The 1153433-nt window shown below is 41.2% G+C and overlaps 5 protein-coding genes, 5 long non-coding RNA genes and 1 pseudogene across 24 annotated transcripts; 6 read left to right on the forward strand and 5 right to left on the reverse strand.

The window, feature by feature from the left end:
* Positions 1-4857: 4857 nt before the first annotated feature.
* LOC123371664 lies at positions 4858-76741 on the reverse strand. The gene is made up of 4 exons (XR_006579894.1): positions 76645-76741; positions 42026-42177; positions 6293-6387; positions 4858-4936 (listed from the first exon to the last, which is right to left on the reverse strand). It is a non-coding gene; the product is annotated as an uncharacterized LOC123371664 (long non-coding RNA).
* Positions 76742-217519: 140778 nt separating this feature from the next.
* Positions 217520-257520, forward strand: EDNRA (endothelin receptor type A). The gene is made up of 8 exons (XM_045018929.1): positions 217520-217721; positions 220652-221131; positions 238873-239000; positions 246784-246982; positions 250115-250267; positions 252054-252187; positions 253370-253478; positions 255828-257520. The coding sequence occupies exons 2-8, from the start codon at positions 220730-220732 to the stop codon at positions 255966-255968; spliced, it is 1266 nt and encodes a 421-aa protein (XP_044874864.1). The 5' UTR covers positions 217520-217721; positions 220652-220729; the 3' UTR covers positions 255969-257520.
* Positions 257521-294621: 37101 nt separating this feature from the next.
* Positions 294622-323170, forward strand: TMEM184C (transmembrane protein 184C). Its single transcript, XM_045019492.1, has 10 exons — positions 294622-294944; positions 305000-305130; positions 305229-305265; positions 308474-308679; positions 314456-314530; positions 316955-317048; positions 317909-318021; positions 318828-318927; positions 320558-320729; positions 321187-323170. The coding sequence occupies exons 1-10, from the start codon at positions 294828-294830 to the stop codon at positions 321480-321482; spliced, it is 1341 nt and encodes a 446-aa protein (XP_044875427.1). The 5' UTR covers positions 294622-294827; the 3' UTR covers positions 321483-323170.
* A 2454-nt stretch (positions 323171-325624) lies between these two features.
* On the reverse strand, positions 325625-348023 carry PRMT9 (protein arginine methyltransferase 9). Of its 5 annotated transcripts, XM_045019004.1 has the most exons (14): positions 347804-348023; positions 346875-346928; positions 345969-346169; positions 345280-345428; positions 343431-343667; positions 342299-342466; positions 337331-337433; positions 335167-335273; positions 334168-334360; positions 331734-331917; positions 330620-331328; positions 327214-327367; positions 326615-326737; positions 325625-326399 (listed from the first exon to the last, which is right to left on the reverse strand). In XM_045019004.1, the coding sequence occupies exons 2-14, from the start codon at positions 346878-346880 to the stop codon at positions 326184-326186; spliced, it is 2550 nt and encodes an 849-aa protein (XP_044874939.1). In that variant the 5' UTR covers positions 346881-346928; positions 347804-348023; the 3' UTR covers positions 325625-326183. The 5 variants fall into 5 exon arrangements, with proteins under 5 accessions (XP_044874939.1, XP_044874940.1, XP_044874941.1 ...); XM_045019005.1 differs by lacking the exon at positions 346875-346928; XM_045019006.1 differs by lacking the exon at positions 346875-346928 and having other exon boundaries at positions 347710-348023.
* A 13000-nt stretch (positions 348024-361023) lies between these two features.
* Positions 361024-367126, reverse strand: LOC123371769. Its single transcript, XR_006579951.1, has 3 exons — positions 366659-367126; positions 363710-363911; positions 361024-361880 (listed from the first exon to the last, which is right to left on the reverse strand). It is a non-coding gene; the product is annotated as an uncharacterized LOC123371769 (long non-coding RNA).
* A 114-nt stretch (positions 367127-367240) lies between these two features.
* On the forward strand, positions 367241-592390 carry ARHGAP10 (Rho GTPase activating protein 10). 2 transcript variants are annotated; one of them, XM_045019537.1, is made up of 23 exons: positions 367251-367723; positions 446996-447091; positions 447189-447250; positions 461183-461254; positions 469030-469131; positions 470836-470946; positions 475411-475515; positions 478264-478393; positions 482105-482211; positions 484044-484138; positions 490898-490979; positions 493204-493246; positions 498265-498330; positions 505395-505469; positions 513526-513613; positions 518045-518103; positions 521004-521109; positions 521756-521915; positions 540671-540821; positions 559186-559345; positions 569860-570000; positions 578435-578526; positions 591484-592390. In XM_045019537.1, exons 1-23 carry the CDS (start codon positions 367570-367572, stop codon positions 591570-591572), a joined length of 2346 nt encoding a protein of 781 aa, XP_044875472.1. In that variant the 5' UTR covers positions 367251-367569; the 3' UTR covers positions 591573-592390. The 2 variants fall into 2 exon arrangements, with proteins under 2 accessions (XP_044875473.1, XP_044875472.1); XM_045019538.1 differs by lacking the exons at positions 540671-540821; positions 559186-559345; positions 569860-570000; positions 578435-578526; positions 591484-592390 and adding an exon at positions 526436-527143 and having other exon boundaries at positions 367241-367723.
* On the forward strand, positions 532496-533559 carry LOC123371717. The gene is made up of 4 exons (XR_006579920.1): positions 532496-532648; positions 533060-533134; positions 533249-533307; positions 533397-533559. It is a non-coding gene; the product is annotated as an uncharacterized LOC123371717 (long non-coding RNA).
* A 4699-nt stretch (positions 592391-597089) lies between the features above and the next one.
* NR3C2 (nuclear receptor subfamily 3 group C member 2) lies at positions 597090-890566 on the reverse strand. Of its 10 annotated transcripts, none has more exons than XM_045018257.1 (11): positions 884969-885639; positions 875547-875768; positions 862936-864517; positions 862738-862851; positions 718622-718773; positions 667556-667672; positions 645364-645708; positions 644521-644665; positions 615161-615291; positions 610153-610310; positions 597090-600693 (listed from the first exon to the last, which is right to left on the reverse strand). In XM_045018257.1, exons 2-11 carry the CDS (start codon positions 875608-875610, stop codon positions 600538-600540), a joined length of 2964 nt encoding a protein of 987 aa, XP_044874192.1. In that variant the 5' UTR covers positions 875611-875768; positions 884969-885639; the 3' UTR covers positions 597090-600537. The 10 variants fall into 10 exon arrangements, with proteins under 10 accessions (XP_044874192.1, XP_044874184.1, XP_044874187.1 ...); XM_045018249.1 differs by adding an exon at positions 879403-879462 and having other exon boundaries at positions 862738-864517; XM_045018252.1 differs by having other exon boundaries at positions 718634-718773; positions 862738-864517.
* On the forward strand, positions 712119-712432 carry LOC123371153 (annotated as a pseudogene).
* LOC123371078 lies at positions 882444-888081 on the forward strand. The gene is made up of 3 exons (XR_006579697.1): positions 882444-882558; positions 883963-884046; positions 888013-888081. It is a non-coding gene; the product is annotated as an uncharacterized LOC123371078 (long non-coding RNA).
* A 12128-nt stretch (positions 890567-902694) lies between the features above and the next one.
* Positions 902695-1066683, reverse strand: LOC123371644. The gene is made up of 3 exons (XR_006579886.1): positions 1066586-1066683; positions 958846-958936; positions 902695-902794 (listed from the first exon to the last, which is right to left on the reverse strand). It is a non-coding gene; the product is annotated as an uncharacterized LOC123371644 (long non-coding RNA).
* Between the last annotated feature and the right edge of the window lie 86750 nt (positions 1066684-1153433).

Genomic DNA, 1153433 nt, shown 5'->3' on the forward strand with positions numbered 1-1153433 from the left:
TGGGCTAGGTGCGGAAATCCGTGGGTGAAACTATGGTCTATGTTATACAGGATGCCACACTAGATTATTAGAATAGTTCCTTCGGGCTTTAACATGTATTTGTATCTTGCAGGGGTGTTATTAGTCCTAACTAATTAACATTTGTAAAGGGTTTTAAGATCCTTGAATAAAAGCTGCTATGTACTGTCAATACTAAGTATTTTATCTATACTTTATACAATGTCATGGCACTGAAATCTAAGGAAAATGTTTATTCTTTCATCACTGTATGTTGTAAATAAATGGTCTGACAACAGTATCTGGATATATCTTGACAGTAAATAAATGTCTTACCTATATTCTAAACTTGCAGGAACCACTTTTAGAGGGGGGCTCGGTATGCAATGTACCAAACTATGTTCAATTGTTAGTCATGTATTGTAGTTACACTACACAATTCAGACCTGTGCTTGTATATTTCCAACTTCATAAAAAAAACTTTTCTCATCCTCCCTTTTGTAACCTCCTTTATCTTTCTTGGTTAGCTTATCACTGTCTTTTTTCTCTTCATCTCTAATCCTTTGTCTGTTTCCTTCAATTCACTTATTACACATTAACCTGCATAGTTGGCTTACAAGTACAGCTGATCTATCCTGGGGATTTTGCAGTATGTGATCACCATCAACATATTTTCTACCTGCCTCAGTCCTAATATACCACAGTGAGGGAGATATAGCAAATTGTAAGGCTTTTAGTATAAGAAATTGGCACATCATATTAACAATCTCCAATAGATTAAGAATGTTAACATGTATCCTTTAATCACAGTAATAACTATGTATTTATTGGGGGAAAAGGATGGTCTAGCAGTTAAAGCATGGGAGTGGGAGTTAAGAAATGCAAGCTCTGTGCCTGGTCCTGATACAGGCATCCAGTGTCACTCTGTTCCTCAGTTTACTCACTTGTAAAAAGAGATTAATAATATTGACCTCCTTGAGTGCTGATTAATTCAGTTAATATTTGTAAAGTGCTTTGAAATCCTCAGTTACAAGGTGCTGTAGGAGTGGAAAGTATTATTAGATGAACTATTTTAACGCAGACATCTGTGGTTGAATAGCTATCAAACTAGTACGCTGACAGAAAGAAAAAAAGGCAGAGGAGGGGAAATAAGAGGGGTAGAAGAATGGGTTAAAATGGAATGTTCGAGCTTAAGTGTGACCAAGGGCCATCAGATTTTTGTTCATCTGTAGAAATGAAGTCTTCAGAATCTCATATTCACTGCTCACTTGCAGCCTGAATGAACAATTTACACTATCATCTTTGTTGTACACTGTTAAAAACTAAATGTATTCGTTTTTATGGTGGAGATTCTTGGCTGCTGTAACTCCGTGATATAATATCAAGGATGAATTTGGCCTTGTAGGCCTGGAGAGTGCTGATACTGGGTAGTCAGAGGTTTCTCCCATGTAGATATTTCCTAATTAAATTGTATTATGCTTTATAAATCAATTAAAAAAATTAAAAAGAAAAAAGTGACATGTCACTCTATTAACATGTCTAACACCATCATTCATCTATACTGTCCTTTCACTGACAACAACAAAACAAAAGAAAAAGAAAAAAATGACACGGCTGTTGTGGGAATGTCAAAAGTTGGTATTTTTTATCGGTCTTTAACTTGAAAGTAATCCTTGTCAGAGTGATGATAAAGGTATCATAGAAATGATGCTTTTTATCTGCCTGACACCTAAATCAATAATCCACAAAACAAATCATCATATAGGTATTTCCAAAAATGAGCACCAAAATGAGCCAGCCTGTCTACAAGTTACAAATTTCCCTTACAGAGTAAGTTGCATTGTTTCTCCAGGCACTCACTCACTGCCAAAGCCTCTTTCTCTCTCGGCTGTTATAACATTGACCCCGCTTAGAGGGCAGAACTGAAGATGTTGTACGAATAGAAACTCTGAAATTGGTAGCCTTTCCCAGGGTGTGAGCTGACTTAATGGGTGTCTTTCCTTTCTCTTGGGAGCAACCACTCTCTCCATCACTAGGACAAGTGACCTGTAGGAGAGGCATCCAAAAGGCTAGAAGCTGTATTTTGTTATAAATGCCAGCTCAGATCATAACATGTTACTGTGACTCATAGTGTTAATGACCAAAGCCTTCGATTTAAGGGGGGGGTGGTGAACAACAAAAAAGGGAATGTACCAGGCTAAACACAAGCTCCATTAATCTTACACTGTATCTTCCAGGAGTGCAAAGCATGTTTTATTTAAAAAACTGTTCAGTTTCTTTTGGTACCTTTCAAGGAATTATTAGAGTTTGCATCTAATATTCCTATTTAAATATTTATCAAGCCATTCATTTAATTAACAAATGAGGCTTACCCTATAGTATCAGCATACATTTAAAAAAATATTAGTGTAAATTATCATTCTTTGCACCAAGGCAGGGCTGCTTTAAACTGAATTGTGGGTTCTCTAGGTATTCTTCAGCTTGCACTTTTTGGGTGGTGTTAACCCACTTCATCTTCCCACAGCAGGCAGAAGCTTATAATTACTTTGTCACCACAAACATCCCCTCCTCTTTGGGCCTTTTGTCTTGGAAACCATGGAATTAATCCTCATGCCTCTGAAGTCCTGGCAATGGGGAAAATGGTTCCTGTAAGGACCACTGTGGACCTGGAAAAGGGAAATGGCTTCTCCACTTCAGGTTTCAATGGACCTGAAAAGGGAACTACAAAGTCCCATCCAAAAAAGTGGGGGAGCAAAGGTTGGGGAGGCGGGTGTAATTTTCAGATGAAATGAGAAAGGCGCAGACATATTAAGAGGGGAGATGCAGAGATAATTGAGAGGATTAGAAAAGAAAAATTGGGAGGGATGCAATTAGGAGGAAAAGAGAGAAGAAGGCAAGAATGAAAGATGGGGGGTGACAATGAAGAATATATTTTGGGATAATTAGTGACCCATAAGACATATAGAAAGGAAAACAAAATGAAAATAAGGTAGAATCAGGAAAGGGAGAAGTGTCCTGAAGGGAAAGTAAAGATAAAAAAAGAAGGAAGAGAGAAAAATGGAACAATTAAAATACCATGTTAAGTAAAAAAACACCTGCCTGATGGCAAATTTTAAAATAAGAAAGAGAACTGTTACATTTGAGAAAGAAAATACAAGTGGAGTGAAGGAAAAGAGAAAAACAAGAGCTAAGTTACTTGGTGCGGAAGAATTCTTTGCAAGAGACACCTTTACTTTTTCTTTCTTCTGTGTCTATTTGACGGTTTTGCTTAATTATGTGTGTTGATTCTGGTGTTGTGAAAGACACACCCCTTTTTTCATGGTGTGGCACAGGCTTATTGCTCAGGAAACTTCCTTTATATTGTATGTTGTCCGTATGCTCCCCTGCAGTGTTAAATAAGCATGTTTGAATACCCATTTGTACAAGTAGTGAATTTAGTAACGTAGATGGGCCTTAAAGTGTGTGTTTAGGACTTCTATATGGAGTTTCATATTTTGTCTGTAGCCTCCTTTCTTGTCTTAAACACACTTATTTACTGCCTGCTCTGCATAGAATCATAGGATATTAGGGCTGGAAGGGACCTCAGGAGGTCATCTAGTTCAACCCCCTGCTCAAAGCAGGGCCAATCCCCAGACAGATTTTTTGCCCCAGTTCCCCAAATGGCCCCCTCAAGGATTGAACTCACAACCCTGGGCTTAGCAGGCCAATGTTCAAACCACTGCGCTATTGCCCCCTCCTCTGGTGACCGCTGTGTGATTCTCACAAGACCTTAAAAAAAGGAAGTAGTTTAGGGCAATGGGGCTTAATAGTTAAAAATATTTTGGTAACACAACACTTACACTGCACCATGTTCTTCCAAAAAAAAGTATTTAAAGTATTTTCAAGATTAAAATAAATTTCTACTATAACCCCCAATTCAGCAAAGTACTTAAATACATGCTTAGCTTTAAGTATATGTTTACATGCTTTGCTGAATCAGAGCCATAAGAGTAACAATACTCAATTTTTTTAAGGAGTAGTGTGGGCTACATTTATTTAAAAGACTAAAAACTCTCTAAGCAGAAGGACTGAGATTTTGAAGCTCTTAAGATTCACAGTCCTAGACTGTTTTCAGTAGCTTTCATTAATTGTACTGTCTTCTTTTTTAGGACTTGTACATATTCACAATTGCACAGAACTGCTGAGCTGAAGTTAATAGCTGCTAGGGCAATCAGCCAAGTATCTTATCTAACTCCTTCCTGTGCCAGTGATATTAGTCTCCTGTTTATTGTGCTTTTATCTGTTTGTCTTTTAAGATAAATGAATTTAAATTATGCTGTTCTCTTTTCCTACTTAGACTTCCTTCATTCTGTTTCCATCCTATATGACTTCCTCGTGGAGCCCATTTTCTTTTCAATGAGAGTGTCATAAATAAAAATAGATGGGAAAATGGAACACTTCTAGTAAAGCATGTTATGGCTAGAACACTGTAGATGAGAAGAGCTTAGATTTCCCAGCATTAGACGTTATGAATCAAAATGCATCTTTTACATTTTTATTTATTTTAAACAACAAACTTTTTTTAGTTTGCTTTAAAAAAAATTACTGGTAAAGTTCTTTGTTTACTTGAACTGTACACTATTAAAGGCAATGCAAGAAAATCTAGACTAATCATCAGAGTAAGTCTAAACAGACATATTCATCTGCCATAAACAAGTTCTATACAAGTCTTGGAAATAGTTCCACATGCTGTACAACAGTGCCAGATAATAAACTATTGAAGCACCATAGTTTAGTCCAATTATATTGTCATGAATATAAACTGTTATGTTTAATGGCTCATCCCACTGCTCCCTTAATGTGTGAGAATGGAAATTTCCTACCATTGGTGGAGTGGGTTACTGAACGAACCTTCCACTGCTGGAAACTTGGCTTTTCACAATAAGTACGTTTGGCTTCACTACAGAGAAGGAAACAAGGCTAAAGCAAATTCATGTAAAAATTTGAACCGAAATTAATGCAAGATATTTTAAAATATTCATTCAGCTCTGATAGTCGTATTTACCTTTACTAGCAATTTAATGTCTACCTTTCATTTTTTAAAATCCAATGAAGGATCGTTGGGTGGAAATCAATTGAAATGTTTATGAGGGCAGAAAAGGCAAGATACTGCACATCAACATAGTGGAGAGTTAAAGGGGATAAAGATTCTCTCTCTCTCCATACCCCGTGGTGAGCTGCAGCCAGTTCGCACCGGTTCACAGGAACCGGTTGTTAAATTTAGAAACCCTTTTAGAACCGGTTGTAAAGGGCTTTTAAATTTAACAAAAGCTCCAGCAGCTCCCTGCCCTGCCCTGCCCCCGACCCCAGCTCACCTGGCTCCAGCTCTGCCTCCTCCTCTGAAGGCTCCCCCTCCAGGCTTCCCGCCAATCAGCTGTTAGCATGGGAAGCCTGGGAGGGCTGAGAAGGAAGCAGCAGCTTCCTGCAAGTGAGCTGGGGCAGAGGGGCACAAGGAGGGCTCTAGGCGCCGCGCGTCCCCGGCCTCAGCCCCAGCCCCAGCCCCAGGCCCGGCCCCGGCCCCGACTCTGGCCGTGCAGCGCGGCTCTGGGCCGGCCCCCGGCCCCGACCCCGAATCCAGCTGGCCGGGCGCGCGGCTCCGGGCTGGCCCCCAGCCCTGACCCAGACCCCAACTCCGGGCCGGCCCTGACTCCGGGCCAGCCCCCGGTCCCCGACTCTGGCTCAACCCTCAACTCTGGCCTGGCCAGTGGCTCTGGGCTGCCCCCCAGTCCCGACTGTGGGCCAGCCCCCGATTTTGGGCTGGCCAGCGGCTCTGGCCTGGCCCCCAACTCCAGCTCAGCACCCGCGGCTCCCAACCCCAACTCTGGGTGGCACGGCCCCCATCTCCAGGCAGCGCGGTAAGGGGGCAGGGAGCAGGGAGAGGGTGTTGGATAGAGGGCAGGGGGTGGATTAGGGTCGGGACTGGGGGTGGTCAGAGGGCAGGGAACAGGGGAATTGAATGGGGGCAAGGGTCCTGGGGGGGCAGTCAGGATGGACCGGGGGTTGGATGGGGCGATGGGAGGCAGTCAGGGGCAGGAGTTCCAGGGACAGTCGGGACAGAGAGAAGGGGTGGTAGGATGGGGCAGGGGTCCCGGGGGGCCATCAGGAATAAGAGGAGGGGTTAGATGGGGCGGCAGGGGACAGGGAAGGGGGGTGGATGGGGCAGGAGTCCCGGGGGGCAGCGGGTGCACGACCCCCTCAGGGGGTGAGGAGGAGGGAACCGGTTGTTAATATTTTGGCAGCTCATCACTGTCCATACCTGTTACTTGAAGATATCAAGTGTGTGTCTGGAATCAAGCATCACAGTAATTGCTCTTCTCCAGAGTCAGCAGGAACTAAATTCAGCAGTGACATCTGTAAAATATAGAATATGGATCAGACCTTGTTAACTTTGCATTTGACATGAGTGCCATGTTGAAAAAATGCAGGAGCATAAACTCTCCAGATGATAAAGAATGCCATCAACTTCTTTCCCCAAATAGCTCGATGGCATCTCCTTCCAGGAAAGATGATGAATCAGTAGCTGCCACAACTGTTTCAGTGAAGAGTTCCAGTAATTCAGTGCTATCCAATAAAAATATGGAAGCAAGCAGGCAAAAGGAAGTGACAGGTCTATGCCCAGGACTTCATACTCTTTTTGGGGAAGGAATGACCACTTTTCTCCCTACTAAGTTACTGGGTTTTGTTTATATTCATTCTTTGTATTAATTTGTTCTTAATCTAAACGATTTCATCCATTTTGTTGTACATGATATCACTATATAAATACTGGTAGTATATATATGTTTACTATCTTAAATGTTACAGTTCATATACGAGTAACAAATCGGTACTCTGAAGCAATATATTTGTAATCATTTTATATGTTATACTATAGGAACTTATCCTCTTAAACTGTCTAATAGATATTTGATTATTTTAAGAAGAGAGCAACAAGCGCCGATTTCCACCAGCAAAAGTTAAAAATTAGACAGATTTTTTTATTTATATATATTAGCAACATAAAGTAGAAAATAGTTCTTTTAAGAATTCATTACTACAGTGGACCAAAGAGCCATCTGCTATGTATCTGAGAAATAAATATAAAATTTCATATTGGTGATGTTTTACTATAAATATAAAAATTTAACTAAATAACTGATGACAGTAGTTAAAATAACTAATTATATTAAATTAGAAGAATCCCTCTCCTGCGCTTCCCATATGGAATATTGAAAACATTTGTGTTTATTATACCAAATTTTGAAAAATAGCATCTATTTTTGTGCAAGGAATGTCCCCTCAACTCTTCTTAAGCTCAAAGGGAGATGAGGGCACTTTGAGGTATACAGGGCAGAGACCCAGTAAGTGCAATTGGTTCTAAAAAGCAGACATTCTCAGCTAATGCAACTATGTCTTTTGTTCACTTTATCATATGGAAGAAAGGTGAAACTTTGTATTAAACATGCACAAAACAGAGAGGATAGTAATTAGGCTGGTTTATGACCAAACATCTATGCAAACCCACTTCTGGCAATGCAGGCTTCATAACTGTGGACGCAGTTAGAGGCAAGCAAAGAACTGGTGTTCCAGAAAATGAAGTATCCTAGTCAGTACTTGGGAACTGCTCGAGCAAGCATATCTCCAGGAAACAAGGTTCCCCATAGACTTTCCCTTGATCTTAAAGCTTAACGTGAAACATTTATATGCACATAGCACCTAGCCAGAAGATGTGGGAAGGCACTATCACATTGGCTGTATTTCTTTCTTAAATAATAGATTTATGATCTCCCTTCACCCCCAGAAATGAATTTTGCACTCAGCTCTTTTTGTTCTTTTTTAATTGTCTTGCTGTTCTTAAACTATCCTGAATACTCCTATTAACACCCATCAAATTTTCGTGTGCTGAATGGGGTCCCAATTTTTAGAAAGCTGAAATATGTAGTCAGAGCAGGTTAATCTGATTCAGTTCAATAACCTCTTTTTATAAAGTGTTTGGGTTAGTTGAATACTAATTTACCACTCACATCTCTCTAACACCCAACTATGTGTATAAATGACACACAGACTAACCTGCTATAATTGTAGATATACAATACACAATACCAGCTGAATTATGGACAGTAGTCTTTCTGTAGAAGTGAGGAAAAATATTGTGCGACCCTGAAATCGCTACTGCAAACTGTTGCCAAGTTCTGTAGTAAAATCACTGATGTCTTATATGGAAGTGTATATATCATACGTACAGTATATCTGTATATAGTTATATAAATCTATAGCTGTAATATCTATCTTTGTATGTATTTTTAAATTGACTTGTCTGTGCATATATCCTTGTGTAGTGCATTTTATCAATTTAAATAAATAAATCTCTACATTGAAACAGCAGCATATGCCAAGTTTTATGGATATAGCATTGATAAAATGTCCAATCCAAAGGCAAAACTCCCTTTGATTTAAATGGCAACTCAGTTGAGTCCAATATCTATTATTTCATATTCACATAATTAGTACCATAAATGTAAACTAAGTGGAAATTTGATTTTTAAATGTTAATAACTTCATTTTTTTAATGTTTGTTTTACATGTAGGCCTGGATACTTATTCTCCATTAAGACCAACACCTGGAAAGATTTCAGCTTGGAAAGTATGTCCATTTTTGTGCATGTAAAAGCAGTCTTCATATCTTTTTTAAGGAAAAAAAGTTAATTCTTTTAATTCTCACATAACTCAAAAGTGGATGAACAGATTTTTCTTAGACTTTCCACAGAAATCCATCACTTGGGTTGGGTTCAAGAAATGAAAATTTCTGAAGATATCTTCCACAAAGTTTAGAACATCTGAAAGTTCTAATGGAATGCTGAATGCAACCTTACCTCCTTTCCCCCATCTGTAAAAAGGGAATAACAACCCCTAATTTGACAAGAGGTGTTGCGAACATAAATTCACAATGTTTGTGAAGCACTCTGACACTATGTGAGAGCACCATAGAAATGCCTGTGAAGAAATTAATAATTCTGTCTTCATAGCAAGGTTTGAAATGCATGCAGTAAATAAAGCCCATGACCACACATTGAACAGTGAGGATAAAACTAAATATTGAATAGCCGCTCATTAATTAAGCACCATTCATTCTGTGCACTGGATGAGTCAGGGGCCCATAAGAAAAAAATAGTGTGTGGTAATTAAAGACTAACATAATGCATACACACAAGGGGACTGAATCAAGGTTACTTTTGGCACTTTGGAGTGTTTAACTCTGCAACCTTAATGTCCCTCTAACATAGGGTTTTGATTTGGGTTTTGTTAATAGATATATTGCATCAACTGATACAACATATCAAAGAAGTAATGGACAATAATGAACAAAAGTTAAGTAGAAGCATTTCTTTATCGCCACAGATTTCAGGAGCAATAATTTGTTTCATATTTAGCTTTATTAACACCCCCATTTAATTTTATCATAGGACCCTTGCACACTTTTCTAGTTAAAATATAGTTCACTGAATACAAAAAAGAATACTCCCTTCTAATTAAAAAAAGAGGAGAGAATGTTATTGTTTGTGGGAACATAACTGACCTATATGTTAGTATAGAGTGTCTAGCAGAGGTTTCTATGAGTTCTACTAACAACGTATAAATAAAGCATTAATTAACATAGTTGTTGGAACTGATTTACTGCCTTTGAAGTCATTATGCTTAACTTAAATGGAAACCAGATCAGAACTATTATGGTTCATTGTATAGATAATGTAAAATCTGAAATCATGGTAACACCTGCTGAATCCAGTGTAGGATAGGGATTGTCATGCTCTCACCTATGGACAGAAGCAAGTAATTCCATGATTTACCATTATTCTATCTTGAGGATACAAGTATTTGCAGGAATGATGTTATGGTTTTAGAAATGCTTGTTTGCATTATAATTCCCAGAAGTCACCAGTCGAAAGTAGCACTTCTGGGAATCTTATTACCACCTCACTAATAATGCACAAGCATATGTGAATAATTGTCATACACATGGATAGTGTGTATTGTAATGACTGTCTCAATCTGATATTAATTCTCAATTTGATATGCAATTTCCTGTAAACATGTATTCATGGAAACACTTTTAGTCAAACAGTATTTTAGTATTAAATAGTAAGAAAAACAGGAATAATCTGAATTTCTCTTTATACAGTATTTGCTTATAAAACGTTAAGGAAATATGTGGCAAAGAACAACAGTGACATCTAGTGGTCATATTAAGCATACTTACACATTGGCAAGAATATACAGAATGAGTGTATACAGTGTTTACTTTACAGAATGAAGTGATACTGTACAGTGATTTTTCAGATAATAGCTGCCATTAATATTTTGAGGAATCTTGACTTTTTGACAGGTGATTGCTTAGTCAACTTTGCCATTTGTATGTTTCCCTTCATAGGGGCTTTTTATCCTCAAGGATCTAGAACTTTCATTACAACAAAAACAGAGAAAACCAAATTGTTAGCAAGACTTGAGGAAAATGTCTCTCAGTTGCATGAGTATGCAAGTGTGTGAAAGATGTAGAATGCACACAAAAAACAACAAAATAAAATACCACTCTAGCTTTTTTGGTTTCTGAAATGGGGTAAAATCCTGCACTCCTTACTGAAGTTACTGTAAACTTCTCAGCTGTCGACCTTACTCACTGAAACCTCTGACAATGTTAGGTAGTACAGAAATTGGTCCCTGAGAAAAAAAGACAATGTCTCCTTTGCTTTGTGCCCCAGCACAAATCATGTTTCCCTGGATTCCTAGTCTTCCCTAGGAAAACAATCAATAAATAAGACATGAAGCAACACATCAAACAACGAGGATAAAAAGAAATATCAAATAACTACCCATTAAGTGATCATTGTCCATTCTGTTTACTGACTGATGCAGGGATCTGAGGGGAAAAAAATGTGATCATGCTATTAAAGACTATCATAAAGCAAGGGGGCCAAAGCGAGGTTGTACAGGAAGCTTTTGTTCTGTATTTCCTTTGGAGTGCTTGACTTAGTATAGACATGCCATAAGACATGCCCTTGCAAAGAACATAAGAACGGCCATATTGGGTCAGACCAAAGGCCCATCTAGCCCATCTTCCGACAGTGGCCAATGTCAGGTGCCCCTGAGGGAATGAATGAACAGAACAGGTTATTATCAAGTGATCCATCCCCTGTTGCCCATTCCCAGCTTCTGGCAAACAGAGTCTAGGGACACCATCCCTGTCCATCCTGGCCAATAGCCATTGATGGCCCTATCCTCCATGAATTTATCTAATTCTTTTTTGAACCCTGTTATAGTCTTGGTCTTCACAAGAAGTTCCACAGGTTGACTGTGCATTGTGTAAAAAAATACTTCCCTTTGTTTGCTTTAAACCTGCTGCCTATTAATTTCATTTGGTGGCCCGTAGTTCTTTTGTTATGAGAAGGAATAAATAATACTTATTTACTTTCTCCACACCATTCATGATTTTATAGATCTCTATCATATCCTCCTTTAGTTGTCTCTTTTCCAAACTGAAAAGTCCCAGTCTTATTAAACTCTCCTCATATGGAAGATGATCCATACTCCTAATCACTTTTGTTACCCTTTCCTGAACCTTCTCCAATTCCAATCTATCCTTTTTCAAATGAGGTGACTTCATCTGCACGCAGTATTCAAGATGTGGGTGTACCATGGATTTATATAGAGGCAATATGATATTTTCTATCTTATTATCTATCCCTTTCTTAATGATTCCCAACATTCTGTTCACTTTTTTGACTGCCACTGCACACTGAGTGGATGTTTTCAGAGAACTAGCTACAATGACTCAAGATCTCTTTCTTGAGTGGTAACAGCTAATTTAGACCCTATCATTTTATATGTATAGTTGGGATTATGTTTTCCAATGTGCATTACTCTGCATTTATCAACATTGAATTTCATCTGCCATTTGTTGCTGAGTCACCCAGTTTTAAGAGATCCTTTTGTAGCTCTTCGCAGTCTGCCTGGGACTTAACTATCTTGAGTAGCTTTGTATTATCTGCACATTTTGCCACGTCACTGTTTACCAGATCATTTACTTTTCCAGATCATTTATGAATATGCTAAAAAGGACAGGTTCCAGTACAGACTCCTGGGGACACCACTATTTACCTCTCTCCATTCTGAAAATTGACCACTTATTCCTCCCCTTTGTTTCCTATCTTTTAACCGGTTATCAATCCATGAGAGAACCTTCCCTCTTGTCCAATGAGTGCTTACTTTGCTTAAGAGCCTTTATTGAGGGACATTGTAAAGCCTTTCTGAAAATCTAAATACACTGTATCACTGGATCCACCTAGTCCACATGCTTGTTGACCCCCTCAAAGAATTCTAGTAGATTGGTGAAGCATGATTTCCCTTTACAAAAACCACGTTGACTATTCCCCAACAAATTATGTTCATCTATGTGTCTGACAATTTTATTCTTTACTATAGTTTCAAGCAGTTTGCCTGGTACTGAAGTCAGGTTTACCAGCCTGAAATTGCCAGGGTCACCTCTGGAGCCCCTTTTAAAAATGAGTGTGACAATAGCTATCCTCCATTCATTTGGTATAGAAGTTGATTTAAATTACAATTAGTAGTCCTGCAATTTCACATTTGAGTTCCTTCAGAACCCTTGGGTGAATACCATCTGGTCCTGGTGACTTATTACTGTGTAGTCTATCAATTTGTTCCAAAACCTCTTCTAATGACACCTCAATCTGGGACAAGTCTTCAGATTTGTCACCTAAAAAAAATGACTCAGGTTCAGGAATCTCCGTCACATCCTCAACCGTGAAAACCGAGGCAAAGAATTCATTTAGCTTCTCCACAATGGCCTTATCGTCCTTGAATGCTCCTTTAGCATCTCAATCGTCCAGTGGCCCCACTGGTTGTTTAGCAGGCTTCCTGCTTCTGATTTACTTTAAAAAAATTGCTATTACTTTTTGAGTCTTTGGCTATCTGTCAATCTAATATTTAAATATAGACCAGGCCTTAATAATAGTGCTGCATTAGGCAATATAAAATAGAGGAAGAGCTAATATCACAACCTATCTTTGAAGAAGCATAGGATGCACAATGTGACCAAGTTACCTTTATTGTAGAAACTGATATGTTGAAGTTCCGAATCTGTTATTATTTTTAATTGTGCAAACTTAACCTTTCACTAAATAATTGTTTTATTAAACTGTGGCCATATTTGAATTACTTTTTTTAAAAAGTAAGGACAAATACATATACACAGTAAATGCCCCAGAAGAGAGAAATGTTATAGGGAATAGATAAGTGTAATTTCATTCAGTATAATCCATGAATTAGTTAGGGAATCAACTCGTACTGGAGGTATTACACATGGGGACAGACTTTCAAATTTAAACGTATGCAATTGTTTACATACGCCTACCTTATGAATACAAAAACCTGGCATTTGCCCCCATATCAGGTATTTGTGCATCGACATTGTTAATAAGACTTCTTGTTTTCTTTTTTACTCCAGAACACAACCCAGGAGGTCTACAAGGCCTTGCAGTTTCTGTGGAGGTATGCAAATGATGAAAAATGTGCATTAAGATTTTAGTCAAAATGTAATGATTTGTACATATTTACAAATTATTTGCCCTATTCTTAAAGCTGGGCAAAATATGAAAAGTCAGATAATGTATTTGAGTAATATTGCAAAATTCATTAAATGAACCATGTAATATATTCACCTGCATAAGCATTTAGACAGGGCTGCTCACAGTGAGCAATGTAACTTTCTGTCTGCAAAACTGCCTTTTCTACTGTAAAATAACACACATTTCTCATGGCTCACCCAGGGGTGAAAGTGAGCTGGTACGGGCCAAAGCCAGTACTCCGTACCGGTAAGAACCTGCACCGGCCCATACCCAGACCACATTAAAGCACTGCTGCGGCAAAGGACCCTGTAGCACTTTAACGTCCCTTCCCCTTTTGCCCCCCACCCCCGGCTGCTGACAGGCGGGGGGGGGCAAAGGGAGCAGCTGCCCTGGGGCCACTGATTTAAAAGGGCCCGGGGTTCTGGACACCGCTGCCGCTACCACAGCAGCGGCGTCCAGAGCTCCAGGCCCTTTAAATCAACACCGGAACCCTGGGCAGCACAGGCCAAGGGCTGGCTGGGGGATGCTGAACACCAGCCCCTCCCCTTCTGCCTGAGGCCCCACCCCTTCCTGGGGGCCAGAGCCACCCCCCGTACCAGTAAGTGTCCTCAGTTACTTTCACTCCTGGGATCACCAAAAATTTTTGCATCCCAGGAAAGCCACTGAAAAAACCTCCAAATATTTGTGATTTTCCTGTGGAGATTCTTACCACTACCAAGGAAATCATTCATATATATAATCATTTGAATACCCTGGTAACTGAGTACTGGGGACAAATGCTGCAAGAAGAAGACATCAAAATGGAAATCAGAGATGGCTACAAGAATGGAATCTGCCCCCTCTTCCAGAGAAATTATTCTGGGTAGCAGTAGTTCATGTGTTGGTCAGAGGAAATTATATACATGAAATAAAAAAAGCTATGCAAAACATCACACAGGCCAATCCCATCAATAAAGGAAAGAACCTCTGAACTGAACACAGGGTCCTGGTACCACAGGGTATGTTATTTTGTTTACAATACTTCTATATTCCTGAATGTCTATGTGCCCTTCCCAGACCTATGCAAGAATCTATTTATAACTGTGGGACAGCAGGTTTGGTTCCATCACGACACAGTTTCTGTTACTGAGAAAGTTTCTATCTGATTGCTCAGGTGTAAGTGAGCAACTGACATATCTCTGAGAAAGAAAACACTGTAATGAGAAACAAGAACTGTAACTCTTGAAGAGGAGAAAGAGATCCCTAATCACATAAGCTTTCATATGCCAAATGTGTGACTAACTCAGGAAAATTAGTGCATTGGTACAGATTCGTATGATTTCCAATGCATATCCTGTAAAGTAATAGCAGATATTCTGAACCTCCCTCCCCCGCAATTTTTCATCCTTTAAATCTTATTCTCCCTTTGAGTTTGACATTGTTTTACACCAATGCATATATAAGCTCAGTTCTCCACCCAACCATTTTACATCAGTGTAAGCCTACCAACTTCAGCTCCCGTTTTACACCAGTATAAATGAGAAGAGAATAAAAACCAACATTTTTAACAGTGCAAAGCTAACTGAAATCTGCCACTTCTCTGTGTAGGGGCTTGTACAGCACTTCTCAACTTATTGATTGTGAACCCTGCATTAAGGCTGAAACAGAAAACGGATTTAGTCTTATGACACTCCTCTTGAAAGAGAAGTATTATCCTTATTTTACAAATTAGAAACTGAGATACAGGGCAGTGAAAGACCCAACTTTCCATAGTGTCCACTAATTTTGGTGCATGAATTTTTCAGGACCTTACATGAGATAATATAGGCATGATTTTCAGAAATGCCATGTGCCAACAACGCCAGTTGAAGATCTCTCAATTACTGAAGTAACCAAAACTAGTGACCACTTTTGAAAAGTTTGATCTAAACGATTTGTCCAAGGTGATACAGGAGGTCTGCTGAAGTGCTAGAGTAGAATCCAAATCTTCTGATTACCAGTGCTGTGATTTAGCTAAAATATTCTGCACTGATGTGAATAAATTATGCATCCTTCTTCCCTGCACCCATCCAATTGTATATCCCAACAGAAATAATAAAAATAAATATTAAATAACAAACATTAAGATATCAACAAACAGCTTTCTATGTCTTCTGCCTTCTCCCCTTTGCTTTATCCTGGAGCCCGGCATCAGTCAGCACTTCAAAGCCGCAGTCCCTTATCAGCAATCAGACACAAAAGTGTGCATAGCATCTTCTTGTCCGTGGATAGGCAAGTTTGAAACATGCGTCATTTATTTTGGAGATTTGATACACTGTGATTCTTGGCTCCTGGTATTTCTAAATTTGGGAGCAGATTATCAGCAGCTCTGAATGTTAGGCTATTATACTCTCATAGCAAAAGTAAAGAATCACATTAGAGGAGAACAGTGTAACGTTACATGTAAAAATTGTAAGGACAATGTCTGTGTAATAATAAGAAAAAAGTTGAGCTAGTGTATTAGAGCGTAGCCATAGTGCTATTGATATGGTTGGAGTGGTTGTCTTGTTAAGCGATAACAAACATCTATTTATATACAATGGCATGTATCTGCACAACCCAGGAAGGGAGAAAAAAAATAAGTACTCTGCATCCCTCTCAATTTACAAACCATGAGTGGTCTTATTTTTTATTAAAACCTGCCATTTTTTTCTCTCAGTTGCCACGTATAACAGCTCTGGCCTCCTTCCCTGTCCCCGCGGTGAGGCAAGAGCTATCCTCACTGCCTAGCTCAATGACGTCCTAATCTCACCTGGAGCTAGGGTGACCAGACAGTAAGTGTGAAAAATTGGGATAGGGTGGTGGGTAATAGCCCCGAACATCAGGACTGTTCCTATAAATATCGGGACATCTGGTCACCCTAGCTGGAGCCTCCAGGTGCAACTGCAATACAAGGAATAATAATTATTAGGGAGGTGAGAAGACAACTGACACAATGAGGCACAACACTAAGAAGTGAAAACTGAGAATGGAATCCACAGTTATATAACAGTCTTCAAGATTACTACTGGTAAGAATGTTTCCCTATTTACAAGGTATCATCTATTCTCCAGCACTGACTTATTCTGATTAATTACAGTGTGATTGTAGATTTCACATAATTGAGACATTCTGAGCTTTGAAACTACCAACTGGTTACTTGTTTATATATATTCTTCCACCAATGTAACTAAAATCTTTTGATAAACTCCATGCTTTTATGAATCTGACCTTTAGCCTGTTGCTATAGAAGTACAGTACTCTGAGCATATTGTACTTAGCAATCCTACAGTACAAAACTGAAAATTCCTTTTTAACTGTCTCTAGACAATTCACTCACCCACTCTGGCAGAGACACCCCTTTTCTAAACAGCACGACCCCTACCAGCTTGAACTCTCCTGATAGCTTAAGTCCCAGCCAAGACCTGACAGCCTTTTACAGCTTTTGGAACCCTTCTTATTCTCCTCCCTCTGAAGACACACACTTAGACTTGGCATCCTGCAAGGTGCTTCTTGATGAGTATTAAGATCTATCCTTCTATGCGCCTCTAGAAAACCTCCTGAAATCCCCACCCCACACGGTTCCCCCCTCACCTCTGCTAAGAGTACCAACCTTGACATAAAACCACTTCATCTCCTTTGCACACAAAAGTTTTAGTGCCTTCTTCCAAGGTTCCCCTATGCCATCACCTTGCCAAGCCACCACTCTTACCTCTTCCACAGTAAAATGCAGTGTAGTTGTAGCTGTGTCAGTCCCAGGATATTAGAGACTGGAGAGACAAAGTGGGTAAGGTAATATCTTTTATTGGACCAACTTCTGTTGGTAAGAGAGAGAGAAACTTTCGAGCAACAAAGCTTGTCTTCTGGTCTTTATTTTACAGGAACTATAGCACCTCAGAAAATCTGGGGTGAGATTCTGTGCTGCAATTACAAAAGGAGTACTGCAGAAGTCTCCGCCCACTGCAAGGGGAGGCTATAGTGTCTTTAAGCCATTTTTGTGGCCCTTTACCCCAGTCCTGGCCTGCTCTGGAAGCTCAGAACTGAGAAGCATGCAGTATAGCTTAGACAGCCTTAGTACCTATCTAAATGATGGCAGTCTGCCTGGGCTGCCCTATGAAACTCAAACTCTGTCTAGAACACTCCCACACCAACATCAAATTCCTGAATACCACCATCAGCTTCAGCAATGGAACCCTAAAGAGAAGTATATACAAGAAACCCCACCAGAGCTACCTTCATAGATCCAGTAACCATCACAAACACTGCAAGAAATCTGTTATCTATAGCCTGGCACTCAGATACCACAGAATATGCTCTGAGAACAAAGTCCAGGATACAAACTTTAACACACTTAAATCTGCCTTCACCAAACAAGGACACTCCACCAGAGAAGTAGATTAGATGGAAAGGCCCATCCAAATACCCTGAGAGAACTTCCTTCAATACAGGGGGAAAAATCCTCTGACCGCATATCCCTAGTTGTCACCACCCACCCAACATTGGAACACAAACAGGATATCATTAAATACTTGATAGGGGCCACATCCTGAAAGAAATGTTTGCCAAACCCCCTCTTCTGATATTCAAAATCATTCCCCAACCTCACTCAGCTCATCATCAGAAGCAAGGTCAGGACACACTAACTTAAAGCAGTACCAGACCCTGCCATAACAACAGATGCAAAACCTGCAGACTTATCTCCCTTGCCATGATGATCCATACTCACACAACACACCTTTCAAGATTCATTACTCCTACATGCACCTTCACAACATATAGTATACCTCATCCAGTGCACTAAATGCCCCAACAACAACTATGTAGGCGAAACCAGACAGACAATCACTAAACTTTTGAATGAACTCTCGCAGAAAAATTATGACAAAAATATCATATCACCTGTGGGTGAATGCTTTAATGATCACTCCATATTTGGCCTCTCAATCCTCATCCTCAAAGGAAACCTGCACAGCACCTCAGTAAAATGAGCTTAGGAGCTTAACTTCATAGCTTTGCTAGACACAAAGTCATGGTCTTAATAAAGACACTGAATTCATGGCTTATTACAACAATCTGTAACTCCCTAACCCCCGTTTTTTGTCCTATGACGGCAGAGGTGTTAATAGGCCTTTTCACTTTGCATGGTCTCTGTGACTGAAAGCACCCCTGTATTCACATCCTATACACTATTGTAATAATCTTTGTACAAAATATGCCTTGTGAGGTATATTTGAAAACCAATAACTTGCTGGACAGTAACATCATTGTGAACTGTATGTAGCAACATTATATCCATAGTTATGAATTCCCTTTGTAAGATGTTACTAGCACATGTTCAAACCCACATGGCCCTGATTAGGCAAAAGTTGTTACACAGGTTTATCCTAAACAAAGGAATGTGTTTACCTCAATTCACATAAGTAGTAAACAGGGTCCTAGAGATATCAAGAGAGGGAAATGGCAGGAGACAAGGAAAATCTGCTTTTCAGCATACACAGAGAGAAGAAAGAACATGGTGCCACCTTCACCAACACACTCCATGTCACCTTCTTATTGTTTGGATAAATTTTGCTTTGAGGGGTAATCCTCAGAAAAACACACTTCAAAGAGTGACTGGGATATAAAAGTGAGGGGCAAAAACACCCCAAAGTATATCTCTCTCTTCTTAGGTGAGAGAAAGGAACCAACCCTTTGACTTTGAGGGAGAGATCCTGACCTGAGAATGTGGTCAGCCCTGTGGCTGGGAACCAGTGATAAGGATTTTACGTTGAACCAAGTCTAGCTTATTAAGTTTTAGCTACTAGAAAGTGTTTTATCCTTATTTCTCTTGTAACCATTTTTTATTATAATGCCTTATACTAATACTTAAAATCTCTCTCTTAAACAAACTTGTTTTATTTTTTAATCAAAACTAAACCAGTGCTGTGTTTAAACTGAACTGTTTGGCAACTCCTGTTAAAATACCAAACTGTTGAATTTGGCCCTTTACAGGGGCAACGGACCTTTAATACGTGCATCATCTAAAGAAAGGGCTGGACGGTTTGGGGGAAAATTTGAGACTGGGAGTGTGTTGGGGTCACCCTGCAAGTGAGGCACCCAAGATTGCAGGCGATGATACAAACCCTCACTAGTCTGAACTGTACCCCGGAATGTAACAGTCTCTCACAATATGTGTTAACTACTTATGCTAAACAAACCATCGGTTCAACCTTGTATTTGGCGTTGACAGCCCAGGTTCCTTTCCCAGAGCTGAAGAAGAGCTCTGTGCAGCTTGAAAACTTGTCTCTCTCACCAACAGAAGTTGGTCCAATAAAAGTATTACCTGGCATGCCTCTTACACCAGGGCTTGCAAAGGGGTCCTCAGAAGACAACCTTAAGGCTATGTCTGCAGTCCCAACACTTGGGGAAACCTTCCCAGACAGTTACAGGCATTTTATAGCTTTTTTATACTGCTGTGGCTCTTATCCAGCAGAAAGGGGTGGGGAGAAGGAGGGGTGTTCTTCCCTCAGGGACTGAGGTATTAAATTCTTGGCCAGTATCTCCAAGTTATGCATTTCCCACATTTATCTCAATAGAATGTTAGTCATCATTCCTAATCAGGACAAACTAAAATGCCTATATTGCTGATAAATATTTAAGTGCTTATCAATTTATCAGAAAAACATATTCTGGGATTATGGACAGAATGTGGGATTGTGGCCATGGCCTTTGTAGAATACCACCACCTTTTCCCCTTTCTGAGCCATGAAGACTCTTCTCCAAAATTTACCTCTTCAAAGACTGTAAATTGCATTTTATCATTTGTGTTTCTTAAACTTCAGTTTTTTCAGTCATCTAGAGGGACATCCAGCAAAAAGAAAGAAGTCAAGAGTTGATATTCCTAAAGTTAAACCATCTGGTTTATTATTTATTGAGGAATAAAGGCCCAGTTCCTCACCTCATATACATCATAACCTCATAACATCACTCCACTGACTTTACTAGAGGTATGCTGATTTACACAAGATGATAATCTGGTCCACAAACTCTTTCAAACAGCTAAACTTTCCCTAAACAGTGAATAATATTCCTTCCTCACCTAAATTCCCCATAAGCTGCATGGCCACACAGCAGCCTATTTAGCACTGCACAGGTTCTCAGGGAACCCGCCGGGGACCTGTCACACTCTGGGGAGGGGCACCCCTCCCCCAGCCCCAACTCAGCCTATGGCCCGGACCTGCCACATCCGGGGCGGCACAGCTGGAGTGGCTCGGACCCAATTGCGGCTGGATCAGGTCCAGGCGTGGCAGGGGCGGCGCAGCCTGGCCTGGCCCAACCCCAGAATGGCCTGGATCCAGCCATGGTAGGGGCGGCCCTCCCCCCAGCCCGGACCTGCTGGGGATCAGGATGGGCACCTATCCTGCAGCCCCAGCCCCAGAGCTCCCGCAGTGGGGAGAGGCGCCTCTCCCCACCATAGCCCTGGAGCACCCTCCTGCACCCCAAAGCCCTCATCCCCAGCCCCACCCCAGATCCCACACCCCCAGCTGGAGCCCTCACCCCCTGCACCCAATCCTCTGCCCCAGCCCTGAGCTCCCTCCCACACTCCAAACCCCTCAGCCCCTCCCCCACCACATGAATTTTGTTATGTGCACCAATATGGTGCACATAACAAAAATTCATTACGCACATGGGTGGGAAAAATTAGAGAGAACAGTGTTCTCCATTATAATTTATCCAGGGATCTGCACCCTCATTTCAAAGATACTCTTACTTTTCCAGACCTGCTTAAGCCCACTAGTTCTAATTGACACCTGGGAAGTATGATACTGACAGCTTCTGTTCTCATATACAATTAACACAAAAGAATTTAAGCAGTGAAGGGTCAAATGGCTGGATGAATGGAGAGTTTCAGGCAAGTGCCAGTAAAACTCCCAGAAACAATTCCTTCTCTAGTTGTACTAATGTGTTACTGAAGTAGCATGGATTTAATATGGTTTTTTTTTACAGTAAGAATATGCTAACATGTTTTTAACTTTGGTATTTCTGCTGTCATATTGTTATGGAAAGAATGCCTTCTTTTAGCTGCCTATGCTAGCACAAAATGTCTATAAAATACTTTTCTAAGAAAAGTAGTAAAGAGATTGATCCTGTTCCCATTGAAATTAATGGAATTGCTGTCAATGACTTCCATGGGCACAGCATCAAATCCAAAGAGAGAACCTGGACACAAGCTTTCCTTGAGTCGAGTTATTTCTGAAAGATCTTTTTCCTCCTCAAATGTCACATAGGGATTCTCAAACGTCATTGCACCACGACCCCCTTCTGACAACAAAAATTACTGCATGACCCCAGGAGGGGGGACTGAAGCCTGAGCCTGCCTGAGCCCTACTGCCCCGAGCAGGGGAGGGGGAAAAAGCTTGAACCCCACCACCCTGGGTGTGGGGGCCAAAGCCCAAGGGTTTGAGCCATGGCAGGGGCCTGTAGCCCGAGCCCCACCACCCAGGGCCGAAGACCTCGAGCTTTGGCCCTGGGCCCCAGCAAGTCTAACACCAGCCCTGGTGACCCCATTAAAACGGGGTCATGACCCACTTTGGGGTCCCGACCCACAGTTTGAGAACCGCTAGGAAAAAGGAGAGAGACTGTTATGAGCTGGGTGAAACCTGGTTATCGGTTTCAGATAGAACCTCATTGAGACTGATAGGCGTGAATGCAACCTTTAATTAGCAATTATAATGATAAGCCCCCACATCAGACAAAAGAAGTATGTGATCCCATCCAGGAGCTTTTGATGAGTATTGTTTTGTGTAGAAGTGTGTGTATTGGTGGGAACAGAACACAGAGGGAGTGACACAGACTGTGGGAAGGAGCAACTGAAAGCACAGTGATTGACCTGCAAGCAGAGGCACTGACTTTCTAATGTGCTGGAGGGTGCTCAACCCCAGCTCTGCCCCCAGCCCTGCCCCCACTCACCCCTTCCCCTGAACGCCCACCCCACCTCTTCCCCACCCCGCCCTGCCTCTTCTTTCCCTGATTTACCCCGTTCCACCCCCTCCCCTGAGCACACCCCACCCCACCAGCACCTCCTGCACACTGCAGAACAGCTGATCGCAGCAGGTGGGAGGAGCTGGGGGGGGGCTGCCGTTGGGCGCTCAGTGCCCACCATTTTTTTCCTGTGGGTTCTCCAGCCCCAGAGCACCCACAGAGTCAGCGTCTATGCCTGCAAGAAACCTGGGGAGAAGTTTCTGGGTGTGGTATGCAGACTGAAAAGAATGTTCTTGGTGTTTGTGAGCAAAAGAAGCACTTTCCTATTAAATGATTCCTTCTGCTTTCAGAGACACAGGACTGTGTGTGTAGTCTGTAAATAAACAAAACTACATCAGAGAAATACCTATCACCAACTTTTACTCCCTACTGGAGCATTCCCAAGGCCCCAGACTTTGATTAGACATTCAGGTTGAAAAGAGGTAACAGAGAGAGACTGGAGAGGAACTCAGAGGTGGATGTGGAGGAACAATTCCAAGTACATTTCTTTGTAAATACCCCTCCCCTACTGCAACTATTTTTGCCTGCTTTCTGTTTTGTGAGTTGTAAAAGAATCGCAGCTATCACAATTTACCAGAAATGTGCCCTTTTTTTGCAAGAGTAGATTCTTTTTCTAACATATATAAGGCTGTATGTGTAAATGTTCATGCATGTTCAAGACAGAGACCTGAGGTCAGATACGCAGTTGGTATAAATCAGCATAGCTCAACTATGGTCAAATGAGTTACATTGATTTATACCAGCTGAAGATCTGCCTCTGCTGTCAAGAAGATTGCCAATTTTATCATCATTGGACATCCTAGATCCTGAAAAGGGTGATAGTTATATACCACAGAGATAAATGCATTACTCTGATTGATGTATAGTGTTATGTTGGAGGTTGGATGGCTCCCAGGGAGTGTGTCTGTCAAATATAAAGGGAAGTGTAACAACCTTCCTGTTTACAGTACTATAAAATCCCTCCTGGCCAGAGGCACCAAATCCTCTTACCTGTAAAGGGTTAAGAAGCTCAAGTACCTGGCTAACACCTGACCCAAAGGACCAATAAGGGGACAAGATACTTTCAAATCTGGGGGAGGTTTTTGTTCTGTCTGTTCTGTGCGGCTTTGGCCGGAGCAAGATCAAAGAAGCAAGCAATCCAACTCCTATAGAATTAGTAAGTATTTAGCAAGGAAATGCATTAGATTTACTTTTATTTTGGCTTGTGAATTTTCTCTGTGCTGAGAGGGAGGGTATTCCTGGTTTTCTTTTTGTAACTTTAAAGTTTTGCCCAGAGGGAAACCCTCTGTGTTTTGAATCTGATTGCTTGTGAGATTATCTTCCATTCTAATCTTACAGAGGTACTCCTTTCACCTTTTTTTCTTTAATTAAAATTCTTCTTTTAAGAACCTGATTGATTTTTCATTGTTTTAAGATCCAAGGCTTTGGGTATGTGTTCACCTGTACCAATTGGTGAGGATATATTCTCAAGCCTCCCCAGGAAAAGGAGTGTACAGGCTTGGAGGGATATTTGGGGAAGGTAGGGCTCCAAGTGGCCCTCCCTAAATGTTTGTTTAAATCAATTGGTGGTGGCAGCATTACCTAATCTAAGGTACAAGGAAGGATTTGTGCCTTGGGAAGTTTTTAATCTAAGATGGTAGAAATAAGCTTAGGGGGTTTTTCATGTGGGTCCCCATGTCTGGACCCTAGAGTTCAGAGTGGGGAGGGAACCCTGACAGTGTCTGATCTATGGACAGTCACAAACCTGCCTTCCATTCAGGGAGCAATTAAAAGCCCCTTTGTTTAGTGATAGCTGAAACAATAGAAGCCACCTCTGAAATCACGGACCGGCATGGCAAGGCTGGAGTAGGAGTGGAACATTCTTCCTGCAAACACACGGGTTGTGTATTGGTCGGTGGAACTGTGCCCATGAATCAGAAGTATAAAAGCCAGCAGCAAAGGAAGAAGAGGACTAGAAAGACAATAAGAAAAGCGCTGGTAATGTGGCCCTGAGAGAAAGCTAAGAGATAGCTTTTGGGGCAGAGTGCTATCTGGGAAGAGGCTGGAACAATGAGGAAAGATGGTTTCCTGTTTGATTCCCACAGTGTTCGTCGAAACAGGACCTTGTAAATAAACAGGTTTGTGACAAAGGAAGATACATCAGTTTCTCCTTCTAATAGAAACCAGCCACATACAAGGGTCTGAATATTGGCTAACCACTTAGGATAAAAAAGGATAGCAATACTTTTTTTCTTTTTTTAAATGCTTTGATTTTTTTGCTATCTGGATCATATGAACTTCTACTGACTGCAGCAGGACTACTCACAAACCTGGAGTTATGCATGTGCTTAAGTACTTTACTGAATCAAAATATAAGAACATTGTGTCCAGGAAGATTTTGGTCTGTGTACTAAGCACTCAAAATGGCCATTTTAGACATGTATTAATGTGCTTTATTAATGTAGCTTTTCAAATAATTTGAAAGTAAAGTTTTAGTTGGCCTTTTCCCTTATTTTAGTTCCCCATTCACTACATGAAAAATAATAGGACCTGGACCACCCCTTTTTATAGTGGTTTGAGCTCTATGCTCAGTCAGTTTAAATTAGTTTGCAAAGTAAGCAGCTCTAATTGCAAAAGGATGCCAACATTGTGTCTATCATACAACCCCATTTAACTGACATAGGTTAAGTAAAGCTCCTTTTTTGTTCCCCAGAGTTTTCAAAATGGCCAGCTGGCATCTCTTTTTTCCTAAGGTTAGAATCTGGAACTCATCCCTATTCAAGCTGTTTGGCTGGTGGCCATAGCTGACTGGCTGGCATGCATCTCTTCAAATCTCTCTGTTTTTGCTCCAAGCACTTTCCACCCATTTTCTGAACAATACATAAATGCATCTGCTCTGAGAAAGGTCATCCAACAGCTGCTTGAAGAGCCTAGAATGGGGGAAAGGATTAGACTCAGAAAACTTCAGAAGAGGAGATTGCTGAAGGCCCACTCTCTGCCCAGAAGGCTGCCTCAAAAGGTACAGGAAGTCTAAGGCCTCTTGAGGAAAGGAGGAGCCACAAGGAAGGAGAGAACTGCCAATCAGAATCAGCTCAGCCCAAGGTTTGCACGAACCTCTCATTCAACCACAATCAACAAACTATCCCTATTCAGCAAAGCACTGGAACTTCTTCTTAATGTTTAGGTGCATGTTTAAGTCCAACTGACTTTAGTGGGACTTTGCTGAATGGAGATGGATGTAAGTACATGCGTAAGTTCTTTAATGAACCATGACCATAGTTCACAATAGGAACCGATTTAAAAAAATCTCCCATGAAAAACTAACAAAATTCAAAGCAAAAAGTTTCATTTTGTTTTAAACTGAAATGTTTGTTTTCAAAGATAAATCAGTTTTTGGCTGTCAGATTTTTTTTCCCCACCTCCTCTTCTGTCTCTTTTTTTTACCACTCTTCCCCTTTTCCCTTACAAGAAAAGATAGTGAAAGTAGAAAAGGAGAATTTTTCAGAAGTGACCCGAAAGATGAAGTGTCTCATTTATTCTAAGGCCACTTTATAGTGCTCTGGCAGTGTAAATGGGAGATAAGATCTGTATAAGTTTGCAGAGAGCTTGTAAAAAAGCTTTAGTGTAAATTAGAATCAAGCACAGGGAGTTTACTGGGACTGTATATGGGGCCTATATTAACTTCTGGGTCTGCCCAGAACCCACGCATGTAAACCACTTCATGACTGAAATCAGAATACCATGCAGTTTGTTTGCAAATAGAATGTTTAATATTTAAGCAGACCCTTTCTAAAAGGAACTAGATGCTGGCATAAATTATTGACACCACCTTCTAAGAGGATATGACTAAAGAATACACATTGGTCATTTTCCTACAGTATCTAATCACTAGATGTTAATATTGTTCCCTATGATCATCAGTGATACACAGATTCTAAACTTGGAATCCACAAAGAAGTTAAAAGTTGATAGGAGCATCAAATAACGTATTATAAAGTAATGAACTTTGTCAAGTTCTACCTCAACTATTTGCTATGAAACTAAAGACTAATATATATTGTAGAGGATACTGTATAAGCCAGCTATTTGTTTATAGGAATTTTTTAAAATGTCAAAATAAGTTTTCCAGTTCTTTTTAAAAACAAAAAATGTTCATTTTAAGCCTTGACAGCTAAAATAGAAATGTCTCTAGCACAAGCTTAGCTTTCTAGCCTGAAGGCAAAATATAAAATTGTTGTTAAATTGGAGTGGACCAGAAACTGAATGGTAAAACTCATCCATGAAACTTCTGCTAATAACAAACATTTGTCCTGTGACATGTACTGTAAGTAATAGCACATGACAAGGTATGTGTTACAGTGTTCTAACAGCAAGATGCAGGAGCATTTTGGGGCATGAGGTTGAAGACCAAATTACTCTCATCCCCAAAATATGCGGCTGTTAATCAATAAAAGCAGCACAAATTTATGGTGTATTTTAAACAATATTTTAAAACTAGGAAACAATTAGGAAAGATTTTTTGCAATATTTCCATGTTTTAAAAGGTCACTTAGTTGATCCTTTAAAATATTTCCTCTGCCTTTTCTATATTCAGTCAAATGTACCTAACTATACTTCTTATCAGACCTTTAAATCCATGGCAGCTTTCAGTGAACTGGCTGTTTGAACCTAAACTGTTATACTATTAATCGAAATATATGGCAGTATAAAGAAAAAAAAGTCTTGTTTTTTTTAAATAAACATTTTTATTTCAGAATAGGCCTTTTCCCTGAGTCCCATCAATGTCAAAGGCCTCATCCTGTATGCCCTGTGCAAGGAATTCAAAACTGGGTCCATAATGTTCTATCTACTAAGTAGCTATGGGTAAAAAGGTTTGGGGAAAGTATGAGCCAACTTAAATCTTCCTCTAAAGTGTGAGCCAAGCATGAACCTTTTTGGAAGTTCCACATCCTGGCACTTCCTGCTTTCATGTAAGTCTGAAGTTCCTACTATTGTGGGAAAGACTGTGCATCTCCATATTAAACCAAGAAATACAGTAATGAGGGTTTTGTGAGACAGCCAGATCTCTGGAGATTTTTCAGCCCAATTTTCAGAACAAAGAGAGTGGATTGGATTATATAAGCTTCAGACAGATGCAGAGCTACCCTGTGAATATGATGATGCCTGGGCCTCATTCCTTAAGGATTTGGGGGAAGTAGAAATGCCAGGGCTAATTTCAGGTTTCAGTTTTAAAAATAGGAAGTTGTTAGGCCTTTTTTCTCGCAAAAGTATCATTGAAAATATGTCCACTCTTTCTGCTTACCAGGACTGAAAGATGATCGCTTTTTCCTGAAGATCATAGTCATTCATGGTGCTACCTATTTTAACCCAGGGCTATTCATTGGGATCTGTAGAGCCCATGGCCATAAATCTCTGATTTCTCTGAGACCCCAAGTAGTTTGTGGTCCTAGGGGCAGTACCAGTAGCACTGTCACTCATTATGTTAGTGCAGACAACTAATATGAGGCCTGGCTGCAAGGAAGGGCAGTTAAGTAGCATGAGAAGCAGAATGAACATTTTATATAAAATGAGTCAGTTAGTCTGGGGTTCCCCCACAAAATCATCTTGTAGACTCTCCCCAAAATCCTCATGTGCTTCAAGTTGTGGTCACAATGAAAAGGTATGGGTCCATTTGTGGGGATATGAAAATTGTGACAGGAAAGCCAGCTGTGATTGGATGCTTAACTGATGAGCCCTCTGAAGTTCACCTATCACCATTCCCACATCAGCACCCCATAGTTTAGAATGAAGTGGTCACTTTTCTCAGATCCATAACAACTTTTATGCTCCTGAATTCTATCTTGTATTTATATTGTTAAAACCACCCCCCTCGACTCCCCCCACACATACATGTTTTAGGAAAACATGTTTTCCTTCAATTTCTCCATAGTTTTTTCCATAGGTGAAGCACTGATATAATATAAGTTAATGTGGCTAATGAGTTGCAAGTAATATCACCGCGTAAATTTACAGAACAAACTCTCATTGTTTCTTTTTTCCTGCTCATTTTATAAATAAAAATAAAAAGATACCATGTTTCATGGACCTGTTGACCTCTCCTTGTTCCCACGAAGTGTTCTGATGCCAGACGATGTTGCTATCTGAATGCTATTTTGCCTCTCTCTGGGACATGGTAGTTTACAGAGAGCTCTCACAGGAGCATCATTAGTGGTAGCAGTTTTGAACTATTTACTTCTATGGTTTACCATGTTTTAGTTTTCAGGACTCTTCTGCTTTGGCTCCATGCAATTTCAGAAGCACTATGATCTTTTGGGGCTTACAAAACATGACTGCCTTGCAAAAATCTAGGCAATTTGCCAGAAACTTTAAGCTCTGTTGAACTATGCTAAAAGGTTAAACATTTCACACAGTTTTAATTCTCCCTTCCCCCACTTTGCCTTGGATTTCATGTCTTCTTGTCAAGCAATGAAATAACTAATAATGGACCAGATGGAACTATTTCAACTATTACACAGTGATGATGGTATTGCTGGAAATCTGAATTAAGTGTTAGTCTTGATCATTGCCCCATGTTAAAAGGCCTCTACAGACATCTAATCTGTTCAGTCATCTTTCATACCTTATGATATAAAATTTTCTTCACTGAGAAAACCTCTGGTACAAAAGTTGCTTGGAGTCAGTTGGTTGTTTGTTTATTTTTCTACTTACCAAACAGATTTGTCCAAAAACAACTTTGTACACCTCCCTGGGAACTGGAATGGGGGTGGGGGAGATCTACTTGTACCAAAGAGCAGCTTTGCTAATGTTCCATGAATGGAAAAATGCTTTTTTTTAATCTCTTTACTTTTTTTTTTTAAACTCTCCAAAAACATTGATTTGTGCATCATGCGGTAGAGGATCACTTCCACAGTTATGTCAGATCTCCTTCTCACTATGTCAGGGAAGGCCAGTTACATAAGAGTGCAGAAAAAAATAAATAAATACAGCTTGATGAAAAGCTCCAGGCAATATCGTGCCATTGATTTTTAAGCTTTTAAAAAAAAATCGATAGCACAATATGGTCCCCTCTGTGAAGTGCTCTGAATGATCTATTGCAACAGAGAACTTCTCTAATTGGAACTAGTGACTGGGAGAACAATTGTGACTGACTGAGTTTTGCAAATTAGCCAATAATGAACGAATACATTAGAACAAGACAGGCATATATAACAAAATGTACTCTGTTCATTTGTTTTGACAAGTGTCATTTAGTTTTATTTATTTATGATTGCACTTTAAAATGCATTCAAATGTACTCTAGTCTATTCTGTTAAAAATGTAGTGTTAATGTGAGACATCTCTCATGGCCTCATTGCTGATAAATCTTTACTGAGAAGAGATCAACCTATTTTGTGCAAATTATAAAGTTTATGGATTAACAAGTACAGATTCACAGATTCCACTCTACTACATAAAATTACGCTAGTAACTTAATACACAGATTCAGGCTAGGATTTTCAAAGGAGTCTAAGGAAGTTAGGGACCCAAAACATTTCAGGATGTGATGTGGGTGATAAAAATGTTCCAAAGAACCCAATGTTTCCTCCTTTAAAGGTAAAGAATAAGAGCAAATCAAAGACTATGGTCAGTAATAGCTCTTTCATTGTGCATCATTTCTTAGAGCGAGCCATTACTTTTTAACCCTTCAGAGCTAGTAGTAGTCACTCCTAACTTTTGCGTTGGTGGGAACTTCAAGGGGACATCCTGACCTCAAAGTGCCCAAATTTTGTTTGTGGGAATAAATGTTAGTAATAAAATTAAGGCGAGTGCAACCACCTTCCTCTTTGTTGTGACCCAAAGAGAAAACACACCATAGGGTTTCATGCTGCCGGAAAAAAAAATGGATCAAGATGGAGCCTCATTCTTGCTGAGATCTGTTATTTCGGTGGGACACCTCTATCTGAAAGATAAGGGTGGCCACAGACCACCCTGCAGCATCCTGTGGACCATGCTTGGCCTATTGGATCACATTTTGATTACCCCCAACATAAACTAAAAAGAGGAATTCCCTACATCTGCCAAAGCATGTCCTAATGATGAACAGAGAAGTAAAATAGGAACTGCAGTAGTGCCCAAAACAGCTATACAATGAAAAATTATAGGGGAAGTACACACCCATACTCCGAAGTACGGTTTTCATTGATGTTCCTGCATCAAGTAAATTATTCTCAGTAAATTTTATATTTCCTTGGTCCTAAGAGGGAAATCACATGGAGAACCTCTGGACAGCCAGCAGTGAGCAGTTACTCAAACGAGTAGTCTCATTGACTTCAGTAAGGACTCCTCATGCAAGTAATCACTGACCAGTCAGAGTGGCAGAGTCTGATCCGGTTTTGATTCCTGAAATTTCAGTAACCTCAGCTTTCTGAATCATCGGTACCCTTCCCTTCCCCATAATTATTCCATTTTATTTTTTCTGCTGGTAGTACAAAGTGAAAAATAATGCATGTTTCTTCTCTAGGCTTGGGGCCCACTCAGACCCTTACTCGCATGAATATTTTTACCCATGTGCCCAGTTCCATTGATATGTTTTCCAAAACTCTGCTAAATTTCATAGACTTCTGAATTCAGAACACCTGGTGAAAATTTCAGGACTTCCAGGAACATTTTTAGTTTTCTTTCATTTTGTAACAGAACTATTTAAATTTATTTTATGAACTAGAGCCCTTATTCTACACCTTTCCTTATATGGGAATTCCCCTGAATAGCAATGGGAACTGTGGAATTGGGTTCTGGATATTTATTGTGAACTATTGTCTTAGAGTGTGGATGTTAGAGATGGAAATACCTCCTCATACTAGGTCAGTTAGGGTGTAATTCAACTCCCAGTGATTTTGACTGGAGCTAGGTAAGACCCTCTAGTTTAGGATTATTCCTGATCATATTTACTTCCCTCCCACCCCTACCATGCTGCTTTGTTCAATCTAGTTTCCAATGTCTCAAACCACAGAGTGCTTGTCTTTCATTTAATGGGTACCATATTTTAAAGTAATTGTTTTGTGTTCCAATTCCAACACTAATCTTCAATACACAGGATCAGCATCACATCTTCACTTGCAGCCCAAGTGGAACAGCTAATTTGGGGAAAATACAATGCTCACGTACCTTTCTGAGATTGGGGCAATCCCTTAGCATTGCATGAAATGCTCAAGAAAACACACTTATGCCCAGATCCTGAAAGGTACAGGTGATGGGTGCTATACAAAACCTTAAGACAAATAGATAATGTAAAATTGTCAATATTTTGAGATATCTTTTGTTTCAGTGTAAACATTTTAGTACCAAAATCTTTAAGCCTACTTGTTTAATATTGACAAATCTGATAACAACTGAAACCATGTGATACTTTATCACTTATGTATACAGTAATTCTAAATTTCTTATTGTCGTACTGTATAAAATGGTCACATTTTGGTGAGATGCTAAATCCCTGTGCAAGACATCTGATTATATATGTATATTGCCAGGAATAGTAATCATAAATATTATATGGCTCGGTGTCTGAAAATAATAATTTGAAGTAAATACATCTGAAGCAGTAGGTTTCAGAATAACTGTATAGAGTCAAGTTAAATACATTATGTACAACAGAATTATGTGGTATATATTTTCTCATTGCATTTTCAACTTCTGTTTATACAAATGGGTACATTTCACTGAGAAAATAATAGAGCAGCTTTAAACTGTATCAGAAATCCTGATTGTTCTTGCAGATCATTTTATTCAGGCTTCATCACAGAAAAGAGATGCTTATTATATGCTTCCAGAAATTAAAATTACTAATGGAATACTTCAGAGCAGGCATATAAATACTTGCACTAAAGCCTTCTTGTTTAATATTGCATTCGAGGGGAATTAGCCATTTGTCTGAGAGGCTTAACTGCTGTATAAACTCCATCTTCTTAAAGCAGTTTGAGGTTCTGCACAAATGTAAAATGCTGAGCATTTCTGCTAATCAACACTATTTAGTCACTTGACAGTTATTGGACATGACCATCAAACTGCATTATAATTGATTAATGCTTTTGGGTAAAGCCACTAAATTCATAAGATAGACAAATAATTTGCCTAAATAGCTTGTACTACACACTCAGGGATAAATTCTACCCTCATTTACACTTAGTGTCCCCACTGAGGTCAATATGGTAGCACAATTGTAAACAAGGCCGGGTTGCCAACTTTCTCACCGAACAAAACCAAAAATCCCTGCCCTGCCCTGCCCTGTCTCTGAGGCCCCACCCTGCTCACTCCATCCCCCCTCCCTCCGTCACTTGCTCTCCCCAACCCTCACTCACTTGCTCATTTTCACCAGGCTGGGAAGGGTCCCTTTTTGACCAGGTGTTCAGTTGAAAATGGGAGAGCTGGCAACCTTACTGGAGAGTACTGACTGTACTCAATGCTAAGATTTCTTTAACATTAGCAGCCAAATTCAGCATTGATTTTTACTACTTATAGTCCCAGTGAAGTTCAGGGAGAAAAGGTGAAAAGTTTCACACAATGGCAAACCATCCTGTGCAGTGGAAAATACCTCCTTAACTGTCTCCCTTAGCTAGAAGGGTGGTGATTCTGATATATGGTCATAGGGACACAAGTCCCATCCTGCAATTTCAAAAAGAAAAACCCTGTAAGTCAAGCCAATGTGGATACTGAGAATAGGGCTCAAATAATACCAAAACCAAATACTGTACATTCAAAAAACATTTACTCGATTAAAATTACAAAGCAAGGGCTAATCAAAGTCTTACAGAAAGAAAAAGCACCACTGAACACACAACATTTCAGCTCCACAGAACTGAAGGTTGTCTTTTAAAAAAATCATGTCATTTTGTGTTTCACTTTTCAGCATGCTCTGTTACTATACACTCCTCCTCTTTCTCCTTGTTGATGAATCTGAGCGCACATCTCTTGATCTTCCTGTATAGAGGAAACTGTGGTTTCCTCACTTGTATTTCTCCATTCCTTTCCCTGTCTGCATTTTGGGGAATTTGGAATGTTTTTGCTCTCTGCTCAGTTGTATAATGGGTGTAAAAATACTATACTTTAAGGAAATATAAATATGATGTGATCTTGAACGTTTAACTCATTTTAACAGAGTAAAATCTAAAGTTAACTGAAAAAAGTCTTCACTGAATGTGGTATTTCCCAATACTTCATTGAACATAATAGAAAAATGACATCTCGGCATAAGCAAAACGGTAAATTTCTTCAGATTTACAGTTTGTAAAACCTTTCAAAATGCATCTAATATTAGTGACCTGCAGCATTAGCCACTTCTTAGCAATCAGGATATTTGCTTGTCACAAAAAAAAAAAAAGGTTACAATCCTCAGTAAGTGAAGTGAAGGATATTGAGGCAGTACAAGAAGTGTTACTGGACAGACTCGGTTGCCTGATTCTCCACTTCCCCGGCAAGCACTTTTGTGCGATCTCGCATGTCCCTTAGCACAAAACACCTCATTCAAAATCTTTAAAGCCATTAGCTTATCCTCCTTCAAGTCCCTCCCCAAAACTCACCTTTTCCATAATGCATACTATAAACTGCTGTTATCAAGTGGCAAGTGGTGAGTAGTGGGTACTATTCCCGACTTGCGAAGAATTCTGTACTTTCTATTATTTTGTTGATCATGTCTCCCTCCTCTTCCCCCGGCCATATGTTTGCTTCATCCACCTGTTATGTCTTGTCTTTAATACTGCAAGTTTTTTGGCGCTGGGACTGTTATTTTCTGTATACCTGCACCAAATCTGTGGGGCCCAACCTAGCTGGTCTCTAGACACTACCACAATATAAACAACTACAGTAGCAAACAGCATTGGAATATCGTTAAAGATTGGTTTAGACAGCTCATAGCTCTTAGGAGATTAAAATCCATCATGACCATGTAATTAGTCCTTTTACAATAAATTTTAAAAAAATGTATTGGTTTCAGAGAGTCATTGGATGTTAATTTAACAGTGGTAGCCACTAAAGTCTTTACTATTTGCCTTTTGAAGTAGGCAACTGTACCATAGGAATGCCTATATTCAACTAAGGAAATTATTAATATTGCTGCCACATTAATTACTTGCAAAGACGATAGTATAAGTTTTAATAATGATCATCCTTTCTTGTGGTTTTGTGCTGATTTTAATAGTAAGATAAGAACAATTATATGACTTAGGCCATTTAAGGATTGATTTCAATATCTTAGGATCCCAGAGTCATACCCAATATGCACTAAAATTTGCTCAACTAATCAATGAGTTTATCTTGAGATGTTAGGGTTGTATGTTGGTTTCCCTGGACTCTCTGCACAAATGGACTGTTAGATATTTATAGTAGTTGGTGCCTGGCACACAAATACTGCAATTGTGTGCAAGTTGGGTAACCGCACATGCACAAAATTAGGCATATAATTCCTCCATGCAGTTTTGTGAGATTCTGCAGCTTTGAAAAAAGAAAGTCTCTTAATCTGTATTACTGTAAAAACTAGAATAATTTTACAGCTAGGCTCTATATAGTACAAACAATTAATAATTATTTATTTCTGTGCATTACACCCTGGTTGCAGTATAACTCATAGCTGCAATTTTACTATAATATGAGGTGGAGTTCCTGAAGAATGTTGCTTCATGGGCAGCATGAATTCCCATTCACAGCCTACATTTATATTTTCTTCTCAGAGGAGTGAATCCCCATAACTATTGTTAAAGCTTTAAACACTGTGTTTTCACTTGAAAAAGCAATTTCTGAGCATAGACTGTGTTTACACAGGCTTTTTCAAGCAGAACCAACAACTAAACTTTTCTAGCTTCCCACAGTGCCTGTATATCTCAAGGTGCTTTGCAATAATTTTACAACTAAAAATAAATCAACCTTCTAGAGCTAAATAACTAATCAAAATAAGTTAAAGGCTAGTAAAAACTAATATATATAAACCTTGTACCAGGTGAAGTCGGCAGCAACAAGCGCTGGGTTCAATATGTCGGGGTTCCTCTTAACAACACAAAACAGAACCAACTGAAGCCTCCACTCAGTAATCTGGGAAAATTTAATTTACCACCACCCTTAGGCACCTCTGAGAGGCAATACTTCCTCTCTCTCTCAAGTACTGAGTCTGTGTACAATAAATAAAAATTGTTCTAAAAGGAAAAGGGGACTCAACATTAAATTGGGGGGGGGCACGTGACCGGAGGGAAACATCCCCCCCCCAGTGCTTAGGGCAGTGTCCTTGGCATCATTTTCTCACCTTGAAGCATGAAAGTCCAACAAATTATTGTGCATTAACATACCACTCCCTCTGCCTCTGTTGCAGCCCACTCACAGTTGGCGAAGTTAACCAACTTAGTTACGAAGACTGTTCAGGGGTGTATTTGTGGAGGTTCATCAGTCACTCTGCAGGGTGTGGAGGGCTTTCAGCAATGTGTGTGCTGCTGCTTCCGCCACCATCTCTGCAACCAGCTCACAACTGCCGCTGTCTCTCTGCCACTGCTGACCGCCACTGCCTCTCCACCATGTCACGTTCTGAGGTTCCACCACTTAACCCAGCTTTTAGTAATTTCAGCAGATAGCGGGGAACCTCACTACCAGTGCAGTTTCTGTGTGGTCTTTTGCAGCAACACTGTCCCCACACAAGGTCTAAGTCTTAGCCCCTAGACCTGGTCAGCCATGATGTCAGCTCTAGGAATCACCAACCAGAAACAAAAACTCTCATTGAGTCTAATCAGCACTGTCTTTAAACACCGGAGAGAAGCCAGTCAAATGGCATAGAAAACAACTCAGCTCAACCCACTCTCCTCTTCTGTGGGATGTGGCCTCCCTAAACCCCTGCTTAGCAAGTGAGGTTCAGTTGAGGGTGACCCACTCAATCAGGACAGGCTAAGCACAGTTCTGCTGCCCATTACTCATATAATAAGGATAACACTTCATTACCCCTGCATTCAAATAATAGAGTGATTTTTCAACCCAAAACTAGCCAAAGCAGCTCCATTTGCTGTGTACCTAGGCAGAGTAGGTGTGGCTATGCAAACACGGTTTGCTCTTGAAGTTTTTTTCCACAGCTCTTCATTAGGCATCAGGGGAGAGTTCAAGACCACCTTGCTTACACATATTAAATTCAAACTTAAACAAGGAGAAGTTAAGCACCTTTCTTGTATCCATGAATTCCCAGAAAGCAGGTGCATAAGAATAACCACCAAATTGATATTTTGGCATTGAGATGTAGAGATGCCCTCCTGATCTTAGACGGCAGCAAGTGAGATAAATGAGTCACCAACTCAGTGAGGTAATTTGGCCCTTGTTTATGAAGAACTTTATAAATAATAAACATTAGCACAGTCTGGCAACTGGTCAAAGATGGGGATTACATAATCATACCTTCCCACACTAATGAAAATTCTACCGGATGTATTTTGTACTATCAGCAGCATATTAATCAAGGAAGATGCAAAAACAAATCTTGAAGAGCGGTTTCAGGAATTCATTCCTCAGAGGAATGAGCCCACACTGATAACCAGGATTTTGTGACTCTAACAGAAACCCACAGAAGTCTGTGGCTGGTAGTCCAACTATTTTCAGGTATCAGTGCTGAAGGATAGCTGTCAGCTATGAGACATGCAAAAATGGGAAGAGAACAAATGTTCTCAAAACAAGGACCTTTCTACACTGAGCAATAACACAGTTCCATTATCTCAGACAATATAAAGAAAATTGCCATGAATATATGCAAGATTTGTTTGACATTAGAGGACAGCACATACTGTGGCAAATTGCCAGGACTATTATGATGGGTCCCACGCTTTCTCCTCTTGTGGGGAGTTCAGGGAGCCATTTCTTGCCCCTGAACTGGGGTATCAACTGTCCCAAAGAAGGGGAGTGGAGAGGGAGGGACTCAGGCCCACCCTCTATTCTGGGTCCCAGCCCAGGGACCCTAGGGATAGCGGCGAACCACGTGAACTAACGATTCCTTCCCCTGAGCTACTTCCCTCTCTGGCCCTTCAGCTTGTGGGGCTTCCTGCCCTCTCTTTGCTTGGGCCAAGTTTCTCCCAACCCCTTGTGTCTGTAGAGTCCCTCTGCTGTGCTGTGCACAAGCCGGGTTTCCCTTTATCTAGGGTCTTGGTCTTCTGGCCTGCCATAGCACTTCTCCAAACTGCTCTCTGCTCCAACACCAAACCACTCTGCTTCAACTCCTTCAAACTGCTCTCTGCTCCAACACCAAGCCACTTTGCTTCAACTCTTTCCCCTGTCTGATTGAAGCAGGGGGGTTTTATCAGGTGACTGGCTTCAGGTGCTCTAATTGGCTTCAGGTGCTGTAATTAATCTATAACAACCTCTCTTCCCTCTACAGGGAATAAGTTCTCATCATCCTGGAGCTTACATATCTTCCCGCCCCCCGCCCCCATCCCTGTTATTTCATTAGTTGTCCCCTGGAATCACTTGGCTTCCAGGTCCTGTGGATCCTCCCCTTAGGCTCGGGGGAAGTCCTTTAGCAATGGGCGGGCTCTGCTCGCCCACTTCCTGGATCCTAATAGGATCACTCTCCTGCTGCCTTCTGGCCATGCTGTATCACAGATGCCACAGGACTCCTCGTTGTTTTTGCTGAAACAGACTAACATAGCTACCCCTCTGAAACTGTATTTAAAGTTGTCCCAAAATTCAAAAAAGTATCAACACAGTCATAAAATCCATTTAAAAAGCAAACAAACAAAAAAAATCACTCTCCTGCTGCCCTCTGGCCATGCTGTATCACAATACACACAAGTCAGTTTATCAGATTAGAAACTGCATTTTTGACCTTGTCCACATGGTTCCTGTTAGATCAGCTATGCTGGCCTTAGTGTCCTAAGCCACTAAGAACAAACTCTTGTTTATATTAGGAGTCAAATCCACAGTCCTGACGATGATAGTGAAAGGAATTACTATTTATCTGTGAGTGCAGGCCGTTTTCTTCTACTCCTCCATGTCATGAACATAATTGGCTAATTTTCAAAGTGATAAAAGGGATCTTAAAACTAATCAGTCATGAATATGACTCCCAGGATTTAACCCTGGGGTTTCCTTTAGATATGTTGCCTTCTGTAATCAGTGTTAGTCACATAGCCTGCGTTAAAGGGCGCAAACTCAGGCTTTTCTTATCTGCTACTAGGAACAGGCTTATTCTGTGATGTTCCAATGATAAGTTTACAGTTTCTAGAGTACTTTTTCTTTAAATAAGATTAAAAATAAGATCAGACAGTTTCCTTGATTCAACCTTGTTTTTACTGCAACAATTTTATTGTGATGATTGTAGATATTTCTAAATAGTGAGAGCATAAGGCAGCTTGCAGGTAGGATAGTAACTATATAGGTTGAAAACATCTATCTATAAAATATATTGCTCTAATTCAGTCACTATCATGTTATGGCTCTTCTGAATTTCCTTCAGCATTCTAGTTACCCATTGTCTGACATAATCTGGTTCTTTCAGGTGATCAGCTCCCATTACTGTTCTGAAGCTTAGACCTTCCATGTGTACTCTACCTACAAGCTCTCTTTCAAGTGGCGGGGGGACACTTCTGGGCCTAGAAGCAGACCGTTGGAACAGCCTAATAGCCTAACCAGAAGCAGCAAAGATGAAAACTCTCACAAGAATCTATGTTTGTGAAATTTCCAGCCCAGTTTTACAGACCTTAGAAATAGTTCAGTTCTAAGCATCTAAATTTTTGGCTACTTATCTAAACTGAACTCTCGGGCCAATGGAGCTTTACCCATCATTAATACATATAGTACAGCAGTTTAGAAACCATGTAGAGGGTTAGCAACTTTCCCTGTTTTTATGAAATACAGAGGAACCTGCTTATGGTGAATATGGTGACAGTGAAACTTAATGGATGGTGAAGCGGAGTAAGTGCCCTACTGCCCTTAATTGCTTTAATACATTAATGTACTTTTATTCCTCTTCCAATCAAGCTTCACTCCACTATATTCAAGGTTCCACCATGTCGCTTCCATTGTAATGCAGAAATCATCATTTGAAACATAGGTAGTAAATGCTGCATTAGAAGCAGATTACAAGCAGAAGGCGAAGAAGAATAAACTTGCTTCTATACCATCAGGAGGAAGGGGTATAAAGTGGAAACCCTAGTACCTGTTCTTGGTGCCATTTCTCTCAGTGAAAAAGAGAAGCCAGACTGATCCTGATCTGAGAGTTCCCCACCGAGAGTGAACATATGAGCTTTCAGAGAGCACCCTACAACCACAGGGGATGAGGAAAAGCCCGATCTGAAGCAGGGTGGTGATGGGAATTTTTTTGTCAGGAAGGACCTCTCTAGTCATAATGAAACTGCTTATAGTGAAAGTTTTTAATGTAGAAACACACTTCACTATGATCAGACCCTGAGTCCAATGCCAGGAAGAGTAGCTGGGCCAGGCACTGGGCAGAATCATGGGGGTGAGGGGAAAAAGAACAGGAAAATGGTGGTGCTGCTGCTCTGTACAACTGTTAGCTCATTGGTTAAGACACATACCTGGGATGTAGGAGACCAAGGTTCAGTTTCCCCCTATGTCTAATGTAGAGCAGGGATTTGAATTTGGGTCTCCCACATTACAGAACATTACCCTAGCTACTGGGCTATGGGATATTTTCATGCAGAGCTCCCTCAATCTCTCCTGTCAAAGATGTTCCACTGTGCATAATTAAAGAGACATTGGAGTAGAGACATACATAAACTCTGGTTTCCCCACCACAAAGGTGAGTACCCTAACCACCAGGGTATAGTGTCATTCTTACTTACTATCTATGGCCCAATTACTATTTAACTATTTTATACAAACTGGAACAGCTTCAATGGGAGAGACAGAGAGCCTCCTCGCCAGCCCATTCCATAGGCCAGGGCACTCTGCTGCAATATGGGTGACCCAAGTACAAATTCTTGCTCCATATCAGGTGGGGTAGGGTGGGGTAAGTTGAACCCAGGTCTCCTGCATCCCAGGTGAGTATCCTAAACACTGGATTAAAAGTTCAGATGGGCACTACCAGGCACCTCCTCCCATTGACACCCTTTTGTGAATCTAGCCCTTCATTTCCTTTTCTCTTACGTGAAAAAGGACCCAGAAACAAAACAAGACATTTTGTTCAGGATTGAACAAAATCTTTCATTTAACCTGAAACAACAGTTTTGTCGACTTCTGATTTGCCAAAATTGTTTTGAATGTTCAGATTTGGTTTTTATTAACTGAATTATTTTTCATTTTTCCAAACTGCCAGCATATTGAAAAATCAATTATTCACCCTGCTCTATTGCAAAGATACTTTACAGAGGCCCTTTAGCAATATGGCTGCATTCTCCAGACCCACCCACTCTACCCCCTTAAGTCATGCCCCACTCTTGTGCAACAGAGCTGTAATAGTTCTGTTGTCAAACTCTTCTGTGACTTTGGAGACTGGGGCAAGATTTGTCTCCACAAAAAGGATTCCACTGTATTTTGTTTACTGCAAGTGCATCACTCTTACAGTTTTTCCTGATAGATGCCCTCTCCTACTTTTGAGATCATGCATTCCAATTCCTCCCTCTCCTAAAAAGGACAGAGAAAGGAGTGATTTGCTAAACCTATAAGAGAGAGTTTGTGTTATTTTTAGGACATCTAGGACATCGACCAGAATGATGAAGACACAAATGAGAAAGATGCTGTAACTGGGCAAATGGGAATTTGTTACACATCCTATGGCAATGCCCAGTAGTGCACTCCTAAAAAGAAGCTGAATAGATATATAATCTTGGACAGTGATTTCTTCACTGAAAGGCTCTGTGTTCTGCGGTGGAGGTAGTATCACAAACATACAGAAAAGAGATGATAGGGAAAAGATTTTGCTAAGAAAAACCAAGCCAAATAACTATCCACATTGTGTTACAAAATATGAAAATTTGCAAGAGGGTTAAATACTGCAGCTGGGAACTGACAAGCTCAGATTCATTTTTCATTTAAATGAAAAACAGGAAAGCTGCGAGTAGACACCATACATTTTAGTGGTGTATGATTAAATCATTACCATTAAATTATTGCTATTAAGACATTATACTGCACAATCTATTTTGTTAGTAGGGACACAACTTTAAGATATGTATATGTGCTGGAGAATATGTATGTATTTATTTCTATTTTGTGGCTTAATATTACCATATTTATCTCTCTTTTTTCCTTCATCATCTTCCTTTTAGTATTTGAGTTTGAACACATCTTTGGTAAGGACAAATTAATTCATTTCATAATTGTTCCCACACATCACTAGGAATCTAAATTTGACAGAAAAGCAATTGTGATTAATTTGCTTTTGTTTTAATGTTTCGCCACTAGAACATCATGAACACAATCTTCATTACCCTTTTGGATGTTCCAAGTTCCATCTTTAGCCAGGTCAGATAAAACATGATGTTATCTTTATCTTCAAAGCATCACACCCTACTTCAGAAGCTTCTTCTGCAGGAGCGATTTAAAATATTTTATTTGGGCTTCAGAGGTATTCTGAAGTATTCTGTCCAGAAAAAAAAGACAGAATGTTACTCAACTATGTGTACTAATAAATAGCAGACAGCAACTGGAACATAATTACTCAGGACCTGATTCTGCAAGATACTTAACCACATGCATAACTTTAAGCAAGTTAATGTCATACTGAACTGAACTAATCCCATGTTGAAAGTTAGACATATAGTAAGTATATTGTGTAATCAGGGTCTTGGAATCAAATTCTCCTGTCGGCTAAATTCATTTTGTACAATTTAAGTCATGCAAAGTCAACTTCAGCTGACCAGAGATTTCCCCTGGAGAATTCCCCCTATTACTCTAACTTCTACCAGGGCTGAGCAGGCATGGATTAGGGAGCTGTTGCTAGTTCCCTGCGGCTAACTACTGCCCTCTATATTTGAGTGCATTTTGGAAGCAGTGGAAAATCAGGGCCTCAGTATTTAGGAACCAATCCAATGCCTAAGTCAGTCAATGGGAGTCATTTGGGGGAGTTAGATCAGGCCTCTAAGGTGCAGTAGAAGATAGAATTAAGTTAATGAGGCGCTTAAAATGGAGGTGACAGTTGGAGGCCTGTCCACACTAAAGCTCTCAGTGCAGCCCTAGTGTTAGCAATGGTGGGAAGTGTTCAGAAAATGTGCCTAGTTTAGACAAAGCTGAAGAAAGAATTTTGCAGAGAAACAGGACACCTTTGCTGGAACTCTGGGGGGAAAAAATGCATCCAACTTCTGTGAGGTATAAAATTCACTCAGCCCTGGCCATCTAATATCCCCGTCCAAGAGTTTACATATTTCTAAATAAATTAGAAAAAGATGCAGTAATCTGAATGTATGTCTAACTCATTACTCCCTTAACAAGCACTTAGTGAAGAGCAGTGGAATGCAAAACTTTCCTAACCGATTGGAAGCAGTGATAAAGTGCTTCAAAAACCATTAAATGATTTCTTCCCCTGAATTTAACTTGCTGTAGATCTCCAAATTGTTCAGCATGAAGTGCAATTCTCAACTGAAGGTTGGCTCTGTTCTCTTATCTTATGGAACATAAGAACGGCTGTACTGGGTCAGACCAAAGGTCCATCTAACCCAGTATCCTGTCTACCGACAGTGGCCAATGCCAGGTGCCCCAGAGGGAGTGAACCTAACAGGTAATGATCAAGTGATCTCTCTCCTGCCATCCATCTCCACCCTCTGACAAACAGAGGCTAGGGACACCATTCCTTACCTATCCTGGTTAATAGCCATTAATGGACTTAACCTCCATGAATTTATCCAGTTCTCTTTTAAACACTGTTATAGTCCTAGCCTTCACAACCTCCTCAGGCAAGGAGTTCCACAAGTTGACTGTGTGCTGTGTGAAGAACTTCTTCCTTTTATTTGTTTTAAACCTGCTGCCCATTAATTTCATTTGGTGCCCCCTAGCTCTTACATTATGGGAACAAGTAAATAACTTTTCCTTATCTACTTTCTCCACATCACTCATGATTTTATATACCTCTATCATATCCCCCCTTAGTCTCCTCTTTTCCAAGCTGAAAAGTCCTGGCCTCTTTAATCTCTCCTCATATGGGACCCGTTCCAAACCCCTACTCATTTTAGTTGCCCTTCTCTGAACCTTTTCTAGTGCCAGAATATCTTTTTTGAGATGAGGAGACCACAACTGTACACAGTATTCAAGATGTGGGTGTACCATCGATTTATATAAGGGCAATAATATATTCTCTGTCTTATTCTCTATTCCAGTGGTTCTCAAACTTCTGTACTGGTGACCCCTTTCAAATAGCAAGCCTCTGAGTGCGACCCCCCCTTATAAATTAAAAACACTTTTTCATATATTTAACACCATTATAAATGCTGGATTCAAAGCGGGGTTTGAGGTGGAGGCTAACAGCTCACGACCCCCCCATGTAATAACCTCGTGACCCCCTGAGGGGTCCCGACCACCAGTTTGAGAACCCCTGTTCTATCCCCTTTTTAATGATTCCTAATATCCTGTTTGCTTTTTTCACTGCCGCTGCACACTGGGTGGATGTCTTCAGAGAACTATCCACGATGATGCCAAGATCTTTTTCCTGATTTGTTGTAGCTAAATTAGCCCCCATCATATTGTATGTATAGTTGGGGTTATTTTTTCCAATGTGCATTACTTTACATTTATCCAAATTAAATTTCATTTGCCATTTTGTTGCCCAATCACTTAGTTTTGTGAGCTCTTTTTGAAGTTCTTCACAGTCTGCTTTGGTCTTAACTATCTTGAGCAGTTTAGTATCATCTGCAAACTTTGCCACCTCACTTTTTACCGCTTTCTCCAGATCCTTTATGAATAAGTTGAATAGGATTGGTCCGAGGACTGACCCGTGGGGAACACCACTAGTTACCCCTCTGCCTTCTGAGAATTTACCATTTATTCCTACCCTTTTTTCCCTGTCTTTTAACCAGTTCTCAATCCATGAAATGTTCCTAGTATCCTAGTAAAGAGTAGAATATTGGGAGCCCAGATCAGCCATGCAGATCTGAAGCATAATTTTCTCCTAAAACTGTCTAAGCTATGAATTATTTTTCTTTATGTGCAAGACTACATCTCTCTCTAGCTAATTTTCTTGCTGTCTTTCTGGCCATTCCTGTTCTTGCTGCATTTCTGGAGTATCAGAACTGTTTTGAGCATGGAAGCTTCCTCACCCATTACTTTCACCTCTGAAGGATTTTTATAAAATGTAAGGGCTATGTTCCTGTACAGTTGTATATCCTCAGTGTGGTGAGGATAGCACAGTTAACAGCATACTGAAGGTCAATAACAACAGCCTTGGTGACTTTAGTTTTAGAATGAAGATGTTGCAGTTTGAAGAGCTGACTGTCCATGTGATACTCAATCCCAATTTCAGAGGAAAGGCGGTCACGAATGAGAATCAAGGTTACAGCAAGATAGATTGGAAAAAAGGGTCGGGGCAATCATACAGCCCTGCTTAACACCAGTATGGATGGTGAACAGGTCCGTCTCCAACCCATTATAGAGGATGGTGGCGGTTATCCCATCCTGAAGTACCCTGATAACACAAATGAACTTCAATGAACAACCAAACCTAGACAGCATCTCTATAATGCTCCATGACTGATGGAATCAAAGGACTTAGTTAGGCCAATAAATGCCATAAATAATGGCATGGCTGGTGGTGTTCTCTACACTTCTCTTGAATTTGTAGTGCAAAAAAAAATCATGTCGGTGGTACTCCAAGATGGTCTGAAACCACATTGGGATTCCAGAAGGGTGTCTTCAGCAAGAGGGAGGAGACTGTTCAAAAGGATGCAAGTAAGAATCTTCCCAGCAATACCTTGGTAATTCCCTCACATTGACTTGTCCTCTTTCTTAAAAATGGTCACAATATTGGCATTTTTTAAGTCAAGTGGAATTTCCTCATTAACTCAAATTCTAACAAGAAGTTGATGACTTTTTGCACGAGTGCAATTCTCATTCTCTCTCTCTCTCTCTCTCACACACACACACACACACACTCCTAATATGCTGCCAATAGGCTACGAGTTTGAACAGAGTACACTAGAATCTAATAGATTTTTTTAAAAATATACATTGTGTTCCCATATAATTTTTTACTTTCCAAAACTCTCCATGTTCATAACTTGTCTTTTAACTCTGTCATGTGCATACTGCAATAAACACTGTGATATGTAAGTGCCCCTCACTGGAGAAGCTGTAGTGACTAAGCTTTGGCATTTTAAATTTTAATGTTCCCCTATCAAACAGGAATGCGGGGGGGGGGGAGGGGGAAATCAGAGAAAATGATATATCAAATCCCCATCAGCATAGAGCCTGGCAACCCTATTCCAGGACAGAAGCTTTACTCACAGCACAAGGAATTGTATCATTCACAAACTTCAAAAAGATCAAAGATTTAACATAAGATCAGGAAGCACAAACATTTATTCTTTTCTTTAGTATTTTATACTGTAGCCTTAAAGAGTACTCCCCAAGTGCCGTGTAAAGAAACCCTGATATCCTAACCTCACACATCGGTTGATTATTATGGATCTGGTATGTGAAGGAAGCAGCACATGGGAGGATATATTCCCCAAGCTTCTTTTATTCGTCTACTAGCTAAAGCTGAAAGAGCCCCAGGAAATCTAGAGAATGCCTGGGGGAAAGAGACCTATAGAGATGCCCTAAAGGTACCTATAGAGATGCCTCAGATAATTTTTGGTATGCACCTGTATTTAGTTAATGGTTTGGGATGTTAACATGAACATATTTATTTATACATATGAGTATGTCCATTCATCTGAAAAATATTAACTCGGCAAAAAAAATCCCAATGCATCTGTTAACACAGAAACTATTTAAGACATTGTACTGTGCTATTGGCAAACATAGTATTTCCCTTTAAAAGTTCACAATTTTTAAAAGGAAAACTCTTGTTTATCTTGCTCCTGGTCCCACCTCTGAGGACTTGTCTTCACTACGGGGGAAAGTCGACCTAAGTTATGCTACTCCAGTTACATGAATAATGTAGCTGGAGTTGATGTAGCTTAGGTCTACTTACCCCAGCATCTTCACTGAGCTGCATCAACAGGAGACACTCTCTGATCAACTTCCCTTACTCTTCTCAGATAGCTGGAGTACCGGGGTTGACCAGAGAGCATTCTGCTGTTGATTTAGCGGGTCTTTGCTAGACCTGCTAAAAATAGATCCCTGCTGGATTGACTGAAGCAGCATCAATCTCCCTGTAGTGAAGGCCAGCCCTGAGTGGAAAATCAACCCTTGCTAAAGGTTAGAGAAGGCCAGAGTGATCATCTGACCAATAGGATTTGTGGTTCTTCTGTTTACACTGATTGTATAAGGACTCCTTTACTAGAGGCCTATTTGACAATGTAGGCACCTAAATTAGGATACTGAATTCTGCGTTCATATGTTCTGATTGGCACTTAAGTACGCACATGTGGAATTGTGTACTCTAACTTAGACAATCAAGTATGGAAATTGTGCTTCAAAAATCTAGAACTGAGGAGACCTCAGAGTAAAGTACAAGAATGTAAGGGCCCTGTAATTTCTATCTATATATGGGTACATGTGTGCCTTAGTTCGTCTACAACCACGTCTAAATATCACTGCCAAAAACACCTCTGAATACTGTTGCCATCATTGACTGCATATCCAGCTGCTTCTATGGGTACGTCTACACTACGGGACTATTCCGAATTTGCATAAACCGGTTTTGTAAAACAGATTTTATAAAATCGAGTGCGCGCGGCCACACTAAACACATTAAATCGGTGGTGTGCGTCCATGGTCCGAGGCTAGCGTCGATTTCTGGAGCGTTGCACTGTGGGTAGCTATTCCCTAGCTATCCCATAGTTCCCGCAGCCTCCCCCGCCCCTTGGAACTTCCGGGTTGAGATCCCAGTGCCTGATGGGGCAAAAATCATTGTCGCGGGTGGTTCTGGGTAAATGTCGTCAGTCACTCCTTCGTCTGGGAAAGCAACGGCAGACAAGCATTTCGCGCCTTTTTCCCCTGGATTGCCCTGGCAGATGCCATAGCATGGCAATCATGGAGCTTTTTTTGCCGTTTGTGACTCTCACCGTATGTGTACTAGATGCCGCTCACACAGGCGATTCAGCAGCGCTACACAGAAGCATGCTTTTGCTTTTGCATGACAGCAGAGATGGTTACTAGCCATATTGCACCATCCAAATCCTTCCATAAATTGGAACTGAGGATGATCATGGCTACCAGTCCTTTTGTACCATTTGCTGCTAGTGCCCCTGGTCAATCAGCCAGGGGCGCAAAAGCCAAGAGTGGTTACTAGCCATATTGTACCTTCCATCGTTTTGTACCATTGGCTGCTGTCATAAGTGCCCCTGGCCGATCAGCCAGGGGCGCAAAAGCAAAAATTGGGAATGACTCCCTGAGTCAATCCCTCCTTTTTGGTATCTAAAAATAGAATCAGTGCTGCCTAATATAGGCAAGTGTGCTAGAGAACCACCTGCTCTGTGTCAGAGCCCGCAGAAATTATTATCTGTATGCTATTCACAGGGGGTGCTCCTGTAACAACCCCACCTGTTGATTCCGTTCTTCCCCCAGCCTTTCTTGGCTACCGTAGCATTGTCCCCCACTTGTGTGATGAATTAATAAAGAATGCAGGAATAAGACACACTGACTTGTTAGTGAGAAATGAGTGGAAGGCAGCCTCCAGCTGCTATGATAGTCCAGACAGGACATTAAGCAGTGTGTAGGAGAGAAGCCCAGCATCCCACTGCTAGTCCAGGGGCAACTGAATCTTTTCTTTACACATGAAGGGTGGGGGCTGATGGAGCTCAGCCCCCTGTTGCTATGATGAGGATGGTTACCAGCCATATTGCACCATCCATCCACCAGAAAAAATTAGGGCCAATAGGCTGATGACGAGGACGGTTACCAGTCCTTTTGTACCATCAGCTGAGGCTGATGATGAGGATGGATTTCCATCTTTTTGCACAATCAGCTTATGCTGATGATGAGGATGGATTTCCATCATTTTGTACCATCAGCCGCCCATGACGGGGGGGGAGCAAGGATGTTGGTGTTGAGTGCTGCACTATCGCGTCTATCTGCAGCATTCAGTAAAGATAGGGTGACATGTAAAAGAGTCAGAGGATTGTTTTACCTTTCGCTTCTGGGGGTGGGTGGGGGGTGGGTGAGTAGATTGCCAAGCTATGCCCTGACCCGCGGGCACTGTGTTTGACCCTAGAAGCATTTGGAGCTCAGCCAAGAATGCAAATAATTTTAGGAGGCTGCAGGAACTGTGGGATAGCTTCAGTCCTCCAGTCCATGCGCATCCATTTGATTCTTTGGCTTTCCGTTACGCTTGTCACACTGCAGTGCGCTGAGTCCCTGCTATGGCGTCTGTCTGGAGATTTTTAAAAAAGGATTCTGAATTTCATCTTCTGTAACGGAGCGCTGATAGAACGGATAGAACGGATTTGCCTGCCCTTACAGCGATCACATCCGCATGGTCCATGCGGGAGCTCTTTTTTTTATTTTGATTTCGGACTGCATCGCCACCCGTGCTGATCGGAGCTCCACGCTGGGCAAACAGGAAATATTCAAAAGTTCGCGGGGCTTTTCCTGTTTACCTGACCACTGCATCCGAGTTCAGATTGCGGTCCAGAGCGGTCACTGGTGCACTGTGGGATAGCTCCCGGAGGCCAATACCGTCGATCAGCGTCCACACTAACCCTAATCCGATATGTTAATACCGATACTAGCGTTACTCCTCTCGTTAGGGAGGAGTACAGAAACCGGTTTAAAGAGCCATTAAAATCGATATAAGGTGCCTCCTAGTGTGGACGGTTTTGGCGTTAAATCGGTTTTACGCTCCTAAAACCGATTTAAACGCCTAGTGTAGACCAGGCTTCTTTCTCCTGAGGGCACATCTGCTGTTCCTCACTCTCACAGTCTTCCCAAATCATCTCACTACTGCACTCATCTTCTGTCTCAGTATCCATAGTCTCCTAGTTCCATAGTCATCTCAGGCCAATACCCAAAATAAAGCACCATGGACCATTGTGGTCCCAAGGTGAATAGTCTCTGATTTAACCTTTAATAATAACAAAGGTTAAACTGACAAGAGCAGCAGGCCACAAAGGCTGTCAAAAGATTGTTCCTAGGCAGAAGGATGGGCCTAGAGGAGCTAGGAGATAAAATAACTTACAGGAAAACTTAAAAGGAAAATATTAACCACCACAATAGCTACAGGCAAGTCATGCAAACAAGTACCATACAAGTGGCAAATCCTGCCCTTTCCTCTGCAGCTGCACTGGGTGTCCCTTGACAGCAGAACAAGTATGGTTCTGCTGTCCCATTGTGGGGGAGGATTTAAAGGGACTGTGCAGAGGGTGTGCTACATCGTTGGGGGGGGTGCTCCTTGCATGACAGTGTGCAGGTGCTGATTGGGGTGGGCTTAGCAAGAAGATGAAGCCAGGCCTGAGGATCCAGTCCCATCCTTCAGTCCCTGCAAAGAGTGTATCAGAGCTGCAGTGGGAGCCATGGAGTGCCATAGCCACTCGGCAAACGGTCAGAGAAAATTCCTTTTGTCCTGTCCTCAATATGCTGCCAGCACCTGGCCCATCTACCTTGGCTGGCTCTGGTCTAAGGATATGGAAGTAAAAGGCATAAATACTCTTTTGCAATACAAAATAAGGTTAGCAATAAAAAGCATCAGGTAAAAAACATCTCATAGCTGACATTCAATCCACAGCTATGGCCTAAGGGAGTTGCCTTCAGTACAAAAACAGCTCAGTTCTTCAGTTTTTCAGCATATTTTTCCTCCAAAGGGCAGCACACTGATTACATTGCAAATACTTTGTAACCATTAACATACATCAGCACAGAGCAGCTGAAATGTCAGTTCTCTCTCGTTTTTCTAAGTTTGTTTACTGGGTTAGGAAACATGTGCCTCTAGCTCTTAAAGGCAGATTCATATGGCACTTCAAAACGCATAGCCCAGCCATCATTAATGCTGCATCTTACAGCTTAATTTCACATATCATTTTCAGAGGTCTAATTCAGCACCAAGTCACTGCAAAAGGTAGGTGCTTGGCCTAGGAAAATTCTCAGCAAACCCTAGCTATCTGGTTAATGCTACCTCTAGCTTTTATGTGTACCATGGGAACAGTTTGGCTCCTACTGGCCTCAGGTCTCAAACTCCTCACTTCAGGAACATAAGAACGGCTGTACTGGGTCCGATTAAAAGTCCATCTAGCCAGTATCCTGTCTTCCGACAGTGACCAATGCCAGGTTCCCCAGAGGGAATGAACAGAACAGGTAATCATCAAGTGATCCATCCTCCATCGCCCATTCCCAGCTTCTGGCAAACAGGACTCCCACATTTCCGCTATGTCATAAGTGGTAAGAATCACTTCAAACTAATGTCTGTAGGGAGTTTTCCAAGTCCCTTACAGTGTTACATAAATCCTATCTGCTTTCTTCTCTTCTAAGCTCATACTTGTTTCATAATCCTCCTTCCACCCTGTCCCATCACTGTCTTTCCTGACTTCTTCCTGCAACTCTGTAAGGCAAATCCCCCAAATGACTTGTTCAGTGACTCTGTTCTTTTTTCAAGTATTTCTCACTAGTGGTCCTTGGCTCCTTTTTATCTGCTAGCAGGTGCACCCTGTGTTGCAATATATTTCCAATTCCTCCTCTTTCCAGTGTCTCCCCCTAAATATACCAGTTTTATTGGGCTATTACATTTTACATAGGCCCCCCGCTGTAAATGTGAGGCCTACTATAATCTCCAGTGCCACATGAACAGAGCATGAACTGCTTTGTGATGAGAGTTCTGTCATGACAACAGCTTGAGCCCCAGCTGCCTACTTCTAAGCAAACACATCTGCCCACCTGCACTTACTATAGCTGTTCTGTCTAATTGCTTGTCAACCTGCCTGTCTGCCTCTCCAAATCAGACCAAGATATTGGGGGACTACTGCTATGGCTCTGCAAGAACATACTAAATGTCTTGCTCCCACTCCCTGAGGAAAACAGTTCCCTGAGAGTTGGGGATGGTTTTACACACCGCCCCCTACTTTTATTCTGCTTTGTCAGTGTAAATGTAATGTATTCCCATTTTAAGTCCCTTTACATGGCCAGAATGGTGTAAAGAGGGCTTACTCTATATGAGAATCAGGCCCCCTAAGTGTGCTCTGAGCACCACTCTATATTGAGTAGGGTGTCATTTAAGAGCATAACTGGTGGAGTTAGGAAATATTAGATTAATACCTGTAGTCTGGGCAATTTTGATAACATTACAGCATAGCATTTGGGCAGCTATGGGAGGATGTGGTTTTTATTTTGAGCAGACTTTAAAAAAAAAAAGTAAGACATCTAAAGTGTTCATGGTGGGGGACTGATCAACCCATCCACTGACTGATGATCAGGACCCACTGATGATCAGGGCACAGACTGGTGCATTTCCTCATTTGTCAAACTTCTCTCTCTCTCTCTCTTCCTTCCCCCCACCCCCCACCCCCCATCCCCGCAGCCCAGTGACAGCTCACATTTTTGTCTGCTGCCTATACTACATTGTCTCCGCTGCAGTTCATTTTTCATCCTGCTTATGTTTTTTCCTTAAGCCAGGGGGCAAATGAGCAGTGACCTTTGTAGCTGGCACCAGTGCCTCTCTTGTGGATAGTCCTGAGACAGCCTTTGTGCAAGAGGCAGCCAAGTCCCTCCCTTGGGGAGGATGTTCACCTCTTCACAGCAAGCCTAGTCCACTCTGAGTGAATTAGACTTGGCTGTATTCAGTGATTCATCAATTAACTTCATTTCTTGTTTTTTTCTAGAAGAAACCATGGTTTAATACTGTTCACCTCTGAAGCCTGGTTTGTACTAAGGAGAGAGAACTGCTCTGGATAAAATAAGAATCCCTCCCAATCCTTCACCGCAAACTCAAACTGAACCTTTTAAGAAGTTCCAAAAAAAAACAACACTTTTTTTCTTATTTTTCATTATATTTTTACTCTGTGCTCATCTCTGAATTTCTAGGTTCCAGCAGACATGTAACAGTGTAAATACCAAACAACAGGAGTGGAGTCAAATAATTTGTTGCAAATACTGACTGTGAATTTGGGAATATTTTTCCATTAAATAATTGTTCAAATACATGTTTCCATTGTTCAGCCAGGTCCAAACAGGTTGACAGTTACTCTGATTTTATTTCTGGCCAAACTGGAAGAAATTATATTCTGATTTTTAAGACTCGGGAGCACTGGAGAGTTGAGATTTGCCTTTCCAGGTACTTACCGTAAAACCTGCGAACCAATCACTGATACCTTAGTCCCCAGTCTTGCAAATATGTACGTACATATATAATCCCAGCCAGTTTACACATACCCTTCAGACATATCTTTGCAATAGAACTACTCATACTTAAAGTTATGCAAGTGCATGATTAGGGCCTCAGACTTGCTTGATTTTAATTTGGTTTTAAACATGTAAGTTTATATACAATGAAATTCAAACAAAAAAGCAGAACTGAACTTGCCCAAAACTTCCAGTACTCAAGATTCATTTAATCATATTTCATTTAAATATTAAAACTTGCATTTGGAATCCCAGTCACTCAAATAGAAGGGCCTTATCTGGCAGCATGCTAGGCACCTTCAAATCCCATTGATTTCAGTGTTTTCTATGTGCTGCAGGCCCTTTTTATTCCAAAGTTAATTTTGACCGCATCAAGTGGAAAACGGGTCACAGTGACATGCAGTGTTAGAGCTGTCCAACTTTATGGGAACTAATTCTGCGAATTATCTTTGCATTACTTTCTCTTTGTTTCTTCTCTTTCTTTGCAGTGTCAATCTAAGCAATCAGGACATGATGAATTCAGCAGCTATCACGCCAAATGATTACCATGATTTTGTGCAGATGACACTTTCCGAGAACTGATTTTGGCTGATATGTGTAGGAATGCCAGTTCAGTCCTTGTAAAGGAGAGTGATGAATGGCATGTATGTCTGGAGTGTATGGTGCTGGCTTCCTGTCACAGAAATGCCACACTCCCCAGTGCTAGTACTGTGATAAGCCTGACTATGTTTAGCAGTTTTTGCCAGCAGGCTGTATATCAGAAGAACCAAAGCTGCCATTTAACACATTGGGTGTTCTGTCAGCACAAAATGCTTAAACCATTAATTGGCCTTGCACAGACTGTTAATGTTAGAGCCAAACATAAATCTAAGTGAGTGAAAAAAGTTATAAACTGACTCCAAACTAAATAATGAGTTGTTCTGAGGGAACCTAAAGACATGAATCTCACTGTAGTCTTCTGGTAATGAGAAATGGAGGCCCGTATTTTTACAACTGTTTTAAAGCCTTATGGGATTTTCAGTCTCCAAGCTGTTGGAACTGAAGTGTATCAGAATGAAGAACTCTGTAAACAAAGTATTTTTTTAAACCACTGTGTTATTTCTATGGAGAAGCTGTCCCAGAAGGGCAAGTAAACATCATACTACCACTCAGTCTTAAAGAAATTGGAAGAAAGGGGAAAGTGGAAAAACATAAGAAACCCAGAGTAGTTCCTTTGCTTAAAGTTTCTAATTCGGGAATGCAGACAGGACTATTTTTTATGTACTGTGTACTGGATAACAATTTGAAAGGATTTAATTCTTGTAAAACTAAACTGGTTCTTTATTGAGATTTTTTTTTTTAAACAGAGATGCTGCAACTGTAGCCAGCGTTTTAGCCTTGTGCACACAGACTGACACCCTCCTGCGAGCTGTGGTCCTACCCCCAAGTTCCATACAGGTTGCTACAGTGCAGTCGGGGGGTCCAATAGGGCTACAGAGACATCAGTGGTCAGATTTCCAGAGGTGATGCCCATTCACATTCTTTTGCTATGCTCAGCACCTTTAAAAACAAAGTTACAGGTGTGTTCCTTGGATGCCTTCACCCTATTACAGGCCTGCACAACATGCGGCCCGCGGAGCTTCAGTGTGTGGCCCGCGAAGGGATTCTAAATCCCCCGCACACGACGCTCTGCGGGCACCCCAGAGCCCTTTAAATCTCAGCCGCGGCCGGGAGTCAGAGAGCTCTGGGCTGCCCGCAGCGGAGGGGAGCCCAGAGCCCTTTAAATCCCAGCCACGGGGAGTCAAAGGGCTCTGGGCTGCCCGCAGAGATTCCCAGCCGCAGCTGGGATTTAAAGGGCTCAGGGCTCCCCGCGGCTGCGGGCAGCCCAGAGCCGTTTGAATCCCAGCACGCGGCTGCTGTTTGCCCCCTCCCCGGATCCCTGCCCCAACTGCCCCCCGGGACCCCCACCCCCTAACACCGCTGGTCCTTGTCCCCTGATACCCCTCTCCCGGGACTCCTGCCCCTAACTGCCCCCCCAGGACCCCACCCCCTATCTAAATGCCGCTGCTCCTTGTCCCCCGATTGCCCCCTCCCAAGACCCCTGCCCCCAACTGCCCCTTGGGACCCCAGCCCCTATCTAAGCCTCCCTTCTCCTTGTCCCCAACTGCCCCCTCCTGAGACCCCCCCAACTTTCCCCCAGGACCCCACCCCCTACCTGTCCCCTGATAAACCCCTGGGACTCCCATGCCTATCCAACTGCTGCCTGTCCCGACTGCCCCCCTAAACCTCCACCCCATCCAACCCCCCCTGCTCCCTGTCTCTTGACTGCCCCCCGGAATCCCCTACCCCTTCTCCAACCCCCAGCCCCCTTACCGTGCCACTGAGACCAGCGTGTCTGGCTCCATGCAGCTCCAGACACATTGCTGCCATGTTCCCCCGTGGAGCCCACAGGCCCCCCGCCCCCAGCACCTGCCTTCCAGATTTGAACACCTCAAAATTCAGGAGTGCTCAAGCTCAGTTTGGGCAGCTGTTACTTAATTTCTCCCAAATCAAATATACTGATCCACTGTAACTTGCTGTAGAAAAAGCAGGATAAAATTGAGCAAGAAATGCTTATTAGCACTGGAATTGCTATTTTCAACAGCCATTGCCTTTTTGTTTGTTTAAAAGGAAGACAGTGATATTGCATTGGCAAATTCCCCATAGAAAGAAAGAGTGGAACAAAAGAATAATAAAGGCACTCAACTTTTCCTCATTTATGGAGGACAGTCTTATAATATCAGAGGGGTAGCCGTGTTAGTCTGGTTCTGTAAAAGCAACAAAGAATCCTGTGGCACCTTATAGACTAACAGACGTTTTGCAGCATGAGCTTTCGGAAGAAGTGGGCATTCACCCACGAAAGCTCATGCTGCAAAACGTCTGTTAGTCTATAAGGTGCCACAGGATTCTTTGCTGCTTCTACAGTCTTATAATATGCATCCAGATATCCTCCAATCACACAAGCTGAAAATTGTTCCACTTTACTGCAGCTCTGTAATCATATGGGAACCAATCCTGTCTGTGTTTTGTGCACATCCAAAATTCCTGCTGAATGACCTGCCCTGGGAGCGTTACCAGTGACCCAGGGCTGGGGAGGCAGGAGGTATGTGGCGGGGGAGGCACTGGTGGGGGGGAGCCCAGGGCCGGGGCAGCAGCAGGGTAGGGGGAGGGCACTGATGGGGAGGAAAGGGGGAAGCCCAGCACTGGGGTGGCAGGGGGTGTGGGTCAGTGGGGGGAGAGCCCAGGATTGGGGCAGCAGGGGGGTACAGGGGGGACCCCAGGGCTGGGATGGGGGGCAGCCAAACTTTTTTTTGCTTGGGGCAGCAAAAAACCTAGAGCTGGCCCTGCCGGGTTCCCCCAGCCGCCGGAGCCCTGAGCCCTTTAATTTGACCCTGAGGGCTCCCAGCCACCTCTTCAGCTGGGAGCCCCCAGTTGATTTAAAATAAAGTATCACCTCCTGCCCCCCAACCTTCCTTTTTGGCCCACAGCTGTTTTGGTGGGGCGGCGCTGGGGAAGGAGGGTTTGTTTCTGCAGGGCTGGACGGCTCTGGGGCGGTGTGTTTCTGCGGGGCCGGGAGGTTTCGGCCCTCGGCTGTTTTCTTTGGAGTAATGTGGCCCTCGCCGCTTTACAAGTTGTGCAGGCCTGCCCTATTAGGATGTAGCAGACTGCCCATCCATTACATCAGACTCATCCCACAGACTGGGGGACCTACCCCACCCTGCCCCCTTTTTGGCTGAGGGGATAGGGACCAGGAGCTCTGCGTGTGCGAGGGAGCAGGAGTGAGCAGTCCTGCCAGCAGCACAGAGATTCATATAAAAGAGGCCTGCACACAGCTGTACATGGGTGGAAGGATCTAGACGGTCTCCGACAGGTGTTTGCTCACCCTGTGCTGCCACCCTGCAAGGAGGCCACTTTCACTCTGGGGAATGCCTCTGGCACTAGGAAAAACTGTCAGAATAGAAACACCCACTATGTATTTGTCAGATGTAACTCTCACCTCTTGTCAAAAAGATTTACAAAATATTTGGCAAAAATACAGAGTGCTCTCTTGGAAGCATTTCTGGAAAGTGTTTGAAATCCAGAACCCTCCAATCCAGCCCCTTTGAATTTGCTGAAGATGTTCCTCACATACCTTTGCAAAGAAAGAACTAGAAAACATTACTGTTGTAATAGGTACCTGAAAATGAGAGCAAGGTTTTCAATAGAGCTCCGAATTAGTTTAGCCTCTTTTTGCTCCCACAGAAGGAAGGATAAGTTTTACCATTGACTTCAATGGAATCAGAGTTAGGGCAATGCAGAGCACTTTTGAATATTCAAGTACAAACAACCTTAGTTGTGTTTTCTCCTACTTCATTTCCTGTTAATTACTTTCTGGACTGTGAAATTCTTCTTTTACATTATTACTCACATGCTCATGGCATCAGATTCAATTTGCATGGTAGGTGCGCTTCAACCTAAGACTATTGATGTTACCTCATTGGTATTTCTTTATTTTATTTCATATTTTGCTTTTTGACAAAGCCCCCAAACCACTAGTCCCTCTGAGTTTTCCCCATTGACTACTGATGGTATTAAGTGGACTGTTCAGCAGCTGTGCCCTACTACCTATTGATTAGTTTATCACATGGCTGTTAATGGTTGTATTGATATTTTGGATTCATTTCATACTGATTTTGTCAATTTTTCCCATTTTCATGCTCAGGTTCTTTCTTGTTTGAGGAATGGATGCAATTAGTTCAGCTCTTAAAAGCCTAGTTCTCTTATTTGCGATTTAGCCAGTGGCTTTATTTACTCAGGCTCCTTCCCATTTCTAATCTCTCTGGTTTTCAAGTGCTCCATCTTATCATCAGGTAGATCCATGGTATGATTCCAGTATTGCCTGTGGACTTTTGAGTGCAAGCAGATCAATAGCAAACAAACCGTCTCCAAATTATGTTCTGTTAGAATTATGGATCTCTCTCAATAAATCTGATTTGGGGTGATTTTGAGACCTGCATTGCTCAAACACATGGTCATTGTTCAAGGAATACATTTTTCTACATATCTAAAAATTCTGGGCCAGATCTTCTGCTGGTGTAAATTTGTGAAAGATCTTTGAACTTGATACATTTATGCTGATTTATGTAAGCCAAGACTCTGGTCCTTTATTGTTAATGAGGAAGGATCCCAAAAACCCATTTATTTTAGTCCAGGCGATACTTCATGTCTGATGCTTATTGGAGAGCAGTACAGAGGTCTGGTGAAAATATTTGGCCCTACACTATAGAAAATTGAAAATATTCCAAAAGTTGTACATCGTCCAAAAGCTGAACTATTTAATGATCATTGTAGGAACTGTATGTTCATGAATTGTTGATACGTTTCTAGCTTCCTGTTCTTGATTTATTTCTGTTGGTTTTGGATAATTCTGAAGATTAATTCTACATTTGCTACTGAAACATACAATTGCAGAAATGTAGGACTGGAAGGGACCTTGATAGGTCATCTAATCCAGTCCCCTGCACTGAGGCAGGGCTAAGTATTATCTAGACCAGTGGTTCTCAAACTTTTTTTTTTTTTGAGGACCACTTATGTGCCCTCTCCCACACACTGTGGCAGCCCCCGAGCTGGGGCTAGGAAGAAGGGGGGGGGTCTTTCCCCGACCACAGTAGCCAGAGAGCTGAGGTTGGGAAGGAGGGCCATCTCTTCCTGGCAGCTGCAGCCCTGGAGCCGGGGGAATTCACCTCTTTCTTTGGCCACTGCAGCCCTTCACGTCCCAAATTCCCCCCACCCCCTCTTTTCACCCCACTGCCCCCTCCCACCTATTCCCCCCCCCAGGCCACTACCTCACCTTATATGTGTGTCTTCTCCAGGGTCCAGGCACCTAATTAGTGGAGCCATGCCTGCACAGCTCCACTAATTAGGTGAATGGCCCTTCATTCTCTCATGTGCGGCCACCCAGGTGCGCACCTTAGAGGGAACTATCCGCGGACCACCTGAATGGAGCTCACGGACCACAGTTTGAGAACCTCTGATCTAGACGGTCTCTGACAGGTGTTTGTTCACCCTGTTCTTAAAACCCTCCAATGTCAGAGATTCCACATCCTCCCTAGCCAATTTCCAATGCTTAACTACCCTTACAGTTAGGAAGTTTTCCTTAACGGTCTAACTTAAATCTTCCTTGCTACAATTTAAACCAATTACTTCTTGTCCTATCCTCTGTGGTTAAGGATAACAATTTATCACCTGTAATAACAGCCTTTTACATACTTGAAGACTGTTATCATCATGTCCCACCTCAGTCTTCTCTTCTCCAGACTAAACAAACCCAATTTTTTCCAATCTTTCCTCATAGGTCATGTTTTCTAGACTTTTAATCATTTTTGTTGCTGTCCTCTGCACTTTCTCCCATTTGTCCACATCTTTTCCGAAGCATGGTGCCCAGAACTTGACACAATACTCCGACTGAGGTCTTATCAGCACAGAGTAAAGTGGAAGAATTACTTCTCATGCCTTGCTTACAACACTCCTGCTAATACATTCCAGAATGATGTTCACTTTTTTGCAATAGTATTACATTGTTGACTCATATTTAGTTTGTGATCCATATAACCCCCAGATCCTTTTCTGCAGTATTCCTTCCTAGGCAGTCATTTCCCATTTTTTATTTGTGCAGTTCATTATTCCTTGCTAAGCATAGTACTTTGCATTTTTCCTTACTGAATTTCTTCCTATTTCAGACCATTTCTCCAATTTGTCAAGGTCATTTTGAATTCTAACCCTGTTCTCCACAGCACTTGCAAACCCTCCCAGCTTGGTACCATCCACAAACTTTATAAGTGTACTCTGTGTGGTTCTGTTTTCGACTGGCTGAGCTATTACTTGTCCCACATATTCAATTTGTTACTCTTGAGAACTAAGCCTAAGGCCTTATCTACATGGCAAACCGGAATGTGAATCTACAGTGCACCAGATTGCCATGCAGTAACATCCCACGTGAATGCTGCTACAGCACAATGAAATTCCCAGAGTCCAGTTTAGCATAGTTATTATAAGTAACCACATGTTCCTTTCACTGTCGCCCTCCTAGTCTCTCTCCAGTTACTGCCAATTATTTGATAGATCCACATATGTCTTTTCTTAAATTAGACTGCAAATTCTTCAGGGACAATACAGCATCTAGCACAATGAGACTAGTTCTAACCGAAAGCTCTGGGAACAACTTTATTTGAATTACAGCAAAATGAAAAAAAAATTCAATTTTGTTTTGGCATTCATCATGAACTGTGTAAGAAGATAATCACAGTTTCTGTGTATCAAGCAAGGTGTCTTGTATCTATTTCTTGAAAAGTGGTTCACTGGGAGGTAATATTTATATGCTAGACTGTTTTGATTCAGGTTCAGCTGTCCTTTGTTTACACAGCAGGACTGTATCAGGAGGATGGAGAGGGGATCCAGGCAGGCAGGCCAAATGACTGGCTGAGGATTACAGAAATAACAGAACAATTTGCTGCAAAAGAAGAAAGGCCTCATAAAAAGCAGATTTCAAAACTGCAAATATGAGGCAGTATGCTAAGCTAAAGCTTGGCAGACTCACTCTGTGGCTATAGCTTCCTTATTTGGAAAAAAAACAGTGATGCTAAAAAAAAAAATACAGAGAGAGAAGGAGGGTGTTTTTTGACAGTACTTAGACCCAGATAAGCAAAGGCAGACGACATATGTTATTAATTGGAAGACCACAACCTTGGTAGTCTGATAACTGCTTATTCCAATGGAAAAAAGTTAGGATTTATTGAATGATGTTGCTGGTCAATTTTTAATACATTGTGATGTTTAATAGCATAACAAGGGGCTCTCAAACTTAATTTTTTTTTGCACCTTCTATGTTCCAAGTACCAAGGCTGCATAGGAGTGAGGAACTAGAGAATCTATTTTGACAACAAAAACCTCACCCACGAGCAAGGAAAGGGGCAGCACCACATAGCAATCAACTATACACGAAGCTGCACTTTACTGAAAAGGGGTGTGCTTTGTTCTTGAAAAATATACTGAGTGTCCTAGCATAGTGTTCACCGTATATCACTGTGGGAAAATATCTGCCATTTGATGCAATCTGGGCTATTGCAGGAATATTTCCCATCATGCACTCCCATTGCGTGTTGTGGGGAGGGGGAAGGTAAAGGAATGACAGTGCAGCTCCACAGCCCTCACTACGTTGGGGTGTAGCTACTCTAAATGCCATAGGCTGGACACAGGCCCCACTTCAGCAAAGTGCTAAAGCCTGCAGTCAATCAGGCATAAGCATGTGCTTAAGCGCTTTGTCGAAGAGGGATGGACATCATCACATGGCTTACATTAACCATGTGATAAAATGCTTTACCGGATTGGGGCTTGAGTCATTACTCCGGACTACATACACATTTATTTAATTTTAAAAGAATGAAAAATCCCAGCTGAATAGAATCAACCCCATAACCAGCCCAGAAATCAGTATGAAGTGTGGTAAAGGGGGCTCTTCTATTACCATGCTAGTATTTACAATATATACCATTGCAAAAAGTTCCGGTAATGAGTGCCAGGGTCTACGTCACAATAAATATCTTCCATTGACAGATCTTTTATGCCTATTTCTCTGAGAATAGCTAGTCTTCATTAAAATGGGCTGCACTTTCATTTCTATGTTAGGAGGCAGGGCATGTTTTTCATTGTATAAACATTTCTCTCTTCCCACAAAAATCTCTGTAAAAGAACCCTCATGGCCAGGATGTTAGTATTAACAGTGCAAATACACCACTGAAAAACAATGAAAGCCATGCTTTACTAATCAGCTGTTGCATGTTGTTTTTCTTTATACATGATACTTGTACATATTGTAGGTTAACATCTGTCCTATTCCAAACCATATGTTAAGCAACTAGGCAACTTAACGCAGGGGCGGCTCCAGGCCCCAGCACGCCAAGCGCATGCTTGGGGAGGCATGCCGCGGGGGGCACTCTGCCGGTCACCGGGAGGGCGGCAGGCAGGGTGCCTTCGGCGGCATGCCTGTGGAGGGTCCTCTGGTCCCGAAGCCGAAGCCGCGGGACCAGCGGACCCTCCACAGGCACGCCTGCAGGAGGTCCACCAGAGCCGCGGGACCGGCGACCGGCAGAGCGCCCCCCGCGGCATGACGCCGTGCTTGGGGCGGCGAAATGTCTAGAGCCGCCCCTGACTTAACGTAACCTGATTGTGTCATGTCATTGGAATAATGATATGATACCTATTGTAAGGTTTAAGTAACAGTATGGTAAAGGTCTTAAACTTAAAATATATTTCGGTTTAGCACGGATTTAGGAAAGCAGCAGTATAGTGAACAAATCAGAACTTGTATTTTGTGCCACACTGACTTTAAAATGTCTATCCATTCATCCCCACTGGCATAGAAAGGTGCACACTGCATCTCTACAGGCTGCACAGCAAGAGCAATTCATTCCTGGGAGAGGACAGCTTTAAACCAACTCACTGGCACCAGGAGCCCTCCAACAGCAGAAGCTGGTACAGACCAGAGATGAATTTGGCCCGGTGTCCTTTGTATTATAGGTCATTTTTTCAGACATATGCATCTAAGTTGCATCTAAAAAATGTGTGCACAAGTTCAGTAGATAATTCTATACACCACAGATGCATTTGCATCCTCAAAGCACCACATATTTTGCGGGCACATTTGGAATTTCTGTGTTTGAAAATGAGATCTTATGTGTCTCAGGCAGGCATTACTTGTAAATACTTTGTCGGGTGGCCAAAGAGAGAAGAGAAAACATTGTAACTCTGCTGTTGGCTATGTGATACTCCTCTAAAATGTGAGATGGAATTGCATATCAAAATTTCCCTGAAAATCTTGGTGATATTGTAGGACAAATGTCTCAGCAGCTTCCGCAAGACTCCTAGGATGTAGGCTGTTGGAGTATCTTAATTAGGACTATAACTTTATGAAAATATCTGAGGATGATCCACATCAGGGCTTGTACTATTGCTAGCATGGTTAGCAACAATGATCATCCTAAAAGGAGATAAAAGACATCTTGTAGGTCTCATATCACGATACATTGTAAAGAGCCAGTCCAGCATAGTGCTGCTTAACAACGCAATACAAAACAAGTTAGTTGCACAATGTGCTGTTAATTATCTCCTGCCGTGTTCTCATGAAATGGCAAGAATAGACTCTCTTGCTCTGTAAATGGCTGTTCTGAGTTATTAGTCTTTGCATAGTACAAAAGGTTCTGACTTAAGTCCAAAACAAATCACAAAAGCCAGCTACAAAGGCCCAATGCAAGAGGAGATAAGGCTTCCATGCTCACACTGAAGTGCTGTAATTAAATCCTCAGGGACACTGAAAATGGTTTTAAAAATGGACTTTAACAGGTGAGTTAAGCAAAAAAAATTTTTTTTTAAATCAGTGTGGTACGGCTAAAAAGCTTGATAAAACGGTAACAAGTAAAGCTGCATCATATTCTCAGTATTTGCTACACAGAATGTTGCACATAAATGCCAATTTTACAAGATTGGAACTTCTTTAAATTTTAGGGTTTTTCCATTCTGTGGGTTTGGTCCAGTCCAACTCAAGTTTTTGTAATAGGTCCAGGATCAAAGCTCAGATGCATCTCTTTGGTAAACTTCCAGTGTTAATGTTTTGAGATCAAACAGTACTTAGAGTAAGTGCTAATAGCAAGAGGTCAGAGAGTTTACTAAGGGTCACAGATCAAGATGGATGATACATTAAAATGTGTCGAGCAGAAGAGTTCAGCTGCATTTTAAAAACAAATCCATGCTAGAAGCAGGTGAATAATGTTGGTGAATGAGCAGCAGGTCAAATGAATATTAAAATTCTCTACAAGTCTGAAGAAATAAAAACATTTATTTAAGGATATTAATGATATTAAGCAAAACAATCAACCATTTGATGTCAAAGCATAAATCAAAAGAGAGACTAGCATTTGAAAAAAGAAAATCATATTGCTGAAACATGCTTCACTAATAAACAAGTGAAATACTGAGATCTGAGGCTGCTCCAGTCAGTGAACTACATCAGTCACTGAAAATTTTGACTAGCAACTTAATATGGATTACAAGAGAACAAAGTGATCACTGAATATCACTAGGAAAGCAACTGTGGCTCTAAATAAAGTAAAATCTTGAATCCTTTCCACTTGTACTGTTGCTTTTTTTTCATTACAACAGAATGCCATTTCAATTAGAGCTACGCCAACCGTTTGTAGTGAAAGCAAAAACCATGTGAAACTCATCTCTTTTCAATATCCAGGATCTCCACAGACCCCCTTCCCTACAAGCTAGGGCTTCCCCAATCCACCCTTTGTGACAGCTCAGGGGCAAGCTGGATCTGTGATTTCTCCCCCAGTCTCTCCCCATGGGCACTCTTTCCAAGTGACAGGCCTCAGCCTGCACTTTCTCCAGAGAGGAATTCCTTCATTCACTCCACTTTAGATTAGATCATCGGGCTACAACACTCCCTATTACTGTCTCGCCATGATTCCAGAGCGAGCGATGCCTTGTACCCCTCTTGAAATCTCTCATGAGAGCACCTCTCAGGTGACAAGTTGTTTCTGTCATTGTTTCATTTCCTCCTTGCTCCCCCTACCCCACAGCCTCCTTTGATTAAATTCTATGCAGTTAGCTAGAACAATATAAACCAGGTAAACTGAGGCACTTTTACTATTGATACAAAATAATATGGATCTTTCATTCTCCACACCCATATTAAGTTGGCTTCTGAGGAGAGGTCCATGGGCCAGAGGTCCCTCCCCACTGTCATCTTCCAGAGACACCTGGCCCATCTGCTTACCACATACTGCTTTTTCAGGAGGCCAGCAAGTTTGGTCTGTTCCACCTTAAAGCCTTCCAGCATGTAATGAATAGTTAGTAAAGGGTTAAAGCATAGTACCTGGTGGGCATCTGACCTGAGGACCAATCAGGGAAGAGAATTTGAAACTCCTAGGAGGGAACTTTTCCCTCTGTTTGGGGGGGTCTTTGTCTTTGGCCGTTTGGAGTTCAAGAGACCAGACGAGTTAATCAAGTCCCTACAAGTTCCACCTTTCTGAACTAATTTCTTCTAGTCAAGATAGTGAGTATTAGAAAGATACTTTGTGTCCTTATCTAATAATCCTATGTTTGCAATTCTGTGTGTTTGTTATTGATTATTCTTAATTCTGCTTGTACTGGTTGTACTGAGAAAGAGAGAGGATTCTCTCCAGAACTTAGCAAGGTTATACCCTATGAGTGCCCAGCTTGGATTCATAGAGATTCTGTATTTTCTTTTGTTCTCTTAATAAATTCTTTTCTTTTCTTTGGACTTGGTTAATTCCTTCCCTTGGGGAAATTCAGGGGAAGGGGAGGGGGAAGTGGGCTGCTTCCCTGTGTGTAGAGATTCAAGGCGTTTGAATCCAGGCATACCTGTCTCCGGAGCAGGCTGGAGAGAGGGAAGAGGGGGGAGGTTCCTCCTCTGTGAATTGATCTGTGTTCCCAAGGGGGGAAACAGGGGTGTCCCGGCCCACGGAATTGACCGGGTGGTGGCAGCCGAAGGGGAGACCTACCCTAGGATTTTGGGGTGGGGGGAAGACATGCGGGTCCTCACTTTGAAACCGCCCAGTTTCAAGTGAGGGTAGACTCTGACATGGTGGCAGTGGTGTTTCGGACCCAGAGAGAGAGGCAAGGCTTTTCTACCAGAGGCACTCTGAGGCAGTTTCAGGGTTAGAAGTATTTTCAGTTTTTTGCAGGGCTTTCTGTTACAAAGCCCTCCTGTGGAGCGGTACTTGCGTCCATTGTGATACGAGGTACCACTCAGGATTCCTGAGGTGGGGGGAAGGGCTCGCCAAAGTTCATTCCCATCCAACAGGAAAAACAGGTTTGGGGGGGGAGAGAGAAACCCTCCAGCCAGGTTTTTTTTTCTCCCTGTGTCTTTTGAAAGGATCAGGAGACAGGAGAACACAGATCCCTGAGGAAATAGACCAGATTTTTCTCAGGGGTATTGTTAGCAGCAGCCTTTCAGCTGGGCTGCTGAGTACAGCAACTCAGAGCAGAGGGAGACAGAGGAATTTTTTTTTACTCTTTCCCTCTTTCTCAGTACAAAGCAGTAACATTACACAAACCACAGTTTGCTATACAGAGGATTGCTTTATCTTTCTGTACTCAAGTTATCATAGCCAGGGTTAGGGACTGTCAAACACCACAAACAGTTCACGGACTGCAGAGGGGTGTGGCCAGCGCCAGGACACAGACACAATGAGTGCCAAGGCCGCATCTAAACTGGAAACAAGACACAAAGAACTGCAATTACAAGACATGGAATTACAATTAAAACTCAAGGAGATTGAAATGAAAGAAAAAGCCAAACAGGCTGATCACAAGAGAGAAATGGAGATAATACAAGCCAAAGAGGCTGAGCACAGAAGACAATTAGAGTTAAAAGACAAAGAACTGGAAATCCAGAGACAGGCTCTGGAATTAGAAAAAACTAAACAGCAAACTCCACCCAATCCAACCCCTCTTCAACCTAATGATCAACCTTCTCGGAGAAAATTTCCCGCCTACAGGGCAGGTGAAGATGTTGAGGCCTTCTTAGAAAACTTTGAAAGGGCCTGTCTGGGATACCGTCTTCCTGAAACAGAATACATGGTAGAGCTGAGGCCACAGCTCTGCGGACAATTAGCCCTGGTGGCAGCTGAAATGCCTAAGGGCCAAATGAACGACTTTCAACTATTTCTAACCAAGGCCAGACTCAGAATGGGCATCACCCCTGATCACGCCCGCCCGTCAGCGTTTCAGAAACCAGAAATGGACACCAGAGGAGTCATTTCCAAAACACGCCTCCTACATTGAAAAGCATTTTTCTTCCTGGTTAGCAGGAGCCAATGTTCAAACCATGGACGAGCTAACCCTCCTCATGATGATGGAGCAGTTCTTGGGTGGTGTTCCTGAGAACATTAGACGCTACATCCAAGATGGTAAACCAAAAACTCTCACTGAGGCAGGAGAGATTGGAGCCAGATGGATGGCATCGGTAGACAACACGACAGCTACTGCCAAGGGGAGCGAATCCAAGAGGGTACACACCGACACTAAACCCTACCGTCGCGGACCAATCAAACCCACACCTACAACCCATGGACAGTCACACTCTACCTCTTCTTCTACCTCACCAGTCTCCAGTAGACCAACACAAACCGGTGACCCATCAACTGGGCGATGTTTTCAATGCAATGAATTGGGGCATATCAAAGCCAAATGCCCAAAGAACCTAAACCGAGTGCAACTCCTTGCACCTTCACACCAAGGAAAGCCGGACATAGATGTATCTCAAATACCCTTAGAACATAGGGAAACTTTGAGAGTGGACGAAAAGGAGATCATCGCATGGAGAGACACTGCAGCACATGTGTCAGCTATCCACCGAACCTTCGTGGACCCCAAATTCATCAACCAGAAAACCAAAGTGACAATTCGACCCTTCATGTCAAAACCTGTAACATTACCTACAGTGCGTTTACCTGTCCAGTACAAGGGCTGGTCAGGGAAGTGGACTTTTGCTGTCTATGACAACCATCCGATTCCCATGCTACTGGGGAACGACTTGGCCCGACACATTGAACAGCAAAAAACAGAGGGAGTGGTTACACGAAGCCAAGCCAGACGAGCTGCTGCACCCATCCCTGTTCCTGAGCCATCCACCAAGACCCCGTCTGTGTTACCAGAGACCCAGACAGAGGTGGTGGAACCGGATCCCAGGCCAACACCGACAGCAGCCATAGTTCATCCAGTCCCAGAACCGGAACTGGAAGGGCACCCAGCGCCAGCACCGGCGCCAGCTATTACAACTCCACCGCCAGAGGGCGACAACGGGCCTGAACTGGAAAAACCAGCAGACAACCCTACCCAAGAGGCTCAGCCGGAGCCTGAAATGACGCCTTGTGCACCAGCGGAGAGCGGTTCACAGTCAACGGAAACAACCTCATCACCTACATCGCTCCCAGAGGAACTGGTGTCTCCCGCCTCAAGGGAACAGTTCCAAGCAGAGCAGGAAGCCGATGACAGCCTCAAGAAAGCATGGGCGGCGGCACGCAGCAACCCACCGCCTCTGAGCTCTACTACCCAATCCCGGTTCGTTGTGGAGAAAGGACTGTTATACAAGGAATTTCTTTCTGGTGGACACCAGGAGGGCTGGCATCCTCAAAAACGGTTGCTCGTTCCGACCAAGTACCGGGAAAAGCTCTTAAGCTTAGCCCATGATCACCCTAGTGGCCATTCTGGGGTGAAACGAAGCAAAGACAGGTTGGGAAGGTCCTTTGACTGGGAGGGGATGGGCAAGGCGGTAGCCACTTACGTCCGGTCTTGTAAGGTATGCCAAACGGTAGGAAAACCCCAAGACCAGATCAAGGCCCCTCTCCAACCACTTCCCATAATGGAGGTCCCATTTCAGCGAGTAGCTGTGGATATTATGGGTCCTTTCCCAAAAAAGACCCCCAGAGGAAAACAGTACATACTGACTTTTGTGGACTTTGCTACCAGATGGCCGGAAGCAGTAGCTCTAGGCAACACCAGGGCTAACACTGTGTGCCAGGCCTTAACTGACATTTTTACCAGGGTGGGTTGGCCCTCTGAAATTCTTACAGATTCGGGAACAAATTTCCTATCAGGGACCATGAAAGACCTGTGGGAAACTCATGGGGTGCATCACTTGGTTGCCACCCCGTACCATCACCAAACTAATGGCCTAGTGGAAAGGTTCAATGGAACTTTGGGGGCCATGATCCGCAAATTCGTCAATGAACACTCCAATAATTGGGATCTAGTGTTACAGCAGTTGCTGTTTGCCTACAGGGCTGTTCCACATCCCAGTTTAGGATTCTCACCATTCGAGCTGGTGTATGGCTATGAGGTTAAGGGGCCATTACAGCTGGTAAAGCAGCAATGGGAGGGGTTTACACCTCCTCCAGGGACTAACATTCTGGACTTTGTAAGCAACCTTCAAAACACCCTCCGAGACTCTTGGGCCCTTGCTCGAGAGAACTTAAGAGATGCTCAAGCGGAGCAAAAGGTCTGGTATGATCGACATGCCAAGGAGCGGTCCTTCAAGGTAGGAGACCAGGTCATGGTCTTGAAGGCGCAACAGGCCCATAAGATGGAAGCGTCCTGGGAAGGACCATACATGGTCCAGAAGCGCCTGGGAGCTGTTAACTACCTCATAACATTCCCTGATTCCTCTTTAAAGCCTAAAGTGTTTCATGTTAACTCTCTAAAGCCCTTTTATCCCAGAGAATTACAGGTCTGTCACTTTACAGTTCAGGAAGGAGATGACACCGAGTGGCCTGAAGGTGTCTACTACGAAGGTAAAAGAAATGGTGGTGTGGAAGAGGTGACCCTCTCCACAACCCTGCAACGTCTGCAGCGGCAACAGCTCAAGGAGCTGTGCACTCACTTCACGCCCTTGTTCTCAGCCATCCCAGGACGGACTGAGCAAACCTACCACTCCATTGACACAGGTAATGCTCACCCGATTAGAACACCACCCTACCGGGTGTCACCTCATGCCAAAGTTGCTATTAAACAGGAGATTGACAACATGTTGGAGATGGGTATCATCCGCCCTTCTACCAGTGCATGGGCATCTCCAGTGGTTCTGGTTCCCAAACCAGATGGGGAAATACGCTTTTGTGTGGACTACCGTAAGCTAAATGCTGTAACTCGTCCAGACAACTATCCAATGCCACGCACTGATGAGCTATTGGAAAAGTTGGGACGTGCCCAGTTCATCTCTACCATTGATTTAACCAAGGGATACTGGCAGGTACCACTAGATGAACCCGCCAGGGAAAAATCTGCCTTCATCACCCATGCAGGGGTGTATGAGTTTACTGTGCTTCCGTTCGGACTGCGGAATGCACCTGCCACCTTCCAAAGGCTGGTGGATGGTCTACTAGCAGGATTGGAAGACTGTGCAGTTGCATACCTCGATGATGTGGCCATTTTTTCTGATTCATGGCCCGAACACCTAGAACATTTGAAAATGGTTTTAGAGCGCATCAGGCAGGCAGGACTAACTGTTAAGGCCAAAAAGTGTCAAATAGGCCAAAACAGAGTGACTTACCTAGGACACCAGGTGGGTCAAGGAACCATCAACCCCCTACAGGCCAAGGTGGAGGCTATCCAACAGTGGCCTGTCCCAAGGTCAAAGAAACAGGTCCAATCCTTCTTAGGTTTGGCCGGATATTACAGGCGATTTGTACCACACTACAGCCAAATCGCTGCCCCACTAACTGATCTGACCAGGAAAACCCAGCCAAATGCAGTTAAGTGGACTGATGAGTGTCAGAAAGCCTTTACCCAGCTGAAGGCGATGCTCATGTCGGACCCTGTATTAAGGGCCCCAGACTTTGACAAACCCTTCCTCGTTACCACCGATGCATCTGAACGTGGGGTAGGAGCGGTACTAATGCAGGAAGGACCGGATCACAACTTCCATCCTGTCGTGTTTCTCAGCAAGAAACTGTCTGAGAGGGAAAGCCACTGGTCCATCAGTGAAAAAGAATGTTACGCCATTGTGTATGCCTTGGAAAAGCTACGCCCATACGTTTGGGGCCGGCAGTTCCAGCTACAAACTGACCATGCTGCGCTAAAGTGGCTTCACACCAACAAGGGAAACAACAAGAAACTTCTCCGCTGGCGCTTAGCTCTCCAAGACTTTGACTTTGACATTCAACACATTTCAGGAGCTTCCAACAAAGTTGCTGATGCACTCTCTCGTGAAAGTTTCCCAGAATCAAGTGGCTAAAAACTGTTCTTAATATGTTTTCATGCTTAGTAGTCGATGTAATAGTGCATGTGTTTTATTACTCTGGTTGTTTTACAGTTCTAGGAGGAAATCGCCGCCAGTGGATCCCACTGTGACGATTTGGGGGGCGTGTAATGAATAGTTAGTAAAGGGTTAAAGCATAGTACCTGGTGGGCATCTGACCTGAGGACCAATCAGGGAAGAGAATTTGAAACTCCTAGGAGGGAACTTTTCCCTCTGTTTGGGGGGGTCTTTGTCTTTGGCCGTTTGGAGTTCAAGAGACCAGACGAGTTAATCAAGTCCCTACAAGTTCCACCTTTCTGAACTAATTTCTTCTAGTCAAGATAGTGAGTATTAGAAAGATACTTTGTGTCCTTATCTAATAATCCTATGTTTGCAATTCTGTGTGTTTGTTATTGATTATTCTTAATTCTGCTTGTACTGGTTGTACTGAGAAAGAGAGAGGATTCTCTCCAGAACTTAGCAAGGTTATACCCTATGAGTGCCCAGCTTGGATTCATAGAGATTCTGTATTTTCTTTTGTTCTCTTAATAAATTCTTTTCTTTTCTTTGGACTTGGTTAATTCCTTCCCTTGGGGAAATTCAGGGGAAGGGGAGGGGGAAGTGGGCTGCTTCCCTGTGTGTAGAGATTCAAGGCGTTTGAATCCAGGCATACCTGTCTCCGGAGCAGGCTGGAGAGAGGGAAGAGGGGGGAGGTTCCTCCTCTGTGAATTGATCTGTGTTCCCAAGGGGGGAAACAGGGGTGTCCCGGCCCACGGAATTGACCGGGTGGTGGCAGCCGAAGGGGAGACCTACCCTAGGATTTTGGGGTGGAGAGAAGACATGCGGGTCCTCACTTTGAAACCGCCCAGTTTCAAGTGAGGGTAGACTCTGACACAGCATCTTTGGGGGGGGGGGGGGAAGAGGGGAGGAGAGAGGGAAAGGGAACTGTTCCCTAATGAAACAGTCTAAATTTCCAGTTAGAGACTTGCTTGTAGTTTGCACAAGAACCCAAAGGTCAGATAAAACCTCATGAGCTAGGAACTAGGACTGTCAAGTGATTAAAAAAAAATTAATCGCAGGATTAATCGCACTGTTAAACAATAATAGAATACCATTTAAATATTTCTACATTTTCAAATATATTGATTTCAATTACAACATAGAATACAAAGTGTACAGTGCTCACTTTATATTTATTTTTTATTACAAATATTTGCACTGTAAAAATAAGAGTATTTTTCAATTCACCTCATACAATTACTCTAGTGCAATCTCTTTATCATGAGAGTTGAACTTACAAAATGTAGAATTATGTAGAAAAAACCTCCATTCAAAAACAAAACAATGTAAACCTTTAGCGCCTACAAGTCCAATCAGTCCTACTTCTAGTTCAGCCACTCAGACAAAGAAGTTTGTTTACATTTGCCGAAGATAATGCTGCCTGCTTCTTGTTTACTTGTTTCTCCTCAAGTGAGTTTCATAGTGTTAGAGAAGCTGGTTGCAAGTCCTCTACTTAAGCTAACACTTTCTATTATAAAAAGATTCTTGCAAACTTTTTTTGAGCAGCTCTCCTCCATTGTTTGCAGTAAGCCTTTGAAATTCATCAGGGGCAGCATACTGTGGGGTAGAGATACACCTTTCACTTATCTCATGAAACTTTCTCTAATGAGTAATTCATTTTCAAAGTTTCCCTTCCCTTACTTGCAGGCCACAGGAAAATGTTGGCAGCATGCCAAAATAATAACTATGAATATGTTAAAGTGCTGGACCCATACCACTGCCATAGACACAGCAGCATACACCGCACTGGGAATGCCTGGGAGCTGCAGGAGCAATGGGGAAGAAAGCTGGATTGGACTCCCCAACAACACCCTCAGGCCTTGTCTACATTATGGGAGTAAGTCAACCTAAGTTACGCAACTCCAGCTACATGAATAAGATGTGGATTCGATGCAGCTTAGGTCAACTTACTGCAGTGTCTACACTGCACTGGATTGATGGAAGAAATTCTCCCATTGACTTACCTTACACTTCTCATTCTGGAGGAGTACCAGAGTCAACGGGAGAGCAATCTACGATTGATTTAGCAAGTCTGCACTAGACCTGCTAAATTGACCCCCCCTCCCAGTGCATTGATCGTAGACATGCCCTCAGACTCAGCACATAACCTCAGCAGCTCCCTTCCCCCGCTAAGATGACAGCCTTCTGCTGCCAGTAGATGTAATTATTCAGGTAGCTCTATTGTTAAGAGTCTGTGCTGCCATACTAGAGGTTCAAACATTGTTCATGATGCACAAAGGGAAGGTTGTCACAGTTATACATAATGGAATTAGTTTTAACCTTTTTTCTTTAAAAAAAACTAGTTACAAAAACTGCATTGAAAATAATGTTATTGAGGTTGCAAATTCAAATGCAAGCACTTGAAAGTTGCAGAGAAATGCCAGATTATTTACAGTTACCTATGCAATCTTAATTCTGTACCCTTACACAAATGCATTATACCAGTCTTATTACTGATCACATACTATTTTTCCCCACAGTATCTGCTTCTTTTTAGAGCCCAGGATGAATACACAAGGGGGCAGAATTAATATTGCTTAGGCAACTTTGAATCCAGCATTCCTTAACTTTTGAATACTTGACTTTGAAACCTAAATAACATTGTGGCTTTTTGTGTGATACCAATATAAGTCAAGAGTAGCTCCAGTGAAGTCAGTAGAGTTACACTGATGTAAAAGCAATGTAAGTGAAACCAGAATCAGCCATCCAACATATCCTGCATATATTGTACATCCAACATAGCCTAGCAGATACTTCTATGACTCCTTATCTTCATAACACTCCTGTAAGGTAAAGAAAAAAATAACCCCATTTTACAGATGGGGAACTGAGGCACTGAGATCCTGGCTTATCCAAGTTCATACAGGACATTTGTGACAGAGCCAAAAGTTGAACCCAGGCCTCCCACCCCCTTAAGTCCCAGTCTAGTGTCTTACACATAAGACCATCCTTCCTCTATACATATCAAATCACATCCCACATATGGAAAACAAAAAAGAATACCCCGTCCCTCACTGCCCCCCAGATGGTCAAATCAGTAGGAAACCCAAACAGGCATTTAATTTTTATAGTTCTTTCTCAGAATAAACAAATTATTAACAATGTACAAACCTTTTGAAAAGGCTTCCTGAAATGGAAACTGCTATTGGCAGGATAAATATTTCCCCACATCCATCCACAAACACTCAGAACTCCTACTAGATTTTTATTTATTGCTGTTTTACTTTTTTTGTGGTTATTAATCCGATCATTTGACTGGATGCTCTGGGATGCAAATAAAGAATCAGGTAATAGCCTCAGAATGCTCTGGCTTATGCCTCCATCCGGAAAGGTGCTGAGAACACTCATTTCTGACTTACTTCATTCTTGCAGTACCAAGTGATTAGATTGCTTTGAATCTGTATTTAAATGGACAAGGTTGTGGGAACCTTACTGTATTGACAACAAAACAGTTTTTTCCAGTTACACATCATGTAAAAGACAATCATCATCATACTACTAGTAAGTGATATTAGCTGAAATAGTTGGAGAACCTCCTATTCCTTCACCCCTGGTTAATATTTTTCATAGTATGAGCTTTCCTAGTTCAGGCATAGGGCAGGGTTGCTCAAAGAGTTGCAGTGGAGAGGGATAGCTCAGTGGTTTGAGCATTGGCTGGCTAAACCCAGGGTTGTGAGTTCAATCCTTGAGGGGGCCACTTAGGGATCTGGGGCAAAAATCAGTACTTGGTCCTGCTAGTGAAGGCAGGGGGCTGGACTCGATGACCTTTCGAGGTCCCTTCCAGTTCTAGGAGATTGGTATATCTCCAATTATTACCTTTTACTTAGTACTCCATTGTCAACAGCTGCTTCTAGGAGCTGTCAAATTGCTTGTCCGGGATATGGGGAATATTTGTGAAGAGGGATACCATAATCCTGCTGTGTTTCGTTCTGAGTTGGGTATATGTTCTATCATTGCTATTTTTTTCCTTCAGCATAAAAGGGTTATTAGAGGAATTCATTCTATACATAACAGTCTAAAGAGGGATGTAGGTTGATACTGGAAGGAAATAATTTATTGAAGAAGTCTCCACAATGATCTATGTAGTCCTAAAAGATATTCCATTCTCCTACAGAACAAAGGTACCTGATTCAGAGCACATGAACCCAAAGGAAGTAAATTGTTTTTAAAAAAAATCAATCAACACAAAGGGTTACCATAATGAGAAAAGAGCACTGCATTTGCACAACTCAAAGTACCTGTTCTTTAGAGCTGCTGAAACATATAATGAAAGGTGAATAAAGTAACACAGACACTGTCATTTCTGCCAAATGCTGAAGAACAAGTTGTAATGTGTTAGATAAACATATTGAAACTTCAAGGAAAGCAGTGATTAAACCACCATGAAGATTATTCTAATGCTTCCGAATGGAAAAATCAACAACAAAAATCAGTTTAAAAATGGTGCTGCATTTGCTTGCTTGTTCATAGATGCCCTGTTGTCAATGAGATTTAGAAATATGAAAGAAACACAAACACATTTCCCTCACTAAAGACATAACAATACATGACATCACTTTTCTCTGGAAAAGAACTGAATCCTTTCCATGTCAGTCATTGAAAACATACATAAGAAGAAAGAGGCCTCATCACACCAAAGACATAACTGAATAAGCATGACATGACCTTAAGCAAAATGTTAATTAAAACCAATCCACATTTCTTCCCAAGCCTCTAGCAATGTCCTTTTGTCTGACTTTTTAGATCATTTTGAGGCTCCTCTCCCTTTTGACTCCACCACTTCGAAAGTTTTTTGTTTATATAACTCAGCACATGAAATTATCTTATACTTTTTTGTTCTATTTGCCTAAAATTCAGTACCATTTTGTGATATTTACAAAATGGAGGAGACTGAGAAAAAAATGTACGGGTACAAACATATGTATTACATACAACATATTGCACATATTTATGCAAAGAAGCAAGTTTGCTGAGTACCCAATGTGTGTGCTATTAATCAACTTAGCGCACGTATTGGTTTCTCTTTGACCTTTTTCGCATGGAGGCCTCAGCTTTCACCCATTTGAAAGTTTGACCCTTTATTTGTAATATACAGAAATAATGCTATGCTTATTTTCCAATAAGTTAGAGAAATTTCAATTCCTAACTCAATTCCCTTACTTTGTCTCTCTGAGAGTGCATTGCCCTTTTTTCCCTTTCAGAAGTTGAAAGAACAACATACCCCTGAAGGCAGAGCCAAGGAAAATGAGACTCATTTCACTCTCACATTCTTCCAACACCACAGGTTCAACAGACAGGAGATTACCACCATATGAAGTACAAAATTACACAGTCCATTTGATCCCTCTTCCACCACTCTCCCAGACAACTTTCCAGTATCTGATTTTAAGGGCATTTCTAAATGAAAAGCTAGCAGTAAATCATGAAAGATGGACACTGAAAACAGCTTTCCCTTCTTTTCTGTGAGACTGAACTGTTGAGATTACACAATATATTTAGTCTTTAGTAAATCCCACAAATATTTAGCCATGAATTCCCTACATTTGGGTAAATTGTCCATGAAAAGGATTACAGGCAGAAGACACTGGAGAATTTGTAGTTAATATGAGATATTCACTCTTTATAGTCAAAACCACCTAAATAGTCTTACTGGGATTATCTTCTGGTGCAGTGTCTCTCTTCAGAGCTGGTGGTGATGTTTCTTATAATGTATAGCATTGCTAATTGATTCAAAAGCCCTTGGTAAAAATGTACCTCTGGAGATGGCTGGCTGGTTCAGGAGAGTAGCATTGTGTGTGAAGATGACAGTTTCTAGGATCTCACATCAGAATACAGGGCTGTTCTGGTGAGGCACCCTAAACTCAGGTGTTAGAGACATGTGTAAGTGATTATAGCTGACTCATACTGACAGGTGGAACTCATTAGCTCAAATGAGGCTATAGGGGCTCTGAAGTCTCTCTCTATGGGAGAGAAATCTAAGGACTAGGATAAAGGAAGGAATGTAAAGGAAAAGCTAAGCTTAGAAAGAAAGTTTAGAGTGTGATTTATAGTCTGTATGTTGAGTTACCTATTAAGGAAGGCTATAAATCTAGATTACGTATAGTCTGTATGGCAGGAAATTCCACTTGCTTACATCATGTAGTAGTATCATTCTATTTCTGCTCAGGGGAGTACATTTGTTTCCAATCATCTATATGTTCCCATTAATGTTTCGTGGGGTGGGGGTTGGCACTTAACTCCACATTTAGGTACATAAATAAAAAATGGACTGATTTGCAGAGGTGTGGAGCACCCACAACTGATGTCAATGGGAGCTGGGGCTGCTGAATACCTCTGAAAGTCAGGTCACTTTTTGGCAGCCACGATGTTAAGGAGAACAATAATCTGTAACATTGTGACTTTAAATGTTTTAAATCTCAATGATTTCACACAGGGTACATGAAAATGGTCAGCTTTCCAGCTGGGTGATTTCCATCCATTTTGCACGTCATTACAAGCAAAGCTTGCATCAAAAATGGGACCACTAGACATTAACTTTTGGCTGAACTCTAATGAGATTTTGGCTTTTTTCTTGTCACACCACCTTCCTCCCTGAATCTTCTCACCCAGTGACTTGGCCTTGCAAGGGGAGATAGGAGCTGGACACATCATCCTCTGGTAGAAGCACAGTCTCTCTCTCCCAGAAAGGTAAAGAGGAAATAAAATGATCAGGGATTAAAATTTGAAATGAAGTTTTATTTTAAGATCTTCAACACAATATAAATAATTTACCAAACAAATTATTAGTATTCACATATGCTGTAAACTTGCTTTAAAGTCCAGCAGATTTTCACACACAAACACAAAAAATCTGCAGAATTAGGCAACATTTCCCATGAATTATGAGGGGCTCTAATCACATGCTAATCATTTTACAATAGTACTGTACATAGAAGACCCAAGAATCAGCAAACAACAGCTAAATCTCTGTTACAAAACTGATGAGTTGAGCCTCTGCATAACATCCAGTTTTGTCCAAAACCACACACTGAACAATGAGAACAATGTCACTTTGGAAACTTTAAAATGATTTTTCCCCCTCTGAAACATTGATTTGACAGGTTTCAGAGTGGTAGCCGTGTTAGTCTGTATCAGCAAAAAGAACGAAGCGTACTTGTGGCACCTTAGAGACTAACACATTTATTTGGGCATAAGCTTTGGTGGGCTAAAACCCACCTCATCAGATGCATGGAGTGGAAAATACAGTAGGAAGATATATATACACAGAGAACATGAAAAAATGGGTGTTGCCATACCGACTATAACGAGACTAATCAATTAAGGTGGGCTATTATCAGCAGGAAAAAAAAACTTTTGTAGTGATAATCAGGATGGCCCATTTCCAACAGTTGACAAGAAGGTGTGAGTAACAGTAGGGGGAAAATTAGCATGGGGAAATAGTTTTTACTTTGTATAATGACCCATCCACTCCCAGTCTTCATTCAAGCCTAATTGAATGGTGTCCAGTTTGCAAATTAATTCCAATTCTGCAATTTCTCATTGGAGTCTGTTTTTGAAGGTTTTTTTTGTTGGAGAATTGTGACTTTTAGGTCTGTAACTGAGTGACCAGTGTCATGGAAAAGCCACCCACGCAGTTATTTTAATTCAGAGACTCAAGCCTGAGGCCCGTTTATTGATAACACACCAACGCGTTGGGGGTAGTAGTTTTGATACTGCGCCCCCGATACAAAGCTCACGGAGACTTTTAAAGCTTAAAACCGCAAACAAATTACACACAGTTGAGAAATGATAACCATATTAGGAATAAAATTACACACGCTTGAGCAACAGCAACCTTATTAGGAATTAGAGAGTGAGGGTCTTTGGGTACTTTCCATTGTCCTTTCCCAACTCTTCCTTTTTATGGGTGCAATTTGGGTTAAGGTCTTCCTTGGTACTTTCCAGCGTGGTTATACCCTTGCCTTTTATGGGTATTGTCTTACCCAACTGTCCCCACCGGGCCTTACCACACGATTGGGGGAGGGGGGTTCAGGAGGGCACTTAGGGCTTATTACAGATAATTGCTTCACACTAGCAGTTGTTATATTTCATAAGCAGCGCATACATATTGCAAATATTTCTTGTTGCTGGAACTTTCCACTTTACCTCCCCCTCCACCCCCACACAGTATTTTGGTCAAGGTTTTCAGGCCCACCAGGCACTGGGCAGGCCACAAGCCAACTACGCAAAGCCCAAATTATTGGGGCCTCCCCATTTTTCCACCACACCAGGGAGGTTGAAGTGTTCTCCGACTGGTTTTTTAATGTTATAATTCTTGACATCTGATTTGTGTCCATTTATTAAAACTGGACACCATTAAATTAGGCTTGAATAAAGACTGGGAGTAGATGGGTCATTACACAAAGTAAAACATGACCCTGTACACTTTCTTCTCATCTTCTCTCTCTTTTCAACTCAGGCTGTTTCCTCCTTCTCCTGGACACCAGCAGATGGAGAATTGGGGGCATAGGAGAGTTGCTCTGCTCCCAGTTCTGATGCCCAGCATGATAGTTGCCTCTGGTAGCCTAGAAGAACAATTGCAGGAAGTGTTCTGGAGTAGGCTCACTCCGTACTGAATCTTCAGAGAGTTTTACTGTCAAACTCTAACATGTACCTATTAAGCATGTGATGGTGATTATTAAAGGCCTATAATTCAGACAAATTTTAGGTGATTTGCCCAGGGACAGTAAAAGACACATCCCTGACCCCAGGCACTATAGCATCTCAACAGTTCATAATAAGAATTTTTATAATTGGAAAAACAATGGTTTTTTTTTCCCTAGCCCGGATCTCAGAAATAGCTAAGCCATTTTTAGAGAAACTTAAAAAAAAAAACAACAACAATCAGTCAAAGGCAGAAAATTATGGAAAATTTCAGCCTGAATGATTGAAGCTTAGGAAAACTATAAGCTATTGGAAACAAAGTCTTGTAATGGAATGCATTAGGGAACTTTAACTGTAGGCAGTTCTGCCATCTCCACCTATAGCAACAGTTTTCCCCACCAGAAGTGCTCTCTTGTTATGTGGCTATGATGCTATATTCTGCAAATGGCTAGTGCAGGCATTTCTTGATTAACTATTATTTAATGTCTCACAGAAAACTCTGTTCAGGTCTGTTATTGTAAGAAAATCGTGGATTCTGAATTATGCTAAAATCAGCAGATTTGTTACAGAGCACATTTTAAACTGTTGTTAGTAAGTTACACACAGCCTGAGTGGGCCCCCTGATATTTAACTAGCCACATAATACTTTGTTTAGCTGGAATTTCTGCAAGGAAATGCTTCCTTCAGAAAGTTTAAGCATCAAAAGACGTACCGAAGTCCCCCCTCCCCTCTTTGCAACAGATTTGGGGAGAGTGAAGCATTTCTCTTGGACTGAGTATAATTATAACTAATAATCCCCTTCTCCTTGGAGCAACATTCATTGACTTCCCTTCATTTTAGGGTGGTTGGCTGACACAATTCAAATATAATTACTGGTTTTGCATGATAAACTCCAGCCATGTGAGCAAATATGTCTCGTTTTCAAGTTTGGCTAGACAGCAGCAGTGTAATAAAGACCTTTCAACCGCTGCTTCAGCCCACTGCCTTTGACTCTTTCCTAGACAACAAAACTGCCTTCTCTTACCCTTGGACTTTTTCATACATCCTTATTAAATAAACACCCAATCCCCTAAAAAACCTATAAACTTAATCAACTGGCTGCCAATCACAATGTTTCTGCTGTCAGTACTACATGATGCACGACCATAGGATTTAAATGTTAAGGTTGATGGTGGCTTTTAATTAAGATTTATTAGACAAACTGAATTGTCCCAGCCATTCTAAATGCAGGAATGGTGCATAGCTGTTACTATGTAACTATAGTTTTTCCCAGTGTATGATTTCCTGAACTCAGATGGGTTGTGGATAATCTCATTGGAATAATCATCAGTAGGCTCATAGAGAGAAATTGGGGGCCCCAGTACATGTTTGCTGGCGCACCACTTCCTCCCATTTCACCCCCATCTCACTCCAGTTACTGATTTTTTGGGGAAGACCTGAACTCAGAGCCCCCTTTCTCCCACCTTGTCAGCCCTGATCATCAGATCCTGCCACCCATTTAAATAATGCTTTACTCCACAAGCAGTTTCATTTACACTAATGTGGAGTTAGTTACTACTCAGCACCAGTAAAAAATACAGAATTTGGCCCGTTATGCTTACATCTCAATAGGATCTCAATATGGGAATTCTGGTACTCTAACTGGTATATGGCCAGCTCTTAGTAGCCAGTCAGAGTGCAGACATTTGAAAAACTGATAGATTGCAAAGCTCAATACTCTGGCTCCTACAAGGAGTGGGTCAAGGAACTAAGGGGGTTAATGTCTCCTCCACCTATCTCTCCTATATTCTGACAGGTGCTGAGCACCTGGAATTCCAGTTTACTTCCACATAAATGGGGGAGGGGAGATTCAGCACTTTTCAGTATTTGCAATGTCTGAGTCAAAACCAAGACATGCCGAAATGTGTGAAATTAAAACTAAAATCTAAGAAAAAGTTTGATTTGAAGTTTAGTTGTCAGGAAGGATTATGTTTCAGAGTGGATAAAATGGGACAAAACTGTTTATCCATCAGCACTTAAGAGACTGGGAAATTCCCAGTGGGAGTGCAATAGCAGTTCCAAGCACAGAGTGGAAGAAGAATCAGGCTCTTAGACAGGCACAATTATTATATTCACACTTCTGCAGAAGGCAATGTGTTCCCAGCAAAGTGTGTAAGCATAGTTACTGTAAGTCTGGCCTTCATATAGCACGGACTATTAATGGACTAGTGTTTAACAGAAAGGGCCAAATTCATTACTGCTGTAACACCACTGAAATCAATGAACTTACATCGGGGATAAATATACTGCAGAGTTCATACAAAGCCAGATAATCCGCTAATATCTAATCATGGTGTTTTGAACTGAGGCTGGCTGGCTGTGTCAGTGTAACCCAAACCATAAAATAAAATTAGAACAGGAGGTTGAGCGCTCTGGATTCAGGGTGGGTTGTTTGTTTGTTCATTTTTTGTGTTTTTTTTTAAATACCAAACCAAACAGCATAGCAGAAAATTCTCCCTGGTTACTTATTTAAACAGGAAACAACTCAGATGAAGTTGGACAACAATATGGTAGAGAATTCTCCCCTGTTGCCTATTTAAATAGGGCACTCAGAAGAAGCTGCCCAATATTTTTAATCAGTAAAGATGCAGCATTGAGAGAAAGCATCGTGGAAATAGAAAAAGGAAAATAGGGTATATTTGCATAAATCACTTGAAATTAGGCCCTTGTTGCAGCATCTGGTATACGCATATGCATTGGATGTCAGCTGAGTTACATTTTTCTCAAGGTGACATTGGGGCTTGTCTTACCAAATTTGATACAACTGACAAGTGTTTTCATGTAAGGGGGATATATACCTCCAATCACCTTGTCAAGCTGAGTGAAGGCAAACTCCAACATATTCCCTCTCAAGTGATGAGGTGGTTCGGAGTCATTAAAAGCCATAAAAGTTAGACTGCAGCAATGTGCTACGCATACTATATGAACTCAGCCAAGGCTGTCCTCCTTGAAGCAGGTGAAGGCTCCAGTTCCCAGCCCTCTCAACTCTAACTCAGACGGAGGCCCAGAACCTGGCTGAGCTTGAGCTTTTTAAAAATATATATATATGCCTTTGTAATTTTATGAGAACTGTAAATATCATTACGGCCAGTCTCCCTGCTTTCTCATTAGACAAATATCTAACCGCTCTTTCATTCACCCAGACTTTTCCCAAACATCTGACAGTGATCAGCACTACCCTACTGTCAGCTATTCCAACAGCTCACTTCATAATGATATTGAGTTTCCTACTAACAATGGTAAACAACTTTAAACAAAACCTGTTTCTTACCCAACACCCCTCTCCTTCCCGAGCCCCAACTTTCAGATCAAAGGGTGTAATTTGCCTTGGCTATGATTAAAAAAAGGCCTCAGAGGATGTGAAAGCAGATTCAGAGAGCAGTTAGATGCTGTTAGATCATTATAAAGCAATATGATTAAGAAAAAGAAAAATAATCCATGTGATTCAAAATGTTTAGTAGTGAGGTCTTACCACTAGTCTTTGCTGCCATTGTAAAATCATGCTGGGCTATAACTTTTGGCTTGATACCAAGTCACATAATGCTCAGGCACTGTGGTGATGAATGTGCTATAAAATTCTAGACAAACAGATAGTGTTACACCATTTCAATATGCCTAAAGATATCTACATTGTAAGGAGCAGTTCCCAGCCCATGTAAATAGTTACCGTGCCACTGACCAAGTTTATTTCCCCTAAGAGTTTATTTCTCTTGAAGTGGCCATTGGCTTTTGTCACGAGATTTTTGTTCTATGAAAGAGACAACACTATACTATTGCTGTTTATTACTATTAAATGTAGGAGAGCTGAGACGTAGAAATGTCTTGTGGTTAAAGCACTAAATTGGAACTATAGTGATGGGGGTTCAGTTGCCAGCTATGTTGCAAACTTCCACGGAGACCTTGAACAAATTATATAATCTTTCCCTGACACTGTCCCTCATCTGTAAAATGGAGATAGCAATATTTCCTTTCTCACACCCTTGTCTGACTATAAGCTCTTCAGGGCAGGAATTGTCTCTTCCTACATGCTTGCCTGGTGCCTAGCACAATGAGGCCCTGATCACAGTTGGGGCCTGTAGACACACTGTAATACAAAACACTAAATAATACCAAGATTAATAATGTAAGAATCTGCTAGAGTTGAAACTCGTACAATGCACTCAGAAGTCAGGAGGTTCCAAAAGTTAAAGATTTTACGAAAACGTTACCTCAGCCAAATTGCAAAGCTTTGTAGCACAGATTACATACCAAAGCATGATTTATTAAGGTTTTCATTTAACAAGGCAAATGGAAGTAGCAAATACTCTATTTACATACTCTTGTCAAGTTACTGTTGTGGATGGCAGAAACCTTTATTGCTGGATTTTTCTAATTTTTTAATGCTTGACCTCATGACATTAATATTGCACAAACACTAACTCGTGTAGTTAATTTCCCTGATTGCTTTTAGGAAGAGAAGAAAATGTGGAAATTGCTTTAGCAGCATAAATTTAGAGGGCCACAATCAACTTGAAATCTAGTTAATTTGTAAAACAATGAGCTAAAAGTAGTTTTAGATATTATATCTGCTCTTGTGAGCTCTTCTAATCTTTTAGTTTTAGAAACATTTTCCTGTTTTAAAAAAACGTTTTCCTTTCCTTTGCTGATGTGTGAAAGACCCACACAAACAGGTGAAATAGAAAGTCTACACAGAGGCCTGGGCTACACTAGCGGGGGAGTTCGAACTAAGATACGCAACTTCAGCTACGCTATTCATGTAGCTGAAGTCGAAGTATCTTAGTTCGACTTACCTGGCCGTCCTCATAGCAGCAAGTTGACTGCCGCGGCTCCCCCGTCAACTCCGCTTACTCCTCCTGCCGAGGTGGAGCACAGGCGTCATTAGCGTATCCATTTATCGCATCCAGACAAGACATGATAAATCGATCCCCGATATGTCGAACACTACCTGCCGATCCGGCGGGTAGTATAGACGTACCCAGAGAAACAGAAAAACTGATTATGCACAAAGTACTGTCAAATGCATAAGCAAACAGAGTGGAAAACACAGATTTTTTTTAAAATGCTATGAGTTCATTCAATTGTAGTAATCTTAGGTGTTACTTGTAACAATAGCAATTTAAAAAAAATTCAGAAGTGTGATTATTTAAGTTGATCGTGTCCTTTAAGTTAGACACACTAAACTTAGGAGGGCTTAACTAAAATAGGTCTTAATAAATACATATGTAAAATGTATCTGTATATCTCAGATGGCCTTACCTAATGGTGTTCTTATCTGTTAATGTCCAATATGATAAATTATTCTACTATGTCTGGGCAAAACCATCAGCCTTAAAAATAATGAACTAATCTTTCTAAAATGTAAATTAATTTTCATTCTCATATTAGGACTGTAAAAAAGCCGAGTTTGAGATTTATAACAGCAGTTTTGTTTGAGTTATGTAAGCACAAAAATTTCAGTTGGCGAACATGGAGAATATACATGTCCCATACACCTGTAACTCAAACAGCTGAACTAATTTTGCTCAAATTTTACAAAAACTAGACCATTGGGCTAAGACTAGGCATCACAAATATTAAGCAAGAATTTATCTGAGAAAGTTAGAAGCAATGAGTTGGTGAGTTAAAATGGAAACTGTAGCTAAACCTTAACTTCAGCATTTACAACTAGCCAAAGTTGTACCAGGAGTTTTTATGATGCTTTAGAATAGAAAGGCTACAAACACTATTTCTTACACCATTATTCCATCCGCTGGATGAAGTCATGATACTCAATCCCTTTTTGCTCGTGTATATTTCTTCCCCTTATGTTTTTTCCAATCAGGACAGTTTAGGATCATTTTGACATACATAAATTCTTAACAGAGAGTAAGGGCCATGACCAGAGGTCAGTACAACTGGGTAATTCCTTATACCTCATTAAAATCTTCTGGGCCAATAACAGTATTGAAATGGACTGGACTAATATGTATAAGGATATTTAAATCCTTGCAGGGACTGATTATAGTAAAAAAAATCTACAAATTCCTTTCTAGAAAAGGAAATAATGTCCCCAAAGCAGTATGCATTAGATATAAAGGACATAATCTATTAAATATCTCGCCAAGTGCAAAAACTTGACTGTCAAGACTATGTATATCATTATGGCTCTAGTCCTCCAATGCAATCTGCTAAGCCTTGTACACATGCAGAGACCCACTGAAAACAATAGGACTCTGCCTGGGTGCAGGAATCTGTTTTAGTGGGTTACAAAGCGGGACTGGGTCCTTTGTTAGAACAGATTGCTTCTGCTGGAAGGTGTACAATAGCATATAAGTATATAATTTGGGCCATGTCTACACTTCAGCTGCTAAAGCAGCTCTCCGGCTGTGCTGCTATAGCACCAGAGTGTAGATGCTTCCTACAGCAACGGAAGTATGTTTTCTGTGAATGTACTTACACCATCATTCTAAAAGGCAGCAGCTGGGTCAACAGAAGAATTAGTCTGTCAACCGAGTTGCACTTATACCCGGGCTTAGATCGACCTAACTATGTCTCACAGGGTACAACATTTTTCACAGCCCTAAGTGAAGTAGCTTGGTTGATCTGATTTTTAAGTATAGACCAGGCCTTAGTCTCCACACAGATGAAAGATGATTGATGTGGATAATAAAGCGAGTGCAGTATACAGCGTCTTGGTGTGCTTGGGGAGGATAAGGAGCTGTGTGTGTTGTGATCTTTGATAGGCAGCCAATGAAGCTGATTTCATTTATAAGAAGGCACAGCACCACTCCCAGTCCTCATACTCTATCACTAAGCCATCCCAATATTTGTTTTCATCCAACCCCAAAATAACAGTTACTTTATCAACCAGACCATCATAGTATGATTCTTTACATTCACAGCATTATAGAGATACAATAAAGTATCCTGAAAATATAGCAGTACATGAATCAATGTCACATGAACCCAATGGAATTAATTTACCATGGCATGCAGCAGTCCTTCCATACTGCATGAAAAGTACAGAATCTCTTAGAAGAATAGCAAAGAATCCTGTGGCACCTTATAGACTAACAGACGTTTTGCAGCATGAGCTTTCGTGGGTGAATACCCACTTCTTCAGATGCAAGCAGTGGAAATAGAATAGGCTCATGTGCCAAGGTATAAATTATCCTAATTCTTAGACTATGAAAATGAAGAAATCAACTATCATATGTACCAGCTTGTTGAACATTGGTTCAATATGACTCACTTTGCAAAAAAAGTGCTATTCACTCTGTAAAAGGACAACATATTAACAAGGTTTCACAACCATCAATAACCTAATCCCATCCTATTCATATATACTTGTTTATTCCATCAAACAGTTCTGAAACTCTGAACTGATTTCTGCTTTTGTCTTGATCAGACTGGGCTTTAGGATTGGGAATATTTCTTTATGGACATTTATCAGTTAACCAGTTGTGACTCTCAGTGTCCTACAGCTATAAAAACAAGTATCAGGTACTGATAGCAATCATGACAACAAAATGGTGCATGGGAGTTGGAGGAAAGGACATATTCAGTGGGAGGATCTGGAAAAGGAAGTAGGAAGCAGGCTGTTGTGTATTTGGTTGTCATGGTTTTTGGTTCCTATGGTAACTGAGTTAGATTATTAGGGGATAGCTCAGCCAGCTTCAGCCGGCTGGGTGAGTTCTCTGAGTCTGTAAATAAAATGGTGGTTTTGTTAGCTGTCTGCTGTCTGGCCTCAAGTGATTTCTTCCTAAACCGGCTGCCCCCAAGGATATAACAAATGGCGACGATGGATGGGATCCTGGTGCTGCTCCAGTAACAGAAGGAAGTAGAAGTCAAGGTACAAAACAAACAAATAAAAATACTGCTTGTTTGCACTGACTGTGAAAGTGAAACTAAAATCATGGCTACTCTGACCAGGCCACTGGAACCTTTTGATGAGAATATAGAGCAGTGGCATGTGTATACTGAGCGTTTTGAGCTTTTTGGTATTGCAAATGACATTACAGAAACAAAGAAGGTGCCAATATTCTTAAGTGTAGTAGGGGCTAAAACCTACTCCCTGCTACGCAGCTTACTACACCCTGTTAAGCCTGAGACTGTGTATAAAGAAAAGCTACAGCATCTTCCGCTTAAGGCAACAAAAACTGTTCTGAAGACATATACGGAAGAAGCTGTGCCTATGCTGGGCACTATTGATGTTAAGGTGGAGCTCAATGGACAGGTGGCTAAATTGCCACTGTTTGTGGTGAGAGGTAACTACCCAGCCTTAATGGGTAGGTCTTGGCTTGGGAAGATTCAACTAAACTGGGCAGAAGTGCACCGGATGACTAAAGAAGAAACCAGTCTAACCCCTATACTAAGGAAACATGCTGCTGTTTTTGGAGATGATTTGGGAAGTATGAAGGGAATCACTGTGACATTGAACATTAAACCTGACAGTCCACCAAAATATCTGAAAGCCCGAACTGTGCCATATACCATCAGGCCAAAAGTTGAAGCAGACCTGGAGCGCCTGGTCACCAATGGAGTCCTAATACCAGTTACCCATAGCTCATGGGCCACTCCTATCGTTCCAATAGTGAAGAAAGATGGCTCTCTCCGGATTTGCGGTGATTTTAAAGTCACTGTCAACCCAATGTTGTGTGCAGAGCAATACCCGCTTCCCCGCATCGATGACCTCTTCGCAGGCCTGGCTGGGGGACAAAAGTTCAGTAAGATTGATCTGAGTCAAGCATATTTACAGATGCACGTCGATGAAAAGTCCCAAGAGCTGTTGACTATTGTGACTCATAAGGGGCTTTATCGATACTGCCGCCTACCCTTCGGAATAACATCTGCTCCCTCCCTGTTCCAGAGGGCTATGGACCAGATCTTGTATGGCTTGTCAGGAGTTCAGTGCTATCTGGATGATATCCTGGTCACTGGAAGAAATGAAGAGGATCACTTAAAGAATTTAGAGGCTACCCTACAAAGACTGGAAGAGTATGGCCTACGAGTTCGCAAAGACAAGTGTGAATTCTTCAAGCCCTCTGTTGAATATTTGGGACACATCATTGATTCTGCAGGTCTTCATAAGGCCCCTGCAAAAGTTAAAGCTATTGTGGAGGCTCCCCCACCTCGAAATGTAAGCCAGCTGTGCTCGTTTCTAGGACTACTGAACTACTATGGAAAGTTCATCTCACAGTTAGCCACACTGCTAAAACCACTTCATGAGCTCCTTGGGCAGAACAAGGCCTGGAAGTGGACTGAAGCCTGTGATGTTGCATTTAACAAAGCTAAGGATGCATTGCTAAATTCTGAAGTTCTAACGCACTTTGATCCATCCTTACCCCTACAATTGGCCTGCGATGCCTCCCCTTATGGAGTGGGAGCAGTCGTGTCACACATTATGCCTTCGGGAGAAGAGAGACCTATTGCTTTTGCTTCACGCACTCTAAGCAAAGCAGAAACTAACTACGCCCAAATCGAACGTGAGGCATTAGGAATTGTTTTTGGAATTCGGAAGTTTCATCAGTATCTGTTTGGGCGAAAGTTTACTCTTCTCACAGACCATCGACCTCTGATGTCAATTTTTGGACCCTACACAGGCATTCCCCCATTAGCTGCTAGTCGTATGCAACGTTGGGCATTGTTACTTTCAGCACACACATATGAAATCAAATATCGGAAATCCACTCTGCGCGGCAATGCAGATGGCCTCTCAAGGTTGCCTTTGCCAGTCAAACATCAAGATAGTGCCCAAAAGGAAATCTTCTACTTTGAACAGGTAGAGAATACACCCATCACTGCTACTCAGATAAAGAAGGCAACCCGCGTTGACCCAGTATTGTCCCAAGTTATGGACCTGGTGATGCATGGAAAATCTCGACAAACCTCTCCGGTCTCATCTGACCTTGTTCCCTACATGTCCAGAAGGACGGAGTTATTGGTCCAATCTGGTTGTTTGTTGTGGGGGAGACGTGTCATTATTCCACCACCACTGAGATCACAGCTGTTAGAACAGCTACATTCTGGTCACTGTGGAATAGTGCGCATGAAGGAAATTGCACGAAGCTATTTTTGGTGGCCTGGATTGGACAGTGCTATTGAAGAGAAGGCAAAAGCTTGTATGTCATGTCAGGGTGTGAGGAATGCACCCCAGTGGGCACCCCTACACCCATGGGACTGGCCTGAAAACCCGTGGCAACGTATTCATGTTGACTTTGCTGGCCCCCTTGAAGGAAGCATGTTCTTGGTGGCAATAGATGCCCATTCTAAACGGCCAGAAGTCTCTATAATGCAGTCCACTACTGCAGAGAGTACTATCCAAAAACTACGAGGACTCTTTAGTCGTTTTGGTCTGACAGAACAACTTGTGAGCGACAACGGACCGCAGTTTGTCTCTCAGGAGTTTTAAAATTTTATGAAGGCAAATGGGATACACCACATCACGTCAGCACCATATCATCCATCCACCAACGGATTAGCTGAAAGATTTGTGCAGACAATGAAACACGCTTTGAAATCAGCAAGGGGACAACACTCCATTCAAAAGCGTCTGGATACCTTCTTACTTTCCTACCGAAACACACCTCATGCTACAACCCAGGCATCTCCGGCCTTTCTAATGATGGGACGACAGCTGCGCACTTGCTTTGATCTGCTGAAACCTTCTGAACCCAGACAAACTGTGCAACATCAGCAGCAATATCAAGTCATCAGACGGGCACCCAGAGCAAAAGACCGAACCTTTAGCCCGGGACAGCCCGTTTTGGCTCGGAATTATACTTCCAGAGCTAAATGGGTCCCGGCCACAGTCATCACTCAAACAGGACCTGTTTCCTACACAGTCCGGACTGCAGAGAATCTTACCTGGCGGCGACATGTAGATCAGCTGTTGCCAGGTCATGCCAGTCCTCAGGACACATCTGCAATTGAGGGGTCTGACTTCACCTCTTCTGGTGAGACACCGAATCACAAATCACCTATTCCTGACTGTCCTCCTCCATTACTGCCGGCGGCTGAGATGCCCCTTTGCTCAGCACGAGCTGATACCACCTCCTCACCCGTTCGTGCTGCGGACCCTGAGCCCATGGTACTTTCGGGTGCAACAACACCAGAAGTTCGCCGTAATCCACCTAGAGACAGAAGGCCTCCTCATCGGCTGGATCTTTAGCTAGGGCGAACCCATGGTTATGAGGCAAAATAATCCCCAGGGTTTAGCCGGGAATGGAGGCAGTCTACCCTCCTTCTCTAGTCTAGTGTGTGTTTTATTTAGGGGATGTTCTTATTAGGGGGGGAGGAATATGTTGTGTATTTGGTTGTCATGGTTTTTGGTTCCTATGGTAACTGAGTTAGATTATTAGGGGATAGCTCAGCCAGCTTCAGCCGGCTGGGTGAGTTCTCTGAGTCTGTAAATAAAATGGTGGTTTTGTTAGCTGTCTGCTGTCTGGCCTCAAGTGATTTCTTCCTAAACCGGCTGCCGCCAAGGATATAACACAGGCAACAGGAGAGAAAGGGTAGGAGGGCATCTGGGACGAAGGCTGAGGTGGAAGGAAGTAGGCCTAACAGTGAGAGGCAATTTTAAGAACCCGTTAACAGACCAAATTTGGGGAATCAGAGATGTTTGAATACAAAACTAGAAAAAAAAATCATCAAATGAATGTCAATCAAGACTGGTTCAGGACTCTTCCCATGTCTATCAGTGTTTTCATAGCCAACTCTTAAACTGAATTTAGACATTTTTGTTTTATTAAAGTAAATATTTTTTGTTTGAAATTCTTGTTTAATACTAGAGCTGACCAAATAACACACAATAAATAATTTATTTAATGAATGCAGCCTGCTTTTCTGTTTGCTAATTGTCTGAAAGCAACTTATGACAGTATTGAATGTGTTTGTTCTATGAAATTATTTGCCAAATAATTTGTATCAATAATTCTTGATCTGCAGACTGTCAACAGCTAACTATGATGGTTTCAAATTTGAGCTGTGCGAGTTACATTAGGTACAATTCACATGGTATTGTTCTGATTTCCTAATTAGATGAGTGTAACTTTTAGTCAGTTTTCTAGTGCTTGAGTGCTCATAAATACTTCTGGTTTAAAAATTCACTTTCCACAATTATTCTCTAATATGAATTTAAGATTTGCTCTGTCCATGAACATTCCTGTAAATTCATTTTCTGGAATATATGAGAAAAAGCAAATGAAATAGGGGTGCAGACACAGACAAAATACATTTGATTCTTTATTCGAGAGAATGTTTTCAGAAACACTTTGACTTTATTCAGTGCTGCCAACTCTAATGATTTTATTATGAGTCTTACGATATTTGTTGTGCTTCTTAAAGTTGCAGCTCTTGGAATCAAATGAATACCTGAGAACTTTAGGTTAATTTAAAAAAAAAATCTGATCTTCATGGTTGTACAGAAGTTTGAAAATGTCATCCAACTGTATGTGAAAGTTTCAAAACATTATTATTTAAAATCTCTCATGATTTTGAGGACATGACTCATGTTTTTTGAATGACTAGGCTCATCAATACCATGTATTGAATCAGTTGTATCTCATTCAAAAGGAATGTATGTAAGCAAAGACTAAATCCATCTTTAAATGGTGTAGGAACAGGAACCAATTTGCGCCATCATCAGTTATTTGCTATCCAACAGGACCCATTCAGTTCAAAGCAAGGGAAAAGGGTGTGGAGTGGATAAACCAAAAGATAAGGAAACATTTGAAAACTAACAGGAGTACTTGTGCCACCTTAGAAACTAACAAATTTATTTGAGCATAAGCTTTTGTGGGCTATATCCCAATTCACTTATGCTCAAATAAATTTGTTAGTCTCTAAGGTGCCACAAGTACTCCTGTTCTTTTTGCGGACTAGTCTGAAACCCGCCATTAGAAAACTAAGGTGCTCCGCCCCAAATGAACAATGAATGTGAATTTATCAGAACAAAACACAGACTATTTTCCAAAAGTCAGACATACAAATTAAAACAGCCCAGTCATCTTATGCAATTGGCACTTAAACAGCAAAAAAACCCTCCAGATGTCCTTGACCTGACCTGTATGAGAGAGAGAATCTGTACATAAGCAAGAACAACCATCTCCATCCAAAGAGACAGACAGGCTTTTCACCTGCATCTGATGCATCTGTGCTCATGGTGCGCATAATTGTTTCTTGAACAGAAATATTTATTGTGTCCAGTGCACAGTAGTGGGGGTTGGGTAATCAGAGTCTGCATTTCTCCTTGACTTCTTTAATTTCTTCTTACATTTACTAGAGTATTGAGTTGGAGCATGTTTCACGATGATGCCCTTTGATTGGATTCCTGTTGTAGACCCCAAGATGCAGAGCAATTGATCAGATATATTTCTTGGTCTTCTGAAATATTTGTCTTTTGGGGATCAAAATTAATTATTCCATTCTTGGCAGGTGAGGAACCAGACTGTCCTATGCACCGCCACTAAGCAGTTTGCAGCAGTGTTTTCATGCCAGCTTTTAGGATCTGAAAATGCCAGCATCACACTGACCAGCTCGGAGAGTGTTAAGGAGACTACCACGGCATGATAACCCCTTCCATAGGCTAAATCCATCTCTCATTTACACCACTGCAATTTGTCTTCTGTGTTCTAAACCTTTAAATAGTGAGATGTCTTCATCCCAAGATGAAGCAGGAATTGCCACTCAGATGCAGTCTGCTACAGTGCAGACACAACCACACTGTGGGGAATGGGATTCTCTGGAACAAATTATTCTTAATACATTATGTCATACAAGACAAATGAGGCAGCAGTAGGGAAGAGGGACAGTAGTGGTGTTACATTTGGACTGTAAACAAGTATCCATGTTGTAGCCAAATGTCAGGTGTAAATCCCTCAAAGTAGCAAAATTCTAACCTCCTGTCAAAGGAGCTCCACCCGTTTACACCACCAATTGTTTTAGCCCAGAGTTTATAAGGAAACCACCAAAAGACCATGAACCATAACCACCCTGCTATATGATGAACTTACATTGCATCCAACGAAGTGGGTATTCACCCACGAAAGCTCATGCTCTAAAACGTCTGTTAGTCTATAAGGTGCCACAGGATTCTTTGCTGCTTTTACATTAACAGAGTCTTTCCCCCTCATCCTTAGTAAGTACAATAAGACACTTAAAATATGGCATTTATTTTTAACAGGAAAGTACTTTTGATTATTAACTAAGTGTCCTTTATGACAAGCAGAGAGTAATGTTATCTGTCACAGTGGCCTTCAAAATAAGAGCACAGCAAGGACGAGACGCAAAAGTTAATCAGCCACTGATTAAGCTAAAGGAGGATGATCCGCTTGTAACGGAAACAATTAAAGGAAAACCAGAATTGCTATGTAAATAATGTTGCATCATTGTACTACAGCAAAAACAGTCTTGACTAACAAAATCCCAGCTGAATCCCCCTTCATAAGCTGACTACTGCCAGCCTTAACTTTACTTCATAGAACTGAAGAGTGTTTTTCTTTCCCTAAATTCTAGGCTCTGATATATTTTATTGAGAAGCAGAGTTGGCCTAGTAGCTAAGGCACTGACAGGACTGGGAATCAGGAGACTGGGTTCTCTTCCCAGCTCTGCTATTTCCTGTGAGGTTGAGTGAGTCACTTGTCTCTCTGTTTCCCTTCCCATTCTTTTTCTGTTTTATCTCTTTAAACTGCACGTTCTCCAGGGCAGTGACTGTATGCTTGAACAACACCTAACACAACAGGGCACCAATCTCATTTGGACTTCTAGGCACTGCTGTAATAAAAATACCTTTTACAAATTATTGGTTTTTGTAACACTGTATCTTACAATAAATTCAAATAGCATAGGAGATAAAAATGAATATATACAACAGCTATGGGAAAACATTCAGGAGACTTGGGAATAGCCTGTAATCCCCACTTTCTAAACACAGTGAGAAAGGTGGATTGATTTACTATTCCAGAGCTGCTGAGCACCATCTGTGCATCCACAACAGCCTGCTGGCTCTCAGTTGTTGGCCAGGAGTTCAGCCTTGGACAGGATACTTTTCTGGCCCTCTTGTAGAAGTATGTTGCATGAGCACATTAAAAAAAAGGGGGCAGAGTAGACTTGGGAAGTGTGATGAAGCCTGGGTGGAAGAATTACTGTAAGAAAACCTTTTATTTATTTTTTAAACAGATTCAGAACAGTATTTAAATACCATAAAGTGATGGTGGCAGATTTCTAATCAATAGTCCAGAACATGATGTGAAACTTTTTAAAATTTTAGTTAGCTAGAGTTTTTTTTAATTCTAATATTATGCTTCCATGTCCATCCACCCTTTAACACATTAATACCTCCCCTCCCCCCAAGATAAAAACCAATTAAAGAGAGTTAGAGATATCATTTGCCATATTGAGCTTGAGTTAAGTAACAGAAAAATTATTCTGGGCTATCAGCCAGATATGATGCCGTTGATGCTTCAATATTTGCCTTAAAAAAAAAAGCAGAAAGCCCTGCGTGAGCTACATTAAATCAAACACAGACAAATCATTTCACATATTACGCACTGGCATCTAATGCTGGAACATTTAACACTGCTAGTTAGGTTTGGGACTACACAGTGATGGCAGGGCAAACTGTGTACATGCATTGGGGGAGTTCCTCTTTGATGGCTACTGAGATATGATTCTCTGTTTGTCTGAGACTGTGAGCAGGAAACGATGTAAACATGATCTTACCTGCCTAGGAAGTGAACAAGTGAAGTGTTGCTTCAGGAAATACCCATGTGTTCATCATCTAATACACTTTAAGGAACTGGATTGGAACAATGACAGATTAGTGGAAGGAGTTAGCTCCATTGGAGAAATTATATCTTGAAAAACTAGATTTGATTTCAATATTATAACCAGTTATATAAAATTATCATTGTCCCAATGCCTGCTCCAACATCACCAATAAAAATAATCAACATTAACTTGTTAGTTAATCCTTACTGCAAGAAGACACAATGGAATTGTGGAATCATCTTCCTTCCCAATCCTCTGTTCAGTGATTTTGCTATGACTCCAGCAAACTTCCAAGGAAATTTTAATATCCATATATAGTTATGTTTAGGAATACACTTTTCTGAGATACAAACAAGACCTCAGTCCCAAATGGTATAATTATGTCTTAATTTGAAAAGGGAACTGAGATTTGAGGATATATAAATGGCAAAATACTTCTCATGTCACTCCAAATGACATGGCCTTATGACTCTTAGACCTTTTTGAAATAGCTGGGACATGCCTCTCCATGACCCAAAGCTTTATACCTGTGCAAAATGCTGTCACATATCACACACCCCAACCTTCCCTTTTGCAGATGCTTCCAGAAGAGTGGGCTTTGACATCATACTTCTTGGTTACCGAATACATGTTGTCAAACTTCAAGTTCATTTATTTTGTTGACATTTCTAAAAATTTAAACATATCTGGAGATTTTTTTTTTAATTTGTCTTTTAAATTAAGGAACTGGGAATAAGGAACCAACTTCAGCCTCAGCAGCAGCACTAGCCTATCCAAAGCATAAAAAAGTGGCTTGGAAGGAGCAGGACCATGACTATATTCCCATCCCTTGTGCAATCATCAGGAAAGGTGGCTGGCTTCAGGGAGGAGAGCAGGATTGAGTACATCTACATCCCCTTCCATGCCCAAGAACTCTCAAGCCACAAAGCTGCTGTGGCACATTTCCTGGAGCTTTTGCTGAGGGCTAATATAGACCGTGCTCCAACATTCAGTTGTGACTTTGAGATATAATCAAGTCCTTTCTATTTGTACAGTACTGTAGGCCAATGGGTAGAATTGCCAGCCAAGGAAGATGAATAATAATCTCCTTAGCAGCAGAGTTTCATCCCCTTTCTGCTGGGTTTTTGTGTGTTGAATCCAGAAATCCAGATAAAATGAAGCTACTCAGAACAGTCCCAACTGCTACTGACCTTTCTAGCTTCTTAACCACCTGGGAGGAGAAAAGATGCATTCATTTCCCAGGTAGCCACAACCACAGCCACTTCCCCTCTATCTTTATATCCCCACCTGGTGCACTTGTGAGTGCTCTCCCACCTTATCACACGCACTTTGAAAATACATACTATATGTCATCATTATGATTAATAATAATACAGGTACCCAAGAGCTGACCTGAACTATTACAATTGGTTAGTGGATGAACATTCTAACAAATCCAGGTAACTGACTCCTCTTTTTTTTAAATTATCTTTAAAGAGGTCGCCAGACTCGATCCTTCTATTGCAGTGCACATGAGAACAAAACCAAAGAACTATGAAGAATCTGTGCGTGCTAGAGACATTATCCAGATTACAGAACTGTTTACAGAACTGTCTCCATGTAACTTCTTTCTCAGTGAATCAGACACAAGTGTTTTCATAACCTAAACTTGATCTGCCCTTCATGCAGTGCTAAAGCTGCTGTTGCAGATAAAGTATAAGATTTAATGACTGCTCACTAGAGTCTGGGAACAGAATGCATTGGTCTGCAGATTCTAGATTACACACATGCTGAGTCCAGACGTTCAACACTGTCTTTTACAGTCAGTGAGTGGCATCTGTGGCACAGTACATACTTTAAAACAAAAAAAACCCAGTAACCTAAACAGAAGTATGATCAGAACATTGAGACCAGACTGTTCTGAATAGTGAATGACTCAGTTTTTACACTGCTGTAATTGAGATAAGAATTTAGCTCATTTATTTCTCAATAATCTTATTTGGATTACATTAGCTCCCAGAGGCCTCACTGAGATTGTGACCTCATTGTGCTGGGTGCTGTACCAACACTCAGGCCTGATCTACACTAGAAAAGTAGGTTGGCATAACTACGTCATTTGTGGTGTGAAAAATCCACACCTCGGAGCGGCATAGTTAAATTGACTTAAATCCCCGTGCAGACAGCACTCGGTCAACAGAAGAATTCTTCCAGCTATCTAGCTACCACCTCTCAGGGAAGTGGATTATCTATGCCAACCGGAGAATCCCTCCCGTCGGCATGGATAGTGTCTACGCTGAACCATTACAGGGGTGCAGCTGTGGTATTTTACATGTATAAAAGCCCACAGTAAAAGACAGTCCCTGCCCTCAAGAGTTTACAATCTAAGTCCCCAATCCTGCACAGACTAGTGCACATGCTTGCATTTCTACCCTATGAGTAGTGTCACAAGATTGCAATTTGCTACACACACAAATTTAGTGGGAAGACTAAGATTTCTTTAGGGGGGTGTTTAGTTGCTAGTATAAAATGGTTGTAAATACTATAAGCCTTAGACATTGGAAAGAAGTTTGGAGGAAAATGTGAATTAAATCATTTCAACTCAGAAACCCACCACATTTATAGTAGCTCTGCCAGTTTACCTCACTCCTAACCTACAGCATTCCTCATATGACATTGAATTGGCCATTATAGCAGTCTAAACAAAACATTCTTCCAGTCTCCTTCCTCAGCTCCAGCACCCCATAATTCATAACGCCATAGCTGAGAGCTCTAGAAAGGGAAACAATACATCCTTAATTCTGTCTTGTTTAATTTGGCTATTTAAATGGGCAGCAGTTTTAAAAATTTGGTACTTATTGAAATATTCCATGATAGGGATTGACCCTTATCTCTAAAATGTCTTGATTTATATAGAAGGATGTAAACCTATCAGAGAAAAATGTTTAAAGAGATAAATTTGGAATTCATTTAAAATACAGTATTAAATCAAATTAGTATAGTCCCGGGCTGGCCACTCAATCTACATGAGGCCTGGACTGGCTGATTTGAATATGGTGGTTGGCCCCCATCATTTTTAAAGGGCCTTCCAAGGAAGGGACAGCCTGACCACTTACCAGGGCCCTTTTAGCATTCGTACCAACCCTACTCTCCATATATGTTGAAAATATCATGTGATCGAAGTAGGCTGCTGAATTTTTTTGATGAGTTGAAGGGTCAGCTAGCTGGTCACCATTTGGAGTCAGGAAGGAACTTTTCTCCCAGTGCTAGATTGGCCTGTGCTTTGGTGGTTTTTGCATGCCTCTCAGAACCCAAGAGAGTTGGTTGGGGCTTATAGTTTAGTTAGTTTGTCATGACTGAAGCAGGTGTCCAGTGCAGGGTTGTTTGGTTAGCATGGACCAGGAGTTGAGCCCAATGAACTGATGGAAAGGTCAAAGGCCTATGCCGTGAAGAGTGAGGGTATGAACCTCAATCTCTTGTGTTGTCTGTGGTTCCACCAGGCTGACCCTCAAAACTGGTGAGTAACGGGATCAGGGAATTTTGGGAGCTAGGTCCAGATTCCAGGTGAAGGCTTGCATCTTTCCTCCCAGTTGAATTGGACTAACCCTTTAATTTTTGTCCTTAAAGTTTAATAAAGTTATAGCCATAGTTTAAAGCCAAAATCTTTTCTGTCTCACATTTCATCTCTGGTCTCAGGGTCAATGTAGCTATGCAATTTTTTCAAAAATTCTGCAGATAAATTCCTTTATATTCACTACAAACTTTGTCACAGACTAACTTCAGGTGAGGTTTGAGCAAAATGAAATTAATCATCTATTTGTTGTTCATAATTTTGAAGGATGTTAATACCATATTTGTTCCATGGGCCTGAGGTCAGAGCTGCAAGATGTTACTCTATCCTAATTAATTCCCCAGATACTATTTTTTGTTTAAATAGACTCTACATAGTTTAGAAGACTGTTTTGCGTCATTATCTTCTTGATAAATTAAGTCTTAGTCAAACAGCTGTTTTCCAACTGGGACTTCACAATACACAAGATTTCTGGTTATATTTTTGGATCATTTCTTAAGTTTGATTAGAGGTTGTATTTCTACAATGTGCCTCCAATCCTCTCATGATCATTGGTACCAGACATTCACTTTTCATGTGGTAATGAAATATCATCAGCCAGATGCTAAAACCGTGTAGCTGCAATGAAGTCAATGGAGCTATGCTAATTTACAGCTACTTAGAATCTGACCTATTATTATAACTGCTGTTCTTCACAGCATTTAGTAAAAGAGGATAATACTTGCCCCGATTGCAAAGGTGTTTTGTGGCTCAACTATGACAAGATTGTAAAGCTTTTTGGAATTTGTGGATGAAAGAAACCACACAATGGGACAATTATTAATTTATATTTGTGATGGGTAGGGTCACAGAAATCCCCTTGGGAACTGCCACCTGATGTTCTGGGACTCTCTCTGAGCCCATTTTCCCTGGCATCTTGGGACTTCAGTGCCCTTCCTGGTCATGCCAGACATGCTAGCCTGCTACAAACAGACCCAGGTCTGAACCACATCCCCCAAAAGCTGAAGGTTTAACTGACAACAGTTTAAGAAGTGCTCCTGTCTCCAACATCCAGATACCCAGTTCCCAATGGGAAACAAACCCCAAATAAATCTGTTTTACTCTGTATAAAGCTTATACAGGGTAAACTCAAATTGTTTGCCCTCTATAACACTGATAGAGAGATATGCACAGCTGTTGGCTCCCCCAGGAATTAATACTTACTCTGGGTTAATTAATAAGTAAAAAGTGATTTTATTAAATATAAGAAGTAGGATTTAAGTGGTTCCTAGTAATAACAGACAGAACAAAGTGAATTACCAAGCAAAATAAAACAAAACATGCAAGTCTAAGCCTAATACAGTAAGAAACTAAATGCAGGTAAATCTCACCCTCAGAGATGGTCCAATAAGCTTTTTCTACAGACTAGATTCCCTCCTAGTCTGGGTCCAGAAATCACTCACATCCCTGTAGTTACTACTGTCCTTTGTTCCAGTTTCTTTCAGGCATCTCTTTGGGGTGGAGAGACTATCTCTTGAGCCTGCTAAATACAAAATGGAGGGATTTCCAGGGGCTTATATAGTCTCTCTCTTGTGGGTGGAAACTCCTCTCTCCCCCCTGTGTAGAATCACAGCTACAAGATGGAGTTTTGGAGTCACATGGGCAAGTCACATGTCCATGCATGACTCAGTTCTCTACAGGCCGAGCCATTGCCCACATGTTAGCCCGAACATTCCCAGGAAAGCTCAGATGTGGATTGGTGTTTATCAATGTCCATTGTTAGCCAAGTACTTCCATTTACTTGAATAACCCCTTCACACTATGTTGACCAAATCTGCCTAAGATGCTTTCTACAGCAATCACTTTAAATACAAGCATATAGCCAACGCTCATAACTTCAGAATAAAAATTATACATGCATACAAATAGGATGAATACATTCAGTAGAACATAACCTTTGAAAAGATATGGCATATCTAGCATAAACCATATTCCAGTTATGTCATATTTACACTTATAAGCATATTTCTATAAAGCATTATGGGGTGAACCTCACAGTACTGTGTATTTTAATTTAGTGTCATATTACCGTGTTTACAGGTTCGAATGCTTTTAGAACAGCCCTTCTGCACCATCAGCCTTGTTTTAATCATTCTCTCCAGAATCCTTGTTCAATCTCAGTATCCCAACCACACCACTGGTTCCTTATTCCAGTCTTTTTGCCCAGACAGCCCCAGTTCGTTCCCTGCACCCTATCTCCTCATCAGATCTGTCTTCCCTCATCCCCCTGCCAGCCTCAGTCTTCACCCACCCCACCTTCCAGTCCCTATTTTCCAATCTCCAGGCCAGCCTGCAATCTCCATCTTTCCCACCAGACCTGTTGTCCCAATCTATTTCCCACACTCCTGCTCACTCTGGCTCTTGTCCTCACTGCATTCAAATCAGGCAGCTTCCTCCTCCATGCCACCAGGGTCCAGCAGGGCAGTAGCTGAGAGCACAGGAGAGACAGTCTCCCTACTCTCAGTTCAGGTGCCCAGACAGAGACCTGGCACAGCCTGCACCAGCCCAGGAAAAGTCCAGCTCAGCCCTGGCCTAGACCATACATAGTGTAGACAGAATCTTCAGGAAATTTAGACGCTAAAAATATAAGAAATTTCTACTGAGCAAATACAAACTGATTTTTTCAAAGGCTTATAATTTGGCAACATTTGAGTGGATTTTCATAGGCACATCCCTGACACAAAGACCATCCCTCTGTTAAATTTCAATTCCCTGCTCCAAAGCATGAGGGTGGCAGAGATTTTCAAAGAAAAAGTTGCCAGAATGTAACATGTTCAGAACGATGTATTTTTCCCAAGCACATTGTTGGAAACAACTGAACTATTGTGGCTGAAATTTTCAAAAAAAAATAAATCAGCTTGAGACAGACACCCAATATGGAAAATTTCAGCCCAAACAGTTAAAGTTTGACAAAGTTATAAGCAACTGAACAGGATCTTTTAATGGGAAAGGTTGACATTATCCTGTATGCCTTCATATATATGTGCAATGTGGCCAAATTATAGTTATGGGATTTACATTTCCTGACTTTGTGCATTTAAAATCCCAGTCAAATTATTATATTGCAGTTTTTTGCATTTGGTTTACTAATTTAAAAAAAAAATCTCAATCCTAGCTAAACTAGTTTTTAAAACAGATTTTATTGTCCAAAAATGTTGTAAAATATCAGAAATTAGAGAATAAAATATTCATTGTTCCTACCACTGCAGGAGCACTCCTTGCCACATATTGTCCTGTGCTTTCTCCAGTCTAGTCCAATATTAAGTGAGAAGTTATGAATTCATAAAGGAAACAGTGCTAGTAAAGAGAATTTAGGAAGACATTGATGACAGCTCTGCTTTCTGCAACTTTCCTAACACAGGCAATAAAGACAGCACTGGTAGAATTCACTAGTTCTCTTAATGGCATTTAGAACAGGAAAGTAAACTATTTAAAGATAGAGAGGGAGCGATTCACAAATGTTTAACCATTTTATCAGAGAGACATGATGGGTGAGGTGATATCTTTCATTAGACCAACTTCTGTTGGTGAGAGAGACAAGCTTTCAAACGACAGCTCAGCTCATTTTCAGGTCTGGAAAAGATACTCAGAGTATCACAGCTATTTACCATCCAAAGTCAATAGAATCTGGGCTCCTAAGCTCTTTAGGTGCTTTTGAAAATTTCCCCCGAAGTTGCTATATTTTGTATAACCTTGTGCTTCTCATCTAAAGTTTTTTTCTTAATCTATATAGTAATTGTATTGTATTCATTTTAATGTCCTGAAAGCAGATCTTCACCTAATGTAGACTGGTGTAGTTCCATTTGTTTCAGTGGAATTGTACTAAGACCACTGCCTCTCATGCCGGCCAGTGTTGTCTCATTGTTCCCTTGTACTCCCCAATTTCTTCCCCTGTGTCTGTCTGTAACCCTCTGTTGTCACTGGTCTTATGCTTAGATTTCAAGATCATTGGTACAGTGACCATCTTTTTGTTCTTGTTTATACAGCACCCAGTGCAATGGGTCCTTATCCATGACTTGGGCTTCCAGGTGCCAGGATAATAAAAATAACTACGATGAAGGACAGCAGCTAAGGATCTGGACCCTGCTGTCAGGTACAGTAATTACACATTAGTTGGAGTAGACAAACTAATCTGAACCATACTGAAGTTTTAATTCATATTCTGTGAATGAAAACTAATTTTTAACAAGGAACAGGTTAAAATGTTGGAAACAATCACTCAGGCAACACTTCATTGTGTTCATGTTGTCATGAGATAATGCAATTCTCTTCCAAAAATAAACTTGGAGTTGTTGCTTCCAGTTGCCAGTACAGAAACAAAGGCTTTAGTTTGCACTAACCGGAATGACATATGATGTAGAAAATCATACCCCACATTGCCCCAGCCTGGAAGATAAGATACAGTGTATTGTATGAACAGAAAGCATATAACCTGCAGTTGTAGAAATTATTAGCTACTCCATTTGTCTGTTCCTTTGGGGGAATCTATAGTGTATATCATTTGTCTTATGATTTGTGGGGTTCCCAGCTTATATTAGATAGGAGACAACTCATCAGTCAGTCCCTTACCCTATCTTCGCCTAAAGATAAAGATAGGCACCCAGGCACTTTTGAAAATCCTAATAGGTGCCCAACTCTCATTGAAATAAATGGGAGTTAGGTTCTTGGATGCTTTTGAAAATCTCACTAAGCATCCATGCACATCTTTAAGCACCTAAGTATCTTAAAAATCTGGCCCAAAGTCTACTGGTTTTATATTTAGAGTTGCGCCTGAACCAATCATACTCAGAGTTTGGAGGGGACCTGAACTCCAAACCGGATCCCAATTTATAAAAGTAGCCCCTCTATCCTTACAATAGAACTAATCCATCCCACAGATTAAAACATTCTGATCTTTGTAGTGTTCAAATTGAGATCTGGTCCTAGATTTTGCAGCTTGAACCCATCTCTGTATGATTTGTAACAATAAGTCACAGCATACGAGAACACGTTTCCTCACAGAAAACAGTCAGCTGCTCCTTTAAGGAGCTCTGCTCCTTCCCAGCAAAAAAACAAAATCATTTCTAGTAAGACATGAAATATTACACATCAGAAACCATCATCTCTTTTACTGTATGCAAGCAGGTACCTTACTACTCTCAAATAGTGTGGCTTCACTGTATCTAGGTTCAGGCTTCAATACATTAGTGTCAGGTTTGTCTGGAATAATTTACTATAATATGAAGTCACAAAGGATTTCAGAGGTTATGAAGCAGAAAAAAAGAAGCAGCATTTCTTTAAGATTTTGACAAGATTTATCACCTTTCTTCAGTGTAAGGTCCTGGCAGATGAGTTCTTAGCACTTGCTGAGATGGAGTTAAAGTTTTGTTTGTATCTTAGAAGTAGTGTATGTTTAACACGCTTTTAAGACTGAATTCAAATTGTTTTTCTGTTAACAGCTAAAGGTGGGAAGCCTGTCATATTAGGTTACCCCTTTTTGACCCAAGCCGCTAGTCAAACTTTGGGCCCTGGGGATGTTCCAGTTGGAAGCAGAAATTGATGGTGTCGTCTGGTATTTTCTTGATGCAATATTGTTTATTTACGAAGAATGTCAAGAGTCTTATTTCTGTGAATGCAGGAGGAACCAGAAGTAAACGGAGTGGTTTCTTAATTTACAGGCCCATGTTTCAGCCAGCACCCTTGACCCAGAACCTTTCTCTAGGCTTCTCCCAGGCTGCACCATGCTTACAGTCTTCTGCTTTGCTTTTTTGTCTATACTATCCGTCTCTGGTTTTTGTCTGCACCCCAGCTTGCTTTATATTTATTTATTAAACACACACACACGGTCAGAACAATACCTGTTTAAACCCTCCACCCACATGGTACTTTCTGGGCAAATCCTGGTAGACCTTGTTTTAAGGGTGACCCTTTAGCTCTCTCTTACCGCAATCTTAAGCGAAGGGGAGGTTCACATATCAATTTCAGTGAGGTTTTACCTTAACCCATAAGAAGATTTAATCTAGCTCATAACAATTTAATTGCACCATTTGGAAGCTGTTTCATTGTTGGCCCCTTCTGAAAGGGCTATCAATCCATTCTTGCAAGTGGGGGTCAGTACTAAAAAAGGAAGGAAAAGGAAAATAGATAAAGTACATAATTTAAAAATTGAGGACAAGATGGGGGAGGATAGGAACATTACAACACAAGAGATGTGGACTGGATGGCCAAAATTCATTTTGTATGTTTATTAGATGTATAGAAATGCTAAAAAGGGAAAATCTATACATTCTAGATGGCCACTAACATGCTTTAAAAATAAATTGTTAATATTCTAAATGCACCAGGCAATTTAATAGAACAGATTGCCATTAATTCAGGCATCTAAACAGTTCATCCGCTCCAAATCCAATGACTTCCCACCCCTATTTTCTAATGCCTGGGATAAGAGGTGAGTTTTGCAACATTACCTGAGAGTTATCAGATTTAGGCTATTTTGGACCAAGAAGAAAGTGAATTCAAAAGCCAAAACATTACTGTAACGAGGCCTTCGCTTGCCCTCGCAACAAATCAGCCAGAGACCCCTTCTGAGTGCAATCACCAGTGCTTTTCATTTTCAGTGTCAGCTCCCACCACCTTCTATTTACAGTCTGCTCCAAACCAGCAACCTGGGGGACAGCTAGCTTCTCCAGCCAGCAAGGATGTACAGCCTTTGACTCCACCCTTTCCTTTCTCTTCCTTCCTGCCAGCCTGATATAACTCCCTATATCAGCTAGCAATTAGGCATGGCATACTCAACCAGCCCCAATTAATGCTTCTTTATTGGAGCTGGGCTAACAGGGACCTGGTTCGGGACCTCCTGGCCAGCACCCTGTTACAATTACTTGGGAACATTTCCATCCAGTGAATAAAGCTGTCAATATGTCTACAGGAGGGGGCAATATTTTAAGGTATTCAGAGGGAAAGAACTGAGATTGCTAATCAGTTTTAGTCAGGGGGAGTCCTGGCTCAGGAAAGCACCAGCAAGCAGTAAGCCCATGAAAGTGCTGGGGAAATGGGAAACAGATATCATATTTTATTCCACTTATGGTATACATTTGTTCTTCAAGAAATATTATACATACTGGCATACACCTCCCTGGCTTTTTGCAAAACTGAAGTGCCAGCATCTTAATTAAAAACATCTGTTTAGTGATTATGCTCCCTAACATCTATGTAGTGATATAGTCTCCTATTTCAAAATTGTCTCTCTCTCTCTCTCAAATTTATTCTTACAACTTTTACTACTAACACTGGAAGATTACTCCATACCCCATCACCTAGTTTCTGCATCTCTACCTATATAGTTTATACCTCTTTACATTATTTGCAGCTGTTAAGCCTGGTTCAGATATTTTTAATGTGTTATGATTTCCCCCTCCCCAAATTCTTTTTCTGTGTTGTGAACTGGTCTCCACTAAAGGATATGTTTCTGTTTAGTCATTTACCTCTTGTACTGACCTTTTGGAAACTGCACTGCCAAAATCATTTCTCATCTCACTTTATTATCCCATAAATCCATTTGGATTCTTTTTTTCCCCCTATTAGGCATACCTACACATGGAAAACCACACTTGGCCTACTACCAAGTGTTGTGGCCCCTCACTTGTTATCTATTCGATCCCTGAATTTTTCTGAAAGCAATGCACAAAGATAGCAGTGACTTCAGAATACGTTTTATAAAGACAGGTTCAGGGAATTGAACCTAACTTTGTATAAATACAGGGGCTCAGATTCTCTCTCGGGTACATGCATATACGTTTCATTGCCTTCATTGCTCTTAAAATGCTTTTTTGTTTTTGTTCTTAAAGATTGAAAGTATAAGAGAGAGAAAGAGTCTATGCCAGACTTATGCCAGACTTTAGAACAAAAAGACAACAGGCATTATGTTAGTAAAAGACAAATTAAACTAGAAATTAGAAGAAACATGCTAACAATACAGATGACGAAGAAGGCTGCCTGCCTAAAGTAATTCACATCAAAATTAGATAAGTGAGAAGTATGGTGACTCATGACCCTTTCTTCGCTTTTGCTGAAAGCCACATTTCTTTTTTGTGATGGGATTGGGAGAATGGATAAAAGCAGTCTATGTATATATCAAAATTTCAGGTGCAACAGATAATACTTAAATAAAAACTCCGTAAGACATGTTCAAAAAGTAAGAAAAGTAAATGAAGAGAGCAGAACAATATAAAACAGACTATTTACATACTCAATCACCACCAGAGTAAACCACACTAACTGTTCTGACAACCAGAGGAGAATATATAAGACCTTAGATTCAATCCTAATTATTGTAACCACACCTATGGGTGGAGCTAATTCTATAAATGGTCTCTCCTCCATTTTATCTCCCTGCCTCCCCCCACCCAACACACCTCTGCAGCAGAGAGCAGCTAAAAGAGAAAGAAAAGGGAATTAAAAAAAAAGGTATGGGGGAGGAAATAGCTGGAGAAAGATTACGTTTCTATCTGTTCTTGAATTAAAAAGGAACCATAGGCAAGAGAGAAAATTAATCACATCTTTGCTACTTAAAGTTTTCTGAGACAGAAGGGTATTTCAGACCTCTGTTGGGGACCCCTTCCTTAGCTATTTTTTAATCTGTTTCACTAGTGTTCCCTCATATCATACTTTTGATGATCAACATCACTAACTGCTGTATGGGTACAGTATAATATTGAATGATCTAATTAAATTCAGAAAAAGATGTTTATATTTTTCATTATGTTCTCTAAGAATTCAAGCAGCCTGTCAAATAGGATCTCTCTCTCTGTCTCTCTGATCCTGAGCTTTCCTTTGGTGACTTACATGGTTCTAAGTGTTTTGTAAATTTACCTTCTATTAATATTCAAAATCTAGCTCTCAATTTACTTAATGATCTATTGTTCCCAGACCATCCTTTATTCTACTCTCAAATACAGGAGCTATATGAAGGTCATTCATATTCCTTCTAGTACACTCTGTAGTGTGCTATCAAAATAGCAGGTGTTATGCATGGTACACAAATACAGAATTAGTCACTGAACAAAGACAGCAACCAAAAGTAATAAGGAATTTCAGTGACCATTAAGGGAAAAGCAGATTGTGCATTTTCCGATTTCACATGCATTTTCTGACTTCAAGTGCTTCTACAAAGATCAAATCATTTCCCAGCAGCAAGAATGACCCTCATCTAGCCTAAATATAAGCAGTATATTCAGAAGAGCAAAAAGAAATGGCCATATAAAGCCAATACTAAAAACTGAACATGTTTTTGGTTTACCTAAGGATACCTTTGTCATGTAACCAAAAAGCCAATTTCCTTTGAGAGAAGACTGTTTTTAGTGCTTGAGGGATGACAGTGTCCAGGGAATAACCTAGCTATTGAAATTGCAACACTGCTATTCCCCTCTGACACATCCTTTGGATGGCACCTGTAGCAAAAAGTGAGCAGTTTTGTTACATTGATTTAAGTTGTGTCACAATTGCAAGTGCTGCACACATACAGACATTATAATTTTCATCAATAATAGACCCCACAGACCTTTGACTCCAAAAATACAGACTCTATCTCTTGTCCTAAAGGCGAATCTGCTCTCGATCAGATATATTAAAGTTTTTTCTTCTCTGTGCATCAGTCATACTCTCTTAGCCAGTCCATTACATATAGAAACCTGGTACCTCCGCTCATATTTAAATATCACTCAAATGCCTTTTCCTATGCTGACTTCAGCAAAGCAATTGTCAAATGTGTGGAGCAGCATACCCAGTAGTATGGGATGCCCTTTAAAATAAGCTTCTGCAATGGGATATTGAGATTCCTGTCATTGTTTTACCAAGAGGCACACAGTGCCAGCTGAACCTGAGAATTACAGGGAAATTAAGAAAAGTTATTGGAACAAAGAAGAATATTGAAAAGAGCAGGTAGAAATCATCTAGGAGGGATCTAAGCAGAGGAGATGTCTTGAGCAACAGAATAATACTTTTGCATTTACATAGCACATTCCAATATCTGCTTTACAAACACTGAGTTACTCCACAATTAGAGCTGAATGAGTCATTCATAAGGAATAATTTATTCATGCGCTTAGCCTGTTTTCCTGCTCAAAGAATATCCACAAGCTGATCACGATCTTTTTGTGAAGCTGTATTAAATGTTTCTTCTTTTTGGATTGATCACAAATGCTTGGTATCTCAAATTCAAGTTGTGGTAGGACAGTCATGTGGCACTGTTCTCTGTTCACTGTTCCCGAATAGATGAGTACATCTAACAAATACTTGAATGTTTAAGTTGAAGAAAAAAAATAATTTAGCCTGCAAACTCTTCAACTGTCTTGTCTTTCATCCACTCAGGGCCCACATAAATAGTTGCAAAGATGTTCCAGGTTGAAAAGATGTATTACTTGTATTACTGTAGTACCCAGGAGCCCTAGTCACGGACCATTCTGCTAGGTGTTGTACAAACACAGAACAAAAAGACAGTCCTGGTCCTAAGGAGCTTACAGCCTGAATTTAAGACAGGAGAACAAATGGAAAGAGATAGACAAAGAAGTGAACAATGAGACAATACCAGTTAGCCTGATAGACAGTGGGCTTTGCACACTGACAACCTAACCATTGTCAAGTTTTTTGTAAGCAATGTATGTACCTTTCTCAACTAGTCTAGTCTTAGTGTAAAGGTGAATAGAATGAGCTGAACTTTCAGAACTGAAATCTCCCACTATGTAGCATATTTGCAGTGACTACACACTGGTTTTCCTGTTGCTTAGGACATCTAACAAATCACCCACCTCTGGGTGGCAATTCTTATCATTTTGAGCAACATTTTGCTAAATTACCTTCAAACTAATTAATAGATGGCATTGGCCTATGTGCCCTGGAGCTATTCATTATCCTATTTCAGCACAAGCCAGAATCTGCTGCTGCACTGCTTTCCTACCTAACTCTGTGATGGATGCTGGGGAAAAGGTTTGAGCCTCTGGTGTTCCTCTGAGGCTTTGAATCCCTGCTGTAAAGTTTAGGCTGCCACCAAGTTTGAGTCGAGAAAAACATGCTGAAGACTGGCAGGATTGGTGTAGCTGCTTTCTGTCACACAGTGGGGGAATTGCTTTTGTCAAAGCCCTGTTGCTTGGTGCAGGGTTCTGAAAACAATGTTGAAAAGTGGGTTTCACGACATTTATCAACTGTAAATTGTAATTCAAAAGAAAAGATTGCAATTAAAGTAGATATTACAACATCTCTTGCTGCTGCTAATCCTCGTGTTTCTAGCAACTGGCATCATTTGTGATACAAGCAGCAGCTTTGGAGCCCAGTGCCAGAGGTTGCATAGCAGTCAGAAGAGATTTAATATTTGAAGATTTAGTCAGTGTAGTAACATTGGTATAAGACTGGTGTAATGGAGTGGAGAATCAGCACCTTAATATTTAATCTAATATTCAACATTTAAATATTGACACTGAGATAGTCTCTGGCTCTGAACATCTACACTGCTGCGGTCACAGATGTCACTTTTCACATTAATGGCCAATGTGAGCATCAAACTCATTCAAGTGTCAGTAACCACCCCAACTTTGGATCAGATTCACTGTCTAGGCTCCTCTAGTTTCTTCTGGAGTAACATGGCTACACAGCCTCAGTGGCAGAGTTTTCCCTGCCTGCAAACCCCATTGAGCTGAGGATGTGGAACTGAACAGCACAGTCCACAAAATGTATAAGGTTGGCCATGGATTGGATGGGACCAGGGCAGGAGATGAATTGTTAGTTTATCTCCTAGTGAACTGCTGTAAGCAGGACTCCTGGGTTTTAAAGTTGCCCATGCCTGATGGAATCCCTTAGAAGAACATGCAGTGTTATTACTGCCTGGCCTCCCCTGTGTTAAATCTCTCTCCTGAGGTTTTTGCCCTGCAGGCCTAGAGGGGTACAGCCAACCCTTTATTTTGAAACATAATTTATATGTGGTGTAGCTGTCACCTGATTTACACTGATGTAAATAAGATCAGAATCAGGCCCCATCAGTGCAGGGCAAACACTGAATGGAAAAGATCTGCGCTATCTGCTCTCATGGAATGAGTTCTCCAGGACTTGCAGAGAGTTCTCCGTAAGAGTGTCCTTGTCTTTGGAACACACTCCACCAGAGTCTGGGTTTGAAAGCCAGTGGTATAAAATGCTTTTATCTAAGTTCACTGCTGGTTAATATTTTGCATGTTTGTTGGGTGCCAGCAATTTAATGGTTGCTATATCTCTAGCCCCAGCAGTACAACTTTGTTGCTACACCCTGAAAGTGGCTTCTATGTTTATTTTTTGTTAGTGACTACATGCCATAGCAATAGACAGCCAAAAATTTTCAGTAAAATAAATAAATGACATACTTAATATCTGAAGCTAATGTGTTTTCTCAAAGTTTATGTAAGCCACAGTATAAAAAGTCATTTTACTTTGTGGTGGTTGTCATGAAAAATATGTAGTAAATAGAAAACCACAGTGTACCCTTGTATTGTAATACACACACATATAGAACAAAGGTATACAAAAATATTACATATCATAGATTCTATTGAGAAATCCTCTAAGGGCCAAACCCTCACTCAGTATAAATTGGTGTAGTCCAATTTACTTAAGTGGAGCTATCCTGATTTACACCAGCTTTGTATCTGGACATACATTTCCACTCAATATTTTTGATGTTAGCAGAATCCCCAGATGGCAATATGGTGACATGGCTCCTTGTCTTCATAGAGCTGCTGAGAGAAAAACAAAAAATGAAGCTGGACACTTTTAAATTATATCTGGGCTGGCTCCAGCACGGGCTGCCATTCAGGGAGCCAAGTTTAGACACCATTCTTAGTTCTGAATGTCCAGGCTAGTAGGCAATGGGAGCACTGTATAGGTATCTCCGGCTCTGGAGGAAGTGAGCACCTTGCATGATGTCGTGTCAACACCCTTTAGCTAGTATAAAAAGTGGCACAAATAGAATGAACCACATCCATTTCTGGGCACATTATGGGCCCATAAAGGAATGAGAAGGAAAGATGGAAATGTACTGTGAGGTGGGTAAGGGGTATGTGGTAAAGGAGTGGAAGGGAAAGAGATGGTGCCAAAATAAGCAGGTAGATTGGAGATGTAGGTAAGGATACGTGATTTATGCCTTATAGATGATGAAATGTAAACTTGACCCAGGGATCATGGAGGGAATTGGAGATAGTGGCAGAATTCAAAGAATGATTGGACAAGAAAAATCATTTCAGTGGCCACATTTTGGATGGGTGCGCTTGGAGCAGTGAGGAGGCCAGTCAGGGGGAGGTTGCATTAAAAAAAAATAAAAGATGGGAGACAAACAAGGAATAGATGAAAAGTTCTTTAAAATATTTCGGAGTTTGCCTAAGAAAGGAGTGAGTAAGGATTTGGCCCAGGGAGCAACTGAAGCAGCTGTTAGATTGATGTTGCTCTGTTTCTGTTGGGAAGGCAACAACAAGCTTACGACACATCAAAAGACTACAACGTTAAGAAAAATGAATTTGCCGTAGTATCCTTCCTACTCTTTCTATAACTTTTCTATTTTAAAAAGGAGTCAGATTTATTTTGTGAACTGTTCTCAGCCTTTTTAAATGTCCTGAAATGCATCTAGACCCACAAAAGGTGCTCCCTGGGCTACCCAATTTGAGCGCCTTGCATCATGCAGGACTTGCACAAGTCTTCTAAACTGTTTTTGAACATCCGTCACCACCATTAGGAGTCTATTCCTGCACACCCAGTTTCTCTTACTGCCTAAATGTTTCCCTTCCTTCATGTCATTGTTCCTTGTCCAAAAAAATTAGAATTTATCATAGTACTCCACATCATGCAAGTGGCATTTCTGTTAAACTGTTGGGTTCTCTTTATTCTTCCTTCCTCCTCCCCCTCAGAACTGGACAGGCGGCAGTAACAGTTGTCTTTGGATGTTATTGGTTAAAACTGTATCATGGAATTCATTTGCATTCCTGCCATGACTGCTCTTGGGCTTGCTCCTACGATGGGCTGAGCGCCACCAGGAGGTGATTAGTCCCTCCAAGTGACAGGAAGTTGGAAAGACTCAGCATCCTTCACCAGAGGGGCTATGGATCCTCTGGATATCTTTACAGCATAAATATATATCTTTAAAAAACACAGCTATAATTAACAGCTTAATTTATTCAAAATCATGCAAGGGGGAAGCTGTAGACACTCATTTATAATGTTTCTTTTCCAGAATATGCAGAAATGTCAAGCAAACAGAAGTGAGTGTGCCAGAGAGGAGCTGACCATGCGTATTGTAACTAGGCAAGTATTGGTCAGCAGAAGAAAAGTCAAACAAAAAAAACCCCACTTCTATATACTTAGCAAAATTATCCTGCTAGTTTTTTGTGAAAACATTGAAAATAATCTGCTCTTTTCAGCTTGAGTCTGATTTTAAACAGTTTAAAGTCAGATATTCAGTAGGTGAATTTAGAATATCGTCGTTGCTGAGGTGAGAAAATATCACATTTCTTTCACAAGTTTTGTCTGTCACTTCTTGAGGATAGAACAGGAGAAAAATGAGTACGCTCTTTTCCTTTCCTAAATCCAGCATTTAAGATACTCAACCCTTTTGGAAACCTGAAGGCATATTAACGCCAACAGTAGAACTAATTTATTGAAGTTTCCCTCATCTGAGGAAGACTACAATGTTACTATTTGAAGCTGCTAAAAGGGGACAAAAATGCTTCCTTTCCCCCATGCTGTCTTAACTATTTAGATTGTAAATTCTTTGGCCGGGGACTGCCTCTCATTATGTGCTTATACAGTTTTACCAAAATGGGCCCCCTATGTGAGTGTTACCATAATAACTTGAGAACTAAGTAGTAAAATAATAATGACCACATTTAATGAGATAATCAGGCACTGGACAGAATAGGAGACAGGATTTGGTACCCAAAGAAATTACTTCTTGAAGTAGAATCAAGATTTTTTCCACAAGCATTTAGTAATGCAGCCAGAGTATTGAATGAAGGAGTGGTGCGATACAATTTGAGTAAAGGCAAAAAAAAAAATAGAAGAGAAGAGAAAAGAGCTTTATCTGTGCAGTGATGTTACTTTCTTGGTGCTTTTTTCTCTCTCTAATGGATAATCCTTCCAACCTTTTCTGAATCAATCAAATGACATGTGAGATGATGCAGAAGGATCAACAGAGGCACACACACAGGGTATGTCTACATTAGACCCTTCACTATGAGTGAATTGACTGCCAATGAACTAGAATTTGCTAACACGTCTGAATGGTCCATATTTTGGAATAAATGGTTGTAGATTGAGGAGATTACTATGTACAAAGGTGTTATTTAGCTAGATATAATCAGCAATCAAATAAGAAGAGTTAAATAAACCTCTAATGTAGATATACCCATAACTACACATACCTGTGTGTACTTTGTGCATAGTGTTTGGCATTTGCTAGCCAAAAGACTTATATTTTTGATAGAATCATCTACAGTTGTCTTACTGAAATATAGCTTCAAATACACCTGGTAATAATCAAATAAGTGGAAACAGATAGCACCTGCCTCCTTTTGGCTCTTGTGCTTGCTGACACACACAAAACACACTTATTGAAATGTCTTGTTAGAAAGTCAGTAATACAAATCTTATGTTAAAAACATCTCATGAAGAATGAACATGAGGCTGAAGAAGAGATGGCATCAGTCACACTAGTAGAATCATAGGGAGAGCGAAGCATTCATATGCTTCAGTAAGAGTTTCCCCTGTACACTAGAGAGCAGAATAAGGACTGTACAGTTCATAATATCTCTTCATTCTAAAAGGTTTGTGAGCATGTATTTGGAGTTTGAACAAGAAAGAAATTACAGTTGATAGCACTGGCAAGATGTTTCCTTTGTGGAAGACTTTTTAGGTTTTCATACAGTCGGCAAAGTATTTTCATCTTCCTGTGATTTGACCCCTTGGCACTACTTAAGGTGCTTACATTTTCCCCTCAATTTTCTATAGTGAAACTTCATTGACATTTGATCTGGAAAGTGGGCTGCAAATCTCAGGAGAGCAAGCGATCATGGGAGACCACTAGTATTTTTATATGGGCGGGGCTGGAAATATTGCAAGAATAGCCTTGTCTTTTTTATAGTATTTCTACTTCCTGTCCTCCCCAAAACAGGAACTACAGAGTTGTGCAGCCACAATACATCTTGTAACTTTGACCTGGAGAGGCGCTGAAAGAAAGAAGCTCTTTCCATTCTTCCTACATGTGCTGCTATTTAAATAAGAAAATAAAACTCAGTTATTACAATAAAAATACAGTTGTTACAATTCTCTGATTAAAAAAGGTAACATATGGGACCAAGTTCAGCTGTCAATTGTACCAATGCAATTCCACTGAAGGCAATAAAGTCACACTTGTGAGAGCCCTGCAGAGTTTGGTTCAGGGGAGCCTCTTGAATGCACCCCACATTTAAAAAATGCCAATCTCTTTCTGCTCCTTTATGCCTATTTCTCCCTCCAACAGGTCTGTGAAATGGATCTGCTCTTGCTCCCACTGAAATCAAATGGAACTTTGTCAAAAACATCAATGAGAACAGGCTGGGGCCCAATCTACAAGTCTTTTTCCATTTCAGCAGGCTCATCTCCCCAGGAAGCACTTTTTTCTTCACATTCACAATTTAATCAACAACTGTGTATCCAAGTTTCATAGCACCATCCAGTTAAATAAATATAATCTCTACAGGAAGCACTCTGTGTATACCACTACAACATCCACTCCAGTCTGGAGATATTTAAGTATTAAATGCTCTGACTTTTTCTTCCTAAATTGTGTAACTGGAGGTCAGTCAGAAAACAGATGTTTGGATTCTCAAACAAAATTTCCCCTCATCATCATCTGGGTCCATTTATTTATGTATAGCACACTGGGTCAATGCAGTGAAGGCAATGGGACTTCCTTATGTGTTCATAGAGCCTGAATAATTGGTGCCCTGAAGCAGCTCACATTCCAGGGAATGTTGAGAGAGATATGTAAGGCATTCTTGTGCCCTGTCATTTCCTCGCTGCCACAAAGCCCAGGGGCCAAGACAGCCAGGGCACAAGCTAAGCCAGCTCCCAGCATGTCCTAACCTTCATTGGGTGCTGAACCAGTGCCAGGATAATGGAAGCACAAACTATCCCCCCTTGGTTCCCTGCACCAGCCTCTGCATCAATACAGGGGGTGACACAGGCCCATGCTTTTTACAGCCAAAGAAAAAGTCACAATGATAGTCCTTCTGAACAGACTCTGTTAAAAGCTGCTTAGGGCCTGGAGCATCAGCAAGTAGACTGTGGCCTCCCCAGTTTCTCTATCCCTCTCTTCTGCTCTGTCCAAAATGGAGTAATAAAACTATCATCGTCATCCAAAAGTTGAGCTTTGTCACTAGCCAGGTCATACATTCTTCTCTGGCTAAAGAGACGACTGTTGATGTAGTACATTTGTGATTCATAACATTTACATTAAAAAATTTTAAATATCTCCACCAGAGTAAACCTTTGAGATCTACTCTGTCATTCTAGTAATCTATGAACAGTAATTAGCCAGTAAGAAACATCAATAATAGAAGATTTCAACAATTAGAGAAAGTAAGTTACCATTTCTTCTCATTCTCCCCACATCTTGACATATCTGGATCTGTCTTTTTTCCTGTAACCTCTTCAGGTTCAAAGGCTGTCTTCATTTGTTCCTTGATGTCAAAAAAGTTAGGTCTCAAGGTCACCCCCTTGCAGTGAGGGCAGGTACCTTGCTTAGCTCATACATCACACCCTGAATAGCCACAATTCTGCGCTCCAGTTCTGGGATACAGCATACAGCCTTCCAACCGAGCCTGTTAGCAAGCCCATCCAGTCCCAGGGGACATAAAGCAGTCCAAAGAAAAGAAAAACACTTCTGCCATCCTCAAGAAGTCAGGCTCTCCTTCTCATGTAAGGGAGAGGCATGTCTCAGCGCCCACTCTTTTGTGAAGCTAAACTCAGGCTTAGTCCTGGGATTTAAAAACAAAAACAAAAAAAAAACAGTCCAAGTCATCATGGTCCTCAGAGGGCCAAGGCAGGCAGCATTCTCAAGCTATCCAAACTCTGCTTGCTTCCAAATGCCACCCCAACTGTACTGAATTCCTCCCTTTCAAGGGCCAGCTCCCAGGTCTGACAAGCCTCAGAGGTGTGGTAGGTTGGGGCAGATTGCGACCACAGGAGTTCTTTATCCTCTGCTTGGCATAGGTGCAGGAACTAGGAGTACAGGGGGTGCTGCAGCATCCCCAGGTTTTACATGGGGCTCTGCTCCCAGCCCTGCGCACGTGGCCCTGGGCGCCAGCCCCACGCCTGTGGCCCTGCTCCTGGCCCCAGCTCTAGGGGGCAGCAGGGGGCACAGACAGTGGTAAGAGGGGATGCAGCACCCTTACCTAAAGGTTCCATTTCCACCTAACCCTCTTTTATTCTTGTTTTACAGTAAATTTCCAACTTCTTCAGTTCTTTAAACATTAGAACTTTTTCCTCAATTAATATCAGCCTTTGCATACTTGGATTTCACTTTTTAAAAGTTCTGGCTGTAAACTTTCAGTTTCAGTGTAAGAGCATCAATCTTTACTACATTCTTGACTTAGCAATTCTTATTGTGAACGATAAACTTCTTGTCGGGGAGATTTCTCTTTCGATCCTATGAAAGGAAAAAAATAGACCTAGACCCTGATGACTAAGCTCTCCCATAATACATTCTCCACCTGCATTGTATCAAGTAATTTTTATTCCCTCTTGGCTGGGGTTTTGCGGATACTTATTTCTGAATAATAATCATCAAAATTTACTCTTCCTGCCAAAACAAAGGCACTTGAACAAGGGATGCTAAATTCCAGGTACGCCTCACAAAGCTCCATATCAGCAATCCAGTGGAGAGAGGAAAGAACCAAACACAGAGCTGATACAGCTCCAAGGCACAGATTGATTCACTCACCACCTTTTAGTTCTTTTCCCCACACTGTCCCCCTGCATTTTCAAAACGTTGTTAATATTAAAGCAACCTTTTAAAAGTTAAAATAGTAAAATGATTGTTGTAAAATGACGGTTTTAAGCATTATATCTGCTATAAGAAGGGTAATGTGGAATTGAATTATTGATTGCTATTTCAGTAGCGAATTAACTTTATTCATGCAAAACAAGTTCTTAAAGAAAAAGACTGTTGACTTTTTTAAGTAAAAAAACCTCAATAATTATTCTGCATTTTTATTCATGGGCCAAGCATCAAAATAATTCAGGAGAGAAGCCTTGTATCTCCATACAGCATATTAGAGTCTGCCACCTCTTACTTTATGTCTTTTCTTCTATTATTTTCCTCTCCCTCCCCACCTGCAATACCCTCATGTTTCCAGACCCTGCTTATTTTCAACCCATTGCCCGCTTCACTGTAATTGTGATAACGTGCCAAAAGGCTTTCTCTTCTCACATTTCTCAACAAAAGTGGATGCTCTCCTGGGATCAAAAAAGCACAACTGGAAATGGGGACTCTTCAGGAAATAATAAGTTAAGTGATCCCAGATTCAGAGGGAAGTGAGTCTCAACTGCAGGGTGAGAGGACAGGTCAATACTATGGTAGCTTAATTCTGGCAGATGAGCTAGTTATTCTGGGTGCATATTCATCCTTGTAAGCCATTTTCATTTTCCTGATACTGCCTTTCGGACGTTCTCAATTGCAATTTACTTTCAGAATCCACCATGTGTTATGTTGCCTTCTTTAGACTCCATGTGGGGTTTACCTTCTAACCTTCTTTCTAATCTCATTACTTTCTAGGATTCAGTAGTTTAATTTATAAGATGTTATATTTTTGGACTAATTTAAAATCTGTTTTAGTTACCTGGTCCAGTCTGTGACCTCTGTGGGAGAAAAACCCTTGTACAAAAGGAATTTTTGAAATAATCCTATTTACACATTTTAAATGACTGCAGCTTTCCTGCCTCCAATAATACTCTCCAAAACTCACACAGTTATTGCAGTCTGTGGGTTTGGACTCTATCCTTTCCCAAGTATGTAGGTGTTCATGTTGCATCTCATACCATAATTATTTGATATTATTCAGAGTTAAATCTCAGAGTGCTCACCTTAGCCAATTAGCACTTTGTGACAGAACGCTATTCTAATGACTCTTTACTAAACAGATTTTTAAAGACCTTAAAGAAATGCAAGCAATACATAAGCAACTAAACATTCAAATTGGCTTCAGTCCTCTAAGAAAAATATTTTTTCTACTAAAGAAAATATAAAACAAGTTTGTAGCAAAGATGAGTTTGACATACAGAATTCTGATCTTGATCACAAAGAATATTTAAGCAATTATAAAGGATAGTTTAGCGTGCAACTGAGCTGATGTAGGAAGTCTTAAGTGTTTGTATTAGTACTTCAGATCTTCTAAACATTTTCTGTAGCCTTTTCTCCATGTTAACTGCTTTCCAATAAAAACAACACACACTAGTGAATAAAACATCACTTGAGTCCATTATAAATACTGAGTTCCTTTTGCACAATCAGGTTTTTCTGGACACATACAACGTACTTAATGTACCCCTGTAATGTCTAGCCCATGTCACCAGACACTCACAGAAATTATCAGGTTTTCTATCTTCAGGGGAACAATATACCCACAGCTTGACTGGTACAACTCAGGATCAGTTCCTTTATAACATCACAGCACTAAGATGTAGTGAAAATTATTATAAGTTTATGATCAAAGATAAAGATTTAAGAAATAGTGAGTAAGGATAATGGAAAAAGGAATGTTTACATATAAAACTAAATATATAACATGTTTCTTAGAGTCTAAACTTAACTTTAATGGCTACAATCTTTGTCTAAAGTAGTTCTCACCTAAAGCAATCTCTCAGCATTGCCAACCAATACGGCTAGGGCACCTCCTCCTGGTTGCTCTGGGGATTAGCTCTTTCCAGATCTGATACCCCTTCTGCTGCTCATTCACATGCCTTGTTGTCTCTCTCTCTGCGACTCAGGGTGCTTTCTCTTCCTGGCTTGGCCCTCCGGTCAGGTCATGATAGTCCTCCCCTTCCAAGGTATCATAGTCTTTCCATACTCAGTGTCTCTGGCAGTCTTCCCATCCACTGTCCGGAGTGTGCCACTTTCCCACTGGCTGGCAGGGGAATCCAAGCCCACTCTCTACTCTGGGTTCCAACTCAGGGACCCTCTAATCAGCAGCCAAGAACTGCACCGTATTGAACATTGCTGCTGTTTCCCTGAGCCTTTTCCTACACCCTCTAAGGTAGATCTCCCTCTCCAGGAAGCAGCTATAGGCTCCCTCACTGCAGCCCCTTGCTGCTGCCAGCTTCCTGGCTTTATACTAGCCAAACCTGTACCTTCTCAGCTGGGCTCCATCTTCATTTAGGGGATTACTTAGGCAACCTAATTCCCTTCAGCTGTAGCCTATCTAGTTGATTGGCCCCTAGGCCTTATTAACTCCTTCTAGGCTATGTAAACGCACTACATGCATCCGACGAAGTGGGTATTCACCCACGAAAGCTCATGCTCCAATATGTCTGTTGTCTATAAGGTGCCATAGGACTCTTTGCTGCGTTTACAGATCCAGACTAACATGGCTACCCCTCTGATACTGGACGTCCTTCTAGGCTAGTATGACGAACACCCCATCACAAGTACATATGCACAATTTCTTACATATTTTCCATACATACATCATATAATGATTGGGAGGATCAGTGTGATCCTCACTTTCATTTAATGGCAGATAAATACTCTGACAGCAATATGTTGGCTGTACTGAGTTTGTCAGGCCTGTTGGGGACTACTGTACAGAGCAGTGAACCCTTTGCCAGTTCACACTGATTCATTCTTAGGGTCACATACCAGAATACAAATCAATAATTTGTGCAAGCCACTTTAGTATATCTGTAACATATCCCAATGAAGGACAGTCTTGTTCAGTATCCTTAAGAATGAGCATCTATAAAGAATCCTAAAGCATGTTGCAATTTCATATTTTCAAAGATAGGGTCTTTGCCTGAAAGTCAATGAGACTGAGGCTCCTAAGTCACTTTTGAAAATATTACTCCAAGTGTCCATACGCTTTGCTTGTCTAAAAACTTGGCAGGTAACATGTTGCACTTATAAACCAAAACTTAATACAAATAAAGGGCTCAACCCATCCTTTGCATCACCCAACCAGTGCAAATGGAGCAGAAACTGCTCAGATATATGTGGAGAATACCCAGCACGCATATAGCCAACATAGCCAGCACCTATGCCAGCCTCCAACCCTGTTGCAGGGTTGGTATAAAGAAGTGTGGACAGATCAGATTGCATTCCATTTATCCCCAGATGGTCAATGGTCCCTTGCAAACTATTTTAGATTGTGTAGGTTAGAGAAACCTACACTGCTCTAACAAAAGCCAGTCTCAAACCTGGGAGAGAATGTAACCCACTCTTCAGGAAGCCACCCTCTTTGCTGTGCCTAGAACATCTCAGCTACAGCAGAAAACCTTGCCAAAAACTTTAAAGCAATCTTAGAACAGGAAAACCAAGAAAAATAATCATAAACATGTATACAATAAACTCAGAGTAAAATAATTAAATTCCTTTTGCAACATTTGCATGCTCTATTGCAGGTTCTTTTCTCAGCTTTTCTCCCTGGGCAACTGAGCTCACCTTTTGCATGTTAATCAGGGTCAGAGTATCACTGTCTCTCGTAAACTGCAGCTTTCCTGTTTCCTTGGGGAATCACTTTGTCTTCAGATTAGAAACAAAAATTCATATGTACTGATAACTGTTCATGAAAACATATCAAGGCCCAGTGTATGAGATACATTAACTGCAGTCCACTTAATTACATTTGAAGGGTTTTTTATTTTTTTCCAACTCTCCTCATGATGTCACTTCTCTAGCTTCTGACTTAACCTTCATGGTAGTGCACAGAGCACAACTAAACCGAGGACTGGATAGTGTTATTTCATGAGAGGATCTGCCTCTCTGACAACCCATAGGAGAAGGTCAGTGAGTCACTGTGATAGGATAATTCTTTTTTATGTGGGTGAAGTGTTCTGTCAATGGCTTGCTGTCAAACTGGGAGGGTGTATCTAGTAGGATCCCATAGGAGTCTGTCCTATTTTCACTAATGACTTGAATGGAGAATATGCTTATAAAATTTGCAGATGCCACCAAGCTGGGATGGGTTGTTAGCACTGTGGAGGACTGAATTAGAATTCAAAATGAACTTGACAAATTGGAGAACTGGTTTGAAATCAACAAGATTAAATTCAACATAGACAAGTGAAAAGTACTTCACTTAGGAAGGAAAAAATCAAATGGGGAATGTACAATGACAAAATGGGGAACAACTGGTTAGGTGGCAGAATTGCTGAAAATGAGCTGGGGATTTACAGTGGATCACAAATTCAATATGAGTCAACGATGTGATGCAGTGGCAAAAAAAGGCTAATATCCTGGGGTGTATTAACCGGAGTGTCCTATGTAAGACCCAGGAGGTAATTGTCCCTCTCTAGTTGGCGCTGGTGGGCCTCAGCTGCAGTGCAGTGGCCAATTCTAGGAGAAATGTGGACAAACTGGAGAGAGTCAGCGGAGAGTAACAAAAATGATAAAAGGTTTAGAAAATCTGACCTATGAGGAAAGTTTTTAAAAACTGGGTATGTTTAGTCTTGAGAAAAGAACACTGACCAGAGACCTGATCACTGTCTTCAAATGTGTTAAGGGCTATGATCAATTGTTCTCCATGTCCACTGAAGGGAGAACAACATGCAATAGATTTAATCTGCAACAAAAAAGATTAGATTAGATATTAGGAAAAAATTCTAAACTATCAGGGTAGTTAAGCTCTGGAATAGGCTACCAAGAGAGGTTGTGGGATCCCCAACATTCGAGTTTTTTAAGAATAGATTGGACAAACACGTGTCAGGGATGATGTAGGTTTACTTGGTCCTGCCTCAGCACAGGAAGCTGGACCTGATGACTTCTCAAGGTCCCTTCCAGCCCTACATTTCTATGATTCTATGATCACTGTATTGAAGATGGTTTTGTTCTCATATCTCCTCTGTGCCAGTTTACATACCCATTTTCTCACTATACCCTCCCATTATCATCTTTAATATCTGCACCAGCAGCAGACACATTCAGTCCATCTTAGAACAAATGCCCCACAAGCATGATTTCACCTTTTCTTTCTTTCCATGTGACATTCAGCCAGCTCACTGCTGCCTACGTCTTCATTTCATGAGCCTATAATTGTTCTTATGATCTTTTCAAGGTAGTTGAGAATTTTCTGACTAAATGTTTTTTTTCTTGGAAAATGTCAATTCATCAAATCCAAAGCTGTTCATGGGAAAGGATCTGCTTCAATTAATTTCTCATTTGAAAAAAATCAGAAAAAAACCTCTGAAATTGTCAAACATCCTGTTTTGACATTTGCAAAATGAGAATTTTTTTTTCAGTTCAAAATGACTTTTTCATTTTGAAATTTAAACTAAGAGTAAAAAAAATTTAAAATGTCAAAATCAAAACGAAACATCGTGATTGTCTGAAACTGAGTTGGGTTGGGATTTTTTTGTTTCTTTATTTTGGTTGGTTGGTTTGGTATTTGGTTTTTTAGATTGTCGGTTTGAAATAATTTAAGATTTCAACTTGTTATCTTGAGCCAGGAATGGAAAATTTTTCAAAATCTCAAACATTTTCCAAAGATGGGGAAACAGTTTCCTGCACAGCTCTGTGATCTTCTTGCATCACATGCTTATGTTATTTTTACTACCCATGCAATAGGGAGAACTACTAATTATTAAGACTAGTAAAGGAATGCTCATTTAGCCTTCTGTATTCCATAAGAGATTTTCAAAATGATTTGTGTGGAGATTCCACTGACAAATCTCATCGGGATTAATGGGACCTGAAAACTGACTCTCTACATGGTATCCTGAAAATTTACCTGTAAGTGTCTTTAGCCACTAAACAAAATACAGAATTTTGAAAAGAACACAGAAGCTTGGCCCATTATCAATAGACTGCTTCCATGGTATTCAGCATGCTGCGTCTGGTACCATATTCTCCTGGCACAGACAATAAAAAGAACAAAAGCTGCAAAACTTGAATCCATTGTCCTGACCAAGATGTAAGAGGGTTTAAAACAGAGATAACACAATCACTTTTTATAACTTTAAAACTTTATCTCTTGACCCATAAAGAATGAACAGGAAGATCAAGGTTTCCAGTGTTGCTGTCATAAAGATAATTTAACTGGTAAATGTTCTGACCTCTTTGAATGTATGTCCTTTGTGTCAATTTCACTTTGGTATAATGAGTTTAATATCAATTTTCCCCCTATAAACCTGCAAAGGTGTCTGAGGATGGGAGTGTTTACATTACAACTTGTTTGCTTTTTTAAATACAGATAAAACATGGGTAAATACTAGTGTAATTTATAGCCAAAAGTCCTTTCCCAAGGAATGTTTATGCTGAGTATGCTATTAAAGGGGTTAATCTTTCATATAAGGAGCATGATTATAACTCATATTTCACTGGAAGGGAAATGTATGGTTTAACTTTATGGAAGCAAAAAAACAGAAAGCTGACACTGGAGTTGAGAAAAGTTAAAAAATGTGAACTGCAACATGACTTTATTGCAAAGCAAACAATAGAAAGGCCTCAGTGGAATAAAATGGCATTATTGTAGGAAATACTGGATACCTTTCCAATGAACTAAGGCATATTAAAATGTATATATTAAAAACACATCACTGTTGGAAAATTTCAGAATGTTGAAAGTTAATGATGGAAAACTTTGGATTTTTTTAATTAATACCAAACACCACTGGCTAGAATAGTAGTTAAAACAACAAGGATCAGATGTGAAGAGCATTTTAATAGCATTTAAAACTGCATGTGGCATTCATTCCAACGTCTTAAAATACACAGTAAAGTTCTCAACAGTTAGTTGATTTTTAGAGACACCTAGAACAGTTTTGTAAACTGATTTACTGAAGGAGGATGGGAGTTGTTGCAAAAGGGAAAAAATAGTAACTATAATAGCAACAATTATAATATGTAGTGCTTTTCAGCTATAGATGTCAAATTGCTTTATAAGTATCCTCATTTTATAGATGGGGAAACTGGTGCATAGAGCAGTGGAGAGACTTAAGAACAGAAATTTACAATCAAAGATTTTCTGAATTCATTTGCATCTTCAGCTGATGGTGTTTATTCTCTATTACTGTTGCAGATGTTGAGTTTCTTTACTTTACATAGGATAAAATTTGGCAGTGACTCAGGTGACAGTCTGGAAGCCATTCATTTCTAACTTCTTTCTTCTCCTGATAAAATGCAGAATGAGAAGCAAGTAGGACCATTAGGTAAGATCAGCCAAAGTTGCCAGAGAGACACTACCAAAAATTGTTTTGAAGTGCTAACCACTCTTCCCCAGTTCTTTTCAGGAAGTCTCTTTTTGCCTCAGAAAAGGATCTGACACACATCTCAAGCTAGAAGTAGTCAGAAAACGTTATATCCCCCAGCAGGAAATTTTGGCTTTTCGTCAAAAAAGTGAAAACCAGTGTTTTGATGAACATTCGACATTTTCTGCAGAAAGCAGCCACTTTTTGAGAAAAAAAATTGTTTTGTTGAAAACCAAAAAAGAAATTTGATACAAAATTTAAACCAGCCCTACTCAGAGTTCTTTACTCACTGGCTTTGCAAAACACACGTTAAGTCCCCAAAATAAAAAGTAAAATCAATTCACCTTTATTGAAGGTCTGAATATTTCATCTGGAAGTATTGGATTAGTAACTGCTTTCGATGTCTCAGCATACAATTGTCCCTTTTTGCTCCTTTAATGTGACTGAAATGATAACTCTTTATTTCTGGTGCTTTAGGAAGTTACCATAAAAGTAGGATTTTATTGCTTGAAGAAGGATCAAAAGAAAAGAGACCATGAGAAAGAAGGTTGTACTTCAAATATTCAATTATTAATAAGAATTTGTAAGTGATTTATAATTAAACTGAAGGCATTACTTAGAGATATAGGTTGTATTAGTACCTGCAGAAACACTCTTTGATTGGCTTGCAGCATTCATGTACAGTTTACTGATTTTTGCTCTGGAGTTCACCAGTTGCTCAAGACAGGGCCACCCAGAGGATTCAGGGAGCCTGGGGTCTTCGGCAGTGGGGGGCCCCCGCCGCCGAATAGTCGCTGAAGACCCAGCACTTTGGTGGCGGGTCCCAGGGCAGAAGGACCCCCTGCTGCCAAATTGCCGCCAAAGACCCGGAGCGGAAGAAGCTCCGGGGGCCCGGGCCCCGCGAGAGTTTTCCGGGGCCCCTGGACTGAGTGAAGGACCCCGCTCCAGGGGCCTCCAAAAACTCTCGTGGGGGCTCCTGTGGGACCCGTGGCCTGGGGCAAATTGTCCCACTAGCCCCCCCACAGGCGGCCCTTGCTCAAGACAGCTGAAAATGATCATAGCTTTTTCAAAGGACATTAACTCATCATTGACAATGGAAAGATTCAAAACAGTAATTGAATATAAACTTTAAAAAAATAGACTAAAGAAATTAGCTCAGTGCTGGAGATGGAAGAAAAATTATTCATAAATACTTGGATAAATTAGAAATCAAATTTCAATTACTCACATCTTCACCCATTTTGTATTCACTTCTCATGAATCTTCAGACAAACAAAGTTTTGTTCATGTCACTGTTAGCAGAAAACGAATGTCAGGCCCATAGCTGAGAGCTGTATGTGATTAAACTAAATTAATTTAATATGAAAGTAGCATAACAACCATCTCAACTAAGGTCCATAAATTAAACAAAGGAGCCATGTAACAGCAACAGCAGAAGTAGCATAGTTCAGGCATGGCTGTTGTTATTAAAGTTACCTGACACTTTCCATTATAAGACCCTGTTTTCAGTTGCTTATAACTTTGCCAAATTTTAGTTTGAGGTAAACACCAGACATCAAAAATTTCAGCCAAAACAGTTCAATTGTTTCCAGGAATAAGGCTGGGGAAAAAAAACTACACTAAAAAAATTCTGACTACTTTTACTTTCAGAAACTCTAGTGCCCCCATGTTTTGGAGCAAGGACTTGAAATTTCATAGGGGATGATCTTCATGCCAGGGATGTGCCTTTTTGCCATCCCCAGGAAAATCCACCCAAATTTGATCAAGATATAAGCCTTTGAAGAAATCACAATTCACACATGCTCAGTAGAAACTTTTAGCACAAAGCTCTAACATTTCCCAGAGATTACATCCAACATTGGGCATGCTCCAGCCCAGGGCTGAGCAGAAATTTCCCTGCAAAAGCAGTTCTAGAGTGCTGTGGGCTTGGCCAATGCTGGGCACTGGAACAGAGAACAGGGATCCTGTCTTTCTGGTGCTCTCAGTGATGCCCCTGCTAGGCACAGGCAGTGTGGAGAAAGTAATTATCTGATTCAACTGAAGAAGGGGAAAGAGCTGAGCCCTGGGGTGGAGGAATAGATTGGGGCAAGGAGTCTGGGCTGGGAGAGTGAGAAGCTGGTAGGGGGAGAGGGAACCTGGGACTGAGTGTTGGGATGGTGCCAAGACTGAGCTCTGGAGCTGAGGGAAGAGACTGGGACTGGGAAATCAGAGGGGTTGTGGGAAGGAAGTGGGAGATGAGAAGAGACAGATTTGACAGGGAGTCACAGTGCAATCAGAGAACTGGAACTGGCTGGGCAAAGTGATTGGGAAGGGAGTGAGGAGGGTGACCAGGATGTGAGGGACAAGGAGACTGAAACTGGGATGAGAAGCCTGAGAGGTGGAGATTGGGACTAGCTGGGTGAGCAGAAGGGGACTGGGATGATTTGCTAACTTTTGAGTTATTAAGACTTTTGAAACCTTAACAATGGTCCAGGAGTGGGGAGAGACAAGACTGGGACAAGGACAGGGTGGAGGGGAAGAGGCAGAATAGAGCAAGCTTGGGGGAAGTGGGCAGAAGTGTCTGTGCCTACTAGAGCACACTACCCTGCAGATCCTGGAATGGAACCCAGAATTCCTGGTTCTCGTCATTCCTCCACTGTCAGCAACCATCTGTGAAACCCACTGGCAAAACATCCCATCCCCCTCTAGTGTTAGTCCATGTAGGGGGTGATAACCTACTACTGCTGTCAGTTATTCCCTTAGCTCAAGTGGCAGGGATCTGTGCAGTGTATCTAAAGATTTCAAACTTGCTTATGACCCATCTGAGTTGTCAACATGATACCACATGATGGAATTTCTGTTTGTTCAGTTTGCTGTTTAAAACAAACAATCTGGGAAATTACACACAAGGCCACTGTTAAATTTGAAAAAAAAAATCAAGCCACTCAAATGTTAGGAAATACCAGAATTAGAGTTGAATTAAGAAAAAAATAGTGTGTGAACATGTAATTAAAGACTTATAATGCATACACAAGAGAGATGAATTAAGGTTGTACAGGCAATCTTAATTCTAGATTTTTCTAACTTTTTGTGGCTTGACTTTGAAACCTTAATAATGTTCTTTTAAAGTAGTCCTTGTGTGTAATTATATGTATAGAGTTCTGAAAGCCCTCTGATTCTCCCAAAACTGATTCCTCCTTAATAAACACATCAACATCGATTGGCCTGTTAAACACAGCAAACTACAAATCCTCAAGGGAATACAGATAGATTTCCCACTACTGATCGTATGAGCTCTAAAATATTTAGGATGCCAAATACATACAATGAATAACGGGGCCACTTCCATCCCCTCACCATCTGTAAATCTTATACGTAAGGTTTTATAGATAATAATAAATACACATATGTATAAAGATACAGATGGATACAAGTTGTTTATATCATATAATCAAATGAAACCAAACAAAAAAAGATAGTTCTGATATGTGTGCCAATTCCTGAGGACTGAGTGTAGTACTATCTATGAGTCTGTGCTTACACGCACACACCTGTTAACTAATTGAAGGCAAAAGGCAATCTGATTCTGCATTGAAATAAGGCAGTCACTGGCACATTTTCTACTGTGCGCATACTTTGGCGTACATATTATTAGTGCTTAGTCCTCTGTTATCCTCCTCCTCCATGTTCTATTCTTTCCTACCACAACCTTCATATTCCTCTTACTGTTTCCCCTCAGGAGTAACTGGAACGGTGATTGCATCATCTTCATCTTGTTCCTCAAAAGAAAAATCATGACATGTGTCATCCACAGACATTTGTGGATCTATTGACCTCACCTCTGTGATCCCGCAATTAGACAATAACCGGTGTCACATCCTATGTATTCAAAAGTATCTCTCATTTACCTCAGTTCCTGATTGAGGAGTTAAGTGGCAACACTTCAGGGATTGGGTCTTCCTGTATGTTTGTACAACTGTGCATATGTTTGGCCCTTAGTTCCACCTCACAGAGCCTTCTCTCCAACTATTCCATTTGGGGGACAGTTTATGAGCACATGCACACACACACAGGGACCACCTGTGGAGAAAATCTTGTGAATGCTAAGGTCCATCTGCAAAGAGGGCTTCTGCCTTCATACCGGCTCTGTCTCTGGCAGCCCACACACACACAAAATATAACAGTCCAGCTGCAGCAGACTCATGCCTGTCACAGCTTCTGCAGCCAGTGTCTGTTCCTGTGACCACTTTAAGAGAGCTCCCCACTACAAAGGAAAGGCCATAAAAGTGTATTACAGCTTCTGTGTGGATAAAGAGGGTCCAAAAGAAAGTGTGGCCCCCATTCCATACAGGAGAGTGTGTCTTCCATGAGGGATTGAGGGATAGGCTATGATCAGGCCCACTGATAAGGTTTCATCCATAAGCATCACTTTGAAAATATTTCCTTGTAGGCAAAATCTTATTTTCCCTAACAAGAGTTAGTGAGTTATCTTTGCTTTTTACAGCACTTTTCTTCCCCAGCAGTTTGTGATAATAAAAATATGAGTGATTTGAGCCCTAACACTTTCAGGCACCAACAACTTAATTATTTAACGATTCCTGGACTGCTGATATTTCCAGCCTGTGGACGTAGTTACAAGCTTCAACCTTGGGAGTTGTATTACTGAAAACAGATTATTAAATAATGAAATACAGGCTTTGAAAAGCCTCTGAGATGTTTACCTTCAGGAATAAGACCAGCATTAAGAGATTTCTAATAAAATATTGAATGAATTAAGGGACTTCCTTTTTCTGTATGCCGAGGTTACATTTAAATCCCCTTGCTGCATAGCAGCCTTAGGCAACACAACCTTACTTGACATTCTGCTGCCTAGAAAAGGATGAAGAAGTCAGGCTTCTCTGCATGAAAGACAGGCAGGACTCTTCCTTCCACTCCTGACTTTTTCCTCTAGGCTCCCTGGTTGAGTAAGGCTGAACTGAAAAGAATTTGCCTGACTTTCATTGCTTTTAGCGTCTGTGTGTTTGCGTTTATTTTCTTGCATTGAAACTGCAGCAGAGTTAACTTTTGTTTGTGCAGCCCGTGCCGGAAACAGCCTAAAGCTGGGTCAGGCCAGGCAGGTCTTTGTAAGAGCCAAAGGTCCTGACTACCACTAGGCACAAGAGAGACTAGAGGCCTTGGGGGTCATTAGCTAATTCGAACAACATTGGGAGAAGTCAGAAAAAAATATGCTGCAATGCTAAACATGAGAACATATGAGAGCCGGGCAAAAAGTGTGTGTGTGGCAGGGGAATTCTTCAAACATTTTTACAGAATTTGCTTTTTAATTTTCCTTTGAAATTTCAACCTTTTTGAAGTTTTCCAATGACAGAAAGACAGGAGAAACATGTGATCTGACTCTGTGATCCCTTAGCACTAACATCTTGTTGCCACGTAAGCTTCTCTTGGTCTTCCAAAGCCACTCTCTTCCAAGCAGGAGCAGCCAGCATCTGCCTTTGGAATTACCTCAGATCCCCCTGACAGTAATATCCTGAGACCTAAGGTAGGCACTGGCTGATGTAGCCGTGTGATGAGACACAAAGCCATTTCCCACCCTGGGATGATATGTCAGCAAATTACAGCATCTCATAAGAGGGGAAGATAAAAGTAACAGTTCTTCTTGATCTGTCTAGCTGTAAGAGAGCTACCTTGGGCCAGGCCTGCCCAGACTTACACGACGAGATGGAGAAATAATACAAAAACCCACTCAACTATTTTGGTGCAGAAAAATACCAAGTCCTGAGTGCTGTACTTTGTGGGCCATATTCTTGGTTCTAAACGAGTATTTGGATATCCATGAAAAGGTTCACCAATCCCAAGAGTTACACAAATGTTAGTGGAATGAATATTTTCCTGAAAGTTCTTATTGGAATGTGTTACCTGCTAGTAGTTATTCACCGTTCTCTTATTTTGAAACATTCAGTCATACACCAGCAAGCAGAAAAAATATTAAGGGCTGCACTGTGCCTTGGTCTTACCAGAGCAGGGAAGTAAGACCCCCAAGACACATTGCTCAGCCTAACTAGATCTGGTGGGAAACACAAGACCCGCTCCCCAAATACTCCCCATTTCAAGCAAGCAGGAAGGAAGGAGGCAGGGAGAGCAGAGACATGACTCTGTCCCATCACACCACACACACTCTTGTCAGAGTACAGGAAGGGAAGTAAACTGCATCCTTTCAAGGCTTGCAGTAACTTACTGTGCACACACACACCCGCCCCACTTCCCAAAGGAACAAGATGGAAGTAAAGGAGGAGTTATGTGGAAAGAAGAGTGAATAACTGATGAGAGAGAACAGGTTTATTAATACAAATAAATAATAGCAAATTTGAACTAACAGCAACACTATCTTCGTTGCAGAGAGACAACTTCTGCCCTCAGATAGGCATATGTAATTCCTTTGAGGTAAATCCATACTATATCAAAGGGCAGAATTTGCTCCATCATATCTTGTCATGTCATGGCATCTCTAGGTATCTTACTAAAGACAATTTAGGGTCCGCTTGGGGAAAGTGAATACTCACAAAGTGGGGTCACGGTTACTGGGCAAGCTGCATCTTAGACCCTTTTTGTGCCTCTCCAGTGCCCCCCCTCAGGTGACAGGCCTGGTTTCCTGCACCTCGCTCTGGGTGGAACCATGCAGTCCAACCACTCTGAGATTGGGTCTCTGGGTGGCAGCCCTCCTTGCTTCCCAATCATGCTTGCTAACCTGACAGGCCCAACTGAGTTTGGTACCTGTAAGTCTTTTTCTCCAGAAGCCTGTGACAGTGGTTTATTAGTGACTCAAAAAACAGCTTCTTCCAAAACAAAGCATTATTTATTCTTTCACCCAAACGTACATAGCATGCTAAGCAAAGGTTTAAAACAACAAACAGTCCTATATGCATACTTCCCTTTACCTACACCTTAATCTTTCCTTACAAGCATTTGTAAATTCTCCTCAGCCCAGCTAACCCCACTTCTCTGAATGGGAGAAGCAGACTCGACTGCTTGCATCATGCTCTCTCTCTCTCTCTCTCTCTCTCTCTCTCTCTCTCTCTCTCTCTCTCTCTCTCACTGTGTAACTCAGTCAATCTGAATATCATTGTCTGTCTGCTAACAGCCCAAACCCCTCACGTCATCTTTAGACCAGTATCTTCAAGATTCCCTTTGATCCCGGGTTTTTAGTCTAAAAAGAATACACCTCACCAGACTAGCTGAAGCTAGGCATTGGGTATTACCCCCAGTTAATGGTTGCCCTCAGGGACTGTTAGTATACATATCATAGCACCTTATCTTTGTCATTGTTTCATTCCCTGTAGGTTGTTCTTTCAACCTCCTTTGATTTCATATGCACTCAGGCAGGATAATACCACATAGGTAAGCCTGAGGGTCTATGATACTTGTAAAAGGACCCTACATATAATTCACTCATTTTCCACAAAAGATTTTAACTTTGCCTGTTTGATTTAATCATGCTAACCGGTATGTTCAGACTTCGTGGATCAACTTGCTCATTCTTACAATATGCTTATTAGCATTGTATTCTTAATTATTTGTTTGTAGTAGCATTCATGCTGTCCTAGGTGTTTTCTAGCCATTCAGTAAGGGATCTAAGGGCAGACAGACAAGTAGGCAAAGACTGTGGAGAACACATCCCTTCCCACAGGGAGCCATCTTTTACCCTGTACCAACAAAGGCAGGTTGAAAATTTTTCATCAAAACTGTTTTACTATGGAAAATTGGATTTTTGACTAAACAAAAATTTGGGGGGAAAATGCTTTTCATGGAAAATTTTGAGTTTTCAGGAACAAAAACACAGAAAACCTTTGGTTTTCAGTTTTTCAATGCTAAGTCAAAATTTTCTATGAATTAAAAACTCCATTTTCCATCCAGCTCTAAAAAAGGCCTATGCCTGGGAAGTCTTAGTAGCCTGAAATCAAACAAAAACAAATAGGGACCATCAAAGAAGAAGACTCTTCCTCTATTTTGGCTTGAGACAATGACCACCTCTCCCCCTCCAAGCACACCAAAAAACCAAGAAAAGAAATAAAACAAGAGTAAGGATAAAGCCTCTAAATATGTTATTGTTTGGAAATAACTGTCATTACTTTTAAAACCAGACTTGTCCCTAAAAAATGAGAGTTGACTTGTCAGACATCTTGTTCACTTGTTCTCTTTCTGAATCCCTCACCTCTTTTTGCTTTCACTGTAAAAAGTTACTCACATTCCTTGTTTCTGGCTTCAGAACAAAGACTCTATTCCCCTGGCAGGGTCACTATCAGACTTTGCCTCTTAACTCTTCTCCTAAACTGGGACGTAGATTGCCTGGCATTGGATGTGTGACTTGCTGTAACATCATTAAATCTGCAAAAGCTATTGATCTTAGCCTGAGCCCAATACACAGCAGATGAGGAGGAAAAGCAGGCTGTTACACTGCTTTCTTTCTCAGACTATCATTGAACAACAAATTGGGATAGCAATATAGACAGTGAGCAAGACTGTGTCTAGCTTCTGTATTGATTTGCAAGTGGGAAGAGGGTAAAAGGAGCTTTCCTCCATTCTATCCCCATGCAGTGCTGGGCACAATGGCAGTCCTTGTGCTCAGAGAGTGCAAGAGCTGCTCAGTTCTAGCCCACTGCCTATTCTAGCATCTCCAAAGGAGGTACAGTGCCTTTTGGAGCTCACCCCAGGAGAGTGCACCTGCATACTTCTCCCCAACACAGGACTGTGCTTTACAAGCACAATAAGGCTCAGTTTCTGAGTGGGGTGAAACAATAAAGAGTGAAGGTTTGCCATGAATCACTCAAGTATTATTTGTAGTACTAATAAGATGAAAATATTTTACAAGTTTGCTCTTTGATGCACTGAGGAGGTGCAGGTTGATCGTGATATAAATGAATTTGGGGATAGACTAGTCCTTTGTTTTTAATTTTTGTTATTTTAATGTTCTTGTTGTGTTCTTTCTTTGGTGGTTTTGTGGCAAAGACGAATGTCCAGTGGGGATCTCAGCTGATACTCACAATGTCATTTCACGTGTCTTAATTTGACCCATAGACATCAGAGGGGTGTTAAACATCTGACCCCTCAGGAGCTCTGATTGCTTCAAAGTGAGATACAAAGTCGAGTAGACTAAAAGTGAAACTCTGTCTTCTAGGTGTAATGGGAGGTGAGGGAATTTCACTGGGTCAGATCCAATGGAGCTATGACTGTTTACACCATCTGAGGATCTGGCCCAATAGTTTCCAAAAGTTCACAGGAAGCACCTGAGGTATAAACACAGCCTGCACTCAGCCCAGAGCTGGAAGGAAATATATAAGCAAGGATTTGTTTAAATTACAGCTGGCCACAGGATGTGATGTACAACCAAAGAACATTTATTTCTCAAGCATTCCTTCCTTTTATTCTCCTCCCAGAATCATGAGTGATGATCCATGCTGTCTTATCAAGTGTAAATCCACGTTGAAAGCTGGAGGTAACATCTGTACACAAAAGATTGAAGTCTCCTGATCCCTCTCTTCACACTCAACACCTGGAGAAGGTGTTTTTGTTTAGAAAATAATAGACATTACTATGAAATCCTAGCTTGTTCGACAAATCAGCTTTCATTTATAAGGACATTTGCTTACGTGCTCTCTTTCCTCATTTTGTTTTTCATCCAAAGATATCACTTGCATTCCCTCTTTCAGAGAGAACAATTTTTCCTGTGAGTAAATGACATCACAGACAAAATCTATGAGTTTTTGAATTAGCTTAAAATATGATGGTTAACATTCCATACTACAGAACCTTTATCTCCAAAATTACACACCCAGGAAATAAGTGAACTGCAGACACAATAAAGTAAGCAGTCATTTAAAAATAATAAATAACTTGGCCAGATAGTAGAATTTGTATGTCAGAAGTACAATTGCACAGGATAAAATCTTGCAAAGTGATCATTTGTTGCAGTGGTTCAAATCTTTATGAGAAGAGCATCCAACTAAATCAGGTGGGGGGTCTTAGAGCTCTTAGCCTCATGAGAGATGTATTTTTTCATTTGGTGGAATTTTTCCTGAGTTGTCTCTCTGTATTAGCATGGATTACATCTGTTTTTATTACTAATATTGATGTGTGTGTGGAGAAGGGGTGGAGATGTGAGGTATGGGCTCATTCATGCCTAATAGGTGGCACAGTGCTCTTTGGGGAATGGTGCAGAGTTGTACTGCTCCTTCTGGAGCATCCCTGGGAGCTCTCACGCATGTCTCTTATGTGGGTACAACTTGTACAACCCTCTGCTCACCCTGCTGTGCTGGCCAGTGCTAGGAGATGGGTGACACAGACATAGCCCCACCTCCACCCAGTCTGTCACTGCCACTTGGTTCTTTGCCAAGTGTCAGAGCCAAAGAAGGTTCCAGACCATTGTTCTTCCTTTTAACGTGGGAGGCGCTCAGGGTCCACGTGATGAAGGATATATAAGAAAATAGATTGGTAGCACTGTAAATGGATATCCTAAATTTGTCCTTGGTACTTAAAATGGGGGTTGAAAGTGGTTTCCCAATGTTTTAACATAATCCCTTTTGTTAAAATCATCCTCTTGTAACAATGTTCTAGACTTAGTAGTTATGCCTAACACCATACAAACTCAGCGTGGTATGATTTAACAAAAAGATGGTGACTGTAGCCAAAATATATTCAGGACATTCAATTCAAACTTTGCCAAAATTTCCCCCCCCAAAGTTATAAATTTCATCTCAGTTCAAAAAGACGCATCAGGAAGTAACCAGCTGTATTCTTCATAACTACAGTCCTTGCATACAATTATTTTAAAATATGAATTTATGATGACATTCTTCTTGTTACATTTCAAAGGAATGACTGGCTTTTAGAGGTGCTGAGTGAGGCCCAAAGTTTCTTGGCGTGCTGGGAAGCACAGAGGACTAGAAGCCACTGGTCTGCCTTTTTACAGGATGCAGCATGTACTGATACACTAGGAAACAGTTCCACTGGCCCTTGTGAAAGGGAGTGCAACTATGACCTTGCCATTAGCTCATTTTGGAGATTCTAATGCTGCAGTGGTTACTGGCCTCATGGGTTTCACGCTCATATTGCTCAAGGACTAAAATGGTGCCCAGTTCCTGTGCAGGGGAGAAAGTGAGCAGGCTGCTTGTGCCTTCTTCCTCCACTCATCTCTGCACAGTTTGGCCCGGAGTCTTTAAGCAAAACATCCAGGGTCCAATTCCTTTCACGGAGTAGCAGTCAGTAAGAACTCCTCACATGACCTGGTGTTGCTCACATTGAGTAAAGGTAATAAAGGGCTTGATTCACTGCCTTCTACCTTATCATTTATACCTGTGCAAAATGGGTGAAAAATGCAAGGAGAGATCAAAAGAGAATCTGCCCAATAAATCAGCCCAATATATTTTCAAAGAGAATAATTTATCTTTACTCATTTTGTCTTTTAAATAATGCTAGAACAGTGTACATGTGACTGACAATAGCCACAGAGCCAGATTGTGGCTGGCCCTCACATGGTCATAATGGGGGAAGAGTACAAGGAATCTTCCTCACCTTGCACGATCTGCATAAGGTCCAGCCACAATTGTAGACACTGGGCTCAGGAGAGTGCTGATACCACTTTCTCCCTTTGTCCTCAGGGGTTGAATCCACCCCAAAAGGAAAATATGAGACTATGGTGGAGCAGGACCAGTGCATTTGGGGAGAACAGTGGTTATTCTGGACCCGCTGAAGGGCTGCAGCATTTCACATGTTCATGCTGTGCACTGTAGAGGAATTCTTCCTCCCGGAAGCAGAATTTCTCCCTGTGCTGTCCAATGGGCAGCACAGCACAATCCTGCTCTGAACTCTGAGGCCTGAAAAATTTGCACACACTAGCCCACGGATATACACTTGATTAATGCTCACCTTTAAAACTAAATGAAACTTTACCCACCTTGGAATGTCTCCTTTCTATGTGAGGAATCATTTTCTTATCTTCATATAAGATTATGTCACCTTTAGAAAAAGAATAGACAATATGTGCTTTAGAAAGCAGAGACAAAATGGCTGTCTTGCATTTTAAGGAAATGACTACTGAAACTCCCTGAGAAGTTTGAGACTTTTCTCCCCTTTGGTTGATCTTGAAATTGTTTTAATTTTCAAACAGCGCAAATGTTTTTCCTTTGCTTACTTTTTATTTAACCTTTTTGGTGGGTTGGGGCTGGGAGAGAAATAAAACTACAGTAGCTTTCTTAATAGACAAGCTGTTCCATAAATAAGCTTGCTTCCTGCTCTTTTTGGTGTGTTGATCAACTAGAAATAATTGTTCCCAGACTTTCATCCATTGTGGCTCTCTGCTCCCAGTACCTTCCTTTAGCCCAAGCTACAAAGGCCCAGAAATTGGCTTTTGCCCTTGCTGACATGAGGTGGAGGATGCCTATAGAGAGGTCATATTTGGTAGATAAGGAGTAACCAGAGGACATTAATCAAAGATGACAGTTAAATACAACTATCTCCGTTAGCAGGACAACTGTATGATTCACCCAAAATTGCCAACAAAGAGGATTCTTCTGCTTTCAGCAAAGATCGCAGACACATTTCATTATAAATGTAAAAGCAGAGGGCCGGAGTGTGCTTTCATTGCACAAGTTTAAATCAGGAGTGACTCGACTGAAGAAGCTAACCTGGTGTACTGGCATCAGGACCACATTGCAATTAATCTGGATAGTCTACAAGACTGCATTTATGGTATTGTCACTGTATGGGCCACATTCTGCTCTGTTGCAGTCATCATGGCCACTCAAGTAAGGCAGGCAGAATTTGACAGTACAAATGCAGATGCTGCCAAATTACAAACCCTGTTTCTGGAATTTTTAATATTGTATATCAAGGGAATTATGTATAGTAACGAGGGCTTCACTTTCATCCATCTCTCTCATCTCCCCCATCTCCTTTCCCCACTGCCTGCAAGCACGGGGAAGGTATCTTCCATGTGGCCTCATGAATGACAGTTAATCTCTCAGCCCATCACTGAAAAACCATTAAAAACAGCCTTTCACTCAGCATGCGAGGCTGAACTAAAGCACAGATTTTGGTCGAGGCGCCAGCTGCTCCCACAGAGTTTCTTTGGTTTCCATTTTGTCCAAACATATCCAAGTTCAGAGGGGATCATTTCTGTTCTTCCAATTAAATTATTTACTATTGAACAAAGTCCAAGCAGTGCAAAAGACCACAGGAAACTTCATTACCGATGTCTAAAGTCTTAACATGCTTAGATGAATTCAGTGAAGTACTCATATGACTGAGCACTACTATGTGGATTCTGATTGCGGAAACAAGCTGTCTGTGAACTTTTAAACCTCTGTTTGTAGAGATTAGGGACTTTTTTCTTCCATACTGTTAAAATTGCATGTTCGCCCTTGCTCCATTTGGGGAAAATGGATCTCAGGGAGGATTCACTCCCAATTTTGCACTGCCACCCATCCAGGGCAATTCTGCTGGGAAGGGCAGCTTTAACTCACAGCCTGGGCTCCCTAGAAGTCCTGTCAGCAGAAGCTATTGCAGGAATTCACGGAACCAGTGGATCAACCTATCAGTTTAGCCATGTCCCCTTCATATCCAATGCCACTGATGTTTGGTGCCATCAACCTTCTCCCAGGGTCCTCACGCATTAAGTGGGAGCTGCTGAATCTCTGGGCTCCATGTAGTCCTAGGAGTTTAGTATCTTTTTGTTTAATTGAGGATGGGTCTGAAGTGCATTAACTGAAAGGAAGAACAACTGTTATGCTAGGACTCCTCAGTATAGTCATGTAATTTAGAACAGAGATGGGAAAAGTCTTCATAAAATTACTAAATTTTAGGGGGATAAACCCTGTTTATAATAGTTCAACATAAAACATTAGTTTGTCGTCCTTTGCTGCATATGGCTTCTACATGGAACCGTCCAGATTCATAGTTTTTTTATAAGACTACTAGGAATATAATAAACCTGTATGAACCCCGTTCCCAGATTGATGGACATTAATCCTATAATCATGCCAAGAAAAACATTTCACATGAACTGCACTGAACAAGAACTCTTCCTGTGAAGGAAGGAGGAAGTCATTTACCAGATGGTGCTGTTTATTTTGCAAGTCTCTTTGACTTTTGCTTATTTTCTCTTGACCTCCTAAGCTTATCCCATATACATTTAGTGTGGAGAAATAAATATAAAGAATCTGAAAGCCTATTGAAAAGTATCTAGTTTATCCAGCTGAATACCTTTCTGAATGTCATTCTACATTGCTGTTTATTAATCCAAAAAACTGATGATTTATCTGACCAGTTTCATGCTTACACATTTGAACAATATGAAATGGGCACTGTTGCATATAGATGGCTTTGTTAATGGGAAACAATGCAATATACTTTTACACTTAACAGTTTTTATGTTGGACTTTTCAGTTTCAAGGCACTGTACAGAAACTGATGAATATGATTCTATGAATGAATCAAGTAAAGTCATAATCGTCAAACAGAAATAAATCACCATGCACAAATACAGAAAAAAGTAGAGCATGAGATGGTTGATCTGTGTTCAACTAGGATAATATGCTCTTGTTTTTACTAGTAAAAGAGTATGGAACAGTAGTATCAGAGGGAGTAGCTCACCAAGAGAAATGAATGCAGGAGTTTCCGTTCTGTTTGCTCACATCAAACATTTAAAACAACATTATTCCTTTTCCTCCTACACCAAAATAAACAGGAGACTGGTGGTGATACTAAATCTACGGGAGACTTGAAATCCAAGTCACTTTGTAATATATCTATGGTCACATATATGCAGACAACCCAGTCACCAGTGAGAATTGACCCTTTGCCAGCAGATGCACATGCTTTTATGATGTCAGCTAAAGGAGAACTAACTATGAGTAAGGATCCATCCACACTGCAGCTGGGAATGTGTTTCTTAGTGTGGGCAGACAGACACACCCTACCTCTGCTGGAGCTATCCTGCTAAAAAATAGCAGTGTGGCCATGGCAGCATGGGTAGCCAGCCATCAGAGCTATCTGGGCATCCAATAGCACTGAGGAGTCTCAAAAGGACCCCAAAGCTGCAGTCCAACTTGACAGTATGACAGTAGATATCTTCAATAGTGGGGGAAGTTATAGCATGAGCAAGTTACTGAAAGCACTTCCCTCTTCCAATAGCATCACCTCAGATTTACCTGGTCTCAGCTTCAGCCATCCAGGGGGTGATTTCATCTCAGCATTGTAAAATGTACACTACTGTCTCATACAGAAGATGGGTGTTGTCTGCAAACTACTAACACCTTAGTCTCTGTATTCTCACCAGTTCTCCCAGCAGCCCTGTATAAATATTGAATAATACGGAAAAGCAGGTTGAAATCTGAGTGATGTGGAGTCCCACTGCAATGTGAAGGGTCCAACCCTAACTGGAAGAGTCCTGTTTGTGTACAAGTGGGTCAGAGAAGGGAGCCGGCCCCCGAGCCCTAGTTAGCTGTAGGATGAGGAGGAAATCCCATCCCTGACTTTCTGTTGCCAGACTACCTCCCATGGGGAAGGACAGGAATGTCACTGCATAGCAGGAGCTCCACCCTGCCCACATAGGGAGAGGTAGGTCCAAGCCAGCTGGTCAGATCTAGGCTAATCAACTGACACCAGGGTGGGGCTGTAAAGAGGAGACATATGCCTGATGTGAGAATGTGTGTTGCTGGAGGAGGAGGCAGCCTATATACAGCAGCAGAGCTCTGAACCAGCAAAGTGAGTGTGTGGGTGGACACCAAGCAATGTAGCAGAGACTGAGCACTAAGTGACTACAAGCAGCAGAAAATACCTGTTTTTTAACAAGAGGCTGGTAGTAGGGTCGGAGAGTATGTATGTGTTGGGGACTCGGAATGTTGTACTATTGCTGTGATGGAATGCTAACACTGTATTATATAATGTTCAGCCACAAGGTGGCATCGTGTGTAACATACCTTACCTGAGCTGATCACAGCCGTACCTGGCAATGCATTAAAATATCTCAAAGAGAATGCATCTTGTGTCTCTTTCCATGAAGGAAGATCTATAGCCAATCCAAATCTGGTACAGCAGCCTGACCTGCTAGTAGCAGCCCTGCAACCTACCATGTACAAGGTTCACAAGCCCCTGAATGATCCTTTATACTAACTGAGGTTTTGTCTGGGGGCAGATTAAGGGGATGTCTACACTTTAATTAAAAACCCTGCAGCTGGCCTGTGCCAGCTGACTCAAGTTCACAGCCTGTTTAATTGTTGTGTAGATGTTCAGGCTCGGACTGGAGCCCAGGTTCTAGAACCCTGCAAGATGGGAGGGTCTTAGAGTTCAGGCTGCAGCATCTACAACACTGCAATTAGACAGCCCCTTAACCTGAACCCCAGTCACCTGGTATGGGCCAGCCACGGCTGTCTAATTGCAGCATACACAGACCCAACCTGTTGGTTGGAGTACAGCATTTATTTCTGCGGTTAAATCCTGCCTCCTTCAGAAAGGTTATAAAAAGGATCCACAGGGGTTGAGTAGGAGGCATACAGCTTTCTCTCAGGCATGTGCCTTGGGATTTGAGATCTGATTGATGAAGGGTGGGCTGCCACAAATTCTTTCAAGGTCGGTTCAGAAAGTGGATGAATAGCATTTATACATTTAATAAAATAAGTTTCGTACAAGATGTATGGATGGTCAGGGAAAAGGAAAATATTTTTGCCACTGTCAAACTAATTTATGCATCTGCATAAAGGCTTTGGGTTCAATACTCTCATCAGTGAGCCCCCTTTCACACCACTGTAATGCCATTGGCCAACAAGCCCTACAACCATGCTCTGAGAGAGTGAACTATTATTCTGAAATACCGTGGCTTTTAAAAAAAAATAGATCTCACATAGATTCAAGCTACCTAACATAACTTGAACAGCCTTTTTACCTTAAATATAAATCCTTCAGAATGCTTGAAGGAAAAAAAAGAAAAAAATGGATCAGAGAACCAAACATTAGTTAAATAAAGTTCATCTTTAAAGTTTTCCTGAAATGAATATATTTCTCTTAACATAATTTCCCCTCAATGCCATTGTGAAGGAAAGTAAGTTTGCATGAATACTAGTATGAGTCTGTTTCAACAGGAAAATGTTGTGATACAAAGGAAGCATTACAATCAAATCATGTAAAATTGCCTAAAATAATTAGGAGTCATTTAGATGTAGCATACAATGGACAGCATTTGCACTCAGTGTCTATTTTATGCACATATATTTACATGTATACACATTTGTTTCCCCTTGGATCTTTAAAAGCTGCACACATGTCCTCTGCAATATGTATTTTGTCATCCACCAGACCCTGATGGTGTTCAGAAGTTGTGCAAAAAACCAGTACTGTAATTGGGACAGGTACGTAAAGATAAAAAAGAAAAGAAGTGAATAGTGTTGTTATAGGGGTCTGCAGTCTCTCAATAACCCACAAACAGATTGATTATTAATGGTTTGGTTTGCATTAAAGTGTGAATTCAGAGAAGGTGGATTTTTTCCTCAATAGCCTGTGGGCTAATCCTGCAAACAAGTATCCACACAAACATTTATGTACATATAGTAAATAGTCTTTGGATTGCTCTTCCAGACAAGAACAGTGTCTAACTCTGTCTGTACAGCAGCTAGTACAACAAAGCCCTGAATGTAACTTCATCCTCTATGTGCAATAATAGAAATGGTTTTCCACATTATTACATTAAACAAACTGGTAACGGGTAAAAATTTTTGCAAGCATTTCTTAAATAGACAACTTTTTTTATGAAAAGTTGGTTGTTTAATAGATCAAAGCACCTAGATCCAACAATAGGCAGTGAAAAAAGTGAAAATAAATGAAATTATAAAAAAAGAGTATTTTGGAAGAGAGACTACACCAACCAGAAGTGTGCACTTTTCATGTTCTTCTCTGACCTCATTTCAGATATGCACCAAAAATTAGGTGAGCAAGTATCAATTTAAATAACTTGAACAAGAGCAGACAAAAAATATAATACCCATGTAGTCTTTGACACCTGTGCTGTTTTTTGTCATTTGTGCTGGAGAGTCTGTGCTATTGTGTCCATTTAGGAATTTGACTGGGACCACCAGCTCATTTCATATAGGCCATGAAGAAACCAACATATGCTAATTATTTTTTAATTTTGCCAATCCAATCTGAATTTGAAAAGGCCAAGAATTCATACAGAAAATCCACAGAAAAAGTGCCAAATATATTGATTCTAGTGATATTACTGAAGATGACTTTTTCAATGCTAAAACAGGTTCTTTACTGGCACCTCACTCAGGTGTTGAACAATGCCTGGGAGATAACTAGTTCTGGAGCTCCCATCAACCTCAGTGTATTGTAGGAGTGGGCTCCTATGCAGTGGAATATGGTTTAGGCACTCATTATCTAGAGTTTGTAGGAATGTCACTTTATGTCTGGTCAACTTTAAAAAAAAAGGGGGGTGGGAGTAATCAAAATCCATTTACCTGGTAAGATTATTGAAAGAAAAACAGGGCAGAGACCAGACTGTCATCAGACTTTCTTAGCCTCCTAACATATACAGAGCCTGAATCTACTCCCACTGGAGGACATTTGCCATTGACTGTAGTGGGAGCAGGATATCTATCATAATTTATCATATTTCAGTAATAGGCTCTTGTTTTTCTCTGTTAAAAATCAGCTGCTGTTTTTGTCGAGGACAATCCAGGGAATTTCTGTTAGTGATGAGCATCACAATTCACACGTCAAGTCCTGCCAAAAGACACAAGTTAGAAGGTTTTAAAAAAAGTTTATATAAAAAAAAAAAGCACAGGGGAAAATGTTGCTTAGAAAAAATATTATGAAAAAAAAACCCATACTTCAGCAGTTCAATTAATCCAGCAGGTGTTTAGGAGCAACAGTTCCAAAAAAAATGGTAGGAACCCAATAAAAAAAACAAAGAATTAACCAATAGGAATAAAAAAAATAGGATGAAGTTGTTCATGGCTCTGTGGCTCTGTATGCATGCCATGCACTACAGAAAGAGAACTGACCTGCCCTATCCCAATTAGCCACTTGTCAGAGAGAAATGCTTCATCCTTTGTATCTTTTTTACTTGTGATCAGTGACCTCCTTTGTGGTTTCACGTGTGCTTTACAGATGATTACCCAATTTACTGCCCAACTCAAACACTGCTTAGAAAATCAGTTGGTGAACAAAGGGAAACATTTGGCAAATAACATGCTGATGCAGGTGCAGGAAGCAATGATTCACCTTTTCTGAATGTACAATACAGTCTTGGAAATAAGGATTCTGTTGTGCTAGTTCATGACTTGCCAGCACGCAAAGCTCAACCCTGGGCTAGTTTGCAGAGGATAAGCGGGAGGGAAATATGAGATGAAGGTACGTGGGGGAGTATGATAATAGAGTAGGGTGAGAACAAAGGTGGCAAAAGAATTTTTTTTAATGTCTTAGTTATTGTTAGTGATTTGTTATTGCAAAATCTTTACCCTCAAATTGTCTGCTGTCTGGTCCTGATTCAGCAGGGTGCCTAAACTTTAACCAAATGAATAGTGTCACTAAAGTCTGTTGTATTCTTTGAACCAATACTGTCTCTAGTTCAGCGTTGACAAAAAGTGAGATCAGGGGCTGACAGAAGTCTTCGGGGAGTTTGTTACCGTGCTTAGTTACTTGAGCAAGAATCAGATTACATTAAATTTGTAGAGGACTGGAAAGTGTTTCGTGATGTCAGCCCTAGATATTAGGCTTAGAGACTTGGAACTCTCAGCTCCCTCTCTAGAGGAAAAGCCAGCTCTGGTTAGCCTCATTTACATTCATTATAATGTTGCTGATGCATAGTTCATACAGTGTGTTGTTGCTTTAGTTGGAATTTGTGTATGTTCTGTGTATAAGTGACACTAGTTTGTTCCTGTAACTATACTCATGAACAGGCATAGGAAGTGTGCAAGGTAGGCCCTGGAGTGAGTGAGTCATCCAACCAGGTAGTAGACTCTGGTGTAGGAACAGGACTGAAGTTCCACAAGGGAGGGCAAAGGGCTCTGTTACAGAGAACAGGATCTGTCCCAGGAATCACGGACTCTGTCCAAGGGTCCTGTGTTGCTCAGATTTCCCCACCTGGAATGGTTCTGCAGGACTGGACTAAGCTGAACTGGTGGCCACAGCACAGAGCAGACTTTGCAACAGAGCCAGACCAGTAGACGTCAAAGCAAGGGCACAATCAGACCAGAGGTAGCAAAGCAGTGTCGAATTTACAACAGGCCCTGTGCAGACCAGTGGCAACAGAACTGATGTCACAAAACTGTGTCAGGTAGCAGCACATCTGAGTAGAATCTTGTGATGCCCTCTCCCTGCCCCCATGGGAGAACTGCACTTAGCATGAAGCACTTTTTCCCTGCTGCCTGCTGTAGCTCAGCTCCCTGAAACCAACAGCTTGTGGCCACAGACAAGCACAGATGTCCAGGTCTCCACAGAACTCGCCCTCTCTGTGGAGGCTAGTGACAGCTACACACCAACCCCAGAGCCCCTCTGCCAACCTCCCCACTGCAATATCCAGCCCATCACTGGGCACTAACAGTAATTAATAGGTTCACTATTCCCAAGGGCATACAACATACACAAGCTTGTTTCATTCCGCAGAGTATCCATTCCAATGGAATGGCACATCCCTATAATCTGTTTATAGTGAAAACAGATACAAGTTTAACAAAAATTCAGATTAAAAAGAGAGGGAGAGTGTGCAAAGATAATCACAGGTTACATGTAAAACAACAGATCTCACACAATTCTTAGAGTCTAAACTTGACTCTAACAGGCTAAAATCCTTGTCTAACGCAATTTCGCACCTAAAACAACCTCCCAGCATCACTAGCCACATGGCCAGGATCCAACTTTCATAAATACAGAAAGCACTGTCCTTTTTGCTTCCTCAGTGAAGGATAAGAAAAGGGGTTCGTACTTTTTCCTTCCTTCTAGTAAGCCTTTGAAATGCCCATTTTGATTGGGGCACTCCCAGTTAAGACTCGTCTTCCCCATTGCTTATTCACTGGTATGCTTCCTTCTGTTGGTTTCACATCCCCTACCCCTCAGGTCAACCTGTTTTTCCTGTAAACTTCATGTGCAAATGGAGCTTCCATGGTGTTGACTTAATTCACATGTCAAAGAAAGATACACACATCTTATCTCCTTTCTGGAAGAAACTGGTTTGTCAACTCTACCTTCATACAGACTCTTTAAGAACATATTTCCAGTATACATATACACACACACACACACACATACACACACACACGCGCGCACACACACACCTCTTTACATGGAGTGGTACCTACATCTTGCAACAATTTTGAAAATCAGTATGACACAATCTTGTATTAGATATCTTACAAGACACATTTTGGATAAATACCATGAAAGCAACATGTTGAGGATAGTGAGTTTGTCAGGGCTGATACGAGTTGCTGACACAGAGGAGTGAACTATTTGCCAGTGGACACCAATGGGCCTCTGTGTCACAAACATGACAGTGCCAACTTCTCTGGACAGTGACAGACAGGCAGAGAAAAGCCCCAGACTCTAATGGGACCAGTGAGTAGGGTTTTAGATGGGTGGGAACTGCCTTGAACAAGACTTCAGTAGTTCAACAAGCCAATTATACTTCAGACTATGGGGTTGACCATACTTCTGACACAATAAGTGAGCAAAACCCATTCAATGTGCAAAATATATCTGATTTTTCTTTTGTCTTATTTGGAGAAAACTAAAGGTATGTGTAGTTCCCTATTCCCAAGGACTCAAGTGCACTTGCAGAGCTAATGAGGGAGGGTACATTTAATTGTCCAAAGGTAGAAGAAGAAGTACAGCTGTGGATAGGGGGCTTAAGCCATAATTTTATTTATTTGAGAAAAGGACCACTAGACCCATTGCTTTCAGCCCTTGTTGCTGCCATTAGCACCTAGCAGAAGAGTTACATGACCTAGCAGTCTTGGAAGCTAAGATAGCTGAGGAATAAAAATAGCATCCGGAGTTGTGGGGAATCAAAGAGGAAAAAAAAGTCAAAACAGGGTGACCTGACTTTGGATGGTGTCATAGGGAACAGTAGTAGCTCAACTGGAGTGAAGTCTAAGTTTAGATAGACTATTCCTCGTGGGATTGGGCGACACCAACCACAAATTACAGCTCTTTTTGCTAGATCTTGTTTTTCTGGATCCCAGAAAAGATTTACTTCAAAGTTTGAGTTTATTTCGAAATCTCTTGTCAAATTTTACTACTTAGGTTCCAAAAGATTAAGAACACACTGTGCAAACTGAGCTGTGAACTGATGGAAGGATTATTCTTAATGAGATCAAGCCAGGTAAATGTGTCAGCACTTTATTTCATGATTGACTTAATTCCCATTGTCAATGAAGTCTGTTACTTTTCAAGATGATCACTTTCTAACTCTTGCAGAATCTCAAGCAGCAAGAGAAGTACTAGAAGACACAGCAAGGAGAGATCATCTTGACTCTAAGGGCTTGGCTACACTTACAAATTTGCAGCGCTGCAGCAGGGTGTGAAAACACACCCTCTCCAGGGCTGCAAATTGCGGCGCTGCAAAGCGCCAGTGTAGTCAAAGCCCCAGCGCTGGGAGCGCGGCTCCCAGCGCTGTCCGTTATTCCCCACAGGGAGGTGGAGTACGGACAGCGCTGGGAGAGCTTTCTCCCAGCGCTGGTGCTTTGACTACACTTAGCGCTTTGAAGTGTAAGTGTAGCCAAAGCCTTATTTCCAAAATTTTATCTTTAGGGATGATATATTTGAAGGCATAAACATATTTTCACAAACAGTGCACATGCACATTTGACAAAGCTCTAGATCACTAGGTCACCTGCCTTTCAAGACAATTGTGCTAGATATAAATAACATTGTTACTGTCTTGTATCACTGCTGGGGGAGAATATATAGTTTTTTCACCATGAACTTAATCAAAACAAGCCACACACACACGGAACCAGCAACAAAACATTAATGAACACAGCAAGCACTGAACAGCAGTAGCATCAGCAATGCTGGGCTGTGTCATTGGATGTAGATTTCAAACCAGATGGACATTATCTACAGCAGTGGTTCTCAAACAGGGAGACATGTATCCCTGGGGGTACACAGATCTTCAAGGGGGTACATCAACTCATCTAGATATTTGCCTAGTTTTACAACAAGCTACATAAAATCACTAGCGAAGTCAGTACAAACTAAAATTTCATACAGATAAAATGAAAAAATAAGTAATGTTCAGAAATAGTGTATGCTGTGACACATTTGTCTTTTTTCTGTCTGATTTTGTAAGCAAGTAGTTTTTAAGTAAGGTGAAACTTGGGCTATGCAAGACAAATCCAAATCTTGAAAGGGGTACAGTAGTCTGGAAAGGTTGAGGACTCACTGATCTATTAGACTTTTAGCTTGCAGTAGAAATAAAGTATAGTCTCAGTTCTGACTCAGTCTGGTATTTTGATTTATATTAAAGCAAGTTCATACTAAACATATTAGCCAGCTGATTGCCAGATACACTTACAAGCCAAAGGGAGTAAGAATAGGAAGCCTAAGGACAAGTAGTTCAAAAACAAACAGCATGTGGAGAAATGCTTTAAGACAATTGCAGCAGCAACAATACTTCATTAAACTGAGAGAAAAGGAGAATTAACTAGCTCCCCAAAAGATGGGACAATCACATTTTCAACCTTAACTGCCTATGGAGAAGAGACCAGAAAAAGAGTCCCAGCATGTATGGCAACTTTGACCAGTAATTATATAAATATTTCTGGCTACTCTGGATTCTGTGGTTAAGATACACCAAGCATTTTAGGTTCTGTTGTTCATTGTTACTGTTCTGTACTACCAACATTGTGCTAGGTGCACTAGAATGGCCATAAAATCCTGAGGGGGAATAAAACCTTAACAGTTCTAGAAACCTTGTTGATTTGGTGAATTATCCCTTGAAAATAAAAGAGTGCAACTGTTGGCAGTTATTCACAGACCCAAAGAGCAGTAGACACTTCTGACACAGAGGAGATGGGTGGCACCCTGAAGATCCCTTAACTTTTATATAAAAGTCAGTTAATTTTGTGAGGGGCCCAAGGAATTGTCTTACTGACCTTTTCCTAAGCCTGGTCCTGTGTGTAGTGGTGTACAGTTGGACAGAAGTTAGTTACGTTTGATGGGAAGCCTGGGATGAAGATGGGATGAATAATAGCTTTACCGGCCCATCCCAAAATGATGGCATTGTCCTGGATCACATCCTTCTGCAGAACTCAGCAATGGAAAGCTGATTTTGTGTTGCTGCTGAACACAAACAACAAGCCACTCATCCAGCCAAAGAGTCAGTCCTTGTTGCAAGTTTAGGGGGATTTAGTGGACAGAGCTTGATTTAGGGCCAGATTATAACATGGTCTGCATTTGGGGTAGTGTGGAGCTCTGTGGCACAGCTGGAGTATGGGAAGAGATTATCTCACAGGAGGTATCTCTGCTCCCCTGATATGCCCAGCCAGCTCCACAGGCCAGGGAAGGTCCTTGGACCCAACTCCTCTGCCCCTCCCCTCTGTGGAAACCTCCGAAAGAGGGGTGTGGAGAGATCACAGGATCTTCAAGATAGGGAAAGCTCTTTTCATATTCTTCCTCCCTCCCTAAGGAGTCATGCAAGTGCCAGGGATAATCTAGGCCTTATTTTAAAGTAGCTTTAGTGCCAAGTTTTAACATTTCAAAACCATAAATTCATTATATTAATATTTTTAAAAACCTTTATCCAGCCTTAGGCTGCACTTGGGTTAAACATTTGCCCTCAACACCCTTTCATCTCAAAACTGAAGTTGGTATTCGATAAGGTGCACCATGTCCAAACCAATGGGGTTTTTAGACACTTTATCCAGTGCAGGAGGGAAGCGAACAATCTGGAAAAAAGCATAGTGAAGTAAAATAAATTGATAAAATCAGAGGCACAGATGGTTTGAATAGTAAAAACAAAAAAAAAGGAAAGATTAAATGAGTGATAATGAGTCTGTAGAGCAAAGCAGTTTTGTACTTGCCACAAACCCATTTGTAAAAAAATAATCCCTTCTGCTTCGGCTACAACTCTAAACAGATGGCAGGTGACGGAGGAGAAGATTTATTTTAACCCTTCTTTCCTGAATATTTTTCAGGAGTTGAAGGGATGGGAGATAAAAAGTTGCAGCTCAAGGAGAAGTAGGAGCAGGAGGGAGTTAGGATGGCAAGCTGGGAGGAACAGACTGTGTGCAGGGAGCAAGCCGAGCAGAATAGATAGCAGGATAACCCGGAAGGAGGGCTGGCCACCTAGGCAGCTTGCACCGAGCAGCTGTAGTTGTGAAGACCAGAGCTGTAGTTGTGCCACACGAGCACAGATAGCTGAAGTTGCATCGCACAGAGTGGGGACTCTGAAGGGGCAGGCCTAGAAGGTGATGTGAGATAAGTATGGGAAAAGCTACAGAGCCAGCTGGCAGAGGAGCTATCTGAGTAACAGATTTTTCATCTCAGTGGCAATTCTGAAAAAATAAAAAAATAATAAAAACAAGTTGTGTCAAACCCAGAATTAAGTTTTTGGCTAACTGGAGAGTCAGAAAAAGTATTCTGGATCAAACAAAATGTTTTATTTAACACAAAAATGAGGTATTTTGTTTCAGTTTCAACCATTTTGGAGTTTATTTCTTTTTAATAAAATTGAAGGAAATTTCTACATGAAAAGTGATTTTGAACTGAAAAAAAAATCTGAATGTTTTGTTTCTGGAATGCTAAAAAATGTTTGTTTTCTCCAATGTGCACAATTCAGCAAAACCTACACAAATTCATGAAATGTTTTTGGTGTTGCCAAATCTACATTTTTGCTGAAAAAAGTTCGACGAAAAATTTTGCCCCGAACTAGCTGAGAGCTGGCTCTGTGCGAGCAAAGCATTTCCAGTCCTCTGAGAGTAGGGGAACCTTTTGATCATTGGGTAGTTCACAATGGGCTATTGAGGCAGCTCATTGAACTAAAGGGTTAAATTATCCTGGGTAACCATTCAGGCTGTGGGATTTGTCAAGGTGTGTTTTCTCAAAAGTTTATGCAGGACGGTGCTGACCACTGATAATAGAAATAAGAGGCATTTTACAAAATGGATCTTCGTACATGCCCAGCACATTTTTGAAGCCCTTAAATTCCAACAGTCTTTGAGAAAGTAATAGCTCGTGTTCCCCACAGGGAACAGGCTCCATACAACACTGTGATAAGAAAGTCTTTGGATGGGGTGTGGGTAGGCTTGGAGAAAGATCCTTCTAAGTCTTGCTGCACTCACAAAAGTCAGGTCCCATGCTAACTATGCTGACACACAGACATCTTAGTTGTTGCCTGTTAGTTTAATTCTAACTTTTATGATTTAAAGGGGGAAAATGCTGACTCCTGCTTCCAGAGGATCTCCAGTGTTAGCAGAACCAGATGAGATTTGCTGTACAACTGGGGCTGGGTTTGGAAGGCTTGGTACATGGCATGTCTGCAGTTTGCACAAAGGTGGGTGGGTGGAAGCAAGGCCAAGCCAAGGAGATTGCATTACTGTATGGAGTGTCCAGTTGTCCATTTCAACACTTCTTGGGGGGTGTACAAGAGCACAGAGTCATTGGACAGAAGTAACTTCCGTGGTGCAGCTACACAGCAGATTGTGTAGGTGGGTGGATTGCTCTAATTCTGGCCTCCTGTGAATCTGCCCATCCCAGTTGCTCAGCCTGGATACTACAGCTGGAACAGAGATTCTGGTTTCTGACCAGCAATATGAGAAATTCCAATTTTGGGGGTGGGGAGAGGAGGAGCAGCACGGGGGCAGTACCCACTTGTACCAAATTGGAACAAAAAGCCAAGTTTTGAAGTTTCCTGTGGAACAAAAATTCTGAAACATTTTAATAGTGTCAAAACAATAAAATATTAACTATCACTGTAGAGAAGTAGACTCACCACTGGCACACATACACACACAGACACCTCCTCCCTGGGGGTGGCATAGCCATCTCTCCTCCTCTGGCACTCCCCCTGCTAACAACCAGTGCAGCTTTGTGGTGGTCTGCCCCTTTTTGTGATTTGGCCCTGTAGCTAGGTTACATTTAGGTCCCTACTCTTGCCCTTCAGGGTGAACAAAGGCCAAATAAAATAAACCTAATTTCACCCTTTCCCAGGCTCTGCAGAGTTGTCCTCCTGCTCTTGTGGGAACCCAGGGCTTTCTCACAGGAGACCAGGCTCCAAACTCAGTAATTCTCCTTGTGCCAAGGTGTTTCCTCTCCACCTCTTCTGGTAGACCGGTAGGGAAACCTAAGCCCTCCTCTCCTCTGGGTTCCAGTCCAGGGACCCTGTGGCAAGCAGCTATGGTCTGCTCCTTCAGACTCCTTGCTGCCTCCCTGGACTTCTTCTATCTTGGCCTTCCGTCAGGTTCTTTCCCCTAGGTTTATCATATGTCTGCCTCCATCTAGGCTTTTCCTCCACTCTAAGAACCAGAGAGGGACTGCGGAGTTCTTCCTTTGCCCCTTTGTACCATTTCCTTCTCATCTAGGCTTGCTCCCTTCATGCTCACAACCCATCTTCTCCCCCAGATAAACTTAATCTTCAGTTGAGCCTGGCCCACCCTCCAGGTGCCCCCAAATGCACTAACTGCTCTATTACATCCACCTCACAATAATATGAGATGTATTGAAGTTAATACTTTGACTTTTATTTTAAAGAGTTTCAACATTCAAATGAAGTGTTTGAACATTTTCAGAATTAAATCATTCCAAACAATTAGACTTTTTTCCATTGAAAATGTAGTTCAGATCCATACACTCCTGAGAAACGTTTCAATTTCAACAAAACTGCGTTTCCTGATCCATTCAAAAATTTTCAACTAAAAACTTACTACAATGAGGACTTGTCCCTGGAGGAAAAAGGAATAGTTCATTTTTATTTAGATAGGTGTATGATAAAGCAGAACTATGAATTCTCTAGCTGCACACCTATTTGCTGCTGATGTTCTCATCTTAAAATGTAAGTTTTGATGATCTCTGAATGAATACAATATGAAACAAAGTTTTGGTTTTGCTCCCGGGCTTCTGGCCAAACCTTAGAGGAGCTATCATGGCTTCCCAGTCAGACACACAATCCCACTAGGAATAGAGACCTATCAGTCATGAGGTCATACAAATTTTATGTTCCAGTTCTCAGAACCACATTTAGCATTCCCTTACATGTTTTCTGCTCATTTAGTACACCAGAACAATAGCCCATTGTTTTATTTACTATGAATTACAGTCTTGGACCTACCAGGAACATTCTGTTTCAACTAAAGTTTTTATGAAAGTTTATTAAAACAAAAAGGAAAAAATAAAAAGGAAAATAAAATGAACAGACGTATCACAGGCTGATGTTCTTACAGTAAATTAAAATCACGCTTGACTGATGGGTTCCTATAGCAGTGGCCATTCCAATAGCCTCAATATACTTTAACTACATTTCAAATCCAGCCCCTATTTTATAAAAATAGTATTGTTCAAGTATGAGAAAATGTTCAGCTTTGCCTTGGACTATTTCCCCTCCTCCTTCAAAAGAAGCACAATTTCATTAAAGCTGCAAAAATGTTTAGGCAGTAGAGACATGGTTTCCTATGATGAATAACCCTAGTCACCAGGGGAAGAGACTTCGCTGTTGCAATTCAGCAAGGAACACTTTCAGTAGTGATGGACAAAACCCAGAATGTTTAAAAGCTTGGTTTGGTAAAGAACCTTGAAGTTCCTGATGTTTATCTGAATCAGTTTGCTACACAAAATCAGGCTCAAGCCTCCAGAAAACAGGCTCTTTCACAAGCACTTCAGCAGGAGAAACATGATCCAGCAGTTACAGCCTGGGACTAAGAGTCAGACACCAGGGATGTATTTCCAGCACTGCCATAAACTTGCTGTGTGACATTGAGCAAGTCACTTACCCTCTCTAGGCATCTGTTTCCACACTTACGAAGTGTGGTAATACTTATAATTTAGCAATCCAGTCTAGATACGTATACAGCCTTCCTTACCACACTTTGAGCACTTTGTGAACATTAATGAATTTGTCCTCAAAATGTCCCTGTGAGGTACAGAAATATTATCCCCATTCACCAGAGAGGGCACAGAAAGTGATTAACTGATTTGCCCACAGGAAGTCTGTAGCAGAGTCAGGAAGAGAACTCACCTCAGCTGAGTCACAATCTAGTGCCTAAACCACAAGGCCATCCTGCCTCTTAATTCATTAATGCTTGTTAATCACTAGCACATCATCTGACAGTAAGTACAAGAGGAGTGTAAATTATTGTTATAACTTCCAGTTTTTGCTCAGGTGGCTGGAAATATGAGATCAGCCTCTCAGACTGACTATTTCAGCACTTTCAATTCTGGACCCATCTATATCCAGGAAGTAAAGAGATGGAAGTATATTGGGAGTGGGGGATGGGAAAGGATGGAACAAAAAAATAGACAAAAACCCTCTTCATTTTAAAAGAGGGGCAAAGATATGGGCTGGATTCAGTTTGAATTAGCCCAAACTTGTGGGGGTTTTCTTAAGGCAAAAAACTCACTGACCTCCGAATTGAGGTCCAATGTCAATAACTGTTTGACAATTGTTTACCTTTTTCATCTGGGATTATGTCTTCATGTGCCATACACTCTCTTTATACTACAACATCTAGTAAAAACAAAACATGAGAATTACTTTTGGAATTGACATTAACCACAAGATTAAATCCCTCCCCCCCACCCCCGACACCAGATGGACTATTAGCTCTTACCACATTTGCTCATTTTTTATTTTACTGAATACACAGATCTTGCTGCTGATCTGTTTGTTTTTAGTATTTTTATGTTGGCAGCAGCAAAGAAAAAACTGTCAGCTTCAAAGATCTCTCACTAGTCAAGCAGCAGTGGCGGTATCAGAGTCTGATGGGATTAGTCATGTTTATTAATGGCCTCATCTACACTTGCATACTTTGTAGCTATAATTCCACCCTCTATCAAAGGTAGAAGTGGAGAAAGCTCTATAGTGTAGATAGGTCTCACATGCTTTTTCCACCATACAGCAGATTAAGGTTGTCTGAGTTGGTTTAAGTAGTAACACCTGAGCTCTGTCTACACTACAGCTTTTACCTTTACTAACATTGGAGCTGCACTGTGAACTGTAGCTATAAAGCTTGTTAATGTAGATGCAGCTAGACACTACAAGACTTTTTCTGCTTACTGCATGTCAGTAGCAACCCAGCCTTAAGCCCCTTTTCTTGTCACAGCATGGAAGGCTAATCAGTCTGCCTTATACCTGCTATTCTAAAAGAAGCTGTTGAACTTTGATTTAACTGCAAAAATATTTTTGCCCCATCAGTGCACACATTGTCAGAGCACTACAGCATTCTCAGATAAGATATGTAGAAAGCTGTTAGGGCCATTGGATGCAAGTCCTCCCCTCAGACTGACCTCACTGGAAACTTGCCTCCAGCGGAGCAGAGTTTGGCCATTAGTTAAGAAACACGCTGAAGAACTCAGAATTGGCACTTATTGTTGGAAGTCTCAGCAGACTGGAGAAAGCTTGCAGGCCCAGTCCAACCCCATTTGACAACAATGGCATGGGATCAAACAGTTAAAGAGCAGGGATGCTGAACTACCCCTCTTACTACTAAAGGTTGTCCCTCCATTTCAGAACACACACATATACTTGGAGCAGTGCAAGAAAATGTCATTGCTGTTGCCTTGGCTATATCTGCTTTGGATAATATAGAGGATTTCATTCTTCAGACTCAAGGGCTGTCAGTTCAGCGACTAAATCCACATATACCATTTTGTTAATAGAAAACGAAAGGTAACAAGACAGTCAGATTTATATAGTCATTGTTCCTTAAGGCTAGCTGAAGAAAAAAAAAGTGTCTCTTGCTTTTCATTCCACACAATAGGTCATAGAGCTTGATTTTGCTATAGGCCAACCTATTCAACTGCAGCAGATGTCATAAGGGATGCTTTACTGTAATTCAGCTTCACAGACGACTCATTACACCCTTACATCAGCCAATTTAAAACTCAGCCAAAGTGCTAGACAATGATAGAGTCTCTGAGTATGTTCAGCGTATTCCCTCAGCAATTATAGTTAAGTATGTGTTTAAATGTGTGCTCCTGATTAGATCCCATTTCTAATGCTGCAGAGTGTGATCCTCTTGCAGTGAGACTATTTCTTTTTACAAAAATAACTTGGATTTATCACAGACAAAAATAACGATCAATAGACTAAATATGGAGGGTTCTCATGCTTGAAATATAGTCACACAGCAGGTGATACACGCAGCCACACAGTGTCAAAGTAAAAAACATACACTGAGTACAAACTTAAATAATAATTATAATAAAATAAAATAAATAATAATAATAATAAGGCTGTGTTTTCAAAGTCTGGCACAAAAACTGGGCAAATAAAAATAACTCTTATTTTATTTGAAAAAGTCATGAAATTTGTCAAATTATTCAGAGATTTTATTCATGAAAATAATGCAATACGGACATAAATTAAAATAAATATCAGTATTGATTGAACAAACCCTTTCGTGATTATTCAACCAGATCTAGATTATATGTAAATAGAACCCGCAAAACATGATGCCCATTTAACATGCTCACACATCTTACATTTCTATATGAAAATTGTGACTTACAAACGAATTAAGGGTGTGGTAGCAGGTTCTGATTTTGCATTTGACAATGTCTTACTGTACATCCAATCCACCCAAAAGCACTAGTCCTCCTAAATAGCATCTGCTAAACTTACCATATTCATTGCATCCAAAGGTCCTACAAGTGCAAATGGGCATTTGAAAATGCAGATCAGGTAATAGAGCAGACAGGTAGTTAGATGTGCAGTTAGCTTCTGTATGCACATATGCCCACTAGTATTTGAGTGTGAGATTGGGTATGACTTAGATGCCTGTAGTCTACCTTTAAACAAATTGGCTGATAATGTCTTTTGAGCCACAACTTACCATTTTCAGTACAACAGCCCTCACTTCTACCCAATGGAAAGTAAAATATCAGGAACTAGAGAGAAAAAATATAAATCTTCCTTGAATTAACTTTTCAAATACATAAATATCCTTCCCTTTCCACAGGGAATAAAAATCTCTGATTCTCAGCAGAGAGAATTGCAAGGACATCTATTCATGTGGTATTTCTGTGGGAATAACATAAGGTTTCCCAGACCTGAAGAAGAGCTCTGTGTAAGCTCAACAACTTCTCTCTCACCAATAGGTGGTCCAATAAAAAGGCATTTCCTAACCCATCTTTTCTCTATAAGGTTTACAGTACAAACCTGAGTACATTGGAAGCTCTCTGTAAAATTATTTGGGTATTTTTGCCTTTTGCACACTGAAACTGTGTCTAAGAGTTCCTTATGAAAGAGAAACAGATTTTGTTATTGTAGTTGCTGACTTCATAGCAATGACACATTGTCCTTTAACCAACCAAGCCAAGTAGCAGCCGTAAAAGTGGGCTGGCTTCTCTGATAAGCTTTAAAAAAAAATCACTACACAAGGACGCTAGTTGTACCACTCCCTTTCAATATCCATATGCATCTCCCATGTACAAATCTATTTACTTTTTACCTCAAGGAATGATCCATTAAGATACATCTCCTATAAAGGGATATCTGTGACAGGAGAATAAACAAGAGTTTTGAGATCCAATACCTATGGGTACGGAACACTCTGTAGATGCCAGACATTTGACCAGACCCAATATTATATGTTTAATTCCGTTAAGGACATCTGAATATAAAAAACACAGAAAGGTTTAGTTCAAAGTTTTGGCCTTACACCAATGCATGCAGGAGAACACATGGTATATGGGAGAGTTGTACTGTGCTAACAGATTGATTTCTGTGAGAAGCTGCAATGATTAAAACCACAAAGTAGAATTTCACACGGAACTCCAGCTTATTACAAAACTGCAAGTGCCCCCAGACTGCAGCACTTTGGATTTTTATGAGATGATGTTTAACTAGCTCCACATGTGTTAAGTCATCATCCAGCTCTCTGATATTTCACACACTATAATAATGGCAGTATTTGTACTGAATAGTAACAGAAGTGGTTCACTGGAAGATTGCTTCTTGTAAATCCTGCTCACATTTGACTATGTAAAAGTTGCTGTTGCTTTTAATATTCCTAGTTAATGAATTATAGGAACACAGAGGTTAGAAAGATACCTAGCCCTTCATCCTACAACCACTTAATCACATGTTTAACTTCAGCTATGAGAGGGCATGTCTACATGTACAGTGCTGTACCAGTACAGCTGCACTGCTGTAGCATTTCAGTGACACTACTATGCCAACAGGAGAGTTTCTCCCGTGGGTGTAGTTAATACACCTCCCCAAGAGGTGGTCACTATGTCAATGGGAGAAGCCCTCATACCAACCTAACCCCTGGTGTTGACAAAAGTACATTGCTCAGGGGTGTGGATTTTTCACACTCCTGAGCAACATTATAATACCGATGTACGTTTGTAGTGCAGAGTCCCACTTAATTCTGTGTTTAGTAAGCACATGCAGTGGGTTTGCAATATCAGGGCTGTACCATATAGTACTAGTCTTGTCTATGGCCCTGATATTCTGCACAAAAAGGGTATTATCTTAGTCATACTAATTTCGAAATTGCTTCAGTAGTAAGATACTACTCAACCTGACCAATCAAGCTGTTGCCCCAGCCTCAGCCCCCAGAGCCACAGCCCTGCTCCCAGCCCTGGCTGGGGTGAGGAGTGGGGGGCGGGGGAAGGGGAAGACGATGCAGACAGGGGTAAGTGGGGGGGGAAACACAAGGTAAAAAGTTTGGGGACCACTGCAATAAAAGGTTCGGCCTGCCCCAAATGGCTTACAATGGGACAACAAGCAGGTTTAACAAATTATAGAAAAAGATATGAAGCAGCAAAGAATAAGGTAACCGATAATACTAAGTGGTTGAACAGACTAGCAGTGATTTCTGTTGTATTTGGAAAGTTGGAGGGGAGTGGTTGGGATGCCGAGGCAAGTGAGGTTTAGTTGGTTGGTGTTCTAAAATTCTCCTTTTGATTCAATGGACTTTGGATCAGGCCCCTTATTGCCACTTTATCTAGCTTGAGTTAAGACATTTCAAAAGCAAAATATACTTATTTCCATTTTTAATTGCAATTTGTGACCAGTTACTGTTTCCTTTGAATTTATATTTTTAACCATGGCCTAGTAGAATTTTTAATTGCATTGGTAACTGGATAGTGAGGATATCAATACCACTGTCCATGAAACTGAACATATAATAATGAGCCAAATACAACTCTGAGTTGCACTGGTATAAATCGATGGCATTTCTACAGATCTACACCAGTACATGCAGGAGTAAAACTTGGCATAAATCTATATTTCAGATTTGGAACCTTATCCATAGCCCACCGAAAAAGAGTGGAAACACACGCATAAATTTCAGTGGGCTTATATAAGTGCCTTCCATCCAGTGACTTAAAATAGCTTTACAAAATTTAGAGATCATTGTGAAGTGCAAAATTTGGATCCGGGGACTGTAGGTATCAAATGGGAAATGTGGATCTAGATCTTCAGATTCAGAATTTTGGTCCATGCCTGTTTCTAGAATAAAGCCTCACAAAACTCCTGTGGTCAAACATTTCAAAAGCAGCTGCTGGCTTTCAATGTTCAACCTGAGACCTGATGTCCATGGAAGCCGCGGTGCTCAGTAACTTTGAAAATCAGGCCCAAATAATCTTGACACCATACACACTTACTCAAAATTAATTTCCACTTTTGAAAAATTTTTAACTTGTCCTCAGTCACACATCAAGTCAGGGCAGAGTAGTATTAGCCCTCTCTTGTGGTTTAACCACTAGGCCATGCTTCCTTCCTGCAATTTGGTTTTATGTTATCTATACGTAACAAAGTTCATAGAGCTGAGATCTTAATAAATAATATAAAAGTAACTTCTAAGATGCCAGGACATGCTATGTTAGAAAATGAAAAAAAATAATAAAAAAAAAGACACACACCCCTTTATGTTTACGTTCTGAGTATTAACCTGGAATATGTCCGTGGGTCCAGTTCCAAGAACCTGGTACATGCGTAGTAGAGGAAGGCTTGTTTGCGTTTACCCACATAAAGGCTCAATGACTAGGCTTCAGCTAACTAGGCAGAGAAAGTTTAAGTGCAGTGAAAAGAGAAGATCACTCACATATACAAGGACAAGTCTCATGATGTTTGACAGGAAATTGTCCAGGAAGCTAATTCAGAGAAATCAAAACAAGGGTGGTATGTTCCCAGGACCCAGGGCCAGTCAGAAATCTCACAGCTGAATTTTGTACATATGGTAATTTGAACAGAGTGGATATAGGGGAAGGGAAACAGCTGATAGAAAATTTAGTTGTTACTTCAAGAAAAAAAAATAATGTGGGAAGCAAGAATTTCAGTGTCATTATAAATACAAGATAAGCCAGATAGCCATGACATTTAAATAAAAAACAAATATAACTTTCAGTAGTAGGGTCAGAAATATTATAATTTGAAATATATATCAGATCTAACCTCTAAATTACACTGACTGGTCATTTAATGTGCAGGACTCTGTCCTCATTTGTCTTCTATACTGTCCATGAGATGCATACTCTGTCTTGCCATTGCACCTCAAAATAACAAAATGAGAGAATAGAGCATGTGGATACGTGGGATTTATTGATGCCCCTGAATGATTAGGCACTTCAAATACAGTTATATGGAGTCTCAGTTTTAAGTAATGGTAATATTCCCCTTCATTTAAAAAAATATGTATTGGAAACAAGGAATGTAGGTCTACCACCACCTCAACAAGTTTTCAACCCCTTTCCCTCTAATAAAGCAATAGAGAGATTTAAAGAGTGTCAATAACATTTTACATAGGCACACTGACATCATCCAGAGAAAGGACATCATTTTTTGATGCGTTGCGCAATAAATGAGACGGAAGAAATAAAGGCCAAATTAGACCATGAGCCTTAATTCTGAAGAATCCTTAAGATAGAAACCTTTAACTTTTAAAAATAAAATGAACCATACAACAAACATATTGTCAGTGACTGGGAAGTGGACAGGCATGCCCCATAGTTAGAGAAGAAATCAGAGCCACAGTCAGAGGCCAGGCACTAGAGCCAAAGATCACACCCAGATTACCTGGAGGGAATGAAGTAGAGCAGAACTAGCACAGCCATGGCCAAATATTTTGAATAGATGCTGTGGCTGGGCGTAAGAGCTGATAGGCTGACTCTGCCAACCAGTCAGGTGGTGCAGCCAATCAGGCAGCCTACTACAGACCAGCTGCACTCATTAGGTTGCCCAACGTACTGCTGCAAGTCCTGTTGCCACTTTAGGCCCTGCTTCCTGACAAAACTTAAATCCTCAGATCAGCCCCAGGAGTGTTAATTTCCTTGTAACATGGCAGTAAGATAAAAGCTATGGAAAGACCATTGACCTCAGGCCTGTGAATATTTAAAAATGGATTAGCCATTTTGTCATTTAATAAATCATTCCTAGCCAAGTTTTTGTAATAATATATACATTCAGCAGCTGTGAGCCTCCCTCATTTGGAGATCCAGGAAATAAGTTTGTTTTAGAGTAAGTTTCTAGCCCTTTTCATTAAAATATGACCTTGAAAATATAAAGTGATGCAAACCAATACCCACGATTGAAAGCTTGTAACTGATGTTGCCTAAAGAAAACAAGTTATTCACAGGCAAGCAGAGTTGGCCCTTACAGTCCAGAAACTCATGAACAGGGTTGTCAACTCTTGCAATGTTATTGTGAGTCTAGCTCAGAGGTGGGCAAACTACGGCCCACAGGCCACATTCGGCCCGCGGAACCATACTGCCTGGCCCTTGATCTCCCAGCCAGGGAGGTTAGACCCCAGCCCCTCCCCTGCTGTACCCAATCCCCTGGAGCTACACCACCGTGCGGAGAGCACTGCTAGCTCCAGCCAGGCGGTGCAGCTGCCAGACATGCTGCTCTGAGCGGCATGGTAAGGGGTTCTGGGGGGAAGTTGGGGGACAGGGAGCAGGGGGCGGTTGGATGGGGTGGAGGTTCTGGGGGGCAGTCAGGGGACAGGGAACAGGGGGGTTGGATAGGCGTGGGGTCCCAGGGGGCCTGTCAGAGGTGGGTGTGTGGATAGGGGGCAGGGGTTGGGGAACAGGAGGGGTTGGATAGACATGGGGATCTGGGGGGGAGCGTGTCGGGGGCCGGGGTGTGGATAGGGGTCGGGGCAGTCAGAGGACAGGGAGCAGGGGGGCTGGATAGTGGGCGGATAGTGGGCGGGGGTCCTGGGAGGGGCCGGTCAGGGGACAAGGAGCAGGGGGGATTGGATGGGTCGGGGTTTCTGAGGGGGGCAGTCAGGGGGGCAGGAAGTGGGAGGAGGCGGATAGGGGACAGGGACAGGCTATTTGGGGAGGCACAGCCTTCCCTACCCAGCCCTCCATACGTTTTGCAACCCCAATGTGGCCCTTGGGCCAAAAAGTTTGCCCACCCCTGGTCTAGCTCTATTTGGTGTTTTCCTACAAGCTGCAGCTCCTGAAGTCATGCTATTACAAGAGTATCTCAGCTCTCACTTTAAAAGAGGGAGATTCCAGCTCTCATGGTTTCAGAGGAAAAAATGAAAATGTGACCCCTAAAGGCTCCAACACCAGAAAACAAATATAAATATTCCTAGATGTATTTTTGTTAATCTCATTTTTAAAGCAAATCTCATGATTTTTAGGGACCTGACTAATTATTTTTGAATACTCAGAGTTGGCAATACCATCTAACCTGTGATACCTTGATTTTTGGGAAGACCCCAAATCAAGTTAAGAAATGTAAGGAGCAGTTCTATACCAGCTGAGCAGGTAGCATGACCTCTGATCACAAGGCGAAGATGCTCAATAGCATAAGTTGCAGAGATTGTCTGAGCAAGGACTTAATTCCAGCTGTGACACTGATTTGCTCTGGGACTACTCATAAAGTAAGGTATTACTCAGACTGGCTAAAGGTGTGAAAATCTGACCTTTTATTTTCAGGTTTATTTATAGTCAGCAGACAGAACCAGGCCATTATTCTGCTCTGTCAGGCAGCTGAAGATAACAGTAGCTAAATCACACTCCGTTTGAATGACTTTCCATATTTATTGTTCATAAATACAGAATATATTGAGTAACTGAGCTAGAGCTAATGTGGGATTCAGAAGTAATTTGAATTTATTCCCACTTTTTCCTTTGAGGGGAGGAAAAAAAACAAAGCTGATAAGCCATATGCCTTGTTCTGTTTCAGTATATTTATATTAGGGACTATATGTCTTGGATTTCTGAGAGGAGAATCCCAGCAGTCCTACAGGAAACCTGAAAGGCAATGAATGGGAAAATGAAAGAGGTTAGATGTTTCCCACAAACTATAGGATTTCCCAGAGGAGTTTTATACATTCTAAGCCAAATTCTGTGCTGAGTTACATGAGCAGAACCCCTCTGATTTCTGTAGAGCTAAAGCTGTGTAAGTGAGAGTGGGATTTGATACCCTGTTTGCACCATTGAATATTGATTCAGAGCAGGTCAAAACAATGGAAGGTCAATTCTGAACTAACATTTTAAAGGATAGTGTCATCTTCATAAAAGATGACTGCAGGCAGCAATATACAAAGAATATTTTATAAGATCATGGAAGATCCTAGGGTATTAAAAAAATGACTATGGCACAGGCCTCAGGAATCCATATGAGGAGAGTGAGGAGTTGAAATCTAATCTAAAGCAAGTCAAATAGTAGACACTGGTGATTGAAGTGAAGAAGAGACATGAAAGATTTTATTTCTCATCATCTCTCATCAGAATATTGGCTGGACACCCCATATTCAAGAAAAATCACTGGATTTATCCCCTCATTGCCTTGTTTACATAGAAAGAAAGGAACCTTCAGTATGCACCTCAGGATTTGTATGCAGAACATGAAAGTCCACTCAATACTGGCAGCACAAAAGTAATCCAATTAGCAAGAGCTTCACAAAACTCAGTGGGATGGTCAAGATGGGAACTCTCCATGAAATCAAAAGTCTACAACTCCAGAAATGTGACTAGAGATGAGCTGAAGTGGTTTGGAGGAATGTGTGAATAATGAGGTTGTGGATTTTGGTTTTGTTTACAGTAGAAAGGAACCAAGCAAAATTTAATTTTGTGTAGTCTACAGAGAAACTATCAGTCCTCCCCTCAGCTTCAGTCAATCCAATTATCGCCACTCCACACAGCCAGAGCAGGGTGCTGAGTGCTAGTCAGGGCAGTGCTCATGTCTGTGTTAACAGAAGAAGGACTACACCTATTCAGTACTGAGCTCCATGTGCTGGCCACATATTATGAAAGTGAGTGGAAAAAGTGACCTGAACAGGTACTGGTGAGAAATTAGAGGAGGCTTTGGGACACTTCTGCTTCAGTCAGGTGTCTACTCGACAGACATGATTGGGGAGATGATCTTTCTTATTCCTCTTAGTTGTTGTTCTCCTTTCTAATGATCATGCAGCTATTTTTTCTTACAAAGCTAATTTTCTCCACAAAGCTAATTCCCTGAAATATTTTATTGTGATATAATAGTTGCCCTCTTCAGTGCTCTACCCAATTCTCTCCTTTCTGTAATATGGATGCCCTAAATAATGCATTGTGTGACACATATCGCAACCCCATGCAGTATCTTTGGGGCCCAGTATATTAATCATACATAAACCTTTCATAAATTTATGTTTTACTTCATGGGGAGGGTTACCACAGCTCCTACAAGAATTTAAAATAGTGTGTGTGTGTGGGGGGGGGATATTAAGTATAGTAACTGAGAATAAACATCTCTAGGGAGGAACTCCTTCTGGAGTGGTTTGCATATACTGATTCAAGCTGGGTTTTCCTGAGACTAGGAGACAAAGAAAGGGCTTTTAGTATAAAAGTAGGCTTAGAGGAAATCCATTTTTATTTTTTTAATAATTTTGACAGATACCAATGTTTATCTATTAAGTTTTCAGTTGTGGGAAGGTATGGAGGGGGCAGACAATTTAATGGCAGACATTGAGATTCAAAAAGTTAAAGCTTAATAACCATTCAAAACCAAACTGTCAACATCATATCAAAATGTACAAAGTAAATTTCCTTAAATCAAACTCTAATAAGTTCTCAAGCAGCATTTTTCTTTTTGCCCATCTGTAAATTCTGCTCACCATCAACGGAAATCTTTTTTTGCTATGTGTATATGGTGAAATTGATGTTTACCAACATTTACCAATAAAAATCTAAGCCTTTCAAGGCTGTATAAAAGGATGAGCTTGAACTGACACATGACTTCTTTCTGATCAGCAAATAGACAGAACCTTCTGCCCAAAGTGGGGTTTCAATCCTTGTAGAAGAGCTGGAAAGACTTTGACCTATTACAGTCCCATAAGACGGATGGAATCTCAAATGTGTGAGCTCTAGTAAGCTATTAGCACCCATATAGGAACTTCTATTGGTTTTATGTTTTCTCTGTAATGTTTTTAACTTTAAGAATAAATTTGCTTGCTTAGAAAGATCTATGTGGTAACATGTAACTGTTGGCAATACACTGTCACAGCCGTCAGAGAAAACAAAGCACGAGCACCAGCCTTTAAGTAGACTGGCTTTCTGGGGATATTACAGTGTAAGGCAGGGAGCTGTGCCACCCTAAACCCCCAGTTAGAAGACCATGGGACAAGGGTCCCTGTTCAGAGACAGGTGATGGCTAGAGACCTGATTGAGCACTCCTGGAGTGGACCACAGGGAGGGGGCAGGGAATACAGGTGCAATTATCCTGAAACTGTGCCACACAGTTCTCTAGGGACCTGATTTTTCACTCCCTGTGAGTTTTGCCAAGGTCTGCAAAGCTGGTTTGGAGCCATTCAGCTCCATCACACGTTACAATTGCACAAGGAAAGCCTTAGTATAGAGCACTGGCACACAAGTCCCAACCCTGAGGACCTTCCACCAGTGGAGGATAGGGTGTAGTGGAGTTCCACACTGCCTCATCTCCTCCCAACTCTGCTTAGACCCTGTCCCCAACCTGCCTCCTTCTTCCTCTTATACCAGTAGTGCAAGGAGCGGCTGGTGCAAGAAGCAGCAGTGCTGCTTCTACCAAATTGACACCAGTGGAGAATTTCCTACTGCAAGGGGAATTCTTTACATGCCATTGTACCTGATACACTTTTTTGCTAAGAAGGGGCAGCTCTAGCCATTTCGCCGCCCCAAGCACAGCGGCACGCCGCGGGGGGCGCTCTGCCGGTCGCCAGTCCCGCGGCTCCGGTGGACCTCCCACAGACGTGCCTGCGGAGGGTCCACTGGTCCCGCGGCTCCGGTAGACCTCCCACAGGCGTGCCTGCGGATGCTCCACCGAAGCCGCGGGACCAGCGGACCCTCCACAGGGACGCCTGCGGGAGGTCCACCGGAGCCGCCTGCTGCCCTCCCGGCAACCGGCAGAGCGCCCCCGCGGCATGCCGCCCCAAACACGTGCTTGGCGTGCTGGGGCCTGGAGCCGCCCCTGTTGCTAAGGCCACTCTGTATCTTGACCTACATGTAACCTCACTTGGCCCTTTAGCACAAGGCCATAGCAATGGTGAGCACAAATCGTTAGAGATAAAGAAACAAACCTGGAATGTAATTGTTGCCAGACAGAGGCCCTGCTTCCTTTGTTGTCTAGAATTACTAATGACTTAACTGAGGGCCTGTACTTATGTCCAGAGAAGTTTGAACACTTCATGAACCCACTAAAAATGAGAAAGGGAATGGGACTGTGAGAATCTGGTGAAAACACTACAATTCAGTTTGGCATGGTATTATTTATTATTATTCACAGCAATTGTCTGAAATAGGGTGATATCAGGATCTAAACATTCAGTAAGTTAAACACCTAAGGACAAATTCTGCCCTTAGTTAAACCCATAGCAACTCTTTATTATTAATCAGGCTATTTTGATCAATCAAGGGGGTTTCATAAGTGTAAGTTAGTGCCGGATTTGGTCCCTACGAGCCATGATGCCCACTGCAAGAATAGGGCCCAATTCTGCTCTCACTAACACCAGTATAAGTCAGGAGTAAATCAGCTGAAGCCCGATGTGAAGTACCAGAGTAAGTCAGTTGTAAGTGGGATCAGAATGAAGCTTACTGAAAATAAAACTTTGTCACAATTTAAAAAAAATCCTCACCAAAGAGCTAGAAATATTAGTTCCAGCCATGAAGATAGGGTCCCATTTTTAGGAGCAGTGGTAAGAGGTAATACAATAAACAGTTTGTGAAGATGCAGGCAGTGATCCTATCAGTAAATCACTAACTCTGTCCACATCTCTCAGTTCTCAAGTATAATTACTCTCAAAAGTCTTCATGAGACACTTATTTCAAACATTTAATTTCTTGTTTGTCCAGACTTTTTTTTTTCCTGAAAGAGGCATCAGCTACCACTTCGTTATAGATTTTCCTCATGTAATCTAAAAGAAACTACATATTGAATATCTGTCTTCAGACAAGTGCCCAGCTGCAATATTTCATCTCTGGGCAGGTTAATGAAATTGCATTTTTGGATGCATTAAGGCATTTCCCAATACTATCAAAATGCCTTCATTTTATTGCCTAACATAAAACATTTATACACCATCAATTCAGACAGCGGTAAGAAGGGAAAGTAAATTTCAGCTGAAAGTTTGGAAGCATAAACATAACTCATACCTTCTGTTTCACAAGTGCACAGCAAGTATCAAAGGAATTGACAGAAAAAAACCCCAAAAATAACAGCACTGTATGTGCATGCAAGCAAACCTAAAACCATCAGGATGAGCTGAGACCATTAGTTTCTCAGAAGTCTCTAAGAGCTTTATCTCACAATGAGCTGAGCACCTTTTGGTAGACAATGAACTCTTAATTCACACTGACACTGAAAGCAGCTAGTCGTGTTGATAATATTCCTCCTCTCGGGGTCAAGGTGATACAAAGGTTGGAGCCAATTACCTGCAGACACTGAGATCAGAGCACAAGTAGTAAAATAGTGCTTTGTTCAAAGATTTTAGCAACAAACATTGTTGGGACTACTCACTTGAAACTAGGGTGACCAGATGTCCCGATTTTATAGGGACAGTCCCGATATTTGGGGCTTTTTCTTATATAGGCTCCTGTTACCCCCCCAACCCCTGTCCTGATTTTTCACACTTGCAGTCTGGTCACCCTACTTGAAACCCTTTATAAAATGACTCCTTGAGCCAAAGCTCCAGAGCACAACTTTGTTTGAAAATGAGTACTTGCAAATGAAGGTGACACACTGGACATATTATTGGCCATGAGCCCAAGCTAATCATTTGATTTGCTCATGTACACTTATATTAGCAGTGTACGCAGGCCTTTGTAAATCAGGCCCTTAATCATACCTCCAGTTGAACTAATTATGGAAATTTGTTCATCAGCTTAGACCCTCAGATGTCAAAAATCTTGCAAGTTTAAGCCTTTCATATAAAAATAATTGTAGCTCAAAAATGAAACATTGCCAATCACTATGCCAGACACTCCACCAGTTTGTAGTACTGTAAGCCGACAAAAAAGCCATCATGACACTGATGAAAGCATACAGACCACTCAGCTCCCAATACTGCAGACCACAAACCTCAAGCCATGCGCAATATTGGAAAGCTGCATGTACAACACAATTCTTTTAGCCATTCAGGTTATATGACCCTATTCTATGCGTAAGATACTTCAAAGGATCAGCATTGTAAAATATTTGAATGGAAAAATACCTGTTATTTAAGTCTATCATAACTCAATTGTAGTACAGTACTTTGAAATGTAATACACAAGTAATGTATACATGTGTACAGGAGAGGTGAGTTCATGGAGTAAGATTCAGATCTAGATATGAATTTCAGACTAACGTTTGGCAGTGTTTAGATTTGGGGTTTGGTTTGGTCCACTGTTGACGAAGGGCCAGATTTTCAAAGGCATTTAGGCACTTTAGGGTGCAGATAGGCACCTAGTGGGATTTTCAAAAATACCCAATTCGTTTGGGTGCCAGAGTCCCACTGAAATCCATGGGATTAAGTGCCTAACCTGCTTAGGCACCTTTGGAAATCCTAATAGGTGCCTCTCTGCATCTTTAAGTGAGTAAATACCTTTGAAAATGTGGCCCAAAGTGACCAGCTGTAAACATTTCTCTTGATGTAGGTGTGGAATTCAAATACTACTACTCCCTCCCCCCCAAAGTTCAATTCTTAGGTATCGATTCAGGCCCATCTCTGATCACAAGGGTAATTAATATGCACAACAATTTTCTGCCTTTAGGATTAAAGCTAAGCACATATGCCTACACGTGCTAATACAGAACTCTTCTCTGACTTTTCCCCCTTAAGGAATATGCAAAGCATGAAGTGAACGAAATATGATAAGAAAAAAAATGTGAAATAAAAGGACCATGAGTAGTATTTCCGATCTGGCTGATACATAGAAGTAATAAAAATGAGTAATAAAGCCTGTTCTTAATTTCCAGAACAAGGAAGTCTGGATATGCATCCAAAGTTAATCAAGCCTCCAAACCTTTCAATACTGAGTATCCCATTTCTACTCAAAGGTGTCTCAGTCTATGTAACTAAAGGTATTGTGTTAAATGGACACGTAGCATTCCTCGGTAGGGATTTATAGGTATACTGACCATGGTGGGATGAGACCTAAGGTCAGAACAATGCTGGAAATAGTGAAAAACACTATTGAAAAGAAAGAGGCTGTCCCTCCAGATGTATAATACTGTGTGTATCCATACACAAACTCTTTGAAATGAGAATATCTTACCACACGGAACAAAAAATGGCTATTATTTTTATAGTTCTGTGTACAATTATGTGCCTTGCAGATGTGGTATCAGAATGCTTGGATAATTCTCTCAATATGTACAGATGATTTGTATTTAATTGTTATGCTCATCAAAATCAGAAACATAACTTTACTATCTCATGACAGATTATTTTGCATTGTAGCTGTATAACAGGGGGGTGAAGAGGAATTTAATGGTGCACACAGCTGAGTGAAATTAGTAATGTGTCTCAGCTGACCTATTACATTATACATATGGACAGCAGATTTCTCTCTCACCAAATGAAAGAAACAAATGAAAAGTGTAAAGGGTATTGTATACATTTTTATAGATTATGGAGAGAAATAATGAGTTAACAGTAATTGACCTCTGTAATTAAAGCACATTGGCTAATGAAGTTGTTAATGAGATGGAACTATAGTATATTTAAGTCACATGGTAAATTCAGATCAGACACTCACAAAATGGGATTTCATGCTACTAACTCGTTTACTCATTTCTTGTCTGGATGTGAAGCCATTAAGGCTAAAATTTCCAGAAGTGGTTGTCTCAAGTTATGCTCCTAAATCCACACTTAGGCATCTAAATAAAGTGGCCTGATTTTCAGAGATGTTGAGTGTATACAATTCCCATGGTCTTTGATGGAATCTACAAGTCTTCAAAATCTTTGAAAATCACCTCATTTCATTAGAAGTACCTAAATATGGCTTTAGAGCTCAGCTATACTTGATCAATTCTGAAAATTTGCCTTACAGTAGGACCTCAGAGTTACGAACACCTCAGGAATGGAGGTTGTTCGTAACTCTGAAATGTTCATAACTGAACAAAATGTTATGGTTATTCCTTCAAAAGTTCACAACTGAACATTGACTTAATACAGCTTTGAAACTTTACTATGCAGAAGAAAATATAAAAGGAAAGCAGCAGTTTAATAGTTTACATTTAACACAGTACTGTGTTTGCTTTATGTTTTGTCTCTGTTGCTGCCTGATTATGTACTTATAGTTCCAAATGAGGTGTGTGAGTGGTCAGTTCATAATTCTGGTGTTTGCAACTCTGAGGTTGTACTGTACTTAATTTCAAGTCAGATTCACACTTCAGTTAGGAGGTAACTGCCTTCAGAGGATTTACACAAGTGAAACTGTTATCAGACTCATGCACTGAGTACATGTAGAAAAACTGATATTTTGAATATTGTATTTCCTCTTTTGTGATCTTTATTTATAAACACTCTTTACCATTTCTCATTTATACATTAATATGTTGCTGTGAACTTTTCTGCATTTGATACCTCCAGATCTTCATTAATGATCTGGAGGATGGCATGGATTGCACCCTCAGCAAGTTTGCAGATGACACTAAACTGCGAGGAGTGGTAGATACGCTGGAGGGTAGGGATAAGATACAGAGTGACCTAGACAAATTAGAGGATTGGCCCAAAAGAAATCTGATAAGGTTCAACAAGGACAAGTGCAGAGTCCTGCACTTTGGACGGAAGAATCCCATGCACTGCTACAGACTAGGGACCGAGTGGCTAGGCAGCAGTTCTGCAGAAAAGGACCTAGGGGTTACAGTGGATGAGAAGCTGGATATGAGTCAACAGTGTGCCCTTGTTGCCAAGAAGGGTAACGGCATTTTGGGCTGTATAAGTAGGAGCATTGCCAGCAGATCGACGGACGTGATCATTCCCCTCTATTCGGCATTGGTGAGGCCTCATCTGGAGTACTGTGTCCAGTTTGGGGCCCCACACTACAAGAAGGATTAGAGGGCTGGAGCACATGATTTATGAGGAGAGGCTGAGGGGACTGGGATTATTTATTCTGCGGAAGAGAAGAATGAGGGGGGATTTGATAGCTGCTTTCAACTACCTGAAAGAGGGGTCCAAAGAGGCTGGATCTAGACTGTTCTCAGAGGTAGCAGATGACAGAACAAGGAGTAATGGTCTCAAGTTGCAGTGGGGGAGGTTTAGGTTGGATATTAGGAAAAACTTTTTCACTAGGAGGGTGGTGAAGCACTGGAATGGGTTACCTAGGGAGGTGGTGGAATCTGCTTCCTTAGAGGTTTTTAAGGTCAGGCTTGACAAAGCCCTGGCTGGGATGATTTAGTTGGGGATTGGTCCTGCTTGTGCACGGGGCTGGACTAGATGACCTCCTGAGGTCCCTTCCAATCCTGATATTCTGTGATTCTATGATCTTTAGACATATCTGGTAACTGTACTTTCAAACATCTAGAACACATAAAAGTGTAATGAATACAAAGGTTAAGAAATATCAGAGGGAGTGCACAGATTATCCTACCTATGAAGAGATGGGAAGTCGAAGGGAGCATTTTAAAAAGGTACAAGTGATATTAAAACTCCTTAAGGGCCTGATCCAAAGTCCACTGAGTCAATGGAAAGACTCCTATTAATGTCAGTGGGGTTTGGATTGCATTCGTTGACAACTAGGCTCTTAAATCTAAATGAAGATCATTAAAAGTTACAATTACCTTGCAGGGAAATAATATAAGTAGGATATACCATAAAGGCCTTGATTATAGAATTCCTTACAAGATGCAAAAGAAAGCTCAGCATTGTTTCACTCCAGTATAAGTGTGAATAAAGGTTACATACAGACACAAGAAAAGTAAAGTACTAGATGACATCATCTGTACTGAGTGGGCTTGATCCCACAGGGTACCTCCACACAGCAACAAGCCTCCCAGCCCAGGTCAACAGACTTGGGCTAGCAGGGCTCATGCTATCCCTCTAATAATAGCTGGGTAGACAGTGCTTTGAAGTTGCAGCTCAGGCTCTGAAGCCTGTTAGAGTGCTAGTGTGAGTCCTGTCTACCCGGGCTGGGTGACTCGCTGCCATGCACGGCCACCCGGGGGGGAGGGAGGGAGGGAGGGGCAAGTGGGACAATTTGCCCCAGGCCCCACAGGGGCCCCGTGAGCCGCTCCGGGTTTTCTGTGGCACTTTCGCGGCGGGCCCTTCACTCGCTCCAGGTCTTCGGCGGCAGGTCCTTCAGTGCAGCGGAAGAGTCGGAGCAAGTGAAGGACCCACCGTTGAAGCGCTGCCGATGCCTCAGAGCGCTGCCCAGTGAGTACAAGCACCGCAAGCAGTAGGAGAAAAAAAAAAGCCGCAATCGGCGGCACTTAGGCTGCTCTAGCAGCACTTCAGCTGCTCTACCGCCACCACTTCATTCTTCGGCTGCAATTTGGCGGCGGGTTTTTCCCTCCGAGAGGGACCCACCACTGAATTGCCGCCGAAGACCCAGCCCTGCACCAGGCCCCCTGAATCCTCTGGGCGGCCCTGCTGCCATGAGCTGTGTAGCCATACCTGCTCAGTGCAGGTGGAGTGCGGGGTGTGTAGCTTTAGGTGAAGAGTGATGTGCAGGACAGGGAGCACAGGGAAAGCCAAACTGTCATAAATGAGACTGCTGCTCTGCCTAGTAACAGGAATAAAGTTACACACAGGGGTGCCCTGGATTGTTTTCTGACTCACTCGTCAGCAGAATTGATAATTAAGTTCCAAATGCAGGATCTTTATTACTACACAAGCCAGACGGAACACAGCTTTATGTACAGATCCCAAGCTGAATCTGCAGGGCTGGCAATTAGAAAAAGTACTGTACATTTTTTACTTGTAAATTGAGCAGAATGGATATAGAAGTCATTGAGAGAAAACAGACATGGAACCGTATTTTTTACAGTCACTTTGCAGAATAACTACACTTTGATTTCTTCACTGTGCCTCCGTTGAAGAGGCAGTTATCCAGTAGCTTTTGGGATTCATTAGATACAATCAGCTTATACCTTAAAGACAATGGAACCAAAATATTTCTTAATGATATCTATTAGACTCCCAGATGGACTCTTAAAGGAAGTGGTAGAAACCCCATTGTTTTGATCATTTAAACTTGCAGTGGACAATGTACTGCACAGAATTCTACAGGGCACAAGCCTGCAAATCCTAATAGGAGGATGGACTAGGTAGTTTAACAAGTATTTCCAGCTACAGTTTATCTAATTCTATCAACTAATTGGTTCAAAAGTTGAACTCTTTAAAAAGGTTTCATTTTCCATGACCCAAGAAATTAAGAGATAAATGAATGAGTGAGAATAATTTATTGTTGACATGCTTGATATGTGGTTAAGTATCTGTGAAAGGACTACACATGGATATTAATGATGAGATTCAAAATAAAAAGGCTTTGCACTGAACATCAACTGTTTAAAATATGAGAACATGTACAGTATGTCTGCCAAATATATTTTTCTAGTATTAATATCAACATTTGATAAGATATAACACTAATGGGTCCAAATATTAAAATCACAAAGAGAAGTTATCAAAAGATGCTGGTGAAAAATGACAATTTCCAGACAAGAAAGACTGTATAACTGTACACATACACAACATATGTAAGCACACATATCTAGATGGAGAGAAGGAGACGTGGGAAGAATTAGATATTAATATATTGTTACAAGACTCAACTCGGTGGGAAACTCCTGATGTTGTTATACTTACATTATTTCATTATTAGATTCAAATTATTGCCAGTAATAAGACTTAAGTCTTCAGAGCTTTTTTCATCCATAGATCTCAATGTGCTATTCTCAGGGCATGTCTACACTTACTGGTAGATCAGCACTGCGGGAATCATGCAGCAAGTGTTGATTTAGCAGGTCTGGTGAAAACATGCTAAATCCATGGGAGAGCACTCTCCCATCGATTTATGTACTCCACCTCCCTGAGAAGTGCAAGGGAAGTTGACAGGAGATGCTCTCCCATCAACACAGCGCAGTGTAGCCACCACGGTAAGTGGATCTAACTACATCAACTTCAGTTACGTTATTCACATAACAGAAGTTGCATAAGTTAGATCGATTTACCGCAGTAATGTAAACCAGCCCTCATAAATCACATAGTAAAGTTGTGCCCATAGGACCCAGTCAGAGCAGTAGCCCATTGTGCTGGGTGCTGTATAATCACATAGGATATGTGCAAAAGAGTCTTTCTAGGGCAGCTCTCTAGCTGGGCTGGGGCCCCTTGCCACACCCAGATACCACTTGTAAGGTTGCCAATTTTGGTTTGATGTATTCCTGGAGATTTCATCACATGACATAACGATTAATCTTTAATTAAAGGTTAATTCCTGGAGACTCTGGGACAATCCTGGAGGCTTGGCAACCCTACCACAGGGTCAGCCCAGCCTTGCAATGGGCCCCATCCTTGCAGGTCTTCTTACTTTGTTTACATGTGGGGCAAGCAAAAGTTCAAACTCACAGAACCCTTTTCAGGGTGAGCAAAAAGAGAAAAACATCAGTGGCACCACCTTAGTTTAGGAGTGCCTGCATAGCAGCTTTACTGAGTTCTTCCAGGCAGAGAGCTGGATCAGTCTCTCACTACCTGATTTACCTGTGGGGTTGGCTGGACTCTTCCCAGAGCTGATGGGTCTCTGACATGGGTATTCCAAATCCTGCTTCAGGGCTTCCCCCTTGCTGACTTCAACTTCCTCCTTTCAAAAACCTCCTCCCTACCTTAGCACACAGAGTGTCCCTAGCCCCTTCCCTGTCAGTGCAGGATTTATACACCTCATCACAATATGCCTTCACTGCAGGGTTAACTACACTCAAAATTAACTCCTCTTGATTTAGTCTAGCTGGAGTGAGAACGACCAAACGATTAACACTCCAGAGTGCACAGAGTGTTTGTATTAGCAGCACAGAGTAGCTGCACCCCCACTCCATTACTAGCTCCAGCATCTGTGGCACTCAAGCATTCAGCCCACACTTGCTGACATGCCAGCTAGCTGGAGTTTAAAGCTCTTACCTGCACTAGAAATTTGTATGTGTACAGGAGCCAGATTAGGGTCAACACTTGAGTTATATCTCAAGCTAACACAGTGAAGACATACCTGGAGTAAAAATCTCTGCCCTTAAAAGCTTGCAATCTAAATTAAGACAGATAACATGGGTGTAACAAACAAAAGCCCTGATTCAGGAAAGCATCTGTATTCAGGAAGGAAACTTAAGTATGTGCTTAGCTTTAAGCATATGCTTAAGTGTTTTCCTGAATCAGGCCCAAACATTGGGAAAGAGAAAGCTAGGGTTACAGTGACTGGTACATGTAGATTCACAGACTAACTCTGTGCACATTTTCAAGTCACTATTTTTCAAATTATTAAAAGAAAAGAAGGACTGTTAATGTAACCAGTAATCCTTTCTGGTTTCTCCCCCTTCAGGTCTCTGTTCAAGAACAACTTCTGGCATGACACCTATGCAAAAATTATTCAAGTAGGCCCCGCTCCTACAAACACTTACACATGTGCTCAACTTTATGACCATTTTATAAGTGTTTGCTAGATCGAGTCATTAATGAGGATTAGGATGAAGTATCTACTTTGTCTAGTTAGGATATTTTTCAATTGAAAACATATATAAATATATAACAACTGTGTATATTTGTTTGCATCCCTCTCTTCTACTCTCCACAGGTTATTCATCTCTTTATACTGGAAATTATTCAGAGCAAGGACCATATCTTTGTAAGTGTTAGAACAATGCCTAGCACAATGAAGTCCCAATCCCGACTGGAATCTCTGAGCACAACAGTAATATAAATATTAAAAAAATAAATATTATCCTGGAAAAACTCCTGTGATGGGTTCCCCCCAGAGTGCACCTGGAACTTGGGTACCACCAAGCCCTCTGACTCACCAGCCTAGGCTCCCTTTCACACTATGCTGTTGTGACAAGCTATAGATGGCTCCCGGTCCTATACTCCCACCAGCATTCACACAGGCAGGTGTGATTAGGTCCTATGATGGTGTCCCCTGAATAGATATGTGGATAGTGTCCTCTAACCTGAAGCAAATTCTCACCAGCAACCACAGATCACACAACAAAAACACTAACCCAGGAACCTATCCTTGCAACAAAGCCCATTGCCAACTCTGTCCACATATCTATCCATACACATGTCTCTCATACACATCACACAAACACACGTGTATGTGGGTAAAGATATAAATTCAGAGATTTCAAGGACAGAAAGGACCATCATGATCATCTAGTCCAGGGGTCGGCAACTTTTCAGAAGTGGTGTGCCGAGTCTTCATTTATTCACTCTAAGTTAAGGTTTTGCGTGCCGGTAATACATTTTAATGTTTTTAGAAGTTCTCTTTCTATAAGTCTATAATATATAACTAAACTATTGTTGTCTGTAAAGTAAATAAGGTTTTTAAAATGTTTAAGAATCTTCGCTTAAAATTAAATTAAAATGAAGAGCGCCTGGACTGGTGGCCAGGACCCGGGCAGTGTGAGTGCCGCCTTCGGTATGTGTGCCATAGGTTGCCTACCCCTGATCTAGTCTGACCTCCTGTATAACACAAGCTATAGAACTTTCACAAAATAATTCCTAGATCATGACGTTTAGAAAAAACATCCAATCTTAATTTTAAAATTGTCACTGTTGGAGAATACACCATGACCCTGGGTAAATTGTTCCAATGGTTAATTACTCTCACCATTAAAAAAATTACACCTTATTTCCGGTCTGAATTTGTCTAGCTTCAATTTCCAGCCATTGGATCATGCTAGATTGAAAAGTCCTTTATTAAATATTTGTTGCCATGTAGATACTTACAGGCTGTAGTGAAGTCATCCCTTCACCTTGTCTTTGTTAAGCTAAATAGATTGGGCACCATGAGTCTATCACTATGAGTAAGATTAAGATTCTGTCACAGGAACAGGTTGTGGGCTATAAACAAAAATTCACAGAAGCCCACAACTTGTCCCTGACTTTTACTAAAAGTACTCTGGGGTGGTTGTGGGGGACAAACAGAGTGCTGCCAAGGCTTGCAGCTGCTCCACCCACCCTCCCGTTGCTCTTGCATCTAGGGACCACTGCTCTGGCAGCCCCGGGGCTGACAGCTGCTGCAGCCCAGCCCCAGAAGTCCTGGAAGTCCTGGAAAGGCACAGAATCTGTGACCTCCATGATCTCCGTGACAGAATCGTAACCTTCACAATGAGACATGTTTTCTAATCCATTAATCATTCTTATGGCTCTTCTCCGAACCCTCCCCAATTTATCCACTTCCTTCTTTATCAGTGATGATTTTGTTTTTTGCCCCCAGGGCATTGATAAAAATGTTAAATAGCACAGGGCCAAGAACTGCTCCCTGCAGAACCCCATGGAAAAGAGACCCAATCAGTGACAATTCCCCGTTTACAGTTACATTTTGAGACCAATCAGTTAGCCAGTTTTTAACCCATTGAATGTGTGCCATGTTATTTTTATGTTGTTCTAGTTTTTTTAATCAAAATGTCATGTAGTAACAAGTCAAATGCCTTACAGAACTTTAAGTATTTATATGAGTGAGATCTATTTTACTTGACTCTCTGCCAGAATAAAAGATTAACAGTGATCCTGATGTTTTGGTTAAAGTGAAGAAAGGGAGGAAAGGCAAAGAACATATTCTGTGCCAAGACAAAACAGATTTTCATATTGAACCCCCATCAAAAGATGAAAGGAATGAATCCTTTACATGAAGAGTCAGCATTAATTGATATTTTCCCCCAATTTCACTAAAGTTACTCAAGAAAATGATAACCTTGAGATTGGTAATCTGTCTGTAAACCTATCTCAAGAAAAGTATTTACAAAATGGTTTGCAAACAGTTGGCTTTTTGTCAATGACAAAAAGCGAATGAAAAACAGTTAAGGTCTCTGGGGTCCCCTCAGACTCAGGATGGGTGCATCTTTCTGAACTGTGAGCAGAGAGCATGCTGTAACTTTGCTAAGTACAGGTAAGCAGCAACTGCAGTGCCATAGAGAAAGAAAGGTTTCGTCACAATCTTTCTGAAATTCACAGTTTGAAAGAAAAATAAAACAAAAACCTTGGAACAGACTAAAAAACAAACAGAAAGAGTTAAAGCCAAGCAACTTCTCAGAAAAGGAGAAGACTGAAAAATTGCCCACACTGTCATATACAGTTTTTGATTTGGAGATTTCATGAAGTTTCATAAAATGTCATTGGGGATAAGGGAGAATCTCCAGAAGCAAGTTCACTCCTTCCTTACAACTAGAAAGTTCAGGTTATATAGTGTTACCCCTTTTAATCCTAGTGGTTAACCAAAGTTCAGAGCCCTGTGGTTGTTTCTGTTGGAAGGAGAATTTGATGAAGTCAGGTGTGTCTTTCATGAAATCGTGTTTGTTTACAAAGAATAGACAAAGTTCTGTTCCCTTGAACACAGGAGAAATCAAACAGAAGACAGTTTCTTTCCTCACAGCTCCAAGCCACTTTTCAGCCAGCACTCAGCCCAACATTTCTGTCTCTAGGCTTTTCTCAGGTCCATGGTCTCAGGGCTCATTCAGGCTGTCTCTGGCTTTTCTGCTCCTTCTCTATTTCTGTGATATTTCTTCTGCATCTCTCTCACACACACACGTCGAACCCCTCCCATATAATTTAATGTGCCTTTGCTTTGGGCAGTGACATGTGCCTGAGTTCAGTGTGGAGGTCACTATGGTTTCATAAAAGAGCTTCACGGTTACTTACAGCTATCTTAAATGAAAGGCAGTTACACAGTCCAGCTTCAATGACATCTCACCACACCTACAACAGTAACACCCAGAATAGTAAACATAGTGAAGTTCTAGGTGGCCACGGAATCATCACAGCTTGCTGCCTGATTGTACAAAGTGGAATCCTGTGAACATGAGATGGTACAGGATGAGCTTTGTCTAACTATGGGAATGTGTCAGCTATTAACTAGCATGTATGTAACCATTTCCTTGTATTACATGGAATGTGGGAGCAGTATGCTGGTCCCCTCCATGGAGTGCATGATCAGTCCATTCCTCTCAAGGTACAAACATACTGACTAATGTATTGAGAGTCCCTCTTTCCAGAATGAGCTTTCTTTTAGATCAAGAGAACAAACAATAAATCTAACTGTAAACAAAAGTAAATTCTCCCTGAAGAAACCAAAGTATGTGTGTTCTCTGTAAAGCAAAATGACTTCCTGTTTCTGCAAACTCCATGGTTTGGATTTCGAAAAGCACAGAAGTGACTTAGGAAGCATACGTCCCACTGACTTTCCACCCCACAGTCCTTAGAGATTTAGGCTAGTTAAAGGCTAAGTCAGTCAGCACAGAGTGAAATAAATGCATTGTTTGTGTTCATATTTGTCTGTTGTGCACCATATATTAAGGCTTCCACATGTCAGGAGGAAAACATGGAGTTTGACTCAGTTAAAACTATAGTCGACAGCTGAGAGAATGAGTCAAAAATAAAACTTAAGAACAAAGACTGATTCACAATCCAGTGTGACACTTGTATTCTGCTCTTAACAGAATATAAAGAAGACAATTAAAATATTACTATGAAAATGAAAATTACTCCATATTAAATGCAGTATCCCCACTGACCCCAAACTTTTGTGCATTTATAGAGCTAAATTGAACTAAACCTTTACAGAGGTTCTGAAATATTCAGGAAACCTCCCTAGACTGAGCCAGGACTGATGGTGCCAAAATGATGTGGGAAGGCTGCTCCTATGAACTTCCAGCTGGGACTGAACGGAAGTGCCAGAAGTCTTATGAGAAAGCCATAAGGCTTCCAGCCCACTTTTGCTCATCCAAGAGGTTTGGATGCATTTCAGAGGCACATCCAAAATCTGGTCATTTATCCAAATCAAACCTGATCTTGGACTGTTTTAAGGGTCACCTTTTACTTGGCTTGCTGCTCTTGTATGCTATGCAGAGATTATTTTTTAAAAATGAGGAACTAGGGAATAATTTTATGTGCAAATCATACCATTTCCTACATTCGTTAAAGTCTCCTCATGCCCCGAGAGCAGTGGTGTTCAACCTTATTACGTCCAAGATCACTTTTTGAATCTAAAGGCAACCCGGGATCTACCCCACCCCTTCCGAGGCCCCGCCCCTTCCCTGAAGCCTCACCCCACTCACTCCATCATCCCCTCTCTCTGTCGCTCGCTCTCCCCCACCCTCACTCACTTTCACCAGGCTGGGGTTGGGGTTTTGGATGGGGTGCAGGCTATGGGCTGGGGCCAAGGGGTTCGCAGTGTGGGAGGGGACTCTGGGCTGAGCCTGGGGCAGGGGGTTGGGGTGCAGGAGGAGGTGAGGGGTGCAAGTTGTAGGCGGGAGTTTGGGTGCAGAAGGGGGCTCCGGGATGGGGCAGAGTGTTGGGATGCATGAGAGGGTACAGGGTCTGGTTCTGGGAAGGGGGCCAGGGCTGGCCCTGGGGGTTGGGGTGCAGAAGGGGGTACAGGGTCTGGTTCTGGAAGGGGGCTCCAGGCTGGGGCTTGGGGTGCAGGAGGAGGTTTGGGGTGCTGGCTCAGGGATGGGGTTGGGGTGCAGCCTCCCACCAGGCAGCACTTAACTGTGGTGGCTCCCAGTCGGCGGCAGGCGCAGCAAGGCTAAGGCAGCCTTCCTGCCTACTCTGGCCCCACTCCACTCCCGGAAGGGGCCAACATGCTCCTGCAACCCCTGGGGGGCTGGGGTGGGGCACATGGCTCTGCGCGCTGCCCCTCTCTGCAAGCACCACCCCTGCAGTTCTCCTGGCCAATGGGAGCTATGGGGGCAGTGCTTGCAGGCAGAAGCAGCACACAGAGGGAGACCCCTCCCTACCCCAGGGGCTGCAGGGCTGTGCTGGCTGCTTCCAGGAGCAGCGTGGGGCCGGGATAGGCAGGGAGTCTGCCTTAGCATCAGCCACACTGCACCACCAGAGATCGCAATCGACTGGGAGATCCTCTAGGATTGACCAGTTGATTGCGATCAACTGGTTGGTGACCACTGCTCTAGGGCATATAGCACCAGTGGGAGGCTGGATCAACCATAAGGAGCCAGGCCACCCTATCTCAGGAAAAATCTCTGGAAAGCAGAAAGGAGAGGAAAATTCCATGAAGAAGTGGGCCTGTTTTGCTACTTCCCACCCACACTGTACAGGAATTCGGTAGTATCTCTTTAAATAGTTTGTAAGCCCTTTAGCCAAGTTCTATGTTCTAGAAACCAGCTAGAGCAGCCGTAGTGAAAAGGTAGGAAGGCCTTGCATGTTGTGTATATTTAGCAAACATGGGTATTTAGACCCCAACATGCCCCTGTATTCCCTTCATATCGTATTAGCTGTGTAAAGAACAAAAGTGTCATGGCTGGCCATACCTGGTAGTCAGAGACAGAGTCCATGGTCATGAGACAGAAGTGAAGATATCTGAAGCAGGAGACAAACTGGAAGTCAGAACCACAAGTCCGATACCAGGAGTTACACTGGGACAAGATACCAGGAAATCAAGCCAGGGGGCACATAGTCCAGAGCAAGGCATAACCCAGTTGTTTAGACAGCCTCTTATTCCTGCTGCTGGATTAAATAGGGCTAGAGGGCTAATCGGCTGCTCTGGGACTCTGCCAACTGGATCTCAGGGGCAGAGCGTCACACTGGGGCTGGTCTTCATGACTCTGAAGTAAGCAATCATCAGCAGGTTGCTAGGTAGAGAGTTAGCACAGGGCTATGCCTATAAACTCTGCAGAGTTGGGTTTGAGACCTCTGGGATCATGACAAAAAGAGTGTGGGGCAGTAGCAGGCTTTCAGTCACCAAGCTCTAAAAAGCCCCAATGATCCATACAGATCTCAAACAGTTTGCTGGAAGCACAAGCTCCTTCACATATTGAAAGGTTTTCACTTGGCTGCATCCAGACAATTTTTTCAGTTTGAAAGCAGAGTTGTGTGAAGCTCAGATGTTTCAATTAATGTTGGGTTTGGTAAATATTTTCTTTCTTTAGATTTTAATCCACAATCCACTGAATTTTGCTTTGATATTTCAGTTCAAACAAAAGTGAAAATCAGTCTAAACTGGTTTCATATGGTTTCAGCCTGAAACTAACCTGGTACATGCGAAAATCAGCCTACACTCGTTTCATATGGTTTCAGCCTGAAACTAACCTGGTATATGTGAAAAAGGATGTCTCAACCCAGGTTTGCCTGAAATGTTCGCAACCCTTGTTCAATTTTTTGTTAAGCCTGAATTTCTGGTAGGTAATAAAACCTGAAAATTAGGCAGCATGGGGTTTCATTATGAAGGTCTATTTAAAAGACAGATATCCCCATTCTTGTGATATACATACTGGAACAAATTCTGCTCTCAGTTACCCTGGTATAAATCTAAAGTAACCCCATTAATGTCAACACTGACAGTATTTGGAACATATCTGCAAATTTAGGGCCTACCAACTTAATTGAAGTCAATAGAATTACTCTGGATTTATGCCAGTGTAAGTGAAAGAAGAATTTGGCCTAGTGTGAGTGTGATACTTCTGAAATAGCAGCAGAAAATCAATCATTGTTTCATGTTATATATTCCCAGAGCCAGCAATGATGTACACAGCTTCTTTCCTATAGCTGCTCCTGCAAATGGAACCAATCACTACAGCCAATCCATCCACCATTCATTGAATTTCAGTATAGTTGTTTATGCTGGTAGTGCCCTCTCCTTTAACCTCTGCCCTGGCTTTGCTGCAGGCCGTGGAACCATGTGCCGTTCTTGTTATTTCCTTTCAGTCCTGAATCGTGATGACTTTGCTCTGTAGTGAACATGTGCAGTTTAGGTCCCACCACATTTGTGTTAAACTCACATGGAATGCTCTTTAACAGTGTGAACAGCTTTCCATGGGTTTGACACATTGCATTACTCAGTGTCACAATGTCCAAAAATTTCCATGAAAAGGTATTTATCTGTAACAGACAGAACACCAAAATGATCACTTCATTAGCAAATAATACTGGTGACCCTTTCTTCTCCCTCCTTGCGCCTCCCCAGTTCTCTGGCATTCTCCTAGCAAACTATTGGCTGCTTGAACCTGAAAAGATAAAGCAATGTGCAGTGTTTACTTAATTATTATAAAAGTTCAATGTTGAAGTAGTTCGTTCATAAGATAAATGCTTTCAGATGTCCCTGACTTGAGAACTGAAGTCACTAGTGTATTTATCTCCTCTTGTGGAGATAAACTTACTAACTTTTCACCACGTTTGTACACAGAGAACAAGAAACATTCCTTCCAACAATGTTGTTACCATTTTGAAAGTATTTGCAATCTTTCACCCTTCAAACTGAAATGCTAATTTCAAGAAACCCACGACATTGAACTGGAGCAGGATGGGCCCTTTACATTAATGTTATCCAAGAACCAAAGTGATAACTAAAGGCCCGATTCTTCCATCTTTTCTCTGGAGGGTGTTGACTTTATGTATATGTCAGCATTTCTGGAGTAAACTTGAGTAAAGAAGGCAGTTTCAGGCCTTAAGACCTTGATCCTCCAAGGTGCTGAATACTCTCAGTTCCTACTGGGAACCAAGGGTATTCAGGAACTCAAGGGATATCCATTGCCCAACACCTGTGATTATTTTTTTCATTTAGAACCATATTGTAACCCTGGCTATGGTCCCACTGAGCAGCGGTTCTCAGCCAAGGGTCCAAGGCCCCCTGGGTGGCTGCAAGCAGGTTTCAGGGGGTCCGCCAAGCAGGGCTGGCATTAGACTCATTGGGGCCCAAGGCAGAAAGCTGAACCCCCACCACTTCGAGCCCTGTCACCCAGGGCTGAAGCCAAAGCCTGAGCATTTTAGCTTTGCAGGACCTACTGTGGTGTGGGGCTGGGGGAAACTGCCCTGCTTGCTACCCCCTAATGCCAGCCCGGGTTGTTATATGCAAAAAAATAGTTGTTGTGGCACAGATGGGCCATGGAGTTTTTATAGCATGTTCCGGGGGCCTCAGAAAGAAAAAGGTTGAGAACCCCTGCCATTGAGGACAGAAAGGAGGTTTAAGGCATCCCATACTCCTTTGTGTAGGCTATCAGCAGCATGGGTGGTGCTAGGAAGAGAGCATGCAGATGAGTGGAATGGAGCCTGAGTTTAACTACCCCAATGCACCAGCTACTTCAGCTGAGTAAACACGAAAGAGAAAGTAAACTGGACTACAAAAAGGGTTGGCATAGCTTACTGCTTCCATGATGTACGGTGGGAAAACAAAGACCAAATAATGACTCTCAGTTACAATTCTGTCTCTGCTTTCCTCCTTGGGCAATGCTACTACACGCTGTCCCTTACTCAGAGTTGTTTGCAAGGTACCAATCCAGCCCTTAGTGAATACTGTGGTTCCCACTGAAAAATTGTTACCCATAGATAGGCGTGGAAGGATTCGATTTTTATCGGTAAATGTTGGTAAATGTCAATTTCACAACACACACAAACAGAAAAATATTTCCATCAATAATAATTGAAATTTACACATAGCAAAATAAGAAAAATGCTGCTTGAGAATTTATTAGAGTTTGATTTAAGGATATTTATTTTGTCTATTTTGACATATGAGGTTGACAACTTGCATTTTGATAGTTATAAAGCTTTCCTTTTTGAATCCCAACATCTATACTCACTAAGTAATTATTGTCTGACAACCTCTCCATAATTCCTTACAATTGTGAAAATTTAAATTGATAAAAATTGAAAAAATGCTTAAAAATACACCATGATATTATCACTTGAAATTATTTTATATATATATATAAAATTCTGCTAAACCTACCATACGTGATGAGTGGAGCAAATTAGATGTGTGTGAGACTCTCACAATGACAGCTCATCCTTTCAAAATTTAAAGATTTTCATGTTTCTATTCCAATTTAAAAAAAAAAAGTTTAGTTCTGTAGTGTTTATACAAAATTAAGACTATTTTTCTGTCAAGGCTCAGAGAGCACTTTCAGCCATGTGGCACAAATGGTAATATTTATATAGCTAATAATATCTCACATTAATATGCCAGAACACATTTTAGAAGAATAATTATTAAAGAAATGTTTCTCCTAAATGTACATTACTAGTTTTCCAATATACTTCACCTTGTTTATTTCTCAAAGCCAGTGACTAAGGCCAGAAGAACTGGAATGAAAACTCCTCAGGGTTCAAATTCAGCTTAATTGAGTATATGCATGCAACTCCTCTGAACTTCATTCTGCTATATAGAATTTGGCCCAACGATTTCAATGTGCCTGTAACTGAGCTGTCTAGGTGGCGCCCCCTTGTGGCTTATCAGGGCACAATGACCCCCATGTAGGTACCTGAGAGTTGGGTGTCACCCCTCACAGAGCTGGTGCCGTGATGCCTTTGCCCTCTAGCTAAGGAACACTGAAGTCCTACAGCTTCTTGGATGTTAATGTCCAAAACAAAAAAAGGAAAATAGCAAGCTAAAAATCAGAGTCATGCTAGAATGCATCAGCAGGACTCTATCCTTCTGCTCTGGGCTTGTCTCTGTGCAGTGAATCCTTTACTGTCCATCTTCCTAGGCCTAGTTACCCCATCCACCAAATGTCTCATCCGGGTACCAAGCTGTTTGAGGCTTTTGGCTGGAACCAGACTTCCCTTGTTGAGGGTGTAGGAGAACTTTGCTAGCCTTCCTGTTCAGCCTTGAACTGGACTAGGTCTCCTCCTTTAACTCCCCTCTCCTTGCCTGACAATGTCTGCAGGTGTAGCAGGACTGGGACAACTGGGTCCACAGGCTTTCCTTAACCCTATTGCTGGTTATCTGCCCCACCAAAGCAGATCTTAGGGACTTCTGTACCTGTAGTAGGGTGCCGTTTTAGTTAGATATTTCTACAGTTTTAGCAGCACAACAGTTTGTTTGTGACATATCACTGCAGTTTATTCATGCAATGCATTTCTGATATTATGCTTCATCAAAAATTCCAAGATAGCAGTGTAGGTTAGTGTGCAGACTCACCAGCCAGGGATGGAAAAATGAAGTCCCAACTACAGGTCTCTTCATATCACCTTCCTCAGGGCTTGCTTTACTCCTAAAACATGGACTCAAAACCAGAGCAAATGAACTCAAACTACTGAGTAAGAACTACCCAAGGTCTTCTGGCTTCGAGGGGAGAGCACACACCCTTTAGTAGCCCTTCCTTCCAGCTCTCCCATCTGCTGCCCCTGCCTAAGAAGCAGGAAGCTTTATAACTTCTTTTTCGTCCATCCCTCGATGCGAGGATGTCTGCCAAGGGGGTTCGGTTCGCTGATAGGTTTTTAAGTAGCTGAGGACCCAATTCTTGCCCTGCAGATTTTCCCACAGAAGTCACGGGTGTAATCATAGAGGAGACAGAGTTGTTGGCTGGACTGTTGTGCCCTTTCTTTCCTCCTTTATTGCTTCTCTGTCTCATGAGCATGTCTGTTCTCCTCAAAGTGAGCTGTGGCTCGGTGTAATGTGTGATGCCACTGTGTTCTGTTCCGTGCTGAGTCCTCCCGGTTTGTTGAGTTGATGCCTCCCTTTTTAAGATGTACTTTCAGGATGTCTTTGAAACTGACTTCCTATAATTCACAGGCTTGCTTCTAGTCATATGCCTGGTAACTACTGCTCCCAGCTTTAAAGGACCCAAGAGCCATAATGGACACATTGTATACATGTACCCTAAAGCTCAGTGGCCTCATAAAAAATAACTAAATAAAATTCAAAATGAATATTCAAATGTGAGATCACTAAGAAGGCATGTGTCAACTTTTTAAGTCATACATCCCTCTAAAAGAGAAAAGGCAAAAACTTTCATTAAGAGCTGGAATAAGTCTCTGTCCTAAACAGCTGTGCAGGGAAATAAAGCGGGTAAGGCCCAACTGCACCCCATGCATGCCCAGCACATAGGATTTAGCTGAGTTCAGGCTTGGGGAGGAGAACAGGAGTTATGTAGCCAATATTCCTAGGAGGGTGAGGAGACGTGACAGACAGCAGGGAGAAGGCAGACCCATGGCTCTCACCCCCCACCCCCCCACACACACACCATATATCAGGCAGAAAAGCTAGCAGGATATAATGGTGGGCTGAGGAGAGAGAGAGAGATTATGCTGGGCCTGGTAGTGGGCTGACGTCATATACTTCCCCTGCGCAAAACAGGAGTAATAGAGAATATATTACTCAGAGGTGTCTCTGAGTCATTTTCTTTCCAGAGCAACTCTTGGAATGATAGAGCTCCATGCTGCTCCTTGCACAGCTCTGCGAATAATCTCTCAATCTAGCCCTTAGCTAATGAAGTATTAAAGGATTACTACTGTCATGAATAGTTAGTAAAGGGTTAAAGCATAGTACCTGGTGGGCACCTGACCTGAGGACCAATCAGGGAAGAGAATTTGAAACTCCTAGGAGGGAACTTTTTCCCTCTGTTTGGGGGTGGGGGTGTTGTCTTTGGCCGTTTGGAGTTACAAGAGTCCAGATGTTTTAATCAAGTCTACCAGCTTTCTGAACTAATTTCTTCTAGTCAAGATAGTGAGTATTAGAAAGATACTTTGTGTCCTCACCTAATAATCCTATGCTTGCAATTCTGTGTGTTTGTTATTGATTATTCTTAATTCTACCTGTATCGTTGTACTGAGAAAGAGAGAGGATTCTCTCCAGAACTTAGCAAGGTTATACCCTATGAGTGGCCAGCTTGGACTCATAGAGATTCTGTATTTTCTTGTTTTTCTTTTAATAAATTCTTTCTATAAAGATTTGATTAAATCCCTTCTACTGTGGATATAGGGGAAGGGGCTGAGACATTCTCTCTCGGTGGTGAGACAGCTTATCTCCGGGCAGAGAAGGGAGGGGGAAGAGACAGTCCTCCTGGGTTTGATTCAAGCAGTTTGAATCAGTTATCTCTTTCCAGGACTAGGGAAGGGGAGGGGGGAAGTGAGTCCCTCTTTGTGTTGAGTCAAGGATTTGACTCGGTGTATATCTCTCCAAAGTGGCTAGGAGAGAGAGAGGGGGGAAGTGGGCTGCTTCCCTGTGTGTAGAGATTCAAGGGGTTTGAATCTGGGTTCCCCAGGGGAAGCTTGGGGGACAGGTAGTGTGTCAGACACTTTAACCTGACTGGTGGCAGCGAAGGAGACCTACCCTAGGATTTTAGGGTGGGGGAATACATGCTGGTCCTCACTTTGAAACCCCCCAGTTTCAAATGAGGGTGCAGACCAGGACAACTACACATTTAGTTCCTCTATATACATTGGGCTGCCTTTGCGTATTTGTTTGTAAAGTGGAGATATATTATTTATTTGATCTTCTTAGTAAAATAAGCTATACATACACTACTTCCCATAAACACAGGAGAAAGTAGCATACAAAACACACAATTGCTTTGCCTAAAATGGAAGAGTTGTGTTGGTATCTGAGGTTTAAGTTCATAGAATCAAAGCTGTATATTTCTGTTCTGAAGAAAAATTGTGAAAGTCAGTGATGATAACTTAATGGAACATTTCTGAAAAAATATAAAGGGACCTTCGAAAAATGCCGTAAGCAGAATTACAAGATTATGATACATGTCTTCTTAGCAAAAACTCTGGACACTTTGATATGAATAACTGAAGGAATTTCCTTCGTGGGTTACCTGTTTTGCCCTTTTCCCATCAGCCAAGTACATTTTTACCCATATCTTCATGTCATTTGAACTCAGATATTGTTTATGTACTAGTTTATTACTTGTAAAAAATATAAATAACAGCATAACATTTACAAGAGGCAAGGTCCTGATCTAAAGCCACATATGTGTTTTATATTCAGTGAATCAGATCCTCAGCTGATATAAGTAAGGATAGCTTCACTGAAGCCAATGGAGCTACATCTATTGACCCTATCTGAAAATCTGGCCCTGAAGATGAGTCTGAAATTATTTGCCATAATCATACAATATCTGCATAATTCAGAAAGAGCTTTAACAAAACTTGGAGTTGTACTGTACAAGAATAATTATAGTATGGGTACTACATTAGTTCTATACATTGATAATGGACAAAATTTCAGTAGATTCAATAGCACTGGGTGCTATCCTGCAAAAAAAAAAATAGGTGCACATTTGAGTAACTATTTGTGCAAGCACCCCATTGGCTAGTCACATGTCTTTTCATGACTGGGCTTTTGGATTCAAGTACATCACAGATAACAACAGCTTTTTGACATATCCCACAAACATGCTATACACATGCTAATATGCTGTGTATTTTTTCTAAATAAAAATAAAAATAATTACATAGAAAATTCAATTGTCCTCAGAAGTTATTGTACCAAATTAGATTCAATCTTTCAGCTATAAAATAGGATGATTTTAGTCTCTTCTATAGCATTTATCCACCAACAAAGTCCAGTATAATCACAGTGTTCTGTATTCTGGAAACAGTTTTATAAGATTATTGTAATATTTTGTGCTTACGCATGGCTAGGTGGTTGGCCCTTGAATTGTCTTTATATATCATTTCCTTTTTATAAAGACTTAGTTGGATTTGTGGTTTCAGTACTGAAGTAACAGTGATTGAATTGCACCTTGTAGACACTGCTCCCTGTTGTGGATACAAAGTCCAGCATGTAGAGGGTATTGCATAAACTCCCCAGAGTTCAGAGGGTACTTAAGAGAGTACTGCACAAACTCCCCTCTGCCAGTCTACAGTGGAAAAGAATGTATTGGCCTTCTTGGGCTGGTTAACATATCTCACACAATAGCCTGAGCACATGCATACAACTGTGCTTGAACGCCTCACTGACGTTCAAGACAGCAGGGATTGTATGCATATTAAATGACAGAAAACTTAATTAACACAGAGTTAAGGTTGCCTGATGATAGCTTGTGCCCTTCCAGAATGTTGAGTTCAGCAAAACTCACATATGTGAAAACCAGGAAATGCAGAGTTAAGGTACAGGCCCAAGAAACCTTTCTCTGTCCCCTTGGAGTTTGCAATAGTCACTGGGAATTCTGCATGCACTCCAGCTGCATTCTCTGTGTTAAGTGTAGCTTTACTGAATAGTACAGGAATAAGCTGGAACAGCTTGGAAGCTTGACATGAGATGAGCTGAAGGGCTGCCGCTGAGGGGCACGGGGAGTGAGCCCCTCTCCTTGAGCTTTGTATATGTGAAAGGAAAGAAGTGCATGTGTACTTTGAGAGAACCAGTATACCTCATAGTGTATGCTGTGTCACTATCAGGACACTGAGGTCTTCCTGCCATGGGGATTGTCAGCAGTTAGTTGGGAGATGAGTTTGAGCTGTGAATTTAACAAAGGGTAAGGGTATGTCTACACTACGGGATTATTCCGATTTTACAGAAACCGGTTTTTTAAAACAGATTGTATAAAGTCGAGTGCACGCGGCCACACTAAGCACATTAATTCGGCGGTGTGCATCCATGTACCGAGGCTAGTGTCGATTTCCGGAGCGTTGCACTGTGGGTAGCTATCCCATAGCTATCCCATAGTTCCCGCAGTCTCCCCCGCCCATTGGAATTCTGGGTTGAGATCACAATGCATGATGGGGCAAAAACAGTGTTGCGGGTGATTCTGGGTAAATGTCGTCAGTCAATCTCCCTCTGTGAAAGCAATGGCAGACAATCATTTCGCGCCCTTTTCCCTGGATTGCCCTGGCAGACGCCATAGCATGGCAACCATGGAGCCCGTTCAGCCTTTTTTCATTGTCACCGTAAGTCTACTGGATGCTGCTGGCAGACGCGGTACTGCAGTTCTTACACAGCAGCATCCCCTTGCCTTTGCAAGTTAGCAAAGACGGTTACCAGTCATATTGTACCATCTGCTGCTGTCATGGGTGCTCCTGGCTGGCCTCAGTGAGGTCGGCCAGGGGTGCATGGACAAAAATGGGAATGACTCCCCAGGTCATTCCCTTCTTTAAGTTTTGTCTAAAGTTAGGCTACGTCTACACTACCCGCCGTATCGGCGGGTAGCGATCAATTTTTCAGGGATTGATATATCGCGTCTCATCTAGACGCGATATATCGATCCCCGAACGCGCTTATATCGATTCCGGAACTCCACCACCGCGAACGGCGGTGGCGGCGTCGATATGGAGAGCCCCGGAGATCGATCCCGCGCCGTGAGGACGGGTAAGTTATCGATATAAGATACTTCGACTTCAGCTACGTTATTCACGTAGCTGAAGTTGCGTATCTTATATCGATTTTTCCCCTTAGTGTAGACCAGCCCTAAGAGTCAGTCCTGCCTAGAATATCAGGCAAGTCTACTAAAGCACCAGAGAGGCAAACAGCCGCTCTGGGTCAGAGCCCCAGACATCCCGCTGAAATGATGAGCTGCATGCCATTCTGGGGGGTGCCCCTGCAACAATCCCAGCTGTTGCTTCCCTGCTCCCCCACCCCTTCCTGGGCTACCGTGGCAGTTATTCCCCCATCTGTGTGATGAATAAAGAATGCATGAATAAGAAACAACACTGACTTTATTGTGTCTGCAATCAGAGATAAAACGGGGGGGAGGCAGCCTCCAGCTGCTATGATATTCCAGGCAGGACTGAATCTCCATTAGACAAAGCTTAAAGAAGGGAATGACTGGGAGTCATTCCAATTTTTGCCCAGGCGCCCCCGGCCGACCTCACTGAGGCCAGCCAGAGGCACTCACAGGATGATGATGATGACGATGGATACCAGTCATATTGTACCATCTGCCATCAGGAAGGGAAGGCAAGGGGATGCTGCTGTGTAGCGCTGCAGCACCGCGTCTGCCAGCAGCATCTAGTAGACATACGGTGACATTGAAAAAATGCGAGAAATGATTTTTTCCCTTTTCTTTCACGGGGGAGGGAGGGTTGACGACATACACCCTGAACCACCCGCGACAATGTTTTTGACCCTTCAGGCATTGGGAGCTCAGCCAAGAATGCAAATGGTTTTCGGAGAGTGCGGGAACTGTGTGATAGCTAGAGTCCTCAGTCCCCCCTCCCTCTCTCCATCCATCCCTCCATGTTGCCTAAGGTTGGATTTGAACTCCACTGGCTAGCTGGTACTCAGGTTCCATAAGCATAACATTCCCCCTTGAACTATTCAGATTTTGTGGGTTGTAAATGACTTTCAACCCCCTTAGTGTCACTCGCTGCATGTGGGCCTTAGAACTGCTTGCCATGTAACTAACTGGAGAACCAAATGCTTTGGCTAATAAAGTTGGAATTTGATTCCCCCAAAGGCCTAGTGGGTGGTATGTACTCTGTTGGGGTAACTCTCGAGCATTTAAGACTGGGGTGTGATGATCTCAGCTCTGATTTGATCTCTATCTGTGCACAAAAAGATATTGCCAAAACACGTCAACTTTAAAAAAGAATGAGGTAGGGGGGTTCGGAGGTGAGTGTATTTCGGGAACCACTTGGTCAAAAGGTCCAAAGTTTATATCAGTAACTTAACCCCATCGCCCCATGAAGCATGCCAAATTTCAAGGCAATCTGACTAACCCTGAGAATTTTAGAGCACTTTGAGTCAAATTTTAAACAAAAAGCTGGTCTTAACCTTAACTGTAGCTGAGGCAGTGCTCCATTATAATGATGCTATATAAATAATAAAGATTATACATTCAATTATACATTGTCTTCTATGGCAAGCCATCACCTGGCTATTCAGTGGTCTTATTCTAGTTCTACTTATCCAGGTATTACATTTTTGGATATGCACAAGATGTCCCCCTGTTGAAAGGAGTGGACTTGTATTAAGTAACACACTATTTTCCCTGCAGAGTTGGAAACAGAAATCACTTTTCTTGCCATGAGACATGCTGTTTTTCTCACCCCCCTACTGAATCTTTGTAGTAGCTTTTGTTTTATTTCTATAAGTCAACTGAATACTCAGTACTAAACCTAATGAGAAACACAAATGTAATAATACAGGGGGGGTTATCCTGTACATTTTAGAAATGTTGGGGTTTACTTCCATGTTGAGGAAAAATCTTCCGCATAATACACCCTTCTAACCCGAGCAAAAAACAGACACACAAATACATATTAAGATCTGGGGATGGGCTGAAACCTGTAAACTGGCATAATGTTTGTCTAGGTCCTCACATGCAGGCTATGTCTAAATCATTCTGATTCTTGCTGTGTAACATCTCTAAGATATGGATTTCCTATCCATCCTCACAACTAAAACTCTCATTCAGAGTCTCATCATCTCATGTTTTGATTACAGCAACCATCCTTCTCTCTGGCCTTGACAAATGCAACCCTGCGCCACTCATATCCATTCAGAATGCTGATGCAAAGATCATTTTTCTAGCCTGTTGTTTTGACAATGTCACCCCTATTTTTGAATCCCTCCACTGGCTCCCCCTTCTCTATCACATCAAACATAAGCTGTTTGTATTCACTTTACAGGCCCTTCACAGTCAATTGCCACCCTATCAATCATCTATCAGTCACTATTTAGCTGTGGATGCTAGTCTCTGACCTGCCCATGAGGCCAGCTTCCACTGCTCACTTGTTAAATTTTCAAACCCCTTCAGACTTTAGCCCATGCTGCCCCGCATGCTGGGGAGCTGCTTCCTCAGACCATCCACAAAGCTCATTATCCACCTTCAAATCCCTCCTCAAAACTCTCCTTTGCTGTAATGCCTTCAAGAAAATTGACACAGTTAGCCCACTGGTGTCCAGTGACCACTGCCTAGCATGCTGAAGAATACTGTCTCATTGTTTCCTGGTACTCCCGGTCTGTCCAAATCCATCTGTTGTCTCTTGTCTTGTACCTAGATTGTAAGCTCTTTGGGGCACGGACTGTCTTTTTGTTCTGTGTTTGTACACAGTGCCTAGCACAATAGTCCATGACTAGGACTCCTAGATACTATGGTAATACAAATAATAAACCATAATAATAATGGAATGGGAGTGGAAGAGCACGGAGGAGATGCATACTCTCCCTGCTCTGAGTGAGTACTGCACTAGTCATCAGGGAGGAACTACACAGATAAGGGGAAAGCACATGCACAGAGGTGATTATCTGAAAATCACTCTTATCTGTTTGTTTCTTGATATTAGAAGGTATAACCGAGATATTGCCTTTCCAGTACTGGATAAAACCACAAGTACTGGGAATTAATTCTCCCCAGCAAGAGGACCAAAATTAGGAAAATGAAAAAAAAATTGTAAATGAATAGGCATGTCATACGACAAATTGAGACAAGTTACCAAGTCTGTAGCTGCAGGGATCTCAAGCTGGGAAGAGCAAGGGGTAAGAAGTTCAAACGATGATAATCAATAAACATACTGATGGGCTCCAGACACTTCACAAATATTTCTGACCCCTTGTACAAGTATGTCTCTGTGAAGTCATAAATTTAGTGCCGCCTTGCTTTATAAACATTTGATCTACTGACCCATTCCTTTCAATCTAGGGTTCTGCAAAATTGGCATCTTGTCTTTCACAAGCCTTGGAAACCTGTGGGAGATTCCTGGCAGGAATAAATGTGTAAGCATAGGGTTTTTTTGTTCAGTGCAGAAGGTGCTGCTTCATTTAGTATATTTTCAAATGCACTAAGAAGTTAGAAGAGTACCATTCCTCTCTAACAAGGGAAAAATTCTTTGCAATGTGCATTTCAAAAGAATATAAAGAGTTCTTATTAAAGGGTCTTATTTGGCACCATTGAAATTGGACCATGACTTCCCTTCCCTCCTCACCCCTCTTATTACTATTGTGTATTACCCTTACTAGGATGTGTTCTATAATTGGATGCTGTCATGGATAGATGGAAAGAGACAAATCTTTCCAATCTGATACCAAGTAGGTTTTACTGAGCAAAATACAAATTCAAAGAGTAGAAGATTATCTTTTTACTCTCAAATAGTTCAGATTTGACTGATTCTCAACCATTACATTAAAACATTTGAGTCTAAATAAACTTTTAACCTAATGAATCTATGGCCTGGAGTTACCGGAAACATCTGTGGAGAAACAAAGTAATTTTTATATAAGGTTTTTTGTTTTGTTTTTAAAGCAAACGCTACAGGATTTTGGCCAGATCTAAATGCCATGTTCCTTTTTAGGATAATAATGTGAGTAGAACTGCCTCCTATTTGTCCTGCAACATGACACAAATAAACGCAGCATGATACATCCTTGTGGTAGATAAGAATTAGCTGAAGATTATGTGAGGGAGAAGTTTGGGTTCTGGTTCAGTGTCTAGTAACAAAGTCTGTTCAACACAAATCTGATCTGACCAACATAGGAAACATTCCCTACATTGGAAAGAAAGGTTCCAGAAATACAAGAATCTTCTTAACCGGCTGCTTCCTTGTGTAAATAGCTATTTCCTGCCACCTGTCCTCTGGGAAGGCTCTGTAAACTAGTTTACAACTAAATCCTTATATTAAATTATAGAACATACCCTGCTATAAACGTAAGTAAAAAAGGTGCCATCGCTAAGTGGAGTAACAATTATGAAGCACTGACCTTACAGTGCTTACTCACACAAAACTCTGACTAATTCCAATGGCAGTTTTGCCTAAATAAAGACTTCATAACTGGACCCTGTTCACTTAGGGAAAGTCTACACTACAAAATTAAGTGACCTAAGTTATGTCAACAAACAGTCACCACAGTTATTAAATCGGTTTTGCATGTGCTCCTGGTGTCAGTGGTGCGTGTTCTCACCAGTAGAACTTGCACCAATTTAACTGTCAGTGTGGGGTATTGTGGGCCGGATTCTGAAGGGCAGCAACAGCCAATGTAAGGAATGCAGTATCTACATTGACACTGCGTCAACCTAACCACGTCGACCTAAGTGTTACGCCTCTCGCAGAGGTGGAGTTATTAAGTCGGTGTAGTGGGCGAGTTACATTGGTGGGAGCTACATTTTAGTGTAGACAATTACAGAGTTAGGCTGACATAAGCTGCCTTACACTGACCTAACTGTAGAGTATACCAGTGCTTAGTAAAATCAGCCAAGATTGTTTGTCTTGCTACTATAATATGTATGCTACTATTCACTGAGGAAAACTTTCTGAAGGCAGCTTTAAGTTACAGCAGTTGTTAGTAGATGTGAATTACGATACATCAATCAGTTTATTAATTAGAGATATCTTTTAAGTGATTTTCTAATCAAATTATACCATTTCACAGCTTTTTACCCTTCTTGTAGTTTTCTCTCATTTGAGCTAGGAAAGAAGAGCCATGTCACTGTAAGAAGGCGAATAGCAGATATTTTACACCAGTTCTCCAGTGCAACTGCTAACTGCCTGTAAAAGCACAAAAGAATGCCATACATTAGCAGAAATTCATTATTTTGTATGCACTGATCTTATTCTGGGCACCAGCCATGTTTGGTCTCATTTTAAAACTCAGGATCAGCTTGATTTTTATTAAGTGGGTGAAAACACCGTATCATCCATTAAAAAAACCTTTCTTCTTCTTGAAATACTGCAGCTACATTAGACACAGACAGCATATTTTTAAAATGTCAACAGTTTTAACTGCTCTGGGTGTGCATGTGTGAGAATGGGATATCAGAGGTGACCGAAAAGGTAAACGCTTAACAACAGAATTCTGTTTAAACTGGCACTTATCTTAGTCTTTTGAAGACTCTCCAGGATAAACCCAGTATGTAAATAGATTTTTGTGTGTGGTTAATTTAGTACTTACAATGCCACATTGACACACCTGGAGACTGAAACCCTATATTTATCCACAGAACAAGTACAGAATAGCAGTGACAGTAGAAGCCCACCCACATGGATTTGCCAACAGGCCTCAACCTTGACCTGGAGGGACCACATCTAGTGATGAGAAGATTGTTCAGTTTTTATGCCCATTCAGACCTTTGTTCTCGGCTGAGCTTGCCAACATGATTATGCCAGTTATATGTTATGTGTATGTGTCAGTTATAATTGATTTATGTAGTAGAAGCTGAGGGAACAAGTGCTGCGTGCAGGAATTTACTTGTGTGACTTTCTTCGACGTTTTCTGAAGGCACTGAGGTAGATACCTGCATTCTGCCTAGATAGCGTGGAGGTCATTCTCATTGTAGTTGGCTGTTAAGGGATGGAGGCATGCTTCACCCTGATCTTACTTCCTGCTTGTTTGTGGGAGTTGCACCACCATTTTGAGTATGTGCTTCCAATAATAAGGCAGAATGTTCTTTAGTCTGCAGTAACTGTACATAGACAGTATCTTATTGTACCCTCTGGGACTCCCTGTACAAAACTTATGAGTGCATTTGAGTGCCCTAAATGTGACTATGTATACAGTCAAGATATGTATAAAATTTAACTGAAACACCATGTAATCTCACAATTGTAATTCTTGTCTTTTATTGTGTCCTGTCTGAATTTAGGTTACAAACTCTTCTAGACAGAAGTTCTGTAAAGCACTCACACATAACAAATAATAATTAGTAGTAGTAATATGGCCACCAGTGGCACCTGGTAGATGTAGATAAAGCTCCTTTAAGATGGTTACTTTTGTTCCTTTCTTAGAGATGTCAGAGTAGAGAAGAGAAACTTGTCCAGTTCCTCAAAGGCTCTCACATGTGAAGTCCTTCAGGGATTCATCCTGTTTCCTCTCTATTCTCCTGTTTCCTCTTTAGCATCTTTTGAAGCCACCCTCAACTAGTCCAGACATAGTGATCCCCTTATTAATGCAATGACTGTGTGAAATGAGGACTTACATGAAGAGCTCAAGCACAATGCAGGCCAGATGGACCCCACTTCAGTAGGAAGAAGTATTTTGAGGAACTAGCTTTTAAGATGACCTTTCCTATTATTACTGACCCCCAGTGATCAAAGGTTTTGCTTAGCTCCTCACACACTGGTACTAGAGTGACCTTAAATACTTTATCTATTATCTACTCAAAGCAATGAGCCATGCCCATTTGTAACAGGTCGGACTCACCCCTGCGGCGCCTCCTGCTGGTGATCCCAGGGAATTAGCTCGGTTTCCAGCATGGAGCGCCCTCTGCAGGCCAGTGATCCGCCTGTTCCCTGGCCCCGAGTCCCTCCCTGGACCCCGGTGCCCTTTCACATGGGATGCTGCCCCCTGGCAGTAACCCCTTTCTCTCAGGGTCTCCCCTCTCAGGGAACCCCCACCCTCTATCCCCACCTTGCCTCAGTGTGTGGCCACTGCCAGTCATTGTCTAGCCCCACGTCCTGGGGCAGACTGCAGTATCAGCCTATTCATCACTGGCAAGGAGGGTTTGGACCTGCTGCTTTGGCCTACCCCTGGGCTGCCCTCTGCAACCCCCAGTACCTGTTAGCCCTCTGCTAGGCGGCAGCCTGGGGCTTGGCAGTCTGGGGCTTCCCAGCTCCTTTGCCTTTCCCCAGCCCAGCTCCACTCAGGTACCCGGTCTAGCTCCCTGCAGCCAGGCCCATCTCCCTCTGAATGCAGAGAAAGACGCCTTTGCTTCTGGCTTCCCTGGCCTTCTTATAAGGCCCTGTGGCTCAGTTTGGGTGTGGCCCCAGCTGCAGCCACTTCCCCAATCAGCCCAGCCCAAAGGCTGCTTTCTCCAGCCTCAGCCCCTTCCCAGGGCTGTTTTTAAAGCCCCAAAAGGGCAGGAGTGGGTAACCACCCCGCTACACCATTCCTACCACAATAGACAACTTCTATCATACTGAAGCTGGGCTACTACTATTCCCTCTACTTGGGATTGACCCAAGGGCTATGCAGAAGCTATAGGTGGTGCAACAAGCTATATTTTATCTTCTAAACAATGCCAACTAGGGTTAAAACCTGTGCTCTGCACACTTTATTAGCCGCTAATAGAATTCTGGGACCCTTTAAAGTTTCTCAATCTCATATACAAAGCCTTGAATAAAACAGGGCCCTGTTTTCCCTGGGACAGTCACACACTCCACTCCCCAACACACTTGCTACTTTCTGTCAGGACACCCTGGTAACCAACAGCTCCACTATGATGATGGAAGTAGGGTTCACTGTTATAGAACAAATTTCCACAGGGAAGCAGGCTGAGCCTGAATTTCATCACCTTTAGAGTAAGCTACAAAACACATCTATTCAAACTAGCATTTCCTCAACATACCATGTCACAAAATCCCATCAGGACATAAGGAATAAACTATAAGCTTCTATTCACTATATTTAAAAAAGTTATTTGTTCTCTGCGATACGTTAGAGACTGTTAGTTAAATGTGAAGTTCTTCATTAAAAATAAAAAGCAATTGAGTATTTGTACCAATTAGAAAACTGTACAGACTAGTCACATGACTCCTGTAGAGGCAACAATTATAGCCACTATCTCTAGAGAGTACTTAGTCCAGACATGTTCATTAATACCACACTCATTATGTTTTGACAGTCAATAGGATATCTGATTCGTTTCTCTTTAGTCTAGCCAAATGCTAGCAACTACAATCATATAGGATTTCTTTCTATTTCTGTATAACTCGAGAGGGTATTTTTATATATGAATTTGAACAATAGGCAAGTTCTTCCAATAATCTAGTATTCATGTACAGATTTGTATATTTAAATATACATGGATGTGAATTTAAATTCTTTAATGGAGTAGTTCTGAATAAAGTCTTACTGGCATGAGTCTGAGATGGCCATAATCACTCCAAAGTGGCAAACACATACATAGCTGAATCTTTATATGCTATATATTTTTTTAAAAAGCTATTTTAGCAATGTTTTATAAAACATCTTTTTTAAAACTATTGAAACTATATTTTTATCTCTGGGGCTTGTAAATATCAAAAGAAGAAGAGGAAGAATACATTTTGTAAATCTGTAAAAATTAACCTAAAATTACTTTTCTGCTTATAAAGAAACATTGTCAGCAAATCAGCAAAGTTCCATTTTCTTCAATAGACTTGTGCCAATTTACACCAACCGAGAATCTGATGATAGTAAGGTGTGACATCTCACAATCTAGCAGGGTTAGAAGCATAAACTTTACACCGTAAAGATTTCAGTGGGACTTGAGTGGACAACATTTCTAAAAAGGTTATCAGGGAGACTAGTGTTTTTATTCCTAATACAGAAAGGGAAATAAGGTGAAACCTCACAATCAGCAAAATATGATGTGGCTATGTATGGTCTTCAGTATACTCATACTTCAGAATGCCAGACAGCCATAGAACTTGCATCTTGCTAAAGAGAAAATTAAATTCCCACTGCCTTAAATTTGGCCTACTTAAGATTTAGCATGATATCATTTACTTATGGATTAAGAAGATGAATTTTATGTTTATGAGGCACTTGAAAGTGTTTTTCCAGATGTTTCTCTTTAGGAAGGTATGATGCAAATTATGAGCTCGGTGTTTCAAAGCATGCATATGCTCATATTTGTATTCATTCCTTATATTAAAAAAACCTGCCTTTTAATAAGTTAAGTAGGGCATCATACTAAAGCAATTACTGTTAATAAAATTAAAGTTAGGAACTGAGAAAAGTAGAAGTAAAAGTTAATTTTTAAAAAATGTAAGTTATTCTGCTTGTTGTCACATCAAATAAATATACAGTTCTATTTAATTACCAACAATAGCAAAAAAAATTGCAGTGCTTTTGACCATATTCACAATAACTCTGAATAAAGTCTAAAGCTCCTTTCATTATGCATCCTACTGTATCCAGGTATTGCACAAGTCTCAACAGTGCCTGATTTTTATTTTTCTACAATGAATCAAATTTTTCTCTGTTTCTCCCTGACAGACAAATTTGGCCTTGTTTGTGCTGTGAATGTTTTTTTCTGTTTGTGACATGCGAGTCTGTCGCTCTGAAATTGATGTGCTGTCAAAAATTTAATATTATGAGCCTGACTTTAAAGTGCTGAGCTTCAGCAGCTCCTATTGACTTTACCCAGAGTCACAATTGGTTAGTGCTTCTAAAAAAGTCATGCTCATATGACTTTACTGCAGAATCAAATAGGAAGAGAAGACAGACTGGGAAGGAACAGATCTCTTGTTTAAAAACAGTCTTTCTGAGAATTAGCAATTGTGGCAAGAAAAAAATGAAAACCAAATAGAAAGTAAATGATGAGCATATAATTAGGTATGGCATAGTTAACCATTTTCCTTAGTATGAAAGTCTTTCCATAACTGTCTTTTAATTCTTAGGATACTTTCTAATTCCCAACTGTTTAACACTTGCTCAGTTTCAAAATACTTCGGGGGAGTGGCTAAATGTGACTGTCCCCAGAGGTGGAAGTGTTTCTGGTCAACGGGAGGAAGGACTAGGTTGGATCGCTTGTTTAGAATGTTTGTAACCTCAATAGAACCTACCACAGGAACCCCGCTTCTTCTCTCCTGACTGATTCTACCTCAGTCTTCCTGGGAACCCCATTTCTTCCCAGGCCTGCTTTCCGTATATGCTTGCTTTCTTCCACTGATCATGCCTAACCTAGGCAGGCCATTCATCTGGTATTAAACCAGACAGTCCTGTTTTTCTAGAATTTGTCCCCTGTACAGTACTCAGACAAAACCGAATGTGGTTTTGTCTGGTATTTGATGGGGCACGCCATTTTGAAGAATGTGCCACTCCACCCCCACCAGTGTGACCTTGAATGCCAGCAGGGGATAAGCGGTGCATTCTTCAAAATGGTCCACCCCACCCCCATGTTGTGACATGGTGGAGCTTCTTCAGGTATGTGTATCTCAAACACTTATCTCTTTCATCAACAGAAGTTGGTCCATTGATTAAAAGATATTACCTCACCCATCTTGTCTCTCTAATATCCTGGGACTAACACAGCTACAACAACACTGCTTAGCAGGATTGTGTCATGTCACTGCCAGGCCAGAGCCAATGTGAGAGAACAACACTCAATGATGGTCTATTCAACATTAAACACCTTGGGACAATGAATTTGTTCTAACTGGGAGAAGATACTTCTTCCTCCTCCTGTCTGAAGGGAGGAGGTTTTGAGAGCAATGGAAAAATCACCAAAAGACAGAACAGCAGCAGTCTAATAAAAGGGGGGAACTGGGAGTAAGAACCATTTTGTACCAGATTAAGATAAGGGAGGCTGCTGCAGGGGCAGGGTAAGTAAGGGGGCAGAGGACCCTTCCTGCCAGAACACAGATGGTCCCCCAAGGATTCCAAAGGATAAGGTGAGCTACTGAGGGACATTGCATTTAGGATGTTTTATTGTTTTGTACTATCTCTATTCTCCTCTGCTTCACATGATTAAGGATAAAAGAGTATAAAGATGTTACACTGTACAAGTGTATGCATATTGACTGCTTCACAAATGTTGTTTTCCCCTGAAAGAGTTAAAGCTTCAGACCTTTTGGGTGGAGTTCTGAGTGAAGGATGCATTTAAGTACTGGAAAGTCTGAAGGGTCAGTGTTGTGCCCAGAGGGGGTAGGCATCTGGGCAGCGGGTTCCAACATTCACAAGGTGGTGCCAGACAGAAAGTCTGAATCCTGAGACTTTGCCTAGGGTCCTCAAATTTGGGGCAGTGGCTAGATTCCATTCAGTCTCCAGGAGCTTGAAACACCCTGAGAATCCAGGGTGGCACAGGCTTCAATTCCCCTCCCAGCTATCCTAGCGGGTGGCCAGGAAGGTGCAATCTCTAGGATCTGTGACAGACGGAACTGGCAAATTTCCAGTGGTGTGAGAGACTGGGAAGAGAAAAGCCATTGGGTCCTCAGCAGAGGGAATGGGGACCAGCAATGTGAGGATGTCAGCCAACTGGGGTTGTGGGGCCCTCTGGTACACATATGAAGCAAGAAAAGATATGAGAGGGCCTTGCTAGAGAGAAAGGAGCAGGAAGAGAAACAAGGCTCCTGATGATCTGGGATGTCGGGAAAAGAGGAGTGAAATGAGCGCCAAGTCTCCTTGACTCCCAACCCCTAGTTTAGAATCCTCAAGATAAGTGCAATTATCCTGAGGGTTCCAAGACTTATCATACATTTTGTTCTGTTAATGTAGCCAAGTACTGATGAGTGAATTAGTTCCATACAGGGGCCTGACTTTCAGCAGTACTGAGCAGCTCCCAAAGGGAAAAGGGCCCATAGCTGCACTGTAAAAATATTATGGATTGAGTCAATAAAATCCAAACCCATAAAACTTCTGTTACAGTAAATAACCAAGCATAATTCTGCATGGTGTTCATGATCAATGTGGAGGATCTCAAAATAGTTCCTTAATTTTGATATTACCGGTATATTATTTATTGTAAATGCATATCATTGTTACTAGGTTTCCAGTTGAAATGGCAGTTTAATTTCAAGTATCCCGGAAATGTTTGATTTGATGCAGTAAAAAAGTAAAAGGGTGAAACTATCTCCTGGTTCTTTTTCCTGGAATTATTCGTATTTCTGTAATGTAGAACAAGTAAAGAAGATTTGATGTATGTAGGCACCACCACAACTATTGGGAGCTGAGAGGACATGACCCCTTCAGTGTTCAGGCATTCCCATACTTGGTCTCCCAGCTCTTTGATGTGATTGCATATGTTTTATAGCAATAATAAAAATATCCTTAGTGAACAGTCCCTATGTGGATGAGAAAGGAATACATACTAGATTAATGGAAATTAAATGGAATGAGCCAGACTGAGAAGAAGTAAAACTGCCAAACAATACCAAAGCTTTATAAATCAACTAGGAAACCAACGTAAAGAGAACCTATATAATTTCACTCTGCATATAAACAATTGTTACATATTACGTGGACCTGCAATGTCATATGTCTGCTTATGAACATACTCTGCAGACAAAAAAAATACCAATAAACACAATTTTTAAAAGAAAATAATTATTTTAAACATTGAACACCACAACATTTAAAAGGTCATTCATATTTAATTTCCCACATCGCTGCATGGACTCAGACATTGTGCTCTGTGTGACAAGAAACATTTTGCATCCATAGCAGGAGACTTTAAGAGGTTTATCTACTGGGAAACATTCCAGATCTTTTACGACTTTCATCCTGAATTAGCTGGTATATCCGGACCCAAATCACTACAATCTAATCCTACAGAAGAAAAACTCAGGTTTTTTTTTAAGAGAGAGAGACAGACAGACAGACAGACAGATCATTTCTGGCCTGTGATCTTATGATAAAAGGAACCAAACCTGCTCAATAGACAAATGCTTACTGCCCTCAAAGGCCCCAATTCAGAAAAGCATATTTAAGTACATACATAAATCCATCTTAGTTCAGCAAAGAATTTAAGTGCATTGGAGTCAATTGGATTAAAGTCAAGCATGTATTTAAGTTAGGATGGGCTACTGAATCAGGGCTGAAGGGATTAGGATCAGGCCAGATTGTGCCCAGATGCTTCACAAGTGTACAGTGGAGGAGGGGAAAACAGAGGGTGCTGCAAAGAGCCCCTTCTTTTACATCCCTGCCCAGCAGGGAGCACAATATCAGTCCTTGAGCCCTCCATGAACCTCCTCAGGTATAAGATACCCTAAAGAGGGTAAGGAGAATGAGTTGTCAGGAGCCTACCATTTCACACATTGGCCACAGAGTTGGTCAGCCATTTGGGGGTGAATATGCAGTAACCCTGAAGAGTGTATCAGAAAGCATGCTGGAGCAGTGCAATTTCTTAATGCCCCCAATACATGGCTGTACCTTAAAGATACTAATGATCCCTAAACTCTTTTCTCCATAGCCTGTTAATCCTGAATCATTAGAACGTTTTTTTTTCTCCACTGCATAGTTATGAATTTGGGTATTTCGCTGAAGAGTTATTCTAAACATAAATAACCATTCGGCCTGACCAACCTAATCTCAAGGCCCTTTAAAAAAAATCTGGCTTCTTGCTGTTTGGAAGTTTTCTACTATTCAAAAAAAAAATTTGACTCTTAGTCCTAGCAGTCTGAGCATTTGGCTCCTTTACGCAGATTTCATCATCTGAACAAGTAGGCTTCTAGTAGAAATCAGTCAAGCACAGGCGAGTCAGAATGTCTCCAAAAGAAACTGCAGTTGACTGAATTTCAAGTAGCCACGGCAAGCTCCATTTTTCCAGATACCCTGCATATAACTGAGTCAGTCAAATTATTCATCGCAAATGATATTCTTTGCAAATTTGCATCAGGAGGATTGGGCATATATACAAAGGCAAAAATGCACAATTAGTCATTTCTGACTGGGAAGAAAAACACTGTAACATAACAAATATGCCTGTCATTACAAATTAGTGGTATTTTACAGAAGTACCTCAAAAGCAACAACTTTTATATATTGACACATGTTGGACCCTAAACAAATAGCTGTGACTAAAGATGAAACCTAACAGAATGATGGGGTGGAAAGCCATTGGCAAAGCACTGTGAGCCACACTGGGGCACATCTCCAAGCCCAGACATTTTTGGCTGATAAAAAAGCTCTGTGTTACCGTCAAAACAAAACAGTTTTACATTTGTAGCAATATTTTATAGCTACAAGGTAACTCCACCAAGCTAAACCAATCCACTTCCGAAGTTATGCACTGGTTTACTAACCTGGGATTGTTTATTTGACTGTTGTTAATCACCTCTCTTGCCATAAAAAGGAAGAAGAATAGAACTATCTGCAAACCAATTACTCTTTCCCCATTTTATTTATCATCATATTGAAGCAGCCCAGAAGAATTAATTTTCCTGCATTTGTATAAAACTTTAAATTGTATAGTTCATTTTACAGAAACTAACTTCTAGCTCACACCCCTACACAGCACCTCTCATCAACATTTTGTCTTAATCTAAGAGGAAGAGGTCATGTAAAATAAAAATTCCATCACAATGATTAAAAGATACATTCTACCAACCTTTAAAAATAGTGTTACTTTGTTTTTAAAATTTTGCACAGTGTGCAAAAAAAAAATAGCCAAACAAAATCTTCTCAACATACAAGGATAGGAGATAACTGTACTAAAGGCTCATCATTTGTAAATTGTGAAGAAAATTTTAGATTCCAGGGTACAGTGAAAAAATCCATCATTTACCCAGGGGTTTTACTATTTAAAAAATAAAAGTGAAAAGACAAGCCACTGCCTTGTAACTTCATGAAGGATAGAGGTAAAGGCTGTCCTCCACACGCCCTTCCTCTTTTCCCAAATTCTCTTTTTTAATCAAAAACTTCCATTTTCTCAATATCCTTCTGTTAGACATACTGTTTATCATAAAAGATCTAATGACATGAATTAAGGTTTTAGTCACCATAATGCCTCTTTTTTTCAGTAATTTCTCAGGTATATCATATATTGTCTTACATTATTTAACACTGTAAATTAACTAGAGTTACATCTTGTATATAAGAACAGGAAAAATAATTTTTTAGCGCCCCTTCAGTGTGATGAAAAATAAAACAAAACCAGGTACTATTACAAAATATCACCAAGTATGTCATCTGCCCAGTGCTTTTATTAAATATTATATATTCTATATATATTCTGATACCCTGTGACAGAGCAATTAGATAGTTTGGCAAAACAATAATGCCTCATGAAGTTTGGTAGAGTTTCTGCATGACAAACACTTGAACAACTATCAAAGGACAGATAAAAACCAGTTTCAAACCAAAAAAAATTCAATCTGTTGTCAAAGTTTCCCCTAAAATCAAAGTGAGCTCTTACCCCCATATTCTGTTTTTATAGTTAAACTTTGAAAGTTCAGTATAGTTTCTTTTTAAGACTTTATTTGATGTTATTTTTTATTTCATAGACATGATTAAAATTGTATATTTAACAGAAAAATATGGAAAAAAATGGCAGTTTTTAATTTAAAAAAGTCAAAAAAAGATATACTGTATAGAATTTTCAGGAGAATATTTTTTATGTATCTACTGTCTCCCAAAAAATAAAATATAGGTTTCCTGAATACTCCATTGCTCTTTTTGTTTTATTGCCAAAGTGTATCTGTTGTATATTTTGCTAAATATTCTTTTAATTTATCTGTCCTTCAAAAACTTTTCTAAAATTATAAGGCCTCTAATACAGTTGCTAATTTCCAGTAAATATACATAGTTATGAAGGAAGACATTAGTTTGAGTAAATGGAATAAGGGAAATTTGGATAAGGGGTCGGCATGTAACTACATTAGGTTCTCTATCTGTTTTTCAAGACTATTGTTAAAGGAATTGTATAAAAAGAGGAAATTTTATTCCTGATGCAGAATTAGAAAACAAATAAGGCTAATTGCTAAATTAGCTTAAGTTTTGTAAAAAGTTTTCTAAAGAAATCTACATACTTGCTCGTTTTGGATGGTATTTTATCTTTCAGTTATAATTTAATGTACCACAATGAATAATTCCATAAAAGGCCATGGGGTTAGAAAAATCTTCATGAAATGTAATGCAATTTAATATTTTATGATACAGTATATGATTCCATCAGGTCAAAGAACAGGGGTTTCTGCCATTTGACTAGTAACAGTCTGTGAGGTGAGATGCTTTTCTCTTCTCTCTGCCTTTTTTGTGCTTTCTGTGCTTTTTTTTTTTTTTAAATAACTTCTATGGATATATGTATTGACACTTCTCCTTTGTTGATTTTGTACAATTTTAATAACTTTAGATGTGTAGTAAATGCATAACAAGCATATGTTCCCCTTAAAATGAGGAAAAGGCATGAAATCTGTAGTTATTCATTTATTTTAATGATTTCAGTAAGGATAAATTAAATAAAATTTAAAAATCCCTCGCCCTCAAAGTGTCCAATAGTACCAAAAATGCACATGTCCAAACATGATACCTGGGGCTCCTGGGACAGGTAAGAGGGACTTTGCTGCGATACAGTCAACTCCTGGGGCAAAAAGGGAGTGGAACAAAATATAACAGGGGGCATGGAAACCTGTCAAAAATATATGAAGAGTAAAAGTACAGAGTTATTACTACTTACATTCTTTCCTAAAATCCCCTCCCCTCTCTGCAAACCAGGGATCTTGGATGCAATATGTTTGGCGCAGGGTGGGGGGGGGGTTGTGGCTTGACATGGTATATTCTTTGTGATGCTGAGACTCTGCTAATGGTAGTTTTTTTCCAGTAAATAGAAAACTACTGTAACAATTTTCATGTTTAAAGAGGAAAGGAAACATAACGTTTTGTTTTATATCTCCAAAGGTTTGATGCTGACAAACGACACCTCTACCCCGATATAACGCTGTCCTTGGGAGCCAAAAAATCTTACCGCATTATAGGTGAAACCGTGTTATATCGAACTTGCTTTGATCTGCTGGAGTGCGCAGCCCCCCCCCCGAGCGCTGTTTTACTGTGTTATATCTGAATTCATGTTATATCAGGTCGCATTATATCGGGGTAGAGGTGTATAACACAGAGCAGCACTTCCTACCTCTCCCAGACACTGTTTCCTGGGTTTATTCTTAGACTATAATTTCAAACAAAATATGAAAATATACTCCTGGGGGACGCAGAAAGGGTCAGTAATTGAAGACAGTAAATGATTCAGGTTAGCAATTCTCCAAGCTGTATGCAAAAGGACAGTGATCTCCTTTCTTATTGTAGCTTTTGCATCATTCTTCTCTAAAATAATTTCATTTATATACAGGATAATGTAATCTATGGGTAACCAAGTGTAGCACAACTGTAATAAGGTATATTAAATTGGAAGAGCCTTACATCTTTCCGATAGAGGGTGAAATCCACTACACTCACAGAGAGCCTGAGAAGTCACGCTCTGTACAAGTGGAGTGCATAGAGATTTGGAAGGTAAAGTTCACATGCCCCCAAATCAGGATCAGTGGGTGAGGTGTGCACACCAACCAAGAGCCCAAGATCTCTTTTAGCCCCATTTTGTTACATCTCGAGGGTGAATCAGACTCAGGAGGGAGGAGTTAAAGGGAAGGAGTTTAGTGCATGTGAAAAGTAGACCCAGGAAAGAGGTGGCCTGGAGTTCTTTTTCTGTGGGAAGTGCCTGAGGGAAGCCAGGTGGCCATATATCTATGGGAAAGGAGTGGAGTTAGCTCTTTGTGGGCCTTGAAACAGGGGCAAGATTCCAAGGAGGTAGTCATGTAGGTTGATGTTCTGCAGAAGAGTGGAGCAATGGGAAGAGTGTAAAATGGACTAAAAGCTCAAGACAAGAAGCACCAGAAGAAATTGCTTTTTTTTTTTTAAAGGTTTGCTGAGGGACTCCATTGCTCTGGAAGAAAAGTGAGGCTGAAGAGGAGCCCAGGAGGGACGGAAGAGGTTGTGTAGGTTATCACTATTTGCCAGGCACTATTTGTCTGGCACATAAATACCCCAGAAGGGGAGGAACTATAATGTGACCTGGCAGGAGGACCAAGAAACCACTGTACCAGACCACTGAAGTCTTGAGGAGGAAAGCAAAGCAGAGTCTCTGAAATACTGTGTCACACCTTGGGGGGATGCTCTAGGATGGTGAGATCACAACAGGCTGCAGCACAGCTCCAAAGCCATTCCACATCCTCAATCCCTGACTCATATTATCATCTATGGGCTGGAATAGCAGCTGCAGCTCATCCTGAACCAACTGCACAAAGTGTTGGCTCTACGATGTCATTTAGACATGGATCCTCTATCCTTTCTTCGCACTCCATCACAGCCTTGTGCCTAAGCCAATACAAGACCATCATGGAGATTCTTTGGTGGCACTACTCTGAACATCTACCTAATTATGATGAGCTAATATAAAAATGTCCTCCTTAGAATTTACTTTGAATTATAAATCCGTGTTATTAGTGGCTATAGTACTCTGGGAACATGATGAAAGAAGGAAGAGAATAAGCTGTACTTGGCAGAGGAATAGAGGGTTTATTTGCGCTTATCATTTAGGTGGAGTAGGATTAATAAATATGTCATAACAGGAAACATACTGTAAATAAAGCACTTACTGGGAAACCGTGACTTCTGTGTATTTTATGAAAAGCAATCAGATTTTTACAACTTCAATTAGTATGATATTAGATCAGTTAAAATATTTCATTCTTTGAATCTCTACTAATATACACATTCCCTCAGACATTATATTCCGTTACCTACAATGCTAGCCACACATAAGGTTAGTCCCAGAATGTATAATAATGGTTTTGTGAAGGGGTTCACTCATCTAGTGGTCAGGCAGGGCACGGCAAGTCCTCTTCTCTCCTGGTGCCCCAGTTCACACCTATTGAAGTCTGGGAGGCGAGAGGGTGCAAGCCCGCCCACATCTGAAGGCCCCTCCCCCCACCTAAGGGGAGGAGCTACTGAAGCTGGGATTCAAATGAGGATGGGGGACAACTAATGAAGAACAGGGTCAAGAGTGAGGGTCATAAGTACAAAATCAGGGATCCAGAGGATGCCCCTGTTGACAGTTGCTCTGGTGCTGTGGTGATCTGGTCCTTCCATGACTCAGCCCCCTCTGATCATGTCACATGTTTCAGGTCTGCCCCTTTCAGGATATATGAAGAGTTCACCAACAAAGTAGCTCTCTGGGTTAATTGTGGGTCTCTGGGTCTCCCTCTGAGTTGAGGTCTCGGTATCTTGTCCTTCAGGCTTTAGGACCTTCTCTCCCTTAGACTCCCTGTATCAGGGATCTGCTTCCGTTCTGGCACACCTTAGGAGTTCGTAGGCCAATCCTCTCCACCGCGTTCCCATGCAGGGCCCAGTGTAGGCAGCTACATCCTGCACTACCAAAGTGCTATACTGTTGCTTCCCTGGATCACACTTCCTACCAGTCCTCTGTTTTCCAACGGGTAAAGTAAAGACATTAAATAAGTGGAAATCAGAGATAAATTCTCAGACCTACAACTCCCAAGTCTCTTTTATTTGGGTTTGGCCACACTACAGTCAGGCCTCAGGCTGCAGGAGCTCACAAAAGTAGGTCAGCTCACCTCTACAGTCTGCTGCCTTACTGAGCTGGCCTGCTCCCCTTTTGAGCTCTTCCTCCAAGCCATGCATCTTTCTGCAGGTGTGATGGGTTGGGGCTGCCTAGGCCCATAACAGCTGCTTAACCCCTTCCTTAATGGTGCGAGATTTGTATACCCCATCACAGGTGTGAACATTGAGTCAGTTGCCATGCTGGATATATGAAAAGGTGGAGATCAGTGCCCAAAATGGGTTTGTGTTACAGCAACTCCATAAACAATGTATCAGTGAGGGTGGTTGATAATCACATTTAGGAACATGAACAAATGTATATCTGGATTATTTTCCTTCAAAAATGGAGGAAAATACTAAAGTCTATGCACCACAAAGTACTGCACTTGCTTAGGAGTGCTGCAAATAGAGACCTCAATGGAGTTTTCAAATGCTTTCTGCTATTGATTATTCTTAAGAGGAATTTTAATGTCTTGAGTGCAGGTTATAGAATTTGGCTTATACACTATTATGTGTTCCTTGGAGATGCAGTTGTATGGGAGAGACAGAAGCTTACTTAGGTTAGCCACCATCTTCTAATTGCTTCTTCTTCATTGTTCAGTTTCTTTTTTAAATAACTTGGTCTAGGATCTGTCTAACTCAACGTGTGGCCTCCAGCCACTTGCAGCCCAATCAGCACAGAGCTGCAGCCCATGTGACATGCTTAGGGCCGTACAGGTAGTATTGGATGTGGCCCAAAATGGTAAATAGGTTGAGAACTACTGGCTAACTTGTAGATACACAGAGAAAGCTCAAGACACTAGATTAAATTTAATTCTGAGCTGTACAAAGTTCTGTTAGTGTTATACCATGGAAAATACCTCCAATGGTTCACAGACCTTTGGCATCTCATCTTTTAAAGTTAGCATCATCCAGTCCTAGAGGAAAACCTGATGGCCCATACATCCAGGAAGCCACTGTGAGTTCTGGCATTACACCAAGGTACCCAATTATTTTTCTCCATATTTGCAGAATGTTCCCTAGGATAGGATTTTGTCTGATCTCCTGAGGGGGACAAGTATCTGTCATAAATCAAGTTGGAAAGAATAAGAGTAACAAGCTGTTTCAATGTTTTGCCCTGGAGAGCTGTTTTTTTGTAAAACCCAACCTGTTCCAAACATCTTAAATTACAGTTGTCCAGATTGCAATGACAGGGAGGGTGTTAGTATCTTTGCATGTTTTCTTTCTTTTGAACCTCAGCAAATGGATTTGTTGGCACTTTTCAAGCTATACAAATTGTAGCATACTCATTTTATCTACTCTTTTTTTATACCGACCAGGTAGCAGTACTAGAAAGACTTGTGGGTACTATAGTACTCAAGTAACATTAATTTTAATCCAGTTAACACATCCAAACATAGATAATGCTAAATTATGCCACCTTTGAAGGGCAAGTGTATAAAAGGGGTTGCAGGTTTATTATTAGTTTAGTTAAACTGGGTGAAAGTTGTGTTCCTTTGACACCTGAATTCCTCAGGGGACCATAAGCTTAAGAAAGTACTTAGCATCTCATTGAAAGGTCAATTGCTTCAGTTCTCAAAACATAGTCCTGTACGCCTTTAAGAATTATTTAAGGTATAGAATGGAAGCTTGTGTTTCACTGAAATATAATAGGATATCTGCACAGCCAATGATCATATCATCATGAGTGTTATGATGCTCTGAATCTCTTAAAGCTAATGCAAGTGGTTCAGTGGAGAAACCTGTCACGAGAGGTGAGAGAACATCTTGCGTTGCGCTGTGCCACTTTTTCAAGAGAATGTCTTTAATCGGGATCTGTTCAAACAAAGGAATGCATACAGAGACTTACAGATAATGAAGGCCAAAACTTCTCTAGTACTAAAAGAATGTAGGCCCAAAGAACCCTATTGAATGACTTCTCAGCATCTATGGCAGATTGCATTTTGCTTAATGTTGTTTTACTCTGTAGGGTATCTTTCCTAGGGAAGGTTTCATTTTCGGATTTTATTTTAGAATTTCCCATGTCTTGATTAAAAAAATAAAAAATGGGTGAAAAACACTACAAAAAATAAACTCAGAGTTTCTAGGCAAACATCAGGGTCAATATTGGGGGATGGAAGAACAGAAGAAAAGCCACAGAGAAAAGAAAGAGTACTTCTGACTCTGCTACCCACTCCAGAAGGAGAGATGGCAATTCGATAACCTGGGTCGCCCATGTCACCAAGCAGTTTTCTCCCTTTCCAGAGTTGGGGGGAGCTGGGTATGGGAGAATCCCCCTGGGCTCCCATAGGGTCTGTCCAAGTTACCAAGCTGACATCTCTCCTTGCAGCACAGGGAAGCTGGGTCTGGGGAGTTGTTTTTGCCGTATGCCTGCACATGTGTACCTTCCACTACATTTCCTCACTTTACAGACAGCCTCACATTTACAATTAAACTAATTTATTAGTATAAACAGATCTAACTACTATAATCTATTCTATTTTCTTAATATAATCAGTCATTTCATGTACTTGCATACATGTACTCAAAATTCAGGTGAAAATTGGTGAAAACCAAATAACTTTTGTAAACCTCAGGAATTTTTCAGTAAAAACAAAAACTTAAGAGCTTTGTCTATAGGTAAACTAGCTGGTAATCGGCTGACTAATTATATGAAACTTCTAAATTAAACCAGATTTTAGATACATTAAAACTAACTACAAGACCCTGCTGAAGGTAAACTGTCATGATTAAAGACAGAACAAAGGTCCAGTCATTAAAGAACACAGAACCATTATTAACCATACATTAATATTGTCATACTGTATAGTTAACACTATAGATAGGCTGACTGGCAATAATAGAATTATGTACTATGGTAATAGCCCTCTCTCTCTTTTCTCTTTTTTCTCTTTATTGTAATTTGTAGAAGAGAGAGCTTTACAAGTACTATGAAATTTTCTTATTTTGTTTAATATTAAATACATACAACTAAACATGGCATAATTTGGAGTGTCTTGTTTGAACCTTCCAAATTGATTGGATTAGTTATAAATCAGTAAGGTAAGATGTGGGCTTGAATGAGAGCAGAAATTCAAGTTTACTCCTATTCAGCAAGTTAGGCATAAGGATCAATAGGCCATAGGAAAGGAATAGGATGTTGAGACTGTTTAGAGAGTCTATGAGAAAGATATAAATGGTATTTCATATAGGCCTCCTTAATGTATGCTTAGTCTATTGATTATATGGAAAGTGCAGACTGCACTCAGTCTGGATCATCAATGATTGTCAACACAATTTTTACACAAGATGATTCCTAATAAAAACATATCAGTGATTCTAAGTATGTACAATAAAACTAATAAATATGAATTATTTAAATATCTTTCATTTAATAAACAATATTGCCAGTTTAATTACATACCAGCATTAATTTAATGTAAAACATCCCTTAAGATATGTTGAGTTAAGCTTTTCTGCTTGACTTCGCAAAATTTCAGGCTTCTGAAGAGTTTCTAAACAAGGGATTATGTTTCTTTTAAGATAGTGTTCTTACTCATCAAGTAGGTGAGCTGGTTTTCTAGGAGATACATAAAAGTGCCTGTTGTTTGGACTGATTCAGATGCCACAGCTCTTTTTTCCACTGCTGTTATCTGATTTTGAAATCTATCAATCTTTTCACTTAGTTGGTCTAAAAGAGGATTTTAGAGACATTTCAGTTTCTGAAAATTTACTATCCAATACTCAGAGCAAGTATAAATGAATTTTTCATATGATCTGGTTACCAAATCTCCACGTTTTGCAGACTGTGTGGCTCCACCATCTTGATCCATTCTTCCTAATCTGTTCCTATTCTTTTAGAACGGCAAATGTTGGCATCAAATTGAGCAGGGTTGTCTTTTAGTGCTCAAAAAGGAGTCCACAAAAGTTTATAAAGCTATTCCTCTGGTGTAACCACTTGGGAAGCCAAAATTAGCTCTTGAAATGAAGATCTTAAAAGGCTTCAGCCAGGGGCTCAAAGACAACATTGGTTAGCTTTCATGGAGTATCAAATCATCTCAGCTAGGGCTGAATGAAAACATGGGCACTACACGCCTTTGCCTAGACCCAGGCTCTGGGAGTCATGTGATTACATCATAATCTGATCTTTCATTTAAAAAATGTTTCCAGCCCTGGTGGTTTAAAAGAAGAGCTTGAAAACATAAGCTCAATGTAGCTGATACTGTAACATCTGCAGAAGTCTGCAAAGATTCTGAAACAATAGCTCCAAGAGGCATAAACTGCACTATTGATTTCAGTGGGGGTGTTAACACCAAGACCTACTGCTCAGAGTGCTCAGGTTGGTAGGGAGGGGCACTATCAGCACCATCCCAGCAGAACATTCTGCGAAGGACCTTCCCACCTACCCAATCAGGAGCACCTCAACTGCTGGGGTAAGGACCAGGCTATCACTTGCTGCCTCCTCTGCCTCTCCACTGGAGAAGGAGGGCCTTTGCTGCTCCCAAAGAGACATGGGCAGGGGCCATTCTTGGGAGGTGGAGAAAGGCCCTGACACCTCTGTTTCTCTGAGAGAGAAGTGGGCCCCTCTGCTTTTGCCATACCAACCGCAGGTGGACTCTGGGCCAGATAGGGTATATCTGCACAGCAAAGAAAAAAACGTGGCTGACCTATGCCAGCCAACTCAATCTCGGGCTGCGGGGCTGTTTCATTTGCTGTGTAGTCCGGTCTCAGGCTAGGGCCCAAACTCTATGACTCTGTGGGGTGGAAGGGTCCTAGAGCTCTATACAGCAATGAAAGAGCCCTGCAGCTCAAGCCTCATGAGCCCAAGTTGCTTGGAATGGGCCAGCCGTGGGATTTTGTTGTTGTTGCTGTGTAGACATACCCACAGAGCCCTGAGTTGTAGTGTGCTTGTATTCCTGGATTGCTTTAATACAACACTTATCCTAGGCCAAATTTTTTACTGTGCCTCAGGCCCTGTGAGTGGAGACAGGTGCCTTTGGTGAGATAATCATATTTTTCTCAGAATGAAAAAGGTTCATGACCACAAGGTGGGGCTTCTCAAACTTTTGATAGCATGGACCTCATTTGAATAGAGACACTGTCTCATGGACATCTCCCCTCTCACCTGCAATTCCATGGACAGTATGCCCTCCCATTCACAAATGCTTAACATCTCTGAGGCAACTACAACTACACAAGATATTGCTCCCGTGGAAGAATAATACTAGGAAATATTAGGAAACATAGCAATATTAGGAAATGTAATGTATTTTCACTGACTTTTTTAATGCATTTTAGCAGTTGGAAATCGGGGGGAGGAAATATAGCAACATGTGACCACCAAGCTATCCATGGACCACAGTTTGGAGAATTCTGCCTCTGGGCAATCTGACTTTCGGGATATAGGTTTTTTAACACTTTACAAATCATATTTTAGTGACTCTTTTGTAAAAGTCTTTTAATCATAACAAATGGGAAATTACAAAGCAAAGATTATGGAAATCTTCAAGAGCCAATGTTTTCCCACTGTGCTTATCTGTCTTATGCCTTCTATTTCGCTCATTTGTCCAGTATTTCAATGGGCTGTCCTGGGCTTCTTTAGCAGAAAGCTACTGTAGTAGATTTCTAAGATCTATTGCTTAAATGAACCTAGCATATTAGGTTAACTCCATTTCAGGGAGGAAATGGTTAAAGAACTCACTGTTCCCTTGTGCCCGGGAGGCAGCCTTTGTGTTTAACATTGGCAGGGTCTCAGTCTGGGCTGGAGGTTTGGGGAGGAGGGGGCAAATGGGGGAGGGGACAGAAAGAGGGGATGTTCTGACATCTCTCTCTCTCTCTCTCTCTCTCTCTCTTGCTGATACAGCGGAGGTGGAGATTTCCAATCCCACCCAGTCACATTGAGAAAGGAGGATTTGGTAAGGCTTTCCCAGGAGAAGCCACACTGAGGAAATTCTCAGCAGCAGCCTGAACTACACTTGGAGTGGGTTTGCAGTCTCCTATGCACGGAAATGGGGGCAGAAGCAGCTGCATGTTCCCTGTGTGAGAACCTAGAGGGAGCTTCATGGTATGGTTTTAGCACTTATCCTTAACAATTTAGAAGGGATTGGGTGATGATGATAAAAGTGTGTGTTAGTTATCAGGCATCTTATTTTACCTTTTCAATAAATGTTATTTTAAAAAGTTTAAAATATATAGAGCATGTCAGATACCCAGTACTGAAGGGGAGTTGTGGATGGTAATGCTTTGCCACTTGCATTTTGGAACTGATCTTTTGACAGTGCTAGAAGGGAGGGTGTTTTCTTTTGTGCTGGAAGAAGGGAAAAGGGCAGATATCCCACAACCAACTACACTTTGCTTAGTGAGATCTCACTAGAAGAAAATAATTTTTTAAAGTACATTTTATTATAATTGCTTTGAAACATCCGTCCTAGTTAAGTTTATTAGATCCATTTTAAACCTCATGTGCCTTTTGGCCTTTTTAATTTAATGATTTAAATGTTTACAAATCTCAATAGTGTTTAATCAATTAAACAATTCATTTCAAACTGTCCGGTTTGGTTTTGGAAATCTTGGCATGGGGATTGTCCTGGCTTTACTCTCCCTAGCAGGATATTTGTTGCTGGGAAGTTAGGAGTTTTGTTCTCAGCGTCCCATGCTGGTTGTAAGAAATTTTGTGTACCATTGTGTTAGTGACACACTGACACCACATGCATATGGCCTGTAAATGCACAGAAATTCCTTAGCTATTCTATATACTGAGATTACATAAATACAATGGCCTATTTTATTGTATTCTTACAGACAGTTAACACAAATATTATTATATTGCATTCAGTGGAGTGCTTGTGCACTGCTATTACACATGCATACAGGCACAGTGAAAACAAGCACATAGTAATGGAGGATTTGTCAGTGACTCCATATCTTGAATATGTATATCATGAATCCATGTTCTTGGAAATTAGTATATGGGAATTTTTTTTTGTTTTGATTTTGCTACCTCTTCAGGAAAAGTTTCTACTTGGGGTCTTGGGTATTTTGTCCATCGTTCCTCATGCTGTTTGTATGACTGCCATGTTGACATCACATTTATGTGGTATATAAGTAATATATCAAATTTACATATACAAAGTTCATAAATTGAGAAAAAGAAGGTTAGTGGCATGGTTTAATCATAGGACTAGGTGTTAGAAAATCTGGATTCTATACCTGGCTGTATCACTGATTTATTGTATGAACGGGATAAGTCACTGCAATTCTCGGTGACTTAGTTTTCCCCATTTGTAAAATTGTTGTTGTAAAATTGTTACAAAGTGCTTTAGAATCCTAAACTGAAAGCACTAAAGCGGTGCAAAGTATTGCTAGTGGTCCTTAGATACCAGCAGAACAAGCATTTTTTAAATAAATATCTTAGACAGATATCCAGTTCATTAGGGTTTAAGATCATATACACAAACTAATATAGTGGGCCAGATTATGATTTTAGCTACACCAATGTAGTAGGGTCAGAATTTGTACCACTGAGGACAAACACAGGCATACATATACTCTATGCAAAATAGGCACGCACGCACACATATTAGGGATGCGTATGCTCCTGTTACACACTCATGACTCTTTACATACCACCTACTGGAATGGAAAAGCATAGTAGGCAGTAGTACTAAATATTTGTATTATGATAGTGCCCAAAGGCCCAGTGTCAGTGAACTCTCTCTCATTGCTTTCTACTGTAAATTCTTCACTGTTATTCAGGAATCTCCACATATACTGGAATTTATTAACTTAAAAGTATCTCTGCAACTCCTTCATTCAAGTTCTCCTAGTAGTATTATGCAACACTGGACTTTCAAATCTCCAGTTTGGCTCAACACTGCCCTTGACTTTATCCTAGCTCACACAGAGATGTCTTGTGATAGTTTGTCACACTGAGCTGAAGGGAAGGGGAAAAAATCTTTGGGGCTTGAGAATGCACACTAAACTTCACAAAAGAGAATCCCAGAGTGGTCGATATGACCTGAAGCATGATGCAGCATTACTGATATTGATGATAACCATCCTCGACTGCGGTAAATAGGCCACAGATTTTTCTGTTACTCAGGGTCACACTTGTGGTGGAAGAATGTCCTACTACTGATGTGCCCTTTACAAGCAGCAGATGTCATGGGTTATTCCTTGGGATGCCATGCCAAGTATTTAGTATGCAATATCTATCATGTTTTCTTTTTATACAATTATAATTAACTTATGTACAGCTAACATCTGAACATGAGCTGCACTGGAATTCTGAAATATCCAGGATAAATTTCTACTAGCCTACTGGTATATGTAGCAGATTTAAAAGCATTAAGGGCCTTATCCAAAGCCTACTGAAGTCAATATGAGTCTCCCCACTCACTTCTGAGGGCTTTGGATCTGGCACTTAATGAACTACTTATTCATGAACTGGATTTGAAAATTATATATTCAGGGCTTTTAAATTTTAAAAGCCAGCTAATTATTATGGCAAAGAAAAATAGGTCTATAGCATCATTTTTGCACCAACAAATATTAAAACAAATAATAATAATAATACATTCTGGCCTTAAATAGAATTTATGAATTCAGGGTTGTGGCTTTGTTATTTAGCAGAACTCCAGCTATCGAAAAATTTAAATTTTCTTTTGACTAAAGTATCAGTAATGCTGCCAAGACATCCCATGCTGATTTACTCGACTTGGAAGCCTAAGTCTTGTGACAAAACTCTTATCCACCACTTGTTGTCTGGAATGCTTTATCCCTTATATAGACAAATACTCCTACACACTTTTGTGATCTGGCAGAATTTCTTTAGCACTACCCCTCAAATGCCATGGGGATTTTCTGTCTCATTTTGTAATCTATTATCCAAGATAGCTTAACTAGTATAAAAACAAGCTGTACAAGCACTTCTTTTGAAATGAGAAATAAGATGATTGTCAATCTGTTTTGTTTATGTTTTGTTTCTCCATATAGGTGAAGAAGTAAGAAGGATCACACTGAAACATTGAAAGAAGTATTTCATTGATTGTGCCTGCCATTCAAGACTTTAGGATGGAAACCTTTTGTTTAAGAGTCTCCTTGCTACTGCTTGTCACTGGATGTGGCCTCAGCGACAGTTCTGACAGATATTACACCAATCTAAGTGATTCTGGAAACTATTTGACCACCTACTCTGGACTAGAGCCCAGCTTACTCCTTACTACTATCCGACCCATGGTACCCAACAAAACAGACTATTGCTCCCAACGGGCTAAAATTGCTGACACTTTCAAATACATTAACACAGTGATATCTTGTATTATTTTCATCGTTGGATTGGTTGGGAATGCAACTTTGCTGAGGATCATTTACCAGAACAAGTGTATGAGGAATGGCCCCAATGCGCTGATAGCTAGCCTGGCACTCGGAGATCTTATCTATATTGTCATTGATATTCCTATCAATGTATATAAGGTAGGAAGCAACAACGGGTACACTTTAACTTTTCACAACGTATCAGTGTGTTTGTTTCTAATTACTGCTATTCTATTTATTAATAAGCAAAGTATAAAGGTTTCTCCTTATGAAGATACAATGTATCCTCTTTTGCAAGTTATTCTGACCTACCATAGCAAGGTGTGTCCTTGTGTATTTAGCAGCACCTGGTTACAAATAAAATACAATAGAATTTGATTTTGGATGGTGTCCTTCAGACAACTAGCTGAAGATAGAGTAAAACATATGAAGAGAGCAGCTTTTGAAAAGACTGCTATTCTCTTTATGGATCAGATTGATAGCTACTATTTTGGGAACATATCCTATTCTTCCTTTGTTTACACAGAACATATTTCCCATGATTTACACAGTCTTTATGTGATGATTTAATAGCCCTTCTAGAATTGAGTGTTAGGGCTTGAATTTAACATTCATTCATGGCAGAAGCTCAAATCAGTTTATGATTCTTAAGGCCACTTATACATCAGAATAGTGTTTAAATACTGTTTGGCAGCTGGATTTGTCAAAATACATGAAGGATTATAAACAACTCTTTTAAATGTAAATAAATTACGCCGTGCAGCCTTGATTTACTATATAACTATGCAAACCTACAAAAGGTTACTTTTTATATTGAATTATACATTTACTGGCCCAAATTTGACCATCAACTTGCCTGATTAATCATATGATTATATTGGACCCAAAGAGGTCTAGACTCCACTGATATATGCTGTGGGTTGGAAAGACAGAAATACAATTAGAAATAGATTTTAAAAGACGCTTTTTTTAAAATAAGCAGAAGACTCCTGTGGGCCCTAATATAGCTGTTGTTGACGTGAATAAGAACAGGATTGGACCCTTGTTATTTTTCATGAGGATCAAAATATTTGGATGATCTTGAAACTTGCCTGAATATGTTTTAGAAACCTTTGAAATATATTTGTAAAGTTTTTCTCACTTTAGCCTTGTGAGCCTGGAAAGCTAACACACTGCTGAGATTATTATGACTATTCTTTCCTTAGGACCTCAAACAAGGCATAACATTATAAAATAGTGGCTCTCAACATTTTTTCACTTGTGGACCCCTAAAACCTTTTGAATGGAGGTGCAGGCCCATTTGGAAATCTTAGACATAGCCTGCATACCCCCAGGGGTTCGCCGACCACGGGTTGAAAACCACCGTTCTACAGTAATGACAACCTTTTCAGACCTCTTAGACATAGTCTGTGGACCCCCATTGGGGTTGAAAACCACTGTTATAAAATAAACAATTTAACCCCCAAAGATTTTGGCAAATTTTGGATTTTGTTCACACTCACATATATATCTTTATTCATAAATAAAATATATATAAATGTTTGCCTATTAGGGCTTAAAAATGGGTTTTAAAATAAAAGCAAAATAGCTCAGATTTTGAAAATATCCCTCTCTAGAAATATATACTATGAATTATAATTAGGGGCATAACTATAATACAGTCATACATACCACAAGGCTATAAGAAATTCTCATTTGTTTTTTTATAAAACTAATCAAATATATGTATATATGTATGAAATAAGACACAAGGCCTGTTTCTGATCTCACTTACACTGGTATAAATTAGCAGTTATTCCATTTAAGTTAATAGCATTACCCTGGTTTTAAACCAGTGAGATCAGAATCAAGCCAAAGCGGTGGTCATAAAAATGCATGTGTTGTAGTAGAAACTGGTAGCAACTACAGTGGATGTACATTTTCCATGAAAAATTGTTTTTCAATGGAAAGTGCAAATTCTGCAAAAATTGAAATGTTCTGTGGCAAAATTTTAACATTGCCAAAAATGTTCAATTTTCCATTGTGAAAATCAAAATGAAATATTTTGTTTCAGGCTGAGCTGACCCAAATCAAAATATTTTGGCTTATCAAATAGACTCTAAAGGTTTAGGTTTAGATCAGTTTGACATTAATATACATCTGCCTGAGTTGCTTTGGTGCTTTATGGGAGATCATAGAATCATAGAATATTAGGGTTGGAAGAGACCTCAGGAGGTCATCTAGTCCAACCCCCTGCTCAAAGCAGGACCAACACCAAATAAATCATCCCAGCAAGGGCTTTCTCAAGATGGGTCTTAAAAACCTCTAAGGATGGAGATTCCACCACCTCCCTAGGTAACCCATTCCAGTGATTCACCACCCTCCTAGTGAAATAATGTTTCCTAATATCCAAACTAGACCTCCCCTACTGCAACTTAAGACCATTGCTTCTTGTTCTGTCATCTGCCGCCACTGAGAACAGCCTAGCTCCATCCTCTTTGGAACCCCCACTTCAGGTAGTTGAAGGCTGCTATCAAATTCCCTCTCACTCTTCTCTTCCGCAGACTAAATAATCCCAGTTCCCTCAGGCTCTCCTCATAAGTCATGTGCCCCAGCCCCCTAATCATATTTGTTGCCCTCCACTGGACTCTTTCCAATTTGTCCACATCCTTTCTGTAGTGGGGGGACCAAAACTGGACGCAATACTCCACGTGTGGCCTCACCAATGCCGAATAGAGGGGAATAATCACTTCCCTCGATCTGCTGGCAATGATCCTACTAATACAGCCCAATATGCCGTTGGCCTTCTTGGCAAAAAGGGCACACTGCTGACTCATACCCAGCTTCTCGTCCACTGTAACCCCCAGGTCCTTTTCTGCAGAACTGCTGCTTAGCCAGTCGGTCCCCAGCCTGTAGCATTGCATGGGATTCTTCCTTCCTAAGCGCAGGACTCTGCACTTGTCCTTGTTGAACTTCATCAGATTTTTTTGGGCCAATCCTCTAATTTGTCTAGGTCACTCTGGACCCTATCTCTACCCTCCAGCATATCTATCGCCCCCCCCCGCCCCCAATTTCGTGTCATCTGAGAATTTGCTGAGGGTGCAATTCACCCCATCATCCAGATCATTAATAAAGATGTTGAACAAAACCGGCCCCATGACCGACCTCTGGGGCACTCCACTTGATACCAGCTGCCAACTAGATATCGAGCCGTTGATCACTACCCATTGAGCCCTACAATCTAGCCAGTTTTCTATCCATCTTATAGTCCATTCATCCAATCCATACTTTTTTAGCTTGCTGGCAAGAATATTGTGGGAGACTGTACCAAAAGCTTTGCTAAAGTCAAGATATATCACATCCACCACTTTCCCCATATCCACAGAGCCAGTTATCTCATCATAGAAGGCAAACAGGTTGGTCAGGCATGACTTGCCCTTGGTGAATCCATGTTGACTGTTCCTGATCACCTTCCTCTCCTCCAAGTGCTTCAAAATGGATTCCTTGAGGACCTGTTCCATGATTTTGCCGGGGACTGAAGTGAGGCTGACCGGTCTGTAGTTTGCCGGGTTCTCTCTCTTCCCTTTTTAAAAGATGGGCACTATATTTGCCTTTTTCCATCCATGACCTCCCCCGCTCACCATGAATTTTCAAAGATAATGGCCAATGGCTCTGCAATCACATTAGCCAACCCCCTCAGCACCTGGGCTGCATTAGATCTGGACCCATTGGACTTGTGCATGTCCAGCTTTTCTAAATAGTCCTTAACCAGTTCTTTCACCACTGAGGGCTGCTCACCTCCTCCCCATACTGTGTTGCCCAGTGCAGCAGTCTGGGAGCTGACCTTGTCTGTGAAGACCGAGGCAAAAAAAGCATTGAGTACTTCAGCTTTTTCCACATTATCTGTCACTATGTTGCCTCCCCCACTCCCTCAGGTACGTCATGCTCCCATTCAGGTGCCTCATGGTCCCATTCTTCTCTATGGGCTGGACTTGGTGGCTGAACTACATCCTCTATGATCTCTAGTCTTTCTCTGGCTGAACTGCAATGGTGGATCTTGGAATATTTTCTATGCTCTGCTTTTGCCTGAGATGGAATTTGACTGGAAAGTTTCAGCAAAAGTGGTACAGGTGTTTTGAGAATGAGGTTAGAGGTAATTTTGCTAATATTAAAAATTTTCCTCAAGCTATTTTTTTAAACAGCTCTAGCGCCTCCTTGATTTAGAGCAGGAACTTGAAATTTGGGAGGAGGACAGTCCTGGATCAGAGGAGCTGCCTTTTGCTAGTTTTATGAAAATTCATTGAAATTTAGTCAAACTACAAGCTAGAGAAAGTTGTCATTTTTAGATGTGTCATAGAACCTGTTCAAGATTTGTTCATTAACTTTCTAAATATTCCATTATTGTGTACAGTGTAGCTGTAGCCATGTCAGTTCCATGACATTGGAGAGACAAGGTGAGTGAGGTAATATATTTTATTGGACCAACTTCTGTTGGTGAGAGAGACAAGCTTTTGAGCCACACAGAGCTCTTCTCAGGTCTGAAGAAGAGCTTTTGTGGGTCAAAAGCTCAAGAGCTCTGTGTGGCTCAAAAGCTTGTCTCTCTCACCAACAGAAGTTGGTCCAATAAAAGATATTACCTACCCTGTATCTCTGAATATTCCATTGGCACTATGCATGCTCCCCAGCCCTACTGTACCTCATGCATCATTCTGAAGCAGCCACACCGAATACAAAGAAAATGGCCCTAGCTCACCCTATCAAAATACCCTTTTGGCACTGTGGAAAAAATAGTATATAATCATGTAATTAAAGACTGTAGTTGAAATTCTGGCCCCATTGAAGTCAGTGGGAGTTTTGCCATTTACTTCTCTGGGGCTAGGATTTCAACTTGTGTTCAATTCATACACATACGGAGCAGAATTAAAGTTGCATTAAAGTTAATTCTCCCATTTCTTAATTTTTGAGTGCTTGACCTGAACAAGTTTTTGAAATATAATATATTATATACTTACATCCCTCAAGTGTACTGTGAGTTGGCTGACAAGCTTTATTAGAACTGAGCACCTTGGCAATTCCCCTAACAAATGTTAATGCTATTATAGCACATTTTTAATATAAACCATTCCATGACTTTAAAAAAAACATGGTGATATTATTAGTCAAAAGAAGAGTTGTTTTTAAAATACACTCTGTCTTTAGGACATATAGGAATCCTAAATCCACAGCAGCATTTAACAGCATTCTGACAGCTTCAACTCATGACATCTTCTTTGGGACCCTGCCGAAAATACTACTGGAATTTGGAAATGAATGCAGGGGCGGCTCCAGGCCCCAGCACGCCAAGCGCGTGCTTGGGGCGGCAAGCCGTGGGGGGCGGTCTGCCGGCGCCGCGAGGGCGGCAGGCAGACTGCCTTCAGCGGCTTGCCTGCGGAGGGTCCGCTGGTCCCGCGGCTTCGGAGGACCTCCCGCAGGCAAACTGCTGGAGGCAGCCTGCCTGCCGTGCTTGGGGCGGCAAAATCCCTAGAGCCACCCCTGAATGAATGTGATGGTTTTTTAATGAAAAATCCGAATTCAAAGACACAAAGAGTTTGCTTTCTTCCTTGCAGGTCAATCACCAGTTTCAAGGTTTTCTGCACTCAGTTTTGAACTAAGTTTTAAGAGTCTATATTTCAGAGGTCAGCTTCATGCTGAGCCATAAAAGCCAGACCAGTTTGACTTGGAGGGGCCAGAAGAGTTTTCTGCTGTAAATAGTATTAATTGCTTCTATTACTAATCAATATAACAAAATCTTTTATGTATAAATGATTTCAAATGTTTTGTAAGTTATAGATCTGATCCTGCACCATTTAGTCAGGCAAACTGCCCTGGACATCAGAGATTGCAAACATTTATCTGGATAATAAGACTTCCGCAGTTAGGTAACATAGGATAAAAATGCATAACCTTCATGATTCAAGGCATAAACCATACACTAACTGACTGGGCCTAAGAATAAGCTTCCTCTATGGGCAGGTTATTACATTATTGTTTGCTGTATCAAAATCTCTTTGTTTTGTGTTTCTTTACATTTGCATTTGTTTGCATTTATAACGTATATGCAATCATGAAAATATAAATTAACCTAAATGTATTATAGTCATAAAATGCACCAAATCTCAAATGCAGCAAATTTCAAATGCAGCAAATCTACTAATTGTCAGTCATACATTATTATAAAAAGTGAAGAATATATTCAGAACTTGGATATATTTTTACATAAACCTAATCAAAATGCTAGAAAGTGGTCTCCAGGAAATAAATTACTGGTTTTACTCTCACAATCTGAACCTTTATCTCTTCTTGAAGTGTCCACCACTATATTACCAATTGAGATCCTTCCTGTAGTACTCAGTTTGAACTAATTAAATGTGAAGCGATACTGCAAACAGACATAGTAGAGCCATATATCAGCTGAGGATCTGGTCCTTTATGTTTAAGTTATTTTCTAAATCTGCCTTGGCAGAAAGATGGACTCAAATATCTTCTAGGAGTTTTTTGTCTCCAACTACTATTACCCTATAACTTCTTTTCCTCATGACTGCTTCCCCCTAAGGATTTACAAAAATGTTCTAGACATTAGCAATATTCACTAATGACCTTTGAAGTTGGCCTGAGCCCGAACAGACTGAAACATTGGTCTTAAGACAACTTTTAGTTTTGTTTGTAATCAAATTTCTATTGTGTTTACACTGCTTGGGCCCAAATCTCCCCCCCCCTACACACACACACACACACACAGGGATCCCTTCCTGATGCCTACATGTCCATGAGAGTTACTTGTATCCAGCAAGGGAATAAAAAAACTGATCACTATTTTTTGTAAAAAATTGCTGGAGCAGTAAACATAAGAAGTAAAATATGGCAGTGTTCAGGATTGAGTAATATTTGATGGGGGTTGAAATAGGACTTCATAATTATTTATTATTAAAACATAAATTAAATAGTCAAATGCAATCTAGCTTCCCAGGAAAGCATTCAGTTACAATTTTAACATGAGCTCACCTTCCACCCTGTGTGTGTTTTTAATGTATATTTAAAGCAAAGATCTAATCATTTAAAACTAACCTAGGAAATAAGGTTGATGTATGACTTATTGCCTTACATTTAATAGTTTTTAACTCTCTAGACTATTAGGTTACATACAAATAACTGAGGCCTAACTGGCCCCTTCTGTACCTTGCTTCTTTAAATCTGATTAATAGGGTATTTTTCATATTCATTTTACTGGTGGTGAAGTCAATGGCCCCAATTCAGAGAGCTGATATATATCTCCAGTGCTCAAGCTGAACAAAAGGGTGTTATCTTTTATGGACTGAGGTTTTCTGTTGGCAGGTTCATATTCTAGTCACACCAGCATCCAAACCTCAGCAGTTCATGTAGAGTAGCATTAGGCTGAGTATTGTGAATGGCACGCCTCTGGTAAATAGTATGTAACCAGCCTGTGGTAAATAGCATGAATTCTCTGCCTTTTTTTTCTGCTGAAGGAAGTCTTATGTTGCAGCACTACTAGCCATTAGCATTTTTTGGCAGCAGAAAGTCTAAATGTGGGGTGAGGAGCTAAACCAACCTATCCCCACCTACTGCACAAGGATTTAATTACAAGTCGCAATGTTTGACAGTTTGGTACACTTAGCTGGGTTTCTTTCTACCATCACAATTAACACAGATAATATGGATAATGATGAAACAAAATGGACCTGATCCAATAGTCCTTCTAAGCAAGTAGCATCCACTGAAGTCTACAGGACTTTTGTATGCAAAAGGGGTGCAGAACCAAGCCCACTGCAAACATAAATCTAAACCCCGCTATCCTTACTCGGGTGAGAAACTCCAATTTAAAGCAGGATTTGGCCCATGTGCAATACATTTTTTCCATTAAGGATTAGCCCACTCAAGGGTAGATTGCATACCGATTGCAACCAAACTTCCACTCTGTTCAGGTCAGTGATTGTAAGAAGTAGTGGCTTGGTACCTGCAAGTTACACAGAACTCAGTACATTAATGGTCAGAATGTGCCTGAGTCTGAGTGTCTGGGAGAGGAGGGGCAAAATGTGTCTTCCCTTCCTGATGCCCACATGCAATGGTTGGGTACAAAAGCAGCCCTGAGAGGATACAGGAATTGCTCCATCCTAATGTAACTGGTGGCACAAATCACCCCAAATGGGGCTGATAGGGGCCGCGAAGAGACAGAATCAAGGACCTGTCTTCCCCATTTGCACTGTGGGAGCAGACTATAGTAACCTAAGAGAAAGTACAACATGTACCCTCCCACTGCACTCCAAAGAGTTGGGGGAAGAGATTTTGCCTCCTGCGGTACAATCCTTACCAGAGCTCCCCCTGTGGTGGTGCAGAGCTGCATCACCTCTTACTCACAGCTGTACCTAGTAGGCAGTATCGAGACCCCTTGAGAGGTAACTTCTCCTCACCCAGCACATAACCAATTCCTCCCTGCCCTTCCTTCTAATCTATGGTGTCTGTGGATTTGTAGTGCATTGATCACTGTAGTAGCTAGGTGCCTTAGGTATAACTAGAATGTTCTCTCTGTTCCTTCTTCAATCAGCTGAAATAGACAGATAACAAGGGAGTGTTCTGACTGTGCATATCCAGGGTTCACGAGTTCTGCAGTAGTTTGTTAGCAATACTGTCACTGCCTTTTGTATGTTAGCAACATACAAAAGGCAACACAGTTGGAAATAAAATAAAGAGGCACTTTGCCCAGGGATTGGGAAAAAAATCTTTTCAACAAACCACCATGCACACAAGCATATCTAACAGATAATTCCTCTGAAGAAGAGCAGCACAGCTTGAAGTACAGTACACCTCAAAAGAAGAGGACGTTTGCCAACACCACAGACCAAATAAAAAGAGCAACTAATCATACTGTGTAAACAATAAAAATACCACAAGGGAGATGTCTAGAATTGTAAGGAATGCTTTACCACTAGGCAGACTTTGTAAAATAATAGTACAAGAATTTTAAAGACAAACTCAAACTCAAAAACGTTTACCTGCTGTTTGCTTCAGAACCAGGCATTCGTTATCTGAGCTTTCAGCATCTGTGTGAAATGTAACCCTTCTGTTTCAGTGTGAGGCCCGTACAGCCCCATCTCACTGCCTAAGTGGGAAGAAAAAAACTAGGAATCCAAGAATATTATTGCCAGAGGCCCTATTGCTCACTCCTACCTCTGCTTAGCAGGACAAAGGAGAATAAAAGCTGCAGAAAAAACTGTGATGGGACCGTACAGAGGGGAGAAATGGCTTTGCTGATACTACCTACCTCTCCACATGACCTTTCACCCCTCACAAAAAAATACAGGCAGCCCTTTGTCTTCGCAGAAAATTGAATAGGAGGGAGAAGCAAAACTAACAATATGCTCCCCACAACCAATTGCTAAAGAACTGCAATATGCATTGTGGAAAGTTAGTGTTGTTTGAAGCTCCATGCTCCAAGTTCTCCTATAACAGGGGTTCTCAACCTTTTTCTTTCTGGGGCCCCCACCAACAGTAACTGGTTTTCCGCATATAAAAGTCAGAGCTGGCTATAGAGGGTAGCAAGCAGAGCAATTACCTGGGGCCCCACACCACAGGAGTCATAGAATATCAGGTTGGAAGGGACCTCAGGAGGTCATCTAGTCTAACCCCCTGCTCAAAGCAGGACCAATCCCTAACTAAATCCCCAAATCCCTAAATGGCTCCTTCAAGGATTGAACTCACAGCCCTGGGTTTAGCAAGCCAATGCTCAAACTGAGTCCCAGCGAAGCTACATTGTTCAGGCTTCAGCTTCAGCCCTGGCGCGTGTGGCATTCAGAGCCCCAGGCTTCAATCCCATGTGATGGGGCTTCGGCTTTCTGTCCTGGGCCCCAGCAAGTCTAACATTGGCCCTGGTTGGCAGCCCCCCTGAAACCTGCTCACAGCTCCCCAGGGGGCCTCAAACCCTTACTTGAGACCGACTGACCTATAAAACATAAGGGTAGACGACCAATGATAGAATACTGGCCAGAAGTGGCTGGGGGAGGACCAGAGAGATGTGTAGAGGGAGTCCCAACACACAGCTGGCTGGGTATCTTCAATATTGAGGCTTGGGATAGTTTGGGTCCCAGACTAACTCCCTGCCTCCCATCCATACTCCCTCAATAATCTCACAGACCAGGGGGAGGCTCTGGAAGAGCTAAAGATATTCTATATTAGTTTGTTCCCTTCCATCCAGTTTTGGGCAGGAGGGAAATATGGGCCAAAATCATCTTCTTTTACTCTACAAACAGCAGAGCTGTAAGTAAAAAATATCACATTGCTCTGCTTCAAGTTCCATGGTTCATCTCAAGGGTTTTGAGACTTTTTCAAAATGAGGGCCATATTAACAAGTTGCGACAAGCAGATTGCAGTCCTAGAAGTACAGCTGTTGGAGACTACAATGGCTAACAAAGCTCCATCTAGAGGTCTTCACTAAGCAACAAATCCAGCTCCACCTCCACAGCAACAAAGGGTCCTTTGGTGTTGGAACCTATGCAATTGCACTGCATAAGGGGAAGGCGTGCTACATAAAAAGCACACACCCTCTGTTAAACAGAGCCCAGTTTCAGAGAGGACACAAGGTCATGCTGTCAGGTCCAGGTTGGCATGCTCTGAAAAATGGCATCCTCCATGTGGTGTAACCTTAAACGTACCATGTGTGTGAGGTCACACCAGCAGGGGAAGGCCCACGCTGTTCCTAGAAATACCAGAATGTCTAGTTTTCTGGGGATGTGGCCATGGCCACCTGCACCTACAGAGCAGCTCAGAGCCATTTCACATCCAGTACCCAATGCAGCCCATGTATTTGGCTCTAGGTTCAAGATTTTCCTATGGGTATATGTACTGGTGTGTACACATGTAGGAGGACTATAACATTATTTCCCTTACACTGTAAGTTGCTTGGGACCCGGACTGGGTGCCTGGAACTTTGTCTGTGTTTTGTACAGCAGCTAGCACGCTAATGGTGATTAACAAATAGCAAGAACAGCAAAGTAAAACCAACTGGGTGACATTTAAAAATCATTTCAGTGGAATGTTCTCAACACTTCTGCTTTGTTTGCTTCAATTTTCCAGAATCAGGGTGGAGAGGCTGTTGTAAGAAGAGAGGGGGATGCTCTGGAAGTTGTGATTGGTTGGTCAATTTTTCAGAATACCAGAACCTTGAAATCTCAGTTTCTGATTTCAGTGTAAAAATATGTTGTTGACAACACTCTGTTCTCTCTAAGGAATTGCACCATAGATTGATTTTACAGACTACCCTGCGGTTGTGAAATACACAAGGGGAAAACATGTTTCTTTTGGGAAGTGTCCTGTCCTGAAACCTTGGAGACTTTACTAATGATATTAAAGAAGCACAGTCCATTTGATGGGGGCCTCAGAACTTAGGTCAACATAGCTACGGTGATCAAGGGTATAAAAAAATCCACATCCCTGTGCACTGTAGCTAAGCCGTCATAACCCCAGTGTAAACGCAGCTCCAGCAAAGAAAGAATTCTTCCATTGACCTAGCTACCATTGCTCAGGGAGGTGGAACAGTGACAGGGAAATCCCTTCTGTTGCTGTATGTTGCATCTACACTAGTGGGTTATACTGGCAAAGCTGTGGTGCTATAGATCTGTCCCTATAGTTCCTGTGGTGGAGACGTGGCCTGTGTTATGGAGAGTCAGAACACCCGGAGGGATACTGAGCCTGATTCTCCACTGTCTTGTTCCTTGAGTGCCATTTTGATTAGGTAGCATTATACATCTACCTTGCACAGACTATATAACACGCAAGGCAATGGAAGATCAGGCCTAGTGGATCCCATTTTTATCTCACGCCCATGTAAATCAGAAGTAACTCCATTAAAATCAATGGGTCCAAAAGTCCCATGTAAATGATATGAGTAACTCCTACTAAAGTTCTTAGGAGTTACTTGTACCCTAATGGGAAAATAGAGACCATTGGACTTGCAGTGGTGTAAAACTAATAAAAGTGCTAGCAGGATCAGACCTACTGATTCTAAAGATATTTGAAGAGGAAAAATCTGACACCTTATCCAAAGGAAAGTAATGAATGCATAAGCAGGGCTGAATAATAATGGAAACTATGCACCAAAATAATTGTAAAATTAATCTGAAAAATGAAATAAATTAATTCTGATTCCAGTGATTTTTATTAAAATCAACTTAAAAGGGATGTACAATGATTCAATACTAGTGTTGCTTCAGTTAAGGAAAAAATAGAAAGAACGAAACAAAAGGAATAAAATACTTTTCATCTTGTGAAAGGAGAGATTCCTGGGGTGTCGGGAGGAAGTGTACATGCTGCAACTATGACAGGGTCTCACTATGAAAACCAGTGACTAAATGAACCTTTTTCAAGTACAAGACTTTTCTTTTTGATGCCAATATTTGCTTTGTAGTAGCAGAGTTTCAGATAGTCACTACAAAGTGCACATTCGTTTCCATTGCTTGAAATATGCTGGGGCCATATACAGTGCAAATAAAAGAACAACTGACTTTCTTTCTACTAACTCTTAAGTGTTAACTAGAATGGTACATAAATGTTTGGATGGTAAGGGGATTGATAACAGCATGCCAAGCCTTTCCCCTTGACAGTGCCACTTCAAATCCTACCTTCAGCAGTAGGAAGTGAAAGCAATAGTTATTTGGCCCAGATACAAACACTGAGAGTCTGGAATCAAAACCTAGATCTGAATTTCGCAGCTGGAGCCATGTCTCCATAACTGGCTGGGCAATTATCTTATGGGGCATTGGAAATCAAAATCTTACACGTTAGGCCCTTCCATCTCTGACAGCTATTCTGTGGCCTGAAATGAACTGAAGGCCTCAACCAAGAGAAGAGTTATTGAGAAAAAGCAAATATATACCTGGCAAATATTTGTTAGAGTACAGCCAGTCCATGTAGAATAGATTCTTGCTGGCTGTACTAAAGTGGTCATCAAGAAGTTAATTGGGTTACTCGGAGTATAATGAGTGGGAGCCAGACTGCACTCCTCCCTGTTTAATAGATGGGAGTGTAGGTAGAATGTGTTTCTTGTGCATGATGATCCCTTTGCAAAACTGGGGTTTGTAGTTTGTTAAATACATTCTATAAATTCAGCTAGAATCAAAGGAACTGGTCAATAACTTGCTGGTGAAACTTCATCCTATCATTCATTATTATTTACAATGGTTCAAGCACAAATCCTAAGTTAGGATATCAGAAGTTGGTACGTAGGGTGTATGTTTTCATCAAAGTGGGAAACCACTGGAAAGCTGACAGCATTTTGTCTGCTGTGGTTTGGTTAAATACAGGTGTACTGCTTTACAGATCACACCTGAAAGTGCTGAGCATTTCCTGAGGAAGGTGAACTGCTCTGCACCTTGTAGAATCATGCCCTTAGTATAATAGCAAGTGAAACCAAGCTTATATTCTAAACCTCTCCAAAAATAGGGGGTACTGAGACCTGGGATTTTGGTCTGGGACTCTCTCTTTCTCTAGTATTTACATATTTTATATACAGTTAAAGGAACAAAATATTCCTGTTAAAATCTGAGTAATCCAATTAGAACATGGAGGTGGGCCTGAAATGAAGGAAAGAAGATGCTCCACACACACACACTGATTTTTTCAAATATTTGAAGGGGCACTTTTAAAAAAAACTATTATGTGCCAAAAAATATAAATAGAAGCAATTTGAGTATTCTGAGTGATTGTGGCAGATGGGTGTAGACTGGGACAAAATTTCAATGGGCCAGATCAGAGCTGATCCTTAAAGGACAGGTTCAATACCTAAATGCTCAGTATTCAATGAATACTGAATATTTTGCTGTGATATGCAAATTTTTCCCACTACACCCAGTAGCTCTGACAACCACAAGCTGTGAAGTTTAATTTAGAAACACTAGATAAGTTGCCTGTACTATAAGTAAGATTAAACCAGATGTAAATTTTGCTGATCTCATAAGAATATTTATAATTTGTCATATTTTGATTAAATAATTTTTAACAATTCAAACATATTAATAGAGAGAAAAAGAGTGTTTACTTTGGATGTCACAATGCAGAGCTACTACCAGTGTCTATTCTATAATTCTCCTGCTGCATAATTTGGTGCAGCATTCACCCACACATGCTGCAGAATTGTGCTCCAAAATCTAAGCTTTCATTTAGAAAAAAAGGTTCTAAGCCATATGGCTGCAAAGATAACTTTCAGAATATGAACTGACTATATGCCAAAGTAGTAGAGTCTATCCAAGTATGCAGATAGCCCAAAACATAAACTGGGTGTTGACTCTGAAACCTAATGACATTGATTGTCAACACTATTAACTATTTTACTGCTTATTATATTAGGAAAAGCATTCAGATAATATGCTTATCCCAATATATTAAGCTACCTCCTGCGTTTCCCAGGTAGTAAAACTTCCAACTATCAAAACTTTGAGCTTCCCTCGCCCACTTCTTATCCAGCTTCTAAAATGCAGTTATAGAATGCCACTACAACAAGCTGCAAAACATGGAAACATGAAAATGGCAGGGGCAAAGTAAAACTAATTAAATTCAATATCAAAACAACAAGCAACTTTGTACCAACTTGTATTGGATTACATGAAAATGAATAATGCAAACTTCCATTTTTGAATTGGACTAAATGCCACAGACACCAAAGAAAACAGAAGCCTAGCCAAATGAATTTAGGCCATCTTGACACTCAGCACAGCATTGGCACTAGCCCAGTTACAAAGATAATCTTCATTTTAATCTCTTTAGTGTCAAATCCATAGGTTCAATTATTTAGTACTGATAACATTAGTAATGGTTTTGCACTAAAGTACTTTGAAAACATTGCACAATAAACCTGGTAAGTAAGCATTATTTTAAAGATGGGTAAACTGAGGCACAGAGCCATGCAATGACTTGCCCAGTTTACACAGCACTCAGGGGCAGAGCTGGGAATAGGAGTCATGATTCTCAGTCCTGTGCTCAAAACTGCTACCACACACCTTCCTTTACCAACATTGATGGTCATCCACATCATATGTGGATTCTGGAATGTAATCTTGAAAAAAATACAGTCCAAATTACTAACCATATAATCAAGGTGGATAGAAGAATTGATGGTCTGGAAACCAAAGTGCACAGACAGAAGAGACAGATTTTCAAAATATCTCCAAAGATAAAAAGCTTTAGCAACAAAGTAGTGTAGTGGAGATATGTTTGGAATTGGCTGAGAACAATTGGTAATTGCCATAACAGATCAAACCCTGTTGTCCAGTTTATTCCAGGATCCTGTCATAGCCAGATGCTTCAAAGGAAGGTGCAAGAAACCCCACAACAAACTGATGAATGACTGAAAACCAACTAATACCACAGAGTAATCATTTGTCTGGGCTTCAGTCAGGAAACAAGAGGACAGATGTTCATGGACCATCTGATTGTCAAAGCTCTGAATTAGACTTACCTGAGGAGCCAATCTCAGTATAAAAGCACTTCAGGAATAGATGCCTTTATGGTGTCCAGTAATAAACACTAAGGGTTGGGAAGTTTCCTGACCTCCACAGTGACCAAAGTTCTGTTTGGGGCTCACATGAGAAAAGATGCTGGCTGGGAAGTGTCCAAGATCTTCTCTTTCCCGAGATTTCAGGCTGCAAATAGAAAGGAAGATGGGGGGGGGAGGGGAGAGAGAGAGAGAGAATTTGTGGAAATAAACTCAAGATTTTTGTAATCTAAAACCAAGCAAACTCAAGCTAGCACTCAGATGGTGGGCTGTTGTACAGATGGGCAGTATCAGTTTACAGGGATGAAGTCTCATTCTGCTACCATTTGTACCAATGTAATCAGAGTAATTCCACTGAGTTATAATGATGTAAAACCGGCATAAGAGAGAGGAGAAGAGGCCCAAAGGCTTTGTTAGGAATTTTAGAGAATCAGATCTATTCCAATTCTACAAACACAATCAGAAAAGATGTTATATAGTTTTTCTCTGAGTGATTTTATCTTGAGAGGTTCCTTGAGACATTATACCAAAGACCTCACCTTGTAGCTTTCTTAGTAGCAGAGTTAATATACAAGATTATTCCATGACTTTTAAGCCTACTGCAGCAATAATGGAGTATAGACCCACTAACACTCACTTTTTCCTTTTGTATTCAAAAGGCAAAAGCACCGAGATTCCCACTGATTCTTGTGTAGCTATACAAGGGAAAAGGATGACTCCTTGCTCCCACCTTTCCACCATTGAGCCCTTGCTCAGTGGCAGCCAGAATATGACGTACCACAAATTTTTGATTGGAAATGCCACAGTTGTATCTCTAGGCTATTACGTTGACATTTAAAAATAATATTCTGTGTGCTTAGCAGATGTGTAGGAAATGTACACAGCAAAACCCCAATGTCATGAAACTCATGTGGTTTTGGATTTCATTATCAATTCTAATTCGGCACCAGTTCACACTGTGATTGGCCAGTGTTTAGAAGAAGGCTGGTCTGATTTAAGGTTTTTGGTCAGATTGTGCCTGACCTGGGTGCCGGTGTGCAGAGAGGAAGAAAAGCACAAGTGCAGGGACTACTCTTTCCTGAGGTGAAACTTGGGGATATTCAAATTTCAGGGTTTAATTCAGCCATTCACAAAATTCAGAGCTAGATCTGGATCTGAACTTCCTCAAATGTTCAGAGGATTAGGACTCAAGGGGGCTGGTTGGGCCCATCATTGCTGTTAGTTAAGTTATGCACAATGAGAAACTCAGCATAGTCTCTCCAACTCTCTAAAGTAACTGGGTATTACTTCCCACTTTCCCCTGAAACAAATGGAAGACATTTGTGATTACCACTTGCAGAGTGTCATGCAAATACTGTGTTCCATGCCTTTGGTCAGTAAGACTGGGTGTAAATAAAAAAATGAATGTATTGTTATTATTCTGTACTTCCTTCAAAAAAGGCTGTTATGCAGACTTCAGGACATTGACAGAATCTCATCCCAGGCTCAGATGCACTGTATTTCAATTTTACGTATAAGGCTTTGAGTTATAAAACCTAATTCATAGATGTGAAAAAAAGTGTGAGTAATACAAGGAGCAAAGCTTTGTAAGCATCTTTACTTGTTCAAAGCATAACTGACAGCTGGGATGGAGATTACTCTTGGTTCCCTAATTATGCACAAGAATCAATTTATTCACATTTGTTATGTTGATACATCCTAGGGGAGAGAAATGTTAGTCCAAACTGCTGCCACTCATGCATATACGCACTTACAACTGCCTCTCTATTGTCACCTACCACAGCCCACCTGGGGGATGCCTGCCCTTTAAAATATAACATGGTACAAACTGTATACATGTAATAATAATCTTTCCACAGGTTTCATAATCCAGCATCCAAAACTGTCACAAGTGGTAAATTTACAATGATAAGAATCTGTTTGTGTGCAACAATGAGAATTAGGCTCTTAAGTGTCCCATTATGAGGTGTGAGTCATGCCTTGAACGCTAGACTCTGGGCCAGATTCAGCCCTCATGAAAGCAGACACGGGGTTTGGTCCAGCTTATGCCAGGATAGGGTTGAATTTGATTTTCTGGGTGCATAACAGTGGCTGAAGCATTTTAGGAAAGGCTCCTTTAACAGTGAAACTGTTACTACCTCAGTTGGAGAGGATCAATACATCCTCCCATTGCTTATGTTTAAACACTCTCCTTAATTCCTCCATGTTTCTATGGCAGCAGAATTACCTCCCCGTTTCATTCACTACCAAGAGAATTGCTTAAACATGAAGCATCTGGGGTTATTAGGGGTGGATCTGAAGATAGGTCATGATTACAGTTTGTTACATATTCACAGTCTATATTATCATTATCAAAGTTTCTGATTATCTTATGTCCTTTCTTTAGCTTCATGCTCAGCGGTGGCCATTTGAGGATTCTGATTTCGGGCTGTTTCTTTGCAAATTCCTCCCCTTTATACAGAAGGCATCAGTGGGCATCACAGTCCTCAATCTCTGTGCCCTTAGTGTGGACAGGTACAGTATCTCTCATCCTTTTGTTGGACACTGTTCTTTGAGACCTCTCACTTGTGCTTGTTCTAGAACTGAGAGCCAGGAATGGTGTGGTTATACCACAGGTATAAGTGCATACCTTAACAGTGCGTCTTGTTCATACTCTCAAAAACATATAGGATTCAGTTTTACTGTTAGGATTTGTTGTATGGCAAGTTTTAGTCTTTTTTGAAAGTGTGTGTACTAAAATCCCAATTTTTCCTCACTCAAAGGACAAATAGCTTTCTAGGCGCAAGTCATTGTGGGCAATGATCTAAGAGCACAGCACAGGGGCCAAAGAATCCCTGTGTTCTGATCCTGGCTGGTGCTTACTTCCTTTGTAGCCATGGACAAATCACTCATGCCCAAATTTTCAAACCTGAGTGCCTAAGGTCAAGAACTTACATCCATATGTAGGCCCCTAAATAAAAGTGTCCTTATTTTTCGGGGTGCACTCAAAGAGCATCCAGTGCTCCTACTGATGTCAGTAGATGTCCCATTGACTTAAATAAAGTGGGTCTGATTTTCAAAAGTGTTGAAGTCAGTGGGAGATCCGAGTGCATCTCTGAAACTCAGGTCACTTTTATGTAAGTATTTAACTTTAGACTCCCTCATTTGAAAATGTTGGTATTAACCTCTCTGGGTCAGTTCCTGATTTCACTGGGGTTGAGATTTACTCTGGTGCAACTGAAATTTGAATCTGACCTTACATGTCTGTTTGCCCCCAACACATTAATTCTTATGCAGAAATTGGATTCTCTTAACATTGTTTCACTTAAAGTCGCATTTTTCAGGAACGTAACTACAATGTTAAGCGAGGAGTTACGGTACTGATTCTAATCCCACACTAGCTTTATTCTTTAATGGAAATAGCATAGGGTTGTTTTAGTGATTAATTAGTTAATGTTTGTAAAGTATTATATACGTGATAAATTGACTACAATGGAGTTACTCCCAATTTACTGCAGTATTAGTGAGAGTAGCATAGGGCCCAGTGGGATTGCACTGGTCAGAATTTATCCCATAAACTATACATTCCACATATGTTGTTGATGTAGGATCTGTTCCTTAGAGCACTCTCTCATGATCTCACATTTCTACTTCAAAGTTTTACACTGAGGCAAATATCATTCCCACATCTTTTGGGAGATAAAATTATTTTTCCAGTGCTCAGACCCGGTATTTCCATGGAGTTTTAAGTTTTTCAGTTTTGGGGTGCAATTAAAGAAATATGAGGTAATAGCACAATGTTATGTTCCATTTCAGATACAGATACTACTAAGTTACCCATGCTGATTGTGGATTATGTAAATTTTTTAATTGTGCGTCTTGTTTTCCATGGTGCAAAACTAAGCCAACGTAGCTTTTGGAAGTGCTGCTTTAAGCTTGGCATCATTGCATTAACACAACATCATTTCTTATATTTGTGGACAAATTGTGTATCAAAGTTATCAGCATTTTCAACTAGAACTTGAGAAAGTAAAGCAGAGAATAAAATAAGTATGTCTTACATAAGTAAAAGCTTCATTTGTTATTGCCAAATTAATTGGTCTTATTGTGCAAAGCACAGAAACATGGGTTGGGAGTAAAATAACAGTATTTCATAAACATGATAACTATAATATCTTGCTATCAAAGATGATTGGACATCCTTTGTCATTCAAAATAACAAATTTATATGTAAAAACGGATCATGGGTTGTTTGTTACGAACTTCCAAATTAGTGTTAGCAGCAGAAAGAATTTTAGAATTGTTGAAACCACATAGCAAGCTAAATGAATATATTCCAGTAAAATATGACCAGTTAGCCCTGTAAATTACCAAAACAAGAATCATTCTTATTTTTCATAGGTAACAAGCTAAAAAAAAACCCCTCCAACCTCTTTTGTCATATTAAAAGCCTTGTTAAAATACAAAATAAATCTAAGATCTTACTGGAAAAGAAGTCTGAACACTGATTCAAACTCCAGCGAAATTCTATCTGAAAGGAAAGCCAAGACAAAGCATTGCTGCTTTAACTGCTACTACTCTAGAGCAATAGGTAATTAAATATCTGGAAAAGTTATACATGGTCATTAATAAAACAGCTTTGTTTTATGCCAGAGCCCCACAGTTGGTGTCAATTACACATACATCCTTGACTTCAAATGGCAGAACTTAATCAGAAAAACCCAGTCTTCCACCTCTTTGGTCACTGTTGCTCCTCTAATCATCTTTTGTGGATGTTAACCCTGATTTAGGAACCATAAGTTTGCTCCTTTTTGCAAGGATTGTCCCTGCCTTTAACTACGTCTGTCTATTATGAAACGCTGCCCATCACCCATGCCCATACAGAAACTGGCCTGCATGGATGGTGTACTAAGGTTTAACTGTTTACGTCCGGGGGAACAATGCTGTTCACATGTGGAGAAGGTTTTTAGAGGCTGACAGACAGTGCCACACCAGCCGTTTACCCTTTAAAGGAAACGCACATTTGTTGTAAATCCCTGTCAGGCATTTTTAAACTCTGGTTCATGGTGATGACTACAGTCTGAGTCTTTTCTAAACAGTGCCTGACTGTGACTAAGGCTATGTCTACAGTGCTGCCTAATGTTGGGAAAACTTAAGTCACTAAGGGTTTTTTTTTCCCCACTGAGTTTTTTTACTCTTGCTCATGTCCCAGACAATGATTGTAAGGTGAAGGGTAAAGGTAAGGATCTTATCCCGTATGTGTAAGGTCTCATTTAGCCTTTGCGGCATACTGTGCTGTGTGGAACACTCACTCCAGGTTATATGCTTTCATCTGGTAGCCCAGTTTTCAGTATCTATGCAGATGGGCAAGATCATGCCAATAAACCACAGCACTGAGTGGTCACCATAAATATCCTCCCAGCCACTACCCAGCTGGCTGCAGCTGAGCTGGCTTTTCTAGTGAGCAGTCATTCTAGTCTCTTCCCAAAAAGAACAGATCAATAGCAGGAGAACCAGTGTGGTTTAGTGGAGTTAGCATAGGAATGAAAGCAAGGGATTATTTGTACTCTAAATTTGATTCTGACAATAACTCGTTCTTTGTCCTTGGTCAAATCACTTCCCCTTTGTGCATTAGTTTCCCCTTCTGTAAAATGGTACTTAACTACTATAGGGTTGTTGTGGTGATTATATAATGTTTCTTAACCAGGGGAGTAGTGAGTAGGAGCAGATAGATGATTTTACTTCTGTATTCAGCATTGGTGAGACCGATACGGGAATACTGCATATGGAGAGGGTGCAGGAAAAACCCACAAAAATAATTCAAAGCCTGGGGGAAAAGCCTTCCAATGAGACACTTAAAAACCTCTGTCGATTCAGTTTATCAAACAGAAAATTGAGAATGACTTGATTACAGTGTATAAGGCCTGGTCTACACTAGGAGGGGGGATCAATCTAAGATACACAACTTCAGCTACGAAAATAGCGTAGCTGAAGTCGACGTATCTTAGATCGACTTAGATTGACTTACTTAACGTCCTGGCAGCACGGGATCAATGGCCGCCACTCCACCGTCGACTCTGCTTCCACCTCTCGCCCTCGTGGAGTTCTGGAGTCAACGGGGAGCGCGCTCGGGGATCGATGTATCACGTCTAGACGAGATGCAATACATCGATCCCCGATAGATCCGGCATACCCTAAGACATACCCTAAGTACCTCTTCAGGAAGAAAATACCGGATACTAAAGGGCTCTTCATTCTAGTGGAGGAAGGCATAAGAACCAATGGCTGGAAAATGAAGTGAGGCAAATTCCAATCAGAAATAAGGCACTCATTTTTAACAGTGAGGGTGATTAACCACTGGAACAATCTGCCAAGGATAGTGGTGGATTCTCCATCTCCTGATGTCTTCAAATCAAGACGGGATGCTTTTTTTGAAGCATACACTTTAGCCAAACACAAACTATTGGGCTCAATGCAGGAGTACCCAGCTAAATTCCCTGTAAGCTGTGCAGCTGCACAGCTGTGCAGCAGCCTACTAAGTGCCACACAGGCGCTCAGGGAAACCACTCAGTCAGGACCTGCTGCAGCCAGGGGAGGGGCAGCCCAAACCCAATCCTGGCCCAGACCTGGCATGGCCAAGGGAGGGGGTGCCTATCCTGTGGCCCAGCCCCAGAGCTGCCATGGCGGGGAGAGCCCTGAGCCTCCACCCACACTCCAAACCCCTCAGCCCCACACCCACCCCATGAATTTTGTTATGTGCACCAATATAAAGATGATGTGTCACACATCACCTCCATACTGGTGCACATAACAAAATTCATTCCACACATGTGGGAAAAATTAGAGGGAATACTGCCCAGATTATATTTAAAGGTCTGTTATATACAGAAGATAAGACTAGATCAGGGGTGGGCAAACTTTTTGGCCCGAGGGCCACATCTAGGTATGAAAATTGTATGGCAGGCCATGAATGCTCATGAAATTAATGTGATGGTGGACTCTGGGGTGGGGTTGGGATGAGGGGTTGGGGGTGCAGGAGGGTGCTCTGGGCTGTGACCATGGGTTTTGGAGGGCGGGAGGAGGATCAGGGCTGGGGCAGGGGCACAGGAGGGGGACAGGGGTGCAGGCTGCAGGTGGTGCTTACCTCAAGCAGCTCCCAGAAGCAGTGGCATGTCCCCCCTCTGGCTCCTACACAGAGGGGTAGCCAGGCCAATGGGAGCTGCGAGGTTGGGGCAGGGGTGATGTGCAGAGCCCCCTGGTTGCCTCTATTCATAGGAGCTGGAGGTGGGGGACATGCCGCTGCTTCTGGGAGCTGCGTGGAGCCACAGCACACGCAGAGTGTGGCAAGCCCTGGACCTTGCTCCTTAGCAGGAGCTCAAGGGCCGGCTGTCTGAGAGGCCAGATGCAGCCCCTGGGCCATAGTTTGCCCATCCCTGGACAAGATGATTTAATGGTTCCTTGTAGTCTTAAACTCTATGAATCTAAAAGCATTATATACATGCCAAATAGTAGGGAGGACTGGTTAGAGGCAATGAAGACCAAGTGAGGATAAATAATTAAGACTGTATAGAGTAAAAGAAAGCAGAGAGAACTGGAGAAGGACAGCAAGGGATGGACACAATACGATACAGGAGCAAGCAAGTGGGTAAACAACATAATAGGAAAGCTAAAGATTGAAAAGAAAGAAGATGGGGCTTTTCAAACAATAGAGAGAATAACAAAAGCAGAAAAAGAGACAAGAAAACAATCTGGAGATTAATAGAATGTGTTAGACATTGATGGCAAGAAAAGGAAAAGAAAAAGAAAAGTCAGAAAACACACACATGGCTTTTAGGTTGGGGAATTGAATGCAATGTATTATGCTCCTTTGTTTTATAATACTTCCCTGATATACATACTATATTTCTGTAAGTTTGAAGGAATCAAACTCTGCAACATTTTCACGCACCTAATTATAGGCCGTTGGGGGCTAGAGAAAGATCCTTTGTATTAAATAGTTCACAGTACAAACACTTGTAAAATTACAGTACACTATTTTACTGAAGTTATCCTTGTACCAATTGAGTACAGCTGACCATATAATTTCTGTATGAAAATGTATTCAACAAATTCTGATAATCAAATTATTAAATTTATTCTTTATTTGAAATGATTCAAATTCAATAAGTAATTCTTGGTCTGATGAGTCATTTGAATTGTGAGCTGCAAAAATCGCAACTGAATATGCAGGACCCAATTCTCCACTGCCCTCCCTCTTGTATAGTGATTTACAGCTATGCAAAAAGGTTGTAAAACATGACCAATTCTGAATAATAGTTTACTTTGCACAAGTGTAAATGACTGCACAAAGTGTAGAGAAGTAGAGAATCAGGTTCACAACTTGCAATTCACTCAATTACAAAAGTTACATGAGTAACTAACAGCACAAACTTCAGATAGTGTATTTGACTGTAATTTGTAGTTCAAAGTTACACACAATATTAGTTATATATATCATCCAATTGGGGAACTGAAATAATATCATGACTTGTGTATCTGAATAAGAATTTTACAAACATACAATTCAAGGTTCAGTTTCTATTACTATTCATGTACATATGCTGAAATTATCCTTCTTGGATATTCCTGATAATAAAATTCAAGCACTTGAATTTTTTTCACAAAGCAACATTGAAAAGGGTCAGAGATATGATCAAACAAACTTGATTTTGAAAGTGAATAAATATTATGGCAGAATTTCTTTGGCTATTCAGTCAGCTCTGTTACTGAGGGTAATTTCCTAAATCATTCAACTACAGTTTGCTCAGTTAGATGATCTTATAGCTTTGTCTCATATGCCCTCCAGGGACTGAGCAATCACCTAAACTCTTAGGGCATTCTCAGAGCATAGGAATACATTTCAAATAAGGTTTTTTTGAGTTTTTCCTTTTTTTCCCCCCTGCAAGTCTAAAATGGCCTAAGCTGTTTTAATATCTTGAAGAGCTTATATAAGAGCTTTTCCCCAGCATGTCTTGCAAGTATGCTGTATGAGCCTGTAGTATACACCAGATAGGGAGATTCTAGTCTGTATACTATTAAAGTGATGAAAAACTGAGCACTTTGCAGCTTCCACTTTTCTATTCTCTGCTATTATTCTACAGTCCTGCCATCCAATAGTTTTCCTCTGAGAGTAAGGGCCCAATCCTGCATCCATTGATTCAGTCTATTTCCCAAATATCCTTGCTGTATGAGACTGAATTCATAAGTCCACCATCACATTAATGAGATCGTACATGGAACTTCCACCAGGCCCTACGACTAACAACATCTCCCATTGAAATTTTTACTGTTTCAGTGGGCCCATATTCATATTGTACATAACTATTGCGTAAGGAGTTGGACAGTATGTCTAGGATTCCTATTTTGTTTTCCAAACTTCAGAAAAATGCTTCTTCAACAGACAGTATGATAAACTTATACCTCCCCATTTGGAATTACTATACTATATTTATTTATTGCTGTTTTGGGGAAGTAAACAAACAAATTAAGCATAAACAGTTTGCAAAGTGGAACTGAATAGATTAAAGAATTCTGCCCATTGGGCCACTTTAGATTATTACAGGGGGACAATATACTGTTGCTGCCAGAGAACCACAGCCTGTTTCTGAAAAGTCCTGGTAACCTCTTTATTTTTAAATGGATAACGTTATGGAACAAAGTGTACTGTTTTTAGCATGGATTTTATTTTCAGACTTTCTTACCCCATGCTTCAGTTTCTCATAGGAAAAGTGATGTAGGTACTGCGACTGAATTGACATGCTGTCAATAGCACTATCTAGCACCCATACTATTTGTATTCTGAGGCCAGGCTAGAAATTGCCCCATATTATAAAATCTGGTATTTTTAGCATTTAAAATAAATGGAAGATTGCACTTTAAGCCGAGTAAACAAAACACACATGTTTTCCTGCTTGTGACTGGTTTTGTTTTGGGGTTTTTTTCAGTATTTTAGTCTAGGAAGATTGACAGCCCTACTCTGGATATAAAATATTAGTTAACTGCCTGCAGATACAGTGCTGCCCTATGTAAATATTTGTATCCAGCTGTCTACCACCAACCTCCTGATCTGTTCCACAATGCTGCTGGTGGCATTATGGGTGGTAGGTTTCCTGGATGAGTAGGATCCTCTGTTATCACATAGGTAACACAGATCTAAGGCTGCCACTCTGAGGTAGTTTAAGGAATCAAGAACCATCCCTGATATGTTAAGACAACCCAAGAGCTCTAGATCTTAATAAAGAAAATAGGCTGGAATGTCATGCTTATCTCTTTATTTTAGGTACAGAGCAGTTGCCTCCTGGAGTCGTGTTCAGGGAATTGGTATCCCCATGATCACTGCAATTGAAATTTTCTCCATTTGGATTCTCTCCTTTATACTGGCTATTCCAGAAGCAATTGGTTTTGTCATGATACCTTTCAAATACAAAGATGAAAATCATATTACCTGCATGCTCAATGCTACAAACAAGTTTATGATGGTATGTATAATATTAAAGTAATCAAAGTTCCTTCTTTTGCAATCAACAGTTTAGAATATAGACTCTTGCAGGATGTCGGACTGAAGAGTGAAACAAAGCTTTATTTATCCATTAAAGTTTGAGACTCATACAACAGTAGATTAATTAGGATAGGGAACGTCAGTTTTACTCATGAGTCCCCATATTCAGCCTCAGCTAATACGGTAAAAGTAAATCTGACCTTAAAGCATTATCCTTTGAAAGACTTGAAAGACTCATGTGAGGACGTGAATCCCAGGAGGCTGAGAGCATTAGGAAACATGTTTAAAATGCACATTTCCTGTAGAAAACTAGTTCCATGTGGACTTACAAGGCAAACAAAAGGATGCCTATTTCTCTTAAATGAGCCCAGTTTTGTACTTTGATGTAAGCTTCTTGCAGCTCAGATTCCTTAATTAATCATTTACAGACATCTTGCTGTAGGTTTTATAACTTGGACATGTCAATAACTAAGTGCTGTATACAGAGTCTACAAGTTGGTAAAGGTTGTGGGTGTATTTTTTGTTGTTCATTTGAACTTTTCTTTATCACACTCATGTAGTCCTTATGGGAGTTTTAGAAAGTGAAGTGTTCCTTTTCAGCACAGAACAGGTCCACCATGGGGAACAGCAGTGCAAGTTTCCCTACATTCCCCTACCAAGATGCTTCAAGCATGATCTGGAGGAACATCCTGTAGCAGGGAAAATTATTCTCTCTGTGTATGTCTTCTCAGTCCTTGTCTCTCTGCCAACAAGGTGGCAAATGGCAATCTCCACCTGCCCAGCCCAGGCAGCAAAAATTTTAAAATGTGAGGCTTGACTCTTTTGGGTTTCTGCTACCAGAATCCAGGCTGTGCATCCCACGTGGTGGAACTTCTGCCCACAGATTACAGCTATGCAAAGAGCCCACCACCCCCTCCTCCATGTGGTGATGATGAGAAAAAAGCCAACTAATACAATTCAGAAAGTCAGCTGGGGAGGAAGTTTGGCCAGTGCACTAAGGGTGTGTGCTGATTCATCATATGCCCTGAGTGGCTTTTCTAGGTGTGCTCCTATGAAGTCCCATCTGGAACGTAAAGTCGTTCCTCTGAGACGTCCTCCTGAACTATTTCCTTTACGCCTCCCTCCCAATAACACCTCTCAGATCTCAGTTCTGGACTTTATCTGTACAACAGGAGAAGGAGTAAATTCACTGAAGTTTGACCTGGTTATATCCTAGCTAGTGGGGAGGTCCATTGGAAGTTGGGTGCACTGGGCTTTAAAACCCTACTTAAGACCCAAAATCATTCTAGAGGAGAAGTGCTATTGGGCCCAGTTCTGAAAATCTTATCCTGAGTAGTACTTTCTTACTAACAGTCCCACTGGCTTCAATGGGAATATTTGTGTGATAGTCAACATGTATAAAGGTTTCAGAACCAGGCCTATGACCAGTGGTCCCTCCTTTCCTTCGACCTGTCCAGAGAGAAAGCTTTCCCTTAGTAACTTATGTTTTCTCTCAAGTAACCCATGGCTGTACTGATGGAGTGCATAAAAAATCAACCTCATTAAATGGATGTCAATTAATCTGGAGTATAGCTTTGATTTTGTTCCTTTTCAGAAGCTGAGCACTATTCAGAAATATACGTAAACAAGATCTCAGACCTCTGACTTCTTTCTACAGTAGTTAGGAGACACATAATCCTCCATTATTAACATCATGATATTTTGGTGTGGGAACTGTGATGTTACAAGTAAGATCACATCCGTTAGGAATAAACAAGCTGGGGAAAGAGTTTGAGAAAGAAGGGAGTGGTCCCATTTTACACACATCCGGCTCAGTGACTAATAACCTAGAGACAGGAAGTATTTAAAATGTCATATTTCAATGGAGAGTTTTGGTGATTAAAACAGCTCTTCTTTAAAAAGGGAAAATAGAATACAGCATGTCCTCAAGTGTGCAAATATAGCTGCCAACAGAGGAATAAAATTGTAAATGTTTTGTCAAATGTAATATGCTTCCTAAATCACTACCAGCAGTTTAACTGTACATAGGAAAATACTGGGAAGTTATTGTTGGGCCTGATTTCCTGTCATGAAAGTCACATAGCACACGTACCAGGTAAATAAATGGTTAAAACTAACCAGGCAGCTGAAGCCATTGGAAGCAGCCAGTCTTAAGCTTCACATTTTCCAGATAAGCACACATTAAGTGGCCTCTATCTGCCTACTACATAAGCACACCAACTAGTAATCTATCCACTGATAGCTGAGGATGATTACACTTACAAGACATTTTTAACCTGCCCATTTTGGAATCCAGAACAGTTTACAGGAGCCTTAAAAGGTAAATGACTTTTGCTGAGAAAGGCTCTTATCAAGACTTGTTATCCTAGAGGTTTAATATGCAGTGTAGTGTTTGTGTTATTATTGGGACTTAGGAGTCAACCTGCAGCTTGTTTCTATTTGGCAACTCAGTTGTGTGGTAAGTGTTGAGCACTGATTTACATGAATGAGCATAAATACCCAGCAAGCACTTCCTGAAGCTGCAATTTCCAACCCAAGACAGATTGTAACAAAGTTATAGACAGGTTATCACCAGGGTAAATTAAATGTTTATGCTGCTGCCAAATGCCTGTTTTGTCTCTATAAAGTATTCAAGGCTAAAGGTCATCTCCCTGATTCCTCTATATTAGATATAGAAATAGCATGGTAATCAAGGGCATAATATGCTAGGTGCAAACCTTGGTAAGAGAACACCTTATAACTATTCAGTTTAATATAAGGGATGAGTTTAGTCACACCATTATGGAGATTAAAATACAGGTTTATTACTAATTCAAACCCTTTAAAACTTTGGGCTAATTAACAAGTGATGATAAATCAGGAGTAGGAATTAGATATATTTATCTTGTTCCCTGAGAAATGTCTTGATGATGCCTCAGAAAAAAATCTTCTGCAAACAGTCAGAATCTTACTCCACCACAAACACATCTTACAAGGAACAAGAATGCACAAAGTTCACTCCACTTAATAGCTCAGAAGAACCACTATTAACCACCACATGTTCCGTTATATTTCTGTTGTCCATTGCATTGCATTTGGAGAGAATTCATTCTCTTTTTTCTCTCATCTTCAGTTTTACAAAAACGCAAAGGATTGGTGGCTGTTTGGATTTTATTTCTGTGTGCCACTAGCATGTACTGCTGTCTTTTACACACTAATGACTTGTGAAATGTTAAACAGAAGGAACAACAATTTGAGAATTGCCCTCAGCGAACATCTTAAGCAGGTAAATATTAGGGAATCCCAGGTCGAGAAAACACTGCTGCTGTGTCTGCAAGTTGGTTTATAAACATTTCAAAACAGGTTTTAATAAAATAAATTCCAGAAATAGAAAGTGAGGTTACCGGTGACTTCTGACCTTGAGGTATTCAACCAAACCCAGAACACAAGAGTAATTTATAGAATACGTAGATATTGGAGACTGTATGTTCAAGAAACTAAACAGTGTTTATTTCCTTTCCTAAGAAAGTGTGAGAGTCTTGCTCATCCACTCTTTAACCTTAAATCTCTACTGGCTAAATTCCTTAGAATGCTGCTACAAAGATTTGGCAAAAATATGTTTTCTGAATTTTTACCCCTAAACATAAAACTCTGCTTGTCCTTTCCACTTTAGCTACAGCTGAATACTTTACATTTCTTGAAAAGAGCTACAGATCATGCATCCTGGTTATAAACACTTTGGCCTTGTCTACACTAGACTTTTTGGAGAAATCACCCTTTGTTGTACTGGTGGTAGAAACAGTAAGAGCACTAGTGTAGACAGGGTTCGGGCCGCCATCAGCATTTTTGCCACTCTCTCATCTACACCTACTCTGAACACTTTTAGATAGTGATAAAAACATCAATGTCTTGTTTACACTGATGCTCCCATCATTGCAACCATGAGTGGCAAAAAGAAGTCTAGTGTAAACACTGATTACGGCACAAAGTTACTCACAGTAATATCAGACCGTACTTTGCTTGGTTTGCAGCTCTTTTCTATATTACCTTCCAGACTGCAGTTTTAAAACCTTTAGCCAAGTCCCTGCAATTAAGGTCTGAAAGGAGGCTACAATTGCTACCTCACCCCCTCAAATCCTGACCCTCTGTCTACAGCTGTGAATGACCCTTTAAAGGCTGTACCTGTGCAGTCTCACTGCACAAGGGTGAGTCCTAGGGTTTTTACCCCATTCATAATACAAAGTGAGCTCTATGAGAGTGCTCTCCACAGCTGTGCTTGAAAGGGAATAGAGCCAGAGTCAGGTAGGCCAAAGGAGAGACTGCATCCTCCACCATGCAGATGCTTCAGTCCTTCCCCACATGGGGCAGGTGGCTTTAGGACCCCAGAGTCCACTCCACTTTGGAAGTGTGTGGAGAGGACTCCTCCCACTACTTTCCCCTTGCTGTGATCTCCAAAGCCCAGCCAAGGTGGATTTATGCCTCAGTTTATAAAAAAGTGTCTTTTTAATTGTCATTTTTGCTCTCTCACTTTCTCCCCTTCCTCACACAGCCTCCTCCACATTAATGCTTAATTGTGCTCCTGGCTGCAGCAGCCCCATTCTTAGCACAGAAGTCAAAGTTACATCAGATTTCATATTTTGATAACTGCTATTACAAGAAAGAAGCAATAATAATATTAAGTCATATCTGGAGATTAACTGGAGTGATGCGGCTGAAAATTGTAACAATAGAGGCTTACCCTGCATGTTATATTCCAGTGGCAGCTGCAGAGGCAACAACTATATTCTTAACCCACACACACACACACAATTCCTTTCACTAACCCACCCACACCTGTTGGACAGGACATATGCATTGACAAGACTCAGGTGAAACCACCTGTAAAGGCCTGAGCCTGAAGTCTGCTCATGAAAAGCTCCCATTCAATTTAATAATTGTTCCTGAATAAACATGAGTTTTGCATGAGCAATCTTAAGTGCATGCTATTTTTGTGCTGCTATCACTTCCCTGCCCTTATATAGCAATGTGACTGACATGTATCAGTAATCTTTTTCTTTGCTTTCTTCCTTCAGCGTCGAGAAGTTGCAAAGACAGTTTTCTGTCTGGTAGTGATTTTTGCCCTTTGCTGGTTTCCTCTCCATTTGAGCCGAATTTTGAAGAAAATGGTATACAATGAAAGGGACCCTAACAGATGTGAACTGCTCAAGTACTGTATCTTCTTATCTCAACCATTTAGAATGAAAAAATATAGGGTGATATGTTACCTAGAGTTTAATGTGATTGTTCATGCAGCTGTGAGAACTGGTAACTTAACCAGTCAGAGCCAGACACTAGAAGATTGTAAGTGCCGACTCTCTTCCATTTTCTGATCTTTCCATTATATCCTTCAGTTTTAGGGGATTCTATTCCAATGAGGTTTCATGATAGAGCAGAATTTGGACCATTGCCATTATGTTCACCTTCCTCTCATTTTTCCAAACTGGAATGTCTGACTAGTTATTTCAGACAAGCCTTTACTGACACATTGCCTATGCTAGAAGATCAGTATAGACCAGTGGTTCCCAAACTTTAACAACCTGTGAACCCCTTTCAATAGAATGTCAAGTCTCACGAACCCCTTCCTAAAAATGAATATTTCCAGGAATTTTCTCCTTTACCTGAGTATAAATTATAAAAGCAGTGATCTTGGAAATATAAAATTTGTTTTTATGACATGCTTATTACACACTATTTATGATTAATTATTATTTATCATTACAGTATTTTTATTAAACTATTAAAGGGTAACACTCTTCCAAGATCTCACTTTCGTAGCTTGTGTCAGTTTGAATAAGCCTGTTATAAGACAAGGCTCCTATGTTTCATCAAGGAGTATCAGATGTAAAAGAGCAGGAAGGTTTTTAAGAAGCCAGCTCAAAGAGTTCCTCCTACACAAGCATTCAGGTCTTCAGCAGTCCAGGCAAAGAACGTACAGTACAACAAAGCTTAAGCTTGTTCTTCATAATAATTTTAAAAACAATACTAGCTACCTATTTAATTTTAAAAACAGCAAAAAAAATCCACCTCCCTTTCCATTTCTTATAAGGAGTCTTGCAGTTTAAATCTCCTCAGTGTGATAGAGATGCTTGCTTTGATCTGCTTAGCTCTTGGAAGTCCAGGGGCTGCTGGCCCTGGGCTGCCCGGGGTCTCAAGGGCCAGCTCTGTCCGCCATTAGAGAATTTTTTCCTGAGAACCCCCTGTAACATTTCATGAACCCCAGTTTGGGAACCACTGGTATAGACAGTAGAGAATTGGCCTGTACATCAGAGAAAAGTATCCATGTGCTATGCTTGTGCCCTTACAATGTGTAAAGAGTTGTAATTATTTTACTTTCTCTTTTGTTGCCTAGTTTCTTGTTGCCACTGGATTACATCAGCATTAACCTGGCAACCATGAACTCTTGTATAAACCCCATAGCTCTCTATTTTGTGAGCAAGAAGTTTAAAAACTGTTTCCAGGTAAGACATCTGGCATGAGACATTTTTATGTAGCTGTCCCGCAGACATGCTCCATTAAAGTACTTAATGATAATATAGTACTTTATATATATAATTTTATATACCGGTATATAATTTATAAAGTTTAAGGAAGAGCATGTAAAGGTATGAAGTTATCTAATTTATTAGCTAGAAGGTCACATAGCACACATACCAGACTGAGAGCTGAAACTATCCATGCAGTGTAGGTACTAAACCAGTATAATAGAATTTTGACAAACTCCACCAAGTCAAACATTCAGTGATCTGTGCATGTACATGTTAGGTACTGTCTACCAACCTAATGTGCATACATGGAGTGGAATTAATTTGATCACATTTCTCCCAATATTAGCATCTACTCAGAATGATGAATACGTCTGGCAGAAATCACAATCTCTCCATCATCAGGAAATCACACTTTGGCTCAAATTTTCAACTTTGGAAGCCCAAAGTTAGGAAACTAAATCCAAACTCAGGAAGTTAAATAAGTGGAATGGCTTTCAGAGTTGCTGGACAGCTGTATAGTCCATTTTTCACATGAACTCAAAATGGAAACCTGAAAACTTCGGGCTAAAGTAACCTCCTTTACTTATCACACTGTACCTCCAGATTGCTATTGGTGGTGCTTCCTAAAGTACCCATTCACAACAAAAGTAGTAAAGTGAGAGAGAAGATGAGAGTGAAGAGAGAATAGAAAGAAGTAGAATGGGGGGAGGGAACTGTGAAACCAGCTGACCGTTCAAAATATGTATAGTTTCCTTAGCTGTTAGGATTATATGCAAAGGAAAGAAAGCAAACCTGCCAATGTGCAACACAAGCCAATGAATCATGTGACAAATGGTTACCGTGTGGAACACCTGTGTTTTGTTCAGCATTGCATGCACTAATTTAGAGGGTTTTTTAGGATATTTCCAGGGCTGGCTTTAGGCACCAGGATTCCAAGCATGTGCTTGGGGTGGCACTCTTCAAGAGGCGACATTCCGGCCCTTTGGGGCGGCATTTTTAAAGGGGCAGCACTCTAGCTTTTTTTTTTTTTTTTTTGCTTGGGGTGGCAAAATACCTGGAGCTGGCCCTGGATATTTCCACACTTTATAAATGAAATAAAACCAGGTTTGCAAGCAGTTACAAATTGTGGGGGGCTGAGGGGGCAATCCCTGCCCAGGGTGCTGGGGGACTGGTGGGTTTGTGAAAAGGATCTTTGCCTGGACCTCTCATTGGATACTTGGAGAACTGTGGCTGGAAATAGAGTTGGACCTACCCAGGCTGCCTCCAATATAATTAATTCAGTCCCTCTGCCTGCCCCAGTACAATTAGTTCAGGCCACCCCCCACCCCGTCATACAACTAATTTATGCCTTTCATCCCCTCACTGTAATTCACCCCCACATATCCCATACCAAACACAATACATTCAGGCCACCCTCCCATGTTACAATTAAGTTATCCCTCTACCTGAGTATCAATACAGTTATTTTACATCCCAACCCACAGATACACAATACAGTTAACTTAAGTCTAGTTCTGTCTATCTGCAAAGCTCTTTTGCTGCTGCTGTGTCCTGAAGAGGTCACTAGTCCTGCTATTGCTGCTGGAATTCCAGTCCTCATTCCCCTTCCCTCTCCAGAGCAGAGTCAGGAATCCCACCTGCCTAGGATCGGACTTTGTTTTCCATGAGAGGGGGGAGAAAGCCTGAGGGAGCAGGTTGTGCTGCTGCACTTTTCAAAAGAAGTAATGGAGCCTCCTAGGCTGTGCAGAATCCAGCAGCATAGGCTTGAGTCACCATCCTCACCACTCTCCTGGCTAAAAGAAAAAAGTCTGCTCCTGCTCTTCCTCTCTCTGCTTCTTAGAAGGGTGGAAGGGATGAAGAAGAGGGAAAGAAAGGCTGAGGATGAGAATCTAAAGAGGATGAGGATGAGGATCTCTTGTTTTCCTCACCCCCACCTGTCTGCTACTACTAGATCTTGTCTTGGAACACTGCCTTAGTTTGCAGGACAGGAAGGGATGATCTGCTGTAGAGTGGAATGTATCACACAATGCATTACACTTGAGGAGTGTGGTGGCATCTCAACTTGCACACCCTACTCAGGCAAAATTCCCATTCAGTGAAGTGAAAATTTTGCCTAAATAAGGAGTGTAAGGTTAGGCCTTAATTTTGTTGTGTCATAGAGATGGGCAATTACAGAATCACCTGCATTTTTAAGGCCAAACTCTGCCTATGTACAGCTCCCACTTCTTCACTTGGAATCCCATGCACATGTCAGAAGACAGAATATACTTCTATAGAGAGTTTCTAGATTTATGTTATTTGGAATCTTTTTTTTCTTTCCAGTCATGTCTCTGCTGTTGCTGCTACCGATCCAAAAGTCTAGTGACTTCAGTGCCAATGAATGGAACAAGCATTCAGTGGAAAAACCATGAACTAAATAACCACAATACAGATCGAAGCAGCCATAAGGACAGCATAAACTGAGACTGAAGGACACTGAGACCACTTCAGAATCCAGGAGGAAAAAATGTCACATGAAAGCTGTTTAAGAGGGAATCTACTGAGTGTTCCACAAAATATAATCCATTCAGATGTTCTTTGCCCTTCTCCCTAATTTCAGAGGTGATTTAATGGATTGACTATAAATTTAAAGATCTGCAAATTCGGATCCTCTTGACAATGTTGCTATTTCTGAAAATTACATTCACCTTCTTAATGAAAAATGAAAGAGTCTCTCAGCACTGTGCAGGATGTTTGCAATCTTTGACCTAAGCAGGAAATGTCCAGTGTGTACCTGGTACCCAGCCATCTTTTTACTTGATGGCCAATTAGAATTAGTCACCATGGGATTTTCAGAAGATGTTGAATGTGGAATCTGTGAGGATATAGTTTATCTCTGTCTTTCTGCCACTTTTTAAGGAAACATTTAACTGAGTGGTGAATATATTCTGTATAAAAGTCTGTTTAGCATGAATTTTAAAAGCTTTTATTTGGAAATGTGTCAGTCCACACCAGTATTTTATATACTTAATTTTGCAAAACGAGACAATACATTAGCTGGGAAGTTAGCATTTCACAATTCAAAGATAGGAATAGACCATCTAAAAATAGCACCAACATTAGGCACTTACAGCAGACTGATACCAAAAGTAGGGTATTATAACGTGCTATTTATTCTAACTCTCTTTACAAAATAAACATATATTTTTCTATATCAGTAAAAGAGCAATCATTTTTAAAAGAAAATCTTGAAGCACATTTATAATTAGCCAGTCATGTTTAGCTCTTAGGCCTGTTATTCTGCAGAGACTGTATCTGTTTTGGATTTAAGTTGAAGTGGAGCGCAGCAATATCAATGTAACATAGTAAAGTGTTACTAAAAGTGTCCAAAACTGTTCTCAGAAGATGATCACTGCTTACAAATTGTGGACCTGAAGTTACAGTCCATGTGAAGGCAAAACTCCTGTTGGAGTCCATAGGAGTTGTGCATGCATATAGGTGTGTGTGTATGTGTGTGTGTGTGTGTGTGTGTGAAGAGAGAGCGAGAGATACTTACAAAGTTCAAACATTTAAAATGAGTTTGATGTTTTTATTGGGGTTATTAACCATATAAATGCAACTGATGATATAATGTATAGATGCTATTGCTCGCATACATGTAAATGTGTGACATAACTTTCTCTTTGTTATTGTCAACTTTTTGGTTACATGGCATGAAAATCATTGTCTGGCTGTTACATTTGCTGATTAGGTAGCATTTTACTAAATAGTGGAATGAAATATAGCACTATCATATACAATATACCTGCTGCAGAAATCTGCCATAAGACTTATAGTATCTGTTTTACCAGGTTGAAAGGTAATAGCAACAGCTACATTACGTAGTTCTTAACATCCAGTTGTGTTTCAAATGGAAGACATGAGCCTGCACATTATTTACAAAGTCAAAATATTAAGTGACTACAGTGACTTCCACTGCACAATTTCTCAAATGTTTACATGCACAGTGTATATTAAAAAACTGCTCCATAAATTACTTTATGTATTTTTGTGTGCTTTTGTCTTTATGGCATATATGCATGTATATATACACACACATATGAATGTGTGCTAATATATTAAAAACTTAAATATAATCTGACAATGCTCTGTAATGGTGCTCAAGAGCATGCTATTGAATGAGACCTCGCTGAATTTCTTTCAAAACAGCCTATCACCCAAACTGTATCAATAATCGGAGGGAACAAATAATGATAATTCTCTGAGAGTTTTGGCATAGTGGAGTTTCTCTGTACTCTGACATCACCAATGCCACAGTGACAGAATGCATTATGATGTGACACCGTTCAACATGAATTGATGTCTCTAGTAAACTCTGTTCTCTTGACCTATACTCCCTCATTTAGGGGTGTCTATCCTGCAGTGAGAGATCTGGTTGCCCCTTGTATAGACAGATCCATGCTAGCTCCAATTTAGCTAGTGTGGCCAACAATTGCCGTGAAGGTATGGCAGAGTGGGCTCTACAAGCTTGTCCATCTCCCACTGTTTTCATTTTTACTGTAACTTTGTAACTGTATTATTTGATTCTCATAGCATTGTGGGATACAGTTTGTATGAGGACATGATACAAAATCAAACTCTATAGAATTATATACAAGCAAAGATTTCTGCTCGAATATTCTGAAATTTCCTCAAGGCACGACAAACATTTTCATTATAAGACCCACTCAGGCTGCATACTAACATTGCCCTAATTCCTTCAAGGGAAGCTGCCATTCAAAACTTGGATCAGCAATTATCCCTAATTTACACTCCTTAGCCTGCCAAAGACTCAACAAGGGCAATTATCTTCAAAATGTGAGTGGGTGAAGCACCATAAAAGGTTTATAAAAACAGAAACCACCACAACTACCACCCCCAAAATGTATAGAAAAAACATCATGGAATGTTTATAATGCTGATATAAAATAAACACAGTACAGTGTGGGCAAAGGGAAAGAAAACCAGATCTAAAATGTAGGTTACTTGCACTTTCTCTAAAGGAAGATGAAATCAAATGACCTCTGAGAGTTCATCTACAGTCAGCAAGACTCTATGCAGACGTGATTGCTACCAAAATCAATTGCTTCTTGATTTACACTTCTGCAGTCTCATAGGTTACAGTAGCTACTGTTACTCTCAGGTTGTTGTTCTGTCTAAAAATACTGTTTCTAAATTCCAAATTCCTCTGGGTCTTTACATACATTAAACTGTAGCTCTGTATTTTTTCAGATCAGTTCCATCTTTTACGTGCAACCAATTAAGTAAGGTAAAGATCATGATGCTCAGCTTTATGCCAGTACTGACACAAAATCATTGAGCTGGAAAAGCACTGTACATAATGATATGTAAAAGGATACACCAAGCATTTCACTTTGCTTCTAGAATTCCTATACTCTGTGCTGCCTCACCATATGTCTTTTAGAACTGAAGTCAGAAGTGTCAACAGGAGGATAGAGTTGGCCTGGGAGCAAATTGCTCCAGTTTGAAAAGGCTGCATATTGTAGCACTGTTGGAAATGCTGATTTAGAAGTAAAGCAAACTGCATACCCAGTGTCAGAACAGTGCCACTTTAGATTCATGGAAGTAACCTGAAAAGTTTGTTTCTGCACTTTATTCATTTCAGCAACGTGTACTGCAAGCCATTGCATGGTATTTGATTATGTTGTACTGCCTGTGCATCAACAGAATGTACAGTATATCACATCCCTCCTGCAATTGTTATCAAGAGCTGCAAATGTAACTCTCCTTGTCCCTTATATTCAAATGAAAGTATTGCATTACATGTATTCCTGCTAATACACAATTCAGCAAAACAGGTAAGAGTCTCTCTCTCTGTCTCAAATATTTTCTGCTCTTTAGTAATCTAAAAGTATTGTATAAATAGAATTGGCCTATGGTAATTCAATACATCTTGATATAAAATCAGGAAACAAAGCTGAAACCATGAAAGGGAAAAGCAGAGGGTGAGTTACTATTAGACTTAAGGCCAAATGTGTGTTTCATTGGAGTCCAGCTAACACCCAAAAAGAAATTAATATTTAAAAGATAAAAATGGCATCTTTTAAAAATCCAAATGTTGGACTCCTGGAAGTGAATAGTTATGGCATCAGCCTGTTCCTCAATGACACATAATCCTTCAGCACTTACTAATATCCCACCTAACTTATATGGCTCATCCAACCTTAATATTGTTTCCTAAAATTTGGAAAAATATACACAAAGGTGAAAATAAATTTCTAGGACATTATAAAATTTATTTGCTTTTCAAGGGATCAATTTCTAGTACACCTCTACCCCGATATAACGCTCCTCGGGAGCCAACAAATTGTACCGCGTTATAGGTGAGACCGTGTTATATTGAACTTGCTTTGATACACCAGAGTGCACAGCCCCCCGCCCGGAGCACTGCTTTACCGTGTTATATCCAAATTCATGTTATATCGGGTCATGTTATATCGAGGTAGAGGTGTATATTCAAATATTAATATCTACTATGTTAGAAGAAAGCTACCTATGTTAACTGCTACACATTATAGTTAAAAATTTGAAGGTCTCTACTGGAGCTATGCAAGTAACTGATTTTTCAGTTTGGTGGCCAAACCAGGAAAAAAATTGTTTTGGGTCAAACAAAACCTTTTGTTTAACTCCAAATGATACATTTCATTTTGTTCTCAGGTTTTTCACTTTTTAAAAAATAAAACTGCACTAAAATTCAAAACAAAAAGTTATTTCCAATCAACAAATAGAAACATTCAATTTTTGTTTCAACATTTTCAAACTTTTCATTTTTCTGGAATTTTTGAGGGGTTTTTTCCCTGCATTTTTTGGCATAATGTGGGGATGGGGAGTTGCACGAAAAATGTTGTCCAGCTCTAGTCTGCATACGCTTATGTAAACCTATACCACTACACAATCAACACACTTAATAACTCCAAAGCAACTCAATTATCCAATTCTATTAATAAAGCTCAGTGAACACATGACATTCAGTGAACACATGACCCTTGCACTCTATTCCTTTTGAAATCTTATACAATCATATTTATTAATTCTTTAATACAGATTTCAAAAGGAACAAGAGTCACTGGTTATGGCTCACATGCACAAGACTCTCCTGCCCTCTCATTACTCATTTCCAGGCCACTGACACCTCATATCTCATTTCCCAGATCCACCACTCCACCTTCTTATTTCAGGGCCTCTCTGACTCTTTTCTCACCACTCTACTCCCAAGCCCACCATACCTAGTGATTTCAGGTCACATAGGCTGCCCACCTACCCCAGGTCACCCCCAAGGTGTTGAAGGAATTAGCTGAAGAAATCTTGGCGCCACTGGCAATAATATTTGCTAATGCATGGATGACAGAAGAGGTTCTGGAAGACTGGAGAAGGGCTAACATAGTGCCCATCTTTAAAAGGGGTGGAAAGGAGGAGCCAGGGAACTATAGATCAATCAGTCTGACCTTGATACCTGGGAAGCTACTAGAGCAATATATAAAACATTCAATTTGTGAATACCTGGAGAATGAAGGTGTGATCACTACCAGCCAGCATGGATTTGCTAGAACAAATCATGCCAAAACAGCTTGATTCCCTTCTTTCACAGGGTAACTGGCTTGGAGGATAGGGGGAATGTGGTGGACATAATATAGCTGGACTTTAGCAAGGCTTTTGACACAGTCCCACATGACATTCTAAGTAAGCTGGAGAAATGCGGACTCAACAGAATTACCATTAAGTGGATACATAATTGGTTAAACAACCGCAAACTCAGGGCTGGTCTACACTTACCTTGCAGTCCGACGTGGGGAGTTCGACTTCTCGGAGTTCGAACTATCGCGTCTGATCTAGACGCGATAGTTCGAACTCCGGAAGCGCTAGGTCGAACTCCGGTACTCCACCGCGTCAGGAGGAGTTGCCGGAGTCGACCTGCGAGCCGCGGACTTCGCTTCCCCGCCGTCTGGACGGGTAAGTTTTCGAACTAGGGTAGTTCAAATTCAGCTACGTTATTCACGTAGCTGAATTCGCGTACCCTAGTTCGAATTAGGGGGTGTGTGTAGACCAGGGCAAAGAGTAGCTATGAATGGAATGATGTCAGATTGCAAGGAGGTCTCAAGTGGGGTTCCACATGGATCTGTTCTGGGTCAGGTGTTGTTTAACATATTTATTAATTACCTGGATGTAGGAATGGAGAGCAGACTGATCACATTTGTAGCTAAAACAAAGTTGGGGAGTGGAGGAGTGCTGCCAAAACTTTGGAGGATCGAGCTAAAATTCAGAGGGATCTTGATACATTGGAGAACTCGGCTATAGACAATAAAATGAAATTCAGCAAAGACCAATGTAAGGTGCTACACTTAGGGAAGAAAAACCAAATGCACAAACGCAGGATGCAGGATAACTGGCTTGGAGCAGCACTGCTGAGAAGGATCTGGGAGTTGTGGTGGATGACAATTTCAACATGAGTCAACAATGCGATTCTATTGCAAAAAAAGCAAATGCAATTTTAGGTTGCATTAACAGAGGCATAGCATGTAAGTCTCAGGAAGTGATAGTATCACTGTACTCAGCACTGATTAGGCCTCAGCTGGAGTACTGTGATCAATTTTGGTCACCAATGTATAGCAAGGATGTAGCTAAACTGAAAAGGATCCAGAGGTGAGTGACAATGATGATCAAAGGGATGGAACGCAAACCATATGAGCAAAGGCTGAAGGAGCTGAGTATGTATAGTCTGGAAGATTAAAGGGGGACATGATAGAGATCATCAAATACTTGAAAGGCTGTCATAAAAAGATGGAGAAAAGTTATTCTCTCTTGCCACAGAGACCAACACAAGAGGGCATAATGGGTTCAAACTACAGCATAGCAGATTTAAATTAAATCTCAGGAAAAACTTCCTAACTGTAAGAACAGATACTATGTCAACCCTCAAAAAAAAATTTCTGATATGCACCCCATAAGACATACACACACACTCTTTTCTGAGTCCCCTAATAAAATCAGCAAACTTCACTCTGCTCTGCTCCCTATATTCACCAGGTCACAGGCTCCTCATTCCATCCTCCACCAGGTCACAAATTCCCCTGCTCCACCTTTCACCATCCTTGCCAAGTTACAGGCCCCTAGTTGCTACCTCTTCTAAATCACAGCCTGGCAACCTCCTTGCTCCCTCTCCCTCAGCTTTCCCCAACTCGGTCCCCTGAGATGGGGTGTGCCAGCACTGAGACAGCAGAACATCCTGATTTTGCCCCACAGAGAACTGGAAACGCAGCATTGGAATTCTCAGCTCTGTTCTACTCTTTCAATGGAGCCAGGAGCTTTCTTAAGCGCTAGACCTTCACCACCACCACCCTCCATCCTGCCATCACTCTCCCTCCCCTGATTGCACTCTGTGTTGATGTGCTGAAGGGACTAGAGTTTCCCAACACTTCCTCCCCTAGCTCCAACTGTCCCCTGCTGCTTTCTCCATTGTGCTTCTGGAGGAAAGGGAGAAAAGAAAGGTATCTTCCACTAAGGGATTTTGTGCATTACTTTGCATTATTGACATTTAATCTCATTGGCCATCCTATTGTCCATTCATCTAGCTTGGTTACGTCACTCTGAATTTCCTCACAGGCCTCTCTGAATAAATTATCATTTGCAATTTTTGCTACATCACTGCTCACTCACTTTCCAGATTGTTAATAAATGTATAATGTACAGAACCTCGGGATATTGCTGTTAAACTTAGGTATGAAGAAAATTTATTATTTAATTCTACTCTTTGCTTTCTTTCTCTTAACCAGCTTTCAATCCACCATGAATACTTAACTACTTTAGTAGTCAAAGGCCTTTTGGAAGTATAAATAAATGATGCTGACAGGTTCTCCTTGATCCACCATTTTACTGACATTTTCAAAGAATTCTAAGAGATTAGTGAAACACAATTTTCCTTTGCAATATCCATGCTGGTTAAACCATAGCATATCACAATCTTCCAGTTGTTTCGTTATTTTTTTTATTGTCATTTCAACCACTTTGCCAGGTACAGATGTAATGCTTACTGGCCTCTATATCCCTGGACTACCCCTAAAGCTTTTTTAAATATAGGTACAAAATTTGGTACCTTCCAATCTGGAACAGTAGCTCTTTTTAATGAGAGACTGTATTTGTTAGCAGCTCAGCTACTTCATACTTAAGCTCCTTCAGAACCTTTGGATGTATGACATCTGGGCCTGGTGATATATTGCTTTTAAATTATCAGTTTGTTCCAGAACCCTTTCTTTTCACACTTCTATCTCTGAGAATACCTCATCGTAATAACCAGGAAAGACCAAGTGCCCTTGTAATTTCCCTCTTAGTTAATGCTTTTTGCAATTTATGCTCCTGTTTATTGGCTTCACTAAGGTCAGCTTTCCGAATTTTGACCATTTTCTGTTTGGCTCAAACAGCCTCTTGAGCCTTGTCATTTAGCCATATTGCTTCATTCCTTCCCTTCCTAGTACCCTTTTACTTCAGCAGTATGCATGTCTTCTGAGACTCCATTTTTTATTTATTTATTTATTTATTTTTTAAAATAATAACCATTCCACCTATAAGGACTTTAGTTCTTTTACTTTTTACTTTAGGACCTTTTTGACTAAACTTCTCATTTTATGGAAATCTCCCTTTCTAAAGTTTAGTGTCCCTGTGTCACTTGTTAGCAGATATTTAGAGTTTTTATTTATGCTCCACTCTTGGAGTCATGTGATAATAATGGTACCTAAACTTTAATTTTTTTTAAAAGGTAAGTTTCTAGGCTTTTAGGCTGTGGGGGGAAAAGCCCTGAAAAATGTGACCCTTAAAGGCTCAAAGCCCAGAAGGCAAATGAAAGCATCCAAAATACATTTTTTAAAATAATGTTAAGCCATCTTGTGATTTTGGGGGATTGACTCATGATTTCTGAATACTTAGGCTTGACAATTTTGAATGTAAGACATGGAGTGATCCTGGAACTGTGGGAAAGAGAATGGGAATCTTCTATATAGGCTTAAAACAAAGTTTTGGAAGGAGAGTATGTTTTAAACAACAATATCCCAGGAGATCCAATGATCTTCAGAGTACAGGACTTCAAGCTTATTAGGAAGCTAAGTAATCTTCAAAAGCAACTTTTGCAGAGAGCATCAGTAGCTGCTGAAAGAATTATTATAAGGAATTGGAAGTTGGTAAGCAAGCTAAACACTGTAAGAAATACTATGAAATAAGTGATTATGTAGACCTGCAAAAGGAGGAAAACTGAGGATTTGGGAAAATATGGTGACCATTGAATCTTTATGTGTCCTCAGATAGAGAGATCATATGTTGCTAGTAGTTTCTCACAATTATTATAATTTCTTATTCTATTGTATCTATACCTCTACAGGCCATATATTACTTTGCACTGGTTATCTTTTTAAGGTATTTTAGGGGGTTTCCAAAGTTCACTTCCCCATTATTTTGGGAAGGAAAGGATTTGCTACATATACCAATCTCAGATAGGAAAAAAATTGGACCCCTTAAATATTTTCTCTCTTCTAACCCAACCTCAATAAATCTGAGCAAGCAAATATCCAATTGCCTAGTTTCCTGCTCCAGACTTCCCACCAGATGACCTGCAGTCCTGTGTTTTCTCTTAACTGTATTGGATTGTAAGAGACTGAGTCCTACTCTGTTTTGTAAAGTGTTACATATATTTTAAATGATTTAAAATACATAATTTTTTTAAAAAACATAGTAATATCACATATTTTTTCTGAGCATTCAGTTAATGTATCAGTGTTATGTCCAGGGCTTCTTAAATTAGTCAGAGGAAGCCAAAGAGAAAAGGGAAAGAAGGAATTACACCTTTGAATTGCATTCTGTTAGAATAAAGTACAGGTAGAGTCAAGCCTGGTCTACACTAGGCGTTTAAATCGGTTTTAGGAGCATAAAACCGATTTAACGCCACAACCGTCCACACTAGGAGGCACCTTATATCGATTTTAATGGCTCTTTAAACCGGTTTCTGTACTCCTCCCTAACGAGAGGAGTCGCGCTAGTATCGGTATTACCATATCGGATTAGGGTTAGCGTGGCCGCAGATCGACGGTATTGGCCTCCGGGCGGTATCCCACAGTGCACCACTGACTGCTCTGGACAGCAATCTGAACTCGGATGCAGTGGCCAGGTAGACAAGAAAAGCCCCGCGAACTTTTGAATATTTCCTGTTTGCCCAGCATGGAGATCCAATCAGCACGTGTGGCGATGCAGTTAAAAATCAAAATAAAGAAAGAGCTCCCGCATGGACCATGCGGACGTGATCGCTGTAAGGGCAGGCAAATCTGTTCTATCAGCGCTCCGTTACAGAAGACTAAATTCAAAATCATTTTTTTTAAATCTCCAGACAGACGCCATAGCAGGGGCTCAGCACACTGCTGCGTGACAAGCGTAATGGAAAGCCAAAGAATCAAATGGACGCTCATGGACTGGAGGACTCAAGCTATCCCACAGTTCCTGCAGTCTCCGAAAAGCATTTGCATTCTTGGCTGAGCTCCAAATGCTTCTAGGGTCAAACACCGTGTCCGCGGTGGGTCAGGGCATAGCTCGGCAATTTACGCACCCCCCCCCCACCCCCAGAAGTGAAAGGGAAAACAATCCTCTCTTGACTCTTTTACATGTCACCCTATCTTTACTGAATGCTGCAGATAGACGCGATGCTGCAGCCGTCAACACTAACATCCTCACTCCCCCCCCCCGCCATGGGTGGCTGATGGTGCAATACGACTGATACCCGTCCTCGTCATCAGTCTATTGGCACATGGGGCAGTGCAAAAGGGCTGGTAACCATGCCGACTAGCATCAGTGAGGTCAATCAAGGGCGCCTGGCCCTAATTTTTCCTTGTAGATGGTGCAGTATGGCGAGCCGCCCCTGAGTATGGCTGGTAACCATCCTCATAATAGCAACAGGGGGCTGAGCTCCATCAGCCCCCACCCTTCATGTGTAAAGAAAAGATTCAATTGCCCCTGGACTAGCAGAGGGATGCTGGGCTCCTCTTCTCCACACTCCTTACTGTCCTGTCTGGACTATCATAGCAGCTGGAAGCTGCCTTCCACTCATTTCTCACTAACAAGTCACTGTGTCTTATTCCTGCATTCTTTATTAATTCATCACACAAGTGGGGGTGCAATGCTATGGTAGCCCAGGAAGGCTGGGGGAAGAACGGAATCAACAGGTGGGGTTGTTGCAGGAGCACCCCCTGTGAATAGCATACAGCTCATAATTTCTGTGGGATCTGACACAGAGCAGCTGTGCTCTCTGGCTCTATGATACAGTGGTTCTCTAGTACACTTGCCCATATTCTAGGCAGGACTGATTCTATTTTTAGATACCAAAAAGGAGGGATTGACTCAGGGAGTCATTCCCAATTTTGGCTTTTGCGCCCCTGGCTGATCGGCCAGGGGCACTTATGACAGCAGCAAATGGCACAGTGCAAAAGGACTGGTAACCATGACCATCTTATTACCAATTTATGGTATGGTAGATGGTGCAGTATGGCTAGTAACCATCTCTGCTATCATGCAAAAGCAAAAGCATGCTTCTGTGTAGCGCTGCTGAATCGCCTCTGTGAGCGGCATCTATTACACATACGGTGACAGTCACAAAAGGCAAAACAGGCTCAATGATTGCCATGCTATGGCATCTGCCAGGGCAATCCAGGGAAAAAAGCCGCGAAATGCTTGTCTGCCGTTGCTTTCCCAGAGGAAGGAGTGACTGACGACATTTACCCAGAACCACCCGCGACAATGATTTTTGCCCCATCAGGCACTGGGATCTCAACCTGGAAATTCTAAGGGGCGGGGGAGGCTGCGGGAACTATGGGATAGCTACGGAATAGCTACCCACAGTGCAACGCTCCAGAAATCGACACTAGCCTCGAACCGTGGACGCACACCACCGATTTAATGTGTTTAGTGTGGCCGCGCGCACTCGATTTTATAAAATCTGTTTTACAAAACCGGTTTATGCAAATTCGGAATAGTCCCGTAGTGTAGACGTACCCTCAGTTACCTAAGATTTGAATAGAGAGAAACGCAACACTATTATGCTCTACCAAAGCAGCTTTTAAACTGGGATTCTTTGATATTTTTACTAAGGTTTCCCCTAGGAGTTCAGAATCAAGCCCTGCAATTTGGATATCTACAGTAAGTTACCAACATTGTCAAACTTCAGTCAGTGAAATGAACATTTCACTTGTGAATTTCCCTAAATAATTAAAACTACCAAACCTTTGGTCTAATGACAAAAATTAGGACCAGGCATTTGGTCAAATGACTGAAGTTACTCACTGAATAAAACCGCTAGAGGACTAACCAGTAAAATCCAGTGCATACTGTCAGGAGAATGTCATCCAGTAACTGCAAGTGCCATGTGGTTTAGTATCACTAGGTGACAGAATGACCAATATGTTCCTGTCCAGTCTGGCACCCAGTAAGTCCATGCAGTAATGTATGATAGGGTTACTTTTTCATTTGTGCTGACTGTGTGCTGCCCATACAAGTGGCCTAGAAGAATAGCTTCCTTTCAGCTCCACACTACCATATTGTTGCAATAGCTGTTACATATCACTAGTAACCCAGAGACAATCTTCATTAATAGTCCAGGCAACTTGGGAAACTCTGGCCATCTGGCTACAGAGTCCATAATTTTCCACATCCTGGAACTGTGCAGAAGGCATAGGAAAGATACTGTACTTTTAAAACCTTTATTTCAGAATAAAGTTAATTAGGAAACAGATTTCTGTAGTCACTAACTGATAGCCCCACATGGATTAAAATTAAATTTACAAAAATCAGGGCGATATTTGTGTCCTTGAAGTGGAGTACTGGGCAAAGTTGGCAAATAAGCAGCTTTACAACTGCATGTGCAAGTTCAGTGGCAACTACAGTTAGAGGAATGCACAACTTTGCCACAGTGGGCTACCTATGACCTCTTTAAGCATAAAATCATTGTGCAGTGAAGAGAAAATACCGGGATCCAATAATGAAGGTATAACTCACAATCTTCATTTTGAAATTAAAAATTCTGATACCCTACTATATAAACAACTCAAATTTGGTTAACCCCAAAACTTTTTTTTTTAAATCAGTTCAGCAATTGGGAACTCACCCTATAGAGCACTGGTGGAAATATCCCATTTCATTACAATTCACTAGACATAGAGGGAACCAAGGTTTAAGCTCTTATAAATATTAAAAGACATATGCAGAAAGAGACCTCCTCTGGTACAGCGCCTCTGAACAAAGTTCATGTCATTTCTTGTTTAGTTTGGTTTTAAATAGTTACAAAAATATCAATAAAGCATCCATCTTTGTGATCTGTGGAATATTGTGATGTAGAAGCACTGATAAATCACATGACCAGAAAAGTGACATATTGCTAGGATCAGTTTTAAATAGAAAAGTAATGTATGACTCTGGGGGACAGATGAATACTACTGGAAGGGGAAATTTACTGATTTCTTCCGGGAAAAGTAACTACTGCCCTGCCAACATCACTTTTCACAATTCAGCCAGGATTAAAAAATTAGATTAGACTTTTATATGGACAATGAGAACATCCACAGTTAAATTTGCTAATATAAAAAATAAGGGATATAAATCCTCATGCTTCAGGACATAAGCCAACTATTAACTTCCTGTGATTAGGAAGAAATTTCCTCTATGGACAAGCTGTTCCATAAGTGTCCAGTACAGGATTCTTCTACTTTCCTCTGAAGCATCTAATATTCGGCATTGTCAGAGACAGGATATTGAACAGTGTGGACCACTATTCTGATGGTAGTTCCTGTATTCTGACCCTTTTGTGACTTGTCATTAGAACTGGTCAAATATTATTTTCAAATGTATTATTCAACTAACGTTGTCTTTCTTGTATATGATAAATTATCTGATTAATAACTTTAACAGTATTCAACCAGTCCCCATATCTAACTCACCTTTACCACAGTGGAAACACAATGGTTCCAATGCCAAGGAGTCCTTCCCCTCAGAGGAAGATGCTTGCTTTGCCCCTTTTTGTGAACATTTGCGCAAATGAGATTTTCTTTGCACAGTTGTTTAGGGAGTGGTTATTCTTCAAACAAATACCTGTATTCACATAAAAAACAAGCTGTTTGTGCCTGAACTAAGGTATTACCTGTTCTGTTTATTTTAAAAGTGTCAGTTATTCAGTCAGAGGGCAGGAACAATGCTATGTGACTTAAATGACCAGTCACATACCACAAATAGTAATTAGTTTATGTGAACAGTTCATAGACAGCCAAAAGTCTAAACTTTGTTCACATAAGCTTTTGCTAAGCAAGGGAAAATAGTGAATACATGCATAAAAATCAGTCTTTCTCAACAATTCACAAGACAAAAAAAATGACTACAATCCTAAGGTAACTTATTCACAATTAATAGTTTGATCACTGCTAGCTAATATGTAAAAGATGATTATCAACAATGTATTTAGTACAAAACCCAGCTGAACAATGATTGGACCCATTTCCAAGACTTCCAAACTCTTTGGGCCATAAATGGCCTTACATAGTATATCAACTCTATCCTAGTTTTGTGTTGCATAACTAATTTATTTTTTCCAGATAGGGGACATATTACATTTTTTAATCTTTTCTATTTTGAAATGATCAGCAAAGAAAACATAAAAATGTCAGCGGGGTTCAGCCAATCTAACTGCATTTGTTCAAGATATTTTCATTTTCTTACACAAAGAGCAGCATGCAACCACACTGAATGACATAATTAGCCACATGAGAGATGGAGGGGGAAGCATGCTGCACCCCTTAAAAGAGTGTGATAGATTTCTCTCCAAAGTCTGCATTATCATGAAGCTCCAGGGGGCAGTGTAGCATAAGCATATTTATATTCCTCAGGTAAAGGGTGTGGGCCTGATCCTGGAACCCTTACTCACATGAGTAGCCCTTACTTATGCAAATCATTGCATAAACATCAGTAGGACTAGTCGTGTGAATAAGGATTGCAAGATCAGCCTTTACTATTTGCTGTTGCAGGGGCTATAACCTGCTCTGTTCCTGAAGCACTTGATACACACAAGAAAAAAAAAAGCATCTCAGTGGGGTTTTATCCTGTTTTACCCTTTCAGTTCTGTTCATATAGACCTGACCTCTAGGACTGGCATCCTTTCAGTTTACACAGCACTCTCTGAAAGTTTCATCTTCTGTGGCCGATTATATATTTAGCTGTTCCAACGATGTGTTATGTAGGCTTTGGGAAAATATAGTTTACACTAACTAAACATTGCATGAGAACTGAAATGTAAAGTCATTCCCACTCTGCAGCTTTTACCATGTGTAAGTGATCTCATAAACCTTGCTTTGTACGCAAGGAAAATTGTCAAGTGGGGAAAGAATTATGCCACGGAGAAAATGGTGCTTTCTATGAATTAACCAAACTGACACACTTCTTGCCATATGCCACAGAGTTCTGCTATATACTTTTACATAATCCTTGGAATAAAAAGGGCCTCAGATAAGAACAGAATGCAAAGCAATGCTTCAATTGCTAGTTAATAAACTGCCCTTTTCTCAATTCATTCTCCCAGTTGAATACAAATAGTTATTTTTAATTGATTATCTGTTTATCTTCTATTTGAAAATATAATTTTAGATCTGCCCTGTGCATTGCTTTGCAACTATACTGCCAAACAGTGTTTCCTACAATTGGTTAATATCTGCTAGATTGGTAAGGAGTAATTTATTTACTGTGGGTTTCAGGAGAAAATGGGAAGACGTAAATAAACAAACAATGCTGCTCAGGAACAATACTGAACTCACCGGGGACTTTACAAAATGTATTCCAAGTGCTGCTTTGGTTAAAAAAATTGAAATACAAATAATAATAAAATCTCTTTCTTTTTGTCTGAATAGTCTATATGCAGCAGGATAGGTGACAAGCTCTGCATTAAATTCAAACTCCTCGTCCTCAAGGCTTTCCCCCAGATTACAACTTGTCTCTTACGTCTCCCATCACCATCTCATTCTACCTGGGATTCATACCAAACCTGTCAGTGTGATATATCTCAGCTCCTGCAGGGGCCTCAAACTCCATTAATTCCATGTCCTCTCACACTCTTCATTTTCTGTCCCACAGGCACTTCCATGCTGTCCCCCATGGCTGAAATGGATCCCCTGATCCTACACATCCAAACAGTCTCCTCCTTCAAATCCCTCCTCAAAACTCTTTCCATTTTCTGTCCAACAATAATGCCTGCCATTGAAATTCTCAAGTTGCATCAAATTATGCCCCTGCCTTCCCCTTTTGTCCCCCAGCCCCCCATCCCGAAACACCCTCTGCTACGACCGGCACAGAGCTCTTATCTTAATTCTACATCAACCAGGGAGGGCCCAGAGCAGGGGTTATTCTTGGGTGGCTGTTTCCATCCCCTTTAAGGCTCTTTTATGCTACCAAAATGGCATAAGAAGTCTTAGCAAATTTGGGGTTCATGTCTTTCTTTCCTCTGTAAAGCATCATATCATAGAATCATAGAAATGTAAGGCTGGAAGGTGTCTGAATTAGCTGGGGGTTCGTTCAAGCTTGGTATTGAGTGAGGAAAAGACAGGCAGGACCAGGGTAACACTGAAAAGCCAAGTGGCTGCGTTTATTTAGGGATTTTTACAACTTGGGCTGGGGGAATAGGCAACTTTGGCTGGGATGGTATCAAAAGTACAAACACACCCCAACACACAGTAATAATACACTTTATACTGCTCACCACACCACACCAAATAGGCAGACACACCAATCACACAGATAGGAATCGGGTTCGTCAGGGCGGTGCCCGGTGCAAACACAGAAAAGAGACCCACGGGCCACTGCCTCAGCCACCCTTGCTTTCACACAGAGGGTAAACCCAGAGTGTGGTGCGGCTGCAGCTGGGCAGATTCCACTCACTCAGACCGCGGGGACTGGACCCCCTTGGTCAGCCACCCTCTAAGTAGAGGCAGCTCCCCAGTTAAACACACACACACTGGACACAGACAGAGCAGTGATTCAAACACATAAAGCAGTTTGCAATTAACAATTCAATAACAAAGAGAACAATAATACAAGCTAGCTAAACAATTGTGCAATCCTGAGCTCACTACTACGATCCTGATATTCTGAGTAGATATTTGGTACCAAGTTAAGGAAGGGAACAAATAAGAGGCTAAATAAGCTAACTGTCAGATATCAAAAAGCAAATACCGCACTCCAGGCGCAGCTGACCAGCAGAGCAGACACCAGAAGCATGACGAGTTGATGGAAATGGATCCAAAACGACACGACACGAGCTAGCAATACCGGGAGGAGACCCTGGCTGAAAGGTTGATCAGGTCCTTCAGCTGACACGCGGATACTCCACACGAACACGAGCTAGCTATTACCGGGAGGAGACCCTGGCCAAAAGGTTGATCAGGTCCTTCGGCTAACACGCGGATACTCCACCAAAAAGAAAATGGTCAAGACAAGATTTTCTGGGGGGAAACCTAGTTTTATTGAAAGGTCTCACTCCCTCGTGTCAGCATCTGATTGGCTCCCTGGTCCCTCCTCCCTTCAGGATTTGAGCTGTTGCCACCCCACGTCGGAAGGATTTGCACACGGCACACTGGAGTATCTGGGCAGAATCAGGTCTCTGTATACAGTACTCTGGAGTTGCTGGGCAGAACCAGCCTGACCTCCAGACGACCGGGCCCAAAAAGAGCGGGAAAAATGCACACAGCACCAAAATGTTGCACACGACACTACAAGTTGCTGGGCAGGATCAGGTCTCTGCACACGGCACCAACCTGACCCTTAGATGACCCAGTAAAAAAAAAGGAAAAAGCATACACAACCAGTGTTGCTGGGCAGGATAGCATCTCTGCCCTTTAACAAGAACTTGGTCCAACATGGAGGCTGTCTTGTCCTTTGAACAGGTTCAAGATGGCCGTGGACCGACAAGTGGCCATACATAGCCATAACTATGAATCGGATTGCGACAGAAGGGGCCTCAAGAGGTTCTCCAGTCTAGCCCCTTACGCTGAGGCAGGACAAAGTATATCTCTTAGACCATCCCTAACAGATGTTTGTCTAGCATGTTCTTAAGAACCTCCAATGAAGTGGATCCCACAACCTCCCTTGGAAGCCTATACCAGAATTTAACTACCCTTGTAGTGGCTGTGCTGTGCATATTCTCAGTTTCTAGTGCTGCTGATCTGGCACCTTTCACAAGCACTAAACAAAAAAGAGGGGTGGGATTATGAAGGATTGAATAAAAACACTGAAATAAATCAATGAAAGTGGGATTATTTTAGCATCATAGAAGAGATTAGACCTAGAGAAACATGGGCAGAAAATAAAAGGGATTAATTTGGGGAAATGTACACTAATACATTTGGGGGAAAATTGAGTTGCTTTATAATGAAAGCTAGGACGTATGTGAAATAGACCTACTGTTGACAGTGAACAGCAAATAACTTATGAGTTTGTAATGTGATATGGCAGCAAAAAAGACAAATGTAATTTTGAGCTGCATGTGCAGAGACATCATGTCTTGGGGCAGGAATTTAATATATGATTGCAGTGTGATGGTATGTAAAATAATGCATTCAGATCCCTATACTGCAGTACCAGACAAACTGGAAGATACAAAGAGAAGAGCAACATATTTTTTAAGGAAGCTGAAGGGATTGATTTATGCAAAAAGATTAAAAGCACTGAATATGTTATAACTTAGATAAGTAATGACTAATGGAGGCAACAGTCTCCCAAATACAGGGCTGCCCAGAGGATTCAGGGGACTTGGGGTCTTCGGCTGCGGGGGGCCCCCGCTGCCGAATTGCCACCGAAGACCCAGCACTTTGACGGTGCGTCCCAGGGCAGAAGGACCCCCCGCCACTGAATTGCCGCCGAAGACCTGGAGCGGAAGAAGCTCTGGGGGCCTGGGCCCCGCAAGAGTTTTCCGGGGCCCCCGGAGCAAGTGAAGGAGCCCTCTCCAGGGGCCCCGAAAAACTCTCACGGGGGCCCCTGCAGGGCCCGGGGCAAATTGCCCCACTTGCCCCCCCCCCCCGGGCGGCCCTGCCCAAATACAACAGTCCACAAATATTTGAAGGGTGTAAATACCAAAAAGGGATAGGAATTATTTAGGACAATAAAGAGAATATAAGTAGGAGCAATGGAATTAAATTAAGAAAAGGAAATTTTTGGCTTATTATGAAGAAAACTTTGTGACAGTGGTATGTATTAGGCTGTTGCGCTTATATGCATACATTTTCTTTAAAACTGTACGACGAAGCCAAGCAGGAGAGGCAGGGGCAGTTCCAGGCCCCAGCACGCCAAGCGCATGCTTGGGGCGGCAAGCCACAGGGGGCGCTCTGCCGGCGCTGCGAGGGCGGCAGGCAGGCTGCCGCCGGCAGCTTGCCAGCGGAGGGTCCGTTGGTCCCATGGCAGCCTGCCTGCCGTGCTTGGGGCGGCAAAATTCCTAGAGCCGCCCCTGAGGAGAGGGGCTGGTTAATTTCTAGACCAGGGGTCCGCAACCTTTCAGAAGTGGTGTGCCGAGTCTTCATTTATTCACTCTAATTTAAGGTTTTGCATGCCAGTAATACATTTTAACGTTTTTAGAAGGTCTGTCTCTATAAGTCTATATTATATAACTAAACTATTGTTGTATGTAAAGTAAATAAGGTTTTTAAAATGTTTAAGAAGCTTCATTTAAAATTACATTAAAATGCAGAACCTCCCGGCCCGGTGGCCAGGACCCACGCAGTGTGAGTGCCACTGAAAATCAGCTCACGTGCCGCCTTCGGTACACATGCCATAGGTTGCCTACCCCTGATCTAGACAGAAGTTCTACAGTGAATCAGAGAGACACTGCATAGATTTAGAGATAAAATGGTTTTTCCTTGCTTTAATAAAGATTTTTGGTCATAGTGAGAAGAAAGAAACTCCTTCTGTGATTCTTCAGCATTGTTGAATGGAATCAGTGGAATAGTCTCCCAAGGGAAGTAATGGAAGTCCCATTAGTTTGGCCATGTAGGGCCTGAGGGGTTTGTTTGTTTGTTTGTTTGTTTGTTTGTTTGTTTGTTTTAAAGGAAACCCATGGCCAGTGTGGAAAAATGTGTGCTCAGTTTTATACCCAATTTACATGTACGGTTATCACTGTCAGAGCCAGTCCCAGGTGTTTTGTCACTGAGGGCAGAAAATGTTTTTGGCACCATAACTTCACATATCCAAAAGGTACAAGCAACATTTTTTAAAAAGAGCCAGGATATTTGGTGCCCCCAACTGTTGGTGGCCAGGGCAGCAGCCCTGATCACCCACCTCAAAGGCCAGCCATGATGGTTGTGTGCGCAGATTGAGAATTAAGTGTCCAATTAGGCAGTTGAGTATGTGATCCCTTGATTTGCACACTCAGTCATGATAACAGAGACATGTAAGTGTACAATATTTCAGAAAGCGATAGACAAGCTAATCTCCTAATAGGTCTTTTCAATGTATAACTTTTGTGATTCGTGAAAAAATTAGGTGAAAGAATAAAACAAGACAGTTGTGACGGGGCAAGGCCAGATGGCTATAGAAAAGTAATGGGAGATAGATATATTAGCCCCAGGTTAAACAAATCCCTGGTACCAGGATAAGTAAATGGCAGCTGCTCCAGGTCAATTAAGAAACCTGGGGCCAATTAAGATCTTTCCAGAAGGCAGTGGGGATTGCTAGGTTGATTGGGACAGGCTGAAACTAGTTAAAAAGCCTCTCAGTTAGGAGCTGTGAGAAGTTGTGCTGTTGGAGAGACTGAGCTGTAGACACCATACTAGGTACAAGGAAGGAGGCCCTGAGGTAAGGGTGAAGTGGAGCTTGAGGAAGTAGGGGCTGCTGTGAGGAAGTAGCCCAGGGAATTGTATGTGTCCTGTTCCTAAAAGGTCAGCTACCATAGCTGATACTATTAGGGTCACTGCGCTGGAGCCTGGAGTAGAGGGTGGGCCTGGGCTCCCTCCCTTTACCCCCTGATTAATCACTGAGACTGGGAGACAACAGAGACTGTGCAAGGGAGGATAGCTTCTCCTCACCACCCTTGCTGGCTTATGATGAAAATGGCTCAGAAGACTGTGACCCTTCTCTCTAGAGAGAGAGAAGGGTTAAGGGGAGGATCACAGTGGGCCTCTGAGGCTAGCAAAATCCATCAGGAAACGCAGGACCCACGGAGACAAGGACAGAGCTTTGTCACACAGTACAGATAAGATGAGTTCTTTAAGAACTGATCATCTGTACATAAAGATAAACATGCCTCCATGCCAGGACAAGTGAGTCATTGGATTAAGTACTGCCATAATTATATTTTACTATGGAGCAATCTAACTTGTCCACTCCAGTTTTTTAGTACAACTAAGTTTCTCATTTGAGAACTGACAGTATGCTCATTTGAGATGAATCTTTCCCATCTATCAAGTTATGACTTGTGCCATCACCACTAACCAGCAAAAGATCCATGGGTCTGAACAAGGATTATCTGTAAATTAGACGTTGAACCACTCCCTGGATTTATACGGGGAGTAGGTTCCACTACAAAAGATCCCTCTGTGTTAAATGTGTGCCTTGCCTATTTAATGATATTATTTAACAGGAGGTGATTTGGGGATCTGAGGGAGATCTCAATGTACTCTGCTAAATAACTATGCTGAATGCAGTCAGTAAATAGCTTCAGTTACTGCAAAACATGTGGAAAATTGCTGGGAAGTAAAAGCATTAGTTATTTTCTGTCTTTTTTTCTCTCTCTCTCTAAAATAGACATAGAATTAAATATTCCATTGGCCAAGAACTGTAAACAAATCAATATATATAAATAGATATTTTTTCTAATTCCACTTTTAAAAGTACTCAAAATGCTCTGAAGATACTGTTCGAGAGAGTGCCTCTACACCATTCTAATGTGAAGTGTATATGATGAATCACAGTGAAAATTTACTGAAAGAATTTATTGACTTTATCCTCCTCTAGATTAAGTTTACACAATTGATATGGAATATCCAGGACTCCTCCTGCTAACAGAACTGGTGCAGTTATGCTGGTAACTGTGACTTCAATTCAACAGGAACAGTATCAAACTCTTACTTCTGTAGGTTACTTAATGGATCATCTCCAAGGTAGGAATGGCAAGCGTTTCAGCCTAACACACTCACCCCCATATCTGATTTAGTTACAGCTGATGTAACAGCTGTAAACTTATGTTCATCTGCATTCAACGTCTTTAGGCATCAGCCTGGTATTGCAGAAGGCACTGTTGCTTTGAGGGTTACTAAGTGATGGCAAAATCAACAGAATTAAGAAATAAGACAAAAGTGCAATAAAAGCCTTTCCTGTTAGATGTCCTGAGCAAAAATTTGCTGGATCACCATATTTTAATGAGCGTGCCATTTCCTCTGATAAACCAGATCTTTGGGAGAGAATATACGTAACCCACTCTTCAGACTTCACTACCCAGCCTTTAACTCCACTGAATTCTAGCTGATACATTCATTCTTCCTTTCCAATATGATTGACAGGGATTTTTTAGTCTCTTTATTAGCCCACCAATCAGTTATGTGGCTCAACTCTTAAATTGAACCCAGCTAGTCTTGTGGTTACAGTCCTGGGCTAAGATTCAGGAGAACTGGGTTCAATTGCTGGCTCTGCCACAGAATTCCTATGTCACATTTGGTAAGCCATTTAGGTCCTGATTCTGGTCTGCACCACTCAAAGATTACTGCAGCAGCTCAAAGATTCTGGCCCTAAGTTAGAGCAGTCCATGGGAGTCTTTGAAGAGGCACCTATGGATCACTCCACTGTCCTAGATTAGCTGGAATGTAAAGCAGTCCTGGCATACTCCAGGCTGGAAGAATTTCCCAAGAGCTGATTAAACTGACTTTGAAGCATCTTTGCAGCAGCTAATCCATTGTAAAGTGGCTCAGAATTGGCTTAATTTTTCTCTGCTTCACTTCCCCATCAATAAAATGGTGATAAATTAATGTTTGAGAGATGCTCTGATACTATGGTGATGGAGAGCCATATAAGTAGCTAGACATACAGTTTAATGTAATTTTTAGTTACATGTTCACAGTATATTTCATGTTCACTGCTAGGGATGCTGGGAATTTAGTGTGAATCATAGAAGCTGGCTCAATCTCTTTTGCTTATTATTCCTCTGGAATTACTTGCTGCCTCCAACTCATGGCCTTCAGGCACTCATGCCATGAGGAGCCAGATTTCTGTTCTGATGCAGCAGTAATGCTGACACCGTTACAGTCTGTGGTTCTGTTTTCTATCACAGTCACATGGAAGGAGTCAAGAAAGTAATCTTAAAAGACCCACAGGAAAATACCTGCAGACTTTATACTGGTATTTGGCTGCAACTATAACTATAGTTATGATAAAAGCAGCAAAGAATCCTGTGGCACCTTATAGACTAACAGACGTTTTGCAGCATGAGCTTTCGTGGGTGAATACCCACTTCTTCGGATGCAAGTAGTGGAAATTTCCAGGCAGTTATAGTTATGATGACTATAATGAATATTTGGTCATTATTTCCATTACATTTTTTGGAGAGGAGTATAAGGGTGTTTAAGGTATTTGCATCAGCCAGCAAGTTAACATGTGGCTTCAGACGTCAAATCCTCAACAGTTACAATGACTGACTGCAAACATTCTTTGATGTATTAGTTTTCAGGCCAAAATTCCTTAGTAATTATCATCCTCCAATAACTGTAAACAGAGCAGCAGCATCTTTGACGTCCACCTCAACAAATACAAAACACAGGATGATGAAATCTGGGCATTTAGCCTCTCATTCAAGGGATAGGATCTTCAACAATGTAGCAATCTTTTTTTGCCCTGTGCCTCTAGCTCTGGGCTTGAATTTAAAACCTATTGAACTGATCCAGATGGGAGGGTGCTACACAGATAATATTATGTACAAAAATCAGTGTAAATGCACTGGGAGTGGGATGAAGAGCCTGAGGAGTGGAAACTGGGACTCGCTAGGTGACTTGAATCAGACTGGGACGAGGAGCCAGGGATAAGGGAAGAGAAAGGAATGGGACAGGGATAAAGCAGAAGGGTTCAAGCATAAGAGAAACAGGCAAGAGTCTGGGCCCACTAGAACCTGAAACAGAACATAAGATTTCTCAGTCTTGCCATTCTGCCACTGTCAGTAAATATTTGTGAAACCCACTGGCAAAGTTAATATGTAAGCCCCCTTAGCACTGGTCCATATAGAGGATGACAACCTACTACTATGATCAGTTACTCCATTAGCTCAAGTGGCAGAGGTCTGTAGGGTAGATCTAAAGGCTTCAACCCAGCAGTTGAACCACGGGGTGTCACTAAGCTGCCACAGGATAGAATTTTAGTTTTTCAGGTTGCTTTTTTTTAAATTGCTACAAAATTACTAAACACATCACATGTTAAAAGAACAATATTAAGGTTGCAAAGTCAAGCACTCAGAAATTAGGAATTGCCACAATTAAGGTTGCTTGTGTAACTTTCATTTGGCCCCCTTGTGTGTATGTATTATGATCATGATCACATACTCTTATTTTCCCAGGACCCTCATTCGGTGCACAGGGTGCACCTGCTCTGGGGGTGACTCATGGTTGTGTAATAAAGGAGGCTGTTGTGTGTGGAACCCTGGTTTCATTTGTTCCAGAAGCTGGAAGTTGTGTAGTGAATGAGGCATGAGATTACTGAAAGAGAAAGGAGGGTCTCATGGATAAGGCAATTGAATGCTGCTTGAAGAAGTGGCATCAATCCCTGCCTCTGTCCTAGAGTTCCTGTGTGATGCCTGGTCACTAATTGTTTGTTCCTCTGTTTCTCAGTGCCTGACTTGAGATCCTAGGGTTTGATTTGCGGAAGTGCAATTGAAGTCAATGGAAGCTGTGCTTTGAACATGTACGTGTTATTTAATGCTAAATACTCTTAAAATCCAATCCTAATGGTCTCACACAGGGCACCCAAATGAGTGGATAATTTTACCTTAATCTCTGCTCCTTTGCTTCCCATCTGCAAATTTGGGATAATATGATCCATTCATCTCACAGGAGTGTTGAGAAGATAAACTAATCAATGGTTGTGAAGCACTCTGATACCATACTGATGAATGCCATAAAAAAGAAAATGAATAATTCTGTCTTCAGAACAGGTTTCAAATGTACAGTAAATAAGCCATGAGGCCACACATTGAGCAACAAGGAGAAAACAAAATATTGAATAACTAATCCTTAAATGAACACTGCCCATCACTGAATGATGCAGCAGTCATATGGAAAAAACAGTAGGCGATCACGTAATTAAAGATTTATAGTAATGCAAACACACACGAGCCAAATTAAGGCTACACAGGCAACCTTAATACAAGTATTAACTAACCTGTGAGTGACTGACTCTGCAGCTTTAATAATGTTCTTTTTAAACCATTTTTGTGTATAATCCCTGTTTAAATTGTCTTAATTAGGCTTCCAAATTAACACGTCCAGCTAAACGGGACATTTCACACCTCTAGGAGCTGAGCTTTCTGGCTCCTTGCAGACTCAGATATCACAGCATCGTGTCACATTCAGTTTACATTTGGAAGGATTTCTTCACAACCACTGTGGCTATCATCTCATTTTTTTCCTAAGTGAAAGATTAGATTCTTCAAAATTAATATTAAAGATCTGGTCCTGTTCACCACCACATTCCAGCTCAATCTGACTGCTGTGCAGCACACAGACTCAACTATTTTTTGAGGCAGCTAATGGTCATGCACGCAAGAATTAATTTAAAAATCTGTATTTTTTTCTTCAAAACTACAAAGGCACAACTTCTCACTGAGGAATATCAAATGTGAATTGTGTCCAAGATTGGGTTTTTGTTTTTTGTAGTATTGGCAAGCAAAAATCATTTGTGGGCTGAAAGAAGCATAGAAAGTTTTGACTGCAAAGCATAATTTCTCAGAAATGTATGAACAAATGAAATAGGACTTTACAATGGAAGTGAGTAATCTTTAGGCCAGTCATGCACTCTTAACTCTCTCTACATTTTATTTAAATGCTATTTTATACTTTGAGAATCAAACTCAATGGAAGCTTTGCCTGAGTAAAGTAGTGTAGAATCACTCTTAGAATTTGAGCCAATTTCTCTTTTCAGATACTACACTAGCATATCTCAGAGCTGAATTTAGCTTTTTAGCTGTGACATTCACTACTACAAATGCCAAAAGGCCAAATTCTGTTTTCAGTTACAGGTGAACAACTTCCAGTGAAATCAGTAGGGACTGCACTCAGGGAACTGACAGTGCTGGTTCAGACAATGCTGTCAAACCCATCACAGCAGTGGGCTCCTGGGTCACGAGGGTATGAAAGCAGGAGAGACAAGTTGAAATGTTAATGTTCAATATTCCTTCCCCAATTGTGTAGGGTGTAGAATACAAGCCGTGGCACATTGGCTGAGAACTTAAATTGACCCTTCATAGCTGGCTGGGAGCACATCACAGCAATTTCCCTCAAACTATTTAAAAGGAAACTTCCATCCACTGTTACCCTAACTCTCAGCTACCATAAACATACATACACGCCACATTCCTTGCCACTCCACTGTGGGCTTGAACAGCTCCCTCTTTCAGATGGAATATAAATTTGAAGCAAGTTTATGGGTGCAAATGAAATTATACATAAATAACCTGATTTTTTCAAACAAGCTGATCACTGATTATTCTCCAGGAAAGTTATTGGGTACTGAGCACTTTTGAAAACCTAGTCATAAATCTTAAGACCCATAGCAAGTGGCCCAGCTAAATGCAAGGAGACTGAGACTTGCTTGAACTAGCCTTGGTAACTTAGAGCAGAATTTGGCCCATAGTATTTACACCATTTCCTCTTTTGTTTGAAGATGAGTTGAAATATTTGTAGTTACATAGTACTTTAAGGCTCAAAGGCTTTTAGTACTTGGTAAAATCAAACCATGTTTTTTATTAGAATAAATGTCTCTTTATTAAAAAGGATGGACAGATGAACACATTGCTGACACAATGTACATAAATGCAAAAAAAAATTTTTCAGCATGAGCGAGAAAAATACTGAACCAGTACAAGACACAGATATTTATTTTCTTGTATTTATAAGAAAACCAAGAAAGATCCTTGAGTTCATTTGAAGGCTAATTCCTGTAATTTAGGTATTTTGAAACAATATATTTCTCTTTGGGAAATGTACTACCCTGTTGTCCAGCACTCAAAGTTTACTAGAGTTTTGTGGGAAAAGAGCTGTTTGGCAGCGTCCCAGTCCATAAGGTTCTGAGAATGATGTGCCAGAAAGACTCAGGAGGCCCAAAAAGCCACTTTAAAATATTGAAGTTTTCTTTTTCAGGGGCCCAGTTCAGGGGTTTCAATCTGTTTCATAGATTTCTCTACACTGCAGCACAAAAGCTAACAATTTGCTACTTCAAAAGGAGGATTTTGTTTTTACTTGTTTTCGTGGTTACTGAAAAACTTTTTTCCAGTAATAGCTATTCATTTGAAATGTATTTAGCAAGAATGTCTTCCAGTCACGATTGCTTATACTGTATGTTTGCTGGGATCAAAGTCTATTGCATCCTCATATGGCTTTGTTTTTCTATGCCCCTGTTTATAAAGAAAGTGAACATTTGTCTTTATAATTTTATTCCATAATGTGATTAGATTTAATCATTCATGCATAAGCTGTTACAGTAACTCTAGCTAAATAAATCTGAGGATAAAAGCAGAATCATGCACATATTCTGAAAACAAAAGCCTTTTTACTTTTCTTGTCCTCCTTTCAGCAGCTCTTTGAGCCACTTTACAGAACACTTCTGGGGAGGATTCAGGTTAAAATTCACAAAGATTCCTTTTAATTGATTTGTTTTAAAGTGAAGAGAGCTGTATAGATTTGGCAGAAATGTAGGACCCTCAAGAACTAGGTACAAATGGTATCCATTCCCCACAGACACAGTTTCTTCTTTCTTTAACACTCCACTTCCATTGAATTAAAAGGAAGTTTTGCTATTGATTTCAAAGGGAGCGGGATCAAGACTTTTATTTTTAATAAGCTGTACCTTTTTGGGTGGTGATAGGGAGGCTGATTGGAAATACTCTATTTTAACATTTTTTATGGGAGTCGTGAAAGTAACAGCAGTCAGAGAAACACATAAATTAAAGACAGAAAGGACCTACTAGGTCATTTTGCCCATTCTACCCTCTACAATATATTAGTGTTAGAGTAAATGCAGAACACCACTGACAGGGTTTTGCCACACTTTATGCTTTTGCTGTATAACTTACAACACTAAACGAAGCCCAGAAAGGGAAGGGAGTAGCATATTCTCCCCCATGCCATCAGAGGCATTGCATAGCCCAAGATTTTCCACAGATCAAATGTCTCCAGGAACTCATGCTGGTTCAAAGGTCTTTCCAGCCCATTCACAGCATTGTTGTGACTTGTAGAGCCATGATAGATCCTTAAATCCTTTTTCTTTTGTGCCATAGTTTTATTAAAATTGCTTATTTAACACAAGTCTCAAGACAGAAGATTGGAAATCAGCACTGAAAATCAGGGTGACAAACTAGAAAATAATTCCACTGGTTTTGTAATGGTCTTATTTTTAAAAATTTAAAATATTTCATACAGGAGAGAGTAAATATTTTATTTTTTGTGTTCCTTTGTATCTTCTTTCTCCATTTACACTGCTTAAAAGTGTGTCCACTGTGACAGCATCTAAAATTAACACTGAAGAATTCTAGTATTTGAAACATTCTAAAGATGAACATACCAAAAAAATAACTGCAACACAAAGACTAATTCTAAAAAACATACTTTGAAAGTTTCCATCATCACAGATGGTTCCAACATTTTCATAAAAAACACATGAATTATTTCATACCCAGTAAGTCAATGTATCTATTTAAACCCATCATAAAAAGAGAAACAATGCTTATGAATATCATTTACAAAACCATTGTTTAATAAATATTCTTACATGTGGTGCAAACCAGAGAAGACCCACACAACAAAGTTTCTATTACATCACCTGAAAATTTTGAACACAGAATGCAAATTGAGTTCTCTGCATTATACATATTTGTACAGATTACATATGTATGTTATCCAAATTTTTGCCTCTGTTTTGTACACATACATTTGGTTTCCCATAGCGGGATCAATGTATTTTCCTAGCATAATTGTAATCTATCTACTGTATGTATATTCACATGTAATTTAGGGTATATAATAGGATTTACACTGAATTAATGTCATTACTGCAGTGACCATCCTTTAATAAAAATCCCATTTTAATGCATAACTTCTATAGCTCTCTGTAAAACTAAAAGATTTTCTCAGCAGTCAAATCCTCTATTCCCTTTCCTTTTGAAAATCTGTATTCTATACTTTTCTGAATTCTCCAAAAGAGAATACTAGTGTATTATGTTTACACTACACTAGAGAATTTCTCAGTATTCACAACTTATATAGAGCCTGGTTTCAATTTTAGAACTATAGCACACCCTAGTGGTCATTACAGCTGTTTTACTGCATTTCTCCTGCATATTATTTAAGTCACCTTTTCTGCACTAGGAAGGCTTCAGATCTTTTCCTGTCCTTGCCTTATAAATTAACTAAAAGTAGCAGGGGTTAAATGACTGAACTGAGATAATCCAGGAGTATGGAGGTTTTAGATATTGCCGTATTCAGATCCTTTTATTTGTCTTTTTAAGTTCAAAACACACTTCTCTGTGATATCAATTTTTAAGCAGAATTCACAGTATACTATATATATATATATATATATAATTCACACTATACCCAGTAAATTTCATTTTCTCATAAAAGATATCCTTTATATGAGTTCTGTTTCTATCTGAGCATCCTTTTTTAGGAAATTGGGGAGAAGGGCTGTATAAGATAGTAATTAAAAGTTCACACCCTGAACAAAACTATAAAGCTAACCTTAGGAATGAAGGACATTAAATGTCTCAATACATTTCATAACAGTTAAATCATTGGAGTACTTGTGGCACCTTAGAGACTAACAAATTTATTTCAGCATGAGCTTTCGTGAGCTACAGCTCACTTCTTCGGCCAAAGAAGTGAGCTGTAGCTCACGAAAGCTCATGCTGAAATAAATTTGTTAGTCTCTAAGGTGCCACAAGTACTCCTGTTCTTTTTGTGGATACAGACTAACACGGCTGCTACTCTGAAACCAGTTAAATCATTGACATCTGTCTGAAGTGATGAATCATGAATTGTCATTGAGAGTTTTTAAAATGAAATATTTTAGTGCTCTTTTTAAACTATAGATAACTAACGTCTCTGAATACCCCAATTCAATAGGTTTTTAGCTCTTTTTTGAAGTGGGAAACTGTGAATGATAACTAGGTATTGTACATTAAATCCACTGAAAATCTTGAACATCATGGGCCCAGTTCTGTTCCAAGTAACCTCAGTGTGATTAGATGGCTGCAAAACATTCTCCCAGAACAATATATTCCTCAGAGTCTCTGATAACACAGATAATGGCTTTATAAGAGTACTTCTCTTTCCAGCAGATTGTGCCAGGTAAGATATATACTTGCTAAAGGAATAGATGTGTAAACAGAGTATTATTTATATATTATAGGGGCTAAAACTCCCTTCTTTTCTTCTGTTGGCCACGTGGGATAGAGGGCATAAGGTGCATCTTCCTCCCATGCAAGTAGCAGGGTAGGACCCTATCATTGTATCCAAGAGAGAGTGACAACAAGGGGTGGGCCTGGCTAACTTGCCAGTTAATGCATTATGATGGCCCATGTCCCCAGGGGAATGTAGTATCTTTTGTATCCCAGCTGATTAGTGCCAATCCTGCCATTAGCAGAACACACTAGCCTGGGCTGTGCTTTTACTCCTGCTCAGAGAATTAGCAAAAAGTGTGTTCCACTGCACATTGCCCTGCCCTGTTAAAAGGATTCCCACAGGTCCCAACTGAGCAACCAGGCCAGCTGGATATTTGCCTGGTAAATGGCCTGCTTCCTGCTGCTAAACTTCTGGTCTAGTCCCCTCTCCCAATCTGGTATTAGTTAGCTAAAAGCAGACAGTTGCAGCAGGAGCTGCTGCTGTGGAGGAGAAGCAGGTCACTCAGGGACATGACCCTTCCCAGCTGCTGTTCCTTCTTATTTGGATTCTCAGGTGCTCTTTCTGACTCAATGCTGGCAACTCTTATAATTTTATTGCAAGGCTCATGATATGTAGTGTTCCTCCTAATGTCCTAGCTCCTGGAATCATATTCTTACATATCAACTTTCATGTTAAACAAGTAAATTTCTAACCTTCATGGTTTCAGATAAATGCTTTAAAAAGTGATTCCTAAAGGCTCAAAATCCAGAAAGCAAATAAGATGATATAAATAAATACTGTCTTTCTTTTCAGACTTTTTAAGCCAGCTTCATGATATTTTTGGTGCCTGGCTCATGTTTTTGAAATATTGGACATTGGCAATAATAGTGACAATCTCTTGCCCAATATGGGTGAGGTGAAGGCCAAGCCAACAGCATCCCCTGTGCTCATCCCACAATCTCCTCCTCCAAGTAATCCCATCTTCCTCTATCTGCCACAAATCCCGCTACAGGGCTATGGAATGGAAGAGAAGAGACTCTGCTCTTGAGCTCCTTCCAGGGCTGGGAGGGAAGTGAAGATCTCACTTGTTTCCTTCCTAGAAGGAAGAATGGGAAAGAGCCCCGCAGCTCTAATTCCAGCACCAACCATAGGTGGATAGGTGTTCTACTTCCTTAATACTATAGCAGAAAGACAAGTGGGAGGCAGAAAATAAAATGTTTTTTAAAAAAAGATCAACAGTGAATCAAAGGGGGAGAGTGAGAGAGAGAAGATCTTCAAAAAGATTTCACAAAACTAAGTGATTGGGCAACAAAATGGCAAATGAAATATAATGTGGATAAATGTAAAGTAATGCACATTGGAAAAAATAACCCCAACTATACATACAATATGATGGGGGCTAATTTAGCCACAACAAATCAGGAAAAAGATCTTGGAGTCATCGTGGATAGTTCTCTGAAGATGTCCATGCAGTGTGCAGAAGCGGTCAAAAAAGCGAACAGGATGTTAGGAATCATTAAAAAGGGGATAGAGAATAAGAGAGAGAATATCTTATTGCCCTTGTATAAATCGATGGTATGCCCACATCTTGAATACTGCATTCAGATGTGGTCGCCTCATCTCAAAAGAGATATACTGGCACTAGAAAAGGTTCAGAGAAGGGCAACTAAAATGATTAGGGGTTTGGAGCGGGTCCCACATGAGGAGAGATTAAAGAGGCTAGGACTTTTCAGCTTGGAAAAGAGGAGACTAACGGGGGATATGATAGAGGTATATAAAATTATGAGTGATGTGGAGAAAGTAGATAAGGAAAAGTTATTTACTTATTCCCATAATACAAGAATTAGGGGTCACCAAATGAAATTAACGGGCAGCAGGTTTAAAACAAATAAAAGGAAGTTCTTCACACAGCACACAGTCAACTTGTGGAACTCCTTACCTGATGAGGTTGTGAAGGCTAGGACTATAACAGTGTTTAAAAGAGAACTGGATAAATTCATGGAGGTTAAGTCCATTTATGGCCAACCTGGAACAACGCTTCCTCAGCTCCCGTCCACTCACGCCCCTTCTCTACCTACGCTACATTGATGACATCTTCATCATCTGGACCCATGGGAAGGAGACTCTGGAAAAATTCCACCATGATTTCAACAGCTTCCACCCCTCTATCAACCTCAGCCTGGACCTATCTACACGGGAGGTCCACTTCCTAGACACCACGGTGCAAATAAGTGGTGGTCACATTAACACCACCCTATACCGAAAACCTACCGAGCGCTATGCCTACCTTCATGCCTCCAGCTTCCATCCCGGGCACACCACAAGATCCATTGTCTACAGCCAAGCACTGAGGTACAACCGTATCTGCTCTAACCCCGCAGACAGAGACCAACACCTAGAAAATCTCCACCAAGCATTCTCAAGACTACAGTACCCACACGAGGAAATAAGGAAACAGATCAACAGAGCTAGATGTGTACCCAGAAGCCTCCTACTGCAAGACAAACCCAAGAAAGAAACCAACAGGACTCCACTGGCCATCACATACAGTCCCCAGCTCAAACCCCTCCAACGCATCATCAGGGATCTACAACCCATCCTGGACAATGATCCCACACTTTCACAGGCCTTGGGTGGCAGGCCAGTCCTCGCCCACAGACAACCTGCCAACCTGAAGCATATTCTCACCAGCAACTGCACACCGCACCATAGTAACTCTAGCTCAGGTACCAACCCATGCAACAAACCTCGATGCCAACTCTGCCCACATATCTACACCAGCAACACCATCACAGGACCTAACCAGATCAGCCACACCATCACCGGTTCATTCACCTGCACGTCCACCAATGTAATATATGCCATCATATGCCAGCAATGCCCCTCTGCTATGTACATCGGCCAAACTGGACAGTCTCTAAGGAAAAGGATAAATGGACACAAATCAGACATTAGGAATGGCAATATACAAAAACCTGTAGGAGAACACTTCAACCTCCCTGGCCACACAATAGCAGATTTTAAGGTGGCCATCCTACAGCAAAAAAACTTTAGGACCAGACTTCAAAGAGAAACTGCTGAGCTCCAGTTCATCTGCAAATTTAACACCATCAGCTCAGGACTAAACAAAGACTGTGAATGGCTTGCCAATTACAGAACCAGTTTCTCCTCCCTTGGTTTTCACACCTCAGCTGCTGGAACAGGGCCTCATCCTCCCTGATTGATCTAACCTCGTTATCTCTAGCTTGCTTCTTGCTTGCTTATATATACACACCTGCCCCTGAAATTTCCACTGCTTGCATCCGAAGAAGTGGGTATTCACCCACGAAAGCTCATGCTGCAAAACGTCTGTTAGTCTATAAGGTGCCACAGGATTCTTTGCTGCTTCTACAGAACCAGACTAACACGGCTACCCCTCTGATACTTAAGTCCATTAATGGCTATTAGCCAGGATAGGTAAGGAATGGTGTCCCTAGCCTCTGTTTGTCAAAGGGTGGAGATGGATGGCAGGAGAGAGATCACTTGATCATTACCTGTTAGGTTTGCTCCCTCTGGGGCACCTGGCATTGGCCACTGTCAGTAGACAGGATACTGGGCTAGATGGACCTTTGGTCTGACCCAGTACGGCCGTTCTTATGTTCATGTGTGGAAAAACTGCTATCTTCTCAGCAATAAGTACATAATAGGTAGGTGTTAGAAGAGAGATAGCATATTTTCTGTAGACTAATAAAGTGCCCTGTTTAATGTTAGAAAAATAACTTGGGGGCGGTCTTTACTCTTTTCACATCACGTTGGCAGGCAAGGGGGCAATTATGGTGTATTCTTTCTGCCATAGTTGGTTGAAGTCTGTTTGCTGAGAATGTGCTAGACAGCTTCTTTTACTCCCTACCTGTGCTATTCTGGGCAAGATTTCATTCCTTTATATTAATTAAACACCGCTCTAAACCAGCTCATACCCAACAGTCCTCCTCACTACAGAAAGCATTCCAATGTTCCAGGAATCCTAACTTGTCACTCTTTTGGAGCTGCCTAGGTGACTGTTGGGCTTTTGGCTAAGAGATATATGGGATCAAGTAAAAGACATTTGTTCTATGCTGCTAGACATAGATGATGAAATTTTGGAAAGGTTTTCATATTACTGAACTTGACAGGAGTGTGACATTACTTCCTTGGAGCAAAACTTCATAATAAGCTTGCTGAATTTAAGAACACTTGGCACCCATCCTTTGTATACTGTAACAAGTCAGAGCATTGATAGATGTGCCCTTTTGAGGGCTGGTGTGAGAGAGTTATTTATGTTTGATTGCTTTATGACCACTATTTTCTGTGTTACACAGCCTCTGGTCTTTATGCGCCATAATATACTTTGAGTCACTGTACTTAAATTTAAAAAAATAAACTAAGTGCTGTACCACGGAAATACAGATGTTCATTTACTGTAACAGGAATTCATGATTAAAAGTGTCAATCAACCTAGCAATAATACTAATGAAACAAGTCCCCAGCTGATACACACAAATCAGTGTAACCTTGAGCAAAGGAGCCACACTGGAAATTATCACACAAGCTGCTGGTGAGAGATGCTTCTGGAGTTGAACACCCATTCTCCTCAGTCACCATCCATAAAAAAGCAAGGAAGTAGGTAGGCAGGCAGGATGTGATGGCAGTTTACCAGATTCTCATAGCAAAGATCAAACTTTCTGGAACTGGTGTCACCATTGTTATCTTCAAATATGATAGAAGCCAGTGATGGGGGGGGAAGGGGTGGTTAATGTTGATAAAGAGGGAAACTATGGTACTTTAAAAAATATTTTTGTTTCAGTTTTTAAATGGTTTATGAAGTTTTAATAAAATAAAAATACTGTAACAGTCACTAGTGTGAATAAGCAACAGTGTTCTCTTCTGGATGAATAAGGACTAATCAACAGTGTGTTACAGTCTGCATACTACAAAGAATTAATAGAAATTTTTCCCTAGTTTAAAAGAGGTAGGGGGCTTGTTTTTTTGTTGCAGGAGGACCAGAGTTGAGGAAGGGATAAAAAGAGTTCTTTACAGAGAGAAGGGATGAAACAGTAACAGTGGGGTGATGGTGAACTGATTTTCCTCAGCCCCTGCATTAAAGAACAGTGCTAGCTGCAGGTGATCAGTAAGAGAATCACCCCTTGTATTGTTTTAAAAATAAAATGTAGTGGCAGGGAAAAGAAGAATTACACTCCTTGGAATCAAGCAGAAAAAAAGCACGTGGAACAGAGAGAAACTATGTCATAGTCTGACACAGATGGAGGCTTGCAAAGTAAACAGAACCTGAGAGTCTTCAGGAATAGAGGATGTGCAGGAGGCTATACAGAAAAAGGCTGTACTAAGCCAAACAGTGGCATGAGACTCTTTGGATTATAGCCAGGCAGAAGTTTTGAAAGTCAGCTCAGGAAGGGACTCCCAGCTGGGGAGTAATCAGGTCAGCTGTACCTAGTTAGGCTCAGAACCTTAAAAAAATACTGCATTAGTTCTGGGAGGTATTGCTGCCCTGAAGCATGAAACAAAACGGTACAGAATGGGGGGCAATTGATAAGGACTGCAAGAGCTCAGAATAAAATCTATGCCAAACTCTGTGAACAGCACAATCCTTGAGGGGTTTTATGCTGCTGAAGAAACCTGAAGGAGTCCACTAGTGACCAGCACCTTTCTCCTTCTGGTGGAATCAGATTATGCTCAAAGACTGCTGGCAGCCTGTTCCCAGTCTAGCATTTTGAGGGGGCACTGGTGCTGTGCTCTGGTATTAGGAGTAATTTGAAGGAAGACTCCTCATAACCAACTGCTCAGCTTCCTTTAATATCACTAGACATTGGAATTATTAATATTACTGTGGGAAATCACCAAACACCAATTTAGCCATAAATTTATTTATTCAATTCCAAGGCCAAATGGTACTTTATGCAATTGCTCTATATATGCAAATAATAAGCAATTTACTACACCCAAAGAGTAACAAAACATTTATAAGCAATTTGGTCAAGATACTTACTAATGGACTAAACCCAGAAGTGCTAGACCCATAGTGGTTGACTCCAGCATGGTCAGGCAGCAATTAGCAATGAACTCTTTAAGAGTTTACTTTAACAAACTACTGGTGTCACTGCCAATTACTAACTTCAGCTAAAAACCAATTGGAGACAGTTTACCCTTATTTCCAGTCTTAATCCAGATAAGATTTACAATCTCCTTTCTTCCTAAAGCCTTTCCTCTCCTCCTTGCTGCCCAACAGTTTCCCCATTTTATCTGCATTCACATTGGTTTTAACACTAGTGTGTGGGTTGGGGAAGGGCTCTGTTGGCTCATTTTAAGACAGATTCTCTTTGTTTAATTTAAAACCATCTGTAGTCACCCCTATTGGTCAGAGACCTTCATTTTAGAACATAAGAACGGCGATACTGGGTCAGACCAAAGGTCCATCAAGCCCAGTATCCTGTCCTCTGACAGTGGCCAATGGCAGGTGCCCCAAAGGGAATGAACAGACAGGTTATCATCAAGTGATCCATGCCCTGTCACCCAATCCCAGCTTCTGGCAAACAGAGGCTAGGGAAACCATTCCTGCCCATCTTTGCTAATAGCCATTGATGGACCTATCTTCCATGAATCTATCTAGCTCCCTTTCCTCTAGAAGCTTCCCCTTATCTTATTAGTTAGTCTTTGAACCAGACATCCTCCCTACTTTATTCCTTCTGGCCTTATTATTTTCAAGGTCTTCCTTCTACTTGCTAGTTGTGGCCTTTCTTTACTCTATATAGTTCCTTAATGAAACTTAAACTAACTTTAATTCTTTAATTTTATACTTATACTACACTAAAACAGGGAGGAGCATTTGGCCTTCAAAGAGCCAAAATGATGGAAGAAATTGTGTTAATTATTAAATGCACTGTTAAATCATGAATTACCAAGAAATAAAATTACTTGCTATCAATTTGTATGTATTAATTATGGAAAATTCACTGTGGAGATTAATACACTCGCAGGTTTGTCTTACAGTATTTATTCTGGAAACTGTCCTTTTAAATAAATTCCTTAAGAGAACTTTTTCTGTTTAACTTTTTCTAATAGAAAGGAGCATAAATTCTGGCAAGTCAAATATAAAAGCATAATTAGGCAGGCAAAAAAAGAATTGGAAGAGGACCTAGTAGCAGACTCAAAAACTAACAGCAAAAAAAATGTAAGTATATCAGAAACAGGAAACCTGCCAGACAGATCCCTCACCAAAGGCTCTTAAGGAAAGTAAGCAGTTATGGGATAAGAGGGAAAGTCCTCTCATGGATCAGTAACTGGTTAAAAGACAGGAAACAAAAGGTAGGCATAAATTGTCAGTTTTCAGAATGGAGAGAGGTAAATATTGGTCTCCCCAGGGATCTATACTGGGACTAGTGCTGTTCAACATGTTCATAAATGAGCTGGAAAAGGGGGCAAACAACAAGGAGGTAAAATTTGCAGATGATACAAAACTACTCAAGATAGTTAAGTCCAAAGCAGACTGCAAAGAGTTACAAAGGGATCTCACAAAACTGGATGACTGGGCAACAAAATGCAAAATTCAGTGTTGATACATGCAAAATAATGCACACTGGAAAAGATAATCCCAACTACAGCAGAAACTCAGTATTACGAACACCTTGGGAATGGAGATTGTTCGTAACTCTGAACAAAATGTTATTGTTCTTTCAAAGGTTTACAACTGAACATTGACTTAATACAACTTTGAAACTTTACCATGTAGAAGAAAAATGCTGCTTTTAACCATGTTAATTTAAATGAAACAAGCACAGAAACAGTTTCCTTACCTTTTCAAATATTTTATTAACTTTCCCTTTATTTTTAGTAGTTTACATTTAACAGTACTGTACTGTATTTGCTTTTGGGGGGGGGGGGGGGTCTCTGCTGCTGCCTGATTGCATACTTCCAGTTCCAAATGAGGTGTGTGGCTGACCGGTCAGTTCGTAACTCTAGTTCATAACTCTTGAGGTTCTACAGAAAAGCTGTTGTCTAGTGACTGTACCAGAGAACAGGATTTTGTTCCGAACTCTGCCTCTGCTTTGACGTGTGACCTTGGGCAAACTATCTTTGCTGCGCGAGGAGGGAACTGCCGAGAGCAAGACTCGGAGGCCTGCGACTAGGAGGGGCGAGGACAGACCAATGCTCTGGAGCGATGGGGGGAAGCGGGTGCGAGAGACCAGCGTGGAGGGAGGGACAAAGCACGTACTGTATAAACAAATCACTGATTCATGGGTCAATCGACCCCCCCCACACACCCACCCCTCATGGACTGACGTCTTTGCTGCCCAATCAGAGAACATGAAGGGCGGATTGCGAAATGTACGAGGCACAGGCAGCCAATCAGCGTTGGCCTGCCGCGTGGTTGAGCTAGGAGCCGGAAGTGTGGTCAGGCGGCGGGGCGGAAGTGGTGCTAGGGGTTGCTTGGAGCCGAGACCCCGAGTGAGGAGGGGGCGGGGCAGGTGCGGGCCGCGTCCCGCAGGGGGCGGTGAGATGGGCCGGCCGCCCGGCGAGTCCCGGCCGGTGGTGTCCCCGCCGCTCGCGCGCTCCAGGCCGGCTCCCAGCACCTGAGCCCGCCGCGCCGGGGCCGTGGGCGGTGGAGACAGGGAGGCGCCGCGCCGCGCGCTCCCTCGGGACCATGCCGTGCACCTGCGGCAACTGGCGGAGGTGGATCCGGCCGCTGGTCGTTGTTCTCTACGTTGTGGGGCTGCTGGTGGCGGTTCCCTTGTGCGTGTGGGAGCTGCAGAAGCTGGAGGTAAGCGGCCCCCGCTGCCTGCCCCCGGAGAACCGAGGGGCCGGGGTGCGCGCTGCGGGGCCTGGCCGGGCGAGAGTGGCGGCAGCACGGCATGGCTCCGGGCACGACATAAACAAACAAGGCTGCAGCCTTAGCGCGGGCTCGCCTGGTTTGCAGACACGCGATGGGCTTCCCCGTTTGCTAGGCTGGCATCAGCACAGAGCGCTGGGCTCTGAAAACAAAATTAACGTTCACACCTTCAACTGCCATGAGTAAAACTGCGTATAGTATCCTATCGCTTTCCTGTCCACAGGGGCACACGCTGTGCACCTTGGCAACAGTTCTCCTATTTGAGTCTTGCATTTGATCCAGCGACGAATCTAATGCTCAAAACAATCATCTTGAGGCTCATTTCCTCTTATTTACTCTTTGTAGTTAAACCTAGTGTTGCCTTCATAAATACAAAATCTTATTTCTAAACCCTGTCTGCAGATTTATAGTTTGAGTGATGTCATAAAAAGAAAGTGACATCAGAAAAGTTAATTGAAAGTTCTCAGTGTAAGGCCCATTAACTATGAAGTCCAGCTCTCTCAGAAGTCTTAAATTTTTCTGCCTAGTGCTAGTATCAACATATTGAAAGGACGCTGACTCAAAATCTGCTAAGTAAAAAAAAAATTAAAGTTACTTTACCTTCTCTCTTGAGGAGCAAATAGTCCCGTGGCACCTTATAGACCAGGGGTCTCAAACTCAAATGACCCCGAGGGCCGCATGAGGACTAGTGCATTGGCCCGAGGGCCGCATCACTGACACGCCCCCTTGCTGCCCCTGGCCCCACCCCCAATCCACCCCTTCCATGAGGCCCCGCCCCTGCCCTGTCTCTTCTCCACCTCCTCCCCTAAGCGCGCGCAGTTTTAATAAATATATACACTCAGTAATGCACCTCACTCAAAGGACAAAACACGCACTTAGATTTACTGCCTAAGGCTCTGGGAGGGAGTTTGGGTGGGGGAGGGGGTTGGATGCAGGCTCTGTGCTCGATGCAGGCTCCAGGCTGCGGCAGGGGGTGGGGGTGCAGGCTTTGGGACGGAGTTTGGGGATAGGAGGGAGTGCAGGGGTGAGGGCTGTGGGGCTGAGGGCGAGGGGTACATGATGCAGGAGGGGGCTCAGGGCTAGGGAAGAGGGTTGGGCTGTGGGGTGAGGGCTGTGGATGAGGAGTTCATGATGCGAGGGGGCTCAGGGCTAGGGAAGAGGGTTGGGCTGTGGGGTGAGGGCTGTGGATGAGGGGTTCATGATGCGAGGGGGCTCAGGGCTAGGGAAGAGGGTTGGGCTGTGGGGTGAGGGCTGTGGATGAGGGGTTCATGATGCGAGGGGGCTCAGGGCTAGGGAAGAGGTTTGGAGTGTGGGGTGAGGGCTGTGGATGAGGGGTTCATGATGTGGGGGCACTCAGGGCTGGGGCAGAGGATTAGGGTGCGGGGGGATGAGGGGTTCATGATGTGGGGGCGCTCAGGGCTGGGGCAGAGGATTAGGGTGTGGGGGGATGAGGGCTCTGGCTGGGGCTGAGGATTAGGGTGCAGGGGGATGAGGGGTTCATGATGTGGGGGTGCTCAGGGCTGGGGCTGAGGATTAGGGTGCGGGGGAATGAGGGCTCTGGCTGGGGCTGAGGGTTTGGGGTTGGAGAGGCTCAGGGTAAGGGAAGCCTGCCTTGCCAGTACTGGCGGAGGGCAGGCACTAGGACCCTGCACCCTAATCCTCAGCCCCAGCCAGAGCCCGCCTCCCCCCCCACCCGCATCCTCGGCCCCAGCCCTGAGCGCCCCCACATCATGAACCCCTCATCCCCCCGCACCCTAATCCTCTGCCCCAGCCCTGAGCGCTTCCCTTCCCGCCCCCCCCCAGCCCGGCCCCGGCGGGTCCTGCTTCCCTCGCCCGGGCCCGGCGGGTCCCGCTTCCCTCCCCCGGGCCCGGGCCCGGCGGGTCCCGCTTCCCCCCCCCTTACCCGAGCGCGTCTCCGGCGGTCCCGCTCAGAGCCGCGTGGTGAGGGGGCGGGGCGGGGAGCGCCACGCCGCGCGCAGCGCTCAGCCCAGAGCTCCCAGCCCCGCCCCCTCCCCACGCGGCTCGGATCGGGGCGGGGCTCAGGCGCTCGGACGGAGACTCGGCGCTCTATGCGCCGAGGCTCCAGGAGAGGGGCGGAGGCGGGAGCCTCCGCTTTTCTCTTGGGGGCCCCTGCGGAGCTCCCCTGGGGAGCTCCGCGGGCCGCAGGGAAGAGCTCCGCGGGCCGCATGCGGCCCGCGGGCCGCATGTTTGAGACCCCTGTTATAGACTAACAGACGTATTGGAAAGCTCATGCTCCAATACGTCTGTTAGTCTATAAGGTGCCACAGGACTCTTTGCTGCTTTTACAGATCCAGACTAACACGGCTACCCCTCTGATACTTCTCTTGAAGCTATGCCAATTTTTGTGGATCTAAACATAACACAAACAGTAGCAAATGAATGACTGAATGGAAACTGTGAAAACTAACTATTCAAGTGCTGATAAAAGCACAAAGTAAACAATGGAAGAAAATATTTTTCTCTGTTTTCCTTCAGGATCAATATTCTTAGTTATTTTAACAATAGTGAGTTAAACATTCAGACGTAAGTGATTAAGTTGCCTGTTTCCCTTTAAAAGTGATGTCATTTGCCACTCAAGCATGGATGGGAGTCTGTCAGTGCAACATGCTGAACAAGATTCAAAGCTTTTTATACTAGTTTAATAGTCTAATCAAATAAATATTTAAAAAGTTGACTTTTTAAATAAAAGAAAACAAATTTGAAACCTGTCTGACATTAATTTAGTATGCATTAGGCTCACGTGGTATGTGTGTGTACACACACACACACACATATACATATATATAAAAAATAAAAATAATCCTTCATTTAAACTAGAAATCCACTTTAATAAAGACTGATTTCTGTTGAAGCCAAAGGGGAGGCAGCCTGACTCCCACCTGGGAGCTGCCAGCAGAGCTGGGAGGACCAAGGCTTCTCCCCTCTTTGTTCCCTGCTGGAGCTGAGGGAAGCCACCTTGAGCCTCTCACCCCTGGGGAGTGGGTCCAGCTGCATTGGCTTCTTGGCCCCTCTACCCTGTTCCCTCTTTTTGAAATTGACATGGCTGTTTGACTCCTGGCTCCCAGCTGGGAGCAGGGTCCAAAGCCGCTGGGGCTTCTTGTTCCCAGCTAGGAGCCAGGGGTAGTGGGGAGCCACAAGGGCTTCTTGCCCCTGACTCCAAGCTGGGAGTGGGGTCCATTCTGTCTCCCAGTCCAGAGCAGGGTTCAGCTGGGCTCTAGCTGCCAGCTTCCTTGACAATTTCACAGCTCCTGCCATGAAATTGACAAGAGACCCAACAGTTGGTGTAAAGGGAGGCAGTCTACATAGACACTGTGTCCTAACTACACCGACATAAGCCTTATGCCGCTCATGGAGATGGAGTTATGTTGGTGCAGTGCAGTGCTTATATTGGTGGGAGGAAGGCTGTAATACAGACACTGACATGATTAGGTCAACATAAGCTGCCTTATGTTGACCTAACTGTAGTGTAGACTAGTCCTAAGTGAGTAAGAGACAAGTAATCTTGTTTTTTTTCCTCCACTTTCACTGCCTGCTGTTTATGCTGTGTGAGTGAGAGAAAATAACTTCTCATAATTTCTACCTTATTTCAACTTTATGTTTGTTTTCCAGATCATGAAATGCTTTCTTTTCTATTTATCCTGTTTATAAGTGTTCCTAACTATCAGAATTCATTCTAAAGTGTGAGTTCTCACTAGTCAGACAACTGTGTTCCTTATTAGATTATAACTAAAATGTCCTTGTTTTACCCAAGCTCTGAGAGCAAGTTGCATTTCTATACTCCTTTTTGCATTTTAAATTTGACCATTTTGTGTTCACATGTAAAAGCTTCTCTTAGAAATGTTATCTTCCTCTCTATATAGTCCCTGGGACTTCATTGTCTCATCCCACCAAGCTTCTTAAACACACCTCACCTTGCTCGACTTAAGCCTCAGCTTTATACCAGTTGCATTGGACAGTAACTTCAAACCTTCAACACCTGCTAACTAACCCTGCACAACCTTTATGGTATTAAGGCTGTTCTGTTCAATATATATACATCCTGGGGCTGCTATTATTGAAACAATAATTAGACGTACACTAAAAATTTAGCATTGTGCTTACAGTGACCACCTGATTTGAAGTTGTTCTCTTCGATCTCAAAGGGTAGGAATTTTCAAAATGGAGAGGGGTAACTGTTGCATCTCAGTGCTTCTCATGCGGGCATGGACAGAGCCCAACAATCAATGTGATTGGTAGCAAAGTCATTTATTTCTCTCCAGCATGCTCTTATATACAATTATGGCAGGCAATCAAGCAATTGCTAATTGGTTAATAAAATACACACAGGCACAGCTATAACTTCATAGGGTAATTGTCATCCTGTACAACTTTCTGATTTATTATCCTGTTTACTGCCTACTGGCAGATGAGAACCAGCCCAAGGCCAGCATCTCACTACACAGCTCACAGCCTAATTAGCCCGTCCTTGAAGCCTACATGCCTTAGCTTCCCACACTCCCATCTGCCAAGTTAGCAATACATTCCCACATCTCCCCCCTTTTCTCAAAATCAAAAAAAAGGGGAAAGGCATTAGCAAAACATTCCCAGCTCATAATATTACATTACTACAATCTATCACAAACCAAAATTAAAACTCTATAAGGCCTACCTATAACCATGCAATCCTTAACATATAACACCAACAACACCAAACAAAACAAAACATAAAACACCAAAAATAAAACAAAATAAAACAAATAAATGGTGTAAATTCTGCAGGGTTCCCCCCTACTCTATAGCTCACCAAACTGTGACAAATTTCTATTACCAATTCATCCCTCATATGTCAGGTGATCAAACTGACACTGAGGGGGGGGGGGGTCCTAGAGAAAACACACCATAAACCACATAAAAATCTTCCCTAAAACAACACAACAACAATTCTGGCCAGAAAACAAACACCACAAGACAAAACATAAAGCACAAAACATAAATTTTAACTCTAATTAGTAAATGCATGGTATATTAAATACTGTGCAGCTGGCATTAATTTTCTTTAATTATCTAAAAAACAAAAACAGGTCTACCCCTACTGGGCAGTCAATCATTACTTAAAATACACAAATACCCTTATTAATTTCAGGCAAAACAGGGGAATTACTTCATCAGTTAAATCATTTACAGTAATACAGTTGCGTCCTGGCTTGCTTCTGGATTCAAAGCTATTAACAGCTTAAAGTTTTTTACTTTTAACTTCTGCTTTTAAACACTGAAGGAAAACATCACCACTTATATGCCCTTAAGCCTAATACAATTTCAATTACATAGCACTATATACATTCTTCAGCTAATGCAACAAAATTGTTTATAGCCAAATAATTGCAAACCAATTTCTTTGCCTAAATTTATTTACAAACATTTCAAAAACACCAAAAAACTTCTCTTTAACATCTTTACAAAATTCAACTGCTGTTCCCTCCAGTAACTACAAATTAACTTATTACTCTGCCTTAAATTACTCGCTTGTACTCCAACAACCACCTTTCTCAACTTAAATCACCATTCCAAATATCCTCCTGAATATTTGAAATTCCCAAGCTTGTGCTTAATTACCTTTTCTTTCCACTACACCCTCAAAAGTTTCCAACCAGCTTTCCAAGCTTTTGTCTGTTGCCTGCCCGCCTGGGCCCGATCCTTCTTTCCTCTTGCTAAACCGTTGCTTACATGGACACTAACTTATTATACTATCAATTTAGCTAGAAGGGTGTGCTTCTTAACTAGCCCCCACCCTTCTGGTATTCTGTGAACAGTTATCTGTACTTTCCCACCATGGGGGCTACATTCTCATGCATATAACTTTAATTACAACATCTGCTTTCAGCCTATCTATTTTAATATAGGCTACATCTAATATCAAGCAGTCTTACAACTGCCAATAATCAGCACATAACACAAAATTTACAAAGATCTAATAAGGCTAACAAAAGCACTTTACATAAAAGTACTTAGGGTCACATAAATTCAAAGCCATTCTTCCAAATTACCTAAATTTATGCCTAGTAACCTACAACTCCCCCCTTTGAGAATACTCAACAAACCTTTTGGCTGAGTTTTCTCAAACTTTAAAAACAAAAAGCTATCAAGCTCTAGGAAGCTGGGGTAATTAATTCCACATTCATCCTCCCAATGAACCCGGCAGGATTCGGTATGTGAGAGCCCTCACCCCCCAACCTAACCGGTCCACATGCTGGGGAGGAGCACTGCAAATATTCACACTTCCAACCAGACAGTGTCCAGGTATGTCTCTACAGCCCCAAATCAGATGGTACTCCTAATGTATCTGTAAGGGCAGTGGGCCATCCTGGTGCTTAAAATCACTCTGAATGGCCATCAGCTGGTTATTCAGGATATTAAACGTACTAGCTCCCACCGCAATACTTTCCCAGCCTCAGTAATAGCCCACACCATCTTTGCCAGTAGCTTTTAAATCCTAAAACTAATGGCGGAAATGACATGTAACTCACCAACTCCAGCCTGTACTTGGGTTGGCGGAGCTCCAACAATAAAAAACTAAATAAGGGCAATATCATTTACAATCCAATTAGGGAGGGCAATACATGCTAAAAAAAAAATTTTTTTTTTTCTCCAGAACACAGGGCGCAGCCTGTAAAATAAACCCCAAAATCCAATTAATATCACATTTCTCAGCAGGAGTCCCAAATTTCTTCCTGCCAGTGTACAATTCTTTGTTTCTTCACCAGGGTCAGTTCTCAATGTCCTTTGAGTCAGGAATTTCTGGACTTTGGCAATGTCAGTGACGTGAGTGTTTTTTCTTCTTTTCCACCACCGTCGTGGTTCAGCTTCTACGGGGGAAATTATCAGGACATCATCCTATAGTGGTTTTGCTTCTTTCAAAAAAAAAATCCAATAACACAATGGGGGCTGCCAAGGGACAAGGGAGAGGTTAACCAGCACATCACCTTGTCCTTTTTTCCTGCTGTTTAGAAGCACAATGAGGCTAAAAAAAAAAAAATAGGCCAATCATCAGTAGGAAAATTCTCCTAATGTGAAGGGGTCTTTTTGCAGTAAAAATCATGGGTCCAAGCAGTCAGTCTTCTGGTTCCAAAAAGTGGCAGGGCTGCTAGGGTCTTTGGGCAGCTCTTCCATACCTGTGAAAAGAGACAGCTAACACATTCCATTAGTGCCTGGTAGGGTTTTTCAGCTCTCACAGCTTTTTGGGCCCAGTCAGGCCCCCCTTTGTCTTGGCTGTCCACCAAGTCTTAGCTGTGAGCTGTGTGTCCTTGACTGGGGCCAGAAAGATTTCTTCGGTTAACTCATTCTGTTCTTTTTCCTTCCCTGCTTGGCTTCTTTTAATCTGTACATCCTGTGTCAGAACACCCAGCTGTTGCAGCTTATACCGGAGAAGCATAACGGTTTTCTCGGCATTGTCCCAGGCTCAGACCAGCCAGCGTAGGACGCCTTCTCCAGGCTCCTGCCAAAACAACTTACTTGCTTGTAGGTCCAAACGACCTCCGGGACCACGGCACGAGCCTCTGCCTGCACCGTGCACTCCAATATCTTCCCGTCCAGGGCTTGCTTCCAGCGGAGCACCTCCTCGTCCTGTGCCCGAAGGGCGGTTAGGAGGAGCCTCTCCAGCTCCCCCTCTTTCCTTAATAAGTGAGTTAGTGCAGCAGGGGAAATCTTTTCCCCCTGTCGGTTCATAATGTGCAATAAAAGCTTCTGACAGAGCCCAACAATCAATGTGATTGGTAGCAAAGTCATTTATTTCTCTCCAGCATGCTCTTATATACAATTATGGCAGGCAATCAAGCAATTGCTAATTGGTTAATAAAATACACACAGGCACAGCTATAACTTCATAGGGTAATTGTCATCCTGTACAACTTTCTGATTTATTATCCTGTTTACTGCCTACTGGCAGATGAGAACCAGCCCAAGGCCAGCATCTCACTACACAGCTCACAGCCTAATTAGCCCGTCCTTGAAGCCTACATGCCTTAGCTTCCCACACTCCCATCTGCCAAGTTAGCAATACATTCCCACAGGTAACTAGTGGTGTTCCCCAAGGGTCAGTCCTAGGACCAATCCTATTCAACTTATTCATAAATGATCTGGAGAAAGGGGTAAACAGTGAGGTGGCAAAGTTTGCATATGATACTAAACTGCTCAAGATAGTTAAGACCAAAGCAGACTGTGAAAAACTTCAAAAAGATCTCACAAAACTAAGTGATTGGGCAACAAAAGGCAAATTAAATTTAATGTGGATAAATGTAAAATAATGCACATTGGTAAAAATAACCCCAAGTATACATACAATATGAGGGGAGGCTAATTTAGCTTCAATTAATCAGGAAAGAGATCTTGGAGTTATCGTGGATAGTTCTCTGAAGATGTCCATGCAGTGTGCAGAGGCGGTCAAAAAAGCAAACATGATGTTAGGAATCATTTAAAAAAAGGGATAGAGAATAAAACAGAGAATATCTTATTGCCCATATATAAATCCATGGTACACCCATATCTTGAATCCAGCATACAGATGTGGTCTCCTCATCTCAAAAAAGATATACTGGCATTAGAAAAGGTTCAGAGAAAGGCAACTAAAATGATTAGGGGTTTAGAATGAGTCCCATATGAGGAGAGATTAAAGAGGCTAGGACTTTTCAGCTTGGAAAAGAGGAGACTAAGGGGGGGGATATGATAGAGGTATATAAAATCATGAGTGGAGTAGAGAAAGTGAATAACGAAAAGTTATTTACTTGTTCCCATAATGTAAGAACTAGGGGCCACCAAATGAAATTAATGAGCAGCAGGTTTAAAAGGAAGTTCTTCACACAGCGCACAGTCAACCTGTGGAACTCCTTGCCTGAGAAGGTTGTGAGGGCTAGGACTATAACAGGATTTAAAAGAGAACCTCCATGAATTTATCTAGTTAAGTCCATTAATGGCTATTAGCCAGGATGGGTAAGGAATGGTGTCCCTAGCCTGTTTGTCAGAGGGTGGAGATGGATGGCAGGAGAGAGATCACGTGATCATTACCTCTTAGGTTCACTCCCCCTGGGACACCTGGCATCGGTCACTGTCGGTAGACAGGATACTGGGCTGGATGGACCTTTGGTCTGACCCAGTATGGCCATTCTTATGTTCTTATACTATACTCATTCATTATGGCTGTCAAATTACATTAAAGATTTGGAGTGTTGTCTACCTCAGTTGAGTACTGTGCCCTTTTAACTGATTCCTTAAAGTGACATTGTCATATATTAAATAGAATAATATTATTTAGTTGTAGTTCCTTGTTGAACATACACTTGCTTTGTGGTATTGTTTCCTCTGATTTTAATTAATTTTATGCTGATTTTTATTTTTGATAGTTTTAGAATTTATTTTTAATATTTGTATATAATCAACATATCGTATCATTAATTTACCTTTTACATTGTGTAATACATCTACTTTCTCTATTAGTTGCAATCATATTTCCCATATTCATTTTAATTTCCTTCCATTATTAATTTTAACTTTAATTTATTATAAGGTTACGTTTCTTTTCGTTGGTTGGCATCCCCTTCTGTATGAGAAGAAGAATCAAAGGGAACTTAATGTGGGATCACTCCCTGAATTAGTCTCATAACTGAACAATAATCAATATTTCTATCTTTCGTTTTGTTTCTCCCATGTATCAATATTGATGCTTTGATTTTATTTTGGTAATTCTTATTTCCTGATGCTCAACACTTTTAAACACTTAAACACAGCAGTTTCACTCTTACGGATGTTTGCTGAATTCCTGCTCTTATGCTTTATTTTATATGATCAGTGCATAATCCTATTGTATCATTTAAGAGGCTACTCCCATTTTAAAAACCCATACTTCAAAAACTGATTAAAATGGTAGTGATACAGGTACAGTAAATTAACATTACATTTTTTGTATTTGTGCTGTTCTTCCTTCCCTCCCTTCTAAGGTTGGGATTCATACCAAGGCATGGTTTATTGCTGGAATTTTTCTACTGATGACTATACCAGTTTCTCTCTGGGATATATTGCAACACTTAGTTCATTATACTCAACCTGAATTACAGAAACCAATAATAAGGTAACACTTTACATATTCTTTGCTGCTAATATTAAATTTCATTCCTGGTGATGAAAATACTTGCAATAATCTCAGATGTTCTTTTGTCATCAATACAGGATTCTATGGATGGTGCCGATTTACAGTTTAGACAGCGTAAGTGTATTCTTTCCAGTTTCTAGTTTGGAATTCATTGAACTATTGTATTTTGCTTGCTCTGGGGGAAATGGAAACCAGTGTAACACTTCACAGAAACAATGCTAATGTGAAATCATTGCTATAAACCTGATAGTTCTTCAAATGGCCTCTGCACATTGGTGTGCCAGCAATGCAGCCCTGCTGGTGGAACCTAGCAGTGACTGCTGGAGCACTCTCATGCATCTTCCTAGCCTTCCCCTCACTGTTCCTGAACTTTCTGAGGGCAAGATTGTAAAAGGGGAGTGGAGCTCTGTCCTCCTCGGTTCCTTTCAACTGCAGTACCAGACGGACCAGGAACCTCTCTAGCTTCGTCAGAGATTCTGTGCCTTAGTTCTATTTATTAATAAGTCAGGATTCATAATTTTCTATATTATTTTTGTTTTTTATTTATAAAGATATTTCTTTTAAGCTTTATTAGTTCCTGAACCTTGATATGAGTTCACAGATCCAAAGGAGAGAGAAGGCCTGATTCAAGAGGGGTGCTTCTTGTCCTGTTGTATTCCCCAATCTGGACACCCATATGAGGTGTCTGGCATGCTTGGAGGAAAAATAGTATCTTTTGCAGCATGCAATCTACAGCACCTTCACTCCAAGAGCTCACAAGGAGTGCGAAATCAGTCCCCAAATCTTGCTGGTCTAGAAGGCTCTAGCAGCCTAACGTGGTTCCAGGTTCTCAGAATCTGTGAATACTATAAGGCTTTCATTGGCTCCTTTCCCCTTGGAGAATAAAAAGAGCAGCCTAAGATCCCACTGAAAGTACTGTTCTCCATTCCGGGAGTGAAAACAAAACCATCAGTACCAAAGGATCCTAAGCCATCCGACCATGGTATTGGACACAGTGAAACCCCACGTGTCAGCCTCTGCTAACAGAGGCTATCTTCATGAATGCACTCCTTTGGTTCCCCATAAGTATATTGCACAATACACCGTTTCTGTTAGCAGAGCCAAGCAACATTCCAAATCCCTTTCAGATACTACAGGATCACAATAGCTATTCTAGATCTGTCCTGGTAGTACATTGTGTTACAGTCAAAGGACTTAATTCTTCCATTTCTTAATCTCTGTTCAAGAGAGGAATGTGGAGTGACCAAGCAAAGGAGCTAGCTGGCCAAGGAGGAGGGAACAGCGATAGAGGTTAGCAGAGACATTCTGTGAAGAGAAATAGCATGAGAAGGAGGTGGTAGAACAGGGGTAGGCAACCTATGGCACGGGTGCCGAAGGCGGCACACGAGCTGATTTTCAGTGGCACTCTCACTGCCTGGGTCCTGGCCACTGGTCCGGGGGGCTCTGCATTTTAATTTAATTTTAAATGAAGCTTCTTAAACATTTTAAAAAACTTATTTACTTTACATACAACAATAGTTTAGTTATATATTATAGACTTATAGAAAGAGACCTTCTAAAACATTAAAATGTATTACTGGCACGCGAAACCTTAAATCAGAGTGACTAAATGAAGACTTGGCACAGTACTGCTGAAAGGTTGCCGACCCCTGTGGTAGAGGATAATTACTGTAGATTTTTGCTTTGCAAAAAATCACAAATATGATGTACTCACTGAAGAATTGTGTTTTTGTCAAGTTTCTTCAGTGTTTTTGGTACACAACAAATTTAGACTTGGGGTTTTTTGAATGAGAAATTACTGTATGTCTCTTCCCCCTCTTTAACTGAAGGGGATTTTGCTCAAACTTCTACAAAAAATGTGCCTTTGGGTAGAGACCAAGTTTAGAAAACTTCAGCCCAAACATGAATATTTCAGATGGCTTATATCTGCAAAGAGCAGGAAGGCAGAAGCTAATTGAAGTTGTTAGTTATTTAAACCAATACTGTTGTTATAGCTCATGCTGTTACATGACTTATCTGCTACAAATATGTCTCAGCTGTGTAAAAGGTAGTGGGTATCTTTCAAAATGTGACTAGCATATTTTAAAACTTATACCCATGTTATGGATGGTCTAACCGAAGCACAGAGGCTGGCAGCCAAGTGGGTAGCAAAATTGGGAATAAACCCCAAATAAGTACATAAGTATGGCTCCTTTTAAGATACAGTTGCATAATTTCTAGTCTAATCCTCTGTCTTTGGTTGCTTATCAATTTCTGAAACTTTGTCTTGGAGTCTATTTGAAAGTAAGTTTTCTTATTTACATTAAACAAAAGTCTTTATTGTGGAGTTATGGGGTCTCTGTTTGAAACATACTTTTCACATTAAAAACTTGCAACTTATTTTAAGAGTTCCAACCCTTAAACAGGGTTGAAATTTTCATGGAAATAACCATCACTGCAAAGTGCTTGGATATATTAGGGAAAATTGTTTTTTGACAGAGCTATCAACCTCTGAAAACTGAACTTCGTTCATATACTAAAAAATGGTACTGGTCTATAGCACTTCCTAAAACAGTGAAGGTAGGCTGTACTAGCATGCATACATATGGCTTTGAAGTCCTCTAGTACTGTTGGGACTCCTTTCCAAATGTTTGGGGGAATGTCATGCCTGGCAAAAGGGAGTCTGCTACTGCTTACTGTTGGGCAATGAGAAAAAGAATGGGAGTTGGGATGTCACAAGTTCTGTTTCAGACTCTTACTGGTTGGCCTTAATTCTCTGCACTTCATAATCTACTTTAGCTCTTTTGAAAAAGAAGGATGCTTTTGTGATTAAATCGCTGGACTGGGACTCAGATCTGGGTTCAGTTCAATGTTCTAACTCTTCCCCTGTGTGACCTTAGGCAAGCTATTTAATCTGTGCCTCAGTTTCCCATATGTAAAATAGCAATAATGCTATTTCTCACAAAGCCCGTGGGAGAATAAATCAATATTGTGGGGCTCTCTGACCAGGTGTCCACTAGACAGGAAATTCTAAGCTCTGACTGAGGTGTTAGACAACAACAGTAAGGTATTGTCTAGCCAAATAGTGCCAGTTTATGGAATGAAAAAGTGCAACTTTAACTCCCTCCCTCATATAATACACAGTTTTCAATTACTTTGACATACTGTTGCTTATATACTTTTCTGCAGCCTTCTATACCAATGCATAACATATGGTAGTGTCTGTGGGTATGCCAGGGATACTGTCCATAAAAGTAATTTATATGAAAAGTATTCTGTCTATACTTGGATTCATTTGTTTTACTTGAATGCAACTTTTTAATGTCTCCATGTTTTCTTATAGTGGATAGCTTTGAAATATCCCAACATTGCAATATATGTGGATACCTGTAGAGAATGTTATGAAGCATACGTCATCTACAATTTTATGGTATTCCTTTCAAATTATTTAACCAACCGGTATCCAAATCTGGTATTAATCATAGAAGCCAAAGATCAGCAGAGACATCTACCTCCCCTTTGTTGTTGTCCATCATGGGCTATGGGAGAGTAAGTACATTATAGTATCTTTATATTAATAATATCTTGAATGGTTAATACTGTGTACTTTGATACAGAAGATACTGTTGCTCATGTTTAGTACTATAGTTGATGCTACCTAGCTAAGTCAATTTACAGTGTGCGCACAGTACAGAGGGTTTGGTTTACCACTTCTGAGCTGGCTGTGGAAAATCTTTTCAAGTAGCTGTAAATATTACAGAATTAGATGATAACTAATTAACTTATATGATACTGAAAGAGACGTCCTTATTTTCCAAAAATAGGTATGAAAGCAACATTCATCATGGAGAACAGGTGCTTCTCTTGAATTTGCCTCTTTTTGGGGCACACTGTTTTCCAGCAGTCAGTACCCTAGCGCAGGGGCCCAATCTTGTTCCTGTAGACTTACTCATGCAGTGTAGCTCCACTGACTTCACTTCAACAACTCATGTGAGTAAGATGAGCAGGATTTGGCCCACTAACTGATGTTTCTAGTTGCTTCGTCTGATGAATAATGTGCCCTCTGGCTCCTGTTTGATATTTTGATAAGCTGGAATATCAGGAGTTTTTCAGAATGACTTTGTTTTATGACTAAGCAAACGTTTTGACATTGTTAGTGACTGTATCCTATAACACATCTGAAGTAGAACTCTGTTGTGCTGTGTAATAGGTTTTTTGTGGCTGAAGGAAAGGAAGCATTGACTATGTCTTTCTATATGTCAATGTTCTGTAGGGTGAAATAAAACAATCTGCCAGTCTATATTCCATAGTTCAGTGGTTCTCAGCCAGGGGTATGTGTACCCCTTGGGAGAATCAGAAGTCTTCCATGGGGTACATCAACACATCTAGATATCTGCCTAGTTTTACAACAAGCTACATAGAAAGCACTAGAGAAGTCAGTACAAACCAAAATTTCATAGACAATGATTTGTTTACTGTACATGAAATGTAAGTAAAGTATTTATATTCCAATTGAGTTATTTTATAATTATATAGTAAAAATGAGAAAGTAAGCAATTTTTCAGTAATAGTGTGCTGTGACACTTTTGTATTTTTATGTCTGATGTTACAAGTTTTTAAGTGAGGTGAATCTTGGGGTACACAAGACAAATCAGACTCCTGAAAGGGATACAGTAGTCTGGAAAGATTGAGAGCTACTGCCATTGTGTAATGTATGATGGCATCACAGAGACTTGGGGCTAGTCTACACTTACCTGCCAGGTCGACGCGGTGAGTTCGACTTCTCGGAGTTCGAACTATCGCATCTAATCTAGACGCGATAGTTCGAACTCCCCGCGCGCTCCGGTCGACTCCAGTACTCCACCACTGCAAACGGCGGTGGTGGAGTCGACCTTGGAGCTGCGGACTTCGATCCCGCGGCGTCTGGACGGGTAAGTAGTTCGAACTAGGGTACTTCGAGTTCAGCTACGCTATTCACGTAGCTGAACTTGCGTACCCTAGTTTGCCCCCCGCCCTTAGTGTAGACCTGCCCTAGGTGGGATAAAACTCATGACTGGAATATTGGTGTAGAGAGGTATAGCTTTTTCAAAAAAGACAGGCAGGGTAAAATGAGAGGAGGTGTTGGATTATACATCAAGGATATGTAGCACCCCCTCTCTACCCGCTTACCTTCTTTAATGCCAATCTGCTTACAGGTGTTGATGGATAGGTTTGGGTTCTTCTGGATCCTGCCACCCACTTAGTAGGTTGTGTCTTCTTTATTTTTTCCTATGAATTTATTTGGTGGTGCCTCCACCCCCATCACTCTTTCCTGGCAGGGTCACCAGGGCAGTTTGGGAGGAAAATTCTAACCACAGGGTAATCCCCACTTACTTGCCAGATAGTTGGAGACTTCCAAGAAATAACATCAACATACAATATATTCAACACAATAATTATATTAAACAGGTGACAAATGTAACATAACAGGGTAAAACACTATTTTTAGGGTCACCGGTGCCCATGCTGATAATACCCGTGACTCCCCAGTCACGTGACCTGATGTAGCAAATATAAGATTAGTGTCCCATTGGTACATGTACTTTGTTGGGCCCCTTGATGATCTATGACCACAAAATTCTTCTCTGTGGTGGTTTAGCAGTGTGGCTGGCTGGGTTCAGTACAGCCCAAAGGACTCTCAGGTACGAGGAGGTGTAAGTCCCTCCACAGGTTTAATATGCAGCTAGTTATAAAATCCCCAAACCCTTACTCCCTGGCTTGAAGACACAGTTCAGGAAGTAGGGGGTCCCCCAAACAAATTCCCTGACTGACTGACTAAAAGATAGTGCACTCACAAACTCCATGAATGATCCTCAGGTTCAGAGATGACTCTGAACTCCTCAGTTACTGCAGAGGGGCTGATCTCTGCTGGCAGGGATCCTCTTCAGGCAGGAATCAGGCTGCTTCCATCCCAGGATTTCCCCTCATCACAAAGGGGTGCAGGGCTCAAGGTGCAGATTACACAACTGTACTAAAATCCAAACTGTAGTCTCCTAGCCCAGCATCAAGACACACACACAGCACGCAGCAGCCCTGGACTAGCAGACAGAGCAGAGCTGACCGGCCTTATCACCTGGCTGGGGAAATTTCCTTCAAAACTCTACAAACTGGGAATCATCAATGGAGAAGGAAAAACCCAGCTTAGGGATCTTGCTATCAGGTTCCTAGAAGCCAGCTCTCAGGGGGAACCCTGCATGCAGGTCTGGGACTCACCAGCTCCCCACACAGCCAGTCCTGCCCTTGCCCTGGCTGGCTCCCGGCTGACTCAAAAATGGCTTCTTCCCTTTCCTGAGCTACCTATTGGTTGCCGGGCAGACTCTGAGTCTGCCTTGGCTCCCCCTCCCTACCAGGGACAATGTGCCTCTGAGCTGCCAGCAGACAGAGCCCCAGGAATCTAGGTAATCTCCTTGGAGGTTACAGATATGTACATTTGTTCTGAGATCCAGAGGGAGGTGGGAGGTAGACCAGTTGAGTGTCTCTGGGTAAAGATAAAAGGGGTTAAAAAATAGGATGACATCATGGTACAGGTTTACTATAGATCACCAAATCAGGAAGAGGAGGTGGATGAGGCATTTCTAGAACAAATAACAGAAATATCCAAAACATTAGGCCCCGATAGTAATGGGGGACTCTAACTACCCAGACATCCATTGAAAATATAATAGGGCAAAATGCAAAATTTCTAATAAGTTTTTGGAATGTATTGGGGACAATTTTTTGTTCCAGAAAGTGGTGGAGGAAACTAGGGGGACAGCCATTTTAGACTTGATTCTGACACAATAGGGAAGAAATGGTAGCAAATCTGAAGGTGGGACACAATTTGGATGAAAGTGCTCATGAAAATGAAGGTGTGAGAGCTGCAGAATAAAGATAATGGACTTAAAAAAGCAGACTTTAACAAACTCAGAGATAAGATCCCTTGGGGAAAAAATCTAAGCGAAAAGTTGTTCAGCAGACTTGGCAGTTCCAAAAGGAGACAGTACACCTCTACCCCGATATAACGCAACCTGGTATAACACAAATTTGGATATAACGCAGTAAAGCAGTGCCCCGGGGGGGGGGGGGGCTGCACACTCTGGTGGATCAAAGCAAGTTCAATATAACGCGGTTTCACCTATAACGCAGTAAGATTATTTTTTTTTGGCTCCCGAGGACAGCGTTATATCGAGGTAGAGGTGTATTAAAGGCAAAATTGCAAACTATCCCGATGTGAAGGAAAGGTAGGAATACTAGTAAGAGGCTAATATGGCTCCATTAGGATCTGAAAAATCAAAAAGGAATCCTAAAAGAAATGGAAACCTGGACAGATTGCTAAAGAGGAGTACAAAAGTATAGCACAAGCATGTCAGAACAAAATCAGGCTAAAACACAAAAAGCAAGGGACATAAAAGGCAATAAAAGAAGTTCTTTAAATTCATTAGGAGTAAGAGAAACACAAAGGAAAGTATTCGTCCTGTGCTTAGCAGGGATGGAGAGCTAATAACTGATGGCATTAAGACAGCTAAGGTCTTTAATGCCTCTTGCTTCAGTCTTCATTAAAAAGGTTAATTGGTGACGACTCAACACAATTAATTTTAATGACAAAGGGGAAGGAATATGAGTCAAAATAGAGAAAGAACAGGTTAAAGAATATTTAGATAAGTTAGAATGTATTCAAGTCGGCTGGGCCTGATGACATTCATCTGATGGTATTTTAAGGAAATAGCTGAAGCGATCTCAGAACCTGTAGCAATTATCTTCGAGAGTTACTTGAGGATGAGTGAGATCCCAAAAGACTAGAGAAAGGAAAACATAGTACCTATCTTCATCTATGGAATCGTAGATGAGTCAGTCTAACTACGATATCTGGAAAGATACTGGAACAAATTATTAATCACTTTGTAGGCACTTAGAAGATAATAGTGTTATAGCAAGTAGCCAGCATGGATTTGTCAAGAACAAATCATGCCAAAGCAACCTAATTTCCTTCTTTAAGAGGATTACTGGCCTAGTGGATGGGGGGAAAGTAGTAGATATATTATATCTTCATTTTTAGTAAGGCTTTTAATGCAGTCCTACATGATATTCTCATAAGCAAACTATGGAATGTGGTCTAGATGAAATTACTTTTAAGGTGAGTGTACAGCTGGTTCAAAGACCATACTTAAAGAGTAGCTATCAATGGTTTGCCGTCAAACTGGGGGCAGGCATTTAGTGGGATTCCACAGCGGTCAGTCCTGGGTCTGGTACTAGTCAATATTTTCATTAATGATGGGATAGTGGACTAGAGAGTAAGTTTATAAAATTTGTAGATGACACCAAGCCCTTTGGAGGACTAGAATTCAAAATGACTTTGACAAATTGGAAAATTGGTCTGAAATCAACAAGATGAAATTCAGTAAAGATAAGTGCAAAGTACTTCACTTCAGAAGGAAAAATTCAAATGCACAACCTCAAAAGAGAAAATAATTGGCTATGGGCTAGTACTGCTCAAAAGGATATATGGGTTATAGTGGATCACAAACTGAATGATTAACAAATCATTGAAAAAGACTAATATTATTCTGGGGTGTATTGAGAGGAGTGCTGTTTAAAAGATATAGGAGGTAATTGTCCCACTCGACTGGGCACTAGTGAGGGCTCAGCTGAAGTACTCTGTCGAGATCTGAGCACCATGCTTCAGGAAAGATGTGGACAAATTGAGTCCAGAGGAGAGCAACAAAAATGATAAAAGGTTTAGAAAACCTGACCTATAAGGAGAGGGTTAAAAAGCTGAATATGGTTAGTTTTGAGAAAAGAAGACTGGGGGCAGGGAGAGGTGCCTGATAAATTTTGAAATATGTTAAGGGCTGTTATAAAGAAGATAATGATCAATTGTTCTCAATGTCCATTGAAGGTCTGACAAGAAGTGATGGGTTTAGTGTGGAGGAAGAGAAATATAGGTTAGATATTAGGAAAAACTAGTTAAGCTCTGGTGTAGGCTTCCAAGGAATCTTGTGGAATCCCCATTATTGGAAGTTTTTTAAAAACAGGTTGGACAAACACCTGTCAGGGATGGTTTACTTGGGCCTGTCAGCGTGCAGGGGGCTGGACTGGATGATTTCTCGATGCCCTTTCCAGCCCTACATTTCCATGGTTCTGTGAATTGTTGCATAATGGTTGTATGATATTTGAGCTAATTACTGAAACATTCTGGAAGTAGATTAGCTTGAAGTAAAGTTTTAATTTAGTGAAAACACTAAGGACAGGAATTTTTCATGAGTTGATTTTTCTTATGTTAAGTGATGAATTCTGTGTTTCCTTGCAGAGTTTTATTATTTAGATGTAAACTAGGCGTGCTGCAGTACACTGTTGTCAGACCACTTACCACCATTATTGCTCTGTAAGTATGCTCATAAAGAATTTATGTTGTCTTTAGGATATAATCTTTGAGCTACACTGGAAAAGACTCTTTACATAGTTGGTTTTTATATTTGAACTGATGGACTCTAAAAGCATAACTTTTTTGTTTTGCTCTGTTGTAAGTGGAGCTGAAACTGACTTAACTATATCAACCTGTGACTTTTTTGTGACCCCCTGCTCACCATTTCCTGAGCTGAGATAATGAGTATTTAACTTCTGATGCAGAAAAGAAAAATATAAAATCCCCTATAAAAATGCTAAATTGAAAAGTCTTAGAGGATGGGTAGGCTTCTTCTTTCTTTTTTGACAAATGAGTATTTCTCAATCAGATTACATGTTAGTTTAACCCACCTTCAACGACTATGCATGCAAGCATTTGACTGTGTGCCCTCCTGGAAATCTGAAATAATTTAAAATCCTAAACTTAGTGATAAAAGAATGATGTCACCTGTAAAAACTGAGTTAACTTTGAAGTTACTGTAATTGCTATTAGTGTTGCGTAATTTCCAAATATTTGTGTCCTTTGTGAATTGTAGCATTATTTAAACCAGCTGTACAGTAACTCCTCTCTTAATGTTGTCCCGGTTAATGTTGTTTCGTTGTTACGTTGCTGATCTTTTAGGGAACAAGATTTTTTAAAGTTGCACAATGCTCCCTTATAGCGTCCTTAGGCAGCTGCCTGCTTTGTCCACTGCTTGCAGGATTCTCTGGAAGAGCAGCCCCTCCTTGTGGAGATTAGAAGCAGGGGGGCTGGCGCACACACCCCCACATCAGCTCCCCTAAATTCCCTGTAAGGTATGTGGTTTGGCAGCTGCCCAGCAATTTAGGTGGCCCTCCCCGTATTGCACTGCTGGGATGCTCCGGCCCTGCCCTCTGCCTTGGAGCTGCTCCCGAGAGCGTCCTACTTGCTGGGGGGAGAGGATTGCTGATATCAGGATGTCCCCCTGCTCCTGCCCCCCTGCTCTGTACCATATCCCCTCTCCACAAAGCAGAGGATGGGGACAGGGCACAGGGACAGAAAGGAGGGAGCTAGCTGGAAACTTGCTTCCTGTCTGAACTGGCTGACCTGCTTAAAAGGGCAATGTATGTGAAGTGGCATCAGCGTACTTAAAGGGGCAATACACATCTCTCTCTGACTCATGCATGAACTCCCCAGCACTTTGGAAAGTCTGCAGCTGTGCATGTGCTGTCAGGAGGAGAGAGTGGTGTGCTCCAGCCGGATAGGATGGGCTCATCAGCATGTTAAGCTTTTGCAGGGAAGGGTTTGCAGCTACTGCCCTGCATCTGTTGTGTTTCCTCCCTCCTGCCTCAGTCCATGCTGCCTTGTAGAGTGTGAGCAGCATATTAACCCTTGAGAGCTCAGCCGAGTGCTAGTTCATCATTTAGCAGCAAGGCATTCCCTGGGAAATATTCCACCCTCTTACTGCACCACCAAGCTTCACAATCATTCATTGCTGTGTACAATATTAAACTGTTTAAAACTTATACTCTATATGTATATGTCTTTTGTCTGGCGAAAAACATTTCCCTGGAACCTAACCCCCCCCCCCCCATTTACATTATTCTTATGGGAAAATTGGATTCACTTATCATTGTTTCGCATAAAGTCGCATTTTTCAGGAACATAACTACAATGTTAAGTGAGGAGTTACTGTATGTATGTGGATAGTTAATATGTGTCAATGTCAGTTTCACATGGTAACAAATGGGAACTCTTTCTATACTGTTCAATCCATTGCAGGCAGTAAACATGTATTTCAGTTCAAGCCTCCTGTAATAGGGCTCAAAAGAATTTACTGTAGACCTGAGGAAATATATAGTTGAGATAGTGGCCAGGTGAAAAGCCTAACTCCACCAATTTGCTGCTGCTAGGAAAAAGGAGAATGTTGAGATTTTCTTTTAGCTGTTATCCTTGGATCTTGGTAAGGGAGCTTGGGAAGCCTCAGTCTTTTCAATAATTGTTTTACCAATATAGCTCTTCTTATGCTTGCCAAAAATATGAGCAGCGTCAAATTATTCTTCTTCAGTTTAAAGTTGGTTCATATTTGAAAGGTTACCTTCACAACCATAATGGTTAGAAGTTTAATTTCTTTAAATGGAAACAAATTCTGCAAAAAAAAATTGCTGGCTTAAACTCCTGTTGCTCACTTGAATGAGTGGTTTTTTTTTCCCCAGATCTGAAGGCACAGTTCCTTTTCCATTGTAGAAGTACTACCATACACTTTGCTGTGTTATGTAAATTTTTGGAAGTTGTAATTTCTTCCATTCTTGTACAGGCTCTCAGCACTGGTATTAGTGAGCGTAGGTTTTACATTCTGACAGCTGATCAATGGGATACCAGTTTAGCAGCACTTTTAGAAAAGAGGCTCTCTTGTACAATGGTTAATACCAAACTTTCTTCCAGAATCTGTGAGTTGGTTGGTGTATATGATGAAGGAAACTTTAGCTTCAAAAATGCTTGGACTTACTTGGTTATCCTTAACAATATGTCACAACTGGTGAGTACCAAGAATGTCTCTTTTTGGTGTTTTGTTCAAATTACGATTTTAAAATATTGTCAGTATCACCTGAAACTTGTTTTGTTTCAAGATACTAATAGTAATTATTAAAATCTTCTCAAAACCGTATCTACTAAATCTCCTCTACATGCATAATAGAAGGAAAAAATGTCATTCTCTGGTATTTGATTTCTTCATTGTTAGACACTTCTGTAGAAAATATACAAAATTTGCCTTTGTGGTTAGGTAAAGAGAGAACTAAAAGGCTTAGTGTTTTAGTAAGGTAATATATAGCCTCTCACCTCTAGATCACTGATTGAAGTCCAGTCTGTCTGTAGTCACTGCAAGTCATGTGCAACTGTTTTCTCCTTACAGTTTAAGTTAAATAATTTGAACTCATTCCAGTTTTTGGTGAACATCATAAAAAAATGACACATTTGGCACTGACAGCCTTGTTGGCGCTCAGCAGAGTCCAACATCTGAATGGGTGTGGCATTTTATCCACATATCAGTAGAGATGGTCTATCCATGTTAGATTTGTACCGGTGATGAAACACAGTGAGGTTTGCATGGCAGCTTCCAGTGCTTTATCTTATTCTGTGGATGGAAGACTTTACTCTTTAGGACTGTCAATGTGACATATTTCTTAAACAAATTTTAAAAAGTGTAGTCTTTAAAATGATAAGCAAAGTAGAAGTTCTTAAATATCCAAAAGAAAAACTCTAATCTATTTAGCTTTTTTTTGCATTGTACAGTAATATATATTATCTAATAAAACAGTTGCTTTAAAATAACTGCTCACAAAATAAACATAATGATTTAAAAACTGTAAAAAGGTAAGAATTTTTCTTTTCCTCTAGTTTGCGATGTATTGCCTTGTGCTTTTTTATAAAGTACTGCGTGAAGAGCTGAACCCAATCCAGCCTGTTGGCAAGTTTCTTTGTGTGAAGATGGTAGTTTTTGTTTCCTTCTGGTAAGTAAATGTTTAATCAGTATTGCTTGTTCCAGAGTTTATTGCAGTAGAACTGAAAATGTTCAGGTCATTGACATCAGCCAAGACGGTCAGGGATGCAACCTTATGCTCTAGGTGCCCCTAAACCTCTGATTGCCAGAAACTAGGACTGGACAACAGGGGATGCATCATTCAACTCCCCCGTTCTGTTCATTCCCTTCAAAGCAACTGGCACTGACCAGTGTTGGAAGACCAGATACTGGGCTAGATGAACCATTGGTCTGACCCAGTATGGTCGTTCTTATGTTTAAAGCACAAAAATCTACCATTGTTGGAATTCAGTTATCTTTTAAATTAGTGTAAAGACTTAACTAGCAAGCTTATTTAAAATAAATATAAAGTATCTAGGCAAACTTTGTATTGTGGGAGACTAGGATTTGTTACATTTTATTCACGTACAATACTAGAATTTTGTATTCAAAGCCTACACACAAGTCTGTATGCTAGTCAGCAGATCAGTCTGAGTGCTTGGTCACATAAGGTTAACAAATAACTTGCTCTATTTCTGTTATGAGAGGCAGTGTTCTAGTGTAGAGGCACTGACCCTGGGACTCTGGGAAGCTTGGGGTTTTTGTCCAGACTCTTCCACTGTTCTTTTGTGTGATCCCATGTGAAAATGTACTACTTTGTGCCTATTTCCTCTGTTCTTTGTCTCATCTGTTTAGATTGTAAGCAGCTTAGGACAGGGACTATTTTGAAATGTGTTTTTACACTGTCTAGTATAATGGGTCCTTTAGGTGCTACTATAATATAAATAATCTTTATAGGCAAGCTGTACTTATTGCACTGCTGGTGAAAATTGGTGTTATTTCCGAAAAACGCACCTGGGAATGGCAAAGTGTGGAAGCTGTGGCCACAGGCCTACAGGTAAGTACACACAGCTGTTGTTTACAGGGAACTGGTAGAGGGGTAAAGAGAGTATTTCCAAATGAAAGTTATAAACAGGATTGTGTGTTCATAGAAACTCATGTTTCCAATGAGAGAGACCAGATTTCTGCTGCATATCGGATAGTTTTTGAGTAAGGCTAAGATTTTGTCACGGATATTTTTAGTAAAAGTCACAGACAACTCACGGGCAGTGTTCCCTCTAATTTTTCCCACCCACGTGCAGAATGAATTTTGTTATGTGCACCAATATGGAGGTGATGTGTCATTCCATATCGGTGCACATAACAAAATTCATGTGGTGGGGGTGGGGCCGAGGAATTTGGAGTATGGGAGGGAGCTCAGGACTGCGGTACAGGGGTGTTAGGGCTCCAGCTGGGGGTGCAGGCTCTGGGGTGAGACCAGGGATGAGGGGCTCAGGGCTGGGCCAGAGGGTCGGGGTGCGGGCTCTGGGGTGGGGCTGGGGATGAGGAGTTTGTCCGGGGCTACAGGAGGGAGAGAGGATTCCCCCCAGCTCTCTCCCCCCGCAGCAGCACCTAGGCTTGGGGGGGAGAGATGCCTCTCCTTGCTGCAGCAGCTCGGGGGCTGGGTCTGCAGGATAAGCGCTCCAGGCCATGGCTGGATTTGGGAAGGGGCGCCCTGTGACAGGGCCGGGCCGGGTCACCCCGGCAGGTTTCAGGGCTGGACTAGGTTGGGGCCGGGGAAGAGGCGCCTTTCCCACGGCTGCGGCAGGTCCTCGGGCGGGTTCCCTGAGCGCCTGCATGGCACTAAATAGGCTGTGGCGCAGCCATGCAGCTTACAAGGAACGTAGGTCATGAGCAAAAAAGAGAAATTCACAGAAGCCATGACCTGTCTGTGACTTTTACTAAAAATATCCTTCACAAAATGGGGATATGTGGATCCCCATACCACCTGAAACAGGCAGCTGTGCAAGGACTAGGAGCTGCGTGTAGGGGCTAGGAACCGCCTGCAGCAGCTGGGGGCTTCGGGGTACTCCTTCGCCACCCCTGGAGGCTGGGGTTCCGGGGGGTACCCTGCAGCTTCCTGACTCCGCGAGCGGTGGGAGACCCTGCAGCTTCCAGCCACCCCAGGCTAAAGTCACGGCGGTCACTGGAAGTCACGGATTCTGTGACTAAATCGTAGCCTTAATTAGGAGTAAGCAATGCAAGTCATCCTGAATGAGTTCTGAAGAACGTTACGCTCAGCACCTTGTCACATGTCATGTATTATAGAAATATATTTTAAATAGTCCCAACTGAGATTTTTTTTGCTAATAAAATACATACATTTTTGAATACTTCATCAAAAGATATTCATTACTGAGTATAGTCTTCCAGCAAGTCAGGATATGGGCTTGGATGCCACAAAGTGCCAAATTGGAACAGGCTGTAGTAAGCCTGGTTGTCAAAGCAATCTGCCAGACTCACATGGGCTCTTGAAATGCTGCTGGTGCACAAGGAGCAGCTATCAGTGCCCAAAGCATCAGTTTTTCAGAGCTGAGGGAGTTCCTGCCAGTCTTGCACTGGAAATAAGAGATCTAGAAATGCATATTTTGTCATGGTGATGTTCTTGCAGGACTAGATATGAATAAGTGTGTGTCTCCTTGTTGCAGGATTTTATCATCTGTGTGGAGATGTTCTTTGCTGCTATTGCTCATCACTACAGTTTTTCCTATAAACCTTATGTCCAAGAAGCTGAAGAAGGATCATGCTTTGATTCCTTTCTTGCAATGTGGGATATTTCTGATATTAGGGCAGATATATCTGAACAGGTTCGAAATGTTGGTAAGTACTGGGCTGATGCATCAATTTTATAAAATATTTATCTTATCACTGCAATATCTGAGCACTTTCCGCATAAATTTGATAGCAATTGAAGGCTTTAATAGAGTTTTTGGCACTTCTCCCTTGTTGGGATAAAAATTCTGATGGGGTCAGGTTTGTGTGTTTTTATTACTTTGTTTTGGGATAAATGTTTTGAGGGTATGGGAGATGAAGATATGAATATTTAGTGGCATGTTTTCATTCTGATTCACTGAAGTGATTGTTTTTTCCACTATTTCTTGTTTTTTTCTGCTATGGCTTAAGCCTCCCATCTTCAATGTCTGATATATATTAAGACAAAGACCAGTTTCATGTAGCACGCTTACTATTTTGTACTAAATATCTACAAAGCAGTACCATGCCGTTTGAGCCATAAAAATAATAAATAATAATACTTTTTAATTTGGCACAACTTTAGGAAGGACAGTTTTGGGCCAACCAAGGAAAATATTTTTTGCTGAGGATCATGAACAAAACGAACATACAAGTTTACTGTCTTCATCTACTCAAGACCCAATTTCTGATGCTGCTTCTATGCCATCTTCACCCATGAGTGGCCACTACCAGGGGTTTGGACACACTGTGACACCTCTGACTACACCTACAACTACTACGATATCTGATGGCATTTTTAACACTATTGTTGCAGAAGAGAATGAGGATTACCTTGTTCCAGGGCATAGTACGTCTGAGAAGCCTTTGGATAAAAGTTAAACCCATCTCCAGCTGAGTGTGCTAAAGAATCTGTTCTGTGCTTTCCTACCATATTGTTTCATGATGACGTATTCCATTGCTCTTGAAGGGGTTGTTAATAGCTGGACAAATGCAGCATTTCTCACAAACAGGAACAAAGTAAGTGGTTGGAGTCTCAGTTTAAATACTGAATTTGTTTAAATTCTATAATGGATTTGAATATATAGTGTATCCATGTACATAGTTTAAATTTCCAGCACAGATTTTAAGAATCCGTTTCTTAATAGAGATAAAGTATTTAGAAAGTTATATAGTACCTAGGATAAAAAGGGAAGTGTTACACTGAAATTACACTGGTGTCTGTTAACACAGAAGATATATCTGTAAACAAATACTCTATTGCTTTTCAAATGTGTAGGATATAGGTAGAGCTGCTAACTGGGAGACTTGATTTCAGGAATGTAATTTAAGCAACTGAACTGTGGAGACTTCTTATGTTGAACTTACCTCTCCAGTGAGGTGATGACCCAGTAAATTTGAGGGTAGTGTGTGGCTGGAGTACTGACATCTTCACCTTTCCCTATATACAAACACACAATTGAAACTGCTTAATTAAGATACCTTCTCTTCCATTACAGAGCACCAATGTCTCTGGGCATCAGCCAAAGCATCCTTTTAAAAATTAAGTTCTCCGTACAGGCCTAAGTCGTAAGAGACTGAGCCCAGAACCCCAAATTGCCATCCTTGGCATGGCAGCCCTGAGTTGCTGGGCTGCCTCCTAGAGAGGTATGGTCTGAGCACAGGACTGTGAGCCAGAAATGTATTTTAATCACAAATCTAGGCAAGTAATTTACATTTTGCCACCATTTTCTCTGTCTTTAAAATGGGAATAACAGCTAGTTCACATGCATACTGGTAAGAATAATTACTGTTTGCGAAGTGTCAAACAGGAAAAGCATTTCATAAGTTTAAGGAGAAACTGACTTCTGTACTTACCCTACTTTGACATGTTTAAGATTTTTAAGAGAGGTGTATTTCCCAACAAAATGAGTCTAGTTGTCTATGTATAGATTTTGTTTGTTTGTCGGTATACTGTCATCTTATCCCTCTGCTATAGCCTAGGTTCAAATTCAGTAGCAAACTTGCCCTCTCATGGGGAGGGAAAGTAAGATATTCATTAAAATGGAATCTAGTAGGTAGTGTAATACGGAAGATACTACGGTTACAGACTTCAGATCAAGAATGGCATTTATATCAGAGTTCTAAGGATTTTTTTTGCAAATCTGACGAAACCAAGGGGGTATTTTTTCTATCCCAACATCAAACTTGCATTTGCATTGCATGCTTGCAATTTGACATTTATATAGAGAAATAAAACTGGAGCAGCGTAGATGCTTTTTAAAGTGGTATCTGCAACATTCCACCAAAAAGTACTTGTAACTAACTTTTTTCCAGCATGGATACCCTTTACAGAACAGATTTTAATTGTAACTTCTTACTCTTACAGTGAATTCATCTTAAGTGCTTTTTGCAGTACTAGTGTTATGTAAATATTTTGCCTTATTCACTAGGCTGCATATTTTATAGCTGAAGTGGAGTATGTACTTAATGTATTTGAAGTTCTTAGAAAAGAGAGCAAATCACACTTACAATATGCCGATTCATTGCCTTCATTGTAAATAAGCAAATAAAGATTTTATTTAAATGTGTTCATTGTCTATTTTATTTGATTTTATTTCTGTAATCTAGTTAAGGAGTCTTGGATGTAGGGTGGGGGGGAGAATACCTCCCTCTTTCAAATAAATGCAACTAATCCAATCACTTGTTCAGCATTTTCAGTGTCTTGGTGCTTGCAGTGGAAAAAGAAATTTTAGCAATAAGATGTCACCGGAACTGAGTTAGTAAACAGAATACAAACCTGCTTATGTACTTTGATTTTATCCATAAGCATCTCCCAGGAGCCTTTTGATATTAAAACCATATTCAAAAAAGAATACATTCACAGATCCTTTAGCCTCCTCCCGTTATGTAGCCAAGATGAAATAACTGGAGTGCTAAAGATCAAAGATTCACTCCCCACAGTTCTAAACCTCATCTTTCTCTGCCTAATGGCCTGAGAAAATTGATGGGATTTGTAATGTCCTAAGTGTTAACCAATTCAGATTGTTTGGCAGAGGAGCGTACAGGCGAGTCATCTGCGGTTCGCATGTAAAGTGAAAACCACATATAGTCAACATTACATTGAGTTTAATGGTGGGCAGAATTGCCAGCACTACAGGTACAGTATTAAAATTGTTATTTTTTCTTTGTTTTTGCCAACCGCATAAAGCTGAAATTGCGCATGTTAAATGTGTTTAAGATATGCAGGCCTGTATTCCAGAACTGCATGCCTCTTCAACGGAATGCCCTTCTGGCAGCCCCCTTCCCTGTCCAGTGTGGACGGCAGCTCAAGTGCTTCTGGCAGTGTTCAGATGACTAGTATAGGTGATAGCAGCAAAGTTGGCCTTTAGAAGATACAATTGCATGGGCCTGGCCAGACAGATTGTAGGAAAAGCAATTTGGATCTGTTCATATTTTACTTCACACAGGTGTGTAGATTATGCAACGTGCAAAACAGTGGAGAATCAAGATTTCTGAATTAAATGTCCTGTTTATTTCTCCCTGGCTGGGTCCTTGGACTGCATCCCTCTGGTAGCCAGCCATCATATCTAGCAGGCCCAATGGAATTGGCACCTGCAAGAGTTCTCCTTTGGGAATCTGTGGACAGTGAGAATATGCAGTGACACAGAAGCCAAAATGGGATGGTGGTGACTTGGCGAGACTTTTCTTCCACACACCAAGGAGAGCCCTGAACAGTATTGACAGCCCTTTATGCTGACACTATTGGCACAGGTGAAGAACAAACTGTAATTGTATCCTTCCTTTGCACAGGAGGAAAGAAGACATCAAGGCATGCTAAGCACTGCAACTTAATCTGTCCATAACTCATTGCATCAGACTTTTGCTCTGCTGTCTGAATAGCCTGGCTTTGGCAGAGAATTCAGATTTACCTTTAATAAAAGCAGTGGTTTATTGTGCATGTGCCACAGTGTGCATAGGCTGCTATTTGTATTGAATGGCTCAGAGCTTGCACTATATTTGGAGCTCTTTCTACTAAATAAAAAATGCACTCTTCCCTTTCTTTAAGGTCCACAGTCTGTTTAGAGTAGGAAACAAAGAAACAGTAACAATAGCTTTTGTTTTAGAATCTTAATGTGGAAAAAACTGTCTTGGTCTTTGCTTTCTTACCATTGAATTTGAGAAGACAGCTTACTGTTTTTCTTTCCTACCCTAGTTTTTGCCTTTCTTTTTGAAATTTTCTAATTCCCTTCAATTATACCTCAACTTCTTAATCTTTGCCATGTAACAAAGTTAACATTTCTCAAACTGTAGCTAGTGCATGCGCCTCTTGCACAGTAGTGAAGCATGTGTCAAGTGGTGCATTCCAGTGCAGAATTTAAGAGTTTAAGTCTTTTCTGAGCAGCAAAATAACCTCATACAAGTGCACCCCCCCCACCACAGAATCTTGAACGTTTAACAATTTCACCATCTTGGTAGGTAGGGAACTAGTATCCCCATTTTCCAGATGGGTAAAGTGACAGAATAAGTGACTCAAAGTTCACATAATACAGTTCCTGGTTCTTCTAAACTTGCTGAATCTTGGTGTCTTAACCATATGACCATCCTTCTACCCTGCACAACAGCTTCATGACTTTGACAAGTATTTCTTGAGAGTAAAAAGCAACAAAGAGTCCTGTGGCACCTTATAGACTAACAAATGTATTGGAGCATAAGCTTTTGTGGGTGAATACCCACTTCATCTGACAATGTGGGTATTCACCCACAAAAGCTTATGCTCCAATACATTTGTTAGTCTATAAGGTGCCACAGGACTCTGTTGCTTTTTACAGATCCAGACTAACACACCTACCCCTCTGATTCTTGAGAGTAAGTTCAACTGTGAATAAACTTGTGCTGCTGCAATTGTAAGGGCAGTGTGCAGACTCAGAAGGACAAAAGTTGGAGGCCTGGCACAGTGAGAAATAAATATACACATATTAAGATCTACAACCAAGGGGAAAAAAAGAGTCTAAGAGGAGGGAACATAACCACGTAGCCATATAGGGCATTCATGAATTTATTTTAAAACTGCCTCCTTAATACCACTTCATGTAACTTAAAATAGTTGCCACAAAGAAGGTGTAGGATTGAGAGGAGGATCTAATTGTTTCACAATATTGCATTCTCTGTATGTAGATATTTATACAGTGTTTACTGCTAAGGTATCTGAGCACCTTACACAAAAACAAAAAATTGTGAGCATCCGTGCAACAAAAATTACAGCTTCCTCTGCAGCTTGTACAAAGGAAAATTGGAGAAATAATCAATTCAGTTAACAATGAAGCTTCCTATTGCTGAGCAAGATATGACTTCACTATAACAGTTCAAAATGTCCTTGCACAATGGCTTGTAGTTCATCAATAGGTCCTCTTAAAACAAACAAAATATTTGTAATCAATAATAAAAAACCCTTTTGGGCCAAAACATAAAACCTAGATTTTATGCTCATCTTCTGTTAAACATCTCAAATGCTGAGCCATTCTGCTAGTGTGCATAGAGAATTATATTTAAGCCAAAATAATTTTCTTTGAGCATTAGAACCAGATTCCAAGTGACTACTCTTCACTGCTTTACTGTGATGCTGACATTACTTTTATAGTGCTGAATGTTGAGCACAAGTTCATCTCCAAGCTGAACTTGGATCGGTTTGTCAAGAACAACTGCAGCTTGTTTCCAGTGGGAGGAATCACTTGACGTATCCAAATAAATATCTTCATCTAGATGTATATGATACCAAAATGGAACGGCAGTGACGTGGCCAGACTTAGAAACTTGCACCTAAAAATGAAAAGAGGATGTTTAAGTAGAACTCTAATTTTTCACTGATTTTATTTGTATTATGGTAGTGTCTAGATCACCAAGAAAATCAAATACAGTGGTTCAAACTCTTCAAATCTACTTCAAAGTGGCCTGCATCGAAATAGCTTTTGTACTGAATTTTTCAACCATAGTAATGAGGAATTGAAGAAAAAAAAAGTGTGCACTCAACTTACCTTTACTTCTCTACTGGAACTGTTCAAATAGGGATTCATGAGATCTAGTCTTAGCAGTTCTGCTGGCTTGCTTAAGGGCACACATGGTAATGTGGCGAGATCCAAAAACACACGAACAGGCACCTGAGGAGGAATGTACCAGGCTTTCAGGCTTAACAATTATACAACAGCAACTTTCAATTTGTGAATTATTACACTGTTTCCTAAAGGAACTGAACTGCTAAAATAACTATCACTTCTAATCCTTTTTAAAATCTGGTCCTTGTGACACAAGTTGCGTAAGGAAACAGTCTCCTACCAAAGCTGTTTTTCTGAACACTGAAGTGTTGAAAGTCATAACTTTTACTGCTCTCCATATTAGATCTCAAATCACTTCTGCCCTACCTGAAGCATGTCTTGACTTCTATTATAGTAAATTTACATCAGTATCTATGCACAGAATTTAGGTTACAAACTACTGAAGAAATTAATCCAACATCATTAATAGTTCCAGCACTGCTTTTTCTTAAATTCCTTATATTGTGATTGTGGCCCTCAGTTGGGCATTTAGGGGTTTTGAGAGCTATGCTTGATATTGAAGCACGTCGTTAACTTCCTACCTTGAACTGGTTGATAAAAGGTGCTATATTAAGCCCAAGTGTGGGTTCAGTTCCTTGAACTGCACTTTCAAGTACTAAGGATTGCGATTCTACAAGCATCCCATACATCACCACGTATTGTGGGAATATCTTTCCTCCAGAGTGAAGCAAACACCTATAAAGAGAGAGAAAAATATTTATTGCCAAAATGTGTTCTCCTACTAGTAAGAAACTAAACCAGAGGTGGGCAAATTTTTTGGCCTGAGGGCCACATCGGGGAATAGAAATTATATGGTGGGGGGCCACGAATGCTCACAAAATTGTGGTTGGGGTGTGAAAGGGTGAGGGCTCTGGTTGGGGGTGCGGGCTCTGGGGTGTAGGAGGGTGCTCTGGGCTGGGACCGAGGGGTTCAGCGGCTGGGAGGGGGATCAGAGCTGGGGCAGGAGTGTGAGAAGGGGTGCAGGTTCTGGCTGGGGGTGCAAACTCTGGGGTAGGGCTGGGGATGAGAGGTTTGGGGTGCAGGAGGGGTATCAGGGCTGTGGCAGAGGGTTGGGGTGTGGGCAAGGGCAGCTCTAGCAATTTCGCTGCCCAAAGCATGGCGGCACGCCGCGGGGGGGCGCTCTGCTGGTCGCCAGTCCCGTGGCTCCGGTGGACCTCCTGCAGATGCAGATGTGCCTGCGGGACCAGCGGACCCTCCGCAGGCACGCTTGCGGGAGGTCCACCGGAGCCGCCTGCTGCCCTCCCGGCGACCGGCAGAGCGCCCCCCACGGCATGCCGCCCCAAGCACGCGCTTGGCGTGCTGGGGGCTGGAGCCGCCCCTGGGTGTGGGGAGAGGCTCAGGGGTGCAGGCTCCGAGCAGCACTTGCCTCAAGTGGCTCCTGGAAGCAGTGGCATGTCCCTTCTCCAGCTCCTAGGCATTGAGTGACCCGTAACTCTCGGAGTGGGGCCATGCCATGGCTTCCAGGAGCCGCGTGGTGTGGCCCCTGCCCGGAGCACTGAAGCAGGGCCGAGCCGCGTGGTGTGGCCCCTGACCAGGCACCCCATCAGGAGCTCGTAGGCCGGCTTAAAAGGGCCAATGGGTCAGATCCAGCCTGCAGGCTGTAGTTTGCCCACCCCTGAACTGAACTAAACTGTATTAAGGTCTTGATTCAGGATGGGCACTTAAGTTCCACTGAAGTCAGAAGTGTTTAAGTGCTATTCAGATCACTCCTAATCTAAAATACCCTGTCAAATTCTCCACTGTATTATACCAGGATTCATTTTCTTTGAAGGCTGATTGACATTAGTTTGTCTTTGACTTGGGGATCTCAAAATATAAAATACACAGTGAAGAACAGTAACAGGTCAGGTGGATGAGCACTGGACAGGCCATTCTATGTCAGTGCAAGCCCTACCCTTCCAGGCCAGTGCCCTGCCAGAAGCTGGGACTGGATGACCAGGTCACTTGATAATTGCTCTGTTCTACTCATTCTCTTTGAAACATCTGGCACTGGCCACTGTTGTAAGTCAGGATACTAGGTTAGATGGATCATTGTTCTTACCTGGCATGGCCATTCTTATGTAGAATGTAGTTATTTTATTAAGATGGTGTTATAGGCTATTCAGGCTTCAAATACAAGGTCTGGTTTATTTACAACACTGCCTCCTTAGACAATACTGAAGGATTGTGAAAAACTGGCAACTGAAGCTGTTAATAAAACTGGAAGCCAGAGGGTGCTGGGAAAGAGATCATTAGGGCACTGTTCAGGAGAGTGGGATCCTGCTTGAGTCAATCCCTTGTGCAGAATGAAAATGGCAGGAATTCAGTTAATCCATGATGTGCCCAGGGTAGTGCTAATTAGATAAAATCACCCAGATGTGGGATGCCAGCAGTGTTTTAAATATTTAACGAAATCATTCTCAATACACACAAGAACAAAGTTAACAGTATGCTTGTGCTAAACTCAGAGGCTTCTTCAGTTCCCTGACACAGACTGCTGAGCTGTCAAGAGCAGCAGCAAGTAGGTATTTAATTCTGCATTAACTTTGTGTTCTCGTTTTCTAGCAGAGGTCTCTTCACAAAGGCACTAGCAGGGACAACAAATGGCAAAAATAGAGAGAGACTTCCTTCCTTCTTAGCCACATGTTCAGTCTCTGGCAACTGATGTGAATTTAGATATGACACAATCAGAACCAACTTCCCCAAAAGGGCTGACACAATCAAACCCCCCTTGGCTATTATTATCCTGACCTCACTAAAAGTCTGGATGAATAGATGAAAATGTTACACATACCTCCATACCACCCCAATAAAAACCCTCTAAAACTGAAGATTCATCCTTTCTTTAATATTCCTCCCAGTTTGTTTTCCCCCTTCTTGCTACTTTCTATTATTGGGTCTTGTATTTTCTTCATTCTTCTCTTGCTTTGTGTTACCTTTTTGTTTGTTAGCTCCCCCTTTTTCTCTATCTCTGTTCTAGCTCACATGTATCTGTCTATGGCAGTTTTCAGTCTGTTCCACAGCAGCTTGCAATGTACAAGATTCTGAGCTTGTTCTATCACTCAGATCTCTTAAAATTTCATGTTGCTTCAGCTGTTATCAGGACAATAGTTTAGATTTCTGGTATGCTAAGCATAAGATTTTCCCTAGGGGTTTGTTTGTTTTTTTAAATCACAGTTATAAATTTCTATAAAAATTAAATAATTTAACTAGAATCATAGACTTTAAGGTCAGAAGGGACCATTATGATAATTTAGTCTGACCTCCTGCACAACGCAGGCCACAGAATCTCACCCACCCACTCCTGTATCAAACCCTTAACCTATTCTCTGAGCTACAGAAGTCTTCAAATCATGGTTTAAAGACTTCAAGGTGCAGAGAATCCTCCAGCAAGTGACCCTTGCCCCACACTGCAGAGGAAGGCAAAAAAACCCCAGGGCCTCTGCCAATCTGCTCTGGAGGAAAATTTCTTCCCAACCCCAAATATGGCGATCAGCTAAACCCTGAGCATGTGGGCAAGACTCACCAGGCAGACACCCAGGAAAGAATTCTCTGTAGTAACTCAGATCCCGCCCCATCTAACATCCCATCAGGCATATTTACCGCTAATAGCTTAATTTTGGCAATGAATTGATCTTTGACTATCTCATCATACCATCCCCTTCATAAATTTATCAAGCTTATTCTTGAAGCCAGATATGTCTTTTGCCCCCACTGCTCCCCTTAGAAGGCTGTTCCAGAATTTCACTGCTCTCATGGTTAGAAACCTTTGTCTAATTTCAAGTCTAAAACTTCCTGATGGCCAGTTTATATCCATTTGTTCTTGTGTCCACACTGGTACTGAGCTTTAATAATTCCTTTCCCTCCTTTTGTCAGACAGGTTGAAGCTTGGAATTACTAGGAAGGTTCTCTATGACCTTCAGAAGATTTATAAATGTCATACAGTACCTGGATATTGCTGCCTTTTCCATCACCTCCTGCTGGATTAAACCTGAAGTCTCTATGACGTCCAGAATTATAATACTCCACAGTTTGTCTGATTTGGGTCTCTGTAACACCACACTCTCATCCTCTAAGTGGCTGAGCCAAAACTTTAATGTTTCTTTAGGGAAATGGTTGGCTTCTGAAATTATGTTAAGGGCTATTTGATGCTGCTCTTTTTCAACAGAACTGTAAGCTTTAACTGGCCCAAGTTTGCCAGCAATTATTGGCAGAATCGAAAAGCCCTCAGACACATCTAATACATACAAAGGGTCATGAGTTGTATATGAGGAATTCTTGTTTTGACTCTTTTCAAAGTTCATCTCTCTATCATGACCATCAACATCCATTGACAGAGATTCTCTCGCTGGGATCAAGGATGACAACACTTTGCCAATGGCAGCATTAAAGCATTCATGGTATGGCACATTGTTTAGAAGTGCAATTTCAGTGGATTCCAGCATGCATTCCTGCCCCATGCCATCCGGTGTGCTAGTAGTCTGAAGACTAGCCAAAGCACTACATAGTTCAGCCTCATTGCCCGAAGCCAGTGTGTTCTCCCTTTCAATGTCCATCCCATACTCTGAAGTCAAAACAGAAATCTTCTGGACCCTCAAGTAGCAATCTTGGCAGCATACTTCCATCATCACAGTGTCTCCAGGTTTCACAGAATAATCTTATCAAAAAAATACAAAAAGGGACATTAACAACTTTCAGAAATTATAAGGGAGTGTCCATACAAATGCCTAATCTGTGGTTTTAGGAAGCAAAAACTACACTAGAGCCATTTTCCATTTACTATTAGGAAACTACTGACACAGCAGAAGGAGGAGAGAAGAGGGACAGTGATGGGTGGGGAAAGGCTAACTACGTTAATAATGAAGTAAGGATTCCAAGGAATGCTCAGGGAGACTGAGGAAGAGAAATAAGGATTCTGCTATGGTTAGTGACACATTGTCCTCTTTCCCTAATATGTTCCCTCATCTCTGAGGCAAATTGATAGTAACTAATCTTAAAAGGATGCTATCAAATAAACAAAATATAAAAAAGTTAATAGTATTGCCATGGAAAATCGACATACCAGGAAGGCCCTGCACAGGGTAGACTGCTTGTTCCCAGCAAGTTTCCTCACTGGGACTTGTAGATAGACTCTGCTCATCATCAAGCTGTAGCACAAACCATACCACAATAGCATCCAGCACGCCTCCTTGGGTGACAGGTATGTTGATCTTGCAAGGCTTCCTAGTTGCCAGGCTTTTCAATTCCTGACCAAGATGGTAAAAAGAGAAATAACATTTGAGTACCTCTTTCCCCAAGAGTGGTGGCTGACTAATGTTGAGAATGGAATGCATATCAGATTCCTTTTTACTGTTGGGAATGTAAGTTTAGAGCCTGTTTTTAGAATTAACCCCAGAAGCAATTAATTTTATTTCTGAATTTCATACTTTGATATGTAACCCTGCTCCCAACTGTTAGTTTTTGTTTGTTTGTTTTTAAAAAGGGAATATGTTTGAATGACACTATTTGGGAACCAACCGTGGGCATGGGGTGGGGGAAAAAATGAGTGAGTTGCCCGTGTATGCAGAGGCAACTCCATTGCCAACAGATTGCTGGTGACAAAAAGCTGCTCAGTCATGAGTATTCACTTCTTCAAAATAAATGAAAATGAATACATTTGTTTTCACCTGCTGTATATTATATCTATGCCTCTTCACACAGTGAGGCTGGAATCCCTGTTCCCTGTAATATATTCAAGTGCTTTGCTTTACTTCATATGTTGACCTTAGATGTCAGATAAGGTGAACAGGGAAAAAGTTCCCAATACAGAATATAGCAATTCCGAACCAATCAGTAGCCAAGAATGATTTTCTCTCTATAACAATTTATTTTAAGCTTTGGCTCACCACTTTGGTGCAAACTCCTCTCCACGGGTTAACAAACCAGAAACACACATGTACCAGCGTCAAAATGTATCACCTTTCAGTCTGCATGGCCATCACTGGCTCAGAGACCTACATCCCAACTCAGCTCTATTTCGTGCATACGTAACCCACACACCTTCTGGGGGTGCTGTTCTGTCCCATCTCGTGGCACTGAGACCACTTAAAGAGAGTTAAAATGAGTCTGCTCTACAGCCTTAGCTACCAGTCAGTTGGCTTTTAGCTCATGTGACAGAGGCTCATGCATTAAGCTCCAGAGGTCCTCTGTTCGATTCTGTCCACTGATGACCGGGGTCTGTCGGCATTACACATACACACAAAATAAACTTATTTGCATTGTCAAAATATAGATGTACAAAATGGTTTCCATGGGGGAAAAAAAAGTCATGAGTTGTTTGAATGGTGACTTATCCCACTCTCCACTGCAACCATCTATGAGCAGCTCATTGTTTAGTGGTAATGTTTTGACTTTAAATATAAAATACTCTCTTTCCTGTGTCATCCTCAACAATTCAAATGCACTCCTATAATTGTAGTTGAAATCTGATCAGTCACAACTCATTTATATATTGCAATTCTAGTGGTAAAAATGAGCCAATAAGTCACAGGCATATGGACAAATACGTAACACCACATTTAGGCCTGGTCTACACTAAGGGGGGGGGGTCGAACTAGGGTATGCAAGTTCAGCTACACGAATAGCGTAGCTGAACTCGAAGTACCCTAGTTCGACTGACTTACCCGTCCAGACGCGGCGGGGTCGAACTCCGCGGCTCCAAGGTCGACTCCGCCACCGCCGTTCGCGGTGGTGGAGTTCCGGAGTCGACCGGAGCGCGCGGGGAGTTCGAACCATCGCGTCTTGATTAGACGCGATAGTTCGAACTCCAAGAAGTCGAACTCACCACATCGACCCGGACGGTGAGTATAGACCTACCCTTAATAAATTTACTTATTGGCAGATCTTATTTACTTATTGGTAAATCTACTTACTGCAGAGTTCCGCAGGGTCATTCTTGGATGTTGTCCCCGTCTCTACTTCTGTTCACACACAAAAACCCTCTCACCCATGTTAACTGATGTTAACATGTTAACTGATGCTTTCAACCCAGACTAGCTGGCCTAACTGGGGCTACAGCCAAGAGCTCAGGTGCCACTTTCACTCAGACTGGTAACCTGTCCACTTTGCAATGAGAATGCAGCTAAGTCACTTGAGCGCTGACAGTCCTCCAACAGCTTTCCTACAATTCCCTCCCAGAAGGACAGACAAGTTCTTCTATAATTCACTGGGAAAGAATCCTGCAGCACAAGGAACCATGAGATATACCCCCAGAAGTCCTAATGATGCATACGGGTGAGTGCAGCCCCAGTGAGCACACTAACTCAGGTACGGCTTTGCAGTGTGGCTATTCACACCCAGCATAGGCTAACTTGGATGCTCCCACTCAGATAACTATCACCCAACTGAACTGCAATGAATAATTAGAGACAAGCCAGATTTTTGGCTCTGCATCAGCTGCTCTACAAGTTTTTTGTTTGTTTTTCTTTTAGGATGTAAGACAGTGAAGAAATCATTACCTGCAGATTATTGAAATCCACTGTCATGGCTTGAAAGGGTTCTGTCAGTGGCATATAACCCCCAGGAACTCTACTGAGTTTTTCTGTGGTGTAAGGTTCAATAGTTTCCTCTGAGTTCACAGAAGCACGTGTTGGACTACAGAACTCCACCGTTTCTGCCAAATGCACACAGGCAACTTGTTGTATTCCCACCCTAGGAGGGGAGCAGGGAGGAAAAAAACCACAAAGAAGCCTAAATTAGACAAATCAAAGCTATACACAATCCTTCCCCTTGAACACTGAACATATCAACTTAGGCTTGAATAGAGACTGAGAATGGCTGAGCCATTACAAACATTGAATCTATCTCCCCATCAGGGGCGGCTCTAGGAATTCCGCCGCACCAAGCAGGGCGGCGCGCCGCAGGGGGCGCGCTACCGGTCGCCGGTCCCGCGGCTCCGGGGGACCTCTTGCAGACGTGCCTGCGGGAGGTCCGCCCGAGCCACGGGACCAGCGAACCCTCCGCAGTCATGCCTGCGGGAGGTCCGCCGGAGCCGCCTGCCGCCAAAATGCCGCCCCAAGCGTGCGCTTGGCGCGCTGGGGTCTGGAGCCGGCCCTGCTCCCCATGTAAGTATTCTCACACTTCTTATCAAACTTTTTGTACTGGGCTATCTTGATTATCACTTCAAAAGTTTTTTTTCCTCTTACTTAATTGGCCTCTCAGAGTTGGTAAGATAACTCCCACCTTTTCATGCTCTCTGTGTGTGTGTATATATATATATATATATATATCTCCTCACTATATGTTCCATTCTATGCATCCGAAGAAGTGGGCTGTAGCCCATGAAAGCTTATGCTCAAATAAATTTCTTAGTCGCTAAGGTGCCACAAGTACTCCTGTTCTTTTTGAACATATTGAGTGTGGAAAATAAAAAATATTTCCCTTTTGTTTAAATTGATCACATTTTTTCCTAAACCTGTCAAATGTGAGCTCCAAATCCTGTCAAAGTATAAACACACCTGTGATGTCTGCGTATCTCTTTGCATTCCACTGCCATCCCAAATACAATAGCACCTGCAGGAATAACTTGACCATAGTCTTCTGTGCCAATGTCTTGGTTTTTAGGCTGTGAAAATGTAAATAAATAAGATGGCACAATGAGATGAAGACCCATTTCTACTGGTATTGCTGAGTTTAAGTTTGTTATTTCTCTGTGTCATTCATTATTATCTCAAAAACTTTAATAAATATTCTCAAGACTAATGATGTTTTAATTTTTTTTTGTAATTGCAGTCAATTCAATTTTTTGTGCAAATGCAGTGAATTAAATTATGCCCCTTTTCCTGGAAAAACAGCCAATTGTATATTATATATACTGAAGGATGAAAACTCTAGAAGCTGTTATTTTCCCACTTTTTTCATTTCTCCCAGCATTTCACATGCTCCTTTGATATTGTTGCATCCACAGCTACCTTTTCTTTGCATACACTTTCATCACAACAAATTGATGGCATATTAAAGAGTCACTCACTAGGAGATAGTATTTTTGTTTTTCCCCAATGTATCTGCCTGAAGAATATCCCATTTTCAGTTCCAGGTTTAACTGTAAAGTAATATTTTTTCCAAAACTTCTTATTTCTCAATAATGCCAATCTGTATTAAATATGAATTCTCAACTGATAGTTTCTAAGTCATGCTCCCCAATGTGATTTTATGAGTCTATCCCCTGCTTATCTTGATTACTTCCCAGTAATTAATTTGATAGCTTCAATATGTTTTAAAAATACTTTGCTTTTACCACCTATCTTTCAGCATTCGTTGTTTCTCTTGTATCAACTGCATACTTTTTCTCAAATATTTCTTCTCCATGCTTGTCTTTGTATTTTAGATATAGGTTAGCTTTCTCTTTATTGTCTTTTTTCTCTCTTCACTGTCCAACATAAACAAGCTGATGATCAATATATATAAACTCACTGAATGACAACACAGACATGGCAGAAAGTGAGTGAATCGAAAGAAGGAACCTCATAAATAGTTCTTATGTTTAGTACATCTAAAACTACCCTCTCATGGAGCGCACATAAGCTTTCAGTTATTTACACACCAGTTGTGTGTGACAGCTCACTGTATTTTCTTGTGCAATTTTAAACCCTGTATTTGATCCTAACTTGAAGCAAAACAAGTTAGCTAAAAACACGCATAATGAATAGATCAAACTATTCCTGTTTTATAACACTAGAGGTCACCAATTTCAGTCTAATACAGAAGATAAAAAAACCCTTCACCTAGATGGTGATTTTAAAGGTAATTATTTTCTTTTTGTTTGGGAGGGAAACATAAAAGAAGAAACTAGATCCCGTAACTTTTCACAGACGGCATCCCATTATTTCATGTGACCTAAACAGAAGTTTGTCAGACACAGGTAAAAAGTAGAGGTGGGTTTGTGTTTTTTGTTTTTGGTGTGGGGCAGGGGAGTTACGTTTACATAGTCTTAAAGGAAAGGTGCATCTAGCAACTTCCAGCTTTTCAAATTAATCACCAAGGAATTATTAAATAATATAAAATAAAGGTGAACTGGAAGATTTAACAGACTGGTAACAGAATGCCCTCTAGTGTTAGAAGCAGATGTATATGAGTTTTTATTAATTTACATACAAGGGGATTTTGGTTTCAGTCACAGTGAATCCTTTTCTTTCTAGGCTGCTGATTCAAATCCAGCCTAGATCTCTACTGACTGCATGGCCTTCTGACAGCTGTTTTGTGTCTTAATATTAAATTAATAGGTTTCAGTCTAGTTTGCAGTAGACAGGTGTCCACAACACAAAAGTCATCATAATCGGCACCACTGATAGACACAGAGGTCAAGGATTGTAGAGCCATAAAGACTGAACTACCCGCCCTACGCTGCTCCTGCCAGGTTAGTGTTGAAAAACATTGATAAGGCAGTGTCATTCACAAGGCATTGTCACTGCTTGTCTATTGACATATAACAGGTACGATACAGTACTTTTGCCAACAAGGTTGTAAAATCTCACTTTCACAAGCATTAATGTAACTCGGATTTAAAAATAAAGCATCAATTGTCTAAGCATTAGGAAGAGTGCAACATTCATAATAAGGATGTGTTATGTATGTATGTCTCAATGTGGTTCTGATTTATGAGTATCTGAATATATCACCTACCTTTGGTTGTAAAAGCAAATGCTCCCAAGCATGTATCAAACTCTCCACAATCCCTTCTCCAAACAAACCTGCATCTACTGTTTCTGTGACAACCAGGGAAACCCTACAAAAAATTGTTTTTAAGAAAAGGTAGTTACAGTTATGAGATGGTAATGGGCATTACAAATTTCTGCTAGAAGTCACGCCTTTTAAAGTAAAATACAAATGTAAACTGAATCTAGAGGCAGAAAATGTTGATAAAAAGCTGTGCTATTAAAGTATTAATTCATGTAAGTGAAAAGCAAAACACATCAAGCAGAGGGACATATTTTAAGTGGTTGTTATAACAAGTTTATAAACACTGAGCAACAATTTACCATGAAACTTTCCAGACAATGCTTATGAATCATTAGGTATGAGAAGAACCTAAGACAAACATAAAAATAAATAGGACCTTTCAAACAGACTTGAAATATGGCAGACCATATCCCAGAACACATGCTTACATGTAAAATAAATTAAACAGTGATTAGCACTTGGAGATTCCATAAAATTTTTGCTCTATCATCAGTTTGTTATAAGCATGCAAACAGTGCAATTTTATAGTTATACAGTGAAACCCCGCTATAACATGATGATTGGGGTCCAAAAAATTGGATTGCGATAAATGCGGGGTCGCGGTATAGCAAGGTTTACCACTTCAAGCTGGTCAGTTTCAAGCTGGTCAATTTCTCTTGGGCAGAAAACGACTTGCATTTGCGAACTGCCCATAACAGTAACTGAAAGGGTGCAGCTCCAGCAGCGGGGGCTCTCAGCCATGCAGCAGGAGAGGGAAACACTTGGGGAGAGTAGGGGAGACGTGCAAGGGACAGAGGAAGAGCGAGGAGCACCTGGGGAGGAGAACGGCTCTTCTCACCAAAAGGGTAAGCAGTGCAGGTCCAGCAGCGGGGGCTCTCAGCCATGCAGCAGGAGAGGGAAACACTTGGGGAGAGCAGGGGAGACGTGCAAGGGGCAGAGGAAGAGCGAGGAGCAGCTGGGGAGGAGAATGGCTCTTCTCGCCAAAAGAAGAAGCGGGGGTAGGGAGGAAGAGGCAGTGGGGAAGGCACATTCCATTTCTTGTTTTTTTTTTCCTTCAGCGGCGCTCCAGCCTTTTTCCCCCCCCCCCTTTTTTGCACTTCGGTGGCGCTCTGGCGGTTTTTTTCTTTTCTTTTTTTCGCTTCTGCGGCGCTTCGGCCACTTTTTTCTTTTTTTGCTTGGGGCGGCTGGAGCCACCTTATGATCGCCTTATATCCAAATTCACGTTATTGCGGGGCGTGTTATAGCAGGGTTTCCCTGTACTTTAAATGCAACTTCTAAGCAGGACATGAAAAAGATTAGTGGCTACATATTACCTTTAAATTAGTAATTTAATTTGAGACTAAAAGTTAAGGCACCTATTTTAATCTTGTATTAATCTTAAATCTCAATACTACCAACAGCAGCAAGGCTGAAATGATGAATAAAGTGCAGTAAAATAGTGCTGAGTCTACACCAGCAACCCTTAATAGATTTCTGCTATTTAAACTTACAGCTCCCCGGAAGCATCCCACTTGAAAACAACTCTTAACCAGATGTGCTGAAAACTAAAATGCTAGGTCAAACTGTGGTTTGCCAACTCCAACAGCTTTCTGGGATGCTGAGTGGACTCAGTAGCCTAATCAACAAAGTTTTTTAAATACATTATAATTTGGTTAAAGAGACACTACTATTTAACCCATAACCACCATACAAAAGGACATACTAGCAATAAAGATGAGAGCACAAATGTAGAGCAAATAAATACATACACCTTTTAAGACAAAAACAGAAAATAAAGCTAAAACATACTGATGCTACATGAATACTTTTAAGCGTGAATAAAAACAATATGAAGTTACCAATATTAGAAATCTTATAAACTGGACAAAAATATGCTGATGCCCTTTTCTGAAAGCTACCGGAGAACCTGAACTTGCTAAGGATGAAATAATTGTGCCAGCTGCCAGCAACCAGTGTGAGGTGCTCTGCAGAGGAATGTGGGGTGGGAGAAATGTGTCAGAACTAGAATCCACTCGGAGCAGTTGTAACATGGCCCTGCAGATAATTACTTCAGCCCAGTGTCTAAAGCAGCCCTCTGTGCTACTTAAACTTTTCCAACCTCAGGGTGGAGGATCTGCAAAAGGGCAATTCCCACCAACCTCCTAGAGGCCACCAAGTAAGAAATGTCCACCTCATGTGCGGATCCCCTTACATCGTGTCTCACTCCTGAATACAACAGATTTCTTTGAGTAATGAAGTTAAAATCCTTTGTTTATGGCATCTCAGACCTACCGCAGAAATCAGCGAGATCTTCCAAACTTGACATTATAATTAATTGCAGAATTAAGTACAAGATGTATCAGAGCAAAATACACATGTAAACATATTTGGTAATTAGAAAATATGGCTAAAATTGTATTTAAGCATGGTAAACTTGAAAGTTTTCTTAAGTATAAAAGTCTCTCAAAATAAACAAAGATGTCAGACTTTTAGGATGCCAGTCCACCAATGACTTGTGTCAAATGGCAATCCAATGGCCAGAATCTAAAGTTAGACAAATTCCGAACAGAAATAAGGCCTAAATTTTTAACAGTGAGGATAATTAACAATTGGAACAACTTACCAAGAGTTGTGGTGGATTCTCAATCACTTGCTAATCTTAAATCAAGATTGGATGTTTTGGGTTTTTTTTAAAAAGATATTCTCTAGTTCAAAAGGAATTACACCTCTACCCCGATATAATGCGGTCCTCAGAAGACAAAAAAATCTCACTGCGTTATAGGTGAGACCATGTTATATCGAACTTGCTTTGGTGTTCCTTGTTCCCTGACCGCCCCCTTCAGAGACACCTGTCCCTAATCACCCCCAGGACCCCTTCCTCTACCCAACCCCGCTGCTCCCTGTCCCCCGACTGCTCCGACCCCTATCCACATCTCCCACTCCCTGACAGGCACTCACTGGCAATGGCGGGAATGGGAGCAACGTGTCCCCAGCCCACTCCACTCAGCCACCTCCCAGCTGCAGCACTCTGCTTCCCACCGCCGGTGAGTGTGGGGAGGTTGGGGAAAGGATGACCCCGTACTCACCTGTGGCAGGAAGCGGAGTGCCGCAGCTGGGAGCTGGCGGAGCAGAGCAGGCTGGGGCCAGGCTGCTCCGCTTCCCACCACCTGTGAGTGTGGGGAGGTTGGGGAAAGGATGCCCCAGCCCGTTCCACTCTGCCACCTCCCAGCTGCAGCGCTCCACTTCTTGCCGCTGATGAGTGCGGGGAGGTTGGGGAAAGGACGCCCTCCACACTCACCGGCGGCAGGAAGCAGAGCGATGCGGCCCCAGCCCGCTCTGTTTTCCTTGCCCCAGCCCCAGTCATGTTGCTGGAGGGGGCGGGTTGGGGAAAAGTCCCACACTCACCTGTGGCAGGAAGCAGAGTGCCGCGGCTGGAAGCTGGCAGAGTGGAGCGGGCTAGGGCTGGGCTGCTCCACTTCCGCCGGTGAGTCCTGGGGGGGATCCGTTCCCCCAAGCCCCCTCCCCCGAGCAACACAGCTGGGGCCGGGGCGAGGGAAGTGGAGCGGGCTGTTTCCCGCCTCCCGTTAATCCCCCAGGCTATTCTGGAACTGTGGGGCCCCCAAAATTGCCCCCCCCACGGCTCCTGCCTCCTAGACCCTGGGGGTGGAGCCACTGGCTGCCCCCGAGAACCCTCTACCCCTTATCCAACACCTCAGCCCCAGCCCGGCCCCCTTAACACGCTGCTCAGAGCAGCATGTCAGAGCTTTACCGCGTTGTATGTGAGCCCGTGTTATATCGGGTCGCGTTATATCGGGGTAGAGGTGTATATTGGAGAATGTCTATGGCCTGTGTTATATAGGAAGTCAGACTGGATGATCACAGTTGTCCCTTCTGGCTTTGGAATCCATTAATCACATTATGATTACTCCAGCAGTGAGTGTATATATTTTGAGAAACACCAACTGAATAATCATTTTGAAGATACAAGGCTAAATTTTTAAAACGCAAATTACTCTGAAGTCTTTGGTTTAAGCTGATATGATAATTTATCTTCTCATTGCACCTGAACAAAATATGAGATAGATTTTAAACTTAGTAGACAACCTTTTGAAACCATAGATATTCATCCCGTATTTATACTGGACTGGGTTCCATCCTTTCCTTTTGCTTTATCCCCCTAAACTTATTTTTAGGATCAAGCCATTAGAAAGCACTCCAAAGAGGTGAAGAGTATCCATTAAAGTCAACAGATGTAGCACATTGCAGGATCTAGAATTAGCTTTTTTTCCCTCTTGACTAAGTAGTTAAGCTTTTGTAAAATCTCTAGGACAATACTTTTTTGGAATTGTGGACTCGAAACACCTACTGTACATAGATGTCTATAGTGGAACTAATCTGAAAGATGATGTAAAATTATTCTCCTGGAACCTTTATGATGTAAAGAACCTTACAGTCATTAAATAAAGGTCTGGCATTGTTGCAAATGAATGGACCTAGAGAGTTAACCAGACTTACCACTCCTGACAGCACACACAAAAGCTACTGCCAAAAAATTTCCAAGAACAGGAGGAGGAAGACCCCTGACTGACACCCAGATACTGACCTAACTGAATGTATTGTTCTATTTTTTTCCTCTTTTTGTCTCCTTTCAGGTTGTCTCTCCAAATGCTTTACCTGGTAGGTAAATGGTTTGAATGAATGAAGTTTACTCTAACGAACAGTGAAACATTACTTGCAATACAGTTAAATATGGCCTTCTATGACAGAGAAATATTAATCTAACAGACAAATTTTGTGGGAATTCTTAAGTACCATCTCAATAAACAATTATTTTCTGTTTTTTACTGAGTATGTTACATTGTGCAGTTCTTCTCCACTTTCATGAACAAAACTTAAATAAGAAGATATCACAGTAGGCTATTTTAAACCTACCTTTCAGGTATGTGCTTTGGAATTTCTATATCAAGAGACTTCATAGGCAGAAGTTTGATCTCTCCTTCCATATTATTTGCTGCTACCACATCACAAGCAAGTTCATACATGGTCTTCGACAACTCACAGGCATAGACACAAGGTGCACCAGCCTTCTTGGCAAACATACTGCAAAATAACAGAAATCACCATAGGAATTAGTTTATTCTTGTCAAAATTTCAATTAGAAATTATTTTAGATAAGAAAAGTCTGAATTTTTTTTAAGTATATTTACATTTCTGTAGCATTTATTTCATATTCTTAAGAATACTAGTACCTGATATCAGTACTAATGCAAACTATAGCACTTGGGTAGATATCAGATTTCCCCAGTATGCACTGTATTATCAGCAGTACAGTTTGTCCAAATCTACTACAAAGATAATATGTATGACATAAAGGCAGTAATTCATACATTATAAGACTAGAGCGACCACTGTGATCTTCTAGTCTGACCTCATGTACAAGACCTCAGGACTTCCCTGAACTAATTCCTATTTGAACTAGAGCATATCTTTTAGGAAAAACATCCAGTCTTGATTTAAAAATTGCCAGTGATGGAGAATCCACCACTGTCCTTAATAAGATGTTTCATTGGTTATTTACGCTCACTGTTAAAAATTTGCACCTTATTTCCGGTTTGAATTTGAATTTCAGCTTGCAGCCATTGGATCTTGCTATACCTTTATGTGTTACATAGAAGAGCCCATTATCAACTTTTTCTTCCTCACATAGGTACCTATGTACTGTGACCAAATCACTCCTTAACCATCTCTCTGTTAGACTTCAGGAGCCCAATCTGTTAGTTTATCACTACAAGGTATGTTTTCCAATTCAACATTGTGACTGAATGAACATGTATTAAATCAGCATGTGGATACCAGACATACCATTAGTGACACAGTTCTAGGTACTCACTTCACAACAACAACTCTAGTAGTGTCTTTCCTTCCTTAAGCTTAGTTTTAATATATGAAAATTAATTTTCAGTTTTTTCACAAAGGATAATTTAAAGGTACATGACAATGACTACTAAAAAGCAAGTATATTTATATTAATATAGTTTACGTTAAACATGCATTTATGACAAACCTCAGTATTCCTGTTCCTGCTCCAATATCTAGAACAGTTCTGCAACCAGAGCGGACCACCTTCTCAATCGCTTTCTGGTAAATCAGATTCCTGTTGGTGTCATTAAGCATGATAAAGTGCCAACGTTCTACCAGCCAGTTTGCAACACGGTAAAAATTCTCCTTTGCATCAGCAAAGTCAGGGTTTAGCTTCAGTGCTTTGTGGAAATATCCAGCTGCTTCATCCCTAAAGCCCATTCTAATAGTAAAAATGACAAATAAATAATAAGCAGGAAGTATACAGTTGGCTTCCAGATATCTGAAACTTGAAGATGTTGGGAAAAATCACCACATTTTTAGACATTCATTACTGAATCGTTAAGTACTGTTGTTTTTAATAACTGTTATAGTCACAATTTGAAAGCTACTTTATTTTGCTTTAAGGGTTATGTCTTCATACTGGGGAGGGTGGGGGGTACACCTTGGGCAAATGATCAAAAAAAAGTGAGCTTTAATTTAAGAGTGTTGAAAATAAGAATTTTTCATTTACAACACTGTTTCAGAGAAAGATCCCTTTACTCTAAATATGCTCCTTTATAAAATAATATTTTCACTAGAAAACCAAGCAATGTACTTGGCTAAAATTGAGTTATGAAGCACTACTGCACAACGTCCCTATGTTTTCACATTTTAAAGGATATAAAACTTAAGTTCTTTAACCAGTGATATGGTGGTTCTGTGTCAAAAAGGATGAAGTTATCTTATAAAGTAAGATTTATAGTACTACCCTTAGTGATTTAAAATACAAAAATACATAAAATATATCATTTATTGTACTCTGCTTCAACCTCTCCATTTCATACACAACTTTGCCATGTAAACAACTGGCATCTTATTAGGATTATTTGCACAATAAAAAGAGCAACAGTGAATCAGAAATGCATGCCAGAATGGAGCCATGTCAAATCTCCAAAAACCAAAGCAAAGTAAGATTTTACCCAATCCAGGTGTAATGTATGACATCACAGCTCATATCAAATTGTCACAGCTTGAGTTACCAGTGTTTCCATTATAACACAATTTTAAGATGATTATAATTACCATAAAATATTGCTCTGGGCTGAAACTCTCAATCCAGGAAATTTTTTAAATGTTCAATTTTTAATTAAGAAAAACAAGCAAAGAAAATATAGTCAGAAGGGGGTTTTTTTGCTCTTTATTTTAAAAAAGGAGAATCAGAGCAGACCACTCTAATAGCAATGATCTGGATTTCCAGTTAGAAATTATGGTTTCAAGGCCAAGTCCTATTCCAACACAACACGCTGGCAAGAACTTGAAGCACTGTGGGGGCAGCATGTGAAGCACCTTTTAGGAACTACGCAGGGAAGGGAAATGCCTTAGATTGTTAAGCAAGGACTAAGGGTCAAACCAATCAAGAAGAGGGTATTCATATTTTGAACCAGCCCTCCTTTATCTGAACTGGCTGTAATGTGGGATCTTTAGGAGGAACAGAACAGAGTAGAGGTAGCAGATCTTCATAACACCTACAGAAACGTGGAACATAACCACTTACAAAAATTAAGTTACCCAAAACTATAACTTTCACAGTGGCTTTCAACCATTCTGGTCTAATTTTTTATTAAATAACTATTGCGTGAGTTGGTAAATGACATCTGAAAGGCAGTATATTATTATTATTATTTTTAAAGACGGATTTAACAGATTTGAAATTCAGTATTGCATACTTAACATTGTGCCCATGCTCAAAGATACCCCTATTCAGCAAAGCTGAATCAGATCCTTATATATTTATTACTAATTAATAATAAACAGTGCATCTCAAAAAAAATTGAATATAGATTACTACCAACCTGAAGAGATGTTCCCCCATACTATTACATATTATTTCATCATTAGGAAATAGTTCCAGGGCCTGCTCATAGCAGTTAAATAAATCTTGAATCCGTGCAAGAGAAGCTAGCTCTTCAGCCCATTTGAAGAGGGTAAACTGGAAAGTTTCCTGAAAAGTGACACAAACATTGCTAAATCAGTAATAGCATATCAAAAGCAGGGAATTGAAGACACTGGAAACTTAGAGGAGGTAGGATGAAATTAGTCTTGAAATGAACATGAGCAGTTATTTCCTTAACAGCACATAATGCTGGAAGTGCTAGTTTAGGTTCTCCAGTGAGGTAGTCTCTTCCTAGTACTTCAGCTACCCTTACCTCTAATCAGCACACAGCTTAACATGTCACAGAGCTGTATGTAGAAAGTTTGTACAGTGCAAGCCAGTTCTAATAGCGCCTCATTTTTACAAACCCTTAAAGTCACTCAGCTTTTAAGATTAAATGAGTCAAACCCTATCCCTGAAGCACATACAGCTCTGGTTAACCAAATTACGGAGTCATCCATAACACTGCTCTGTTTCTCTTTAATTCTCCTTTCCATTCTTCAAAATAAGTTACATACAAAATAAAAGCAACATCTGTTCATTAGAAAGTTAATAGTGAAAAAATATAATTGAGATTGGACTGTCTAAAATAATTCAAAAAGCACTCACCCTGACATCATTTTTTAGCTCAGGAGCTAGATTTAGTACTAGGAGATAGTGGGCATATGCAGTTCCAAAATCCTGATCTTCCAGACAATGCTGAGCACTCTGTAAAGATCTGGAAACCAGCTCACGTCTGCCAGCTTCCTGACCACCTTGGTGGCCACGATGAGATTTGGCATTAGAGTTGGGCATTTTGAAGAAAATTAACTGTGCATTCCCATAAATAAAAAGAAAACAAAAAAAGATTCTTATCCTAGAGTATTTATTGTAAGTTGCAAATAAAAGTAACAGGTCAAAATATTTTAAAATTCTAGCATGCAGTGAAGAAGGTCCCCCTGATCCTACAAAGAGTTGAAGATGTGCTTAACTTTACACATTCTGAGTTATTTCCACTGTTAAACATGTGTACAAGTCTCTACAAGGCCTAAAACTGCACAACTTTTTCTGCTAAACTTTTGAAAACCTTTTAGCATGTCTCTGGAGGATCAACTTGTTTTTATAAATTTATATATACACACAGAATTTCATGCTTAGCTACCCACAAAATTTACAATTAAACTTTTTCAGTGATACAACTGGTGTAATAATAAGATCAAGCGTCAGTAGTCTCTTGGCCTATCCAAGGCCGTGATCAAGTGTCTTGATGTTTTTGGTCTTTTGGCCTCGAGATGAAAACCTTGTCTGCGTCTCTGGGACCTTGAGGTGAAAATATTATCTAAGTTATATACCCAGAGAAAATAGTTTCCATAAAGGGATACTGAGGAGGACAATCTACTTTCTACTTAACATCTAAGAGCAACAAGTTATGACAACTTTTTCCATAACAATAAAATGGAAAAATGTCATAGGAATGTGTGTATAATCTTATGCCACATTTTGTGAAATAGTGCCCCCTTTAATTTTAAATGCTTATTCCATATATAGGCCCTGGTCCTGCCTTCAGGATTTTCAGACTATATCCCAGGACTGAAAGATAATACAGAAAGCAAGTTTCCAATATAGTTACATCAGCAGAGATTTTTCAAGATGTATTACACCACAAAGAAATAACAGTAAACCACATGAAAGTTCATCAACTATTCTGCAGTTATGTAATTCCATCTACCTATGTAACATGAGTATGACAGACATGACATAGTTATCTGAAGAGATGGATTAACTAAAGAGAAAACAGAACAGTAAGAGAAAAGTTCAGATGATGGATATACTTTAAAATACCAATGTAAACATCTGTTGATCAGCTCTTTGGCAGGAAAGTATTGTTCCTATGGGAGGAAATGAGTGCCAGACACAGGAAAAGCTGCAACAGAGCCATGTTGACATCCATGCATTTTCTGCAGAAGCACTTTCACATGTATCAGGCTGGTGGGATTTCCCTCCTGCCAAACCCTGCAGGAAAGCAATTTTCCTTAGTACCCGTTTGTTCTATTTTATGTCTGCTTGGCACTCATGCTGCAGGGATCATCCAACTACTTGTACTGCCTACGTGAAATGGGCACAGTGGCCATTTCCTTTTATTTTTGTATTTATTCTTTAAAAATGCGCTAGGTGCAGGGGCATACGAGACAGAGACAGCGACGTGCCCTCTGTGTGACAGAATGAGCATATGAGGGGGGTCAAATGTACCCCTCTGTGAAGGAAAGCGCGTATACGGGGGAGCAGACGCACTGTGGAGGGGCGGGGGGGGGGAGCAGACGCACACCGATCTGAGGACATGGGGCCTGCGAGGGGGGAGACGAGCTCCTGCCTGGGAAGAAGCAGCCTGGGGCGGCAGTGCGGAGAGCGATCCAGGAGACGGGGCAAGGTGTAGCACACGGCGGCGGGAGGCGCGGGCTGGTCACCTCAGCGATTCTTCCGGCGGGCCTGGCTGCTTACGGCTCGGCCCACAGCACAGATCCGGAGCCGGCGGCGGACGCGCCAGCCGGGGGCCGCCATATTTGCGCCGGGCGGAGACCCTGCCTGGCAGTTACAACCTGGGCGTAGGACGCCAGGTCCCGCAGGAGGCCGCACGCAGCGCCGGGCCGTGCGCGTCTCAGCACCTGGCTCGCCCACGCGCAGAAGTGAAGCCCGGGAAGCCGCGCCGCGCGCCGCCGCTCACCCGGCCCGCGTGACGTCACTTTGCACCGCCCAACACGACGGGCAGCCCGGCGGTTACTGAACGTGCTCGAGGGAACGGAGCATGCTCAGTAACGTCTGGTGACTCCGCTGCCCTTACTTGGGGCGGGGTGCGCTCTGGGTCACGGGGGTGGAGGGGGCAGAGCTGATCACCGCGCACGGGGCCAGACAGACAGGCAGGGAGAGGAGAGGGGCTGGTGGGGCAGGCGGCGAGGACCTGCTAAGCCCAGGCTACAATTGGTTTCAGGCCCGAGGTCAATAAATTAACCAGTAGGCGTGAGAGTGAGATGATCGGTTGAAAATGAGGGATCCCAATGGGCGAGACCAAGCAGAGAGTCCCCAATAGCACCCAGTGCTCCTCAAAGGCATCTAGGGAGTCAGTGGACCCCTCTCGGAGGCATGATTGGATAAACCCCAGTCCGGCTCCCTCCTCCTGGTGTGATGGGTAGCCCTCAGGAGGATATTGGTGAGGTGGTCCCACAACCTTGTGGGACTTCTGGGGGGAGGGGGTACTAGGATGAGGAGGCACAGGGACAAGAGCAGCCAGAAGAGTGGGCAAACTTTTTGATCAGGGGGATTGGGGCTGGGGCACGGGAAGGGGGAAGGCACTTACCTCAAGCAGGGCTGGATTAACCTTTTGTGGGCCCGGCCCCAGGGGGTTCAGTCCCCAAAGCAAGGAGCCAGCCTGGGGCATGGCATAGCAGGGCAGCCCCGCTCCACCCAGCCCAGTGCCAGGGCACTATTTACAAACCGGCAGTTGCCAGATGCACAATGGCCCGCCTGACCCTGTGCTGCACACATGCCCCTTCCCATCGGGGGTGAGCCCATGTTATGCTACACAGCCCCCACCCCCAATTCCCTATTGCCAAAGCCCCCCTGGACCCGCTATGCCCAGCACACATACCCCAACCCCATCACACATGCACAGTGCCCTGCACAACACCACAACTGCCTAGCACCCCACACAGAACCTCCACTCCCTAGTGCCCCAACACACAGAGATCTTCTCTGCCCCTTCACAGCCCAGCATCACCCCCCCAAGCCTCATAGACCCACTCCCCCATGCCCTGTCTCCTGGCCCCACTCACTGGCCCTTCTGGGAGGTGACTGTGATTGCCAGGCTGAGCTGCTAGCATCCTGGGATGGGGAATCACTCCAACCCCTCAGAAGTGGCATGAACAGCCAGGCCAGGGCCTGCCCCACCTGGGCTCCCTCAGGACCCACTTGCCTGGAAGGGCCCAGCCAAGCCCCCCACACTGTTCCTCTCCCCCGACTGGCCAGGCTTCTGTGTCAGTCCTAGGTGGCTCAGCTCCAGGGAGACAGGTGGAGCCCCACAGGTGGCTGGATGCAGAGACTGCCTGGAGCCTCACACAGAAGGCAGAGAGAAACCGGTGGGTGAGGCCAGTGAGTGGAGAGGAGCCCTCGGCTGGCCAGCGGGCAGGCCGAGAGGAGCAAGTGGGGGGCAGAGTGTGGGGGGCAGCCAGCGGGCTAGCAGGGTCTCAGGGCACAGTGCAAGCAGAGCAGGCCGGGGCCCCTTCTGAGCATGGGCCCGGCTCCATTGCACCACTGAAGCCCTTGTAAACCCAGCACTGACCTCAAGCTCCTGGAAGCAGCGGCATGTCCCCCTTCTGGCTCCTACACAGAGGGGCAGCCAGTTGGCTCTGCACACTACCCCATCTGCAGGCACCACCCCTGCAGCTCTCATTTGCCGCAGTTCCAGGCCAATGGGAGCTGCACAGTTAGGGCGGGGGCAGTATGTGGAGCCCCCTGGTTGCCCCTATGCATAGGAGCCAGAGGGGGGACATGTCGCTGCTTCTGGGAGCTGCGTGGAGCCACAGCACGTGCAGAGCGGGCAAGCCTCGGACCCTGCTCCCCAGTGGAAGCTTAAGGGCTGGATTAAAATGTCTGAAGGGCTGGATGCAGCCCTTGCCCACTTGTGAGCCAGAACTGAAGTAGAAGGTTCTGGAGGAGCTGGAAGAGGGGCTGCAACTGACACACCCTATTTAGATGTATGCCAGGGTCTCCCTCTCACCACAAAGGGACAGGTGTTGTTAGGGGAATTTGTGAACCAGGTACATGGCTCCATGGAGCAGCTGCAGCTAATATCCCCAATGGGACATTGAACCAGAGTGGAGTACAGGCTGGTCCACCAGGGTCCCTTACCCTCTGCTAGTGGCCACAGGTCTCACCATTTAGTGTCAGGACAGCACACACGAGGGAGAGGAAGTGGATAGCACGAAGCACAAGTGTATACAGATGTTCTCTGGGTATGATTCAGAAGTGGACCAGCTGGTTATCATGCAGCCAGCTCAGGTGGCTTGTGGGGCTGGGGCCCAGTGGCAAATTTTGTAGGGTAAGGGTTGAAGGGGACCATCATCCTAAAGGGCCCACTGAAGGAAAGCAAGAAAAGCAGGAGGTAAGGCTGCCCTCACCTCCTTTAAGATACGAGAGGGGATGCCTAGGGTGGGCCACCCCATGCCCTGGTACTCTGATAGGGTGATCCACTGGCAGTGGTTGAAACAACAGCATGGGTGAGGCAAAGGGTCCCATTCCCTGTCCCCACTGCATCTCAGCACCTGCCTCCCAGGGTTGCGTTTTTAAAGACCCAGTGCATCCCAATGCCTAGACAAGACAGTTCTTCCCTATCTGATAGTGTTCTCAGCTGCTAAAGAAAACTTGAGTCATTGACTATTTTACATACCTGCATCCCCCCCTCCAGAAATTATAATTATCACACGTTTTTAATATTTTAAAAATCCCTTATCAGTTTCTACGTCTGCATAAAGCCTCACGGCAGTTCACAAATTTGTCTGAGCTGCAGTTCTGAATGTCTGAACTGGACTGGCTTTTTTTTTTTAATCCACTGTAAATGTTGTTCCAGTCTAAATTATTTACTTTTTAAAGTGTTATTTTTATTAATCCTAGCACTTCATCATTTATCTTCACTAACATTGTCCAGATGGATGTCATTGTGCTATTTGGTTTATATTAGCAAAGAATTGTTGAAAATATTAATAGTTGCTAGTAGCTTCAGCAATCACATCTGCCAGTGTTTCTAGTATAACACGTCCTTTTTGGAGTGTGCTATTAGTTTTTAATTCTATTTTTTTAATACACAAGTTTATTCTTTGGGATTATATGACTTCAAGTCTGACTGATTTCCTGAGTTCATGTCAAAACTTTTTCAGTTTCCTTTGATCTGTCAATGGGAATTGCCTTTGTCAACTCTTACTTTGCCTCTTTATGCAGCACCCCAGTGCTTTTTCATGTTGCCGCTTGTGTGTAGAACTTGGTTCCCAAATATTCACTAGAGGCCAGATTTTTAGAATTTGAAAATAACTAGATGCTTTTGAAAAACCCACTATTTGCCTAAATACCTTTAAAAAATCTGGCAATAAGGTCACTGTGCATTTGTGACGGGGTCTGGGAGGGGTGCTAGGCACAACAGGTCCAGGAGTCCTTTGGCCATAGGGAATTGGGGGTGTTCTGGTGTTGTGCAGGGACTGTGTGGCATAACATGGGCCCACCCCTGATGGGAAGGGGTATGCAGGCAGCACAGGGCTGGGCAGGCCATTCTTGTATGAAATCCTTCTCAGAGGCAATTTCTACTGTAAATTTTACTAAATATAGATATAAAAACCCTTGATAGATTGACAACTACAAGTATTCAAAAATCATGAATACCTGAAATGTATTAAATTAAAACAAACATTTGGGTTCTTTTAATTTGCTTTTTTGTTTCTGAGCCTCTGAGTGCATTAGCTTCATACTTTTGCTGTTACCTCTCACAAAGAAGCCACATACTTATACATTCCTATAAGATTCAATATCATTTTGGATTTCCAGTAAGGTGATTCCTCCCCTCCTTTATAACTGAAATCCTTACTTGTATGATTCTGTAAGTAATCCTGAATCCTGCACACTTTACTCTTCAGTTACCTGATTTGTTGTATATGTTGATGTTTCTACTTAATTATTTATACTTCAAACTGCTTAGGGAAAAATCTCTGACTCTAGGGCATGAGTCACTCCACACACCCAAAGTGGAATGGTATGTGCAATCACTTGAAGAAAAACATAAAATATATAGCAAACTTAAAAAGCGAGGATACATTTCAGTGCTGTTCTTCATTCTGGTATGTGCACTTTTTATACTGACCAAAAAAAAAAACGATTTTTTTAAGTGATTTATCCTATTATTCCTTATGCCTTTTGGTGACATTGCTAAAGTTCCTTGTCTCCACTGTTTTTTTACAATGGGATAGCTAATGCATCTTAGTTACCCAGTGGCAGAACCACACACTTTCTTAGCTATGAGGATATAGACTATAATGCTGACTGAGATGTTAGATGAATTATTCATTGCTTGAAAACTCTGCTACCATTATTGTGTAGCTAAAACTGCTCCTTTGCCATGAGAGGTATTTGCTGCTGAATGTCTACAGCTCCCCTCCCCCATTTGTATGGGTGTCATAGAAAAGCAGGTAAAGCATTTTAGACTAAAGGAATTAAAATTGATTTTTCCCCTTTATTAAAGGCTTGTCTACATGATGTGACACTAAAGTGCGAAGTTGGTGGACGTAAGTTACAGCACCTTAAATGTTTTTGTAGATGCTCCTGTTCAGAATTAAAGTGGCCTTAGTTTTGACAACAGCAATCAGGGGAACCACAGCGGACTGCAGCATTCCTTCCCAAAAACACTTAATCAACCCTTTGAGCTGGCTTGAACATTTTTTAACTTTTGCTAGTCCAGTTTGTCACAGGGTGGGGTTAGAAAATTGAGATTGATAGATATGCCTGTCATGATTTGCTACCCCAGACAAGATCATGGGGAAGGGTTGGATAGCAAATTGTGACAGGTGTCCCCATCCATCACTGCTGGCTACCCCTGAACCCGGAGGTAGGGAAAAGTTGGAAGTAGCAGATTGTGACATGAATACTACCATCCATCACAATGTATTACTCTTGGCCTACAAGATGGGGAAATACAGAGGCAGCAAATTGTGACAAGGCAGCAAGAGAGAATACCTAGACATCAGTAACTGCTACCAGTAGCAAATGTAACATTACACTGGGCATTTGCCCTCTTTATATCTCACTCCCAAGTGCATTGAGTGAGAAGTGTGGCTGACTATAGACAGAGATTGGCTTTTTCCTCTGAGCTTCCTTGCAGGGATTCTGTAATAATATGAGAGATTACAGGTATGATAGATAGAGAGAAAGCCTATTTTTATCCAGATCTCTGCCCCTACCACCATGGAGCCTAGACTTATACTGTACTTCCCAGTAAGCTACCCAGAGCTTAAATTTAACAGTTATATTACTTTTTTTCTAAATACACAGTAACCAGCCCCTGCTGTCCACAGCAGTTTGCTGTTCCCTTCTGTATCCCTGCTGTCCAGAGCCCTGCCCTCCAGGATGGAAGTGGAAGATGATCTTTGGTCTCTGTAGTGAGCGAAGACTCACCAGTGTGATGTCTCCTGCTGGTCATCCTGGGAATTAACTCTTTTCCAGCTCCAGAGCACCCTCTGCCAGCTGATGTCTCACCTGCATCAGGTCCCATGTCCCTCCCAGACCCCAGTACCCTTTTCCTCAGGGTTCTGCCCCAACAGTACCCCCACACTCTGGCTCTTCCCTCCCAGGGGGAACCCCCAACCCTCTAAACCCACCTTGCCTCAGTGACTACTGCCAGTCATCATCTAGCCCCCTTTCACTGAGGCAAACTGCAGTCTGTAATGGCCACTCATCATTGGTAAAGGGTTAGGAAGGATGCCTTTGCCTATCCTCAAGCTGCCCTCTGCAGCCCCAGTACCTTTTCATAAGCCTTCACCAAAGGCCTGCAGCATGGGGGTTTACCAGGCTAGAGCTCCCTAGCCCTTCCCCAGCACTACTCTGCTTCGGCTACCCCTTCTCCCTCCAGGGCTGGAGAGACTCCCCTGTCTTCTGGCCCCCACAGCCCTTTTATCCAGGTCAGCTGTGGCCTGATTAAGCCAGCCAGCCACACCTGTGGCTGCTTCCCCAATCCACCTCACTTGGCTGCTTTTAACCCCTGTTCTGCAGGAGGTGGGCAGCTGTCCCAGTACAGTCTCCCAGCCACACTCCACTTTCTTATATAACAGCTTCTCCACACACAGCTTTGGTCAGAGATGACAGGGTGTTTGCTGTGTGAAATGGGAAAGTGCGGGGGCAGAGGGGCAGTAGGAGGGTGACAAAGAGGGGGACATGTTTAGGATAAAGGAGGGCTTTCTGACCAGTATGGGGAGCCCTGCCCTGCACCTCCAACTAGCCAGCCCTAGGATTTTGCCCCGGCCCAGAGGACAGCACATTTTACCAGGCATGCTGCACAAACACAAATATAGGGCCTAATCTTGTAAAAAATCACTTTAAGCCGTTTAAATTATGCAAGTGGAATCACTGAAGTGAACTGGACTTCTTGCATGAGTGAAAAACAAATCACATGAAAAATTCTTGGCAGGATCCTGTCCGTTAATTATCATCACTTGAATCAAAGATAGGTACCAGTATTGCTAACTGGAACTGTTCAGAAATTGTAAGTAAAACCCCCCCAAATCATAAAATTTTATTAAAAGTCATGAGATTTAAAAAATACATTGTGGGTTACTTTTATTTATTTTTGGGTTTTTTACCTTTAGGGTCCACTTGGATTACATTTTCAAGCTTTTCTCATCAACTATGAGGTCTAGTAACTATTTTTATGAAAGCTGAGATTCTTAGGTATTCACATTAATCCAGAAGTTGAGGCTTTAAGAAAAACACTAAATATTGTGAGACTCATAATAAAATCATGAGAGTTGGCAACATTGAGGTATTGTAATGTATCAATATAAGCAAACTTATTATGATTCACAATTTTAGTAATGGGTCAAATGCACACTAGAAAGGCCATGAGTATGAAAAATTCATTTTAAAAAGTGTCTATTTCATAGTGGTAAATTTCATTTTTAATACTGATCTCATCCTTTTCTTTTAAGGGCATGTTCAATGAGTTCACTGTAACTATTCGGTTTACATCTTTTCCCACCCATTATAGACCTCCCCACCTCTGTTCACATCCATCTAAAGTAATCTCAGAAGAGTTTTTGAGGCTCTCTCCACAATGTTCCACTTTCTCTCTGGTTGCTGGCTTGGTGTGGGTGTAGCTCAGTGATGTAGAGGAGATCAAAACAGATTATCTGGTAGTCTCTTCCGGCCTTAAACTCTGTCTCAGCTGCTTCCTTTAAAGTCACATATCCCAACTTCCAAATATCATATAATCATAGCTGCACATAGAGCTCTGTAGTGGTGATGATCAGAATATATAGTGCCAGAAGAAATAGGGTGACCATACGTCCCGTTGGAAAGTCTCTTTTTTAAGTCTTGTCCAAGTTGTCTGGACTTTTTGGGCAAAAGTGTGCATTTGTCCTGTTTTCTCTTGCCAGTTTGATCAGTTGGAAAGAGCAAATGGGACAAATGCCCACTTTTGGCAAAAAAGTGGGGTGCATAGAACGTGCGGGTGGGCCAGTGGCAATGTCAGCCCTGCGCTTGGGTGGGGGTGGGGGGGCAGGACTCCAGAGAGCAGCAACACCTGCCTTGCTTGGGTAGGGGTAGGGGGAGGAGGCCCTCTGGCAGTGTCCTGTTTTCCCTTTCGGAAATATGGGCACCCTAGCAGGAAATCACTTTTGAGTTACACTACTCAATAGTCCTTAATGGGTCATTTAGGGTATTTGGAGAGTAAAAAATAGGAATGGTGGATTGTTAGCAGAAAACCTCAGGGTCTCTGCCTTTACTTAATAGGGGCCAGATCTTCCCCTTTTTCTGCCTGGCTGCAAAGTACCATGTACCAGCAGAATGGGGTCTGGTTCCACATTGACAAGGGGTTGGGGCAGAGTTTTGGACCTCCTGTGCTCATGCACCTCAGTACACAGTGGTGGTTGAGAGTCAAGGCAAGATTGGGAGCTGTAACAATGTCCAATGGAGTTAATGGATATTGACCTCTGCCACTAGATGGTGTAAAACCTTTTGTAACCATGAGCCCTGGAAATAAAGTTTATTCTCTTCCCAGTACTCCTGCGTGTCACATTTTTTTTATTACAGAGGAATGTCCTGTCGATCTGCAACTATAGATCCATAAGTCGTTGTTGTTGTGGAGAAGGTGTGCTGAGAGGCTGAAATACCAGCACTGTTACTAATGGGAGGAAAGAAGTCTCCAGCACAACTTGCTTATTTGTGCTGGTTCCAATATTTGGCCTCACGAATATAAATCTCATGTGGATGATATACCACACTAACCAATGGCCAGAAAGGACGGTGTGGAACTCTTTTGATTTTATCACTGGTACTTCTAAGTCATCCACTAGGAGTCATTATTATACAGTGATTCTAGACTTGATCCCTTCAGCTGCCTACCTCTGCCAATACTGTTAGCTTCTCATGGGGAGCAAGGTTAGGCCTTTTTAAAAAAAAAAAAATTCAGAAACAAGTTTGCTATTGCTTTTTTTTTAATGCTGTTATCCCATTCTGTGAAACTTTGACTAAGAAACTCCTTGACCAGTTATAATTGTGCTTTCTTTCATGGTAAAATCTAGTACACCCACTGTACTAAATAAAAATATCTAAGGCAAGATACAGTTTAGAGATTAAGCAATATTGGTCATCAGATCTAACATATACCATATTATATGAATTTAACAGTTTGCATTTTATAACTTTACTTGAAAGAAGAGCAGAACAACTAAGATATTATTTTTAAAACAATGTGCTTTACAGTTCCTATGTGGACAAAAGAGATGACATTTAATTGTTCTAGTGAACAGGTAATGTTCATGGAATTGACTTTTCTCAAAAGTAATGGCCTCCTCTTGCAATGTAAAATTTATTGAGGCTTTTCTCAACATTTGTTTTCAAAGCAGGGCACACGGATTTTGAGCCCTGTGTTTCATTGACATTATTATGATTGTTACTGCTTTCCACTTGAGGATTTCAAGGACTTTACATTCATTAATAAATTAGGTATACATTCCTGGGTTTGAACCCTACCCCTGGGATCTTGAGACTGGCTAGGGGCTGATACAGTCCCTGGCATGGCTCAGAGCAGTTTCAGGGCTTCTCTGATTTGTGCCCAGCTGAAACAGCTCCCCCAGGGGTCATTCTAGTAGCTAGGGATTGCCACAGTTTAACTGTACTCCAGCCAAGTCCAATGCTCAAATTATGGAGGGGAGAGGATTAGGTAGCCAGGCCCCCTTACTACTTTAGGGATTATCTCACTTCTCTTATGCCCCCCTTACTTTTCACTACTGTTAAAATTAAAGCAAGCCACTTGACATTCAGAACCCACCTATGCTTTTCCCATAATTTGAGCATGGGCAATATCCCTTTCCCCAACCACACACTGCATTGTAGGGGGTCTGCAGGAGAGGATAGCATAATGCTGGCTACCCCAAATTTACATCACTGGAGGATTCCCCTAAACAAGGATAATCCTCAACTGACATCCTAAACCAGTTTATGTCTATGTTACACTGCTGTTTGAAACTTAAGTAAGCCACTGCAATGCCATTCACTTCTTTTACACCACTGAAACACATCTTCTCTTGGAGTTTGCATCAATTTAGCTACATCACTTTCACTTTCTGGACTATAAAGATGTGGGTTTGCATAAATGCTATATTTCTGGAAATATATTATGTCTTTTTTATAGCTTCAGTCCACTAGTTTTAGCTATTTTTCCCCACTCTTTATTCCAAAGACAAAGAGCAAAGGTGCCTGTGAAATTCCCTTGCATTAAATTTATTAGTATTTTCTGCGCTGCTGGTATAAATACTTTATCTAAAGTGACCTGAACCAACTTTTCAGTAAGGTATGGATCCCAAAGACTTTTGCTGGTATTGCTTAATAGACGTGTAACCTTAATTTATGTGTCTCTTTAAACCAGGATGTGATATAGGATTTTCCCCCCACCCAAGCATCACAGAGCTCTTCCTGCTGGTTCACGATCAGACAGTGTTTTATATTACTGGATGAAGTACAGGAAGAGACACTAGATGATTTTCTTTGGTGGATAGGAACTGAACTGGGAATATCCAAAAATATAGTAAATTACTCAATCTAGTAAACAGATACAAGCCATTTTTGTTGGGGTAATTTGCTGGCAGTTTACATTGTTTTGGCTTGATTTGACTGACTGACTTGCTATTATACTACTGCTGCAGTTGGATATCTGATGGAATGTTTCTCATTATAAAATTCCTAATTGTTAATATAAAGGAATGTATTTTTACCTCACCAGGTGTGGTATATTGATTTCCAATAGAGACACTGTCATATATTAGAATTCTGTATTTTATATTTTTATCATTTGTTTTTAAACTCAATGCTAACACAAACATTTCAATTATTTTTCCTTGTTAAATGAAAATATTTTGTTTTAATATAAAAACTCCTTGGTGTATGCAACCCAAATATTGCAATATTTCTGGTGTATGATAATCAAAGCAATTATAAACAAATAGGGAAAACAACTATTCTAATTTACTTGCTGAAGCAGAGTGAATGGCAATAAGAAAAAACTGGTGAAAGTAAATTTGATTATGAAATTTTAGTTTCAATCTAAACAGCAGCATGGATTTTTAATATACGATTTTTTTTACTAATAGTGTCCCTTTCAGTGTAATATGATTCTATATGTCCAGAAACAGAGCTACCCCTCACCTGAAACTAAAATAATCTGAAAAATAAACATCACAGCAGATAACAAGATCTGGCAAATTGGACACTGCATCGAGAGGATATTTGGGTTGTAGTTCCAACTCTGCTCCCTGACTTGCTCTGTGATTTCAGATGAATCAATCACTTAGAACCATTTTTTCAAAGTTTACTACAGATTCCAAGAGCTGCAACTTTTGGGTGCCCAACCTGAGACAGATTGGCCTGATTTTTCAAAGGTGGTGAGCACTCACAGCTCCAACTGACTTCTGTTAGCTTAGGGCTGACTTTTGGGAGAGAGACACAATTCTCATTTTGGGTACCAAAAAAACGAAGGCATGTAAAACATAGAGGCTACTTTTGAAAATTTGGTCTTTAACTACTACAGGCCAGATTTTCAAGAGTTCAGCACCTATATTAGGCATTGTCACAGGGTCCACTCACCACTAGGGTGCCACCTCCTAGCTACATTTGGGGATTATCACCACTCTAGTCCAATGCCCCTTTCTGCTGCTTGCTGCACACTCTGCTGCCACTCTCTCTCTCTGCAACTCAGGGTGCTAGGTCTTCATGGCTTGGCACTCCCACCAGCTCACTGTGTTTTCCCCTTCCAGAGTACCAAAGTCCCACTGGACAACCATCATAGGCAGTCTGTGCTTCACTGCCTGGTCTGTGCCACTTCCCCAGTGGCTGGGAGGGGAACCTAGGCCGTCCCACTACTCCAGGCTTCAGTCCAGGGACCCTATACCTGGAAACTGTGGTCTGCTTTCCCTCAGACCTTGTTGCTCTTTCCCTGACTCCTTCCTACAGCTTCTGGCTCCGCCCTCTCTAGGTGCACCAACTCAAACCCCGTTGTTTAAGGGAGTAACTATTGAACTCCATAGCCTCAAATACCTTCCTATTCCCAGGTAGTGAACACAGCCTATCCCTTTCTACTGTCAACTTACTGGCTTTATACAACTCCTACTGTTCTTCCTCAGCAGGGATCCATCTTCAATCAGTCCTTCAGGACCAGGCTCTTCCCCCAGTGCAGCCTATCAGGTTAATTATCCTAATTTACTGGCTCTGCCTTGTGTGGGGTGAACACCTGATCACAAAATCACCAAAATAAGTGGGAAGATTTTCAACAGAGCTCAGCATGCTGGGGGTGCTGAGTTCTTTTGAAAATCTAATCATAAGTATCACAGTGGGAGTTGTTGTATGCTGATATGTTTGAAAATCTAGCCTTTATTTAGGCGTCTAAAGGGGGACAGGAATCTTTGAAAATCTGGTCCTGAGCTTTCTTGAAATTTAGTCGTCTCTGTCTCTATTTCCCCGTAAGAAAAATAGAGATATAAAGTCCATTGAAATCTTTGGATGAAAACCCACTATATAGAAGCTAAGCATTAGTTACTGTTATTATTTAATATTATAGGAATTGTATAACATGTATTGAATGTCATGCAACAGAACAGTTTTTGAGAAAACAGACTTACTGAAGACTTTTTAACTAACTCACATTTACAGAGCTTTATTGTATCAAAGCTCATAAAGTCATATTTTGTTATATACCATTCTGACACTATATTACATTTTAACTATGTCACGCATCAACTATTCTGTTGTGTGATATGTGATATATCAGAAAGATATTATCAGGGCTGTCCTTACCCATACGCAAAGTACGCAGTTGCGTGCTACTGCAGCCCCTGCTCCAGCTCTTCCCTAGGGCCCCTGCCCCAGCCCCAGCGCCCCTGAGGACTCCAGAAGCAGTTGGGCCTGCACTCACCAGTGAGTAGAGCAACCTGGCCCCAGCCTGCTCTGCTCTCCAGCATCCCAGCCGTGCTGCCAGCGAGTGCTGGGGGGTGGTTCCTCCTCCCCCGAAGCCTGGGAGCCAGGGGAGTGGAGCAGGCTTGGACCGGGTCACTCCACTTCCTGCAGGAAGTGGCCAGCCCTCCCACCCTGCAGAGGCTTGGGGCAGGGTCCCACACAGCGCCCCTGTGGAGGTCTGGGGCCCCACACAGCCCCCCCATGGAGGCTTGGGGCCCCACACAGCCCCCCCATGGAGGCTTGGGGCCCCACACAGCCCCCCCATGTGGGGGGGGGGCTGTGTAGGGTGCCAAAATAGCTAGGGACGACCCTGGATATTATTGCCTCTTTTTGACCCAAGTGGCTAGTCAAAGTTCCGGGCTCAGTGGGTGGTCCCGTTGGGAATAGAAATTGGTGGTAGCCAGGTATTTCTTTTATGCAATCTTGTTTATTTACAAGGAATGTACAAAGTCCTGTGTCTCTGACCACAGAAGGATCAAAGGAAAAAAAGGAGCAGTTTCTCAGTTTACCATCCCCACAAGTCCCCCTGTAACCAACACCAGACTCAAAAACTCTCTCTCTAGCTTTCTCCAGGGTCATACCATGCTTAAAGGCTCCTGCTTGGCTTTTCCATGCCTCTCTTCCTCTGCCTTCTTATCTGTGATCTTTTTGTGTGTTCTCTCCCACGCCCACACACACCTACCCAAAACAATCTAACCCAACCCACACCGCCCAAAAGTTCCTGGGTGGGTTAAAACACACATTTTGTTTTAGGTGGGGCTTAATCCATATCATAACAAGGTTTCACCCAGCTCATAACAATATTGTAAAAACTGCATGTTTCATTTTAACATTTCCAGTAGGTGTCTCCAGTGTACTGTGTAGAAGCTTTAAAAACAACAACAATATATAACCACACTACAAAAAAAAATGGCATAATTAAATTTGCTTACAAAATTGCATATGAAAAATATTCAATGCATGGAGTCCAATCCACCTTGGAAAGTGGAAACAGGTGAGTAGAAGTTTGGCTATTAGCTTACAGAATTAATATTTCCTAGTTCACGTATAGCCTGTATAGCTTCTATGGTGGGATTTTCAAACTCACTCAGCACTGAGTCAGGCCAATGCTTAGCATTCCATAATGGGGTTCATGAGATACTGTACAAATGAAGAACACACTATCTTTTCATACATGGTCTCATGATGTACAGTATCCTATTGCTTACTGTATTACTTCCTCCTCAAGGGAGCCTACTTCTTTCCTTCACAACCTTGATTCTCGATGATCCTTAACACTGCAGGGAAGGTCACCTGCAAAGGTAAAAATGATATTTTCCAACAGCAAACAGCTTCCTGAAGCTTTCTGACAAGAGCTTTAGTTTCTGACACAAAACTAAATAGTTAAGCATACATAATATATTTAATACTTATTATATACAATATTGCTGTTTTGTTTGTGGTTATGCCTCCCAATATAATCTCTCCAGTACTTTTCTGGGAAATTTCTTCTACTATGTTAAAATCAGTTGATTCAGAAAAGCTGGTGTTTTAGGTGCTAGTTATTGAGGGTAGAATGTGAGTAAATCTTCCACTTCTCAGATATAAACTCTTTGCCATGGGGACAGTGCTTTCAATAGGTGTGTATGCATTGCCTAACATAATAGGGCCTCAAGTCTGATTAGGACCTCTAAGCATCATCACAATCCAAATACTAATAACAATTCTGTGCTAGACAGTGTTGTGACTTGATTGGCTCCTGCTATAGGATCTCCTAGATCTTGGCTATGTTTTGTGTATAAAGAGACAAGAGATTATTTCTGCATCAGCAGAATGTTGGTAGTATCTGTTTGGGTTATACATTTGAAAAAGTTTCTTCTGTTGGTAACTCTCATCTTCAGCTGTACGGATAAAGAAAATAGGCTGAAATATCAGAAGAAATGTGTGGGTGGAAGAAATGAGTTGGACAGAGCGACTGAGAGGAAGGGGTCAACTTTCCAGTGTGCAACTGTCTCCGTCCCATAATGTCATCTATATCCCATAATTTTCATGCCTTTTAAAAAATTCCCACGAACCCACGTGGCTGTCCTCACTGTTTGCCATCTATTGTCATAAGCATTGCAAGCACAGGACACACTATCCTCCAGTATTTGCAGAGTTGTAAGAAGAACTGAATCAGTGGGAAACATGATAATTTCTTGGAGGATAGATTGCTGTGGGACATAGCAAGAACCAATACTAGCACACTGATGGTGTTCACAAAGTTGCTACAGATGGTAGAGTGCCAATTCTGGGCCCAAGAAATGAGCACTGACTGGTGGGATCGCATCATAATGCAGATTTGGGAAGACAAGCAGTGGCTCCAGAACTTGCAGATATGCAAAGCCATATTCCTGGATCTGTGTGCCAAGCTCACCCAGAGACATGAGAATGAGAGCTGCACTCACAGTGGGGAAGAGATCAGTGATTGCACTGTGAAAACTTGTGCATCAGTGGAAATTATTTTGGAGTTGGAAAATCCAGAATGGGGGCCACTGTCATGCAAATGTGCAGCAGGGCCACTAATTGTCTCCTGCTTTACAGGACTGTGACTCCAGGCAATGTAAGGGACACAGTGAACTAATTTTTGGCCCTTCCCCAGAGCCTGCACCCCCCAGGTGGAGCCCTCACCCTCTCCTGCACCCCAGCCCCCAATTTCATGAGCATTCATGGCCCACCATACAATTTCCCTACCCAGATGTGGCCCTCGGGCCAAAAAGTTTGCCCACCCCTTTCCTAGCCTGTGTGCTGTAACAGTGCCTGCCAAAGTTATTGCTAACAGCCATGGGAAAGTGCCCAACTGCAGAGGAAGAAATAAGGCTACCATCTCTAGAAACCTTTGCGAAAGAATTGCAAAGTTCCTCCATGAAAATGTTGAAATCTCTCAGGAAGATTCAAGGGATGTGTACATAAACAATTTGCTCCACATGCCCCCGTTCCCCACCTAAGTCTGCAGGGGAATGAAAAGCAGATAATAACGCTAGCTCTCTTTGTTATACCAGTACCTCTTCTACTACAAGTAAATTAATTAAAAGTGGATAGCTGGGTCCCGTTTAGTTGGGGCTGCCATATCATTGTAATGGGACATACAGTTACATACTTACCCGAGGTTCCTTCCTCTGCATTGGGTTTGACTGTACTCAACTGCCAGGACTGACTGGACTGCAATGGCTTGTGGCATTATTGGATCCCCCAGTTGCAAGTCCCTCCTCCTCCTCCTCCTCCTCTTCTTCCTGGTCCTCACTGTTCATGCCAGGGGCCTCTAACTTGGTCTCCTTGGTGGTCTGCAGCATGGTGGTGGGGTCTCTGCAAAGTATGGCATGCAGCTCTTTGTAGAAGTGGCAGGTTTGGAACTTGGCATTAGATTGACTGTTGGCCTCCCTGGCCTCCTGATATACCTGACACCATTCCTTTGTTTTCACACGGCACTACTGCTGGTCCCTGTTGTACCCCTTCTCCTGCATCTCCCATGCAATCTGCTTGTAGATGTCCACATTTCTATGGCTGATCTGTAGCTGTGCCTGCACTGCCTCATCTCCCCACAGGCCCAGGAGATACAGTATCTCCTGTTTATTCTGAGCTGGATCATGTCTGGAGTGTGTAGCTGTCATAGTCAGCTAGGCAGTTGTACACAACAATGAAGAGTTGCTAAGTGTGCTTGCCAAGCTGTACATTCAGAAAAAGGCATTTTAAAAATTTGCAGGCTTTAAAGGAGAGTGCAGGTGTCTTCCGGACTCTGTGACTGTGGGGCAATGGAGTTCACAACTGTGAGCAGAGTGGTCAGTATTACTCATTGTGTGACCACTGCTGGGGGACTTTTAGGGTCAACATAAGCAACACAGTCTCTACCCTTGCGCTGCATTGACCTCTGTATATCGACTATGGCTCAACACCGCTTGGGGAGGTGGTGTTAGTGTGTCAGCCTAAAAGGGTGCTCAGATCAGTGGGAGACAAATGTAAGTGTAGACACATGCACAACTACATTGATGCAAGGCAGCTTATGTTGACTTAACTTTTTGGTATAGATCAGGCCTTAGGCAGTGTCTAAACTTAAACTGCTACAGCGGCACAGCTGCAACGCTGTAGCTACGCTACTATAGTGCTTCAGTGTAAACACTACAGCCATGGGAGGGGTTCTCCCATGGCTGTAGTTAATCCATCTCCCTGAAAAGTGGTAGATGGAAGAATTCTTCTGTTGTCCTATCAACCTAGCACTGTCTACATAAGTTGTCCTAACTATGTTGCTCAGGGGTGTGGAGTTTTCACACTCCTAAGTGATGTAGTGGGTCAACTTAGCTTTTTAGTGTAGACCTGGCCTTACACACATGTGTAATTTTCCAAATGCAAGAAGACCCATTGAGCTTAATGAGACTCCTAAAATACGTAGTTACTCACATACATAACTGGGTGCAGGATGGAGCTAGGAGATACTCATGGAGTATACAGTGAAAACAAACTGACTATACCATACACAAAATGCTCTCAAATGTACAAAATAAACAAAGTGAAAAAATACAGGTTTCCCCTCCTCTTTTCTTTCAGATTTTTTTGTAACAATAAGGATTTAAGACAACAGTTATTTATAAAATGACAGTGTCCTTTTTAGTACAGTTCTTCCCAACAAGGTGCTAAGATGATTTCAATACAGTTTCCCTGGACAGCGTAGTGTGGGCTTAACTTTAGGCCACATGGTATTGCAATTGAAATCAATAACAAAACTCACTGACTTAAAAGGGAGCAGGATCAGGCCATGTACTATAAATCCTGTCCCTGGCATGGAATTCCTGTGTTGAAATTCACAATTTTGTAGGGACTAAACTGAAGAAGATGGTGAAATACATAATATGACTAATATAATATTTTATATTGAAAAATAAACATGCCAATCTTGGCCTTTAACCGGTGTGTATGGGTGTTACATGTTCTGTCTACCTCACTGAGTAGTCTTTTAATTTCCTAGGGCCAGCATCTCTGTGCACTGGCAGATTATTTTGTTCTTTGTCAAGTTTTTAAATAACATACTGTATTTCTATACAAGTGTATCTAATTTCATATGCTCTGATCATATCAGGAGTAACTTTAGGAGATTAAGGATCTAGGGCAGTCACAAAGTAACAAATGTGTATGCACATTTTAAATTGCTTGTTACACTGCTGGTGTTTAGTGCTGCCTCTGAGGAATTTGCAATAATATTCTTTAGTTAGATTGAATTAGATAACACTGGTGATGAATTGATCACTTGAGAGCTTCCAAAATTCCTTCCTAATCTTTTTATACTCATCTGAGAAAAGATCAGATATCTTTCAACATTATCTCTTACAAAGACAGCCTATACCTTCACCTGATTTGCACCACATTTAAGAAGATCAGAATGTTAACCAAATCCTGTGGTATGGCACTGATGTAAACCCAGGAAGGAAGACTTTAAAAGTGATGGCAAAAACAAGCAAAACAAAACAAACAAAAACAAAACCTACGACCAGATACCCCTGGACAAATTGCATACTCCTTTACTGTTCTTCATCTAAAAATATCCCCTAAAATCAAGAAGAATTAATTCCTTGTTATACTTAAAAGTAATTTGTAATAATAGCATAGGCAGAGTTCTTGGCATCTAAATGAGTACATCCAGTTATTGTACTATCAGAGCTATTTCACTTCATAAATTTGCACAGTGTTCATGGGTTGGTGAAGTTCTAACAGACTGAAAAAACAACCTTCTCCCCCCCCCATCAAAATGAAAGCCAAATACAGATGTCCTCTTGAGCGACTGGTGCTTTGGTATTTGCTCCCAAGAATTATATACTTGAATGGGAGTTTGAAATTAAAGGAATGAATGTGAGGATAGAACATGCATTTTGTGATTTGCATCACCAAAGTTACATCCCACCACCAAAACCTTATTTGATTAGAGTTTAAGTTGTTTCAGTGCAAAGTCCCTGAAAAGCAGAGAAATGTCAACCTAGGGAACCTTCTTGAACAAACGTTGACACCCAGCCACCTCTATCACAAACTTTGTATTTCTAACAAGTATTTCTAAACACAGCGCGCACCTAGGAGAAAACCTGAAGGCCCATGGCGGCACCATTTACCCCGATGTACTGCGAACAGCCATGAACCGGTTCGAGGTAGGGAGGATGTGCACCTGGGCGAAGATGAGGCGGCAGTTATGTTCTAGTATCAGTGTGTGAGCGGAGCTGGGAGTTCAGAGCGGGGGCGAGCCTGACTCACAGTGAAATCACCAGGCAGGGGACAGACAACACCCTGTGCCGCAACTTGCCGCTGATTCTGGACCGGGCACTAATGGCAGGCTCGGCGCTGGGGGCGGTAGGGTAATTCATGGCCTCCTGGGGCCGCACAACCCCAGCACGCTGTAAAGCCGCACCCCGGGCAGGCGCTGCCGCAACCCCCCCGGCACGTCTCTTGCCTCGTCACAAGTTGCTAATGCAACAAGGTCCCTGGAATTTGGGAGCGCGCCGAGGGCAGCTCCGCGCGGGGATGGCGCCCAGCGCCAGCGGGCAGAGACGGGAGCAGCTCAGGCTGCGCCGGGGGCGGGGGGTCGGAACTCGGCAGGGTGGAGCTGGGAGCGGGGCGGGGCTGGGATGCCGAGGCTGCCTGTGGTGGAGGCTGCCGGGAGCTGGGCAGTGGCGTCTCCTCAGTCCTCCCAGCTGCTCTCACGGCGGGAGGCTTCTCCGGGCGCTGATGAAGCTCTCGGAGTAGCTGCCGCTCTGCCCCCCTCCTCACCCTCTGTTGTAAGAGCCCCCGGGCCCGGGGTGCGGCTGGCCTCGGGGACCAACACCCCCCATGCCGTGGTTTGAAAGTGCCAGTTGCCTGGTCACCTGGGGGAATCGCTGTAGCTGGGAGGCACCGCGGGCCCTGCTCCGTAGGGTCGGCTCTTGAGGCTGCTGCTGCCTGGTGAAGAGGGATTTGCAAGGAGCTGAGCCCTGGTGCAGCTGCAGCAGCTATGGGGCTGCAGCCCTTGGAGTTCAGCGATTGCTACCTGGATAGCCCCTGGTTCAGGGAGAGGATCAGAGCCCATGAGGCGGAACTGGAGAAAACCAACAAGTTCATCAAGGAGCTGCTCAAGGATGGAAAGAACCTCATCGCTGCAACCAAAAGTGAGTGGGAAGGGAGGCGGGGGTGAGGAGGTGCTGGCGGGGATAGTGTGGCCATGTAGCCCCTGTTTGCTGCAATAATAAGACTGGTGCGGTGCTTTGCAGGGGTCCCTGTAATTGCGGCAGTAGTCGGCGCTGCATCGAGAGACTTGCTGAGAGCCTTCTTGTGCAGAGCAGGGAGATTTCCTGCCCTGCAGGCTTTGTGTTGCCCCGCTGTCATCCTGGGTGCGAGCTGCTGCTCTCCTGTGCCGCCAGCAGCAGCTGCTGCTGCAAACTGGCTTGCCTGAGCTGGGAGGGCAGATGGCGGTGTGCCTTGCACAAAGCCAGGGTTTCCTGCCGGCTGAGGCGCGCCGAGAGAGAGAGTGGTATTTGCAAGCGGTGCCAAGTTGCTCCTCTCTTCCCCAGCTGAATGCCTGCCGCCTCATGTAGGGTTTTAAATTTTTGCTCTTCGTGTGAGGAAAGGTTTTGCTCTGAGTTGAAGTTAATTTCCCTCATCACCTTTCGCCCTATTTAGAACCCCTTCATTCCAGCTTGAGGAACCCGCTATCTTCCTGCCCTTGTGATCGTGGGAAAGTGATAACAGGCCTGCTCATGACAGCAACTCCCTTTTAACAGAACTTTTTGTAACCTTAGTTACATCTCTGCGATTTCCTGGCACAGGCCTGCCTTATTCTATGTGTCTGAAGCCCACAGCAGGCTTTGGATACTGTATACATGTACCCAATACCATGACACTGACTTTGTGCCACCCATTGCATTTGCCTGTGTATTTTCCATCCTGAAAGGAAGATAGGGTGTGTGGTCATAAATTAAGTTGATGAAACATCATGGTTGGGGTTTTAAATGCACAAAGATGGCTACATCATGGTTTGTGGGTACCATAACTCTGAGTGGCAGGACTACATATTTACATTCTTGTCTGTAGTGTTGCATTCACATAACTTCTTAAAATTTAAGTTCAAACAGGCGAGTGTAGTTCAGTGCTTATTTGAATCCAAGGATAATTTAAACAAACAAATGTATTTATTTCACTTTGATTTTCACATATGCTGGGACTATGTTCCCTAAATTAGTGGTTTTCAAACTACGTGTTGTGGCCCAGTACTGGATTGTGGCAGCTCTGGTCAGCATTGCCGACCAGGCCATTAAAAGTCCCATTGGTGGTGCTGCTCTGCTAAGGCAGGCTAGTCCCTACCTGTTCTGACACTATGCTGGTGTGGCAAGTCAGGCTCCTAGGCAGGGGCGCTACGGGCTCTGCACTCCCATTGCCCAGGAATCAGCCAGTGGGAGCTGATGGGGAGGGGTGATGCCTGTGGGTGAGAGCTGTGTGGAGCCGCTTGTGTGCTTCTGCACAGGGCCTGCTTCCAAGGCGCAGCGTGGTCTGCGGTGCCAGGAAAGGCAGGAAGCCTGTCTTAGCACCCCCATTGTGCCGCTGACTGGGAGCCACCTGAGGTAAGATGATGCCCCAACCCTATGCCCCAATCCCCAGCCATGAGCTCCCCCAATCTGAGCCCCTTGCTCCACCCCAAGCCCCTCATCCCTGGCCCCACCCCAGAGCCCTCACTCCCTCCTGTACCCCTGCCCCAGTCCAGTGCCCCCTCCCACACCCTGAGCCCCTTATTCTCAGCCGTACCCCACAGTCCTCACCCCAACCTTCTGCCCCAGCCCTGAGCCGCCCCCCCCCTTGAAACCCCTCATCCCCAGCTCCGCTGGGTCATGGGCATCAACAATTTTCTTCAATTGGGTTGTCAGAAAAAAAGTTTGAAAACCACTGCCCTAAACTATACTGTAACTCCTCACTTAAAGTCATCCCGGTTAGGGAACATGCTTGTTTAAAGTTGTGCAGTGCTCCCTTCTAACATCATTTGGCAGCCGCCTGCCTTGTCCAGTGATTGCTGGAAGACCAGCCCATTGCAGCTAGCTGGTGGGGGCTTGGAACCAGGGTGGACTAGCAGCCCCCCTCTCAGCTCCTCACTTCCCTAATTTCCCTGTGCAGCAGCTGCCCACCAGGCTAGCAATTGCAGCTGTCCCTCCCCCACTGCCATGTGCTGCTCCTGCCCTCTGCCTTGGAGCTGCTCCCTGAGCCTCCTGCTTGCTGTGTGGGGAGGAAGAGAGGGACTAATGTCAGGATGTCCCCCTCCCCCTGCACCCCGCTTACCCCATCTTCCATAGAGCAGGGGGGACACAAGACAGGGCTCAGGACAGAGGGAGCTCGCTGGCAGCAGCTGTGGTCTCAGCAAGCTGATCTAATTAACAAGGCAGTGTACTTAAAGGGGAAATGTGCATCTCTCTCTCACACAGGATGTATGTCTCTGTCTGGGATGCTGTCTCCCCTCCCTCCATTCCTGCTGCCTTGTAGAGTGTGAGAGTTAACCCTTGAGGGCTCAGCCAATTGCTAGTTCATCATTTAGCAGTAAGGCATTCCCTGGGAAATATCCACCCTCTGACTCCTCTACCTCAACCAAGCTTCAGAATCATCACTGTGTACCAGTATTAAATTGTTTGTTTAAAACTTATACTCTGTGTGTGTGTGTGTGTGTGTGTGTGTGTGTGTGTGTATAGAGAGAGAGAGAGAGAGAGAGTGTCTTTGGTCTGGTGAAAAAAAATTCCCTGGAACCTAACCCCCTCATTTACATTAATTCTTATGGGGAAATTGGATTAGCTTAACATCGTTTTGCTTAAAATCACATTTTTCAGGAACATAATGTTAAGTGAGGAGTTATTGTACTGCTCCCTTGAGAGCACTTAAAATTTGAAAATGCACATAGCAGGGCCCAGCAGCTGTAAATTGGGGGGAATTCATCAGATTGTTCATGGGACAGAATAAGTGGCTGCAGCTGGGGAGGCTTCTGGGGTTGAAGATTTTTCAGATATCTCATTTTACCCAAGTAGAAGCAGGGCAGAACATGTATATCTCTGCTTGGTGTTTACTTAAATGGGTAAAGGAGAGAGCATGCATTATGCCCTTTTCACTTGTTTATAACTCTTCTTCTTTATTTGTTGGGGATCACATTTTCTGCATTTGACAAGATAATGTGTTCTTTGGAGATTGCATGCATGTCCAAATCATATATATTTGAAATCCAAAATATTTTTACTTCACACTTTAGTTTAAAAGAATTTCTACAATGTTACTAAACTTGTGAAAAATGGTTCTTTCCCCCCTTTGCGTGGGTACTTCAAACAGCGGGACAGAATTTTCTGAATCTTTTCCAAAACTTCCATTTCTGGTCTTAGTTTACCCACATGAACTTCATCTGAAAAAATTATGTAATTTTTACAGAGTGCAAAAGGTACTGAAAATGCTTTGAATGAAAGTATGCAGTATAGTTGTAGCTGTGCTGGTCCCAGGATATTAGAGAGAGAAGGTAAGTGAGGTAATATCTTTTATTGAACCAATAAAAGATATTACTCACCTTGTCTCTTGAATTAACATGTTATCTTGATGATAACCATAGTGTTACTTTAATATCCTTAGTTTTACTGGGTTAATACTTCTGCAGCACAAATTGTGCCTACTGTATTAAGTGACATTTCATCCTATTAACCCTTCTGAGTAGAGATATTGTATGGAAGGGGGTGGTAGGTGCCACTGATTTTTATATAGTAGAGAAAATTAGTTGCATTGTGACTTTGCTGATAGTGAATTTTTGCCCCTATGAGAGTTGTTTCAGCCTTTTGCCCCCAATATTTATGCGTATGCAATAGGCATTTCCTGAAGGCTGACACTTAGTATTGGGTAGTAGTTGATTTTCATCTTAAGAAGAATAAATTAAAATAAGCTAATCAATATCAGGATTTTTTTTAGGTTGAAGTACTCGACTATTTGGATTTTGTTTTTGGATGGGAAATAGTTTAATGGTAAATACAACTTCAGGCATATTAAATGTTATTCTGTAAATTGGGTTATTCAAGATAATTTCTCTAATGCCAACAACTGCACATCATATCTGTACCCTCATCATTTAGGATAAATACAGATCTTTCCTTTATTTGTTTATTTTTTTAAATAAAAAAACAACAAAAACAAGAGCAACAGCTGACAAAAACTTCATGATGGTCCTCTCCATCTTCTGCTGAATGTGAGGGAAACCCCTAAAATTGAATAAGTCCCACTTCCTGTTTAACAGAGAGCATTGTGAATGACTGTGACGTTTGCATTGGGCCACATCCTGAGAGGCAGTAAGCATATACCACTCCTCTTGACAGTAGGTGTTGTCACTGCCTTTCAGGATCAAGGCAGTAGTTTTGTTGTGGTCCCCCTTCCTGTTGTCTTTATTTTCCCTTCTTTTTCAGTTATACTGGGCAGTGTTTTCTCCCCAGTACAAATTTGTTTATAAGTAGAAGTTGCAGAGTTAGTTATTGGTACACAAGTACATTACCAATAAACAAACTATTTCTGCTGCAGCCTTAACTGAACTTTCTAGTTTTCAGCATGAGCCAGACTTTTAGTGCTGCTTTTAAACTCCAAGTTCTAATTCTTTCATGAATCTGAAAGGTAACCAGTTCCGACTTGAAGTTCTCTTGTGTTTCCTGTGTAAAACCTTGCATCATCGAGGTGTCATTTCTTGAAACCAAAGACTGGAAAGAAAGAAAGAGAGAATGAATAAACAAACAAACAGTGGTTTTAGCCGTTCACTGATCTGTTTTCATTACACTTCCCTTTTTCCATATTTCAGTTGACTTTTTTTTTTTTTGGTGTTTGCTATTAAATGCATGAAACAGTACACACATTTACAATAGAAATATCAATTATTTCTTAAGAAACTCCAACCATTTAGGATGTAAAGTTTTGTTTTTTGAAGATTGTTTCTGAATAGAGGTAGCCACTGGGGTTGAGAGAGATACCGAATGAAAATGCACGCAATAAATAAATGAATCCTTAGTTTGAGATAAAATGTGCATTTGAAAAGTTTGTTTAAAACTCTGAACACTATACATGGTTATAACCTACATAGAGCCCAGCATAACATGCATTCAGATTAACATTTGAGGGACAGAGTCATGTGATTGTTGATCAACACCAGTTTTTTAAGGCTTTCCATGTGAGAGTCAGCTAAACTTGTGGCTCAGTGGCTTGCGTTAGTAGCATTGAGTAATGTGTACTAGGTCTCAAAGACTCTGGAATAATAGTTATGATGGAATTTTTTTTGTAAAACACGTAAGGAAATGGAGAGAAGCATTCAATCTGAAAACTGTAATTTCTGTAGTTTAAATGAGTGCTCAGTAAATGTTTCAAAGAAAGCATCTGATATTGGTTCTCAGCAGGTTTGTTTTTATTATTTAAAAAAAAGAAAAGGAAAAGCCTTTCTTTGTTACAAGTAATATTGTAGATTACTTAAACTGGTAGGTTTCTAAATAGCTCACTTGCTCTTCAGTAGGATGATTATGCTTATGAATTTCTCTAAGGTTGCAAAATGGAAAATAACTAGTTCACTTTGTACTGGCATCCCCATGCCCTAGCACACAGTGTTTGTGGCAAATGCTGCCAGAGAATGTTTACTTGCTTTTTAAGAAAAAATGGAATTTCAAAATATAGTGGAAACATTTCTAAAAATCTTAAGTTTTGTAATTTTGGGCCAAATCTGATCTGACTTTATTTTAAGAGAGGTTTACACGGAGATCATGGTCCTTGGCTTCTTTTTAGCCAGTAGCAGCCACTCTTCTTAGTGCTCCTTGTAATTAACATTCTAATAGCATGACTCCCCTGCTAATGGAAAAAGTTGCTATTGTATCAGAAAGTGGTCTGAGAGTCTTTCCATTCAGCCCCACCCAAAAGAATGCATTCATCTTTATGTAAATACAATGGTACTGCTCTATAATAGAGACAGCAAACTAATTCTGTGGAGAGGACCAAATTACAATTTTTAAATGTGGTCTGAGCTGGGATTACAAAATTAGTGCCATAGCCTACCTTCTCTCCTCTGCACATCTTTCACTTATGTCAAGGGGAAGTTGCCTGAAGATCAAGGCTAACATATAGTCTTTAGTCATCATTGTCTTCTTCTTTCTTGTCACTTCTGTATTTGGGGTTGCCAACTTTTATAGCCTTTTTCCAAAACTCATGATTGTATGCCTGGCGGTCATGCAGATTGGTCTCTTTAAGATCCTCTGATATCCAGTCCATGTAGCAAGTCTTTGGCCTCTCCCTGCACATGATGATTGCTATCCTACCAATATAACTCTCAGGTCTCTATTGGACATGTCCATACTAAGGACTGTTGCCTAGCCTCCCTCAACTTGTCTTCAGTTGGGGCAACCTGCATTAGGTCCCTCACAACCTCACTTCATTTCCTATCATAGTCTTTAACTAGTAGCTCAGCTATCTTATGAAGTTGTTACTGCATTTGGGATCAATTGGTGGTGTGGGGAATGATGTAGGACATTTCTAGGACCATAGCTAATTCTGTCTTTTAACCATGTTGTGCATGCACTTGACCAATTCTTACTGCAGGTAAAAATTCTGAATTGCAAGTATTTGAGATGCTGGTTGTTAATGTCATCATTAGGCTTCAGAGTCAAGTGCAACGAGTGGTGTAGTTCACACTTTTCAGAGCTGTTGGGTAGATCACATTTAGTAGGCTTCATTCACAGTCTGTTTTTTTAAAGTTTCTATTTTTTTTTAAAATGAAAGCTTAGACTCAAGTTCTGCAGAACATATCATAGAAGCTGCGAGATGGATCTGTCCTGGATCCTGCAGTTTGAATCCCCAGTTTGAAACTAAATTGATGGTAAAATTAGATAACTGCTGCTGAGCCTGAGGCAGGAAAATTCCATCTCTCAAAATTAAAAGATGCTGACTTCATGCATTTGCATGAGAGTTGTTGTTCAAATGGGCATATAACACACCTTAGAGACTTTACTGGTTTTAGAAAGTGAGGAAAAATAGAGAGCGTGCTTCGTCTGGGGATGGTCTACACTTAGAAGTAGTACTGGTGTGACTGTTGGTTAGAGGGGTGACTTTTTGCCACCATAGCTACTCTGGAAAAGCCCTAGTTTGGACACAGTCATACCTGTACAAAGGTGCCTTATACTGCTGTAGTTATTTTAGTTCCTGAACCAGAGCACTTGGGGAAGGGGGAGTCCAGAAACTCTGAGTCTTTTTTGAGTGACTGACCATTGCCCATGGGCTTGTTAAGAATGAATCCTCTGGTTTTTAATTCATTACTTCATTCTGGGCAACTGTTCTCCACTGCCTTTTACCTTGTATAGTCATACCAGTGCAAAGTGGGGCTAAAGCAATACATTCTAAGCTCTTTAGGGCAGAGACTCTCTTGTTGTTCTGTGTTTGTACAGTATGTAGAACAGTGGGGTTCCATGCAGCTCTGAGGCACTATGGTAATAAAAATAATAAAATACTTGGCAGCATTGTGATTTGGTAGTGTTTTATATCCCCTTTGCACAGGCATAAATGGGTACACATGAATCAGGCCCAGTGAACTTAGTGCTGGTGTAATTTGTCAGACTGATGGCCCAGAACTTGACATCCTATCAGTCACCTGAAATGTATAGCACAGGCAAGAGTAGTGCAGCTTCCTTGCCAGTGTGCTTCTGCCTTCTGAGTGAAAGGTAGAATAGTTATGTCTTTGCTTATTTTGTCCTTGGCCTTTCTGCTTGAGACTGTCAGCAGTGGTCTGATGGTGGTTTTTGTGATTTGTAATAATAATTAGAATAAGAATACCAACCTGCTTCTCACAGGCTACCTGTGGTAACACGTATGTTCACTGGTGACCTAGAACCCAGAGCTCTGTATCCTACTCCCAGTGCCCCTAGGCATTCCAATTTCTACCTCTTTGAGTCCTGGAAACAAACCCATGGTTAATTCCCCATACATTATCAGTGTCATTAAACTCAGGAATTTTCTGGTACATACAATTAAGCATGTGTGTTGGTGTTTGCAGGATTGGAGCCAGCACTTGTAATTTCCCCTCTTAATCCATGCTGCAAACTTTTTTGTTGTTGTTGAGAGGGTGGTGAAAGTGTCTGCAGAGAGCAACTACAGAGCCTATTCTGTGAATTTGTTAGGAAATTCTGCTGAATTTTATTTAAAATCAAACAAGTCCCTTTGTTTCTGGTGCTACTTATTGGTGAAAATATAGAATTAAAATGATTTCTGCTCATTTGCTTGTTTTCCTGAAAGAATATGATGGAAAAACAAGTCATTTGCAATGGTAATGTACATCTTAACATTACATACTTTGGGCCTATGGTTGGTCTTCTGTGCTTTGTTTTAAAATGTTAACTTTTTAAAATTAATCAACACATAAAATGTTCCAAAAATATGTTGCACCTTCACTTCATAATTTAAATGAATATTATTACCAAACTTAATGCTCTTGAAAGGTAGTTCGTGGCTTTACAGAGTAGTTTGTATGACTGGCAGTTGTTATATTTGATGGGATTTTCTTTTGGTTTTAAATCTTGGGAGTGTGGTGCTGGAATCTTCCTCTTACATGACTTCTTTGAATTTCCAAATAAGATTCACAGAGACAGTTTTATGACAATAGACTTGTAATGGTACAAAACCCCACAATGAATGTATACTACAGTGAAAGCTCTGTTATCTGACACTCAATTAACCAGAAAGCTCAATTAACTGACATTTCTGATGTCTCCCAATAGAAATCTTAAATCTAGTAACCAGGACAAGTTTATTGCCCAGCACATCATGCAATTGCACATTCTGCACTCTACTTTTATGCAAAAGAGGCAGAAGACAAGCAAGCTGATATCAGGGATTTATTTAAAAAAAAGCAGCTTCCAGGGTGTCATAGGGTCATTACAGATTCAGCCCAATCTCCTTCTCAGTCAGCCCAGTCCATTCTACATCTACAGTGATAATTGATGATGATGATGACCCTGAGGCGCTGCAAGATCCTGAAGTGTCTTCTGAATCATCAAAGAAAGATTTAATTATGTTCAGTATAGTTTTAGTGTGAAGTGTATTTTTAGTGATCTGGGTGTACACCATGCACTGCCCATAGTGATATGAAGTGTCATAAGAGAACCTACTGTATAGAAAACTTTACCCATATACACCTAAGTGCTTCAAGAAACCAACCACTCTGCAGTGCAGTACTACTACTGGATTGGTGAGTACCTGTATAGTATTTTATACTTTATTCATTTTATTGTATTCTGATTCTTTGAAAATTGGTATCCCATTGGCAAAAAAGTATAATTCTAAGTTAACCAGAATATTCGATTAACTGGCAGCCCCCATTATCCCAACATGTCGGGTAACAGAGCTTTTACTGTAGTATTTTTCAGGTATTTGCAACATTTTGAGGGGATGGCCTGGTCACTTCAACTCTGATTGGAAATAGAACTGTCCAGTGAGTGTAAGAATGCACATTCATGAGTGTTTTGCAGTCCTCATACTGCATGGAATTGGAAAGAGGAAGTAGAGCTCAAGTCTGAGATAAGGCATGCGCTTACTACAAGTTCTTGCTTCAGAAAAATGTGTGCTTAGCGTTTCTGAAAAGCAAACTATGAGCTGGATGGGTGTGAGTTCTCTTTCCATGCCTACTTATGCAGATGGGGTCATGCTATCATTCTGTTCTTGTGAGAATGGCTCTTGTCTTCTCCCAGCTAGTCAGTTAACTTTTTGCTTTCCTTTCTATATTTCCTTGTCTCAAGATGGAATATTTTCTCCTGTTGGTCTAACCTTGAGCTATATGTCTGCAATGGCTTTATGCTGAATTGGGGAGTCCTTGCCAATATTTGATGAGTTACTCCCTTGTGGGAGAGAAGCAGTAGTAGGAAAAGCTACCTGCAAAAGGGGGATGGGGGATTAAATAAAGTAAAACATTTTCTGAATATTTCCGACTCGCACCCTTAACTAAGTGCACCTGCCTAAAGCTGGTCTTCAACCTGGGATTATACAATACAGTCTGTCTTCCTGGGAAGATGAGCACAGATGGAGATGAGAGGCACATTAGAAGCTTCAAGTTCTGATTTTCTTATTAGGTTTGATTTGTTTTCCTTGGTAGGCCCAAGTCCTGGATTTAAAAACAAAACAAAAAGTTGTAATTGGACTCTAATTCTATACCTTTGTATATGCTGAGGGGATGATGGGATTATTGGTATTGTCCATCATGGAGGGGAATCCCAGTTTAAACAAGCAAGGTAAACTGGGTATCTTGCAAAGCATAAATGTCTGAATAGGGCTCTCCTACCTCAGCAAAGAGTTTATCGGAAGTAATAGGATTTTTTGTAGCAGAAATTGGAATGATATCCTGAACAAAAGTGTGCCTAGAGCCAGCATGCTGCTAGCAAGTATTCTCTAATTTAAAAAAACAACAGTCTGTTCCCTGTATTTTTTTTAAATTGCGCGCTGTGACGTTTCCCTCTGGTGTTATCTGGACTAGTGATCTGCTAGGTCACTTTAATTCTTGACTCTGGGAGCCAGCCTTACCCTGCACAGCTGTGAGAACCCCCACTCCTTTGTGCAATCGAATGACACTAGCCATATCTCTGGTCCCACACAATCCTAAGAACCTCCGTCTTGCAGTGCCCAGTTATGCCTGCTGGACGCTGCAAGCTTATATGAGTTCGTCAGTTTTAACAAAGAAATTGATATGTACCAGGCTCGTTATCCCAACGGGGAGTCTCTGACATACTTCAAACCAAACACACTGCTTCAGGTAGAATAAACAAACAGATTTATTAACTACAAAGGTAGATTTTAAGTGATTATAAGTCAAAGCATAACAAGTCCGATCTAGTCAAATGAAATAAAAGCAAAACGCATTCTAAGCTGATCTTAACACTTTCAATATCCTTACAAACTTAGATGCTTCTCACCACAGGCTGGCTGATTGCTCTTCAGCCAGGCTTTCCCCTTTGATCAGCGCTTCAGTCGCTTGGTGTGGTATCTGTAGATGTAGGTGGAAGAGAGGAAGAGCATGGCGAACGTCTCTCCCTTTTATCATGTTCTTTCTTCCCTCTTGGCTTTGTGCCCTCCCCCCCTTCAGAGTCAGGTGAGCATTACCTCATTGCAGTCCCAAACTGACCTCTAGAGTCCAACAGATCCTTTTGTTGCTGCCTAGGCCAGTGTCTTTTGTTCCTGTGAAGCTGGTCTGGGTTTGTCCCATACGTGCCCTGATGAGGTATGAACTGCCTCTCCCTCTTGGAGAGTTTTTGCCTGGTCTTTATTTAAGCCATGAGGATTCATTTTCAGCCTCATAACTATATGCATGAAATTATAACATTTCAAAATAGAACAATACAATTTGTTTTTTTGTGCTTTTTATTTTAAAAAGTGAATTTTTAAGCTTTCCATGCTTGTCTACTGCGGAAATTGACAGGATAGTTATAGTGGAATAATTATTCCCCTATAGCTATGCTGGTATAACTCCCCCATGTGGAGACTCTTCTTCCAGAATAATTACTCCACTTCCAGACTTTCCTGCTATCCAGTAGTGTTACAGTACAATAACATCCTGTGCAGCTCTGGGCAAATCATTTAGCTCTTTGTGCCTCAGTTCTTCCTCTGTAAAATAGGGATAAATAGTACCGTACTTTCCTGCCTCTTAGAGGTGTTGTGAGGATTAAATGCATTAAAAATTTTGAAGCACTTTGAGATCCACTGATAAGAAGAATATGAGGTAGATATTATTATCACAGTTCTTTTCTTGTGCTTCCATCCCCCTCCCCCAGTCCAGTCAAATCTTTTCCCCTAAAATCAACTCCCGGTAATTAAAACAACTTAAAATTATTTTAAATTCCTATTATACCTCAGACAGTCTGAATAGCTGCTAATTCCTGTTTTATGCTGACTCAACATTCATGTCACCAAGAAATGGAACTACCTGCTTGGATAGCATTATGTGCCAAAATACATCCATTATTTCTAATAGCAATGTGTAAAATTACTTCACTGAATACCTTTAGATTCCCATAGGAAAACAAGATTTTTATTTTGATATAAAATCAGAATGTACTAAATTCAGTACATTGTTAAAATTATGGGCTCCACTCCACACAACGTCTCTTCATAACCACCAGTTTGTACCAGTAATTGAAGTAATCTTAATACATTCCCTCTTGTATCTTTTACTTTTTATTGCTGTTGTACATTCTGGACAGGACTTTAATATTAAAGGACTTTAATATTTGCATATTAAAACTACATTAGAAACATTTTTTCTAATGTAACATAGTGTTGAGAAAAAATGCATATGCATGTGCATGTGGGGAGGGATAGCTCAGTGGTTTGAGCATTGGCCTGCTAAACCCAGGGTTGTGAGTTCAATCTTTGAGGGGGCCATTTAGGGATCTGGGGCAAAATCAGTACTTGGCCCTGCTAATGAAGGCATTGGGCTGGACTTGATGACCCTTCAGGGTCTCTTCCAGTTCTATGAGATAGGTATATCTCAAAGTGAGAAACATACAATTTTTTTCATACAATAACTGAATCTCTTTAGATGCAGGCTCCATGTATTTCATGTATGTATTAGAGGACATATGTTACTTCCCCCCCTTATCTGTTCATTTCCTTACAATTGTAACATTCTCTTCTTTATTTTATTTTGCAAAGTAAAAGTTGAGACCTCTACAACTGTGAGGAAAGTCTTTAATTTGATCACGTACAAGAACATTATCTGTTCTTATCAGTTCATTATCTTTTAGAAAAAAACTCTCATTTGTGCTGTAAATACTGTTTCAAGTAGAGTGACTTCTGCTCTGCCAGGTAAAAGTTAGTTTAAAAAGAAAACATTGTCTCAGTATGTTACAGTGTTTACAGAAAAACAAGATGGAGATAGAAGAGCTACCAAAATTAAAGGCTCTCAAAAACTGTAAAATAATGCATTTAAACCTGCATTTAAAACCTGTGCTTTTGGTTCTCTTGACGCTTGTTAAAGATCTCTCCACAGCATACAATTAACTGGCCTTATGTTTAGAATTAGTACCGTATTGCATTATGTGAAGAACACATTTTTGAGGACTGATCTTAGTCCTTCACTTGTGGGCTGGAAGGTGCTGGCAGTTACCAGTAAAACTGGTGGTAGTGAGAACAGCATTTGGAGTAGTTGTGGGTGTTCAGAAAAGAGGGACTTCATGTTTCATTCCAGAATCCTGGCAGCTTTATTCTAGCTGCTGCTGCTTCTCATGTTCTTGTCACAAACAAGATGTTTTTCCAGAAGTACACAAACAATGGCTTTTTCCATCGCAGCAGTGGCGTCCTCCTTCGTACTGGTCTCCCCAAAGGGTCGGCAAATGAACAGATAGTCAACAACCTTATATAAGCATGGCCAGAACACTTGTTTTAAAATTAATTTGAAAAATCAGTTTTATAATCTCACTTTAATAGTTGTGTTATAAACCCCACAAATGCAGGTCAGGAACTAAGTTTGATACTTCACAATAAAAGGGGAGTTTTATAGGATATCAGAACCCAGTTTAGCAGAACTTTATACTAAGAGACTGCGAGTTTGGGAGTTGATATCTGGAGTTCTAATCCTGACTGTTAATATTTTTCTAAAAGAGATGCCCCAGTTCAAACAGGAGTTATTTGGGGAAGTTCTATGGCCTGTGTTATGCAGGAGCTCAGACTTACTAGATGATCACAGTGGTCCCTTCTGGCTTTAGAATTGATGAATGACTTGCTGTGTGGCTTTGGGCAACTCCCTTCACATTTACCATCCACTTCTGTGAAACTGTTAGCTTCCTTTCATGGATATTGTGAGGATTAGTGTTTAAGTACTTTGAATAGTTGAGTGCTGTATGCTAAGTGTACACTACGAGCTAGGAGTGTATTCCCTTTCTCGTGTATACATACTCGCGCTAGTTCTCATTGAGCTAACATTAGTATAAATAGCAGTGTAGCTGTGGTAGCATGGGTCGTGGCAGCAGATGCACAGCTGAGCGTGCTGAGTACATACTCATAGATTTCAGGTGGATTTGTACTTGGCACTGCTCAGTCATGCCTTGGCTATTGCTCCTGCAGCTATGCTTCTATTTGTGCTAGCTCAATGAGAGCTTGTGCGAGAATGTGTACACAAAAAGGGGAATCATAGTCCTATCTCCTAAGTATAGATGTAGCCATACAAAAGTGCTCAGTATCAAGTTACTATGTAAACTTGGAACCCTCATACATCAGCTGCTTTTAATATCTTCTGCAATGATAGTCCTCCAGGACCACTCTGTTACTCTTCACTTTAGACTACCTCTACATTCAGCATTTGAATTAAACCATAATGTTATAAAGTGGAACACATTCACCGTACAAAGAAATGTGCTAAAAATAGAATCTGAGGGGAGTCAACCTTTATCCTCATACCAGAGAGGTTTTAGATATTCTAGCATGGAGAAAACTGCTCTATGAGCTCACAGAGCAGCTGTGCTGCACTCTCTATGCTGACTCTTGGAGTGGAAACGTCAGCCAGCAGTGTTTGGCTTTTGCTATTACCTATTGCAGATAGTGTAATGAATTTTCTTATGGGAAATATGCATCAGTAATTCAAGAGGAAAAATTGGGATATACTAACTTCTCACTATAAGCTCTAGATACATTTATTGAAAGCCACACTTTAGCCTCATAGAAAACATAAAAATACCATCTGTATTTAGAGATAGTGTTCCTTGTTTTCTCTTCCTTTTTGGTGTTTGTGTGCATGTGTTTAATTATTGAGAAGATGTGCAAGGAAAATGGCTCTTTGTTTTAAAGAATTTGTTCTTTTCTGCTACTTTGTACTGGATGTGTATGAGTAACTTCAAGAGGATTGCGTCTTGGTTTGGGTGGAACAAGCAAACTGGAATAAATTACTTTTGTTTATTATTTAAGAAATAGTTTAAGAAAATGTGGCTACATAAGCAGAAATTTCTCTAAATTTCTCTATATCTAGCCCTCCCCTCATCCCCCAGCCCCTCTCCCCTTTGGGCAGAAGCCAGAGGCAATGTGCTTTCCCCGCTTGGTCTCATGGCCAGACCCCCTCTCTGCACGGCAGCCGCTGGAGTGGGCAAACTGGGAGCTGCAGCCATAGGAAGAGGCAGTGGCAAACTGCTGGGAGCTGCAGGGAGAAATGCTGCTTTTGATGCGGCCTCTCCCTGCAGAGCTAAAGCAGTGGCCCCCTCCCTGCAGTTCCCAACTGTTTGCCACTGCCTCTCCACATGGATCTAACACAGGGGTGGGCAAACTTTTTGGCCTGAGGGCCATATCCCCACATTGGGGAATAGAAATTGTATGGTGGGCCATGAATGCTCACAAAATTGGGGTTGGAGTGTGGGAGGGGGTGAGGGCTCTGTTTGGGGATGCAGGCTCTTGGATGGGGCTGGGGATGAGGAGTTTGGGGTGTAGGAGGGTGCTCTGGGCTGGGACCAAGGGGTTTGGAGGGTAGGAGGGGAATCAGGGCTGGGGTAGAGGGTTGGGGCATGGGGAGAGACTCAGGGGCCCGGGCTCCGAGTGGTGCTTACCTCAAGCGGCTCCCGGAAACAGTGGCATGTCCCTTCTCCGGCTCCTACGTGGAAGCATGGACAGGTGGCTCTGCACACTGTCCCATCCGCAGGCGCCGCCCCTGCAGCTCCCATTGGAGTGCTGGAAGGGGCCATTGGACCGTGTAGGAGCCAGAGCAGCACCATGCAGCGGCTGGAGCGCCAGAGCGGGGCAAACCCCAGACCCCGCTCCCCAGTGGGAACTTGCGGGCCATCTTAAAACAGCTTGTGGGTTGTAGTTTGCCCACCCTGATCTAACATCTGGGACCTGCAGGGGCTGCTGATGGTCAAGGGGGGGAGTGACAAGCTGTTGGGGGGAGGGCAAACCTTTAAATTGTGTTTTCCTCCTCACCTCCCTCAGCAGGCATCAGTCTCTGGCAGAAGCCCTGAGCCCCACCACCCCACCACAGGGCAGAAGCTGCCCTGAGCTCCACCCCCACAATGGTAGGCGGAGAGTGAGCTGGGCTTGGGGGTCTCCGTGAGCTGCACTTTAACAGTAAAAAAGCAGCATGCTGCATATGAGCCGTGGTTTGGCCACCCCTGTCCCAGAAAGTCACTTGGAAGAAATATTCTGCCCACTTAGAGCCTCATGTTTGAAAATAAATGAGTAACTTTTCAAAGAATTGGAAGCATTAGCCCTAAAGAGAGTTCTAGAATTTGGTGTATGAAAGTCATTCTGCCTCACAGACACATTTGTCTTGGTTCTTCTTTTTTTAATGGAAAATTTATATTTTGTTAATGGTCAGGAGTAGGCCTCACATGTCATGAGGTTATTCAGTGTTGCTCTCATTGGAACGTTGCTTCCTGAAAACTATTATTAGTGTAGTAGTTGAGAGAGAGAGATGAACAGCTGTTGAGATTTCAGTTTGAGTCACTGGATGAGTGGAACTGGTTGGAATTCCGGAAGCGATAAGTATAAGGAACTAAGGTGGAGCCATTATGGAATTTACTTTGAAAACAGTTGACAGTAACCCAGTGGCTTTCAACCTATTTTTTATTTTTTTTTATTTTGGGGGCGGGGTGGGGGGAGAGGAGACACAGGAGCTCTCACTTCTGCTAGGCTGCTAATTGGAAATCCCTCTGCTAGCTCCCAGCTCATGTCATTCTTCCTTGTCCCAATGCAGTTCACTCCATCTCTCCATTTAGCTATCTTCTGTGTTCTTGTTCTCTCTAGCTCTCCCCTCCTTCTTTGATCTATTGGCTCTTTTGGTTTTTTTAATATAACTATTTTTTTCTGTTTGGCTTACTCCCATCTTCCACTCATTGTTTCTCATTCACCAGAAATATATTCTTCTCCCCGTGTGGCCTGGTCTACAAGTCTCTTTTTCTTTGGAAAATCACTATTACTAACACCAGTGCAGCTTCATCAGTAGTACACCCTACATTGGTAGCCTAGACAAGATTTTTGCAGTTATCAGCCTCTAATACTGTTTGGTTTAGACTTGCTCTGAGAAGGATCACATGCAAAATTATTGAGCAACTTCCAAGGAGAGCATTGCATAGTTTCCAGCTTTTTATCATTATTTTGTTCCTGATTGTAAAATGGAGATGACAGTACTTGCCTTGGGGTTGTTGTGAGGTTGTTCAGTGCTTTTGAGAACCTTTGTGGCACAGAAGTATGAAGATTGATTACTGTTCTAAATACATAGGAACATAAGAATGGCCATTTAGCCCAGTATCCTGTTTTCTGACAGTGGCCAATGCCAGATGCTTTAAAGGGAATGAACGGAACAGGGTAATCATCAAGTGATCCTCCCCTGTTTTCCAGTTCTAGCATCTGACAGTCTGAGGCTTCGGGACATCCAGAGCACGGGGTTGCATCTCTGACCATCTTGGCTAATAGCCACCGATGAACCTATTCTCCATGAACATATCTAATTCTTTTTTGGATCCAGTTATACTTTTGGCTTTCAAAACATCCCCTGGCAACGAGTTCCACAAGTTGACTGTGCGTTTTGTGAAGAAGTACTTCCCTTTGTTTGTTTTAAACCTACTGCCTATTAGCTTCATTGGGTGACCCACGATTCTTGTTATGTTATGGGGTAAATAACACTTCCTTATTCACTTTCTCCACACCCATTCATTATTTTGTAGATCTCTGTCATATTGCTCTTAGTTGTCTGTTTTCCAAGCTGAATTGTCCCAGTCTTTTTAATTTCTCCTCACGAAATCTGTTCCAAAACCCTTAATCATTTTTTGCTGCCCTTCTCTGGACCTTTTTCCATTTCTAATATATCTTTTTTTTTGAGACGGGGTGACCAAAACTGCACACAGTAGTCAAGGTGTGGGCATACCATGGATTTATGATATTTGCTGTCTTTATTATCTATCCCTTTCCTAATTGTTCCTAACATTCTGTTAGCTTTTTGACTGTTGCTGAACTTTGAGCAGATGTTTTCAGAGAACTATCCATGATGACTCCAAGATCCTTTTTGAGTGGTAACAGCTAATTTCAACCCCATCATTTTGTGTATATGTAGTTGGAATTATGTTTTCTAATGTGCATTACTTTGAATTTATCAACATTGAATTTCATCAGCCATTTTGTTGCCCAGTCACCTAATTTCATCTGTTTGGATGCTACAGACATAGCAAATGTTTTCAGCATCCAAAGGGTTAAGTAACGGGCAGAAGCCAGGAAATTTAGAGTTACTGCACTCATTTTGTTCTTTACTTACCCTGTTGTGCCTAGCTATTGTAGGGGTTTTACTAGTCAGCGGTTTGGCATGTTCTGTTGTTTAGTATCAATGGGGTGAACTAAAAAAGGAGTTTCTCTCTCTCTCTCTCTCCCCATTTTGATCTGTAATAAAGTAATGTACACAGCTTGGAGGTGTTTTTTGGTATTTAAGTAAATCTGGCCAGGAAATTACTGTTACCACCAGATAAACCCACTGGAAGTAATACCAGTGTGAAATAATATTTTAATGGAAGCATTGAGCCAGGATTTGCCTGGGCCCACGCCCATTTTAAATTCCTCATAATGACTTTGTTATTCCATTTGTAGTAGTCATGTTATGCATCAAGTACAGTATCCAAAATATAATATGTTATAGCACCTCTTTTTGTCTGAGGATCTTAAAGAATTGTAGGTTTTGATGATTTTTGTTGATTTGCATATAGAAATGCTAAAGCAATGTTATTACCTGCCATTCTTTAAAGCATTTTAGAGATACTTAGGAAGCCTCTTAGCATCCTGTGAGGTAGATTAACTATTAGAGCCATCTTACAGATGGCTGAAGTGAGACTCAAAGTGAGTAGCTTACCCAGAATCACCCAACACGTCTACTAGAGTTGGAGTTAGTAATTAGGAAACCCTTCTCCTCATACTCAGTGCACTAGAATACTCTGCCCTGTGAGATCTTTTAGGCTGAAAACATTAGGTTTTAGATTCCCCTCTCTTTCCGTTTGGGTTTCTGGGCAAAGTTGCATTTAGACCAACACCACCCGAGTGTCTGTCACACAAACGAACTATTTTGTTGTAGGTAGGGCTCTCAAACAGTCTCAGTTTTAAATGGAGACAAAATAATTGTGTACACTCTCTCTCTCTCTCTCTCTCTCTCTCTCTCTCTTCCTTCATATTTGGTCAGACACCAAAGAATTGCTTTGTTGTTAAGCCATGTCCCCAGGCTGACCTTGTGCATAGATCTCAGCGAACATAAATCTGTTCCTAGTGTGGGATGACCAAAACATTGTTTTGTATGCCCACCCAAAAAATTCTAAGGCTGACAGTCCTGTTATTGTGGTGCTCACCACTGTGGTATCTGTGCTCCACAAGTGGATTTGGCCGGTGGATCCACTCCTAACCTGTCGTGTCCTTAACCTCCCTTCCTCATGACTGCAGAGAGCCAGCATGGAGAAGAATTCTCTTTCATAACTTCACCCATCTTAGCCTCTCACAAAAATTTTGCAGCATTTATGGCCCACCACAATTTTGCTGGGATGTGAGAATTTGCTTGTAAGATTCATTTTAAAGCAGTTTTTAAGGTGAATGAGAATTGTCAGATCTGTTGCAAAAGTCTGGAGTTCCTTATTTAGTCATCATTTTGTCCATTGGGGCACAGATGAAGAGAGGGAGAAGTACAAATCAGATCAGAGGATGTGGTATATCTAGGGTTGGTTCATTAAATATGGAATAGCTCTTTAGGTAGGGAGTAACTCCTTCATATTATATGTAGAACTGCTTCAAAATGTGCAAGTCTCACTACAACTTCCTGTGACTTAAGGAAATGAAAGGCCTGTCTGCAATACAAATTAAATATGACTTTAAACATGTCTTATAGGATGGTTTTAAAAGTGGTGATAAGAACCATAGAAATCCCTATAAATAAACCTATTCCGTATTACAGTATAGATTAATAGGATAACCACAGGATAGTACTGGATTTTTTTCTCACTGTTCTTTGTATCTGGCATGGTTCCTAGAAAGGAGGCGGTGATTTCTCACTCCCCACCACCTGAAGCAATATTGTCCCTTCTGCATCAGATCCCACTGGAAAATACTATAGGATCTGCCCCAAACTACATGAATCTTGGTTCTAGGCTCCCGTCTGTGTAGAAGCCCTGTGCTGGGGGTTCTGGCCCCTGGCACCATGGCTCCATTGGAGTTGCTCTTTCAGACTTCCCTGTCCTGGGGGAGGAAGCAAGGGGTTCTGTCGAAAAGATAATATAGTCCCAGGTTGTTTTTCTTTCCTGTTGAAATGTCACAGAACAAGAGAGGAGAAGTAGTCAGGCCCCATGGAAAGGTCTCTTTGGGGTCCATTGGGAAAGGCAGAGTGTATGTGACTGTTTTGTTTTCCCCAGCCTTCTTCTCTCCTTCCCTCCCTCCCGCCACCGACCCAATCTTGCAGTATTTATTCATATGAGCATTCATAAGAATATGGGCTGCAGGGTCAGATCCTAGAGTCATGTTGTTATGAGTTCAGGATTTGAAATTGGATTGTTAGGTGTGACTTAAATCTTATTTATCACAGCATTGGCTGACTGTTGCATTAGATTAGTAATAGCTACTCAGAAGCTATTTACTTTTTCATTGTCACATCCCTTGGCAATTTATTTTAGGACCATATGTGGTCTTCCCACGTCTTTCCTGAACTGTCAATAGAAAGAATAGCTATTATTTCCATTATACACATATTTGTATAATCTCTATGTAATCACCAGGTACAACAAATATTCAGTATCTCACAATTTTATGAGATTACACCTAACTAAAAATTAATATTTAAATGTGATATTGAAGCATTAATTGAGCAATGTCATTTCTTGGACAATTTGTTTGACAATATTTGTTGTAATATTAAAAGTGTAGGTATGATGTGGTCTCAGATTTATATAAAAGTTTCTGAGTTTTGCTTTATATTCAGTTTTAAAACAATTGCTTTGTGGGGAAGAGCTTTTTACTACTGTGTTCATGTTCTTGTTTTAGTTGCGGCTAGATTATTGCATCTTAACTTGACTGTAATAGCCCATGTTCCGACAAGTGCTTATTGATTGTAAACTTCTCCCTCGTGTTTAAGGCTTTTGAATGGCTTTGCATATGTGTCTTTTTTTCTTTTCTTTTCTCCCTTTTCTTCCTTCCAACATATTTTCCAACTTGTCCTTTAAATTGTGCACAGGCCAGCTATTTGTGTGACAGGGGAACTGTAGCTGTCTGTAATTGTGCCGCTTCTATGGAGTAACTTTTTTTTTTTTTAACAGTTTCCCAGTCTGTCTGTAGTTAAAAGGAAACCTTTAAAAAGTTCCCTTTCTTCATTATTTTTATTTGTATTGTAGAAAGCTACGAAACGTTGGTGCTTGTGTATGGGGCACCTTGTATAAATACAAGATTGTTCTTTCATAGATGAAAATAACTCACTCATATTAGATTGCTTGGCATCCAAGTCCGTGTGTGTTGGCTGTCTAGGGGTGCTTGACATCTGAGAGAAGGAAGTGAGTAGTTCTTTTCTTGGTCCAAAAAGACATCAATCACACAAGTGGGGAAATGACCTTACATGAAAAATCTAAAAGAAACAATAAAAAAACTCACAACATTGTGAAAATCCTGGGGTGCAGATTTGGCTTTCACTTCAGGTAGCGCCAACCCAAAGCAGTCCTTTCTTCAGTTACTGGGGAAATGACTTCACAAGGCTGCAGTTTAGTATGGATATATCTACTTTTTACTTTGGGTACATTTTTATGTTTGGATGGGGAAAGAAGCTCTTTGAATAAATGACTTGGAGGGTGGTGTTGTGTAACATGTAAATAAGTTAGATTGTATTTCAGCACTCTCACAGTCTAGCAACTGGTAGATCATCCACAAAGATCCAGTAGTTTGATTCCGAAATAAAAAATTTGCTTCTGTATTTAATGAAAGGGGATATATGACTGGAACTGAAGTATTTTTATAGTGTAAAATTTTTATACTTGTGCTCTATTAATTGATATTTATCTTATGCAGGTCCATATGTATATACTCTTCTTTTGGTTTGGGAATACATACTAAACGCTTCATTGAAAGTTAATGTATATAGATACTAAATGCAGAGTTCTATAGATTTCACTTTTAATGGAAAATGTTAAAAAGGCATTTATCATATTTCAGATCTATTCCAGACAACTGGATAAAAACATTGGGCCAAATTCAGATATCAGTAATGCATAGGAGACTTTTTGGAAAGATGATCTCCTTGGCTTCTCTTTTTTTCAAAATATAAAATATGTCAGACCAAGTCATAAATATTTAATTGTCTCCACAGATCCATTTTTTGAACTTCAAGCACAAATTAAACAAATGAAGCTGGAAATTCTGTTTTCTGTCTGTGCTTATGTGCTGCAGTTATGTTGCTAGTACTGCAGATTTAAAGTTCTAATATTGAGCAAAATTTTTATGGGAGACTTAAAAAATGAAATCAGAAGAGTGTAATGCAAAATAGAGACACTACACTGGCGATTTGCAGCGCTGGAAAGCCTCCACCAGCGCTGCAATTAGTAAGTGGCCACACCTGCAGGGCACTTCCAGCGCTGCAACTCCCTGGCTGCAGCGCTGGCCGTACACCTCACTCGGCATGGGGAATAAGGATTCCAGCGCTGGTGCTGCAGCGCTGGTCATCAAGTGTGGCCACACACCAGCGCTGTGATTGGCCTCCAGGGTATAAGGTGTATCCCAGAATGCTTTTATAAATTACTCTCTTTGTTTTGTTATGCAGCCTCTCTTTGTTTTGTTGTGAACGAGCTCCGATCGGAGCTCCGAACAAACAGAGCTCCTGTTTGCTGTGATCATCTGTACCTGGCTGTAAACAATCAAATGAGAGGCAGGCAGGGAGAGTGAATGAAACAGAACGGAGCCGATCGGAGCTCCGTTGAACTGCTTATCTAAAAAAACAAACACTGATCACAGCAAACAGGAGCTATCTGTACCTGGCTGTGAACGATCAAATGAGAGGCAGGGGAAACAGCGTTGGATGCAGGGTTCGCAAACATTTTGTGATTTTTCCAATCTCTCTCTTCCCCGCTCCCTGTCACAGTACACCACAGGGAGTGAGTGAAACAGCGGGGAGTCCATGTTGGAGGCAGGCTGTTTGCAATTAAGAGTTAAGACTAAGGGCTCATGAACATTTTGTGATTTTTCCAATCCAGGAAGCTAACACAGTGTTGGCTCCAAAAATCCACTCTCTCTATCTTCCCCGCTCCCTGTCACAGTACACCACCCTCCACCCCCCTCTTTTGAAAAGCACGTTGTTGCACTTGAATGCTGGGATAGCTGCCCATAATGCAGCACTCCCAACAGCGCTGCTAATACTGCAAATGTGGCCACACACCAGTGCTGGTAGCTGTGAGTGTGGCCACACACCAGCGCTGCTCCTACACAGCTGGATGACCAGCGCTGCAAACCGTAAGTGTAGCCATACCCAGTGTTAACCACAACAATGCAAGAACTTAGCAACAGTAAGAAGAGTGGTGGAACTGCCTTCCACTTTCTTCATCAGGTATAACCAAGGAAGGACATATACTCAAATAACATGTTTGTCTCCCCACTTCCTACTTTTGGTTGGTTGCCAACCACATAGAAATGTTATCTGTAGAGATTAGTTGCTCAGGACATAACTACTAATGAGATGTTGAAATAGGGTGACGAATTTACAGTGTTACTTGGAAAATAACTACTCAGTGCAGTGTCAGAGTCCAGGCAGGTCAATGACTTTCACACATTTGTATCCATGGCAAAGGGTGGGGGCAGGAAAAGGGAGGAGAAATGGCTTACTAATGAGAAACTACAGTTTGGAGCATTTTCTTGATATGCAACTGTTTCTAAATAAATTAAATGCAGTTAAATGAATAACTATAATTTAAAGCTCAGTAGAATAGTATGAAGCAAATATATGCCAGGCTAACCTATTTGCATTGGTTGTGCAGGTTTACATATACAATATCATCTCAAGGAGGTGATGCCCATGGGATTTTTCAAATGACACACATTCAGTCATAAAGATGACAGGCTGTAGTTTTTGCACATCACAGGTCACTGAAAACTTGACAGTATGCTTAGTGGCCTGTTAGCCAGTGATTATGGAGCAATGATTTATTGAAAGGGCTGTCAGCAGAAGTACAGGCCTTGCTGACCTGCACAAGATCTGTTACTCACTGTGACCTATTCTGGGGCCTTTGCAAGTATATTGTTCATTGAATGCTGGAAGGATCTTGTCAAGCTTTATGTGGTAATTAATTCTGACATAGCTAATACCTGAAATGCAGGCATGGCAGTCATGTGTCGAAGACCTGGATTACTAGCAGCAAATGTGTTTGTGCACAATGAGCTGGTCGCTTTGCTTAGAGGGAAAAGGAAGACCCCAAGGATCCTACAAACATAGCTGACTTGTCCCATGATGAGATATTGTATTAACTTGCCATGGGTCCCTTTTGCACATTTAATTAAAAACCAATAGACAATTACTCATTCAAAAACAAAAGACTACACAGTCTGACAGTACACACAAGATAAGTTGATTAAATTAATAGTAACTAGTGACAAGAGCCTAGCCTCCTTTACAGGTCTTTTAGTAGGGAGTTCTGATATAGGAACACATTAACATTGTCCTTCAGTTAAAAACAAATCAACAAAAAAAAACCCAGGAAGTTGGCGTTAAACTGGTTATAATGTTAGATTAAATAACACAGATGGGATATATTACATACTACCGTTGTTGCTAGTTGATTTTAAAAAGACAACCACACTGAGAAGGAGAAGAAAACGAAAAGTGTGCAAGAACATTGGCAAACTTGGTAGCTGAAGACCACACAGATTCTCACCATTCCCATTAGACAACAATTCCTCCAGCAGCCTAAACATCTCACTTCCATTCTTTTGGCAAAAGAAATGCAAAGCCCACAAATATTGGCTTCCAGTTAAAAGCGATAACTTCTCTGTTTCCTTATCACCTTCCTATTACCCAGAAGTCAAAGACAGAGTTTGAGGTGAAGCAACTTTAGCTGTTAGCATTCTCTTGGCCAGGAACAGCTGAAAGGATTGCTGAATAAATTCCTACAGTCCAATAAATCTTGAAATCTACTAAGCCCCAAAAAAGCAAGCTGTCACCTTGTGACCAGTTCCTTTATTTATAGTCTTCCCCTTTCCATTTTTAATAGCGCCTTGTTTCTTAAACTTGGGTGTGTGACCTTGAACTTGTACATTTCAATCTGTGCCTGAAACCCCCTTGAATGTGAACGCAGTACCAGAGAGTATCCGGATCTGCAGTTGTCTAAAATAACTTCCAGCTGCGGGCTTGGAGTATGCACACATCATTCTTCATAATATCAATCTGGCTGCTGGTTTGCCCCTGAGCACTGCTGCATAACACAGGCACCCAGAGATTCCTTCCCCCTAGCTTCTGGTAGGTTAGGTAGACCTTGCTGGAAAGTGTTAGTTCTGGCTGGCTGTCCTGATGGCTAATGGCAATGTTTCAGATAAGTGGAAGACTAATGGGAAGAAGTGCTCACACGGCTGTTGGTGGTGTATTGATTGAGTCAGCTTGGCTGTAGGGCAAACAAGATTTTTTTCTTTTTAATTTAAACTGAACCACAGTAACTGGTGTAATTATTGTAAATAATGCTTCAGTGTTTCATAGTATCTTTTTGTTGGCTTCTGTTTTATCTCATTTCCACTTCTTCCCTATCACCATGATCAGTTATAACTTTTAGTACCTGTTTAGACTGCAGATTTCTCAGGGACAGGGAATGTCCCTTTTTTCTGGGATGTAAGTGCTTTAAATTAATATCATAATAAAGTAATCTCATTCCACTAACGTTTTGTTTTTTTTTACTACTTTTCAGATGTGTCAAACTTTCCAGCTTTTTATACTAACTTCTTCTTGCCAGAAACTCTAGAGAGTTCAAGGACATCTCTTGTTCTCCCCAGTTTGTCTCTGGGCTTGGCTACACTTGCAAGTTGCAGCGCTGGTAGAGGCTTTCCAGTGCTGCAATTAGTAACCGTCCAGACCTGCAAGGCACATCCAGTGCTGCAACTCCCTGGCTGCAGCGCTGGCTGTACACCTGGTCAGGTTGGGGTGTAGCGATTGCAGCGCTGGTGATCCAGCGCTGCTCATCAAGTGTGGACACACACCAGCGCTTTTATTGGCCTCCAGGGAATAAGGAGATATCCCAGAATGCTTTTAACTAAATTACTCTCTTTGTTTTGTTATGCAGCCTCTCTTTGTTTTGTTGTGAACTCCGATCGGAGCTCCGTTGAACTGCTTATCTAAAAAAACAAACACTGATCACAGCAAACAGGAGCTATCTGTACCTGGCTGTGAACGATCAAATGAGAGGCAGGGAGTGAATGTTTGCTTGACAGAGAAACAGCATTGGATGCAGGCTGTTTGCAATTAAAATCCACTCTCTCTCTCTCTTCCCCGCTCCCTGTCACAGTACACCACAGGGAGTGAGTGAAACAGCGGGGAGTCCGTGTTGGAGGCAGGCTGTTTGCAATTAAGAGTTAAGACTAAGGGTTCGCGAACATTTTGTGATTTTTTTTCAATCCAGGAAGCTAACACACAGTGTTGGCTCCAAAAATCCACTCTCTCTATCTTCCCCGCTCCCTGTCACAGTACACCACCCTCCACCCCCCTCTTTTGAAAAGCACGTTGTTGCCACTTGAATGCTGGGATAGCTGCCCATAATGCAGCACTCCCAACAGCGCTGCAAATGTGGCCACACACCAGCGCTGTTCCTGCACAGCTGCATGACCAGCGCTGTAACTCCCAGCGCTGCAACTTTCAAGTGTAGCCAAGCCCAACTCCAGTTTGAATAGAGACTGGGAGTGGCTGGGTCATTACACAAATTGGATCTATTTCCCCATGTTAAGTATCCTCACACCTTCTTGTCAACTGTCTAAAATGGGCCATCTTGATTATCACTACAAAAGTTTTTTTTTCTCCTGCTGATAATAGCTCATCTTAATTATATTAGCCTCTTGCAGTTGGTATGGCTACTTCCACCTTTTCATGTTCTCTGTATGTATATATATTTCTTACTATATGTTCTATTCTATGCATCTGATGAAGTGGGCTGTAGCCCATGAAAGCTTATGCTTAAATAAACTTGTTGTATAGGTGTCTGTCTGTCTATAATTAAATGTTAATGCTAAATCTTCAGAAATTTTATATTATGAAAGTGAAACTTAATATCTGAACTCTTTCTGTGATTCTGAATGGCTATTGAATGCTTAACAGCTGCTAGTCACTAGTGCTCTGGACTGAATTCAAACTGGTGACCTAGAGTTGGGAAAATCCATGTTCAATTACCATGAAACAGAACTTCCTAAAATCTAGTGTGTTCAGTTGAAGCTACATAGATGTGAAGTTTTGTCAGAATTTTTTTCATTTTACTTATTATTAAAACTTACCATCTACAATTGGCTAATAAATATGCTCTTGATAGGGTTGCTCGGTGCCCAGAAGAGATGTCTGGTGGATGAATATGGCCCAGGAAAATAGAGAATAAAATGTACCTGCAGAAATTCTGCATGTGTACACTTGCACCAGTTTGGGTTGCAAGGTTGAACTTTCTTGGGTATTAAGTGAAAAATGAGTGAAAGGGTGAGTGATGATGATGATAAATATCTAGCTCTAAATTATCGGTTCTTGCTTCCATTAGGTAGTTGATTTAGAATTAATGATTACACAATATTTGTTAAAATAGCTTCTGTTTAATATTTTTATATTACAATAATACCTGGAGGCCACAATCAGGGTTATGCAAGTGCTTGTACAAACTTTGATACAGAGGGAGATCCCTGATCCTGTCTTTAATTTAAGAAGCTTTTAGTTTAAAAAGCAAAACAAACAAAAAAAAAAACCTCTGCACCACAGACTCTAATAAGAGGTTGGTGTTTTCACATACCTTGTGACTTTTCTGTCTGTATATTTTACCTGAAACACAACAAAGAGCAGAAAGGTAAACATTATGTAAACTATCCATTGTTTGTAAAACTCATGTTTAAGGTTATTTTCTTTATAACTGTGTTATGGTGAAATATCTGTGCAATATTTTGTTATTGAAACACCTGTAACATCTGTGCAGCTAGACGGAGACTCAGATACTTGTTTCCGATGAAATGGGTTTTAGCCCATGGAAGCTTATGCTCAAATAAATGTTAGTCTCTAAGGTGTCTCAAGTACTCCTTTTTGTCAGATACTTGTGTCTATCTACTTATAAGTCCCTCAGTATGTTAGTATCTGAATGCCTCACAACCATTGATGGGCTTTATCTTCCTAGTACTCTGGATTAAGTGACTTGGCCAAGGACTGTGCCCAAGTCGGTAACTGAACTCAGGGCTCTTGAGTTCTAGTCCAATGTGCAATCCACAAGGCCAATCTTCCTACCCAAATAAATCAGCCCCCCGACACTGCCCCTCTTCAGTTGGTGGATCATCCTTCTGGTGAGGATACCCACCACTGACAGAAGGAGGGTATTGTAGACAGCAGCCACTGCAGTAATTACTGTGGTGGCTGTAAGTCAACCTAACATAGGTCGACTTAAGAGTGTGTAGAGTAGACATCCCCTAAAACTGATGGAATGTGTACAGTATTTTAGGAAGTGCAGTGATTGATATGTACATATATATATATATACACAGCACAAACTTTTAAAGCATTTAATATATAACTATGCTTTAAAAGTTTGTGGGGTGTGTGTATGTATATACGTATATAAATAAATATGGTTTAAAATAGTTTGTGCTGTGTAATTTATCAGTGAACTTCCTAAAGTACCGTACAAATTCTATCAGTTTAAGAAAGTTGAGTAATCAGTACATGTTGTTGAATACTTTCAAGTATTGCTTCCCGTTCTTTTAAAATTCATATCATAAGCATCCAAATACACTCTAAACAAAAAACATTCCAGCTACAGTCAGCTGCATCATAGTTAATCTGGTACCTTCATTATCTGTATTCTGTTTATTCTTCTATAATATTTGAAGCAGTTATGAGTACATCATTTGAAATGTTGGTTTAGCATCATTCATACTAGGAAAAAACTGTGATTTTGTTGTCTTACTGTAGGCGGAGGCTCATTATCCATAATCAGCATGTAGTCAGATTGGTCTGAATCCAGCTTCTCTTGTAATGCTACTGCAATGTTCTGCCTTTTGTGGCATTTCAAACAGCGTGTAACATGTAGATCACATCCAGAAGGGTTACGGTTCTCCCAGTATCTGCTGAACAACTTTTTTCCTGCCTGTATGATTTTGCTAGTGACCTACCTGGGTCCTGGAATAGCCGTTCAAATAGCAAAACACTTCTGTGTCATTTGTGGAAATACTCTTGTTCATGTGGGAGGGTTGCAGAAATAATAATGATGTTGCTAGCTCCTGCTTAAGGGTTATTGGGCGAGGATTCCAGTTAAACAAGTGAGCTTATTATTTTGCTTTGGATACCAAACCTGACTTTTTCAAATATTCAGCTTTTCTTGGAAAATAAGTCCCATTCAGCCATATATTTGTAGTGCTTGATTATGTCACAGAAAGGAGAGTGATGAGCCTGTCGCTTTAATTTTTTGTTGTTGCTTTTTTTCAGTTCCTGACTGTTGCACACTACTCAGAGATGTGACTCTCCCCTTCCGCCCTCCCTGCTCCCCTTTTTGTTTGTTGTTGTTACTTTTTGGTCTTTTGATGTGACTATGATCAGAGCTGGTTAGATGGAATGGCGTATTCAGTTATTAGAAATCTTTTTGAGCATTAGCCAGCCGTAACAGCCTTGTCTCCAAATCATTCTGCCATGTACATTACACATCACATTTAAATAAGTATCCCATATCTAGACAATGTTGTATATCCTATATCTAGACAGTGTTGTACAGTGACTTCCACTTTGAAAACTGGCAAGCTACACGCTGAAATAGCTGTTCTTTTGTCTACACCACAGTCATCTGTTTTGGTCTGGTCTCACTTTGGAATGCTTGCTGAAATTGAACAGAGAGAGAAGCACCCTATACATGCCTTTCTCTGCATATGTACTTTCCACTTGTATTTTAACTTTCAGTCCCATGTGCAAGGATTATCTTCTCAATTACATTTTCTTCTTCCTTGACATGTTAAACACTTGGGAACTGTAGATGATAAACTTAACAAGTACAGGGTTTCTACCACCAATATCTACCTGCTTCATGGAAATTGGTTGTGCTATAGGAGATGTATTTCATGTAATTTCACAATATGGATCTGAGATGATTTGCTGCACTTGTATTATAATAAGCATTAAAAGTTGACAGATTGCTTTCAGTTTAGTTAATTTATGGGAAATCAGCTACTCAGGCTGTTTATGTTCGGTGGCACAAGGACTCTGAGTGAATTTATAAAATTATTAAAATTTATTCAGTAAAATACATATACAATGTTTCTGTCAAGGAGTCCTGTTTGAATAAGGCCCCTATTATCTGAGTCTTGATTAATTGGCATTTTCCAGTTTAATAAAAAGAAAATGTTCTTTAAATGTCTTCTAGTATTTTACTACTTTTTTAAAGTTGTACTTAATGTATGTAAAATATGAAACTATTATATTGGCATAAAGGATGACAGATATGCCAGAGTGCATATCTAAAGCCGTGATAGTGGAATTTAAATTACATGTTTTTTGCATATATAATAATGTGGGTTTTCAGATTGTGCATTCATGACTTCCCTGAAGGTAAAAGCCACTTCTGTGACTCTCTGCTTTTGTCATGGATAATATATACTTTTTGTGTATGCATGTGAACATTGTCCTCTCATTGTTGAGTCAAATGGGTGTTCTTTAGCTTGTGATTGTCAATTCTGGTTGGATTCTTTTTCTTCTAAAATATTAATTTTCAGTGTGTGGTCCCCAAAACACTCCCACCCACCCCCTTCTCTGTTCCATGAAAAGTGTTACAGTCCTGAATCAACTAGCTCTGTAATAACTAAACACTCACAGGCACATCATCTTTTTGGTGTTTGGTGTTTGTTGCAGTTCAGCTGCTTTGTGTGTTTGTTGCAGTGTAGATCCTTGTACTGTTCTTCATGCCAGAGATAAAATAAATCAGGGCGAATATGATAACTAAGGATCAGACTGCTTGACAGCTCTCTCACTTCCTGAGAAGTGAAGCAATAATGCTGAGTGGGAGGATTTTATAGTAGGCTGGGGAAGAGGAGATGTATAATAAGCACTGATATGGGAGTTGTTTCGTCATTATAAATATTTACAGTCAGTTAACACAAATAGGATAAACAAGAGTGATCAAGTCTGCCTGCATACTGGGTTGCCACACCTTTTGTGTTGGCTGCTGCTTCTTATGGAACTAAACTGCCACCATGCCTGGGCTCTGAGAAGGAACGATGTGTCAGAGCACCAGTTCAGGAGCTCAAGCACTCCTTTTCTTTGATGTTCATAGCTAAAAGGAAGGATGTAGCTCTTTGGGTATGTCTACATTGGCAGTTAGAGCACTGCTCAGAGAGTGCTGAAGGGAAACCACTGTTGTGTGTTCACACTGTTAGCTGCCTGTGAAATAGCATGTTCACCTTTGCGGCACTTGCATTGGCATTCGGAGCGGTGCACTCTGGAAGCTATCCCACAGAGTACCTCTTTCTCTTCTGCCGCTAAGACTTGTGGGAAGGTGGAGGGGGGCCATCCTGGGTCCAGTGCCAGTGCCCCGTGATGCATTGCTTCGCATTCCAGCAATCTCTGTGCTTCCGTCTGCATTTGGTGCCATCTTTCAATGGTTTGTGTACTGCATGCCCTGCCTCTTTCAGGCTGCAGGAATGGATCCTGAACTGCTGACCAGTATGCTGCTCGCTCTGACCAACACATCATGAGTGGCAGTGGAGTTATTCCTTAAACTACAAAGGCAAGCGGAGTGTGACATGGATCTCACCACATGAAGTAGCTACGACACGAGATTGCTTGTGGCATTCACGGAGATGCTGACCACAGTGGAATGCCGCTTTTGGGCTTGGGAAACCAGCACAGAGTGGTGGGATCGCTCGTCATCCCAGACGTGTATGATGATGTAGTGGCTGCAGAACTTTCAGATGAGGAAAGCCACATTCGTGGTACTGTGTGATAAACTTGCCCCAGCCCTGCGGCGTCAAGACATGGGAATAAGCTGCCCTGTCGTTGGAGAAGCGTGTGGCGATTGCACTGTAGAAGCTGGCTACTCCAGACTACTACCGATCGGTTGCTAACCAGTTCGGAGTGGGAAGGTCGACCGTTGGAGTCATGTTGATGGAAGTGTGCAGGGCCATTAATTGCATCCTGCTCTGAAAGACCGTGACTCTGGGCTGCGTGCGTGAGTTTGTGGATGGCTTTGCACAAATGGGCTTCCCTAACTGCGGACAGGCAATAGATGGCATGCACATTTCAATTCTGGCACCAGACCAACTAGCCACCGAGTGCATTAATCGGAAGGGATATTTCTCTATGGTTCTCCAGGCACTTGTGGATCACTGTGGGCATTTCACAGACATTAATGCAGGCTGGTCCAGAAAGGTGTATGACGCAAGCATCTTTTGGAACACTGACCTGGCCAGGAAGCTGCAAGCAGGGACTTCCTTCCCGGAACAGAAGATCACCGCTGAAAAAGTGAAGAATGACTGTTGAGTATGCTTTTGGCCACTTAATGGCCTGCTGGCACTGCTTATATGGGAGGCTGGACCTGGCCAGTGACAATACTCCTATGCTTATAGCCGCGTGCTATACACTCCATAATATTTGTGAAGGGAAGGGTGAAAGCTTCACTCAGGGATGGATCGCAGAGGCTCAGCACCTGGAGGCTGAGTTTGAACAGCCAGATACCAGGGCTATTAGAGGGGCTCAGTGCGGGGCCATAAGGATCAGGGATGCCTTGAGGTAGCAATTTGAAGCTCAAAGACGCTAATGTTTGCTGCTGTGCTCGAGATTGCAGTGCTTGTAATGCTAGGAGGTGACTGGTGCACATAATGCAATAAGGGAGTTTAACATAATTGCATGTTGCTTTGCAGTGCTCTTTTTGCTTTCACTTAATAGAATAAACATTGCTTTTAAACCAACACAGTTCTTTTATTAAAAGACAACAACCGGATGAGAGAGTCAAATGACAAAAATACATCAGCAGGGAGGGGGATGGGGGAAGGGAAGGTCTCCAGAGGAGGAGGGTCCTGGGACAGCTAAAGATTTGAGTCTGTCCAGGGATCATGGCCAGCCTTCTCCTTTGGAATACAATGTAGCGGGTACTGTACTTCAGCAGGGCCAAACTGCAGAGGCATGGGTGTTAGGTGCAGTGAGTAGTTAGAGTCCAGCAGTGTGGACTCCGAGGAGGGAGGAGTGGAATGCTGCGGGTAGAGAGTGGAGCCAGGAGGTTGATAAGTGTGTTGGTGGTGTGTGTGTGTGTGTGGCGGGGAGGCGCATGGGAAAGAGTTTTGTGACAGTGACTGCAGAGGATGGCGGGCATGGAGCTGCTCGGTTTGAAGAGCTAGTATCACCTAGAGCATGTCTACTTGGCGCTCTATAATGTTTAAGAGCTGCTCTGTGGCTTCTTTCTGGTGTGCCACATTCTCCTTTTGGTCCCTCTTCTAACAGTCCCGCCACTCCTTCAATTACTATTTCTCAGCAGCAGAGTGCATCATAACCTCACGGAGAAAGTCGTCCTTAGTTCTTCATGGCCGCTTTCTAATTCTGAGCAGTTGTTCTGCTGCCGATAAGGGAGGCTGGCCTCCCACGGTCATCTCTGTGAAGTTTAAATGCAACATTTTACAGAAGCAGCATTGTTTGCAACACAGACCACACTTATTCAGTGCTTTAAAACACAGCCAGTACTCACATACCTGTCACTAACCGGCTGACCCCAGGCAAGCACACATTAGCCACAAGACCCCCAAAATTGTGAGTAGCCGCAGGGGCAGGGTAAATCACTCTTCCCAGATCCTGCTGTACACTGGGCATGTGGCTCTTAGGGCAAGCCAGCACTGTGGGGGAGGCATTGATGATAATCCCTGTCCCCACATGTTCCACAGGATGTGATCGTTACGGAAGATATCTCGCTGCTCAGGGTCAGCAGAGTGTCTTCTCCAAGCCTGTGGCTTCTGCCCTCGTCCCATGCAGCTCGCCTGTGTGCAGTAATGATGTCATGTGTGTGTCCCCCCATGATGGCGCAGCGGTGTGGGAAAGTTACCATTAATGGGGCAAGAAACAAGGTAGTTCTCCCGAGGAACCTGCGGCAGTGGATTGCCCAGTATCTCCAAGAGAGTTTCCTGGAGATCTCTGAGGGAGATTCCCGTGAAGTGAGGGAGTCTATCAACATCCTGTTCTACTGCTCAGAATAGGCATGCGGTGGGAGATAAGCCTGCTTTCTGCAACCCTCCTGCCCCCAACAAATTGCTTCAGCAATTCCCAAAATCATATCCACTTACCAGGGACCTCCTCTCCTGTTTGCGCTTCGCCAAGATCTGACAGCTGTGACTGGCTCAGCTCCTCTGGGGTAGAAAAGAGCTCCTGACTGCATGCACCTCTGGCCTCCAAACCATCCTCTGCTTCTGGGTCCCCCTTCCCCTCTTTGTCCAAGATTTCAACTTCTTGCCTCGGTCCACTCTCGACTAGTACGTGAGTGACTGAAGTGTCCACAGTGGCCTTCGCAGTGCCACCGAGTATCACGCCCAGCTTTTTTGTAGAATTGGCAGCTCGTTGGCGGAGCGGCCGTTTGCCTCCCACACCTCTGCAGCTCCTTCACTCCTGCACCGCAGTGTGTTCTGGTTATAGTTCCTTTCTGTCATGCATCTTGAAATCTGTCCGTAGGTATCATGATTCCTGTGGCTGGAGCACAGCTGGGACTGGACAGCCTCCTGTCCCCAAATGCTGATGATGTCTAGCAGCTCAGCATTGCTCCAAGCGGGGGATTGCCTGGTGCGTGAAGCAGGCACAGCCACCTGGAAAGATGCACTGAGACCACTGCACGCATCACCGAGCAAACAGGAAGGGGACTTTCAAATTTGCAGAAGAATGTTCGGAGTGAGGATGACGGTTGGTCACCTGAGGGCAGGGCAGTAGAGTTCAAACCGATGAACAGAAAGGTGAGAACAGGCATTGTGGGACACCTCCCAGAGGCCAATCGCAGTGCTGTAATCATCACAGTGTCTACACTGGCACCGAAGCACAGTAGCCCCAGTGCAGAAAGCTCTACACCTCTCGTTGGGGTGATTATTTAAGAGCGCTACTACTGCCTAGTTTCTGTGCACTAAATGGCTCGTCTGTTTGTACATCTCAGGAGTTATAGCACAGAAACCTGCTTTACTGCTCAGAAACTTGCCAGTGTAGACAAGGCCTATGTCTTTGAAATGCTAATTCTGCAGTCAGTTTTTTAGTCCTGACCCTTCTCTAACTGCATTCAAGTCTGTTTTTTAAATAGTAGCACCGTTTAGAAATCATACTTGCCTGATTTCCTATATTCCTATATCTATATTAACACAATGATGTGCTGAGTGCCCTCAACTCCCTTTTGGCTTTTGCATGAATTGATGTTGCTCAGCACCACAGACATACTGAGAAGGAGATGAAGTCCAAAGTAAAGGACTTGAATATTTGCTTTTAGTAACTAGCATAAACTTACTCCTTATGGCATTAAAATATTTCTTTCATCAATATCCAGCTGGATCTCTGACTTCTTATACACTATGAAAACTAGACCACTTAACTAACAGTCAGTGAACCCTCTTTGAGTAGAGTTAAACAACATATTGATTTAAAAAAAAACAACAAAAAAACCCTCCATTCTGCAACCTCCACAATTCAGAGAGGTGTGCAATTAAGTTTTTTTTTTTTTTGCACTTGTTCATTATATGGTGCTTTAAACAGGATGAGGCTAAACCAAAAGGTCTCACGTGAGCGAAGCTGCAGCAGTAGAAGGGCAGACTTTTGTTTTGTGAATGTATACAGGTTTTGCATACCACTTCCATTAAGTTCCAGATTGCCCTAAATGGTAGTGATTCTAAGTTTGTTTCCCTGTTGAAGATGCCCCCTCTTTCTTTGTAAGGGCAGAAATATATAAATTGTCTTGTAAACTACTCAGTGTGAACACTGTTGGAAGCCATGCATCATTGATTGCTCATTTGTGTAGCCAGGAGACTAAATTAAAGGAACAGAGGCAGCAACAGTAGTACATGGAGTGCCGCTTTTACAATAGCTTCCATTGAACTTGGAATTAGAATGTCTATCTTCCAAGAAGGAAATTGTTAGAGACTGTGGAAACAAAGTGAAAACTGAACTGTAACTAATTCAGGAATCTCCAGTCTAGGGCCTAGAAACTGGGTATCTCTGCCCATTACTGCAGAACACAATCACAGAAGGGAGACACTTGAAGAGAAGAAAAATGATTATAGGCCGTGAGAGCAGGAGCAGCTAGCCTATCAAGACAATGAACTACAGAGAGAAATTAAGTGTGTAAGAAGAGGCATCTTATGAAGGAAACTTGGAGCAGTGGCACTATCATTTATTTTTGGTCTCCCTTCCCTCCCAAGTAAACGACACATTTTTTGTTTAAAATTAATCTTTGTAACCTTTTTTACATGTTTCTCACTGTACTTTACTGCCTGTTACTCTGTTAACTTCCTTTATCCTCCAAAACCCATAAAGAAAAAAAGGGAAAAATGTGGATATAAAATCAGAAGAAAAAAGTGTCTTGAAGATTTTTTTTTTTTTTTTTTTGGTAGTAGCAGTAGTAGTTCTTTATACCAGCTCCCTCTGTGTTCCTCTCTTGTGACTGAGCGTGCTTTTTTTAACGTTTAGACATGCAGGAATACTTTATCCCTACCCTAATTGGAATCTGAGACTGTCTACGCTATGGAAACTGTACCAATGTAGCTATGGTGCCATAGTCATTCCGATATAACTACATGGTATAGACTCAGCCTACCCTGACAGAAAAGGTTTTCCATTGCTGTTGTAACACCACCTCCGCAAGTGATAGTGGCTAGTTCGATGGAAGCATTCTTCTGTTGAACTAGCTACGTTTACACTGGGGGGATTAAGTCTGCACAGATACAGTGCTATGGGGTGTGGATTTTTCATACCTCTGACCAGTGTAGCGGTGTTGGCCAAATTTAAAGGTAGATCAACCCTAAGGGCCTGAGACTGCAGTCGATTCCCACAGGCTGTATGTACAAGGATGCACTGTAGTGGTGTGGCAACTTTAACATGGATTAGCAATTGAGATTCTCACAGAAGAAGTTAAGTAGGAAGAAGTTCAAGACTATGGAAAAATACATTGAACTTTGGATCTTCATCTCCTATTGAACTGTGAATATCCAGGGTCAACTTGAACTAGAGTGGCCCTCGGAAAACCAAAATGTCATAACTTGTGAAATTCTAAACTTCCCAGGTTTTGTGTATGTGTATATACAAATTAAATGATAAATTATTTAAACAGCCCTGCTGCAACATTGCAAGTGTAATGAGGGTGTAAAGAGAAGAGCCGTATGGCTTAAAAGAGGGTTTTTAAATATGTGGCTTACACAATTTAATTCTAGTTAAACATTCATAAATTGGTTGAGCACGTATTCTACACTTCATTTCAAAGGATGGAGAATGGAATAAAAGATTAACTGCTTGAATGGGCAAATCAAATAAGAATCAAAGTCCAAGGCTGCTACTTCCTAAACGAGTTAGGCTTAATACTGTCATGAGGATCTACTTTATGTTGGAACCTCACTAATATATTCAAATGCCCATTCATTTTTATTACCTTGCACGTTATAAACATTTCTGTTTAAAAACTGGATCTAAGATGCACCAATATTGAACTGAGGCAAATATACAGATTTTAAAATATTTGAAATAATTCCTACATTAGAACTGTACTTTTTCTAAGCTAATTTGGGACTGTGGCAGGGATTCACTTTACATCAGTATTTTGAACTAACGTTTTCAAATTGTTGCAGGATATCTGTGTGTGTGTGTGTGTGTTCGTTCATAAAAGGCATTCATTTATAACTTGTATGGTGAGTTAGTGGAAGCAGGGGTGGAGATGGAGGGAAAGAGACAGACTGCCATGAAGACTTACCTTGCCATCAATATTTATTTCAAAATTGTCTTTTTTCCTTCTCCTTCTCCCTGCCCTCCCCAAGCAAAACCCAACTATTACCTCAGTAGCCTGTCTGTGATGCCCCTCCCGCACCCTTCTCCCAAGGCCTGCTCTAAAACAATGCTGTTCCTATGTAGGAGGATTAAACTCAATGGTGGAAGTCTTGGGTTGTGCTGTAACAATGCAACATGTTAATGCTTGGTAATTTGCAGTAAGAGTCACAAAGTCTGGATCTGAACTGCCCCAAAGTTCAGAAATACCTTGTATAGTTAATTAAAAAAAAAAAAGTGAAAAACTGGAAGGAGAATTAGTATCAGAACTTCAGGAACAGGCTCTGCAAGTGAAGAAGTTGCAGCCTCAGTACATGGCATGCTTCCAGAGAAAATCATTAGCCTGCATCCAAACTTGCCAGTTGGTAATCTTGAGTGATCTCACATGCTCAGCAAAGGTGGACCTGGTTGGCAGAAAGGTAGAAGATTAAAGCCAATAGGGAACACTTCTGTGCATTGTGTTGCAGTTGCTGATTCTTCACCTACAGAACTTGTTCCTGTATTTCTTCTTCCAATTCATCACTTAGTTTTTCCCTCTCCAAGTTATTTAAAAAAAAAATCAATTTGTCTTATTTTAATTCTCAAGAAATTCATTTGTTTCCTTCAGGAAAGTAACTTAACCTTTGCATTTCTTTATTACCTTTACTGATATATTCAGTAACTAAAAGTGTACAGTAAAAATAGCTGCATAAAAGAGGAAAAAAATGCCAGTAGGTTTCTCAGATGTAACACATCCTGTCCCATGACTAGTTTTAAAAATCTTTATGTAAGCCATCTAGGGAGATGTAGTCATTGTAAGCAGAGACAGACTGGTCTAATCTTAGACTTTTCATACAGTGGAAAATAGGTTCCTCTTTTACTTTGGCCTGATTTTTGTTAAACGTGGTTAAGAACAGAGTGCAGGAAAGAAGGTGGGCTGAAAGACCTTGTGGCTAATCAGATAATCCTGTCTACCTGGTACTCCAAAATAATGCCGCTTCCCACCCACCTCTGTTAATTTGACTGTTAATATCCAAATTAGTTTTACAGATAGGCTTTTAGAGAGAGAACTTTTTAAAAAAGAAGTCCTTAATCATTTGTTTACTGCATCTCATGGTTTGCACAGTTCTTTTAAAATTCAAAGCTGTCTGAGTGATTTAGATTTATCAAGTATTATTGTCTTTCTCTGATGTAGTAGGGGCATTTTGGGCTACAGAAATGAGTTCTTCAACAGGTGTAAGATAAAGCTCCTCCATCAAGCTTCATGCCTAAAACGGATTCATGTTCAAAAATGGTAACTCTTGTGTCCTTGTGAGAATGTCACTGGTAGCAGAACAGAATGGCATTAGCTGTGTGACCTTTTAGTATAGGTTAAAATATTTTAAAAAATTATCTCAAAAATCCAAGAAAACACTTGGGAGTAGTGTGTAGATACTTGAAGTTATCAAATTCTTCCTTTTTAAGCCAGCCTTTAACCTTTAACCCTTTGAGTAGGCACGCAAAAGCAAATTTTGCTGACAAATTTACCTGATTCCCCTCTGTGTGAGGGATTGGCACAGGATTGGCCTCAGGATTTTGGGGATGGTTGGTGAGAATTCTTTAGGGTCACCAGATTCATTTTTATTTTTTAAAAACTTAGAGGGGAGGGAAGTCCTTGAGCCTCTACTAGTATTCTCTGCTTCAGGACAAGTGCTCCAGAGCTGGGCTATATGCATATTAGCCAAAACTTGTCTTCAGAGAAAGCAAGTCATGGATCTTGGGACTGCTGGAGTGGTTTTGTTTCTGTTTATGGTGAACTTCAGGTTATTTTCTACTACCTTCTACTGTTTAACACAATAGAACACAAACACAGTATCCAGTAATTATATGTAAGGTAGAATATCTGGCTGCCAGGGAAGTGCAACAAGTGACGGTGCATAAACGAAGCTTGGTTGTGTGGTGGCTGTGTTGTATCTCTTTTCGTTTAACTTTTCCTATTGACCTCCATTCCCTGCTGTCCATCCCCTCTATCTTTCATGTTGTTCCCCCCATGTTTTTTTCTTTTCTTCTTACTCTCCCCACAGTGTCTGTCTCCTTTTCTACAACCCATATGTCATCCACGCTCCTCTTAGCACTTATGTAGTGCTTTAACAAAAGCTTCCCATCACCCTTCTATTGTGAAGTAGGTAAATAAATATTATCCCCATTTTACAGATGGGGGTGGGGGTAGGATGGAAAGTTACATGACTTCACCATAGACAGTCACTCTTGGACTCATGATTAGAATACAGGAAACCATTGTTCATTATGTTAAATGTTGATGGCACCCATTATTTCCTCCTCCACCCCCACACATCTTACAAGGGCAGCACAATGCTGCCCTGCATAGGAGTTGGCTCAGCTTCAGACAGATTCTGCTGGCAGAGGAGAAGTTTGTAGTGAATGAGATGGCCACAAACTGGTATCGATTCCCTCCCCTCAAAAACTGAAGAGTGGAAAGGGTAGACCCTGGTTTCTGTAGGCATGGAGGTAATGTGGGGGGAAGCCTGTGAATAAGCTGAATTTTTAGGGAAAAATTGCAATAACAGGTTTTCAGTATTCTAAAACTTGCAACAGAAAGGAATACAGCAAATGGGTGCCAGGTTTTCTGGGTAAAGAAGGAGCCAGGTTTATGTTACTGAAGATTGTTAGAGATCTAGAAGGGTTGGTGGAGGATATATCACTGTGGTGGTAAGCAGTACAGAAAATTATAGTCCCGTCTGGCTTTCGTATTTGCACTTAAATACTCTTTCAAAAGCGTTAACTCTTGTACATTAACTCAGCCTCTGACTATTATGAGAGACCTAAAATTGAATTCTTGCCAATTGTGGTCAGTAAAGATCCGGTGGTCCCCTTTGTAAGAGCAGGGAGATTTACTCCAGTGTCCTGACTAGTTTCCAGTTTGGTAATTACATTCTGCTGACCCAGAATTTCTCTCTCTTATTAAATAGGAACTATTCTTCATTATTCCTGTAAACTATCATGTAGGCTGCTGACTGCTAACCAGAGAGATTAGGTCATGGTCACATGGCAAGCTGCTTTTAGACCTCTCTTAGTCCTTCTCAAGTGTACCACTTTGGGGATGTGGATGGGTTTTTCTACCTTCACCCCTCTCTGGGAAAGGAATCGTGTGGTTATCCCACTCTTAAATTGGATCTCTGGGCTGCAGCTCCCTTGTCTACTAATGATGTTCTCCTGACAGGACCAACTGTATTTTGGCACTTGTAAGCCCTTTACCTCCAAGAGCCCATGATGGCAGCTGATTAAAGTGACTCAAAATGCAGCTTCTTCAAAGCAAAGCGTTTATTCCCCCAAAGTTACATAGCATGCAAAGCAAAGGGTTAAAACAATAAAGACCTAAATGCATCTTTCCCCTCACCTAAACATGAATTGTTCCGTGGAAGCTTTTTTAAAATTTCCCTCCAGCCCAGTTACCTCTGTCTCTCAGTTGGTGGAGAGAGTTTACTTGCTACAATTTGTGTATCTTTCTCACAGCGTGTCTCTGTCAGTGTCTCCTCCATGGGCAGCTGGTGACAACCCACTCCACCCCCTTCTTCTTTAGGTCAGCATCTTTTAAGGTATTAGTATCCACTTTGATCGTAGGCTCAGGCCTGGGAATAATAAACCTTGCCAGCCTGGTTGGAGATAGGTAAAAGTGTTCTCCAATTGATAGCTCCCCTATTATTTCCTCAAGGACCCTTTGGATATGTCTACACTGCATAATATATCTGGTCTCTGACACATGTTTAAGTCCAAACCTCTCTACCGTCCACACACGCGGCCCTCTGACATTTGGCAGTACCTCCTCAAAACATGGGTTTGCTGGGTCTCCTAGGCGTATAGGTATGAGCCTGCATTTCACTCAAGCCTGTAACCAAGCCTACCCACTTTGCAGCGAGGATGTTGCTGAAGCCTATGTTTGTATTCAGAGAGTCTGCCAATGCTATCCCACATTCCCTTGGGCCTGTGTGTCCTGGTCCTTCTCGCTCCCAACGTCACACTCGACTCTCAGGAACTGGAAGCAACTCCTACTTCAAATACAGCTTCCCGGTGTTTAACTTTTCTATGTGGGCTGCTTAGCTGTAAACACAAGTAAGCCCAGCTCTTTGGAAAACTGAAAAGATGCCCCGCGCACAGCTAGCTGGCCAGAAGAATGCACCAGGGTTCTGGTCAACATGTGGTGTGATGGCAGCAAGAAACCTGTATGCTTATGAAAGCATATGAGGCTGGTGGGGCTGGGGATCCAGTGAACTGCTATTCCATGCTAGGAGCTGATCAAGCACTTCAAGACTGCCTAATGCAAAGTGAAGGATGGGAATGATAAATCTGGGAACTCCCCAGCTATTGCCCATGGTACAGTGAATTCAGGTACTGGGAGCTGCACCAAAGTCCTGCATGACAGTCTCCTGAGCAGGGATCGTATGCTTATAACCTCAGAGACAGAGGCAGCGGGAACAGACACACCACCAAAGGAGAGCCTGGAGTTGCTTGAGCAGACCCCTGAATAAACCAGGGTGCTTCTGCCAGGCCAAGATCAGCCTACACAGATCGACCAGCTAGGGGATGTCCTAGGTCCATTGTCATAGGACCTGTTTGGGAATGGCCCTGGGGAGCAGCCCGCAGAGGAAGCGTCAGAGTCTGGTATGTTATGATCACTGTATTTTATTATTACTATTAAGAATGGGAGGTATTTCTGTGTTTTGTCCAATATAATTATTATTAGATGCAAAGGGTTGTACTTTGCTCCTGTAGAGCAGTGCTTCTCAAAGCTGGTCCGCTGTTTGTACAGGGAAAGCCCCTGGTGGTCCGGGCCGGTTTGTTTACCTGCCGCGTCCGCAGGTTCGGCCGATCGTGGCTCCCACTGGCCATGGTTCGCCGCTCCAGGTCAATGGGGGCTGCGGGAAGGGTGGCCAGCACATCCCTTGGCCCGCGCCGCTTCTGGCAGCCCCCATTGGCCTGGAGCGGCAAACCGCGGCCAATGGGAGCCGCGATGGGCCGAACCTGTGGACACGGCAGGTAAACAAACCAGCTGGACCGCCAGGGGCTTTCCCTGAACAAGCGGTGGCCTGACTTTGAGAAGCACTGCTGTAGAGGACAGAAGCGATGCCATTTCCCTGACTGCCCCCATACCTGACACCAGATGGGAGCTAAGATGGATTCCCAGACGGGAAAAAAATTAACCATGTATCTAGTAAGAGGTTAACGCTAGCTGTTTGTTTGTTGATCAAAAAAGGGTTTGTGGCATTAGCCTTACTGAGCATAGATTCATAGATCTGCACATAAAGCTCTGTTTATAGTGCTGCCATGCCAGAGCGCTCTTCTGGTACAACCAAAGTGTCCCAGGCTGTCTAGACTATCAGTCCCAATGTCAGCAGTGGATGTGTTTAGTCTCCTGGGCCCCTGTCTGGGCTTGGCATGCTGCATAGGGTGGTTGTAAAGGGGTTGTAATAAGTCTAAAACATCCACATCTTATTGATTTCCCCGTCCCCACCATTCCTGACTGATTTAGCATTCAGACTTCTTGCAGAGTAGGCACTCTGGACAGTTAATCAGATTCTGGGGTAAAACATACTTATTACAGCCACTTCTATAGTTCGTGAGTCCTTTCTGTTAATAGAAATGCTGGTCAGTCACCACATCCAAATCTCCTTTGGATAGATGGATGTCAGTCCCCCACTGGCCTGGAATAGGAGCTCTCTCCTCTTTGCAGCCACCTCTAGAAAGCTTATGACCACAAAATCTCAATTGTGCCTGAAAGGATGTTAAAATCAAAGCCAGGAACTTGGACCTTGATAGGAACACTTTCTCACCTTAGGGGTGTGTGTGTGTGTGTGTGTGTGTGTGTGTGTGGCAGGGGGGGATGGGAGGAGGAATTATGGAGATTTTTAAAATATTTACAATTATTTTTATTATGTTAAGATTACCAGAATGTATCTGTGTTTGCTCCCTGGATTGCTGGAGCTTCTGAACAGGCCACTGAATAAAGGATGAATTAAAAAAACCTCACCCCAAATGATAAAGATATCAACCTGTTGTTTTGTCATTATGCAGCCCTTGAATATTTGAATCCCCTTCCCCCAATGTTCAAACAATAACATGCTCTTTCATTTTCCTTGGCAGGCTTCTCTATCTCTGTTGAGCATAGACAAGGAGCCAGGAGCCTGGAGGACTGGCACTGAACCAATACCGGAGAAGGAAGAGAATCAGAGCTGAAGTGCTGCAGGATGTTGTGGTCCAGACAGGTGAACAACTGGAGTTCCAGAGAGAAAGGAAGGAAAGGTGGTTTCAGAGGGAGAATGAGACAACCCAGCATGAGGAGAGAATGGTTGCACAGTTCCTGGAACATGACCGGAGGTTCAGAGGAGAGGACAGAGTGCAGCAGACATAACTGAAATATGTTTTATGCTACATGTAACATATCTGGAATATGCTATATGCCATGTAACATATCTCTGTAAAGGTTATGGTCTACTGAATCTATTCATTCTATTTGTACACATATCATTTTTGTACTTAAAGTTATGAACATTGGCTGTATACTTGCTTGATTTCTAAGTAAGCTTTGTAAGGGCTTGGCTACACTTACAAATTTGCAGCGCTGCAGCAGGGTGTGAAAACACACCCTCTCCAGCGCTGCAAATTGCGGCGCTGCAAAGCGCCAGTGTGGTCAAAGCCCCAGCGCTGGGAGCGCGGCTCCCAGCGCTGTCCGTTATTCCCCACAGGGAGGTGGAGTACGGACAGCGCTGGGAGAGCTCTCTCCCAGCGCTGGCGCTTTGACTACACTTAGCGCTTCAAAGCGCTGCCGCGGCAGCGCTTTGAAGTGCTAAGTGTAGCCACAGCCTAAGGCATTTGGTCAGCTTCTTTAGAAAGGAATTTGCAAAGTTAAGTGCCCAATCAAGAAGCACTTAAGGAACAATGGATCTTGGAATGCTCCAATCCACATAAGAAGTCTCCTTGAGGACCTTCAAGGTAGCATGTGAACAATGGCTGCTACCTGTAGTTCTGAGTCATGCAAGGACATGTGGCTTGCCTATGTGACTCCAAAACGCCATCTTGGAGCTGGACTTTGCATAGGAGAGAGAGAGAGAGGAGGGGGTATCCATCCACAAGAGAGAGTCTATTTAAGCCCGTGGAAGATCCCTCCATTTTGTCTTCATCTGGCTAAAGAGAGAGCCTCTCCACCTCAAGGATATCTGAAAGAAACTGGAACAAAGGACAGTAACCACAGGGGGGTGTGAGTGATTGCTGGACCCAGACTAGAAGGAGACTAGTCTGTAAAAGGAAGCTTACTGGTGAGGTTTTTATCTGTATTCAGTTGTATTACTGTATTAGACTTAGATTTGCGTGTTTTATTTTATTTTACTTTACTTGGTAATTCACTTTGTTCTGTCTGTTACTACTTGGAATCACTTAGATTCTACTATCTGTATTTAATATATTCACTTTTTACTTATTAATTAACACAGAGTATGTATTAATACCTGGGGGTGGGGACAAACAGCTGTGCATATCTCTCTATCAGTGTTCTAGAGGGCAAACAATTTATGGGGTTTCCCTGTATAAGCGTTATACAGGGTAAAACAGATTTATTTGGGTTTAGACCCCACTGGGGGTTTGGCATCTGAGTGTTGAAGATAAGAACACTTCAGTAAGCTGCTTTCAGTCAAGCCTACAGCTGTTAAGGGACATGGTTCAGACCTGGATCTGGGCTTGCAGCAGGCTAGTGAGTCTGGCTCAAACCAGGGAGGGTACTGAAGTCCTAAGCTGACAGGGCAGGAAAGCAGGGGCATAAGTAGTCTTGACACATCAGGTGGCAGCTCCCAAGTGGAGTTCTGTGATCTAACCTGTCACAGGACCTTTTTGAGAGATTGCTTGCTTATATGGCCACCAGGCAACAGGCCCCAGGTGCAGCACCAGCTCCTGTACAAGGTCCCTCTACAGTATGCACTGCCTTCTGATGCTATCATGTCCTGCAGCTGGTGCAGTTACTGTACAATTCTGAGGTTGTCTGGTCCATGACCCATACAATGAACATTTGTGGAATAATAGAATATACTATGTGCGGTAGACAACCCCTGTACAAACCTGGTCCACATAGACAACATGCTTCTGAAGGAACAGACATGAAGGGGACATACCTTCCACTACCAGTGGAAGCTGAAGTGTTGGCACTGTATATAGTTTGCCAGTTTTGCACTTCTGTTAGTGGTTTTCTTTTGTCTTTTGCCTCTTGATGGCAGCTCGTCTGCATATAATGTTTTAAAAGTGTTATGTATATACATGTTTCAAATAAACTGTTTTGGTTGCAAACAAGAACAAGTCCCAAGCCTACATGAACAGGTTTTGTTAAACTCATAAAAATCAAACTTCATGTGAGCAGTACGTAAGTTGTGCGTAGAGTTACATTAATAGGTTTTATTATATTTGTAAGCTGCAGTGGCTCCAAAAATTGTGGGATAACATATTAGTTCATTCTCTGTCATCCATATCACCGTGCAAACTGATCCTGTGGGTGCACAAGGCTTCTCTGACTTCCCTTGTTCATGGGTTCCCACCCCAGTAATGATAGGTGCTCTTTCTGGTTGCATGTACCATTCCTGCAGTCCAGCAGTGTCTTGAATCCACTCCTGACAAAATCATTCTCCTTTTGCCTCACAGACGTTAGACATAGCTTCCACAATAATGCAGACAGGATTGGCAACACTGGCATCCAAATAGTTTTGAAGGCAATGCCAGCTTGCCTTCAACCTGCCAAATTGCACATTCCATCACAATCTTTATAGCTAGTGAGCTTGTAACTGAATCTTCTTCTGCCAGGCCCTCTGAAGTCAGGCTATGGTTTTATAAGCCCATGTCAGGAATGGGTACGCAGTGTCCCCTAGAATAACAGTGGGGACAGACTTCATTGATACATGTCATTTGGAGGAAATATAAATTCCCTGCTTGTCCAAGAAAGTAAAGTCCTAATCTCCAAGAAACCCCTGGCATCTTGCATTGTGCTAGTACACTGCACATTGGTGTCCATGAACCTGCCTCTGTGACTGATCAATGCCTGCATAATGATGGAATAGTATCCTTTGCAGTTTATGTACTCATTTGCTTTTTGTGGAGGATGAATTATGGGTACGAGTCCTATTGATAGCCCCCCACAGTTTTGGAAGCCTGCTCTTTCAAAGGTGGCAATTATTTCAGGCACTTTGTTTATGCCCACCACCTTTGTGCAAGCAGTCCTGATCACCACCTAGATTTCCACCATCACAACCCTCACAGTTGACGTGCCAACACCATGGTTAGCCATGGGCTGGTAGTAGTCTGGGGTAGCCAGCTTCCAGATAGGCGCTGTGACCTGCTTCTGGACCGGTATGGCTTCCTTCATGTGTGTGTCTTGATGGCACAAGGTAGGTGCGAGTGGCTCACATGGGTCTAGGATCATCTGCTGCTTCATGCAGAAGTTTCAGAACCACTGCTGGGCATCCAAGCTCCATATAACCACGTGATCCCACCAGTCTGTGCTTGTGGCTCTACTCCAGAATCATGGGTCTGAATATGGGGTATCTGAAGTAGTGGGAGGAGACATTTAAGTGCATCATCTGGGTCACAGATGACATGTCTGTACACTCACTGTCTCTCCCGCCTTGAGATCTGCCTTCTATAGGATAAGTACTGCTCCAAATTGTCCACCAGCATCTTGCAGATATTTTGCCTGAATCCTGAAATACTGTAACTGTGAAAAGGAGAAGGTCGTCTTCTGGTACTGGATCCATGTTGCTGGCTATGGTAGCAGGGATCCTGCAGACTCAAAATGGCTCAGCTGGATGTGTTGGTGGGCTAAGAGCACTTCCAGTCAAGTGCTGCGGGATGGACAGACAAGTTGTTCCACACTCCAATATGAACCAAAGCCTAGAGAGGCTACAATTAGTTAAGAACCCCGGGATATGCCATCGCAAGTCATAGCAGCCAATACATCAGCATATCACAACATGGTCATGCTGTCACAGGTATGAGACATGCATAACAATGCAGTGTGGCGTGCTCAAAGATGAGCTTGAAAAGCACAGGTTTGCATGAAAAGATACATGGACCTGGGTATACTAAGTCCTGGTCTACACTACAAGTTTAGGTCGAATTTAGCAGTGCTAAATTGAATTAACCCTGCACCTGTCCACACAACGAAGCCGTTTACTTTGACATAAAGGGCTCTTAAAATCGATTTCTGTACTCCTCTCCAGTGAGGGGAGTTGCGCTGAAATCGACATTGCCGATTCGAATTAGGGTTAGTGTGGATGCAATTTGACGGTATTGTCCTCCAGGAGCTATCCCACAGTGCACCATTGTGACTGCTCTGGACTGCAATCTGAACTCGGATACACTGGCCAGGTAGACAGGAAAAGCCCCGGGAACTTTTGAATTTCATTTCCTGTTTGCCCAGCCTGGAGAGCTGATCAGCACAGGTGACTATACAGAGCTCATCGGCACAGGTAACCATGCAGTCCGAGAATCAAAAAAAAAGCTCCAGCATGGACCGTATGGGAGATACTGGATCTGATCACTGTATGGGGAGAGGATTCCTTGCTCGCAGAACTACGTTCCAAAAGATGGAATGCCAAAGCATTTGAAAAAGTCTCCAAGGGCATGATGGAGAGAGGCCACAATAGGGACTCACTACAGTGCCGCGTGAAAGTTAAGGAGCTCAGACAAGCGTACTAGAAAACCAAAAGCAGCAAAGAATCCTGTGGCACCTTATAGACTAACAGACGTTTTGGAGCATGAGCTTTCGTGGGTGAATACCCACTTCGTCGGATGCAAGGTATGGGTATTCACCCATGAAAGCTCATGCTCCAAAACGTCTGTTAATCTATAAGGTGCCACAGGATTCTTTGCTGCTTTTACATATCCAGACTAAGACGGCTACCCCTCTGATACTAGAGAACCAAAGAAGCAAACGGATGGTCTGGTGCAGAGCCTCAGACATGCCGCTTCTACACTGAGCTGCATGCAGTTCTAGGGAGCATTGCCACCACTACCCCACCCCTGACCGTGGATTCTGAGGAGGGGGTACTCTCAGCCGTGCCTGAGGATTTCGCGGACGGGGAAGATGAGGAGGAGGACGAGCTTGCGTAGAGCACACAGCACACCATTCTCCCCATCAGCCAGGATCTTTTTCTCAGCCTGACTGAAGTATCCTCCCAACCCTCCCAAGGTGGTGTCTCATACCATGAAGTCATAGAAGGGACCTCTGGTGAGTGTACTTTTTGTAAATATAAACATGGTTTAAAAGCAAAAGTTTTTTAATGATGAATTTGCCCTGAGGACTTAGGATGCATTCACAGCCAGTACAGCTACTGGAAAAGTCTGTTAACGTGTCTGGGGATGGAGCAGAAATCCTCCAGGGACATCTCCATGAAGCTGTCCTGGAGGTACTCCAAAAGCCTTTGCAGAAGGTTTCTGAGCAGGGCAGCCATATTCCATTCTCCATGGTAGGACACTTTACCACACCATGCTAGCAATCTGGTATTATTGCATGACAAAGTGTGGCAGCATATGGTCCTGGTGTTCGCTGGCTTCAAGCAACATCCGTTTTTTATCTGGCTGTGTTAACCTCAGGAGAGTGATATTGTTCATGTTAACCTAGTTGATATATGGGAATTTAATTAAGGGGACAGAGGTGGCCGTTTCTACGGGGCTGTTTGCCTGTGGCTGAAAAGAAATCCTTCCCTGCAGTTAGCCAAGGGGAGCGGGGGGGCATTGGTGCTGAGCTGTTCGTGTTTGGCTAGCAGGGATCTTCCCTGATACCAGCCACGCGGTGTGGGGAGGGGTAAAGTGATCATCCCAGAGAATTGGATGGGGGTGGGATAGTTTGGTTTCTGCTGCTGCACGTTAACACGAGAACTGCAGCACTCAACGGGCTTTGCTCGGTATGGGAAAGGAGGGTGCTGCTTTTATGAAGATTGCAGAAGCCGAAAGACAATGGCTTACCATGGCCGCATGCAAGCCGAATTCTGTTGCCCGGCCCTGCACCTGTTATCTCTGTGATCTCTAACACCAAAGCCGCAGGCATTCAATATTAAGATGCAAAACGCGACCTTGTACCGAAATCACATGTGCTATGTAATGTGAATAGTGTTGTTCACCGTGAAAGAGTACATTTACTGAACAATGCGTGTATCTTCTCTCCCTTTTTTCCCTCCCGCAGCTGCAAATTTTTCAAGCCTCCTTCCTCCGTCCCGAAGGCTATTTCAGAATAGGCAGCGAAAAAAACGCATGCGAAATGAAATGTTCTCTGAGATCATGTAGTCGACCTGCAGTGAAAGAGCTCATTTGAATGAGTGGAAGGACACAGTGTCACAGTACAGGAAAGCGGCCAACGAACGTGAGGACAGGAGGGATGAACGTGAGGAATGGAGGGACGCTTGAGATGAGAGGTGGTGGCAGGAAGATCAGAGGAGGCAGGATGCAACGCTGCAGCTACTGCGGGATCAAATGGACATGCTCCGGCGTTTGGTGGCGCTTCAGGAATGGCAGCAGGATCACAGATTGCTGCTGTAGCCCCTGTATAACCGCCCTCCCCATGTTCCATAGCCTCCTCACCCAGACGCCCAAGAACGTGGACGGGGGGGAGGGGTAGGCTCCATGCACCCTGCCACTCCACCCCAGTGGACAGCCCAAGCAAAAGGTTGTCATTCAACCAGTTTTGAAATGGTCTTTTCCTTCCTTCCCTCCTCCCACACCCCACCCGGGCTACCTTGTCAGTTCTCTCCCTATTTTTATAATCAATTAATAAAGAATACATGGTTTTTAAATGATAGTGACTTTATTTCCTTTGCAAGCAAGCTGTGATTGAAGGGGAGAGGGTGGGTGGCTTACAGAGAATGAGTCAATCAAGGGGGCAGGTTTTCATTAAGGAGAAACAAACAGAACTGTCACACCATAGCCTGGTCAGTTGTGAAACTGGTTTTCAAAGCTTCTCTGATGCGCAGCGCTTCCTGGTGTGCTCTTCTAATCGCCCTGGTGTCGGCTGCGTGTAATCAGTGGCCAAGCGATTTGCCTCGACCTCCCACCCTGCCATAAACGTCTCCCCCTTACTCTCACAGAGATTGTGGAGCACACAGCAAGCAGCAATAACAATGGGAATATTGGTTTGGCTGAGGTCTGAGCGAGTCATTAAAGTTCGCCAGCGTTCCTTTAAATGTCAAAATGCACATTCTACCACCATTCTGCACTTGCTCAGCCTATAGTTGAACAGCTCCTGACTACTGTCCAGGGTGCCTGTGCATGGCTTCATGAGCCATGTCATTAAGGGGTAGGCTGGGTCCCCAAGGATAACTATAGGCATTTCAACATCCCCAACGGTTATTTTCTGGTCTGGGAAGTAAATCCCTTGGTGCAGCTGTTTAAACAGAGTAGTGTTCCTGAAGACGCGAGCGTCATGAACCCTTCCCAGCCATCCCACGTCGATGTTGGTGAAACGTCCCTTGTGATCCACCAGTGCTTGCAGCACCATTGAAAAGTACCCCTTGCGGTTTATGTACTGGGTGCCCTGGTGTTCCGGTGCCAAGATAGGGATGTGGGTTCCATCTATCGCCTCACCACAGTTAGGGAATCCCATTGCAGCAAAGCATTCCAATATGACATGCACGTGTCCCAGAGTCACTCCTTTGGTAGCAGCAGCTCTGTGATTGCTTTGGCTACTTGGATCACAGCAGCCCCTACAGTAAATTTGCCCACTCCAAATTGATTCCCAACTGATCAGTAGCTGTCTGGCGTTGCAAGCTTCCACAGGGCTATCGCCACTTGCTTCTCAACTCTGAGGGCTGCTCTCATCTTGGTATTCTGGCACTTCAGGGCAGGAGAAAGCAAGTCACAAAGTTCCATGAAAGTGGCCCTATGTATACGAAAGTTTTGCAGCCACTGGGAATCATCCCACACCTGCAACACTATGCAATCCCACCAGTCTGTGCTTGTTTCCCGGGCACAGAATTGGCATTCCACAGCATGAACCTGCCCCATTAACACCATGGTCTCCAAAGTGCCGGGGCCTGCGGTTTGAGAGAATTCTGTGTCCATGTCCTCATCACTCTCGTCGCCGCGCTGCCGCCGCCTCCTCGCCTGGTTTTGCAGGTTCTGGTTTAGCATAAATTGCACGATAATGTGCGAGGTGTTTACAATGTTCATGACTGCTGCGTTGAGCTGAACGGGCTCCATGCTTGCCGTGGTATGGCATCTGCACAGGTAACCCAGGAAAAAAGGCGCGAAACGGTTGTCTTCCGTTGCTTTCATGGAGGGAGGAAGGGAGGGAGAGGGGGGACTGACGACATCTACCCAGAACCACCCGCGACAATGTTTTTTGCCCCATCGGGCATTGAGATCTCAACCCAGAATTCCAATGGGCGGGGGAGACTGCGGGAACTATGGGATAGCTACCCACAGTGCAACCTTCCGGAAGTCAACGCTGGCCTCGGTACTATGGACGCACACCGCTGAATTAATGTGCTTCGTGTGGCCGCATGCACTTGACTTTATACAATGTTTCCAAAAATCGAATTCTGTAAAATCGGAGTAATCCCGTAGTTTAGACATACCCTAAGAAGTGCAGAGAATACTAAAGCTATGTCTAGACCAGGGGTAGGCAACCTATGGCACGGGTGCCGAAGGCAGCCCGCGAGCTGATTTTCAGTGGCACTCGCACTGCCCATGGCCTGGCCACCAGTCTGGGGGGCTCTGCATTTTAATTTAATTTTAAATGAAGCTTCTTTAACATTTTAATAACCTTACTTGCTTTACATACAACAATAGTTTAGTTATATATTATAGACTTATAGAAATAGACCTTCTAAAAACGTTAAAATGTATTACCAGCACGCGAAACCTTAAATTAGAGTGAATAAATGAAGATTCGGCACACCACTTCTGAAAGGTTGCCGATCCCTGGTCAGTCTCCATTGATTTAACTCCTTCCAGTCAGGCAGGATAATATCAAACAGGTAAACTGAGGTGCATATGGTATTTGCAAGAAACTCCTTCATTCTTCACAGATGGTTTCCTTCAATTGTGTGATCCCTGCGTATGTGTATATAGTCTATAAAGTTTGTCATGCACTTTGGGATGCTTGGAGGAAAGATGCTGTATAAATGTTAGTGGTTGCTGGTGGTTGTTTGTGAATGAGGGAAACGTGGGAACTAGCTACAATAGCAGGGCAAATTAATGAGGTTTTTTGTTTGGCTCAGATAGAGGACTTCAGGATACAAGCCAATTGTGGGGCTTAACAAGCAATTTGTTCCTAAGCATGTTGACTTGAAAGATAACTGTATTGGAGACATGGTTTCTGTACTGGTTTAATTGCAGAACTGCACTGTGGTGTTACTAGCCAGATACTTAAGGGCTAGAAGAGGATAACCAGTAGTCCTAAATAGATTACTGCATCCTTGTATGGTGAGATGTCTATTAATATTCATCAAAAGTATGTGTGACTGTTTCTGTGTTCAACCTTGTATTTGCTCACTGACAAAATGCATGGCGTTAACTCAAAGGAGGTTTTACAGGGGCTGTTAAGGGGCCCAGCAGGAAAGGTAAAACAATGATACAGATAAGATAGCCTTAGGTTTCCATCTTTAAAGGAGATATGATGATAATTGCTGGGACATCAGCTGGTATAAGAATTTACCAAGCTGGCTCCATCCAGGCTTTACTCTTCCAAGATTAAGCCTAGAATAAAAAAGTTCTCAGAAGTTAAAAAGGCAGAAAGGGAGAGGAGTGGTTGTTTAAACTGAGAGACTGGCCAAGATGTGTTAGCAAAAAGGCAGGCTGACTGACTGAGACACAAAGAGGCCAAGGGAGAAGAAGACTGCAAGCAGTCTGGGCTGGTTCTCCCATCTCAGAGATGGGGAATCAGCTGGAGCAGCTTCAACTATGGGTAGAGAGGTTAAGTTTAGGAAGGAATTATGCATATAGGTCTCTTTGTTACTTTAAGTCCACGTCTCTAAGTGCTTTGTATGTTGTGGGCAAAATAATCTGTTTTGAAGAAACTGTTTATCTCACTGCAAACATAAGCTGACCCAACATCCCAAAGAGAATCCCTTCCAGAGTCCAACCACACACCTGCTAAATTAGTCACATTTGGTACTTAGGGGACTGTAACCCAGGTCCTGGTGACGATGGAATTCCACCCTAGAGGCAAATAACTGAGGTAAGACATCTGAGGAGGTGCATTCACAGAGACCTCAAAAAGGGGCAGCAGGCAGCAAGCCCAGTAATGGGGATACCTTGCATTTTTTGTATAAAATGGAGATGGAACACATCCAGAACCTCTATAAATGTTGCACTCTAGTTCTGGCTGTGACTGCAAACTGTACCTGTGTCAGACTATCAAACTGCAGTAACATATGGTCTGCAGAGTTCAATGTTCAAGAACTGTTTTGGGGAAGTTTTGAAATATGTAGTGTATCAAATACAAATATGGTTATTGGCCCATAGATTTGTTTCTCAGCCTTGTTGTTCTCACTCTAGTCAAGTTTTTTGCTTAAGGGCCTACTGAGCAGGTACGGTGTTCTACAAATGACTCCCATCACTCTCTCTCTCTCGTGCTTGTTTTAGAAATCACACTAATGCTAAAAGTGTTTGGTATGAAAGCTGATAAAATAACCATGATTTCCAGGGGGCCCAGGCCAACTTATTTTTATTGTGGGAGTTTGTAACAGAAATTATCTTAGATCAGTTGATCACATCTGAGAGGAGGCTAAGGTAGGTGGAAAAAGTACAAACTGTTCTAACACTCTTGTATTTCAGCAGCAGCAGAGGAGGGGCAACACAGTGACAGATTTTGTAAAATGTTATGTTCTCAAGTTTTTCAGAAGTTTTTCACTTCATACAGTTTTAGTAATGAACTCTCTCCCGTTTAAGGAAAACAGTAACAAAGGTTTACTTGGGGTGACTGGATGTCACAGTGGATTGGAAATGGGATATAGAACCTTTCACCCATATCTGTGTTTCGGCTCCAGCCCAGGTGGGAAGTAACTGAAAGTTACCAATTAGAAGATGCATTAAATGAGTGAGTTGTCTCAGTTCCATTCCCACAGGATAAGTGAACATTGAGGGGGCTAAAAAAATCAGGGACATAATTGGCAACATTGTTGATGACCTCAGTGGAAAGGTCAGGCATTGAAAGGATATGGGGACAGAACTGTCCCTTCTGTGGCAGTGGGTCCAACTGCATCTGGTGTAAGATTCTTTTGCAAGGGAGTGTGGAGAGCTTTCTCTTCTGCCATCACTGTATTTCCCCCCTTTTCCCTCCCCCAGGGGATGAATGGAAAACTTAAGGCAATAGGACTGTCAGTTCAGCACCTTCCAAGGGTACTGAGTTCTCATACTCAAGATACAGATATAGTCCTGCAGCAAGCCCTTTTCTTTCTTGTTCATCTGTACTGCTGCTTGTGCTCTGGTTATCCTTCCTCCCTAACAGCATCTTGAGTGGAATACTAAACTTCCAGATAATACCTTTTTCCTTACAAAGCATGCTTGCCATTCTGATGTGTTGTGTTCCTGCAGAGACGTTAAAAATGGATTCCAATGTGGCTAATTTGGAACTTTCAGCTTTCCGGATCTTTCCGCTTTCCGGATCTTTCCGAACGTTCAGGGCCAATTCTTGAGCCTGATTTTATTTGCTAGTCACTTCATAAAATATGCTTAGCTTAACAAATTTATCAATCACTGGATTCCTACACCTTGATTGTAATTCCAGCCACGGATTATATTCTAACACTGAAAACTCCTAACCTCTTTTTTAAAAAGAACTCTATATTACCTAGGACAACAGCTGTTTTGAAGGACTCTTCATTCTACTGCTACTTTCTTTACTCCCAGGTTCTAGGTACCTAAAATTGGCAAATCAGAATTTTATCCTATTTTGGATTAGATTAACTCTTGCTGCCCAAGGAATGGAAAATGCATCTTTCTGCTTCTGCGGCAGGGTTAGTTAGGTGACTGCACGGAAGTGCCTACCCTTTGTTGAAGTTCACTGTGATCAGGAGTAGCTCTAATCTGTTTCAGGGACTCTAAGCAGTGGAGGCTATAATGGAGGTGTTCTGAATAGTGCATTCCCCAGCTTCTATTGTTATGCCATTCTCTCAGCCTTTGCCATCCATTTTTGGGTGCTGGTGGAGAGGTGGCTGTGGATGTCTTGCCCCACTGCAGACCCTCAGTGAATGACTTTGCCACTCTCTGGGTTGCTCTGCCATGGTCTGTATACGTAAGACAAACTGTGTCAAAGTTGTGGCCACACTGTCTCTGTGCTCAGCAATAGCTACGTGTCATCTCAGCTGCAAAAATTTTCACTGTACCCCGGTCTATTTCATATTCTTGTATGCCAAGCACATCAGTATTTAAATAATGTCTTCAAGAGACTTGTGGACCAGGACAGCCTCCCCCTTCCTTCTCATCCTCCTTTCTTCTTCAGCTTATTTCCTCTCCCTCTCCAATTCCAGAATTTTGTCTGTCCTCCCCCATTTGGTTCTCTACAGTTTCTCTCCTAGGTTGCATTATCATCTAGGACAGCCTTCCCCTCTGCTTGTCTGACTCTCACATCCCATGGCAAGCTTCTGGTTTGTGGCTTCTAAATTACCTTGGTGCCATTTTTAACCCCTTCCTCTTTCAAATGTGTGTAAGAGCAATCTGTATCTGAAACTAACATAACACAGATCCCAATGGGTTCACCCTAGGCAGTCTTTCCATGGTTCATCCAGCAAATTTGTTTAACCTAAAAAATAAGACTTGTTTAGATTTAGTTTTATGTATCCTCAAAACTAGTATTTTCTTAAACATTTTGTATCAGAAAGATGGATTGTCCATCTGCCTACTAGCCCACAGCAAGCTTAAAGGTATATTTTCACTAGAAATGCTGCAGTGGAACAGCTGTAGCTGTGCTGCTGTAGCACTTCAGTGTAGAAGCTCATTCAGTGTAGACAGGAGGGGTTCTCCTGTCCCAGAAGAATTCTTCCATCAACCTCGCACTGTCTACACCGAGGATTAGGTTGGCTTAAATACGTCACTCACGGGTATGGAGTGATTATAGCTGGGTCAACCTAACTTTTTAGTGCAGTGTTTCCCAAACTTGGGATGCCGCTTGTGTAGGGAAAGCCCCTGGCAGGCCGGGCCGGTTTGTTTACCTGCTGCGTCCGCAGGTCCGGCCGATCGTGGCTCCCGCTGGCCGCGGTTCGCTGCTCCAGGCCAATGGGAGCTGCTGGAACCGGCGCAGGCCAAGGGACGTACTGGCTGCCGCTTCCCACAGCTCCCATTGACCTGGAGCAGCGAACCGTGGCCAGCGGGAGCCGCGATCGGCCGGACCTGCGGACGCAGCAGGTAAACAAACCGGCCCGGCCTGCCAGGGGCTTTCCCTACACAAGCGGCGTCCCAAGTTTGGGAAACATTGTTTTAGTGTATACCTGGACTTAGGTCTTATCTACACTCACATTTTATAGAGCTCTAACTTGCTGGCTCAGAGGTGTGAAAGTCTTCAGTGCGGCAAGTCTGAGTGCTTTAAAGTGCTAGTGTAGACAGGTTCTGAGCACTGGAAGCCGCGCTAATCCCCTCGTGGGCGCTGAGAGGGCGCTGAGAGCTCATGCACGACCACACTCGCACTTCAAAGTGCTGCCACGGGAGCATTCCCGTGGCAGTGCTTTGAAGTTTCCAGTGTAGACATACCCTTAGTGTTTATAGATTTTGATTTGAAATCTTCATAATCATGACTGAAACCTGTGCATGAAGGGTTCTTTTCTCAAATCCTAATATTCAAATTGATTCAAATTTAATATTACAAATATCTTTTTAAATGTGCAAGTCCATAAAAGGCAGAATAGTTTGTTCTGATTAAAAATTGCAATCCCAGAAAGGGCCATTTTGAATGAAACAGCAGTTTGTTAGTGGGTGTTTTGTTGCCTTTGCACTCTGAGTAAAATGCGGTAACCCACAGTGGAGTTTGGTCAGCTGCAGTGAATTGAATGACATACTCCCACAGTGACACTTTATTCTTGTTTGTAATGTACTTGTTAAGAGAAGTTATTTAGTTTCAACCACCAGTCTGGACAACAGGTGCTCCTTCCTTTTACATGGAGACAGGCAGTAGTATCACCAAGAGAGGGAACAGATATTTGCTTTGGTATCTACGCTCTAGGGTTGCTTCTCCAGTTCATGCTCCTTCCTTGCTGCACTGCAATTGCAGCAGCTTTGCACCTTAGGCAATTGTGTGCTTACCTATGGCATACACTTTACATTCAAGAGTTGTAATGGACTTCGGGAAAGAAATAGAGAGAAAAAAGAAACAATAAATGGGATGAGGATTAGTGCGCTCTTTCACTATCTTTAATTTATAGAAGTCCTTTGATCCAATGCACTGGAAATAGATGAATGCAGCAGCAGTATTAAAATAATTGATAACAATAGCAACCCACCCCTGCTATGAGTCAGCAAATGGTGATCCCAAGTAAAAACAAAATATTGGGTATGCAAAAGAAGAGGAGAAAAGTCATTATTACAACAGGTAGTTTTAAACAGAGAAACAGGTGAGCTCTGGAAAAGGGATTAAAAGTGATGTGGGGTCAGAAAAGCCACAGTTAGAGACTGCAGCAAAACGATGATGCATAGTGAGAAGATATATGATAAGAGTGGACAGCAAGGCCCTGAACCAAAGTCCAGTGAAACCAATGGAAAGATTTCTGTTGACTTTAATCCGCTTCTGATCAGGCCCTAAATGATAAGGAAGGGAAGAAAAATCCTATATTAGGCATTGCTGGGACACAGCAGTGTGTCAGCATGAATAATAGTGGTCTTATTGTTCACAGTACAAGAAACTTAAATTGCTCTGTTTCCTTGATGATGGCTCAGGTGCCAATATGTTGGATGTTGAAAAAAATCACTACAGATGTAAATATGATTGAATTAATTAATCTGTTTCCAACCTAGCACCAGGCCATTCATGCAAAAGAGAAGCTGGACTTAAAATGTGGAGGGCTAGCTAATGTTAATGTTGTGATATTTCCTTTTTTTCTTTGTTATGAGTATTAAATATTCTTGCAACTTACATGTGTTAAAAGTCAGAGCTATAGGCAGTTTTTAAAATGCCTAATTGGCATAATACTTGATTTACAGAGTGATTTTAAAATTAATATTTAGTTAATTCACTCGTGGTCAGTGTGATGGGTTCCCCTCGGGTGCTACCTGGAACAGGGGAACCACTGAGCCCCCAGGCCCACCAGCCTGGGCTCCCTCCATTCTACTGCTGTGACAAGCTGCAGAGCCCTCCAGCCTGCACTTTCTCTAGCATACATACAGGTAGGAACACACCCAGCTTCAGTTACATGCAGGCTCTCTGACCAGTCTCTGCATAGGAAGGCTACAGCTAAGGCAACTCCCAGTTCCTCAGGCATGCACCCCCTCTGGAGTATAAACTCAAAATTATACCATCTTGTGCTGTATAGGGAAATGTACAGTGTAAGCTTATAAAGTTTACCCCCTCCCTCAATGTGGAGAGGAATATGCAATAGCCTTTGCCCACTGAGTTATGATTCCCACGCATTTCACTCCAACTTACTCATTTAGATCAAACAAAAACAAGTTTATTAACTACAAAAGATAGATTTTAAGTGATAGCAAACAGAGTAAAGCAGACTACCTAGCAAATAAACAAAAAATGCAAACTAAGCTTAATATACTAAATAGATTGGATATGAATTAGCAGATTCTAACCCTAAGAGATGATACAAGCAGGCTGCAGATTCTTAGGGGGCAAGCTTCACTTGCTTTACAGCTTGGAATTCCCAGGTGTTTCATTTACAGGCAAGAAATCCCTTTAGCCCGGGTCCAGCACTTTCCCCAGATCAGTCTTTTTTTCTTCAGGTGTTTCCAGGAGTCGTCTTGTATGGGGAGTGAAGAACATCAGATGATGTCATGCCTTCCCTTTATATAGCTTTTGCATAGGGTGGGAATCCTTTGTTCCAAAGCTTGGTTCCCACACCAGTCTGTGGAAAAATACTGACATCACAAGATGGAGTCCAGAGGTGTGGTCTGATCACATGTCCTTGTAGAGTCATAGCAGCCATTACTTATAGGCTCTTTGTAGCATTCTCAGGACGGCTCCCCAGTTGGGAGATAAGCTTCTCCTAAGGCCTATTGTTTTTTCCTAAAGGTAAGGGTGGATTTGATTTAAATCAAATTAATTTAAATCATTATTTAAATCACTAGTTGGGAAACTCGATATAACCGTGGTTTTCTACATAAAAGTGCATTCTTGTTGGTTGTTATAACCTTAATACATATTTTTCACAACTCAGAGATAGATGTAGGTTTCATTTTTAGAAGATACACACTATACATTTTCAAACAGTCATTTATTTTGAAAACTTTTCAGATTAGTTTTACAGCTATATCAGAAAATGAATGATTGTTTGGTTATTTCATTTACCAAAGGTAAATGAAGCAAATATTTATTAAGTCACTGGGAAGTGAACTATCTCCAATTCAACAGGTTAATCATTAATATTTGAAGGATTTTCTTGCCATGCTGTATTAGGAGAAGAACATCACCAGACAGACATTTAAATTGTTTTATTTAACTGAAACAACAACGTTAAGTGTTCTGGATTTTTTTCTTCAACAGCAAACATATACTATTTTAATACAACAAGCATATGTCCCTCGCTTCTCACATTTATTTCCAGACTTCTCCTTGTCCAAATCTATTCCACCCACAACAATCTTCTATTCATTTAACTTTTTGAAACTTTTCACTTTTAGAGAAAAGTAAGGGATTGACTCTGTGTACACACATTTGCAGAGGGACAATAGGGTTGAGGTCTGTTATTTCTCATCTCTATATATTTATTTATTTAAACACATTTTTGCTGTTAACAAGCATGTTGTCTCTGGAGAGACAAATCCACGTTTTGAGAACTGCAAAATTAAGCATCTGTGATGGTATCTTCTAGACTGAGCACTGAGTTCCACTGGGTAGATAGAAAGATTAACCTAATTAATCTATACAGAAGCCCCTGGAACCCCATAAAATTGGATCCCTAATCTATGAACTATTGGAACTCATTTACAAAACTGTTCTTAAACATTACATGAATATATTGTCTCATGCTATAGAATTAGAATTTATAATCCCTATTCCATGCTGAGATATCCTTGAGCTATAATGTATCTTAATTAAAACTATCTTTAGATAAGTTTTTTCCCCAAAAAGCATTTTATCAAAAAAATCCGATTTAAATAAAAAAAATCTGATTTTTTTTTTATTTATTAAAAAAAATAATTGATTTTTATCCACCCTGCTATTGATCCATTGCCCTGAATAGGCCCTTCCCCCACCTACTATCTAGAGCGGAGGTGGGTAAACTATGGCCCATGGTCCACATCCGGCCCGTGATCCACATCCGGCCCGCAGGACTGTCCTGCTCGGCCCTTGAGTTCCTGGCCAGGGAGGCTAACCCCCGGCCCCTTCCCCGCAGCCACACCGCCGTGTGAGCAGCGCTCTGGGCAGCAGAGCGGCAATATGTCTAGCTCCGGCTGGGTGGCGTGGCTGCCAGCCATGCTGCTCTGAGTAGCATGGTAAGGGGGCCGGGGCTGGGGTGTTGGATAAGTGGCAGGGGGTCCAGGTGGGCAGTCAGGTGACAGGGAGCAGGGGGCGGTTGGATGGGGTGTAGGTTCTGGGGGGGGGGCGGTCAGGGGACGGGGAACAGGGGCATTGCATAAGCGTGGGAATCCCAGGGGGCCTGTCAGGGGGTGAGGGTGTGCATAGGGGTCAGGGCAGTCAGGGGACTGGGAGCAGGGGGCTTGGATAGGGAGTGGGGTCCTGGGGGTCAGTTGGTCCCAAGAGGGGGTGGTTAGGGGACAAGAAGCAGGAAGCGTTGGGGGGCAGGGAAGTGGGAGAGGGCAGATAGGGGGTGGGGGCCAGGCTGTTCGGGGAGGCACAGCCTTCCCTACCTTGCCCTCCATACAGTTTTGCAACTCCATTGTGGCCCTCAGGCCAAAAAGTTTGCCCACCCCTGATCTAGAGACTGAAAGCACCTTGTCTAGTGGGCGTTACCTAGGTGTAACTACATTTGAAATACAGATACATAGTCAATATTTATAACTTCAGATACAAAAATGATACATGCATACAAATACGGTAATCATATTCAGCAAATCATAACTTTTCCAGTGACATCTCGCATGACCCGTCTTGCATAAAATGCCACTGAACAAAACTCTTTACTCATTTAGTGCTACATAATAGGCTAAATGTTGCTATTTTGCTGTTTACTTGAAATGATTTCAAATTTATATAGTATTTAATGCTCTGTATATTCACTAGTAAGACATGTAGTATACTGTAACCTATGGATACATTATGCTGCAATACCCTGTTACATAAATGCTGAATTTTGTTAAATAAAACCCGACTCTACTCATTTTGTACATCTCCAGATGAGTCCTGTGGTCCTAATGAATTTCTAGACTTAAATTATGCACTCTTCGTCTTTCAAATTCCCCGCCACCCTGTGGCGACTGGATAGATGAAGTGCCTAGACTACTGTTTACCATGGTAGTCCCTGTTAACAAAGATCTGCAGACTGGGTTAAATTAGTTTATGTTGTAATTTTGCTGCCTGTGATACACCAGAGCACTTCTGTTTTCCAGCAGTGCTTTTATTGATGCAGCATTTGTGGTGTCAGAGTGAAGTCATTGCTTGTATCTGCTAAGTGGTATGGAAACTGGATATCTTGGCAGAAAGCATACCATAGTTACCCTGCTTTGTATTAATGCCAGTTTATATCCAAAGTAGGACATACGGTAAAGAGTTACATAAGGGTGGCAATCACTATTCCCTCCACACTGCCTGAGTCATCTGGTTTTGGGTGGGAAATAAGCTGTGTTTGGCATGGATTTCACTCCAAACTGCAGTTACCCTGTATTGGGACTACTACTTTGTGATGCTGTTCCATTTTATTTATTGGAATAGGAGCCACTGGCCCTGTGCACATCCTTCTAGATCTCCATAGCCACATGTCCTGTGGCCACTCCCCCACCTATTTATAGGGTGACCAGATGTCCCGATTTTATAGGGACAGTCCCAATATTTGGGGCTTTTTTAATAAGGGGTCCTATTACACCCTCCCACCCCCGTCCCGACTTTTCACACTTGCAGTCTGGTCACCCTACCTATTTAGAACGAGCCAGAGGGTTTTAGCTGTCACTCCTGCACAACTGGTGTGGAAGGCCTAGCATAGCTTTTACCCAAAGGGAGCAACCATTCCTTAGAATTATTGTCCTCATCTTCAGATTGATGGCAGTTTTATTGTTACTTATCTGTATTGTGGTGGTGGCCAGGAGACCCAGTAAAGACCTAAATACTGTACACATTACAAAACGATGGTTCGTGCCCTGAAGAGCTCCCAATCCAAATATGTCAGCTGTGTGACACTTGTAACAGAAACTTTCCAAACACAAACATATTTTAATGAAACATCTCTTTTCTTTTAATATATTTACCTTTTTTTTTAAACTACCAAGAGTGAAACTCTTAAACAGAACTTAACAAGAATAACTGCCTGACTCCTACACTATTATATAACTTTCTCTTTGTATTCTGAAAGTGGTGAGAACAATCATTCCCAAATCAGAAGCTGTGCTGTAGATTCTGGGGGAGTGTGTCGTTAGTGCACTGCCTAAAACAGTGCAACCTGACTTCTGAAAGAAGCAGTGCTGTTTTGTCTCATATGGGAGAACACCATGTTCATAGACCAAGATACCTAATTATGCATCTGAGATGGAGAGGCTAAGTTAATGATTAACACAAAATATAGGGTAAATAGTACTGGTTGTGCAGAACCTATAGAAATTCTTTTTGGTAACTGTATTAAGCATCAGCTCTTGAAAGTTACTAAATGCAATCCTTATCTAATAGTTAAAAATAGTGTAACAAATGCACATATTTCAACAAACCAAAATTAGAGTAAGACTTAACTCCCATGTCTCACACCTCAAACTTTAATTAAGACAAGAAATACAACAGATAGAAACTGGACATCTTGTACAGCTGGATTTTAAAGAAGTATCTTTGTTAGGCATTTTTCAGACAGATAAAAAGTACACATGTAATGGAAATACCATTGGCATGTAACTAGAAGAACCAAGTAAAAATAAATCTTGTTTATGGCCCCCTACTGTGTATGTATGTACATGTATGCTTATGTGTGTTTGGCTTACTTGCTGCTCCTGGAAAGATTAGAGACTACATTCCAGGTTGGTAGGTGTGTGCGCACCTGCACACATGTGCACCCCCTGTTTCCACAGTTCCGTAGTGAGTAATTTACCTCCACAAGTGCAACAGTAAATTTTAACTATTTATTGAAACAAAAATATAAAACCACAAAAATATTTTAAAACAAAATCCTTACTGTGCTGTTTATTCTAAGATTTCTTGTTTGGTGTTAACACTGAAATCATTGGTTGTTAGAAATAGTTAAAACACGAAAGTCACATCATATAAAACTAAACAAACTGCCAGAGAGAGGCTTTGGCTCCTGCTTCCAAAGAATAGTATAATTACATAGCATTTACCATTGAACAATATACTCAATTCTGGAGAAATTGCTACTATAGCATTTGCTTCTGATTAGAATGTGGTGGCCATTGATTGTTCGAAGCCACAATCTGATTGATTGGTTGGGGTGTGAATTCTAGTGTGTATGAGGTGACCATATTTCCCAAAGAGAATATGGGACACCGCAGCCATTTGCCTGAGGTCCCTTCCCCCCCTTCTCCCCCGCTATTACTGGTCGTTGGAACCCTCCCATCCCCTCCCGTGCCAGGCTGTTGGCCAGTCACTTGAACCCTGTGCCGCTTCCCTCCCCCCCGGGAGGCTGTTGCTCCCTACCTTCCCTCTCTAGGAGGGCAGGAATCTCTGCTCGCCCCCTCTGCACCGCACCCCACTATTTTGAAAAAAGTGGGCATTTGCCCTGTTTGCTCTTGCCAATGGGAGCTGCAGGGGTGGCACCTTCAGGCAAGGGCAGTGTGCTGAGCCCCCTAGCCATGCCTCTGCTTCAGAGCTGGACATGCCAGCCACTTCCGGGAGCAGCGTGGAGCCAGGGCAGGCAGGGAGCCTGCCTTAGCCCTGCACTGCTGACCAGGAGCCGCCTGAGGTAAACACCACCTGGCTGGAGCCTGCACCCCGAACCCCCTCCCATACTCCGACCCCCTCCCACACCCTAACTCCTTCCTGGGGCTCACACCCTAACCCCCTGTTGGGGTCTGAACCCTACCCCCTGTCCCAGCCCTGAGCCCCCTCCTTCACCTCAAACCCTTCATCCCCAGAGCCCACACCCCCAGCCTGGAGACCTGTCCTGAACCCTAAACCCCTTATACCCAGCCCCACCCCAGAGCCTGCATCTCCAGCAGGAGCCCGCACCCCTTCCCACACCCCAACCTAGAGCCCCCTCCTGCACTGTGAACCCCTCATTTATGGCCCCACCCAGAGCCCACACATCCAGATGGAGCCCTCACTCCTTCCCACACCCTAACTTACTGCCCCAGCCAGTTGAACGTGAGTGTGGGTGGGGGAGAGTGAGCGACGGAGTGAAGGAGGATGAAGTGAGTGGGGGCGGGGCCTCAGGGAAATGGCAGGGCAGGGAGTGGGGCAAAAATGTTTGACTTCGTGTGATTAGAAAGTTGGCAACCCTATTGCCAGTTGATCAAGTCAGCAAGAGTAAACAGGACAAAATGCCTCCTTTTAGGGGGAAAAAAGTTGGGACAGCTGGGACAGGGCTTAAAAAAAGGACTGTCCCCAGCCAAAACATATGGTCACCCTAAGTGTGCACTTGTGTGTTACACAGCAACTGGTTGCATAGATCCTGCTCACATGCACTGAAAGTTCCCTAATACATATTGACCTAGTCCTGTTTGAAGGAACTTTTATTGTGCACGAGAAGGGTCCACACAGCCAATTAGTGTGTGATATGATGATGTGCCCTAATGTAGCGTGAAGACAAGCCATCAGTTAAACTGTTTGATTTACTCACTCTTCTCTTGTGTCCTACCTGTTACTGAGCTACTCTAGGATTCCCTCAACCCTTCAAAAGCCTTATACTGGGTATCTCATTCCCCTGTGGAGAGGACTGCATGTGTGAAGCTCTCTTAAATAGATTGACAAACCTAAAGTTTAATCAGAGGTACTCAATTGAAGCAGAGATCACCTCAGCCTAAGCAGTTTGCAGTTGGATCTGAGGTTCTTCCAAACAGTGCCTAAAGTGTCAGTCAGTTATACATACACTTAAAATCTGAAGTGTTGAGCAAAAATGTAGTCTTTGTATGTGGAGATTGGGCACTGGGCAATAACTTTGCTAATCTTTGAATACCTCGCTTGTGTAATAGTTCAATTTTCTATACCTGCTTGGATTCCATCTTGCTTGGGGATGAGGCTGAGAGTGAAATTATACCAGGGGTTGGCAGCCTTTCAGCAGTGGTGTGCCGAGTCTTCGTGTATACACTCTAACTTAAGGCTTCATGTGCCGGTAATACATTTTAACGTTTTTTAGAAGGTCTCTCTCTAAGTTTATAATATATAACCAAACTACCATTATATGTAAAGTAAACAAGGTTTTCAAAATGTTTCAGAAGCTTTATTTAAAATTAAATTAAAATGCAGATCTTATTAGTTTAGTGTGATCCTTGCCCTTGCTTTTCCTTGCTGAGTTTTCCAATGTCTGGTGGCACGTATTTGGATACTTTAGGCTGCACACCGGCTTCTGAGTGATCAGTTGTTAATTAGCTGGAACCCCAGATCGGCAGCTGAGGTGAATGCAGCTGGTGGCTGGTAGGTCTGAGCAGGGCCGGAGGCCTGGACCCTGTCTGGCAGGGGCCCTGAGCTGGAACTCCAACTGGAAGCAAGGTGAGTGGGGCTGTGGCGGGGACCCCGGCTGGCAAGGGGCCAGTAGCTGGAACCCCAAAGTGGCGGTGGGCTGAGCGGGTCAGCCTGCCCAGCTCTGGGATTTCGGCGGTGGGCTGAGCGTCTCAGCCCGCCCAGCTCTGGGGTTTTGGCCGCTGGCTCCTGCCAGCCGGGGTCTCAGCCCGCTGCCAGCCAAGGGTTCCTTCACCCAGGCCAGCAGTGGGTGCTGAGTGGGACTGGCGGCGGGACCCCAGCTGGCAAGGGGCCAGCAGCGGGAACCCCAGAGCGGCAGCGGGCTGAGCAGCTCAGCCCGCCCACGTGCCATCGAAAATCGGCTCGCATGCCACCTTTGGCATGCGTGCTGTAGGTTGCCAACCCCTGAATTATACCATCTAGGTTCTTTCTCTGGGCATTGGAGGAAATCTGATTTAACTTTCATGGATCAAATGAATGGGGGGAACGGGTGGAAATGTAACTTAGTCTCTGATCCTTTGTGGCTTTAGTATAACACTTAATGTTCAGCAGATGTGGCCTAGTACTCTGTATATGCCGGAATGGTGAGTACATGTTTTGACATGTACTATTGTCTTAATATTTCAGAGTATGTTGCAAGTTTGAGCTCTTTGTTGGCTTTGTCTTCACATGCAAAAGATTCCTTGATAGGAGGTGGCTCCATACAGCTGACACTATTTTCAGATGTATGCTGTTCTGAAAGAGGAAAACCATGTTTTGAATGACTTTTTTTAAAGGGGTTTAAAGCTAATTTAAGTGCATGTATATTTATTATAAGGGGAGCAGGTAGCAATTCCTGTGTTTTGGCTGCCTAACACTTTCCAGTAGAAAATATTTTTGTTTCCTCTTTTTGGAAGCATTAATATCTTCATTGTTTGCAGCAGACATTTATAATTAAGTAGGTGGAAAGATTGGTCAGTCTAAATAAGTGCCTTTTCTTTGGCCTGTAAAATTCTGTTTAGGTTTTGTTGAGAGATAAAATGTGGAAAATGGCCATTTCCCTTCTCTTGCTTGCAGAACTCAGGAAGAACTTTGGCAAGATGCCAAAATTAATAACTGAACATGAGAATTTTAAGTTTGGGCACATAATGCCAAGATAGCAGCACTGCGCTTGGAAAAACCTGGGAGCCTCTGTGTTAGGCAGATTACCTTTACCATCCCTGGTAGAGGGAGCCATACAGAGCCCACATAGCCGGACTCCTTTCCTAGGGTAACAGCCTTCTGCTGCTGCTGCCAAGTAATGAAGTTAGTCCTGGAGCTAAAGGTGTGGAAGTCTGTGCTGCAGACCTGAAGGCTCACCGTTCAAATCCTGCTCATGATGGAAGGTTCTTACATTTATACGTTATAGAATTTTTGTTGTTTGTTTTTACGTTAAACAAACAAACTGCAAAATTGTATACAAATAAACAACATTAAAAGAATGGTATTTAGATTTGAAAAGTCAAACACAGAAAAGGTAGAAATGCCTGAACTAGTGTTTCACTGGCAACCTTAATTCTGCCTCCTTGTGTATACTAGACTCTAGCTTCATGATCACTTTTCCCCCTTCCGTCCCCGCCGGCAGAACCCCTGCATCATCCAGTGCATAAAATGAACACGGTGGGGGGGGAAAGGGAGGAAAAGAGTTAAAGTTGCTTTCCTGGCTCATGAAGCCAGACACTGGGCACCTGGATATCAGTAAAGAAAGATTTAACTATCACCTGAGCAGGTGCAGGATGACTCTGAAATGTGCCTTGGGCAGATTAAAGGGCTGGTGGTGATGTTTTATGGTTAGACTTGATCTTGGTGAGCCAAATGTTCCTGTTGTTGCTGCATGCTGTGGTTTGTATAATATCTGCAAGATGAAGGGGGAAATGCTACCATCAGGGTAGAGGAGGGAAGTGGGCAGGCTGATCCAAGGCCATTTACTAGAGACTATCTGATGCTGTGTGGCTGAGGGCAGCCTTGGAAGCACACTTTAAGGGTTTGCCAGACAGTGTGTTACTATTGCACCATATAGTATTTATCTTATTTACTTTAATTTTTTTTGGATGGGGGGGGTCTTATTGCTTCAGTGGATTTACATCTCTGTATTGTAAGGCAAATAAAATAATGTTTTTTCACAAAGTGGAACTTCATTACGTAATAACACACACCTAAAAAGGGGAAGTTGTTGCATGTTTGCTCCCCTGCTGTGTGTCTCTTTGTCTTCGTCTTCCCATCCCTCCTTTGCTTCAACCTAACCGTGTCAATGTACAGTACAGTGAACATGGGACCAAATTGACTTTGCTGTACAGTCTCTGGCATATTTCTTCCTAACACAGTTCTGTAGTATGGAGCGTCAAGTTGTTATAAATGGAATCATGCTTAAAAACTCCATTTTCATATTTAATTTTTGTGTATTATTGCTTGCAGGATATTAAATCCCAATTAGATGTGCTGCTATCATTGATGACTAAGTGTAGAGCCCAGGGCTGCCCAGAGGATTCAGGGGGCCTGTCCCCGCCGCCGAATTGCCGCCAAAGACTGGCACTTCAGTGGCAGGTCCCGGAGCAGAAGGACCTCACGCCACCGAATTGCCGCTGAAGACCCAGAGTGGAAGAAGCTCCGGGGGCCCGGGCCCCGCGAGAGTTTTCCAGGGCCCCCGGAGTGAGTGAAGGACCCCTCTCCAGGGGCCCTGAAAAACTCTCATGGGGGAGTTTGCCCCACTTGCCCCCTCCTCTGGGCGGCCCTGGGAGAGCCTGCTGTGTATACAGATAACATGTAGGGTTAATAATTTTGTCCAACTTATGCACTTTTCTAAAGGAGCAAGAGCACTTCAAACTGTGTACTTAAAAACGTAGCTGGTTTTGTTCCAGCAGGGTATGCTTCTGTTTATCTTTAATTATTTAATCTCATTTTAAAAATTACAGTACAGTAGAACCTCAGACATATGAACACCAGAGTTATGAACTGAACTGTCAGCCACACACGTGGGTGTAGTTTTGGGGGAGGGGGAGAGTGGACATTGTTCCCTCAAACAGAGGTGCGGCATGGGGTGGGGTCATGTGGGGTCAAGTGCCACTGCTCTCTCCTCCCCTCTACCTCCCCAGTTTCTGAGAGCGCCAAGCTGCCCAGGGCTTGCTCAGCTCAGCCTGCTGGGGGATGGGGGGCTCTGTTGTTCCCGTGCCTCGCCTCCAGAATGTTTCCAGCTCACTTGGCCCCTCTTTCCGCAAGCAGGGCCCTGGTGAGAAGCGGAGGGGGTGGAGTAGGAAAGGTGTATGAGGTGGGGCAAGGGAAATGGGGGAAGCAGATTGGGGTGGTGGGTTAGGATTAGCATTTTTCTCTACATAGTAAAGTTTCAAAGCTGTATTAAGTCAGTGTTCAGTTGTAAACTTTTGAAAGAACAACCATAATGTTTTGTTTAGAGTTACCAACATTTCAGAGTTACAAACAACTTCCATTCCTCAGGTGTTTGTAACTCTGAGGTTCTACAGTATATAATATGCTCCAATTCTTAGATGACTCATCAAAAGTAACTTACCCTGCTGTTCCTGTTGTCCCATTTATCTCAGAGTTTAAAATGCCTGTTGTATTGTTTATAGACAGGGTAACCTGATTTCTTTGCTAGATTTCAATGCAGCAGTTTCCTCATACATCATACGATTTTGCAACTGACTTCCAGGTGTTAATTAGTTGGGCAAGTACCAAAATGTAGTGTACACATTATCTTTTCCCCTAATAATGAAAATATGCACGTCAAAACAAGCCTTAAATATTTCGTCTGCAGAGCATGATATTTAGGGAATATAGTATATATATTTTCATAAATATGCAAAATATTTCTTAGTTTCTGTAATCTGAAATCATAACTTTTTCCACCATGAAAGTCTACAAGTCTACAGCACTGATAATGACTTCAAGATGCATTGAAGCTGATACTATATCTTAATTATGCAACTGTTAAAAATACAATTTGTTTTTAATTAAAAATACAGAAAATAAATCAAAATACAATTTGGCATATGGCGCATCTAGCTGCTTACAGATAGATCTCTTCCATCATGATAGCCCACCCTTTTTAGCACTAGCTAGTTTTTGTTAGAGACATTGTTCCTATTGTGTCTTTAGGTAACTAAGAATTAACTAATTTTTATATCAATGTTCTTTTCACTATTTATGCTGTTTATTTTCTGTAGTTCTCTCGGGTTGGACAGTGAAAATAGACTAGGCAATTTCTCTTGTTTCCAGTCTTTCATTTCCAGCCTCTCATGTTATTAGCATCGTGCTGCAATGTTTGGGTTTTAGATGCAGCAGAATCAATTAAAACTGTCATCCATTTAAAAAGAAACACATAGTTAGCCAGTAAACTGTTGTTAAATCCTGTATTTACACCTGAGTTACATTAGTGTTTCATCTTAAATATGGCAGTTTCTGGATTTTCAATTTGATGGGTACTTTTGTTGATAGTGGAATACATCAACTTTTTAAAAAACATGGATGTCCTGTTCTGAGAACTGTACTGTCTATAAAAAGATATTAATCCAGCAAGAAAAATGTCTTTATATGTGAAACTATTTTATTCATGAGAAATATCTCACTCTTGACCTAAAGTAACTTCAATCTAGTGCCAAATATTTTGTTTTTCTTTAATAAACGTCAAACATGTTTTCACTTGCAAACTTATTGGAATTGACGGGCTGACTTTCAATTTTTAAAAAATCTTTTCTCTTTTGTAAGAAGTGAGAAGAATTAATACTTGTTTGTGACTATCCCAAGTTTGTCATTAGGTAATTAACAAAAATTGGATTGTATTTGTTGTCTGGGCAATTTCTATTCAATTTGTTGCTTTTTAAAGAGTCTTGAGCCAAACACAAAACCTGTGTTTAAGAAATCCAAAAAGAGAAACAGATCTTAAAAGAAGGAAATAAATTATTACTTTTAATATGTCCTTGTATGTATGTTGGCGTTAAGGCTGTATGTTAATTGTGAAGCCTTGGGTGTTCTGAAGAAGCATAGTAAGAAGAGTTCATGAGTTTTGTATTACTGTTGTAGGCAGAGAAACAGAAGTGTGATTGCTGAGCTACCTGGTATGTGGTGCCCTTTCAGCATCTGAGGAAAATGTTATTAAGGTAGAACAACGCAACCTTAACTAACATTAAACAAAGGTTGTTTTTTTCTGTGTGAATTGCCTTGTGTTTTAAAGAACCTGCATAAATTGGTGATGTAAAATAAAAAGTAGGTAATACTATTCCTTGAAAAGAATAACAACGATGTAGTGAACCATCAGAGACTATAGTGAGTGTTTGACTATGAAAACTGTCAACATTAGATTTAATGTGGCTGTTGCAACTTGGGGTATGGCTACACTGGGGATTTGCAGCACTGGAAACCTCCACCAGCACTGCAATTAGTAAGTGGCCACACCTGCAGGGCACTTCCAGTGCTGCAACTCCCTGGCTGCAGCGCTGGCCGTACACCTCACTCAGCATGGGGAATAAGGATTCCAGCGCTGGTGCTGCAGTGCTGGTCATCAAGTGTGGCCACACACCAGCGCTGTGATTGGCCTCCAGGGTATAAGGATGTATCCCAGAATGCTTTTATAAATTACTCTTTGTTTTGTTATGCAGCCTCTCTTTGTTTTGTTGTGAATGAGCTCTGCGGAGCTCCGTAGCTCCGTTGCGGTTGCTGCTTATCTAAAAAACAAACAGAGCTCCTGTTTGCTGTGATCATCTGTACCTGGCTGTAAACAATCAAATGAGAGGCAGGCAGGGAGCGAATGAAACAGCGGGGAGTCGTGTTGGCTGCAGGCTGTTTGCAATTAAGAGTTAAGACTAAGGGGTCGGAAAAATGTTCTGATTTTTCAAGGCAGGAAGCTAAACACACAGTGTTGGCTCCAAAAATCCACTCTCTCTCTCCCCCCGCTCCCTGTCACACTAGACCCCACTCCACCCCCCTCTTTTGAAAAGCACGTTGCGGCCACTTGAATGCTGGGATAGCTGCCCATAATGCATCACTCCCAACAGCGCTGCTAATGCTGCAAATGTGGCCACACACCAGCGCTGGTAGCTGTGAGTGTGGCCACACACCAGCGCTGCTCCTACACAGCTGGATGACTAGCGCTGCAAACTACCAGCGCTGCAAACTGTAAGTGTAGCCATACCCTTGGTGTGAATCTGCTGTCATGTATAGAAGACCTAGCCTTTGGCTACACTTACGCTTCAAAGCGCTGCCACGGCAGCGCTTTGAAGCGCTAAGTGTAGTCAAAGCGCCAACGCTGGGAGAGAGCTCTCCCAGCGCTGTCTGTACTCCACCTCCCTGTGGGGAATAACGTACCGCTGGGGCTTTGACCACACTGGTGCTTTGCAGCGCTGCAATTTGCAGCGCTGGAGAGGGTGTGTTTTCACACCCTGCTGCAGCGCTGCAAATTTGTAAGTGTAGCCAAGCCCTTAGTAAAGAACATTGTCATTACTTAATGCAGCACTTCAGATTGGTGACACTGAAGTTGCTGTTGACACTAGAGTAAATGGAGCCATTGGAATCTGGTGTCATATGGAGACAGGTCACTGCCTAGCAAGCAGTGTTGTCATAGTGTTAATGGGGTGCTTTCAAACTGGCATAGCTTAAATCAGTTATGAAATAGAACAGTATTTCTAGAACAGTAAAGTGGAAAAATATAGGTGATACTTGTGTAAATTGTAGGTATACTGTAACACCAGAAGCTTGGTGTAGAATCTCGATTTGTACACTTTGCAAAACTTTTTTTTTTTTTTTAAATGAGACATCAGGGACCCAAGTTCAAAAACATCTGTCTTTATTTCCCAGAAAATGAAAAGCCCTCCAGTGGTCGATTTTGTTAGGATGTTTTATCTTTTTCCTGTAGTAAAACATTTAGCAGATATTCCCATTCTTTCCCTGCTTACACACAATTCTCTGATGCAACCTTAACTTTGATTTTTGCCAGCAATCCATCATAACTAAGACAGTGTCTTGGACCTAATACTGATATTTTGATATTTGACACCTCTCACCAAATGGTCTTAAACACTGATGTCTAGAGACGTTGCTTGTTTTTTCCTGTTTTCCCATTAGATGGTAGCAGTGACTTTCAGCAACTGTACTGCTGTCTTCCTGGTCTCTGCATGTTTCCTCCTGTAATCAGCATGCTATACTGCTGGGAAAATGAATGAACTCATTGCGTTCTACCTTCCTAAATTCCTGGTGCACTGTCAACTGGACACAATATTGCTCTTTTTACAATCCTAAACCATTGTGTACTGTTCATTGCTAAACTGTGGAGGTGGCTGCTGTGTGTAATGTGTGTGTGGTTTTTCTACTGTACAGTGTGAATATAGGGCCAGATCTTGCAAGTTGCGTAGTGACCTCATTTCCCCTTGGCTTTTAAGACAATATTGAAAGATTTGAGGCTGCTTGGCACCTTGTAGGATTAGTCCCATGCAGGGGTGGCAGGTTTGTATAATTTTTGGTGGTGACCAGAATGAGTCCAAGTCCTGCCCTCCATCCCCCCACCTGCCTTTTGTTTTTTAAAATAACGTAAAAATAGACTGGAAACAGTAAGTGTTTAACAGTTTTCCTATATTGCACAATATGGGTGTGTGTGTAAGGATGAGGGTCCTGGCTGGGGGTGAGGGAGGGGGCTCGGGCTATGGCAGAGGGTTGGGGTGTGGGGGGATGAGGGCTGTGGCTGGGGATGAGGGTTCTGGGGTGGGGCTGGGGATGAGGGGTTTGGGGTGTCTGAGGGGGCTCAGGGCTAGTGCAGAGGATTGGGGTGTGGAGGATGAAGGCTCTGGGGTGGGGCTGGGAATGAGGGGTTGGGGTGTGGGGGGGGCTCAGTGCTAGGGCAGAGGGTTGGGGTGTTGGGGGGGTGAGGGCTCTGGGGTGTGGGAGGGGCTCAGTGCTGGGGCAGAGTGTGGGGGTGAGGGCTGTGGGGTGGGGCCAGGGATGAGGGGTTCACGGTGCACAACGGGGCTCAGGGCTGGGGCAGAGGGTTGGGGTGCGGGGGGTGAGGGTTCTGGCTGTGGGTGCAGCTCTGGGGTGGGGCTGGGGATGAGGAGTTTGGGGTTAAGGCAGGCTGCCCTGGGGCTGGGGTCAGAGAGGATGACTCCACAGTCCCCCCAGCCCTCTCCCGCCTGCAGCACACTCATCTGGCACAATCACTGCATGTGCTCCTAGGGGCCGGGCCCCCTCTCAGGTCCAGGAAGCTTCCCCTGTGGTGGGTGATGGAGTGGGGAGGGCTGCCATCACGTGTGCATCTCCTCCCTTCCTCCTTCTGCAGGCGGCGGTGCCTCTCCCTTTTGCAGCAAGCAGCGGCTGGTGAGGGAGCGGAGTGCAGTATGGAGTGGCAGGGCAGCTGCCAAGGGCGCAGGCAGGGATGCTCCAGGGGAGGCATGCAGGGGTGGCAGGCGGGGCCGGGGGATGCTCCGGGGGAAGTGCACAGGGTGGCAAGCAGGACCAGGGGAGAGACCCAGCCCCGAACATTGGTGGAGCTGGACCCCTGAGCCTTGAACTTGCTGGAGCATGGGCATCACAGCCCCATATAACTCCCCGCCCCAGCTCCCATGTGCTTGTGAAATACTCGGGAGGGTCTTTTGAGGCACAGGTGCTATAAACACAAGATACTGCTTATTATTTGAAGTTATAGCAGTAGAATGTTGCCCTATAAAGGAAGTTTGTTTTATGGAACAGAAATGAAATATATTTCTCTACCAAATTATAAAGTAGCCCTGGGTATTAACAACCAGAGGTTACGGGGTATATGCAGATTAGCAAAGTGCTTTTGACCTAGCACAGGATGCAAGGAAATGTATATCTGAGAGTTAGTGTCTATGAAACTTGTAACTTATGGTTTAAATAAATTTGTGGTAATTACACAACAACTTTGTTTTTCCTATAGCAGGCTGATTTTAGAAGGATGAAGGGTGAACTGATTGCCTAATGATTTTCAGACAGGATTAAAATGTTTGTCTACATACTTCTCAAGTATCTTACTTTAGCTGTTCCCCTTCAAGCCTCAAATAAATCCTGCACTGAGCTGTCCCTGAGCCTGGTCTTCAGGTTTTCCCTACGCTAAGCTGACTACATTCAGTGTCCTGAGTCCACTGCCTTGGGAATGGCTCTCTGAGTCATACCCCTGTCTGTAACTGAATGCTGAAGCCTGTCACCTAGCCTCAGCCCTCTCTGGGAGTGAGAGGGGCAAAGTTTCCATTTTCTTTCCAGGGAACAACTGTGTACCAGTGATTGTCTCCTATCACAGAAACAAAATCCAAGTATGTTAGGAAAAGATTTATTTAGCATAGGAAAGAAAAATATAAATGAATTTTAACATAAGTTAACAGAATAAAATGAGTATCAGAGGGGTAGCCGTGTTAGTCTGGATCTGTAAAAGCAGCAAAGAGTCCTGTGGCACCTTATAGACTAACAGATGTATTGGGGCATGAGCTTTCGTGGGTGATCCGACGAAGTGGGTATTCACCCACGAAAGCTCATGCTCCAATATATCTGTTAGTCTATAAGGTGCCACAGGACTCTTTGCTGCTTTTACAGAATAAAATGACACTGCTGGATTCTAGGCAAACCTTCCTGAGACGGGTAAATCTTATGGTGACAGTCTATTGACTAAGTAGAATTAAAAGCTTTATGTCAACAATGCTTGTATGCTTTGTCTCCTGCAGCCTGTTGAATCATTTAATTCAAACATCCTTTGAATCTCTCTCTCTAATGGTCACCCTCTCCCCCCCCCCCCCCGCCCCAATTCCATGGCTTGTGCAGAGGTTTACACATTCTTAGATCACTTTGTGGTGATTAATCATGGGACTACAAATAACCAATCTGTACTATGATTGTTTTGTTCATGTTGCTCTTTTCCCCTCTGTCAGTCTTTAAAGGATTTAGCACTCCTAATATAAAGCTTTACCTTAGGGCATGCCTGTCCTGTATCCCTTCCACCCCCAGCTGGCTGAGCCTGGTGCTGCAGGGGCTTCTTGCCTGACTTCCCCCTCACCTGGGTTTTCTTACTTTCCAGGGATTCACGTGTCTCACACCTCTGACTGGGTCACTCTGAGTTCAGTCCCCTTCCGGGATAACAGACATCGGGGATAAAGGTTCTTCTGCTCCTATTGGGCTCTTCTTCAGCCCACCCTCTGGGCTTAGTTCCTGTTCCCTTCTGGATTACTTTTAAATCTCTCTGGCACTGGGATAGAGCCCTGACTCTTAGTCTTCTTCCCTAGAGTCCCCTCAGAGTCTCAGTCCCTTTCAGGCTACCTTTCTATCTTCTCTGCTCTGGGATAGTCCACCAATTCCCAGGCTACTTTCCAGGAGTCCTCCAGACCCTACTTCAGGGGCTTCCACAGGAATCCAGCTTGCTCTCTTTGGTTTCTCCTCTCAACTCTTTTATGAGGTCAAGGTGTTTCAGGTTGTCACTTGACCCAAGTTAGTCCAGCCTCCTAAGACTGGGAGAGGTAATTATGGCACAAGTGGAGCTGACTAACTCAGGCCTCCTGGCCCTTAAAGGGGCAGGCAGCCCCGTCACAGAGATTTTATCATCTCTTCAGTCTGTCCTTTTAGAGATGATGGGCACAAATCCCAGGATGTTTACTCATTCTTAACCTATAATCCAACCTCTCCATGGCAGAGTGTTCCAGTGGGACTCTGTCTGCAACTCTAGAGCCTTTCTTAAAGGGACTCCACAGAGCACAGGGGGCAGTGCAAAAAAATTAATGTAGCCTTTGGTTGCATTAACCTTTGAGGACTTTCCATTGGTGATGGGGTGATATGCATCCTCTTTCCTAGTCTTGGGTATTTGAAGCCTTCAGCATCTGGGCAAATGGGTAAGGGGAAGGACCTGTAGAGAAGGCATCACTACATGGCTGGTTCCTATCACCTTTGGCTCAACAATACTACATTATTTTTTATACCATTGTTCCATGAATTCGGTGCAGCATTGTGACTCCTACTTTCAGTTCTAGTTTTCTGGATCAGACAAATAGTGAGGTGGACTTTATTCTCAATTTGTAAATCATGCCATATTTTATCCCAAGCTGCTTGTAACAAAGAAGCATCTGAACTTATGTTCCCAGTGCTTTCTACATTACATGCACCCCTGCAGCTAACAGGTTGCATTTTAATTTGAAAATGCCTTCCCCTTTTCCATGGTGTGGGAGTATCCGTGATGTTAGCCTGTCTCTCCTCCCCCCCCCCCCCCGAGTCTTGATGTTGAAGGGAGTCTGCATAGTTGTAGCACCATTCACAAGAGAGAAAAACCCAGCACTGTAGGATCAACTAGAATGGTGCTGTCACACAAACGGGTGGGGTGGGATGTGGAAGAGGAGTGTAAGGAGTAGGGGAGAAAAGGAACCAGGCAAGAGATGTGAGAAGAAGGGAATGTAAGACAGAGGAAAGGGATCCGCAAATGTGTGGCTTTTGTGTCTGTGTCCTGCTAGGGTGCATAGGAATTGGATAGTATCCCTTTAATTAGTTGGCACCACACAGTACAATGTAGCATTTGAAGTCAGATATGTCCTTATCTATGTGAAATTGGGAAAAACATACAGCAGACTGGAAACAGTATATGCTAAAGGGGTGTAAAAACAGTTTGTGTTTCAGCTCCTGCTAATCCTGACAATAAAATGTTTACACAGTGTGTTTTATAATAGTCACTCCTGGTCCTTCTGAATTGCACGAGGTAGCTAAAAGATTAAAGATTAACTAAATATATCAAATTGCTCTTAATATTGGCCGAGTATAAAGATGTAAGGAGAATCTTTACTGCAAGTTCAGAGCGTATGGGGACTTCCATCCTCCTCTCCACCAAGACCTGTCTTTTAGGGTTGATGACATTCCAAACTCTCTCATGTACTATAATCAGACATTACAGTAGAAAAGGTTATATTTTAATCTCAACTTCAATATTAGAAATCTTAATGATCGTTTATAACATTGTGATACTGTAACTGAGAGCAGAATTTTGGCTAGTTAATATATTCAGTAGCTTCCTGAAGGAAGGAAGTAGTCCACCCATAACAAGAGCAGTTTTGTGCCAATAGTAGTCAAATACTATCAATAAAAGCAGCAGTGAGAAACTGGCTAGGAAAGTCGGAATTATTTTTGTACAAGATATTTGCAGTGCTATGCATTTCTCTTTTTAAATGGGATTTAAGAATTGCATAGCTGTGAAACTTCATAGTTCTAATGAAGTGATTCACTTCAGTATAGGACAAGAAATTGCTGAAGTCTATTGAAAGATATAAAATGACACATTTCTTGAATATCAAATTTCACATGATGTTCAAATTGCTAAAGGCTTTTGTTTGAATTAAAGGCATATATAGTTTTAAATCCTTGTTGTTTGCCTTGCAGACCTTTCGGCAGCCCAAAGAAAGTTTGCCCACTCTCTGAGGGATTTTAAATTTGAATTCATTGGCGACGCAGAGACGGATGATGAAAGATGTATAGGTATGTAAGAGCTCTGTGTGTGCACATGCATGTGCATTACTGGTTTTGTTATGCATTCCTATTCCATTATTTCTTTTTTTCTTTTTCCATGTTACAGATGCATCCCTGCGTGAGTTTTCAAATTTCTTAAAAAATCTGGAAGAGCAAAGAGAAATCTTGGTGAGTTGCAACCTTTTACTGTAAACAAATCGTAAGAAGGATTAAGATAAGAGCCAATTAGCATTGTTTGCCACTGTATTAATCAGCAAAATGTTAGCACCAGTGATTTATTATTGTGCATTCTCTTTTTTGTTAATTTGGATTTACAGGTTGCAGCTTCTTCTCACTAAAGGAAAAGGCTTTGATAATGAAGGCAGTGACACTGAACTGGCCCCAACTAGTAGTAACAGATTACATGAAAAAACATACATTGATGTAACATTAAGTTTGCATATTTTACTAAAAAAAACAAAAGATGCAAAATTTATGAGACCATCTGTAAAAACCCCATGATTGGGTGATCAGCAGGGATTGAATCCAGGACCACTATAGCTCCAAAACACAAACCTTTACCATTTTGCTCAAAACACTCTTAAGTCTTTTAGCTGGAAGCAGTAGCAGTTTTACGTGGGTTAGATACAGAAACATTAAATTAGCTCTATTGAGTGTATGGAGTGCTTTCTACTCCTGTCTTTCTTGCTCTGTGTAACTTAATATATTCTGGATCAGGGGTTGGCAACCTACGGCATGCGTGCCACCTTTGGCACGTGAGCCGATTTTGCCTGGCACGCGGCTGCCAGCTGGGGTCCCGGCCGCTGACCCCGCTCAGCATCCTGCCGGCCTGGGGTTCCGGTGTGAGCCGCCGGGACACGGGGCCCTGAGCCTGCTGCAGGAGGGGCAGCGGCGGTGGCTCAGAGTCCTGGGAGCTGCAGAGCCCGAGTGCGGTGAGGGGGGAACCGGAGGGCACACGGGGACCGCCACCTGCATGCATCCGCTGCAGGAGCCCCGCCCCTGGCAGGCGTGCCCCCCGGCTCCCCCCTCACCGTACTCGGTTTCTGCGGCTCCTGGAAGTGTGAGCTGTCGCCGCTGCTCCTCCCGCAGCTCCCCCACTCCCGCTGCCTCAGCACTCTGCGGGGGAGGGGCTGTGCGCGCAGCAGCCCGGCAGCATGTTTTGCCTCCACGTGGAGCCAGCGTCTGACCGGCATGGGCATGGTTAGGGGAGTCCCAGGGGGCAGTCAGGGAGCAGGGGGAGGATTGGATGGGTCAGGAGTTCTGGGGGTTCTGTCAGGGGGCGGGGAGTGGTTGGATGGGGCGTGGGAGTCCCGGGAGTCTGTCTGGGGGCGGGGGTGTGGATAAGGGTTGGGGCAGTCAGGGGACAGGTAGGGGGTAGGATCCTAGGGGGGGCAGTTAGGATGGGGGGTCTCAGGAGGGGGCAGTCAGGGAACAAGGAGCAGGGAGGCTTAGGTGGGGGTGGGCTTCTGGGGGGCAGTTAGGGGCAAGGGTCCCATGAGGGGACAGTGAGGGGACAAGGAGCAGGGGGGCTTGGAGGTTCTGATGGGGGCAGTCGGGGTGGGAAGTGGGAGGGAGTAGATGGGGGTGGAGCTAGGGCAGGGCTCTTCCCTCTTTTTGATTGTTGAAATATGGTAACCCTAGGCGAGGGGGGAGCTGGGGGGCTCATGGGGGCTGGCGCCCACATACATCCACTGCAGCCTGGGCAGGAGGGATGGGGGGGTCACGGCTGCTCCTCACTAGCGGCACCGCCGCCTTTGCAGAGCTGCACCGCGCTGGATCCTCCATGGCTGGGGCTCGCCACTGCCACAAGCGGGATGCTCTGGCTCTCCGGTGCCTCCGGAAGGTGGCTCCTCCCTGCCGAGCTGCTGCAGTGGTCCAAGCCTGGCAAAGCCAGTGAGTGGACTTGGGGCGGGGGCCATCTGGGTGGGGTGGAGTGGGCTCGTGAGGGGGCTATGCACCCTCCAGGGGAGTTCAGGGGGCAGGGAGGAGGGAACCTGGTCTGGGGAGCAGCCCCTGGGTATGGCTGGCATGCACCCCAGGTTAAGAACCACTGCACTAAACTGATAAGATCTGCATTTTAATTTAATTTAAAATGAAGCTTCTTACACATTTTAAAAAACTTGTTTACTTTACATACAACAATTGTTTATGGACTTACACAGAGAGACCTTCTAAAAACGTTAAAATGTATTACCGGCATGCGAAACCTTAAATTACAGTGAATAAATGAAGATTTGGCACACCACTTCTGAAACATTGCTGACCCCTGTTCTGGATCATAACATCTCCCCAAGTCTGTGACTGATAGCTGTGTCTTGATCTTTGTGGAAGTCAAATATGGCTCAGCATCGACAGGAAGCTCTGAGGCTAAGCCATTCTACTTGCTCCTGCATGCCAAGTGCTCTACATTCAGCGCTGAAACAAGTTCAGCAGTTCAGTTCTCTTCTCCCTGTGTCTCCAATTTTAATGTCCCTATTTCTGGCAGTAGCAAGCCCAGGGGCAGTCATGGTTTCTCAGGGTGGAAAAATGTGAGGCTCTGCCATGCTGTCCTGGCTTGGAGCCACATCTTCTGGCAGAGTTAGGGTCAATGGGCAGTGAGCAGGCAGTTCTTCTTCTGAATTGCTCAGGGATGCTGCATTATATATTGAACATGTGTTATAGCAGAGAGATTGCCTGGCACGGAGATGCTAAGTTGGAGGGCTCATGATTAAAAAAAAAAAAATGCCTCTAGACTCTGCTGTTCCTTGTGAGGATGAGAACAAAAGGAAGAAGGCATAGTACTGCCTAAAGAAAAGGATACATTAAAAACAACAGAAAAAAAACAGAAGAAGGGGAGTTTTATAACCAAATCTGTTCCATGATTGGAGGCAGAACTTTTGGTGGGTAGAAATGAGGGGCATAGCTTGGTCTTTGCCTTCAGTTAATGAACTTGTTCCGTTATAGTTGTGCTGTACAGCAAGATGTTGCAGTTGGCTTTCAGTACATCTTTAAGGAAAATTAACTGTTTAGGTAGCCACCTTTCTTACCAAGTAAGCTTATTGGCATGATTTTTGACTATGCAGGTTGTCGACTTGCATCTCTTCCGTTTAATACAATAGATGAATGATTAAAATGGAGGCTTTGTACTGCAACATTTTTTCCCATCTCGTGTGTGTGGTAGGATGATTGAGAGATCTAGGATGACCTGTCAGCTACCTGTATACATGGGAGTATGGCATGCCAAGGCAAGAGATGAACAGCATATGAATCTGGTAAGAACACGGGACTCCACCATAGTGGAATTAATGCTGATTTTGCCTCACAGGACTTACTTTGAGATTTTATGCTCACTAATTTTTAACAGTGCTTAAATGCTACAGTAAAAGAGGCTCTAGAAAAACGTAAGATCTATAGATTCCACTTTAAATGCCTGGCTTCCCTGCTCATAGATTTTGTTTTTAAGGTCCAGTACGTGTTAGTAATTGCCCCCGTTAAGTAAATTATGATGATTAATGGTAACTGATAAGATTTCACTGTTACTTGTTTTAATGCAAGGAATGTGGTGTTTTTAAAAGATTAATTTAACTCTAGGTAGTCTGTAGTCTAGCTTCTTTCCAATAGATTTAATTTACTTTCCACCTAAATTCACATATGTGATTACAAAAGTACCTGCAGGGATTAGATAGGATTTATGTGAGAGATTTGCATTGATTCACTTAGCTCTGATCACATATGTGGAATCTAATACATGGATTTCTTATCTTTGGGGCAGCATTGTTCTTAGTCTCCAGTATGGTATTAGTTTCTAGAGGTTATCTGTGTAGAAATTCTGTGTTTCAGGCCCTTATTTGCCAACATCAGCAGTCAGACATACTTCAGTTAGAATTAACAGACAAATTTGGAGCTGTTGAGGAGTGTTGGAGGTAGGAGCAGGGAGAAATACCTGCTGCACCTGAATGGTGTGAATGGAGGCATTTTGCTTATGTAAAGTCGTGAAGTCTGCTGGGGCATTGGGAACTCAGTGCACATAAGTTTTTCTTGCACGTTTGATGCAGCTGGTGGTTCGTCCTACTGTTGTGCTGGAGTTTGATTCATCATCGCTGCGATTCATGGTTCATCATGTGCCACTCAACCCTTTCTCTGTTGCATGTTGAATACCATGTGGAGCATTCTAGAACGTTCAAAGCAATGGTCTTACGTGGATATTAGATATCCCAAAATGCTATGCTGTAAGAGTGGGTGTTTTGCTGTTGTCAAAATGTCTTCTCTCGCCACAGTTGTAAAGAATAGCATCCATCTTGCTGTTTTCTTCCACCTCTGATGTGACTGTGTTAGTGGAGTTGTATGTGTAGAGCTAGTAAAAGTCTTTGGGATACTTCAGGAATTACAATTTTTATAATTATCCAAGCCATATCTTGGGATATTCCAATACCAACTTCAACACTGAAAAGAGGAGAATTTTGTGGCGCATTTAACTGACTTCCTCAGCAACAGTGATAACATGTAGCCAAATGCAGCTCTGGATCCATAGAATGCACTCTTGGCTGTATAATCTCAGGACACTGCAATTGTGCTATTGCCATTGTCTTACTTTCTCTTTTCATATGCAGCCTGTTTGCAGGTAAGGAAGTTATATGACACTATACGTGTACTGTATGCTGGTTGCCTTATGGAAAACACGAAATGAAATGGAAAAGATCATGTAATGCATGTGTTCAGTCAATGAAAGATCCTCATGGAGCTAATGGAGCTCATGGAGCTAATATTTCAAATGGAGACTGAATGCTTTTCCTGAGATGTGGTTTCTTTCATCAGTACTTCTATAGTCTAGCACAGGCTCAGGGGTGCAGGCTTTGGGCGGTGCTTACCTCAAGCGGCTCCTGGAAGCAGCGGCATGTCCCTTCTCTGGCTCCGATGTGGAGGCACGACCAGGTGTTTCTGCGCGCTGCCCCGTCCGCAGTCAGAGGGGGCCATTGGAGCATGTAGGGGGCAGAGGGGGGCCATGCCGCAGCTTCTGGGAGCCTCATGGAGTGGCCCCTGACCGTGCTCCCCAGCTGGAGCCGGGCAAGCCCCAGACCTCGCACCCCAGCGGGAGCTCGAGGGCTGGCTTAAAATGGCTGGTGGGCCGGATCCGGCCTGCGGGCCATAGTTTGCCCACCCCTGCTCTAGCAAATATTTTAGAACCGTATCACCATTAAGGTGAGCAAGTGGAAAGAGAACCAAGGGGATTAGTTTCTGAAAAAATTAATTCGCGTGTTGTTGGGGAGATGGTCTGCTGATCTGACTCCTTTTCTTTGGCTCCTCAATGAACAGTGTAATTGTGCCAAAGTTCCATGGATGTTCTATTGAAATCAATGGAATGTTAGAATGCTCTGCACCCACAAAGTTTGTCGCCAGGGCTATAAAGATTTTCAGTTGTGGTGCAATGTTTATGCTACACATTTTAAAGCCTTTCACAAAGGAGTTCCTCCCATTCCAACATCCTCTTATCAGGCTTTTTTTCCCTCTTTGCTATTCTGAAAAGCAATTTGGAGGCTTGTGACTCGTACAGTGGCTGTGACTGTGCTGAGAGAATTGCAGATAAGAAATACAGTTACAGATAAGATATAGTGTATGAATTCCTTTTGCTTAATTACTGACACATGTATGCTTAATAGGTTGCTGTTTTTTAAAATTACATTTTGTGTGTTCAGCAAATGCAAAAATGATTTTAATAGCCATATGGTAAATGCAAATATTTTAGATTTTGAATTCCAGACTTGGATAAAAAGCTTTTTCAAGTATATTTTACATAGTTTCCCAAGGCAATTGCAACATGTGTAGATGTGAATCTTGAGTTCATAAAATTTTCCATACTGTCCACCCCAAGCATAATAATTTGGCCTGCTACCATGTTGATCTGGCACGGGTTGGATATGTAATAGCTGCGTTCAAGCAGTTTTATTTTTGTTTTCAGTTTAAGGATTTCCATTGGTTGCAAAGGTCATGTTTCTAAATACCGAGGGATTTAGTAGGTTTGTGAAAAGAAAATCCAGGCATTAACCCAAGAATTCAGTTGAATTATAGAGTGGCCCAGATGAAACAAATTGCACTTTTCCATAACACTGTAACTTAGTGGAATTCCCTGAGGCAAATATGAAGCAGGACACTTTGCCTCTGGAGGCCATTCTGGAAATGTTTCTGTTATATTAAGGATGAGTGGAATATAGGAAGTCATGTCTAACTGGTTCGGCATTACAGAAATATTCTAGTTTAATTAGAGGTCTGTAGTCACTCTAAGTCGTTGTCAGCCATTAATGGAAAAGTTTCTTTTTACTTAACTTAAAATGTACTTTAGAATCTTGTTTCCAGGTCAACTTACTTTAGGTATGATAGATCCTAACTCTAGCATTGATAGTTATAGTTATTTACTATTTCTACTGTAGAGCCTATTTCTTAGGGAGTTAGAGCTTTGTTAAAAAAATTTAAAATTGGCCTGAAATTGAAAATATTTGAAAAATAGCAAGTTGTGGAAATTGTGGAGTATTTTCTGCCCATCTTCTGGATTTAATTTATTTTGTCTCTAAGAGTGAGATCTTCACTCTTGTTGTGGCATCTTTATGCCACATGAAAGGGCTGGAGTGGTATAGAAGGTTCCCAGACGCCCTGGTTGTGGCCAGAGGAGGGTTTCTCCTAGTGCAGGGTTGCAGAAGACAGTCATTAGGTTGTCTTCTAAGGACCTGCACACACATGCTGGCGATGGGCTGTGTGGCTAAGGACTGGCAATGATTTTGCAAGCAGGACCAGAGCACACATCTCTGAAGCCTGTAGGGCAGCCTGGGAGGGTGCTGTAATTTAGTCTCTCAGGGTGACTTAAAGCCACCTTGGTCACCCCGTAACCCTTGAGGTGCGAGTTCAGTGCTGCACCTCAGAACCTTGTCCGTTATCTCAATAGTGTATGTACCTTCAAATACATGCACGTAGGTTAGTGTGTATATTTTTGGTTGGGCTGATAGCACCACCTAAAATTATGCTTGGCTATCATTTCCCGTTATAACAACCTGTTTTCAGTTGCTTATAACCTTTGCCAAATTGCACAGAAAACTTCAACCCAAATGATTAGTGTGTGTCTGCCTCACACTGAATTTTTTTGGACAATTTCAGCCAAAACTGTTCAACTGCGTTTGAGACCGAGGCTAGGGAACAATATATTTTGCCAATGTTAAATGTTTGGCAACCTTTTCTTTGAGAAGCTCCAGCTTCTCCTTGCTTTCCAGCCAGGACTCAATTTGGTAGTGTGTGGCCTTCATGTCAGGGATGTGCTTTTGGAGACTTAGATGGGGGGTGAGGAGGAGAGGAGAAGCCTGGATCAAAGAGACTGGGCCAGTGAGTCTTTGAAGGGGATGGGACACTGAGATTGGCTGAGGAGCCTAGGGAAGGAGGGTGGGGTGGAGGAGAAAGGGAGTATGAGGGTGACTGGAGGCCAAAGGGAGGAGACAGGCTGATATGATGAGGACTTGGGGGAGTAGGGAACTGGTTATGGCTGGGCAAAGAGACTGGGATTGAGTGTGTGGTGAAAGAGAGATGGGGAGTCTGGAGGAGGGTAGGTCTGGCTGGCCAAGGGGACGAGGGCTAGGAGTGGAAACTGGCACTGGGTAGTGGAAGAGAATGGGATTGGGATGATGAGTCAGGGGCAGAAGGAGGTAGGACTAGGACTAGGACAGGGCAGGGTGGAAGGGGAGCGGGGGGATCAAGCTGGGGTAGGTGGAGTGGGCAGAAGAGTCTCTCGCCATTAGAACACACTTCCCTCCAGAGCCTGGAATAGTATCCAAGATTCCTGAGACTTGCTTTTCCTCTGCTGTCAGCAAATATTTGTGAAACCCACTAGCAACTAGTGCTAGTCTGAATAGAGGGTGACAAATTCAGCTCCTTTGCACATATGCCATATGATAGTCTTTAATTACATGATTGCATACTAGTTTTTCCCACAGAACCCTCACCTCATTCAGGATGGATCTGCTCTGGGTATGAATCAGGGCTGAGTAGTGAAGGAGACTTGTCTGTAGAACTCATTTGTTGCAGTAGTTGGAAGACGAGTTGTGAATGAGGCAGGGGATTGCAGGAACAAAGAGGAGGGACTCATGGTTGAGGAAGTCACTTAAACCAAGCTTTTCACAGATAGTTAACTGTACATACCTCATTTTCTGGGGTTTGATTTGCAGAAGTCAATGGGAGCTGTTTTATAATGCTATGTACTCTGAAAAATCAGGTCCTAGTTGTCTGAAATTGGGTACCCAAAATTAGTGGATACTTCTGACCTTAATGTGTCTCTGTCCCAGCCGCCACTGTAGAAAATGGAGGTAATACCTCCTCATTGCACAGGGGTGTTGTAAAAATAAATATGTTTTACACTCTGATGCTATAGCAATGAACCCCATAGGAAAGCCTCTGACAAAATTTAATAATTATGTCTTCAGAGCAGGGTTTGAATAGTTCGCAGTGAATAAGGCAGGAGGCACACACTGATCAATGAGGAGAAAACAAAATATTTAATACCTGCTTGTTAAGTGAGGACCATCCATCCTGTGAAATGGGTCCGGGGGGGTGGGGGTGGGGGTAGGGGGGAGGGAGAAGAGGGATGTAGAATGGTATTTGATGATGTAATTGTAAATGTAAATGTAAACTATATCATAATGCATACAAACAAGGGGGCTGAAATAATGCACAATTCTGGCATTATCTCAACTTCTGAGTGCTTGACTTTGCAACTTTAAAGTTGTTTTAACATAGTTTTTTGTGTAAAGTATATATATGCATATGTACAATTGTGTGTGTGTATATTTGTGTATATATAATATAGAAATGCACAAACCTTAAACACCTTACTCTTCTGCCCCATGCACCACCCCCACTCCCTTAGCTTTCCTGAGAATCTGATCTCTGCTGACGCATAGACCAAGATGTTCAGAAAGTGAACAGTGACTTTGTGGTTGTCCATGTTGAGACACCTTAAAGAGTCCAACACTTTCTGAAATCAGGCTCCTTTGGGTACCTAGCCTGAGATGAGATGCTTGAATTTACTAAAGAATTTCAGTCCTAACCTTTAGCTGACTGGTTCTGTTTTTCATGTAAAATTAAAAATTGGTATTAGCTGGTTTTGCTGGTAGTTAGTGGTGTTTTTATTAAGTTCTGTGTGGAAGAGGAGTAAACTGATGAGAATGAAATGTTGGATCATAAACATTGCAGCTGGCACTGGCACTTGGATTCCTTGCTTTTCAGTGAAGCCTTTTCATCCCCTAATTAATTTTATAATAAACAGGAGAAATGAGTTTCTTAATACCGTCTGACTCAAGTATATAAGCTTTTTGAGAACAAGGAAAAACTAGTTGCTGACTGAAAGGGCAAACTTCAGAGGATTCCTATGTTTTCCATTTGGAAACTGATTTTTGGAAGGGATATTTTTCCTCCAACCCTCTTCCCCTTCTCACCTGGAAACATTGAATATTTTTGCTTGAAAAGGTAATAGTATCTTAGACTCTTTCTGAGTCCCTGTCTTCCCTGATTCCTGTTGCTGTGTTACTGAAAATATTTCTGTTCATAAGTTTTGTAGAAGATACTTCTTAAAAAGTTAAAGCTTCCAAAAAACTGACCATGGCCACCTTAATACTCTTCCATTGAAAATCACCATCCTCCTTCACTTGTCTTTCCTTTTTATATAAGAAGGACTTCATGAAATATTGTTGCGTTTTTGTCCTCTCTGCTCATTAGATTAGCTTACTAACTTTGTGAGGCCCGCAGTCCCTTTTCCAATAAAATGGATGCAAAGTGTTCTTTCAGAGTGGAACACAGAGCAGCATATAGGTCGTTGGAGACATCAGTGAGTGTCTTTTGGACCAGATCATAAGCTTCCACTGACCTGGAAAATAAAATGAGACTGAAATGAGGACCCAAGAACCGGCTGCCGGCGTTTCTTCTCTATGCCAAGAATGTTAAATGTGCAAAACGTGATCCTGCTTCCATTTTAGCCAGTGGAAGCGTGATTGGACCAAAGCATGCAATTCCATGTAGGGCTGATTTAGAAACAGTTCCCCTTATCAAACCACTTTGGTAGTTTCGTGAACTTTTAAAATTACATTATGAGATTGGTTAACTTATTACAGGTAGGCTGTGATCTCTGATAGAAGGAATGAAATTATATATCAGGACTGGTTTATGTTTATGTTTCACTTTGATATAATCCAATAATTTATACTGTCTGCTTATTGTCAAATGTTCATGTGAGCCAGGAAGGGATGTCTGGTCTCCTTTCTCTTGTATGTCTTACTTGTAGATTTCTTAAACAAACTTAAAACATCAGAGTATGGAAGTGCAGGGAACTGCTTGTTAAATGTCCTCTAGGCTAAAGAACCCAGTTTTAATAAAACCACTCTTGGTTCATATTCCCAGTGTGTGGCAGGTGGAAACTCCCATAGCGGAAACTCCAAACTAAAGAGCTCTAGGGATGTCTCTGGAGTAGAGAGCATTAGTCAAAGGTTTTTGCAAGGGGACATGGCAAAGTACAGGTTTTAAATGGCAGTGTTGAGCAAGCACTGGTGCTCCAGTTTCAATGTAAAAGTATCACAGCTGAAGGATGGCTAATTAAAGAGAGAGTCTATCACACTTGTGGTACATAGGGGAGGGATTGGGCATATTCAACTCAGACTATGTTCTTATAACTCTAAGACAGTTAAATTAGACTTATGCAGCAAGGGTAAGATTAATACCTTGCAAGCAAACTGTCCAAGAATTTAGCCATATTGTCTTATAACATCGGAGATGAATTGGCCAAGATATAAAATGAAAGTGTTCAGCCAGATATGGTTTCCCCAGGAAATGTCATTCAGCAAACTAGCATGTGAAGCAAAAGAAACTTTAGGAGGAATATAGCTTTCCTCTAACCTCTAAATCTATAGGATTTACCAATTGCCTTTACACTGGAAGTGTTGACCTGAGAATATGACTCTTGTACAGTTTGTACTGTTAGAGAACTGCAATTGCAGCTAAATAGCCTTTTTGTAGGTGAGCAGTATCCTCCCCTATAGGAATATACTGAGTATTCCTCCCTGCTCTACATTTCTCTTGTTTTTTTGATAGTGCAGATCCTTCCTTTATAGATTTATCTTTGTTGGGACTTATTTTATTTAAACTATGACACCCATTGACCATATACTTTTTTTGGGGTGGGGGTGAGGGGTGGGAGGTAGGGTGGAAGCAGGGCAGCAGTGTAACCATGTCCTCTTTTTGCAAATTAACCTTCAGTTCTGTGTGATTGAGTAACTTAGACTCTGTCTCAGCATGTTTCAAAAACACCTTTCTAAGTTGTATCATCAGAATTTTGGGTTGGATGTGAATGTCAGATAACTCTTACACTGTGCAACAGCATAAATGGTGTGATTTTTTTTTAAATATATATTTGTCTCCAGCTTTCTTTTCTTTGTCTGGTTTCATTTTAAAAAAAATTCTCTGGGTAACTCTCCAAGGAACATCTCTAGTTTTCTTTTTTTTTCTACGGCCTGCCACTCATAGATGGTGGGAGGACAAGACCATGCTTCCTCCAGAGTCAGCCATTGCTGCATATTAACCACACCAGAAGAGGTCACTGAAGAGCAAATTCTTCCAATCTAATGCAGAGTACTAATGGCACGTGTGGATGCTTCCTACATCGATGGAAGGAGTTTTTTCATCAATGTAGGTAATCCACCTCCCTGATCAGCTAGGTCCACAGAGGAATTTTTCAGTCAACCTAGATGTCCTTACATAGGGGGTTAGGTTAGCTTAACTCAGTGCTTGGGGATGTGAATTTTTCAAGCCTTCTTGTCTTCTCTTATTAGGAGTAGATTATGATTGATATATGCAGTTAAATTAGGGTAAAATTCTTCTTGCCATGTAGAGGATAAGGAAAGTCTTCATATCATGAAGGACAAGGGAAAAGCTATTTTAAAAAATATAGAAGAAAGTCGTCAGAGATCAATTTCCTTTACAAGTACTTTACCTTCCATACCCCGATCAACCTGGGTAAATTTTACAGTACTTAATTGTGTCCTTTCTTTTACAATGTAAAACCCTTATTCCAACAAATGCTGGGCTTGGCTCAGTGCTGTTTTAACTGAACTGTTGAACATGTCATGTTAACTGTTTACTCACCTGTTTGTTTGAAGTTCCTAATAAGTTTTGCTAATTTATAATTCTCCTTTGCTGCAACAAGTTGCTGCACCTCAGTTTTGACTTTTATTGTTTAATAATCTTATATTTTACGATCTTACTGTTGGTGAATAGTGTTTAGATGCTCATTTGAAGTTTATTTGAACCTATGAGAGTTCCTTAGCTACCTCACAATCCTCCCTACACAGTTGGTTTCCCTTCATCATGGTGCATTGTCTTCCTGGCAAGCACTGAGCTTCAGGGGGTGACTGGGCAACTCAGGTCCCCAAGTCTGGTGCTGGGTTGCTCCAGATCAGGGGTCGGCAACCTTTCAGAAGTGGTGTGCCAAGTCTTCATTTATTCACTCTAATTTAAGGTTTTGAGTGCCAGTAATACATTTTAACGTTTTTAGGTCTCTTTCTATAAGTCTATATTATATAACTAAATTATTGTTATATGTAAAGTAAATACGTTTTAAAAATGTTTAAGAAGCTTAATTTAATATTAAATTAAAATGCAGAGCCCCCCCCGGACTGGTGGCCAGGACCCCGGCAGTGTGAGTGCCATTGAAAATCAGCTCGTGTGCCGCCTTCGGCACACGTGCCATAGGTTGCCTACCCCATCTCCAGGTTATAGCTCTGCCTCCAGCCTCTCAGCCTACTTGAGCTCTGTTCCGGCGGGGGGGCGGGGGGAGGGAGGCGGGAGAGCTAGTGTCTTGCTCCCTCACTTTGGTATCCTAGAGAGAGCTCGTAGCAACCCTTATATTTAGGTTGTGTAACATTTTCCATTATAAAAGTCTTGTAGGCCTTTTATGAGAAGCTCTCGCACCTCCATTGTAAACAGCAGGCCTTTAATATTCAGCAGGGAGAGAGCCCTGAGGCTAGAGACTTGCCTTTTGCTTGACCCATGATACTGATTTTAGAGTTCACCCAATTATAAAGTGTTAAAATTGCCATTTCCTTACTCTGCTTTCATTTCTCATAAAAATGTTAGCCTGTCAAAATACTAAAGACATTAATTTTCTAAGAGTGAGGTCCACATGACTACTGCTGCATTGGAAACAGCTGGTAGTCACTGGAGTATCTGTAGTGTGTGTGGCGATGTGGACTGAGCCAGGCTCCCTCTCCCTTTAACCTCCCCATTCCCAGCACTTGACTTCAGCCATGCCCACCACTCTGGGGGCACAATGTAGAGCAGGAGCTTCTCCAACTTTTGGGGGAGATGACAGAGTTTGGGGCCTGATGTTCCTGTGCAAAAACTGCTGTTTTTCAGTGCGCAGGATGAACATGCAGGGTGTGAAATGAAGGCAACTGTAAATCTGTCATTTCCTAAGTTTTGAGAATATGACTTTGCAACCTAAATAATTTTATTTTAATGTAGGGTGTTTTTTGTGTACAATTAATCTTAGTACAGTATATGAGAAATATATTGCAAGACTTAATTGGCAGGCAGGACTACTAATTGTATATGAACAGTGCATTTGCTGTTCAGTTCTCCATTTGTTGCAATAACGTGATCTAACGCCCCCGAGTAAAATTAAATTGTTGGAATTTATAAGGAAAAAATGCAATGAAAGGTTTTGTTAATGAATGGGACAAAGCTCAATTGTTAAAAGGCCGTTGCCTTGTTCAGAAAGACTGGAGGAAACCTCAGCCAAACCTTCACTATTGTATTTGCATCAGAATATTTGTACAGTTCATGATGCTCAACTTTGGAAATATTTTAACGTTTGCTTCAAGATGAGCTGAGGAATAATTTTTTCAAAAGCTCTTAAGTGATTTAGGAGCCATATGGGTTTTGAAAATGGGGCTTAGGCTCCTAACTTCTTTAAGTGCTTTTGAAAAAGATACTCCAGAGTTTTAATTTTTTTGTATTATTTGCAGTTGAGAGGGTAAAATAAATGACTTGCCTTCCTCCTCTGTGGATAACACGCTATATACGTTGTTGTTTTTCTTTCTCTAGGCACTGAGTGTTACCGAAACTCTGATCAAACCTTTGGAAAAATTTAGGAAGGAGCAGCTAGGAGCTGTAAAGGTTTGTCTCTATTTTATTTGTTTGTCCTTTTTTAAAGAGATGAGTTTAATTTCTCTATTTGGTCAAAGTATCCTCATGACTCCCATTTGGCAGAGTACAGAGAAATGCTGGTATTTATATTATTTTATGTGCCAATTTTTTTTTCTTTGGGAACTTGGTTCAGAAAAAAATGGGAAATATGCCCCGAGAGGGGAGGAATGTGTCCTTTTCTCTCCTTCCCTCTCCTCCCTCCTTTGACTTTTCTGTCTTGGATAAAATAAATGCCACAAAGAGCATTCTCATGTTGCTAATGGATGACCATAATCTTCTGCTGTACGTCGCTTACTTGCATATTTAAAAGCTTGCTACGTGTTAACAACCTCAAGAATTCATCCTCATACCTTTTCATTTTATATTTCCCATTGTTGAAATTAGAATTGATAACTTTTTATTAAAAATATAATTATTCCAAATTGTTTAGGGTAGTGGATTGGGAGGGTGGGTAGTTTAGAGTTTGGCTTGTCTCGGCCTGTTCCAAAGAATTCCTGGCCCTTTGTGATTAAGGATGTCTGTCTCTCCTGTCTGTATCATATTTATCTTCAATAATGAAGCCTGAACTCCTTATATTAAACCATTCTTTAAAGACATTCTTTACAGATGGAAATAATAGATACATTGTTTACCTCCTTGTAGCTTTTCCTCCTAAAGACAGTTTTTAAACTAACGAAAAAGCCCTAAGAAAAACTCCTTAACACTGTCTTCCACTGTGTACATTTCCAAAACTCACCCTAATAAATTGTGTAATCAGTCTGCAGATGTCAGAGCTTGACCCTTGGAAGTGGTATCTAAAAAATTATAGTGAAATTTCAATTAAGGGTTAAAATGCTTAAATCTCCCTTACCAGGAACACAGGCATGGTGAATTTTCAAAATAGTTTCTAATACAGAAAACACTTTTTACACTTTTTCTTCTACAGCAATTGCAGCAAAATGCAAGAACTTGCAAGAAAGCCAAATTGTCTGTTTAAAAAAACCCCAAAAAACAGCGCCCTCCTTAGCCAAAATCTCTCCAGTCAAAAGTTAGTGCTTCTGTAATACAACAGGTCCATTTCCTCCTGCCTGAACTTTGGTTGCTGAGTTTTTCCATCAGGAAGGTAAAATTCCACTCTGTGCAGCACCAGAGTGAAGAGCCCTTTCTCTTTTATTGAGTCTCTAAATGTTGCTTCCTGATCCACTTTAAACTCAGAACAAGAATACCTCTTCACAGTACATGAGGGGAAAATGTTCTATCCTGGATCGTAAACAGTTAAAACAGAACATCTGTTCTGCCTTCACTTAATCTTCTGGGGTCCATGAGAGTTTTGTCAGAGCTAAGCAGGGTTTTTGTCTAGCATATTTTAAAAGTTGTCTCAGTAATTGGGCCTCTTTTAAGGTGGAAAAAAAAACAAGTTAGTGGTGCCATAGTTAGCTCCCGACCGCCAAAGGTCAGTATTGAACCAATACCCCAGCATGCTATTTGTGATGGTAAAGGGTGTTGCTGTCTTTTAGATGAGAGCTCGTGATCATTTATGATAATTAAAAATCTGATGGCACTTTTCACCCGTGTTTAACCCTCCTGTCCTGTCAACTGTGTAACTGCATTCTACCCCCCTGAATTTCTCAATACAATTTCATTTGGATACATCATTCCTCACTTCCTGTCTCAAGCTCTACAGTACTACTGTGGACTGTTAAACAGCTAACATGTTCCATCCTGGAAGTGGCTGCACTTCAACGGTGGCCAAAAGGACCCCAGTACATACGCCTTCAGTACACAAGATTTGAAAAATGCTTCAGGATTTTTTTTTAATGAAAAGCTTTGTATAAATTCAGGGTCATGATAAATATATGTACTGTATCTATAAACACACAAAGGCTTTCTTCAAGGGAATTGAAACCTGGGTCTCCTAACATTATCAAAAGGGTAATTTCTCCACAAGCATAATAGCAACATATAGATGACCTTGGGCCAAGTTTTAAGCTCTAACTCCATTTTTTTGCAGTCCTTATTTAGGCAAACCTCAAATTGACTTTAAACAGTTTTACCCGTGTAAGGACAAAATAAAAACTGTAGGAACTTCAGGATTTGGCCTCTAGCTGTAGAATTTTAAATGTATTTAGGACAAAACATCTTCTATATTAAGAACTGAATAGTGCTAAATTTTAAGCTTAAATAGAACATATTTTTTTTAAAAATGGTTTTACAGAGATTTGAAGAATACCTTTCAGGAATTAAAAAAAAAAAATCCAGTATAATGGAAGTGCTGAAATGTTAGCTATGGTATTGGAAAGATCACATTGCATAGTATCAACATCTCCAAGTGTAATACAGTTAGAACTATTACGTCTGAATATAGAACAGTATGGATATTTGCTGTTGGAAAAATACACATGCTCACTACAAAAAACAAACATAGAATGTTTAGTTCACCTTAAATTACTGCTGCTTAATATTAAACAGTTTTACTCCTATGGATAAATAAGTCTGGATTGGATAGATTAGGTCCAATTCTGAGCCCTCATCGAATTGACCCATTGGAAAGAAGCATCACAGCTGGGAAAAAAAACAACCACAAGCAAAAAACCACCAACCTGAATGTAAACAGAATACACGGGGATTTTGCACATGGGGAAGGAAGTATCTTTTTTTTTTTTTTGGGCAAAGCACAAATACTTAAGCACTCAAGGGAATGTAATATGTAAACACAATGACATCTTTATCCTCTTCCTGTTCCCCCTCCGCCTCCCATGTGCTAATCTCATATAGTCTATAATGAGGCTGCAACTATTTATTATATTATTTCAGTTCAGTAATTTTTCTGTTTGGTTTTGGCTTCTTCCTCTCTCTAGAATTTAATTACATGTTTAGGCTTGACTCTGGTAAAGGGTCTGATTGACCCAAACACTACATCATCATCTTTAATTTTAGATGAGTTTAATTAAAGGGACAATGTCTAGAATAATAGTATGCTTAAAGGATCCCCATGAGATAGGAAACCCATATTTTAAGTCTAACCTAAGTGTTTTATTAACATTACATTTTGTAAAACCTTGCTTGTGGGCAGGTCCTAAACAAATTAAAAGGGTTCCTGTTCAAATAAGACGAAGGTTTCCTCGAAGTCATGCAGCTCAGGGAAGGGAATATTATTTGGTGTCATTAAGAACAAAGCAGAAAGAGTGTAAGAGAAAATTTAGTGAGTACTTCAGTGAGTAGATCATAACCAATGTGTCTTTTGATATAACAGATGAGCAGTTTTCAAACTTCATAGCACCGTGACCCTCTTCTGACAACAAAAATTACTACACGACCCCAGGAGTGGGGCAGAGGACTGACCCCGCCTGAGCCCTGCTGCGTGAACCCTGGGAGTGGGGCAAGGCAAAGCTGAAGCCAAGGGCTTCTACCTTGGGCAGGGGCATGTAATCTTAGCCTTGGGCGGTAGGACTTGGGCTTCAGCCCCAGGCAGTGGGGCTTGGGCTTCAGATTTGCTGGGGCCCAGGGCCAACACCAGGATTGGTGACCCCATTAAAATTAAAATGGGGTCACAACCCACTTCGGGGTCACGACCCACAGTTTGAGAACCCTGTAATAGATACATATGTGTTTTCAGAATAATATAGGGTGGTAGGAAATTTGAATTTAATTAGCATCTTGTGGCAAAGAACCGGTCATCATTCTTAGAATTTGATGCCAATATTATATTATATTTTTATTAAATTTTAATTGTTACTACTCCTATAACAAGACAGCACAAAAATTGATCTGATTGCCAGTAGCCCTAGTATTGACTTTACTCTGTAATTAACTGAATCAAGAAAAATAGAAATGGTTAAAGGGAAGGATTGTTGTGAAATTGTTTCTGCTACATTAGACCTATAAAGTCATATTTCCAACAAATCTGAAATAATTAATACTTGGGCTGTCACTTTTGTAAATGCAGTATTTTGGATGCTGCAAAATTTTTATTTGCATGTGTAAGTGGCATTTGTGCACACAAATCTAGTAGTTAAATTGCTCCTGGTTGCACCCATTTCTGAGATTCAGGAAAAAGAAATGTAGGCTGTATATACCTGAGCCACAGCCCATGGAGGTAAATGGAAATACTTAAGTAGGCTTTGGATTAGGTTGTGTATTAGGAAAAAGACCTATACAGCCATTGAAGGTAGTCAGGATATTGCACTGCCTTAAACATTCCAAAAAGTCAGTCGATTTAATAGAAAATGAAATGGTGTGCATGACCAGTGGCATCAAGGACATCAGGGGTTGTTTAATATTGAATTTGCAGATTCCTCAAGTTAGTGCATAATTTTAAAATGTCAATGGATGCCTCTTAGTCCTGCGCTTTCCCCCTTGCCCCCAGGAAATATGAATCAGCTAATGAGACGAGACTTTAGTGGGAACTGTAGGAAGTAGTTCTGTTAAGTGCAAAGGGGCATAGATTGAATTACCTGACTGCTTTTTTTGTGAACAAGTGGACTACGATTTTATGAAGAGACTTTCAAATACACTTTATACAAGTATTTTTATCTTTTTCTGTGTATTTTGCAGGTTTTTAAGGGGAGCTCCTCCCAAGCATGAGGGGCAGTATAGGAGAAAGCACAAATGAGATTGTTAGAAAATTTAAGAAGTGGGCTACGGAGGCTGGTATCACGGGCTGATGGAAGGCAAGAGTCAATTCTTCAGTAGCAAATGAGAGATGGAGAGGGGATAGACCCTGAAAGGCCATGAAAGAGAAGACAAGTAGCTTATGGATATGAGCAAGACAAGATTGTGTTTGCCAAGGCAAGAGAGAAGGATGTGTAGTAATATAGACAGGAGCTGATGAGAGCTTGGACCAGAGTTCTAACTGATAGGATAGTCCGCATCTTAGGGTATGTCTACAGTACCCAGGTAGTGATTGATCTGTCGGGGATCGATTTATCGCATCTAGTGTAGACGTGATAAAATCGATCCCCAATCGCTCTGCCATTGACCCCAGAACTCCACCGCGGCGAGAGGCAGAAGCGGAGTCGATGGGGGAGCGGCAGTGGTTGACTCGCCGCCATCCTCATGGCCAGGTAAATCGACCTAAAATACGCCGACTTCAGCTACGCTATTCGCATAGCTGAAGTTGCGTATCTTAGGTTAACACCTTACACCCCCCCCAAGTGTAGACCTAGCCTTAGAGAAGTTTTTCAGAAAGAAGCAGCAAGGTTTAGACATACCCTAGATGTGACAGGTCTGAGTCAAAAGAGATGCTTAGGTTTCAGGCCAGAGCAAAAGGCAGGATCGTGGTGGTATTCACAATGCTGGCAGGGCTTTGGTGGGAGAGAGGGGTTGGGGGGATTAGAAGCTGTTTTAGCCAGGTTTAACTTCAGTTGGTGGTTAGATATCCATGAGGAGATGTCAGAGAGACAGACTGAGATTTTAATTTGGACTGGAGGAGACAGGCCTGGGGTAGAGAAAGAAGTCTGTGAGTCATCAGCGTAGAGATGGTTGTTGAATTTGTGTTTGCGGATGACATTTCCCAGAGATCAGGTGTAAATGAAGAAGAGAAGAGGACCAAGGACAGAGAGCTTGGTGGAACCCCCACAGAAAGTTGAAGTGGGGGAATGAGGAGGCTTCTCCGAAGGACATGCTGAAAGAATGATGAGAGAGGTAGGAGGACCGGGACAGGACAGAATTACAGGTGTGAAGAGAAGACATGATTTCAGAAAGAAGAGCATGGTCCACTGTGTTGAAGGTGTCTGATAGGTCTAGGAGGATGAGAATTGACTCTTGGTTCTGAGCTTTGCCAAGAAGAGGTCATTACAAACTTGGTGGTTTCAGTGGAATACAAGGGCAGAAGCTGGATTGGAGAGGGTCTAGGATGAAGCTGGAGGAGAGGAATTCCAGTAGCGATTGTAGACAACATGTTTAATGAGATTAGAGATGAAAGGGAGAAGGGATGGGTGTGTGTGTATAGTCCGTAGTCTAAAGGTGCTTTTCCTCTTGAGACTCAACTGATCTCCTTTGGGTATACATATGGGGTCCTATTTGCTTACTTTGTCTAAATTAAGCAATTTAGTGCTTTTACTCATATTGGATGCATTGACTCTGTAATGCTGTTAGAGAGTCAAATGGATTCTGTTCTGGCACATGCATAACAAGATTGTTAAATAAGTTTCAGTTGCACAGCTTAACTTTAGTTCAGTAGCTAGGAGGGGAAAAAACTCTTCCTTGTAATCTGAGCGGATTTGGTTGGGAAACCATTGAGAGAAAATAAAATATGGACCCTCATGATAGCATTTTAGAGTCATTTTTCAGAGTATGTCTATGCTTTAAACATAGCGTATAGTAATTTTGACCTAAAGATACATTTCTGTCCTAAAGACTCCCACTAATCAATCTGTAGTTCTGGGTTTTGTGTTTGCAGAATATAACTAAAAGTGCACCATTCTGGGACAGAAGTCTCTGATGTAACAGAATTCCATGAAACCTTGTAAACAATTATTACAATAACTAGTAAGACTATTGGTCAGATCCTGACCACAAAGTTTTAAGAATACAATGCTTTGTTCTTGTGTTGCTTCGTGCACATGTGCATGTGTATGGCTGAGGATCAGGCGTGGCTCTGTTTTTTGCTGTCCCAAGCACGGCCGTCAGGCAGCCTTCCGCGGCGTTTCTGCGGGAGGTTCGCCGGTCACGCGGATTTGGCGTCGGTTCTGCGGGTGATCTGATGGTCCTGCGTGTTCATCGTACCCTCTGCCAAAACCGCAGGACCGGCGGGTCTTCCGCAGAAACGCCGCTGAAGGCTTCCTGACTGCCGCCTCACAGTGATCGGCAGGCTGCCCCCCGGGGCTTGCTGCCCCAGGCACGTGTTTGCTGCACTGGGGCCTGGAGCCGCCCCTGCTGAGGGTACATACAGAATAAAAGATGTACAGACAACCCCAAATTACCCTACACTAATACTCTAACAAATAAATGTTCCAGTAGACAAGCCATTACTGATATAACACTAGTAACTTTAAGGTGGAAAGAAGTCCACAACTTTCTTGAATGCCCCACAGTGTGATGGAGGAATTCAGCACAGAGATCCAGGCTTTAGTTCAAGATTGTCATAAATTTTGCAGTTAGCCTTTTACAACTCTCTATACCCTAGTAACACTCAGTATTTCCAAACCCAGTGATCAAAAATCGTGAATCAAGCCAAACAAATAGATGGCTTTTAAAATAATAAGATTTTTAAAAAAAAATAATGAATTTAATTAATTTTATTTTTTGGTTTCTGAATCTTTAGGGTAAGCTAGGGTCATATTTTCAAGCTTTTTTCTGCCACCGTGAGGGTTAGAAACATGCATCTTTTTTAAAAATTAAAGATGAGATTCTCATGTAATCATGAAGCCAAGAGCAAGGTCTTTTAAAACAAAACAAAAAAACACTAAGGTTCATGAGATACACAATAAAATCTCAAGAATTGGCAACACTAAATATATTTGTAGATTTTTTTTTTTTTTTTTTAACACTGGAAAAGCTCAAGCATTTGTTAGTATGACAGAGTCTCTGTCATTACAGTGCAACTGGTCTTTGATTCAGTTTAGGCCTTCAGACAGGATTAAAAAAATAGTTTTAAGTGTTGCTTGTTCTCATTTACTGTGGGGCACGTGGCATTTTGTTTTTTATTCCCTTACTGCTGCTCTGCTACACCTCTCGCCTACAGCTTTAACAAGCGAACAGACACATTGTTCTTGTATTTTCATATTTAAGTGAATGATATTCAATGTATTGCTTTTTACTTGCAGGAGGAAAAGAAGAAGTTTGATAAAGAGACAGAGAAAAACTACAGCTTTTTAGAGAAGCATTTAAATTTATCAGCTAGGAAGAAAGAGCCACAGCTACTAGAGGTACTGCTGCTACTATTTCTTCAGCAAAGTTGCTGAAAATTAAGGTCTTTCCTTTTTGCCTTGAGTACTTAAATATATTAATGACAGTACAAAAAGAGCACATAGGCTGTTGAAGCAAAATTGCTGTCAACCAAGGGTATTTGGTTTTCTTCAAGAAAATCAATACCATATGAACATTGCCATTGTTTGATGTCTTTTGGATTAAGTGTAAATATTTTTAGTACATATACACAACACTACTGAACTTTGTTACTTTTATAGACAGTTGAAGGAGTAGTAAAGCATCAACGTAGTTTGGACACACCTGCATTTATAGTAAGGTTTCACTGCATATATGGTTACACTGTAATATGTAGATTGGGTTGACAGCTAGACAATTGATATAATGGAATGGAATGCTAAATGCAACAGCTTGCATGCTGATATTTTTTTAAAACTTGGAGAACCTCATTATCCAGCGATGCTATGCAAAAGGAGGAAAGATTGTTGATGTCTTTATAGCTCAAAGTCAAGACTTACAAACCTCTGTTTTTGTTTGCATTCCTTCTGTCCCCTCAGTGGTCCATGATAGATTTTGCCAGTTTCTGTTTCTCAAGGACCAGTAAGTAAGGTATGAGAAAATGAGCAAAGGAAGTTTGTTCCAGCATCTGTAGACAGAAGGATTACCTTACATTAGTAAAATTTCCCAGAATTCTTAATTTTCTCTTTTGCTTCTACATGCTTTACATATATTTAGTAGCACTTAAAAGTCCCCCAAATGTAAGGTTTTTTTTTCTGAACAAAATGTTCCCATCAGCCTCCTTCATATAAATCATTTTCACAATCGGCCAGTTACCTAGTAATTTGAGCACCCAGCACATACTTGCATTTCATCAGCATATTATCTCTGCATGTTGTGTTACTCAGAAAGTTAGGCCCTGATTTTGCAAGTCTCTATGTGCTTAACTTTGAACAGGTGAGTAGTCTGATTGTCAGTGCAGAACTAAGGCTACATTTATCAAATTTCCAATATTTTGTAGGCTATATGGTTTGTTTAATACCCAGAATAAAGGGTGGGCTTCTTTTAAATTGTCTTTTATTGCTAGGGTACACAGTATGGATGTCTGTATAATGCATCAAAGAAACCCTTGACAAGTCAGCAAGTAAGATAGGATACAGATTATCATCTTGCTTGCCATCACAAGTCATACATGTTCAGGATGGGCAGGAAAGGAGGAAATGAAACCTTCCAGAGTTTTCAGAGCAACAGCACTTTTTTGGGGGGTAGGGAGCAATACAGACAATGACAGAGAACCTTCAGCGTTAACACTTCCACCCAGGGTTGAATGGAAGCAGTTCGCATCTCTTAGGTATGAGTCTTCTTATCCTCTCTGTGTCTGTGCAGGGCCCTCTTCTGTGATATTAAATAATCAGTGGATGTTTGCACTGACATGTTTGTGATCTGCATTGCAATTAAAATGAAATGTCATGTGAGTTTCCAAAAACACTCCACCTTCTGAAACAAAACACAACCAAGCAAATGGTAAAAGGCACTGCTGTTAATATATCCAAAGTAAACTACAGTAATGAAGGATGTGTACTGTTGGGGCTAGTCCTTTGTCTGGAGAGTCTTATCACTTACTATCTTCAGCTTTGTATACATGTCGTTCTGAAGCTATCTGCATAATGTCTGTGAAACCTAAAACAGCTCTGTTCTGTCTGTAGGCAGATTACCAAGTGGAGCAAAATAGAAAACACTTTTATGAGCTGTCACTTGAATATGTGTGCAAGCTGCAGGAGATACAGGAACGGAAGAAATTTGAGTGTGTGGAACCCGTAAGTGCTATAGAATTTATTACATAAGAAAGCAACACCTGATGGCTTTGACAAGGGGGAGAGATGGAGTGTAACAGAGTGAAAAACAAAGAGGATCAGTGCTGATTTCTGCTTTTTTTAAAAACTAAGTAACTGGGTAACTAAGTAGAATTAAAAACTACCATATTACATCTATGCAAACTCCCAATATATAGAGAGAGACACAAACTGATGCAAGTTTTTGAGTACAGACAAGCCCTGGAGATGTTCTACAGAAGACCCTGGCTTAGGGTGTTAAGGGCAGAGGTGTGTAAAACTTGGCAGCTTTTGTTCACAGGGTCTTTGGGCAAACAGTTTTTTTTTTAAATTGAATTAATAGCCTCTGAAATGTAACGTGAATAATCCAAAGAGCATATTTCCAGGATGGGGTTTGCAGGTTCAACTCCTATTTACTTAATTTATAGTTGAGCCCACTCACTAATAGGCTGAATCTGGTCCAAAATCTCAAAGCAAAATTAGTCTAAAACTACCAAACGTGTCCAGGGTTTAAAGTGTGTAAAACCAATGAGCTTCACTTGGTTTCAAGCTAAACCATAACAATGCTGACAAGACTTACTCAAAGTTCCTGCGGGGGGGCTTGCTTTAAAATGTCTCTAAACCTTCACAGAGAGGAATTAGGTTTGTAACAAAAGCTTAAGCTATGCCAGTATCCTCTGGTTTCAGATGTATTTATGAAACATTCAGAACCACTCTTACTATGATAGTTATTGAGATGGTGTATGGTGTTTTTCAGCACTGCATAGGGACTTAAGATAATAAGTCTTACTGACTTCTGCTCCTAAATCCCTTAGGTCTTATCTACACCTAGATTTTGTAGCAGTATAACTTTTTGGGTTAGGGGTGTGATTTTTTTTTTTTTAAGCAGACAGTCACACCAGTATAAAGCCATGTGTCGACAGTTATACTGGTTAAAAGTTCTCCTTTCTATACATGAATAAGCTATACTGGTATAAGCAGTCTGATATAAACTATGTCCATATAGTAGGGGGTTTGTACTGCTCTGCCTATACAAACATATTTGAAGTGGTGGCACAGCTTGTTTGTAGACAAGGCCTTAGGTGTTTTTGCATGCGTCCCTTAAGTCCTGCTAAAACAAATTAAAATAAATGAATCTACGAGCTTAGTATTGTGGTATCTAGCGATTCCACAACAAAAGCCATTTATCTTCCTGAAAGCCCAATTAAAACTAGTACCTCTCCAAATTACGTTTTCAAATTTCATGTCCATACCCTGGTGAACTGATTCTTTCATCTGCTTTTCGCAACAACCTTTCCCTCTGCAGACTGGGTAAGTTGTATGCGGGAGGAAATTATTGCTTGATTTGTATCTGAATATCTGCAAATTATATTCCTTTTTTAATTTTCACTGAGGGAATGAATTGAGATGGTTAGTTGTGTACCTGGTACCAGTTGCTTATTCCCATCTCCTCCTTTGCCACATAGATATTTTCTGAGCCTTGCATTTTTGCAAGGGTAGTGAACCACTATTTTGAAAATAGTTTACTTAAATGTGGCTTCAAAGTATTATTACATTATCAGTCTGTGGCACCATTTCTCCATAATACAGAGCCTGTTTTTCAGTGGGTTTTCCCCCCTCGCTTTGCTTTGGGAGTTGCCTATTCTTTTCTTACTAGGGATGTCAAGATATTTAAAAAATTAATCGCAATTAATTGCACGATTTTAAAAAAATCATGATTAATTTCTCAATTGATCACACTGTTAAGCAATAATAGAATTCCATTTATTTAAATGCTTTTGGATGTTTTCTACATTTTCAAATATATTGATTTCAATTACAACACAAAATACAAAGTGTGCAGTGCTCACTTTATATTTATTTTGTATTGCAAATATTTACACTATAAAAAACAAAATACTATTTTTAATTCACCTAATGTAAGTACTGTAGTGCAATCTCTTTATCATGAAAGTTGAACTTGTAAATATAGAATTGTGTACAAAAGATAGTTGCATTCAAAAATAAAACAGCATAAAATTTTAGAGCCTACAAGTCCACTCAGTTCTACTTTTTGTTCAGCCAATTGCTCAGACAAATAAGTTTGTTTACATTTGCAGGAGATAATGCTGCCCACTTCTTGTTTACAGTATCACCTGAAAGTGAAAACGGGTGTTCACATGGCATTGTTGTAGCCAGCATTGCAAGACATTTTTGTGCCAGATGCACTAAAGATTCATATGTCCCTTCATGCTTCAACCACCATTTCAGAGGACATGCCTCCATGCTGATTACGGGTTCTTCTTGTTAACAATCCAAAGCAATGCGTGTTGATTTTCATCATCTGAGTCAGATGTCCCCAGCAGAAGGTTGATTTTTTTTTTTTTTTTGGTAGTTCGGGTTCTGTAGTTTCCACATCAGAGCGTTGCTCTTTTAAGACTTGTGAAAGCATGCTCCACACCTCGTCCCTCTCAGATTTTGGAAGGCACTTTAGATTCTTAAACCTTGGGTTGAGTGCTGTAGCTATCTTTAAAAATCTCACTGGACCTTCTTTGGGCTTGGCTACACTTGCAGATGTGCAGCGCTGGGAGTTACAGCTGTCTTCGTACAGCTGTGTAGAGAAAGCGCTGGAGTGTGGCCACACTGACAGCTACCAGCGCTGCAGTGTGGCCACATTTGCAGCATTTGCAGCGCTGTTGGGAGTGGTGCATTATGGGCAGCTATCCCAGCGTTCAAGTGGCTGCAACGTGCTTTTCAAAAGAGGGGGGTGGGGTGGAGTGTGACAGGGAGCATGGGGGAGACAGAGAGAGTGGATTTTTGGAGCTGACACTGTGTGAGCTCCCTGCCTTGCAAGTTCTAAGGACTGGAAGATACACAGCACCAACCTTCAATCATTTTAAAAGTTTGGACCCCTTCCCCCACCCCTCTCTTATTCACTAAATGCAAATAGCCTTCAGACCAGATAAGCAGCTGCTCCAAAACGGACTCCCCTCCCCCCCCCCCCGCCGTGTTGCTTCTCTCCTCAAGCAAACACTAGCTGTGAATATTCCAAAAGAATCCCCCTGCCTGCCTCTGCTGGAGCAAACAGTAGCTGTGTTTGTTTTTTAGATAAGCAGCTCCGGGAGCCCGGAGTTCACAACAAAACAGCAGAGTGGCTGAACAGGCATTCTGGGATACCTCTGAATACCTCGGAGGCCAATTACAGCGCTTTTGGTGGCCACACTGGCGGAGCAGTGCTGCATCACCAGCGCTGCAATCCTTATACCCCAGGCAGAGCAGGAGTACAGCCAGCGCTGCAGCCAGGGAGATGCAGCGCTGTATTTGCCTTGCAAATGTGGACGGTAAACCCACCCCCAGCGCTGCAACTCTCCAGTGTAGCCAAGCCCTTTGTGTTTTGTCAGATCTGCAATGAAACTGTTCTTAAAATGAACAACATGTGCTGGGCCATCATCCGAGACTGCTATAATATGAAATATATGGCAGAATGCGGGTAAAACAGAGCAGGAGACATGCAGTTCTTTCCCAAGGAATTCAGTCACAATTTTAACAAACACGTTAATTTTTTTAACAAGCATCATGGGCATGGAAGCATGTCCTCTGGAGTGGTGGTATGAAGGGTCATACGAATGTTTAGCATATCTGGCACATAAATACCTTGCAATGCCAGCTACAAAAGTGCCATGTGAACGCCTGTTCTCACTTTCTGGTGACATTGTAAATAAGAAGCGGGCAGCATTATCTCCCGTAAATGTAAACAAACTTGTTTGTCTTAGCGATTGGCTGAACAAGAAGTACAACTGTGTGGACTTGTAGGTCTAAAGTTTTACATTGTTTTGTTTTTGAGTACAGTTATGTAACAAAAAAAATCTATATTTGTAAGTGGTGCTTTCACAATAAAGAGATTGCACTATCGTACTTGTATGAGGTGAATTGAAAATACTATTTTTGTTTATCATTTTTTCAGTGCAAATATTTGTAATAAAAAATAATATGAAGTGAGCATTGTACACTTTGTATTCTGTGTTGTAATTCAAATCAATATTATTTGGGAATGTAGAAAAGCATCCAAAATTATTTAATAAATTTCAATTGGTATTCTGTTGTTTAACAGTGCAATTAAAACTCTGATTAATCGCGATTAATGTTTTTGAGTTAATCACGTGAGTTAACTGCAATTAATCGTCAGCCCTATTTCTTACTTGTTTGATCAAATTTAAAATAAAGATAATTTGTAATAGACTGGAAGCAAGACAGGCTCCACAGGTACTAGTTATGTTGTTAGCCATTTTTAACTAAATAGATTCTCATGAATAATAGACATTAGTAAGAATATTTTTATTAAAAAAAATCTGATAGTTTTTGTTTACTTGTTCTTTTAAATGCACTAAATGAGACTAAATGAGAATGCAGCAATCTTTGCTGGCAGTTGGTGTTCTCCCTGCTAAGAAAGCTCTCCTGCTTGTATTCCAGGTACTGTCATTTTTTCAGGGTATATTCACTTTCTATCATCAGGGCTATGAACTTGCCAAAGACTTCAATCACTACAAAATGGCTCTGCAGATCAATATCCAGAATGTAAGTTAAGATGTTTTTTTTTATTTAGGCCATTTACAAATTTTTTAAATAAAAAATGTGTACTGTATATTTGGATAACTTGTTTCTTGGTAATGTGAGTTAATCAAGAGAAACTTTGGGGTTATAGTGCCATCTTCTGGCTAACCACCTATGTGACTGAATTGAGCCATTGTGCAATAATTGAGAATACAGCTAATCCTGCCACCTAGTGTTCTCTAATACTCTTTAAAATATTTTCTGTCAACTTTTCATAGTTTGTTTAAATTCTTTCATGTTCACACTCAATATGTTTACGTTTAATGTAATTAACAATTTATTTTAATTATGTGCAGTTGGCTGGCTCAGAGGTTTGGCAATGGAATACATCTGAATTGGATTGACTTTAAGTCATTACTACAGAACTATACTGTAGGTAACTGAAGAACATACAATGAGACAGCCAGGCTTCCTAACAATTTTTGTCACACTTGTTGGTACTTCCATTAAAGGAGCCAAAGAAAGAATGACATGGAGGCTCTGAACCAGACTTTCTTCTTCAGAACTATACTTTTATAAAATAATGTACTTGAAGCACTCAAGTATTGAGCTGTTTAAGGAAACTTAGACTGCTATTGCCCATGCAACCCTTATTTTGTTGGCTACCAGGGTTGTCTGGAATTACGACACAGTAGTTCTAGGAGGTTACAGTCTGATTATAGACATGGATCAATGAGTCAGAACAACAGATGGTAGTGGGGAGAAAAGGCAGAAAAGAGTTACGATAATATATGGTTATGTAAGTTAACATCTTTGGTGATACCACACTTGTATTTCCTTTTTGTTTGTGTACGTCTTTTCTCTGCACTCACCAATTCCCAAGTGGTATTGGGTTGCCGAAGGAATTTTGTGCTAGTGGGTTTCCTGGAAGAAGTCATCCTTTTTGGAGGGAATTGAATGAGGGATTATTCCAAGCACAGATGGCAGCATAAAAGAAGGCACCAAGATGCAAGTAGGAGAAGGATAGTAAAAGGGCATTGAGTCTGATATTGGTATTAGAGCAAAAAAGCTGAAGTAGGACAGGATAAGAAATAAGATCTGAAATATAGGCCAGGATGAAGTTGTATAGGGCTTTGAAGGTGAAGATGAGGAGTTGAACTTGAAATTGTAGATGAAGGTGAGCCAGTGAGAAGTTTGAAGAGGGAAGTGATGTGGTCAGAGCAATGGGAAAGGAAAATAATCTTTGTAGCAATATTTTGGATGGACTGAACGGTAACAATATGTGCATCAGGAAATGCAGAGGTTGCAGTAATGAAGGTGGGAGATTAGTGTTATAACTGTTGGAATTGAAAGGATGGGTGGATTTTCAAAATGCTCTAGAGGAAGGAGTGGCGAAACTTGGTGACAGCCTTGGATGTAGGAGGAGAACGGAAAGAAGAGTCAGAAATGACCCTGAAATTGAGAGCCCAAAAGACAGAGGTCAGTGGTGCTGTCCACTGTAAAGTGTCTCTCTATGCCAGTTCAGTAACGCCACCTCCCTGAGTGGTGTAGAATCACAGTTGATGTAACTTTAAAATCAAGATTGGATCTTTTTTCTAAAAGATCTTCTCTAGGAATTATTTTGGGGAAGTTCTATGTATGACCTGTTCTATACAGGAGGTCAGACTAGATGATCACAATGGTCCCTTCTGGCCTTAGAACCTATTAATCTGTTTCACACATGTCTTTTAAACAGTACAGTTCATGACAATCAACCCCCACCACTCCCACCTTACCTAATATATTGTAAGAATTGTAAGCACATTCATAAAAGGTATTATTTTCTGTCTTCCATTGGCCCATGATGTGAGAGTGTAGAGCATCTCTAATTTCTGTTGCCCAGGTGCATCCTGCTGCAGCTCTGGTAGCTGCATTTTGTGGCTGAGGTACTGGCTCAGCAGTCTGTCACTGTCAAGGGTCCATTCTGGAGAAATGTCTCATCTTTTGCTTCCCAAAGATTGTGAAGAGCACAGCAAGCCACAGTAATGCAAACAGCATTGATGACATTGGAATCCAAATGGGTCTCTGCCAGTGGGGTTTCTATCTGCCATGCCACATTCAGCCACCATTCTGCACCTTCTGAAAGTGTAATTTAACCTTGTTTTGCCGGGGCCTCTGAGATTAGGGTATGCTTTTATAAGCCAAAGCAAAATAGGTTACGGGGTGGTGGTGTCCCCTAGAATAATAGTGGGGAGAGTAACTCTGTTTATGGCAATGTCATTTCATGGGACTTGTGTCCCAACCTATCCTTGAATGTAGACTCCCAATTGGCAGAAAACCCTGGCATTGTGAACTTTTCCAGTGCAGCCCATGTTGATATGGTCTTCAAAGGCCTGCATAACAATGGAGCAGTACCTTTTTTAGTTTATGTACCCATGTGCTCCTTTTGGAGAGCAAGCAAACTATGGGCACCTGAATTCTAGCAATGGCCTCAGTGCAGTTTGAAAACCCCATTCTCTCAAAGGCAGGATTTACTTTAGGAATGCCCCAGAAACCTCTGCAACCACTTTACCTACATTCAGCTTTCCAAAGCCAAATTGGTTAGCAACAGACCAGTAGCAGTCAGGGATAGCCTGTTTCCAGGTGGGTATAGCAACCTGCTTCTGGACCAGGATGGATGCCTGTTCTCCTTGTGTGTGTCTTGATGCTGGAGGGTTGATACAGGCTGCTCACAAAGCTTCAGAACGTAGCTTTCTTAGTATTTTTCTGTTTTAATTTTTTTTTTTAATTTAGACAAGAAATCGTTTTGAAGGAACAAGATCGGAAGTGGAGGAGCTCATGAACAAAATCAGGCGGAATCCTCAGGAACATAAAAGAGCAAATCAGTTTACAATAGAAGGCTACCTTTATGTGCAGGAAAAAAGTAAGATACATTTTTATTTTATTATTTGTATCCCAGTTGTGCCCAAAATCTTCTAAGTGCTATACACGTGCAAGTACATGTACTTCGACAAACATGCATGCACACACAGAGTTTCTACTCAAAAAGCATTTGGTTTAAGAAAAGTGCATTTATAATTCAGTGTTCTCATCTCTTTACAAATTTCATATCATACTTAATATTAATATATAGTCTTTCATACAGTGATCTCCAAGTACTGTACAAATATCAATTAAGGAAACCTCCAGTGAGGTAGGGAGGCTGTAATATTCCTGTCTTAGTATTCCAGTGAGGCACAGAAAGGCTCATGAGTTGGCCAATGTCACATAGTGAATCAGTGGCAGAGCTGGGGAACTGATTCTCTGTACATGCACTAAAGATTTTGTTGCTGAATGTAAAGCCCTTTATAGGAAATGTTTATTCTTCTTTGAGGCTGGAACCAAGCTATTCATTGTGGGTGAACATGCATTCCATGTGTCTGGTACTGGAAATTCTTCAATAGCAATGTCTATTGGTCTGCGCTGGTGCACTATGCCTCCTCGTGGGGTGAACTGTAGGCAGATGTGGCGACGTGGACCGACCACCTCTTCAGTTCTTTTTCTATCACGCGTAATCTAGGACAGAACCTCCTGTGTTAGTAGTTTCTAGCTTCTTAAGCTAAACTTTGTGTAGAAATATTGTATATAGTTTTAATAGTTTTGTTAGTTAATAGTTTCATAGTTAATTAGTGTATAGTTGTAGTTTAGTGAGTGGGGACCAGGGGTTTCCCCCTGTTAATCCCTAGACATTTAGCACCATCGGTTTTGCACAATGCTAAAACTACCATACCCATACCTACACGATGGATCCAATTCCAAAGACTCTAGTCAGTTCTCCTGCCAGACCTTGGTATGCCCTTATTGAGGATCTGACTGTTTACACACATACAGAGTCACCAATCTGATTGGACCTGATGGTTCAATCGCAACATTGTCCAGGTGTCACTTGCCGGTTTTGAGCACCGGCAGGGCTATGGATATTCCAACACCGTTGGGATGCTATTCGCCTGCTTACACCTCTGGCTGAATGCAGCCAGTACTGATGGTCCCACCCTTAGAGTCTGACAACTCTTACTCTGAGGAGGAATGGGTGCCATCAGTTACACTGATGGTCTGTCCACAGCATGTCAGTTCATACAGGGCCCCCAGAGCCTTTTGGGGACCTCTACTTCCACAGGACCCTTACCTACCAACCATGGATCAATGGTAATCACCATGGGGTCTGCTGAACTATCAGTATGATGCCATCTACTGGCCTTACTGGACTCTCTGGAGCCCCTATTAATGTGATGGGATTCCCTCCAAGACCTCTTTTCGCTTGGCTTTCCAAGAACTCAGGTATTCATTACTCAAGTATTTTTATTTTGCATACAGCAGCGCTACGCTGAGTTTATTAGATCCAAATGCAGGGGTTGTGGATGCAGGGTACATCATAGCTCCAAAGTTAAGCCGAAACCCTCTCTCTTTATATGCATTTCACATCTCATTGCATTTACTATATGCTGCATCACACGTTTTTGAATTGGCATGGTTACTTTTCAGGGGCTGTGCAGCATGCTTTCTGTTCACTCATTGGCCACATTTGACCAACTCTTTACCACATCTCTACATTTCTAACTTATCCTGTCCATTGTTATCTTGTTTATAGTAAATGTTTCCCTGGGTGTTCTCCCCCTTATCTTAGCAGGCTCAGACATTCTGTTTTGTTAGTCTACTGACCTATTTACTTATCTTATTTAGCACAAATGTCCTTTTTTCAGCCTGATGATTCATTTACCTCCCTAATTCTATTTTCCAAAGAATGAGGCCTTCCCACATGTGTTTAATTATTCATGTGAGGTCAAGCTTACCTACACTAGCATTTGTTTGCATCATAATCCCGTCTTTCTGTGCCTTCCTTCTCAAGTTTATTACCCAGCAACACATGCCTAAGACCAGAGTAGTTGTAATCGTTTGAACCATCATTAATATTAGACTCAAAGTACGAACCAAGAGATGCAAGCTTAACTGCTCTGGAATACTCCCATCAGGGTGTCTCCACTGCCTGTTCAGTACTGCCCCCAATTTCCTGTTGCTCAGCTATAAGTTGGGCAATGGATACCAATTGCTCTTTTTTCCTTTATACCAAATCAGTGGTGTTAGTGTACAAAGGAAGTATGGGTGCAAAGAGAGTGGTCACCAGTGACTCTCATTTGGTGTTGTCTGTCACAGCCTCTGTCACATCTTCCTTCATCTGCACACCTGGCCATAGGGCATAGGTCCCAATCTGAGCCGGAGAGGTGAGGTTCAGACAAAATCCAGTCAGGATCCCCTGGCATGGTGGTGTTCCCACCAGAACGTTTTGGTGGGATCCCAGAGCACATACTGTGTCCCCTAGTTGTACCACCTCCTTTACTCTCTCTATAATGACTAGTCGGGCCCAACCTCCCTCAGTTGTGGTCGGGTTCATTCGTGCTGATTACTCACAGAACTGTCTGTGCAGAACAGCAGGCTGTTTTTATTTCCTCTCCTCCTTGTTTTGCCATCGTCACACTGGGATAATGCTGTTATAGGTTCCATTCTCTGTTGTACCTATACTGTTAACATATACCAATTCTTTTCAATTCCCAGACCATCTAGGAATAGCAATCATAATTGGCACCATTCAGTTATTAAGTTCATGTGGGCCATCCAGCCAGGAGAGCACTGCGGAAAGGCTGATCTATGTTGGATATACCAATTCCAGAGTTGTATTGCCTCCCAATACAGTGGGTTGGACCTTGCTCCCTCCTGTTTGTGTAAACAACGTTTCCTGACCAGCTTACGCTTCTGCTCAGATCAGTATGGAAAATTATGTGCTTGGATGTAGTCTCCCTGGACTGCACCTGGATTTAATTGACTATGCTTTAGGCATTTCTGCTACATGTGTTTAATAATAATAAAGTGCCTATAGCAGATAAATATGGTGCCTAGCTACTTTACAATATCAAAACAACCAAATTGATTAAAACATCCTGATCCTCATTTAAAAAAATGCTCTGTGGTCTGAAACAGTAAACAGATATAGAAGTATATTCTCAAGGCTGACTGGACCAAAAAAGCTATGAATATTAATCTGATCTCACTAAATTTAGGCTTTGACCAGGATCAGATTGGGTGGGAGGAAGGGCTTATTCTCCCAAGATGTGCCTACCCACCACACTGATATGCTGAGGTCTTGGCTCCCTTGCTAAGATCATATGCTGGGCTGGACTCCTGCCTGCCTGAGTTTCTGCCCCAGTAAATAGTCAGGTTGCAGCAGTAAAGACTCCTTACTGCTCATAGGGCAGGAATTTCTGCAGTGGCAGCAACTGCTGGTTCCATTGGCAATTGCTCTCTGCTGAGGGAAGTGATGCAGTAGCAAGCTGGGCTTGGTTTTTTATGTTCCAGCTTGCCAGCTGCACTTTTGATTTTGGTGCTCTGGTGCTGGCTGGCTGGTGATACCACTGTTATAAGTTTAGGAGAAAAATGGTGTCTGGCTTAGAAGTGAGTATGTGCCGTGTTACCCATGTGTATGCCCAGTTCAAGCTATAGCTGTGACATTTGAAAGGGTCAGTGAAAGGGGCCTGGTAAACTGGGAAGAGAAACAAAACATTTTAAATAATAAGACATAGTTAATGCTTTGATTTTCTTTAAGGGCCTGCCCCATTTGGCTCCAGTTGGGTAAAACATTACTGCATGTATAGGAAGGAGACAAAGAAGTTCACCATGATCCCATTTGAACACAGGTCAGGAGGGAAAATTGTAAGTACATTTCATTATACTTCTTCATGCCCTGTATCTAAATGAGAGGATATGTTAGATAAGATATGTGAAATATCTTTTTCATGCAGTTCACAATTTGCCCTCTAAGGACATTAAGCTAAAGTAATGGAATGGTTTAATAGATAAGGATTCTGTGGAAGTTTTAGTTGCTTAGTTTTTGGAAAAGTAGAGAATATATGAGAGCTAAAATGTACCTAATGTGCCTTTAATGTGTGGTTTTCACTAAGGGGATTTAAAGTTTAGTCTGATTATAACCAAGTGTGAATTGAGAAAGTACAGTCGTATTAGGTTTCTCACTTATACTCTCCATCCAAATTTTTCTTCCATGGCAGACAGGAGAGCTGGTGAGGGTGGGTGGGGGGGTTAGGTTAGGAGGCTTTTAAATAATTCTTAAAATGGAATGTAATTTGCACGGACAATCAGAAAAATAATCTAAGCTTTCCTTGATAACATCTAGAACATTCAGGGCTCAGTCCTCTGTTGGATGCTGAATGCCCTTAATTCCCATTGAAGTGATTGGGAATTGAGGGCACTCAGCATCTTGCAGGGCCTGGCATTAAATGACAGCATTAGTATGAGTGAAATATGTTTTTGTTACGGAAATAATAAATTTGAAGATGAAAAAGGCGTTTTAGATCTCTCAGTCAATCTTCCTGCAAATGCAGCATCCTGCCCTGTTTTTGTCCCTGTTTAGTTTTAATAGTCCCCAGGGCTTGGACCTCCATTGAAGATTATATCCATGTATACTTGGTAGAGAGGAGGATCTTTTCATCATTCTTAGTAAAACATATTTCTTTAAATGTATTGGGTAAAATTTTCATAAGTGCCTAAATGACTTCAGAGCATAAATGCTATTGGAAGTTTATAGCACTTAGGCTCCTAAGTCATGTAGACACTTTTGTAAATTTACACTCTAACTTATTGTGACTGTAATAGGCCATTTAGTTAACCAAATGAAATATGTAATCATGCACTAAAAAGTTTCTAAAGAGACACCAGCAAGGCAGCTAAGCCAAAAAGTGTAACTTGTTGTTCTGTCTGGCATTTGTCCTTTTTTGAAGGTTTCCCCTTCTTGAACTCCACAGTATAATTTATTATTTCAAACCAAAGCTTCATGCATCTGGGAGATGTTAAAATTAATTAAAATGCATAACGTACTGTCCACCACACAGAACTAATGGCTGCAGGTTCTGATACAGGAGAGTGCGTCAGACAGCAGTTTATTGAAATTCAGTCACAGTTTATTTCATGTATTTGATTTTTGGATGCTATAAGGATGAGTTTGCAAATGTGCTATGAACACATGGTGGGTTCTGAAGATAACACCTGCTATAAAAGTCAAATTTCATGGTACTGTAAGTCCCTTTTTTTTCCCCTAACTACTTTAATTGTAGCCCTTTAAAGTGGAATTTGGAATATTACCATGTCTGGGGAAAAATGTTGCAGTGAAAGTCTCTCTTACAATATGTTTGCATTGATGTTGCAATGGGTGTAAAGTTCTGATTTTTTTATTACAATGTTTTTATTAATTTAAGCTACCAAATTTCAAATAAAAGACACACTATTGCTGCAGATGTATAAGATGTATAAAATAGCCTTGTTTATTGAGACTTCTGCAGTAACATGTTTAGATTTTAAAGACCTGAATAGCAGCCATAACTGAATTCCATTGCATGTCAGTTTCAATCCAGCTTTTGTTTTTACTTTAATATAGGTTTACTGTATTCAGGTTGCATCACGTGGCTTACAGAAGCTTTGGATTTAAGTTTTGTTATTACATAAAGCATATAAAAAACCCCTCTTGTTTATAGGGTGATGGCGACGTTTTCCTCCTTACATGCTGTACTAAAAGAAATGTGGATACTATAGACAGGCGTTTCTGTTTTGACATAGAAGCTGCAGACAGGTAAGCTGGTAAAATATACTAAAGAAAGCATCAGGGTAAATGTTAATAATAACTTGGATTTTATATACTGCCTCTCACTGCGAGGATCTCAGATGCACAGGGTTCTCTGTTACGTCAACGTTAGAGGGAAGAACCCATGGAGAATTACAGTTTCTTGTGATTTGTTGTATGCTGGTCACTGAAATGAAACGCATATTACAAAGCTGCATTTTGGCTAAGTTAGAACCAGGCAATTTATTCTTATTATGGCATGCAAAGGCAATATAAAAGTAACATACAGTAGCACCTCAGAGTCACAAACATCAGAGTTACGAACTGACTGGTCAACCACACACCTCATTTGGAACCAGAAATACACAATCAGGCAGCAGCAGAGGGCTCCCCTCCCCCCCACACCCTCCCAAAAAAGAAAAGAAAAAAAAGCAAACACAGTACAATACTGTGTTAAACATAAAATATTAAAAAAGGGAAAATGTAAAAAGATTTGACAAGATAAGGAAACTGTTTCTGTGCTTGTTTCATTTAAATTAAGACTTATAAAAGCCGCATTTTTCTTCTGCATAATAAAGTTTTAAAACTGTATTAAGTCAGTATTAAGTTGTACACTTTTGAAAGAACAACCATAATGTTTTGTTCAGAGTTACAAACAACCTCCATTCCCGATGTGTTCATAATGCCGAAGTTCCACTGTTCAAATTTTTCATTACAGGGCATGATACATCCCATACAATGGTGCAACCATCTCTCCTGTGTGACTCCATTTGCGTTCTACTGGGTTATCTCAAACTCAGGAAACTGTGTACTCATTTTGCCTATCAGAGAAATCTAATATTTTAAAATATGTCAAATTTTATGTTTTCCACCTTAACTGGTCTTCATTCAGTGTCAGGGTAGGAGAATCCAGGTTAGAAGGGCATTGTGAATAAAAATACTTCTTTGACCAAGATGTATTCCATTGGTTAAACAGTTTTCTCTCTCTGCACTGGACTGGAGTAGGTCTAGTACAAAATGCTACTTGGAATGTAGGAGAGTCATTAATTCCCAGTTATGGGTTTCAGGCTCCAAAATACTTAATTTAAACTGCATATTGGAGGTCGGCTTTATAGATGAGATGGTCAAATATAACCCAAACTCCTTTACACTGATGCATCATTGGATATCCTGGGGTAGAGACTCTTCCCAGTGTGCCTTGTGTCTGTAACACCCCATTACTCAGCATGATTAGAGCCCTGCACAGATACAAAATTTTTATCTGTATCCAATCCACAAAAATGGCTGTGGATAAGATTTTCAGGGCTCTCTATGCGTGATTTAGTGGTTAATATGGAATCTGCATCTGTCTGTCTTTGACACATGCAAATTGTCATCTTTATTAAGCCCTATGCCAGGGTGGAACATGTTTATAGTAGCCTACCAGGCATCAGGGAAGCTACAGTTTTTACTCCTAACTCTCTGTTTACTTCCATGAGTGTGGAGAAATCTATAGATTCTAGAAAAATGTTTTAAAATCAGAGCTGGATTTTTTTTTTAAATGTTACTTTGCTTTTTACCATTCCCTGTCACTCTGGCAAGTCTTCTGATGATGTAACACTCTTTGTGACCTTATGCACAGAGTAATCTGTCACTTTCTGTGATATTTCTCTAACATTTTTCTGACTTCGTCCTTTTGCGGCTCTTGCCTTCCAGCCCATCCAACTTACTCCCTGAGCTTGCCAATTAATGCCATTCTAACCTGGCACATGGTGTGTAAACTTAATTCTTCATATTCTTCAGTCACATGTGCTTATTGCCACTGAGCTGGAATGGAGCATGTTTGATTGATACTGCAAAACAATTTTTCATGCCCACCTTCCCCCTGCAAAATTGAACCAATTCCTGTTCACTGTGACCAGTAGACAAGGCTGCCTCTTGTGGTATTGAGATGTAGCTGGTTAAAAGATAGGAAACAAAGGATAGGAATAAATGGTCAGTTTTCAAAATGGAGGTAAATAGTGGTGTCCCTCAGGGGTCTGTACTGGGACCATTGATGTTCAGTATATTCATAAATGATCTGGAAAAAGTAGTAAACAGTGAGATGGCAAAATTTGCAGATGATACAAAACTACTCGAGATGGTTAAGGGTGATAGGGACATCTGGTCACCCTAGATTTAACTATTTTATAGGGACAGCCCTGATATTTGGGGCTTTTTCTTATATAGGCGCCTATTACTCCCCACCCCTTGTCCAGATTTTTCACCCTTGCTGTCTGGTCACCCTAGTTAAGTCCCAGGCAGATTGCAAAGAGCTACAAAGGTTCTCTCAAAACTAGGTGACTGGGCAACAAAATGGCAGATGAAATTCAGTGTTGATAAATGTAAAGTAACGCACATTAGAAAACATAATCCCAACTATACATACAAAATGATGGGGTCTAAATTGGCTGTTACCACTCAAAAAAGATCTTGGAGTCATTGTGGATAGTTCTCTGAAAACATCCACTCAGTGTGCAGCAACAGTGAAAAAAGCAAACAGAATGTTGGGAGTCATTAATAAAGGGATAAATAATAAGACAGAAAATATCATATTGCTTCTATGTAAATCCTTGGTATGCCCACATCTTGAATGCTGCGTGGAGATGTGGTTGCACATCTCGAAAAGTTATGTTGGAATTGGAAAAGGTTCAGAAAAGGGCAACAAAAATGATTAGGGGTATGGAATATGAATATGCTATCTGAGGAAAGATTAATAAGAGTGGGACTTTTCAGCTTGGAAAAGAGATGACTAAGGGGGGATATGATAGAGGTCTATAAAGTCATGACTGATGTGGAGTAAGTAAATAAGGAAGTGTTATTTACTCCTTCTCATAACATAAGAACTAGGGGTCAGCAAATGTAATTAATAGGCAGCAGGTTTAAAACAAACAAAAGGAAGTATTTTTTCACACAACACACAGTCAACCTGTGGAACTCCTTGCCAGTGGATGTTGTGAAGGCCAAGTCTATAACAGGGTTAAAAAAAAACAAAAAACTAGATAAGTTCATGGAGGATAGGTCCATCAATGACTATTAGCCAGGATGGACAAGAATGGTTTCTCTAACCTCTGTTTGCCAGAAGCTGGGAATGGGCGACAGAGGATGGATCACTTGATGATTACCTGTTCTGTTCATTCCTTCTGGGACACCTGGCATTGGCCGCTGTCGGAAGACAGGATACTGGGCTAGATGGACCTTTGGTCTGATCCAGTATGGCTATTCTTATGTTCCCCTTGTGGATAGAGGCTGTGCTGGCTGCTCAGTAGAGGCACTGTCTCAGCTGGCGTAGGGGCTTAGCAGCTGCCCTAGCTTCATTAATAGCAGTCTGGACAGCACTGCCGTGTATTGCTCAGAGATCTCCCCACAAAAGTAGTCAAAAGACTAACCATTGGTCATGGGTTTTGTGTGTCCCCATGGCTCGGATAAAGGGAGTGACCAATAATTTCTAGGAAAGAATCTCAGGTTTAGCAATCAATTAACATCTGTTAGTTTCTTGCTAAGAGAGCTTTAAAAACAAACTCTCATTTTTTTTAATCAGAAGCTGTGATTGTCCTTTACCCTTACTTAGAATCCAAGCTGTAGGTTTTATGGGCTCCAAAACTTGCCTCAAGCTAACAACAAATAGATACCAATTCTTCTGATTTAATGTCTCGTGTCACCTTTGATGCTTTTCTACTCTCAAATATGGGAATCTATTTAATGTTTTGAAGTACTCTGATTTTTTGAGAAATACTTAAACATTAATGTACTTGTCGTTACAGTGACAGTGGAAGATGTGAGTAGTTTGAGTATTTAACATTTTTAATATCAGTGGACAGATAATACAAATTTCCTTATTTCATACTGTTTATGTGTCTGCAGCATGCATGCTTTTTTGACTTTGCAGTGATACCTGCACTTCTCCATAAAAATATTGTCTAGCCCACTGTACACTTGTTCATCCTGATAAGAGGCTTTTCATCACTGTAGTTTATTCTCTGATGATGCAGTCGACCTTGCTTGCCCAAGAGATTTTTTCCCTGCATTGTTACTAGTTGATCTGGTTCCACCAGAAAGTTTTCTGCATTGTTACCAGTTGATTTGGTTCCACCACAAGTAGCAATGGCAGAAGTTCTAGAGTAGGCTAGGTTCTCTGACTGCACTAACATTCCAGTAGTTTAACAGGTGGTGATAATACTGGCAAATTTTAAGAAATGAAACCTTAAATGTAGACAACCTTTTTGGAGGAGGGGAAGGAATAAATATCTCTCCTAGACTAGCTTTTGTACCAGTACAGAACTTGGATGATTCTCATGATATGCTGCTGAGAGAGAGAGAGAGAGAGAGTGAGTATCAGTTTTAGTGCTTTCACTTCACTTTTATAATTCCAGTGAAGAGGAGGAGCATTTTCATTATGTAAAAGTGATATATTGGGTTTTGACTTTCACTAATAAAATGGAGATAAGAGAAGACATTGAAATATAATGTGGTCCTTTTGCTAGTTCAGCCATTTCCCTGCTTTTCTTTCCTTGCAGAATTATTCAGTTTTGTACATGTAGCATGGTTGAAACTGAATAATACTAAATGGCCAGTTTTAGCCCTGAAAAGCCTGTTTGGCCTGGGAAGTCTGCATTACACCCTTCCCCCCCCCCCATTCTTACTACTTCTATTCATATATGTACTTGCTTATATTTAGCCACAAAGGGTATAAGATGCACACATTTAATAAAGTTCTGCAGAAGACTTTTTTTTTATGGTTTATTTTTATACCTGCTGGGGGAAGCAGTGTTTTTCAGGAGAGGAGGATACCTCTTGTATGTGCAATGATAGTACCCTCACTTTAATAGAATCATAGAATATCATCTAAAGAGAAATATTTATGCCATTTGCAGTTCGTTTCCATAATTATAATTGGCTCCCTTGAGTCCAGCATTGGCTCAGAGGAAGGACAATTAAAAAAAAAATCTGAGGCAGGGAGCTTCCATTTACTACAGTATCTTGAATCCCTGGATTGTATGGGTATTTTGTCCTGATGTGTAATCCAAAGGGATGCACTGAGCAAAGGGAGCAGGGCACCATAATTCCTATCTGCACAGTGCTATGCTGAAATTAATTTGGAAAACCAAAACATAGTTCAGTAATTGGAAAGCAGACATAAAAAGGATTGAGGCATATCATATTTATAAATATGGTATTCAGTGGCAGGGTGAATGTGATACACTTTTTTTAATTGGCAGGAAAATAATTACTGGCATCACCACTCCTGCTTCATTGCAGCTGTTAACTTCCCTTGCACTTGGTTTTTTTACTAGGCTTCACAATTATTCATTTTTAAAAGTTCCCTCATACTCTATTAAAAAAAAAGTTAGATTCACACTAATCTCCATTTACTAATCTCTACATCCCAAAACTGAGACTTTCTTCACTCGTTAGGAAAATTTTAATAGCTGAATTTTGTAATGAGGTATTATATTAAGACTTAATTACTCTTTATAAAATGTACTATAGAATATTTACTAGAATACTCTAGAGTATTGGCACAAATAATTAAAACTGAACTCTACATTTCAAATCAATTAACAAAGTAATTTTTTTGTATAATAGCCCTGATCTTATATATCTTGTAGATCTTATAATTCAGAAAATTCAGTAATTCTCAGCTCTTGGTGAAATTAACAAGCTTCTACTTTAAATAAGTAGTGTATAGTGGATTGTTATTTTTTTCTGGCTGCCTAATTTGCAGAATGTCTGTTCACTTTGGGGATACAGTTAATTTGTCAATACAGTAACTCCTCACTTAACATTGTAGTTATGTTCCTGAAAAATGTTAAACGAATCCAATTGTCCCATAAGATTTAATGTAAATGTGGGGGGTTAGGTTCCAAGAAAATTTTTTGGGGGCAGGCAAAACGCATTATATGCTGTACAGTACTGTACTGTACTGTGGTTGGGAAGTGCACTGGCTTACCCCACACAGGCACAGCCCTCTGTAGGCAAGGGTGCTAGGAAGCACCTTTGCAGCAGCAGTGGCAGCTTCCCTGGAGAAGAACAAGTTCGGACTTTGCCGGGAATGCTCCAGGCCCGCGTCTTCCTGTCCCCATTCCACTCCAGGCCCACCTCTTCCCACCCTCACTCCACCTCCTCTCCGGAGCACGCCACATTCCCCCCCCCCCCAAGCTGTTTGGCGGCGCTTAGGACTTTCTGGGAGGGAGGGGGAAGAGCAGAGATACAGCGCTTCCCCACTCCTGCCCCTCCTTCCCAGAAAGTCCTAAGAGCGAAGTGCTGGGAGGGAGAGGGAGGAGCAGGGAAGCCCCACGTCTCCACTCCTCCCCCTCCCTCCCAGAAAGTCCTAAGCGCTGTTTGGCAGTGGGGGAAGCACTGGGAGGGAGGGGGAGGAGGCGGGGAAGCAGAACTTGTGTTATGCTCCCTTGTAAAGTCGCTGCTCTTCCGCAGAATCTTACAAGCAGGCAGCCAAACGGGAGCATTGCACAACTTTAAATGAGCATGTTCCCTAATTGAGCAGAGACATAACATTGAAACAACGTTAAGTGGGATGACGTTAAATGAGGAGTTACTGTACATCAATTTCAAGGGTGAACAATGTTCTGTAATATAGCCAAAAAGATAAATAAATAAAAGTTTGTTCTTGGACAGTGAATTTTGTGATGGTGATGGGATGTGCCATTCAAAAAGAGGCAAAATTGATTTCTATGGATTGGCTAATAAAAAGACAAATGTAGTTATTTTTCTTTATTGGTGTTCCTGTAGATCTGTTACTCCTGTGACCATGCAGGCATTTTCTGAGGAGGACAGGAAGCTGTGGATGGAAGTCTTGGATGGAAAAGAAGCTGTAAGAATATAATTTATGGATTATTTTTTTCACATACAGTTATAGTGTAATGATCATGTTTTCTGCAGTCCTTGTATACCAGGTTTACATAGTTCTGCAAAATGATAGATTTGCTGAAAGAGAATATCCATGAAATAAAACAGTAGCACAGGACAGAGATCTGTAAAGATTGTGGTGAAGCTGTGGTGTTTCATTTTTGTAACAGCAAAAATTGATTTTATAAATAGATTCCATTACAACGATGATATCATTATTCTAGGTAATGGCTAGTGTAGACTTAATCACTTTCCCTGATAACAATCTACCCTATTCAAATAGACGTGCATGAGCAATCATGTGACAATATTTCTATAAGCTTAAAAATGTACTGTACACTGGAAAATAATAGGTCTGTCTTGAAAATGATTTTATTTTTTAATCTGTTCATGATTGAGTAGTTGTCCTGTTTTTGGCTCATATCAAAATACTTTAGAAATGGAATGGAGTTGGAGAGTTAGGATACAGCACTGGATTATTCGTGTTGTTATCCCTGAGTATTCAGATCTAGGGTTTAGGTTTTGTAAGCCAAGGACAGTGGGACTTGATAGTAGGTATTATTATTTCTGTGTCACAACAGATAGTTCCTGTGAATTTAAAAATTCTTTTCTTTACCCCTTTTTTGTAAGCATCATAGCAAAAACTTTTTAAAGCCTTGAATATGTTCCGGTTATAATTCACCAGGACTTGATTTACCCAACAGAATTCAGCAGTTAAATATATATAATGTTGAGTTGCCAATAGTTCTGGAAAATCTAATTGAAGAATGTTGTTTGTTTGGGTTGACATTAAAATTTGCATCTACTTCAGCTGCCCTGGTGCCACTTGGGAGATGTAATTCAAGTACCCCATGCCTTTAGTGTCCTCTCTAGGATGAGCTTCCTGGCCTGATTACATCTTTAATGAATTCACAGCGGGCAGCCAGGGAGTCTGCCATAGAGAAAAATGGGTGTGTCATAGGTTTGTTCCCCACTTTGAACTTTAGCGTCCAAAAGGTGGGGACCTGCATGTACTCTTCTAAGCTTAAATCCTAGCTTAGATCTGATAGCGCTGCCACCAGCCAGAAATTCCAGTGTCTGGCACACTCCCTGTTCCCCCAAAACTTTCCCTGGGGAACACAGATCCAAACTCCTGGGATCTTAACACAAGGAGAAATTAACCATTCCCCCTCCTCTCCCCCCCCAGACTTTCCCCTCCCTGGGTTGCCTTGAGAGGCTCCACACTGATTCAAACTCCTTGAATCTAAAACAAAGAGGGATTCACCTTTCCCCTACTCTTTTCCCCCCACCTATCCCTGGTGAGTCAGACTAATCCCCTGGGGTCTCAAACAAGGGGAAAAAAATCACTCAGGTTCTTAAAAAGAAAAGCTTTTAATTAAAGAAAGAAAAAGTAAAAACTATCTCTCTGTAAAATCAGGATGGAAATGCTTACAGGGTATACAGCTTATAAATACTAGAGGGACTCCCTCCCCCCTAGCATAAGTACAAGTACAGCAACAGAGATAAAATATCCTTCCAGCAAAATACGCATTTGCAAATACAGTAAAGAAACAAAAGACTAATCCGCCTTTTTAATTAATACTCGCTATATTGAATATAAGAGACTATTTCAGGAAGCTTGGAGAGCCTGGATGTACATCTGGCCCCTCTTAGATCCAAGAGAGAACAACCCCCAAAACAAAGAACCCAAACAAAGACTTCCCTCCACCGAGATTTGAAAGTATCTTGTCCCTTCATTGGTCCTCTGGTCAGGTGTCAGCCAGGTTCACTGAGCTTGTTAACCCTTTACAGGTAAAAGAGACATTAACCCTTAACTATCTGTTTATGACAGGGGGTGTGGGGCACCTTAACTTCAACACTTGTAAGGCTCTGTGGTAGCTTAAGTGGTTGCAGTTTAATGTTGATCTAACCCAAAATGAAATGTGTCCTTCCACAAAAAGTTCAGATGGTTTGACTCTTCATGCTCTTTGGAACAAACGCAAATGTCAAATATCTGAATTCCCCATGGGCTGGAAATTGTTATTCGAGCCCCTCTAGGCTAATGTACTGTATCAAGTGAGGCCCAGTATTTGTTAGCAATCAAGTGCTGCAGTTGTGCCTACTTGGCATTAAGCAGGAAGCATCTTGATTCTGTTCTTATGAACTTTTTTTTACTGCAGAGCGCTTACATTTTTGTATTTTCCTATTAGCTGTTCATCAATTTGTATAGAGCCAACACAAGACGAGAGGGAAGTAAGTACCTGGAGCTACTATTAAAACTAATGTTTATTATATTAAATATGTTAACATTTTAATAAATAAATATCAATTAAATATTTAACATTTTAATTCTGAAATGCATAGATAAAATGTTTTACAAGGGATTACACACTTTAAAAAAAACCTCAATTTTAATCACTTAGGCTCTGATTCTGAAAACTCGTATGCGTATGTTTAACTTGACTAACATAAGTTGTCCCACAGAAGTTAATGGTTCTTCTCACAGGAGTAAAATTAAGCACAGGCATAGATGTGTGTAGTGTTGAGGTCTAAGTTCACTCCTGCTTTGAGAAAAACTATCCCATTGTTCATGTCAACTCATTTCATACTATAAGTGCCTTACGGGTACAACTTACTTCTAAACATAACAAAACTTTACGGATTGAGATTATATTTTTATGGAAGTCAGAAAATTCAACGATATGGCATTGGAAACAATAACTTAGTCACATTGCACACATATATAAAAAGAGCATAAAGGCTAACTTGTTATATAGTAGTATAAAATACTGCAGGTCTGCAAGAGTAGTGAGTTAATGTAGCAGTGAGAATCAAAACTTATGTGTCCTCGAAATCTGAACCATAACCTGGCATTAAATATATATATATTTATTTTAACTGTTTGCCCTTTCCGGTGGAGAAAGAGGTAATGATGAATGTTGAAATGGATATTTAATGGCCCACAGCTGGGCAGATTATTACAAGTACCAGTGAAAATTCGGATTCAGTTTGCTCAATGCACAGCAGTTTATTGGAGAAAGAATTACACAAGCAGTAAAAGGTTATATAATACATCTTCCTAATAAGCCTCAATTCCCCAATCATAAACCCACAGTATCTATGTTGGCCTTACACAGTATCTTGATTGGCAAACAAAGCAGGTATAGCTACCAGTCCTAGATGGAGACTCAACTCTCCTCTCCTCTCCTCAGTTACTTGGTCTGTCAAATGTCTCCTGAAGCAGGGTCTTGGTTACCCCAAGGCCCTCTGATTCAAAAGTCCTACAAAAGTCCCTCGTAGCAGGTTGTTGGCTACCCTGAGGCCTTCTGTCTTACAGTATCACAGGCCTCTTCAGATGTTAATTGGTGAACTAACGAATTCTGCTTAGCATTTATACCTCTTGTTCTCAGAGGAGTCACATGTCCCAGAAATATGCCTTGTGTGCATTTCATTACTAGGGCTGTCAAGTGATTAAAAAAAGTAATCATGATTAATCGCACGGTTCAACAATAATAGAACACCATTTATTTAAATATTTTTGGATCTTTTCTACATTTTCAAATATATTGAGTTCAATTACATCACAGAATACAAAGTGTACGGTGTCATGTGTCTGACGAATTGGGTATTCACCCACGAAGCTTATGCTCCAATACTTCTGTTAGTCTATACGGTGCCACAGGACTCTTTGTAACTTTTTACAGATCCAGACTAACACGGCTACCCCTCTGACACTTGACAAAGTGTACAGTGCTCACTTTATATTTATTTTTTATTACAAGTGTTTGCACTGTAAAAAGACAAAAGAAATAGTATTTTTCAATTCACCTCATACAAGTACTGTAGTGCAGTCTCTTTATCATGAAAATTGAACTTACAAATATAGAATTATGTACAAAAAAAGCATTAAAAAATAAAACAATGTAAAATTTTAGAACCTACAAGTCCAGTCAGTCCTACTTCTTGTTCAGCCAATCGCTCAGACAAATAAGTTTGTTTACATTTGCAGGAGATAATGCTGCCTGCTTCTTGTTTACAATGTCACCTGAAAGCGAGGATAGATTTTCTCATGGCACTCTTGTAGCCAGTGTCGCAAGATATTTACGTACCAGATGTGCTAAAGATTGATATGTTTCTTCATGCCTCAATCACCATTCCAGGGGGCATGTATCTGTGCTTATGATGGGTTCTGCTCGATAGCAATCCAAAGCAGTGCGGACTGACACATGTTCATTTTCATTATGTGAGTCAGATGCCACCAGCAGAAGGTTGATTTTCTTTTTTGGTTGTTCGGGTTCTGTAGTTTCCGCATTGGAGTGTTGCTCTTTTAAGACTTCTGAAAGCATACTTCCTACCTAGTCCCTCTCAGATTTTGGAAGGCACTTCAGATTCTTAAATCTTGAGTCGAGTGCTGTAGCTATCTTTACAAATCTCACATTGGTACCTTCTTTGTGTTTTGTCAGATCTGCAGTGAAAGTGTTCTTAAAATGAACGATGTGTGCTGGGTCATCATCCAAGACTGGCATAACATGAAATATATGACAGAATGCGGGTAAAACAGGGCAGGGGATATACTATTCTCCCCCAAAGAATTGAGTCACAAATTTAATTAACGCATTATTTTTTTAACTAGCATAATCAGCATGGAAGCGTGTCATCTGGAATGGTGGCCGAAGCATGAAGGGGTATACGAATGTTTAGCATATCTGGCATGTAAATACCTTGCAATGCTGGCTACAAAAGTGCCATGCAAATGCCTGTTCTCACTTTCTGGTGACATTGTAAATAAGAAGAGGATAGCATTATCTCCTGTAAATGTAAACAAACTTGTTTGTCTTAGTGATAGGCTCAAACAAGAAGTAGGACTTGTAGGCTCTGAAGTTTTACATTGTTCCGTTTTTGAGTGCAGTTACCTAACAAAACAAAAAAAAATATCTATATTTGTAAGTTGTACTTTCAGGACAAAGAGATTGCACTATTGTACTTGTATGAGGTGAATGGAAAAATACTATTTCTTCTGTTTATCATTTTTACAGTGCAAATATTTGTAATCAAAATTTTGATTTCAATTACAATGCAGAATACAAGATATATATGAAAATGTAGAAAAACATCCAAAATATTTAATAAATTTTAATTAGTATTATCTTGTTTAACAGTGCCATTAATACTGCGATTAATCGTGATTAATTTTTTGAGTTAATCGCATGAGTTAACTGCAAATAATTGACAGCCCTATTCATTACTAGTTTTTCTAATTAATATTTTAGAAAGGATTGCAAAACAGATAGAGACCAAAGATCAGTTGATGTTTATCCTCTCCTCAATCATTCGCTTGAGCTCTTAGTGTGGTGCCGTCTTAAAGGGTCATTTTGACCTGGGTCAGCCTGTGCTAACCTCACTGATTGCGTGTTTTTGTGTTTTCTTTACTTGTTGAGCTGGCCATTGGCTTATATGTTCCAAAGTTCCATTTTGAAACACACACACAGATATAGCCTCTGATCACTCTCAATAAATTTCCATACCAACTGTCTGATGGTAAGAGAACCCTGCTCCCAGAATCCTCTAGCAAATTCAAACGTATGAAGCCATACCAAACTCATGTTCACCACATTCATTCATATCAATCACAATAATTCATAATAATTTGGTACCGTCCCAACAATGAACGCAGCTATTCTCCTTGCATTCAGGGGTTAATGCATGTGTTCTTTGTAATCCTGGGCTTTATTCTGCTCCCACTCAAGTGGATGGAAAAACTTCCATGGTGTAGGATCAAGCCAACAGTGAAGGTGAAGACCAGATGCTTAGGTGAAATGTGGCTTTGGAACTTGAGTTTTGATTTAGTAGAAAAGGGATTAGACAATGCCACAAAGATAGTTGGTCCTCGAGTATTATCCTGTGACTACGTTAGGTTTTAGGTAGCCCATTCATCAGCTGCCATGAAGAGATGCACATACATGTCCTAAATCTGTTGTGGGGAAATTATTTTGGCTTGTGTAGGACATACTTTGTTGGGGATGATAGAATGATTCCATAGGGGAGAAGCATTGCAATGTGTTCTGTACAAGTACTCTCTTCTCCAATCGGGTTAACTTTCTTAGATTTTATTCATTATACATAATACTTTTAAAAAAAGAGACATTGAATCAATTTTTTAGGTTTGTCAAAATATTTAAAGCTAAAGGTATAAATAATGATTTTTGATAAACCAATTTCTTGAAATGATCATTAAAAAATTGTTCAAAAATAATGTAAAAAATGTATAGCTTAAAAATTGATTTTTTTGTAGTCATATCGTTTATTTAATAAACGACAAGTTCACATGAAACTTCTCCTCATATGATTTTCACTTTATTTTAAAAGGGAATATCATGGAATTATTTAAACAAGACCTGAAATACGGTTATTGTCTTTTTGGCTGTTTGTTGAGGGTTTTCCATCAGAAAGTCTCTGTGTGCATTTTAGTTTTATGGGTGTGTTTTAAGAATTGGGGTTTTCCTTCAAAAATCTACAGTGCATATAGCAAGTATTCAAATATTCAAGATCCTTCAGGACATGTTCCAATGAGCTGAAAATTTTTTAGGATTAGTCTGCCTTGCTTTGCAGTAAATAATCTTAAACCACATTCTTCTCCTGCCAAAATATGTGTCTAATTACGGGTCCAATCCTGCAAAGACTTACTACTGTGAATAGACTCCCTGAAGTCACTACACCTTGTAGCAAGTACTTGCAGGATTGGTTCTGTACAAATATAAGAGAGCAAAAAAGAAAAAATTCTCTAGAAAATGTAACAAAGGTGCCTACTCCTGGAATTCTTCCTCAGTTTGGCCTAGTGAGCCCTGTCTGTAGAGTTAGGTGCAATATTACTTTCTACCAAGAAAGCAGCACTAGATTGGCCTTGAATCTTTGTATCTTTGGGCATGTCTACATGAACACTTCCTGCACAGCAAGCAGGAGTGTAACTCTGCAGCATTCCAACATGCTGCACACTGACTGTCCTGTGGTCCCTGCTGATATGCGCAAAAAGTTCCCTAGTGTGTGCTGATGTACTGTGGTTTGAAACAGAAGTAGGTGAAAATACATTAGGGAATGTGTAGAGCATAGCAGCAGGATCCACCCAGAGAGCTGGTGTGAAGCATGCTGGAACGCTGTAAATTTACACCTCAGCTTGCTGCATATAGTGTTTGTGTAGACATGCCATCTGTGAGAAAAAGACAAATATATTATTAATTGTTCTTAAAACCTTTTCAAACTGTTTTTCCTTTTAGGTGCACAGTTGGATAACATAGGGTTCACAATTCTGAGAAAATGCATCAGTGCCGTTGAAACACGAGGTAATGATCAACTCAGCCAAGTGCTACTGCTCATGAGGGAAGGGCAAAGATGACTGGGGCCTGCAAGAAGGTGGGAGTGTTGTGTGAGTGTGGATCTAATATAAAGTCTCGCCTGGCCCATTGTAGAGCTTGGAGAAGGTGGAGGCCAGATGCAGAAGAAGAATCTGTCCAGCCCTTCCATTTTAGCTGTTGCTGTGCTCCAGGTAGAATCATAGAACCATAGGGTTAGAAGGGACCGCAAGGGTTATTTTGTCTAACCCACTGCCAAGATGCAGGATTTGTTGGGTCTAAGGGAGAATCTGCTCTTGTGTATATGAAAATGTGTCCTGTACTCCTGAGGAAACTCTGGTGGAGGGTCTGTAGGTATATTCTTCCTCACTCTTGTGTCAGGCCTCATGCAATCCCAGTGTTTGTAGAAAGTAGGTTAGATATTTGCCAGTGGTTACTGAGACACCATCCAGGGATTTGTGTAGTTCCTACTCCTCACTCTGCAGGCTATAAGGGGCTTAATATGCTACTAATTAAGCTTTTACTTTTTATTTATTTATTTAGACTTGTCTTTCAAGAGAACAATCTTGAGTGAGGCAGGACAGTGAAATAAACTAATACGTGTTCATGTTTTCCTTTTGAAGAGGAGATTAAATTAAAATGGATAATTTACTACCCTCTATTTGTTCTTCTTGATGTGAAAAGAGCAATTGGAATTGGAGTTGTCTAGTCTTTCCATACTGGAGCTGAGTGACTAATGTTGCACAGAGCAGAAGATTAGTATCTTTCTGTTATATCACTTTCCTTACTTTCAGGATACAGTTGTGTAAAACAGTAGTTCTGTCACATCTGCTGTCAGTGCAAGGTCCTTCTTGTTAAGCAAAGTTTTCTACTTGTGTACTTCGAATACCATATAACTGATGAATACAAGTAGTTTTGTGAAGTTGGGAACTTAACCATTAATAACAAAGAATAATCTCAGGAACTGTTTTCACTTGGATTTTAACATCAATCCACTCTGATAGGTTTTTGAATAATTTCAGGTTAGACCAGATATGAACTGACATTATTTTGGGCTTTATAGTTTTTCAAATAGTTGTCAGATTTCCTTAGCTTAATCCATCATTTTAATTATTTTAGTTATCTAGATGAGTGGTTCTCAACCTGTGGTCTGCGGACCCCCTGGGGGTCCATGGACTATGTCTAAGGGGTTTATGAAAGACTTACATTGAAAACTGACTGAACAGAATTCAACTATATGTATAAACAATAGATTTCCAAATGGGTCTGCACCTCCATTTGAAATCTAGGGCTCCACAAATCAAAAATGGTTGAGAACCACTGATCTAGATTAAAATACTAGATTTATGTGTGTCGTCATTTAAAAAAAATGCTGATAAAATGTAAATAAGTCTTAAAACACATACTTTTCTCCACAGGAGTGAGGAAGTAGCAAGCTACTTTATCAACAATTACATATAAGTTGTATAATTATGTTACTATTAGAAACGGGGCTGGTAGCCTGGCCTATTATTAGGGTTGCCTGAACTTATAAAACCCTGTTTTCAGTTGTTTATAACTTTGCCAAAAACGGGACATCTGGTCACCCTAACTCTGAACATACTTAAGATATAGTTGAAAACAAAATAAAACAAAATCTTGCCTTGTGTATGACATGTGCTGTTGCTCTGATAGGGATAGATCAGTTTCTGCACTGTTACACCCATACATCTCTAATGATGTCTGTTGAGCTGTATGAGCATAAGTGGTGACAGAATTTAGGCAAGTCTCCTTGATGTACCTTTATAATAATAATAATATGAGGAAAACTATTACCCTTCAAACCTCCAGATTTTATACCTAGGTAAGAGAAGATGCACTAAATTCAACCTTATAACAACTTTTACTGTGAATATTTTACAGTAAGCTGCTAAAGGAAGTAATGTTCAATAAAAGAAAATAGAAGACAGATGCTCCTCAGAGTCTGTGTCTGTATGCCATGTTTTATCTCTTTTAATCATAATGGGTGTGAGGTTGGTGTGGGAGGAAAGAGAGGACAGTCTAGTGTGGGTGGAAACTGAGAATAGTCTTGTCATGTCATAGCAGAAAACTGGTATGCAAAGAAAAAAAAGAAGAAAATGAAAACATTGAGCATTAAATTGTCAATGGCTGAATGATTTTCTCAGTTGTGTTATTCATTTTATCAAGTTGAGAAGAAATAATTCTCTTTGAATTAACAAAAACTACTTCAATTAAAAGTAGTATTAGCTAGTAGACTAGAATTCTTGTGAGCTGATGTATAAGGATATTTACTAATTTACTAGAATAGAAAACTTGAGGTATTAAATCACCATTATGAGCATGAGCACAACTCTGATGGGATTTTCAACCATATACTGTATCTGAGAGCAAGATTGGATGTTTTTTATTCCATTATTTACAGTTCAGCACCTTAGTGGATAATAAAAATGAGAGAGAAAAAAGATTATAGAAACATCAGAGCGCTGTTCTTCCGATAGGAAAAAGTGTGTGTGTGTGTGTGTGTGTGTGTGTGTGTGTGTGACTGTACTTCCTCTGAGCACTCATTAGGGTGGCATTCTGTAAAATGCCAGTGCTAAGGGTTAATAACAAATTTCCGCTGTGTAGCACATATACTAAAATTGGTACTGCGGCAACACCTATTCTAAGATGTAGGGACAGATGGCAGCAGTGAGCTGTCATCTCAGTTTTTCCTCAGTAAGGATTTTTATTTCACTGGGGAGAAAATAGGGAACTTTCCCATAGGAACAACCTGGTATTACCTTGATTTGTCAGTATGTGTGTGTAAGCACATCTGTAGTACATAATTGAACAGAAAACATAAGTAAAACGTGTTGTGTTGTTTCTGCAGCTGTATTAATAGCCCCACATTAGCAATATGTATAAAAAAAACCCTCATCTAAGTTGTACGTTGTTGGTAGACACACCCTCCCTGCTATGGCATACATTTGAGACAGGGGGACTTGTTTTACTTATAGTAAATTCGTTTATTGGCATGCCTAGCAAACCATGTGTGTCCAATTCAGGCCCTGGTATTCTGAGAGCCAGTCACCCATAATTCGTGTAAATATAAAAAAGAATTAGAACATGCACTGTGGAGCCTTGCAGCTCTCAAAGCTGTTAATAGTGCTTGGTTCAAAGGCCACTACTGCTGGCTGAACCAATCAGAATTTGTATTCTAGTTGGCAATAAGCTAATGCTCTAAAACGAAACACCTTGTCAATCGCTCAGTGATTAGGAAAACATTTTCCACAGTTATCAGTCTCAGGTACTCTGCAGCATTTAAACGTTCAGATCTGAAATCACATGATTTCAAACTGTGTTTGTGTTTTATTTAAAATTTCATTAAAGTAAAAACGGTGTTGAGAAGCATTAATTCCCCTCTGCACCTCTCATTATGCATTAGCAATTAGCTCTGCTTCTTTCAGGTTGATGAATTTGAACTTGATCAATTATCTGATAGTAATTACCAGTGCAGAGTGATTACTATTGCTAAAGTGGCATTCTAGTTTCAATATTACTGTCATTTCAGACACTTCACAGCAGTACATCTGTTTTTAAAACCAAACAAGGGTTGCTGTGGCTTGTCCTAAATTATTTTTAAGCCTAAGGTACCAACATTTTTTGAGTCAGCACAATTTTGTTCTTACTAGTTTTAATGTTAGCAGTGCAGTAAATCAATATACAACCTGACAGCTTGAACTTCTGAGATGAGCAAAAACAATAAGATAGATTTGATTGTAAGAATGTTGCTTCAACTTTTCCTTGTTTCTTGCATACAATGCAGAAGATTTGTTCTGCAGCACTAGAAACTAAAGTTGGATCCTCCTGCAAAAAGGCCTAGTGCCATTTGGCAAAGCATTAGAAAGTTGGATATTCTTGTGAGACATCTATACATCTTTGGGCTGGAGTTCCCAGGGAATCCCAAGGAAAATTCAAGCAGGAACTGCTCTTTACTTTGCATCCTCTCCAGTCCCCCAAGATTTCCAGTGCTTCCTAGTTTTGGGTGGGTCAGAAATTATTGTAATTGTTTCCTGCTGGCAATTTTCTAAGTGGTCTGTAGTACATGTGTGGTTGTGATCTTAATCTTAAACATGGGGCTCTGGAAAACCGAGAGGTATAGGAAGTTACTTTTTGTATATGTAAATTCATGTTATAATATCATTAGATCTGTGGCCATCTAGACAATAAGAAGAAAGCCCAAGAAGAAGAAGAAAATCTAGAAGACCCTTTACTTTTCAAACATCAGGATCTTTTGACCACTGAGTATACTAGGTGGTGGTGGTGGTGGTGTCTCATTTGTGAAGCTGCTAGAGTAATTCATTAAGAATAATATTTATAGTAAATGATACTTATGATTTTTTAAGATATTTATCTAATATTCAGGTATAAGTTTTCCATTATTTGACTAGTTCTGCTTATTTTTTCTTTTGCTCTGTGTTGGAACCATCTGTTGTTGAATCTGGGAGTTCTCCACAGGTCTCATGTCTCTGTATGTTGTATTCTTTAATTAATAATAATAATAATAATAATAATAATTAATAATAAAAAAATGAAAAATAAAAGCCAATCACGCAAAACCTACCCTGTAGTTATAAAGAGAAAATAAAGATTGTTCTCACAGTATATATACCTTGGGGCATGTCTGCATTTCCACTTCTAGGTCCTATGAAACCAGGAAGTACCAAGCTTGTTATTGTAAATTGGATTGCCTGATAACCCCAAAGTCTCAATCAGGTTCTCAGCCCTATTGTGCTATGTTGTGTACAGACATGTAAAAAAGGGTGGGGTAAAGGGATTCAACATATAAGCAGTGTGATGATGGGCATACAACCTCTGGATTTTTTTTTACTTTTTTGATCTTCTTTACATTTTTATTTATGCTAAAAAATCTTAGTTTTTTGGAGGGAGGTTATGTGAGATTTCAGTAACGGGAGAGAGGGAATGTTGGAGTGAAAAGGGACTGAATAGAGGGGGAAGGGGCAAAGGGGAAGAAAGAGAAGGGGGGTGAAAGGAAAGTGAACAGCATAATGTCATGTTGAGTGAGGCTGGGCAGCTAAATGGTTGCAGTGGAAGAGGAGTGGGGTTGGATGGAATATGAGCAACTATCAATGTCAATACAGAAAACGAGAGTGGGGAACAAGAGAAGATATCCAGTGTCCATGTTCCAGAGCTGAGTAAATTAAGATAGTGGGAGGCTGTGGATGCTCATCTGGCTGTTGAGGTTGCACCCCACAAAAAGGACAGGAGAGAAACTTCTGGCCTCAGTCCTGAAGTTGGATTCCTCTGGGTATACCCAGTGTGGGAAGCACAGTGGGTTGGAATGATACCTTTTATCTTAAGGAAAGAGCATTGTTTACTGATGTGAAAAAAGTTTGGTTTGAATTTTTAGGAAAGAGCTCATAGAACAGGGAGGAAACAGGGAGGAAAAACAAACCTTAAAACTATTCACAAACTCCTAAATGGTCTGGCAGTGCATTGCAAAAAATGTGCATGCACCTTTTTCCTGAAGACCAACATTATTTAGCTTGGATTTATTTTAATGGACAGCAAAAAAGAGGATTGTAGACAAGTAAGAAGCGACAAAGAGTTCTGTGGCACCTCATAGACTAACAGAAGTATTGGAGCATGAGCTTTTGTGGGTGAATATCCGCTTCGTCAGATGCATGTGGTGAAAATTTCCAGAGTCAGGTATAAATATGCAGGCAAGAATCAGTTTAGAGATAACGAGGTTAGTTCAATCAAGGAGGATGAGGCACTCTTCTAGCAGTTGAGGTGTGAACACCGAGGGAGGAGAAACTGCTTGCCTCATAACCTAAGCCGTGCAGAACTCAATGCCATCCACAGCCTCAGAAACAATCCTAACATTATAATCAGAGTCTGATAAAGGATGTGCTGTCATCATGAACAGATCTGGACTACCAAAAAGAGGCTGCCAGACAACTCTCCAATACCAAATTCTACAGGTGACTTTCCTCAGATCTCACTGAGGAATATACTAAGAAACTGCACCATCTACTCAGGACACTCCCTACACTAACACAGGAACAAATCAACATATCCTTAGAGCTACGACTGGGGTTATTGTATCTACTACCCAAGATCCACAAACCTGGTAACCCTGGATGCCCCATCATCTCTGGAATTAGCACTCTCACTGAAAGACTGTCCAGATATGTGGACTCTCTACTCAGAACCTACACCACCATCACTCCCAGCTATCTTTGCCCACATATTTACACCAGCGACACCATCACAGGACCTAACCAGATCAGCCACATCATCACCAGTTCGTTCACTTGCACATCCACCAATGTTATATACGCCATCATGTGCCAGCAATGCCCCTTCACTATGTACATCGGCCAAACTTGGACAATCCCTACGTAAAAGGATAAATGGACACAAGTCAAATATTAGGAATGGCAATATACAAAAACCTGTAGGAGAACACTTCAACCTCCCTGGACACACAATCGCAGATTTAAAAGGTAGCCATCCTGCAGCAAAAAAACTTCAGGACCAGACTTCAAAGAGAAACTGCTGAACTTCAGTTCATTTACAAATTTGACACCATCAGCTCAGGATTAAACAAAGACTGTGAATGGCTAGCCCACTACAAAAGCAGTTTCTCCTCCCTCGGTGTTCACACCTCAACTGCTAGAAGAGGGTCTCATCCTCCCTGATTGAACTAACCTCGTTATCTGTAAACTGATTCTTGCCTGCATAGTTATACCTGCCTCTGGAAATTTCCACCACCTGCGTCTGACGAAGTGGATATTCACCCACGAAAGTTTATGCTCTTACTTCTGTTAGTTTATAAGGTTCCACAGGACTCTTTGTCACTTTTTACAGATCCAGACTAACATGGCTACCCCTCTGATACTTTATTTGTAGTGTATTCCTGTTGTAGTCATGAGTGACAATGTGGTGAATGCAACTTTGATGAAAACTTCTTGTTTAGCATTTGAAAGTTTTTAAAGTTTTATTTGCTGTATATTTGAATCCTCTGACTGATCTGTTTTCTTCCTCAATAGGTATAAATGACCAAGGATTATACAGAGTTGTGGGGGTGAGTTCAAAGGTCCAGAGACTTCTGAGTTTGCTAATCGGTATGCCTCTATTTTATAACAACTTTTACCATGTTTTAATTTTGACTCATGGTTGATTTAATTTCAGTGTTGATTTTTATGTAATGTTTACATTTACTTATTCATTATTTTGGGTCAAATTTTATCTTGCCTTACTCAGGCAAATAGTTCTATCCTGCACTCACTGTGGCCTCTTGGCTAAGTAAGGCAAGCAAGTTTTAGCTGTTAGTATAAACAAAGAAAACAGCCAAAAGGACCTGTTGGGACAAATCATGGGTGTGGTATAAGTAGGTTTAAAGGAGCCTGAGTTTAAATTAATCTAATCTACTCCCACAGTGTGGAAGTGTAGAAAAGCGATATATGGGAGGGGAGGGTTTCCTTTTTTACACCTTCCTGTTTTTTTGTCTTCTACCTTCTTTGGCTCATGGTGAGTAAATGACATGAACTTAAATTCCCTTCGGCCTGGTCTACACACAGAATTTGTATCAGGGTAAATATGTCAATTAGAGATGTGAATTTTGTTTTCTTAAACAATATAGTTATCCAGATACAGGGCCTGGTATGGGCATAATTATATCAGTATAAATGTGCTTATACCAATATAGCTTTCTTCCATATGGGAAGGGGGGATAAGCTATACCAGTATGAGCACATATATACTGATATAACTGCATCCACATTATGAGGGGTTGTACCACTTTACATACTGATATACTTAAAGTGGTATAACTCATGTGTGGACAAGGCCTTAAGCTTGGTCTACATTTAAAAGTTAGGCCGACATAGCTACTTTGGTCAGGGATGTGTGGGTGGGAGGGAACAACCCCTGACCAAGGTAGCTATGATGATGTAGTATAGAGGCAGCTATGTTGATGGAAGAATACTTCATTCCATATAACCACTGTCATTGAGGGAGGTAGTTTTCCTAGTAGGGCTGTCAATTAATCGCAGTTAACTCACATGATTAACTAAAAATAAATAAATCGCGATTATCACAAATAAATTGCGATTAATCACACTGTTAAACAATAGAATACCAATTGAAATGTATTAAATATGTTTGGATGTTTTTCTACATTTTCAGATATATCGATTTCAATTACTACACAAAACACAGTGTACAGTGATCACTTTATATTATTTTTTATTACAAATATTTGCACTATAAAAATGATTAAATAAATAGTATTTTTCAATTCACCTCATACAAGTACTGTAGTGCAATCTTTTTATCATGAAAGTTCAACTTACAAATGTAGGTTTTTTTTGTTACATAACTGCACTCAAAACCAAAACAATGTAAAACTTTAGAGTGTACAATCCTCCTTCTCATTCAGCCAATCGTGAAGAGAATCAAGTTTGTTTGCGTTTACAGGAGATAATGCTGTCCACTTCTTAATTACAATGTTATCTGAAAATGAGAACAGGCATTTGCATGGCACTGTTGTAGCTGGCGTTGCAAGATATTTACGTGCCAGATGCGCTAAAGATTTATATGCCTCTTCATGCTTTGGCCGTCATTCCAAAGAACATGCTTCCATGCTGATGAAGCTCATTAAAAGAACAACTGCGTTAATTAAATTTTTGACTGAACTACTTGGGGGACAATTGTATGTGTCCTGCTCTGTTTTACCTGCATTCTGCCATATATTTCACGTTATAGCAGTCTCGGATGATGACCCAGCACATTTTCTTGTTAAGAACACTTTCACAGCAAATTTGACAAAATGCAAAGAAGATACCAATGTGAAATTTCTAAAGATAACAACAGCATTTGACTCAAGATTTAAGAATCAGAAGTGCCTTCCAAAATCTGAGAGGGATGAGGTGTGGAGCATGCTTTCAGAAGTCTTAAAGGAGCAACACTCTGATGTGGAAACTACAGAACCCGAACCACCAAAAAAGAAAATTAATCTTCTGCTGGTGGCATCTGACTCAGATGATGAAAATGAACATGTGTCAATCCACACTGCTTTGGATCATTATCGAACAGAACCAGTCATCAGCATGGACGCATGTCCTCTGGAATGGTGGTTGAAGCATCAAGGGACATACAACTCTTTAGTGCATCTGGCATGTAAATATCTTGCGACACCAGGCACAACAGTGCCATGCAAATGCCTGTTCTCACTTTCAGATGACATTGTAAACAAGAAGCAGGCAGCATTATCTTCTGCAAACATAAATGAACTTGTTTGAGCTATTAGCTGAACAAGAAGTAGGACTGAATGGACTTGTAGGCTCTAAAAGTTTTACATTGTTTTATTTTTGAATGGAGGGGTTTTTTGTACATAATTCTACATTTGTAAATTCAACTTTCATGATAAAGAGATTGCACTATAGTACTTGTATTAGGTGAATTGAAAAATACTATTTCTTTTGTTTTTTACAGTGCAAATATTTAATATAGAATTAATATAAAGCGAGCACCGTACACTTTGTATTCTGTTTTGTAATTGAAATCAATATATTTGAAAATGTAGAAAACATCCAAAAATATTTAAATAAATAGTATTCTATTATTGTTTAACAGTGCAGTTAATCGCGATTAATTTTTTTGACAGCCCTAATTCCTATAGCAGTAGAAAAACCAATTGGTGTCTGCTGCGTCTGCACTATGGAGTTATGTCGGTATAGCAACATAGCTATGCTGCTATAGTTTCCATCAACATACATCAACACTTAAAATGCTACAGCTGTGCCGCTGTTGCACTTCAGTGTAGACCAGCCCTCCAGATGTTTTAATGCGGACCTCGAGTTCCCGCCGGGGAGCGAGGTCCAGGGTTTGCCCTGCTCCTGTGCTCCAGCTGGGGAGTGGGGTCGGGGGCTTGCCCTGCTCCGCGAGGCTGCCAGAAACAGCGGCATGTCCCTGCTCCGGCTCCTACATGTAGGGGCAGCTAATGGGCTCCGAACACTGCCCCTGCAGTTCCCATTGTCTGGGAACCCTGTGGCCAATGGGAGCTGCAGGGGCGGTGCCTGCGGATGGGGCAGGGTGCAGAGCTGCCTAGCTGCGCCTTCACGTAGTAGCCGGAGGGGGACATGCTGCTTCTTCTGGGAGCTGCTTAAGGTAAGCACCGCCCGGAGCCTGCACCCCTGTCCCCCTCCCACGCCTCAACCCCCTGCCCCAGCCCTGATCCCCGGCCCATCCTCCGAACCCCTCTGTCCCAGCCCGGAGCAACCTCCTGCACCCCCAACCCCTCATCCCCAGGCCCATCCCAGAGCCTGCACCCGCAGCTGGAGCCCTCCCCCCAGCCCAGAGCTCCTCCCGCACCCTGAACTCATTTCTGGCCCCTCTCAAGAGCCCTCACCCCCTCCTCCACCCCAACTCCCAATTGCATGAGCATTCATGGCCCGCCATACAATTTCCATACCCGGATGTGGCCCTTGGGTCAAAAAGTTTGCCCACCCAGGTGTAGATGGGAGCGGTTCTCCTGTTGCTGTAGGTAATCCATCCCCCCTGAAAGGCGGTAACTAGGTTGACAGAAGAATTCTTCAGGTGACCTAGCACTGTCTACACTGGGGGTTAGGTCGGCTTAACTACATCTGTCTGCGGTGTGTATTTTTTACCCGCCACCCCGAGAGACATAGCTATGCTGATGTAACTTTTCAGTGTAGACCAGTCCATGATCATAGTCTACACTACAGACCTGTATCAATATAACTACATTACTCCAGGGTATGGAAAATCCACACATAGTTATAGCGGCCTAACCCCCATGAAGACAGCGCTATGTTGACAGGAGAGTTTCTGCCATCGACATAGCAGCCACCTCTCAAGGAGGTGGAGGTGGATTAACTATGCTGACAGGAGAAGTGCTGTATGTGAAGACAAGCCTTCATTTAGACTTCCTCACATGCATTTAGCAATGGGTAGCTTATACATCACCCTATATAACCACTCTGAATTGGGCTCATCACACTAATGCCACCGAAATATTTTTTTTCTTTTTCTTCTGGAAAACTTAATACTCATTTAGTCCCAGTAGTCAGACTTTTCCTGCCACCCCATTGCCTTCAGAAAAGTGCTGGCATTTGGCTGAATTTCCTCACCTGCTTAGTATCTTACACCAAAGTTATAGCCATGACTGCACAATGTGCAACATTTCCAAATTTCCTGTCCAGAGCACTGACAGTACATGCAGTTGGACAAGACCACAGGGATTAGTTCATTTTTATGGAGCTTCCAAACCTGTCACTTGACAGCAAGGGTCTGATTCTCAGGGATTCATTGGTATTCAGAGAAGCTTGTTTGCAGTTTGCACCAGGCTCTTCTCCAGAACCATGCATGCTCCATCTGTGCTGATAACACAGTGTTCTTTGGCACAGCAAACTGGAGGAAACCAGAAAGTGAATTCATTTCATTACCCCAGACATTATGTGAATGACAAAGTGCTTTTATATTATACGCTGCTGTCAGTTCAGTGCCACCTGTAAGTCTTTTTTATTTATTTATTTTTAAAAGCAGGCTGTCTCTTCAGGAGTGATGATAAGATTTCAGGCTTGAGGGCCTGTATGTCATATCAGTCTGTCATAATGACCTTGCTAAATATTAATTTATATGATATCTTACTTTAATCAATATTAACAATGCCCTGAGGTACTCTGTCAATGCATGTAAACCTGTCTGTATTTTAAAGCGTTGTAACAAGAAGGGAGTGTCAGGAAGCATAAACCAAGATTAATATAAACAAGCAACACACAACAGATTCTGATGGCTGTTTAGCTGTGTTGGAATTAAAGACTCAGTAAGCAATAACCTTTTTTTAGCCATTAGCCACAGGAACAATTACCTGTCATCAGTTGAAGAACCTCATTAGAATGCATTTTCTACCATGGGCTGTTTTTGTTTTTCTACTCACTGGTTTATCTAGGGTGTGCAGTTTTGGCAGTCAGATTTTCCTCCCTACCATTAGTGGTTCCAAATTAAAATAGACTCAGGTTCCAGTGGTTCAGTAGCAGCTGGAAGAGTTTAATGGGGATTCCAGCATCTGATTTTACTTAATTTTTAAATTAGAAACACTTTTTTGCTCCTTTCCAAGATTCATGTGATGATTTGGAATGGAAAGATTATACTAATGTCAAGACAGCAAGAAACATCAAATAGAGAACATGTAATGTTATAGCTAGGTGCCCCTCCCCTCTCCTAATAGTTCACTGAAAGTATCGTGATGTGATCTTGTTTGCATACTTATTTTTATGTGGTCTCGAGGAAGATTAGAGAAGGGTTTCTTTTTGTTATATAGTGCAGAAGAATCGAAAACATCTGATTAATCTATACCCCGTTGTCTTTGAGTTTAAATATCCTTGCTAAAATTCTCCCTCCAGTGTCATTAAGAATAAAACAAAACCCCATCTTTGATTATCTCTGATTTAACTTTCACGGTATTAACTTTTTAAAATAAGATCTCAAAGAGTTTTCAAGCTACTTTTATTTATCATGGACCATCCAATGCATGTGGTCCAGAATGCAAAAAGATTAAAATAGACTTCAGATGCTAGGAATGGGTGGTGTTAGCATGTAGCCTTTCTGTCTCTTTTTGGAAAAGACATAGAACCAGAAGAAGAGGTATATGGAAGGAAGGTGGAAAGACCTTAATTATGGGCCTGTTTCTGTAATACTCTCAAGGAGTCCCACCTGCCAGAGTAAAAGTTTGTGGAATCAAGCCTTGCTTATGATCATAAATTAAATTCAGTTAAAAGAAAAAACATGTAATTCTGTAAAACAGTATGTTCATTCTGTAACTGACTTACTCCTTGAATTTGTCTGTAACCTATATAGTGCCATGTTGTTCTGATTTTCAACAATAGTCTTATTTAAATATGAACGGCAAAGGCTAACATTTTGTAAACAAAGTTCTCATTTTTGCCTGAAATGGATATTAAGTTAATCTTCTAACTTATTATAAACACGGATACAGAGTCACTAGTTTGAAGGTGTCAGGAGTCTCAGTCTTAAGCCTTTCAGACTGCACTATTGTTGTGCAGCCAGCAGGATACTCAATTCCACTCACTACTTCGTGTACGATTCACAGAATAAAAAATGTGTTATTTAAGTGCAAAAATCTACAAAGAAACATGTATTTATAAAGTGACTTTATGATGAGGTGACCATTAAAATCTTGTATATTTTATTGATGGGTTCAGTTTTGACTTCTGACAGTGACCGTCATGAAAAATGCCAGACAACATATTTCATAGAAAATAATTTTGCAAATCCGCCTACATTTTAAAACAGCTGTGAAAGTTACTGCTCTGAATCCATTGTTTACCCCATTTTATATACAGTGTATTATAATACATTTAAACTCCCACAGTGGCCATATTAAAATCAAAACTAGAAACAAAGCTGCTCCTCCTAACCTAGCTCAATGAGCCCCATGGCTTTTATAAACCCTACTTCCGTAATATCAGAAATTTTAGGAGATTTAGAGCTGAATTTTCAAAAATTTTAAATCTGCACACCTTTATTTGTGTGCATACAAATATTTGCATCTGCAGCTGCCATTCTTGTGTGTACATTTAGTTTTTGCATGCACAAATAGCTGTGTGTGCAAAATGCTAGCATGAATGCCGAAATCCTATCGAGACCCCTTAGCAAATGTGATTCTTAAATGTTTAGGACACAGTGGAATGTAGCAGTAAAGTAGAATAAAGGAAACTGTTTAAATAAGACAACAGGCAGAACCAGAGAGTCAAGAAAAGTGTTTGATCTCCATTTCTTTTTGTAGTCTCATGCCTGTTTTTTTGGGGTGGGGTTAACAGGAGGGTAGTCTTTGAGAAGTTCTAGTGTTTTGCCTCAGGAGTGAATAATGGAATCCTTTCCCACAAATTTTACTATTTTTAAAAAGCAAAAATACTTTCTAATATTTTAAGGATGATTATTCACAGTGTTTTCTGAAGTGTGAATTTCAAATATATCATTAACAAATTCCACACAACCAAGTGAACCCTCTGATTGTGAAGGAGAGTCAGTGATGATTGAGGAGTTATTTGAAAACAGTGAAAATTTAATAGTGGATTACTAACATAGTCACTAGAGTCATTAGTTTCTGATGTGACAGCTGCTTTTTATTCCATGAAGTCAGTAGAAAGGTTTCCTTCTCAGTGGAAAGAATGTGATTCTCAGAGCACAGGAATATGCTGGAAAGAAGAAAATAAAAAGTTCCATTTTAGACAGTCTTCAAGTTTTTGGATGGTGGTTGGCTGGTAGCAAGTTGACAGAAAATGTTATCTGACTGGTATTTTAAAATAAGATTTAAATAATTGATTTAATGAGAGAGAATATTCAGTTACAGAAATAATTGGTTGGCACAGCCTTTAGAACATAATTATTTAGTCCCAGTTAGAAAGGACTGCACCTTTAATCAGGGTGCCTAATTTGATTTTTTAAATGTATCTGTCGTTTGTCCAACAAGCACAGTAACAAATGAATTCTGAATTGTAGGAACTGATCAAAATGTAATCCATATTAATTACCATTGTTATAATTTATGGCATGTTGCTGTCGGTGGCTGTAATAAAAAAAAGTTGAAGTACTTAAAGACACAATATCTTGGGTAATTGGCTATCATTTTATTTGTTCCTCACTGGCTTTTTCTTTAAAGTGAGTTTGATCTGCATCTTTTCATGAATATCCCCATATGGAAAGCTCCCTGCCTCTTCTAAATAAGGGAATCTGGAAAAAAAACCCTTCAATAAAGATATTTTAAATTAAGTCTAGTTTAATTGTATTGCTCACTAAGGAGAGAAAAATCAGTGAAATAGTTTTAAAAACACTTGTAAGTAAATTTTCAAATGAGATAGACATGTATTTTAGATTTTAAATCCTACTTCCATTTTAATATTAAGAGGTAGAGGACAATTTTGGATTTAAACTAATAAAAGTTTCTAAATTATTGACTTCAAATTTGATATACTTCCATTCAAGGACCTTGCATTTTGTTGTTTCCTTTAGGATTATTATAATATTGTTGTCTGCTTTCACAGATACACACATTCTGCCATGAATTTAACTTTGATAAAATCTTTTATGTATGTATAAATTTAGATTTCTTTTTCCTTTGTGGTCATTTGTTAGATGCAAAAACCTGCAGTGAAATTGATCTGGAAAACTCTGTAGATTGGGAAGTGAAGACGATTACTAGTGCTATGAAGCAGTACCTGAGGTAAGGTTCCATGTGTTAACTATTCATAATTGAACTGTAATTACCACAGATTGATGACGATGTTTTATTGTTGTTTTGGTTGCTCATTTTTACTATTGTTTGGATGGAAGTCTACACTGACTACAAATCCACATTTATTTAAGGCACTATATTTGCTTGGGGATGGGAGTTTCATAATTTCACAAAGAGTGGATTAAGATTAGTGACCGACAAACTTCAAAATGTTTAGAGGGGATAAACACCTAAGTGTTTGGCAGATTCTCTAGAAATCTTGGGTCTGCAGAATTGGCCTTTCTTACAAAATTTGCTGCTTCCAGTCAGGTTAGGCTGTTCAACAGTATTTCTTCCTTAGGGTACTTTGGTAGAGCTGGTCCAAAAAAGGAGAGGGAAAAATCACAAAAATATCATTAAAAAGTAATCTGAAAAATTTGACTAGCTTTATATTTTGCTACTTCTCCTGGTCCCAAGGAGCTGTAAAAGTTGCCAGGACAAAAAGAGAAATGAATCTTTAGAGGTTTGGGTCTGTTCTGTGTGCAAACCAGTTTTCTGATTCCCTGTTGAGATATTCAGCTGAATTATGTAAGAATATACAACTTTGTGTGTCCATTATGGTTTAATATGAATAAAACATTTTTGTTTTGTTTGTTTTTTCTTGAAACCTAAACCGCACTGGGTTTTCAGTGATGAAAATCCATTTACATTCAAATTCGAACTCTTTTATATTAATTTTCCTGGTATCAATAAAGTGAACTAGAAAAAAATGGAGGAATTTTTAAGTACACCTCTACCCCGATATAATGCGACCCGATATAACGCGAATTTGGATATAACGTGGTAAAGCAGTGCTTGGGGGGGGGGGCTGTGCACTCTGGCAGATCAAGCAAGTTCAATATAACACGGTTTCACCTCTAACGCGGTAAAATTTTTTGGCGCCCGAGGACAGCGTTATATCAGGGTAGAGGTGTATCAAGCTTGGCTCTTGAAGTATAGCTTATAGACTTCAGGTAGGAGAAAAAATATCTGTTTAAATGCACAAAATAAAATAATATTGCTGATCCAGAAGATCCTGATATTTTCTACAGTAATTTTAAAACATGAATAAAGTCAACTCAATATACTTGAGGTTTTTAAAAAAAAAAAGTTTGTCAAATTTTTCTTTTTCCTGTTAGTTAATAAGAATTTTATTAGTCAATGGACAATATTTTTTATATGTAACTAGCAGTTTTGAGACATTTTAAAGGGACGTGATTTTCAGATGGTTGGTACTCAATACTTCCTGGATATTAGACCCCTTAATGCAGGAGTGAGCAAACTACGGCCCGCAGGCTGGATCCGGCCCCTCAGGGGTTTGGATACGGCCTGCGGGATTGCCTCCTGTGGCTCTGCGGGCCTCGCACTGCTCTCAGAAGCGGACAGCATCATGTCCCTGCGGCCCCCGGGCGAGGGGGCAGAGGGCTCTGTGTGTTGCCCTTGCCTCCAGGCACCACCCCCTGCAGCTCCCATTGGCCAGGAATGGGAAACCGCAGCCAGTGGGAGCTTATGGGGCGGTACCTGAAGGCGTGGCAAGGGCAGTGCACGCGGAGCCCTCTGCCACCCACCCCCACCCCCAGGGGCCGCAGCACTTCCTGGAGCAGAGCGGGGACAGGCAGGCATGCAGGGAGCCTGCCCTGGCCCTGGTGTGCACTGCTGCCACCCCGGACCCCGAACCCCACCTGCCCCCTGCCCCCCAACTCCCTGCCCTGAGGTCCCTGCTGTACCCTGTGCAACCCAACCCCCTTTTCTGAGCCTTCTGCCACACCCTACACCCCTCCTGCACCCCAACCCCCTTCCCTGAGCCTCCTCATACACCCCACACCCCTCCTGTGCCCCAATCCTTTGCCCTGAGCCCCTTCCTGCACACCGCACCCCCCCACACACACCCCACACTCCCTCCCACACCCCAACCCCCTGTCCTGGCCCTGTATACAATTTCCCCACCCAGATGTGGCCATGAGCCCAAAAAGTTTGCCCACTCCTGCCTTAATGCCTGAAAGTTAGAGAGCCAAAAATTGAGGCATCCTAAATCACTAGTCAGTTATGAAAATGGCTATCAGCTCTCCAGCACTTACTGCAAGAAAAAGACGATGCTGTTGAAAGAAAAGGTCTCTCTTTCTGTAACCTGAATCCCACAATCCTTTGTGCTTACATTGTGACAGGTTTCAGAGTGGTAGCCGTGTTAGTCTGTATCAGCAAAAACAGCAAGGAATCCTATTCACTCCACAATTTCACTCCATGCATCTGATGAAGTGGGTTTTAGCCCACAAAAGCTAATGCCCAAATAAACTTGTTAGTCTCTAAGGTGCCACAAGGACTCATCATTGTTTTGTGCTTACATTGTGACTCACTAACCAGCGCAACTCAAATAGAAAATACTTGCAAAGAACGGTTGTGATCAGTTCGTAGTTAACTAAATTTACAACAAAAATTCATAAAATATTTATGTTCAAATAAATAAAAGGAAATGATGATTTGTTCTTTAATATCTGTGAACCAGAAATAAGGTATATTAATGGATAGACTACAGTCAATTATTCATTTAGCTCTAGCGTAGAGGGTTTTATGTATTCCTTTGCATCTGATGTAATAAAATATTCTGTTGCACTTCCTTATTTTTAAATCAAGCCATCTGACCACCTGACTCTCTCTATCATCCTGGCCATGCAGGAAGAAAGATGAGATGCAATGGATGTGGTTTAATTGTGCCGCAACTTTATTCACTTAAAATATCTGGGAATATACAGCAATAAATTGTACAGTGCAGATCATCATTCTTTCCTTTATTATTTCCACCTACCTGGGAGGTCAGCTGTCAGACCTCCCCCTTTCCAGCCTGCACACAGCCAAACTGTGTCTAAGACCCTCTCGCCCTCTTCTTTTATGAGGGTTAGAAGTGGTAGAAAAAGTGGGAGAGGGGGTGTCTTCTACCAGACGTTAAAAACCACAAACCCAGCTTCCTTAGGGGATGCATTCCCCAGTCTACTTCCAAGTGGGGGGTGGGAGACTGTTGCCCAGCTTGTTGGGGTGAGAAGGTGTAGCACTTCCTGGCTAGGAGAGGGAGCAAGGATCATAAGCTGCTGCAAAAGTGGGGAGTGGGTCAGCATGGTGATGCTGATTGATCCTCAGGGATCGGAAGGTCTGGAGAGTTCAAATCCTGGTGGGAGAAGCCTCTTTTCTCTGGATCAGGTAGAGCAGCACCCATCCTCCCTCCCTGTGAGGTAGCAAAATGCCAGGTTTAGTTAGGACCTGCTGTGGGCATCGGGCTAGCTGCTCCTTTGGGGGGAAGGGGAGACACGGAAGGAATTTTTCCCTCACCACCAGATTGGCCTAGGTGGAGTGGGGGTTTTTCCACCTTCCCCACGCAGGTTTAGGGAGGGCTTTGTTATGGTGAGTAGGGAAGGGAGTTAGGCTATGATGTTGCAACTCATTATGCATCCAACGAAGTGGGTATTCACCCATGAAAGCTCATGCTCCAATATGTCTGTTAGTCTATAAGGTGCCACAGGACTCTTTGCTGCTTTTACAACTCATTATGTAAGTGTGGGACAGATGTCCAGTGCAGGTACATCATAGGGAAGTTGTACAGTGACCAGATAAATGGCTTTCTGTAACCTACTGTAACCTCATTTGAGATAGGGCAATAGTAAGGTCCTAGCAAGGCAAAAAAAACCCAACCAACAACACTCTGACTTGGCCAGTCAATGATGAGGGAAAAATTCCTTCCCAGCCCTGAAATAAAAAGGTGACTAGTGCAGTGCCCCCAGCAGATCATGAAATAAATAGTTCTGTTCTAATCCCATTGGTGATAAAAGTAAGGGCTTCTCCAGGAATGCACAGGATATGACACCCCGCCCCCATCCCCGGGGGCAGGGTACAGCTGGAGTGGATACATATTCGGCCACATCCTGTTCCTCCCTTAGCTCCATTTAGATAAATTCCTCCTCCCCACCCTTGTAACCCAATTGTACAGAGGTCCCTTAAAGGGGACACAGACCCACAACATTCAGTTGCAGTGAGCACATTTTTAAAAGAAACTGATGAACAATTAGTTACACAGCATGCCTATATTTTATTCATCTGTAAGGCAATCTCAAAATGTACGGAAGGTGTTTATACTATATTGGAGGCCTCACTTCAACTGGTGGAGTTTAGCTCGTGGGTTTAACCATGTTGTTTTCCTAGGATTGTGCTTTTAAATGTCACGCTTCAGTTTGTACTATAAATCATTGAAATCCTGCAAGCTCCCCCCCCCCCCCCCGGGGGGGGGGGCTCTCCCCAGTGGAAGGTGACACTGCATCATATTGAAAGACTTTCCTGCTCGGAATAAATACAAATAGAAACAAATGTACATGAGCTTACTGTATTTAGTGATTCCATGTCATCTTTGTCTTCCAGAAGTCTTCCAGAGCCCCTAATGACGTATGAGTTGCACAGAGAGTTCATCATTCCTGCCAGTAAATATTTGACTACAGTTCAAATAGAACTATTTTATAATAGCACCATTCTAGCACTGAGGAATAGACGTTGAAAATGTAGTCTCAGATAAATTGCTCATTTCAACTGAATAAATAACAGAGGTGTAGGAAAAAATTGGAACCTTTTAAAAAAGAAAGTTGGGGATGTTAATATGAAGTTAAATAGGGGTATGCCGTCATGCAGTATCTATAGAGATCTATATATGTATAAGCATATATATGTTCATAGATACATAAATGCATTGTATATTGATAGACTCAATGGGGCAAGTTTTTGCTTGGCTTAGTGCATTTCACTCTGTTTTGATTTATATGAATTTTTTAGTTAGAATTTTAAAGTTCAGGATTTTTTTCCTATACCAGTTGTACCATAGTGAATATTATATACCCAATTTTCTTGCAGTAGTTTGGGACGGTAATATTTTCATCTCCTTAAGCCATTTATAAAGAAATGAAATTTAGTAGGATACAGTATGCTTGGGGGCGGGGAGAGAGACAAGCTCCCTTGGATCATAAAAAATGACTGCCACCTGATCCTTGTTTTCAGAGCCATCTCCCTGGGAGGCCTGTATCCAAGCTGGCCTAAAGGTGCCTCATATATTACTAGAAGAAAGGAATGTACAGGCCAAATTAAACTGTTGCAGTTAAAGTAAAGATTTAGAGCAGGAGTTGTAGTTCAGCTGCATGATTTCTAATGTACATGGAATTGTCCAAGGAGTAGAAATTGCATAAGAAAAAATGTTGGCAGAATAGCCAACAAATATTTAGCTGATTTGCTTTCCAGCCTGTGGCACTTCTGGCAATCCATGAGAATTGAAGTTAAAAACAATTGTCCTCAAAATTTTACTTTATCTTGTTGTCTAGTATTAAAGGCTGGAAAAAACAGCAGAATGCTAGTTTCTAGTCCTTGTTAGAGTATTTTCATATTTCAAAAAAGAGATAAAACTTTACTGAACAGGTTTAGGGGTGTGTGTGTGTGTGTGTATATATATATATATATATATATTTTTTTTTTTTTTGCTTACACCATCATTGTTGTGATTGGATTTGATAAAACTAGATAGATGTTTTTTCGCAGAATTCACAAGTGGCAACAAAGAGGAAATATTTTCTAACCTTATTGCATAGTTAGCCTTGAAATTCACTGCCATACAATGTAACTGAGGTGAAGAGCTTAGTAGAATTCAAGACATTTATATAAATAATGAGCATATACAGAGTTGCATGCGATAGGATTTAAAACATTCCCTTTCCCCAAAGGAAATAACAGTATAAGTTTCTGTATTCTGACACTCCCCCCACCATTTTATTAGGTCTACTGGAAGATGTTTGTTTACTGGTCTTAAGAATGCAATATCCACAAGTACTAAAAAATTGCATAAGCCCATATGTGCAATGGCTAAACTTGTCAAGCAAGGAGAAGAAACTTGAAGAACACTGCATTAATTTCAGCCATTCCATTTAAAAAAAAAAAAAAGCTTCTAAGTATCTTTCTAACCTAAGGTATAAAAACGTAGTAGATAATAAGGAATGGGCTGTTATTAAATTGCAGCAGAGTGTACTCCACCCCTGTTTCTTAACGAGTATTGATTGGGGCAATCAGAAGCCCTTGACAGTGACACATAATTCATTTGATGAAGCGTCACTTCATCTGGCATTCAGGATTCCACAGTACTCTGAAGGACTTTTACTTTGAAGAGAGTTGGATTGTTTTTTGGGGCTCTCTGAATTTGGCTAATCAGAAGTAAAACTGTTGGCTTGCTGGTGGCATTTTCCTCAGTGAAGTTCCACCAAGAATGTTCTCTACCAAAAATGTTTCCAAATCTATTAAAAGAAACACCTAACAAAAATGGTGGGTTTTTGTTTGTTTGTTTGTTTTCAGTAAATACCTAATGTCTGGAATAAATTTAGGATAGTGCAGTCAGAGCAGTAGTATTGGTTTCAGAACTTCTCAGGTTCACTGTATGTCCTAATGCCCATAATGGTTTTCTGTTATGTATCTTGCCTTCAGTACTAACTTACAAAAAGATATGGTCTTACACACACCTTACTATAATCCAGTCTTCAGATTTAGTTTTATAAAGACAAACAATAATGTAAAATAAAAAAAGACTGATTCATTTTTTTCACATCTTACAAATCTTTTTCAGCTATTTAATAAATAATAAATAAGCCCTTGTGTGGCCTAAATTGTTTGTTTCTTTGCTATGTACAAGGAAGCCATTGCATCTTTACACCCAACTGTGTTACCAATTACACCACTGCCAACAATGAGAGATGTAGTTGATATCAAGAATCCTTTATCCTGGTAATCTGACTCTGCAGCCTTATTGGGGTTATTGGCCTACATCTTTAAAAAGTGTTAGTTTTTCTCTTCTGAACTCTTTACTCCTCTCTGAATGTTATTTTCCGGTGCAGTTTCTAATGCAAGGTATTTTGAAGCAGTGTCAACAGCTGTCTAGCACCAACAAAACTCAATGTAAATAAGTATAATTAATAAGCAATGTCAAAAGGATAAAGAAGCATCCTTTCACACTTGGTTTTCACAATGAGATGCTGTAGCTAGTAACATGACCCCTTGCTTTGCAGTATTTTTCTAAGCATGTGTGTGATGCAGTAGAATATCTGCATCTTTTTTTTCTAAATATAGATGAGCAGAAAGAGGCATCCATTTACAAGTGGATTGAAAATCACTTCACAAAATAAGAAATGGGCAGATAGTACTAGAACACAACGTGCATGTATTGAGTTCTGCTCTATTTGGAGATATCTAAGGGCAAAACCAAAGTATGCTAGGAATGTTTTGTTTTGGGGTTGGTGTGTATGGGTGGGGCAGGATTTCTATCTTTGAGATACAGTTAATTGTTTCTATTATGTAGAAAGTGGCAGCCCTGAGTCCAGAGTTAACGCTATCCACTTCTTGGTTCATAAACTTCCAGAGAAGAACAAAGAGATGCTGGACATTTTGGTGAAACATTTAGCAAAGTAAGCACCATGGCTTCTTTTATTAATTTTCAGAGTTCTCCCCCTTTCTCTCCCCCCCCCTCATTTTTTTCCCTATTTTATTTACAATTGGGCACATTGACTGTGGTTGGCACCAAGGCTAGTCATGATGGTATTAGATACAGTACAAGGCACCAAACCTATGGAAGAAGATGAGAAGTTTGACTCATGCTATGTATGTTTTGGAAAAGAGGGCAGAAATCTAATCTGTTAATGAAGTCATATAAGTATTTACTTAGCAGTTCTGCCAGCAATTGAGGGCTGATTGAAGTGAGAAAGTGAATTTATACTTTCTCTTTGCAAATTCTGGCAAAGAGAATATTAGAGGTTTGTTAGCAAAATTAGGTTGGTTTCACATTTACCAAAGTCCAAGGCTAAGTGCATTGTACGCATTTAAGTTCAATAAATGACGACTTTTGTTTCCTCTTAAAATGGAAGAATGGGTTTCCTACTTTCCAAAATGCAACATGGTTTTATTTGGAGAAACTTTGTACAAAATAAACTTCTAAAATATGGATTAGGGAAATGTAATGTTTTCATTTGTAAAGTATACTTCAGTTTCCAAGAGTATTGGCAATTTTTCATAACTTGTTTCCTGTTTTTTTTTCTTCCAATTCTTTTGAAAAAGCGTTGCAGACCATGCCAAGAAAAATCTAATGACTGTAGCAAATTTAGGAGTAGTATTTGGACCAACCTTAATGAGGCCACAGGAAGAAACTGTGGCAGCTATTATGGACCTAAAGTTTCAGAATATCGTAGTGGAAATCCTTATAGAAAACCATGAGAAGGTGAGACTCTGTGTGTGTTTAAAAATTTGCTTGATAGCATTATTATTATGCGTAGAATGTGGCATGAAATAAACATTACATCTTACAGGCATATGATTTTACATATGTACATACAGATTTTTCACATGTGCCCCATCGCCCCCATAATTAGCACTTTTGAGTATGTAAATTGACCTATCAACATACACATCAAGCACATTTAGATGCATATTTACTCAGAATGTATAGACATCTGTGCTAATTGTATACACATGAGTTTTCATGAACACTTGCACATGCACAAAGAAAGGGGCTCCTTCTGTCTATTGGATGTGACAGTGACTGGAAGTGAGAGAACCTGTGCTCTGTTTTCAGCTTTGCCTGAACTTGGTCATACCACTTAAGCTTTCTGTGCTTGTTTTCCTCACCTATAAAACAGGACTTTTAGACTTTGAGCTTTACAGGAGGAAAGCACTGTTTGAGAGCTAGGTATCGATAATATTCTTATTTAAAAAATTCTAATTTAAAATGTTTTCATTTTCTCAAGTCTTTGCTTTCTAGTGTAAAAGTTACAATGGAAGCTGTTGCTGCTGGTTAAAGTACCCCACACAATGTTCCTCAGAGCAGACATTCAAAATATCATCATGCATCCTCTCTTGGCTTCCCATCATTGCAGTCTAAACCCACCCAGGGGTTCTACTAGGCATCCCCTGCTTGACTTCCCCTTAGTGAGTCTTTTGGGCCCAGCTTGGTATCTTGAATTTAATCCTCCTTTTGTGAGGCCTCAGATGCCCTGCTTGGCTTTGTTGGGTTCCTCATGGGTATAATTCCTTCTTGATTAGAGTGGTTGGGAGAAAGAGTTGGCAAATCCCAAGCCTTCCCACTTACATTGTCAAAATGAGCTGTCACAGTAGATCGTGCAGAAATTAATAATATGATCTTCTCTCTCCTTTATGTGCTTTGAGCAGTGAAATAGTTATACTTGAAATGTCAACATCATTAGTTATCTGAGTTAGGGTATGGCTACACTGGCGATTTGCAGCGCTGGAAAGCCTCCACCAGCGCTGCAATTAGTAAGTGGCCACACCTGCAGGGCACTTCCAGCGCTGCAACTCCCTGGCTGCAGCACTGGCCGTACACCTCACTCAGCATGGGGAATAAGGATTCCAGCGCTGGTGCTGCAGCGCTGGTCATCAAGTGTGGCCACACACCAGCGCTGTGATTGGCCTCCAGGGTATAAGGATGTATCCCAGAATGCTTTTAACTAAATTACTCTCTTTGTTTTGTTATGCAGCCTCTCTTTGTTTTGTTGTGAACGAGCTCCGCGCGGAGCTCTGTTGCCGTTGCCGCTGCTGCTTATCTAAAAAACAAACAGAGCTCCTGTTTGCTGTGATCATCTGTACCTGGCTGTAAACAATCAAATGAGAGGCAGGCAGAGAGTGAATGAAACAGCGGGGAGTCGTGTTGGCTGCAGGCTGTTTGCAATTAAGAGTTAAGACTAAGGGGTTGGAAACATGTTCTGATTTTTCAAGGCAGGAAGCTAAACACACAGTGTTGGCTCCAAAAATCCACTCTCTCTCTCTCCCCCCGCTCCCTGTCACACTAGACCCTACTCCACCCCCCTCTTTTGAAAAGCACGTTGCGGCCACTTGAATGCTGGGATAGCTGCCCATAATGCATCACTCCCAAAAGCGCTGCTAATGCTGCAAATGTGGCCACACACCAGCGCTGCTCCTACACAGCTGGATGACCAGCGCTGCAAACTACCAGCGCTGCAAACGGTAAGTAGCCATGCCCTTTGTCTCCATTCAGATGAATGGAACAGCCTGCACCCCTTGGAACAATTGTTTTCGGTTCTGCAAAGGAACCCAAATGTAAAACTTGGTTCATATTTTTTGAGGCTATCTCAGCAACTGTAACAACTAAATATCTATGTCTAAAGATATAGATATAAATTTTTAATTTATAGTTTAGATTCTGGAGACCAAAAATAAAAAGGCTTCCTGAAAAAGGTGCTAGTTTGCCATACTGGTACATAAAGGCTGAATCCAAGCCATGGTCCATTTAATTCCTGCTTATCTAGATCCCTAAACAACACATCATTGGCAAACGTAACACCAGACTGGTTCTTTGCCATCTCAGCTGCTTATATTTTTTCAGAAACTGGACACCGGGTTGAATGTTTGAACCAGCAGTTGTAGTGGCTTTTCTTGTTCTCTGTGAAAAGAAGTGTAGCAGAGAAGTTGGGAATGGAAAGTACATCAAAGTGATACTGTATCAGCTTACACAACTCAATCTTTTATGCCTCCTTAGGATCTTGAAGGGCTATCATTTATATATTTTTCTAAAGGGACTTTTAGTTTCTACCATTACCCTTGCCAGCAAGGGTCTACCTATCCCACTGACCTTTCTCTGTTGTGCACAGTGTTGCTGTCGCCCAGACGGACAGGAATCTCCAAGGCTAATGTAGGGTGGACTCAGTGTATGATAGCTAAACAGGCAGGCAGACACCTGTTGGTGTGTCACAGCCATTACATAGACTAAACACATTTTCTTTTAAAAACAAATCTTCTTTCCCTGGCTCTCAACAAGTAGTTGGCAGTATAGGCAGACAGGTGTATTAGCAGCAAGATGCTCATTTTTGCATAGATAGTCTTCTTAATAACAAAACTTCTACATGTGTCAGACTTGCATTATTTTTATTTTATTTATAATCTTGGTAAAATCCTAGGAGACAGTCTCCCAGCTGTGGATACAATCCTGGCACGTTAAACATGTAGAGATGTGACATTTCATTCAGTTGTAAATCTCTCTCCTTGCTAATGATTAGCAGCTTCTGCTTTAGAGAATCTAAAATTGGGATCAAGTATCAGAGGGGTAGCCGTGTTAGTCTGGTTCTGTAGAAGCAGCAAAGAATCCTGTGGCACCTTATAGACTAACAGACATTTTGCAGCATGAGCTTTCGTGGGTGAATACCCACTTCTTCGGATGCATCCGAAGAAGTGGGTATTCACCCACGAAAGCTCATGCTGCAAAACGTCTGTTAGTCTATAAGGTGCCACAGGATTCTTTGCTGCTTCTAAAATTGGGATAGTAGTAGTTCTGTAGGGTCAAGGCTGAGGTGCAGTGAGAAGTTTGAAGTAACACTTACCCAGCTTCTGCCTGCACAATGCATGCCTCTAGCATTCTATAGAGGAAACCCTCCTTTCTTTGGCATCAAATTCAATTCAGTATTTAAATACCGACCATAACTTCAGAAGTGAATATTGAACCAGTTTTTCTAGACCAAATTCAATGGGTTCGTAGGTTTTAGTCAGTGAACAAAGATAAAACTGTGCCACCTTTCATGATGCTGTCAAGCTGTCATTAAGTATCATTAACGTTCTCTAAGTACTGCTGTATGGGCAGCTTTGTTGACGGATTGCAACAACTCAGTCTTAGTAAGAGAAATAATTAGTTAGGTTACTAACTTTGAAATAACGGTGCAGTAACAGCCATCATCACTCAACTGAATCTTAATTAGAGAACTTTTATACAATTTATGTGTGAAGAAAACTGGCTCTGGGACTTGCCCTGGAATAAGAATATCTTGCTTAATGCAGAAGCTATTTTTGAAGCTTTGTTAAGTACTTTATTTTCTGCTAGCTGGAAAACAATCAGTGCAGCTTTCACCTTGTTTACAGACCTTATACGTATTTCTAAGTGGTGGTGGCGGCAAGCCAATTATAGTAGCTTTGTAGCAGTGGGTGTATCAAATTAAAGAAGACCAGTACTGAGTCTGTGGAAGCAATGACTGCTGCAGCTACAGGAACCTGAGGGATCAGTAGCCGGTATTAGAATCAAAGTGAGATTAAGGATACAAGGGGTGAATGGGAATTAAGGAAAGATGAGTTCAGTATTCATTTGTCAAATGTAAATGAGTGTATTAGGGCACACTCCACTTTTGACACACTGTCATCTACCCCAGACTCCAGCTGGTAGGACCAGCTGCAGAAGGCAGGGACCTTCAAACGTTTAGAGAACTTTTTCTAGACTTCCTCTGTTCTATGCTGATTGGCTGTTTGCTTCAACCCTTTCTTTCCCCCTCCCTCACAATCATTTCACCTCAATTTCACTCCACACCTGCACTTCTAACCCTCTTCACCCTTGTCCTGTTCCCCCTCATCCTCTTTTCCTTCAGTGTCCCCTCTTCCTTCACACCTATTTCCATTTATCTGATTGCAATCACCCAAAAATCATGGAACTAACATGAGGTTTTCTGCCATCACATTGTTCACTCTGCTTGTGTGTAACACATACCCTGTACCCCACGCTGTGCCTGTTTTGTCTGTTTGATTGTAAGCTCTTCAGGGCAAGAACCATCTATTAGTTTCGATTTGCACAGTGCCTTGCACAGTAGTGCTCTGTTCTTGCTTGGTCCTTGGGTACTACTGTAGTAAACATGACCAATAATAATATCAACCTTTCATGAAAGAGGCCTTGATGTGTCTCCTTCTATTTCTCTTGGCGGGTTAAAGACTATTATTTGACTTTTTCCCCAGGAGTTGCACTGGCCAGCAGTTCCTAGCAATAGCTGCCTAGTGGTCTCTGCTCCTGAGTGCCATTGGAAGTATATGAACCTACACTCAGGAAGACTGTTCTTCCATTGCCTGGTAACATGAAGAGAGTACACATCCTTTTCACCATGCAGCATAATGTTTTGGCCTGTCATTGGAAAGACTGTCCAGTGAAATGAATGTAACCATCACCATCCAAAAGTGTTACTTTGTGGAGCATTTTGGTTCCTCAACCCCAAAATAAGCTTCCATTAAAAGAAAAAAGCTGAAATTAAAAAAAAAAAGTGAAAAAGAAAATACAACGGGAAAAATGCTAGAAAAGAGGAACGGTCTCAGTGAGAAGAAAATAGATAAGTTTAAGTATGGGGGGAACAATGAGGGGAGGACAAAATAGCAAGAAGAAATGGCAAAAACAGGAGAAAATGAAGATTACAAAGGAAAAAAATGGAAAGAAGGGCCAGACAAGAGTCCCATAAGGAAAGAAGGAAACCAGAGTTTACTAAGGAAAGAGAGCAAAGAGGAAAAGAGGAGTAAGAAAAGAATGAGACCCCTCCAAAGAATTCAGAAAATTTAAATCCATAGGCAAAAACCATCCAGAAATGTTCATTTTTAAAATATATGTTAATTGCTGTTGGAAGAGTGAAGAATGTATTCATTCTTTTTCCTTCTTCGGCTTTATAAATGTTAATGGTAGTTAACTGAATTTTATGTAGCTTAAAATGTATCTTTATATCTGGCATTGTAGTCTGTTCATATGGGGAACTCATTAAAGTGAAGTACCAATATTTGAATGTATTTTCATCATTTAGTTTTAAAGTAGACATGCCACTATATTTGTATTTTAAAATTAAAAGGTAGTTTAATATAGAGTAGTATTTTAATATTTTTATCTGTCAAGCTAGTAATTATTTCAAAAAATAAAACTTAGTACTCTTTTGTCTTAAAAGCATTATACAGACACTAATCCTCACAATAGTCACGATAGGGGTCAGGGAAATAGCCCCTTCTTACAGATGGGAGAACCGAAGCAGAGAGGTGAAGGTCTGCTCAAGACTGCAGAGTTGGTAAGGTGTGGCCACAAAGCAGCATGCTTAGCAACACTTCTAATTTCTGTTGACAGGGCACTGTTGCTGCAGAGTGCTCAAGATCTCTAGGACAGGCTGATAAAGCCATCTCTGAAGGCAAAGCTTTCCTCCCTCACCAGTCTTCAAGGAGGAGTGTGTAAGCGGATCCTCAAAGAAGGGGATGGAGGGAACCTTAGACTTAACAGACCTGTCTCAATGTTGGAAAACTTGATGTACTACCCCAAGTCCCCTTTGCCATGAAGATTGGGATGGTGGACCAAGATATAGCATAAAACATGGCAGAGCTTCTTGAAACAGCCCATTCTGAATGCTTCTTGTTCTGGCATATCTCATGCACCCTGCTTCTGGTTAGGGAAGGTTTTACAGCAATACTTTGATTTTAATCCATCAAAGCACTGAAGCTTATGCTTAGTGTTAGGCACATGAGTAATCAGTGACATCAGTGGGACTATACATGTGCTTAAAAGCTTTGCTAGATCGGGACTCTGAAAATCAACCAAAAAAAAAAATATCTATGCTGTACCCTGGTGGAGGGCAACTTAACAAGGAGTCTTCTAGACTGGGCAGGGAGTGGCTGGGTTTTTAAAGTCCTTTCTTCATCCTATGGAGATGGGTCCCACTAGAGAGTTGTTGTACAGGGGGATCCTGGTGGAAAGCAGCCTCCGAAGGCAGCCTCATGATGTAGCAATTCATTGAAAACAAATCAGTGCATTCTTTTTTTTTTTAAATCTTGTTTTGTGAGTCTTAAAAAGTAGCTTATAATAGAGAGGAGGCTGTGTATGTGATCTTGTTCCAATTGTGCAACAGCTGCTGAGATCAAAAAGAACAGAGCATGGTTCAGGGTATTGTTGTACATGGCTCCAAGAAAATAAAAATTGTGTAAATCGTCAGATCAGTGTAAAAAAAATATTCTCAAGGTCTGAAAGCAACCTATCAAAACATTGACTACAAATACATCCATGCACACATGCATTGCATGCAAGTGGACAATTCTCCTTTCTGTGTTTTCACATACAATAGATTACTGTGGAATACTTCTTTCAACTCCATATAAAACTTCCAAATGGAGTAGACTTCTGTTCTTTTTGCACAAAATGCAGCATTGACAAAATTCCTAAGCAGGCAAACAGAAATGAGAATAGTAAGTGGAATTCAGATGACTAATACTCTCTTTGGGGCTAGATGGCAGGGCTTGTTAAGGTACTGACTTGCATGTGTTTAGCCTAAGGAGATAACTTTGGAGGGCTCCAGAAGGAATGCTGCTAAATGTATTTGGTAATAAAAGGAAATACCAAGTCAGGAAATTTTGCCAGAAAATGCTCTGAGAAAATGTAATCACAGCATTTTTGAAGATGTGAAAAAAGTTAAAACCTTCCACAGATTGAGCATTCCCTGGAATTATCTTCTGCTGCAGCTTCCTTTCATAAACAAAGTGCAGAATTTACAAGATTTTATCTTGTTGTTGTTCTGTTGTCTAAACTGATCTAAATTAGAATCTGTCCAGTCTTAGGGCTTGTCTTCACTACTGGGGTAAGTCGACCTAAATTATGCTACTCCAGCTACATGAATAACATAGCTGGAATCGATGAAGCTTAGGTCGACTTACCCAAGTGTATTCCCTGCGCTGTGTCGACAGGAGACGCTCTCCAGTTGACTTACCTTACTCTTCTTGGGGAGCTGGAGCACTGGGGTTGACCGGAGAGTGCACTGTGGTCGATTTTAGCATGTCTTCACTAGACCCACTAAATCATCCCCTGCTGTATTGATTGCAGCAGCGTCGATTTCCCCATAGGGAAGACCAGCCCTCAGCCAAGTGGGTGTGAGTACCTAATTTAGCCCAGTGTTTCTGCCTATGTTCTTCATGAATTCTAACCCACTTTTGCTTTATTGAAGATGTCTTTAGAATCATGTGTATGATCCATTTTAGCAGCATTTCCCACCTAGTACAGTCAATATGTATTCCTTTGGTTGCAACAGTTGTTTATTTGTATTGTGGTCATGCCATCTGTCATCAGTCAAGGATCAAGGCCTTATTGTGGTAGGTGTTATGCACAACATAATTAAAACATGGTCCCTGCCCCAAAGCACTTGTGAGCTAAGTATAAAACAAACAACAAGAGATGGGTATTATAAATAGACTGGGGAGCACAAGATACGTTTGTTTATGAAGGAGTTCTGTAGTTGCAGACTACAAACTGAATTAAAGATACAAATCCTTTTTGTTGCATGGAAGGAAAAATAATAGCAGGATTCTTACTATGCTATTCAAGACCTGTTACATATAATTCCACTCTCAAAGATCATGCTTTAAACCATTTCATTCCCATGTTTCATACAACTAAAACTTTGATGGATAGATTGAATGTTGCCTGTATTCTCCATGTATAATTTTTCACAGATGCCTGTGTTTCATTTTGGAGATCTAAGCATACTCTCTCTCATTACTAAAGATAAAATGGGGGAATTGTCTAGTTAGGTTTGGTGAAGCTATTCTTTGGCTACACCCTAGCTGAGTTTTATAATATTCCCTTTTATCTTTGCAGCTGCCTCTTATTCCCTTTGCCAAGAAAGAGACATTCACATTCTCTTCCGGAATTCTTTATTTGCTCTTTTAGTAACTAAATATGTATGTTGTATTTGGGAAAGCTGTGATATAGGATTATGTTGAGTAAATCACCCTCTTGCTTAAAGGCATTAATTGTTCCTTTAAATCTCTCATAACTAAACAAGATGTGTAGAGCCTGCTTTACATGGCTATGATTTAAAGAGAGACCCCTTCCTTTTCTTTTTCTTTTTCTTTCTTTTTTTTTAAATTTTCACTGATGCAAGTACTACTAGTAGTAAAGTATAGTAATGAGAAGGTGAATTTCTGCTCACACCATGGACAGATGTGTGGCTATTTCAATCCTGGCTTATCAATTGCTAACTCTCTCTCCTCCACCCATCAAAGAATAGCAACAAAATTTAGTGGCTTATCACAGTCTGTTCATTGCTATCAGGAGCATTCATGTCATGAATTGTTAGAATGTGGAACAAGATCAGGATACAGAAGAAGCTGCAGTTTTTGCACTAGGAATGCTACTTTCAGAAAAGGCTGAGTCAGCAAACTCATAACTTGAAAGTGATCAAAGGACATAAGCTTTAACTTTGTTTCCTCCTCCCCTCCCCCTTTTCACAGCTGGCCTGTTAGACAGCAATCTCTTGTTTTAGAGTCTATGTATAGTTTCTGCATTATAGTACAAATATGAGCCACATAGTTTAAGGAGAAAGGCAGGCCAATTGAATGGTGTCAGAGTATACAGACACCATCATGTGGCACTGAAATTTTGCCCAACTGATAGTGCTTTTGGCAACTTGTCAGGAGCTCAAGGACATTGTATTAAGAGGAGCTGACAGCAGATGTTCCGTTTTTATTGTGGAGTTGAGATCCATGAACTCCACAAGTCCCAGCAAGCAGCACTCCATCTGAATATGAGCGACCAGGCTGCTAGGACAGATTCTCTGTAAACTGGATCTTTGTACTGAAGACAAAGATGTGTGGGACTTTCTTTTAGGGCTCCATGGGCAGTCCCTGAAATACAGTGCTCTCAGTGTTGCCTGATCTATTGATTATATATTGATTATTATATTGCTTGCTTAAGAATTCTCAGCATTCTGAGGCTTGGTAGGTTCTTGTCCTAAGATCTGGCCCAATATTATTAAAATTACTGTTCAATTGTGAACCCCAGTGTGCATTGTTGCAACGCTTACACGTAGGAAATCTCACTACATTTATAATTGTTTTATGAATACAGTTAGCAAAGTCACCAATACTCTAACCCAGCAAGGTAAAAAGAGATAATACAATACACTTGAACATCCATATACTCTCACCATCCCTTGCAGAACAACCTAAAATGTTAGTCATGATCTTCCTTCACCTCATGTCCTTCCTCATCAACACCACCACTGGTTTTCCTCCTGGCATCTCCAAAGGCACACAGGCTGGGATATAGGTTTTATAATGTGTTATTTTAACACCACTAAGCCTAATGCATATTCAGTAGAAGTTTCACTCCCTTTTCTTTATTTATAGTTCCTCTCCCTAACTCATGTTGGGATGGCCTTCTCCCATAGGTTATTAATCCTTGTACCTCAATCTTATTAGTATATACATTAGTTCAGTGGTTATTAACCTTTACTGCAGCCTGTATCCCTTTGGTTCTCAAAAATATGTTCTCGCACCCCTTATCAAAAATCATTAGGTCAGTTCTTTAAACCTAGATATATCAGAACTATAGAATGAAAGAGAGCGAATTATATATTTATTTTAATTTTGCAGTTAAAATTTAACACAGTAATCGTTAAAAAATGTATAATGTTAATAAATACATAGGTTTGATGAAACAAAGTAGTTGTACTTATGTGCCTGTGCTTAATTTGTGTTTTCGATGCTTTACCTTCTAAAAACATCTGGCATGTCTCACACCCCCAGGGGATGCATGTACCCCAGGTTAAGAACCACTGCATTAGTTAGTTACCATGGCACACTGGTGGTCAGACATCAGCTGATGTCACTAACTTAAAATATTCCAAGTGGGTATAAACTAGCATCTTGTAGTTACTTACCAGCAGCTTTGTCATTCAGCATTCTATATTACAATATCTTATGATTTAGGGTTACTCTTGGTTAGCTACTTATGCTAGGACTTTTTTGGGCCTTATGCCTTGATTAGTTTAGCTAGGCTATTGTCTTACAAGCCTTGAGGCTCATTGCATTACTGCCTTTACTTATACCTATGCATTACCTAGTAAATACTTATACCTATAGGCTACATCGGCCAATGATGGTTCCTGTTCCACTCTAGTTATGACTTTTTACCTATTGACTCTTCAGGCAGTCCACTTGGTTGCATTGATCAGAATTTTTTTTCAGACTTAAGAATTATGGATTCTGTATAATCACATACAGTGTGTTGCAATGAGATTCAAGCATCAAAGTCCAGAGGTGGACATTTTGTGCAATCCCATGGAAGCCAATGCATGGAAAATCACATGACCAATGGCTGCAGGACTGTATGTTAGCGAAGCTGGCCTACCTGTATCTGGACCACAGAGGGGTGACCCTGGGGAGGTAAGCAACTTTACAATTGCAATTAAATTATTGCTAAATTTTATTGGATAGTCACATAATTCAGGTTTTGGTGAAAAACCTTTTTTAAAAGTTGTACAGATTTAATATCAATAGAACTCTTTTAATCAAATTAACCATATTAAAATCAATACAAAAGTGAAACTGATCTATTGTCCTCCAAATTTAAAAAATAAAAAGTATGTATTATGAAAAAATATTTTAAATGTTTAGTTTTAGCAATCTCTTTGGTGAAGAGATGTGATTTTTAAAATAAAATTTTTGGCCTGTCTTGCTAAATGTTAATCTTTTACATTAGTTATACAGTACTATAATTTCCAAAGCAATGTTTTTTGCTAATAAATAATGTTTAGCAGTTGATGTGATACTGAATTTTTTTCTCATTGTTGTTAGAATTATGAACCATGATTGTGTCTAGAATGTTACTTGAAGCTTGAGTTGTCCTTTCTGTGGAAGAATTTATCAAAGGTACATAACATTATCTCCATATATTTCACCTTGCACACACTAATGTGCTTTTTGCTTCTCTGTCTACACTAAAGCATTGACTTACCATTCATGCTTTGTTGCTTTACATTGCAGAAAAATGATCCATCGTCTTCACTGCCTCAAGGGATAAACTGGGTGTAGATTCCAGCAGAGTAAGTTCATATTCTGAACCAGTAACATAATTTGCCTTTTATCCTGAGCATTGGTATGTTTCTAATAAGTATTTTTTGTTTTTGTACAGGTTGCTGAGTATAAACCCAGTTATCTTATCACCATGTCCAACAAAAGCCAAGCCAGCAAAGAAGAATTTGTGGGGATGATTGGGTTACCCTTGAGTACTATTTACTGTGTAACATATTCTTAGGCCTCTATACATTGGAAAGGCAGGGAGAAGCAGTTGGCATGTAGGGCACATGGGCAGAGCAGTACACTTGGCCTAGATGGAGAACTGTTGTTCAATAAAGATCACTTGAAATGAATGTGTGTCTTTTTTCCTTTTATTTACCAATTGTAGTGCACCCGTGTACTGAAGGGAAATTACTAGATACAAACTTGTGTTATTGCACTGAATGTCTTGAGGAGCTCCAAATATAATATTGTAACAGAGATCATTATCCTGGTGGCAGAGAGCCACCAGTCCAGGACCCCAAGTGATCCTACTGTTCCAGCATCCTGTAAAAGGGATTAGATGTCAAATTACAGATTTGTGATTCTTGCTTGTATACATGACAAAATCCAGGGACAACTTTAAGATCTTGGAGATTTTCTTTAAGATTCTCCTCCTCCACAATCTTATGGCCAAATTTCCCCATATTCTCTCTTATTTTCATCTCACCCAGCTTTTGTACTTACTGTTTCTGTTCCACTGATTTTGGGTAAAATCGTCACTGCCATAGTGGTCCAAATAAGAAAGATGGTGTGATGGCTAGAATGGCTCCTAGTAAACATACTGAAGTTCATTTAATTATCTTTTTCTGAGATGAGAGAGCCTAGATTTACTAGATTGGTGTCCTCATATAGCAGCAGAACCCACAATTCCACATATAATTCATGGCTGAAAAAATTGTGAATTACCCCAGCTGAATTAGGGGCTTCCTTGGCTGTAGGTTTTGTGGGCCCCAGGAGCAAGCGCTCTAGTAAGAATTGTGAAACAGAACGAATTAGAGAGGAGTTAGCATTAATCTGGTATCATCTCTAACACCATCTGTCGTTCAGTTTGGTAAGTGCAACAAAATCTTTTTTCTATTGCCATATGGCATCTCTGCTTGTGCAGTGGTCACCAACCGGTCGATCATGATTGACTGGTCGATTCTGGAGAATCTCCCAGTCGATCACGATCATTGGTGGTGTAGCGGGGCTGCCGCTAAGGCAGGCTTTCTGCCTGCCACGGTGCCATGCCACTTCCGGAAGTGACTAGCATGTCCTCGTGGCCCGGGGCAGGGGAGGGGCATGCAGGGGTCTCTGTATGCTGCTCCTGCCTGCAAGCACCGCTCCTGCAACTCCCATTGGCTGGAAATGGGGAACTGTGGCCAATGGGAGCTGCAGGGGCGGTGCCTGCAGAGAGGGGCAGCATGTGGAGCCACGTGCCCCTACCAGGGACCGGAGGGGCACATTAGCCCCTTCTGGGGGTGACGAGGGGCCCAGGCAATCAGGGAATCTGCCCTAGCCCCACTGCGCCTTCAACCGAGAGCTGCCTGAGGTAAGCACCTCCAGGCCGGAGCCTGCACCCCATCTCTGACCCCCTTCCCAGAGCCAGCACCCCGTACTCCCTCCTGCAACCCAACACTGCCACAGCCTGAAGCCCCCTCCTGCACCCAAACTCCCTCCCAGAGCCCGCACCCCGTCCTTCACCCCAACACTCTGCCACAGCCCAAAGCCCCCTCCTGCACCCCAGCTCCCTCCCAGAGTTTGCACCCCAACCTCCTGCCCCAAGCTCAGCCTGGAGCTCCCTCCCAAACTGCGAACCCCTCAGCCCCAGCCCAGAGCCCGCACCCCTTCCCAAACCCCTGCCCAGTGAAAGTGAGTGAGGGTGGAGGAGAGTGAGCGACGGGGGGGTGGGGGGGAATGGAGTGAGTGGAGGGCAGGGTTCAGGGAAGGGGCAGGGCAGATCCTAGGTTGCCATTAAATTCAAAAAGCGATCTTGGGCGTAAAAAGGTTGGAGACCACTGTGCTAGTGAAATACAGTTGAAGGAACATGTTGAATTTGGCTTCTTACTCTAAGAAATGTATCCGGGAACCTTATGGGATCTATGGTTAGAAATCTGAATGCAGTACAGGAATGGTCTTAGCACTGTAGTTATCAAGACTGATTTGTTTGTTGTGGTTTGTATCCAAGATGGTTAGTGGTTTGTTTAGTTCAGTAATGTACGCTTTCTGTACTACAGAACAGAAAGAAATCAGTCAAGCATCTCAGTGTTTAAAAAGCCCACCAAAGAGACACATCTCTTTCCTATAGCTTTTCTACAGTAGTCCTGAAGACTGACCCAGCAACAAGATGAGTATGTAAATAATCCCTACATTAAAAGCAAATTAAAACAACCTCTTAAAAGTAAAATTTTCTCTCATACTTTATCTGTATATTAAGGAGGAGCTGAGAGTAGTTTTTGATGATTGCCTGATATAATTGTGTTGGTGCTCAGAGTCTTGGTAGACTGAGAGATTAGGTACATAGCTGTGTAAATCATATATATTGGTAGCTTCAGTGTCTGGCACAGACTGGTTTAATGCTGATAAAATGACACTAGGAGATGAGTGATGCTAACAATAGAGCTAAATTTCAGAGTGTTGGTATTCTATTGTAAATCCAGCACTGTTTGACCACAGCCTCACATATATACATCATGTCATGTGACTGTAATCTCCCTATGCTCTTGAAGTTTGAGCAATAGGTTTTTATCCCTACTAAAACTAGGTAATTTAGTGGCCAGAGTTCACCCCAGTAATTGTGTTCATACAAACTAATCTCTGGGCTGTCATTACTTCTGGAATCCATGTGAGCAATTACCTTTTATTTGAAGGGAGACTCCTGTGGAGTAACAGGGGGATAATGATTTTTATGAAGTAATGTTATCCTAGCTCTGCTTTGATGTTGGTGGCTTGCTTGGGATGGGAGTCCATTCTGTTAGATATAATTACAGTAGCTGTACCATGTGACTCGATGAACCTAGAATACCCTTGGAGACCTGGTCAGTTATGCCTCCCCACTGTCCTTTGAGTCAAAGCCTCAGAGAAGAGTTTGTAAAATACCACACTGTACAACTGATCATACGTGCTAAACTTCACTTATCACTCATATGTCTTGATGCATCCCATCTTCTGTCTATACATTACCTACTTTAGATTGTAAGCTTTTCAGGGCAGGGACCTGGTGTTGCCTATAAAGCATTTAGCAGACTTCCAGTGATATCTAAATGACTGATAAAAACAAAGGTGAATTTAATTTAACACCCCCCCTTTCCTCGCAGTTTAGCTATACCAAACTTTATTCCAATTCCCAATAGATCTTAACATTAGCAGCCAAGTATCAGTTAAGGCACGACGAAAGGAATTTCTGTTTTGGAAAGGTGAAGTAATATCTTGGACCAGCTTCTGTTGGTGAGAGAGAGAAGCTTTTGAGCCACACAGAGCTATCACCAACAAAAGTTGGTCCAATAAAAAATATTACTTGACCAACCTTGTCTCTCTAATATCCTTGGACCAACATGGCTACACCAGCACTGCATACAAGGAAAGGTGAAGTCAGTTACAGGAACTTGGGGAAAGTGAGAAAAGGGAAGTCAATGACAGCCACATGTGCACCTTCAGTGGTAGAGTTTGGCCATTCTGCTTGTTTCTCAAACACTGACTCTGAGAAAGTGTGGTGTGAGCTGCAACTTTGGCCTGCAGAGACAGATTGCGGTTGAAGAAAAGACAGATCTAGTTATGAAGGTTACATTATATATCACATTTGTCTAATAAAAAGAGGAAATGACTAAAAAAAGGCTTGAGTTGTTGGCCTACATGAAAAGAGGAAAGACGGACCCCAAAACACATGTTCCAGTACAGTACATTAGGACAGAACTTAGTTTTGTGCGGCTCTTATACTAAATAGTCCCTAACATACATACAGTAACATTTTAGCATATATAGAGCCTGATTCTGCAAAACTTAATGCTGTGAGTTTGTCAAATGGAGTCCTGCAGGACTACTCATACCAGGAAGCACAGAGCACAGCAGTGTTTGGCGGATTGGGTCCATGGTTAAGTGTGAATTGCTATGTTGCTGATGGTCAAGAGTTTGGATTTCTCCACTCTATATCCAACTAACTGTTTTTTTGCAGATTGGAGAACTCTTGGAAATTTCTAAAGCCCTCTTCCTCAGCACTGAGGATGGAGGTGATTGAAATTTGGCAGAAAACACCATATTGCATAAGACCAGAGAAACATTGAAATTGTGTTACCTGTACTCATGCTGTAATTCCTGAGTGTAGGGGGTACAAGCTGCATTGTGCTGTCCAAGAGCTCTCTAGAATTAATTTGTGTTCCCTAGATTAAAAATACACCTTTTCTGGAAAAGTTCCCTATTGACCTTCCATACCCCAGAAATAAAATCTCCCTTCTGACCTGGCCTGAGCAGCTTGGGGAGGCGGATAAAGGAAGTTGACGGGGTTGTGGCTTGATGCCCAACTGTACGCCTTCATAAGTGAGACCAGATTTGCTTGAGCTGGCCTTGAGATGGTTACTTAAATTGCATGATGCCATTATGAAGCAGCAGTGAATAATTTTGCCACTTCACTAGCTAAGTATTTTTAAAACAAGTTATTTAGCCTTATAGCACTTTCCTATGTCGTAAGGCAGATGATGACACCTTCATGAAGGAGTTAGCATTTAGCATGGCCGATTCCAGCCAGAGGATGAAACCGAGTTTTTCAGGGATCCTAGAAGTAAAGGAGAAGACTTGAGTTGGTGTTTGTCTTGTTTATTTTGTGTGCGCATGCACATGTCAGGGGCAGTTGTTTTGTAAACGGATCACAACATGACACTTTGCAGCAGAGAGTCACTGTGTGACCACTTCATGTGTTGCTCTGCTCCCCCAGTTCTTAAACTATTTTTCCATTATGCTGCTAATTAAGCTGCAGTTATGGATGGGTTCACTTCCTGTATCCACTTCATTAACATACTGCATGTGTTTAGCTCAGTGTTTCATTGAATGAGGGTTTTTTTAATAGTTTGCTTATAGTTTCTGTTTTGGTTTTTTTTTTTACTTATTTGGTCTCTTAGTCCAGTAATTTTACAGGGACATACTGAAATATTTGTGGAGGATCAAAATAGAGAACCATGAAAATTTAGTACAGCTCTTGGAAAGGCAACCTAACACATACAAGCAGGTTGATCTCTTGCAGCACTCCTGGTGAAGGCCTTCTCTTCACACTCAGGGCATCAAGTTTGAACTGAGAGGTGTAGATAGGGCTAAACAAACCCGCGCTTGTGGAATGTAATGTAGTATGTAAGACACCGAATCCTTTAAAAAATGTCTAGATGGCTTACTATTTATCAGAGAGCACAAATGCAACAATCAGCCCATGGAGATAATGGCGTTAGAAGTTAGAAGCATTCTCTTTAATTTTTCAGAAACAAATATTTATCCATAAACTTGTTTAATTCAGCTTTGTTGTATTTACACATAAGAGGGCAGTATGGTACTGTTAGCCAAATGCCTTGTGTGCACACATTATATTTTATTATACTATGCATTGCATCATATTTTAAGAAATGGCTTTATAACTCTGAGCACAATTAGAGCTTTGTGAGTGGCCCACGAGTTATATTGCATCTACACAAGGAACGATCTATACAGGGAATACACGGATAGTTTTCTTTTCTACATGTAAATTATTTTGTGCATTTATAGAGCTGTAATTGCAATTGTACACAGTGTTTTTATTCTCTTAGACAGTATGTATAGGTATGTAAAAGAAGAAGACAGATTCTCTAAAGCTGGTATGGGGAGGTTTAAATTATGCCACGTTGCATTTCAGAGAAGTCAGACAGTGTTTCCAACATTGCTTTCCTTTGGATGCCCTGTGCTTCCTTCCAAGTCAGAAGGGTGGTTCTGACCATTATGCATCATTGCAGCCACCTCTCCTTGGAAGTAGATAAACCTAAATTGATGCCAGAGAGGTCAGTGTGAATGTGGGCTCTTGCCTTGAATATCTGTGCTGTACAATCTAATTCATATACATGCGATGCTCAGGATAACCAGGCCAGCAAAAGATTCCATGTAAGAGTTTCTTTTAATTCAGACAACATGGTGCTCTGAGTGGTTTATCTGAGTGACTACTGCACTTCTCATGTGTTTAGTCGCTTGGCTTTTAGCTTCGTGCCTTACACACACGTAAGGCATGTTGTAATTATCCTGAAATGTGCTACCTGGGAGTCTCTTTACTTACAACTTCTTAAATTTCTGCTTCATAAAAGGTTTTTTCTTTGAAGGCTTATTGCGAATTCCCTCTTTATAACCTCTTGCTGTGATATACAAAATGTTTGTCTCTGTATAACATAGAAACACCATACACTATTTAATTATGTTGTTTCTTGTTATACCATTATGCTATGCTGCTGTATGGTGTAAAGGAAACACAATACTTCATTTTTGTAAAGCTATGTGCATGTTTACTGTCTTGTGACTGTTGTCTTCAGAGAAATCTATAGTATGCTAACTTGCTCACATGAATTTGCCATGATCAAATGTAAAGGGCTGCTATTAAATGCTATATAGGCATATTGAGCAGCTTTTGTAAATAAATCAGCATCATAGACTAGTAAAAAATGCAGGAAACTTGAACATACGTGTATTGCTGCTTTACCCAGAGATAAATGACATGATGCTTTATGTTGGATTTTAATGTTCTGGAGGTCATGAATCAAAAGATAAAATGACTAAAGGAAATGTAATCTCTTGTGTGTTTCTTTGTGGGTATTATCATGGTTAGTAAAAGTGTGCGGACTCATTATTTAATGGCTAATTGAAAAAGTTCCAGTACAGTATGCTACTCCTGCCTCCCTCACAGCAACTTCGCCACACACACTCCCTCCAAGACCATGCTATTTTTTAGGGGTTAATATGATAGTATGACTTTGTCATAAATTTTGAAAATTAATATGGCTATTCTGGCAAAATTACAGGCCCTAAGTGAAATTTACTTTTCTGGATAGTGGTTCATAGAGTTAATTTATTGTTTTCCCCTAGCTGGCAAGCATGGCTGCACATATTTAGTCTTTGGATTAACTGATCTGCTGCCTGGTTAATGTGTAGACAGTGCTTTTGCTTATTTTTATTTTGTATGTATGTATTTATTTAAAAAGCACTCATTAAGGACCCACGACACACTCCCCAAACTTGAAGGAATGGATTTTTGGCTCTTGTCTGCTTTGAATGAAATCCAGAACAAATGTTGTTTGATAATGGTTTATAGTTGCATTGCACCAGTTGCCGTTCATGGTAAATAATTAATACCTCTTGTGTTCTTGATTGCAGATTTTCAAAACCCTGCCTGATTCCACTTTCCCTGAGCCAATCTCTATGTCAGTATCTCCTCCAAATGTCCCACCAAGGCAATCGAGAAGACAAGGGCAGCGTAGTAAGCGGCCTCTGGCGGTATATAATCTGTGTCTTGAGCTTGATGATGGTAAGATTTTAATTATATTGTCTATCTTGGCAGCAGAGGGTGTTTTTGTATATCTTGTGTGAGTCTACAGTAATTTTCCATTTCACATTTCTATTTTTTTCTTTTAGTCATTTGAGACATGGAAAGGAGTAGGGAGGCGAAGAGGGTATATTCTTGTACATATTTGAAACTGGGGAATAATTGCCTAAAGTCCCATTCCTGTCCCCCTCACCTCACCACCCCTTTAAAAAAAAGGCAGTTCCCATTTCTTTGAGGAAAACTGTATGACCTCTACTGAAGATTATGCAACCATAAGATAAATGGAGAGGGAACTAAAATTAAAGCAAATCTTTTATGAGAAGAGCTAATGCACTCTAATGTTAAATTCATCTGGATTAAAGGCTCAGGTCACTCAGTGAACTGAAGAATACTGCTACTGTACTTGAATCTTTAATACCTTGATGTTCAGTGGCAGTAAATACTTGCATACTGCTCTGTGCTGCTGAGAAGCAAGAAATCTTGCTGGATGTGAGGTATGCAGCAATATCATATAGTGCAATATGGAATATACGGTATCCTGCATGTCCTGACATTTAGCTCAAAACCTGGCCATTTTCTTGAAATCTTGTGGTTTGAAGGCATGTGCAGTTCTAAATAGGCAAGTCCGTGCTCAGTTTGTATTGCAGCCCTCTCCACTCTAGTCCCTTCCTCTCTCTCAATGTAGTTAGTTAATTATCCATCCACATGACGAAGCATGAGATCGAGACACAAAGCCCACTTAACATTAAAGTGAAGAAAATGAAGACTTGAATGTTATGTACTGGTCTGAGACTTCTTCGAGTGATTGCTCATGTGTATTCCACAATAGGTGTGCATGCTCACCACGTGCACCAGTGCCAGAAGTTTTTCCTCTAGCGGTACCCGTAGGGGAGCACCCATAGCAACCCCTGGAGTAGCGCCTTCATGACATGGTATAAGGGGCGCTGCGTGCTCCCCCCACCCTCAGTTCCTTCTTGCCGCCAGTGAAGGTGCTTCGGAACTGCCCTGCTCCAGCTTTGCTGGAGCTTGTCCATCAAACTGCTTGTTCGTTCAGTGTATGGTACCTGTAGTTAGTTAGTTAGTTGTTTAATTAGTGTAGTTTAGCTAGAATGCCCAAGCCGGGGCATGCCCTGGGTTTTAAGTCGTGCGACATTTGTAGGTGACCTATGCCAGTGAGTGATCCGCATGCAGACTGTTTATGCTGTTTGGGGAAAACCCATCTCAGAGATTGCTGCAAGATTTGCAAGTCATTTAAGCCTTGGACCAAGAGAGAAAGGGACATTAGGCTCCTGGCTATTCTGATGAAGTTGGCGCTGACCCCATCTTTGGAGCGCCGCTTCAAGTCAGCACCGGGCAGCGCGGTGTCGGTGCGTGGCGACCCTTCGTTGCCATCGACTAGTCGGCACCACTCCCCATCCACAGGGCATGCCAAGAAGACTAGGAAGAGGCTTTCTTAGCCGCAGCACTGAAGTAAATCCGGGACAGAGGCTAGACCCATGTTGGGCAGTCTTCGATTCCCACCAGCCTCTAGGCCGCCTCCGCTCAACTTGAGTCGTAGCCCAGCCCATTCGGAGCAGGCCTTCCTGGATGTCCAGATGCCCTCTACGCCGGAGGCCCTGCAGGTGGCCTGGGATGTTATGTCCATGCTGGTACAAGGAGCACTGCCAATGTTGGCCCCACGCTCCAGAGGCAAACCGCCACTGGGATCTCCGCAGTTGCCCCTAGTTTGGTACCGGTCTCGGTCGAGGGAACGTTCCTGACGCCGTTCACTGCCCAGCAACCATTCAGGGCAAAGTCCACGTGGATCACCCTGAATGCCCAGCCCTGAAGACTATCTGGTTGGGTTCCGTCTGACCGAGACTCTCGGCACTGTTCCGCCTCGAGGAGCAAACACCAATGGGACCGAGGCAGACGACGCCAAAGGTCCTTGTGTTGGAGGGGCTATCGCAGCCGGTCACGGCACGAATGTTGACGTCATTCCTGTTCGTCGTCCCGCTCCAGGACCCCGCCATGACACTGCCTACATAGCCCCAGGTGCCAATCGACGTCGTCTCGCCATTGCAGGTCCACCCTCTGGAGCCAATTGTGGAGCAGCTGTTACTGATGGTACTGGTCTTCCATGTCGGGATCGCGGTCCCGTGGTCAGCATCGCTCCTGGTGCCGCCGCTCCTTCCAGTCCAGGGACAGCAACAGGTCGTATGTCAGCCCGGCCTTCTTAGTCATCCATCAATGAGCCAGGCCGAACAGCCGGCTCCGCTGGTGCCACAGCAGGTGCAGTGGCACTGGGCCCCATGGCTGGCCCAATGGTACCAGTGGGCACCGTGTCCCCTGATGCAGCCCGCGGTGAGGGTTCGCTCTGTGGCCAGATCCTCAGAAGGACCATCGGCCTCCCTCTCCAGACATCTGAGGAAGGAGTCGGTGGGACATACATCCTCGGCACCGTGCCCGGAGACCGACCAGGTGGTAGACCCTCCGGTGCCAGTGGACACACAAAGTACCGCTCCAGCCTTCTCGCCCTCCCCGGATGAGGTGATTATGGCCGCTCCTCCCTTCATCCCGCAGGAGGACTTTGGGTGGCATCAAGCCTCCACCTCCAAGCAGAGGAGATGGAGGAGCCCTTGGACTCCCTGTTTAATGTACTGTCCTCCTTGGCACCGGGCAGGGTGGCCTTGCCTCTCCATGAAGGAGTGGCGAAAATTTCAAACCCCGGCCTCATTGGCCCCCATCTCTAAGAGAGCAGAACGCAAGTATTTTGTACTCGCCAATGGGCATGAATACTTATACACCCACCCTGCTCCTAACTCCCTGGTTGTCGAGTTGGTCAACCCAAAAAATAAAGATTCAAGGAGGCTGGACTCATTTGGAAGAAAAATGTATTCATCCTTGAGCTTCCAGTTACGGGTGGCGAACCACCAGGCTCTCCTGGGTCAGGATGAGTTCAGTCTGTGGGGCTCCCTGCCCAAGTTCAAGGATTCCCTCCAGGAGCACGACAGGAAGGAGTTCAAAGCGCTGGTGGAGGAGGGCACAGGGGCTGCCAGGGCAACCCTGCAGGCAGCTTCAGATGCAGTGGACACGGCTGCACGGTCCATGGCCTCCACAGTGTCCAAGAGCAGGGCGTCATGGCTCCTGCTCTCTGGGCTGTCCAGAAAGGCGCAGGCCTCCCTGTAGGACCTCCCATTTGATGGCAAAGCTCTGTTTGTGTAACAAATGGATACGAAGCTGCATGGCTGAAAGACTCCTGCAAGATGCTCCAGACTCTGGATCTCTGTATTCTGACTCTGGCTAAACCTAAGTTCAAGCCACAGCAGACTCCCACTCAGGCCACCCATTCAAAATACAAGACTGCTTATAAAAAGTTGTGGGACTTATAAGAGGCACCCACAGAGGCAGTCTCAGCCTGCCCCCCAGCCTGGGTCCTCCAAGGGCAAGTAGGCGGGGAAAAGGTGGTTTTGACGGGATGCCCAAGGTCGCCCTGCCAACTCTCATCAGGGATCCACCCTCAATAAAGCTTCCCTTCTCCAATCGGTTATGTGCTTTCCTCCCAAAGTAGACACGGCTGACCTCGGACCAATGGGTCCTCAACACCATCTTCCTGAGCTACACAAGGAATTGAGGGTGGGGGGAGCACGCAGCGCCCCTTATACTGTACCATGGAGGCGCCACTCCAGGGGTCGCTAGGGTGCTCCCCTACAGGTACTGCTAAGAGAAAAACTGGCACTGGTGCACATGGCGAGCATGCACACCTATTGTGGAATACACATGAGCAATGCAACTTGAAGAACACCAGTTACGGAAAAGGTAACTGTCTTTTATCAATACACTGTCATTACATGGCCTCCTGCCTTGGTGAATTTGGTAGTGAGGAAGCAGAGATGCTTACTATAGCTGTACATGCAAGTTTAATAAACAAACTCAGCACAACTGTATCAGACTCTGAGAAATGTCTGCAAGAGACTTGGCGTCTCTGCAGTACTTTTCAGCTTATTGGTGAGATGGGGAAACTCTGCTTCTTCTTTCTTTTTTTTAAAAGACACATGAAACTAGACGGATATACTAAAAAGGTTAACAAATTACTGGGTGTGTAGTCCTTGCTGACTGAAGAATATGCTGACAAACTAAAAGACACAAACAGTTTCTCCAATTATAAATTAATCTTCAATTTAAATATTTTTAAACAACTTGAATGGCTGCTGAGCATGTTTGAAGTTGCCACTGTCACCATTTTGAATACAAACTTTGTTTAGATCCATGAATTCCCACCACACAGTGGCAGCACCTCACATTAAGGATCTGATCCTGATCCTAGTGCAGTTGATGGGAGTTTTCTTGTTGACTTCATTGGGACCAGGATTAGGCCCTTAAAACAGTGGTATTGGTAACAAAATAATGATACTCTGATAGAGACAAGGTGGGTGAGGTGATATCCTTTATTGGACCATCTTCTGTTGGTGGAAGAGAGACGCTTCCGAGCTTCACAGAGCTCTTCCTCAGGCCTGGGAAAGATAACCAGAGTGTGAGCTAAATACAAGGTGGGGCAGATTGTCTAACCTTGCCATTTAGCCGAAGAAACAGCCCATATTCCCTCCTGATTTGGGTATTTTGAAATAAGAAAAAGGCTGAGATGTTAAAGCTTGAACGTTACTCTGTGAAACATGGTAATTCAGCGCTTGCTTTGAGGCCTGTGGGTTGTGTTGTGGTAATGATTTGATGCTGCATGATAACCTAGTAATATGCCATCACAGTGGATGGGGATGGGTTCTGTGTTGTCGTGAGTCAGATGTCACAATACTGTGATGTAGGGCTTTGTCAGATTATGCTAAAAGGTGTTTGGGGGACATTTTTTCAAAGCGTGAAAGGGTAATTAAGTAGCTAACTCCTACTTAGTTAGAGTTGCCATGCGTCTGGATTTTGACCGGAACACCCGGTCGAAAAGGAACCCTGGCAGCTCCAGTCAGCACCGCTGACCGGGCCATTAAAAGTTCAATCAGCGACGCAGCAGGGGCTAGAGCTAAGGCAGACTCCCTATCTGCACTAGCTCTGCGTGGCTCCCAGAAGTGGCCGCCAGGTCCTTGCGGCCCCTAAACACATGGGCGGCCAGGGAGGCTCCATGCACTGCCCTAGCGCCCACAGGTGCCGCTCCTGCAGCTCCCATTGGCTGGGAACTGTGAACAATGGGAGCTGCGAGGGCAGCGCCTGCAGTGGCAAGAGTAGCCGCCTCCCTGGCCGCCCATGCATCTAGGGGCTGCAGGGACCTGGCAGCCGCTACCTGCGGGCCAACGTAAGCACTGCTGTGAGCCCGCACCCCAGTCCCACCCCAGAGCCCTCACCCCCAGCCGGAGTTCTCACCCCCACCGCACCCCAACTCTGAGCCCTCTCCTGCACCCTGAATCCCTTATTTCTGGCCCTACCCGGAGCCCTCATCCCAACCCCCGGCCCCAGCCTGCTGAAAGTGAGTTATGGTTGGGGAGAGTGAGCGTCAGAGGGAGGGGGGATGGAGCGAGTAGGGGTAGGGCCTTGGAGAAGGGGTGAGGCTTCAGGGAAGGGGTGGGGCAGGGATGTTGAGTTTTGTGCCATTAGAAAGTTGGCAATCCTATATTTAGTGTCAGTAGGAGTGGGATGTCTAACTTCCTTTTGTGCCTTTGAAAAATTCCCCCCTTAGTATAATACATGCATGTTGAAATCAGTGACATTCACTCAGGACTCTCAGCATCTTGCTCTTAGGAACTGGCTGTTTGATAGGTGGCTTCTCTGTACTGCATTGCATATTAACGTTGACTTTTCTTTTAATTTGAATTTAGTTGTTCAGTTTTCTGAGGAACTTTTGTCAGTAGCCAGTATCCTAATTATTTGACATTGGGTACGATACATACAGTAACACAGAATGTTTAGCCCAATTATGTCATTACCTGAAGGATCATTTTGGTGGATGGGAAACATAATATGTATTACAGCCTCATTAATTATCAAGTCAGTGGTTAGACCTGAATAGCTCTAAATATGTTCTTACAAGCTTTTAGTTACTTCATTCAGTGGGGAAGGGAGAAAGAACAGAAGTTAGGTTGGGCTTTATTCCATATTTTCTTAGTTTCTTGGCTAACAAATACATGTTTTATAACTGCTCTTGGAAGATTTTATCCTGTGTATGTGTTGCAACAGGAAATTAAACATTAAACCACCCCCCCCCCTTTTTTAAAATTCACAATGGCATGAGTTAAGCACAGAGCATTGGCCAATATTTTGTATTTTCTGGATTTGATCAATTTGTCACAACCTTGTTGTTTAGAGAGTAGCTAGTTTTTAAATATTTATAGAAAAATGTATCTTAAAATTAGTGTGTGTGTGTATGTGTATATATATAGGTCTTATTAACAAAATAATGCTGAGCTCTCAGCAGTGTGTTTGAGACTAAGTAAAACTGTCTTTGTGTTTGAAAATTTCTTGAGGATGTTTCACTTAGAATTGTTATGCAAACAGAAAATCATTTGGAAAGAGGAAACAAGCCTTTAATTATCAGCTGCTCAGGGAGTCAAGGGCTGCAGAGTCCACTAGTTGGATTGAAAGCACAAGATCTAGGCCATTTTTTCTTTCTAAAAAGCACTCTCAAATCACAAGTATTCTTGAGTGCACTCAAAATGTTTGCAGCAACTACCCAGACATAGGACTGTAACTGAAATAAATATTGATAGTTGTAATAGGTTGAAAAACACACTGATTAATATCTTTATTTTGTTTTCAAGTAATTAGCTACAGTAGGGTCTGATAACACATAGATTTTCCTTACACATGGTAATTAGGTGATATTAAACCTATTTGCAAACAATTCAAGTATTATATTTTTACCAACTTGTCAGCAAGACAAACCAAGTCACAACAGATATTGTTTTTGTTGGTCTTTTTTTTAGTTTTTCCATGGTAAGGAAATTACAAAAGCTACATGCTGAAGTATTCCACCCTGTCAGTATTTCAAGTAGAACACCTCTTAATGGGGGACCTACAAGTACTTTGAGTATGGCCTGATCCCCCAGTTCTCACTGCAGAACATTTCTACCAGATTTGCCCCAAATGATATTGTGATCAGTTCAGAGTTTGACTGCCCTCTGAAACTAGAAATTAGATGTTTTTGGTTTTTTTTTTCAAAATAGCATCTTTCATATACTATCTCACAGAACATTATGGAGAGTTGTGTATTGGTTGTGCAGTGTCTCTTGAGATTTGTGTGTCATACTAGCCTTACAAACGCAGTAGATGGATAGCCTTGGAAATTAGAACCTGTTCTATTGAGGGAGATGCCCCTTCTTTTTTCCAAAAAATGCCATGGGATCCTCAGTTTTTAGATGGACAGTCAACAAAGATTCTCAGAAGAGAGCTCTGTTTATATTACATCCAAAAGACAATTAAAATGTTGTTCCTTCCTAAATTTATTTACTTTTGCATTTTACAGTCCACAGAAAAATGCTCTGAGAGGCAAAATGGGGAAAATCTATTGACCCAGTGCCTCCTCCAACAAATAAAAATAAAAGCCTCATCCAAAATTATTAAAAATGGAGGTAAGGAATCATCTGTAGCCTCAGAATTGTAATAATCATGGTGGCCTTTAGGATTGGAGAAACCAAAAGTTACAAGCATCGCCTCCATTTCTGGCTTTGCTGGTAGAAATGTTTGTGTAACTGTCAGGTGCTGGCTTTTCCCCACCCCATGAAGTATCCAATACCACATCCAGAGTCTCTTTCCAGGCACATTTTTATTTCCCAAATATAGGCAAAGTGCTCTCTCACTTTCAGTATGCAAAACGGAGCTTGTAAGAATATTCAAAAATAAAATTTTAGATACAATTAAAATGGGCACTGAAAGCATTGAAAAGAGGACATGACTGGAGTGAAAATAAAAAAAATGAGGGCAATAAGAGGACCAGTAAGCCTAGGATATAGGGTCAATCTTCCTGTAGAAGGAGCATCATTAAAAGTCAGATCTCCGGCAATATTCCTCTATCTCTGTAATGCTCCACCTTCTGCACACAGACATGCAAGGCACATAATACTGTAAGCAGGCCAATTTGGCGTACTAAAAGCCATTAATCCCAAGCATGGAAGCCACTGACATGTACCCTTGCTTCATGCCAGCTGTGCACTATCCAACCTCCATTCAAAAGATAATATTCCTTACTCAGGCATGCAAGGGTGCTTGCAGAATAAACAGCTGAAGCAATAGGCTCAAGTCCTATTAATGAGGAATAACACTGGAGTAAATGAGTGAGCATTTTGTTTATTGCGATGTTTTTGTCTCTGTTTTTGGTGGTGTTCAGTGTTGGTGAGATGAGTCTTGAGACTGGGGTTCTGGATATAAGGGGTTGATGGGAGAGTTAAGGGAACCTTCCCCTGTTTTGCTCCTGCTCCCCTTTACCCTTTCTCATTCAGTCATCCAAATTCTGTTCCTGTTTTCCCATTACTTTCTTCCCCTCCTTTTCCCCGTTAGATCCTGTCCTTCCCAGACAGCTCCTGGATTCTCTTTTAGGTTTTTCATTTCCCCCTGACAGTGGAAAGCTGAGACAGACAGACAGACTGCCTCCTTCCCTAATTCGAACTACAATTGCTCCTTTTTGGCTAGGAACCAACAGCGGGGTAGAATAACAGAGTGGGTGCCTGATCAGAAGGTGCTACGGTGGGGACCTGGGGATTAGGAATTGAAACTGTAGCCAGTACCCTGCTGCTGGAGCCCAGGAGAAAGAAGAGAATTCAGCTATCCTGTGAGATGGTGTGAGCAGCAACTTACAGGCAAGAATGTCATGTAAAATGTGTAACACTTGGGATACACCCTTAGGAAATGAGTGGTTGTCTTCTACAACATGTTCGGTTACTGAATAGATTTAATGTTTAGCCCCTTGAAAAGTCCATTACAATAGCCTAATCTTGAAGTGTCCAAGGCATGGATGATGGGTGGTCCTTGTGTGTAAGAGCAGAACATAAAGCTCCTGATCATATGGAGGTGGAAAAAGCTGTCTTAGTCATTGCTGCCTTATGTTATAAGCTGGAAACTAGCAAAACACCGAAATTGTGATCACACATGACAAACACGCACCTTCAGTCACAAGGGCCAATACAAACTTTGCCATATCCTATAGTTGCTTTCCTTAACCTAACAATGTTATCTCCATCTTCTGTGGATTGAGCCACAGCCCTGACCCTCTCATCCGTTCTCAGTGCGCTACTATTCATGGAGACAGACTCCTCTTTAGCTATTGCCATTCAAGAAACAGATCTTGGAGTCATTGTAGATAGTTCTCTGAAAACATCCGCTCAATATGCAGCTGAAGTCAAAAAGCTAACAGAATCTTTGGAATCAAAAAGCTAACAGAATCTTTGGAATTGTTAGAAAGGGATAGATAAGACAGAAAATATCATAATGCCACTATATAAACCTATTGCATTCCCACATGTTGAATACTGTGAGCATTTCTGGTCCCCCTAAAGAAAGATACACTAGAATTGGGGGAAAATTACAGAGAAGGGCAACAAAAATGATTAAGGGTCTGGAGCAGCTTCCATATGAGGAGAGATTAAAAATACTGGTACTGTTCAGCTAGAAAAGAGACAACTAAGGGGGGATATGATAGAGATCTATAAAAATTATAAATGGTGTGGAGAAACTGAATAAGGAAGTGTTGTTTAGCCCTTCATGTGACACAAGAACCAGGGGTCACCCAGTGAAATTAATAGATAGCAGGTTTAAAACAAATACAGGGAAGTACTTCTTCATGCAACGCACAGTCAGTCTGTGGAACTCATTGCGAAGGGATGTTGTGAAGGCCAAAAGTATAAGTGGGTTCAGTAAAAAATTAGATAAGTTCATGGGGGACAGGCCCATCAATGGCTTTCAGCTAAGATGGTCAGGGATGTGACCCCCTTGCTCTGGGTGTCCCTAAATCTCTGACTGCCAGGATGACAGGGGTTGGATAACTCAATGATTGGCTGTTCTGTTCATTCCTTCTGAAGCACCTGGCATTGGCCACTGTTGGAACACAAGATTCTGGGCTAGAGGGACCGTTGGTCGGACCCAGAATGGCCGTTCTGTTGGCCACACCCTCTAATTCAGACAAAATAGAAACAGAGCTGAGTGTCATTAGCATGTTGAAAACACTTCAGCATAGGCCTCTTCATTAACCTTTCCGACAGTCCACTATATAATGAACAGGAGGGGTGATAAGGACTTGTTAGGGATGGTGGGGCATGTTAGGGCTTGTCTTCACTACCAGGGTAAGTCGACCTAACTTATGCTACTCCAGCTACGTGAATAACATAGCTGGAGTCGACATAGCTTAAGTCGACTTACCCCGGTGTCTTCATTGCACTATAGCAATGTTAGCTTGTTCAATTACTGCTAATGCTAGCGCTTCCTTCTAAATGAAGGCAGGAAAGTATTTGTTTTTTTTATACTAAATAGCAAAAGAGAAGTGGATAACAAGGTGATATGGTCTCAGTTTGTCAGTTGGGGAACCTGTATTGAGTGCATGAACTCTTTCTGCGGTCCATGTCTACCTGGTGCAGGCAGATACAGGAGTTCCACAGCAGCCACCTGGCATGGCCCCACTAACTGACAGAATTGCCAAACCCAATACTGCAAAACTCGGACGGCAAGTCAAAATAAACCCATGATGATGATGACGTCGTCTGACAAGAAAGGCACCATAAACCCGTTGCCAGTGCACGTGCCTTTGTTTCACAGCCATGCAATATGGAACTGTGTCCTGAAAAGAACAGAAAACTTTTAACAAAATAGCCCTGGGTTTAAGGATATTTGATGCCATATGAGGAGCACTAATGCTTGCCTAGAGTGGAGATTTTTGTACAAGTGTAGTCATGGCACTGCCTTCTCATGAGCAACTATCCTTGCTTTCTCTTCTAGCTGTATCTTCCTCCCCTTTTGGTGACCTATGGCTCTTCTATAGGAGGTTCCCTAGGAGCTTCACCATAGTTTTTCATTCTGACTGATAGAGCCTCCTCTTGTCATTATAATCCACAAAGAGTAAAGAGAGGAATTCCACACTTTTGTATCTGATTTCTGTTCACACAGTTCCCCTTTGATCTGTCATATCTCAGAATTTAATTATGAGGTCTAAACTGATGCCCCAACTCTGGATCTGTGACTGTGCCTGGAACTGTTTGCCACAGCTTGATGAAGAGATGAGAATTCCTGAAGCATTTCATTTTAAGTTATCTCAGTGAAAGGTTCACCTACAACTCAGCACATCTGTGTGGTTTTTACTGAAGGTTTTTCTGACATTTTAAGGGGGAACCTGATGAGGAACAGATATAAATGAAGGTAATTCCATGATATTCCAGGCGGTAAAAGTGTGACTGGAAAACCCGTTTGTTGTTTGTTTGTTTTTTAAATCTATACAAACACTTTTTTAAAAAATTAAAAAGCTTTTGGGTGAGTGAGGAAGGAGAAGTGCCCTGAGCTTGTAATGTCTTGCAAATGGAAGACACATTTCCTTTCCCACACATTTTGGCTACAGACCTTAAGCTGCATGAACCAATCTTCAGACAGGTTCTGCCTCTTGATGCTGCTTTTCTAGCATTTCTGAATCATTATGGGGTTGGGGAAAATAATCTAATAAAAACCTCTTCATTGTGTATAACATATACATGCATTTTTACACACACACACTTTTTTAAACAAATCAAAGCTGGTCTTTCTTTAGGAAAAAAGTGAGGTCAGTCATTGAAGCCATATGTTAAAAATTGTGTTAGCATAAAGAAAAATTGGCCTACATAATGTTCTGCAACCTTGACTCTTACTGCACGTGTTTCGAAAAGAAGCATTATTCTGATGGATAAACAAGTCATCTACTGCCCACTATCTGACAGAAATCTGTATTGGTTGCAGTGTGCAACAGTCCTTTTTATATTTTAATTAATGGAAAACCTAATAACACATTTTATGTAGTCTAACTACATACTAAGATAGTAGTAAAGGTCTATGGGATTTGCTACACAATAACAAAGATCTTTCCCATGTAATGACATGCAGTAATAGAGCTGTCTTTCACACCATGTACAGGAACCTGATGTTCAGACACTAGTATTTCAGGAATCCTGAAATTTGTTTTTTGTTTTTTTAATCTTAGTGTTGTTTGTTAAGGTTTTCTACCAAAATAAACTTGCTCTGAAGTGTGTCCATATGGGAGGGTTTGGTCTGGTTTAACTAAGTCAATTTAGAAACAGTGAAATAGGTGCAATTTGGGGGATGTAGACTGGGTCTGAGTAGTAAGCAGAGTTCTGCTTACCGATTTCGGTTGGAAAGAAGATGATTATACTGAGATTAATTTTCTCAGCACTGGATGTTCTTTCTTCAGATCTTAATATAAAAGACTGCTCCTGATTTCTGCCATTTGAACATGATCAGTGTGGACTGTAGTGGTGGGAAATCCACCCTTAGAACCATAGAATATTAGGGTTGGAAGGGACCTCAGGAGGTCATCTAGTCCATCCCTTGCTCAAAGCAGGACCAATCCCCAGATTTTTTACCCCAGTTCCCCAAATGGCCCCCTCAAGGATTGAACTCACAACCCTGGGTTTAGCAGGCCAATGCTCAAACCACTGAGCTATCCCCCTAAATGGTAGAGGCATTGGCACAAGAGGCTCACAGTCCCTATACAGCTGGAGCTGGCTAGTTAGCACCATCCAAAAGTGGGCAGTGTAACATTGTTGGTTTGGGAGAGTCAAAGCCCAAATTAGAAATGGGCTGACTTAATATGGTTCCAAAGAGCCTCAGTTGTTGAGTCATCTGATGATCCCTGACCATAATATAAAGCTGCATTCTTCTGGTGGAATCCCTGAAGTTGGATGTCAGTGCAAACCCAGCCACCTTTCCCAGGCTTTCAGGGGTTAGCCTGCCCTTGTTGGCACAGGGGTGCAAATTGCAACAGCTGTGCTAATCAAATCCATTATGTGACAGCTGTGGTGGAGCAAATAGAAGTAGGTTGACTAGTTTTTTCTTCTCACTTTAGGAGCTTAAGTATCTTATCTCAGAATCTTTTGACTTCTGTTGTGATTATGTAAATGTGAATGTTCTGCTTCAACAGTATAAGGTAATTTGTTTTGACTTCTGTTGACACTGTAACCTAACTGATCCCCTTCAGTTCATAATCTAATTTACATAAGAATTCCATTGACCTTTTGAAGTAGAGGTGGTGGTTCATGTCATAACATAATGCCTATTAGCTGCCACTGACTTAATAATGTGATCTGTACTTCATATCATGTGATTCCTTTTAACTTGTATTGACATTGTAAGGCAACTGATCCTCTGTCATATTTTCATACTATTTCACTCTTCCGCTGTACATACTGAAGTTCTAGTGTCAAATGTAATTCTTCTGCTGTGGATGTTTATTATGTGCATACTTTCTGTCTCTAATCTGTGAAGTTTCTCTTTAAATGAAAATATTGAATGTACCCGTCATAAATTCACAGACAAATAAGACTAGTTTCTACTTAGTTAGATATCTGTATTATTGAGGAGAAATTTTTCCTTATGGTGAATGAATATCTCAACTCTATTTGCTACTAACCTACATTAGACTTTGTTTATTACAATATGCAAGGTTGAAAAAAAAAAAAGAGTGGAGGTCTTTCAACCTCCCAGTTTGGGATATCTGTACAGCCAACGTGACACCTTCAAATGTATGAAAACATTTTATTCTGCTAATAATTTATACCAGGAATAGGCAACCTATGGCACACGTGCCGAAGGTAGCACGCGAGCTGACTTTCAGTGGCACTCACGCTGACTGGGTCCTGACCACTGGTCTGGGGGGCTCTGCATTTTAATTTAATTTTAAATGAAGCTTCTTAAACATTTTAAAAACCTTATTTACTTTACATACAACAATAGTTTAGTTATATATTATAGGCTTGTAGAAAGAAACCTTCTAAAAACGTTAAAATGTATTACTGGCATGCAAAACCTTAAATCAGAGTGAATAAATGAAGACTCGGCACACCACTTCTGAAAGGTTGCTGACCACTGATTTATACCATGGTCATCATCTTGATATCTCAGTGGAATGTGTGAAGCCTTCACGTTGCATACTGTTACTACAGAATTTTTCATTTTTATAAACTACTTTTGACCCATAGATGATGTTAGTAAGGCTGATCTTAAAGATTACTTTTTCTTTTGATGATGCAATCTGTAACTCTACTCAAGTTAGTTTGCAGAAAACTTCGTTAATTGCTTGAGAGAGAAGGTGTTAGCTGTCTGGTTTTCTTAGCTCTTGTTACAAATGGATGTTTTCTTATTTAAAATTCTTGGATTAAAGCCAAAGACTGATTCTTGATGTTTGTCAAGATATTTCAGTTTCTGAAGCCAACAACAAAATATTCTTTGAACGGAACATGCATTCCAATCACAGCAACAACAATAAATTTTTAAAAAGAAAGATAAAATTGGCTAGCCTAGCTGGAAAGTTTGGATTCTGATATGGATAATATTATTACATTTTATTTATTTAGAGTCTTTCAACTCTAAGAATCTCTGATTTTGGGCTGGGGGAGGGATGAGAGAGAGTTGGGAAGGTGAAATAACATACAAACTTATTGAATACTGTGGTGATTGACACAGTTTTGTTGCAGATTTTGTCAAACAAAACATTTTTTTTCTTTTTAACTGGGAGTAGAAATAAGGAGGAGAAGGAGAAGGTCAGGAGTGTGGGAGTTAAAGAATTAAGGGAGTAAAAAAATGAAATTGAAATGAGGGGGACAACAATCTCCCATCCCAGATGATATCTGGGATTTAGCCAGAGCTGGTGGAGATGGTAGTGTCATTCTGGTCGTCGTCGTCCGTCCCATTCTGTCCCGTCCCCCCCTCTCCCCCGCCCCGTCCTGGTGTGGTCAGGACATCCTTCAGGATTTGGATGATGAAGGACCAACGGTGTCCGGGTGGATCCCAGCGTCATGGCAGATGGTGGAGGTGGCAGCCATTCCTCCTCTTTCAGTCAGCCATTGTATTCATTTCCAATCCGCTCCCCCCTCCAATAATATTTTCTTTTAAGGACCCCAAAGGGAGTGATGGGCAGAATAACTTGTTTTCTCATTGCTTAGTTCACCGATTAGGCCTACACACCAATTTTGGTCCAATAATTTTCAGTCCCACACTTCTCTTCTTTACAGGGCATGATTTTAACACAGTCCTTGAGGTGTCTCAGTCGGCCTTTTTGTTTACACTAATTCAGTCTTTCTTTCTCCCTTTTTCTCCTTTTCCCATCACTATTTATTGTTATAGGTTCCCCACAGCTAGACTCACAACTGGGGTAGGCCTACCAGGCCCCAACTATCACTACAACTCCCTTCTGGTCCTAAACTCTCTGAATCTATTAAAATTAATTTAGAATTTAGGGGACATAAGTTAGTCTCCAAAACTAACACTGATATTATCTATGTGTAGCTAAAAATCTTTTGTTAATAGAAGGCAACAATGCAGTATGTTGTTTTAAGCTGATGAAGGCACATCCATATCAAATATTTATGCTATAGGAAAGAAATTGTGACAAACTGTAAAATCTACATGTAAAATCATGACCCCATTGAAGTCAATGGGAGTTTTGTCATTGATTTGAGTGGATCCAGGATTTCACCCTGTGTATGAAGGACTTCATACTGTACCTGCAACTTGTAATATGGAAGCACTGCCAAGCCTACCTGTAAACTAAAACAACCCTCCTGCTGAGTATTTGCACACCCATAGAAGTGCTTTATATTCTTGACCTGTCTGCATGCATTTATATAGATTATATTCCCATTTGATGGTTTGTGATTGTAAATGTTTAGCAAATCACAGAAGCAGACAAATCCTCTGAAACAGTGTGATTATGTTGACTGAGGATCTTTGTGCCATCAGTGTAACTGGGTCTGAAAAGCAAGACTTTAAGGGGAAATGTGCATTACAACTTAGTTTATTTAGTTTTAAAGAATTAAATTACCTTACGAAGTAAGATTACAAAATTACTGTCTAATCTTTAGAACAGTGGTCCCCAACCTTTTTGGCTGGCGGGCGCCAGCCGAAGGACCACTGTGGCGGTGGAGCACCTGCCGAAATGACGTCGCTTGCCGTCGACAAGCGACGTCATCGAGAGGCATCCCCGCCGAAATTCGGGAGCGACGCCTCTTGATGACGTCACTTGTCGACGGCAAGTGGCGCCAGCGAGAGGCGTCGCTGCCGAAATTCGGGAGTGATGCCTCTCGATGACATCACTTGTCGGCGACAAGCGTCATCATCGAGAGGCGTCCCCGCCAAAATGCTGCTGCGGCATTTCGGCAGGTGCTCTCCCGGGGGCCAGGATGCGAGGGCATTAAGATGCCCCCGCGGGCGCCATGGCGCCCGCAGACACCGCATTGGGAATCCCTGCTTTAGAATGTTGCTGATTTTGACATGTATACCTGTAAACAAGATGTAATGAATTACTTTTTACCTGAAACTTGTACAGTTCTCATGGCATGTCATGCCATGCAAATTAGAATGGCAATATTGAAGAATTATCAGCTCAAAGTATCATTGCAAAGCAGTAAGGTAGTGCAGCTGCTCTGTGAGTGAGCAGGATTAGGCTAGAATATGAATGAGTCATTTTCTGAGGTTAGCATTCTCCTCCTCAGAGTTTCATCTTTTGCTACTAAAGGCTAATTTAGATCCTTAAATTAGCAGCTACTTTAGGGAGAAATTTTCAGATGATCACTTTTTATCACTTGAGTGTCTTTAGTTGTATGTCATTGTAATCTCTAGGGAAGCTGTTCTTTCATAATTACCAAGGGGGATGGTGAAGAGCTGGCTGGGAAAGCAGAAGTTGACTGCTTTGATGAGTTTCTGCTATTTCAGTGGAAGAAATTGACTTGGATAAAGTAGTTGTGAGGTGGAGGACAATGGCTTTTATCCTCTGAAGGTATTCCTAGTTGACAATATTTAAATTAAAAAAAAAAAAGGGGAAAAGGAAATCAAATCAGTGAAACAGTAGAACATTCAACTCAGATTAGGTTGTATCAAACTGAGCCATTCTCTGTGGGGATTAATTATGTCAATTATTGAATTAGAACATATTTGTAAGGGTTTTTTTTATGTACAGTGCTGTGTACGCAATATGCAGCTCCTCAAACCAATGCTACAATTTAGAGACCATTGATCAGATAATTATATAGACATGGCATGGTAGGATTTGGGGTTTGTAGCTTTTGCCTGAAGGAGTTGAACTCGATGATGAGGTTGAGGGTGTCATCACTATGCAATATTTTTAATATTGTATTAATCAACACTGCTCTGGGATGTGTTGGCATATGTTAGTGGGAGTAGAATGGAGGTGAAGTGAGAGAATAAATGAGGGAATCCTGTGAAGGTTGTCTTGAATATTATTACTAGTGTATATTTATATTATGGTAGCATCCAGAGGGATTGGGGCCTTGTTGTGCTGGGTAGTGTAATATTTGTAAGCTCTCATTTTATACATCCCTCCAGACATTTCTAATTGTACATTTAAAAATGAAAAGCTGTCTTCTAAATAGATAGATCCAAGCAGAACACCACAATGTGGGATTTTTTTTTGTCTTGGGGATCTCATACACAATGACGCAGCATAGCTTTAATTTTATTTGTCATTGTTTGCGATGAAATAGATGCTCTGTTTCTTAAAGGGTCTCTAGTGGTTGAGAAACAAAGCTGCCAGCTAAATAAATCATCTCTGAATATTTTACACACTAGATGATATTGTAGGAGCGGTGTGTAAAACAATCAGCTGACCAGAAAACGATGGGGTTAATTACAGATTACCAGCAGCAATACTCTAAAATGTCCTAAAGATATTGAGTGTTTCACAACGGTCTGTTTGTTGCCTATTGTGACCTCTGTGAATTCCACAGTCTTGCATTTGATACAATTATGATTATTGCATTATCTTGTGAAAGATCATTTCCCGAGTGTTTGTGTTACATTATTTGTTTTAAGACTCTTTTATTTAACAAAGCTAACAAAGATAGGGGACCCAAAGGATCCCAGTCTGAACAGGAAGTCTGTCATAAATTACCACTCAGAGGAATGCCAGAATTAGTTTGCTTAGCAGAGGTAACGTTCTAAGAAAAGTGGAGCAAAACTGTGTTCCATAGTTTTGGAAATACTTTAGGGTGATACTAATAATGTATATTTGGGGGCGAGGGATACTTGTCACACTGAAAGTTGTTTCTTGTAAAGGTTTCACTGTAACATGCGATGTACTTTGGATAATTAAGTAATTTACTGTGCACTAGATTTATTTTTTTTTAAATGGTATCTTCCTTACTTGTTGTATCCTTGTGCTTTCCTCTTCTAGTTGACAACCACAGCCCTCCCAGGGAGGACACTCCTACTGGCAGTATGGATTCTCTTTCTTCTCACTCTCCTACACCTGCAGTCTCCAGTAGCCCCCCTGAGCCAGACAAAAATCATCTTATTCTGGAGAGTGGAGACCTAGCGGACTGGGCAGCCAATCAGTAAGTAACATTATTTCAGTTGGTCCTGAAAGAGGAGACAGTTGCACTGACGCCCTCTCTCCGCCTACTTTGGGTGCAACCAAGTAACTTTTTGAAGTGATTATGCTTGGTTTCCATTGCTACAACTATGGGGAGCGAAGGAGTAAGTGAATAAAAAATTGATCTGTCTCATGTCTCAAAATGGTTCTCAAAATACAGTTCTGCATCCGACAGTTATATCTACTAAATCAGTGGCTCTCAACCCTTCCAGATTACTGTACCCCTTTCAGGAGTCTGAATTGTCTTGTGTACCCCAAGTTTCACCTCACTTGAAAACTACTTGCTTATAAAATCAGACATAAATATACAAAAGTTTCTCAGCCTGCTATTACTGGAAAATTGCGTACTTTCTCATTTTACCATATAATTATAAAATAAATTGATTGGAATATAAATATTGTACTTACATTTCAGTGTATCGTATATAGAGCAGTATTTAGTTTGTTTTGACTTTATTAGTGCTTTTTATGTAGCCTGTTGTAAAAGTAGGCAAATATCTAGATGAGTTGAGTGCCCCCTGGAAGATCTCTGCGTACCCCCAGGGGTACACATACCCCTGGTTGCGAACCACTGTGCTAAATTATACTTTAGCTTTTTACTATGGAAAGTCGAGGTGTTTTACTACTAGAGGTTTCATGATTTACACTGTTTTATTTAGGCACTGCATTTGTAGAGTATTCTGTGCATAATACATTACCATTGTTCTATTTCAAACCACTGGGTCCCCCATATACCTAACCTGAAGAAGTGTCTATACGCTGTAGTAGCTGTGGGTGGTATGTATGTCCTTGGATACATACATACAGCGCCTGTTAAAGTTAATAGGAGCTGAACATTGCTATTCAAGGACAGACTTAGATCTATATAATACATTAACATATAAAAATGCCTGCATTTTCAATTAATTTGCAGTTTGTCACTTGAATAGGCTTTGTAGCAGTTAGCAAGCTTGATTCTAGTTCAGCAAAAAGTGACATTGCAAGTTTTAGTACACTGGGGCTCAATTCACAACACGGCCATGCCTGAAACATAAGGAGGCTGACATTTTTTATCATAAATCAAACTCTGAGTGAATTCCCTGGTTTACTATTCATACAAAATTTAAAATGTCATGGAAAAAATCTCTAACCTTGAAAGGCAAAAAGGTGAATGAAGTAAGTCTGGGGAAGAGATTTTGCTTTTTTGTTACGGATATTTTCCTTAATGACATTTTGAGTGGCCTGATTTTTCCCAAATGGGGCAAAAGAACAAAAGTCTTTAAGGCGTCCATGTAATTACAGCTGGGTCTATTTGCTCTCATTTATGTGGATGTGTTTTGGGCACTGTTGCCTCTGGATTGGGTTGTAATTTTCTCTTCTTCCCCCCCCCCTTTTTTTTTTGGCTTGTAGTTAAAAGTGATGCAGATCCATAATGACTTTCCATGCAAATGCTGACTTTCAGTAGAAGCATGAAATTCCTTTTTTGTCTGCAGTTTTTCTTCTTGAGGTTTTCTGTCTGGTGTGTATGTGCAGGCTAGCTAGGAAAATTGCATTTAGCAAGACATTCCCACTGCCAAGCAACTCCAGGAACATTCGGTATTTTTGCTCCCATGCATTTTCCTAACTCTGCTTTACTGCGTCTTGCTACTTTTTTCTTTGAGGATCTGATAGTTTTTGCTCAATGGGAAGTACTGCTGTTACTTCAGGTTTGCAAATAATAAGCAAACATCATACACTTAGTTTATTAGTCAAAAGCTGTTTGCCTTTCCCACCCGCCTCTCTTGAGAAGTTTGAGGAGCATAGCTTTGTGGAAGGGCTGAGCCTTAACGGGTTGGCTTCAAAGCAGCACATTCTCTCAGTCACATTCTACATGAAATAGCTTCTCTCCCGCTTCCTGTAGACCCAGAGAGCCTTAAACATGGGGAAATCAGTGTGGTCTCACACGTGAGGGAGTGGTTGGTGGGAGAGGGAAGCAGGCTGTGGAAAATATGCATGGAGGACTTTTTCAGTCCTGGTGCACCATGGAATACTGTACTCTGCACAGCACTCCCTCTTTCTGCATGTGTTGGGGAAGGCTGTGGGCTGGGGAAAGGGCAGGGGACTGGCTGGTGGATTTGCCACTGCATTGATCTGCTAGCCACAACCATCCCAGGAGAGATTGTGCATGGAAAGTGGACTTTGCTACAGGCCTTAGGCTGCAGTAGCAGCTGAGGAATAGCTCCACTGATAGTTCGCAGTTTGAGGAGGAGGATTTCAGACTGATTCCTAGCCCATTTATCTGAAACTGCACAGTGGTTGAGGAATCGGAGAAAAAGTACTGCAGGAAAGGCAACGCGGTGAGTCTCGAACACAATGCTAGTGTGTCAATACTAGAACTGGTCAGAAAAATCTTGACTCAGCATTTTTTGTCAGAACAGTAATTCAATTTCATGGAAGATTTCAGGATTTAGAAATTTGGTTTCATTCTGATTCAGAACAAACCCCCAACATTTTGAAATCCTCCACAAAATAGAATTACTGTTCTCCACCCAGCTCTGCTGGGAGCCCTGGCTCTGGGACAGTCCACTGGGTAGCCTGGACCAGAATCAGGGGCATTGGAAAGCCTGAGGCTGCTGAGGAGCCAGCCAGGCAAGCTGGCAGGAAGCCAGGTAAGTTTAAATCTGCCTGACCACCAGGGTTCTATCAGAAACTGACCGGTTTCCAGCAGAAGTTCATCAAAATCAATGTGGTTCTGTGGAGTGTTTCAATATAGACACACCAGCCAGTTCTCCGCCCAGCTCTTGTAAATACCATTCTGAGCCCAGGGCAGACGGAATGCAGGAGAATCTGGTTTCTCAAGTTTCTGCCGATGTTTATAACTTGTTGGTAGTAGTTGTTGGAGATTAATCACGGTGGAGCTATTAATTATCTATACAGTGAATAATGGAATGGGTGACTTCATTGCTGCAGAAGAATCATTGGCTTTGTTTCCTAGGAGGGCATTGCATCAGAGTTCAAGATATTTCAGATGCTCCAAAGTTATTTTCTATCAATAAAGCAGTTTTCTTTAAACAGATTATCCTCAGTTACATGGGATAGAATAGTCCATGGCAAGGAGAACTTTTTGTGACCCCACCCCCACCACACACACCCAACACACACAGAAAAATGTTGATGTCTCTTGAGAAATAGCTGCTGTCACTCAGTGTGCAGCAGCAGTCAAAAGAGCTAACAATGTAGGGAATCATTAAGAAAGGGATAGATATTTGGGCCCCATTTTGTGGGCTTCCTCCAGGTGCTTTAAGCCTCTCTGGACTGTTTGGTCAAGCTCAACTGGACCTGATCAGACCCGTCAGCTTCGGGCAATGAGTGTGTCAGGGCTGTCTGCTGTCAGGCCACCAGCTGTACACTGTGGCCATTGAGCCTTTCCTCCCATCTCCTCCATAGGAGGTTGACGGGGTTGGTACTCTGCAAACTAGAATTGTGGGTGTTCCTGTCAGCATACACCGATGATGTGCTCCTTGGGTCTGGGGCCTAGGCGATCTTCTGCCGGTGAAGGCCTGCTAAGCCATCTCCTCAGCGGCCTCCTCCACCTGGGTCGAGCTCTGGCCAAATATTTGGGGATGGGTGACAGGCAAGCTCCCTCCCACTCGTTCCTCAGGCCATTCAGTGGAATCCAGGTCTGCTGCTCTATCTGGGTGTTTACCTTTCTTCCACCCATCCCTCTCTGCCAGAGAACTGGCTGAGTGGCTGCAGAGGTGGATGGGACCACTACGGTGCCTTTCCCTGTGGTGCTCAATCAGCTGGTCCTGTCCATGCTCTGTCACTGGCTCAGCATCCTGAGCCAGGCCCCAGATATCGTGGCCGGGCTCCAGAGGCGTGAGGGAAAGCCTGGCACACAGCTACCTGGAGTGCGCCAAGTTGCAGCCCCTTTTCTGGCTCCTCCAGAACCTTCTATTAGGTTCCAGCTGCACTTTTCCCCACACCTCCTGATCGATGCACATCCTGTCCATGGCCCCACAAAGTCATGAGACCTTCTCATCAACCTCTTCCGGGTGCTGGCCAATATGGCCATTTATAAAACCAAGTTGAGGATGCTGGATGGGGAGGTGCTCTGCAACTGTGGGGCCTGCGTCCGTTCCGTTCCTCCCTTTGATCATACATCTGGGCCTGTTCCTCTGAGCCACGTCCGCTGGCTCCCTAGACACCTTTGAGGAGCATTCGGCACAGTTTGGGGTTCTCTGCTCGGTGTCCCCCTCAGGATCCCTGCTTATGGCCTTATGACCTCACACCAGTCCCTGTTTTCTTATTAGATGTCCCCCAAAATCATTTGAGCCCTGTGTTTAGTCACTCCACCTTTTAGGCTGGGGAAGGGGCTTTCAGATGTGCCCACCCACTTCCTGGAACTCATAGGTGTTCATTCTCTGCACTGTCACAGTTGCTCTAAGTTAAAATGGCCAAATACTTCTGTTTAAAAACTGTGTTCTTTCTCACTATTCAGGTATTGCAAAGGCTGTTTCTCCAATTCTATCTTTAGTCTGAATCGTAAAATATTACTGTTAACATACTTTTAAGTTTGTATTTCCTTTTAAATTTATAACTCGTATAACTCCACACAGAAAAGGGAATTGTCCTCGTGATGTGTCTTTTCCCCTCTGAAACTGGAAGGGAAGTGTCTTGTGACTTAAGCCATAGAAATTATAATTGGATCTATTTGATATTCCTGGTTTTGAAGCAGACTTTGGTGTGTGACTCCTGTCACTTAATCGCTCAGTACCTCAGTTTTCTTCATGCCTAAAATGAGGATGATACTTTCCTGCTTCAGTGTGTTGTTTTTTTAAAGCCCAGTGAAATCCTTGGCTACAAGGCATGAAGAAGTGCAAAATATTTTATTGCTTTAATGAAGAAGAACAGCTGACACAATGTGATTTCTTTTTTCTGTGTTGTGTAGACTCTAAAGCTGAGCCAGCCAGCCACCTAGTTTCATCCAGTGATCATTTGAAACAGAGGAATGTGAAATCACTCACAGCTGAAGGTTGAAGAGAGCTGCATTTGCAATAGTGCTCCTGTACTGAGTTGCCTAGGGAAATGCTCTCTTTGGGATTTTGTAGATGAAGGTGAATAACAGTAATATTCAGCCTTGTTAAAGAAGTAAATGTTTAAGAACACTGCAAAAAATGCACAGAGCTCCTAAATGTTTGTTTAGTGTTCTAGAGAGCTACTGTTGCTGCTGCTAATTATTTGTATTACAGTTCAGGGACCTCTTGTCCTAGGCACTGCACAGTAGTGATACCCAAACCTCGGTGGTTCAGGAGCCAAGTTAGTAGTCAACATTACTCAAAAGAGCCACAGTAGTGTGGATTCATTGTTTCCTTTCCTATAGTACTATAAATTCATATTTAAACAGTATGATGGGAAATATTTAGTTTATATAGATTACAATACCACTATTATATTATCAATGTGACTGCATTACAGTAGACACAAACTGTATTATATGTGTGCCTCTTCTGAAATGCACAAAAGAAGTTTGTATAATAGTGACCAGGGCTACATTTGACCATACTGTTTGTGTTTTGAGTGAATCTCAGCCCTGACCAAGAGCCTTGTTCTGGAGCCTCATGGTTTCATCAGAATATGATGTAGTCCCTCTCTCCTGCAGGCAGTTTCCTTCTCCTCTTTGCTGATTTGTTAGGCAAAAAGGTTCCTTATTCCTCCAAAATCCTGTCTCATTTTGTTCCTCTCTCTTTCTTCAGCTTCGTTTCCCTGACTCATCTAATCTCTGTGTTTTAAATGGCTGAACTAACACCTCATGTTTGTTCTCTCTTCTGGGGAAATTCCACTGCTCCAAACTCCCCTGCCTGAGATCACCTGGAATTAATTGGATTCTTCCAGCTCAGGCACCTTACCTTAGTATACTTATTGCCTTGCCAGAGAACAGTCATTAGAATGCTAACAACTTCTTTTGTTTGTCTATAGCTTCTCCTAGACAGGGGCGTGTGATATATGACAGGGTCCTTGTCAGCTCGTGGTTAGTTTATTACATAACGAGAGTTAGAGTTATACATAGAGCTCATAAAATAGATCAGAATTCATAAGATGTCCATAGACAGATTCCCCAAATCATCACAGAGTGCCTTTCTGGATGTCTGTGAGCAGTGGGTGAGGAAACTAATGATAAAAGCAAAGCAACAGTAAATCTCAGGATGGCTGAAATCCTGAAGAGGAAAACCAGTGTCAAAGGAGCTGTCAGAAGGCAGGAGAAGGAGGAAATATCAATGTCCTGAACACAACAAAAGTCTTGGAGATAATTACTCCTATTTGTCTGACTACCAAATTAATTCGCATCAGCCTTGTTATGTCTACAATCAGTCAGCTTATCTCCCTGGAAAACTGAAGTGATTCCTTTCTGTAGCTTTGGGTGGTGATACAAATTCACAATCTCTGTACAGGTGGCAGGTGACTTTAATGACAGTCTTGAACCTTGTTATGTTCCTTCTGTGTGATTATCTGAGGTCTTTAAGTTATTTTAGAGGAAGAACACATTTAAACCGCTTTAAAAAAGACATGATCCAATTATACAGAAATCATACGCACTAGTTGTGCTCATTTTTGTAGCCTGCTATTGTTTCATCACTGTCACCCACTCAGTTACTGCAGTTTTTGGAGGTGTGTGTGGGTATTTGGCACTTGTTTTAATTCTGCCTTTTGTGGTACAAGGGCAGTAATGCCCACCATTTTTGTAACTCCATTGAAACAGGCACGATTTAACTTGACTCTGAGGTCATGTGTTTCCTACAAGAAACAGGGTTGGCTATCGCCTAGACCGTCTTCAAAAAGTGGGTTAGACAGCTAGAAACACTGCACTAGAATCACTGTGTCATATTATATGAGATAAATGGTATACATGTTACGAGAGGGAGCATTATAAAATAATGTGCTATGCATTGCAGACTATTTTCCTCTTTCTCTTACAGCAGCTCTTTTCAATCCAGGGAGTACAATTACTCTTGATTTCTGGAAGAGGAACAGCCTTTGGTCAGCGGTTAGCTGTAGCATACAGATATACATATACTTTATTTTGTTCTAACTAAATTATAATTTTAAAATGCTTTACCCTAGGACAGCTGTTGTAGATGTATGCTTTAGATGTACCAGACTGGCATGAAAGATCATTGCACTAATGTGTTAGCTGCTCCACTGAGACTTTACAATCTAGGTTTAAAGAAATCTCTGTTCCAGTGTTGGCTGATCCACTTCTATACAAATGAAGATTTATGCGTTTTCTGTGTACTGTACACGTTCCTTCCGAGTGGTGGTGGGTCTTTTTCTTAAGCCCTTTGGATGCTGTCTCTTGCTCTGGCTCAAACTACAACAGTCCAACAGTAGAAACTGCATCCAGCAGTGTGTATCCCCCCCCCCACCCTCACCAAAAAATCTGAGCTTTCATACAGCAAGAAAGTTTAATATGCATGGAATGTGTTGTCTGGTGCTGGAGAATATTGGATGGCATATTGAATCAGAAATAGCCAATACCTTTTGATACATGTCATATTGTAATAAACCATTTTAAAAGCACTTTCACAGGGTTTTGTGTGAGTAATATAGTGTGATATGACAGACACAGGGCTGCCAAACCCTTCTATGAAATAAACTTGTTTTCTAAAAAGTTAGAGTGTAGATTCTTTTCACAGGCTCTCTCTCTTGCTTGCTCTCAAGATAAGAGGCTCCTCAGTAGCTGTGTTACCTTAGGAACCAGCCAGATAAACATCCAGTAAAATCTTGTTTCAGGAGTTTGTTTCTGAATATCAGTATGAAATCTCTAGCTTATTTTCAGTAAGGCACCCCCCCTCCCCAATTCTCTATACCAGACAATAACATTTCTTCTCAAAGAGAGATGATTGTGTCAGGGTTTTTTTCCACAGGAAACGCATTGCATTCATTTCAGCCTTTAGGCGAGTGGATTTCTTTAACAGACTGCCTTAAATTTGAGATAAGATATACTAGTAGGTTTTTATTATCATCTTGGTAAGCAAGGCTTTTCTTACGACTTTATCTTTAAATATCTTTTTATGTAAATAACTTTATCACGAATATCCTTTTTTAAAAAAATCCTACAGTAGTGGGCTTGTGCAGCACAGCATTTGGAAGATTTTTTTGTATTGAGTAAAAACTTCTGTTAAAAAAATAGAATAAAATCACTGGTTCTTTAGGTAGTCAAGTATAGTAAATAAAGAAAATCCAAAATACAAGTAGGTCAGGTGGCTGCTTCATATTTTTGTTATTAGTGATTGTTTCACCATGTTATGTTCAGAAATAGGGTTTTTCATTGCTGCGTCATAGACCATGAACTCTTGATCTGTAACCACAAGCTGAAACTGACAGGCGAATTCAAGAGCAGTACCGCAGTGCTTTCTCTACAGCTGAATCGTATTAAGAGAATACATCAAAAAGTGGGGGAGGGAGTAGCACAGAGCTCAGAGGTGCCTGCAGTTCTAAAGGTTTTTCCACTGGAAATAGGGGATTTACATTAGGCTCGCAGAGAATATATCTACATTTGTATTCAGTTTTACACTGTGCCTCAGGTGAGGGGCAGTGCATTCTGATTGGTTGATACTACACAAGATGATCAGTAGTGTAATTCACATAACATGAGACATACATATTGATCTGAGCATTTCATTTCTCCCCTACCCCTCTCCAGACACATCCTCTCTCCACCCCCACCCCGCCAACACTCAAAGGGAACCCATCTTTTATGTTGTATGCATCCTTGTGAATTATGTTTCTGGATGAGAGATTTTTAGTAAAAAAAAATGTAAGTTTTGTTTCTAACCCCTCCACCTGATCCCTCTCTCTCACGCACACACAAAACTAGTTGTTTTTCACTGGTACAACTGGTCAAATTATTAGAAATAAAGTAATACATTTGGTATGGGTTTTTTGTTTTGTTTTTTAAACCAAATATTCATGAATGAATGTGTTTATTATTCACTGGTCGAGAGCCAAGGATGCCAAATCTGATCTGCAATTCTAGAAGGCACTTCATTTGGTAGAACATCCTCGAACTGTTGGTGGTTGCTACTTGTAGTGGTTTAATGAGTGCAGACATACTTTAATTTTGGCAATAGAGTAAACAAACCCAGAATATTTTTTTCCCCTTTCTCTATACTTCATATGGGTTTCAGAAATCAGACTGGCACTGGTTTTAAAGTGGGAAATGTTAAAAGTAAATAAAAACAATCAATATGATGTTTTTAAATGTTGGGCTTATTTAAATACAAACATACTTTAAGACCCTCAGCTGATGTAAATCACCATTGAGCTATTGAAATGTGCGAATCGGGGCCTTAATATTTTCAGGCATGTACAAGTCTGCGCCTTACAAAACCAGTAATGTAGTCAGACTAGCATAGTTAGCCCTCCAGGATGATTGGTGATGATGCCTGAATGAATGTTACTAACATGTTTGTCATTTGAACTGTGTTTTTACATAGGTGTTGCTTGCACTTCAGCACCTTTAGTCCAAAAAAGAAACGGATGTTCATTTTTTTTTAACCACTGGGCCTTTTTTGTGTGTCCTGAAATGATATTCAAACTAGGGAGAAACTTCAGGTTTTTGTGTCTTTTAGTTTTTTTAACATATGAAATTCCTCCTTCCTGGCACGTGTGCACCCAGACATGCGCACACACAATATATAATATTCTTGGATGGTAAAGTCATTGGGACTTCTCATCAGCTCTGTTCACAGATGAGCACGTTGTTTATGTTCAGCAAATAAGGTTATGAAAAAAGTTTGGGTTTCTTTAGACTTTGTCTTTCTATGCAAAAGTTCATTGTGACTCATAAGTATACAAGTTTCCATTTTCCAAAGATTCTGGTTGGTCTGAATCTTCAACAAACTGCCCAGGTTGTGTGGCCTCTGGATCTCAGTCCAGAAGCATCACAGTGAGCATTGTTACAATATCACCGTTGGGAGAGGCTTTGTTCTCTTGACATCTCCACAACCCCTGACAGAGACCATGAAGGCCCATGCCGTGCTCAAATGTGACACTAGTGCTGAGAGCCAGCATCATGATCCCACCATTGTAATAGCTGCAACCTCTTTTGAAAGCCTCCAGCCGCACATGGCTTAGTGCAGTACTGAAAAGATCTTAAAATAGATTTGTCAAAACTTGTAAAGGCGTAGGTAGTGGCAGCTCAAATAATAGCCTGCAAGATGTGGTTCCATTGTATCTGCCTTTATTACATAAGGAATTGGAAATGTTTGCATTTTTATTGAGTATATCATCAGTTTGAGAGATGTCTTTGTCCTGGGATATAGGACATGTAGGAGAAATACTTTGTCAGGAAATTCAGAACCATGGCTGGAAAATCAGTTCAGCGACCCCACTAATCTTGAGTTTTAAGGAGTTCAGTAGTCTCTGTAGTCACAGAGTCCCACATGGAATGTTTCTGATGTGAAAGAGAATTGCATGCAAGTTATTAATGCAGCTCTGAAAAATTTCTTCCCTTAGCCCCAGTCAGATTCGTTCATCGATGGTCTCATGGTTGAATACGCAGTCCACCACAACACCTACCTCAACTACCAAAACCCCAGCACCATCATCTTTCCCCTTCCCCACCTCTGCCACAGGGAATGACAGACCAGCTGAAAGGTACAATATACACTTCAATTTTTGTTGATGTTTTCTTTACTTCCTTCTCTCTCTATCGTTGTCCTAAGGAAAAAAACAAACTTGGGTCTTAATGTACAATAGAACCTCAGAGTTAGGAACTGACCAGTCAACCACATACCTCATTTCAAACTGGAAATACACAATAAGGCAGCAGCAGAGACACCCCCTCCCCAAAAGCAAGTACAGTGCTGTGTTAAGCATAAACTACAAAAAAAAAAAAACCCAAAGGAAAAGCAGCATTTTTCTTCTGCATAATGAAATTTCAAAGCTGTATTAAATCCACTGTTCAGTTGTAAACTGTTGAAAGAACTACTATGTTTTGTTCAGAGTTATGAACATTTCAGAGTTACAAACAACCTCCATTCCCGAGATGTTTGTAACTCTGAGGTTCTACTGTAATACAGCAGTGATTTTCAATCTGGGGGTCCGCAGACTATGTCTAAGGAGAAGGGTCGTCATGACCATAGAACAGTGAGGAGTCCGGTGGAGAAGAATGCATCTGAAGAAGTGGGTTTTTACCCACAAAAGCTTATGACCAAATACATCCGTTAGTCTTTAAGGTGCCACCGGACTCCTTGTTGTTTTTGTGGATATAGACTAACATGGCTACCTGTTGATATTTGACACCATGGAACAGTGGTTTTCAACCTGTGCTCTGCGGACATCTGGGGGGTCCGCAGACTATGTCGATGATTTCTAACGGGGTCTGCACCTCTCTTCAAAAATGTGTAGGGGTCTGCACATGACGAAAGGTTGAAAACCATTGTAATACAGAAACCACCACAAATTCAAGAATGTAGCCATTTGCAAGCAGAGAGGTGCCTCATGCTGCTCAAGGTGGTAGTTATAACTGCTTGGGGAATGATGCCAACACTGTAAATTGTCTTGAGTGGACTTTTACTACTTCTTCGAGTGCTTGTTCATGTCCATTCCACATTAGGTGTGCGTGCACCGCGTGCACGAGCCTGGGGAAACTTTTCCCTGAGTGGCGCCACTGCGCCGTGCATATATATCCCCGCTGGCCCGACCCCCTCCAGTTTCTTCTTACCGTCCATGGCGGCATTGGAATAACCTCTTGCTCTCATATGAGAAGCAGTCCCTTAGCTTTAGAGTACTTAGCTGCTGTCAGTTCATTAGCATTCTACTGTTGCGGACACTTTATAGATTAGGTGCTTGGACGCTTCCAGCACCCGCCCCGGGCTGCGGGGTGTGCCGCAGGCCCAGGGGTTTAAGGCTTGCGTCACATGCCACAAGCCCATGCCGGTTAGTGACCCCCACGACTCCTGTCTATGTTGCCTGGGGGAAGCACACCAAACAGAAAGGTGTAAGATTTGCAAGATGTTTAAACCTAGAACAAAGAAAGAGAGAGACTTTCGCTTGAAGCAGTTGTTGATGGAGGCAGCGCTGAAGCCATCGGGCCCGGAGCGCCTGACGCTGGCTCCATCCTCCTCGGTGTGGAGTGCCCTGGAGTCATCAAGAGACCCGGTGCCCGACAAGCACTGCAAGCTGTTGCCCCTGGAGAAAAGTAGGCCCCGGCACCGCTCATCCTCCTCGGTGCGACCCAAAGCCAAACCAAAAGAAGGGCGCGGACATTCCCCGCAAAGGAGACCAGCGCCATCTAAGGGCCCGGGCACCGGAAAGAGTGGGATGGACTTTGTACCGTTGCCAGCACCGGTGGCACCAGTGCCACAAGTCCCTCTGAGTCCAGTCATAAGTGTCAAGTATCAGAGGGGTAGCCGTGTTAGTCTGGTTCTGTAGAAGCAGCAAAGAATCCTGTGGCACCTTATAGACTAACAGACGTTTTGCAGCATGAGCTTTACTCAGTGAGGACGATGGGCTCGAGAGAATAATGGATCAGCCCTCCACGCCTTTGAGGCGGCAAAGGAACTCATCGGGTTGTCGGCGGTGAGCCCCCTCCCAATCAGGGAGATACCTCCAGCACCTGGGCCCATGGTGCCATCGAGGGGAAAGCCGGCAATGGTGCGCCGTTTGAGGACACCCTCCCGGCATCGCTGCCGGCATTGGTCCAAGTTGAGCGTCATGTCTGTGGACTCTGTTACCCCAGACGCAGAGGGAAGCCTCAGTACCAGAGGTGAGTCAGTGCACGGGGTTAGTGCAAGGGACCCGACGCTCTCCGACACCCTCCAGAAACCAGCACCAGGAGAAGGTGAGCCGACCATTGCCCTAGGCTTCCGGAAGTCCCGGTCCCGGGCCAGGTCTCGAGATCACTGATACCGGTCCCAGTCCCAATTGGCAAGAAGCCGCTCGTCAACCTCCTGCGAGAACAGATCGACGGCACCACCGTAGCCTTCGCGCTTGGTGTCGCCGGAGTCCAGCGCTGACTTGGGCCAATAGAGTTACCCGCACCAGGCACCGGACAGCAGAGAACACCTGGCTGGGTGGCAGCCCCAGTGGGGACCGCCAGGACACTGGTCCTTCTGGACCCGTTGGGCCTAACACTGGCAGCAAGGGGCTCCTCCAGGGCCAGCTACTCGGTGCACCGGTCCCGGTTCCTGCACCGACACTCCTCCGTGCGGGAAGCTATGGTGTCCAGACCTTCGCCTGCGCCATCGCCGAGCGAGAGACTGGAGAAACCGGCACTGAGTCCAGTGCCACCCCAGGGTCAGCTGTCTGGGCCCGAGCTGGAAGCCCCTCCTTTCGGGGAGGGGGACCAAGAGGACCAGCAGGAGGAAGCTGAGCAGCTGCTGACCTCCTCGTCATCCCCGGATGAAGTGGTGGCAGGCACAGTGGTATCAGGACCTCCAATAGACCGCAGAGCCCACCAAGAGCTGCTGTGTAAGGTTGCTCATAACTTGGGGTTACAGGCCGAGGAGACGGTGGAGCAGGAGCAACCCATGGTGGACATCCTGAGCCCAGAGAGTCCATGCAGAATAGCGCTTCCGCTCATTAATACCATACAATCGAACTACAAGACTAGATGGCAGACCCCAGCCTCCAGCCCTCCAATAGCCAAAGGTGTGGAACGCAAGGGGTACGAATTTTGTTTTGCTACCCAAGCCCATGTTCCCTGGTAGTCTAGGCAGTAAACGAGACAGTGCCATGGGCAGTAGGTCCCAGCCCCTAAGGCCAAGGAAGTGAAGCGCCTGGACCTGTTTGGCAGGAAGGTGTATTCCTCAGGAGGCCTCCAGTTGAGGATTGCTAACCAACAGGCCATCCTCAACAGACATAACTTCAACTCCTGGGCGGCAGTGAGGAAGTTTAAGGACAGCCTCCCGCAGAGTTCCCAGCAGGAGTTTACGGCGCTGGTAGACGAAGGCAAGACTGTAGTGAAGACCTCTCTCCAGGTGTCCTTGGATTCGGCGGACGCGGCAGCTAGGACAATCACGTCTGGCATGATCATGCAACGCTTGGCATGGCTGCAGGAGTCAGGTCTGCCACCTGAGGCCCAGAACTCGCTCCAGGACCTCCCCTTCGAAGGGTCCGGGCTCTTTTCGGACCAGACAGATGCAAAGCTGCATAGCCTCAAGTACTTGAGGGCCACACTCAAGTCGCTGGGTATGCACACCCCGGCGACCCAAAGAAAGCCCTTCAAGCCGCAGCCGCCTCCTCAGTGTCACTACCAACCTTGTCCTAGGCAGGAGCCCTACCACAGGCAAATGGGGATAACAGGAGGCGGCACAATAATAACAACAATAGCTCAATAGGCCAGGCTGGAGCCAAGGCCCTAAACCAGGCTTTTGAAGGTGTGCTCGAGAACAGCATACCAGACCAACCACCAGATCCGTCCCCTTGTTTCCTGGACTGCCTGTCCCGCTTCTCCCATACGTGGTCCAGTATTACGTCGGACCGCTGAGTGTTACACACGGTGCAAAGGGGTTACAGGCTGCAGTTCTCCTCCCTGCCTACCTCCCACCCCCCTTCCCCATCCCTCTTCAGGGGCCCTTCTCATGAGCACCTCCTGGAAGAGGAGGTTCGCACGCTCCTAGAGGCGGGGGCGGTACAGTTGGTACCAAAGGACCTAAGAGGGAAAGGGTTCTACTCCCCGCTACTTCCTCATTCCCAAGGCCAAAGGAGGCCTTCGTCCCATTCTGGACCTGCGTGGGCTCAACAAGTTCCTGGTCAAGGCCCAGTTCCGCATGGTCTCTCTAGGCACCATCATCCCTTCCCTGGATCCGGGGGACTGGTACGCTGCCCTCGACATGAAGGACACATACTTTCATATCACCGTCCACTCGGCGCATCACCGATTCCTGCGCTTCACTGTGAACCAAGTTCACAGTTCACGGTTCTCCTGTTTGGGCTAGCTACAGCCCCACGGGTGTTCACAAAATGCATGCTGGTGGTGGTGACCTTCATACAGAGGCAGAGGGTTCGAGTTTACCCATACCTCTATGACCGGCTCCAGCGGGCCGGTCCAAAGAGGAGGTTCGGTCCCACATGCAAGTGGCCCTGAGACTATTCCGCACGCTGGGGCTCCTGGTCAATGTCCCCAAGTCCACCCTCATTCCAACGCAGAGAGTGGAATTCATAGAGGCGGTCCTAGATGTGGTACAGGCAAAGACGAGCTTCCCAGTATCACGATTCCTGGCCATCCAGCAAGCAGTGAACTCCCTGTGCCAGTTTCCTACTACAACGGCCAGATGCTGCCTGAGGCTGCTGGGCCACATGGTAGCATGCACGCATGTGGTCAAGCATGCCAGACTGAAACTCAGGACGCTGCAGGCTTGGCTCGCCTGTGTATACCACCCAGGCAGGGACCCCTTGGACTTGGTAGTGAAGTGTTGGACTCCCTACAGTGGTGGCTGTCCCAGACCATGGTTTGCGAAGGCATCCCCTTTGCTGCACAACAGCCGGACCTGACACTTGTGACGGACGTGTCAGACATCGGATGGGGTGCTCACCTAGGGGACCTCAGGACTCAGGGCTTGTGGTCGGGAGCGAAGCGGTCGCTCCATATCAATGTGAAGGAGCTCAGGGCGGTTCATGTATCCTGCCAGACCTTTCACGCCATTTTGAGTGGTCACAGTGTGACAGTTCTGACGGACAACACGACCGCCATGTTTTATATAAACAAGCAGGGTGGAGCCCATTCCTCGCCGCTCTGCCATGAGGCTCTCCTTCTCTGAAACTTTTGCATAGCCCACACCATCCACCTGGAGGCGTCATACCTCCCAGGGGTGCGGAACAAACTGGCGAACCACCTCAGCAGGTCGTACCACATGCATGAGTGGACGCTCAGAGCGGACGTCGTGTTTTCACTCTTCCGCAAGTGGGGGTTTCCCCAGGTAGACCTGTTTGCCACCAAGGGCAACGCCCAATGCCCACAGTTCTGCTCGTTCCAGGGCCGGAGCCCAGGCTCAATAGCAGACGCGTTCGTGATCCCGCAGGGAGGGGAATTGAAATATGCCTTCCCCCCACTTACTCTGGTGCACAAAGTCCTGCTCAAGATGCGCAGGGACAGGGTGGTGGTCATCCTCATTGCCCCAGCCCGGCCCCACCAGCACTGGTTCACCACGCTCCTGGAGCTGTCGGTGGAAGTCCCGGTAACCCTGCCCCTACACCAGAACCTCATCGTGCAGAACGGAGGGCAGCTCCTCCACCCTGACCTGCAATCATTGCATCTGATGGCGTGGAAGCTCTGTAGCTGAATGCTTTGGAGAGCCAGTGCTCCCTTCCTGTGCAGCAGGTTCTACTTGGTAATAGGAAGCCCTCTACCAGGGCGACTTACCTGGCCAAGTGGAAAAGGTTCTTGTGCTGGTGTGGGCCTCAACAGGTCCAGTCATGCCAGGCTCCGGTGCCGACCATTCTAGAGTATCTACTGCACCTCAAGCAACAGGGGCTAGCCCCATCCACTATCAGGGTGCATCTGGCGGCCATCTCCGCCTTCCACCCGGGGTTTTCAGGGGGCTCGGTGTTCTCCCACCCAATGGCGGGGAAGTTCCTTAAAGGACTGGAGAGGGTGTTCCCTTACTCACGTCCCCCAAGTCCCCTCATGGAATCTCAACTTAGTCCTTTCTAAGCTCATGGGGCCCTCGTTCGAGCCCCTTTCTACCTGCTCCCTCCTCCACCTTTCCTGGAAGGTGGCATTCCTGGTGGCCATTATCTCGGCCAGAAGGGTATCTGAGCTGAGAGCACTCACCTCGGAGCCGCCATATACAGTATTTCATAAAGACAAGGTGCAGCTTCACCCACACCCCAAGTTCCTCCCAAAGGTGGTCTCACAATTCCATCTAGGCCAGGATATTTGTCTGCCAGTGTTTTTCCCCAAACCCAATGTGGACCCGAGTCACCGCAGCCTGCACACCCTGGATGTCCGAGAGTTGGCGTTCTACTTGCAGCGCACCAAGCCTTTTCGTAAATCTATGCAGCTGTTTGTGGCCATGGCGGAAAGGATGAGAGGCCTCCTGGTGTCGGTGCAGCGAATCTCCTCCTGGATTACAGACTGCATTCGGGCGTGTTATGACCTTGCAGGTGTTCCAGCCCCAGCGGTCATGGCCCACTTGACCAGGGCGCAAGCAGCTTAAGCGGCTTTCCTGGCACAGGTCCCTGTCCAGGAGAGCTGCAGAGCAGCTACCTGGTCGTCGGTGCATACCTTTACGACCCACTACGTGGTCAACCAGCAGGCCCAAGAGGACGTGGCGGTTGGTGGGGTGGTCATCCGATCAATTGCTCCGTGACTCCTACCCTCCTCCAAAGGTAAGCTTGTGATTCACCTAATGTGGAATGGACGTGAACAAGCACTCAAAGAAGAAAAAACGGTTACCTACCTTTTCGTAACTGTTATTCTTCGAGATGTGTTGTTCACATCCATTCTACCACCCGCCCTGCTACCCCTCTGTTGGAGTCGCCGGCAAGAAGGACCTGGAGGGGGCCGGGCCAACAGGGGTATGTATGCACAATACAGTGGCGCCACTCAGGTGGGGGCCCCGATGGGTGCCGCTAAGGGAAAAGTTTCCGACACTCGTGCATGCAGCGCGTGCACACCTAATGTGGAATGGACATGAACAACACATCTCGAAGAACAACAGTTACGAAAAGGTAGGTAACCGTTTTTTCTTGCTCATAATGTATCTTATTTGCTGCTTTCCTCAACAATTTACTATATTACAGGTAAATGGTCCCTTCATCAAAACACACCTCCAGCTGTATTCCTTTGCCTTCCATATCAAATTCAAGCTTCTTGTCCTTGCCTTCAAGACTCTGCATAACTCTTCCACTGTCCAGGTCTCTAATATCATCTTTTTCTCCTCACTCCTTTCGCTCCCTCTCTCCCCTCCCACTCTCATCATTTTGCCGCCTTCTTTGTTTTCTCTCTGCCTTCTGCCCAGGATGCACTAGGACTCTATAAGGTTACCAGATAGCAACTGTGAAAAAAAGGGACAGGGGGTGGGGAGTTATAGGTGCCTATATAAGAAAAAGTCCCCAAAAATGGGAATGTCCCTTTAAAAACAGGACATCTGGTCACCCTAGGCCTCTATCATCTCATCTTTTCCTTCTTAAAACCTATCTCTTCTGTGAAGCCCATCTGCATTACCCCTACAAACAAAGGACTGCTGTACTACTTACATTGCTAAGGAAAGCAGTCAGACATACTAACAAATCCTCTGCATCACTTTATCATAAATTCTGTTTCTGGCCACTTGTTACACTGTGCTACAGCTGTATTGTCCTTTTGACTGCAAGTTCACTGGGGCAGGGACAGTTTCTTCCAATATTTCTGTACAGTTTTTTTGCTGTGAGGACTCAACAAATGATGAATTAATAATGTGGTGCTTTGTCAAAATAATGCATTGTAAAGTATCCAGTTACTATTTATTCAAGAAAGTATTTTTAAATAAGCCAAGCCAAAAAAGCTCTAAGATTTCTGGTCATGGTAGCTTCAGAAGTGCATAGTTATCCTGAAAAAATTTGCAGTGATATTTCATTATCAAACCTCTTAAATACATTTCTAGAATACTGTCCAAAATTTTACTTAGGACAGAACATGTTCTGTGGTTTTTTAGACTGTTGTATGATAAGAAAGTACAAGAACAATTCAAATACAGGACTGCATACAGGAAGACTGAAAACGTGAAGTTGAAGTTGACTGAAGAAATGGGTCTCAATATCTAAAGATTATTATTTTAAAATTAAGTACTGTATCCTTTACCCCATGTTTGTTTCATTGCTGATTTCCTTGGGCAGTGTTTTACATAGTTTGTTTTTAAAAGTGAGATATGCACAAGTGTGTGTGCAGAGCTATGATTACATGTACAAACTGGCTATGCACAAGTTCAAATGGCAAGCTGTGAAATGAAATTGTGCTGTTTGTGTGTGCAAATTAGGAACACGCAATTGTGCACATTAAATTCTGTGCTTAAAGTTCTGAAATTGGGCCCCAAATGTGTTATAAATGGATATTTGTTTTTTCCATCCATTGATAAGCATATTTCATTTTATGTCCCACTTTCAGTGTTCTCAACAGAAGAGCAAGAGCAGTGTATCCTTGTGAGGCAGAACATAGCTCTGAATTATCTTTTCAAATAGGAGCAGTTTTTGAAGATGGTAAGTACTCTACACATAAATGTTAAAACAAGCAAACTGAAAATCATCCTAACTGGCCTCAGACAAAAATACAATCATAACTATATAATAATTTGGAGATATACCAATCTCCTAGAACTGGAAGGGACCTTGGAAGATCATCAGTTCCAGCCCCCTGCCTTCTCTAGGAGGACCAAGTACTGATTTTTGCCCCAGATTCCTAAGTGGCCCCCTCAAGGATTGTACTCTCAACCCTGGGTTTAGCAGGCTGATGCTCAAACCACTGAACTATCCCTCCCCCACATTAGTGACATGCCAAGGTGGCTGACTACAAATAGCCCGGGACCTAATGGATTTCTGGCATGTTGATATACATTTTATTGAGCATGTATTCGTGCATTATGGTGATGATACTCTAGGCCAGGTGTCGGCAACCAAAGATGGCACACAAGACGATTTTTAATGGCACGCTGCTGCCTGCTGGAGTCCTAGCAGGCAGCAGCGAGCCATTAAAAATCCTGCCCAGCCTGGCCCGGCCTGCTCTTCTCCACCCTCCGCTCCCCCCGCGGGGGCAGGGGGCAGAAACATAAGCGTGCGCATAGGGTGTGCAGGGTGTGCCCAGGCACAACCTAATGCAGGGGTGGGCAAATGGCCCCACTCTCCTGGCGCAGCAAGCCGCAGGGTCTGCGCTCCCGGGCTGGAGCAGCCGGTCGGGCACAGCAAGCTGCCTGCCCCTCCCCTGGAGCAATGTCACCACACGCGCAGCGCTCTGGGGGCCAGGGCTGCGCGCTCCCGCGGGGCAGTGTTTGGCTCCGCGGGGAGGCAGACACGCTCCCCCCTCCCCTGGAGTCATGTCGCTGCGCACGCAGCGCTCTGGGGGCCAGGACCGCGTGCTCCCACAGGGCAGTTAGGGTGTGTGGGGGTCTCTGGAGCGAGTGGTCAGGGGACAAGGAGCTGGGGGGGGGTTGGATGAGTCAGGAGTTCGGGGGGGGCCTGTCAGGAGGCAAGGGTATGGAGGGGGGTTGGGGCAGGCAGGGAGCAAGGGGGGTTGTATGGGTCGGGAGTTCTGGGGGTCCTGTCAGGGGGCGGGGAACAGTTGGATAGGCATGGGAGTCGCGGGGGTGTGGATAAGGGTTGGGGCAGTCAGGGGACAGGTAGGGGGTAGGATCCTAGGGGGGCAGTCAGGGGACAAGGAGCAGGAAGGCTTAGATAGGGGGTGGGTTCCTGGGGGGCAGTTAGGGTCAAGGATCCCAGGAGGGAGTAGTCAGGGGACAAGGAGTGGGGGGGGTTGGGGGTTCTAAGGGGGGCAGTCAGGGGGTGGGAAGTAGGAGGGAGTGGATGGGGGCATGGCTAGGGCATGGTGGGGGCGGGGCTAGGGCAGGGCTCCCTCGGTGCACACCCTAATGAAATGTGCTGTGCACACCTATGGGCAGAAGCTTGGTCCTGCCGGCTACCCTGCCTGTTCCCGTAGTGTGCTGGGTTCCAGCCCCTCCTCCACCTCTCTGTCCCTCCCTCCCTGCCAGCGATCAGCTGATGGACCTTGCGAGGGAGGGGGTCAGGAAGGAGCAGAGTCAGTGTGCTCGCTGCTCCCGGCGGAGGCAGAGAAGAAGTGGGGGCAGGGCCTTGGGGAAGGGGGTGGTGGTGGAATAGGGGCATATCCCCTCCAGCCCCCTGCCCTGACCCCCCCCCCCCACAGCCCTCTGCCCTGACCCCCCCCCCACACACAGCCTCTGCTTGACTCCTACACACACACACACACGACCCCAGCCCTGACATCCCCACACATACCCAGTCCTCCCCCCGCCCTGACACCTGCACCCCCCTCACATGCCCTCTGCCCTGACTCTTGCACACACACCCCAAATACACAGCCCCCCCACACCATGCACCCCCCACATCCCCACCCCCACCCTGAGCACCAAATGGGACCTGCCCAGGTAAGTGCCCCACAGCCAAACCTCCTGCCCTAACCCTGAGCCCCCTCCCTCATTCTAGCTCCTGGCCAGACCCTTCACCCCCAGCCCTGTGCTCAGTGCACTGCCACCCTCAGCTCAGTGCAGAGAGAGGAAGAGAATGGGCCAGAACCAGGGAGAAGGTAGGTACCCACTCTATGTGAGCAGGGTCGGGATCCCATACTGACAGCGGGCTGAGCAGGTCCAGCAGCCAGGATCCCGGCTGGCAGGAGCTGGTGGATGGAACCCCTGAGCAGCAGTGGGCTGAGCCGCTCAGCCCACTGCCGGTCTGGGGTCCTAGCCGCCGGCCCCACACAGCCTGCTGCCGCTCTGGGGTTCTGGCTGCCGGACCCTTGCCAGCTGGGGTCCCGGCTGCAGACCCCGCTCAGCCCTCTGCCAGCCTAGGTGAACACAACCCCAGACCAGCAGTGGGCTGAGCGGGCCAGCGGCATAAGATCAACATTTTAATTTAATTTTAAATGAAGCTTCTTAAACATTTTGAAAACCTTGTTTATTTTACAATACAACACTAGTTTAGTTATATAATATATAGACATAGAGAGAGACCTTCTAAAAACATTAAAATGTATTACTGGCACACGAAACCTTAAATTAAAGTGAATAAATGAAGACTCGGCACACCACTTCTGAAAGGTTGCCAACCCCTGCTGTAGGCTCAGGTGAGGAGGCACTTGCAGTTGTGTAGAAATGCTTATTTGGCAGCACAGAAAAGCATCGCTGTATGTGAACCTTCCTTTTCACATACTTAGCTTTGTAAATTCAATGGGGCTTTACGTTGAGACATCATTTTCCTACAAGTTTACCTCAGGATTTAGAGCAGGATAGGGATTTTTGGAGGGAGGGGACAGGGAGGAATGGTGAATATATGTATATGAGGGGTGAGTATGCATTATGTGGGGCCAAGTGATGGTATATGTCCATGCACACAAATATATAGGTAAATATGGATGTCCATAAACAGATCCTCATTTGAGGGTGTACTTGCCAACCATCCTGATTTGTACAGGGCATCCCAAATTTAGTTAATCTATCCTGGCTTCCAATCAGCTGCTTCTGTCCCAGGGACACTGAGTTGACGGGAGCTTTTCCTGTGCTAGCACGGGCTATTATTTAAACCTTGAAGATCTAGGTGGGGACTGAACATGTCATTTACCCCTAAAAACACCTGAGAAGGAGTAGCCAGCCTGGCTTCTCCCCACCAGAAGGACAGCAGAGAGTAGGGGGACGTGGAAGCAGGGGCTGTTGTGAAGGATTTTAAATGTTATATTTGGCAGTTATTGCCCTATGAATGCAATGTACTATGCACTGCTATTAGAAAATCATCAAATGATAGCAAGAGCACTCAACAACTGCCTCTGTTATGAGACTTTGATACATGATGTCACATTGAAAAAAACCCCCAAACTTATTTTCAACAAAATGCTCACCCAAGTTTTGTGCAGTTTGAAGCTCCCAAGTTATTCCCTAATTAATTCCCTGAAAATTTTGTACAAAATGCTGGGATCTGTGTGCTGGAACAAGGGGCACACTGATCCAGAAGAGCCTGGAAATTCTTCCATTGGCCAACATACCTGGTACATCCTAATTTATTCCCAGCTGTTCAATTTACTACTAGTGTCAGAAAGTTGATATGCACTGTGTGACAGATATCGCAACTCTGCTGTCAAACTGGGCGGGCATATCTAGCATGGTCTTACAGGAGTCAGTCCAGGGTCTGGTACTAATCAATATTTTTTCATTAATGACTTTGGTATTGGAGTCAAGAGTATACTTACTAAATTTGCAGATGACACCAACCTGGGAGGGGTTGCTAGCACTTTGGAGAACAGGATTAGAATTCAAAACAACCTTAACAAATTGGACAATTGGTCTGAATTCAACAAGATGAAATTCAATAAAGACAAGTGCACTTAGGAAGGAAAAATCAGATGCCAACTACAAAATAGGGAATAACTGGCTATGTGGTAATACTACAGAAAAGGATTTGGGGGATTATAGTGGATCACAAGCTGAATATGAAATTGCAAAAAAGGCTAGTATTGTATTAACAGGAATGTTATATGTAAGACACAGGAGGTAATTGTCTGCTCAGCTGGGCACTGGTGAGGGCTCTGTTGGAGTGTTGTGTCGAGTTCTGGGTGTCACACCTTAGGAAAGATGTGGACAAACTGGAAAGAGTCCCAAGGAGATCAATAAAAATGATAAAAGATTTAGAAAACCTGATCTATGAGGAAAAGTTAAAAAACTGGGCATACTTAAGTCTTGGGTGGGGGAAGACTGAGGGGGCACCTGATAAATTCTTCAAATAGTCTGTGATAAAGAAGACTTTGATCAATTGTTGTTCATGTTCACTGAAGGTAGGACAAGAAGTAATGGGCTGAATCTGCAGCAAGGGAGATTTAGGCTAGACATTAAGAAAAACTTTCTATCAGGTTAGTAAAGCTTTGAAATGGGCTTCCAAGGGAGGTTGTGAAATCTCCATCACTGGAAGTTTTTCTGAACAGGTTGGACAAACACTTGTCAAGGATGGTTTAGGTTTACGTGGTCCTGCCTCAGGACAGGTACTGAGCCTGATGACTTCTCAAAAGTCTTTTGCAGCCCTACATTCCTCTGATTCTGTGATCTTTTGGGACCATTGTATTAAGTTAATTAATGGTTTATGTATGACTGTGTTCTACTCCATGGGGGAAAGGTAACCACAGCTCCCCCAGGAACTAAAAGACAATGGGGGTGATGAAGCTGAATCACTGGGACTAAACAATTCCAGAGAAGGTCTACCCTGGGCGGGGGTTTGCGTATACTGGTTCAGGCTGGGCTTTCCAGAGACTAGGTAAGAAAAAAAGGGCTTTTAGTTTAAAACAGTGGTTTTTTCTATCTTTCTTCATTTTGAATGGAGGTGCAGACCCCTTCGGAAAACTTAGACAGAGTCTGTGAACCTTGAGGGGTCTATAGACCACAGATTGAAAAACACTTTCTATGGTAACAACAGCCTTTTGCTGACCCCTTAGACATGGTCTGCAGACCCCTGCTTGAAAACCACTGCTATAAAAGGATGAGCTGGAACTGACTAGTGGCCTCCTTTCTGATCCAGCCAATGGACCAGACCTGTCCCAGGGGTCCTCCAGCCTTTGCAGAATGGTTGGGAAGACTTTGGCCTAGTAGGGCCCCATAAGACTGATGGGTGACCCCTAGAACATTTAAATCTGTTTGTTTTTATTGTGTTTTCTCTGTAACCTTAAGAATAATTTGCTCACTTGGAAAGAGCAGAGTGGTGACTTGTAACTGCTGGCAATGCACTGTTAGCCCTTGGAGAGAAAGCAAAGCACAGGCACTGGCCATTAGGCAGACTGGCTTCCTAGGGATATCATAGTGTAAGGCAGAGAGCTGTGTAGCCTAAAAACCTCTGGTCAGAAGGGAGTGGGACAAAGGTCCCTCCCCAAAGTCAGCAGATGGCTGGAGACCAGAGACCTGTCTGGGTGCTCCTGGAGTGGACCATGGAGGGGGGATATATGTGCAGTTACCCTGAAACTGTGACACACTGTCCCAGTATTCCAAACATACTGACTGGTATGTGCTTAGAGTGACGCAGACACCAAGGAAGAGAATCTCTGCAGTGTGTTCCTAACGTAGGGGGAATTCCAAATTCCCAGCTTAGATCTAGTAGGAAAAGGAAAAAAGTACACGGACTAGAGCAGCTAAAAAATCAACCCACAGGCATTTTTTTTAAAAGGTAGCTAATGTGGCCCATATATTCAACAATGCATTCTACTAACTGTTATATTGGACCAAAAATGTGTATGGAAAGTTTCTCAGAAACTAAAATCTTTTCATCACCTCCCTTCCCCTACCCCCACCAGAATGTTCCTTCTGAGTTTTTTAACAAGCTGGAACAAGTGGGGAGTTCAGCAGAATGTCTTTTTCACTGCACAAGAAACCCCCCCAGAAAAACAAACTTAATTTAAAGCAGAAATATCGTATCTCACAAACTCTTGTTCGGTTGTGCAGAGACATATTCCCCCAAACAAGTCTGCTCCAGGTTTCAGTTCTGTGTGTTACAGCAGATGAGAAGATCTGGGGCCCCCAGTCACACTCTTCCCCCTCCAGTACACTCAGTAAAGGAATGTGCGTGGTGGACGTGCTTCCTGTCACAGAGCTGTCTTGCAGGCAGATCACGTCTGCATCAAGTTAGGTGGGAGACCTTTTAAAGAGAAATTAGCTAAATGATTGTTCTCTTCAAAGTCTCTAATGCAAGTTATTTTAATTTACCATTTTTTTAACATGACTAGGAAGGATCTTCATTAGACAGAGATCCATATACAGGAAAAATCTGGGTTTTAGAAGCGTATGGTGTACAAGGTGGGCTTTCTAACACAGGACACATGCCCAGTGTTGCACTCTCACTAGCTGAGATGGGGAGAAGGGGCTGTTGGGAGCTTCATCCCCTCTCTTGTGCACTAATATGGCCACAGGCCAAGATTCTTTCCTAGTGCAAAGGAAGGGTCCTAGGAGTGAGTCCCAGTTGCCCTACTCCATGGTGCACCCAACTGGGCATGGTGTTTCAGTTATAGTGCCTGGTCCGGCCCCTAGCTTTATGCCCAGGAGGATAGTCAGGAGCCAGGAATTATGTTGCTGATCTTTTCAGAGCAGCAGTAAAGTTCACCCAGCAGCACATCCGCTCTCCCTTGGCCTTCTCTGCCCTCCTGCTTTGCACCAGGATAATAGTTTTGGGGTGAAATCCTTTTCACCCCTGGCTGAATTGTGCCCTTGGATATGTGAGCAGTGCTCTAAGTGCTTTTGGACTATATCCTTCCTAAAAGTTGGACTACACAGAAATTTGTAGTTGGGGTGGGGAATAAGAATGGGTTCATAGCGAAAGCTAATTACAGCCTCATCAATGGACTCACTGCTTTTTATTTATTTGGTTTGGTATCACGCACAATGTCCTAGAGGCCGGGCAAGCAGAAAAGAAGGCAAAATTTATAATCTAAAAAGCAAGACAGGAAAATAGAAACCACATAGAAGTAATGTGGTCAAGGTGAGAACTAGACATGTCATGATAGTGTTCCGTAATGATTCCCATTTGGACAGAGAATAAATAGGCTTTGTCAGAATGGAAAGGTATTTAGGGGGTCTCATGTTCTTTAAATATTTTAAAGCCATCCCCTTGTTTTCAGCCAGTCTTTGAAATTCCTTCAGAGAGGTACCCGTCTCTTCATCTTTTATAGTATCTACCCCCTGGTGCATTTATACTGAAATCCGACTCCAATGAATCAATTCAAGTTCTTCACTTACTCAATTTAAATTCCCATATGCCCTAATAAGCCCCCAAATGAAGAATTAAAGTAATAATACAGCAATTCTGCTGCTCTACCAATAACCTTAACTATCAAAGTGACAATGCATCAATCAAGCTGACGTACAGCTAATATCAACCATTAAAGTAACTGTTAAATTAGTGTCTGACAAAAAGGTGTTGCTTCCATTAGGGTTTTATGTGTCTCACCCTCCGCCCCTTCTCCAGCTCTGTCAGCTCTTGCTGTTTTTTCTGTCTTCCTGTCTCTCTCCCCAACCCCCCGCACTTCTCTCTTGTTCTTCTTTCCCTTTTTCCCCCTTGCTTTTGCTCGTGGCCTCACTGTGATTAATCTAGCAGTGCTCTCCCGTCAGTTATTGTCATGGACAAGTCCTTTTGCTCAGCCTGGCCCTAGACTGAATAACAGCCTTTCTTCCTCGAGTGCTTGCTCATGTCGATTCCATTCTAGGTGTGTGCGCACCCATGTGCACAGTTGTCTGAGACTTTTGCCTTAGCAGTATCCATCTTGCCGCAAACTAAGTGTTCACATAGACATGACCAACAGTGGGTTAACTATTCCTATTTTATTCCAGAATAAGAGCATCCACATATGGAGTTAATCAGAAATAGCTATTCTGGAACAACTCCCCATGTGGACAAGCCCTTGTTGACTCAAGCAGGTCTCTAGGTGGGGCTTCTTGGAGGTTCTGAACATAATAAGAACATAAGAAATGGCCATACTCGGTCAGACGAATGGTCCATGTAGTCCAGTATTCTGTCTTTTGACAATGGGCAATGCCAGATACTTCAAAGAAAACAAACAGAACAGGGTAATCACCAAGTGATCATCCCCTGTCATCCAGTCCCAGCATGCAGGGCTGTGCACTCTGGCGGATCAAAGCAAGTTCGATATAATGCGGTTTCACCTATAATTTGGTAAGATTTTTTTGTCTCCCGAGGACAGCGTTATATCGGGGTAGAGGTGTATTTGCAATTAGGGTTGCCAGGTGTCAGTTTTCGACCGGAACTCCTGGTCGAAAAGGGACACTGGCAGCTCTGGTCAGCACTGCCAACTGGGCCATTGAAAGTCTGGTCAACGGTACTGAGGGGCTAAGGCAGGCTAGTCCCTACCTTTCCTGTCTCCGCGCTGGGGGGATGGGTCAGGGGGCTCTGCACGCTGCCCCCACCCCGAGCACCAGCTTTTCACTCCCATTAGCCGAGAACCGAGGCCAGTGGTTGCTGCGGAGGCGGTGCCTGTGAGCGAGAGCCGCGCGCGGAGCCCCCTCACCTAGGATCTGGACCTGCTGGCTTCTTCTGGGGCACAGCACAGAGTCAAGACAGGCAGGGAGCCTGCCTTAGTCTCACTGCACTGCTGACCGGGAGCTGCCTGAGGTAAGCCCACACTCCAAATCCCTCAGCCCCACACCCTCAACCTGGAGCCCCCTCCAGCATCCCACACCTCTTATCCCCGGCCCCACCCCAGAGACCATACCCTCCCACGCTCCAAATCCCTCAGCCCCACACCCTCAACCTGGAGCCCCCCTCCGCACTCCTCACCCTACCTTGGAGCTCTCACCCCCTCCTGCACCCCAACCTCCTGCCCCAGCCCAGAGCCCCCTTCAGCACCCTGAACCCCTCATTTCTGGTCTCACCCTGGAGCCCGCATCCTCAGTTAGAGCTCTCACCCCCTCCCACAGCCCTGCCCCAGCCCAGTGAAAGTGAGTGAGGGTGGGGGAGAGCGAGCTACCAAGGGAGGGGAAATGTAGGGAGCGGGGCCTTGGGGAAGAGGTGGGTGGACAGCAGGTCTGGCTTCAGGAAAGGGGTGGGGCTAGGGTGTTAGCGATTACAAAGTTGGCAAACCTATTTGCAGTTAGAAATAACACTATCTATTTAGCTTACCTAGGTAAAACTGGTAATATTGTAAGGGCCATCACTGTGCTGTTTTTAAGGATAATTGTGGGATGTGTCTGTGCGCATGTGTTTTAGTAGTTTTCCTGTGGCACTCCTTAGATCTTCATCTTGGAACCTCTTTCCAAGTTTGCCTCCACTATGAGGTAAAAAGAGCAAATACAGGTACTGCAGTGGGTTTTTCAGCTGGTATTTCCACAGATCTGGGAGGTGATAGCTTTTGAGAATTGGTCTTCGATCAGCATTGTAGTGCAGCCATGGTTAATGTCGCTGTGTCACAGTTCATTTAAATTTCTTTGCCCTGTTTTTTTTAACCTACAAATATTGTCCCTTCCTGTCTCGGGCCAACAGAAAACATTACTCCTGTGGGATGCTTGGTCCAATAATGAGTAGTAGCAGTTTTGAGGCCCAGTGCATAGTCTGCAGCAAGGTGTTTTTAAATGAGGCAGATTTGAGAAAGTGCTAAGAACTGTAATCATGGTTGATTGAGAAGAAATGACAGAAAGGGGACACAAAAGAGCTGCTTTTGAGCTGGAGATTTTCCTGAAAAATTGGATCTGAACAACTTGGATTTAAAGAGAACTTTAATGGCAGCGCGTATGATACCAGAGCGACTGAGTCTGGTGAGCTTGTTAGTGAATGTGTTTGTACAATACACTTAGGAAAAAGATGAATGGAGAAAACTGGGACATCAAAGCAGGTTAAAATTAGGGCCTACTAGTCTGGGCACAGTTTATAAATTTGGATCAATATCAGTGTGGCGATCTCACCATTATACTTACTTTGTCCTTTACTTTAATCTTCACAACACCCCTGTGAATTTTATCTTCATGAAAGTGACATACCAATAATGCTGCCTCGAGCCAGGTGTAATGCAGATGGATGGTATGCAAACTTCCCAAACACAGAGCTCTGTTGCACCTCACTATTGATCCTGTAATATCCCTGCTGTTCCATTTCTGGTGTCCTTGGGGTGACAATGATATTTTTCACTCAAAAATCCAATTTTTCAACGATAGGGTCTGTGGGTTACATCCTAAAGTGCTGTATTGATTATTTCACACTGAAATCTAAACAACAGTTATTCATAAAATGACGTCTAAAATTCACTCCTAGTGCTTCCAGTCCAGTGATCTCATTTAGCTCAGCAAAGATTTCCTCTTCTCCCTCAGTTTTAGGCCTTCATCCTATCAGGTGTCCTCAACTCCCAGTGACTTCAACTCTTTGAATTGGAATCTGAATATATATGTACCCTAATTTGGGGTTGTTAAACTGGGCCTTTGAATTGTGTACACCGTGTGTCCGACCCCCACATTCTGTCTATATATTGAATTGCCCAAAGTATATTTTAGTCTTTGAATTCCAAATAGCAAGGAAGAGTTTCACATTTATAGGGTTTTTTTACTTTGTTTTTGTCTTGAGTTCATGTTCCTTTATGATAAAAGTGAGTTTCTACTTTCACAAGCCAGTCTTGCGGATACGTCCCCCTCAGGAAGAGGGCCAGGGTTGTCTCAGCAATGTCAATGTTTGCTCACTGTGGTAGAGCTATAACAGCTGTGATGAAACTTTTGGAGGGAGGTGGTGGTGGTGTCAGAGTGTTGCATTTATAAATGTGTGCATGTGTACTCTGTAATCATGGAATGAAAGTGACAAAGGGAGGGAGGGCATGCTAATTATTAATAGCACTGTAAGTTACTGTACGTGGAAAGATTTAAAAAGGCACTTTTCTATGTACTATTTTTCCTTTGGTAAATTTTTAATGAAAACCTTCCATTACAAAATGTGCTACCAGATTCCTGCTGTAACTGTTAAAGTATCGTTTTAAAATCTGAAGGCAGTTCTGCTATCTAAAGTCCTTTTCAAACTACAGGTTTTATTTTGACAGAACTTGCCTGAGCAGTGCCATTCTCCTGTTGCCTGGCAATAATATTCACCTTGGGACAGAGGAAAAGAAAGTGCACATGGTACATTTTTCAGAAGTACCCACGTGCCATTTTTAAGTGACTTAAGATCCTAAGTTTCATTGACAGTCAAGGAACCTAAGTGCCTACTGGCATGTCTACACTACAATACCACCTGCAGCTGGCCAGGGCTGCCCAGAGGGGCAGGCAAGTGGGGCAATTTGCCCCAGGCCTCACAGGGGCCCCCATGAGAATATAGAATTCTATAGTACTGCAACTTTTTTTTATGGAAGGGGCCCCCAAAATTGCTTTGCCCCAGGCCCCCTGAATCTTCTGGGCAGCCCTGCAGCTGGCCCATGTGAGCTTGTGGGCTGCGGGTCTATAACATTGCAGTGTTGATGTTCAGGCTTGGACTGGAGCCTGAGCTCTAGTACCCTCCTGACTGGCAGGGTGCCAGAATTCTAGCCTGAGCCCGAATGTCTACACTGCAGTTTTATAGCCCCACAATCCAAGCCCACTTGTCTAGCCCCCGCTCCCCCGCTTCACATGCCTTAAACCTCTTGCAGTGAAACCTGATCTGACTTCCCCCAGCCCCAAGCTTCCAAACTGCCCCCCTACACCCAGGACAAGTTTTTGGTCTTACCCTGTTCTCAACTGCTAAAACTTCCCTACTGTGCTTGGCAAGAACTCTAACCACTCCCCACTAAGCTTATAAACACTGCTATAATCCCTGATAAGATCCAAGCTCTAACCTTCCTCCTGAGATGGTATCCTGCAAGCACGTTCACTTTGTATCCTTTCCAGACCTTCCTTTCAAACCCCTGCACCATGTCCTGATCTCCTAGGCGGACCACAAAAAATGCCCAACCTTCATGCAACCAACCAACGAACCAGATTTAGCTCTCATGCTCAACCCATACCTCTGGCACAGCGTTTCTCAAATATGGCCACAGTGGCTGCATGCATTCACCAGGGGCTTTTCTTGTGGTCACAGCCTCCTCGGTGTGGGGAGGGGGGAAGCACAGAGACAGAAGAGCAGGAAGCCAGTTTGAGTTCCCCACCTTCCCAAGGGTGGTGGGGTTCAGGCTTCATCTCTTGGGTGGCAGACTCTATCCGGCCACAAGGCAGCAGGCTCCATCCACAGCTGCAGGGCTTCGGGCTCTGGCCACCCCATCACCCCGGCCTCTGTTGCTTCCTCTGGCCCCCTGCTGCCTTCCTACCCGCCTCCCCATCCAGGGCTTAATTTGTCCTCTGGCTTACGAGGGCTGAGTAAGTCTGCTGTGAAAAGTGTATTTGTTTGTATGTTAGTATCACTTTTCACTGCCTTCTAGCTATCAAGTCTGCTGCTGTGAAAAGTGATATTAACAAACATCCAAGTATCACTTTTCACAGAAGCAGACTTACTAGCTAGCAAGACATTTAAAAAGCAAAACAAAAACCCAAACAACCCCCCAAATAAAACAAAAAAACATGCAAAACACCTTATATGTGTTTAGATCCAGTAAAGAACAGAGACAATTGTACATTTAGGTTGCCAAAGACCCTACATAAACAAATTGAACCTGTATATGTGCATATTTATTTGTTTTTCCTAAGGGTAATTAAGTATTTTAGGAAAAATTGTCAGAGCGGCCACCAGCAGGAGTTGGTGGCTGCACGCTGAGGCCACCAAAATTTTTGTTGTGAGAACCCCTGCGAGTCTGGCATGTCCTAGGTCCTAGGTGACACACACCAATATTTAAATGAGTTAATCAGAAACCTCTTCTTTTCCTAGCTATGTTCTCCACACTGGTCTGTGCAAAAGGTTTAATGCTTTGCTGTGCTTTTTTCAGGAAGATATAAGTTGAAGCTGCAAGTTTAATAGAAATACAGTGAAGACTAATAAAACCTTTTCTTCCTTTTGTAGTGCAACTTTCCAGAGAACCAGGATGGCTTGAAGGAACTCTAAATGGCAGAAGAGGACTTATTCCACAAAACTATGTTCAGTTTCTTTAGCTCTCTGCATTTAACGCCCAGAAGGTGTACATGGTATCCATGGATTTTTGTTAATCACTTCTCTCCGCTTTGGTGACTGGTTTTAATCAAGGAAGAGCTAGACAATGGGATGAAGAGCCTAATCTGTACAAAGACAAAATGTTGCCAAATAGGAATTGCAGAGATGTGATTTGTAAGGTGGTGGGTTTTTTTGGAGGGGGGGGGCTGGAGGGGTAGTTTAATTTTATGAACAGGGTTTTACATGTGAAAAGCACAACAGCAATATGTTTGCAGGATAACCAGAATTTTAAGTCAGATATGTGGTTGAACTCAGATTCAGCTGTCATTTGGAGAAAAAATTTTAAGTATTTATATTGTCCTGGTGCTGACTAAATTGAAATTTGAAAACTGTATTTATATCCACTGTTAAATGTTGTCAACCCTCTATTTTTCTGGTTCTGAACAGTGATTGGGGAAAGAGGCTCTTATGCTGAAGGCAAAGTAATATTCTGAAAGGGGAGGGGAAGTAGCTGGATCAGATTTTCAGATAAATAAAACCCATAGAGAGGGGGATATGATATTTTCAAGTGTCTTCAAAATGCAGATGCCTTTATGTGATGTGTGTAGCTTCATTTATATTATTTTCAATAACATTTATTTCAGGCTCCAGTACCTCCGGTTCCATATTGTGCAATTTTCAAAGTACAGGTTTGTCACCCAAAAAAATCACTGTAAATTAAATGTTATTTACTATTTGTCTCTCTCTCATATTGTTGGAGAATGATTTGCTCTGTTTCTATAAATCAGTAACTGAAATAAACTTCTCTTAGTTACTGGAAGGTGTGTGTGCAGACTCAGTAAAGAGGAAGGCACTGCTGATTCAGAACAGGTATGAGTTAGGGAGACCATTCCTCACAGCAAACAACTTACTGACTTCATTAACATCTGCTAAATACAACTACAGGGTCACATGCTGCAATGATTCTGTAGGACGAGCTCATTGCACACTAGAGGGTCTCCCTGCGTTCCCCCCACAAGCTCCCTGTGGGCCACCCTTCCATCCTTTGCTATTTCAGGGACTCTGGAACACACACACCCCATTGCTTCCCATTCTGCCTCCATGCCAGGAGTTTTGTGCCCCACTTCTCCCCTTAGCAGAGGCCCCTATTCTCACCCTGCCATCTTAATCTGACCTTACATCCTGAAACATATCCAGTAAAAGTCAAGGGGAGTTTTACCATTGACTTCAAAGAGCCCTTAGTTGTACTGAGTAGTAGCTAGTTTTACTAAATAGTATCTTACTCCTCAAGTAGCCCTATTGTAAGCGATGGGACTATTTGAGCAGTAAGATACCTTTCCCATGCACATTGATGAGTATCAGAACCTGGTCCGTTAGTGAACTGTGTATCTCACAAATCTTTGCCACATGATAAAAATATGATGAAAGGTAGTTACCATTGTGCTGAGTGCAATTTGTCTTCTCTCTTCCCCTCTTGCTTAAAAACATGAAAAATAACACCACCTTTTAAGACTAATACACTGCATTAAAGTGAGCTTCATGCATTTTGACTATTTTTTGCAAACCAAAAAAATATTGCAGCTATATTAAGTTACTAGTCTTAAAACAGGAGTAGTTAATGTTCTTTCATTTTCCTTTTAAAGAAAAGTTTTCATGCACTGCCATTATCTGTTCCTGTGCCTAGACCTTCTGAGTAAACACAAATGAACTTCAGATGGTTGGCTGAGTTGGTATTGCAGTCCAAATGGAACTCTATGGGGTTTAGTATATGTCATTGTTTGGCAAAGCTCACCATCCCCTCAGACACAGCTTTAAGGCAATTCTGGCTGGGAGGTTATACTGAAGATGGTGTAGGACTACTGTAGTGAGATGAAGTGTTCTAATCTGTCCCTTGACACAAGAGTAAGGAAATAATCCCTCTGATAACATTGAGCAATAGATCATAGGTTTGCTCCCTCAAATTTGTTCAGTTTGGAAGGCAGTGTTGGCAGTCAGTCATTCTCATTTGTGAACAAGCAATAGCACCAAACTGTGCATAATATTTTGGCTCAGAGTGTGTTTGGTCCTCCACTGTCTTCCAAATGCTTTAGTTCTTGGTCTAGCATGCAACTAAAGTGGGTTAAAAAAAGGTAGAGGAAAAGTAGTAAGAGATTTAACTTGTGGAGTGCCACTTCACCCACTGCTATGATCCTGTTTGCTGCATTGCCCTCAGGTCTGCAAACTCCTGCATAAGCTATTCTGAACTTCCTGTTATTTCAGGTTCTTTTGCCTCTGGTAGCTCAAGTAAATCTATGCCAGCTCCAAGCAACCCTAAGAAGAGGAAGAGAACCCTGTTAAGTGTATTATTTCCTGGTAGGGGAGGTAATGCTAATTTAATTTTTCATTCCTAATTCGTCTTATCTTCTTATTAAGGCTTTTGTAAAAGCAAGGGTATGAGTAAGCTGGGTCAGAACTGTGCTGAGTTGAGCATACTGCCTACTACTTTTAAGAATTCAGATCTGGTAACTCTGGCACTGGTGGGAAGGTCTTCCGCCTTGGCTTACACTCTGATTAATGCTGAGGGAAGTCGATGAAGTATTGATGGCGCTTGGTGGTAGCCCTGCTGTCTGTGTTGTCCCCTCTCTCCATCCATCTTGTGCAGTATTTCAGAAAATCAGTGTTAGGACATCATGCGTCAAAGAGACAAAGAATAGTGAAAGTTAGAAGATACCTAAAGACAGACTTTCCCCAAGCATGCCTCTTTTCCTGGAAGCATGGGGCCTAGGGCTCAGCTCTTGTCATTAAGAAGGAGTTGAATTCAAATGTTGACTCCAACGACAAGAATATGGAAAGTCATCTATGAGTGTGCTGCTATTTAGCTTTTCAGTGGTTATCCTGCACCAATTGCCAGTACCAGAAGGAATCTTGGAGAGCACTTTCCAGAGCAGTCTATGCTAATTGTGCTGATCCCTACTGGACGATGAAGTGTTCAAGGGATCCTACCCCCATTGGGCAAGTTAACACCACTGCCTCTGAGGCCATTTACTCCCTTCTCCCAAGAGATTTGATTCTAGGTTCGTATACTTAATTGTGGTGTAGGGTATGGGTTCCATGTTGCTTTATTTCAGCTCTGCCATTGCAGCCTGGTTGCTGGCTTGCTGCTGTCTCCTCCTCCTTCCCAGAGCCATAAGTAAGTAATAGCCCTACTGCCCCTTTGTTTCCCACTCTCTGTCTTTGGAGTGGAGAAGGCAGGCCTTCACTCAACTACCAGAGATTCTCCCACTCTCAGGTTTTCAGCACTGCAGCAGTTTTCACTTCGCTTTAGCAGAGCACTGCTGGGTTCTCAGCAGCTGGTTCATCCCAGTGGTGGTCTAGTGTTGTAGCACGGGCCCTGGTAGTGCTCCAGCTAGAGTCCTAGTTAGCCTATTCTGTCAGGTGAGTGAAAATTCTCTCACACACACACTAACCACCCTTGTTTCTTTTACTTAGAGGACAACCCTGGTCTGAGAGGGTCCCAATGACCATGAATCAGATAGAAAAGATGGAATTAGCTTTATGCTCTGCTCTTTTTGTTCTCACCAGCAAGTGTAAGTGCCTGGACCCTAGGCCAAACAATGCATGCAGCAGGAACGTCAGTATATGACAGTAATTAAACAAGGTTCTCCTCTTGCTCCATTATTCTGCCTTGGCTCTAGAAGGTCAAGCTCAGTAGAAACTTCTGTGCTTAACTCTACTCAGAGGCCCAAGAAAATCATTCTTCTTACTGCTCTTCATGGCAGGTTTCCCTCTCTGGTGCATTCTAGCTCACATACAGCAGAGGACTCGCTGCAGAGCCGTCAGAACTTGGCTACATAACTGAAATAATAAAATTGGTTGCACTGAAGTAACTAAATATATGAATTACAAGTCTGTGTGCACACAATGGGGGCTCCGTTTTAACATAAATCTATTCTTACTCAGTTACATAATCTTGAAATAGGGCACTCTTCTTTTGGATTAAGTGACCACACATAGACTAGCACTGAAATAACTAACAGAAAATCAGCAGTCATGCCCCCCTTTAGTTACTGTGTAGACAAGCCCTGCCCTTCCATGCTGGTGCATTGCTCTTATCTGCATGGTGAAATTATGGAGACCCACACACTAAAGCTAATTGAGGTCCCCTTAACTCTCACACGCACTCTCTCTTTGGTACCCTTCCCACCCATGCCTGCTGTCCTGGTCTCAGCTGCATTATCTAATTAAACAACAAGACTGCAGCTGCCCCAGTGCTGAACTGGGTTAGGACTAACTAACTTACCTATGTGCCATATAATAAACCACACTAAATATGGCTTGACAGGGTTTTCCGAAACAGTGCTCAATAGGGTACGTCCTGGTCTACACGTGCAGTAAAACAGTGTTCAGCAGCGAATCACTCTTGTTGATATTAGCAAACAAAATTTACCTTTAGTGACAGTTTAAAAGTAGCGGTAGGGCACGTCCCAGTCACCCAAAATGTTAAAAGAATGGAAATTAAGGGGAGAGAATTGTACATTTCTTTTCCACGTTTGTATTGACCACAATGCCCCAAAACACTCCATAAAGCTTTTACTTCCATCTCAGACAGATACCCAAAACCAGCACTGAGCTCCAGCACCTCTCGGCTTGGCAGTTCGTATCTCGGGCACCTCTTGGCTTGCCGCATCAGTTACAAATTAAGCACTGCCAATAACCAAACTGGTTCTCCAAAACACACAACCTTAACAGATCAACACATTTGACTGTCATGCCATCCAAGCATTTTGGGAAGGGGATTGTTATTTTGCCTTACCACTCTTGAGGTCACTATTATTCTTTTCTGCTGAACGAGTTTCAGAGATGTAGGGCAGGATTAAGATTTCTTGGCACCAAAATGTTTTGGTGCAACTTGATTGTTGCTGCTGCCTGAAATTCAGAGGATTAGAGTGCACACTCCTAGCATTCTGAACTTGTGCAATCAATAGTGCACTGGGAAAAATTCTAATTACATGGACAATAAAAGTAGCTGTTGTAGGAGAGTAGAGTCCAAGTGAAGATACAGGTAAGAGCCTAACTCCAGCTTTTATTGTGCTAAACCTTTTCATAGGCCATCGTTTTGTCTGTCACGTGCTTCACCTTCCGTGTCAAACAGTCTCATGCCAGCTCTCCTGGAAAACACAGTAGCCCAACTTGCTTAAGCAAGTTCCCAAGGTAGGGCCTGCTACACTCCTGGACCCTCTGTCCTGTCAACGGGTACTGTGGTGTGTGTGTGAGCGCCACCACAACCCACCCTTATAAAGAGGCTTGTGAAAAATAGATTTCAGTGTGCATGAAGAATGACAAAAATTATGTAACATTGCAATTAATTTCATGTTGTCTAAATAGATTGTTTGGAAGTGAACACAGGCTTGTTTCCAAGGAAATCAATGCACCATCCGCTAGTGAAGAGTAAAGTGCAAGGAATACTTGCAATCAAACCATTTTAATCCATGTATATTTGTACAATTTATATTAAAAAAAAGTGTACTTGCAGACATTAACAAAGACCAAACAATATTTTCTATTTATTTAAAAAGCTTTAACCATACAGAAGCAAATCCCTAATTATAAATGCATCATTATGCATAGATTTTACTGTTTACACCATAGTGCTGACTGCTTTTATTTTTCATCCAAAAATCTATTTAAACTCCAAGAATTCTTAAACATTCCACTGACCTCAGAACTGCTGTCTATTTTATCAAGTCATTGACCTCCAGCTGAGAACATTGCTCTACAAAAAGAAAGTCAAATCTTTAACAATTAAAAGTGCATTAATTGTAGATTGTTTTAAATTCATAAATGTTTATACAAGTCAGTGAAAACACCACCCTGTGAATTAGCTTGATTGTAAAGTATCTTTTTAATAAGAATTTGATATTACAAACTTTAGCCTATTTTATTTTGTGCAACTCAAGAGTTGCACAATGTGATCTAGTATTCCTGAAATACCCGCTGCAGTACATTAAAACTATTTTACATTTTTAAATGTGTATACAATGTTCTTGCTGTATATCCCCATTCTTTCCTTGCAACAAAATTATTTAACGCAATCAGCGTAAGCCCACTTTTAAAACAGACATTTTGAAATTTCATTGAGTTTGTCTTATATTTTGCAGGAGACACATGCCTATTTCATTCTAAACAAGTTCAAAATATTTTCGTTTCTTTGTTGTAGCTTAAAACAGTATTTTATATTTTTTGCTGTAGATTTGGTTAGTTAAGGTGAGATGGCTATTCTGCTTAAGTGTTCTGGAGAAGAGAATACTGTCTCTTAAAACATCTGTATCCAATTATATCTATTGAATGATTTCTAGCAAAAAAAATCAATGAATGGTTTCATAAACAACAGGTGATTAAAGTAAAGGATTTATTGTAATCTTCTTACAGTTGTTTGCAAAGACAGACATACGTTTTTGCATAAAGATATAAATTGCTTTTTAAAACTAATTTAGTGTGTTTTTAATTATATGAAATTTCTGTGAATTATGAATTGTACCAAACCAAGATTAAAAGCAATAAGGTACAAAAATAAGAGCAAACAGACAACAATTTGTACTGGGACAGGCATTTAACGGTGAAGTTTAGAATATGGCTTTGCTATTTTAACCAAGCAAAGTTACTTAGAGATAGAAAAGGAGCTAGTAACTTTGTTAATATAAAAAGCTGCTGCAGACTGTATTCACCCCAAACCTGGCTATTTCTGAAATTCCATTATCAGTATTTAAAGAGAAAAAAAAAGTAAATGAAAGGATTTCTGACCATTTCTTTACTGTAAACAACCAGTCTGCATGCTGTGTATTTATCATGTTGGACATGTGGCTTTCATATTGCTGTGCAGGTCAGTTGATTGTATTTAAGGATCTAACTATGAATTAGACTTCCAAAATTGCAAATAATATATGTATGTATACATTTATATATACCGTCAGATCCCCCTCTCTGAATACAGCCTCTACAGATTACCCATTGCATAAGGCAGGTGTCATTTAAAAAGACAAGCAGTGTTGACTCTGTCTTGCATGTGCCAGAAGCACACCTCAGAGTTTTGAATCAGAAAGGGGGGGAGGGGTAAATTTATTAATTACCATTTATAAGAATGCTACATTCTGACTGGTCCAGGGACAGCTGTAGCTCAAAAATGTCACTCTTGCCCAGACAGACAATTTAGGAATCATGACTCGCTGAAAAATGATTCTATTCAAATTAGTATATAACAGTAACAATGATGTTCAGAAAAGTTCAACTGGTCTCTATTCTACTCCAGAATTTTGTATTTATTTACAAATTGTGAAAGTCACCCAATGAGAGGTGCATTTTCATAGCTTTACACCAGAGGACATGTTTTTGAGACAAAAATTGAGAACTAAGATAGAAATATTCACAGTGAAAGTATCTGTTTAGATGTAGGTCTGCTTACATTTTTACATTAATGTTTTGAATTTATAACTAAAAACCCCACCAAGATAATCTGCCACTATCAGCACCATACCATTCATCCTTGCCAATCAAAATATATCTAGTATACTTACTGTAATGATCTCTATGTTCCCTTAACCATAATCGGAATTCACTCTCCTAAATCAGAGGTGACAACTGGACCTTTAAAGGTTACATGCATTCAATATTAAAAGGAATAACAGCAAATTTGGGAAACTTTAATTTTGAAAAAGGAAAAAAAAGTCATTTAACATCCTATGATTTGCTTTTATCTCCTTGAGTAATCTGGAGTAGAGGGCAGAAACTCACCACATCATAAAGCTGGCAAAAGCTTTTGAGAGACGGTAATATCTTGTTAAATGAAACCACCATAAAGCTGCAAACACAACATAGTGTAGTTTCCTACAGAAATATGAAGCAGTATTCCTAAAATGAGCTGAAGTCACATATACTTGCAAGCAGTAGACAAAAACGGAGAAAAATGTACCAAAAAATCGGCTTAAATACAACTGAAAAAGGTTGTGTGGTTATTTACAAGAGATAGTGTAAAATGCTAAATTAGATATGATGCTAAAAAAGGCACAGCTTTCCCTTTCTTAAATACACTGTAAACGGTTCATTATGCATGCAGAACATTTCACTTTACAAAAAAAAAAATTACCTTGTTTGTTTAGACAAAGATAGTACTTAAATAGTCTCCAGCAAAATAGAATTCTTTCAAAAATACTTTCCCGTTCATCCTATTAACCATTAAAGATTTTTCTCATTTACAAAAGCTCCTTACACCTTATTTCAGGTCCTTCACAATTTATACATACAGCAATGTACTGTACAGCAAAAGACTGCAAAAAATTATTTGTAAAGCCAGCACAATAGATACTATAAACTGAAACTGAGGCATTTGTTTTAACATCTTATCCTTTTTAATTAAATAGTAAATGGACACTTAACACAGTGTATATCACCTATGATGGATAACATAGGATAACAAATGCCACAGGTGGGGATAACGAGTATTCCACACCAAATGTTCTGTTATTACTTTACACTTCAGGGTTTTTTTGTATATATTTTTACAAGAAAGGAATATTAATGCCCCATATTGACTTTACGTTTTATGTGCAAACCAAGGGGTAAGCTTTAAAAAGTTTGTATTAGTCCTTGAACCCTTTTAAAACAAGCAAACAATACCAGAAACTACATGGCATATTTAAAACTTCCATCTGTTAAAATATCAAAATCAAAGAGTTATTGACTAGATATGGCTTTTCATCCAGAGGAACAGGAACATTTTCTAAGTGTTGGGAGTAAGGGGGTAATTTTCAAACATCTAGGTCTTGCCAAATCCAGATCAAATGTTTTCCAAACCCTTCACATGATTTTAGACTAGTCAGAGGCTGCTGAACAAGTGTAAATAGCACATTTAAAATGTTGTTTCTTGGGTCCTTCATGGGTGTGGAATAACACAAGGAAACTTAAGGCAAAGTTCTTCTATTAAGACATTTTCCATCACTTCCTGTGAAAGTACAGGGGCTTGGCATTTCCAGACTCCACCTTTGGTAACTGGTCACTGATGATTTCCACCAGCATGGCTGGAAACTCCACTTTCAGTGCCTGAGACTCTCGGAAGGTGTAGAAACAGAATTCTAACAAGTCACTAACAAGCTGAAATGCAAAAAAGTGCAGAGGATTATTAGAAAATGTATCAAATGAATTGTGCCCACAGATAGACAATAACAGTACTTTGGAATATTACCAAGGAACATCAGCTCTACTGATTATCTTTTTCCCCCTGAAAATCAGTAAATGGGGAATGGAGTGAAACCAAGATACCATAGGTTTGACTTGCAGAGGTTCTGAGTAGCTGCACTTTTCTTTGATTTCACATACATGAAGATTTGATTAAGGGCAAAGGTATTTTCTATAAAACTGCAATTACAATTTTCCACATGGTTGTCTAGGTGAAAGTTGCATCTTACAACTCATATTTCATAATGATCACAATACTTCAGCCAACTCTGACCAGGGAGGGCAAGCATGGAGATAACCTTAGCATAGATCCCTCAAAGAGTGACTTTCTCTGGCTGTCATTTTGAAATCCCAATATAACAGGGCCCCCTTGAACATTTAGAAGAAGAGCAAGTTAGGTTGGGATGCCAAAAGGCAGACAGCTGTCTATTATTTTGGCAATGAAAAAATATAGTACATCTCAAAGAACTGACAATGCTACTCTGACTGTCTCAAACTTTCTTTTTCACACAGATTTTTCTTTATTGCAGATTAGAGTCTTCATTTTGGTCTATACTGGCATATGTGAATACATTACAAGAAGGGGGCCACAGCATTTAGCTCTGTCTTTACGACATTTTAAAATGGGATTTTTTTTCTGTCTCTTGCAATTCTGTGATAGAAAATCACAAACTGCAATTTCTCTTTGCTATAGAAGAGATGGGCTGCGGGGCAACTAGAAAGCTAAAGACAATTTATTAAATTGTGCATTCCCTTATTACAAACAAATACTAGGTTATAGTAGTAATAGCAGCAAAAGAATGGCATTTCAAAAATAGCAACTGTCTAACAATCTTGTAAAGTCCTACAGTAAGTTAAGTCATCTATGATTTCTGCCTTGGACTAACTGACATCACTTGTTAAAATCAGAATGGTGTGGACAAAATCACAGAATAGATTTGGGCACCTTGTGTTTGCCAGCAAACAAGAGACCTGAATCTTGATCTGAGTTAGCACATTTTCCCACTGCAAGTCATTAAATCATTGTTCCCTATGGCCAGGCACCTCTGGCTTTGTACATTCACCTATCTTCACTGCTTTATGTGCTGCTCCATTGACTAAAAGCTACAGAATATTCCATTTTTAAAAAAGCCTGTTTGTTAGAGCAACTTTAAAGTTACATGACTAAAAGTTTTGCATGACTTAATTCTACTCCCGTGTGTGCTTGCATTATGATAGACTTTAACTACATGATTAGAAATTTTCTCAAATACCATAACATAATCTATGTTCATATAAACATTTTCATTACTGTGTATAACTATTTATGCCATGCAGACCCAAGTAAAACAACTTGAGGGAATAATCCTGCAGAGCCCTTCATCATTTTTAAGCATCTTGCACCACTTACTTCTATTCCTGCCAACAAGTTGGTCAGAAAAAAAAAGGTGTATTATATTATATAATGTGAGAGAGTATGTGATCATGTAATTAAAGACTCTACAGCATGCATACATACAAGTGGGAAGACTTAAGGTTGTGCATGTAATTTGCAGAGTCCTGACTCCTTCAGCAGGTTTTACCTATTTACACTGGAGCCCATTTGACAGGTATTAGATCAATGGTCTGAATCTCACTTCTTCTTGGTTAATCATTTACGCCCGGGGGGTGTAAAATATTACTAACTCAGAATTTTCACTCACTTTGGAGGAGAGAGAGAGAATAATACAACTTGGCACTGTTTTCACTCACTTTGTGGGGTGGAGGGGAGAGAGAGAGTGTGTGTGAGAGAGAGAGAGAGAGAATATATAATACAACTTGGAACTGTGTGGGGCTGGGAGGGAAATAATACTAGGCATTTCCTTTCCACATCGCCTCTCCCTGTATGGACAGTGTGGAGAGGTTGCTGGAGAGTCTAGGGACGGAGGGGAAGTGCCAGGGAGATAGCTGAATCTTCCCTTCCACATGGAGGGCCCCTCCCTATGTTAATGCAGAACATTCAAATACCACACAGATGAACACAGGATCAGAATCTGAATAGAATAGTAAAATGTGCCGTGAGATAAGCAAAGTATGTAATGTTCACAGTTCTTTTCAGAAAGCTGGATGCAAACTAACTAATTTGAGTAGCTGTTAGCTCGCTCAGTCACTTTTCAGCAAAATGATGGCTACCAGCAGGAGGCTTGAAATACTGAATTTTCAATACAATCCCCACTGTATGTATCATGTGGGAAGTGCTTCTCAGCAGGTGCATTTTCAGGCTACTAGGCTTTTTCTTGTAAGTAGGTTGGTTGTTTGTTTTTTACCCTTATTTTTTCCTGGGTTGGATTTATTTATTTTCTACTTGTGTTTAGATTTCCCTGTGTTACAAGCCTCCCCGGGGTCATGGCTCCCCCTCCTTGTGAATAAAGTCTATTGTATATGTGAAACACACAATGCAAAATGACACACTGGAAAAGACGAAAGTAGGGCTCAAAGATAAAGGGATAATTAGAAGATTGCTGAACAAAGAAAATCTAATGAAAGGGCTGAGGTTTGAAATGTATCAACATGTTACTGTATATAGAAGTATGAACTTTTCTAATTCTGTTTTCAATATTTTCATAATTGTCCTTGCAACTATGTAAGTAATTCTGCAAACAAAGGACAAACTTTACCAGCACAAGTCAATAAGTTATAGGATCACTTTAATATCAGCTAGAACTTTGCAATGGATAATCGGGGAAGTGGGCTTGTGTTATGTATGCTACATAAAGATGGTGAAAAACAGCTGATGAGCAATGAGCTAACAATTGAAAATTTTGTGGGTACATTAAACAGAGATCATGTTACACCATCCTGATTTTTTGTGTATGTGTGTGTATGTATGTATACACACACACAAATACCTATCAGGTACACAAAAGTAACACGATGGATGTTTATCTCTATTTCAAGAAAACATATATTGCTTTTCAATATACACTTTGAAAAATTGGAAGAAAGTTGTATAACTACAAATAGTGTACAAAAAATAGTGTACAAAAAAAGGAAATAAAAAGTGAAGGCAACTAGGACCATACATCATACCTATCCTGTCTACTTCTCCACCATACACAGACCAGAAGATACAACCTTAACTCTGCCCCTGCAGTGACGATGCCTTTCACCACCCTCTCACTCAAATCTGAGCATGTATAGTTTCATGAAACTGAGCATAAATGATGAGTCATTGGTCAGTGTGGGTGGGGTGGAATCTGCAGGAGGGGTGATAGAAGACTGGAATACCTATGAGAGAGATCTATCGTGCAGAGCGGTTGTACTACTAGTTGTTAAGTTTGTGTATCCAGAGGTGGGAGGTGAGGATATAAGCTTAGGTGACTTCTTTCTCATTTCCTTGCTTTTTAATTCTGCAGACGAACCTTAACTGCCACACAGCACGGTATTTCATATATGTTTATAATTTAATCTGGGGACAACTATAGTTGCACCTTTAATAATAAATGAGGGCAAACAATCACTAGAATGAACAGTCTTGTGAAGTTGTTCAGTCCCACCAATACAGATATGAATAATCTTGGTGAGAATACCATGGACGTTGATCCTGCTCAAGGCAGGGAGTTGGACTGGGTGACTTTAAGGAACTTTTCCAACCCTAGCATCTATGATTCTACAAAATTCTTGACTCTGCTCTGGTTAACCCTAGTCTCTATACTTAAAAATGCAAGAATCCTGTACAAAAGTGTGAATGTGTATTCATTCTAGTGATAATGCTGGCATTTACACTTACAGATAGATACAAACACATCTCAACAATACTTTACCTGTAATTTAAAAATATAGTTTTTCCATCTCACAACTTTGAATGTTTTAGTTAGGTGACTGAGAAGGGGAGAGACTGGGAGTCAGGTGGAGGGGAGATTGGGCTTTATACTAAGACAGCTGGGCAAGGAGACTGGAATTGGGAAGAGAAGCTTGAATAGTGGAGACTGGGACAGGGCAGGCAAGGAGAACTGGACTCTGACAAGGACCCAGGGGTGGGGAAGTGACAGGACAGGACTGGGCAGGGACAGGTTTGAGGGGATTAAGCAGAAGGAGTTAAACTCAGGGGATATGGAAAGAAGAGTCTGTGCCCAGTACAGCACACATCCCTGCCACAGAGTTCCTGTGCAACACACTCACCGAAACCAAACTTTTCAGAGGACCCCACCCTCACCCAATGCACAGGATAAGCCTGCTCTGGGGATGAAGTAGGCTTGTGTAGTGAAGAAGGCGGTTGCCTGTAGGACCCCTGATACATTTGTTGCAGAAATGAGAAGGTGTGTAAGAGGAAAAGAAAGGAGATTCTCATAGTTAAGGCTGCCCTGGTTAAATTAATTCTATCCCTGCCTCTGCCACAGAGTTCCTGTGTAATGCTAGACCAGTCATTTAACTCCCCCATGCTGACTCAGAGCCGCTTACATTAGGATTCCCCTCAACCTGTATAAAAAGGAGTCTCTTTTGCAGTAACACACACACCAAGGAGCTGGAAGGCTTATGCTAAACTAGCCCCTTTCTTTAACTTACCCCTCTTACAGACCATCATTTAAATTACAGCAACTGAGATTTAGTGAGGTTTGAATTAAACTAAGGGAATGCAAGCAGTTATATACCAGCACAGTGTGCTGAGAATTTGCTGTTACATTTTATCCCATTTCCTCCCGTGAAAGCAGGAGTTTATAATGGAAGTGCTGATACCACCTCTACTAGAGCTATGTGAATGGCAACACTCTAATTAAGCAGTGTGAATGAAGGCACCACTGATTTCACAAATAGAATCTTGGACAGAAATTATTTATTTTTACAACCATTAATTGTTAAAAAACTATTACATTACTGAAGAGTTACTTGATGATAAGGTTTTGCTTGCTTAGCTGCGAGTATATAGAATAAATAATTTCTACTTCCTTCAAAATTCTTATTAGTCACACTCTTGCCAGAGGAAAAAAAAACAATAGATCACTCCTACCAATTATATGAAGTTATTGTCTAGCTCACTTTGATAGAATGCAATAAAATGTGGCTTTGTATCTTGGTGTATGCAATAAACCTCGCTCCATAAGCACCCCTAAATAAATAAAATAAAACCCAGGTGATGGTGCCTACAGTGTGCATTTTATTATAAAGACAGAATTTATAATATTTACTTCAATGTCACTTAAACCACAGTAAGACATGAAAAGTTGCTATCCGCCTAATGAACTAACTATGGTGGCTTTTAAGAGTGATTTGATAATATACCTGGACAGAGAGTCTCACTTTACCACATCAATCATTAATGAATAATTGTCATTTCTACCTAATTCATGAACAGGCAATGTGTTTCACAAAAAACACACTGCATTTAAACATTTTTAAGACTAAAGTAGGCTTATTAAGATTCCTGCATCTTTATGTAACAATGATTACTGTCTCAATAACCAGTCTTCGCATCTGCACTCTAAGATCTGTGAAATTCGAAAGATTAATCCCCTATTAACTAAACTTCAATTTGTCATTATTTGTTTTTTCTATGAAACTCTCACCTATATTACTCTTCGAATTCAGAGAAATGAACATCATTCCATCACCAAAGACAACACAGTTACAGTGGACCGCAAGCATGTGTGGCATTTTTGTGGCAAATAGTCATCCAGATTTCAGCCTTATGCTTTTCACCACAACCTTGTAACAAATGAGGAGTAACAAAAACTGCTTCAGGCTGCAAAGATGCACATTACCATGCTGAGCCCTTTCCCTACACTGGCAAGATGAGCCAGTGCTTTCACTTAGAAATCCCTCTCTCTCTCTTTGTCTATGGCATGAAATTTTACAGTCACTCCTTGACTCCTCTCAAAGTTTACCTACAGTATCATTATGATTAAGACTACATCTATGGAAACCATGATTTCATAATCAACTAGAAAATTAACAAATTCAAATAATTTAAGGCAGTGTTTGGGTAACAGCACAGAGTGAGTAATTTATCCCTAGAATTAGTTTCAATATCAGGGACAAGCACAAAGCCTCCGTGTTTTCATGTAAAGTAATTCTCCTGTGAATTCATGACACACTGTATTGTACCACCAATATCAGCTTTTTTCAGAGAAGTAAAATCTTTGTTCTCACAGCCTGAGTGTATGGGAAGATCCACTTTAGCTGTACAGTATTCCCTTCAGGAACCATAAATATTAATGATTCAGCAGCATGGTCCTTAAAGAGTTTATTTTTATCAGGCTGAAAATATCAACAAGCAAACAACAGTGCAATACTCATCACGCTATGCCAAAGGGTAGGTTCATGTTAGGGTTTAATGACACTGCATCGAAACAAAAGTGCTTAGAACTGAAAGTCTGTTTAAATATCAGTCAGACTGAAACTGAAAACTTTTGTTTTGAGAACTGCTGAAACATATATTAAAGATTGTCATGATACAGCCCTTGCCCTCAAAGCAGACTTGCTCCAGGAGATGTTGAAAATCCAAATGAAAATTTTGATAGCACGTGTAATGCATCTGTTTCTTATGTTCCTGCATGCTAGTTGGCTGATCACAAACAAGAACTGGCTCTCGCTCTCTCTCTCTCTCAAATACCCTGGGTCATCCCTGAGTCTGAGACTGAACTGCTTACCAATTTGGTTAGGAAATGGAATCAACTAGCCTCACTGCATTATGGTTCTGAACAAACAATGCTGTTTAATGAAATCATTAGAAATTTGCTTATGACAGTCAGAATTGTTAAAAAGACAATCCCTGAAAAAGGGAAATGTGGATTAATATGTTGGTCCCCACAACACTGATAAAACTGTGAGTGAATATGATTGTTTTTATTTGTATTCCAGCTATCTGATGCATATATCTTCATCTGAGCTGTTCAAGAATGGCTTTGTTCTTCTGTTCTTCAGTTTTGTTTTCTGTGCTTGGAGGTTTTATGAGTCATTGCTTAAAGTTGCTGATATTTTCAAATACTTTACTGCCTACCTGCTCTTCCTTTCTTTTTTCCTTATCTTGGCACTTTTTTGTCTGCACATATGCTCACCATGTGGATGAAAGGCTGAAAGCATTGAGCAGTGTAAAACCATCTCATTGGTTATTATGCTATTCGTATTATTTAAGCCAAATACAGTATCATGCAGTATTCAACGTTCTTATTTTATATAGTCCTTAAAAAAATATTTAAGAATGAGGTTAATAAAAGCAAGTTTTAAGATACAAAGAAACTATATGATTGTGTGGCACTTCACCCAGGTAAAGTAAACTCCACAAATAATGACATGCTGCCTTGCTCTAATGAAAAAGCTGGAGGCAGCAGCAGGACTGAATAAGCATGAATTCTACAGAGGTCCCTTCAGGCTTGTGCTGCAAATGCCAATGCTGTATCTGCAGCAGGGATACAAACATGGGATTTCAGCTGTGGTTAGAGCAGTCACAGGACCAAGTATATTCTGATCCTTTAAAATTACATGGAATGAAAGTTAAAATTATGCTGGTGACTGTTGAAAAGTATTGACCTGTACTGAGGATTTTAGAAAAAAAAAAAATCTGCATTTCCATGATAAGAGCTGAGAAATTCCACTCTCCACAGGGCAATTCTCATCTCGTTACTGTAAAATTATTGTGATGTGCTTTGTCTAAATTAATTTATCATTTGGCCAATTTTGATATTGAGATTAGTCTTCTTTTGGATTAACACACATCCTTGGGAACAATCTAAGCCAATTCAAGTAAAAAGTAAACTGTAAGGAGAAAAATAAGTGCTTGTCTGGTAAGTTGCAAAAAATAGCAGTGTTGTGCAGACAGCTGGCTGTTTTAAAGAGAATACTGACAACAAGACCTTCTTTAAAAATCCCTTCTTAACTTGTTTATACTAAAATAAAATGTAATATAATGAAAATGGCATCATCAAATCTGATCCTTACTAAAAATTAAGTAGAATACCACAGCATTCTGAAGTGATTTGATCAAAACACTATAGGTTACAATACTCATGTAGTGTTTTGGGTGATTACTTTAGAATACTGTATTATTTTAAATAACTGCAGAATTCTGTTAGCTATTACTTCCCATCCGCACAATTCTCCTTTTTTAAAAAAGTACAAAAGAATTACCAAATAAAACACAAACTCTGTATTTCGGAAGACAATTATGTAACTTTCAATGAAATGTATGAAAAATATTACAAAAGCATGGGCATGGGAGGAATGTATGAACTGCTGTGGAGATTCATATGTGAACAACTTGCAAATGACTTTCTTTCATCACCAAGCCCATTCCTTCAAACCAAACAGTAAAACATCCTTCATTGGCACAATGAACAAAACTGATCTCTAACGAATGAGCTATTACTGCAGTACTAATAATATCCTTTTCCTCCCACTGAGATTTTAAATGATTTAATGAACAACAGAATAATATTTGAAAAATAATTCTGAATGTACATTCTGTAAACACACCTCAGGCTCTCTTACAGATCTGACCTAAACTGCACTGCACTACGTCCACAAAAATGAAAACTAAGACGCGTACAAAAGAGACATTTATATGCAGCTTCTACAATTAGGGCCCAACATTCAACATGCAGCTCACAGCAAAATTATTTTTGTGCCTCATCATGATAGAATGAGAGTGTTTGCTTTCTTTTGCTATACAGTTTAAACAGTTTTTACTGATAGGTAACTGGCGGTTACAAGGTAAACCTCTACATCACAAAATACCTTTGAAACAAAATGGAGGGACAGAAATAATTAAAATTCAATTAATGCTGGATCTGAAAGCTCAGCAAAACTTCAAGGTACCCAAGTTGACTCTCAACCATTAACAAATGTTTTAGAAAGATTGAGTTATGAGATTAGCAGTTGTTACGGGTCACATATTTGTTCAACAGTGAAGTAAACATTTTATTAACAAACCAGTTCTTAAATTACAAAAAGGGTGAAACTCTAATACAACACCTTGCGTTGTGAGCTGACTCAGGTTCCTTAAATTTTAACAACACACTGCATATGTCACTAATCTCGGTCTCTGAAAAAACGGTTTACACCATTCATCTGCTGGTATAGGGCCAGATTCCAGTACTTTTACTCATATTGAGTAAGACTTGACTCAGCGAATAGTTCTGTTGACTTCAACATGACTATTCGTGGTGTGAGGTACTATTCACATGAATAAAAGTATCAAAACCTGGCCCTTAAAGGTTTTTATTTTTTAATTTTATGTGCAATTTTCCCCTAAATTTGTCCAGAAACTTCTAACAGACTCTTTGAAAACTGATTGCCTATTGCTTTCCTGCTGGTTAGTGTAATGAATAATTACTAGTTTACCTTAAGGGAAAGATTTTTTCTTTAATCCTTCTTAAAGATACCACCTTATATGCTATAAGCTCCCTGATGGGTTATACTTACATCGTGCATGGAGTCCAGAAGCTTAGTCAATTGGTAGAATCGTTGCCAGCTTTGTCCAGAGTTACTTGGACATTTAGTTACCATCTTCCTTAGTTCTTTGATGTAATTTGCCCTCATTTCTTCAAATGCAGCTTGGCTTTTGAGGCCATCCTTGGGAACTGCCAGTAAAATGACATATTCGTATTAATATTCATTTTATTGAGTATTCTTATATTATCTACATTATAAAGTTAATGGTTGAAGGGTTATAGAAGTGTTTTTGTGTTGTGTGGGAGCATCATAAACATTTTCAAATGATACAAGAGTCCTTTCCAGATCTGTGTATGTGGATTAGTATACGCAGAAGGGTTACATGGGGCAGGACAGCATCTTGAAAATACAGCACATACTAGCCACCCACTGAAATGATTTTTGCATTTGACCTAAGCACAAAACAATAGCAGAGGGAGCAGGAGTCTCTCTCTAGAATTGAAGACACTACATACCACCACTTGTCTGCTATAGTATACTTGCGGGGAGGGGCAATGTACAGCACATACTTGCAATTGCTTTGATATTGTACTGTACTCAAATTATAACTGCCAAGTGTGGTAAAGCTACATCAAATAACACATTTCTTAGGCAATCAAACAATGTCGGAAGGTTAGGAGATTATTGAGCATGTGTGTGACATCTTAAAGAGAGCCATCATGCTAATGCAGAGCAAGAGTATTTTTTCTAAGTTCACATTCTGCTTAAAGATTTGACCAGATAATATGTCTGCAGTCTCAATGAAAGCTTTCTTCTTAACACCCCTTTAAAATTCTCATCTGTACTAGTGAAGGGCCCATTTCTGAAATTCTACTGAGCATGCGTAGAACCTCAGAGTTATGAACACCTGGGGAATGGTGGTTGTTCAGAACTCTCCAATGTTGGTAACTGAACAAAACTTTATGGTTGTTCTTTCAAAAGTTGACAACGGAACTTGACTTAATACAGCTTTGAAACTTTACTATGCAGAAGAAAAACAATGCTTTTAATCATCTTAATTTAAATGAAACAAGCACAGAAACAGTTTCCTTACCCTGTCAAATATTTTTGAAATCTCCATTTTTTTTTTTAGTAGTTTACATTTAAGAACTGTATTTGCTTTTCTCTGTTTTTGTCTCTGCTGCTGTCTGATTGCATATTTCTGGTTCCAAATGAGACGTGTGGTTGACTGGTCAGTTCGTGACTCTGAGGTTCTACTGTAGTACTGATTTCTGTGAGCAGTTTGACTGACTTCAGTGGACCTAATCATGGTAACGAGCGTACCATTATTTATTTAGAAACTTCAACCAGATTATTCACTGTAATAGATACTACACCCAGTAGTAAATGTTTGTAGGATCAGACCAAAACTGAATCCTGGACCTGCCCTTGAAAAGGTTACTAATAACTCTCAACAATGTCATGATGTTTTAGTATTCACTAAATTGTTTAGATATTGTTGAATCACGAATCAATGTAAAATCTTGGCTGTATTAACTCAGGTCTGCAACAAGAAAATTAAGTATTTCAGGTGCAAGAAGTGAGTTTATTTTCTAATAGTTAACTATGGTAGAGGATTACCTAGAACAGTTTTTTTTAAATGTGTGGATGGCATCTCAACAGAGACTGTTCTGTGGACACCCTCCCTCTTAATCCCATGGCTCACCTTCTCTCTCACTGTGATCACAGAATGTACATGTGGCTACTACCAAAATTACTTACATGGAATAGAGTTAGGAATGAATTTAATAGTTTTTTGGGGTGCCTACTAAAGCAATTTAGCAGTGGGAAATAAAGAAGAGATCTACGATCATGTGACCAGCAAGCACCCTGTGAAAGACCACCAAGTGCCCTGGGGAGCACAGTATGAGAACCTCTGGTTTAGACAAGCTAACAGGTAATGTGTCAATCTGCAAACCAACAGTAAATAGATTTCTTTACACATTTTCTATTGCAATAATAAACTTGAAGGCACACAACATTCAAAGACAGCTAATACAAAACAACCATTGTTTTAAATAGATTTGTGAGCAAAGTCCATATCGAGTGAATAAACACCAATCACCTTTCTTTGATGGAGATACAAATCTCCTTCAGTAAAAAATAAAATAGTTACAACATGCTATGGGCACTTGCATAAAATGCAAGGACTTAACTATTTCCTCAATATTTACAAATCCATTCAATTAAAAGTAGGAAAATACAACTCCTGCATTCCTAATGGCATTATAAAAATGTGAATTAAAGCCATACTTCTATTTCTGTCAATTTATTTCTTTATTTTACTGTTATATTGGAAAATTATTACACCATCATCTCTGCCAGATTATAAAAAGAAGAAATAAAATCACAAATAAAAGGAAGTCAAGCAAAACACCAAATTTTGGAGGTCTGCCGAGTGTTTCTGATTTTACTTATTAAATGCAGAAGGGGTACTGGCAATCATCCAAGATTTTCGGCTGGGGAAAAGCAAGAAAACAATTGAGATGTAATGTGTGGTTTCTTCCACATGTAAATGGAGTGAAACTTCCTTGATGTGGTCATCATAGAAGTTTCAAAGCAAATAGTACGCTATACGTGACATGATTCAATTAAAAAAAAGAAATAAAAACAAGCATGGTATTTTCTATCACAATATTGTATCAAGGTGAAGTTATTAGAAACTGGAATTATTGCTGATCACAGAAAATATTCTATAAGTGTTATCACGATCTTCATTTTTTTATCCCTATTAAAGTTTCACGATGTAAATAATCAGACTATCCCAAAACTGACAAAAAAAACTGTGTAGATTTTCTAAGGACATCATTGTCCATTTCAGAATGAACCAAGTAATTTATTTTACCCAACAGGTTCTTGCAATGAACTCCTCAAACCCATTTGTTAATAGTCTAAGAAAAAGGTACAATAATACATATCTATCTTACTGAAACAACTACCATCACATTAATTGCTATATGCAATTAAACTATTATTACTTTATATAGTTTCTCCCCTTTCACTGCTAATTACAAAAACAGGAGATCCACTTCTTTATTCTACTCTGTTCTATCGTACATTGGTTCCTTTACCACTCTCACAATCATAGATAGTATCTGAGCATGTTCCAGCAGTGCACTAAGCAGCATAACTAACATCTCTCACTTGTGGTTTGTTCTTTCTCTCTTGTTCCCAGGGAGAGAATTGTCCTGTGTCCCTATTGAGGGGAGGAGAGGGAATGTCAGGTGCTAATGAGATCCACTTGGCACTGGACCTGGGAGGGGTTCTAGTATGGAGCTGGCTAAGAGCCAAAAGGTATGTTGACACTGCAGCTGGGAGTGAGCCTCCCACCCCAGGCAGACAGACTTATGCTAGCGGGTTTGAACTAGCATGCTAAAAGTAGCAGCGTGGACACTAAGTCTTGGCCTGGAGCTTGGGCACTCACACCTATGAGGCTGGGAGGGCTTGAGATCCCAATTTCCAGCCCAAGCCACAATGTCCACACTGTATTTTTAGTGCATGAGCTCAAGCCCAGGCCAGGAGGCTCACTCCTAGCTGCAATGTAGACAAACCCAAAGTGGCCTCTGACCCAGGTGAGAGCAGCCCTGGGCTTGCTCTCAGCTGCCAATAGCTCACAAGCAGAAACCAGGAAGAGCTCAAGTGCAGTGGTGCTCTGGCCATACCTCATTTTCTCTAGACATGCCCCCTTTATTCCCCCTCCATCAGCTCTGTGCCACATGGGGACCCCCCTTGTGATGGGGGAATTCCTGCCTGATTAATTCAGTGAAGTCACAGTGCAGTATCTTGACATCACAAAGCACCAAAGAAAGATATGATAACAAACAATCCTTTTTTGATGTGACTGAATGAATCAGATGAAAAAAGGAGGATGATTACACAGAAGAAAGTTTCTGTTTGCAAAACAGATGGGAATCAGCACTGATGGGGAAGGAAATACAGAAAATGTTCATGCTGTTTTAATGTTTGTTTTATAGACATTTGTAATGGGGTTATAGTTCTTTAACTGTTTCTGTTATAAGACAAGAAGTAGTTAAAAAAAGATGAATTATTAAACACTGTTGTCATTAACACTGAGGGCATATCTACACTGCCTCACAGTTTGGACTGTGGTGGTATGAACTAGAGTGTACACCAAAGTGCTACGCTGTAACTTTCCCACATGGACACTGTGGGCATGAACTTAAGGGTCCCAAGTTTGCACCAGTGCAGTCCTCTTCAAACAGGGCTACACACACACCAACTAGGGACCTTTTAAGTTGGTGCCTGCAGTGTCCACACTGGGGAGTTATAGCGCAGCACTGCAGTTCACTCCCCTGTAGTCTGAATGGCAGAGGCATGTAGACATGCCCTGTGATGCAATTCTTTATTATAAAAAGTAAGTCTCTGAAACTCTAGCCCCAGCTTAAGAAAAAAGGAATACAATTTAGTACACTTTCAGTGTAATATATTATAGCATACCACACACTCAATTACCTCATACTAACACTAGACTCATTTTGTCAAGGACGTGCACGTTTTGATCCTGATGATGCTTTTAAGTCACTTGTGTTGAGGACAATGTGTACTCAGTGAGTCAGAATTCCTTCCAGTTCCCCAGCATGCAGGGGAGCAGGTCTTCTGCTACTTCTTTTCATGAGAAGTAGCATGCTCCCTTGGTGTGCTTGGCCAGGTCTGCTGGTTCATGCATAGAGGGATAGGGCTATTGCTTCCTTTCCACCCCCTGCTGGATATATGACATCCTGAACAGAAAGAGCAGTCCCTGCTGTAATGGGGAGCAGGAACTGCAGTTGTGCTCTGAGGCTGTGCAGCAGGGATGCTCAGGTTCCTTGTTTTCCACCCCTTCTCTTGTGAACATATGAACCTCCAGGACAACATTTGCTTCCTCTTTTGTTACTCTTGTAGTTAAATGCCTTGTATCATTTTGTGAAGTACAGGTGCTAAATCAATATGCCATCTAACAATTAGCAAGTATGCCAGGTAACAGTAGGAGCTAACCTACCTGTGCTTAACAGCAGCAAAACTTTCATTATGGTATATTCTTCAAAGCTAATCTGCAAGCGAACAAACTGCAGGCTGATCTGGTGCATCCCCTGGCACAGTTCAAACATTGCAGACTGGCGCATCCTCTCCCTGCAAAGGAAAAACAGAACAACAGCATGGGAGAATGCAAATACATAACAAAATCCACAATGGCAACCCATGCATCAGGGAAGTCAAAGTGCAACCTTCCAGTGAAACGCAGCCAACAGAGAACTTCAATAAAGCTTGCAGCTCGTTCTTGTTTAGCAACAGATTTATGGCCTACAGAGACTGTATGTGCTTCATCTTATTGTGAGTGGCAACCTCTTCTATGTGCTCCAGGAATGAGAAAACACAGAATGCAGCCACTTTAAAACTAGCTGACCTTTCCAAATCCTGATCACTGCATTCTGGCCTTGGAGGACCCAGAACAGAGTCCTTTTAAGCTGAGAGGCCCGACACGACCTAGGCTCATAAATCAATTTCCCGGAACCAGGAATTTTCATTAACCGGGCTTACTATAGGTAAGCTGGGGTAATACTGTATTAGTGGGAAAAAGCTACAGAAATAAAGAGAAATATCATTTGAAAACAAATTTGAGATTTAAGTTTTGAAGATATTAGTAATAACACACTAAGTAAAAAAAAATACAAAATAAGGTTGTCAGTGTCCTTTCAATTTTTTCCTGGCTGAAGGCAAAATTGACATGACAGTGTTCCAAAGGAGATGTATGGGCTGCGATATCTGAGCCCACATTGTGTAATGTTTTGGATCACCTACGCAACTCTGCTCACTGTTTAGCAGGGAATTGGCTAAGTGTACAAATGTAGTGTGAGGGGAAGAAATACGGTAACAAGAGGAAAGATAAAGTATATGGTCCAGTTTTACACAAAAATGAGGGGAAGTCAAGAGAGATTCTTTCAGCATACTGGCTGACATCTTGACTTTGACATCATCATTTTGGATGGTGCTCTATTGTAAAAATACAGCTGGCAGTTTTAGGAAAGGAATGAGAAATGAGGCAAGTGGCTTATAAAAATAAAATTAAATGCATGACTGCATGTTATCTCCTTCAAACCACTGTCATATACCACAAAGGAGTTAGCAGCTTAATGCTGTGGATAGACATCTGGGTATTAAAGAGGATATCAGGACTAAATAATAGTGCATCAGCTATTCTAGATTTCTGTGTGAAGCTAGCTTTAGCATTTGTCCACCACAAATAACTTCTGTTTCCAAAGCTGTTCTAACTATTTTCCTGGCAACATAGAAGGTCAAGCTACAAAGATAAATGTGTGCTACAATAAAAGTGAATCTGATAAACTTAAATAACTAGTAGATAATTTATGTTAGAGTTTAGTATAATTCATTGAACTCCCTAAAGGAAACCATTTTTAAAGTGAACAAGGAACTTTTAGGTATTTAATCAAACTGTTACAGTTCTGCTATATTGGAATACCAGTGGCTGACAAAGTATATATATTTATGATGCCTTTATAAAGAAAAAAATGCCTTTTTGTAATCCCATGAGACGATCTGAAATGAGGAAGTTTATACAAACAAAACTCTTATTAACCAATTTTTTTTCTAGTTTAAGAGAAGTTACATAACAATATGTCAGCATACCAGACCATATTAGAGATAAAAATTTTGAGGTCATAGTTTAAAACAAACAAATTCTACTTTCTCTTCATATCTCCAAGTAGCTCTTTTCTTAGGCAATCTCAGACTAAACTATCCTGTATTAAAATTTCAGACAGCACTAATTAGAACTTTGCTGTGTTTAAGATGCTATTGCAAGACAAAAGAAAGTGAACAGCCATGAGGATCTGGATTGCTTGCCTCACTTGTAAAATTAGAACATAATATGGGTGTATAATAGAGCACTATAATTGTTCAATGATCACTAGCCACTTCTTATTGATCAGCAACACTTTTCTGTACTTACTCAAAATATTTATTCACATAATACAGGGTCTGGATTAAGTTCAACTAATTATTTTAACCAAGCAAAATGACTTTTCAAACATACAAACTGGCTGGTGAAAGAGAAGAATCATAGTGTATGCAAACAAAGACTTATTAAATCTTCCTGGTGTGTTCTCTCTTTCCTTAGCAGATTTTTTTTTTCTTCTGAATGCAACGAAAATGTTCTCCCCATTACTAGGTGTACTCTACATTCTCTCTACATTTTCCACCCTCTTCCTGAGATTTTGTAAAGCCTTCTAGCTTAGTTACAAGTAGTCGTGCCATGTTATTTTTAATTTGCATGATCCATCATGGACTAAGGATATGAAAAGGAACAGGAAAATCAAAAGGAAACATTTCCAACACTTTGAACACTGACTAGAATATTCTTAGACTTTCTTACTAGAAAAACTAACGAGATCAACAGTTATTATTTATTAAGTACCGAAAGTACAAAACATGGAAAAAGACATAGTCACTGCCTCAAAGAGTTTACAATCTAAGGCTGCAATGTTTATTCTGATTGAATATAACTTACTCATACAGCAACCCCTATGACTTGAATTGGACTATTCATGCGAATAAGCTCTACACACAAGTAAGGATGTGCAAAATCAAGGTACAGAATATTGAATTGAAATAAATAGACATTTTGAAAACTATGGCATAATCGGTCTACATTCTAACATTTCTTCTTTTACTATTGCAGTAATGGTTGAATCCTGATTCTCTGAGTCATTCCACCTGGCTCATGGGAGTCTGGAGACAGTTAAACTACTACTGCACCAGGATGTACATCAAGTATCTCAGCACCTATAGTGATTACGCTTTAAAACTTTTGTGGTTTGCCTTAGATACCCAATATTTCCTACATTTTCCTTCAATCTTATAAGGAATACTTAACAAATGTTGTAAATACTAAATTAATGTTATTAAGTCACCAAATGCAATTAGGAATTTAAGGATGCCCATTCTATTCCACGATGGAACAGAGCAATCCATAACTCTTTGGGGCTGTGACATGCCACAGTTTGTGCATCAACCCAAGAAAGCTCTGCATCAAGCTTCTGCAGAGGAGCAGTGGGCAAAGGGAGAAATAAGGAAAAATGGTCCTTTGCCATCTGCCCACCCAAAAGATCCACAGGACAAGGCAGAAATTTGCATAGAATAGGAAAAAATGGGCCCAGTTCTGCCTTCACATTAAATTTTTAATTCTAAAATAATACAATACAATTTGAAAATCCAGTCCAGAACTAAATCCCCCATCCCCAAACCATATCATCAGGCAAAAAGCTGGGTAAATAGAGCCCCGAGGCCTAACAAACTGTTTATTTTGGACTAGTAGGAAAATAATATGTCCTACATCCCCTTCTGTCCACATCTAGGGACTGTTTTTGTCCAAATCAATCTCCATTGTTGTGATAAGGCAAAAAGAATAAGGCAGTCCTTAAAGTAGCCATGGCCAAAAATACATAGGGATTTGTAGTTCAAAATCTACACCTTGAATTGCAATTCAAAATGAACTGGAAACCAATGTAGCTGAAGTAACATAAATGGCAAACAGAAAAGTGAGCATTACTGCATATTCTGCACTAACTCAAGTTCCTAAGTGGAGCCCCAAGAAAAGCTCACTGCAGAAATGCAATGTGCAGGTGACAACGACATGGGTTAAAGTTGTGAAGTCAGCTTCCAGAAGGAACAGTTAAAAATCTCCCTGCCAAATTATTATGAAAAAAGCATTCCTGGCTACTAATGCTACTTGGGAATTTTATTGTCTCTCAGTTATGTATCTGACAATATTATTTAGATTAAACAAAACTAGAGAAACATCTGAGGAACCAGCAGGAGGCACTAACAAAGCTCAGTGACTGGCCAGAACTATAGCTAATGAAATTCAGTGCGTGTAAGGTTAGGGAATATTCTGGAACCACTGATAAAATTATTTCTATCTATTCATATACATACCCAGGTTCTAAATTAACTAACCAGTGATGAGCTGCCAAAATGTTAATAACCGGTTCCCTACCGGGTCTTCAGTGGCACGTCCTTCACTCGCTCCAGGTTTTTGGCGGCACTTTGGCAGCGGGTCCTTCAGTGCTGCTGAAGACCTGGAGCGAGTGAAGAACCCGCCAGCTAAGTGCTGCCGCTGACCCGATAGGGAACTGGTTATTAAGCGCCAACCGGTGAGTACAAGCCCGAGACCCCCCCACCCTAACTGCCCCCCAGAGCCCCACCCTCTACTCAACTCGCCCCGCTCCCTGTCCCCTGACTGCCCTGACCCCATACACCACCACCCCAACAGACCCTCGCAACACCCATGCCTACTCAACCCTCCCCTGTTCCCCATCCCCTGACCACCCCCCCAGAACCTCCGCCCACTCCAACCGCTCCCCGCCCCTTATCCAACCCCTCCTCTCAGCCCCGGCCTGGCCCCCTTACCATGCTGCTCAGGGGAGCGTGTATGAATGCCGCGTGGCCTGCTGGAGTCGCAGCCCCACCCCCTTACCTGCCGCTCAAAGCGGCAGGAGCTGCAGAGTTGCCCAGCAGCAGTCCAGGGCGCTGGCAATGGGCTCTGCGAGAGTGGGGGAAGGTGGGGGAGGGGCCAGGGGAGCCTCCCAGCTGGGAGCTCAAGGGCCAGACAGGACGGTTCTGCGGGCCGGAGTTTGCCCACCCCTCTAACAACCGGTTCTAAACTGGCTTCTAAATTTAACAACTGGTTTGCGCAAATCGGTACGAACCGGCTCCAGCTCACCACTGACTGTAACCCTACAGGTAAAAGAGGAAAAGTTCAGGATTTCATGACCACCAACACACCCATGAGATTATCCCTGGTGCTGAATGCTCAGCTCATGCAGCTGGTCACACTTTAGATCTGGTGTGCAGATTAAGGTGAGAGGACTAGGTATTATACTGTAGATTTCTGTGTTGCGTTTAAGGTGCTGGCACTAACCTATAAATCACTCAATGGCCGGGACCTTCCTACTTGACAGGCTACCTGTCCCTGTGCTATACTGCTGCAGTCAGTCAGCTGAGGCCCTTCTGTTCAAAAGACAAGGTGTAATGGGTAGAGCATTCTCCAGGCTTGCACCCAGCTTTGGAATTCACTCACCCCTAGTCTGAAATTGCCCAAAACAGAATTAATAGTATTGAAAAGGGACTGAATTCTCCTATTTATCCACTCTCCTAATATACAAATAAAGGGTCAATGATATTAAAAGGTAACATTTAAATATTATAAAATGAAATACATTTTTACATAATGCATATTAACCAGCCATAAGACACCTCTGAGGCCAAGAGCTTAGTAGGATTTTTTTTAAAACAGATTTGTATGAATAATTAACTCATTATTAAGTAATAATTAACATTTACTAAGATGAAAGTTTTGTAAAGGAAGTAATTTCTCATGCTTCAGGACATAAACCAATCACTAACTGCCTGGGGCTAGCAAGAAACTTGAAATTCACCTACAGATGCCATGAAGTCAGATAAATATACTGATCCATATACACATAAATTGTAGATTAGAATAGATGCAGGATCCTTCACAATTTTAGCTTGACTTGCTTATACACAAGAAATGGACCATGCTGTAACATCCCAGACTTTACATCTAATACCACAAGCCACATCATTATGTGTGAGTGAATGAAACATCTTGTGCTCAATGCTGTCTCTGGTTTCTTATTCCTCTACCCTCTCACCTCCTTTAACAGGGTAGGACCTTTTGACTGGACAGCAGGAAATGAAAGAAGTCCAAACCCCATGAGTGCCAGGAATGGGCGTGGGGGTACTCCCCTGTATTCCTTATCTCCCTTTGGTTCTCCATTTAGTCATTGGCTGGGTAAGAGGGGAAAGGACCAGGTGATTGGCTTCCAGGTGCCCCCCACTACCTATTTAAAGTTGACCAGACTTTTCAAAAGCCTCTTAGGGTATTCTACACTGCAACACCAAGTCTCAGAGCCTGGGTCAATAGACTTGGGCTCACAGGGCTACAAATAGCAGTGTAGATGTTCCTGCTTGGGCTGCAGCCTCAAACCTGGTGATGGGGGAAAAGGTCTTGGAGCCCACGCTCCAGCCCAAATGTCTACACCGCTATTTTTAGCCTCGCAGCACAAGTCCTGCAACCTCGAGTCAATTGACCTGGGCTCTGAGACTTGGTGTAACGGGTTTGTCTTTGCAGTGTAGATGTACCTTTACTCTCCAGTTAGCTGCCCCACCCTCCTTTCCCTTAGTTGAAGATTAGAAGCTGTGAGGCTTATGATGCTGTGGGTCTGACCAATCATCTGTTTTTTCCCCACTGGGCCAAATTGGAATATGGTCCTGTGGTTTTTTTCACCTTCCTTCCAACCTCCTGGCACCACAACTGGATTAAAAACAATAGGATTCAAGGTTCATATAAAATGCAACTTGCCACCAGTGTCCAGGGCAGGTAAAGGCTAAAAGGGCCAGATCCCAGAGGTAAATAAGACCAGCAATTTCACAGCTGGACCCTACGCCCATGGGGGGAAGGAGCCTTTACAGACTGAGGTCCCCACTCCCAGCCTCTGACACTCCACCCCCCTGGTGTGTCCTTGAGGGGTGAGGGTGGTACAACAGAACTGAGTCTAGGGTAGATTCTCTTCTGAGTTATAGTTTGGTTTGTGGTTAAAGTCCTGTGATCTGCATTGGAACCAATTACATGCTTAGTATTTGAAAGCAGGAAAAGGGCAGTGTAGTGCTCCTCACCAAGGTGTAATTAATACTCATTTAAACCCACCCCATGTGTCTATCAGACATTTGCCTGTTTGGCCTGGTCAACACCAAACAGCATATTGAAACAGTTTGTACCTTTATTAGCATAAAAATTGTCTGATTCTAAGCATACAGATTGTTACAGTTGTTTTTTGTTTTGGGGCTGGTTTTTCTTACATATTCTTTCTGGTTCTGTCATTAGTGTTTTTCTTTTATTGATGTATGTTTGCTTAAAGCAGAGGCATTTATTAGTTGCGATCTTGTTTATTCATTATTGTTATTTATCTAGTCTCCTAGCCATACTGTGTGCAAATACAGACTTCTTTAGTTTACTTCCAGGAATTACTTGCAGATGTTTTGACATGGATGAGCTGAGGATAATGTTGCACAAAAAACTAGTTGCCAAATAGAGAAACAATGTGGGTAAGGTAATATATTTTATTGGACCAATTTCTGTTGGTGAGAGAGACAAGCTTTTGAGCTATACAGAGCAATTCTTCAGATCTGGGAAAGGTACTGGGTACAGTTTTTAAAGGATGCCTTTTTCTTGCTAACTGCTTCTTCTACTTCATTTTTTAGCCAGGGTGGCACTTTTTTGGTCCTCTTACTATGTTTTTTAATTAGCGGCATACATTCAATGTGAGCCTCTATTATGGTGTTTTTAAAAATTTCCATGCAGCTTGCAGGCTTTTTGACTTTTGTGACTGCATCTTTTAATTTCTGTTTAACTAGCTTCCTCATTTATTACTCCTGGGGGAATTCTGTGTCACTGCGCAAACGCAGAGTTAATGTCCCCCACAGATGCCCCCCGTAGAATAACTGATTCTGACAGGGAGGCGAAGGGAAGCCATGAGAGGGGTCACACTGCATTTACACCTTTCACCTGTCAGGGGCTGATGTGGCACCAGAAGAGTGGGTAATTGGCAGTAGGGCTGGAGCAGCCGGTTGTGTAGAAGGAGGCAGTAGAAGCTGCCTTCCTCACAGATCTCTGCCCATGGGGCCAGGTGAGGAGGCAAAGGATATGGGGTGATGAACAGAGCAGGGCGCACAGGGCTGCTGGGGGGTCACGCAGACTGGGGTTCAGAAGGTCTAGTCGTGGGAGCATAGGAGTTAGTGGGGTGACAACACTGAGCAAGCGGCTGAATGGGAGTGTGATTGCAGGGCCACATGGGGACTGGGACAGATGTGCCTGATTGAATGGGAGAAGCTAGTGATCAGTCAGGACAATCCCTCACCCTGCAAAAAAAACCCTGTTCCATACTTCTCCCACCCATACCCAAAACCCCTCCAGGTTCACTCCTAGGCTCCTTCCCAGCAATTACTTCCCTCTTCCTCAGCTCCTCCATACCCCTGACTACTCCCAGCCTTTGCACTGCTTCTGAGAGGTGTGGGAAATACATTTCTGTATTGTAGTTTAAATGAATTATTACTCAAAGTTCTGAATTAATATACCTAGTAAAGAATGTATTTGTCAAAACATTTCCTGAATCTTTTTGTTGTCTGTATTGTTACAGACATACTCGCTGATGGGTATTTTGAAATAACTGAAACTGGCGTGATTATATTATGTTATTTTGACAAATAAAATACGCAGAATTTTAAAATACTTTGTGTAGAATTTTTAATCTTTTGGTGCGGAATTCCTCCAGCAGTAATTTTGTGTAGTTCTCCTTTCTGAAGTTAAATGCTACTTTGGTGGGCTTCTTTGGTACTTTCCCCTCAGCCCCCACAAGGATGTTAAATTTAATTACATTATGATTGCTATAACCAAGAGATTCAGCTATATTCACCTCTTGGACTAGATCCTGTGCTCCACTTAGGACTAAATCAAGAACTGCTTCTCCTCTTGAAGGTTCCAGCTGCTCCAAGAAGCAGTCAGTCATTTATGGTTTCTAGAAACTTTATCTCTGCCTCCTGTCCTGATGCACCCAATCAATATGGGGATAGTTGAAATCCCCATTATTGTTTTCTATTTTTATAGCTTCTCTAATCTCCCAGAGCATTTCACAATCACCACCAGCATGCCACTCAGGAGGACAGCAGTACATTCCTACTGCTACATCTTCATTATTCAAGTATGGAATTTCTATCCATAGCAGAAACCAAACAACAAAGGCAGATCCTCTACTCTAAAAGTATTGAAAACAAGTATTTGATCAACATTTGGAATTCCACTGTGGGTTACGCATGCGCATCAGGCACCCGGAGTCAGAGAATTTGAAAGTAGTGTCTGTTGGTCCAGGCATGCACCCTGGCTCACCTCGTGCCTCCGACCAAGGTGATAAAGGACAGGGTGGACTGATGGCCTCTTCAACTCCTTCTCGTAAGATCCGAACCAGCAGGGAAAGAGGATGGGAAGTGGAATACAGATAGGGACCACACAACTCAAAGAACCTCCAGCTACAGGTAAGTAACCTCCTCTTCTTCTTTGAGTGACGGCCCCTGCTGTATTCCACTGTGGGTGATTGACAAGCAGCACTTAAATAGGGGGAAAAGTATGAGGATGAGGATGGTAGGGTTGAGCAGAGAACCGCTATCCCAAAAGAGGCATCAGCAGCCAAGTTCTGCACCAGGCCTTGCAAATGTATGGATGGAAAATCACATGGCCACTTTACAGATGTCTAGGAGGGGTATGTCCTGAAGATTGTTGCAAGAGCTCTAGTGGAGTGAGCTTCTACCCCTGTAGGTGGAGGGAGGTTCAAGAGCTGATAGCAGAATAAAGCTATGAACTATTTACAGCTGAATTTATACTGTTTTTTCAGAACAGCAGCAGAGCTGAGGACACTTAAGTTTCCGACCTGGACCATGTGATAGTGACTAACCTAACTGCCTGCTATGATGAGATAACTGGCTCTGTGGATGAGGGGAACACAGCAGACGTGTTATTCCGTGACTTTAGCAAAGCTTTTGATACGGTCTCCCACACTATTTTTGCCAGCAAGTTAAAGAAGTATGGGCTGGATGAATGGACTATAAGGTGGATAGAAAGCTGGCCACATTGTCAGGCTCAACGGGTAGTGATCAATGGCTCCATGTCTAGTTGGCAGATGGTATCAAGCGGAGTGCCCCAAGGGTTGGTCCTGGGGCCGGTTTTGTTCAATATCTTCATTAATGATCTGGAGGATGGTGTAGATTGCAGATGATACAAAATTGGGAGGAGTGGTAGATACGCTGGAGGGTAGGGATAGGATACAGAGGGACCTAGACAAATTAGAGGATTGGGCCAAAAGAAATCTGATGAGGTTCAACAAGGACAAGTGCAGAGTCCTGCACTTAGGACGGAAGAATCCCATGCCCTGCTACAGACTAGGGACCGAGTGGCTAGGCAGCAGTTCTGCAGAAAAAGACCTAGGGGTTATAGTGGATGAGAAGCTGGATATTAGCCAACAGTGTGCCCTTGTTGCCAAGAAAGGTAACGGCATTTTGGGCTGTATAAGTAGGAGCACTGCCAGCAGATCGGGGGATTTGCTCATTCCCCTCTGTTCGGCATTGGCGAGGCCTCATCTGGAGTACTGTGTCCAGTTTGGGGCCCCACACTACAAGGAGGATGTGGAAAAATTGGAAAGAGTCCAGCAGAAGGCAACAAAAATGATTAGGAGGCTGGAGCACATGATTTATGAGGAGAGGCTGAAGGAACTGGGATTATTTAGTCTGTGGAAGAGAAGAATGAGGGGGGATTTGATAGCTGCTTTCAATCACCTGAAAGAAGGTTCCAAAGAGGATGGATCTAGACTGTTCTCAATGGTACCAGATGACAGAACAAGGAGCAGTGGTCTCAAGTTGCAGTGGGGGAGGTTTAGGTTGAATATTAGGAAAAACTTTTTCACTAGGAGGGTGGTGAAGCACTGGAATGGCTTACCTAGAGATGTGGTGGAATCTCCTTCCTTAGAGGTTTTTAAGGTCAGGTTTGACAAAGCCCTAGCTGGGATGATTTAGTTGGGGATTGGTCCTGCTTTCAGCAGGGGGTTGGACTAGATGACCTCCTGAGGTCCCTTCCAACCCTGATATTCTATGATTCCATGAACTGAAGAGGCAGTCAAATGAGAGAATTCAGAGGTGGGTTCAATGCTAGGGGTTGGGCTGCGAGCCCCAACCCTGAATATAGGTTATTCAGCATAGAGGCCATTTTACATTGCCTTGGGTCCAAGAAGCTACCTGGTATTTTATAGGAGTTAGTCCCTCCGCCCCCTCCTCCTGCCTTAAAGTTAAAAGTTATTAAAATTGCAGCTTTAAAATCCCTGCATACGTGTTTCATTCTCTTGCATGAAAGAGTTCCAGATTCTTCTTTCTTACAAGTGATGCTGATGCAAGCAGGTATCTATTGCTTTATTTTCCTTTTCCACCCCAGTCCCTTTATTTAAAATTATTGGTTTGGCCACTAAAATGTAAATATTCTGAAGAAGCTGTCACTAATGACAACTTTTGTTTATAAACAAAGAAAATATTTAACACAAGCAAAGGAATCAACAACATGTGTATGTACAAACCTAAGTAAATACATGAACTTATTAGTGTAAACTGTGTCCTCCCACCTCCCCCTACTCACTGTATGCTGCTATCTCTGGTAGTGTTATAACTAAATTTACCCGTAAACATTTTGGGTCAGAGACAATATCTTATTTATCTACAAAACACCCTGGTTTCTATATGTGTATAAGCAACATATTGGTGTAATATATGCTTTTCTCCTTGTATACTAAAACAACAACTTTGGTAATCTATGCAGTGCTTACAATGGTAACAAGGTGCTATTTACAAAAATGTTAAACATAAATTGCACCAACTGCCCACAAAGGTCTTATTAAATACAAGGCCTGATTTTCCAAAGTGTGCAGGCAAAAGTGCAGAGCCAGTTTTAGGTGTGCCTGAGCTTCATGTATGCAAAAGTGCACATATGCTTTTAAAAATCTAGCCCATTACACTGTTATTACCAGGAATAAACAATAACAAGCCCTCTAAGCTAAATAAATAGGCTTTGCGTTGTACTTGAAGTTAAGTGAGTGAATTCTAAAGATAAGGGTTGTCTCCTCAGAAAGCCCTTCTGACAAACCTGGAGAATGCAGTCCCAGGAACAGACATTAAGTGAATCACAGCTACCTTAAGGTCTACTCTCAGCTAAGTGCCCTCCCTGAAACCACATACCTATCAACAGAGGAACTGACAGCAGCCTATAGTTCTTTGGAAAACAAGAATTTCAGTTCCTAACCCTGTAACAGAATTTAACAAATTAACTGCTGGCTGCTGTTCCTCTTCTACTTCTCAAGGAAATAGACATAAGATCAGCAACCTCTTCCTTCGCTCAAAAGAAGGTAAAATTCTTAAACTAGTTACCATTCTAAACCACTTGTGCACAGGATTGCATTCACCAATCAAATGTCTGTTTCTATGCAAATAAAAACTGAGTAGCAGGCAGCTGCTGAAAAGTTAGAATTCTTGTTAATTCCAGCTGCTGACTGCCAGTTGCCTTTTCTGCCACCATTTTAATGGAAATGGACATTGCTTGGGCAAAATGAAGATATTTTAAAATAATGACTTTTACAATAAACCATTCATGTTCAGCCTTCCGTTTTTATGAAAAGGAGGGGAGGCACAGCCCACTGTCAGCTACTGCTGGTGCTAGTGGAAGGGCCAGACACAGTGGGACTAGGGTATACAGACTTTACACATGGCTAGCATTGCCAGCAGCGCCAGTCTCCCCAAAAGGGACCACCCTTGCTGGTCCGCTGTGAGTGGAAACACATGCTGTACCCTCTTCCAAAATAGTGGAGCTCTATATGGAAGATGCTCTCGCAGGAAGTCTTTTGGAACTGCCAGCTAAAATTCCTGGGGTTTATTGCAGCATAGCCCCTTCATGCCTATCCAGCATGGGCTGTGACTTTAAGCCACAATCAGCCCTTGGACTATAGGAACAAAAATACATTCCCCTGATTTTAAATGAATATGTCTTCACTGGAGTACTGTTATACCATCACATTAATAATACATTAAGTTTCTCCCTGGAGAAGGTAAAGATATTTGTTCTACATTGCCAAGGATCACATCAATTTATATGTAACATCACATCACTTTCCATTTTTAAAGCACATTAAATCTGATAAAACTCACATTAGGATTCACATTAAAATAATTAAAATCATCCAATTATTTAAACCTAAAAATTTGTGATAATAAAAGCATACAAACGACTAATAAAATCAAATGTCTGACATAAGTAACAAGTAAGTATGCAGTTAATGGGAATCGAGGTAGAAGACATGAAAGCACTAATCTTCCCTTCAGGTTATGTTCTACTGTGGTAAAGGTTCCACATTAAAAATAAAAACCACACAAATATTTTCTTCTTATCAAAACTTTTACTTTTGCAGTGCTACATTCAATAATAATAGAAATGTACACCTGGACATCACAATGCATACTGGCTCCCCTAGGATATATTGTCAGTAAAACAGCATTTTGGTCTCCATTTACATGTCCATCATACAATTACACACTGTCTCCCAAAGTGGCAAAAGTACTGGCTACACTCTCCTGTTCAGTAGTGAAGAAAAACAATTTTCTCCCCCTCACTCCAAACAAACTCAAAGATGAGGAGGCTTTGTCTGGGCAGGCAGTGGAAGGAAGACCGTTGGGCCTCCTTAAGGAGTGTCTTGCTTTTCTCCTCTCCCCATGGCAGTCCCTCAGTCCTCACTCAAGCCGTGCCAGGGTCTCTGTGCGCACCCCTATTCCCCTCTTCCCCCACCATTCCTATTTCTTTTCTTTCTGCCTAGGAGAGAAGTTATTCAAGGTGTCAACATTTTATACTCTATTGCATAAATGGACAAAGATGATCTGAGGGGTACTGTTATGCTGGAAAGTGCTTGTGGCTGCCATCACCGGTTCTTTGATCTATAGGCAATTACAGACCTCATTGAAGCTGCTGGCTCTGCTAACCAGAGGCTAAGGGCTCCATGTGCATCCTCATTTTCCCCTTCTGGTTTTTCCAGTTTCCCCCAAAATCCGTAGGGTTCTGCCCATTGATGTCTAGAACATTCCATGAAATTTGGAATCAGTTGGCTGTGGCATTCAAAAGTTACTGCATTTACAGACAAACAGAGACAGACACAGAAATGCCATCTAGCTGAGTACAGGGCCGTGCTTTGCTTGACCAATAACTATTCTCAAAGACCATTCAGTGAAATAAAACCTACGGAGCAACTGCTGCTTGTTGCATTTTTATAGCAGTATCAGATATAAATCTGCAGGGTTCCTTTTCGTGTACTCCATTAGAATGACACTGGTTTTTGTACTGTACACAAAACTAAATGTTTTGATACACTTATCTCAGAGAGTGGCCTGAACTGATCTTTAAGGAAAGTAAAGAATTAACATGTATACAAACATCTCTGATAAAGCTGTGCATGTCCACACCCACTTCTCACTGCACTGATGGTTCAGATTTCATGAACTCAAGTCCTCTCTTGACAGGAGATATATGCAAGCGGATAAATTACGGACAGAAACATGCTTGCTGATCCTCTAACAGATCAGTGATCACAGGTTTAGCCTTTTATGAGCAAAGTATGAATATTATCAAACTGATAGCAACAAGTGTCTAGACAATAAAGGAAAGAAAAGGGGACTTACTGACTGTTAGATTTAAAAGATTACAAAATTGTACTAAAATTAGACACTATTGGATTAATAGCTTGAAATCTAGATTAGCATCAGTACTGTTGGGGTTACATTCAACCCCATGCGGAATGCTGACTGGAATAGTAATTGTTTTTGATAGACATTGAAAATCTAAGGAATCATCTTTTTTCCTCCCAAACATGTATAGTCAAAACTTATCTGACGCTCTTAAATATGCAGTGTATTTAGTTGCATTTATCCTTCTTACTGTTACTATAGAAATCAGAATACCAGGAAGAATTATAGGCTTCAGCATCTAAAGGTCACACAGAGGTAGTTGTATTATTACAGCGTGTTATGCAACACTAATCCTAATGGTCTCAGGTTCCACGAATATTCTATGAGAGGATGTCAGGGACATAATAAAAAGTAAACAGGACATACATTGTCTAAAAAACGTAAAATTAATAAAATTCAGATTTAAAATAAAATCATAGCTACAATTAAATTCCAATTTACTAGCTTTTCATTTAAAAATTCTGATGTTCCTTAATATTGCCAAATCCTCTGCCCAGTCACATAATCTTGTCACTGTTAGTGCAGGAGCCACCTTGGCAGCTCCTGAAATCTGAAACAGCTTTTCTTCATCTCTCCACTTCATCTGCTCACTATCCATTTTCAAATCTCATCTGAAAGATGTTTCTAATTCCTCTCTTACTCCACTTTCATTATTTTAAACTTTGCAATTGGGGACCACAAAGCGTTCAGTATAAAGGATGCTATACAAAATGAAGTTCTATTTTACTGAAAATTAGTGTTCTGCTTTACACTGAGGACTGGGCTTTGTATATGGAAATGAATGTATTGGTTTTTATATGGACAAGAGTTAAATTTATATAATGCAAAAATATTGCATAACAACTCAGAACAGTGGCTAACACTGTGATATATTGTCTGAAGTCATAGACTAAAGGGATTACTACTCACTAGAGATATTTTTTCATTCCAATGTCAATAAATTGGCTAATAATTTCTTTTTCTTATCAATTTAAAATACCAGCTGGAATAGTATGTTTTACTGTACCCTTAAAAATGTATGTCAACATTAATTATGCTGCAGCTTCAGTTACCTTCTAATGAGTCTTTCTTACTGTAACATGGTGACTGTGTGAACTACTAGCAAAGCTCCAGTGGTGGAATTGGAAATGACAGATATCGTAGATAAATATTAGTGAAAATTATATTTTTAGTTTCTTCTCTTCAACTTCACTTTAACTTTTCAATTTTATTGTGAACTGAGCACACCTCCTGGTACCTCTGTGGCAATTAGGGGTATTTTTATTGGACAAACCCTCAAGTCTCTGCTCAGGCAAAATTATCCTTGAATGAATTTAGTAAATAGACAGAACTCAATAAAAACTTTAAGATCTGGCCCATTAACTTTTATATATCCATGATTTTTACAGTATTTCTCTTTATTTTCTACAGAGCAGATGAAAACCAAGAAAGCATCAGAGGAGCAAGGAAAAGTATAATGTATTTTATTAGTTATAGCTACTAATACATTGTGTTTATACATTATTGTTTCAATGCTGCTACATTATACTTCTATAATGTCTTTTATAAGAGTGTCAGAGCATTTTCCCAACTCTAATGAAGCCTCTCAACGTTCCTGTGATGTAAATTATTATGCCCATTTTACAGATGGCTGAAACAGAGACTTTGGGTAAAATTTTCAAAAGTGCTTAAATGACATAGGAGCCTACATCTAAAGTCCAAATCCTCAAAGATAGTTAGGCACCTAACTCCCATTGAAACCCATGGGAGTTAGGTACCTAAATACCTATGAGAGACTGGACCAAAGTCTTATACTCCTAATGGCTGAATCCACAACGTGACTTAGGAATAGCAATACTCTGTATTACAAGGCTAAACTTTTAGGGACCGTGCTGCTCACTGGAATTCTCAGCCCTGAGTTAGGCTCCCTATATAATGCTTGGGGAGAGTCAGGCACCTGAGAATGGGTTTCTCAGAAGTCAGCACGCTGAGTAATGAGTTGCCTAGGCCAGCCAGTAAAAAATGCTGAGGAGAGAGGCAGAACCTAAGACCCATCTGTCAAAGGGAAATGGGCACCTATCCATTTAGGATTCTATCATTCCATTCAATTGCCAGGGCACTCACCTGGGATATGGTAGACCTTTTTTCAAATCCCTGCTTCAAATTACCTGATTTGGAGTAAGGAATTGAACTTGGTCTCCAATATCTCATCTGGGTGCCCTGACTACCGGGCTATAGAGTCACGCTCTCACTTTCCCTCTCTAGCCCAATATATATTTAATCATTTAATGCAACTTTCCCAAACCCAGATGAGTGCCCTAACCATTGGGCTACTGGGTATCCTGGAGATGTTCCCCCCTGCCCTGAGTAGGTGTGGCTCTCAGACTGGCTACCAGATTGGACTCTGCAGGTGAGATAGGGGGCGGAATGCATATTTCAAGAATGCTGCTGGGGCACAGGCGTGAGCTAGGATGCCAAGCAGCTCAGTAGTGTCAGGGCTGACTCCCTTTGCAGATCTAGCCCCTATGTCACTTGGGTGCTTTTGAAAATGTGACCTCCTGTCTATGGTGGGAAAATGCATCATAAAAGCTTCACTACACGTAAGAAATATGGCCAGCTGAAAGGCATGCTACTGATACTGCACCACATTCATCATTTAGTCTTTCTATATATTACATATACAGTGATTTCCATTTAAGTCAACATTTACCAATAGTAACCACTATGCTGCACCACATATAGCACAATCTTTCACTAGATTTACAATGGGAAATAATTCTTATAAAGTAATGCTCTATGAATATTTACTTTTAATGTTGACCCCTGTGCTGTGTAATATACACATTCAAGCAGTGTACATATAGTACATATGCACACACATGAACAAAATATATAGCATTAGTTTAATACCAATGTTAAAATGTATAGAAATTTCCACAACACATTAAGAGACATAGCTGAAAAGCATTTTATCTTCATTTTATCACTTGGCTCACATCTTGTTCTCTAAGCACAGTCAAAGAGGTGGAATATGTGCATAATTCATAAAGACAAACGGTACATTTATTCAGGTATACACCAGAGGCTGGTGAAGGTGGGCAAATATTTCTAGTCCTGCGTAACCCTAACATGGAAATCAAATCAAATATAGGCACGGAGGGGCTTGTGGAATACATTTTTGATGATTAAAGGATGTACTTAACAGATAAGTAACAAGAGATTCTCATTTACTAATCATTTCTTGTAAGCCAGCCATCAGAGCAATAAGAAATGAGTCACAGAACACAGTCACCATATCACATCATTTCCAACATTTTCAGATGTAGAACTTCCTTTTGCTCACAGTATTTAAGAAAAAAGTGAAAAGATAATATGCGCTGAATGTCAAAGAAAACAATTTGTTGAAAACTAACAATAAACTTATTACATTAGTTATTTTACCTTAGAAGGAACAAAAATGTATTAGTTGTGTATATACTATACTTTGTTCCTCACTCACTCATGCATCTCATACACTTTCTGGGATTGACACCACCCTCCTTTTTATTCAGTTATATTCATTTAACAATTTTTTATTAATTGTTCATCAAAACAAAGTGTCCACCCCCCCATGACAGGATAGGGCAAGATATAAGGACCGTCCTGGCTGTGTGGCCTACTGAACAGAGCACTATTCTGGTAATCAAGAAACCTGGATTCTATTCCCAGTACCCAGTCATAGGGCTCAGTGACCTTGGGCAAGTCACGTCACTGCCCTGGGCCTCAGTTTCCCCTCTGTAAAATGGGGATAATGATAGTTTTGTAAAGCACTTAGAGATCTACTGATGAAAAGGGCAATATTAGAGCTGGGTATTATATTATTGCTTCATCTCTTGTGCAAGGACAGAGGACAACTTCTTCAGGCACTGGATATGAAGGACTAACAAGAACAGCATTGAGCAAGTATTGTTAGAGGCACCTGTCTCAAAGAGAGATGGAAGGAGACAAGTTCTGGCACCTCTCTCACCCCCAACATCAGCCAGTAGAGCTGGTCAAGTGTATAGGGCAGTGCATGCTGCACTCTTTTAGGGGCTGTCTACACAGACACACTCAGGAAATAATCCAATTAAACTAAAGGTGTGAATTTAAAGTGGATTAGTTAAACCACATTAAAACCCTGTGTGGATGCTCTTATTCAGAATTACAGCAATCTTAATTCAACTTGGTTTAAAATTCATTTGGAAATGAATTCATCTAAACTGAAGTAAGGCCACTTTAATTTTGAATAACACGGTCCATACAGGGATTTAATGCAGTTTAACTAATCCACTTTAAAAATTAATTCAGATTATTTTTTCCTGAGTGTCCCCATATAGACAAGACCTCACAGGATGTAGTGATATCTATCATCCCCCTGGGAGCTCTGGGTGTTTGTAAGACAATGGACTCTATCGTTACATAGTACTCAGAAAACTATAAATAATAACAATAGAAAAAGCAGAGACAGTCTTAAGAACGTTCAGAGCACGATGTTTGTTTCAAGCCATCTGGATTTCTTTTTTTTTAAACAAAACGTTTAAGGTATGTGAATGTCACTCATCATTACTTTTGTGGACAAGATACATTTCCACAAAGATGCAGAAACTAATGCACAGAGTGAGGCAATAAAAGTGAAATGCTACCACCGGTAGATAAGGGAAATTGTCTTAAAGGGATTCAGTCTGGATTCTGAAGTAATGAAGGGTAAATTAAGGACAAAAGCAGATTACATGATATATGGAAAATGAGAGGATACTTTTGCCTTAATTATGCAATCAACTGTCTATCATATTTTTTGTCCTCTTTGTTTGAGGAAAAGTTCCCCAGAGATGCTCAAGTCCTGCAGATTTTGCTAAGTTCAATTTAATTTTTTCCAGCAGAACACAACTTTACCCATAGGACAATCAGAATTCCCAGGTCGGGTATAAATGATTTCTAATGTAGCATGACGTGGTTAATTCTTTCAAGTTTAAACATTTTTGTTTCTGTTTATTTAAATGGATATTTTCATTCAATTTTATAGGTACTTCTTCACTCCCAAGAATTCATGCCCTTAGTGCTGAACAAGGAATTTCTATGGACTTGTCTTTCTTACGTAGTTCAAAGGCCGCTATTACCATAGTATCTTATCATAATCTATCAATCTATCAAAATTATCAATTTATTTAATAGTCAACAAATCCTAAACAAAGGCCTGGTCTACACTAGTCTGTTATTTCAGAATTAGCTGAGTTAATTCGGAAAAAAAAATGATTCTGTCCACCTGACCAAACTGGCTTTTTCGATTTAAAGGGCTCTTTAAATCGATTTCTGTACTCCACCTCAGCAAGTGGAGTAGCGCTTAAATCGAGATTGCAATCCCAGGTTAAAGGTATTGTGGACACAATTCAAGGTTATTGGCCTCCGGGAGCTATCCCAGAATGCTCCCTTGTGACTGCTCTGGACAACACGCTTAACTCCAATGCACTAGCCAGGTTGGCAGGAAAAGCCCCAGGAACTTTTGAATTTCATTTCCTGTTTGGTCACCATCAGCACTGGTGACTGTCAGCACAGTCCACCATCACAGGCGACCATGCAGAGTCCACCATCACAAGAGATCACGCAGTCCCGGATTCACAGACGAGCTCCAGCATGGTCTGAACGGGAGGTACTGGATCTCATCGCATGTTGGGGAGATGAGTCTGTTATGGCAGAACTACGTTCCAAAAAAAGGAACCCAAAAACGTACGCTAAAGTCTCCAGGGCCATGATGGAAAGAGGCTACTCCAGGGACACAGAGCAGTGTTGTACAAAAATCAAGGAGCTCAGGTAAGCGTACCAAAAAGCCAGGCAGGCAAATGGGCGCTCTGGGTCACAGCCCCATACATTCCGCTTCTACTGTGAGCTCCATGCAATCATGGGGGGTGATGCCACTACTATCCCACCACTGTCCGTGGACACCTGCAAGGGGGGGGGGTTGCACGGAGCGAGGAGGAAGAGTCATTGGAGGACAAAGAGGAGGAGGAGGACAGTGCACAGGCGGCAAGTGGGGAATCTGTTTTTCCCCCTAGCCAGGAACTATGCTTAACACTGGAGCCAATAGCCTCCCCCCACTCCCAATGCGGGATCCTGGACGATGACCCTGGAGAAGGTACTTCTGGTGAGTGAGAGCCTGATTGGAGCCACGCAGTGAGGGGCGGGGGGGGGGGGGGAGAAACCCAGCCGCGCTGGGCTGTTCGAATATTGTTTAAAGGGCTCATTCCTGCTCAGAGCCTCATCGGAGCCACGTGGTGGGTGGGTGGGGGTTGGGGGGAGTTGTATGAAGTGATCACCACAAAGAGCCTGCAGGCCCTCCTTCATGGAAAAGCCACCAGGCATTGCTTGCTATGAGAAAGGGGTCCCAGCAGTTTGAAAACATTGAAATGAATGTAGAAGAAGCAGAGCCCTGTGTGCCCCTAGGCTGCCTGCAAGCTGAATTCTGTTGCCCAGCTGTGTGTGATGGCTTACTCATAGCAAAGTGTCCCCTTTGTTCTCTGAAATGTATATTTTAAAATACTACCCTCCCTTTTTCTCCTCCCCCCTCCCCCCCAGGTGCAAATGTTTCAATGCGGCCCCTATCTACTCCATCCCAGAGGCTGGTCCAGGTTAGAAGGCGGAAAAAATGAACTCGGGAAGACATGTTCACCGAGCTCATGCAGTCCTCCCGCACTGATAGGGCCCAGCTGAATGCATGGAGGCAAACAATTACAGCATTACAGGAACAAGAACAGAGGAGGGACGTGCGCGATGAGAGCAGGCAGGACGCTATGGTCAAGCTCACGGGGGAGCAAACTGACAAGCGCCGCTGTATGGTGGATCTAATGCGGGAAAGGCAGCAAGACCACAGACTGTCGCTGCAGCCCCTGTATAACCGCCCTCCCTCCTCCCCTAGTTCCATAGCCTCCTCACCCAGATGCCCAAGAACATAAGGAGGGAGGCTACGAACTTTTGATTTGGTTTCTCGACTTATCCTTCCTTCCTCCTCCACTCCCCTAACTCGCCCCCCATCCCCCAAGTATCAGAGGGGTAGCCGTGTTAGTCTGGTTCTGTAGAAGCAGCAAAGAATCCTGTGGCACCTTATAGACTAACAGACGTTTTGCAGCATGAGCTTTCGTGGGTGAATACCCACTTCTTTGGATGCAAGTAGTGGAAATTTCCAGGGACAGGTATATATAAGCAAGCAAGAAGCAAGCTAGAGATAACGAGGTTAGATCAATCAGGGAGGATGAGGCCCTGTTCTAGCAGTTGAGGTGTGAAAACCAAGGGAGGAGAAACTGGTTCTGTAATTGGCAAGCCATTCACAGTCTTTATTTAATCCTTAGTTGATGGTGTCAAATTTGCAGATGAACTGGAGCTCAGCAGTTTCTCTTTGAAGTCTGGTCCTAAAGGTTTTTTTGCTGCAGGATGGCCACCTTAAGATCTGCTATTGTGTGGCCAGGGAGGTTGAAGTGTTCTCCTACAGGTTTTTGTATATTGCCATTCCTAATGTCTGATTTGTGTCCATTTATCCTTTTCCTTCGAGACTGTCCAGTTTGGCCGATGTACATAGCAGAGGGGCATTGCTGGCATATGATGGCATATATTACATTGGTGGATGTGCAGGTGAATGAACCGGTGATGGTGTGGCTATTCTGGTTAGGTCCTGTGATGGTGTTGCTGGTGTAGATATGTGGGCAGAGTTGGCATCGAGGTTTGTTGCATGGATTGGTTCCTGAGCTAGAGTTACTATGGTGCGGTGTGCAGTTGCTGGTGAGAATATGCTTCAGGTTGGCAGGTTGTCTGGCCTGCCACCCAAGGCCTGTGAAAGTGTGGGATCATTGTCCAGGATGGGTTGTAGATCCCTGATGATGCGTTGGAGGGGTTTTAGCTGGGGACTGTATGTGATGGCCAGTGGAGTCCTGTTGGTTTCTTTCTTGGGTTTGTCTTGCAGTAGGAGGCTTCTGGGTACACGTCTGGCTCTGCTGATCTGTTTCCTTATTTCCTCGTGTGGGTACTGTAGTCTTGAGAATGCTTGGTGGAGATTTTCTAGGTGTTGGTCTCTGTCTGCGGGGTTAGAGCAGATACGGTTGTACCTCAGTGCTTGGCTGTGGTGTGGATTTTGTGGTGTGTCCAGGATGGAAGCTGGAGGCATGAAGGTAGGCATAGCGGTCGGTAGGTTTTCGGTATAGGGTGGTGTTAATGTGACCATCACTTATTTGCACCGTGGTGTCTAGGAAGTGGACCTCCCGTGTAGATTGGTCCAGGCTGAGGTTGATGGAGGGGTGGAAGCTGTTGAAATCGTGGTGGAATTTTTCCAGAGTCTCCTTCCCATGGGTCCAGATGATGAAGATGTCATCAATGTAGCGTAGGTAGAGAAGGGGCGTGAGTGGACGGGAGCTGAGGAAGCGTTGTTCCAGGTCGGCCATAAAAATATTGGCATATTGTGGGGCCATGCGGGTTCCCATAGCGATGCCACTGATCTGGAGATATATATTGTCATTAAATTTGAAATAGTTGTGAGTGAGGATAAAGGCACAGAGCTCAGCAACCAGTTGTGCTGTGGCATCAACAGGGATACTGTTCCTGACAGCTTGTATTCCATCAGTGTGTGGGATGTTTGTGTAGAGAGCCTCTACATCCATGGTGGCTAGGATGGTGTTTTCTGGAAGGTCACCAATGCATTGTAGTTTCCTCAGGAAATCAGTGGTGTCACGGAGATAGCTGGGAGTGCTGGTAACATAGGGTCTGAGTAGAGAGTCTACATATCCAGACAGTCCTTCAGTGAGAGTGCCAATGCCCGAGATGATGGGGCGTCCAGGATTTCCGGGTTTGTGGATCTTGGGTAGTAGATAGAATAACCCTGGCTCTAAGGGTATGTTGATTTGTTCCGGTGTTAGTGTAGGGAGTGTCCTGAGTAGATGGTGCAGTTTCTTAGTGTATTCCTCAGTGGGATCTAAGGGAAGTAGCCTGTAAAATTTGGTATTGCAGAGTTGTCTGGCGGCCTCCTTTTGGTAGTCAGACCTGTTCATGATGACAACAGATGACAACTTAGGTTGTGAGGCAAGCAATGTTGTTTTTCCACAATTTCTGCCTGTGCACGTCGGCGGAAGCATTCAATGTATAGGTCCAGACTGTCATTTCGACCCTCAGGAGGAGTCCATGTGGAGTTCTTCTTCTTGTGCTGTTGGTGGGAGGGTAACTGTGTATCAGTGCGCTGTTCAGTGTTGTCCTGAAAGTATTCTTTGAGTCGGAGACGGCAAAAGTAGGCTTCCAGATCGCCGCAAACCTGTATCATGTTGGTGGGGGTGGCAGGGCAGAAAGAGTCCCCGGGATAGGACAGACTGTTCTTCTGGGCTGAGTGTGTGGTTGGATAGATTGACGATATTGCTGGGTGGGTTAGGGGTACCACGGTTGTGGCCCCATGTGGCAGGTAGGAGTTTAGACAGTTTACAGTCCTTTTTCCTTTGTAGAGAGGTGAAGTGAGTAATGTAGATCTCCTGTCTTATTTTAGTGAAGTCTGTTTGTATGGAAGTTTGGTTATTGATGAGAGTCTCCAGGTTGGAGAGCTCTTTTTTGATGTTTTCCTGTTTGCTGTATAGGATGCTGATCAGGTGGTTCCTCAGTTTCTTTGATAGAGTATGGCATAATCTCTCACTGTGGTCTGTGTAGTATGTAGATAGCAGTGGATTTTTTACCTTTAGTCCATTAGGTATGATGTCCATCCGTTTACATTTGGAAAGGAAGATGATATCCGTCTGTATTTGTGCAAGTTTCTTCATGAGGTTGATGGATTTCCACTCCATACGGCTAAATGCAGTGCCTTGCATGGTGTCAAGTATCAGAGGGGTAGCCGTGTTAGTCTGGTTCTGTAGAAGCAGCAAAGAATCCTGTGGCACCTTACAGACTAACAGACGTTTTGCAGCATGAGCTTTCGTGGGTGAATACCCCCTTCCCCCAGTCTGCCTTCTGATTTATCTCAATGTGTTGTGCAACAAATAATAAAGAACTGTTTTTAAACAATTTAGACTTTTTATATATATATATATATATGTGAAAGGAAAGAGAGAGAGAGAGAGAGAGAAACAAACAACTGTCACATCATACCCTGGCCAGTCATGAAATTGGCTTTCAAAACTTCTCTGATGCGCAGCACGCCCTGCTGCGCTCTTCTAATCGCCCTTTTGTCTGGCTGTGCGAAACTGGCCTCCAGGCAAGTTGCCTCAACCTCCCACCCCGCCATAAACGTCTCCCCTTTACTCTCACAGAGATTGTGGAGCACACAACAAGCAGCAATTACAATTGGAATATTGGTTGTGCTGAGATCTAACCAACTCAGTAAACTGCGCCAGTGCGCTTTCAAACGTCCAAAAGCACATTCTACCACCATTCTGCACTTGCTCAGCCTATAGTTGAACTGCTCCTTACTACTGTCTAGGGTGCCTGTGTATGGCTTCATGAGCCATGGCATTAAGGGGTAGGCTGGGTCCCCAAGGATAACTATAGGCATTTCAACATCCCCAACAGTAATTTTCTGGTCTGGGAAGAAAGTCCCTTCCTGCAGCTGTTCAAACAGACCAGAGTTCCTGAAGATGCGAACGTCATGTACCTTTCCCAGCCATCTCACGCTGACGTCAGTGAAATGTCCCTTGTGATCCACCAGTGCTTGCAGCACCTTGCAGTTTATGTACTGGCCGCCCTGGTGTGCCGGGGCCAAGATAGGGATATGGGTTCCATCTATCACCCCGCCACAGTTAGGGAACCCCAGCGCATTAAAGCCACCCACAATGGTCTGCACATTTCCCAGAGTCACTACCCTTGATAGCAGCTGGTCAATGATTGCGTTGGCTACTTGTAGCACTGCAGCCTCCATAGTAGATTTGCCCACTCCAAACTGATTCCAGACTGACCGGTAGCTGTCAGGTGTTGCAAGCTTCCACAGGGCTATGGCCACTCGCTTCTCAACTGTGAGGGCTGCTCTCATTTTGGTGTCTTTGTGCTTCAGGGCAGGGGACAGCAAGTCACAAAGTTCCATGAAAGTGGCCCTACGCATACGAAAGTTTCACAGCCACTAGGAATCATCCCAGACCTATCATCCCATCCCGCAACACTATGCGGTCCCACCAGTCTGTGCTTGTTTCCCGGGCCTAGAATCGGCATTCCACAGCATGAACCAGGCCCAATGCCACCATGATCTCCCAATTGCCACATGCCATGCTTCTAGGAATGTCTGTGTCCATGTCCTTATCAGTAGAGTAACTGCGCTGTTGTCGCTTCCTCGCCCGGTTTTGCAGGTACTGCACATAGTGCTGGATAATGTGCAAGGTATTTACAATGGTCAAAACTGCAGCGGAGATCTGAGCAGTCTCCATGCTTGCCGCGATATGGTGCCTGAACGAGTAGTTCTGGAAAAAGGCCTGAAACGAGCAGTTTGGTTCCAGATGGCTGATAAAAGTAAGTAAATGGTTGTCTTCTGTAGCTTTCACAGAGTCGGGACGCTCATTAGAGCTGCAAGAGCGGGAGAGCAGAGTTTGCAGTGGAAGTTGTGCAGGTCTGTTCACGATGGCTGAAAAACAGCAGGGAATTGTTGCCTTCTGTAGCTTCCACGGGAGCCCAGGACAGACAACATGGAAAAAGCGTCGGAAGCTGTGCGGCTCTGTTCGTGGTAGCCAAAAAAAGGCGGGAAATGGTTAGATGAAAGAGTAGATAGAAAGATGAGAGGACATGCGAGGTGGATTCATAGTACCAGGAGACAGGTGGTTCACCGTGCTGCACCGTCTGCTGGTAGTATGGCGTCTGCCGTGGCTTTCATGGACGGAGGAGTGAGTGACAGCACACACCCAGAAACACCCCTGAGAATGTTTTTGCCCCATCATGCACTGGGAGCTTAACCCACAATTCCAATGGGCAGCAGAGACTGCGGGAATTGTGGGATAGCTACCACAGTGCACCGCTCCGACATTCGATGCTAGCCTCGGTACTGTAGATGCACTTCGCTAAATTCACACGCTTTAGTGGAGACACACAACACCGAATGTATAAAATCGCTTCCCAAAATTTGAATAAAATAAATTCGAATTAATTTCGTACTGTAGATGTACCCAAAGTAGTTTTTAATCTATCTTCCAATGTCCAAAAATCCCTGTGGGATGCTGATTTTGATAGCATTATAGTAAGTATATTGTTCAGTCTAGAGCAGTTCAGATCATCTTATTTTTTCCCAAAGCTAGCTCTTTTTGCATATCAGTAGAGTTTCTTTGCAGGCAGTACCTTTCACTGATCTGATCCTAATCTCAGCCTCTGCAACTCTTGTGGACATTTATTTTAGGACCTGCAGCATAAAACCCATGAAACCAGAATAATAGAATATTAGGGTTGGAAGAGACCTCAGGAGGTCATCTAGTCCAACCCCCTGCTCAAAGCAGGACCAACCCCAACTAAATCATCCCAGCCAGGGCTTTGTCAAGACAGGCCTTAAAAACCTCTAAGGAAGGAGATTCCACCAGCTCCCGAGGTAACCCATTCCAGTGCTTCTCCACCCTCCTAGTGAAATAGTTTTTCCTAATATCCAACCTAGACCTCATCCACTGGAACTTGAGATCATTGCTCCTTGTTCTGTCATCTGCCACCATTGAGAACAGCCTACCCCCATCCTCTTTGGAACCCCCTTCAGGTAGTTGAAGGCTGCTATCAAATCCCCCCTCATTCTTCTCTTCTGCAGACTAAATAATCACAGTTCCCTCAGCCTCTCCTCCTAAGTCATGTGCCCCAGCCCCCTAACCATTTTCATGCCCTCCATGGACTCTCTCCAATTTGTCCACATCCTTTCTGCAGTGGAGGGCCAAAAACTGGATGCAATACTCCAGATATGGCCTCATCAGTGCCAAATAGAGGGGAAAAATCACTTCCCTCGATCTGCTGGCAATGCTCCTACTAATGCAGCCCAAGGTACCATTAGCCTTCTTGGGAACAAGGGCACACTGTTGACTCATATCCAGTTTCTCATCCACTGTAATCCCCAGATCCTTTTCTGCAGAACTGCTGCTTAGTGAGTCAGTCCCCAGCCTGTAGCAGTGCATGGGATTCTTCCATCCTAAGTGCAGGACTCTGCACTTGTCCTTGTTGAACCTCATCAGATTTCTTTTGGCCCAATCCTCCAATTTGTCTAGGTTACTAGGGACCCTATCCCTACCCTCCAGCATCTCTCTCTCTCCCCCCAGCTTAGTGTCATCCATGAACTTGCTGAGGGTGCAATCCATCCCATCATCCAGATCATTAATGAAGATATTGAACAAAACTGGCCCCAGGAGTGACCCCTAGGGCACTCTGCTTAATACCAGCTGCCAACTAGACGTTGAGTCATTGATTACTACCTGTGGAGCCCGATGATCTAGCCAGCTTTCTATCCACTTTATAGTCCTATAGTCTATAGTCCATTCATTCAATCCATACTTTTTTAACTCAACTGCTAGAGTTTATGCTAATTTTACTATTATTTCTCATTGTAAACTGCAACTACATTTTTGTTTGCAGGTGGGATTCATTCCTACTAATGTAAGTTTTGAACTCCCTATTCAATTTCTTCAGCACACAGGCTGAAAGTATATTTCTAACCACATTCCCATTGACTAATGCCTTTCCCTTAGTCAAACCTGTTTTGGTATTTACCATTATGGGACTGGGTCCAAAGTCTTTTGAAGTAAATGGGAAGACTCTCATTGATTTTAATGGGCTTTGGATCAGGCCGATGATGCCAAAACAATGCAATAACTAATAAGTACATAAAATGTTAATTGTCTGCATAGTAGCATATGCAGAAATAGTACCAATAACATTTTGCAGCACATTCTCCAAGAGAAATGGTTCAGAATGGTTTAGTGAATTGAGTTGGAAGCTTCTATTTCTTGTCCATTCTTTTCCTGTTTTTCTTCCTCACCACTCCTCCTGTTCTATTGGTTGTTCCTCTTTCATACTTTTAGAAAGAGTTCTCTTCTGGAATGAGCATGTGATGCTATCCCAATTTGACTGTTTGGTTATTTTTATTTCCTGACACTACCATTCTGAACAAACAAGCACAAATTAAATCACAAATTCAGCAAATAATCAGCACTAAAATATTAACTTAAAATAAGAAGGAATGCACATGCTTGGAAGGACTAGTTCCTTCAGGGTTGGTTTTTTTTTTTTTGCATCATACAACTAAGAATGTTTCGTTATAGAAAAACATTTTGGCTTCTTTCATGACTATAAAGAAGGGCAATTATGATTGTCATGAAAACACATTGAGCAGCTGTATATTGTTAACAAAAGAACCATTATCTGAATCTGCTTAGAAAAACTCGCAGTTTAAACATTTACATTTCTTAGAAATGAGATATTCTTCCAAACTATAGTAGATACCAAAAAGAGACTGTTTTCTATTAATCTGGGTTGTATATCAGTCATATTTCAAAGCCAACATAACATCCTTGTTTTGGGAACATTTCTATATGCACTTGCATACACAAAGAAAACTGGAAGGAGTTAGTGTAGCTTTGGCTTTGGCTACACTTACACTTCAAAGCACTGCCGCAGCAGCGCTTTGAAGCGCTAAGTGTAGTCAAAGCACCAGCGCTGGGAGAAAGCTCTCCCAGCGCTGTCCGTACTCCACCTCCCTGTGGGGAATAACGGACAGCGCTGGGAGCCGTGCTCCCAGCGCTGGGGCTTTGACTACACTGGCGCTTTGCAGCGCCGCAATTTGCAGCACTGGAGAGGGTGTGTTTTCACACCCTGCTGCAGCGCTGCAAATTTGTAAGTGTAGCCAAGCCCTTAGTTGAAAGTTTTCAGTTGCTCAGCCTTCTGTATCCACATTTCAAATTGGGAATTTGAATTTTTCATACTCCATGTATATATTTAAAATATTATAATATCTGAACTCTGTCCATCTTACTTTGAAAAGGCCAATTAATAGATACTTACTCATTAAAGACCAGGTCTGGAGCAAAATAGAGGAATTGGCTGTTTGTATGTTTGTATGATCTCCAGCTCAAGGCAAATGACGATAGACACATCCATGAGTACTGGATTAGAGTAATTTGGTCCTCGAGAGGCAAGTTTCTAAATCCTGAAGAACAAAATGATTAATCACAAACTACAAACAACATTCAGGTGCAATGTAGTGTGAAGTATCTTAAACTCAAACTGGAAAAAAGCTCACCTTTCCCTAACAGTTTACATTTCTCCAAAATATTCAATGAAACAATTGTAGCACTAAAGAGTCCTGTGGCACCTTAAAGACTAACAGATGTATTGGAGCATAAGCTTTCGTGGGTGAATGCCCACTTCGTCAGACACATGCGTCTGACGAAGAGGGCATTCACCCACGAAAGCTTATGCTCCAATACATCTGTTAGTCTTTAAGGTGCCACAAGACTCTTTGTTGCTTTTAACAGATCCAGACTAACACGGCTACCCCTCTGATAATTGTAGCACTGAAATCTATTCTTAGTCTGCACATTTTAAACAATACAGTCCCAAACAGAACTCTTAGTTCTAGCAACCCAACATTTATTTTATTTAGGTGGTTATTACTAATACCAACAAGACAAAGTTTTAATTTTCAGTCAGAAAAACAAAAAACAATCATTACATTAACGATGCAATACAATATTTATCACCTCCTCCCCAGCAAAAATATTATATTATCTATCTTTAAAATGTATGAAAGAAGATTAATTTTACCTAGATCTGTTGGGCAAATGGCATATTAAGCCACAAATCCTATTTTCAAAAGAAAACACATACAATAAAATACATTCTTACCTGGAAGTATCTTTGCCCACTTTACGACCTGAACCATCTGCTTGCCAGCAAGGCGGTTTAAAGTGGAAAGCAGGTGCTCCGCTGTATCTGGTTTTGAATTATCATATCCTGCATACACTATTTCAGGCTCAATGCTTTCAAGGACCATAGAGGGTGAAGGAGCAAGTGCTGGTGAAATAGCAGACAGGTGAGGAACAAGTGCTGTGTTTACAGATGGCTCTTTTACTGGAGCAATATATGTAGTCCCTTCCTCTGGGCTTTGGGGTAGTGGCTGTTGCTGCTGCTGTTGTTGTTGCTGTTCTTCATGCACCCCTTTCAATTTTCCCAGCTTTTTGGACTTTCGGGCTGAAAAGAAGAACAAGACAATCACAGAAATCTGATATAACCTTTACTTGATGGAGGCATAAAAAGATTATTTCAAAAATGAAATTAATATGTAAACCATCTTTACCCAATAGTAAGCATGACAATACCAGAACACAGTCAACAATGGAACATGGGCCAGGAGAAAAATATGTAAGCAGGCTGCTACCCACTTAAATCCAGGATATACTGTACCAATAAACCTAAATGTCATCTCTATCTCTAAAATGTTCTTCTAAGACACACTCTCTCCCCTCCCCTTTTCCCCCTAATGCAAATAAATTAAACAAAAATCAAGTAAGGCTTACCTCTCTTACTTTATAATAATTAATTCTCCTACAACCATGAATCATTTTTGTTGTCCCCTGTTGTATCATTTCAATAGTGAAATAATAATGTCTGCTAATTTATTGTTCATGTTTCTATAAATACACCCTGTTTCCTAGTTACCTTTTTCAATTTACATGAAACATTGTAAAATGGTTTTGATTTGTTTTGTAGGTTTTTATCTTAATCATCTCTCACCCATACATTTTTCTTCATGATCTCTAGTCTCAATTGCATTTGGTAATCAAGATAATTCTTTCTGGCCCCTAATCTTACTATTTTCCATTTCTATACACAGATCACAAGTCACCTATCAACCTATTAGTCTAATCTAGTCAAACCACTTTGTCATTGTAACTCTTTTTTTCTACCCTAGTACTTTCTCATCTCACGACTCAGTCTTCTCTTCTGGCTACTTTTGAAATTACACTATGACCATATATAGCCAGCTAACCAAAAAATCCTGAGCCTGAGAAGTGTAAAACTTCTCTCTCTCTGCTGTTCATTCACTTCTCCCCACTTCCTGCCGTTAAGCCAATTTTTACATATTTCAGTTATAGTACTGCTTTATTAGAGTGAACTTGACCATACTGAAATTTCATTTTTAAACAGCAAATCCTGTCCTCCCTATGCTCCTTTGGTGCATATGCTCAGTTGGAAGACAGCAACAGTGATGTGTTACCACTATATGGGTACGTCTACACTACGGGATTATTCCGAATTTACATAAACCGGTTTAACAAAACAGATTGTATAAAATCGAGTGTGCGCGGCCACACTAAACACATTAAATCGGTGGTGTGCGTCCACGGTCCGAGGCTAGCGTCGATTTCTGGAGCATTGCACTGTGGGTAGCTATTCCGTAGCTATCCCATAGTTCCCGCAGCCTCCCCCGCCCCTTGGCATTTCCGGGTTGAGATCCCAGTGCCTGATGGGGCAAAAATCATTGTCGCGGGTGGTTCTGGGTACAGCCTCACCCCTCCCTCCCAGAGCAGCAGACAACCGTTTCGCGCCTTTTTTGCTTGGTGAACTGTGCAGACGCCATAGCACAGCAAGCATGGACCCTGCTCAGCTCAATACCGCAATCGTGAATGTTTTAAACACCTCGCGCACTCTCGTGCAGTCTATGGTGAACCAGGACCTTCAATCCGAGGCGAGGAGGAGGCGGATACGGCAGCGCGGCGATGACAGTGATGAGGACGTAGACACAGAATTCTCTCAAACCGCGGGCCCCTGCGCTTTGGAGATCCTGATGGTAATGGGGCAGATTCTATCCATTGAACGCCGATTTTGGGCCCGGAAAACAAGCACTGACTGGTGGGACCGCATTGTGTTGCAGGTGTAGGACGATTCCCAGTGGCTGCGAAACTTTCGCATGCGTAAGGGCACTTTCATGGAACTTTGTGACTTGCTTGCCCCTGCCCTGAAACGCCAGAATACCAAGATGAGAGCAGCCCTCACAGTAGAGAAGCGAGTGGCGATAGCCCTGTGGAAGCTTGCAACGCCAGACAGCTACCGGTCAGTCGGGAATCAATTTGGAGTTGGAAAATCTACTGTGGGGGCTGCTGTGATGCAAGTAGCCAAAGCAATCACTAAGCTGCTGCTACGAAAGGTTGTGACTCTGGGAAACGTGCAGGCCATAGTGGATGGCTTTGCTGCACTGGGATTCCCTAACTGTGGGGGGGCGATAGATGGAACCCATATCCCTATCTTGGCACCGCAGCGCCAGAGCACCCAGTACGTAAACCGGAAGGGGTACTTTTCAATGGTGCTGCAAGCACTGGTGGATCACAAGGGACGTTTCACAAACATCCACGTGGGATGGCCAGGGAGGGTTCATGACGCTCGCGTCTTCAGAAGCACTACTCTGTTTAAACGGATGCAGCAAGGGAATTACTTCCCAGACCAGAAAATAACAGTTGGGGATGTTGAAATGCCTGTTGTTATCCTGGGGGACCCAGCCTACCCCTTGATGCCATGGCTCATGAAGCCATGGCTCATGAAGCCATACACAGGCAGCCTGGACAGTGGTCAGGATCTGTTCAATTACAGGCTGAGCAAGTGCAGAATGGTGGTAGAATGTGCATTTGGCCGTTTAAAGGCGCGCTGGCGGACATTACTGACTCGCTCAGACCTCAGCCAAACCAATGTCCCCTATGTTATTGCTACTTGCTGTATTCTCCACAATCTCTGTGAGAGTAAGGGGGAGACCTTTATGGCGGGGTGGGAGGCTGAGGCAAATCACCTGGCCGCTGATTACGCGCAGCCAGACACCAGGGAGATTAGAAGAGCACACCAGGAAGCGGTGCGCATCTGAGAAGCTTTGAAAACGAGCTTCATCAATGGCCAGGGTACAGTGTGACTGCTGTGTTTGTTGATGAACACCCAACCCCCTTGATTGACTCAGTCCCTGTAAGCAACTCCCCCTCCCCCTTCGAGTACAGCTTACTTATGCAAATAAAGTCACTCTCATTTAAAAAGCATGAATTCTTTATTGATTCATTATAAAAAGAGGGAGAGAAGTAAGGGTGTGGTTTGGGAGGAGGATAGGAGGGATGGAGAAGGCCATTAAAAAAAATTCACAGTAACGACATCCTTCTGGTTGGGCTGTCCACGGGGGTGGAGTGGGCGGGTGCACGGAGCCTCCCCCCACGCGGGCTGTCCTGGGTGAGGAGGATGTGGAACATGGTGAGGGTTGAGGGTGGTTATACAGGGGCTGCAGCGGCACTCTGTGATTCTGCTGCCGTTCCTGAAGCTCCACCAGACGCCGGAGCATGTCAGTTTGATCACGCAGCAGCCCCAGAGTTGCATCCCGCCACAGCTGATCTTCCAGCCGCCACCGCTGATTTTCCTGCCGGTCTTCCTGCCGCCACCTCTCATCTCGGGTGTCCCTCCTGTCCTCACGTTCATCCCTCCTGTCCTCACGTTCACTGGCCTCTTTCCTGTAATTTGATACCACGTCCTTCCACTCATTCAGATGAGCTCTTTCATTGCGTGTAACTTCCATAATATCCGAGAACATCTCATCTCGCGTCTTTTTTTTCCTCCGCCTTATCTGTGCTAGCCTTTGGGATGGAGGAGGGATGGTTGAAAAATTTGCAGCTGCATGAGGGAGATAAATATTTAGAAAGATACATTTTACAGAACAATGGTTATACTCTTTCACAGTGAACAGCACTATTCACCTAGCACATGTGATTTCCCTACAAGGTCGCATTTTTCATCTTAATAGTGAGTGCTTGCAGCTCTGGAGTTACAGATCTCACAGACACAGGTCCGGGCATCAGAATTCAGCTTGCATGCGGCCATGGTAAGCCACTGTCTTTCGGCTTCTGTAGTGATTTACCCCTCCCCCCAACGCATGGCTAATATCACGCTAGCTCCCTGCTAATCAACAACCTTCCCACCCCCCCACCCACTGCATGGCTGGTAGCTTGGGGAAGATCGCCGGTGACCAAACACAAAAAAGATCATCGGCATTTCACTCCTCCCCTCCCCCCGCTTCGCTACATGCAGGAAAGGTTTTTTTTTTAAGCTGCTGCAGTCCACGAACCCAGTAGAAAAATGGCCACCACCCTTACTTAAATTCCTGATTTTTAACCAGGTTATCCTGAACGATATCACTTTGCTGAGGATAACAGAACAAGATAAAGAGCAGATGCTTCTTGAATGCCAGCAGTCACCGGGACCATACGCTGCTATGCTTTGCCACGCAATGATACCTGATTACTTGCTACATGCATGGCGTGGTAAAGTGTCCTACCATGGTGGGCGGAACAAGGCTGCCTTGCCCAGAAACCTTCTGCAAAGGCTTCTGGAGTACCTACAGGAGCGCTTCATCGAGATGTCCCTGGAGGATTTCCTCTCAATCCCCGGACATGTTAACAAACTTTTCTAAGTAACTATACTGTCTGCGAATGCATCCCAAGTCCTCAGGGCAAATCAATCATTAAAAAAGGCTTGCTTAAAAAACAATGTTTGCTATTTGCAAAGGTACACTCACCAGAGCTCCCTTCCATGGCGTCATTGTCTGGGATAGTTGATTGTGAGGGCTGGGAGGAGGGTAATTCCATCAGGGTGATAAAAAGCTCCTGGCTGCTGGGGCTCACGGAGTGCTGTGTGCTCTCTGCTAGGTCTACCTCCTCTTCTTCATCTTCATCTTCCCCGTCTGCATAATCCTCAGCCATGGCAGAGACTACAACCCCCACCTTGGAATCCATGATCAGGGGTGGGGTACTTGTGGCACAGCCCCCTAAAATTGCATGCAGCTCAGCATAGAAGCGGCATGTTTTTCGACCTGCCCCGGACCTTCCGTTTGCTTCTTTGGTTTTCTGGTAGGCTTGTCTGAGCTCCTTAACTTTCACTCTGCACTGCACTGAGTCCCTGCTGTGGCCTTTATCCGTCATAGCCTTAGAAATTCTTTCAAATACTTTTTCATTTCGTCTTTTGGAACGCAGTTCTGTTAGCACTGAATCCTCTCCCCATATAGCGATCAGATCCAGTACCTCCCGTGCAGTCCATGCTGGGGCTCTTTTTCGATTCTCAGGAGACTGCATTGTTACCTGTGCTGATGAGCTGTGCGTGGTCACCTGTGCTGATGAGCTCTCCACGCTGGGGAAGCAGGAAATGAATTTCAAAAGTTCGCAGGGCTTTTCCTGTCTACCTGGCCAGTGCATCCGAGTTCAGAATGCTGTCCAGAGCGGTCACTGGTGCACTGTGGGATACCGCCCGGAGGCCAATACCGTCGATTTGCGGCCACACTAACCCTATTCCGATATGTTAATCCCGATATTAGCGCTACTCCTCTCGTCGGGGAGGAGTACAGAAACCGATTTAAAGAGCCATTAAAATCGATATAAGGTGCCTCCTAGTGTGGACGGTTGTGGCGTTAAATCGGTTTTACGCTCCTAAAACCGATTTAAACGCCTAGTGTAGACCAGGCTTATGAAAGGATGTAGGGTGCAGAGGGCCCTCCATATTTTCCATTCACATAATGTAAAGTGACTGATAGTTCTGCAAATATGAGGAACAATCAGCTATATTTCCCTGTCCCTTGCATAGGGGAAGCTCCACCAGCTGCAAGACTACAGAATAGCTCTGCTGGTGGTTCACTGGAGGGTAAGAGAGGGAGATTCCTTTTTCCCTCCATCTGCTGCAGAAACCTCATTTTCTTCGTTACTTGGGCTTTCACAGGGTATATGATTTGGCTCACAGTGAAGTAAAATTGATCAAACTTCTACCTTAGGTATTTACATAGCATATATTACCATATTATCTAAGCATAGAGAATAAAAAATCCAGATTATGTCAATATATTACATTGCATAGACTGTGATTCCTGTTAAAAGGTCTATTATATCAATGAGTTCAATATTGGAGGAGGGTAGCTCTCAAGGGAGAACTTAGATGAATCTCCCAACTTGCAGTGGATCATGAATTGATTCTGTCAACATCTTCTGTATTAAAGACGAAATGCTATGTAGATATCCAAGAAGTGGGGAGAGGTGAAAGAGCATAAAAAGCACCTTTTCCCCATGTGACCAAGACAGTGGAACAAAACACCCCCTCCTCCCCCCACCCACACACACCACCCTGGAAATTTCCCACAAAATGAAATTAGCCTTTTTTGTATGTGTCTGGTCGATCAAAACATTTTATTTTGATAAAAGCCCAGACCTGAAAAAAAGTTATTTTACAAACTTAAGTGGGAGTCTTTTCCCATCATTCCTACCTTTTGTAGGAACATTCCGCAAACCTCCAAAATTCCATGATGGCAGGGGGTGAAGGGGTGGGGGAGGGAATCTTTCCACATCTAGGCCAAACATTTATTTTTTAAAAGACACAATTTCCATATGAGGTTTTGCGTTGGACTCCACAACCCAGGCATCCTTCTTCATATCTGGAGGTTAGTATGTCAGCCTGAAGCATCCAACTGGTCCCTAGAAGCCCAGGAGCAAGCCGATTCCAAGTCCCTGCGGCCCGCCGCTTCCCGCAGCTCCCATTGGCTGGGAACGGTGAACCACGGCCACTGGGAGCTGCTGGGGGCCATGTCTGCAGACGGCCAAAAGCAGAAGGAAAAAAAAATCGCGGCCTGCAATCAGATTATCCTAATGGGCCGCATGTGGCCCGCTGGCCACAGGTTGCCCACTGCTGCCTTAGGATCTAGGATATTTCCCAGATTTGGGAGTTGAACCCACAGTTTATTCTGGGGGGAGGAGCAAAAGTGCAATGCTAACATGACTGGGGATGAACTAAGTGCAGAGATCCTCCTCTTCGCTGACTCTCATAGGCTTTAAGATGGGAAGGGACAGCATGGGCCAATGTTTAGCCCTACACTACAGTGAATTCAATTTCTTAGCCTGTTATAGGACTTGGAGAAAAAGGTTCATAGATTTTAGGGCCAAAAGGGACCATTATGATAATCTAGTGTCCGACTCCTGTCTAACACAGGCCAAAGAACTCTGTCTCCAGGTAAACACAAAACAAAATAAACCACCATAATAAACTAATGATTGAAATACTGTCAAAGGCACTGCACTTGTAGCTGAAAACACTCCTATATGCCTCCCTTAACATCAGGATGGACTGCACTGAGATACTGTACACATTATTTTAAAACAGAGTATGTGATGAAGACAAAACTGAAACAAAAGAATAATAAAATCAAAATAAATAGGTTATGACTAAATATTGGCATTTTTTCCCACATAACATCCCTAAGATATGACCTTTCCTACCCATCCACAGAGCGAAAACTCTACTCAAAGTTCTCATGTTCTCGCACCTTTTCTCTGGCCTTAACAAAAGCAATCTCACTCTTCAGAGCCATTAAAAATGCTGCTACTAAGATCATTATCCTAGCCCACTTCTTTGAGCATGTACCTCTGTCTTTGCCTCCTTCCACTGGCTCCCCCTTCTTTATCACATCAAACACAAGATGCTTGTGTTGAAACATTCACTTTCAAGGCTCTTCTGAGCCTATCCCTACCTTAACTATCATCTCTTATTCACTATCGCGATATTGATTCCTGCTTCCGGTCAGCCCATGATGCCAGCCTACATCACTCATTTGTTAAAATTTCAAAACACTTTTGAAAGAACTTTTGTGCTTTCTTCCATGCTGTCCCTCATATTTGAGAGGAGTTCTCCATAAACATCTACAAAGCCATTTCATTATTCTCCTTCAAAAACCTACTTAAAACTCTTTCCAGGATGCTTACAAAAAACAGGCTGCTGGTATACTTAGACCACTATCATGCTGACCAATACTATTTATTTTTTTGTACTCACCTCTCTGTTTATTACCATCTGTTGTCTCTCTTCTTATATTTAGATTGTAAGTTCTTTGGGGCACAGACCATCTTTATGTTCTGTGTTTGTACAGTGCCTAGCACAATGGGGTCCTGGGTCATGATGATTGTGCCTCCGAGGCACGATGGTAATAAAATATTATCAAATGCAAGGCCTTAAAGATACTGGGACTGACCCTATTGTTAGATCCAGTCCTGGGAGTAGGTTTTTTTTTTTAAGTCAATAGGATTAGTTACGAGTTCAACAGTGAGCCCTATACCCGGTGGCAAGTGCATGTTCAGCTCCATTCATGCGATCACTGCAAAACATCCATACACTCTGCTCCATAAAAAAGTTGCATCACATTTTATTATTTTTTTTCTGTATAATATCTTTGTACTTTTAGTTCTTACTTCTTTCTCTGTAGGTATGTCTACACAGCAATCGGAGGTGCAGCTGCAGCTTGGGTAGGCAAACCCGCACTAGCTTTCAGCACGTTAAAATAGCAGTGAAGACATGGCGGCACAGACTACCAACATAAGTACATACCCAGGGTTCTGGACAGGCTTGTACAGCATGCACTGGAGCCCACACCACTGCATCTAGATTAAAGCTAGCATGGGTATGCCTACATGAGCTGCAATCTTAGGGATGTTATGCAGAAACTGCAGTGTTGACATAACCATGAGATGCCCACAGGTGTGCAAACCAGAGGGAAATTTTTATAAAAGGATAAAATATACAACTAACTATGTACCAGTATTAATCAAAAGCTGCCTGTCATAATTTAAAATTCAATTATTCAACCAGCCACATGTATAACAGATTGGGACACTTTATAAAGTACAAAAACTTAATCAAATCTTTAGGCCCAATGCCTCTGAGCAGAAGTACAACTGGAGGAGTAAATGCTTTCATACACTAGTAATCTACCTCTATGGATGTGATGACATTAGCATGTCAGTCTGGGACTATCACTAAAGTAGATTTTTCTAAAGTAATTGTAATAATCTCAACATTTATGAAGAAAAAAAATGGAAATGGGAGACAAGTTTTCTAAAAATAGCCTTATTTATGTATTGCTCACTAGTATTTAATTCACCGTATCAGTGATTTTTCTGTTCTGAAAAATATTCATATTTTCCCTTAACTTACCATACCTTCTCTTTTCTACAAAAGATGCTCCTACTTCTCCATTTCAAGCAGCTCTACAGTACTATTTAACAGATTATAGTTTTTGTTCCATTTTAGTGTTACTACCTGCTTCTTTTTCTTTTTTTAAACCTTAACCATAAGACATTTTCTAATTTCTTTTTGAAAAGGTATAATTATGCAACTGATCTAAAATTTTGTTAAACTACATGCAACCAGTGCAAATAAAAATAAAATGCCAGTGCCTAATTTAGCTCTGCGATGGTTAAATGCTCCATGAATCCCATCCTCTAGTCTAACAATCCCAGACCTGATCAAATAACATTAAAATAATATGAGGTGCATTAAATGTAAAAATAATGTTCTGTGGCAGGCACCAAAGAGCAGCAGCACCTTTAGCATTTTTGTCAGTCAGCCAGAGGACATCCATTAGAATAAACCCTGCTCGTTTTACTCACAGAGGCATTTCTACTGGTGGCACACAGCTTCTCTTTGAACTCCCTTCCCTACCTGCCTCAGAATGAAATAAATGGTATCCAGTAGGAGACCTTACAAAGCAGCAGCTGATCTTGTGTTTTGGTAATATATTTATTCTCCTCCACATTCCCAATAAATACTGAGTTCCAAACCGGCAATGTGCACAAGCTTATTAAACTTAGTGTAAAGTAAGTGAAAATGTATTTGCTCCCTATTGAATGCAGTTATACATACAGTACTGCACACAGAGGTGGGATCACTATGACTACTGAGTTATTTTAGCAAGCCAAAGCTGAACTAGCACTTTTTGCAACCAAATGTATCCCAAGAGCAAAGCTAGGATGTCTCCATTCAGCACAATACTTGATAATGAGGTAACAGTGACATGCATCACTGAAAAATGTTAAAAATAGGCCTGAAGGAATAAAAAAGGATCAAATATCACTGCTTATTTTTATTTTTCATTTGTTTTTCAAGCTCTATGTTTTATTTCCATTAGCACAAAGAGTCTAACAAGGAGAATCTTATGCGTCTTTCATGTGTGCAGAAGCAGAAACTATATTTTCATCTGGGATCATGCCAGAATGCTAACTGAACTGGTTTGGTAGTTCCCACAAACATCTAGCAGCTTAGCTAAACTGACAGCCCATTTAACCAAGATATAAATCCTCTGATTTTCCTCTCCAAGTATTTTTGTGTTTATTTTTTGTTTTCTTCCATGGCAATATCACAAAAAGTATGTTTCAATTTCATTTTCTTCCGTTATACCATCAAAACGAAACTGAGAAAAATATTACTGCTTTATAGTCACGTTTACAGTGAAAAGAACTATGTTTTTCATTTGGTTTCACACCAGGACTCTAGCTCAACTGGTTTGGTAATTCACACAGAAACCAGCAGCCAACTACAAAAGATTCTGAGCCTCTGAGAAGTAACTGCACTGAGTTTAATTTTTTTTAAAGGTGTGTTTCACAACTGTTCTTTAATTGGACTACCAAATATAAAGCTAATAAAGACAACTCAAAATTGGAAAGAAAATATACATCATAGCTCTTGACCGTACCCCACAATATCTTAAAACTTAGCATAGTCACAAGGCAGATCAGCAGGAATTCTGACTAAATATAATTGCTAATCAAAAGCTCAAATCCTATCATTATTTTCTTTAGAAACATGTCTGTAATTGATATCAAGAAATTCAACCTCAGTATTCTAAGAGTGATTGGACACTTATGTGAATAATAGGAATATCAAAAGTTATAATAGTCTATGCAAAAAAAAAGTTTTGGAAAGGATATAAAACCTCATGTTCTAGGGCTTAAGCCAATCTCTAACTATTAAGGGTTAGGACAAGACTTTCATAATTCTGATCCTGCACCACAGTTCCTAAATTCTTATATTCTTAAGGTTTTCTGAAACAGATAAATAGTTGAAGAAAGGAGAAGTGTGGTGAAAGATGCCTTGCAAATGGCTCTGGCTTTAACAAAGATTTTTTTTTGTCAGATCAGTATTTGTAGATGTCTAATATTCTTATGCACCAGAATACAAAATTTAAAATAAAATACAAGGGGAAGTCTTGTGGAAAATCATATAATGTTGACTTTTCGAAGCTACAGACAGCACTACAGCAACAGGTAATCCGCACCTCTTGTTGAAAAAGAGGAAAATATGCAAAAGTATTCCTGCAGTACACAATAACATTTATATTCTATAATACTAGTCATCTCTGTAGTGGAGAAACATGGTAGAGATATCGGAAAAGTCATCTCTACTTGTTCAGCTAAAATGGATGTCCACTTAAATAAAACTAAAACGGAGATAATCTACTGCTACTACCACTAATATATTTACAATGGAGACATAAATAAAACTAAATGAGGACTAATCCTGACCAACAGGACCAATCCTGAACTGATGGAAGTAAATGGTAAAATGTCAACTATAGGAGCAGGACTAAGCCCACTATCCTACGAGATGTTTGGAGAATTTGTAAAACCATGTGAAGACTTGGAATCTAGGTGTGAGAATCCTTAAAGTAAGGGAGCCTGATGAGTTGGTAGGATATACAGAGGACTTAATCGTAAAGATGCTTAAATTAAGTAGCAACATCTGCCTGGAAACAAGATACAGCAGTGGTCTCCAACCTTTTCATCTGGCGGGCGCCAGACGAAGGACCGTGGCAATGGTCCAGCATCCGTGTTGGCGGCAAGCGGCGTCATCCAGAGTCGTCACCGCCAAAATGCCGCCGAATTTTGGTGGCATTTTGGCAGATGTTCGATTGCCGGACAGGATGTGGGCGCATTTAGATGCCCCCGCAGGCACCAGGTTGGGGACCCCTGAAATACAGAATCCCTATGCAAGCTCTGGAGAAGAAGGAAAATGGAAACATTGTATTAAACCTGCTTTTAGTATAAAATGCTACAACTCAGAGGATATTTCTCCCCCTCAGCCTTTTGACTCAGGCAAGATGGATGGACCACATTTTCCTAAAATGACTGTTTGGAGAGGCCAGCACTGAAGAGGGAGCTGGTACACAGATACCAGCCCCTCTCTTTTGAACCTGTGGAATATTGGTGAAAAACTGGGTCCTGAAAGTTTGAAAACTGTCTTCTTATGATCTGTAAAGCACATAGTATTATTTTGGTGATAGATATGTTTTAACTCATATTGCTGAATGTTAATTTATGCAATATGAATTCTAATGAACTCTTATATATGCTTGAAATTAATAATTTTCATTTTCACCACTGACTTATCATATTTCAGGGAGACACAAATGCTGGAAAATAGCATGATACTACTATTGGATAATACCATACTCAAATATTGGACAATATTAATGTGATTAATTTGGCTGTGTTACAATGATATAGTATTTTGTTTTTCTGTATTTCTTTAGTCCACAAATCTATAGACTTTTTTCTTTTCATGCTGAGACACATCTAAGTAACACGGGATCCCTTGTAATTTTCCCTTTCCCCAGCTTTTTGCCTTAAATAACCACAAAAATGTTTTCTAAAAAAACTGTAGTTACAATATAAGCACAAAATCAAATGCAGGAGCACCTGTAACAAGCAATGTTCCCCTTGCACAAGGGAAGAAGGATTTTTACATAAGTGATGTATTCAGAGAACAGCTTGGTTGCTGCCCATCACAAACTTAATTATTGTTTGCACAGCTAATGACTAGTTAACGTTGCCAAAGTTAGAGCTCTATTTATCTTAGTTTAAATTCTGCTGGAATACAAGGACTAAGCTAATCATGGCCTAGGAGAACTTTAGCCTCACCCAAAACCTGAAAAAAAAAAGAAAAGAAAAAAAAAGTCAGTCAACAGTGATGCACCATCACAAGTCTTTTTGGAAAAAGGAGAGGGAGGAGCAAACAGCCTTACAGCCACACACTGCCACAGGTGTCAGCCTCTCTTCCTACAGCCCCACTTAATAGTGCTTGTTAGACTTCTTAAACAACTGCCTGACTTACATAATCAGCAGACCAACCAGATTTACTGCCACAAGAAACTTATGGGGATTTACCAGAGAAGCAGGCAATTGGGATAAGGAAAAGGGAGAGACCACAAGAGTAGTGTAGTGTGTCATTTCTCCCCCATGCACACACTCGGAATGGAAGGCATGGAACAGAGGCTGCATATGGAGAAGGGGCGAACTTATCAGGAGAGGGACCAAAGAAAGGGGAACACAAGAGGGAAAAGAGTACAGAACAGGTGAAAGATTAAAGATAGGCCACAAAAAAGAACAAGGACATAGAGAAGAGACAAGAAATACAGAATGAAGGGGAAAAGCATGCTGCTCTACTTTAGAAAAAGGTTTAAGGAAAGAGAAGGTGAAACACAAGACAAAGTGAACAGAACACAGAGAGAAAAGCCATAGGGGGGAAAAAGAGGAAAAAGAAAGAAAGTGGTGTATATGTACAAAAAGAAGGAAAAGCACAGAAGTAGAATTTAGGCACAGCTTCAGCATGAGAGAAGGGAGGAAGGAAGGAAGGAAGGAAGGAAGGAAGCAAGGAAGGGACAGGAGTAGAAAATTATACCAATGTTGTGAGCCCGAAGGATTAGGATAATAGTGGAGTTGCCAACAGTGATTGTTAAATGAATATTACTAGATACACACTGAAACTGTGGTTAAACAATCTGTAATTAAATAATTGGTGTTGTCTTGGTTTCTAGCTACTCTGGACTCTGTAGTTAAATAACGGGTGTCCTAGTTTTTAGATATGTTGTTTGACTAGCAGTTCTAGTTTATTACTGTATTTCTCTCTCTTTAAATAATTTTCACATTTTTCTTAAGCAGATACAGAACAACTGTGTACTTGGGAGCAAATCCTGCCTTCTGTTACAATGCCTGAAAAAATCAAAAGAACAGAAAAAGTTCCAATGTACAGGGAGAGGCTATGGAGAAGCTGCTTGGAAGAAATCTTCATCCTCTGTATTGTTGTTCAATGTCACCCTGCCTGTGGGGCCTATTTCCAAAGACTATTTTACAGGAATATTTAGGTTGCCAGAAAAAAAGTCTAATGCATTTGCTTACATTTTAGCAATTCTCAAAGTGATGATTAATTGACAAGTAACAGCTTCATAGGATACTACTCCTCTGTGAGGGAACAACTTTTACCAAATGCCAATTAGTAGTTTCCTGGTAAAAATCAAAATTAAAAAGCTTTATCCAAAAAAGCTTAATGAGAAATAGCTAGAAGTCTGAAGATTCTGCCCACATATCATATCTTGGAAAAAACAGCAAAACAGACACATTGCAAATTTGCTAATATTTTTAGTATATGAAGTATCTTTCTGTGAACTTTCATCAATAACAAGAGAGATGCATTGACTACATTTTAAAATGGGAATCCAATATGCAAAGAATTTAAAAATAACTGTCCAAGAAAGAAAATGTTATCTTTCCTGAAAGCCAGGCTTAATCATTCTTGTTCAGATGTTCATATAATTAATCTATTATTTATTCATTCATAAATTATGTCACATTTAGTGTTTTTGGAGTTTTGCATGGTATATCAAATACATCATTACACATGTTCATCAAATACTAGTCTAACAAAGAACTAGAAGCAAAACCCAAGTACTAGATTGCCATAAATTAGTCAACTACAATTCTAACGTTTACCATCCACTCCTATTTACCAGTGTACTCTACAGCGCTTCCTTGAGAAAATAAAACAGTAACTTGAAAAACCATTGCAGTACAGTAATTTGAGTTAAAAAAATGAAAGCAAAGTTAAGGCAACTTGAAATAATGCACATATACTGCTAAGAAACAATGCATGAACAATATATTTTGGTTGTGACATTAGTACAGAGGTCGGCAACCTTTCAGAAGTGGTGTGCCAAGTCTTCATTTATTCACTCTAATTTAAGGTTTTGCGTGCCAGTAATACATTTTAATGTTTTTAGAAGGTCTCTTTTTAAAAGTCTATAATATATAACTAAACTATTGTTGTATGTAAAGTAAATAAGGTTTTAAAAATGTTTAAAAAACTTCATTTAAAATTAAATTAAAATGCAGAGCCCCCCAGACCAGTGGCCAGGACCCGGGCAGTGAGAGTGTCGCTGAAAATCAGCTCGTGTGCTGCCTACCCCTGCATTAGTAGAAGGAGCTACTGCACTATTTAGATCAATTTAAAGTGTGAAAACCCAAAGCAGCAATAAGAGCTCTCTCTCAGGAAAAAGAGCAAAGGGCACCTTGTTATGGAGTATCTAGTATCTTAGTTTCCCCAAAAGAGCAACCTCATAGATGGAGGAGGAGGGCATGGATTAGTTCATACAGTTAAGATGATTGATATCAAGATATAAAAAGACTACCTTTTGTCCCATGAAACTGAGTCTTTACGGGGGGGTTTATGTCGTTACTGATAGATAGCAGTTAATGGAGTTTTGATAGGTCACATAAACATTTTATATTTATGCTTTTAGTTTATATACTATTTTAATGTATTTTCCTGTGCTGCAATAAATCAAATAAAACTAGAGAAAGAAAATGTAAAGTGCAGAAGGTAGTTTCCTCAAAATTAGTTTAAAAATGGATAATTTGCTCATCAGTTTAAGGTCAGATGTCAATATTTCCCCAAAATCTTGAATTCCTGCCATCATTCCCTAAATACCTTCTTAACAGCTCCAGTAGCTAAATGTGTTTGTAATTATCTTCAATTGTTTCTTCAAGAAGAGCTAAAACACCACAAATATTCATAGTAAATAGCTATAAATATGGTTATAACTTTCTGGGTAATCAAGTTCTGGATGCCTGAATTCCTGCCATTGAAGAAGTAGACAGTCAGAATGATTTGGGGAGGAAGAGCATCTACTCATATGGAATCAAGTATCAGAGGGGTAGCCGTGTTAGTCTGGATCTGTAAAAGCAGCAAAGAATCCTGTGGCACCTTATAGACTAACAGACGTTTTGGAGCATGAGCTTTCGTGGGTGAATACCCACTTCGTCGGATGCATGTGATGTATTCACCCACGAAAGCTCATGCTCCAAAACGTCTGTTAGTCTATAAGGTGCCACAGGATTCTTTGCTGCTTTTACTCATATGGAGTACACCAGAAAGCGAAGTAGCAAGAAAAGTGGTTCTAACAATGTAAACAAGATCCAGGGGAGAAGATTATGACTGGAAAAATGTGTCTCTAAAGATTTGTACAATTATTATTATTATTGCTGATGATGAAAAAAGAAGGGGAAGCATAGGAAAATGACCAAAGAATTTAGTTTACATATCATCCAAGATGGGAGTGGCCAACCTGAGCCTGAGAAAGAGCCAGAATTTATCACTGTACATTGCCAAAGAGCCATAGTAATACGTCAGCAGCCCCCCATGAGCTCCCCACCCTCCCCCGCTCCCAGTGCCTCCCACCCACTGGCAGCCCTGCCCATCAGCACCTTCCCCTCCCTCCCAGCACATTCCAATCAGCTGTTTCGTGGCATGCAGGAGGCTCTGGGGGAGAGGGAGAGGAGCAAGGACACAGCAGGCTCAGGGGAGGGGTGGAAAGGAGTGGAGTGGGGGCAGGGTCTGTGGCAGAGCCAGGGGTTGAGCAGTGAGCAGCCCCTGGCACACTGGAAAGTTGGCGCCTGTAGCTCGAGCCCTGGAGTCGGTGCCTATACAAGGAGCCGCATATTAACTTATGAAGAGCCGCAGGTGGCCCCAGAGCCACAGGTTTGCCACCCCTGATCCAAGAGATGACCTCTCCAGCAACATAATGCCTCATAATGCAATACTGACCCACAAGTATTAAGTCGGGGGGGGGGGGAATGTCATCTACTGAATTATCACTAAGAACTTCATGCAGCAACTTGGATTGGCTTGCAGATAGCTCTTCCAGGTACAGCCAGAGGCTGCTTAATTTATAAGATCTGACAAGATCACAGCACTAGGTAGTGTGGTTGCAGGCTAGAAAGATTCAAGATTACGTTACAAACTGAACAACCCCTCCCAAATGACAACATTGAACATGACCACTGATTTTCCTATTTCTTTTTTTGTAAAAAAAAGTCTCAGATTTTAAAATTCAACACCATAACTTGTTTGATATCTGTGAAACCTGAATGTGTTTACTGAGCTAAAACAGGTAAAGTAATATACACATCATGTGAAGCACAACTAACGAGCATCTGAAAATTGGTAGATATTAAAAACAACAAAATGGCCTAAAATTTAATAAAATATTTACAACTTTCTCATGGAACATAAAGTTGTTGCATCTTTTAAACCATGCAATCTTCTTGTGTCTTCTTTTGCAACTTAGACTAATTTGCATTTGCATCAGGAATAAACCTGATTCTAGTCAATTTTTCATTTCAGTTTGGAAATAAAAGATAGTAATTGAAAATTAAATTACCTGAATAAATCCAAATATAAATGACAAAAATAAGGTGTTCATAATTCAGGTGAAATAGTATTCAGTAATATGTTCAGGTACATTTTTGTGAAATTTAAAACTGTACATTACAAAAGGGCAAAAAACTGATTGCATATTTAGTTTCTGTAACTTTTTCCATTCTAACATATAGTTATGCTAAATCAGATTAATGTGCATGATCAAATGAAACCACTAATTCATAGCTATTCCAAAGTAAATTTTGTTTAATGAAAAAATTAAAAGGTTCAAATTAGAGGTTATTCTCTCTCTCTGACACACATGCACACACAAGGACAGCATTTATTCCATATTGATAGTTTAGGACTTGGAAAAAGCAGACAACTCTTCTGAAACATTTAGGCGGGATTATGGAAATTAAAGATAGAAAAGATGTAGTGGGCTAGCTAGTCCATTTCCCTGCTAACGCAGGATTGTTCCCTACAGCAACTAGATTGCCTAGTGTTTTGTGAAGTCTAAAGTTTTAAATGCATAATGGGGTTTTTACAACTTCCCTTGAGAGACCACTCAATGTATAATGGCGGGCTCTGATATGCAGACTAACTTTAGGTATAAATTCATGGTGGGATCAACTCTCATACTATATGATGGAAATATACAGGCTTTTTGATCAAAATGAAATGTTTACATTTCTCCCAAAATGAAAAGTTTCAATGAAAAATAGAAAACAAACTTTTCTTGGTTTTCAACTTAAAAAAAATATGTTTCAGTTCTCCCCCCATTTCTTTTTCTCCTTCTCCAAAAACTGAAAATGTTTTCTTTTGAATTTTTCCACAGAAAATAAATTACCATTTTCCCACCAGCCCTAATAAATACCTGTATGTCTTTTTTTTTCAGTTAAACCTGAATGAAATATTTAGAGAATTAATACAAAGCCAGCAGCACAAATATTTTTCATGCTGTTTGTTCAATATGCCTTAACCATGACCTGGAGATATTATTCTATAAGTAAAAAAAAACCAAAAAAACCCAACACTTTTCAGTCTCCATGTACATTGGACTTTAGAATCATACTTCTATGAAGGGTGACAATTCACGTCAAATGTAAGGATGATAATTTTGGGGAAAGGATAACACCTATGCACGAAGAACTGAACTGAGACCACACAGACCACCATTTTAAATCCCTATCAATTAGGTCTGGAAAAAGAAGTGAAAGATTTATCATATTATCAATAACCTGATCCAATCTTTCTTTCAGATTATCTTTAATACATTAAGAATATTTCATTAAGTAGAGCTAATAGAGTAACAGAATCCCATGGATGAAATTATTCACATATGTAAGTGAATACAAGTTCAGGGCCTAACTTACCTATGTATTCTTTATATAAGATTTGTAGTCTCCACAGCCAGAATGGTAAATCATCTAATTTGCAAATTGACAATCAATCCTATTTATCTTAAACCTTAAGCCTTAAGACTATCAAATTCTTGTTGTTGCAAGGGACAAACTTTCTGATAGGATTCAAGGACGAAAAGTATTCTGGGCCTGTACCATAGTACATTCAGGAAGAAAACATCAGAACTTATTAAATCTATCTGGCCCATAATTAATTGAAAATTAATTACAGTATCTTGGAAAAAAGCATAGACTAAAAGTGGGCCAAACATTTTTAATACAGTTGCTTCATCTGAATCTCTTCCAATAATTAAGTTTAACATACAGCATTAGAAGCAAAAAAAAAACAACCCCCAAACAGTGGGTACAGAAACAGTTCAGAGTAATACTTGTTGCAGGGAGAGGGAGAGAGATTCTCTGTGAAGGAGAGGGATGGACTATATTAACATTTGGGTACTTTAACTTTTGTAGCAACTACTAATTATCGCCTCTTCTCATAAAATCAGACAGACCTATGGAGTAAATAACCTCACTGAAGAAACCATTATGTGGTGACTTCATGAATAATTGTTCAAAAGCTATCAAAGTATAAAACGAGAATGGATGATGTTACAATTTTCATCATATATAATAAGGTAGTAAATGATAAAATAGCTATACTAATTTGGGTGAGTCTTCATGCAAAGTTCTGTTAGTTTTTGTAAGCACTGTTTTAGATACATTTTTGTAAAAGGTGCCAAAACACGGCACAGGTGCTTTAACATAAATCAAAGGACTACATTTAAAAAAAATGTCTGAACACTATAAGGCAAAATGTACATACTCAAAATACACACACAACAATCTGTATTACTGTAAACCCAGAAAAAAAGACCAATGGTGTCAAAAAAGATCAGCAAAATACATGAGGATGAGCAAAGATGAGCAAAATAAAACTCTCTGTATTTATTCCAGAAAAATTTGGAATATTTACCCTGGATTTTCCATTATTCTGTCAATTTTGTTTGCTATTAAAAAGTTTTCCATACAGAGATGAAGAAAGAAGCAAGATGGTAGCGAACTTTTATATTATAAAATGTAATGTGCTTTAAAAATTCTTCTATTGAAGAAGAGTTTGAGTAAGAGTTTTCATTCTTTCATTCTGATCAACAGATCAGGAGGGATACAAAGGAGAGTCAATTTCTTTACAAACCCTAGGAAGAGAGATCCAAAGCAATATCTGGGGACTACAATTTAGAATTTAAAGAAGTTTTCCAATAGGCCCTGTCTAAAACATACAACCTATTTGGATAGAAAATAAGTTCCCTTGGAAGTCCAACACATAAGGCAGCTTTGATTTAGTTTGTGTTTGGGGTTTATCTTTCATTCAGATTAGATGGTGAGAAATTAAATTGAGTTTATTTCTCTGAGCAAGAAGAGCAGAGCTAATGGAAGAATCTCTTCCATTTCTGTAGATAAATAGTACAGGTTGCCCTCTTCCTACTATTCAGTTACACCTCTTTCACTTCCTCAGAGGAGGCGGCATAAGGTGCATGCGCGGGCTGAACAGACATTCCTAGCGGAAAAATCTCTGATCAAGGGTTTGAGAGGCTCATCCACACCTGAAATAGAACAAACATGGGGACACTACTTGAAGAACCGATCGTTCCAATGCCAATTAGATCTTTAACTTGAGACAGCTATTTGAAAGCACTGCTGAATTTAATAAGCCACGTGCACCACTTTTTATAGACTTCTGTCAGGCCTTTGATTCAGTGCATTGAGCAAGCCTATGGGATCTGATGATGCAACCTGATACTATCTTCCCAGGAATGCCATTGATAGAAGAGCTCTATAATAGAATGGAATGCTGTGTTTGAGTAACAGATACAAGGCATGGTTTCCTATCGCCACAGGAATTCATCAAGGCTGCATTCTTTCACCATCATAGTTTGATACTGGCATTGATTGGTTGATGGACAAGATTGAGGGGACAGCTCTTGCTGTTGCACTGAGCAGAAGACCATACTGCTTCAAGATCTCAAATATGTTGATCATATTGTCTTGTTGGTTCAGTTCACTGAATCACTGCAGCTGATGGACGATCTGGTTTAACAAGAAGCAGTGCTCACTGGTCTGGTTATTAATCCAGATAAAACAAAGTCTCTGGCCATTACCATCAAGCAGCCTCCAGCTCTTGATTCCAACCACCTCAGTGTCAACCTGTCAAGACAGAACATTGAGCAGCTGGCAACTGTCAAATATTTGGGCAGGCATAGACAGTGCAGGAGGATGCTCGAAAGATGCAGACACTATTAAGGCAGCAATTTTGGGCCCTTCAGTTGCCTCTACAGGGACGCTGTGACACCAAAGTTGCTGTGAAGCTGCAGATCTATAGTACTACTGTTATATCATCTCTGTTGTATAGAATTGAAACACGGGCACTGAGAAAAGCTGAAGACGACTGGTTTGATGTTTTCGATTCTCATCATCTACATCAGCTGCTCGACATCAAGTGGTAGGAAAAGATCAGAAATGAGGATGTTGAAAGCAGAACCCACCAATCACCTCTATCAGAACAGGTTCAGTTACAGTGGCTGTCTTGTATGTATATATTGCAATAGAAGACTAATGAATTCCAAAATACGTATATCACATCCAGTGATCACATGGACACCAGCAGCTTCGATAGTGTGATAAGATCACCAGTGATGGACATACACTGAATATCCAGTCAAACCATCTTAAGGACCTAGCCAGAGATTGATGTGGGTGGTGCTCAATCTGCAAGGAGGCCAAGTCCCTTTGGGATTTGCCATGATGATGACGACAACAACATGATTTTCAGAATGCTTGTGATAATTATATTATAAAGAAAATGTTTCAGTCCTGTTATTTGAATATGAATTATGCAGCATTAATCTATCAATATAAATGAATATTCAAACTACAGCAGACTTCAGTCTTTACTAGAATGGATATTAACATTAAGGCTGAGAGATATCACTTTGCAAGATCTTGTCTTTTGTTAAGATGTGCAATGTTTTAAATGATCTCAAGAACATTCCCCACCATCACCACAAAAAATCCCATACACAATTCTTGAAGCTTCCACACTCCTAGTTTTAGTGAAACTCCACTAAAATTGCTGTCAGCATCAAACATCCACTTTTCTTGTTCTGAGCCATAAAATACATATCTCCCAAAAACTGATTTAGAATGACAGTAGGGTTTATTAGTTTTTGTTCATTTCTCTCAATGTAAAGGTTTGAGATTATGCAGCTATGTATGTAAAAAGAAGCATGTTAAAAATATTTTTGCCTAATAAAATTAAAATAAAGAATCCTAAATGTTATGCTTACCTCCTAAATTCATTCCAGCTTGTAGACACTTCTGTAATCGGCAAGCTGGGCAGTTCTTCCTTCGAATCTTATCAATAATACAGTCATTTCTTCCTGCACATAGGTAATTGTGCTGCCCTGAATGAACCAAAAACAAAACAGAATGTTATTTGGATACCATATATATAAATATTTCCCATTCATTCTATTTTCCATTCATCCTGCAGTCATTCTGAGTTTCCCGTTAATGCACAGAATCTCTCTTCCCATTCTCTAGCTACCTTGGTGACCTATAATAGAACCTTCCCTCATGCTTCCAAAGCAAACAGAAACCACCCCACTACAGACCTTGCTACAGGAAGTTGGACCTTCAGTTTTAATGAGGAGATGAATATTTGCATCACTCATTAGATGGATTTCTTTTCTATCCCGTGAACAAGATTAAACTGCTTATTTAAAAATGGGTCTCAGATACACTGGGGTTGAGGTTTTTGGGAGCCCCTATAGTTGTATCATCATTACAAGTTATTTAAGACCCACAAGTACAAAGCTCTGTTCTGTACAAAAAATAAGATATAGTCCCTGACCCAAAGTGTTTACAATCTAAATTAGAAACAGACAATACAGGGCAGATGTAAAATAAACTATCACAACAGAGTCCAATCTTTTTAAGCAGTTCAAAGTGTTTGTTTTAATCAGTTATCTTATATGTAGTTGATTATTTCTGAAAGCTTTGCAAATAAGGGTCTGATTCACCAATGCATTACTCCAATTTTATGCAGTTATGAATCAAGCCCAATGGATGGATTTGAATGGAGAGAGGGTAGATATTTGGTTGACAATGAATAAAAGAAAGGAAGTATAAGCAAAGGAAGAAGGCATGAAGATGAGGGTGTGGGAAGGATACAAAAGGATATTCAGTTTTGCAGATTGGGAGAACAGTAGATAGTAGGGGAAAAGGCAGAAATAAGAGCAGAATTGCAGGTGGGGCAGGATCATGAAGAATTTTTTTAAATAAACACAAGATGCTTAAATCTGATGTGGAAGGAAAGAGGACAGCAGCAAAGTGCTAGCATAACATGGTCAGAGTGATGTAAGAGAAGATCATTTTAGTTGCATCCTTTTATTCAGACTGGAAGGGGCATGATGCAATGTTGGGCCATCAGAAGAGGATGAGTTTGCAGCAGTTGGGGTAACAGATATCCTGTATATATATAAAGAGGTTTTGTGGCATGTCTGGGGAGAGCTCAGAGAAGGTATAGAGAAAAAAATGACAGGATTTGCCAAGAGCATGGATTCAGAAGAATAGACAAAAGTCAAATACAATATTGAGGTTGTCAGTTTGTGCAACAGACACAATAAAAACATTAGCTGTGAACTGTGAAGGAGAAGCATTTGGGAGAAAAGAGGACAAGTTCAGTTTTCACTTTATTGAGTTTGAGGTACCAGTGAAGATGTCAGAAAGGCAAGATGGCTGGGGGTGGGGTGGGGTAAATGAGAGGAGTTTTGTGAGTTATCACCGTAGAAAAGGTAACTGAAATATGGGAGTGAATGAGGTTTTTCACAAAAAGAGTACAGAGGGTGAAGACGAAAGGCCAAGAACAGCACCGCAGGAAACACTGGCAGATTGTGGCGAAGGGATGAGGAACCACTCAGGCATTGTGGTGAAGTAGTGGTCAGAGAAGTATGAAGAAAACTAAGAGTCAAGAGAACTGACTGTAGCACTGTGACAAAGGAAACAGCTAGATCAAGGAGGCCATTAGTGATTGCTAGGAAGAGCTCTATATTGGTGTCAGTAAAAGCACTTGGAGTGAAATGGAACAAGTAGGAACTGGATTGCAGAGGTGAAGAAGCTTGGAGGCAAAAGAATGCAGGGACATGGGGCACTAATTAGATACGGACATACAGCCACAGGAGATTTTTTCCCAAACAGGAGGTACAAAGTAGGTTAAAATGCCCAGGGATGCTCACCACAAGGCAGAATAACTTCCTGTGGAGACTCAAGGAAAATAGGAGCACAAAATTCAACAGGGCACTTTGAACTAGGACTCAGGTTCTATTCCTGGCTATTCCACTGATATGATATCTGACCTTGGGCAAGACTTCTATGACTTTGTTTTCCTTCACGCCCTATGTCTGTCTGGTCTACTTAGAATGTAAAGGCAAGGACCTTTTACATCCGTTCAGCACCTGGCACAGCAGGGACCCAGTGTCACTTGGGTCTGCTAGACACTGCTGTAAGACAACAAATAAATCGTAATAAAATGGTAAATTAAAAACCTAAAGTCCTATAAGTATGCCACCGGAAGTTTAATAAGAACTCTGATCCCTGCAGCACAACTCCGACAAAAAGACTGGAACTTTGGGGTAGTCCATTCATGAATGTGTGTCGAAGAAAGAAAACAAATTAAAGCAAGCTGGATAATATAATGAAACTAGGGCTGTCAAGCAATTAAAAAAATTAATCGCATGATTAATCGCACTGTTAAACAATAGGAGAATACCATTTATTTAAATATTTTTTAATGTTTTCTACATTTTCAAATATATTGATTTCAGTTACAACACAGAATACAAAGTGTACAGTGTTGCAATATTGTAATGTTGTAATATTTTGTTACAAATATTTGCACTGTAAAAATCAAAAGAAACAGTATTTTTTGATTCACCTAATACAAGTACTGTAGCGTAATCTCTATCTTGAAAGTTAAACTTACAAATGTAGAATTATGTACAAAAAATAACTGCAGTCAAAAACAAAACAATTTTAAAACTTTAGAGCCTACAAGTCCACTCAGTCCTACTTCTTGTTCAGCCAATCACTCAGACAAACAAGTTTGTTTACATTTGCAGGAGATAATGCTGCCCTCTTCGTGTTTACAATGTCACCTGAAAGTGAGAACAGGTGTTCACATGGCACTGTTGCAGCTGGTGTCGCAAGATATTTATGTGCCAGACGTGCTACAGATTCATATGTCCCTTCATGCTTCAACCACCATTCCAGAGGACATGCATCCATGCTGATGATGGGTTCTGCTTGATAACAATCCAAAGCGCTGCGGACTAATGCATGTTCATTTTAATCATTTGAGTCAGATGTCACCAGCAAAAGGTTGATTTTCTTTTTTGGTGGTTCAGGTTCTGAAGTTTTTGCATTGGAGTGTTGCTCTTCTAAGACTTTTGAAAGCATATTCCACACCTCATCCCTCTCAGATTTTGGAAGGCACTTCAGATTCTTAAACCTTGGTTTGAATGCTATAGCTATCTTTAGAAATCTCACATTGGTACTTTCTTTGCTTTTTGTCAAATCTGCAGAGAAAGTGTTCGTTTTAAGAACATCACGTGCTATAACATGAAATACGTGGCAGAATGTGGGTAAAACAGAGCAGGAGACATACAATTCTCTCCCAAGGAGTTCAATCGCTAATTTAATGAATGCACTGTTGGTTTGTTTTTTAAATGAGCATCGTCAGCATGGAAGCATGTCCTCTGGAATGGTGGCTGAAGTATGAAGGGCATATGAATGTTTAGCATATCTGGCATGTAAATACCTTGCAAACCCGGCTACAAAAGTGCCATGTGAACGCCTGTTCTCACTTTCAGGTGACATTGTAAATAAGAAGTGGGCAGCATTATCTGCTGTAAATGTAAACAAACTTGTTTCTCTTAGTGTGGCTGAACGAGAAGTAGGACTGAGTGGACCTGTAGGCTCTAAAGTTTTACATTGCTTTGTTTGAGTTCAGTTATGTAACAAAAAAAATCTATATTTGTAACTTGCACTTTCATGATAAAGAGATCGCACTTCAGTATTTGTATGACATGAATTGAAAAATACTATTTCTTTTATCATTTTTACAGTGTAAATACTTGAAATAAAAATAATATAAAGTGAGCACTATATACTTTGTATTCTGTGTTGTAATTGAAATCAATATATTTAAAAATGTAGACAAACATCCAAAAATATTTAATAAATGTCAATTGGTATTCTACTGTTTAACAGTGAGATTCAAAAAAATCAATCATGATTAATGGCAGTTTTAGTTAATTGTGTGAGTTAACTGCGATTAATCAACAGCCTTAAATGAAACCGACTTGAAAACTATCTGATATTTAAATAAGCCTGCTAAAACAGTAATTGAAAAGTAAAATCATAATGGGCTAATCTTAAAAGGAAAATCTGCTTAAAATGTAATATGTTTGTGCACAAAATCAACCTATGTAACAGAGAGAGATATCATAATGAAGGTCATTTAGGTGACCACCTAGAGAAAAATGTATTTAATGCCTATTAATACATTTTCTGTCTACTGATTTAATACACCTTCTAAAAATATTATGCAACAGAACTGCAAATTGGAATGCAAGTCTAAAAATAAAGTGAAAAGTAAGTATTAAAGTAATGCTGAATACTAAAAGGGTGTCATTCAAAAACCTAAATTTTGATATAATTTTAAAGAATTTGATATTTTCTGCTGGAAATGTGTGTATGATTGTTCAGTACTGCAGCTTTTCAGTGTCTTGCACAATGTCCTTTGCACAACATGGAGTACTGCAATTCCATTTTTAGGCTTTCACAGGCGGGTGCAGGCTATTAATATGGCAAGTCAGCTCTGATGCTGCAAAATGAACCCCTCTGCAGATTTCCCCTGAAGGCAGTTTGTTCTATGAAATTGTACACCTGTTAAGTCAACATTTTTCATTATGGCTTTCAAAAACTGATGAGCTTAGTAGAAGTAGGTTAACATTTATGTACTTCAGGATAATTATATAGGATATATTTTGTATACGTTGTGGAAATGTTTATTTGATTTAAATCCTTGTCTTACTGTGCCCTTCACAAGACATATTCCTTCTATACCTGAATACTTTCATGAGTCAGATTTAGGATACTTTGACTAGACTGCAATTACTACATACACTCTCTGTTGCTAAATGTTTATTGAAAGTATAATTCAGTAAAGACATATCAATTTTTAAATACTATGTCCTTGAAAACTTCAACTAATATGTGATGCAAACAGCTTTTATTTTAAATTGCACAGAAATATAGTATCCATTGACAGGCTCTTAAAGTTCTCAATTCCATAGGCCAATTTACTTGGATTAAAATCTAGAAATATTTTAAAACACTCTACCTGTAGATATTCTTTTTAAGTTCTCACTTAAGTAGAAATTATACAACAAAAGAATGCAAAACCCTCTACATCAACTCCCTATCCATAATTGTTTATTTTTTATATAATTAATAGAACTGTGTTTAGATGTATATACAATTAAAACTCTGGTATGCTAAAAACATCCCTAATAATGTGACACAAAACAACAAAAGCAAGGCAATTCAAAATTATATCACTATTAAATGTAATATCCTACATTTATATAGAACAACTCTTTCTCAAGTACCCCCAAGAAGCTTTACAATTGATAATAAATTACTGTACCCCATCTCACTCCCTTCTTCCCTTTGATTTCAATGGGAATTAGGAAATAGGCACTTTTGAAAATCCTACCAGGTGCCTATCTGGATCCTTAGATGCCTAAATGTCTTTGAAAATCTGGCTCTTTCTACCTTCTTTCTTTCTCTGTCTCCTGATTCTCCAACTGCCCTTCTCATTCTCTATCTCAGTCTCTTCATTCTGGCTACTCCTCCCTTCCCACACTCTTTCCCTCTCTGAGTTCTGGCCTCTGACACACACTGAGGCAACTAGCCCTTTCACTGAAGTGCCACCAGGGCCACTCTGAGCGCTGCAAAAGGTCAACTGAGCCACAATGCTTATTGAAACAGCTGTGTTTTAAAGTACTTTGTTTCATGTATTGTAGGCTTTGGTTTATTTTTTAATTGGGATGACAGGTAGGGAAGAAACGAGAAGGAAAAGGAAAAAAGGGGAAGAGAAATAGGCACTGCTTGTCACCCGTTCAGCCATGATCAGCAGGCTGGGTTTTGTAGATATTCTGGCACAGGCAAGTCTTTTGGAGAGATCTGAAGGAAAATAGTGTCTGTTTGGATATTATCAGGGAGGTTTTCCCATCCATAAAGGACAGTTGGGAGAAAGTGCAGAAGTGTTTAAGGGAGATGCTGACTGGTGGGCAGCACAGCCTGGGAATACTGCAGAAAGCAGAAGTCAATAACACAGTAGGTTACCAGGTCAGTTAGGCTGAGTGGGAATAAATTATGAAGGCCCTAAATATAAAGACAAGAGTTTGTATGGGGTGTGGAAGTGAAGACAGAGCCAGTGGAGAGGCTCCAAGAGGGTGCCGATGTACTCCTAGTAACAAGCCCAAATGGTGATTTTAGAGCAACATTCTGAAGACTCAAGAAGAAAGCAAGACTTGAAGGCCAGAAAAGAGGTTGCAGTAATCAAGATGGGAAATTATGAGTAGAGCCCTGCAAATCTCTGGATATCCGCTTTATACCTGCAGATATTTGCATCCGCAGACCTTTTTTGTGGATTGCGGATGGATGCAGATCCAAATTATATATTTAAAGCCCTGCAAATCTGCAGATATCCGCATTATACCCACAGATATTTGCATCCATGGATCGTTTTTGTGGATCACGGATAGGGTGACCAGACAGCAAGTGTGAAAAATCGGGATGGGGATGGGGGGGTAATCGGAGCCTAAATAAGAAAAAGACCAAAAAATCGGGACTGTCCCTATAAAATTTGGATATCTAGTCACCCTAATCGCGGATCAGATGTGGATGCAAATGTCGTATGCCTTCAGGGCTCTAAATTATGAGATTTTGGCTGATAAAAGAGAGAGGAAAGGAGAGATTTGAGAAAAGCTCTAAGATTTAGAAACAAACTCAACATGTCCAATAAGGGAGAGGACTGAGTCAACGATAGCACCCAGATTACGGAATTGAGTGACTAGGAGGATGGTGCTATTGTCCAGGTGATAGAGAAAAGGAAGAAAACAGGGCTGGCAGGGTGGGAGATCGTAAACTCAGTTTGTGCCATACTGAAATTAAGATGACAAATGGACATCTGTAAAGAGATGTCAGGAAGACAGGCCAAGACACTAGACTGGATGAAAGGATATAGTAGAGAGGGAGATTTGTGAGTCTTCAGCATAAATATGGTAGTTAGAGCCAGGCCTGCAGATAAGAGTACCTGGAAACAGGGAGTAGAGGAAAAGAAGGGGACCAAACAGTGAGCCTCTCAGGGACACCCACAAAAAAGGGGAGAGGATGATTGAGTAGATGAGCCATTAAAGGAATGATCAGAGGGGTCTGAGGAGAACAATAAGATGACTGACAAACAAAAGACAATGAGGAAAACATTTCAAAAAGTAAGGAGTGCTCCATGGTATAAAAAAATGCTGAAAAATCAAAGAGGACAATGATAGAATAGAGGCCCTAAGATTTGACCACAAAGAGGTTATTTTAGAGACTTCAGAGCAGTTTCAGTGGACCACAAAGTGGAAGTCAGATGGGAGAGGGTCAAGAATGATATTGGAAGAATGGAACTACAGATGACAGTGATAGTGGAGAGCATGCGAGTCCTGGAATGGAGGAGAGAAGAGAGATTAGATGATAGTTTGAAAGAGAGATAGGGTCATGGCTAGGATTCTTTAAAATAGAGGAGATCGAAGCATGCTTGTATTGGGAAGGAAAGGAAGCTGATGAGAATGATAGCTTGAGGACAAGAGTTAAATCGTGGATGAGAACAAGGGTGAGGGAGGAGAGAAGATGAGAGGGGATGGGGCTATCTACTTATGCATGTAGAATATGTTATACTCATCACTATGGTATATAAACACCTTGTTACATTCAACATGAGTCTAACCCCCGGTTCTCTTCTTTTTGCAGGGTTAATTTTTTATTGAAGTTTTCAAAAGTTATGTCAATTAAGTTCATTTTACAGTTTCTCCTGAAAGCAGCAAGATGCAAGGTCATTTTGCACTCTTGAAAGACAGAGTCCATATTTACATCCAGTCACTGAGAAAGCAGGGTCTTACATTCCTGATTTTACTCATATGTTTGACAGCTGCATGATTCCTGAAGACAGAAGCCGACATGAGAGGTCATGATCCTTAAAAGAGAAGTTGTCTCTTATGTAGGTTTTGGTGAATTCCTTGTATGGTTTTGAAGATTAGAATGGAGACCGTGAATTTGCTTCCATGCTCACTGGGGAGTCAATGGTGTAAACCTATGTTGCTACAGATGGGTTGTTTCATTCTGAACTAAGGTTTCAGACTAGCAGCCATGTTAGTCTGTATCCGCAAAAAGAACAGGAATACTTGTGGCACCTTAGAGACTAATACATTTATTTGAGCATAAGCTTTCGTGGGCTACAGCCCACTTCATCAGATGTATGCAGTGGAAAATACAGTAGGAAGATATATATATACACACAGAGAACATGAAACAATGGGTGTTACCATACACCAGGGGTCAGCAACCTTTCAGAAGTAGTGTGCTGAGTCTTCACTTATTCACTTTAACTTAAGGTTTCGCGTGCCGGTAATACATCATAACGTTTTTTAGAAGGTTTCTCTCTCTAAGTCTATATTATATAACTAAACTATTGTTGTATGTAAAGTAAACAAGGTTTTCAAAATGTTTATGAAGCTTAATTTAAAATTAAATTAAAATGCTGATCTTATGCCACTGGCCCACTCAGCCCGCTGCCAGCCTGAGGTTCTGTTCACCTAGTTTAGCAGCGAACTGAGTGGGGCCGGCGGCCGGGACCCCAGACCAGGGGTGCAGGTGGGAATGGGGCGGGGGTTGCAGGAGATCCCATTTGGTGCTCAGGGTGGGGGTGGGGATGGGGATGTGGGGGTGGCTGGGGACGTGGGGGGGTGCAGAAGTCAGAACGGAGTCTGGAAGTGTGTGAGGGGGTGCAGGAGTCAGGGTGTGGGATGGCTGGGTATGTGTGGAGGGTGCAGATGTCAGGAGACAACGGTGGGCGGAGGGGCTGAGTGGGGCCGGGACCCCAGCAGGCAGCAGCGTGCCATTAAAAATCGGCTCATGTGCCGTCTTTGGCACACATGCCGCAGGTTGCAGACCCCTGTCATACACATTCTAATGAGAGTGATCAGTTAATAGCTCACCTTAACTGATCACTCTTGTTAGAGTGTGTATGGTAACACCCATTGTTTCATGTCCTCTGTGTATATATACACACAAATTCCTACTGTATTTTCCACTGCATGCATCCGATGAAGTGGGCTATAGCCCATGAAAGCTTATGCTCAAATACATTTTTTAGTCTTTAAGGTGCCATAAGTACTCCTGTTCATTCTGAACTGTCACTTTTTCAAGGTTGCAGTTTTCTTTCCAAGGTGCACTGCAATAATCAACCTTAGATATCACAAAAGCATGTAGCACTATGGCCAATCAACATCTAACAGGATGGTCATTAACAAGATAGGATGCAACGTCCTGCCCAAACACAGGTAGTAGAAAACACAAAGAAACCATAGGTACTAGAGAATCCTACAGCGCTGAGGATTCCAGAATATCTTTAGGGCTCTGAACTATTTTGATGATCTCAACAGAAGACATTCTCAAAGGTAACTGATGTAATTGTGGTGGCTAGATCTTTAAAGCATATGTCTCTTCCCAGAAACAAATCAATCTTGTCTGAGTTTAGCTTAACTCAACTCTTCTTTTTATTCAGTTTACTCAAGTCAATAGTGGGTTGGGAAGTAAGAGAGTAGGAATCAAATTCTTTTTTCCCCACATAGCAATGCAGTAGGGTACGAGTAATTTTTAGCAAATGCCATTATTGAATTTATATACAAGTAATCCTTTGTTTCACTTAAAATAGTTAAGACAAAATGCCTGGAAAGTTAACTGTTCAACATAAAAGATAAATAGGTACCACGGGGTTACTTATTAAGAAGAACGTAATAGAGTTGTCACATCAAGAGTATAGCTGCCAGAATCACTTTGTTTATAGTTCTCAAGTTTAGAAAATCGAGACATATAAGATGTACATATTCATGTATAATATGCACTGTGACACATCAAGTGTGACAGGGTGAGCTGAAAACAGTTTCAGACTTGTGAATTTCCTGGATTTTCTAAACTGATATCCTCATTTCCTTCAATTTGTTCTCTCTACTCTATTATATTTCCTTGAAGAAACAAAATCCAGTAGCAAACAAAAAGGTCAATTACTACTGATCCAATGAGTTACCGTACGCTAAAACTCCTGAAAACTTAACACCCCTGGAAATGATGGCATATTCCCTCCCCTCTTTAAAACCTAGTATCCTGACTAAGTGACTGATCCTGCAAAGTGGTATGAAAGAACTTCAAGAAGGCTCCTCGCAGGTGCAGGGATCTCCCCACGTGCATCACTGTGCAGGATCAAGGCCCAATTACTTTTTTAAAATTATAACTGGGAAAAGGCAAAATTCTTAAATTATTAAAGTTGGTAAAATTTTCCATGTTTTCATTCTCCTTCTGTAACATTACATTTTCTTTTTTCAAAGTCTGAGCAAGGACATGCACGGAATGTAATTATTTTCCTGGATTTCTTCTGCCTATGGTCTCAACTGAAACTTCTATAATGTTCAAAGAACATTCACTTTTGTTGAAACTGATTGGAAAACGTTTGCTTTGTCTAGCTCAGTAGACAAAAAGTTCCCTTCCTCTGTTAAAGTTGTAGATTTCATTGCAAGATCTCTCAGAACAAATATAGAGAAAGTTCTGAAACTGCATTAACTACAACTTCTAAATCAACAGCGGGGAACCTTGTCTGGTCCAATAACAGAGATGAGGTGATCAAGAAGGCTGTGCTGGGGCTAGGAATGTGATGAAATAGCGGTAGCAAGGGAATGATTTCTCCTTGTCTTCTGCCTCCCCACAGCACAAGAGAATGAAACAGAAAAGTACACTTCCAACAACAACCCTAAACTGCATCTAGGGACCAAGAAAGAGCGGAGCAGAGAACTCCCTCCCTCCTCCCCCCCTTCATCCCCCCCAAAACAACCTTTTTAAAAGGTCACCGACTCCATCAGCACAGCTAAAAAGCAACATCTCTATAGTCCATAATCTCCCTCTTTCACATATGGAATATTTTAATTTCAGCTACAGATTTCATTTTATTAATGGTGGGCAAAACTGTCTTCTCCCTCCATCAAGCAAGAGTGATCAGACTTTCTGTTGGGAACTAATCAACAGATCTGAGGAAAGAGAGACTAGAATTTGTCTCCAAAATCTATATGTTGCATGACTGCAAAGCATCCCCTCAGCAGCCACTATTCCCGTCTTTGGACCAGTATAAAGACTTTTGCCTGCCCCTCATTCGCCAACTGTAGGTGTGTTTGGCCACTGGATCTGTATAGGATCTACTAGCTTCTTCTCAATCACCGCAAACAACCCCAGCCCCCAGTGAGAAGCTTCATGGTACAGAGTGGGTTATGAAAGCCCCAAAACACCACCCCTCACACTGGCAGGCATAAGTGGTGTAGAGTGCCTTTCACAGGATCTCCATAGTGAATGAACTTCATCCAATGAAAAGTGCTTTGTCCTATGTGAAATTTAAGGGCTGTATTCTCCTCTCGCTCATACCAAGCAACTCCACTGACTTCAGTGGAATTACTCCTGATATATACTAGTCTATGGGAGAGAGGAGAATCAGGCCCACATTATCCTGGACTCAATGTATGTCGTTCTATATTAAATTATATTAATTAGCACTATTTACTAAATAGATTGAAGCAGCTCTCTCCATCTCCTGTAGCGCTTTAGCGTCTCAGTTTTGCACAGATTTTGGTTCCCATATTAATTCTGAAACTAGGTACTGTATTATTTATCCAGCTGAATGGAAGAGAATGAAAATGTGCATGCCAAAAAAAAAAAAATCAATGAAGCAGAGGAATAGGGGAGACCACTTATTTCCAGAATATCTGGTTCACAGACAAAACTGCATCTAACCAGGATTCTCTCCCCTACTCCCTCATCTAGCATAACCCTACTGAAGGAGTTTTCTTCCTGCAGCATGAAATCATGTAATCTGCCCACCTCAACCTCTCATTTGTCACAGACAGCTCTGAAACCTCCACATTGTGAAATCAATCTTACTACTGTAACCCTGTCAATTTCTTTTAATTGGTAAAGTATATTACCCTGAATCTTTTCCCCTCTATCATATAATAAGTATGATACAAATAACAATGTTGCTAAAACTTATGATAATTTGCCACATGTAATAACCAAAAGACATGTTTAACGAAAGTTCTATCACTGTTCCTTTCTAGAAAGTAACTGCATATATCTAACCAATCTTTATTTTATGATGTATAATGGGCACTCTGAAGCAAATCAAATGACTAAGAATGCCATTTTCAATCTCCTCTAAATTTCCATATTTTAGAAAAGTCACTATTCTTATGGTATTAAAAAATACAAATGCCTTACACTGACTCTATTTAAATCTGAACTGCATTTTCATTGTACTGTTAAAGAATTTTTTAAAAGCAGTTGACAACTGCCCAGCAACAGCAGCCTATGTTTGCAGTCACTATTTTAGGCTACATCACATGTCAATTACATAACCTTGTTTTACTGCTCTTGAACTGGTTAGAACAACCTGGGAAACAGATTAGGGCAGTCCCTCTGAATTCTGTAATCCAAAGTCAATTGCATGCACCATTCCTCCATACCCCTTCTCAGGGCTACAATATTGAATTTACAGTAAGTCACCCTCTCTCAATAACTAGTTACTTATTGTTAGAGCTTACTGAAACATCTGATAATTAACTTCCTCAGTTCTGTTTAAACCAGTCCAGTCTGACCATAATAAAGTAATAAACAACGATCCCGGCTGCTGACATTTATGAGTGGTGCAGGATTAAGATGCTTACAAATGCCATGAGAAAAAAAAAACACAGAATTCATATTTATATATCTATACATAGCCCCTCCTTTTAAAAAAGAGAAAGTGAACATTAAATTTTTTCCAATATTCAGACTAATTCTGGAGTCATAATATGGCTCTATATTCTTTATAACTCAATAGGTTTGGTTGCCTGTGTGACCATATAATTTCCAGATCAACATGCTTGCTGATGCAGAGAGAGGCTGCGTTTGCCATTTGTTCAAAAAAAAAATAATGATGCCAAATCTATGCTACTGCAAGAGAGTGAGGTTTGGTACAGGTGTCCAAGGCAGAGAACATTTCCCAATTTTTCTTTTTACAAAAAATAAAAAAAAAATCATAGATTTAAAATATACATTATAAAGCAAATGTATTTACTATGTTGAGCTTGACATTTTTCATACTTCCTTCCGTTTCTGTCTATTATCTAGTGTTCCTTCTATCCCATGATTCATCTTTTCTTCCATTTTTTTCATTGTTCATATTTCCTCAGACTAATTAGTCTAAGTCTGCTCCCCTGGGCTACTTCCTAGCTATATGCTGCTTCAGTTTTGGGCTTGGCCCCTATAGTTTAAACAGCAAAGAATCCTGTGGCACCTTATAGACTGACAGACGTTTTGGAGCATGAGCTTTCGTGGGTGAATACCCACTTCGTCAGATGCAACAGTCAATCACTTAACAGAGTTCAAATGAGCAGGGTCCTATAGGACCTCCTGACTCTCAAAAGCGGGTGGTGGTGGTGGTTGGAGAAGGCACTGCCAATTTGCCTTACTGACTCTATGGCCACCTCTCAGGTTCAACCTTCTGTCTTGCTTCCTGGATAAATTTCCTCTCTCCTGCAACCTGTCCACCCCCCCTTTGCCTGGGCTGGTTCTGAGCTCCTTTTAACCCACTCCTCCAGATGGAGCATGCGCAGCAGGGCCGGGGGGGGGGGGGGGTAATGCTATCTGGGCCCAGTATTGCCTTTTAACCGCTTCAGGCCCAGTGAGGGGGTTTGTATATCCCATCACACTAGGACTCAGAGTGGGAGTATGATAAATTCAGTATGGCAGCAATAATTTATAATACTGTTGGTAAAGGCTCTGGCAACTCTTTTCATCTGGGAACTTTCTTTAAACGTTGCAGGTAATTCATTAATAACAGAAACTTTAAAAAATATCTTTTGAGATTCAGAACATGGAACTGTTGACTATCAAACTAACATTAGACACTCAAAACGTTAAATATAACCTGCAGAACGTTTTTTTAAAAAGGGGGCTCATGCTTATCTTTTACTTCTTCAGGATAGATAAAGAAGGTCTGACCATTTTTTTAACCTTAATATCAGGAATGTCATCTCTGGTTTAGCCAGTTGATTTGTGAGGGGCAGGAGGAGAGAAATACTCTGAAATGAAACATGGTAACCATTCTGTACCAGTAGAACAAACTATTCATTTGTTTGCTTATTTGCTTTCTTGATTTCAGGAGGGTAAGTTATTCTTAACTTATACCTTAAAGAGGAGGAGGAATTTTAACAGCTATAGTGAGCCAGACTCTCAACTGGTATAAATCAGTACAACTCCATTGACCTCACTGATTACATCTGCTGAGGATATAGCCTAATCTAGTCGTTACTTATGTTGGAATTTGGGAACTCTAATGACACTAGTCCAGAAGACGAGAAGCTGTGGGGAAGTGCTGCTTTCCCAAGCCAGGGCAAGAAGGAGAACTGTGCTCCTCCCTGCAATCTATTCCCTAATCCCCCTTAGTTTAATCCCTCATCTCATCTCTTACAAAACTTCTGGATTTTTTGTTGTCCACCAGTCATCAAGACCTTAGTTTCACATCTTATACAAGCATCAGAGTGCCACCTAATATTGATCCAAAGAGACGAGTGCCAGCTACTCAACTCAGTCACCAACCCCACTTCCAGATCCTGCAGCATGTCAATCTCCTCTGGAGGACACCATCAAAGTATTAACAAAATCCACATTCTGTGCTTAGTCTACAAGACCTAATATAACTACAGCTGAAAACAGAATGCATGTGTACGCCACATGTTTGCTCTGCAGTTTTTAGTGGTGTAAATAAAGGAAGAAACAGTGAAAAGGATACATAATTCTTGTTTTTTTGTGACTGCACACTTGCCAGAGCTGGGCAGGGTGACTCTGCCAGATGGGCCAGAATCATCCAGAAATTGGGTATGGTGGGCACCAGGTGTGCTCATTAGTTGTTTGAAGTTACTTGGGTGATTTCCATTCTGGGCAAGAAGCCTGTCAGGACACACCCAGAGTCGCTCTCAGAGTGGAACCACTGAGAATCCAAGAGGAGGGGGAGAACTTTATAAAGACTAGGAATGGGAGCCAGACTTAAGAACTCAGCAGAGAGGAACAGCGCAAGAACCAGATGGGTCTCCTGTAAGTATTGCATTCCAGAGCTTTGCCGGTTTTATTGGATTAAGAGTGCAAGTCCCTTCACTCCACTGAAGAAGAAGAGAACTTAGAACTTGCAGACTGACACTGCAAAGACTCAAGGGGAGTTTGAATGAGAATGTGGGACTATCTTGATTCCCAACTTTAAGGAGCTGGCATGCCCTACAGAGGGTTTGGAACCATTCAACAGAGACGGAGTCGTGTCCTGTGGGAGTGTATGCATATGCACAATTATATTTGCATTGAACTAGTGAAAGTAACCAGTTGGGGAAACCTGCCTGAAAATGTTATCTTTAAAAAGTAATTGACAATATTTATAATTTTTCATGAGTTACAAGTAAACTGTTTTGCATTTCTATCTCTCTACAGATACAGATTTAGTAAATATTTATCCTTTAAAGACTGTCACTTTTGTTCTCTCAGAGATATAACTTTGTACTCACTCTCTCTTTCTCTTTCTCTGAATGAAAGTCCTGAAAAGATTAAAGTACGGTCTATACACCAGCAGAGTGTAAGCTGAGGTATAGGAAAGGAGAAAGAAAATATTTACACTTAACATTAGGATAGTGCTTTTTTCAAGCACATTACACGTGTAATGTGGTCAAGTTACAGTTGCTGTGAAAACAATAATTTTGAATTACCTGAATTCTGGGTGTTTATATACTCAACATTGCATTAATGAAGATTTTTCATTGAATTTCATGTTAATTTCTCACAGAGATAAATAATAGAAAAGGGAAAATAGAAAGAAAAAACAATGAATGGCATAATGAAATGATCAGCTTCAGAGTGATTAACAAGTGAGTGAAAGTACTGAACTGCACATGTCCTATGTACAATTTTAAAATAACTATAAACTCATTGTTCCCAAAATAGACTTCTTCAGTCATGTTAAAGTAATTTGTCCTCATTCAGCACTATGAGCCTCTCTCAAGGGTCACTCATGAGTAATTTTACTCACATACAATAGTTTTTAAAGGATTCATCTCTAAGTTGTTGCCAAATATGAAGTTTTAAATCTAAATAGTTTTTAAGTTAAAACAAGCATCTTAAATTTTTTTAATGTGTTTAAAACACATTTCCATGCTGACATAATTCAAATGGCAAAATGTAATTTTACAAACTTTCCCCCACCACCACAAAAATTCATATATATGTATGTAATAACAAGCATGAGATATTTTAGTCCAAATTATTATTATAGTTTAACAGAACACTGGAAAGCAGGGACTTGGAACAAAGGTACCTTCTCACAGTATAACCAAAGCATTACCATGGCATAAAAAGACATTTCATTTTACTTTCAGAAATCATTGTGTTTAATTGACAATAACTTTTTCAAAATTTGTTTTGCTTAGTTAAACCAAAAGACCAATTTCAGTGAAACACTATAGATTATAGCCAGTATTCACTCCAGAACCAAACAGAATATATGATTTGAAGAAACTGATGTCCATCCCAAATATGCCCATTTATGAAAATCTTGTTTTTCTGCAATTTATTAATATTTAGTTTCAAAGAGGAACATGGGTGATTTTTATAATTTTACTTCAGTTTCATTATTAAAAGCCCAGTAATGCTAAGCATTGACATGTGATGGCCTAACAGAAGAGCATGATGAGTATGAAAATGCTCTGGGCCAATTTTAATAAGATTTAGCAATTCCCTTATTAAAATCAGATATGCATTATCCGGTATTTACTTACTACCAGATTTAGAATTACAACTGTGAGTATTCCCATTGAAGTAAATGGAATACTTTGCCAGGTAGAGAGTATTTGGAGAATTGTGCCAGTCAATGCCTTTTTATCCCCCAGTTTTACCCAGCTATCTGAGTCCATTGTCAGATATTACAGATGGTAGGCTATGCTGCTGGTATCCATAACACATTTGACAGTTATAAAAAGGGATAAAGATCAAAAACAGAATTCTATTAATAGCCAACATATTTTATAAAGGGGGGGGGAGGATTTGGACCCCATCCCCACAAAAAGAATTAAGAATTAAAGGGAAGTTGCAAATGGACTAAACAAAAATAGTAAGATTCTATTGTTTCTGTAAGTATACCAGTTTTACACCACTGTAACTGAGATACTCCTGACTCATAACTGTGAAAATGGAAGGACAATTAGATCCTATACTTTCTCTGACGTACGGGAAGTACCTTTGCAGTATGGCTTAGTGTTACTGTTTTTAGAAGTAACTCTGAACTGGTAGACAGCTGTATTAAACACTACCCTGAAAGGTACATTTGAGTCTGAAAATACATAAAAGATGAGATCAAACAAACTTAAAAGCTGATGAACTTTATGTACTAAAAGGTTTTTCCAGTTTGGTAAATGGATTATAATGAAGTGTGGTACTGTGTTTCATACAACTTATTAGTCCAGTCCCACCGATTTACACTCTGAAGCAGTATGATGATTCCATAATTGGCATATAGCCAAAACTAACATGCAGAAACAATTAAGAAATTATGTGGAAATAATTTTTGTTATTTTTTTAATAGAGAGAGTGACTATTAGTTAGTTAACATAAAGGCCCAAATTAGAATAATTCAGTTATAGAACATTACATGGATGCAACTGAAGTAAACTATTTTTTAAAAACACAAAAGAAAAGATGAATGTATGTAAAAAGTCATCTCAAGCCAGATTCATCCTGTCACTACAGCCCCTCTGTGTGTGAAGAGCTTTTAGGGCAAGCATAAAGCCTCTCTTGGGAATACCGCTGTTCCAGGAAACCACTATGTCCAGGTCTAGAGCTGGCTTCATCAGCTGTGCCGCTGCCTATGGTGGAGGATGCATCCCAGGATATGTCAGTAGTAGAGTGGGCGTGTGAGTTGGGGCAAAGTGGAGGCAGGTCTGGAGTGTATAGATCAGGGGCAGGAGGGGATATGTCCAGACCAGATCTGTCCTCCTGCAATTCTGCATACTTGCAAGGCCTTAGGGGCCACTGAAACAGGGGCACAATTTAGGGCAGCCTTCAGTGCTTTCTTAGCCTGTGTCACGGAAAACACTGGGCCCCACGTCGTCTGAAAACTGCCTTTCCAGTGCCCCTACAGCAGCACTGTTGCCAGCACAGAAATGAATATGCCTCTTTGCTTAGTCACTTATACCTGTACAAAGTGGGTGTAAAAATCTACAAGATAAGATTAGTGGCACTATATTTATACCCATTTTGCACAGGTTTAAATGACTACATAAGGTGAAAGGAGAATCAGGTCATGAAGTCTAAAAATCCACTTTGTAGAATAAATAGTATTTGCTGGCTGTGTCCTTGCAATATCCAGCCTCTGACTTAACATAGCAAAATGATACTAGTTCTGCTTCCAAGGATACCTCGATGCCCAAGGAAGTGGAGGATGGATTTGTCCCTGATTGTGTTGAACTACACAGAGAGTTCCTTAATACAGAGTTTTAAGGGTGGGATTAGAGAGGTATCAAAGAGCAATCTGAGACGCATCTGTAACGCCGACAGGCCCCGGTCGTTGGCGGGCAGGATCGAACTGGAGACCTCTGGAGTTTAGTGCATGAGCCTCTACTGCATGAGCTAAAAGCCAACTAGTCATTAGCTAAGGCTGTAGAGCAGACTCATTTTATCGCTCTAAGTGGTCTCGGTGCCACTATATGGGACAGAACACCACACCCAAGAGGTGTGCAGGCTACACATTCAGACAGGAAACCTATTTTACTCATTCACTGATGAATTACTATGCTCAGTTTATTCCCCACTCTGCTGTTCTCATTCACTGGCTAACAATCACTACACTTAAGTTCCTACTTATTATTTGACTACTTGGGCAGGATTTATCAGCTGCGTACCAGTCCTGTAAGCCAGAACTTTTATAGTAATGTGACGTTGACTTATCAGAGATAATAAGACTGCCGAGAATTTGAGTTGGTCTCTGGTGCTTTACCAAGTTGTAGGAATCTTTCTACTGGGATAGCCCAGCTACTCCTGTTTATTCTGGTTTTATTAATTATCTTCATTAGCAGTCTGGAAACAGGAAGAAGAGTGCAAGCACTATTGTGGACAGGGAAATGATATGAAAGGATCTACAGAAATTAGAAACATGGACAGAAAATCAAATGAAGTTCAAGTTTGAAAAAAATGTAAGAAAATGCATCCAGGGAACAATCCACACATTTTTTTTTAACAATAGAGGGAAACTTGGCAAGCAGTAATGTTGAAGGAAACCTAGGGATAAGAGGACAAATTAGCCTTAATTATTCAGTGCAAGATGGCAGCACAAACTGTCAATAACATTTTGGGCTGCATATGCAGAGGCATTATGATATAGAGCAGGATGGCATAATAGTCTTTTCTGTATGCAGTTCTATTGAAAACACACCTGGAATACTACAGTCTGTTCAGGCACGTTCATTATGGGAAAGAAATAAACAAATTGGAGGGAGTTCAGAGAAGTGGAACAGAAGTGATTAGGAGCGGGAGACAGTGACTTATGAGAAAAGATTAAAAGAACTTCTTTATACAGGAGGGGTGGAAGCTATGGGGTGACAGAGGATAGGCAAGGGAGCAAGGGAGCTACTGAGCTTCAGGGGATGGGCAAGAAGGAAGGCAGCTAGTTCCAGGCTGGGAAGGGGCAACCCTGCAGTTCACACTAACATTCCTATGGCAGCTCCTCAGTGGGTGGTATCTTGTCCTCCATCCAACTCCTCAGTGACTGGCACCCTGAGCACTGACACCCTTCTATCCCCTACCCGGGTGCAGGTGCCTTGGCAGCTGGTGCATGTGCTCCTGCCACTATTCCAGAACCCATGGTGGCTGGGAGAGGAGTGCTATTCCTACCTGCTTCCCAGTGGCATGATCTCGTGCGCTGTGGCAACTGCTCCAGCCCCTCCTCCAGGTCCTACTCTTGCCTCCATGAGATATGGGAGGGCAGGGTGAAAACATACATCAGCCCTCCTCCCCCAGTATTTCCCTTGTGGGGGTGCTAGTCGCCCCATCCTCCTGTGTTCTGCTTCCCCTCGCTTTATATATCTATAATTTGACTAACCTATGGCTACGCTACAGCTTATATTAGCACAACTTATGTCGCTCAGGGGTGTGAATAAACCACCACCCCGAGTGACATAAGTTACACCGACATAAGCACTGGTATGGACAGTGCTATGTCAGCAGGAGAGCTTCTCCTGCCAACATAGCTTCTGCCACTTGCAGAGGTGGGTTTATTATGCCGATGGGCGAGCTCTCTCCCGTTGGCATAGAGCATCTTCACCAGATGCACTGCATTGGTGCAGCTGCACCACTATAGCACTGCATGTGTAGACATGCCATAAATGACAACTAAAGTGGATATAAAGTCTAGGTGTACTTTCAGGGTGTCAAGTCCAAGGCCCCAATTCAGCAAGCTACTTAAGCATATGTCTAATTTTAAGCATGTGAGTGAGTATTATTTAAAAGTGGTACATGACGGTTTAACTATGAGTAATAGGATAAAATTAAGACAGGAAAATGTTAGGTCACATATAGAAGAAAATGTCCTGACAGTGACTATGTAATAGTCTCTCAGAGGAAATGGTGGAAGTTTCATTGCTTGAGACATTTAAAACTATGGCCCTGGTCCTGGATAGACTTATGCACACTCTTAACTTTACATGTTGTCTCATTGACATCAGTGGAACAACTCTCAGTGCATAACGTTAAGCACGCACATAAGTCTTTAGAGGATCAGTATCTAAAACTTGACAATGCATTAAATATGTACAGCAGCAATCAATCTTGCATTGGTGGGGATTGACTAGATGACCTAACAACCTTCCATTATGGGTGACATAAATCAGGTGAGGTGATCATAATTAAAGATTATATAGTACTGTAGGACTGGCTGGATCCCATAGCTGTTCAGTTCCAAGGGAAGGGAAGTTTAAAGGTGAAGATTTTTCATAAAAGTCACAAAACATATTTCAGAGTTGTTAACTGGCCTCCACTGAAAGACACTTTCATTCTTAAGCAAGTTTCTGCTTGTGAATAAGTTATACTAATTTCTATGATTCACTTATGGTGTTATACATATGCAAGTTTTAGAGTTCCAAGATCAGAGAATATAAATACAGAGCTGTTGAAGAAAGAAGCTCAGAAAGCAATGGCAGCAATTTCAAGAGGTTTATAGGAGACTTACAATTGAACAACTCTTGTTTTAAACAAAAGATAGAAATCTGCCATTATCAAAAGTTCGGCACTTTATTACTAAATTATGTTGCACATGCAAATCTGAAAGGTATGGTGAGCTTGGCTATTGGGCTATTTGGGCTAGTAATGCATTATAATTTCTCAGTATTCTTATACAGCTACATTTACCTGAAATAGAATTCTGTGTAAAAGTGTGAGTACTAGATTTATGGGAATGAGGTAAGAATTGGCATAAAGTCAACAGTTCTCTGTTTCAGTGTATCAGTAATTTTGATTTTATTTTATAGACCTTTTGCAGTAAAATTGTTAAGTTTCTGGCAGAAGGTAAAATGACTGCATGGTTGATCACCACTTTCATTACTTGCAAGTGCAGTATCTATAGCCCTGTTATTTTAACTTAAGGGAATATTTTTTATTTTCTATAATAATATAGCAAACAGTATGAAATCTGGCAAAAAACAGATTATAGGTGGAAGTGGTGGCACTACGTATAATTAAGATTGCCCCAACACTTCCCATTACAAAACCTTGTTGGCAAAGTCGCAAGCAACTGAAAACCTTTAGCAGTTAGTCTGAAATTTTCCATACCAGATGTCTGCCTCAGGGTGAATTTTAAGTATCAGCTAAAATAGTTCAGCCATTTCTGAGAATGAGGTTAGGGGAAAATATGTTGTTTTGCCCATGGGAAAAAAATTCTTACAACTGTTTTGTTGAGAAGCACTAGCACCTACATGCTTTGGAGCAGAAACTTAAAATGTTGTGTCAGAGATGTGCCTTTTGATATCCCCATGAATTTTTGCCCAAATTTGGCCAAGTTGCAAGCACTGAAAAAAAAAAAATCTCAGTTTGCACATGCTTTGTAGAAGTTTGTTAGAGCGTGGTAGCTAAATTCTCTGAAGATTCCTTCTACACACAGCATGCTCCAGCTAATGGCTGCAAGAGCTGAGCAGAACTTTCCCTGTAATTGCTCCTGTTGGCTGCCAGGTGATGCGGTAGCAAAGGAGGACACTCTCTCCTATGTCCTTAATTCTGGCAGTCAGGAAATCATGAGAAGGAGGAAGCTACCTAATTACAAAGCAGAGGAGTGAGGAGTACAGGGGCAGACAAGGGTTGCAGGGTCTAGAGGGTGGGGAGGTGGAACAGCAGCTGGAGGAGGTGGAAAGTTGGTGGGGACAGGAACAGGAGGAGGAGGCTGGACAGAAGCAATGGAAGGGGAGTGGGAGGGAAGTGAAAGAGTAAATGGGAATGGGGGGTGGGAGACAAGAGCTCAGGGATAGAATTGACTAAGAAAGAAGCAAGAGACAGGGGGATAGAAGCAAAGTAGGAAAGGGCAGTAACTGGGCCACGGGTGTGTTCAGTTGGATAGAAACAGAGAGGGAGAGGGAAGGAGGAGATGGGAAGTGATTGGGAATGTAGGAGAGCAGGGGAGGAACTGAGGGAGGGGAAGGAAAGGAACTGAGGGAGAGGGGGGTAGGAGCTGGAGGGGCAGGGTGGGTTGGAGGAGAGGGTGGGATGGACATAAGCAGAGGGCAGACAGAGACATACTTGGGTAGGAGGAGTCAGAAAGGTCTATAATGGCTAGAACACACTCTCCTCCAGCACCTAGGAGTCCCAAGTCTCACCATTCATCTCCTGTCAGCAAACAGCTTTGAAAGCCGCTGGCAAAGTGTCTCTCTCATCCCCCTCTAGTGCTCATCCCCAAATAGAGGTTAACAATCTACTACTGCTGCTATTATTTACACTATTTGCTCAAGTGGTTAAAGTGCGTGCTGGGGATCTGAAGGTCCAAGCCCTGCTGATGACCCACTTTAGGGGGTCTGTATGGTTCCACATGATAGAATTTTTTTTAGTTTGTTTTACAAAAATGTGGGAAATTAAATCCTAAAAACGATACTAAAAGAAACTTAAGGTTATAAACTCAAGCACTCAAAAGTGAGGAAATGTCAGACCCTTAATTCAGCTCACTTATGCATGTGCATTGAGCATTACATGATCACATACTATTTTTTCCACAGGATCCCTGCCTCATTCAGCGCACAAGATTGGCTTGCTCTGTGGATACATCAGGGTTCTGTACTGAATGATACCATCTATAGAATTTCTGTCTTTTTTTGCAGAGTTGGAAGGTGTGTCATGAATGAGGCAGAGAATGCAAATAGAGAAAGGAGGCTCTCATAGTTAAAGAAGTTGAATGCCACCATGGAAAACTGGATTCTATCGCAGAGTTCCTGTATGGTGCTTGGTAAGTCACGTAAACCAGAGCATTCAGAGCTAATCTCTGAGTATTCCTCATTTTCTGTGTGCCCAATGTGAGAGATTTGGCCTCTGAAACCCAGGTCTGCCCCTTTTTGATCACTGCAGCTGAAGTTGATTGGTGCTATGCTTTGAACACATATAAAGTACTATAAAAATGCTAAGTATTCTGAAAAATCAGGCCCTCAGTGTCTTAAGCAGGGCACCCAAAATTATTAGACACTTTTGAGAATTTTGGCCTTCATCCCTTTGTGCCCTGGTTCACCCTCTGTAAAAAGGGAATAATACTATTACCTAATCTCACAGGGGTATTGTGAAGATAAATTCATTAATGTTTCTCAAGCACTGAAATATGCTGTCAAGAGCACCACAGAAATGCCCAGGAGGAAATTAATAATTATGTATGCAGCAAAGTGTTTGCAGTAAACACCACCTAGGGCCACACACTAGATTTGAAGGATAAAATAAAATATTGACTAACTGCCCTTTCACTGAGTGAGGCGAGGAGCTATGATCGTGTAATTAAAGAATGTATCATAATACATATGCATTAGGGGCCAAATTAAGATTGCCTTGGTACTGAAATGCATTCTGGTATTTCCTAATTTTAGAGCAGTTGATTTTGCAACCTTAACATAGGTGTTGTTTTTGATGCAATACACATAAACATCTCTATAAATTATCATATTACACTATGGTGCATTGTGAAGTTTAAAATCGCTTTCCTGCAACAGTATTTCATGCTGTTTTATATGACTCTGAAGGTCAACTGTGTGTTATGACAATAGGTCAGATTTTGACCTCTAGATCTGTATTCAGATCGCTTCCTCTACAGGAGAGAATGGGTGTCTGTTACATCCATAGCACCTTTCCTGGATCTATGCAGGGCTCCACACTAGTCCAGGGATCTGTGAATAGGAAGGAGTGGGAGATATGGATCATGATTCATAGAAATGGTAGCTGCACTACAAAGGAGTTAAGGGCCCCAGCACTGTTGTGGAGGCACTAAGATTCCTGTGGAATCCCCTGCCTCTTTGTGGATCCAGGAAATTCCAGAGATGGCCACCGGTTTAATTGCCTGGAGCGAACCCTGTTTCTCAACCTCATCCCTCTGAACAAGATGAAGATTTAATAGATTTCAAGGCGAGAAGGGATTATTATGATCATCTAGTCTGACCTCCTGCATAAGAGTATACATTCACGCAGTAATTCCTGCATCAAGCCCATAAATTCTGGCTGAGCTACAGCATATTTGGTAGCAAGACACACAATCTTGATTTAAAAATGTCAGGTGATGGAGAATCCACCTCGTACCTTAATAAATTGTTTCAGTGATTAATTATCCTCTCTGTTAAAAGTTTTCCTCCCTTTATCCACCTGCAAGTAATGCTCTCTCAAGTTTTGCAGAAGGGGACATTTGAGCTCAACTTGTGAGACTGCAGCAGGCATTCCTGCTTTTGGCACGGGACATAATAGCTAAGGTCACATTCCACCCACTCTTACACCTCACAGATTGTGCAATGCACATAATACATAATAATAGTACATAATAAAGTGAGTTTACAATACTTCTTCCTTACCAATTTCGTGTACAAGTTAGGTTTGTCAAAGAAGACTGTCACACATGTTTTGAAAAGACAATTTCTCAGCAACCCTAAAGAGAAGAATAGGGACCTGGGTCCCCTGATTTTTCTTTGCAGGGCCTATCTAATCAGTGCTACATACTGTGTCACAACTGCTTCAAAAAATTTAAGTGTATTCAAATTTAATGTTATGCTTATACTGAATTTCTGACTATTCTCAGTTGCTCTCACGCAATTTCCATAAATTACAACAATAAACATAGATCTTCTCACAAAAACCTATGTTAGATGCTTAGACACAGATTATATATTGCCACTATTCAATATTTACATCTTCTACTTTCATAAAATCTTGTAAAGACAAGAAAAAGGGCTTTCAGATAACCACAAACAAGGGAAAAATTCAATTTGATCAAATCTGTTCCAAAATATCCTTTGGAATGGATATTAGAACCAATTCCATTAAAATGAATGGATACTTAAATACTGTAAAATAGATGCACTTTATCAAACAATACATCACCCTGGAGAAATGAAAATACAAACTGAAAGTTTAGAAGTCATGTGGGTTAATAAAAATTTGCTTCGTCTAAGGAGCTAAACTATTACATCCATATATTACAATCAAATTATAGCTATAACTCTTTAATCCTGCAATAGACATTGCAAAATTGAACATTTGTTCCCTATCCCTATGGTTGCATTGACTTTAATTAGGTAACTGGTCCAATTGTTTTGATCTTTTCAATTGGGACTACATGTGATGGGTTGAACTACAATTAAGATGAGCTTAAAAAATAGATGTACACATTTTATGGGGTGTGGAGATGAAGTTTGTCCTTTCTTGAGGAAGCAAAGAATATGAGCTATGCAATTCTGTTGCTATGATGGATTTAAGACAAAGTTGTGAGAGATCTTCTTTTGTGTTTAATCAGTGACTGCTGATCTCTGTTTTCCACTATTTCTGGGAAGTGGTCAGTTAACTCTCATAATTAAGCAATAAGGCATGGCAGAGTACTGTCAGCTTGCAAATGTAGTGAGGCATAAGGAGAAATCCATGGACATGCTTCAGATATTTTTAAATGGACCTGTGTTACAAGTTACACAAAATGAAATTAACCCAGCTAATCAACCACTTGGGAGCCATGGCTTTGCCAGAAAACAGGGGGTTCTAATAAACTGAAGGCAGTCTATGCTTATGTAACATGAAAAGTCCCTGGACAAACTGAATATTGAAAAGAAAGAGTGGCTTACTATATTTTATCATGTGACTGAATTGTGAATTAATACAGCAATCAGCTGCACTGTATACATTAGCACACAAAATGTGGATGCCTCAAACACACTGTAGAAGCAGAGTTCCTTCAACCACCAGGATGTTAAGTCAACAGCCTACTAAACCACACCACAGAGTGGCTGTTATTAGAGAGAGTAAGATGCACTTTAAATCAATTTTAGCTCCTCTCAAGTACACCCCTCTGTGGGCAGCTTTCGCTACATTCATCTCTCTCCAGGTGGAACCATGTAGTTCCGTGTTCACTGACCGATCTAACAGGGTTTGGCACCTGTAAGCAATTTTCCTCCAGGAATCAGACTACCAAGCTGATTAAAGGGACTCAAAAACACCTTCAAAACAAAATATTATTTATTCACCCAAAAGGTATGCAGCACACAGAGCAAAGTGTTTAAACAGTAAAGGTCTATACATATATTTCCCTCTTATTTAAACCTTAATCTTTCTTTGCCAGATTTGGTGGGTTCTACTCAGAGTTTCTCCCACCCCAGAAATGGAAGTAACAGACTATTGCTGCAGCATGCTCTCTGTATCCCTCTCTGTGTTCCAGAGGCCCACATTTTATCCAGTTCAAACATCTTGTCCTGATTTCCCCCAAGCCCCTTCATTTGCTCTCTGGGCAGAACTGGTTTATTTCTCTTCCTAGCGATTTCTTTCCCCTTCCCTCCCCTGGAGTTGTCAGAGAGACTTCAATTGGAGGTGAAGCTTCCAAGGAATTCGTGTGTACTGTCTTTAAAATATGGTGATTGAATTAAAGTCATGGTCTATGACTTAACTCTTTGAGTCCAGGTAGGCAGCAGTACAAAACTGAGCAAGTAAACTGAGGAAAACCTGATATCTATAAAAAATAATACAGATATTTCCCTCATTTTCCACAGTGGCTTATTGTTCTTACATTATGGCTAATGAGTTTCATATTTAATTTTAAAAAACCTGGGAGAGAGAGAGGGTAGAGAGAAGAATTATAAAAAAATCATTCAGCAATAAAATTTAGCTCGTAGAAGAGGAATAACAGAAAATGATTAGGTGCAGGAGTGATCAGGAGATCAGGCAGAATGAAGGTTAGTGGCATAATGCTGAACACAATAATTGACTCATGAGCAGGGACTTGAAGGACAGTAAAGTTTCCTAGAAACAACAGGAGAAGGGATGCTGCTATTAGAGTACTTGAAGATGTTCAAGTAAGTGCATCTCTTAGAAGATAATTCTGAAAAACTATTACTGGTCAACCACTGTTCAATCTTTATCATAAAATAATTTCCTGCATGTGCTAATAAGCATGCTTTGCTTATCTCTTTATACCCTTTGCTCCTTTCTCATGCCTTCCAGTCACAAGATATTGCAGCCTCCTCTTCTTAAATGAACAATTAAAATAGAGCAATTGGCAGGCATTCTTAGTAAAATTCTGATCTAAAAATGGTTTTGCTTCCCAAAATAAATTGAGACTAGAATACCACAAGTCAGTGTGGCCATTTGGGCTAGCAAAAGCATTATTTCTTTCTAGTGCACTAATTTATTAAAAAGTTACAGGCAATTTTGTTCCGTTGCATTAAAACATTCATATAATTGAATTCACTGCACAGACCTACTGTATTTGAATGACTTCTGTGCTGTACAGTATGTAGGGCAGCTGGGAGTACCTGCATCATGATACTGCAGAAGAATGGGAATATGCGAGAGCATTTATAGTTCCCAAGGCTCTCTAAAACATTTTAATTCATCTGTTTGCCACTGCATATCTTCTGTGTAATATCATTAAAATACCACTGGCAGTATCAGTCTCATTCAAGAATCTGAGGTTACCACTGCATACCTATTTTCCTATGGTTAGGCCATTATTAACATGATAGAAAATCTAAGTATTATTTTAAAATGGAGTGATGTCTTTTATTGGAGTTTTTGATTTTAGATGCTAGTGCATACTAAATAAAAAGTAGTTATTCATTTTCCCCCATTGGCCAACATTATAATTCCACTGTATCAGAGAAAATGAGCAACTATAATTTTTGTAATTTCAAGCAGCATTAAGAATGGTATTTGCATGCATCATATCATGCACACACTAAGGCCTTGTCTACACTACAAGACTATTTCGAATCTACTTAAGTCGAATTTGTGGATTCGACCTTATGAAGTCGAATTTGTGTATCCACAGTAAATACACTAATTCGAATTTCTGAGTCCACAGTAACGGGGCTGGCGTCGACTTTGGAAGCGGTGCACTGTGGGAAGCTATCCCACAGTTCCCGCAGTCCCCGCTGCCCATTGGAATGCTGGGTAGAGCTCCCAATGCCTCCTGGGGGAAAAATGTGTCGAGGGTGCTTTTGGGTAACTGTTGTCATTGAACCGTCAATCACGCCCTCCCTCCCCGAAAGCTCCGGCGGGAAATCTGTTCGCGCCCTTCTCTGGTCGGTTACAGCGCGTACGCCACAGCACTGCGAGCATGGAGCCTGCTGCGATCATCGCTGCACTTATGGCCGTTGTCAACTCCTCGCACCTTATCGTCCACCTCTTCCACAGTCAGCTGCTGAGAAATCGGGCGAGGAGGCTCCGGCAGCGCGGTGAGGACAGGAATTCACAGAGTGGCGCAGACCTCTCACAAAGCAGGGTACGCCGCGCCGTGGAGATCATGGTGGCAATGGGTCAAGTTCATGGTGTGGAACGGCGATTCTGGGCCCGGGAAACAAGCACGGACTGGTGGGACCGCATAGTGCTGCAGGTCTGGGATGAATCACAGTGGCTGCGAAACTTCAGGATGCGTAAGGGCACTTTCCAAGAACTCTGTGACTTGCTGTCCCCTGCCCTGAAGCGCCAGGACACCCGGATGCGAGCAGCCCTGAGTGTGCAGAAGCGAGTGGCCATAGCCCTCTGGAAACTTGCAACGCCAGACAGCTACCGGTCAGTAGCGAACCACTTTGGCGTGGGCAAATCTACCGTGGGGGTTGCTGTGATTGAAGTAGCCCACGCAATCGTTGAGCAACTTCTCTCAAAGGTAGTGACTCTCGGAAATGTCCAGGACATCATAGATGGCTTCGCCGCGATGGGATTCCCAAACTGCGGTGGGGCTATAGATGGGACTCACATCCCTATCCTGGCACCAGCCCACCAGGCCAGCGAGTACATTAACCGAAAGGGCTACTTTTCAATGGTGCTGCAAGCACTGGTAGACCATAGGGGACGTTTTACCAACATCTTCGTTGGGTGGGCGGGCAAGGTTCATGACGCGCGTGTGTTCAGGAACTCTGGTCTGTTTAAACGCCTCCAGGCAGGTACTTTCTTCCCGGACCACAAAATAACGGTTGGGGATGTGCAGATGCCTACAGTGATACTCGGGGACCCAGCCTACCCGCTAATGCCCTGGCTCATGAAGCCCTATACAGGCACCTTGGACAGAGAGAAGGAACTCTTCAACTACCGGCTGAGCAAGTGCAGAATGGTGGTGGAGTGTGCTTTCGGACGTCTCAAGGGGAGATGGCGGAGCTTACTGACTCGCTCGGACAGCAGCGAAAAGAATATCCCCGTAGTTATTGCTGCTTGCTGTGTGCTACACAATCTCTGTGAGAGCAAGGGCGAGACCTTTTTGTCCGGATGGGAGGTTGAGGCAAATCGCCTGGCTGCAGTTTACGCTCAGCCAGACACCCGTGCCGAGAGAATATCCCAGCGGGAAGCGCTGTGTATCCGGGAGGCTTTGAAAGCAAGTTTCCTCGGAGAGCAGGGTAACCTATGACTCTCCACTTGCTTTCAAGAGAAACTGACTCTGGGCCTTTGTCTGTATGTGTCGATTTCGATCTGCGGTTACATACCCCGTTCTCCAAGTTTCCCCCACTTCCAAAGCACGTTTTAAAGCAAATTAATTGTAACACTCATTATTAATAAATCTTTGTTTTACTTTGCATTTCTGTTCAGGTGTTGAAACATGGACGCATACTGTGCTGGGCACGGTGTGCACTGATGTACAGACCGCTTGTTCCATAGAGGAATGACATCCTCCTGCTCCTACATAGGTCTCTGGGGTGGGGGACGGTTGCAAGTGGTTGTACATGAAGGGGAGGGTTTGCAGGAAGGGGTGGGTTTGCAGGAAGGGGCAAGTGGTGCCTTCTTTGGATAGGGGTTTGGATGACGGCAGTGGGCTGCGGGTTTGGGCGTAGGAAGGGGTGAGGGGTGTGGGGGAAGGGTGAGTATCTGTCCGTGGATGAGGGCTCTTGTTGGGGCTCAGGGCAGCGGAGAGGCTCGTTGCTACGGTGGAAGTGCATGGTAAGGGCAGCGTGCCTTAACATTAAGGGGGTGGCAGGCGCTAGGACCCTGGACAAGCATACACATCACAGAATGACCCGGGGCAGCATACACCACACAGAGTGACCCTGGTGCCTACTGACTGCAGTGTGTGTGTGCCCTGCAGTTCATCATGCCCCCAAGTCTGTACCCTGGTAATGTAGGCTATACCGTGCAATTATAAATCCCCTCCCCCCCCCCCATACACAAAAAAATCCTCTGACACGAAAGACGTGACCGAAACAGTGAATAACAGCAAACAGCTTTTAATAATCTAATACACAGTGGGGGGATGAAACTTGGATTTGGGACTTGGTGAGCCTGTAAGGGAAGCACTTCTACAAATTTATAGCGTGAGAGGTGTGTGGTACATTAGCGCTATGCAGTGGTGCAGTGACAGTTCTCACGGCCCCTACCGCCCCTCCGTCTTGTACTTTTGGGTGAGGGGGGGGCAGGACTTCTTGGCGGGGGAGGGCGGTTGCAGATACACTGCAGGGGGGCTCTGTCCTCCTGCCTGCGGTCCTGCAGAACATCAACAAGGCGCCGGAGCGTGTCCGTTTGCTCCCTCATTAGCCCAAGCAGCGTTTGAGTCGCCTGCTGGTCTTCCTGCCGCCACCTATCCTCCCGTTCGATGTGTGTGCAATGCTGTTGACATAGGGTCTCCCTCCACTGTCTCTGCTCTGCCGCCTCGGCTCTGGAGCAGGCAATCAGTTCCGCGAACATCTCGTCCCTAGTCTTTTTCTTTCGCCGCCTAATCTGCGCCAGCCTCTGCGAGGGGGATGCCGGGGCAGTCCGGGAAAGAGCCGAAGCTGTGTGATGGGAAAAGTAACTGATTTCCTTGAACAGATACATGTTTGCGAACAGTGAACACAGGCTAGTCAGTTTCTCTGAACAAGACCATACAGGGCAACAAGTTTCACGAGATCTCAGGACAAGTTCGAGATTTCGGAATACGCTCTCATTGGCTGCGGCATTGCACAGGAGAGCGGACAAGTGGGGAGAGACAGCTGAATCCGTCTAGCAGACAGTCCTGGTAAGCCTTACAGTACATTCTGCTTATCAGTTAATGGATAGCTGTGCCCTCCCGCTAAAGGCAATCTGGAAATCATATACCGTATTGTTCCGAGTATAGGCCGCTCCTGATTATAAGCCGCACCCTTAAAGTTTGGTGCTATTTTAAAAAAATTAAATTTTTAACTTTTTTTAACTTAAAGAAAATCTCAGCCGCGGCCGGGACTCAGAGGGCTCCGGGCTGCCCGCCGCGGCGGGCAGCCCAGAGCCCTTTAAATCCCAGCCGCGGCCGGGACTCAGAGGGCTCTGGGCTGTCTGCCGCGGCGGGGAGCCCAGAGCCCTTTAAATCTCAGCCGGGGACGGGACTCAGAGCGCTCAGGGCTGCCCGCCGCGGCGGGAAGCCCAGAGCCCTTTAAATCCCAGCCGCGGCGGGGAATCAGAGCGCTCTGGGCTGCCCGCCGCGGCGGGGAGCCCAGAGCGCTTTCAATCCCAGCCGCGGCGGGGAATCAGAGCGCTCTGGGCTGCCCGCCGCGGCGGGGAGCCCAGAGCGCTTTCAATCCCAGCCGCGGCGGGGAATCAGAGGGCTCCGGGCTGCCCGCCGCGGCGGGGAGCCCTGAGCCCTTTAAATCCCAGCCGCGGCGGGGAATCAGAGCGCTCTGGGCTGCCCGCCGCGGCGGGGAGCCCAGAGCTCTTTAAATCCCAGCCGCGGCGGGGAATCAGAGGGCTCCGGGCTTCCCGCCGCGGCGGGGAGCCCTGAGCCCTTTAAATCCCAGCCGCGGCGGGGAATCAGAGGGCTCCGGGCTGCCCGCCGCGGCGGGGAGCCCAGAGCGCTTTCAATCCCAGCCGCGGCGGGGAATCAGAGCGCTCTGGGCTGCCCGCCGCGGCGGGGAGCCCAGAGCGCTTTCAATCCCAGCCGCGGCGGGGAATCAGAGGGCTCCGGGCTGCCTGCCGCGGCGGGGAGCCCAGAGCCCTTTAAATCCCAGCCGCGGCCGGGACTCAGAGGGCTCTAGGCTGCCCGCCGCGGCGGGAAGCCCAGAACGCTTTCAATCCCAGCCGCGGCGGGGAATCAGAGGGCTCCGGGCTGCCCGCCGCGGCGGGGAGCCCAGAGCCCTTTAAATCCCAGCCGCGGCCGGGACTCAGAGGGCTCCGGGCTGCCCGCCGCGGCGGGGAGCCCAGAGCCCTTTAAATCCCAGCCGCGGCGGGGAATCAGAGCGCTCTGGGCTGCCCGCCGCGGCGGGGAGCCCAGAGCGCTTTCAATCCCAGCCGCGGTGGGGAATCAGAGGGCTCTGGGCTGCCCGCCGCGGCGGGAAGCCCAGAGCGCTTTAAATCCCAGCCGCGGCCAGGACTCAGAGGGCTCTGGGCTGCCCGCCGCGGCGGGAAGCCCAGAACGCTTTCAATCCCAGCCGCGGCGGGGAATCAGAGGGCTCCGGGCTGCCCGCCGCGGCGGGGAGCCCAGAGCCCTTTAAATCCCAGCCACGGCGGGGAATCAGAGGGCTCCGGGCTGCCCGCCGCGGCGGGGAGCCCAGAGCGCTTTAAATCCCAGCCGCGGCGGGGAATCAGAGGGCTCCGGGCTGCCCGCCGCGGCGGGGAGCCCAGAGCGCTTTCAATCCCAGCCGCGGCGGGGAATCAGAGGGCTCCGGGCTGCCCGCCGCGGCGGGGAGCCCAGAGCCCTTTAAATCCCAGCCACGGCGGGGAATCAGAGGGCTCCGGGCTGCCCGCCGCGGCGGGGAGCCCAGAGCTCTTTAAATCCCAGCCGCGGCGGGGAATCAGAGCGCTCTGGGCTGCCCGCCGCGGCGGGGAGCCCAGAGCGCTTTAAATCCCAGCCGCGGTGGGGAATCAGAGGGCTCCGGGCGTCCCGCCGCGGCGGGAAGCCCAGAGCGCTTTAAATCCCAGCCGCGGCCGGGACTCAGAGCGCTCTGGGCTGCCCGCCGCGGCGGGGAGCCCAGAGCCCTTTAAATCCGAGCCGCGGCGGGGAATCAGAGGGCTCCGGGCTGCCCGCTGCGGCGGGCAGCCCAGAGCGCTCTGATTCCCCGCCGCGGCTGGGATTGAAAGTATTTTTATTGGGTTTTTTTGGGCAAGATCCCGCTTATAGGCCGCACCCCTAGTTTAAAGACTTAAATTAGGGGAAAAAATTGCGGCCTATACTCGGGACAATACGGTACTCTGACCCTTTTCCAGCCACTCCCGCCAGTGCACGGGAAAGATCTATGTATGCTTTTCCTATGTGGCCTACAACACGTGGCTGTTAAGCGAGGGTCATTGTTATGCAAAGTAAAAGTCAACCATTCACAACAGTAACAATACACTAATTGCCCTAATTAGATGCAGCATTTCATGAACGAGATCACCCTGAGGCGGGTCCCTCGGAGTCACAAAGAGCGGATGCTAAGGGAAGCCCTGCAGAGACCAGGACCATATGCGGCCATGCTTGTCGAGGCGATGATTCCCATCTACATAAGGATGTCCTGGCGCGGAAGAGTGTGCTTCCACGGAGCACCCAACAAGGCACCTCTCCCCAGGAACCTCCTGCGGAGGCTTTTCGAGGACCTCTATGAGACCTTTGTTGAATTGTGCCTGGAGGATTATTGTTCAGTCCCTATATGTGTGGACCTACTTTTCATATAGTTTTTCATTGAAAATTTTATATATAGTATTTCTATTTTTTTATACCTGTTTTATAAAAAATAAATGTTTACATGTTTATAGCACTTATCGCCTGATCCTTCCCCTGATTCAGAGTCCGGGTTAACGGCCGGGGAGGGTTGGTAAGGGATCTCTGTGAGGGTGATGAAGAGATCCTGGCTGTCAGGGAAAGCGGTATTGTGTTCGCTGTCGCCTGCGCCGTCCTCCACAGACCCTTCCTCATCTTCCCCATCGGCGAACATCGAGGAGGAACTGTCCAGGTTCACTATGCCATCCACTGAGTCCACGGTCACTGGTGGGGCAGTGGTGGCAGACCCACCTAGAATGGCATGCAGTGCCTCGTCTAAGCGGCAAGTCTGGGGCTGGGCTCCGGAGCGTCCGTTTGCCACTCTGACTTTTTGGTAGCCTTGTCTCAGGTCCTTGATTTTCACGCGGCACTGCATTGCATCCCGGCTGTATCCTTTCTCTATCATTGCTTTGGAGACCTTCTCGAAGGTCTTTGCATTCCGCTTGTTGGAGCGCAGCTCCGACAGCACAGACTCCTCGCCCCACACACCGATCAGATCCAGGACTTCCCGGTCTGTCCATGCTGGGGACCTCTTTCTATTCTTGGATTGGCCGGACTCCTCTGCTGGAGAGCTCTGCATCGTTGCAGGTGCTGCGGAACTCGCCCCGATGTCCAGCCAGGACGTCAGATTCAAAGTGCCCAGACAGGAAAAGGAATTCAAATTTTCCCGGGTCATTTCCTGTGTGGCTGGTCAGAGAATCCAAGCTCGGACTGCTGTCCAGAGCGTCAACAGAGTGGTGCGCTGTGGGATAGCTCCCGGAGCTACTAAGTTCGATTTGCATCCACACCTAGCCTAATTCGAGCTAGCCATGTCGAATTTAGCGTTACTCCACCTGTCGGGGTGGAGTACCGAATTCGAACTAAAGAGCCCTCTAGTTCGAATTAAATGGCTTCCTGGTGTGGACGGTTGAGCGGTTAGTTCGAATTAACGCTGCTAAATTCGATTTAAAGTCCTAGTGTAGACCAGGCCTAACACTAAGTTCCTTTCATTTTTAAATCCACATGGTAAAGTGGATGAATAAATTACTGAATGCATAGGTGCAAATATACAATTATATTCAGAAAAGTTACAGTACAAGTCTGTAAACCAAATAAATAAATAAATATCTATTTATAAATCTTTTATAGCAAGACACAAGAAGTAATTCTTCCACTTTACTCAGTACTGATAAGGCCTCAGCTGGATTTGTGTGTCCAGTTCTGGGCACCACACTTCGGAAAAGATGTGAAAAAATTGGAGGAAGTCCAGAGGAGAGCAAGAAAAACAATTAAAGGTCTAGAAAACATGACCTATGAGGAAAAATTGAAAAAAATAGGGCGTGGTTAGTCTGGAGAAGAGAAGACTGAGAGGGGACATGATAACAGTGTTCAAGTACATAAAAGGACAAGTAGTAATGTGCTTAAATTGCAGCAAGGGAAATTTAGATTAGACATTAAGAAAAACTTCCTAACAGTCAAGGTTGTTAAGCACTGGAACGAATTACCAAGCGAGGTTGTGGAATCTCCATCATTGGAGGTTTTTAAGAATAGGTTAGACAAATATCTGTTAGGAATGGACTAGATAATACCTAGTTCTGCTTCAGTGCAGGGGACTGGACCTATCGAGATCCCTTCCAGTCCTACATTTCTATGATTCGGTGATTCTATGCCTGCCTAGATTTTCAGAAATGGATTAATAAAATGTAGAGTTAGGAACTTGATTGTAACACAAACAACTGCCTGATTTTCAAAGGTGCAGAGCATTCTTTTCTCTTTAAATCTTATTCACCGATTAATTTAAAACTGTACCCCTAGCCTATTAAAATAAAGGTTTAAAACAGTACTTTCACTATCAGGCTAGGCAAGCACAAAGTTTGAAGGAATCTTACAAACTGCAGTTTAAATTGTTCCCTTTAGAAAAAAGTTACAGCTCAGTTCTTTTGATCTGTGCCCACACAGTATCATACAGTTAATCTCTCCAGCAAAGTAACATTACAGTTTTCAATATCATCCATCACCCATTTCTGTAACAAACACCTGTTTTGACAATTGGAAGAACTCTTTGCCATATGTCTACCTCCAACCTTAGGTTTTTTTCCCCTATACAAAAAAACTCAGGTTTTTTCTTTGTTACAAAGTAAGCAAGTGAGTCATGGTACAACATATAGAAAACCTGAAACTATAAAATACAAAATATCCAGTCCATCTCTCTTCTGCGTTATAAATGTTACATGAGCCAGTTCCCAGATGAATTAAAATGAGCAGCTGGGTATATTATAAATGAAAAGCTGTACAGTAGTTGTACTGCTTAGTTACAGCTATAGTCTAGGTGATGGGCTATAGAACTAGCAGAGAAAATATTAGGCTGTAATAGCGGAATGAATGCAAGTGAACTGAACAAGAAAGAGTGTAAAAGGCATCCTGGATCTAGCTTTCAGCTAGAGTTAAAATGAAGCACAAGCAGCAAATGGGGTAAGATTAGAAATTTGACTCAAGTGCACTGAACTTATGATAATTACAGATTTTTTTTGGAAACAGAGGAACAGAATTAAAATGAAAAATTCCAAATATTTTGTATATCATAATGCTAGCATTTTACAAATGACAACAATTTTATTTGATTAGCACTTAGCAAAACAATGACAAAAATACTATTTTTCAACAAATTGTAAAAAAAGTTTCAAAACCACCTAATTTGTGTCCTAAAAACATTTTAAATTAATTTTTGTTTATGGATTTCGAGTTATATTTTGATATCAGGTTGTTCCTGTACCACAGAGGGTACTTTTCTGTTGGTGATTTCCCTGATTTAAATTTTCAAAATGACATGCACCACACGGGGATCACACCAACTTCAATGCATTTGCACTAACCCTGACTTACTCACATATAGATATTTATATGCAAATTAGGGTTTGCACGAAAGCCCAGGATTTTGGTTATGTGAATGTTGTACCTATGCAGCTGAATGTCAATTTTGCAAATGTGGCCTATGGTGTCGTCTTATAATCCATTTCATTTTCAGACACACCAAGATATTTGTTAACACCTTGGCTTTCATCTAACCTACCTCTCCACTTTCTAAAATATAACCTTGCCCAAATTCCTTCTCATGATATTCCTTCCATAAGGCATTTCTTTTATCTTTTCTGAAATTCTGAAATATTCTTTTCCGAACAATGGCATGCCTGTAGTTCAGTGAATAATATACATATCTACTGCCTACAGTAATAATTCCAATACAATTTCCTGTGCTCACTGTTGGTCGCCTATTGCACTATTAAACAAAATCTATATCTAGACTGATTTTTTACATACTAGCTTGCTAAAGTAAATGGAAGTCACTTGTGCGAGATCAGAGGCACTGTCAATGCAGAATGGCTTTCTGTCTTTCTTTTTTGCCACCTTATACATTAACTAGCACTGTGACTCAGCAAGAGATCTATGGTTTGCTTCGTGTTGAAGGCTGAGCTTAACTCACAAGCAGTCTCTGCTAGGAAAACTGGTGGTGGTATTGTTTTTATGCTACTTTCTTGGTTCAGCCTTAGACAGAATAAGGCAACGTCACTAGAGCAGCTTGCTTACTTTTCTGCTTACAGTTAAGGTGTTGCAAAGCCAGTCAATATAAAATAGGGAATGAAAGCTTAGTAATCAGAGCAAAAGATTAGGAGACAGGGGCATTCTGGATTCTGTTCCAGCTGGGCAACTGACTTATTCTGTGTCCTTGAATATGTCCTTTGATTTCCTTCTACCTCATTACGATAGATGGGGATTGAGTAAAAAGCAAAACTTATCTGAAAAACTAATGCTGAGCAGAAGTTTCGTTGATACATCTCTCTCACACACACACACACAATTAATAGTATCTTACTCCAAAAAATCCTGCACGTAACAAAATGTAAACATCCAACATCCACTCAATATTTTTGTAGGCTTCCATCTCCCTTTCATAATCTTACTATGAACATTTAAAAAAAAGAACAAAAGAGGCATGGAACATTATTACATTACTTCTTATTTAGTAATTTTGATACAACACAACTGACCACGCCATTTTCAAAAAATATATATGAAAATATCCAGAAACATAATGTTTTAAATGTACTTAAAATATTTATGTTGATTTGAAACAGTTGACCATTTTTACACTGATTCTTCATTTTATGCATAGGAAATATCTCTGAAATCAGTAAATCCTTAAAACAAGTGAAACTATTTTAATTATTTAGAGAGAACTATAATTCTCGCTACACTAGACAAAAATTTATCCCATGAAAAATACAGTGCCCCTTTGCATATAACTTTACTTTAGCACAGCTTTTGATAATTATAAAATGTGTTATTATAAGGTGAGTAATTAAAGTGGAGCTTTGTACATTGAGGGCCAAGACACAGCAAGTTGTTTTATATCAGACTCAGTGTAACACCACAAATCCTGATAAAGGAAGTGGTTCACAGTGCAGCATCAGAAATGAATCTCAAATCACATGTGCAACACCTGCAGTGTATTCAGGAAACTAGCAGCACCACAGGACTACAGCAAAATGGCAAATTAACCACATCAACATCAGATGCTGCAACAATCTGCAGATTAAATGTATGTAGTACAAGTTACCGGAGATTCAAAATAGCAAAATCACCAACTATGTTGGGCTTTATTGTGGGCACAAAGGGGAGAGAGGAGGACACATTCCCACAGATGCCAGGAATCTGAGATTGTGCCTTCCCAAATTCACTTGGTTCTATGTAGTTACGCACCAATGGAAGCCGGGGTAAAATGCTACAATTTAACCCTAAATAGCTAATTAGGCAGGATGTTGGTAGAGTAAAATGTGTGCCATGATACCATCATAAATAATAATTATACACAAAAAACATTAAAATAACATTGTAAGGTTGCAAAATTGGGCACTCAAAAGTTAGGGAATGCCCGAATTAAGGCTGTTTTTGCCTACACTCTGGGGATGAATCAGTGCTGTGTGCTGAAGGAGGCTGTTGTCTGTAAGACATCCAGCTTTCTCTTGTTGCACAAATTGAAATAGGTAGTTAATGAGTGAACATACTAATATTCTTTCCTCTTCTTTTGTGTGTGATTATCAAGGAAACTTCTACCCAGACACAGGGTTAGGACTATAGGAAGAGAAAAGAGGGTTTCATGGTTAAGGCATTTGAATGCTGCATAGACATCTGGATTCCATCCCTGCCTTGGCCACTGAATTCCTGTGTGATGTAAGTAAATTACTTCAACTTTTCATAGGTGGTCACTAATTGTGCATTCTGCATTTTCTGGTCACCCAACTTGATACCTTGCGGCCTGATTTGCAGAAGCGCTGAGCACTCAACTGCAACTGAAATCATTGGGAGCTGTGCCCTGAACATATATAGCACTATGGAACGTTTCAGTCACTTCCTTTGACTGAGCAGAAAGAAAAGTTTAAGATGATAAACCTAAAATCAAAAATGGGTCAGAAGAGAATAAAAACAAACCTGAATGGAAAAAAGTAAAAAATAAAATAAAGTTGTAACCTTGAAACTTAGAGTGGAGATTGGGCAGGCAGGCAAATGAGAATTTTGTAAGATGGTATCTTCAAAAAAACAGTATTACAGGCACATAATTTCCCCCTTTTTAAAAATAGCATATGTTTGGGACTCTCCCATCTGAAGAGTAAAAAGATGATGAGATGTCTCAAAAGAAAAATGAAAGCAAAGCTTTCCTAAGGTTATGTGAAATGCCTCCATTCTTTCCGCATTATGATTACACCTGAAAACTCATGTCTATTATGATGCTTATAAAAAATAGACACCGAGTCTCTTGAAGAGCAACATGAGTATATTTTACCTGTTCTGTTCAGGGCAGGGACCCTGCCTTCAGTTCTGGAATATGCCTAGAACATTGTTATGCTGCGGGCTGCTGGACAACAAATGAAAAGTAATAATATGCTGCAAGGACACTGAAGTGAGAGATGGAAACTGGCAGACCAGCTGCAAAAGCAGCATAACAAGTACTACTGCACTGGAGTGGAGGGGTAACATGGAGTCCAGCTAGTGCCCCCACCCCCACAGCACCCCCTGGACTCAGAATTGTGGAAGAGTGATCAATATACTCTAGGGGCACTAGGACCCATGCAATGATCCCCATCCTCCACCACGTGAGCTAGGAGGAAGAATTTAACTGCAGGGATTGAATTAATAGGAGCAGCTGCACAAGCAGGTTAAGCATGGACTGGCAGACAAAAAAATATCCAGTAAAAACTGTAGAAAATATTATTACTGTTCTATGCTGATTGGTTATGTGCTTCAGCCCCTTCCCAGCTCCTGTCTCAGTCTCTTCATCTCAGCCTCACTCCACACCTGTTCCTCTGACCTTTCTGCCCTGCTCTGTCCTGCTCACCCGCTCCCTTCCCTTGTCTTTCCATTTAGCTAATCCCCTCCTAACTAAAGCTACCTCCCTACCCTCAGAAAATCATGGAACTAACATCACATTTGTTGACATTATATTGGATGCTCTGCTTAGATATTACATCCCTTTCTCCCTGGTCTGCTTCGTCTATTTAGATTATAAACTCTTCAGGGCAGGGATTGTCTACTACTCTGTGTTTGTGCAGTGCCTAGCACACTGGGGCTCTTATCTTGGTTGTTCCCTAGGCACTACTGTAATAAACATGATTAATAATAAGCAGCAGCAAGGATGAGTTCGGAATAAAAATTGAACTCAGTCTGTGAGTTTAAACCATAGTGGTGCAGAAACGAACTCAGATTATTTAATTTACCTAAAAGCTATCAAAGCTATCTAAAATTGCAATGATCTAACAACCAGAGAAATCTCTCCAGATTTGAGAAGAGATACTCTGCAGCTACTCCATGGAAAGGAAGAAACTGAAGTGACTGGTAACTTCAGCTTGTATTTTGAGCACCTAATGTTCAGTGCTCTCAAGGGAGGGTGAAAGGGTATTCATGCAGTCCCAGAAAGGACTGCTTTTCTGGAAGGTTCCAAAGCTCAGTGGTACCCACAAAGAAGGCTAAGGAAAAAGTGTGTCCTACAAGCGGGAATATGCAGAAGCCACTTGGGAGAAGAATTAATAGTTTCACCAGATGTCCATATGTTTGATCCAGAAAATAATCAAACTGTCTGATGCCCTTTCAGGGTTTTTGCCAAATATGTTTGGACTGCTGAGTGACACAGATCTTCATTTTAAGAAATACAATTCTACACTTCTTCCTCTTCCAAGTTACATCTATTTGTCTGTAAAAGTGTGAAATTCCCACCCTGTTCTGAATGCATATATCAAAATTTTGCCCTTGATTTTGGCTTGGAAATTGGATTTTCAAATACACCCTACACATAAACATTTCCCTCATCCTTCTCTCTAAACTTGACCATCCGCAGATCCCCCCCGCAGAGTATCTTTTGTCCCATCACTAGCTCCATTTTCTCCAGACAGGCTCCCAGCACTTAACATCAAGATGATCCAGAGGCAGGATCTGGGAAAATGTCACCATTACTGTTTCATATCCCATATTCATATTTAGATTGGTTGATTCATCCATTCTTTCTGTACCACTGGTTATTTTCATTCCAGTATTAGTAGCTATGTTAACTTTACATGTTTGAGTTCTTCTGTCTTCATTGTTAATTTATCTCAGTTAATGCTATGTGCATAAAGTAAGCACCCCATTTTAAATTATTTTCTTTCATTGTTCCCAAAATGGACATTACTGCTTCTGACAAACTGAAATGCAGTTAGAAAAAATGGGGAGTTTTTTTCAGGTGAATATGTTGTAGGTATTCATGTGTACGCATTGAACTAATAGCTGAGACTTCTGATCTTGCATATGTTTAGCAGAAAATACTGCTTTGATTTGCCTGTTATTAAAGGAAGGATGCTAGCTTAGGATTTAGGAGGCCTGGGCTCAATGCCCTGCTCTACTTCAGGCTTACTGCGTGACCTTGGGAAAGTCGCATAGGTCCAGATTTGCTCAGCACTGTAGTGCCTGCCCAATCCCTTGGCAGTCTACTGCCTAGTGGAATCCTCATCCCTGGTAGTTAGACACATCAGCTCCCCATACAATACATGAGGAGAGTCAAGTGCCTAGGCAAGGGATCCTCAGAAGCCAGCAAGCTGAGCAGGAAGCTGTGTAAACTAGCCATGAATGAAATGTATAGGGAAGGGCTTAGGCACCTGAGATAGGCCAGAAATAGGTACCTCCCCTCTGCTCAGGATGTTCAGCTTTGAATCTTCTTCAGGAGGTAGGTGCCTAAGCCAGGTCAGCTGCTCAGGTAGCCCAGGCACTAACAGCTGAAAAAGTGGTCACTAGACCTGGTTTTCCCATCCTGTGAGATTTTCCCATTCCACATCAAGATTGGGGGTGGGGGGGAGGAGGAGGGAGGGAGAGAGAGAGTGCACACAGGCATACCCCTATAACCTGGTAGTTAGGGCATTCATCTGGGATGTGAGAGACAGGTTCAAATCCCTGCTTTGCCTGATTCGGAGTTGGGACTTAAATCCACATCACCTTATGTTTCCTTGTGTTCTCGGATGTCTTTTCTGCAGGTGCTGTGTTGCCTCTTCACCCTATCAGTGGTCTGCATCCAGCTTTCCTGCTGTAGGATCTGACAGGTATCAGGCCTTACTCATGTTCAGAGCAGGCCTATAAGATCAGCCTCCAGTGGTAAGATCCTACTTTGGGGCTTTGGCTTCAGCTAGGGATCCAAGCATCTTGTTAGCTGTCAGGGGGCATCAGCACTTAGTTAGCTGGCAGCTGAGTGGCAGTGTTGAGAATGTCAGTGGGTCTTTAGGTGCCTAACTACTTTTGAGGATCTAGGCCTTAGTTTCTCTATGCATCAGTTCCCATCTGTAAAATGGGAATAATAGTGGTACCCTACCTCACAGAGGTGCTGTGAGGATAAATATATTAAAGACTGTGATACATTCAGGTACTATGATTATGGGAGCAATATAAATACTTAAGATATATAGATCCTCACTATCAGGGTCCACAGGGTCATTCTTAATTAGAAAATGGGCAAACAGAGGAAGGTTATACTTTTATGAATGTAATTTTAACATTGAAACAAAGTAACAACTAGCACTCACAAAACTAAAAATATCGAATTAGGGCTGATCCTGTGGGATAGTTGTAGTGTTTTTCAGCGCTATGCAGGAGACCCATGTTTAAATACCTACCTTGGTACCTGTTTGTTGCTCTCTAGGGCAATGCTCAGCCATGGGAAAGGGAATGACTTGAATCATTCAACAGTAACTCATGAACAGACTAAGATGTCAGCCAGAAGAATGGGAGTTATAATTTGGAGTCTTGAAGTGGAGAGGATTTAAAGCTACAGAAAATGATGGCACATTTTAGCACTAGGTTACTAGGACCCGACCTGCACTGAAATCACTGAGAAGTCTTGAAAATAAAAATTCAATATGAGATTTTTTTAAATTTCATTAAAACACTAGCAGGTTTTTAGATCTGCTTGTTGTGAAAGCATCAGTGTTTTTCCACTTTTCTAGTCATTAACAGCTTCAGTTTGTGGTTCCCTATGGCACTGAAGCTGCTAAAATTGTCACTGACTCCTTGCTAGTTTTAAAACCAAGAGACTGCATCAGCTAGAATTTTTTTTCTGAAATATAGCACCAGAATGAGCCTGCTCCATTAGTATTGTACACCTAACATTTATTCCCAAGCTTTCAGTTTCACTGTGCAGTTTGCTATGCAGTTCACACACATGCATAGCAGCAACAGAACACTTTTTCCCCTCCAATAACTTGTAAATGGCCTACTGTAAAGTGCCTTGCCTTTAATTAATCTTTTCTCTACTTTGCTTTTTTTTTTTCTTTTTCTTTTTGTGGTGCAGCTGTTGCCATTTCTGGCTCCCTTTCCCAGTCTCCTAAGGTTTCAGCTACTGCAGCCAGTTAGGGGCAGGAAATAACTGTAGCCATTACCCCACTCAGCACTGTGCCTGCCAGGGAGGAAGGGTGGAGGGATCCTTCCTATTCCTATAAAAAAACTGAAATCCGGTGGCACTTTCAAAACCAGGGATGATCAGTAACATTTTTATTTTGCAGTTGTAAACCGTGGCATATCAACTGTATGGAAATACCACATTGGGAACAGGTGAGCCTGTACAAGCTCTCAAGCCCTCAGCAGATCACCCCTCAGCTTGTCCTTAAACCACTATTTCAGGCTGTAAATTCAGATTGGCACAATAGGTCAGAAGCAGACTCGATTTCAGGGATCCTCTGAATACATACAGATTCCGAGATAAGGTATGGACATTTGTATAGAACAATGTTGAATTCAGAAAGGTCACTGACCTTGTGAAAGCTGTTAAAATGAAAACTGCAGCCTGTGATGGAAAAATACTGGCTCCAACACTGTAGAATGAATAGGAGAATGCAGAAGTACAGGAAAGGATTGTGTATATAATTTATTCTAGAGATGGGGGTGCAGACAAAAGTAATCCTTGCTAGCAAACATCACACAATGATAGTACAAAGAATCTCTTCAATTCAATTTATTTAGCATGGACAAAAATATTGCTTTTTAAGTGACAAAACACTTTCACTCTCTTGTTCATCAAAATAATCTTTCTAATAAATTTCTGTTCTCATAACAAAGTTCTCTTTTTAGTTTTGCTAACTAAGCAAAGTCTAAGAATTTTCTAGCATTTCATTCTGCTTGTTTGGTATGCTTCTCACCTTCTTCTAGCCTAGAATTCCTAGTTTTATAAAAGAAAGGCATTGTGACAGAAGCATCACTAGGAAGCATGGAATTTCAAAAGACTACTACCCTGAGGTGTACCCAATGCTACAGCATATAGAATATTCATGGGACTTTTATATCAATATGTGTTATATGCATCTTTGTATTTCTGGCTTGTTAGGTGGGTTTCTTGTGGAATCTACAATTGGCAGGAGGGGAGGGGGAATTAATGCAAAGTTTCCAAAGCCAGTTATAAAGATACTAGAGTTCAGCAATTTTTCCCTCAGTGAATAAAAATTCAGCTGAAAAAGATCAGCGAATAGTTTTGGTTGGAAAAAAAAAGATTTGGGAAATGTCAAAACAGTTACGACATTTTGTTTCAAAACTAAAATTTTCAAATGCAATAATTCAGATTGACATTTTGTTTAGAAAATGCTGACATTTCATTTTGAAATGTAGTTTTGAGTTGATAGTCAAATCATTTAGTTCTACATCAATGATTTTTTTTTCAGTTTTTACTTTGTCAAGAACACCAAAAATATTCTCTCTCTGATCTAAATGAAAATTTAATTACTGGATTTTTTTTTTGTTTGGTATTCACACAGCTCTAGCAGACACCCAGCCTTTGAAATTTCACTCCCTGGGGAGTGGGAGCATTTACTGGTTTTACCTGTTTTAGGAAGCAAGGGGAAAACAAAGGTCCGCAACTGTATAAAATGTCCACCTGAACAGTCTTGTGGCATTTCTCATTATGATCCAAAACTGACATGAGATAGTAACCTAGAGGGCAAACCCTGCTAGCTGGGTTTGAAGGACTTTGAGGCCTACCAGATTCCCCACGTGGAAGACAGTTTGTCTTATGATATGTTCTCTCTGTAATGCTTTTGTCCTAAAATACTGTGCTCTGTGAAAGCTGGTTGGTCACTACTGCACATTCTCACAGGCCTTTGTGAGAGAGGGCAAAACTGCGAAGTCAGGGCTAAGGTCAGACCTGTTGGGATAAACACAATGAAGCACAGGGGGACTGGTCCCTCCCCAAGAGAGTTGATGGCAAAGCCTGAGACCTGACAGAGAGCCCCAGAACTATGACAGAGGCACCTTCATTTCTCTTTCATTTCTATTAAAAAGCATGGAACTCAGAGAAATATGTTTTAAATAGCATATGGCAAGACAATCGGTCAACTGCCGAAATCTGAAATATATCCTACATGTAGCCTGAAAAGAGGAAAGGCAGCAGACTTTCTGGACAGGGGAACTATAAAGTAATTCCGCCAAAAGAATATCATGCATCTGGCCTGATGCTAAATTACTGCAGAATACCTCTGCCTTCCAGAAGAACTGCATCTGTCCTCCAGCGAAATGGCAGGCTGGCATGCTAAGATGGCAAAAAGATTACCCTGGGTGTATTGCATACACAGATTTATAATTCTCTTGATCTTTTGGTCCAGTCGGTTATCCCCCATTCTAATGCACAATATGGCAATAAACAACCATCCATAAACTGGAGTTGAGAATCCCCAAGCCCCAGGTTTTGGATGGTCAAAATTCTTTCAGGAGTTCAGAACCTTCAGAAGTTGCCACCAACGATAATTTTTTTCCCCTCAGTGGAAGCCTATTGAGAAGAAGGCTTGGAGGCTTTATATGCAAACCTATACCAAAGATGATATCTCTCTATAAGCTGTTCACTGAGTTGCACGTAATATACTCGTTCATTAGCCCGTTCATTTATAAGCCGACCTCCCCCAAGATGGTTAGGTAAAAATAGCAAAAACAGTATAAGCCTTTCATAAGCCGACCCTATATTTCAGGGATTGGCAAACTTTGGCTCCCGGCCCATTAGGGTAAGCCTCTAGCGGGGCCTCAACTTTTTGTTTACCTGGAGCGTTCACAGGCACGGAGCCCCCTCAACTCCCAGTTGCTACAGTTTGCTGAACCGCAGCCACAGGGAGCTGAGGGTCTCCGTGCCTGCAGACGCTCCAGGTAAATAAAACGACAATGTATTAGATATTCAATTCAATGATTCCATAGAGTTTAAAATCATCAAATTCTGGTGTAGACCCATTTATAAGCCGACCCCCGCTCTTTGATGCATCACTTTTTTACCAAAAATATTCGGCTTATGAACGAGTGTACAGTGGCCAGTTTAAGAAAAGTAAGCATGTAATTATGCTGGGGGCAATTTTCTCGGGTCAAGAATGTTCCCTTAGCTTATCAAAGAATCATAGAAATGTAGGGCTGGAAGGGACTTTGAGACGTCATCCATTCACGCCCCTGCGTTTGTCCAATCTGTTCTTAAAAACCTCCAATGATGGGAATTGCACAACCTCCCTTGGAAGCTTTTTCCAGAGCTCCACTACCCTTATAGTTAGAAAAATCTTCCTAATATATAACCTAAATCTCTCTTGCTGCAGATCAAACTCATTATTTCTTGTTACACCATCAGTGGACATAGAGAACAATTGATATAGTTCCACTTTGAGACAGTTCTCTGGAATTTAGACAAACTAAAAAGAAAATGGAGCATGGAAATGAAAATCCTGAGACCTCACATTCAGGGCTTCTCTACACAAGTTTTTGGCAAGCCGGTGTGTAAATCTACCCTGCACTAGCTTGCCATGGACTAAATATCCATGTGGACCCTGCTGCCATCCACTAAAAGTTCTCTAGTGCACTCTGACTTACCTACTTTACCTAAGTAAATCAAAGCACACTAGGGAACTTTTAGAGCATGCAGCCCAGTTTCCCTCCCTCCTGTCTTTCAAATTCCCCCAAGCCTCTTGCACCTCGCTTCCTTCATTCTCCTGTATACCCTAATTCTCCCCACCCTTCTTGCTCCTGTCATCTCATCCGAACCCCCAGTTGCCCCTTTCTATCATCTTTGTTAAATATATCTGGTGCACTAGGTAACTTTCAAACAAGTATTTAGGATTTGTGATAATTTTTCCCATTAATTTTCATAAATGAAAGGGCTATCCTTAAGCAGAGGCTGGCACATAAGAATCTTTCTCTTCATGGGAACTCATGACGAGTTGACCTCTTGGAAAATGGCCACCATCTCCCACTGTCAAAGTGAGAGTGAAGCCAGCAGATATCTTTGTGAAGATCAGCCTATGGCGTAAGTCCTACTGATAACAACTGGAGATGCCAGCCATTTTGAGAGAGCACAGTTCCACATGTAATTCCCCTTTGTGAAATCTGTCATCCCTTGCTGAAGAAGAAACATTCAATATAAAAATAGTGGGGGAAAATGTCCATTAACTCTAAAAAAAGTTTCCAGTATAGCCTATATACAAGATTTCTGAGAGTGCTAACTATAAGCAGAGTTAAAAACATCTGCATTATTCTGTTTAGGTCATTTAAGAGAAAGAAGAAACACTGAATTCTAAATATCTTAAAGGATTATTTTTGAATATTAATTTTAACTCAAAGTAATGAGTTATACCTATCTCATAGAACTGGAAGGGACCCTGAAAAGTCATCAAGTCCAGCCCCCTGCTGTCACTAGCAGGACCAAAGTACTGATTTTGCTCCAGATCCCTAAATGGCCCCCTCAAGGACTGAACTCACAACCTTGAGTTTAGCAGGCCAATGCTCAAACCACTGAGCTATCCCTCCTCCCCCTTAATGGGTACAAATCCATTTTGCTATTCTGTTATCAACAAACTGATCTAAGGCCCACAAAAAGAACTTAATCATATGATTAATATCATACCTCTTTGGTCAGACTCTACTCTTTCCCCAGAACCAGCTGGGTACTGTAGAGAATACATTTCCTCTTTAGGATAGGCCTCTTGTCATAGTCACTGGAGGAGCAGTCTATTTACTCACAAGCTTCTTACAGTAACTCCTCACCTAAAGTAGTCCCGGCTAACATTGTTTTGTTGTTCCGTTGCTGATCAATTAGGGAACATTCTAGTTTAAAGTTGTGCAATGCTCCCTTTTAACCTTGTTTGGCAGCCATCTGCTTTGTCCACTGCTTGCAGGAAAAGCAGCCCCTTGCAGCTAGCTGGTGGGGACTTGGAACCAGGGTGGACTGGCAGCTCCCCTATCAGCTCCCTGCTCCCCTAAGTTCCCTGTGCAGCAGCTGCCCAGCAGGCTAGCAATTGCAGCTGTCCCTCCCCCACTGCCATGTGCTGCTCCTGCCCTCTGCCTTGGATCTGCTCCCCGAGACTCCTGCTTGCTGTGCAGGGGGAAGTGGGAGGGGGGGGCTAATGTCAGGGTGTCCCCCTCCCTCCTGCTCCTACACCCTGCTTACCCCATCTTCATATAGAGCAGGGTGGGGGGACAGAGAGAGCCTGGGGCAGCAGCTGCTCTCTCAACTTCCTGATCCACTTAAAAAGACAATGCACTTAAGAGTGGGTCAGCTTACTTAGAGGGGCAGTGTGAATTTCTCTCTCTCCCAAACACAAGGTGTATGTCTGTCTCTGTCTGCTATGCTATCTCCCCTCCCCTCCATTCCTGCTGCCTTGTAGAGTGAGAGGCTACATTAACAACAATGTGCTAGTTCATCATTTAGCACAGGGGTTCTCAAACTGAGGTTATTACATGGGGGGGGGGTCATGAGCGGTCAGCCGTCACCCCAAACCCTGCTTTGCCTCCAGCATTTACAATGGTGTTAAATATAAAAAAAAAGTATTTTTAATTTATGGGCGGGGTGTCGCATTCAGAGGCTTGCTATGTGAAGGGGGTCACCAGTACAAAAGTTTGAGAACCACTGATTTAGCAGCAAGACATTCCCTGGGAAATATCCCACCCTCTTACTTCACCACCTCAACCAAGCTTCATAACCATCATAGCTGTGAACAGTATTAAACTGTATGTTTAAAATGTACACTGTGTGAGTGTATACATATTAGTTTTTTGTCCGGTGAAAAACATTTCCCTGAAACCTAACCTCCACCATTTACATTAATTCTTATGGGGAAATTGGATTAGCTTAACATTGTTGTGCTTAAAAGGCGCATTTTTCAGGAATATAACAACAACGTTAAGTGAGGAATTACTGTATTTGCTAAATAGTCAACAAAAAGCCCTACACAAACCTTGGTCCTTGTTAGTGAAAGTGTAACATCTGCCACTTGGAAATATTTTACATTTACAGAGAGTTTGTAAATAACATTTTTTATTTTATTCCGAGCTCAAACCAATTAATATGAGGCAAAACCAAGCTTCTGCAGCACTCAAGGTTATCTCCATGAATTCTTTCAGAGGTGCCCTGGCAAGAGCATTTGTACATTAGCTAGCATAATAAAAGGAAAAAGGCAACAGCCCAAACATTCACTTGGTAATGGAAATGCCATATTTAAAAACACCAATTAAAATGTTGTCTCGGAGAGAAAATCTTAATGCAGGTGTAGAACATCATCATTTACCTCTAAGCAATTTGAGACCCTCCAATCCAGGCTTTTTCACCAAGATTCACTGGCCTTCAAGTCACCACTCTCTTTTTGCAGGGGAGGGGGAATATATTAATGAGTCCTAGGTATATTTGCATAAGTCTTACCTTAGTATAGAATCTACATGTTATGGGAGTAATGGAATTCTGAAGCACAGTCAGACGCTTCCCAATCTTTATCCAAAATTCTCTTACAGCTCATGAAAAATTTGGGTATATTTGTGACCAAATAAAATTATTTTCTGTATGTCTAACTGAAAAAACAATTGTGGGTGGAGGAGTGGGAAGCTGATTTGGTGGATATAAAGCGAAGTCTTTAAGGTGTACATTATTTGGAAAATGCCTGGAACTTTTCTAAAGCAGTATTTTTCATAACTGCTGAGTTAATACTTTTTTTTTTTTTTTAAGACTAACAACATTGCAGCATTAATCATGAAAATATAACAACATCAGAAAGTGAATAAAAGAAGCACCCACATGAACATTTACCTTCCACTGCTCTTTTGAAGAAAACTTTGCAACTGCCACAGGTAACCACCCCATAATGACATCCAGACGCCTCATCCCCACACACGAGACATACTTTGGAAGGTCTTGAGGATCCAGTTGATACACTTCTAAGAGAGGAGCTGGGGAAAAATAAAATTAAATGATTAATATTTCAAAAAACACTGGCCATAATGTAAAGTTCAATTAGATGTTTAGAGCAATACACCTTGTTATAAATTATTAACAATTAGAGAACCAAAGCTCTTTCTGGCACTGCCTGATTGCATACAACCACAGTTGCCTTAATTAGTACATGAAATATTTTTGTTGCTCATTTTAAAATACTCATAAACCTATCAATGCTCAAGTGAGGAAACTTCCAAAAGGGCAATTGTGTTTACTGATAGTAGATGACTAAAATAAATAATAATAAAATAAATAAAACAACAATAATAAATAATCTTTAATTATTCTACAGTAATGTTTAGGTGATGCACTATGCCGTTCTTATTTCTACCCTGACTTACCACATTACTCCACAAATTTACAGTTAGTTAATATTTCTGTTCATATTACATTTCATTAAACAGACTAATAGCATATATACTTTTAAAGTATGTTATTTCAAAAAAGCATAGAGAACTTTTCTATATTATTCTGCATGACAGAATGGGGGGAAATGTTGGGAGGTGTAGGCAAAGGGTTCTGAAATTTCACATATGGACTAGTATCTTTCAAACCCAACTTCAAGAACGTGGCACATGGTGGTTTGGGGTTGAATTGGGGATTTATGATGGCAAACTTGAGACATTCTCCCAGGGGAGCAGCAAGTGTCATTGTGTTTCAAGAGTCAGTTCTGCTTGCTGGTCTGGAGATTCCTCATCCTCTTTAGGGAAGCTTGTGCAACTGGCAGTGCTAGTTCAATGCATTTCTTATGCTCAAAGAAGCAGTTGCTCAAGAATAAGGAAGGCTTCTGACTCCGTCAGCCACTATTGTATACCTATGGTCAGGCACAATCTTGTCCCCTAATATCTCATCACTTCCCTTGGCAAGCACAATCAATTGGCATTCTCATGTGCTCATTACCTTTAATGTAACAAGGATAAATTTAAAAAGTATCCACAAAGTTTTATATTGAGTTCCAAATAGCTATACTATTTCAAAATTTCACATATCTGCTAAAATGGTATTCTACAGTAGCAGGATAATTTTATATTAATAGTGAACATTTATTTTCTAACATTTACAAGCTCAAAAATGTGTATTTATTTGTTCTTCACTGTGAAATAGAAAAGCACTCATGGATTTTTAATTCATGGTAATATTTATTTATTATAAAGACAGGGGAAAGCCTTGATAAATGTTTCTGAATGAATAACATAAATTATATTTTTCTCAAGCTGTAGTCCTCAATATAATATATACCTCTCTAACAGCAGAGAAAGCATAAACCGATGGTCATTTTCATAAATCCTGAGTAAACTACACAACCAAAGCTGCATTTACAACTTAATATTTTAAAGCATTATAGTTGGATACATAGTCTGCTTCAATAATGAATAGGGCTGGTCAAAAAATTCTGTTAAAACTGTTTCTTGATGAAAAATTGGAGTTTTTTTTCATGAAAACTAAACATGTTTTCAACTGAAAACCAAAATGTTTTGGCTGAAACATAAAATACTTTGATTCTCGAATGCTGCTGTCCCATTCTCCTGTGTGGCTGGGCTGCCCAGCCAGACTTTACCTCCATGATACACCATCGCATGTGAATGCCAGGATGCACTGTCTTCCCTCAGGGAAGACTGTGGTACATCATGGCAAACAACCTGATCAGGGAGCCTGGCCAATATAGGAGTATGGGAACATGAGACACTGGAATTACAATTCCCATGAGGCACCATGGTGGCATTTCAGAATTTAAATATTTTGATTTTCAGCCAGAATATTTTTGCTTCAATTTTTTGAGGAAAACTTTAAATTAAAAAGCATTTCCCAACCAATTCTAGTAATGAATTTGAAATTCTGTTCTCACTGGATTCACCAGGTAAAAAAGAGAAAGCAGACACAGCAGGACAATGGTTGTTTCATGCTTGATGGTACATATCTAAACAATGTTTACCTACTAAGTACATTCTAAAGCATATACCTACTATATATTTAACTGTGGATTCCTTATGCACCCATAAACCTCCCACCAATTTCAGTGATAGTTTGGGTCAGGATTGGATTATAAATGAATAACACTAGGGTTGTTTTTTTAAAATAAGCTTGCTATTTTCCCGCATGGCGCACCTTCACCTTTGTTGTTTTAAAAATGATGTTAAATTACTTCATACAGTAGGTACAGTTTGTATAATATGGAATATGTATGAAAGTGATCACTTCGAAAAATTTACTGCAACTCATACTGCTAATCTTGAATTCAGTCATTCTGTTCATGAAAGCTATTTCTTACTCAACAGGGATGCACAGATGGTTACACCTTTTTGTCCTAAAGCACTCTTATAATCAAGTTGTCAAGTTTTTCCTCAATGACTTGACTTAACCATGACAAACAAGATTACTGAAACAAGCACTTTTAAAAATTCCAGGCCAAATATTCAGCATTTCACTCCACAGAACTGGATTTCTCATCTTTTTCCACCGGATTAAATAATATCTGTCAGATTTTACATTTACTGAAAGAAACAATTTAAGAATGAAAAACAGTATGTTTCTAAACCAGGAAATAAAGTACATTCACTTTGAAACTGCATTTGCCTTGAGAACTCTCATAGTTATGTTTCTCCTTCTACTATAAATTATATGAACAAGGACATTATCCTCCTTTCCTTGTCAATCTGCCATATATTACAATCTCTGTGCTCATGCTAACAAAAAATGATACTATGGAAAGGACTGTGATTTTTAAATCATGCTGATGAAGAAATCTGGAGAAAGGTATATGGATGTGAGGTTTCATAGTTAGCATTAGACATATCGTTCAGTTGATTATAACATTGATTATTCTTAGCTCTTTTTCTAGTTTAGTTCTTAACACAACATATTATTTGGCAAAAATTGCTACTTCTACAGGTCAAAAAAGAGACCAAAAATTAGTTTGCTCAGGTAATGAATTATTTGGGGGGAAAAATGGTAGTCTGATCAAATGAAAATACCAAAGTGTATAAGTTTTACTAATGACTTCATTCAGTTAGACCAGTAACTAAATGTTTTTCAAAATCCCTTCCTAAATCTAATTAAGTTTATATCTGGATATGGCCGAAAAAAATCACTAAAGGAAAATTGCCAATTTAGGTTTGAACCTCGAAAGGCTTATGCTTGTGCTTAATTTGGCATGTTGAAATCAGACTACTCACATGCGTAACTATTTTGCTGTATGAGGACATTAGTAAGGCTGCAATTAAATTGATTTTCCTTTGTTTTCATTAACACACCATTATCCAAATAAACATATTAATTTACCAGTCAATATTCATAGACACACAACAAATATAATGCAAAATACTGGTTGTTCCCTTGGCAGGGTAGGTGGAAGGAGATTGGTTCAGGGTCCCCATCCCCCAGGCTCTGCACTACCACCATCCTGCTGCTGGCCAGTTCTCATAGGAACTGTGCAAACTCACAAGATCTTTATATTTATGTTTTCTGGATTGAAATGTCTCCTGTTAGTGTTGTGATGAATCAGTTAAACATTTTAAACAAGATAAGCACTTAGTCACTAATTAGAGGAGCAGCTGTTTTCAATATCCTAGAAAAATGATTCCAGGATGACAAAGCCCTGTTCAAAGTGTCAAGCTGTTGTATTGCAAGATAAACAAGAGACACTTTGATCTAGAAAATAAAGGACCAGATTTCTAAAGGTATTTAGGCATCTTAGCTCCCATTGAAATCAATATCATAATTGTTGTTTAACACCCCCCTTCCAAAAAAGACGTATTTCAAATTAAAGCTTTATTTTGAAACAAAATGTATATTTTTCCAAAGTGAATTTTTTTTGGTATTTCTATCTTGTGGGAAATTTCAAAATTCTGTTTTCTCTTCAATTCAGAATTAAAACAAATTTTGAAATATTGCAATTTCTTGCAAAATGAAATCTGAAGTTATTACCAGCTCTAGCTATGGCTGCCATTCATTAGGTTTCATTCCAAGAAGAAAGAAGTGCTGCGGCATACCTGTATATTAATACTGTATGTGATGGTAAAGACACCAAACATGATAGAAACATAAGAGGAAAATAGATGGATCAGATACTGTGGGAAATGTCATCCATATAAATAAGCCAAATTATCTTTTACATCACTAGACAATTATTAGCAATGAAAGATATGACAATAGAATTCCAAATATGATCAAGGCTAAAAAAAGCCAACAGCACTGTTCGTCAGAAGTTTAAAGAAAACAATTAAAAACCGTAAGCAAGATGGCTGATATTCAGTACTGTAGTTAAAAATTATTAATAAACAAATGTCAAATTTATATATTTAATGAGATCCAAAGAGGGGGAAAAGGAAACAATGAGATCCTAAACATTTTCTTTAGGGCAACTGACACTTCTATTTTGATCCTTCCAGCCACAAAAAATATTGCAGGACTTGAACACAACAGATATAACAGAATACATTTTAATGACTCTTTTATAAGTGTGGTGGTATAGCCCAGGAACCTATGAAGCAGTCATAATCTCAAATGGATATCTATCTTCTTACAGATTTCTAAAATGGCTGCTTAGAATGTTCCAATAGCATTGGTCACACTGTATAGTATGTGAGTGAGAATAAACCTGTTTTACAGCAGTGTAAATTGGTAGTAGTTAAATACTGGCCTGGACCAATCATTGTTATCAAGCTCATATGTGCCTTTCCAAGTTGCTGTAAGTAATACTGACATGGAATATTAATTAAAAAAACAACAGATTTTGTAAAGAAAAGTCAATAAAAAACACAGATAATCCACCATTTTAAAAGCTGATTGTATGGGCTATTATTCTTCTCAAACCAGATGCCACATACAGAAATACAGTTTAACAAACTTTTGCTCCTTGGTGATAGGCTTGTTTGGAATGCTTGCTTTCAAGTTATAAAATTGAACATGAACTAACTTGTTCCAAATTTTTTATTTTTTAAAAAATTCTAAATTACTCATAATGAGTTTGGTTCAGCATAATTGTTTATTCCTTTTTCTGCTGTAATTTCCAATAATCTACAAAAATAGGCACTAGGAATTTCGATGCAGGATACAACATTACAACTGAAAGAATAAAGTCATACTGAACTAAAGCTGAAGGGAAGCTGAAAATACAAACACACACATCTTATTCTCACCAAAAACAAATAGTCAAAAGGTATAAGGATTGAGGGCATTTAAAAAATGTAGCTTGCCAGTAGCTCTTTCTATTTCACCATCTCATTCCCAGACAGGGATTCACCTGTAAATTAACAATCCAGAACAGTTTGCAGTAGGGTGACAAGACAGCAAGTATGAAAAATTGGGACAGAGGGTGGGGGGTAATAGGTGCCCATATAAGAAAAAGCCCCGAATATTGAGACTGTCCCTATAAAATCGGGACATCTGGTCACCCTAGTTTGAAAAGACGACTTTTGGTGCTACAAATAAAGTTCACCAGTGCAGTCTGCTTAAGGAGGCAGCATGTGAGCATGAGGGTGTGTGTTCACTCCAGAAAGTTAACTTGAGCTCTTACTCAGTTGTTGCCCCTAAATCCCCTCCAGTCCATACACACAACCCTTTCATCACCCTAGTTTAGTGATGCCTCCTCTCCAGGCTAGATGGCCTGGCTGGATTTATAGGTTAGAGCTCAGGCGCTGCTTTCAGTTGGACTGGTAACACACTAGAGTGATCACCTTTTCAAAAGGCAAAAGCATGACATATGCATAAGCCCTGCCCCGCACATGGCCCTGCTCCTGCCTCTCCTCTTCCCTCTGAGGCCCCGCCCCCATCTGGTCCCTCTGAGGTCCCGCACCCTTCACTGACTCGACCTTTCCCATTTTTGAATAACTTCTAGGCATTATTAAATAAAGTCAAAGGGGCATGGTTTTCCCTGCCTCCTCCTTCCACATGCCTGGGCCCCAATGACTTAAATGGTTTTCTGTGCACAGATCAAAAGAACATACCCCAAAGGAGCTCAAAATGAGATCAGCTCAGGCTTAGAAATCATTAGAGCTGCAAGTATTTAGTTGTGTAAATTGAAACTATGGAATTTTCTCATTTTTGAGTCACCAACAGGACAGCATCTGTGATCAGGTTAACCTGCAAACAAACTGCACTTAACCATTCCCGTTCATAAATGAAGCAAAGAGTTTTAATTTTATGAGGTGCTAATCATGCTGAATTACCATTTACTTCAGTAGAAGTTGAGGGCTTTCATTACCTACCAAGAGATGACTTTGCAGGATCTGGCCCTACACCTTTACCTTGACATAATGGAGCATCATCATAAATTATCTATTGCATTCTTTAAGCAGTAATTTTAGATAGCCTCAAACAAACACAAGGCCATTCAGATTTTACCTTAAAGTAATCTGTTGACTATGGGAAAATGTAAACTTAGTACGTGTAGATCAGGGGTGGCAACCTATGGCACATGTGCTGATTTTCAGTGGCACTCACACTGCCCGGGCCCTGGCCACCTGTCTGGGGGCTCTGCATTTTAATGTAATTTTAAATGAAACTTCTAAACATTTTGAAACCTTATTTACTTTACATACAACAAATAGTTTAGTTATATATTATAGACTTCTAGAAAGAGACCTTCTAAAAAGGTTAAAATGTATTACTGGCACGCAAAACCTTAAATTAGAGTGAATAAATGAAGACTCGGCACACCACTTCTGAAAGGTTGCCGACCCCTGGTGTAGATAAACAAATTTTGACGGCCTGAAACTGAGCAGTACGTACCCCCAAGGGAATGAATCTAGTTTTCAACAACTGATTAGCTGATCCAGATGCAGACTAATACGGTTACCCCTCTGATACTGAGAGCTGATCATTGACATTCTAAAATATAATATAATATGGGTTCCTAAAATTCTTCAGATATGTACTTTTCTCTAATCACTATCACAATGTAACAAGATCCAACTACCTGAGGAAATAAAATGTATTTATTCTGCAATTTTGAGATACATAAATACAGCTATCTGTTCAAATGGAATGGTTAACCTAGGAACGAAACATATAAGTAATAGCAAATCTAACTATGCACACTAGAGAGGAACACTGAAGCATGATAGGACATTTTTTTTGACTTTTTAATACCAGGTTCATTTATTTCTATAAAGTGTAGTTTAAATGCATGCTTTGGCATTTGTTCTGTGCGGATTATAAATTACAATCTATTGTATGGCAAGATAAGGCAGGAACATAGGTTTATCCATAAAAAGGTTCTAGTTAATTATTGTAAGTTTATTTATGGGGGACTCATTTAACTCCTTCTTGGCCTGCACCACTGCATTCGCTACCTCTCTGAAGAAGAGCGAAGAATAAATCTTTGAGAATCCCGTGTTTCACTGCACCTTCTCACATTTTACTACTCACTCAATAAGAAAAAACTAAAAGATTTATTATGCACCCTGGTCACACTTGCACTCTTGCAGAATGTTTTCTTGGTGATGCCATAGTCAGCAATATTTTAGTATTGCAAAATAGATTAAGTCAAATGAGTTTCACCTGCTGATGTTGGCACCACTGAGAAACCATTACTGTGCAGGAGCACAGGAAGGATTAGACTGCATGACCATTTTCTTATGCAGTGAGGACTCCTGGGAGGAGGAAAAATGGAAGCAGAGAGCTAGAGGAAAAAAGGCCTATGTGGAAACCAAGTGTGAGAGAGGTGCTACCATTAATGGAACTAGTCTAAATTAAAGCCTTTCCTTTCCAACAAAAACCTTACCTCCTCCTTTCATATTCTCATCCCAGTCCTACCCAACCAGCCCACTCATGAACACAACATTTCCCATGTGAAAGAGGACTGAGAGGAAACCATCACCATTAGCCAACCAGAAATGAAATTAAAGCTTAAACTCATTAACTTGAGAGGTAAAGAAAATTAGCTTTCAATGAAGCAAAAATGTACTGGGTATATCTGGCAAGAGCATATCACTGTGTGACCTAATGGAATACTGATGGCAAAGAGACATCAGTTTAAAACAGAAGTATGGAAATACATGAAAGGGTCATTATCTGGTTTAATTTTATTTGTTTAATAATTTACTATTCACACATTGTTTGACTTCTGAGTGTATTATATACTTAAAATCAAAACAATCAGTAGTGCCCACAGTGAGCAGTAACAACAGCCTTCTCCAATAACAAACATTTTACAAAGGAACTACATTTATAAATGGAAAAAAACCAACAACTTCAAAATGGCCAAAAAAACCCCAACAACCCTACTGTCCCAGTCTGATGGGGATTAAAATAACACAACAGAAAAACATCCAAAACAACCAACAAACGTGGGGGAAAAAATGCACCGAAGCACAAAAAGTTACCATGGAAACAAACACTCCTTTCCAACCAGTCAAATAAAAGCCTCATTCCTGCAAGCCTTACTCATGTGAGTAGTCCCACTGACTTCTAAAGACCACTTGCATAAGCACTACTGGAGCTGAAATCAATCAACACAAAAAAAAAAAAATCTCCATTATTTGTCTGTGCATCAAAGTAAACCTACAACCCACAAAAATGCAAAACTACAGAAATAAGGCATCTGTGCTGAGTTTATGCATCAGAACAGTAATAATAGTAACAGGAAGTATTATTCTAATTCCACATATTCTTAGCTATGTGAACGGTCCTTTGGACTTCAAAGGGAAGTTTGCACAGAATGCAAAACGTCAAACAAATAAGGGAAAAACACTTTAATATAATCAGTGTCTATAAATTATTTCCTTGTAATTTATCATAAGATGTGTTAACAGAGTATAGATACAGAACTATAATTATTTGGATTTCAGTTTATAAGCATTTTAAAGCAGGCGGCTATATCATCACTATCATTTTATATGTCTCTGCAATGTGTTTTACTTTAATATATGTTAATAAAAAGTTATTGTAGAGAGAAATAAGACTCTAAAGGTACTAAAGGTAGGACACACAAGCTTAAGTGTTACTGAAAAGAAATATGAAAATATCTGCCTTGCTTTACCTTCTCAAAAGAATGCTTAGAGTAGCATTCCAGCCTCACTTCAAGCTATTATTAGTAGAGGCTCTATATCAAGGCATTTCAAAAAAATGTTTCCATACATCATCTGAAATTGTAGGCACATTATGAATTAATTAAAGTATGAGTCTTAAAACAAAAAATGTGGCAATTCTTGGTTTAGTAAAACTATTCATACCATTTTAATGCAGATTATTATCGAATAAAGAAAATATAACCAAAGCTATTTGTTTTATAAACATGCATCTTTCTACTTTCACAGATGAAGCAGAAAGATGCATGAACACACAAACTCATGCTGAACTGTCTGTGCCCAGTACATCTATATTTGTGTGTGCACCTGTAGGCTTGAAAGTGCAAATCCATATAAAAACCAATTACAAATTCCTTACTGATTTAAGGTCTGATTTTGTAAAACAGCTGCTCTGTGCAGGGAACTACAAGTTAATGGGAAAACTATACTCGGAACAGCTGCAGATGACCTGTGTGACAGAGAGAAGAGAAAGAGAGCAAGCGAGAGAGAAAGAAGTTGGTACCTGAAAACAAACTATCAAGCCAACAGTTAAACCTATCAAGTCCAATCAAGAGAAAATATCCATGGCATTGCAGGCCACACAAGCATCAGAAAGCCACAGATGCTGACTCTCCAGTTGCAGAAGGAATGGGGGGGAGGGGAAGGGAAATCAGTAGCTCTGTGCTGAAGAATTGCTCTTCCCATATTACAGGTTTCAGCACCTCCATAAAGAATCCTGCCACCAACCTGGAAAAATAGAGAAGCAAAGTCCAACTTCTACCACTCTTTCATTGTTCAGCTGCCAGTGGAGTTGGGTCGAGTCCAGTATTAGAAAGCAGGTCTAAATTCCCTTACCCTTGGCTACCACCTTTGCAGTTCCCATTTTTGCAAGGTGTAGCAGTGATCTTTTAGGCACTTGGTTAGTATAACACCGTGCTAAACAATTCTGTATTGGCAAGGCAATGAGCCATACCTATCAACCTTTACAACAAAAGTGAGAGGAACATATCACTTAAACAGAAAAAACTAGGATAAGGTCACGGATGGGAAGATCTTCTCTGACTTGGCTAAATGTCCAGAAGAGTTTTCAGCTCCTCTCCCCACCCAACCAACCACGATTTAAAGCAAGCAAACTTTGTCATTAAAAACTATTTATTTCAAAATGAACAAAACACAATATGCCTCTTTTTATTCTCTTTTCTCTTCCTATCACCTACGCTTTATTTTGTCACATAGTGAGTCTTCTCTCCTCAGTATTTCCATTCTTCTCTCCTCCCCACCCTACTTTCATTCCTCCCTCCAACCCGCCCACCCCTTTTAAACTCTTCCCATTTTCTCCTTCCCTCTGCTTGGCCTTCCTATTCTCCCCATTCTTCTCTGTCATTCCCTGAGCCCATTCCAACAGCTCTTTGCCCTCCCTCTCCAGAGGTTCTCTTCCCATCATTTTCCCCCTCTTGGGTTCTTCTCTTCCTTCCTCAATACCCTGTGTTTTTCTGGGCTGTGGTCTGGATGATGCAGAGTGTGACTGCAGCTCCAGCAGTCATAACGGAGCTAACTTTAATGTAGCTAGCTTGTGTCCTGGAGCCATGGACTCACTCACTAAGGCCTTGATTCAGCAAAGCTCTTAAGCACCTGCTTATTTTAAAGAGAATGAGTAGAAGTGTTGCCAACAATCACAATTTCTTCACAAGTCACAGGATTTTAGCCAGGGTTGGAGCCAGTCTAACTATGATGTGAAAAGCTCCAGTAATCATAGGTGGCAAAGGAAAACAAATTTTTTTGAGGGGAGGGTTGAGCAGGGCCATAGCCATGGGTAGGCCTGGGTGGGCCATGGGCCACTCAGTTAGTACCCAGGCCCACCCAAATCTGAGCACCAGGCACCATGCTTAAGGTAAGGGGGCTCACAGAGGTTCTCAGCCCCACATTTCTCCCTCCCCCAAATTGAGCTGGGTTACTGAGGAGTACAGTCTTTTAGTAAAGCTGTTTCTGCATCATACTGTTCCACTCAGCTCTGCTTTCTCATCAACACAGGCTCGGATCCCGCCCACACCACCCAGCTCCAGTTACCACCTCTCCATTGGCTGATTGGCGCTCAGCTTCCAAACAGGTTCTGGCCAGGCCTCTGCCCCCCCAGCAGCGGGCAGGGGCAGGGCTCACCTCCACCAATGGGGAGGAAGTAACCAGAGCTGGGTGGCATAGGATGGAGCTGGAGCCCGGGACTAAGAGAAGGAGCCCATGTGCTAAGTCACAACACCACTCATTGGCACAATCACCTTTCTATTACTCAAAGTACCCAGCGTTAGTTACTCACTTCCCATTGGCTCCCAACACCAATCTGATTGTGGCTATCCCCTTCTCTTGCTAGCGTGGGTGGGTCAGCGTGCACTTCTGCCAATCGGAAGGCAATCACCAGAGCATGGCAGTGTAATGGGGAGGGTGGGGACTGTATCAAATTTGAGTGGCGTTGCAACCTAGCGCATAGGGTCTTGCTACTCCAAGTCTCTGCCTAAGTCTAAGTCTAGTGGACATAGGCTCCACCACATAGTAGCAGCCCAGGCCTGGAAGCAGAAGCCCATGTGCCAGGTTGCAATGCCACTCAAATCTGGCCCATCACCCATCTGTCATACCAGCCAAGAAGGGACTCCACCTGGCAGAGATAGATTTGAGGAGGCTGAGTCCCCTTTAGTCTTAGACACCCACCACCTACATCATATTGCATATCAGCCCTGCTAGGAGAACTCGCTCTGATCGACTGTTCCTCACCTGTCCCAATACAGGAGGAACAACAGCTAATAAGAGCCACTGCAAGAAACAGGCAAAGGTCTCTCTCCTGCCTCTTGGGAGCCAATCCCATTGACACCAGACCTGGAAAGGAGCAGAGGAGAATGAAGCTCCTGGAGTTGCCCCTCCCCTCGGCCTGGAAGGGAGCTAAAGGGGAACTGGTGCAGCCCCACCACACTGGAGACAGGGGGTGAGAGTGCCTGCAGACGGGGCCAAAAACACCCTGATATATTTGGGAATGTTGGCAACATTAATTGTCACAATCTCGGTTGGGGGGAGACCTGGGGAATTCAAAAATAAAAAATGACATACCAAAACCACATCATTTTGATTTGTTGAGGTTTGGCACATACATTTTGAAACGTTGCAGTTGATACTACTTGAAGTTTCCCCATCCATGACTGTATGTCAAACAGATAGATATATTTCTTATTTCACTTACACTGTGTGGTTCCAACATTTTAAAATAATGAAATTTAAAATAGTATGTCTCCCAGTTCAAAGCACAAAATATGGGATTGGAAATTAGAATTTGAAACTTTTTGCATAATTCACTATACTTATTTTTAATTCTTCAGATGCTAATTCAAAGCATTTTAAATAATTAGAAATAGAACCAGATCCATTCTTAAAACTATTATAATTATGCAGCAGTAAAAAAATTCTGTCATTAAAAATATAAAATGAAAAGTACTCTACTAATAAATATTCAAACTTATCACATGCAAGACAAGTAAGTTATCAAAAATTATGTTACATGTTTTTAAAGAAACCAAAATTCTAATCTTTCCAAATCTTTTTCTCATTTTTCCATGGCAAGTGCAAACACTGACAGGTAGCAGTTATAGAGTATAAGACTATTCTATTATTTAACATTTAAATCAACTCAAATATCCTTCTATTACACATTAGAGTGAGAAATAATAGCCTGCCAACTGCCATGGAAAATTTTGGTGAAGTAGCAGACTAGAGCTGAAATCACTGACTGATATCTACAGCAAATACTTGGTAATTCTCCTGTAGTGATCTCAATTACTGACAAAGTTCAAATTTGTCTTGACAGGATTGTCAAGACAAAACTAGAAATGTTCACAACCTCAGGTCCAAGAGTTGGTTATTCAGTTAAAATTCATTCAATTTCTCAAAAATTAAATGTATACAGTGCTCTACTTTTCACCCTCTCTTTATAGCTGAAGACCTGAACTTTATATAGAACAGACTCAAAGAAAATGAAAATATAAAACAAAACAAAAAACATGGAAAAGTTATTTGTTCTACACCTTACACAACCACTGTTTCCCCCCCTAAATCCTTCACTGAATTATATCAAAAAAATCAGGACTAGATTCAAAAGGCTGAGCACTGAATATAAGAATGCCCATACTGGTCCAATGGTCCATCCAACCCAGTATACGGTCTTTGACAGTGGCCAATGCCAGGTGCTCCAGAGGGGTGAACAGAACAGGCAAACATCAAGTGATCCATCCTCTGTGGTCAACTCCCAGCTTCTGGCAAAACAGAGGCTAGGGACCCTTCAGAGCATGGTTTTGCATCCCAGCCCATTTTGGTTAATAGCCATTGATGGACCTATACTACACGAATTTACCTAGATTTTTTGGAACCCTGTTATAGTCATGGCCATCACCACCTCTTCTGGCAAAGAGTTCCACAGGTTGACTGTGCGTTGTGTGAAGAAGTACTTCCTTTTTGTTTGTTTTAAACCTGCTGCCAATTAATTTCATTTGGTGACCCCTAGTTCTTGTGTTATGAGGAGTAAATAACACTTCCTTATTTACTTTCTCCACACCAGTCGGGATTTCATAGACCTCTATCATATCCCCTCTTAATCGTCTCTTTTTCAAGCTGAAAAGTCCCAGTCTTATTAATCTCTCCTCATATGGAAGCTGTTCTTATTGCAATGCCTAACTTTGAGGTGTCCTTCCATCCAGTGTTATTCATAACACCAGGCTCCCAATGCAATGCATGAGGAGAGTTAGGCATCTAGAAATGGATTAACAAACGCCAGAAAATGGATCAGGGAGCCACATAAGCTATCTAGTGGGAAATGCAATAGGTGGGGGGACTAAGCTCCACCTTCAAAGAACTTAGGCACTTACCTCCCTTCCTGGCTGGAGTTAGGCATCTATTTTCACTCAGGAACATCCATGAGCTCTCCTGGAGTCAGCACCTAAGCCAGGATAGTCTTTTTCTCAAGAGAGGAGGTGGTAGAACCCTCCCTTTCCTTTATGCTCAATATCCTAGTGGTCAGAGCACTTCCCCAGTATATCAGAGGCCAAGCTTCAAATCCATCCTCTGACTGATTCTGCGGTGACTTGAATCAAGGTCTCCCTCCACTCTGAGGCAAGTGCCTATTGGGCTAGAGTCTTACCCACTCTCTTGGTTTGCCCAATGACTATTTAAGTATATGCCAGTGGTCTGGTCACTCACATGGGAGGTGGGAGACCCAGGGTTCATGCTCTGAATCAGGCAGCGGAGGGATTTTAACCCAGGTCTCTCACATCATGTATGAGTGGCCTTGCTACTGGGCATGAGATCATCACCTGCTACTCCTCTCTTTTGTGTGGGTGTTCTCAGAACATGCGTACCATACCTGGCCCAAATAAGGAGATTGGCAGGGAAATGCCTAATTTGTGATTCTCACCTGATCCAATGTGTGAGCTGGGTGCCAACCAGGTTGGTGGTGTCAGCACTTAGGCAGATGTGCACATACCCACTATCAGATATTTGGATACCATGGGACTTTACCAGTGGAAACGTAGGCACTTAGAAGCTTTAGGTGTCCAAAGGGTTAGGTGGCAGCTGAGTGACGGTTTTGTGAATGCCAGTGGTGCCTAAATGTTGGACTTCAGGACCTAAAAGTGGCAATTAGGCACCTCACATCCCCTTGTGAATCTTGCTTTCATTAACTAAATAAAATGGGGCTTGATCCTGGGGGAAGCTTTCATTGATTTCAGTGGGGGCAGGAGTAGGTCCCATGGATTAATGCCCCCAAATGCCTCCCTTTTAATTTTTGACTGCTGATCCACTGAAATCTGCAACTACATGGTCAAACTGATGCCTGTAAGTGCATATCATGTAAATGTGTGCCTACATATGTATTTCTCCATGAAATTAGCAGAATTCTGCATGTAAAAGCAGGTTTTTGGTTAGCACAATTCATCGTAAAAATGAATGGACAGAGATAGCTCTCAGACAGAGCATAATTAAAACCCTAATAAAAAGAGTCTGACTACATTCATTCTTTGCTCCATTAAGCATTTTATGGCTATCCTCAAAGAAGCTTTGACAATATGTTTTAGCAAGTGTTGAAATTATTTCTGCTATAAACAGGTGTCCAATGTGCCGTATAAGCACTTGAGCAAGAATCAAAGTGATAAGAGAAACTCAAGTGTCTAAAATTCTGAAATGCGTAGGGCTAGTTAATACTTAGCTCTCTATCTGTATGTCCGGCCCTGTGAGGGTAAAGGGTCCCAGAACTTGGGCTCCAGCCCAAGCCCAAACGACTAACAGCAATTTTTAGCCTCAGAGCCAGAGCCCTGCAAGCCCGAGTCAGCTGCCCCGTGGGGCTTTATCCCTGTGTAGATGAGAAATATATGAAGGGATGGTCAAAAGAAGCCACTATCCTACCCCACTTGTGCCCTTCATAGAGGTCAGACACAATCGCAGTCCTTGCCTTCCATGATTGCAAATATCAGGATTGTGCCTGATCCCTGCACAGGAATGTAAGTGGTAGGGAGGCTCCTTATACCCTCTTCACAGAGCCAGGTGCAAACTGTTCCTTACCTGCCAAAGTGATCTTCTTTATTTCTGACCAGTGTGAGCAAAATAATAAAACAAATTGTCAACTCTGATCAATTTAAAGTGGAAAACTTTTTGAGTACACTTAAAGATAACATTTTATCCACTAATTGAATTTGGGGTCCAACTCAGTTGAATTAATATTAAGATGATCTGCATAATCACAGCGGGTGAATAGCCTGTTACCATACTATGTATCTTGGCCTATGATCTCTTCAGGTCCCAGGAAAACATCCTATAACAGAGCAGCTGTACTGCTCTTGTCAAAAAAGCATCAACCCCGGTGTCCTAAGAGACTGAAACCGAATCAGACTTTAAAGCCAGAAGGGACCATTGTGATCATCTAGTCTGACCTCCTGCACATCAGAGGCCACAGAACCTCACCCACCCACTCCTGTAATACATTCTCTTAATTATACTTTAGCATTTCATATGAAGAAAATATTCTTCATTTCTTCTAAAAATCTGTATGGAGTGTTAATAAAATAGCACGATGACACATTAGAAGAGGGTACATTTCAGTAGTGATAAAATGAGATCTATGTCTATAAAGTGCTCTGGGATATTTCTGGAAGAAGGGTGTTTTATCATCATCATAAGTATAGTCTAAACTTTCTGCAGAAGGTTAATATATAAAAATTTTCACAATATTTACAAAAGCCCAAGTCTATTTTTTTTGTACATACTAGTCAGGTTCCAAAACATTTAAAAACTTCAATCAATTGTGCTTCTTAAGGCACACAGCTGCTACATAAAAATAGTAATGATCCTTGAAAAAACAGAAAAAAATCTAACAGGTTTATGAATGAAGGTATGGTATATTGGCAATGGTGACATGCAGTAATTATTCTTGGACCATGAGGTCATCACTACAAATTATGAAACTGCTGAAATAATATTTCTACAGTTTCATCTTTCCCTCATGCAGAAATTCCTCTGCTAAGACTGCAAAATCTTGATCTTAAATTTAAGGACATTATGCAAATTTAATGAATTATTTAGAGCAAGGGTGGCCAACCTGTGACTCCGGAGCCGCATGTGACTCTTCAGAAGTTAATATGCGGCTCCTTCCATAGGTGCTGACTCCGGGGCTGGAGGTACAGGTGCCAACTTTCCACTGCTCAACCCCAGGCCCAGGCCCCCACCCCCTGAGCCAGCTGCACCCTTGCTCCTCCCCCCTCCATCCCAGAGCCTCCTGTACACTGCAAAACAGCTGATCGTGGCGGGCAGGAGGCATGGGGAGGGAGAAGGAGGTGCTGATTGGCAGGGGTGCCGGTAGGCAGGAGGTTCTGGGGGTGGCGGGGCTGATAGGGGCTGCTGACATATTACTGTGGCTCTTTGGCAATGTACATTAGTAAATTCTGGCTCCTTTTCAGGCTCAGGTTGGCCACCCCTGGTTTAGAGGCTTGTCTTGTGATCAAGAAAATATTAAAGTTCAGACTATATTTTACTTCACACAATTTCTTTACAGAAATTAAGCCCTAAAGAGCCATAATTAAAAATACAAAAATTTGATTCACTCTCACATTAACTAACAAAACATGACATATATACATTTGTCATCTTATTCATAGACCTTGACTATTAAGATAACTATGAACTGAATAACTGAAATCCAGTTCTATGGAAATTGAGATTAGACATTGTAATGTTTTTGTCTATTTAGATCTTATTCCAACAAAGTCACATATCTGAAAACATGAAGGAAAACAAAGTATTTTATTAACTTTCTTACACTACTGTCTTTAGTCAACACTTCTTTAATATTTAGCCACATCTCCTCAAATTTGTCACAGGCTTCATGTCCCCCCCATAACTGCGAAAATGTGTTCTTCATGATCATACTACAATATGACTGAAGTTCTCTGTGAAGGGAGCTACTCCAATGAAGTCCAACTATTTATGGACTGGTCACTGTTCTAGAAAAGTTCACAGTTCAGTTGATATATTCTTAGGGAAAAACATCTGCTCACTAGGAAGCAAAATGTTAAAAGATTTTTTAAATATAACAATGCAATTTCAGCAGATTTCTGAGCACAATATTTTTTTATGGGAATGGACCCAGAAGCACTTTATTTTGCACTTCCGCCCTACCCCCCCAGTTGGGTCATTTAAAACTGTAATGAAGAAATCACTTAAGATTATATTGTAGGGAACAGTGGTGTCTTGACAGAAATATGGATAAAATGACCCTACAGACCTTGGCCACCTCGTAACTCTATGTCACTATTCTATATGCATATCCTGCAGTTCACTGGAGATCTTCTATGCAGTTTGATAGGGTTAAGTTTGGAAGATAGTTTTGCACATACAGGTTTCTAGGCAATGTTTCATTTGAACTAAATTTTATATCATCTGCTTGATGAAAAGACAAGGAGAAACATTTTTCCAAATTTTATTCATAGTAGGCCAGATTTAACTTCAATACTGATTCTTAATATTATTGGTATAGTAAAGTAATATATTTACTTCCCTAAATACTGCTTATTCTCAGAAAGCCAGACAGAGAGAGAGAGAGGCATGCTCTTTCAAGATGCTGTCATGTAAGAAAGCAGTCCTTCAAATTCACAATGCTGCTAGTGCTGAAAATAATATGTCTTCATTCTGAATCTGAAATTCCTCTTTCTTTGGTGGGAGAAAAATAATTACAAACTATTTAAGTGAGGGAGCCACATAATGGAGCTCTTCCGTTTAAATTAAATACAGAGTGGATCTACAGACATTAACTTAATTGTGTGGGTATTAATCAGAGCAGAATTTGTCCCGAGAGTATAAGAGAAAGTAGGAAATGGCCGTCATTTTCCATTATTTCACATATATAATTTCTGCATCTCTACGCTCTCCACCTTGTTCAACAACTCTATAACCAGAAGCAGAGCAGTTGCTTCTATTTTACTTTGTATTCTATATTTCCATTTTCTACAAGTCCCTTATTAAAGCATCTGGGAAGCCATTTTATATGATCTTCTGCCAGATAATGTCCTTTTGGACACAATGCAACAGTTCCACATCCTGGGTGTTAACTTGATGGGAGCCATTAAGCAATTAACAATTACATTGTTATTGATCATCATCTAATAGTGCCTATGACTTTCAGAATTATATAAATTATATAAATTAGCCAGAGCGAGTTTGCTGTTTAAAATACAATCCCACCCTACTCATTTGGTCTTGGAAAAACATTTTAGTAAACATGATGAATGAGCCCATTGAAACACTATTTTGCACCCTCCCCTCGTTTGCGCATATCCTAAAATTGAATTTCTGCAATATTCACATATAGATATTTCATAACATCTTTATACAAAAATGATTCATTAAGCATACTTACTATGTATATAAACACACAAGAACTAAATGATAAACTTCAGAACCATGTTATCAATTGCAGGACTCTGATGAGTGAATTTATCATGCACCTGTGATCTCATCTACCTCCACACTAATCTACCTCTCCTGGGATTTATTCTAATTTTCCAAACCCGTAAGAAACTTCTACAGCTGATTTTTTTTAAAAGCAACTTGCCTGAAACTCCCCCTTTTCCAGAAAGGGGTGGAATTTCACCTAAAATAAAATTGGATTTAAACAAATTAAGGGAAAGATTCAGACTTGAGCACCAGTAACAGAATTATTGAAGATAAAAATATCAAAACTTCAATGTCTGATATCTTACATCCTTGCTGGGCTAGAAGTGGACGTTTTAGATCTCAGGATTCCTTGCTTCCCAATGGGGAAACAGCACTCACTACCTTTTCCTTTACAGGTTTAGGAATCAACTAATCAACTTTAAAGATGCATCATTTTTATGTTTTAACAGCAGACATATACAGAATCCATGATGATGTGGTGTGATGTAATAAAGATTGTATCAGTGCTCATTAGAGATATGTGTAATACTCATGGTTTCACCACTTGTTGTAATGAAAGCATCCAAATTCATTTCAATGAACTCTTCATGCCACACCACCATATATATTATTTATAAAGTTCCTCCCGTGTTTCTCAATTGTTCTGTCATTTTGTCTTTTGAAGAATATTCTTTCCATATTTGTGTCTAGTATGGAGCCAAAAACAGTGTCAGCACTTAAACATGGATACCCTGAAACTTCCTAATAGGTTTTGTGGGCACCTAAGACATATTAGGGTCACCTTTACTCCCACCTCTCCATCCACTTCCTAGGGACATGGGGAAACAAATTCCACCCTCGCTATATGACACTTTGGAAAATATGAGTATGAACCAAGGGAACTTTCAGAGAAAGTTTAGCGCTTCTGCGCATTTCTCCATGGGAGGACATGATTTGGTCCCACAATTTTCCATCTATAAGAGGAACTATCGCATAAAATTCACACAATTTGGTTTTATTTTGAGATTCACACAATATGTAAAATCCTGGCCCCACTGAATTCACTGAGAGTTTTACCACTGACTTCAATAGAGATATGATTTCACCCCAAATATATACACACCAAAATAACTCTCTTAGAATTGGGTTGCTCATATCAAAATCTAAAATTACAAACTGTGATCTATTTGTACTATCTCTGCAATGAACTTTTTGTACACATATATATATTACTGTTAAATGCTCTGCCATCAGGCTTCTTCAGTGTTCCGTAGTGTGCATTTGACACGTCATTATATTTATACTTGTCTCATTTCCAACGTGTGTGTTGCAGCCTGTATGAGAACAATCAGTTTTGTCAAAAAATTAATAAAAATAGAGCAAGATAGAGTGCTCTGTGCAATAATTGCATAGTCCTTTACTTAGATTTTTTTAAAATGTCAAATACTAATATTTTCAGTTTGTATGTAAGAGACCCCCATACTCCCTTCCCCTATATTAGTTGTTTCATGATAGGATACTACTTACTTAAAGTCAAATGTTCAAACAGACACACAGTTCCCAGCTCACTTGGTTCCAAGCAATTCTTCATATTTAGGTTATCCAGATAGCAAGTATGAAAAATGGGGACAAGTGGTTAGGGGTATTAGGCACCTATACAAGACAAAGCCCTGGATATTGGGACACGGTCACCATATTCATATTCTCTTTCCTGCTATTTAGTATGCCTTGGATAAAGAAATAAAATGTTTTTGTTCTTCCTGTTTTCTAGTCAATCATCTTTACATCCCTTTGTATGTAGCCTGTTTTTGCACTCATATTAAAGTTCAGTGGTTAAAATTTGTGTTTCCGTTTTTCAACATATTTCTTGCATTTTCATAATTAGCTTAGAAGTTTTCTCCAGGGTCTTTCTTATGCTGTGTTTTATCATCTTATTTCCTGAACTCCTTCTCTGAAAATCTGAACTGCTGGATCAAGGGGTTTTCTTCTCTTCCACTATGTGGTACCTCATCTACAGACAAGATTTATAAGATTCAGATGTCAGATATGTAAACTATTTTTCCTTCAAGAGCAGCAGCTGGCACATTAGTATCTTCCATAAACATGTGTGTTTCTGGCTCTAGATTTTCCTCTGGGTTTCATTATCTTCTATCAGCAATGCCACTTCATTCACTTAACTTAGGTTATGATGAAATAGAAATTCTGTAGCCACTGGTAAAAATCAAGTCTTGCAGAGATGTCTCCTGAGGCCTCAGTGTACACTGAGCAGAACAAGAGAGGAAGTACTTTCCTATGCTCATGTATTTTCAACACTTAATTGCACATGTTTCTTCTAGAACTATTCTCATCACAGTATCTATAACATGAATCTCTTTGAACCAGCTTCTCATTTTCACTTACAAGCAGAAATACTATGTGCACAGTCTGAAAATACTATTTTTGTTCCTCATGATGTGATAAAGCCCACCTTTGTGAATTATCCTAAAACATTTTATCCTAGAGATCTATTCAAATTATAGTGACAAAAGTCTAGTCATTCATAATTCAGAAGCAGTCACCTGTTATGTGTTTGTGTTAATGGCTTTTGATAGACCAATAAAAAGAACACTGCTGGGACTGAGTCAGCTAAAATGCTCTGCACAAGGAATACAACATTGTCTGGATTGTGACCCTATTTTAATATAATTTTAGCAATGTTTGTATATTTAGAAAATGATAATCAATATGGTTTTCTCCAGGCATGATGAACAAAAGTGGTATACACAAAGGAATTCATACCTATAATTTATACATATATTATATATATTTTTAAATGTATGTTATGTATGTGGTGTGAGTAATTAAGAGTACTTTCATAAATGACAAACTGCTGGCACTTTTTCATATCTATATATATAGCAAAGAGATTGATCTTTTTTAAAGACTAAAGATATGCAAAAGAAAAAAGTGACAGCAGTTTATCATTTATGAAAGTACTCTTAATTACTCACACCACATACATAACATACATTATCTGGTCGTCAAGACAAGAATTGCACAACTGTTGCCTGAGCAATACAGTTTATGTAATGTTTTTGATGTTCTAGGTTTGATCTTGGGCAGAATTTAAAAATTTTATTAGTTTTAATTTCATATGATGTATACACTGCCCACACTGAATTATGTGAAATACATCCGTATTTTACCATTTGACCCCATTTCCTTTATAGATTGTGCAGTCATGCAGACAAGTGGACACTTGAGTGCGGGAAATAGTTTAATTACAAACATCTAAGATTTCTAATATAGAAATCAGGAACAAAATTTAAATCAGTAATACAAGAAAATTAATGAAAACTGAGAATGACAGAAATCCTATTTTAACCCAGAAGAAGTGGGACTGTGTTACATAGACTTCTCACAGACTACTCTATAACATGGCGATGTTAGAATGCATTGCAAACATTATTACCCAGTATTTGCACTCAGATCAAGATGTGCTTTGCATAAAACTAAGGGTGAAAGAGAAGAGGTGGTTTTAATATGAAATGCACATTGCACATATTAGAGTACCCTCAAGGCTGCAGTAATTTATGGCGACTGCCTGACGTCTGAAGGGACCATTTCTACAGCCAGGAATGACTGGAGTATAGGGACAGGGACTGAGTGGTGCATAAACTGCTATACTGACTCTCTTCAACAAGTGATTCCTCAGCTGATGAGAAATCCTCAAGTAGCCTGGTAAAACAAGTTTGGGGCTGTTTTGTATTGCAGAGGCAGGACTTAGGATCTGGCCCTATGTGTCCAGACTTGTGAGTATGCACATATCATTCAAATGGAAACTGGGGATCATTCCTAAAATTGATGTCTGTCCCTCAGGAAAAACTATGCAGAAAAAGAGTCAGTGATGGTAGCGGCATAGGAATTATGGAGCTTAAGAAATGGATGACTAACGGCACAAGAATGAAAGGGTAGAAGTAAATATGAAAACCCTGTTTTGATGTTAACTGCATGTGGGTGGGGCTAGGCAGACCAAAAGATAGGCAATGCTTGGCTGTATAAGTGCCTATCAAAAATATACACAATGAAAAAGTATTGTAAAAATAATGACTCGTTGTTAAAGAGAACTTTCACACTGTGGACAAACTTGAGAAAAGAGAAGACTCGTATTTAAAACAAATTTGCCAATATTTTTTCTGTTCATTCATTTCTACCATTAAACTTTATGTCTCCCTCTGCTGGATTATGTTAAAAAAATCACAATCCTGTAATGATGACATTAGCGTTTCACCATGGAACGAATTTACATCACGAAGTAAGCTGACTGGTGAGTCCATCACACGCTAGTGTAAATCTGTTGAATTCAATTCAATTATTTTCGTGTAAAACAGGTGTGAGAATAGAATCACACAATTTCATATCAGGAATTAACAGAAGATGTATTATTAGGTTCTAGGAATCTATTTAAACATATAGCGTATATAAGAATATCTGCAAAAGGCAGCACAAAATTATGGAAAAAATACAAAAAGGTGTGTAGAATTGAGTCTCATACTTTTAAGAATTTTCTCTCTCATGAAGCTCTTCTGTTAAAAGCAAACATTCTAAAGTGTACTGTTCTAGATCCAACTCATTATGGGCGGCAGGGGGAGGGAGGGACTTTACCATGTTGAGCAAGAACAAATAAAGTTTGGCAAAATAAATCAGGAATGATTGACAAATATCACTAAAGAATAGAAAAAACCCACATCCTTGGTTTAAAGGTATGTTTTGGAGAAAGGGTAATTCTCCATATAGTCAACTATGGTGTGCAAAAAAAATTACACTGAGCAAAAATATGTGGGCTTTAATGAAATAATACCCTGAATAATTTAATGGAGCCCAACACAAATTGTCAGAGACAAAATAACCTGGCTTTTGCTTTCTGTTATGATCCCTATGGATATTTATATCATTTGGTAGGGATTAAATCAATTTGGCGCTATAAAAATGTGATAGGGTTCTATAGAATTACTCTGAAAGCCCACAAATTCATTAGACAATAATTGCATTTCCATAGGTGTTTTAAATCATCCTATAGAACCCATATCAGGAATATCATTTTCTATTGTGTGATATAGATTGGTTAAACAACCTACACAAAAGCCGTAATTTTCTATTATTAAATTCTATAAGACTTTTTCCATTTCCAGACTGAGCTGCTATGAGATTCTATCTGCTCCAAGTTGTATAGCTCACTTGTTTTTTCACCCCTAAAATTAAAGATGGGAGTTGCGAGCAGCCGTGCCTGTGGATGGTCAACGTCCACAAAATGTCTTGCAGCCCACCAGTGGATTACCCTGGCAGCCCACAGGCTGCCCACCACTGGGCTAGGACAAAGAGAGACAGTGAAAATCCATGATAAATAAAGTTGTTATTAATTTGTATTCCAATAGAGCTCGGTGTACTAGGAGCAGTTTATAATCTGAATGAGAAACACCTGAAAGGAAACAATGTATAAAACTTTTGATACATCTATATCAACTGAAGTGGCACATGCGCTGGGAGAGCAGTATTTGGTTCTAGTTCTGGAGCCGATATTTCTCATACTTCAAAGCACTGGTAGGCATTTTTTATCGTCAACTCATAGCCTGGGATACAGAAAGATCAAGGGTGAAAACCTGACCAACTGAAATCAATGGGAGTTTTACCGTTGACTTAATGGGGTCAGGATTTCGTCTCACAACTTGTGTCTTACCTGGCAGGCTGATTTGTACAAGGGAGAGGCATTGTCTAAAACCAAACTAAAGCATCTCCAATTAAGCAGTTATTCACAAGATTAGTCCCACTGATTTTTGTGGGACTATTTGTAAGAGTATGTGTGCACCAATGTGATTAAGAAGGACCCTACAGAATTATGAAGGTCTTAAAGGATTTAGATTAATCATAAATGGCATTACAAATGTGCAGAATATGATGTAAGAGGTAAGAAATGACAGATAGATGATGGGACTATGCCATCACTGGATGCTATTAGTAAGATCAGTAAGTGTGATAATATATCTTAATAAAGCCATAATTTGGGGCAAGTATGTCAGTAAAAGGCCAAATTATCAAAGAGGCTTGCTCTTTGGCGCCTCTTAGGCCTCAAAAACACAGTCAGATCTGCATGGATCGACTCCTGCACCCACACGAAGCCCCTCAGATATCACTATGGGTGTCCATGGACACAAAGGTCTGGAATCAGCTGCAACAGTGGGCCCTAAATTTGCACCTGTAGTTACCTGTAAATATACAAAAAGAACACACACCATTATGCATCTACTTGATTTGTGTGTGCGTAAATACAGGTGTTTTCATTTGCAAATATGAGCCTAATTTCACTATTACTATTGGGAGACACATGGGCCAATTACACTGGTCTACAATTTTTGAGAAGTCGTCTGCTTCAGAGATAAAATGTGCTATTTATTATGTATTTTGATGTGCTGAATTCAAATATGACAATTAAAACAACTGATTGGCTACTGTTTCTAAGATATTTAAGTTTTTACATTTTATGTCTATGTTTATTGTGTAGATAGTAGAGTTTTAATCATAAATTGTAAACCTAGGTCTTTTCATGTGTTTATGGTTGCTTTACATGATAATATTTCACCTGTCCTGTTTATGTAACACTTTAAAAATCAGCAAAAGGGTTATCTAACTAAAATTTATTATGAAACAAAAGGCAAAAAACTATTATGTACATAGTTTAGTCCTCTACTCGGCGCTTCTTGGCTTGTCTCTTGTATTCATTAAATGGAGCATCTCTTGTCACTGTCCAGCAATAGTCTGCAAGCATTGATGGGCTCCATTTGCCCTGATAGCGTTTCTCCATTGTTGCAATGTCCTGGTGAAATCGCTCGCCGTGCTCGTCGCTCACTGCTCCGCAGTTCGGTGGAAAAAAAATCTAGATGAGAGTGCAAAAAATGTATCTTTAGTGACATGTTGCAACCAAGGCTTTTGTATGCCTTGAGGAGGTTTTCCACCAACAACCTGTAGTTGTCTGCCTTGTTGTTTCCGAGAAAATTTATTGCCACTAACTGGAAGGCTTTCCATGCCGTCTTTTCCTTGCCACGCAGTGCATGGTCAAATGCATCATCTCGAAGAAGTTCACGAATCTGAGGACCAACAAAGACACCTTCCTTTATCTTAGCTTCACTTAACCTTGGAAATTTTCCACGGCAGTACTTGAAAGCTGCTTGTGTTTTGTCAATGGCCTTGACAAAGTTCTTCATCAGACCTAGCTTGATGTGTAAGGGTGGTAACAAAATCTTCCTTGATTCAACAAGTGGTGGATGCTGAACACTTTTCCTCCTAGGCTCCAATGACTGTCGGAGTGGCCAATCTTTCTTGATGTAGTGGGAATCTCTTGCACGACTATCCCATTCGCAGAGAAAACAGCAGTACTTTGTGTATCCAGTCTGCAGACCAAGCAAGAGAGCAACAACCTTCAAATCGCCACAAAGCTGCCACTGATGTTGGTCATAGTTTATGCACCTCAAAAGTTGTTTCATGTTGTCATAGGTTTCCTTCATATGGACTGCATGACCAACTGGAATTGATGGCAAAACATTGCCATTATGCAGTAAAACAGCTTTAAGACTCGTCTTCGATGAATCAATGAACAGTCTCCACTCATCTGGATCGTGAACGATGTTGAGGGCTGCCATCACACCATCGATGTTGTTGCAGGCTACAAGATCACCTTCCATGAAGAAGAATGGGACAAGATCCTTTTGACGGTCACGGAACATGGAAACCCTAACATCACCTGCCAGGAGATTCCACTGCTGTAGTCTGGAGCCCAACAGCTCTGCCTTACTCTTGGGTAGTTCCAAATCCCTGACAAGGTCATTCAGTTCACCTTGTGTTATGAGGTGTGGTTCAGAGGAGGAGGATGGGAGAAAATGTGGGTCCTGTGACATTGATGGTTCAGGACCAGAAGTTTCATCCTCTTCCTCGTCTGACTCAAGTGAGAATGATTCTGGTGCATCAGGAACCGGCAGTCCTTCTCCGTGGGGTACTGGGCGTATAGCTGATGGAATGTTTGGATAATGCACAGTCCACTTTTTCTTCTTTGACACACCATTCCCAACTGGAGGCACCATGCAGAAGTAACAATTGCTGGTATGATCTGTTGGCTCTCTCCAAATCATTGGCACTGCAAAAGGCATAGATTTCCTTTTCCTGTTCAACCACTGGTGAAGATTTGTTGCACAAGTGTTGCAGCATATGTGTGGGGCCCACCTCTTGTCCTGATCTCCAATTTTGCAGCCAAAATAAAGGTGATAGGCTTTCTTAACCATAGTGGTTATACTGCGCTTTTGTGATGGAAAAGTCACTTCACCACAAACATAGCAGAAGTTATCTGCACTGTTCACACAAGTACGAGGCATCTCTGCTCACTTTGGCTAAACAGAAATGTGTCCCTTTGCAAAATCAAACACTGACAAATAAGAGAGCATGACACTGTATGATTTCTAGAGCTGATATAGGGCAATTTGTTCAGCAGAGTGATGTAAGCTTCGTTATGATTGCATCATCCATGACGTCTAGGAACAACATGATGCAATTCATATCATGTATGATGCAATACCAGCTTCAGATTGCATCATTCATTGTTTTGCCTAAAAAGCAAGTACTGTCCAAACCCAGTCATAGATGTATTCATAGATCCAGTCAAAGATGTATTTTAGTCATTTCTGGTTTAAATTGAGATCCCTTCCCTTTATAACTCACTTATCCTCCGCCATTCCCAAGTCAAGGGTCATATATACTGACCCAATAGCATATCTTGAAAACTAGACCCAATCAACAATTTTAAGCATCATTTTCGTTCTCAGTGACCCAGAATTAGTAAAGTTTGACTACATTTATTTCAGAAGCATTTTGGCTGTAGAGCAGTGTTATGTCTTGCACCTAGAGATCTTTATGTTCTATTTCAAATGCACCTCTTAGATCAAATACATGGCTATCTCCGTAATCATGTCATGCAATATTTTAAAAAAAAATAATCCTTTTTTACTACTACTTATTAAAGCTAACATGATCTTATTTGTTTTGTCCTTAAAAATAAAAAAAACTTTTAAGAACTACCGTGCTAAGCATAATTGCATGTCTCAGTAGAGTCTTAGAGACCTTCTTTGAAAACAAGAACCATGCTTTTTCATTATTTGATTTTAATGAAATTTCAAAACTATGTTCCTTTTAATTCTGAATTCATAAAATCATTTAAATTCTCCAAGTCTAGACAGAAAATAAACCTGGCATTCCTTCAGGGTTCAGTGTTACTTTAAAGCACATAATCTAATGTGACTTGAAGCTTCTGAATAGTTAAGTTATGATTACAATTTACAGTATAAAAACTAATAACTGTACATCTGGGCAGTGGGCTTAAGTGGCAAAGGCTAAATAAAAGCTGGAGGATGTTTTATTTTGTCTATTTCATATTCTTCAAGGACATGGCAGCTTGCATTAGAGGACAGCAGGAAAGCAAGCGTGTGCACTGTGAGCAAGCTTGCACGTGAACTGCATCTAGTTCTCTTTTTGAATAGACATCACCAGATAACTTGTCTGCAGAATGAATTCCTCCATCAAATGGACATACTGTCATTGTCCACTGGTTGGAATCCAGAAGTTAAATGCTATCAGCATTTAGACTCTGATCACAACACGTCAAAACACAAGAAATGCACCCTTGCCCTGGTATGCAAGTATTACACAATGCTGCTATGTAACATAAGTCTATTAGATCTCAGAATTACCCTTAATGAATCAGCAATCTGTTTGCTCTCCTCTATATTATTTACTGGCCCCCTGAGAATCTCAAGAAAACCACCGGGTCAGGTGAGGAGAGAGAGGATTCATTTTTATTAAATCCGATCCATAAATCTGGAAAAAAATACTCCTGGTAGAGATCTGATAGCTAGCTATAGAATTAAATTTAGTATTTGTTCTGGGAAACACTATAAAGAAATAACCTCCCTTCGACTGCACACCTTTGGTTGTCACCTACCAACCCACATTGGAAACCATACAGGGCATCATCAAAAAACTACAACCCATATCCGATGGGGACCCCTCCTGAAAGAAATGTATCCTGACCTCCCCTCTTCTGGCCTTCAAACAAACCCCCAACCTAATCATAAGAAGCAATCTCCCCACAGACCACAAACACCAAGTCAAAGCAGCACCAGAACAACATATGCAAAACCTGCAGACATATCTCCACTGCTACAATGATCAACACTTCCCACAACATACTTTTCAAGATCCAGGGTTCCTACACATGCCTATCACAACATGTGGTACATCATCCAGTGCACTAAATGCCACAATTAACAACTATGTAGATGAAAGCAGACGATCACTACGCTCTCGAATGAACTCACACAGGAAAATGAAAAGAGAAAAACACCGTATCAGCTGTGGGTGAATACTTTTCACAAAGTGATAACTCTATACCTGACCTGTCAGTTCACATCCTCAAAGGAAACTTGCACAACACTTTCAAAAGACAAGTCTTGGAGCTTAAATTCATAACTTTGCTAGACACTAAAAATCATGGACTGAATAGGCACACTGAATTTATGGCTTATTACAAAGAAACTATAACCCACTAGCAACCCCCATCCCCCAGCTGCCTTCCTCCCTATGACAGGAGGGATGTTAATGCGCCATTTCACCTTGAAATACATGTTAACTACTTATAGAATCATAGGACTGGAAAGGACCTCGAGAAGTTATCTAGTCCAGTCCCTATACTCATGACAGGACTAAGTATTGTATAGACCGTCCCTAACCGGTGTTTGTCTAACCTGCTCTTAAAAATCTCCAATTACAGAGATTCCACAACCTCTGTAGGTAATTTATTCCAGTGCTTAACTACCCTGACAGGAAGTTTTCCTAACATCCAACCTAAACGGACCTTGCTGTAATTTAAGCCCATTGCTTCTTGTCCTATCCTCAGAGATTAAGGAGAACAATTTTTCTCCCTCCTCCTGGTAACAACCTTTTAGGTACTTGAAAAGTGTTATGTCCCCTCTTGTTCTTCTCTTCTCCAGACTAAACAAACCCAATTTTTTCAATCTTCCCTCATAGATCATGTTTTCTAGATCTTTAATCATTTTTGTTGCTCTTCTCTGGACTTTCTCCAATTTGTCCACATCTTTCCTGCAAAACAGTCTCTTCCACCTTGTATTTAGCTCTGACACTCTGAGTAAGTTTCCCAAACATGAAAAACAGCTCTGTGTAAGTTCAAAAGCTTGTCTCTCTCACCAACAGAAGTTAGTCCAATAAAAGACATTATCTCACCCACCTTGGCTCTCTAAAATCCTGGGACCAACATGGTTACAATTACACTGCATAAAACAAATTTTTAACCAAACCCGAAATGATGTACCACTTGTTTAAAATGTACCAAATTGTCTTGATTATTCTGGGCCTTATTTTCCATGGCTCTTGCAGGGGAAGGGAAGTGGTAGGGGGAGGGAAGTGGCGGGTCAGAAGAGGCCTTCCACTCCCAGTGTATTCACCATACAAGGGTTACAGAGCGATCAACCACAGTCCCTGTACTTAGGTGAAGGGTAGTAACTGCTTTCCCTTTGTGCATCCTCTTGCAGGTGTAATCCATCAAAAGTTGGTAAGGAGGAGCCAGGGCCATGATCTTGCTCTTCTTCACCCTGGGACACAGCAGTGGTGATAGCTACTTCATGCCAAAGAATGGTGGTACCTGTGTACTCCTGCTGCATGCCAGAAAGTTTGCTGAAAGTTAGTGCTTAATAACATGCCTCATGTATAAGACACTGCGAGGATTAATAGTAAAATTTCCATCCAGAATTGTAACAGCTCATAAACATACTCAAACTCTAGTATTGTATTTTAGCCTCCACTTCTCTTGGGCATCATGCAAAAAATGGAGTTCAAGCCTAAGGGATTTTTTATGTCATAGGAATAGGTTTTCAAGTTCTTATGTTTAGCAGATGGTTGATAACAGATTTCTCTATTTCCTGTTCTTTAATTTTCTTGGATTTTTTTTTTTTTGACAGAATAGATCTTTTCCTGAGCAACTTGTGAGAGTCTGGTTGCTTGCCTTTTCTGAATTATATCTAGTTCTTATTTATCTTTTGTAGTTTTTCTCCATTACTTTCTAAACATAGAAAATCTTGCCCTATTCAGTCTATATTTTTTGAGTACATGTAAAGTAATGTCTCAAAGGAAGCAAACACAATGCACACTTTCTGTCTGGCCTCCTGCTTTTCTCAGATTGTTGGAATTAATTAGGATATGGGAAACTGGAAATGTCTCATTTAAACCCAGAGACACAAATCCTTCACATTGAAAAGTTAGTTTCCTAACTTTTCTATTTTTTTCCTTTACAGATTGGCAGTTCACTGCTCCATTAGGCCTGGTATTGCTGTTTCCCCCCACGTTTTCTAAATCTTAGAAGCATATGAGACTCTTCCCTACACCGTTTTGCAATCTGCCAATCAACAGCCTCTACATTCAGGATGGTCTCTATTAGATGCTTTGGGAGCTTGAAAGCTAGCTGACTTACTCTACCTACATATGGAAGACTTTGACGCTTTGCACTAAAGATCCCTATTTAATGCCAACAAAACTAACCTGTCTTCCTCCCTGGTTTAGTTCTATGGATGCAGAAGTTTACTGCCTTGATCACATCTGAAGGGTATAAATGTCTTTCAGAATATTAGAGGGTTTAGTGCACAAAGACAGCAGAGAAGTCGACTATTTTAAGTGGAAGGCTTTTGAGAAAGGAGACAGGGGCTGGCCTCGCTACTACCTCATCTTGAAATGATCTGAGGTAATGTTGCTTAATGGAAAGTTCCCCAAGAGCACTAAACCTCCAAGCCAGTGTGATGACTCTCCCAGAGCCAACACCCTGAACCCGCTCCTGCACCCCAACCCCTGCCCCAGCTCTGAGCCCCCACCCACACCCCAAACCCCTGCCCCAGATGGGAGCCCCCTCCCACACTCCGAACCCGTCAGCGCTACCACCCAGCCCACACCCCCTCCCGCACTCCAGCCCCATGCCCCAGCCCAGTGACAGTGAGGGAGGGAAGGGAAGAGTGAGCAACAGAGGGAGGGGGGATGGAGTGAACAAGGGTGGGGCCTCGGAGAAGGGGTGGGGCAGTGGCATGGCCTCAGGACAGGGCAAGGGTGTTTGGGTTTGTGCGATTAGATAGTTGGCAACCCCAATATTAATGTGGATTTTAAAATAGATAGCAAAACATAATACCCAGGAAGTCAAAAGATTAAAGTGATAAAATATTTTATCATTTGAATGCCTAAAATATTTTTGTTTACAAGAAGTTTTTACAATATTAACAACAGATTAAATAAACCCGTGTTTAAAATAATACCTTGTTTTGTGTTACCATATAGGCTAGAATATTGAGCCTCTCTCTTACTTTCTTTCTACTTACCTTTCTTTTACTTTGAACACAAGAATAATTCTCTTTTTACTTTAGTGACGGATTCTCTTCTCAGTAGGATTTGAAAGCTCGAAGCCTCTGGTAATTGGCTGAGCCTTAATCAGTGGGCGGGGCATTCACTCAGGCCAGGGCTTTATAAAGCCGCGCACAAGCGACCAGGGGCTGCTAACAGGGAGTTTCGCAAGGGAGTTCTCCAGGTGAAGGAGGAGCTAATACAGCATCTGTGGGGTAAGTGACTGTCTGTAGTGTGTGTTTGTTTGTGTTTGGGGGTTACTTGCTGTGTGCTGAGCTTGTGTTTGTCAGTCTGTTTGTTTGCTTGGTTGTTTGAGGGACCGTGTGCTCTGGCTGGCAGTTGGAGGCAGGTTTGAAAGCTCGAAGCCTCTGGTAATTGGCTGAGCCTTAATCAGTGGGCGGGGCATTCACTCAGGCCAGGGCTTTATAAAGCCGCGCACAAGCGACCAAGGGCTGCTAACAGGGAGTTTCGCAAGGGAGTTTAGAAGGGGAGTGGGAAGGGAGTGGGAGCCCCTCGCCAGCCCTAACCCCTTCCCCGTGGCCCCCCCCAAAACCCTAAAACCTATATACCAAACTACATTCTAAAACTACTTTCCGTAAACCACCCTTTCACTAACTAGGAGACAATGCAGGCAGAAGCCCAGCAGCAGAGTGGGGGTTATCCAGTTTATTGCACTGACTGTCGCATGTATGATTACCTGCCCTGTGGGCGGGTGGCGTATGTGTGCAGTCGGTGCAAGGAGCTCCTGGCCCTCAGAGACCATGTACGGGCATTGGAGGCCAGGGTGGCGGAACTGGAGGAGCTGAGAGAGGCAGAGAGGTATGTTGATGAGGCTTTCCGGGACACTGTAGAATTGTCCCACCTCCGCTTAGACAGCTCCTGTGCCGTTGAGGAGGAAGAAGGGCCCAGGGAAGTAGAGCAGTCAATGGGAGCAGAGGGAAACCTTCCCATAGTTGGGACCCTCCTTCCAGATGGTGCTGGGGTTGCCTCTCACACTGAGGTTGCCTCTCCGGGGGAGGGAACTCGAGTTTCTAGGAAAAGGCAGGTGTTAGTAATGGGAGATTCGATTATTAGAAATGTAGATAGCTGGGTCTGTGATGACCGGGAGAACCGTATGGTGACTTGCCTGCCTGGTGCGAAGGTTGTGGATCTCTCGAGGCATCTAGATAGACTTATGTTTAGTGCTGGGGAGGAGCCGGTGGTCGTGGTACATGTAGGTACCAATGACATAGGGAAGGGTAGGAGAGATGTCCTGGAAGCCAAATTTAGGCTGCTAGGGAAGAGACTGAAATCCAGGACCTCTATGGTGGCATTTTCAGAAATGCTCCCAGTTCCACGCGCAGGGCCGGGTAGGCAGGCAGAGCTTCAGAGTCTCAATGCGTGGATGAGACGATGGTGTAGAGAGGAGGGGTTCACGTTCATTAGGAACTGGGGAAACTTCTGGGATGGGAGGAGCCTATACAGGAGAGATGGGCTCCACCTAAACCAAAGTGGAACCAGACTGCTGGCACTAAACATTAAAAAGGTTGTAGAGCAGTTTTTAAACTAGGAGATGGGGGAAAGCCGACTGCTGCAGAGGAGCGTGTGGATCGGACACAGACTTCTCTTAGGGGAGAGTCTGATGATAGAGAATCTCCAGGTTATAGTCAGGAGCAGAGGAATGAGAAGTATAATGTAAGGGCCGGATCAGATGATAAACAGTCACATAAAAAAGAATCTGGCACATCAGAAAAAGGCAGGCTAATAAACAGGGACAAGTTTTTAAAGTGCTTGTACACAAATGCCAGAAGTCTAAATAATAAGATGGGTGAACTAGAGTGTCTTGTGATAAAGGAGGATATAGATATAATAGGCATCACAGAAACCTGGTGGACTGAGAGCAATCAATGGGACACAATCATTCCGGGGTACAAAATATATCGGAAGGACAGAACAGGCCATGCAGGGGGAGGAGTGGCACTACATGTTAAAGAAAGTGTAGATTCAAATGAAGTAAAAATCTTAAGTGAATCCACAGGTTCCATAGAGTCTCTATGGATAGAAATTTCATGCTCTAGTAAAAATATAACAGTAGGGATCTATTATCGACCACCTGACCAGGACAGTAATAGTGATGATGAAATGCTAAGGGAAATTAGAGAGGCTATCAGAATTAAGAACCCAATAATAGTGGGGGATTTCAATTATCCCCATATTGACTGGGAACATTTCACTTCAAGACAAAATGCAGAGATAAAATTTCTCGATACTTTAAATGACTGCTTCATGGAGCAGCTGGTACGGGAACCCACAAGGGGAGAGGCGACTCTAGATTTAATCCTGAGTGGAGCGCAGGAGCTGGTCCAAGAGGTAACTATAGCAGGACCGCTTGGAAATAGTGACCATAATACAATAGCATTCAACATCCCTGTGGTGGGAAGAACATATCAACTGCCCAACACTGTGGCCTTTAATTTCAAAAGGGGGAACTATACCAAAATAAGGGGGTTAGTTAGACAAAAGTTAAAAGGTACAGTGACTAAAGTGAAATCCCTGCAAGTTGCGTGGGCCCTTTTTAAAGACACCATAATAGAGGCCCAACTTCAATGTATACCCCAAATTAAGAAAAACAGTAAAAGAACTAAAAAAGAGCCACCGTGGCTTAACAACCATGTAAAAGAAGCAGTGAGAGATAAAAAGACTTCCTTTAAAAAGTGGAAGTCAAATCCTAGTGAGGCAAATAGAAAGGAGCACAAACACTGCCAACTTAAGTGCAAGAGTGTAATAAGAAAAGCCAAAGAGGAGTTTGAAGAACGGCTAGCCAAAAACTCCAAAGGTAATAACAAAATGTTTTTTAAGTACATCAGAAGCAGGAAGCCTGCTAAACAACCAGTGGGGCCCCTTGATGATCATAATTCAAAAGGAGCGCTTAAAGATGATAAAGTCATTGCGGAGAAACTAAATGGATTCTTTGCTTCAGTCTTCACAGCTGAGGATGTTAGGGAGATTCCCAAACCTGAGCTGGCTTTTGTAGGTGACAAATCTGAGGAACTGTCACAGATTGAAGTGACACTAGAGGAGGTTTTGGAATTAATTGATAAACTCAACATTAACAAGTCACCGGGACCAGATGGCATTCTGAAAGAACTCAAATGTGAAGTTGCGGAACTATTAACTAAGGTTTGTAACCTGTCCTTTAAATCGGCTTCGGTACCCAATGACTGGAAGTTAGCTAATGTAACGCCAATATTTAAAAAGGGCTCTAGGGGTGATCCCAGCAATTAGAGACCGGTAAGTCTAACGTCGGTACCGGGCAAATTAGTTGAAACAATAGTAAAGAATAAAATTGTCAGACACATAGAAAAACAAACTCTTGAGCAATAGTCAACATGGTTTCTGTAAAGGGAAATCGTGTCTTACTAATCTATTAGAGTTCTTTGAAGGGGTCAACAAACATGTGGACAAGGGGGATCCGGTGGACATAGTGTACTTAAATTTCCAGAAAGCCTTTGACAAGGTCCCTCACCAAAGGCTCTTACGTAAATTAAGCTGTCATGGGATAAAAGGAAAGGTCCTTTCATGGATTGAGAACTGGTTAAAGGACAGGGAACAAAGGGTAGGAATTAATGGTAAATTCTCAGAATGGAGAGGGGTAACTAGTGGTGTTCCCCAAGGGTCAGTCCTAGGACCAATCCTATTCAATTTATTCATAAATGATCTGGAGAAAGGGGTAAACAGTGAGGTGGCAAAGTTTGCAGATGATACTAAACTACTCAAGATAGTTAAGACCAAAGCAGATTGTGAAGAACTTCAAAAAGATCTCACAAAACTAAGTGATTGGGCAACAAAATGGCAAATGAAATTTAATGTGGATAAATGTAAAGTAATGCACATTGGAAAAAATAACCCCAACTATACATACAACATGATGGGGGCTAATTTAGCTACAACGAGTCAGGAAAAAGATCTTGGAGTTATCGTGGATAGTTCTCTGAAGATGTCCACGCAGTGTGCAGAGGCGGTCAAAAAAGCAAACAGGATGTTAGGAATCATTAAAAAGGGGATAGAGAATAAGACTGAGAATATATTATTGCCCTTATATAAATCCATGGTACGCCCACATCTCGAATACTGTGTACAGATGTGGTCTCCTCACCTCAAAAAAGATATTCTAGCACTAGAAAAGGTTCAGAAAAGGGCAACTAAAATGATTAGGGGTTTAGAGAGGGTCCCATACGAGGAAAGATTAAAGAGGCTAGGACTCTTCAGCTTGGAAAAGAGAAGACTAAGGGGGGATATGATAGAGGTATATAAAATCATGAGTGATGTTGAGAAAGTGGATAAGGAAAAGTTATTTACTTATTCCCATAATACAAGAACTAGGGGTCACCAAATGAAATTAATAGGCAGCAGGTTTAAAACAAATAAAAGGAAGTTCTTCTTCACGCAGCGCATAGTCAACTTGTGGAACTCCTTACCTGAGGAGGTTGTGAAGGCTAGGACTATAACAATGTTTAAAAGGGGACTGGATAAATTCATGGTGGCTAAGTCCATAAATGGCTATTAGCCAGGATGGGTAAGAATGGTGTCCCTAGCCTCTGTTCGTCAGAGGATGGAGATGGATGGCAGGAGAGAGATCACTTGATCATTGCCTGTTAGGTTCACTCCCTCAGGGGCACCTGGCATTGGCCACTGTCGGTAGACAGATACTGGGCTAGATGGACCTTTGGTCTGACCCGGTACGGCCTTTCTTATGTTCTTATGATTAAATGTTTACACTAGCAAAACAAAATTGAACTTGGATACAGCTTTTGTAAGATTTGAACAAGAAGATTACACATTACTATTAAGAGATGCAGTTAAAGTACTATAAAATAAATGAAATCAACTGCTCATAGGAGTTTTTAGAATGGATAGCTCAGTGGTTTGAGCATTGGCCTGCTAAACCCAGAGTTGAGAGTTCAATTCCTGATGGGGCCATTTAGGGGTGTGGGGCAAAAATCTATCTGGGGATTGGTCCTGCTTTGAGCAGCGGGTTGGACTAGATGACCTCCTGAGGTCCCTTCCAACCCTGATATTCTATGATAGGAGATTCTGCAGCTTAACTGTGAAAAATACACATTTAAAATAAAGTGTTTCATTACCACATTCACAAGTAATGACAAAGTCAAGAAACAAAATTTGGCAGATAGCAACTTTTTTTTTTTTTTTGCTTTTCAACTGCTATTCCAGTAAGTGAACTCTCCTCTTGTGCCTCTCTCTGAAAATTATGGCTCTGTGATTCATTGTTTGCACATGAGAGCAGACTTTTAATGTTCAACATGCATACCTAATTGTATATAGCACATACTGGTTCATCTTTTATTTTTAAAAATTGCTTTACAACAACGTTAAAAGACCCCCCCCCCCTCCCCCGGCTCCCTTTGAGAACCAAAACCAAAGAGGTGAAGCTAAGGCAAAGATTTTGTCATGGATTTTTATAGTAAAAGTCACGGACAAGTCATCGGCAATAAAGAAAAATTCACGGAAGCCTGTGACCTATCTGTGACTTTCACTAAAAATATCTGTGATGAAATGGGGAATTCAGCTGCTGGGTCCCCACACTGCCTGCAATGACTGGCAGATGCAGGGCCCCACTCAAAGCTCGGTGAGCCCCCAGAAGCCGTGGGGGGCTTGGAGCATGGCAGGGGTGTGCTGCTGCAGCTCCCAGTCATTGCGGGCTGAAGTCATGGAGGTCTCGAAGTCACAGATTCTGTGATTTCCGTGACCTCAGTGATAAAATCATCGCCTTAGTGATAGCTAATATCAATCAGTAATTTCATATTGAAGCAAAAATAAAGAGGATAACAGATATCAGCTATATGCATCCTCATTACTCAGTAATGTCAAGACTCTTGTTAGATTTGACTAAGGTGGGAAATTTTATCTTCTGTTTTCTACAAACTGCTATAAATTATTTAGAGTAAATATATTACTCCCCCCGCTCCCTGGATAAGTCTGCAATATTTGCGAAAGGCAAATGAAAAGCTTGAACTCATGAATAGAAAACGCAAGCACAATTCCTGGAGAGATATGTTTCTCCCCTCAAGCATTTTTGATAACTGGACCTGTAATGGGGCCATTTGGCATTTTTAAGTTTGAAATATTGTAATCATATCCTTCTCTCTGTCATACACCACTATCATCTCATGCTGATGTATTTTCTCTAACAGAATACTCACTTTCGGGACTACTCTATCATATGAGCCACCACATAATATCTGACAGTCTGTACCAGATAAAATGAAGGACATTCAAACAAGGACAAGGTCGTTTGGATTTCTGAATCTTTACAGGAAGCATTTTAAATTGTGTTTTAAGTAGAAAAAAGTACTTAAAACCAAGATTGCATGAAAAGTGCTTTTAAGTCGGTATGATTTTGAATAAAATTAGCAAGAAAAGCATCTCTTCCAAGTGCTATTAAAAATAATGATGCAATTATTTTATCCTTTCAAGTGAGCACACATATAGAAACGATTAAAACATTCTTTTTTATAAAAGAATCAATTAAAAAAATGTTGCAGAGTATATGAAATAGCATTTACCAATTTAGCTTGCATTGTATCTTGTAGAGAGCGCTGTGAGTTGCAGGTCATCCTCTTCATACAGGTTGGAGAGCTAATCTCAGTTGGAACTGCCAAGAGGACGTTTAACTAACAAGGCAAGGGGAAGTGTGCTAAGGTGGCAAATGTGCTATGAACACGAAATCAGCATGTCATGAACAGATCGAACTAATGTGGCAAAGAATATGAAGAGAATACATTTTTCAATTGCTTTTATACCAATTTAGGAGTCTGGGTAACAAGCAAGAGCAACTGAAAATTCTCATTAATGAGAAAAAAATTGATCTAATTGGGATTACTGAAACTTGGTGGGATAAATTGCATGATTAGAATGTTAAAATTACTGGTTATAACCTGTTTAGGAAGGATAGTGTGTGCAAAAGAGGTGAGAGTGGGTGGCATTTCTTTTAGAGTTGCTTATAATTCAAAACCACAGGATCTTGATAACATATAAATCAATGCGAGTGTGACAGACTGATAATATCTTGTAATATCCTGAACAAACCTTATGGAATTGAGATAATTTTTTGTAAAAAAGAAGGTTTAAATAATTTGTGTGTGTGATAACTTGAAAGGATAAGCTTAAAGCCTTTGGGTACATAGCGTTCAATTGTGTATATGGCATTGTATATGCCTTCTGTAATAGGATGGAGATTATAATGCACTTCCACATTTATCAGCCCTTTGAAGTCACCTGCCCTGGAGAGGTGTTCTTATACTACTTCAAATTAGATTCTCCAGAGACCAAAACAGACAAAAAGGATTTTTTGAGTAAATAGCCTGGTTTTAAAACTGGCTTAGAGTCTTCTTCCTGATCCAGAAAACAGAGAGGACCCTGGTCCAATCCTTGTGCCTACTGAGGCTCCACAGACTGTGTGCATGTTCTGAGCTGAAGCTGTGATGAACTTGTAACCACGAGGAATCCACTTGGGTGGGGATTGAAGGACTGCTCCAGCAAGAATCCATGTTAGGGTTGGGGTGAATTTCGGTAAGTTTATTAGCACACGCGTAGGTTTTTTAAATTGTTTTTAACATGTTTTGTCTGTAGTGCTTTTTAACTTCACAATAAAATAGGCTTGCACAGATAGAAAGACCTGCATGGCGCTTATAGTAATAGAAATTACACCTGTTAGTCTCTGAAGAGAAAGCAAGGAGGCCTGCTTGGGCACCTTGTCTCTGCTTGGAATAACACCGAAGACAGGGAACTGTGTAGCGTGGAAATACCCAGGTCAGAAAGGAGAGAAATGCACGTCTCCACCCAGAAAGGCAACGACTGGGGAGCTGAGAGTCAGCGCTCTTGCTGGATCACTGAGGGGAAACACAGGTGTAGGTGCACTGAACTGTGACAGTGATAACTAACAAAGCCCAGAAAGGGGTGCGGTTTGGGGGAGGGGGGTCTGACACAAACTGCATGAAACTAGAGAACAGCATGTGTGGCTCCTTAAGCACCTGCCTGTAAAGTGTTTTGTTTTATGGGACTTAAATTTTGGAGACATCTGGGGACACCTCATGCAGCCATTAGCAAAACATCACTGGAGTTTAAAATGTACATGTAAGTTTCTAACACAAGAGGTACTGCACCCAACAGAAGCTAACTAGAGACTAGTTCACTATGTAAAACAAGTCAGTCCCAACCAATAATATATTTGGTGCTTCAAACAGGTTAATTTCCCCAAAGTGGAAAATTATGAAAGAAAATGACTGGAAAAATGTAAACACAAAAATGTGAATTCTTTAAGGTGAATTTCTTAGCAGACCATAGTTCCATAATCAAGAAAGAGGACAACTTTGCCTAAAAGCCTATCCTGGTTCAGTGACAAAGGAAGGCTGCAATCAGAAATAAAAAGCAATGGGGAAAAAGGGAAAAAAATAGCAATCAATATAAATTAGAAGTTCTGAAGTGTAGGAAAGTGATAAGGAAAGCTAAAGGCATCAGGAAAAAATCCATGGTTCACAGGACTAAGCACAGTAAGAAGGCTTTTTTTGTTTGTTTTTAAAGTTTACTGTAGTTTCTGCTTATTAGCAACCTCTCAGAGAAAAGCAAAAATGTGTCACTACAGTCGCCAATAAGCAAAAGGCAGGTTTGCAGGACTACAGCCAGGGAAGGAAGTACTGGGACATGCCTTCCCTGGCTGCAGCCCTGCTTACAGCTAGTGGTTGGCACATTCCCCCCAGCACTTTCTTCCCTGGCTGAAGTCCTGCAGATCCTGCCCTCAAGGGTGCAGCTATGGAAGGAAGTGATGGGATGTGCTGAGCCTGGACCACTGGTGCCAGGGCAAGGAACAGCCCAGAAAACATAGGGAGAGGAACTGTGTAGCTCCCCCAGGTCTCCCACTCCCCATAGAAGGCACCGGCATCCAGGCTATAGCCCTCCTCCTCTGCCGGAGTCCCAGTGCTGCGGATTGGGCAGGGAGGCTGCAGGCAGGACAGCAGTAGCAGGGTGGGAGGGTTGTATGGGGGGAGGGGGGAAGTCAGTAAGCAGCATTCTGGTTGCTTATATCCGAATCCCATTAACATTAAAGTCAATGGCACAGGATCATTCCATGGCAAAATGTGGCTAGTAACCAGAAGATGTCAATCTCGGGATTGCTAATAACCAGCATCCACTCTATTAGGAACAAAAGAAATCCTCACAATGGTACAGGCTCATTATTGGATGGAGATGCTAAGATCGTTAATAAAGATGTTGAAAAGGCAGAAGTTTTCAGTAAATATTTCTGTTCTGTATCTGCAGATATGTCGGATGATGTGATGTGAAGATGATGAAGTACTTTCAAGTCCATTAGTAATCAATGTTAAACAAAATCTACAAGGAAGAAACATTTTTAAAACCTGGATAACTTGCTGAGGACATCTCTGGCCCACTGATGTTAATTTTCAATAAATCTTGGAATATCAAGGAAATTCCAGAAGACTGGAAGAGTGCTAATGTTGTGCCTCTATTCTAAAAGGGGAAGCGGGATGACCTAGGTAACTACAGACCAGTTAGCCTGACAACAGTCCCATGCAAAATAATGGAAAAACTGATTGGAGATTTAAGTAATAAAAGAATTAAAGGATAGGAATGTAATCACTGCCAGTCAACTTGGTTTTATGGAAAATGGGTGTTGTCAATTAAATCTGGTTTCATTCTTTGAGGAGATTTCAAGTTTTGTTGATAAAGGTTATTGCATAGATATAGTATACTTAGGCTTTTATAAGATGTTTGACTTAGTATCACATGACAAGTCAGCACTGTACAATATCAATAAAGCACATGTTAAATGGATTAAGGACTAGCTAACTGACTGATCTAAAAAGTAGTCATCAATGGGGAATCTCCATGGAATGGCGGGGGTGTGTGTGTCCTACAGTGGGGTTCCTCGGGGATCAGAACAACGCCCAGTCCTATTCAACATTTTCATCGGTGATCTGAAGATAAATATAGAATCACTGCTGATAAAATTTGCAGATGTCACAAAGATTGACAGATTGGTATATACTGATGAGGACAGTGCAAACAATCAGGATCACTCAGTAAGCTCAGTCCACTCAAACAAAGTACATTTGAATACAGCCAAATGAAAAATTATACATCTAGAAACAAACAATGAATACAGGTCATATCTACAGAATAGGAGACTGTATTCTGGAAAAGCAGTGACTCCAAAAAGGCTAAGTGTCATAATGGACAAGCAACTCAATATGAGCTCCCAGTGTGATAATGCAATTCTTGGATGTATAAACAGGGGAGTAGTGAGTAGGAGCAGGGAGGTAATTTTACTTCTGTATATGGCATTGGTGAGAACAATACTGGAATACTGCATACAATTCTGGTATCCATATTTTAAAAGAAATATTAAAAAACTGGAGAGCGATAAAGACATAAAAATGATTCAAGGGCTGCAGAAAATGCCTTCTAGTAAGACTGCAAAAGAGATCAACCTGTTTAGTTTAGTTTATCAAAAAGACAACTGAGTGGTGGCTTGATTATAGTGCTTAAGTACCTTCACAGGGAGAAAATATTGAGTACTCAAGGGCTCCTTAATCTTAAGGGAAAAGTCTTACAAGAAGTCTTACAATGACTGGAAGCTGAAGCCAGACAAATTCAGTGAGAGTGGATTAAAAACTACCAGGGAAGTGGTGGAGTCTCCATCTTTTGGGGTCTTCAAATCGATGCGTTTCTGGGAAATATACTTTATTCAGCCCAATGGTTTGTGTTAGACTACAGAGGTAACTGGGTGAAATATAATGGCCTGTGATATACAGAAGATCAGACTAAAATCAGTGGTTTTCAAACTTTTTTCATTTGCAGACCCCTAAAAATTTTTGAATGAAGGTGCAGACCCCTTTGGAAATTCAACCTCTGGTCCATGGACCCTTACCATTGATGTCTTAGACCGAAAACTGACTGAATAAAATCCAATATATGTTGCACGCGTTTAGCACGGCATTTGATGCACTGTTAGAAAGGGTGTTAAACTGTGGGCTTCTATGGTAACACCACCACTTCTGGGCTTTGACCTGTAGGTGGGGGTATTCACATACAGTACTTTTGATTGACCAGAAAAACGGAATGCCTTTTCAGGGATTTGAAACTTAATTTTCATAGTCCTCTGGGGGTTTGCAGACCACAGGTTGAAAACCACTGGACTAGATGATCTATCCCATTAATTAGAATCGTATGTTTTGTGAAATCTCTTTGCTATTAAATGCATTCTTACAAGTCATCATTCAAATCAACTGCAGCAAACATTTGTGCTGAATAAAATAAAATGCAAACTTATTATTCTTTTTGTTTCCTACTTATATTTAGTACCCAGTTATTTTTTTAAAGGCATAAAAGGCTGTTTTAATTCTGCAGGTCCATACTTAAAGCCCAGTATGTCATAGTGCTCTAAACAAACAAACAGAAGCATATTTCTTAACTGCCACTAATAAGGACACATTCTAAAGTTGTGGCAAATAATTCACAACAAATAAGTTAATACTATCAAAATAAGCAGTTTTATTTGACAAGTGGTATTAAATGGCTCCCATAATCATTTGTTTAAATGACCCTTCTTATTTTGTCTATCCAACTATAGGCGTAAAATTATGCCTGCATATAACAGGAATAATTTACTTAAAAGGTTTTTGATACCTTGAAAGGCCTGCACCTACAGTGCATGACTTCTAGTTGTTTGTGAATAGTTTGCTAAGATATAATGCAGAGTTATTGCAAGTCATTGTACAAAAATTACACCATACCAATTCCTTCTTTTTCTAACCTTCCCCCAGCCCTCAAATTTGTCACAATGGTGGCTGTGAGAGCTGCAGCCCAAAATTACAGTTACACTGAGCAGAGTTTCTGTTAGAAAGCTTTCACATTTATGCAACAGCTCTTCTGATGCATAGCAATAGACTACATCCCACATAAATTAGCACAGAACAATTATTGACTTGCACCATCTGTGTATCAACTAGTTCAAGTCAGTACATAGATCTTCTGTCTAAGAATTTTAACAGGAGATAGCATCAATATGTAATCTTAGTCTACTGGGGGAATCTCTGTATCCTAGTTATTGTCTAAATGCATTTTAAAACAAAAAGCTAAGATCCACTCATATTCAATACTCTCTTTTTTCCCCTCAAACTGTGCTAACAGATCTTGAAAGCAAAACTGAGTTTAAATCTCATACAGTGCATCTAAATTTTGCTGACATCCTAACACAAGCAAATGAAACCTGCAACCAGTGCATATTCATTGTGGTACAAAGAATATCTAACTGCTAATCTTTAATTTAAAACTAACACATTCCTAAAATAAAACACATCAATATGCACTAAATAAGCAAGTATACATAAAGTGTAGTTCTTCTCTTAGAAGTGAATATGTAAAAATGACACCTTTCTTACACAACAATTCTGCTTTCTGTGGGCATGATAATATCTGCAAATTTTAGTGAGAATGGGTGTGTAGGGGGCTTACTGTTTTAGTGTTTGTTTTTACTACTTTTTACTCCTATTGACTGATACTGCTCTGGGGGAATGGCATATTTCTGCTTCACGCACCAACAAAACTGTTGATGAAGTTCCAAATGCAGAGTTAAATTCTGCTGTCAGTGTGCAACCACACTGAGAATAAACACAATTGCACATATATAAGTGATGACATAATTTGAAAACAACAGTGCTGCACAGGTGTGACTCAATGCAAAATGTGGCCTGCAGAATTTGTATTACTTATGATGATGCACGAGTCATAAAAACCAACTTGACTTTCAGACCCCAGAGTCAGTTTTCAGCAACATCAATTTAAAAAAAAAAAAAAAAACCATCTTTTTACTCACTGAGTAATTTTTTTCTGTAAGTAAATACAACGCAATTCGGACAGACAACCAGAATGCCATATATGATTTTCGGGGGAGGAAGGGCGAGAGAGCATAAATAAGTCAGCAAAAACAAAACTTATCATTCATCTCTGCTAAAGAGTAACAGGAAGAAGTTGCATTTTCAATATCTGAGACAACCTATTAAATATAAGAAAATATTTAGCTATTGATATGCAATATTTTTTATGGACAAACTCATCCACTCCCACAGAAATATAATATGGGAGAGAGAAACCTTGCGATGCTCATAAAGCAATTTCATAGCCATCAACCTTTCAGCTGGAGTGGGACCGTGGGTGAAATCTGTGAGATTAAGAAAGGGAAAGCACTACCTATAATGGATGCTTCCCAGTTTACTCTTCTTCCATACAAAACCTCAGAGCCTTAGTCCCTCACTGTGAACAAACTGATGCTATCTTAGGCTCAGAGGAAGGGAAGGAGGGAGTATATTACCTCTGAGGCTATGCCTTTGCTAGAAAAAAAGCTTGTTTTAAACATGTGTTAGCTGGCCCTATGCTTTTAAAGTGCAGAATGACAGTTGTGTTTTGTGATTTAAATATATACTTTTATTTTTATTCTTATTAAATTTTTTTGTAGAAAAGTATTTTAAAAAAGAAAATCTTTGCCCTTCAAATGAGATTACATTTTTGCTTGATAATCCACACATTACATCCACAAGTGAGCTCTGAGTCAGGATGTACAGAGGTCATTTCAGATGACGGCAGCAATGGAAAAAAAATAAATCTGGACGTGTACTATTTTAAAAAACCAAATCTAAACTATATAAGATCTTGATTTGGCAAAAGTTTTCTGAAGATCATTAGTTACCTCCAGTCGCCATTTTCTTGTAGTTATCTAGAGGTGTGTGGGTTTTTGGTTTTTTAAATACAGGCTGCACATTTTTATTGGCTTTCTTTACCTTATTAGAACTATGAGAAAAGAAAATATAGGTCACTTCTTCAATGCACTTGAATTGCTGCAGGAAAAATACAACAAGTACAGATCAGAACACTAAGGAAAGCAGGCTTTTCTCTTAAAATTTTAGGCAACTTTGAGAATCCCTACGTGGGAGAAATTTATTTTAAAATACACCATAAATAATTTAGGGCCAAATCTTGCAGTCCTTCCTCAAGCATACCAGCTGACATCAATCGGACTGTACATGGGGGTGAAGATATGCACAATAATAGTTATTTGCAGGGTTGGGCCCTAATTAAGATTACAGGATTTTAACCCCATTTCGGAATTACCTTAAAGTCACTAGGTCTGATTTTGATCTTACACCTGTTTTATACTGGAGTAACTCTAACGATTTCAGTAGACATGTAGTACTCCTAATTTTCGGTTGTGTAACAGACAAAATCCAGCCCACTGTACTTAACGGGTAGGAGAAAATTTTCCAAGGAAGTAAGAGTAAAACCATGATAAGATCAACAATCTTTAGGCCTTTAGGAAAACACTGGGAAAGTATTTTGAAAAAAAAAATCAGCAAAGGATAAATATGAAGAAGACTTGACTGGTATCATAGAATCTTTGGATAGCATGAGTCCAGTTTTCAAACATGTCAGTTCATGTATCTTAGAGCTGCACTCCAGACATGTGCAAAGATATGCCTGAAATTTCAGTGTTGTAATAGCTGCCTAACTACTCTAGAATGGCTGAATTAAATTTGTAAACATATATAGAAATAAATATATCCCATGCCCTTTCCTTGCAAGGGTGATGGCAACCTACTTACATGGTTCCAGTGATGGCCAAGTTTCAAGTGTCAGAAAGACATAACAGAATCCAGGCCATTTTTTTCCATGAGCGTATTATACCTCCCTGATATGTACATAAAAATTCGTATATAAGCCAAGTTTGCAGCAGTAGACAGCCCTAGAAGGTTGCAACATTTCTCATTTTGCAGGCAAAGTGTTCTCTGTACATGAAAATTACACTTATGTGCGATTTGAATATCTAAGTAACCGCTTAGAGGTTTTTTTCTTTGAAATAGTAATGCAAAGTACACAGTGATTTGTTTTGAGAGTAATCATAATAGGGCACAGTGCATGTGAAAATCTGTCAACCTGTTCAACTGCCCTCCTTTGATGCTGAACCATGAACATGCAGATGAACGATGGAGTTTGACATTTTATGTCCAGACACATCCCAGTCTCTGGATTTAGATTTTTACTTTTAGGCATCCTATTATCCATTATGCATTAGTTAGTAGTAGTAGCATTGCAGTAGTTCCAAAAAGCCACAATCAGGTTTTGTCCTCATTACACTAGTAGCTGTACCAACACACAGACAGACAGTCCCTGCCCCAAAGAACATATCTATTACACCTATCAAAATCTCTCCATTAGATGATCCCTATTAAAAATCATGTTTAGATAATTACATTTTTGGCCCATTTCCAATGCTTAAGTACCACTTTTGATGCATGTATCATAAAGGCTTTGAAAATTCTTATCACATCTCTACAGGCTGATTCTTATATGTCCCCTTCCCCGCACAAATACATAATAGTCTCTATAAAAATCTTTTCCAGAAATGTACTGTTTGTTGAGAATATTGAAAAATCACTTATAAATTGGTGAAATGACTAGGGAGAAACAAAACATAGCAACATGCAATAATGCTTTTTCAGCAAGAGAAAATCTATTTAAATATAGGGCAATATAAGCAAAAAGAGTAACTGTAGGTTTCTGTTCCTACAGTGATTCAGGAGGATGGTAATCAGTAACTACTAAAGTTAGACATTTTTATATCAGCAAGTCAGAATACCTTGCATCCAAGAACTTTAAAAGATCTGGCCAAGGAGCTCTCTGGACTTGATTTTGAGTAAGTTGTAGAACACTGGAGAATATGCAGAGGGCTGTAAGAAAGCTGACATTGTGCTAAGGGTAAACTGGATGATATGAGTAATTATAGGCCTATCATCCTGATATCCTGGCAAACTAATGGAAAAGACTGACTGACTGAATGAATGAATGAAAAGGAACGTAACACAATAATACCAACCAACATGGATTTACGGAAAATAGATCAAACTAGCTTTATATCTTTTTTGATGGGATTACACATTTGATTGATAAAGAGAATAGTGTTAATATAACATTCTTAGACTTCTGGAAGGCATTGGATTTGGTACCACATGACACTTTGATTAAGAAACTAGAGCAACCCAAAAATCAACATGGCATATATTAAATGGATTAAAAACTGGCTACCTGATAGGTCTCAAGATTTCTTTGTAAACAGATCATCACTAAATGAAGGTGTGACTTGTGAGGGAGTCTCAGGGATCAGTTCTTGGTCCTACGCTAGATAACATTTTTATCAATGACAAAATAATTACTGATAAAGTTTACTGATGACACCAAGATTTGGAGACTGGTAAAAAATGAAGACAACAGGTCAGTGACAGAGAGCAACCTGGATCCATTGGAAAGCTGGCTGCAAGCAAACAATATGCATTTCAAATACAGCCAAATGTAAAGTAATATATCTAGCCAAAAAGAATGAAGGCCATACTTACAGAATAGTGGATTCTATCCTGGGAAATTGTAAGTTAGAAAAAAAATCTTGGGGGTCATGGTGGATAATCAGCTTAACGTGAGCTCCCAACAGGATGCTGTAGCTGTAGCAATAATGTGAGCCTTCAATGTATAAACAGGGGAATGTCGAGTAGGAGTAGAGAAGTTACATTACCTATGTATTTGGCACTGGTATGACTGCTACTCAGGGCCACCCGTAGGGGGGGCAAGTGGGGCAATTTGCCCCAGGCCCCGTGCAGGGGCCCCCATGAGAGTTTTTCAGGGCCCCTGGAGTGGGGTCCTTCACTCACTCCAGGGGCCCCGGAAAACTCTCGCGGGTCCGGGCCCCCGGAGCTTCTTCCGCAGCGGGGGGGTCCTTCCACTACGGGACTCGAAGCCAAAGTGCTGGGTCTTCAGCAGCAAGGGCCCCCTGCTGCCGAAGACCTCAGGCCCCCTGAATCCTCTGGGCGGCTCTGCTGCTACTGAAATACTATGTCCAGTTCAGGTGCCCACCATCCAAAAAGGTGGTAGATAAATTGGAAAGGCTTCAGAGAAGAGTCACAAGAATGATTAAACAATTAGAAATCATGCTTTACAGCGAAGACTCAAGGATTTCAATCTGTTTAGCTTATTAAAGAGAAGATTAAGAGATGATTTGATCAGTCTACAAGTACCTGCATGGGGAACAGAAATTTGGTAACAGAGGGGTCTTCAGTCTAGCAGACAAGGTATAACAAGATCAGTGACTAGAAATTGAAACTAGTCAAATTTGAACTAGAAATAAGGCACCTATGTATCTATGGAGCATACAGTGCCTCTGACCTCTCACACCATCTTAAAAATAAAAATAAAATAAATAAATAAAGGAGTATTACCAAAAAAAGGCAGAAAAAAGAAAAGCTGTATCATCATATCTTAAAGGCATGTATCTCTGGAAACACAGCAGTAAGGAATCATGGCTACAAAGCTCAATATAAGCAGACCATACCTGTCATGACAGGTTTCAGAGTAGCAGCCGTGTTAGTCTGTATCCGCAAAAAGAATAGGAGTACTTCTGGCACCTTAGAGACTAACAAATTTATTTGAGCATAAGCTTTCGTGGGGTACAGCCCACTTCTTCGGATGCATGGAATGGAACCATAATGCTCAAATAAGGCCTGGTCTACACTAAGAAGGGGGGGTCAAACTAGGGTACGCAAATTCAGCTACGTGAATAGCGTAGCTGAATTCGAAGTACCCTAGTTCGACCTACTCATCCGTCCAGACGCGGCGGGGTCGAACTCCGCGGCTCCCCCGTCGACTCCGCCACCACCGTTTGCAGTGGTGGAGTACCGGAGTCGACCGCAGCGCTTCCGGAGTTCGAACTATCGCGTCTAGATCAGACGCAATAGTTCAAACTCCGAGAAGTCAAACTCACCGCATCAACCTGGAAGTTAAGTGTAAACCTACCCTATGGTGCCACAAGTATACCTGTCATGCTAATTGTAAAGCTGTAAGCAGTACTGTAGCTGTGTTGGTCCCAGGATATTAGAGAGACAAGGTGGGTGAGGTAATATCTTTTATTGGACCAACTTCTCTCTCTCGGTGAGAGAGATGAGCTTTTTTGCTTACACACAGCTCTTCTTCACGTCTGTGTAAGATCAAAAGCTTGTCTCACACAATAGAAGTTTGTCCAATAAAAAAATATTACCTCACCCACTTTGTCTCTCTGATAGTAAAGTTGACAAAGGCCAGAACTACTGTACATCTATAGGTACTGTGGGCAAACATGACAAGGGGAGAGATATACCCACGAAGACAGCTACTGATATCTTTAATGGTCATCAGCACACATTCATCAATAATAATACAAAACCAAAGGGTGCCATCTGACCCTGAGGTATCTGGAGCCAGCCACATTTGATGATGAAAGAGAACCAGGTTGTGCAGCCACGTGTCTGCAAATTACTGATTCCATGAGCAACAGTAACTTGCAACTGATTTTCCAACGAAACCGAAGTGGCATTAATAAGGAGAAACAAGTGTAATCAGACCCTGGCCAGGACTCTACACACTTGATTTCTCTATATACCCATTTCTGTTTTCTCTGAAACTTATATAAATGTTCTGTGTTATGTCCTGAACACAGACTACCCAATGGGATTGTGTCAGTTAGGCAGCTGTCTTGCTGCTGAATCGGTTTTCTGTCTACTTTTGTAGCACTCTAAGTTACTATAAACTATCTTCCCTGCCACTGGATGGACCTAAGTGTTTGTCTATAAAACTCACTTTTTAAAAAAAGTGTTAAAAATAGAGGACACAAGACGACATTCCCTTTTGCTTCAGTAATGTAGGTAATATAGTAATTTTTGTTTTCACAATATCTCCTAAATATACTAAAAAAATACTGACTGAATTAAGTAAATATAAAAACAAACTCCTCAAAACAAAAACATTAAGCACTTAATCTTTTATAATGCAGTGCAAGATGCAGAATCTTTAGATGGCATAACTTTTAGAGGCACTGAGAATCAACAGTCCCCATTGACTTCAATAGGCATCTCTGCACCTACATAACATGGAAAGCTGACTCAATCTTTCTCAAAGACAAAAAATATTTCGATATACTTTTCTAGTGAAAGCTACATTAGACTGTACTTATTCTGACTCTCCATACAAACATGTTGCTGTGGATAAAGCCAGTAAACTGGGAAACATTTTGCCCCTTTTTTCCTTTTAATGTTTTTGAGCTTTTTTTTTTTAAAACAGAAGCTTAATTATTCAGTTTGTCCGTCTGTCCAACCAAAGTTTATGAAATCAGATAAAATAGAGATACAAAATTTTCAGAATAGATTTGTACACAACAGCTAGATGATATTTCAGTCCAATTTCAAATAATTAACATTTTAATGCATTTTTATAATTTTTATTACTACGAATCCAAAATCATCCATTATGCTACCTTGGTTTAACTGCCATTACCACCACATCCAACATAGAAAGAAATAAAAAAAATTCAATGAACTTTAACCTGTATTTGCAAAACACTCTGAATACAAAACACACTGCTCTTAAAATATGACTTTTCTTGCTTTACATTTTGAAAATTCAGTCACTAGTTCTTCTAGATCCAGTTTTCCAGCTCTACTGACGTTGTGGAAAGTCCAACAAGTCTCTCTTGCACCACTGTTGAACACATATGTTTTTATCAATTTTAACTTTGAGAAGCTACATTCCCCACTAGCTATGGAAACTGGCAAAGTTAAGAGAATGCGTAGAGCTATAAAAATTATGAAAAAAACTGTCTGAGTTTATTTTCACGAACAAACTTCAGTACTTCTTCAGGAGTGGACTGTTTCTTAAGTCATCTTGAAAAAGCCTGAAGCTCACTACACAAATCTGTAGCATCAATGTCTTTTGAATTTTCATGAGTCAATGCCGCCTCCAGTTTTATACAAAATTCTTTTGCAAGCTGTGGATATCATATAGAAAGCCAAATATTGACTCTAGTTGCTGCATCTGTTGAAATCTTTCTTCAACCGAGTGAATAGCAGTATCAAGGACTGCAAAGTAGAAATTCACTTTGAAACTTTGTTTTGGGTTCTGAATGGGTGCGTCTCGTCCTTCATATGAAAACTGCTGTTTCTTTTGCCGAATACAAACTGGCTCTGCTTCAAATTCTGTCAGAAAGTCTATTTCTTCAGCAAGCTCAAGAGAATCTAGAAGCGTTCTTTCAAACCCTTCATCACTTCTGAATTCCTCGAGAATATTTTTAGTTTGCTGCAGTTTTTGAATAGCAGAATGTATATTCAAGTTCTTTTCTTGAAGCTGCTTACTAGTGAGGTTAATCTCGAAAAGGATATTATACCACAATGAGTGAAGTCACAAATTTGAAGTCGAAAAGGCCATTTCCAAGAGTTTATGCATCTGAACATACCATATTGCCAGATGATCCAGTAAAGGTAGTATCATCAGAAATTTCAATTAGGGCATCATAAATGTTTCCAAGTTCCAAACGGCATCTAGCAACATCATTGACAACCAAATTCAGAGTATGCACACTGGAAGGAACAAAAAAGGCCCTGGGATTGATTTCCATCATTCTCCTTTGCACACCATTGTTTTTACCCTTCGTATTACTCCCATTATCATAGCCTTGGCCACGGAAGTTTTCAACAGATAATGACATTGTTTCAAGCTCTTATAGAACAGTTTCAGTCATAAATGCTCCAATCGTCTCCTTCAGTGGTTCGAAACCCAAAAAAATGTTTCTTTATGAGCACTTCAACATTATCTTCATCTGCAGACATTTCCATATCCACAAAACAAATGATCGTCATTTGTTCAATATGACTCACATTTGGTGTCCAGTCCAGTCTTATTAAAAAGTATTTTGCAGAATGGGTAGCTTCTACAATATTCTTTTTAATGGCATATGCTAGGATTTGAATCAGTTAATTCTGCATATTTTTTCCTAAGTAATGAACCTGTGTTTCATGATCAGATATTCAACTTAGATGCTCCTTCATGACTGGATCAAACAAAGCTAGGAATTCAACAAATTTTAAAAAGTTTCCATTACCTGGAGTATATAATTTTTCATTTCTACCGTGGCCACAGAATGCTAAATTTTGCCCACCGAGAACTAAAGCAATCAGATGTTCTAATATTTGTTACCAATATTCTTCTTTTTCCTTGATCACACAAATTTTCTTCAAATTGATGAATTACAATTGAAAAAAGGAAAAACTAAGTTCTTTCCAATTCCAAAAATATTCCAAAATGTTCTCTCTTCACATGAAAGTACAGAATTGAAGTTATGCTTTTTCAGTCCTTTGAATCATTTTCAGTAAGTGATGTACCAATTGCTTGATTTCTAAACAACTTGCAGCAAAAGCAAAACAGAGTCCTTCGACACTGAATATTGTAACCAGTTTTGATGAATTTCTTCTTCCCCATTAATGAGTTCTCTCTTGTAATGCTGAACAGAATTTTTTTTTTTTATCTCCATCCATAGGGAAAGGAAATTCATGAACTTGTTCGAGTCCATGTTGCACGAGACTTTGACGCACACTGTCATCGCATCTGGACCATGAAGCTGGGTCCCCATATTGTAACTTGTTTGTAACTTCCTCATCCTTTCTTCCTTCTACTTCATTTACTTCAATTTCTGCACGTGTCTCTGAAGGTGAATACATTTTCTCCATTCCATATCAGTCTGACGCTGTGAGCTGCCTTCATCTAGAAGTAAGTTTCCATCATCTTGAGTTTCCCAACTGCTTTTTTGTGGATGTGAGCTACCCTCATCTAGAAGTAATATACCTTCATCTTGATGTTCCAAACTGCTTCCATGAGGATGTGAGTTAAGCTCCTCTCCAAGTAAAATTTCTTCATCTGGATGCTGTGAACTGCTTCCATTTTTATTTGGATTAAAGAGAACATATTTCAGGAAGGATCCCAGCTGTTTTTCTTGGTCCTTTTCCTTCTCAGCCTTTCCTTTATGATACTCAGCTCCTGAGGGTTTTCTTTTTCCTCTTTCTGCCATGGGGCATTTGAACATTGTTATGTACTGTGCTCCTGAATGCAAGCATTATAGCGTTAAGGATAGCTCACACCCCACATGGCTGGTGATTTAAACCACACTGCAGCCATCCCAACACGTCTTTTCACTGCTTAAAAGGTTCAATGATGAGTAACATACACTCGCTTGCCTATTAAAACAGTTAGTTACAGCGTTTACACAGAAACAAAATGACCTTTTTCAACGTTATAACCCAACACCGGTTGTTTGGAAAGTAAACCCCTTTCTCAAGGTTACCCGCTTAGAATGTGATGTCATCACTTTCGTAGTCTATTAAACGTTAACGCTGTTATCTTTCTTTTATGGACCTTATTTATTACATGTGAACCAGTTATAACAAAGAAAAGTTCATAATTATACAGCCAGATAACACTAAGGTTTAATAATGCTTAAAGATACTCACATTTTGGATTTACGATGCTGAAAGACATTATTCTTTATTCTTTGGCACCAAGAAACACAGTTTTCCACAGTAATTCACTCGATTCTTAACCATCTACCTGCAACGTGTTAAAATGACCTTCTGACATGTATCAACTCGCGATATCTCCGCTCTACGTGAATTTCAGGCTATGCAACCTTGATGTATATTCAAATTAGGTGTCACTAGCATTGCAGCTCTTGCCGCTGGCAGATGTGTTTCACTGTGGCTGAGTTATTGCTTATCAAAATTGCAGAGCGGGTCATCTTGACCCTACGGTGCAAATTGAAAAAAATTGTTAAAATTTTATTTATTTTTGCAATAAATAAAATATTTAACATATTAATAAATTCTCAGAAATGTAGAGAAATTAATTATAATTCATATTCTCTCTGTACGTGCATGGGAATTGAAATGACGACAGTTATTTTATTTGCATTTTTTCCATCTTTTTTTAAATTTGATTTTTCCCCTCAAATTTGGCGCCCCATTTAACTTGGCACTGTAGGCAACCCCGCCTAGTTCGCCTACATGAACAGGCCAGCCCTGGATAAAGCAGAGGTCAGTTTCTTGAAACCTGGTTGCTGCAGTGGTCCCCAACACAAATGGACACAGTATCAGCTCAAGGATTCAGCATTACAGGTTCAGGAAGTAGCTCACCAGTCTAAACTCTGGGTGTCTACTCTCATAGCTTAGATGCTATGATATGTTACAGCATGTGTCCCAGCCAAACAAAACCAGCAATAGATTTCCCCCCAACTGATGAGTTGGGGAAAAAAGAGTGGCAATCAGGCAAGACGAGGAAAAAACTCTAAAAGAGAAAACTGAATAAAAAACATAAACCAAAACTAGAGGGGAAAAATTAATGGAGTCACAAAAGGAGAGAATGAATGGATAGAGAGAAGTAGAGACAACACCTGTAGCAGGGACATAGCAAAAGGAGTTATGGGAGTACCCATCCACCAATTTACTGCATGATGAGTTAAAAAATATATGTTTGGAAACCACAGCCATTGTATCTGGGTGACAAGATTAAATATAATCTCAGTATTAGTTGAGGTAATGTATTTACGCTCTACCACTCCATATTTCTGCAAGTACTTCTATTACTTGCTGGGAAGAAGGCTGTCTGTCTTTCTCATGCATTGTTCCAAAAATATGAACAAACACCAATATGAACAGTAGTAAATTATATATTGTCAGCAAAGTAGAGTGAAAGGAACACTGCTAAAATGAAAGCATCCCAAATTGTATTTATTTGTTGTATTTTTATTCTATTATGCCTGTTGGCTATAGGTATTTTGAAGTTAAAAGGTACTTAGCTATAGCAGAACTGTGCTTAGATTGAATAAAATACATGTGTACTCAAGGTATGCCTGTAATATAAACCATCACATGTATAGTGTCTGAGAAAATATGAAGTGTGATCTTGGGAAACTCTTCTTTTATGGTCCTTAGATCATCTGCAGTAATTATTTATTTTCACGGGTTTAAGAATATAATTCTTACAATGTCTCTTACTCAGCCACTTGCCACAATTTTGGTTCAAGGTTTGAGTGAAACAACTCATCTGCAATACCTAAAATAACTAACTTCTTTCACTTTATCAACTGATGGGTAGAACCTAGAGGTCAAGAAAACACATCCACACTACCAAAAATAGGAAAAGTGTTTTGTTTAAACTAATCAGACCATTTACATTAAAGCTGAATCTTTCCTTAATAGTCTTCCTCCTCTCTCCCCAAAACAGGGTCCTTCTGAATAACTGGCCCAGATGTCAGAGTAATATTCTCATCCACAGTTCCTGACACATTTGTGCCACTCTTCTTACCACTGTTTCTTAAATAAAAAATAATAAAATGAATGTTTGTGACTGCTAGTTTCACAGAGACAAATCCAGAATCAATATATTGCACCAGAAGATTATAAAAAGATTACTCAACCCACCAAACACATATTACTTTAATGTAGGGCTGTCAAATGATTAAAATTGTTAATTGTCAGATTAAAAAAATAATCACAATCAGCGTTTTAATCGTATTATTGGACAATTATAAAATATTTATTTAAATACTTTTGATGTTTTCAACATTTTCAAATATATTGATTTCAGTTACAACACAAAATATAAAGTGAGCACTGTACACTTTGTATTGTTATTTTTTATTACAAATATTTGCACTGTAAAAATATAAACAAAACAAACAGTATTTTTCAGTTCACCTCATACAAGTACTGTAGTACAATCTCCAGGTATGTGTTTGAGAGGACAGAGTCTAGGAGACAGCAGAATCTGAACAGAACAGAATCCAAAGGGATAGAGAAGCATGCATACTCTCTCTGGACATGGAGAAACTGGGGAAAGGATTGCATCAACTATGGAAAATTCTCAGCCAGGGTACTTCCTGGGTCATGCAGATCCTCACTTTTCCTCTACTCTAGGCTGTGGCTAAATGCTACCAATTAGCCCAAAAGCTCAAAGTGGCTTTCCATTATAACCTCAGTTTTGGCCACACTCCACTCAAAACAAAAACATTTTGCTTGAAATTTCTCATTGTGATTTGCTGCCAGAAGGCTAATATTTGGAAAAGTTGAGGTTAACTGGATAAACTAGGTGTTTTGAGTTTGAAAATGAGGAGTATTTTCACTTTTAAAAGCCTGTGTCTGGTCCGGTTCTGTGTCGTGTTACTTTGAGTTTTTATTTAAATTCATAAACTTTCTCCCCTTAGGGAAAGGGCTTGAAAGAGACTTTGGCCTGCAGTTAGACCTTCCTGGGCAAAGGAAACAGAGCACCAACCCTCCAGTTACTCATTTTGCTTATGTTGCCTTATTCAATTTATATTTATATAAATTCTCTCCTGCTGAAAAGACATTACTGCCTGTTCCTGTGTTTTGTTTCTCCCCAGCCATCTCACTGGAGAGATGGTTTTCAATATTCCCAACAAGCAGTAAATTTCTGGAAAATATTTTTATAGAAATTATTATGTATTTGTATGGGGAAGGGGACATGGTAATGTTTTGGCCCAGAAACTTCCAAATATGTTTTATCCCCAGTGTGGAACATTCCCTTTGAGCACTTTTTGAAATATTGGGTAGATAATTCTGGAGATGCTCACTGGGGACTTTTGAAACTTGGAAAAATGGGAAGGTTTAAAACTCTGCAATTCACAATGCTCAGCTGAGCCAGTTTAAGAAATCTACAGGGGCAGCTTTTTTATTTCATAGTCCTGATCCGAACAAACTGGGTCAAAGGAACTTAAGAAATGCTCCACCATAGAAAAACTTTAGTGCAGTTTTGAACAAAGAAGAACAAAATGTAGCATCTATCAGTGAGACGTTGTCCAATTTTCATACCTCAACTAGTATGAATAGAACTGATGGAGAGAGTTGCACTGATGCAAGAGCAACAGTGGAGGAATTTCACAAAAACCTCACATAGGCAGTGTGAAAGGGACCAAACTGTTTAAACACAGGGCTCCAGACAGTCAAACCATGTCTAAATATAGTTCTTTAACTTTGTTTGAAGCTTAGTGTAGACACAGCCTTCTATTATCTCCACTGAACATCTTTCAAACACTCTTTGGCTGCTGGCCCACTTAGGTCATAGGCTGAAGGGCACTTCCTGCTATTAAAATATATTTAATCTATACATAAAAAAATTCTAATGTTTTGTGACATGAAAACAGAGTTAGAAAGACAAGTATTTTTAAATTCAACTGAGGCAAAGGTATATCTTTTTTGATTTGCCCAGATAACTCTGAAAGGCTCCAATTTGGACTCCACTTTATGAACCAATGATGTTCAACAAAGCTATGCTTTTTTCCCCCATTCTTTTTTTCTCAAAGGCCTATTTTTTGCCTATGTTGCCAGATGACATTCCTCAAGGGGGAAATATAGCCTGGTTACTTCCAATACATTATTTTCATCACGTGAAGAAAGATAGCTTATGTGGTTTTATCACATTGGTATTTTTATTGTGTTTTTATAACAGTTTTATTATCTGTAGCATGAATTACTGTACTATGGGGGAGGGGGATTTTATATATGAATTACAGTCCCTAGAGCTTACATGGTGGAATTTTCCTTTCAAGATATATATCGCATGCACGACAGAGAGGGGACACATTAAATTTCACATGGGGATTTGAACCCCAGCTCTGATTTATTTTTGCAGGCTAGGGGTGCAATAAACAAAACTATGTAATTAGTCATCAGTGGCTGCTTGTCTTACAGCACTTCCTATAAAAGTTTACTCTTTTAAAGGACCTATGCAAACCCCACTGCCCCATGAGCCGCTACTGCCTTTAAGATTTCTCTAATCTGAATATCCAGCAGTCTTCCAAGTGGCTGCTCAGATGCTACAGAAATGGGGCCATATAAAAAGCTAAAAAGCTATATAGAATAGGAATTCTTACATTTGGAAACAGAATAATTAAAATTATTTTTACCATGTCTAATAATGAGAAAGGACAAAAGTAACTGAAAATTAAATATAAAAGGAGTTAACAAATATTAGTAATGTTTATAATCAGACAGGTAATAAATATTAATCTGTAAACAATTGTACCAGATCCCCTTACAATATTAATCATTTCAAAATTCCAAATAAGTCATTTATATTCCTCGAATTCCCTTTTTACAATTTTATATAAAACACAGCAAGTTTTAAATAAAATATTTGCATTTAAATAAAAATTGGAGATATACCAATCTCCTAGAACTGAAAGGGACCTTGAAAGGTCATTGAGTCCAGCCTGCTGCCTTCACTCGGAGGACCAAGTACTGATTTTTGCCCCAGATCCCTAAATGGCCCCCTCAAGGATTGAACTCACAACCCTGGGTTTAAGCAGGCCAATACTCAAACCACTGAGCTATTCCTCCCTCCTTTCCAATTTGTTGCTGTCATTGACAGGGGGAACAAATAACTTTAAATGGAAAATGAAATTACGTTAATTTCAAATAATCAGATTTCCTTCCCCCTTATTCTGACTTCAGTGAAGAATTAGTCCCATGAAGTCCATAATTAAATCCTGAGCTTCACTTCGCTCTGCTGTTATAACTTCAAAACTTTTTTCTACAGTTAAAAGTAAAAATATTATTGGTAAAAATGTTAAAAGTAAAATATTTGATAATGACTCCAGTCTAAAGGCTGAATTTGGACATTTATAAACTGATCAAATTGTGCGCTACGTTAGCAACAAAGTATCAGGTGCCAGGGATCTTGAACCTAGGCATGCGGGTTGTCAAGCAAAAGCCTTACCCCTGGCACCACCATGCTGCAAGATTAGATGAGGAAATTGCAGCTGATACCCCACAAACAGGGGCAACTACATAGACCTAATATAATCAACTGACTAGCAGCAGACTGCCAGTTGGACACCTCTTAGCATAAATCTTCCAGCTCCTGCCAAACCACTGTCTGAGCAACTAGTTACTAGGCCTGCTGCAGATCAGACCCCTGAGACCAAGTTTCTTCCTCCTCCTCTCCTGATTCCCACTCCTTGCTCCTTTTAGCACAACTTGGTCCTGGCTTCTGCTTCCTGGACCTAACTCCAGTTACTCACTCTGGCATGACGCATGGCATGAATTCTGGCCTCTGACTCCAGCTGTGACCCTTGGCAGGACTTCGGACTGTGACACCGACTTTACTCCAGGCTCTGGCCGCTAGATCAGACCACCCATGTACAAACTCTGACATTTTGCTTAGACCCTCTCAATCTCTTCCAGGACTCATAGCTGAATCCCTTGACTGAGTATGGACATTGCCCCAGGGGCTTGAGAGTCCACTGGAACAGATTGCTGTCCTTCAGGCTGAGAATCAGAGGCTTAGGGAACAAGTACACAAAAGGAAAATTGCTCCCTGAGGGAACAAGTTACAGTGCTCAGAGCAGCTGCGGGTACCCCCTTGTCTCTCCTTAAAACTCAAGCTCAGGAGACCAGCCCCAGAGTTGCTTTACCAGAGAGACACGATGGCACCCACAGTAAGTTTAATGGGTTTATTATCCAGAGTAGATTCTTGTTTATGCTCTAGTCTCAGGAATATGCCAAGGCCAGGGCAAAGAAGGACTGGTACTTGGCTTACTTATTGGTGAAGCTCTAGCTTGAGCCTCTTCCCTTCTACAACAGGATCATGCAGTGCTGGCAAGCTAAGATTTCTTTCTGCAAGTATTTGCCACCATTTTGATGGCCAACTTAAAACTCCCATGGCAGAGACTACCTTATGTGAGCTTTGGCAAACCCTGGGGTCAGCCCCCTCCTTTGTTGCCGAGTTTACATCCCTACCCATAGATACCACCTGAAATGATGTTGCACTCCATCAGTTTTGGCTTGGTCTCTGTGACAAAGTACAGGACGAGCTGGCATGGGTAGACTCTGCTGCCAGTTGGAGACTTTTATGGACACGTGTATCAGGATAGACATCAGACTTCATGAATGACAACTAGAATGCAGGAAGCTCCAGATTTACGTCCTGCCCTTGCCAAATGTTCAACCCTCAGATTAAAGGATGTTCGGTCCCGACCACACCCATACAGATAGACGTGGTGCAGTTCTGCCTGTCCCTTGGAGAACAAGAGACCAGTGATAGAAAACCTCTGATTCTACAGTCTAGGAGTCAGATATACTATATATATGTGCCCTCCCAAAATCTCTGTCACCCTGACGATGGGAAAAGATTAGGACCAGGCTCAGTGGGAGTCCTAAGCCTGGATACCACCATCAAAAGACGCCAAGATTATTATGTTCAACCAGGAAGTCCTCATCCTCACTTTTACAAATTCTTCTGTAACCGTGAATCCTGCAGAAAAAACAGGCCTTTCCCAGGCAATGGATCTTGATTGACTTGGGAGTGGGAGAGAATTTCATGGATTTTTCCATAGCACAGATCCTCAGCCTGTCAGTACAAACCAAGGCCATCCCAGATGTGGTGGAAACAGCAAACGGTTCCCCACTGATGTCGAGTTTCATTACTCAGGAGACCATTCCTTTGCAAGAGGTAATCATGTAAGACCAGGAAAACCTATGGTCCAGTTTCATTAGCTACCCGCACTTTACCTTGATTTTGGGGTCACCCTGGCTAATCTGAGATGGCCCCCATATTCTGTGGTCCCAACACATGTGTACCGGTGCTGGAAGTTTTTCCCTCAGCAGTACCCATAGGGGAGCAACCCTATGGTGTGGTATAAGGGGCACTGCGCACTCCCCTCACCCTCACTCAGTTCCTTCTTGCCAGACAACTCCGACAGAGGGGAAGGAAGGCGGGATGTGGAATGGACATGAGCAACTCATCTTGAAGAACACCAGTTACGGAAAAGGTAACCGTCTTCTTCGAATGATTGCTCATGTGCATTCCACAATAGGTGATTCCAAGCTATATCTGTTGGAGGTGGGAAGGAGTTCACAGACACTCAGGATGGAGTACAGCCCTGCCGAATCTGGCGTCCTCCCTGGTTTGGGAGACGATTGTGTAATGTGAGGTGAACGTGTGAACAAATGTCCTGAATGGGGACATGGGCCAAAAAGGTGGCAGAGAAGGCTAGTCAAGTGTGCCCTCACAATCGGCAGCAGGGGGACTCCCGCCAGGTCATAACAGGTACGAAAATACGAGGTGATCCAGTTGGAGAGCTGCTGAATGGAGATCAACCGACCTCTCATGCATTCAACCGAAGCGATGAACAGCTGTGGCCCTGGTCCTGGGACAGTAGGTCCGGGCAGCAAGGCAACGGCTGTGGTGGGTCGACTGCCAGGCTCGTGAGAGTCCCGTACCAATTTTGCCTGGGCCATGCCTCTCCAAGACCTTGCCAATAAGCAGGATTGGCAGGAAGGCATAGAGAAGCTGGCCCGACCAAGACAGGAGGAAGACATCGGAAATGGCACTCATGCCCAACCCCACCCCGGAGCAGAAATGGGGACACTGGTAGTTCTTCCGTGTCGCAAACAGGTCCACCTGGGGAGTGCCCCACTTTTGGAAAATCCTGTGCACCACTTCTGGGTGTAGTGACCACTTGTGCTGAGAGGAGAAGTCTCAGTTCAGGCGATCCGCCCGTGAGTGCCAGGCGCCCGGTAAGTGGTGGCCTTCCAGGAAAATATTGTGGGCTGTACAGAAGTCCCACAGCCGGAGGGCTTCCTGGCAGAGGACAAAAGAGCGGGCCCCGCCTTGCCTATTGTTGTAGAACATCAAGGCTGTGTTGTCCATGAGAACCCTGATCACTCTGCCCTCCAGTTGCGAGTGGAAGGCCACGCATGCCAGATGGACTGCCCTGAGCTCCTTGACATTTATATGTAGGGCAAGATCCCACACAGACCACAGACTTTGGGTCTGAATGCTCCCCACATGGGCTTCCCACCCCAGGTCCGACGTGTCGGATGCCAGCTCCACTGACGGGAGCCTGCCCCTGAATGGGACCCTGTGGAGCATGTTTCCCAAGGAGGACCACCATTGTAGGGAGGTTCGGGCACAGTGAGGACTTTGTCCATCCTGTCTCTGTACCGGGAGAACACCAAGGCCACCCAGAGCTGGCAGGGCCTCATCTTGAGTCTGGCATGGCAAACCACATATGTGCACGCCAACATGTGACCCAGAAGCTGGAGGCACACTCTGGCTGTGGTCACGGGGAACCTTGTGACGATGAGCTCCCTTAGCCCTGGTCTACACTATGAGTTTAGGTAGAATTTAGCAGCATTAGATCAACTTAACCCTGCACCCCGTTCACATGAAGAAGCCATTTTTGTCGACTTAAAAGGTTCTTAAAATTGATTTCTGTACTCCTCCCCGACGAGGGGATTAGCGCTGAAATCGACCCTGCTGGGCCGAATTTGGGTTAGTGTGGACGCAATTCGACAGTATTGGCCTCCGGGAGCTATCCCAGAGTGCTCCATTGTGACCATTCTGGACAGCACTCTCAACTCAGATGCACTGGCCAGGTAGATACGAAAGGCCCCGCAAACTTTTGAATTTCATTTCCTGTTTGACCAGCGTGGTGAGCTCAGAGGTGACCATGCAGAGCTCATCAGCACAGGTGACCATGGAATCCCAGAATCGCAAAAGAGCTCCAGCATGGACTGAACAGGAGGTACTGCATCTGATGGCTGTATGGGGAGACGAATCCGTGCTATCAGAACTCCGTTCCAAAAGACGAAATGCCAAAACATTTGAAAAAAATCTCCAAGGGCATGAAGGACAGAGGCTATAACAGGGACCCGCAGCAGTGCCATGTGAAACTTAAGGCGCTCAGGCAAGCCTACCAAAGAGCCAGAGAGGCAAATGGCCACTCCGGGTCATAGCCCCAGACATGCCGCTTCTATGATGAGCTGTGTGCCATTCTAGGGGGTGCCCCTACAACTACCCCAGCCCTGTGGGTGGACTCGGTCAATGGATTCTCACGCAACAGGGATGTGGATTTTGGGGATGAGGAAGATGATGAGGAGGAGGAGTACGTTGAAGATAGTGCACAGCAAGCAAGCGGAGAAACCGTTTTCCCCGACAGGCAGGAACTGTTTTTCACCCTGGACCTAGTACCCTCCCAACCCACCGAAGGTGGGCTCCCAGACCTAGAAGGAGGAGAAGGGACCTCTGGGGAGTGTACCTTTGTAAATATACTACATGGTTTAAAAGCAAGTGTGTTTAATGATTAATTTGCCCTGAAGACTTGGGACGCATTCACGGCCAGTACAGCTACTGGAAAAGTCTGTTAACATGTATGGGGATGAAACGGAAATCCTCCAGGGACATCTCAATGAAGCTCTCCTGGATGTACTCCCAAAGCCTGTTAGCCATGCGGTGGGGAAGGGGTGAAGCAATCATCCCAGAGAATTAGGTGGGGGGGGGGGAAGAGGGTTAGTTGGGCTGCACGTTAACCCCAAAACAGCAGCCCTTCCTTTTAAATGGCCAACCCAACGGGTGCTTGGTATGTGAAATGAGGAAGCTGCTGTTTGAAACCATTCCCACATGTTATGAAGGTTAAAGAAGCCAAAAGACTGTCTTACTATGGCTGCCTGCAAGCCGAATTCTGTTGCCCGCCAGCCCTACATGTGTGATCTCGCACACCAAACCGGCAGGCCCTCAATATAAGAGGCAAAATGCGACCTTGTAAAGAAAGCACATGTGCTATGTAATGTTAACAGCATGGTTCACTGTGAAAGAGTCTACCCATTATTCTCTAAAATGTGTCTTTTTAAAGACTACTCTCCCTTTTTTTCCCCTCCCGCAGCTGCAAATGTTTCAACGCTCCCCATATCATCTCCGTCCCAGAGGCTAGCGAAGATTAAAAGGTGAAATCTTCTCTGAGCTCATGCAGTCCTCCCGCACTGACAGAGCCCAGCAGAATGCATGGAGGCAGACAATGTCAGCATGCAGGAAAGCACAAAATGAACACGAGGACAGGAGAGACGCGCGAGAGGACAGGTGGCGGGAGCAAGATGGTAGGTGGCGTCAGCATGATGAGAGGAGGCAGTAAGCAATGCTTAGGCTACTGGAAGATCAAACTGATATGCTCCAGCGTATGGTTGAGGTGCAGGAAAAGCAGCAGGAGCACAGACTGCCGCTGCAGCCCCTGTGTAACCAACCGCCCTCCTCCCCAAGTTCCATAGCCTCCTCATCCAGACGCCCAAGAACGCGGTGGGGGGTGCTTCCAAGCACCCAACCACTCCACCCCAGAAGACTGCCCAAGCAACAGAAAGCTGGCATTCAATAAATAAGTTTTGAAGTGCAGTGTGGCCTTGTCCGTCCCTTCTCCACCACCCCAACCGCTGCTTCCCTCCTCCTCCACCCCTCCTGGGCTACCTTTGAAGTTATCCCCCCATTTGTGTGATGAATTAATAAAGAATGCATGAATTTGAAACAACAACGACGTTATTGCCTCTGGAAGCGATGATCAAAGGGGGGAGGTGAGGGCGGTTGGCTTACAGGGATGTAGAGTGAACCAAGGGGACAGGTTTTCATCAAGGAGAAACAAACAGAACTTTCACACCGTAGCCTGGCCAGTGATGAAACTGGTTTTCAAAGCTTCTCTGATGTGGAGTGCACCCTGCTGTACTCTTCTAACGGCCCTGGTGTGTGGCTGCGCGTAATGAGTGGCCAGGTGATTTGCCTCAACCTCCCACCCCGCCATAAACATTTCCCCCTTACTCTCACAGATATTGTGGAGCACACAGCAAGCAATAATAACGATGGGAATCTTGGTTTCACTGAGGTCTACCCAAGTTAGTAAACTGCACCAGTGTGCTTTTAAATGTCCAAATGCACATTCTACCACCATTCTGCACTTGCTCAGCCTATAGTTGAACAGCTCCGAGATTGGCCAGGAGCAACCATGAGACAGCAGCAGACGGTGCAATATGGCTGCTAACCGTCTTTGCTAACTTGCAAAGGCAAGGAGCTGCTGCTGTGTAGCAATGCAGTACTGCGTCTGTCAGCAGCACCCGGGAGATGTACGGTGACAGTGAGCTGAGCGGGCTTCATGCATGCCGAGGTATGTCCTCTGCACAGTTAACCCAGGAAAAAAGGCGAGAAACGATTTTTTGCTGTTGCTTTCACAGAGGGGGATGGGGCTGATGACATGTACCCAGAAACACCCGCGACAATGTTTTTGCCCCATCAGGCATCGGGAGCTCAATCCAGAATTCCAATGGGCGGCAGAGACTGCGGGAATTGTGGGATAGCTACCACAGTGCAACGCTCCAAAAGTCGACGCTAGCCTCAGTCCTGTGGACACATTCCGCCGACTTAATGCGCTTAGTGGGGACACACAATCGACTGTATCAAATCGATTTCTAAAAAATCAACTTCTATTAAATCAACCTAATTTCGTAGTGTAGACATACCCTTAGGATTTTGAATCCGTCCGGTGGGAGGGAGGCCCTGGCTGACGTTGCATCCAGGACTGCCCCAATAAACTCTATGCGCTGCACTAGGACTAACGTGGACTTGGTGTCGTTTACCAACAGGCCCAGAGTGGCACACATGGACAGGAGGAGCACCACATGATCCTGCACCTGCGACCTGGAGTTGCCCTTGACCAGCCAGTCGTCGAGATGGGGAAGATCTGAGGTAGGCCACTACCACAGACATGCACTTTGTGAATACCCTGGGAGCAGCGGACAGGCAAAACAGGAGGACCGTAAATTGGTAGCGTTCCTGCCCACCCATGAAATGGAGGAAACATTGGTGTCCCTCAAATATATGAATGTGGAAGTACGTGTCCTGCAGATCAAGGGCAGCATACCAGTCCGTGGGATCCAGGGAGAGGATGATGGAAGCCAGAGAAACCATGCGAAACTTGAGCTTTACCATGTACTGGTCCAGGCCTCGCAGGTCCAGGATGGGCCTGAGCCCTCCTTTGGCCTTCAGAAAAAGGAAGTACCGGGAGTAGAAACCCTTGTGTCTGACCTTCTCTGGTACCACACCTCCACTGTTCCTAGGCCAAGGAGCCACCCCACCCCCTGCCTGCGCAGGGCCTCATGAGAGGGCGATGGCGAGGTGCAGGCGATTGACATCTGGGACTGCGGGAGCGGTGCCAAGGCAGGGACCTCAAGTAAGATGAAGAACGGGAACGGCGTCGATGCCCATACCGTGAAGGGCTATAGTAGCCTCTCGGAGATGAGGACCTCTGGTGCCATCTGTCCTGGTCTCAATGGGGCACGCTCTCCTCGTGAGGTCTACGGTCCCTCAAGGCAGAGCGGTGCCTGGAACCCCTGCCAGTCGGTACCCAGCCAGACAACCTGGTGGGGGTCGACGGGGACCGGTGTGGACTGTGCACGGGGCGGTTGCTGAGTGGCGAACAACATTGGGACCATTCCTTAGGCCGTGAACGGTACCGACCAGGCAGCGACTGCAGGGATCCAAGCGCTGGCTTGCCTCTGGAGCCAATGATGGCGGTGCCCCTGGTATCAGCGCCCCTGGTACCAGCAGAGACATAACGTCCCAGGCCGCTTGCAGGGCCTCCATCGTGGAGGGCACCCGGACATCTGGGGAGGTCGGTACAGAGTGGGCCGGACTACTCTGCTCAACATGAGTCAGAGGCCAGGAGGCCAACGGGGACCGAGAACTGCCCAACCTGGGTCTAGTCTCTCCCCCCGGTCTTACTCCGGTGTCTCAATGGCGAAGACCTCTTCTTAGCCTTTTTGGAGGGTCCTGTGGAAGGGGAGCAGTTCCGGCTGGTGGAAGGCACCGAAGGATCACTGCACACCAATGCCAGGGTGCTCGGTGCCAACTCAGAGCGGCGCAACGGTGTCGGAGTCAGGGTCAACTTCATCAAAATGGCTTGGAGACAGGCTCCTTCTTGGTCCGAGGCTTGAAGGATCTGCAAATCTTGCAGCGATTGCTGAGATGGGTTTCCCTTCCGACAGCGTAAACAGTCTGCATGCAGCTCACTTACGGGCATTGGCCGCTTGCAAATGTCGCATGACTTAAAGCTGGGCGCACTAAACTAACTGTAAGCTAAACTATTTCCAACTACAGGTACTACTAAACTATGAACTAACAGAGTCCAAGAGGGAAGCTGTAGCCAAGCTGGAGCAGAGCAGTTCCGATGCACCTTCACTGGCGGCAAGAAGGAACTGAGGGTGGGAGGAGTGTGTAGTGCCCCTTATACCGCGCCATAGAGGCGCCACTCCAGGAGTCGCTAGGGGTGCGCCCTTATGGGTACTGCTGAAGGAAAAGCTTCTGGCACCAGTGCACGTTTTGAGCATGCACACCTATTGTGGAATGCACATGAGCAATCACTCAAAGAAGAATCGTAGCACCCAAGGCAGAGAACCCTCTTCCAAGAACCCAGACCACCTTCCACGAGGTGACCATACTATCAAATCTAGAAAGGCCAAGTCTCCATAATGAACCATGTCTTCTTGTAAAATACCAAGATTACCAGGAAGTCTTCGAAAAACGAAATGCAGACATATTAGCACTGCGGACAGACCTTCAACCCAGAGCCAAAATTCTGTTCAGATGCATAAATTCTATGTCCAAGCCTGAGTTAGCAGCCTTTAAGAGCAAATATTCAGGAAAATATTCATCTGCCACCATACCTCCCCCACAGATGCCCTAGTACTTTTCATTAAGAAGAAAGAGGGCTCTCAGAATTTTCATGGAGTACGTGGTACTTAATCAAGAAACCATACGCAAACCAGTACCCACTGCCATTCATTCTGGAGCTCTTGGCTCAGGTATGGTTGACTTAGGCATTCATGAAACTGGATCTTAGAAAAGCATATAACCTAATCTGCATTAGGGCAGGGAATGAATGGAAGGTAGCCTTCAAAACTAGGTATGAGCATTTCAAGTATTTAGTAATGGTCTTCCACCTTATAACACCACTGCCACCTTTCAGTACCTAATTTACAGCATTCTTTGAGACATCCTAGACCAATGTGCGATCACATATCTGGATTATATCAATGTACTCCAGTGACCAACCCATAAACATGAACACCATGTCCATGACATTTGTCTCAAACTTTAAAAACAACACAAAAAAATCACCCTCCCCCCCACTAATAATTGCCATCCTTTTTAAACCTGCTAAATTTCACTGGCTCCTAAAGGCCCATCAAACTTTTGAATGTCTCGTGGTAGCTTTCACCTCAGCCCCACTGCGGGACCACTCTGTTCCTGACCAACCCTTTACTCTTGAGGCCAGCACCTCTGACATAGCCATTGGAGTCATGCTGTCCCAAAGAATGGGGTACCGCAAGAACTACATCCATGTACATTTTCTCTCGGGGGGGGCGGGGAAGAAACGTATTCCAGCTGAATGCAATTATGAAATAACTGACAAGGAATTCCTCGCAATCATGGGAGGAATCCAGACATGACACTATGCTATGGGGGATGGTGGGGGATGACTGGAACCCCAAACTAGGTCTTAACAGACCACAAAAACCTGGAATATATATGATTCACCAAGGCACTAAATCAGCAGCAGTTACATTGGGCCGTGTTCTTTTCAAGATTTGACTTTATTATCATAACAGTAAGGCAGATGCACTTTCACAAAAGGGTGAATACTATATGGAACCCATGAACCACCACCCAGCATACTGAAACCACACCATTTCCTTTGTGGAGCTGTATCATCCAACTTTCTTACCTCGCTTCGAGTAGCCATTCCTAACGATCCTTTTGTAAAGCTCACATAGTCATCCCAGGAGATATTGGTGCTGCCCTCTGCCATTATTCCTGGTCAACGAACTAGTCTCTATAGCTGTTAGTGACTATCTATAGGTCCCTGATGGGCCCCCAAGATTTACGGTGCTGCTCATGCACCATAACACCACGGGAGAATCCAATACTTGTGTAGTACCCCCACTTGTTCTGGTGGCCGCAAATGCAGGACAACGTCTAATACTAAATCAAATCCTGCAACACCTGCACTCAAACTAAAACTTCTTGAAGTAAGTCTGAGCCTGATGCTGTCTGAAACCTCCTTCTGAGGTATAACCCTTGATTTTACAGTAGAACTATCAGAATTTGAAGGACAATGACTAACCATAGTGGATCAACTCACCAAAATGAGTCATTTTATATCATATGTGTGTCTTCTGACTGCAAAGTTACTGTACAACTCCTCATTGTGTGGGTTTTTTTTGCCTCCATGGCCTCCCCGATCATCTTATCACAGTCTGAGGCTCTCAGTTTATCTCCAGGTTCTGGAAGGAGGTGTTTCACATCCTGGACATCTGGTCTCAAACATACACTGCCCATCACCCCCAGATGACCAGCCAGTTGAAAAAGGTCACCCAGGTACTTGAACAGTATCTACACCGTTTCCTTAACCATTGTCAAAATAACTGGGTTGTGTTACTTCCATTTGCCAAATTTGTTTATATAAACAGAACATACTTCCACCCAAATCAGTCCTTTCTACTGGGTGTCTGTGGGGTGGGTGTCAGACACCTCAGGGCTCAAACCCAGGCCTGCAATGTTGCTGAAAAAGAGAGTCTTACCCTCTGTGCTGCCACACCGCAAGGCCAGATGAGGAAACTGCAGCCAATACCCTACAAAAAAGGGCTAAATCTGTGGACTCAGTAGGATGAGCTGATTAGTAGTAGACGGCTTCCTGTTCCCGCCACACCCCTTTCTGAGCTGCTAGTTGCTAGGCCTCCTTCTGACCAAACCCGAGAGCAAGTTCCTGCCTCCTCGCCTGTTACCACCTCTTGTCCCTGGTTCCTGCTTCCTCGCCCTAACGCCAGTTACTCTGGTTTTGACCCTTGCCCTGACTGCTGGTTCTGCTTAACTCTTGGTGTGGCCTCTGACTTAGACTCAAGCTTTGACCCTTGGCACGACTTGTGGCTCTGACTCCAATTTAACCCTTGGCATGGCTTTGTACTCTGGCTACAGCCCTTGGCGGGACTCCTGACTGTGACCCCAATTCTACTCTGGGCTCCAACTACTAGGTCAGATTACTCAACTCTGGGCTCTGACAAAGACACCCTTCATGAATTACAGCTTTGCATTCATTCTAGGGTCTTTTATAAACCCATATAAAACAACTTTACTATTTCATCAGTTTAACGCCAATTGTGTCACAGAACTGTTATTCTTTCAAGTTTCTTGACAACCCAGAAAAAATGAAATCACAGACATTTTTAAGGATACAACGAACATTAGGCCCCAAAATGTAATGAACTTCTAATCTTTGCCCATAATTAGCCTTCTATAAATATGCTTGCATAACCAAAATTCTACATCTCTCTTGTTCATATAAATTATAATCCAGTTAATTACATGATTACACACTTTTTCCCCCTCCACAGGACCCCTGTCTCTCTGATAGTACAGGACTGGGAGGCTTTGCTCAAAAATAATGGTGATGAAGGGCACAGATGCCCCAATTTAGCAAGGTGTACCAAACTTTAATGGGACTATTCATGAGCCAAAAGTTAGGCTGATGCTTTACTGGCTGAACTGGTGCCAGAACTAACAAAGTAGAAGAACTGAGTCAAGTGCACATAGTTTTCTGTTATCCATTTTTTCTGTGATCCCTGTGAAGGTTTCACTTTGTGTGCAGACTGCTGAAACAAGACACAGATGCAGTGTACGTGCACTCTTAATGGAATCTTAAAAGCGTCGGGCCTCAAACCAGGACCAATGTATTGTGTGAAACAGACAGAAAAATGGTGGCTTTTAATAGAACTTAACCAAATCAGAACAAAGATTTACATAGGGACAGCACAAGGTATCCCCCTGACTCCAGGATTATCCCCCCAGCCAAATTTTAAAGTCTTGCTGAAAACAGTGGAAATGCTAGAGCTCTTCAAAACAAAGTTTCCATGATTATTTTTATAATGGAAATTGTTAAACGACCTGAATACCAGGGTCACTGTTTGTCCCCCTATAAAATGGATAACATTTTAAGAGCTAAGTTAACTCTTGAGGCAGCTGAGTAGGCTTGGGTGGTGAGGTGTGTGTGGGGGAGAGGGAGGGGGAGGGGGAAAATAGCTCTAAACCGGGGTGGGCAATCTTTGTGGCCCTAAGGTCACATCTGGGTGGGGAAATTGTATGCAGGGCCATGAATTTAGAGCTGAGGGAGTGTGAGGGGTAGTGCGGTGTGCAGGAAGGGGCTCAGGGCAAGGGGTTGGCGTGCAGGAGGGGAACAGCAGGGGGTTAGAGGGCTCAGGGCAGGGGTGTGGGGTGTGGGGTGAAGGAGTGGTTCAGGATGCAGGGCTCCGGTCTGGTGCCATTTATCTCGAGTGGCTCCAGGATGGCAGCGGCAAGCAGCAGAGCTAAGGCAGGCTCCCTGCCTGCCCTGGCCCCGCACCGCTCCCAGAAGTGGCCAGCATGTCCACAGTGGCTTTGGGGGTGGGGCAGGCGATTCAGCCGCTCACTGCCCTTGCCTGCGGATACCACCCTCGAAGCTCCTACTGACCGTGGTTCCCCGCTCCCGGCCAATGGGAGCTGTGGGGGATGGTGCCCGCAGGCGAGGGCAGTGCACAGAGCCCTACCCCCCCAGCAGGGACATGGTGTTGGCCACTTCCGGAAGTGGCATGGGGCCAGGGCAGGCAGGGTGACTGTGCCACAAGACAGGCAATCCCATGGGCCGAACTGAAAACCCTGACGGGCCAGATTCGGCCCACAGGCTGTAGTTTGCCCATCCCTGCTCTAAGCCATCTTTCCACTGTCTTGACTCTGGGCTGGCATCATTTAGAAAGCAGCCTAGGGGTTCTTTAAATTATGCCTGTTGCAATGATCCCATAGGGACCAGCTGAGGATCAAGTATAACGCTGTGCATTGCACCTTGTCCTTCTCCCTTCCTGCCCCAGCACACCTTAACACATCACTCTCCTCCCTCAATATGTCCCCTACCCAGATGGGAATGGCAGTGGGAGGTGTATAACCAGCTACACAGTCACTCTGTGCCACAGCGATTTCCTTTTCTCAGGGGAATCCTTGGTTGCCCCTTTAAAGAAGCGTTCTCCTGCTTTGTGCTGATGAGGCACCTCAAAGCTGATGAAATTAGTCTGAGAATCAGGCCCATTGTTTTTTGATTGGTTGGTAATGTCCATTTGAAGCAATGATCCAAAACCAGATTAAAAATGCATGAGCATTCACAACAAAGCATTACTAGTAAACAAAATGATGTGTCTTTTAGCAGTGTTGCTTATATACATAGATATACACATACACACAAAGCAACTTTAACAAAACACCATAATATTTTCACTCAAAATAGGAAAAAGCAGAATTGCTGAATTCCAGTATCAGACATCCTGAACTATGCAAAAGTACTGCTTCAGATATTATATTATATTATATATGAAAAAGACCTCTGTACTTTCCAAACTCAGCACAGACAATGATAAATGAGACCTTTAATCTGAAGACACACAAACAAGAAAGCTGGCCTGGCCCCATACATTTTTTCAGCACTAAGTGGACCAGGTTCTTTGTTTGTTTGTTTTTCAAAAATATATAAACCTGATTAACAGAAAAACTACGAAGTAATTTAATATAACAAGCATGCAATATGTACCTATTTTGATTTATGAACTGGTTAGTTTCAGTGCTCCTAAAATAGTTTTTAATCTAATCTGTTTTAGCCATCACTAAATATTTTTTTCAATTGGATTATTATAGTTACATAGGAAATTAAGAGTAAATAATTAGCTTCTTTTACACATTTCTGGTTTAAAAAAAAAGTTATGTAGAGCTAAACTCTGTTTCCAGGAATGTCCACAGATGGTCAGGGCTTAGCAGCCTTAGAGACCATCACCCTTCTTAAGGGAGAAGCACCTCCCTGAGGAAGTCATACAGGGCCAGATTTTCAAGAGTATTTAAATGCCTACAGAAGCAGCTAGGTGACCAGTAGGATTTTCAGTAGTGCCTAAACAGATTAGGTACCAAACGTCTATTGGCTTCAATGAGAGTGAGGTGCCAAAAATGCTTTTGTAAATCTCACTTAGTACCCCTTAGTGAAATGCTGATTTAAGGAATACAAAACATTATAATATATATACATACCTGAAGACATTCCAAATATACTACTGCATATGTATGAATGCTTTCTACCAATGCATTTCTGTAACTTGCAGTATTTTATAAGAAGAAAAAAGTTTAGGCATGCTAGTGAATGACCTCTCGCCACTATGAATGGACTCTCAACAGTCACAGATACAAAGCATGAGTCATGCGCAAGACCAGAAGCTTGTCTACCAAACTTGTCTTTAGAAGTATTTGCATTAATTCTAAGCGCTGAACAGGTGTCCAGGGCCACCCAGAGGATTCCGGGGGCTTGGGGTCTTCGGCGGCGGGGGGCCCTTCCGTTCCTGGACCTGCCGCCGAAGTGCCCCGAAGACCCACGACGGGGGCCCCCCCGCCGCCGAATTACTGCCGAAGCGGGACCCGCCGCCGAAGCGCAGCCCAGTCTTCGGTGGTAATTCGGCGGCGGGGGGCCCCCACCGCGGGTCTTCGGGACAGTTCGGTGGCGGGTCCCGGAACGGAAGGGCCCCCCACCGCCGAATTACCGCCGAAGACCGGGCTGAACTTCGGCGGCGGGTCCCGCTCCGTCTTCGGCGGTAATTCGCCAGCGGGGGGTCCTTCCGACCCGGAGCGGAAGGACCCCCTGCCGCCGAAGACCGGGAGCAGCAGAAGCTCCTGCGCCCGGCCGCACAAGAGCTTGCCAGGCACCCCGGAGCGAGTGAGGGACCACGCTCCAGGGGCCCCGAAAAACTCTGGTGGGGGCCCCCGTGGGGCTCGGGGCCTGGGGCAAATTGCCCCTCTTGCCCCCCCCCTGGGCGGCCCTGCAGGTGTCACGCATTTCTAAGCCCACTGACATGAACTGTGTGAAGAGACAAATCTTGCTTTATGATTCCAATTCAAAGGTGTTGTTAACTGAAATACATATTCTATAAACAGCATGAGCATGTCAAACTTTAAAAGAATAAACACATGAAGTATGATCTGATGGGCTAACTCATTCACTTTGCCTTCTGTCATGAACAATTCACTGGACTGATCACTTTACAGGCAAACAAACAACTTACAAATTTATATAATGAGAAACGACATTCTTCAATCAACAAAAAATGGTCAATTAGACTTCAAGACTAAAAAGTTAATAGCTCACTTTTCACATACAGGAAAATATTAAGATATAAATGCTACATCATGAATTGTGTTAAAGTTGAGACACAGGACAATGAATTTATAGCTGCTATTCACTTGTTCTTCTGATCTGGGGAGGATTTTTCATAGTCATTTTCATGTCATGTAAAACTGTAAAATACTATTTGCTGTGTTGAAGATACAGGATTAGATTTAGAAACCATAGTTACTGCTTACATATTAGAAGATATTTCATTTTGAAAGGTATTTCAAAATGAAATATTAAGTACCGATGTGCCTGATGATGTACAAGATGCAAATAGAGAGACTTTGCTTTGAAGAACTTACAAGTGAAACAACAAATACAGGTAAGACAAGATGCATCAGAAACCCTAAGATATTTCTAAATTACCTCCATTCCTCCTCTTTCAAAACATTGGGAGTAGACAGGGAACTTAACTGACTTAGGCTACTATCTCTAGTTGTCACAGAGAATGTGGTATTTTATTAGAGATTTGAAGAGGAGAAGGAAGAGGCCCTGCTGCACTAACACTGAGATTTCATTTCATGAAATGGGGCACGGAAAAATTTATTCAAAATAAGAAAAAAATAGAAGTGCTGAATTCCAGTATCAGACAGCCTGAACTATTCAAAAAATATTGCTTCGGATACTATATATATATATATACATATATATACACACACACACACACACACACACACACACACACACACACACACAAAGATCCATAAGGCGGAGTGGAGTTGTGCAAGGCTTTGAAGAGACAGGGGCGGCTCTATTTATTTTGCCGCCCCAAGCACGGCAGGCAGGCGGCTTTCGATGGCGCACCTGTGGGCGGTCCGCTGGTCACGCGGATTCAGAGGCGCACCTGCGGGCGGTCTGCTGGTCACGCGGATTCGGCATCCCCACCACTGAATTGCTGCCAAAGCCGCAGGACCGGCGAACCTCCCTCAGGCATGCTGCCGAAAGCCGCCTGCCTGCCACCCTCACAGCGACCGGCAAGCCACCCCCCGCCGCTTGCCGCCCCAGGCACGTGCTTGCTGCGCTGGTGCCTGGAGCCGCCCCTGAGAAGAGAACAAGATTATATGTGACATGGTAGGTAAGAGTGAGCCAGTGAAGGGATTCAAAGAGAAAAGTAATTTGGTTTGACTGATGAGCAATGAAATAAGCCAGAGAGGAAGATGTTGCAGTAATCAAAGTGCATGGGGAGTAGGGCATGGACAATTATTTTGGTCATACTTTCTTTACTTGTAGACAAAGAGGCAGCAACACTTGGTAACAGCCTGAATTATGGAGAGTGAAGGAGAGGACAGAATCGAATATATACACAAGCCTGTGTGAAATAGTGATGGAAAAGGATGGTGGGGATGTCTAACTTGAGGGAAAAGGTAAAGATTTAGATGGTTTTTTTTAATGTTAAGACTGAGTTGGCAGCAAAACATCTAGGATAATAGAGAAAGTAAAAAATGAGATATTGGACAGCACAAGGCAGGACAATAGTGCAGAAGTAGATTCAAGACTCATTCTGATACAGGTGATAATTAATATTGTGTAAATAGATGGGGCGACCCAGAGATTAGGTGCTGACAGAAGAGGGGACTAAACTCAGAGCCCTGTGGAATATCAACAGAGATAGGATGGTGGGAGGAAGGCCAGGCTGAAAACACAGTCAGTCAGAGTGTAAACGGAATTGCTGAGAGCACTGGGCTACAAAAACAAATGGAGAAAAGGCTGTCAAAGACGTTTGCTACTGACCGATACACTGATGCTGTTGAGGGTCTGGCCCAATGACTCCCATAGGACTACTCCAGTAATGTGAGCAAGATTTATCCCTAGGCTCTTTTGTCAAACACAGCCCATTTACATTATTCAGGTTGAAATACTGGCCCTCATGAAGCTGCAAGTTGGGGAAGAACTAATAAGGAACAGAATTTTATATTTAATTAACACAAGAAAGTTCTATGGCCTGTGTTATATATGAGGTCAGACTAGATGATCATAATGATCCCTTCTGGCATTACTTAAATGCATGATTGAGAGATTATTTAATTTTATTTTTTCATAATTTTTCTCTGAGAATTTGGAGGTTGGTGGATTTTCTCCTCTGCTTACTTGTGAGAGACCAGAATTTTTTTTTTTTTTTTATGATGGATGGACATATCTTTCTAACATGAAGAGAAAAATCACTATCTAAATAATTCACTAAGCTTTTCTCTATCAGATTTTATCATTTTTATTTTTTAGTACAGTAACTCCTCACTTTAAATCGTCCCGGTTAATGTTGTTTCGTTGTTACGTTGCTGATCAATTAGGGAACATGCTCATTTAAAGTTGTGCAATGCTCCACTCTTACGTTGTTTGGCTGCCTGCTTTCTCCACAACTGGCAGCCTCCCTACGCCCCCCCCCCCTCGTCCCCACAGCGCCTCCGCCTGCCGGCAGACCCCACAGATCAGCACTTTCTCCCTCCTCCCCTGCCTCCTGCCCATAGCAATCAGCTGGCTTGCAGCATTTCGAGGGCAGGAGCGAGGCCTCGGCGCACAGGCTCCCCCTCCCTCTCCTACCTCCTGAACGCCGCAAGCCAGCTGACTGCCCCAGGCAGGAGGGGAAGCCTGTACACCCAGTCCTCGTTCCTCCCCCCTAAACACCGCAAGCCAGCTGACTGCCCCAGGCAGGAGGGGAAGCCTGTACACCCAGTCCTCGTTCCTCCCCCCTAAACACCGCAAGCCAGCTGACTGCCCCAGGCAGGAGGGAGTGGGGAGGAGCAAAGACTCAGCATGCAGGCTCTCCCTCCTTCCCCTGCCTCCTGCTGGCAGCAATCAGCTGTCTTGCAGTGTTTAGAAGGGAGGGGAGGGAGGAGCAAGGACGCAGCATGGGAAGTAAAGGGGGAGTAGGTGTGGGGGGAGAATAGGCAGGTCAAGGATGAGGGCTTGGGGGAAGGGGTGAGTGGGCAGGCTGAGGGTTGAGCCCCTCCCCCCTGCCCCAGTGCTTGCAGAGTAGGGGAAGCTGCCGCTATCGCGCAACATGCTTCTCCTAGCCTACAGCACCTTCAGCCTCCTTGCGTGCCTCATCTGTAGTGCCAGTGGGCTGTACCTGTGTGGGGTAAGGCAGGGGCACCTCTCAACTATAGTACTGTACCGTGTTTGTAAACACACAGCATGTGCACACTACTTCCCCGCAGCGTAGTATTAAATTGCTTGTTTAAAAATTGTTTAAAATGTATATAATGCCTTTTGTCTGGCAAAAAATTTTTTCCCTGGAACCTAACCCCCCCCCCATTTACATTAATTCTTATGGGGAAATTGGATTTGTTTAACATTGTTTCACTTAAAGTTGCATTTTTCAGGAACATAACTACAACGTTAAGTGAGGAGTTACTGTATGTTGGAAAGCAAGCATACAGATTCCCTTAAAAAACACAAGTTAAAGCTTTCTTGATCAAAGGCTAGAGATAGAGTAATCATATTTTTTCAGATTACTAGAATCCACTTAGTTTAAACTATTGTTATTATTTATTTGTATTACAGTTGTACCTAGCAGGCTCCAAATGAAACTGGTGCCTCATTCTGCTAGGAACTTTACAAATACATAGAAAGACAGTCCCTGCCCTGAAGAGTTTACAAATGAAATAGGAAAGAGACAAAAACTGTCGGAGGGTACCATTGCAGCTCTACCGGCCAAGGCCACAGATGAAGAAAAAAAACATATTAGTTTGGCCAGAAACTGAGCTAATTCTAACAGAACACAGGTTATAAGGAAAGGATGCATTATAAAGCACTAGAGATATAGGTGCTTTTATTATTTATATAGTTCCATTTGTGTGAATAAAAACCTGCACGGGGACCAAGGAAACCTCCGCATCATCATCATTAGATACTTTGGCTGGGCCCCCACTGGAGGACCACTCAACAGAAAGTACGGCTGAGCAGGCCCCGAGTGGTAGCCCCTCACAACCCACTGATTGCTGGTACCAGTATATAAACCAGGAAATCACAGTGTGGAGCTGTCTGAGCAAACACACACAGAATACCTGCCTGTTTCTGCTCCAGACCCTGCTTGTGATAGACCCTAGGCTCTGGCTTCTGACCCAAGTTGATCTATGACCTCCCTATTTGATTGCCGTCTATAACCTGGCACTTGACCCTGATCACCTTGTAATCTGACCTTGCCTGCCTCTTGACACTTAACTCTCTTTGCCCTCTGACCTGTCTCAACTCTGACCTCCTGCTACCGACCCGGCCTGACTACCGACTATCTGACCCGGCCTGACTACCGACACCTGCTATGACCACTGGATCACACAGACGACATCCCAATCATGACAGTGTCGATGAGAAAATTTACATCAGTAAACTCATGAGACCCTGAATTAGGTTTAAATTTCTATTGTATGCATAAAAAAATACTATTTTTACCATAAAAGAAAGCCATTCAAAACTACATTAATACACATTTCCAACACCATTGCTATCTCAATGAGTATTTTACTATAACCTCCACTTATTAATGGGGTGCTGCTTAGCGTACATTAACTTGAAATTGACCAAGATCTGGATGCAATTGCTTCTAAGGAATCTATCTAGGCATTGAAAATGTGCTCATTTTCATGGTAACTGAACATCAGAATTTAAAATTCAGTCAATGGACTTAAAAAAACAAAACATTTCATTTGGGACATAAGTTGAAAACTCATGCATGAAGATGTTCTAATAAAACGTCTATAGAATGTAATTTATTTAGTTTTATTTAAAAAATGTGTGCACAGTCATTTTGGATTCTTTCAATAATATCCCAAATACTCACAGTGTGAAGCAGAAGTGATTTATTTTAACTGCATATTCTATTTAAATTTTTATTCGTGCCTCAACCATATACCATCTCAATTAGCACAATTTTTTCTTTTGTGGTCTTCCTAAATCCTACAATCTAAAACAGCAAGGACTCAGAATTCTGTTAGAGGACTATTCTCTAACTCCAGAAAGTAAAACCTTAAAACATCCATAATTATGTCACTGTAACATACTTATATCTATCACTGAATCCAATTCATGTCACCGGCCTGGTTTTCAAAACTCTCCTTGGACTCACCCGACCCTAACTTTCTAGTCTTGTATCTATCATCCAATGACGCCCCACTCATGCATTCCTGACTGTCCCATTCCCGTGACTACCCAGCTGGGGGCTAACCTTTCCTTTGTGCTCTCTCTTCTATCTGGAATTCCATCATCCAATCTAATTACTCTCTTCAACTTTCACCTTAAAAACTTTTCTGTACACTTTAATCTGATTGACACTAAACTCCATTCACTCTTCCCGTCCTTCATTACTGCATTCTTCCATTCTCCCCTAGCAGATGCTGCGAGACTACTTAAGTCTTTGCTGCTTATACATTTCATTTCTCTTTTCTTTTATTCCATTTACTGTGTTGCTTTCTTTTTCTTGTGTGTAAGGCAGTAATTGCACCGACCTCTGAAGTATTGTATCCCACTGACATCTATTTTGCAGCTTCATACAAATAAACTGTATTGCACGGAATGCAGTAGTTTAAGGAATATTCTCTTACTATTGAGCCATATTAATAGAATTGTATTAGTCTACTCTACTACTGTGGTAGAATCTTTAAATACCGCCACTGTATTGCTCCAATCTCTGTTTCATTCTTCTGCAGCTGAACACAAATTAGGAATGCACTGAGTACTGCCAAGTTTCTCCATGCTGCTCAAAACAACTCTGTTCTTAGGAAGGGGGGGGGGGAGGGGAGTCTTGTAGACAGCAATTTAGCACTTTTTTCTAACAGAATTACTTCCATGAAGCATGGGGAGCTCTTCTAAGCAGAGAAGAGAAATTAGAGAAGAGGCAGAACAATGATGGGCTAGGCATCAAATAAGTTGAGTGGCAGAGGAAATTAACAGTGGCAGAGTTGTTCAATGTTAGTCAGTAAGGGCAGGGCCCGCTCCAGGGGTTTTGCTGCCCCAAGCAGCCAAAAAAAAAAAAGTCGCAATCTGTGGCAATTCAGTGGGAGGTCCTTTGCTCTGAGCAGGAGCGAGGGACCCTCCGCCGAATTGCTGCCAAATACCTGGACGTGCCACCCCTCTCCGGAGTGGCCGCCCCAAGCACCTGCTTGCTAAACTGGCGCCTGGAGCCGGCCCTGAGTAAGGGTATGTGTACATAACACTACAGTGGCACAGCTACAGCTATGCCTCTGCAGTGTAGTGTAGGCACTTGCTACAGCAAGGGAGGAGATTTTTCTATCACTGTAGAAAATCCATCCCCTCAAGAGACAGTAGCTAGGTCAATGGAAGAATTCTTCCATCATCCAAACTGCATCTACAGTGGGGATTAGGTCAACCTAATTACATCACATAGGGCATGGAATTTTTCAGAGCTGAGCAATGTAACTAGGTCAACCTATGTTTTAGGTGTAGACCAGGCCTTTCTTTAAGCTTTGCTTATTTGAAATAAAATATTCTACATCTTTTATCAATGAATCAATTAAGAGATGACTCTTCCATAAAATACATGTTCCTCTCGTTCCTTTTATGTTTGTTATGAATTCCATTTCACATAAGGCATGGTTGGATACTATATACAAAACAAAATCCAACTTTGGAAAACTTTGCATTTCAGCTATTTTTCCTCTTGTCCCATAATAACCAGTTGTGATCAGAACATGTGCCCTCTTCCTAATATTGTTCCCACATCTCAGAATCCGTTAAATGTTAGTTTTAGTAACTCCTAATACCCTTTAAAAATAAAGTAGCTTTTTCATCATCAGGTACTTAAATCTTCATTTTCCAACATTACAAAAATTATGAAAAAACATTTCTTATTTTCTAAATAACTCCTAGAACTCCCATATACACAGATAGCTACAAGCTTTTTGTCACTTTCCTGCCTTTTTATTCTAAATGACTCCTGTTGCTGCAGCCTTAATTGGCATCAGGAAGCAGGCTGGAAATTTCATGCTGCTTGAATTGAACCTGCTACTACTGCAATTGATTCACATGTAAAATATTTCTACTTTTGGCCCAATAAAGGTACATTTTCAACCTGTTCCTGGAAAGAAAGTAAAAAGCCACTCTAAAGATTATGAAGGAAACATTCCATTCCTCAGGCTCTTCACAATTTTTCCCTCAAACAGCACCAACTTAATGGTATTTTTTGCCTAATCAACCTTAAGAAAGAGCTATTAGGGAACTCAGTGTTTATATGAGGTACCTTAAGACTTAATAATTAGTAAAATACATCATGTAAAAGTAAGATGTACTGTGTGCAAGGAATATGGAGGTACAAGACATACCAGCAATAAAGTAGAAAAGTGTCTGTGTGAATTGCAATCATCAATTGGGTTTTTTAATTTAAATTTTTTTTAATTAAGAAAGTATTTGGGCAAGAGTTCACAACAAAAGAAAGAGAAACACTCACAGATCATTCTTCCTTACATAAAAGTAATGACTGCAAATATACATTGACAACATTCCTGAAAATGTATTTTGACAAGTAGGGGCATGATGCTGAAAGGTGCTGTGCTTCCTTCCCACCTTTTCATATTCTCTGTATGTATATATATCTCCTCACTATATGTTCCATTCTATGCGTTGGATGAAGTGGGCTGTAGTCCATGAAAGCTTATGGTCAAATAAATTTGTTAGTCTCTAAGGGCAGGTCTACACTATGGGGGAAAATCGATATAAGATACGCAACTTCAGCTACGTAAATAACGTAGCTGAAGTCGAAGTATCTGATATCAAATTACTTACCGTCCTCACGGCGCGGGATCGACGTCCGCGGCTCCCCATGTCGACTCCGCTACCTCCGTTCGCGTTGGTGGAGTTACGGAGTCGACATGAGCGCGTTCGGGGATTGATATATCGCATCTAGATGAGACGCGATATATCGATCCCCGAGAAATCGATTGCTACCCGCCGATACGGTGGGTAGTGAAGACGTACCCTAAGGTGCCACAAGTACTCCTGTTCTTTTTAGTCAGCATTTTGCAGGACTAGGCGCTTTACACAATGTAAGGCAGACACACAATCCATCTCCTGCCTTGGCACTGCTCTGCGGACAGAAAACACCTGCAGCTCTCCAGTTCAGGATTCCCTAAACATGGAGGAGTCCTCAGAATGCATAGGGACAGCCAGCTCCAATGCCACGCTCCTAGTAGACACCAGCATAGGGAGCATATAGGACAAGGAGTCACACACTGCACTCTAGCATTTCTTCAGCTGGTGAACAGTAACCACGGCAAAGCAGAAAATTTGGCCCTTTACTTATACTCTAAAATGCAATGACTACACCTTGGAGAATTAATCAAACTTGCTGATAAAGTCAGAATAATCTTTTAAAACACATTAATTTCAGTAGTACATTGGTAGGGCAGACAAGAAAGTCACAAAGTTATAGAACAAATATCATGAATCTGAGCTACTTTATAAACATAGCATTGTTTGACGAGAGCCAAAAATCTTTAGTGTACTTTAAATACACCACACTGTTTTCAGCAGCAGATACTTAGCTCTCAGTCTTAAAAACAAAGAGCTGTTCTATGTATTCATCTGCAATGTCCTTAATTTAGAATTTATCGCCTTTATCAGAAATAAAACTGGCATAGAAAAAACAGCACTATCTATTTGCGCCAAATTTTCCAAGGGTTTCAAGCTGGTCTCTCATTTATATTCAATTTTTAAGCTGTATCACACATGGAAATTGCAATTTATATGGGAAGAGTCCACATGTGCTAAATTTGCATGTGCAAGTTGTTTTGCACATGGAAATGTGGTAAAAACACCATAAGTGATTCTGTACATCAAGTTGTGTGCACAAAAATACTGGCCACATTTAGAAAAAGTAATCCTTTATGTTTAAAGTTCCTGGAAACACAATGAAATTGTCACACAAAGACGACAAGCTGCAGAGGATAAGAAAAAATGGCAGCTATCTCATGCTACAGTCATTACACAGACTGAGATCCTTGATTGTTTAAAAGCATAGTTAATGCCTTGGTACTAGTGTCTAATAATACATGCTTCTCCATGTTGTGCCACTAGTCTCTCTCAAACACAGTCTCAAAATTGGATTTCCGTTCACGTACTTTCATGAGGGGTTTTTCAACTGGTAAGAGGAGGCAGTGTGGAATGGGCACTAAACCAGGAGTTGGGAATAAAATCCACATCTCCTAAACCTCTTGCTGACCTGCTTGGTGACTTGAGTATGTCACTTCACTTCTCAGTGCCTTGGTTTCCCCAACAATAGGATACAGATATCTCCTTATAAACATTTCAGAATCTACTGATGAAAACTGCTACATGGCAGCTATTATTAAAGTAGATAGCCTATAATTATTTTCTTTACTTTCTTTTTAAGTGAATAAGTTGACACAGAAGTCCAATTTTTGCTTTAATTTACACATCCATACAACACACTTAAGTCAATGAGGTAGAATGGGTGTAAGTGAGGTTAAAATTTGGCACAAAATATTAAAACAATTATACTCGAAATGGAGTTGCTGTCAGCGAGTATAAAGGTTTGCATTTGCTTTTCTTCAGACTGAATTTCCACTATGGCTGCAAAGTTGTAACAGAAGTGATTAATCTATTAAACTGGCCAGTCCTCCTTAAATTACTAGTTAAGTACATCTGATGTTAGCAATTCTTTATGTGTGCTTAATCTGCTGTGATTAGACAAGAAATGTTAGATTAGGGACACTACTAAGGAAAGGCCATTAAATAGACCTGTGTCTTCATACAGAAGAGTTGAAAGCTTTTCTTGATACAATAAAAGTGAGTATTTACATACTGCGTCTTAATAAAGATTTCTCTTTAATTCTCCTGGAAGAGTCATAAACATTTAGTAAAACAATCCAAATTTATACTGCTTTGTTCTATGCCTTCAAATACTGTACATGGCTGAACTCCAGATCAAGTAGTTGTCCTCAAATGCCTTCCAAAGAGCCCTGCCAGATTCTGTGGTTCAGAAGTAATTTAAAGGCAGAAAGCTGTAGCAAATCAGACCTAATGGAAAACAGAGAATGCTCTAGTTCATCCTAGCTGTTTGCAGAAGAGAAATGGAATGCCACAAAAAAGAAAAGAATGAAGGAAAGAACAAAAAAAGAAAAAGGAAGTGGCAAAACATTGTAAAACTCTTTACAACTGAAGCTAATCATTCAACAGCACCATCACATGGCATGTGCAGTGCATTTTGAGAGATTGATTATAAAACTTGAAACTGAAAAACACCCCATTGTTGGAACTCTTATCTATTTCTTAAACGTTTTCCACTTTCATTTTTTCCAAATGCTATACATTATTCCCATCTTTGTTCACCTGCTTGTTTGATTACCATTTACTAAAATAATTGCTACTGGTTAGGACAGAGATGGCTATTAAGCTTAGCCGTTCATAATTCTAGCAGATGGTTCTGTTTTGTTGGCCAATAGCAACTTTATGGTCTCCCCGCCCCACTCATTCCCCCCCCCCCCCAATAGAAATAGAGGTTCTTTATTTAGAAACTAATAATTCTTGCAACATAGTAGGTTTGAGTCTGCCTTATGTATTCTATTTGCAGTTTACTATTCTGTTTCTCTTCAAAGTAGTATTAATAAAAATGTACTTTTAGAGGGCCTGATTTAAAGTCAACTGAACCAGTGGGAGTCTTTCCATTTACTTCAATGGACTTTGGATCAGGACCATAGTATTTAAGTAGCAACCAGCCAGTGTGAATTAGAACTGAATTTCAAGTCAGCTGTAATTAGAAAGGGTTAGCTGTTTTCCTGCAGTCACTGTTTTTTTTCCCCACACTTATCAGATAAGAAAATGCCATTGCATAGAGTTTTGACTGATATTTTACACATGGCAAGTGCTATTTCTACATTGTATATATTACATTCAAATAGAATACGGGATGCATCTGGATCCAATCAAGATGGTGTTGTACAAAGTATAACAGCATAATGGTATGTATGGGGCTGGACCGAGACTTGCAAGCAATGTCCTGCACTAGAACAGCATGGAGGTGCTCACCTCAACAAATTCCTTCAGCTTGGTATCAAGGTGGATTATGAACAATACCTCTTAGAGTTTCTGGGTGCAGTGGGGAGGAGACAGAAGTTTAAGGCCAGACAGGACCACTAGATCATCTATTCTGATCTCCTCTGTATTCCAGGTCACCATCATCACCCAGCACCCACACACCAAACCCAACAACTGAAATTAGACCAAGGTATTACAGCCTCAGGAGACTAAACTATTCAATGCCACAGGCTAAGAATAGGAAGACGTGAGATGCACCACTGACTGAGGCCTCCACAACGGCAGGAAATTGATTGAGATATACCCAGATGGCCCTGGCAAGCAATCCATACTCCATTCTGCACAGAAAGGCAACTCCCACCCCCACCCTCCCAAGGTCACTGCCAGTCTGATCTGGGAGAAAATTCCTTCTTGACCTCTCATATGGTCATCAGTTAGACCCTGACCATGGAAGCACAAAGCAGACAACCAAGCCTCATAGAGATAATGCTCAATGCCACCTTAGGGCCCTGGCCCAACTGGTCAAATGTCCCATCTACAGCCGTGGCCATCTCTGATGCTTCAGAGGAAGGTGACAAACAAACAAACAAACAGAAACCCTGCCACATGGGGGCGAGGGGGGAGGAGGGAGAGTGGAAAAGGGTGGGATCCCTTCCTGATCCCTACAGGTGGCCAGCTGAAACCCTGAAACATGACCTTTTAGGAGCATCCATATAAACCAGAAGGGACCCTCAAGGCTGCCTTCGAACATCACAAGCAGCCCCGCCATACAATCCCACTCAAACTGGTACAGCACTCTCTAACAACTAGTTAAGTACGGTATTGTGACTGCTATTTTTACACATTTTATAATGTTTCTAAAATGTTTGTGTAGCATGTAGGACTAATACATTTACTGTATTGTCAGATAAACTGTTTTGTAGGATACTGCAGGTTACCTAAAATATAATTTAAAGAACTGTTCTAAATAGATGGGGGAGTCCACAGTGTGGAATTCTACAATTTAGGAGGGAATGCTGTATTCATCAGCTGATGGCTTTGTATACTACAGATCTATTTTTAAACAGCAAGATTTACGTTCAAATAAAGAGAAGCAAAAAAAAAAACCCCACCATGTTCCTTCTTGTTGTCTGTTTAGCTGCTGAAGTTTTGGTAGGTTATAAACCCTTTTATGAGGTTTTAGCGGGTGGAGTAGCAGTCATTTTGTTCATGTTTGGTCAACCATGGAGAGCATTTGCAATCCCCTCAACACAGAGTAATCAAGTGATTACCAAGTAATCTTCCACAATATGATAGATGTCTTAGTAACCCATGGAAGTCGGGCCAATTTTCTCAAAAGACTAACAGATTAGAACACTAGAGATGCTCACCGCTAATTTTAAAATGTAGAATTTTATCAAACTTATATTCAGAGATCTCAATAATAAACATCAGGACATTAGCAGCAGAATTAAATCAGGTAAGCTAAAGGCTCTGTCTAGAAGAAATATAACCTGCTTTCAAGATACTCAAGCACCACAATGGTATCTACACTGGCTTTGCAGTAGATCAGTGTATTCCAAATAGGTCAGCTTCCTGCACAAGGCAAAAAATAAAAACATCTATGTAGAAAAAGTAGCCATTCCGGGGAAGGAGAGTTCAGGTTAATAAGTTCCCCAACTCTCTAGTTTGAGTCCCATGAAGTCCCAGGAGAGTGGACAGGAGCCTTTTACTTACCTGGAACCTGCCTTTCTATACTGGAATCCTGGTGGGAGTTGCAGGACTTCAGCCTGTTAAGAAAAGAGATTTCCTGCTCAAAGGATCCTCTCTTCAAATTCAGTTACTAGTGTTTCTGGTGTGAGAAATATTATGGTCAAGTGACCCATCTTACTTCCCCTGTCTGAACTCTGTCTTGGAGAGGTTATCCAGGGCCAGGCATTTGAAGTCAAAGGAATTGCACATATTCACTCCACAGCTGGATTTAGTCCATTTTGTTTACTGCTGAAATAATTTTCTATACACAATTATAGCTAAAATACAGACAGATAATGTAGACTTTTACCCTAGCAGACTCTAAAAATTCTAAGTCAAAACGTTTAAAATACACTTTTACTTTGTGGAAAAGATTGTTTTGCAAAAATATCTGGACATTAAGTAGGAATAGTCATTTGAAATAAAAGCAATTTAATGCAGATTAAATACAAGTTATACTTATAAAGTTCCAAGCCATTGGACCAAGAAAGGTACATCTTTAAGTAGTCCTACTGAAGTATTTGGCTGCTCTCAGTACTCCAATAGTTAGCTCTTTTCAAGAGGGAGGCCAAAACACTAAAAAATAGTCAAATAAAATTGTGTATTAAAATGTAATGAAAATTAATAGTATGTTATCGAATCTATAACTCCAGGAGGAGGAGAGTGGGTGAGTGGTATTCCATGGAGACGTTCTATATTATAGATTATTTTTTCCTCTCATAAAACATCACAAGATTTACAAAGCTCCCTACAAACCACACAAGCAACAAGTACATTTCTGAGCAACAAGAGGAGCAACTGAAGCGTTATCCTTGAAGTTGAGCTTTTTATCCCCCAACATTACTGTATGAAAGTAACCAGCACTTTTGCATAACATGAAGGGTTACTTTTTGTTGGTAAAATTATGGAAAACAACACACATGATAAATATGATTTTCTTACGGAAGTCCACATTCAGCCCAAACACTGCTGTGAAACAGTGCCTGTGTGCCTCCTTACATATACATATGCAAATTAACTTCCTGTATAAGATATAAAGTCATATTTTATAAAACAAACTGCTTAACTGGATAGCTTTTATTAAAATAGATGGGTGAAAGAGTGGATTGTGTGTAAATCAGAAGATTGAACCTATAACACAATATAAGGACCTTAATGCTTTAATGTTATTTAAGGTTCTTTTCTTTTAAGTTATGAATTTTGCAAATCTGGACTAACTAATCCACAATCAATACTTTCATCAGTGGAAGAGAGAAATGAATGCTCAAAAGAAGCTATAGTAGTTACTGTAGAATAGTTTGTGAAATTAAGTTATCAATTGGGTAGCTTTCTGCTGTATTACAATAAATTACCTCATGATGGCTCTCTACTAGGACACACAATTCTAAAATTCTTGTGGGTTCTGCTATAACTTCAGTCCTTGTTCTTAAAAATTCTTGTGTGTGTATAGCATTTAAAATTCTCAATTAGCTTTGCTCTTTTGCTTTATTTAAAAAAAATGTCAATAATGCAGTTTTCTAGACTAATAAAAATGTGGTGAAATTGGTTGTGAAAATAACCTTTCAATGGAAAGAAGCAATATATTAAAAACACAAAAATGTTTTGACAGCTTTTGTAATAAATTTTGAGAAACTGAATAAAACTTTAATGCACAGCAAATGTTATAATGCCAATGCTGTATCTGCAAAACAATAGTGCTAATATTCTGAATACTATCCTGTGTGTTCTAATTTCAGCACTATATAATTTCTGAAGAACTGGAAGGATTGCATGCAGTTGTCACTAAACAACACAGTAGATAATGTTTACCAAGTTGATTATACTAGGGCTAACCTACAAGATAATATTATGGATAGTATTCCTAACACAAAAGATTAGGTACTGTAATTCAGTCTGAATAGGTATACATTACTAATGTCTTGTATAAATTCTCCCTGTGACAGAATATATACATTTACATGCTACAGACATGCAGACAAAACAATTCTCATTCATTTATTAGAATGATGAGAAAAGGAAATAATTCTCCTCCTTTATAGCGTGACATTTATCAAACAAGGAAGAAATAAAAGAAAGCATTGTATTTGGGTGATGAGAACAGCACACCACCACCACGTCTGGGGAAATTTATGAAAAATGGTTTACCATGAACTCCTTGACACAACTGTTGAAATACAGTTTTCCTTGTTATCAGTACACAATTTATTGTTGTCGATACCAAATTTATCCTATAAACTAAAGCTGACCAACAAAGTTGAACCAGAAATGTAAGCAGGTCACCAACTAGCTAGTTTTGAACCTTGTCTTATCAAAGCAATCATATTTGCAAAGAACAAGACATATCTTCAGAATACTTATCTAAACAACATTTACTTACAGTGTAGTGGTTACTTTTATTCTCATTATCATCCTCACAAAGAAAACATACCTATAATCAGTTCCCAACATTGCACAGCACACCTATTTAGAAATCCATCAAAATCCTCCTATTAACTTTATAAAGTTTAAAAATAATGTATAAATAACTGACATTTTAGTATAATCTATGTATTTATAAACCTGGCTAAAGAAATTAATTTGAATAACCACTTTATAAAAGGTTTCAGAGTAGCAGCCGTGTTAGTCTGTATCCGCAAAAAGAACAGGAGTACTTGTGGCACCTTAAAGACTAACAAATTTATTGAAGCATGAGCTTTCGTGAGCTACAGCTCACTTCTTCGGATGCATAGAATGGAACACACAGACAGGAGATATTTATACATACAGAGAACATGAAATGGTGGAAGTATGCATACCAACAGGAAGAGTCTAATCAATTGAGATGAGCTATCGTCAGCAGGAGGAAAAAAACTGTTTGAAGTGATAATTAAGATGGCCCATAGAAGGTGTGAGGAGAACTTAACATAGGGAAATAGATTCAATTAATGTAATGACCCAACCATTCCCAGTCTTTGTTTAGACCACAGGTAATTGTGTCTAGTTTGCATATTAATTCGAGTTCAGCAGTTTCTCTTTGGAGTCTGTTTTTGAAGTTTTTTTGTTGCAAAATTGCCACCTTCAAGTCTGTCACTGAGTGGTTAGAGAGGTTGAAGTGTTCTCCCACTGGTTTTTGAATGTTATGATTCCTGATGTCAGATTTGTGTCCATTTATTCTTTTGCGTAGAGACTGTCCAGTTTGGCCAATGTACATGGCAGAGGGGCATTGCTGGCACATGATGGCATATATCACGTTGGTAGATGTGCAGGTGTACGAGCCCCTGATGGCGTGCCTGATGTGATTAGGTCCTATGATGGTGTCACTGGAATGGATATGTGGACAGAGCTGGCATCGGGCTTTGTTGCAAGGATAGGTTCCTGGGTTAGTGTTTATGTTGTATGGTGTGCGGTTGCTGGTGAGTATTTGCTTCAGGTTGGGAGGCTGTCTATAAGCGAGGACTGGCCTGTCTCCCAAGATCTGTGAGAGTGAGGGATCATCTTTAAGGATAGGTTGTAAATCCTTGATGATGCGCTGGAGAGGTTTTAGTTGGGGGCTGTAGGTGATGGCTAGTGGCGTTCTGTTATTTTCTTTTTTAGGCCTGTCCTGTAGTAGGTGGCTTCTGGGTACTCTTCTGGCTCTGTCAATCTGTTTTTTCACTTCAGCAGGTGGGTATTGTAGTTTTAAGAATGCTTGATAGAGATCTTGTAGGTGTTTATCTCTGTCCGAGGGATTGGAGCAAATACGGTTGTATCTTAGAGCTTGGCTGTAGACAATGGATCGTGTGGTGTGTCCGGGATGGAAGCTGGAGGCATGTAGGTAAGTATAGCGGTCAGTGGGTTTCCGGTATAGGGTGGTATTTATGTGACCATCGTTTATTAGCACAGTAGTGTCTAGGAAATGGACCGCTTGTGTGGATTGGTCTAGGCTGAGGTTGATGGTGGGATGGAAATTGTTAAAATCACGGTGGAATTCCTCGAGGGTTTCTTTTCCATGAGTCCAGATGATGAAGATGTCATCAATGTAGCGCAAGTAGAGTAGGGGCGTTAGGGAACAAGAGCTAAGGAAGCGTTGTTCTAAGTCAGCCATAAAGATGTTGGCATACTGAGGGGCCATGCGGGTACCCATAGCAGTGCCACTGACTTGAAGATATATATTGTCCCCAAATGTGAAATAGTTGTGGGTGAGGACAAAGTCACAAAGTTCAGCCACCAGGTTAGCCGTGATATTATCGGGGATACTGTTCCTGATGGCTTGTAGTCCATCTTTGTGTGGAATGTTAGTGTAGAGGGCTTCCACGTCCATAGTGGCCAGAATGGTGTTTTCTGGAAGATCACCGATGGATTGTAGTTTCCTCAGGAAGTCAGTGGTGTCTCGAAGATAGCTGGGAGTGCTGGTAGCATAGGGCCGGAGGAGAGAGTCCACATAGCCAGACAATCCTGCTGTTAAAGTGCCAATGCTTGAAATGATGGGGCATCCAGGATTTCCAGGTTTATGGATCTTGGGTAGCAAATAGAATACACCTGGTCGGGGTTCTGGGCATGTGTCTGAATAGATCTGTTCCTGTGCTTTCTCAGGGAGTTTTTTGAGCAGATGGTGTAGTTTCTTTTGGTAATCATTAGTGGGATCAGAGGGTAATGGCTTGTAGAATGTGGAGTTAGAGAGCTGCCTGGCAGCCTCTTGTTCATATTCCGACCTATTCATGATGACGACAGCACCTCCTTTGTCAGCCTGTTTGATTATGATGTCAGAGTTGTTCTTGAGGCTGTTGATGGCGTTGTGTTCAGCACGGCTTAGGTTGTGGGGTAAGTGATGTTGCTTTTCCACAATTTCAGCCCGTGCACGGTGACGGAAGCAATCTATGTAGAAGTCCAGTCTGTTGTTTCGACCCTCAGGAGGAGTCCATGCAGAATCCTTTTTATTATAGCGTTGGTAGGAAGGATTCTGTGGGTTAGTATGTAGTTCAGAGGTGTGTTGGAAGTATTCTTTGAGTCGGAGACGGCGAAAGTAGGATTCTAGGTCACCGCAGAACTGCTGAACTCGAATTAATATGCAAACTAGACACAATTACCTGTGGTCTAAACAAAGACTGGGAATGGTTGGGTCATTACATTAATTGAATCTATTTCCCTATGTTAAGTTCTCCTCACACCTTCTATGGGCCATCTTAATTATCACTTCAAACAGTTTTTTTCCTCCTGCTGACGATAGCTCATCTCAATTGATTAGACTCTTCCTGTTGGTATGCATACTTCCACCATTTCATGTTCTCTGTATGTATAAATATCTCCTGTCTGTGTGTTCCATTCTATGCATCCGAAGAAGTGAGCTGTAGCTCACGAAAGCTCATGCTTCAATAAATTTGTTAGTCTTTAAGGTGCCACAAGTACTCCTGTTCTTTTCACTTTATAAAAGTTTACTGTATACATGGTCTACTCCAACATATGTTCTTATAGGAAATGCTGATATGGTGGTGTTGAAACAATAAAAATGTATATTATTGCTCCTCAGTGCTGTTTTTTCCCCCCTAAATACTTGTTAAAAATAATGTCCAGAATACAGTTTTCCGAAAAACTACAATAAACTGTCATTTATCTTTGTTATAACATAAAAAGCATGAATTAGTTGAAGGATCAAAGAAATTTCTATATGGTAAATTTTCTAGTATGAACATATATAAATTTCAGCATTTTGTGGAACACAGACTCCTGGTTAAGCTCTGAGTAATACAAGCTGTTTCAGGCAGGCAACCCCATGTGCTATCACTGAGCCCCATTTGTTTCACTGGAACTACTCACATGGTTAGAAGTTAGGGAATCAGGGCCAAATTAAAGTTAATTATTTTTCAAATTCAACAGACATGCCTACATTTGTGCATTTTCACCAGAGCGTAAGTCCATATTCAGACATCAGTTTCACAAGAAGGGATGGTTGCTATCCTATGCCAAACCCAGAAAGAAGACAAAAAGGATTGGCTGGCAGTAAGGATGACAAACCACGGGTGGAATGAACCACATGTGAATCACATGTGACAGTCATATCACTTACTTCATGCATTACTGGAAGGCACAGGGATAGATTGTCAAAGGTAATTAGGTGCCTAAAAATGTAGATAAGTACATAGTGGGATTTACAAAAGCACCTAAGCACTCCCATTGATTTCAAAGGCAGTTAGACACTTAACTTGCTTAGGTGCCAAATGTGATTTACAAAAGCACCATCTACATCTTTACGCATCTAAATACCTTTGAAAATCTGGGACTCGGATACTATGGTGATGAGGGCAGTGTAAGAACCTACATAGAATAGAACATCACAATGTCATCTACACTGTAGGTGGTTGAACACAGAGAAAAATAATTTAGTTATTTTTTACAACCTTGATATAGAATTTCATTTTTATAGTGTTCATACTTCTTTTTATTCATTTTCACTAACGTGTGTGGACAAAGCTTTCTTTGGTCAAACTGTTACAGGCAGGGTGACTAGATGAGGAATTTTGGGGGCAGGCTGACTGACGCAAGAATAACCCACAGCCCAGAGTTCAGGGCACTCACCTGGGATGTGGGAGACCTGTTTTCAAATCCCTACTGTGCCTGATACAGAGCAGGGACTTGAAGCCAGGTCTCCCAAATCCCAGGTGAGTGTCCTGACCACAAGGCTGTTGGCTACTGGGAGAAGCAGGGAGTCTCAAACTTCCCCTTTGTATAAATAAATAACTCTTCATGGCTGTGAATCCCAAGCCTAAACAGGCACCTAGCTACCCTTGAGGGTCAACACTTAGGTGTACCCCTCTCCTTGACTTTTTCTACTGGCTAGCTTAGGTGGATCCCTGCTCACATTGCTGTCTTCCGAGCGTCGCTTTCTTAGGTGGCCAACTCTCCTCATGCGTTGTATAGGGAGCCTGGGCACCTAACTCAGTGCTGAGGATTCCACTGGATGGCACAGCACTTATATCCCTTTGTGGATCCAGCCCTTACATACCTTTGTAAATGTGTCCCATAGTGTCTAAGTCACTTTTGAAAATGGGATTTAGGTGCTTTTGAAAATTTTACCCAGCATGTTTTCAATTTTCATATTCTTTCCTGTGTCCAGTCCCAGGATATGCAGAATGGGGTCAGCAGTAAGCTTCTTGTTGGTTTGTACATTTCATAAAATAGGTTAGTATTCAATCTCAAAATTTTTGATTACTACACATTTCCACAGGTATTGTGTTGAGGTGTTGCACTTGGGGCAACAAATTATGCATGAACTTAAGTACCTTGCTGAATGAGGGCCAGAATGAAGTACTGATGTGTCGGTACTAAATTTTGGTACTAGAGGTACTAAATTTTTGTTCCAGTAAATCTATTGGTGAAAATGTAGAGATAAAGGCCCAGACCTTTGAGCATTCTATTCTATTTTTTGTGGGTGCAATCTTGCTCATGCCAATAATTACATCAGCAATGATTTATGAGAAACATTAGACATCTAACTATTTGTTGACCATGCAGATTAGAGTTAAGAGTCTGATTCTTTACCCTTATTCAGGTTGTTGTAAAAAAACACCAGACAGAACTTTGGATAGGCATAACGATAAAGTGCCTTACTTATGAAAAGACAGAATGATATTTTCTTTAGCACAGTTACCTTGTTTTTTGAACATGAGTTCTCCCATTCCTTAAATTCATTTTCAGATGTCAGAGGAGATCATAACACACAAACTATTTGATTAAAAGCAGCAAAGAATCCTGTGGCACCTTATAGACTAACAGACGTTTTGCAGCATGAGCTTTCGTGGGTGAATACCCACTTCTTCGGATGCAAGATGACTTGCATCCGAAGAAGTGGGTATTCACCCACGAAAGCTCATGCTGCAAAACGTCTGTTAGTCTATAAGGTGCCACAGGATTCTTTGCTGCTTTTACAGATCCAGACTAACACGGCTACCCCTCTGATACTTGAAACTATTTGATTAGCAACAGTGATTCTATGTAATATGCCTTGAAATATCTTAATTCTGTGATACATGGAAGACGAGGGTAACAGATTAACTAGAGAGGATCAATCAGACTTTTTAATAGTAGGTCAAGTAGTTCATTTTCAAATGAATACTTTATTTTTTAAAATATGGGTGAAAAGTAAAACTCCAGCTGGTTAGACTCAGAAAGCAGTGTACTGTGGTACACCTTCCTGGATCTTTACTCTGGAAATGTCAGCAACTTAGCTGCAACTCCAATAACAGTACTATAAAAGGTATGGGCAGTCCCTGCAGGCCCTTTTGCAGCCCAATGTGGTGCTGCAGCTCTGCAAAAAGTTATTGGGACTCAAGTTCAGGGTTCCCAACGTTACAGTTCACACCTAAATCTCTAGTTAGGTTAACCTCATCTCCTGATAGCTGAGTCTACAGATATACCGCGCTAGCTCGTAGTGGGATTCCCAGCTTGTGTACACATACTCATGCTAGCTCTCATCTGAGGTAGCACACAAGAGTATAACCATGGTGGCTAGCTGTGCAGAGTACAAACCTGGGCCAATGGAAGCTGCGGAGCCAGTGCCCAGGGCTGGGGCAGTGCGCAGCACCTCACTGGCCCCTGCACCTAGGAGCCGTACATGCCGGCCACTTCCAGGAGCCACATGGAGCCAGGGCAGTTAGGGAGCCCACCTTAGCTCTGCCATGCCGCTGACTGGACTTTTAGCAGCCTGATCAGCAGTGCTGACTGGAGCCACCAGGGTCTCTTTTCAACTGGGCATTCTGGTAGAAAACTGGATGCCTGGCAACCCTAGAGCAAGAAGCAGACCAAACCCACCATCTACTTTTTAACATTGGAAACCAACCAATAACAAGCCTAACCAGTACCAGGACCAACAAGAGGGAAATTTCTTCACACATCTAATGACAAGTCTATTGTAAAGTTTCAGATTCAGTGGTTGCAATTCAATGTTCATGTGAAATCACGGGAGCAGCCTTTCCCAGTTGGAAAAAACAGAAAGTGCTCCCACTTTCTATATCCTACTTCTTTTGTCTCACTCATCCAAAATGTCCATCCCAACCCATGCTATCCTCTCTTCACTTCCTTTCTTCCTCTGTACAAAATCCCTGGTGGCTAATACAACAGAAGCTGAAGAAAGAGCAGCCAGAGCCTGACAGTCCCCTATTGGGCCCACTGGGCTTATGGGATCCGGGCAAATTTGAGACTAGAGCAAGATGTTTACAGCCCAGTATAACGTGTTCTCCTTGTTCACTTTTAGATGAAAAGTGACAACATAGTTGAGTCACATTATAAATGTCATATGTTCAGGCTAGCATAGCATATTGCAAGAAAGCAATTAATGTATAATTAGTTTGCTTAATAACTGTTCTTTATATTACATTAGAAAGACACATTCTAATTACTAAATTTTTTTTTGGAGATCACATCTCACATCACATTGGCATCCCTCTGAAGTCCGTATTTTATTTCATATTTAAGGTTCCAAGTGCCACATGGCCATTAGATGAGGAACCATATGCTACTGAAAATATTTATTGTTGATAAGGAGCTACCCTGTCAGTACAATAAACTCCTGCTTGGAGGGAAACAGCAAAATAAGAAAAGTGGGTTGCAACCAAATTTTTGCACTAGAGATCATTCAAAGACTTATTTTACATGCTGAGACCTTGTATGGAAACAAATCTGGCACTTCTATTCTTAACAGTGACAGAAGAAATCAAGGTACAGACAACTCATTAATACTCTATACGGATGCAAAGATGAAGCAGTGTTGACTGTACATCCAAAACAGAGTGACATACTTGGCAGTCATGGAGGAAATAAAAAACAGTATGAGAACAGAACTATACATAAAGGCTAGACTCTGCCAGGGAAAACCCTTCCGCAGCTGGGAAGCCACCTCCTTAGCTGAAAAGAAGACAGTCATTTAGGAGTTAAAGGGAGAGGGGAGGAATTTGTTCCAGTAAGTCTGACATGCAGTGAAATCATGAACCTGGAAGCAAGAAAACAGTTTGCTTGGCTTTAAAGGATGGTCACCTGGCATAGAATAGTCTCTGCAGAATGTTAATACAGCCAAAATTTTCAATGTATTCCCCAACAGGATTGTTGGGTGGACAACAGTGTATTCTTCCAGCCCCACCTCAACCACACCCATACATCCCAGATCCTGCATCAGGAGGTGATCCTCTTTCCACACAGTTAGGTGCAAGGCCATGAACACAGGGTTCTCTCTGCACATGTCTGAGGGGGAGGAGGGATGCCTTCCAGCCTTTGGTGAAGATGAATCTAATACAACCACCAATTCACGGTAAAAACACATTTGATAACTTCTGTTTGATCTATCGGTATATCTTTACATTATAAATGGAATCAAATTGCCATATCCTGAGAGGAACTGAGTACTTTCGAGTTCCATAAACATTAAATGTCCATAAACATTTGATTCAATAAGTCTGTACAGTACTAACTCACACTTTGCTAACCTGCACAGTCAATAATACTCTCTCTCTCTCATGGTAATCTCTCTCCATTTCTGAACAGTGATGTAAAAGCAGAGTGTTATATGGTTTTGCATCCCTGCCCATCCTGGCTGTGAAGTCTTGTTTTACTAAGACCAAATAGCTTTTACAAAATATGATGCAGAACTTTTCTTAGTACAGCATAAACTGTTTTAAATAATTAAAAATAAACTAGACTCACATAAATTAAGTGTATTTTGTTATGCATTACTCTTGATATTTTTATTGTTCACTGACCAATTTACAAAATTTGCAAGGGTGTCTCAATCATTAGCGCAAATTAGCAAGGTTATTTATTTAAAACAAAAATCAAATATATTAAAAAGCTGAAGAAATACTTAGAAAGAAGTCCAACTCCCTATTAAAATACAAAAAATGCTGAAGTACCAAAAACGATTCTAAGTATGCAATCATGTATAAAGAGTGATTAGCCAAGAATTTAAGACAGGCTAGTGGATTGAATGATGAGATAATCAAGTTGAGTTCTTCAGTTCATTAGCTATCTGAAACTAATACCCATTCAATTGGAAATATATACTATTTACATTATAAAGGAATTGTGCTTGAGATTACTTGAAAGTGACAAAACAGGAAGAGGAAGGAAGCCACAGATCATACATTCACCGCTGAGCAATAAATAGGAAACTACTTCTTAAAAATGCCGGCATGATTAATCTATTCCACTACCATAGGCTAAATATAGAATCAATATATTCAGATTGATGGCTCTACAACAGTTAATGTCGCAAAACAGATTTCACTGTCCTCTCACAACAATCCATCTGCTAATCATGGACTCCCCAAAACATAGACCAATGCACTCATCACTTGCAAGGGCTTTTTCAGAGCTCCCGCAGCTCCTCCGCCAGGGATTTCAGGGCATTCTTTCAGGTCACTTGGTTGGGGATTTCAGGGCTCACCACCATCCTTTACTGGGGCTTTTAACCCCACCATCCCAGGCAGAGGGGACGCTCTCTCCCTTTCACTGAGAATCACAGCAAAAGTTGTGCACCATTAAAGTTACAAGAAGTAAAGGAAGGCAAAAATTAAGTAGTAATGTTAACCCAGTCTTTCTGGACATCCTGTATACTTAACAGTGTGTGTATAATTTCGTCATAAACAGTAATATACTTGTCACTGGACTGGGATTCAGGAGATTTGTGTTCAGTTCCAAGCTCTGGAAGAATTCCTATGTGACCTTGAGCAAGTCACTAGAACTCTCTTTGCCTCAGTTCTCCATCTGTAAAATGGGGATAATGCTCCCCTCCCTCACAGGGATGTTGCGAGGATAAAATTATTCATGTTTGTGAGGCGCTCAGCTACTACACTGATGGCATCCATATAAGATCTAAAATAGATAGATAGGTATTACATTATATATTGAATAAGGAAAAACAGGAATAGAAAATGATGCATGTGTGAAATGTGACAGACTCGTTGCTACTGGAACCTAAACTTTTGCACTCTGATATGATTTTACTATGCAATCATAATGTAGCATTAACATAGGTGTCCATTTAATTTCCAAACTTTAAAAGATAACAAAAATTAAAAGCTTGTAAAACCTTGAATTCATCAGAGAAAACTTGAAATAGGTGCACCTCGCATGCACCAAATTGTGTGCTCAACCCTGACCTCTGTTCCAGTCCCTTTGTGCTGCTCTGGTGTCACAAGGGGACAGGAAGCTGGCACACCTTCTCAACTGGGCAATCCCGTCGCGTAAAGGGAACCTCTTAGTAGCCAAACCTGGCATGGCCAGCTCTTATGCCACCCCTGTTTTGGCTCCTGGAGTAGGAACGGTTTATGGGTGGAGTACAAAGCACACTGGCAACTGACAACTGCTGCATTGGCACGTTAGAGCTGCAGCCAACCATGTGTAGTTTAGAAGATGGAGGCTGAAATAGCATCCAGTTGTTCTCAAGATCACAAAGCAACCGACAGTTCCTCTTTGTGACTCCCCCCCACTACACCTAATGCTTACTAGGGACAGGATTGAAGCCTTTAAATATGTACCTATAAACAATGAAACTTTCTATTCTAAGTGTTCAGTAAGCAATTTTCCATCTGTGATATCCTCATTATATCAAAACCAATTATTTTTTACTTCAAGCATACACACTAATCTGATGAAGAATGCATTTGTACCAACTTTCAAGCTTCAGCCATTGTTGCTGTAGCTATAGCTAAAAATGTCTGATTTTTTTATAATAGAAAAAATGTAATTTTTCACTCTACTCAAAATGAAAAAATAGTGGAAAAGATTGTGTTTAATCCTTCTAAGCAAACACACTTTCACACAGAATACAAGCATAGAAAATGTCACTTAAAAAAAAGAAATGTTTCAGAGAGTTATGAATATGTGAAAAAGACTGTTATAATGGAAACTGTATTGCAACTTTACTGTAACTGCTGTGGTGCTGACCAAGTAACCTTTATAATGTACAGCAGACTGAGCTGAAACTAGTAAATAAATGAAATAATGTTCAAAACATTATCTGGAAAAATATATTTTATATACAATACAATTTTTATAAAGGTTTCTTTTCTACAAATTGAGGCCACCTTTTCAGGAAGGTGAAGGACTGATGGTGAAGGCAAGAAACAGACATGATGCATATACACTCAAAACACATACACCTTTGGAAACAAGTCACATTCTTAATCTTAAAATAAACTTTTTTAAAAGTTCTGGAAATGCACTTCAGCTTGACCTCTGCTATTTCATTCTACGTGTGTCTGAGCAGACAACCAGTCAGGTTGCGTTATAATTTTTTTGAGGTGAAAAACTACTGAACTCTACATTATAACTAAATAAACCTTTTCATTTACTTCACTCCTCATGCTCCTCAGGAAGAAGAAAATAAGACAATTTCCAGGGTGTTCTCAATCGAGCTCTCTAGAAAATTAAGTTTTGTCCATTATATTAACATTATATTTTATGTAAATTTCAAAAGTATACTGTTTCCTCAAAACAAAGGGCTACAAGTTCATTTTTGCGATAGTGACACTTCTTTGACCTTACCAATTATCAAGTGATCAGGTACTGTAAGTCACTGCAGAAAGCAGCAACAGATGAAGTTGATAGAGCATATCTTAATAAATAAAGCAAGTTAAAATATTCAGGTTAATCCGTAAAATAAGGCCCTGATCCTGCAAATACTAATACAAGTGCTTAACTTGATACATTGTAAGTAGGCCTACACACCTGGAGTATAACTATACACCAGTAAGTGTGTTCAAAATTAGGGCAAGAAAACACACTTTTTTCCCTCTAATGTTAGCCAGTAATTCAGGTTCAGAATTTCCACTTTAGGTAGTCAGGTAAAAATCTATGAATGTTTCCATTCTCTATAAAACACATATTTTATGTTTTATTTATATGCTAAGAGATATCCACACGTCTTTTCCTGTCTCAGTCCTCCTCCTACCAGTAAAGAGAAAAACAAAACAAAAATAAACCTGAAATGGATTTCCTCATGGAATAGATACCTGAAAAAACTTTGAGAACCACAATATGTAATAGCTGATCAAAATTATTTGTCCTCCCTTCTTTTACATTCATACAAAAGAAAAGATTATGTCATCTTGAGAAATAGTGCTTCTCGTGATAATCTCTTGATCCTAAAGCACATTGCTTATTGATTTAGGACCTCACCGTTTGTTTTGTCTCAATGGACATCTGCACAACCTGGTTTGTCATCTGTGACATGAAGAGTAAGGGTTTGTATGTGTCAAATTTATTGCCTGCATCTCAAGGTATTTGGGTTAGAGGAGTCCCAAAAGCTCCCAAATCCCGAAAGTTTGTGTATAGTAACTACTATTCTCAGAGGATCCCAGATCTTTCTGGAGCAATGGGATATGGGGGTTCTTCTACCACTAGAGAGTGCCAGAATATGAAGGTTAGGATGATCTTGGCCTGCAGGTCTCTCTCATGTGGGGTTCAGTGAGCCAGAAAATGGTAAAACAATTGCAGAGTACGTTTCCTGACTCATGGGAGCAGATCTATTTTAGCAAAGACACAAAGATGGCTAGCATTTCAAGGATCTTTTGGCTAATTAATCAATCCAACACAACACCAGTAAATTGCATCCATTATCACATCAGACCACCCTGAGAAAATACTACTGAGGAGATAGGGACAAAATTTACTGTAATTAATGGTGTGTAAATAGAAACCTCCACAATTTCCAATGACACTTCAACAGAAATGCATTTAGTGTATAAAAGATGGTAGATATTTTCTGCTACTCAGAATGGGCATGTTCCATTTGATTGTGACCTGCAGAAGGAGGAAGATGAAGGGAGCAGAGCAGAGGGTGTTTTTCTATTCATTTTCAGGAGCAGGGAAATAATAGCAGGAGTTATAGCAGAAGAGCTACTTGTGGGGAAGAATTTATTTACGGGGAGGGGGGAGGGACAGGGCCCAATTTAGCTGACTTTACTTGAGAGATCAGAAGTGATTCTGTGAAGTGTCTTGAAATTTTTTTGTGGGAAGGGCAGGTATTTCATTGCCAGCCTCAACACTTATTTTGGACACCAGCCAACAGTGTGGATTTCACAGGTAATTCTCACTAGGAGGACTTCACAGACTGGTTCCCTGAACAAAGCGGGCCCAGCCCTCACCTGATCCATAAGGAACCTTGGAGGAGAGGTAAATTTGGCTCATTTTAATTGCCTTGGTGATATAAAGGATAAAAGACAGTGTTTAAGTACCTCAGTCCTAAATTGTTTAAGTCTATATACACAGCCAATAAAACCTTCATTTACTGCCAAACGTAATTTTGGAGACATCCACGCTAGGCAAAGATTTTTATTAATACTTTGAACCCCTATACCAAGAATCAAGTATGAAATCTATGTTCTGTTGCTTCCAGATCAATTTTAATGAAAGCCCAATTAGGAGATAAACACAAAAATCAAATTTGGAGAGCTGGGTAACATGAATAACTGTATGCCCTCATTAGGAAAATCTAGAAATAGCAATAGACATTGCAAAATTCTATCATAATATGGCCTTCTATGCTAAACCAATCAAGCCAGTATTTATGTCAAATATTTAATTACTTGGAATTTTCAAAAAGAAGATGATCAATTGAAATTTGCAGATTATTCTATAAAAATCCAGAAAATCTGTGCATAGTATCAACAGGAGAAAATGTTTTTTTAATATAGTGTGATTTAACTCAGAATGATCTGTTCCTCGAGGATATACCCTACCTCAAACTCTGTATAGATACTTCTCTATTTTTTCCTTAATTTAACATGGCGGTAAAACAAATTAGTCAAGCTAAGAGATGAAATGTCATCACTTTAACAATAAATAGAGGGGATTTAAAAATATAAAGACTATAAAGGATTTTAAAAATGGGAATTCAGTTTATTTCCCCCTTTAAGGGGAAAGGTGGTTAAAAGGAATGAATTCCAATTTTCTAGGTGACATGCAGTTCTGAAAAAGCTTTTCAACACAGCTACAAATTTCGTAAAAGGGACCCTAAAATGGTAATGGGTTTGTGTCTGCAAGATATTTATATTGATTTTCTTGGGTTAGATTTTGTTCAGGCTAATTAACTTTCAGCCACTTCACCTAAACTATGTGTCATTTTTCAATAAGTCTTTCATACACATTTTGAATGAGCCTGAATTAAAGTTTTGCAATAAAAAGAACTAAAGTCAGAGAGGGAGAAATTCCTGACTGATATCAGTTATAGACTGATAACTTTTTCTGATTTGCACCTTCAAGGGAGTTTTCTTCAAAAAAAAAAAAAAGTTTCCTTTTCACATAGGAAAACAAGTGTTTAATTTTTTTTTCCCCTTTAAGGTGCTCTTATTTTCAGAACACCTCTCTCAAATTTAACTCATTTTGAGGTAGGTCTTCATATTTTAGTCCCAGTATTCCCTAGGTTCTAAATTTCGTAGCCTCTCAATTTCATAGTTAAAAATTATTTACTTCAGAAATAAGGAATTATGCTACCCAAGTAACAAAAAGAGTAAATTACTTTCTGACAAAATGAAGGCACGCACTAAAGGAAGGAATCTTGCAGAATTTTAAGCATCCTGCAAGATATATTTGTGTGTCCCTCCCCCCACCCCTTCATTTGTATGCTACAGACCTGCAATAAATGCCCATTTCTGGGAGAAGAGAACATTCTAAACATTTCAAGTAAATATAATTTAAAAACAACTTATACAGTCCCTCTCAAGTAGTATCACAATTCCTCACAAACATTCACAAATGCATCCCTGCCACACTGCTATGAGGTAGGGAAGTAGTAGTATCCTCACTTAACAAGTGAGGAACTGAGGCATAAATAGATTTTAATAACTTGGCCAATCTGATACAGCAAGTCTGTGGCAGAGTCAAAGACTGAACCCAAGTTTCCTGAGTCACAGTCCAGCACCTTAAAAACAGAACTACCCATCCTCCCTTCCCACAAACCATAGCCCCCCAAATTTCCAGTGGAGGGTACAATTCAATGTGTAAAGAGGGACCCTAATGTACATAAATTAAATCAGCCATAATCTATAACTTTATGAAACATTTTTTACTGTTAATGATACCTTTCATAGATCTGTATAAATTTAAACTGTACAATATATTTCAAGGTTCATCACCAGGTAAGAAACATACACAATAAAACTATATATTGCTAACTGGGTAATACAATGTAACTCTTACAGCTAGACATTTGAACCAACTGCAGTATACTATGAGATTTGATAATATTTGATAAATTTATGGATAGCCTAATTTTGGCAATTGATCTTTGATTATCAGCAGGTAAGTATGCCCAGTGGTCTGTGATGTGATGTTAGATGGGGTGGGATCTGAGTTACTGCAGAGAATTCTTTCCTAGGTGCTGGCAGGTGAGTCTTGCCCACATGCTCAGGGTTTAACTGATAGCCATATTTGAGGTCAGAAAGGAATTTTCCTCCAGGGTAGATTGGCAGAGGCCCTGGAGGTTTTTCACCTTCCTCTGCAGCATGGGGCGTGGGTCACTTGCTAGAGGATTCTCTGCACCTTGAGGTCTTCAAACCACAATTTGAAGACTTCAATAACTCAGACATAGGTTAGGGGTTTGTTATAGAAGTGGATGGGTGAGATTCTGTGGCCTGCTTTGTGCAGGAGGTCAGACTAGATGATCATAATGGTCCCTTCTGACCTTAAAGTCTATGAGTCTATTTGTTAAATATGATTTTATCTTATTTGATTTTCAAATTATATCCTTGTAGAACTTTATTTCTCTGTGTATAAACCATGAAAATTTTAGTAAGCCTTACATAATATAAATAAAAAGTAATTTAATTCCCCTTATTTTTAGTAGGGAATGTCCACTATATTAGCAACAAAATTAGACAAAAAACAACATTGCATACCAGGAAGAGAATAGGAAAACAAAATAAACTTCAAGACATGCCTTGTATTTGAAAACCAGTTGGAGGAACTACACACTCCTTTTCAGTTTCCCTGTGCTTCTTTCATAAAAAACCCCCACACAGAATAGAGAACCTAGGAGCTATTTCAGGAAGCCTCAGTTTGCCAGAAAGAAAACACTTCATAAAACTTCTCATGATAGACAAAGTGCATATTATTAATATGAATGTGAAAGAAGTTAGCAGAAAGCACACAAGCATCAAGTCAGAAGCAAAGTATTTTGCATTATGCACATTATGTTCAGTCCTCATTTAAATCTCTGCATTGCCTTTTCAATGATTTAATCTATTCCATATGAAGTAATTGATATTTCCAGTATCACGAAAAAGAAATGAAAAAAAATAATATTTTTTGCAATGGTTAGTCAATATGAAATTTTCACTCAACATTTAAGTCAGCAGTGTTTTTCCTCTCTCTTATTCACTGAACTCTAGTGCAGATGGAGAAAGTAAATAAAAGGAAGAACTGCAATTCTTGATCTCTTGCCAGTTTACAGTATTAGAAAAAGAATCTGCGCCACAGATTGGCAGTCATCCATATTTACAGTAGGCTATCTACTGTTTCACCCAACAGGAAGGACAAAAGGATTCAGTGTGGTGTTGCTGGTTTTGTGTGCTTCAGACATACTCTTGAAAGTAGTCAATATGAAAGTAAAACTTCATACAACTAAACCCATATTTTTTCAGCCCAATTATTTTTATGAACATTAAGAAAACTCTTAAATATGTTCAAAAAAGAACATGCAAAGGAATGAGAAATGTTAGGGTAGTAGTAATATTAACAATTTAACTTATTAAAGCCAACTACTTGAATAAGAAAGTAATATACTGGTTAAAATGGTTTAGTTCATAATTATATTTCCCCCAAACCTGGAAGCATATACTGTATGATGTTTTACATCATACAAGGTTTGGAGATATCAATTTATATAACAGAGCTGGCTAAAACTGGAACTCCAACCTTAACTCTGAGGTCCAAATTCACTGCTGGTGTAATTCTACTGGTTTCACTAAAGCTGCACCAGCAGAGAATTTGGCCTTTTGAGGATTTAAACCTCATTCCTGAGAATATATGAACATGGTTATTTTCCTGAAAATGAGATAAACTCCTAAGTGCTCTTCTCTGAAGATGTACTTCTTGGGGGATTACCACTCTTAGGGTTGTCTACGCTCTTACCTAGAGCCCTAAAGCAAAATTCCTACACCTTATTCTAAACCATTTGACCTGCTGGGGGGGGGGGGGGATTTTGGCACTGTCCTTGCTGAGGTACATAGGCTCCCAGCAGTACAACAGTCAGTTTCTCTTAAATGAGGGTAAAAATACCTCCATAATATTGATGTTTTAATTGACTGCTAAAATACTAATATGAAATTTCAGCCACCTCAACTCTACAGGGAGAAGAACGGTGAGTAATTCACTGAGATTTATTTCTTCAAGGATGAGTAACAAGTAAGAAATCGCCTCTCGGAACATATCCCCCTCAATGGATACCCACACTTGAAGCCTAAAAAGCTTCTAGGATGTCTCTTAAAAACATGAGAGACTGCAGGAGACAGTAAGAAACAGCAAGCTAGACAAAGGTGCTTTGAATGGTAAGAACACCCACACTGCAGTGCACCAGGGTTCCCTCATTGATGTGTGCCTAAATGGCTTCTCTAGAGGTACTTAGCAGGGGATTCCAGCCATTGAAGCTATAAAGCAGGAAATGCAAGAGGAACCAGGATAAGAACAATTGCTTTCCGCTGTACCTGAAATTTGGCCAGCACAGGATCCATACCCTTGGTCCTGGGACAGAATGAGTGAACATCCCCATGGCTCCACTCACCTCAAACCAGCAAGCGGTGAAGGTGTCAGTGCAGCCTTCAAATCTGGAGCAGTAAATATCCCAGCAATGTAGCCCTTCCCCGAGTCTTGTGGGGAAGGTGGGAGGGGGGAGAGGGAGAATGAAGATACCAGTGACTCCCTAATTTCAGATTTGGGAGGGAAAGAGTAGATTCTGGCAGCTCCAAATCTCTCAGGCCTGCAAAACTATGAAGATCTCATTATCTCCCCACACCTAGACATAGGAGAGTGAAAATCATGACATCTCCTTTCCCAACTTCAGGCCAGGAGTAAAGGAGAGTGAAGATCCTGGAAGCTCTGAATGACTAAATGAGCAGAGAGAGAAAGGAAGGGGAGGAGAGAGTGAGAAAAGATTGAAACAGGGGAGTGGTGAGTGAGAATTACACTAGTGATGGGGAGAGAGATGGGATGAGGGAGCAAGAAAGATTAAATGAGAGGGAGGTGAGAAAATGAATGAATGGATGAGACAGGATGAGCAAATGGGACAATGTGAATGAGAGTGGGAAAGGAAAACTGACAAGAAGGAACTGTATTAGGACAGAGAAATGAGAAGAGGGGAAAATTAGTGAGAAGACAAGTGGCAAAGAGAAAGAAAAGAGTGGATAATAGGTGAATTGAATTATGGAAAAGAATGAAGGAGAATCAGTAAGTGGAGTGACTAGACCAAACACGTGAACACATTTGGGAATAAAGGGTTGCGCTCAGAAGTATTAAACTCCCATTCAGTCAGCCAGTCATTTCACTCTCAGAAAGGAGAGAAACTGGACCTCCAGCTATATGCAGGTAATATCAACCTATGTGTTAAGTGGAATTTATCAACCCTGCAATTTATCATGCACATTTGACTCAATTTTCCCCTCTGCTCATTAGTCTGCATCTGGCAACATTCCAAATATCCAAGTAGTTTTAATAAGCCATTTAAAAATACATAAGGAAACCGACCTTCCTCCAAATATTTACCTTTACCTTCCCCCCCAAAAATGTGCACTCTTTGCCCCTTCCCTACACCTCAAGATTACCACCAAAAAAATTTACTCTGGTCCAATGACAATATCAGCCCTCAACCTAAAAATGGACTTGACATTCCCAGCTTTTCAGTGGAATACACAACAACACTTGCTTCCAGATTTTGGTGAATCTGTCTTGTGAGACCAGTAACACTTTGAACTTCAGCAAAAGCACAAGGAATGACCATGTGTACCAGCAGATAACTAAAAAGCTGGCAGCTCTGTTCAGCACAGCCAGAGAAGCAATGATCCCAAACACCTGGCTACTCCCCCTCCCTTCAGGGCAGCCACTTATAGACTCAGACTCATAGACTTTAAGGTCAGAAGGGACCATTATGATCATCTCGTCTGACCTCCTGCACAATGCAGGCCACAGAATCGCATGCACCCACTCATGTATCAACCCCTTAACCTCTCTCTGAGTTACTGAAGTCCTCAAATCATGGTTTAAAGACCTCAAGGTGCAGAGAATCCTCCAGCAAGAGACCCGTGCCCCACACTGCAGAGGAAGGCAAAAAACCTCCAGGGCCTCTGCCAATCTACCCTGGAGGAAAATTCCTTTCTGACCTCAAATATGGCGATCAGTTAAACCCTCAGCATGTAGGCAAGACTCACCAGCCAGTACCCAGGAAAGAATTCTCTGTAGTAACTCAGATCCCACCCCATCTAACATCCCATCACAGACCATTGGGCATATTTACCTGCTAATAATCAAAGATCAAATAATTGCCAAAATTAGGCTATCCCATCATACCATCCCCTCCATAAACTTATCAAGCTTAGTCTTGAAGCCAGATATGTCTTTTGCCCCCACTATTCCCCTTGGAAGGCTGTTCCAGAACTTCACTCCTCTAATAGTTAGAAACCTGTGTCTAATTTCAAGTCTAAACTTCCTAATGTCCAGTTTATATCCATTTGTTCTTGTGTCCACATTGGTACTAAGCTTAAATAATTCCTCTCCCTCCTGGATATTTATCCCTCTAATATATTTATAGAGAGCAATCATATCTCCCCTCAGCCTTCTTTTGGTTAGGCTAAACAAGCCAAGCTTTTTCAGTCTCCTTTCATAAGACAGGTTTTCCATTCCTCGGATCATCCTAATAGCCCTTCTCTGTACCTGTTCCAGTTTCAGTTTGAATTCATCCTTCTTAAACATGGGAGACCAGAACTGCACACAATATTCCGGATGAGGTCTCACCAGTGCCTTGTATAACGGTACTAACACCTCCTTATCTTTACTGGAAATACCTCGCCTGATGCATCCCAAGACCGCATTAGCTTTTTTTAACAGCCATTATCACATTGGCGGCTCATAGTCATCCTGTGATCAACTAATACTCCAAGGTCCTTCTCCTCCAACTGATGTGTCCCCAATTTATAACCAAAATTCTTGTTAGTAATCCCTAAATGCATGACCTTGCACTTTTCACTATTAAATTTCATCCTATTACCACGCCAGTTTACAAGGTGATCCAGATCTTCCTGTATGATATCCCGGTCCTTCTCTGTATTGGCAATACCTCCCAGCTTTGTGTCATCTGCAAACTTTATTAGCACATTCCCATTTTTTGTGCCAAGGTCAGTAATCAAAAGATTAAATAAGATTGGTCCCAAAATCGATCCCTGAGGAACTCCACTAGTAACCTCCTTTCAGCCTGACAGTTCACCTTTCAGTATGACCCGTTGTAGTCTCCCCTTTAACCAGTTCCTTATCCACCTTTCAATTTTCATATTGATGCCCATCTTTTCCAATTTAGCTAATAATTCCCCATGTGGAACTGTATCAAATGCCTTACTGAAATTGAGGTAAATTAGATCCACTGCGTTTCCTTTGTCTAAAAAATCTGTTACCTTCTCAAAGAAGGAGATCAGGTTGGTTTGACACGATCTACCTTTTGTAAAACCATGTTGTATTTTGTCCCAATTACCACTGACCTCAATGTCCTTAACTACTTTCTCCTTCAAAATTTTTTCCAAGACCTTGCATACTACAGATGTCAAACTAACAGGCCTATTGTTACTCGGATCACGTTTTTTTCCCTTTCTTAAAAATAGGAACTATGTTAGCAATTCTCCAGTCGTACAGTGCAACCCCTGAGTTTACTGATTCATTAAAAATTCTTGCTAATGGGCTTGCAATTTCATGTGCCAGTTCCTTTAATATTCTTGGATGAAGATCATCTGGGCCCCCCGATTTAGTCCCATTAAGCTGTTCGAGTTTGACTTCTACCTCGGATGTGGTAATATCTACCTCCATATCCTCATTCCCATTTGTCATCCTACCATTATCCCTAAGCTCATCATTAAAGACTGAGGCAAAGTATTTGTTTAGATATTGGGCCATGCCTAGATTATCCTTAACCTCCACACCATCCTCAGTGTTTAGCAGTCCCACTTCTTCTGTCTTTGTTTTCTTATTCATATGGCTATAGAACCTTTTACTATTGGTTTTAATTCCCTTTGCAAGGTCCAACTCTACATGGCTTTTGGCCTTTCTTACTTTATCCCTACATGTTCTGACCTCAATAAAGGTAGCTTTCCTTGCTAATCCCTCCCATCTTCCACTCCTTGTAGGCTTTCTGCTTTTTCTTAATCACCTCTCTGAGATGCTTGTTCATCCAGCTTGGTCTACAACTCCTGCCTATGATTTTTCCCCCATTTCTTGGGATGCAGGCTTCTGATAGCTTCTGCAACTCTGACTTGAAGTAATTCCAGGCCTCCTCCACCTTTAGATCCACAAGTTCTTCTGTCCAATCCACTTCCCTAACTAATTTCCTTAATTCTTTAAAGTTAGCCCTTTTGAAATCAAGTCCTAGATCTATTTTTGTTTATCCTTCCATTTAGCTTGAACTGAATTAGCTCATGATCACTCGAACCAAGGTTGTCCCCTGCAACCATTTCTTCTATGAGGTCCTCACTACTCACCAAAAACAAATCTAAAATGGCATCCCCTCTTGTTGGTTCTTCAACTACTTGGTGAAGGAATCCATCAGCTATCACATCAAGAAAAATCTGAGCCCTATTATTATTACTAGCACTTGTCCTCCAGTCTATAAATGGGAAGTTAAAGTCTCCCATGATCACACAATTCCCATTAGTGTTTACTTCATTAAAAACATTAAAGAGGTCTCTATCCAGATCCAAACTGGATCCCAGCGGTCTGTAGCACACCCCAAGCACTATCTCAGGGGAGGCTCTAGTAGCTTTCTTTCCCAATGTGATTTTTGCCCAGACAGACTCTGTCTTATCCATTCCATCACTTCTTATTTCTTTACAGTCTACCTCATCATCGATATACAATGCTACCCCACCACCTTGGTCCCCACTCTGCTCTCTGTTCCCCACTCTGCCCTCCCTTGGGCTACATTTTGCAGGGACACCCAGGCAGCACACAAATGGGAGCCAGCCCCTAAACTTCCCCACAGTCTTCTGCGGCTCCAGATCCAGATCCTCATTGCTCCTGGGCCTTTCCTGCCCTCCCTTGGACAGGGATAAGGGCTCCCCAGGGGGTGCTGGAGCACAGTGCACTCTAAGCCCCAGGGGATGCACTTCACCTCTCTGCAGCTGGCAGCAGCCAGGCTAGGCTGTGCTTTGCTTATGTTTTTCCTCCCAAACCTACATTATATGTCAAGCTTCAAAAACAGACAAAAATAAATTAAATACAAAAACCAATCAATCAAAAACAGCTTGATTGAACATCCCATTTTAAAAATTAAGAAATCGCAAAGTTTCATTTTACTAGTTTGACAGCCATGGGGACTGGGGCATTTTCCAGCCAATGTGACTCAGCCTAAAAGTGGAGAGCCCAATTCTTAGATTAAATGGTAGTTCAAAAGCCTTCTCAAACTTCAGCCATTCTTCTTAGACAACCATGAAATGAGCTAATTACGCAGTTTATGTACTCATGTTCTCCTTATGAGCACCTGAGTCATCAATAGCACCACCACATTTAGGAAACAGGGGGGGCAGTAGCATTTTCCCACAGTGCAACACATTTGTAGGGATACAGTGTCAACACTGGGTGTTGGTGGTGTGCTAGGCACTCTGGGACAGGGTTACTTTGACTCAGTTCTATGCACTGCAGTGTGGATGCTAGAGCCGTAGGTTCGAGCACAGGTCAGATAATCCTTAATCTAGGGTTAAAATGCAATGCAGACACTCAAGCCCAGGGTTCCCTTACATGGGTCTACTGACTTGAGTCCCACTAACTCTAGGCTTACATTACTGTGTAGCCATCCCCTCGAGGACCTGTTACATTCAGGGTTCTTCTTTTGCTGAGGTATCTTGTTTAGACATAACCTGTTGGCAATAAGTACTGGGTCTCATGACATTCTCATGGCAATGGTTAGAATGCCCATCCTCCATTACCACCCCATATTTTAGCTTTTGACAGAGTCTTTCCAAAAGGTGCTGGTGATCAACACACGATATAGCAGGAATAGCCAGCACAGAACTACAAATGCCTTCATTCATTCATCTCAAACAAGTTCTAGAAACAGTGACCATGGGAACTGCCTCACATGCAGAGTTCCACATGTATCTATCCATCTCCTTCTCCCACTGCAATATCTACATGAGAATTATAGAAGGCTGTATTGTGTCATTACCTCTTCATTACCTACAGTAAGTGGATATCACTCAGCTGTATATCTTCTGTTGAACAGGTGCAACCCATGTCATGACAAATATGTTACGCTGCCTGCAAGATATGAGCACTGAGAGAGAAAAAGGCAGTTAACTCGAGTCACTCTGACCAGCAGTGCCTCCTTTTTCAAAATACTGTTAACTTATTTGAATAACCCTAAGCATTTTGTATATTTAAGAAAACGTACAAACTACAGAGGATTCCCTTCATCTACTACTGAAGTACAGCCACCTCTAAGATTAAATAGAGGAACTGTTTAACCCATCTGATGACTTACAAAAATATGAAGCATGAGTTTAGGTTTAACTGAGTTTAGATTAGGTCATCTTTTCCCCGCATCTAATTTAAACTGCAGGGAAGTGGGGGTAATTGAGTGAAACGTAAATGGAATTTCCCACATTGCAAGTTGGTATGAGAACACCCTGGTCATGAGAAAAGAGCCACAATCTCTTTAATAAGCACATGTAGCTAAGATTTCAGTTTTGCATCTTATCTGCAAGATCATTTTTAAAATGTGGAGGTCACTAAATTGATTATGACTAAAAGCAGCAATTTACATATTCAGCTGCAAAATATATTAGAACATCCCTCAAAACAAGTGAACTTGAACTCCCACCCCTTCAACATGCCCCTCCACGACCCCACACACCTCCTATGCCAGGACAAGAAGTGAGATGGCTGGCTCAGGAGCTAGCTCTGTTTATTTTATACCAGTGGAGAAGTTCCCAAATGGCCAGGGAAATTCTTCGCTGGCCACTTGCAGACAGAATGTGGCTGCTTTGTGCCATATGCGTAGCTCAGAAAGGGCTAGGGCACATGTAATTGAACATGTGGCTCAACTTAAAAAAAAAAAAACACCACAAAACAACCAACTAAACAAAAACAAAAAAACACCACACTCCTGTTCTTTTGTTTTCTTCCATTTTTTTGGTCCAAAAATCCTGCTGTGTTTTCCCTTCTCCATGCAGCTAGAAATAGAACCAGACCTGTTACTCAAGAGCAAGTCCTCCCCTCCATGGGACTATCCAGGTGTTATAGTAAAAGACTATTGCATGAAAATAAGGGAACACAGTAAAGAAGTTATGAATCACAGAATGCATCTATAAGTTTATAAAAGTTGACGTATATCAGAGATTTTTAAGTCAGATAAACAAGTTAATTCATCTTTTTCCAAGCAGTTCAGCTGACAACCTAATATAGGAAGCATGTCATTCTATGAAAAATCCTTTTGTTCCTTTCAGTCACTTGTATAGTGTGCACTTGTTTTTGCAACATAGTGATAAAATACATTTATTGGTTGCAATCACCAGGATTGTTTACTTAATGTAAATAAATCATGATATATCCCCAATGAAAATTTTGGGAAAAGAGCATAAAAATTGTTGTTGTTGTGGGGAAGCAGAACAATTTTGAACTCCCTCCAAAACATGAGACTAACTTGTGAATTTGAGTGACAGGCCTGCTTCTGACATTAAGCTGCACATAGGAAAAAACCTAATTTTTAAAAAACACAAAAGAGCAGGGGAATTGCTTGTGAAATTATTGGGTCTACAAATTATTGAAGGCCAAATGAATGCGAGTTTTCTGCAGTAACTATTTTAAAAAAAGAATGTACAACAGTAAAATAAAAACTAGGTGTTTTGTATCTAGCAGCCTTTCCTCATTAGAGGATAATAAGCGGTAGGTAAAATTTTGGTCCAAGAATATGCATAGCATATTTCTCAGGCCCATGGCTAGTCTTTGTTTGTAGTAAAGATTAAAATGAAAATCCAAAGAAATAATTATATTAATTTTAATGCTATTACATCACATCATTAATATTGGTGACAAGAGCTAGACTTCATCTTTCGGCAGTAATGTGAGCAAGAATCTCTCTCTCGTCAACAATCATTAAACTTCAGTTTGTTCGTATTTATGAAGATAGAACAAGCCAAATATTTTAGCCCAAAAACTGAGGCAACTGAACTGCAAGATAAGAGCAGCCACACACAAACACCAAAAAATATCCTAAACCAACACACGCACACACATTTGGAAACCATGCATCTCCCCCACTAAGCAGGTGTATCTGCTACTCCATCAATAATATTTAATTGCTGAAAATTTAAAATAAGATTTGTAAATACTAATCATGGCAATATTTGATATTTACTTAATATATATTTTTAGCACCTATCTGTGCAAACACTGAAATCATAATACAAAGTTGCAGTATATAACTAGCTAAATTTAGCAACACTCAGTTTCTTGAATACAGGCTCTGGAACCTCAGACACCACAGACATTCACTTCAGTGTGGAGAAACCCTACAAACTATATAGATGCTTTCATGAACCAACCAAACAAGAAAAGTCATTATTTGTTTTTGGTATGATACAAATATTACCAGGAGCCAAGAATCATACTGAGACTTTATAGTCCAGTAATATTTTTTAATTGCAAGTCTACTGTTCTTTTTCAGAACCTATCATAAAATCCCATGGATACTGTTAATGCTTGCTACTATATTACCTACAGTCATTGTCCTGCAAAGCTAAAAAGTGTTCTTTAAACGTATAATCGGGGGTGGGGTAGGGGGAAATCACTAAATATGGAGAACCAATGCCTGAGAAAACAAACTCTTACCACATCAGCATTCTATAATATTAGGAAACTATTTGCATCATGCAGCTTGTGCTAAATTACTTAGTGATCTCATCCTTGCCATAACAAATTATCTGCCAGAAAAAGACCTTGAAGGTCAACATTGGCAACAATTAAAAAGTAATGAAAAACATTTATCCCTAAGGCAGAGTTACAATTTCTTAGTTTGAAGCAATGGGCTGTATATTTTATTAGCTATCACTTGTTTAATTATTCATTGACAATACTCTTATATTCCATACAGCAATCTCAGATTCTGAAGATTTCCATTTGAAATGCTCATTCCAATTCAAGAACAAATATCTTCTAAACTAATTTTTTGGTGACTGTTATGTTAACATATTAAGGAGTTTGTTTTTGTTTTTAATTCTGAACACTCTCTCTCAGACCTGGACCGTATGCTCTATCTTTCCAACAAAGACATTTTGTGTGTCCACGTTCATCTGGTGCAGTATCCCTGAGAAAACACACAACTTTTCAACCAACTACCTCTTTTTCTTTGCCAGCCAGGATAATTTTTATTCTGGTCACATATGCAGTAGCAGCTCACACTAGCACAGTATTTTTTTAAAAAGAAACTCAGTGAGTTCAAATAAGGAGATAGCCTCATAAAATAATTTTATGCTGTGCCATTTTACTTCCTGAATCTCAGCAAGTAAATAAAATCCTTTTAAAGACTTAAGACAGAAATAAGGAGTTGCTAGGACAAGCAGGGGTTAGATTGGTAGTGTCTGAAGTTTTTAAATTTACCTTTCCACAAGGACATGTGCATTTATGCCCCAACTGCAGGTCACAGGTACTAGGGGATTTAAAATAATTTGAGATGTGAGCAAAACTTTATCACTTTGAGGCACAAAAGCTTGAGCTAGAGTCTCCTGTTAAGAATTTCATTAACGGAAAACATTAAAATATTTTAGAATAATTTGTGGTTTTTTGTAATTTAGTCACCCCTCCCTTCTTGCTTTTTTCTCTTTCCTTCCAGATATCTAACTCACTTTCTGAAGTATACTTTAACATTACACTAGTCAGTTAGGATGCCAAAGGTTAAAAATTTTAAGTACACATTAGTAAAATGTATATATTTAAAAGTATACATTAGTAAAATAGTGATGTGAGGGAAGAGAACGTTGCCTAACAAAACATACATTCATTTAGAAGTACTCTGAATTTTCTGGTGAACACAATAAAGTGAGCAGAACCTATAAAATGTGCATTTCTATCTAATGAGGCAAATCACATCTAATGCTCTCAAAGTATTTATTTGGCCTAATTAAACCCACTAGATCCTGGAAAAAAGACAGCATTGTTCTCCAGTAGTCCTTGGTAAAAAACAAGCACATACACAGAGAGTTACAGGAAAACAGAGATTTACAATGCAAGTAACCTACTTAAAGCACTAAGATGTACTGACACTTCAGGCTTGATCCTGAGATATGCTCAATACCACCTGGAAGATGCTGAGTAGAGCTGAGTAAGTAGTGGGGAGAGGGGAGTATTTCCAAAGCACTTATTTTTCACAAACATATGTAAAAGCAAAAAGTTTATTTTTAATGCAAAACAAATTTCCAGGCTCATAGAGGGAATTCATTTTATGATAAACAATTTATTCTGGGCAGTAGCTAAAGCTATGTAGCATCCACCCTAGAATATCATTTATGATGTTTATGAGAGAAAAATGTAGGCTGCAGAGTAGAAGGGAAAGGAACGCACTGAAGAACTTCAGATCTAGGACTCGACTGAGACTCCCCCCCCAATCTATCTGGCACTACAAACAGTAGAAAATATATCCCTGTAAAATGCTCCTACTCTGGCCCTCCAGACCTTTTTGATACCCAGATGGGGTAGGGCATGTCCTATTGCTTCTCGTTCCTCTGGCAGAAAAATTGGCATATCGGGCAAACCTATGAGAATCTGGAAGAGTGGAATCAGTAAGTAAACTGAAGAGATCATGAACAGTATCCAGTGACACTTTGTGTTCTCCCCTCCCACCGCCTGTTGCTGGTGAAAGAAATGGATCTGTGGAGGTTGGCTTCCCTCACTTTGAAAAAATTCTCAAAATTCTTGGCCTTCTTAGTGAACTCAGCCATCTTCCTTGGGGCTCTTGCTACAAGTTGAGGTTCTAGAAGTCTTACTATGCAAGACTTGAAAGGATATCCATGAGGACATGAGCAATCCTGGTGAGTGAAAGAGAACCATGAAGATTTCTTGGTCTCCACCAAGATGTTCTTTTCAATATGGAGGTTCTAATGAGCTTGAATCAAGACCTCCCCAATAAATGTTATTCCTGTGAATGGAGTGGCAATGAGTCATCTTTTCTGGCATCATGCCCTTAACCAGAGGATGCTCTTCCCTGTAAGCTTACATGTAAATAGCAGGGACACCAGCAGGAACTGTCTAAAATTTGTAAAGAAGCCAGTATATTGAGGGACTCTAAGCACTACTGAAATACAAATAATAAACCACCATCATCACTATACATGAACTTGGAAACCAAACAGAGGTTGGCCCAGACTTTTTTTCATTTACTTGTCTGATAAAGAAACTGGAGGTCACATTGGCATGTCATTCTATCCTATTCTATATAGGTTATAATATTCAACTCATCACGGTAGTATCAGAGCACTTTCCAGTAGTGCATCATTAAGCATCATGACTTACATCCATCACGTGTTTGTTCTCTTCTCCTGCTCCCAGAGGGAGAAGTGGATGCAGTGGAGTGTCTTGGTTTAGTTGGGTTTTGTAGTTATTGTTGCTTTAAGCTCATGATGTATCCTCAGGTTCCTATTAGAAAACCACCTTTTCAGGATGGATGACTTCAGTTTTATACACAGGCATGACTCACGGATCTCAACAAACCTTTCAGGGAGGCAGTAAAAATAATGTTTAGCCCTAAAGAGATTCAAGCATCTGGCATATCCCAGGTTTCCATGACCACATCCTTGATGTGGTCATGGAAAAGGAAACAGGCAGGGCTTTTGCCTAGACTTCAATAACCTATTGTGTAACAAAATCCAGGATTGTTCCATTGCTTCCCAGAGCACATCAAACTCCCCTACTGCCAACACTCCTTCTGCGAGGCGCACTCAGAATCTTCCATCTTGCTTCAGAGTGAAGGAAAGGGTTTCCTTCTCTGGGGATCACTCACCCTTCTCACACATTTCTAGAATTTGAGGGTGCCAGATGACCAAAGACTGCCATCCCCTGCTAGCTGGAGTTGAATCGGTGTGGAGCTTAGAGAGACTGAGACAAGAAGGCATGGTGATGTTTACTAACTGATTTAATCATGTTCAAGAGACTACTGAATATGGTTCTGGTAAGGAAGTATCATTTATTTGTAAAATGTATTGCAACAAATGTTAAGTTACCTAAATGGAGGAGCCAGCTCAAAAAATTGCATGGAAGCAGGAGACAATGGCTGATCAATGTACATGTTTTAACAAATACTTCATTTTTTAAATGGAAACATATGACTGCTTTATTTCAAAACAAATCCTAACTCCTACCACCCACATATTTATTGTAGCTAGTCTTTACAGAACGTTTTCTCTCTATATAATTCATTGTGTTCTAAACCATATCCACTTGAGAAACTAGCCTTTCAGTACGAAAAGTAACACTAATTTGCTGAAGTAAAGACTTATCTAAATGTGATATGGAACTTTCTCTTTGCAAAATCTACACAACTTTCCTAACAAGCTGGTAGAAGCAATTTAGAATTCCAAAGCAGATCACTGAAAGTGTGCAAATATTTATCAAATTAGGTACATGGGGAAGCTAATGCCAATAATGCTACTGACAGTAAACATATTTCTGTTTTTAAACACTTGTGACCAAATATAAAGAGTTGATTCTTATCAAGTAAAGGTACTAAGACCACCAGCCTCTTCAATAGGAGACCAGACAACAGGCCTTTACGAGACGCAAACATCTACAATTCCCGATATTTTATGCATATCGGTACAACTAAAAAGCACCAGTAAACTCTAAAAAGTGATGTAAGTACAGAAAAGGTCCTAGTCATCAAATAGCTTTAAAAACTGACCTTTGGGATTAAAAAGATTGATTTGTGTCTTGGTTTATATAGGTAAGTATGTATACATCCATAAGTAGCAGCTACTCATAATATGGCTTTCAAGAATGAAATCAGGATCTGATTTTATCTGGTACACCACAGTAATTTGCTCTGCAGCTTCATGAAACACTTACAAATAGCATTACAGCCAGAAACCAATTGTTGCTGAAATCCATTTAGTAAAATGTAAAATACAGGGAAATAAAACACTGTAATTGTCTCTCAACCCTCATTATATATAGTGTTCCTAAATTATATAGTTTTTAATATAGTTTCCCATAGAGGAATTGATAACTTAAGAGACATTCACTGGCCTTTTCTCTATGGAGATCTAAAATAATATCCTACGCAGATTTATAAACCAAATAAGTCTGTAGCCTCTTATTAGATCCCAAGGGATAAAATCTGTTTTACAAACCACCACTTGTAACAATGCATGAAACATCTAATGCAAACAGCTTCCTTTGCTAATCTATTTCTCATTCACATAACAATTTTCTTATACATAGCTACAGTTGTCCTTTACCAGTTATGACATTCCCCTCTAGTGTTATCTGGACTGGTGATCTGCTAAGTCACCCCAATCCTTGACTCTGGGAGCCAGCTGTGAGAACCCCCCACTCCTGGGCTGTTCATAGCCTCTAGCATGTAAGCTGCTCCTTGGATTGTGTAACTGCATGACACTAGCCAATATCTCCAGTCCCAGACAGAACCTTATGAACCTCCATCTTGCAGTATCCAGTTATATAAGCTTGCAGTGTCCAGCGGGCATGAGTTCATCAATTTAACAAAAAAATTGATATGTACCAGGCTTGTTATTCTACGAGGAGTCTCTGACATACTTCAAACCAAACATACTGCTTCAGGTAGAATAAACGAGCAGATTTATTAACTACAAAGATAGATTTTTAGTGATTATAAAAGTGATAGGCAAAAAGTCAGAGTGGTTACCAAAATAAAATTAAATATAAGCACACTGTCTAAACTCTCAACTCTATTAGACTGGGCAACATCTAGATCAAGCAGTTTTTCTCACCCCACTGGATACTGCAGTCCTTAATATACAGGTTTGTTCCTTAAACCTGGGCCAATCTCCTTCGTTGGAGTCTTGTCTTCTTTTCAGTGTCTTAGTTGCTTTCAGCAAAGGTGGAGGCAGGAGAAGGGCCCAATATGTGTCCACTCTGTCTGTTTTATACTCTCAGTCCATGTGCTTAGGGAGCACATGTCCAGGCATGCTCCCTAAGCACATGAGTCTCTCCAAGCAAAGCTGAGCAATTCCCCTGGTGTGGCCTCATGCAGGTGAGTCATTGCATTGTAACTCCCTTGCTGGACAATAGCGGTTGATGGGTTGTTTGACACCTCACCCAAGTGTTGGTTACTTTCTTTTCTGTTGCCTCTGGGGAAGTAATATCTGGCTGATTCCCCAACTTACAGCACATTTTACTGACCATCATACAACACAATTCTCATAACTTCATATGTATTAATGATACACATATCTAGATAGAGAAATGACTTCCAGCAGATCATAATCTTTCCCCTGATACCTTACAAGGCATGCTTTATATGTAATATCACGATTATATGAAAATGAGGAATATGGGGGTTACAGTACACTGCCTCAAGGTATAGAATGTCATACCAGTGTACAAACATTTAAGAGAAAAATCAGACTTTGACAATAGAAATCTGTACTAAAACCTATTCTGTAATAAATATACAGATTGTAATACTGTACATCCACCACCTTTATATATAATTCCTTAATAATTCAACATGCAGCCTTGCTGGTTCTCTGAATGGCTGGACCTAAGCAAGGCATGAAGTAACCCATCAAGTTCTCTGTTCTTCAGATATCTCAGAAACTATTTCATGGACTTGATCCAAATGTAGCAGGATGCTAAAAAACCACATATCCACCAGATAAGTAGTTTGTGAGGCAGTTAAATCAAAGGTCAGACAGTTCCTTCAAAAGAGGCCTTGTGGGGGTTTTGATTTGATACTGTTTGTAGCACCACAATCAATCACAAAATAACAAAAGATTCAAGTCATTAGAGGCAGGGTTTGGACGGTTGTAAGCAATTCATGGTATGAATCACAAGAACACAATTCAATGTGCAAGAAAGAGCAACTCAGAAATAAGACACACAGTAACAGGTAATACCAATTAATTATGCATTTAGGCTCAGATCATGCAAAGACTTTAGGTATGTGAGTAAACTATACACATGAGTAGTCCCATTGACTTTAACAGAAGTACTCACGTGTATAAAGTTACACAAGTGCTTAAATCTATACAGAATCAGGACCCTAGCACCACATCTTGTGCCAACTGAAGCCTGCAGAAGAACTCCCAATGACTTCAATGGACACAGGACTTTACTACTGAACATAGGATTCATGGATTCCAAAGCCAAAAGAGACCACTGTGATCATCTAGTCCTGCCCTCCCATGTATTACAAGCCATAAAACTTCCCCAACATAATTCCTATTTGAACCAGAGCATATCAATTAGAAAAAAATTCCATCTTGTTTTTAAAATTGCCAGAAATGGAGAATCCATCACAACTCTTGTTTTCCTGGTTAACTCCCCACAGTGCTATTTTTTCGTGTGTACGCCTATTTTCCAGTCTGAAGTTGTCCAGCTTCAACTACCACTCACAGGATATTTGTATGCTATGTTATACCTTTGTATATAGTTTGAAGAGCCCATTATCAAATATCTCCCCATATAGGTACTTTTCAACTGTGATCAGGTCACCCCCTTAGCCTTTTCACTATTAAGATATGGTAAGTAGATTGAGCTCTTGGAATCTATCGCTGCAAGGCATGTTTTCCAGTCCATTCTTGTGGCTCATCTCTGAACCCTCTCCAATTTATCAATATCCTTCTGGAATTATGGACACCAGAACTGGGACATAATATTTCAGCGGAAGTTACAGCAGTGCCAAATGCAGAGCTAATACAACTTCCCTACTTCTACTTGACATTCTCCTGTTTATGCATCCAAGGATTACACATTAGCCCTTCTGTGCTGAAAATCTGAGCAGCCAGTATTTCAGAAACTGGAAATGATAAAGCACCACTAAATCCAGAGCTGCTGCTGCTGCCCTTTTTTGGACACATGACATACATATTAAATATATGACTTTGAAATGAAACAAAGAAAGAAGGAAGAATCCACTTTATCAGAACTCTTGAAATGTATGATGTTAGGGCTCTATCCTGATCTCACTTAAAACAAGTTTCTTCTATTTTTTTCCATAATCTAAATGCAGAGATGGCAGAAGAAGACTGGTTAATATAAATTATGCAATGTTGGTGTCCTACTTCATAAAATGTGGCGTACATTTGAGTAAAGTTCCCAGCTACATAACAGAAAAGGAACTTAAAAAGTAACTTAATACATTATTTTCTTTTTTTTCCCAAAATGTCTAGTACAGTGGTTCCCTGACTTGTTCCGCTGCTTGTGCAGAGAAAGCCCCTGGCAGGCCAAGCCAGTTTGTTTACCTGCCACATCCGCAGGTTCGGCCGATTGCAGCTCCTAGTGGCCGTGGTTCGCTGCTCCAGGCCAATGGGGGCTGTGGGAAGCAGCAGCCAGTACGTCCCTCGGCCCACACCGCTTCCCGCAGCTCTCATTGGCCTGGAGAGGCGAACCACCGCCATTGGGAGCAGCGAACGGCCGAATCTGCAGACACGGTAGGTAAACAAACTGGCCCAGCCCACCAGGGACTTTCCCTGCACAAGCGGTGGAACAAGTTTGGGAACCACTGGTCTAGAACTTAGATAAAAACTAATATGTAAGTGAAAGTAGTCCACAAAAGTTTTAAGTATTATATATAACTGGTGCTTTCTGTGCATAGTATATGACTCTAGGTCACATCTATCTTGACAATATTTAAAAAGTTACATTCCCCCCCCACCCCAGAATGAACCATTCTGGAATAGCTATCCAAAACATCACAAACAGTAAATGTGAATTACAATTAACAGCAAAACTCCCTTTGGCTTAAATGGGGATAGAATTTCACCCAGCCGATGCAGGGTGGAATTTTCTTCTTAAGTTGAACGATACTAGTACAGTTCTTTTGAGGTTTAGTTTTAATATCTTAGAGTTAAAATATTTTTTCATTATAATTATTGCTTTTTTTCAAATAGCACATGGATAACATCAACTTGTACAGTAATAACACTTTCTGTAATGAATTGAGATAATAATGTCATTTGAAAGGGAAACATTTGCCTATTTAATAAATTAAACCTGCTTGATTAATAACTTGTCCATCAGTTTCTCTTTTAGACAATGCAAGTTTTAATGAATAAAGCTTTCACTGTATAAGAGAATTTACTTTTTTCCCCCACAGTTAGTCTCTCCTCCAACGTCTCTAGTTTTCCACTAAAATAATTCTGAGCTCAGACACAAACTGTAGAATTATTTATGAAAAAAAACTTTACTGTATTTACATTACCATAGACTGTGTTCTACTACTATGAATATTAAGATAGACAAAAAGTGGTTCAGTAAACCTCTTGGCAGACAAAGATATTTGTTTCTATTCTGTTCTACGTAGGTTCTTTATACTGCTCTCATCACCACGGTATCTGAGCATATTCCAGTGGCATCTGTATCATGTTTGTTCTCTCATCCTCTCAGTATATGCCCTTACTCTAACTAATGCAGAAAAACTGAAGTACATTACAGCTACCATAAACTGAGAATAAATGTATTAAAAATTTTAGAACTATCATTACAAGCACTAAATTGAACAAAAATTAAGACATTTAGAATGAAAGAAGATTGCAAGTGTAGACATTGTCAGAATTTGATTGAGTTTCACTGGTGATAGGGAACCGGTAAAATAAAAGTGCTCGTTTGTATTCTCACTCACTTCCACAGGCATCAGATAATGTTCACATTTGCAGCACTTCCATCTCTGATGAGAGCAGCTCACTGAGGGCAGCTATCCCACAGTGCAGCTCTCTCCATTTTGATAGACCAGGTCTTGTGGGGGGCGGGGGGAGTTTGATCGCAGGGCATCCTTGGTCCCTGCACAGCCTCCTCTCCACAAATACTGATCAGCTTCAGTAGCTCAGCATTGCTCCAAGCAGGAATCGTTTGCTCCGTGGAGCAGGCATTGTCACCTGGCCAGATAAGTGAGCACTTGCCAAGAAAACAGGAAGGGGAGTTTTAAAGTTCCCGGAGCTTTACAGAGGGAGGGGCAGACGTCTGTTTACCTGGCGTCAGAGCAGCACAACTTATGGCTAGAGTGGTCAGGTAGGCATTATGGGATATCCTCCAGAGGCTAAAAGCTATGTAAACAGGAAGAACGTGTCTTCACTTGCACATCATTGCAGAAGTATCACTGGTAAGAGCCGTACGCCTCTTGTGGAGGTGGTTTTCTGTTTGCAGTGAAATTTCTGAATTTTACCACAAAAAGTCATTGGCAAGTGTAAACATTCCTGAGATTTTTGCGCAAAAAGGGGACTTTCTGCATTTTAAATGGCAAGCGTAGACATGCCCTAAAGCACTGTTTCCCAAACTTGGGACGCCGCTTGTGTAGGGAAAGCCCCTGGCGGGCCGGGCTGGTTTGTTTACCTACCGCGTCTGCAGGTCCAGCCGCGCCTCCCACTGGCCACAGTTCGCTGCTCCAAGCCAATGGGAGTTGTTGGAAGCGGCGTCCAGTACATCTCTCGGCCCACGCCACTTCCAGCAGCTCCCATTGGCCTGGAGCAGTGAACCACGGCCAGTGGGAGCCGCGATCGGCTGGACCTGCAGACGCAGCAGGTAAACAACCGGCCCTGCCCACCAGGGGCTTTCCTTACACAAGTGGTGCCCCAAGTTTGAGAAACACTGCCCTAAAGAAAAGTAGCACTGAGTGTTGAAGCACTTCAGTGTTTTATTGTATTTGGTTTTCTATTTGATTTTTTATGATAAAACTAAAGCTGTAACTGCAACCAGGCATAGACACTTCGTAATAACTGTCAGCAGACAAACTCTTGAGATCATAGCTCCAACCTATATCGTTGTCTTAACAATTCAATATAGAATCAGTATTCTGATACATTACTTGGAAAAAAAAAAACCAGTTGACCATTACAAGTCAAAAGAGCAACAATGTTGTCATTAGTTTCTTCCCATCCACGGCAGACACACCATTTCTGTGTTTAATATTGTTCTCCACAGACTCATTTACTATACAGAAAATCACAGCAGTTGAAGGCCCCAGTCCTACAAACATTTACGCAGAAGTTTGGGTCTACTGATTTGTAGAGAGTTACTCATATGCACTAAATTACTCACACATTTGCATGATCAAAGCCCAAGGTTTCACAGTTAGTTGTCTGATTGCTTTCAGACGAAAGTTACTCATCATTGGTGAAACAATCTCCTCAACATAAACTATTTTATACTCTAGCAATACTGTAAAATGTCACAGAAAAATCTCTTGTTGGTTACATTACACTGAACTGGTTTGAAAAGGAAATTTGACAGCTGTTTTTTATAAGCATGTCAATATTATTTTTCTAGACGTTTCCCCTACAATTGCAGAAGTAGAATGTGCCCCTCTGTATATTCTGGTTTCTGGATTCAAAAGATATTTTAACCAGTTTGCACATTAAAATGTCAAGTCTTTTTCCTTTTTTTTTTTTTAAACAAACTCCTTAAATTCCAATTCATAAGAAATAATTTATTTTCCATTATAATGGCTAAAAATTTAGCTTTCAGTTTTATCTCTTTAATTCCCTTTCTCTAATATACCTAGCACCAAGAGAGTACTATAATCATTCCAACAACTATGTACACCACTGAATGCTGAGTTCTGACTTCTCTCATTACTGCTACTTTTCTGGGTCTTTTAAAGGCTTATATCAGGCTGCTGATGTAGTTGTTGCTCAGAATACACAGGACTGACAAACAAACTGAAGCCCGAATGGAGGAATTTCCTAATTTATTGATTCCACTGCTTGATTTTCAATATGCCTCCTATTAATCCCCCCCCCCCCCCGAGAGCAGAACCAATCCCCTGCATGGCCGCTGACTTTCCCCAGAACTTGCTAGAAATATTCTGCTGGACTCTATTTATAGGCTCAAAAACTCAGACATTAACTGGTCAACCAAATTTTTCCATGCCTTGTTCCTCCTCCCTTTACACACACACACACTTTGGGCAAAACTAGATCCCAGAGTTCTGTTTTCTCTTAAGGAGATAAGATTTTATTCATACTACATTCACACCTATATAGTAGAGATTAACGGAGATTCAAATACCAACTCACTTGTAGACAGCCTTTGTATGTCATTACTGGGCAGGCTGATAATTCATGGATCTCCTTTTATACAGGAAATATTGGGCTGAATTCTCTCACACCAGCAGAGGAACATTAGTGTAAAACCAATGTACATGAAAGAATCAGGCCACCAACTACAGAGATTTCCCCACCTGTAAGCTAAAGTTCTGCAAGTCAGAAAACAATCTAGATTGATGCATATTCTCTCCCCCTATGTTGGATACGTAGACAGCCCCAAATTAGAACATCTATTGGCAGGCTTGAATTACACCACAATGTAAGTAAAAATGGGTGTATGTCTATTATATTGTGGTAGTACCTAGAGACCTCAATTAGGGCAGGGTTTCATTTCATAGCAGAAGGCAGTCCATGCTCCCCCCCCCATTATAATATTTGAGTTAACTTGTCATCAGACACGTGGACCAACCAAAGATCTTCACTTACAAAAGAATCTAGTATTATTTTAAGTGGTAGCATATTAGCTAGATAGATAAGATTAGATAGATGAAAACAATTGCATACTATGGAAATAATATCTTGTAGAATGTGATTTTACTTAATCTTACAATTATTGCTAGGAAACAATGTTTACTTCAAGCCTAGTTTACAGTATGATGCTGCTCTTGTACTAAGACTGGTTGAAGAAGCCCCAAGGGTAGAATTCATGCTCTATGTCCAACTTTCCTGTGTTACACTCCTAATATTATGTTGTTATATTAATACAATTTGAAAACTATTTTTTGACATGTGAAACTTATAACAGCAAAATTGTTTGGGACAATTTACACATAATAGTCAAGATAACATACAAAATAAAGTCCCGCTGAATTGCATGTTTGTGTGTATAGCTAATGAAAAAAATATGAATGCAAGGTTTTCTATGAAGTTGCAGATGACTGTAAAACATTCTTCCATTAATTGACAGAGGATTTAATATATGCCCTTATGAACTACTACACTTGTAGTGCTCCCAATACAGAACAAATTAAGGAGTCCTTAACCCAGCCAGGTAAGATATCAGGAGTCAGAGAACACAGTATCAAAATCCTCTTTTAGATTTCCTTAGATTATAAATACTGAAAAAGATTAATCTATTTTTAAACGTGTTAAACTAAATCCCGAGAGATTTGGGACACAACTCTCAGTGATGTCAAAGAGAATGAAGAGGACTTAGTACCGCTCAGGTTTTCCCCACTATGTTATATTTATTATATGCCAAGTTTTTATGCCAATACCTATCTTGCTTTTCTTGTTTCTTCTCTCTTTCCACATTCTTATTAATTTTTCTTTCAATTTCGTAGTCTCTCATTTCCTTATTCCTTCCCGCTCCTGATGCTGTTACTATTCCTGCTATGACCCGAAACATCTTCTGCGCCTTCAGTATGCAAATTACCTTGATGTACACTGATTTACTGACATGTAACTTATGACACCACTTAGGTCACCTCTAAATTTGGTGTACTCTGCATAGTGGAAAAAAGGTAATATATCCCCCAACCAAGAATTACTGCCCCAATGCATTTGCTTTTTAGGAACTTTGGGGATATAATGTACCTGTGATTCCTACTGAGAGCAGGGAGGACTTAATATAGGTCCAGGAAGTGGATCAGTTGTGTGTATTTATAACTGCAATAGGAGAAGACTTCACTGTCAGAGCACAGAAGATCTGAGAATAATGAAAAGGAAACTTCCTGAGAGTTTTGTGGAAGGTGTCAAGACGCTCAAGCATCTAAGAATGATGTTATTGGTATATTAGAAAAACAGACTGCTAGACATACAGAAGAATCATAAAATAAAATGTCCTCTCTAATTTAGAAGGACATTTTAATTTTTTCCTTCTTATTTTATCCATTTTCATGTAAAGTAGTAAAAAACCAAATTATAAAATATTAGGAAGCCAACATGTTGAAAACATTATATAAAGGTACCATATTAATAAAAGCAACTTTATATTTTATTTGGAAATCAACTACCGGTAATTATATTTGACTCAAATAGCATAAGCCTTACAAGGATACTTTCAACACTTTTGATTCAGTTTCATTCCATGTTAAAATGAATTTATCCAGCCTTTACAATGTATAACTAGCTGTGATACAATAAGTTTGCTTTTATAAAAAGTTGTATTGATCCATAAGATAGCTTGTTTTTCAATACAAGGCAGTTTGATCTGTTAAATTAGTTTGCATAATTTACTACTACTTGGCAGTATCTAACTAAGCTGCCTATACCACCACACCTTTGCTTTTTTATTGACTAATCAGGTGTCTAATGCATATGTGCACGTATGTGTGTGTGTGTATATATATATATATATATATATATATATATATATACACACACACACACACACACACACCACATGTGGATGTTTTTACCACCTCAAATGGGGGAAATTCATTCCTGTAAAGAGGGACATCTCAAGGCTTATTCATCACTAAAGTTCCACTGTCCCTGTATTGGACTTAGACTTTGTTTTTATTTACAGCAGTGCTAAAAAGGAAGCCCATCCATATGTTCTTGAATCTCGATGGAACTTATAAATAAAAGTGCAACAATTTAAAATAACCCACCTCAAATTTCCCTCCCCCTTGAATAATTTCCCATGGCTACAATTACAATTTCTTTCCATTTCCAAACACCTGGTATAGAAGAGGAATGCTGCACTGAGTCCTTGAAGGTCATCAGGTTCAGGCCAAAACGGTGTCAAACACTTTTGCTGGCCCTCTGCAGAGGTGAGTTCATTGATAAAAATAGGGCAATCTTAAATCTATTTTTGTTGCAGACTGGTCCCACTTTAAAAAAAAATTATACTGCTAATAGTTACACATTCTTTTTACCATATAACTCACTCCTGATTTCTTTTAAATAAATTCAAACTTTTGTACAAAACATATTAAAATGTGAAGGCTAGAGGCCCCTCCCTTCCTCCCCCAAAAGTTTAATTTGAAATGAATAACAGCACATTATCTGTTTCTGCAGACTGACACTGTCACTGACCCATATTTAATAAGTCAAAAATATGGTGTCTAATCTATGTCTTAATGTCAATTCTGGTACAGGCAGGGGAGGGCGGGAACACACATGGACCAGTGTTCACATTGCACTTCCTGGACCAGGGAAGCTAATGATGGACCAGTGGACCAAATTAAGTGATAAATCCTGGTCAGGTGCCACCTGAGGGACATTGATTTTTTTTAAAAATGTAAATTTCAGTCTCAAGACATGAAAAGGGTAGTTACAAAAGAAGTGCAAATCAAATAAATTATTTCATTGTAATTTTTTTTAAGAGTTTTTTTAAAGTGACGGCAGTGGTAATAAAATTTTGGGTAGTATCCAATATTTACTTCCATATACTGAATAGAAACTGACATGTCTGACTCTCCCCTCCACCCCACCACCTCACACTTTGTTCATCTTCCTGCTAGTTTACACAAATTTGAATACAGATTTAAGGAATTATAATTGAATTTATTTAAATTATTCAATTATTCCATAGTGTATTTGAAGGAATCTGATGGTTAAGTTATACAGGGTTTACACAGCTACTCCTGCTGAAATGTGGTTTTACTTCACCTTTTACAGCATGTTGGTCTATGATAAAGGCTTAGTGTAAAGTGTTAACAGGTTAGTCATTTAAGTAACTTTTTTGTAAACCAAATCCTTAAAGAATGTTTAGTGACTAACATTTGTTTTTAAATTATTAACTTAAAAATAAGACTTGGTGCTAAAAAATAATCCGAACCAAGATGCAACCCTCCCCCAGCACACCTGAATAAACACACTATAAACTGAAGAGGTCAGCAGGGAACATGGGGAACAGACTCTTCCCCAGGGCTGCAAAACTATGAATGGAGGAGCTCTGTGGTCTCTACTGGCATCTCAGGGCCACAGCAGCAGCCTCCAGTTGCTTCCCTATACAATTTATTGCAGGAAGATGTTTAGCTGGGGAATCCCAGCTCCCTTCCCCCAAGAATTCCCTCCCTGCTTGGGTGCATGAAACTCCCCTGAAGCAGGGCAGGTGCAAAACCCCTGTGCAGGATCTCCATATCCTCATTTTAAGAGTATCAGGACTCATGGATGTAGTGCATATACAAACATATACATAATGTAAATAAGCAAATGCATCATTCCTGACTGTACTCTGTAATACAATTTTGGATACAGTCAGAGTAACAGAACTGACCGCTCATGTATTCTATTGATAGAACCACAACAAATTTCCCACTTACTTTAATCTTAATCTGCAATATTCAAACTACTCTATTCCTTAAGAAAAAAGAAACCCTGACAATTGCACCCTGTTTTGTAATTTTTTTTCTATAGACAGAATAAATAATGCTAACATCCTCTTTTGAACCAAGTCCTTAGTCTGCACAGCTAAAAGGTTATTGCCATGATGCATTGTCTCAGAAGTGCAACATCTTCTCCCAATTTGATGGTATTTACAAGAAAACAGCGAAAAGAGGCCAATTTTCATTTCCAGCTTCAATTCTGATGTTTTTGAAATCAGATCATCAGTTGTCCTTGAACTAGGAATATAGCTTAATCTTAAAATACTCCCTTAATCACTCCGTAGTTTATAACTGTGTTAATAAAAGAGCTAAATATACAAAGCAAGATTGATTTTTAAAGGCAAGATGTTGCCAGAGTAAACTGGGACTTTTAGACTATGACACAAAGTTTCAAAATGGTTTGATTTATGGGAGCATCGCTGTCAATGTGCACATAAGTGACGGTTATGAAGTACACAGATGTGTGTTTGCAAATTTCTGACTTGTGCAAGCACTTCAGGATTTACACACACTATTCAAATGTACATTTTTGAAAATATGGGCTTTTGGCTCTATCCGAATATGAACTAAACATAACTGCAATCCCTTGTCCTCTGTGGCCTGAATCTGCCATTGTGTAACAAAGCATGATTACAAAAACTCTTCTGAACAGACCACTGCTTTGCCTAGCGAACTGCTTAAACCAATTTAAGGGATTCAGAATCCTACAGTGCGATCTCTAGATTTCATGAGCAGCCTCTTAAAAACATAGCTCAATCTACTCTAAACAATAAATTAACGGCAAAAACAGAGATTGTGAAGTTTCAGCATCAAAAGATAGTACTTTTGATTTCCATTGCTTTGAATTAATGTGTCTTCACCCTTATGAAAAACAATTACTTAACTTGTTTCACAGTATGTTTCAACAGTCTTAAAATTTTATTAAAGAAAAATAGGCAAAAGAAACAATATTTAAAAAGTTATTTCTACATTCATGCAAGGTGTACATTTCAGCATTGCACTCTTGAAATAGCAATGTAGATTTAGGTAGATACAATTTAAAAAAAATGCAATTTTTCAGTGCCATCTGCATCCTTATCGCTCATAAAAAGGCAGCAGCAACACATAAAAAGAGACAAAAAAAAGAAATGGAAATGTAGTCTATTTACAGGTTCCACATAACTGCAGCATCATGTTAGGATAATATGGAATTCAGAAAAAATGTTAGCAAAAGGGCTAGGAAAAACCCCATATTTTGACAGCCTAGGAAAACTAAAATCCCACTGTGGACAAATTTAATTACTTACTCCCTGATACTGGCTTATGCTTAAAAATTTTGAGTCCATTGACTGATGAGCATATCTAAACTGCAGCTACAAAACTGATCTCATGCCTGACAATCTTTTTGCTTATTTTTAAAAAGCTAAATAAATAATTTACTATCCTGGTAGCTTATACTGCCCTCCAGGAGACATGTACATGTATAATTACACTCACTTTGCACCTTCTACTCTACTGCACTTTGGGAGTGATCTTCATTTGGTGAGGTTTTAAAAAAAAAAAAAAAAAAAAGGAGAAAAAGAAAGAGTGGAAGGTAAATTTTCAGCCTCAATGTGATGTGCTGATCATTCAGTGCAACCACAGTTCTTAAATGTGGGTCCAATCAGACATCATCTTGTCCTTGGGTGAGGCACAACATTTGCACAAAACAGTTTAATCTTAAAGTAAATGAAAGCAAATGCTAATTAACTGACAATCTTATTTTCTTGTCAGACAATTCAAGTTGTCCTTGGATAATCCACCTTAAAAACCATGCCCTACCTGTGACCATGGATCACAAAGAGTTAAGATTTCAAATACTAATGGTAATTCAAGAGCAGTGCAACAGAAAAAAAAGCCCAAAAGAGAATCTTATTTTAGAAAAAAGCTTTTGTCAGTTTAATTCATAACTGACTGGACTAAATGTTGTCCTAGCATGTATTTAACTGAAGAATTCTGATCCAGAAGTAAAACAAAATCTGAAACTTAGGTATATTATCTATGCAGTCCTTATTTTCTGTAAAAAAAAAAAAATTGGAAATATTTAGGTAATATAATTCTTACAAAGGTTATTCCCATATAAAATATGCAGTGCATTCTCTGTTAAATCAAATCTAAACACTCAAAAAAGGTGTTTTTTAAAAAAAAAAAAGCAAGACACCTTAGTAATTCCAGATCATATAATGCATAAATACTAAAAAGCATGATTAACTTAGTCAGTTATCCACGTTACAGTAGGAGTAGGAATATGCCCACAAGTAAATCAATGGCAAAACTCTCATTCATTTCAGAAAGAGCAGGGTCCAGCCATTAAAATATTTTTTGCAAAAGTTAAAAAACAGAACTGCATTGCTTAACAATGCTACAGAAGCAGAAACTTAGTAAGACAAAAAGATTTTCTAGCATTTGTTTCATTTGTTTTTAATTCAGTGTCTATAAAAGGGGCATGGTGAGGTCCTATCAGTATCCTGCTGAAATGCAGTCAAGCCAAGCAAAAGAAGAGTTTTGATCTTTTTGTTTGCTCAAAGTTCAGCACTGGGATTCAAACACAGCTGAAAGCAAGACAAACAGAAGAATCAGAGCACAGACAGAAGTTCCTGCTTGCTCTTCCAGCAGCAAATGCAATTCAGTTTCTAAAAGCCCTCTGTCTCCTCCCCATGCCTCTGAAGTGAGAAAAAGAGAACAACCTTCCAGCTTCCCCATCCCCCATTTTCAGTAAGACAGAGGCCATGGTGGCCCCCTAGAGGGGGCAGATAAGACAGCCATGGTTCTCCATCCCTCATCTGTAGGGAGGGGGGATAGAAGAACCCCTGGTACTTTCATGGGGAGAAGCATTTAAGAATGGAGCATTCCCACTCCCTGGAGTATAGCGAGAGAGATCTTCTTGCCAAACTGCCTGCCTACATCTCATGCTGGTCACAGGATAAAGGTGGGTGCTGATGCTGGTATGTGAGAGTGTGATAGTCGATATGTAGGGTGGAAGCAGAGTTGCATCTGTGCAGGTGTGTGGACATACAGGCATGGAGCAGCCAAGAGCAAATAGATATTTTGGTCAGAGAGGGTGGAAAGACAAGGACTGTGGGAAAAGCAATGTCACCAACTCACAATTTTATCATGAGATGCACAATTTGATGATTCTTTTTTAAAGTTCCTCATGTTGGCATCAGGAAGGAGATGGAGAACAGTCAGGGAAAAGGAGGAACAGAAGGGAGTCTGAGAGTATGATAGGGAATGGGAATGGCAGAGAAGGAGAATGTGAATGGTAGGAAACTAACTAACTGTGAGGGCAAAGGAAGGGAAGTATGGGAAGACATGAATGCTTGGGACAGCCAGGAACATGAAGGGTGGCGCACAAAGGGGGAGACAATTACAAGGAAGAAGGATGGAGAAGAACAGATGGTGCCCACACCAGGTAAGTAACTGAATTTCCCGTCTGAGCTACTTCCTCCACTTCATATGCATTTAAAGTTTCATTTTGAATCTGATATAACCACACATCTCCTTAGGTTCTCAAAAAAATCAAAAGATTTTTAAAAGGTGAAACTTATTTTGTAAAGATCTTCCAACTGGAGGGTCTGAATCACGATTTATATATTATATATATATATATATATGCATGCGCAGAGGTAATGCCAGAAAAGAGGAAAGAAGTTGTGTGGTAGCAGCTGAAGTACCTATATAATTTTTTTTAAAATTGAGGGACTATTTAAAAATAGTTATGCTTCTGTATGTAAACAAACAAGTTTTGTTTAGAAGTCAGAATGTAAAGTTGTGGAATGATAGAAAAAAATTGACCAAAACTGAATTACTCTTTGATTCCTCTCTTAAACACACTGCTGTTCAGTGTTGCTGTAACAACGGATGCCACATTTCCACCTTGGAGGCACACACATGGCAAAGTAATTCATGTACATACTACTCTAATGCAACTGCCAGATATGTGTGAGGCATATCAAATTAACATTAAATGAACTTTACAACTGGAAGTGTATTCTTATATAATGGGAACATTCAAAGCAGACTTTTATCTATCAATGTGTTCCTTTCACTACCCTTGTCTACCCACAACATAATGTATATTTACTAGATGAGAGAGTTAAGTCTGTATGTGCAGCTTTAATGTTTGCATTTCCCAACTTCAGTGCTTGACCTATCAACCTTAACATTCTGTTAAAATATTTTCCCCAAACAAATTTTGATTTCAATGAGCCTTACATCAATTCTAGCTTTTTCTATTATGATAAGAGATGTAGTGCTTATGGTAGTTTACAATAGAAGATACCTTTCAGAAGCATTCCTTACAAATACAGATACTAAACCCAACAGTAATCTATGTAAAGCACCTGAGTAAGTATTTAAATCCAACCTGTAAGTTCCATTAAAGTTAAATGCTTTGCTGAACCCGGATGGTTTATTGACTCTAGGCCTCCCATACTAGTCCCACTGTAGACTATTTGAGTACTGCCTGAGTAAAGGCTTTGCAATGTTATTCTCACTATCACAATAAACGTACCTTTATGTGCAAACACATCTTTATAACAGTCAGATGTCCAATAAACCAGCCACATTTACAGTGGATATATAAAGATGTAATGGTTTTCATACAGGACATTTCAGAAATCACAGTCTTCCAGTCCTTATTAAAATTATGACCTACCATATATACTCATTCATAAGCAAAAATTTTTTTAGTAAAAACGGGAAACACCAGAGAAGGTGGTCGGCTTATGAACGGGTATAGAGAGGGAGAGGTGGGACATAGCCCCTCCCCCCAACAGAGGGAGGAAGGAGAGGCAGCGCTGCCAGAAGGGAAGAGGCGGGGTCAGACTTTTTCCACCACACTGCTCCCCCCCCAGCCTCAAAAGCAGCTGCAGATCTGGGGCTGGCAGGCTGCAGCCATGCCGCTTAGCTCCACCCCCCAGACCAGGCAGCGGCCACGCCACTGGAGCACGCTGCAGCCATGCCATTCATCCCAGCCTGCTGAAACATGCTGCAGCTGCGCTGCCCGGTCTGGCCCACCAGAGCAGGCTGTGGCCACGCTGCCCAGCCTGCCAGAGCAGCTCCAGCCCGGTCAGAAACATCCTCCCCTGGCTCTTCCCAGGGAAGGTGGGAAGGGATGGGAGGAGGAGAGTGTGGGAGTCCCAGGCTAGGGGTGGGGTCACGTGGGGGGGTGGTCACAGGGGTTACTCCCCTGACTCCCAGCTTCTCCCCGCACAAAAATTTCCCCACCAGTTGCTGTCCCGGTCCATTGGGGTAAGCAGCTGGCGCACCAGGACACTTTGTTTACTTAGGTTTACCTCCGTGCCTGCGGACTCTCAAGGTAAACAAACCATCTCGGCCCACCAGCGGCTTATCCTGATGGTCCGGGAGCGAAAAGGTTTGCTGACCCCTGAATTATAGGGTCGGCTTATGAACAGGTTATAAAAAATTTCCATTTTTACTTATCCGTCTCAGTGTGTGTGTGTGGGGGGGGGGAGGTCAGCTAATAAACGAACCAGTTTATGATCGCATATATACAGTAATTTGTATTTTCAGTAGAATTTTGTTAATTTAGATTTCTTTAATCTGCATATTTTAGAATCTGCACATAAAAATTGGTGCCATCTTCTCACCTCTCAGCAAAGCTTTAATAGCAGACTTCTGTTACGAGGTCTTATATTACTGAAAGTACATTATGAAAGTATAATACTATGCTATTATTTTATAATAAATTAACCAAATAAATGTGTTGCAGTATCCTAGTTCTCTGTGTTTTCAGTTACTCACAAATTCAGCAATTAGGGCAAATTGTCAAGTTTCCCCTGTAAGTTTTTCCATACCCCATGGCTTTTCTGACCTCCAGATTTTCATAAAAGACAAAAACATTATTAAAAACCTTTAAAAAGCCAATGTTGTGGATAAACAGATTTAAATATGCAGCTCTCTAGGGCACAAACATCCATGTCACATATTTTGCTCTATGTGGACCTTTCACTGACAATTTTTTGGATGCAGCATCCAATAGAAATTATCTTGCATTAACATTTTTTTCCATTGAAAATTAAGCCTCAAAAAGCCAAATTTTCAGAGGATCTTGGAAATGTTGTGCTATACATTTACAAAATCTGAATTTGTGAGCACAAAAAGTCCACAAACAACTGAGGAAACAAAAATAGCAGACCACTGGGCACATAAATGCACATAGGTACAGCTAAGGAACACTTTGAACATTTGGCCTCAAATATTCATGTGAATAAATTCTCATTTACTCTCCTATTGAGGGAAATAAAAATAACACAGAAGTTGCTGCTTTAGCAAGACTACACCAAAAATTGTTAGAAAAATAACTTATAAATAAGCTACAAAGAAAATCGATCATTTAAAAAAATGGAAGAAAGCAAAACTATGCTTAAAACTAACTTTTACATTAAAGAATCATTACTTAGTGACAAACTTTTCATAATACAGTCAAACCCCGCCATAACGCGAAATCGCATAACACGCGATCACAGGCTGGCTCCCCTTTAAGGTACAGTATAATACAGTATGGTACTGTACCAATGGTCCCCAACACCATGGCAGGGGAGAGAAGCTGCAGCCCCGCACCTGCTGGGGACAGAGAATTCGGAGGCTGCTGGCACTGGTGCTCTCTGTCCCCAGCAGCAGCGGGGCCCCAAGCTTCTCTCCGGCTTCTCCAAGGCTGCGGGCGCCGGTGCTCTCTGTCCCCAGCAGGCGGGGAGCTGCGGCTCCTCTCTCCTGCTGGGCACTAGGCACCAGGGGCACTAGGTGGTGCACCTCAATGCACTGCTTTGGGGACCACTGAAAACCTGACTGATTTGAAACCCCGCTATACCGCGACCCTGCATTTAGCACGATGGATTTTTTTGGACCCCAAAGGTCGCATTATAGCGGAGATTCACTGTACTACTTTTAGGAAGCTAAGGTGGGGAAAAATCTTGTCAAGTTTGGAGAACATTTTAGCAGCTTGGCACTGTTCTATAAAGTCCTCTAGTACAGGGGTTCTCAACCTTTTTCTGAGCCCTCCTCTCCATCCCTCCCCCCCAACCCAATCATGATATTAAAACTTACTCCTGAGGGCATTCTGCGCCAAAAGAGTAAAAATTCTGTGCCAGAAAATTAAAAATTCTGCACAGAATATTTTAAAATTCTGCAAATTTTATTTGTCAAATAAATGTGGAGGCTCCACCATGGCGCTGGGGAGCACAGGCCTCTGGCTGCACAGGAGGTGGGAGACCATTGAGCAGCTCCTCCCCTCCAGAACACGGACTCAGCAGTGACGCTGAACCCAATACTGACACAGCGCAAGGACCGGGCCTGTCCCAGAAACATCCCAGGGCCCTGCCCCGCCGTGCCAGGTACACCAGGTGTGGGCAGGCAGGCTCAGCAAGGCAGGATCCAAGTGGGCTTAGTGTGCGGGGGATCTAAGTGTGGGTTGGGAGGGTTCTGTGTGGGGCACAGAGTTAAAAATGGAACCTACCAAACTGAAATGGCACTGGCCAAAAATGTCATTCAAATCACCGGAAAATAAAAAAAAGTTAAACCTGAGTAATTTCTTGTGTCACCTGTCTGAACAAGTAACACTTCTGAACCACAAATCTCAGTCAATGCCCCAGGGTTGTTTTCTCAACCATCTGTGCATGGATCTTCCCACTCTTGAACAGGAAGGGGATGTGACCACATTCCACTTGGGAACTATGTTGAGAGAGGAAGTGGAAACTGGGCAGGTTGGGGAGAGGAGTGGGGTGAGCCAGGGGTCGGGGGAGAGAGATACATTGTCCCTCTCTGGCCCCACTGACGCTGTATTAACTTTTCTGCAATATCCTCTTCCCAATCCCTGCTATACTTGGGTGCCCTGAAGACAGCAACCATGAGTCCCTAGTAGCATAGCTACCATAGAGCCACTCTGCCATAAATCCACTGGGTTAGGGAACAAGCACTATTTTGGGGGGGATGGGGGAGGGACGGATGCAACAGGCAGATCCCTCCAGTGGGATGGTGTTGGGGGATTGCCACAAAAGGATTTTACCGTGTAAGAGGATGAATTGGCCCAATATGTGAATTTTAATTACTATTGAAATTACTCTTAGTAGCTGTTAGTGGTAAACCTATAGAAATATTGGTTGCATTTTTTGCACCAAGATGACTAAGAAAAAATAAATAAAATGAAAGTATATATAAAGTGAGGTGTTCTGGTAAGTTGCTGAGAAAAGGCACATTGGCACTGAGGCTTTTTCATCAATTCTGAAGCAGAAGAAGGTTATCTTTTTCAGTTTTACTGTTGTTTCAAGCAACCATGACGTGTTCCTTAACCATTTTGAAAATTACATAGCTAGCATGATCATGAGTCTTAGAACTGCATTTTGCCTCAGATGAGCAATCGCTTTTAAAAAAATCTCTTATTTTCATTCCAAGTGCACATTTCTTTCAATGAAGTCACACAACCAAACATACCTGACTGGTTTTAAACCCACGTTGCTATTTACTTTATATTTTTTCAAAATGAATGATATTTCTAAGAAATGTTATTTACATGTGTGATGCACACTGAAACATTTTATGCACCTTAGTTTTTTTAAAGAAACATGCTGTACACACATTAGCATAAAATTCAAAAGAAAATGTATTTTTGCATGGGAAAACATCTTTCCTCATCATATTAAGTACTAGTTCTACAAATAATAAACCCTTATTGACTAAACATCATCAAAAGAGCAACAACTATGAAAAACAATGATGAAATAAATGAGGAGAAAAGGGGAATGTTCCTGACGATGGTTTGTACTGGGCATAATCAGCATGGTGACAAGAATCTGTCATGTCTGGATAATGTTTATTAGATCTGGTTAGCAAGAACAATTGACTTGTGAAAGTCCCAGTTTAATAGGTATCATTTTAAGAAAAGAATATTCATTCTCATTAATGGCCTCAAGATTAATTCTCAAAACCTAAATTTAACTTTGCTCCATGCCCAGCCATCCTATGCCTTCACCTTGTAAGGCAGCTGTAAATTAGAGGGCATCTTAGTGTTCGTTATGTGCATCCTGAAAAGGAATAGCATGAGGTGTGTCCCCCCCGCATTAAACAGGGTAGACAGGGACTAAGAAAGAAAGAGTTACAGTTGTGTTTTGAGACTTAGTAGGGAGATAACCATTCCTAAAAAAAAAAAAAAAAAAGTGACATCTTATATGAAAGTTTTTCTGCACTTATCAGTACTTTTTGACTTCTGAACAGATCTCTTTCTGCACTTAAAGAGATTAGTTTCTCTGTGGCAAATAGATTCCTATCTCCATTAAACACTATATAAACACCACACGCACCCAATCATTAGCAAATAAACAAAAGTTCTTATGTTTTGAATTTTTCCTTCAAACACAATCCTAAGTAACAAATACTAAGACAACTACAATACATTTTAAGTAAAAAATACAAGCCATTTCTGAATTTTAAAAAGTATTCAAGAGAATTTACTCTACTTTCAAAATGACCTATGAAATTTACTAATCTATAATGTGAAAATGAGGACTGCAATTTCTTTCAAACTTCATACAAAGCCATTCCAAACAGCTTAACAGTAGTATTGTTTTACCACCACAATAGGGTTATGCTGTGAAAATGATAATATATGCTCCTACTCTGAAATGTACAACAGATGGGTGGACTGCTATGACCAGGCAAAGCCCCACATCATCTTCAATGGGGCTCTGCACAAATGCAGCAGTATACGGACATGATAAAAAATTCAGGATCTGGGTCATATACATAGTAAGGACAACACTGACACTCATACCAAACATGCATCAAAAGTTTAGATTCCAGTCTAAGGGCACGGATTATTTACCTATTGGTCTAAAAAGAGGCAAATAAGTGGGTAGAGCTATCCTTGACTAGTGTGACAGACAGATCACAAGACATTTCTACAATACTGGTAAGAAATTTCATATGTCCCTACAGAGCAGTTTAGGCATTTAATTGTTGGTGAACATGCTCATAACAATAAATTTATACAATGTCACAAAGTGAAACATACAAAAAAAAAGTCATAACATATGAGCATTTGCAACCCTTATTCTTGACGAGTAGCACTTAGTGATGCAAGTACTCTCATGGATGTCACTAGGACTACTTACAGAAGTAATGACCTCAATGTGATTTTTTTCCTTTAAATATTTCACTAACCCTCTAGTGAACTTTATTCTAGAATACAGAAAACTATAGTTTAAAACTTAAATGTGCCGGATTGCGGTATACCCAAGTTTTGTATTAGGGGTGATTTTGTATTTTCAAGTTGAGACAGATACCAAAAAAAAAAAAAAGTATGTCAGCAGAATATGTGCTTTATGGAATAGCCAAAGCAAATGTGAAATATGGCTTGGAAAATGATAGGGTGGAGGAAGAATGACTGGATTGGTGTTTATTTACATGTTTATTAGGCTTAGGGAGAACATTTCTTTAATTCTGTCTTTTGCCCCATAGGCTTAATGTAGACAGATTTCCATCCTGTCAGCCACAAGTAGTATATTCAGTTTGTTTTTTAAATTAGAACATACAATTAAAAAAAAAATCTGAAAAATAAAGTATAAATAGAATATATTTTTCTGTGATTTCTCCCTCCCACCCACCCCCCAAAAAGGAAAAGATAAATGTTGCATTCCAAAAAGGTAGTGAATCTACTAATCAGAGCAAGGGACCTGGGGTGGGAAAACCTGAGTTCTGTCCCCAACTCTTCAACTGATTACTCTGCACAATCTTCAGCAAATTGTTCTGGCTGCACCTACACTGTCAAAAACTGGACATGTGAGTCACCAAAGGAGTCCACCAGTGCAGCTCTCCTGGCAGTAGCAACAGTGCAAGCTGTAAAGTAGAGAGAGCTCAGGTGTGCTCTGAGCAAGGTTAGATAGATAGATAACACAATGAAAATGCTTAAGCCCTGTTTACAGTACAACTTCCACCATCACTATCATCAGTATAACTGCACCAGTGCTTAATTATAGGTCTCACTGTTTCCTCTGTAGAGAAGGACTTCAAATCTCTATTAAATAGGCATAATACCACTCATTTTTATAAGATTCACTGAGATCCCAGGTTGAAGTGTGTTATATTAATGCAAAGTATTATTACTACTCATTTGTGGTGTCACTACAGAACTATGATAAATGTATACTATCAACAATTCTAAAGTCAATTATTTGCACTTACTTGCAGGCTTCTTTTATACCTTCCCTATTCTAAATGTTATTGCCCTAAATACACACACTGTTCTATTTGAAGTATAGGGATATTCCATTTGTTATTAAAGCATGACTACTTATGATTCAGAAAAGTAGTATACAATTCAAATGATATTGGCATATTTCACTTCACCGGAAGTGACTAAATCAGACTGTAGTTGTTTCAAATGTGTCAAGTCTTTAAAGCCCTCCTCAGTTTAAGAGAAATTTCTATGCATGTGTAAAGCACAATGTGCATACAATTACAATTCAGAAATGTTTGCCACAGACCCTCATGCTTAGTTTTTAAATTTAGTCAATTAAAGATGGATACAAGTTCATAACACAAAAAACTTAGAAACTTTAAGTCCCTAATGTACCATTTCCATTTTGTTTATTTCCTTCTGACCATCATCAACAGTACAAAGCATTAAAGCAACAACTAAGAAATAATAGCCAGTATATGGCACATGAAAGTAATGGCAACAAGCTCCACTATTAAAAACAAACACTTATTGTGGAAGAAGCTCAAAAAGTAGCACTATCACATCTAATGATAATATATAATGTATTTAAATACTGAATATGAAACATGCAGGTTGTTTTTATTAAAACCAGAATCAAAATCTAGCAAGATTAATGAAGAAACTGACTAATAAGTCACTGAAATGCACCTAGAAAAGAAAAATGTATGCAGCTTTAGAAATTAAAAAGAAAATATCAAGCCTAAATGGGGAGAGGGGGGCTCGAAACAAACAGTCATACTTATTTAGACATTGTGTAGTATGAAAAAACAAACAGGATTTCAGTTTGCTCACCTTGACACATTTTCTGGAATGTATTCTAAAACTGGATACCCATCATGTCTTCTGGACGCTAAGTCAGTATGTGATTTCCATGTCTCAACTAGTGTACTGACTGGAGGAAATGAGCTCACATGCTGAAAAGTCTGTTCTCTAGCAACAGGTCGTGATAGAGATATTGTGCCTTGAGCTCCAATCCTGTAGTGAAATGACTGTCCACCTGAATTCACACCAACAATGGCAGACGATGGCATACTGTTCTCTTGATAATAGCTGCCATCATCAGGCTCCTGTTTAATACCCACAGGTAGGCCTGGATTTGGAAACCCACTACCTTCACAATTGCCATCAAATGATGAAACAGGTGGTCCTAAAATCCCAGAAAGAGAATAATAGTCTTTGTCGTCCATAAAAGAAAAATATGAACCATCCATAAATGGAAATGGATTTACTGCTTGATTCCCTTTAAAAGAGGCACCAGAACAAGAATGTTTAGCTGATTCCTGTTTTACTGGTACTGAAAATGGGGAATCAGAGTTGATTTTACTGTTTTCTCCAATACATGAGCTACCGAATGCTCCATCTGGGTCAGGCTTTATAAACTGAACAAGATTCATCTGACCAGCTACACAACTGTTTGAGATGGCATTCTCCATTTCCTCCATTTTAGGAAATGTGATTTCTTGAGCACCCTTGTCTTTTGTTTCTGGACTAGGAATAGTATCTTGGCCTGTGCTAGGTCCAGCAGGTGCACCAGAAACAGGGAAGCCTAGGGCATTGTTTACTGGGCTACAGATAGAAGATCCCACAGTGCTAACAGCTGGACTAGAAAGACTGGACCTATTATTTGTATTGGAAGGGCTGGCAATAGAGCACCTTGAGTTCATATTTGCAGGACTTGACACAGAAGATCTCATAGTGATATTATTAGGACTTGAGACTGGAGATTTCACACTGCAGTGACTAGGAGGGCTTGAAATTGGTGATTTCATGCTACTTATAGGACTAGAAAGAGGAGATCCCACATTACTAACATGTGCAGGACTGTGCAACCTAGAGCTCCGGTTTTCAATGTTAGGTGAGCATGACAAAGGAGTTCCTTGGCTGACTGGGCTGTGCACTGGAAAATTTACAAAATTAGAAGAAGTAGTTGAGGATACACAGTTAATGCCAGCTGGGCTACAAACTGAAGGAGTCATGTTCTGAGGACTACTGCCAGAAGGAGTTTTCTCAGGACACATTATAGGGCTTTTGACAATAGTGTGCATGAGACCACCATTCACAGAACTTCCAGAGTCTGATATCAAAGATCTCAAGGGTCTATTTGCACTGTTTAAGGGAGAGGCACAATGGCCATTTTCCTTATAGAACTTTACCAGCTGCTCAACATTTTGATAAGTCTTCCCAGGACTTATGCTCCCTTGTTGATTTTGCTGATCGTAGGTATAATCAGCATCTCGTATGGAATCCATGTATAAACCCATAGATTCAGCAACTGTTGCTGAAAGTTCCTTTGAGTCTGACTCACTCTTTATGTCAGAGTTTAAAATACCAGGCTGATTATTATCTTGCTGCAGGCTAGGGAGTAGTTCAGGTTTTTCTTTGCTGTTTCCTTGAGCATTGCTGTTTGGAAAAGCACCAGATACACAGCTTACGTTTACAATCTCCATATAGTTACTCTCATCAGTCCGTTCTCCAGCACCTGAAGAATACGCCACAGACTGAGAAACTTGACCCCACCGTTTCTCCATGTCTAAGCCTTCTGGGTAACTGTAGTATCCTTTTGTCTCCATAACTAGGAAAAAATACAAAAAAGTAAAATTAATAAATGATAGGCTTTTTATGATTCCATATTACAATTCTGAGATGTTAATAAATGTAAAATACTTTTATCATGTGATGTTATTTTCTCTACATAAAATCTAATATCATAAATGCTGTTTTAAAACAGCAACCATAGATTTTGATTAGCCGTAACATAGCCATGCAGACAAATAGGAGGGTGTACAGATCACCTCCTGCCCATGCAACTACTTTAGAGGGCTATTAAACTTTACCTCTGGGAGCTGAGGGAAGCACAAAACCTGCACAGCCAATGCTCCCTCCAGAGAACAAATGAGTGAAGTGGGAGAAGGACAGGCAGTGAATGGACCCATGATTCCACACTGCCCTCTATGCCAGCCAGGCCAGGCAGAAAATGAGCTGTACCTTGAAAAAGGCTGTAAGCAAAATACTCCTCACCTACCACAGCTGTGCATAAAATGTACTATCTAGTCCTACATTATTTTGAAAAGAAATCTAACAAATAAAGACTTTATTGAATTAAATGTTAGTTCAATGACTATTTTAGTGATTTTAAAAGTTATGTACAAAATTAAACATTAATACTTATAAACCTTACAGTATACAAAAGGGTTTTTTTAGTTTGATCAATATATTGAGTGCTCAGTATTCAATGTTAATGTCTAATCTATTTAAAACCGTAACATTTTTTTCCTCCCCAATTTTTTTAAAAAGTTTGTACTCAACCTAAATAAAAGAATTTGAAAACAGGATTTATGCAGTACGGCATCACCACTTATTCCTATCCATAGCTTGTTCCTCCATTAAGGGCTGCCTCATCATGTCCCTGCATACAATATCCCACCATCTAGTCAGTGGTCAGCTTCTAGGTTGGACTGACTGTGGTGGTGTTTGTATTATTTTCTTTGGCATCTTATGTGTTTGACTTCTGCAATGCCTCCACCAAAGTAATCTTTTTCAAATGGCAGCCAATCCTCCTCTCCAACTAATTTCTTTATTTGTCTTAAAATCATTGGACTTTACACCTGCCACCTTTGGAAGAACTTTCATCTGTACTGCCTCCAGCCGTCATATGTCTACTTAATTAAATCAGCTGCTTCCAGACCAGAGAGTAATACTGTTTGGAAGGAAACATTATATGATTTTGCTACTTTCCATAAAGTTTCAGATAAGATCATTAAACTCATGTATGTAATTGTATTAGGACTCCTGCAGTGCCATAAGAATCATTGGAAAAGCAAGCAACTGGTTCAAGTCAAAGTTTGGTGTAAGACAAGGGTGCATGGAATCATGATCGCTTTTCATCATGTTCTTAAACTGGACATTAAGACTGGTAGACAAGTTGGAGTCCATGACATTGGGTGATCTTGAGTTAAGCTCCTTAGTTTATGCAGATGACATCATATAACTGGCATACATTTGAATTAATGGTTAGACTCCTTGCTACCTAGGAAAATTTATGTAGTCCGCTTGGATATATAATAAATGCCAAGACGACAACATGCATCTTGGAAAAGAGACGATACATAAAGTGTTGAAATGCAGCTGCAGTGAAGTCATAGAACAGATAGAAACTTATGTGTACCTATCACTGCTGACAGTTCCATCAAGGATGAGGTTAAAAGTAGACAGCTGTGCCTTAGCCACAAGTGCTGCACAAAAATTTACGAAATTATGGACCAATAAAAGCATTATGTTTGGCATCAAGTTGAATTCCTTGCACAGCCAAAATGTTGATGGTCTTCAATAAACCAGTTACGTACATGTCAAAGTGTGTTCATATAGGTTAACATTTTCAAACATAAATGCCTACAGTTACACACAAACCAATATTTAGACTCCCAAAGAAACATATTAAAAACATGTTGAGCACCCCCAATACTCTCTGAAACCAAATGAAGCCATGGAGCAATTCAGCATTTCTAAAAGTGAGAACACTCATTTAGAGGCATAAATATGGATTTAGAGTGAATTTCAATCCTGTGCAGAGGCCCGGCAGAAGACTTGTGCACCACTTATATCCATTTAAGCCATAGAATTTAAGTGGTGCATAGTTAGACACCACTGCACAGGGGTAAATTTCATCTTTAGTGCCTAAGCATTAGGCACATAAGCTTGAAAAGCTTAACAAATCAAAGCCTATAACAGTCAAAGTGGCAAATTCCCTGATCCAGCAGCTATAGTAAGAGGTCCATTCTTTGGAAGATACATTTTGGGAGGGGTAAAAAGCCTGGAAAGATTTATATGTAGCCTGATATAAGCTAGGTCTAAAATTATAAATAAAAACACAAGACAAACAGGTTCCTTGGCAGTGCTGATTATTGTCACCAATAAGTATTGCAGTGGGTACTAATGCTAAGATTAGTATTTCGGATTGCTGATGGGATCAGGTCTGGGTTTGTTTGTTTTTTAAAAGCAAAAATTGATAAAAGAATCCATTGACTTGCGTATGCACATCCTATCTATATCCCATGTACTGTACTGACATTTTTACAAATCTCTAAGAAGTTTTAGCCCGGAGTCTAATTCACAAGCGTTGACAATGGAGGGAGGGACTGTATTTATGTTGGAAATTATACTTATGCGTTTGCCATTTTATAAATATTTATTTTTAACAAACCTGTTCCCCCAACATCAAAAATGTACTTGAACATTAACATTTGTGACCTAAGTGTTTCACCACCGAACATTCAACAAATGCAGTTTTTGCAGTCCAAGTCGCCAGACAATCAGGCATAAAACCCATTTCTCAGCAACGGTCAAATAAAATGAAATTATATGGTACCTGGAATCCCTGTACTGGGAAGGTCACCTAAGTGTAAGGAAATCAGAACTAAATCCAGTTTTTTTAAATTCTAATACACCTCTACCCCGATATAACACGAATTTGGATATAACGCGGTAAAGCGGCGCTCGGGGGGGGGGGCAGAGCTGCACACTCCAGCGGATCAAACCAAGTTCGATGTAGCACGGTTTCACCTATAACACGGTAACATTTTTTGGCTCCCAAAGACAGCGTTATATCGGGGTAGAGGTGTATCTAAATCAGTGACTAACTTGGAAATGTCATATTTCTTTTTTGTTATTTGAGTTTTCTTTAAATATCATTCATCAGTGTGCCACTTTGATGACCTAGATGTAATACTACTCAGGAGATCCAAGTTTTATCCTCAGACCTGACTATCCCAAGTCAGTAAAGTACCATTTACAAATGAAAGCAGATAGAAGTCTGACAGATGCAAATCTTAAATGCAAAGTTAAGGACTGGGGATAGGGTGACCAGATGTCCCGATTTTATAGGGACAGTCCCGATTTTTGGGTCTTTTTCTTATATAGGCTCCTATTACCCCCCACCCCCTGTCCCGATTTTTCATACTTCCTGTCTGGTCACCCTAACTGGGGACCATATTCTTCTGTCAATGACTCCCAGGCAATCACAGTTACTTCAGCAGCATTGCACAGGGTAACAGAGCAGAAAATGGCTCACATTGTCTTTCTTTTGCAGAATTCCCATGAATGGTAAAGGGTGTCCCACATGCAAAACAAGGGTAGTATATGCCCCTTGAAGAAGAAAAAAAAAGTGGATATATTTGTTTCTCCATTTGTCCTAAGACATAGAGCATTACATGGGATTGTGTGTGTGCGGCATGAGGGGAGGGAATGTGGCATATTCCTAGTTGCTGAATTGTTTTAAAAATCTCTACTTACTTTTCTAATTTTTTATTTCTTCAAGTTATTTGATTTTTTATTTAGGATTACAATAGTTTGAAAACATGGATTGAATTTATTTCCCTATTTGCATTAAGGATTAAAAATGAACTAGTTCTGTTTTTTCTTAGCAATGTCATATTAAACAGATAAGAATCAGATGAAAGACAAATGGCTATTTGCTTTGTCTTGTGTGTTAATTATCAAAAGATAACTTTGCTGAATTTAGAATTTTCTCCCTCAATACCCATCACCTCCTCTCACTTATCCTACAGTGATAGAATGCGTAATTTATTATTTCTTAATTATTTTCAAGACAACATTCTGTGATGGCATAAACTCAGAATTAAGGCTTCAGAATAGGATCACACAGCTAGAGAAAGCTTTATTATACAAATATGAAAAATTACCAAGATAGAAAATGGAGTATGGAAAGTATTTTCTTTATGTTTTAATGTGCTCTTTTTCCTCACATCCCATCCCCCCCACTAAACAGTTTAGCTTTATATTTTCATGGAAAAATTAGATATTCTGTATTGGATTATAAAATATAGGCACAGTTAGCTAAGTCTGGGAGACATATAATTCTAATTTACAGTATGAAAATGATTAGACTACAATACACAAATGGATCTGTACAGTACATCTGAATAAAAGGCCAAGAATGGAACATAAGGAATAGTCCTCTTTGACTAACCGTACAAAACAAAATGATGCCAGAGAAATCAAGGAAACATTGAGGATGTTTGTCACTGAAACCAAATAACCATGAAACATAGCTAGCAAATTGATTTAATATATATATAAATAAAACCAAATTACAGATTGATGAACATTAAACAGATCACTGCATGTACTCAGTTTGACTTCTACCTAGGTTTAAGACAGCTGATTTTATATTGGAAGTTGTTGAAACTTACTGACCTATTCCTAACAAACAATTACAAATCTGATCTGTGGATCTGCTTTTTAAAATGCAATAAACAAAACTTGGGGGGGGGGGAAATCTCTCTTGGTGTGGGAAAGCTTGGGTACAAGACACACTTGTAAACGACCAAGAGCCTAGACTAAAATCATAACATAATAAAAACATGCAGCATCTCCGGCACTAAAAAGGGACATCTGAAGCCCCATCTCCCCTTGCAAAAACAAAACAACGCAAAGCCCTACCTCCTTTGCAAAGTGGATACAACGACACTGAGCCATAAGAGGACAAGAACTGAGAGTACTTCCCCCGGACACCTGCGCTGTCTGTCTCTACCTGTTGCTACAGTCCGCATTTCCATTAAAGTGTAACCCACCTAAATCCAACATCCAGGCCAGAAAATGCAGATGGTTTCACATTAGAACAAGAAATAATTATTCGCCAGCAGGTAAATCCGCTGGCTTCCCTCTTAACCTGAAGTTCGCTACGTCGCCCAATGACACTGAGCAGGGCAGACGAAGAAAAAAAAAGGTGCCAAGTCCTTTTAAAAACATGTCACATGCTCAGATAAAGTTCAAGTTAATATCCCGCCCTTCGGTTGCCTCCACTGGCGGAGGGAAAGAGAAGAGCCGCGCTATTGGGCTCAGGAGGGTTTCTCATTGGACGAAAGCCGTTTCAGTCAACGGGCGGGCGACATGACTGATACAAAGTTGCTGCGACACAGGCTGGAAAATGTATCGCTCCTTAAAGCCACAGAGGCTCGTTGAGAGAGCGCAGAGCCTGGGACAGAGCTACCTTCTCCCAATGCAACGTGCAGCCCTCCAAACATCCCTTCCAGTCCAGTTCCCCAGCCGGAGTGGAGTCAGGACAGTGGCCCGCTGTTATCGACTGGAGGAGTTAAAAACGCCTCATTATAAATTAACGAGGGAAATACTTTTTTAAAGTGCCTTGAAATGAATCCAGGAGGGAGGTCCCCTCCCAACGGAGTCTTGGCAGGGCTGTGATGCAGAGCGTGCCCTCCCCGCTGGGGTTTTTGTCCATTTCACTCCCCACCCCTTTGACTGAAGGCAGGCTTGGGAGTGGGGGGGGGAGGGGGTTCCTCTCCTCAGGTAGAGCTAAAAACTAGGGTCTATAAAAAGGGAGCCTTTGTCTCCGCCCACCGCAGTCTCCTGGAGACAAAGTTAACTCCACCTGCGCCAAGGTGAGCAGCTTGACTGGCCAGGGAGCAAATTTGGAAGGACGCAGCCTTTTCCTTTCTGTGCTTATAATCATCGCCTCTTACCCGTGCAGCAAGACTATCACGTTTCCATTTCAATTTCCGTGTTTAAACAATGCATGAATATGCATGTTATCGATGCAGTAATGATTTAAAACAGAGAAACTCACTAAGGTTCAAGGACTTGTCCTTTGCTTGCCTCTGGGTTCATTTTATTGCGCCTAGTGTAGCCTTTGTAAATGCTGCGCACAGATTTTCTCTCTTTTCCTCCTTTTCAAGTGAGGGTAAATGATAAGTGAGGGCAATAAAAACGGTTTTAAAACTCGAGTCGCTGGCTGGAGCCTGAAGCATTTAATTTCACCCTCCTTGTTTGCTTGTTTCCAAAGTTTAGAAATATTTAAAAAAGAAAAGAACAATGTAAACTTTAAAATGATACATTCCTCAGTAGTTCTTTACCAACATCCTTTAACCCTGGGCTTCAAAATCAGCAATAACGACGGGCACTCCTAAGCATCAATCAATGAAAATGTATGTTTCTCCTTCTCCAGATTTTGACACCAGCAGCAATGGTGTAGAGAGCTTCTCTTTCTCGCCAGCTAAAACCTGACACAGACCCCCCCCCCCCGCGATCCCATTTCTCTCCATTTAATTCCCAGACAAGAATAAACTCCCTCACGCCCCGAGCAAATCCCATAAAATTAGAGGTACCCTGGGAAAAAGGGAAATCTGCAGAAGAATCGTGCAATAAAAGCGGTTTAAGAGTAGAGAAACATATTTAAATATTCCGTGGAATTTATATTTTAGAAAACTGGGGGTTACATTTTTTAATCAGACGGGCGCAGTAACGTATTTACTTTAGGATTATTTTTTTAAAAGTCACGTGCCTTCCATGTTTTAATATTCTGCCAAAAATTGATCTCCACTTCCAGACCCAGCAGTAGACATGGGCCGAGGAATGAGCCAAGCTCCCAGACCCAGCAGAGCTACCCAGAGACACGGCTGCTAATGAATTATTATTTAAGCAATGGGCATGGGGTTGTTTTTGTTTAAACCTAAGTGTTAGCTGATTTTAATAGGATCGATCTTGACCTGGACACACAATCTTTCTGTTGAAAATCTCTGTAGACACAGTTATTAGTTCTCCCCTCTCAACACATTGCCCTCCAAACTAACATAGCTGATCCTTGCTTTTTTGCTCTATTGCTTTCCCCATAAAGAAACGCTCTCTACCCGCCCTTTCCCCCAGGACTCTGTGCAAAGTGATTTGACTGCACTCACCTTATCTAGGACATGGTGGGGCGGCTGGAGGAGGCAAGACCCCCAGCTACTGCCAACAAGCCATCCAACAAGCAGCAATAGCAAGAATTAGGAGGAAACGAATGATGAAGATGCGACTGAAAATGCTCGAGGTGGTTTTAGTTATATCCTGGAAGAAGGGGGCTGTAACACTCTCACACACAACCCCCAGCGGCAGCAGTTCCTCTCTGACTCCAGCCCCACGGGGGGCTGCAGCACTGTAACAGTGGAGCTGGATACAGTGAAGTCCACCCGGATCAGCTCCTCTCTGCTCTTGGTGACAGCTCCCACCATAGAGTGTTAGGTGGCGGGGCGGGTTCCCCCTTGTGTCACACCCTCATCCGCTGCTGGAGGGGGGGGGTCGGAGAAAGAGCCACCCTGAAAAAAACTTGTCATTCCAGGTAAAACTCCCAGCGACGCCACCCAGGAAGAGGGAGGCGAGAGTAACACGGGTGTAAACTTTTTCCTCCCTTTTATGTTGACAGCCCCTCCGTGCTTCCCCTCCTGCGTCCGTCCTCCTTCACCTTCCCTCTCCTGGCGCTGCTCCGCACTCCCCGCTTGGCTTCCCCGTGTTTTTCTCACGCACAGGAGGCTGCAGCTGGCTCTGGTTCCTGGTTTGTGGAGCTGCTGGAGGAGAGGGAGGGAGGGAGGAAGGAGGGAGGCAGGCCAGGGTGGCGGTGGGGGGAGGAGTATAGCTCCCTCCCTTCTCCCCAGGCGGAGCGTGTCTCTCGGCTCTGACAGCACCAGTCTGAAGCGCTGGAGCCCACCCCCGCCTTCCCCGCGGCGGCGGCGGCGGCAGGAGGAGCGAGCGCCGCAGGGACTTGGAGTCGCTCTGCTCTGGCTGGCCGCGCCGCGCTCGCCCAGACACCTAGCAGGGCTGGGGGCAGGCGAGCGGAGCAGGCCCGGCCAGCGGGCAGGGCCACGCCGCAGCCGTCAGCCGGAGAGACGCGCTTGCTGCTGCTGCTGCTGCTGCCCGAGAATGGAGGGCAGGGGCGGCTGCCGCCGCGGCCGGGGCTCTGTGCGGTGACGCACGGCGGGAGCCACCTTCTGCCCTGGCTGGAAGGGCCGTGACGGGTTCGCGCTGACCCGCGGCCATAGGGCTGGTGCTGCCCCCGGGCACTAGCCCTGCCCTCCTTAAAGCCCGGCCGGGGGACACCTCCTTGGTTCCAGCGGGCGAGGGAAACCCGGCTCCGCTCTGACGGCGCTGGAATGATGAACGTTAGCGCGGGGCTGACTCCTGGCCAGCCTGACACACAGCCCGGCTGGCTGCCTCCCCGCAGGTGTGTGCTGATTAGCTTCAGGTGCGGGAGCCGGCCTTCGCCCTCCCTAGGGCGAATAGCAGCTTCCCCCCACGACGCCCTCTCTTTCCACCCCCAGCCTTGTGCCCACATAGCCTGGAAACCTCTCAAACAGCTTGTGGAACTAGGGGTGCTAACACCCCCGCGCTTGGAGTAGTTTCCATCCTATACAGGGTGAAGTTACAATGTCACCCCTATTATGCAAATTGTTTCACCACCCGTGTGCTCAAACCAGTCATTGGGGTGAAAGCTTGTTACAGGTTTTTTCCTACAATTCCCTCCTTCATAGTTACACCCCAGAGTTGGCCTCTGGGGTCCTGAAAACCCATAGCCCTAGCTGTTTGATCTTTGTGGTGGTGGGGGGGGGGAAACAAGGGACAACCCCAGCATCATCTCACAGTTGTAGAGGGCAGCTCTAGCCCAATACACAGGTGGTGCTAAAACCAGTACAAACTGCCTACTGCTGAACCATCTCTGCTGAGCATCCAACCGTTGGCTGCAAGAGGAAGCTCAAGTGTGTGAGAACCAGCATGGTCTGAGCAAGGACTGAGTTTACAAAAGACTAATCCTAACTCAGAGACTTTGACATCCACATTGCTCAGATGTCCCCCATCTTGAGGGCAGTCACTCATTGTAGACCCAGAGTTAGCAATAAGATATACAAAAGTGAGGGTTGCAAATTTATGATTGAAAGTTATTTACATTAGCATTGAAGTATTATGTAACTGAAGGTACAGAGTTATTTACAGTAAACAAGAGAATTTCACAGCTTAAGTTTCCTGCATTCCACATTTGGGCTTTGGCTAGTTAAGATAGAGATGTTAGCCTGTGCTGAGTCACAAGGATCAAAATTTGGCTCCCTAACTCCTGAGGGATTGAGCACCCATAGTTACCATGAACTTCAACAGGCACTTTAGAAGGGCCATACTTGCACAATCCGGCCATTTATGTAGGTACCTAAAGTTGGATGCTTACATTTATACACACATGAGTCTGAACATTTTTGCTTTAACCTCTGTGCCTCCTTTTCCACATCTGTAAAATAGGGATACTAATACCCCATATACTGCATGCAAGGGTGACAAGCAGTTAATAGGGGTAAAGTGTTACACAAGTTTTTCTGGGTCATGAAGGCAAAGGGTATTTAAAAGTGAACACTAAAGCTAATGAGAATGACATTAATATTTCACTTACAGCTGGAATTTTAGAAGTTTGATTTTGTTTATTTTAAGATGTTAAATATATTCTAATTTTATTTTCTCAGTGAAAAATAAAGTCTGAAGAGACAGCTGTACGTTAAGGCCCTGACTCAGTAAGGTGCTTAAGAACATGCCCAATTTTATACACATTTGTTTTAGAGTTCAGGGTTGTGATCATGATCCTGCAAAGACATGCAGGAGTAGTTTTCCAGATGTCAGTTGACCCACAACATTACTCATAAAAGTAAAGTTATGCATGTGCATGAACCTAGGTAGCTATTGAGGCCCGCTTTTTAATTCAGTTATTGTCTACTCTGTCCAAGCATCCATCTGAAGTTTATGATGAACTTGATAAATGTTAACTCAAGAAGCCTAAGACAGTTGTAAGGCCAGACTTTAGGATGACAGAATTAAATAGTACAATTACTGTTGTTTTTTATTGAAAACCAATATTTCACTATGCCCACACTAGCAGATTATATTCACACATAATGTAGCTGAAAAGGGAGAAATGTACTGATATGTATTTTAACAAAAATTAGGAACCTTCTATTCTCTTCTTTCCTTGTGTGTCAAGTCTGGTTTGGAATACAGATAATTTGTTTAAACAGAGCTACAAAGTATGGGCTACAATTTGCAGTTCATAAGCAGGTAAAAACCTCTATTTAATGTCTTAAGTAATCCTGCAAATCACAATAATGTGATAGTATCAATTGTGGAATATACAATCACCTTGTATACTAAATGACTCCCTTCTTTTGCATAAGTTTAACTTTTTCAAAGAATAAAGTTTGTTTGAAATTAAATTTTCTTTTCCATAATAAGTGTGAGTGTAAAAGAAAGCAAGCCCCTAACATTTTTTGTTTGTTTGGGGGGGAGGAGGCGTAGGGGGTTGACATGATTGCATCTGTATTTTTTGTTAAAGTCAGATTTTTTCATATTAGAAGATTTATCTTGTGTATTAATTGTGTGTCTGTTTTCTATTATACTCTATGTAGTGATGGCTGCAGGAAGAATAAAGCACTCCTGGGGGAGGGGGAGAAGGTACAGGATGCTCACAAGTTTTCCACAAATTCAAGGGAAACCCCACTTGTTTTCTGCTTGTGGCTCATAGGAGCATGTCACTTGTCAGTTGTTGGCACTATATGTATTTTAGCAGCATTTCAACAGCTATCACTAGCAAAGATAACATTGAACAAGAAAATAGCATTATATTATAAGAGCCAAACTAGATCAAGAAATAAAATGCAATTTGGAAAAACACTTGTGACTATGTACACTACAAAAAGGGGAGCTTAAGGACTATGGTGAAATTATAAATATGGAATTAGTAAAATTTTAAAAATAATTTAAAATGTGCATATAAATATGTAACCAACCTTCAAAATTCTGTGATGGGCTCCCACAGCAATGTAGCAATAAGCAAATGCAGACCATCATCATATTTTTTCAAGGAGGTCAAGAGCAGCAATGTGAACACCTTAGATGAGAAATCCTCTTCCCTTGTATTAGACGAGAGGTCCACTCATGTCAGACACATGAGATTGAAAGCAGCAGACAGACAAGGGTTAGTCATGCTATAGCAGTTGTCATCTTTGTTCCTAAAGATGGGGTAAATTTGTTTGGCAATCCATTAGCCATAGCAAATCACCACCAAAGCTCTGCAACTTTCACATTTCTCATCTACCAATGGTCTCTAAATTGGGAGAGTGTTTTGGGAGCTACGGGAATAATGGTGCAGTCTAAATTCAGCCTACTGTACTTAATAAAAAAAGAAAAAAAAATAGACCTGTGCCCTATTTTGAGAACTGAATAAAGCAGATGAAGTTTTGTGTTGGTTCCAGCTGAGGCAGCTGGGCATTTCTCACTTCACTCTGTCTTGCTGAAAGACAAACAAACTCACTCACTCATGCCTCAAAAAATATTATTCCTTTAACTGTATTTATTCACTAAAGATCCTTTTTCTATTGGCATAAGGCTCATGAGTTTGAGGTTTGTTATTGCTTAGTAGTTACCTTTTAGGAAAGTATTACTAATTTAAAAAAAAAAAAGTTGGGCTTGATTAGAGAGTTTACTTTCTCCTGTCAAACAGGTGCAGTCCTTTAGGGAGAGGGAATTACAAATCTTCACTGGTTAATTAATAAAATTCAAGTTCTTGATACATGATCAAAATGTTTTGAAGTCTTTATGAGCAATAAAAACATGTAACACTTTCTGTATGGTATGATTATTTTCTACTAGATATTAATAATTAATCTGCAGTCTATTTTGAACAATTTTATACTAATTATAGATATACTTGATTGTTTTAGCCGACAGGACATTTTCCCTTTCACCTAGTTTATTTCTTCTCTTTTTTAAAATTGCTCTTTAATGGCTCAGCCCATAGATGTGGTTCAACCACATCTAAGTATAGTACAATTCCATTGCTAATGCATGTTGACATTAGCAACCACATGCTTGTATGGAGGGCCAGGACCTGCATTTTGAAAATACATGTTTCCAGCATATTTCAAGTCATGATTTTTACTGATAGTTCAGTTCCAAATGCAAGGAGCTATATATTTAAAATATTAGGTCTTATTTGCAATGGTAGGGTAGATGTAGCAGAAGTAATAATATATGCAGAACTTTGTTTCTTGTAGCTTTAATATTGCAATATCAATTTATGTACCTTATTTTCAACTTCCAGTTTGTATACTACATACACTTAATATTTGCATGAAAGTGTAGATTATAAATATAAGAACTTAAAAAAATTAGTAGAACACTGACTTAGTTCAGTATTAATTTCCAAACAAATTGTTGTGCAGCTAATTGAATCTTAATATTTATCTACTGGCATTTTTATAGTATCAAATGTAACAGTAATCTGATTAAAGTTTTTTAGTAACTGCAATAGTACTGCACTTAAACACTGTGCCTGAGTTTGTGGTGTAACAGTAAAAAAACCCCAAAAACACATCTTCCACCACATAATATATCAAATGCAAGTTAGAGGCACTTTAATCACTCTATAGGCTAGTAAATTTACTTGCTGTTCACAACTCTAGAGGAAGCACTCATTTGAGGAACAGAAATGCCATAATAATTTGGATAACAAGGTCAAGGCTAATTCAAGACTCTTGAAATCCAAGGAAAAGTTCTTTACAGTGGCATACTATATGTACAATCTTACATTCCTTATGGTATGAGGAATTCATAGCCATTTAGAATTCCAAAATTATATATACGAAGATATTATATAAATAGCAAAGTAAGGAACTGCATCACAGTAATATTGAGGCTTGAAGATCTTTTTCAAGAGTTAAGAATTTAGTTTTTGGAAGAGAGAAAGCTAAGATAGAACCTGACTGAAATGTAGTGTTCTACAGATAAACTTGATTAAATGAACACTTTATAGTTAAGGAAAAGTGATAAACTTTAATGGAAGGTGAAGTGTGCCCTATGTTAAATGAGAGAGCCTCATTGACGTCAGGGGATTTTGGATCAGTCTGAGTTTTAAATATGCAATTCCTGTGTAGGTTGTGCCCTAGCAGGACCAGCTTATGCAGTGTGCCATCTTCCACAAAATAACCTGGGGGCTGGGCCACATGATTCTACTTTCAGATTCATCCTGCATAGATTAGAAGGTTGGACCATTTAAATTTCTTTTCCCTAGATGAGGGATTATGAAAGATGCATGAAAAAAAAAGGCAGCATTTTTGTCTCACTGTAACCCTATTCTGCAGCCTACCATCACAACCCTGGCTGAAATGAAGGTTGTATCAAGTCCTAATTATATACTTAGCAGCTGTTCATTAGTTATTCAGCCTACATCAGGTATGAAGCCACTATGAAGACAATTGGCTATAACCGTACTCTTGGGACACATATAAACCAGTGTAAGGGTCCAAGCCAACATCACCAATCCAGAACATTATATTGAATTTGGATACTCAGATTCCAGTGCTTTTTCTATTCTGCCCTCCTGCGCTCTCCTCACCAAAGTAGTGAGAGAGATGGGAGCATGCTTGAGACCCACAACTAGGAACCATGACCAGTCATTTCCCAGAGCCAGGGTGTCTGTAATTCAGACATTAAAAAACAAACAAACAAAAACAAAAAACCACACCCCTATGGGATAATGAAGTGACAGGATGCAATCACAACAGACTGGAGTCCATGCAAAGACATGAATGAGGTCACCTCCAAGTTCTGTTGTGAACTCACAAGGAATGCATCCTCATCAGGCGCAGGTAGCATCTGCCCTGAAGGAAATCTAGCATGGTTTGATAAGCGATAGAGGAGTAGTCAAATTTGTATGTGGCTAGAAGGGAGGAAATCAGGGACATGCCAGGAAGGGGAGAGAGAGAGAGAGAGAGAGAGATTGTCCGAAGCAGGAAAGTTGGAGTCTTGTCACTGGTATAAGGATTAATAAATGCATTGGCATTTTAAGAATCACACTACTGCATGACCATGCTAGTCTGGTTATTAATTCCTCATGCATAGTGAGAAGTACATAACTTTCATGATAAAACCAGCTAAGATTTAAAAAACAAAAACACACCCAACACACACACACACTTCAAGCAGACTAGAATGGATTCTGCATCCTAAAGTATGCTGTCTTTCCTATCACTCCCCATTAAGATGAGCAACCATGTTAGATGGGGAACACGCTCCCTCATGCCCTGAAGACCTCAGATATACATAACATGCAATCCCTACACTCATCCCCCATACCAGTTATTGCCAACTACTTCAATCCCATGTTTGCTCACATTAAAAAAAATAAAAATGAGCATGATGGGAGAAGGAAGTGACAGAAATGGGATTATTGTCACTAGGTCCTACTAGTAGCTATGCTTTTAGTGGCTCAAGGTGTATACTGATATGCTCACTTGCCATCAGTAAACAGGCTGTTCCAGACAATTTGACATGAGCTTGATCGTGTGATTAAGTGTATTTGATTGTTGTATGGGGAAAGCAAGCAGCTCATTCTTCCCTCAGTTTGTTATTCAAGTATATTTTCAGGTTTTTTTACCTCTGTGGACAAGTCACAGCTATTCCAGGATCAAACTGCATTACATAGCTGTGCCTAGTCAGCAGCCCAGAGCCTCACAGCAGCCCAGAGCCTCAAAGCATTTGGTGCCTAACTCCACTATGGCCCTTGTTTTCTGTTCCCATACAGGAGGAGGGTGTACATGCACATTTGAAGTTTGGCTTCTGCCCCTACCATACTTGCATATGCACCTTTGAGATCTGCTTTTCATGACCAATTTTGACAGTAGGATCCAGGTTACTCAAGTGTTCCTGGAAAGTAAACACAAAGGGGGAAATGAACATGGCCAGTTGCAGTCCATTTAAAAATTCAGATCTGTACAAATATTCCATGTAAATGTAATATTTGATTTATTCAGCATTAATTTTCTCAGCAGTGACTGGAAGTTAGCAACTGTGCACCAAATGTAGAAATATTGCCATATTATTTATCAGCAGAAGCAACAGTGTAACTGATAGCCTTCAGCATACTCTTATTTTCCTGATTATGGGGTTATCCACTTCTGCGTCTTCAGTGAGAAGCAGGTAAGTATTCTCTCCCTATGACATACCATTATTTCTGACATGTTTACTAAAGCTGCTATTGAGGCAGAATCTCAGGAAGGGAATGGAATAGGACCATGCTGAGTCTAACACCTAAATAATTTGTCCAGTATCTAAATGAGGTAGACAGAACTGTTACTCACTATGCTTGATAAATTAAACATAAAGACAAAAGATAGTAATTCAATCTCTAATAGTACAACTACAGAAGAAGCTTTGATACTGTATGGTATGCTTTCTCCTGAGAAAGGAGATAGGTGATGGAATAAAAGCAAGGAGATTATCTTGAAGAATGATTGAGAATTCACCTTATCTAATCTAATTGTAGACAAATGATCCAATAATATTAAGGATGTCATCTAGGACTGAAGGGTTGATCTTTGAGATCCTTTCTGATGCCAACTGAAAGATGATATACTGGAGATAAAATGTTGGCAGAAGAGTTTTGAATTCATGGATCAGTGGAATGCTGTCTAAAGTCTAATCCAGATGATCTCCATATAAGCAAATGGAATGTGGATTTTAGTTCAGAACTGGCAGGGCTTGTTAGGCAGGCTTTAAACCAGATCTGAAATGAGGAAGAGGAAACTTCACAAACTGATACTTCCAATATGCAAAAAAGTCTGAAGGAGTTTTACTTCAACAGAAGATTAAGAACTGTACACCAAGAAGAGTGTCTATAAGATAGAAGGAATATGGAAAACAAGGCAAACTAGAAGTGATAGAAATGAAGGAGATTATGATTTAAAAGGCATAGTGAAACCTGGTAGGATGATTTCCTAGGTGGAACATCAATAGAGAGGAGACCAGTCTATGCTGTGAGACACAAAGCAGGGATTACTTGTTAAAAAAAAATTATCTACTGAACACTGCCAATGAGAGTTTGACAATGAAGAAGATAATGGTTAAGTTTTTAAGGTAAGAATACAAGAATAAAAGCCAAAAAAGTAAATAGTGGGCATCTGCTACAGACTATTAGGACATGGAGGAAAGAAAGATTCTTGGACCAGTTTTCCAGGTACTTGAAGCCTCAAATGTTTGTGGCAGATTATTAGTGTCAAGATTGGTAGGACAAGGATTCACTAGAATTTCTGTTTTATGCAGAGAAAAAAGTATGAATCAAAAGCAGAGAAGTCATTCTTCATTTACATCTTACCGATAAAGATGAGAATACTAGTGAAGCAGGCTACAGTATCATGACCACAAAAGTACTTTAACATTGCAAGGAATAGGTTCAGAATAAAAGGTATTACATTTCAAGAAAGCTGATTTTGGAAAGTTAATTCTTACAAGGTGCAACAGGAGGAACTACTAGAATCCATCAGTGTGACAGAATGGATGAGGATTCTAAAAGCTACTATAATTAGAACACACAGCACTTCCTGAAAAAAAATAATAATCAGGGAACAAAAAGAATGGCTTATGTGACTTCATAAAGGAGAACTCAGATTGAGTGAGCTGGACTGGAACCCTGTACTGGAAATGGAAGAGCATAGTGGCAACCAAACAAACAATATATAGAGTCTATCACAGTTGGCAGGAAATAGATCCCTGACATCAGAAGAACACAATGTGTTGGGCCAACCCAATAAGATAAAAAGGCACTTTTACAAAAGAGACTATAGTAGCAGATAAGTGAGGGAGGGTTTGACATTAATGATGCCAACCTTTAGAAGAGGCTAAATGCCTTTTTAAAGTCTGTCTTTGGCAAGAAAATTGAAGTGGAGAAGTTGGGAGAATCAGGATATAAAACCCTTGTAAGACAGCTGCAAAAGAGATATTCACAACTCTTCCTCCTCCCCCCAGCCCTTCCCAGAACAAAACAGCAGTTCTGCCCTGAAATGCTGTTGATCCTGGTACAGCTATAATAGGCGAGAGCCAGCCTCACAGACATGTTGTGCTGGCTCCAGAACTCTTGCCATCTTGTTCCTAGGCAGGGGTGAAAGTACTTGCCAGTATGCCGGATCGGACCAGCTTACTTTCACCTCTGTTCCTAGGTAATATAGGCCCCATTAGGGCAGGGAAATGGTGGCTTCTTTGAGGATCTATGGTTATGGAGGAGGATCAGGCCAGAGGGAGAAGAGCACTCCTTAACCTGTTCCAGGGTCCTGGTAGTTATCTTTAACTACACAGTACTAAAAATGCACTAAGTGTAACTGTCCTTAGAAGTCATTCCATACATAGTATGCATAAAACCATCATTGTAGTAAACTGTGTTGTCCCTTTCCTGAGACGATTATTGCATTTTAATTTATCATTTCTAAGTAAGCAGGCAAATTGGACAGACTTGATTTAAAATGGGGGCATTTTATTTAAGGCATCCACTGAAGTGGTTGGGGCTAGCCCATAATTTAAAATGGTTCTTCACCCAATTTCTAGAGGGCCAATGTTCCTCAAATAAAAGGAGAGTAGAGCTCCCCAGATCTCCTTTTAGTTGTCTATCTTGAAGCTGAAACTTGTGACCCGGCCTAATGATACAGGCTTGATTATTCAGACACTGTGAAAGGGTTTCAAAATTCACTAGTGTAATGAATTATAGCTGCAGTCACTCAACTGGAAAATAGAATAGATTCTATTGTAATCTAGAATACAATATTTTATAAACATTGAGCAATGGACATTTCACCTTAAAAAACCAAGCCAATATATATTTGTTTTTTTTTAATAGACATTTGCACTAACTAGCCACTGTGATGGATACAGGGCAAGGATTAAGTATCTTCAAGAGGCAAATTGAAGACTCATTCTTTTAAAGTTGGAGGTCATCTGCAGTTTGTGGGGAAAACAAGTGAGGCACTGTTTCAGGTGAATAAAGGAAGGCAGAGATTGTTTGGAATATGTGGGATGGCACTTCTTTATTTTAGGAGGATCCATGTTAGATTAAGAAGCAGAAAAGATTGCTTCAGTGAACCCAGGAAAGCAGACTATGAGCGTGACACTGCGGGAGCATCAAGTAGTATAATGGATTATACTTATTGGAAATTAAAATTAGATTTGACAGCTGAGACCCCCTAATAAAAATAAAGCTGTGCTTCTTTGGGCTACACAGATTACTTAAATATGTAGGAATCTTTTAGTCAGGCTGTACAGTATTAGAGATGAGGATGTCCCCCAAAAGTCAAGACAATCACTAAATGGTGTCCAATAGGACTGAATTCTTCCCATTGGGAAGAAAGTATCAAATTAAGGCAAATAGTGAAGTAGATACTTGAACTTATTTTTGTGCAAATGCTTTGATTGAAGTTACTGCATCCTCAGAATAATGGAAAATAAAAGATTTAATTGGAAGAAGGAAGGGATGCTGAATTGAATGAAACTGCATTTTCAAGATTTGCCACTAGAACTAGTAGCTATGTTAGATCATAAACTGGATCTGTCAAGAGAAAAACAGTAGTATTGATCTGGGACTACCAAGTTTGTTTCCCCCTTTTTGAACTCCCAAGACTTTTGAAGTTCTCCTGGGAATCTTCTATGGACAGCCTTGAGTCTAGAAACTGTTGCAACTAAACTGGTACAGGACAAGGACAGTTCAACAGGTGCAGAGAAGTTAAATACTAGTTTGAGCGCCACCAGAAATATTCAGATTTCAAAAAACAAACCATGATTTACAGATTGCTGCATAGTTATGGAGAGTCTTGGGTGAGCTTTGTTTTTGGTGGACCAAAGCATAAAGCTGACTACTATATACTTTGCAATAGCATATCATATAAGCTTGCCACTATCAAGAGATCTGATGAACAGGAAAGGCAGAAATTACAGGCTTTCTGATCTTGACTCCAGCTCCAAGCAAGCAGTATATCTGAAAGAGTAGTAAATCCATAGGGAGGACCATTTTCTGAAGCAGGCTTCTTTAAAAAACAATCAACCAAAAAATCACCACAACCATGAAAAATAAGGTAGCTGTAATCAAGTGAGAGATCACAAGATCTGCTTTTGCAGATGCATTTTTGTACTACACCTCTACCTCGATATAACACGACCCAATATAAAATGAATTCGGATATAACGCAGTAAAGCAGTGTTCCAGGGGGACAGGGCTGTGCACTCCGGTGGATCAAAGCAAATTCAATATAACGCGGTTTCACCTATAACATGGTAAGATTTTTTGGCTCCCGAGGACAGTGTTATATCGAGGTAGAGGTGTACCATGGGACTGTGAGCTAACCACCAAGATGTACATTTAATCCATGTTCCCATCTTTTGCTATAGGAGACAGATGTATGTCCTTCCACTCTCTTGTTCATTGTCAGCACATGATCCGTAATTTAGCTCCAGAGATATTCCAAGATACTGGTAAGTCAGGTACTGAAGTAAGTCGTGTATCCATACCCAGCTTTACTCTTTGGATCAGATGAAAGAAACACTTTTTAAAGGCAGAAATTCACCTTTCCTTTAGAAGTATTTCCAAGTCATGTTACATTTAAGCTACAGCTCCAAGTGACAGGTGAGCAGTTATTAATGAAAAATAATAATTGGTTTCTGGCCAGGCACAACCATTTGTTTTAATGGATTCACTTCAGAGTTACTTTTAGGAAAGTATTAAATCTAAATAAAGTTACATACTCAGGCTTTTTTTTCCAATGCTGGCAAGGTCAATATAGGTAGGGGTGTGTGTATATATTTTTTAATACAGAATTTCTGGTTAAAGATGGGCCTGATGCAGCCCCCCAAATCAGAATCACTCAATTTGGGTAATTTTTAAAAATCCAGCCTCAGATCCAAGTTCTGATTAGTGTGTCTATCATCATTGGCAACATTGCAAATCTGAACACAGTTCAAGTTGTGGGTGGAGTTTGAAAACAACCTGAACTCAGATCTGAGTTTTGCAGCTGGGGCCCACCCCTGGCCCTGCAGAGTATATGCAAAAGTTCTCCTCCCATAGCCTTTTATAGGCTTCATATTGTATTGTCTAGTAAGGTCATGTTTCCTAATAATGGACCTGGGCCAGCTTTTTTTAAAGTTGATTGCAGGGATAAGTAATGGTGTATACTTTTTATTAGATGGCCAAGTCCTCACTATTTTCATATGGCATCACCATCAATCTTACACAAGTGGGATAAGCAGGGAAGAGTTAGAATGCAAGAGGAAACAGACTGCTTCTCCAAGGATGGGGGATTGCTTAGATTATAGCATATGGGCAACACTAGATTTTTCTCATGGGAACCCATGAAGGGAAGATATTTGAATAAAGAGATAGCATAGAAGAGTGACTCACCAGCTAGCATACCCCCTTGTTGGTGGGCAAACCACAATAGTTTCCTCCTCCAGTACCCTCTTGTCCAGGAGTCTGCTTCTTCTCATTCCAGCTCTCCAGCCAGGTCACATTCAGTCTCACACTTTTTGGGGTAAGAGAAAGCCCCACAGAACAGTAGTCCAATGACTTTATGCCAGGTCTTCACACCTGAGTGCTCTCATACCACCTCTCAGTAGCCACTAAGTGAAACCAAGCTCTTCCTTAACTCTTGGCCCCAATCCAGGGACTCGAGCAACTAGCTAAACTCTGCTCCCTCAGATTCTTTACAGGAGTTCTACCTACTTCACTCTGCCCCTAGGCCCTTTACCTTAGCCCCTTACTGGGCTCTCTCCTCCACAGAATTCTTCACCCCTTCCCCAGCTCTATGGAGTTCTTCCTGGCAGAAAATACCTCCCAGGGCTGTCTCACTAGAAGCCCATCGATTATCTACCTCCCCAAATAAGGCTCTCTGTATTTCCTCCAGAAAAAAACAACAACCCCCAGTCTGCCTCCTGGCACCTTATCCTTTTGTCAAGACTCACCACAGACATTCACTCTACTTCTGTAACTTTCTACTATCTCACATAACTATTTACTGGTATTTCCCTTCTCAGGAGTTTATCCCAGCCCCTACTATCACCTACAACTTCCTGGCTTTTTTCTACTGCCAGGAAGTTCTTCTTTTCTTAGTCACCAATGCTGTTTCAGCTGGGACTCATCCTTAATTTAGACATCTAACTTCTCCCCACTGGGCCTAATCCTAAATTGGGCCTAATTCTAAATTGCCCTCCCTTCATCAGTGCAACCAAGTGAACTAATGGTTTTTGGCTCCATTTAATTCTTTTTCTGCCTTTGGGGGCTTTACACCCCATCACAGATAGGAAAGCTTATTTTGGTAAACACAAGAAAAATCACCTGTCACCTGTGAAATCATGGTAATGTGTAGCTCATTTATCTTTTGTAGGCTATGTTTACCATGAAACTGTTTAACTGTACTGTGTTTTCTCCTCATGATTTAAACCACATACTATGAGGAGTGAATGTTATCATGATTCTAGTGAGAAGAGCAATTACAATAGTAATATTCTCTTTTTCTAAGAACTACAGAGTAAACCCTAATAAATAACTGGCTTAGTCTCAAAATAACAAACATGCCAGGATATGAAAATCACATCTTTCTGTAAATATTAAGGGAAAGTATGATTTAATATTTCATAATTTGGGTGCATGAGCAACATCCAGAATCACTCACAATAAACTATTTCATTATTTCAGTACTGCACAGGATGTAGTATCAAGGACAGGAAAGCCAAAAATATGTCCATGACAAAGATTTTTCAAGTATCTATCTTAATTTTTCATATCTACATATTGATTTTTGTTTCATTTTTAGGATTACTTAGCTACTTAAGTACTTGAATGCCCTCAGACCTCATTGCAAAACACTATTAAGGGAGAGGCTTCAGATATGCCAGTGACTCCCATGTAGGAAGCATGTGATAGCCAAGAGTATTCAGACTATAAATGTCTGCTGCAAATCTCTGAAAACACCCTGAAAAACTAAAGCATGAAAGAAATGTCTGCTTCCTAGTATAACTTGTTGCACAACATTTATTCCCCAAGTGGTCTAATGGAACCCAAGTTTGTTGATCTTCCAGATATTCTCTTTTGCCTAAGTAGAGTGACTGTGGAAACTCTGAGGATTAAAGCAGGTTTATTTGTTAAAATGCCTCTTTGTATTTGTTCTTTTATAAATATATGTATGCACACTCAGAAGATGATTTAATAAATGCTATTTTTCTATGCACTCAGTTGTTTCTCTTGTACACATGCAGGCTGAGCAAAATGTCCAAATTAGAGTAGAGTGAATAACTGATTCTTTGGTTCATTGAAAGTTCTGAAAAATTGAAAAAAAAAATTGATTTGAACCAAACCTGAAAATTCCAAAAGATTTTGGCAAATCAAAAAAAGTCAACAAAAAGTTCATTTTGGTCAAACTGAACATTTCATTTCTGGGCACTTTTAAAAAGAAAATGAAAGGAAATGAAGGGCTAGAGTCACAAAATGGCTGGAAGATGCAGGAATATAAACCTGGGTCCTATTTTCCCAAGGAGTGTCCTAACCACCAGGTTACAGAATCATTCTCATGTTCATTTTTCTGGATCAATGACTAGTCAAGTATTTTATAGAGAGAGGAACGGCCTCAACCTGCAGAATGTCTCATAGCACTGGCCTCTACAGATAGAATCTTGGATCTCCTTCTTCACAGACAGGAGGATTGAACCCAGGGCCCCACATCCAGATGAGTGCCCTAATCACTGGGCTAAAGCTTAGAAAGGAGGCAGTAGCAGAATCATCATCACTTCCTCCTTCTCACACCACTTTGTGAATGGAGCCTAAGTCCTGAAAACAAATTTTTTGGGGGGCCAAAACTGTTTGGTTAATTTGTTTGCATTTTCTGGTGAATAAACTATGCTTCCAAGTTCTTTTGGTGAATTCCAGTCAGAATCTGTTTTTAAATGTATGTTGCAGGTGAATATTGGGTTGTGCCAATGAGATGCTCTAAAACTTTTTTCCATTTGCTTTGACAGTTCTTTTGGTTGCCATTATTTCAGCACATGTAAGGCAGGAGCATATGGTACATTATCATTTGCAATACATGCTATACTTTGATAATTTTTCTCCCAAAATACATGTATAAAGGAACGTGATTAGTGGCAATAAAATGCATGTGGAATTCTACAGATCTGTACCTCATCCAAGTAGGAATGTGGATTTTTAGTGTATAATGACTAGGTCTGATTTTGATGGGAATTAGAGAAGATGGGTTACTAACAAAACAGATTATGGGAATTAGCAGATGATTCCGTCTATCCCAGAGGAATTTTGAGCAGAGGAATTTTAATTGTCCATAGAGTTAGGTTGATGAAGAAGCAACATAGTTACCTTTGTGCTCATGAAGATAAGTTACTGAGTAATAAAGCTGAATAATATTCATTTTCATTTGAAATTATTACAATTAATAGATCCACAAGGTACAGGTGGAAGCAATGGCAGTAGCTTTACATCTCACAGAACATTATAATGAAGAACCGTCTAAAGAAGACAGAATGGTATGTTTATTATACCCTTTAAAAGAATTTCCTTCTGTTGTCTCATTTACAAGCACCAAGTTAGGTGGTAATTGTAAGATGATTCAGTAACACTCTAAAATAATGATTCAGCTAATTAATGCTGAATTACAGAGGCAGTCCTACACAGATACTCATAACATCCACATTAGCACTGATTGAGTGCATCATGATTAATCTTATTACAGCAAGCACCAAAGGAACGGAACATGATTATACTATTTCTTGAAAGTGTTTACTGAAATTTGTTCATAAAACTGTGGGCTTTATCCTATTTTGTTTTTCTCAGGTTCATCAGTATGGAGAATAGGGCATAGTAAGCCTATTCCCCCATGCACAGCAGTGCAAGATTCCTAAGAGAATTCTGGAGAGCAGGTTCTGATAATACGATGGCTAGAGAACCATGACTCCCAAAGTGTTGTGGTCTGTTGGCTAGAAGGCATGGCCAGGCCTCAGCCGGCAACATGCACACTGACAATCTGCAGCACCTGAAGCAATGTGCACCCCACCAAGTGGGGGAGCTTCTTGCTCAGAGCCAGCAGTGAAGTTCTTGTAACCAACACAAGGCTCAATACTGTTCTCTCCATCATGACTTCAACCAATAAAGGCAGGATTTCATCATTTGTCTTTGGAGTTTCATAGAAATTCTGGATCATAGTTTTGTATGCATCCCTCTACTAGGCTATTGGCTTCTTTTGTGTAAGAAGTAAATGGGCTATGCAAATGTTTTGAAAGTGGATTTGTCTCTCTCTTTTAAAACAGGATAGAAAGTTATTAATAAATATGGCACAGTTAGTCTTTTCATTTACACACAGGAAACTAGACAAGGTCACTGTGGTACAGCAAATTTAAGGTATTTTCAAGACAGTATGTTCAGAGATCCCAAGAAAACTTAGCTGAATTGAATACATGTGAACTGATGACTGTCACCATTTTGGAAGATGATGGAAGTATTACTCACTCCTGACAATGGTGCTTCTGGCAATGACATTGAAATGTTTACTAATGCCAACTGGAGTGATCCTTTCAGAGGCAATACTTTTAAGAAGCATATAAAGTCACAGCATCCTCCCCCTTCTTTTTCAGAGATTGGCATGCTCATGTCCAAAAACCTGGCAGAGAATTAGGAAATTGAATATAAACATAATACAAGGCAACTGGGAAACTGAAAACAAACTCATCTTCATTTAAAGGGTACCCACAAGAACCCTTAAGGCCAAACTTGTTATTTTTTCTCTTTTAAATAGTGTAATGGGTAAAAATTCCCATAGGGCAGAGCACAAAGCCCTACACATGATTTAACATCTTTGACTTAATTTGTCTTCTAAGTGCTAGACATTGGGGCCTCTTCACGCACGGTGTAGGTACTGCAGTGTGAGGTAGCAGCAGAGCCACTCCACAGTCAAGATTAAAATATTCTGGGTCTGTGGCCTTTGCATCACTTCTCTACAGAGGGCAATGGTTGATGGATCTGTGTCCTGGCATATGATTGACCCGGACTCTACCCATCTCATTGATTCTAAGACCTCATGTGTGACAGTATATAGGAAGCTGCAGTAGAGCTGGACTATATGGTGTTCACTGGGTGCAGTTTACCAAAAAGCTTCTCATCCTATTCAGCAAAATAAAAATATAGCATGATGGATACAGAGGCAAATTCAGCCTTGGCATAGCCCAGTTGCTCCCACTTATGTCAGGTATAAATCTGTTCCAAAATGTTTTAGTGACCAGATACTGCCTATACTGCCCCTAAATTGCTGGCTATGCTGCAGGAAGCACATTGAATCAGCACTCCACTGTCAGACAGAATTGGAGTGAATGAGGAGGAGGAAGGATGGATGTCAAGGCTGATTCCCCACTCTGGCACTTCAAGTGCAGAAGGTGGGGGCCTGCAAGGATTCTAAAAACGAATACTGGCCACTCCAGGCTTGTATTAAACTCCCAAGGTTACAGCTTCTCTCTGACCTTGGATAGGTAATGCTGCCACCACCCAAATGCAAAACCCCTTGGAACTCAGGAAGGAGCACCTGAGAATTCCTTCCTGTGGGGTACCCTCAAGCCCTTTCACACACACCCACACCCACCCAGGGAAGAGCTGAGAAAGGAAAACAAAGGAAATCAGCTGTTACCACCAGCTAATTAAAAAACATGTGTACAAACCTCAAGACACAAAAATTCAAATCCTGATCTTAAAAAAGGTAAATTTTATTAAAAACAAGAAGAAGAAAAAAAACCATCTGAAAACTCAGGCTATTGCTAGATTTTAGAAGAGCAATTCCAAAAAATAAGCACCCAAAGTAGCTTTCTTGAGTGTTAGCTTAAAGGTTACAAGCAAACAAAAGCGGCTGGGGTTAGCACAGAGGAGTCCACAAGCCAATAAGAAATAAACCTAATCACATCTTTCTAAACATCTTTCATGATCTACTTACATATCTGGGTTGTTAAATAAGTAGCTCTAGATATGATCTGATGATTTTCATATCTGGCCTTCATCTTCTAACAGCATAACTACTCCCTGTTCCCCCTCTTTCCCAGAGAACAACCACAGACACAAAGGGGAAGTTTTTTCCCCATTTTAAAAAGTTCTAGCCTTCCCATTGGCTCTTTTGGTCAGGTGCCTTAACAACCCCTTTCCTTTATCTGGTGGATTTTTTTTAACCCTTTTCAGGTAAAGCAAGCAGAGAACAGCCACGAAGAGGGACTTCATAGCTCACTGGGTGTCCATAAGAGGTAGCTCCCCCTCCCCCCCCGCTCATTTATCAGAGATGGTCTTGTGGTTAGGGTACTCAACAGGGACTCAGAAGATCAGTATTCAATTTCTGGTGCTGATACATACTTTTTTCTGTAACTTTGAATGAAGTACTTAATTTCTCTGCACCTCACTTACCCATCTGTAAGTAGGGTTAATAATACCTTCTCAGTTAAAAACTTCTCTGATAAGGCAAGCATGGAAATCTCATTCACATCCCTAAACCCAGGGGTCATAGTGAAAGCCCCATCTCAGGAGCTCTTCACCCTCAGCTACAGAAATGGAAGAAGTTAGGAAGAGAAGGGAGATCATTCCTTCCCAGGAGAAGAGTTTTTTAATGAGTCACAAGTAGGAAAGGGGTGTACTTCGATATACGCAGTGTATTTTCATAAGAGCAGCTGGAGCTGAGTTGAAAGATGGCCACCCTAAATGACTGAGCTCTTGAAAATGCGACTGAAGAACTCCCTGAGTTGCTTAGCAATACCCCAACATAGGGATGGGTTTGTTCCCTGATGAATGAACATCAGTCAGCCTAGGAAGAATTTTAAAGAGACTGTGTCTTTGTTTCAGAGATTAGCTAGAGAGGGGAAGAAACAGGCCCACCAGGCAAAAGACTCATTCTTTTTCCAAAATAAACAGTGATCAGAGAAAGAAAGCAAACCATAGAAAAAACCTGATTTGGCAAGAGACCACGACCATTATGCCTTCCAACCTCTGTGTGTACACAGGCCCTAACCAAAAATAACTCCAGTGGGCAGTTTCCCATCAGAAAATTGCAAGTGTATTTTTAAAGCAGATTCTAAGCTCTTTGGGGTAAGTCCCTTGTCTGGCCCTTTTGGCACTAAATAAATAATATCTATCTAAGACATGTATGAATCCCATTACTATAGCATCTGAGTGCCTCTTAGTCTTTAAAATATGTATCCTCGCAACATCTCTGAGGTAGGGTGGTGCTATTATCCCTAGTTTATACTCCGGGAACAGAGGCCTAGATGCATGGGCGGCTCCAGGCACCAACACGCCAAGAGCGTGCTTGGGGCGGCAAGCCGCGGGGGGCGCTCTGCTGGTTGCCGCGAAGGCAGCAGGCAGCGTGCCTTCAGCGGCATGCCTGCAGAGGGTCTGCTGGTCCCGCGGCTTTGGCGGACCTCCCGCAGGCGTGCCGCCGAATCTGCGGGACCAGGGACCTTCCGCAGGCAAGCTGCCGAGGGCAGTCTGCCTGCAGTGCTTGGGGCAGCAAAATACCTAGAGCCGCCCCTGCCTAGATGATCAAAAGTTGCACCTAACTCCTATTGATTTCAATGCAAGTTAGGCACCTAAATATCTTTGAGCAGATGTGCCAAAGAGACTAAGTAATTTGGTCACACAGTATGTCTGTGGGAGAGCAAAGAACTGAACTCAACTCTCCCAGTTCCTAGGCTATTTCCCTAACTACTGGATCTTCCTTTCTATCTGGTAATAACAGCACAGAAATGATAATAATGGTACATGGGCTTGCTACACTAACATGCTTTATAAATTATACAGTAATAAATCATCAGAACATACCTATACCAAAATCCATGGATCCTCTCCTGTGTCTAAGATGTCCCCGTAGTAGCTCTCTTGGATTACATGGCTCTAGGTGTGTTGAGTTATATCCAAGAGTGGGGAACTGTGAAGCACAAGAGGTGAGGAGATCATTTGTATGAAATGAGCTATCTCCTGCAAGCAGTTCTTTATCTTTCTATTGTAGAGCAGGTTTTTTTCTTCGGTATGAGGTTTCCTTGTAGGCTGACCTTTCTGCTGAACAGGTCATCTTGCTGTTGAGCCAGTGCTGGACCCTCACTGATAGCTCTTTCTGTCTGTGTTTGAAAAATGTTAAATATGTGACCACCTTATCAAGCTAACTCTTTAAAAGATCCTGAGCAACTCCTTGGAACAATATGTCAACCTCAGTGGAAATGGTTGCTTCTATGAGGCTTAAAGATTTTGTGACTTCATGTTATTGTATGACTCCTTGTAGATTCACCAAAGAATTTCAAGTGGGATATTACTGCTCTGTGCAAATTACCCATTTGTTTTCTGTTGGATCTAACTGTTTGTCAGTGGGAGAGCTGCAACTTCAGGAGAACGTATACACAGAAATATGAAGCTTGGCTGGTCCTAGGGAGCAGGAGTGATTTTCAATGGCTGATGACATCAGAAAGAAGCTGTCCTATATTCAAACTGAAGCTGCTGAACTGTAAATAAAACTGGAGAAAACTAAAGCAGACTTTGCATCTTTCTTTTTAGAGTTACCACAGAGTAGTTTATCCATAGTTGTGTAGCAAACAGTAGAATGAGCATTTATAACTGCTTCTTTTTTAAAAATACTAATTTTTTTTTTCAAAGAGGCCTTGTTTTAATTATATATTTGTATGAACTAATCACTTGCAAATTAGATGGTCTTGTGGTTCTTGACTCTGCTCCTCACGAGTAGCTCTGAGCCTCTGTCTTACTTTTAAGTTTAAGGATTTTAACTGAGATAGGCCCTTGTACTGGCTGTGCAAGATCAGGAGACCCCCTGGCACCTATATATATGTAGCCAGATATTTTTAAAAATATTATTTCTCACTCTATAAACCAGTTCTGTAGTGGTACCTTTCCAATGCTGTATGATATATAAAATTTTCTTTTCTTTTGGTTAAACTGTACTTGGCACTACTGCTGTATTATCCATGGTATACAATAATTATTCTCCAATATTGAATGTCCCCTTGATAAGGATCTTGAAATGAAATATAATTGTGTAACTGAAAATCATATTCGATTTCTACCATTCCAGATCTTGGGTAGCTAAATCAGACAGATCCACTTATGAATTCCAGTCTCCTGAAGATTCCAGTTTATGCCTGACTACGTCTGGAAAATAATGTGACAAAAGAAAGTTGCTAATAACTCATGAACATAGAAATATTTGCATGTTGTTCATGGGGGCACAGATTATATTTGATTTTTTAAAAACTAACTGACAAAGACATTTTCTTTCTTTCTTTCTTTCTTTCTTTCTTTCAACAAAGGTCTATTCAAGTTTGACTCAGTGTGCGTACAGTAAAATGTAACCATTTTGTGCTCTGAGTAGGTGTTAAAATTGACTTCTTAGTACTCACAGGGAACCCCAAAGCCCATGAAAAATGCATAATACACTGTAAATGAAAATCCAAAACTTCTCAGCCTTTTGTAGCTAATAAAATGTTGTCTAAGAATATTAATCATCTTACGTTTTTAACTCTAGTGATGAAGCTACTAGCTTTAGAAGCACTGCAAGTGCCCTGGAAGCTGTGGAAAACTGCAAATGTTATTAATTCTCACTGGTAAATTAAATCTGCAAAATTGCAATGCAGATGTTGTATGCAAAGACCATTTAGTCACATGTCACTCTACTTTTGCTATTAAATTCCTTTGAAAGAGAATCATCCTTAGCTCTTTCAGATGGTTGATTCTGAAAGAATTCATTTAATGGGCCAGACCTTCAGCTAGGATAAATCAGTGGGGCTAGGATAGAGTAATGAACTCTGTGGAGGTTGATGAATAATAATACTGAGTGTTTTTAATTCAAAGCACTTTGGAAAGTAAGTCATTATCATGAGCTCCATTTTACAAATTAGGAAACTGAGTCACAGAGAGACAAAGTCATTGGACCAAGCTCATCCAGCAGGCCAGTGACACAGCCAGAAATAGAACCCAGGGCTCTTGAGTTCTAGGTCAGTGTTCTATCCAAATTGCACACACCAATTTCTCATATTCATATAATGGAAAACATCAGAAGTCCACTTTTTCTCATTCACTTGAAATATTATTTCTGTGCTATTTCTTCACCAAATAGGTAAATGATGGGGAGACACATACATAATAAAGATGAAGAGGTGGAGGGAACTATCTGCAAGGGGAAAGAGAGAAAAACACGAAGGCCCAGATTGTGGAGCCAACATATGCCAACGAGCACTTAGGAATTCAGTGGGACTGCTTGTATAAATATGTGCTCAATGATTTGAGTAAGAGATCCACAACCTAGGCCCAAAGGGAGAAAAACAATGCAGGAAGAAAAGAAGCAATCAGTAGATAAAAGAATGGGGGAGAGAACAATACACCCAGAGAGAAAAGAAATAGAAAAAAAAAAGGGGGGGGGAAGAAAAAGACAAAAAAGAAGAGAGAAATAGAGACATAAAACATTGGTGCATTGATTCCACTACCCAGGGGCTATCCACAGATGTGGAAATCAGGATTGCTTCTAAGTGCCCATATAAGGGAAAATCCTGTACCACAGTTAAAGTACAGTGTAGGGTCTGCCATATCCAGGCTGTTATGTGTTTGTGGGCTAATATGACTACCATAACTGCACAAATCTACTCGTTGTGTATGGTATCAGTTGGGAATTGTATATTCTGTAAAGTTTTGTTCTTTGATGGAAGTGATCTATATTTTGATCTTTGAAGGTGGTTCAACTTTGAAGTTGTTGTTTTTGACATAGAGAGCCTAAATGGCCTGGGACCTAGCTATCCAAGAGAGTCTCTCTGTTTCTCTCTCCCTGTGACATATTGCCACAGTTATGGTCAGCAGACATACCTGGGATGAAGCCCCTTTGCTATAAGAATGACCTTTGGAACTCACTTCCTTTCCACAGCCTGATCTTGCCCCTTTGAAATCAATTGCAGTTTTTATTTCAATGGGGACAGGATCAGAATCCAGCTCCCATTGGCCGGGAACGGCGAACCGCAGCCACTGGAAGCTGCGAGAGGCCGTACCTGCAGACGCTCAGCTAAACAAACTGTCTCGTGGCCTGCCAGGGGCTTACCCTGAACAAGCCGCAAAACAAGTTTGGGAACCCCTGCTCTAGAGCATTGGATGGTTGCTCTTTTATGACACTTTGTACAAATCTAAAAATAATGGTTGGGTCTATGGCTGTTCCCTGTACTGCCACAGTAAATGTCCTCTGCTAGTGCGTGTTGTTATGATGAACACACTTGCTCACATGTGTGCGCCTAACTCCTCCCTGTGGATATACATATTTGATTTCCAAAGCATGTTTGAGATGATGCAGAAGCCTCAACCCATGTTTTCAAACCATACATATCACATAAAAGATTAAGCAGTGCCCTGGAGTTTTTGTGCATCGTGCTATTCTTAGATGGCACATGATCATTACTACATTTATTACATTCATGGTAGTAACTAAGCTATCTTTTGTGGCACCTGTCTGATGTGACATGCTCAAATGTATGTGAGGTGTAATCAGCTTTAAGTTAGTCATTGGATATGTAGGGTGTAACTTGCAAAAGCACTCAGCACTGACATAACTGCTCCCGGACAAGCAACGGGGACTTTAAAGAATGTTAATGCTGATATGAATATGTAAAGCAGAAGGAAGGCAGGTAGCAGAATTGTCAGCTGTGGTGGTGTACACATTGATACCAGATTTGATGATTTGCCTTTTTTTCCACAAAGGGAAATTGGAGGGGATACCTAATTTTCTTTGTCTCTCAATAGACATATAAGTCTTATGTGGTTTGGGGGTGGTGTGGTCTCATATATTCTGGGGTAAAGATGGGCTGTTTTCATAGCTGTATTTATCAGACAAAATGAGAAGCACAAGACATATTAATTATTTGTTTACAGCTAACATGCATACCTGAATTATAAAGCATATTTGCTATAGAAGATAAAGTTAATTATCTGTGATATATTCATGCTCCTCCAGTACTTCTACTCCTCATCCTCTTAATGACTCTACTGGTGCCTAATATTCTTCAGTCCAGGACATGTGTCTGTACTATCCATTAATTGGGACCAATGACATGGTGGGGGATCTCCATGAATTTGAGGGTGAAAATGGAAGGCAGACACCCTCTGCCTGTGTGGAATAAATTGTGAAGAGCATTTACAGCATAGCAATGATGTGCTGATCCTACCCATATTTGTCCTACTATTATACTGGCTGAGGACACAACTCAATATGTGATAATGTGACGGTAAGAAAATGGAGATCATGAGTATGAACATACTTTTGCTATTTGATGACCTCTTGCATGGCTTATATATATACACCTTCGTTTCCTTGTTGCTTATTTGTTAAAGAGGCAACTGAGAAACTGGCAACGACCATGTGAATTTGAACTCTTTAATTTAGCAGATAAAGGAAAAACAAATTCCAATAGCTAGAAGTTGAAGCGAGAACAATTCAAACTGAGAAGACTCAAATTTTTAACAAGCATTGGAACAATTACCAAAAGATATGGTTTCTGTCTATGCTACACATCTACAATTATGTATAGTGAGGCAGTGTTTTTATGGGTGTGGACCTACATATGGCCTACGTGAGTCTCGCACTGATGGGATATCATTTGGCAGTCTCTCAGTGCCAGATATTTCATGGTGTTTTTCTATGACATTTGCAGCTTGTTGGGTGTTCAATGAGATGCTGCATACTTGAAGAATTTTCTTTGTGGCATGACAATGGATCATGTAGTTTGACGTGGTTGATACAGTACACATAATACAGAGATACCTGTTGAACCACTAGTTACTTTCCCTGTTAGTGACTCAGCAACTCAAGACATAGATGCATGGCCACTTATTTTGATTTTGATCTGCATGACTGCCTCTAGCAACAGCCACTCTTGTGTAATTTATTGGGTCAAAAGGCCCTCATTAGTTTCAGGGTGTGGATGATATAGTTTAATTCCCATGAAGACGTGACTGGTTGGTATAGCCACGTGCAAAGTACTTTGCTATTACTTGCTATTATAATAGCGTTGTATGGAGTTACAGCAAAAGGGATTGTATGTCCAGTGTTTACTTGTAAACCGGTCTCTAGCAAAGTCTTATGCAAATGGCTGACTATGATTGCTGTGTTCATTTGACACTGCTATGTAGCCATTTTCCTGCACCACGTATGGAGCCATGCATGGCTGTGCCAGGCATCCTGTGTGATACAGCATCATATTGTATAATGACACCACTGATAACCTTGGCATGCTTAATTCAGATCACACTTTTGCATCCTCTTGCTGTCTTGTTATTGAAACTGCATGATGACAGATAGCTGCTGTTAGCATGTGAGCATTGCCTTTTTCACTTGGTTGTTGAAGATGAAGGCTATGTTGGTGAACTGATAATTGATCATTTCATTTTCTGTGGGGCAGCCTTTTAGTGGTCATATCCTCCTGTGGGATTGGTATGAAGGGCCAAACTTTCGAGAGGGACTCAACTCTATATGCATTTGTGCACATGCAACTTTGATTATTTTGTATTTGCTAAAGAATGTGCATTACAGTGTACTTGCATACTATAGCTAGACATTATGGCTCAAATCCTTGGCCACTGTATAAGCTGCTTTGCGTTGCTGAAGCAGCTCCAATCAGTCACAAAGCTGGCATAACAGGCCAACCGAGAACTCCTCCATTGTGAGCAAGTTCCAGGAGAGCATTCAGCCAGTGAAGCTGTGCTGTCTCCTGGTTTTGGGGTTAGAAGAAAGGGGGCTAGAAAGTAAACTGGCTTCTTGCTGACATAACCAGCTGCAAAAAATTGGTTCCGTAGTAGGGAAGCCACTAATGTCTGTTTTGCAGTTTTCCTCTGCACCTCGGTCTAGCAAACACTGGCTGCAGCTAAGAATCTGTGCCTCCACCCACACAATCCATAACATCGAGATTTACGTACCTAAACTGTGTGTGGGGATTGCATGTATGCTTTTGACCAGAAGCAGAGTGTGTGTGTGTATATACACATATATATACAGTTTTCTAAATGTTGTTTTCATTTTCTGAGATTTTTCACTTAAAGTTTCAAAATCTAGGCAGACTGTAATTAAAATAATTAACTAAGACCCAATAAAAGATGCTTGGAGAAAGAAATTGCTATGTAAGCAAAATCAGAAGCTTGTTTCGTAAGACTTGTTTTAGTCTTCATCAGAATAGAATGAGAATTTAAGATAACAAAAAAACCTTTCCTTAGGACCATTTTTCTTATTTGTCCACCCATTAATATTCTTAATGTAAAGTTTGGACCCTAAAAAGTAAAATATAGGGACTCTAAAGGGAAACATGACACACACACACACACACACACACACTTTCCAAGAGGAGGTAACTCTTTCATTTTATGTTTTAATTCAGGGATTGGCAACCTTTGGCACACGGCCCATCAGGGAAATCCGCTGCCGGGCTGGACCAGTTAGTTTACCTGCAGCATCCACAAGTATGGCTGATCGCAGCTCCCACTGGCTGTGGTTCACCATTCCAGGCAAATGGGGGCTGTGGGAAGCGGCGTCGGCTGAGGGATGTGCTTGGAGCTGCGATTGGCCGAACCTGTGGACGCCGCAGGTAAACAACCGTCCCGGCCCGCCAGCAGATTTCCCTGACCGTCCATGTGCCAAAGGTTGCTGATCCCTGTTTTAACTGTTAGAGTTTCTAGTCCACATTAGAATGGTCCAGTAGCAAAGGCCATAGCCTAGGCCTCAGGAGACCTAGTCTGATGTCTGTCTCCCAGAGACTTTCTGTGTGACATCAGGCAAGTCACTTAGCCTGTCTATGCCTCAGTTCCCAGCTGTGAAATTGGGATAATAGCAGTTCTCTACCACACATGGGTGTTGTGAGAATGAAAACATTAGAGATTTTGAGACACTCATACTATGATAATGAGTGCCATATAAGTACCTAAAATAGAATATAATCCTTTAAAACATTAAGCTATGTAAAAAAAACCCCTCTGGTTATAATAATTAAAAATGTACAAATGTGTGCTGACAAACACAAGATGTCCAATTTTATAAATGAAAAACAACCAAATAGATTTTATCATAATTATATTGCTATATTAACACCAATAGTCTCCAGTCATGGCACATTGGGCTAGGTCCTGCATGAAGCTGTAGGAAGACCAGGCACGACCCTAAAGTCTAAAAAAGGTCAAGGCAGACAAACAATAGTAGACAAAACATATGAGCAAATTATCCAAGGTGATATTAGATACATGCCTTGTAACTTTTCCCCTCCCATTTTTGCTCCCCAGGCCACCTCGCCTCCCATTCTTCTACCACTCCTGCTATTCCCAGGTGTTCCAGCCCATGTGCACTATGGCTGCTTGAATGTTTTCTCCTTCCACCCTGAAATTGCTCCCAGGCTGAGAACCTGCATAACAAGTTTCTGCTCAAAACAAACATTCATGGCTGAGTTATGAACCCCCAGAGGGATAAGTGGTAAAGTAGATTAAAACACCAACTTTGTGCCTCATTAGGCCAAAAGTTAAAGTCAGATCTGTAATGAACTTTTATTTACCAACCTGATTTGGAGTGATACACCAAAAAAGGCTCAGACATAATATGGTAGAAGTGATACAAGTTGGCAGTGAGGTACCTTGGCAAAGTTTCAGTGGAAGCTAATCTAGTGCTCAAGTCAGTGTGACCTATTTAGCCTCTGACATGTTTGGATAGCATTTCAGGATAACACTTTAACTTAGGAGGAGATAACTCACATACATGGAAACCTCAGAAAAGAAAGGCACAGTGGGAAAAGAAAACACCGTGTGATTTCCTTGACAATTCTTTCATTAAAGGGGTGGGATTTGCATCTTCTCAAAAAATGAAGGGGCGTATCAAACCCAAACTTATAAATTCCTGAATTCTTAATGGGTCGGTTGGAGGCACAAGGACTTTTATCCAGAGACTCTATATCTTCACATTGACTCCGCTGGAGCCATACGGCCAAGGAAGCCTCCACAGATGGCTGTTTCTTGAACCACTTTGTTTCTTGTCTTGTTCCCCTGTACGGACATGTGCATTATCCTTTGCAATCATTCTTTGCCCCTCACTCAATCCACATACAGCGTATGGACCCCACTGAGACCTTCTGTAGGATCTCAGGAACAGATTGTGCCTCAGTGGTAGCTCACCCCTAATGTTATGTGGGCTCCCTCATGCATGAATCAAGGAGAATGATCAGGCCCTTAACTATGAGTACAGAGCTGGGGTAAAAGGTATCACTGTTCTTAGATTCTCATTGCACAAGTAGGAGTTGTGTATAGCTCAAAGGTTTTAATTTAAAATGTCAAGGTTTACTAAGGCAGAATAAGTAAAAGCAATAAAGTGCATGATGAAATAGAATATATATTGATTGTTAAATGCATAAGAGAAATTTGTACACAATTCAGTGTTTGCATTTCCTTTCTCTCACTGACAGTTGTCTGAGAGTTTAATTCACTTTGTCCTTTGTAAACGCTAAACAGAAAGAGAAGAGATTTAAGCCAGGGAATACTTGTTTAATAATGAATAATTTTCTCAGGCTGCATGAGACTGCATTTTAAATATACATGGTACGCAGCACTTGAGAAAACTTCACAAGAAAACATTCTGGGGTAGATTTTTTGTCCTGTCTTCTTCCTTTTGCAGCTAACAGGCTGTGCAAATGGCTAGTGCCCCAGCAGGGAATTCCCCAGCATCTGCTGTGGGTGAAGAGCTGTGGGTGAAGAGCTATCTTAACTAGCTCATCTCCTAGTCTGCTCTTGGCTCAGGGTGTGTGTCAGGGATGGGGAGGGATGTGGCAAGGCAGGGAGAAGGAGTGGCTGGAGAGGATGCTCTAATCTCTGCTGTGGCAGAGAGCTGGGTAGATAATCAAGGCGGTATAGCTGCCCCCCTATCAGCTCCCTCTCTCTACTTATTTACATAATAACAAGCAGGTAAGCTAAAAACCTATTTAGGCTCTTTTTAATTATTCAAGTACTCTAAAGCAGAGGATACTTAATTCGTCACAGACCATATTTGGGGGTGAGGGTGGGGATGAGGATTTAGAACTACCCTGTACTGGACCAATTTTCATTGGCAAGGTGTCTTAAAATACTGTACTCACAGGAGGCTGACTTCATAGTTATCCCTCAGCTCTCCTCGTTATGGCTGTTATAACCTTTTACCTGAATGGAGACTGGGTTGGTTGAAGTGATACCTGGCTCGAGGGTCTTCATTCAGTGAGCAGAATTTAAGGACAATGTGGGGGCTTTTCTGGGTTTCTCTCTGAAGTCAAAGCAGTCTGTTTTGCATGGAAAAAAAATCTTGATAATAAAACTTTAAGGAGAGGCTTATGAACAGTTTAGGGATTTCCCCCCCCCCCACCACTAATCACAAACACTCTCAAACTGAGGTTTTGAAGGAAACCCCAATTGAATGGAAAGATAAGGGTAGGGTGACCATATGTCCTGTTTTGGCTGGGACAGTCCCCTTTTTAAACCCTGTCCCAGACATCGACTTTTTTGGAAAAACTAGGCCTTTATTCCATTTGGTCTTGCCAACTGGTCAGCAGTTGGCAAAAGCTAACAGGACAAAGGCCCAGTTTTGCCAAAAAGGTGGGGCATGTCCTTCTAGGAGGGCACAGAGGAACATTTTGGGGGTGGGGAAGAGATAGCGGTGACGGCAGGTGGCTTGGGCCAGCCTTGCATTGGGATGGTGCGCCATGTGGTGTCCCATTTCCTAGCTAAGAAGAGGTAAGAGGGGGAGTAAGAGCAGCTATGCCTCATTGCTAATCTCCTTCTTACTTCCCTGAAGAGATTTCAGTGATTGCCAGAATGTCCGCTACTCTCCTTCTGGAGGGCCTTTGACCTGCCACTGGTAGGGAAGCAATTCCATCTCTTACCTTGTTCCCCTTTCAGAATGGAGAATTTGCCCTCTGTTGGATGAGAAAAGAGGTCTGGGGAAAGAAATAGCAGAGTCACCCCGGAGCCAGATCAAAGAGCTCAGGGGAAGAATGCTACGGCAGTCCAACAGCTGCTACAATTTCTTTGTGGAGAGCTCAGTGACATGTAGCTTCATTATCTGCTAGACTCTCTGTTCCTCAGTCCAAGTGCTGCTGCCCCATCTTCTTCAGTACAGTTGTTCCTCAGCCAAAGAGATCCTCCCATTCCCAGTTTTCCATTATAGAGTTGGTCCCCCTGAATACATGAAAGCAAATAATGTATTTGTTGGTCAAGACACTTTTATTTCCAGGGAAGGAAAATTTAACAAATACAAAGTTCCATGAGAGAAAGAATATAGTGGCTCACTATAACATTCTGCATTTGAGCTGAAACAAAAAATGGCAGGTGTCTCACAGCTGCCTCTCTAGCATGCAGGGACTAGTTTGCATTCAAAAGTAGAGTAACACAGCAAATAGAATATTTCCTTTCAGTTGAGTACCTACAGACACCGGACTGAAAAAAGTGTGTTGGTTTAAAAAAAAAGTACAGCAACAGTTTGTTGCTGAGACAGCTTTTACATTAGATAGCTTTTAACATTCATTGTTTATTGTCCTGAGAAAGAGTTGACATTTTTATTGTTCTAATGTTTAATAATAAAATAAGTAAAATAATGAAGATTGATCAAGAGAAAGGACACAGCACAACTAAGTCCATTCAGTTCATTCCAGCTCAGCTTAGGCTTCTTGAAACATCTAGCTCACACTGGGCATGGTCAGAGTCTTAACAAAAGCCCATAGTTAGGCCCATTCTTATAAGATGAGAAGAACTATAGTACATGCATATTTACAAATGTAAAGGTCCTAATACAAATGACCACTCCCAAGAATATGATTTCGATTTTGTTGGTACTTGGTGTCATTTGATTCTACAGAAGTAAAAAAAGCAACCATATAGCACATATGGTATAACCCTTCTCTCGTATATCTCAGACTGCTTATATGAAAACTGCACTTACCTGGCATGTACCAGCACTTTGAGATCGCATAATATAAGAAACAGGATGCAGCATGAATTAAACCCTCAATATGAATTTATATCATTTAGATTTATATTGCTATATAATAATTTAGCATCATATTTTGAAATATCAAACTTCACAAATGAACAAAATGGGTACAAGACAAGATGGGTGAGGTAAAATATTTTATTGGACCAATTTCTGTTGGTGAGAGAGACAAGCTTCAAAGCTTACACAGAGTTCTTCTTCAGGTCTGGGGAAACACAGCTACAACAACACTGCATACAAAATGGGTACAGTTGTTTTTAACAGTTTATATGCACCATAAGACAAATTTAGTCAGGGTGTAAAAACATTGTCAGTGGATTTGCTGCAGGAGTGAATCTGGCCACAGGAGTGAGAGAACAAAACAGAATATAACATATGAAAGGCAGCAAAGCATTTTTTTTAAATTTGACAAGTGTGTGTTTTGAAGTAATAGCCATATCACACTCTTGCTTTTGAAATGTGACATATCAAAAACTAGCAGCTGATATAGCACAGCTTGGCACCCACAGTCGAAAAGCAGTTATGTGACATACCTTTCTACACAGGGCTTCTGTTCTTCAGGGTTTATAAATTTTAATTTTTTTTTTAACAGATGTCCAAAAAAATCAGGATTTGTCTCGGTTCTGACTTTGTGTGTAATGTGTGTGTTTATATATATAAAATATTTGTAATGAGTAATCTCTTTGTAATGTTCTCTTGTGCACCTTAATATAGTACTGTTTCAAACAGCACTATGTTAAAGTGCACTAGGGAAGCTTCAGTATACACCAGCAGGGTCTACACAGAACAATTAAATGTGCAACATGTTAGTGCACTTTAGAAGTTACACCCCTGTAATCCACATTACTACTCTATGTAGACAAACTCTTAGGGTAGGTTTACACTTACCTTCCCCGTCGACGCGGTGAGTTCGACTTCACGGAGTTCGAACTATTGCGTCTGATCTAGACGCGATAGTTCGAACTCCGGAAGCGCCGCGGTCGACTCCGGTACTCCACCACTGCAAACGGCGGTGGTGGAGTCGACGGGGGAGCCGCAGAGTTCGACCCCACCGTGTCTGGATGGGTGAGTAGGTCGAACTAGGGTACTTCGAATTCAGCTACGTTATTCACGTAGCTGAATTTGCGTACCCTAGTTCGACCCCCCTTCTTAGTGTGGACCAGCCCTTAGATACAAGTAACCATTTCTGGTGTTTTTCCAGCGTTTATTGGGTACACCCAATTTTCCCCCCCTTTTTGTAAATCAGGGTGTTTTATCAGTGTTTATCAGATAAACTAAAATCAGAAGCCCTACTTTTACATCAAAGACATGTATGTCACAAATTTTGCAACCTGTATTGTTTTGTTTTGGAGTATAACCTCTTGAAGAAAGCAGACATAATTTAGAATGTCTAGCATGTGATATATGACTTACTCTATTGATAATAAGTGGCAGTTTTCAAAATATTCAGCATTGTGAAGTAATCTTTTGAATTATAGCAGGAACAATTGTGCACCATTTGGTGCAAGGTAGGAAAACGATGTATATAATTCACTTATAGAAGTAACTAGGGAGCCTGTTTCTGGAAACCAGAAACATGCACTTTGAACTCTTTATCTATATACATATTTCTAGGCCCTGTTATCTAGTCATCCTTAATAAAACATTCTTAAAGTCTAGCCCCTGAAGTGGCTGTTATCAGCTGAATCCAAACCATGTGTTTCTGTAGTATGAATTTTCAGACCTCTCCCTGTGCCAGTCACACATTGGGAATAAATGTTTGTGGTATAAAAGAATTTAGTAAAAGCTGTGCAGCCTTTGTTGCTTTTAGGGAGCGACATCAAAATAGCAGTTAAAAGCAAGAATCTCTAGCAAGAAGAATTTTGCCCTAGCAAAAATAGAACACAGGTTTTTTTTCAATCACTCAGAAATCTGTAGTCTACAGTGTTCCTTTGTACACTGCAATGTCCATCTGAAAACTATGTATTTTGAGGGCTCTTATGCAGAGTTCAGATGGTTATACCTATTGTTCTCATAACACTGAAGTGTATATGGTACTATATCATATACTGTACTTACATGTCACCATGGGTTCAGAAATATCTGATTTGACTTCTCTGCAATCATTTCTACACTGAATTTTTTTCTGATGACATAGTCACTGAAACTTGTTATTTCCTGAATCCTTCTGAAGCAATGTATTTAAAATATTTCTGATGCACCTTCTCACTTTTGAGAGCAGATGGATTATAATACCAACAGTTATTCACAACAACATTTGTTTATCTTAGAAATATATATCTTGTAGTTTGGTACACATATAAATGTGCTGAATGAACCATTTGCTCACAGCTTTATTGTATTTGGCTCTTTGCACTTAACATTTATTTCTTTTAGAAGTGGCTTCATGGTGCTATTATGTGGAACATTTAGAAGAAAATAAAAAATAGGACAAGTATTTCTTGAACAGCTACTTATTTGTGAAACAAGGCCCAGTTTGAAAAGACTTGTGCTGTGTCAAACACAAGGCTGATTTTCATATGTATTACATGGAAATCTTGGGCTACATAACTCTCTCTTATTATTAAATGAAAATGATGTATAGCTTCATGAATTATCTGTAGTTTATTCTTCCAGAATGCATTAGGAAGGGAAGAGGTAAGCATGTACAAATACAAAAGAGAAACCAGTCAGAGAAGAGAAAACACTTGATATCAGCAAATAATGAAGTGTCAGTGCACGTACAATGCACACTAAACAATTCTGGAAAGGCAGGGATGCACGAGTTAGAATTGTCACCTGGTTGATGTACTTTAAATGCACTTCACTTATGTTGCTGATGACTACAGCTGATCAAAATTTAAAATTTTTGTCCCACAGGAAATTCCACGATTTCAAAATTTGGCTTCACCAGGAATGGGCCAAAGTTGAAATCTCAGAATTTTTTGCAAAATTAAATATTCTGAAAACATTTCATTTTGATCTTATTGAAAGGTTTCTTTTTGATAAGGTCAAAATATTTCATTTAGATTTGTCTTTTAGAATATATTATTAATATAGCCTTTCATTGCAGTTCAGTCATTTTCCACACAAAGTCTGATAAAATCAGCACATTCCTATGAAAAGTTTTGATTTTGTTGAATCAATATTTGCCAACAACAAACTGTTCTGTTGGAAACTTTTCAACCAACTCTACTGACCAAAGGGGAAAAAAAGTGCCCAATGCTGCTTCCACTGAAGTCAGTGGCAAAACTCACTTTTATTTAAATGATTTACTTCAGTGAGAACAGTTAGTGAAAGGATTTGGACAAAATTATAAAGCATTACTTTCACCAAGAAAAATTATTATTAATTGATTTTTCCAAAGTTGAGTACTATGATTTGATACCAAATAACCCATTATTTATAGATATGCACTTTTTGGGGAGCACCAGTCTCAATTAGTGAAAAATGATAGAACATTCTCTTTTAATAATCCCAGTAGCTGAAATCCTGATTTTGTAATTCTGAAACTTTGAAAATACAGTCTTTTAGAATCTTAAAAAGTCAGATGCCTGACTTGCTCAGTTTCTACAATTCTCTTTCCCCATTTGATACACCAAATAGTACTAGGCATTTCTTTAGTGCTTTCCATCTTGCTTCAAAAACATAATGAATATAACCTTACAATATCCATGAGAGTTTTAAAGCATTTTATAGATGATGAAATGAAGCCACAGAGACATTAAGGCCCTGATTCAGCAAAGTACTTAAACAGGCTTTACCTTTAAACCTGTTCTTAAGTTCCAATTAAGTCATTAAAGGCAGTGGGACTGAAGCACATGCTTACATGCAGGGCTAGCTATAAGGAAAATGGCGCCCTGGGCAAACTTGTATTTTGGCACCCCTGCCCTTCCAACCCCCGAGGGCCTGTTGCCTCCATCTTCCATTGCCCTACGCTCCATTCCACAGCCTTGCACCCCAGGCCTCTTGACCATGGCACTTACCCTGACCACGGCGCTCTGGGTGGTCGCCTACCCATAAGGCTGACCCTACTTACATGTTTTGCTGAACAGGGGTGGACTTAAGCACACGTTTAAGTTCTTTGCTGAATCAAGGCCTTAGGGCATGGGTAGTCAATTATTTTTTTGTCAAGGTTCAAATTTCTTGCTCAAGGTATAGTCAAAGTCCAGGAAATAATACAAAATAATAAGAGGAAATAATACAAAAAATAACAACAATTATGATAATAGTAAGTAAATAAAAAGATTTTGGGATCTGTTCAAAAGTGTCTGGTGGTCCAGATTTGGCCTGCGGTCCTCCTATTGACTACCCCTTCCTCAGGGTATATCTACATGGCAATTAAACACCCGCAGCTGGTCCATGTCAGCTGACTCTGGCTTGTGCTAAGGGCCTATTTCATAGTGGTGTAGACATTTTGGGACCCTCCCCCCCAAGGGGGGTCCTAGAGCCCGAGGTCCAGCCTGAGCCCAAACATTTATACCAGAATTAAATGCCCCTTAGCCCAGGCCCCATGAGCCTGAGTCAGCTAACATGGACCAGCTGTGGGTTTTTAATTGCAGTGTAGGCAGATTCTTGGCCAAGATCGCATACATAGGAAGCCCAAGACAGAACTGGAAATACAGCATAGATCTGATTTCTTTACTCCCCTTTTCTTATCTGTGAAGTTCAACCATTAAAAGGAATATAGCCATTGGGGTCTGTTGCAGGCCACAAAGAATCCAGATGGGTCTAGTTTAATGCTTTAAATGTAGTGAAATATGCTAAGGGATCCAATTAAGAGTCCCATGCTTCAAAGATAGTTACAAACATGGAATGTCTTTTTATAGTGACTAGTAGGACACAAATTTTCTTTTTAAATCTTCTGTTTGGGGATTTTCTTTTTCAGCATTCTCTATTGAGATTTTCAATCTCTTGATGCTGGTGTTAGCTTTCCTCATTTGGTCTTTGACGTGGTGCTGGAACAAACAGGGTTTTCTCTATGAACATATTGGCACAGCATCATGTTTCATCTTTTGTTTTAACAGATGAAACATTTTTCTTAAGGGAATTAAGATGGAAAAATGCAGTTTTTATTTCAGTTTCCCTACAGTGTGTCATACTCATAATTATTGTCACAATAGTAATTGCCTGAAAAAGGGATTGAGTCTCCTTTTAGTTTTGCAGGACTTGTATTCAGACCTCCAGTGCATAAGGGTGGCTGGCAGCATTTAATAACCTCCTGCTGCAATAGTTAGTTTTTGTAGGAATATTAAAATTGATTTTCTGCATCTCAAAATGTGTTATATACCCTATTGCCCCAAAAGTCATAGAGCAAAGTTCCCAATGACTGAGGCTTTTATGGCATCTGGAGGAACAGAACTATTTAGAGACACATCATATAGCCTCACTATGGAGTTGGCCTATCTCACAACTGGCTACCCAGATCCTGTAACCCCAGGAAGCTAGTTTCCTGATGGGAGGGGACCAAGGATGGGAAGGAGTGACAAACTCCCTTAGATGGGACCAGCCTTCTGATAAAGGTAGAGCAGGCTGATTACTCCTCAGAACCTATATCTTCTTTGCACCACTCTTTACCACACAGAGGATTTTGGAGGAGATGCTCACTGTTCTCTGGTAGTAAAGACGAGGCACTATTAAAAACCGAGTTGTTAAAATAAGGCATACTGGCAGAAACTGATAAATTAAAGAGCAACATGTCATCATAACCTGACAGAAGAATTTGAAAATGAAGCAGCTGAGCTACAAACAAACTCTGACTGAGATCAGCTACAGGTTTTATGCCTGTATTAAAAAAAAGATTCTAGCGGTCACTCCAAGAATTACCAGTCAGTACGTATGATTTCAGTCCCAGGAAAACTGATTGAAACAATAATGTAGGATAATAATATGAAAACACCAAGATAAAGATGATATCATGACTACTGAAGGAAAATCCTTCTTCTCTAATCTACCCAAATTCTTGGAGCATGTCAACAAAATAGCGGATGAAAGAACCGTCCTTCAGTATTCAGTTTTTGGTTATAATTATGGAAAATGTTGTGACAAGAAAACTCAAATTATCTGGATGCCTGAGCAATTGGAATTCTGACTTGGATACAGCTTAAAGATTGGTTGATGATTTCCCCCCCAAAGATGGATAAAGAGGTGAAATAATGTCTCCATTGAAGTCAATGGCAAAACTCCTATTGACTTCAGCAATGCCAGGATTTCATACCAGGTGTCCATACTGATATTGCTAGAACTATTGCTGTCTTTGACACTTATGAGGTGTTGTTGATGGGCTTTCAGTCTCTTTCAGGAGACGGGGCTATATTTCAGTGGCTTTGATCCTTTTTCACAGAGAGGTCCCAGGGGTAATATTGGTTGATTGCTTCCGTGCTGAGGGCATGATCATGTAGAATACTATAAGAATCTACTCTGTCACCCGTCTGACTCCATGTATATATTTGGCAAGTTGGAGAGTTAAGGCCTGATCCAAAGGCCACTGAAGTTAATGGGCGTCTTTCCACTGACTTCAACTGGTATTGGAGCAGGCCCTTAATGAGAAGATTTGGGCTGAAATGTTCTTGATGATACCCCACTGTACATTTCTGTCTCATCCAGTCCAGAGAGTTCAGTTGATTGCATTTCTCTGTGTTTGGGCACAACTGGGATATGGGTGATAGTGAACAGGCTGAAGCTAAATCCTGTGACGACAGAGGTGACGATGGCAACTATCAGGTGTTATAACTGGCTCACTGATTGAAGCTATAATCTAACATTTGTGACCAAAGTCTGCAATTTGGAGGTCTGGTTAGACTCTCGGTTGCTGTGGAATGATCAGATAGGTACAGCTGCAAAGACAGATTAATTTCTTCTGATCTGGTCAAGAGGTTGTGGCCTTTGATTTAGAATCTGGATCTTGCACCATGATTCATATTTTCATCACCTCTAGACTAGACTACTTCACATGGGGCTCTGCCTTGATTTCATGTGGAAACTGACACTAGTGCAAAATGTGGCATCATGCTTGATAAGAGGAGTATTTTACCATGAGCACATAATAACTGTGCTAACAGGATCTGCACTAGCTTATTTGGCTTCTGGACAGTGTTCTTCTCAGAGATGGTGTTGACCTACAAAGCCTTAAAAGGCCCAATGGAAGACTTTTATTGAGAAAAAAAATGTGTGTAGAAAAATACAGAACATGTGGAAGACTGGTCAGTTCTGCAAACAGCAGCAAAGACTTGCAAAAATACTGGAAAGAAAAACTAAGTAAAACAAAAAATATCAGGACAATAACATGCAGAAGACTAAGTGGATGAAACCAAGAAACAAAGTAGGTACAACTGATTAACCAATTTATTTGAACAGCACACAAATAAAAATGAGTAAAGAGGAGAGGAGACAGGCATAGCGTTGTGGTTGTTTTTTTTGGTTTTTTTTTGAGGCAGCCTGATATATTGGGATAACAGCTGTAAGACACAGGTAAAGAGAAGCTCTGGATTAGCCAATCAGTACTTTGGAATGTTTGTTCCCTTAGCTTCTAGCTAGAGGATCATAATCTCGCTCAGACACAAAATGAAGTTTTCAGTGCTTATATCATCTGACACACAGACTTGACTAAGCACAAAAATTACAGAAGGATTTTTTGATATATTTATAACTATTAATCCTGTGGAGGATTAATGGAGATCAAGTGGACATATGGAGTGAAGAATATAACCATGAGGGAGACAGCAAGCTGATATGCCTGTCAGAATGGGCAAGTAATCTAAAACAGTGGTCTCCTACCTTTTTACGCCCAAGATCATTTTTTGAATTTAAGGGCAACCTAGGATCTACTCGCCCCTTTGCCAAAGCCCCACCCCGCTCACTCCATCCTCCCCCTCTGTCGCTCGCTCTCCCCTACCCTCACTCACTGTCACTGGGCTGGAGCAGGGCATTGGGGTTTGGGAGGGTGTGCAGGCTCTGGGCTGGGGCCAAGAGGTTCGCAGTGTGTGAGGGGGCTATAGGCTGAGCCTGGGGCAGGAGGCTGGGGTGCCGGAGGGGGTGTGGGGTGCGGGCTCTGGGAGGGAGTTTGGGTACATGAGGGGGTCAGGGCTGGGGCAGGAGGGAGTATGGGGTGCTGGCTCCAGGAGGGGGGGCGGGGTGCAGGCTCTGCCCGGGAGGTGCTTACCTCAAGTGGCTTCCGGTTGGAGGTGCAGCAGGGCTAAGGCAGGTTCCCTTCCTGCCCTGGCCCCACACCACTCCCGGAAGAGGCCAACGTGCCCCTCTGGCTCCTGGGGGTGGGTTTGTGGCTCCATGCATGGCCCCTCTCTGCAGGCACCACCCCCACAGCTTCCATTGGCCACAGCTCCCCTTTCCCGGCCAATGGGAGCTGCGGGGGCGGTGCTTGCAGACAGAAGCAGTGCACGGAGACCCCTGCCCGCCCCCACACCCTGGGCCATGGGGGCTTGCTGGCTGCTTTTGGGAGGGGTGTGGGGCTGGGACAGGCAGGGAGCCTGCCTTAGTGGCAGCCCTGTTACACTGCCAGAGAGCGTGGTCGACTGGGAGTCTCCAGGATCGACCTGTCGATCGTGATCAACTGGTTGTTGACCACTGATCTAAAAAGAGACTGCAAAGAGACTTTTAGGGGAAAATTTGGGGGTAGAAGGGTGGCTGAATTTCAGATTTAGGGAAGAAGGACATGGATAAAACAGCAGGAAAGATGCCTTAGAAAAACTGGAGAAGTGAAATGTAGGTAGAAAGAATATTGATCATTCAGGGCTGACTCAAAGACCATAGCAGTCATCCACAAGACTCCCGTTGACTTCAATGGGTTTTGTATCAGTCCCCGGCTGCAGCTGTAATCTCATGTAAATGATGTCCCTAAGGCTGATAAGAGGAATTTTTTTTCATAGATAATAATGTTAATGAAGTTACAACATAGATAGTATTGTTGACAGGCAGTTAAAATGGATTGAATAGGATTTATGAAATTACTTCTTGGGTCCAAATTAAAAAAAAAAGAAAGCCACAAAATATGCACAGGTACCCTGATAACTGTGGACAAACACACATGCTTACATAACTCCTAATATAAACTGACACTTGTATGCACTATTATGCATTTTGCATGTGCAAATACATGCTTGTTTGTACAGTCATTTTTGAAATTAGGCCCTTAATGTTTTTCTTTTTGTGAATATGTAAAGCTTAAGGACATACAATCTACAAATAATTAATACAGTGTCTCTAAATCCCCTTCTACTACAAGTAAAACCCTTATATTCTTCATGAACATGCAAGTATATTTTAAAAGTGTGAGGGCTATGAAAATTCCTAATTGTAATATGCAAAACTAAGAAAACACAAGCAGTTTGCTGTAGTTTTAATCAAAGTAAAGTACTGTTCCTGCTGATGTTGTGTCTCTATTTTTCATACTGAATCGTTAAAATATATAGATTTTGCTGAAACAATTTTTGTACACATCATTTAGAGTAAAGAATGAATTAGTTATTTTTTCTAAATAGTTGGAAGATAAAAAAAAGGATGACAGACTAAACAGAATAAGATTACAGATTACTGGACTCAAGGCCCCAATTCAGCAAGTTACTTAAGCACATGCCTAACTTTAAGCACATAAGTAGTCTAATTGATGTCAGTGAATCTGAGCTACATAGAATAATAGTAGTTCCACTGAAACTTGTCTGAGTCTGGGCCACAGAGAACTGATGTTTGATTGTTTCTTCATTTTCTTATTTTATTATCATATTTCCAATAACTGTAAAAAGATGATCAAAAGTATAATCAAGCTCTATTAATGACCATTACATATCCCAAATATTCCATAGTTAAAGCCCCAGTAAAGCAGGTTAGTCCTCATTCCTTGCATGAAATGTCAGAAATGTTGTTAAATGAAAGGTTAGTTAATCATTTCAAATTCCATTTATCTTATCACATATTTACATAAAGGTAATAATTTATATGGTACAATAATCTGGTTACATTCCTTATAGAAAAAGTCCTACAAAGTTTACTAGGAAGGCAACCAATAGTGTTGTCTACAAGTGTAATAGGGTTCTATAGGAATTACTCTAGGGACAGGATTTAATAGAGAATGATCTTCTTTCAATAGTTTTTTTGAAATCTTCCTGTAGAATTCATAGATACTAGTCTCTATTAGATTTTAGAGGTTGGTTTAAATAACCTATAGGTAAGTTTTTTTTCAAAAATTAAATTCTATAAAGACTTTTCCATAAGGGATACCATAAATCTTCTGTACGTTCTTTATCTTTTTCACATGTGCCATGTTATAAGCACATGGGTCATCTCCTACCTTGTCCTCAGCAAGCATGGAATTCCTCCTTGTGGGGGGACTGGTGCAGTTCCCCAGTGCAAGGCCAGGGTGTGGGAGACAGGATTTCAGGAAGGTGTGCTGCAGAGTTCAGATAGGTTAGAGTTATCTTTATCTACTCTTGTAGACAGGGTTTGGAAATGGGCAGAGGATGAGTAGAGTGGAGGATTGGGTGAGCGATGGCTGCAGAAGCAACTGTGACTGGTTATTGGACTGTAGAAGCGTCTGCAGAATGACACAGAATGGATATTTTTTAAAAGTGGTTTTCAGTTGCAAGTGGGGGTAATGCCCTTAAACGTATACTTACTGGAGCAGATCTGGGTGATGCTTTTTGTCATCATCCCCCATGTGCAGACCTGGTTCCTAAGAGTACAATTCAACTCCTTACTTTGTAAGTTCCTTGTTGCAGAGACCCATCACAAGAGCTGGTTGAAGTTTTCAAATGTTGATGGGGAAATTTCAACCAGCTCTAGTCGTCTCTTTTATTTCTCTGCAAAGTTCCCTGCACACTTAGCAAAAATAATGGAACTGTCTGTGGATCTAACATAATAAGGGACAGTTTCACCAGTAAGCTCCAGCTGCATTTTACTGCTTCTTATTACAAGCTGTAAGTCCGTCTTAACTAGTTGGTTAGGCCAGGTTTAGAGCTATTCTGCATCACTGGACCAGTGCAAGCCACCTGGAATGTACTGATGAATCTGGTCCTCCATTTCTAGAATATCTAGTGCAGGTGAGCAACCATTTTCTCAGAACAAACCTTGGAATGACTCACAAGAAATCAGATCATGCTTTCCTGGGTGTGGTTTGAAGAGTATGTGAGACAGTTGGTTTTTCAATAAAACTTTGTCTGGCAGGAGGAAAAGCTAATAAATATTTGAACTACTTATTATTATTATTGCCGTATTATCTAGAGGCATTTATCAGTGACTGTTGCCCTAGACACTGTACATACCATGGCAAAAAGAGGATACCTGCCCCCAAAAGCTTACCGCCTAGGTATATGATAAAAGACAACAAGCAGACCATGGTAGCCCACGGTAACAGTAAGGTGATTATATTGCAGTGTTAACTAGCATCAGATTACAATAGGAGTAGGACCAGATAAAGCAGGGATAAAAGTACCTCCCAACCCTGCAGAGATTCCACAGATTTTGGAGGGAAATCTCTTAATATTTTGCAAGAATTACCAACACATTCTTATTGTCTGTGGACATGCCTTAAATCCAAAAATACCTAGAAAGGCTCAAAAAGTTGCCACTTAATGCCGTTAATGTCTAAACCCCAGTCAGTCTATCATTGGCTTCCGGTTCCTCATCTGACCTAAGGAACAGACTAGAGCAGGCCAGAATGGATTAGCTGGATCACAGAAACAAGCCAGTGCAGAGTAGCAAGATCATTAATTTTAATTAACAGTTCCAAACAAAGTTGCACAACAAGGTCATTTTTCTTTAAATAAATTTTGAAAGCTGTATGGAATATACCTCCTCAAGCACTACTGTATAACTTCAAAGAATGTCTGCCTTCCTGGTCTAGATTCGCTTTCAGTGCTGTCAAATACCTACTGAAGCCACACAAAAATCAAAAAGTTGTGATCTAACTTTCTTTCCTCCATCCCCAAAAATCATAAAGTGGACATAGCTCAAAGCCTAAGAGAAAGGCTAGGCAGCTCAATATCTCTATATGGAAGGAAAGACATAAATTAGTACAAAGAGCAAGCAGAAAGATCATTGTGTTCTCTTTAGAACTAATGTGGCTTTTTTTTTTAATTAATAAAGGGACAGATTCTGGCCTCACTCTGTTCTGTGGCACAAAGCTGGTGGAAACTCCTCAGATCAGTCTGACTCCATTGACATGGAGTGGAGCTGAAATCTTGTTGATGGTTTCTCCCTGTTTAGGGGCTGCCGCAGGGAAACTATGTGGTAGACAGTCTTTGTCACAATGCCACTTGAACCTGGGGAAGTGTTAATGAGCAATTCTTTCCCTCCCCCACCCCCAGCCTTTGGAGATAGCCAAATCCTCATGAGAGAGCTAGATTCTGACTGCTCCTGTATGGATGCATAAAGGTGGCTGGAAAAAGGGTTCAAGGGGCTCTTCCCCTCTTTTGTACACCTGCAAAGGAGAGAGTCAAAATCCTGGTTCTTTCTCCCCTCTGAGCATAAGTTGCAGGGAGTCTTAATTTAACAGGAACACTACACACTTTTCAGGAGGGGATGGCTTGTGGAGGGGGGGGGGCTGTCCACCTGATGATAATCTGAGGCTGCTTTCACCCTCTACAGGTGGTGAACTGCACCTACATGACACCTTTCATCCACCTTCAATATAGCTTAAAACTATGATCTAGGCGAGGGGTAGGCAACCTATGGCATGTGTGCCGAAGGCAGCACGTGAGCTGATTTTCAGTGGCACTCACACTGCCGGGTCCTGGCCACTGGTCTGGGAGCGCTGCATTTTAATTTAATTTTAAATTAAGTTTCTTAAACATTTTAAAACCTTATTTACTTTACATACAACAATAGTTTAGTTATATATTATAGACTTATAGAAAGAGACCTTCTTAAAATGTTAAAATGTATTACTGGCACGCGAAACCTTAAATTAGAGTGAATAAATGAAGACTCAGCACACCACTGGTGAAAGGTTGCCGACCCCTGATCTAGTCCATGAGAAATAAATTTTTCTCTCATCAGGAGGCTTTTTCCTGAGGTTCAGGTGTTGGAGGACAGTTAAGAACACAATCACAGAGCTGCATAAAATTAAATGTCTGTTTAAACAAACATTTAACCTATCTGTCTGCTTTGGAGTTCTACCAGCTGAACAATGGCACACACTCAGCTGCAATATCTGGCTAAAGTTTTATTCAAAACTACTTTAACAACATGAGAACAAAACAATGCGAAAATCAGACAAAGCTGGGGTGACCAGATGTCCCAATTTTATAGAGACAGTCCTGATTTTTGGGTCTTTTTCTTATATAGGCTTCTATTATCCCCCACCCCCTCTCCTGATTTTTCACACTTGCTGTCTGGTCACCCTAGACAAAGCTGCTGAGCTAGATGCTCACATTTAAAAGGGCTATGGCACAGAGAACTACAAGGGTAGAGCAACACACATAGTGTTAGGCTTTTTCTAGAGCTCGATGGAAGCTAACAGAACAGAATTTTATGTAATCTCTTAATGCAGAAATTGGGCAAGTCTCTAATGTGTTATTCTTAACCAGTGCTATGATTTTACCCCTCCCGTTTGATTTGTTTTACACTACTTTGCCTCACCTTCATCCACAGGAGATAGCCATCATGCATTGGATATCCTCCCTTCACAAGTTGATTTTACAATGAAGAAACCTGTGAATCAGGAAGCTTTTCTGAGAACTGAAACATACGTAAGGAAACTAATATAAAACATTAGGCATAAACTAATACTTCTTCACAATAACCATCAGAAGCTATTTGGTTGTAAAGCTGTATTTTAAAAGCCTGTACTTTTATTGAGCTGTTTGTGTCGGAATGGCTGAATCCACATATGATCCTCGATTTGCACTCTCGTGGTAGTTTTGGCATGGACTGAGAACAGAATACGTCCGTTTGGCTGCTCTATACATCATTTAGCATGCTGGTATTCAGTAATGACACAGAGCTTTTATTGTTTTACAACAATTTTTATCAAACTGAGAGCCAAACCCTCTCATGGGAGTCACAAGGTAAATTTGAGATACTGAAAATTGATTTATCTTAGTTACAATGAGAAACTATTCCTTCTTTGCATGTGCATCTACACACACACATGCACACACACACAGATCCAAAGATCATTTTGATAGCAGGAATAACACGTCTTCGTTGCCCCCAATGGGTCAACAAAAGTGCTATTTTTAGCTTGCAACACCATTAGAACAGATTCTACACTCTCGGAATTTGTGCCATGTCTTGTGAAAATGGTCTTCTACCCCTTAAATAGTTAATCTAATGGTTAAGGCAGATGGAGAGACACTGGGCAGCTGTATGTGTCTCTTAGATATACATATAGTTCTGATAATGTTAAAATCAGAATGAAACACTAGCTATTAAGAATATCAAACTGATTAGGACAATTCTCAGGACACCAGGCTCAGTTTCTGTAAAAAGGATATAATATAATATAATATAGCTCCCATATCTCTTACTCTAAAGCAGAGGAAAATGTACCCATGTATCTGTCATCAGCATTCAGAATACCCAAACTCAGGGCATCAAGACACCCACCCATACTATTTAATGATTGTGCACTGCTACCATAGTCACACCTAATTGAGGAGTCTCATTGGGACAGTGTCCACATGTCATTGTGAGATATCATGTACTGGGAAATCCCACTGTTTGACACATATAATCACCATTATGTACATTTCCAGCCACAGACATACTTGGGTGGCATGCACAGTAGTGAATTACCCACTGGCATGCATAGTTGTGTGTAGATGGAGTCAGAGGTGTGTTTCTTGTGTAGTGATTAATGAACAGTGTTATTGTGATTACAAATGTGGTGTGTATTGTGGTGTGTGTGGGTTCTCAGTTTTACTAAAGCAGGCACCTGTTATAGTATATTGCTATTGTGTGTTACTTTTCTAAGCCTGGGCCAGAGTTGTTTGGGTCCGATTTGCATAAAGTTAGCCATGCAATTGCATATGCAAATATGTAAGTGTAACTACATGTCTAGTTTGCACTGGCTAACATGGTGATTGCATATATAAACTGGGGATTTGCATATTTAGGTGGCCACCCAGTTAGACCTATAAATAGTTGGCTTTTTTCATTTTCTGATATTTGTGTAAGTTCAAATACAGTACATTTGATCTTCTGTTCAAGGAGGAGATCTAAAATGATCTTTGGCCCCATTATTTCCTCACTTAGACAACAACTACAATCTGCATGCATGAGTTTGGAAAATAAATCTGTGTACACACAGCTGGGTGAAAGGGAAAATAAAATGTGAGATCTGTGTTTACTATCTGAAACACAGCATCTCATCAAGAACACACTCAAACCTATGGCAAGATACTATATGGTGTAGCTATTGGCTGACTACTAACATGTGATGAAGGAGTGCAGCCTTAGGGTGAAAGGCACATTAAGTTCATGGGAATTTTGCCAGGACATTACCCTTAGAATCCACGTTCTCACTTCCGCCTAGATACACACACAGCCAGGTCTGCAACAACCGGACTAGAAAGCAGAAGAAAACTAGGAATTACTTTTTGCAGTCTTGCAGATGATGATTTCATAATATTTTTAAAGTTAAAGTAATGCTTGTGAGAAGTGCTGTTTGATAGCCCTGGAGACAAGTTCCCTATCCAAAGAACAGATCTGGCCTGGGAAGGGAGTGGCAGTAATGGCTACTGTGAGGGATCACCTCTAGAAACCAGTGGACAGTTCAATCTCCATGCCAATTTTTTTCAATCCTTAATTTCTCTGCTGTGACTGCCAACAAGGATGCCAACTGATGGCAAAATAGATGTAGTTTTTGGGATGAAGACACCTGGAGACAAATTTTGATGTTAGTTATACCTGTGCATCTCCATGAAACCTCCAGGGTTACTGAGGCAGAAGTAGTGGCAGTATTTGTTTTTCAAAAACAGGAGCTTATTACATTGACATCAGACACCCATCAAATGGTAATCACTGCCAGGCTGGTACGCATTTGAATCAGTGACATAGAAGTGAAAGGTTTACTCCTTAATTCCCATTCATGAGGCATTCCATCTTCAGGAGGACTGCAAAAACTGTCCTCAGGAGACATTCTGGAGGTGGAGGGAAGAGGACTATGTTGCCTCCTTAATGGCTATTTTGGAGGAGTAAAGGTGACAACTTCTTCAGCCAAAAGGTATGGATTTGGATTGGATATTGAATAAGTCACATTTCCCTTTTTGTAACATTCAGGAACCCAGAACCTTGAAATGCTCCTTTCAGGGTCCATACTCATCATACATAAGGAGAGTGGGAGTCCGGATTGCTGAAGCCTTTACTCAGTTATATTCAAACATCCATTTCTCCATGGACATGATAATCAAACTATAGTCTTAGATTTGTCTGCAGCTTTTGGGGTTGCTATAGGTCTCAGAAGAAGAGTACTCCTCACTCTACCAAACATATGGAAATCAAATAGGGAGCACTGGGTAAACAGGACTGGAGCCACTGGAATCCTTCCCTTTATTAATTTTAATTATTTGTATTACTGTAGCTGCTAGGAGTCCTAGTCATGGACCAGGACTCCACTGTGCTCCAAAATGCTAGAAAAGTGACAGCTGAAAAGAAGAGGAACACCTTTTTCACTTCCTCCCTTTAGCTGGGGTTAGGGAAGAAAAGTGGGGGAAAGTGGACATATTGGACCAAATTCACCTGTAGTGTAAGTAGCAATGCACCTGCTTGCTTAGAGAGCCACAAAATGCTCAGACTGTGATGTCCAACTGTGGTACACTGCACTGTAAACATAGTGGATTTAATGCATTTATATAGGAAGTGGTATTTTATCTTTTCTAATGCAACAGAGTTTGAGCCAAACATACTCAATTCACACCAGCTGAAGTGCTTTGCAGCACAGGTTTTAGAACGTTCCATGCCTCCTAATCTCTCTCTTATATCTCTTGTTAAAATGACTACTTGGATTAAATAACCCCCTTTTATTTTCCTGCCTAAATTTATGACAAGATACAAAGTAATTTTTCAGATAAAATTGCATTCCCTGGAGTATTCCAACATTTTTACTCAAATTTTCTTAAAGGGGAGAAAACAGTTACCTTCAGCATAAATATAGTGGAGAACTGAACAATTGAAACCAAATGAGTGTATATATAATAATGCTCAAATAATAAATAACTGTATTTAATAGAAAATGATATACGGCACTTTTTATCTTCAGAATGCTTCACAAACAACAATCCTGTGAACATTGTTGGTGGAGACAAGCTCCTTGTTTTCTATTGTATTAAATATTTACATGGTTTCCAAATGGTCAAGAAAATCTGATCTCTTGGAAAGAGTTAATTACTTTGTTAGTAAAGAAATATTTCCCACAGGATACTTTTCCCTTTTCTAAATTTATATATAAGTATGTGCACTTTTGGCTGCAAATTCTGTTATGTGACAAAAGTAAAGTTAATAACGCCCTGATGCAGAACGCAACTTTTAGAATTCCAGCAAACTGCTTTGGACCGGCTCCCAAGAAGACCATTTCGAGATGTCAGCCAGACTGCTTTTGATTGCTATTTCTTCAAACTGTTCCAGCTGTTCCTTCAGGTGAAATATGGTTCAATTCTAAGAAACTCCTCCCTATCACACAGTATTCTTTTGTTCATAATGCTGAATGGGCTTAAATATGTGGCTTGGGAGGTTGACTAGAAAGCTCACTCTTTGCTTCTTGATGCTCTGAAACAAAAAGGAACCTTGTTCAAACTTCTATGTCCCTCTTAATTAACAGCAGGCTCTTCAGTATTTGTAATTATCTATCCCATCTGATGGTATCTGTTATTTCCCTTTAAATGCTCCATTTACTTCAACTTCAGACCCAGCTACTGTAAATGCATTTGCAGTGGTTGTTAACCCTTTATTGAAATTAATATTTGAAACCTTAATTTAAAGTTATTTTTCTACTTTTGCCACATACTGTCCCTTGAAAGACTAGAAGGTAAAGAAGGGACATAGCATTTCAGGCAGGGTTAGTTATGACCTGATATGAAATTTGCCTCAAGATATTATTCCCAACACCTTAAAGAAAAAGTTAAATCACTAACTGTCAAGATAAAGGTTGCAAAGAAGCACCCTCTCCCACACCTCTTAAATGTCTCTCATTTCAAAGGATGCCACCCATTTAGTAACATTTCACACAAATTTGGTGTCCGGTCAGTAATGTTGTTGGAAATTATTTACATCAGAAATGAAGAATCCTGAAACTGAGGGTGCAGAAAGAGAAACAAACTAAAGGAATGAATCTGACAGCATTTTAAGTTTCCTGATTATTTTTGTAAAATTTCCCTCCTTTTAAGTCTTTGTCATGCACTGGATTCTATATCTGGTCGTTAGTAATCGGGATGTACGTACTCTATCTTGTACATTATAAAGATTCTGCTACTGCACATATTTGCAGGCAAACATGATTTGTGTATTTTTAAAGTATGCAGAAATGCTGAATGTGGAAATAAAACTTTTGGCCCTGATTCTCCATTCTGGTAATATCAAGGGTCTTTAAAAAGGTGTAAATGTAATCTACACTCATGCTAATGCCCCTTATCCAGAGAATGTTGAAGGGCCCTAGTGTAAATAAGAATCTAACCTGTTGAGGGAGATTCTGTGCTTTGCCACCCAGAGGTTTAGTACAGAATTCATAGCCTAGGAGGGCTAAAGTGGTTTGAAGCCCCCTTTACACTTCCTGGAGTCTGGTGTGAATGAGCAAGAATAGAGGTAAGACTCTCAACCTTTAAAAAAGTATATCTTAGAATTAACAACAGATGCCCCTACAGTGAGTACATACCTTAATTATCTCTCTGGGCTTATTTACTCTCCTCCTCACTGAATTTTTGCAACATCTTATGCTTTATTTTGACTAAGCACTGTTTTCAAAAATCTGCAATGTGGCTGCTATGGAAAGTTTATTACAAAATCTTGCCGCCTCCCTAAATTGCTACCGTAAGTTATTCCCTCCCACAAAGTCTGTTTTGTATGCATGTTGCAATCATCATAACAATGATATGCTTCAAAAGATAACAGCACAAAATTAAAGGCTACTCTGTACAGAAAGAAAACTCAAGATAAGAGTAATTTACTTGTATATTTTTATGATAATATCTGTACCAGTTGTAAATCATTCAAATATACAAATTGGCTGAGGTCTATTATGTAAAGTAGCATTTTCATAATATTGCATAATTTCTCAAATGAAACATTTAAGTTCCACCCAAGACTTTGAATAATGCATTTGTAAGTTGTAACAGTAATAATATGAAGGTTCATAAGTACTTTGGAGGAAATTTCTTCGTTAGGGATAGATATTCTCTGCTGGGAAGATAAGGTAGGCCTCACTTATGGGCCTATTTTCTTCCAAGCACTAACTGAACTTCTGTTGATTGTAACTGGAGTTATAAGGGTGCTTGAAAGAAAATTAATGTCTTTTAAGGATATATTTTTTTCCCAAATATAGAAAATCTCACATGCAGCAGAAGCGACAAATCTAGAATCCTTCTCTGATTGACTTGTTTTTCTGAAATTCCTGCACGTGTAGGGAGGACCTTTAAGAACTTATCATTGTTTTGTTGGTCAGCCTCAGGGTACGTCTACACTATGGGATTATTCCGATTTTACATAAACCGGTTTTGTAAAACAGATTGTATAAAGTCGAGTGCACGCGGCCACACTAAGCACATTAATTCGGCGGTGTGCGTCCATGTACCGAGGCTAGCGTTGATTTCCGGAGTGTTGCTCTGTGAGTAGCTATCCCGTAGCTATCCCATAGTTCCCGCAATCTCCCCTGCCCATTGGAATTCTGGGTTGAGATCCCAATGCAAAAACAGTGTCGCAGCTGATTCTGGGTAAATGTCGTCACTCAATCCTTCCTCCGTGAAAACAACGGCAGACAATCATTTCGCGCCCTTTTTCCCTGGATTGCCCTGGCAGACGCCATAGCATGGCAATCATGGAGCCCGTTTTGCCTTTTGTCACTGTCACAGTATGTGTACTGGATGCTGCTGACAGACGCGGTACTGCACTGCTACACAGCAGCATTCATTTGCCTTTGCAAGGTAGCAGAGACAGTTACCAGTCATATTGCACCATCTGCCATGCCATTGTAAATTGGCGATGAGATGACGGTTATCAGTCGTTCTGTACCGTCTGCTGCTATCATGGGTGCTCCTGGCTGGCCTTGCTGAGGTCAGTCGGGGGCACATAGGCAAAAATGGGAATGACTCCCCGGGTCATTCCCTTCCTATGTTTTGTTTAAAAATAGAGTCAGTCCTGCCTAGAATATGGGGCAAGTGTACTAGAGAACCAGAGAGCACAGCTGCTCCGTGTCAGAGCCCCAGAGATCCCGCAGAAATGATGAGCTGCATGCCATTCTAGGGGGTGCACCTGCAACAACCCCATCTGTTGCTTCCCTCCTCCCCCAACCCTCCTGGGCTACCGTGGCAGTGTCCCCCCATTTGTGTGATGAAGTAATAAAGAATGCAGGAATAAGAAACACTGACTTTTTAGTGAGATAAAATGAGGGGGAGGAAGCCTCCAGCTGCTATGATAGTCCAGGCAGTACAGAATCTTTTCTTTAGACATGAAAGGGGGGGATGATGGGGTTCAGCCCCCAGTTGCTCTGATGAGGACGATTACCAGCCGTTCTGTACCATCTGCTGGGAATGACCAGGAGTCATTCCTATTTTTACCCAGGCGCCCCCGGCCGACCTCACCGAGGCCAGCCAGGAGCACTCACAGGATGATGACGAGGACGGCTATCAGTCCTTTTGTACTGTACTGTCTGCCACCGGGGAGGGGAGGGGAGAGGATGCTGCAGCACCCCGTCTACCAGCAGCATGCAGTAGACATAGGGTGACATTGAAAAAAGGCGAGAAACGATTTTTTTCCCTTTTCTTTCGGCGGGGGGGGGAGGGTGTAAATTGACGACATACACTCTGAAACACCCGGGAAAATGTTTTTGACCCTTCAGGCATTTGGAGCCCAGCCAAGAATGCAAATGCTTTCCGGAGACTGCGGGGACTGTGGGATAGCTGGAGTCCTCAGTACCCCCTCCCTCTCTCCATGAGCGTCCATTTGATTCTTTGGCTTTCCGTTACGCTTCTCACGCAGCACTGTGCTGAGTCCCTGCTGTGGCCTCTGTCTATCATAACCTGGAGATTTTTTCAAATGCTTTGTCATTTCGTCTTCTGTAACAGAGCTCTGATAGAACAGATTTGTCTCCCCATACAGCGATCAGATCCAGTATCTCCCGTACGGTCCATGCTGGTGCTCTTTTTGGATTTGGAAATGCATCGCCACCCGTGCTGATCAGAGCTCCACGCTGGGCAAACAGGAAATGAAATTCAAAAGTTCACGGGGCTTTTCCTGTCTACCTGGCCAGTGCATCTGAGTTCAGATTGCTTTCCAGAGCAGTCACAGTGGTGCACTGTGGGATACCGCCTGGAGGCCAATACCGTCGATTTGCAGCCACACTAACCCTAATCCGACATGGCAATACCGATTTCAGCGCTACTCCTCTCGTCGGGGAGGAGTACAGAAATCGGTTTAAAGAGCCCTTTATATCGATATAAAGGGCTTCATTGTGTGGACGGGTGCAGGGTTAAATCGGTTTAACGCTGCTAAATTTGGTTTAAACGCGTAGTGTAGACCAGGCCTCAGAAAGCTGATCAAGGATGGAGACTTCACGTTTGTCACCACTATCAGCTTTCTGCTTTGCCCAATTCTTGATATCCAAAAACTGCAAAGCCCTGGAGGTTATTTATTTAAATATTAAAACTAACTCTGCTCAAAGTGGAATTAGCTGCCGGTGAAGCCTCCGATTAACAGCCTAGTGTCTGCACTTGGCTAGAAAAATCTCTGATATAGATTTATATTTTTTTAATTACTTCTGTAAACCAGTGTCCAACTCCCTTCAGCTGAAGGTAACGGAATTTCTCTCTCTTTTAACATGTTGAATGGCTACTATCCTTTAAGCCAGGGGTTCTCAACCTTTCTGAGCCCCCCCCCCCCATGCTATAAAAACTCCACAGCCCAGCTGCACCATAACAACTGTTCTTCTGCATATAAAAGTCAGGTATTAGAGGGTAACAAGCAGGGCAATTGCCCAGGGCCCCATGCCACAGGGTGCACCGCGAAACTAAGTTACTCAGGCTTTGGCTTCAGCCAGGGGTGGTAGGTCTTGGTGCCCTGGGCTGCAGTCCCATGCGGTGGGGCTTTGGCTTTCTGCCCTGGGTCATAGCGAGTCTAACACTGGCTATGCTTGGTGTACCCCCTGAAACCTGCTTGGTGGACCCCCTGAAACCTGCTTGCAGCGCCCGCCCCCCAGAGGCCCAAGGCCCCTGGTTGAGAACCACTTCTTTAAGCATCTTACTGCTTATATATCCCCCTCTAAGGCAAATAACAATACCTGTGCCAAAATTGTAGCCTTACTTATCTTATAAGCTGGGCTGAATGCTTCAGGGATTTTTTTCATGATAAATACCTGTATTTTTTCCTTTTTCAGTATATTGTGTGACAGATCCATTTATGCCATCCCATATTTTGATTAATTGCTCCTATTATCACTATTCTACATTTGTCTACACTGAATTGTATATTTACAATTATATTTCATTGTAAGTCACCTAGATTAGTCTTTCTTTGGATCTGTTTTAATTCTTACTTGCTGTTTGCCATATTTACAATTTTGGCATCTTCAGAATTTTGCAGTCAACCATTTAGATGGATATATATTTTGCCAATGAACTGTCCTGAAGTGGGAATTACTATCCAAAATTATATTTTCAGATCAATTTTCAGATTTCCCCATCCTACTAGATGCTTCGAGACCATGGTTATAGGCATCATACATGACAGAGAGAGAGAGAGGCAGGCTACCAATTCTTTTTAAAAATAATTATCTATTTCCCACTGCACTGCACTGAAAATGTATCTCCAAGAACTAATTTCCTGGTGGCAAGTTATTGGCTAAAAGTATCAGTACAGATGGCTACCTGGAATGAAATAATGCTAGCCATGTGTCACCTTGATGTGACAGATCATTCAGAATGGAATATTGTAGCTGAAATTACAGAATGTCTATATAATATAGTTGGTGTTCTGCTGATGTTTGACACTGAATTCGTAAATTTCCCATAAAAAAATCATTCTCATGCGGATATTATGTACAGTACCTTGTCCATTTCAGAATGAGATTCAGCATTTAATCACAATTACAAGAAGGAAAAAATATCACCAAGTTAGAGATAGCAAGGAACTACTGTTTTAGGTCCATCATCTTCATGTTTGTTACATAGGTTTTGTTCTGAAGAATAAGGACTCAGGCAAGAGGGTTCTGTCTACAGTCAGAGGATAGACTTCCATCAATATGCTGTTTAACTGATGATTGGATATTGGTGGCCAACAGCATGCGCCAGGCAGTCATTGAGTAGACTTCCCAGAGTGACAACTAAGCCAAGTCTTAAAGCCAAAGTCAAAGTTTTTTGTGGTGAGGAAGGAGCCACCTAGAATGACACTGTGAGAATTTCTGGCAGTAATATTTTCTACTCTGAAGCAAAGGGATATAAAAAGAACATGGCAGAGAATACAGTGAATGCTAAGGTGAAGTGATATTAGGTAGGTGATTATATAAAACACTACAAAAGAGAGCCTTTCAAATTGTTGAAATGGGGCTAGAATAGCAAAAAGAGTGAGGCACAAAAAAATTAAAATAAAATAAAATAAAAGCCATGGAATAGGGAGCAGAGAGTCAGTGGATATACATACTGGTGATGTGATGATAACTCACATAAGAGTTACTACACAAATCCTCCTGTATTTGTAATATATGGATTTATTAGTTCATATTAAAAATATTGTGGCAGAGCCTACAATGTGCACCTACAGTGGAAGTTCACTCCTGTAGCAGACAGCTGAAGCCCTTAAAACAAATGGTAAATAGATCTTGTGCTGGCTCTGTGTATAGCATGAATTTCACTCCTAGCATGTAAATTCATAGAAGGCCCAGTTTAGACAAATAGCTCTCTCTTGTGTAATCAGAAGAACACCAGTAACCACATTCCCTTCAGTTAGTTTAAATCCTTAAACACTAAAAATTACTTGTAAACACAAGCAGGTCAGACATCCTCTCTCAAGAGCACCATATTCAAGCTTCTAAATAACCCCCCAAGTTACCCCTGAGAGCAGCTCCACCTCATTTTAACATTCTCAGCCTCCCTAGGCTCAGCTGCATGTGGTCACTTCACAGCTGGGAGTGCCTCTTTGAGATGACTGTGAACACACTTGCAGGAATTTAACTACAAAACCTCAACACTACCTGGCTTGGTGGGGTTTACCCTTCATTCAAGACTGCTATGCCCCTTCTCAGAGTCACAAATTACAAATGTTAGTATTTTTAATTAATTTTCAGTTTCAGGTACATGTACCCATCCAAAACTATGTATGTAAATACATAAACATTATCCATACACACTATGTGGTGTTGGGGCATGGATGAGAGCTAGCTGGCTGAGACTTACTGCAGCTAAATCTGAAGTGATGTTGGTAGGTTGGAGGAAGGAACTGGAAGATTTGGAGCAGGTTATACTCACCTTTTTCAGTGAGGAGGTATACACATCATTTGTTACACAAGTGTGCAGTTTGGGGTCTCTTTCAGCTCCTCTCCTGATTTTAAATCAGGCAGGAGCAGTGGCCAAGACAGATATTTTGTATTCCTCTCCTTTCAGAGGCCAACCTCATAATCATCATCCATACCTTTGTCATCTAGTGATTAGATAATTATAATGAGCTCTACCTAAAAAGCGTTGTCTGGGGCAGAATGTGGCTGGCTGGTTATTAAGCGCTCATTTTTGGAGTGAGTCTCTCTCAATCTCTGCCACTGAAACTTTGAATAAAATGAGAATTTGAAAACAGGTTGACTACATTTCAGGAGAGTGCCCTAACCACCAGACTATTGGGAGTATCTCTGTCTTTCTCTGCTTTCTGTGAGAAAGGGTTTACCTGGCATAGGCATCTAAATGCTAGAAGAGGGTTCACAGCTGAGAATCCAAAGCAGAGGGAGGCACTGCCTTCCATCCCACAGTTAGGTGCCTAACTACCTCTCCTTGACATTTCCTACTGACTAGCTTAGGTGGCTCCCTGTTCAGCTTGCTTGGGTCTGTGAGTCTTTTCTTAGGTGTTTAACTCTCCCTATACAATGCATAGGGAGTCTGGGGGTTGTAATTCCACTGGTGAGCAAGGCAACTAGGGTTTAGTTGCCATTTTGTGGACCTAGCCCAGGGACATTGGGATTGTTAGGTTGGGTGGAGCAACCCATGTGTTTTTGTTCTAACTAATCAAAACTGAAATAAACAAGTACAGTCCTTAGTGGACATGCTTCCTCTCTAGTACAAATCCTGCACTGACCTCTTCATCTGGCTGGTATTTTTGCCAGGGTAGACAAAATTAAATATTTAAATATACCTAACCAGGCTAGCCACAAGCTATCAACCAAAGAAAGCTCCCCAAGCAGCCTAGGTCACTCTTCTCCCCAATCAGTACTGATGCTCCAAAACTGCAAGTTCTACAAGGTTTTACTCTGATGACTGCAGGAAGTTATGGGTTTTCTTTGAGTCCTTCATTGCAATGAATTGTAATATATTGTGGAGGTTCCTTGATTTTAAAGCCATCCCCTCCCCCACAGACATTATACTACTCGGTTTGGTTTGAAGGGACAGTCGCATTGAAGGCTAGAAACAAAAACAGGATATGAAAGAAATGTCTTTCAGGGATTGGAGGAAACAATTCTTCAGACACTTTGCCAGTGTTCATTTGGTGTTAGGCTCAAAAAGCATTTCCTTTTTTTGGTGTGTGTGCCTTGTATCATTATATCTTTGATACCCCATGGACACTTAAATTACTCACTGCACTCAGGATCAGTAATGAAGCACCTGAGAGCCCTTGTCTAAGGGCCATATGGCTGATTTTGAGTGTAGAAGAAACCTTTTGATGGTTTGAGTAAGAATGAATAATGGGGCACTTGCAGCTGTAGGTGACTTTACTGTACCTAATGCTCTTTGGTGACACTGCACAATTGATGAGTATTTGCTGTGTGAATTATATTGGCTTTCTTCTTCTGCTATTGAATGTTTATGACCCTTTGTGTAAAAACCGAAGTTTTAAAATAAATAGATGTGGAGAGAGAGTGGAGGATGGAATCAATTTCAAGCCTTGTAGAATTCAAGGCCCTGATATTGCATGGCATATGAGCAGACCTCCAAGGAGCCTCATTAACTTCAGTGGGTCTCCATCCAGGCACAGGGGACTACCTATGTGCCAATACAGTGTTTCCAAGTCCTGTGATTTTATTCCAAATCTCCTGATAGTTGGTTTTTCAAAAAAGACCATCTTCCCGGAGACCTGCGATTATGTATGTATCTCAGCTTTCATTTAAAAGAGTAATACATTTCTAGCCCTCATAGTTGAACAGAAAAGCTGGAAAACTTGATCTGAGTGCACCCTAAAGACCCAGAAACTAGAAGACAAATAAAAAGAACAAAGTGTATGACTTTTTTAAAAAAAACCTCATGATTTTAAGCCAGTCTAATGATTTTTTGTGTTCCTGATTCATGATTTTTGAACACTACACACATTATAGGATAATGGTCCTGGAATTTGTCTAAGGAAGAGTAATGAGTTGTTCCTGCAAACCCTTAGCCACTTGGTAATCATCATAGCTGCCAACAGTGCTCAATAGGACTACCTATATGAGAAAATATTTCTAGGATCAGGCCCAAACATTGTACAAAAGAAGAGAAGAATAAATATTTGATTTAGAGAGGTATTGACAATAAGGAAATAACTTCTGTTTTATTTTTATTAGCTCCCTAAATGTCTTTATCATGTGTCCCAAAGGCAGAAAGCAAAAGAGGCAAGGCAGGCACTCACATATCATAGGAATTAGTGTAGAACAGAAAATAGAAAAAAATCAGAAAAAGTGGAAATTTGCTCTGACAGCACTTTGAAAATACAATTCTTGATCAAACAGGAAATCAATAGTGATTTTTTTAGAGAAAGTACAAAACACTAATCTATGTTATTGTTATTTAAAGATAAAAGCTCCCTGAGGTACAAAGATCAGCATATTATCTTTATGACAGAGAAAATTCTCTCTATACGAGGCTCAACATAAATGTATTCCCCAAATTAAAAAAACATAATAAGAGAACCAAAAAAGTGCCACCGTGGCTAAACAACAAAGTAAAAGAAGCAGTGAGAGGCAAAAAGGCATCCTTTAAAAAGTGTAAGTTAAATCCTAGGGTATGGCTATACTTGCAGCTGTACAGCGCTGCCGCGGGAGCGCTCCCACGGCAGCGCTTTGAAGTGCAAGTGTGGTCGCGGCGCCAGTGCTGGGAGAGAGCTCTCCCAGCGCTGCAGGTACTCCACCTCCCCGTGGGGATTAGCTTACAGCCCAGCGCTGGGGCACTGTTTACACTGGCGCTTTGCAGCGCTGTAACTTGCTGCGCTCAGGGAGGTGTTTTTTCACACCCCTGAGCGAGAAAGTTGCAGCGCTGTAAAGCGCTAGTGTAGCCAAGGCCCTAGTGAGGAAAATAGAAAGGAGCATAGACTCTGGCAAATGAAGTGTAAAAATATAATTAGGAAGGCCAAAAAGAATTTGAAGAACAGCTAGCCAGACTCAAAACGTAATATCAACATTTTTTTAAGTACCGTACATCAGGAGCAGGAAGCCTGTTAAACAACCAGTGGGGTCACTGGACGATTGGGATGCTAAAGGAGCACTCAAGGGCGATAAGGCCATTGCAGAGAAACTAAATGGATTCTTTGCATTGGTCTTCACGGCTGAGGATGTTAGGGAGATTCCCAAACCTGAACCATTCTTTTTAGGTGCCAAATCTGAGGAACTGTCCCAGATTGAGGTGTCATTAGAACAGGTTTTGGAACAAACTGATAAATTAAACAGTAATAAGTCACCAGGAACAGGTGGATGCAAAGAGCTACAAAACTGGATCTCACAAAACTGGGTGACTGGGCAACAGGGTGACCAGATGTCCCAATTTATAGGGACAGTCCTGATTTGGGGGTCTTTTTTTTATATTGGCTCCTATTACCCCCCACCCCCTGTCCCGATTTTTCACATTTGCTGTCTGGTCACCCCACTGGGCAACAAAATGGCAGATGAAATTCAATGTTGATAAATGCAAAGTAATGCACATTGGAAACTATAACCCTCAACTATGCATATAAAATGATGGGATCTAAATTAGCTGTTATCACTCAAGAGAGAGATGTTTGCGTCATTGTGGATAGTTATCTGAAAATATCCACTCAATGTGCAGTGGCACTCAAAAAAGCTAACAGAATGCTGGGAATGATAATAAGACAGAAAATATCGTATTGCCTCTATATACATCCATAGTATGCCCACATCTTGAATACTGCATGCAGATGTGATTGCCCCATCTCAAAAAAGATATATTGGAATTGGAAAAGGTACAGAAAACGGCAACAAAGATGATTAGGGGTATGGAATGGCTTCCGTATGAGGAGAGATTAATAAGATTGGGACTTTTCAGCTTGGAAAAGAGATGACTAAGGGGGGATATGATTAAAGTCTATAAAATCATGACTGGTGTGGAGAAAGTAAATAAGGAAGTGTTATTTGCACCTTCTCATAACACAAGAACTAGGGGTCACAAAATGAAATTAATAGGCAGTAGGTTTAAAACAAACAAAAGGAAATATTTCTTCACACAACGCCCAGTCAACCTATGGAACTCTATGCCAGAGGATGTTGTGAGGGCCAAGACTATAACAGGGTTCAAAAAAGAACTAGATAAATTCATGGAGGATAAGACCATGAATGGCTATTAGCCAGGATGGACAGGGATGGTGTTCTTAACTTCTATTTGCCAGAAGCTGGGAATGGGTGACAGGGGATAGATCACTTGATTACCTGCTCTGTTCATTCCCTCTGGGGCACCAGACATTGGCCACTGTCGGTAGACAGGATGCTGGGCTAGATGGACTTTTGGTCTGACCCAGTATGGCCGTTCTTATGTTCTTATGTTATAACAGAGATCTGCCAGACAATTTATTTGTAGGCATGTCTGTAGTTATTGAAAATGTAGATACTTGACATCAAATGCTGAAATCCATGGAAATCAATTGCAGAATTTTGCCCAGGTATATCTGTTCAGAATCAAATCATGGATTTGGATTCAGTCTGGTTTTTGGAAAATCACATAAGGATGGCAATGCAGTAAAGAAGTTTAAAATAATTTTAACATAGTTCAGCCAAAGGAAAGAATCTTACTGAAACTCATTTTTTTCCTAAGTACCCATGAAAGTTTATTCTTAGAGTGTAACAAAGCACAATATGAAAAAACAAGAATTCATACTATACTTGGTAAAAGCAATTATAATTGTTTTTCTCATTCTGTGTATACATTCATGCATACACACGTGATAAATACAGTACATATATTTCTTTCAGATAAGAAACAAGACTGATCTTCATATCTATGTGTGTGAATGTTCTGCCTGAGGATAAAAACATTTTTAACACTCTTGGTAAAGTCTTATAGTCAGTTAAGTTAAAGCAATTTATATTGTTAATGCATATAAATACTATTTCTCATGTAAAAATAAAGATTACATCAATTCAAGAAATCTACAGTTATTCTGTTTTAAATGTAAATATTTTCTGTCCTAAAATAATTTTTATTCAAATATAAAGTTAATAGTACTTTTAAGTGTTAGACAATAAAAGATGAAATATTACCCTTATCATTTCCTATATCATCAAAAGTATGTTACTTTTGACTTTTACAAGTTTAATTCCAAAGTCAATTCAATTGTGACTCCAAAGGCTATTAAGGTATTCTGGCTGGGATTTAGATAGGATGAGAAAGGCTTTAATGAGTTGGAAATGGATCAAAAATCATTTACTACTCATTAAAAAAATGTTCCTAATTTATTATGTCTTTTTTCTCCAACACTTTCAAAGACCGTCTGCTAGTTGGATTAAATCCTATTAGTTGATTGACTACTGTCTTAATTTATAAGTAGTCAAATCTCTTTCAAGGGACATGTCTGGACATTTTAAAGATAATGTATAGAACTCTCAAATGTTTCTTGAAAAGGCGTAGACTTTAAGAAATCCTTGGAATGGAGAAATCTTGAAAATACTAATAAAACTGCACCTCTCACACACCAACTGGGTTTTATCCCTAGATGGTGTAAATTGGCATAAACCTGTGGAAGTCAATAGAGATACACTGACATACAGTAAGTTTGAAATCCTTTTATAGTACCCTTTCCATATGATGGTGTATGATTAAGTCAGATTCTTTTTAATCATATGATTGTTCTGTAAACAAAAACACAATAAGGGGCCATTGCATCTAGTTCAAAGGACTCCTTTCTAGTGTTCCAGCTCAAGAATCACGGGAACTTAAATCAGATATTGCCCTTTATTTTCACACACACAAAAAGTGACCACCTGCATTTAAAGTATCTCACTAATATGAATGCAACGTATATGCGTCAGCTGAAAGAATAATTCAGTGTAATGTATATCTCCTTAACTACCTTACACTGTATTCTTCAGTACATGGCTGAAATATCTGTAAATATAAGATGAAAGTAACCCTATATGAAAACTTTCCTTACTTACACCATACTATGGATCTTCATTCCTTCCTCATTGGCTTTAACAGGAGTTTTGTCCTAGTACCAGACTGAGCAATATTTAGTGCAGACTGAAGGGTAATGAAACTGTTGTTCACTGACATGGTAAAAATTCCATTATTTCAACAGCAATCTGCAACATTTATTATACTACTAATTTCTTTTCCTTGTGGGTGCAACTGTTTAATTGCTTCAAAAGCTCCTAACTACACTGAGTCACTCCTGAATAGGTATATGTAATGTCCCCAACTGCTCTTGTGACTCATTGTATTTCAGGAGCTGTAGCACCAAATCTAGTTTTGACAAAATTATCATGACCATTCACTTTGTCATTGTCTGCTAAGATTATAGTTAGATGATAAACTCTTGGGGCAGGGACATTCTTTTTGTTAGGTATTTGTACAGTCCAAGGGTCCTGGTCCATAATAGGGATTACCAAGTGCTACTACAAAACAAATAATACAAGGGCAGGTGACCAAAGACCACAGGTAAGTCAAAAACATGGAGACCTGGGAGAAGGATCAGAATCTGGGGGAGCCTGGGCAGTTATAGCAGAAATAAGGGAGAGACAAGACAGAATGGGGGGGGGAGGAATCAAATCAGTATATTAGATGTCTGTATAGTAATGCAAGAAGTATGGGGACTAAGCGGGAAGAACTCGAAATGCTAGTAAATAAACACATTAGAAGCAAGAGGAAGACCAAGGACAGAGTAGGCCCATTACTCAATGAGGGAGAAAAGACAGTAACAGAAAATGTGGAAGTGGCAGAGGTGCTTAATGACTTCTTTGTTTCAGTTTTCACCAAGAAGGTTGGTGGTGATTGGACGTCTAACACAGTGAATGCCACTGAAAATAAGGTAGAATCAGAGTCTAAAATAGGGAAAGAACAAGTCAAAAATTACTTAGACAAGTTATATGTCTTCAAATCACCAGAACCTGATGAAATGCATCCTAGAATAATCAAGGGGTTGACTGAGGAGATATCTGAGCCATTAGCAATTATCTTTGAAAAGTCATGGAAGATGGCAGACATTCCAGAAGACTGGAAAAGGGCAAATATAGTGCCCATCTATAAAAAGGGAAATAAGGACAACCTGGGGAATTACAGACAGGTCAGCTTAACTTCTGTACCCGGAACGATAATGGAGCAAATAATTAAGAAATCAATTTGCAAACACCTAGAAGATAATGAAGTGATAAGTAATGGATTTGTCAAGAAAAAATCATGTAAAACCAACCTGATAGCTTTCTTTGACAGGGTACCAAGCCTTGTGGATGGGGGGGGGATTGGTAGATGTGATATATCTTGACTTTAGTAAGGCTTTTGATACTGTCTCGCATGACCTTCTCATAAAAAAACTAGGGTAATACAACCTAGATGGAGCTACTATAAGGGATAACTGGTTGGAAAATCATTCCCAGAGAGTAGTTATCAGTGGTTCTCACTCATGCTGGAAGGGCATAATGAGTGGGGCTCCACAGGGATCGGTTCTGGGTCTGGTTCTGTTCAATATCTTCATCAACGATTTAGATTATGGCATAGGGAGTACACTTATAAAGTTTGCAGATGATACCAACTGGGAGGGGTTGCAAGTGCTTTGGAGGATAGGTTTAAAATTCAAAATGATCTGGACAAACTGAAGTAAATAGGATGAAACTCAGTAAGGACAAATGCAAAGTACTCCACTTAGGAAAGAACGATCAGCTGCACATATACAAAATGGGAAATGCCTGCCTAGGAAGGAGTACTGTGGAAAGGGATCTTGGGGTCACAGTGGATGACAAGCTAAATATGAGTCAACAGTATAACACTGTTGCAAAAAAAGTGAACATCATTTTGGGATGTATTAGCAGGAGTATTGTAAGCAAGACACAATAAGTAATTCTTCCGCTCTACTCCGCACTGATTAGGCCTCAACTGGAGTATTGTATCCAGTTCTGGGTGCCACATTTCAGGAAAGATGTGGACAAATTGGAGAAAGTCCAGAGAAGAGCAACAAAAATGATTAAAAGGTCTTGAAAGCATGACCTAAGAGGGAAGATTGAAAAAATTGGGTTTGTTTAGTCTGGAGAACATAAGACTGAGAGGAAACATAACAGTTTTCAAGTACATAAAAAGTTGTTACAAGAAGGAGGGAGAAAAACTGTTCTCCTGAACCTCTGAGGATAGAACAAGAAGCAATGGGCTTAAATTGCAGCAAGGGTGGTTTATGTTGGAAATTAGGAAAAACTTCCTAACTGTCAGAGTAGTTAAGCACTGGAATAAATTGCCTAGGGAGGTTGTGGAATCTCCAACATTGGAGATTTTTAAGAGCAGGTTCAACAAACACCTGTAAGGGATGTTCTATATCTGCGGTAGGCAACCTATGGCACGCGTGCCAAAGGCGGTACACGAGCTGATTTTCAGTGGCACTCACACTGCCTGGGTCCTCATCACCAATCCGGGGGGCTCTGCATTTTTAATTTAATTTTAAATGAAGCTTCTTAAACATTTTAAAAACCTTATTTACTTTACATACAACAATAGTTTAGTTATATATTATAGACTTATAGAAAGAGACCTTCTAAAAATGTTAAAATGTATTACTGGCACACGAAACCTTAAATCAGAGTGAATAAATGAAGACTTGGAACACCACATCTGAAAGGTTGCCGACCCCGGTCTAGATAATACTTAGTCCTGCCGTAAGTGCAGAGGACCAGGCTCGATGACATCTCAAGATCCCTTCCAGTTCTATGATTCTATAAGGTTGTCAATGGAACTTTTCCATTGACTTCAATGGACTCTGGATTAGGTTCTATATCCACATAATTTATGGACCAGATTCTCATTTTTATTAAGACCCCTTTACATCATTGTGGTCATGTCAAGATGCCTTAAAGTGGGTGTAAGTTACATTACACCCACTTTAAGGCCCATTTATACTGCCTTAAAGTACATGAGACTAAGGGGGTCCCAAATAGGTACAGTATGGATCAAATGTACATTCAAATGTAAGTGTGGACACTTAGGTGTGCTAACTTCTAAATACAAATACCCAATATGGTGTGCAAAATATGGTGGTGTTTGATAAGGATATTGATATTCACAATAGGTTTAGAAATGAGAAAAGAACTAAATAGTTAAATTTTCCCATCTTTTGAGAGGTACAAAGAATCTGTGCAAATACACATCATGGGTGACGCTAAGATTTTGTCATGGTTATTTTTAGTAAGAGTCACGGACAGGTCACAGGCAATAAACAAAAATTCACAGAAGCCGGGACCTGTCTGACTTTTGCTGCTGTGGCTCCATGGTTTCCCCTGCCACCGTGGTGTCTGGGAGCTGTGGGGTTCTCCCTCCTCCCACTGGAGTTGGGAGCTGCAGGGTGACCATATTTCCCAAAGGGAAAACAGGACACCCCTAGCCACTCACCTGAGGCATCCCCATCCCCCCACACGAGGCTGTTGCCCGTTGCTGGAACCCTAAGGAGGGCCCCCTTAGTAATCTGTCACCTGTCACTGGAACATTGCAGGGGGGCCCCTGCCCTGCTGGCTACCAGCTCCAGAGTCCCGCAGCCCCTAGTGCTGAAGCAGTGAATGTCACAGAGGTCTCAGGAAGTCACGGATTCCATGACCTACGTGACATAAATGTTGCCTTAATCGTGGGTCAGATCTTTACATGGTGTAAATCACCATAGCCCCACTGACTTTAAAGGAGCAATGCTAATACACACTTGCTGCGTCAACATCTGCAATCAGTAATGTGTATACAACTTCAGAGTAAATAGGGTTGCAGATCTTTAACAGATAGCAGAATTTGGTTGTGTAATTCTAGATTATCCTTGATTAATAGGTGTGGTATCTTCACAAACATTGGAATGTGGTTCTAGGATTATGTCATAATTGACCTTCAGTTGTTCCAAATGTTGGTGTGCATAGTGAGTCTGTCCCTGGTATCAAGAGTAATTGCAGAGGACTGGAAGGTTACTCATGTTACCCTCCCCTTTCAAAAGGAAAATAATCAGGAAGTTAGTGCAGTTAGTGCAACTTCAGGCCCAAGTAAAAGTCTGCAAACTGCCATACAGTACAGAGTGAGGAAATGGATTTTTACTTTATAATTGCTTGGCAAAATGTTTTCACAAAGATGTAGATCATGCTAGAGCAATCTAAATTCTTTGACTGAGGAAGTAAATAGGCAATTGACAAAAAGCAGTGCATATGATGTTTCCTGCCTAGGCTTTAGTAAAGCTTTTAACAGATGACTACATATATGTTTGGTTCTTAGAATCAGTTGGATGGTATACAGGGAGGAGGCAGGTGTGCAACATTTATTTATAGATAGCTTATTAGGAAAGGAGAGGAAAGCTGCATGCAGTGCAATTTCAGACTGCCAACACAAAATAAAAATAACTAGCTTTTTGGATGGAAATTAAATTAAATTTAAATACTTATTTTGAAAATGTTTTAAAAAATAAAATAATTAAAGTAATTATTTCTAAATGGATAGTCGTTTATTAAAAGTAATTGTTGTAATGGAGTGCTTCGTTCTGGGCTTGATCCAAAGCCCAACACACCATGCAATCTGAGCTCTGAGGGTGAAATGGACTCCAGACAGAGGACCAGCACAAGGCCTATATACCATTTAAATCCCATGTAGAGCCTTCAAATAAGACCTATATGGTATTTAAGTAGTGCATAGGACTTGTGCTGGCCCTCTGCACACGGGCAAATTTACTTGAATGAAAGAATAGTCCTGTACCCAGCTTTTGAGAGCTCTGCTTATGGAAAGTAAGGCCTATTGGTGACCGTCCCCTTCATTTCCACTTCCCCAGTAGATGCTGGGAAGGGTTAATGGAATTTCTTTTCCCATCTTATCTCTGATTGATGGCAGATATGTAGATGTGAATTTAGAATGACTGGGTGTGCTTGTGGAATGAATGAGTGCCGATCAAATGAGTGTGGGAAAAACATGTATGAAGTTGTGTCTGAGGACTGAATAACTGGAGTGCAGGAGTTTTGGATCAAGCCTGAGTGTGTAGTATGGTTAGTGTGTGTACTGAATATGAATGGATATGGAAGAGTGTGTGTGGAATGAGTGAACTGTGGGGATACCTGAGGTAGATTGAATAACTATGTAGTGGTGGGAAGAATATGGGGGAGCATGTGAATGAGAGTGGAGTAGGGGGTGAATGGATAAGTGTGGAGGCGTGGATAGTGCAAAACTAGATGTGGAATGTGGAGCTTGGTGTGAAATAAGCGTATGGAGAGTCAGATAGTGAGTGATGTGGAGGAGTGGAGAAAAAAAATTAATGTGAGTGGATGTAGGTGTGTTAAAATACAGGGGAGTGGGTGCAAGTGGGAAAAGGATAAAAGTTGCCTGTAGCATGTGGGAAAGAATTAGTATCAACTGTGTGGGTGTAACACACTGTACCTCAAAGCAGCACACTGTAACCCCCATATTCATTATTCATATATGGTTGTGATATTTCATACAAAGCATGACATGTAAGATGTCATAGAAAAGGTCATGATATGCTGAAACCCATTGTTCTGTCAAAATATGTATATCATTAGTGCGTATGAAGTTATGCAATTTTGCGGTATGGTTGTTTTTGAAATATGTTGTGAGTTTGAGAGTTGCACGTTGCTAGCTGTCCAGTGACAACAACAGAGGAGGTGACCAGGTGGGCATTGAACAATCATCATCAGCCATTGCCAGCAGGAGGAATAGTAAACAAGGGATTTACAATTCAAGGACAGTTGCACCAAGCACCACACAATGGGGATTGTCAACCCTGTAACTCAACAAGTCCCACCAGGCATGCCTGGACTAGTGTCTTCCAGGCACATAGACCTAGAATATAAAATATGGGACAGTGGCATCATGGTTTTGCCTTTTTCCTCCTCCATCTATGCTGGAAGCAACAAGTATGCTGGGCAGAAAAAGACTTGAAATGAGGAGACTGGTCCCAGGCTTACAAGGGAAGTCTATGTATTAAGAACTGCAACATCCAGTGGGGTGAGAAAAATTGCTTGATCCAAATACTGCTTAGTCTAATAAGGCTTAAGATTTATACTATGCGCTTACCTTTTATTTTCTTTGGTACTATCTTTGATCTTTTGTGCCTACCATTTATAATCAATCTGTCCGTAGTTGTTAAATCTGTTTTATATTTTACCTATAACAGTGTGTTTTGGTTGAAGTGCTTGGGAAATCTCAACTCAGTTTACAAAGGCTGGTGTGTGTCCTCTCCACATCAAGGGAGGGGTGGACTGGGTAATGAACTTACACTGGTCAGGCTTCTGACCAGGGCAAGATGAAACAGTTCTGGAGTGGAAGGCTGGGGGCGTGGGAGATTTGCTGGTGCCTCTCTGTGTGATTTGTGAGTGTCTCAGGGAGCATTCACGCAACTTAGCTGGATGTGGGGCTCCACATGCTGTTGGGCTACGTGATTACAGCACCTGGAAAGGTTTGCTGCTTGTCACTATCAAAGCATTGTGAGAGACAACCCAGGCTGGAGAACTAATAGGCACAGTGGTACCACAGTTCTAGGTTGCACCCTGGGGACCCCATCATTATGGATAAGTACTGAATAAGTGTAGAAGTGGGAAGTGAGTATAGAATGAATGAGCAAGAGAGTGCAGAGTATGGAATGAATACATTTTGGGTGTGAATGTGTTGGAGAGTGTAGTGTGTAGACTAAGGGGGATTGTGGTTGACTGTGCTGTTGCTGAGTCTCAATCATGTCAATTACTCCATAGCCCTATTTCCCTTTCCCATTCCCTGTGTTGTTAAGCTTGAGTGTCTATCGCAACATTTACTAGTATCCATCACTGGAGTATCTAAACCTTCTGAAAATGCAGAGAATGCTAAGGTGGGAAAGAGCTTTCTGAGGGAGCTGAATCCCAATAAAGAAGTTTGATGCAGAAAGATACAATTTTCCTTGGACACTAGCAGAACTACTAACACAAATTTATACATTCTTCTAAATACATTCTTGTTTGAAGTTGTTGGTAAGTACAGGACAGGGTACTGGGTGTCAGGAGACCAAATTTCTGTTCCCACTCCTCCCACTAACTAGTGGGACCTTCCACTATTTACTTAATCTTTATGCCTCAGTTTCCTCCTCCTTATAAAAATAAGTATGATGAAATAGAATAGAAATAGAAACCTTTATGAAATAGTTTGAGATGCTTGGATAAAAGAAGCCTTAGAAGTGCAAAACTTTATGTATTTTTAAAACATTTCAGGCATTTTAGGTCTTTTTTAAATTAAGTTTATTCCAGAAATGTGAATTTGTCAAAATTAAAGGGCAAATTATTGTCCTGATGCACTACCTTGTTAAAGTAAGTGTGCTTGCTTAGCTTAAGGCAAAATTTGTCCATGGGACTTCTAGGTTTTAGAACTCAGGGCCGCCCAGAGGGGGGGGCAAAGGGGGCAATTTGCCCCGGGCCCCGGGCTCCGCAGGGGCCCCCAAGAGAACAGCGGAGGCTCCCGCCTCCACCCCTCTCCTGGAGCCTCAGCGCATCAAGCGCCGAGTCTCCGCCGGGGCCCCTAAGCCCCGCCCCGCTCAGAGCCGCGTGGTCAGGGGGCGGGGCTGGGAGCTCCAGGCTGAGCTCAGCTCCCTCCGCTTGGCCCGGAGCTCACAGCCCCGCCCCCTCACCACGCGGCTCTGAGCGGGACGGAGCTCAGGCCCCGCCGGCCACACGCTGCGGCTGTTTCGGCGAGGCGCTGAGACTCCGGGTGAGGAGGGAGCCGGGGGTAAGAGGCTGGGGCCGGGGCGGGGGGGAAGCGGGACCCGCCGCCGAAGCGCAGCCCGGTCTTCGGCGGCAGGGGGCCCCTTCCGTTCCGGGACCCGCCGCCGGAGTGCCCCGAAGACTCGCGGCGGGGACCCCCCCCCAGCCGAATTACCGCCGAAGACCGGGCTGCACTTCAGCGGCGGGTCCTGCTTCGGCGGTAATTCAGTGGCGGGGGGCTCCCGCCGCGGGTCTTCGGGGCACTTCGGCGGCGGGTCCCGGAACGGAAGGGCCCCCCGCCGCCGAAGACCCTGGGCCCCCGGAATCCTCTGGGCGGCCCTGTTAGAACTATATCTAAATACATTGGCCTGCTTTCTCAACTGGTGAGATCAAAATAGTCCCATTAATTTCAGTGGAAGTCTCTGATTTACACCAGGCCATTAGGTATTTCCAAGGTGCCTGTCACCTTGTTATCCAAGTACACTGTAGTTATCCTGATAAATGTATTAATCAATTATTACGGACTGCCATCAAGCCTTCAGTCAGCTGACCATGATTCATGAAGGAAAAATCACTCATAATTAATTAAGCACTCAGCTAATTACTTTTTCCAGAAACAAATGAAATATGCAACCAATACATTCTGTAACAGTTTCAGAAGAGTACCACTAGGGATTGTGAAGTCGGTCGACTGAATGCACAAGGACACTTTTCAGCACATGCTGCATGAAAAAATTTACCCTCCTTTTAAATGCTGCTGAAAATTTCAAAACAAATATTATTTAATGTAAAATTAATCAGAACAAAGCACATGGATGGCTATAGTGCTTGATCTTTGGGAGAACAGATTTATTTGACTGACACCACTTTTTCTAATCCCAGATGTAATACTGCCCTATAAAGAGCTTCACTTTTAAACAAACAGAACTTCTAGTATTTCAGGTAAAAATGCCTAATAAAGGCTCACACATATATTTTTGTGTTTGTAATTATTAAAGATTATTGTACTACAACTTGTTTTTGCTGTGTGAGTCTGTCTGGTCTATGCATGTGTAATGAGTGGGGGTAACTGAATCCCTATAGAATGACATCAAAAAGGAAGGGACTTACAGTTCACATGACAGAGTATAAATCTAATCCGGGATGGCCAACCTGAGCCTGAGAAGGAACCAGAATTTACCAATGTACAATGCCAAAGAGCCACAGTAATATGTAATGTATATATGTGTGTGTGTGTGTGTGTATGCACAAACATAATCATTATATAAGTTGATAATCTATATAGTTGACTGTAATAATAATTTAACCTTTTACTTTGTGGGACTTCTGGCAATCTTTGCTTTCAACAATGCCCTTGAAGTTTGGTTTGTGTTCAGTTGTGCTCACACACAGCAGTTCTCTTAAGTGGCTGTCAAAATGGATCGGTGCTTGGATTTCACATATTTGAGTGTCGAGAAAACAGACTCACAAAGATAGGTCGAGGCAAACATCAAGATTAATTTTACAGCTGCACCTCTGATGTTGGAGTATTTATCGTTTGGTATAGATTTCCGGAAAGTAAGGGTCCCCTCTGTCTTCTGAACAGATTTCAATCTGTCATCTTCCAAAAGTTCTATTATTTCCATCTGGGATGTCGCTTCATCAGTGACTAAAGGGGGCTTCAGACAATCGGCTTCAGCACTAAAAGGGTCAATCAGAAATATGATTTGAGGTCTTTTCTGCTGCAAATCTTGGAATCTTTCCTCAAAACTGTCCTTAAGATCTTTAATCATGCTCGCATATCTAGTTGTGCTCTGTTTTAGGGGTTCTTCTACATCTTTTTTTGATCTGACTTGAAGTTGTGACATTAAGGGAAAGTGTGTCAGCTCTCCCTCAAGCATTTGTCTGTGAAACAACTGCAGTTTGTTCATGAATGCAAAAACGCCTTGCACTAGATCAGACAGCAACTGGAATTTTCCTTGTAAGTCTATGTTTAGTTTATCCAAATGCAGCAACATGTCTGCAATAAATGGCAAGTCTAGAACCCATCCAGGATCTGTAAGCCTGGGGAGTATTCTGTGCTTCTCCTCCATAAAGAATTTTACTGGTTCCAGGAGCTCGAAAAAACAGGAAATAACTTTACCTCTCAAGAGCCATCGAACTGCGCAGTGAAATGGCAAATTGGCAGGGGAGTTGTCTTCATCCAGTTCTTCAATTAGATTTTGAAATTGTCTGTGATTGAGTGCATATGAGAGAATGAATTTCACAATGTGCAAGATAGGTTTCATGACATGATCAAATTTGAGATTTGTAGATACCAGTTGCTCCCGATGAATAATACAGTGAAACGTCCAAAATTCAGGAACGCTTTCATCAGACTTACAAAGTCCTACTAATCCATTCACAGATCCCCACAGGACGGAGCCCCATCCATTGCAATGGCAGTGAGCTTCTGTAAAGGCAAGTGGCTTTTTGCAAGTACAAACATCAATGCTTCCTTTAGATCTCATCCACGAGTTCTGTCCTTTAGTGACATGATATTGAGGAGTTCTTCCCTTACAACACAGTCATCAGACACAGTGCGGACAAATACAGATAATTGAGGTTTATCCTGTGCCTGGCACGACTCATCCAAAGCGATGCTCAAATACTCACACTGCTGAAGTTGTGAGTGCAGTTGCGATTCAATGTCACTGTTCAGGTCGGAGATTCTGCGTTCTATTGTGTAGCGTGAAAGCTGCAGGCCAGAAATTTTCTTCTGTAGATTCTCATTCTCTGGTAACAGGATTGAAATCACATCAGTGAGGCAAGTTTTTATAAGCTCTACTTCAGAGTAGGGCTTTTTCGCACGGGCTATGTGCCTGGCCACATAATAGGAGGCTAACATTACAGTCTGCGATCAGTTGGCAAATCTGGTGAAGAACTGGACTTCTACTTCTGTTTGTTTTTTCAAAGTTTTCAGTTTTAAAATGTGGAGTTCAGAATCTTGTGGGAATTCTTGATCCGTATGTGCACTGCTAGAAGCAAAATGATGCTGCAAGTTTGAAGATTTGAACTGAGAGATACATGTCTGGCAAAGAAGACACATAGCCTTACCATTACGTTCAACGAAAAAGTACTTATTCTCCCACTCCTGTTGGAAGCCTCGATTTTCATCTGTACATTTTATTTCCTGTTTGCACTTGCCTTCCATTGTTAGATGGTGTAAGAGAAATTTTGATTAAAAATTTCCACATCAGCTAGTCACTGTGTGCTTTATTCAAGGAGACACCGGTGTCGGCCAGCGGGTGCTGGACCCCTGGCACTGCCCCACTCCACCCATTTTTCCAAGTCCTCATCTGCCCCGCCTCTTCCTGCCCCCTCCCCCGAGTGAGCTGTGTCCTCCTGTGCATTGCAGAACAGCTGATTGTGGCAGGGAGGAGGCACAGGGAGGGAGGAGAAGGTGCTGTGGGAGGGAAGGGTGAGGCTGCACACCGCATTCTCACTCCTTGGCCCTTCTCTCCCCCCCCCACAGCCTTCTGAACACCATGAAACAGCTGATCGTGGTGGGCGAGAGGCGCTAGCGAGGGAGGAGGAGGCACTGATCAGGGAGCCACCGGTGGGTGGGAGGAGCTGGAGCAGGGAGTGGGGGCTGATAGGGTTGCTGGTGGGTGCTGAGCACCCACCATTTTCCCCCAGAGTCAGCTCCTAGCAGGACCTGCATATTTTTTTCTGAAGAGTTGCATGCGGCTCCGGAGCCATAGGTTGGCTACCCCTGATCTAATCATTGATTGCCGGGAATAGTTTTATGAGTGTTGTAAATTTCCCTCTTCCCCTAACTTAATTTTGGATGATGCACTCCTAAATACGTGGCCATTAAAAGGTTTTTCCAATCAATGAACCAGCTTCTAATCTCATTCATGATTTACATCAGTATGAGTAACTCCCTTGAAATCAATGGAGCTGTACTGGTATAAAACTGGTTTAAGTCAGAGGAGAGTTAGGAATAAGGTTTAGAAACATTTGCCCTGCTGAAAATGACAAATGATATGAATTATCCCACCCTATCATGAAGTTACTCTAGAAGTGTGGTCCTTACTTGTTTTTGTTTATGCATAGTGCCAATAACAGTTATCAGACCAGCTGCCAAAGGGAAGCAACTTCATTTATGAAGGTACAATATTGCCACTAAATTCACTATAGCTATGCACAGTTTTAATAAATACAGTCTTTTTTTTTTTTTGTTAAGAAGCTTCCTCCTCAGTGTGGGAAAAATACAACATTTGAAGTATAGGAAAATAAACAATTTGTGGATGTTTTTATGCTGTTCAAATTGGTGGCAAAACCCGTAGCAAATTTAGCAGGCTGTTTTTGATACCATTACACCTGCAGTTTATCAGGTTTCTGGCAGAATATGTCTCCATAACTGATTCAAAACTGAGATTTCAAAAGTGTTGGTGTTGCAGGATGATATTGGAGTCTGAATTCTCTTCCCAGCTCTGCCAAAAGCTTTATTCGTGTGGTAAATGAAGGGGGAGGGGGGAGGACTCACTTTTATGGACACCCAGCCAGCCAGGAGCTATAAAATCCCTCTTAGTAGCTGTTCTATAATTGCTCTACCTGTAAAGGGTTAAAAAGTCTCACTGCTCTGCATAGGTAAAAGGAAGTGAGTGGGCACCTGGCCAAAAGAGCCAATGGGAAGGCTAGAACTTTTTAAAATTGAAAAGACTTCCCTTTTCTCTGTCAGTCTGTTCTCCTGGGGAGAGGTGGACGGGGAGCAGCTATGTTGTAAGACGCTTGGGCCAGGTATGAAAAAATGATCAGTATCATACCTAGAAACTACTCATTTAAAACCCCAGATATGTAAGTAGATCAGGAAATGTCTAGGAAGAAGCAATTGGGTTTATCCCTTTTATTTCGTTATGGCTTGTGGATTCCCCTGTGCTAACCCCAGGTGCTTTTGTTTTGCTTGTAACCTTTAAGCTGGACCTCAAGAAAGCTATTCTTGGTACTTAATCATTGTAGTAGCTCTTTTAAAATCTAGCAATAGCCTGAGTTGCCAGATGTAGTTTCTTTTTTATTATTAATAAAATTTACCTTTTTTAAGAACAGAATTGGATATTTGTGTCTTAAGGGGTTTGTGCACATGTTGTTTAATTAGCTGGTGGCAACTGCTAATTTCCTTTTTTTCTTCTTCATTCTCAGCTCTTCCCTGGAGGTGGAGTAAAAGGGTTTGAGGGTACCCTACAGGAAGGAATTCCCAAGTGTGCCTTCCTGGGATCTCAAAGAGGTTCTGCACTTGGGTGGTAGCAGCATCTACCAATCCAAGGTCAGAGAAAAGCTGTAACCTTGGGAGTTTAATACAAGCCTGGAGTGGCCAGTATTCATTTTTAGAATTCTTGCAGGCCCCCACCTTCTGCACTCGAAGTGCCAGAGTGGGGAATTAGCTTTGACAGTAAGTCACTTATCCTCTCTACTACTAGTAAAGCTACATGCCAGAAGAAAACAATGAAATATCTAAAATGGTTTTGAGTACTATATTTAATATGACTATCTGGGACAGACCCAGTTTTTCATATGATATCTTGGTGTGCCAGGGACTTCTTTCAGGAAACATGAAATGTCCTAGGTTGTCATTTAATCAATCTTTTTAATAACTACAAAATGTAATTCAAGACATACTGCTATATCAAGTAGAATTTGCTCTGTATTCACAAGGAACAGGTTGTTCAGTGGGACAATGTTCAGTGTGGTGAACAGCATTTGGACTGAAGAGAAAAATGGAATGAGTATACATGCTGTCCAAGTTGTTCTCTTGCTCAGAGTAATGTCAGTTGCACTTGTTCGGTGGTTCAAGACAAACTCATTAAATCAGTAAATTACTGGAAAAAATGTAACCGCTCCAAGAACTGTGTCACAGCAATAGCATCAGCACATTTTTTAAAATAAGTATACATTTTATCTTGAATATGAATGTCAGTACAAAAGTATCCCTTTTTTATTTAGAAAATATGGTAATTTAAACTATATTATCAGCCACCATAACCAGATATTGCCAATTATATTAGTCCACCAGTATCCTCTGCCTTCCCATATTCACCAGACTAGCCATTCCAATATTTCCATCTTTAACTGTCTCTTTCTTGGTTTTCTAGTTAGTATCTTACTAGCTTTAATGTTGCTGTAAAAACAAACAAAAACTTTCTTTGCATACACTACCAAAATTGCCCCAAGGAACTGTCCACTAGAGAGTAAATATTAGCAGACACTGACAATGGAAATTAGGAAATCACTACTACTGCTATTTGCTATGAATTCTCTTCTGGAATATTTTTTGCTTTAATATTTACTACAATGTGGTTATGATGACCCACATCTGCAATGCAGAATGGGGGTCTTTTAACAGTTGGTTCTCATTTTTTTTAAGGTTTATTTTCCTGTACATACATTGAATTTGGATGGTGACTCATAGATAATACTTTCTTGTTATTGATATATTAGGTATCTACTTAAGCAGCACTTAAATACATATTTATTATTTTTACAAACATTCATGCTGGCTTGTAAATAGGATTCAGCTTTTTGTTATTTGTTATATTTGTTTCAGTGCTGGATAATTGCTAAATTGTTACACTTATTTTCAGTTTTGCCAATTAACCTTAGTAGTTAGTATAAATGTGTTTGTATTGGTTCTAACTAAGTCATTACCAATTACTTTGGAACATTGAACATCTAACTGTGCTTGCTCTGGGGTACTAGCAATGAAACAGTAATTAACAGAGGTAGTTGCTGCTTTCCCTTGAAGACTAAAGTATACGATTATACTCCTTGGATAAACTAATAGACTTACATCAGTTCAACGTACTTAATAGAATCCTTGATACTAGGAAGACACCTTAGAGCCCCTAATATGAACTTTTCCTGTTACTTCAAAATTACAGACAATGAAAATAAATCAAATTGAAGCTCATTAGATGTAATAAAAATAGTAATGGATCAAATCTCCTTAGAATCAAAGATTAATCTTAAATTCTAATGAATGATAATTATAATTCCTCCATGGATCATGAAGTCTTTGCAAACTTTGATTAAGCCTCAGCACTCTTGTGAGGTAGACATGTTTTTATCCTCATTTTACAGATGGGAAAACTGAGATAAGGAGAGTTTAATTTTCCAAATTTGAGTTCTTAGTATGATTGGGGCCCAGATCCTCGAAGGTATTTTCCACAATGGAAATAAGGACCCTAAATTCCTTTGAGGATCTGGGCCAGGGAGCTGCAAGGATCAAGGCACCTCTAGATCAGGTTTCTTGTTCCCTGCAGTAACCATTAGATAAATTGAGCCAAATTCATCCAGGGATCATCCCTAATTCATCCCTGATATACTTTCACTGTTTTTTGTGGGCTTACACCAGAGATGAATTTAACTCACTAAGTGTGTTTTGTTAAACAAAAATCTTGACTAAATCATACTAATTTCATTCTGCCCCATTAAAAGTACAACATTGCTAAAATAAGATTTATCTTTAATTGCATTTTGCATCTATAGTTTAACTACAGTAATTACTGTAGTTACTTATTGAGAGTGCAATAAATGACACATGCCTGATCATGCCTTTTTACTTGGTTATATTGTCCAACATTTTCAAGCCTGGAAGCCTAAAGTTAGATTCTTAAATCCATATTCAAACTGCTAAACAAAGTGGCCTGATATTCAGAAGTGTTGCCCACTCAGTACTCTTAGGATACTCACATAACTGTACTCAGCAATCCTCTATATGTTATATAATGCTCTTGTAACATTTCTGACATACATTTAGTCATTTGCTTGACTGTGCTTGTCTTGTCTATTATTCTGTCTGCTTACATGCTGTTTTTCTACTGGTAATTCTTTGTTTTATTTGCCTATGGGATGTTTATCTTTCAACCTCACTAATAAGGGGTCAAATCCTGACAGCTGTGTAAAGTCCATTTATTCAGGCATTGCATATGGGTATTAAGCAGTGTCAAGGGGAATATTTCCACAGCCAATTCAGGTCTCCAGCAAAATTTCTCTGTGGATTCAGAGCTTCTATTAGGGCTGCAGTAACATCCGCAACACTTGTGGCCCCTGACACACTGGTGTTTTGGTCAAATGAATCTATTACAGGTCTATTCCTCTACAACTCCCTCAATCTGGCTTCATCTTCAAAAAGCCCCTGCATGGTGGTGTTGTGGGATCTACTACTGTGAGACCACTGTGCTGTGGTCATAAATGGAGCAGAATCCCCTTGTGGCCTAGGACACTCACCATATGCGGTTGAACTACACCAGTTTTTCTGCCTCTGATGCCTTCCACAACCCTTCTGTTGGCTGCAGGGTTTAACTCACATGGTATAAATGGGAATTTGGGATGTCTGTTTCCATGGATTATAACTTGTCTTAGTGTCAAATGGAACTATTCATGCCAAAATGACAATGACAGTGATATGCACCCTTTTATTGTTATGTAGACAGGAAGTGTGCGGTTTTATATTTTTAATGGTTAGGAAATAAATTTTTTTTAAAATAATAATTACCAAAATTACCACAGATAATACATGTATATTAATGTAAAGTGATTTGATTAAATTGTTTTGTGTGCCGAATGAAATATTTACATATAAACCAAAACCAGAATTACTTAATACTTACTGCCTTTCTATTCAACATGCCTCATGAGCATGTTTAGCCATTTAGTCAGAACTCAATATTTTCTTTTGTATATGATCTCTTTGGAAAGAATTCTAGTACTATGGTTTATAAATTCAAGGTCATAAAAATTTAATCTTCCCACTTATTATGCTTTCCTTGTCATGAGAGAGTAGGATCTGCAATCTAGAAAAGATATAGAAAAGATTTAGAAATTACCCTATAATAGTTTAGGAGCATGAAAACTCATGTTAATTCAGTTTTAAAGGAGCCTTATTGGAAGGATTTTATTGTGGTTACAGCATTGGACTGGGACTGTATTCAATTCCTAGCTCTGACAGAGACTTCCTGTGTGACTTTTGGCAAGTCACCTCATCTCCCCATCCCGATTTCACAGATAATAATAGTTCCCTGCTTCACAGAGGTGGTGTGAAGATAAATTCATTAATGTTTGTGGGGTGCTCAGATACTACTGGGACCGGAACCATATAAGTGGAGCAGTGGTTCCCAAACTTGTTCCTCCGCTTGTGCAGGAAAAGCCCCTGGCGGGCCGGGCTAGTTTGTTTACCTGCCTCTTCCACAGTTCGGCCAATCGTGGCTTCCAGTGGCCGCGGTTCGCTGCTCCAGGCCAATGGGAGCTGCTGGAAGTGGCGTGGGCCGAGAGACATATTGGCCGCCCCTTCCAGCAGCTCCCATTGGCCTGGAGCAGCGAACCGCGGCCACTGGAAGCCACGATCGGCCAAACCTGCAGATGCGGCAGGTAAACAAACCGGCCTGGCCCGCCAGGGGCTTTCCCTGCACAAGCGGCGGAACAAGTTTGGGAACCACTGAAGTAGAGAAATAGATACAAATATATGCATATGACTATAATATATTGCATGCACATTTCCATGGTCTGACGAAGTGAGTGTTCACCCACGAAAACTTATGCTCCAATACTTCTGTTAGTCTGTAAGGTGCCACAGGACACTTTTTACAGATCCAGACTAACACGGCTACCCCTCTGATACTATTCCTAGCTTGTCACTTTGACCATGTCACCCTTCTTTTTGCATCTCTCCACTGCCTTCCTCTCCTCTTTCACATCAAACATAAGCTTCCTGTCTTCACTTTCAAGGCCCTTCACCACCTTTACCTATTCTACCTATCCTCTTTCATTCAGTATTGAAAGATTGACTCCCACCTCTGATCAATCCATGATGCCAGCACCCCTTACACACTTGTTAAGTTTGTAAACAAGCACCTTCATACTTTTTCCCATGCTGCTCCTTGTAAGCATCCACAAAACTAGCTCATCTTCCTTCAAATCCCTCCTTAAAACTTTCTTTTGGTGTGACGCCTACAAAAAACAGACATTGGTAGGCTGCTCGTTTCCCTGTACTCACCCATCTCTCTGTAGCCATCTCTTGTCTCTTATCTTATACTTTGATTGCAAGCTCTTTGGGGCAGAGACCCATGATAATAAAAGCATGATCACATAAGAGCATGAGAATAAAAAGTAAAATAATAACTAATCAATCTGTGCTGTTTTATAGATTTGGGCAGAAAAATGTGACAACTGAAGACAACTAAAACCTAATTCTGAGTGATGTGGGCTCTCATTACCTATAAAAGAAGTTATGGATGCTCATTATCTCTTCATATCAGGTCTTTGGTGAGTTAAAGGAAAACTAGCAGTCAGTAACTGTCTGATCCTACAACCACTGAAGTAAAAAATTAGTCAGTCCTATGGACAATCATACCATACTATGTAGGACACAACTGCTACAGTGAGCCAATTGTAAATGAGAGACAGAGGAAGACAACTACCAACGAAAGAGTTCTGAATAATGTCATAACATGAACTCCTTATCTGAACTTTCTGTATTCCTGACAGTTCTTGTGAATCAAGTGAAAAATGACGCAATGGAGGAATTGGTCTGAACACTTGGAAAAAAAACTACTGAAAGAGGCCTACATTCAGAACACCATGGTGTTGAGGTTAAATGTAAAACCATATTAAACATTTTTGGAAGGGTTATATTCTCCCATGAATTACTGCAACTGTGCCAATGTAAATATGAAGAGGAATAGATTTTCTTTTTCATTAGGTTTTGTTCCATATAGTGTGGAAAAAGGGAGACGTCAGATAAGCTCTGTGCAATATATATATAATATATATATCCTCTTTTTAATTTTGCTTGTCATAGGGGGAAAAAACTTGACAAGTTTAACCTAATTCAGGGTTAAGTCAGGTTCCTTTGTCTTTGTCCTGCTTGCTACCATTAGTTGCTTTTTGTATCTGGACACCAAGCACAACTAATTCCTCTGTTTAGAGCAAAGCGCCAACCTGCCTTCTGGGCAAAAAAGTAGGTGTTATAAGCAGTGACATTCAAGAAGTAACAGCAATTCCTTCTGTAGCATAAGTATAAAGACCACCTACTAGCAAGGGTCTGAATTGTTACAAGTGCTGTTTTTGTTAGTGTTGAAGGGATTTACGTTTGTACATCTTAATGTTCTGTAGGCTTTTTGCAACAGGTTACAATTTTTGTATCTTGCAGTCTGAGGTACAGTAGGGCAGTACCTTGAACGTAAACAGGAACTCCTATACGGCTAACAAATAAGCCTTTTTTGTGTTTCTCCATATTGTTGATTTTTTATTTAAATTTCTCAAAAAGGAGATGCTTTAGCTTATCACAGCCAAGTAAATTAATATTTTAAGGCATCTTCCCCACCACACACTGGTAGAGAGAGAGATATATTTTTAAATAAAGCTGTCTAGAATTGAAAGACATGGTTGCTAGGTAGCCACTGTCATGATAGCTGAAAGTACCAATGAGGCATTCAGAGGTGAGTCTCTCATAATAGAAGAGATCCATTTTTCATTCTCCTTGAAAATGAGTCTTTTATAGACAGATGACAAGATCACAAACTCAGTAGGAATAAGTCTGCAGAACAAACACACTGGGTTTTAATACTTCTCTTAAGAGGCAAAAGACTTTGAAGAGGTTTTTTTTGGAAGTGGTTTGGATGATGGAGGGATGACTGCTTCCACTTGAATTATGGAGGAAAAAAAGTTTTCAGCAAAAATAGGTGGCATACAAATTTTGTTCATCGATTGTAAGATTTGACAGATCTGCAGTACTAACCAACAAAGCAAGAATAAAATATGAAAATGCAAATTGGATTACTCTTGCTTAAATACATATGGAACTGATGTCTGCTCTTTGGCCCAGTGGCCATTTATGGCTAGGGCAGTGGTTCCCAAACTTTAACAACCTGTGAACCCCTTTCACTAAAATGTCAAGTCTTATGCACCCCCTCCTAAAAATGAATATTTCCAGGGATTTTCTCATTTACCTGAGCATAAATTATAAAAGCAGTGATCTTAGAAATATAAAATTTGTTTTTATGACATGCTTATTACACACTATTTATTATTAATTATTAATCATTACAGTATATTTTTATTACATTATGAAAATGGCAACATTCTTTCAAGATCTCACTTTCATAGCTTGTATCACTTTGAATAAGCCTGTTATAGGACAAGGCTCCTATGTTTCATCAAGGAATATCAGATGTGAAATAGCATGAAGGTATTTAAGAAGCCAACTCAGAGTTCCTCCTACACAAGGATTCAGGTCTTGAGCAGTCCAGGCAAACAACGCATGTTACAGCAAAGCTTAAGCTTGTTCTTCATCATAATTTTAAAAACAATACTAGCTGCCTATTTAATTTTAAAAACAGCAAAAAATATCCACCTCCCTTTCCATTTCTGATAAGGAATCTTGAAGTTTAAATCTCCTCAGTGTGATAGATATGCTTGCTTTGATCTGCTTCGCTCTTGGAAGTCTAGGGGCTCTGGGCTGCTGGCCCCGTGCTGCCCATGGGGTCCCTAGGGAAAGTTCTGTTCGCCATTAGGGAATTTTTTCCGGAGAACCCACTGTAACATTTCGTGAACTCCCAGGGGTTCACGAACCCCAGTTTGGGAACCACTGTGAAAAATCGAGCGGGGGGAGTAATTGGCACCTATATAAGAAAAAGCCCCAAATATCGGGACTGTCCCTATAAAATTGGGACATCTGGTCACCTACTTATGGCCCTCAAGGCTCTGATTTGTGCCCCTAAAGGGCAACTGTGTTAATAAGAAAGTATGTATTTGATTGTGAAAAAGAACTGTGTCATACTCTGTGATTTTAAACAGAAGTGTTTGAATCAGCAGCATGGCTAGACATAGGAGTTAATAGGTGCCCCCTGCCCAACTGCCTTTTGCTTCCCCTTCTGCAACTGGTTATGACTAGAGCTAGTCGAAACTCAGAATTTCCATTTAATGGGAAACTCTGATGTTTTGACATTTGTTTTTGTGCTGAACTGGAATGAAAACAAATGTTGAAATTTCCCACAAAACAAAAATTCTACAAAAATTGTTCAGAAAATTTTGTTCTGTAAAATTTTTTAAATTTCATTTCAACATGTTATTTTTGTTTTAACTTTTATTTTTTATTTTTGCAATATTTTGATTATGTTTGCATTAGTTTGATATGCCAAAAGTAGCAGTGCAGAATGTGGCATGGTGTGTCATCTCGTCATACAATAGGACATGACATTATGACATTATATAAATCAGAATATTCTGTTTTGTTTATAACGCTATCTAGTTTCCAATTACCAATCCTCTAAGCCATCCAATTGCCAAAACCTCACCTTATAACTGGGATGGTGATACTGAGTGGGAAACTACACACTGGGGGGAAGGCAGCAGTAGCATGGCAAGATGGGAGCAACCACGAGGCAAAGAGGAAGTGGTGCAGACTGCAGCAGGAGCTGGCAAGCCAGGCCTGGACTGACTGTGACTGGCAGACATTGCTACCAGATTCAGATCTATGCAGCAGTTGTGGGAAGTAGCAGGGGCCTTGCAGCTAGAAGACTGAGCAGAGAGAAGCAGGGCCGGCTCTAGGCTTTTTGCCGCCCCAAGCAAAAAAATTTTTGGCTGCTCCCCCCACCCCAGCCCTGGGCTCTCTCTTCCCCCCACATACACCCCCTGCCGCCCCAGCACTAGGCTCTCCACCCCCAAACGTCGGATCTGCTACCAGCACACGGCGGCTGAGCCCTGGCCCAGCCGCAACTCCGTCCCCATGCGGGTGGAGCTGCTGGGCGGCGCCGAGAGGGAGTACTTCCAGGTGGCGGTGCAGCTGCGGGGTGGTGAACACGGAGAACACGGCCCCCTCCCTGGGCTTCGCGGCGCTGCTAGTGGCCGAGGTGGAGCAGTTCATGCTCACCGCCCTCATCCCCGACATGCTGGTGGCCGAGGACCTGGAGAGCCCCCTGGACCTGCTGCTCTTCAGCCTCACCATGCCCTGGCCCAGCCCTGGCGGGCGGGAAGGCGAGGATCTCCGGCTGCGGGGCTACCTGCTCAGCACCGATGAGCCCAACTGGCTGCTCACCTCCTCACACACTCCAGGAGCCCCTCTCGCTGCCGCAGCCCGGGCTCGGCTCCAGGGGATCCCGCTTCCCTCCCTCCCCGGCTCCTCACACACTCTGGGAGCCCCTCTCGCCGCCGCAGCCCAGGCCCTGGAGCTGAGCGCGGGCTGTGGCGGCGGCGAGAGGGGCTCCCAGAGTGTGTGAGGAGCTGGGGTGGAAGGGGGAGCTGAGCCCGGGCTGCGGCTGTGAGCGGGGCTCCCAGAGTGTGTGAGGAGCCGGGTGTAGGGAGGGAGGGAAGCGGGGCCTGGGATGCAGGGAGGGAGGAGGGGTCCTGCTGCTGCTGCTGGTCTTAGTCTCCCCAGGGCGGCGTGGTGTTTCCCCGCCCGAGTGGGCTGTGCCACTCCAAGCAAAAAAAAAAAAAAAGGGGGGGGGTGGGTTTTGCCGCCCCTTTGAAAGTGCCGCCCAAGCACATGCTTGGAAGGCTGGTGCCTAGAGCCAGCCCTGGCAGGAAGGGAAACTCTTGGGTACACAGAGCCAGTGGCCAGAGGTAGAGGCTATAGGGCCTAGAAGCTCAAGCACTTTCAATGCTTGTCTCTGAGTTACAGTGCACTTGGGGCACTGCTGAATAGCTGAAGGGGTTTGGTGTGCATCAGCACTGCAGCCATTTATAGTTACATAACATTTAAAATACCTGTCTCGTAAAGGTATTTTTAGGAGGCTCAGTAATGACCAACCCCATGATAGTTAACTATTCACAAATTCAGAAGCCTTGAAGTCAAATCCTGCTGACCAAGCTATCTTTATGTTTCTGTTTAACAAATATTGAATGGGCTTTGTTAAAACAATTACTAAGTTTGGATTTTTTTTAAGTGCAAGATTTTATGACCACTAATGCCATTTGTAACTAGGATAATTTAGGTAATGACAATGATATTAATATCTCATGCTTCTTGGTATAAACTGGATGTATCTGAAGTCTGGAAGGAATTATTTTCCGATGTGCAGCATTATATGTATTATAGTGGGTTTTTCCACCTTTTCCTGAAGCAGCAGGCAATTGCTAGAAGCAGAGCACCAAAGAGCATGTGAGTTCCACAGCTGATATAAGCCCTCCCTCAGAAATTTTAGCTTGCATTTCAGATAAACAAATCAACATGTTGGTTCTGATTTCAGAGGCTGACCAGGGAATTCTGAGGCCAACTTTTAAGGAGAGGCCCAAGGTCAATTTAGCCACCTGACTAGCTGTTTGTATGCAAACATCAGATTTGTAATGCAAGTCTGTAAGCAGATCTTGGCTTTTTCCTTTTGCAGATTTGGCATTTGATGATGAAAGTTCCATCAGGATGCATTAAGTGCCTTACAAGTAAATAAGAGATGAAGAAGAGCTCTGTGTAGCTCAAAAACATGTCTCTTTCACCCACAGAAGTTGTTCCAGTGAAACACCTCGTCTCTCTTACAAGTAAGAAAGAAGGAGTTAAAAGGTATGTGAAATTTAAGGGGGTGGTGGTGGCAGTGTAAGGCACTTAATAGGAGTAACATGTTCTTTTTTTATATTCTGCATTTTGGACACCGTGTCATCACAGTCGTGTAATCCAGGTAACACTGATAACTCCAGTGGCCCTAGCAGCCCCACCTCCACCTTTCCCAAGATCACCAAGTGGGCTGGAACCCTCCATAGAATTTCCGGGGGCTAGTGCTATTGAAGACGGGCCAGTATCCTCCAGAAAGGAGAGATTTAGCAGTAGTAGCAGCGGCTATCAGCAGTGGCTGGGAAAGGGGAGCTCAACGAACATTGATCACCACACTTCATGGAACCTTGACTTTGGGGGCCCTGTGGGATAGACAGGAGCTCAAAGATCTCTGAGATAAGAGGCAGATTTGAAAGATAAAAGTTGTTGCTGAATCTATTGGGCAAAACTAACTGAATATCGGTCAAACGTGGTTCTGTTACATGGAAGCCTCTGATCTCAACAGAGCATAAGAACAATCATTTATATAATGACCTTTAAATGTTCAAAGCATTATAGGAATATTGACTAAGTAACACTCACTACACCCATGCAAAAAGTTAAAAAAAAATCACCATCTTTAGGTTATAGGTGGGAATACAAGGCAGTATAGAAGTGTCTTGTGTAAGGCTAAACAGCAAGTCAGTAGCAGAACTGGTGTTAAAAATCAGGAGTTCTTGACTCCTAACTCTGTGCTCATCCCTGAAAACTACCCTGCCTACATGAAATGGAAACTGGTATGTAAAATTGCACAATATTGTCTCTGATTTTGTCAACTTCCTAGGTATGTTTTAATACACCAAAGCTGACTTTCTATGTACCAATTTCATACACAAAGTTTAAAGGAAATGTTAACATTTATCTGTTTAATTTGGGTTGTTCAGCAATAATAAATAAAAGCTTTTGATTATCTCATGAGGAAGCTCTTTCTTTGTTTGCTCATATTGGAATAAATGATTATCTGTCCTGTATAGGCAGTCACAATACAAATACTGAGAAACCTGTTTTAGTCTCCAGTCCAGCCAAGTACTTAAGCACATGCTTAGCTTTAAGCACATGATTAGTCCCATTGAAGTTTAATACTAGTGGCTTCCCAATATTATTTGCCTAAGGTTTTAATTAAAGATAACATAAAATTGCACTGGAAACCTTAGTGGTTCTCCAGTGACCAACTTAGGCCCTGTCCACATAGCCAAAACCACTCATTTCTTTCTTCTTACCTTCTTTACCAATCTAGTTCTGTATTAAAAGCCTAATTCTGAGAGGTGCAGATAACCCATAATTCTTACCGAATTCAATGGGAATTAGAGGTACTCAGCATCTGTCGGGATCAAGCCATCATCTCCTATTCCTTATCTCTGTGGTATCTGAGCACCTTTCCTATGGAACACAAGAAAGATTATTTTAAATTGACAATGAAATCTGCCTGAAGCCATGGTGGGTCACCAGTAATTTTCACTTGTTGTGGAACTGTTGTTGGATAGTGTCAGATCTAGAATTATGCCAAGTATAATGCCTGGGGAAGTAGTAAATAGGTGCTGATAACTAAAGTTTGGTGCCTTTACGTTCTTCGCATGGATCACAAGTTATGTGATCTCTTCCACATCCGCCATACAAAACTATCAGAATCATATCCTCCAGTGCCAAACTGCAGTCGTCATCAACATTTTGAAGAAGGTTCCATGTCTATCATGTACTCAGGCCAACAGGCTGTCATAGATGATAAAGTGATACTCAATGATAAATTAATCCCATCCAGAAAGTATTATATGGTAAGTCTCTTTATGATAATCAAAAAGCTCCTCATCAGATCACTTTCAATCTGACTGTTAATCTTCATAAATTTATTTGAATAAGCCTGATATTGCCTGACACAGAATCATGAAAACCTTTCTCAAACAGATTGGGCAAAGTGAAGAAGCATCATGCAATCTGACAGCAGGCTCAGTGACAAATAGCACATTTTGTATTGACTTGTTAACAGTGCTGAATCTCTGCTGAATTGAATCTTGAGTGATAATTGTTAGGCAACCACAGAGCATATTCATTTTAAGTAGAAGTCTATATGCTTCAACTAAGAAGGAAGAAGTGTTATGAATATTTTGATTTTTCTTTGCCTTTAGAAATAACTAGAAAATATTTTAACAGCAACATTTTTGATTGTGCCTCCTTACAGATGACCAATGCAATTTCTTCAGAATTAGTTAATGAGAGTAACAGAAACTATTCACAATATGACAACTGTTGCACTGGTTAAGATTAAAAAGTATAACACTTGTTAGCCCATGTGCATCGGGACATAAGCACTAAAGGCCAGATCCAAAGTCCATTGATGTTAACAGAAACTCTCCCACAGGACTGGCTCTAGCTACCTGAGGGGAAAAATCACCTTTTTTGCCACAATCAGGGCCTCCCACAGCAACTAGTATTGCACTAGAATAATGAAACAGTCATCCAAAGTGGTAGGCTTGTGATGGTTGCAGAACTTGCTCCCACAAGAGATAATAAGCACTGACCTCACCACGTTCAGAAGTAAATGCAATACTCGTCTCTAAATGCAAAACTCATCTGTGTCCAATTCTGGTGCCCACAATGCAAGAAGGATGTTGATAAATTGGAGAGGGTTCATAGAAGAGCCACACAAATGATTAAAGGATTAGAAAACATGCCTTATAATGATATGCTAAGTGGAGTGAGCTCCTTGAGTCTAACAAAGAAAAGGCGAATGGGTGACTTGAGTACAATCTGTAAGTACCTGCATGGGGAACAAATATTTGATTATGGGCTCTTCACTCTAGCAGAGAAAGAAACAACAGTCCAGTAACTGGAAGTTTAAGTTAGACAATTTTAAAATCAAGATTGGATGTTTTTCCAATGTTTTTCTGGAGCACCCATGGGGAAAAAATGGTGGGTGCTCAGCAGCCACCGGCAGCCCCCCTACCAGAACCTCCCCTTCTCCCCAGCACCTCATGCCCATTGGTGGGCCCTTCAGATCAGTGCCTCCCGCTCCCTCCCAGCACCTACAGCCTGCTGCAGATCAGCTGTTTTGCTGTGGGGGAGGAGCGAGGGCGCAGCGCTTGGGGGATGGGGTGGAACTGGGTGGGGCAGGGGCGGGGCTGGAACGGAAAGGGGTGGGGGCAGAGCGGGAGTGGGAAGAAGCAAGGTAGGGGTGGGGCCTGGGCAGCCCCCCCAGCAGATTAGAAACTCGGTGCCAAGGTAACAGATCTGCTTTAGGAATTATTTTGGGGACGTTCTATGGCCTATGTTATACAAGAGGTCAGACTAGATGATCACAGTGCTCCCTTCTGGTTTTGGACCCTGTGAAAATCTGAGTCTTCGACTAAGTTTTCCACACAAGGAGCTCACAAACAAATGAGAGAGAGAAAAGAAAAAGAAAAGTTACAAAAAATTTCTCTCTTCCTTCCCAACAGGTAGGAGGAGAGAGAGAGAGAGAGAAACATTCTTACTGATATTTCTATTTGTATATACTTCTAGGTGCTCAGATACTATGGTGATGGTAGCTGTATAAGAACCAAGATAGAGAATGTTTTTGCATAATTGTCAATAGTGGTTTTTTTTAAAACAGTCTGAACTGTTTCCCTCCATCTAATCCCATGTTGGAGCCTGTCTCCCTGGCATTGCCTCATCGATGTCTGATCGTGAATTTAAACTTAATATAGCTAAAACTGAACTAAGTACGTTTCCTATTAAGCCCTCCCAACTTCTGCCATTTTCTGTCAACACTGAAACCACAACATCAGACCTGTAGTCCGAGGGTCATCTTTTCCTCACTCCACTCATCTAGGTCATCTCCTAAAGTGGCTAATAACTTACCACTATTTCCTACAAACATTTCTCAGATACAACCTTTTTTTTCTATCTACACAGCAAAACAGGAAAGCAACAAATAAAGAATAAGGAATAGAGGCTAGGAATAATGCACTTCTGATGTGAATTCTTGGATGGATAATAAGTAAGGCTGTGATTTTGTCAGGGAGGTCACGGATTCTGTGACTTTCCATAATTTTTGCATGGGTTGCTGCTGGGGCAATCTTGGGCCACCTCGCTGCCTCCCCCTCCCCCGCAGCAGAGTTTGGGTGTGGGAGGGGGAAAGGGGTTGGGGCACCGGACGGGATGAGGTGGGCTTTGAGTGGTGCTTACCTGGGGGCTCCCCGGAAGCTGCGACATCCCCCTTGCTCAGCTCCTAGGCTGAGGCATGGCCAGGCAGCTCTGTGTGCTGCCTCCACCTGCAAGCACCTTCCTGGCAGCTCCCCATTAGCTGCAGTTTCCAGCCAATGAGCACTGCGAAGCCAGCGCTCTGTGCAGAAGCAGCGCACAGCACTACCTGGCCACGCCTCCACCTAGTAGCTGAGTGAGGGGGATGTCACTGCTTCTGGGGAGCCCCCCCAGGTAAGCACTGCCCAGAACCCACCTCAACCTGCCCCAACCCCCTGCCCCCTCCCACACCCAAACTCTGTTGCTGCTGCGGGGCAGGAGGGAGGTGCGGAGCCAGGCAGCGAGCCTGTCTACCGGCTCCGCCACCGCAACCCCCCAGTAACAGCAGGGGTCCTGGGCCACACGCCGCCACCTGCCCCACTCCCTAGCACCCAGGATGCCCTCCCCCAGCACCCGTGGCACCCCTGAGAAGCCCCCCCACCCAAGTTTTAATATAGGGTATATAGTAAAAGTCATGGACAGGTGACAAGTTGTGAATTTTTGTTTACTGCCCGTGATCTGTCAATGACTTTTACAAAAAATACCCGTGACTAAAATGTAGCCTTAATAATAAGTGGTGCTAAAATCTATGCAAACTTGAAATTCACAGCCCTTTTTACAAGCGGCTGTCTGAATACATGCAAATAATCAATGTTATAACCCTTCAAATAATATCAAGAAAAAATTTCTGCTTTTATTCATAAAAATATTCATGCATCCCTTTTAATATTAGTTAACCAGTTCTAGTGGTGACTATATAACACAGATGCAACAGAGCAGGAGGAGCCTTTGAGGGGAATCACAGACATGCCAAATAGTATTCATTCTAGGAAAGAATATATCAAATACATTGCATTAAAATCACAGAACATGAACAAGCACTGTGCAACCCTTAAATGACAAATAAAAAAAAAATGGGATGGGCAGAAAAATATGCAGCTCTCAGAATACTGCTATAGGCATATATCACTTGAGCAGGAAAGAAATACTGAAGTGAGTCATAGCAGTGGGCCTGTGCCTGCTTTTCAATAACAGGGAAACCCAAAGCAAACTGTTTGTGATTATGAAAACATTTAATATCCAGGGCCGTTCTTAGGCCTACGCCGCTGCGTAGGGCACCTGAAAATTTAGGGCACTGCTGGGTCTTAGGGCTTGGCTACACTTGCAGATGTGCAGCACTGAGCAGGGCCGGCTCCAGGGGTTTTGCCGCCCCAAGCAGTGAAAAAAAAAAAAGCAAAAAAAAAGCCGCGATCGCGATCTGCGGCAATTCAGTGGGAAGTCCTTCGCTCCGAGCGGGAGTGAGGGACCCTCCGCCGAATTGCTGTCGAATACCTGAAAGTGCCACCCCGCTCCAGAGTTGCCGCCCCAAGCACCTGCCTAATAAGCTGGTGCCTGGAGCCGGCCCTGGCGCTGGGAGTTACAGCTCTCTTCATACAGCTGTGTAGGGAAAGCGCTGGAGTGTGGCCACACTGACAGCTACCAGCGCTGCAGTGTGGCCACATTTGCAGCATTTGCAGCGGTGTTGGGAGTGGTGCATTATAGGCGGCTATCCCAGCGTTCAAGTGGCTGCAACGTGCTTTTCAAAAGAGGGGGGTGGGGTGGAGTGTGACAGGGAGCGTGGGGGAGGGGAGGAGAGAGAGAGTGGATTTTTGGAGCTGACACTGTGTCAGCTCCCTGCCTTGCGAATTCTGACCATTTCCCCAACGCCTCATTCACTCTTAAATGCAGATAGCCTGCAGACCAGATAAGCAGCTGCTCCAACGGACTCCCTTTCCCCCTCTCCCCCTCCCCCTCCCCGCCGTGCTGTTTCTCTCCTAAAGCAAACACTAGCTGTAGACATTCATCCCCCTGCCTGCCTCATTCACAGCAAACAGGAGCTGTGTTTGTTTTTTAGATAAGCAGCTCCAGGAGCCCCAAGTTCACAACAAAACAAAGAGAGGCATCATAACAAAACAAAGAGTTCTTTAGTTAAAAGCATTATGGGAAAATTCTGCTGGAGGCCAATTACAGTGCTTTTGGTGGCCACACTGGCGGAGCAGCGCTGCATCACCAGCGCTGCAATAGTTATACCTGAGGCAGAGCAGGAGTACAGCCAGCACTGCAGCCAGGGAGATGCAGCGCTGTGCAAGTGTGGATGATGTGTGAGGCTATGGCTACACTTGCACTTCAAAGCGCTGCCGCGGCAGCGCTTTGAAGCACTAAGTGTAGTCAAAGCGCCAGCGCTGGGAGAGAGCTCTCCCAGCGCTGTCCATACTCCACCTCCCTGTGGGGAATAATGTACAGCGCTGGGAGCCGCGCTCCCAGCGCTGGGGCTTTGACCACACTGGCGCTTTGCAGCGCCGCAATTTGCAGCGCTGGAGAGGATGTGTTTTCACACCCTGCTGCAGCGCTGCAAATTTGCAAGTGTAGCCATGGCCTAAGTTGCAGCGCTGTAAACCCACCACCAGCGCTGCAACTCTCCAGTGTAGCCAAGCCCTTAGTGTCCACATTCCCCACCTCTTCCTATCCCTGTTCTGACCCTTCCTGCAGGCTCCCACAGCTAGCTCCTACAGCCTGATGAGTCTTCTATTGGAGGGGATCTAATTAAAAGTGAAAAAGCCTTCTAGCCTGCCAGACCTATTCGCACAACAATGAAACGGTTAAAGAGCCATTCAAGTGGTAATGAAGCCATTTAACAGGCATTTGCCAACCCCCAGGTATATACTGTCAGTCTCTGAATTTACTGAGAAAAACAGTTGTGAATTACTGTAATATTTACTCAGAACATGTTAGTCTACAGGACCTTAGTTTAAAATTTGCTTTAAAAATATTTCATTAGCAGATTGCTAAAGATTATAAAATCACATCTCTAAAAAATCCTTGAATAGATTTTTAGATGCACAATCTGAGTATTCATCTTTAGCGTTAAATGCTTGGATCTTCAGACATACAGTTTTTTAAAATAAATCCTTCAAAAGACCACCCTTGTCTAAAATACACATTTTCATTTTAATTACTATAGTACAAAAAACTTGCTTCCAAAGTCTTGCTATCCTTTCTGCCCATCCCTTTCTCCCTTCACCCCCTTGTTGAAGACAGCCCTTAAAGGGACAACACCCTGTTCCTTCCAGATAGCTGGACAAACGAGTTTCCCTTTCTTTACTTTTGACTATTTGATTAACTAGTTTTAAGAGAACCCTCCAGCAAAATCAGTACCAGCTAAGATATAAAGCCTTTGTTATGCCTAAAATCTTTGGAAACATATTTTTGTAAAGTTGGTGAAATTTCATAAACATGTCTATTGTTATGGAGATCACACAAAGTAAATTAGTGTTCCCTTTTTTTAAAAGCAATGAACATTGTTATGAACACACTAAACCTCTGTGACTGATTAATTTAAAATGATGTCTTTGTTTCAGTGAGTTAAATATGTAGACATCTGGAATGATTACTTCATGAAGGCTTAAGAGTACATTTAAAATATAAAATCAGCTTAGACATACTGAATAAGAAAATGTAAAACAGAAGAGCTGCATCATGTATTCTACAATATTTAATGTTGTATTCAGCAGGACAGCTGACTGGCCCTTACTACAAAGTTTTTGCAAATAAATCTCTGACAAACTTCAGGGCATATCAAAATACCTGTGACTGACATTTTTTATGCCCATGTTTAGTGCTTTTAATTAGGTACCTTCTGCATGTCCAGTCTTCACCATCTGGCATGCAGTGGAAAACATGCTCCATTTTCTTTTGAAAAAACCACTCTTCTGCAATTTCTTTCATGTCATTTGCTTCATTTGGGTTCAGAGATTTGGCTGGAAGGGGATAAGCAGGGATGGGGGAGGGAAGAGGGGAGGGAGACAGTGGGGAGGGGCAGAGTCTGGGCAGAGTGAGGACGGGGCCTGGGGCAGAGCAGGAGTGGAGTCTGGGCAGGGCCACAGGCAGAAGAGGTAGGTTGGGGAGCTAGCCTCCCAAGCGGCAGCTTCACCCACTGCCCATGACAACAGGTAAAAGCGGGTTGGCTCCCACACACCCAGCGCACACTGCAATCTCCTTAGGCAGGGGCCATATTCACAGAGCCAAATGTGCCAGTGCTGCACATTCTGTGTGAGGGAGAGGGTACAGGGGTCTCTGTGGGGAACTGTGACTCTCCGCCACTGTGAGGCAGGCCGGGAAGCTTGGTATCCTTTGCTGCCTCATCCCTCCTCACCCAGGGCTGCCAGCCCAGGCTGCTGTTGGGCACCAGTTTAATAATACTGCGTAGGGCCCCATAAATCCTAAGGACGGCCCTGTTCATACCCACCAGAATAAGAACACCCATAATGAACCAGACCTATACTGGGCATAGTTATGCAACTAATATTGAAACTGAGAAGCAAATGCAGAACAGAGTCACTATGCTCGAGCAGGCTGATGTTGTCCCCTCCCCAAAGGGATGTACATATAGTGACAACAGACATTCTACATAGAATATTTAAGAGTAAAAATGTGTGTAGGTGCCTCAGCCAGTGGTGGCAGTCCCTGTCAATTCTGCATAGTCCACTAACTAATGTGAATGTTAGATATTTGCTCCCCCCCCTTCCAAATGGCTAACTGATTCTGGAGTTTGTGCCCTGAATTCTGAATACCTCTCGCTACATCTTTTCTCTGACACAGCAGTTTGGTGATGAGGTTTATTCTTAGTTTTGCCTAAGTTGCTGTGGCTTCATGGTGTGCAGTTTAGTGATACATTCTTCTTTCTAAATATGATGGTCAAAATTAGCTCCACTAACCAGGGTCCTTTCTACAGGAATAACTCCAGTAGAGTTGAAGTTGAATATATGCTACATGATGAGCAACTCTAACAACAACACGATTCCAGAGTTAGAGGTCATCAAAGCCTCTTTTTCAAATACAGCAAAATTTTAAAAGACAGATTAAGATTGCCTAGGCAGTTCTGGACAATATATACATACCCATAAGGGCAGATTCTTGTCTCAGCTAGATTCCTTTGACTTTGGTAGAGTTACTCCAGTTACTGTTGTAACTGAGATCAGAATCTGGCCCATAATGTTTATTGTACTAACATTTGGAAGTCTGCCTCTGGTTTAATTGTGTTTCTTACTCTTTTACTAATTTCTTTTACTTTCTCTAATGTGCTGAGAGATATTGCATTTCATGAAACACACTTGGCTCATTATTTCAGTAGCAGGAGACAGAGTTTTCAGCAAAATCTCCTGTAATTTCCCTATGAAACATCCTTTCAGCAATCTGTGACTACAGAGGTTAGATGTATGGGCTATATTTTCAAAACTGCTCAGCATACTCAGGGCCAGATTTTGAAAGGAGTTCAACACATAATGGGGGCTGAGTGGCTCTGAAAATCAAGTTCATGCTGAAGTGCCTCAATGGTAGTTGAGCTCTTCTGAAAATATGGTTCTCTCTTGGAACACAGAAATGGATACCAGACTGTTATCCACATAAAATTTTCCCATTCAGCTATTCCTAAGACTCCTGCTTCTACAGAATACATTCTCTACAAGGGTAGCTGATGCATTTTAAATGGCAGCACCAGGACATGTGTTACAATCTCTCTCTTCCCCAGTGACCATTGCAAATGATCTGGAAGCTGTTAACTAAGGGCCAGATAGGACCTGGCTGCTTATTAGGTGGGCAGATGACGTGGGGCTGAAGAAGAGAGCACAAAGAACCTCCAGCCTTGCATATCTGTGTTGCAGCAGGGCATGCAGGCTTTGTGCTCCTAGGGGAACAGGAACTGCTCCTTCCATATGGACCCAGAGATGCAGAATCCTCAAAAGGGGCAGGGAACTGCAGAGGTGAAGAAGGGTTGTGGTTGAAGCCCATATGCATCAGCTGGCAGTACAAGTCAGGCAATGCAAGGAATAGATTACTAGAGGGTCAGACCCTAAAGACACAACTGAGCCCTGCACATGCAATAAGTGGGGAAAGCCAAAATGTTGTCTTTAAGACAGAGGTAGCCAACTTATGGCACGCATGCCGAAGGTGGCACGCAAGCTGATTTTCAGTGGCACTCATACTGCCCGGGTCCTGGCTACCAGTCCGGGGGTCTCTGCATTTTATTTTAATTTTAAATGAAGCTTCTTAAACATTTTTAAAACCTTATTTACTTTACATACAACAATAGTTTAGTTATATATTATAGACATATAGAAAGAGACCTTCTAAAAACGCTAAAATGTATTACTGGCACGCGAAACCTTAAATTAGAGTGAATAAATGAAGACTCGGCACACCACTTCTGAAAGGTTGTCGACCCCTGCTTTATGAGATACTTGCTAATCTGTAGGGAGTTCTGACTCTTTGATATCTTAAAAATTTCCAAAGAATAAATATAATGGGCCATGTTTATAAAGAAGTATTCTCTGATGAGCAGAAAATTGGTGCACACACATCTCCATTTATGCATTTGATTATCTCATTTACATTCACAAATCATTCAATTAAATGTACATTTATTCAGTGTTAGCATGCAAATTATTGGTTAAAATGGTCAGACATATACTGGAGAATCTTTATTATTGGTGATGTCAGAGCCAGAGAATATACTGTGATTCTCAAAGCTCAGTCTGAGTTTGCAGATATGACAGCAAAAATATTGCTTGATTTGTATACTAAAAAAAATTTAGTCTGGAAGTTGTTGAAAGATAGCAAACATTAATCACCACAATGACGTTCTTACTGCGCCACTTTTTCAGAGTATAACCATACTTTAAAACAAATCTAGCAGCTTGCTTTTGGATAGCCTCCAGGAAGAAAAATGAAGAATCATGCCAATTCTATAAGCTTTTCATTACCTAATTTAATTGCTATATTATTAACTTTTAAAAAGTTTGTTATTGCATTCCATTTATTTCCCTTTCAAATGGCAGACATTCAGATCAAAGGCAAAGGGCCCATAGACTTCAATGGAAACTTTAGTTTGCTTTGGTGTATCTGTATCTATATATGTTTATCTAGCTATAGATAAATTTTAGCCCTGACCTAGCAATCAGATCCATGTGTGTTGATCCTAGCATTGATTGACTTGAGTGGGTCTTTGCATGGGCACGAGGGTTCACCAGTTTAATTTCAATTGCAGAATCTAGCCAAATATCTTCATAAATAGAGAGAGAAAGATAGTAACTGAAGCTTTTTAAAAAAAAACTCCTGGAGTAGAAGACTGTGCTGTGCTATATAAAAACTATGTAGAGAATCTAGAGATGAGCTATTGCTTTGGTTTTGGTTTGGGGGACAAATTGTAAACATTGCAGTTTGGTTCACATCAAAACAATTTTTTTGTTTTTGTTTTTCTTGCTGCAACAAAAAACTGGGGAGAAAATAATGTAGGGCCAAACAAAATGTTTTTTTCTACCTGAAACAACCCTCCGCCCCCAATTTTCTGTTTAGTTTCAGGTCATTTTATGAATGAGTTTCACCCTTACAAAATTAGCTAAATTTCAAAATGAAATGCTGTTTCTAAATAGAAAGACAAAACTTGTTGAAACAAAATGTTTCATTTTTAAATGTCTTTTTGTTTTGACATTAAAAAAAAACAATTATGAGGTTTTTTGGCTGAAACTATTTGCTGAATTCAACCTGAATTAGCGAATAGTTTTGGTGCCCCCCAAAAAGGCATTTTTCAGTGATGTTACTACTTGCTGAAAAAAATTTCATCCAGCTCTAAGTGAATCTGCTAAAAGATATTACTGACAAAAGTTTTATTATTTTTAAATGAATTAAACTTTAGAAAATAGAGAATTCCAGTGAATTAAAAGTAATAACTGTATACAAATAAAATACATCCAAACTACTCTGCTATGAAAATTAAAATAATGAAAACCTGTATATGGGGTTGGGAAAAACACAAGGCCCTCATCAGTCTTCGGATTCAATTTCAATCAGTATTATAGGCTTCAAGTTACTTAAAGTTACTACTTGTATTTACTGTGATTCTCTAAAGTGGCACTATTTTAAAAATTATTGCTGTGGCAGAAAAAAAAGCCTGTTATGATTCACAGAGTTATGAGTGTATAGTTGCTCTGTATTCAAAACTCAACTAAGCATTACACCCAGTGATAAGGACTTAAGAACCTTATGCTTGGAGAAAAGGAACCCAACCTCACAGATTTTACTTTTGTGTGATACAGACTGCTGCTGTCTCTTCAATTTCCACCTGAGCAGCATTAGGCATGTGGTGTGGATACTATAACTTGCTCAGTTGCACAGAGAGCATGTCAAGAAATACTGGAAAAAAAAGGATACCTTTATGATAGTGCTCTATAGAGAAGCCTGGCCAACACAGGCTGAAGCAATATTTTGAAGTTAATGAGATAGTACAAGAGAAGAGTTCCAGCTCAGCTGGGTTTAAGGGGAGTAAAAACTGTGCACTGTGCACTTTGAAGGTTTCACAGAACCCTGATGATGAAAGATTTGCACAAATTATAACATTTCTGTATGAACATTTATCATCCAGTTCATAAAAGAAATAACATGAAGGTGAATCCATTTCCTCTTATGTGGCTCAGTTAAGAAAGTTGTCACAGTGCTACCAGTTTTACAATTATATATCATGGAAGTAAGCTACACATTAATATATAGAATCCACACAGAATATATAGAGGCTGTTGACTGAGGAAGGCCTCACATTTCACTGAAGTTTTGAAACTGGGGTGTGTGTGTGTGGGTGTGTAGAAACAGCAGCAAAAGTTGTTCAGAGGAAGACGCATTCAGAAAGCGATCCCACTACCAAACTGTTAGAGGCAGAGCTCTAAGCAGGCTGACACATGTTGATTATAGGAAAGGTAGCCATAATCTTGCTAAAAGAACAATTAAAGGTAATTAAGGGCAGAAGTCTATAACAGAAAGGCGGCCATTAAAAGAATTTGCCTTTGAGGGAGAAGTAAAGAAAAATCAAAATAATGAGCTTTCCTAAAGGAACGAAAAAGCAATCAGGATATACAGGTCATGAACAGAGACAATACACATGTTGGTCAACATATTTTCATCAGTTTTTTGAGGAAAAATGGCTTTCCCATCAACAGAAATTATCTTGTGAAAATGTCCATTTTCACAGCACTTATTTACTTTTTAAATGAAATTTCTAAATAAAGTTTTTTGAAATGTTTTTTTACATTTTGGTGGGAAAACTCGACTCTCTCTCTTTTAAAAACTTCTCATCCCTTTCTTGCAGTGTAAAAAAGCGTGGCTGTGTAGGGGAAGGGAGAAAGAAACACCTCTCATTTTTAAAATTTTCCTTTCATTTTCCAGTAGAAAAAAATGTGATAGTGAGAGAAAATGTTTTACCCACTGAAACAAAATATTTAATCCTGTGATTTGGAATTTTGTCTTCACAAACAAAAATACTAAAAATAAATAAATAAAATAAAAGAATCAATCACCCTCCAAAAGTTCATTTCTTTTAAATTTTTCATAAAATATTACTTTTGTCAACCAGCTCTTGATGACAGTGACATAGACCTAGAGATACAAAGGGATTCAAGTACCAGATTTGGCCACTACTGAGACCCACAAATCCTCTACTCAGCTGCTTCCTAACTCTGTAGGTGCCTTAATTCACTTGGCCCCTAAACGTTTGCTGTAAAAGTCCCCTTGGATCCTAAGTTTCTGCCTCTGAGCATGCACATTGATGCCTCAGGCAGGCGTCTGGACACCTAATTTATGCCTAAGACTCAGTGCAATCTTCACATCAGGGGAAGATAGTTGTTCCTCCTCCCCTCCCCCAGCCTTGCCAGGAGGACTCGATCTGCTAAGAGTGCTTGGAGCATACCTAAATCCATACAAAAGGTGTAGGGGCAGGGAGAAGTTCAAGGTGGCAGCAGTGGCTCCTGCCTCCCTTATAACCTTTAGTGTAATGATTATGGTACTCATCCAGAAAGTGAGGTAGGAAACTCCTGTTCAGATCTCTTCTCCACTTCAGTCAGCCAAGGTTTCCCACAGCCTGAGTGAGTACCCTAACCACTGGGCCAACCATTATAAGAAAGTCCTCCTCCTCCTCTGCCAGCCATTTTGTGTAGTGTTAGGCATGTGTTGCTGCTGTTCTTGCAAGAAACAGCTTAGGCACCTCCCTTCCAGGAGAGGGTTCCTGGCTGTGGATTGCAAGCACAGATAGGCACCTCCCTCCAGCCCAGACTTTGGCACCAAACTCCCTGAGGGGGATTGTGTTTAGGACATACCTCTGTCATAAGCATCTGCTATCAGCTAGTTTAGGCACATGCCATTTTTTGTGGATCCCATTCTGAAGTGTCTATATCTCCCCCCCCTGCATCATATAGGGAACCTACATGCCCAACCCAAAGTTTGCGGATTCAACTAGGTGCCAGGGCACCTAGGATTAGACATTGCAATGCTCAGCATTGCAACACCTAAGTTCCTTTTGTAGAACTGGTCTCTAACTCGTACAGCCAGTTAGTCATTTTTAGAGAGACGCGTCTTAAAACAGGAGTGACTGACAATCTGGTAAAGGCAAAAGCCAGACTCCACTAGCGGCGCTGGATCCAGATGGCCTGGTTCTCCACTGCCTTGCACCTTATGTAGTCATGAGTGTAAATCACTGTTAGTCTTACACTAATTTTGCATAGGTCTAAATGAATACACAACAGACAAAGCAGCGAAGATCAGGCACAGAATCATTAATGTTCATCATTCTCACAGGAAAACAATGCAAAATCATTTCAATGTGTTACTCTTATGGTAATGCATATATCGTATTATTAAAGGCTCGTAATGGCAAAGCAATAGTTCATGTAATGATGATGCTAGTAAGTGTAGAACACTACAGCCACCATTATTTACCTGGTCTGTGTGGAATTGAGAAGGGAAGCCCAGCTGTATTGGGCCATAAGTGCCAAAATTCAGCAAAACTGGCATTCTGTTAAGAAGTTTTAGTCACCCTTGCTCAGTTTATTCTCCTTGAGTTGCCACTGAACGAACATACCCCAACATAGTTCAAGTACCATACAGTTCTTGGGGGTCTAGTTTACAAGGTGAAAATTTTAACAATAAGGTTATTTAACAATCTGCACGATCTACCAAGAATCATGGTGAATTCTTTATCAGTGGCAATTTTAAAATCAAGACTGGACATTTTTCTAAAAGATATGCTCTCATTCAAATGGGATTAATTCAGAGAAGGCCTATGGGATATGTTATGCAGGACATTAGACTAGATGACCACAATCATCCCTTCTGGCTATATAATCTATGAATTGAACCTCAACACAAAATAAGCACAAACAATTCCTTTTGGCCTTCCAGGCACATGTAATCCTTCCCAAGTCCATTTTAGCACACAGGTCCTCTGTTGCATAGAATTGGGCTCAACAGAATGAGGTTATAGGTTCCTTCCTTGTTCCTGCTACCATTTGGCTCTTCCCAGAACCCAATACAGTCTATTTAGCTCTTCTCTGGGCTCAAACAGGCCCTGGTTTTAGGGCTTCTCACTCCAAGTCCTTTTGGCCCCTGGACACCAGCTGATGACTTCCTGGTATTCCTAGCCCCTTCTCTTTGGCTCACCATGGCAAGCATCCCCTCACTTCCTGCTCCCCGCTCCCTGCAACAAAAGGTGTAATGACTTAAATGGAGCTACATAAATTTACACCACTGAGAAGCTAGCACATGCAATTTAAAACATGTTTGCAAGAGTGAGCAATATGATAAATCCATGATATAGTAACTATAGACATCTCAAATCTGCAGTCTTCCAGGGTTCTTGAATTCACTTCTTATACCAGGGTCAGGCTAGGTACTCGCAGCTGCAACAGCCAACAACCCTCTATGATTGTTCTAGTTGTCAAGGATCCTTAGGGCATTAGAATGCTCCATAATACACCCAACATTAGCAGTCAGGAGGAATGAAAGCATAGGAGCACCTGTAGCAACTCTACACCACCTGAGAATCCCCTTACACAAGGAGAATCCTCAAGTGATGGATTTCTTGGGTTTAAATCTGGTTTGTTCCAGGGGGAATGGCACTAAGCGGACTAAATGCACTAGACAAATCAAGGCCAATATTGTGCTTTATCACAGCTGCTACATACTCTACATTGACATAATTATTGCAACAATCTCTCTAGTAATCACATGACTATTTATATATTCTAACCATTGATGTAGCTTATAAACAACTTAGCATGAAGCTGCCTTAAAAAACATCCAACTGACAGACCTCCTCTCCTCCTTGCTTTGTTGCTGTGCAGGCTGCTGCTTCAAAAGTTCTTGGTACAAGTGGAAAAAAGTTCTATGATTGTACTGATCATATCTCTTAATTTTCTAAAATGATGTAAACTACTTTTATCTTTTGAAATGCAGGATGCAATGTTATGGAAAATAGAAAACATTTTATTTAAATGTAATATTTCCCAAATGTTGCAGTTTTAGAAGTTAGTACCCTGAGGACAAATTAGATGGTTGCAAACCTTGTTGATGTGTAATGCAGGCTGATCTAATCAGCCCATGGCACTAGGTGAGTTGAAAAGGAAAGAAAGAATCAATGTTAAATATGTTCTGCATTAATAAACTATATCTTGTCTAAATATTTATTTTTCAGTAAATATTTGTGATAATATTGGGAAATTATTAGATATGGACAATTAAAAATACTGGGGCTAAAATACTCTGTTAACGCACAAACTAAGGGCTTGATCCTTGAAGAATTACTCCTGCTGGCTTCAGTGAGGATTCATTCTTGTATGAGTAAGACGTGCAGGCATTGCATAGGGCTCTAATACACTATAATTAGAACACAGGCTCCCTTTCTTTCCTGCAGTGTTCCTATAAAACAGTAAAACTATAATATAAAATTATTTAACAGGGTTAATCTGATACAAAATAATGATTTTAACCCTGTTCATTTTTTTACATATGTCTTTCATTTTCTAAAATTCATTCGTGTTTTGGATTGGTGCAATGCCCATGTATTCACGTACAGTACAGCCCAACAGTCCATTCTGTTTTTGTTTGTTTTTTGGTACCGTGCAAAATGTGTTTCAAAATAATACTGTCTAGTGAAATAAATCAGATGAAAGCGCATGTTGTATGCTGGCTTACTGCATGGAAGTATTATGTTTTTTACAAATCTTTTCAGTGAATTACACTGTAAATGCTCAACTGGTTCTAATGGGCATACCTCAGTGCCAGGCACTAGGGAGATATACAGAGAAACAAGGGGCAGAAATCATTTCTCACAGGTCATGGAGCAGCTGCAGAGCCCTACTGTAAATGCTGCTTCAGTCCAATAGCTAAGTAGAATATGAATTCCCACATGAGATGTCCATGTGGTGGGAATGAGTGGATCCATCAGGGAAGGACCCTGGCCTTATTCCTGCCCTGTCCTGCTTTTTGTGTGGGGACAATGCAGTAGGAAAGCAAAAATGGTGCAGTAGGGGTCTCTATTTCAGTGCCGCGCAAACTTGGGTCTTACTTCTGTGATGACCACTCTCCAGCACTTGATTAGTAGGGACATTCAGCACAGTGCAATTTTCATTTTTACTTGGCATTTCACCTTTAACACCTTATGAGGTGTTACCTCCATTCAACTGATGTTTCTGCAATCTGAAAGGTGATCAGCACTTGACATTTGGATAGCCTGGCTAATCAAAAGGGATCATACCCGCATAATTAATAAAGCTTTAGCAAATAATGGCATGGGTTAGGGAGCTGATCTATATTAAAGTCCTTACATGTGTTTTATTCATTTAGCAACTTCAGCTATCACAGCTGAGCATATAGAAAGGTGTGATTTGTAAATAATTCATTAAAATATTTTATTAGTTATTTATTCTCTTAAATGGGCTTCAGTATAAGGACCCCCTTTGTTATGTTTATATGGAGGGGCAACCTCAAACCATGTCTCACTCCAACCAGTAAAAGTATTCAAGAAACCCACTATGAAAAAGCCTTTCAAACCTGCAACTCATTCTAGGTTATGCTACAAGGGGTGAGGTACGTTACATGTAAACAATTCATTTTATATCCTTTTCCAAAAAATTAAGATTTTGTCAGCCCTTTTTGAGAAGCCCTTCTGAAATTTTTCAGAACATTTCACAGATGTTGTTTCCCAATTTCATTCCTGTAAGTTGCAGAGAAGTTAAGATCGTCTTGTGTTAGAATCCACTGAATATTGGAGTTCCTATTTATTTTGACAGAAGTCAATGAAGAGAGACCACTTTAACCCTAAGTTTCCTACTTCATCTTGTCACTATTATGTATCCTTATTTAATGGACAGGACCACCCAGAGGATTCAGGGGGCCTGGGGCAAAGCGGGGAGCTGTAGTGCCTGTACTCACCCGGTGGCGGTCCGGGTCTTCGGAAGCACTGAAGGGCCCACCGCTGCTGAAATGCCGCCGAAGACCCAGAGTGACTGAAGGGCCCCCTGCCGCCGAAATGTCGCCGAAGACCCGGACTGCCGCCGGGCCAGAGCTCGCGGGGCCCATGCAGGGCCTGGGGCAAATTGCCTCACTTGCCCCCACTCTGGGTGGCCCTGTTAATGGAATCCAGTGCAACCATCTCATAGGATTGAATTCAGACCCAACTGGTGCTATTTGCATTGAGGATGGGTGTGGTCCAGAAATGTAGATACAGAAAAATAAAAAGTGTTCAATCATATTGCTAACAAGAAGGTTGCCTGATTGTGTCCAGTTATCCTTTCTGCAATTGCAACCCGTTGACTGCAGTGGCATTCTCTTGCTGTTTTCACTTACAAAAATCTTTGAGGGAGTTATAGTTGCTGTCATACAACAGTGCCTTTTTCAGTTCATACTCTTGTGGGATCTGGGACAACAAAACCCCCCATCGGATTGTAGAAAACCAGGAAATGCTCAGTTTAAATCTCCCTACAAATCTCCCAAAGAATGTTATTGTTACAAGAATAAACAAACCACAAATGTACAAAAACAAGGAAATGCACAGCCCTTTCACACACAACTGCTCAACCTTAACTTTCTCTCTGTAAAAATGAAACCGCCTTGTATCATTCTTTTGGGAGAAGGGAGTTTTTTCTAGGAAACCCCCATCAGCATTAATTCTTTAATTTTGCAGCTAGAAACAAGAGGAGGCAGTTCAATGTGTCCAGGGCAATCTGTCAGCCAGCAGCAATTACTCCCCATATCACCATTGCTACACAGTCACACTGAGTATCTGGCTGGACTGTCTGAATAGGAGTCCTGATATAGAGTTGAGATGGACACACAGAGAAAATCACATTTGTTTTAGGGAAGAGTAAGGTACTGTGACATTTTTAGTTCCTACTGTCACACCTATGTTATGGTGTGCTAGGGTTATGTAGCTGTGCTTGGTGTGAAGAGCTTGTTACAATAGCACCCCAAGGAACCATTACACTAGTCAGGGATAACCAGAGGATAGCAGCTTTCCAGCTATGCCGTTTATGCTCTGCAGTGAGCATTGAAGGGGTGCAACCTATGCTGGCTATTCTGACTCTACACTCCCTTGGGATTCCCCATCTTGGGGGACTATACAGCTAACTGGTTAAATCAGCTTGACAGCCCCTTTGTGCAGTCAGATTGCTGGAGCCAAGAGTCATAGCAGGAGCCACAGATCTGGCTCCAATGCAAGAATGAAATGGTACCATTGAGGCAGATAAGTGGAGAATTTTGATTTGGTGGCGGAGAATCGGTTACAAATACCACTGCCAGAAAATAATAGTAGGCTAAACTCTACAGTTTATTTCTCAGTCATTGTGCGGTAACAATTCTCTTAGAAGTTAAAAGGAGTTTTGAATTAGTAAGGATTGCATGATCTCTTATTAGCATTTATATTGCAGCAGTACCTAAAGACCAAAATCAAGTTGGGCTTCATACTAGGCACTGGACAAACATTTAGTAAATGAGTTCTTGCTCCAAAGAGTTTACAACTTAAGAACACTGCAGGCCTGGTAAGTCTCTGTGTTCTCACATGGAGCCTCCTGATTTTTTGCAGTCCTCTCCTCTGCTCCTGAGCTGGTGCCTGAACCCCCTCTGGGAAAATAGGGTTGGTGTTTTGAGGCTTGATTTGGTGTGCATATTTCATTTCCATAATGGTGATGTGACCAATGATTTTTCTGCTAAGATCTCTGGTCAAAGCATACTCACATAGGTAGATGACATTTTATATTAAGCTCCAAAATGTAAATTCATTTACTAAGTGTTTATTACAAATAATTCAATCAGATACATCTAGACAACTCCAGCAATCAGTGGGGTGCACAGGTGAAAATGAGGGAAGATTTTGGCCCTTGAGGTTTAGTGATAAAGTTACAAAGTGAGAATACTTGAGACTGAAGATAGATAAAGGGCCTGATGCTGAAGCTGCTTTGGACATAGTCAATGGGACTTTTGATTTCAGAGCGGCTGAAGGATTGGGCCGATAGCCATAGTTTCTTTTGAAGTTCCCTAGGGACGGGCAAAGTGGAATCTATTTCAAATGTGTGCTAGGAAAGGCTGGTTTCTCAGAAGATATCAAATAGAATAGTGTCAATTTCATTAAGGAGTCTGGTAATTCTTTTCCTAACTTTTCCCTTGGTTCTCTTATATTATCAAGGCTTACAGTTATGTTTTTTAGAAGCAAGAAAGATTGGTCATCAAAAATGACTCTTTTCTTGCAAGGGAGGCAATTTGGAAAGTAATCTGATGGAAAGCAAATATGTTCCTGCTACCCCCAGACATTTCTGGAACTGCCCTCTTAGTTTAGTAAAAAAGATACTTTAAAAGTTGGCTAAGGACTTATTTAGATACTCAGGTATCAAAAGTACTTTGATCCAGCTGGACACATCAATTAAGAATATACATTATATTGGGGGTCAGCAACCTTTCAGAAATGGTGTGCCGAGTCTTAATTTATTCACTCTAATTTAAGGTTTCGCGTGCCAGTAATACATTTTAATGTTTTTAGAAGACCTTTTTCTATAAGTCTATAATATATAACTAAACTATTGTTGTATGTAAAGTAAATAAGGTTTTTTAAATGTTTAAGAAGCTTCATTTAAAATTAAATTAAAATGCAGAGCCCCCCGGACTGGTGGCCAGGACCCGGGCAGTGTGAGTGCCACTGAAAATCAGCTTGCGTGACGCCTTCGGTACCCGTGCGATAGGTTGCCTACCCCTGCATTATATGCTGGAATTAGTTACTGTTTAAAGAACTTCTGCATTTTGCAACACCAGCAGGACATACTAGGTTGATTCAGCCTGAGAAGTTTATATCATCAAACTGCCGTATCATCATCAAATTGGTTACTCCTGCATAGGGGTCTGGAAGGAGTAGGTCCTGCCATTAATGGACAGGACTTTTGGGGCACTGTGTGCCTACAAGATACTAGGAACTGTGCAGCCCTGTGAGCCACAGAATGCAGGGACTGAATTTCTTTTTAGCGTTATGCGGGCTACACAAGGAATCAAGGCAAAAGCTCTACCTTCTTCTTCCCTTTGACTTCCTCCTTGCAGCAGCAGCAGGGAATTTTGACTCAAATACCAGCGGACTCCACCAAATCAGCACAAAACCTAGGGACCTGTGGATGCCAAAGCTCAACATGGAGACCTTTTTCTTTTACCCTGCTTTGGAACTCACCTGACCTCTCAACTCATGTACAACTTGCCTCATGGAAACATACTGCCAGGGGCTTCCCTACTGGCTACTTCTCCCAAAAATCTCCCTTTAGTGTAAGAGGAAATGAGGGGTAGGAAAGATGACACCACAGCAAACAGCCCTTTTCCTGATCCACTGATCCTGACCTCTCTTCAGCTGCAAAACCTGAACCTTTGAAATCTTCATTGGAGGGGCTCTTCTTGTAGGGTTGATTGAAGGTGGAAATGATGCCTTGGAAGGGGGTCCCTGCTTCAGCCCCTCACAAACCTGGCAGAAATGTTGTCACCTCCATCCAAGAAAGTGGAAGAGAAAAAAGGACTCCAAGATGGTACAACGTCTATTTAGTTAACCATATAAATGTTGTCTGCCCAAAGTACATTGGTGAATAACTAGTATAGTCCAATGAAGAATGCAGTAATGGCTGCACACTTGAAGACAAAGAATTTGTAGGAGAAAGCATGTTGGTATTCACATTTCAAAAATTAAACTACCTAAGATCTGAGGGATGCCTGACATACAAGGGGGGGAAAAAGTATTTCCCTCCTCCTTTGAGCCCAATTAAGTGAGAATAATGCATGCAGAACAACTACAGGAGCTAGCCTAGTTTATAACTCAGAAAGGAAATTATTATTTCATTAGAAAAATAGCAAGGACAAAAATAACAATTCACAAGGTGAAGACAAAATTGTGGTGGGCAAAACAGTTAGATAATAATGCTTTATAGTAGTAAATTATACTTACTATTTCTACCACTTTTCATCCCAGGGTTTCCAAGTGCTTTACAAGCTTAATTAACTAAGCCTCACAACACTTCTGTGAGATAGCTAAACACTATTACATCTATTGTGCACATAGGTAAACTGGAACACCGAGAGGTCAAATGACTTTCCCAAGGTTGTAGAGTGAGCCAGTGTTAGAACCAAGAACAGAACTCGGGAATTCTGACTCTCAGTCCTCTGTTCAAAGACCACACTTCCACCATCCAGAATTCCAGTGTTGCATATGACCTACCATTACTACTGGGTCCTTCATCAAATGGACTGTATGATGACAAAGGATGTTTAGAAGTTTAGAGATTGTTACACAATTACAAAAGAGGGCCCCGATCCTGAAAGTTCATATGTCTGCATGAACCTAATAGACTTCAGTGGGATGCAGGAGTATGCCCGTGTGTATGAGACAGCAGGATCTAGATTGTATACTGTATAGGGTTAAAATGTCTTTATATATAGCTGCTGCAAAAAACTGAGTGGCTAAAGAACTTTTGCAGAATGTTACTGGAAATTATGAAATGTAGACAGATACATTTGATATCTTCAAATCCAAATTATGAATACAAAAAGGAACTGTTTTTTATGTATAAATAAAAAAACATAGTGATTCATAATATATTTATGATAAGCGGGATTGTCTATTCCTAAAATCAAAGCTAATATGTCTTACATAAAAATGTCAGCTAATGCAAATTTGCATACAGTAAACACTGGTGACAAGATCCTACACACAAAATTTTCTCTTTGTAGATTCCTAGAAATGTGTTATTGATCATTCATAGGAGTGCTCATTCCCAGTTCATACAATAGATTTCCACATTCACTCCCTTGATCCACCTATGATATATGTCCCACCTTATAAACAAACAAGTTAGCCCTTTGGTTGTTTCTGGCACTGTCTAGTAATAACTAGATTTAACAGGGGGGTATAGCTCAGTGGTTTGCGCACTGGCCTGCTAAACCCAGCATTGTGAGTTTAATCCTTGAGGGGGCCACTTAGGGATCTAGGGCAAAATCAGTACTGGGTCCTGACAGTGAAGGCAGGGGGCTGGACTCGATGACCTTCCAGTTCTATGAGATAGATATCTCCTTATAAAAACATTGTTTTGTGGTTTTAATGGACTTAATGATGTATTTAGAACCCAGTCCTGCTTCCAATGCAGTCAGAAGCAAAATCCTCCAGGACTCCACTGGAAGGGGAATAAATCCAGTCTTCCAGTTCTTTTTAGGCTAAATCCTGAGAGATGCTGATAGGGTTGCCAACTTTCTAATCACACAAAACCAAACACCTTAGCCCAGGGGTTCTCAGACTTTTGTACTGGTGACCCCTTTCACACAGCAAGCTCTGAGTGTGATCCCCCTTATACATTAAAACCACTTGTTTATATATTTAACACCATTATACATGCTGGAGGCAAAGCAGTGTTTGGGGTGGAGCGTGAAAAGCTCGCAATCCCCTATGTAATAACCTTGCGACCCCCTGAGGGGTCCTGACCCCCAGTTTGAGAACCCCTGCCTTAGCCCCTCCCAAGGCCCCACACCCCGCTCACTACATTCCTCTTCCCTCGGTGGCTCACTGGCCCCCACCTATACTCACTTTCACTGGGCCTAGGCAGGGGGTTGGAGTGCAGGACGGGGTGAGGACTCTAACTGGGGCTCCAGGATGGGGCCAGAAATGAGGGGTTCAGGGTGCTGGAGCGGGCTCTGGGCTGGGGCAGGGAGTTGGGATGTGGGAGGGAGTATGGGCTCGGGGGGGGGGGCAGAGATGAAGGGTTTGGGCTCCAGGTTTGGGGGGGTTCAGGGCTGGGGTGCGGGCTTACCTCGGGTGGCTCCCAGTCAGCAGTGCAATGGGGCTAAGGCAGGCTCCCTACCTGTCCTGGCTCTGTGTTGCACCCCAGAAGCAGCCAGCCGATCTGGCTTCTAGGTGGGGGGGGGGGCAGGAGGCTCCATGCACTGCTCTCGCCCGCAGGCACTGCCCCTCCCCCGCTCCCATTGGCTGTGGTTCCTGGACAACGGGAGTGTGGAGCTGGTGCTCAGAGCAGGGGCAGCACGCAGAGCCCCGTGGCCTCCCCGCCTAGGAGCTGGACCTGCTGGCCGCTTCTGGGGTGCAGTGTAGTGCCAGGACAGGTAGGGACTAGCCTGCCTTAGCCCTGCAGCACTGCCGACTGGACTTTTAACGGCCCAGTCAGTGGTGCTGACTGGAGCCACCAGGGTTCCTTTTTGACCAGGCATTCTGGTCGAAAACCGGACACCTAGCAACCCTATCATGCTGAGTGCCTCCACCTCCTGGAGAAGTAATAATTTTTGCTTAAAGTGTGAATTACTATATTACCGGAGGATTAATACCATGAAAACAACTTATGAAACTTGATCATTCACATGTGCTCACTGCAATCAATGAAAAATCTTCCATCGATTTAATTAGAACTGGATCAGGCTCTATAAGCAGAGAGAGAAGCGTCTTTCTGCTTATAACCGAGTTTCATACCTTCTTGGAGGAGTGAAATGCATGGAAGAAATTTGAGACATGCCACTGCATTCTAAGTGAAATGCACCCCACTGAAGAGAACCCACATCAGGCACCATGACACACACAATTCAACTTAAACGGTGTGTCACAGTATACAAGTTCACTATAAGCAGGTTCTACTGTATACAAAGCCATATGTCCATATGGGTTGGATAAATCAGTTACCTCCTTTTTATGATTACATCATGAAAATGCATTTCTTTATTCTGAAATATATATAATAGCTACACTAAATGTTTTAGGAATCTTTGGGATCCTAAAGCCAGTGTCAACTTGCACTATTTTAGCTGTTTACACCTGAACTGATTTTGCCAAAGACCGAACCTGCCACAGCTTGGAAGAAACCTGGCTTTTAAAGGAAAGCCAGCAATTTGAGGGGGAAAGAGTTTTTATTTTCTCCTCAGATCTCTGACTTTTCTTCAACATGACCTTTATGGAAAGAGTCAAAAAAAAGTTAATAGTAAATAAACCAATAGGGGCCCATAGAAATGTAGCAGGTTTTAAAAGAAACAAACCTAAAATCATATAGAATTTAATAAAGAAGTATGTCTTCACTTTACGTTTGTTACATCATTTTATAGAACTCTACAGCAGTGATATAACTTAATATGAAGTTCTATGTGGGGTTTAAAAACGTCTATGGAAAAAAAGTTTTAATTTCCTATTAAATCCTATAGCAGTTTCCCTTAAAGACAGGCATTCCTGTCCTTCCTTTGTTCTATTTTTTTCTCCCAGTAAACACATTTATGGGTCATAAAGTTAGTCCGATTGACACCAGCTGAGAATCTAGCCCATTTCTTGTAAAACAGCAAGGAAAATGGTAAGTTTAAGGCCTTGTCTACACTACAAGACTATTTCGAATCAACTTAGTTCGAATTTGTGGATTCGACCTTATGAAATCGAATTTGTGTATCCATACTAAATACACTAATTCGAATTTCTGAGTCCACATTCACGGGGCCAGCGTCGACTTTGGAAGCGGTGCACTGTGGGAAGCTATCCCACAGTTCCCGCAGTCCCGCTGCCCATTGGAATGCTGGGTAGAGCCCCCAATGCCTGCTGGGGGGAGAAATGTGTCGAGGGTGGTTTTGGGTAAGTGTCGTCATTGAACCGTCAATCACAACCTCCTTCCCTCCCTCCTTGAAAGCGCCATCGGGCAATCTGTTCGTGCACTTTTCTGGTCAGTGACAGCGCGGACGCCACAGCACTGCAAGCATGGAGCCCGCTGCGATCATCGCCGTTTTCTCCTCCTCGCACTTTATCGTCCACCTCTTCCACAGTCAGCTGATGAGAAATCGGGCTACTTTTCAATGGTGCTGCAAGCACTGGGGGACCATAGGGGACGTTTTGCAAACATCAACGTCGGGTGGCCGGGCAAGGTTCATGATGCGTGTGTTTTCAGGAACTGTGGGCTGCTCAGATGCCTGCAGGAACGTAGTTTCTTCCCGGACCACGAAATAACTGTTGTGGATGAGCAGATTCCTAAAGTCATCCTCGGGGACCCAGCCTGCCCGCTAATGCACTTGCTCATGAAAGCCCTATACAGGTGCCTGGGACAGCGACAAGGAACTCTTAAAATACCAGCGAGCAGCGTGACCTGTGACTGTTCAGTTTCTTTACAGAGAAGCTGAACCTGCCCCTGTTTCTTTACCCACTGACTGTTGACTCTCCTCTTCGGTTACATACCCCGTTCACCCCGTTTCCCCCACTTCCAACACACGTGTAAACATAAAATACATGTCCCATTGTTACTGAAGAAAGGTTTCTTTATTCATGACTTTGTGTTAAAGGGTTGAAACTGGGAGGCAGACTGTGCTGGGTAGGGTGTGCGGTGATGTAAAGACCGCCTCTAAACTCAACGAATGACAGGCTCCTGCTCCTAGAGCGGTCCGCAGTGCCGGAATGCTTCTTTCAACAGAGCCTGCCATCCCTCTTTTTCGAATTCTGTGTGCGGGGGGATATGTGACCTTGTGGCGGAGGAGTACGGATACAGATTCCTTTGCTGCGTGACTCAGCGATCCAGGACAAGGACCACTGTATAAGATCTGTAACCGCCCTCCCCCGCTACAAAGTCACATCCCCCCCGCCCACACAGAACCTGGAAACCACCTCCCATACCGACCATGGTGCCTACTGACTGCACTGTGTGTGTGACCCGCTGCTGATCCTGCCCCCGTGTCTGTACCCTGGGAAAGGTGACTGTCCTATGCAATTAACAACCCCCTTCCCCACGCCCCCCATTCAAACACAGTCTTCTTTGAAAAAACATGACGGAAACAGTAATTAACAGCAAAGTATTTTTATTACTTAAGTAGACACTCAGGGGATGGAACTGGGATTGGGACTTGTGTGAGTCCGGAAGGGAACGACTTCTGCAAATGTAGGGTATGAGAGCTTTTTGGTACTTGAGCACTCTGCTGGGGTGCAGTGACAGTTTACACGGCCTCTGGCGCCCCTCCTTCTGGTTATTTTGGGTGAGGGGGGTATGGGACTTTGTGGCGGGGGAGGGCGGTTGCAGATACACTGCAGGAGGGCTCTGTGCTCCTGCGGTCCTGCAGAACATCCACAAGGCGCCTGAGCATGTCCGTTTGCTCCCTCACTAGTCCAAACATTGTTTGAGTCGCCTGCTTGTCTTCCTCACGCCACCTCTCCTCCCGTTCGCTGTGTGAGCGCTGGTACAGAGAGACGGTCTCCCTCCACTGGCTCTGCTGGTCCGCCTCGGCTAGGTAGCAGCCCATACGTTCATCGAACATCTTGTCCCTTGTCTTTTTCTTTCTCCGCCTAATCTTTGCCAGCCTCTGCGAGGGGGATGCTGTGGCAGGTCTGGAGACAGTGGAAGCTGTGAGATGGGAAACAGGGAGTGAATTCCTTGCAAAGATACATTTTTGCGAACAATTAACTGAGTCTAGGCTGTCTCTGTGAATTCTGGGTTGAGACCCCTGTGCCTGCTGGGGCACAAATAATTTTCGCGGTGGATTCTGGGTAAATGTCGCCAGTCATTCCTTCCTCTGGGAAAGCAACGGCAGACAATCATTTCAAGCCCGTTTTCCCAGAATTGCCCTGGCATACGCCATAGCGTGGCAACCATGGACACTGTTTTGCCTTTTGTGTATGTCACCGTATGTGTACTAGATGCCGCTGACAGAGGCGGTCCAGCAGCGCTACACAGCAGCATGCTTTTGCTTTTGCATGACAGCAGAGATGGTTACCAGCCATATTGTACCATCTACCATACCATAAATTGGTAATAAGATGGTAATAAGATGGGCATGGTTACCTGTCCTTTTGCACTGCACCATTTGGTGCTGTCATAAGTGCCCCTGGCCGAGCAGCCAGGGGCGCAAAAGCAAAAATTGGGAATGACTCCCTGAGTCAATCCCTCCTTTTTGGTATCTAAAAATAGAATCAGTCCTGCCTAGAATATGGGCAAGTGTACTAGAGAACCACTGTATCAGAGAACCAGAGAGCACAGCTGCTCTGTGTCAGATCCTGCATAGATTATGAGCTGTATGCTATTCACAGGGGGTGCTCCTGCAACAACCCCACCTGTTCATTCCATTCTTCCCCAGCCTTCCTGGGCTACCATAGCATTGTCCCCCAACTTGTGTGATGAAGTAATAAAGAATGCAGGAATAAGACACAGTGACTTGTTAGTGAGAAATGAGTGGAAGGCAGCCTCCAGTTGCTATGATAGTCCACATAGGACATTAAGGAGTGTGGAGGAGAGGAGCCCAGCATCCTGCTGCTAGTCCAGGGGCAACTGAATCTTTTCTTTACACATGAAGGGTGGGGGCTGATGAAGCTCAGCCCCCTGTTGCTATGATGACGATGGTTACCAGCCATATTGTACCATCTACCAGGAAAAATTAGGTTCACCTGACACTGGGGAACCTGACAGATAGTAGTCGGCATGGTTACCAGTCCTTTTGCACTGCCCCATGTGGCAATAGGCTGATGATGAGGACGGGTACCAGTCATTTTGTACCATCAGCCATCCATAGCGTGGGGGAAGCAAGGATGTTGGTGTTGAGTGCTGCACCATCGTGTCTATCTGCAGCATTCAGTAAAGATACGGTGACATGTAAAAGAGTCAAGAGAGGATTGTTTTCCCTTTCACTTCTGGGGGTGGGTGGGGGGGTGCATAAATTGCCGAGCTATGCCCTGACCCTCCGCGGACACTGTTTTTGTCCCTAGAAGCATTTGGAGCTCAGCCAAGAATGCAAATCATTTTCGGAGACAGCAGGAACTGTGGGATACCTTGCGTCCTCAGTCCCCCCTCCCTCCATGAGCGTCCATTTGATTCTTTGGCTTTCCGTTACGCTCGTGTCGCAGCAGCATGCTGAGTCTCTGCTATGCCGTCTGTCCGGAGATTTTTTAAAAATACTTTGGACCAGGCGTAACATTACAGTAATTCCCCTAATTAGATACATGAGTCTCCTAGCGAGATCACCGTGAGGACGGGCACTGAAGGAGATAGAGAGCGCATGCTGCGTGAAATCTATCACGAACCACGGACCGATGCAGCCGTGGTCGGGGAGGCAATGCTCCCTGAATACCGCATGAAAGCCTCGCGTGGAAAAGGGTGCTATCACGGAGCACCCAATAAGGCAGCTCTCCCCAGGAACCTCCTGCTGATGCTTATCGATTAACGGAAGTAGAGCTTCGTGGAGATCTCCCAGGAGGATTTCTGATCTATCACCACATATAGAGAGACCTCCTTCTCACACACTTCAGATTCCTGTTATATTAAGAATAAAAGTTAACATGGTTAAAGCACTTACCGACTGCTCCTTCCCCTGATTCAGGATCCGGGTTCATGGCTGGGGAGGGTTGGTAGGGGATCTCCGTGACGGTGATGAATAGATCCTGGCTGTCGGGGAAACCAGCGTTGTAAGCGCTCTCGCCTGCCTCGTCCTCCACAAACACTTCCTCGTCTTCCCCGTCCGTGAACATCGTCGAGGAACTGTCCGTCGACACTGTCCCATCATCAGAGTCCATGGTCACTGGTGGGGCACTGGTGGCAGGCTCCGTAGCGTCCGTTTGCCGCTTTGATTTTTTGGTAGCCTTGTCTGGGGTCCTTGGTTTTCACGCGGCGATGCATTGCATGACGGCTGTATCCTCTGTCTGGATCATGGCTTTGGAGACCTTCTCGTAGGTCTTTGCATTCCGTTTGTTGGAGCGCAGCTCCGAAAGCACAGACTCTTCGCCCCACACACCGATCAGATCCAAGAGTTCCCGGTCAGTCTAAGCCGGGTCCCTCTTTCTATTCAGAGATTACATGAACTCCTCTGCTGGAGAGCTCTGCATTGCTGCCGGTGCTGCTGAGCTCGCCCTGATGTCCAACCACAAAATGAGATTCTAACTGTCCAGAAAGGAAAAGGAATTCAAATTTTCCCAGGTCGTTTCCTGTGTGGCTGCTCAGAGCATCGAAGCTCGGACTGCTGTCCAGAGCGTCAACAGAGTGGTGCACTGTGGGATAGCTCCCGGAGCTACTAAGTTCGATTTGCATCCACACCTAGCCTAATTCGAGCTAGCCATGTCGAATTTAGCGTTACTCCACCTGTCGGGGTGGAGTACCAAATTCGAACTAAAGAGCCCTCTAGTTCGAATTAAATGGCTTCCTGGTGTGGACGGTTGAGCGGTTAGTTCGAATTAACGCTGCTAAATTCGAATTAAAGTCCTAGTGTAGACCAGGCCTCAGTTCCAGCACAGTAAGTGGATCCAATAGAGTAGTAATCCTTATACCAAGTCTGAATTTTGATCTATAGTGTATGGAATATTAAGATAGTGAGTAAAACTGTGTGACTTTCATTTAAACCCACCTCCCCCACAAACCTCCAGCCTATATGAATTTTGCCTTTTCTTTTGTGTTTATTCTAAAACGTAAATATAAGCCAGGGTCACTGAATATTTCATATGACTTAAGAATCTTTCAAGCAAATCTTTGCACAGTTACATGCATACCTTAGCCTTTTATAATTTTGCTTTGAAATGGTTCAGTACTTGAAGCTTTGTGAAACTAGGGCCATGTCTACATGACAAAGTTTTGCCACCACAAGTTACATCAACATACAGCCACCACAGTTAGTATATTGCTTGTGCAGCTGCATACTTGGTTCTTTGAGTTGCTGCTGAACGTACTCACCAGGAATGCTTGTGTTGATGTACAGTGTGGTGCACCATGGATAGTCTCTTGGGTAGTTTTGGTAATGCAATGTTCTCCATCCTATAATATCAGCTCTCCCATATTTTTTGTGCCTATTTTCAATTTCCCAAGAATCCATGTGGGACTTCTTGTTGTCTGCCATCTCTGACAGAAGCATGGTGCTTGCACAGCCCTGAACTATTGTCATGTGCATTGCAAGCACAGGACATATGATCCTCTAATATTTGCAGGGCTGTAAGAAGAACTGTGGGGAATATGATGATATCCTAACAGTCGGTTTGCTGTGGGACATAGCAAGAACCAATTCCTGGTTACTGATGGCATTCACAGAGCAGCTGCAGAAGGTGGAGCACCACTTCTAGGCCTGAGATCAAGCCCTGACGGGTGGGACCACATTGTAATGCAGGTTTGGGATAACGAGCAGCGGCTGCACTTTTGGATGTGCAAGTCCACATTCCTGGATCTGTGTGCTGAGCTCGCCCCAGCCATCCAATGCAGGGACACCAAATTGAGAGCTGCACTGACAGTGGAGAAGGGAGTGGCAATAATACACTGGAAATTTGCAATGCTTGATTGCTATCGGTCAATGGGAAACCATTTTGGAGTGGGAAAATACACGGAGGGGGGTCCACTGTCATGTAAATGTGCAGGGCCATTAGTCATCTGCTACGCAGGGCTGTGAGTCTTGGCAATGTGCAGGATGTAATGGATGGCTTTGCAGCAATGCAGTTCCTGAACTGTGGTGAAGGAATAGATGGCACACACATCCCCATTTTGGCCCTAGAAATGGAAAGGACTACTTTTCTATGGTTATGCAAGCACTCGTGGATGAATGTTGAAATGCCAATAATGATCCTGGGGGACCCAGCCTACCCCTCATACTTCCGGCTCATGAAGAGGTACATTGGCCACCTTGACAGCACCAAGGAAAGATTCAATTACAGACTCAGCAGGCGCAGAATGACAGTTGAATGAGCTTTTAGTAGATTGAAACAACCCTGTTATGGTTTACTCACCAGATTGGATCTCTGTGCAAAAAATATCCCAGTGATTATAGCTGTCTGTTGTGTCCTGCCTAATATTTGTAAAGCAAAAGGGGAAAACTTGCCACAGGGGTGGAGGTGGAGCAGCTGTTTGCTCAGTTTGAACAGCCAGTCATAAGGGCTATCAGATGAGCACAAGGAGGAGCTATATAGCTTCAAGTGCTCTTTCAAAGCCTCCCTAAGAGTGAGCCACAGTAACGTGCTATGGTGTACTGTGCTCAACCTTGGGCAGAAGCTTGGGGGCCTGTAAGGAACTGTGGTGCATGCTGAACATCTCATATACCAATGACACTGCTCCAATTAATGTTGAGGGGTTCCTGAACATTTATGACAGCTACAGTATCTGGCACTGAGCTGATGGGTTGTAAGTTTACAAGACCACAACTTTCACTGCCAGCAGTCATTCATCATGCTTTGTAAGCTAATAAAGATGAATAACTTTCAAAACAAAAGAGTTTTATTCACTTAAGAAAACAGCTCCAAAAATAATCTGAAGAATTTACAAGTGTGTAACTTTAAAAAAAAAAGGAATATTAATAAATAAACCAGAGGAAGGAACATTGACATCCACTGTAGTTATGCATACATCAACCATGGCTCTCACAGATCTGCACAGGTGAAGCTGTGGTTGTCCATGCTCTTCCCTGGTGTGGAGTTGTAGGGGTAAGCGTGCTGGCCCTGAGGCCATAAGGAATGCTGATGGGGAGTGTTGCGAGGCACTATGCTGCATTCCCCACAGACTGAAATGGCATTCAGGCCTGGGATTGTTAAACCTGGAGGTCCACAAGAGTTGGCAGCATCCCAGTTTGCTGTCGGAGAAGCCCCCATTATGCCCTGGTGCATCTCTCTCCCCGCCCTTTTCCTGTACCTTCTGTCTGTTCTTTCCTTCTCTGTACAGTCTGCAATATTCACTTTCCAGGTCCCCTGTTCAAGGAACCATTGTCAGCATACTAGGAATGGAAAGCGAAAGTTCGGATTCAGAACTTCTCTTGGTTGCCTAAAGAGTTAAACAAGACAAGCTTATTGATGCTTCCGCTTTGGAGTTCCTGATCCCTGGTGCCACTCTCAGCTCAAGCCATGGTGAGTATGACCTACCAGGAGTAAGGGAATTGCTCAGTTGCGTGAAACTATGAGTATAGGGCACTAGCACTGAATACTGGCACCATTTTCCTCAGCTAGTGGTGGTTTCAGCTGGTCTCACTTCTGAGGATAACAAAGGCACAGAGAGCACAGCTGCTGCTGGTGTCCTGAATCCACCCAGGCCCTTATGATGCAATGATTTGCAGAAATTACCACCACCTGGTGGTAAAATGACTGTGGTGTATCAGTGAGGATTGCCTGATACTGCTGGTGCAGAAGGACACTGAAAGACCCCCAGGAAGGGGAATCACAATATGACCTGGTTGGAGGGCCACATCACAAAGAGGAAGCAGCAACTCCTGGAGCAAGAGATGGGCCGTAGACAGAGACAATCACTGGAGCGCAACCAGGGACATCAGTTGGACAGAGCTAATCCCCAGAACAACCAGAAGGAGGCACAGCCATGCGGTGAGTAGAGCACACTACGATGGTAATGTAGTGTCTATACTTATACTGCATCAATCTCTGTACATTGACCATGGGTCAATGCCACTTGGAGAGCTTGTGTTACTATGTCAGCATAATAGGGTGCTTACATCAGTGAGACACAAATTTAAGTGTAGACACATGCACAACTAGGCCCATGCAAGGCTTACATCACCCTGACTTTGAAGTGTAGACAAGGCCTAGTTTAAACTTGGCTCAAGAAGAGGCTCACATTCATGAATTCCTGAACTGATCCTGTTGTGTTCCGCTCTAATAGTTAGGCTGTGGATCTTCATAGACACTTGTTTTTATTTTTGGAAGCAACCTGTTCAAAGCCCCCAGGGAAGAGTAATGGGTGTTTATGACTTTTCTCCATCAAAAGGTCTGCTTCAAGAGGAGACTATTTCTCCTCATCTCAGTTTTTTTTTAAAACCTATTAGCCATAAATCAAAGTAGTTACTGCACCTGCCAATAAGAGGAAAGGCCCCTCAATGGACTACATTGCATCCTGAAGTACTGTAGTTGCTCTGTAAGAGGGGTAATTTGCTACACACCTTTACATGATACAGAATATTGCCCTTTGCACAGCTGGCCAGCTCTGCTAGCTAGACCATGATGAGGGGAAAGAACTGTGGTACCCTTCCTGCCCTCTTTCCAGAGAGTTGTTCCCAGGGTAAAGTGGGGAAGACTGTGGATAGCCTGAGTAGTTTTAGTTCCTGAACAGTGTTGGTAGTTCCTTGACCATGAGTGCTCTACTTTTGTTCACATGCCATGTAGGAAAAGCCTCCTTCTCCCATGCATTTCACACACAGCTATGTAAGGTAGCCATAACCTAATTGCATTAAGATATAGCTAAGAAAATGATTCACGACACATCATTTATCTAACCAACTTCATTTATTTTAGTTTGCAAATTTCTTACCAGCAGCTTACCATTCATTTTTTTTTCTTATTCAGAGATATTTATGGCACAGTTTCTAGGGACAATGCCTGCCCTGCAGAGTGTGAGCTGTTGTTACAAGTATTCAACACACACAATTTGAGCTGAGTTACTTATCTAGTTTTGATCACATGGTATGTTCTGCTCCCTGAATGGATCAGGATACCTTTTTGGAACAGATTTCTGGTGCAAACATTCATGTTTGCAAATTAAAAATTAATTTCCCACATATTCTCTCATATTTACTTAAAATGTGCTGTTTCTACAAACATTCTTGCCAGTGAACTCAGTTGCTAGAATATTCACAGTATGCAAACACAGAGTCATTGACACAAAAGGTGAGTGTTTAGAAATTGCAATGAATATTAATTGGAAATGTTTCTACTTGTATTCACCAAATTCTATATTGAAATAGTGTATACATTTTCCATTGCATATAAAGACTTGTGCTGTTTCCTCATGAAATACATCTGCTCCAATATCTCCATATGAGATATTTGCATTTTTTAGAAATATCATCTGCCAAATGGGGGACTTCCTGGTTATATATTCTGGTTGTTCTGTGGTTAGAAAACTTTGGAGCCACATTACATGTCCTATCATGCAGAACATCTCTGCAAGTAAGTAGGACAACATAATAAAATGACAAAGAAGCTCAATTTGTATTTAAAAATGTAACAGTCATACTTTATAGAGACACCTTTAAATTTCCCTATATTTTTAAATTTAAACATTTTTGTGTGCCATTTTGTTGCTCTGTGCGAGACTCATTCCTCCTCCCTCTGCCAGCATTCTGGTTCACCCAGGGCCAAACCAGTTTTAAATGTCTCCTGCCTGCCTGTAGGCTTTTTTGGCAGTGTTCATGTTGGGAGGCACACCTAAATCCAGGATCAGTGCTAGTCATAAACCATAAACTGGTTTGACTTTAACTTTTTTTCCCCTCCAGGTTTATACAAGACAATGAAAGCACACAGGTAGGTTAAAAAATAGCTTTCACTAGATCTTAGTTTACTGTGGTAGGAGTTCCTGTGTGGCAGTTTGCCATGGCTTCTTTCATGTGAACATTAGCTTAAAAACAAATTGGGTGAGAGGGTGAATGGGATAGTCTGGAAGCAAATGGAATACCTACAATATTTTACATTCAGTAAAATGTGCACAAAACTTTTGTGCCAAACCATCTAATCTCCGAAAAAGGTGCGGATTTGGGTTGTAGTCTCAGGTCTGCATGGACTTGCTGGGTGCTCTTGCCAAGAACTTGACTTCTCTGTGCTTCAATCTCCTCATATATAGAACTTGGATAATGCTCATCTGTCTCACATTTGATGTGAGACTTAATTCTTTGTTACTCATCAAGCACTTTCAGATCTTCAAATGGTGGTGCAGATGCCTCATGGAGATTTAATAAATAAATTAAAATGGCACTTCAAATTAAAAAGAGGAAAAATGTTACATACAATGGAACCAGTCTTGCTGCACCAATGGAGGCAAAACTCTTGTTAAAAATCAAATGGATATTTGCCTGAGCTAGACTTGAAGGATCAGCCCCAACGTGGATGGCAAATGCTTAAATATGAAGCAAAATCTGTTTTCCTCAGTTGATTTTGGTAAAAGCTTAAAATCTTAATGAGAGTTACAACATTCAGTATGCAATTAGAGGAAAGCTTTTGTAATTAGTCACAACTAAGGAGCTATTCCTACCAACACATATTAATTAGTAACTTTCCTTATGTGAATAGTCTTAAGGAGTTTAATGGATCCACCTCACACATGTGTGTTTGCAGGCTAAAACCCTAAAGCTATAGGTTTGTCATGACTGTAAATTTCATGACAACACCTTTGATTTTAGGGTTATTCACAGAAAGTCATGGTTTTCAATACAACTAGGTACCTTGAAACAACTTTACAAGTAAGGACAGACTTAAACTGGAAGTGTATTTCTGAGCATAGTCTCCAGTTAAACTGAAAGGGGTGAGGAAGTTTTCATATTTGATGCCATGGATCTGAAACTCTTTGCAGTTTTGGTATAAATCCCAAAACAGAGGGTTCCCCATTTCTGTATCTCATTTGGATCCTTAACACTGGGAAGCAAAGCACCACTGTTGAAGGTACTTGGATGTCCCCCATTCCAGCAGTGTCTCAATGCTTAACAATCATTAAATGTGTTTATCATCACAACACCCATGCAAAGTAGTACTCTGATCCACATTTTCAAAAGGGGAACTAAGGCCCAGAGACGGTAGGTGACCTGCCCAAGGTCACACAGGAAGCCAATGGTATAGTGAGAACTTGAATCTAGGCACTCATGGGCAAGCTCCCCCACTCCGTGCTGTCCCATGCAATAGTAACCCCTCTGGTGAGGTCAGGTTCCTCCCAGCTTGGTCAACGGACATGTGGGGCTCCTTTGATTACACAACAGTTGCATTAGTAAAGAGATTTCCCACTAAGTTCATGTCCTGTTATCCATTCCAAGTGAGGAAGGGTTGGGAGCTCTCATACACAGCTCCCTCCAACCTGGTTTCCCTATCGTGGCCTGGGAGGAATGGGAAGAAAGATAGGGTAGGCTACTTGGGCATCCACTCCTTTTCTCTTCCCTCACACCCAAAAAGATGGTACCCCATCTATCACCAGGAAGATGCCCCTTCTCTTCCTGCTATAATTTCTAGCTGGGACGTGTCATAGGCTTGGGGAGAATGCTTCCATTTCTTCCCCCCACCTTCCTATCTAGAGGATAAGATTCTCCTTCCACCTTCCCATTGTCTCGATTCTCCCTGATCAGTGAAGGTTCCCCACTTTCTTCCTTCACACTTGCTCAGAAGATGAGGGGGCTTGCCTAGGAGATCCCCCACTTCTCCCAGACAGTGAGCTCCTAGTTCAAGTGTCATGAATCATCATTAGGTTACCCCGCTCCCCAAAATATTGATTATGAAAGGGAGTGTATATATAGACCCACTCAGTGAGAGAGGAAGTGATACTAAAAAGGTTAACCAAATTTCTAAAAACCTACCCAATTCTGACACTTTTCTTTTGTATGTACTGGTGTGAAAGCATTTCCATTACAAGGACTGTACATATTTTACCACACCACAATTCCACGGGAGAAATCAAATTGTTTCAATAATGTGTAAAACCAAAATCTTGCTGCTAGCAAGAAACTAAACTAATTTGTCATTCTGTTTAAAACATAGATCCTTTGCTGGAGCATTCAGTAAGCAAGTCAGGGGACCCCAGGAAGCAGGCATTTTGTCATAAGATGAATCTGTTTAATTATTTCTTCTACCAACTATCTAATTCCTGGGCATAACCATCACATGTGCAAGTATGTCTCTCTTTCCTTGCAACCCCTCCAATAGAATGCCTCCCTAGCAGCAAACATAGGATGGATCTTTACTTGAATCAAATGCCACCTAACAGTAATTTATACAAATTCTTTGAGCTACAGAAATTGAAGATGTATATCCCCTTTCCCATATAGAGACTGACTCATCCAGATCAATTTCTTTGTCCAAATCCCTCCCCCATCATTTCAACTGGGTTGTTTTCTTATCAAGATCTTTTTCAATCAAAATTGTATATATATCTTAGAAATTAACCTTTTTGTTCCAGCATACTCTTGGGTCACTCGATGATGAGTTTGCAGAACCTATATGCTTGTAGAAAACTAATTTCCAAAACCAAAGCTTACCAAATCAGTCTGAGGTACAGGCAGTCAAAGGTTTCTCAGCATCCAAAGAAAGCAGCTCATAGGACAAATTGCTAAAATTAACATTATAGATCAAATTCTGAGTTCTTCTGATATTATCAGATAGATGCCTGCCGGCAACTAACCCACATATAGGACAAGGTGAACATATTTGGGCAAATGCCACTCAATCTTTTTGCTAGCATCTTGGCATATATTTTAGCATCCACATTAATTATAGAAATAGGTCTGTATGATGCACAATTGTAAGATCTTTTCCTTCTTTAGAAATTACCATAATTTTTGCCTCCTTCATGAATCTGGTTCTCCTAAATTATACCATTAAACAATTCAGCTAAAATAGAGACCAACATTTGCTTTACAGCTCTAAAATACTTCTCAGAAAACCCATCAGGACCTGGAGCTTTATTGGATATTAAATTCTTAATTACAACTTCAACTTCCTCTGCAGCAATTTACTTATCAAGAGCTGCCACATCATCCTCTGAGAGCTGAGAAGGTTTCACACTTCTCAAATTTCTAATTTCAGGATTTGGATGTTCTGAAGTGTACAAGTATGGAAAAAGTTGAGATTAGAGATCTGTGTGATGCCAGTTATTAAATCTTTTTATTTCTAGTTGGATGGCCGATTTATCATGTTTCTTTTTTAACTTCCTAGTTAAAACATATCAGCTTTATCTTATAGGCCATTAATTGAAAAAGACAAACTACAGGTGGTTTTGGTTTTCTCCTTGTAAATCAAAACCCAATGGCTGAAGTTTAACCAAAACCAAAATATGGTTGCCAGTGCTCATTTTATGTAAATGTCTCCTATCTTTGTTATACATTCAAATGAGCTTCATTATTTCTGTCTTAAACAATGTCAACATACTATCCACATGGCAGCTCCTTGTTTGATTAATATATTTTTATTTAGCATACATTTTGCTAGTGATATAATTTCTTTATGAATGGGATGTATTCCTTCGATTTTCCATATTATTTTCCACTCTTCCTTTAAACTTTGGTTTGGCTTCCAATAAACATTATATCTTCTAGCCTGAAAACTCTGATGACAAGCAGTTAAATCATTACAAAGACAAGAATTCATTCTTTTATGTACATTTTGACACAACGAACTAAACAACACACCTTTCAGTTTATCACTTAATGAGATTAATCATTTTCAGCCTCTGGAAATATCAGCACTTCAATAAATTGAAAAAGTGATCAGGTCTATAAATTGAAAAGATTTGTTGTTGCTGAAATTGTTTATGGTATACAAGTAAATGTAGAGCACTGCAATACCAAATGCCAAGGCTATTTCTCATCATTATAAATATTAAACTGTAGGCTTTAGAGGTGAGAAGCAGGTAGTGCCTTATTTACTAACCTTTTAAGTCTTGACACAGTCATGTGTCAACTGTAAACAATTAATTATAACAATCCTACTTTCTAAACTCTAGCACATCTCACCATAGAGTGATAAGTGCATTCACTGAAATATGTCTTTGCAGGTGAAAAGCTTCATATACAATTCTTTAAAAAAAACAACACACACATAGAGAACATGAAAAGGTGGGAGTTGCCCTACCAACTCTAAGAGGCTAATTAATTAAGATGAGCTATTATCAGCAGGAGAAAAAAAACTTTTGTCGTGATAATCAACATGGCCCATTTCAGACAGTTTGACAAGAAAGTGTGAGGATACTTAACATGGGGAAATAGATTCAATGTGTATAATGGACACAAATCTGACATCAGGAATCATAACATTCAAAAAACAGTAGGACAACACTTCAACCTCTCTGGGTCACTCAGTAACAGACTTAAAGGTGGCAATCTTGCAACAGAAAAGCTTTAAAAACAGACTCCAATGAGAAACTGCTGAACTTGAATCAATATGCAAACTAGATACCATCAAATTAGGCTTGAATAGAGACTGGGAATGGCTGAGCCATTACACACATTGAATCTATTTCCCCATGTTAAGTATCCTCACACTAAATTTGTTAGTCTCTAAGGTGCCACAAGTACTCCTGTTCTTTTTGCGGATATAGAGTAACATGGCTGCTACTCTGAAACCTGTCCCCTTCCTGTGGCTCAGGCTAGGCTTTTCCCTACTTCTCAGGGTTTCCACCACTTGGCCTATAGGAGAACCAAGGCACTCATTACTCCAGGTCCCAACCCATATAAACAGCAGCCACATGCTGCCAAATTTGATACATTGCTGCTACTTCCCTGGGCCTCTTCACACCTGGCCCCTTTATCTTCACCCTTAGCTCAGGGACAAAGTTCTCAGGTCCCTCTTTCTCTGCAAATACAGCTATGCAAGTGCAGCCAGAGCTAGACCCTGGCTGGCTTCTGTAGCCAGAGAAGTGCACACTTCTCTGCTCCTCTGGCTCCAGCCAGACCTGCCCTGGTAGGGCCTTGCAGTTCCTTTTATCTGAGCCTGCTGGGCTCTGATTGGCTGTCTCTAGCCCTTGGAGGATCAGGTCTCTTTCATTTTCAAGATGGCTGCTGCAGAAAGTCCTCTCTAGACAAGTCGGAAAGACCCATTTTTGCTGTTCCTTTCCTCTCATATTGCTGTTCCTTAGAGTTAGATGTGGTAGGACTGTAGGGCCTCCTGCAGGGACCTGCAAAGGCCAGGTACAACCTGTCACAAGGGTGAAATTCATCTCTCTGCAAAGAGCCAGCCCAAGGTGAACTTCAGTGAAGTGTGGCCCACTGCTCAGGAGTGAATTTTGCCTTTAAAAAGTACATCAATCATTTTCATTTCTCCAGGTGGCTTAGGACATTATCCTACAGACACTTCTTACTATTGGCCATAATAGTTGTTACCATCATAGTCTCACTGAAGCCAATAGGACTACTCACTGCAATAAGCTGAGCTGGTTAGAAAATTTTAGTTGGAAAACTTCTGATGAAAAATAGGAAACTATTTCAACCAAATTTCTCTCCCTCCAAACATTCCCGTTTTCTGACCATATCTAATAGAAAGCATCATGTACAGTAGCAAGTACTTGTAGAACAGACCCTTAGGGTGGAATTCAATCAATGACTGCTATGCTGGTGACTAAACTTCCAGGCAGCCAATGGGCTAAGAGACTAAGCTCAGCTTCAACAAATCTTTTCTTGAGGTTGAACCTTGCACTTAGCACACTTTTGGCCTTAATGAACAAATAACCAATCATAATATACAATTAATAATGGTATTGGGGATGCCAGGGTACTTTAATTGATGTACTGGGTAGTGATATGAGGCTTCCTGGGGGAGGTTGTTTAGGAGACCTGAGCTGTCATTATTATTAATTATTGTGGTAATGTCCAAAATGTGATACATACTTTACAAACACAGAGGAAAACAGCCTGCGCCCCCAAAGTATGAGGCACCAATAGTCAGTGAGGAAGTTTGAGGCCTTCCAGATAAAGTACTTTTTCTGCCTGTGGTTGGGCTGTATGGCTCTTGATAGAATATTTTCTGTCCTGAAGCTCCATAACCAATAAAAATCTACCAATTCTAAGCTTTTTGTGAGTCCCCCACCCTCCACCTCCTTCTTCTTCTTCCTTAACTAGACAGAAAGACAGCTTTACAAAACTGGTTTTCCTTCCTAATGAAAAACTTAAGTCGGAAATACCCTGAGAATTTTTACATTTCTGCTCAATACTGTAGTAATTTGGAAGCAAATGTTTCTGAGGATGAAGCAAATTTCAGCTGATGAACAGCAAATGTCCTTCTGAATTCTTCTGAGGGAATGCAATTATTGTATCATGTAAACACTACTTAATATGCATACTGTAGCCTTCTAGGTTTAGGATTTTCTATTACCAATTACCAATGATACATATGCAATTTTAACGTTGTTCCCTTGTTTTATTTTGGCTTAAAATTCATATTTTAAAAATACTGTTTCTTTTTGCCTTCTGGTCTAAAGCTTTTACCCTTCATAATTTCAAGGTTTTTCAAAACCATCAAGACTAGAAATTTTTTTTAAAGAAATGAAAGCTGAGATTCTCACATAATTGGATAACTCCAGGAAAAAAACAAATCCAAAAACACCCCTCATCCCCACCAACTATCATGAGATTTGCAGTAAAATCATGAGTTAGCAACAGTCGGTATACTGTTAATTTTATATATTGTTTATTTATTAAATGTGTAGCAAAGCTTTTGAAAGGAATATAACAGTTCTATTGTTTTTCATACTGTGATGTGGTGATGGAGTAGAAAAATATTTTTATGAATAGAATTGGATTGATTGATCTGTTTGTGTTGATTATATGGTGTTACAGGTTTACATAAATGTATGTAGACCTTGCAATTTTGTTGTTTAACTATAATGTGTAGCTACTAACAGATGCAGTTTTTTACTGTGAGTAATGTTGTAGCATATGTTCATGTTTTAGTACTTTGGAAATAGATCCCTTAGAGAGGAAATGGGATTTTATGATCTTCTAGGCTTTTGTAATGTTGACCTTTATATGTAATTTTACCAAATTGTAGGGGCAAAGTTAAGGTAGTATAAGTTGTGTGGGATGATAGTGAATGATGAACAATTACACAGCAGTAAAAAGTGGCCAAATCCCTAAGATGCTCACTTCCATACTTTCCAATGATGGGACTTGTTAAAAGATGTGATATTTGTAAACAGAAAATGTTTGTAACATTATTTTGTGGGTTTGCTGGGATTATGTTGAAACACTTAAAAAAACTTTGTTGCAAAAACCTTAACTATTTTGTACTTCCCCTCCCCCAACGAGCACCAATACGAGCTGTGCTGTAACAGCATTTATAAGGCCCACCATTGTGGGGCTCCCCTCCTGCAGAGTTTAATAAGGTCATAGGGGATAGATTGTATGTGTGATATATATCCGACTGGAATGTGTGTATAGTAGATGATGGAGGTGGAGGCTTTTATCCAATTTTAAATGGACAACTTTAAATGCATGAAGTTTTGTATCTAAAACATTTTAATCTTTTGCAATTTAATAGAGCTCTGCCTTTTCCTGTCTTATTCCTGTCACTTTCTAGATCTCCCCTGGTGCATCACTCCTTCAAGCATGTCTCTGGAACTTGGTTGGAGCCAGAGAGAATCCTGACCCAGGATTCAGGAACAAAGAGTTTCCTGTGTCACATCTTTATACCATTGCTATAATGAGCTGCTAGTTCTCCACCAACCTGATTGTGGGGTATGTACGTTCCATCTCTCCCATCTTTCTCTAATCTCTTTGTAATTCTCCTACTACTATCTTCTGCCCCAAAAGGGACACAATGAAAGGTAACTTTGTTGAACAAAGTCAACATGGAGTTCATAAACCAAACTATTCTGAAGATAGGATAAGAAAAAGAAAGGTAGGAACATTTAAAAAAAAAACAAGAGAGAATTATTTCAAGCCCTGTAACTTTGAAATTCCTATTTGGATATTTTACCAGACTTCTCAGAAAGACTGTATACCCTCAGACATGAGTAGTAATTTCAAGTGGATTAATTTATACCTGGGAAAGTTAGAGTGTAGGCTGAATATCAGACTCCTAAAAGGAATCTGGTTAAAATTAAGAATGAAGCAGTTATTGCTGCGTTATACTACAGTAGAAATTTACAAACAAGTAATCTTTGGTTACTAAGTCAAAGCACTTAGGACTTTATCCTTAGCATCCAATATATGAACACCAACCAACTCAATTACACAGTGATTTGAGCTGTATTAATCTCCATTTGCAAAGTAGAGATGCACTATGGATCTCTAATTCAGGCTTTAGATATCCATTCTAGCACTTGTGGTTAATTTTTGCTTCAGCTTGATCCCTTAACTAATTATTTTACAGTAATACATTTACACCAAATATTTTACAAGGCATAAAATGGGATAATAATAAAAAGAAACCAACCTGATGAAGTGCTCAGTCATTAATCTCATGATACCATAACTGTTTAACTCATATTCCATATGACTTTCATATCTCCTGTTATGATTACTGATGACTTAATGGCACTGCTAACTAACACTACCAGATAATGAAAACAGTAACTGAAATTACTTTGACTGGTTAGTAGGATGTGAAGATGCAACTATGTCTTGTGGAGCAGTGCACTGGAGAATTTATTGTTCACACGAAAGTAGAAGACTAGCTGTTCCCACATTGTGCAGATCAATCTGTTTAATCAGTTGTTACACAATGAAAGTGAAGGAGAAACCTTAGTGTGGATTCATTGATTAATCTCTGAAATATGTCTCTAGGTGTCCATGTTCCTATCTGGCTTAGATTTTCATGGCACTATATCCTAACATAACTAAACCTGAAGCTTCCTGGGGAACAGCCTTCCTTCCTGAGGGCAAGCTCTTCAGACAGAGCATGTTGTGCAAGACAGTTGTGCTACAGCATACTTTTTTTTGGCCATATTTCTATCATATGGTGCTCCACTTTATTAAGGCCCTTACTTCTCTTCTGCAACTAGAACTGTACCTGTTTGATTGTTTTCCTTTAGGCCTGCAGAGCTTTCTTACATTACATTTATGATTTTTAGGGAAGAAATTAATGAAAAACAGTAACAGAGAGACAATGGGAGTCGACAAGTAAAACTGGTTATTAGGTAGTCATAATACACCAGGAAGAAAAAAATATAGTTGAATAGTTGGTGAAGCTAAGGGCATTATTTGTAACACCTGGTAAAAATATCAATTAAACTATAAATTGAGCTGATCCACAATAGATGTGGTTGTTCAGCAAGAGACGAGCACCAGAAAAATGACAAGAGGGAACAGCAGTAGTGCATCCCTGATAGGGAAAATTGGTCTCAAAATGGCTCTTTGAAGGAGTCATCAGATCAGGTCAATGGAGATGGCAGAGGGCGGTTGTGCAAAGTTTGCTGGTTTGCTGGGAAGGAAAACCCAACTCAAGAACTATAAATCTGATAAAACTATATAGAGAGGGGGATTCCAATAAATCCTGAACAGGACATCTTACTTGGTAAGTTATTAGGGAGAGTCTGAATTAAGGAGAGAGATTTATGTAGAGATGAGAATTTCGGTCCAGTTTTAAATAAGGATTCTTCCCCCTTTTCCATCCCCTCCAGAAAAAAGAATATAAGTGAAAGCTGTATCATATTGCATGCACACCAGGAGCATTTGCTATCTTTTGAGTTGACTTTGCAACTGTAATTACATTCTTGTGACATAGCTTGTGTATGTATTTTCCTAGGTTTTTTTAAAAAGCAAAATAAAAAACAAACAAAAAAAGAAATTCCATCATGTGACATCATATTGACACACTCCTGGGTTATCAGCAAGGTTGGATCTTTAGATCCACTCCAAGAGATATCTTCTTCGTAACTTTTCCCAAAAAGGAAGTGAGAAAAGATGACACAGTTAAGCTGATGGACACTGTATTGCAAGGGAGAACCTTGAATTTAGCCCCAAAGCCCTCAAAGCTTAGCAGTTTCCCAGACTCACTCACTCTGTGTGCGTGTCTCTCTCTCTCACACACACACACACACACACACACAGCTTTCTGCAGCTAAGAGCTTGTCTGTATGGCAAGTTACTGCCTGACTGTACATCTACAGTGCACCAGCTTGCCACACAGTAACATTCACTGCACTGTAGCAGTGTCCACATAAAGTCCTGGAGCGTGGTTTGGCTTACTACTCCTGAAAGGACAGTATGCCAAGCCACACTCCAGGACTTTTGTTGTCCTCTAGCAGTGTCCATATGAGACATTACTGTGTGGTAATGCACAACTACAAAATGGAGAATAACTGGCTAGATCAGGCGTCGGCAACCTTTCAGAAGTAGCGTGCTGAATCTTCATTTATTCACTCTAATTTAAGGTTTCAACTTTCATGTGCCAGTAATACATTTTAACGTTTCTAGAAAGTCTCTTTCTATAAGTCTATAATATATAACTAAACTATTGTTGTATGTAAAGTAAATAAGGTTTTTAAAATGTTTAAGAAGCTTCATTTAAAATTAAATTAAAATGCAGAGCCCCCCGGACCAGTCGGCAGGACCCGGGCAGTGTGAGTGCCACTGAAAATCAGCTTGTGTGCTGCCTTTAGCATGTGTGCCATAGGTTGCCTACCCCTGGGCTAGATGCTAGTACTGCTGAAAAGGATCTGGGTTACAGTGGATCACAAAATTGAATCAGTCAACAATGTGATGCAGTTTCAAAAAAGGCTAATATTATTCTGAGATTTAACAGAAGTGTCACATGTAAGACATGGGAGATAATTGTCCTTGACTGCTTAGCGCTGATGAGGCCTCAGCTGGAGTATTAAGTCCAGTTTTGGTGCCACACTTTAAGAAAGATGTGGACAAATTGGAAAGAATCCATAGGAGAGCGACACAACTGATAAAGGGTTTAGAAAACCCCGACGAGGAGGAAAGGTTTAAAAAACTGGGCATATTTAATACTGAGAGAAGAACGTGGACTGGGGGACCTGATAAGTCTACAAATATGTTAATGGCTATTATAAAGAAAATGATGATTAGTTGTTCTCCATGTCCATTGAAGGTAAGACAAGAAGTAAACCGCTATATCTGCAGCAAGGGAGATTTATGTTAGAAATTAGGGAAAAAATTCTAAACTATAAGAGTAGTTGTGACATTGCACTTTATATGATTTTATAAATATATGCCAGTGAGTGAATATAATGTAACTGGAATATGCTTTATGCAAAAGGTCTCTTGTAAGGTATTATTATGAACCTTATAATCTACTGAGTGTGGTCATCCTATTTGTATAAATGTATCACTCTTGTATTTGAAACTAGAAATATGAACTATATCTCTGAGGGCCTATTGTAATTATGCAAAGTGTGGGCCATTAATGGTGGTTTGGAATCTTGATGGCTCCTATCAACCAGGACAATTGACTGTGGATGGCTCTGTTTGCAGGCAGGCCTTCCTGTGAGTCAGGCTGGGAGGAATGAAGGCTTGAAGTCTTACAGTGACATGTGATCATGTCATCTGAACTGGAATCCATCTTTAACCTGGTGTCTTTCCATTGAGAAGGAGGGGGTGGGAACCCAGAAAGGGACAAAGGATTCCCACCGTATGCAAAAGATATATAAATGGGTGGAACAGAACAAAGGGGGAGCCATCATGAAGAATCCCCTAGCTACCACCTGAGCTGCAACAAGAGCTGTACTAGGGAAAGAATTGTGCCCAGGTCTGGAAAGAGTCCAGTCTGAGGAAAAAAACTTACTGAAGCATCTCTAAGGGTGAGATTATTTGTATTCAGTTTGATTAGACATACGTTTGTGTGTTTTGTTTTATTTTATTTTGCTTGGTGACTTACTTTGTTCTGTCTGTTACTACTTGGAACCACTTAGATCCTACCGTCTGTATTTAATAAAATCAATTTTTACTTATTAATTAACTCAGAGTATGTGTTAATACCTGGGTGGGCAAACAGCCATGCATAACTCTCTATCAGTGTTATAGAGGGCGAACAATTTATGAGTTTACCCTGCATAAGCTTTATACAGGTAAAACGGATTTATTTGGGTTTAGACCCCACTGGGAGTTGGGCATCTGAGTGTTAAAGACAAGAACACTTCTGTTAGCTGCTTTCAGTTAAGTCTGAAGCTTTGGGGCAAGTAATTCAGATGCCGGGTCTGTGTTGGAGCAGACAGGTGTGTCTGGCTCAGCAAGACAGGGTGCTGGTCCCGAGCTGGCAGGGAAAGCAGGAGCAGAAGTAGTCTTGGCACATCAGTCCCAGAAGTGCTGGTTAGACAACACCTAGCTACAAGTTACTCTCAGAACAGGAGAAAGATTTAAAGAGACAAAAATGTATTTTAAAAATATAAGTAGCTCTATTTTTATAGCTTTTAGGTTGCCAAATAGTAAGCTTACTTAAATGAACCAGTAGCTTCTTAAACAAAAGGTGAAGTTTTCAAAAGCACCTATGGCCCAGCTCCCCAAAGGTATTTCGGTGCCTGCCTCCGATTAATTTTTTCTTTCTAAATATATTTGAGGAGATGAGCCTTAGACACCTAAATGATAATTGCTGCAGCTGCTCCATTGTGGTGTCGACACTTGCTACCCTGACAGAAAGGTTTTTTTGTTTTTTTTTAATCACTGTAGTAAATCTCCCCCCTTCCCCACAGTGTGGTATCTACACAGGGGCTTAGGTTGACTTAACTATGTCTCTCAAGGGTGTGAATTTTTCTCACACCTGATCATCATCACTAGGTCAACCTAAGTTTTAGGTATAGACCAGACCTAAGTCACATACGTATTTTTGAAAATAACCAGTTTCAAATACAGTAAATACCAACACACTTTAGCAGTCCTTTAGCGTTCACTTATAATGTCTCACTCCGAGGTAGCTTCCAAAATCAACTACATGAAAGACTAACTTAACTAAGCAATGCAATTTCTATAACAAGTGTAAAAAAAATCTCTCTCACTAAACAGGGGCTATATACACTCACTTATCCAGATTTTTATAACTTCTCGATAGGTGAAACCCTTCCAGCCTTTTCTGACTGCTGCCACACATGGGTCTATTCTTCTGATGGCCTTCTGGCTGTCTGGTGCAGCTTTCCTAGGAGGCTTCTTATTTAATTATTCCTCCTCCTTGCCAATAGCTCATGAGGCTTTGGAAGTGGAGTGAGGGCAAATGAAAGTAATCCCTATGTTTTAGGTGAGTTACACACATAATGAGCGTTGCTGACTCAAAGGAGGTGACCTGTGTTGCATCCAGCTCAGCATATATCTTTGTGAATGATGATGCTTTTTGTTTGTAAGTTGTTTTTCAGTGCTTTGCTATTTACAAGGAAATACTTAAATAAATATAATCTCCATCTTATTATCCCAGCCACCCTAAAAGTCTTATTTCACATGCTCTTCAGATAACTGAAAAAACAGCTGAACAATTTAAAAAGAAAATATTGGTGATAAAAGTGCATTCCAGGTTGAGATTCTGTATGCCAAGTTTCAGCCTAGATTGAATTTTTATGTCTGAGTTATAAACCCGCTAAAATATGGTGTTATAATGGAAATGTTGACTCAACCTTTATACACACCCTAATGTAATACTAGGTGATGTAAAATACCATATATGGAAAGCTAAGCTAAGTTGATTTTCACTATAAAGAATAAGTAGGAGATAGAAAGTAAACCTTTTAACTAAGTATTTTTACTTTGTTTTAATTTTGACTAAAAAGCAAACCATATTCAGTGACGTGTATTAATGTTGCAGTTGATACTTGGTATAAGATTAAATTACATTTTAAATCTTTTTGGAAACTTAAAATCATACCTTTGGGAAGTTCATTTTTCCAGAAGGTCACTGTTATAGAATCGGGGACATATGTCCTAGTCTTGACTTTATGACAGACTTCCTGTGCAATCTTAGGCAAATGACATAACCTCTCTGTACCTTCACTTCTTCCTCCGTAAAAATCTGTTTAGGTTCTTACAGTGATACCGATCACCACTGGATACCAATGCCTGCTTATGGATAAAACTAATGTGAAATCAATCACTGCAATAAGTCTAGGTTTCCTTCTTATTTCTCCTGAGCGAGTTGCGGGTTTGTAGCACATATTCAAATCTCAAACTAAACTCAGACTAAAAATTTGAATTCTGTTGTTATAGTTGTTTGTTTCAGTCTGTTCTGGCTGAAAGGTTTCTACAATTTTGAATTTTTTTTCAAACATTTCTCAAAACAGGAAGCTCATTGAAGCTGACTCCTTCCCATTAATGGTTTCAACAAATTGGTATTTTCTGATGGGAAAAAATGGTTCACTGAAAAATTTGTGGCCAGCTATACTAAACTGCACCTAAATTATTCCCAGAGGAAAGTGGAGTCCAAGTTTTTGAATTTGGATTCAAATATGTTTGAGGTTCCTAAAGTTTGACAAATGTTGCCCCTTATTAAAAATAATTTTCCCTGCCCCAGCACCTTGTTTTCAGACAGAAGAAGAAACAGAGAGAAATATAGGAAAATACTTGAAGAAAAAAAAAAAGCCTATTCTTGCAGTGAGTGTATGTGTGTGTGTGCGCACACGCGTGAGAGTGAGAGAGAGAGAGAGATTCTCAGACTGAAGAGGCATAGATAATATGGATAAGCTTTGAATTTTTGAATGCTCTGTCCAAACTGAACCTCTCAACTTCTCAAGGTTTGTTCATTGCTAGCTGTGACATTATTTTAAAGCTACTCAACTATCCTGAAATGCTCAACTATCCTGAAATGACCTGGAAAAGCACTTCCAACAAAACACTGTAGATTTTATGAGACCAATTTCAATCATAATCAGGCAGTTATTCCTAACATAACTTATTTCTGAGTGTGGTATCCAGTGTGTGAAGAAATTTTATTTGTGTGCTGTAATATCTTTATCCAGATCTTTAATAAATATTTTTAGAAAATGCCTTCTTACCTATAGCAGTCATAACACTGGCTTGTGTTTTAACCACCAGATCACTCACTCTTCCTTATAATTTGTGCAATAAATGGTGTCATTATAACATGAACTAATAAGAGGAAAATTACATTGTGTTAAAATAAATAATAATAATAATAATATTGCAGACTTTAAAGCAAATATTTCTCTACAAATGTACAGCAGATCATTGTAAATGAATTGAAAACTGCATATGTTGATCACAACCATGATCAGTTTTTAAAGTGAAGACACTTAGAAGAAAAATATTTATTCAAATTAAAACAAAATATTTTCTTCTTTACTGTTCCTGTACTTTATTTTTGAAGCAAACAGATGCCAATTCTGAAAGAAATACTATGTCATTTTTTTCAATCTTAATATAATTTCTGAATGTTAATTCCCTGGGATTTTGGTTTCAGCTTTGCCATGAAATAACATCTTTACAACAAGCAAAAAATTTCTACTTAACAGGAATTAATTGCCTTCAACTATAGTATAGCAACTACTGACAGCTTAGTTAGATCATTTTAACACAGACCAGCACCGGGAGCAATAGAGAGCCACTCTGCCACAGAGAGAATTTCAGGAAGGATTATACCTCAAGGATAATCCTTCCCCAAGTGATCTGATATACAGGGAGATTGCACAGGCTACATTAGTTTTTAGTGTACCTTTCCTTCTCTATGGGTCAGTACTACAGAAAAGGTCAATGCAATGGCAAAAACTAGAAAACAAAAGCAAAGGTAACAATTGTTGAGGCTGCTGGTGAAAATTAGTGCCATTACAAGTTTTGAGAATTTAAAAACAAAGAATTAGAGAAATGGCGGAGTACTGAAGCTGTAATCAGACCACAAAAGGTGCCAGGTCAGAAAGGCAGATGATATGTAAGAAGCCTTACTCTACTGTGCTAGCAAGTACTGAATATCATCATGCCTATTAGACATCCAGTATTGGGGAAAGCTGAGAATGCAATTTTTAGTGTTCTCAGATTTTGCCGCAACTAATGGGTGGCTTGAGAGATGAAGACTAATGTAATACAAGTGAAGTGACAGCATGGTGAATAAACAAGAGGCTGATGAATTTTCTGTTAGACAATGGAAATTCTCCATGAGGTCAAGAAAGTCTAATTATGAATCTAATTCAGATGAGACAGACCAGTACCAATATGCAATTCTTCCCAGGGTAATAACTTTTAGTCATATTGTTACTGAGCCAAGGCACACTGATAGCTCTTCCACCAGTGTAAATATGGAGAGCAATGAGAAATTGTATCCTGTGGTCATCAGAAAAAAACTAAGAATCCCAGTTATGAAAAATGTAAAGATTCTGCTCATACTAGAAGATAGTAACAAATGCATGCATGACTGGAGATATATAGAAGCATTATCTTAAAAGGTTAAAGAAAAAGATTCAGTATGAAGAGAGTTTCTGGTCACGTGGTGCACATTATATAGATAGGAAAATAATTCATATCTGCAGTCTACCACTGAACACGACTTCATTGATAAAGCAAATGAACCAAAGGATTATATCTATCTTCACACGCACAATAATTCTTTGTTCTTGTGAAGTTGTGCGCTCTACTGAAGCTAGGAGGGATGAACATACAGTTGGTGATGGCAAGACACTAAAACTGTTCATCTGTTAGATAGGTGTAACTACAAAGAGAGAGCTTTTGCTAAAACACTTCCCCTGCTGGCCTGCATGATAAAGTGCGTCAGCTGACACTGTTTATGTACCTCCTGGATTGGCACAACAATATTATGACTCATATGGAGAGAATGGGGACCAAATTCAGAGGGACTCCTGAGGGAACTTAAACTGGTATTCTGGAGGTTCAAGAAATTGTTATAGTCCTTCTAAGTAAAATAATGGTAATTATTAATTTTATTGAAGCTTCTGTTTCTCCAAATTAGGAAAGCAATATCAGAACTCTTAGTAAATTGTGAAGATGCCGGGCTTTAGCATCGTCTCTGTTCCATTTTAGCAGAAAGAAAAATGTTACATGAAGTTTCTTTTAGCAACAAAATAGGAACAGTTTCAAATAGTTTCAGAAGAGAGCTTTCCTTCTTGGGCCTGACTAGGATGTAGACTCAATGGCATATAAGCCAAATATCTATCTATGATACTTACATGGCCTCCATTGCTGTAACATCTGAGCATCTTCACATCTTTAATGTATTTATCCTTACAATACCCTGGTGAGTAGGGAAGTACTATTATCCCCATGTTACCGATGGGGAACTGAGGCACAGAGAGGCTAAATGACTTGTCAAGGTCACATAGGAAGTCTGTAATGGAGCAAGGAATTGGACCCAGGTCCTATGCTAATGTCCTAACCACTGGACCATCCTTCCTCACCTTTAGGTACCTAAAGATACAGATAGGCATTTAGTGATTTTTAAAAGTGCCTAGGCACCCAACTCCCACTGATTTCAAGGACTACTTCATGAAAATGCTGCTTCTTTGTAAGACCAATAAAGACCTCTGCCCTGCACTTTAAGCAGGGGGGTGGGGGGAAGGGGTTGTCTGTCTGTCTGGGAGAAGAGGACAATGCTTTCTGGCTTGGGGGAGGAGGCGAAACGTAAAGCAGTTGGAAGAGCAGTCAGCCTGGTGGATGACTCATCACCTAGGAATGAGGGGTTTGAAAAGGTCAGTCTGGGCTTGGCCCCTTCCCTCATTCAGCTGGAACAGGCTGGGCAGCAACTCTGGTGCATGGCTTGCTGCAGGACCACATGCAGTCAAACACTGAGTGGGGATAGTGTGGGGGGACGACCCCTTCCCCATTTCAGGACATAAAAACAGGCAGGAATTGCACACGGTGGCAGGGGGGAGTGGGCACATGTTCCCTGCTCCAGAACCCCCACGTCAGCAGTTTGGAACATGGCAGCATGGGGGAGCAGGCACAGGTTCCCTGCTCCCCTTGCAGAGCATAAAAGCAGGCAGCAGTTTGGGACACGACAGCACGGGGGAGCAGGCATTGGTTCCCTGCTCCATAGAACTCCAACAGGAACAGCAAGAGGGAGCAGCCCCTTCCCCAATTCAGGCCATAGAAACAGGATGGAGTTGGGATACGGTGGCAAGGGGCAGCAGAAACCCCATGTGAGACAGCAGGGAGGGGGCAAAAAAAAATAGTGCTCAATCCACTCCAAGATAGAGCCAGACAGTGTCAGGTAGGGAAAGGCAGGAACCCCCTCCCCTGCCCCGCCAAATCGCTATAGGAGGGACAAGAGGGCACTGGAACCAACACAATTTCGCATATTGCCCATACAGATGGAGGGGAGCGGGGGGGAAGAAGCCTCCCACTCTCTGGGAAAGCAGTGGTTAGGTTGCACTGGGGGACAGGAAGTGAATAGGGGGCTACAAGCCATTCCCTGTTTCAGTCAAGGAGGCAGAAGGGGCAGGAGCTGGTAAGCAGTCTTAGCATAGCTCCAGGGGGACACAAAAAGGGGAAAGGAAGGGGTGCACAAAAGGGAAGGCTTAATTTTCCTTTTCCTCTGGCACCAGTGGAATGGGGTAGCAATAGGAGTGCAGGTACTCCATAAATTTAGAATGGATAAATGGCTTGGAAAAGAAATTAAGGAGAGGTGCTTGGTAACTAAGCAAGCCGGGGGCAGTTGGGGACTCCTCTGATTGGCACAGTAGGGAGCCAATCCCTCATCAGTTTACTCCACCTGAACCCCCCCATGGGGGGGGGGTCAGTAAGGTCCCGGCAAGGGAATTGCTGAAGGGACCTGGATGGAAGGGCGGGAGAGCTGGTGGAAGCCCCCTGCCGCCCCCCAAATGGCTGAAATTGGTAAGGTCCCGGCACTGGATCTGCTGGAGGGACATAAAATGTGCAGTGCAGGTGAAAATGTTTATCAGCCGGGTTAGTCCTAGACATCTATATAATAATAAAGTTGTGGCCTGATTAAACCCATATCTAATGTCTCCTGTCATTCTTTCGGCATATCCAGACAAGATGAAATGCCTGATTCTCCTCTTATTTAGACCACCTTTATTACCTTTTTTACCACAGGAATATATTTGTAATTGCTGAAATTTTATCCGGGCAATTAATTTAAGCTTTTATGACCAAAATGTGTCAGTTTGTCCATAAAACTGTATTTCCAAATGAACTATTGTGTGATGAGTGAGGAACTCAGAGAAGCATCCCTGGTTCACACTTATGTGATCTCCTGTAATATAAGTCAATGTAAGTCAGAAGAGAATCAGCCCTGAAGAATGTAAATACATTAGTAAACATAATGCAAAACAGTCTCTGCCCAACGGCATCCTAGTTTCTCAGCGAGGAAGTCACAGGTCTGTTGTGTTTCTGACCTATGGAAAATTAAAAGGATTTCCCTCTATGATGCTCTCAATCAGTTAACTTGTCTTGACAATCAATAGTAGGCTTGTAACACTATATGTTCAATAATAAAAGAATGAAATAGAATAGTTTACATTCTGTGGTACTGTATAGAATATAATACAAACTTTGAGCCAGATCCTGTGAGATACTGAGTGCCTTCCAGGATTTCAATTAAAGTTGAGTGTTTCTGAATTTAACTGCATTTTCTGTTTGTGAATTGGCTGCCAGCAATTAATAATTTTAACAGTGAATACATTTGAGAAAAAAAATTTCTGACTACTTCTTGGTCTCTTCCCCCACCTCCTCCCACCATAAATATTTTTATATTTGATTAAGTTTGAACTGTTTTGTTTAGTTTTGACTACACAAGTCATATGGCACAGTTTCTGTTCATGGATGGAATTAATATAACCCCTCTAATGAAGTTCCTGGTGCGAACTCTTACACTTGTTATTTCAAAATACATTGAATATTAATATTCTCTAATATTTGCTTAAGAATGGTTCTTTCTGTGAACATTCCTGTTAATAAAACTGAAATAAAAAGTTGTGTGAAATCAGCTAAATAGAGATCAGGTTTTTTTTCACAACATATATTTTCAGATGGTCATCTTTATGTCCCAGCCCTAGCCTTCCTTTTTCCCACCTTTCCCAGCAGTTTCCTCTCCTGCTCTCTTAGTTTCCATCAATGTGTCCTTTCTGCTTTTGCTCCATACTCATTCAGCTGCTCAGAATCTCTATTATAAGCCCTCTTTCAGGCCTCTTCCATGTTACCTCATAACCTCATTTAGCCCCAGTCTAATAACGCATGCAAGCCCATGTTTAGCTTTAAGCATGTGAGTAATCCCATTTCACATGTAAATGCTTTGCTTGGTCAGGCCTTTACGATTATGCTATCTACACCCATTCAGCTATCTTACTTATAATAAACAGTGTGGAAAATTTTCACCCCAGAGAATGAAACCCCTATGTTCTGGGACCATGGTAGGATGCTTATGAGAGAGGGGATGGAGTCCTACGTTTTTCTATTTTTGGACTATTCTAGGTCCGTAGTTGTCAAATTGTAGCCTGCTGACCAAAGACATGTTTTTAAGGGTATAGGAATTATTAGCGTTTTGCAAAATTGAGGAATTGATGACTTTTTAATAAGCACATCTGAAGGCTCCATAGTTAAGGCATACTTAAGAGACTGGATGGGAATGGAAAAGGTGCTGCATTCAGATAATAGCATTCTGAGATGGAGTTCCTCAATGTTTGTGCAACAGATAAAAATAAAGCAAACAGAAAAGTACTGTAGTCTGATCTTCTATAGCTGTGGATTAAGAATACCTGTTACTCTAGTTCTACATTGGGTGCTGTCAGGGGTGGCTGGGTGCCCTAGGCCAGCAGTATCACCTAATGGCAATACTCTGGGGTGTAATGCCTACTGGTGAGGGTTCAAAGTGGCCACCTCCTCTGATATTGCTGCTAGGTGAAGATTCACCTAGTGGAGAGAGTCCAATGGGCTGCTCCGCCTAGTGCCAATATCAGGGAAGTGCTGCCTGGCAGAGAGAGTGGGGAGGAAAGGGGAACCCTGGCCCACCCTACTCCATGGGGTTCTGACCATGGGCCCTTCAAATGAAGGTACCCTGACACAGGGTTCAGGCCCAAGCATGTCCCCAGGGTCACTCAGGGATACCCAGAGGATTCAGGGGGCCTGGGGCAAAGCAATTTCAGGGGCCCCTTCCATTAAAAAAAAGTTGCAATACTATAGAATACTATATTCTCATGGGGGCCGCTGTGGGGCCCGGGGCAAATTGCCCCACTTGTCCCCCCTCTCCCCTCCCGGGCAGCCCTGGGGTCACTTCCTACCCTCATCCCAGTCCCTCTGGCGGCATCTCTGGGGTTGGATGTAGGGTCCCTCTTGCATCCCTTCTGCTTCATCTCTGGCAGTTCCTTTGCTGGCAACAGCAAGTTGTCCCCTTTGGTTCTCGCGTTTGGCTGGCTTCCCGCAGTGCAGTTAGGAGGTTCAACCCCGGCTGCTGCACACAACCACTCATCCTCAGTAAGCTCAGACTGAGCTGAGCTGCTCTCTTTTGAATGCTCTCTTCACTGGAATCATGCCCAGCAGGGGTGGGGTGGGGGTGACCTCTTGGGCCAAAAACTGCTCTTTAACCCTCACTCCGTCACAGGTGCATCATTCTGGCATTTTCCCAAAAGCTTAGTAGTAGTAAGCAGCAGAACCACAATGTGACTGGCTTGCTGATTGGTGATAGTGAAATGATGGGGAAAATGAATAGTGACTTCAGACTCTTCTTCCTTTGTAGCCAAACTAGATCATATTTGAGTTCTGTTTGTCATTCTACCACTGTTCATTTTTAATCAAAAAACTTGAGAGGCTTTACTGTTTTCCCAAAAAGCATTATTTACTTCTCTCTGAGCGGTTATAAAACTGTGCATTTTTTTAATGCCAGAGGATATTTTTAATTAAAAGAAAGCAATCAAAATGCACTAGTCTACTCATATTTTAATACTTAAATTTGAAACCTTACCTTACCCTAGTACAAAACAAGCATATTCCAAAGGGCTAGCTTAATAGTTATCTATATTTGCAATCAACTGGAATGAACTTATTGTTCTTTGATAACTTTTTTACAGTTCCAGTCACGTATTTTTTTATTTCACCGATTTTGACAGTAAATATACCTAACACAATTAATGCACAATCCTCTTCATCCACAGTACCACAGGATTCTGGTGCATTACCAAGCGGTAAAGTATTAAACAAGATGACAAAAAGTGAATTAGGCTGATGTTCCTGATATGAAACTGTAAAGTTTGTAAAGAGTGTTTGCAAGCACATCTATGACTTGAGAATTAGATGAATACTTGACACCTGAAACTAGTTATTGAAAAATGCTGTGAAGGTATCTTTTTGAAATAAATTTAAAATTGCAGCCTATGTCTCCTGCTGCCCGAGTCTTAATCTTAGTGATCTGCAAAAAAGTTCTGCAACTCTACTAATAATAGTGTTAATTTTAAATGGTAAAATATTAAGTAGTCTAAATTCTTAACATAAGATAAACTATAATCTGTACTGAAGTAGTAATTCTTTAGATACAAGTACAAAAAAAATTGAATAAAGCTGGTTTTGAAAACTGAAAGCAATAGTAAATTGACTAGTCTTCTATCAAGACTAAATCTGTTAAACTGTTCTGCAAACAGAACTTTGTGCTCTATCAGGTAGCATTGAGTTATTTTTCACTCAAGAACAGTACCATTTCTGAGTGAAAATTATTATGAATTATAAGCAGTCTCACAAGCTGAATCACAACCTGCTTCTCAGGCTGTTCCGGGGGCAGTGCAACAAAGTGCTACCCTTTACTGAGGGCAGCTCATAAAGTGATGATCAAGCCGTCTGCTAGTGCATTCAGGAATCTTATGCTATTATATGATTCAGTGCTGGTTTTAAAAAAGAGTTAGGCTCTACCAACTTCTTGGTTTCCAGAACATATGTACCTAGCAATGGTTGCCAATTTCCTCTTCCTTTCAGTGTCCTTATACTTTCCAATCTCCTAAATTTAAGTTTAAAATTTTCAAGATTGAATACACCTTCTTTAAAGTAGAACTAGCAGATACTTGTAGTTCACATTCTGGGATAAGCAAAAGCACTGACATTCAACTAGCTTACCATCATGGCATAGCAAATCCAATAGATTATTTAAAAAAAGAATAAAGAACACTGGCTCCTTTCATTACAATGTTTTAAGTAAGATATTAAAATGTATTGGCTTTTGTTTAGCTTTTATTTATTTATTTAAGTAAAAGCTGTTTTTTTCCTTTCTCTGGAACAATGTAATTTCTCTTGCTACATCTCACACTGAGCATATTTCACAAAGTATTTCTGACACGCTACTCTGAGATTCAAAAAAAGTTTTCTGGTGGTCAGATTTCCACACAAGAACTATCTATTTACATAGAATTAACTATGAAAAGTCATAGGCCAACTCATTCCAGAGAATAAAGACAAGGAAGAGAAAGTCTGTTATGCTAGTATCCTTTTATAACACCAAGATATACTATGTGAAAATAGATGTTCAAAAGTTTATTGTAATCAGGTCCCAAAACCATGTATTCTTTCATCATATATGAAGAAAGCTGGGTCCCTTTACAATAACATTAGGAGTGAGATCTATGGGCAGAAACCCATCCTAGGGCTTTTATGATAAATGAGAGGTAAATTAATTCTCCTGTTCTTCTGCAGAAGAGCATATTGTAACTGATGGGACAAAAGGCTGGAATATAATGACCAAGTTGGCTACAGTTACTGGTTTGATTAAAGCACACTCTGTTTTAGACCATAATCATTATGTATTGAGAAGTAAAAGAACTCCACAATAGTACATTGGCTGTGACATCAACCTGTCTGTCCTCTTTTTCTTCTACTTTTCTCTGGTTTCCTTACATTCTTATGGAGGGCTTTTGATCCAATAACTACTCAGTAAATCAGAGGAGTCATTCATAGCACATCAGTGTAAAATTTACTTATTTGTTTTAATTGCCAATGCAGAGAGACAACAGATTAGAAGTGTTTTAACACTTGGATTCTCTATATAACTGTGTAATTTATAGCTAAAATGGCCAACTAGTTTCTGCTGCTTCAGAAAAAAAACCTGCCAATCCCTTCTGCCTCATCTCAGTTTATGAACTCAAGCACTAGTTGTCAAGCACAAGAACAAGTGCTATCTAGTATATTTATCCACAATGGCTGTCCAGGCCTCTTCAGATGAGAGAACCCCTACTGATAGATGGCAATTATGTTTTAAACAAAGATTCCGCACACCACAGATTTCTGTAAGCCTCCATCCTAATACACATGAACAAAATAGAGATATCGGGTTATATAGAAGATTAGGTACTGCAGTGACTTTCTTTGATGTGTAAACATTCTCATACACTTAGAGGCGGCCAATTGGGAGATGAAATCTCAATTCAAGGGGCAGTATTTTTCCCACTTCCAATTAAACTGTATTAAATATAGTACTTTATTCTCATTAGCTGCTGAAGGGAGGTATTATATTCCAATAGCTTTTGAGCTATACAGACTTCTTCAGGTCAATTATATTTTTGTTGTTATATATCAGGGATTTTGAAATCTTGATTGGAATATTAAGATATTTCTAAACAATAATGTAATGAATGTGAAAATAAGAGGGAAAATAATGTTTAGATCAATTGTCCCTTAACAATTGCTAAGTTTCCCAAGTCTCTGCATGTTTCCCCAAGGAATATAAGAGATCATTTCCTCTCAGAAAAGTAACAAATTACATACTTAAGCCATGCAGTATGTTAATGTTTTGGGGTAATTTTGTTTGCAGTTTATTCATATAGGCTGAAATTCACTACTGTGAAAAAGACAGGAATGACATCAAAGATACATCACAAATATAAGTTTTTAATTATAAAAGAAACTTGGCTTTTACGCTATTTCAATGAATACGACAAGTCCACAAATGAGCTAAAATCAGCACACATCAATCTATAATATCTCAGAGAATATATTACACTAGTGCTCTGTACAATACACTGGTTTGCCTTCAGATTCTGAATCTAGTTCAAGGTCCAAGTCCTAATATACAAATCCCTTAGAGTCTGCCCACTTCAGGAACTCTTTTTTTACATACTATTGCTAGAAGTCAAGTAACTGGGATTTATGGCCAAGAGAGTCCAGGATGAAATCATCAGAGATTCAGATGTGGGAGCAGATTATTTTTGGTAAAAGGCTCCTGACTATGGAACTCCCTGCCACAAGAATTAGGATTAACTAATCTCCCTTTTCTTTTAGAGTGCAATGCAAAACACAACTAGAAATATCTTCCTTTCACCAAGAGACTATTCTCCAAAGGACGTGCAAAATACAAGCAAACTGAGGGAGGAGAAGAGAAAACTTTCTTTGGACTTCAAGTGAAATTTGATGTTATGCTTTCTAGATGCTATTGTGATGAGCATGTTACAAGTAGAGACACTGAAAAAGTGAGTGTCTAAATCAAGGTTGGACAGAGGTTAGTGGCAGAGTATGAACTCAGAAGTCCTGTACTTTCAGTCACCTGTTCTAACACTAAATCACATTCCACCATAAAACTCTGTGAATCTTACAAAAGTAAATGTGTAACAGTACGCAGGAACATTTTATTGTATCCAGTATTTTAATGAAACTTCATTTTCTTATTAAAATGATATGATATTCTTAAATAGAATATACAGACACAAGAAGATTGTGAATAGAACTATGCACATATTTCCAGTTTCTAATGACATAACTTCCTCATGTGCTTATCGTAACATTGATGTCTGCTATGTACAGCAATTCCTTGCTTTATTTCAGTTGTGTGTCAGTTCCATGTGACAGTATTCCATGCTAAATGGGGAATCCTAAATTATTTTAGTATTTAATAGAATACAGTTAATCATGATTATTTGTAGTGGCACATGTGAATGTAATAAGTCATTTAATAAGAATTCTACTGTAATTGAGCAATAATTGAAGTCCACTTAGTATAAAACTATTGTGACAGCTTCAGAGTGGTAGTTTTCAAAGGTTAGCTGTGTGTACTAGATAACAGGCTGATCCTTAAATGAAAATGAAAGGCTCAGTTCTACATATCCTGCATTCTCCCATTGAAATAAATGGGAGTTCTTTTCACAGAGGTTAGCAGAATCAAGTATTTTGTTTAGCAACAGAAGATGGCATCAATATATTCCTCCTTCATCCAAACTCTTGAAATCATGAAAATAAGGAGTTTCGTGCAACTTTCAGGTCACCTACAAAACTGAAAAGCAACATGTACCCAAGTTGGAGTACATCTCACTTTTTAATATCTCATGAAGATGAAAGTGAAAGTCTTCTGGAGTTTTGGAGATGAATATCACCGTAGGTAGTATCTGGAGACTTTTTCCTCGAGGAATGGTAGAGACTTTCCCCTTAACTTCTTGTTTTTCATGCTTTCAAGGTTTGCCCCCCAAAAAACCACCCAGCCCTGCACTAGAGCCTGTGACAGACATCAGAAAAGTTTTGTTGTGTCTCTGTAACATTTACACACACACACACACTTCCTGCTAGCATCCTTCCTCTGGACTTCTGGCACATCTTGTGAGCCTCATGAGGCTTATCACTCTGCTGTAGGAAGCAGAGTAAGGGTGAAAGTTACCAGAATCAGGGCTTGTGGGAGAATCAGCTTGGATAGGGATAGGGGGCTCTGACAAGGGAAACTGAGACCTTTGTCCCCACAGCCAAGGCCAGCAGTGAATGACAACGATGACACTAATATGTGACTAAAGTAAATCAACAGTTAATACATCATTATTCCATCATTGTAAGATTAGTATTTATTCTAAACTATTCTGAACCTTTTCCTGTCCTGGAAACATTGTGTAACCTACACTAACACTGCATCTTTTAACCCCCTCCCAAGGGGACACCGCATATAGAGTTTTAGGAGTCTGCTCATTCCTCTAAACATGCAGTCCTTGTTCTTTAATTTCAGCAATAAAGGATCCTGCTTTTAGTCCCAAAAGTGGCCCACATACCCCCGTCTGGGAAAGCTAGCTCCAAGCTTCAGAAGTCAACATCAACAGCAGTTCAAAGTTCCACAGGAGCCTCTGGGTTGAACCAAGGACCTCTGGACCTAAAAGCATGAGTCTCTACAGTTGAGCTATAGGACCAGGTATACTAGTTTATTGAACAAAAGCTTAAATCCTTCAGTACATACTGAGTCAAATCCTACTGTCCATGCTTCATTTCCAAGGATTGTAAGATTTGATCCATAGGAAATACCAATCTGTAGAGTTACAATCAACCACCCATGCTGTAGTGTAGGCTCCTATTTCCAGGGACCATTGACATTATAAAGACAGAGCTCTAGCCACCACTCATCCTCAAATGATATACAAATATTATCAGTACCAGTAGCCACACTGTACTGTATTCATTACAGTTGTGATAGACTTTGATACAGAACTGGCAGTAGCTCTTTTTTCTAGGTATTCTAATATTTTGTTCCTTTATAAAAATATAAATTTGGTCACTGAGCCGGTCCAGCTGTCATCACAATTGAGATATATGTACGTCCTGCTCTGGCCCATTATCCCAGTGTTCATTTTGATACGCTGCATGATTTCTGGCTCTTTTTCCTTGCTCAGACATTTATTTTATGATAGTTCATTGCAATTCCTGCTGTTGCTTCCTCCATACTTTTCCACTCAATCTGCATCTGTAGCTTTGTGTGTTTCAGAAACATAGGTGGGCCAGCACTGGCATATGCAGGCACAACTTGACTGTGTCAACAAAGCTACATCCAATAATGCCAGGGATGAATTTAGCACTATGGGTGAATTTCTGGCCCCAGTGAAATCAATTGTAAAGCTCCCATTGGTTAAAATTCTGCTTCTGAGGAAGTCAATGTCTTCATTACAACCTTTACTGGTTTCCTATGGTAGCCATCTCTAACTCCAATAAAAAATTGCCTGCCTGGTTTTGAAAACTTTTAATACATTGTTTCATGTTATAAGACTTACCATCCTCAAGGTGACTGCTCACAGCAAGACATAGCATTGCAGTAACTCCATCTCATCTCCTCCTTCAGGCCCTAAGTGACTTGGCTCTTCAGCCATATCACAGTCAGTTCTATCCCCTCATTCCAGGGTAAGGAAAACCCAAATCAAGTGGTGTCCCACAAATCAAAAGCAATAAACACAAAATCCTCCATTCTAGAGGGGCTCATTTTCAGTTCTGCTCTCCAAAGTGGAAAGTAAATATAACAGAGTATATAATCGACCACACTCCTTGGGCTCAGTTCTCCACAGACATTTCATACTGCTCCCAGGCTTTGCAGAGTTCTTCCTTGCTCTTTTAGCAGAACACTGCCTCCTAGGGCTTTCTCACTGGAGGCTCAGTTCCTCTCAAGCTACTGACTCTCCCTACTTCTTCCCTAGAGACCTTCCCATGTCTGTCTCTTCCCAGGCAAAATCCACCCATCTCTCACTAGACTTGGATTTTTCAGAGCTGCCTTCAAGACAAGTCACAGAAAACACTGTTTCCCTAGCAACTCCCCAATCAATTTAGCCTTCTTCTGCAGCTCTTTATAGAGAACACCTGTTCCCCCAACTTCTTCTCAACTTCATCTGATTGGTAAACAGGGCTGGCTGACCCCAGATCACTGGCCCTTAAAGGGGCAGCCCACCCTGTTACAGTTTCACTGTACTTCACTGACTTCATAGCTGCCAACTCCAGCCCCTCTGTATGCACTTCTCCCATGTTGGCCTCTTTTTTCCTCCTTCCTTCAGATTCTATACAGTTAGGGATCACTGTTTGACTTCTGTTGCCATATTTAACTGAGACTTTCTTTTTTTCTCTCAGCCATTATGAAACCCCCCCACAGAATCAACAGAAGCTAAACATTCCTGGGATTTATCATCTTCTCACATATTTATGGTACATTCTTTGGCTCGGGTTTCTTGTCCTTCTTGCTGCAAAGGTGTTCATTATAATAGGCTGTTCACTTTCTTAGTTTATGGGGAACCTGAAACTACAGCACCACAAGAAATTCCCCCATTAATCTGGAAAGGATAAACCTTTTTGAAGTCCAATTGCAACATTTTACATACAAAAATAGCTAAGACTTTCATGGCTGATTGATGTACTAGAAACACCAAGGTAACATGCTTCTCTGGTGTAGCTGGATATATTTGTTACATATTGGTAATTCCTTGGTTTGAAAGAACATTCTATAAAGCTGCAGGACTTGAATTTGCAAAGCAGTGAATAGTCTACATTTTGTTTGCTAGGATGCTTCAAATTTAGATTTAATAGAGTCATCACAGTAAGAGGGTGAGATTATCAGGTGCAGCTATTGTGGTTTTATGTGTTTTCTGTTAAACTGGATCCAATAGCAACAAAGGCAGTTAGTTTGGTGTAATAAGTAAGCTACAGTTATAAATATATTGGAATGACCCTATTTGTGTCTCACAATGATTTCTGATGTTCAAAGACAAAAGCAGAGATGGATAGAGTAGAAAACACAAAGAAAAAACTGTAGATTCTTTTGGGAGGAGTGGAGAACAGGAAACCTCTGTCGACTTTTACCACAATTACCTACGGATATTTCTGCCCCCATAGGTTCCTTTTCTCTATATTCTCTCTGTCCCTGTGGATGCCTTGTCTGACTCTTCATATAAAGCATTTTATGAGATGTGTTAAGTATTCTATATAAAAAAGTGAATTGCATTGCACTGCCTTGTAGGACAGGGCAGGAAGGACACATGGGCTGAATAGCTAGTTAATCTCTTTCATCTTTCTCATGCTATAGTTAATACTTATCTGCTCCCATAGGTATTGCAAAGTCATCTGTTTCTCCAGTACAATAATGAAACCTTTTGATTTGACATGCTGGTTGTTTGTGAATCTGGTTTTATTCATGTTCATTCTGAGGTCAAATGTTGTGCTTTGTCGTCTGTAATGTTTTTAAGACATTCTCTAGCTTTTCTTTTTATGGGAATTCAGGAGTTTATTTAGCTTCACATTTTTGTCATCTCCCTCTGTTAGAGTGGTTTGATGTTGACACATATGATGTACCTGCACTATTCTCAGATTATACTACTTAAAGATCCTGGGAATTAGTTGGTTGATCTTTTCTGTGATGCTTTTATCCCAATAATGTTCTCTGATAGTAGTCTGACACTAGGAATCAAACTGTCCATAGCTTTTCTCTGAAATTGGAGTCTATCACAAGCTCTCTCTTTTCACTATGACATCAGATAAAAATCATTTGATTTGTAAGAATTCTTCCACCAGTTCTGTCAGGTTCAGGTCTATACACAAGGAATGTATCTTGTTTGTACCAGTCCAAGGTTTATTCAAGATTTTTAGCAAACCTTTCTTCCTTTCCATATATCTCAAATATTGCTCATTTTAAGGGCCCTAACTGTTGTTGACCCAAAATTCCCTACATTCCATAAGACATTGTTTCCCCCTTTAGTTATTTACCCTAAAGGAAAGAATCCTACAGTATTTTAAGTTTCCTGTATTTCTTTTTGTTTCATTTTGGGTCTTGTCGCAGCTAACATCCCCCATTTGAGCACTGGCAGGTTGAAAGGTATGTCTTTTACTATGTCTGTAATCTACCCACAGCCACCAGTCATTTTCATAGTTATTCCTCAATAATTTGGGACAGGAACTGGTGTGTGTAAATTGCATGTGCATGTCTGGTGGTGGGATTACATAAATACTTGTAATATGATTTGCATTGTGGAAAAACATGATCAAATTGGAAAAATAAAACACAAGCTACTGGATGTGTTGAGGATAGAGAATTTTGTGCTTGTAACGGGGCGGGACTCACCCCTGCGGCGCCTCCTACTGGTTACTCCGGGAATTAGCTCTTCTTCCAGTCCGGAGCGCCCCCTGCAGGCTGGTGATCCACCTGTTTTGCTCTCGGCCCCGTGTCCCTCCCTGGACCCGGTGCCCCTTTAACTATAACTGGGTCTCCCCCTCCCAGGGGAGCCCCCACCCTACTATCCCCACTTTGCCTCAGTAGTGGCCACTGACAGTCATGGTCTAGCCCCACACCCTGGGGCAGACTGCAGCATCGGCCCACTCATCACAGGCAAAAGGGGTTTGGACCTGCTGCTTTACCTGCTCCTGGGTTGTCCCTTGCAACCCCCAGTACCTTTTGCCCTTTCCTAGGCCGCAGCCTGGGGCTTTCCAGGCTGGAGCTTCCCTAGCTCCTCAGCCCTTCCCCAGCCCTGCTTCACCATAGGTACCTTTTCAACCTCTAAGCAGCCAGGCCCATCTCCCTCTGGAAGCAGAGAGAGACTGACTGCTCCTGGCTTCCCTGCCTTCTTATAAGCCCTATTCAGTTTGGGGCGTGGCCTCCAGCTGCAGCCACTTCCCCAATCAGCCCAGCCAAAAAGCCCCTTCCCAGGGCTGTTTTAAAGCCCCAAAGGGCAGGAGCGGGTAGCCACCCCGCTACAGTGCTGAAGAGAGAAAAAGGAAAATTGCTCCCCAAGGGTCTACTGCTTCTGAGTGGTACAGAAATCTAAAGAAAGATCTCCCTTAGTGTATGATCCATAGACTATATAGAAACCAATCCATCTCCTACTGAAATCAAAAGAAAGATTCTTAAATGTTTGGCTTAGAGTTTTAGATTGGATTTACTACCAGAAAGGTTATGTATGAAGAAGCCCCTGAAGTCAGAGAATTATATAAAAAAAATGATGCAAGGTTTTTCAAGCTGTCACACCACCAATAGCGAAGAAGTGGAATCTTGGTGTTTGTAAAGGGGAATCCCCAGTTTTGTTTTAAGTGAAGTCAGCTTACCATACTGATAAATTTATGGAGAAGCTCATTTTCTCTTAAAAGGATTTAGGTCCCAAGTCTGAGCTTTTATAAAACTGGCCTGCCTGAATGAACAAAGCAAAACAAGATAAATTAAAGCTAGTCTCATTCAGTAACAGAGATACAAGATAATGCAACACAATTTTTTTTAAAAGGCTCTAGAGGCCTTCTAACTTCAGTACCATGAAAATTGGTTGAAACTATAGTAAAGAACAGATTTATCAGACACATAGATGAACACGATATGTTGGGGAAGAGTCAACATGGCTTTTGTAAAGGGAAATCATGCCTCACCAATCTATTAGAATTCTTTGAGGAGGTCAACAAACATGTGGATAAGGATGATTCAGTGCATATAGTGTACTTGGACTTTCAGAAAGTCTTTGATAAGGTCCCTCACCAAAGGTTCTTAAGCAAAGTAAGCAGTCATGGGATGAGAGGGAAGGGCCTCTCACGGAACAGTAACTGGTTAAAAGATAGGAAACAAAGGCTAGGAATAAATGGTCAGTTTTCAGAGTGGAGAGAGGTAATTAGCATGATCCCCCAACAGTTAGTGCGGTTTCATATCTTTGTAAATGATCTGCAAAAAAGGCAAACAGTGAAGTGGCAAGGTTTGCAGACAATAAAAAAATTTATCAAGATAGTTAAGTCCAAAGTGTTACAAAGGGATCTCACAAAATTGGTTGACTGGGCAACAAAATAGCAGATGAAATTCAATGTTGATAAATGCAAAGTAATGCACATTGGCAAACATAACCCCAACTATACATACAAAATGATGAGGTCTAAAATAGCTGTTACCTCTCAAGAAAGAGATCTTGGAGTCATCATGGATAGTTCTCTGAAAACATATGCTCAATGTGGAGTGGCAGTCAAAAATGCTAACAGAATGTTAGGAACCATTAAAAAAGTGATAGCTAATAAGACAGAAAATGTCATAAATCCATGGTACGCTCACACCTTGAATACTGCACGCAATTCTGGTTGCCCCATCTGAAAAAGTACAGAGAAGGGCAACAAAAATTATTAGGGGCTTTGAACAACTTCCATATGAGGAGAGATTTAAAAAATTGGGAACTTTCATCTTAGAAAAGAGATGACTAAGGGGGAATATGGTAGAGGTCTATAAAATCATAACTGGTGTGGAGAAAGTGAGAGTGTTTACCCCTTCACATAATACACAAATCAGGGGTCACCCAATGAAATTATTAGGCAGCAGGTTGTAAACAAACATAGGGAAATACTTCTTCACACAACACAATCAACCTGTGGAACTTGTTGCCAGGGGATGTTGTGAAGGCCCAAAGTAGAACTGGGTTAAAAAAAGAATGATATACATTCATGGAAGATATGTCTGTTAATGGCTATTAGCCAAGATGGTCAGGAATGCAGCCCAATGCTCTGGGTATCCCCAAGCCACTAACTACCAGAAGCTGGGACTGGATGATAGGGGATGGGTCACTCAATAAATTGCCCTGTTCTGTTCTTTCCCTCTGAAGTATCTGGCAACAGCCACTGTAAGAAGATGGACCATTGGTCTGATCCAGTATGGGCATTCTTATGCTTAAGAACATTTGTCTGTGAATGAAAATTTGTATCCTTATTTCTGTCTAATGGCTTAGGAAGGGACTGAAATGGAATATATTTAACATGGTTCAGTGAAATTAATTATATTTATCTTATCCTATTCAGATATTTAAACATTTAAAGCACCTATTTAGTCTCTCTAAAACTTTGATCCTTTACTTCACTATGACTAATTAAACTGTGATGCTAATTTGGATTACAGTATCAGAACACTATATATGTTCATTATGCTTATACAATACATAAACTGAAGCTTAAACATACAATTCTTAAAATATTTTAAGATTGGGGATAATGTTATATGAATGGCTCAAAAGATTACTGAGTGTTTTGAAATGTGTCTGTTTCTTGTTTCTGTGTTTCCATTTGTATCCTGGATAAACTGAAGAACTGAACGTTGCTTCTATTTGTGATTGGACTTTTGGTTGCTAAGGTTTTATATTAAAGATTAGTTATGAGATTGATTTCTTTTTTATGAAGGAGTGATTGTGAGAAACCTCTGTGAGAGAACACAGCACATGAAAAGAGTGAATCAGAATGAGTTTTACTGCTTTTGTTACGTTTTTACACAGTAGTTTTCTTTGAAGTGACTAAGTGCGTAAATAAAGAAGGAGAAACTGCCTGAGATGCCAGGAAAAAGAAAGTTCATGGTGTAACTTCTAGAAAGGAGGCAAACCCAATGACCAAGACTTTCAGAATACTGCTGGTTTTGTTTAAAGCATTGTCAAATGGCCTATATATACACACAGAAGCATTTTCAGACTTGCAGGCAAGCAAATCCAGCTACGTAAGTGGGTGCCTCAAACAGAAAGGAGGCATGCACATAATATTCAGAAGAGATATTTGGGCACATGCAAACCATATGCAAGATAGCCTCATGCAATGGAGGTAGATTGTGAAGGTGGATTAGAACATAGTAGATCACAATTTATTTCATGGTTTCTTGTCTGTGAGTTAGGCAAAGGCAACTTAACACTATTATTTTCCATGTCTACATTTTGGGAACCTTGTGTGGGGTAGACTTTCTAGTTAGCTGCTTGTAGACTTTCTGGTTAGCTGCTGCCATAAAAAAAAGAGGCAGCTGATGTGTATGAGGCAGGTTCAGTACTCAAATATGAGAAAAAGAGAATGAAAGAAAGGTTCAGAGAGTTTGAGAGGAGAAGAGCCAGGAAGTTAGAGGGAGAGAGGAAGAGGAGGAGAAAGTTAGCAGAGACAAGCAGAAGTGATGAACCTGTTTACTCAGGCAGATAGCTAATGTGTGGCTATCTGAACTTGTCAGAGAAACCAGTGTTCCAGAGGTATCGACATGCACAACAGCTCTGAGCAGCCGGACTCATTGGACTCAAATTCTGCTTATGGTGAAGACAGTCATTTATAATCCCATGTTTCTAAGCCACAATGGCATTCGAGGGGACTATAGGAGACACAAAAAATTTGTCAGCCAGCCACCTCCAGGTGCATATACCAATTCTGTGCGCACAGCTCAGGAGAGCTAAACACTATTCGTTAATCTAGAGAGAGTGAGAGCCCCTAATCTGAAGTCTCCCAGCAATCCCCTCGCCACATTGAGCTTTGGGTTCTTTTAAGCCTCTCTCCGTCTACTGCCAGAACCTCTCTCTGTCCAATCCCACTCATCTTCCCCACAGCAGCAATACCAGTGGTAGCCATTCTATGGGTTTGACAGTATGGGCAGTGTGTAGTTTGACTTCTTATAAAGAGTGTATTTTTATGCATACAGAAAGTGATAAGTTATTAAACATTAACAAGTAATAATGGTGAACAATTATAAGGTAATGTACCTAGAATGGGCTATGGCTGAGCACTCCTCATGCCTAAAGTGATAGGCATGCAGATATTGAAAATCACCATTAGACACTTGTGAAAAGGCATGAGTAAATCTGTACATTCATATGCACCAGCTTACTTAACTCTAGACAGGGTATTAGTCCTGGAAGAATTTAGGCATCTGCATTGTGCTAGTGCTTGGGAAGCCTATGAATTTTGCAGCATAAACTCTGCAGGCACCTAGCAATGCCCAGTGCTGCATGTGGATCTAATTTAATAGGATAAGCCCTGCTGGGTGACCAGACAGCAAATGTGAAAAATCGGGACAGGGGGTTGGGGGGTAATAAGAGCCTATATAAGAAAAAGACCCAAAAAATCAGGACTGTCCCTATAAAATCGGGACATCTGGTCACCCTAGCTGGTACCTATGATCTCCAGGAGCCAAGTCCTGTGTCCAAATATATGTGGGTATGCTTATCCCTTAGCACACACATCTGACAGAGTGATTTTTCAACACTAGGGATGACTGAGAACAGTTTGACAACATGGTTAGAACATGGGTTACTCCCATCTGCACAGGCAAGACTAAACCACAACATGGTAAAATGGTTAAATGAGACCTAAGAAAATTAGTACAGTAGGTATCTTCATGCCTTAATACCTAAAGTCTTCTTCATAAAAATTTCCTTTTCTCACTCAGCTTTATCTGTCTTATGTTAGATATCCTCACTCTACCCCAACTCACCAACCCTTTGCCTTCCACATTGAAGTCCATTTCCTTGAATTCTTTACTGAATATAGGTCATAGGTCTTGTCCGCACAATTTTTGTACTGTCTGAATTATATTGATTTGAGACCAATAAAGGTAAATCTCTGGAACCCCCTAATGTGGATACAACTAAACTGGAATAAAGGTGCTTATCTCAAAGAAGCTTATTTCTATGCATTCTGAGCGGTTTTGATCTCTCTCTTTTAATTCTTTTGCTTTATTCCTGGTTCTGCTACATCCTTTGTATGCTATTCTCACCTTCTTCTAGTGATGTCAAGGGTAGATTGTACAAGGCTCAATTGTACTAACGAAAATGAGTTGCTACTAAGCAAAGCAGCAAACCATTTGTGTGACCTTCATTTGAGTGTTGTTTTTGAAATGTCCTTGCTAAGGGACTTTTGCTGTACATTTTGTGTTGCTTTTATTTTTTTCTCATTTTAAAACAAGTTCCTATGTTTGCAGCACTCCCTATTACAATCACATTTCACTGTAGGAATTTGAGATTTTCTATACACAAGCTGCTATAGAACTAGCAGTAAAGCTCAGTTCTAGGAGCAACAAACTGCTTCTCCAACAAGAAACAGTAACTTACAGTCAGAGCCTTCTGAAAGCAGTAGCAGCCACTTCCTTCATTTGAATTCTAATGCTATATATATTATATTCCCTTTGAAACAGTGATAGTTTTGTTCTTAATTTTTGCATGAAATTACAATGATTACATGCACAAACTGTATATTTGTTAACCTGATTTCTGCATGTAGCTGTGCTGATTGTGAGTGTAAATTAATCATGCAGTTAGATATGTATATGTGGACTGCCAAGTGCTTACACCCATTTGGAAAATTGTGCCCAGAACATTGTCCAGCACAAACAAGCTACATAGTAGAAACATGGAGGCTGGAATAGTTGTTGCAGAAAGTCAGTACTTGACCTATTTGGGAGGCAGTGTTTGTCTATGGTCCATATTCAAAAAATGAAGTCCTTGAACTTAGTTGGGAGTTCTTTAAGCTGTATGCTTTGGGTTCTCTTTTCTGATGGGTGATTCCTTGGTCTTCATTATACCAGTGGGCTCATGTTTGTGAATCTAGTCAGGCAACTGTAACCCTGGTTTCAGCTTCAGGGTTGTACTCAACCCTGATTATTGGTTCTGCATTGGTTGCATCAATCAGTTGCGTCTGCATATCTGACCTGCTGAAGCAGTGGCACATGGCTTTCAGTAGCTACTTATCACTACTGCTACTCCTGTCCCTCATTAGTGAGCATTAGTATGGGCTGACTGGGGTTGAGTACTGGACAAAAATACCCTGGGTTAGAGGACACAAGATCCAGTCCTCCATTTTCTTCAAAATTCGTGATCTCATGTAAATGGTACATCTGAAGACCTGTGTTCAAATAATGCTTACTGTGTATGAAGTGATTTTTGTGGTCTCAGTATAGGGTATAGGTCCAGTGGGTGTTTGTTTGCATCACAAAATCACCTCACAATTTCACTTAATTCTACTTGATTTGAAATCTCAGCCAAGGAGAGCCCCATAACTAGAACAGGAGGGATTGTGTAGTTGAGGTTGAGGTGCAGTAGCAGAGTCGTGTAGTTAAAGCTTGCGTGCCTGCTACTACTCTTTGATGATTGTTTATGCATATTCATAAAATTCAACCCGTTATTAAAATAAAAAAAATGAGAGCACTTTTAAAACTTTTCTGTTGGACCAAAAATCCTTTTGAAAGTGAAACAAGAAGCTAAATCCAAACCAAACTGTTTTCTTCTACCTCACCCCAACCCCTATTTTACAACACTTAAGACAAGTTCTTTAAATCAACTCTGTGTTATTTTTCTACAATATTTCTGCTTAGCATACCAGCTTATGGTATACGCAAGTGTGGTTTTTCTGATTACATTCAGACACTTTTTCCTGGTTGTCCTTCCTCTTTTCAGAACCAATCCTGTGTCTCTCTCTGAGGTTTCTTGATGGCACAGGGGCATAATGTCATTGGGACTTTCTCTCTAAGTCTTACTAGAATTCAGTACTATTACTTGGTATTAAGAAGAGAATATATGCAAGACCTGCTAAGGAATAAGTGCAGGACCTACAGTACTATGTCCTGAGGAGGACAACTAAGATGAGGATGTGTTATTTTTAGTGACGCTGCATTTTTATTTTATTAAGAAATTGCAGTGGACTATTGTACTATTGTGTAAATAGGGCTGGTACAGTAGTGTAAACAGAGCAGTAAAAATACATCACTTGATGAGTCAGTTTGTTGCAAGCAACAGAACAGGCACAATGTTACAAGGCAAACTGTAAAATTACTGTCGGTCAAGAAAATACACAGTAAAGAAAATTATATCAGAAGTGATATTACACATAAACCATTCTTTAGGCCTATGATACCTATCCCTCCCCCAACCCCTCGGTGGCTTTCTTTTTCTATAGCTCAGAGAAAATCTCCTGGATACATTGCAGTCTTTTCAGCCCATTTGATTTATTTTTGCCTTGAATTGTGATTTGCATGTGTTAATGCCTTGCTCCAGTTCTTTGTGCATTTCAGCCTGTGGCCATTACCACCTCTGCATGCTTCCCCTGTTATATATCTGCTTCATTTTGTTAGTTAAGTTGAATGTGAACTTCAGGTCAAGAACAGATGAGAGTCATGTGATTTGAATGAGGTATAACTGCCTTTTCCAGTTTTTTCACTGCATTGTTTAGGGTTTTGGGAGCACAACCTAATATACTGTGCAGAAGGAAAGTTCACAGTTCAGTTGTTAGGTATGAAATGGGCTCATGAATTAATGTCTTCAATGAAGCCAGGGTAGGAGAACCACAGTGGATAGATTAATCACTTTAAGGTATACTTTTAAGGGCATGAAGGCGCCTTTTGAAAATCATTATATTGATTAAATCCCCCTCATTTAATGTATGTTTTGGACAGATAGGAGGTCATATGATGTGGCCATCTTGAGAGGTAACTGATATGCTACCTCCATGTTTCTCTGTAAGTCTAATCTTTAGAAATGTGCTGTTGTGCACTTTGGGAATGAAGAAGTAGTGGGGTAAGAATTCATGTACCTGTTAGGAGATTCAGCAAAGAAAGAAAGAAAGATGAACCGAACTGTCAATACTTTTGAAATTATATTGCAGTACTATACAGTAATAGCTCCATTATTCCAGCTCACAGTTATAGGGCCAATACTCTACTGCAATGGCACTGCATTTTTAACAGATAAAGCCATTTCACAACCACATAACAGGAGGGCCATATAGAGCCATGAAGAATACTTAGAATACAAACATGGGTATTACAGGTTTATTATAAAGTAATGGTGCATTTAACTAAACTGCAAAAATAAAGCTTCCAGTCTAAGCTGCAATGGAATTTAAGGCTTCACTGAGAGATTTTGAATGCACCAGTTTTGAAGTCTGCTTCTCTAAATGTCATTGGCATATATATTCATGTTTGGATGAGTATCTGTATATGTGTCTGTGGATTTGTTTAAATTGCCATTGTCTTGAATATCTTGCTGTGGTATATTTTGAAAAGCAGTATATCTCCATAGCATGTGGAAGGGGCTGTCAGTCAGGTACCCCCCTGCTCAAATTCACATGACCTTGACCAATATAAATTTCTTGCTAAAGTAGAGAGGGGTGAGGGTGTGTTCTAAAACCAAACCATCACTGTAGCATGAATGTCTTTGACAATATTGCACAATTTACTGGCATGGAGGACATTGATGGAGTATGAGTTATACAGGCATATAAGAATGCAGAACTTGAAGAGAAAAGCTGTCTTTGGTTGGATTACCCGAGGAAGAAATATAGTATGTGATGAACTGTGTGACTGCATCAATCATACTAGTTGTTTGTTTCTGGATTTTTTTTAAACATACTAGAGTGCAGTTGGTCATTTAGGGAGAAATTCCCTCCTGGGCAGAGTGCTTGCAGATGGCCTATACACCTATTAAGACCTATTAAGACCATACTAGGGCTATCATCGAGTTTAAGTGGTGGATAGACCTCACACAGGCTCTGTGCATAATTTCACCCTTACTGATTTGTCATTTTTATTTTGTTGGATCCGAAAATGTGTGGGTGGTATAGGATGGTATAAAGCTTTTACAAAGGTACTAGCCTGGGTCTGGGTTTGCACAAAGCAAATGAATCACCAGAGCTTTGTTCAAAATGTTCTGTCTAGGCCAGGGGTAGGCAACCTATGGCAAAAGTGCCGAAGGCGGGACGCGAGCTGATTTTCAGTGGCACTTACACTGCCCGGGTCCTGGCCACTGGTCCGGGGGGCTCTGCATTTTAATTTATTTTTAAATGAAGCGTCTTAAACATTTTAAAAACCTTATTTACTTTACATACAACAACAGTTTAGTTATATATTATAGACTTATAGAAAGAGACCTTCTAAAAATGTTAAAATGTATGACTGGCACGCGAAACCTTAAATTAGAGTGAATAAATGAAGACTCGGCACTCCACTTCTGAAAAGTTGCCGACCCCTGGTCTAGGCCAATATTTTGCCAGAACTGAATTCATATCAGTTTGCTTTATCGGGTTATGCATAAATCTTGCAAGGCTGATATTTGTCTGGCTTTGCTGGGCAGGCTCACATGGGATAAAAGTCACCTATTATGTGTTCTAGTTCCCCAATTGGCCAATCTCACTCCACATAATTGGGACAGTCAAAAGAAGCTGCCTGCAGCTGGGCATGTAGATGGAGAAGCTCTGTTAGTTTGTAAGCTGTGTAAACAGCATAGTGCTCTAATTTGATTTGATTGAGCACATCCAGGAGGAACCTCTCAGAGGGATCCAGCAATGGGAACAGGATGTTGTGCTGCACACATTCTGTTTTCCCAATGCATGTCTCCCTATAGTATCGGTTGCATGCTGTGAAGTAGATTAAGATATCTTGTCATTTCTTTGCTCATAGTGAGACTACACAGAGAATTTTTTTCCAGCAGTCAGATGAAATGTATCATCAAACTGATGAAAGCCTGGCTTGGCTGCCAGCTGACATCCAGGCCAAAAATCTAAGGTGATGGTTCTGACTTATGAAGCCCTAAATAGGCCCTGACTGCCTCAGAATCCACCTCCCTCCTCATGTTAGTTTGGATCAGCCAAGACACTAGTATTCCTCTGTTTATACAATGGAGGGGAGGGAGGGGAGAGAATGCTGGGAGAACACTGTCAGTGAGATGTCCTTTGGAACTCACTTGACTTGCTACAGCCCAGATCTGATGACATTCAGAGCAAGGCCTATCTTTTCAAAAACTTCTGACGTAGTTTAAACCAGGTTAGGGTTAGGCAGATAGCTGGGGAGAGGTTTCCATGAGCTGAGTTTCCCAATTTTGTACATAACTATTGTCTAAATAGTTGTTCACACATGAAAAAACTACATATAAGCACATTTTAGAAACTGAAATAAATACATAAAAGCTGTTAAAATACATCAAAGGGATCACGGTGCAGGTGACAGATACAGGCTTATGTCCACCTTACACCATATGTAGAATGCCTGGATAGCTGTAAATGGCATGTAGGACAAAGAGTGGGATTTCAACATTCCACCATCTCCTAGTTTGAGGGCCAGTTCAGAAGATTGTTCATGAGATTGGCTTTAAAATCATAAGAATGTAAAAATAATAGATTTGGTTTTCTTTTTTATTTGCCTTCACAAAGATACCATGTCTGCTTCTTGCTTGAAGGAGAGGAGAGGCAAAGAACTTCTGATTAATATGGTGGCTTAGCGGACACAGAAAGGGCTAGTCCCACACCACAGCCAGCCTGAATCAGGGTAGCAGCCACAGCAGCAGCATGAGGAGAGGAATCAGAGCAGTGCTCCTGAAAAGTTGCCTGGGACATATTAGAAGACTTTGACCCCATGAGCTGCAAGAACATGAGAGCATTTGGAATCAGCAGAGGCTAGTGCCACCCACATAGTAGCAGATTATCTGCAGGGCACCTGTGGTGTCTCTGCCTGTACAGAACCATTACTTCATTGACTGGGGAAGCAGACATTGTGACCATCACTGTGAAGTGTCTAAGCTACCTGCTCTCCAACATTGGAGATTTTAAATGAATGAGAGTTCAGTGTGAACCCTGAAGTGCAAAATTTTCGTAACCTCTTAGGAGTTGAAGCTGGGTCTATGTGGCACTGGAAAGAGCTTCTTTCATTTGGATTTGTGGTAAAATATGAATTGACAAAAAAAACCAACATGTACATAGATCACATATTCAGCACTGCAGGAGCAGTTGTGACAGAGTTGAACCTCTTCTCCCCATGGAAGTTTGAAAGGCTGCCTTCTAATAAAAATGAACAAACCCCTTTGCCCACAGACTAGGCCCTGAGAGCACTACCGGGGCTGTGAGACAATGTGTACAAGGACCACGAAATAGGATGAAGTTATGTAGATGGCATGTTTGTAAACTATGTCCTGCTCCATAGTCCTCACTACATGTAAGAACGCAAGCTGCCTTTTTTCATTCTAAACTGTGAGCAAACTGAAGTTTTCAATGGCAAAGTTAGCAAGAGACCTTTTTTGGTGAATTTTCAAGCTACAATGCCATTTATTCAGCCTCTCTTTTCCATAGTTCATTATTAATTTTAATAACAGAACATGAGATAAATGGCTGGACTTTTACACACAAAAATTAATGTCCACACAGATGGATGGAAGTCACCCCATTAATTGACTTGTTTCATTTGCAGCTTACAATTTAAAATATAATTCACAAAACCAAACTTTAAACATTGTTTGCTCCCAGTTAACATTACAACTAGCACTAGTTGCGCAAGTAACTGATTTCCTGCTTCTTTGGGAATTCAGAAAAAAATCGAACAAAAAATTCAAAATTTTTAGCAAATGAGAAAGATGAAAAAATTCATTGAGCTTGAGCATTTTTAACATTTTCAATTTTTAAAATAAAATTGAAATAAATTTCAAAAAAAAGGTCATTTGGAATTCTAAAAGCAAAATATTTTTTGGAAAAAAACTGACTTTTGTTTTAGTCTGACACAATTTGCTGAAAGCAACACGAATTTGTAAAATGTTTTGGTGCCACTGAATCTGTGGTTTTTTCTCTGAAAAAAAAAGTTGTGTCTAAAAAATGTCATCCACGTGTAACTACAACAATTTCAATTTATGCAAAGATGGTTATCTTCAGTTTCATAAATTAAATTAGCTTGCATGATACAGGGGACTTTATTATAGGAATTACCATACGTTGCAAAAAGCACAGTTTTTAGCACCTCTTATCTTCTGCCTCATATATCTTTGAAATATGTTTGAAAGTTTCGTTATTAATACAAGTATCCTTTTTTACATTTCATGCATTTTCACTAAACTGAGACATTATTTCAAAGTCTCTTTATCAGTTTAATTATAAGCAAACATCTTGTTTAACTACTCTGACATATTATGGTTCACAGGATCTGGTAATTAATAATAAATAAGAAGCTAGGACTAAGAAGTCAGATTTAGAATTGCAACATGAGCAAATCCCATTTTGTGCCCCTCGTGTCTGATGATGAAGAATCACTTAAAACAATGGGGGCATGGTGATTTTGATATTTTCATTTTAAACCTCACTTCTTTTGAGGGGTTCACTATAGACATTTTATTATGCAACAGGTTAAAACTTGTCACCCAGGTTCTTTGTAGTATCCAAAGGTGACTACAATTAAAAAGGAATGAAACCAAATAAACAACAGAGGTAAACTGATCAAGTGTCACAGCAAGCATAGGGCTAGATACTGCAGAGCTTCATTCACATGAGGAACTACTACTCATAAATAACAGTTTGCAAATTCTGGCTCATAACAAAAATCACTTACTCAACCGCAAGATTCATTATCAAGCCCTAAAAAGAACTTGAAAAATCAAATGTATTTCTGAAAAATTTGAACCTACAATAGTTACAGGTAACATCTATGTTTATTATAACTGAAAATAAGTTAAAAGAAAACGTTTTCTGTATTTTTTCCAATTTCTTTAGTTTGTGTCCATTTAGCAACATTTTGTACCTAATTCAGTTTTACTGTTTCACTTCTATAGATAGCCTGATCCAAAGCCCACTGAAGTTAATGCAATTATTCCCACTGACTACAGATCATGCTTTGCTTGACTCTATAATTATCCACAAGGGTGCAAAACAAACAAAAATGGAATTTTTTAAAAAAATCCATGATATAAAAATGTTATTAAAGCTAATGTTAAAAATTATATAATACATAGGTTGGGAAAAGACAGTCTGTACATCTGGGTACAGTGCTTAGATTATGCACAAACGCAAAGTTTGCTTTTAAAGTCATATGATACATATAGTACATAATGAGCAATTACCCAAATTTAGGTGAATAGATTTAACAATGCAGTTTAGATATTAGAATCTGAATACTTGGGAACACCACTCATGAAAAGTTGTACAGAGATTTGGTTGTGGAAAGCAAAATATATCAATGAGTGGAGATTGTCCCTCAGTAATTTAGAATTAGGATAGGTTGTCCATTTAGAATACTTAAAGGCCAAATTAGACTTTAAAAAACCCCAAAACAAAAAAACCTTGTTCCCGTTGACAACATTCCTAATTCAGAATTCAGCTAGAAGCAGACTTAACTCACAACATTTTTCCTTTTATGAGTTTAATCAGAGCCTAATGCTAATGGAGGAGGTTTTGTTGTATTTAATGTTTCCTACATTTTGTTATCACTTGGCTCAATGCCTCAAGAATCTGAGCCAAAGCTGTTAAACTGTAATATCCATGAGGTTCAAGTTTCTCTTTCACCTGTAATACTGTACTCTCAGTGTTATGCTAATGCATCTCCTGTAGTATAACAAAGAACACCTAATGACATAAGCACAGAGTCCTGAATGTCATTTACACCTATTTGTTATAGTCAAGGTCAGCAAGAATGCACCTGGAAAACAGTCACTGAAACCTAGGCAGGAGACATGCAAATGGTTTTCTCTGATTAGCTTATTTTGAACAACAGCTTTTTTTAGGCTTCGTAATAAAGAAACTCTTAAAGGTCTTGCACAAAAAAATCATAATCAGATATTCATTTAAGTAAGTATATCTTTTCTGTAGTAACAATCAGAGAGATACATTTTGGAGCAATTAGAAAGAATTGATAAATTTGTTTTAAAATACATTTATGTGTAAATAAACTGGCTGAAACATTTTTATTACTATAGACTTCCTACACTGCTTTTTGTTTAAGGGAATGGACTCTTGCTTAAGAGATCAAAACAACCCAAAATTACTTTGTAACTGTTGCAACCAATGTGATTAATCAGGAAACAGAAAGTGCATTCATTGGTTTTACTGCATGGAGTGGGGCAAGCCCTGAGTCTTGTAAATAGTATGAAGAGTGAGCTGTGCCATGTTCTTATGCAGTATGCATTATTAACGTAAGAGACATCATAAATGTGTTCTTAAAATCAACATTTTGTATTCCTATTATAAGTTCCCTTTTTTATTCTCTATACAAGTCCAGATCTTTGGGGACAGTCTCCCCAGCCAGCCAACAGAATAACTAAGGGCTTTTCTACACAGCGCAGCAAAGAACACTATCGGGCTCTGATTTGTAAAGCTCTAATGCGCTACACTTGAGCTGCCCCAGATAGACCCTGCTGGTGCACTCTAAAAGGCACTTAGTTCACGTTAACATAGATGTTGACATGACACAATTAACTGTGGTCTAAACAAAGACTGGGAATGGTTGGGTCATTACACTAATTGAATCTATTTCCCTATGTTAAGTTCTCCTCACACCTTCTATGGGCCATCTTAATTATCACTTCAAAAAGTTTTTTTCCTCCTGCTGATGATAGCTCATCTCAATTGATTAGACTCTGCCTGTTGGTATGCATACTTCCACCTTTTCATGTTCTCTGTATGTATAAATATCCCCTGTCTGTGTGTTCCATTCTATGCATCCGAAGAAGTGAGCTGCAGCTCACGAAAGCTCATGCTTAAATAAATTTGTTAGTCTTTAAGGTGCCACAAATACTCCTGGTTTTTTTTTGACATGAACTAAGTCCCTTTTAGAGCACACCAGCAGGGTCTATAACATGCTGTGCAGTTACAGAACAGCATGGTATATAGCCATATACTGCACTCTTGGCTCCAGCAGATGGCTGGACAGCCTGAACAAGAGAACAGAGAAGGCTTCAGAGACCTAACATAGCACCATGTGATGTGAGGCTAGGGTGACCAGATGTCCCGATTTTATAGGCATGGTCCTGATATTTGAAGCTTTTTCTTATATAAAAGCCTATTCCTCCCGGTCCCGATTTTTCACACTTGCTGTCTGGTCACCCTATGTGAGGCACCAACATTAGGCTGACCTGAATTCCCACATGGAACAGTCCAACCTTTGTAGGCATATAGCACAACCGATTCCTGTAGGAGTTCCAAGGCTAGGCAGTGTCCATGCCACCATGTTTTTTTAGACAGACAGGGATCACAGAGCCCTTCTCTTTGAACTATTCAGAGATTCCTTAGAGTCAGATTCTCCTAAGAAAGGAAATCTTGTGCGGGGGAGAAGAAAGAGTCATCAGTTTCACTATCCTCTGATGTAGGGGGATTGCTCCTGAGAAAAGCCTGCAAACATTTTTATACATCTAAATAGATAGATATAATTTTTTAAAATATATATGGATGTAGCCTGTAGGCAGCATCTACACTTAAGAAATTATTCTTAGTCAGACTTAGGTAGGACAGACTTTACTAATAATATGCTCAGCTTCTAAAAAGCTTTGCTCCACAACTGACAATCATTTCTCTACAATCACATGTACAAAACTGACAGCACTACGGTTGTACCTGTAATAAGACCATCTAGTATATCCCAATAACATTATATCCCCCATTTATAAAGAAGAAAAAAATTCTTCTCAGGGTAGGTCTTCGCAGATATAAGTTGTCATAGGTTTAGGAACTTAGGGTCTGCCTCCTCAAGTTTATAGTAAAAACAGATTTGAAATGTTGCTCTAGTTAATATTCCAGAACATTATTTAAATGCTAATATCAGACCAAATATTTGTAGATTCAATCTTTCAGGTTGTTTTACAACACAACCAGCATAGGTAAAAAAAATGATTGTGTCTTTTAATTTCTCCCTGACAAAGAACTTTTGTAAAATCCTCATGCCAAAAAGAACTTTCATCTGGTCAGAAATTAAAATTTATTGAATCATAATCAGAACCAAATAGATTAAAATTAACTTCCTGCAATTTGAGCAAATATCTATGATTAAGTATTCCTCCACTGCCAGTCCAAAAGAAATAAGCTTTCAATGTGTATGATTTGGCTTTGATTGTCAGATTGCCAATGTCAATCAAAATTTTGCATGCACACTCTTACCCCTTACAGACAAGACAAGGCTTTAATCTTCTTGATGTAACAGGTAGACTGGCAAGCTCGTTCTTCCATTTGTACATTAATAGCAGGCCAAAACAGTAAATCTATGGTTCTATGCTTATATTTTTTAGCTCAGTATGTCCTGAGTTATTTTTGTCATTTCTGATTTCAGTGATCATGGAGTAACAAGTCTTTCACGTTTAAAGGGTGTGTCATCTATCACTGTAATGTCCAGAATTCTAGCACTGATTCAGTAAGGCATCTCTATTCAGGAAGACAACGAGGAGTCCGGTGGCACCTTAAAGACTAACAGATTTTAGTCTGATACTTGGCTCTTCAGGAAGGACCTGTAAGCATCTGTTTAAGAATGTGCTTGAGTCCCATTGACTTCAAGGGCACTTAAACACATGCCTAAAGAAAGTTAAGCACATGAATAAGTATTTTTGAATGGGGATGGGTATAATCTTGAGCTTAAGTGCTCAAGATACAGATAAATTTATTTTGATCAGCCACCAAAGACAATTTCCAGCAATATGGATAACTGAGGATCTGGTTTAGCTGCAACCCTTAGTTGTGTCAAATTCATCTTGTGCCTCAAATGACTTTGCCATATCATCACAGTCTGCCAGAAAAATCTGTTCAAATGCCAACAAATGGCACATCCTTACCTGATCTTAGTTTATCCTCAATATTGCATTTCTGCAGGCACACCATTGCATGTAGCCTTGGTGATGCTGCCACACCATTATTAATGAGTTTAAACACAGAACTCCATTGTAACTTTTCTCTCATACATGTACTGATGGAAGCACTTACAGCTAAATCATACTGGTTCTCTCTCTTTCTTGATTTGTGCATAGTTTATTTTCATGGAAATAAGAGGCCTGGATGAATAAACTACTATTTTCCCTATTTGGAGTTACACAGCCCAAGCCCTCACTTGACTTTAACTTTCACATCCCCTCTTTATTTATATCATATATAGTGACTGCACTGGCAACTTACGGCTTCATTTTGCTGGAGGCAGGATCTCGTTGGGTCTCATTTAAACTCTGAGTTTCATTTACTGGTGCCAAAACTTCTGTGAGGTGTAGTTTAAAACTGGCATGGTAAATCAACAACACTGAATTATTTTCTAACTTGGCATGAGTGTTTGGCGGCTTGTTTCAGAGATTGCTGATATTTTTTCCAGGTTGGGTCTGATGCCCTTAGCTCAGAAAACCTGACTGAAATACTTTAATTCAATTGCTCTGATGATGCATTTATCACATTTTAATTTATCCCCCTCCCTTGTTATTTGGATCATGACATACAGAATATGTTCTTCTGTGATAGCTCCAGACACCAATATTTCATTCACAATTGCTACAAATCCATGGATTCCGACATGTTTTGCACATTTTCTTTTGAAGTATTTTCTGGGCTTAATAATACCAAAGGTTTACTGGGCAAATCTGTATCTCCCCAGTGGGGTATTAAACAGGGTTATCAGTGAACTTGTTCTGTACAGTTTTATCTATCAGTACCTAGTTGGAGCATCCAGATATTGAAAAACTAGACATCAGCTAATTTACTTGTCATCAAATACAAGCATACAGTAATGCTCTTCCTTAATTACCAAATTCAGATCTCCTGAATCTAGATATAGTCACAGCTCTGTCTTGCATGGTTTTTTCACTCCTACAATGGAGTTTATGTACTGTTTTCCTACATATTTTATTCTCAAAATCTTTTTAGCCAATATATCTTCCAGTGCAATTTGGATTTTTCATGGAGCAAGTAGAACAGGATTCACTTTAATCTTGTATTCCCAGTAGGGTGACCAGGCAGCAAATGTGAAAAATCGGGACAGGGGGTGGAGGGTAATAGGAGCCTAGAAAAAGCTCCAAATACCCAGGACTGTGCCTATAAAATGGGACATCTGGTCACCTAATTCCCAGGAAACTGCTCTGTTCCATGAAATGCATCTTTATAGTCTTCCATTAGGTCTTTTAGCTTAGAAAGCATTAGTGGCACTAGAACTAGGGTGTCTCCCAGAGTTATCATCAGTGTGATCAGTTTAAGATTCATGCATGCTCTGAAACCAAACACTGATATTATCTCTCTGTCTACAAAGTAGAATTTTAAATATTTCATCTTCTTTGTGCTTACATATTATAGTGCATCCCATATCTTGCACATCCAGTGAGTCAGTTCCACAGCCAAACATTTCTTAGGTAGGAGGTATACGGGGCTTTGAGAGCTTTATCTGTTCCAATTCTTTAGTGGGTATTACACCAGTGATCAAATTATACTTAACCTGGTGACATTTCTCCCTATTGGTAACTTCTGTGAACATGGCTCCATTGGGCTCCGGTAGCCAAAGCTCTCTTTATTCCTGTCACAGGTATATGTCCACAAATACATCATCTGTGCTGCACTGGGAATGCTGAACAATCATGTATTCTTTTGGATTTGCACATTTGTGGATTCCCCTTTTTACATCTGGAACATCTTCAGGGCCTGGATGTTCATCGGGCTTTTGACAGGTGACACAGCTTCTCCCCTTTCCTTAGGAGTTTGTTGCTTACTTGTTGACATTAGATACTTCTTGTTTTTCTGTTTGCATGAAAGCATGGTGAAATGTTGCTACTCCAAATATTGCCTTCTCCTGAAAGATTTGTGGGCGGGCTTGTGCCATTTTATGAGTGCCAGCAATGACTACTGCTTTATTTAAATCAAGCTCAGCTCCATGATTTATCAGCTTTTCATGGATTTTTGGTGGACTTCTCTCAAACATTATTGGGAACAGGGCAGGCTTCTCTCCTGTTTTGAGATCCCTCGCAAACAGCCGTGGACACCTTTTCGTTGGTTATCACCTCTCTGAGTTTTATTCATTACCTTCACCAAACCAACATCACAATCCTGTGCAGCAAGTCTTCAACTTTCTCTAATCCTCAGGCCTCTCTCCAAGGAGAGAAAGAAAAAGAGCTCTCACCACCTTGAGACTGTTCTTCCTCTGAGCTCTGCTAGCCCTTTGCACTTCCTTCCTGTGCTTCTAACTAGTCTCCCCAGCTGGCAGAATAATTAGCTCCTTAGCTCATCAACTCCCAGTTTGTTTAGACAACTAAGTACTCTCCTCCTCCATCAGGCCATTCTTGGTGGAGCTAATTAATGCTTAAATTATCAGAGTGCTGGGTCAGGTACTGACTCTCAAAACTCTGCAACAATTCCTCCTGTCACAAAACCTTTCACCCATGTAAGTCAATGCACAGTCCTTATCTAGCAACCTTAACACTGTTACAAATATGGTTTCACTTGGATCTTGCCCTCTGTTACAGAATTTTAGCACGCAAACAATGGGTTTATGTTTGGGGAGACATATTTAGAAAACCTATTGTAGTATGTCATCATATTTTTTTCTTTTCAACTAACATAGGTATCCAAATATTACATATGACTCTATCTTCCTCTTCAACCCAGATTAGCCAATAGCATTTTCCCTTCTCAGCTGTGGATTTCAAGGGACTCTTGAAAATATGCTCTGAATGCTTCTTGAGTTTCCAACACTGCTTATGTAGTTTCATACTTTCTTAATTAATTCTGAGCAACTGAACTCCAGGAAACGTCAGGACTGTGGCCTATCATCCTTTCTTAGGCCACTTTGTCTTGATGGTATTTCTGAGGCCAAGTGATGTTTCTGACATTATGCAATGTTTTTGTTTGTTTGCATGAGTATAACCTGTAGGCAGCAGCTACACCTAAGAAACTATTCTTAGCCAGTGAGAAAGAGAAGAGAAAGATTTAGACCAGATTTTTCTGGTGGAATCTCATTTAGTGTCTGAGAGGGAGTGAGTACCTTATGTTACCCAACAGTAACTCATATGACCTGGAGAAAGAATGTGATAAAGAAGAGCTTGACTGGAAAGAAGGGAATTTAAAATAGTAAAAAAAGGTGGTAGGGGGATGCATCTTGCAGCTATAACAAAGAAAACGCATGAACTAAACCCAGGTAGTTTTTCTTGGGAAATGTGACCAGGACAAATTAGGAATAAATCATATGACATTTAATAATTCTTAAAACAGTACCACAACTTCTCCACTTCAAAACCCTGTAAAGATTATGTGAGCACTGTATTAGAATAAGCTTTTAAAATACTTTCATGGGGAGAGAAGAAGAAACATAAAAATAATATAAGCTCCCCACCTCTTTCCCCCAGGTATCTATTTGTGACTCAGAGCTGAGGTGAGAGGATCTTTGAACATGTTGCTTTTGTAAGCCTACAAGTGCAGGCAGGTGTTTATTATTATTCTCTGCACCCTCTTGGAAGTAATAAAATGCAAGCTGAAGCATCAGCACACTGTTGCATCCCCTAAAACCCACAAGGAGAGAGAACCTCTGAATGTTTCATTACATTTTTTTATTTTATATTTTATAAGATGCTGCAGGGTATGAAAAGGAAATCAAAAGTAAAGGTTAAAAAAATGGAAGTGCAAGAGAGGGATCATATCTGAAATTGAAAATAAGAAAATAATAGAGTCCATCCATTCTTGTGGAGAAACAAAATCATAGAAAATCCTTTAAAAATCATTAGTTGGGGGGAAATGATTTAACTGAAAACCAAGCTGACTAATTATATTAGATCTGTAAAGAACAGTTGATAATAAATGGGATCAAATCAATTCTGCAATTCTACATAGGAAAAGAGGATGGATGGCCTTGTGGTTAAAGCACAGCACTGAGATGTGAGAGATCTGGATTCTCTTTCCTGTTTGGTCGTACACTTTTTGTGTGATGTTGTGCACACACTTGCCTACCTCCCAGGGGATAAATTCATTAGTGAGGTGCTGTTGAGTGCCAAAGAAAATCCTATAAATAAAATAATTTAACTTTAATACAAGAAACACAAAGGATGACAAATGGGCAGATTCTTGGCCCTGTTAACCTGCTTTTCATAAATCTTGTAAAATAAAGAAGAGTTAAATGCAGCATTTAACTGGTAAGGGACTCCTACGGTGGAGGGGAATCTTTTTTAGCATAGAGCTGCTGTAGTGGCTCCCATGACACTCTCTTCCCAGTTCCAGTGTTGGGGGTGGAGGTGGGGGAGGGAGGAGGTGTCTGAGAAGAAGGGGGTGTGACATGAGCCTCATCTATCCCGAGTTATTGAAATGGACCCAGAGAGCTGTTTGGTCACTAGTATATCACCCTTGCAAGTTTTCTAATTAGCCAGTTGCAGAACCAGCCCAATGATTTGGTTGGGGAAAGGGAAATGGCTTCTTTGCACTCCTTTTTTCTGAGGCTTTGTCATACTGGCAATGGAACGACAAAAGTTGTGTCTTTCACAGGTGTTAAAACCCCCCCACAAAAGACAAAAGTTTTATCTATGACAAGCACCGGTGTGAACAGCACTTTGTTGCCAGGAGTGCTCGCCTGCTGACAACACAACGCCGCTTGTTGGGGGTGGAAGTTTTTGTTGGCAGGAGAGCTCTCCCGCTGACAAACAGCAGCTACGCTGTGAGCCTTTTAGTGGCTGTCGCTAAAAGCTGCGTAGTGTAGACACAGCCTGAGTTAGATGCATGCAGTGCTCTGTGAGTGATGCTCAGAAACAGGGCCAAAGTTTCCTAGCAAAGGCTCCAAACAACAAAAATGATACTATTATTATTGATGACATAGTAATATACTGCGTATTACACATAGCTGACATAGTACATATTAGTAATATACTGTGTATTACACATAGGACTGCACAGTATTGTATTTACCTTCCCTTAATAATACAAACTGGTACTGAGGCCACCTCTATGCTGTAAGATTCTCAGACACGGAGAAAGAAAATTGTACTGTACTAACATAGTCCAACAGATTCCCTGATCAGCTTATTCTGTCCATTTCAGTGGAACTGCCTGAAGAACAATGGAAAACACTTTAAAAAACAATGCTCATACTAACAGAAAATTTTGTATCTATTTGTCTTTAATATCAGTCAGTTTATGTATGGGTTTTTCATAATTTTGGCATATTTAAAAATTATCAGAGAAATGTATGTTTCAGGAAGGCCTTTTTCCTTCACATCCTATCATTTTACTTGCTTTGTTTGAGAGAAATTGGGTAACATTTTCCAAAGTGCTTATGTGACTTAGGAGCCTAAGGTCCCATTTTCAAAAATGAATTAGCCACTTAGGAACCTAAGTCAAACTAACTTTCAATGGGCTAAACATTTCATATTTAGTTGTTGATGTGCCTTGTAATGGGTGCAGCATACTTTTGGGTTCTAATAGCAGGTAATGAATGCTTTAAAATTACAGTCCACATACATGTATGTTTGCACGTTGCACAGATAAAGGAGGACTTAAAAGAGAAAAATGCACATGGAACATATAGTAAAAGTACTCACTATTCTGCAATGACAGTTGCTGACAGTAATTAGGAATTTAAGAATTTTACTCTGCTTGCCCAGTTTGGATCATTTTTTCTTTGGATTTTCTATTAAAAAAAAGAATTTTCTATATCTTTGCTAGGAAAATTCTGAAATTTGGAAATGAAGACCAGGACACGATTTTAATAGGGGTTTTCATAAATATGACATGTCAAATAATACTGTTCAAATGTGGACTGTATAAAGTAAATCTATTGTGCATTTTGGTATAATCATATTTAAATTCTTACTGATGTTTCTATAATAGTGAAGATATCCTGTTAGAATTTTACTCCTAAACTGTCTTATGTAATTTCAGAATCACAAAAGTGCAAAATGCTAGAAGGCAGTAGTCTCCATTATAGACTGTGCCTTTATTGGAAAAGTTTCACTTTTTAAAAATTACTTTGCCTGTGGAAATTATCAAAACTCCAGAGCAAACAAAATCTGCCAGACAAATGATGTCTTGATGTTTGAACAAGTTCAAGGCATTAGCAATATCATGCAGCATAATTTCTGCTTTTTGAAAAACAATGGAGCTCGTTTAGAAATTGGGATTCCCTGGAGAATGCCACATGACTGCAGGCTATTAATTATGATGTTCTATTGTTATCTTTTGTTCAGAACAATAGTGCTCCTGAGGTCCTGTGGAATTTTTCTCCCATGGAAGGTGTCAGGTTTTGATTAAGCATCATTACATACAGTTCATTAACAACGTATCTTAAAATGAGTTCTTGATTGAACATTTTTATTGGCCATTTAATATAATTTATAGTTTCTGTTGAAATTTCATATACAACTTCTGCCAAGCTAGTTGTTATATTTTTTATATCAAACAATGGCATTTGGGGAAATTTCTCATTTTTTAAACAGTAGAATGGATTATTCAAAAAACGGATTTTGAACACAGTATATCTTGAAAAGAATTATTCTGCTAATGATTTTTACTAAGGGTGCTACCACACATGGGTATAGGAGTGCCAGTATGAATGTCCCAGTTCAGGTTTGTTGCACCTAACTAAGGTACCTGATGTTTTAAATTTGACCATCAGTATAAACACACTACATTTTGGAAATTAATGAGTTTTATCGTTGTAAATGAATCAAATTCTAGCAAATCTACAAAAGAAGCCTATAAAGATTATGTTTGCCTGAATATTACCTATAGGGAGCACAAATATTCTCAAACATATAGATCAAAGGCCAAACTCAAGGCATAATTGTAAATCCAGAGGACATTATCTTTTGAAAGATTTACCATATGGTTCATCCTTCAGCTTTCAGTAATCTAGGAGTTCAACTAGGACCATTCAACATTCAGGGCCACCCGGGGGGGGGGGGGCAAGTGGAGCAATTTGCCCACAGGGGCCCCCACGAGAGTTTTTTGGGGCTCATGGAGCAGGATTCTTCACTCGCTCCGGGGGCCCCAGAAAACTCTCACGGGGCCCGGGCCCCCGGAGCTTTTTCCGCTCCGGGCTGGCGGCGGCAATTTGGCGGCAGGGGGTCCTTCCACTCTGGGGCGGAAGGATCCCCCGCCACCGAATTACCGCCGAAGACCCGGCACTTCGGCGGCGGGTCCCACTTCAGCGGTAATTTGGCAGCGGGGGCTCCCGCCGTGGGTCTTCAGGGCACTTTGGCAGTGGGTCCTGGAGTGGAAGGACCCCCCCACCGCCAAATTACCGCCGGAGCAGAAGGACCCGCCGCCGAATTACTGCCGAAGCGGGGGCCCCCTGCCGCCGAAAACCCCAGGCCCCCTGAATCCTCTCGGCGGCCCTGTCAACATTCAGAGTACTGACTGTAGGATAATATTTTGCATATATTATTGCATTTAGAATAGTTTTTTTTAATTAACTATGCATTGTGAATTTTAATTACATTTGACTTGTTTCAGTTCTATACATAGATTTTGCCTTCAGGCTCTAGGAAACAACCCTATACGAAATAGTTGTTTTTCATTTTTTTTTTAAATTTGGGGTGTGTCTTGAGGTCTGATGTAGAATAGGATGTAATAATTTTTTTAATATTGTTGAAATGGCATCTGAAGCGGGGCACATGCAAGAAGCCTAATGTACTTAGAAACAAAACATTAGTCAGTTGAAATTTGTTTCCAAGGAAAATTGATAAAAGACACGCCTTTATTTTTAAAGTTCCTGTCCTCCCCCCACCCTAGACACATGCAGGATAATGCAATGGAATCACTCTAGCCATGAAAGTTTGTCAGTATAGCACATAAATTGGTTGCAATTAAATGAGATGCAGCCCAAATCTTTGTCCCCATATTCAAACCAAAACTAAAGAGAATCCTTTGCTGAGACTTCAGACAATTTGGATAAATCCTCCCATAATTCTTCTCTTTTGCTTCACTTCTCTACTTCTTAGTTCTGGCAGGGATTAGAAGCAGAAAAGCTAAAATACCATCAGAGAAGTTGGTTTCTTGATATGTTTGGCCTGCTCATAATTAGGAAGCACAAAAATCTTTCAGGAAGGTTCAAGCGTTTAGATCCTAGAGATATAGATTGTTCAGATAAAGTTCAGAAAGATATCTGAACTTTTGGATGCTTATTTAAACAAAACCAACAATCCTTTTGAATAGAGATGGGCCTGAACCACAACATTTGGATTCAGCTGTAGACCGCCTACCAAAAGTTTGGGGGTATTTGCATCCATATTGTGTTTGCCTAATACAGAAAAACTGTCAGCTGTGAAATCTGGATTTAGATCCATGTTTGAATTTCAACTCACCACTAAATGTGAGCTGTTTGGTTTTAGGATTTGGGCCTCTCTCTGTATTCATGGTTTGTCACTAGAAACAACCAGAACTAAGAAGTTCTGATTTGTTGCAGTGCCCCCGCTCCCTTTCTTGTTCGTGGTTTGATGAGTACTTACCTTTCAATAATGACTGTTCAAAGCAGATAACTTTCTGAGGTAAGTATTTCCCCATAACTTAACCTCAGAAATGGGGCGCTCTAATTGACCATATTTCCCCATCTTTGAATCCCTCCATTGGCTTCCCTTTTCCAACACAGCCATTTAAAGGGTTACCATCAACTTAAAATAATATTTCTGATTTTGCTCACCTACAATTGCTAACATTACTATATTTGAAAGAGATGAGAGAAAAATATTTCTCTGTTTTTTTCAGTTTTTTTACTTTGTGCACTTGATAGCACTTTATTCCTCACTCCTTCTTCCATGTCGTCTGTTAGTCAGTTTTCCCTGCTGCATGTGGAGGCCTTTTGCACAGCAACACAAGAGCAAAACACACATTTAAAAAATAGGAACTGAGAGTGTAAAACCAGGGCACATGGTAATTTAATTCATTATTTGAAATGGATTATATTTCAAGTCGATAGTATCCTTTTGAACTCCTAGTCCTTTCCTTCAAGTTGGCAATAACTCTACATTGCCAACTTATCCAACTGAGGCTGATACCATGTCACCCTCTCTCCCTCCTCTCCGCTATAATGCCTGTGTCAATGTCCCACTGATTCTGCTACAGCTACCTCCATTCCTTTTTCTACACTGTCTCCTATTCATGGAATGCCCTTCGAATTCTGATGTGTCCAATCACTACCAATTTTACAAAGAAATCTTTTCCTAAGAGTCACTCTTTCTATGCTGTGCACAAGTAGTGAGTCAATAATTACTATTATTCTAAACAAAACAAAAACAAAGATCACTCAACACAACAGCTACAAAAAACCCATTGTACTTTTAACTGAGTTGTCAAGATTTGCACATCCCTAAACTGAGCAATAGTGTCACCTTAGTTGTAACCTGTATTCTTCCTCACCGCATCTGCTCCCTACAGTTTGTTACCTTCTTTTGTCACATGGGGCTAGATTCACAAAGAACATAGGCAGCCTGCTGCAGAGCATTGCCACACCTAACTTTTAGGGGTTTAGAAAAATCAGTGAGATTCACAAAGCCTAGGTTAGGAGCTGAGGGCCCCTATACAATGAATGGGTAGAGATGGGTGTCTTAGAATGGAATTAGATTAGATTGCAAGTTCTCCAGGGTAGGGATAATGTCTTTGTATGTGTTCTAGAAAGAGCCTATCAGACTTAGAGCACTGTAAATAGAACAACAATAATAAATCACTGTATGTGCTTGTGTTATTTACAGCGTCAACAATTTCTCTCTCTCTCTCTCTCTCTTTTTAAAGCTGTGACTTAAAAAGAAACAAGTTAAATTGGCAGGTGCCTCTGACCAGGAACCTCATTTGTGTCCCACACCCTCTGTGTCATTGGGTGTGTTTGTATATTTACAAAAGCCTCAAAAATCCAAGGTAGACTTTAAAAAACAAACAAACAAACCAAAACAAAACACAATTCACGGAAAGCCTTTAGCTTAAAAAAAAAATCACAGAACTTGAACCAAGATTCAATGAAATTACAATTCCCTGAAGAGTTTACAGTCGAAGGAGACAAGACAAATGAAGGTTAGCGAAAGGCAGTATTATGATTATTCATCACTTTACAATGGGGAACTGAAGCACAGATGAAACATGTGACTTGCCCAAGGTCACACAAGAACTCTAATGGCGCTAGGAACTGAATGTAGAGCCCTTAAATCCTGGCCCTGTGCCTTAACCACAACACCACTTCTCTCTACCGACGTAAGGTTATTACAGTAGGCTAGCCACCACCTTCTTTCCATACACTCGCCAAAGCCAGGTCATATAAACATCGCCAGGCACCTATAACCTAAAAGGCTTAAATCCTCATTTATGTGGAGATGCTACTATGGATTAACAGCTAAATTTTCAAAGATTTTATACCACTAAATTTGGCATTTTTGTCTGTAAAACAGATGTAAGTGGTTTTTCCATCCACGGAGCAACAATAAATGAGTGTGCAAGTGGGTCTTCAGTGATCTGTGTCCATCAAAGCTTATGCATGACAGAGGGGAAAAATTGGAGTGGAGTGGGGGGCTGGGGAATGCAGAAGTGAGAACTACAGCCCTAAATAGTTTGCACAAAATATACACCTGTTAGTATGGAATATAGCTTCTGTGTTGCATGGTCATGCAGGGTGAGGAGGTCTCATGTATCTTGAGCCAGTCCCATGGAGGACTTTGAAGATGAGGACCAAAACCTTGAATTTAACCTTGGAGTCGTATAAAGTCTTATAAAGCCACAAAGGACCAATGTGCTCATCTAGTCTGGCCTCCTGTATAACACTAGACTTCCTTAAAATTAACCCCCAATTGAACAAGAGTATCTCTTTTTAAAAAAGCATTCAGTCTTGAAATTTCCACCACAACCTTTCAAAAGTTGTTCCAATGATTAGTTACCCTCATTTAAAAATGTGTACCTTATTTTTAGTCTGAATTCACTTAGCTTCAACTTCCAACCATTGGATCTTGCTATACCTTTGCTAACCTGAAAAACCTACTATCATCAATTTTCTGTAGGTACTTAAAGATGGTGATCAAGTCACCCCATAACCTTGTTAAGCAAAATACATTGAGTTCCTTGAGTCTTTCACTATAAGGCATGTTTTCTAATCCTTCTCCTGGCTCTGAATCCTCTTCAATTTATCAACTTCCTTCTTGAATTGTGGACACCAGAACTAGATACAGTATTCCAGTAGTGGCAGTGCCAAATAATAGCTAACATAACTTCTCTACTCCTAGTAAATATTCCCTCATTTACACATCCAAGGATCACATTAACCCTTTGGCCACAGTATCACACTGGGAGCTCATGTTCAGCTGATTATCCATCATGGCTCCAAAGTCCTTTAGAGACTCATTATTTCCCAGGATAGAGCCCCCTGATCCTGGATGGTCTACGATTCTTTGTTCATAGATGTATACATTTGCATTTGACCATATTACACACACTTTGTTTGCCTGAGCCCAGCTTACCAACTGATCCAGATCTCTCTGTAGCGATGACCTGTCCTCTCATTATTTACCACTCTCACAATCTTTGGGTCATCTGGATACTTTTATCTGTGGGGACCCAGTGAAAAGACCCAGTAGGTGGCTGGAGGAATATACTCTTAGTGGTCTGTGTTGTTGAACCAACTGGAGCTTTTTTAAGGTTGGCAGTATCATTCCTAGTGTGTTACACTAATTAAGCTCTGAGGTCACAAATGAATGGATAAGGTAAAGTCTCCGAGCCAGTTGGAGGAGGAAAGTGGCATTTTTCACAGCTGAGGCCACTTGGGTATTCAGAAGCATGGAAGAGTCTAGGTAAGACTGATGCTGCAGATTGTCTTGTTTCTAAAAAAATCTTTAACCTACAATCCCCCTTTCCTATCTTCAGAAATTACTGCAGCCTCCGTGCCTCTGTAGATTGCCTGCACATAACTGTGGAGGCACTTCTGCACTTTTCAAAATGTCTCTATGGATCCAAAATGAAACAATAATAAAAATCAAGGCTACTAAAGCACTTTTCCTGTACCACTTGGTATTCCCATCTTCTGACTCACAGGCTATGCTGCCATAAGGTGGAAATGGTCTGATCCTTTTTTCTCTTGTACAAAGGGATAACTTTTTCTCCTCACTTTCTGTTTCCCAAGACATAAATGAAGGGCTTTTCCAAAACTACTCACAATTAGGAGATTAAGAGGCATTAAGATGCCGATAAACACACTCTGTATATCTTCGTTCTCTAAATGGTATACACAGAATATAATTTTGTCATGTCTTTAAGGCAAAGGACAAAGGGGAAGGACTGAGAGAATTGTTCACAATATTCTTGCCAGGATAAGGTTTGTTTTTCCCCCATTTGACCTTCAACTCTCGGGAAACCTAAAGTAACTGCTTTGATTTACTCTTATAATAAGGTGATCGATTAATGTGAAAGGCAGGGTTTATGAGGCCTGTCCTCAAATGGTCTTGAGCCTGGCATAGCAAGAGTGTTATACTACCAAACTATGAAAAAGGTCACACGAAAGGAATCAGAAAAGCTCTTTGTAGAATAGACAAAAGAATGTAGAACATAATGCATCTCAGGGCTCTCTGCAGATGGTATATAGTAAATATAGTCTGAGCTGTCTCCTGACAAATTATTATTATTGTTTCGGTTTTTTGCTTTTGCCTTTTGCACAAACCTGAGCTCTTAAACCCCATGTCACATGAACAGGCTCAGGTCAAATTCCAGCAAATGAAAAGGACTGACAGATCTCAATATGGTGCCCTGGGGAATTTCCACACCCCTATCCAGAAATTAGCAGTTTGATGTTATCATTTTCTGTCCTCAGGTTTCAAAATCATAGTCAAGTTTTTTTTAGCTGGACATCATGGGTGGGTAGGTGGGTTCTTAAAAGAGTAATGTGAATTGGACTGGACAAAATAAGAACTCATCTAAAAAAAGATCATATTTTCTCAAGTTCCAAACTGTAACCTTTTTTCTCCCTTATTTTTAATTCTGGACCATCTCTGAAATTCCTGAAGCAGGAAGCATGAGAAATTGTGAGAAAGCATATTCTTCTGTTATTTCTACCCTAATTTTGAAGAGGAGGTGTTCATTATATTCTGTTCTCAGTAGCTCCCTTGACTTCAACAGAGTTACTCCTCATTTACCCTGGGGTAAAGGAGAGAAGAACTAGGCCCATATATTATAAGGAACAGCTATAGCTGTACAATTTTGTACTTAATTCTGAGCTTATGTAATTTATGTGGATGAAATTCACTTCCCATGCACACAGCCCCTGTTCTGAGGCTTTACATGGGTGAAATGCAGGGGCTGGGGGAGGAAGAGAGGATACTGAGCTAGAAGGACTTTTGGTCTGACCCAGTATGGCTGTTCTTATATAAATTCCTCCCTTCACTGAGCTGTATCCCCAACAATATTCTAATCAATGCAGCTCCTCCGTGGCTGTTATGGTGGCATATAAAATGAAATGGTGGACGCAGCCTCTATTTGCCACTTACGCAGGTTGTTAGGATCACTCAGGCAGCACAATTAGAGATCCCATGAAGCCTTCTGGCCTGCCCCAGGACTACAACCAGTACTGCCCATGATGTCATCCTATGCAAGTCAAATATCCCTCTGCAGCATGCAAGAAGTGTGGGGACTCCCCTAAAGGCTGAACTGTCTGTGGTGCCCTAACTAGCCACACTGCATGGCTGAAGTAGTGTGGAGGACCTTCCACCAGTACCTCAGACTGGGCGAGTGTTACGAATATGATTGACTTGTTCTTTTGGAGTGGGGGACAAAGAGGTAACAAAAAGTTTGTCTAGCTAACATGCCCGGATGTGTATTTTCAATTATGGGGAGTCTTTGTGGGACACAAGACCAATTTCAAAGTGTTATGTGGTCTAAAAATCATACACTTCATGCAAGAAAAAGACTGACCCAATCTGGTTTCAAAAGATTACTGTCCCAGTTTCAGGTAACTGGAGCTATTCCCCACCTCCAGGGTCCCTCGAGGGCACCTACTTCAAGTTTTAGGCTCCCAGCCATCATCCACGTCCTCTTCCCTCCTGACTGTTTTTTTTTTTTCAGGCTGCACAGACCCCTCCCATCCACTGCGATATCCCCAGCAAGCCAGTTTGCCCAAAGGTCAGCACCTGCTGTTTGCTTTCTCTCACAGTGTATTGTCAGCAGTTACAAGTTACCACACAGCTCTTTCTAAGCAAGTACATTTATTCTTAAGGTAAAGGCATTAGAGAAAACGTAAAAAAAAAAAAACCTCATAAGAGTTCCTATACACATGCTAAAAGCTTATTAGAGGTCACCAGTCAGTCTTACAGGGCTCTAGTAGTCCAAAGCCTTTCCAATCCTTCTACAAGAGTTTGGGCCCTCTTTGGACAGTAGGTCCTGTTCGTTCGCTGGATTGAAAAGAAGGCCCTGAGTCAGCTTAAACTCAGCCTTTTTAATATCAAAAGTCCTTTCTTTGTCTGTTGGTTTCTGGAAAACCCAATTTGAACCAGTATATGCAAGACTCCCCAGGGGGGTCGTACCTCTCTGGAGATGTTTACAACCTAAGTGATTCACCGTATCACTCTTCTCTCACTGTTTTTGGTTCCTGGAGGAGATGTGATTATAGTCCCTCCTGGAGTTGCATCTAATCCCTGGCCCACAATGATACAGAAACTTAATACAAGATGATCTCCGCAGATATTGCTGGAATTGCATCCAATATCTGTCACAATGACATTTGGGGAAAATATATGTAATGAGTTTTTCAGATTTTTTTGTAAGACAAGAACAGTTTGAAGAGGCATTTGGACTCTCCCTCCAAAAACAAAAAAAAAGCATTGCAATCATTTATAGAAGGATAAATTGCAATTAAAAAAAACTAATCAAAATGATAGAAATTATAGATAGGAAGATCTATAATGTCATTTAGTTAATTTAGTGTCATTCTCTTGCAAGATTGTGTGTGCAAATATCTTTAAAATGTGGCTTCACTCTAGAAATGGGGTTTCCTTCCACTCTGGTCACTGGAAATATTTTTCTCAATCTTTTAGGGCAGCAGCCAGTTAATATTCTGCTTGGCCTGTGGGAAGGATCCTAGCCTGGTGCCACTGCATGAATTTCTCTTCACATTCAATATAACCTGACTAGACACTACAGTTGGCAGACACCAGATGGTTGATGGGAGTCTCTAGTCAGAGTGAGCAATTGCTTAAGCCTTAGGGATATAATGATCTCAAGGAAATAAGATTTTATATGATCATGAATCACTTCTGTGGCCTACGTAGATAACTTAAGATAGGAGTCATTCAGATCACCTTCTCATATCAAGGGCAAACAATGATAGGAGAAATTTGAACTTGGAGATCAAGTGATAGAGGCATAAGTCATGTGGTTTGGGATTTACTGAGCCCCTTTCTATGAGACGGGATACACTAGCAGAAGGGGTATTAACCTCCCAAGGTAAAAAATGGCAGACCATGTTAGGGTAGAAAAGGAAGGAAATGGATGCTTTTGCTTAAATTAAATGATTTGGCATATACATCCAACAAAGCATCGGATGGTTGTTCAAAAACAAGAGATGAGCAACATGAAAACTTTCACATCAGAATTGGATTAACATGGTACAAAAATTCTCCTTGAGCAGTTATTGAAATTTTAAAATAAATTTACGGCAGTTGCATTCACACTACTTTTCATGAACATTTGCGTAGCTGATTTTTCCTCTCACAAATCTTCAGGGAGAGCAAGTTTTAAGCTTGTATGCTCAAGTCCTGTGTGTTTTTCCACAGGAAGTGTATAATTTATATGGGGGACAGCTTTGCACAATTGAGGGATAGGGTTTCTAGAACCCTGGGCTAGAGCACTCTCTCAGTGGCTATTAAACTCAAGCCAGACAAGGATCTGACTACACTTTTTGATACTAGGACCACATTCAAATGCAATTATTTTTCTCATTTTAATAAAAGAAAATGATATATAAATTATGCACCAAGCCAATAAATCTATAATAGCACATATTCTTATTTAAAAAAAAAAGATATTTCAGGCCAGGGCTGCATAACACAGAGAAAGGAAGTAGTTTACAATTTAAAAAATTCCCATGTCTGCTTTTGAAAATGCAGTACTATGAACATAGGGCAATGGTATTTGTGCTCCTAAATCCCTTAGGTGTTTTTTAAAATGTCTCCCCTAAACCTTTTGTGGTAGTTGCTATGAAGAGGGTGAGACTTGAATATATGCTAACTTTCTGGGTCTCCTTGATCTTTACCCATAATGCCTTGCTTTCTTAAGAAGTTTCACATTCACAGTCTGAACTTTACAAAACACTGTTTGGTCACTGGAACCACCGAGTGGAGTCCTGGCAACTGAGTTTTCAATACTAACTCTGCTTTCATTAATAAAAACCAAACTCCTTCTTACTAAATTACATATAACAACCATCAAGAAGGCCCAGCTCTGAGTCAGAGTACCCAAACTGATTAAACATGATGCAAGGCATGCAGACTATAGGGGAAAAGACCAAGCAGATGTGGCAAGGCTGCTAAGTGAGTCTTCAGAGATCTTTGTGGAATCACTTTCCCGTTTACTAGCCTTGTGTATGTTCAACACACCTCCCACATTTATCATTTAATAAAATCTTGATACCATTCTTTCTAAAACATACTAAACTCCCAGCAACACTTCATAAAAGCTTCCTCCAGATCACACTATGCTTATCAGTCCAGTTAAAGCAGAACACAGGAATTTTCCCATCACTTGCTGTCAATGAGAAAAATTTCCCCATGCTATGTATAATTTATTGGTCTAGTCAATTACAGGTGTGATTCATCCCATAAGGAATACAACTTGGCTTTCATTATTTTGCACCTAATATGACATACAGCACTGTACTGTACCATCTATAGTTTCAAACAAACTTCTCATGTTTTACTTGCACCTGTAATAGTCTAGTGATTGCACATAGGGAAGGAGTGATTTTTTAAAATCACTTTTCCGTACTTAATATCTAAAGCTCTTTCTATGGTGCAGTTGAGGGTGGTTTGTATATAATGTACACCCTCATCCTTTTAACATAGCTCATTGACAATTCAAAAGCTAATGTCTTCCCTTCCATCTTCAATGAACCAGCCTGCCAGAAAACATTCCCCCCGCCAACAGAGACAGTTCAGTTCCTAGTATTCTCTGCACTGTGTGCTCTTTTATGCGGCCCCAAACTTGAATATTCTCATTAAGAGATAAACACAAGTTGGAAGAGAAGAAATGTCTAGATGGGTTACCAGAGGGAAAAGGAGACCAAGAACAAGATATAGAAGGAACACAACAACAATACAGAGTAACAAGAAGAGTGTGGAAGCAGAAACAAGGTAGAATAAAAGAACACAGGAATAATGAGAATAGGAATGAAAAGAAAAAGTACAGGAAAAGGGATGGAAAACACTCTGAAGAAAGTTATAAAACAAAATACCGTTTGCAGAAAAACACTAGACGTAATGATATGTCTATCTTATTTTTCCAAGTTATTTTGTTGTTTAGCATAATACGAAGGAAACAGGTTGCATTCTATTCTTTGTTTCCAGTTACTGTTTCCATCCTGCAGCTTCTTCCCATCTTTGCCTATCTTCACTTCTTTCCGTCTCTCTCTTCTTCTTTCTTTGGAGGAAACTAAACATGGCCCTCCAGTGGAGCCTAACTTTTTTGCCCATAGGCCTATCCTGTCCTATTATATAGGAACTTGTACCAGATGTTCAATATGTACATGCGCATATTCAAGATGCAAAACATGGGTTTGGGAAAAAAAAACCCAAAAATGAACCACATTGCAGCAATTTACATCAAATACTTCAGGAATCATCTGCTGGTTCTTTCTCCCAGATCCCCCATAGAGGCATTGTCACGTTTGCTTACCCATTTGCAGATGTCACCAGCCTCCACTGCAGTGGGATACCATTGAAGTCACTGAGAGATGAATCCAAGAGCAGAAGTTGGCCTTTAAGATTCAGTTCCTTATAACATATGGTACTGTATTTTATACCAAGAAGCCTAACTGAGAAGAAGCATGATATTTACAGTATATTAGATTTAACTCTTACAGTAGCCTTGCAAAGTCTCTGGGCAAAATCCTGAATTATCAGTCTTTCTTTCCAGCAAAACTCCCATTGCTGAGGAATGATTGAGTAAAATGTGAGTAAGGACTTCAATATTTGGCCCTGTGCCTTCAACAATTTAGGCTGATGGTGACTCATTTCCTTAATGAATTGTGTCTGCACGGCTGTGATATGAGATTGGTTATAACTAGGGGATATTTGTTAGCTGCTTTTTTAATTTTTGGTAGCAATGTCAGAACTCATAGAGATCAATAGGCTATTAGAGATTAAAATATTTTAAATATTTAAAAGCAGCAATAAGTTTACTCTGACAAAGGAGCAAAATTGAAGTGGCAATATGCTGGGTTCTGGAGGTCACTGCAAAAAAATGGGTGGGTCTATTATCCTTTTTAAATGACACTGTATTACAGAATCACCAGTGCAGAAATGAATTTACAGCAAATTAGCTGAACTCCAAAGCAAAGTCAAAAATGATTCAGGGTCAGAGCCCTTCAGCCTAACGCTGAAATATCCTATTCTTTGCACTGATTATATATACTCACAAAGCAAGTAATAAGGTAATATTCACCATGAGAAAGGATGACAAAATCCAGCTCACAGTTTGCTTGTCTCCTGGTCTATATATCTCTTTGTGACATGTACTGCATGCATGCCTGTGTCCTTGCAGCCTTGTGTCTGTATTACAATTTTGTAGCAATAGGACTGGAACAGATTGCTGACACTATAGCAGCAAGGATATTGTTGGGAGTAACTTGGCAACACTTGTAGATGTTGTGACACTGGCTCTTTGCTCAAGGGCAAGGACAACGGAGGGAATGTTGAATACAAAATGGTGAGAGAAATGATGTCAAGAAAGTTCAGAAGATGAAAGCAGAAGCAGTAAATAAGTCTGAAATTATTTTAGGTTTACATACTTTAAAGTCCTTAGTGACTGAAAACACAGCCAAGAATTGCTTCAGCAATATTCCTTCATAAATCTGCATAATAATCTTTCAGAGGGGCTTTGGTGAAATTACAAGTATTCATTTACTAAATTGGGTTCAGTGTCTGTATCATAGATGCCATATGAATATTCAGTGCTATGAATTCTTCCAAAGTAGGGTGAAGTTTGCACACAGTGTGTAAGTAACTCAAGTAGAGAGCACAGTACTGGACTTAGAGAAAGGGAACATAATTATTTTAATCTCTTTCCACTAAGGATCTAGTGAAAAAAAAAAATCTTTAAAAGATATGTCTCCTACCATAATTCAATAACTCATACACAAGTTAGTCCTTCAAAAAGTGGGACTTCTGATTATATGTATCTGATTTAGGAATAAAATTTTCTTGACAATACAGGACCACAAGAATAATACAGTGTGTTTATAAATTATTTCTGAAATAATACAATGATAGTTGCTAAGCAGATACAGGAAGACTGTTTAATTACTATGCATAGTTATGATAAAGGAAATAATGAAAAAGAAGAAACAACTGTCTTAGAAGACAATGAACTGTGTTAGCTGACAGAAAATGCTTTCCAGACAGTGAGGATTTAGCTATCTGGAGTTGCCATAATCTCTGCTTCTGAAGGATCCCAAAACATTTTACAGGTGAGATTTTCAGAAGTGCTTAAAGGAGTTAGGTGCCCAACTCCAGTAGAAAGTCCATGAGTTAGGTGTGTAAGGGATTTAAAAGTGTCCAGTTTCAGTTTGGCTTAAGTTAGTTTTTTACTGATTTAAGGAATATTGCAATAGGGCATGTTTAGCTTAAAATAAGAGAAATCATGAGTAGACCTGCACTAAAATAATAAAGACGTGAATTATACTTAATTATTTTGCTCCAAGTCTGTGTATAGACAAGCCCTTACTTTTAAATTGTGTTAGCCTCTCTTAATGTTCACTATGGGTATTTCTACACTGCATGAATGAAACACCCGTGGCTGGGGCTTGGGCTGATCAAATTGCAGTGTAGGAGTTTTGGCCAGCTACAGGTGTTTTATTGCACTGTAGACAGACCCTCAAGGCCCAGTTATACTCTCAGTGACCTGGGATTCAAAGCTTTTTATGTATAGGCTATTGGTTAAAACTTAAGATGTTGCACCCACTCCACAGAAAGAAAGGGAGTAAACGCCTAACCTGGAAGTTCTCCTGGATACTGGTGACAAAATTCACAGTAAGACGGAACTTCATCTGAGGCCCATTGAAGAATGTAGTGTACACAGCATCTACGTGATCAGAGAACTATCCTGGGGGGGGGGGGGGGCATAGTGAAACGTAAAATCCAGACCAGGACAGTAATTATTAAAAGCTGCTACTACCAGATAGTTTCTTTGTAGCTCATGTCAAATAAATTTGTGGTCTCAGTCTATTTCCCATTGGAGAGTCATTCACATTATTAACTCCCATGCAAAAGGAACATTAACTAGTACCTTTGTCAGCAGTCTTAGCAGAGAGGCCAGGATATGTCTGATAACATTTCCTCCCTCTGTTTTCTTTTTCTTTCTTCTTGTCCTCCGACATTTGTTTATTTTCCTCATAACAATTTAGATTTTTTGTAATGTACCCAAAGTGTTACAATCAACAGTTAAAGGTATATAAAAATGTTTATATAAGAAAAGTTTGTAACCTCTTAAGGCTAAATCTGTGTCTTTATGCTTTAAATATGAAAAAAAAATACAAATTTGAAAAAAAAATGATTAGGTATAGAGACTGAGCTAACCTCTCAGTATGAGCTGAATCCTTCAGCATAGGATTGAGATACGCTAGAGGGGTGTTTGGGGGAAAACTAGCGCTTCAATATCATACTGCCCGTTCAGTATCTGTACTACCTGCTCTGGGGATAAATTAAGGTCTTCAGGTTTCATGTCTGCCAATCTGGCATCTAGTAATAAATTTAAGATGTTTAAGTAAATTGCTAATGTCTTATTAGCTCTTGTATCTTTCCTTAATCTTTACCACTCTAGCAAGATGGAAAAAAATTATTGCAAAGTTTGTAAAATATCATGGGCAAGGAATGATGAAGTTATTTCCAATTAGAAGAAGAACCCCCCCACACACATATGATAGGATCAGGGCACTGTATGTTTAAAAGGTAGTTTGTGAATCATGCGAAGAAATTAATTTGCGATATGTCAGGAAATTGTTCCAAGAATTTACAAAGGGGGCAGAACTTGGTATCAGACAGGAACTATGATTCATCACGCTTGAGGGGAATAGCAAGGTAGAGTGCTTGGTGCTGAGATTGGGGAGGATGATTTTCTATTGTCCTGAGTGAAATGAAAGATGTTTCACCCCAGTCCACTCCACTCCACTCCACACAAAGGAAGTAAAAACTTGCATTCACTACCTAAGGGCTTTCTAGGCTAATGCTGCCAAATGTAGCAAAAAGACAAAACTTCATATACAGTTTATGCAAGAATGTACTGAGACAGGGCCTGAACCAGCTCCCATTAAGTCAGTGGAAGCACTTCCATTGGCTTTATTGGGAGTTATATCAGACCCGCCATATCCACAGGATCGGAGATCCAGTGAGTCATACTGAAATATGTAAATAAGTTAAAGAAAACGCAAACAGAGAAGTGTTATAAAAAAATCATCCCTGTGTCTTTTCTCTTTTGAGCACTGAATGTTGCTACTGATTTTACGTTGCCCCTGTCATCGGGCCCATCCATCACACAGGTAGATGTATTGCTGCTCTAAAGGTCAGGAGAGTACCATTGATTCAGGATGTTCTTAAGCACATTGAAAATAGAACACCTGGATTTTAGCATACTACAGCATGGAGGGTCATTCAACAGGAAGGCAGAGACACAGAAGGTAAAGGGAATGAATGAGTCAGGAATCTCTCAGTCAAGTCGGGTCCTGAATTCTGAGTCTGTGGCTTGTTACCTTCAGTCTTCTCGTTTTGGAAAACTGTTCATCCATGTACTTAGTAATGCTTTGAAAAAACAAGGGCTTTTCAGCTTTCTTCACTTGAGCATCCACCACCCAGACCCAGCTAATTTTCTGTGGGTGGATAAGTGATCAGCAAATCCTGAGCCTTAACAAATGCAAAGAGAAAAGCAGGCTTTGAAAAAGTAGATTTGCTTACCTTAGTTTCCTGCAAAGGATACATCTTAAAAAACAAACAAACTGAATTTAGGGCTTGTGAAAGGTGTTGTGTTAACTGAAGTGGAAACTGAATCCCTCGTTATTATCCACAGGAAGACAAAGGGGCAACAGGGTAAGCTTCTTCACACTGCCGCATGCATATATTTCAGATTTTAGAGGTTCTTGATTTCTTTTCTAAGAATCTCAAAAAAGGTGCCGAAAGTGTTGTCTTTTTGTGATGTAGCCATTGGTCTGATAAGTCTAACTCCAACAAACCATTTCACATACATCACTGAACAAGCATCGGAGGACAATGAATTTCATTCTCTTCTGTATACTAAACTGAATCAAATTGGAAGTTGTTACCAGAAATGCAGAGATGAGAGGCTAAGGTCCTTTGCTTCCATTTGAATGAAATACGATAAATCAAATATAGCCTCATTTTGTTGTTATTGAGCTTTTGAAACATTTTTGCAATACTTTTTTTCATATTGTGTTATATTCTTCACTTTATTAAACATACATATTTATATCACATGAGTGCCCAAAGGACCAATCAGGATCAGGGCCCCACTGTACTAATTGGTGTACAAATATATGTAAAGACATGGCCCGGACCCAAAGAGATTATGTTATATCATCACTACTATCATATTATTCAAAAGGCATAATGAATAATAACCAGTTCTACAATATTTTGCTGCTTAGTGAGTACATTGATTATGCTTAGTATAAGTTTGAGGAACAGCTTTCTTTAGTCTCAAATTTGCGACAGTTCCCCTTCTATTTGGCAGCACATTAATGGAAATGGAAATTTGCCTCATTCTAAATGTCAGAATAATAGAGCACCAAAAACAATTCAGTCATGTCTTTCAAACCACGCACATATGGTTCAGCACCAAATGTCATTATTCTTCCCCACTTCTTTTCCATTTGTCGCTGTCTTTGTTGATTGTCATTGTTTGGGTTACAATTTTCTCAAAGGCTTAGGGCATAGCCCGCGGCAGTGCCAAGATAGGTTATCTCTTCTAGCCAAAGGCCTGATATTCTGTGCTCAATAGCCTAAACAAGAACCCCAATTGCAAGAGTCCCAGGATTTAGACATCAAACAATGCCTGTTTTAAAATACTCCTTCAAAGTTCAATAAAGTTCTTTTCAATTACATTTTTTCTCATACAACTCAGAACTTGTCATTCCCTACACTGACTTCATACACAATCTTAACCAACTTAAGATACACTGATATGGAAAAACAACAAGGAGTCCGGTGGCACCTTAAAGACTAACAGATTTATTTGGGCATAAGCTTTCGTGGGTAAAACCCCCCACTTCTTCAGATGCACGGAGTGAAAGTTACAGATGCAGACATTATATAATGACACATGAAGAAAAGGGAGTACCTCGCAAGTGGAGAACCAGTGCTGACAGGGCCAATTCGATCAGGGGGGATGTGGTCCACTCCCAATAATAGATGAGGAGATGTCAATTCTAGGAGAGGCAAAGCTGCTTCTGTAATGAGCCAGCCACTCCCAGTCCCTACTCAACCCCAGATTAATGGTGTTAAATTTGCAAATTAATTTTAGTTCTGCTGTTTCTCTTTGAAATCTGTTTCTGAAGTTTTTTTGTTTAAGAATAGTGACTTTTAAATCTGTTACAGAATGACATGGGAGATTGAAGTGTTCACTACTGGCTTTTGTATGTTACAATTCCTGATGTCCAATGTGTGTCCATTTGTGGACACTGATATGGAAAAACATATATATTGACTATACTTTTTCTTGCCATACATAGAGAAACTCATATAAAACTTTGGAAACATTTTAATTAGCAACTATCCAGTCTTAATGGCAAGATTTTTTTGTTTCTCTTCCCTTGTTCATTAGTACTAAGATGTAGTGCATGAAAAGAGTAATTTTGCTCTTCTCAAGTTATAGTCTGTCTGTGATACAAAATCATATATATTTATGTAGTGCCTAAAAATGTGCCATCAGCTTTCTACACTTAAAGGCAGATACATGCCCTGTCTAAAAAAATATTACATTCAAATGATAGAAATCATGCAACAAGTAAGAGCTACAACAAATGGGGAAAACATACAAGAGTCATAAAAATCAGACACACAAAAACTATCTTGAAAAAACATTATTAAGGTAGCAAAGTCAATCATTCCAAATAGAGGAAACACCAGCATTTAAGTTGCCTCTGCAACCTTAACTCTCTGCTTTGAATGAATGCATTATGATACAGTCTTTAATGGCATGATCACATACTATTTTTTCTACAGAAACCCTTGTTCAGTGCTCAGGATGGATGGTGTATAATAAATAAGCAACTATATTTTATTAGTGCTCTATGCCTTATTTACTACAATGTATATTAAACAAACCATGTGCTTAAAACAGAATTATTAATTTCCTCATGGGCTTTTCCATGACATTTATCACTTTAGTATCTGAATGCTACACTGAGATAATTAGTTTATCTTCTTAACACTCCTGTGAGGTCATGATGAGCTATTATAGTTTTGGGGTTTACTCTGTACTCCAAACCCCTCAGCTGCCAGTAGCATACCCAGTGTACTAGGACTTGGAGGAAAGCACTGTAGGTGCTTCAGCAGCCAGGCCTTGTAGGAGCTAACCCTGGCGGGTTCTAATAACTACTCAAACACACGACTAAGGAAGAGGTTTTAGAGTTGCTAGAAAGGGGAAGGTTGCAAATACCCTATATGAGAAGACTTAACCAGTTACAGTTCAAACCATTTGAGTACCTGTGGGAGTCCAACTGAGAGTCAGAGCTCTTCAGGCCTATGACTTCAGGTGCCTTCTCCACTTCAGTCTCTATTCAAGGAAATAAGCATTTGCAGGTTTCCAAGCCAGGCTCAGAGTATCTCATTGAGGACCCTTTGCACTGGTTCCCTTCCCACCTGCTGCTGCTGCTGCTCCTCCCCCATTAGTCCCACACAGAGCTGCACGCACCTGTGCTGTCAGGCAGTCACAGTCTGTTCCACATGCAGCTTTGTCCACAATTCTTCTGGCTTCTCTCTAGCTCCCTGCAGCCACGTGGTTCCCCTCCCATTGCCAAAGAACCCAGCCACTTCCTGGTTCATGACCTTTCTCTGGTCAGGGGAAGAGGAAGTGCAATGGGCAGGGGGGCTGATGGGAGTTGTAGTCCCCTGCTTTGCAGATCCATCACACTATTATTCCCATTTTACAGATAGGGAGCTATTTCATGGCGAGATTAATGTCAGAAGTATCCACTAATTTTGAGTCACCAATTTGAGATATCCAGGACCAAATTTTTCAAAGCACTTAGCATTACATAGCACTTTATATATTCAAGAACAGCTCACATTGACTTCAGTTGCAGTTCAGCACTGAGCACTTCTGTGAATCAGATCCAGTTAATGACCACCTGTAAACAGTTTGGTTTAAGTAACTTGCTTAGCGTCACACAGGAACTCTGTGACAGAGGAAAGGACAGAATCCAGTTCCCCAGTGCAGCATTCAAATGTCTTAACCATGAGACTTTCCTTTTCTTGCTGCAGTCTCCTGCCTCATTCACTACACACACCTTCCAACTTCTGCAACAAATGAGGCAGAGTTCCTATGGACAACAGCCTTCTTCCTCAAACAAGTCTGATTCATGCTGAAAGCAAGTCCAGCCTGTGTACTGAATGGGGAAGGGGCCATGTCAAACAAAAAATAGTATGTAATCATGTAATTAAAGACAATACATTATGAATCATAATGCATAAAAAGAGAGTGAATTAAGGTTGCACAGGCAGCCTTGATTCTGGCATTTCCTAACTTTTGAGTACTTGACTTTGCAATCTTAATAATTGTTTAAATATATATTTTTGTGTGTAGTTTCCTAGGTTTTTAAAAAGCAAATAGAAAAAAACAGAAATGTCACCCTGTGGCATCCTATTCATGACCACATGAGTCATCAAGGGACTGGAACGTTTAGATCTACTGCACAGACATCTGCCATTTGATCTAACAGACTAAATGATAGCAATAGTATGTTGTCATCCTCTGAGTTGACCAACACTGGAGGGCAATGACACACTTTCCCTGTGGGTTTCACAGTTAGCAGAGGAATAGGGAGACTCGGGAATTTTAGATTCCATTTTAGAATCTGGAGGGGAGAGTTCTCTAATGGACACAGACTCTTCTGCCTGCTTCTTCCAAGTATTATTCCTTCTGTCCTATCCCCTCTAACCTTTCCCTGTTCTGTTTCTTCCCCACCCCTGGCTCCTTGTTCCAGTCCCACCTCAGGCTCAGTCTCCTTGTCCAGCCATCCTCATCTCCCCTCTGAACTTGCCAGTCCCTGGGAACATGTCCCAGTCTCCTCCCAGCTCCCAGTTTTTTTCCCTCCCATTCCCACTCTCCTTGCCCAGACAGTCCCAGTTTTCCCCTCTCACCTTCTTATACAATCAGTCTCTCCCTCCTGATTCTCAGTCCTGTTCTCCTTCCCCAGTTTTCTCATCCAATCTCAGTCTCCCCACCACTCCCATGGCTTCTTTTCCTAGTCTCTTTGCTCAGCTAGTGCCAGTTCTCCATCCCTCATTCCAGTTGCTTGTCACATCTGTCTCCCTTCCTCCCTGCTCCTGTTCTCCTCACTGGTTCCTAATCTTAGTCTCCTTGTTCAACCAGTTCCAGTCTTTCTCTGTCCTGCCAGCTCTTCATCCATTCTCAATGTTCCTTTCCTCAGGCAACTGGCTCTCTGTCCCCTTCCGCCGATTTTTTCACCAGCCCTCAGTCCCAGACCCCAATCCCCAGGTCCCAGTCCCAGTTTAGCTGACCAGTCAGTCCCATTCTCCCCCTTCCAGTCATAGGTTCTCTCTCACCCCTCCAGTCCCAGTCTCACCAGACTCCTTGTCTCTGTCTTTTCTTATCACTCCTGCTGATCTGGCTTTTGTCCACTCTGCATTCAGATCATATGGTTTTATCTTCCATGATGCCTAGGTGCCAGGCAGGGCTCACTGAGAACACAGGAGAGACAGGCTCCCTGCTTTCAGTTTTGGTGGCTGATCCATCACCAGCTCAGAGCAGCTGGGAGCAATAAAAGTCCATCTGAAAGTCCTTCTGAGCTCCCCCATTCCTGGGCTGGGGAACGCTTAGTCGGTCTATGGGGACGGCATATACACAGTCTGGTCAGCACTAGGAACTTTGAGAGGCTCAAGCATTATCTGTGTGGAAGGAATCTTTGGTGATTTTAGCTACTAAAATCTAAGAAGCCTCTACTGAGCAAGCGCAAACCATGATTTTTTCAGAGGTTCCTAACTTGGTCTAATTTGGGTGGATTTTCAGAGGATTGACAAAAAGCACACACTGGCACGCAGAGACCCTCTCCCTTCAAATTTCAAGTGCCTGCTCCACCATGAGGGGATGCTAGACCATTGCAAAGAAAAGATCTCAATAATATTTTTAACATGGGGAAAACAATGTATTTGCCCCTAGCCTTGTTCTCAGAAGTGGCTGAACAACAACAAAAGAAAAAACACAAAATCAGCCTGAGACAGACACCCAGCATGGAAAATTTTGGACCAAATGATTACAAACTGCAAATAGGGTCATATGATAGTTGAGCACCCATAGTCATAGGTGGAGCAACTAGCCCCACCTATAATAATATTATGCAGTTACTTACACAGCAGCCATGAGGTGCAGCAGCTGCGTTGCCACAGGAACCATCAACACGGGTTCCATCTTCCTGCTGCTTCCCTAATATCTCAGCCATTATCCCCTCTCCCCACTCCTTCACACAGGTGGGAGACTATCAGTGGTGATTATGACAGCCTATTCTTGCCTTTTCTCAGCTTTGTCCACAATGCTATAGCAGAAGCAGTTAAAGGCACCGTCTACACTGAGTGGTGTGATTCCCCTTCTCGCATACACATTCCTGTGCTAGCTCTCATGGGGCTAACATGAGTATAAATAGCAGTGTAGCCATGGTATCACTGGTAGCGGCAGCAGAGGCATGGCTGAGCCATGCCGAGCACAAACCTGCTTGAATCCCATGGGTACATACTTGGGACTGCTAATTTTATATTTATGATTTTCACAAAGATTTTTTCTTCCTTATGTCAGTCAAGGCTTGGAACACACATATCAAAATGTAACAAAGGACATGCCATAAATCTTGCAAAAAGAAAAACAACAACCATAAAATGGATCTGTTTAGTTGTCCAGCCTGATTCTCTGTCCTAAGTGCTTCAGATAATCTTCTGAACTTTTGGATGCTTTCCTGTATCTGTATGAACTTTTTGAGCATCACCTGTCCCTATAAAAACCTCATTTCCACATACATTTCATAATGAGATGTATTTCACAATCTGAAAGTTCAAAAGGTAAGAGGCTGCTGTTTCTTATTAGCAAAAAACCCATAATTGTGATGGTCTCAGTCTATGCTAGATAGGTTTCCACATCACACTACCTGTGCTGTAACTGTTGTGTTAATAAATAGAGCTCTTCTGTCTCCAATCCAGTCATTCAGATATCTTTCACAATCACTACAATGAAATGAAAAATTTATTGGAGAAAACTAGAATTTGAAACTTATTCTAGGAGGATCATTATTTTAAACAATCTCTGTAGGTGCTAACTAAAGCCCAGTCTTGCAGACACTTCTATGACTAAAGTTTTGTATCAATGGGCCCTTAGTTATTCCTATCTTTAAAAAGCTATTGGGCCTTATTAAAATTTATACAAAGATGCCATTACATTAATCTAACAGTGTAAAGGGCCTCAAAGTGGGGCGGGGTTGTCAATGTAATTTTTACCCCTTTTAAGGCCACTCTACACTTTCAGATTTATAAAATGGGTTTTTAGCATTATTCCCAAAATGAAATTATCAACTTGCAGAAATTACTGTGATTTAAAATAATATGTTTAACAACAGTTTTGCTATCCTAGCCATTTGTTTTTGGATTGAGTAGATATTTTGTACATAATATAAAAATTTTAATCCAATATTCAAAATTTTTGATCCATCCCATTTTAACAATGCATAGGAAACTAATTTATGAACATTTACATTCTGCCAGCAGTTCATTTTAATAATCTGATATATGTTTTAATGTCTCTCTTTTAGAAGTGTTAAGAACTGAAAACACAATTCTTCTCTGAAAATTCTGCAGAACAGGCCTTGTTGTCATTTAATCCAAAACCCCTTTTATGCCACTCTGACAATATAAAGGGTCCAAAATGGCTTTAAATGTAATTTACACACAACTTAAGGCCGCAATATATTGTTAGAGCAATGTAAAGAGACTGTATGCCCATTATGTAAAAAATCACCACAGACTTGTCAAGATTTTTGCACAATTCTATTATATTCTAATAAATCATGAGGGAAGAAAAAAGTAAACGTATATACACACAGATTGGCTTTACAAAGAATATTTTTCTGTTTTTAATGAGATGTCAGCTACTCTTGAGACGTTCTTAAAGGTGTTTTATGGCAAATTATATATCTAGATTTTGCTATATAAATTGAAATAAAGTAATCAATTAATATGTAAGTAATTTTACTATTGAACAAATGAAGTAGGCATGAAAAGCGCTAATTAAGAGCACTGTCTGCTGTACTTCACATTAATGATTCTCTAAGAACTGATTTTATTTGTGAATTTGCTTAATCACAAAGGAATTAAAGAGGACAAACTTATTTGTGTGAAACGAGTACTCTAAATGCATGAAAAGTAGACAGGAAAAGAGTCCAGAATAATTTCTATATCTGATCTACTGGCTTGTCTAATCCATTTTACTGTGGATAGTTGGCCTGACATGACTTCAGATTAGTTTAATAGGGATTAAATTGGCATGAGTGTATAAATCTATGAATTTGCAAGTACAAACATGTATAGGAATTCATTTATCTTTAAGAGCAGGAGAGAAGGAGAAAGTTCAACGTAAAATCTGGATACGTTTATAAACGGGTCATTTTCTGGGAAATACTGAAAACGGCTCACAACTGTACAATTATGGGGCCAAATCCTGATCTCTTTAGTCAGTCATTACCCACACTGAAATCAAGGAGTGAAGACTTCAAGATTTGGCCCCTGGGAAATAAATGTACATGTCTCTATGTAAACCTACAAGTCCCCTTGATTGCTGACCAAATAAAGGAGGCTTCTGGCATTCATCTTTGTGGGCTGGCATGATCTGTACATAATGTTTTTAGAGCAAGAGCTGCCAAGAGAAGGGGGGTCAAAGACAGCCAAATTATGATATCACAGCAATAAAACCTCATCATAGTGACAGAGATAAAACACTCTGTAAATTGCTTTTGTTCGTTTTAATTTATTAAGAGCTTTTGAACTCTGGGATTCATTCTGTGACATGCTTTCGTTTACCTCTCATGTCCTTCATTAATTTGTTTCCTCTTTTAAAAATAATATCACATTTTTAGCAGTTTGAAACTGCTTTAACTATATATCATACCTTACATGAAGTAGCTTCTCCAGAGATTCAGGAACCTACAGTATTCTGAAAACCTAGGCTAGACTTTTTGACTAGATTTGTCTAATTGCTGGCTGGAGTGGAATTGCCTCTCTGTCATGCTGTCATGACTAAGGCTAAGATTTTGTCACAGATATTTTTAGTAAAAGTCACCGACAGGTAACAGGAAAAAAAGAAAAATTCAGGGAAGCTGTGACCTGTCGGTGACTTTTACTAAAAATATCCATGACAAAATGGGGATCTGCGGGTCCCCACACTGAAGTGGGGCAGTTGCTCAGGGGCTATGAACTGCCTGCAGCAGCTGGGGGCTGCAGGGCATCCCTGCCACCAGTAGTTCCAGGGGTTCCCAGCTGCCCAGGGAGACTGGGAGCTGTGGGGTGCCCCTGCCTCCAATGTCAGCTGGGAGCTGCAGGGTTCCCCCTCTATCCGCAGTTCCAGGGGCTGGGGTGGCCGGGAGCCCGGGGGTTCCCCCATGGTGTCCAGAAGCTGTGGCCAGGAGGTGGGGGGTTCCTCCCCAGTAGCTCAGAGCTGGGGGGTTCCCCCACAGCATCCGGGAGCTCAGGGGTTCCCCTGCATCCCCCATCGGCCAGGAGCTCGGGGGTTCCCCCACTGCCCACAGCGGCTTGGAGCTCCAGGGGCCGCCAGAGGCGGTGAGGTATGCCACAGCTCCATGTGGGTGGCGGGGTACCCTGCAACTCCTGACCACCACAGGCCATGGAGAAGAAGAAAGAAAAACCCAATTCAGGGTTGGAAGGGACCTCAGGAGGTCATCTAGTCCAACCCCCTACTCAAAGCAGGATCAATCCCCAGACAGATTTTTGCCCCAGATGCCTAAATGGCCCCCTCAAGGATTGAATTTACAACCCTAGGTTTAGCAGGCCAATTCTCAAACCACTGAGTTATCCCTCCCCCTCCCCAGATTGCTGGAAGTAATGGATTCTGTGACATACACAACCTCTGTGACAAAATCATAGCTTTAGTCATGACGAATAGGTGGCCCATCTTTAAGACTAGTTAATGACCACCTTTAAGACCAGCCTGCTTTTCTTGTGGACGTTGGTGGTTTGTGGAATTGTGACACATTCTTTCTGGGAAAGCAGCAAAGAGTCTTGTGGCACCTTATAGACTAACAGACGTTTGGGAGCATGAGCTTTCGTGGGTGAATACATCCGACGAAGTGGGTATTCACCCACGAAAGCTCATGCTCCCAAACGTCTGTTAGTCTATAAGGTACCACAAGACTCTTTGCTGCTTTTACAGATCCAGACTAACATGGCTAGCCCTCTGATACTATTCTTTCTGGGGAGGATGAGTATGCATAGGAACTTACTGTAAATAATAAAAGATATTGGGGCTGTTTCTTTTTGCTACTTTTGCATGTGGAGTGTGTTAGGAGTACACACTGTGCCTTTAAGAGCAGAGTACAAGTCAGAGGGAGCTGGATTGGAGCTAGTGAGAATGAGTTGGAAGCAGTCTAGTGGCAGCTTCACCAGATACACATCTAGGAGCACATGGCTCTTCTTTGTCTTATATAACTCTGTTTTAGTTTTAATAAAGCCTTACTTCTGAGTCCGGACTGTGCCTTCCTTCTTATGAATGCATAAAACAACACATGGTACCAGAGTGAGGTATAAGTGAGGACAGACAAAAGAGGACTGTGTGAAGGAATAAAGGAGTTATCATGAAAATAGAGCAAGTAAAAGCGTCCAACAAGCTGAAACTCTCAGGTAATGCAGCAAACTACTGGAAGAGATTCAAACATTGTTCATATGTATATATGCAAGTAGCTGGCTTTGGTGAGAAAGAAGACCAGCAGAAAACAGCAAACTTCTTAAACATTGCAGGACTTGAGGCAGTTGCTGTCTTTAGTAGCATGCAACTAAATCAGGCAGAGAGAGCAAGTTATGACACTATTTTGCAGAAATTTGAAGACTATTGTATACCTTTAAAAAGGTAAAAGTTTCACCTTGGAAGACAAAAGGAAGGAAAGAGCTTTGAAAAATTCCTAACTGAGCTGAAAGTAATGAGCCAAACCTGCCACTAAGAACAATTAACAGATTCAGTTATAAGGAATCAAATTGGAATTGGAATCAGAGATCCAAAGCTGCAAAAAACAACAAAAAAAACATATTGGAAGATATGGATCTCACTTTGGAAAAAGCAGTAAGACTGATCATACAGCTGAAATCTCTCTGAACTAAATAAAAATAATGGCAGGAGAACAGGAAACTGCCAGTCTGGATAGACTGACAAGAGAGGGGAAAAAAACAACAACAGCAGTAAGTCAGTAAAGAACAAAAACACTAAGAAGCCTGAAAAAGCAAAGCACAAAAGTTTGTAAGGAACAGCTTCTAGGACTGCACAAGATGTGGACACAAACACAGACCTCAGCAATGACCAGCTTCTAGTGAATGTTGCAATATTTATAAGAAATACAATATTTTTGCTAAACTCTGCAACCAGGATAAACAACTGTAGAAGAGGAAGCAAAGCCTGCATGCTGATGCAGGAATCCAGGAAAAGAGCACAGACAGCAACACAGAAGAGGTGTTCTATGTGGGAGCTGTATCTGAAGAGGAAGAAACAGATGAAATGACAATTTCCTTAGAGACTAATGGGACTTTTATAACCTACAAATTTGACACTGGTGCTCAGGTAATGTTGTTTCAGATATTAATGTTAAAAGGTTGAAGAAAAAAACAAGGAACATGGTGAGCAAACAGGTTGAATGGAAAGTTTATAATAGGGACCCTGTTCCTACTAGTACATGTGTACTGGAAGTAAAGGCAAAAGATCAAATAGAATTGGTAAACTTTGTGATAGTTAAAGGGAATGAAGCACTTATATTGGGTTTAAAAATATGTCAAACCCCTGGGCTGATACAAAGAATTCACATGGTAAGGAGATAAGGGCCACAGGCATAGAGGAACAGTATCAGGATGTTTTTGGAGGCACAGAAAAACTAGCAACTGGATAGAAAATTGAACTAACAGAACCAAATTGTTCTTTTGTACATGTCCCTAGAAATATTACTCTAAGTATGAGGGGCGAAAAGCTCAAAGAAGAATTGGATTGTTTAGTAACAACAGACATTGTTAGAAGAGCCGAAGAGCCTAAAGAATGGATGCACTCATTAGTAATAGTAGAAAAAAGGATGTAACATTGAGATCATGCCTAAATCCCAAAGAGTTTAACAAATATATCAAAAGAGAACATTTTCAGTTACCAATAGGGAAGACTTTTTTTGGGATATGGCTGATGCAAAGTATTTTACTACTTTAGACGCATTGTCTGGATTCTGGCAATTCCCTTAGATGAGAGGTGCTCTGAATTATGAAAGGTATTGCTTTCTCAGATTACCGTTTGGTCTAAAATCCACTCCAGACGTCTTTCATAGAACTGTGCAGCAAATATTGAGGAAATTGAAGGCACAAAAGTATATATAGGTGATAATCTCATCTGCGGCAATAGAGGAACATAATTACAGGTTAAAGAGAGCATTGGACGGGGCTAAAGCAGAGGCCTGAAGCAAAATAAAAATGTAAATTCAGGCTCAGAAAAATTACCTGATTAGGAGGAAGGTTAATCGAACAAGGGGTATATATTGATTCTATCAGAACACAAGCTATAACAAATATGCCACACTCCGAAAATAAGGAGGTAATATAGAGGTTCATAGGAATGTTAATTATGTTGGTAAATTTGTATCTAATTTGGCTGTACAAACCAGCAACTTCCATGTACTCATGTGAAAGAATAGTCTGTGGACATGGGATGCTAACCTGAACAAAGAGTTTAATAACTTAAAACAATTGATTCAGAAAACCCCTGTGCTAAGGTATTCCGACAGCAGGAGGCAGCCCAAATTGTCCATTGATGCCTCCAAAGAAGGAATAAGGACAACACTGCTACAAAAATATGATGACCATTGGAGACCTGAGGTGTATGCATCCAGGACTTTTGCAGAAACAGAAGCCATTATGTCCAAATTGAAAAGGAAGCTTTAGCTGGGTGCATGGTTGAAAAAAATTCCATGTATTCATTTATGGAAGACCAATTGTTGAAGAAACATACCATAAGCCTCTGATAATCAATTGCAAAGAAGGGGCTAGCTGACACTCCACCCAGAATACAACTGTTTTTCAGCTCCAATTGTATGGTTTAACTATAGTATACAAACCAGGAAAAGAGGTGGGGGTAGTGGACACATTTTCCAGAGCATTTCATAAAATTGTAGTAAAAACAAAGATGGAATCTGACATAGTGCATGTCAACCTAACAAAAAAACAATTGACCGATCTCAGAAAGGAAGTAGATTGAATTTGCTGAGGCTACTGCTAATGGGACTTCACAGAGGGTAATTAAGGCAATGACCTGGTGGCCCGGACATTACATACCAAGTCCATATTTCCAGTTTAAAGCAGAGTTGTGTTGTTGATGGTATATTGTTTAGAGGAAATAGAATAGTAGTGCCTCAGATGTTACAAGCTGATGTGCTCTCAAGAATACATGAAGAACAATTGGGTGGGGAGAAATGTAAATGCAGAGCCAAAGAGATATCCTATTGGCGTTAAATGTGAACAATGAGATAGAGAAAACTGTTAAAATGTGTGAAACATTTCAAAAATACCAACCTAAATTGAAAAAAGAGCCTATGTTGATAAACAATGAATACTGAAGGCCATAGTTTAAAGTTGGGGTGGATTTATTTACATATGTAGGGGAAGACTATGTTTTCATTTTGGATCATTATTCTCATTATCCGGAGGCTTTTTCATGAGCAAATACCACATAAAATCTGTTATAACGTTTATAAAATCCATATTTTCCAGGCATGGAATCCCTGAAGTTATCATGTCTGATAATGATCCACAGTTTGATGGAGATTAATTTAAAAAATTGCTAGGCAGTATGGGTTTAAGCATGTAACTTCAAGTCCCAAGTATCCTCAATCCAATGGTTTTATAGAGAATGGTGTGAAAATTGTTAAATGACTTTTGAAAGAGGCCACTGACTGGTACAGCTTCATATTTGGTTATACTGAACTGTAGAGTAGCACCAGTGAATCATGGACTGTCACCTGCAGATATATTGTTTGGCAGGAAGTTTAGAACAAGACTCCTTAATTTAGTAATAATCCCTCAGAGCAATACTGACTTAGATGTCTATAACAAAATGGTAAGTGTCAGCAAAAGATGTATTATGTTGGAGGGTCCAGTGTGTTGGAGCCTTTGAAGCCTAGAGATGCGGTGTGGATTCATGATGGCACTTGCTGGGCCCAGAGGGCAGTAGTGACTTGTGAGGTTACCCCACAATCTCATGAAGTACAGACTCTTGAGGGGCATATGTTTGAGAGGAACTGGAGACATCTCCATCTTCCTGAAGAAGAACAGGATAAGGAGGCAAATACATCAGCTACAAGACAAAACACTGAAAAAACCATAGAGTATCCTTCAGATCAGCAAACAGAGCAGTCTGCTGATTCAGCTCATGCAAAGACTGAAGTGGTGCCTTGTAGATCAAACAGGTTGCGCAGAGCACCTGACAGATTCTTTGAGCACTGCTAACAAAATTGAGTATGATATGGTATTTATACAGAAACAGTATAAATGTTAAATTGTTTGGAATTGTGTTTGCTGGAAAGGGGAGATGTTAGGAGTATATACTGTGCATTTAAGAACAGAGCAATGTTAGGCCACGTCTATACTTACCCGCCGGGTCGACGCGGCGAGTTCGACTTCTCGGAGTTCGAACTATCGCGTCTGATCTAGACGCGATAGTTCGAACTCCGGAAGCGCCGCGGTCGACTCCGGTACTCCACCGCGGCAGGAGGAGTTGCCGGAGTCGACCTTGGAGCCGCGGAGTTCGCTTCCACGGCGTCTGGACGGTAAGTCATTCGAACTAGGGTAGTTCGAATTCAGCTACGTTATTCACGTAGCTGAATTCGCGTACCCTAGTTCGAACCAGGGGCTGTGTGTAGACCAGGGCTTAGAGGGAATTGGACTGGGACTAGTAAGAACCAGTTGGAAGTAGTCTAGTGGCAGCTTCACCAGATTCATAGCTGGGAGTGCATGGCTCTCCTTTGCCTTATGTACATCTGTTTTAGTTCTAATAAAGCCTTACTTCTGAGTCCAGACTGTGCCTCTTTCTTATGAATCCACAAGACAATACAGAGGGGACTGAGAATTAGTAGATCTCTTCACTGGGCCCAAAAGAAGATAATACCATTTTTACAGAATAATTCTCTGCCAAGCCCAGATGTTCCTGTGCCACAAGTTCATGAGGGTGGCTCAGAATTATTTTGGGAGTGAGGCCAAGGACATAAAGGGAAGGAGAAAAGAACTAATTAATCAGTACAGCATCATCTGTAGCTGACTCCACAGATTTCCGTGCATCAATCCAATCAGGAGTCAATTCTACTTCAAGTAGTTAGTGCTCTGAACATTTCTCTAACTGCTACTGCACAATGAGGAAAGGCTGAGCCAATGCGAACAAAGTTCCTGAAAGAGTCCAGCTTAGTTGCTAGTGACTATGGTGGCCCAGCAGGATTGATAGATCCTCAACACAGATAGTTCTGCCTCATGGGACTTCTCTTCACCATTGTGGAGAATACGGCATTTATCTGTATATTTTTTAATGATGATCACATGTGCCTCAGTTTACCTGCTTGATAACAACCTGTCTGCCTGGAGTTAAATAAAAGGAGGCTCTGTATGTGTGTGTGTGTGTGTGTGTGAGAGAGAGAGAGAAAATGAAATAATGGTAGAAATGTACCAGAGACCACTGGGCTTACCTACCTTTGAGAGAGTGGTAGGTGTCTGCAGGCAAGCTCCAGGCAATCCAAGCCTATTGTGGATTTAACCCTTTCTCTCTGCTTGCTGTGTACTTTTGGGCCAATGAACAATACATCTGTTTAGAACGATCTGTTTTGAGTCACTTTAATAAGCCATTGGTCACAGGCACCCAGAATGACTTGCAGGTATCAATTGCTGCCACTCTGATATCTGGTGTAAGACTGATAGATCTGTGGGGTCTAGTCTGAGAGAGGTGAGATAGTGGAACTTGTCACTTGAGAGTGTGCATTCATGAGGGACTATAAGGGAGTATTAGCCACCACTCACACAGTACCTGTAGCAGATGGTGGGTTGTAGCCTGGTGATCCAATCTTAAGTAGGCTGAACTCTGGGGTTCCACTCCAAGAAGAGTGAATATGGAAGCCTGTCACTTGGAAAGAGTGCCCGCCAGGAAGATCAGAGATGCAGCTCATCCATGAGCCATCACAACCACAGATCCCTATGATTTGCCGATTTGGGAGGCAGTGACCCCCCACACTCTGCATCTCTCCAAAATATCTCACAGCTGATGGGACAACCTTTGTGAAATTCCATGTCCCTTTTTCCTCTCTCCTCCAGGTTTCTCTGGGGAGGTGATGATCTAGCCCATTAAATAAGTGGAGGAGGAGGAGAAGGGAAAGTGGATGAGTCAGAAACAGATGAGGAGGGGAGAAATGAGAAGTGGTGGGAGGAGGAGGACTGGTATGAATGAATGAATGGGGTTGAAAATATTTAAGGGAATGAGCGAAAGAAAGAGGCACAAAACAAAACAAAAACCAAACACACACAAAAAGACCCAAGCAAACCCTTCAGTTTCAATTCCACTCTTCAAAACAACCTGTGTCTATGTTTTAAAGTGCCTTTAAAACTAACACTTAGTCCCCCAGTTGTACAAGCAACCCTATTTAAAAGCAGCAGATGTAATTTTGGAGCAAAGCCAAATAATACTGATGAAAATAATAATACCACATTGTGGCAGAGTTTGAAACTCCTGAAAATATATATCATACCCCACTGGGAAGACTACAGCTCTGATTTCCTGTATTTTATTTGGCTTTTCAGTCCATTTTTTTTAGTTTTTGGTGTTAGGGAAGACAGTAATGGGAAATTCAGGTAACTAACCATTACCCCAATCTCTTTGGAAAATGAGTAAAATATGCCAGAAGAATTAAAGACACTTTTTGGATGTTTTGTAAGACATAAGTGCAACAAAGAGATGCACAGAAAAGTAAGGAAATCAAGTATGAAACTAGCTGCACTTTCCCCTCTCATTCTGGAACATTATACTCTGGCCAAGAGGTGAGCTAGCCTTCCTTTGAAGATGGTCTTTCAAGCCCAGACCGCTCAAGTGTATTAATATTTCTAGCCAATCTTTGAGCTAAACACCATAGGAGGGGAAAAGAATACTTGAATTTCGGTACACTGAATCCAAAGAGGCTTTTGGAATGGATTGATGGGCATGGCTTAAATGCACTCAGAAACAATTTCACACAGTTCATGTGGCAGACAAAGCAGACAAGATCTTAGGAGAGTGGCAGGGGCCAAAGGTTTCTTGATGAAAACTGGGGCAAAGAAGAAAAACGCAAAAACAGCTTATTTTTTTCCTTCCATTATTCAACTGGATTTTGAAATGAAGCCCACTGGGTAGGAAGCTCATGCAGTGATATCAAAGGACATTGAATGCCTACTTGTTAAAACACATGGATTTTAAAAGTTGTACTTCTGGGAGAAAAATTCAACCACTGAGACATACAAAATATGAATGAACACAGCACAATGAGACCTACTTTACCTAGGGAAGGAACTTGGAACCCGAGCTCCATAAACATAAGAGGATCCCCAGAGAACTCAGACCATTGTGGGCTCAATCCTTCAATGTGCTGAGAGCTCTGGCCATGAGCCAGCAAATCACTTGCTATGGCATGGAAGGACTCCTTTCAGGATTAAATCAGGCTGAATTAACCCCTGAATGGATATTATACAGATTTGGTATGCATATGGTGTTTACCTCCCAACCCAACATTTGTTCACTCCCTTCCCATTTGCTGATCCCTTGAAAGCTCTTCCAATGGTTCTGTGAAAATGGATGCTGATAGAGGCAACCACCCCTACAGCACGCATGCAACTCCCCACCCCCATACACCCACCCCCATTTCTATTCAAGAGAAGAGCTTCACATGAATCTTGGGAGGATGATATGGCTCTTGGTTAACTGTACTGGACTGTTATATTGTTTTTTGTGAAGGCCTTTTATATATTACCACCTTTAACAATGCATTTTATGAGTTATTATTCTGATGGTCATGTGAATGCACAAAATGCAGTTATATTGCTGTCTAAGATGTTAGATATTTTCTTCCAGTACAGATGATAAATTCATGTTTGTGGTTATTAACTCACCTAGATTATGGGAACTGTTGTCAGATCCAGCTGACATGATTTAATTGTACTTACTCTATGCATTATCCTGGAATGTTCAATTTGTGTCTCTTTCTCTCTTCTCTTTTTTTTAATGTATGTTATTGACATTAGACCTCGTGTAAATACTAATTTCAGATCTTATGCAGTATAAATTTAGTTCCTCTTTTGGTTAGTGAATCATTACTGAACCAAACCTGATTTCTGTGGATATGTTTGATTTTCCTTAAGTATGGGATGAATGATTTTAACAAATAATTTTCAGCCTTTGAGATGTTCATGAGTTGGGTGCTTTCACTCTTCATTATTTGTGTTGTGTGATAGATCATATGATATAGTTTCTGCTCCCTGATTGGACAACTAACACATTTAATATACGTAAATAACATGTAAATAAAGAACACCATTAGCAGGTCTTTACATTATTCATACCAACTTCCAGTATGAATTCTTTTTGCATGAATAAAACATTCATGTTAAAATTCCTGAAAGTTAAGTCAAGTTACCCATATGAATATGTCTGCAAAATTGGCCCCTTAATTTGCTTCATCTGACAGTGGCTTCTGATCTGATGGTTAAGTGTTCATTTTTATTTTATGTAAAACATTTGAAAATATCTTTAGAAATTTATTCATTTTTGTAATTAAACTGAATGATTGCAGTATCCTTCATATTTACACTGGAATGTGATAATGATAATAAAGAATAAATGTATTCAGATAAAGTACAATAAATATTTAAGAAAAAATTATGCAAACTGTACTGCATATATGGAAAGTGAATTTTCAAAACAGCTTTTAGAGATAGCTGTCAGTCTTCTGAACTTTCTCCATAGCCATATCTCAGTGGAAACTGCTATTTTACTCACACTTTCCAGTAGGAACTCCAGATTTACTGTGCAGAGGAGGACTGAGAGAAGGCAGAACCCATTCATATATCTGGGAAAGCCAGGACTGTGAAGTTGTGGTTCTAGTCTGAAAAGCGGCTGTGCAAAAATGGCACTTTCTTCCTCAGAGCTGCTCCCTGTGTGTATTCAGAGCCATATCTGCTGAATTCAGTGACAAAAATAGATTTTACTGATCTTTAAGCCCATTAACCCCAAATAACCAGCACAGCCAAGAATGCCTGAGCTAGATTCTAGTTCTTCAAGTGCATCATCATCAATAGAATTGTTTGCTGTATTCCACTTAGTGGTCCAATCAGTTACAAACTCACTGTTGGCAATTGGACTGCACAGGTATCACTGAGGACATAATCTGGAGGCAATGGGGTTACACACATGTAACTGAGCACATAATTTGTCTTGCAGAATCTTTAGCACTAAGGATAATAAAATGAAGAAAAGAACCCACTTTGACAACTTTCACATTTCAGCTTGAGTTTGTCCGGTTAAGAGTTAGAAAAAGAGATCTTATCTGTAAATTGAGCATAGTTGAAACAAAAATCATTAAAGTACAATAAAAATGGATCCCTCATAATGCCAATTTGAAAGGGTCAATTTTCAATGTAAAACTGCACTTTTAGGTTAAAAAAAGGTTGTTGAAAAGTATCATAGCCTTGGGCAGGCAGGTGAGCCATCACTGTGCAGGCAATGGGACTCACAGACCTATTCAGTGTTTGGCCTGCTCAGAAGCATAACCCAAAGTATTACTACTCATGTAGGTTTTTTTCTTGCTGACAGACTTTGCTTCATGGGCATGTCACCTTTTTCCTACTTTGTACTTCCATTGGAAGTGTATAGGGAGGGAGGAGACAATATGCCAGAATAAAGATATAATTATCATAGAAACTATTTGCAGGACCAAATTTTATATATATATAAAAGGGATCTGTGGGTCATAGTGGATGACAAGCTAAATATCAGTCACCAGTGTAATACTGTTCAGTATAAATGTAGTTATTTAGTTATTAAACACTGTTGCAAAAAAAACAAACCAAAAAAACCCCAAACATCATTCTGGGATGTATTAATACGAGTGTTGTAAGCAAGACATGAGAAGTAATTCTTCCGCTCTATTCTGTGCTGATTAGGCCTCACCTGGAATTCTGTGTCCAATTCTGGGTGCCACATTTCAGGAAAGATGTGGACAAATTGGAGAAAGTCCAGAGAAGAGCAACAAAAATGATTAAAGGTCTAGAGAACATGACCTCTGAGCGAAGACTGAAAAGATTGGATTTGTTTAGTCTAGAAAAGAGAAGACTGAGAAGAAATATAACAAGTTTTCAAGTATATAAAAAGTTGTTACAAGGAGAAGGGAGAAAAACTGTTCTCCTGAACTTCTGAGGATAGGACAAGAAACAATGGGCTTAAATTGCAGCAAGGGTAGTTTAGGTTGAAACTTCCTAACTGTCAGGGTGGTTAAACACTGGAATAAATTGCCTAGGGAGATTGTGGAATCACCATCACTGTAGATTTTTAAGAGCAGGTTGGACAAACACCTCTCAGGATGCTCTAGATAATACTTAGTCCTGCCATGAGTGCAGGGTGTTGGACTAGATGACCTCTTGAAGTCCCTTGCAGTCCTGTGATTCTACGACCTGATGCTCAGATTCTTCTCTGGATTGCAGAGACTTTACAGCTCACTGCCAGTATAAAGCAGTTCTATAGCTGATGTAGTCAGCCACAAGAGAATCGTCTCATTGCAGGGATATCTTCTGGTGGGATAGAAATGAAACAGCAGTTCTTGCATTACTCCCTTCATAATGCCAGGGCAGCGGATATGGCTAAAGTGTTCCTATTCCCTGATGATTCCTATCTGGTGCTATTGGCAGTAAGTGTAACTAACAGCAGCATGAAGTTTGCACTATATCAAAGGACTGGCTTGGTACATAGCCAGCTCAGGATCAGGGAACACAAAGGCCACCTCCTAGCTGCATTGTGTGACCCTCACTCTCAGCTGAAGGTCTGGGCCTGACTCTTTACACAGTGACAGGCCATTTTTCCCTTGATAGTCCCTGGAATTTATCAGGATCACTTTGCAAAGATGGCACAATTGTGCTGAAAGTTTTCAAAATTTTGTGCTATAAAACGGAGATAGCTTTGTGCATTCAGAATTATCCTCTTTTTCCCCTCAGGAGCCGGGAGATGAGGAGGCGGGTTTGTACTTGCAAGCCTTCCTTCCAAGTCCCAGACTCCCATATGGATAGTATTGCCGAGCATAGTCATACCCGTTAGAGCCTTAACTCAAACAGACTTCATTGACTCATCTACTCTTAAATTGTTGCTGGGTGGTTGGATTTTTTTTTTAAATTCTCACTCTCTTTTTGTTTCTTTGGCACCTCTGTCATTATGCTGAGGACCGTAAGAGACCAGGACAGGATGATGTGTGATGTGAGGATATTGGAATCAACTGTGCTTATTGTACTGGCACATATACCACAAATCTTCTAAACATGGCAGGCTCATCTAATAGCCTATCTTTCTAGGTCATGTAGTATGTTTATTATAACCCCTTAAAGGCAAAAGGTAGGAGGAACATGCAGACAAAAATTTTGATGATCTGTACTACCCGCTGGGAATTGCTTTGTTCCCTCCCTCTTCACCTTCCAAAAAACAATAATAAAAACATGGCACATTAAAATAACTGATTCCTTCAAGGATCCTCTATCAATTTAGGCACTATACACCTTTGCCATGAAAAATGACCGATATTTTTCTGGATTGGCAGAAACACTAACAGCTGTGTCCGCTGTGTGATCTCAGTTATTTGTTCTATTCTTTTGTCACTTGGAAATAATAAAGCTTCTTATGGGACAGATATGACTTTACTTTCTAAATAGCATAATTAGTTAATGTTTGTAAAATGCTTTGAACTCAAAAATGCTATCGAAGTCCTTAGTTACTAGTAACAGTTATAATAATAATAGTTCTACTCTACATGCATGAATATGTATACAAGATCTGTACTGACTAATTTATCAGTTCTTATTATGTCTTCAGTGCAGCAATAAGAAACTTTATGTCATGTGTCTGATGTTTCTATTGCTCTGGAAAAGCAAACTTAAAAAAGTATTGGAAAAATGTGTATATACAATAAAGGAACATAAGGAACTCTGTTCACTATTTCCATATATATGTCTTCTACAGCATCTGAAGCTATTACAGCTTTGTATTGCCATTAGATCTAGACTTTCAGTCAGAATACTCTTTGTGACAAATGGTGTATGAAGGGTGTACATCATTTGATGGCAACCAAGGGACATTTGCTTTGTTCACTTTAAGATGTTAAAGAGATCAGTAAGGTCAGAATAGCAGATGCCAGATTCAGATTGCTTCATCTGCTCTGACATTGAGTTATGTAGGGGGTTTGCCATGTATTGAGAGATTTAGGCACCCCATAATGAGCTGCTGTAGTGCACACATGTTAGATCAGCACCATTTTCACCATTGAATGATAAACTTGAAACAATCACATATATGTGATTTCTTTATTGGTAATGGTTAATTCATTTTCTTCACAGTTTTTATATATCTATCTATATCTATAGATATATCTATATCTATATAACATTTTTCTGACTACTATGTGTCTTCCAGAATAGCAGGCACCGGGACCGATAATTGTCACCAGTTCACCACCAGTCCAGATTCAGAAGTGGCCAAAAGCAACTCTCCGGGATTGGAAGAGCAGTAGATTGCTTATTGGTGCATTGAAACCAACGAGAGTTTTTCCATTGGCTTTAAATAGAATTGGATTGGCGCTACATTCTCTCAAAAGAAGCATTTCCATGTAGCAAACATTAATGGTCTCTGAAGGGAGCTGTTTGCAGTTCTTTTCAACTGGTGAGGGTCACACTATAATATTTAAGCTTAGGAGAATGTAAGGGGGAACATTTAGGGATTCTACTGGACCATCCAAAAATGTTCCAGATTGACTATCCATAATGTGACAGAACTAGAACCAGATCCCCAATTTAAGTGCAGGATTCAAAACCTCCTGAAAATTCAGCTGCTTTCCTTGGCAGCTTTTCATCCTCCTCTCTCTTTCTTTACAATCTTTCTAAATTAGTTGAAGCGGTGGCACCAATTTCTGCCTAAAGCTTTCTACAAAGGCTTTGTTGTTGGTATCTACTGAGTCCTAAACAGCCATGAGAACCTCATCTAAATAAGGCTACCTTTTGTTATGGATCCTTCTGCAACTAAAATTCAGACTGCATATGTAACTGCACAGGGAATTAGTAAACCATAGGAAATATGCAGTTAAATGTGATATGGTGAAACTGTTTCTCAAACTGTTCCCAAAACGAAGCTCACTGCAAAGGACACATTAGGAACCACAATATTCTTATATGATATGACATCTTTCTGTGCAATATTATGGACCAAATATTTGGCTACTATTCTTACTAAGCCAAGCGCCTTTGCAATTAATTATACAAATAGCCTATCCATGTCAGAATATGCAAGTAACAAACTCTACTGCCAAGATGTCTCATAAAACACAGCTCTTTTTACATATAACCATATTATTATTACTCAGATGTAACTTTGATATAATATTACTGCCTATCATTATGCAATATTTTCCTGTATATTATTCTTACTATACTATACTAGTCTGTTTGCTCTTTTCTTTTCCCCTGATTGATTTCCCCAGAACTGGAATGTTCAGCTCTGATAAAGCATCAGGTTTTCAGCAAAGTTCTGCTTTTACTTAGTATTATATCAGGGTGCACTGAGGCATAGTGAGGTTAAGTGACTTGCTTGACGTCACACAAAGAGATAGTTGCTTAGAACAAATTTGAACCCTACCGAGGGCCCTCCTGTTTTAGGACCTTTAGCTCTAAACATGGAACACCTATGTCAGCCAGTTTATTCAATTACTTTGGTGTGATTTGCACCAGTTTTACACTAAAATAACTCCACTGAGTTAAGTGGAGTTACTTCTGATTGACACCAGTGTAATTATGAACAGAATCACTCCTGCAGTAACTCTCCCCTGCAATGGTACCATGGGCAGCTTAATGCAGTGCTGCCATTGCTCCGTGCTTATGCCAACAGAGTTTACAATACCTGGTTGGGAGCTACACAAACAGTTTTTGGATCCTGTGTCAGGGCAAGCGTGCCCCCACCCCCTTTTGGAGTGGGGTGAGGGTTATTATTTCCCCATGGTTGAGTCTGTGCGATCACTCTTTGTCTCAGGATAGCATGGCCTAGGGCAAAAGTCAGTACGACTGCTCTCTCTCTCAGGGCTGTGTGGCCCAAAGGCCAGAGTAATATAACTGACCTCTCCCTCAGGGCTGCATGGCCCAATGGCCCATCAGTAGGGCTGCCCTCTTCAGCAGGGCTGTGTGGCCTAAAGGCCTGAGTCAACATGGCTGTGTGGCCTAGTGGTCAGAGTCAGTTTCCAAAGCAGCAGATGGTGCAATAGGGCTGGTAACCATCTCTGCTACCTTGCAAAGGCAAATGAATGCTGCTGTGTAGCACTGCAGTACCGTGTCTGTCAGCAGCATCCAGTACACGTACGGTGACAGTGACAAAAGGCTAAACGGGCTCCATGGTTGCCATGATATGGCGTCTGCCAGGGCAATCCAGGGAAAAAGGGCGCTAAATGATTGTCTGCTATTGCTTTCACGGAGGAAGGATTGAGTTACGACATTTACCCAGATTCACCCGTGACACTGTTTTTGCCCCATCATGCATTGGGATCTCAACCCAGAATTCCAATGGGCGGGGGAGACTGCGGGAACTATGGGATAGCTATGGGATAGCTACCCACAGTGCAACGCTCCGGAAATTGATGCTAGCCTCAGTACATGGATACACACCGTTGAATTAATGTGCTTAGTGTGGCCGCGTGCACTCGACTTTATACAATCTGTTTTAAAAAAACGGTTTCTGTAAAATCGGAATAATCCCGTAGTGTAGACACACCCAGACAGGTAGGGGGACTCAGGGTCTCCCTGTTCCACCGGGTCCCAGCGCAGTGCGCTGGCAGTGGCAAGTGCGCTTGCTGACAAGTCAGCAGGGGACCCTTCCATAACACATTGACACCACTCGGCACAATGACTAATTCCCCTGAGCTACTTCCTGCCCAGGACTGGACAGGGCATGCTCCAGCTGGAAACCAGGTAGCAGCTCAGCTGATTCAGGGCTGACTGCCAAGGAGAGAGGATGCACACTGCATGCTCCAGCCTGGAAACTGCTGAGACCCCAGGCGGCAGAAGCCCAAGCTTCTCCAAATGCCCAAGGAGCAATGGAGCTGCTGAGAACCACACAGGCCAAGGAGCCCAAAGACCTCAGAGATGCCAGGACCACTGCTCCATTGCTCCTTGGGCATTTGGAGAAGCTTGGGCTTATGCCGCCTGGGGTCTCAGCAGTTTCCAGGCTGGAGCATGCAGTGTGCATCCTCTCTCCTTGGCAGTCAGCCCTGAATCAGCTGAGCTGCTACCTGGTTTCCAGCTGGAGCATGCCCTGGAGGGCCAAGGGGGCATGGCTTCCTCAGCCCAAAGGGTGGAGTTAACCTTGGAGTACCAGTGCAGGGCAAGCACACCCTGTCACCGGTCCCTTTGTGAGCCTGAGGTATGAGTATCTAACTTTGCGCAGGTCACACCATACTTTGCAGTTGACAGTGTTAAAAACTGAGGGACAAATACTGTCCTTAGATGCATACAGGCAGCTCCCTAGTCTCTGAAAATGAGGCTAAGGAAGCTTGCTGCTGGCAGTACCCCATCTCCTCCAGCAACCATACACATGGTGAAGAAAAGCCTAGGGGGAGCGTTAATTTTAGTAGTCCTTTTTGTATACTGTGCATTTTTCACATGGAAACACAAAGCCGTTGTGTTTCTCCCCAAGCTCCTGGATCCTGATCCCAATTGCAGTCAATGGATGTCTGTTCATTTCTCTCAAAAGGCTTTGGATCAGGCCCAAAGTCCAGTGGCTAGACTAATTTTTGGTGGAGGACTACTTGAAGATGTTGGAAATGTTAGGGACAATATCTGGTTTATCATATCCTTATTATAGGGACTGGAACGCTGCCTGGCACACACAATGGGAAGGAACGCTCCTGGTGACACTGGCCCGGTACTTGGCAGGAAAAATCTGGCCTTAAATACAATACTTCAGTCATTCCACAGTCAGAACTTTCAGTACCATGAATGGAGCTTTGAGGATCAACACAGGTCCTAAGTAATGTATCTTTTGCATATACATAGTGTCCAAGATTCAGTCTGTTTGGTCTTGAGATTAATAAAATTAAAAAACAAACAAATAACCGGTGAGAATTGGAACTTGTGGCAATCTTTATGTTAAAAATAGCTGAGGGCTTATTTGTCAGCCTGATTGCTATTTTAAAGTAAAGTTTTATCATCCAGAATAATCGGTTTCCTGTAGAATAGGTTTAAAGCTTCTGAAATAGCTGCCACCCACACAATTCTCTACTTTACCATATGCATGGTTGCTGGAGGGGTAGGGGATTACTGCCAACAGAAAGCTTCCTAAACCACATTTTCAGGGCCTAGGCATGTATGCTTCTGAGGATGGTATTTGGCCTTCATGTTATCAACTGTGAAGTGTGGTGGCACTTTGCAAAGTTGGGTACTCACACCTCAGGCTAAGTAAAGGGATCCAAAAACTGTTGGCATAAGTCTACAGAAATCCTGCCAAGTTCCACGCAGACTCAGGCAGTGGTCCAGTGGCTGCAGGATCCCACAAACTGCACTGTAGAAACCCAGCACTTTTAGTTAACAGCATTACCAGAGGTCAGATTTCTATAGATTATCTAGCTATATTTTTAACCTTTCTATTTGTTCATTTGTTGTTAATGAACCTTCACCATGGTATCTGGGTGCCAACCCAGAAACTCATTGCATGGTCTTAGATTCTGCTTTCTCACATTGAAGATCATGAGGCTTCTCTGGTGAGCACTGAATTATGCTTATGGAGAGCCCGGCTGCCATGCAGTACAATAAATATGAAATCTTCTATATTTAGGACCCTACCGAATTCACCTCTGTAAAAAATGCATCACAGACCATGAAATCTAGTCTCCCCCATGAAATATGGTCTTTTGTGTGCTTTTACCCTATAGTATATAGAATTCATGGGGGACACCAGTGTTTCTCAAAGTGGGGGTCTTGACCCAAAAGTGAGTTGCAAGGGGGTTGCAAGGTTATTTTAGGGGGTCACAGTATTGCCATCCTTAGTTCTGTGCTGCCTTCAGAGCTGGAGAGCAATGGCTGTTGGTCAGACGCCCAGCTCTGAAGGCAGCGCCCCACCACCAGCAGCACAGAAGAGTGGCAATACCATACCATGCCACCCTTGCTTCTGCGCTGCTGCCTTCAGAACTGGGGGTCTGTAGAGTGGCAGCTGCTGACTGAGGGCCCAGCTTTGCAGGTAGCAGCACAGAAGTCAGGGTGACAATACCATACCATGGCATCCTTACTTATGCGCTGCTGCTGGCAGTGGCTCTGCCTTCAGAACTGGGCTCCCGACCAACAGCCGCTGCTCTCCAGCTGCTCAGCTCTGAAGGCAGCGCCACCACCAGCAGCTGTGCAGAAGTCATGGAGCAGTACCACAACCCCCCCCCCACACAATAACCTTGTGACCCCTCCCCCAAGAACTCCTTTTTGGGTCAGGATCCCTACAATTACAATTAAATAGCTGAAATCATGAAATTTACAATTTTTAAAATCCTATGACCATGAAATTGACCAAAATGGACTGTGAATTTGGTAGGGCCCTACCTATATTGCAGGGGTGGCCAACCTGAGCCTGAGAAGAAGCCAGAATTTGCCAATGTACATTGCCAAAGAGCCACAGTAACATGTCAGGAGCCTCCCTCCATAAGCTCCCCACCCCCGCTCCCAGCACCTCCCACCCACCAGCAGCCCCTGTCTCCCCCTCCAGCCCCGCCTCTCCTGATCAGCTATTTCATGGCATGCAGGAGGCTCTGGGAGTGGGGAGGAGGAGCAAAGGCACAGCAGGCTCAGGGAAGGGGTGGAGTGGGGGCAGGGCCTGTGGCAGAGCCAGGGGTTGAGCAGTGAGCACCCCCAGGCACGCTGGAAAGTTGGCGCCTGTAGCTCCAGCCCTGGAGTCGGTGCCTATACAAGGAGCCGCATATTAACTTCTGAAGAGCCGCATGTGGCTCTAGAGCCACAGGTTGGCCACACCTGCTATACTACTAAAAGTTTATGGAAGTTTTATTTTTAATGAAAAATGTATAAGGGACCAGGGCATACCTTTGGTTTGAGTAAAACACTGCTAATTCAAACTATCTTCTTTTGTTCATATAGAGTTCTTATTACAGCTTAATTAGCCTCATTTTATATTAGACACCATATGAGTATGTAAAAGTAGGTGAGACGCTTTCGCTCCTTGTGCTCACTGTGCAGGGATTGTGCTCCTGTGCATTCAAGGATTGCTACGGGGCAGCACCACTGGTGTTGCCAGCTACCTCCAAAGAAACAAGGAAAAGATGAAGCTATGGCCCTTTCCCCATCCTGTACTGGCCAGCAGATCTGGCTGGCTGAATGAGACAGCCTTAGCTAATAGGCATACCAGTGATCACCTGAAAGCTCCTGGAGGCATTTGGCCTCTTGTACAGTGCCTCTGAGAAATCCTGCAGCTGTGGTATGGTTCTGCATTGCCCTTGCCTTAGAGAGAAAGCTAGGCCCCTAGACTCAATGACGGCTTGTTGCTATGAAACAGGACAAAGTGAAAATATATCAACATAAACATCTTTTAAAGAATTTTCTTACATGGTATTTAATTGCTTCACCTCACAGTGATAGGTACAAACAAGTTGCTGCTTTTTTGCCTTATTATTATTCCTGGAAATAGTTGACATTATTATGCCCTTGGCCCAGCCTTGGTCTGTATCTTTTAATTTGCTTTCTTGCTTTGTGGTGTAATAAGGGTTAATTGCTGGGACTGGTTCATCTCAAGCTTCAAGAGAGTTCAGCATTTTGGGTGAGAGTGATGCTGGAAGTGACATGGCAGCTAGCTCAGTGCTGCCTGTCCAGAAAGCACTACTATAGGGAATCTTTTGTAATTACGTGGGAAAACAGCAGTTGAATTGAGAATCCAGTCAGTTGATGGGCACTTAATGTGGAACAGCAGCTACTCTGTCTTTGAACTTTATTATAATAATCCATCACAGTATTTTGTTTGTAACGAGAGCCTGGTAGAAAGTGCTTTATGCAAATTCTATCCCCTTTTTAAAGACCTCAGATTTCCTGGGTCATTCTTTCTTTCAGACATTTGAATCAAATATTTATACTTCTTAAAATATCTTTATATCTCATTTTCAATTGAGAAATTCTTCCAGAATATCACCTTAGTCCACCTTTAGACCCTGTGATTGCACTCTCTGCAATGTTTTCAGCATCAGGACTAAAGGTTTATTGACTGTGACTATGTATGTCTGTGCAAATCGAGCAACTGGCCAAACATCCTTTGCTTGGTCCTGATCACTATAGTATACAGAGATGCCTTTTCTTTCTCTCTATTTAAAATTATATTTATGGTACTTCTTCATGCTAATACTATTCTTTGTAATAAACACAGCTGTTCAAAAGATAATGTGAAGCAATCATAAAGCTATCAAACTATTCACATTATATATACACACACACACACACACAAACTTTTAAAAGTTTAAAGTACATAATGAAAGCATATTGGTTTAGGCAATTTTGAAAGAGATTATATTATAGTGTGTTAATGTTTTCCCCTACTAAATGCTGCTTCTAATTAAACAAACACCCTACCTTAGAGAAGCAAATTGATTTTCTGCTTCAGATACTGTCAGTAAAATCATGGTGATTAGTGAGATTTGCAGTTAATAATTAAGTAATAATGTACAGATGTAACTTTAAGGCAATTAGTTGTCAAATAATGGCCAATCAGAACAGCCAGGTTTACTGAGAACTTCAATGAACAAACTATTCATTATCTAATTATTTTGTTATTATGACTTACCAATTTCCTATTATTATGACATCCATTTTAGGTGGAAAATATCTGTGGTCATATTGATCCTAAAAGCCAACAAAGGTAGACAATGTGATATTGTGGATCAATAATAATACCAATAATATTACACAAGTTTTGGCACTCAAAGTTCATGTCTTTATATGTGTGAATATATACCTCCAAACATATGGGTAAGCTTCTGCTTTCATTCCAGAATTTAACTTAGATATTCTGGTTTTTTTTCCCCTACATAAGCAGTACTTTGAAGTCAACGTGGGAATCATGCATGTAGTGAAAGCAGAATATTGGATCAATGAGCAAAAGTTTGCTCTAAATATTTGCCAGATAACCCATATTTCCCAAAGTGGCTTCTGTTTTGATACTTGGTTTAAAACACCTTGAACTGGCCTGATTTTCAGTGCTGAGCATCCACCCTCTGACAATTAGGCACCTAGAAGGTGAGTCAAGTTGGACACCCAAAATTGCAAGTTGCTTTTGAAAATCTTGATTTTTAATTTATTGTAATTTACACTGAACATATAATGCAGAGAGTGATTTATGGCGTATATTATTTCAGGATACATAATGATACACTGAGTGATTTCACAAGCTTCCATTTTAGTTGAGCAGCTGTGGCTCTTTCAGGATTTCCCACTATTCAAACTAGCAACTGTTAAACCCCAAACACAAACCTACCACCCATCCCTCTCCAGACTTCATTGGCTGGTCAATCTTGTTGTCCTTTTCTCTAGAAAATGATATCTATCTGCTTTGATTTATTGCTGAAAAGGTTTTAAAATTATTTTATCACCTCTGGGCAGAGAAGGTACCAGTTTTCTTTGATTTTTAAATCGTTCTTGCCAGAGTTTTATCCAGAATTCTCTCTCTCTCTTTCTCTCTCTCTCTCTGTCTCTCACACACACACACACACACCCACACCCATCCACGTACTTTTGTCCTTATGATACAAAGTTTGCCAATGATGAAACTTCTCACAGTAAAGAAACAGCTGAAGGCCACAGTGTTGCCATCACTTATTGCATCACATGATTTTGATTTGACCTTTAGTCACGTGAACTACAGGCCTCACATTCACAGTAAGGAGTCTGTGGAGAGGGAACCAGGGCATGTGGATCCGAGGAAAAACGTTTATGAAAAATACTTTCACAAGTCACCCAGTTTGGTAAAAATAACTAACTTAGTTTTGTTCATGCTGAGTTTAAAGAGTTCTGCCATAGTCCAAGAAACTTTAAAGAAAATATCAGGAAAGGAAGGATTCATCCTCGCAACTTTTAAACCTAATCCACGATGAGGGATTCAAATGTTATCCCCTTTATGATTTGAATTCTGTTTGGGCAGCTGGAACATGGCTTCAAGCTTCAGCATCTTCTGGCACATATTTCATATGAGCCCTGCCTCAGATCAACATTATTCACTCTCTGACCACTTCTAAGGGTGCTTTGTTCAGTGGATAAAGAGCTCAATTTCTACTGCAGCCTGTTGCTGTTATGCTGTACCTGGATTTAAAACCTTCTATCACAGCAGAATTTGCAATTTTGGAACTATGCTAACTAGAATAGCTGTTTTGTGTCAGTGGAGTTCCAGGAACTGGATCCCACCTACTGCAGCTGACTAGTGCAGAATCCACTAGTGGAGAATCTGGATTGGACCAGTAAATAGAATTTGCTGTGTTAACTCAGAAAGCAAGGAAAGGCGATAGAGGTTAGAATGGTCTTGACTACATTAGAAGTCCCCCTCATTTGGGGACTCTAATACAAGATGGTTCTCCTTTATCTTGTTTACCACCTTTCTATTTTGTAGTGGAGCTGGTACTTTAACTATGTTCCTGAGTCATGCTAAGACTTGGACGTGACTGGATTGATGATAAGAGGTATAGTAGCACCTTTTCCAAGTAGTATGTCAGTCTGTATGCAGCAACATTCATATGACTCATTAGGGCTTGTTGCTGTACATATTTTCTATCTTTATGTCATCTAGGTCACCTGAGGCCCATGTGCTATGTAGCTGGAAAGCAAAGGAACAGTTTTCAAAAAGAATAACAAGACTCATGTTGGTGCTTTAGGAAGTTCTGGTAAGAGAGGTAACAGAAGGTGTGGGTGACATTGTAGGCAGTGATTAAAATGGGAATGAGAAGCAGTAAATCTGTCACACTATCCATTGACTATATTTATGATGCAGAACTAGTCTTACAACTTTTCCAAGGACATGCCAGAATCACCTAGAGGGAGCCAGTTTGTTGACAAAGCAGTCAGAAAGTAAATTAAACGCAAGGAGGCATGTTGTGCACGCCTAAGACCAGCTAGTCTTTGTTGCCCTAAGAGGATACACTGTGGGGGGAGAGAGGGGGCTGGAAAATACCATCACATTAATTCTTTAGTTACATTTTTAATATAATTCCTATCAGGATGGGATCGCATCCTTCTGTGTTCGCATCCTTCTGTGTTCACTTTCCACCAATCTTCTAGCAAGTGGATTTACTGGCAGGAAGGATTTGCCGAAGTGCTGAATATTGCAACGTATTTGTGGAAAGTTAACTTTGAATTAGATGTATGAATTTCCACTGGGATCCTAATTCTGTAAGAGTTCCATTCATCCAACCAGTTAATAGAGACATACCCAACGACATTTGTGTCCCCCCCAAAAATAGCGTATTTATATTGCTGTACCACCCAAAATGTGCTAAGCACTGTACAAAGAGAAACACAAAGCCTGCCCTAAAACTTGTACTCAGAAAAAGAAAAAAGGAACCAAAGAAAGAAAAATACCCAAGCAAGTAGATAGAGGGTGAAGAAATATATGGCCTCATATAAACAAGCAGGATGGCCCTGGTGATGATTGGCATATGTAATGCAAGTTCTTCTTTTTAAAATGTATTTGTTTATCAATTTGTTTTAATTTGGATAATAAAATCTCACAATGAACTGCTCATGACCAAGCTACAGACCAAGAATTATACACAAACAGAATTTCATACAACGAATACATTCATAAACATACTTCATATACAGACAGTTTGCAAATTAAAAAAGAAGCAAAAAAGTTATCAAATAAGTTATTCACTATGAGTTCTGATCCTGATCCAAAGCCAACTGAACCCAGTGGGTGTCCTTCAGTGGATTTGAATCAGGCCCTATTTTTTTAAATGTTTTATTTTTTCTGCTTTTTTAACTAATAGTGACTTAAAAATAAAAATAAACTAAAGGAAATCAGGGAACCATTTTGTTTTCGGAGGGCTTTGCTGATGGCCTCTAACAGCATTAATTGTGCCAGCTCCTAATTAGTTTGGTTGTTGTTTGTTTTGCAGTTACATATGGGTAGACAGACGGGAGAGACCCAGCTTCAAAGTTTCTGTTATATTTATTATTTCATAACTTTGTTTTTAGTTAAAAACTTATCTGCTTCAGTTTTGTTTCTGATTGAAATATACACTTCTCCAGTTAGGTTTCAAATGACCACCTGTAGCTCCACCTGCCAGTGGTGCAGGTATCTTTGAATTTGGAAACAACTTATCTCCCTTTCAAATGCAAACATTCTTTACATCTGTGACATGCTTTGCAGATAGCTACATCAAGGAGCATTACATTTAGAGGCATCACAAAACTTTACACAAGCAAGATAGATAACATATTCTAAAACTGAAGACCAGATAATACATTGAGCTTATAGACATAGCTAATATTTGGCACTTAGGGCTTGCCTTCACTCCAGTGATAGCTCAAGGTATAATTTTAATGTTGCCTATAACCTGACTCCTGTCCACCCACCTCTCTAGCTAGAGATAAGTGGTGCTTCAAACACAAGCTAGCTGGCCCAAGGAGGACCTGGGTCGAAGCTTCAGTGCTGCTAAGGCTCCAGCAAGTAATGCAGTGGAGATGCAGTTAAAGGCTACAGCTCAAATTAGCATAACTCATCAAATGCTAATCCAAACACTCTGCTAACCCAGTCACTCTGTACTGCTAATCAAATCACTCTGTGTAGGTCCAGTGTTGTTCTGTAGTGTGGCTGCTCTCAGTTGAGCTAGACTATCTTGAGTGGAATAACTTGAGCTAACTGTTGCAATGAAGACACCCCTGTAGCTAAGGCCTTTCACTTTATAAGCATTTAGGACCAGATTTTTAAAGGTATTTAGGTGCCTAGAGATGCAGGCATCTAATGAAACTTTCAAAAGGCATAGACACCTAACTTCCACTGAGTTGGACACTTAGGTGCTTTAGAAAATCCTCTTGGATATCTCTGTGCAGGGCCAGCTCCAGCCACCAGCTAACGAAGCAGGTGCTTGGGGCGGCCAGTGGGAAGAGGCGGCACATCTGGGTCTTCGGTGGCAATTCGGCAGCAAGTCCCCCAGTCCCTCTTGGACCGAAGGACCCGTCACCGAATTGCTGCCGAGGAATGAAGCGGCACAGTTGAGCTGCCACTGAAGCGCCACTGATCGCAGCTTCCCCCCCGCCCCCACTCGCCGCTTGGAGTGGCAAAAAAGCCCGAGCCAGCCCTTAAGGTGCCTCAATATCTTTAAAACTCTGGTTCTCAAAGCAGGTCAACTTATTAGTTGCAAAATTTGTTTATCAAATGTTGACCTTTTTTTTTCCTAATTGGAAATTGTCCATGGCTAAATCACTCTTTTACTCATTTATTAATGTTTCAGTGAATAGTTTTGATGAACATATTTGAGCTATGAATTGTTATGTGCAAGCTGTTTGCAGTGAGTATTTGGTTGATTATTTGCTATTCAAGCTTTGTGACTAGTTTCTAAATTCAAAAGGTGTGTTTTATTTGCTTGGAATGGATGAGGTTACCTTTATAAATGACTTCTGCTTTTTTCCAAAATGAATTTTGTTCCCTCATAATACATTCGGTGTATAGCTTAAATTAATTTCAGTTAGGGGCCTTAAATTAGCTGTTTGTGACATTGTAAGAAGGGAACTTCAGTTGTATGCATGTTTGTAAACAATCAAGAACAAAGAGACATGGACAGTCTGATTCAAAACCTTTTTTCTCTTTTGGGAAACTCTTTGCAAACAGATTTTTAAGTTAGATGACCAGCACTATTACTGTTTTACAAACACTAACTAATTGATCTTCACAGCCACCTGTGAAGCAGGTACAGTATTCATCCAGTTTGTCATCCACATTTACAGGAGAAAACATTGAGACAACGATAAGGGAAGGCCACACACTCAGAGAGTTACAGAGCCAGCATGAGAATGTAGAACACAGTGTCATGTCCACTCCATGAGGCCACATCGCCATGCCGGAGTGTAGTCAGTATTGTGCAGCTGATGCATCTCTGGCTACTTGTGGTTATATTCACAAAAATATTCGACTGACAGTCTTTTCTTTCTATTCTTGAAACATTCATTGTCCATGTTTTTGGGCACAGCTCAATAGAGAAGGATGAGCCTCCACTGTAAACTGAAGACATTTTGCTTTTTTAAAACAATATTTTATACTAATATTTCAATGGATATAAAAATGAGACCGCTAGCCGTTTACAACACACATGGAGAAGATTAATCTTTGAATCATAATGTCTAAGTATCAATCATTTCATTACCAGTGTCTATTTACATATTTCCCACAAAGAAATTAAAATCACGGAACATATTGTTCCCCAAATAATGATTTGTAAGCTTGTTTTTTGAGAGACTCCACCAGAATCTGCCCCATCACAGGAAAAATATCAACATAGTTCAGCCACATTTGCTTTATTTTATGCAATGTCAAGTTGACCTTGAAATCTTCAGGGGACAAAAGGGAAATGTGGTTACTAAAACACAGAAAGAGGGTTTCACTGGTTAGAAAGAACTGTAATTTATTTTACATATATTAAAACACTGGCATCATTACAAAATATATTGAACTCGGTACAAAAGCTATGCTATAGTTCAAGATTTTGAATTTAAAATTTCATTGTAAGAAATCTGGAGGGCATTATTCTGCTCTCATTTACATTGGTGGAAATCCAGAGTAAATCCACTGCAATGAAGATCAAAATACGGCCTTGTTTCTTTAAGCTACAGTAGGAGGAAAATTATAGCATGTAGCTTGTTTGGTGTGGGTTTTTTGTTTTTTTGGTGCTCAGCAGTGTGTGTCCTTTTACTGTATAGGTTTTCCTGCAGGTACTGCTTGTTTATTTTTAGCACTGCTAATGGTGTGCTTACTGACAACACAAACAGCCCTGCCTCCTGAATACGGGGAATGACTCACATTCATTAAAATGAATCTAGATACATTTGGCTACTCATATAAAAGAGATTCATAAGAAGGGGGAATTAGAGGACACGGAATTCATTAATCCATGAGGTGGCAGTGATGCCAAGCAGAGACAGGCCTACATTTATCATGTGTGTCTTGTCGGCAAAGTGATTGTTTCTTAAAAAGGCCTAGAATTTGTGAACATTTAACTCTCGGACGAGTGTGTTCCACAACTTGGAGAAAAATGGTCTCTAGAAATAGAGCCGATATAAATATCTGTTTAAAAGCTATGTGCCATCCGGCCTATTCTTCATTACATTTTGAATTTTGTTAAGCTTTCAGTTCATGTTGAGTCAACCGTTTTTCTCATTCAGATCATGGATTTAGCTAGTGTTGTGGTGCAGCTCGAGAATAGAATACATTATTAGCAGCGGGTGGTGGCTTTGTTTTTTACTGTGGTGATTCTGTCTGTGGTATGGGTGACACACGGACCTCATCCCCTTTGATTTAAAATAACTGTGGCCAATACAATAGCTGCCTATGCAGACTCTTGGGGAAACAGATGAAATGTGTAAGAAACACAAGGAGAAAGATCTCTGTGAAACTGCAATGTAATAAATAACAACACCCAATCCAGTATTCCTTATACATCTCAGAACACCTACTGACTTGAATGGGAGTGTATGCAAGGAATGGAAATTTGGGCCCATATTTTGAAACTGGGAGGCCTTCCATAACCGTTTTCCTTCAAGACTTTGTTAGTGTGGAAAAAGGTCACCTTGTTCAAGCACACTTGCTCACACTGTTGAAACAGAATGTTTGGTCTGGCTAACTTTGTTGCCAAACACGTGATGTACGTATTCTATAAAAATGGCTAGCCTGAATAGACCACTCACATCCGTCAGCAGCTTTCACAATATGTTCAGTGTTGATTATTTTTAATATGGAAATAATAACAATTTGCATGTAAGTGACACTTTTCATGCAATGATTTCAAAGAATGTTACAAATATTAATAAAGCCTCACCTCTGAGGCAAGGTAAATAAGTGCTGACATTTTCAAAATGTGGGTGTGTAAGGTTAGACACTGAAATCCATAACAAGATCCTAAATAATAAGTGGTCTGACTTTCAAAAGTGCTGAGCTCCTGAGCTTCTACTACCTGCAATGTTACTCAAAGTCATATAGCAAGTGATGGATAGAGTAGGAAAAAATACAGGAAAAACCTCACACCTAGATCAAACTCCTTTACATGCACCCATATTATGCAGCATGTGAGTCCTGAAATAAAACAGAGGGAGTACACAAGCCACCTCATGGTCCCACTGGTTTCCTCTAAGAATTTACTGAACTAATATCAAGTCAGGGTCACATACTCATTGTCTTAGGGGACTTCAGAATTACATGGAAGATATTTCTAAACCAAGACCTGATTACTATTTTGGCAACCCTGGGCTTCTCCCAGGTGCTCTTTGGACCCATATACATTCAGGGACATATTCATGACTTGATCTTTAGCTCAGTAACTGACACTGGGGGGTGTGTGTGTGTGTAAAAACACACCTCTGTTAAGGGCTGATCATCCCTCTCTGCACCTTTCTATATTCCAAAGGGACACAGCTGGGGGAAGAGAGCTCTGCATTTGAATCATCCAGCAATGATGGTGATCTTGATGGAAGGCTGTTGGGTGTGGAACTCACTTCCACCACAAATCACTCTGAACTCAAGCCTTGCACCTTTCAAATTGCAGTCTAAGACTCATCTCTGTGGCATGCATTTCACTAAAAGTCTAGTGGTCATAAAAAGAGACTCCTGAACTAAAGCACATAGACTCAAATATCTTTAATTTAGCATTATAAAAGCATGGGAGAGAAAGGAATCATGGGTCTTTCTCCTGAAAGATAATTGTTTCTGTTATTTAAATGTATGTGATGAATTCTAGATGTCTGCAGTGATGGGTACCCTGTGGCTTGTCAACACAGTGAGGCAATGCGCAGTAGAGGGATGTGTTTTCTAAAGTGCATCAATGTGAGGCACAGTAACTGGCCTGTGTAGACCCTGCTGGAGCAATCTAAAAAAATCTCTGCTGTGCATTAACACAGTCCCATTTCAAACAGCACTACATTAATGTGAATTAGGGAAGCTATGGGTGGTGTCAGCAAGGTCTTCGGGGGCGAATTAGTGTGCAAAACATAGATGCACTTTAGAAATCACACTCCTCTAGTGTGCATTGCTGCGCCATGAAGACAAGCCTATGGTGATAGTATGATTCCCCTTTTATTGTGGCTCTCTAGGATGCTTTAACTAGTTAACTCTGTATGGCTTTCCCAGTGCCAAATGCAGCTAGTGGATGGTTTAGTTGCCATTCCCCATACTACCAGTGCCTGACCCCCTGCAAATCAGGATAGAATGTCCAGAGACTGAGCAAATCACCACTGATTACTGAGGGGTTAATCTCCAACAGAGTGGAACACCCTCCCCACTTTATATCCCACTTAATGTTTTTCCTGGCCCAAGCCACCATATCAAACCACCGGCCTCCCTCCAACCTACTGAGAAAGGAAGTCAGAATCACAGTAGGATGACTCAAGGTAACAGTCACATAAATTCCACCTAGCCTACTTAATCTTATTGAAAAGGCTGACACTAGTTCTGACTGCCAAGTTTATCTCACTGAGATGTATATTTTAGCATCTAGAGAGCTGAAGCAGAGTCTGATCATGTGTCAAGGGCAAGAGCAGATTTTCTTCCTATTGAAGACAAGAAATATCAAAGCCTAGCTGGGAGTGAGGTTACATCTACTCTATTCCATATTGAGTTTTATTTTGTACTAAGAGCCAGTCCTGGGATTTCAACAGTAGCGCCTATAGCAGTAGTTAGGCCTACATCTAGTGTGCCCTTGAGAAGCAGTGCAGCCAGAGGTGATAACCACAACCTGAGAAAACACTACCAGACTCTCAGTGATTGAACATGCTGCTACAGTGGGTGAACTGCCCCTGTACTCCCTGGAGCTGCAAGAGGCTTATATCTTCCTAGGGATTAATGCCTTCCCATGCTCCGAGGCAATGCAGGTCTATACTTTCCCCTACATAGCATTATGCCACAATCTAACCCTTGCTTTGTTCCCAGAGCTCAAGGCCAGCACAACTATGATTTTATGCTGTGTCTAAACCAAAGATTTCTTAGAAATGACATGCAAGTAAACATACCAAGTATCAATTCTATCCTCTGATACAGGCCTGAGTGTCCAATAACAGTCCCAGGCAAGAGTGGGAAGTGTTTTCTCCCAAAGGCTCTAATGGTAGTGATGTACCTCTCTCTGTCTGTCTGTGAGAAAGTAATGTCTATAAAAAATTTTTTTTTTGTATTTGATAGGTGTGATCGTCTGTACCCCTGTGTTTACCTCTGTCACAGGATTATGATAAATTTTGTATAAAGTATGCCTTGTGAGGTATCATTTGAAAACTCATAATTTGCTGTTTGTTATTGTCCTGGTAAAATATGTGTGGCACCATCGTATGTAAAGTTATAAGATTCCTCTGTATGGTATAACTAAGACAGGTTCCAAGTCTGGGGAGCAGCCACAAACCAGTTCCCCAGAGACAAAAGGCAAGCTGACGCCTCAGCTAGGTGTCAGCAAAATCAAATGGACCATCACCTGGGCAAGTGGCCACTCTTTGACAGGAAAAAGGGTGTGGGTGAAAAATCTACATCTTGACAAAGAAACAGGTTGGGGTTCCCATCCACACACTTTTCAGTCTCCTGAACCTCAACTGGAGCTGCTTCTTGAAGGAGAGAAAGAGCTATAAGAAGGGAAAGCAGATGCCCCAAATGGTTCCTCCTTTTCTCTCTGCCCATGGTATCCACAACACCTGAAGAACAAAGAAAGCAGCTTTGGACTGGGGGAGAGATACTGACTGAAAGAAGTTGAGCCAGTAAGACTGCTGAAACACGTGGTGAGAGAGATCTTTGCTTTGAATTCACTCTAGGTTAAGTTAGGCATTAGTTGTATTTTATTTTATTTTTCTTGTAACGAGTTCTGACTTTTATACTTCATTACTTATGTTTACTTAAAATCTCTCTTAATAAACTTGTTTCATTGCTTTATCAAATCAGTGTGTTTGGACTGAAGTGTTTGGGAAACTCCATTTGGGGTAACAGCATTTGTGCATATCATTTTCTATTAATAAAATGACAGACTTTATATGAGCTTGTATTGTCCAGATGAGAACTGGGCAGTACAAGATGTACATTTCTGTGGAAAGTCTGGGACTGGGAGTTTGCTGGTGTCACTCTGCAGCATAATTGAAGGGTGACAACATCATACACTATAAATGGGGGCAACTTACAAGCTGGAGGCTGTGTGTGAGAAGCCCAGGAATGGTAGCTCTCAAGCAAAGTAGTGTAAAAGGCACCGCAGATTAGAGAAATGAGGGGACACAGCTATTTGTCAGTCCAGATGGTACCTTGAATATGTCACAATAGGAAAAGTATTTTTTTGTAAAAGGACAAAAATACATTTTTTAAAAGTGCTTGGCCAAATACAGCCCTGGTGTAAGAAGCTGCAACTCACTTCACTTTAACAGAGTTATGCCATTTACTCCAGGATTATATTTGATCCATTATATTTTTCTTGTTTTTGGTCTTTGAGTCTTCTGAGTTTGTCATATTTTAACGTTTGTGTCTGAGCAGAATGTAAAAGTCTGTGCTAAGCTCAAGAAGAAATTAAAAAAACCCTACAAATAAAATATGGATGAATTCTATGACCTTTTGAGTGTATGGGACAGTAGAGAGCATTTCTGAACAAAGATTGATACTATTTAGGGAAACAGTTTAGTGAAATAAAAAAAGATTTAGGTATTTATGAATAATAGTATCTGTAGTCACACTAGCTAATACAAAATTACAAAGGCTGTCATTCCTCAAGTTCTGAGGCATTGCCTGATGCTTCCACCATTCCCATCCCTTTGAACACCAACATATTATGTCTATATATATGAGAAAAGAAAAGGCAGAGGAAACTAGGCAAATATATATCTTCCTAAGGCACATTCCACCATCATTTGAATCCTGATGAGCTGATAGTTAAAGTGACACTTATTTATGCTACCATAGTATGGGAATTCTTTCATTAGTAAAAGAAGCAAGGGAAAGCTGAATCACCAAGAATTTCAGTAGGTCCAGAAACACTGTTATTAACTCTAGCATGGAGTGGAGAATAATGTGCCATTTTATCCCATGATATGTAAACTGGAGTGTAGCCCTTCTTCAAGGTGTCAATGACAGCCAGGGCCGCCCAGAGAATTCCGGGGGCCCGGGGTCTTCGGCGGCGGGGGGCCCCCGCTCAGGGGCGGCTCTAGACCCCAGCGCGCCAAGCAGGCGCGTGGGGCGGCCCTTTCCCTGGGGGGGCGGCATTTGGCTCCGGTTGAGCTCCCGCAGGCATGCCTGCGGCAGGTCAATCGGAGCCGCGGTACGAGCGGACCTGCCGCAGGCATGACTGCGGCGGGTCCCGCGGCTCCGGTTGACCTGCCGCACTCATGCCTGCGGGAGGTCCAGCCGAGCCGCGGGACGAGCGCCCCCTCCGCAGTCATGCCTGCGGCAGGTCCGCTCGTCCCGGGCTCCGGTGGACCTGCCGCAGGCATGCCTGCAGGAGCTCAACCGGAGCCGCGGGAAGAGGGGAAACACTCCAGGGGCCCCGGAAAACACTCGTGGGGGCCCCTGCGGGACGCGGGGCCTGGGGCAAATTGCCCCTCTTGCCCCCCCCTCTGGGCGGCCCTGATGACAGCAACCAGGACTGGGTTCAATATGACTGTTGCTATTTGAAAAAACAACCTCTCAGGAATCCAGGGGCTAGTTAGACCCCTTGCAAATGTTGGATTTTAAGCATTTAAAAAAATAAAATTTGGCTATTGTGTCAGAATTTTGCTGTGGTTTATGATTTATATAAAAGATTAAGGCTATACATATTTTGGCCTTTCTGACATAAATTTGGGTCCCCTTTAAGATTGTTTCTCTTTTGCGGAAATGACCCCTTTGCCCCACTCCCAGCAGCACTGGGCCTGCAGTACGACTTCGTTTATGGCCCAGCACCCACTAACTCAACAACTGGGGCAGAAAGGTGTATTTAGGTGTAGCCTGCTTCTTCAAAATAATGTTGTATGCAGTGTTTTTGTAGCCATATTGGTCCCAGGATATTAGAGACACAAGCTGGACCTCTCGGGACCTGAAAAGGAGCTCTGTGTAAGCTCAAAAGTTTGTCTCTCTCACCAACAGAACTTGGTCCAATAAAAGATATTACTTCACCCACCTTGTCCCTCCTCAAAACAAGAGCAGTTCTATTGTCCTTAGGAATTGCAGATCACATGCAAGGAGGAGGGAGATACAATGTGAGGCCAAGCTCCAATAAAAATTAGTCTTCCTCATATAGATATTTTTCAGCCATTCTTCCCCTAATCCAGGGCTGAAATTCTATCCACAACTGTGTTGAGTGCATTAAGTTCAACTATGTATGCCACCTGGAAGCTATGTTGTGCCAGATACTAGCATTGTGTTAACATTCTGAACTGTATTCAGCCTGGATTTTTGGAAATATTATCAGACACAATTAGAAAATGCCAGGGCCTTAATTTTTATAGTACTCTCACTGATGTGAAAAGCACTATGCAATTTGGCATGACTTGTAGTCTCTCATCAAGAAAAGCCTAGGACTGGAATAATAAGGAAGTTTCAAATCAGGGTAAAGATGCATTGGAAGAATTTTGATAGAAAGCTTAATCAGCTTACCGTGTACCATATACTGGTATGAACCAGTGTGATCAGTCTCCTAGGTTCATAATCACTAAAATTCATCCACAAAAATGTTAAAGACAAAAAATATAGTTAACTAATTATTAACTAATTTCAACCCAAGAGTGATTTCCAAAATTAAGATTTCTGTATACTACATCTAGGACAAGTTCATAATAATACCTGTTTTCCATAGGAAATGATGGCAGGTAATATCCCAATATCCCTATTATTTTGGTTCAGGAAATGAAGTTTAATTTAACATAATGTTTTAGTGCAACAGGGGAGAGGAGATGGCAGGGGAGGGGAGGGAAAAGAGACTTCCTTAATCTTATCAGATATGGTTTTCTCAGAATTATTCCTGTAGTCAGTGCAGTCAGTCAAAGTCACATTAATTGAATGTCAGGGATTGAACATGACCAAATTCCTGTAAGTGTTTGAGGTATTAATGGGGAAAGTGCAATTCTAAATCAAGCAAGATGATGGTTCCTTAGAGGAGTTTTAAATTATAATGTTTGTTATTATCTAAACAAACTACTTACTATTCCGAAAGTGTCATTTCAGCCTCTTTAGATGAGTGTTCTACTGCACTCGCACAACATTCAACGTACGCAGTCTGCTTTAGATCTGCTTTTTGTGATAGGATATCTTTTCCTCTTCAGTGTTACTTCAGAAAAGACTTGTGAAAGATACTCCACAAGGGAGAAGATGTCTCTCTTTCTTTGTGGCTGTCCCCTTGGATAAATGCAGTACAGTAAACTCACTTCACATGTGGTATGTGATTAGATGCTTTAGAAATTATACGTCAGTATGTATTATAGTTATCCATCCTCCACACATCAGTATGTGCTTGACGTAGTGTGAACAGCTTAGATTTGTTTTGAAAAGTCTGTATGTGTTGCATGAAAAGATTTGGAGGGCAGCTAGTCTACACCACTGTCTCTCAGTGTCCCTATCTGTAAAATGGGGATAATGGTACTTACCACCTTTGTAAAGCACTTCGAGATCTACTGATGAAGAACACTATATCAGAACTAGATAAAATTAATAAAATAAAATAAATAATTAAAAATAATAAATGCTACATTATAAATACTGCCAGACATCTCACTGCAATATTAAAGAAGAAGGGGAAATTCTATGGAGCTACTAAGCAAAAAGTGAATGAAAAAAAATATTGTATCGGGTGCATTCCCCTGTACATGATGTAAATCCAGAGAAATTCAAATGAAGTCATTGCCATTACTCTGATATCATAGTTACTGTTCCAGTACACTTGTGAGACTTCTCCTAACATTCTTATTGGCTATGCATTCTATTATGTCTTTTATATTAAAAGGAGGGAACCACAAAGCAAAATATTTTCATTTGGAGTTTTATTAAATCAAGAAGCAGGGTAATCACTTTATAACAGTATCTGTTGCAAACCTATATCTATTGTGCACAAAGATAGATTCCAGCAACTGCTCCAAAAGCAACAAGGCATGTTTTATCCTAAAGAAAGTAGTGTTCCACATGCCAAAGATATACCTCTCCCACTGCCAAAAGCAAAACAACTGAGCGTACCTGTTCCATCATGTAGTTCAAAGGGAGCCATTCTAAGAATGCGTCTCAAGGAATAATCCAGAAAATATATAGTGCTGTACCTTTCAGCCCTCTTTGTCTAGGACACCCTTCATGAAATAATGGTGATCATAGCACCATAAAGACAAGATTATCTGACTGTCACAGCTTGGTTGGCATATTGTTATTCACAGGTAAAAATATTATCTCATTATAAACAAAGATTTTACATCAGAAACATGTATAACCATATATGCTGATGAGCCATCTTTTAATATCTGTGTAGCCAGTACATATCATTTAATTCAATATTAAAAGCGTCTCGTGATGAAATGTATTTTTTCATTAAATGCATATTTTAAAAAGTTCTGGAAACAAACGAAACTTTCTAATTGGCTATCAGTAATGTTCTCCCTTTATATCTGTGGTCCCTTACTACCAGGTAAATGAATAGATTATACATTTCAAAGCAAGTGTTATATTTCTCTAATGGTTATTACTGTTATTTATTTGCATAGTGCCCAAAGTATGTTAGCCACTTTATGAAAAACAACCAAAACGAAGAATTTGACACATACAATCCACCAAAAAGTGCTTTTGAAGTTAAATTGCAGGCATGGCATTATGAATGAGAGCAACATTATTGTTTCCAATAGTATTGTAAAAGTTATTGGCTGTCTTTAATGTCATTAATACCTCTTGCAGGGTAGTTTGGCATGTCATTGGGTCATATAAAGGAAAATACTGACACAGGAAGATCATAGATTTTACTATAGGAAGTCAGATCAGTGGTGCATCAAGTATCTATGCTTTGCAGAGGCCTGATATTACCCAGTAATTTAGAAGAAGGTGGCAAATAGGCCTTGATTTTGCACTCACCGAAGTCAGTAGTAAAGGATCAGGCATATAAAGAATAAATCATAATTCACCCAGTGAATTTTGCAATGACCTACTGGGGAGATGGGTATCATAAAAATCACCCAACTCTTTTTAAAAATCTAACTATAGTATTTAACTCTATGCCCCCCACCAGCAATAAATTCCACAGGCACAAGGAGTGGGCATATTCTGCTTGCTTTGTTTCTAGTTTGAAGTCATGTGTCAGGTTTTCGTATTTATGGTATAACAATCATAGGTACAACATGTGCCATTCATATCTCAACATTTGCCATTCTGCGGTGATTAAGTACCATGTTAATATCCATTATAAAGACAGGAACATTTGTGAATTAATATATCTTGAGTGTAGGATGTTGAGTTTTTAAATGACATCTACTTTATCACATTTAAATTCAAATAAGCTGTGGAATTTCAAAGACATTTTTCTCTTGGAGGAGAGAAGAGAAATCAACTTGATATCTGGAACTATTTCAACAAGTTCTATCAGCTTCATAATTTGTGTGACATTAACAAACAAGTTACATAGGCATTTGCAATTTATATCCCATAATCCACCAGTCATGACTCTCAGAAGGTATCCAAATGGACTCTCACTATGTGATAATGGTATTATATAATTCATTAGATCTTGCATGACAGCTTCATTAAATATTTTTCTTTATTCTTATTATATTTACTTGTGTGGAGATTGCCCCCTGATAGATTACAGTAGCATATTTCCTGAGGTGATTCTGTTATTTGCTTTGAAGACAAATGAAAGAACAAGGGAACAAATGTTTTCCCAGTATTTTAAGCTCTCTCTCTCTCCCCCACCAGTTCCACACTTGCATGGTTTCTATCTATATGACTGTTAAAAAGAGGCAATTTATTAGTAAATCTAGTTTAACAGTTGTCACTTAGCTGATAATTTGCATTCCTAATGCTTCAACTCTCAGTCATCATTATTCAACTGGACCTTCACAATATTAGGGCACTTATATAATTTGGAGTATTTAACCTCTCGACTCAAGGAAAGTGAAGCACTGAATTTGAAACAGAAAAAAGAAGCCTGGCTAAGATTAAACCAACTCTGGGTGCAAGATACAAAAACCATTTATATTAAGCTCTATTTCCTTTCCATTGAGGATATACTCTGGGAACAGTTTTCTCTGTATTGTTGTGTTAATGTAGCATACTTCCCCAGGGAGAGATGCTACCTGTTATTTACTTCCAGTTTTATAGTTTTGGTATCTGTTTACAGATTTTCAGTGTGCTTCTGATCTCACACCATCTTACCAGCAGGATAAATCCATTGACTTAACAAAGAGCAGAGGAAGTGAGATCAGAATTCAGCCCTTGCTATGGTTTTGCTACATCTGACTTTTGTAAGTCCCAAATATTTCAGAAAGCTTAAACAAAAGTGTTCCTCCTCCCCAAAATGTCACCTAATTTTTGAGCATGGTTAGATTTTTTTAAAATGTATTTTAATATTGTTTCCTTAATTAATATAATATCACAATTGGGGTTAATTGGAAACACAAATGGGGTAAATAAATCTTCACATGCAGACATATATAACTGTAGTTTATGGAATACTGGTGTAAAAATAAGATGCTCATTAGAGGGATATTTTAGTAACATCTTAAGACCAGTGAATTGCTTTAACCTTGGTAGAACAGTGTCAACTGGGATTATACTTTAGCATAATGATAATACGATACAGCGAGAGTCGTTTCTCCCATCTCTGCAGTACCTGTTATGTAAGCCACTGTTTATCTATTATGAATTCCCCAGAGTGGTTTGGGATTTTTTTCTCCCTTCAGTAAAGTGACAAGTTCTGAATCAGGTGAACCTGGGGGAGGTAAAGCAAGAAGGCAGCCTCCAGCATGTAGACAGCACAACATCAGACTGAGTTTTGTCTTTGATTACAGAGTCAAAGAAGGTCACTCTGATGTACTTTTTTTTTTAAATACCTTTTATAATAAATTCACAAGCTTCGGGACTTTTCACATTTGATTTAAGTTTCTAAAAACATGGATGAGCGGTTTAGCAGGACCTAGGCACTGCAGTGTCTATCAGGCACAGGGGAGCAGGTGCAAGGCGTTCAGTCTTGGCTGAGGGAGCCCCTTGTAGCATGGCAGCCAGATGAATTGCTGAATTAATCTTTCATCAGCAGTGGGATTTCCCGGTGTAAAACAAGTGTTTGAAGGTCATTCCAACAAACCAGCAGTGCTGCAGTACTCAGACATTCTCCAGAGATGTCTTTCCCTTTGAGGAAGCTTTACTGTTCATCAGTGATATTTTCTCAAGAGGCTTTTTCTCAAGACTTTCTGTAACCTCTAGTTCTTGGCAGGTGTGGAAGTGGATCTCTCAATTTTTTGAAGTTGCATGTTACTAATTATTCCCTGAGTTGAGTGTAGCTGTTGGTATCTATCTTTTCTGTTTCCAAATTATAATTCTACAAGACCCAGATGAGTTGGAGAAAAGCTTCCATAACCTATTGCAGGAGGGGGCATCAATAAAGCATTTATTAATACTTGGCGCTTATATTATATTCTATAGCTTCAGAGAATTTTAGAACCCATTAATCCACAAAATAGCCCCGTGAAATAGATAAGTATTACTGCCCCTATTGTACAAATAGGGAAACTGCCACAGAGTGCCAGATTTACTTTGCTAGTGCAGCCTGCTGGGAGCTTGCAGGTACTCAACACAATGCCAAAAGTGGGAGGCGCTGAGGGATGTGTGTCCTTGCTGCAGCCTTTGCCAGCTGAGCCCCTATGGTATCCCAGCTAGATCTGAAAGCTGACTTCTTCTAACAGCCCCCCAGAGAGGCTGATGGTGACAACATTGCTTTGCCATCCTCTAGAATATATCCTTCCTGGGGTGCAGTGGGCTGGATTAGCAATTTGCTCTATTTTATACCAGCAGAGGTGAACCTAACTCAGAGGCCTTATGTAGAGTAGGATTTAAAGGCATGTTGTTAAAACAAACATGTTCTAATTAACACAGCTGGAAAGTCTAGTGTAGACAAGGCAGTGTAGGCTTTCAACATACTAAATTGGTTGAGATAAACCTTCCCCCTAGGCTTTTCTTGACCAACTTGGAACAAATTAAAGGTCTTGTCTACACTAGACTTTTAAAGTGCATCAGTTGACACCTTCTGACAACACATCCTTTTATCCCAGTCTAGACAAGACCAGAGAGTTTAAGTAATTTACCTAAAACCACACAGAAAGTAGTGGCCAACCAAGGGTTAGGATTCAGGAGTTCTTGACCTCCAGTTCTGTATTCATTCCTTTGAACCACTTTAACAGTCATAGTCCTTGCTGGGCTCGCAGGTGGACTTAAGCATTTATGCTAATTATTTTCTGAGCACCATACTGTCCACTGCTCATTCAGTTTTCACAAATCAAAAATATTTCGGTGCAGCAGGATGTGCAAACAGAGACAGTGCCTTCCTTTGGCTCCTTCATTTTGATTCAAAGTGTTGGAACATCTAGCAGCTAGAGTTACAAGACCTGATTCTCCACTCCTGTGCACTTTTTTTGGCCATTCACACCAGTGCCAAATAGTAATCTCCTGGAGTGATCCTTGGTGATTATTCCCACTTCACACACACTAACATATCTTCTGGCTTTCATGGTTTGAGGAAAAAAAAGATTAAAATAGTGTAATGGGGCTGGTCTACTCTCTTCCTGGCAGTATCTCCTTGTGGTTCATCTGGGGAATTAGCTCTGCCACCTAGCTGGACTCCCCTGCCTGCAGTTACTCAGTCCATCATTCCACTCCTTCTACAGCCTCTTATGTTCCTGGAGCTGCAGCATTTTCCTCTTCATAGCTTAGACCTCCAACCAAATCACATTCAAGTTCTTCCCCCTTCCAGGCTATCATAAACCCTTTGAGGCAAACTGTCTCAGGCAGGCCCCTTCCCACTGCCTAGTCTGTGCCACTCCCCCAGTGGCTGGCAGGAGAACCCAGGTCCAGTCCAGGGGCCTTCAAGCCAGCAGCTCTGAGCTTTTACTTTCCCAGCCTTTACTGGTCCTTCCCTGGACTGCTCCTACTCTCCCCTTACAGCTTCCTACTCTTCCCCCGGCATCAGGTAGTGCAACTGCAAGTTTTTTGCCCCAGCCTGGGAACTTCCTCTCTTTATAGATCCTGCCCAGCTCCTCCCCACCTCTGCAATTTCATCTGCAGTTGGGCTCTAGCACACCCTAGGTATCCTCCAGGTGCAGCCTAATGTTAATTGGCCTAATTTGCCCCTTCAGGCCTTGGTGGGATGGACAGTCTACCTATTTTATGTCAAATAAATGTCAAGCATATTCAATTTCCTGTTTCTTCTTCCCCAGAGAGGGAGTGGGTCAAAATTAATGGAATGAAAAACTAATACTTTTGCACAAGGTATAAAACAATTTAGAACTTTTGTGCTATAATGGAAAAAAATCACTTTTAAACTAGTATTTTTGTGTAAGTAATTAATAGCAATGAAGGCCTCTCTTTGCAAAATAAGCCTAGAGTGCACAACAACACTATAAGCTTCCTCCCACTGCCCCACCACTGTGCCTTAACCATGTACTGGACGGGCTCTCTCTAAGGCTGAGAACATAGCCTTCTGCTATTATTGCCAACAGAAATGCCAGATAGTATGATGTATCATGTCGTGGATTGGAGGTCTCAGTCCAGGTCCTTGCAAACTGGTCTCTACACCACATTTCAGATAGGACACAGAACATCTATCAGAAGATAACTGGAGAGAAGTGAAAGGTTCAGGATATCATTCTCTATCCCCCAAACTGGTCATGAATTTAATGTCCATGACTTTTTTGAAAGTTAGAAAAAACTGGGATCTCTTTCTGTCCTTTTGGAATAATGTTGTTGAGGAATCCAATGATGTAGTTCTTCAGTGAGCTAACAGATGAAGGACTTTCTTTGGTAAGCACACCCACAGTCTCAGTAACTCTGGTTATATTTGCTGCAAGTGAAGGAAAGTTACCCCTGTGATTAATCAGACTTACATAATACAATGTTTGATTGCAAGCCCCAGTCCCGTTCCCCTTTGCATCTTTGAGGGTTAGGGTTATTTTCACTGCAAGATCAGAGCGCGGAAGTCCTAGGCAAGGTGACATCATTGCTTTCTTTGTACACAAAGCTCGAGTAGAGCTGTCTAGGCACTACTGTAGTTTAAAGTTCTGTATAAAAATCCTACTGTCAACAAAATAAAAAGAGTAAAAAATATCTATGAACTAAAATAAAGGAAGCTAATTAAACAGCTGCCATAGTGACAAAAGCCTGTTGGATCTTCTGCTAGTACCATCAAGCATATACTGGAGATCCCTGGTGATAGATACTATATAAAATCCTAAAATTAATGGATAGAGGAGCACAGATTCAGGAGCCTCCTGCTCCTACTGTCATTAATGGAAAAACTCCAGTTGACTTTGATGGAAGCAACATACCACATTCTCTTCTTCTTCCTCTTATTCACTCCCAGTGGAGCATAAGGCGTCAACCATTCTCCTCCATTCATTTCGTTCTTGAGCGAGGCAGCAAATTTCATCCCACTTCATTCCCATGCCTTTCATTTCCTCTTCAATGGTCCTTCGCCACGTCCCCAATGGTCTACCTCTCCTCCTCCTTCCTTGTGGTGTCCATCGTAGGGCAATATGAGGGTGTCTATCAGCACCCATTCTCAACACATGCCCCAACCATCTCCATCTTCGTTGTTTGGCTTCATCCACTATGTTGTTAATGCCCATTAATCGGCTCACTTCAACATTGGTGATACGCTGCGGCCAGTGTATGTTAAGAATTCGCCTAAGACACCTTCCTTCAAAACCCCGAAGCCAACTTTCTATCTTCTTGTTGGTCCTCCATGTTTCCGCCGCATAAAGCAACACAGAGCGGACGTTCGACCTGTAGATCTCTACCTTGGTTTTCATTTGCAAGATGGCCGACCTCCAAATGTTCTGAAGTCTATAGAATGCAGTTGCTGCAAGACCGATTCTGGTAGATATCTCCTTCTGAATATTACTATCAGCCGATATGTAACTACCAAGATATTTAAAAACATCAATCAAATCTCCAGAAATTCACAACATACCACATGCACAGTATAAAAACTTAATTGTAAAGGCACAATATTTCTTATATTTTATTGCCTTTGGATTTTTCTTTCTTTCTTCCACCTCCTTGACTAACCCAAGCACCATAACAATGGAGGGTTCTCTGTTCCCAGGACACTCCCTGTAGATAGTGGGATAAGAGAGCAAACTGGGCCTGGTGTCTTCATTTTGAACCATACATTTTAATTCTTTGCTCCCTCCTAATTCAACTCTTTAGTGTTTCAGAGTGTAACTAGACTATTTAATTGTGGTGAAAAACTCCAGCCTGAGATTGATCTGCAGCTATCACAGTGTAAAGTGTTCACTAGTGAAGTCTGAACCAGTGGCAGACAAGAAGAGGACTGCCTCAGTCTGTGTGTTCCTTCAAAATAATTTATCAGTGAACATTTTTCACCTGTGACAGTGACAAGTGAACCCCACACTGGAGTGTTTTGTCCAGGCTAACTGGATTCTAGTTTCTCCCTTACTAGTCTTTTTGGCAGCCTTTTAGTGACATTTGCTGAACTTTATAAGTAGTTACTGGTTAGCTACATTTCCAGTTACTTTAAATCTGTTACATAGTATAGAACAGTTGCTTAATGAAAAGCACAGAAGATAAAAAATAACCCATCAGGATTAGTCGTTGGGTTCTGAGCCAGCAAGAAGGCGAGATCCCAAATCCAACATTCAGTTAGAATGAGACAGGGGAAGTTTGCTCTAAGCATTCTCAATGGCTCATTGAGATCTTGACTGGATTCTGGGCGAGATTCTCAGATGGTGAAAATTGATACAGCTCCATTGACTCCACCAATTGAGGATTTGGCCTGCAGTGTTCAATCAGTGACTGCAATTCTGGGGCTGTTTTCAGCATTGGCTGGCAAGGTAGTGGTTTGGATCGCTAGCCACACAATGTACGTCTTATTTTGGATGGTAATTATATGAGTGCAACAAGGTTTCCTTGCAACCTGACTGCTTTAAACATCTTCTCTAAGGAGCTTAATTCTGCAGTGGTCCAGGACTAGAATCTATGCTTCTTGCATGTATAGGGCTGCGTTAAATTATTGAGCTGTGAGCATTTCTTCACAGAAGAGAATGCCAGATGTTGATTTTCAAAGTACTAGAATCTTCTCCTCCCCTCTATGACTAGGGCAGAAGGAGAGACAAGACGGGTGGGTGAATGTCTTTTATTAGACCAACTTCTGTTGGGGAGAGTGACAAACCAAAGAAAAGGGAGAAAGACATATATGATAAAGGAGAAATGTACATGTGTAGAGGTCCACTTCAGCTAAATATCTAGCCAGAGAGCAAACCTAGTTCGAAAGCACCAGTATAAACCACAAAATGTTCCCCTGCAGTAACACAAGAAACTCTCATTCTCAAAGAGGCCTCATTTAGTAGTTTTAGATGTCACAAAAAAAGCAAACAAAACAGACTCAGATGTCCTGCCTAATGCTTCTGAGATGGCTATTTGCTACTCAAAGAGAAGCAAAGTATATATAAATAAATATAACAACTTACATAGCAGAGCCTGCACTCTCAGGTTTGCATCAGGAGACTCCTCCAAACACCTGCAGAAATAGGGCAAGGTTCCCTTTGCTAATGCCCCTTCCCTAGAGATTGAATTAGCTTATTTAAGCCCTGCAAAATGCAGCAAAGCTGCTTTCAGTAAGTCAGGCTCAAAGGCCCCTTTCTCCAATTCCCCTCAGTTATCTGTGGATCTTCCCTGAGTCCTGACTTTCATTGGAATCCATCTGTTCCAATATCTAGACCAGTGGTTCTCAAACTTATGCATTGGTGACCCTTTTCTCACAGCAAGCTTCTGAGTCTGAGTGAGACACCCCCTTCCCCTTATAAATTAAAAAACACTTTTTTTTATATTTAACTCTATTATAAATACTGGTGGTGAAGCTGGGTTTGGGGGTGGCGGGTGATGGCTCGTGACCCCCCTCCCATGTAATAACCTTGCAACCCACCAGTGTGAGAATCCTTGATCTAGCCTGATCCTTTTGTTCAGAAAAATGGGAACGGGGTGTATCAGGCTTGTGGAGACACCAAGGAGTTTATACATTCTGTCCCACCATCTTTCTGTGACAACATTCCAGAATGTTGCTCCTGTAGAATTTAGTTAATTATCTATAGTACTGTGACATTATTCCTGAAGGTATCTCCTCCCTCCTCCTTCCATCCATTCAATGTTTTATGGAAAACATTGCAGAGCATCTGTGGCACTGTAAAAACATGGTAATAAAATACAAACTTCGGTCCTGAATTGTTCCATTTCCCCACAATTAAAAGGGGTCTGGTCTCTTTATAATGTTATTTCACACAATTATGTGTTACATAAAACTTGGTGAAAAGGAAAAAAAGAGTACATCAAAATCATATTTTAACTTAGGGTTGTGTTTTTTTGTTTTTAAACAGGTGAACACTTGTGGTGAATTCCAGAACATATGGTGCAGACTGAAACTGGTCAGGTGATGCTGCTTTTTGTATAATTATGCAACTTGTCATTCTAATTTTAAGTGCAAGAATGTTTATCTTTTTATAATCACACGGTATATATACATTATGCTTTTTACCATAGAGATAAGAACAAAGTCCCTGTTCCAAACCAAATGATTGTTGATCTAACTGGGGCAGGGAGTTTCTCTGTCTATATCCTCTACTGCTCTTGGAGAGATTTGATTTTTAATTTGGAGAGTCATACTCCCTTGGGTCAGCCCATATTCTTTCAGTTAAACTTATTAGCAATGTTATCATTCTGCTGTATTGTTCAAGAGGATGACAACATGAAAGAGCAGAGAGCTGCAAAGTCTATTCCATTCAGTTTTTTCAACTAATAATGGGAATCACAGACTCACAGGTTTGGTTTAATTTGTTTGAATATCCAGAAGACTGGATAGTTATTTTAATTTATCTGAATTTCTGTGGTCTACATAGGTAACTGAAAATCTCACTCCTCCTTTCTTTCCTATTTATCATGTTTTAACTTGAGTGTCCCCAAGGCGCCTGGGTACATTTATGTGAGAAGTGATTTTTAGTCTAGCCTTTCACAGTCAGGATGGAAATATTTTAATACTTTACTATACTATACTATAAATATTTACTATTTCTGGTCCCAGAAAAAAAAGTTTAAATCCACTGGAAAAGGAATTAAAAGAATGCTCAGTCTGAGACCAAGGTGATGGTTTAGGTTGGTTCTTTTATTATTAAAGAATTGTCATTATGGAGTAGCATTTTTTTAAGTACTCCCAGCAGAAGTTCTTTGGAGTGGGGCACAACAATTAAAAATCCACACAGCAACAATATAGAGAATAAACCAAATCATGTGGTGTTTCTACAGATGTGCTCCCACAAGTGGGAATACAAAGTTAGAGCAAGTTGTCAGGAAAATAAATAGGAAATACATTGGTTCAAGCTGGGATTTTCAAAGGGGCCTAAGGGCATTAGGAACCTAACTCTCATTGATTTTCAGCTGGAGTTGGGCACTGTAGGCGTCTTTGAACATCTTAAAAGATGTAAGAAGCAGGAGGTCAGGCAAAGTTCATTCCACTACATCTGCATCTTTAGTCCAGTTCTTACTTTCTCTTTCAGGCCTGGTCTACCCTTGGTTTTTGTGCCATATCTATATCGGGGGAGGGGGGGGGGGGAGGGGAGAATTTTAGCAATATAGTTATGTGGTATAAATACATCCACAGTAAGGGGAGAGTTGTATCACTTTAACTAGACTGGTATATTAAAGCAGCACAACTTTTATGTGTAGTTAAGCTTTAAGCCAGTTCATGGATCCTTATCTTTCTTGTCAGGAAGGCATACATGTTTCAGAGCCCTATTGCCTCCCATTGCCATTGACACTTGTGGAAACTGAGGGCAAAGTGGGTGTATTAATGCTAACACGGATGGAAGTGAGGGGAGAATTCTTATTTGGTAGCCTGTTATAACCCCTTTGGCCTCACTTGACTTATTATTATAATTTTGTATTACTGTAGCCTCCTAAAAGCTCTAGTCCTGGACCAGAGTGCTATTGTACTAGGTGCTGTATAAACACAGAACAATAAGATGGTCCCTGGATACAGACAGATTGTGGGTGGGGGGCGTGCAAGGGAACAATGAGATAATACTAGTCAGCAAGGCAGGCAGTGTTGCAGCATACCAGTAGCCTAACCATGTCAAGTTTTTTGTAGGCATCATGGCAAAGGAGAGTTTTAAAGGAGGGTGTGATGGGTTTGGTCACAGAGCCTCCCCTTGAGACTGTCACCTGATGTGCTGAAATTACCTCTGAGCCCATTTTCCCTGCCAGCTTAGGAATTCCAGAACCCTATCTTGTTGAGCCAGACATGCTAGCCTGCTGCCACACAGACCCAGGGTCTGGTCCGTGCCTCCAAAGCTTCAGACTTTAACTAAAAACAGTTCAGCACCTGTCTCCAGCACCCAGACACCGAGCTCCCAATGGGATCCAAACCCCAAATAAATCTGTTTTACTCTGTCTAAAGCTTATAAAGGGTAAATCTGTAAATTGTTTGCCCTCTTTATCATGGATAGAGATATATGCACAGCTGTTTGTTCCCCCACATATTAATCACTTACTCTGGGTTTATTAATAAACAAAAGTGATTTTATTAAGTATAAAAAGTAGGATTTAAGTGATTTCAAGTAATAACAGACAGAACAAAGTAAGTCACCAAGCAAAATAAAGCAAAAACACGCAAGTCTAAGCCTAATAAATTAAGAAATTGATTACAGGTAATATCTCACCCTCAGAGATGTTCCAATAAGCATCTTTCACAGACTAGACTCCTTCCTAGTCTGGGCCCAATCCTTTCCCCTGGTACAGTCCTTGTTAGTTCCAGCAGACATTTCAGGTGGTAAACAGGGGTTTTCTCATGACTGGCCCCTCTTTGTCCTGCTCCACCCCCTTTTATAGCTTTGGCATAAGGCAGGAATCTTTTGTCTATCTGGGTCCCCACCCCTCCTAAATAGAAAAGTACCAGATTTAAGATGGCTTCCAGCATCATGTGGCATGGTCACATGTCACTGTAAGACCCCCTAGTCTCCATTCTTCCTAGGTTGGCCAATACATACACAGGAAGGTTTGCAGGTAAACAAACAATTTACAACCAATTGTCCTAGTCAATGGGAGCCATCGAGATTCTAAACCACCATTAATGGCCCACACTTTGCATAATTACAATAGGACCTCAGAGTTATACTTCATATTTCTAGCTTCAGATACAAGAATGATACATGCATACTAATAGGAAGAATATATTCAGTAGGTTATAATCTTTGTTATGATCTTACAAGAGACCTTTTGCATAAAGCATATTCCAGTTACATCATAAGCTTATTTCCATAAAACATAAAACATATGGAGTGCAACATCACAGAGGAATTGAAATAGGATTATGAGGTAGTTTAGCACATGTTTATGGGGCACACCAATTGATTATGTAAGCTGTGAGGCAGTGGAGAATCAGGCCCACTGAGAGTAGCTAGACACAAACTGAATACAAGTTAGGTGAATCATTCAGCTCACTTATAGGATGTCCTATAAGTCATAAGTGGCAGGAAGGGGCAGGGGAGCCATTGCACTACCTCCAATATATATTTATTTATATCTATAGGAAAAAAAGTTGCCACTCAAATCTAGAAGAAAATCCTGTTCACACATCTCATTGTGTATGTCCTGAATACCTGTTTGTATAACCTATTTGAATATCCTGTAGAGCTAACAATAGCTCCTTGCACATACTTCAAGTATCACAGTTTAACTTGTTATATAAGGTAGCTCTTCATTCTGTTCTATCTCAGGGACAAATCAGCCAGAAAGGACATAATGTCATGTACTTGATTATGCTCCCTGATACTATTTTAGGAGCCAGTATTGTAGCAAGGAATTTCCATTGATTATCAGGATTGGGCCCTCTGGGAAGGCCATCCTTTTGCCCCTAGTATCCCACTATGTTTCTGATGTGTTTCCCAGTTTCTTTCACTTTGCTCAACTCCTCTTCTACTTGTACATCTAGTGAGAACCCTTTACAATACACATGCTCTTTTATCCTTGCAGTTGCATTGAATCAGTATGCTCTTTTACTCAAGCTCAGCCATATTGAATCAGTCACTCAGTCACACTGCATCAGATTCATGCTGAGCAGCCAGGCATATTTACTTCCAGACATACTCCCACTCACATTTCTTGTTCTGTTTGCTTGTGCTCCTTCATTACCATTACCCTCCAAGCAACAGCACTAGGGAGCTCAGAGGAACTTAGAGTCACAGAATTACTTTACCAATGAGTAGCTTTCTGAGTTATTTTTCTGAGACTTTCACAAAATATAGACTAATGTTTTGATGTTCTCTCACTTCCCTTTCTTTGTATTCCTCCCAAGTGATGTGTGGATTTATTCTAGCAGAATTTAATAAGACACCTAACTAGTGGTTTTCGTTAGTAGAAGCTCACCACTTGTATGTTGTTGTCGTAGCACTGAAGTATGCAAATACAGGCCATGTGACTGTTGTCCCACTGATATCCTCATGAAACCAAGATTGTGTCTTAAGGTTATCCCTGCAAGAACATTTTGAAATTAATAAGTCAGTTCACTGTTTGGGAGGGATGTTTCCTCCTAAAAGATACAGCCACAGCAGATGTGTGGCAGCAATTCTCTTCCTCAAGGTTTATCACAATCCATTCTCAGTCATTCCAGTTTCTTTTAAACAGCTACTCTGGTATAATACAATACACTATATCCCAAATGATCTGAAAACATAAAATGTCTACCAAGGTTAAAATTTATAGTGCCATATTTAGCATCAGCAACAACTTTACCAGGCAACTAAAGCCTCTGAAAGTTGTTGTTTTTCCCTCTCCTGTCTTGTGCTTTGTCCATCTCATTGTGGCAAATCTTGTAATCACACCCATTTGGCAGCCTTAATTTCTCTTCTCTAGCCACAGCTGCTTTCTATGATTTAGTTTTGTCCACTGAGTACCAGAGACCAGGCCATGGGCATGGGCAGTTATACCTAGAGGTCTGAGCAGGAGTCAGCAGCCAGGAATCAAAGCCCTGAGACTGAACTATAGTCAGAGGCCAGGCGCCAGAGCCAGAGGTCAGGAATCAGAACTGAGGGTCAGAAATGAGTTACCTGGAGCAAGGCAAGGCTAAGTCTAAGGCAGGGATAGGGCTGGGAACACAAAGGAGCTATTACAGCTGTGGGCAAATGTTTTAAGCAGCCACTGAACAGTTGTTGCAGCTGGGCTTAAGTGCTGGTCTGCTGACTTTTCTAGCCAATCAGGTGGTATAGCTCATCAGGCAGCCTACTACAGGTTATCTGTGTTCATTAGGATGCTCAGAGACTAGGTGTGCTGCAGATACTGCTTCCTGACACTGAGTGTCCTGTTTTTTTGAGCTAGCTATCCTATTTAGCACCAGTTACTGCTCTACATTTCAGATATGAATAATCTCCTGGATGTCTGTTTGGCATAAACACAGGCACCCCTTCATCATTGTTAGCAGAATATATTTATTAAATACCTGAAGAGCCAGCAGAGTCAATTCTTCAGACAATTGTAGAATTCAGAAGAGTGCTCCAACCCAGCTTTGTTTTCTGATTTTCCTTCTCTCAGGACTTGCCTTCTGTTTTCACAATAGCTACGCTGAACACCTACATTAAATTCATCAACATCTTTTACCAGAGTGTTTCTTTTTGCAGAAGGCACTATTTCTGATCAGATGCAGCTGACATTATATTTGCTTGCTTCATGTTCATAGTTCAACCTTTACACTTTCTTGCTGCAGTTCTCTTATTGTGGACATTAATCCCCCAAGATTATCTCATCTGATATAAGCACACCGTTGTCTATAAATCTCATGTGTCTAAATCTTTTGGCATTTTTATTCCATTTGTGGAAATCTTCTTTCAGATAGGCTGTAAACAGTTTAGGTGGTATTGGTATTTGTCACTGCCTAACTTTCCTGCTTACATTTATTTGACTATTCTCTGCCTTCCATTGTCTGGCATCACTGGGACAGATTCATCACTGGTGCAACTCCAGTAGCTTTCAAACCCCAAACCAGGATGCTTGAAGTGCATATTTTAAAGCAATAATATCAGTAAATCACAACCAATATATATGCATAAGAAAGAAATAGTTGCAATTCAAGATTGCACAGTATTGGTCAGCATGGCAAGATTCTGCCTGGTCCTCCAACCATGTACAAAGGAGGGACAAGTTGCAAGGACTTTTCCCACATCACATGCTCCCCTACAGAGGCCAGTACCAGCCTTGGAGGGGATGAGCCTGGCTAGCTCCTCTTTCTAGTGCTAGCTTCTTAAAAGGGTTGGGGAGAGACAGAATGAATGCAAGGCCACGTCTGGCACCTTGAATGCCACCTAATATTATGGTAGTGGAGCTTTCAGTGAAATATGTATGCCACCTGAGCTCCACGAGGAATTTAGCTGCAGAGCAGCCCATCCTACAACCCCATTCCAATGCAGACAATGGGCTAGACTGAGCTGATGTAAATCAATTAAAGCTAAAACAGATTACACCAGCTGATACTGTGGCCGTTGCCATCTATGCAATGGTTTCCTCAATAAAATGTCTCCTCTCAAAAGAATTCCTGGTTGGCTTCTTAATGGTCCAGTCAGAAAATGTGAAAAAAAAGGGATAATCCTGAAGACTGTCAATACATGTACTCCAAGTTAAAATAAGATAGTGTGATACCTCTGAATCTTAGAACAAAACCAAATTACAGCACAATGCTGATTTGCCAGGTAACCAAAGACTGGTTATGTTCCCTGAGTTTGCACTGACTGATGCTCTAGTCCTAGATAATGACTTCCATACTGCTTAGCTCCTTGGGACCTTCTTCTTCCCTCCTCTGCTTAGCCATCTTACATTGGAGAAATCAAACCCTTCCTGTACTGTAATCAATATACTCCCATCTAAATTTTACAAAAGTTCTTAGTTCTCCCCAAAAGAAATGTATGTGAAGTCCAGTTTCAGCTGAATTTGTCCCATATTCAAATTCTGGAGAATTTACAAAAGATGGGGATGTCTTTAAGAAAATAGCTTTAAAGTAGGCCTATGCCACAGATCTGGTTGAACTCCCACCACTGGAAACTCATCAGACTGCTCTGAGGTGATCCACCCATCTTGACCTTGTGTGCTTTAAGGCTCCGGAGTCTGAACAGAATCCAGGCCCTATCCTGGGATCTCTAGGCGCACACTCAGGGTGCAGATTCTCTGTCTAATAACCTGTTCTGAGACCACACAGTCCAACTGCCTAGTCCCTAGAACCAGTGCTGTCCCCTCATATTCTTCCTTAGTTTTAATACACCCTGTGGAAGCTTGCAACACCCGACAGCTACCGGTCAGTCTGGAATCAGTTTGGAGTGGGCAAATCTACTATGGAGGCTGCAGAGCTGCAAGTAGCCAACGCAATCATTGACCAGCTGCTATCAAGGGTAGTGACTTTGGGAAATGTGCAGACCATTGTGGGTGGCTTTAATGCGCTGGGGTTCCCTAACTGTGGCGGGGTGATAGATGGAACCCATATCCCTATCTTGGCCCCGGCACACCAGGGCGGCCAGTACATAAACTGCAAGGAGTACTTTTCCATGGTGCTGCAAGCACTGGTGGATCACAAGGGATGTTTCACTGACATCAACGTGGGATGGCCGGGAAAGGTGCATGATGCTCACAGCTTCAGGAACTCTGGTCTGTTGGAACAGCTGCAGGAAGGGACTTACTTCCCAGACCAGAAAATAACAGTTGGGGATGTTGAAATGCCTATAGTTATCCTCAGGGACCCAGCCTACCCCTTAATGCCATGGCTCATGAAGCCATACACAGGCACTCTGGACAGCAGTAAGGAGCAGTTCAACTATAGGCTGAGCAAGTGCAGAATGGTGGTAGAATGTGCTTTTGAATGTTTGAAAGTGCACTGGCGCAGTTTACTGAGTTGGTTAGATCTCAGCACAACCAATATTACAATTGTAATTGCTGCTTGTTGTGAGCTCCACAATATCTGTGAGAGTAAGGGGGAGACATTTATGGTGGGGTGGGAGGTTGAGGCAACTCGCCTGGTGGCCAATTTCGCACAGCCAGTCAACAGGGCGATTATAAGAACGCAGCAGGGCGCGCTGCACACCAGAGAAGCTTTGAAAGCCAGTTTCATGACTGGCCAGGGTATGGTGTGATAGTTGTGTTTATTTCTCTTGAAGTTACCTGCCCCCTATATATATGAACGGAAATAAAGTCAAAATTGTTTTAAAACTGTTCTTTATTATTTGTTGCACTACACATTGAGAGAAATCAGAAGGTAGACCAGGGGGACAAGAGGTATTGGTTTAGGAGGGTGAAGGAGGAGGGAAGGACAAGTCCAGAAACCAAATCAAAAGTTCGCATATGCCAGCTTTCTGCTGCTTGGGCGATCCTCTGGGGTTGAGTATGTGGGTCCCCGTAGCTGCCCCACTCATGTTCTTGGGCATCTTCGTGAAGAGGCTATGGAACTTGGGGAGGAGGGAGGGCAGTTATACAGGGGCTGCAGTGGCAGTCTGTGGTCTTGCGGCCTTTCCCGCATTAGATCCACCAGACAGCGCAGCATATCAGTTTGCTCCTCCATGAGCGTGACCATAGCGTCCTGCCTGCTCTCATCATGCACGTCCCTCCTCTCTTCGTGTTCCTGTAATGCTTTACGGGACTCTGTAATTGTTTGCCTCCATGCATTCAGCTGGACCCTATCAGTGCAGGAGGACTGCATGAGCTCGGCGAACATGTTGTCCCAAATTCGTTTTTTCCGCCTTCTAATCTGGATCAGCCTCAGGGACGGAGTAGATAGGGGCCGCGTTGAAACATTTGCACCTGCGGGAAGAGAAAAAGGGAGGGTAGTATTTTAAAAGATATATTTCAGAGAACAAAGGGGACACTCCTTCTCAGTGAAACAGGCAATTCATAGTACACAGCACATGTTTTTTCTGTACAAGTTAGCATTTTGCCTCTTATACTGAAGTGCCTGCTACTTTGGTGTGAGTAAGCCATCACACATGGCCGGGCAACAGAATTCAGCTTGCAGGCAGTCTAGGGGCACGCAGGGTTCTGCTTCTTCTACGTTCATTTCAGTGCTTTCAAACTGGTGGGCTCGCCATATAAAAGGGGGGCCTTGCAGGTGTCCACGGACAGTGGTGGGATAGTGGTGGCATCACCCCCCCATAATTGCATGCAGCTCACGGTAGAAGCGGAATATATGGGGCTGTGACCTAGAGCGCCCGTTTGCCTCCCTGGCTTTTTGGTACGCTTACCTGAGCTCCTTGATTTTTGTATGACACTGCTCTGTGTCCCTGGAGTAGCCTCTTTCCGTCATGGCCCTGGAGACTTTAACGTATGTATTTGGGTTCCTTTCTTTTGGAACGTAGTTCTGCCATAACGGACACGTCTCCCCAACATGCGATGAGATCCAGTACCTCCCGTTCGGACCATGCTGGAGCTCGTCTGCGAATCTGGGACTGCGTGATCTCTTGTGATGGTGGACTCTGCATGATCGCCTGTGATGATGGACTGTGCTGATGATGGTCACCTGTGCTGCTGGTGACCAAACAGGAAATGAAATTCAAAAGTTCCCGGGGCTTTTCCTGCCAACCTGGCTAGTGCATTGGAGTTGAGAGTGTAATCCAGAGCGGTCACAAGGGAGAATTCTGGGATAGCTCCCGGAGGCCATTAATGTTGAATTGCGTCCACAATACCTTTAACCCAGGATTGTGATCTCAATTTAAGCGCTACTCCACTTGCCGAAGTGGAGTACAGAAATCGGATTAAAGAGCCCTTTAAATCGAAAAAAATGTTTGGTTGTGTGGACGGAATCATTTTTTTCCCGAATTAACTTGGCTAATTCCGAAATAACTGACTAGTGTAGACCAGGCCTAGGCAGCAGAGGCAGCCATAAGCTGGGAAGTGAATGGTCACATCCTTACATTCCAAACTAGTCACATTGAAATAAGGTGCTATTGGGCTTTTAGGAATACAATCCTATCACCTCCAGAGAAAGGGAAGAGCCTAGAAGATGTAAAAGGAAACTTAGGGTACGTTTATACTTACCGCGCGGGTCGACGCGGCGAGTTCGACTTCTCGGAGTTCGAACTATCGCGTCTGATCTAGACGCGATAGTTCGAACTCCGGAAGCGCCGCGGTCGACTCCGGTACTCCACCGCGGCAGGAGGAGTTGGCGGAGTCGACCTTGGAGCCGCGGAGTTCGCTTCCGCGGCGTCTGGACGGGTAAGTCATTCGAACTAGGGTAGTTCGAATTCAGCTACGTTATTCACGTAGCTGAATTCGCGTACCCTAGTTCGACCCCGGGGCTGTGTGTAGACCAGGGCTCTGTTCGATAGCATCCTGTCTGGCAAGAACTCACTTATCAATAGCTCACTTATCAAAATCCTCATTTCTGTATTGTTCTATCACTGTTGTCTCTACTTCCCTATTGTTTGTCTGTATATTCTATCTGATTCTGTGATTGTTTCTGTCTGCTGTATAATTAATTTTGTTGGGTGTAAACCAATTAAGGTGGTGGGATATAATTGGTTAAATTATCATGTTACAGTATGTAAGGATTGGTTTGTTAAATTTCAGTAAAATGATTGGTAAAGGTATAGCTAAGTGGAACTCAAGTTTTACTATATAGTCTGCAGTCAATTAGGAAGTAAGGGTGGGAATGGGAACAGAGAATGATGGTGGGGGAATTGGAATCATGTTTCACTAAGGGGGGGTGGAATGGGAACAGGGAATCGGAACAGGGACACAGGCAAGGCTCTGTGGTGTCACAGCTAGGAAGGGGGATATTGAGGCATGAAACTGGAATCATGCTTGCTGGAAGTTCACCCCAATAAACATTGAATTGTTTGCGCCTTCGGACTTTGGGTATTGTTGCTCTCTGTTCATGTGGAAAGGACCAGGGAAGTGAGAGGGTGAAGGAATAAGCCCCCTAACATGTATTCCTGCTGATTAGTTGTTTATTAGAGATTTACAGACATAAAAATGCCTATCCACACTCCAGACAATTATTAAATATCAAATCAATCCAAAAATAACAGACCTATGTGGTATGTATCCTTTTTTCAACTGCAACCACCTACCAGATTTTTGCAAGCCATTTGCTGATTGTTGGGATAACTGTCTCATGTCTGGCAACAGCAATAACAATTCTTGCTGCAAGTAAAAAAGAACTCCAAACTGTGTTAAACTTTATGAGAACCCACAATTTGGTTCCCTTTGCAGAAAATAGATGTACAATTGGCATTATTATAACCTTGGGGCATACAGAGCTTCGCCATTCTCCCAGTTGTAAGCATCTTTCCTCTCTTGACTATGTAAACTGGGTTACTTGGTCATGAGTTTAAAAATGTTGCTTACTTTTAGTAATAAAAATATGAAATAAACCTAACCCTAAAAAATATTTAATGACACAGAGTTTTGAAAAAGCAAATACATAAAGACCTGGGCTTTGTACCGAAAACCACCCTATCCAAACCAGAAATAAAAAAGATGGTCAGTGCCCCCCAGACTCAGAACTGTGAGGGGTAGACTTTCCTCCCGGCCACACAATGTGAGCATTGGAAAGAAATAGAAACTGCTGGTAGGGGTCACCGAGACACACAGGGGTAGAGACAAGCGCCTGCAGCAGAGACTTTTAGACATGGATGACGTCATCAGTGCACAACTGCTTTTTTCCATTTTTACTCTGGACATTCTCTCCTCTGTTCTGATTGGCCATTTGCTCCAACCCCCTCGCAGTCCCTCTCTCACAGTCTCTTCACTTCACCCTCATTCTACCTGCTCTATATGGTTCTCTTCTGCTCCCTCTCCCTTACTGATCCTCCCTCTACCTTTACCACCTCCCTTCTGTGAGGAACTTAGAACTCACTCAAAAATCATGGACTGTAGATATAGGACATAATCTGAAATGTCTGAGGTTCAAATTGTTGTCTCTAGCAAGGAACAAAGAATGGGCTTCTGCATGGTATTGTTTCATTAATTCCTCTAAGTGGTTTAGTTTGCAAAGTTTAGATTGTATGCTGTTCGGGGCAGGGACCATGCATTCCTGCTTGTTCTGTAAAGTGCCACATACACCCCTGGGAGCTATAGTAACTCATAAACACAGCAATCCTAAAAGCAGGGCAAGAGAATTGTTCTCAAACCAGGATCTTTATTGTTTGCACAGCACAGGCTTCCATATGTTTCCTCAAAGGTTTCCTTGTAAATTATGTTGTCTTTGATAATTACATTGTAGGAAAAAGAAACAATATTGAGCTGACTACAGTGCAAATGTGAGCTAACCCGTAATAAATGGAGTCTTTCTCTCATACACACCACTTTTACAGCATCCTCCTCACCAGTTTATATGCCGCTGCTGCGCTAGTAGCTTCTATCCTGAGGTAAATTACCATTGAATAATTGTATTTCATAGTCAAAAATCAATTAAATGGAAATTACAGTTATTTATTTAAAAAGTTCAAGTAATATTTTACATCACAAATCTCTTAGGTGACAGGCTATATGGGTTAATCAGCAACCAGTTTTCACTGTGGTCATGACTCAAATCTGCTTTCAACAGGACTAATAGGAAAAAAGATCACGAAATGTTCACTCCTGGTCAGTGACATACTGTAGGGGGTTAGGGACTTACAAGAGTCTCTTGGTACTATAATTCTGCACTATTTCCATCGCAATGCTCCTTATTGCACCCTGCATTTTAAAATAACATGGTGGGGGAGGAGGGAGTATACCGTGGACTCCTGCAAGATCTTCACTAGCCCCCTGCCCAACCCCTTCTCCCATTTAAAGTATCACAGGCTGAGCCTCATGTTACACCATCAACACATTTGATATATTTTTCAGAAACAAAGTATACACTTTTGCAGCAAATACACCTAATATAAGTTTGTTTGTAAAGTGATCCTTGATTGTTATGAGCAAATGTCCTAGTTTAAATTATCCTCCCCAGACAAATAGCTTCTCCAATCCACCACCCCTCATCTTCGCAAGTACATAGTTGTGGGACATTTATGGTACCTACAGCAGCTTTCATTGTAAAATACAGAATAAAATATCCATGGCATCCATAGTTAAAGACTAACAGGAATTTTGCTAACCTTGGTGTTTGGCCTGAGGGGTAAATACATATCAAGCAGTATTTTGTTGAGGAAATATAGGGAGTATTGCCATCCATGGAACTGTAATTAAAAATAAAATGTAAAAACTGTCCAGAGAAAATATAACATATTTCTATGGAATATTGTAACTGAATTTTGGTCTAGCATTTCTATCCCTTCCCTTAAAAAACCCAAACCCTACTGTTTTAAACAAAGAATCCAGCAGATGATCTGCCACGACTCTTTGCATGGCTGATCCTTTAATATCACCCCTACTTTAATTTCAAATAAATGCCAACATGATGCATATTATCCTAAAGGTAAACCATGTGGCTTTTGTTTATTATCCCAAACATTATGGGAAAAATTCTAAGCTCAGTGCAGAGCTCAGGTAATTGGGGTGGGTTCTGGGAGTTCTCTGAAAAGGTGAAAGGGGAGGGACTCTTACCACACAGGCTGGGGAGTGGCAACAGAACTGGTCCACAGCAGCTACCTTAAATGGACTACAAACTATAGTCCATAAAACTTAATGAGGCACAAAATCAGAACAAGTAGATTAAACAACATTGATTTTTGGGATAATATTTATTTACAAGAATAAGTCTTTGATTAGTTCTGTGACCATCTGGTATCTCCCCACAACTTACCCAGTAGATGTTTAAAATATGCCATAGGCCAAATCTTGCCCACACTTAAATCTCCCATCCTGCCATAACACCTTACTTATGCCAATGTGCTTCGAGAGTGTATAAGTCAGGGCAGAACATTATAATTACCACTGAAAGGCCCTTTAGTGGCTACATGGTAGTCATGGGCAATTGCTTCTCATCTCACGTGTGTGATACTACAGGGTACCACTCCTGTTCATTGTGTATTTGGGGTTTATAAGGAGGCATGTGGTGCAATGTTTTCAGTATACTTGTGTCACCCAGATGTATGTCTCTCTCTTGTCTGACTCCAAGAATGTGGTTCAGTGCCTCAGCCAACGGCTTGTTGGGATTGGGGTATGGATGAGCATGAGCTGGCTGAAACTCAACCCAAACAAGACTGAGGTGATGTTGGTGGATTGGAGGATGCAGCCAGAGGAGAACGTGGAGGTAAAATCAGCCCCTTTGATTGAGGGAGTGTTTACTCAGAGCTCACAACTGCTAGCAAATTTAGGCCTCAAGCTGTTGGACAATGCATAACCAACTCAGTTTTTTACAGTCTGCACCTGCCCGGGGGTTATGATATTTTCTTTCAGATGCAGACCTTGTGGCAGCTATCCACGTCTTTGTCACATCCAGATTAGACTACTGGAATGTGCTGTACATTGGGGTACACCTCAAAACTGTTCAGAAACAGAAGCTGATGGAAAATTCATCCTTTCACTGATTAGGCAGGGGTTGTTGCTGGGAGTATATGATACCTGCGCTCTGGGATTGGCACTGGGAACCTATTGGTGTCTGGGCACAGTTTCAGTTGATGGTCCTGACCTACAGAACTCCAAGTGGACTGGTCCTGCCTACCTCACAGATGATGTGCTTAACAGTTGTGGTCAGCCAAGAGATTCAAGCTGCATGGAAAGTATAGGCACGCTGAGGTTTCCTGGGTGGGAGGTACCACTCTGTCACTCTCCCTTGGTCACTTCCTACCAGAGTCTGTGTTGGGGTCTCCCATGAGATGTTGGGGTTGCTGTGGTCAGCGGGGCCGGTTGCCTCTGGTGGCTCCTCCAGTCGCCGGAATGCAGGTGGGTCCAGGGAGGCTCTGATTCCCGGCGTAGTCAAGAGCTGTGGCTGGCCCTCTGCAGGAGCTTCCCAGACAGGTCCTTCCCCTGCAGCCTCCAGCCCAGAATGACCTGGGCTTCCTCCCTTTATACTGCTAGAGCATTTGGAGCATGCCCAGTCTCGCTGGGGAGGCAGGACTTCTGCTGTCAATAATATGGGCCTAACACTGTCTGGGCTAATGCAGGGTAAGCAGACCCCATCATAGGCTGGCTGAGTTAATCCATTATTTGTATAAGATTATTTTTTGCTTAGAACATTAATATGAGCATTTTTATCGTTATTTAATCTAAATAAATAAATAAGCTATGGAAACTGTATCCTTACTTTTCTGTATTGTAGCTTATTTCAGCTGTTGCTCCTTGTGTGCTTTTACCACATAGTATGAAGTCTCTGGATTTATCTCGAGACTAGAAGCCTTCATTGGTAACATCATTCTCTGCTTGGGAGAATGATCTGGAGTAAAAGTACCACATCACAGTCTGCTGCTGTCAGTAGCACCCTGAAGTATCATAAAGCCTGCACCACTGACTTGTTCTGCTTTGTTTCTGATGAGAATTTATGTAGTAGAACAGAGCGAATGCTGCAGGAAGAAGTGTCTGTGGATGCCTGTTCCAATAAAAAACATGAATTTGTTTCAGGGGTACCACGAGCTCTTTTATTAACATTCTGGGGCTATTTATATAGATGAATTCTTGTTTGCAAATTACGTACATCGATTATTTAAACAATCTAGACTTTGTTGCTGAGATAACATTAGCTTCTAATTTCCAGAAGATGCCATTATTGCAGCACAAGAAAGGAATGACCATCTATTTCATACAATATCTTATGTATAATGAAATACTTGATCAGAAAGTTTTGTAGACTACAAATCCCACATAAAAACACAAAACAAATGATAAAACCACCTTGATGATACCCCTTTCACCACCAGTTAAATGGTTTTAAAACTTGTTAATTCAAAAATGCAAAGATATTTTCTTACCCCAAGTGCAAGTACACAAATATGTGTGTCTCACACTGGTGGCATGCCTCTGCCAATAAGTGGAGAAATCATAGACAGGTGCAAGACCTCAGAATCATATGAAGTACAGTATTGCCCAATGAGGGCCTGTGAAAGTGGACATCAAATTCTTTGCTGCTTCATCAAATTCTTTAAAGGCTAGCAATGATCACTAAAGCCAGTCATTTTTCCTGGGCCACTGCACAAACAGCCATTTGAAAACTTTACAGAGAATGAACTTTATAGCATATGCCTAATGAATTTGGACTCCCTGAACTTCTCATCTGACTCAGTAGTTGGAGGCTATTCACGCAGAAACAGATGACGATTGGTATCACATGAAATGGGGAAAGAATATTAATGCCTTTAATGACAGGGACAAAATAATTCAAAGATTTGTGGCTTCAAAGATTTGATATTAGGTTCTCCTACGCCTGCATTATTGGTCAAGCAGATGCAGAACTATGACTTTCTGCCTGCTGGGAGAAACAAGTTGATTTAGATACCTATTGTGCTTCTCTTTCTACCTCATGTTATATTTATAGCTACTTTACTTGGTACAGTTTGAAATACATCCTCCATCCATAAAACTGCAGAGATCCATGCAAAAAGAGATTCTACAACTTATGTTGAGAATATGAATCAGCTGAAGATTTCTGCCTTTATTAGCAGGAAAGAAAGCTGATATCTGCATGCAGGTATATAACCTAAACTACCTGGTTTTACATGGGTTAAGATTGAAATCATGCAAAGTTCCTGAATCTGAAAGCATTTGGGCTAATCTGCCTAAATGTGCGGGAGAGGGAAGTTTATAATGAATCTCCAAACCAATCTGCCTTTGTTTTGAAAGTTTCACACATCACTGTTCACACTGTGAGAAATACAGAGGACTTGATTATTATAATTATTTATTTGTACTGTAGTAGCTCCCAAAAATCCATGATCAGGATCAGGGCTCCACCATGCTAGGTGCTGTACAAACACACAAAAGACACAGTCAAAAACCTTACCATCTAATTTGAAACAAGATGCTACAAGCAACAGGTGGGAGCTGGGGAAGGAAGATAAAAATAACAGTAATAAGATCAAGGTGTATGAGGAAATATCTTTTAATGGACCAACTTCTGCTGGTGAGAGAGAAGATTTTGAGCTTACACAGAGCTCTTCTTCAGGTAATAATAGTAATAAGATCATGCAGTTAACTGGGCTAATTATGTGCACAGTTTGACTGTTCCAACGTGATTCAAGAAACAGAAACATTTCAGATACAGCATGGGTTAGGCCAGATGCTATCCAATTGTATTGTTCATTAGAGTTCATATCCAGGCAGATTGTAGGGTTTGTTTGTGTGTGGGGGGTGTGGGGGGTGGGGGGGTGGGGGGGGCGTAAAATCAGTGCTTAAATTTGAAAATTAAGGCGCTAATTCACTCCTCCTTTTATCTATAGCCTGAACCTCATCTGCATTCACGCCATTATTTCATTTTTTCTTTCCTGCCAGAAACATAGACTCAAATATGAATTGTAATTCATTGGTTACTATCAAGGTAAGAGACGTTATAAATGGGTAGTAGATTTAAATATTCATCCATTGGGATGACTCAGGAATTTTGATGGTTGTTTAAATATTAAGGGTAATGTTCCTAGATTCTAGAGCTATTTTTCCCCAGACATCTCTTCCTCTTTCTGGCTCTCCTTTTTTTTTTTGAAAAATATAACTCGACCTTTTCTTTTCTTTTTCTTTTTTCTACTTTTCCATTCCCTTTGTTTCTGCTGCCTCTTCTTACTACAGTCTGGTATCTCTCCCATCTTGCTTCGCTCCCATCTGTTCCATCCTTCCCATTCTGCCTGTCTGCTCAGTTGGAGGGAGAAGAAAGAGAACGCATGTGGGCAGGGTAAGGGAAAGGAAACAAGAGAGCAAGAAGTGTTGGCATCACATCTTTACCTGCTCAGTTTGAAATCTGCCTAGATATAAAGAGGAGCTACAAAAAATTAAATTCTTTGCTTTGTCCTTCACTCAGCTACCCACACACTGGAAGGCAAAAAATGTTAAAATGTCACAATCTCCCTCTATCCCTTGAAACATGTAAGATCCATAACAAAAGAATGCTAAGAACTTATTCTTGCAAATATTTCCTTTCAACTATCATTTTAACAATGGGGCACAGAGCATTTTATTATTTGTTTTCCTAAACATATATTATGTTAGCAACTACTAAATAAAGTAAAAAACTAACAAGCCCCTCTGATTACTGCAGAGTGACCTATAGCCTATTATATTAGAGTAAATTATATTAACTAAAGCTAAGTAGTTACAGCTATTGAATCCAATATCTCCTTAATGAAGCAAGGGCTAGAGAACTAAACCTACCTATTGTAACCCAACTGTTTGGATACTGAGATTGGACTACATTCACCCACTCCCAAGAATAGTCTTTTCCCAAAATACACTAGAAATCAGTGGCCAGAAACATAAGGAAAAATATTAACCACAAACTTGGAGGTGGAGACATGTTCCAAATGTTCCTTGCCAAATGTTATACATGTTATTGTTGTAAGAAACATCAGCTTACTTTTTTTTTTGCATTCATAACAATGGCTTGATAGAAATTACAAAAACTCCCACCAGTTAAGAGAGGCCACAGTGTCACTAGTGGGCTGAGAATGATGGTACTTGAAATGCCGTTGTGGGGTTCCAGGCTGTACACCTGTCACAGCAGAAGGCATTTACTGCTTGTGCTAATACCGGTAAGTAAAGCAGAGGAGATTTAAATGAACCCTTTATCTGTTTAAAGAATACATTTTCTGTGCACTAGACCATAGAGAGAAATACAATGAAACCTTTTTACGTGAATTCTCAATAAAAGAATAGAACTGTTAAAATAAGTTATTTCCAGGATACCAGCAGGTGAAATACAGTAGGAAAATGAACCCATTTAAAGAATTGCCTGAAAAATAACAAAACAATATATATTTCACATAACAGTGGGGGGATTCTTTAATGAAAATTAGTTTTGTGCAGCATGGTACTTTGTGTAGAACAGATTTCTACTGTACTCTGGCTTTAAAAATATTATTCACTGTTTGCTAGTACAAAGCCCCAGCAGGCATGCACTTGGCTAACAAGTAAAGAACTCTGCCCCAGTTTTCCATAATGCATTCATGAAGGGATTTGTAACAACCAGTCCAAAAGACTAAAATGTTGTACCATGGCATTTTTGAAACAAAGACAAAAGTTCAATCACTATAGCTCTTACAGCCTAATGAGGTACTAGAAACTTGGGCATATTACTAACAATGTATAATCCATACTCAATGTTGTTGCACATCAGGACTCATAATGTCACTTTTATATACTCCGCTCATCAGGCCAAAACTATTGATTACAGAACCATACATCGATGACTAAGTATCGTTGTAACACATGCTCTGCACCCTGTAGAACTCAGTTAGCTGAGTGATTTTATATTTTTCTTTGATCACCTGCCCCCAGTTCTCCATATCTCTTCACCATCTTTTGAGTGGAGCAGCTGTTGTGTAAGTATGTATGCTGTGTCTGCAGAGATCAAAGGGGTCAGCTGCCATATTGAAAGGAAGGGGCCTAGCCATCAAGGACAGGGAGCAGATAGTGAGGTGCAGGCTTCAGTGAACAGCAAGCTCTAATTTCAGTTGTGTTGGAGTTATGTAATCAGTAAGTAAAAATAATTTAGTTGCTAAATGCAAGCTCTTGTTGGTTTAATATGAAGAACAACACATGTCCAGTCCCAGTATAATTTCTCCTGTCTGTGTCCTCTCCTACCCTCCCTTCTCTCTGCTTCCATTTAATCTGGCTCAAATGTAGCTTGTAATTCATTGGTTACTATCAGTGGTTCTATCTTCCTCCCTTCTGTGACCCGTTTATCTCTGGTGGGTCCTAAGCCCCTCTTCTTGGGCTCCCAGTCCCTTTCCTGGCTCTCAGTCCTCCTTGCAGTCTTTCTTCTTATGATGTATGCATGTGGCCTTAAACTATATGCAGGAAGCAAGAGGAAAAGGCAGAGGAAAAAATCATTCAAGGGATTATGTTCACATATATACATTATACATGGAAAGATATATATGCAGAGAAATAGGTGTCTTAGTGGAATGTCTCTCTAGATTTCCCTTTGGCTCCCACCTCCAGATGCAGCTCTGGAGTCAGAAGAAGAGCTAGCTAGTAAATCCCTAAAGAGATGCTATAGTACATAGAATTATAGGAGTCCATGTTGTTCAGAATTATAGAGTTGATATGCTTCATGGCTGCAACCTCAAATAATTGGGAAATCCACAAGGTGATGGATGGCAGCTCTTCTATAAGTAGCTTCTGGAATTTCTGTTCTCAAGCCACAGACAAGAACATCTTCTGCCCTGGGAGGATTTTGGCCACTATTCAGAGCAGTGAGAAACCAGATTTGAGTGAAACTCTATCAATCTAAAGTATTGTTTGGCTATGCCATAGATATACTGTTCCCCACACCAGCAGACAGTCATTTCTGTTGTACTGAATCAGACATTTTTTTAAAGAAGCTAACAATAAGCATTGTGTGATTAAATTAATGCAAGAGGATCTAATTAGTGCATTGCCCATGTCAATGTTGCACTTGCAAATCAGGAGATTATGTGCATGAAAAATACATTTATTTTTTATTAGTCTGCCAGTATATATTGGACAACAGCTCACATCTACTAATTTTTATGGAGCAGGTTCAGTCCACATATTCTAAATCTCTTGATTACCCAGCACCTACATTTAGGACATAACATATTGAAAGAACTGGAAGCACTGAATTCTCATCTGATTGGTTAAAAAACAAAAATAAAAAAATCCCCAAACTTAACAAAAATCCATGCATGCACAACAGAAGATCTGATATAGAAAATTCTTCTAAGAATTTCAAGTATTTGTCCATCTTTGGATAATAGGGCCACATTTTTCCTCTAGACTTTCCAAGGAAAAACGATTTCTTCTTTTTCCTCAAATAGGGGGGTTTGGGAGGTGAAGGCAGGGAATTAGCACAAAAGTTAATATGTTAAAGTTATATAAGTAGTATATTTTTATATATTGGACTTAGGAGTGCATATATAGACTATTCCATGAACAAAAATTAAATGTGATCATTTTGTACATTACAATTCACACATAAAAATAACTTTGGCCATACTATTTGCATATATGGACCATATGTCTTTTCCACATAGGCTGCTCCACATCTGAAGGCTGTATATGGCTATAACCTTTATTTTTATGGTGAAATGAGAATTAAGATACCGTATAAAACAATTTCCTGGGATATTATTGCATAAACTGTGGCCAGTTTTTAGCCATGCTATTTAAAGGGGAAATGACAGAAAAAAGTTTTGCTATCTAAAAGACCCAACTGGGGCATCTTAGTGTACTGTAATACAAATAAATAATAACAAAAATATGAAGAAGCTGAAAAGAGTGTCAGTCACCCTCCAGCAGGAGGATCAAGCAAGTACATGTAGTTAGTGTGGACTTCTTGAAATGTATAGCCCTATGTGATTGCACATGTTACAGGGACTGAAGGCTACCACTGCAGTTAAATTAAGCTAACTTTTGCATAATCATCTAAACATTTAGATGCTTCTCTGAATTGAACCTCTGAAACTTTTTTTATTTGCCCCCAATAATTAAAAACTCACTTGACATTGTTCTGTTGATTGTTTTAAAGGCCATCTCCCAAGATTAGTAAAGTTGAAAAATATTAGGAAACGTTTCTGAAAAAGGACAGTTTGACACTGCACTATTCTAAAGGATTTGCTGCTCATTTAAAAACACCCAACACCACCAGTAATTTTTCTCTCTCATTCCTTTTCCTCCTTTGGTAGGTCTGAAGTCTGTCACCCTGAGTTCCCCTGCCCCAAACTGAAGTAAAGAATCCCCTACTACTTCAGCTCAACAGAAACAATACAAAATTTGGATTGGATTTTTTTCCCCCTAAAATTACTCCTTACCTCTGTACTTCCTACACAAATAGCTGTGATATTGTAAATATGACAAACCACTCTATGTGAGCTGAATTAATTGATTTATTAGCAGCAAAATAGCCATGTGGGCTGGACTAAATTGGCTTATTAAGGATTCAATAGCTAATTGCTGCACAGTGGGACAAAAGGAGGAACAAAACGAAGAGGAAGAAAGACGCACAGAGAGAGAAATATATATTTGTTTGTGGAACAGTTGATGGGCTGCTGGCCAGGGCAGGCTGAAAAAGACTGCAAGGGTTTTGTGTACTTTGAAAGACTTTACCAGTGGCTGGCACAAAGCAGCATTCAGAGGAAGGAGTCCACACATTCAAGTGTCTGTAACAATGTAGTTGGGGTTCAAAGGTTTCTCTTTTATGTCCCAATTATAAATGCAATATAATAATAATAATTAGCACCTTATACTTGCATAGTACCTTTAATCCAATGATTTCAAAGCACTTTACAAACTGCATTTAATTAAGGCAAAGATACTTGACCTGGGAATAAAATCCATGAGGAGGTACTCCCAGTCCCCTATTCTAATTACTAGGCCACACTCCCTTTATGATGGCATGAACAATTCTAGTTATGCCATGTTTATTAGATAGAGTAACCAAGCTTCTTAGCGGCTAATTAATTGCTTAGCATTATGTGTATGTGGGGAAAAAAGGAGGGTCTTCTACTTTGGGGTCATAATGTGTAACATGGGAAGCAACTAAACAAGAATACAGAGTCACCTAATACATGCAGGAAATGTTAAAGGCTGCAAGAAGCAGAACAAGTTAATTTTAGTTAAAGGGCTAGGAAGAGATTTGACAGCCTGCTTGGCGTGTGAAAGTACGGTAGGATACCTAGGTGTGGTTTGTAGTATGCTTTATCATAAAACTGAAGAATAACTGTGAAAACTATCCTGCCCCCTTGGAGAGAGAAACAAATGCAATAGGACTTTCCTCTTCTAGATAAAGGTTTAGGCATAACTCCCTTCAGCCAAGTCCAAAGCAACGTTCCAAAGTGTGGCTCTATTCAGCCAAACTACAGAGCAAAAAAGAAAGATCAAGCCTCTAACCAGACACCCAGCTACCTTCCTGAAACATATCCATTTTATACGTAGCTGGCAGCAATAGATAGATTAGTTAACTAATTCCTTCCCAACAGGTGCACAGTCCTATTACCATGCAAAATCCTTGCAATGAGGGAAGCAACTGTGGTCCTTCCGCTAGCCAAAGTGAATAAGTTAGTTAACCTCGCTCTTGTTGACCTCTGGGCAGGGTCTATTCATAGAGAATAAGAATGAATTGTAAAAATGAATAAACTAGAAAGGAAGCCAGTCTGTTAATAAATGAGAAGGGGGAATAAATTAATAATGAGACAATAGTGGCTGAGCTATTATGACTTTTTAAAATTAATTATCACAAGTAAAAAAAAGAATAGAACTCTGGACAATTATGAAGTTATGTAGACCATGTGAAAATAAGTATTGCAGACAAGCAGGTAAGGGAATATTTGAAAATTTTAAACACTTACTAATCACTAATCTGGATAGCATAAATCCATGGTTATTAATGAACTCATTGTACCAGTGACAATTATTTTTGAAAAACGTTGAGAAATGAACAAAAATAGATGTAATACCAATTTACCAAAATTATTGTCCCACGGCCAAATCCTGCATGACTTACTTATGTCCAGCTGAAGCCACTGCTTATATGAATAAGACAAAGCCATAGACACCATACATTCAACTTTATTCCAGTTAAAATAATGTAAGAAATATTAGGATGAAAAATATTACTAAACATCAGAAGCATATTTGGAACCATGAACAGTAGGGAACATGGGATTATAAAGACTAACGGTTGGCTAGACAAAGGATTTAGGACTTGTGATGCTGAGTGTTGAGGCACCTAACTTTTAGGCGCTTAGAAAACCACAGGACCAACACTGCAATCTACAAAGCCTGAATTATGTGCCTAGGCTCCTATTCAGTGAATGGGAAGAGATAGATGCCATAGATTGTAATCCACAAAGGCAGTACTTTAGGTGGGGAGCCGCTAAGCTAGCCAGTGGGAGATGCCAGTGAGAAGGGTGAGTGCTAAACCCCACTCTCTCAGAGAAAGGTACCTAAGTCTGAGCTACAGGGAGGTGCCTAGGTCTCCTACTGATCCATGAATGGGGGAAGGGGCGGAAAATAGGCATTTGGCTGCCTAAGTTGTGTGTGGGCGCTGAAACAAAACAGCAGGGGTTGGGGAGAAGTAGGAACCCACCTTCAGCCTAGGGGACAGGGTACTCATCCACGATGTGGGAGACCCGCCCCCCCCAGGTTCCTCCTGATAAGGAGAAGGGATTTGAACAGAGATCAGCCACTTCTCAGGGGTGTGCCCTAACCCCTAGACTATGAGAGATTCTAATATAGGTCTCCTGCAATCTCACCTATTGAAGTTGTTCCACTTTAAATAATTAAATAATTAAGTATTACTTGGGCCAATGAAAGAGTTAGACTGTCTCAGTAGCCTAAAAACAGGACTTGGCACCTGAGTACCTTCATGGATCCCACCCTAAATCCTGTCAAAATATTTATTGTGGGTTTTTTAATCAGATAAAATTAGTAGATCAAGAAAGAGCTGGAGATGTAATATCCTGTACTGGATTCTCAGTCAATCATTTAATACAGTGTCTCATAAAATTGTACCTAAATTATTCCCATTTAGAATATTGTCATATGGTCTGAAAACTGGTTGAATGACATAACACGAGAATGCAATGGAGTCCTGTGACCTGGGAGGGAGCCAGGGGAAAGTGGGGGCACATAGAGGCACCGGGCCTCTGTGCAAGATGCCCTTGGTCTCCTTGTTCAATGTGGATCCATCAGGTTTGGGATGCGGTTTTGAAGCCTGAGTGATAAGGGGCAAATTCTATCCTTCCCAACAGAACAACTGGCGAGGAAGTCCACAAATAGACTCTCATGAAGATTTTCTCCTGGAGAGCACCTGCCTGCAGGTTCTTTCACGGGGCAGGGGATGTGATCCGAGCCAATAACAGGAAACTATGCCATGTAGTACAGTAAGGTTTGCTTCATTAATGATTGTAAAGTGCTTTGAGTTCCTTGATACAAGAAGCTATGCTATATAAATGCAAAGTATTATTATTGTCCATTATATTAATTTGTTAAATTTAATGACGACACTTGAGGGACTCCTAATCCTAACCACAATCCTAAAGTCTCAACATTTTCTTGATTAAGCCATTGAAAATGTAACAGCTTTAAGTACCTCACATTATTTCACCATTGGATTAAGTGCACTCTGCATACAACTGAATTTACTTATTACCCAGGAATTCTATTCAGTATCATTCTTTTCTTTTCAATTTCTTTCATACTAAAGGAATATAACACTACATAAAGTTCTCAAATATACTTTTCCCAGTAACACTTTGCATTAAGTGGACATTAATTCATATTAAATTATGGTGGAACTTCTATGGAACTGTGCATTACATCTACATGAATACCTTGAGAGTTCATCGTGATTAATGTTATTATCACAATGAATGGCACAGGAAGTAATGTCATTTGCTGCTAACTATACATTGTTATCTTTTTTTATAATAGATCAGCACGTTAAACTCTTTTTTAAAGCCACATTCCTTTTTTCCCCTCCATAGAAACCTCTTTCCACCTTTTAGATGAGAAGACTGGACGTGATATCTGACTAACTAAGGATTAAGGTTTTTGCACTTGTAATTTGGCCTGGCTTTTTTGTGATTGTATAGTGATCACATGAGATTCCCCATTAAAAAGTGCTTTATATTTTGATGGTTTGAAGCATGTTATTTTATTAAGTTTACCTTTGCTTGAAAATTAATTTCAAGCAAGTTTGACTAACACATCTACAAATAGAAAGAATGGCTCCTTCCCTTTTTTATTAAACATTTTGTAAGGTCTGAACAAAAATTGAAATTAGGTACAATCAGAAAGTATAAATAAAAAGATATATATAAAACTAATGGAAGAAATGGGAAGGTGACAGTAATGATTGTAAATCAGAAATTAGGAATTGTAGAAAATTGATAAGGGATGCCAAAAGCACACATGGAGAAATCTATGGGCAACAGAATTAAGGACAATAAAATTGAATTTTTAAAATAGATTAGCAACAAAAAGAATCCGAATAATGGTATTGGTCCACTGCTAGATGGAAATGGTTGATTATCATTAATAATGAAGAAAAGGCAGAGGTGTTCAATAAATATTTCTGTTCTGTGTTTGGAGAAAAAACAGATGATGCACTTTTATCATATGGTAATAACACTTTTCATTTCACTGGAGGATGATGTAAAACAGAAACTATTAAAGTTAGACATTTTTAAATCAGCAGGTCCAGATAATTTGCATCCAAGAGTTTTAAAATAGCTGGCTGAGGAGTTCGCTGTACATTAATGTTGATTTTCAATAACAGTATGGGGTTTCAGCTATTAGTATATAAATAAATTAACAACCTCTCTTTTGAGACCACAGAATGCACTTTCTGATATGGTTAACTATGGCCACAATCCCAAAAAGCTTCACACACAAGTAATTTTAAATGAGTGGGGCTACTCATAAGCTTAAATCTTTGCTAGTCTGAGATCTATATATTACCATAAACAAATTATTAAAATGGAGTTAAGATTAATGTTAATACCTAAGGAACATAAAACATAAAACAGCTTTAAAAAAGCAACTGTAGAAAGCCAGTAGATTTTAAGTTAATTATATATATAAATTAATAGAAATGCAGATATAAGGTACCCTTAATTTGTCACCTGCCTAATTTTGCACATTTTCGGGTCAAACCACCAACATACAATGAACAGAGTTTAAGGGGCATACAACAGGTGTTAGCTGTGTATTTACCACAGACACTCATCTATCCATCTGCACAGAGAACAGAGATCAAAGTGGCAGGGGACAAAGTTAAAATTATGTGTGGTACCTTAACATTTCACAAGCCCATACTTTTATTTTCGATTTTTTTAATCTTAATTTATTAAAACTTTGTAGAATTCTAATATCTCATTTACCTGGGATGAGCCACTTCTGAAACAGGTGCATAAAGTATCATTAGTTCTTCCATTAATTGCCTTCATATTATGGAAAGATGGATTTGTAGATTTTGACCCTGGACCAGTATATTTTTATGATCACTTTAAATGTCTGAGTTCTAATTTCCTGTAACTCTTCAATGCTTTTTTCTGGTAGGGCTGGTGGGGGATGTTCCTTGTATAGCATATTGACCTGTATTTGCCACCTTAACTCCTGTTTAATTAATTTTATTTTATCTGGGAATACATACTGTGTATATGTACAGTAGAAGCCATTATAATGTCAGCCTTTGCAGCAATCACCACATAGCAGCAATATAGTTCTCACAGATATCTCTTTTTCTAAGTATAGGGGAAAACTGGCATGAAGTTATCTATTACCATGTAGTCACTGTTAGCAGATGGTGATTTTTTTAAAATGGTGACTACTATTCAATAGTGAATGTTTAAACTCAAGTAACAAGAAAGTAAAATTGTACTGCAGCCAGCTGTTTGCTACAAATATAAGATCTCCTGAACAAAGACCTTGTTTGGCTTCTTAGGTATATCTCATTCACTGATGCCTTTAGTCTCTCAAAGCAACATTCACACAGGAGCTGTGATATTTTTCACATAACTGTAAATTAAGCTGCCTGTAAGATCCTGAGATTGAAGACTTTGGCATTTTAGTTTTAGGATTATTTTTTTTTTTTGAAGCAGCAGCAGCAGAAAACAGCTTATTTATATGGCAGAGTTTTTTCAAGCTCTCTCAGCTGTAGTTAAAACATTTCAACAAAATGTTCCTACATCTAAGGAAATAGCTAAGTAGGCAGCCAGCAGAGTGTTGGCTGCATGGGGTTACCCAAATATTTGTTATATATTACCTATGTAAAACGGGCAGAGCATGTAATAAAGGAGGTCTGTTCCTTGTCACTACACAGTTTTCTAGGATTTCTTGGTTAAGAAGTGTGCTTAATTTATACTGTATAACTGTTCTAATTTTCAGAATAACTATGGGGACTGTACCTATATATATATATATATATATATAAAGGGGGGGGGCAAAAAGCTACATTGTATTTTATTTGTCAATAAGTTATAGCACTTTTTAGAAGGATATGTAATCTAACTATACCACTCTTTAACGTTAACTAATTAGAGTCTTCTGTTAACCACATGATATTAACTCCCCGCCCTATATCTAAAAGAGTACCTTCTTGTTCTTTTATACGGACTGAAGGAGTTGACAGGATGTGGCATCTCTACATGATGAAACAGAAAATAAGATAAGGTAATTATATATCCTATGCAGAGTCAAGCAGTTAGGGACAATAACCTTTAGAATAAAATCAGAGAGAAAATTAGCAACTCCTCTTATTTACAAATATATGCCACTTAGCACAGCTGAGCTCCAAGAGGGCACAGTATTCACGTTCATATTTTCCTGGATGCCATTCTCCTTCTAGAGAGGCTTCTATTGTCTTTTGATCTCGTCTCCCTGTTTTCCCCCAAAGGCTTGCTCTTCAGAGCTCCTTTGCTAGGAAAGGCAATAAGATTCACGGTGACAATCAGCCATCCACTTCCAACCACAAAAGGGTTTGCTGAGTTCATCTAGCAACCTGCTTTGTAACTACAGGCAGGATGCTGCTACTGATAATTGTGTAATAAAAAATCCAAAACACTCTCAAAGGTGATGTGATATTTCTGATATTGATAGGTGAACACCCCAGCATTTGTATTTGATTATATAATAGTCAGATGTTCTACTATACATCCTCGGAATACAAACATCCTTCCGCCTGCACTCCAGGCCCTTTCTCTTCAAAGCCTTCAGGATGTCCGGGGCTCCCTCCTGTATAGCCTTCTTCTGTCGGGCAGCCACTTCTATTTGTCAGATTTCCCACTGCTGGCTTTGGAGACAGCTGTGCAGCTACTTCCACTTCTACAAGGAGCTTCCCCCATTTTACTTCCCCAAGCCAGGTACTGCTGAAGGTTAGCAAGATGCATCCACTTCTCAATGAAAAAAAAAATCCACTTGGAAAGGTATGGTTTTTTTTCATGGGGAAGCAGTATCTCAGAGCAGCAGGATTTAGATGCTCAGTGCTGATTCTGCTGCTACTGTTAGACCTTTAAACTTGTGCTCTTGAAACCTGATTCTGATTTCTACTGATGTGTCTTTGCACTATGGAACAGCCAGGTGGGGGCCAGCAGGTTTCAAAGTGGGGAAAATTATATTTACTGCCAAAGTGGTGTAAACTGGCCTTACTGTAAATGAAAATGAGGCTGTGTGTGCCCTGTGCTGTGGAAAACCTCATTCCTCAGTCAGTGCCCAGTGTCTCAATCCAGCACTGTGTTCTGAACCCTAACAGCATCAGAGTGTAGATTATAGGGGCAATGTGAGTTTAAGTGCCCCATTGCTGATGGAAGAAGAGTTGAACAGGTGGCATAGCCAGGCTGGCGGCTTCTTCTTCCCCTGGAGAGGGGAATGCTTTGGGAGCACTTTTACTTCCTTCCCAGAATTCTGCTGATCTGCACTCCTAGTTCCTCTCAGCTGCGGTCAGCATGCACTGCAAAGCATTAATGGTCAGCCAAGCTTCTTAAACTACTAAAGTGAAATGATAAGGGTTATTTGTATTCATTGAAAGGGGCCCTCTTTAATTCTTCACCTTTGGTGAACTTGCTGCATCCTTTGGTGGCAACTAATCTCTGTCCCTCCCTGATTAAAGTCTTGGAAAATTAGTAGATAAGTCTTGGGAAGGTGATAATCATGTCTGCCTTCTGGTTAAGTTTATTCAGGTTCCCCCATGCTTACAGAAATAGCTTCTTTTATAAAGACAGGGAGAACCGAACACAAAAGAAAAAGAAATTAAAATGGTTTAATTTCTGATTTGTCCATATCATCTGATTACTCTGAGAAAACAAACACTGATTTGCTCTATTGCCATTACAACATAGAGGAGGCTGGAGACATCAAGAGAAGCAAGTAATAGAATTCAATGGGGTATAGTAAACCAGGGATGAATTTTGCCCATCCTCTGGGGAGGTGTCGACCTATTTTATTAGGACTGCTTAGACACTTGTGACCCGTGGTAGGATGAGGTTAAAGGAAGACTTCTGGAATTTAATGTTGTGGTGACTTGGAAAAGCTTCCCAAAGAAATACAAATCAACAAAATATTCGGCTTGCTTTCAAGATTAATGGCCATAAACTCTGTGGCGTGAAATAAAACATGCAGAGCATTCACAGGTTTTGCTTCTCTGTCTCTTTATCTTTCTGAGGTGAGCACACTATTTATTTGTCCTTATAGAGATTAGAGAATTGTCATCTGCTAAAAGAGATATCCTTTAATTCCACCTCTCACTACTTATCTTTTGGATCATGATGGGTATTCAAGTGAGTTAAGTCCTCTATACTTAATGCCAACAAAGTTCTGGTATGTTCCTTTATCAACATGCATTTGTGCAGGGTTTTTTTGCCTTAAATATCTTCTTACAGAAAAGTAAAAAATGATATCCTCTATTCACCAGTAAGGTAAGAAACCCACAAAAAATGCATTTTCTCAATAACTTTGTTATTACCTTTTACCTGTCTGACTTCAGAGGCATGATTAAAAGGGTTGAATATGTAAACTGCAACGTGAGTAAGCAACAGCTAGAGGGGCACATGAGGATTGTCTTCTTATATTTGAAGGCTAAGGATGTAGAGGAAGTGTTTAGAATGGTAAATAGGGATTGAAATTAAGAAAGGGATAAATTAAGGCTGAATATCAGGAGACACTTCCTGACAGTGAAACATAACTGGCTATCGAAAAATTGGTAAAAGCACCATCATTTGAGACTTTTATACTGGACTGAATAAAACACTACATTATCTGATGTAAGGAACAAACCTGCACTGTCAGCGAGATGGATGCAGTGTGTATTTTCTACCATTAACTTTGATTCTGTGATTGCTTCTTCTTTTGGTTATGAGGGAATCAGGTATGGTTTAGAAAATCCCATTTACAGTACATAGGATCTGCTGGATGTCTTTGTATTGAATTCAATAGGCATTAGATCAGGCCTTTAGACTTTGGAATGGATAAATGGGCTGTTTCTCCTCTGTCTCTAGACTGCTGTTTATATGTGTCACAGAGAATAGCCTCTATCAAAGAAAAGCTTAGCATAGATCTCAGACTCAGCCAAGGGAATGAGACTCATCTTGTTTCCTTTGTACCAATCATGAGCCCCTGGGTTTGAGTCTTAGCTATCAGAATATACGAGTCACAAAACCATAATAAAATACATCACAGGTGGTTGCTAGCTGGTTAACTCTGCTCTAATATTTAGCCACCAGATGCATTTCTCTCTACATACAGACCAAGCTAGCCTGCTCACTCAGGTACGTAGGTCAAGACTAAGCCAGATCGCCTCTTTGTGCAATAAGGCATGCAAATTCCATGTGCTTCAAATGTATACAAATCTTGGTTTAAATTGCTAAGTTTGCAAATGATGTGAACTGACTCTGACTCCATTCTGTGTTTTCTCTCTGTATTAGACTCCGTATTTCAGGTTGTTTTTTGTTCATTTTTCATGTATAGCATGTGTAAATGAGTATGCTGTGTGACAAAGTTCCTCCTCTACCTTGGTGCGTCCTGCGCTTATTGGCAGATTTGCTCACCTCAGTGATCTTCCCCTCTGGTGGAACCCACAGTCTGGGTCAACTCCTCCTGTGTTTGATCAGGAGTTGGGAGGTTTAGGGGGAACCCGGGCCTGCCCTCTACTCCGGGTTCCAGCCCAGGGCCCTGTGGATTGCAGCTGTCTATAGTGCCTCCTGTAACAGCTGCAGGACAGCTACAACTCCCTGGGCTACTTCCCCATGGCCTCCTCCAAACACCTTCTTTATCCTCACCACAGGACCTTCCTCCTGGTGTCTGATAATGCTTGTACTCCTCAATCCTCCAGCAGCACACCCTCTCACTCTCAGCTCCTTACACCTCTTGCTCCCAGCCAGGGCCGCCCAGAGGATTCCGGGGGCCTGGGGTCTTCGGCGGCGGGGGCCCCCGCTTTGGCGGCGGGGGGCCCCTTCCGTTCTGGGACCCGCAGCCGAAGTGCCCCGAAGACCCGTGGCAGGGGCCCCCTGCCGCCGAAGTGGGACCCGCCGCCGAAGTGCAGCTGGGTCTTCGGCGGTAATTCAGCGGCGGGGGGCCCCCGCCGCGGGTCTTCGGGGCACTTCGGCGGTAGGTCCCGGAACGGAAGGGCCCCCCACCGCCGAATTACCGCTGAAGACCTGGCTGCATTTCGGCGGCGGGTCCCACTTCGGCGGTAATTCGCCGGCGGGGGGTCCTTCCGCCCTGGAGCGGAAGGACCCCCCGCCGGCGAAGACTGGGAGTGGAAGAAGCTCCGGGGCCCGGCCCCGCAAGAGTTTTCCGGGCCCCCCAGAGCGAGTGAAGGACCCTGCTCCAGGGGCCCCGAAAAACTCTCGTGGGGGCCCCGGCGGGATCCGGGGCCTGGGGCAAATTGCCCCTCTTGCCCCCCCCTCTGGGCAGCCCTGCTCCCAGCTCCTCACATGTGCCCCTCACTGACTAACTGGGAGGCTTTTAACTAGTTCCAGCCAGCCCTTGATTGGCTTCAGGTGTCCCAATCAATGTAGCTATCTCCACTGCCTTCTAGAAAGATCTTAATTGGCCCCAGGTGTCTTGATTAACCTGGAGCGACTGCCATTTGGTTACCACGGTACCAGGGATTTGTTTAGCCTGGGGCTAACATACCTGTTCCTCACTACTTTACTGTAGCCATCTGGCCTTGCCCCATCACAGCTGGAAAAAAGATTAAGGGCTTAACAGGCAAGAGAAACCTTATTTCATTAAAATTGTCTTTTGACCACCTGTATATATGTAATAACTGGTATTATATATATTTATTAATGAACAGCAATTCACTTAGCATTGGCCCTTGTATGGGGAGTCTTATTCATAAGGATGTTTACTAAGCAGGCACATAGTGACAAAACACAAAACCAAAGCATGCACATTATCATCCAAAATTATTATTATTAGTCAGGAAACAAATGACTAATCCCAACCTTAAAACCATATCTGTAGTCACATTTGGCAATTACACATTGCCATTTGTAATAACAACAGGGCTACAGCTAATAATTTAAGGATTTGAGTCTGCAAGTCCTTTACATGTTGTATTCCCAGTGAAGTCAATAGCCCTTAAATGTGTAAGCACAAAGGCCAATCCATATACCTCACCCATACACACATCTATATCTCCCAAGGTAGATCTGACGTTACACACAGGAGGAACATTGACATAGCAGTTGCTGTTTTTGATACACAGCAATATATAAAAGACCTAATGAAGAACTAAAGTCTGCGCTAGTTACCATAAAAAGTATTGCAGGAGGAAATTCAATATTCAGAACCCTGATGTGCATGGCATATGCATACCCATAACAATGTATAATTCAAGTATTTAATGTCCCATAAGAATTTCACCTGTTCCTTATGGGACAACCAACAAATGTTATGGTATAAATAATGTAAGAGCATGAGTGCCTGTGAATTTGTGCAGAACACTGAGTTATTTACTGTAACGCCACACTTCTATCTATTAACAGTTTTATATTAGTTGGGATATTTACCCTATTGATTTTAAAATTCTGAAGCAACTTTCACTATGCTCTCTTTACTGCTCCACCATAATCAGAATGGTGACAAAAGCTGTGTAATGAGTCTGCTAGTAGCTCAAACCAAAGATTATGGTTTTAGTGCCCAATGTTTTTGTTTAAAAGTGGACTCCCTCTTTGTTCCTGAAATAAATCTGAGTGCAAATAGTTATGGGTGCAATCACTGTCATTTAGGTGCATAACTAAGTGATTGTGCCTGCATAAAGGAACATGGGAGTTGTCATATAGGCTATGAGGCTTGAAATCATATCGATAATAGTACCTAGTGCCAAAGAAAGTGTAAATCCCCCAAAATGGAAAATTATGCGACTATATGCCTATGGAAAAAGTTTCTTCTTAACTTCAGGCAGCTAAAGATTTTGTCTTAGCTAGTATAACTTTAAATATTCTTAGTATTCACATAAATGTCTAATCGTACTAACTTCTTTCCCTCAATAATATCTTGTGGCATTGAGTCCCAAAATTAATTAAGTGTTATACAAAAATGCATTTTGTTCTGTTTTAAATTTGTAGTATTTAATATCATTGGGTGTCATGTGGTTCTTGTGGTATGAGAAAGGATAAATAAGAATGGGCAAATTAACTTTAATCTGTATTAAATTTTTCATATACATCTATCATGCATTTCTTGCTCATCCTCTCTCCAAATTAAATAGTCCAGTATTTTAAAACTCTCCTCATATGGGAAGATTTCCATGCCTCCAATAATTTTTGTGATTTCTGTTATATAATTTTTTAGATAGAGAGCCCAAAAGTGAAAAAATATTCCTAGTGAGGGCATGCTAAATATATATATATACTGTATATAATAGCATTGTTGTGATGAGCACCATCTAATAATCTAGATAACAGATATATTATGACTTTTACAGTATTAGGGTCTCATCCTACAAAAAAATGCTGTTAGGAATAGGGCTTACTTACATGTTAATATCGTGAAGACTATATCCAGAGTAAGGCCCTGATCCAACACATCCCTTATGAATAAGTATAACTTTAATCACCTGAGTAGTACCATTGTCATGTATGTGCTTTAAGTTATGCACAAGTTTAAGAGTTGTGCTGATCAGGTTTGCAAGAAAAAGTTCTGCTTTCTTTCTGAATATGTCCTAATATCTTATTTACTTTCTTTAGCATATTGAGCAAATATTAATTAGGCATCTTAAATTATATCAGTTTTGCCAACAGACTGCAAACAAAAGGGAGACTGTTTCAAAACTGGTCCTTAATACTTAGTTGTTAATAATTGTCCCAGGCTAAAATCTGGGATCTAAGTTTCTGGCTGCTAAGATTATTATTAGTATTATTGTGGTAGAAAAACTATTTAAATTACTTCATCTGATTTTGATTTACAGAGATTGCTGAATAACAGAGAGACATATGCATGATTTCACTTTTTGTTTGTTTTCTAGCCAAGTTGTCAATTTAAAAAAAGTTTTAGTTTTCAAAATTAAAATTACACAATTTAGACCTTATTTTGGTTGGAATGAGTCATTTGCAGTTTTCAGAAAAAATAATTGAGATATTCAGCAGAAAATCTGTGGAGTGTTGAAAGCATTTGCAAGAACTTACATGTCTGATACTGACAAAAAAAATCCCATGAGCCCCCAGTAGGATGCCACTTGGCCAGAATTTTTCCTAGCTCGGCTGGGTTTTTCTGTATAAATGCCAGCTGAAGCTTAACAGAAGTGAAGGGTTTTTTTAAAAATGTACTATAATCATTAAATACAAACAAAGATTATGTATGTGAATAATATTCTCTTGGGATGTTTTTAAGCTTTCCAAAAATAGTGCCAAATTAATGTAGTCATAATTTTGATGGGAAGCAGGCTAGCTGTTAGCCGGCAATTTAAAATGTGCAAAATCAGACCAGTGTAAATCCCAGACATGGTGGGTGCACAGAATGGAACCATGTGACAGTCAAGAGCCAATAGGAAAGCTCTTCAGTGACACGGCAGACAAGCAATGAGCTAAACCCAGAGGAACCAAGCAGAAACAGAAAAAGCAATGTTTGCAGCTGCTCAGGTCACAGAAAATTTGCAGGACAACCATAATCCCCCATATGGGAGAAGCACATATTATAGAGAACTACCCAGCATCAGATGGAGAGTGCATTCTGCACCATCTCTTAGTTAACTGTTAAGAGGTATTTTTTGTTAAAATTTGGTAACAAAGTCTTTTAAAGATAATTAGGGCATACTGAATCCAAATATGACTGTTACCAAGCTATATGTTGTGTATAATGGCCTTTACAAAGGGAACAAAGTAACAAACGGAAATCACTGAAGTGTAAATTTTTATTTCCTTTTTGTTTAGGATTAACATATTTCAGTGAGCTGTAGGATGTAATAAAAATTATCTAATAATATGCACAACCTTTTAATAAAGCTATTGAATTTCACTTTCTTATTTGCAAGAGGTACTAGAAATATTTTTATATGTTACCATGAAAGAGGCTGTTGACATGGCTCTCATAACTTGATCATTAGCTCTTTGAAACAAAAATATACAAGTCAATTTACATATCAGAAATACAACACACAATCAGAAAACACCTGTTTTAAAACAAGTGAAAATATTCCCTAGGCAATTTCTTCCAGTGCTTAACCATGCTGACAGTTTGCCTACCTGATTCCTCAGCAGGCTTGCCAGGTGGACTGCCTCAGAGTCAAGTGCCCCCAGGACTTCTGGGATCCATACTACCGAAGATGGCCTGCCAGGTAGACTTCCTCACAGTCAAGGCTCCATTCTACTTCAGAGAAACTTAAAATAGGAATGAAAACAAATTTAGAAATATCAAAATCCTTTACAGTACAGAATTATCTTTCTCCATTCAGCTTAGCCTTTAATATACAGTATATCAGATTATAAAATAAAACTGCATTGTAAACACTGAAAATATTTTGCATAAAAATATTTCAGTGTAAAATATACTGAATACAAATATTGAAAAGATATTTTGCATATATGTGCTCATATACTTTGTACGCTATTTAAATATT

The sequence above is a fragment of the Mauremys mutica genome, chromosome 5 (assembly GCF_020497125.1).
Source record: "Mauremys mutica isolate MM-2020 ecotype Southern chromosome 5, ASM2049712v1, whole genome shotgun sequence".
NCBI classification, from domain to species: Eukaryota; Metazoa; Chordata; order Testudines; family Geoemydidae; genus Mauremys; species Mauremys mutica.

Bases quoted from the DNA above. Each gene is read 5' to 3' on its own strand.
- EDNRA (XM_045018929.1), top strand. From the start codon at position 220,730: ATGGAAACCTTTTGTTTAAGAGTCTCCTTGCTACTGCTTGTCACTGGA. The intron at 239,001-246,783 runs GTACAGTATCTC...TCTTTATTTTAG, and splicing joins TGTGCCCTTAGTGTGGACAG to GTACAGAGCAGTTGCCTCCT. The intron at 250,268-252,053 runs GTAAATATTAGG...TTCTTCCTTCAG, and splicing joins TCAGCGAACATCTTAAGCAG to CGTCGAGAAGTTGCAAAGAC.
- TMEM184C (XM_045019492.1), top strand. From the start codon at position 294,828: ATGCCGTGCACCTGCGGCAACTGGCGGAGGTGGATCCGGCCGCTGGTC. The intron at 314,531-316,954 runs GTAAGTATGCTC...ACTTTCTTCCAG, and splicing joins CTTACCACCATTATTGCTCT to AATCTGTGAGTTGGTTGGTG. The intron at 318,022-318,827 runs GTAAGTAAATGT...TAATCTTTATAG, and splicing joins GTAGTTTTTGTTTCCTTCTG to GCAAGCTGTACTTATTGCAC.
- PRMT9 (XM_045019004.1), bottom strand. The intron at 343,668-345,279 runs GTTGGTAGTAAT...TTTTACTATTAG, and splicing joins ATGGGGGAACATCTCTTCAG to AATGGGCTTTAGGGATGAAG. The intron at 334,361-335,166 runs GTGTGTTTATAC...CTCCCCTCCTAG, and splicing joins GAGATACGCAGACATCACAG to GGTGGGAATACAACAAGTTG.
- ARHGAP10 (XM_045019537.1), top strand. From the start codon at position 367,570: ATGGGGCTGCAGCCCTTGGAGTTCAGCGATTGCTACCTGGATAGCCCC. The intron at 498,331-505,394 runs GTAATGATCAAC...CTTCCTCAATAG, and splicing joins CAGTGCCGTTGAAACACGAG to GTATAAATGACCAAGGATTA. The intron at 521,110-521,755 runs GTAAGCACCATG...CTTTTGAAAAAG, and splicing joins TTGGTGAAACATTTAGCAAA to CGTTGCAGACCATGCCAAGA.
- NR3C2 (XM_045018248.1), bottom strand. From the start codon at position 875,610: ATGATGATGGTCTGCATTTGCTTATTGCTACATTGCTGTGGGAGCCCA. The intron at 645,709-667,555 runs GTAAGCATAACA...TCTTCTTTTCAG, and splicing joins AGCTGGAATGAATTTAGGAG to CCCGAAAGTCCAAAAAGCTG. The intron at 610,311-615,160 runs GTAGGTTAGCTC...TTTTACTGGCAG, and splicing joins TTTGCTGCTGTTAAGCACAG to TTCCCAAGGATGGCCTCAAA.